Source organism: Argiope bruennichi, chromosome 3 (genome assembly GCF_947563725.1).
Source record: "Argiope bruennichi chromosome 3, qqArgBrue1.1, whole genome shotgun sequence".
NCBI classification, from domain to species: domain Eukaryota; kingdom Metazoa; phylum Arthropoda; class Arachnida; order Araneae; family Araneidae; genus Argiope; species Argiope bruennichi.
Genome location: NC_079153.1, coordinates 97,155,268 through 98,308,700, shown reverse-complemented (window position 1 = coordinate 98,308,700; position 1,153,433 = coordinate 97,155,268). Strand labels below are relative to the sequence as shown.

The 1,153,433-nt window shown below is 29.4% G+C and overlaps 8 protein-coding genes across 14 annotated transcripts; 4 read left to right on the top strand and 4 right to left on the bottom strand.

Moving 5' to 3' along the window:
* Nucleotides 1-4,421: 4,421 nt before the first annotated feature.
* LOC129963678 (sodium/hydrogen exchanger 8-like) lies at nucleotides 4,422-34,484 on the bottom strand. Its single transcript, XM_056078176.1, has 16 exons — nucleotides 34,171-34,484; nucleotides 28,845-29,005; nucleotides 25,701-25,781; nucleotides 23,312-23,370; nucleotides 21,688-21,771; nucleotides 21,491-21,592; nucleotides 19,695-19,873; nucleotides 18,828-18,966; nucleotides 18,244-18,349; nucleotides 17,510-17,626; nucleotides 16,683-16,765; nucleotides 14,328-14,439; nucleotides 13,954-14,096; nucleotides 12,881-12,961; nucleotides 8,921-9,064; nucleotides 4,422-7,154 (listed from the first exon to the last, which is right to left on the bottom strand). The coding sequence occupies exons 1-16, from the start codon at nucleotides 34,362-34,364 to the stop codon at nucleotides 7,047-7,049; spliced, it is 1,893 nt and encodes a 630-aa protein (XP_055934151.1). The 5' UTR covers nucleotides 34,365-34,484; the 3' UTR covers nucleotides 4,422-7,046.
* Nucleotides 34,485-40,779: 6,295 nt separating this feature from the next.
* LOC129963534 (uncharacterized) lies at nucleotides 40,780-47,384 on the top strand. Its single transcript, XM_056077973.1, has 4 exons — nucleotides 40,780-41,147; nucleotides 42,657-42,791; nucleotides 44,767-44,855; nucleotides 46,455-47,384. The coding sequence occupies exons 1-4, from the start codon at nucleotides 40,967-40,969 to the stop codon at nucleotides 46,863-46,865; spliced, it is 816 nt and encodes a 271-aa protein (XP_055933948.1). The 5' UTR covers nucleotides 40,780-40,966; the 3' UTR covers nucleotides 46,866-47,384.
* Nucleotides 47,385-53,570: 6,186 nt separating this feature from the next.
* Nucleotides 53,571-80,899, top strand: LOC129963681 (glucose dehydrogenase [FAD, quinone]-like). 2 transcript variants are annotated; one of them, XM_056078181.1, is made up of 13 exons: nucleotides 53,571-53,741; nucleotides 57,447-57,593; nucleotides 58,540-58,593; nucleotides 59,915-60,117; nucleotides 61,610-61,799; nucleotides 62,941-63,072; nucleotides 66,790-66,911; nucleotides 69,002-69,169; nucleotides 71,678-71,828; nucleotides 72,611-72,759; nucleotides 74,810-74,987; nucleotides 77,637-77,859; nucleotides 80,136-80,899. In XM_056078181.1, the coding sequence occupies exons 3-13, from the start codon at nucleotides 58,578-58,580 to the stop codon at nucleotides 80,284-80,286; spliced, it is 1,683 nt and encodes a 560-aa protein (XP_055934156.1). In that variant the 5' UTR covers nucleotides 53,571-53,741; nucleotides 57,447-57,593; nucleotides 58,540-58,577; the 3' UTR covers nucleotides 80,287-80,899. The 2 variants fall into 2 exon arrangements, with proteins under 2 accessions (XP_055934156.1, XP_055934155.1); XM_056078180.1 differs by lacking the exon at nucleotides 58,540-58,593 and having other exon boundaries at nucleotides 53,572-53,741; nucleotides 80,136-80,897.
* Nucleotides 80,900-84,994: 4,095 nt separating this feature from the next.
* On the top strand, nucleotides 84,995-94,044 carry LOC129963200 (uncharacterized). Its single transcript, XM_056077379.1, has 5 exons — nucleotides 84,995-85,153; nucleotides 87,309-87,419; nucleotides 89,034-89,162; nucleotides 90,564-90,693; nucleotides 93,789-94,044. Exons 1-5 carry the CDS (start codon nucleotides 85,075-85,077, stop codon nucleotides 94,009-94,011), a joined length of 672 nt encoding a protein of 223 aa, XP_055933354.1. The 5' UTR covers nucleotides 84,995-85,074; the 3' UTR covers nucleotides 94,012-94,044.
* Nucleotides 94,045-94,886: 842 nt separating this feature from the next.
* Nucleotides 94,887-182,995, bottom strand: LOC129963199 (uncharacterized). 2 transcript variants are annotated; one of them, XM_056077376.1, is made up of 20 exons: nucleotides 182,705-182,995; nucleotides 138,630-138,733; nucleotides 137,208-137,285; nucleotides 127,259-127,353; nucleotides 125,983-126,087; nucleotides 120,653-120,773; nucleotides 119,551-119,618; nucleotides 116,211-116,286; nucleotides 114,589-114,694; nucleotides 112,681-112,762; nucleotides 110,005-110,149; nucleotides 109,103-109,165; nucleotides 107,526-107,702; nucleotides 105,196-105,261; nucleotides 104,547-104,624; nucleotides 104,107-104,196; nucleotides 103,106-103,171; nucleotides 100,802-100,822; nucleotides 98,931-99,050; nucleotides 94,887-96,641 (listed from the first exon to the last, which is right to left on the bottom strand). In XM_056077376.1, exons 1-20 carry the CDS (start codon nucleotides 182,811-182,813, stop codon nucleotides 96,327-96,329), a joined length of 2,085 nt encoding a protein of 694 aa, XP_055933351.1. In that variant the 5' UTR covers nucleotides 182,814-182,995; the 3' UTR covers nucleotides 94,887-96,326. The 2 variants fall into 2 exon arrangements, with proteins under 2 accessions (XP_055933351.1, XP_055933353.1); XM_056077378.1 differs by lacking the exon at nucleotides 100,802-100,822.
* A 20,259-nt stretch (nucleotides 182,996-203,254) lies between these two features.
* On the top strand, nucleotides 203,255-204,688 carry LOC129962910 (tyrosine decarboxylase-like). The gene has a single exon (XM_056076913.1). The coding sequence runs from the start codon at nucleotides 203,255-203,257 to the stop codon at nucleotides 204,686-204,688; it is 1,434 nt and encodes a 477-aa protein (XP_055932888.1).
* A 1,361-nt stretch (nucleotides 204,689-206,049) lies between these two features.
* LOC129964213 (pre-rRNA-processing protein TSR2 homolog) lies at nucleotides 206,050-217,266 on the bottom strand. 2 transcript variants are annotated; one of them, XM_056078934.1, is made up of 6 exons: nucleotides 217,197-217,266; nucleotides 215,519-215,609; nucleotides 214,522-214,613; nucleotides 210,837-210,995; nucleotides 210,217-210,328; nucleotides 206,050-208,255 (listed from the first exon to the last, which is right to left on the bottom strand). In XM_056078934.1, exons 2-5 carry the CDS (start codon nucleotides 215,598-215,600, stop codon nucleotides 210,236-210,238), a joined length of 426 nt encoding a protein of 141 aa, XP_055934909.1. In that variant the 5' UTR covers nucleotides 215,601-215,609; nucleotides 217,197-217,266; the 3' UTR covers nucleotides 206,050-208,255; nucleotides 210,217-210,235. The 2 variants fall into 2 exon arrangements, with proteins under 2 accessions (XP_055934909.1, XP_055934908.1); XM_056078933.1 differs by having other exon boundaries at nucleotides 206,051-208,255; nucleotides 217,023-217,246.
* Nucleotides 217,267-237,707: 20,441 nt separating this feature from the next.
* Nucleotides 237,708-945,652, bottom strand: LOC129962675 (teneurin-m-like). 4 transcript variants are annotated; one of them, XM_056076579.1, is made up of 34 exons: nucleotides 945,154-945,652; nucleotides 811,325-811,355; nucleotides 696,799-696,858; nucleotides 545,137-545,188; nucleotides 490,300-490,582; nucleotides 355,523-355,969; nucleotides 288,878-289,060; nucleotides 287,254-287,341; nucleotides 283,245-283,432; nucleotides 273,733-273,825; nucleotides 269,650-269,921; nucleotides 268,623-268,734; nucleotides 268,420-268,524; nucleotides 267,590-267,784; nucleotides 267,275-267,484; nucleotides 266,811-266,996; nucleotides 266,562-266,711; nucleotides 266,044-266,251; nucleotides 265,904-265,930; nucleotides 264,269-264,388; nucleotides 262,362-262,638; nucleotides 260,371-260,638; nucleotides 259,585-259,725; nucleotides 257,455-257,704; nucleotides 254,021-254,256; nucleotides 252,536-252,693; nucleotides 250,746-251,450; nucleotides 249,663-249,999; nucleotides 247,802-248,067; nucleotides 246,530-246,838; nucleotides 243,480-245,082; nucleotides 241,796-242,599; nucleotides 240,345-240,520; nucleotides 237,708-239,522 (listed from the first exon to the last, which is right to left on the bottom strand). In XM_056076579.1, coding segments are annotated over exons 5-33 (8,202 nt in total). In that variant the 5' UTR covers nucleotides 490,562-490,582; nucleotides 545,137-545,188; nucleotides 696,799-696,858; nucleotides 811,325-811,355; nucleotides 945,154-945,652; the 3' UTR covers nucleotides 237,708-239,522; nucleotides 240,345-240,518. The 4 variants fall into 4 exon arrangements, with proteins under 4 accessions (XP_055932554.1, XP_055932556.1, XP_055932555.1 ...); XM_056076581.1 differs by lacking the exon at nucleotides 265,904-265,930; XM_056076580.1 differs by lacking the exon at nucleotides 811,325-811,355.
* Nucleotides 945,653-1,153,433: the final 207,781 nt, after the last annotated feature.

The following is a 1,153,433-nucleotide window of genomic DNA, read 5'->3' as shown; positions in this document are numbered from 1 at the left end:
AAAAATGTTATATTCATGCCAAAGATTATTATTTCGTAACTATTGTGCGCCAATGCCATGCAAGGCGTTCTCTTTGATAACACCTTTATTAGAGAGTATGTGAGAAAATTTCGGGGAAACAATTCTCACTGGTTTAAATTGCCAAAAATCAGAAACGAATTGTTTGACAATTAATTAAATATCATTAAAAAAGCTTTCTTAATTTTAAAATGTAATATTAATTATCTGAATGCTATAATATTTTTGGAAATTTTGCAACGAAAGGTTGAAATTTTACTTCATTTTTAACTGATTAAAATTCTAAAAGTTTGCTTCGAGGTATACATTTTCTCCTAGTGTAGTATATCTAGTCAAATTTGCTAGCTCTATGTCTAATGCTCTATATTATAAAGTATCAACACACATATCATCTCATCACGGAATATTTCCCTTTATAATTATAATTTAGGAGTTTTCATATTATATTATTCCTTCGAAAAAACAGTTATTTGGTGATGGAACGCAGATTAGAGTCTTAAAATTAATCAAGGAATAAACAATTTTTTTAGAAAAATTCCGATTAAATGAATGCATTTAAAATTACTACTTAATAAGGAAATATTCGAGTACTGAGGTAACTCTGATTACATTTCATTATCTTTTCTATGAGAGAAACAAAATAAAAGCATTTTCCTCAAATCGCTCGTTCAAGGCTAATTATGCGTAGAGTTCCTGCTAGAAAGTTTACTTCATAAAATCTTTTCGTAATTGAGTTAATTCTAATGAGATATGATATTCAGATAAAAGATTGTTAGTAACGATGCAACCTCGAGGTAAGGAAAGACTAAATATAGTAATTTTGTAAATTAATTTATCTCCTTCAAAAGACTTTTCCCTTTGATGCCTTTTCTGCAGTTTTGCACTTGCAATGAATAATATGATAAGTATTGCTGATCTTACAAAGATCCTTAAAAAATATTATAACATTATTTAGCATTGAAAAAAATATTGCAAGGGCAAAACGATATATTTCATGATGGTAATGAAGCATAATACTTCAATGGAAACTGGAATATTTTTGTACTGTTATTTAGTAATAAATGCAGAACTACAGAATGATTGATTCAGTTTTTTTCATTAGCAGATATACCTGCATTAAGATTGCAAAACAATAATTTGTGATTTATAAGAATAGATTTATATCTCGAATTATATAAAGCCTAAATTGACACAAACAGAAAATTTGTTCCAGTTTTAAAACGTAGAAACTAACCTCATTTTGAAATATTAATTCTCATTCACTTTCAGAAATTGACCACTGTATAAAATACCAATTGGAGTGATTTCCCACGACTTTCTAAAATACTGACACAAAATGAGGTTATTCTCCTTTCCTTCTATTATTACTGCGACTAATCACAGAGGAAATGCAAAATACGTGCCGAATTGACGGAATAGGTACAACTTTATCTCCACTAATGTGTGTGTGTATGTGTGTACGTGTGTGCGTGTGCATGCAAGTGTTGGCGCTCCACAGACCCGACTTTTGACCTAGAGTTACCACATTTGGCTCTTATTCCTTCTTCATATTTTTGAAAAATTAAAATGAGGCGACTTTTTTCAATCAATTAAAAAGTAAGATTAAATGTTGACGTTTCTTCGCCATAACCTCCAACAATATTATAACTTTTATAATATTATAATTTTTAATCATAACTAACCAACAATATAATATTATAACTTTTATGTCATCTTAATTTTTTTTAAATCATCTTTTTAATGATAATGGAAATTTTTTTTTTGCCCCACAATTTTTCTATTTTTAAATTCGTTTTTAAAATAATACTTTAAATTAGCATATTTAACAACAATATATTTCATTACTGAAATGAAACTCAAATCGTTTTCATTTTTGCTACAAATATTTCACCTTTGCTTCTTTTTTTCTATTATTGATGACCAAAATATGAATTTTCCTTTCATTTTCACATGTTGTGTAGATTTCAATACAAGATAGGCTTTTTATAAATTTTTTGAAATTTTTACAATTATTATGTACATTTAGAGCCAAGCAATGGTGAAAAAATTCAACCTTCATTTTTTTTTTTTTTTTTTTTTTTTACATTGCCGCTCTCTCCTTTAACATTTAATGTAATAAGAATGTGGACAAAAAAAAAATTAGGGAAACAATTTCAGATCACTTTCGAAAAAGTTTCAGTATATCAGGTAAAAAAAAATTACAGAAATGAAAATCAAAAACAATTTTAAGCAAAATAGTACAAAAAAAAAAGAGCAAAACTTTTATTAAAACTATCTAAGTACTGTTTAACAATATGAAATAAGACACCTTTATATGAAGTCACCAGAACAGTAATTATTCCCTTGTTTCTCCTGGGGATATAGACACAATATTGGGATTAAACACCTCCATTACAATGATAAAATATATCTCCTGCAGAAATTGTCTAAGCCTAGTAGGAGTTGTCTGTCCAAAGAGCCAGTTGTAAAGGCCATATATGCTGATGTTGCAACAACTCTTATTCATATTATTTAAATTACCGAAATGAATGAAAGGATTATTCATTTATAGTTACACAAAGCTATTTTGTGGCAGAACTTGTATAATAGTCCTGGAGGAGACCTTACAATCATGAGATCTTACTAATGAATTCAGCCTCAAACCTCCAAATATATCCTAAAACTGAGACTCTATATCCAGAAATTGATAAAAAAAAAAAAAAAAAAAAAAAAAAAAAATCTAAAAATGGGATACAAAATACGCAAAGGAATCATGCAAAAAGTAAGAATTAAACAGTCAATGTACTGATGAAAAAAAAATATTCAAAATTATTATTAAATTGACTTTTATATTCATTTCAATCAATAGCTGGTGATTTTTCCTAAAGATGCTTTAAGAAGTATATTGCCCAGGACAAATTTTAATTATATGGGATAGTAAATATGAGGTGAAAGCCAATATTTTATTGTAAATATACCTTATTAGGATATTTTAGTAAACATTTCTTTAATGCTAAATGGACCTTTGCAGCATATCTCAAACAATTCATTGGCATTTTTTTTTTTTCATGTCCTTCATTGACTAATTTAATTTGCGCTTCATGGTATGCTTTTGAGCATCAGTCACATTGGTACAACAAGTAGTTTCTTTTAGGGTACAAGATTCAGATGCAGAAGAAATTTTGAGATCTTTCAAATGAATATTTCTCTGCAATTCGACAGCTTTACCAGATATTTCATTTGCAGCTTCCTTTTTCCTTAGACTTGATTGATCGTCAAAAAAAAAAAATAATAAAAATTTAGAACTTTTACTTTGTACTTGTTGCTACTGAATTCATGTTTTGACAGAGAGTCCTGCTCATTTTATCTTTCTTCTTTTTATACAATTCAGCTGTAGATTTTTTTTTTTTTTTTTTACATAATTTGCACATATTTTGCAGTCAGAATAATCTACATATACTATACATAGTCTATAGTGATTCTACACTTAGTCTACTTGTTGCAGAAGTTATGCCCGAGTGCATGATACTAAAACTCCATTCAACTTTAGGCCTTTAAAAACATGTTAGTCGACAGGACACATGCTCTTCTTGACATTAGAGGAGATAGGCTGAAATGTTCAACTTCCATTCACCAGTTATCCACTGGCTCCCTTTATAGAGCTTGCAATAAACTATAAGTAGGATACTTATGTACCTCCGTGTCATAAACATCACTTCCTGCAACATTAATGACTTTAATCATCAGTTCAAGATAACACTTCATTAATATCAAAGAAAGAGAATACTTCTGACAAACAGGATAAACTCTCAAAGAAGATTTTAACAATTTATAAATGAGCGTCTTTTTCTGCAATGTTCGTGGGCATTCATATGCTAATAATACCTTTTTTAGGGGGGGGGATTTCTTTACTATATTCAATCTTGACTTTGATGGCTGATGTGGAAAGCCTTTCACCTATCATAAATACAGACTTAGAGGGAAAGCTTATTTGTGTGTATATGTAATAAATTGCAGAATCGATTTTTATTAAAAAGGCAGGGAAAAGATGAGAATATTCCCCCACCAAATTAATCGAAAAACTGCAGATCCGCAGAGGAGTTACATCTCTGTCTACCACAAAGCTACTGAGACTATATTGTACAAAAGGACATTTTAATTGTTTTAAGGATATTTGTACATTAACAGATCACCATTCATGGAAAATTCTGAATTAAATAGTCTTTAATTGTTTGATAACAGGGAATAAGGTAAAAATGCAAAAGATTTAATAAAAATGCATTGTAAAAACAAATGAAAACAAATTTTGCTTTCTGAATTTATGAAAGGTCTGCATTAAATTAATTTCATTGCAAAAATGTATGTAATGAAAATAATTTAGATTACAATGATTAATGTCCAGGAAGCACAAAAAAGAGGCAATATTAGTAAAACAATGGCTTTTTTTAATTGAAATTCAAAACATGCATCATAAAAATTTGGTTAAATATCACACTTCACCATTGTAAGTCAATTACATGGTGTACCAAAGTGCAGCAATTTTCTTGATTAATATTATAACAATAGCCATTCTGATGAACAAAACATCAATTCATACATCTATATCATATTATTAAATCATCACACAAGTAGGGAAGATGGTGCTAAAAACAAACATGACTTAATTAAAATGACTAGGTAATCTGCATATACAGATTGACTAACAGTAAATCAAGCAACAATCATTAAAAAATTTGTTTTCTTAAAAAAGTTATAATTATATCCAATTGATTTTTTAAAATAAAGTGTAATTTGAATTTATAAAATTAATATTTTATATATAAAGAAAAGATTTTTGTAAAATAGTGTGTTTCGGAACATACTTAAAAAAAAAACTATACAAAGTACTTATATAAAGGAAAATCAATGTCATAAAGAAATGGTACAAATAAATAATTAAAAACTGAAATAATAAATGAAAGATATGGAAAATTATTTTTGAATAAAGTTTTCTCTTAAATATATATATTTATATAATCAAATAAAACAAGATTTCAAAACACAAATCCCAAGGATTTTTTTAAAACATGTTTCACAACACACAAAATAAATTTCAACTTTATATTCAAAACATTCAAAGATTCCATTTATATATAGTTCAACAAACAGAACATTTTTTTTTTAGTTTATATATATTTTAATACCAAATTTAGTACACATTTATACTTATTGACATCTTAAAAATTTATCTATACATATTCTGGCAAGAAAACTTTTTAAGCAAATAAATAATCTGCAAAAGTTAACTTCATGATAAAGAAGTAGTAATTTAATTATGATAATCAAATTTTAAACATTTTTTTAAGAATAATTTCTAATGCAAGGGAGAGAGGAAAATACTGACACACATTTGCTTAGAAGATTACCCAATTTCTATTTTTTCAATGATATATCAGGATTAAATAAAGAACTATTTTAATGAAACCTATATTTTCTATCGAAAATCTTTATAATGCTAGGCTGAATGGCGGGATGGAGAGGAGGAAAGTTACTTACTAACAATAACAAACTTTGTTCGATATGCACAACTCCATGACAAATTCCTACTATCAAATTCTAAATAATTTTAACTATGAAATTAAAAAATAAGATACGAATCTATATGCAATGAGATTAAAGAAATAGCATTTTTATAACAGTCAAAAGTTTTAAAATACATCTCATGCTTATATTTTTAAAAAAAGGTCAAGATAACCAAGAGAAATTCCATTCTAAATGAGATCAAATATAACTGAAGGTACTTTAAAATTCGTACATTAATTCTGCAAAGTATAACTGAAATGTCAGATCTGCTCAATAGCTACTAAATTTTTGACAAAGGTAATAAAAATAATCAATTTCTTATGAAGACCTCATAATAAAGATGCCTATATACATACAAAAGATTTAATCTTATATACATGTACATTATTTTGGCAGGAGTAGCACTTTAAAAAAATTTATTATAATTATTAAAACAGATAATTTCCCCATTCCAAATTAATATCTACAAAAGAAAAAGAAAAGCATTCCATACTGTTTTTTTTATTATTTAATTTTAATAATTCCAAATTGCTTGATTTATTTTTTTTTATTTTTTTATTTTTTATTTTGAGATAGAAACTAAAAGATTATAAAAACAAGAAAACTTGGCAACTATTATTATATAACTACACACAAATATTAGTCATTGCAAAGAACACATAACATTACTTAATTACATTGGATCATCAAGCATTATTGAAATAGAAATATAAAATAATCTAACAAAGAAATTTTTGTAGAAAAAAAAAAGTCTTTAAAAAATATTTTTAAATATGATTATTATTTGTCTATATTTAAAAATTTGAGAATTTCTCAGAAACACAAAAAATAAAGATAGTCATTTTAAGAAAAGATAGCTAACATTTCAACATGAAATAATAAAATACTGCTTAAAGTATCTGAGCGTATTCCTTATAATATAGGAACATGTTTCAAAAACAATAAATCTTTATACAGTTACATAAAAAAAAACAACCTTTGAAATCACTAACAATCAAATCACTACTAAAGACTAATTTGACAAGACATTAAGAATTAAATCTACAGTTTGATTCTTAATAAATATACAGACAGGTAATATTAATCGAAACAATCGACTTCTCACTACAGAATTTGGACAAAAGCTGCAAAATTGTATGAGCAATTTTTATACATCCAATGATCAAATATAATGCAATTTCATAATTTATATGCAATAATTTTAAATAAATAAAACATATTAAACTGAAGATTAATTCTTAAAATAAGCAGTTTTTAAATATATTTTTTCGCATTTTTAATTATCAAATGAAAGCTCCATTGATCACACAAGAATGAGGTACATGTCTTCAAGAAATTGAAAAATTTAATATTTACATTGACATTATGATGTTTTAACATCCAACTTTTGATTTGTATATATTTATACAAACATATAATGTTCAGATCTATAAAAAATTGGTATGTCAGAACTTGGCATCTTTTGTTCGTTTAGAAGAAATTCTTTGTCACATATCCACCTCTTCATCTGAAGAATCAGTTTCAGATGGCCCTCGAATTGCTTGATACCACTGATTTGTCAAATCTGTCATCTGACTTTTGCAGTCTTTTACTTCCTGTTATTTTAGAAAATATAAAATAAATCCATTAGTATTTAAAAAGGAAATTTCATAACATTTATATTTGACTGTAATATTTGGAATAAGGAGTTTTTCCCAACAAATATAGTTTAATATCCAATAAATTCAAATGCAAACAGAATAAACCAATGCCAACATTTTAGACAGGTAACTTGTTAATAATTTGCAATTAATAATCAATCTTCTTAATAAATTGGTGCACATAAACATTGTGAGGTAGTTAAGTTAATTGATCCTATCTTCTTAGTTCGTTTTGTGCATTAAATGCTGAGAGTGCATATATATAACTTTGGAAAGTTTTACAAAATATCTTCCTGTAATTTGTTACTAACCAAATAATTATGCTCAGAGCTTTAGAATACAATAAATCTGCCAAGTGAATGCACATATTTTGGAACAGGAAATAGAGATGTAACTGTCAGGACGACAATTAAGAAATAGCGTGTAAGATTAAATAGAAATGGACAGAAACTTAAGCAATTCTGACTGATAACAAACTGAATATTTTTATAACAGATTTTTTTTTTTTTTTTATTTTAGAGAGCAAAAATATATTTGAATAATACAATTAACAGAAGGGGGAAAATAAAAAAGTGAGACCACATATAAAATTTGTAACTAAAAAAAACTTGATTATTGTTATCTAAATTATTGTAAAAGTTTTTTAAGTTATTTAACTAATAAAATTTTTTTTATTGAATCAAGATTATGTCCATCAACAAAAGTTTTTTCATTTTGAAAATAAATTAACAAATATGCATTCTTGTTTTGACATTTGTAAAAGAATAGTAAAATTTTATATATATTAGTAATAGACAGATTTCAATAATTGCAAGCAATTGAAATATTGACATCAAATATGTAATATTTAGTTGTTTTTTTGCAATATAAAATGATATTGCATAAACCACTGAAAATAAAGTTTCAAATGTATCAAAGAAAATTCACCGTTTGCTTTCAATTTCTATAAAAATTACTTATATGTAAATGGTGAAAAGAAATAACATTTGGCTATCAATGATCGATTCAGCAAAATGATTTTTTTGAATACAAAATTAAAAGGGAAAAAGACCCAATGACATTGCCATTTGAAGCTAAGAAAAATTAAGGATTTAAAAATGAAATAATTTTAAAAAGACGTTGGGTTTTTTTACAGCAAGAAAGAAAATTTTATTGAAATCCCTTGATATACTGAAATGTTAAAAAGTTGTTTTTAAGGAGTTGTTTATATTTACAATCTTTATTAACACTAAAATAAGAATAGTGAAGTAAATTTTACATAAATATTTTTTGTTTTAAATCAGTAACATATTTAAAACAAATAAAAGAAGCGTGAATTATTAAAATCCTCCAGAAATAAATACACTAATTTGTTTGCAAAAAAAATTCTGTCAAAAACTTAGCAATCAAAACAAAAATAACCAGTTTTAAATGATGTTAATATTTAAAATTAAAGTTAATAAACATAAATAAACCACAAAAACTACAACATTCCTTAATAAGAAATAAAACTGGAGCTTGATGAAGCATTTCAAAGTCTTAAATGACTGTTTGATTATTTTTAAAAAATAAGTATTTTTTGCATTAAATACACTCAAAATTTTTACAGAAAGATAAAAAGGAAATATTCTCCATTAAGATCATGATATCATGCTGAAGGTAAAAGAAGTAATTAACAATCTGTATGGAAATTTATGTTCTCGTTTTCACATATATAACAGAGGGAAAAATATGGGTTTTACCTGGTGTGTAAATCTTCTAGTAAAAAATGGTATCAAATATTTGACATCCAATTTCACAAAACCTTTCAGGTTGCTCTTCATGAAATTTACTTCATACTCTTCTTCAGTCAATTCTGACAAATGTTCAGCATCAATAGTTTTACCCTAGAAAAAAAATTAATCATTTAAGATTTTTTTTTTTTTTTTTTTTCCCTGCTTTTAGTTAAAAAGCCCAACACCATACATTTAGAAAAAGTTCAATGATAGCAACTACATTTACATATTTTGCATTCAATATGTATATAAAACAAAAAGTTATCACAAGCATCTGATATCCTACTAATATTTTTGTATAATTTTTTTTATATAAATTGGTATGATCATATATTTAAAACAATTTAAATACTAGTGCCTAAAGCTTATAAATTATAATATATTATGGATAAGAAATTAATAATGAAACTTAGAGTGAATTAAACAATTATGAAATAAAAAATTTCTCAGATAATTACTTGAAAATGTATAATTTACTCTATAAAAATATATAATTTTTCAACAACATTCCTAAAATCACTTTTATGAGTTAACGAAAATTTCAGTTGCAGTGTTTTCTCACTAATTTTCTAGAAAATGTTTGAAAATGCAATTCTAATGGTGATCTAATAATAATAAAACACTTGAAAATTAAAAAGAACCTAAATTCTTTAATGAAAATTGTTAGATGAAACCCGTATTTCTTGTTACTTAAAATCAATAGTTTCTAAATTTTCTTCCCTCCTGTATTTTTTTATAATTCTTTTTATTTTGTCTAACTCTTGTTATTGTCATTTTCCCAATGATGCCACCAAGCAAAAACATTTTAATTAATACTACTTAAAAGCTAAGCAAGTTTAATAGTTGAATAACCTGAGTTAACAAAATAACATTTATAGCATTTTAATTTGATTTTACATTTTATTCCAGTTTTTATAGTAATATTTCAATATCAAAACAAATGAAAACAGCACTAAAACAATATGATATTAATTTAATTTATAGTAATATTTCAATATCAAAACAATTGAAAACAGCACTAAAACAATATGACATTAATTTAAAGTGAAAGCTAATGTTTAGTTCAGTAAATAAATAACTATTCAAATGGAAGATGATTTCACTGTCATTTTTAAGCTTGTTTTGTGGAACTGAGTTTTCTGCCATGCTTACTGAGATTTATTTCGCCCCTTATATTTGCATAAGACAAGAAAGCACTTTCCACAAGTTCTACATTGTAAAAGATTAATATTTGACTGATTTGACATTGATTCCAGATATTCTTCTTATATTATTACATAAAATCCCCTAGCTGACCCGTTAAACGCTGTTCTGCCATATAAATTGTTTTTAGTGAATATTTTGGTTGTTAATTAAAAAATAACAAATGTATTGTAAGTGTGTGGGGATGGGATCTATGACAGAAAGAGGAATGGAGCGCTGTAGACGATGATCGCCGATAAAAACAAAAATACATAAATCATTCATTTTATAACGAACGAACATATACATTTTTTGATCTCTTAAAAGTTAAATGTAATGTGAAAAAAGTAATATATTTTTTATCCTAACGTATAAAAATGAAATAAAGAAAATCAATATTCATTTCAAAGAGCAATTGAGTGTACAATATTTATTGTCAGACCGTCTTTAGCCAACACAAATAAGCTTGATGGTTTGTCCACGCCAGAACATGTCACGTATAATTGTCCGAGAGAGAAACATAGCGTGCCCAAATCTAAGCCTCAAACAGACATCATTTGGGACTTATTGATTGTCATTGCGAATGCCAATCTAATAGGAAATTGAACGAGTTTGAATTCAATTGGCACACTACGTCTGTGAGAATCATTGAAATTCATGGCAGCAAAACATTTTCGGCTTGGAATTTGCCATTCAAAATGGTGGCTTCGATGTTTTTAATCAATTTTTTAATGACCAATCTCATGCCATTGCACAGCCGTGGTGGATTCAAATTCCGAAGTAAAATAACCGGAGATCCAACTTTTAGTCATAGAAGGTGTGCTGACATACCTGGCAAATCCAGTGAGTTCAAAAACTCTGTTGGATAACTTACAGCTTCGTTAGCATCGCAAACTGTATTGATCAATTTGTATGAAACCAAGTCGCCTGGAAACGATTGCCGTATCTTGAAGTTTAAATCGTCAACGTCCACAACTTTCGCTGCCAAAATGGTTCTTTCTGCCAGCCATACATGATTTATGTATTGCGTGCATACATCGGGAAATATGCAAGCATTTTGCAAATCAACGATAGTGCAGAAATTAGTGGACAGTTTTATGAATACAGTATTTTCATAGACAGTAACTTTACATCGCCGGGTGGACGTAGCACATCTGTCATACAACACATAAATCATTTCGTTCTGTTTGAAATACCAACGATGGGTTAATTATTTGGATATAGTTCATACAAAATACTAAAATTGCGATTAAAAAATGGGAGGGTGGGAGGTGGGGGTGGGGGGTAGGAGGATGAAAATTTGGGGTTATATGTATTTTTTAATGCCAAATAAAAAAATTAAAAAAGGGGTAAATTCTGGATAGGGACACCTAATTACCTAGCGTTATGAAATATACTTTACAACCAATTCTTATACCTACCAAATACATATAAAAAATTTCATAAAAATCGGTCAAGCCGTTTCGGGGGAGTACGAACACAAACACCGCAATATGAGATTTTTATATATTAGATTATACTTCCTTTCTTAATCAGAAGGTAAAGAATGCCAAAATTTCAATCACTTTGCCTTTTTCAGAAACAGATCATATCTTGTAAAAACAGTTAAATGTAGAATATATCATCCATATCTGCATTGGTGCAGTTAAGGAAATTCTATTTGAACGATAATTTTAGTTTTTTTAAAAGTGTTATTATATATATTTGGAAATGATAATACATTTCAACAACTAAGGAATATCTAATAATATTTGATAATCATTAAATTACTGAGTCTTAATATTTCTTCTAATTTCTTACTTCAGGAGTAAGCTTTGGAATTTAAAGAACTTTCATTTCCATACAAGCCAAAAGAAAGAAAAAAAAAATTCATTTTTATTTTAATTTCTATATTTGTATGTTCATTACTACCAGCATAACTTTTCTCCAACACAGAAGCGTGCATATCATAAATTGTGAAATCTTTTCAACCATATACCAACCAATTTTTTAACAATTCTACAATTCTTTCAATAATATTCCCTAACACTTCACAAAACATCAAAAATTAAATAACTAAAAAAACTTAACTATTGACACGTTAAAGTTCTATTAATTTTTTGACAAAAAAAGAGAAATAAATTATCTAAATTAAAACTATTTTAAAATTCTTAAAAACTGAAAATTAAAATAAAACTGTTTAGACATTAAATTATTTTCCATAAAATATAGATTTAAAAAATTCAATGCGGAATTTAATATAACTAATAACTTCTGCAATTGCAATGCTTGGATAATTAAGCTTTTAATCAGATTTCTTATATCATTTAAAACTCATTATGATAGTTTAATATTGTTACTACTTGTTAATGAAAAGTTCATATATTATAACCAAACTTTAGGATAGTAGACTATTTTATAAATTAACATATGCAATCCCATATCTAATGAGAATATTAAAACACAAAAATTTCAAAGATAGTATCATGATAATGAATATATAAAACTATTAAACATAAATTATAATGATAAAAAATACAATGGAATTAAAGTAAAATAAATATTTAATAATATTTTTAATGTTTTAAAAAAGTAAAAGCATTTTCATGAATATGATACTAATAAAACATTACAGACCTTTTAACTTTTTAGATTCAAAAAATATAAAAATATAAATAAATTTTTATGTAGAAAGAAAAAAAAATACTGAAAATTAATCAAAAATGATTTTGAAATAAAATATTTCATAAATGACAAGTTCAATACCATTTCTTTCGTTTTACTCAGAGAAATCTCAGTATTTTGTCCCTTCCTCTTCCTTCTTGGTTTCTTACCAGCTTTCAAGAACTGAAAAGATTACACAATTTTGTTTATTATAAACAAGGTAAATTGTTATATTATTGTCAACAAAAAATCTAAAACAAGGTTAATTATTATCAAATTATTGTCCACGAAAAATAGTTGTTAAATTTTTTTCATTAAATGTATACATGTTTTATTTCAATACATTAAAAACATCTTTCCCGAAATTTGTTCTTAAGCAAGGGAAATATCCAGCAAAAGAAAAGAGGGAGGTGTGGGAGTGTTTAGAAAGTTTATAGCTAAGCATTTTTGACAAGAAAAAAATTAATTTAACATACATTAAAAAAAATTGAAAAATTAAAGAAAATAAGTATTTTTAAGCAAGTAATATTAAAAACGAAGTTCAAAATGCTGAAGGGGAAAATCTATATAGTGTTTTCGCTGATATAAAACTTAACCTGCATTTTTTTTTTCCCCCACACTGCTTCTAGTTTTTCATCAAATTAATTTTATGACATTTTGAAAATGGTAATTGCTTTTTCTATTCAACATACTCATAAGTGTTTTAATCTACAACTTCCCTAATAACAGAAACAAGGAAAAACTATTTATTACCTAAATTTTTCCTTTTCATTCATTTTTTATTTGGGGTGGGGGACTTTTAAAACTTCACATTTCTTTTTATCACTTATGAAAATATTTCCAGTAGCATTTAAAATTTTTAATGCCATGTTTTTGAGAGAATAATTTCAACCAATATAAAAAACTAAATGTAGCTCAAATGTAGAATTTTAAGAACTTATTTTATTAAATAAAATAATTAAGCAACTAAAATTTTCTTTGAAATTTGCCTAAAGAAGACAAATTTATTTAAAATGTCATTTACAAAATTTTATAAAATAATATATTAAATTGCATCAAAATTTCTTCAAAAATAAATAGCATATATACAGTATTTATAATTCAATTCAAACAATAATTATATATCAAGATTATCGATAGTTATGGATTTTCTTATGAACTTTTCTTATATATACCTTCATCAAAGGCATTGTAGATCCTCCAAGTACAAGTGTTGTAAACAAAACAATGATCAGAGTCGTTGTAACAATAACATGTCTTTTCTCATCTTCAAATTCTAAATGCAAAGCTAAGGCATATGATATAGCACCTCTCAAACCTGGTAAAATACCAAATAGAACAGTTATGACATATTTCAATAAAAGTATTATGATTGTAATATGTAAGGCAAATTTATGAAAAATATATAGTGCAATACTCAACAAGCATTAGGTTTATATGTCTGCAAAATATCAAATAATATATAGAAAAATTACTACAAAAAAAACTTATAATTTATGCAAATTAAAATAAAAACAATGAAATTAAATATTAGCACTACAGAACTTACCACTGAACCACATAATGAACATCATTTTCTTATTTATTTTGTGCTCGCGGAAATGGTTTACAACATAGCTCAAAGGATATATGTTAAGAGCTCGTCCAAGTAAGCATAATACCTAAAAATAAAATAATAATAAAATTTAGTACCTTACAAAAGATTTCATTTAAGCATACAGAAAAAATTATTTTAACAAATGATTTAATGGTTTATCATATTTGCTTCAATTAACTCATTTGAAATATTGTAACATAAGAAAAGAATTAAAAACTAAATGCATAATTAAAATCAAGCAAATATATAAAAGATTAGGAGTAAGCTTAAAAAAATAAGCTCTTATCTCTCACACCTATAGACAGGCAAGCAATTAATAAGCCATTTTTTATTTTAATTTTTTTTACTACTATAAAAAAAGAAATCCAAATTAACAGATGCATATGGGATTGTAATTTGCTGATAATAGATACAAGATTTTTTAGATATTTTATTCCAAGTCCAAGGCGGAAAAATGCTTCATCACATAGAATTTGACTTAACAGCCTCAGCCAATCAACTACTTTTATTAAATAAAATTCCCCTTCAAAAGTTTTCAATAATACGATACTACTTCCATTCATTGAAATAAATGTAAAAAAGAGGCAGATGTATAATGCTACTTATATACCTATATATATTCATCTTATATATCTATACATATGTAAATAAACAGTAGCACCACCCATTTTTGACAAAGTGATTTGCTATGATTAACAGTCACTAAAACTTTTAATTAAATATTTTATGTAACTTGTTCTTCATGGATTTTCAGCAAGATATATTTAAGCTACAAATTTTGAGATAATAATTCATAATTAGAACCTTTTTACTATACATTTCCTTATTTTTACTTTTTGTCAACTACCCTTAAGTTTGTAAAAATGGATACACTTTAACAATGTAATTTCCAATTAAAACAATGTAAAATCTGGCATTTTTTTCTTTATTATAATATTACTTTAAATATAAATTTAAATCTTTTACAGAATCTTGTTAGAATTAAGTAAATATATTGCTTGCTTATTTTAAGTTTGTTTTACCATTAATTGTGTTAAAAGCAGAACAGTTAATTCAGACTATAAAACAAAATCTGCAAATTTAATAGTGACCTTTTATTAATAACTTTAGTTTCTTCCAGAATTCTAGAGATTTCTTTCTTTCTTCCCCGCCCCTCCCTTTTTATTTTTTGTATTATCATCTGTGATATATTTAATATTTGTTCGATAATTGTTACAATTATTGTTGAAAAATATAAAATATTTTTTAATTAATTAAATATAGAAAAATATTATACAGCAAAAAAATTAACATTATATCAATGAAAAAAAATGTAAATTTTAAGATATAAAAATTATTTTTGTACTATAATATTTTTGTAAGTTATCATGGGGAAAAAAGCCAAAATCTTGTTTAATTTTTAATTAATATTTCAAAAAATGAGCTCCAAGTTGCACATTCCTACCTTTCAAAATATGTATGTGGTAAGTTTGGTACCTCTAGGTCAAAAGGTATAGCTTGTAGAGTGTCATAACAAATACACACACACACACACATTTATCTTTATTATAAGTAAAGAATGTGTCTTACAAAATAAAACATAAAAATGGAACCACTGGGATTATGATGCAAAGAGCAGGTTGAATTTGCTTTTTACATGTCCCCCCCCCTCTCTTTTATTGACATTAATTATTTGCAATTACCCTTTGGTTTACATTTTTCAAAAATTTAAAATGCTATTATCATAATAGACTTTCCATTTGGGATATTTATGTTTTAACAAACTACATAATCAACAGAATGTTTTTTCAAGGTACAAGAAAACTATTTACATCAATTGATTTTCACACAATGCCATTTAATTAAAATTTCTTCTTATAAAAATAGCTAAATTAAAAAAAGAAAACTTTTCAATAAGTTTTAATAATTTGTTATCTTAAATTTTAACAAAGCCAAGATTATAAGGATAAGAAGCGTATAGTGGTGACAGCAAATATCACAAAATGGATTAAATAATCAAGAATATGCCATCCAACAGATGCTACTTAAATATATCTTTAACTTTAAAAAAAAAATAATTTATATGAACAATATGTTGTGTAAATTAAAGAACTTGTTTACACATATGATCAATTCAATTGTATATATATATAGTACAATATTCATCACTGTGAAAGACAATTCAAATTTAATGATTTTAATGTAAAAGGTTAATATATTATTCACAGAAATACCTCTATGGAAAGAAAGGAATATATTCCTAATCTCAATTTAATAAAAGTTTAATAAAAACATCCAAAATACTTTAAACAAATGAAATTAACTTACAATGCTCCAAATTACTAAGGATGGCTTGATAATCAATCGAAAACTGAAAATAGCTAAACCCAAGTATGCAAATACACAAGTTTCTATAAAGAGGACAATTACATGTCAGTATCAAACATATCTATAAAATATCACATAAAGGCAGAAATGCATTCAAATACATAATATTTTTACAATATTATAAACAAATTGGATAAAAACATAAAAATATCAGTTGAAACACTAACTATTAATAAAATATAACTTCATTATACATAAAATAACTATTATCAAAATGTTTTAAATTCACCAATCATATTTTTCAATTGTTTTTGATCCCATTGTATAAATTTGAAATATGTAAAACCAACCAAACTACTGCAAGGTTTTATTATTTTTTTATTTTTTTTTTTTCCATCCCAAATTTATAAGTTTAAAAATAAAGTAAAAGAAAAATCTAAATAATATTGTTGTAAATAACTCTCTTCTCTTAAAATTAATAATAAAAATATATAATGGGATCTAATCTAACTACTGCTATAAAAAATGACTATTTTTATCTATATGTAAATTTTATTATTTCATATATAAAAATTATTATAAATGATATTCTATATTTTCAAAAGTACATATAAATTCTAGATTTTTATGCTTTAGTAACAATAAAAATGTTAATGTTTTATAACAAATAAATTCTGTGCATTACCAACAAATTTTTTAAAAGATTATAAATTAGACAGGATTTTTTTTTTATTATTTAAAATGTTCTTGCTTTGTGAAGATTTTAAAATAAACACCCCATAAAACATCATCAAAAAATAATAGAACATATCTTAATCTTCAAATACCTGCAAAAAAGGCCAGGGTTCTAAGAGTTTGCTGCATTGTTATTTGAGTAACAGGTGATAGATTAAAGTGAGTGTAATGAGACATCACAATGCCATTGAATAATATGGACATAATGCCTGCAATAAAATTACGAAAAGCATTAGACAAGATCTAAAAAAAATTCAAAAATAAAATGCTAGCTTTCAATTTAAATTCATCTGAAAATAATACAAGCTGCACCAGAATAAAATATTTTCAAAAATAGAGAAAATTTCACAAAATGAAAAGTATAAACAATATTCATATAAATACACGTAATTCAAAATGTAAAGATTGGGTATTTTAAATATTGTTACAAACAATTTTGTAAAATTGTCACATATACAAAAAATAATAATATAGTATATTTAAAACTATAATTCTCATAAATGAATTAAAATATAGTAAAATTTATATATTAATGAACCTAAATTTTAAAGTAAATGCAAAAACAGTAATATGAACAACACTATTCACATCAGTTTTCTAAAGGGACAAAATTCAAAATGGAAAGCATTAAATGATATAATAAAACTATTACCAATATAATGGTAATACAATAAGTCATTAATAAAATTTAAACATAATATTTATGAATTTAATTTATTTATTAATATTTTGTATTAAATCATTGATTTAATACAAATTCCAGAAAAAAATACATTTTTAAATTAAAAAATATAAAATGATATTTCAATTAAAATCTCAAATTTACCTGATAAGTGTAAACCTTCTGCTAATCCATAGGGAGCATAAGTAAACACAAGAATCATAGCAAATTCTAAAGAAGGGTTCTTCCGAAGATCAACATATTTAAATAAGTATTCTATGTTAAGGCAAAAAACATAAAATAAATGAAAAAATATAACTTTCAATAAATTTTGGTTTCAGTATATTTATTTTTCAAAGGAATGAAAAATAAAAAAAACTGCAAACAATTGATAAAAATCTTTGATTTATAAAGAACATAAAATTCTAACAATAAGAGTAAAATATTTGACTTATATAGAATTAAGCATCACTGTATAATAAATTATTTAATTTAATACTTGATATATGCTTGTTTAATTACATTTTACAATTTAATATAATGCTGTCATTTAAAAAACATTTAAATGATTTAACTCAAAACTACTCCAATAATTTTTAAAACAAAAAATACTGTAATTCATAGGAATAAATCTCAAATAATAAGATATAGAAGCACAAAATTAGGGCTCAATTTTTACATAATTGAAAGCAATACATATATTCAATATTCAAGAACTAAATATTCAGAAAAATTAACCAAAAGGATATCAGAGCTGCAGTTAAAGCAAAAACAACCCCTATAGCTGCAGATGCAAAAAACATCAGAAAAAATCTTCCAAAGCCATGAAGAACAGCTTGTCCTGCTGACATGCCTGCCATACCAGGTGAAGCAGCCTCTATCACAGTTCTGTACAAATTCAAAATTAATTTAATAAAAACAATTTTATGAATTTCACAATAAAAGAATCAAAATGTGAAAATAAAATACCATCATTACAAAAATAATGCAAAATCATTTACAGAGCATGCCTATTCAACGACATAAACCAAACCAAGATATATTTATTGCTACCATCAATAATATTATAGATTACTACATGAATTGGACAATGGATTAATTCTATTAAGTTCCCAAACATGAATAATAAATTATTTCCTACAAAGCATATGCAAGCATAATAGTAATAATACATATTTAAGATCACATATTTTTTCCAATCAAGTTTTTAATAACAGTCAAATTTTAATTTGCTATTCTTTAAAAAGAGCCTGTAGTATCACAACCATTTTATTCAACCTCCATAGCATCAACAGCTTTTCCTCATGTATTTTTTTATGCTTTAGAGTAACAAAATAAGTAAAGGATATTAGAATAAACAAGTAACAGAAGAAGTCATGAAGGCGTGTTTATTGAAGTGTTTATAGGTCATGAAGAAGTGTTTATTGAACTTGGTCATCTTATACATAGCAATTTATGCTACATAACAGCATTACTATATATAAACAGAATATAAATAGCTATAAAGTAAATTTTTAAGAAGATATTCAAGAGAAAAATGGCAAAAATTTTAACTATATTATTTTTTATAAATAAAAAAATATATAAATATAAAAAGATTTTTAAAAAAGCCTTACGTTGCTAACACAATGGAAACAGCATCATTTAGTATACTTTCTCCAAACACCAACATGTTTAAAACAGGTTCAACATCCAAAGCATGGAAAATTGCAATGGTTGCAACAGGATCTACAGCTGATACTAATGATCCAAATGCAAAGCTTTCAGTAAAATCTAATTTATAGGCAACATCAGCCTAAAAAGAAAAATATCAAATGTATATTCATCTTATAACTAAATTATTGTACAGAAGCAAAATTAACTTTCAGTCTTTACATAAAAGCTTGCAAATCAAACAGTATTAACACATTCCTTTTAAAGCCAAACACTAAGTAAAATATCCTCTATGAAAGAAATTATAAAAATAAACTTAGAAATATTTGAGAAATAATCTTTTAACAAAATGGCATTTGACTCAAAATTACACTTGTTGCTTGTTTAAAAATTACATAACATAAATAATTATTCCATTAATTAACAACTCAAAATTAATATTGGATATAAATATCAATCCATTTGAATTTCAATGAATAATTATACCTTTCCTGAATTTTTAAAGATAACAAAATTGAAGAAAATATTTAGTTTGACTTGAATGTAATAAAAAGCTGATAATGAAAATGTGTGATGCCATTATTTAATATTCTTTTCTAATTTTTAGATTATGGATTGAATATTAATTAATCAATTCATATATTTTAAAATCAAATTTAGAGTTTGAATTCTTAGACAATTAATATAAATTATTAGCTTCTATGCTATCTTCTCGTTCTCTAGTAAATAATTGTACAATTATTTGTTTGTTTGTTTGCTTGCTTGCTTTTTTTTGTTGTTGTTGTTTGACTCCAAATGTATGAAGGTTGACTACAAAGCTAGCACCCCACAAATATTTTCACCATATTAGTGAACTCATACTTTATAACCATTTACCCAATATCTTTCCTTTCTCACAATACTTCATCTTTTTCACTGACATAAACAAGATCAGTCTTTAGATGTATACCATCAAATTTCATGCACTGCCCAACCTCACAGATAAAATTTAAACCATCAAGAAAGTCAGGTAGTTATCACTACCTCTCAGAATTTAAATTCTGCAACAAGGTGAACTGAGTAAATACAAAATTCTTTCTTTCTCTGATCAAAAATTAACTTTTCATAAAGGGGACAATGGGAACTTCTCTAATAATTATTAGCACATAAATTATTAAATTGCCTAACGATCAAGTAAATATTTGCATCATTCAACTCGATGCATGTGATTATTATTGGTTCCAAAGTGATTACCATATTTTCAACATAGCATAATCAGTAAAAAAAAGGGGGGGGGCATCATTAAAGTAATTTATCTTAAATCCATCAAATTTTCAGATCCTGAACTGGAAACATTTCATTGTTTCAATGTCTGTCATGATCTATGAAATAAATATGCCAAACCATCAATAATGCAGAATGATCAATTGCTCTACAAAATACATTAAAATATCTGTAAAAAAAATGTATGCACAAACATCACAATAATTAAAGCTATAATAATAATGGTTCCATGAAATTAATTCTTTTTCTCTCTCTCAGAAATGAACATTTCAAATTTTAACTTAACAAAAGTGCTATATAATATTACATATAATAGTATATTGTTTATATTTTAAATATGAAATGTTATTGCTATAGACGAAAATAATTTCTTGAATTTCCGTATTTAATTGCCAAAGGCTGCAAATTACATTACTATAATAAACTAGTAGTATTCCAATTTATTTCGATTTGTAAATCATATATAAAGATTAAAAAAAATAATTAAAAAGCATACCACTCCTAGAAGATACACTCCTCCACCAATAACAAAAGCTGAAATTGCAGTTCCAAAGATAGCAAAGACTAAAATAGATCCAATGTTTTGAAAGAAGTTACCCTGAAACAAACATATGTACAATGTAGAATTTTTAACAAGCACTATTTTTATACAAATAAAACAGGTAAACATACTATCAATATATTTTTACTTACTTTGTGCAAATTATAACCAGATTCATACATGATTGGTGGTAATAAAACAAGGAAAAAAGTTGTAGGATTAAATGCTTCTTCTTTCTGAAAACGTCAAATAAAATTAATAATGGAAAAAATTTTACAAACCATTGCATTCAAAGTGACTTGATAAAATACAGAAACTGCATAATGTATAGACAACTAAATATTTTAATTGGCACAATTCTTATTATTATTACACACATAAAACTTATTAATATCACTGTACAAAAAACATTTTCACTGTACTTATTTTTCAGACAAAACAGAAGGGAGATTTTTTTTATTTAATCATAAAGTTATGAAAATGAAATCCGGATATTAATTTTAACTTCATAAATAAAATGTTACATAGATAAAAAGAAAGAAAGAATAAGAAAGATAAAAAAAAAGAAAAGAAAATTCCTTAAATGCTTTATTTAAACAAAACAGATAAAGCATTAAAGTTAGTCATATTAAAATTTATTAACTTTTGTTATCTTGATTTTTCTTTATATAGTTTTAATTCAACATCGAGAGAAAAAAAAGAAAAAAACATTTACACATGTATGAATCAAAATTTCGTAGCAAATAGTCAATTTATAAAAATGGCTAACATACATAAATAAAATGCATAAATATGAAATTTAATATGCAAATATTCACAAAAAAAAAATTTTTAATCAGGTTTATTCTAAAGCTCAAATGATTACCGGATTTTCATACAAGTATACACAGCTGTCATTTACTCTGCATTACATGATGAACAAAAAAAAAAAAAAAAAAGATAACTTGAGATTATTGAGAAAGTTATACATGTTACTTCAAAGAAGTCCTCCTTAACCATAATCTATATTTAACATATATATGAATAGTCAATTAAATGTGATATTTATTAATGTAACAATAACTTACAAGGCAAAAAAGAATTTTCTTCACAAATGTACATTTGTATGTAAATATACATAGTTTACATACAAATGCACATTTGAAAAGAAAATTCTTTTCTGTATGAATTCTTTAAGCCATTATTTTCTTCTGATACATGAATGATGTAAAAATTCAGTTTTATACAATTAACTTTCATCTACACATACAATTAATTAACACACTTGAGTATAAAAGTTGTATATTTATTGTGAATGCAAGTCCTTATTTGCATTAACTAAGTTTTAAAAAATTTCTTGTGATCAATAAAATTAAAGAATTTTCAATTTGTTTGACTTTCCTAAACTATTTCAATGGTTTAAAAAAAGGTTAGATCAGTCATCTATTAGCTATCAATAGTAGCTCATCTCAAGAACTGAATCTAATTATTTTGAAGCCTTATAAAAGTTAAAAGCATGCATGAATAACATATATATTCAAAATATAAAACCTAATCAAAATAAAAAAAAAATTGATTAAATAAGCGAGAGAAAAGAAACCAAAATACAAAATTATGTTAGTAAAATAGCAGTATCAAAGCATAAATTTAATATTCAATGCCATATTATCTTACTGTTTACACATGCATAGAACATATGCACACACACATTATATATATGTAGACAAATTAATCATAATTTTAAGAAATATGTTCAATTTTAAAGCAAATTTTAAAAATAGAAATTTGTCATCCTACCTGCCAATTCCCCAAATTGCTATTGGAAATAAGCTTTAAAATTAATCCAATTAAAGCTCCTAAAATCAAGAGAAAAAAAAGTGATTAAAATATAAAAAATTATAAAACTATATCACATTAATATCATACATGCAAATCAATAATATCTATTGGTACATAATTATGTCATTATTAATTATGCCAATTATAGCATAAATTATGTCATGTGGAAGATATATGTCGTATCTTGAATTTCCTATTAAAATAAAAAAAATCTTCAATATAACCAGAGTTATTATAACCACACACAACATGAACAAAAAAATAAAAATAAATTTAAAATTGGTGCCTAGCAAATACATTAAAATTCCAGATATAAATGATAATCTAGCATTAATAGTCTTTATTCTTATAAAATAGGCACTAAAATACATCTACTAATAATAGAAAGAGAATTTCTGTGTGTATGTATGCATGTATGTACAAGCATGTTACTTTACAAGGCAGAATTTTTTTTCCAAATTTAGTAATAACAAATTTGAAACAAATAACTCAGAACATTTTTTTTTTTTGAAATTTTTAATTAATTAAAAATCAAGCAACATTTTAAAGTTTTTTGCCAAAAGTCACAAAAATATTATAATAAAATGTGGTTTTTTTTATTATAAGAAAACTAATATATATATATATATGTATTCAGTGATACCAATTTAGATAATTATATATAGACAAAAAAATTGACAGCAATTTTTAAAGATATTTTAAGTATATTTTACAAAAATAATTTTATTATTATAATAAAACCTAAATTGTCAATATTAATATTTCATTGAATAATTTTCTTGAATTATTATTAAATAGAATATTAAAATTTAGCTTATTTTTCCACAATTAATAGCTTTCTATTTAAAGCATGCTTTTGATAAAATTTTTGGATAACATGTTAATTATAGTTAACATTTAACTTCAGACCTGAATAAAGATAAAAAAAAGTTTCAACATAAAAAAGAAAGTTGATCTCTTCTTTAATTAGCTATTATTAGTTAACTTGATATTCTGTTTTCTTTTCTAACTGTACTGAATAATTTTATCAAATTTCTCTTATTATTTTTTTCTTTTGTATAATATTTCAATATATTGCATAAATCATGAAATATATTCTTTAATATATACAAAACATCAATGCTAAAATTATTCCTTTTTGTAACCTTTTCACAAAAATACAATACTCAATAAGCAAGTTAGTGAATTATTTGAAAATCATTCACTTCCCATTTAAAAGTATACTTAAAATTTTAGCAACATAGAGAACAATGAACATAATGGTACAAGGCTTCCAAAATTATAGGAGTTACATGGGTATCAAAATTTGAAGTCCATATTTTGACAACAAGCCTTATTAAAATTAAGTACATACAAAAGATGCAATTAAAAATTTTCACACTCAATAATCCCAGTAAACTAGATGATCACAAAAGCAACTAGTATATAATTGAAACATTCTCTTAGTTGTGGAGAGTTATATTTCGTGTATTAACAATAATTTCCTTAATCACTATTTAAAAACTTATACCTTTTATTTGTTGCATAAATTTACTTAAGGTAATGAAAGAATTGTCATAAAACTAAATGAGATTTGTTACATGTTAAAACCAAGAATAAAAGTCTAAGAAAAACTATCTGTAGAACAAGTCAACAGGAAAAAATGCAAAATGTGTCTAATTTTTAAAAACATTACTACAATTTTAAAGTTCCTTCTACAGTTCCAAGCGTACAACATTATTCATTATGGTTTTCAATTTATGAAATGCACACTTAACTATACATTATCTATTAATCATGTTATTTCAGCACAGTGGAAGAATATTATTTACATAAATCTCTTCTATTGCTAATAACTTAAATAAAATCTGAGAATAATAAAAAAAAATTTAATTCCTAATTTAGAAAAATTTATGACTTAATGTAATATGGCAGGGGGGGGGGAGATTTCATGGAATAGGCTTCTTTTCTTTTCCACATGTTAAGGTAAGGAAACCAATCATATTTATTAAAAATGATAATAACTAATAAAATTCTGAATATCCAAATAACATGGTTTCTAACATTTAATATATATATATATATATATATATATATATATATGCCCTGAAATTCTTCTTCCAATGGACAGCAAAAACATATCAAAACAAACAGAGACAAGCTGGCAATTTAATATTGCATTCTATTTCATAAAGCAGTTTGCCTGTAATACAATATTAAACATGTTTTTTTTTGTTCAATTCATCTAAATATATGTTTACATTTGATCAATGAAGTATCTAGAGCAATTTTAATAAAATTAACTAACATTTTATTCTTCAGACTAAATGTGCTGAGACTATTTATGATTTTCAAATATGATGCTTACCTAAAAATACAACAGATACACTTTCAGGTAAGTACTGGAAATTTGTTTGTATCAAACAGTGAATGAGTAAAATGCACAGAGCTGAAATAATATAAATAAAATGATAAGAAAACTTAACACACAGTTATAAATAAATACATAATATTTGTACATACAAAATTTGATTAGGAAAAAAATAATAGCTTACATTTATTTAACTTATTAATTTTGTTATAATTTAAAAAGTTATTATTTGATGTAACTCAAACATTCATAAATGTTAACATTAATAAGCAATAAATAAAATATTATAAAACATTAAATATTTATCAGAAAAGTGAAAATGTGTGACCAAATTCTAATCGAACAATTAATGATTCCTCCCCCTCTGCAACATAATACTAATCTATCAAATCCAAAGAAAGAATTAAAACTGTATTGGAAGAAAAATTCTGCAGAAAATTCTTCTGAAACAAGAAGACAGAGACATATTAGCTCCCCTTACTCTCAATACAAAATTTCTTTCTATTTCATCATTCATAGTTAGCTTTTATTCATCCTAACATCATCACAGGGGTGTTTGTGGGACCCCAAAAAATCCCCTGAAACTTTTACGGACTTACTACCGGCATTTTGGAGTTTCGAGAAGGGGGGGGGGGGAGAAATGAAAAATTACAATTATGAAGTATTGAATGACCTAATTATAAAAGTTCAATGAATTACTTTTTTTGCAAAATTAATAACCATAAATTTTCAAACACATAAACTACTACATTTTATGCAAATATTTTAAATTACCTGAATTAATTCTTTTTAAAAAAATTATCTAATTTCTGCTGCTTTTTTTTTTTATTTTCTGATGTTTGTGGGATTGTCTTTCTTTTGTGGTGAACTTCATAATTGCAGGAAGGTTGACTTTTATTTTCCTCATTTACAGTTGAAGAAATTTCCTCGAGAACAGCACATGCAGAGGTAGAAGCAGTTTGCTTTTCTGCTAATGTAGAAAGTTTTTCAGAGACTTTTATGGGTGACTCATCTGAAATACATGTTTTTAAGTCCTCTTGATATGTTTTCCAACTTCTGTTCATATTCAGTAAGAGATCTTTGTGAATTGGATCAGTCATTGGATTTTTTTAGCCATATTTTTCACATGAGGTTTCTTTAGAAGCCATTAAATCATATTTAATAGTCTGCACTGCATCTAGGGAATCAATCTTAAGAGAGGTTCTATAGTCAGTGACAAGTGTATCCATTAAGTTGAACTTTCCACTAATGGGCCATGGAAGCAGCTAAGGCAGGCTTTGACCAATTTAGCCAATGTAGGATACTTATAATCATTTGTGAAATCATCTTTTAAATTAAAAACTTTAGACCAATATTTATCAATTGTACACTTGACTTGATTTCCACTTTCATCAGATGTGTAGAGCATTTCTTTGGTGATATCAATATCACTCTGGTATAACCTTATTTCAGCTTCTACTTTTGACTTTTCATTATCACTAAAAATATGGGACATAAAAGATGATAATTTTTCAAAAGCTAATATTGTACTGGTTTTACCTCTTAGCTCTGGATCTAATGCTGTAAAACTAATTAGATATGAATTTTTAAGGGGTAATTTCTGTTTCATGTGCTGAAATTTCAAAGTGAAATTCTCTTGCGTACATAAATAAAAAAATATTTCAATAAGCGAAATGAAAAATTTACACGTGCATCAATAAATGAAACGAAAATTTTACACAGCGGAGAAAAAAAAGTTGCGAAGCGATCAATGACAAATAGCTAATACGGCAAAAAATCCCCCTTCTCTACTTATTGGCGCCACGCCAGGTAGCCAGGTCACGTGACCTTTGAACCCAGAGTCACGTGATCGCACATCTGGTCGAACGAAGTCTCTCCCTTTTTTTTCTGCCGCGCCTACTTGCCGAAAAGAATCCAGAAGAGAATGTCCGAGAACCGGGGGAATGAGTCATAACTCGCAATAAGGAAAGAACAAAAAAGAAGTTTTTTCCCCCTTTTCACGCATTATCACTGCCTTTGGAGAAAGAAAGGAAAAGTTTTCACCATACACACTGACCTTGCGTTTTCTGCTTTCAAAGCAAACAAAATTACCCAGATCAAAATAAATAATTCATTATTATTCCTACTTCCTTTTGAACGACGATCCCCGGAATTTCCGGGTATCGAAGTTCAAAATCCCCGGAATTCCGGGGTTTCCCCGGAGCACAAACACCCCTGTCATCACCTAATATCATTTAAAAACATTTTCAGGAAGCCAAGAATAAATAGTATTACAAATTACAGCAAGAAAAATACATAATAAAAATTAAGTAAATAGAAATTTTGTGGGAAAATATTTTTAAAAATGCCAATATAAGAAGGTGCAATATATTCTCAATCCATTTACGCAACTTGAGAAAGTTATTAAATTTAAAATAAACAAAAATTCAATATAATATTTAATGCTAAGACTAATAAAAAATAAATTTCAGAAACATTATTTATATATAGGAAAAACAAAATCCTTTTAAAATTATATACAAGTTTGAAAAAAATGATTAAAAAGGCTAGATTTCTTTTTTAAAAAGTTACCTATGTAATTACATTGTAACACAAAAATTTCATTCAGATATTTATAGGCATTTATCTAAAATGCAATGTTTTTCATAATTTGCCAATATATATTAAACAAGTAGATTCTTATTAAAGTTTTACAAATAAGAGAATATTAGCAAAATAACTGATAAAGAGAAGCATGAATATATAATTTTCCCTATTTTTAAGTTCTTCAGGATACTCAGAAAAAAGTTGGACTGAGTCAATAAAACACCTACATTTTCGTAATTCTAGGCTAAATCATCATTTATTAAAGATTATTGATTATGATCCACTTCCTTCACAGCAGGTTTGAAGATAAAAATATTGTTCAAATATAATACAATTCACTTGTACTTTGCAATTCAAATATCCAATTTCATTAAAACAACTAAGCAATTTTCAATGTTAATTGCTTTACACCACAAAAACTCTCATATATAATTTAAAATTCTTTTATTATTTAATTCTTTTGTCATTTGTGATTAAAAAAAACACTTTGTAAAAACATGTGACACAATATGATATAAATATTTCATGAGAAAAATAACTGCAATTATAACTTACCCATAACAATCAATACAAAAAATATGGCCATACTAGAGTGATGTTCCTCTTCTGCTGAACCTTTTTGAGGTAAAACAACATCCAGAGAAGGAGTAGTCGATGTAGTCACAACTGATGTATCATTTGTAACACTGGTTTCATTGGCAGTTACCACATGAGTACTAGAATAATATATGGATGATTGATTCGATTTTATAGTATGATTTTAATTTTATTTACAATATTAAACAACATATAGTATTGCAACATTTTACAAAGTTCCATTTAAATAATTTCAAAACAAATGATATTTATTTAATATAAAAAAATCATTATAATATGGTACTTTGGGATTATCATGTCAACCATTTTATACTTTGGGATTACCATTTTCACCAAAAGGTAGTACAATGGTAATGACAACCCTTTGGCATATTTCACGAGGATTGGTGCACAAATGTTGATAGGTCGGCGGGACAATCTCAAAGTACTTATCATAAATTAGTAAATGAAGCAGCAGTAAAATTAATAATATATATATATACTAGCCGCCTTTGGCGACCAGCCGGTTCGCCAATCTTAATGCTCGTTAAAATTTTAATAATTAAATATTTTAGGCAATTCCAACTTTAATAGATTCTTCAGCAAAATATTTTAAAACTTCAAATTTTGATAGTCATATAATTCACTCATAATATTATAAAGGCCTTCAGTCATAACGTGATATGTATCTCTCTAATTTTCTGTTAGTTCTCGTAGAATTTATACTATAAATTAAAGTGGAAAGGATTAATCTGCAATTAATATAATAATATTTTTTACTGAAACAAAGTAATTTTTTGTAATATGATTACTGAAAACAGTCACTGAGCGTTTAAACTTTATGGACAATAAAGAATATCTTTCCTAATTTATGTAATATTTCAAGAATTTGTCAACAAAATATTCTCAGATTCATTATGAACAGAACGATTCATTAACAATGTTTAATTTTAAATGCATCAAACACTAAGAAAATAAAACGAATCGTTTAAAATAATCGGTTGAAAACAGGTTAGAAAAAACTTTAAAAACGATGTACTTAAAACTATAAGCGTAATCAAAAATTATATAACTACCATAAATACAATTTAATTACAAAAGCATGCAACTAACCTAAAAATAATTTAAATCATTGAAAACAGGCTAAAAAAAACTACTTAAAAAACGATGTACTTAAAACTATAAGCATATACAAAAAATATATAACTAACATAAATACAATTTACTTACAAAAGCATACAACTAACCTAAAAGTAATTTAAATCGTCCGTTGATAATGGTTGCCATGCCAACAATCAGAACACAGTGCGCATGCGTGAATTTTCTTCGCCTTTTACGGTAACGCAAATGCGTGAATTTTTCTACGCCAGTTGGGGTAACGCTATGCAGATTATACATTTTTAATTTCCTTTATTCTGTGTTATTTTAATTCAAAAGTACTTCAGAATGAATCTGAAACATGGATTAATTAACAATGTTTAATTTTAAATGCATAAAACATTAAGAAAATAAACAGAATCGTTTAAAATAATCCGCCGAAAAATCTTAACCCTAGCCTCATTACTGTTGGGAGAAAAAAAGAACTAAAGCCTAAATCATTTGGCGTTGGGGAAAATGGAAGATTATTTTGGCGGAAAAGTTGGCGGTGGGGAAAATGGAAGATTTTTTTGGCGGGAAAGTTAGTTTTTAATTAATAATTAAAATTCTAATTAAAATTTCAAAAAAAGGGACCCCAGGTGCACATTCCCGACCTCTAAGGTATACATGTACCAAATTTGGTAGCTGTATGTCAAATGACCTGGCCTGTAGAGTGCCAACACACACACACACACACATTGAGCTTTATTATATATATATATATATATATATATATATATATATATATATAACATTTTTAACAATGGTATAAAATTCTTAAAAGAAAATTAAGAAATACAATAAAATATTTGTTGTTGATTAAATACTATAAATTTTACAAATATATTTTCAAGGAATTAAAACAACTTTAATTTAATATTAACTCGTTCTTTTTAGTTGAACTTAATGCTTAAAGAAATTCCTTTAATATTTCAAGAATAATATTAATAGTGTATTTTAAATAATAAGATTATACTAAAAAGAATGTTTTGAAAAACAGAAAATCTTTTAGAAAAAAATATTACACATTCAAACAGAAAAAAAATTAAAAACTGGAATATCCTACTATTAACTATGTTTCATTAAAACAGCTGTAAAATTTAACTTCCAATCTTATAGCATTACCCTTAAATCTATAGACTCAATAAGACTTTTGAACCTTACAATAAAATATGATATTTTTAGACCTAATATATTTGTCTATTAGTGAAAAAACATTGCATTGGGCTTGAAAATTCATGTTCTGTAAAACATTTCTGATCAATGCAGTTTTGTAAAAAAAAACACCAGCAAAGTTTCAAAAAGCACAAAGCTGAATTATTCACACAGAGAATAAAAAGAAATTGCATTCAGTAACTAGTCTTTACTGGAGTGGAAAAGCAGATTAGTACAAGAAGAACAAAGAAGTACGGAATATCACAAAAAAGAAAATTTATTTCCAGAAAGTAATATTTCAATTTAAAAACTTAAATGAACGAGCATCACACAGATAAAGGATGTATGGATAAACAATGGATAAACAAACAATATGGATAATATGGAACAATTTCTAAAAATTTAAAATGAATTTTTATGTTTATCATAGAAGTTACTTTTTTTATCTTTCATATAATAAAATAATTGTAAATAGTTTGGTTAAATATTTGTTATGCTTATTTTAGGTTGCATGAATGTGATGCAATTGTTTTAAATGTAAACTTGTTTTCTTTTTACTGCTTTACTCTCAAATTATCACTGATTTCAAAAACTCTAAATTTAAAAAAAAAAAAAAAAAAAAAAATGAAAGTGAAAAAATATTTTTAAGTTAACACTTACCACATATCAAAACAAAAATTTCTCAAACGAAAAGTTTTTAAAAAGTTCAGAATTGTCAAAAATCATATGCACATGGTAAAAAATAAAATGTCCATTTTGAAACTTTGTGTGTGTTTAAAACATAAACTGAAAAAACAAATTTTGATTTTTTATAACTTTACAAAGTCCATGCATTATACTTGGCAATAGCTGAAATCTAAACAGGTTTACTCGACTTGGTTATAATTTAGATACAGATGAAAATCAAATTTATGATTAGATGGAAGTAATTGATATAAGGGATTTGATGCTTTTTAAATCTGAGAATTCAGTAGAATATTCTTATAATTTCTAATTACTTTGGCTTTGGATGTTTCAAAATATTGATTCGACTTTTCATGAGCAATTTGATTTAGGATGCAAAAGTTTGAAGTGTTAGAAATTCCAGAATCAACAAATTCATTTTTGATTATTTCTACATAGCCAACATGAGGAGAGCGTCAAATAGTACACACATGCAAGGCTATAAGCCATTAACAGATTTTATAAAATGAAATATTTAAGTATATATTATCACATGATTAAAGTACATTTCACGTCCATCAATCCAAAGTCAAGTAAATATCTTTAATTCTACTATATTGCAAATACTGATAGCTGACTACATAGTTCTAATCATAATCAAAAGAGCCATTGTTTCATTTAGGAAAACATACAAAATTTCCCAAACATGTAACCTCATATTTTAATGACATATATAATTTTAACAATATTAATAAAATTGAAGAAGATGACCTTCTCAAATTTTGCAAAGATATAGATGTAACTTTTTAACAATGAATGTGTGTGTATATATAATGATATTTTTTATCTAATTTACAATCCCAATTTTTATCTTATTTTAGCCCTATTAACTTCATTCCAAAATGTTCTCTTATATCCTGATCCAATTCCCAATTTTTTATTTAATTAATTCTACACATGTATATATATGTAATGATATATCTTAATCTAATTAATTTCCTAATTCTTATCTTAATTCAACCTATATTAACTTTATTCTAAAATGATTTCTTAATCCAATTCCAATTTTTATTCATTTATTTTTAATATACACTCTAGACTGATGAATTCAGCAGGTTTTCAAGCTCTGAGTGAAGAAATAAAAATCCCTAATGCTTACCACATTCCTTTAGAAATACCTAAAATTCCCTAGCCTAAATCGACAAGTATCAAAGAAATCCCTATCAAAATCTCTTAGTAAAATTATCGAAGGCAAAAATGTCTGTCTCTTTTGCTCTTGCATAATTATGTAAACCAATGTCAGTTTTATCATCACTTCTTGTATATAATATACCTCCTGTGATGAAATAAATTAAAGTTTTAAAATTTCAAAAGTTTCTTCTATTCGGACACTCAACAGCTAAAACATATTTACATATAGAATGGTTAAAAATATATACTGACTTTACTGATTATAATTACACCTACAAAGAGATATTTTGCAAGACTAAAAATTAAAAATATATATATATTCAAATCTAAAACTAAACAAGAAGGGTTCAATTTTTTAGAAATTTTATCTATAGATCAAAATTAACTGAAGAATGAAATAATGAAATTATTAATAAATTTGCTCAAAAATATCCAAGAAAATAAAACAAAAATTACATATTGAAATTTCATTTTTGCAATTTATACACCAAATTATATTTTATAAGTTTCTGAAAAAATTGTTCTACTATTTGACTTAGTAACAAATACCTGAGCTTAAATGTTAATTTCAAATATATAATTTAATTATTTATTACTCTAAGTGTTTTCTTAGGTAATTACTGTACCAATTTATTTAAAGGGATAAACTAAAAGAAAATTAAATAAACTATTATTTTGCTTTATAAAATTTGCTGCAAAATTCTATCATTCAACTCTTCTTTTTCTTGATTCTATTCTCTTCTATTACTAGTAAATTTGCTAGAGATTAAAAATAAAAATTATTGTAATTTGAAATAGACTTGACCTTTAATGTTAAAGCTGTGATAATTTGCTAAAAATCTTGAATCTTATTTTGTAAATCAAAAAAATATTATAATATTTCCCCAGTAATCATTTTTAAAATTAGTTTCTATAACTGAACTTTGATGCAAGAGAACCAAAATATATTCATAGTTTAATATTACAAATAAGCATCCAAAAAAAAAAGTCCAATAGAATTAAATGCAAAATGATAAGTCATATATATTGATTAAAAAATTATTAAATAGAACTAGGTACAGCTGCCAATAGACAAAAGCAAAAACAAACAGCATGTAAACATTAGTAGCACGTAAGGTATATGAAATTTTAACAAAAATTTCATGAAAGATTAAGTTACCTATTCGAGACAGTACTGCTGTTTCCAAAAATTTCAGCCAGAGAATTTTTCGTCGCATCGTCTGTTTGAAGAATTTTCGATTGTGTTTCAGCAAGCCCATGAGATGAATTCAATATTAACAAGAAGGTGAATAGAAATTTCGACAGAAAAACGGCAGAAGAGTTAGATAGTTTTAACTTTATAAGAATCTTCATTTTGTTTCCGATGATGCTATCAACCCATTGAAAATTAAGTACTCATGAAAAATATGCTTGCACTACGTAAGTCACAGTTGAGTCACCTCATTCCTCTGTAAATTGAAAGCAAACCAAAACACTAGCAGTAGAAGTAGCAGTTAAGCAGCTTCTAATCTTGAGAATTGTTAATAATTTTTTTATTTAAGTCTTTTTTAAAAAAATTGTTATTTAAGCATTATTTTATCTTTTTGAATTTTTTAAATGAATAGGTATTTTATTATTTTTTAAATATTAAAATAATTCAGATATGACAATCAATTCAGAATTTTCAATATAATATGAGGAAAGGTTACAGAAATGAATTAATTAATCCTCATTTCGTGTTTTATTATAATTTGCTTTTCATTAAAAATTCTAAATATAAACTATAAATCATATTTAAAACTACCATCTACTGAAGATATAAATGATATCGATACTTACAACTCAACTCCAAAGAAACAAACTTGTGTCACTGAATAGCATTAATAGGAGAACACATTTTCTTCCTCCATAACCTATGAGGATTAAGCAAGGTTCCAGTTAGCACCTATATAGAGCGCTGACGGTTTGCAGGATTATAAGATTTGGCAAAGGAGCATATTTGTAGGGATTTATTCTGATCTTTTTCATTTCCATTTGCACGATATAGTTTTTCATTTTTTTCCGCTAAAACTTTGAATCAAACTGTTCCGTTTCTTTTACTTTTTCTGAAACTTACTCATTTCTTTTTTTTTTTCTTCTTATTATACTATTTCAGAAATTTATCTGATATTTTTTTATTTGAAATTAAATTTGATGGAAATTAATTCTTTATTATTATTAAAATATATATATTTATTAAGAATTTTTTATGTTATTTTTAAAAAATTATTATTTACTAAATAATTATTTATTAAATAACTTATTAATAAAAAAATTGCTTATTTGTTATTTTTTATTTATTTTATTATTGTATAATAATTTTTTATTTGAAAGGAAACATCTCCAACCATTGCAAATAATAAAAATATTTTGATGCAAAATTTGAATAAATAAATGCTTTTATGTTATTGTGATTAAAATTTCTGCTTTTAATTTATTGTGATTAAAAATAACATTTGACTGCAATGACAATTTTTATATATAATATAGTATAAATAAATTTTTTACAATCTACAACTTCTTTTTTAATAAAAGAGAAAGTGTGTGCGTGTGCTTGTCTGCAGAGGCGCATCAATACGCGTTGGAGAGTGGGAATGTGTACAATTTTGTAGTAAAATTTTTAAACATTTATTACTTCAAAATAGCGAAAAAGTTTGATGTTTTTCTACAAAGACTTCCGAAAATATTTCTCAACTAAAATAATATTTATTTTAGTTGAGAAATATTTATTTATTATTTAGTTGAGATTATATTTATTTATTATAAAGTATATTTATATAGTACATCTTTTTAATGATTAAATCTTATTTATGAATTTCCTTCTTCATTTCAGTAAATTTTTAAATATTGCTTTTCAATAATATCTATGACGTTGTATTGAAAGACAAATCATTTTCCTTGTTCAATCAAGCCGAACGATTTTACTTTGTTAAAAAATATGAAATAAAATTATTCATAATTTTAATAAAATAATATTTTTAGGCTGACATACTATCAATAAACTGCGTCTTTCATGGCAGATTGTTGCACTTAGAGCTTCCAAATTTGGTGACAGTTAGTTATTTCTTAGATATCAATATTAAGAAATGCTGTTTCAAAAATTAAATTAAAATTTTAATAAAAAAATTAACAAAATTCTGGCAATTTTCATTGGTTTAATAAACTATACTTCTATATGCGCATATTGTAATGATATTAAATATATTTTTATGAGCATATTATTGCTATTTTAATTTTTTAAAGATAATATAAAAGTAAAAATCAAATCTACAACTTTGGTTTCCTATAATGTTTTGGATGGGGATTAAAATGAATTTTATTATTATCATTTCTAATATTTATTTCATTTCATTTATTTTAAGTTAACATAAAATTTAAAATTTAGATATTAAACATAACTGAAGCATCATCTTTTTTTTTTCTGATAAAATACAGTTGATTTTCATTATATTGCCAGTTTTTTGTGTCTTTTTTTAGCATTGAATAAAAAGTAAATTTTTAACAATTAACTTTTCTATTAGTTTTAATATATTCTTTCCTTAGCTCTATAATTCTTTCATCAACTGCAAGATAATTCTTTAATTGTAATTAATGTATTTAAAAGAATCAATCTTTCTTCTAAAACCTGTTAAATAATTGGACAAAGAGGTTTGCCTTGTTAACTCCATTAGATGTAAAACATTCATATAAATACATGAAAAATTTAGTAGTGTATTCATGCATTTCCTGTGCAATATTTTCTTTGGCATTTACTAATTTATTTCCTGTTCTTTTGTTGCAATTTGTGCATTAATTTAACAAAAATTTATTTTATTGCAAATATTTTATAATTAATTGACTTAATGAATGTAGTACTAAATGTAAAGTGAACAAATCAATTATACTAGTACTAGGCTAGTACATTCCTAATTATTTCGATTTCGTTTTCATCATTTATATCTAACATTAATCATCCTTGTAATGTAAATGTTTTTTCAGTCACTGGGCTTGTCTATGACAAGTGCCATTAGAAACAACAACAACAAATGTATTTTCAATGTGGAAAAAAAAAACGACAGTGTATATTAGTGAGGAATGTGGTGTTAATATATTAAATGGTTTTTGCTGACATTAAAGACCATATTCCTTCTTGGGCTCTAGCCATGACATACATGGAATATCTACGTAGTTATGCTCCGACCCCACTTAAAATCCAAAATTAATATTGATTGATTGATTCTCTACTTCGCATTTATATTCAGTTGCACCTATATGGTAACATTAAGGCTGAATGTATAGCATGGATCGTTAATTGTTCTCTAAATTTCTACATATCTTTTCTAATCAGCTACTGTTCTTTAAATAATCTATATTTGTTCTCTGAAAATGTAATGAACTTGCTTTTAGACATTTGATGAAAATAAGCTGAAATGTATATATCCCTTCAAACCCATAATGGGATTTATGACAGAAGATTTTATCAAAAATTGGTACTTCAACTTTCAGAAAATAATAATTCAATTCAACTCCCATAAAAAAACTCCCCTGACATTAAGTGACAATGAATTTTTTGAAAAATGATAGAAAAAATCACGGAGGAGCCCGAATTGGAGTAGCTCTTTTAGTTTTTGGAAAGGAGACCCCCTTCAATGGCGAATTTTCAGGCATTGTGTTTTAATTTTCTTCAATCAGTTCCTCTTGGTTAATCCATTAATCTTATCTGGTATCAATGACACCATGTAAAGTAAATAAAAATGGTGTTTAATAAAGACAATATCAAACACATTCTTGAGTATAAGACCAAAAATTAAGTAGGAACCGGTTTCTGTTCGCTTACTTTCAATAGGGGGCCACTCATAATGTTTCTTTCATGTTTCCTGCATATAGGGCTAAGTTTTCTTCCGTCTTGCTTGCCTTTTCTTCCGCATTACCTAAACAGCTATAAAAGAACCTTAGTAGTCTTTTTATGAAAGCTGTTGTATATTTGCAACTAAAAATGCATAGCTACTTTGTCTATTTAGTGAAAGATGGGGAGAAAAAAAAGGCAAAAGAAATACTAACAGTTCTCCAACAAAGCAAGTTCTTCCCTTTCTTTCTCTCACATACGCATCTCGGGATATCCATACTATCTTATTTATAACCGAGTTTCACTTGTTGTGGGGTGAACACTTGTGAAAAAAAAAGGATTTCAAAGTAAAATAGGATTTACACGAGGCGCAATAGAAGGTCACGCCTACTTCAGAAAGATCACATGACCACAATGGGACAATGGAAATAGTTGTCCCGATGAGACAATCATTTGCCATTGTTTCGTTGGAATCATGTGATGTTCCTGAGGTAGGCGTAGCTTTCCACTGCGTGCAATAGTTAGCCTCGAGTGAATGCTGCTTAAGCAGCACACCCTCATATGGAACCTCTCATGGACCAGCATGGCCGGGATGGAAATCCTTATCCTAAATTCTTATTGGACTAATATTTCGATCTATTATCATGGTTAGATCAACGAACTGCAGAAAAAGTATTCTCACTTCACAGAAAGCAAGTAGAAGCTGAAAAAGAATTTTTGTGACACATATACATAAAGGCTTCTAAATATACCTTCTTTAGAAAAGGTACTTTAAATCATTATCATTACATCGTAACTTGGCTAATAAAAATATTTTTAATTCTAATGTGGTGAAAGCTTATAAGCAAGTTAACAGCGATGCTACACGAGCAATTACTTTTGTATTGCGGTCATGTTACTCGGCTGCGAACCACAAGGTCCCAGGTTCTATCCTCGCTCATAACAATCCGCCACACTAACTTGTTGGTGTTACAATTTTTTTTCTCTGGCCTGTCGCATTTCCATCAACATAATATTAAAATGTCGTCTGTACGTCGAATTTATTTTGATGGGCTTAAAGGCGGGACTACAAATTTAGACAAGAAAAAAAATTCTTTTTTAATCTTTAAATTGTTACCATTGGTTAAATAATAACTTTTTAATGCCAATAATTTCCTCACAAACTTTACAGTTATTCAATGTATTTAATCAATAAAACTGTTAAAATTATCTGAATTTTCAAAAATATTTAGTATAGTTGATTATAGTAAAATAGTTAAAAATTTTATCAAAAAATATTATTTTATTATTTTTAAAATTTATAGCTTATTTACTTGCTAGGTGCTATTTATTAAAATATCAAATGTTATGAATGAATTTCTATTTATCATTTACAGATAACGACGTTTCCTTTCTTTTTTTGTCATTTATAGATAACATTGTTTTCTTTCTCTCTCTCTCTTATTTCCTACTTTAGTTTTGCTCAGAGATGCAGGAAAAAATTTTCCGGACAAATAAATTTTTTGTAATTTTGTTTCAAAGTAATACACAGTAAATATTTTTGTATTTATATCAAATTAATTAACTATTTAATATCTTACTTAATTATAATAAATAATTATTTGTAATAATTAACTATTTGTATGGTGTTGGGGAATAAAATTTGTAAGACTGAACGACAGGGAAAAATGCAGAATCAGAAATATAATCACAGATTAAATGTACCCACTGATATAGGAAACAAATTTTCACATAATTTAAATCTTATAACAAAATAAGATAAGTGCTGGAAAAATGACAATTATTAACTTATTATTATACTTAATCAGATTATTGCATTACTCAATGAAAATATTAAATTTCATTTAACAAACCAATAAAAGATGAAATAGAATTCTGAGTTTACATATTAACTTGTGGTGACGCTTTATAAGCCAGATAACAGCTACGAGACATGAGAAATTTCTTTTGTCTAGTGGTCTTGTTACTCGGCTACGAACCCAAAGGTTGCGAGTTCGATCCTCGCCTATCGCCAATAGCAACATTGGTGACCCGATGACGAAAATACGCAAACTTCATACAACTGTTGTGGCGCCCTCTACCAGAAATAAATAAATAAATAAAAATGAAGCTGATAAATAATCGACCAATAAGAGAAAAAAAATCCAGCTGATAAATAATCAGCCAAAAAAAAATGGATAAGACGCTACAGCCAATATATCACCACTAATAACAGCAAAAACAGGACAAAAAATCGTTCGTCTCACCTCCGACGCACTGAAGGGGGAGTAATGTGGTGACGCTTTATAAGCCAGATAACAGCTACGAGACATGAGAAATTTCTTTTGTCTAGTGGTCTTGTTACTCGGCTACGAACCCAAAGGTTGCGAGTTCGATCCTCGCTTATCGCTAATAGCAACAAACTCCTTGTCATTTAATTAATTATAAAAAGAATGCGTCTGTGAGAAATTAAGCTTTTCCAAGTTCTCACTGTTCTCAGCTACAGCTAACATTCATAGCATCATTTCTAGTCAAAAATTAGATTCATAAAATGTAATTATGTGCAAATATAAGTTAATCACGGCATTATCCTTTTATTTAAAAAGACGCGCACAAATAATGTCAGCTTTCTTCATGGAATTGTGGTGAATTGCATATAAGCCACTTAACAACCCTTCTACAAAACGATCGTTTTGGTAAAATGCTTTAGTTACTGGACTGCTAATCACGAGGCCCTAGATTCTATCCGCACGCATCGCATACCACGAAAGAACCATTACTCCCTGGAACCGAGAGTCATTCACAATATGCATTACAAAAATGCACTTAATTCTTGGCGTGTAAATAATTTTTCACTCTTTGGCGAAAAAAACTTTTCTGCAAGCAACCACACATCTACTGCTTCTTTCCCCCATTACTATCACTACCGGAATGAAAGCCGTCCTCTAGAGCTACTTCCCCCCCTTTGGACAACTAGAGAAGGATGAAGTGTCCTCCGGTTAACGTGTCTCCTTGTAAACAATTTGATTAGAAGTGGAATTGAGCTTTCTACTTTCTCCCTTTTTTTCTTCTAAATTACAATTGTTTCTAAATAAACAATAACAAGGTTTGGCTTCTGCATTTGATTATCAATATGGCTGAGGGCGATTCGGATATGGACGATACTGCAATGTCTGACGATGATCCTAATGATTCTGATTATGATCAAGAAAAACTGACGTTGAAAGCGAAAAAAATTAAACGTGGAACCAATGGGAAATGGAAACTTTATTATGATACTAGATGTTTTAAAAAAGAATGGATAGACTTATTTCGTAAGTCAACAGTTTTTCATTCATCCATATTTTATATTGAATTTTATATCATTCTTCGAAATTTTATCACACGTTAAAAAAAATCACCTTTCTTATTTTTAAATTTATGTGGACATTTTTATTTTCAAGTATTTGCCAGATTTTTTAACACTATGTTTACAATTAATTTCTAATATGTTTCAAGGACTTTCAGTTTATTTGATAATTCAGTTAATAATGTTCTAATATGTGTCAAGTTCTAATATGTGTTTAGTTCTAATATGGGGTTAAGTAAAGTTCTAATATTGTGTCAAGTTCTAATATGTGTCAAGGATTTTCAATTTATTTGATAATTCAGTTTATTTGATAAATTTGTAAGGCCGAACGGCAGGGAAAAATGCAGAGTCAGTAAACAAACATATAAACTAACAGGCTGAAGTTTTTTTATTTCTGGATTCTTTTCAGTTTTGAGAAGACTCATTATAAACAATTTTCCCTTCGATTCTAGAAAACTGTTATACATAATGGCCTGAGGAAAATTAAAATATGCTTGCTTTATACACAAAGTTATCAAATTTTTTGATTAAATTTTAAAATATATGTGTTTTTCAAGTGTGTGGTACAGATTAACTTGCTTGGTAAGAAGGCATTCTATGCAATATTCTTTTTGTGATTCCATGTGTAAAAGACTTTTTTCCTAACTTTTGACAGATAATTATCAGTTGTACTATTTGTGTCTTAGAATTTTTATAATTCTTTAAAAAAGTAGAAATGATGTCAAAAATTTGTATGCCTATTTATTATGTTCTTGTAAGTTTGTCATAAACAAACAGTTATATGAATTTGGAACAATTTATTTTGAGCTTAAGCAACATGATAAAGCATCATTTTTATATTTCTTACTAATGTGTCTTTTCATTTTAGTCCAGATTTTTCTGTAATCACTGTAATGATAAAATATTCTTTTATATTCACTTTTCTTTTACATTATTTATCACACCTATCTTTAACCTGTTCAGGTCAAACAAGGCATATGTGCATTTTCTCTTGATTCCCTTCAGGATCAAATATTTTATTGGCATGGGATGGTGAATTTTTCTGTACTGGAGATTGATACTTGCATGCAACTGCAGGAGGTGAGGGGGGGATTTCCATGACTGTGGATGGTCACCAAGTAGTAAACAAAGAAAGTGATAGCTCACAAACATCAATTACCTATTCGTTTCTTCTCTACGAGTGTTATAATCATTTGATCTGTTAGATATGAAGCAGTTCTTGTGTGTCTGTTGAAATTTAATTATTATAATTAGAGGCATATGAAGAAATTGCTCTTAGGAATCAGTTATTTTATCTTTTCTTATTGAAGCAGTTGAGTTTCTCTATAAAAGAAGTTCCCTTTTTTTGTTACTTTTGATTGTTACTTTACTTACTTATTGTTACTTACTTTTGATTGTCTATGTTATGTTGTTTTTGTTCATGCTAATTTTTCTTTAATTATTATGTTATATTTATTACTTTTTATTTTTATAGCATGGGTTGAAGAAGATCCAGATGACCCCAAATTTGCTATCTGTAGAGCCTGTAATAAGAAAATCAAAGCACACAAAGGTATATTGGACACTCATCAAAAAACTAAAAAGCACTTGAGAAACCTCTCGGGCTCTGGTAATATACTTTCTTCTTCTACTTCTTTTTATTAGTTTGATATTAAAAGAGAAAGTTTTCAGATAAACAGAAGAATCTTTAAAAAGAAAAAAAAATTAAATGCCTCAATTGTATTGTTACAATTGTTATCATCAGAATTTACGTAATATTTTACAGTGCCTTTTTCCTTAATAAATCATTTATAGTAGCATCCCATAAACTTAATTTTTGTTAGTTTTCCATTCTCTTCCTCTTGAAAAAGAAATAAAAAAGAGCAAATTTATTTTGTATATGCTAATTTTCTTTTATCCACATCAATGTAAATGTAACAAAGTTTACCTGTCTTACAATTTCAGCTGGTGTGTGTTTTGCACATACACTGTTTAAAGACATATTCTGTTTTTCAACATTTAAATTTCAATAATGCATCTTCTCCAATATTTAATATTGCAATCAGAGTTTGATTAGTTATCTAATAAGTTTATGTATTTATTTAAAACTTATTAGTTTTGTAAACATTACTTCCATTATAGTTTTAAATTTTAGTTTAGCTTGCAGGAAATATTCAGCAAGTGAAAAAAAAAAAAAAAAAAAAAAAAAACATGTTTCTTGCGGTATTTTGGATTTTAGTTATTTTGGCAATAGTGAAGGTGACTGTGACATAAAAAAAAGTATCATACTATAAGTGTTTGACACAATAAAGAAAGTGTAATGTTAAAAAAAAAAAAAGTAATTATTGCTGTATAAACGAATTTCTTTAGAATACGTAGTTCTGTTTTGAGTAGAATATATTTTCGAATATGTAGAATGTATTTTCTGTTGTTTAAAAACCTATTTACACCACACACAATATTTTTACTTTATACCCGGAACTACTAGCAAAATTTTGCATTTCCTTGACCTATTAATTGTGTTTTTATCAAGTGTTTACAATGTAGAATTGTTTTGCTTCTGTAATAAAATTTGATGTAGCTGTGATATTATGTACTTTATAAAAAGTGCAATTCATTGAAATGAAATAAAGCATCTGGAATCTTCTATACAAATAAATGATTGAGCAAAGTATCCAAAATAAAAATTCAAATAGTGTAGGTAGAAAGTTCATTTTTCATCCGCTTGAAATTAATGGATGCATTTTAAAAAGTACTTGCTGTTCTACTAATGTAGCATTAATGATGGTTTGTTAGATATGAAGCTTAATAAGATAATACTCATTAATAATAATATATAAATTGCTTTATATTTTAACATTTGAGATTTGTGTGCATAAATGCTATCTTTATTTAAATAAATACTTTAATTTTATTATGAAATATTTAATTTTAAAGCATATAGTTTGTTGTAAATTTTTATGTTGTTAGAAATAGTAATTAGGGTTAGCATTCCTAATGATAGAATAGTATATCAAGATGGAAGGAATGAATATTCTACCTAACAGTAGCCAGAGCATTAAATAAAATTGCCTATAGATATAACCCTCTAAAAACAGTGGTAAATCTACTTTTTTTTTTTTTTTTTAAATCTCAGCAGCTTAAATTTTTAACACTGTTTGCAATTTTATAGATTGTAATGGTATATACTTTATAGGAATAAAATAATTGCAAACAAAATATATTCATTATTATTATTTAATTCTGTGTATGCAATTCATATGTTTATCTAGAAACGTGGAAAAAATCTGAATCTTTAAAAAAAAAAAAAAAAAAAAAAAAAAAAAAAAAACTTATTTAGTAAAAGAAAACTGAGGTCACATTTGGATTAAATGTCCAAAAGCTACTGAAAAATAACTATCGGCTAAATTCAACAAAATTGTGTTTGCTAGTACTATTAATTAATTGTTATACTATATTATAATTAATTGTTTAATAAGAATGCAAACAAACTTTGCTGAATAATTTTCTTTAATACTTAAGCAATTTTATCAGGAAGCAATTATTATTCTAATTTTTTACTAATTTTTGTTCAAAGATGAAATTTATTTTCTTTTACTTATTAGATGATATTGAGGATGACGATGAGCCCAAAAAGACTGAGAGATCAACTGACCCTAAATCATATGGAACAACTCAACCTACAGTTGAGCAGGTATATTTTACTAAGTTTCATTTATCATATTTCATATACAATAGACATTTTTTTAAGGTTCGTATTTATGAGTATTAAAGAATATAAAATTAATAGCATATTTATCCATTTTGTGAAAATTTATACTCTAATTCACAAACTTTTAAATTCAACATTTGCTTTTGTATATTTTTATTGATTCTCTTCTTCTGCCATTATCAGTTATATTTATATACTTTAAATAATATTTGAGGAAAAGAAATGTATGGTTTTTATTTTGTTTCCATCAGTATGCCTGAATTTCTAGAAGCCTCGTATTAAATTTTAATAGTGACAAAGAGGTACTTTGCCACATGGATTCTTTTTAATATTTTTAGCTTGTTTAATATAAGTGAAAATTCATTATTAGAGCTATTTCAGATAACTGTTAGGTTTGTTTTGTACTAATAAAAATTTTCAATATTCATATATCTGATCTAAATGTGTTATATCTCATCATAAAAACTTTGATAATTCAAGCAAAGATCATTTTCATCATATTTTTATTGTTAAAAATTGCTATTTATTTAATGAAAATGCAATACTTTTTCTACAAAAGTGGGCTTCAACTACTAGATAACTTAAACCATATATAATAATACGAAACTTAACAGGTATACAATGTAGAATAGTATGTAATTAAAAAAGAAAAATTAAATTATAATATAACAATTGAAATAAGAAATAAAATGAATACTGAATGTAAACCAGAGTAAGGAAGAAATTGCTAAAACACATGAGAAGGGGGGGGGGTTATAAAATGCACATGACATAAATATGCAGTTCAAGTAACATGTAAAATAAATTCTAAATTCCAAAAACATGTAAATGGAAACAGAATGTGGAATTTTGGTAAACAATGCATTAATTTGTTCATAAAGGAATGGAATCATTGTGGATCACAAGAGGGATTATAGCATTTTCTGAAACAGTATCGGACAATTAAGTGAAATAATTATTCACTTAATTATCATTACTATTTGCAGAAAATTCTATAATTCCTTTTGAAATCCCCTATAATTCTTTTTGCAGTTGAATATTTTATTTAATAATTGTAGACTAATTAACCCTATGCATCCTGACTGCCCAATATTGCCCCATTTGACTGGGGCCTGACTTAGACGCTTTGGGGCTTTTAAACGAGTTTAAGGGATGAAAGATATTTCTTGACAAGCACTCATTTAACCACCCCAAAGTGCCTGAGTCAGGGTCTTGTCATATGTGGCGATATCTGGTGATCAGTACTCAATGTGTAAATCCTCTTCCATTATATCAAAAGTAACAATTTTCATTTGAAAGTTAAATAAATATTGTACAAAACTTTGCTTAACAAAAAAAAAAAAAAAAAAGTCATGTAAAATAGTAAAAATTGTTTCGCCTACTTTCAGAGTGATAAAAATTATAAGCAGTTTGTTGCAAAAGATTGTCATGACCTAAAAATTATTTTATAACTGCTTCATCAGGGAATTTTTTTAAAGAACTATTTATTTTATTCATTTAATTTTCAGTTAAAACCACAAAAATCATTTTTATTTGATGATATAGGTTTTTAATGTTTTTTTTCCCATTTTTATTTTTTAGATTCTTAGTGATGACCAATTCAGCTTTTTTACTGAATCTCCAATAGATGCGGCACATCAAGCTATTACGAATTTAATTGACAAGCTGGTTGAGAAATACCATGAAAATAGAGTTGAAAATCTTAAGGAGCAGAATGAAACACTTAAACATTTAAATCAAGCAAGATCTCATTTAGTCCAATCTGAAAACCAGAGGAAATTTGAAAGGCGCATAATTCATGAAGCTCATAAGAGAGAAGCAGAAGCGATTCAGTTGAAATTTATGCAGCAGGAACATGAGTTGAAGATAAATTGCATGGAAAGAGAAAGGGATGCTAAACTTAAAGCAGTGGAACAACAGCTTATGTTTGCTAGACAAGAATATGAGAGGAAGGTTAAACTTTTGGATCAACAACTTCAATCTATGAAATGAAGAAAGTTGAATGTGTTGTTTTATATTATCATTCACCCATTTATCATTGATAAACTTTTCAAGCAAACTGTCATGTCCCATTAATGTTTGAAATAAACTACTGCATTTATTGAAAATATAAAAGTTTCTTTCTTTTCTTTCTTTTTTTTTCCCTTCTTTCTTCTTCTTCTTCTTTTTTTTTTTTTTTTGAATTTATTGAAAATGAAATATATTTTTAAGGCATAATTGCTGACCCTTTCCCTATTTAATTATTTTGTACCTTATGTCTTAACTAGTGCTTGTATAAGTTCTACTGTTATTTAAGTATAAATTTTTCATTATTTCAATTATCTTAGGTTTATTTTCATGTTTACTTACAAAACATCAATTTAAAAATTTGCACTCTTTATTTCCATGTGAAATTTCTACTTTATCAAATTATATATTGATTTACATAAATTATTATTATTATAGTTACTAGTATTTCTTGTATATTAATATTTTTCCTTAAAAGATAAAAAATTGAAATATTTGATTATTTCATTATCTTCCAGAGAATATTTTTCAATTTAATTTTGTTGTTAAAGTTGTCTATATTTAAGTTGATAATTAAAAGACAAATTACTATAAATGTATAAAACTTTAATGAATATTAATTGCATGAATTTTAAGATAGTTCTTTCAATAAATAAGTGTTGTATACAAATAGACTCAAAAGTAAAATAAAATGTTCTCAAGAAAATTCATGTTTATTATTTTTTTTCCACTGAGACATGCATTGTATTTGAATATCATGCTTTTAAATTGGCGAATTTTATATTTTGTCTTCTTTCTATATATATAAGAAAATATAAAATTTTACTGTAAACTCTATATTGTTCAATTTGTTTTTATGATACAAATATCGATTTTGGTTTAAATGTATTTTTGGGTGGACTTTTATCTCAAGCAATATACCTTAAGATTTATCTATTAATATATATGTATATATATTGCTTTTTTGCAATATATTCTTCAAACACAGTAGCTAATTAGTTTTGATATCTTGTTTATTATTTCATAAATCATCTTTCAACTTTTAGTTGACTTTACAGAAATATACATTTTTAATCATGGAATAATGTGACAAGTTTTTGAATCATATAAAAGTTTAATCAAATTAAATATAGTTCCAGTGGCAATACATAGATAAGTGGCTGTCTACATAACATGGTTACCTCCCTGTTTTTGATCAATAGCTTTGCAGTTGTAAATAATGACCCACCCCCTTCATCTCATTTGATTTGAAATGTTAACATGAATTTTTCTTTCCTGCATGGTAGATTGTTTCCTTGCCTCCTCCTCTACTCACTACTTTAACAAACAATTCAAACCTTCATTACCTCTAACAGGAAAATTTACTGAATAAAATAAAAAGCAAAGCCAATATTTTAAAACATATGGAATATCTTGACTATTACAAAATGTTAAAAACCTCATTTAAGATTTGTTAATAAACAGAATATAAGATAAAAATGTAATTTCCATTAAAAAAATTGTAAATTAATAAACAAGTATATTTTTAATTAACCCTTTCTAGGGCCGTGGGAAGTATGCTTCCCACCAAATTTATCAATCTTTGCATGAAATTATGTAGGTTGGCATAAGTTCAGACAAATTTTTTTAGTAAGTCAGAAACTTAGATGCTTCAGTTCTTTATCTCAGACAAAATGATGTGTCTTGATTTGTTACTTAATTATTAATTAACCACATTAATTAATTAATCAAATTAAGCTTATCTAATAAGTTAAATGAATCTCTTTTCTTATTCTAATTTCAAGCCTGAAAATATTTTAACATATATGGCAAGAAAAAAATAGCCCTTTAAAGGGTTAAAAAGTTATGTGGTTATAGTCAGAAAATGGTATAAAAATTGTTTCAAAATTGTTATTCTTATAAGATATATATATAATTACAGGCTTTTGAATTTTTTTAAAAGCAGAATGAATCAAATATTGGAAATATTTGAATTAGAAAAGTTGATGTAAAGATTATAAAACAGCCAGATTAATTCTTATCTCTACTAATTTTAAAAGCTGGTATGTGTGTATGGTACTATACAAAATAAATCATTTGACTTGGAATTATCAAATTTGGTGCACATATATTTTGGTGAATGAGAATCAGATTTATTTTTTGTCAATAACTTCCAAAAATTTCATGTTGCAAAAAAAAAAAAAAAAAAAAAAAAAATACTTTACATTATCTGAAAGCTTAAGAAATTTTAATGATGCCAATTTAGTTGTCGATTTTTTTTCCCTGAGTTAAACGCATTTTATAAGCAATTTTATAATTTTTTTTATAAGAATACTTTTTATCTTTGCTGCGAGGTTCAAACCATTTTCTTTGTTAGTACAAATATTTAATGGCATGTTTAAAGCTTATGAATAAGGATTCTCTGTGTGTGTGTATATATGTTTCATAACCATTGATGAAATAATAATAAATTTTATTTTCTATTTTTATTTCATAAATTTTTTTACAAAAATTTGTAAATAAACATCTCTAAAATTTATTAAAAAATATATCCAGTTGCTTGAAAAAATAAATGTGTTATTCAGTAAATACCTTCTAGGAATACTATTTATTGCAATGATTCTCTAACAAAACATCGTATACAACTTCTAATAAATAAGAAATAATTTAAGTTAGTTTGAAATCGTATCTAACCTTAGAAATGCAAGTAAATTGGGTTATTACATATGTATACCATGTATAAGCCTTTACACATGTTTACTTGTGATAAAGATAACATCAGTAGCTTTGAATGGGTGAGAATTATTTTATAGAGAAAATGAAGGAATTTGGAAATTTTCTATCCCCATTACGTCCTTATAATTGAAGTTAGAAAGATAATCCTAATCCAGCGAATTACCACTGCAATGAATAGCAATAGTTGCTAAAAAATTATGAACTGAAAATAATTTTCACTCCCATTTCCCTTCTTTGATAGATTTTTTTAAAAATAAACTTATGACAGTTTATTGGGGAACTCATCACTTGCATTCTTTTCCACTCTTATTTATTTTTATAGCACTATAAATTAGATAAAAAAATAACGGAGAGAATTTTTATTTTTATTATTATTATTTCTCACAAACAGAATTTCCCTTTGTTGTCCGGCTAGCCCACACCTGCCACAGTTATCTGGTGGTAAGATTTAGCTTCGGCACCGAAAGATCCCAGTTCGGGACCTGATTCTATCATAGAACCGCCATATTAGGATCTGATGCACTCAAAACTGATTAAAGCCAAATACCTGCTGGTGTGGTGAGGAAGTTTAGAGTGGTTGTGCCAGCACAAATGTCATTCTTGTCATATGAACTGCTGTTTAAAGTTACGAATTCCATCTTGAAATAATCCTCTTTAAAAGGAATCGTTAATATTGCTAAACTGAACCCTGTCTTGTCGAAAGATATATTTTTTCCATCTCTATTTTAATTCATGTTACATATTGTTGAATATATTTTTTATTGAATTCTTGAATCAAAAGAATATTTTGCATGAAGAAAGAGAGTGAAGTTGTCTCTGATTGTGAGCCATTTGATGTTGGATAATGCGGATAGTTACGGAAACAAAAACATTCGTGTATTCAATCAGTAGAATAAATGCAAGGATTCTGCAATAATATCATTTTAATTGTCTATCATAGTTTGAAAAACATTTCTTTGGCAATCACAAATATCAAATTATACACAGATTGAAATTATCTATTAAAATCATTTATTTATTTTACTTTTTGCCGGCAAGCAAGGTAGTCACTGAATGTGGTTAATTCTTTAATAAACAAGCTTATTCTATATCACTAATTCTAAAACTAAAACTTTGTGTTTTAGATGCATTTTTCCAAACCGATTGAAACAAACAAACAAAAAAAAAATGGCACAAAACTATACTTGTAGTCACAAAATTCCGTAATAAATTTGAATATATTTAAGTCATTCAGTTTTTGAATTACCTTGTTTACATGTTTCTGAAAATACAGACTGACAGATAGTCAGTCCTTTGTTGGATTTGGCTCAACATTTGATAGGTGTTGTAGTGAATAGCATATAAGCCAGTTAACAACTACGATGCACGAGCAATTGCTTTTGTATCATGGTCATGTTACTGGACTGCGAACCACAAGATCCCAGGTTCTATCCTTGCGCATCACAATCCGCCACAGTGTCTGCACTGTGTATCGAATTTCATCTACAGAATGACTTACTCTCTGCAGGTTTTATTCAAAATTTGATAGAAATCTCCACATTCGGTGTAAATAATGTATACCAAAATTCAAACGTCTAGCTTAAAGCGTTTTTGAGTTATCTTTGTCACAGACAGACATTTTTCAAATACGTGTTTTTCGAATTCAAGGACGTCTACAACGTGAAGAGTCTTCAATATCTCTTGTTAGAATTTTCTGACGATTACTATACTTTCTCCAAACTACGTATACGAGAAAGAAAAAAAAAATGCTATAGAAATCTTTTTTATTATTAATATGTTGTCATTAAGTGAGTAAGATCTTCTTGTACTCGTGACGTTAATCTGGTTAAACTCTTAATCTAAAGGTTAATGTTTCGTCATATTTTATCATGGTATGCATAATGTAGAGATTTATGGCAAAAAAAAAAAAAAACTACATGCTGTATAAAAGAACTACAAATCCGTTTTTGATTCAAATATGCCTGGAATTATTTGAGCTAAAATCTAAAAGCTAAATTGAGCACATAGCATTATTAGTTTAATTCTGTAATCTATACTTATAATAAAGCTCAATGCGTGTGTGTGTGTGTGTTGGCGCTCTACAGGCCAGGTCATTTGACATACAGCTATCAAATTTGGTACATGTATACCTTAGAGGTCGGGAATGTGCACCTGGGGTCCCTTTTTTTTTGAAATTTTATTTACAATTTTAATTATTAATTAAAAACTAACTTTCCCGCCAAAAAAATCTTTCATTTTCCCCACCGCCAACTTTTCCGCCAAAAAAATCTTCCATTTTCCAATGAGTAAGGCTTCAATTTTTTTTCTTCTCCCAACAGTAATGAGGCTAGGGTTAAGATTTTTCGGCGGATTATTTCAAACGATTCTGTTTATTTTCTTAATGTTTTATGCATTTAAAATTAAACATTGTTAATTAATCCATGTTTCAGATTCATTCTGAAGTACTTTTGAATTAAAATAACACAGAATAAAGGAAATTAAAAATGTATAATCTGCATAGCGTTACCCCAACTGGCGTAGAAAAATTTACGCATTTGCGTTACCGGAGCTGGCGAAGAAAATTCACGCATGCGCATTCTGATTGTTGCCATGACAACCGTTATCAACGGATGATTTAAATTATTTTTAGGTTAGTTGCATGCTTTTGTAAGTAAATTGCATTTATGTTAGTTATATATTTTTTGTATATGCTTATAGTTTTAAGTACATCGTTTTTTAAGTAGATTTTTTTAACCTGTTTTCAATTATTTAAATTATTTTTAGGTTAGTTGCATGCTTTTCTAATTAAATTGTATTTATGTTAGTTATATATTTTTTTTGTATATGCTTATAGTTTTAAGTACATCGTTTTTTAAGTAGTTTTTTAAACCTGTTTTCGACCGATTATTTTAAACGATTCATTTTATTTTCTTAAAGTTTGATTCATTTAAAATTAAACATTGTTAATGAATCGATCTGTTCATGATGAATCTGAGAAATTTTGTTGACAAATTCTTGAGATATTACATAAATTAAGAAAGATATTCTTTAGTGCCCATAAAGTTTAAACGCTCAGTGACTCTATTATCAGTAATCATATTATTAAAAAAATGCTTTGTTTCAGTAAAAAATATTATTATATTAATTGCAGTTTAGTCATTTCCATTTTAATTTTAAGCATAAATTCTACCGGAACTAACAGAAAATTAGAGAGATACATATTATGTTATGGCTGAAGGACTTTATATTATTATGAGTGAATTACATGACTATCAAAATTTGAAGCTTTAAAATATTTGATGAAGAAGCTATTAAAGTAGGAATTACATAAAATATTTAATTATTAAAATTTTAACGAGCATTAAGATTGGCGAACCGGCTGGTCGCCAAAGGCGGCTAGTCTTGAATATAGTAGAATAAAATTTCGGGGCAAGCTATCGCCTTCAATCAGATGTCAATAAAATATCTCTACTACTAATAATAAAACATAATATTCTTATTCATTGCTTGAATATGACATTCATTCGTTGACATTTGACAACGTAAAATCTGGAGAGAAGAGTTCCGTTTAGATAACCTTCAAATGACATGTCCAAAATAATATCAACCTTTCTGAAACATATGTGAGCGAGACTTTCGCCGAACTAAACTAAATAAAAAGCATGAACATTAAATCATTTATTATCATATTTCAAACACATTGTTTCTAAAGCCGAATGACTGATTACATAATAAAATATTAGATTGTATCGACATTTCATTATTCTTGTTAATTTACTTCAAAAGAATATATTTTTTTTTATTTAAAAGTTTGAATACGTATTCGTTTGTATGATGCGAGATCAAGTTGCTTTCGTAATTGAAACGTATAGAATATTTCGCAAAAGAATTCTTTTACATGATATGAAATCGTTTGCTGAAAGTTTCAAATGATTGAAATGTATTCTAGTAAATTTCTGGCAACAAACCAGTTTTGTTTTATTTCAGTTATTCGATGTGTTAAAGTAGTTTCTCTTTAAATTGTAAATTTATGCTTAAAATTTTTGTTTAAATTTAAGAATGTTTATAAATAAATTAGAACTAGCTCTTAACTAAAAAAAGATTTTTAGAGATACATTTGGATTACCGTTTAAAAAAAATTGTTCAGCATTGGACTGTATTTTCAAAGTAGGTGATTGAAATTTTCTATTTCATAGTTATAAAGATTAACGTTGTTATTTTTGAGAAGTTTACTCCATCATGTCTCAACATTTAATATTATTATTTCAAATTCTTTGGAAAGGTATGTTAAGACAAGTTGGAATAATAAACATTTTCTTTATCTAACAGACAAAATAATGTGTCCAGATGTTTTTTCTGGCATTTGTTCGCGAAATTCTTGTATTTATTACAAGTTTTCAAAGTTTATTTTGAAAGGATAAATATTCAATTTTAATTTAAAATACTGTCAATTTTATGTGTTTTTGAAATTTAACTATTCTTATTTAAATAGTTGTTTAAGATTAATAAAATTAATGTATTGTAAATACGAAACTTTGTTTTTAATTTATGAAACAAACTACAGTGGCTGAGATGTAATAAAAATGTTCAAGTATTTTAAAAATATGAAGGCAATGAGTTGTAACCTAATACTGAATTTTAAATTATCGTCTGTCACTTTTTTTATTTTTGCATTTCGGTGAGATTTTAAAAATTGTTTGGCTGTAATCTTAGTTTGCTTACTTGTTATTTATTATTTTTAAATAGCTCGTGGACGTAAAAAAAATAATAAACAGGATTCGAAAAGTAATCATTTTTAATTACAGTAGTGGTAAATCAATTCAGCATATCAATAAATGGATAAATTTATCCCATTGTGCCTGTATAGTAGTGACAAAATATTTTGAAGAATAAAAATACAACATCATCCATCAAATTTAATGTAATAAAAAATTTATAGCTCAAAAATTTGTGGAAAAGTCCACTTTTGTGTGTTGTAAAAGTTTCTAGAAAATTGACCAAATTGTTTTCCACTTCATTTTCACCTGAAATTGTTCGACGAGTGTTCGCGTCAGTAGAATTACAGGAGCATTTAGCCAGAAAAAAAATCTCTTGTTCGTACGGGGGGGGGGGACTTAAATTCTTTTTTGCGAATGAATGATAAATGATTCAAAATGGTACACTGTGTTATTTGTAAATGAAAATTGATTTAACATTTTCGGTTTGTCGGGCTTATTATTGTGTGGAGAATTAAAAACGAAGGATTAGAAGTACTTAGCTGAAACAGAAAGAAAGAGTTGTCTTTCAATAGGAACTCTCGTCAGAAGCAGGTCTGGGTAATTTAATAATCATCGGTAGAATAATGCATCATGTTTTTTATTTAAATATTTTAAAAGACAATTAAAAATTATCAACCCAAAATTTGAATATTGAAAATAACTGTTTCTTACCAATATGACGATCCTAAGCTCATTGTTTTCAACTTCCATCTCGGATATCTCAATAATTATTCCATAAAATCTGGAAATAACACCTTAGTCTAATATAGTTCCAACAGAATATATTTTGTGAGAATTAGAAATTAGAGTACGACGACTAAACATTAATATGAAAATCCTAATGGAAGAACAGTGGAGCTTTGATGCAGAAACAACAACAATAAAAGATTTATATCTTCTTTAAATCTATGTCAGTCCTTCAAACAATACAATCCACCAACACCAAAAATAGAAAATTCTAGGGGAAAAAAACTTGAAGAAGGCTAAAAAGATTAAATGGATTAGATAAAACTGAATTAAGGTTTCCATCGGAATATGTGGAAACGAGACAATAGAGAAATATGAAGGGAAAAAAAGTTGCACAAAAAGGCCAAATAGATGTAGTAGTTCGAAAATCATTCCAAACGTTAAAGAAGGGAATTAGAAGAAAGATATCTATGCAGTGACAAGATAAATGGATAATGTCGTGCAAAGGACATATAACAAATAAATTCATACCGGAACCAAAAATTATTAAAAGAATATTTCACCCGTTGCCAGTGTAAATTATATCAGAGTAGTAAAGTTTTCTAAATACTTCTACAAGTTCAGAAGAATGCAAGACAACAGATGTATATGTGGGAAAATAGGCTCGGGTTCAGCAGTACATAACAGATTGAGCAGAACTAAATAAAATTGTTGCGAATTGTACATTGATAGCACTTCCGCCTCTTGTTTACTTTATATTTGTCAACAGCCCCCCCCCCTCCCCCCCAAGAATGGGGACTTGCGTGGCAGACACGGACGGTAATGGAATTTGACATTAGCGTTAAACATTGTTGTTATTGTTAATAAAAAATATCTAACGGCACCGAGTTTTGGGAAGTCCTTTATTAAGCACCTCCACTGGCCAAAGTTGCAATAGAAATTGCAGGAAAACTCATTACGGATGGTGACAATTTTGACAAAATAATGCAGTACTCTGAAAATTAAAAAACGATGTAGAAAATTATGGGAAAAAAAAGATTTCTAGCTTTATACAAACACTATGAAAATTTTTCGAACTTTTGTTAGCCATTGTTCCCTTATGCGAAAATATGAATACATAGAAGAAAAAAGATATAAAAGTGGGCGGTTCCTGCTAAAATAAGTATCGGGTGAAGAGGTAAGTATAGGAGTATGGTCAGAGATTGACCACCCTGTGGCTGGAGTCCAAACACTAAAAAAAAATAATAAAGCGGCAGAGCAAATAGTGTGAACTACGGGCACTTGATTGTTTCGATATAATGTGTCTCTAAAGGTCGGACCTCTCCAAAGAAGCTGCCGTACTACTGGAAATTGATCCCTAGCGCCCCTGGAGAGTTTAGTTTAGTTATATTAACGTCCCGTTTTAAGAAACACTAGGGCTATTTTGGGACGAACCTTGTAATTTTGAACCGCGGTCAGATGACGAGGACGACACCTGAGCTTTCACTCCCCCCCCTCTCCACACCGCGCCACACCAGCGGGAGGACGTTTGGACCTGACGGATTTAACGTGCAACAGACCCCCTCACACGACGGTTCTTCGGTGGAATCGGGTCTCAAACCTGAAACCCTATGGCTCACGAGCCGAGACCTTACCACCAGGCCACCGCGGCCCAGGGCCCTTGGATAGTGAATGAGAATAACAGTGGTACAATAACAGTATAACAGAATAATAAGTCACAATAAGCCTTGTTTATATGGCTTAGTTTTGTAGTAATGAGGTGACTGGCTGTCTCTATGCAAAATCTCTACGCTCATGCGTTTGAAAACTGTTGTGGATGCTACAAATATCCGCTAATACTAATTAACCAAAATATATCAATATTTGTTATGTAGATATCTTTAAAGGCTTTAAAAGCAAGAATTTCCTGGGATTTTTTTTTTATTTCTTTGTCATTATTTTTTTAAAGGGGAGGATTATATATTCTTAAAATATTTAAAGAGATTCTGTTAAAGGATATTTACAGATTGTTAAAAAATAATTATATTAAATTATTAATTAATCAAAATTATTAAGGGATTTATTAGTACTTCATTAAAATTCGTAAGAATACGAGCATTTTTTTTTTTTTTTTTGGAAGCCAATATATTTCTGCATACATCTTTCCAAAATTATATTTTGCAAAGATGTGAAAAATTTATTCTTACAATTACGGAACATAAATAAAAATGTACTTCAAAAACTTTAAAATATGCTTTATATCAACATAGGTGTATTTATTACACACTTGTTATTTCTCCTTGATCTACATTTCAAGTTGTATTTATCCTCCTTTGAGCTAATGCATTCGTCTGTCTGAGGTGAGCGTCTGGAAGCATTATACACCATTTATACCATTCCTAAAGGAAAGATAACCGTTTATTTTTATATTGAAAATTTTGTTTTTTAGGTTTAATGGATCTCAGCGAAGAAAAATTATATCTTACGCCCTTCCCTTTTTCTCCCCTTTTCCCAATGCTTATAATGTCTTTGGCAACGCAAAAGCAAGCTCCGATAACGAAGTCTTCATTCAGATCGGAATATGATTACATTATTGGTGAGTAGCAACACGATCCATTTTTAAAATAATCCATTTATAACATAGATCTTTCATAACATAATTAAGAATGTAATTTTATTAGAGCAAAATTGCGAATAAAAAATATTGAATAATATAATCGTGAATAAAGAATACTGAATAATATAACTGTGAACCAAGAATAGTGATTAAAATGTGTAAATGTGTAAATAAAATATTTTTTTAAAAATTCCTCGCTACTTAATGCTCCAAAACTGTTTAATTCTGTATTGCAATTGGGTTCTATTACTCAGTTTTGCTCAAGATTATCGTATTCATTTGTGGTGAAAGCTTATAAGCCAGTTAACAACTACGCTATGCGAGCAATTGCTTTTGTATCGTGGTCATGTTACTGGACTGCGAACCACAAGGTCCCAGGTTCTATCCTCACTCACATCAAACCGTTAAACATGAAATATTATCCTTTTACCATAAAATGATCAACATTATTGTCATGATATCTTTATTATATTGCACGGCATTCAGATTATCGAATGGTAGAGAAATTTCGTATGATAGATTATGCAAATAAATTCTAGAATTCTATAATCTGGCTGAGGTTTTTCTACATTAAATTAAAGTTAGCAAAAAAGTCAATTTGCATAAAATGCAGGTGATAGTATATTTGCAAAATTGAGTTTGAATATCTCTAAGAAAATAAACTCAAAAGATTTTTGTGGAAATTTGACGGTAATATATTTGCATGTTGAATGCTAGTTATTTTTATTGCTAAAAGTTACTATATATATTGCAGAAACTCCAGTGGTTAATTGCATGGTGCCTGTATGTATTAACTATGTAGCTTTTTTTCTATTGATTGCCTTTATTTAAAAAATAAAATTTGGTTGTCGGTTCCCACAAAGCCAAAAAAAGTATTGATTTCAATTATTCTATTCCTCAAAAACTTTAATGATTTTTTTTTTAGTGCTGTGATTGATATTGATGTCATAACAAAAGTCGGAGATGCACAGGCCTAGAGGTGACTAATAAGTGTTCTTTTCTTTAACAATATGTAGCAAGTGTTATCTATTTAAAAGATTTATAATAATCTCCAAGAATTAGAATTTCTCAAAGCAAAAATAAAGACAGAGAGTATAAGGGAACGGTGCTATTAAGACGAGGATAAATCAAACTTTCTTCCGAATAATATGGCTTTAATTTTCATTATCTGTCAAGATGTCACACAGTTGGAATAGTTACGGATTTAATGCCGGCGTCCTGGTATAGGGGTAGCGCGTCTTCCCCGTGATCTGGTCGTCCTGGGTTCGAGTCCCGGTTTGGGCATGGTTGTTCTATCTGTGGGATGTGTTAATGTGCCCTCCTGTAAAAAGGGGTTGTGTAAGTGAATAAGTGATGCGTGAGTAGCAAAGTCGTACTCTTGGCACTAGTTGGCGCTCCTATAAAAACAAGAGACGTTCCCCCACCGGTTTAAAATCGCTGTCTTCGTAACAGCGGGCTTGTCCATGGCAAGTGCCACAAGAAACAACAACAACACGGATTTAATAGATTCAATAAGACCTCTATTGTTGTAAATTTATGATATGCATACAACATTCTAAATATAACAACATCCTACCGACTCGGCTGAAGCTTTGCACTGAGAGGATCAGGGTAGGAAATTTAAAAAAAAGAAACAATGATAGTATAATAAACAATTGGATAAAAACCAAGGGTTTCGAAAAATAAAAATTGCATTGTGCAAAAGAAATATGTTTTTCATAATTTTTCGAATTGTTAGTGGAAATCAGTGGTTCCCAAGACTTAGAAGTCTACGAACCACTAAGACAGAAACTGCTTCATATAAGGACCTCTAATCTCCCTTTCAACTTGAGGATGAATCTTCCGGGGGTATGGAACACCCCACGCAAAGGCGGAAATTTTCTCAAGATAAGGATGCTAAAAGGTGCATTTTTACAGAGCATTTAGCTTTTAAAACGCGTAAACCTCAGCAAAAGTGGAGAGACGACAGTTTTTTGTTCCAATCTTTTTTCAATGTTTAGTATTAGATAGCCTCAATCTAGTCCTATTTTTTGGCAGCTTTATATATATATATATATATATCACGATCTTTCCATGATTCACTTTCGAGGATCTCACGAACCATCGATTGGGAAATACTGATGTAAAAGTACCAAAAAAGAACTCGCACTGAATATATCAAACTTGGTTTCTTCAGTTCAGTTACTTTTATGTGTATCATTTTTATTGAATCTATTCAATTATTTAAAATAGAATACGTTTAATGAAGCCATGTTTCTGTTTTCATCATAATGCTTTTATTTCTTTCCCTTTCCTTTAAGTTGGAGGAGGTGCTGCAGGGTCCGTATTAGCAAATCGTTTATCGGAGATTCCATGTGTAAATATTCTTCTGTTAGAAGCTGGTAAAACAGCTCCAAGAATCACAGATATTCCAAGTGCTGCAGCAAGTTTTATTCAAAGCGATATTGACTGGAGATACCGTACTACACCACAGAGACATACTGGATCGGCTCTTGTAAACAGGGTATGGTCAGTTACCGAATTTATTTCATCAAAGTTTTAGCATGTTAAAGTTTATATGCTGACACACTATCTATAAACAGTGTTATACGACTTGCATAATTTATAATTGCTCAAAATCATCTACGAAGCAGACTATTAGATCTAGAGTTATCATATTTTCACTTAATTTGCTTGGGTAGTAAGTGTTGGTTTAGAAAATAATTTTCAAAATTTTTACCAGATTATAATGAAATATTAATAAAAGGTTTAACTTTTTTTCTCAATAACTTTATTATACACGCGTTGCCATAATATATTAGATATATTTTACGTGTCATACCATCATTGCCACATAATTAAGAGTAAATTTTAAAAATAAAGTAAATTTATTCTGAAGCATTGCCATGCTATGATGTTTCAGACTTAAGATTCTAATCTTCTTAACGTTTTCTTAGCAAAGAAAAAGTGAATGATGCATTCAATTATTTCTAATAAATAGTTTATTAATTAAATGCGGACATTGATTGTTGCTTTTGAGCAGAACGTGAAAACGGAGAGGGGGACATATCGACCGCTTAAAGGGTTAACGATTTCAAAAATGTTCTTTTAAAGAATATTTTTTTCATTCAAAAATGTTTCTGACTCCATGTTTCAAATTGAGAAATGTAAAATACTTGCATTTTACACCTTAATGCAAAATGATTTTTTTATCTAATTAGATCCTGTTTAGTAAATGTGCTATTGTATTAATTCAACTATTAGTCCAAACAACTCTTTAAATTATAGATATTCTTTCGTTATTGTATCGAATCAAGTAGTTATGTTTAGCACTACGATTTCTTTGAACGAATTAGGCTCAGTCGCAGTTAGGTAGTCAACACCACGAATAGTAATAATAATAAAAAATGTATAATCTAATCTTATAGCAATAATAATGTAGCTATTGAAGGAATATTAAAGTATATAAAAGTGAAATAAAAAATAACTAGATTAAAGTAAGAGGAAATTATACATATATTAAAGTGAGACAAAAATTAATGCCAAATAATATTTGTAACACATATTTAGTGACGTTCGTGTTTAGTGGGGTTATATTAACATCCCGTTTGAAAGCAAAGCTAATTCTATTTTTGAATGGACCTTAAAATTTGGAGATTAGATCAGATGATGAGGACAACATCTCAGCTGATTGTCCTCTCTATAAGATCTCGCATTTCACCAAAAGGAAGACATTTGATCCATGGCATCAAATTTAGCATTCATCAGCTCCATATAAATGACGGATCTTTATTGGAATAATGTTTCGAGGTTGAAGCCATCCAGCCATTGGAGCCGATGCCAGTGTACTAAGTCACCGCGGTGTAATAACCTTCATGACATGTATTTCATTTCTAATGAATCTGCTTATATCTTTATTAAAAATTTTCATAAAATTTAAAAATTATCATCCAATTTTTATTTAGTTTATGTTTGATATCTTGCGTTTTCTAAATTTGAAATTTTTATATTTTCAGAGAGTGACTCTGCCAACTGGTAAGGTCCTCGGTGGCGGCAGCGCCATCAATGCCTTGGTAATGAATCGCGGAAATCGTCGGAATTATGACGAATGGGCGTCACTAGGTGCAACAGGATGGAGTTTCAACGAAGTATTCCATTATTTCTTGAAACTGGAAGATAATCAGGATCCACAATTTGCTTCCAATGGTAAGAACATGTCTGTAAAAATTCATCAAAATGGGCGGAATTTCTATAATTTTTATTGATGCAAATTATAATTAAAAGTAATTTATACAGATGATCGAAAAAATGAACTAACAGCTAAATTAATTAAAATTGATTAAAAAGTTGTTGATAATAGTTCCTTTGAATTTTGCACACACTTTAAAGGTATGTTCAGTTTATATTTTTGGCCATAGTCAAAAAAATGCAGTGCGTATTTTAGATCGAGTAAATATAAAACTGGACACAGATCTTTAGTTTTAATTTTAATACCACATGCTAAATTTCATAAATCTACCCTCTGCTATTTTGATTTATTGTAAAGTTGTAAAGATCATATACTAAAATAGAGCTATCTACCTTGTTACGTATACGAAGTGACAGACTGACTGGTAATCAAATCTAGAATAGATTTGTCTCGAATTTTCAGTCAAATCTTTAATTTTGATTATAAAGCCATGTCCAAAATTTTATCCATGCAGATAGTTGCATTTTCGAATTCAAAAACAATAGCCTTGTCAAAATCTCGAGTTCGAATTTTTTGGCTATTACAATACTTTCTCTATACTACTGTGGGAAAAGGCAACGACCAGCATTAATATGAGAAATATATTTATTGAAATTAAAGGACAAAACATTGCTAACATAGAACACAAAAAGGTATATGAGTGTGAGCTGTACATCTTACAGTCTCACTGCCCAACTCTCTTCTGCTAATAATGGCGGGAAAGCATCACGTGATTAATGACGCAACATGACGCCATACAGGAATGAGATCTGTCAGCAGTTCCCACACTACGTATACGAGAAAGTGCAATAAAATGAAATCAACTACACATTCAGAAATCGCTTGTTTGTAACAATCAGATTTCTAAAATATTAAAAAGAAATACCATAGAAAGTTAATAAAAAGTTAAAAGAAAAACTAATATTTCCAGTTTACAAAATTAATATTTTTAACTATACAAAAGTTTCATAAAATATCGTTGTTTTATAATCATTCATATTAACAATTGATTAATTTCTTTGATGCTATTCATTCGTTAATAAACTTCTAGAAAAACAAGATTCATTACAAGAACTGACATTAATGAAAGCTTTAAATTTTTATTTCGTCTCTAAACAGGATGGCATGGTATCCATGGACCTGTTACTGTAAACAGACAAGATTACCAGCCAGAAGCAAAAGTTGCTATAACTGAATCTGCTTTGAGCTTGGGTTACAAATTTGTAGATGTTAATGGGCCAACACAACATGGCAAGTTTTTTTTTATGTCCAAATATATTTTTATGTTAATTTATTTTATTTCCAGTAAAAATTCCTTTTTGATTAAGTGAAAATCATGAAATCTACAGTAAAAGAATAAGTAAATTTGGAGAATAAACTGAATATAAGTAACGATTGGTTATAACATAACTTCTTTTCCTGCCTGAAGGTATCCCTATCCAAAATTAAACAATGGAATTGGATAAAAAATTATTTTAGGTATCAGAATGTACATGCAATGTGTATAATGAGAAAATTGTTCCAAATTAGCCAATAAGAAGAATTCGACTGGTCTTTAGACCAGTTACATATACTAAACACTCATAATATGGATTGTTTAAATTTCTGACTGCATAAAAAAGACCAAGCCCCTGAATATATCTTACGCCTTATAATCAAAATGACTAATTTTTTTAAAATCAACTTTTAACTCCTGCAAATGAATTTAAAAATTACTATTTAAGTAATCATTAATTTATCAAGAGCAATGCTTTCTGGACAACACAAATTATTTCCAATGTCTTTGATCGCAATCATATACAATGAGTTGCATCCGGTATATCAATGAATCGGCGTAACATCCACATAGCCCATCAGTTATTGTCTTTCAGTAGTTTCAAATAGGCTTAACTTACTTGGTCGATTAAAATACGCCCATAATCAACAGCCATATAAAGTAATATTGAATTACTTTTATTTCCATGCTTTTGGAAATAACAGACTGATCATCCTTTCGTCTGGCCTAAATTGTGTTAGCAAATGCATTATGCGTGTAGCAATTTTTACATCGAATTATTTAAAGAAAGAAATCCAAAATAAAAACATTATCATGCTAAAAAAAACAGCTTTTGAAATAAGTTACGGAAAGGGAAAAAAAAAACAAAAAACAATCTAATACTTATTTTTAATATTAGCCTTTGTACTTGCTGCTCTGTCTGCGTCATTTGTTCTGTATGTCTGTAAGAAAAAGCAAAATATCTATATTTTGACATCGTACAGTTTTCAAATTCTTGCATTCAATTCCTTTGATGTCTTAGGATCTCAATTTTAATTCACAATGTTTAATTAACCTTTTAACTGAGTATGACGAAATATGCTGTTGTTGTTGTTTCTAATAGCACTTGCCATGGACAAGCTCGCTGACGAAGTCAGCGATTTTAAGCCGAGGGTGCGTCTCTTGTTTTTAAGTAGCGCCAACTAGGACCAAGAGTACGTCTTAGCTACTCACGCATCACATTAACTTGCACAGCCCCTTTTTACAGGGGGGCACATTCACACATCTCACAGATAGAACAGATGAAGAACAACCATGCCCGAACCGGGACTCGAACCCAGGACACCCAGATCACGGGGAAGACGCGCTACCCCTATGCCAGGACGCCGGCTATGACAAAATATTCCAATGTAAAACGAACTGAATATAAATTAATTACCCGGTAAATAAGTTAATTACTAATCTAAACCTTTCGAGAAAACAGTAATCTTATTTTCACCGTTAATATGTGTCTAGATTGTTTTGAATTCCTCACTCTAGAAATTGACAACATATATTTGATAACAGGGCAAATGTGTATGTAATTTCTGAATTAATATGTGCAACTTTAGGAGATCAAGTTTTAATTTAAGAGGTTAATTGCTTTAAAAAACGCAACCTGAAACGATCTTTAGTATTAGAAATCAAATGTTTTTTTTTGTTTTGTTTTTGTTTGATACTTAATGTGCAAGCACACAAAGACGCTTTAATGCAAACTGCCACTAGAAACAGAATTCTTATAATTCAAATAAATGACCACATTGCAAGATATCATATACGCTAAAAAGTATACAAACGCACATGAAAGATGGCACATTCATTGAAAATATTTTTGGTAGTAAATTATTTTTTTATTTATTCATTTTTGTGTAATATTTTTGTTTCCATGCAGATTTTGAAATCTATATTTACACATATTATATTAGTTATCTGGATTTTAAAATTTTTTTTAATGCTTAGTCAAATATTCAAAATCATGTGTTTAAATTTTTGAAACTTGATGATATAACAATAATGAGTAACCGGAAAAATTATCTGGATTCTATACTACAAAATTGAAAGGAGGTTAAAAATGTGTAATTTGTCAAATCTAGAAGAACATTTCCGTTGCAGTTTTAAAAAGTGTTACTTAAATGCTTTAAAAAGTATGCGATTTTGAAAAATATAATAATCCAATACAAACTGACAAACTTATCAAATTAAAGAAACTTTTATTCAGTGAGCCCAAACTAAAATTCAGAACTAAAAAAACTAAATTGAGCTGACATATCATATAACATCTAAGCGCTTTAAGAACTTGAAATGTTGAAATATGAGGCTAAATTGAGCAAAGCTGTGGAACAAATTGCTGGATTTTCTAAAGGTAAATTTCTGCGCTCTCATTTAAGAGATGCTTATATTATGAAATAAAAGAAAAATGAGAATGATTGAAGAAAACAACTTGCATATTGCAAAAAGCGCGCTTAACTTAAATGTAAACAGTGTAGGATATAGCGACAAAGGCTGTTATCTCCTGGTACAGTTAGTAGATAGTAAAGTATTTGAGGACTTGAATAAAGATGCTTAAATGATACTTGCTTTCGAGAACTTGTGAGAAAAAAAAAAAGCCAAATGAGCTGTTCGGTTCTTCAATGTTATGTTTCTTCCAAAGCGCAACTCTGTAGACTGTATACTTTGAGTACTTTAAACATGAGATTAAAAAATAAAACAGATAAACATGTTAACAAGAAAAAAGGAATTGTTACACGTTATGTTCAAATTGATTTTGAAAAGCTGAGTTGAATTATAAATGCAAATTTCTTTTCCATCTTAAAATTCATAAATGCATAGAAAGGCATTTTAAGATGGAATAGAAATTTGCATTGATAGGTTTTGGAATAATGGTGGAAAAACATAAAATCTTTTTACTCGTATTTCAACCCTTTTAGGGGGCTGAAAACTTCTTAATAGCGAAGCTAATCTTTATAGGTGCTAAGGGAACATATGCGTCATTTTTCTTCAAATTATTTGTCTTATAAGTGCGTAAGAAAAGCAAAATACTCCAAGGATTAGTATTGACAGTTTTTAAATTTATATGGTGTAATTTATATAACATATTGATTTTTAAAATTTTTTAATAGCATAGGTAATTTTTCTAGGTGGTGCTAAGGAACAAATGCATTATTTTTTACCAAATTATTTTTCTGGTTTATATGTCGGAAAAACAAATACTCTAAGGATTAGTATAGATTTTTTTAAAAATTTATATCTGCAGTACTTTAAAGTTTACAATAAACATTAATTAAGTTGAAGCATGCGTTGCCATGTTTATGACATAATTTTATCTTTCATTGCTAACGGATATCAAAATATACTCTTAATCAATAATACAGATTTAAATCATCCAGTTATATTGAAATTTAATTACAGAGATACAATATGATTTATCGTTTGGTGATAGCCATTTTTCAATCTTATCATTAATATTCTTATCATTCGAAAGATACAAGAAGTATTAAGTCATAATAATGGATATTTAATTTTGTAACTTCAGAACATCATTAAATAACAGTGCTTGTCATATATTATTTATATAAACTTTAAACTAATGGATTACATTTCTGCATTAAGTTATATGCAATTTTTAGCATAAAATCAATGCTGAAAATACTTAATTGTGAAATATGCGCTTTCAGGATTTTATGATTTTTTAACAATCTTGCGAAATGGACAAAGATGCAGCACTGCAAAAGCATATCTTGCGCCAAGTGAGAACAGAACTAACTTGGATATAGTAGCAAGGGCTATGGTAACAAAGGTAAGAATTGGACAACTATCTTTCATTTGATTTCTGTAGTCAACAACATTTATTAATAATGTCTTTCACAAAACTAAATATGTTTCATTGGGATTCTGAATAAATGTATGTGGTGGATTATAGTAAAAATAAAAAAAGAAGATGTAAAAATACTATCCATGTTGAAAAATTTCCGATTATGCAAAATTATCTTTTTTTTTCTTATTGATCATAAATCTCATGTTTTTTCGATTATAACTTCAGGAACTATTATCTGAAAATATCAATCTGAAGACACAACCAACGTTCTTAATTGACAACAAAACCCTTTTTCGTTTATATAAAATTATATTTTTCCAGATTGGTCATTGTTCAAATTTTCCATGTTAAGCTATTATATCTGTATTCCTTCCTACATGGATGGAAATGAAAGACGGAATTTCCATATCTTCGGAACTTTCATTTTTAAGTATCAATGCAACAGCGCTTCGTCTAAATGGAATACAATACCATTAGCTTGCCGAAAAATTAGTTTTAGAAATTTTCTGACTGCGCTGTTAAGTATGTTTAATGGTGGTTTCTATATACAGAAGCATCTTTAGAGGAATTTCCCTTTACCTTCCAAATATATTCGGTATATTACAGATGTATCTAGAAGGCAATGTGAAATAAAATTGAAGATCTCCACTTTCCATAAAAAGTATACAGGGTGTCTCAAAAAAGATTGAAATGCGGTTTAATTCTTTAGCCATTAAAGATAAGTGGATAATGTAAATTGAAAAATAGTTCAAAATACAGTACAGAATAAGAATAATATAAATAATAATAATAATAATAATATAAATAATATATATTAATAAATAATAATATAAGTTAATAAAAAATTTTGAAAAAATTATATATTTTAAATTTTTATGTGACCCCCCCCCTCCCCTCTCTTTCCTCTAGACAAATTTGCTCAATTAGAAAGTTTCTCTTTCCCATCCAACAAGATCATTAAATAACTGTATCTTAAAAACCAAATGAATTATGATACAAAAAATAAAGCTGATTTATGCGCTCAATTTTAAATTACGTATAACTCACTGAATTTTAAAGATACGAGTATGCGGTTTTTTGTAATGACGTTGTTTCATAAAAAATTAAAGCTTTCTAATTGACTAAATATGTCTAGAGGAGTCGCATAAAAATTTAAAAAGTGTAACTTTTGGAAAATTAACAGGAAAAAAATTATTAACATGATGTTGCGTACTTTATTTTGAACTACTTTGGAATTTAGATTTCCCACTTACCTCTTATAGATAAAGAATTAAACCGCGTTTCAATCGTTTGGGAACATCCTGCATAATCTTTTTATTCTATAGCACTTTGAAACAAATAAACAACCTGTGTTCTCTTGCCATTATACGTTTTCATTGTATTGCTAAAGATTCCATTCCATTGCTTTCTTACATTAAAAAAAGGAGCAAACAGTTAATTGAAAATAGGATTGGGTTTATTTTCAACTGAAAATCGATATGTTAGACGAACTCTGGCTTTCTGAAATAAGGTTTTCGAAAGTATAATATATTTGTTTTTTTTGTGTGTGGCGAATTGGATCATTGTACATTATACTACAATAACATCCATAAAAAACATATGTCTATATAAACTGAATTTTTAAATATTGTTACAAATCAGTAATTTTGCTACCCATCACGAATAGTGTCATCGGGGAAAGGCATTTGTAAGATCTGTCCTGTGAGTGCTGAGCTTGGCGACCATTTGGCGACGAATTTGGCGAGTACTGGAAAGTTCGAGAAGTTTCACGATTCATCCAGTAGGAACCAATATACATTCAGATACGCCCTGGTTGGTCTGGAAGATTCTAGCCCCGCCTCTCGGAACTATAAAAGACAGGCACTCTGAAGTGGGAGAGTAGTCGGAGTCGCCGACAAGTAACAGAATTAGAGAATGAGACAGCAAGCAAACTGCTGAATTAGCGATTAAATGCACTGCGTTATTGCGATTGATCGACGGTATTTGTAGAAAAAAAAATTTGCAACAATACTGATCCAAAATTAGTTAAAACAAGTTTAGATCGATTTATATCTTTTTTTTTTTTTTTTCAGATTCTGCTTGAAAACAAACGAGCAATTGGTGTAGAGGTTGACTTTGGAGGATTGAGACATCGGGTAACTGCTAACAGAGAAGTTATTCTTTCTGCAGGTGCTATCAATACCCCTCAGTTATTAATGCTTTCAGGTATAGGCCCTATGAATGAACTTGACAGGCTTCAGGTAAATTTTTATGTCCATAGAATCACTGAAAGAAAAAAAAAATCTAAATAGAGAAAAATTTGCTCAACTTCGATTTAAGAAAGAGTTAAAATGTAGAGTTTTTAAGAAAAGTTGAATTGAAACAGGGGTTTAATGTGATGCTCAAAAAGAAAAGTGAATCTTAAGCATTTCATAATGTACTTCGATAATTCAAAAAAATTTTTAAATTTACTTTTTATGATATCCAAAAATGTATTTTCTTGCTGCTTTGAAATTCAAGTTTTTTTTTTCATTGTTTCATCAAATATTTAATCTCGTGATTTTCTTGCATTGTTAGAAAGGAAAACCAAAACCATCACTTTCTTTTTAACACGCCAATTTACATGAAGTATCAGAAAATGAAATTACAATAACGCAAGAAACAACGTACACTTTAAAATATTTAGTGTAATTGACAATTGAATATTTAAATTACTCAGTCACTTTTGTTTTTAATGGAAATTCTTATGTGACTCAATTTTATTAGGAACGTTCATGTACATCAGCGGTTCTTAACCTTTTTAAGCCGCGACCCAAATTTGAGTAATATTTGAGAAAAAGTCAAAATTTTTTCATTGCTTTATTTTAGATCGTATTTTTAAAAAGTCTTCAATCCTACGATGATGATTTTTTTTAACTTACAAATTTTTTATTTATTTTTTAATAATAAAGATAAACAAAAGTACTTTTCGATCCAAGGAAAATTTAATTAATAATCAAGTGTTTTTAATAATTTTTATCGACCAAATTAAAATATATTTATAACTTTTTGAAAATGATTGACATTTTAACTTATTTACATTTAAACATTGACATTTATACCTGGATACCGCACATAAATCATGAGTTGAGCATCTTTACTTACATCTGTCGTTTCATCCAGTTGAATACTAAATAAACCAGCAATTTTTATAGCAGAAATAAGTTTATTCTTAATATCAAATGACATATCATTAATTCGTAAACGAATTGTATCATTTGATAATGGTATCTTTTGTAATTTCTTTGAACTTTCATCTCCGCACATGATACGTGGCATGTCAATGGCAGCAGGTTTTATAAGTTTTTCAGCAATATTATGGGGTTTCTTTTGTCTTGCAATATGCCAAGTCACATGAAAAGAAGCAAGTGTAGCTTGTTTGGCAGAATTTATAAAACCACTACTACTTGGTGCATCCAAACGCTGTCTTTTTAAATGGGCTTCTTTTCTTTCGAAAAAAGTACGATCTTTTCCCTCAAAGGAAAAATTTTTATGTTTCGCATCAAAATGTCTTTTAAGTTTGTTCAGTTTCATCGATTCATTACTTAATATTTCACTGCACAACACGCATTGCGGCTTGTTCACTCCTCGATCATAAATGCAAGTAAAACCTAATTCTAAAAATGCTTCCTTGTATTCACGTTCCTTGTATTCAAGTCATCATTTCTAAAATGTCTGAAATTTGGTGTATTACTAACTTTTTTGGTTCGATTCAGCGCGACCCAAGAAATATGCTTCGCGACCCAATTTTGGGTCGCGACCCATAGGTTAAGAACCGCTGATGTACATAATACAGCAAAGGTTATTAAACTAAGATAACTTTAACATCTGACATAATTTGAAGCTTAAAACTGTTTTGTTTAGGAGATCATAAACTCAAAATAATTGCATTATTTCGTATAACTGCACTGATTTCATTGAAATTAAATATAGCCAATAACCTCTGCTAACCAGCTGGTCACCAAAGACAGCTAGAATTAAAAATGGGTCAGCAGCAAAATAATGTTAAAGAAATGTAATAATAATTATAAATGTATCAACAGCGACATAATACATTATTTACATGTACCGTTTCTCATAATTTGCCAAACAAATAATAAAAGCCAACATTTAAATAATATAGCAAACATTTATTATTTTCTTATAAAATTTTTTATTCGTTAAATTATTTATTAAATTTTTTATCTATACAGATTTCTTATTATTGCGAAGAAATGATAGATTTTAAAGAAAATAACATTTCTTTATAAAGAAAATTCTAGCATTTAAATTCCGTCCATCGATAGAATATTAAAACAATTTTATACTCTAAGATAGAAGAATTTGAAGAAAAATTACTCGGAATGATCTTAAAGAAATGATCTCTTTTATATCATTCATTAATTTATAATCTGGACTTAATATAATCCCAATATTGTTTTTTTCTGTTCTGACTTTTCATACTTTTATACTTATATATTTATATTCTTTTAAATGCAATCTTGCATGATGCCTTTAAACTACTCAACAGGAATTTTTTGAATGCTACAATTATATTGTATTCTTTAATTCAACTGTCTCTTTTTGATTTATCTGATAATATTACACTGATTCAGCTTAAAATGCTTTATTAATTTTTGGAACGGTAGAAACAAAATATGATTTAGTAAAATTTTCTTTTACTATAGTATTATTTTTTATAGTTATTTGTTTTACTTCTTCTTAAATATTTTTCAATAAAATACTTGTAGATCCCGCTAGTTGCTGATTTACCAGTTGGCAAGAATTTGCAAGAGCATCCAGCAGGATTCACAGCATTCGAGTTAAGTGAATCCATAATGCCAGTTCACAAGAGACTGTTTGAAGATGAAAATATTTCATTGTATATCAGAGAAAGAAGAGGTTAAAAAAATTCTGACATTTTGATTATTAAATGGTAAAAAAAATAGAAAAAAATAACAATTTTCATGAAAATTCATAAAATTTCAAGTTCTCACAGATTTCCAACATGTAATTACATATAGAAGATGTTTGAACTAATTTTCTGACAAGAAAATTATTAGTTTTTGATAATAAAGATGAATGTATGCATGTCTGTTTTTGCCGCTCTTCCATTTAGATTATTTGACTACAACTGCCAGAACTGGCACATAATGCCTTGGAGGTAAGAATGTTCACTTCGGAGCGATGTTTCTGAAATTTTAATTAGAATTTTAGCTAATTAAAAATTAAGCTGAATTTTGTCATTTTTTCACCATAACCTCCAAAAATATTATTGCATAAAAATAAATTTTGCACCGTTTCAAAATTTTAAAATTATTCTTTTTAAAGATATTAATTTAATAATTGTGAGAATTTTTCTTGAATCTTGGCAATTTTTAAAATAAATTTTTTGGTTTAATTTCCAATAATAGATTACTTTTTTGTTCTGAAATTCAAACCGTTTTCATTTTTCATTAAATATTTACTAGCGTGATTTTAATCCATTGGTGAAATCTAAGAAAGAAGGATTAATTTTGTTTAATATCCGTAGAAAAATAAAAAAGTGAAGTCACAATATCGCGAAATTTAGTAGATGAACTGGATATTTAGTTTTTAATAGAGCTGTGATGTCACGGGTCCAGTCTTTCATGGGTTTTTCGGTAATTATCTTTTGAACTTATATTTTCATTCTTTGTTTTCAGGTCCGTTGACTTATTCGTCAGGAATTTCTTTATTGGCTTTCCTAAGCAACAATAGCACGGGTGAATTTAACGATGTGACAGATCATGAGTTATATTTCATGGAGTTACCGGCTATTTATGCGAAACTGCGAGTAGGATTATCTCCTGAGGTTTGTTGACTTTCTTATAATTTTTATCATCTCTTTTCCGTCATATGTACATATCTGGTGTTTAGATAAAATAATGTCAAATTCAGAGTGTCGTTAACAGACGTTAAGCGTAATACTGAAGTTAAATGTAATGTTGGTAGCTATAAAACCGATAAAAATGTGTATGCAGGTTCTGAAATCTCATAGAAAAACGTAATAATAAATATTTAGATTTACAGATATAGCAGATTTATTGATGCAACATATATATATATACATACCTTTAAAACACACACACACACACATACACACACACACACACACAACACATACACACACACACACACACACAACACATACACACACACTTAAACCCTTGACTGGGGTGAAGCTTTGAGTAAATGACTTGAGGTGAAACTAGAGTGAATGACTTGGAGTGAAATAAATACATCATGCCTCGGGCGCTATTTACCTTTGCTATGCACTATCATTTTCGTAACTCAGAACTTGCAAATACATTCTAGGAGAGTTTCATCGACCTATGCATGGTTTGCGAACCCATGTTCCGTTTCAAGTATTGTTAACTTTGTCGCCGTATTATTTTCAATATTTGAGAACAAATTAATGTCATAAAAGGGCTTCGAAAGGTTCTAAATTCTTATTAATGTATTTTTGTGATCTAATGTACGAATTATTTTAAGTATATAAATTACCTACAAATTAGCTTATGTTTTTATAGTGAATTTTTTAATACCCTATTCTAAAAGCAAGATGCAGCAACACATTTAAAATGTTCTCGTTTCACAATATATTCAAATTGCATAGATTTTTTTTCAGTAATATATCAACATTTTGAATATCGAAGTAATACAGTAATTAAAAAAATAATTAATTATATAACTTTCTGAAGAAAAAATTGCCTATCTCTCTTTTGTTTGTTATGAGTAAAAGCTGATTTGTTTTTTTATTTTTTCATACATGAAGTATACAACGAGATAATATTGTAATCGCCAAACAATTCAACTTTTATATTTTGATAAATTTCCACATTTCCGATCTCACTTCAGAAACACATTTTTGGAGTTATTCTTATCTGTGAACTTAATAACTCTAAAACGCTTTGTATTATAAAGCTGAAATTCGGTGTGTTTTATTGACGCAAATATGAAGATCTTTTTTTTAAAAAAAATTAAAATTAGGATGAAATCCATTTACATGTCTGTCTATCTGTATGCAAATGAGCACGATAATTACAAAATGTAAAGAGCTATATGGATAAAATTTAGTATGCACTTTTAGCATCAAATTTTAAACAGAATCTACAAACGAATTGATTGTTTGGCTGACTAAATATTCGCACGCATGTAAACGCGATAATGTAAAAACACAAGACTTAATAAATGAATTTTTCTACGTAATCTTGTTATTAAAATTGTAGTTCTAATTCAAACTTCGATTTCAAATCAATAGAAAAATAGGCCACCGGTTTTCTTTACTATACCATGAAGCACAAAACTTTTATGGAATGACCTGTCATTCTATATGAGAGTCAATGAGTGGAAGGGGGGGGGGGCATTGCGTAAGTTTGTCACCTTTTCGCCCTGCCCGATCTCCGACAATCTGAACATACGCGGTATGTACGATTTTGCCCATTGCCCACAGAAAGGGAAGAAATAGGACCTTGATAAGGGAATATGCGAGAAATTTTCGGGAAGGGAAGGGGCTTCTTCAACTGATCATATAATTTATCTTTGACTTATCATTATCTTTCGGTATCATTTTAATAAATTATTAGATAATACCAAACAACAAAATGAACAAAATCTATATCAACAAAATGAATAAAACCGATATACTCTGCATAAAATCGATATCCTAAAATGGTGACTGATTCTTCTTTCATTTGTTTCTGTTCGAAATTAAATTGTGTAAAAGTTCAAAATTGATATGTTTGGATTGTGGTTCTTTTTCTATAAAGATTATTTAAAGCAAATTATATCTTACAAAGGATTGATTTTTAGAATCTGTGTACTTCAGGCTATATACTTTAAAAAAAAAAATCTTTACATAGGCATATCAACGAGTGTTTGGACCATATGAAAAAAAGCCAATTTTGGTCTGCATGTCACAGATACTCCACCCGAAGAGCCGCGGCACGGTTCGCCTTCGTACAGCTAACCCATATGACTTCCCAGACATTGATCCAAATTACCTGGATGATCCTCAAGACTTAAAAGATATAGTAGAAGGTAAAAAGATTATTCGATTTGTTACTTGTATGAAAAATTATATCGTTTCTGTCAGGAAAAATATCCAGGTAATAGTAAGTTATCGATAATTCTAGATTATGACTGTTATTTTGCACATCTGCTTGATTTTTATTTACCTTTAAGATGATAAAATATGAATTAAAAATAACAAATTTATTGTTGTTATGATTTATTCTGGATGGTTTAGCTTTGAATCCATGAATTCAAAAAGTTTAAAAGTTAGATGAATAACATCAGGTCCTTTAAATAACCTCGCCTTTTTTATTAAACCTAAATAATCAAAAATATGGAGAAAAATGTTTGGTATGATGATGCATCAATGGCATTCCGGAAAGAGTTGAAAAATAGGAATATTGGTGTGTGTGTGTACTAATCAACCATGAGTGAATCTGTTTTCTGGTAACATGACTCTTGGATAGAAAAGACTTTCCAAGTTCTGTACCGAAGTACCATGTATGAGTGCATGGAACTTTCCATAGCTTATTTATTTCCATATTAATATGTTATCAATCTAATAATATCCGTCTCAATATTAACGAAAAATGTGCAATAAAATCTTGTTATATTCTATAATTGGCATAGACACGATTTACGATTAACATTCGATGAAAAGACAATAATGTTATTGAGAGGCAAAGAGACATGATTTGTTTGGCTCTGATATTAAAACGAAGGCCCCGGTGGCCTGGTGTTAAGGTCTTGGCTTGTGAGCCCTAGGGTTTCAGGTTCGAGACCCAATTCCACCGAAGAATCGTCGTGTGAGGGGGTCTGTTGCATGTTAAATCCGTCATGCCAAACGTCCTCCTGCTGGTGTATTGTGGAGAAGGGGTTGGCAGTTCAGGTTTCGTCCTCGTCATCTGACTGCGGTTCAAAATTACGAGGTCCGTCCCAAAATAGCCCTAATGTTGCTTTACAACGGGACGTTAATATAACTAAAACGAAATTAAACTGATATTAAAACAGGTCGTGTGATATTAAGTGATGCCCACATGTATATCAATCTTTTTATCTGATTGGCTAAGTTCGGTGTTGGTGTTAGTTTTGTTTTGTTTTATCAGTGTATTATTTAATACTCTGCAATCATTTGAAAAATTATTATTATCAAGAATTATTACTTTAAAATATTCCGAAATAATAATGGCTTTTTGGCTATAATTTTACTTTAAAATAGAAATTGCTTCATGGCATTTGCTAATGAAATATTCAGAAGATTCTAATAGCGATAGACTGATCTACCCGTACAATCAATAGTCTTGGTACTAGATCCAGTATTCCACTACTTCCATAAAGTCAGCATGAAATTTGCCCTCATTACTGGTGATTCATTTACTATTAACATCTACATCAATCTACAATTGATGTAATAGTCTATAAACTATCACATTAATCTAATACCTACATATTATTGACTAACTTTTTAAAAAAAATACGCTTTATGGCAATGTTTGAATTATTTTATGTTTATATCAAAGAATAGTCATCTATCTCCCCTAATGCTAATTTTCGAAATTCTTTCATTTAACGTTTCGTTTCGTAAATTCGTTTGCTTTATTTTAAAAATTCATAACTCTGTAGTCAATGTTTTTTTATATTACTCTGGCCAGAAATACTTTAATTAATCCACCAACTGTTTATCCCGCTATTTCTGCGCAGTGGAAGTCAATCTATTTTCCATCCTGTGCGCCAAAATCGCTGGTTATTGTATTTGTCTTTTACCATTACTGATTTAAATTATACTATAATATTATCGGATAGCATATAATAACAATTCCTTTTATTTAAAAAAAGATATAAGCTTGTTTGCTATTTTATAGTGAAAAGAAAGATTTTGAAAAATCAGCTCTCAAAAGGTTAAACAATGCGGAATAATGGTATATTTTGATTTAAATAGGACGCGCTATTTGATTTAAATAAGAAAAATAATATTAAATTTGATAATATCAACGCGCTTGTTACCATTGAAACTCTAAAGCCGTTAATGTGCAAATTAATTAGATAATCCGCGAATATAGTGATTTTTTTTTTCTCTTAAAGAGCGAAGTTATTTACAATACAGGAGTTTTGGATATTTGGTCTAAATAATGAGCACTTTAATATATTTCGAATTGTTAAAATTCAAAAGATTGTATCTCTAATTTCCATTCATTCATTTCTTCTTTTTCAATTGACAAAAATGATCAAACGATTAAATACAATTCATTAAAACAAAAACTTAGTCCACATAAAATTGCTTTTGGATTCATGAAAATCATATAAAAAAAGTAAGAAAGGAAAAATTATTGTAAAGTCGATTAGTGTGTTTTTTTAATAAGAAAAAAATAACATTATTGTATTATTTTTCTAAATATTAATTTAAGTGCTCGAAAACGTTACTGGAGTTGAAGCAAACTAATTAAACAAAAAATTTTGAAGCAAACTAATTAAACAAAATTTTTATTCCGTTTCTGCCATTTGACAGTGACATTAAAAAACAATAAACCTTTGGATTAAAAAGTATAAAATAAATAAAATTATTATTTTTTACATTAATAAAAGAATGCTTTTAAAAATGGTTTCCAATTAATTTTGTTGGCTAATGTTAAATTAATTTTAATTAATGTTAGCATTAATTAATTTTAATTTCGTTAGGTTTAAAGACTTGCATCAAAATCCTAACAGCTCCTCCTATGGCAAAAGTAGGAGCTAAAATATTCACTACAGCTTTTCCTGGGTGTGAGCGGTTCATTGATGATATAGAATTATTCCTTCGGTGCAACGTCAGAGCAGCGATTATGTCCCTCAGTCATCCTGTTGGGACAGCCAAAATGGGACAACCTAGTGACCCGACGACAGTTGTGGATCCCGAACTTAGGTAAATATTCGATTCATATTGAGTAATTTGTTAATTAAGAGTTAGAGATTGTATTAAAAATTGAATCTTTGAATTAAAAAAAAAACCTTCATGCGCGAAAAAATAAAAAGATTTTCGAATTTCTAATCTGATGATGATGGTGATGAACATAGAATGTTTTAGATTTCGTCTGATTTAATTGGTTGCATTCTATGCATAATGACTTTTACATCACACAATTCACAGAAAGAAGGCCAACCTAAAAACGTAGATTAAAAATACACCTACTGTTTTGAAACATATTAAAGCAATAGTTGATAACAAACTAAAAATATTTATTTTTATTTAGTTTAATGGGAGCTGTTAAGTACTCCTATTTATTTAATTTACGGTATGCGGTTAAGTAAAGGAAAACCATTGCTGAAAAATTGTGTTTAAAACAAATTTTCAAAACTGTATTAAACATTGCAATAAACTAAAACTGATATCAATAATATATGATATCATATATTATTGAATATTTCGTATAAATATATTTCGTATCATATATGATGAAATATTTTCGTATAAAGGTTCTAAAATAATGAAAGCTGGAGAATTTTGCGATATTTTTATGATGTTTTCATCAGAAAAATAAAAATATGACTTATAAATTTAATTATTAATATTTTCGTATAAAGGTTCTAAGACAATTCACCAATTAGCAATTCATCAGAATGGAAACATATTGAACACTTTTACGTAAAATAAATTTCTAGAGTTCTAATTGAAATGCTATCAATTTTTCTTAAGAATTATTGATGTCGGAATTTTCTGTTCTTATTAACGTTTTAAAAATTACATGGTCTTTACAAAATGCAAGGTTCTGAATCTAGGAACATAATGTTAGTTTGAAATTTCACAAATGCATATATAATGAAGAAATTCTGCCAATCCGCATCTATATGCGAGTAATTTTTAAAATATACAGGGTGAATCAAAAGTCATTAGATAAACCTTAAGAATAGATCAGAAATACAGAAACAAATAATTTCAATAGTGGAGCATGGAAGCGCAAATGCAAAAAGCGATCGTTGCAGAGGACTTCTTTTCAGTGAATTAAGTAAAGAAAAGGAAACACCAGTTTAACTATGCTACTTCAAACGACTCTGCTACTCTGGGGCTACAGTGAAGTGGGCGGTCCACTTCATTATGCCACTAGCTGCCCTCGCACTCACATTTTATCTTAACAAGCTCAACCATGACCAGGAGTGAATCCAGCGGGTCAACGCTATGGGAAACAAGATGTCCAAAATCAAAATTACAAATCTTGTGCGATTTCTGCAAGATAACGAAGAATTGATTGTCTCAGATCCAAGCCCGTAATAAGTTTTTTCCCCTCAATCTAGCCCTTCTCCAAGAAATATTAACTGCATCAAAATTCTTTAACTGAAACTCCGCACCAAACCCATCTTTTTTCATTAATCTATTGTGTATAGTTATTTTATGCACTGCATGTAAACTTTAACATCTTTTCTTCTTAATAAATCTTTATACGTATATCCATTCAGTCCTAGAGATTCCTAGTTCTGTGATATTCTGCGGCGAAAAGAAAAGAAAAGTTTAAAAAGTTAAACTGTGCAACCATGCAAATTCACCTTGCCACAGAAATACAGCCATCATTTAGTACTGCGAAGAGTGGATGGCTTTAGATAAATAGTCATTTTAATACTTATTATAATTAACATTTTATTTATTTATTTATGATGACTTATTAATCCAACTGTTCGTATATGCCATTTTGAATATTTATTACATTACATATGTATAGTATATTTTATTTAATATACTCTTTTCTTAATTACCTTTACTTTTCAATTTACTGCGAATTCGCCCTTTGCATTTTCACCTCCTATGTTCAGTTATAGAAATGATTTATTTCTGTATGTTCAATTTATCTTTGAATTAAAAAAAATGATATTACATAAAAAAAAAAATTTTCATCTTATGAATACGCCAAATTACAAAACCTGTTCCAAAAACAGATTGACGTACTGAATTAATATACATGCCAGATGCATTTATTTTAACCGAAGTGAATTTAGAAAATAAAAAAAAAATCCCAATTGCTATCATTAGAAAAGAGCTTCAAAAATTTAAATTAACTATTTTATTACTGTATTCCTTAGAAAAACATGATGCATAATCAAAGAAGGGAAGTAATTATAATTATGAAATCTGAACCAATCAAAAGATAATTTGCAAAGACTACTTCCAAGCAAACCATCATTGATTTTATTTTTGTCATTTATTTTCAGGGTGAAGTCAATTAGTAGTTTAAGAGTCATCGATGCATCTGTGATGCCAACAATCATCTGGGGAAATACTAACATCCCAACAATTATGATTGCAGAAAAGGCTTCGGATATGATCAAAGGTTCCATCACGTGCGGACACCAACATAGATGATAAGATACTTATAATGTGATGAATATTAATTCATGAGCTATCTCAAAGATGTAGATTTGTTTAAACCCTGATGCATACACAGTGCATCAAAGAATTTTTAAGATTTGTTTTGTAAAATGGAATAGAAACAAGTAATTTTTTTTTGTTCTGGTTATTTTGTTCATACCAATCCTGTCAGGCTTCAATAATCTTGTTACAGAAATTTAATATTATCCAAATATCTGCTCCTCTTCACTTTTTGAAATTGCCTCAGAATACCCGTCAAAGTTGTTATCCAACTGGAATATCATCATAGTGATACTTTTTAAAAATTTTTGAGAATAAAGAGAAATCGGAAGGAGCTAAATCAGTCGCATATGGAAGATGATTTGATAAAAAAAAATATCAAGAGTCTATAGATAGTGAAATGAATTGTCATAAGGTGTATTATCATAAAAAACGCCAAATTATTTTCATTTCGATATTCTAGTTTAATCTTAGAAAAATTGAGCCATCGAAGCTTCAAAACATTTAAATTAGTACTCAGCTGTCCAAATGGAACATATTTTTTATAGATACTACAAGCGAAAAATGTAATGAATATTGCTTTCATTTTAGATGGAACTAAATTAACTAATTAATCAAAAATTAAGCGAAAGTTTGGCGTTTTTTCACAATAATTTCCAAAAATTACCTCACAAAAATTATTTTTATATTAAGTTAAATCTCAACAAATTAGCTTTTTAATGATACCAAATATTTTAACTTATAAAATAAGTTTCTATTTTTAATAATTTTAAAAAAATATTTTAATCATATTTATCAATAGTTTATTTCGTACAAAATAAAATAAAATTTAATCTGCACGAACACATTATGAGTCCGTGGGAAAAATTAATTTTTATCAGCTCGAACTATCGCTGAAATTTAAACTGAAGCTGCAAATTGGAACTAGGCAAGTGCAAAGTTCAGCAAGTGTTTGTATGAAATGGAATTAATATGAAATGTGGTATTTTCTATATATATATAAAAAAAAAGAACACGAGAAAAAGTTTTATGTGACGATTTAAAATAGTTATATAATTAATTCCGTTTTATTCAAGACACACATAGTTTGATGAATACAAGATATCCACTTTAATCTGGGCCCACCAGTTAATTTCTAAAACTTTATGAATTTCATATATATCTAATAAAAATGGTCTAAATAAAATAAATAATTATATTTTATGCAGTTCGAATCAATAAATGTTCTGATGAATTACGAAATTTAAATTTTTATACAAACCCTTTGTTCTATGAGTCATATTTAATGAAATATTATTGAGACACTAATATTTTAAAGAAAAAAGTTCTATTCTTTTGCGATTAAATCTTATAGTGTTACGAAAATTTGAATGTCTTTATTCTTGAACCGCGCGATTTTAGACTCGACAGTCTTGTATAAAATAAACCATTCAGGGTGGGGCTTGGACTTATACCAAGACTGATGATTTAAAATGATGAAATTATTGATTGTCCTAAAATAATGATATTCTATGCTTTGTATTTTGATCTGGCTAGATCTCAGGTTAAAATGCTAGACTGTCAAGATAATTTTACTGAATATGTTTTATAGAATCGAAATTCTGTATAAAATTTAAACTTCATAATTGTTTTCAGAAATACATTTATTGATTGAAATAAAATAAAATATTATTTACTGCATTTAAATCTTTTTGAAGATAAAACTGAATTTTATGATGAATGAGAAATTTTTGGAAATATTGCATAAATTATTTTTTAAAATATTCTGTGGTACACTTGAGATGAATGCTGAATGATTCGATTTTCCGTAGATCCTTCGTTCTGTAGTTCCTCGGTTTTTAAAGAGTATATTTGGTTTGATCAAAAAAGCTTTCGTATCTATTGAAGTTTTATCTCTTTCATTTCAAATTTAATTTTTTTTTTTGAGCTGACAGAAAATTATATATATATATATATATATATATATATATATATATATATATATATATATATATATATATATATATATATATATATATATATATATATATATATATATATATATATATATATATATATATATATATATATAATGTACTGAATGTCATATGGCTTCTATAATAGTATGCCTTATATGGTTATCAAAATTTGAAGCCTAAAAATATTTTGCTGAAAAGAATATTAAGAGACCAAGGTACATTAAAATTTAATTAATTGAAAATTTTAGAGAGTATCATTCCTTGCGAACCAGTGGCCAACTACTATCGCCTCGTTTTACTAGTCGCCAAGGGTGACTAATAAAATCATAATTCGGTAGACATATTTTCGCTAGCTAAGAACTCATATGGGTTATGTCACGTTTTACCAGAACCAAGGGAAGAAACAGCTATGACAAAAAATAAAATAAATGCTTGGGAAGAAGGCATAAGCACACCAGAAAATATCTTCCAAAAAATTATGTATACTAAAAATTTGTGTTAGTTAATTAATCTGTTATATTGTTATAAATAAAGCCTGTTATTATGGTAATTGCTTTTATAGTTTATAGTCCATTCTGTTTCTTTATTATCGTCTTGAAGAAAGAAAATTCCAGTAACATTTTTTTCCGGGTTCAAGGAAATATTGAACAATATAAAACATGGAGAATCAGCAAAGTCTCAAGGCCCAGTTTCTTGAGGATTACAATACTTTCTCTTTTATTTCGTATTTGAGAAATAAAATTGAATATTGCAATTGGAAAATTTGTTGCCTTTACGCATTTCGACCAGTTAAAATTTGATATGGAATGTTGAACAAGTGTCATCCACGATTGTTATGACCATCCAATTTTTGACGATATTTAAGCAGATCATATTATTTAAAACACATACATTCATTTGTTAAATATACAGTTATATAATGAGCAAAAAGAAAAAAAAACCGTTTTAACATTTTAGATAGCCTCTACATTTTTTTTTTCAATTTTTTTTATTATTTAAAGTATTTTAAAAACTCGAAACATGTTCGTTTCATTAATGCAATGACGTCTAAAGCGATTGACATTTTATTTATCTTTCAAGAATCAGACAGTTGGAAAGTGTGTTTCTGTTAAGACTATCTATTTATAGACTTATTTTGAAAATTAACATTATATAAAATATATAACGGAAACACAATTTTGCACCCTAAATTATGAAATAAAGAAGAAAGTCGCAAAAAAAAAACAATATCTAAATTACAAAATCAGCAAGTCAACTCTAAATTTTAAAAATAAAATCTAACCGTTCAAAATTCATTTCTATGTTAAAATGTTTTCCAATTTAGTTTATCAGATAAAGGGTTAATTTAATTAATCTCTAACTAATACTTTAGTTCTAAAATAAAACATTACGTAATTTAAATTGGGACTAATACGTTTGTGAATTACAATGCATTCTTTATATCAGAAATAACTCATTTTTACTTATTTGGATACGGAGATGAAATTCTATACCATTAAAAATTCAATTGTTATTTTTTTTAGGAATTTTTCCCAATAACCCACAAGCAGTATAAAAAAAGGACTTTGGTATTATGTTTGTTGATTTTATTATATCTGAACTCGGTAACTTCGAAACGAAATAAGCTATATAGATGACACTGAAAAAAAAATTACACCAAACTTTCTACCTGTCAATCAAATTTTAGAAAAAGATCATTATCAGTTATAAGCAAACGTATTAACTCAAAAAGTATTACGAAATAAATAGATGGAATTTATTTATGCTTCTGTTATTAGAATAGAGGTTTGTATCATATTTTGGGAGAATTCCATCGAAAGGCTGTCTGTATATCAATCAATCTAGCATTCATAAATCATTAAACGCAATTTTTAGAAAATATTACAAACTAAAATGAATTCCAAATGAATGAATGAGCCAAATTTTGAATTAAATCTGTCCAAGTAGACTCCAGTTTTTATTATTTTATTTCCATCAAAATTGTAATTCAGAGCCAAATTTTGAATTAAATCTGTCCAAGTGGACTAAAGTTTTTATTATTTTATTTTATTTTCTTATCTTACTTTATATATGTAAATGCAATGACTCACAACCGCTAAATGTTGCACAAATAACATTTTCTTAACACCAAATCTTACCAAATTTTTTACCAAATTTGGGCTTTATGAAGCTGAAGTTAAATTTATAACTTCCCATTTTTTACAAGTATATTCGAGTAGAAAGCACACTAAATGAAACTAACTAGGTGAGCAAAAATTCCTAATCTTTCTTTTATTATTTTAGTTAAATATTTTTTTCCATTCACATTACGAATGTTAAAAATTTAAACCTTTTCTAAATGAATATTGGAAATCATGGTAAAATTTCAAAAACTAATTTAATATCAGTTGCCGTTATTATATGTAACCACATTCATTGTCATTTATGTGTCTCTTTGCAATGGATTGCAATATGTGTGAAATATTTCTTTCTTTTTTTTATCTTTTTAATAAAATCCACCTACATCCTACCAAACAGGCTAAATCCATATCACCTCTATCTGTGACGTTAAGATATGATGTATCAGTTGCCTTACTTCAAAAACACCTGTGGCTCAATTTCAATTAAAGCCTTTCGATCACATATGGACAATGATTATTTCCAAAACAAGAAAGAAAAACTGCAATGATTGAACCTTCAGGTGTTATTCTCACATAGATAAATTGATTTTCATATCAAACGTTATTCAAACATGGAGAAATCATCACATTTTTATTTTTTTATCTGGAAAAGATAGCTAATATAATAATTCTGGAGCATTAAGAAATTGCTACAGTTATTTCTGATGGTTTTGTTCCCGTATTCTATAGAGGATTCGATAAAAAATACGCTGCTGAATATGAAGCTCTTGATTGTCTTTGCAAGTAGGTAACTTTTATTTATTGATGTAATTGACAAACTTTTATTTATTGATGTAATTGACAAACTCTTATTTATTTCAAATTAAATACTTATTTATTAATGCATTTATTTAAAAATTGTTTAATATATACATATATATATAAACTCTCGGGTACAGAGTATTTGACATAAAATAGAAATGCAACAAAGAAAAGAATGAAAGTTATAGACACTTTGAACCTTAAAAGTATTAAAAAGATATATTTGGAATTTTAAAATGATTCAATTAACCTTAAAAGCGCGAAAAAATGTTTCAGAATTTAAAAGATGTAATTGGTAAACCTTAAAAATATTTTAATCATATTATATACATATTTAAAAGTTTTATTTCATCAATTTAATAAACCGTAAAAACATTTTTTTTTAAATATTAAGAATTGAAAATAGCAAGCACCAAGCCTTTAACCCTTTTTAGGGTCATGGGTTTATATGTTTAAAGGATTATAATATTTACCAGCTAATTCATCAGTCTTTGAATGAAATTACGTAGGTTGGCGCATATATTCTCACAAATTTTTCAAAAATGCATAATCCGCTTTAGTTTCTTAGTTCACCTAATATGATGTGTCTTAATTTGTTACTTAGTCATTAATTAATCAAATTAATTAATAAATGAAACTAAATTTATTTAATAAGCTAAATGAATTATTTCCCTTAAACCAATATCAATCATAAAAATATTTTAATATACCATGAGCAGAAAAAAATGGCTTTTTAAAGGGTTAAAGCATTAAAAAAACGTACAAGAAATTTCAAAATTAAATTTGCTCAGCCATAAAAATTTCTGAAAAAAAATTGCGAAGTTTAGCTTCAACTAAAGGTTTGCGCAATGGAACTAATTTAATTGTAATCAAATTACAAAGCAACGTTTTAGAGGTAAATTGCATGGGTTCTGCAATTAGCGAAGCAAGTTTTACACCATGAATGCAATACCAGCAATATGCCTTTCAGATTCAAACGAAAACAGATTTGATAACTAATTCCTAAAGAAAAACTCTTGAAAGAAATTATCTTAATTTTAATCACGGATGGTGTAATATTTAATATTAGTTCAGTTTATTGCAAAGTACGACTAAATCTTAGAAATCGGAAACTCGTCAGAAGTCCACAATCTTGTATGATTATAACAAATTATAGCAAGTTGTAGTTAAAATTTCAATAAAAATAAACTGAATAACTAATTTAACAAATGATTTATTAAAAATATTTATTATATGTTTTAGCTTCTAAATTTATTTCATAAAAATCATTTCATCATAAAAAATAGTACATGTGTTATGTACATTAAATCCATGTATTATATTTTATTTAGTGTACCCTTTAATTGTACTTTATTTACAATTATACAGTTATACACTTAAAGTTTCTTTTATGATTTTAGAAACATCATGCATAGTTAATATATCTGTAATCTATTAAGTTTTAAAGGAAAAAAAATAGCTTGCCAAAACATAAGTCAAAAATATGAAATAAATTTTAATTGAATGCACACACACACAAAGAAACAAAGAATTATGGCAGTAAATCTATTAGTATTTAATTCTGCACCATTGATAGAACTCAAAACTCTGCAACGCCTTCACAGACGTAAAACAGTTTCGAGGTAAGTTCCAGATTCGAAATTCGATTGTAAGTCCAAAAGATTAACTTCAGACCTACATTCGCACCTGACCCATATACCTTGTACATGTTAAATCTTATGTCAAAGGTCAAATGTCCTTCTTTTGGCATAGTGATTAATCTTGCAAAAAGAGATGTCGTCTCAAAAGCCACCTTTGTTATTTGTCCATGGTTCAAAACTTTGAATTCCTTTCCAAAATAATTTTTGTTGTTACTGCAAAGCAGAATATTCATATAACTAAACTATAAAGCACAAAATATATTGTTGTGCTTCTTTTGAATAACTGGAAAAATGACAAAATTTGTTTTATTACTGCCAGTAAATTTATTAGGATGGATATACCTGAAAAATAATACCTCCATCACACTTAAAAAAACATTTTCTTTTTGCAAGTTTCTTTAAGTATTCGGATTTATTTCGAAATTGGTAAAAGAAAGATGTGTTTTGTGACGTGATTTTATATTTTGAATTTAAAATTGATCACATTTTCATTTCAGTTCTCTTCGGAGCAGTTTCATGCTATGAAAGCTACAGTGAGTGCTACGACAGAGAATTCTCACAGTGTGCTGAAGAATACCTTGATACCAATACAAGATTCAACGATACATGTAAGTAAAAGCACCATGTCTTTAAAAAATATTTTGTGAATATTTAAACCGATTTTTTTTCATATATATTACAAATCTCCTAATTTGTTAACAACATTAAACTAATGATCAGAATACCTTCAATCTTGTATCAAACTGCTGTCTATTAAATTTGTTCAAACATCTTTTCCGATGCAAAACACTTGTGAATGTAAGCTAGATTTGCTGTCAAGTTGTTGAATGCGACATGAGATTGTTGTATATTATCACAAAATATTTTAAGTTACTAATCGTTTTACGTAGCTTTCACATTAAAATGTCGTATATTTTATTGTGTGTGTTTCTGATATAAGACATTTTGATATTAAACCGTCGATATAAGAAGCATGAACACAAATATAACATATTTTAAAATAATTTAAATAATTTCATATCTGTTACAACTTAAAGGTAATAGGAACAGTCCATTAATTCTCGATTTCATAGATATTGCCAGTTCGAGAAGGTTAATTAATTGCAAACGATTTCTAGAGAATTTTATTCTCAATAGTAATGAAATATTTTTTATAATATGGTGTATATTTATATTTTACTTAAGTAGATCACCCTTGAGAAATTCATAGACACAAAAAATGATTATAAAAATGAACAATAAATTATTTTAGAGTTTTGAAATATTAATCATGATATGTGTTTATATTTATAGAACTTTTTTATGTATTTAAAAATGTGTATAATTTTTCTAATATCCTAATCGTATTTTAATCGTGTGTATTTTGAAAAACTATGTTTTTTTTTAAAGGAGAAAATAGAATGATCGATTTGATCCCAAAAATTTATTCTGTAGTTTTAGTAACGACAACAGCAAATATTTGCATATTCCTATAATGAGAAATTTCAATAGTTTCATATTTTACAAATAAAAATATTTCCAGACATTATACAGATAACAAAAATATAATATATTGTTTCTATTGCTGGAAGTTAACATCACTTCATTACAGTTATTGTTGCTAGTTTCTTATTATGGTAAAGGTAATCCCTCACTCTTGCCAAAACTTTTACGAACCAAATATTTCTTTTTAATTTATAACAGCAGTGAATTAACGTTTGCATAAGAAACAGAATTAAAAATTCTGTGAATTAAATATCCTTCATAATTTATGAAATTAAATCCAGAAATAAACCAAAAATTATAAAAGTATATGCTCTGAATTATAATGTGTTTAAACAAAATGCAGGAGAATTAAAATTTCGACATATAAATTCCTAATGAAAGTCAAATACAAAAACAAACAAAAATCAAATCGAAAAGCATTTGTGGAAACGTCAACTGCATAAGATAGAGGAAGCTGTTGTCATAGCTGCAATTGAATGGGGAACGCACGATTTATTTCTTATTATGGGGGACCATTATTTACGACTCATCTCTAAAATGTCTGTTTACATAGCAAATATCCACAAATTGATGGATATTTTCCAAAATATTTCATTAATCCATGGGCTATTGTAAAATCCATTAATCCATTGTAAAAATATAAGTGTTCATGTAAATATCCTAGTCTAACACAACCTTGGTGTTTTGTTCTCATTACGAAATTTTTCAATATGATAAAACTACATTTCTCATTTAAGGTTCTAAATTGAAGGCACAAATTCGATGCACTATCCGAGGAGCACAGGAATGTGATACAGGATTCTTAGAAGAAGCATATAAGGTTGAGAAAGTTTTGGATCATGCTTGTTCGAAACCAACCAATGGCGGTGAGTATTTTCCCCCCTATTTTTTCAAAGAATTATGCTAGTCTGAATCTCATGTGATTGCTTAACTGAATATTTATGTTAAGAAGGTTCAAAATTAGTAATGCATCATACAGCTTCAATCTAGTTGTTTATGGTATTTTAAACATTATAAACTGTGTCATATTTAAATCCGATTTTCTTCCCATCAATTACAATATTATATGCTATAGATATAACGAGTTTAAGAAAAAAAAAGTTTTATTTTTCTCTATATACATAGTGTGGCGGATTGAATTGAGCGAGGATAGAACCTGAGACTCGGTGGTTCGCAGCCCAGTAACATGACCACAATACAAAAGCAATTGCTCATGTAGCGTAGCTGTTAATTGGCTTATAAGCTTTCACCACAATAGTTTATTAAAGAAAAATGCTGTTATCGTAAATAAAAGATTTTGATGAAATGACACTTTCAGATCTTCCATAGTCCAAAAATCAAATTTTTGAAATTACGTCAGTCAGTTTTTCTTTAAATATGTCGATTCACAAACACATTGAGCAAAATGGATGAAATTGGAGTTGTTGCATTTACAATAAACATAATATTTAGATACCTAACAAATTCCGCTGATGAATCTATCTGTTAATATGTATGTAGATAAAATAATTCAAAACCACTAATAGCTAAATGGATATAAATAAATTCACTGTTTTATCAGCAATATTGTAGATTTGGGTACTTTTCCGTTAGCCGGACGCAAGCGAAAAATCGCCAAATAAAGTAGAATTCCGCCAAATTTCTTACGCCAAATTCGCATTTGGTTCACAATCTGTTAGCCAGACACAAGCGAAAAATCACTAGATAATGTAGATTTTCACCAAATTTCTTACGACAAATTCGCGTTTGATTCACAAGTGGCAACATTTGCACCCGGCTAACGAAAAAGTACCTAGATTTGTATTAAACTTTGAACTAAATCTGATAACGCGTTCAATGTCTGTTGGTCTATTTATTCACGGATATATAAGCGCGATACATAACGACATACGTAAATAAATGTAATTCAGTATGTGGCCTTGCGACGAGCTGCATATTTGTATAAAATTTTCAACACAATTGGCCGAAAGGAAGCTGCTAAAAATTCATTCGATTTTCTAGGTTCTATGAAATTCGCTTTAAAATTCTGAGCACTCGTGTTGGTCCCAGCCTTGTTTATATTCGGAAGAGAGAATTTCTTTTTTTAATTCCAACGGGTGTGCTGCGTGAATACAACAATCTGCCTTGCAGAGTATTTTGGCCGAATTTTGTATAAATTTTAGATAGAATTTATAGATAGAATTCTAGGCTACAACCTTTAAGTTTTAACTTTTGTAAAATAAAAATTTTATAATATTTATTTGTAATGATGTTTAATTTTTTTTCAGCCTTTCAGAGATACAGACAATGCTACGGAAAAGCTGTTGGCGATGGGCACTGCATTAAACCTATTGACAAGATAAGGAAAGATAAAATTACTTTTAAGGAACAGCTTGAAAGCGAAAGAGAAATTTGCATGTAAGTGAGAAAGTAATATTTCGGCAGCTTTATGAAATGTATAATTTTTACTTTCATATATGAGAAGTAGACAAAGAGAAAATTTAATATTCGCTAAAAAATTCGACTTCGAACGATTCGATTCGATTTTTTCGAAACTCCACGTTTCATACTTACCTCTATCCGACATTCATGTTTGTGAAATCCTGTCTGTGTGGTGAATAGTTTATAAACCAGTTAACAACTATGCTACTCGAGCAATTGCTTTGGTGTCATGGTCATGTTACTGGACTGCGAACCATAAGGTCCCAGGTTTTATCCTCGCGCATCTCAAATCACCACATTGGTGACCTCGGACGATGATCCTTCAACCTTCGTACAGCTGTTGTGGCGCCATCTACCCACAACAAACCAAAGTCGTTAGACTCACTTGACGCAGCAACAGCAACCACTCACCGACACACGCTCGCCATAACTCTTTGCGCTACTCAAATGGGTACAGGTGCATTAAACTCAATAGCTAATAAATAAAACATCGCTACTCAACAATTCCTCTCGCTTACGACTCACTGGAGGGAGAGTCTGTGGTAAATAGCTTATAAGCCAGTTAACAACTACGCTACCCGAGCAATTGCTTTTGTATTATGGCCATGTTACTGGATTACGAACCACAAGGTCCCAGGTTCTATCCTCGCTCCTAATAATCCGTCACACTTGTCTGTGCTTTGAGCTAGATTTGCGTCTGTCAAACTTTGAGAGAAATCCATTGACATGAATTTTATCTGTCCGTCCGTGTGCAAGTAAACACAATAATTGCAAACCGCAAAACAAACTAAATATATAAAATTTGGCAACTTTAGTACCTAAAATATTGATCCATAATAAATTTTGAACCAAATCTGTTAAAGGGATGATTGTCTATTAGCCTGCAATTTTTCATGCATATGAACACACCAACTCAAACGCACAATGATATAAATAATTGAAATATGGTATACGATGTCGTATCCAAATCATATTTATATTTCAAATTTGGTTTTCAATAGGGCTAAAAAAATGCATCCAATTTGCTTACTCGTTTTATTTACTATACTACGAGGTTCAAAATGCTCATATGCACAACTCTAAAAATAAAGATCTGAGCATTCATGGCATTCACAGCATGCTTTTGATTCACAATTTTATTCGAAAGTGATGTGGATATTGCCTTTATAGACTAGTACGCGAGGAAATTTTGGGGCGAGCAATCCAGATGATTTGATTTGCGTATCTGATGTCATATCATTTATAGCATTCATCTTAGAAGGATATTATATAAAAAAAAAATTTTTAAACCATTCTTTTATTAATGATATTTTTTTTTTTTGTTAAAAATGCAAACTTAAAAATAAAATCGTAAAAGTATGGGAAACTGATAGAATATTTAATTGGAGTTTCAGTTTGTTTGTGTTTTATGGCACAAAAGCCATTTTTGGCTAAGCTCGGATATCTACAAAATCCAATTCTAAAAGTGTATAAATGTGAGCATGAAAAAATGCAAGAATGATGTAAGGTAAGGTACTAAAAAGCATTGCTAATGTTTATATATGATTATAAAACCCAATATTAAAAAAAAAACTAATAAGGTTAACATGAAAAGTTTTGGAATTCGATCATATCAGAATGAGATTTCTAAAAAAAAAGTAAGATGTTGTGAAAAAAAATCTTGGACATTCCACAAGAATGTGTAAAACAGACATAGGACTGTTACAAATTGAGCAAAATTGTGTTGATTCCCGCATCAACAAATATTGATGGGTGAATCTAGTGTAAACAATCTTCAACCTAGTTAAAATGGTGTCCAGTTTATTTGAAAGTTTAATTATATTTATCAAACACACTACTTTTTAATGAATGCAGAAGCTTTTTTCAGATATTCATTGTATTGATGATATTGTAGTTGGTGATTCGTGCTTTTATGATTTTGTTTTGACGTCCATATTCTTGATTGAAAATATTATATCCTGCTTTTTAGAACACTAATGAAAGGTATTTTTAAAAACATTTTTTATTTTCATAGATATAGAAAAATATAATTTCTAATGTATTTCATATCTTAATGCAAGTCTTACAGAATGTTTAAAAAAATTTCAAATTTGCTGCCTGTTTGCCACACAAATGCAATCAAAATTTAGTTAAAATTAATCTATTAATTAATAATTGAATTCTAAAATTATCAAAGTAATTTACTATCATCGGTAAACACATTTCTACACAATTCCTGATTTCTAGAACATCAATAACTTATCTTATAACTATCTTAGATATTCTTAGATCTTCAATTATCTTCTATTTTTTTTGTTTGAAGCCTATTTTTTAATTTCTTTTATGTTTTTTTTCCTTTGTCTGAATACCCTGTTTGGTGACTTGAACTATCTCCAGAACATTTCTAATAATATTTTGCAACTTCTTTAATTAGCTAAGGGAAGCATTTGATTCGATACAGCTGTAAAATTATTCATTCAATGAATGAAGCAGCCTTAAATCCGTATGAAGTTTTGTTTATATTTGAATGCTGGCATTTGATAATTAGTAATGAGTTCGATTGTTGTGTCACGTACATTAGCGTTCCATTTATATATATATATATATAATATATAATATGTAATATGTAATGATATTTTAATTCTAATTTCAATTTAATTAATTTCCAATATTTTATCTTAATTTAGCCCATAGTAACTTCATTCTAAAAATATTCTCTTATTTCGTGATCCAATTCCCCTTTCGGTTTAATTAATTCCTTTGTAAAAATAATGCGCCATCAATACTACGTATCAAATGAAAGTGATACCTTTGTTGCCCTTGTCAGAGGTCAAAACATGTATTCCATCGGCGCATGGCAGGAAATCCCATCTTATATAAGACTAATAATCATTTGTTTCGCCCCTTTTTTGCCTTCTTTCTTACTTCTGCTTTTGTGCTGCTCTGCGTCTGCTTATAAATAAATTGCTTTCAAGAAACGGATATTAAAATTAAATTAAAAATACAAAGTCTCCTCTTGCTTCGAACCTGCATTCTGCTTCAATCAATTATTTTTACATATATTCTCTGAAATTCATTGTCCTTTTTTGCAGGCAAATTAATAGATTCAAGAGATGTATGGTCACTAACGTCGAGGATACCTGTGGTGGAGTCAGCGAGGATTATTTCTCTTACTTCCTCGATCCTCTAGTTGCCTTGAACGAACGCATATGCAGAGAAATCGTTTTCACAATTGATGAGAACTCAAATCCCTTCACCTTCTTAGGATTTCCACGCGTGTACCGTATTATTGTAGAGCTCTTTAATCGGATTTAAAAAGAGAAAATGAAATAAAATGTTCCTAACATTTTTATAGATAAATCACTTTAAAGCCTGGCACGCTTACTTTAAATCCTTTAAATATTGTATGACAAATAATATTCACATCAAACACTTATAGAATATAAACTGTTTATTAAATTTTCAAGAACTATTTATCAAGGTTAATTAAAATTTTAAAAAAAATACAAGGATCGGGCTTTTTTTAAAGTTCTAATGCGACATAAAAATCAAATATAGAGATTATATTTGATTCATAATGGATTCTTAATTCATACGTGAGTTAAATTTTAAAACTTTTAGAATTTTGAAGCAATACAATTAAGTACTACTACATTTCATTCTTCTAGTCATTTTTTTTTATTTGAAACACATTTGGAAACACGTTAATAGTTGCAACAAATAGAGGCTTTCAAGAACTATGATAATTGATAAAATAACAACACTCTATTATCATTTTACAATTGTATATTGTAGAAAATGCTACATTTAGTATTAAAAATTAATATAAAAGATTTTAAGAATGACCTGGTCACCAAAAATTTAGATTAGCAACAACATTTGTGAAGTTTTGTATATTGGGAGTTCTAATTACCAACATATTTCTGTCAAATTCCGCAACATAAAAGAACAGTCCAGCCTCGTGTACCGATACTGATCAATATTCCATAATTTTTTTTCTATTTTAGACAATTAAATTTAAATTCTGTTAACCTGACGAGAATTAAATATATCATTACCCACAGGAGTTGCGATTTGTCTTCCAACTCATGTTCATGACACTGCTTAAATAACAAGACTATAGTTGTGTAATGCATTTTCTTATACGAAAATGGTATGCATACCAAAAGATAAATAATGACAATTTCGGATTCAAACAAAACATTTATTACAATATTTATTATGAAAGGCATACCGTACGAAAGAACAATATTTATATTTGCTAGCCACTTATCATTTGATGGGAATTTAGGAATTCTTCAGAATGATCTTTTTTTTATTTTGCCGCTTTTCGTCGATTTCGTATTTGTATCTGCCTCAATCAATCTTTATTATATAAATTGTTATATGGTATCAAAATACCGTGTGGTATCAATTTCAGGACTAATGCTTGTAAACAGTCAACAAATATCAGAAAGCATACACACAATCTCGGGAAACTTCAACATTCAGAGTCACGAGACTTGTACGATGTGCATCGGTAAATAAGCAACTCATGCTTTTGCAACTACGTGCTTTACCATTTCTGCAATCCCAACATAAACACAGTATAAAAAAAATTTCCGAATCATACTAAATATGTCATAGAGATATTATATATGGTGAAATAGTTTTGCAGTGATGTCATCATAAGTCACTTAATGTGTTTTGAGTTACAAGCATGCTTCTAGAGTAGAACAACATCATTGGAAGACAACGAGGGATCCATCACAAGGGTGCAAAAATGTTTTTCCTTCCTCGAATGATGAACATTCATTACATCAAAAAGTGTGGCAAGAACGCAGGGAACACTATGTTGCTGTGCACGGGGATTACTTTGAAGGTGACAAAATATCTTTGCAGATATTATAATAGTTGACAACACAATTAGTCTTGAAACTTTTTGATGCCTTCCTCAAACAATTTTGGAGCACTATGATGTTGTATACGGAGATTACTATGAAGGCGTAAATATATCCACTCAGATAAATTAAACAGTGCTTTGACAACAGAACTAATCTTGAAACTTTTGGATACCTCCTCGTACAATTTATATTGTAGAGAAAAAATTATATTTTGAGTCTTAGTAATTTAACAAGCAATCCTTTTTGAATATCCTAAGTAGTAAAGAGTAAAATAATCATGGACTAATTAATGAGTTTGTTGCTTATTCATTTAAATTTTTTTTATACTTACAAGAATATATTCTCTCGGAAAATAAATCATAGACATAAAATAAATCTCTGAGAATCTGAAATTCTATAGAGGCATTTTTCCAATATTCATTAAAAACACACGATTTGCAAGAATTATTTATATTTTCTAAAAAAAATGTGATGATATTAAAGCGAATCTAAAACATTCTTCACACAGAAATCCATTCTTCTCTCTTTTCAACATGATAGTTCATCCAATTAAAGATTATGAATGATTAATTAAGATCATGAAACAAACAATTACATCATGCCTAACTCCATTATTTTTCTATCCATGATGACATCTCATACTATTAAGAAGTATGACCTTAAAGTAGAAAATATCATGCTGCAATCTCTTATCAAGACATTGATTGAATGTTTCAGCAAATTAAGTCTGTCCTCACACATTCATTGTCAACACGTAGTTTCCTTCATGATAACGCAAGGATCTTGCAGGAATCTGCTGATTCTCCTGCGAACAGGTGTAGTGGGGACTGTCATTAGAGATTCTTCCGGAACAGGGGTGACAAGAAATCGATTTTTGCTGGCAGCTTCAGAGGGCCAAAGGGTGTAAGGGCTATCTGCATTTATCAAAGATTGTCTTAAAACGGCGAGGCTGCTTCTTGAAGCGGGTGGCCTCTTTGCTAAACGTGGACTGACCTTGACCTGAGGACGTCTTAATTCAATGTCCTTGAATTCAGGATCGAGAGCAATGTCAGTGTGACCATTCTGGAAATAAATGAAAATAAAGTTTGCTTAAAAACCAATAAATATCTAACATGCATATGGTCATCTGAATCTTCAATTGCCTGAATCATTCTAATCTGCTCATAATACCTTGTTACATTTTTTCTAAATTAATTCAGGATATACTAAGAAATAAATTATTATAAAACATAATCTGGATTTTTCTTTATTCGATTTTACTCAAACTTTAGATTCAGATTTTCTTCCTTTAATGAAAGATGAAAGTTTTTATGATGAAAGTCCAAAAGTGGATTCCATTTTATTCTCAAACCTCGATACCAGAGATGAAATTTACCTTGTTAAATTTATCATAAATGGAATTTTGCATATTAAATATTAAGGTTATTTATTGATTTTAAATAATTTCTTTGAACCATTTACTAAATCTATTTCTCTTTCATTATTATTATTATTATTATTTTGTTTACTAATTGTAAGAATTTTTTGCTTGATTTTATGTCTAATTAAGCTCGTGGTTGTGTAAGTTTTTATTTTAACACTTTACCGACCGGCCGTCGATTAATCGACGTTTTGTTCTCAGCGCTTACCAACCGGCCGTCGATTAATCGACGTTTTGTTCTCAGCGCTTACCAACCGGCCGTCGATTAATCGACGTTTTGTTCTCAGCGCTTACCAACCGGTCGTCGATTATTCGACGTTTGCTCCCCAGCGCTTACCGACCGGTCGTCGATTAATCGACTTTTGACCGATCTGTGGTGACTACGTTTTCCACCAATTCAGCATGCCCTGAAAAAAATTCAGCTGAGCGGGCGGTGAAATGGCATAGTATGTTCGAACCGCTACCGGTCGGTAAAGTGTTAAAAGTATTTATTTCCTTCCTATGATGTTTTTTCTTTAATAAATAAATTCAACCTTGAACATTTATTGCTAAATTATGCATAAGGAAAAGAAATCTCTACTATTAAAATCTTATAGTGCTGCCTGCTGTTAAGCGCTTTAGAATGAGATACAACTATGCAATTGGAAATCCTCTTTAAATACATAATTTAGAAAGTAACTATTATTTCAATTTTTTTTTCATTCTAATTCATTTATTTTTTCATTCATTTCTTCATTTTTTTTCAAAAATTTACTTGGTTACCATATATCTCATTTAATTTACACCTGAGATTTATACCTACTGTCTAATTAGATGACTGCTTCGTTACTGTAAATTATAGTAGAAAAAAGGATAATCTAATTAGCAAATGCGAATCTCAAGACTGAATCAAAACAGCAAATGTGTTAATTACACTGGCCTTCAAAACTTAAGGTACAATCTGTCTTTAGTGTCTAGCTTGTGAATGAATGAATAGAAACAAAAAATTTGGAGAAAACCAGAAACGACACAATTCTTTAAGGAATGCAACATAGAAATTTTCTTAAGTACCACACAAATATAATTTACAAAAAAAAAAAATTCACTGCTGCCTAATAAGTCAATTTTTGGTTAAAATAGTACATCATAATAGTTAATAATATGTAATAATAGTTTTAGTGAAAAAATGCCACTGAAACTTTATAAAAATGGGTTCTAATAAGAAGTGCGCCCATCCCTAACTGCAATGCATTGGCAGTACCGACTTCCCACGCTGATATTAAATTTTCGAATATCAAAATGGGAAGCGGAGACTAGACGTGGAGTAATCCTTGTTCCAGATCATCTATCAGCTTTGGAGGAGGACTTAAAGTAGCTGTCTCCCAAGATAGTCCCAGAGATGTTCTATCGGATTTAGGAATGGACATTCCATTCACTGCATGCCACGACTCTCTAGATAGTTCTCAATAAGCCGGGTTCGGTGCGATCGAGCACTAATTCGTAAAATGGTGTTTAGTTTTCATAGTATATCTGAGTGCAATTCGCGAATGTTCAAACTCAATACAAAAGGTAAGAGTAATTTTAATTTTACTTTAAAACCCATTTTAATCTAAACGTACGAAATATAGACAAATAGAATTAGATTTATAATTAGTCATTTGTCCAACTGAATTATGAAATATACAAGAAAAAATATTTCTTTATACATATTTTGCTATCCATTAAAATGTTTTGCCACACCAGGATTTTAAATTTGCTATGTGAAAATGTTTTAAAGCATTTAAAAAGTTCCAGATATTTTTTACTCCACAGCTTCTAGATTGCAATACCGATATTGCAATTGGAATGAATAAAACCGAGATACTCATTTTTATATATATTTTGGTATGAAAAGAAAATTTTAAACTGTAATATAATTAAAGTATTAACATTTGTTGAAGAGAATTCTTTACCTCAGGTGGCATAAGAGATTTGGAGCGATCCCTTCCATCTTTTTCATGTTCGACGACAGATGGTCTATGTGGTGCCAAGTTTGGTGGAACAGACATCACACTCAGTCTTTGGCTAATTGGCTGGAATCAAATATAATAATAATTAAAGTCAATTCCTTCTATTGAATGATTAGTTAGATTGGAAAAACTTAGTTTTGATAATAATTTCGCAAGTAAAAAAAGCAAGTATTGCAAAACCAAATGAAGCCAATTTGAAACAACCAAAGAATTATAGAATACATCTAGAACAGTAAAAATTAAATAAGATAAAAAAAAATAACGCTTCTAGTCTTCAGAACCCTTTTAAAATTTACTCAGCTAAAATACTCACAAAAACTTATACAAAAGTTTTTGATGTTTTTCCTTCATTTAAATGTTTGAAACCTGGCTTTCAAAAATATTTAATATCTTTGAAATTACGCTTCAAAATTATGTCCACTATAAAAAAAATCATTTGACTAATTGAATAATTTGAACAAGAAGGAAGAAAAGTTTCTTTTGATCGAAGCTGACAACCTGTAAAAATGCAAGAAAAAGTGCTAAAATATTTTAGAAGTGTCTAAAATGGTACAAAGACTTTTCCAAATACCCAAAGTTGGTTGTCTCGCCATGTTTGATAGTTTTAACATAATTTTATTTTCGAATTATTGCTGAAGATTATAAAAAATGCACAGTAGACGTCGCAAATTCGTTAAAACTTAAAAATCTTTTATAAAAGAAAAAAACGTTTATAAAGAATGCGTTTTACACTTATAGGCTCAGAGAACAATCGATTTTTTTCTCATTAAAAAAAGCTGTAATTCTAAAAGTTATAATAGTATAGTTTTCTAAGGTAATTACTTGGCAACTTAATGTTGCAAAGCTTAACTGGTATTTATTTTTACAAAAGTGCGAATTCCAAAATATTTAATGACACAAGCAAAGTGAATCACTGCAACAATGACAGTTATGTAGCATGTCTCTGAATTCCACCAACAGCTTGCAGAATGTCATCTTTGAGCTCAGTCAATGCGCCAAAGATTAACTGGTACAAAAGCGGTGGTATGACCCTATAACCACAAATCTGAGTTAAGTCTGATACCCATGGTGATCATTTGACCTTGCAGCATCAATTTGTTACCCATTCCTCATAAAACTAAGAAAAATAATGTGGAAAAACTATGGAAAAGAATGTCTCTAAGGGACATGCAACCTGCATAAAAGCTACTGCAGCCAGCAAAATTCATGCAAAAGAGCTTAAAAACAGAACTTGATCTGATAATAAGAGCATGGTACTGGCATTAAATGAAGAAGACACTTGCATCCTACAACAAGAGCCACTTAGATAAATCTGATTTGAACTTTGCTTTAGTGTCCTTTATCGATAGTTTAGTGAACTACATACATTTTTTTATGAAAATTGTCTTCTGATTCCAATTGTTTTCTGATCCCAATGAAAAATTGTATTTTTTTTACTTGTGTTCTAATGGCGATAAGATATTTCAAGTTATATTAGCATTAATAATAGAATAAATAATTTTTAAATTTCTTCGCAATACGGCATACAAAATATCGAAAACCTAATTGAGATGTCGTGCAATATCTTGTGCTAAAAGAAAAATATCTGAAAACTAAAATTCATAATAATGATAATGTTACATCATTTTATTAAAAGATATGAAACATATTCTTATATAACTATTTACATTGGCAATTATTCGCAGATAAAAAAACATTAAGCAAAAGAAATGAGTGTGTCATGCAATCATGCAAAAGAAGGCAAGCAAAGGGATCATTTTTATGATGAACTGCGTTAACAGAACATAAGCAGGGACCGAAAAAAAACTACTTACAAATAGATTTGCTGCTGATACCTAAATAAATAAAATGGGTGTAAGAAAAAAAATTGTGCATATGAAAATTATGTTATAGCTAAATAAATGAATGAAAAAACTATTAGAAGGAAAGTGAAATGTGTATTCAGCTTCATTTTTTAAAAAATTTTCAGTTCTATAATAATCATCAGTAACAATCAATCAAACAAACTGGCTATTGAAACAAAGAAATTTTATGTAGATATATTCCATGAGTTTTGCCTTAAAATAAATTTCAATTAGCGAGAGTGGTCTCTCCGAAACTTTCTCGCATACTTCCAAATAAAGGTTTTATCCCAGAGAATGCTTTACATGAAATTGGCGCTCAATAATTACGAAATTTAATTTTTGGCTTGAATTTAGCATTTTTGCTGAATTTATATTGTCATCTGTGGCGAGTTATTTGGCGATTAATTCCTGGTATTCGCTAATAGTATCCAAAAATCAAATTTGTATTTTAGAAACATTTTTCTCAACCCATTGAAACAAATATCTGATACAAAACTGCATTCGTAATCTCAAAATCCAATGCTAGAATTGACATATTTAAGTCATTGCGTTTTCGAATTATTGAGACCAACAGATGATCAATCCGTAGTTGGATTTGGCTCAAACTTTGATGGGTATCTACACTATCGATACCAAATTGGAGCACCGAATTTCATCTGTCTAGCTCTCTTTGTTTGGTAATTATCATGTCAACTTATATTCGGACAGAGGGATTTTCTCTAATTGTACTTTACTCAAAATTTGATAAAAATCTACAAATTTGGTGTAAAGACTGTATACCAAATATTCGAACAGAGGGATTTTCTCTAATTGTACTTTACTCAAAATTTGATAAAAATCTGCAATTTGGTGTAAAGACTGTATACCAAATATTCGAACAGAGGGATTTTCTCTAATTGTACTTTACTCAAAATTTGATAAAAATCTGCAATTTGGTGTAAAGACTGTATACCAAATATTCGAACAGAGGGATTTTCTCTAATTGTACTTTACTCAAAATTTGATAAAAATCTGCAATTTGGTGTAAAGACTGTATACCAAATATTCGAACAGAGGGATTTTCTCTAATTGTACTTTACTCAAAATTTGATAAAAATCTGCAATTTGGTGTAAAGACTGTATACCAAATATTCGAACAGAGGGATTTTCTCTAATTGTACTTTACTCAAAATTTGATAAAAATCTATAAATTTGGTGTAAAGACTGTTTACCAAATATTCGAACAGAGGGATTTTCTCTAATTGTACTTTACTCAAAATTTGATAAAAATCTGCAAATTTGGTGTACAGACTGTATACCAAATTTCATTTGTCTAAATCAAAGCGTTTTTGTGGTATCTTTGTTATAGATATACAGGCAGATGAACATTTTCCAAAAAATGTGTTTTTTGAACTCAAGGACATTTAAAACGTGTAAATTCGTCGAATTCGAATTTTTCACGACTACTATACTTTTTCTATACTATCTATACAAAAAAGTAAAAAGACACATTTTCGTATTTTCAGGATTAAAATTCCCTCATATTTAACTAATAGAAATTAAATATATGAAAATTTTTTTATATATTTATAAAATATAATAAATTTAAGTTTTTAGATTAATTATAAGCCATTTGAACAGCAAGGTGAATTCTCAAGCATGAACGCGATACCTTCCTTGAGAAGGATGATTCAACAGCTACAAATCTTTGCCTTGCAGAATGGTAATACTCACAAACTTTTTTCAAACGTGTTTGTTTTTATAGATTGATTTTAATGCCATTTTCTTCTTCTTAATAAGATACTTCTAGCTGATAGGAATGCTTTTTATATAACTTCTCTTTTTAGCTTGTTTTAAAACATCATGAAAGATACTTCGTAAATACATGGTACAGCATTAACATTAAAAACTTAAGTTAAAAAAGTTTCCTTGTCATCTTTATTAACTATGACGTTCCTTATCCGAAATATCAGATAACTGAGCATCTACTGCATATATATTTGTGAGATTTGGGATATTAAAATTTTAGACGGTAGAAGAGCTTTTAGAAGATTCTCTATGAAGACTGTATTATTAGATATGTGCTAAGGAGTTAATTGCTGGTGTAAACGTTATTTTTCAGTGCATATGGTTATGGTTAGTAAATAATAATCATGCAAAGGAATTGTGAAATATTACATAAAGTTGTGTAATTAGCAAGTGGTTTTAGTTTTCTTTAAAAAAATATGTGCAGAGAAAGTGCTTATCCATTCGTTAGATTTTAAATTTTGTAAGCTATACAATACATGTACTTACCCGAGGAGGGTTAACACTGCTGACACTTCTGGCAATAGTTTGGAACACTTCGTCGGTTTCTACATCCTATAGTACAAAGAAAGGCTCATTATTCGTTAATGCTAGTACATTATAGAACACTAATCATGGCATTCCTTAAGTGTTGAAATATCCTCAAAGAAGTTGATGATGTGATTTAAAATAATTAAAATAATGATATTAATGAGTCTCATAACTTGGTCAGTTTTGGTCTTAAAAGAAATGAACTCTTTGTTCAATTCCACAGGGACCAAAATCGCTCTCCGATAATCAAAAACTCAAATATTAGAGACTAACTTTTAAGTCATGATTCCTTTCTCTACGCTTATCTAAAATTGCTATTTTAAATAATAAAAATAAACTCGAAGCACTACAAAATGGCCTGAGAAGTTCTTTCTTGGAGAAAGATGAAGAGTAACGCTCATAGAACATTGGAGATGACGTTCAAAGATCCATCCTTAATCCAAAAGGTGAGTCATTGATAGGACTCACAAATGTGACTGGGTTCCTCCATTTTTTTTTTTTTTTTTTTTTTTTTTGCATTCTTCAAATGATTCCTTAAGAGTAATCTTAAAAGAAATCTCCTTAAGAGTAATCTTCTTAATTTTCCTCAAGTGAACGTCGAAAACGTTTCCACTGTATTTACAGTATCACTTTTTTTCTTTTCCATGAAAATGCATGAAATTTGCCCATCATTATTGAAGTGCTTAAAAAGGCCAACAGATGTTTTATATTTTTTCAAAAACTGTTTGAATTATGAAAGATCGCCTCACGATAACGGCCTTCTACAAATGTCCGCCTAGTTAAAAACAATTCTTATGCTCACTTTAAATTCCTTTTTGTGGAAAATTCACTGACTTAGTTAAAAAACAAAAACACACGAATCGAGTTTGTGATGCCAGCTCCGTTAACAGAAATCTCGGTTGATAGAGATCTGCAAAATTGAATTTCTGCTGCAGTTAATACAATAAACTAGCACTTACCTGCATAATGTCTTTGAGAGTCTCCATTCGCGTCAGAGCAGCTTCAGCATCGTCACCGAGGAGCGCATCTGGTTCAAGACCATTCAAAGTCTAGAAAATTAAATCTAGTTTACACAAAGCATTTTGTATTTGATATTTACATGCTAAAATGAATCTTAATGTCTCCAATTAATATGTAATTTAAAAAATTACTCATAGTATTTTATAAGCATTTTATCTTTTTATTTTAGGAGCACAAAAAAGGCAGAGGAAATAACTCTTATTTTATGAACAAAAAATGCAAATAACCAAGGAAAAATTGGTTGGTCGCTTGATATTATTTATAATTTTGAGGAGTTTGCAAAAATAGGCATATAATCAATATCGTTAGAATATTTAATTATTGTATTAGAAAGAGAACAAACTCAAATAATAAGGAAAAGTTATTTGAAATTACTTACAGCCCACTCAGCCAGAAACTGTTTCCCTAATTCGTCGGCCTCAGCAGCTGGCATTGTAGAATTGTAATCTCTTGCAATCTGTACAGAAATAAGATTTATTATTTATAAATATGGAAACGAACTGCTCCATTTTAATTGAAATAATTCTTCTTAAAAAATTCAAATTTTTGAATTATTTTGATTAATTATTTTGAATATGTGAAATTTTCCACTGAATAATATGCCTGATATCTTCAACCTATTAAGTTTCTATAAAATAAATTCAGTTTTATAATTCTCTATGGTGCATTATTCATTTCACATCAATTCTCTAATTTTACTAATTCCTCTCATAATTAAGGATTTCGATCTAAAATTTGACTTCTAATACAACTTTTTCATAGTTTATGATTCTCCATGTTTATTTTGTTTATACATAAATTCTTTTGGAGCAATTCATAAAATGTTTTATTTAAAGTATTATCAGACAAATGAACAAATTCTAATATTGAGTGTTAATCAAAAATTTATTTTTAATGTGACTAAATGATAAAATTTGTATTACTATAAAAAACATAAATAAAAATTAATAAGTTATTAATAAACATAAAGTTAAAAATTAATAATAAACATAAATAAAAAAAGGGAAAAAATCAAGTAAATGCCTCACTTTGATGTCTTCTTTCCAAAATCTGGATGTTTTTGCAACGCTCGTTCTTGGTGCTACTTCTTTAATCTAAAAAGAAAAGAAAATTTTTGAACTGAAAATAAAAGAATACAGTATCAGCTATCTATTTTATGAGATGATTTAAAATTATAGAGATAAATGACTAATGCAAATTTACAAAATATTCTGAAGTAAGTATATCGAAACATTCTTCTCAGTGACCTATGAGACTGAAGTAAATATCAATCTCATATTTAAGTAAATCTACAATTTTTTGAAAAGATTAATTTTTCGTTTTAAAAAATATGATGTAAATTTATATTTTTAGTCATAAGTATCATAGAATGTTAATTTTTTAAGTTTCATTCATATGTCATTATAATATTTTTTTTCAAAGTGTTTTCTATATTACAGCAACTATATGTAAACACAAAAACTGTATTCAATATCATTGTGTAAAGTTTATCTGCAAACCCAATTGCTCAAATTATAAAAAGTCTTATTGTAAAATAAAATTTACAAATATTTTAAATTAATTAAAATTATCAATAAAAAATTCCATTTGAATAAAATTAAAGCCACTAAAAGCTTAATAAAATTACTTTATTTAATTCCAAAGTAATATAAACATAGTTCTTTGAAGTTATTGAGGAGAAATATTAAAAGTTTTGATTAATTTTTCATAAAAAAAGTCTAATCAAAAATCTAATACGTTCTTTATTATAGAGAATTTACTTACCAAGAAGTAACTACGAGCTAAATTTGATAGTTCTAGATTGAACGGTTTGTCTTATAAAACATTTAAACGATTGCATCAGGCATATTGTATTAAGCATGATGTGTGACTCAATTTGCTCATGGTATCCAGCCTATACTCATTATCATGTTTACAAGTTTCATAGCCGTTAATGTGGGATTTAGACAGAGATTGATTTCATCGAAACGGAAACATTTTACTCTCTCCCAGAAAAATTTATTTTCTATTTTTAATAATGTTTGTCGTATCACCGACATATTCGACGTCTTTCCTTTTTTTATCCATTAAATTTTTGATTTTATGAATGCAAGATTTTAATATCTTATAATTAATTATAGTCTCTTTTCAATACTTCTACCAAGTTTTTCGCTTTAATAGATGTTCATTGCAGAGTAGGCTAAAATTCTGAAGATTTGTCGTGTTCTATTTTGATCCTGTTTTTCTGACATCAACTGATTTCTTAATAATATGATAATAACTTATACTGTCTTATACTTAACTACTTAACTTATGCAATATCTGTAAATTGTGCCAGGCGAAGTGAGGATGTAAAATTCGCTCAAAATGTTATATAAGAAACATTGTTGGATATAGAACTATCATATTTAACGCGTAGTTATTCTTGGTTTGCATATGTTCACTAAAAAAAGGGTTTTCGAAATTTGTATTGGATTTTTAATTAAAAACTAAGCATAAATTTATTGTTTTTTTTTCTTAACAACTTCTGATATATTATGAACAAGAATTATTTTTTCACCATTCTAACATTCAAAAATTGAATTTTCGGAGATATCAATTTATTTTCACACAACTTAGTGTGCCACAATAATCAGTGTGGTTATTTTAATAATAAAAAATGTTTTAAAGCTGATATTCTTTCTGTAAATTTAATGGTGTACAAATCTTTATGTACACCTGTATTGAATGTGACAATTCATGCAATCAAAATAAATGAATCAAGACTAAAACATTATCAAGCTATGACACTTCGGACTAGAGATTGGTATAGTCAATTAGAAAATAATTTGATAAATATTTCTTAAAAGATTCCAAAATATTGTTATGAGGTGTTATAAAATTAATTATGTATAAATGGTAGGAAAAAAAAGGATTTTAAAAAGCACAATTTTTTGTTCATTAAAAGCTAGAAAATAGTTTTTTTTTTTTTTTTTTTTGTCAAAAATTTGAATGTTAAAGAATGCATCATGATACCATGAGATGCTGACGGCAAAATGATAAAAAAAGTAAACAGAAAATAAGCATTCAAAGCATGGTTGTACTTAAACATTCGTTATGTATTAAAATATGCTATAAAAAGGAATAAAATTTCAATTCACACAAAGTTTTTGTACCAGTGCCTTTTACGATTTTTGCTTTGACCTCCAGATTTTCGGGGAAAAAATGGTTTTTAGTACCGTAAGAAAAACATGCTTTTAAGAAAACTTTATTTTAATATTCTTTTTTTTTAACATGATCACCTCCATTTATGGATATTTTCACGTTTCTAGACCCAGTGTCGTACGATAATCTTTGAAAACAAATAAAATCAAATACAAATAAGTTCTCCGATACCTACCTTTAAGACGACCATCGCAGAGAGGAAGATGCAGACAATATTGACTAAAGCCAAAGATAAAGATACAAGCCCCAAGACAGCGCATTCGCGGTCCATTTCTGAGAAATAATTAATCTCGTAATTAACAGGTGGCGTTAGGGAAGGCTTGTAAAGGCGCAACGTCCCATCCACCCGCACCTATTAAGAGAACAAAAATAGTACAGTTTATTTCGAACCAAATAATAATTTTTAATTGTATTAAAACTTGAAATCGGTGACGCTTGTTGTAGTAACAAAATAACAAACATTAAAATTTTAAATATTTATTGCTATTTATAAATAATATTCTATGACCTTTTATTGGGGACGACATATACTGTATCTGTATATGTCGTTGTACATATACAGATGTACTGTATATATACTGTATCTGTATATGTTTTTTGATCAAACATGTGGATTTGAACTGTGTGATACTATAAAATTTCGCCATTTCCTGAAGAATCAATTTGCCTTCTTCAATCACAATTCAAATACTTTTATTCTTTCATTTGTTTATGGAAATCCAATCATTCTTTCTAATGTAATTTTATCAATTCCAACTAATAATATGTTTTATATATGTAAAAAATTCATTAAAACCATACAAAATAAATTCCTCGTTCGTGCTGCGTTGGCAACTCAGATTTTCCTGTACTATTCTATAAGAAAGGGCAACCAAGTAGTCTATATATAGACAAATTATACAATACACAAAAATCGGTTGGTCTTCAAATGCAAAATGTTTCTAACAAAAATTCTTATTTTAGTTAGATAATTTTTTCAGGAAAAATAAATTTCAATAATCTTAATAAATTCTAAGATATCAAACTGAAAAATTCAAAATTTAGATAAATGGTCAAAATATTAGTGAAAGCAATCACCGAGAATCAGTAATAATGTTTAAGTATTAAAAGTTTAATATTAAAAACATTAAACGTTAAGGTTTTTATAAATATTACATTACCTGCACAATTTACACTCTAAACCTCTTTTCTAATCTTGTGTTGAGAAAAGTTTGTTCTATTTAGGCTTTTTTTAATAAAGTATTTTTCGAAATATATTTATTTACAAATTAGAAGATAGATGGCGTTTACGTTTTTAAAACACTTTTATTTAACTTGCCTTCTCTAACATATCTAAAAAAAGGATTTTTTTAAAATTACTTCCTAATGAGCTGGAGCTTTGAAATTATGTAAGGATATTTTAACATTAGAACTTAATTATAAGTTAAGCGATAAGTTTATCTAATTTTTTTCCATGCAGTGATGTCATCTCATAATAAATTTGAGAAAAATTAAACTATATTCATAAAAGTTAATTATAATTTAAAGCCTAAAAGAAAAAAAAACAATTGAAATTTAAAACTGCTCACTTTACATTGTATTAAAAAGAAGGTATTCTCCATTTTTTTTTCATTAAATGTATTGAATTAAATGAATTAACAATATGAATTTATAATTTAATTATTATTATAAGGAAAGAATATCAATGATAAATAAATAGTTTCTTAAATGAATAACAAAAAGAAAAGTCCACAACAAGCTAAAGCAACTTACGTATTCGAATTGCTCGTCTTGTGCTCTCAGAGCTCGAACTGTCGCCATTCCCCATAGGAGACCCTGTAGAAATAAATGCCTTAATTTATTTAAATTCAGCATTTGAATTTTTGGTTGAGGAAGATTGCAAATGTGTAGGGAAAAAAATGAAATTAGTTTTCCACTAAATCTTAGAAAGAAAAACGAATGAATGTTATTCGAAAATTTTCATGGATTTTAACTCGATGTGTAGATAAATATAATATTTTCTGGGATTCTCTGCATTACTTTTGGTTTAGTAATGCCAAAAATTAAACCCATCAGGTATAAGATGATATAACTAGAAAAATATTTTAATAGAATTCCAAAAATGCGAATAATATTGACGACATCAAATTATTAAAGCCTTTACAATAAGAATAAAAAATAATAAAAGCGCATTCATAAGTTTCTAAATACCATTTAATTATTCAAGTGTTAAAAATTTTAATAATGAATTTTGGTTACTGCTAACTATTAAATTCAAAGTAACAGATGCTTTTCAATACTTAAATGACCCTTTTGTCTAAAAACAAAATCGTCTTCCAAGACCGAAGAACCACGAGTCTAAGATCCGATTCCGTTGAAAATTTCGCATACATATGGATAAAAAAAAATGGCTGCAAACGCAAATGTTTTCGGCCGCTGACCACTGTCCAAAACTGTGATATCTCTCCCAAAATATATCTCTTCAAACTACATTAGTAATGAAATAAAGATAAACCTAAACATATTTTTATTTTATTAATATTTGCTTAATTAATCATAAAATAATTGGAATGAAAATTAGAATTATTCCCAAGACTTTCATTTATATATAATTCAAATAAAATAATCATATTTAAGTTCTTGATATGCAAATTGAAAAGAAAGAGAAAGCTTACTGCATTGACTGCTGGTGGTAAGAGAGAAGCAGAAATAGCCACTCCCACTAAACAACCTGCATTTCCACCGAGAATGGAGAGGGCCACTCCAGCTCCAGAAGGGAGGGCAATCAGCACACCTACCCACAAGCTGCGTTCTTGACCCCTACAAGAAATGAGATTTTATTAGCTTTATTTATTATTTTTCAGCCAATTATTATAATTATTAATGTCAGGAATTAGTATAAAAGTTCAGAATCTTTATCAGAAGTTTTAAATAAAGAAAGAATTTTTAAATATTATATCTTGTTTGAAGTTCCTATCATTACTTCCCACAACGTTAATACATTTTTGATGAACAGGAAGAATTGTAGAATTTTGCAGTTTAATTAGATTATATATTCTTCCTAACTATAAATGGATAATAATATTTATTAGTGGATTATTTTTAACACTTATTTAATACTTTTAGGGGAATTTTCATTTTGTTTTTGTTGTCATTCTTACTTAAAAAATGTACGCTATTAAGTGTGTTACTACAATTAATCACTGGGATAAAAATCTTTATATTGACTATCAAAGCTCTAAACTACTAGATAAAAAGTTCCTAAAAATATAACAAAACTGACTCTAAATGGATTTTTACTCGAAAATAAGCTTTCATGAATTCGTAAAAAATTATATAGCTTGTTCCTATGCCGACTGAAATATTCTTCTGACTATAACACCCATTGCTGGAAAGTAATATTTAAACCTTGAAAGTAATATATTAGTTTTATTAACAATTTAAATTGCTACTTACTTTGAATTATTTCAAACTATATGTGTTAAATCGTTTATGCAGTGAATACATTCCTTTATGATTTTAAAAGAATTTACTCTTATATTTTTGAATTTTACTTTTATAAAATAAAAATGCAAATGATGGGACGGTGGATTAAGTTTAATTTTAAAACAATCCATTTCATAATGAAATCCCACAGAACGAAATACAATCAAAATGTTTTTAATTCTTTTATTTATTAGATTTATTTCCCGTTTTCAACTAACTAAATGCTGTATGAAACGCCAATTGTAAATTTGAATCATAATGTGACGAAAGATGGGAAAATTTCGGAGTCTGTACGGTTCGAATGTTTAACAAAATGTTTGAAATGTATTTGTCAAATTAACTTAAAGTATTTTGCTTTTAAGCTATTAAACTTGACTGATATTATCAAAAGGTGCTTATTAAAATTTATTTGTAATCATATATTCTTCCCAAAATGAAAATTTCTAACTGTTATAGCGAACAAATATCTGTGTTGTTTCTTATGGCACTTGCCATGGACAAGCCCGCTGTTACGAAGACATCGATTTAAGCCGGTGGGGGTGCGTCTCTTGTTTTTATAGTAGTGCCAACTAGGGCCAAGAGTACGACTTTGCTACTCACGCGTCACTCATTCGCTTGCATAACCCCTTTTTACAGGAGGGCACATTCACACATCTCACAAATAGAACAACGGAAGAACAACCATGCCCAAACCGGAACTCGAACCCAGGACGCCCAGATCACGGGGAAGACGAGCTACCCCTATGCCAGGAAGCCGGCACAAATATCTGCTGTGACACAATAACATTTTCCCAGGATACTAAATCGAAGGATCTCGGGTTCAAAACTAAATTCCATAACAATGATTACACGTTGCATTGGATACGTTAAATACATTGCAAACCAACGCCCTTCATATTACGTATGTAATGTATGATAGCATAGACAGGAAAATGCCATCTTCGTCATCAAATCACGATGCTTACTGTTTATTCTTGGATTCGAAAATCCTTCGCGCTTTTGCGCATGCGTCAGGAAACGTTTATTTTGTCTAAAAAAGAGGTAAGGTGAAAGATGAAAAGAGATGTTTATATTTAGCAATAGGATGTACTCAGAATATTCGTGGATGTTGGAACATAATAATCGCTCGTCTTTTCGTGTACCCCCTCTTAACGAAGTAGAATCATCGAAAAGTACTAGTCTCGGAATCCTGAAACAAACAGTAATTGCGAAGTGTATCCTGAACTATATCTGCTGTACCTTCAGAAGGAGGTGATCAATTGATATGGATTAATTCTTGAGAGGTAAGTTTGCTTTTTTTCTGATTTATGAATACATGATGAAAGAAATTAAGATATAAAATTATTACTGTAGTTTCGAATTATAACTGAAAAAGCGTATGTTAATACAAATATAATTGACATGTAAAACTTTAACCTGGAATGAAACGGACATTTGTAGATATTTCAATAGGAATTCTTCCCTAAAATTTGCATTTTAAAATCGAAAGTTTTTTTATAAAAAGAAATTATCTTTTAGAAACTTTCGAAATTCTATTTATACACATTTCAAAATGTCTAACTGTAAAGAGAAATTTTTCTAGCTGGATAATGAGATTCTTTTTTATTTTCTTATTAACTCTTTAGCCGGTTTGTTTTCTCTGCTATCGAATTAGATGCCAGTTTCCTGTTTGAAAATGTATAATCTTGTTGATTATAACTATAGAATCCACTGAGAGATTTATAGATTATATGCAATTGTTGTATCGGATTATGGTACTTTAAAATATATTAATGTTTGTTTGTAAAGTACTAATTGGATGCATATATGCCGTAAGGGCATAGCAATGAAGGAATAGAATTTATTAAAAAAAAGGAATTATTTACCTGCTGATCATTTCTGAATTTGGCCAATCTTTACTACCCCAGATGGAATTTAACGCTTCACTTAATAAACCAAGCGTGAATCCTAGACAATAAAAATTAAGACTTCATAAAATTAAACAAAAAGGTTAAAAAACTGTAATTACTTTAATGATTGCATAATTAATCTACTATGGTGAAAGCTTACTAATATAATTTTCTGTAGTGTATCTAATATAAAAATAAAAATATTGAATACTAGGTAATATAATATTGGAGAAGGTTTGCAGGAATTAATGGTTGTCGAAGATTTCAATAACATATTTTGTGTAACTTGGTTTTAATGGCTTCCTAAGCAAAATATATTTAAACAAATTTCAGTATACACATATAACTCATCCTATTTTAGAATCCTTACACTGTTTTTACTATTGTACTAGGAATTTCCATAATTTTCTGCTTATATCTTTATACAACCAATTATAGTATAGTAAAAAACCGCAACATTCAGAAGCACTTTAAAAATTTTCACCGTTGCTTGATTTTGGATTTAAACTATAATTACAGTTACAAAAGTTTTCAAATTTATATTAAGTGCATATCTTATGCTGAAACCTAATCATTAACGATGGATAAAAAAAAGCCAAAATGAAGTATAAGTAGCAACAATGAAAACGATTTCAGTTTCACTTCAGCTAAGGAATATATTGTTGTAAAATAAGCTTAAAATGTTATTTTAAAATGAATTAAAAATAAATAAATAAAGGTACTTGAATGCTCATTTATCAGATCTTATGTCGAATAACCATCGGAATTTTGATTCAATTCTGATTAATTAAAATTTCAAAAAATCGTTCCGGTGTGCAGATTTCCGCACTCCAAAATATGCATGTTCCCAGTTTGGTTAAGTTAAACATAAGTTTAACTTATGTAAACGTAAGTTAAATTGCCTGTAAACATTTTACTTACACATTCGCCGTTATTATTAGCCGAGACAATGTTTGAAAAAGCGATCGAAAATATTTTAGAATGAAAAATAATATTCTCCTTATTTCACAGCTAAAGGTTTCATACATATTATTAGAAAGTTTTGATGATTAGAAAACTACATTAAACTATAATATCTCTGTGTTAAAAGTTATTTTAAAACTGCGAAATATTGAGGATGACTTATGAAAAAATGGCGAAAATATGCAACGTATTTAAAAATGTTAATTCAAAAAATGACAATCAGAAAACGATTACCGGGAAAATTTGCAGTTCAATGCTTTATGCGCGAAATGATGCAACACTTTATACATGTTAAATGCTTTTTGACAAAGTTGCTATAAAGTTAACAAACATTCAGAGAGACTTTGTTGAATGTTGACCTGAAAGTAAAGACTCTCTAAAATCAGTTATTTAAATAGCAATCTCCTCTTAACAAAAACTTTGAGGATGAGCAAACATCTATTCTATTTCTTCAAACTCAAGTTACTTCTTTTGAAGTCATTTGGTAGTGATTGTATTCGTTTCAATCCTCTTAAAGAAAAAAAGGAAAATCAACATCTATACCCAGTATCACTGTGAGTGATGAATATACTAAAATAACGTTTTCGGTTAAAAGTTGCAGATTTTATTATATTTATGCATCTCATTGAGAAAAAGTGCCTGTACATGTTTTCATGGTAAGGCGCCGGCTATATTTTGAATTAATTCTTTCGATGAATGTTTTTCCTTTTCTTTAATAAGTTGTCAACAGTTCCACATGTTTTCTTGGATGCTTATGGCTTGTGATAGGTTTGAACAAGTTAGCTTAAATTATGAACACCCTGCACTTTTATAATATAAAAACTTTAATAGAAAATTTCTGCGTCCGAAATATTTGATAGGTATTTAATGAAATATGATTAACATGCTATTATAAATGGAATGTATCAAATTATAACTCACCTATAACCATACAAAGAAAGAGACCAAGTATTTCTGTTTTTATGCCAAGATTTCTTAATGATCGGTCTCGAATGACGGCTCCAAATGTACCAGCCATGATGGGGCCCTGTGAACAAATTCTCACCATAAAACTGCCCCATTCTGACAAGTATATTTTATCAAAAAAAATAGGATAATTATCGTATGATTGAGATAAAATGCCAAAATCAGAAAACTTTAAAAAAACCGTTTAGTATAATTTTTTCTAATTAAAGCAGTGATATAATGCTCTCTTCTAAGAAACAAATAGACACTGTTGAAATTTGTTAAATATTCTGACTACCCTTTCAACATATGTTTTGAAATATAACCTTTTTTGTTCTAGAATGAATTCTGTTAATTACTGATTTAAACTCCGATTGAGAGATCAAATCTTCAAAAGTTTACAATAAAAAAATCTAAGAAGTTATTTTATTTTAGAAATTATCTCATTTAATTGAAATGCTGAATTAAATTTAAAAGTTTAATTTGATAACAGCAAATTAAACTTTTTAGCAGTTTAAAAAGTTTAACTAGTAATTTATTTTCTTAATTTATGCGTCATTTCATTTTCTTATTTCTTTTCAAAGTCCAGAATCGACACCATTTTCACTGCATTTCCAAGGAAATGAAATTGAGGGAAAAAAGATTGTCTGTGAAAAAATTTGATTCCTTCTAAATTATGATAAACAAAATCTTTTTCAATGCATTCAGTTTTGGTCATTTTAATGCTTGAGTCTTTGTTAAGTCAAGTTTCAAACTGAATAATACTAAACTATTTCACATACAATGAATACATTATTCCATCTCACAATTGATATGGTGGGATCAAATTTCAGGAATTTGGATTATAAATTATAGGTTCTGATATCTGATTGTGGTTTTAAACAGCATTTTTCAAAAATTAGTCAATCAATGAACTCTTTAGTAGGGAATTCCAAACTGCGATCAAGCTTGTTACTGAAGGTTTTCCACCAAGCGAAATACAAAGTTAGCTAAACTATCCCTGAAAGGCCTTTAAATAGCTATACATTGGCATTAGGTCAGATTTCTATTTTAAGTGCTACTTGGAAGCTTTGGAATGCCTTCAACCAAAAGAAAACGCCATATTTTCAGTTTTTCGTAAGTTCTTGACTAATGATTCGAGCTGACTGATGGATTTTCTTCTGACTTTCCTTGAAATTCCATCAAGAAACTGCAAATTGATGCATCTCAGATACTACTTAGGTCCCTTTGACCAACAGAAGATCAGCGTAAAATAATATCTACAAAATATGTCATATTTCTCTTTTATCAAGAATTCTTGACTGGATATTTTACACCAATGGGTAATACAATCACAACAGTTTAAGAACCCCGTACTCTGCATCAAGGAGTATTCTTTAACAACGCTTTATATTTATAATACTTTAAAATTAAATATTAACAGTTTAATGACATAAAAATATTTTGAATTCTCACAATTTTATGGAAACAAGAATTTCTTAGGAGCAATTTAGGTTAAGGAACTTTATTCTTCATACAATAATAAAAAAAATCAAAAGATTGAAATATATAGTGAGTCTTGGGCCATGTCCTCTTGGTACTCACCATGTATTACTCACCATGATGGGTGAGATGAGCATGGAAGCGACGATGATGACAGAACTATTCTCTAAGAGGCCTAGGGCAGCGATCATGCTGAAAAAGAAAGAAAAGAATAAGCTGCATCTATTTTTATAGAAGAATAAATGAAAAGCAATAAAAATATTCGACGCATAGCTTGACACATAATAGCATGATAACATTTGATAATTGTTTGGCTAATATATTTCTTCGCTATCAAAGGCTAGATTAATTTATCATTAATTAATTTTAAAATTTACAATTAATTATATATCAAAGATAATTTTACAAAAAAATGTGTTTAATATTATCACTACGAGTAAGTATAAATCTAACAATTAACGCAATAAAAAATGTTAATATAAAATAAACTTTCAAATGTTTCAAAAAAATTATATTAAACAACAAATGTTTAAAAAATACCTGAAAATAAAATTAATACAAATAATAAACTAAATATTCAAATATTCATATGAAGATAAAAAGGGCTTTTCTATAATAATATGCTCCAAGGTTAATAAAGAAAATATTAATATTCGATTAATTTCATATTAAAGATGTAATTTAAGTTTGAGATAAAACCTTTCTCGGTGAGTGCTTACTACCTAAAAAGTAGTAGTTATAGGTCCAATAATCTGCCCTGTTGAATATTTTGCTCGATTTTTATCATGCATGTTGCAAATGAAATTATTATCGCAGAAAATAAGTTTAGCATCGATATAACCAATAATAAATATAAAATGATTTTTAAGTAAAAGCGTCTATTACAATTCTTAAAATACTATCGATGTAAGTGTGGAATAATGGAGTGTTTAAATAAGCCAGAAAGCATTATTAATACGTTTGTAAATCACAATAATTCTGACTATATTTTAATTAAATTTTCTCACTGCCTTTTCTTTCTAAATTACAAAAATAATAAAGCTGATTATTAAGAAACCATTTTCCCACCAAAAAATACCACCATAAAGACATATAAAAATCACGTTAATTCTGACATTCAGTTTTTTTTTTTTTTTTTTTTTTGCAAAAATTCTTCTGAAATGTATAAAAACTGAAATGTTTGTCAATATCATACACAAACAATCATACTTGGAATGTTTGCAGAAAAGTTGTTGTAAATTATCCTTCTGTAAATAGGTGTACTGCACAAATATTCAATTGTTTCAAACTGACAGAGATAACATATAGTTACAGTTTGTATGTTTTGTCAAGTAATTTTTTTTTGTTAAAGTGTTGATTTATGAAGATAAATTTCTTGGATCTTGAACTTATGAACAATATGTCTTAAACATAAATATTTCAATAAGAAAGGTTCTTTGGTCTATTTAATATCGAAATCCTTCAATTTAAAAAACACTAAATTTGAGTACTTGTCAAGGGATTAAAACAACTTCTAGTTTGAACGCTTGTAAATTTGTTTTATGTTCTTGATCATTCTTTAGAGGAGCTAGTTGTAACAATATTTGGGAAAATGTCTATGGTTTTTTTTTTTTTAAGTATTTGTGATTTTTTGAATAGAACTACTTTTTTTGATAATTTAACTATTCTTTCATAATAGGCATAGTTCAATAATTTTGTTGAAGTTAACTCCAGAAATGTTTTTTTTAAAACTTGAAGGCTGTTGCAACTTGCCGCGGATATGGGTCAATTTGTAACAATTAAAACAAAGACTTTTAAAATTAGTGTCTATTTATTCTTGTTTTATTATTTGAAATATATAAAACATTTGGAAATTATTATCTCTCGATACAATGGTAATAAATGATATCACGTGATTTACAGTAAAATAAAGATAAAAATATTTAACCATTCGACATATTCGCCTATCTGTATTAGATTTGTAGTTAAAGTAATCAAATGATATACTGTTTCCTATCCTCATATTTTGCAATCTCCATCATCATCAGAATTATGGACCGTGGAGGCTTATTTGTTATGTCCTGGCTGTGGGGTTGAAGTGCCCAGGTTCGAAACCCGATATCTCTGAAGAACTTCATTGTAATCATTGTATGCTAATTCTGTGAAGCACCCCCCACCACCGGAGAAGGAAAAGAGATGCTAGTTCGGGCACTAATCGGTGGTTTTGGCATGATCTCCGTCATCTAACAGCTGTTCAAAATTGCGTCTTCTATCCCGAAATAACCCTGCCATTACTTCATAATGGGATGTCGATATATTATAATATTACAAAATATATCATCAGAATTGTTGTACTTATCGCCACAAGCTAAACCAAAAATCGTTCTATTTTTTTGGAATCTGTATGTTAATTCAAAATCTTCTTCGCATTTTTCTCTTTCGATTTCTTTTTTTTTTCCGTTAAAATTTTCTTTCTCTTTTCTTTTATTAATTATGTCGTCTATATCTTTTTTCTTTGCTTCTCATCAAGTAGGTGAGTTAGAAATTATTTTATTTTTTTATTAGATGAAATTCTTTTAGATTCATTCAAAGGTAAAAGCTCAGAACGACATCTCAGAAATCGGATGTTAATATTTAAAGCAGAAATTCTAATTATATGAATTAAGCACAAATCAAGATAAATCTTGCAAATTGATTGAGATTTTGATACAACTTCACTGATTTCGGACACTTTTGTGGATATATAAAGAAATATTGTGATTAATAAAATAATTAATGCAGATTTTTTAAATCTTCATGCATATAAAAAAATAAACTATTAAAAACATTTTTAAGAAAATCAATCAACTTATTTTAAAACAGAATTTATGAAATATTTTTTTCTCCCTTTACTAGTTAGAACAGAGCACAAGTTCAAAATTTCTCATTATCCATTTCGGCTGGACACTGACTGTTTTCGTGTAATAAGTTCATCATAAGATTCACATTTAGCGAAAATTTTGATACAAAATTTTAAAAACTTTTATAAATAATATCAATTGTAAAGTTATAAAGCAAAAGTTTCCAAACTTTTAAGCAATTACAACCAACTTTTTATGAAACTTTCTATTTCTATTTTCTATATAGCTATCCACTTCGTCTTCGTCACATTCAATATTTCCAGAGATAAAAAACATGTATTTTTTAATAAAAAAAGTTTTGTAGATCAGAAAGAGACTTTCATAAATGAAAAAAGATTTATCATAAAATACAATTTTGGAAGAACAACTTTAATAATTCGTGATTTGATGAAGAATCCAAGCCTATTAATATTATTTCAGCTCCTAAATACACTTTTTGCAAGTTAGGAAAAGATATGTATACATTCAAGATCTTGCTGCGATTCACAGTTTGAGAACTTATGCTATAAAACATTTGATGATGTCACTTCTTTATCACTTTTTCATTTATATATAGCTCAGTTTAGCAACTACTCACCTGGCTATAAGAACAAACATGATGAAGTCGAATGTAGGTTCCGCTCCAGCTCTGACACCGTCAACTACCTGTAAAATGAATAAATCTCGCTCTAATACTTTATTTTTACTTTTCTACTATAGTCATGTGATGATATAAATAACAATCGAATGATAAGAATGTGAAAAGCATATAAATGACTCAATAAAATTTTATCTATCAATATATATCCATTGCATATACTACTCTAACAAGTCCGGATTTTTTACATCAACGAATTCTCCTACTACCAAAATCAAGACAACGAGCTATTTGTGTTTAATATGGGCCTGAACGTCATTTTATTAATTAAAATTTTTTTTAATAATTTATTAATTAAATTTATTAACTAATATATAATTAAATTATTTACTAATTTATTAATTAAATTAATTAGTGACCAATAAAAAAAATTTCAAAAACCCAATTATATCTATACTACCATAGAACGTCGTTTGTTATATTGTGTTTTATCACAATTTTACACTTTGTGACGTCTAAAAACCCTCTAAACTTGCCACCAAAACATTTGAACATCCAATATATTGACATATTGGTCTAATATTGCATTGTATTAACGGCGCACGGAAAATAAACAGAATAATATAAAGAAAATTTGTGGACCAATTCACAATTGAATTATAAGGGTGGTGAAAAAATGCTTTGTAATATTTGAATGTGTAAATTAATTTGTGAATATTAAAATAAATTGGATATTAAATTCATTTATTTATATTAAAATAAGAGGGCTTTACATTTAAGTAGAACTAATTTGATTTATTAGAACGCATAATGCTGTGATATAAGGTTTAATTAAAAGAAACTTCAAATCCAGTTTACAACGGAAAAAAATTACCAATAGTTTTGAATTTAAAACAACGGAAACAAGCACAAATATTGTCCCAATCAAAACAAGAGTTCTTGGTACAATATATTTAATAAACTTTCTGTAGGTTTATTTGAAAAATGGAGCAAATGGAAGAACAACCCCTTACCTAAGATAAAAAATATATGTAATTAAATATAACAATTTAAACTAGATAATAGTCAAACAAGTGCATAGGAAAAGGAGAAAAAAAAATACCTGAGCAACTGTAAGTCTAGCAGTGACTGTTTTTAGAAATTTCTTCTGCATATCTTTAAAATTTTTAAAGGCCTTCTTCACTTCTGTTTTTGTTTTGGAAAGTGTCGAGGAATCGCTTTCACTGAAAAAAATTTTTTTTTTTAAATTAAAGGTTGTTAGAATCTCTAATCTGAAACTTAGTATCATGATAATATTTCACACTTTATTTATTCGGATCTATTTTCTTCGTTTTAATTTATTACCATAGCTGATATATTCTGTGCGCAATCACAGAATTTATTAAAAAAAAAAAAAATTAGAGCCTAAATGCATTATGTCCAAACCCCATCAAAAATTTTGAAGAATATTAAAGCCTTAGCCGATTATAAACTGAAAAATCTAATATTGAATTTTGATTAGTCGCATATAAGTTATTAAAATATTCACATATAGACATAAATTATTTATTACATAAATTTTTCCTTCAAAAAATTTATGTAATAAATTATTTGAAGAAAAATCATTAATATAAAAATATTTTTGAGATAATTTTACCTTAAAAGGAAAAAAAAATTGATTTAAAATAAATTTGTTATAACTGAAAAGAACTAATGTTTTTTTTTTTAATTTTAAAGTAGTCTAAAATGGGCTTATATGCGATAATATCCTCAGAATTAAAAATTTAAATAAAATTTTCGTAGTTCTGTCCTAATAAGAATCAACTATGCAAAAAGTGACAGCATGTAAAATTTTGTAATCTGGATTCCAATAATTTGTCTTTTAAAATATTTTGACCCCTTTTTGGATTATACAATTTACAGACAGACTTATAAATATTATCAAATATAGGTTTATAAGAACTATCATGTTGAAAACATATGATAAGTATTATAATATTAATAGAAAAATTTCGAAGAAAACTTTTTAAAAAGATAATAATATAATACATAATGATTATTATATATATATATATATTTTAGTTTGATTAACAAACATTATATTTTCATTCGTTGACAATTCATTAATAATCGGACAATAAAGATAGTCATAGCACTTGTTGGCGCACAAATGCAAAAAACGGTCGATATTTTAAGACAAAAATATAACTATGAATAGAAATTTTATTTATAATTAAATATGTTGTTATTATTTAAATTTAGTTTAATTTAATAAACTACAACCCCCTTACACTTTACATTTCTTATTTATAGGTCCTTGGTTTAAAATGGGCACTTATATTTTAATTCTTCTGAGGATTTTAGAAAAGATAAAGAAAACCCAGACTAAGATCTAAAGCTCAGTTATGCAGGATTTAAAAATTCACCACATTTTTATTAAAAAAAGAATTAAAAAAGCTCTAAGTCATGTAAAGAATTCTTTTTTTGTTAATGTTCAATAAATGAAATACTGAGAAATAATGTTATCTTAATTTTTATACAATGATCTGGTATTATTAATTATTTTTTTGAAATAATTCTGATATACATGCAGTAAAATTCTACTGAGATACTACTAAAATTTGCCGTGTTATGAAAAATCGGTTATCATTATATTAAGCCAATCAGCAGTCGTCTTGAAGAAAAGACATCCACTAATTGATATATTTTACTTGAGTCAGCCCTTTAAATGATCAAAAAAAGCTTAAAATGAAGAAATTTCAAGACTCATAACTCGGTCAGTTTGGAATATAGAGGAGCCGATTTTTTTAACTCTTCAATTGTTTATCCCACAATTTTCACAGGTTGGAAGAGTCAATCACTTTTTTGCTGCAACTCTCGTATTGTGCATTTTTAGAGTTTATCACTGGTGTGTTTCGCTGTTGTGCATTTTAAATTTATCATGATATTATTGGCTAGCGTACAATGACAGTTCGCTTCATTTAAAAAACATTTTAACTTGTATGGAAACATTGCATCAAAAAAAGAATGAAAATGTTCGCAGTCAGAGGGTTAAAATGCTATTGTATTACAGTTATTTTACTAAACATGACAGATAACTGGAGCAATTGTATAAAAATTTAAATTTCGTAATTTTCTCAAAAGTACAATTGACTCAAACAATTATAATTGCTTACAACATTTAAAATATTTATTAATATATTACAGATATTCTGCGCGTCAAAACAACCGCATGATAAATACTTTTCCTTCCTTTTATGACATTTTTTTTCACCACACAATCGTATTGCGATATGTGGTCACTTGCTACATTGTTCTGGTAATTGCTACTTTAGAAATCATATTTCAACATGACTTAAAATGAACTGCCCGTTCAATATAGCAATGACCTGACGTCAACAGTCTTTGACTTTTCCAAAGCATTACGAGTCGATTATATCTCATCAATCTCCTACCAGCCATTTATACCGGAAGAACAACATTTGATACATTCTTCAGAGTAATAAAAAAAAATTCTGAAGTGAATAAACTCTTCATCAGAAAAGAATGTGACATTTCAATAAGGTGAGTGAAGATTCTTCATAAAAAAAGTTATCGTCATCTTTTCTCAAATAGATATCTCAAAAATTGAAATCGTAAGAATGAAAAACGATAAAACTGGTAAGTGAAATGTAATCGCAGCAGTTTTAATACTTTTGTGGTTTATTCATTCACAAAATACTTTAAAACCACAATCAATGATCGTATCATCTCATAAAATGGCTAGCTGAGATCGGAACTCAAAAATATTCTATGACAATGAAAGCGAGATTCAAAAATAGTTTTTTCGTTATACAATTCCGAACTATATATATATATGTAAACACATAATTTTTTAGCAGTTTCGTGGCAGAAGAGAGAAGACACTTTTGCAATTTTAAACTTCGCTTTTATTCCATCTCGAGAGGCATAATCCATGTACAAACAAGAAGCGACAAGCTACGCCTGCATTACAACATAAGAGTGAAAAGAGAAAAAAGCGAACGAAATATTTATCCCCATGATTATATGTTATGAGATTCTGATAGCTATTTCTTTATACGTGTCGATTTAGATAAGGGTATTATAGAGATCTTTTAAAAGAATGCGTTTAGATCGACAAATTTTTATTCCTTCACTCGGAGTCTGGGAACTCATCGATTTCAGCAATTTTACAGAGATTCTGTTGTATTAATTAAATGAAAAAGGTGGAATTGGATCAGGAAATAAGAGAACATTTTAGAATGAAGTTAATAAGGGCTAGATTAAGATAAAAATTAGGACAACAATTAGGATTTAATTTACAGATATCATTACATATATATATTTCAAATCTCATTTCTCATTAGATAGATTCTTTCTTTAGATAAGGATTCATGAAAATTGTATTAATTAAAGGCTGCCTTTCTGTGAATATAAAAAAAATATTTTATCCTTAGTGTTATCATTTTATTGAATAAAGATATTACAGAAATTTTCAATCATTTTCTTGAATTTATCTCTAAATTGCTAGACGTAATATTTTATTAAATGTTGTATTGTGTTTTTAAAAACTTTTGTACAACAGCTCTAGAAAAAAATCAGCTTTTGATGTTCTTCCAAAATGTGTTATACTTAAGTTCAAATTCTCAATTTAATTGCCAGAAATAAGATAAATGTTACATATTATAATATTTAATATATAAAAGTATTCTTTGATTACAATTATACACACTCAATCTAATGGCTCGTATTAAACTATTGTATAACATTTAATAACTTTCCTTTTAATATTAAATTTTTTGTTGTATAACATTTGCGCCAAGGAGATGTCTGTAAATGTTAAGTGATATGTATAGACATTATATTATAATTATTTAGGATATTGAAATTTTCCTTTTAAACCAATTTTGTTTGGATTCTTTTAAAATTTTTTTTTCAATATTAAAACCTGGACAAAGCAAATAATATTCAACCCATTCGATATATCTGGATAACTGGCCACCTCCAGAAATATTAAAGCGAGGTTCTAAGGGCAAATATGGAAGGATATGGTTATGTACCTACATTCCCATAGGAGGAATGAATCATTATCATGATGTAGTCAGCACAATGAATACTATCACTGCTGCATTTTTCAGGAAGGTGATCGTTCCGTTCTCACCCCATATTTGATATGCAACTGGAAGTACTAATAATAAATTTGTAACAAGAAGGAGTTATCTTCAACCAGTTAAAGCACCCAAAAGTGTTGAATGACCGTCTTTTCCATAGCATAACATGAGAATTTGAGAATGGATTTCTAAGAACCACGACAAAAACAACCGTATTTTCCATCACGATTTTGTCACTCCCATAGGAGGAAAGTTCCATCATTGGAATGGAAGCAGCTCGACCCCACAACAATATTGTGTTAATTAGGGGAGAAAGAATGTGTTTATTTCTGCAGAAACCTATATTCTTGAGTATATGAATGATCGATAGACACTCTTAAAATAATGTGATAATCACAGATATTCACTCTTAATAATGTTCTCCCTTGGTGGAAGATTATTAAGAAGCATAAAGTAGGCTTCAGTGACTGTTTTGTGACATTTTATTATCTTTTATTAATAAAAAAAAGAGAAAATTATTTTCATTCCATGAGACGGTGAATACATAAGGAGGTAATAAATAACGTACAAAGGTTTTTAAGTATTTGATATCTTTTAAAACTATTCTTCTTTTTTTTTGTTAAATGAAATTTATGATTTAAAATTTGTGAATTTTTATTCTTCTTAAAATTATTTTTTTACTATGCAATATTATTAGCCTCTGTTTTAGTGATTCATTGTCTCATTTTTTTTTAATGAAAATTTACTGAAAGATAAAGTAAAGCAACCGTATGACACAGAAAGAAAATATGTTTGAATACTTATTAAAAAACTGCATATTTTTCAGTTTATAATTTTGCAATGTTAAGCATTAATGTTTTATTCCAAATCTGTAATAAGCCATAAAAAATGTTGAAATAGTCAGTCTGGAAACTAAAGAACGTTTGTCAAAAAAGAAACATTCCTAATATATATATATATATATATATATATATATATATATATATATATATATATATATATATATATATATATATATATATATATATATAATATTTAAATAATTTTTCGGATGAAAGAAATTATTTAAATATTATTTCGGATTATTTCAAAATAAACTATAAATATCTTAAAAGTCACGATAAAAAGAACTAGCTAACGACATTCAAACTAAACGAATCTGTTAGCTGCTCTTATTTTTTTAGTAAAGAAAAAAAAATGTTTATTATTTTTTCCAGAAGTTGCGATTACATATAAACACCGTAACATATATTTTTAAGACGCATCCACTTCAGAAAATATTTTGAAATCGGAATGTTTTGATTTGTGCAGAAAGTACGAGGAAAATATTGGGAAATGGTACCTCTTTTTCTCTTCATCGCAAATGAATTGCAACTTCTGATCTTGATCACGTGAACTTTGAGTTGAGTCGTCTTCTTCCTGGAGCCATACGGTGCAAGGCAACACACTGTAAAAAGGAAGTGTACATAATTCTCTCCCGTTTCCAAGATTGCGATAAGGCGCAATGCATGCACAGATGCTGATCTTCAAATAATAACGCGAATTCTTTAGCACACAGAGCATAATTTTCGCTACGATTGTAAATAAGGAAGAATTGGCTTGCGATTTTCACAACCAATCCAAAATTCCGTTAAGTACTTATAATTCTGTTCCAAAGTTTGTTTTTGCAGAAATTCTTCAGATTATTTAGAATCAGCATTGCATTATTAAATTATGTTAATTTTTAATTTAACTGAGCTGCAGTACCAAAACAATTCGGTTCCAAGTTTTTTAATACAGTAATATTTTTTGGTTATGCTGATTAATTTTGTCCTCTCTTTTTTAAAAGAAATTTTTTTTCGAATATCTTTTTAGAATACTAATAAAAAAAGTGTTTTTAAAGATTTTATTTTTGCTGTTTTCTAAAATTAAAACTTAAACATTACTTTATTTCGACCAGCATAATTCTGTCTACAGCTACTTTTGAATTTCCTTTTTAAAGTTTCCCACCTTTTTACAATGCATTTATTGGTACCATTAGATTATATTTAAATAATTAATGTAAATGGAATTCCCTGAAATTTACTTTCTTTCTCAGATTCCATTATTCTTTTAGTACTTTTTAAAGTATAAAAACGAGATAATAATCTATTTATATGATTATAATATTTTAAGTTTCTGAATCGAATCTTAGCTAAATACTCAAACTTTTCGTATATTGGTAATGATCATATAGTAATTTGTATAATACTTTTTTAATTGTTTTTTATTAATTTAATTTAGCTTTCAATAAAAACAAAAATCATTTTAATAACTAAATTCTTTCTAAAAAGTGATAACATACGAGAAGTGCTATACTAGATTGTTTCGATAAACCAATATGTGAACTGTTGCAAAAGAATTCACACCACATAGCTTTAATAATAATTCGATGCTCATAAAAATAAATCAATAAATGTAAGCAATATGTGGAATTCAATGTTTTGTTAAATAACTTATAAGTATGAGCTGAAACTTAACTGAAGTAGATCTATATAAGTGAAGTGGTTTTACTTGTTACTGAAATAGTTTTAGCTTCATATGGATTTACATATAAAGTTCATTTGAATAAAATTCCAAGATGTGAATGAAATACCAACACTAGCGAAGATCCTTTGCACATTCCTATTCCACTTGTCGCCAAGGCGGTCAAAATGAGATCACACGGAAGTCCAGGGTTGCAAGTGAATGACACCTGTGAAATAAACACTTTTTTTAAAAATAACATTTTACATTTTAATAAAATTTCAAGGGCTTATTCATATTTAGGATAAAGGGAAAGAAACTGAGTTTTTCTGTAATGATTATTACAACTAGTTTTGCATTTAAAAAAAAACAAATTGTTTTAAAAATTGAAGTAAATAAATTAAATTCTCAAACAAGTAGTTAGTTGCAAAGCAAATGTTTCGTTTTCAAATTTATTTAAGATTGAAATTATTTTTGTAACTAATTGATTTCAATTTACATAACGTCACGCGATAAAAATCTTGGTATAATGATGCAACATAGAACGGTTTTCTAACTCTTAAGGCCATAAAACAAAAATATCCAGGAATTTATTGCCAAAAGTTATAAACAAACATGGTTACTTTTTGACAAAATCGCCATGAAAATTCAGGCATCTGTCCTGTTAGTGGACTAGATTTTCAATCCTCTTTTCTCAGCAAATCGTCTCCAGTAATGGAAAATGGATTTTAACGCTCCTTTGAAGCTTCTCATTAGTCTAGAAATTTCCTTTTCTTTTCAAGTAAGAATGTGGAGTCTAAATATTCCATCGAATATTTAGACATTCCATCGCGATATAGAATGTCAAAATATTCATGCTCTAAAGTTGCAGATTTGGTATGATATGACTGTCAGCTCGTTGTCTGGGATTCCACTATAATTCCCTTTCATTCGAGCTTTTTACCGGTGTCCTGGCCTAGGGGTAGCAAGTCTTCCTAGTGATCTGGGCGTCGAGTCCTGGTTCAGTGATCTGGCGTCGTTCGAGTCCTGGTTCAGACATGGTTGTTCTTCCCTCTATGTTTTATCTGTGGTTTGTGTGAAACTGACCCCCCCCCCCCCGTAAAAAGGGTTTGTGCAAGTGAGTGTCATCATATGAGCTAGAAGTCAGACTTCTGCCTTCGGGTGCTCAGGAGTCTTTACCCTCAGAAACTACTGCACCCCCTTTCCGTTGTAATGCGGACACGATACCATCATCATCATCATCATTCGAGCATTTTAATCTTCTCGTTAGATGAGGTCTTCTGTTGAGACACATTTACATTTTAGTCCCCCTTCGTTGAGAACATAGCTTAGAGCCGAGCGACTTTTATCTCTTCCCGGAAAATGTCATGAAGGCAAATTTTCTACATTATAAATGGAACGTTGAAGCCTATTTTTGGAATCATTGGCAACAACGTTCTTTGTAAACGGGATCGGAAACCTGTTCCAGAGTTATGACAAAGGCCTGAATACCCTCGGCGAATATGTCAAAGGGCAACTATGTTTGCATGTAACTTTTTGTAATAGATTCATTTTATTCTCTGATCTCATCCTCAGCATCGTCCATAGGAGCTTGTAAAGAATGAGCCCCATATTTTTACTTTTAATAGACTCAAATTTAATTGTCGCATCTTTTCATTCCTTTCGCGAAATAAATGTTCTATTCTTAAAACTGTAGAAAAGTTATTGTGAAAAAATATCTAAATTTTACGCAATGAGCAAATTCCAAACAGTAACATTCATTTATTGTTGACTACACCTAAGTAAAATTGTTTATGCAATATGCAGATGTTTTCAGTTAATAACTTCCGGAAATATCAATATATAATATAATAAGGATTTTTGTCCCATTTTAAAAGTCATGTCTTTTTATTTATTGTTATTTACTTTTCACTCTGTTCTTTCACTAATTTTGAAGTTTTTTAAAAATAGTTTTAAGCAAAATTACTGAAAATCTGTCATCAAACATTCATCAATTATTTCATTGTTAATCGTTAAGAATGAAGATTCTCTTTATAATTTTATATTTTTGGAGGAATAGCGTTGCTTTCTCATTTATTTCATGAAATATTTCGTGTAATCTGTAATAAAAACTAAATAATATGTATCTGATATGCAGAACGTTTATATTGTCTATCTTTGTAATATTCTTAGTAGCGTGTTTCCAGTAAGCATGTTGTTAAAAATTGCTGATTTAATATAAATAGAATGCATTAAGCCATTTTTAATGTTGAATTCAACTGCAATTTTAATGAGGATTAAGAAAATGAAATTACAGCACGACATAAGACAGCATAGTTAAGTTTTAGAGAATGTGGACAGTTAGGCTTCCATTCAAATATCACGATATGTGACTTGACTCCTTGAGAGTGGGGTTATGTAAATATTAAACAGAACAAGTGTAAGGGTACTAAAAAGCTCGACTTCGATATCATTAGAATTTCATGTTTAAAGTTATTTTGTTTAAAGAACTATAAATATTAAGTTACGTATTACGGATTTTATTACATTCAAGCACCTACGGCAATTCCCAGCAAACCATCTGGTATTCAAAGGGGCTGGCCAGTAAAATTTCAAAAATTATGATTTTGATCAAGAAGGTTTTTCTGTAAAATAATCTTATTCAGCATTGTGTTGAGATTTATTTTATATTTTGTTCATTAATAGTTTGATTACTAAAATGGTATAATTTGTAAAGGTATCATAAAGCCATTCTTAAAAGAAGTTAATTAAATTTTAAAATTTTCTGCTGTATGTTCTTTAAATGTTTCAGAAATAGAAAAAGAAATGTAAAACCTTTTTTTCTTTTTCTTTTTTTGCGTAAAACATTTATCTGCTAACTTAGGAAACCAAATGCAGGTTGATACTAAACAAGTAATATATATATTAAACAATTTAAGTCAATTCCTACTTAGGTTAACAATAATTTTTTTTATTTTAGTTACTTTTTATTAAATAATTACAATTAATATAAATATATATATACATATGACAGAATTACAATATTAAGTGGCAAAATAGAACTTGACGACCATTTGGCGACGGATTTAGCGATTTTGGAAACCAAATAGAAATTACTGGACAAATTTAATTAATTGATATTTGAAAAAAACTGTATTAACATTAAGTGTCATCCACTATAAGTTTAAAAAAATGTATTTGAATTTGAGTGGATGAATAAAAAGTATTTTATTAACGATTGAAAATTTAAACAAGATATATGTAGAGAGAGTGTGAGCTAATAGTAGATAGGAATTGAAAAACATCTAGACAGTACGCTGCGATGAAATTATAAGTTTGATTTTATTACAAAGGAACTATGGGTTTCAACTATATGCCATTTTTCAATGAAGTTTTATAGATTGGCTTAAAAACTTTACTTTATTTTATGAATATATTTTTTTATTTCTATGTTTTTTTTACTTCTATGCAGTAAATAAAAGACCTTATTCCTAAAATTCTTTTTAGAAATAAAAGTGTTATAGTTAAATTTGTCATCCAATCAAAGAAATAATGAGCTGTCTCGAAAACGGGGCCATTTGAGATGAGTTAATATTCAAATGACAAAGGAATTAGATAAAAGATATAGCGCAGACAAAATATTTCACGGCTTTCTCGGAAAAAAATTTATGAGTAACCTTGAGGAAACAGTCATTGTTCTTTTGTATGTGGAAAATTGCTTTGAAGAAAGCTATTTTCTTGTTCTCAAAAATATGAGATCGTCACAGAGGCATAAGGAGAGAAAGCTTCAATTTAGGTTTAACGTTCAATTTTACTAGATAAGATATTTATCATATAAAAAAATCTACTTTTTTAGATATTTTCACAAAATAATGGGCCAAACGATCTAATTCCAGTATAGTTTCATAAGAATTTCGACCTGAATATGTAAAATAAATTTAAAATAATCATTCAGCATTCAATCAACTTTCACTATGGTAAATTCAACTACAGTTCTATTCTTTCGAGAAACCTCTTAAAATCGATTTTTCGATACCAGTTTTTGAAAAATATCGATTTATCGAAATCATGATCATGCATAATAGTTCACGATAAATCGCGATACAATAAATTGATATCTGATATATTGATATTATATAAAAAATACTTTTTTAGATATTTTTACAAAAGAATGGGCCAAATAATCTAATTCAGGTATAGTTTCAAAAGAATTTCAACCTGAATATGTAAAATAAATTTAAAATAAGCATTCAGCAAACAATCAACTTTTACTATGGTAACTTCATCTACAGTTCTATTCTTTCGAGAAAACTTTTAAAATAGTTTTTTGCATAACTCTAAGAGCTCTTAGAGCTCTAAACAATATATTTTGGAAGTAGCGCTGTGCCGATTTTTGATTTATGGAAAAAAAAAATTTTATTTTTAAAAAATCGATTTTTTGATACCAGTTTTTGAAAAAAAATCGATTTATCGAAATCATGATCATGAGTAATAGTTCACGATAAATCGCGATACAATAAATCGATATTCAGAAGTAATTTGCGATTTCGATTTCGCTTTCGCTTTGATTGATTAGTGTTTATTTTTGTTGCTCTTCATTCTTTTTCACATTCATACAGAATTTTTGTTAATATTTTTATAAATACCATCATATTCTAATATATAAAAATGCTTGTTTTAAGTGTGCCACTTTGCAATAAACTATTTTTAGCTCCCTAACTAAATGATAAATATATTAGAACTTATGCAAAAAATAATTACGGTTATCAGAAGACTGATGATTGTCCTTTGTTTAATCACTAAATAGTCATCTTCAGAAATAAAAGTAAAAATGATTAATTCAGATTAAATTCACAATTTATTCGCAGCTTTTTCACACTTAAGCGTTCTGGCATGAAAAAAAAAAGGAATTCCGTTATACTTCCGCTTTCGCCTAGCGGCTCATGATAAATCGCAATCACGATAAAGCACGATCACGATAAATCGCAATACAATAAATTCATATTCACAATTTATTTACGCCTTCGATTTCGTTTTGGTTACAGGTTAATGTTTATTTTTGTTTCTCTTTATTCTTATTGACCTTCAAATAGAATTTTTGTAACATTTCTATAAATACTGTCATACTCTAATATATAAAAATACTTGTTTTAAACGCAATGTTATAAATTGTAACATGCAGACATTGCTTCAGCACTGGTACGCTTTATTAAAGGGGTTTTAACAAAATTATTTTCTAACTAATTTTATTCAAAAGAAATGTGTTGGACGATATATATCGATGAGGAAATTTCGGCATCGCCCAGCCCTAACTGGGAGACCTGTTTGTTCTCAAATCATGACCAAATGTCATGAACAAGCATTTATATGATGATGCACATCACTAATACGATGATTCTCGATCTTTAAAAGCAGATTTTAAATGTTTTAAATACACAAAATAGTTTTTATTTATCCAAACTGTATCATGATCCTGCAATCCTTTAATTTCAAAGCTGAATCTCTACTACCAGCCTAATTTTTAAATGCCAAACAGGTTCATTCCTATTATTAAAAAGAGGGCGCCTCTACTGACAAAGGCTGTAAATTTTGGTATAATTTAAATTTTAATGAATATTTTAATACAAAAAATATAAGTGATAATTAAGAATGGTGCGATATTACAAAAGTTTCATGCGCTATTTTACATAATGTGCTGTTTATTTTCGAATATTTCTACAGCTTCATTAAGAATCAATGCAAAAGCGAATAAAATGCATAAATCATCCATTTACCACTGTTTGTATCTTCGCGTTTTTTTCATCTTTTCTTTTAACGATTTAAAATAAAAATGCATTTTAAAAATCATCTACAACATCGGAATTTTCAGAATAAAGAATTGAGCTATTTCCAAATTATATTAAAACATTATTACATTAAACATTGATTAGATGGTCATCTTCAACAAAGAGTTCAGTGTTGTGATTTTCTATTTAACTTTCAGATTTTGCTCTAGGTTTAAATTTTTCTCCACAATATTGACTTGTTAAGAACATTTTTACTTATGGAAAAAGTCCGTCTCAAGCTATTATTGTGATATTTTTGATAAGGAAACAAAGAAATAAAATAATATAAATAAAAATAAAACGTTATGATCTTTTTAAATCTACTTTCATTTTTAAATAAGTTTACTTATTTGCCTATTGGATAAGAAGAGTACTGTTTGCCAACGGATTCTAAAACCCTCCGCGCTTTTGCGCATGCGTTAGGATGGGTTTAATTCGTCAAAATAGGGATGAGAGGAAACATAAAAGGATAAGATGTTTACATATAACAATAGAGTGAACTCGGATTACCCGCATACAAAATTAAAATAAACTAATAAGGTCAGACATACACATGATACACACATACAAATGAAAAGAAATTGAATGAAAGAGTATCTAATAGGGCGGGAATTAAGATAAAAAAAAATGACTGAGAATTCCAGAAATGCGCTCATCCTTCCGCGTCTCACCCCTTAGTAAGATAGAATCGTCGAAAAAGGATTTTCTCAGGATATTGAAAACGAACAGTACATTGGTAATTTTTCTGAGAGACTGTTTTTAATAGCTGTTGACTAGGGTTTGACAGTTTTCAAACCCGGTTTTAAAAAACCGGTTTTTTTAAAGTAAATTTATCACATTCGAAAACCGGTTTTTAAATTAAGAAAACCGGTTTTAAGAATTCATATTATTATGTAAAAATTAGTTTTGAACTTATTTGATTTGCTATTCATTCTATGCAACGGGCAGCAAACACATTTTTCAACGTTGCAAGTTGCGTTGGCCAGTGCTTGTACACTGCAGAGTTGCGCCTCGAATTCGTCAATTTATGTTTCTCATAAACATCCCTTTTCACTTTTTTTTCTAGGTGAAACAAAAGTTTGATAAAGTTCATCTTTTGCTTCTCGTCCGATGTTTTGTCTATTGCTATTAAGTCGGTGCTAATAGAAACGTCAGCAATTTGACTCTTTCGTTTCGAAGAACGTGTGAAAGGAATAAATAATTCCCCATTTTCTGCTTCCTGATCACAGTATTTAATGATATCATATAAAATTTTCTTCGTACCACTCCTGAAAGCTTTTTTACTACACCACTTGAACTAGCTATATCAGTACGAAATATTCAATTAAAATAAAATTGGAATTTTAAATAAAACACAGGGTGTTAAAATATTCCATATTTTCTTTCGCAGCGTTTTAACATAAATTATGTCTTTAGCAGGCATCGGAATCAGATTAAGAAGTGTTTCTTTTTTCAAAATTCCTAGGAAATGTGTCGATTAGATTATTTTAAATTGCATTAATATTAATAGTTAAAATAATAAAATTGTAAAATAAACGTCGAAAATATTTATTCAATAACTTTAATTTCATTTTTAGATAAAAATGAGTAAGTCGGAAGTTTGGGATAATTTCAAAAAGTTCGGGATAGACAAGGCAATCTGAAATCATTGTAATAAAATGTTGAGCTGCAAAGGATCATCTATGAGTAATCTACATAATCATTTGAAAGCAGTTCATAAAATAATTGTCGGATATAATATAATTGTTTAATTTCTTAAGACCCTGAAGAAAAACTTACAAATCCAAAAACACTGAAAGCCGAATTCTCATTATTTGAACAAACGAATAAAAGAACAAAAAAAAAAAAATTAGATTTCTAATTTGATGCCAAACTCAGTAACTAGTGAACGAATATTTTCAATTTCAAGCAATATTGTGTCCAAAATAAGAATGAGACTTAGCCACCGTTCAGTGGATATTTTATGTTTTTTAAAATCCTATTTTCTTAAAAGAAATTAAAATTAGTGAAAATAATATAAATATTATTTGAAATTTTTGTTTGAGTTTTCGTTATTTTGTGTAAGTAATATGTATATGTAATCTTTAATTTTGTTTTTCATATTTTAACTTTGATATTGATTTCGTTTTTTGTTATTTTATATAAATTAAAATTAAAAAAAATAGAATGGGGAAAAATATTTTATTTTTTCCCTATTCAATTTTTTTTTTTTTGACAAAAATTCAAAAATCGGCTAAAACCGGTTTTTTTGGAAATATCGAATTCGAAAACCGGTTTTTCAAAAAGTCGGTTTTTGTATAAATACTACTGTTGACATTTTTTTTTATAACCACTTATTTTCAGATGCCGTGCATAACATCTGCAAAAGTTCAAAAAAACCTTAATGTTTGTGTTATTTAGAATTTAGGCGAAAGCATGCTAATCCAAACATCATATTGTCATTTGACAGCAGTGCAGATGTACCAATCCTTAACAATATATATAATATTGTTCGAAAAAAGAACTAACAATAGAATAAATCAAAAAAGAAATCCTCCCAGTGCCATATGTTGCTGGAAAAGAATATTGTCCTGCTGTAGTATAGATAAAATTTCATCCCTTTAATATTCTTTATTTTCTTCGCAGCTTTCACTTCTTCTTTTCTTTCGTTGTGAATATTCAGCATGATTTTAAATTCCGCTATTATAATTTATTGTTACATTAATATTTAACTTTTTTTTGTATTTGCCAATTTTTGGTGAAGATGAACATAATTATGTATTATTTTCCGTTGAGACATTCTATGCATGATATCGACGTACAACGATCTTCATAAAAAAAAAGTGGCAACATTTTTCTTTTTTGTATTGTTCTCTTATTCACATTTTATATTTCACATCATAAACTGTTATAACTGATAAAGCTGAATACTAGGGCCGAGGATTCGCCATGATGGATATTATGATAAGGCTATTTTTTAAAAGCATTACAGAAAAAAACACTTTTTAAATTTTTATGCGTTTTATATTTTTTCAGATTCATAACTGCATAAGAAAAAAATTATTCACTTTCATGCAAAATAGATTCCGTTAAATTGTGCTTACCTAACTAAACGCAATTTATTAAGCCAATTATTCCTGGTCGCTTCACATATCATACTAAAAAACTGGCAAAATTTCAAAATATTTCATTTTCTAGAGGCTTTCAAAAATGCTCTTTTCTCCCCAACCCCCAACTTTCAAAATCAATTTGAATATTTCATTATTAATTTTAATTTAATATCTGTATAAATAGATTTAAATAACAAATTGTGATAATGTTAAACTACCAAAACACTTAATTGCAGAACACTTTCTAAAATAGTGGTTTCAGTATATCGCATATAAAAAAACTCGAACAACCGAAATTTTAAAGTGAATTTTAAAAAAATAGAAACAAAAAAATACAAAACATTTTTTACAAATTAAGAATGTTATTAGATTATATTAATATAATCTTAATTATAATATTAATATAATTAAGTCTGTTATTAATTTTAAAAGTATATTAGATAATTATAATTTTATAATATTAATTTTAAAAATATCTGAATAAATTCGATTACACTACTTTTTTGAACAAATTTGATTTTGTAATCTCATTTATAATTAAATGAGATTACAAAATTAAATAAATTACAAAATACCGCTAAAGAAATTTCGAAGGATCGGGATCCTTAAAAGTTGTGGGTCTTAGAGGTAATTTTTCTGCTTTATTTGTTTGTTTAATTCTCTGGCCTTGGTTTTTATTTCATATTTGTCTATTTAATAATTCAATCCATACATTTTGTGTGGTTATTCTCGAGCATTTAGCATTTCAGGCCAACTTTATTCCAACAATCTTTGTGAACGCCTTGCTAGAATACACTCACTTCGATGTCCTCAAAAACTCTTCCCCCCCCCACACACACACACACTATTCGTATTTGCTGAATGTCAATTCCAAACGGCTCAAAGGAAGCAGACAGATGAAATTTGGGACTGGTGGTATTTTCTACTTTCCGCTCAATGCTATGCCGATTTTGATAATTTCAACAGTGATTGATCAATTTTTAGATGCCACTACTTCATTCGCATGGTATAAAATGGAATGATCGGGAAATGAAGTGATCACGTCTTTTGAGACAATTCATAACAATTAACCGTAAATCTATAGCATGGTAGCCCTTCATTGCATAATAGTCTTCATGCTCTTTTAATTACCTGTAATAAATATATAAATATTTCATATTAACCAGGAGATAAATTTACAAAATTCTCACCTGATAAAATCTTTCATCCTTGTCTAGAACCCAGAGGGCATCATATACTCTCAATTCTTCTAACGACTTTCTTAGGACCTATCAACATTCAACATAACTATATTTAATATAACTGTGTTTTAATGTAGCAACTAGTACAATAATTTACGAATATAAAAAGCTTTGTTCTAAATATTGACTCAAAGCAATTAACTAAACGAATCTGTGGCACAAAAATCAAATTTTAATCTAGAATATGAATATGTCCCACAAATATGCACAAATAATTCAATTTATTTATTAGATAAATGATGCTAAAATTTATTTCACTAATTTAATGAAATTTTTAAATGACAAATCAGCAGGTCATTTTTTAAGGAATAGCAAATTAAAATATTTATGGAACTGAGACTCCTTTAGTTTATAAGATGTAATTAATTTTATTTAGTAACATTATCAATTAATAATCAATTTTAAAAATCAAGGCTCTCCACCATGATTTAACCCTTTCTAGGATCGTGGGAAGTATGCTTCACACCAAATTTACCAATCTTTGTATGAAATTATGTAGGTTGGCATAAGTTCAGACAAATTTTTTAGTAAGTCAGAAACTTAGATGCTTCAGTTCTTTATCTCGGACAAAATGATGTGCCTTGATTTGTTACTTAATTATTAATTAACCAAATTAATTAATTAATCATATTAAATTTATCTAATAAGTTAAATGAATCCCTTTTCTTATTCTAATTTCAAACCCAAAAATATTTTAACATAATATGACTAGAAAAAAAATGGCCCTTTAAAGGGTTAAGACGAGGAATGGAATATCTGAAGTTTCTGTTATCAAAAAATTTACAAGAATTTAAGCCATCCTCGTTTTCAACGTTTTCATCCGACACATAGCTATATCATAATAATATTAATAATTAATTGAAAAGAGATTAAGATCACATTACATGATCACAATACTCATTAATATTTTTGTAATAACAAAAATTATCATAAGATGGTACTTATAACCAGAGGTAATAAAATATTTTGCCATGGAAATTTAAATATTAATGAATTTGATGGTAAGTATATTATCGACATCCTCAGAAAGCGTGCTTTGAAAAACAATAATTGTTTACAACTTTTATAAATACAAACAATTATTGAATAATTTTGGAAATATTAAGAAAGGTGAGACATATAATTTCATTACTAGAAAAATATATGTTACAAACTATATACTTTTTCTCTGGATGAAAACATGAATTTAACAAAGTATTTTAGAATGTAGTCCATTCATTTCACGTCACAATCGCGTAAAAATATGACAGCGCAAATGTTACCTAACATGCAATAACAAGTTATCTCACACATTTTTATAACACCTTTTTTTTTTTTCCTGAAGCGAAATATATAAAACGGCAAATGTTTCAGAATTAAAGTTGAAGTTACCTGTTCAAGAGGTTCAGGTATTCGAGTCTTGACTTCTGTAGAGTCATCTGTTTTCCCTGAATCAGTGCTAATTTGTATGGAAGGAACTTTACTGGTCGGTGTATCTAAAACACAAAAAAAAGGTTGTCGGAAAAAAAATTCCTTAAATTTTTCTTTTTGCAAAATTTTTTTGCGGAGATCATTATGAAATTAAATTCATAATTGTCTTTATACAACAAAATCAAGCAAAAGTTTAGAATTTTAAGATATAAATAACGGAAAAAAATGATTTTCACACCTATTTTTATTAACTATTAATTTCCTTTGATCACCAGAAGTTGCCGGAAATAATAGTAGCGTTTAATTTCAATTAAATCACTTATGCATAGCTTCATGTTCATGATTTCCACAAGAAACATTTAATTTTGATAGACATAAAAACTAGATTGTTTGAAGCCTTTCACCTGTTCTATTTATTATGCGCATGAACTAACCTAATAGAATCAAGTCCAATGTCATCATATTCCTATTAAAAATGTAATTCTCCGGTATCTATAAACTTTCGCAAAATATTTTCTTATTCTCATAAAAATTGCATAAGTATTAAATTTAAAAATAAAATAAATATTTAAACTTTCTTTCTTGGCTATCAATAATGAAAGAAAATCGCTTGATTAAATATTTTGAGGAATAATAACTTTTTAAATTTAAATTCTTCAATGAAATCTATAATAGAATACAAAAAATAATAATTAATAATAATAAATTAATAGATGAATAATTAGAAAGAACCGGTTCCCCCTAGCACTTTTCGTTAAAACGCGTTTTACCTAGTTAATTCAAGTTTTGACTGATTTCGTAACATACACACACACATACACATTTTGAAATATATATATATATCAAAAACTAGTATCAATATAAGTCTCAAGCTAGTGTCAAAAACTAAAAATTACTTGCAAATTCCATGCATGATTTCGAATATAAATCAAAGCAAACAATAAAACATATCTAAATTGTGGCATTTTGACTTGAAAAATCTCACTTGTGGTTATTACATTGCAGCTGAAAATTGCTTTGGAGTTCGACTACGACAACAACAGCAAAATTTTAATAATAAGAAGAATTCAATGCATTCGAATCAGCTATGAATTGAATATAAATTATACGGCCATATAAATAGAACGATGGGGGTTAACAGGTAATCAGATTAACTTTTATTTTAAATCAAAACTTACTTTGCAATAAATCTATATGCAATATATCCATGCAATATAGATTTAAAATAAAGATCATTCAAAATGATGATAATTTTTCAGTTTCGTTGAGGAAATGTTTGAATTTCATTTGAAATGAATTAAAAAATTTTCAATTTAGCAACAATTTGTTTAAATATTCATTCAGAAGAAAACTTAAACAGTCTTGTACTAACATGCATTAGAAAATGCGGGTTTTTCATGCATAATATTAATTAACACTATCTACCGCAAGAAATAGTTTATTATTTTAAGATCTTATATTCATATCTTTTTGCCCTTATTTTATAAATTTTATCGGCAACTTTTTTTTGCCTAAAACGACTCCTGTGCAGAGACTTTGGAATTGCAGCCCTCGCTCCCTTTTTTTTTTTTTTTTTTTTATTTTCAACAATTGAACTTTCACTTCTTTTCAGAAAATTAACTACGCAAATTATTAAAACAATTTTCAGAATTAATTTGTAATATCTAATTCAGCTATTTCATTCTACAAAACTTATGGAATTCTACATGCTGATTGCCAGAAAAATATGTCATGCTTTTAAACTGTTTTCAAATAATTTTTTTGCAGCATCATTTGTATTCTAAATGCGCCATTTATGTATTGTAATCATCAGTTAAAAATATTTGAAGAACTATACATTATCTATTTTATTTCTCCATTCATTTAGGAACGATTTTTTTAATAGACGAAAATTAACCTTAAATTCTTACAGTAACCGATCTAACTTCCACTGATTTACATATTATTTAAAGCTAAGCTATTAGCCTAAATGATTGACGTATTTTAAGAAGCCACCAGTATTTTTCTTGCAATATTTTCTTCTAAGAAAACAAATTAAACAAAAAAAATTTCCCATTAGAATTGACTGTTTTGTCGACATTTTCGGACCAAATAGTATTTGTCTCAAAGAAACGCCATACTTTGATAAATGGATTTTATTGTAGGCGGTGTAGGAATTTATCTAAAATTATGCATGTGTCCATAAAGAGACATTCAAAGCTTCATGTCAGTTTCAATCGCAGATGAACTGAGCTTGTTTAAAAAAAAAAACGTTCCGTTTCAAGAAACGACTAATAAGGCTAGGAGGTTGTATTAAATTTTACATTGGATTAAAATATAGGAAAGCATAATTCTTTAAAATCATTTAGAACATTTTTTTCATATGGAACTAAATACCTAACTCTGATGGTTTAGAAACGAGCAATTGGCTTACTATCAGAGTGGATATCTTGTATTAAGGGATCAGATCATATATCAGATATCAGAGTGGATATCTTATGAATGTCAATTTGCTGAATGAAACGTGCCTAGCTGGTTTTAAATTTACTATATAAAAATGATAATCAACCTATATATTCTAAACAAATGGTTTTTACAATGAATAAAAGATGCATTTATCATGATAAATATTACGTCTCATGACACAAAGGAGGGTATTTATTTATCTGAAATATAATTCAAGAATTTAATTAAATGAAAGCATTGTTGTGCCAATGTAATGCCAAAAAGGAATTGTATTCTTATTTAAAATATACAAATAGTATAATAATTTTATTTTAAATCTTGGTTGGGCAATACATATAAGAATGATAAATGAATAAAATCAATGTTTCCGGTCTATTATTTTATCGCCAGTTTTCAAATGGTACCATAAAATAATTTTTTTTCAATCTTTTTAGATTTATCGTCGCCAAACGCACCTTGTGACATACTGAATCACAGCATATTATAGTGCAGCACCAACAAAATTGACGCCAAGTTCATTTCTATTGAGATAAACAATGGCACATGCAGTTCAACCTTCGGAAAGACATAAATTAACTTCGCCACCCAAAGTAAAGTTTCCTGTCGTGGAAAACTGACAGGAAAACCTTGAAACTCGGTTAAGTGGAGGACGTCAACCTTTATTGTCCGCTACAATACGTTTCTTCCTAAATGCATTCATTATTTTTTTCTCCGATGTTTTAATTCCTGCAAGTGTTCGAAGAAATTTATTGAATGTTTTTTTTTCTGGCAGACGTTTTTCCTAGAAAGAGGAAAATGTTAAATTATTTTGAAAACAGTGGCATATTTACATATTTCACATTCCTAGGCTGTTCTTAATGTAAGACCCCTCCTTTGATAATATAGTCAATTTAGTTCCACATTTCATTACAGTGTTAATATATTATGATTTTGTATTTTAATCTAATATTTTTTATTTTCTTGTATACATAGCATAAAAAGAGTATAGTAATCGTCAAAACGTTCAAACCAAAACGAATCTCCATGTTTTAAACCCCCTTGAGTACGAAAAACACATATTTGGAAAATGTCCGTTTGTTCGTCTGTGTTTATCTGTGACAAAGATAACTCAAAAACGCTTTCAGTTAGACGGATGAGATTTGATATATGGTCTTAACACCAAATTTGTTGATTTCTATCAAATTTTATGCAAAATCCGTTTAGAGGAAATCTGTCTGTCCGGATTAGTTAGTTAATGTTAAGTTATATTAACGTCCCGTTGAAACGCAATACTAGGGCTATTTCGGGACGGACCTCGTAATTTTGAACCACGGTCAGATGACGAGGACGACACCTGAGCTGGCATCCCCCTCTCCACATCACACCACACCAGCGGGAGGGCGTTTGGCATGACGGATTTAACGTGCAGCAGACCCCCTAACACGACGGTTCTTCGGTGGAATCGGGTCTCGAAACTGAAACCCTACGGCTCACAAGCCGAGACCTTACCACCAGGTCACCGTGGCCTGTCTGTCTGGATGTTTGAAGATAAGTTAACATAATAACTACAAAATGAAGAGAACCAGATGAATAACATTCGGCACATACATTTAACATCTATAATGTAGACATCTATCAAAATTTGAGTCCTATGCTACAATGGGTTTGACTGTCTGTTAGTCTGTACTTTCAGAAACATATAAACGCAATGGTGCATATATAAAATTTAGTATGGGATTTTGTGATTGCAAATGTTGTGTTTTAAATTTTTTTTGTTTCACTCGATTGAGAAAAACGCATCTAAAATACATACTCGATTTTCAAATGTTATTAACTGCATGCCAGAGCTTAATCGCCAAATAATTCGCCATGGATGACACGAAAAATTTAGTAAAAATGCTAAATTCACGCCAAAAGTTAATATTTCGTAACCAGAGCACGCCAATGCCATGTAAGACGTTCTCTGGTATAACAACTTCATTAGAGTATGCGAGAAAGCTTATGGAAGATCACTCCAGCTGGTTATATTTTGTAAACTTTGTGAATATGTATTTGCCTTTATTTATTTATTTATTACGATTCCAGATTGCCCGGTATTCGTGTTTTTTCGCAATATTGCATAAAATCTTTTGCCTTTATAAAAATTCTAATAATAATGAAGAAAACGAAATGCTTGGCCTGTTATACTTGATGAATTGGAAACATAATCCTAATAATGTATCATTCATAGAACTTGTCATTTTTACAGCAACTTGGAGGTTAAGGTTTTTTTTTATTTTTATCCTCCTGTATGCCGCCTCCTGTTAGCCTAGTGGCAACAAGATAGTTGCCTAGTCTCTCTAATTAGAAATCTGCCACAGAACGATGAACGATGTCAATTTACATTTCTATTCAATTTTCATAAAAAGATAAGATATTAAGAGGACAAAAATTTCAATTTTTCTCTAGAGAGATTTACTGCTATCCTTACAATGTCCGCGTGTTTACTATCATTAATAAAGTAATAATTCATTAATAACTTCAAGATTTTGTGTTTTCGTTATGTTTACAATTTTACGTAAACTGATGAGATATTTCTAAACAAAAACTTGAATCTTTCGAATCATCTATTTTCACTATCCTAGATAAGAATGATAAACAAATGATTATTCTGATAATTATCGGAAAATAATGATTAAAAATTAGAAATTGTGCCAATTTTTTTTTTTTTTTTTTTTTTTTTTTTTTATCTAGGAAATATGTCTCACTTTTTGAGAGTACAATATTTTCAAAGTATGAAAATTCGCAGTAATGAAATAAAAAAAGAAGCGATGGGAATTTTGAAATGTACAATGGTGTACAAAATGTACATGGTATCAAATATGGATTTGATACCATGGATTTTTTTCTACTGTATATTAAAACTCTAAACCATTAATTTTCACTTTCTTGTATACGAAGCATACAAAAACAATTATCATCACGAAATTCGATCTCGATAATTTGATAAATATTTCATTTCAAATCTCTCTTTCGAATAATATATTTTTGAAACTATGTTGCTCTTTGGGGAATGCTTTTGGCTTTTAATCGTTGACATTCATTTGATATACAAGTATTAGAAAATCGAATATATATTTTGGACTGATTTTTTCTAATCGATTGAAGCTAAAATTTGACACAGAATTATAGTTGTTACAAAGTCGTAAAACAAATTTCATTTACTTAAATAATTTCGTTTTTGAGACATTGCGCTTATATGTTTATGAAAATTTAAAGAGACAGGCAATCAACTTTTGGACGAATTTGGTTCCAAATTTGGTTGTTTCCCACATTTCAGACTTAATCTGTGTGCCAAGTTTTATCTGTTTACCACTCTTTATTTTGTAGTTATTATGTTAATTTATATTCAGACAATCGAATAAATAAACTTTCTTTGAATAAATTCCGTTCAAAATTTTCGTAGAAATCTACATATGGGTGTAAAGAAAACATTCTATTTTTCATTTCTCTAGCTCAAAGTGTTTTTGAGATATCGTTTTCGCATAATATAGACATGATTACGAAAAATGTATTTTTCACATCGAGGTCTAAAACGAGGAAATTCACCAAAACCTCAAGTTGCAATTTTTTTTTATGATTATAGTACTTTCCCTTCATATATTTCATATCTGAGAAAGTAAAAAAGCGTTAGAAACATCTTACTTGGTAACTATAATTTAAGAAATTTTTAAAATGATATTCCAGCAATAATATAATACATATCCTATAATACATAAAGAAATCTGTGTCCAGCCCGCGATGTCATATTATGATGAAGACATTCACTCTGTTTCAACGCCGTTGAAATATTATTTAACCATTTTCCTTCTTCATAATTCTGAAATTTGGAAAACCGCCAAGAAATGAAATGAATGATGATGTATCGTGTAGAAAAAAAAGACAGAAAAAAAAGATTTTTTTTCCACACTTTTTAAAATTTTTGCCATGAAACTGTTTACTTGATTTGTTACTATTGTTGCAAAAAACATGAGTGTCCCAATTGTCACTTCTCAGAATTGAAATCTCACGAAATGAAATATAAAAAAAATCTTTTCGTGCGTTGTGGAGTGCTACTGGGAAGAGAAAAAGACTGTAATTATTTTTTCTTCCACGACACTTCATATTTCACAAAGGCGCGTGTGACTTGCGTGCTAAGCAGCGTAAAGGTAAGAAAATTTGTTACCAGGAATTTTCAAATCTATTGCTTTTAAGAAAATGAATAAGACGAAGGCAAAGAGAAAAATTTTCTTGAAACAGATTTTCTTCTTTCTGTCATAATTTGAATTAAAATTATCTGAGGTACTAATCGATTTTTACAAAACGCTTGCTCAATTTTTCCTAAATGCAAATGATATCCTTACATTGTATATTACATTTTCCTCTACATAGTTTTGGAATACGGGGGATAGGTTCAAGATCCAACGTTTATTCCATCATTGCTCATGTTATTTAGCGGATGAGGTAGCAAATGTCCCTCTGGTGTTTTGAGATGGCAAAGGTTTTGCTATCTCAGGTGTCATCCTCGTTATCTGACTACAATGAAAAATAGTTTCCCTATAAATCATTTAATATCCCGATCTACAGCAAATTAAACTAAACTAAAATTTAAAAAAAAAACGTATTAAGAATATATTTTACATATTGTTATAATTTCTATCATGAAAGCAAATCATGTAACAATAAAAAATACGTAATACTTTATATATAGTGTTCCCCAACTCCAAGTACAAAATAGGAGGGATTAGAGAACATCAATAGGTACTAGGAATAGTAATCGATGGAATACTATGCACAAAGGAATAAATATAGTCAAAAACATAAGGCGACGCTTTTCGCAACTTGCGTTCCATGTTGCGACTCAATGGGTTTCTCTTTATGGATGTTGACTGTGTGTGGTCAACGAGAATCGTTTGTTTACTGGCCGAGCTAATCAATATTTACTTGAAAAATGACCTAGAAAATGGAAATGGACAACCTATTTTATGATTGTATCGAAAGATTTCCAACATACTAAATTACCAAGTGTTCGCTGATGGCCGTCAGAACCTGTCTGAACATAGTGCCTAGACATTATGTTTAAATTCTACAAAATTCTTCATAATATCGACGAGTCTCCGTCCGTTTGCAGTTTTTGTACGTGACTATGTGGATTGGTCTTTAGATGTGGATAAATTGGGCCTGATTGTTCAATTGCATGGATCTCCTCTAACATCAGATCACCTAATATTTTGAATTTTTACGGCGCCTTGAAGGTCATCGCTTAAAAAATAGTAGATTCTGACTTGCTCCATCCCTATTCTTGACATCCAGACACGAATTTCCATCCTTGTTGCTACTGTCCGCGAAATGTCTAATATCTCGGAAGATGTTCGACAATTCATATTGCATAGACATTATGCGTAAATCAGTGCTAATAGCCGAAATTTTGGTAATTTCTATGATATTTTAAACTAATGTTGAATTCTTTCTTGAGGGGGCGGATAATAAAACAGTTTACACTTAATTACGCTTTTTATAAAATACTGATATTTAAATTTTCATAACTGAAATGAATTTTTATCGAAAAAGTGTAGGACTTACTAATATCACCAGAATATTTTATTAAGTAAGATTCATAGAACTGAGGATCTGTGCAGCAATTTTCAATCCCTTAATTCTTGAGAAAATTTATTGACTCAAACTATACATAAAATATTATTATGTACTTCGTTTACACCACTTTTTTCTTATTAGATTTATATTCCAATTACTGTTTAGAAACTGATTTTTGGATCCCTATTATATTGAATATACTGTATACATTAAGCCGTACAGCACAGAATATTGAAATAACTCTAGAGATGTTTTAACAATCACAGAAATATTTTTCTTGCATTTATTTTTCTGCGAAAAATCATGTTTTATATTTATTTCATACCATTTTTTTATTACACTATTTTAAATTACACTTTTCTCTCGCAAAGAGAGTTGGCTCATCTTTTAATTTGTCTTTTTGTCAGAGTAATGGCAATTGTACTGATAAAAACATTGATTTTCCTGCAAGCATAACATACTCACAAAAATATTTTTAATTTTATGTGAAATTTATTGCTGGAAAATATTCTTAAAATATTTTTTTAATTGATTGAAGATTGAAAACTATTATATGGCCAAATAACACGTATAAATGAAAAGACAATTTTTTGACTTTTAAGATGATGCAAAAATTATTTTTGTGAGGCAATATTTTTTAAATTTATCGTGCAAAAATGCAAAAATTTCTCTTAGTTTTTTTAATGAATTAAATTTTTTATTAAAATGTTTAAAAAATCGCTTGAAGGTCCACTTTTATACCCTTTAAAATATATGTAAAATATGTTGGTGTGTCTAGATCAATGATCTAGCCTATAGAGTGTAAACACGCGCGTTCATTTTTATTAGAAGAACTGGTTGCCAATTAAAGAAAAAAATGCATTGTACGTAAACAAAAAGGAAGTGAGCTGTAAGGCTATATAAAATTTATCTCTGGTATACAAGAATACAATGAAAATTTTCATGAAAATTCGAATCTCTTGTCTGAAGTATTGTAACACAATTATATTTTAGATTTCATTCACATGCCTATATGTTATTTCAAAAAATTAACTCTTAATAACAGCAATGAGAACGTAAACACATAATCAAAATTTGTTAAAGTGGTCTCAATTCATATGTCTATAAATCCAATAACCAAGTCAAAAGAAAAATGGAGTTGAAAAAAGAAAAGGCAAAAAAAAAAAAAATGTTCTTCAAAAAGAAGAATAAAACAGAAACAAAATAATTATCATTGAAAATCTAATTTTTAGAATTTTAAATTGATGTAAAAATAATCTTCTTTGTAATAATATACTCAAATTTTATTGAAGAAAAATTGCAAAAATTAAGATTAATATTAAGAAAATTAAAATTTTGAAGTAAGAAAACCTGCAATCCAAGAAGAAACTTCAAGTCAAACTCGTTAACTCTATGCTCAAGTGGGTGTAATGAGTTGGCATATAATTTCTTTCCTTTTCTATTTTTGGAACCGATGATCTGAAATAGAAATATCGAAGAAATCCTAGAAATTTTAATATAAGTACAAGTTGTTATAACTCTGTATGCATGTTCCACATCTCCTTCTAAACGACAGGGCTGATTTCAACCAAATGTTTCTCCTTTATTATTTAGTACAAGAAAAACAAAAATCACCACCTTTTTGTAGTTGCTTTGGAATAAATTACTTGAAAAGAAATATTTTAAAGCCATCTAAAAATTCAAAATTTTACTTTGTTCAATGATATCTAATTTTTTTCTGCGAAATTTTTTTTTAATTCTTTTAAATTTTAATGCAAAATACCTTAAAATATAGTAATAGTACTGATCTAATCCGCAACAACTTTTAAAATTTCTGTTCCTTATCTTTCGGAATTTTTTTTAATGATTTTTAAGTAGTTTTTTTAAACTGCTACCTAAAAGAACCTAAAGAAAGAATTGATGTATTCGTCATTTACAAGTGACCTAGGCCCAAGAATAGTTCATTAAGTAATTGTGTAATAAAAGCGTTGTGTTTATTATAATAGCTGTACAAAATTAGTTTCTTCACATTAAAAATATTATACATAAAGTATTTAAATTCCGAGCAACTCTAACTAGATATCAAGAAAAATACATAACAGGTTACCACTCTTTAATACGAAAGAATGTCATTATATCTCTATTTTCTATTTTTTATCATGGGTATTATTTAATATGTTATGAAACCCAAAATGATTGTTATCTGTAATTCTACAAAAGTATTTCACTAAAACCCTAAACAGAAAACATCATAACAGTTAATAACAATTAAATGATAAAGAACATCATTATTATGTTTCTTTCTTTTGTTTCATTAATTTATTATTTTACCTATACTTTGCTTTTTTCCATCGACGAAATGATAATTAGGGAACAGAAGAGCGAACGAAGGCCACTTTGTATTGTTTCGATGTTAGAATACCATAAAATAATTTGCATTCTTGAAAATTTATAAACAGAACAATCTAATGCAAAAATATTTCCTTACACGTAAGTTGATTTACGAATGATTCGCCTTTTAGCTAGATGTGAAAAGAAAAGGGAGAGCGAAATTTTCATTGCGGATTTAGTTTCATTGAAATGTTTCAAAAAGAACTTTGATTTTAAAAAGGGGTATTACGTATAAATTTAACATAGGTACAATTTATTTTTAAGCTGAATTTTAATTAAAGAAATATTGACAAAGCTACTACTCAGAGTTATTTGAGTATGAATTTTATTATTGGTTAGTTCATTATTTAAGAGAAGTATTAAAAATTAGCAAAATATCCAATTAAATTAGTCTCACAATATTTATTAGCAACTAAAATTATTAATAAAAATATTGATTAAATTATTATAAGCAAACTAAAAAAGGTTTCTTCGTGACAAAGCCAATATCTACACAACATTGAAGACAATATTTCTAAACATTAGCATTACAATGATAATTGGCCGCATATTCAAAATTGCTTTATATATTATGCAACAAGCGTCTTGCAAAAATCATTCTAAACAAGGCTCATTATTGGATTTATAACTATCATTTTCTTCTTTGTAGAACATCATTAAATTTTTCATGATGTTCGGCAAATAGTCAATAAACATTTTTTTTTATTTATTGAAATGACAACATTTTCTTGCCCTTGTAGAATTCAGAGTAACTTATTCCCCAAAATCATTAAAGCATCATTTTAAAATTCAAACAGTTAGTCAAACCAGTTTGAATTCTATAAATGTTTTCTCTCATTTTAATTATTTTTTTTAAAAAATTTAAGTAATTTTTGTTATTATTTTAAATTAAATATTATTATCTCAATATTAAATACGTCTTTTGTTTTCACGTTATTGCTGTCACAATTAAGAGAATTTTTTAAAAAATGCAAAGAATCAAATTTTAAATATAATGTTGATAATGCATTTCGAACTAGAAATTCAAATTTTCTTTAAAGTTTTATTGTATTATTATACACCAGATTTAGAAACTTACATTTCGCAAGCTTACTCGAGAGAAATAAACTTCTAACTAACATATCTAAATTAATAAGCTTAACATTTCTTATATATATATAATATAATATAATGATATTTTAAACTCTAATTTTAATTTAATTAATTTCCAAGGTTTTATCTTAATTTAGCCCATAGTATCTTCATTCTTAAATATTCTCTTATTTCCTGATCCAATTCCACTGTCTCTATTTAATTAATTCAAGAGTATTCAGCAATTTGTAAAATTGCTGAATCGGCTAAAAGTCTCATTTTCCCACACTCCGAGTGACGGGACAAAATACCGCTGACGTACCAAATTTTTTTTTAAAGATTAATGTGTTTCCTCTGTCTCGTCGGCGTGTGTAATGAAAATCCCTATCAAAATCTCATTGTGTATCAGCCATATGGAGAAATATTTTCCCTATCAATATCTCAGGTTATATAAGACCAGAGATAAATTGTTCAAGAACTTTTTCCTCGCTTCTTTCTGTGTCGTTCTGTGTTGTGTGTGCTCGTCGCTTGTACATAATGCCTGCGTCTCCACGATGAAATAAAACGACGTCACGAAATCGAAAGTTTCTTCACTCTCTTCGAAACTGCATTCTGCTTCACATAAAATACTGTTTACATATATAATATTCTACAACTGTTACTAACCTGAGACAATTGTAACAGGATAAGAGACCGCCTAGACGGGCACACTTTTTTAGTACAAAAATAATGATAAAAATCTGTCTGTGTTTTTATTGGGGATCACCAAAATCTAAAGCTGTCAAATTTGGAACAAGTATTTAGATGCTGAAAATACATTTTATTTGTTGTTGTAATTTTCTAATATTAATTAAAGCAAATTTTTCTATTTCAGACTTTTATTTGCAAATATCTTCCAAGTAATTAAGTCCACAAAAACTGAATTTTATACTGCTAGAACAAAAATTTATCTTTCCAAATATTTTACTTTCAACATCATATGATGATTAGTTTAATTTTTACAAAATGTCTGTTTATTGTAATATGTAGTCATGGCCTTTCAAGGTGAGAACTTTTAGAGGTACTTTTCCGTTAGCCGGGCGCAAGCAAAAAATCGCCAAATTCGCGTTTGGATCATAATTGGCAACATTTGCGCCCAGCTAATGGAAAAGAATCATTTTAGAGTTTCTCCTAATTAAAGAAAAGGAGAAGAATAAATAAATAAGGTATAGAGTGACTGACTGGAGATATAGGAGAAGATGATTTGTAGTTCAGAATAGAAAAATTATTTTTTTCAAAAAAAAATTTAGATTTTTATTAATTAAGTTTAACAAAAATATAAACGTTACAATTTCCAAACATTTTTACGTATTCTCAATATAAACGTCTTATGCATTACATATTACGAATTTTAAAATGTACAAAGAAAACTTTCCATTGATGAGAAACAATCCCATGAGAGTCTTCATAGAAATTAATCGCAATGTTTGTCCTGTTTTAAACAGTATGCCGAACTCATCTTTCATCAAATTCATTTACAATAGCACAAAATGAATGTTGGTTTGGTTGGTTGATTTTATGAGAGCACAAGAGTCATTCTTTGACTATACTGACAAATAGAATATAGCAGGTAATAAAATATTAAATTTTAAAAGTCTTTAAATAGTTTTTTTTTCCTTAAAATGTTTTCATTTAATTCTAAGTTTTCTAATTTCACGGATTATCTTCTAAATTACCTTCTGACATTGGTTAGAGTTTCATCTTGTTCCAAATAATACTTTCCTTTTTTCCATTCATTTTTATTTGAAAATTAAATTCATTTCATATTATTTCAATAATAAAGCAAGATGCTTTATTAGATGGCTATAATTTAAAAATATTAAGTTCAAGAATAACAATTTAATAGAGCTGAATCATTGTAAATATCAAGATGAATGGACTAGCAAGTGGGCGAAAGCGAGTAATATATAAAAAAAATATTAAATTCCTCATACCACATATACATTTATCAGTGAAATCATAAAATTCCACATTTTATATACATCCATGGAATCACGAGATTCCTCACTTGATATATATCAAAGAAATCATAAAATTCTTTATATGGAGTGACCTCATTTAACTCTTTCTCTCATTTTTATTTAAACAGACACGTAAGACTAATACTATTCATAAAGCTATGTCTGGAATTCTAGGCATGTTGATTTATAGCTACAAATACCTCTTTCGCTTTAACATTTCCGAAACTCATTCAAACCATAAATTAATTTTATTAACAAGGAGACGTTGCTAGCTGTCACCGAAAATAAAGATGTTCTCATACAGCTCATTAATCATTTTTTTCAGAGAAAAAAAAGGTTCATCCGTTCAAGGTCTAACGCCAAGACTTGAGACAGAAAAAAAAATCGTAAACAGCAATGTCATATTCCACCTGCAATTTTTTTTAAAAAAAATAAAGGCCGATAAGTGTCAAAGACGATCATGACACGATACAAATGTTTTTATCTTATGTTTGCTTGAAGCTTTAAGGCATAGAACGTTGTATGACGAACAATATCGTAACTTCCATGAAGGCTGTCGAAGATAAGATGCTTTATTAAGCAAAAATGACTTTAATATATTGCTTCGCATAGCAGAGAGAATTTCAACTGTATTTTCGGATTGACGCACGAACCGTCAGAAGTCGAATCACGTTGAAAATGACAGAAGCCTTGAGAGGTGAAATTGAGGTGTGAGGTATTTGCATGATAAGGGCCTTATTTGGTATTCAAGCTTTAAAATAGCTGGAATTTTTTGGCAGCTAGGATGTTGAAATTTTTAGCCTGGCAAAATCGTAAATTTCTCCAGTATGATAACAAATGGTAGATCCACTTTTAGCAGCGATAATTTAAAATATGGTGCCCAGGATCTAGAAATTCACGTTGAATTTCTAGATCCTGGGCAATTCAGTTCAAATGTTTGATTAAACTTTTGAACACGAACGTGAAGGATTGTGAAAATGTATGCACGGTGAACATAACTCAGATATTTAATGCTGTTCATGTAGAAGTTAAAAATAAATATAATTAATTATTTGGCATATTCTAAATTTTTTAGTCTAGACCTAAGTTGGGATTCCACTTCCTCTTGTTTCTAGATCCTGGGTAATTCAGTTCAAATGTTTAGTTAAACCTATGATAGAGAGCGTGAAGGATTGTGAATATTTATGCACGGAGAATGTAATTCAAATATCTAATTCTGTTTATGTAGAAGTTAGAAAGCAATATAATTAATTACCTGGCATATGCTAAATTTATTAGTCTAGACATAAACTGGGACTCCACTTCCACCTAATGTCAAACAAGCTTTTAATTTTCTTTAAAGTTATATATTGCTATAAATGAATTTTTGCATTTTATTTGCGTTGCATACATTCTTTTACCAAAAATGTGTCTGAAATGTAAAATATTTAATTTTCGATTTCCATTTTACTTTTCCCCATACAAACTATTTCTTTCGTAACAAACTGATTTCTAAGAAGATAGGACAGTAACATTTCTGTCTGGTGCATGATTTGTCAAACATGCTGGCAGAGCTTTATCATCTTGGAATCTTTTTATCCAAATCATTTATTGGATAAAAAATCTATAACGGCTAAAAGTCTACAAATAAAAATTGGAAAGCGGTTTTCTAAATGTAGTTTTAATCGAATTTGTCTTTTGGGTTTTTAGTATATATATTTTATAGTAGCTGTCAATTGACACTATTTTGTAGGAAAAATGGATGTGTAATCTCAATTTAATCTTTTATATATTACTTGATGCTCATAATTCTCTCAAAGAATCAAATTCTAACAGATTTTAAAACTGTATTATTACAATATATAATTTATTTACTGTATTATTATAATATATACTTGCTTTATACCTTTTCTGCTTTTGTGTGCGTGAGCCTCCCTAAACTTGATGACATTAAGAATTTACGAATCTGGGCAAAGTGTTTCAAATTGCTCTTTTTTGCAGTAATCTAATTTGACTTTCTTTCTCTTATAATTAATAATTCTTTCTCTTGTTTAAATATCAAGATGGAACAAAATCTTTGGATTAAAGATTTTTACCACCATGTATTTGGAATTTGAAAGATTAAAAACGGAATGAATTTCATTGCGACAATAAAATCTGTTGTTGATATTATGCGATAAATTTGGTATTTCACTTGAAAAAACAATTTTCTAAAATTATGAAATGATTCAAAATCCTTTTTTTTTCTTGTTTCCAGAAATGTTACTGTTAACATATTAGTCTATTCAAAAATATTTTTTTTTAAATTTCTTTTAGACAAATTTAACTAAAACAATATATATGTACAGGATTTAAATAGACTTGCATTATTTTCGTAATTAGTTAACAATGAAAATCATTTAATATTAATTATGAAAAATTAATTATCACTTAAAATATATTTTCTATTAATCCAATTTTATTTATAAATAACAAGAAATAAATAGGAACAGTATTTTTTTTTTATTTTGGACGTTAATTATATTTATATTAAACATAAAATATTGTTATTATTTGGTGTTTCAATTGTTATAAATAATATTGATTTATTATTTCTTCATACTGACCCTCCTTACCTGATGTTAATATGTAATTATACAATTTTGTTATGAAATAAAATAAATAAGATTTTCTTTAACTCAAGAAAAAATTAATGTAACAAGCGACTTCGTCATTTATGCCTATAGAAATTGGACTTAAACCACTTTCATGATCAATCGCTATGCATTTTCTCTTTCTATTATTATTATTATTATTATTGCCAATTTGAAATTGAGGAAAGCTTTATCATTTTTAAAATTATTAAACATTAATTAGTTATAAATTAAATGTTTTCAATAAATTAAATACAAATTAGGTGATATCTCTATTTAAAATAGGCTTGCATCACTTTCCAAATAAACGATGCATTTGATGAAAAATTAAAAACGGAATAAATTTCATATCAACAATAAGATCTGTCGTTGATATTATCCAATTAATTTGGCACCATTAAAAAGACGATTTTCTAAATTATAAAATGATTCAAAAATTAGTTTTTTCTGCAATATATTTTCTCAGTTATTGCGTAAAAACTCCAAAATCGCACTTAATTTTTAATTAATTAAAATTTTAGAAAAATTCGCTCTAAAGTGCACAGCCTCATTTTTCAAATTATATAATTCTAAATTTCGTAGTCAAACGTTCATATATTAGTCAAACGTTCTGTCCTCTAAAGCATCTACTCAGATATGCGGGTATAAACATTTCCCTTTTTTATTAATACTTATACTAAAAAAAAATCCAAAAATAAACAAAATTAAAATGACATATTTTCCTTACAACGAACTGTTTATTCAATTTATAGTCTTTATAATATAAAGATTCATTTACCACAGAAATTTGGGGGATTTAATATTATTTAAAGAGTAAAATAACAAATTTATCGATCTGTAAAGTCTCTCTTAGTCTCCAAAGCTCCTAAGTATTGCGATCGCAATTTTCTTAACAGCTCTTTTATCAACAAAAAAAAAAAAAAGTTTTCTTAAGAATTAGGATGGATTGTCTTATCTCAAGACATTCCTGACGTCTTTTATTGAGCCAGGAAATGCTGCTATCAGCAAATATATCTTCCTATTACTGGGAAGCCAAGAAAAAGTCTACAGAAGATAAATTTTTAGCCTCATATGATCATTTCTTTCTGCAATAAGTGAACATGGATATTTGCAAAATACTGTTGTAAATTTTAATGGCAATGCTTTCACATATATTTTGCAATGATTTTCAAATTCGTTTGAATAGCTTGAGAACAATTTTTAAAAAAGGGTTGTTTTTCTGAATTTTAATTTTTTATATGCGCATCAAAATTTGGAACAGGAAAAACAGTTTCTGTCTTATCATGGCAGTAAAAGATAACAAAGATATTGTCCATTACATAATGTGAATAACATGAAAGCTAAAAAAAACCAATAATGATAAAACTGCACTAACAGAATTCTCTCGAATTTTAAAACGAATGTGTTGTGAAAATGTGACAACTTCAATATAAGCCAGAAATGAAAGGAAATAGTTTATTACTTCACCACTTACAAAATCAAAGGAAAAGATTTCATAAATGATACCAAATAAAACAGTTTGAGAATTTAAAATGATTATTATTACACAACCAATAGAATAATAACCAAATGTTATCTTCATTATTTAAAAACTGATCAGCGTCCTATGAAAAATGAATAAATTTATTTATTATCTCTTGGCCTTAAAGTAAATCCAAATATATTTAATAAAATTCTGAACATGATATGTTCGCAGTTTATTAATATTCAAATTTTATTTAATGTATTTCAAAAAATAAAAATCATCTCAAACTACTTTGAAAGATTTATAAGAAATGTTTTTTCTGTGAGATAGATCATGTGATAGCACAAACATTCTCAAGGCTAAAATCAACAACAAATGGAGAATTTTCTATCAATACTAAAAGAATATTCGTAATCATACATATTATAAATTGCATTGGCTTCTCTGTATTATCATTCATAAACTGTCGACTTATTTTTTTGAGTAATTCGAAACCACTTTATTCCAAAAAGCAACTTTTCCAACAAAGTAAAACTTTTTCCCACATTTCAAAGAAATATATTATGCGTTGTCATGTAAAGGTAATTTTCAAATTCAAAAGGTATATCTCTCTATTCCTTTATACTTATGTTTGTAATAATAATATATCAGATGAAATATGTAATTTTTACAAAACAAAAATTTTATTCGAATAGAGTTGGGAAAAACACCTTTATAAATTCTTCAGATTTTGTTACGATTCCAAATATCAATATATGCAGTGCACTTTATATAAATAAAATTTTTGTTCCCAATAAACATCCAAACTGCAGAATATTATTTTTTTAAATTTGTTCTGAAATATTATGAAGAATAAAGAAGGTTTTAAAGCATATTTTATGAGAATTAATTAAATTGTTTATTTTTCGAAATGAAGTTTCCTTTCATGGAATAAACGAAGTTGCGCATAAGATTTATTTCATTAATTAAATTTACGATAACGAATAATAAGAAACCATTATACTTAAATAAGCTTCCCTTTACCTTATTGCTGCTGAAAAAAAATCTTTTTTTTTTACAATTTTAAAACTGTTTTGGTGTTTTTGTTACTTTAAAATTTACTAAAACATTTTCTTATTTGCTTTTAACAGTTTAAAAATATTCAAATTCATTGTTGAAAATTATTGTTTCCATAAAAATGAATGATTCCATGTAGCAAATGCATTTTAAATTGCCTCTCAAAATATTTAACTAAATTTGAATCATTTGTGAATCATAATTAATTTGCTACGATTTTTAAAAATTTGTATAGCTTGAAATTTTTCGAAAAAATTATGAGCACTTAAAATTCTTCGGCGAAACAAATTTTGTAACTTTAATTATAAATAATGTTTCAGACGGTAAAAAAAATTCTGTTTATAATAAATAATAAGTAGTTACATAACACATTCAAACATAAATTTTTTTTAACTTTATTTATCAGGATAAACTTAATATGTGGTATTTCAATAAGAATTGATATTTGATAGTTTAAACTTTGTTATATATATATTTTTATGATATAAGTATTTCAAATTTAGCAAATACGAAAAAAAAATGTTTCTTTTTTTGTTAGGTTTCTTTTCTTCCGTCTATTGGTGGATTAAAAAAAAAAAAAAAAAAAAAAAAACAGTGCAATTTCTAAAAATAACAGTTTATCAAAAAAAAAATTTTTTTTCTTCAAAAACGCAGTTAAATATTATCATTGTTTTCATTTTAAAAATAACAGTTTCCAAGAGACCTTGTATAATATCATTTAATGTGCTACAAATACAAATAATCTGCTTTTAGTAATTAATAGAGCCAAAGATATTTTATCGGAAAAAAAAGAAGAAAAAATAAATGTGTTGTGATTTTTTTTGTCTGTCTCCTTGAATTACTGTTATTCATTTGCAGTCTTCTACTAAATTTTTTACAAATTTAAAGTATATCAATCACAAAAAGTAAATAAGAAAATCTTAAAATCACAAAAATAAATCATTTGATCGTAAAAATGAAAGTTCTTGCAATTATTAAGAAAACTACAGGGAAAATAATTGTAAGATCTCGTTATTTTTAATATCTTTCTTCAGTTGTTGCTTATTTTGAACGAATAATTCAATTTTGTGTTTACCGAAATTACCACCACTTACAGAACACATTACATTCGGAATTCTAATCAATTCTAACTTTATACATATTATTGAAAGATGTCATAAATGTATAAATGCTACTAGTTACTGAGTATATAGTATTTTTCTAAGTACAGTATTGTAGCAAATCACTGTGTAAAATAATTAAACAATTTATAAAAAAAAGTTGAAACTCAAAATTCCAAATTGTTTATTGATTCATTTTAACTTTCAATCTTTAAAAAATATATTTAATGAAAGTATAAAATTGCAGTTTTTTTTTTCAACCTAACTAGAGTGCAGTTCATTCTTAATGAATTAACAGAATAGTGCATTAAAAGACTTTCTTACGTTCTTTCAGTGTTCAAAAAATAAAAAATGGAATGTTGCCATTCCTGATACAAATATGAATAATCCTTAAAATATTGGTAGTACTGAAATTATCTTCCCTTGCTACGCAAAAGATGCGAAAAGTTTTAAATTTCATAAAAGGAATATAATTGCAGACACAGAATGTTTTCAAAGTAGGATAATATTTGAATATAGGATGCAAATCATCATTGTACAAGGCTCTTGGAAATACTCATCGGATTATAAATCACTGAAAATTGCAGCAATTTGACGGTTGTGTTTTCATACAAAGCTCTGAAAAGTAAAAGAGGCGCTTAGTCACGCTCTTGGAATTTATTTGTGTCATCTCGGATAACAATGTAAGCTAAATAAATCTGCGTCGATGATGTCATCACAAAATTTTTATTGGCGGTCGTAATAGAGCCCTATTATTGCTATCAATGGTTTTTGTTATCAAAAACACTTTATCGTTGTTCTTTTCATTCGATCGATATTAAATACATTTTTTTATAATATCTACTCTACTTTATACAAGCCACTTTTGGCGATCAACTTGTTTGTCAAGAATGTTGCTTTTCTTGGCTGTAATACTATTAATAAGAGACTAAATAATTTGTTTAATATTCCATTTTTTTCATTTGACAAGTCTGAGAAGCATGAATTTAATAGAATCATTACTAGAAATTACCGCGCTTGCAAATGAAAAAATTATATATTATAAAATAAATATGGAAGTGAAATTTTACTTCTGAGTTTATATAAAATGTGAGTAATTTTTTTACTTTTGGCAAAATCATGCGATTGAATAATTTTATGGAACAACGAAATTAATATGAATTCCATCATAATAATAATAAAGTGAATTAGTTTAATTAAAATACTAATTCTTGGGTTTTAAAGTAGTGCAAAAATCATTTTTGCGAGATAATATTGTTGCAAAAAGGAAGATCTGCACATAGCGTGGCTGAGCGGTAACGCACGAGCTTCCGAAGCGCGAGGTCCACGCTTCAAATCTCAGTCACGCGACATTGCATTTAAGGTTAGACTTTAATTTAAATTTATCGTTATTCATTGGTTAATGTAAATTTATTGTTATTCATTGGTTTATGTAATAAACTTCTAGAACTTTCTATAAACTTCTGTATAAATCTGGTGTTCCATGAGCAGTGGGATCATTTTACTTAACCTGCTTGTTAGGAGTAGCTTAAAGAATAAACTTGATATTGTGTTACTTTGTGACATTTTTTTTTTTTTTTTTTGCATCTTCGTGACAATATTTTTGAAAGATATAGCTGTGAAATTGGTGCTTAACTTGTAATTAATTCATATTTTAATCATTAACAGCAAATATAAAACACTTCATACTAAAACCATAACGACCCCCCCCCCAAATTCATATTTTAGTGATCATTTAGGTTTTAAGAAATTTAATAGTGACGTTCTTTTTATCCTGAAGAACACGTGTACCAAATTTCTGTCAGACATAAATCATAAATTTGTGTAAAAGGCATATAAACAAACAGCATTCAATTTTATGTGTTCCATTATTATCATGGCCTGATAACTAATTTCTAGACCTCTTAACATAGACATATAGCTAGCTCCAGTTCAAAAAATGCTTTAAACAACATTACATTTTTTAAGGGAAAATTTCATTATTCTGCTACAAAAACTGATGGACTTATTATTATGGAAGAAACTCACTATTTCAAACGAATTTTATTGAAGAATTCGGGGCTTCAAAATAGATCATAAAGAATCATTTGCAAATTGAAATTATGTACCGTTGTGTTTTCAAATTGTTCCTTTCAATAAATTTGTATATGACCCACATTTAAGTTCAACAACTACAACTCATTCAATTTTAGTTATAAAATAGTCGGATTTTTTTTATCGTATATTTTAGAATGTCGACAATTTTTTTACTAATTATGACTGACAAGACAAGTGGAAAATTAGAAGTCTATGGCATTCCAAAAATATTTGTATAGAACTCAAACAAGAAAAAATACAATTCTTCACATCATTTAAAGTAATTTTTCAATTGGAACTATATATCGATCTCTTGCTATTTAGGCATTAGCTAGTAGATTATGATATGAATAAATACCCCATTAACAGAATTTCAATATATTGTAAAAAAATAAATTATAATTAAATAGAGATAATTTCTTTTGAACAGAATTGTTATCAGAGAGAGAATAAGGGTCAATATTTATTTTACTGCGTCGAATATATTGTATATTAAAAGTATACGCAAAAGTTGGTTTATTTATCTGAGCTTTTACTAAGCTTCAAAAACAATATAGTTGCATTGATCTAATTTCCCCATGATAAAGTTAATTATAATTAATTTTAAAATCTTGAAAACATGTGAAGTTTTTGACTACATAATAACATATATTTCAAATATTTAAATGTTTGGAAAGGAAGTAACTCTTATCAACATTCATGTATATTATTTCGTATCCAGCGATATCTAAAGATTGCTTAAACATATGAAATTTGATATTCTGATAGTTTTAACAAAAATATTAAAAACTCTCCTGAAATATTCGTCAAGTTATATAAACAGTCATTTAGAATGCTTCATTATTTAATATCTTTCTGATATTGTTAGATTGTTTTTTACATTTGGACGAGTTTCATAAAAGAAACTAATTTTTACCCATCCTTATTAATTTACATTTTAAATTTTTGAGAAAAACCATCTATTAAAAAATAAAGCTTTTAATTTTATTACTATACTAGCCGCCTTTGGCGACCAGCCGGTTCGCCAATCTTAATGTTCGTTAAAATTTTAATAATTAAATATTTTATGCAATTTCTATTTTAATAGCTTCTTCATCAAAATATTTTAAAACTTCAAATTTTGATTATCATATAATTCATTCATAATATTATAAAGGCCTTCAGTCATAACGTAATATGTATCTCTCTCATTTTCTGTTAGCACCCGTAGAATTTATGCTTTAAATTAAAGTGGAAAGAATTTATCTTCAATTACTATCATAATATTTTTTACTGAAACGCATTTTTTTATAATCTGATTACTGAAAATAGAGTCACTCAGCGTTTAAACTTTATGGGCACTAAAGAATATCTTTTTAAATTTATGTAATATCTCAAGAGTTGGTCAACAAAATTTTCTTAGATTCATTATGAGCAGATCGATTAATTAACAATGTTTAAATTTAAATGCATCAAACACTAAGAAAATAAAACGAATCGTTTAAAATAAACGGTTGAAAACAGGTTTTAAAAAAACTACTTAAAAAACGATGTACTTAAAACTATAAGCATATACAAAAAATATATAACTAACATAAATACAATTTACTTACAAAAGCATGCAACTAACCCAAAAATAATTTAAATCATCCATTAATAACGTTGTCATGGCAACAATCAGAACAGAATGCGCATGCGTGAATTTTCTTCGCCGGTTACGTAACGCAAATACGTGATTTTTTCTACGCCAGTTGGGGTAACGCTATGCGGATTAGAAATTTTTAATTTCCTTTATTCTGTTTTATTTTAATTCAAAAGTACTTCAGAATGAATCTGAAAGATTGATTCATTAACAATGTTTAATTTTAAATGCATCAAGCATTAAGAAAATAAACAGAGCCGATTGAAATAATCCGCCGAAAAATTTTAACCCTAGCCTCATTACTGTTGGGAGAAAAAAAAACTGAAGCCTTTCTCGTTTGGCGCTGGGGATAATGGAAGATTTTTTTGGCGGAAAAGTTGGCGGTGGGGAAAATGGAAGATTTTTTTGGCAGGAAAGTGAGTTTTTAATTAATAATTAAAATTCTAATTAAAAATTCGAAAAAAGAAACCCCAGGTGCACATTCCCAACCTCCAAGGTATACATGTACGAAATTTGGTAGCTGTATGTCAAACAGTCTGGCCTGTAGAGCGCCAACACACACACACACGCACACACACACACACATTGAGCTTTATTATAAGTATAGATTATTTATTAGTTGTCTTTGTATTGCTAAAGAAAAAAGAAACTATTTAGAAAGTTAAAAGAATGTTCAGTTGTTAATGTTTAACAAGGACTTCATCAACTTTTACTAATGATCTTAGACTTATAAGCATTTTTCATTAATTTTATAAAGAGGGCAGTAAGTAAACCATAAAAGATCACGAAAGATAGGTAATAGGCATAGTGGTTTGTAAAACATAAAGCTGTTGGTGGAAGTATATAGAAAGCAAGCAATTAATTAACATAAATTTAGAACTATCACAACTAAAGCAAATTTTTAAGTAGAATTTTTGCACATATATCCTAACTTTTGAAAGGAGACAATTGACTGGTCATCAATTTAGAGAATTAACCTTCGATTTTAGGTGATATCTAAGGTTAAAACTTCCAAGATCAATCACTAAGCTACCACTAGTAATAAAAATAAATCCGGCATTAAAATGTATAATTTGAAACATTTAGTATTAATTTTTGAGTGCAAAATATGCCTTACATTTATTCCCTACACATGCGAGAACGCACAATTTCATGTGCTGATTAATATTTATTTTGCTACTACTTTGCCACTAACAAATGCATGTTTCTTTCCTTTGAAAGTCTTTCAACGAGAAATACTAATAAATTCTTTTTAAATTGCAGTCAAAAATTTAATATTTGGTAGTAAGTGCTCCTAATTTTTATTTATTGAAGTCAATAAATTTATTAACACTTTAAAAAGATCTAAAATGAGCAATTAATGAATTTAAGAACTGAAGAAGTCCTTTTGGGAACTTTCTCTCATCCAGTAAATGACAAGTAAAATTTATGTCTTCTTAGAATAAATGGTCCAAAAACATTAAATAATTAAAAATAATTTAACAAAACGTCCAAATATAATAAATGCTGTCTTGCTGTTATTAAGTTCAAGGTCAATAATGACGCTTGTGTGGTGCCTGTGAAATTCGCATAATTTTGCTAGAAGCATTCCTGTTTAACAGATTAGGTTGCTTAAGCATACCAATTTCTGGATAAGACCGCTTCAAACCGACTACTGCACAGAAATTACACACGTCAAAACAAATGTGAGCAGAATTCATAAAATTTTCTTTAAATATCATAATGAAATCCGCAACTATGATTTTACTATTTGATATAGACATATCTGTTGAATATATTACATTTTCATGGCTATGCCGGAAAGCGTAGTAAACAAACATGTGTAAATAACTGTTGCATGAACAACTGAGCTTGAATTAATGCAATATATGTCACGGTGCAAATGTCAAGACATCTTCACGTGATAGTTTGATGGCTGTATACGTTTGACCTAAATTTCTCTGAATTTTAATGCTCTTTTATTTGGAGACAGCTTGTCTGGTGTTTGCGAAACTTCGAGATTTGAAGAGCAACTTGAAGTACATAAAAAACATGAATTCCGATTATTTTTTTACGTGTTGAAAAATATATGGAAATGAGACAGGTGAGTATTTTAAGTCGTAAAATTGAATTTAATGTACGACATGAGTGCATTTTAATATCAATTATACACGTATCAGCTGATGGATGCGTGTTTTAGACAGCTGTATTTGAAGAAAAGATTTAATATTAAGATTGGATGAGATCTAAGCCTTAAAATAGTTTTTAAAATAACCATTTTTTTTATCCAAGTGTAAGGCAGCATACATAGCGATATGATGCCTTAAACTTGAAAAATGATATAAAATCGAAACAAAATTTTTAATGAATTTAATTTTAAGCACTTCTTAAATAGAAAATGAATTAGAACTTTAAAGAATGGGTCACATTTTAAGAAATCTAAACGCACTCAACCTGCACAAATTGTATTTGATTCTCTTTATTAACTGCAAAACCCCACGGAGTAGTTCTTCCCGAAACTCTCTCACAAACTCCTTAATAAGACAGAGATATTATTTTATCTGTCCCTTACACTGTATAATGCTATGAACATCAATCGTATTCAAATTTTATTTTCAAGATTCCTGCACATGAGGGTTTTGGGCTTCATAGAATGTGGAAGAAAATTGAGTATGCATTTTTAATACTTCTTTATCGGCGGATTGACATAAAAATATGATACCCAAACAAATGAGATCTTGCTACTAAAATTGCATGCGCTTTTCTTGCGCTTTTGAGTTATTACGTTTTCATGCATGGCATGTATAGATTGAAAAACGTTCAGTCCTTTGGCGAATTTGATACAAAGCTTAACATGAATCTGCATTTTAGATAATAAAATATTGGCTAACATTTTATTTACCTAGATCTTTTTGTTTTTTAGTTATGCTCGTTTGTACATAGCAGACAAACGAACAAAGTTTCCGTAAATGAATGTCTTTCAAAATTAATTTTAAAAAATTGCAGTTTTAATTTAAAAACCCAAACTTAGCTTCAACCGTCAGCTCAGAGCGTTTTTGAAATACCGTATTCAAAAAAAATATATACAAATATGATTCAAGAAATGCGTTTTTCGAAGTGTGAAACATAAAATGAAACATGAAGAAGAGTGAAACATAAAATGTGTCAAAATCTCGCAGTCAAAGAAAGAATGGAAACCTCTAAATCAAAACTAGTATTAAGAATCTCATGTAAAATTAATTAAAAATTTAATTGATAAAAATATGTAATTTTTTATTGATTAAACTGTAATAATCAATGTAATTTTTAGTCATTGTAATTTATTAAAAAAGCAATGCATAAGAAAAAGTTAATTTTTCTTAATTCCCCCAAAATGGTTCTAGAAATTGTCCTGTTATTCAAATTTTTGATTCAATTAATCCATTACATTTTAGATAGATACAAAAATATAATAAATTTTATAATGAAGATACATATTTTTCAGCCTTTAGTTCTACCTTCAAATCATATTTCTAATTGTAATGTTTCGAAAAAATCAGGCTGCTTACTTCAAGAGTAATTCGTATTATCAGCTTGGATTTCCTATTCATTTCAGTTTTTCTTCAAAGAATTCACTTTCGACTTATTGCAAACTAATACCAAATTTTATATTTTTACCAAGCTAGTAATGTTTTTACTTATTTTTTATTTTTTACTGAAAATATTTTTACCAAAACTCGTAAAGAATCGATAATGAGAAATCTAATAATACTGTAACGAATATACGCCAATGGAAATTAAAATTCTTCTTCAGGATTTTTAAAGAATAATAAGTATTCTCTATTGACTAAAAAGTACTGACTATAAGTATTCTACTGTCCATAAGTATTCTAATGTCTATAAGTATTCTACTGTCTATAAGTATTCTCTACTGAATATAAATATTCTACTGTCTATAAGCACTCTCTACTGAATATAAGTATTCTACTGTCTATAAGTATTTTCTACTGACTGTAAGTATTCTCTATGCTTCTTACTCATGTTTTATTATTTCATATGATTTTAATAAAATAGACTACGCATTATTCTGATAATGTATTAGTGGTAGCAAACAATATTTCATGCTGAAAAACTGCAGTTTTAAATTTAGAAAAATCACAATGATATTTGTGATATAATTTAAATCATACTTAGATTTTAGAGGTTCTTAAAATTTCAAAAGCTGCACAAAAAAAAACTGACATTATGATTAGTTATCTTGTTTATTTATAATAAACTTTGATTTAATGAAAGGAGAAAAGACCTTTTTCACAAGATTCAAGAAGTATTCTGTATTTATTTATATAAAATATCAAAATAATTTCAAATATATAAAGTACTTAACAGCTTTAATTGAAGCACGAATTATTTTATTCATTAATGGTTGATGATTTAATTAGTTTACTGTCAAAGAAAAAGTCTTCTATAAATTTTCAGTCTGTTTCAGAAATTTTAAACTTTTTGAAATCCAAGAAATAACGCTTAAAAATTTGAAACTCATTTAAATATAGTGGAATTTGGATAATGTGAGCGCTTCTTTGAATTAATTCTTCAGTATTCTGAATTTTTCTCAAGACAAATTAATTTTCTATTTAACCTATTGCAATGCTTGTTAACCCAGTTTTGTTCGATCAGAATTTTTTGAGTCCCCTCAATTTCGAAATATCTAAGTTCTGATATATTTAAAAAATAAATCCGTATTTAAAAAAGACAAAAAAAATCTTAATAAATTCGATTTGAGTTCTACTCAAAATATTAATATTTATCATACATACATTGTTATATAATATTTAATTCGGAGATAATAAACCTAAAATTAACTAGTAAATAATTTACACTACCAATACTTTTAATACTGAATAGTTATGTCATTCTTTGTTAGTAAAAATGACGCTTCCAAATGTCAAGAGATATCCTTGAATTCGCTCAGTATCACTTTAAGGATATCTTCATCTTCAGCCACAGTATATATCTGAAATTCATTCAATAGCACTTTCAGAAATAAACTGTGATTCAATAAAGTAAGTTTAACCACAACAATAATGCACTAAAAAACCCCCGTTTCTATATAAATCGCAATACATTCAATAGATGCATTGCAATGTCCTTAAGAAAACATTCGCGCCTCTTACTTTTTTTCCAAGACATCCGTTGCCTGACTCTCTATTTTAGTGTCACCTTCGCGTGTGAGTTCTGCATTCTTTTGTTATGACTCTGGCGTAATAAGAAAGCTCAAGTAAACACAGCCAATAAAACAGGTAGTAAATGGTGAAAAGAAGCTTTAATGCATTATGAGCTTTTTGAGCTTTAGCTGAATACAGTAGGCGAAACTCAAAGAATAAAGGAAAGTAGTATTTTTTTTCTTTTTAAGTTTGTAAGACAGGAGGGAGTGCAAAAGCAGATTGTTTTGAAAGTGTTACAACATCTGTAGGCTTATCAGTTATTCATTTTGTTAAACTATAGTAGATGAATTGGACAGAATGGTAATTAAATTATGAATACAATCGGAAATAAAAAGGCGGCAGCCTAAAAATTACTATCATCGTTCATAATGCAATTCTATTCAGGCAAGGAAAACACTAACGATGTAAAAGTACTTCAGTCATAAGCCATAAATACCTGATGATGTATATTACTAAAGGAACGTATGCCTTGTTTTTTCAGTGGTATATTTCCGACTAGACATTACTTACGGCCTCTAGGATGAAATGGACTACAACATATAAAATAAAATAGTTTTTTTTCTTCCTGATTTCGAAATAAATAAATTTTTCCAAATTCTATGAATCATAGGAGGGGGGAGGACTTCTGGCGCAAGAGCCATTTTGTTGATCATGCTGCGCCAAACAATAGGTAAAATTATATCATTTTAAAAGAGTCATTGAATTGAATATGAGGAGGAGCTCTAAAATGTAATAAAGATTTAAATAAATGAATAATGTATTTAAAAAACGCAAAGAGTTCGACAATGAGGTATCTTATCAAGCAAGAAAGATATTGGAGTAAAAGACTTTTGAAAAAACTGTAAACGCTGGGCAGTGAAATTAGGGCAATCAGACAATATATGATGGACAGACATTTGACAATGACATCTCGAACACAGAGGTGGTTGTTCACCTAGCAACAAGTGAATATGGGTGAATCCAATGCGCAAACGAGTTAAAATAGTGTCTGCTTTTCTGTTCATTAATGAGGGCCAAGGTTGTTGCACATGTGGTTTGATAACATGAAGTTTGTTATTTGTCACCAGGTTCTACTGTCTTTGCGATTTAGAATAAAGAAGCATTTTAATGTGTTTTTTTATGTCTCTCGTAGAAATATTAGTAGCGATTGAAGTAGTCGCCAATTTGGCAACCGTGTCTGCCTCTTCGTTGCCCAAAATTCCAACATGGGATGGTACCCATCTATGAATCATCAGATGTGGATAATGTTTTATCAAATATAAAGGGTCAGATTCTTACATGTCTTACTTTCATTACTTCCTTTTTTGTTATTAGAATATTTAAAAACACCAAATCTGCTCATAATAATATCCTAAACAGATTGTCGTGAAATGGATAGGGATGAAATAAAGAACATTATTTCATTCTTGGTCAGTTTTGTTTAAAATTGAACATTTATCAACTGTTCAATTTGAGGTTCACATATACCACTTACTAAGTAATATCAATGCCATGACATTACTCTACTCATCTGCCATGTCAGGAGGTTAAGAACCTTGAATTCAAGAACTCCGTGACACTTCCCTCAAATCGGCAAATCGAAGTTCACATATTTAACCCTTTCGGCCACATTGATTATATATATATATATATATATATCACAGATATTTCCATGGGTTTATTTATCTTGAGGGCTAAATAAGAGTGAAATTTATTGGAATTTTTGACACACCGGTTTACAGTTATTACATTCATATTTTATTATACATTTTTCCATGCAGATTGCCCGAGGGTTTGGTATATTGTTTATTTTTTCAGATCTGGTCTAAAGTCTAAAAAATATCAAAAGCTTACAGGCACAATACGCCAAATAAAAGTTTTAAAAAATGAGCAAAGCGTACGCACAGACAAAGGTATTCATAAAATATTTAGATTTCCTCATTCGGATTAAGGGAAATCCAAAATGTGGAAATTTATAAAAATCTCGAAATCCTATTTTTAGACAATTATATCAATTTATCGTAAAATAAATAAATTGCATGAGAATAAGTAAAAATCAGAGAGTTATAGGTGAATAATATTTTTAAAAATGAGAAATTATGAGGGATATTGCACAAAAGTTAATTATATTTTCTTTAAAATAAGATATATTTTATCTATGAAAGACGATTTTCTGAGAGTTTTTCTTTCAATATTGAGTTTCTATTTAGTCACTTCTAGTTTAAAGGGATTATGGCTTTGAGATTTTCAAAAATCATCCATTAAATAAAATGTTTTTACTATATTTTACCTCCAAATGCATTTTTATATGTTTTACCTAATTTCCAGAAACATTTTATTCCAAAACATATATTTAACTGTGAAGAAAACGATAATAAAATAAGCATTGTTAAATAAAAGAAATATTTAATGAATTCAGAGGAATTAGGATATTTCTAAAAAGAGATTTAATTTTTAATAATTAAAAGGATGGGTTATGTTTCAGTACCCGGTCTATCAAGTGTCCGGTGCATCTTAATTTTTATGGAAATTAAACTGAATTTATACCATTTATGCATCTAACCAGTTGGACTGTTCTCCCCCAGACTTTCTTGCGTACTAATACAATATGTGACTTCATAATACAGACTTCATCATAGTACTGTAAAGACAACTGAGTATAGATATTGGCTGTCTCCCTTTTCATTGTTTGGATAGAAGTTTTTTATCAAATACAATAGTTTTTCTTTAAATTAAAATATGCATAAAAATATTTCATAAAAAAATTAATTTTTTTGATAAAATTGCCAAAAAATGCTTAGTTTTATTCGAAATGAAATATTAAGTAATGATAATTACTAGCCACCTGTAATAATCAGCTTGTCAGCTCAGATTGTTAAACAATTAATAATATGGAATGTATTTTTTTTCAAGGTGTATCTTTAGTTCATGACTTCAAAGCGAACAATATTTTCAATGTTGATTTTGGGATTACATAAAGAATACAGTGTTTGCAATGCCAAATGAAGATACGCTCAAAATTAGAATCTCAGATACTGTGTCCAGCGGGACAGCCGAAATGTTGTATAATACTCGGCGAAAATCGGATTACCATCTTCAGAGTCTTCGAGGTATGAAAGGAATTCACAATGAAATTTACTGACATTATTGGCTTTATTAAAACTTTATAAACGTCTTTATAATATACCGAAATAACTATAATTAAATTATAATAGTTTTCTTACAATACATATTTTTGTAAACAGGGTAGGATTTGGCGACCACCCTGTATATTTAATATTACCATCATTAAATCGTGCGTTATAAAAGTAGTCTCAAATTTCTTTTTGGTTACATTTCTTTCAACAGTAGTTGCAGTAAATTATAAATGTCTATGTCAAATGTCTATTTTTTCAAATGTTTAATTTCAATGCAGTAAATTAAAATGTCTAAATCTTTTTCATTTAAGAAATAGCCACAAACACTACTTTAACACGCTGTAATCACCCATAATATATTAATTTCATTAAATAAAAGGATGGGAAATAATTCACAATTAAAACCAAATAATGTGGTGCACTGAATACGATCATATTTTTATCCACCGTATTCTCCAATCTAATAACTTGAAACTTATTCCTATCTGTTGATCGGTCTTGTACAATGAGCGTGACAGGTTAACAAAGCGCAAAACGCTCAACATTTTATCCGTAACCGTGGATGACAGCCGGCATTTTACCAGGCGAAACAAAATAACCCATTTCATCGGATGTACCCTGACAGTAAAAAATTCCATTTACTCGATTCTCTTGGAAACACAATCACGGCATGACCTTGAATTGCAAAAAAAGTTTATAAAGCATTTTGTGACACGAAAAAATGAAAGAAAGGTACTACAGACTTTTGACAGACTGGAATTGTAGTAGGATACCTTGAGGACAATATGGTCACGATTGCAATCTGCACGTATTTTCCTGCATATGCTTTGCGGTGAATTAGGAACAGTCGTTATTCAGTTGGATTGCAACAAATAACTAGTTTTTTGACCATTTTGTAGTTATTTATTACTTTCCATATTGGTTTTTAACTACACATATTAGAAAGTGGTCTTAACCGTTGTTTTATAAAAATCAAACTTCGGTTGAAAAAAATAAAATTGAAACTTTCGTTTGCAGTTAAATTTAAACTATTAATTTTCTTACCTTTTCTTATACGGAAAAGGGAGATATTATAAGAGTTAAAGAATTTTAATTAATTATTTTAAAAATCTCTATGTTTTAAACGCCCCTGAATCCAAACTAATATTAATAATTAAAGTAGATTCAAACTTGTAATCCAAAACATTGTATCATAAAAATATTTTAGGATTTATTAGTCTATCTTTATTTCATTTTTATTACATGGCCACAGTAATGTGCACAAAAGAAATACGTTTAATACCGTCGCAGTGCAATGCAAAGCCATTTTTTATTTTTATTTTAAAAGAATTTTTATGCATTGTAATGCTGTGAAGTTATAAAAGAAAAAGATTAAATCTGATTCATTAAAAATCTAATTAAAACTTTCTAAACCTCATTTTCTAGTAGGTACCTATTACTCAAGAACTAACTACGTGCCAAAGTTAGAAATTCTGCCTAATCCTTTTGTTTGTCACACAGAACATTTTGCACAAATTTTAATCATGTATTGCCATTTAGAATATATAATTAGTATGTTAGCCGATGCACATTATCATTCCAAAAAGACATTTTTTGGAATTCTGTCCGTCTTTCTTTCGGTATGGAAACGTGATAACTCATAAATAAAGCAAGTTAGACAAAATAAAATTTGGTTTTGACACAAAATGAGTGATCTCCATCCAATTTTGGAAGCAATTTGTTAGTGGAAAAATCTAAAAAAAATCGTCTGCCCGCCTATGCATGTCTAAACGTTTGAATGCCAAAACACAACAAGTTACAGAGATGAGATTAGACATGCAGTTTTATCGACAGAACTATAGATATGTAGCTAATTTTATGCCAAATCCAGTGAATGATAGACTATTTTTCAGTTTGTTTGTGTCTGTGAAAATATAGCTCAAAAACGTAATAAGGTAACTAAATTAAATTTTATATCTAGTCATTAACCTTGATTATAGTTATGAATTCAATTTTATGTCGTCAGACAAAAAAAAATGAAGGATCAAAAACTTTTCCATGCAACGAAGCTAAGATTAAAACATATATGATTATATACATACGAAAGAATCAAGGGGAAAAAATAATTTCATTGATTTTTTTTGGTTTATTATTTATATTTTTCAGTGCTAATCGGCACTATAGAATGAAATAAATTTTCTATTATTTGAAAAACTACGACAGACTTTTCTAAATTATATTACTCCCTCTCCAGTGGCGTTTGATAATATCTAACGTAGACGAAACTCATTATAAATACTGCAACACAATCTGGGATAGAATTATTTATAAGCATATGTTTAACCAGCGTTTCTCTTCAAAATAACTACACTTCTTTTCAAAATACGTTAATAGCAATGGCGAAGATATAGAATCTATTTGCTTTATGTTTAATAGTAAAGTAATGACTTCTGCTCTTTTAACTATAATAATGTTTATAGCTGGTATACTGTCTATAAATTTGTCATATGATATGCATAAGGCAAATACACGATAAAAAAAAATTGTTCGAAACACCTTTAGACAAATTGTTAGATCGTTAGACTGTTATTAAATTTTATTCGTAGTACTTCTTAGATTACAGGAGTATATGCAAAAATAAAATTTAGATTTTCAATAAAAACTAAGTGAAATTTTCATGCTTTTCTCAATAATTAGGATATGTTACATAAGTAATGTACAAGTTCTTTTTTATAATATTTGAAAACTGAAAAAGAATGATTATTTTTGTAGTACAAATTTTATTTCCATATATTTTTTATCTAATTAGAATAAATTTAAAATATATTTTTAGGATATTTGACAGCAATGCTTTTATTGTTTTAGCTACCGAATTTATATTCACGAGCATTGTGTTGATATTAAATACATTTTTGAGAGCATATTGTCGCCGTTGTACAATTCAGATCAAGAATTAAATTGTCTGTCTAATCATGCTTAAAGCATTATTACCTTACGAAGTTTTAGCAACACTTTCATGACTCCTTTATATATATTTTTTTTTTCATTTCTTTACTCTAAAGAATTGCTTCTTTTATTAAAAGAATGTTGATATTCTTTGCAAACTATTCTTTACATGAATTTCATATTTAAGAATGTAACCAAATCTATTTTTTTTTCTTTAGCAAATTATTTCGTTGTGAGAACTGTCTAAAAACCAAAAACAAATCTGTCAACTTCTTTGTACAGTGAATAATTTCAAAGATTTTAAAGGAGCAAACGATAAAAAGTCGAACCTATTTAAGCATAATTAATTCAGTAGCTTTTATTTCAATGTTATATGAATCACGAATTGTTAGAATAAGTGATTTTTTTCAACAAATCGTACTCTTAAATGTCAACTTCAAGAAAATCTTATGAATACTGTCATTACAAAAATATTTGAGGATAAAATTATACAAGTAGATTTTTAAGAATGTATAATATTTAGAGAATATTTATAGTAAGCTCTTTCTAGTAAGTAATTTCAATGAACAAAATTCCTCTCTTCTTAGTCGAATTCATATTTTGAAATAGAGAGAATTAAAGCTTTTCTCGGTGCAAGATTTAGCTACAAACGCCAGCAATCATAATTGATAAAGTTTGATAGGCGAAAAGATCTAAATGCAATTCTAAAATGGAGCAAATATATAAATAAAATTATTGTAATTAGTTACTTAATACAAATATATAATTTTTTTTTATTTCATATCTCCACACTCAAATTTTAAAAAGATCAATGGCTGGAATAATTATTTTATGTGCTCTTTTTAAAACGCAGAATCAAAATTACATGCTGCAAAATGTTATTCTTTCGCATAGTCCTGCTGCTTGCAGTGATAAAAGATATATGTCTTATGCAAAATTTTAAAGTTCTTAAAGATAATTCTTCTCAATATTTGCAAAAAACTTTATTTATTAACCCTATAATGTGGATTTTTTAAAAAAATCGGTATTTTGCTCTAAAAAGCATGTGAAATCAGGTTACTAAACATAATGGTTCCATATAAAACAAAAACTAGTATTATTTTTTACATTATAAAATATTGCTGATAAAAAAATATTTATGACCTGGTAAAAGTACTTAATGCTCATCAGAAAGGGTTAAGACCTCAAAGAGTATTCGCGAAAGTATTTATGTCAATGCTGATTGTATAAAAGCATATAAATATCATGACCTTAGCAACTAGAATAAAAAATTACAATATTCATAACTACAATAAAGAAATTTCGCTGTTACACTTTTCAACGAAGTAATAAATTTCTTTTTGATACTGTTGCCTACTTTTATCAAATCTCTAGAAATATATCATATCAAATGTTAATCTTCTCGCTTCTTTCGTATCACTGACACTAAACATGCGACGATTTTTTATGAAGACATGAAAAAAGACATTTTCAAATTTCTGTTTTGTATGACAATATATAAAAGTTTTGCTAATGTTTTTATAATGTAGCTTCGATTCATTCAAATTCAAAAATTCGATATATACAGTAGGCAAAATGATTATTTGTACATCACTTTTTTTTTAAGTTTTAGAAACATATAAGCAGCTATTTTATTCATTGCGACGTGTGAGAGTGAGTTTGTTGTTTATTTCTAAGTAAACGAAAAAAATATTTTGAAATAATTGAAAATAAAATCTAAATCTTACAAAATTGGAAAATTTCTTGCAAAATGTATATTCGTATACCTATATCTCCGGTAAGTATTACTATCATTTCATGTAATTTTTCACATTACAGTTAATTTTTTGGATAGTTTGTATTTTTTAAACATTGAAGGTTATCTTTTTTAACAGTGAAGGTCACTTTTAGAGAAAAGTTGAGAAATGGCCACGAAATCAAAAGAAGTCTCTTTAGACATGAGAACTCATATTGCTAACCTTAATAAAAGTGGAAAATATTATCGCGAAATTCAAAAGATGGTTAAGTTACCCTTTATAACTATTGGTTACATCGTAAGAAAATATAAAAATACTGTACGCATTGAAAATGAACGCAGGCCAGGAGGCCCGAGTAAATTAACTTCAAGAAATAAACGAAGTATTGTTAAATCAGCTATTAGAAAACCACAAATTTCTGCTCAGAAAATTGCAGATGACCTTCTCGCATCTTCTAACATTAGAGTGACCGCTCAAACAATAAGAAATGTGTTACATAGTGCTGGTTTAAAAGGCAGAACTCCGAGAAAAAAAACCAATGTTCTCTGAAGTAAATAAAAAAAAGCGTCTAGAATTTGCTATGAAATACAAAGACAAACCGATGAACTTCTGGAAAAAGGTTATTTTTTCAGATGAGAGTAAGTCTGAAATTTTTTCACCCCCTAGTATCCGAAAAATCTGGCAAAAAAATAAAACAGCCCTTGATAGCAAAAATGTACTTCAGACCCTGAAACATGGTGGTGGAAATGTGATGGTTTGGGGCTGTGTAGCTCATGGCGATGTAGGAAAATTACACTTTATTGACACAAAAATGACAACTTTAGGTTACATTGATGTGTTGCGGCATATCTTATTAGACAGTGCTTGAAAATTGGGTAACGGTGACACTTTCTTATTCTAACAAGATAACGATCCAAAACACAGCGCGATATTTACTAAAACATGGTTGCTTAATAATGCGCCAAGACGCCTTGAAACTCCACCACAATCCCCGGATATAAATCAAATTGAAAATTTGTGGATGCTATTGGATGCTCAAGTCCAAAAAAAAAAAAAATATTACAAGTAAAAATAGTTTGAAAGAAGCACTCATGGAAGCTTGGGAAGTAATAGATCAAGAAACACCAAAAAGTTAATAGAATCAATGCCAAGACGTCTTGAAGCAATTGTAAAAGCCAATGGAATGCATACAAAGTATTAAATTTCTATAAAATAATAAAATTATGTTTAAAATTTGTCACTAGTTAAGTGTACAAATACTCTTTTTGTATAGTTTTTATAAAGTTTTATTCATTAATCAACTAAAGTTAATGTGATTGTTTTTTTGTTGATATTTTATTATTATTTTACCTCACTAGAATATATTTCTGCAATTTTAACTTAGTTACCTTATTTTATTTTGCTATAATATTCCAAAATTGAAGAGTACAAATAAAAATTTTGTCAACTGTATATATATATATATATATATATAATCGAAAAAACATAATTATTTGTTTTATGATATGTGAATAATCAATGCGTGTTTTGTTTTTTTTAATATTTCTGTATTTTTAAATTTTGTATTCATTAAGATACTAATGAAATTCTCTAGAAAAAATTATTTTTACTAGAGTTTCTTATATAGTAGTGTGGCGAATCCGTATACATGAGGATAGAACCTGGGACCTTGTGGTTCGCAGTTCAATAACATGACCACGAAACAAAAGCAATTGCTCGGTTAGAGTAGTTGTTAGCTGGCTTATAAGCTATTCACCGCAGTAGGTTGCAACCAAAGTGGGAACGCTAAAGTTTGTTAGGACTCAAATTAATGTTGGAAATTTGTTGAAATTTTAAAAAAGTAAAAGAACAAATTTAAAATTGCAATCACTGAAAATTTTGACAAAATGCACTGATTATATACCTTTAGCCACAATAAAACAACGGATTCACTTTAATTTTGAAATGATGAACATGTATTTTTGTCCAATAATATGCTTAGAAAATATCGAAGAAATATATAAAAAATTTATTAACTTTTATTATTATTACGTTATTAAAGATATGTCACTCATTTCAAGAAAATCTTAACTCTTTTCAAGAAAGACACAATCAGAGCTTGCGTAGATATTTCATTTATAATCCGAAAATAATACATATTTACTAGTCGTGAGTCTCATTTTAAAGCTTTTTACAAACGTCGATGGCTTCCTGCTTTTTCTTACGCCTACAAAATGATTCAAACAATGGGACATGAATATCTTGAGTGCAATCAAAACGCTGAAAATTATAAGATTAATATTTGATTTATATCGTGTGGCTTGGAATAAAAAGATTGCAAGTACTTACAGCACTTAAAACTTTAAAAAATCTTTTAACGCTCTCTCTCGTGTCGTCTGACTTCTCAGCCACCAGTTAATGTCTAACCCTTTTTATGTTTTTCCTCTCCGTACTGAACCCATTTAGCACAAATTTAGCAATCATTGGTATTTCACTTTTTTAAACCTTCTTCACAATACTTCAAACAATGAGACATGAATATCGTGAGTGCAATCAATTTGCTGAAAACTATAAGATTAATAGCTGATTTATATCGTATAGCTTGGAATAAAAATATTTTTACGTTCTTATAACACTTAAAACCAATGGAATCTTTTCACGATTTCTCGTGTCGTCTGACCCCTTGACCAGCAGCTAATGTCTAACCTTTTTATTTTTTTTTCTCTCGGTATTTAACCCATTTAGCACAAATTTAGCAAACATTTAGATTTCATTTTATTGAATCTTTATGGTGAACATATAAAGTTCCTTCATATCATAATTTTTATTTCTATGACCAGAAACTTACCTATGCACCTGGTCAGAAAATGCTACTTAACGTTTCCACTTTTTACTTTCTCTAATACGTAGTATAGAGTAAGTAAAGTAAACGTCAAAAAACTCAATTTGACGAATCTTCATGTATTAGACCAACCTGATTAAAAAAATAATAAATAAATAAATAGACGGGCATTTTCCAAAAATGAGTTTATCTGTTTTTGATTTATCTTTTCCTGCGACAAAGAACTCAAAAACGATTTGTGCTAGACAGTTGAAATTTGGTATATGCTCTTTACACCAAATTTGCAGATTTCTATCGATTTCAGTTTCGAATTTTAAGTAAAATCTGTTTAGAGGAAGTTCGGCTGCTCGAATATAAATCAACACGATTATTACAAAGCGAAGAAAGCTAGATAGATAAGATTCGGTAAACAGATTTAACATGTATAGTGTAAACAATTATCAAATTTTGAGCCAAATCCAACTATTTGACCGTCTGTCTATCTGTACTTTCAGAAACATGGAAACGCAATGGCAAATATATCAAATTTGGTATGAGAATTTGTGACTGCCAGTGTAGTTTTGTGTCAAATTATTGCTCAATCGGTTAAGGAAAACATGTCTAAAACTCAAATTAACCCATGTCAGGGATTACTCGCCAAATAACTCGTCAAGTATCAAACGATAGTTTCAGGAAAAATGCGAAATTCTCGCCAAAAGTTCATATTTCGTAACTATTGTACGCCAATGCCATGTAAGGTGTTCTCTGGCATGACAGAGAGTATGCGAGAAAGTGGACAGACCACTCCCTTTGCTTCCCCATCGGTCCTCTCCCTTCGGTAGGAACGGTACTCGATAACCTTGAAAAATATTACCCATTCATTAAGGCCATTTAAAGCATTTTGAAAAATAAACGAAACGTCGCAATAGGGAGAAAAATTAAACTAACATCAGTAGTAGCTTTCAAAGATGTGCATTCTACGAAATAAAAACCGAAAAAAAAATATGTCTTTACGTTAATGTCCATAAAATGCAAATTTTTTTTCATAACTTTAACAGAAGTAGAAATGAGAGAGTGAATGAATTGTTGAAACAATAAAACTGGTCTCAATTTAATTATAGTAATATCAAACTTTACCACAAATTGGGTTTAAAATGAATTTTGAAAAATTTATTAAAATTAACGAGAAATCGTCCAACAATTACATTTATAACACTAGAAAAATTATTTGCTTATTAATATATACAAATTCATAATATTAATTTATATTTGCTTCATGTATATACAAATTATTTTCGTGGAATGCTTTTTTTAGGAAACTATTTGCGAAAAACTTGGCAAAAATGCAGATGCTTGGCATAATTTTTATAATTTAATAAAATATTTTAATTAAATTTGAAAACTGGAAATTGCACAGTTCTAGAAATGGGCTCTAGGAAAGCATGTGAAATTTTAATGTCATTATTGCTTATAATTTAGGAGGAGTTTTATTACAGAAAGACGGATAAACTCATAAAGTTTCAGCTTTACATCATAAGCTAGCCATCTTTTGAGACCAACTGGTTTACCGGGGATATTGGTAGTGTTCAAGTTCAATTAAATATCTTGCGCATAATGTTCATGATTCCTTCAACAAAGCATTTTTGAGCATCACATTATGACAGGTATTAAATAGCAGAATGCCGTGTATTTTAATAAGCTTACTCCTATTCAGTTTGTTGTATATATGAACCCTTATAAGGAAGACAAGTCCTATGATATCATATTGTGACAAAATGTATCTCTCCGTATGATTTATCTTCTAATTTCCCCTCTGTTTTTTTCCGTACTGCAGCTTCACGTTTTTACTCACCATGCAACAAACCATGCAGATAACAAACAAAATTGTTCACTCTTAGGTTTCAACAAGGGAAAATCACACTTTTGAATACTTGATAAAACAATGAACACGTTTTCGATTTTACCACAGTATTGAAAAGTTATGATAAACATTATGCGAAAAAATGTATTAATATATAAAAAAAACTCACTCCCAGGTGTATATTGTCACTTTCTAAGGCATATTTATGTCAAACTGCATAACTAAGTGTGAAAAAGATTATACAACAAAAACAGTCACACTAAGAACACATTTTATATTCTTATTAGAAGCAAAGATATTAATGTAATAATAATGGCATGCTACTTTATTATTCCTTCAAATAAATCAATTTATTTTCTTCTTATTTCAGCCGGTAAACATATCAACATAAGTTACGTTTTAAGCCAGTATTTATAATTTTCAAATGATGATAATTATACAAACGAAAACTGAAGAATAACTGATACTGAAAGAGGACTTTAAGAGTGCTAAGAAGAGAAAAATATCTCAAACATCAATAGCCTTATGTTTTCCTTATTCTGAGTTAACTCTTTGACATGATAATTTTAAATTTCAATATAAAAATAAGAAAAAAATAAATAAAATGTTAACACTATTATAATTAATTTCAAGGATAAACTATGGAAACATAATTTTATGATTAATAATTATAAGATTGAAAAATTGGATTTGAAACGCTTATTAATGTAAATATAAATTTATTGCACTAATAATTGTTATTGAAAAAGAAAGTTTTTAAGAATATTAAATTTCTATTTTAAACAAAATGAATTTAAACACAACAGCGAAAAAAATAGTATATTTCAATTAATGAAACATGAATTTCTATTAAGCATTTTAAATTTTGTACTGTCGACATTACTTAATACTGATAAATGAAGTAGTTGCTACATTTAAAAATATTTTAAATACATTGCAAGTAAATGGATATATCAGATTCACAGACGAGTTGATATCGGTGTTCTATTTTCTATGGAAATATTTATTTCGTGTAAATGCAAATGGTTTCAAAATTTGTCCCACTGAATTCTGATATTCTTAACTATATATTGAAAAATACGGATTCATTCTAAGACTTCATGATTAAGAAAAAAATGTTTAGCATTATTAATCATTTTTTCTTAAATTACATATATATGTGTATGTAATTATTTCGTGAGAATTTTTCTAAAATTAGATTTATATTGTTTACTTAAGCACTTTTGTATTCCAAATTTGATTTCACATCCTACTCATTATTTTATTGTTTATTTATAAACAACAATTTTTTTAAACATTACACATAAATAAGTCATTAAATATATTTTATCGCTTTTCATTTTTTTTTTTTTTTTTGCTTTATTGTAATTAACATCATAAAGATTTATTTGAGATTTGATTCTTTTACGCGTTACGGAGGTGTCCCTACTTTAACTTATAATATTTCGCATGTTTAATCTTATTTTTTTAAAAATAACCTCATTCTTTTTCTTATATAACGAAGTATATCTTTAAAAAAAATTTTCATTTAGATAAATTTTAATTCATAATATATAAAATCAAGGCATAAAGGAATTAAATTAAAGTTGAAAAATCGTTTGCATTCATTTATTAATAAAAAGATAACTAGTGCTCATCAATCCAGTATCACATAGCTAACAATATTTTAAATTTTAGAAATTGCAATAAAATATTAGGTGTATATTAAGAGAAGCTTGCCTTTTTTTATTTTAATGAGTTTTATACATGTTATTAAAAAAATTAGTATTTGAATAAAACACAACTTACAATCATTTTGCAAACGATGTCCTTGAATAATAATAATATTATTATTATTTCTTGCCCTATAAATATTATTCTCACGATAATACATCAAATACTTTATTAGAAACCAGTAGGTATCTCAGTTTTGAATCATAAACATTCTTTTAGAATTTCATTTTCAGCACTCGAATCAAGTAATAGAGTCATTTCCATTAACATGTATTTTGTTTTGTCAAACAATGTCAAAAACAGTTATTTAATCCAGTCGCTAAATATGAAGTATATATCTAAAAACTTGCAATTTATTACAGAGAATATTCGTATTTGAAAAATATTGAAATATTATATTCGTATTTTGCAAAAAAATCTGAATTTTCGTATTACGCAAAACATTCTGCAGTTAAATCGTTTGTAATAGGTGATTTAAAAGAGAAAAAATTAAAATTGTATACTTCTTGCCCTTAAACGATTATTTCCTTCAGGTATTCTATAAGCTCTCAAGTGAAATGAAATAAAATTAAATTTCGAAATTATCGTCTAAGTAGAAAGTAAAAGAAATTAGTGAGTTAAGAGATTAACCGTGGTAAGTTTATTTTTCCACCATATATACAAAATAACACAAATAGAGTTTGCAGAAAGAAAAATTGTGCAAAAAATTAAGAATTGTTTGAATTTTTTTTTCTTATCCGCTGTTAACAAGGAGTTTGTTATTTATGATAATTTACTTCAAAAAAGTTTATTTATCTTACTTTTTCATTTGTCAAGAACAAGTTTCCATTTTAGCAATTCGTTTCCAATTTAATTTTTTCATCTCATTCTTTATTCTATATCACTGTATATCCAATGTAACAAAAAATGAAAAATTGATATAATTTATTTGTTATTTATCAAATAAATTTTAAATCTTTATTAATTCTAAATTATCCATATACAATTTTAAAAATAAATTCAATTAACACATAAAAATAATGCAAAATTTTGACACAATGTTGCATCTGTTATTTTAAAATTTACCCATATTTCCAAGCTTTCATTAAAATATTAAATATTTTTGAAAAGAATATTTTATTCCCAAAATGAAAACGAAAATTTTAAATGTAATATTAAGTAAAAATTATTCGATTAATAAAAACAAAATTGTGTGTATATTATTTCTAAATTATTTTTTTAAATGATAAAGATCAAATATTTTCTATTTATCTTAAAACAATAATCTTTATTTAAAAAATTTAAATAATTAACTTACCAGGAGTGGAAGCCGGCGTGGATCTCAGTCTTGGATCAAAAATATCTTTTTCATGTTCCACTGTCGGCACCCGAATCAAAAAGCAAAGACCACCCCCACCAAAAGACATTGTTCTCCTGTTCTGTCAAAAAGTTCTCTACAACAGGGGAAAAGCTGTCCTTTCTCTATTGTGCACACAACACACTCCAAACACGGCAGAGCGAAAGTTTCAAATGAAGAAAGATGCAAAAAATTGTCGGAATCGTTTGCAAAACTCTTCGCATTTCACATCTGATATCATATGGTATGGTCGTGACGTCACACAGGTGAAAACGGCCGTCAGCCATGCGAAACCTTGCTTCTTGAGTAGCGGAATCTTTTTTTGTTTTTTTTATTTTCTTTTATTTATTTAATTTCTTTTTCCTTTTTGTTCTTTCATTCAGCGATTTTATGTGTTTATTTTTAATTTGCAGAAGTTTATTGTCTCGCTGTTGATTCTGTAACTTACCGCGTAAAAGTGCTCACGTCGCTTATCATTTTATGAGTGAACATCTGAAGTGAAATGCAAACTGAACACCAGCGCATGTCCTTAGATTTTATTGTGAATTCTATTTTGGAGGAATATTCTATTTTTAGGAATTTTTTTTAGTGTATTTTTGCATATGTATAATAAAAATGCTACTTTGCTTATGCTTAGCTCTGAACAATAAGAAAATATTTGTAAAAACCAATTTTAAAATTATCCACATAAAATAGGAACACAACTCGTTATATTTTGAAATAATTTGTTAATCGCTTTGATCTAATGCAATGTCCGTAATCGAGAAGTAATAGAGTTTTGCCTTTGGGACCGGAAGATTTAGATTTCAAAACTCGATTTATTAGTATCTTTCATGTGTAGGGTATGAAAGGAAAGAAATTCCCCTCACCTAAGAGAATTTTGTAGTAAAAAATTTACTAATGATTTTTCATTGATAAATTTTCAATATTCATTATGGGCGAATTAAATAATTCTTTTTTTATCCAATCAGTTTACTTTTTCACAGGAAACAATTTTCTAAAAGGTATATTTGCTCGGTATTACCCCCAATGGCGGGAAATTCATGTTGTTTTCAGCTGAAATTTTATGACTTAGAAGTAAAAGAAATTTTTATAAATATTAAGGTAAATATTAATCCAGTTTGATCTAAAATTCGCATATTTTACAAAAATGAAGAACAATATTAAAATAAAGGAATCTATTAAAAGAATTTAAAATAACAAAATTAAAATTCATGTAGCTTTCTCGCTTTCAACAATCTTGATGAGTTCCATTTCTATCAGAGCAAATAGAGTAAATTCTTTCCTATTTTAAAAGCTTACTTTTCAGTAACACTGAAAGAATAAATTTCTGTGATGTTATTCAAAAGTTTCCTAGGATTTTAAGGAGCAAAACTATTTTGTTCTACTTTGCGCTAATATTTTTGCAAAACTTTTGTATCGTTGTTATTCAGTTTCTGCTAAATTATAAAATCGTTTTTCAATTAATTTGTACTTTACAAAAATAGTTTGCAAATTTTTTTAAGTAGTTTTCAATTTTTTTTTTCTCGAAATCAGCAATATGGCTTATATTTTTGAGACGTTTTGTTAATATAGATTCCTTATGAAAAAAAATTCCTTTTAAATATGTTGCGTATAATCTCGAGACAGCTATAAAACTTAAAAGTGAATATTAGGTAAATAAATTTCATAATTTCTATGGAAATTTCCATGCTACGCAGAATTGCCAACTCCGAATTTATTCGTTTAATAGATCTCATTTCGGTAAAAAATTGATAAATTGGTTAAAAAAAATGGTCCATTCTAAATAGAAAATATTATGGAAGTTGTTTTCATTACTTTGAATAAGAGTTTTACCTTAAAAATTTAGAGGCCCAAAATTATAAAGAAAACGATTTCTTGCAATATCCGACAATGCTCTTATAAAAACTAGAAATTAGAAAACTATGAAGCTTATTGTAACACATATCCTCTCCATTATGTAGACAGGTGATCCAAGACCATTTCCAGGCTTCCGAAAACAGCTGCCCATTCCATAGAATAACCGCATCTGCCCTACGAGTCTGGTACACGCCATATCGTTCGGAGTCAACATCTTCTTTCTGGTATAAACCAAAATTCAAAATTACCAGGTGAAATGCCCCTGTTTGAATTGCAAATGATTTTATAGTACAACATGCCATTTTTAGATAAACTGAACAAAGGTCTGCCTCTAAATAATTTTTATATAGTTTCAAAACGAGTTATCAAATTAACAAACCTAACAACCCACTTATTTTTTGAGACATAATAAATCAAAAGAACACACAAAAAAAATATTTATTCTGATATGTACAACGGAATAATAGTTTTTAAATGTTGGTTGAGATAACATTGTCTAATATAAAAGGGATAAAAAAAAATGTAAACTTTTAATCTTCCCGGATTCATATTTCTCCCTTTTTTTCAGCCTCAAAATTTCAATCTTTACATAAATTGTTAAGAAAGCCTTTGATATGATAATGAAAATCAATGAAAAAGCACTTAAAATTTCTATGTAATAAGCTTTCTTTTATTCACGCGCTCTAGTTTATTGCTCAATAGCCATCTCTATATATGATAAAGGTGTGTGTGTGTGTGTGTGTGTGTGTGTGTGTGTGTGTGTGTGTGTGTGTGTGTGTGTGTGTGTGTGTGTGTGTGTGTGTGTGTGTGTGTGTGTGTGTGTGTGTGTTGGCACTTTACAAGTTAGAAGCAATGAAATTTGGCGCGCATATACCTTGTGTGAGTTAATGAATAATTTAATAGCCATCTAATTTTTTAAAAATGTTAGCGATATTTAAAAATGAATTTTGCCTTATTTCTAACAATAGTTTACATTGTTACCCTAAAATTGTTCGAACTATTTTCATGTTTCATCAAATATTTAATCGCTTGATTTTCTTCCCTCATTGAAAGCTAAAGAAAAATAATTATATTTAACTGTACATATTTTAAAGGCGACTAAAAAAGTGATATTACAATACCATAAAATTTAAAAGATAAATGAACCAGATATTTATGCTTCTAAATGCGCTATGATGTCATGCTACTAGTCTCCATTGGAAAGGTTCCATGTACCTAATGAACACTGCATATGAAAGATAATTAGAAGAGCAAAAATTTAATATCTAACAATTCGAGGAAATCATGGGCATGAAATTATATTTAAGCGATTTAATTGAAATGAAATATAACTAATATCATCGGCGAGCCTGATAGTTCCCAAAAGTAATTATTATTTTACAAATTATACTATTTTAATCAATTTTTTTCATTTATTTCCATTATATTATTTATTTAATTCCTCCTTTTGTGATATTTCAAATTCATTATCATTATAGACAAAGTAACTGAAAGGTAGTTTTATTCAGCGTTTTTAGTTTGTTGATACATTTAAAATCCACATTTTATTTTTAAAACAAACAAGAATAAATCCTTAGAAAATATCAAGTAGATTGTAAAATTAAATGTTTGTGGACAAAAGGTGTATTGTGTAATGTGAAGTGAATAGTGAACTGTTGAAAATGTGGTAAAGCAGTTACTGCAGCGCAGATAGCAACCACAGTAACTTATCAAACTAAACAACCCATTGAAAGGGAAACGGTCATTATGGACCAATAAATACAGTAAAGTGACATTGCTAGACCGCAATTTTAAAAGAAAACATCTTTAAAGAAACGATAAAGGCGTTTTAAAAACATTTGGCTGGAATATCTTGAGCATTATCTTTGTATAATGTATATTTTTGGTTCTGAAAATATTCATTTTGATCCATGATGTATTGTTTATAAACAAATAACACATATGCATCAAAACCAAAATGTTTTTGAACGAAATCCATTTTATAGGTGTTTACATTGTTCGAAAAATTACACAATTTAATCTCTACCTTGGGTTGGAAAGAATGGAAATGGGTGAAAGTCAACTAAATCATGAAAAAATACATTAAGAATTCGGAAAGATGAATCAGATGTCATCATCGTCTTCAGAACAAGATTTAAAATTACAAGTTCATTCCAAAACAGCCCTCATTAGGCTTCAGCAATATCAGATTTATTTATAAACGACACAAACTTTTGATTATGATTCTCACTTGTTAGAGGTTTAGTCCCAAAAGAATTGTCCGAATTAGTAAATGACATAAATACTAAATGCACTACTTAAATGAATAAAGCGGCCCATATCTCAAACAGCTCAGAGCCTCATTAAATTTAAATCAAGCGAGACGCTTCAAAACAAGACGTTAACTAAGTAGAGACAGATATGAGAGTTATTTTAAAAAGGAATAATTGTAATTAGTGACTTCATTGCTCACTGTCTATGTTCCTTTTATATCTATGACTAGCTGCCTTTGACAACCAGTTGGTTCTCTGAGATTAATGGTTCCTAAAAATTTCAATTCAATATTTTATATAACGGTATTTTAATGAATTACTCAGAAAGATATTTCTAAATTTCAATTTTTGATAGACACAAAATGCATATTATTTTAGAAATTTTATTTTGTTCTATTTTTTTTCAATTTCTTTGTATATCCAGTTATATCACAAGAAAGAGCATCAGTGTTTAAAAATACGCACACTTTAAAAATTTTTTACCACTGCTTAATTTTGAAATTAAATCTTAATTATAGGTACAAAAAGAATTATAAAAATTTTATTAAAAACATACTTTATATTGAAACTATTAATATGAAAATTATCTCGAATTTTCACACCTTGATCATCAACAATGGAATAAATAACCAAGATGAAATAGTATTAGAAAAACTGAAAACGATTTGAACTTCATTACAACAATGATAATCGTGATCCAAGGTACACGTTCCCGTTCATAAAAGTATACATTTGCCAAGTTCTAGGTTCAAAGAATCTGGCCTGTAGAACGTTAACATACACAAAGATGCATTTATTTCATTATTAATAAAAATAAATATCTGAATTAAATATTTTTGGCGTCTGTATGACGTAACGGTTATGAGGAAATTTCAATTTTATTTTTGAATTTCGTCTTGAGAAATACATTGATGTTCTCAATAACCCTTGACAAATCTCGTAAAGAAGTAATTGAGGGCAGGTTTTTAATGTCACTAAACATGTGTCTCTTACGTATTTGGAATAATTTATTAAATGGCAGGATATAATTTTAAACCATGCTATAGGGAAACATTTTATTTCGCCTCTAACATTTATTTCTTTATACCATATTAACTATTTCAAAAAATCTGCAAGCAAATTTTTACATATGGAGCTTGATGGTTAATAGGGATTTGAAGCCGTTTGACATCAAATATGGAAAAAATATGACGAAGAAGATAAAAAACATGAGGCTAATGGTGAAATCTGAAAATAAAAATTTCCCCTCATTTAAACAAAAAATGTAGTCTGTGGAAATAGAGAAACTGATATCAAATTAATAATGTCTAATTTTTTATAATTATGTATACGACATTTTTGAAGGTATTTGAATGAGCACTAACTTAATTATATGACGGTAGTGAACTGAATATGGCCAGTTTTGAGGTGTTTTAGTGAGGAATGACTACTAGGAGTTTAGTGAGGAATGACTAGTATTTTGTGATTTCCGCTCATAAAGTAAAAGTTATTCTCCCACATCCTATCGCTGAAGTAAAATATAGAAGAAAAAGAAGAATTTATCTTTTCAAGTACAATAAAAGTCATAGAACAATAAATTGAATCATGGAATGAACATTTCACTTGAAATAGATGGAAGGTTCTGTCGAAAGTGAAATAAACTGTGTAAACGAATTATTAATTTTTTTTTATTACTTTTAATGTGTAAATATTTCCTTCTTCTAAATCATAATATTCAGTCATTATTGTTTTTATAAAACTTAATTTTCTACATTTTCCAAAGAAAATTGAGGATATAATTATTTTGAGGTATTCTTCGAAAATGAAGGCATTAAATAATTATTATAATTTAAATGCAATATTCTATAAAACAGAAGATATATATCTGAAAGACGATAAATTGGAGTACATTCAAGATAAGTATATTCTCATCATGAATTTTCTCTCTCTGGCTTTGAGCAAGTTTGAACCTGCCATGGTAACTGGAAACGCTCCTGAAAGTGAGGATGGCAGATTAACGACTTATTTTTGAAAATTCCATATATTAAGGAGCCAAGATTAACATAATTATAGACTCCCAAAAAATACAAATTTCTTCTTTATTTTATACTATTGTTTTTTAAGAATACTTTATACTTTATTTTATGCTATTGTTTTTTAAGAATACTTCATACTTAATTTTATACTATTGTTTTTAAAGAATACTTTATCCTTTATTTTATACTAAGTTTTTTTTGAAAAAATTACAATTACTTCAAAATTCTTTCCCAGTTACTCTAATTGACGTTACCTTTAACTTAACTACCTTTATAGTAAACAGCAAGACTAATTACATAAAGGTGAAAGAATTTCAAATTGTTCTTTAACATTTCTATGAGAATAGTGTATTTCAAATTATTATTAATTTTAAAAACTCATTGCTAAATATACTTGGAAATAGTTAATCTTATTCAGAAAAAAGTTATTACACAGACAGAATAGTTTATTTCAGTTATGTTGAACAGGACTTAATCAGTCCCCCCCCCCTCTCCATATTAGTTAGATTATTATTAATTTTAAAAACTCATGCCTAAATATACTTGAAATAATTAATCTTATTCGGAAAAAAGTTATTACACAGGCATAATACTATATTTTAGTTATGCTGTACAGGACATTATCAGTTTTCCCTTATATTGGTTATAAGGAAATCAAAAATTCATAAATTATTATAAAATTTTCCTTTTAGTTCTACATTACAAAAAAAAAGATATAAATAACACAAAATTTTTAAATAAAAAATAATACAAATTGGTATTCTTATATAGCAGTTTACTTTCTGAAAGTAGTGTATATGTCTTCAATTATTAATTCCCATTCCACATATATTTTAATGAAAGAGTTCACTCTTTCCGAACAAACAATTCGAAAATGCTCACGCTGAAGGAAACCTTCCACCTCTGCGACCATCAAAATCGTCTGCTTCTTTTGTTTGCTTTAGACGCAATGAAACGACCACAATAAAGGTTAAGTGTTTAGTTTTTTTTCTCAACTGTTTGCTGGAATTATTTTTGATGGACGCATTAGAGAACAGAGGAAAATGTGTTTTCAAGGCCATCTTTAGAAGTTGAGGTCGTATTAAATAATAAATGTTTCAAAGAATGCACTGAAATTATCCTGAAATAAAACTTAAAAAGATCATCACTTATTAAATTTAATCATTCACAAAATATTAAATAAGATTTTTCAAATTTATTATTTTTTTGAAATTGAATAATTGTTTGTTCATGCTTTATATTGAGCATTCTGAAAAAAAAATCACTTTATTCCATAATTTTAAATAAAATATTTGTCGAAATAAATGCAATAAACTGTTCTATTTGCTCTCTGATTTCGCCGAAGGTTCAATAATAATTTGATTTTAATGAGAAATCATCATCTATACTTCAGTATTAACTTTCCATCTAAAACTAACTTTCCATATATACTATTTTTTGTATATATCTAGGGATTTCTTTTAATACTATTTTCAATAATACATTCAAAGACTTTCTTTTACATTCTGGCATATAAAGCACTATTTGAAAGCATTATAAAAGGCAAAAAGAAATGACTTTTAATTTTAGATAATTTATCACATTTTAAAACTCCTTGAATCATAAAATGTTTTTATAGGAATTATGTCAATTTTTGAATGAAAAACCGAAAGAAAAAAAATTACATAAATGGAATTCAATATGTGGTTCCTTTTTTTCACAGAAATTGCTGATTTATATCAAATGTTTGTCAACAATCAAATAATTGATTTCCCAATTATACAACAATGCATCGAAATAGAGGAAATTCGGTATGTGGCTTTATACAAGGATTGTTGATATAATATATCATATTTTGGGTTATCAATAAGTTAACTATCCCCAAACTATTTATCCGTACTTATGTAATATTTTATCGAGTTTACAGCTCAAAAATGCAAGAAGCTAGATGGGTGAACACTTGTATATGTTCTTAAGATCAAAATTATGGATTTCTGTCTGCTTTTGTATTAAATTGATCAAAGAATATACTATATGACTGACATTGTCTGTTCTTGTGTATGTAAACACGATAACTCAAGTAAGAAGTGAGCTAGATAAATGAAATTTGGTGCGTGGCCTTAACATCGAAATTCTAGATCAGTCTGAAATTTTTGACCCACCTATCAAATGAAAGAGGTCTAATAAACAAAATCGATTTTCTCCATCATGGAACAAAATTAAACATACAACGTGTCAAATGATTTTTAAATATATAAAAAATATCGCGAGAAAAACCATCTAAGGTTTAAAATTTTGTTTTAAAACTTCACTAACTTTAATGATGTGTAAAAATCCATTAATATAAAAATACATGTTACGTTACTTAAATTATTATATATATTCAACCTGTACACAAACAGTATTTTAAAAATAAAAAAATTATGTTAGAACAAAAGATTTAAGCATTCCTCATATTTATTTTATTTATTTATTTTATTTTATTTATTTATTTATTTGCAATTCAACTTGAGTGACTTCTCACACACTTCAAAAGCATAAATATCATCAATTTTCAGCTTTTTATTTGAAGCCACAAATGCACGGACGAGTTTTACGAAAGTAAGTGTATTAAACTATTTAATCTGCTTTTCTACTACTAATCAACTTTTAATCTACTTTTTTAATTAATAAATAAAAGTAATAAAGAATAATTATGAGGGAATATCATTAAGTAAGATACGTAATTTTATTCACAATGATGAAAAATGTAATGAAGAACACGAAACAGAAAGGAAAATATTACCAATTTATTACTTTTCGACATAATTACCAATCATGCAGAAGTGTTTCTCCCTGCGCAATATCAGCTTGAAAATCCTAGTCTCATAGAACAACGTAAGCGCGTATGAAGTTGTCATTTAATTATCAAGTATTGTTCATTTTTCTTTTTAACGAGAAAAACAGTTATGAGTTATATCTGCATTTAATGGAGAGAAGAAAAGGAAGTAAAAATAGAATACACTCAATTATTGATAAAAAAAAAGCCATTCACAAAATTTGATTGTCAAATTTTCATTAATATGTAATTATAACGGTAACTAAATAACATGGATATGGAGAAGAATGTATTTAAAAAGAACACACACACACACACATATATGAATTTATAAAAATAATGATAAAATTCAAAACTATAAAGAAAGACAATCGGGAAACTAGAAAACGAAATAATCACAATAAAAAACTAAAATAATAATATTAATGAACAAATGACTTTACATTAAGTACATAATTTTTTTAAATTATAGTACAAAAATGATATAATAAATATTAGAGTATATTATATAATCATAATTAACTTGCCAAAAGTTAAGAAAGAGGAAATATTAAGGAGAAAGGAACATAGAGGGAACTTTTTTTCTATACTAAATAATTTTCTGGCAATCTTATATATGCACACTTATGAATATATTCCAAGTCCGGAATTTCACACAGAACAAACACTCATTACTGATTTGTCGATAGAACGTCATTAAATTTTCACCAAAATCCTCATAATCTATAAAAAAAAAAAAAATGGTGATGACTTTAAAAGAGTAAAAGAAAAAAGAATTTTATGCCAACCTGTATTTTGCCATTAACACTTTACCGACCGGCCGTCGATTAATCGACGTTTTGTTCTCAGCGCTTACCAACCGGCCGTCGATTAATCGACGTTTTGTTCTCAGCGCTTACCAACCGGCCGTCGATTAATCGACGTTTTGTTCTCAGCGCTTACCAACCGGTCGTCGATTATTCGACGTTTGCTCCCCAGCGCTTACCGACCGGTCGTCGATTAATCGACTTTTGACCGATCTGTGGTGACTACGTTTTCCACCAATTCAGCATGCCCTGAAAAAAATTCAGCTGTCGTTTTCAAAAATTCAGCTGAGCGGACGGTGAAATGGCATAGTATGTTCGAACCGCTACTGGTCGGTAAAGTGTTAAAATGAGCTTTTTCATTTTGCATTGCTGAAAAAACATATTCTTCTCACTGGCCAAGGAGCTTAAGAGGATTGAACTTACACAATAATATTTGTGAATTGTTATGTCCATATTTATTTTAATATAAAAGTCATTCTTTGCTAAGGAGTCGGTAGCTATATGACTGACATTTATCTTTTACAAATATACCACACTATCGCCTTTCATTGAAAGCAAAATTTATATCCGCTTCTCATTATAAATCTGAAGAATGTTGAGTTCCTTGTTGAGAATTGCTATTCCTTTAATGTACTTGATCCAAATAAAATTTAAGTCTAGAAATCTGGTAATAAAATATTGTGCTAAATTTCAACTATTTAGCAGTTTTATTTAGAAAATCTTCATACAAACATTTGATGTTTTCAAATTTAGTGATGTCTAAAACATAAAGATCTGTTAAATTTGCAGAGTGGATTACAAGATTTTTTCTCTTTTCGTGCATTAAAGTTAAATGCTTTTAAAACAAAAGAAAGAATTAAGAATTCTAATAATTCGAATCAATTGAGAGAAAAACCTTTTTTACATTTTTAGAAAATCAAAGCATTTTTATTCCAATTATAATGAACCTAATTTTAATTTCAGAATTTTTTTTTTTGTTTCTATAAATTTAAAAATAAAACATTTAATTTTCAATCAAAAATCTTTATTGGAATTTTGCTATAAGAAAATAATATTTTTTGTTCTTATTTCAGTATTTAAAGTAATCATGCATTGTTTATCATTATCAGACGATTATTTAATAGAATTATTTCTCAATAATGAGACAAATGTATGCTCACTTAAGAAAAATTTTCTGTTTCAATAAAACTTTTTTGTTTATTGTGAAAAACTTTATCATGATTAATATATCATGTTTTAAGGAAATTGATTAAAATTAATGTCTTAATTATGTCTTATATTAATTTCTGTTCTAAAATACGTATTAGAGCTTATTTTCTGAAAACATTTATCTTTATTTCATCCATAATTTATATTTATTTTTATAAAAGTCTTAGATTCTTTTTTTATTTATCCATGCTCAAACATTTATACGAAAATGGTCATATATCGTCATAAAATCATATCGAAACAGGATTTCTTATGACTCCATTTCCTGAAAGATCATTCATTAATCAAAATCGCTTTATATAAAGTAATTCGGCTGTCTGTTAATAAGCATTTCTTGTTTAATCAATGCTATAAATGGAAAATTTGAATGCAAATGTATATTCAATCACTGCAGTGCCTTTCAGCTTGAATCTTTTTCTTAAAGACACTACATATCACTGAAGGAAACCCTTCACTCAATGTTGTAATGCTTTGGATTCATTTAACGATGCATTTGATTGCACTGTTATTTAAAAATATCTTAAATTTACTTCTGTGTATCTGATACTCTCTATACCTGATACTTTATCAGTTACACAAAAGTATTAGGTATATTCTGAGTATCAGGAATTCGGTATCAATTTTTGGACTCAATCAATACTGATTGGTAATTTCAGTTCGATCCCAATCATTCTTTCGTGCTTCATTGGTTCCCAATCGGATAAACTACGAAACAAAGTAATAGGCCGATATACTCTACAAGGTAAAAATTTCAAATCTATATCTGATTTATTTATTTATTTTATTTTATTTATTTATTTTTGAATTCATTGATAGAAACGGTCTTCGGAAAATACTTATTCTCTTTGGAAAAAAAAATTATATTCTAAAAGTTCTGTTTTATAATTTCAGATGATTTCCAGAAAGAAATATTGAAAATCAAATATGTAGTAAATATTTTTTTTGTCTCATTTAGTACGCCTGAAAGCGATTTTCGATGTTCAAACTAAGCACTTTTATCTCTTGAATGCTATTTAATGTTTTTAGAAAACATTCGGGAGATTTTTCAAATTTAATTCCTTCTCACTTTTTTTTTGGAAAAAGAAAAATATATAATTGGAAATTATAAGGGAAAAAAAAGAAAGTTTTTTTTTTTTTTCGTATGCATGTTTATTTGGGGGGAAGGAGTCCTCGAATTTGTACAAATAGAAGTGAATGTAATAGATAGGCATTCTCCGACGACCCTGCTTTTTTGATAAATTTTAATTTTTTGAAAAAAAGAATGCAGATATAAATCTGAATTCTATTATGATTTATACTTTTCTCTGCATATTTCATATATAAGAAAGAAGATAAATTTTTGCTCAAGAATCACATTAACAATAATTATATAAGCACAATTAAATTATTACTTTACAAGCAGCTGAATTTTTCAGTTTCTGCCTTCAAAGTACTGCCTTCTTTCTTCACTTTTGGTATAAATATAAGACTGTGTGATTATACCTGATGTGGGGGGAAAATATCAGAAAAATTTGTTATTAGTTGTGAAAAGCTTATTTTTCTCTTTCTCTCACATTTTGAAAAATCAGATAATTTGCTTGTCATGACTTGTTGCTTGTTTAACGACAAAATAATTAAATCTCTACAATTACGTTGCAAATGCACACTGATTTGATTTTGTCTTTAAGTAAGAACTATTGTTTAAAACTCAGTATTTTTTAACTGATATATTTAAGTGGCAATTCAGACTATACAACTGTAGAAATTCAGAATGTTAATAGCAAAATATCTCATTCATTACTGAGTAAACATAATAAACCGATAAAAATCAAGATCCCAATACTGCCTTCAAAATCAATAGTTCCATAATATAAACTTGGCATATAAACTTCATTGCTCAGCAAAACTTCCAAATAAACAATAGATCCAAGTCCACAAAATATTGAAATAGACATTCTATGCGTGAATTGTTAGCTAATTAAAATCCAGCTGATGCTGGATGCTTCAGAATTCTCTTACTCAGCAACCTTGAAACTGGCAAGATCCTTGCCTCATCATTCTTGATTTGACAACAAAAAAAAATTACTCAGCTGCGTTGTCTAGAATATACTGTTTAAACACGACAAACCAATCGATAAACTATCGCTTACTTAACGATTTACATTCCTATATCAGAACTCGGTCAATAAAAGAATCACAAGGCTCATCTCAGATGGAAACATCTGCAGGGTCAAACTGTTGAACACAAATAATATTCTTTTCCAATAACAGGAGATAGATGTCATTAGAAAAGATAATTTCGAGTAGAAATAAAATGAGAATAATTCGGTTTTACTTCCACGTAATCTTCAGAAATGTGAATTGTCATTTTGAAAGAAATAGAATGCCACAATGCAATTTAGCAAATATTAATAAATATCTATTTTTACCCATCTTTATGCAATTTTTTAAAATTTTAAAAGCTATTTTTACTTTTTTTATTATGAGGCATACAAAGAGAAAGTATTATAAACGTCAAGAAATTCGACTGCAAGATTTTGATGAGTCTCCATATTATCGACATCCTTGAGTTTGACAATCTATTTATATTCGGTATTCTTTTTTCTAAGATATCATTTTAAAAATATAACTTTTTAAATTTAATATTTAAATAAAAAAAACAAATGCTCTTTCAAGCAGATATAAGGAAACTACAATGAAATATTAAATCTCTAATTTTATGATGATTTTTATTTTGTCACTTTATTCTTATGATAATTGATATATGAACGCCTTTATAAACCTACCATACCATTACACTTTGTTTTACACTTTGCCTAATATCAATTTCTTCAATCTTTTAATTTCTACCAAAAATAAAAAATACCAATTCATTATTATTATTATTATTGTAATCGGTAAATTGTTATCTTTAACAAAGGTTGTCGACACCTAATGCCAAAGAGTTACAGTTAATAGTTATCAAAACGTGTCAGTAATCAAAGAAAATTTTGCAGATGGTGCTTATGAAAAACAATTTTTTGGAGCAAAACTACTAGTGACAAAATTCATAATATTAAGAATAATATTGCCCAAAGATTTATTATACGGACTAATATTTCAAGCAGTGCACAAAGACATGTTCATTGCATTTTTTTTTCTTGATTTCAAAAGAGATAGTAAGGGTTGTTATAAAGTCCAAATTTATTCTGTACAATTGAAATAATAATCATGCGTATAATTAGATCTGAATTAATTATTACTCCTTCTCTTCCATTTTTAAGCCATGTGGTAAGGAATAGAATAGATGGAATATTTCCTAGAGTTTCTTTGCATTTGCTATGTTGATAATATAGGTACATATTTTGAAGGAGTTTCTCCGGTAATAAATTATAATATCTTCAACAATAATTCATTCAAAGTATGGGCTCGACTCCGAGACCGGTTTTGTAAAATAATCCATCTTTTCATACCAAGAAATATTTGAATGCCCTGGCATTTAATCCAATATGATTTTGATCTCTTTGAGTCCGAAAAACACAATTTTGGAAATTTGTTTGTCCGTCACTATGTCTGTGAACACGATCATTCAAAATTGTTAGGAGCTAAACCGATGAAATTCAATATGTATCTTTATACCATATTTGTAGATTTCTAACAGATTTTGAACGAAATCTATGCCTCATAATTATGTCTGTCTGTCTTGGAGTGAATGAGCACAATAACTGCAAACAGTAAAGAACTAGATGGAAAAAATTTAATACTCATTTTTAATATTTAAAATGTAGATTTAGTGTAGACCAAATTTTAAACCCAACCCATCAAATTATTGATCTCTGTCAGTCTATAATTTCGCATATATATAAAGACAATTAACTCAAAATGCAACGATTTTAGTAAATGAAATCTAGTACACAGATTAAACATCTGATGTCTAGATCATTATAAAATTTTAACCAAATCTGTCAAAGAGCTAGATGTCTGTTGACTTGTACTTTCATATGATGCAAATGCGATAATTAAAATACATAATGACTTTTAAAATATGAAAATTTTTATGTGATTTTGTTATTGTCAAATTTTGATTTTAAACGGTTAAAAAAAAAGTCATTCAAACTGCATATATATTTTCTTTACAATACTACGAAGCAAAAATTTCTCAGAAAAGAGAAAGTGAAAACCTGAGCAATCGTGGAATTCAAAGTCTTGCCCAATGTTTAAAATTTTATGGGGGAGTAGAGGAAGAGGGTGGAATAATGCCTTCACCGGAGAGTATGCGAGAAATTTCCAAAAGGTCAATTCCACCTATTGATGCCGTTTTTTACAAGTTTTCGTCTTCAGATTAGAATCCTAAGAAACTCATTAAGAAAAAAAAAGAAAATTTGGAGCTAATATGGCTTTTGCTTTTAAGAATTTGCCTTGTTTCACGTAAACAAAATATGCAATAACAGAACTCGAGTTCCTTTGTGCAGCATTTCCAAATACGACACTTTTATAGTTCAGTTAGTTTGATTTTATTTCATTCCCTTTGTTATCAAATTTGCATATATTTCTGTGGCGAAGTAAAGTGACAGTAAAGACAAGAAAAAAAGAAGACTTTCGTAATAAAGTTTATTCTAGCACGAAGAATACACTCTTTATATGTGTCAGATTGAATTTTGCATTGCTACACTACGACTTAATGTTCAAATGCTTAACAAATAATTGGAAATATGTGTTCGAATATGTCTCAAATAAGCACATTATAGTTAATTATCAATTAAGTATTATTAATTAAATATAAGTGTAATTAGTAATTATTAATTAAGTATATTCTATAATCCCTAACCTCTAACTATCTTATACTCTTTATTTATAAGTTGGGTTTGGTTATATTAACGTCCTGTTTTGAAGCAACACTAGGGCTATTTTGGGACGGACCTCATAATTTTGAACCGCGGTCAGATGACGAGGACGACACCTGAGCTGGCACCCCCCTCTCCACACCAGCGGGAGGACGTTTGGTCATGACGAATTTAACATGTAACAGACCCCCTTACACGACGGTTCTTCGGTGGAATCGGGTCACGAACCTGAAACCCTCCGGTTCCGAAGCCGAGACCTTACCACCAGGCCACTGCGGCCTCTCTTTATTGATAAGATAGTTGGATTTCAGTTCCGTAAATAAATCTTATGCATTCCATTGTTGTTGCTTTTATTTGTTTCTTTGTTTAGCAAATTAATTTGTATTCTCAAACAAAAGCAACTTTTGATTAGCATGTGCTATTCATTATTCAGATTTCGAAGTCAAAATATGTCATTTTGATTTTTTTTTCTTTGGTTTATATTCGAGAATATGCAAAGATTTTGATAGCAATTTTAAATTTTTAATAATTATATTTTTAAATGTATTAATATTATCATGGAAATCGTCCGATGAAAAGAATCTTAAATACCTGGGAATGAAAAAAAAAATGTTTTATGCCACAGAAAATACGATGCACAGATATTAAAAACAAACTAGAGTTGTATGCAAAAAAAGAGCTCTTTTAGAAATTTACAATACAAACACATTTCCCAAATTTGAAATAGCTATAGCACTCAGAATCCACAGTTAGAGAGTTCACGTTATAGCATTTTATAATCTTCAAACAAAATATGAAATTTTCTAGAAGGATCTAAGAGTTACCACTCCTAATCGTAATATTGCCATAATTCTTGCATTTTCTAGAACTTTCTCCAAAATTTGTTGTCAGAGCCGACGATCATTGAGAAGTTCTATAGATCTCTTTTTCCAGTGATTTTACGTATAGTGTATGAAAGCAATATTACAGATTCTTAATAAAATAATTTTGAAAATATAATGCATAAAAAAAAATTATTTTCTAATTTTTTTAGTAATTTTATTTAAATAAAACGTAATTAAAAGGGGAAAAGGAAAGAGGCTTTAAATTTTGCTTCACACATTTTAATTTTATTATCAAAACTTAAAAGGAATTCAATGAAATTTATTTTTTAAATTAAATTGAGCGTTACAAGGTTTTACTACCATTATTTGGGAACCACAATCCTGCTCTTATTTTCTCAAAATAGAATCTTTAGATTATAACTAAACTAAATCTGAAATAGTTTTCTGAAAGTAGGATTTTGTAGAAAGGAAGAAAGTTGATTATTTCGAGCGATTTATTTATTATTTGATGGAAATTCTTACTTTTGCACCATATTTGTATAAATGAGGATACACAAATTATTATAATAGACAATTGATCAATGTACTAATCAATTAATTTTAAATAAATCATAAATAAAAAATGAAAAATAAATAAGAAATATAAATAACAATAAAACAAAATATAGTTCAAAGTATTGAATAAAAGGAATTAAAGAGATAGACTAAATCACAAATTTTAGAGCAAAATTCTATCTAAAACCAATATCCTAAATATCAATAAACAAAAGAAAAATTATTTCACAAGTAAGTGTACAATAGATATGAAACACAAAGTATTTTTATCAGAAGAAATGTAAACACGCAATAAATTCAATTTATCTGCCCTTGTCAAAACTTAATAGAATAATAAAGTTAAACTTAGTATAATAATTAAACTCGTAAAACATAACTTAAGCTAGAACTGTAAAAACAGCGGGAGTGAGTTTCCTACAACTTTCTCGCATACACTCTAATAAAGTTGTGATGCCAGAGAACGCCTTACATGGCACTGGCGTGCAAATTTCGAAATATTGTCAACATGAATTTAGCATTTTTACGGAATCTATCGTGTGATCCTTGCCGAGATAATTGGGGGTCAATCCCTGGTATGCGGTTCATAGTATCCGAAAACCGAATTTATGTTTTAGACACGCTTTTTTTCAGCCTATTAAAAAAATTTGGCACAAAACTACATTAGTAATAACAAAATAACGTACTATATTTAAGTTATTCCATTTTTGAACTATCGTTTGCATTTTTCTGAAAGAACAAATCGGGAGACAGACAACACGTGGTTCGATTTGGCTCAATATTTGAAAGGTAATCACAATATAAATATTAAATCTGTGTACCGAATTTATCTAGCTCTCTTCGTTTCGTAATTATCGGACATACGGACTTCCTCTGCGCAGATTTTATTCAAAAGTTGATAGAAATCTGCAATTTTGCTGTAGAGACCGTATATCAAATTTCAATCCATATACTAGCTCAAAGCATTTTTGAGTTATTTTTGTCACAGTTAAACAGATAGACAGACGAACATTGTCCGAAAATGCGTTTTTCAAACTCAAGGTGGTCTAAAATGTGGAGATTCGTCAAAATCTCGTGTTCAAATTTTTTGACAATTACTATACTTTCTCTATATTACTTATAATTGAAAATAATAACTTTAGCTACCTTAGATTGATTGTGCACAACCGTCCTGCAATTCCTTAATTTCCCTCTTTAAAAAAAGATAAACTTCTTTCTGAGTTGATAAAATTTATAGTAGTTTTGTCACTTACCTCTTTCTGAACTAAGCAGTTCATTGAGAAACTTCATGATATCGTTTAATGTTTATAATTTGGATATATCAAAATATATCTCAAATTATTATTATAATCTGTATCGATAAAAATAAATACATAAAGTTTCAAATAAATGTAGGTTTACAGTCAGCCAGTTATGAGATTCCAATAAGTCACGCATGCGCAGAAGTAAGAGAGCGGACAGTAACAAGTTCTTGTTTCGAGGGGCAAGTGCTTGCAACGGTACAGTTTTTGCGCATGCGTAGTTTTACTAGATATTTTGTAGGTGGCTGAGTGTAACCCTACCTAAAAACTGATTTCTGGTCTCACATGACTTCCACTTTTTAAAAAGTATTTTCATTAATTCTAATTGAATTAGAGTATATATCAGATAATTTTTATAACAACGTTTGATTTTTTTAAAATGATTGGTGCAAAGAAGATTGACACTTCTACTTTGACTTTTGGATGTAATGGAAATGTAATGCCGGGTTTACGCTCGGCCATTTATTAGACGGCAAGTGGCAGCGCATGCATAGAAAAGGATTGATTTATGTTTGCCACAATTTCATAAGATCGATTCAGACATTCCATGCTTGACTTTAAATTGCCGTTTTGGCTTCCCTGAATTTTTTTTATTTATTGTGTATGGTATTAAAATAAGAGATATTTGCACAAAAAAACATGGTAAAAAAAAGGTCAGCATACTTAAATTGGAAAAACTATAGGAAAAAATGGTAAATAAAATGAAAATACAAACACACAATCTTGCATTAGAAAGAACAAAGAGCAAAAAATGTCGAAATTCATCAATAATAAGTGTCCAATTTTTTCACGCCAAATTCTACAAACGCATGCGCAGTAAGAAAAAATAATACGGTACAGTGGCATATTTTTGTCCAGTCGGGACAATTACTTTCCATCGACCGAACAGCATTTTTCAGCCTTTCTACGCATGCGCTGCCCACTGGCCGAGTGTAAACCCGGCATTATATTTGTTTCTTCATTGACAAGAGAATGATTTCTTTTGGTATCGGGGCGCGGATCTTTAGCTTCACTGATTTCAAACGTTTATTTTTTTGTAACAAGTGGGGAAATTTTTCGCTTTGCGGCCAAATCTTTGTTAACCCTTTCTAGGGCAGTGGGAAGTAGGCTTCCCACCAAATTTATCAATCTTTATATGAAATTATGTAGGTTGGCATAAGTTCTGACAAATTTTTTTTAGTAAGTCAGAAACTTAGATGCTTCAGTTCTTTATCTCAGACAAAATGATGTGTCTTGAATTGTTACTTAATTATTAATGAACCAAATTAATTAATTAATCAAATTAAATTTATCTAATAAGCTAAATGAATCCCTTTCTTATTCTAATTCCAAGCCTAAAAATATTTTAACATAATATGACTAGAAAAAAATGGCCCTTTAAAGGGTTAATGAAGAATTATCTCTCATTCAAAATATTAAATTTATTCAAATAAAAACTTTACATATTAACATAATCTTGAATTGGTGATGCAAAATTCTCACTGAATCAGCAGTAACCGCAACTCTAACTTAATTGTCTCGTTTCCTCATAACAGCATAGATTTTATTAAATGGTCCCAAAGTTTTTATTGAAACGGAAGCAGAGCATTTCTTAATAAAATGCTCTAATTCATTTTGTTGTTGTGTCTTAGAATTTTACTTTTAGATAAGCATTAAATTTACCTATAGTCTTTAACTTCTTTCATGCAATATAAAGATGAAACACTGAGGCACGTATAACAAATAGATTATACCAACTGAAAAAAGAAAATGAATTTAATTTTTCCCTACGGAGTGGCAGCAGTTTCGTTTTAAAATTTTATTCATAATGTTCACCCTGAATAATTCTAATGAATGTTTGAAAAATATACTGATTAATTACATACATATGGTATAATAGTTCAGATAATAGTATGCAATCAAATCAAATATTCTTATTGATATTTTCAAATAACAAATTGTTTTAATTATAAAATCGACATGATGATTTAAAAGGAAATTATTCATTCACAATTGAAATGAAATAAAAATTGATATATTTTTATAAAATAGATTTTTTTTATAAGAAGAGTTACAAACAATACCAACATTTTGCACTTTATAGATTCTCAAATATGGATGTGGAAGAATACAGGAAAAGAGCAAAAGAATTGGTTGATTACATGGTTGATTATTATATCAATATTGGTAAACGGCGTGTTACATCAACAGTGGAACCAGGATATTTAAGAAAATTGATTCCAAGCTCTGCACCAGAAGAAGGTGAACCATGGGAGAAAATTATGGAAGATGTTGAAAAAATCATCATGCCAGGAGTCACTCATTGGCTACATCCAAATTTTAATGCTTTTTTCCCAATTGGTTGCTCTTTCCCGTCTCTTCTTGGAGAATTTATATCTGATGGCCTAGCCATCAATGGATTTTCATGGGCCTCAAGTCCATGTTGCACGGAATTAGAAACTATTGTTTTGGATTGGCTAGGAGAAATGATTGGCCTGCCAGATCAGTTTTTATTATGCAGACCAGGCAGTAAAGGAGGTGGTGTCCTGCAAGCTTCTGCTAGCGACTGCAATTTTGTTGTCCTTCTAGCGGCGCGACATCAAGCTATAAAAGCTATGAAGAAAAACGATCCGACAGCAGAAGAAGGAACGCTGATGTCTTCTCTTGTTGCCTATTGTTCATCAGAAGCACATTCGTGCGTAGAAAAAGCCGCCATGATTTGTCAAGTGAAATTAAGTATCCTCAAAACAGATGAAAAATTCAGACTTCGAGGCAGTACACTGGAAGAAGCTGTCAAAAGGGATATCAAGAAAGGATATCGTCCATTTTTTGTGGTTTCAACCATTGGGACAACATCTTGCGCATCATCCGATAAAATGAACGAAATAGGTCCGATTTGTGAAAAATACGGTATGTGGTTGCATGTTGATGCGGCCTATGGTGGAAATGCAATGATCTGTCCCGAAATGAGATATATTTTGAATGGCATTGAATATGCAACATCTTTCAATACGAATCCAACTAAGTGGATGCTCGTCTGCTACGACTGCTCTGCAATGTGGGTAACAGATCGTTATAGATTCATGGAATGCCTAGTAGTTAATCCTTTATATTTGGCTCATGATCAACAGAAATTTGCATTGGATTATCGTCACTGGGGAATACCTCTTAGTCGCCGTTTCAGATCTTTGAAGTTATGGTTTACTATCAGATCTTATGGAATTCGAGGTCTTCAGCATTATATTAGAAACCACATATATTTGGCCAAGCTTTTCGAGAAAAAAGTTAGGGAAGATGAAAGATTTGAAATCAAAAATGAAGTCAATTTTGGTCTCGTTTGTTTTAGACTGAAAGGGTCAAATAAGATGAATGAGAAATTGCTTGATATGATAAACAAAGCTGGAGAAATGTACATGGTGGCTACGTCTCTCGGCAGAGAATATGTCATCCGTTATTGTGTATGCTACGCTGAAGCCACAGATCAACAAGTGAATTATTCTTGGGATGTCATCTTACGAGCAACCAATAAATTATTAGGAAAGAAGTAAATAAAAATTAAGCCAACATACTACAGCTAATACATTTAATGTTTCTAATATTTCAAGACACAAATTGCAGTTGCACCCTTTCTTGACAGCATTCTATATTTGTTGCCCTAAAGTTATGTTCATATTTCATAATGCAATTTTTTCAATAGATCCACTGTCTTAAATGTTATCATTCCTTAAAATTTATACCAATCATGTATATTAAACAATATCAAAGAAACACAATTATGCAAGGCTTACCACAATAAGTTCCTTATCAGAATATAAATTATTATTCAGTAAAAGACACAGTAAATTTTAAAAAAATTAATATGAACAATTCATAGATTTTGCTATAATTAAAATTAATTCATAAATAAAAATTATAAGTAATGGATTGTCTTGTTAAATTACTTCTTAAAGAATTCACAGAATATAGAATTTAAGAAATCACATTTAAATTATGCTCTATTTGAATTATTTATTTTGAAAATGGAGATGCTTCTATGCAATCTTCAATGTGTTCAAAGGTTTGTAATTTTAAATGCAGTGTAAATTAATGCAAGTGATTTTAAAAATGCCCACAAAAACTGTTTGCTACTCAGTGAATTATCAAAAGAAATCAAAGAAATTTTGTTTTTATTCTATTCAAGTGGAATATATCTTCACTTTCTTGTATACGTAATATAGAGATAATATAGTAATCAAATGAGAACTCGAGATCTTGATGAATCCCCATGTTTATGCAGATTTTTTTTTAAAAAATTTCAATCTTGTTTGTGTAAGAATTTCACTGAGCATGTTATATCAGTGTCTCTGAAATTGCAGGAAGGAACTTGTTAGCATCAGACTATATGTTTAACACTTCAAGATCTTTGCAATGAACCTATTAAATTAAATCATGTCCATATACTGTCATCATCAGCACATGTAACAAACAAAAACAAGCAAATACATGAAGTACAAGAAAAAGATTAAAATACAGAATATTATTACATACATGTTAATTTTTTAAATTTAAAATAAAAAGAAGAAGTGTTAAAATAATCAGCAATGAAATCTAAAATTCTTATTTTGCATTTAAGAAAATCTGCTGTTAAAAGAACTGCTTCCAATGTACTTTGTAACATCAAGAAAAGTGATATTTGATGTAATCATCTTAAAACATTATTTTTTACTTTTGATTTTCATTTTAAATTTAAAATACATTTTTTAGAGTTATATCTCACATATTTACTGTGTCAATAAAGCCAATCCTACTAAGTTTTATTTCAACTAGGCAGAAAAATAATAATCAAGAGAACACAATTTCAATATTTTGAAATATAGAAATTATTTATTAATATCAGAAATCAATCAAATGTACATGAAAAGAATTGTAAAACATTAAAAACTTTCCTAAAAACTATTAAAAATTCAAACTGCCAAAAGATTTGAAATCCATTTTTTTTTTTAAACTCATCAAAATAGGGTAAAATATATATTTAAATAAAAAGAATTCTGAATTTTGAAGGGGGAAAAAAGCATGCAAATAATATGACTACTGGTGGCCTTATGTCTCTACAAATAGTTTTAAGAGGACACTTGTGATTTGTGTAAGAATTTTAAATGTTTGGTGAAAATTCAACACACATTATGATAAGCACGAAAACTCCATTCAGATTCAATAGTATATTACATTTCTTTAATTCAATCAATTATACAAAAAAATGGAGTTAATTTAAGACATCTAAATAAGAATGAAATAGAATGAAATACAATCAAACTCAGATTCTTTCAGCCATAGGAAAGCTACTATAAATTTTTCTTAGCATTCTTTTCAAAGTAATGAAGTCCTGTTCCCCTTTTCTTTTCTTATATAAAAGTCTAATCTAATGCTGAAACTGCCAAGTGGCCATATTAGCAATATTGTTCAGTATTGTGATTGAGCCTTATCGAATATCACTAAAAATTCTGAATTCAAAACTAATCTGGCTGCCTTCATTTTGCTTTATTTGAAAATTAGCCTTTGTCAGCATATACTGGATGGTTTTATTTGATATTTGCAATTTATATTGTTCAAAATTATTAGAAATTTTTTACATTTTACTACCTCATGTACTGTACAATTTTTTTATGATAATCACTTAAGGATATATTCTGAGTTAATTCATTCTGCATTTGAATGTTTACATATGGCAATAAAAAAATAATTTGGTTCTTAAACTTTTGGTTCTTTAATGATATTGTGACTATCACTAAAAATTATGACAAGAATTATCCTCAAAGCACTTAATAGAATATTTGCAGCAACTCAATACTAGAATTGAACAAGGGATATGCTTTTATACAGGCCTTCACTGATTATTTGGATTGATAACAATAAGCAAAATATCCAAAGAACTTGAAAAGAATACCAAGAAGGTACTATTAAGAATACAAAGGAATACCTTAGATTTAAGATACTAAAAAAAAATATTTTATCTTATTACATTCTAGATTTGCTGTATTTTATAACTTTAACGAAAATCATCATATTGCAACAGTTTGCAATTCATTATACATATTATGAGGTATTTTATAAGCAAGTACTCTCAATTTTAAGTGGTTTGAATAGTGTAAAGCACCTATTTTCTTCTACTAGTATGGGTTGAGCAGACATCACTTTAATTTAGTTTGCATTTTAATTACTGCTTAATAATTGTAAATACTTCCCACTGGCTTATGTAAGACTTGATATCCATATTAGGGTAAAATGGAGTAGGGTTTAAAAAAAAAGTGACTATATTATCTTCATACATTTTAAGAACTGATATTAACAAGCCACTTTATCTTTATGAATATACTAAATTATGCACAGCAATAAAAAAAGCTGTCTTATGGAAATTTAAAAGTGCCTTTGATGCTTTGTAAAACATAATTGCAATTTTTAAAAAATTAATGTATATGAAAAATGTGAAATAGGTCAAGAATAAATCTTCACCAACTTCGACATAGGGCCTCAAATGAAATAAGGTTCACCTATTGTTTAGTTTTCAGATGAAAAATTATCCATCACCCTAAAATTGAACACACATGCACAGAAAAAAATATTTGGATGAAACTGTAAAATCACATTTATAATGACTAGATGCAACTATCCAAGAAGCAAACTAAAAGATAAGGATGAACAAATAATGATACATCAAGTAGTAAATGAAATATTTACAAAATAATTAAAATTGAAAGATGTAACGATCATAATTGTAAACATTTTTGACAGTTAATGTACCAATTTACTGTACATTTTTTTATTGATGCAAAACACTTGTATAAGATGTATATGCTACATCTGCTTTAAAATTACTACATGTAAATTTAGTCACATGCATGTTTTAGCATGTGAAAGTAGTCATAAAATATAATTCATCACTATTCATTTCAGTTTTTACATCAAAATGTAACACAGCTGAATGTTACAGTTTGCAGCTTTTATGTATGCCTTTTGAAATAAGACACTTTGGATAGAATGGTGACAATGTCTTCCCCATAAAGAACAAAGAGTTTTCTATATATAAATAATTCCACAGCAAGCGAAGATGATTTTCACAATGCATTAAATAAATATATCTGTAATAAACAAAATTAAATTATATTAAAAAGGCACTGCAAACAGAAGTCTTTATGATTTTGTTACAGGCAATGAACTTTTAGTACATAAATATCTGAATTTTGTAAAAAATGCTTTTTAAATAAAAATAAGAATTTAAAAAAACTGCACAAAAATAGTACATAGAAATAATGGATAAAACTAAAAAGACTGAAAAAAATTTTTTTACCCAATTAAATGATAATGAATGATATGAAATTAATATGAATATAACTATCAAATACTAACACAAAATAATTCTAAATCTTCCTTGAAGAAAAGTCAGCAAAAAATACATAGAAATGACTGTTAATTCATAAAAATTTCAAGTGTTGTGTAAATATTTGATTCAATTACTTAGTTGAATCAAAGTGATATCATATTTTCAGAACAGAAAGTTTCATCCAATAGCATAGGTATTTTTTTTTCTAAGACAATATACATATAATTATTGATCAATTTAGTTTCACATTTCATCACATTTTCAACTTAAAGAACATGTTAATGATTTATTTTATATTATTATTTTTTTATTATTTCGGTAACTTTTGTGAAAATATACATGATTTTATTTATTGTGACTTAAAATTATTTGTACACTGTTATTTTTAACCAGTCACTTGGCAATTATAAACAGTAATAATTAAGTGAACATTAAGAAACACAGAGATATTCTAATATTTTATATTAGAATATCTAGAGCAGAGAGATATTCTAATATTTTATAATTCAAGGAATTTACAAATTTATTTTTTTGGCAAATAGGCTAGTAATATTTTTTTCATTCTATCTATTTATGGACTTCCCTCAGTTCAGCTACCCAAGGCAGTTGCCTAATCAGAAATCTACCACTCTAATTTCAGAATGATAAAAATAAAAAAGGTTAAAAAATGAAAATTAAGATTTTACCTGAAAACCTTAATTGTTTTTTAATAACAAAACAATATATAGCATTTAAAAATAAATTTTATGAAATGATTTATTTTGCATTTTAAGTCATCATTAAAGATACAGAATGTTCAATTTCAATTTAGCATTGAATTTTAATCATTGCATGAAATATAGCACATTTTAACACTTGCTTACGTAACTCAAATTATTCCTAAATGTAATTAATTCATAATTAGTAAGAGTATTGCAATATTCACAAAATAAAGTAGTAGCTTTTTGAATTTAAAAATGAGAAAAGAAAAACAATACATTACTGTTTATATAAATTTAAATTCAATGGGAAAAAATGTGAAAAGGGGCAATGACATAACACAAAACAAAACAAAGAAATGTCGCTCAATTGCACATTATATTAAAATTATGAGCAAATGAGTGGACCATATCCTTGATTTTTAACAAGGGACAGTTTCAAAAATTTCAAATATCTCTTGTTGCTTTGAAATATCATTACTTCATTAAGTTGGTTAAACATATTTCTTTCCTACTCTATTTTAAAGAAGTCGAAAATTATTTATATAAATAAAATAAAAAAACAGTCTATATCTCAAGCATTTAAAAGAAATTTGTCACATGCAATTTTTATAACTTTGGCAAAAGTACATGGTGAAAAGTGATACATGGTGAAAAGACTTAAAATTGATATCATGAACTTAGAAAATTGAAGTCTGCAAATTTCCTCTTAAAAATTATTTTCAAATCTAATTGCATGTTTTAATCACTTTTTCATAGCTAATCACAATATCTAACTTCATGTGAGAGTTACATAACTCAAAGATTAAAGATGTGAATATTTCTTATTTCTATGATTTAACATTACAATTTAAGATTCATCTTTGCTTTTCTACAAATTTCTGCTTTTTACAGAGTATTTGCATTTGGCATAAAATATCTAATACAGTAAATACAAAATCCGTTATAAATGTGCATAAATCAACTGAATTGACATAAATGTAATGAGATGTTAAAAAAAGTTCTTTTAAAACAAAATTACCTGAAAAAGCATTTTAATGCTATTTATTCTTATTTTTCCTTGATACTACTGTCCAGCCATCATCTTCTTTATTTTCAGAAACTGTAAGCTGCTCCATTTTTTCACAAGTAGCCTGGTAACAGAAAAATAGCATATACAATATTAAATTGAAATAAATAACAAAAATATCCAGTCAGCAAATAAATCAGCAATATGAGACATAATTATTTTAATATTTCAAAGAAGGCTATAAGATCAGGCTGCTAGTTTAATGGTAATCCGTAGTACACATAGGATGTACTACATTTCATTACTACCAATGTAGTAAATAGTAATCACTAGAGAAAAAATTATAAATTATGTAAAGAAACTACACAAAAAGTCATTCCCTTTTACGATACAAAATAACACAAAATTTTTGCCTCCCCCCTCGAATAACTATTGCAAATAAAACACATTTTACACAATTCTACAATATAATAGACATATGCCATAAGTTTATGCAGACTTACAAGGTATTAAGAACAGTTAAAAGCAGGTATTTAATTTATCACATAAAATTTTTAAATTTCAAAAATAAAAATAAAATCAATGCATGATTATTCAAATACTGGAGAAAAAAAGTCAGGCTTTCTTCATACCTGCTCCATTTGTTCCTGATGTGTTGGTTCCGAAGAGTCTTGAGAAGATTTTACATTAGATGATGGTTTAATTACAGGTTTATTTCTCATTTCTTGAAATATGTCAGCATCAGGATTTGTTAAAGATAATGGATAAGCTGCACAGAAGTTTCGGGACACCTATGCGATAATTAAGAATTAGTGTTCAGAACAAAGGCAAGAAATTCTGAATATCATAATTTGAAAACATGTAGTTTTGAATAATAAATATGTATATTCAACATACATATTATAACTGATAAATGATATGTATATACGAAAATTTAGAGCCAAAAATATTAATAGTAAGCAAATAATGAAAATATCCAAAAATAAAATAAACATAATTAGATTAGATTAGCTTGCAAGACATCTGATAAATTAACAAATCAACACTGCACATTTGTAATGACATTTCTTAATTTAATTTAAATTTTAATTAATTTTCTAATTTTAGCATATGCTATTTTAGTCTAGAATTTTCTCTTATTTCCTGGTCCAATAGATTAAATTATTTTTAACATTTGTTCTAAAAAATTACTGATTCTGGACTTCTCACATTCCAAGTGAAAACACACAGCTTCTCACATTCCAAGCGGATAAAAATCTCTAATGCCTACACACACTTTTCAGATTCCCTATCCTAATTTGACACATGTCAATGAAATCTTTATCAGAATCTCTTAGTATAATTACTGAAGGAAAAAAATTTCTGTAACTTTGCTCTTGTGTTCTGATATAAACAAATGCATTTCAAATTCATCTTAATGTACAAACATTGCCCTACTGTAGAAAAATAAATTGAAGTTTATACCAAAAGTTTCATATTTTCAGTCATGCATCTGCCAAAATTATGCTATATATATAAATTATCAATTAAATATTAATGTAACTTGGTCTCTAAATAACTTCTTCAACAAAATTGATTTCATTTAGACCATTTTTTTTATTAGATGATGCACCAATTAATAAAGTTTTATAAATTAGCTGTTGAGACCTAATTAGAGTGGATATCTTGTATATATGCATGTCTTACAAAAATGAATTATTGAATTGATAAATTTTTTCTTGCATTTATTTTTTAGAAAATATGATGTTTCAAATTTATTTCATTTTATATAAACATGTGTTGAACATTATACTTTTCTAGATTTAATTTGCAATAATAGTTAACTTGTTTTATAATAAGAAAATGTGATGGCAATACATTGATAAAGGCTAATTTTTTCCCCCATGCTCATGCAGGCTAAATTTTATTTTTATTTTATTTAATAAGCATTTATTAAAATAAATTGTTAGAGTTAAAATAATCTTTTTAATTCATTAAAAATAGGAACTTAATTTACAGGTTAAAATGTTGACATCAATGAAAAGACAATTTTTTGAACTTTAAAATGTTGTAAAAACCATTTTAATGCTGCAATATTTTTGGAAGATATTGTAGAAATATACTAAAAATTTTGTTTCATTTTTAATTCATGAAAATTTTAATTAAAATTTTATGCTTTGTAAAAAATGCTTTGTGGTGCAAATTCCTACAATTCAAAATATGTATTTGCCAAGTTTGGCACCTTTAGGTCCAACAGTTTGGCCTGTAGAGTGCCAACACACACAGACATTCATCTTTATTATAAGCAAAAATTATAAAATATAATAAGAAAAATACAGCTATTTCAAGAGATGCTTAATGAAAGCATTAACATTGTTTCCTTTTTTATTTTTAAATCAGATGTAAATTTTCTTTTAAGTCATTAAAAAACTGCATATGAAAATAATAATTAAAAAATGCAATATCATTAAAATTTTAAAATATTTAAATGGAAGAGAAGAACCTTTCTTTATGATAACAACTAAAATTAAGTATTTAAAATTAATATTTCCAATGCAAACACTGATTTTATAAAGTCACAGCCAGAAATTATAATTTTAACATGAAATGGTGAAAAATAAAATGCTGCTTTGAGAAATATATTTAAATAAGCAGTTATTTAAATTGACCATTAATAAATACAAAATGTCAGTAAAACATAATATATATATATATATTTAATTTTACATTCTTCAACAAACAAATCCTTATTTAAATTAGAACAAATAAGAAGAAAGTATGTTTCCGTTTGATTCTTATTAATTTATCTATAAAGTAACAAATAAGAGATTACAGAGCTATATTTAATTTGACATCCTGGACTGGACTATAAATAGGTACCTAATATACCTTAGGATGGCTTGCAAATTTAAAAATCTTCAGAATTATTTTTTTAAACCTTATATTTAAGGGAATTTAATTTTATGCTTTCAGTTGATTTATAGTTATTTATTCAAATTATACTCAAATATCCTTCAAATTTTCAAATTTAATTCAAGTTTTTTCCATGTTTTTATAGTTGTTTCCAGAAACCAATTTGTTCGATATTTAATTGAAATTTTGAATATTTCCCAGTATGACTTTATTTCACTTATTTATTTTTAACTTTAAGTACTTATTTATTTGCATTCAGTTTCTGGTTTACAAGTAAATAGACCTAGCAAACTTTGTATTAAAGTTTTAAAGTGTTGTGTCCAGAAAGTTATGTATTTTGTGTAATTTTAAAGTGTTGTTTCCAGAAAGTATGCTCTTTTTTTAAATGCAAAACAATGAAGTAATTTCCATGAAGGTGATCCAAATTAAATGTTAGGCTATTTTAATTAATCAAAATTTTTGTTATCAATAATATCTTATCAATAATAAAATTGCAATCAATGAAAATATCTGGTTGAGGAATTGTTGTAAGTTGAAAAATGGTAAAGAAGGATGAAACTTGCATTACTAACAGGATTTTACAAGGCTTAATTCAACTTTATTGATTATCTTACACATATGCATAATAATTAAATTACATTTTTATCAGAAAAATACTTTTTTAGTTTATTGATATGAGGTCGCCATCAATTTAGTGATGATTTAAAAATACTTAGGAAAGAGAAATAGAGTTAACAAAATTTGTGTTCAAAAGGAGTAAAAAGTTGAGAGATTATTCAGTTTATAATTTTAAAAAATAGATATTACAATACTGAAATTTATGTATTAGCTACTTAAACTGATTCCAATAACTAGTGATCAGTTTTTAATACAAATTTATTCAAATGACAAGATTCTTTTACCATTAATAAAACTGTAATTTTTTTTAAGTGAAGAATTTTTAAGAATTTTAATCATGTTACAAATAAAGCAGAAAAAGAAAAAAAGAGAACTGACAGAAATATTTTTGAACTTTTTCCCAACTTATAAAAACACTGGAACTTGAAAAACAAACCTTATTTTATTTTGTTTTTTCACAGCATAAATTCTTATTTTAAAATATATTTCATTAATGTTTCATATTTTTCCCTATTTTATGAAAATGAGAGGCAGTAAAAATATATAAAAAAAACATTAATTTTGCATAAATTTTGCTTTTGTATTAATCCTTTTTAAACAAAGTTAATATAGAAAGCCATAATAAAAGACATTGTCAACTGATTAATTGTGTTGCAAAAATATTGAAAACTTTTCTTAAGATTCCCATGTGAGCTTAAAAAGAAAAATGAAAACATATCTTAACTGTGCATACAGCAAAAAGAAAATCTTAATTGTTGATTATCTATACAAAAGGCATCTATGGTATATACATTACTTTGGTATTACCTGCTGTAAGCTGCCATCTTCAAAATAGGTGTTAAATTCATTTTCTATCATCGCACCAACATAATCTTCAATCTCATCTGGTTGAACATTCTCTAAAAATATGAAATAAGAATTAATACAGTAATTTGCTTCTATAAAAAATTATTTTGTTTGTTTTAACACTATTATAAAAAAAATCTTGGGGCTTTCAATCAGTTTTTATCTGAATGTTATAAATTTGGAAATGTGTGTAATATTCATATTAGCAATATTTATTTCATTTCTTATATAACTCTTTTTTTCCTAGTAAACAAAAATTCAATAGAATCAAAACAGGAATATTTTCTGAATTTACTCTCAACAATGTAAAAAAGAAAAAAAAAAATCTAATAATAGAGATTCTTAATTTAACTACACATTTAATGTTTCATATTCAGTACTAATTTCTTCAATTCTGCTACAGGATAATCCCCAAATGCTCCCAAAATGCTCTTCCCAGAATGTATTACAAAATAATAAAACAATACATATATTTTTCTTCATTGTTTGAAAAGGAGAATCACAATTTAAACTATCTATCTTATATATTTAAATAATATGAGCACCAAATTATGCACTGAGAAAAATTTTATTTAAAAAAAAGGATACTAAAACAATTATAGTCATATTGACTATAACCAGAAAAGCAAAAATATATGAGTATTAGTAGATAATAAATAAATAAACTAATTAAATATGAAAACAAAACATATGAAGACATCCAGTAAATGCATTTAAAAATTACTATCCCACTTTAGATATACCCATGACATTATTATACATAAAAAAGAAAACACGCAGCAAACGTCATATTTATGGCATACAAATTTTTCAATAATAATATCAGAAGAAAATAAATTTTACACTGAAGAATATTCTTATCAATGTAATAATAATTCTGAGAATGCAATATGTAGAACAAGTTTTGCTTCAAGAATAGATTTCTTTAAGTATTAAAAGTTATCATCTGTGAGCTTACCATAACGTTTAAAGTAATTTTCAACTTCATTTCCCAACCAGATTTCTTTCTCATCAGCATAATCACCACCCATTCCTTCCATTATTGCTTGCTATATAATGAGAAAAAAATCCAATGACCATAAAATAATGGTTAAAAAAATAATCACCCCAAATAAAAATAGAGTAATAATATTAATTTATAAATATTTTGTAAATAATGATTGGAATAAAAAATTTTAAAAACAATTAAGTAAAGCATTTAAAATTAAAAGAGAATGTATGTAAAAATTGTTCTGTGTGGCTTCACTTGATCAAACTAACAACATCTGTAAGATATTCCACATCATTTTAGACATTGTGAAGCATGTTCAATGCCATTGAAACACTACGCATTTGATTGAAGTGCATCATTTCAAATAATATGCATGTGGTTATATAAATATTTTATTACAGTGAGATATATTTTATTATTGTTTAGTTTAACAGTGATAAAATAAAGGTAAACAAGAGAATGCTTCGCATGAAAGAGAAAATCACAAGGAAGTTACCCACGTGAAGAAAGGAAATCAAATAAGGCCAATTTGACATATACAAAAAAATTTTAATTAAATTTCCTTTGATATTAAGTTCAAATTCTTTTTTATTACATTAAACAAGGAAATTAGCCATTTGTAATTGGTATAATTGTTTTGAATAATAAATCACTGAGTCATTTGAGGACAGTTTAATAATATAACAACTAAATTAATATAATTGAAGATTTTTTAAAATTTAATAATGTAGTATTTTTATATGATATATTAGATTCAAAATATCTCCTTCATTTATAACATACCAAATGGTACTTGTATATTAATTGAAAAAATGGAATACAATCAAAGATTGCAAGCACCAAAGTTGTCTTGTTAATTTATTGAGTACATTCACGGATAACAAGTGCTTAAGATAAAAGTTCACCAATAGCATGTAATTAAGCCAATAGTACCAACCAAACTTTTTTAATAGGCAGGTGTCCTTTCAATCCTATTTCTTAGAGTATTTTTTTTAACACAATTTGGCTCAATAATTTTTTTACTTAACTCGGTTTAATGGTCTGTTCTGCAGAATGTCAATATACAGATAGGCATACATTCTCTTTTATTGTTAACAAAGACAGTATAACAAGCTGCATTCCTACACCTTTTTATTTATACAGAAAAATGTCAATACTTTTCAAATTATGCAGCACATATACAAACAATCTACAAAGTGATTCTTCAAAAGAAGAAGAAAAAAAATTTTAATTTATGGCATCCTTCTTTGAATTTAGATTATTCTTTCTCTATTGCTAATAAAATATTACACAATAATAGCAAACACTAAAACAAATCTTTTCTGTGGAATTACTTATGTTAAGATCGAGAACATATCAAATGTTGCTCAGAAATAAAAATATGGATCGGAAATCGATCGTATTTTCAATATTTTGAAATGTCTTCCGACATAGTAAAGTTGAAAATTTTCGAGAATAAAATCAAAATTACTTGAAATCCTGCCCATCTTTTGAAAGTATATCTAACATAAGACAAAAACACACTTTCTGGCTCCATAAATCAATATATATAAATTTAACAACTAAAAACTGCAAATTAAACTATTGAATCTTCTTAATAATGCGTAAAAAATATTGTGAAAAAAAAACTAATCGCAAAATTCACCTCCACGTGTTTTTATTTCCGTTTAAAATATTTTTGCGTTGAAAGTTTGTTTGTTTATATTTGATGGAGTAGTTACAGTTACTAGCTTTTCACAGCGAATCTTCGAATTTTTCGAATTTTTTTATAAGATAAATTAAATGAGAAATAACATCAATACAATCACAACATTCGGAAAAGATTAAATTAAACTTTAATCTTGTTGAGAAAAAAATCATCTATTAAACATTTGAAATTATTGCGCATAAAGTAATAGATCTATTCCAACTCAGCGCTCTACAACTCAGCTTCATTCATTAACTTAGAAACTTTTGAAATTTCTCGCATTCGCAAGAATGGATGATGAGTGGTAGGTGTATGATTGAGTGTGTGAATGTTTTTGTGTGAAAGGGTTCATTTTCACTGATACTTTTTGTTGATCTTATTTGATTGGATTTGTTTCAGGACTATTTCTTGAGACGATAAATCCAAGATGATGATAATCGAGGAGTTAAGAGCACTTCGGTGCGATGAATTCTCCTGGCCTTGTCGGGATGATGAAAGAACGGATATCTGAAGTGGATGCATCGCTGTTGAATAATATTTGATAGTGAAAGCGTCTACCTTGTTGATTAACCGTATTCTGAACCGACACCTTCCAAAAAAAAATTTTTTCTCTTAATTTTGTTTGCATCATAACATTAAGATTTTAATTTCAAAATGGCGTTAAAAAGAGCACGCAACCCTCGCCTGTTGTATATAAAGCAATTTTGGGCGTTCTCTCCTCCATTTCAGAAAAGTAAGAATATAGCCTTGAGTTTGTAAATTATTTAGTTAATATCTAATTGATCAAGATTTCGAATATATATTGGAAAATAACTTATTTTATGTAAAGGAAATAAAACTTAACTTTATCTTGTTTCATTGAAATATTAGCACTAAATTTCTGTAGCAACGGTTCCGTGCGATTGAATATTGTGTGTTTTCTGCTGCAGATAATTCTTAATTTTGATAATTTGGTTGAAAGCATAACCATTCTTCACTAGTCACTAGATATAAATTGGTGCCCTTAAACTATTTTTAGTACTTAATTTTTTGCTAAGTTTTAAATTTAAGATAATTATAAGAATATTGTCAAATGCAGAGACGAGATAATGATTTCTTGTTATCTTGCAGTGTTGGAAACTTGTGGATGCTCCAAATGTTCAAATTTAAGTATCTTTATTACAATTTCATTAAATTAATCGTATATTACTAGTTTGTAAATGTTTATTGGATTCAGAGTAACATTTTTAATTATTAACTGATTTGTTTAGTGATATTAAAATTTTGCTTTAAAAAAGTTATTTAATTTTTCAGAATTCTTTTGCCAGCTTCATCTGACTTCTAATGGTTTACATTCTAAATGAGAAACTCGGTTGTATTGTTTCATTAATGTAATAATCCAATTTGAGTTTTCTTTTTTGGATCGATCTGTTTGAATACGTGCATGGGAATTAGTTTATGGAGGTATAATGTTTATGAAGTTTATTTGTATAATTTATCTGTAAATACATGTGGATAGTATTTTTATTATTGTTCATTTTAATTTTATATTAAACTCTCATTGAAAAAAGTATTTTAAATGTTTTTAATTGAAATATTTGATATGGGAAAATAAGCAATTCCACAGATGAAATTCTTGTTTTGGTTTGGGCAAATGTACAAAAAGCTGTTGATGCATGTAATGAAACTTTTGTTTCTACTTTATATTGAAAAGAATTTTTTTAAAACTTTTCTATTTGTTTTGTAATTGCAATTTAAACCATTAAATTAATCGTCTATTTATTTTTGCAGAGTTAATTGTTCTATACTTGTGTAACCTAAGAAATATTGAATGCAGTAACATAACATTTTGGTTATCAAGTGCTTTTAGAAATTGGAAATTACTTCAGAGGAAATATGAAATATAATAATAAAGAAAACAATGGAAATTGATTACATTAATCAGCAAATCAATTTTGTTATTGTATGGCAAAGTCAAAATGAAAGGATGCATCGTAGTAATTTTATTTATGTCAATATATTTCTTAATTTCACATTATGATTGAGTTCATATATTTTTTATAACAAATAAAACTTCTAACATAATATATATAATTAAATAATAAACTTTTAAATTGATTCTGTTTTGTTTTGATTTTGTTTTCTTTGATATCAACTAAATTAACTGCAAAATAGTTTTTTGCTTATTAATGTTATGCATTTTAAGGTTTATTTCTTGATTCAAGCTCGTTGGTTGGAGGGATTTTTAATTCATTTGGCAAATTTGCATAGTGAAACATTTCCTGAACTAGTAACAATTGATAATTTTTGTGATAATGTACTATTTTTTTAATTTCATTTTAATTTAGTAATTATTTTTAGGTGTATTTCTATTAAAGAAAATATCACTTTTTATCTAATTTATTTTGAAAATTCTTCTCTACTTTATTTAATGATATTTTAGTTAGATTTGAAACAATGATATGCCTGTTAAATTTGACTTTTTTTTTTTCCCAACAGCAATAGCTCAAAATATTGCATTAGATTTTTAAAATAAGGTCTGACAATTCCTTTTATTTATTTTAAAAGAAGGCATTGAAGAAACTTCTTTTTGCATACACTTCATTTTCTGTTAAATTCATATTTATTCTTATTAAATAACTAAGATGTAATTTCAATTATGCATTTTATATAAGTAGTTTAATAGCTTGGAAAGCAATATTTTGTACAAACCAGCTAATTGAATGTTTTAATTGTTAAATATTTAGCTAAAATTTCTTATTCCATTTTTCTTAGTTAAAATCATTCTTTAAATTTGAAGGGGAATAACTAGTATTATATATATAATCTGTTTTAATATTTCTTTCATATAGATTTCACTAATTAATTTTGAGTAAATGTTGCGACTTTACATAAAAGCTAATTTAATTGATTACAAAGTTATTTCATTTATTAATATCTAAATGTATCTAATTTCTTCTGTGTAATATTTTAATGGAATATAAATTTAACAGAACTAACTATAAATTTCATAAAAACTGAAATTTAAAAATTTTATTTATCTAAAGTATTTTCTTATAAACTACAATAATTTAATTTTTTGGTCACGGTAATGTAAGAGGCTAAAAAAAATTTGTGAAGAATTAATATATTAATTATTTAACAATATCCCTATATAGTTTTAAAAAAATGCTTCTCTTTGCTAAGTTAAATAAAAAAAGCAGCATTAATTTTGAAATTGGTATATTATTTTTGTTTTCTCCTTCAGTTTTTTAAGATGTCAAATATTTTTAGTGGAGTGTTTGCTGTCTCATGGTGCATATCAAGAGGGCCATGCTAATTTTGGAATTGTATTTCTTGTTGAAAGAAAAATGCTTCAGTGAAATACAAAATAATATGCTGGAGATTTTGCTACTTCAATTGACTAGGTTAGTAAAAAAAATCTTGAATTAACCGTATAATATTGATTTAAAACTGTGTTGTTATATATAAATACGCAGTGGTATACATTTTATCAACTTCATTTTGTTACTTGATTTATCAATTTATATATAAAAATTTGAAAAATGATACTTTCATATTATAATGGCTTCCAGATCCAATTGCCAAGCAACCATGTAAGAACTTGTATTATGTAGAATGGAGCTTTATGTAATCCAAAATCTGTCAAGTGGGGGGGGGGATATATGTAAGTATTTAATAAAAAACAATCATTTTTAGTAGTACAGATGAAATTCTTTCAATTTTACGTTTTTAATATCTTAATTGTGATATTGGTTGTATAAAATTACTCAACTGCAAAATATATAAATGTTTTATAAGGATTGTATTTTTATCAAAATACATTTAATTATGAAACCAAATATTTATGTGAAGTTTCCAAGTTGAAAATCTTACTTTACTAATGTTACCTTAATTTATATCTAACATATAGAATATTCCATCTAACAAATTTTTTTTCTGTGAAACAAAATAAAAAAATTAACAAGCAGTGTGAATACTACTACTTGAAATATGATTTTTATTTACATTTAAAAGCAGTGTTGTTTATTAAAGAAAAAAAATAAATCCTTGAATTTTGATTATTTGAAGAGGATTGCCATGGCACCAGGGAAATCGGACAAAAGCAGGTATTTAATAAACATCTATAAAAGAAAGGAAATACAGAGGATTTTGAACATTCCTTAAAAACTGGGAAAAATATAGAGAAATTTAATTTTCTTAGCTTTTTTCATCTAAAAATTATTGATCTCTTTATACATTGCAAGAATAAAAGATCGCTGAAGCTCTAAAAATATAAAACACCATTTGTAACAATTAAATCACTTAAACACATGTTTTTCTTTTACATAGATAATTCCTATTTCCAATAAGAAAAAATACTGATGATGGAATAGTGACTACATCTATTTAAATGCTAGTGAGGCTACTGAGAGAAGGATGTCTTTTAACATAGTGCCTTATATTTGTAAAGAATACTATGTGTTCGTACCGCCTGCCACTTCCTGTTTCAATGTATGGTTTTGACTCTATATCCTGTTAAGAAATGTCACTTTACCAGTCTTACTCATGTAGAGTAGATATACTTCTTTCCTTGCAATTGTTGATCCTTTATTATGAGTGTGAATAGTAATAAATTTATTTTTTATAATTAATATGGATTAAGTCCATTAACCCGCGAAGACGCGCGCTTCTGTTGTGACTCGAAGACGCGCATCGGGCTTCGCAGGCCCGGAAACGTTTTTCGTGAGAAAAACGCAAATAAAATTACATTTACGTTACCGAAAATCTAAGTTTCACAAAAGCATACTACTGAAAATATGAAATAATGTTTTTCAGATAAATGCCACTTTCAAATTACACAATTGCAACTAGTTTAAGTACAAATATTTAAAATAGTTTAAAGGTTCTTTTCTCTTTAAAACTCAAAATTACAAAACATACATGACACATAAATTATTACTAGTATTTATTAATAAAAAATATTTCTACATTAGTAAATTAAAATAAAACTTACATTTTAGAGACATTTGCAGCAAACAAGGCTGCTATGTTCCCCGCATACATTTTTTTTACACGCGGAACAACACATTTGGGATTTTCTGTCCTTTGTACTGAGACATACATGGCATCTTTTTCTAGAATTTTTTTGCGGGGGAGTATCACAATTTTCACTGCGGTTACAATTCAATTGGTCACACAATTGACGGGGAAGAGTAGCCTGCATACTTCTTTCTTGAAGGTGGTCTTTCAATAATTCTAAAGAAAGATCTTTTATGAATAAACTTCTTTTCTTATACTGAACGGGTGACGTATTTGATGACAGTAATATGTACGAGAATTTACAGTTGCAATATTCAGCATACTGAAAAATATGACCATAGGCCATCTTTTACTTATCCTGGCAGTAGAATATGTAGCTGAAATTTCATCCACTACATCAACTGCGCCCTTTGTAAGGTTATAAAATGTTATGAACTCTGGTTTCTTTGCTTCTCCCGTAGAAGCGTCAATTGCACCACCATTATGCATTGAGGATAAAAGAACAACACATTTTTTTTTTTTTTCGATACGTAAGAAACCAGTGTCAAATTTTTTTGGAATCCAAATAATGTTGAATATTGTTCTCGTTTTTTTCCAGAAATGAATTTCTTTGGAAACTCTCTTTCATTTTTTCGGACTGCTCCCACAAGTGTAATTTTTTTCTTCAAGAGGTCTTTTGCTAAATCATAACTTGTGTACCAATTTTCAACAGTTAGGTTGCGTCCTGAAATGAAAATAGGTTCTAGTAATCTCTTTACAATTTTGTCTGGGCCATTTTCAACGTTATATGGTCCTGCTGGTTGAGTTCCTGCATAAATCTCTAGGTTCCATGAATAAAATGTTCTCGCATCTACCAAGGAAAAAATTTTTATTCCATACTTGGCTGGTTTATTTGGCATGTACTGTCGAAATGAATATCTTCCTCTGAACGGTTCTAATTTTTCGTCGATTGTCACATATTCTCCAAGAGTTTGAACATTTCAAAAATATTTCTGATGGGAGCAAGTTTATCCACTTCTCTTCAAGAAGAATGATCTCTTATATCATCAAATCTGACACACCTCATCAGAAATAAAAAACGTTTATATGGCATAGTACGGTGGAATATGTCAATTCCTGTTCCAGCAGTAGCCCAGAGGTCCTTTACATTTACATGGAAAGATTTGTGCAGTCCACCAAAATAGAGAAGTCCTATAAATGCCTTTATTTCAGAAATTTTTGTAGGATGAGCGTCTCTTTCTCTTCCAAATTTACATGCAATTGATCGAATATAAATATTTGTGCACTCGACAATAATTGATATCATACTTTCATCAATCAGAAATGTCCAAGAATTTATTGGCGAGGATACATTTTTTGTTTCGCCAATATTTCCAGGCAGTTTTGAAATGATATTGTGAGCAGGAGTTCTCACATTTTTCCTTGGCTCCTTTTTATGCCGTATCGTTTTACCGTCTTTCCCAACGCAATCATCCGTGGATTCACAAACGTACACTTCACTGTCTGAATCTGGCTCCTCTTCTGAATTCGATTGATGACCACTAATTAATTCTTCATCAACAATTTCTTCCTCTTCCTCATTAAAAGATTCTTCATCTGTTGAAACTTCCGCTAATAATTTTTGCAATCTTTCGCATTCCTCTTTATAACTCAAGTATCGAGACATTATTGCGACCGTCTCCACTGCTTACAAAAATAGCTATGCGAACGCGCGCATCGGGCTTTCGAGGCTCGCGTACTAAAAGGTGTTCCATTTTCCAAGAAACGAGAGGGGTGAAATTCCTAGAATGACTAGGGTCAGGTGGCAAATGACCTTGGACGCAGCTACTGGGGAACTTGAGTTTCTACGCTGAAAAACCGATTTTCTGCAGAATTTTTTTCAAGCGCTCGGGCCTCCGAGGCCCGATGCGCGCGCTCGCGGGTTAATCTCAAATTGTTCTCTATCAACGAGTTTATTACTTGCTGGCATACTGCCAGAATTAGGCCTACCGTCATCACGGTAGGCCTAATTAGGCCGTTCACAAAATTTTGCTATTTTGAGAGCTGAATCTTGTTTAAATACATATTTATTGAAAAGCAATGTAGTATTATGTGAAGAATGAGCAATTTATTTTAACTTCTTTATTCCAAAGCACAAATTTTCTCGGCATGATCAGTTTGAAATTTTCCTGAAAAAACTAAAAAGTGAATACAAAGTACAGCTTGAATCATTTAATCCCTTGCCTGCTGCAGGTGTATATATACATCTGCCTAATTCAATGTGTTAACTGCCCCTGGCGTATATATACGTCTCGTAACTATATACGTGGTACTGGGGACCGAATCTCGCAAGTTAGCCTTGGCAGGCAAGGAGTTAATGAAGAAATTTATTTAATTGATTTCTATTCTAATGTTTTGAAATTCAAGGAATTTTCTGTTTTTCATGAAGTCATAAAAAAAAATTTTTTTGAATTATCACTTGGCAGGGTGCCCATGGAAAGTGGATTTAGTATGAACAAGGATATGCTTGTTGAAACTGAATGATGCTATAAATTTTTATGGAAGTGTCATAAATAATTCAAATCTCAAGAGATATGTTACAGTATGCAAAGAAGCTTTAGAGAGGCAGAAAAAAGTTTGGAAGGGGGGCACAAAACAACTTTGCAAATTAAATTGGTTTAAAAAAACTGATTGAAAAAGCAGCGGAAGTTGATGTAATTTAATGTTCAAATATATGAATTGGGGGGAAAAAATTCTTTGTAATGTTTTTGTTTCTAGTTTTTATTCTAGCAAAAATGTTATTTTGTGTTTATTTTTGTGGTATTTTATTTATTTGTGTTTTAATCCTTAATTTTGTATGAATTTAAATTAAGGAGTATCAGGAAGTGGTCTTTTTCCCTCTCTTAGCATATTAATTTGTCTTGCTAAATTTTAAGCAATAATAATGAGAATTTCTGTATGTGTGTGTAAATGTAAACATCCATTTAATATACTATCATTTCAGGTAATGTTGAATTGTGGCTTGCTTCCTTTTGATTTATTATGCTGATGAAAACTTGGGAATTATTATTCTATTAACTAGAGCATGACACAGGTTTGTTTGCACATGCCCTCTTATAGTGTATTTACATATAGAATTTTTTCACAGATTTGAGTGATGAACTGTTTAAAACAATTGCTTTCTTTTTGTTATGATATACAAGTATAATATTTGCGATAAAATGAATGTATAACTACTAACATTTAATGAGGGAGAATTGATTATTTCCTGTGAAAATCAATTTTTTTTTTTTTTTTTGTTTTCTACAAGGCACAATTTTTTTTAGAAAATAATGAATTCTTATAAACATAATGAAAATTTTGGACTCTTGATTCCCATGTTTTTTTATTTTGGCAACATTAGTCAGCAAATTTTGAAAAGTAATTAAATGTAATATTTTATTCTCTGTATTGGCAGTACTTGAAGATATATGGTGTGTTTAAAAAGAAATTGGAAATCCTGTTTTCTAAGATAGTTCTTAAATACATTTGCAGACCATTACTGTCCCCCCCCCCATTTAGTAGCCTACCTGTCTCGGAAATCAACACCTTAAAGAATCCCTACAGTAATAAAAGAAATGAAGTCAAAGCTATAATACTGGGATAAAAATATTATCTTAGTAAAGCTAGCGCTTTCACAAGTGGAAAGAAAAAAGGCATATTATTGACAATTACTCACTATCCCTGCTATGAATTGCAATGTTTAAAGAGTAGGTGGTTCTATGTGCAATTCATTTTCATTTGTATATATTACGTACTCTTCCTTGTACATTGTTCACTTCTGTAATTATCTTGTGCAATAAACATGTGTTGGAGACCTCTGGAGTTTTCTCTTAATAAGGAATAACATGGCATGCATACCATCTGCAGGGATCGAGTCCCTTACAATCCCTATACAAGAATTGACAGTTTTTATAGGGGGTAGTAGTTATTTTGTTTGATGTATGTGCACAGCCAGAGACATTCCCATGATTTTTTTTTTTTTTCTATGATGGTGTTATACTCCTCTTTTACGTGAAAACTGTGAACGTTTGGTAAGCCCCCCCCCTTCCCATGAGTATTCAGATTTTTATTATCTTTGGAATATGATTGAGAACACAAGCAAAGAATCCAGTCTATCTCTTATGATTTTTATATACAATGATAAAGTCCCACTCGTAAGTATTTTGTTGCATCATTACGAAAATTGAGTATACATTTTTGTCATTTTCTTTTTGTTTACATGAAGCTAAAATTTGATACAAATCTACAAGTTTACTAACTACTTACATAAATATAATTTTTCTAAGTCGTTACATTTAAGAATGGTTACTTTTTACATGCATGTGAATAAATAGAACAACAATCAAACTTTTTACAAATTTACAACAAAACTGGGTACAAATCTGGACAAGGATGCTGAAACTGTGTAAAATTTTTTATTCATCTAGCCATTTATACTTCATAATAATCATATTCACTTGAAATCAAATCAATAGATAGACAAAAAGTAATTGCAGTAGATTATCTTCCACTGATTTTCATTAATGTCATTTAAGATTAAGTGTCTTTATTAATTATGAAATCAGAATTATCTCACTTTTTACAGAAGTCATCGATATATCTAAATCTATGTATTAAATTATGTTTGATAATTGTAATGAAAATATTAATCAAAAACAGTAGAAGCTATTTCCATTGATTTTCTTTCACTTGGTTATAAAAACTCATCCCATTAAAGGATAAATTTTTAAAAATATTAAATTTACATAATTCAATCCAACTAGCTTTTTCAATAATCTTCTTCTTTAAATTATCATCATTCATTAAGTATAAATTTCTGTTAATTTTTTTATGTATTCAGTTTATAAGTTTCTAAAATTAAAAATATTAAGTTTATTGACATTGATATCATATCATTCAGAAATTACTAAAGTGTTTCCAAGATATTTTTTTTTTTTTTTTTTTTTTTTTTTTTTTGCTTATGAGTGAGGCGCTTGCAAGAAACACTGTGAATTGCTTTGTGTTTGGGGTCATTCACAAACAAATAGTTATTTGTGCAACTCATCTGTTTAAAAAAGATTTTAAATATACGAAAAAATATTGTTTGTGTAGTAATATTAAACATTAAGGTTGCTCATTAGCTTAGAGGAAGCAGATAGAATACACTATATAGAATTTGAATATTTTTTGCAAAAAGAATATTATTTATAATCAGTCATATTCTAACAAATGTAAAGAATGCATTTAGCTCAGAACTCAACAAAAGAATATAAATGGTCACAGATACACTATGAAAACTTTTAAGAAAATCATTTGCTTTTGAACTACTTCACTTTTAGTTTAAAATCATGATTATATATAGATATTTATATTTTGGATGAAAAAAAAAAACTGGAGATTAGATTACATTTGAGAAATACTTATCTATGCAGTTTAAAACTTTATTTTCATACAGACTTAATTACAAATTAAATTCTGAGGACTTTGGGAACTTGGATAATATTGGCATTTACAAAAAAATTAACATTTTTTAAAGTTTTTTTGGATAGAGATTATTATAAAAAATTAAATTTATTTGAGATACAGGAAAGTAAAGAAAAGAGGTAAAGGAAATCGTGATATTGTTTTTGAAGAACTTCAGGAATATTGTAATCTGAATCATAATTTGGAATACATTACTAAAAAAATATCTTGATAAGAAACAACAGAATTAAATGGGTTCTTTTTTTTAAATAGAAAATTTTAAGGCCTACAGTTAAATATTCTTTTCCTGCATATACAATTTTGGGTTTAAATCTAAACTCGATGAAGATGAATTGCTATTTAAGGATAGAAATAATTTAAAGCGAGACTTTTATGTTGTTAAATTTTTGGATAATATTTGCTATAGATATACTTTGGAAAGTGCTTCTCAAAGCATTTTAGAAATTTTAATTAAAAAATAAAGTGAAATTTTGGCTTTTATATATATATATATATAGCTTCTGAAAATTTTATAACTCAAAAACGAGCATTGCACCTTTTTAAAATTATAAATATATATTTTCAAAGCCACTAATTTATTTGCTATACAGTTTTTTTCTGTCTGAATTAATTTTTTAATTTTTTTTAAACTTATTTTACAGTGATGCATTTTTATTTTACTGTCGTAAGGAAACTCAAATCGTTTTCATAATTGCCTTTAATATTTCTTCCTAGATTTTTATTCTTTGTTGTTGAATCTCTGAAGTTCTGGTTAATTTATTATTCATAATGAATAAGTCTCTATTTAAAATATGCTTTAAAAATATTTTTGAAGTTTGTTGTACTTACGATAGAGTTTTAGTTCACAAGTAAATAATGATGCAAAGCTCTAAGTTTATCAATTTATAAACAGTACTACAGTATTTAAACAGTATGTAATTGTTCTTATTGTTTGAAAATTGTTTTGTTACTGTAATGAATTAAATATTTTATACAACAAAAATTTTTTTTATTGAATAGTCTATTGAGTTATCACATAAATAATGAAAATTATTCAATAGTGTGCATAAAACTTCAATGCTGAATGCTTCTACTTTCTACTTATATTTTCAATTAGTCACCAGCTAGTTTGCCAAGAATAGTAATTAGATGTCATTTGATTTAAATCATTTAGATATAACTTCATGTCCATGATTCTGCCAGTCTTTAATTAAAGTTATGTCATTTTAACTGTCTTAGTTAACTTCTGTATTTTGTGCACATGAATCTTTCTAAATTTAAAAAGTCCTATAACATCATAGTGCCATTAAAAATATAAATATCTGGTTCATCTATCATCTAAATGTCATACATTGTAAGTTTACTTATTATTTTTCTTGTAAAACTACATAATTATTAAACAGAATTCTTTTTCAGCTATTGGTAATGAAAATAAAATCATGCAATTAAATATTTGATGAAATGATAAAATTATTTGAATTTCGGGGCAACAATTTAATCAATTGTTGGAAATTGGGCAAAAAATATTTTTAAAAAAAAATTGTGAAAATTCAACAGAAATTCGTATGTTTATTAAATTAGTATCATTGAGAAGACAATTTTATTCATTTTTATGCAATAAAATTTTTGGAAACTAAAGAGGAAAAAATGCCGAAATTCAGCTTTATTTTAAACTAATCGAAGATTTAATTAAAAATGCTTTTAAAAAATTACTCTTAGATGCACATTTCCACCTTCTAAGGTATATATTCCTCAAATTTTGGAGTTGTAAATCAAGCAGTCTGTCCTGTAGAGTTCCAAAACACGCAAACGCATTCATCTTCATTATTAGTAGATAGAAATAAAAATATTCAGTTAAAAAAAAAAACTTTTAAAATAGTACATGCCTGTACAAATTTGAAAATTCTTTGTTGAGGAAGCCATTGTGATCAAACTTCATTGGTTTAAATCAGAGATTCCCAAACTTTTTTTTTCTCGTCGACCACTTTCAAAGTTTTACTATTTTCGGTAGACCCCCTGCTGCTACATTTCTACTGTATTCTCAAAACTCCTAAAAAATATTACCCTAAATTGGGGGTGTTAAGAAGAAAAAAAAAGTTGCACATTTTCAGTTTCAAAAAAGTAGCACAGCGCAAGTCGCATTTCATCCCTTTGCTGGTCTAAACAAGCATCCCGGACGATCGGGCGCACGGGCGGCACTTTGGAAGTCTCGACATGTGGTGTACACTTGTACTATTATCTATAGTTCTATTTAATTCTGTGTTTGAACTGAGTCTCGAATATTTCTGAGTACCTACCTAGTGAATGATGCTACCTACCTACGTTGATAGGTAAATCCAAGCCAAAATTTTTGTTCTTTATTATGAAAACCAGAAAATTTTTCGTGGACCCCCACTTACGACTTGTGAACTCCTGTTTTCTTTTCACGTCTACATGGACCCCTGGGGGTCCACCTGGACCACTTTGGGAATCTATGGTTTAAATGAAAATTTTAACAACCATTATTCCCAGCAAATTAGGTTGGTCCCAAATTCTGCTAATAAAGAATATTTTCTTTTAAAGGTTGGTACAGACATTTTGATAGCCTTTAGTTATTCTAAAATTTTAAAAAAATTGGTAATTATAATTATCTTAGTAAAAATTTAAATTAATATAATATAGTATTACTGTAATATCAAGAATTATAAAGAATTTGTTAACACAAAAAAAAGAGACATGGTAAGTACAGGAAATTTAGAAATTATTATATTAAGCATTTTAAAAGAGTTAGTGAGAAGGGAAACATAATTTGTATTGTGAATGAAGGTTAATTATTAAAAAACACTTAATTTTTATAGTCATGATTTGATTTTTTTTTTTTTCTATAAAAAAATATTTAGGTGGTACCATTGGCCAACAGGGGGGGGGGGTTCAAAGTGGAAATTGAGAATTTTAGATGAAATTAAGAGTAAAATTGTCTTTAAAAAGAATGAATTTAAGGAAAGGGGTATTTTCATTAGGAAGTTATTAATGAAAGAAATTTGTTAGTGCTTTTGGAAATAAACTATAAGTAATTTCTGTTTAATCTGTAAATGTTACTATAAAGAACTATGAGTTAGTGAATATAATTCTAATATATCATGTTTTTAATGTAAGAGAAGGGAATTGAATATGTAGAATGTTGACTTTTTTTCATATTTGTTCCCAACAAACAAGTTTAATTCGTGACATGTAGCACTGATGGTTATAATTACTACATAGAAGATTTTTTTTTTTTAAGTTCTGGAAATTGTTGTGTATAAAATAAAAAAACAAAGAAAATTTATAATAAGAAGGGATGAAATGATGACCTCATTTAATAAATATAAAGACAGCTCACAATAATGTGCATTTAACAGCAGCAAAGAATTTATAGAATTTCTAAAACAATAAATTTCAATACTTTCGATTTTGAAAACTATTCACTAATTTAACTGACAAAAATCAATAGAATTTTGTACCATAATTTATAGTGATTATTTAAATAGGGATATTTTTGAAAAAATAATTAGACTGAATTATGTAAATTTAATATTTGGGGAAACTTTCTTTTTAATTAAATCAATTTTTATTAATAAATGAAAGAATATTAAGGAAAACTGCTTCTATTGCTGTGGTTATTTTCTCACATTTTTTTCAATGAAAGTAGAATTATTAAATATAAATTAATGGACGGATTTATTGTATATCAACGCCTTACATCTTTTGAACGTGGATAATTCTAATTTTATTATTAACTGTTATTCTAAAGAATTGAATAACTGAGACTAATGGAAAAAGAACTTATTTAAGTATTAAAATTCTAACGAAAAAAAATGTAAGCATTTATAATAAAAGAGAAGAGCTTGATTGCATAGTTATTAAATTAAATAATTGCCAGCCAATTTTAAATTCTAAAATTTTTCAAAACAATGTTCTTGCCATTAAAGAGGAAGAAATTTGTAATAGTAAAGATTTTTATATTAAGGCAGCAAGCAATCTCCTTGTGAATTTATATATTAATAAATTTCAAAAAAAAAATATTGTAATGTAGAAGGGCTCATCTCTATTGTAACATTTTCTTTCTCCCTAAATAAAGTCAGCTTTCTTTGCTTTTGTTTAGTCATTTTTTTTTTTTTCATTTTGTTTTATTTTAACTCAATAGAGGGCGTTATGGCTTTTCATGCTCGAACTATGCGATGGCGATATGCTCTTTCCGAACTTTGTGGGCGTTTCCATCTTTTACGCGGCAATTTTAAAATACTCTTATTTTTTCACCTTTATTTAAGGGTAAGCTATGGTTTTTTTTTTAAATTTAATTCGAATACTTTAATACAGCATCGATCTTTTCTGATTATTGGTTTTGATCACAATTTAAACTTGTTTACTTAAATTTGCTGTTTGTGTTACTATATTTGAATTTTTTTAAGTATATTTCTACATTTATTTTCATATTAGTATTTGTTTCACCGGAACCTCATTTTCATGGAATGTTCGAATCGCGATGGGTAAATTTTTGGTTGAAAGTTCACCACCTCACAAAAAAATTCTGTGGTTTGAAATTCCTGCTTGAAGATAACCTTTAAATAAAATTTTCATATCGGATTCATTTATATTTCTATTTCCAGATTTCAGGCTAAACTACAATTATGCTGAGGAGAAATGGGGGGGGGGTCGCAGGCATTACGAATAAAAAATGTTAGTAGACTATTTAAAATGTAAATTTGTAAAAAAGACAAACTCTATAATTAAAAGAATATTAGCTTTATATAATGTGTGTTTTCATTGATTTATTAAAATCGTTTCCAAATAATTTTTTTATAATGTATTGGAATATTAATTATTTATTTAACTGATTATATTATATATTTTAACTTGACAGGTGCTGATTAATAAAAAAAATTATAGTTGTTTGGAGTTTATTATTCCTTTATAATCTATCATAAGAAGTAATTGCAAGTCTGTATGTATAATATAGAAATAACTGACTAATAATAATAGTTAAATTTTTAATAATTTTATTGCCTTAGTTGTTTTTCAAAATATGTAAATTTAAAAAACATACATTTTACAAAGTTATTTTTTAAAAAATTAATTAGTGTCTTAATGATTTCATTTAGCTTAACTTAAAAATTTAAACTAAATTGACCAGATATTAAAAATTGAGCCTCATTATGCACACTGCCTAGGGCCACAATATATTTAAATCCACCATTGCCTATTTGTTAAGGCATAGCAATCTTTTAATTTTCTTAATTGGTATATCTTTTTATACAATTTTTTGAATGTGCTGCTAAAGTGAAGCAACTGAAGAGCAATAAATTTAATAATAAAATTTAATGCTAAATTTAAAATTTATTTAAAATTAATAGTAAATTTTAAAATTAGCATTAAATTTATTTTTTATTAATTAGAAATATCCTAAGTTTTAAAAAGCCAATTTATTTATTTAAATATAAATTAACTATTCAGTAGAGTATAAATCTAATTCTCCAGAATGAAAAGTTGAAAACTATGCATTTAATTTTATTTATTTGCAACTTATGATATAATGTGACTTCGTAAAAAAAAGTTTTTAAATGTAAAAGAGCATGTTAATTGAATAAGATAAGTCTATTTAGGTTTCTGTGGATTATTTTAAATGCTTAAAAAAAAAAAAATCCTGGCTTGCTTTCTTTGAGAGCAGAGTAAACAAATTTTTAGTAATCAGATTATCTTGTTTCATTATTTCCCCTTTGTTCAAATGTTTCTAAGAAAATGCTCGATTTATTGTTAAGTAAAATTGAAGATTAGCAATTGTGTTTTGGAAGGATAAAGTAAAATACATATATTTCATATATTCTGATTTAGAAATCAAAGCAGAATTATGATCAAATATGAACATGAACATTTTTTAAATACTTATTCACTTTAAAACATATATTTAAAATTTAAATAGATATCCAAATTTGTATTAAATATCGAGTCATTAGTATCTTGCATTTGTTCTCAGTTTAAAGTTGTTAAAATTATTGATGATTCTGCTGCCATCACTATATAAATAGTTTGAAGAATTTTATATTGTTAAAAGTGTCTAGTAGATGGTAATTTCTAAAGATTGCCAAAAGACTTCAAAATTATAAAATAATAATTAAAAAGTTGAAAAAGAAGTTTTAGATGTCTTCATAATATTTTTGATATCAATTAAAATTTGCTCACAGAATACAAAAGCACAATGAATTTTGCATATTATAAATAATATTACATTGAAATGTAAATTGAGAAGTATCTTTTTCTTTTCTTTTTTTTTACACAGTGAATAAATGTTTTTTTTTTTTTTTTTTTTTAATGAATTGGAATCATTATATAAGTTTATTTAGCTCATTCAAAGGTATACCTGCATAAAATGGCATCCATGGCAAATATTAAAGCAGCACTCTTTTTCCCTTTTTTTAAATTGCAAACTTTTTCTCTATTCTCCTCTTTCTTGCACCCCCAAAAATGTTTATATGAGGAGGGAGATTTGCAATTAAACTTAAATAATATATAAAATATTTTTGAATAATACAGTCTATTAATCAATCAATATATATAAATTGGGCAATTACTCAACAAATTTAATAAAACTATATTAATAATTAAGTAATTTAGCCATTATAAAGGTATTTGTTAACAAAAACATAGTTAAAATGTGTTGAAGCATTTGAAATTATGTTTTAAAATGTTGTGGCTGGATAAATTGAAATGTACATTATATAGGATTCTTTCAGAGAAAGCCTCTAAAGTTATCAATTTAAAATTTCCGTGGTAATAAAAGTTCAAATTTCCCATACAAGCCTGTATTTTAAGTAGCTTAAACAATTAATACATCACACATTTCCTGAGCAAGTTTCACAAAATTTCATTAAAAATTTTTGAAATTAAAAACATTTCACAGATGAAAGAGCTATCCATAATTTATGTTATGCAGCTATCTTTACTAACACTAAAAATGGAACTTCATATGTCTGAGATTTGTATGTCCATTGGGAGGTATTGCAGGCGAAATTATTTGAGTTAATTTTATCAAATTCGATTTAAATATGCTTTGGATGGTTGGAACTTGCAAGTCAAAGCAATTTTTCAAAACTTAAATTATTTTTAAAATTTGAATCAAAAATTGAATTGAAATTTAATCATAAATTGAATAAAATTTCACTTGTTTTAATGATAACTTTAAAAATATTATTATGCAAAAATACTTGTTATACTATCTTAAAATTTAAAAAAAAAACACTTTAATGATATATATATATAGTTGAGCAATTTTTCTCTAAATTTAGCACATTTTTAAGCATATTTCTAAATGTCATTTCAAACTATAGTTTTCTTTGTTGAAATTTCAATGAGACTTATTTCATTGTCTCATTATGAAATTAATGCATTTAAACTTGATGAGTGAAGCAACAGTGATTTTAAATTTGTATATACAATTTGTGTTTATAAATATTTATGTAAACTGTATATTATACAATACAATTTAGTATAAACTATATGTTATACAATTTAGTATAAACTGTATGTTATACAATACTATATATATTAGAGTAATGAAAGAACATTCCTGTTTACATTGTAGGATACTTTATTTTGTAATCTGTGTGTGTTTGTTTCACCTGCATTTTTTTTCAAACCATTAATAAATAATTAAAACAATAATTACTAAACTATATTTCATGGATTTACAATTCTATGATCAATTTTTAAATTTTCTTTTAATATTATGGCATATTTACTTAAATGAATTTTGTAAACAGATATGTACAATTTAATCCTAGATACTAAAATTTAAATAAAAATATATTTGTTGCAAACCAAAATTGAGAAAATCTATTTAGTACAACACAAGAGATAGATCTGAATTTAATTTTTTAAATGATGCAATGTTTAAAACTTGAAGAATGAAGAAACCCAGTTCAAGAACATATCTTTAAAAATAATGTTAAATTCTTTTTATTTTAATATTGAGTTGAAGTTTTCACAGGAAGAAATGCTGTTATATAACAATGTATTTCAAGAATTCAGAATTTTTTTTTCATCAAATTAAATTTAAAGAAATTTAACAATCGATAGTACTATCATTGAAAAAAACTAGCACTGAATAAACGTCAGTGAAATAAAAAAAAGGGTGGTGGGTGGGGAATCATTAAAAAAAGATACTGCTTAAAAACTGAGCTTAAATTGATTTTTTTTAAATTCAGGAATATTACTTTGAAATTAAATAAAAATGAGACATTCTGCAATTTTTGAAAATGAAACGGAGAATTTGATACTAAATTTTATCTGAAAATATTTTGAGTTTTTATACAATATTGAAGTTTAATGAAATTGTGTAGAGTAATTAATTACATTAATTATTCAATGCAAAATACTGTATGGAAATTAAATGATTATTAAGAACTTTTCAAATTGAATCAGTTGGTAAATCAAAGTTGTAACTCCAGTGAACAATTTGCTTTTAAGCGTTGCTATGTTATAAGGCTAAAAACTCAAAAATTTACAAAAAAAAAAAAAATCTTTCCACTCAGAAATTAGCAAAACTATCAGATTAATAATTTGTTATCCTATCCATGTCATCTTTAATAATCTTAAAATTTTTACTGCTTAAAATTTCTGCACTTGGACACTTTTATTATTAATGAAATTTATTTCCATTCTTCTAATTAATTCTAAACAACCTACTAGATATTTCAAAAGCATTTATCTCTATTTTACTAATTGATACAAGCTTTGCCTGAATAGAAATATGATTTTCTGAGCTTAGCAGGATTTAATGTTAATTTTTTTTATCAAATACTACTTTCATGACTAATTTATATTGTGGTGATATATTGCCTTTGCTTATTCATCAAATAAAAATATTTCAAAGTGTTCATGATTTGATTGTGAATGCCAGAAATGAAATTAGTACACAAAGCTTTAATTGTTTAAATTTGAGAAATGAATAAATGTAAAAATAAAAATTCTGTTATGCTATTTTATTTAAGTTTCAATTTCTGTCATGCTGTTTTGTTAATACTGTTCTGGACATAAAACAAAATGGGAGGATAGCCCCTCCCTTTAATGTGATTAAAAGTTCCTTAGCTATGGTACCCAAAGCACTTGCACAGGCAGCCCCATCCTAGTTATACCACTTTGTGAGCTTTTCAGGTATATATATCTAATAATAATTGTTGATATATTTTTTGAAATATTTTATACATGCATACTAGCTAAAAAAAATCCAGTCGTTAATCTTGACAATTTGTCTGATGTTTTGCCTGCCCCCAAGACTAATTTAACATTTATGACAATTATAGATAATATTGAATCAAAAATTTACATTTGATAAGAGTTAAATTGTAATCACTTGAGGAGAGGGGAGGGGATTGTGATACAAGACAGTATCTATATGTTTATTTTACCTTTCAAAGCACATCTCACAGCTATTAGATGCTTAGTAATTATGTAAAAAAGAAATTAGAACAATCGCTTTTTTTTATGTTGTATATCATAAAGTTTTGTTTCAAAGCATTGCTATTTCCTTGAATCTAGTAGATTTTGTTAATTGTGATCTACTGAGGATTATCTGAAGAAATTTCAATCAGTAATCATGCGTCACATCTGATCTCCAGGTTTTACTTATTTGGATTTTATCTTTGTGGTTATGTGAGAGATTGCATTAGGTGTCTTGTAATAATTTGCAGGAACTGTAGCAGCCTATCACATTTGCTATTAAATTCTGAACTCCTAAGATGCTTGCAGCTACAGTCATCAAATCAAGTACTACTTGTACATACTACATGCAACCACATTTAGATATATTAACTTTATGTATATTGTTAAAAATGTTTTGTTTCCATATCTTTTTTTTAAACCTAATTTTGCAATATGTCCTTTAATTTTTAGATATCCATATAGCAACATGACATTAAAGTACTGTTTCTTGCTGTTGTGCTCGTTAATGTAGAGTATTTACAAATATGATAATAATTCAGACAGACACAGCAATTAAGTACAAACTTTTTGTAATAGTTTATATATATAGGCAAATATTTACAAGGCAATTGGCTATGAACATTATGTACAGAATGCCCACAGCTAGGTCTGTGGTATAAATTAAAACAATTCGGCATTGTATTTCGACGGAAATTCCTTACTCGTCAAGCTTCTTGTTGCATTAGATAAAAACACCAAATTCTTGACTCGAGTAAGTTTCAAGTGACCTACAACGGCCACAAACACACACAGCAGGACAACACAGATTAAATAGAAGTTGAAAGATTAAAGTGTCCAGCACTGTCATTCTGACTTCTGAAGCAAATGATTGTCCTCTTTTTTTTTTGTCCTTTTTGTAGTTGCACAATACATTTTCACACATATAATCTTGGATACACATCTTATATATATATATAACAAAAGAATCGTATAAATCACAGTTATGTTAGAAAACCTCCTCTTCAGTAACTTTCTCTCCAGTCTAGCTGCAATGGTAAAAGTGTCAAGAAATTTAAAAAATTGAGCTAGGTATCCTCAAATTTTCATTAAATAAGTTGAAGCAGAGGTTATTCGAAACCCGTCTTGAATGAAATTTAATAAATAACAAATTCATTTTTATCCAGCAAGATATTTATTAAAAATGTTAGTAAAAAGTGCAACTTGTATTTAAATTACCAAAGGAATTTTTGTTGAATATTTTTATTTTGACAGAAGTTTATATTTTAATATTTAACACTAGTAATAATTCTGCAGTTTTCTTCTAATGGTTTGATATATAGCATTATTTTATATTTTTAGTTCCTTTAGTAATTTTTCTAAAAGTTACTACCTTTTGTAGATAATGCACACACACAAAAAAATTAACACACAGATTATGTGTATGAGATTGGTTTTTATTTTCATCAATATGTTTGTTCACTACTCAAATATTTCTCATCAGATTGCCAAACTGAAATATAATTAAAAATGTATATAACAAAAAGTTTTATTTCTGTTTCAGACTTTTGAAAAGAAACAATGTTTTCAAAGCTGAATACAATTTTGATAGAAGTCTATTTATTCACGCAAGAAAACAGTGGCAACACGTTTTTAAGAAGGTATGTTTTTATATTTCATTTTGTTTCATTTTATATTTAACCAATCTCATATTCATAATTTTAACTTGCTTTGAAAATATCACTAAAAGTGAGATCATAGTTATAATACAGCTTATATTTGAAGTCATAAAACACTGAATAATTTCAAAACATGCATTCATGATATTGTACATAATTCGTCATTCATTTGATTCTGTTAATAGTAATTTTTTTTAAACTTATGATCATGACATATCCTAATATAGATACAAAATAAACGTTTCCAGTTGATAAATTTTACATATTTTTCGACATTTTGCTATCATAGATGTATATTTTGATTTTTTTTGATCAATAGTGTAATTTTCCTAGATAATACCCTGCTTTTGCTCCATAATAAATTCAAAAGGGATTTATATACAGTTCATGAAAAATCAAAATCTTAGATGTAAGGCAGATAGAAAAACTGGACGTTTGTTCAGCAAATCATACATACAATCAAAACAATAATATTTCAGCATACTTTTCATATAATTTAGACATCATAGTACACGATTTCATATTTCAGATGTGAATCAAAAGGTTTTCATTGGGATATTCTTGCAGTAACATGAAGTTATCTGGTGCACCACATCTCAAAACAACTGAAGTAGGGAATCATGTATCTTAAAACAAGCATAGCGAAACACATTTATTTTACAAGAGATAAATTAAAATGTCTCTGAAGCTACAGGGATAGTTTATGCTGCATCTGAAATTAAAAGAAATATATTTTAATGGCATTCAAAAATGAAATATTTATTATATCAAAATATTTTTTCTTTGAATGTTTTTTTATCAGAAGTTTTAAAGAAAGCTTTATCAAAGAGCCAAACTTAGCAATTGTCTACGCGCCCTGCAGTTTTGGAAATTGTCACTTTTTATTTTTATTTTTCCTCCTTGCAATGTTTTTTTATTTCATTTTGTACTTCCGATTTCGCTGTTCATTAAATTAAATTTCAAAACATTATCCTTAAGATTTTTTATTATGTTTCAAAATTCAATAGTATATCAACATGGTTCAGTTATTTTGAGAGACTAGGTTGACTATCTCAAGACAACCTTAACAAAATTATTATTAGAATATTTAGATTTTATTCGAAAGGATGAATTCTTATTGCCAACTGAAAAAACCACTTTAAGGTACCCCGTAACAAAATATTTGTTATTTAAACACTATATAAAATTAAAGTCATAGTTGTAGAATAATTAATTGTAAAATTTGATGTGGGGAAAGTAGGCCTAAAAATGTTGCCTACCTTTAATTTCAGCCCTGATGTTAGATATTCATAAAGAAATAAATTTTTTATATTGCTATAGTTTTTCTGTCTCTTAAGCTATAAGATAAGAATTGCATTTTGAAGTCAAAATCTAGTTAATTTTTTTTTTTAATAATAAATTAGCAATTTTTGTTGGTAGGTTTCAAACACAGAAAATATTGGTCACTATAATAAAATTTAAAACTTAATGAGTAATCTTATTATCTTAAATTATTCATAGAAATTTTATCTAAAATTTGTAAAAACTTTCTTACCTAATAGTAGAGTAGCATATTTGATTCATGGAAATCCATTGTATGGCAATAAATCTTGTAAATGTTGACTTTATCTTTTTCTAGTTTTAATTCAGTTCATTACTTTCATCCCTGTAGTTCAGTTTATTTTATACACAGATCACAGATAAACTTGGATGAGGAAAATTTTATGGTTTCTGTAAAATGAAATATAAATGAATAAGCAATGCTTGGAAATTAATTTTAAAAATTACAGAACTAATTTTTGACATTAAGAAAATTAAAGAATATGCAAATTGTAAATTATTTATATATAATATGTAACACACATAATTTTGGGAAGCAGAATCATGACCAGAGAGAGAAGAGACTTTTGCATTTTAAACTTCACTTTATTCCATCCCGAGAGGCATAACTTATGTACAAGCAAGAGCGGCGAGGTACATCAATACAGAACAACACAAGAGTAAAAAGAGCGCTAAAAAAAGGCAGAAAATATTTATCCTGACGATTATATACTGTGATATCCAGATAGGGATTTCTTTACACATGCCGATTTAGGTAAGAGGGATTTTCGGAACGTGGGAAATGCCTTAAGCAGTTTTGCAGAGCTTCTGTTGAATTAAATAAAAAAAAGGTGGAATTGGATCAGGAAATAAGAGCATTTTAGAATGAAGTTAATATGGGCCAAATTAAAAATTAGGAAATTAATTTAGATTAAATTAAATTTTAAAATATCATTATATATATATATAAAGAATAGAAATTTCAAATGAGGTATTTAAATATTGAGTGTTTCAAACATAATGAAAATATTTTTAATTAAGAAAGTCAAATATTAGTTATTATATGTTTGTATGTCAATTAATATATTTAACTCAAAAATTAAAATGTGTGATTTTACCGCATCTTCTTGTTCAGGTTCTGCTGAGGAAAGAAAAATTGGGAAGTAATGATTTTTCCATCTTGTAGACCTTGAGTAAAATTATAGCTAAGTTTGGTCTGAGTAAGATTTGTTTTCTCCAATTCAGTAGTTGTTTCTATACTACAGGAATTGCAATGCCCTTGTAAAACTCGAATTGAATTAAAGGAAAGGGTTCAGTGGTCCAAATGTGATTTTTCCCTCTCTCCTAAATTCCTTGGAATTAAGAAGTAACAAAATATGTGACAGTTAATGAATGTCTCACTCATGTAGCAGCTTATAAATGATAAATTATAATTTTTATACAACTAAGTATTTTTTTAGTTGTATAATATAAATTGTTTTTATTTAGTGTTAGTGTTCATAAAATTCTCAGATACATTCAAAATGATTAAATTCAGAGCTGAAGTCAATTGATCTATTAAAAGATTTTCTATTAAAGGATCATGCTTCTATTCCAGAGTTAAAATCTCAAAATGAAACATTAAAAATAGGCAGCAAAATGTTTCATGAAGCAAAAGTTACAGAAATAATAAATAATCGTACTTACATTTTCGAAAGACAATATTTGTGGGATCATCTGCCAGCTGAGGAAAGTTTTCAACATCATGTATATCTGTACCATAATAGTCAGAAACTTGTCCTTTCATTAGCAAGTCTTCCAGCTCCAACTTGGTCCACTCTCTACTGCCCCTTAGTCCTTTTTGAGCCAACTTCACTTCTCTCTGCCATGCATCCTTCACCGCTTTGCGTCTAGCATGGCTTAATAGCCGCTGTCTCTCTTCTTCGAAATCGCCACCATAACGTATATTGAGCAAAATAGCAGGACTTCGCAATCTTAGGTCCACATGACCTTCCCCTGCATGCATAGTCACATTAAACATTGTCCCTAAACGTTGAAGTTGGTCCCAATCCTCTTGTACCCGTTTCTGGTCTGGCTGGACTAAGAAGAACGAATCCTGACCGTGAAGAGAGAAGTGCAGGTTCACATACTGTGTATCATTGAGGACACTAGTAATGACATCTCGTAAAATAGGGCTGGCATCGCTAAGGACATGAACTATGGCTTGGTTTTTGCTTCTAGAAAGAAGTAGACCGTCACCAAGAACTGATGGTAGATTGGCGAGTTGAGGTTGGATGACACTTCCAGAGATATGACCACGAATTTCTGTACGTGGGACTGTCGTTAGACGGAAGAATTCTCGAGATACAACGTCAGCAGTACAACTTAGGCCAGATATTACAGGAAGACTTTGCTTCACGCTGAAAGTTGATTCTGGTTTGGTATTGAAACTCTGAGTGAGAGGTGCATTGAATTTTCCCAATCCGAATGCCGAGATCCATTTGCTTAAATCTGCAACGGAATAAATAAAAATTCAGACGTTATTTAACAAGTCAAGAGAAGTTTTTAATCTATAGAATTAATTTAAAGACTGATTTAATATTTTTGGATTTGCAAAAATTTAAATTTATTTTAAATAAAATGTTAAACAATCAAGTTAAAGGTAAAATTATTGCCTAAAATTAACCGCGTTTCTTTATATGACCTCATTCATTTCTCTGAGAAATGTGAGTATCCAAAAAAATCATAACTAATATTTAATTATGTGCTTAGATAGTTGATATCGCAAACTATTGATTATTGCAGTTATTACTAATTTATAATTTCAAAGTAGGTGTTAATTTTCAGAAATAAAACGAAAAATATTTTAAAATTATGACAATTTTATTAAATGAAATGCCAAATTCTTCTATAATTGACTTTCAGAAACTAGCTTGATCGAAATAAATGAACTGTCGATAAAATATAAAATTGGTAGATAAGCATTTGAATAAATCGATATTATGTGCAAAATTTAAAATCTTCAGTTTGAACTTATTCCCATATCTAGATATATGATTCGACATTAATGGCTTAGCCTATCATTACCTGGCATTAAAAAAATAAAAATATCATGTCAAATGATTTTTTTTAAATCTTTATATACTATTTTTAATTTCAAAAATTTATGGACCCTTTATAATGAACTTTAAAAAAAAAACTTTAATTGTTTAAACTTTATTGCTCCTAAATTCATTTGAAATTTTTGATTTGGCCACTACAGATTAAGAAAGAAATAGAATATCATAAAGAATACCGCTTGATAATTTGACTCATTAAGTATTAGGTCAGGATTTCATGTAATATAAGGATGCATACGAAACATATATTGTCAAACAAAAAGAAATCTTACCGTCTAAATGATAATCTTCTTCATCTTCATTGATAGGATTATTTCCATGAAATCTGTACAAATGTATCATATATGGTTTTGATATATACTTTGGCACATCTTCCCAGTTTGGTGTCAGCCATTGTGCACCTGTTGGATCAAAAGCACGGCTCTTGAAGAATATTAAGCCTGTGTATGGATCTCGCAAGCCATTGCGAAAGTCTACAAATATCATAAATGCTGGATTGGAATCAAATACGAGCTTGCCGAATGGTGTTCTCTTGACTTCCTTCACGATTTTGCCTTCAGAATTAAACACCAATAATGGCGATCCTAAGTGGTCGGTTGCCACGAAGTATTTATTGGATGCCGTATCTTCTATATACATCAAATGCCCGCTTGTGTCATACACTAACGCAAATGTTTTCTTATCTTGAGTAGTGTGAACATGGGTGACTTGGAATTTATTTTTAGGATTCGTGTAGAAAAATTGAGTAATATTTCCTTTGTGGTCTCTCCAAGCTATTGGTCTATCCATCGCATCATAATAATAATGAACCTCATACAGTCCATGTTGAGTGGCGTGGATTAATTGTGATTTAGCATTAAACGTGAACTTTTCTTCGCCTTTACGAACAAGAAATCCTCTAACATCAACTTCATAAAGATCCATGTCATTATATCCGACAAGTCTATCACCATCATCGTATTTCAAAGTACTCTGATGTTCATCTTCCCAGAAAGTCTTCATATTTCCATTCACATCGTACAAAAATCTGTAATTGCGGCGACCGGCAACTTCACTAAGGTAACCATCTGGTGTGTAAGTACAGTTGACCGTTTCCACACCAACATCATATCCAGCTTTTGTACTCATTTGTCTTAAACGTCCCCTATTATCATATCGAATATTTAAAGAGAATACTTCCCTATTCCATAAACTTATAGCTAATAGGGAGATCCTACCGTAAGAATCATGAGCTATCGTTTTCGAAAAGTGACGTTGATCGTCTTGAATGAAAACGTTGTTGATTTTTGGTCTATGAATAAGGAATTGTTGAACTTGCTCTAGCATGCCAGACTGGACACTGTATCGATATCTTGTTTCTCCTACCACTTTGGCTCCTATTTCAATTTCAACAATGGTCAGATGGCCTTCGTATTGGTATCGGAACTTGGCGTTGCTTAGTGCACTTCGGCTGCTAACTCTGAATCTTTCTTCTTGAACAAGAACGCCATGGTATTTGAAATCTGTTCTTAATTCTAATTCTGGCACTGTTTTAGTCCAAGATCTAACTAAAGTCTTTTGCTCGACGTAAGAGAAATCCGTTCTTTCTGGGCCACAGAAAACTGTCTGAATGTTACCATTTTCATTGTAAAGGTACACAACTCTGCCACTGTTTTCTGGGAAAAATTTGGCAAGAATTTGGCCATTGTCCCCATAATGTGTGACAAATGGATAACGCACACCAGGACTTAGATAAAGTAGCTTGTAGAATCCTAGAGATGTTTGGAAGGCAAGCTCATGTTTATGCCCATTAGGTGTTATGATTGCTTGAAGTCCTTCAGATGAATCATATTGCAATAGATATCTGCTACCACTTGGAACTATAATTTCATTTGGCTGAAAATAAAATAAAAAATAAATAAAAAAAATGTTTAATGCTTTTAAATTGAAACAATTTATATCAACATAAATTTTTCAAACTGCTTGTTTAACAAAGAATACTTATTTTATCCTATAAATCGTGTGAAAACGCTGCATTTCAGACCGAAGATAAGTTTTACATCCTTCCTTTTACATAGATATCAAATCAGAGCTAACATATTGCAATAAGTGACTTGAGTATTTTCTTAATCTCTTGACCTATGACTTAGCTTCATAATTAAATAGCACATTTTTGGGGGCATTTATTGTTCTTTTAATTCTTTTAATAAAAAGGGGCATTTGTGATATTGAATGTTTTAAAGTGATTTTTGAATTTTAAATTACTAATACTTTAATTGCATATTTTAAACTAAAAATTAAGTAATTCAATGCACATGAGAGACTCGCCATTATAAGTTTAGAGGTTGAGTATTTTATTTTTTGCAGCAAAGCCTGTGAGAAGCATTAGGCGCAGTCAAATTGGCTGCCAAGATTTAACCTGAAACCATGTAGTCCAAATATCCTACTTCGGCTATTTGTAGCCTGAAAGAATATTTATATTTCCATTTCTGCACATAAAACTGATCTCATAAAGAAATTTATTAAATTTATTTGTTAATTGAAAAAGATTGTTTTTATATCTCATTTCGGTATTTTCTGGCCTGGGTATTTAATGGTCCACAGATTCGGCAGCTCGCTAAAAATGAACATTTCATTGGGACAATGACAGAACTTGAAATGAATGCTTGTTTAGCATCCAAAAACACTGTCAAATACTTTCTTGGAAATACACGAGCACAGAATTGCACCGAAACTGTCCAGAAACTCTTGGAGAGCTACAACATTATTAGTTGCAACATGAGCATCAAAAATTGCAATCTTTTAAGCCATATTGCTAACTTTCCGAAAAAGTTTGATGCAGTCATTGATGGGCAAGAAGAATAACTCCGCCAAGATTTAAAGGTCATGGAGAGATGGTACCAAGGTAAATGAGATGTACATATAATATGGTTGACTATTGTAGGGGCATCAAGCGAGAATGTCCACAGATTAAATACTTCAGAAAAAGCTGTTATCTAAAATTTTTACCTTAACATGCAAATTTACCGTTTGGTAAGAAAACCTTTATTATTTGTAAACAGTATATTTGGTAAGTTTTTCCACGATTTTCTTTTATATGCACATTTTATATGATTTTTGATAAGGAGAGAGGATATTCTATAGCTCAAAAAATTGCGGTTATTTTTGGATCCAGAAGCTAAAAGTTAGTCAAAAACAAGTCACATATTTAAGACAACGAAATTCTTATACTTCGCAATAATTTACATTTTTTTTATAATAACAGAAAAATATCCATTTAATAACTAACTGAAAGGCATCTGCAAAAAATGGTGGATTATGTAATTTTTTTTAAATTACTTACCATGCTAATGGCCCCTTCATCATATTTATACATGATTCCAGTATTATCGGCATGTCTGATCTCCGCTAGTCTTCCTTGCATGTCAAATGTATAACGTTCAAAAAGATAACCTCGTTCCCACTGAGAAAGTCTTCCATATCTGTCATAGTCCAAGCGAACAGCTGTGAAGTTATGTGCCGGTTTCCACTGCATTGGTTGTCCAAGAACGTCATAGTGGGCAGTCAGCAACGGTACTTGGTTTCGATCAAACACAGTTTCACTGTGTTCTTCTCTGTCAAATTCCACTGAAAATAACACTTCGCCGTTTACCTGTAAATATAAGATAAGGATTCATGTTGGTCCTTTGATTTTTAAAGTAAAAGTAAACAAGGCATTGGACATACTAAGGACATTATATAGAGAGTGCAATAATTTTGGAGAAGGGGTATGTTTAACTGAATCTCTTGTATTCGAAAGCCGCCATAATTTTGAGAATCATTTTTAATTGGAATATTCGTTAAAAATAATGACCCTAAATTAAATTTCACCTTATATTTTATCTTTGCATATTTTATATAAATATATACACAAATTTGAACTCGCGGATGTTTACGGCTGTAAAAAGATTTAGACAGAAAAGGTTTCAAAATATCAACGAAACATTATGTGTGGGAAAATCACATATCCGTTTTTAAAATAATCCACAAATGGTGATATTAGCGAGTTTCATTGAATTTTGAATTGTAAAACATTGAACATGTGGTATATAGCTATACTTATCAATGTTACAATCCTGGTACTAAAATTGAAATTATAATTTTAAAGAGTTTGTTTTTTATGATGTTTAATATATACGAATTAACTAAAAGAATGGTAACTAGTTTTACGCTATAGAAATCGCACTCGATGAAACTAACATCCTTAGCCAATCAAAAAAAGAGTGATGGTAAAGTTACTGATCAATTTAAATCATGAAGTAAGATAATTGCATTATCATAAATAGTGTATCAGAGGAGTGCTATCATTAACCTTGCACAATGTTATATGAAAACCACGTTATCAGAAATTAACCTTAGAGAACAATCAGCATTTTCTCAAAGTATTATGTAGAAACTGTTTTAATTCTAATTTATTTAATAGTTATTTATTACATTACTTTCTACAGTTACGTAAAATATATTGTATTTTAATTAAGGTAATGTGTTGATTCTGTCCACACAATACAGTGTAAAACTTTTCGTTATTAAAGTTTCAAAATGTTTTCAAACTATTTTAAGAATAAAAGATGAATACCTTCAACATCTTTCCAATATGTGTTATCTGTCTTGCTGGTCCTTTACCAGATTTCTTAACATTGTATTTCCATTCCAAGTTCTGCACATTGTCTTCGCTGACAGTCGCCTTGAGTTTCGATGGTAGAGGATAAATTTCAGCAATCAAGGGGTTCACATCATTCAGGATGGGACTTGCCGTTGTATCGACTTCGATGGTACTGGAATCGGCCGAAGTCATAATCAGGCTGCCATCTGGGAACTGGGTTACTCTCTTTTCTGCACCTCCTGGGGAAAAAAAATATTTCAGAATAAGTTTCAAATAAGGAGATGATAATTATTGAAATACTGTATGCATATGTAAAAAATACAGTCCGATATGATGAGTGCTGTTTGTAACGAGTGATTTACAATTCGCCGTTGGTGAGCTAATATAAATCTTTATTGTAACTTTTATATCAAAGATACAGGGAGTTGCAATTTAGTGGAGTAAAAATCAAACAAGCTTTTGCTATAGCTAGGTGTTTGAGAAAATTCATACTCTTTTGAAGACGAAATAAAGTATTAAGGTATGAGAAAAGCACAGAATATTTTTGGGCATTTTTATAATTTAAATTTGCATTCTATAAAGAGTGCGTTATCCGGTCGATAATTATATACATATGTAGACAAAAGTAATTTTCTGCAAATGTGTTTTTAAATGAAATTAAAAAAAAAACTGGGTAAATATACCTGTTTTATATTCAGCATTTTTATTGCATTTTACCTTATTAAATTCCTTTATGTAGAAAAGACACTTGAAAAGAAAATTTTTACTTCAACTATGCATTATCGTTATTACAAACTTTTACTGCAACGTCTGCAATATTAACGATCATTAAGAATAAAATGCATCTTTAAATAGTTCTTAATAGCATTATTAGATAGAATTGTTAATGCATTACGCTTTAAAATACTGCAAATTTTTTTTAACTATGTATATAATTTCTTATAATTAAATATACATCTATCAAGATAATATGTATATTTCATTATATAAGAAAAAAAAATCTTACCAAAAAAATAACACGGCTTCTATGAATCATTTTGAAGATAAAAATAATAACTATGAAAGCTATCAAATAATATAAATAACAGGGATTTTTTCCAATAAATTATAAACATTAATTCTTGGATATTTTCTTGAATTTATAAAAAAGCGCTTTTTATTTTTTAATTTTAATTTTTTTTTACGAAAATATTTTTCGTTTCGCAAATAAAATTCACAATGTATTCATGTATGCAAAATTTTTATATTTCTTTTCCAAAATTGGATCAACAGGTAGAAATTTAGTGTTAAAAATAACGTCCGAATACCTATCCTCTCAAAATCAAAGATTTTATGCCAAATCAAATTTAATAACTTATCTAAATAAATATTTTATTGATATATCAAGAATAAAATCATTTTCCTGTTACTGAGCAACATTCGTGTATTCATTTACAAGTGTATGCAAAGAATTTACTAATGCATTATTGTGATTAAATGGAATATTGCACTTCATTTATATGTTACTATATAGCTTGACTCTGATCTTGACCTTGGTTGACCTTTGATCTGACAGTCGAGTGCTTATGATGAAAGGAGGAAAAGTAGAAAGAGAGGTCATGGGAAAATAGTAGAAATATTATAATAAATATGATTGTGATGCACGCAGTGCATTTTTAATTCTTTATTTCGCACTGTGGAGCACTAATAGTGAATGTAGTGTTTCGAAGAATGGGAAAGCTCTCCGATTTCTCAAAATAGCCTTGTTTGATTGTTACATTCTCCGCCAATTCATCAGCGCTAGACTTACAACACACATTTCTAACATAAAATTAGTAATAGCCTAATATATTACCTATTTTGGTTGTAACATCTGATCCTTTGATGAGAAGCACAACAGATTCTTTGTCATCACGAGTCACTGTCACCGAAGCGCCTTTGATGCTGAGGTTGTAAGAAAGACGAATTATTTGCCCGCTTGGTGTAATGCCTTCAATCAGTCGTCCGTACTCATCATATCCATACACATAAGATTTTCCAGTGCTGTCCGATTTGCTTCGCAGCAGGCCGTTGCTGCCGTGATAATCAAACTGAGTTTTGAAATTGGATGGCGTAGTAAAACTTTGCAACATGCCCATTCGAGACATTTCAAGTCTGCACTTGCCACCTTGGGTGTTTTCGATGGTATTTACCTGGGGGGAAAAAAGCAAAGCAATGAAATTTTAATTTTGACTACAAAATCATTATTTATGTATTAAATTCAGTAGTCTTTAGAGGCAAATTCTGTCTTGATAGTCATGGCTGGCTTTTGGTCAGTTTACTTCCGGAAAGATGAAAGTTTTTTCTCGTGTATTTAGTGGGTTTAAGTTAAATGATGTTTACTTTTCCTTTTGAAAATAGTGCAGTTTAGGATCGCAATCAACTTTTCTATAGAAAAAAAATATTCAAACTTACATGTTTGGATTTTAATGCATATAAAAAATGAAAATATGTTTTAATGTTACTTATAGAAGTAATTTTTCAGAAAGTAAAAGTTCGTAGAATTAGTACATGAACATATACTTTCCAGAATATATGATATTCAAAAATATTTCTCACATTTATAATTTCAACAGCAAATAATTATTAAATTTGCAAATCTTTAACATAATTTTATACTTGCTTCAAAACTTGATACAACAAACCTAAAAATTAAAAAAAAAATTTTTTAAAAATCGCTTATCCGTTACACCATTTTAAGATCAAATTTGTGATAATAGTTTAAAACAAAATGCCCTTTGGCATGCTGATTTTGTTATATATCGTTTGCAGTTATTATGCATTAATTCATATAAAATTGAAATGAAATTTTATTCATTCCAACAACCTTAATCGAATTTCTTTTTTTAAGAAGAATATGAAAAGTTACATAATAATAACTATTTACACAATCACTTACTTGGTTGCTGTAATCTCTCAAAATGTATATCTTGTTCCCAGCTGCATCAGTAACTGTACTCAACTTCCCAAAACTAGTGTTAACGTTATACGAAAAGGTATAAATAGGCTTTCCAGTTATCAAGTTCTTCGTCAATATATGCTGCCCATGTCGATTGAAGACATAAACCTCCTGGACTTCCGGCGCATAAATTTCATACTCGTGACCTTCATTCGGAACTGGAAGGGATGCTGTAATGGATCGTATTCTCAAGTTGCCTTGATCACTGATATGAAGATTGCCATCTGGGGTCACAGCAATGGCTGATATGCTGTTAAGCTTCGAGTTGTAAGCAAGGAAATGTTCTTCGTCGAAGCATTCGCAGTTCTGGTCCATACAGTTGCAATCCGATTCTGCTCCAGCGAAGTGTTGGATCCGGCCATCGCTTCCAATAACTCGAACTCGGTTTATCATTTGGGAATCACTCTCAGCTATGTAAAGATCCCCATTGGGTGCAAAGGCAATACTTTGGGGCGATTCCAAGTAGATTTCTGGAGAAATTTCCACTTTGTCCTTTGCCATCTGTGAAGCACATTGAAGGGGGCGACCGGCGACGACCTTGAGGCGTCGGTCGGGTGTTACTCGCAAGACCATGTGGTCATCCAGGATGTGAAGTGAGCTATCAAGAGGGTTGATAGCAAGGGATGTTGGCCATCGTAAGTTCACCTGTGAAGAGAAATTGTATATTAAAAGTAAGTTTAAAACTTTGTCATAATAAAAATGTTTCTAATGTCTTTAGACTTTCATTATCTTTTACTTCTAATCACTTCGCATAAAAACCAGAAAAACTTTAATTAACATAAGTAGGGAAGAGGTAAATTAGGGTTCATAACCTTTTATATATAAATCTAAACTCCGGAATATATTATTTCACAAAAATTTGTGAATTTTTACGGGACTAAAATTTTAAAACATTAGCATTTCAATAATACCAATATCACTTCCGTATAAATTTTTTCCGATTTAGATTAAAAGATCTAAAAAGTTTTTAAGTGCATTTTACATCAATATTTTTCATTGTTTAATTAGTTTTGTTTATGCACATGTGCATTGCAGTGATAATGTATTTTTTGAAAACACATTAACTTTGCTATATTGCTATATAAAATTTTGTTAAAGAGACTTTTTTCGAAAATATTATAATGCAAGGATTTTTCGGAGATTTGAATTTCCTTTTCATTGTTTCAAACAACTTCCATGCAGTATTAATCGGCATTGATCAATCGGCAATCTATCAATCTTCAATTAAATAAATAAATCATAATAAATCGTAATAAAATAATAATGAAAAATCATATCCTGTTTCAGATATATTAATACTGTATTTTGTATTATTTATGCAATGATTATGCACTAATGAATGCATAATTCAAGTAACAACACAGTATATGACTGATATGTAAATGCCCATGTCATGTAATATCTAACTGTATCTTGTTTCAAAATTGTACGGCGCACGTAAAGAATATCATGTGATCATTACTCGAATCCTTAGAATATCTAGAAAAAAAATTCAGATTTAACAAATAATCTGTAAATGAAGAACGTGGCCTATTATTAACTCTCTATGATTTTATTTTTAATGAGGGTTATCCGAAAAATAATTTAACACCTTACTTTGACATTGGGTTTTCTTTTTCTGGTATATTTCAACATTTACTATTTGAACAACATTTGCAGTAGAAATTGATGCAACAAGATCCAATACCAAATAAAAAACGAAACCACATGAAAGAAAAGTTGTTACTTACCTGTGATAAGCTGACTGTTCTCCCACAAGGAACTGGCTTCCAATGGCTTTTATGGTAATAATCTCCAATAATGGTATGAATGATTCCATTTTTATCCACCATTCTTATATTAGTTCCATCAGCGACATAGATTTCATTTTGTGCTGATACTGCAATACCTAAATGCAGAGAAAGGTATTATTAAATATTTATGTATTTCATTGCAAAGCTTCAGCAATCTAAATAATAGTATATCATATTAAGAAATTTGGATTAAAAACTGCATGAATTTAAATGGCAATGATAAACTGCAAAATGCAATTAAAGATTCAAAATAAAATCTAGTTCATTCTTCCAGAAATCAGATTGTTCAAAAATGCTGTACTATCATCAAAATGTAACAGGAAAATTATATCAAGATTAGTAAAAGAAGTGGAAACTGCAGCGTAATAATAATAATAAAGTATTTTAAATATGAAACACATTTTTGGAATCTCTTCCTTTAAATGGATTGACTTTCCTCTTTACAATTAAAAGATCATACACTTCCCAAACACTGATTTTTAAGCAAAATGTATAATTTATTTACTTCTCCATTTTTATTTTTAATTCATGCAAATATATAAATGAACTATTTTTAAAATAATTTCCACGTTACTTTTTGAAAGAAAAAAAAAGTCGAATTTCTGCTTTATGGAATTTGAAGGCCCCTGAGTAAGTTTGATCAAGAGAAATTTCAACACACTGAAATACATGTTGTAAATTTTGTTTATTTTATTTATTAGTGAAAAAATTTCTGCATAGTTAAGATTGTTTAGATTAAAGAAATCTTTAAAAAAGTAAACTATGCAATAAATTTTTAAAAAAGATATACAAATATGTATATAAAGTTTTGCTTACTTTATATTAAAAATTGCTTTTTAGGAAAAGGATTAGAAGAACAGAAGCTATGAACAAGTTTTATTTATTTATTTTTCGTAAACGACTTTTTGCGAGTCGTGAATATTTTATGGCTATATAAATGGGTAGACGGCTTTTTAAAAATATGTATATGTTTTTCTATGAAAAAATAATCGATGGTCACTTTTTTCACTGTAATAATTATATTGCAAATTATTGCATAAGAAAATGCAAGAATTTTTATTAAAAATATAGAAATTTTATTCCATTTACAAAACTGTTCTATTGAATATCCAATATAGAGAGGTTTTCGATTGATGGAAGTTCGATCAATTGGGGGGGGGGGGTCCTAAATGGTATTTTATATTATATAAATTTCATCTCAAATCCTTTAAAGCGAAATTACCGCAGAGTTTTCAATTCGAACTGTTAGATAAAATAATGAATTTCATAAAAAGGATTTTTTTTTTAAATATAATAATAAAAAAAGTCAGTAAGTTGTCTACTGAAAAATTTCTGCTTTGTACATAGATTTAAAACAATATACTTCGCCATTTGCAAAACGATAATTCGGATATTTTAAATATAAGCCCTATCCAATCATACCTTTGGGATAAGCAAGTCTCGCCAATTTGGCCAATCTTCCGTCGCCACACGAAAACTTGTCTCCAGGTAAGCACTTTTCTCCGCTTCCCACGACGATTTCGAGATTGTCCTGAATGTTGGTCGTCTCTTCCGGCAGCCTCATCCGCAGGATTTGGTGCTTCTCGGGGTCGGATATGTAGAGTCGCCCATCGACCGGACCCACTGCTAAATGATATCTGTACGCAACCTGAGCAGTGCTGAAATGGAATAGCGGTTTCAGTAATTACGGTTCCGAAATTTTAATTGCACTCTGCCTCATCATCAATATTGCAATGACTGAAGCAGTATATAGTGGATGATTAATTCTTGGGTTTCTTAAATTAAACAGTCTTCTGTAAAATGGACCCGTGGTGATTGAAATTTGTGACCATGAAAGATTTAATGGTATTTGTGCTAATAGATTTTTTCAATATTATTATACAAAAATAATTAAAAGACTTAAGATACTTGCTTAAAATGCAACAAATATTGGTACTGAATTAAATTTTTTAGTTATTCGCCACTATTTAATGTGCGATTTTCTAGCCTCATTTTTTTTCTTTAAATTGTCTGTTATTTTTATAATTAGACGCCTTTGGCGACCAACCGGAATTAACGGTTGTTAATAATTTCAACTTAATTTTTGGTCTTAATGAATTCCTTAGCAGACTATTTTTTTTAATTCAAATTTTGATAATCATATAACTCGTACTAATTTATAAGTCCGTTCTGTTTATTATATTCATACACTGTTTTATTTATTGTATTATGCATTTCACTTATTTTCTGTCCTGTATCTTTAAACATCCGGTGATTATATCGCGGGGAAATGTAACACTCACCCTTCCTTGATTTAAAGCTAATTCATAATTATAAGAATAACAATATTCCAAAAATTTTACATCAAAATACTGAATGCTTCATGCTTTGATTACAATAATGGAGGGAAATCCCCAGAATGAAATATTAGTAGCAATAATAAAAACGATTAAAGTTTCGCTTCAACAATGCCATTTTAAAATAAGTTTTAGACATTTTTTTAAAAGTTACTTAAAAATAAAAATTATACAGAAAAAATGGTATCATTAAAAAGATATTTTGAATCTTAAAACGATGTAAATACAATTTTGTGCTTTAATATTTTTTTAAGTTATCACGGAAAAACGTCAAAATTTTGCTTAATTTTTAATTAATTAAATTTCAAAAAATCTCTCAGGGGTATACATTTTCACATCTAAAGAATATTTGTCCACGTTTGGTAGCTCTAACAGGCGGGCCTGTCTTTGTTATTAGAAGGGATGTTTAATTTGTATCTAATATATAAAATTCTCGTGTCACAGTTTTCGTTGCCATACTCCTCCGAAACGGCTTGACCGATTTTGATGAAATTTTTTGTGCTTATCCGGTATCTATGAGAATCGGCCAACATCTATTTTTCATCCCCCTAAATGTTAGGGGTAGTCAATTATTAATTAAAAACTAACTTTCCCGCCAAAAAAATCTTCCATTTTCCCACCGCCAACTTTTCCGCCAAAAAATCTTCAATTTTCCCCAACGCCAAATGATTTAGGCTTTAGTTCTTTTTTTCTCCCAACAGTAATGAGGCTAGGGTTAAGATTTTTCGGCGGATTATTTCAAACGATTCTGTTTATTTTCTTAATGTTTTATGCATTTAAAATTAAACATTGTTAATTAATCCATGTTTCAGATTCATTCTGAAGTACTTTTGAATTAAAATAGCACAGAATAAAGGAAATTAAAAATGTCTAATCTTCATAGCGTTACCCCAACTGGCGTAGAAAAATTCACGCATTTGCGTTACGTAAAAGGCGAAGAAAATTCACGCATGCGCACTGTGTTCTGATCGTTGGCATGGCAACCATTATCAACGGACGATTTAAATTACTTTTAGGTTAGTTGTATGCTTTTGTAAGTAAATTGTATTTATGTTATATATTTTTTATATATGCTTATAGTTTTAAGTACGTCGTTTTTTAAGTAGTTTTTTTTAACCTGTTTACAATGATTTAAATTATTTTTAGGTTAGTTGCATGCTTTTGTAATTAAATTGTATTTATGTTAGTTATATATATATTTTTATATATGCTTATAGTTTTAAGTACATCGTTTTTTAAGTAGTTTTTTTAAACCTGTTTTCGACAGATTATTTTAAACGATTCATTTTATTTTCTGAGTGTTTGATGCATTTAAAATGAAACATTGTTAATGAATCGATCCATTCATGATGAATCTGAGAAAATTTTGTTGACAAATGCTTGAGATATTACATAAATTAAGAAAGATATTCTTTAGTGCCCATAAAGTTTAAACGCTCAGTGACTCTGTTATCAGTAATCATATTATTAAAAAAAATGCTTTGTTTCTGTAAAAAATATTATTATATTAATTGCAGATGAATCATTTACACTTTAATTTAAAGCATAAATTCTACGAGGGGTAACAGAAAATTAGAGAGATACATATCACGTTATGACTGAAGGCCTTTATAATATTATGAGTGAATTATATGACTATCAAAATTTGAAGTTTTAAAATATTTTGCTGAAGAAGTTGGAATTGCATAAAATATTTAATTATTAAAATTTTAACGAACACTAAGATTGGCGAACCGGCTGGTCGCCAAAGGCGGCTAGTATATATATATATATATTTACGTACATTTAATCATGTACTACTATTAACAACGAAAAAAGAATTGGTATAGGCTTAGCAAATTTTACGTTACTATCACCTGTCTAAAATAGATAGCATTTATTTACCGCTTTTTATAAAAAGTATAACATTAGTGTATCTTTTTAGATGTCATGTAGTTACCAAAAATATCCTATATCGATAAGATTTTTTCGAAACGCGGTTTTTTTAGAGTGTAAAAGTATGAGCATGGGTAATACATGTTTTTGAGAAGGTTAAAATTATTTTTTTTTCAGAGGAAGAATTCTTTTGGTAAACAAGAAACCTTGCTTCATGCAGAAGTTTCCAGCAAAAATTGATACTTGAAGATTTCTTTCCAAAAAACTTCGTGAACCGAAATACGGAATAATTCAAAATCGCAGATAGTCGGAAGTCAACATCTCCAGGATTTCTCCAGAAATTTCCTTAAGGCCTCAAAATACAACCACAAACCAGAGGCGATGCTTGCTATCGATTTTTATCAGACATGTCTAGAGCAAATCCAAGTTTTCAAGTGTTGATCTGCTATGGCATTGCTGTCTGAGTGTTTTCATGGCATTCTTCTATGTTCAATAGATATTTTATATTTATTTGGTTTGTAAAAAGAAATACAATATTAGTTGTTACCACATTATTTGTCAACAATTTGATGCCAGAAGTCCCGAAAACACGAGTTAAATGGCGAGTGGTCAGGCAGTAAATTGAAATAACATAATTTTAATTACCTCAATTGTACAACAGTAGAAACCATTCCTTCAGGAGTTATTTTCCTTATGAGATTGAAATCTCCTACGTAGATGCTTCCATCGGGTGCACTTGCCAGTGCCACTGGTGCCAGAAGCATCTGATGTTTTGCGGATCCATTGCAGTTGTCACAATCCAGTGGTCTGCGTATGCCGTTACCCATTGTTGTAAGCAAAAGTTTAGGCTTTGTCTTCAGGTAAATATTACTGCCGTCACCCTTCTGTAATATACCTGTTGAAAGAAAAAATTTTAGAACTCTTTGCAATTGCGACATTTCTAAAATTCAGAAGAAGTCAAAAGGCGACTAAAGTGACCAGGTTTTTTTTAATGGAATCCCAGACGCTCTAGAATCCGTATTACTGGTCGAGAAAGTACAAGTAATATTGGACAAAATTCAGAAAATATGTAATGAAAATAATTAATTCAGAAACAATAAAATAGTTACTAATTATTAAAGAAGAAAAGATAAAGAAAGAAATTTTATTGCCCCCCTCAGGTTAAGATATTCAGTGCCTCGGTTCAAACCTGATATTTGGACTGCCTATTTATTTAAACAATCTCTTCTTTATTATCTATTAATTATAATAAAGATGAGATAATCTAATTTAGGCAGATGGTTCGGTACAATTAGAAAATAGATGTGACACACGGTAAATGCTTATAGAAGTGAACTGTTGATTTATCCAAACAGGTCATTACGGTACGTATAGTCAGTGGCTGATTAGGGCCGCAAGGCTGGGAAATTGTTGTAAGTGAGGCGGTTAAAAAGTTTTCATTTCCATATTCGCTAAATAAATAAGTTTGCAAAAAAAAAAAAAAATCTATGAATGATAAATAGTTACTTTATGGCATATAATTGGTCGTATTCGTACATGTTTCATTAAATTCACTTAGTTGGAATATTTATACAAATGTCTGCTATAATAATATTGAATACAAACCTAGATGACGAGCAGTCTGGAGTCATAATAGATAAGTAGAAACAATTATTTTTTCACAAAAGTAATAAAATAAAAAAAATGATAAATATAAAATAAATCATTAATGCGTTAAAAAGGTTGTGAATTGAAAAATAAACTTGATGAACTTATTCAAAGGAGAGTCAAAATTTGCATTACCTAGGGCCATAAAATGCCTAACTTCATTACTGTGTAAAAACTTCTGAAGAATTCTTTTTCCCTTCTAAATTTTTGAAGAATTAAACCTAATCATTTTTTATATAATACGAATTGTTTACTAATAAGTAAAAGTCTGGAATAGTCAATCCGGAACTTCTGGTCATTTTATAAGAAGGAGGAGTTTTTATTTCTCCAAAAAGACTTAATCCAAAAATAAACCTTAGCATGAATTCGACAAAATGATCGCAAAGTTGGGCCTAGTCACTATACAGTAAGTGCAAATACAACACACGTGCACATTTGATAAATAACATACGTGGCTGCGACAAATTAGAATTTTCAGTATTTAATGGATTTATTCTGATAGAATTACGGTAAAAGGAGCAATTCCGTCGAATACAAGAGAGGACACGCAAGTGATTCCTGAGTGAGGAATCTTCAAGTTTCTGCAAAGAGAAAAAGTTGATTCCTCGAGTAGTCCAAAAATAGCAGAATTAATTAACAGGTGGATGAGTGTAAATAAATGTAGAGGAAGAGCAAGTCTGCATCAAATAGACAGCTATTTTTTCCATAGTTGGAAGACATAATCTGTGAATGGATTGTTACTAAAAGAGCCAAGTGTCTGGTTGTCCGCAGAACTAATATTCTATCATATGCATTTAACCACACACACACACACATCACCATAAAAATTCACAGCATCAAAATACTGGATGGATAATTCTCTTCAGCTATACAAAGGGATTTTTCTCACACAGATAAATGTAAGTTTTGCATAAGAAAAGTAAGGCAACTCCTGAAAATAAGCCGTAACACTTCTTTTAATTCACAAGCTAGATTAAGATTTTGTCTTATTTTTGGAGAAACTTGAAACAGTAGGAGAGCAAAATCCGGGAGGGGGGGGGGATAATAAAAATAGATTTTTACTTTCAAGTGTAATCTATGGAAATATTTATAGAAAATGTACAAGTTTAGAATAAAGATGTGTTTTACCTTCGTGAAAGTTGTATTTATGATGTATATCCAGATTCCAACCTCCTATGTCAGACACGCTCATGTCATGGCCGCTTACTTGTGTTGTCTGTATTTCCCAGATGATATGCTGGCAAGAACTGTATTCGTATCCAACAGATACTAGACAAAAGAAAATCTCAGATGTATTTTTTTCCCAAACAGATTATCTGCTTGAAATATAAATTTATATTAAAATAATTCTTGAGAATCTTTTGCAATTTTTTTCCTGACTAACACTTCAGCATTAATTCTCGAATATTAAAAAAAATAGATTTCTAATATTTTTAAAAAACTGAAAAGTTTGGTTCAGTTTAGTAATAAGCTGTTCATTAAAAGCGAAGTTTTTAATAATGATTGAGTTTAGACAATGTTTTGAATTCTATGATTAGCCTTTTATATGTTATTTGTTATGTTAATGAATCATTAGTATATTGCCGATTATTTCGTTTTCCTTTAGCGAAAAAATTAAATTCCTTTTCGATAGTAAAAAATAAGAACAATAATACTTTAATCCCTTAATTTTCAAGCCCCTACGTCATATAGACATCGAATTATCGCTTTTCAACTTAAGTCGAAATTGAATAATTCAAAAACGTACAACTCGACACAAAAATTACACATAATCCACAAATATATCAACAATTGTATAGGGTTTTAATTGAATCAGTAGGAGAGCATATTTCAGAAATGAAAAGTGTCATATAATTAGCTTATGAAAAGAGCAAAACAGGTGATGAATAAATTAAAAAGTTTCACTCAACCAACCTGTTGCCGATGCGATGCCGTAGACTTTCTGTCGATAAACATTTCTTCGATTCCATGCATAGGTATATTTGATAGCTGGATCAGCTTCAAACTTCTTCTCAAAGAGTATTCCTTCGATAGAAATCCTCAAATGAATCAAACGTAAGGTAGAAGGAACCGAATCTGGAGTCAGCTGCAACTGGATGGTCGATAGATATCCACCAGCTCTGCTGCTGTGGTAGACAAGGTGAAGATCGGTCCCAGGAATGGGGAGGCTTTCTTGAATCACCTGAAAAATACAGAAATTTAATATTAAGAATTAGTTATAATGTAATCAAGAATTTTCTTTCAATATTCATCTTTAACAAAATCTCTTTCACATTTATATCTAATTTAATCAGATTATAAATTTCAAAGAGTTGAAGTGTTTCAAAAACTATACAACTTTTTGAAGCTGGCTAAAGCAATTATATATGACTTGATTTTTGCCATTTAATACAAAATTGTCACAACTCATGCAAATGCATTCTTATCCTGGCTGAATCTAATATAGCTTGCCTAAATCATAAGCTAAAGGGAACAGTGTTGCATCATTTGTTATCAAAGTACTTTGATAACATCTACAGTAAAAATCCGATTTAACACCAATTAATGAGGGTGTTACTTTCCTGGGGAATTTTCGGGAGAAATTAGACCACATTTTTGCATTAAGTCGAAAATCCAGGTGAAGAAATAAAAAGATCGGAATGCATGTTTCCTGTATCCTGGTCTACTGGAGTAATTTTTCTGGTTGATCAATTGTTGATTCTTTTTGTCTTTCACAGAAACTCTTTGGACGAGCCAAGATACTTCCACTCTTCACACATTAATAAGAACAGTAAATATTATCTATTTATAAAATATTAGTTAAATGACTATGTTAGAATTTCAATCGAAAGACAAGAGTGTGAATTTGACTATATGGAATTCAAATTCGCGCACTGATGAGTGTACTTTTTTGCATTCTTTGTCTTTGAGAATGGTTTTTTGGAACCATAGTAAAAATAAACAGATATATTGATATATATACTAATACCAAATCTCTAGTTCGATGTTGAAGTTCAAAAGAAATATTTTACAAAGATTTCTTTTTGACCTAAGCACAAGACAAATGGAGTGTTTTAATCGGATTTGAATGGGTGGAAAATAAAAAATAAAAAAGTAGTATGAAAACCATGACCAAAAGCGTAGATAGGTCATCCAGCTGAAAACAAATGGAAGTGGAGGGAGGGGTTTTCACTTTCCTTTAAATGAAAATGGTAAGATTATTCAAATTAGGGTAGTAAATTGTCTCGTCTTAACCCATTAAAGGGCCATTTTTCTCCAGTCATATTATGTTAAAATATTTTTAGGCTTGAAATTAGAATAAGAAAAGGGATTCACTTAGCGTATTAGATAAATTTAATTTGATTCATTAATTAATTTGGTTAATTAATAATTAAGTAATAAATCAAGACACATCATTTTGTGTAAGATAAAGAACTGAAGCCTCTAAGTTTCTGTCTTTCTAAAAATATTTGTCAGAACTGACGCCAACCTACATAAATTCATACAAAGATTGATAAATTTGGTGGGAAGCATACTTCCCACGGCCTTAGAAAGGGTTAATAAACAATGTTTGCACAAAAAGTTTTTATAGTTGTCACCACTTAGAAGTTATGAGTCCAGAAAAAGGATTGCAATATACGTTTAAGTTTTTTCTTATTCACTAAATGCATAATGGTTTCAAGGTCTTTGCTTCGAGATCGGAAAGTTATGGATTCGAAACTTCAATCTATAAAAGATCCGTGGTGTATAATAAACAATCTATATATAAAATAAACATAGGTAAAAAGGAATCTGCCTGCAGACCAAGATTTTTTTTAATGAAAAGCTGAGTCATTATCGTGTATATCAAGAACAAAAGATTTCAGCAATTTCAAATATTCGTAAAATTTCAATTTTATAAAACAAAAATACAGAGGCATAATTACCTGGGGTTCAGCAAGAATCGAACTTTTCTCTGGACATGCTCCTTGAAAACCATGTTTCCATGTGGCTAGAACAACTGGCTTCATATTGTCATAATCATGATCCAAGCATAGTAATGATTTGTACTCTTGCGGTTTCTCATCTTCCAGACTCAAGATCACCTTATCGATGACAACGATCTCATTCCACGGGACAACGACAGTGACATCCCGGGGGCGGAAAGGATCTCTCTGGAAATGTAACTTGACGGCACCCCCACCATTTACCAGAATATCAAACCTATGGAAAATGAATCACAAAATCGTTTATAGCTAATCGTTTATAACGAATGCATCTAATTTCGAAGGACTATTGTAAAAAATTTCTATGAATAATTTCAACTGAGTCAATTCGCATATCGTTGTGGGAATGGCTTATCTACAGGGGGAATGCCATATTCTAAGAGGCGCCATGTATACGACACGTTAGAGCGTTTAAACCAATTTTGGAATGGTCCCCCAGAAAAAATTTCTCACCTACACTATAGTTAAAGTCCCAGAGGAAAGCCTTGTATGACATTGGCATACAATAGTTACAAAATATTAACTTTTATCGTGAATTTAGCATTTTTATTGAATTTATCGTGTCATCCATGTCGAGCTATTTGACGGTTAATCTCTGGCATGCTGTTAATAGTATCCAAAAATCAAGTTTGTGTTTTAGATGCGTTTCTCCCAACCGGCTGAAACAAAAATTTGACACAGAATTACACTTGTAGTCACAAAATCACATTCTAAATTTGATATATTTATGCCATTGCGTTTTTTAATGATGTTACAGATTTCTGAAAGTACAGACCAACAGAAGGTCAATCCTTTGTTGGATTTGGCCCAAATATAGATAATATTTGAGTCAATATAGATAATAATATAGATAGAAATAATATAGCCAATATAGATAATATTGGATAGATGTTTAGACTAAAGATGTTAATTCTGTATATCGAATTTTATTTATCTAGTTCTATTCGTATTGTAGTTATATCTTTAAACTCTATTCGAACAGACAGATTTCCTGCGAGTGGATTTTATTTAAAATTTGATAGAAATCTATGGTATAAAGACCATATACCAAATTTCAATTGTCTAAATCAAAGAGTTTTTAGTTATATTTTTCAAAGACAGACGGATGTTTTCCGAATTAAGGGAGATCTAAAACGTGGAGATTTATCAAAATTTCGAGTTCTAATTTTTTGACGTTTACTATACTTTATACTACGTATACGAGAAAGTAAAAATAAGTACCATACTTCCCTCCGTTGCCATTTTCATTTGTTAAAATATATTGGTCCATTTGCCACCAATATACCACTGCTATATACTATGTCGCTAGTGATAGGTGTATAGCAAAAGCAACCATGAGTGCTATTCAATTCTATATTAATATGATGTGACATCCATTGTACTTCCTGTAAATTCTGTGATAAAATTCCAAAATAAAAGCGCACCTGACATGTATGAAGCAAGCAATTATTAAACCTTGCAAAAATGGGCGGTAACTGTCTTTTCCTTTATCATCCTTTATCAAACAGCAGTGGGTCGAACTACAACTCATTTTTTCCTTTACTCAAAAAGGTTGCGCTAAATTGATAAACATGTCCACAGTATTAAAGAGGTAAGGGACGCGCTAGGATAGAACCTGGGACCTTTTGATTAGCAGTCCAGTAACGATTCGATTATGCCAAAACAGCTGTTCGGGTAGAAGCGCTGTTACTGGCTTATATGCAATTCACCACAGTATATGGTATTTGATACATATTTACAGTTATGTTGGCCATGTGACAGTGGCAGCTTATTAGGGAAGTACATCATATATATAAAAAAAAGTTTTATTCTAACAATTTATGTTAAGATTCATGATAATAACTTACCATCCTGATTCTCTAGTAACAGTAAATCCCGGTTGTGCACTACCAGCTAAACCAACTCGAACTCCCATTACACCACTGCCTGCTGTGCTCACGACTTGGCCTCGGATCACAGATGCTCGACTTAAAGGAAAAAGGAGATTTTTCAGTGTGATAATATGGCATGATTTTAGCTTTAATTACTGTCAGAACATTTTGTTACTGTATATAAAATGTATACTTAGAATGAGTGAAATGTTTTGATAAAAATACAGTAGTGTTCCAATTATCTAAATTGTAATTATTTAGAAGGGGACGAGGTGGAGAAAATCGTAAACAAAATCTTTTCAGGGAAAGGCAGCGAAATAATTAACTTTGATTGATGCATACCGGCAGTGATATTTTAGCATCCTAATCACAATGGGAGCAACTATATCCCACAGTTCGGACCATATGAATCACATATGCTTCACGTACTTGCGTGTTATGAATCAAGTTGTTTCCTATGGTCCAGCAAGTTCAAAAAATATTTTTTGTTACAACGATTAGTATAGAATGCGATCACTAAATGTGAGCAGCATTGTTTTTGTAGTAATTTAATTAATATATTGAAGAGAATTTGCTTTTTTTCCTTCAGTTATCTGGATTAAATTCGGCCCCTGTAAATTCATCTCATTAGAATTCTATATATAACCTACTGTATATAGCATTTAATTTATATCATCATTCAATATGCAAAAAGTCGTATATTATATGAAATTAACATAGGACCTTTTGCAGCTTAAGTGAAATGCAGATAAATAATTTATTTCATTTATTATGAAGAGTTAATAAATTAATTTTTTCAATGTCAAGTTTTATTTAATAGCTTATTTATTTATTTTCACTCTTAAAAATGCTTTTTGACACTAAATTCTATTGATTTTGGAAGCAAACAGTTAAGCCTAACAATACGTATTTAACACTTAATCATTCCATATATTAATGTTATTCATTTTATTGTTTATTATTAAAGCGTACTTTTGTTTATCTGCTTACCAAAAATGTTATTTAGTTGCAGTTTAATTAATACAAAGAATCAAACAATGCTTCGTTCGAATTTACTTCCATCAGGTTTAGATTTACATGAAACAAGTTTTTTAAAATTTTCAAAATTAACGGATTGAAAAAATAAACTTGTATCTATTAAGACTTGATTAATAAGTTCAGCACATGATTAATTTATATATTTAAAGACATTGATTTACATGCAATTGTTCTTATTGATGTATGTTTCACACCTAATAAAATATGTCTCCTTGTTTTTAATTTACAATTTCACTATTTATTATTATGTGAAAAATGCCATTTGTTGTTTAATAAAATGTTTAGCTTAGTTTGTATTTAAAAACATTTTTAAAAATATGCAAAATCAAAAGATTTACAAGATAAATTTGTAACTCTAAAAACTAGATAATTAAATGAGTAATTAATTTTGATACATATATTATTCATTTAGTTTAAAATGCTTAAAGGCAGTATTTTATATTCAGTTATTTACACATAAATATAATTGTTAGTTTAAGATATTAAGTATTTTTAATTAATGTATTGGAATATAAAAAAATAAATTCTATAAAACTACAAAACTGAATATTTTCATGTACCATTTATACATACCTGGTATTAAACAGAATTCCAAGCATACTACGCAGCACAGATTAAAAATTTAAAACAATTTAATAACAAAGTTCATTCAATACATTTTGAAATAGTGTTATAATTAAGAAATATATTTTTAAAGAAATAATTTTCTCTACCTGTCATTGAAAACACTTTTATGTGCATAACTTTGAACAGAACCTTCTTCGATGAGAAACTGCATTCGTTGGAAGAAAGAAGCTGTAACAGCTGGTGGTTGTTTCCTCAAAAGTATGTCCAAGGGGTCGACTGCAGAAAAACAGAGGGGGTTGTTTTCGCATGCTTTATCCAGGCAACATTCACTATCTGCACAGTCCACTAATCCATCTGAAATGAATTTAAAATCTTCATTAAAAGTAGGTTCTAAATAGTAGGGACATATCCACTAATGTTTGAATAATCATCCTTAAAAAGGAAACTTGTTGATTGAAATGCTTTACTGTTTCAGCAATATAGGAAACATAGAAATGGAATCCATCTTTAAAATATCTTCAGAAAAATATCTCCAGCTATGGCGTGGTGCATGCTATAGTGAAGCTAAATTATAAAAAGCCTTATAAAAAGCATTGCCTTTATGAAATTATTTAATCTATAATTTAAAAAAAAGTCTTTAAATGAATCAGATACTCAAACCTACCTTTATCATTATCTGTTCCATCGTTACAGTTCCTTTCCAGCGGTATTGCACAGGCAGGGCCATCCCAGTCATGTTGACAGTGACAAGTCCATTCATTTTCATCATTCACGACACATTCACCATGGTTATTGCAGTTCTTAGGACAACCCTCTGAAAAAGTAATTTAAAATGAACAAACGAAACAAACACATCTCAAAAACCATTTTTCGTAGCTTTCCAGAAGAATAACTCAAATCGTTAAGTACGAACCCAGAGTGCAGTGTTTTCCATTCCATCCTTGAATGCACAGGCATGTTCCATTTCGGCACTGACCATTTTCTGTACACCGCGGGTCGCACAACCGTTCGTTACATTTTGTGCCCGTCCAACCTTCGCTGCATACACACTGACCACCTTCACAATGACCTTGCTTCCCACAATCCAGATCGCATTTCTCTGTCGAATGGAGAGAAATATCAATCAGTAAAGAAATTTGTTACGAATAATCAATCAGTAAAGAAATATGCTACAAAGAATCAATCAGCAAAGAAATTTGTTACAACGAATCAATCAGTAAAGAAATATGTTACAAAGAATCAATCATAATTTCTATTTTTAAAAAAATTCTTAAGATTAAGTATGTTGATTTATGTGTTAAGTTGCGTGGCATCAAGCAATAATGAAGGACCAAAATGTTAAGACAATTTTTTTATAAATAAGACTTTTATGATTACCTTGGGAACAATCCGTTCCCGTCCACTGCTCATCGCACGCGCACTTTTGTAATTTCAAATTAAACTGGCCATGACCAGAGCAATCGGGTAGGCAGCGCAGAGCGTCGGAATCGGGTTCGCTGCAATCCGCGCCCTTCCAACCTTTCCTGCAAACACACATTCCACTCACACAAATGCCATGATCAGAGCATTCTGGATCCAAACAGTCCACTGCAAAAAGAATTCGAAAAATGTAAATATATCGATGTTATTGTTAAATAGAATTATAAAAGTGTTTAGAACTTCACTATAACTAATGAAAAGTCAAATGTCTACCTTCTTCACAATGTGGTCCTTTGTAACCAGGGAAACATCTGCAGAGTCCATCTAAGCAGTCTCCATGTCCATTACAGTCAGCCGTTTCACATTCATCGTCTCTCAGATGGCATTCTTTGCCTTTCCAGCCCGAGCTACAGACGCAAGCACCGTTCACATATTGACCCCTTCCACTACACAGAACTGGACATACACCTGACAAAAACAAGAGTAGACTAATGAATATATCTATTCGTAAATTATCATAGGAACGACAGACTCTCAGTTTGCTCTGTTTTTTTTTAAGGTCAAACTTGGATTTTTGTTTTTAAACATGAACATTGATGAATTGAATTTGCTATGATATCAGCAATAAATCAGTGCTGAAACATTTCTTTACCTTTTCAAATGATTCCTGCGTTCCTTAAAATGCTTCACAATGCGAAAAACTGGCTAGAAAAATATGCAGCACAGTAGACATGAACTGATTTATTGAAAGTTTTTTTTTTTTTTTTTAGTGTGTGTGTGTGTGCGCGTATGTATGGGCAAAAGTTAAAATTTGATTAAAATGGACAAATATAATTTGAGACCGCGGACTATTTTAGATAGACTTGATGACAGACCTTGAATTATTGGAAATTATTCTGTATTATTGGAAAATCTTTTAGATTCGTTCTATGACTGATGTTTTCAGAAAAAAAAATATTTACTAGATATTTTTAAAATCTTAATCTTTTGGAAAACGTTAAATCTCTGGAGTAATCTTCCCTTTTTAGAAAATAAAAATACCACTTTAAAATTCAACAATATTAAAAATAACAAGTCTCACGGAATTAAAATACTAAACTTACGATATGCACATGCGTCACCAGCATAATCAGGATTGCACACACATCTACCCATAACACAGGCACCATGACCATGACAGTCATATGGGCAAGGTAGACTTGAATCATCTGGAGAAAAAAGCATCGTTATAAGTTTGATCTTGAATATTTTGTATAAAAGAAACTGAAAATATCAAATGTACCGTGTAAGATTGTTTCAGACTAACCTGTAAATGTAGAAGTGAATATAATATCGTGAGCCTGGTCACCATCATTGTAAACAGATATGTACCACAAACCTCGATCCAGAAACTGTACAAATTCGACACTAAATGTCTCCTGTAAATAATAAATAATTACTTTAACATTTCATTTTAATTTGTAAAATTAGATAATAAATTAGCAGAATATTTTTTCATTTTCAATGCTAAAAATTTCTGAGTCTGAGGTTGATTATACAGAATGGCAGTCTAATTGTGGCCCAACAGCTAATTTTAAAGTCCTCACAAAAACATGTAACATTTTCAGTTGAAATTTTTTTTTATTGAAGTAAAGAATTATATTTTAAGTTGTTTGAATCAATGAATATATAGTTGAAAAATTTAAGATGTTTAAACTTTTATACAGTTTACTGATTTTTGTATTAACATTTTTTTTTAATTTATTCTTCTATAACCTATATTGGTCAAGTTTTAATTCAAAAAAATCAATTAAAATTTTAATGTTCCTTTCCTCAATAATGTGGGAGCATATTTTAGTAAAAAAAGCCGATTTCACATCATTTTTAAAAATACGTATTCATGATGCCTGTTTTATTTTCGTGCAATTGTCTTTCAATAATTTTTTATAAATATTTTTCAGCAAATTTTACAGTACTTTTCCAATGTTCTGGTTTTCAGATTTATATTCACGTAAGTACGACGATATAATACCTAAATACATCCTTTTTGTGCATATATATTCCTTGCCATATATCATAAGAACAAATTTTTAAAATAAAGTAGACGAATTACGCCCAAAATATCATCAGAGTACGACGTTTTGGAATAGAGGTTCGAATCCTTTTTAAATTTTTTCTTTCATTCTATTTTTAAATGAAATTAATCTTAATGCGTCTAAAGCATAACACGACATTTCGGTAGAGAGATTCGAAACCCTTTTATTTTTTACATTATATTTAAAAATGAAATTAATCTTCATGTGTTTTCTGAATATAAAAAAGATATACAAAGATTTCTGTAGCATTTTACATACTTTTTCGGATCTCTTCGTCCTCCTGCTGCGTGGTTTGAGAATCTCGAAAAAGTCGTATCTTGTGTGGGTGGGGACACCGTCTCGTCTTCCGTACACCCCTAGGCTGGCTCCGTGGCTCAAAGTGTAGTTGAACTTGACTAGAGAAGGATTTCGAAGGTGGAATTGATAGTTCCAGTAGCCGAACACGCCAATCTTGACGGACGTCGATTTGCCCAGCTGAATTTCAGAGAAAGTCTCACTCCTTGGTGGAGGCGTCTTCTTAGGAATATTAGCTACAAGTAATAAAGAATTCACCGTTTAGGGTCATTTGACGTCACTAATAAACGACATAATATAAAAAAGTAAAATGTATACGACACATAACACATAGCATATTTAAAAATACATTCGCATTACTTTTCATATTTAACTCAAGATTTACAATTCTTCGGTAACTCCTTGAAAATTTTATCAGTGAATTTAACTCATATATGTTATATAAGCATAAGTATTTGAAAACGTAAAATGTAGAGTGTAAAAGAAAAATTTACACTCTAACGGAATTAAATTAAACGGAATGATCCGCTTACGAACGAATTATTCCGCATGTGATAACTTACTTTATTCTGTTTCGAAATGTAAAAGTATGAAAAGAAATTTTTCTTTTACACTCTACATTTTACATTTTCAAATAGTTATGCTAATATAGCATGTTTTCTGTATTTGTATTATTATTTATTTTTATATGATGCATTCATTTTTTACTATCCTATTAAAAATCTATTTCTCGGGTTTTATTGCATGAAACTTATTAACTATTGTGTTTATACTATAGTTAATAAGTTTATAATAATATAGTTAATTTTTTTATGTACGCGAAAAAAAACCCCTGGGAGTACTAAGTTGAAATGGAGTTTATCTATTTATCATTTATCTGCTTTCAAGTTAGCCGGGGGGGGGGAATCAAACCGAGCCTAACTTAATAATTAAATAACTGAATTTAATAAAAGGGTATTGATTACATTCAATTTGATAAAAAAATGATATTTTAAAATGAAAAAAAAATGCTTATAGAAATGTATTTACAACATATTGATACCATATTATGGAATTTAAATTTATTTAAATCTGTAATTGTTGCATAGAATTATTTGAATCTGGAATTGGATTTGAAGTATTTGAACCTGGAGTTTGATTTGAAGTATTTGAACCTGGAGTTTGATTTGAAGTATTTGAACCTGGAGTTTGATTTCAAGTATTTGAACCTGGAGTTTGATTACAAGTATTTGAACCTGGTGTTTCATTTCAAGTACTTGAACCTGGAGTTTCATTTCAAGTATTCCAATTTGGTTTTGTATTTATTTATTTTTTAAATCAGGAATCATCTGAGAATAAACGATTTACAATAGCTACAAAGAAGCTGACTTGACAGAATATACCAATTTATCTTAATCTTTGGATTATAATTAAAATATATTTTCTAACTTCTTTTTTTTAATGTTAATAAATAATTTAATAAACTAAGAATTTATTTATTAAGTTTGTTTATTAACAGTCAAAATCTGGATCAATTCATCTGGAGGAAAACAAACATTGTACGCAATATCAGTCTATTTTACCTAAATAAAAAATTTATTTGCTGGTGTAAATTGAAACCGGATAATCATTTGATCTGAAAATAATATTAATAAATACTTATTTTAATGGATTCGCTGAATTATTCAATAATCAAAAGCTCTGAATTATAATTGAATTGAAAGAAAAGAAATTAATGAATGCAAATTGATCGTAATTAAAAAGATGGGATGATTAAAATTCGTGGAATACTCCTTTTGCAATTAACGAAAATTGTCAATCAGATTACTAATGAAATCAAACTCAATATAACTTTCAATAATCATTTGAAATGCATTTTTGTAAAGAAGCTGCTAATTAGATTCGTTATTTCTTTTTGACATTAATAAAATCATTAAGTCATCCAGTCTTTTCAATCCTTTCACGCATTTTTAGTTCAAACATTTTCAGCCAATTATTTTATCGAGATCAGGGATTTAAAATTAAGATGGAAATTCATTACGAATATTTACGTTTCTTAATTTGAAAGAAATTATAAATTGCTTTTAACTTTGAATGAAACGCCTCGTTTTCTTTCAAATATTTTTCATCCTCCCTCTCCCTTTAATTAGTTCATTTCTGTATACTAGTATCCAATAATGTTCTGGGCTTGCTTTGCTTTTAACTAGAGAAAACAAACTTCTATCGCCTCCCCCTCCCCTTTTTTTTTCTTCATTTTTTAACCCGTTATGCCGTGTTTTCCACCCTTATCAACGTCATTTATACATTCTTTCAGGGATCATGCACCATATCTTAAAACTTTAAAAGAGAAATTCTTGTGTGTATGTACGTATTATATATATATATAGTGTATCTTGGAAACGGTTTTAACGATTTGGTTCAAGTTTTATATTTAGATAAAGTTTTGCTTTTTAAGTTTATCTATATAGGTGTCTTACCTGAATTTTTTTTAATAACTAACTATTAGAATAAGTATATTCAATTTTAGCTTCGCATTGTGGGGACTGGAGTATAGTGGTCGGTTTAGTTTAGTTTAGTTATATTAACGTCCCGTTTGAAGCAACACTAGGGCTATTTTGGGACGGACCTCGTAATTTTGGACCACGGTCAGATGACGAAGACGACACCTGAGCTGGCACCCCCCTCTCCACTCCACACCACACCAGTAGAAGGACGTTTGGTCATGACGGATTTAACGTGCAGCAGACCCCTTTACACGACGGTTCTTCGGTGGAATCGGGTCTCGAAACTGAAACCCTCCGGTTCCGAGGCCGAGACCTTACTACCAGGGCACCGCGGCCCCGTATAGTGGTTGGAAAAACATAAATGACGCGTTTGTTACAAGTTCTCGGTTCGAGTTCAGTTTTTTGCTTTGTTTTTTTTACTTATGTATTTATATTTAACATTTTTGCTTTCCAAGTTTAACTATATAAGTGTCTTTCCGAAAACAACACGATTTTACACACACACACACACATACACACACACACAAAACGTTTGTAACTAACTTTTAGCTATATATATAAATGACTATTAAAAAAATATAAATAAAGAGCACTGCCGGAAGAAGCTTAGTTTTCCCGATACGTGCGATAACCACTAAAAAAATGTAAACATTTTGCAGTTTAAGCAGTGCACATTATGAGATCGTTTTTTTTTTTTTTTTTTTTTTTTTTCCGCAATTGGTCAATTTAGTTAAAACAAAAATCTTTCTTATTTAATCAATATGTTAATACTTTACTTAATTTTTGTATTTAAATAACCTTCAGAAAATAGGTATGTTTTTATTTATTTATTAATACGTATATAATTGGTAAAAGTAACTAAAGTAAAAAAAAAAAAAATGAACATTTAATGGTTTTTTATAAGCATTATTATGAAAGATTATAAAGAAATAATAAATTTCATAATGAACATAACATTAAAAGTTATTATTTTACGGCACTTGTCAAAAGGAATAACATAATTAGTTAACGGCTGATTTAAATTGCAATATTTTATACAAAAAAATATTTTTTTTGATTATGGATTTCAAAAATTTTAATGTGTACATGCAGAATAGCCCTAACGTTTTATAATTCAAAAAAAAAATTGTAGCTTTTAGAATTTGTAGATTTATTTCGCAGTTAGGCTAATAATTTTTTTTAAATCTTCCAAGCTGCGGCCCTGTTCACTTCAGCTGCCTCGTCTGCTTAATCAAAAATCTGCCACTGAGGATAATGCTAATGCTAATTAAATTCTATGAATCAAATTCCTCAACTGAGGATAATGCTAATGCTAATTAAACTCTATTTCTTTGATGCTCAGCTTCGTAAATAAACGTGGGCTATATGTCAATAATTAATTTTTAATAAGAAATACACGAATAACAGAAAATGTATCTATTTCAGGAAATACAGAATTGGGACGATTTAATTTCAAAACGATTGATATATCACATGACAGAAATTTATGAATGATTTAGATCTTTGGCGTAATTTCATTCTTAAGAATTGTTAGTAACTGAAAAATATTTAAAATATAACTTACCAGAGTTTATTCTTCCTATTTCTTGCTCCATATCGTCTACCATAACGGGACATGGATGGGAGCTGGCATGGTGCCAATAAGGGAACATAAGGGCTGAAACAGAAACATTAGTTCGCATTAAATATGTATAACATACAGATATTAACAACTATTTTAAATGGTTTAACCATTTACTCCTTTATACAGGGAGATTCAAAACTTAAGATCATATTTAAAATATTTATTTCTGGTAGATAAAGATACACACATAAAATCTCTGGTAAATAATTTTCTAAGTTTATTTTACACATTCAAGATCACTTCTATTTGTTATAGGACAAATATGAAAGTCCAAAGTGCAGAGTCCATTTTTTGCCACACGTGAAATAATTGTACTGTTTAGTTATTAAACGTATATATGCCTCTTTGACACTCAATATACACTATAAAACGAGCGGAAGAAAGAGAAAATTTATTTGCAAGATGGAAGAAACGGTATCGAATTTCATCTATAAAAATGTTCTTTTTTTGCGTAGGAGCCTTAATATTCTCTTCCACCATCGTTTTGAATGTAAAATTGAATGTAATTGAGAATTTCGGCACCAATATATTGAGTATCAAACGTGTTTTATGTTTCCTTGATTTACAACGCAGTCTATATAACGATGGTAAAAGAATAAGAGTTTATTTATAAGATATATTTTCGTCTTAGAATGTTCTTTTCAGGTAAAAATCGCGTTGCTATAGGCAATTCTATTCACAGCGATAGCCATTTCTTCCAGTGAAAAATCGGCGAATCTTATTTCGCCACAAGGTCCTTGATAACTGAACTCACTTCTGTTACAATTCGATCTTGCAGTTCCTGAAGAGTAGCAAGCAAAGGTTTTAAGCACATGCCACACTGTTTATTGCAAAATCTCAAATCCTCAGCTTCTTCTATTTGTGGCTTTTCTAAGGTTATGTCCGAAATCGGTTCCAATTCGTTTAACATCTTAATCCTTTAAAGGGCCATTTTTTTCTAGTCATATTATGTTAAAATATTTTTAGGCTTGAAATTAGAATAAGAAAAGGGATTCATTTAGCTTATTAGATAAATTTAATTTGATTCATTAATTAATTTGGTTAATTAATAATTAAGTAACAAATCAAGACTCATCATTTTGTCTGAGATAAAGAACTGAAGCATCTAAGTTTCTGACTTACTAAAAAAATTTGTCAGAAGTTATGCTAACCTACATAATTTCATACAAAGATTGATAAATTTGGTGGGAAGCATACTTCCCACGGCCCTAGAAAGTGTTAACTGATTATAAAGTGCTTATAAAAACCTTTGGTGAACCTGTTTTCATCAAGAAGATGCCGAGGTTTAAGCTACGTGCTCATGCCAGCGGATTAATCATGCAATGCACCAGCCAACTGTATTTCATTTCTGTGTTCACGAGATTTACATAGATTTGCTATATATTCCATTAAAAAACAACTTTTTTAAAAAAGCATTTTTAAACTAACTTTTAAATTAATTTTAACTTTTGGTATAGCTTTTTTCTTAATGCTTTTTTTAATAAAAATGTCATTTTTTAAAAGAAAGTCTTTGTTAATGGAATATATTGTGAACACAAAAAAATACAAATGGCTCGTGCATCGCACGATTAATCCACTGGCACGAGCGCGCATCTTAAACCGCGGCCTCTAATTGATAAAAGCAAGTTCACCACAAACCAAAGAACCAAGTGCAATTTAATATAGTGCTTTCTTTTGTTTTGATAATAATGCCAACTCCAACCACAAATCTATGTCACCAATAAGATCATTATCACTAGAAATACGTTATCAACAGTCCCTAATCTCTCTGTTTTACAGACATGTCGAAAAATTAAACTTTGACAAGATTCCATCCTTAACAATTGAACATTATTTCGCCATTTCATTTGCATGCTGAATGTTTATCATGAAAGTGTAATTTAATATAGTGTTTTCTTTTGTTTTGATAATCATGTAAGCAACTTTGATGAAAGGCAATTTCGTTATTGACTTTTTGCATTCGAAAAAGTAATTCAATGCATAATTATTCTCTTAATACTTGGTCTTGTTTATTACACCAAAAAATAAGTATATACATACACATATCTAACATAAGTAAAATAATAACACAAGTAATAAATAACATAAGTAAAATAAGTTTTACGTTGGATTTCCCCGAAAAATTCAATCTACATCTTTTTACCATACTGTAGGCATTTTTAACAATCAAAATTGAATAAATAAATTAATAAATTGTCAAAATGATGCACTGTTTTGAATGGTGAATAAGATGCCCCATCCGAGTGCAACAGGTTAATAGGTAGATGAAGAGTTAGTCGCTTAAGTCATCTAGTAATAATTATTATTTATTTTGAAAATTTGCGAAACAATTTAAACTATTATTTTTATTTAATACCAAACGATTAATAAATAAAAAAATTTCTTCAAAAGTTTTTCTGAAAACTTAATTCAAACTATCTCAAAATTATTCTCTTCTTTAAGCAAATATTGTTTATTTATTTATTTGTGCGTTTTATTTTGTTTTTATTTAAAATATATTGTCATGGCAACAAAATTAATCATGTCGAATGAATGTCCCGTTTTCGAACAATCGAACCCTCTATAAAGCATCGCTTTCTTCAAAACTTTGGTGAATCCTTATCAGAAACTACATACCAGGAATTTCATTGTAAAACGTTAAATCCCTGCCAAATCCTATCGCTCCGAGCAGAAAATGGGTGATACATATCCCTCGATACAATTAACCCGTCATGAAAGGCAAATTGATCCGAAATAAATTAATTCCTTGTCATGCCATTCCTTTAGAACGTTTAATGAAGCTACGGAGTGTTCCATCCGATCAAGTGGCTTCCGCAAATGCAATTAATTAATATCGAGCAATAAGCCCAGAGCAATACGTTGCTGCGCCATGCTAATAGATGGCGAATGGATACAGAAATCAGTTAATTGTTTCGGAATTTCCATTGAAAAGAATAATTGGAAATCGCTTTTAATGATTTCCGTATTCTAAAGGTTAGATAAATCCTACTATTTTCACGCTTTTATATAAACAAAACATCTAGTCATTCTGACTTAGATGTTTTGATTTTTGGTATATGGGCGAGTTGGCTTTGTTACATTAAAGCTAAGGAGAGTTATCAAAGTTAGGCTTCATATCTCAAACAGTGCTCAAGGTCAAAAAGGATCGAGAAAACCCTAGTCCATTCTTTTATACCACGACAACAATGCTATTTGGCCCATGAAAATAAATGAATTTAGTTATATGAATGTTCGATTTTAAAGCAATAAGAAAGTTATTCTGGTCTGGCAGTGGCATAGCAATCGATGGATGAAGCAATGATAGTATAGATTTGTCCTAGTTCATTCATTTATACTGCAACGGCAATGATATTTGGCTCATAAAAACAAATGAATTTAGTTATATGAATGTTCGATTTTAAAGCAATAAGAAAGTTATTCTGTTCTGGCAGTGGCATAGCAATCGATGGATGAAGCAATGATAGTATAGATTTGTCCTAGTTCATTCATTTATACCACAATGACAATGCTATTTGGCTCATAAAAATAAATGAATTTAACTATATGAATGTTCGATTTTGAAGCAATAAGAGAGCTATTCTGGGCTGGCAATGCCGTAACAATCGATGGATGAAGCAATGATAGTATAGATTTGTCCTAGTTCATTCATTTATACTGCAACGACAATGATATTTGGCCCATAAAAATAAATAAATTTAGTTATATGGTGGTCGGGGATGAAGCACTCATGTTTACGAACTGCCATGGTCGTCGAAGGGTGCCCGCCCTCCGTCTCTGAATTTCATTTTCGCAATATGTTTAAGGGCTTCAGAAGAGGTTAGGATAATAGAAAATGAAGAGTTGATAGTCGAAGTATACGATAAAGTCGAAGGAAAAACTTCCCGCTGATTTCCTGCACTTTTTTTACTTATGTAAGTGGCTTTTGCGTGATTTCACTTTCCGGTCACTTACATTCCTCTGGTCCCTTAAAAATGCAAGAACGTGCTAATAATCAGTCACGTAGCGAGAGTAAGTGGCGCTTGGGATACAATGCGATTTTTTTCGACTTTACGTTTTATCAGTGGTTTTTGCAAGAATAAAGGCGTCCGGGGTATGACATTTTTTGTTGTTATTGTTGTTTCTTATGGCACTTACCACGGGCAAGCCCGCTGTTACGAAGACAGCGATTTTAAGCCGGAGAGGGGGCGTCTCTTGTTTTTATAGTAGCGCCAACTAGGGTCAAGAGTACGACTTTGCTATTCACGTATCACTCATTCTCTTGCACAACCCCCTTTTTATAGGAGGGCACATTCACACATCTCACAGATAGAACAATCATGCCCAAGCCGGGACTCGAACCCGGGACGCCCAGATCACGGGGAAGACGCACTACCCCTATGCCAGGACGCCGGCATGACATTTTTTTAAGTGTTCTTGAATATGTCTTTGAAAAGTAGCATAAACGCAGTAACGTTTTATCTCCTTGGCGACACCTAAAATTGAAGTCTGGGTACCTACCTACCTATATGTTCTTATGCTAGTATGACTAAAATGAAGAAAGTATTCATATTTGAAAGAAAACAGTTAGAAACTTGGAGAATTAGAAAGAAGATCAGAAATTTCACTATTTTCCCTTTCTATGCAAAAACTTGGTTTGTAAGCAGAAAACTTCGAACTAGAGACAAAACTAGAAATCGCTTAAAGAAATACAGAAGAACGAAGATATTTCTCTTTCAACGTCAATGGCAAAGCATCAGATATAAATTTATTCCAGGCTAGAAGAAGAATTCAAATTCCGGTCGCCATTATTCATTCCGGTGTTTCCATTTTTTTTTTTTTTTTTTTTTTTTTTTTTTGCTACTAAAGTTTCTGGCACGCGCGGTCAGCGCCGACTTCCTGACATGGAAACTGATGCTTCTGACGCTGACCTTTCCTTCTCAAAAAGAAATCATTAGAAAGAAATAAAACTGCCGTCCTGAATGAAAAATGAGACGATACCATGATAGAAAGAGAGAGAAAGTTCCGACTTATGAAACTGATGAAAATTCGACAGCAGGCGAAACTATTTGGGACGCTTTGTTTCATAAGCTGGAAACTTTTTTTACAAATTTGAACCGAAAGTATTGAATTTCGGAAAACAATAATAAATAAAATAAGTTTCAAGATATTCCCCAGTTAAAATTTTTGTTGTTTTTCCGATTTTTATTTATTTTTTTTTTTTAAAGCAAGTCTATAAAGCCAAAAACTTTGAAGAGGATCGAGCAAATTTAGTAACAAAATAAAACGACGTAAATAATACCAAGACATTCCAAATTCCCACTTTTGCCTTGATTTTACTGTAGATACTCATAAAACTCGAAAAATTTTATCAATTTTTCATAGCTTTTGACCATTTGGTACAATTATATAAATAAGATAAATACAAAATTTAACTATGAAATGAGCAGTATGGTTAAAAACTGGCTCTAAGAAACACACACAATTCAAATCAGTTTAATTGCTGGTTGCATATTTTATTTGCTTAATTTGCTTGTTGCATATCAATTTAATTGCTTGTTGCATATTTTACAGCATTTCGAAGTGACTGGCATCAACCATGCGTCGGAGATCTAATAATTAATTATGTCTTAAGAATTTCGTATACCTATTCTTTAAGATACTTCAATAGGAGGTAAGTAATCAGCCATTTCGATACCCATGCCATATGTTATGTCCGGAGGTTAAGAACTTTGAGTTCAAGAATTCCGTGCCCCATCCTTCAAATCGGCAAATAACTCAAAAGAGAGAAATCCAATTGAATAAAATCGTTGTTTGAAAATAAAGTGACCCATCAGATGATTAACTTTTAATCTAGTTTAAACCAAGAAGAAGATTCGTTGTTTGCAAATATACATCGATGACTTCATTTCACAGTTTGATAGAAAGACTGTGCTCTAGTAATCACATTCAATTGCTCATTTCTGGAAGTAATAAACTTTGTGGATAACTTTGTAAACATTTGTTTTAAATATTAATTTTTATGTGCTGTTTTAGGTAGATTCCTATAAGAAGATTCCCTATTGAAAGGGTTCTCATGACAAGACTTCGGGAAAATTTCTTCAGTTCTATATCGATCATGGACCCTAGAACCCCAAATCACCCTTTGTTCAAAAGTTATATTATTTATATGTATATGTGTATAACGCTTTGCCCATGTTATTTTGTAAATAAAATAAGAGTAATTTTGTTTGGATTTTAAATGGCTTAGAATATGTTGTTAGAAATGCAAAAATCTCGGACGAATTCCTAAATGGCCCATCTAACTCAAAAGGGGCGGAAATGGTGGTGGTGTGTGTGGGGGGATTGAAGTTGCCATTTCGTTTTAACTTTCTTAATATTGAAGATAGAAAAATAAATCCCACTAGCCAAATTAGCGCCTAATTAAGACGAACAACTTTTACAAGTTAAAGTTTTTCTATAACAGCTATATCTTAGAAGTTAGGGGCTGAAAAGGGTTTTTATAGATTATTAATTTTGACTGTTTCTAAAATTACCAATTTATGTTGCCAGATGGTAACTTAGTTGTAAAGGAATAATATGTTTGCCTTCCAGCTTGCCGAGAGGAATTTTTTTCGCATCAACTCAATGCAGCAATTTTCCAGAATAACATATAGTTTTTGAAATTTGCACGTTAACGTCTTTGTTTTGCCACTAGATGTCGTTCAAAATGTTCTCATCAAATAACATCATGCTATTCTAATGTTTTGAATGTTGGCGATTAAAAATTATGGTGGCAAAAATGAATTTTAATAAACCCATATATTTTTCGAGCAACCTATGCAGTTAACGTTTATTCTGCTTTTTAGAAAAATTACTACACTATTTTTAGGGACAATTATTTATTCATTCTTTGGAGGATTGGAAGTTGATACTTGGAAGGAGTATTCAGACAAGTGCTAGACAACACTACATGATACAACAGACATTCAAAAACATTCCCTAGAAACCTTAAATCTTTTTCAATTTCATTTGCAAAATGTTATTATACTATATATATAAGCTTGGTTCGCTAGAGATATAGAACTGATAAAAATATACTCTAATCTTTGAATAAATAAATGTTCGAGACAGAGAAGGTGAGTAAATTGGAATAAAGAATATTTTGTTTTGCATTTGCAGAATATGTATTTTCAAGAGACAGAGAAGTTTTAAATTCCTTTCAAATTGATAATTACTGGATAGATTAAAATGAAAAGTGCCAAATAAAGCGTAACTGAAAAGTTTGCTAAATATCCATTTTCTAAATCCGGAAAATATTTAACAAACGACGTAAAAGACTTGGAGAAACGAACAAGAATTCCCCAGATTCCGAACCAAGCCATATGCTATTAAAGTAAATCCCTCAAGAATTACTGGATCTGTTTTAAATATGTTAAGGAAGGACTTATTGAAAACGTGCTTAATGAAGTAAATCTTTTGAAAAGTGTTTGGAGGTAAAATTTCGAGGAATTTGTAAATGAATGCAATATTCTTGTAAGGAAGAATGTAATTGTTTTATATCTTGGGACAGAGTTTATTTCAACAGAGTTCATCTTCTTTATTGATTTTCCTTCAACGAAGAAAATTTGAAATATCTGCATTATCAACGCTCCCTATAATAAATGGAAATTTTACATCTTTACAACTCATTGAATTGCCCCGAATTGTTCTGTAGTAACATATTGTTACGAATCTATAATATTGATTCTCTGCATTGTTAATCGCATGGTAATTAAAATAGATTTACAAATACTTTCAATGGATGCCAGGTCGGTGACCATTGATTTGACAAAAAACATTTAAAAAAAATGAAGGTTATGGAAAATACATAATTATGCCAATATCTCTGAAAGGAGACGAAATCCACAAATACTTCTTTAAAATGCCATATTCTGTCGTTGCGACTATATAAGTGGAGACTCCCACAAGAGCATTATTTCTTTTTTTTGGGATAATGACCCAAAAACCAGCTTTCTAGCTGCACATTGAGGCCTACTGCTGAGTTAAGAGTTTCTACTAGTTCTATTCTTTGTGTTCAGCTCTTGTTGTATCTATTATCTAAAGTATTGCCTTTCTTTCACCTTAGACCCACTGGATGAATTGTCGAAATGGTATTTAATTGTGAATGACATAGTTGAACAATGGCTGGATTTAGGCATTAACAATCAATATTCTGTATAATAAAACATTGTATTTTAGAATGAAAATTATTTAATTATACTGCTTGAATTCTCGAATGCTTAAGAGACGCCATAAACACATATATTTTTGGTTCTGCTTGACATTTTTAAGGAAAATTGTACAAGATAGGACGAATACAATGCTTCAAATGTTATTTCTCTTTCTTAACCCACTGTTTTTAATATTTCACAATTACGATTAATTATGAATACTTAATGTACATTTCAGCGAGTTTTACTGGTTTTTGGGCTCATATTGAGTAATCCGTACCAAAATTCGATACTAGTGGATACTTACAGGTCCTGGTTTACCAAGCGATTTTTAGACTATGCCAAGACCGCTCAGCTAATACAATCCTTTTAGTGGTATTTCTCATTTCCTTGGCGATTAAATCCTAAGGCATAAACATCCACAAGTATTCAGAATTCTAATATTCTTAACAAATAACAAAATTCTACCTTAATCGACAGAGACGCAGGTTTTGGATCATTAATGACCTATCATATTGATGGTTTCACTACGGACACATAAGTTTTGTAAAAGCAGCTGGAGACTACAAGTCATCTGTGAATAATATGTCGACATTCCTGACAGAAATCTTCGCATACATCTATCATCAGTAATTCATCATCCCTCTATTTATACCAATGAAATACGCATATTTAAAACACACAACGATCCTAATAAATTGCCTATGTTTCTGAGAAACGTTCTTTGGAGCCGATTCCATAAATTCCTGCCCTCAAAACAAAAGAAACTCGAGTAAGATTGACAGCTATAACCATCACATTCGAGCAACATCACCATTGCAACATCATTATTGCAAAATTTTAACATAGTTGCACATTCATTACACAATATTTCAAATTCAGAAGCAAGTAGCAAGGAGGAATAATCAGGGAAAAAAACAAAACATCAGAAGATAATTGATGATGAACATTATCATTTCAATAGTCCTTAATGCCTTTGCTTTGTCCTTAAATGCCTTCCAGGATAAGATTAGATTTAAAGGCAGAGGAGTCAAATTTGACTATTCTGCACCAAAAATGCACTAAACGTTCATGTACATGATTAAATCTTTCCAACTGTAAGCAGTAAAACTAGATACAATGTTAAGTCGTCTGAAATCTCAAATCAATGACTGTAATGGATCTTTGTCTTAAACATATTTTATACGAGCTTATAAATAAATGATTCAAATTATTGAATTCAGTAATTGTTCATTAGAAACTAGATTTTAATACATAATCTATCAAATCCAGGCATCGACTTACCTACGAAATACGCAAGGGCGGAGAGAATAGCGAGAGATATGAAGAGGCAGACGATAGCCGTGCACTTCCAGGTGCATCGAGAAGAGAAAGACTTCCGGAACTGGAACCGGGAGTAGTGGCCGGGACTGGACCGACGGACATTGTTGCATACAGGAACCGGAACGCCCGAACTGTAGCTCAGGTGACACCTGTCGGGGGAAAATAGAATATTACTAAAATAGTTGAAAGACAGGATATTATCTTCTCGAAATATAACTTAGAATAAATGGTCGGAATATTTATTCAGGAAAATGGAGTAATTTGTAATCTCCGATATCGTTTCCAACTTTTAACGAAATTATATTCGTTCATTTAAATACTTTTCTGTGATTTTACTTAATGAAAAAGTTTTAACTATAGTAAAGACAGGATGTTGTTGTTGTTTTTCGATCTTCAACAAGAAAAACTGAAATGGGAATAAACATCTATTATTACCACCAATCAGAGGATGAATTTAAATATACCTCAGTAAGTGACTGTTCTGCCGTTTACAACATCCAGATCAGTATCTAAAGCGTCTACAGACGATTCGGTATCCACTCATCACTATTATAGCGTACTGAATTCAGAAACTGGAGCGCTAAGTCTTAAATAATTGGTTGTGGCGATTTGGAATGAGCGAGGATAGAACCTGGGGTCTTGTGGTTCGCAGCCCAGTAACATGACCACAATACAAAAGCAATTGCTCGTGTAGTATAGCTTTTAACTGGCTTATAAGCTTTCACCACAGACTCTCCCTCCAGTGAGTCGGAGGCGAGACGAAAGATATGGCTGTTGAGCGGGGATGTATTATTTATTAGCTGTTGAGTTTAATGTGCCTGTACCCATTCGAGTAGCGGCAAGCGTTATGGCGAGGGTGAGTGGTTGCTGTTGTGACAAGTGAGTCTGACGACTTTGGGTTGCTGCGGGCAGATGGCGCCACAACAGTGGTACGAAGGTTGAAGGTTCATCGTCCAAGATCACCAATGTGGCGATTTGGAATGAGCGAGGATAGAACCTGGGACTTTGTGGTTCGCATCCCAGTAACATGAGCAAAACACCAGAGCAATTGCTTTTGTATTGTGGTCATGTTACTCGGCTGCGAACCTCAAAGTCCCAGGTTTTATCCTCGCTCATACCAATTCGCCACATGGTCTCTCCAATGTCAACACCAAATACGACCTTTGCTTTCAAACATGCCTTGAAAAAGAATATTAAGACTAAGTATGCCCTTCTCCAAATATCAAAAGCTTTAAGTCTCAGAGGATCAAAAGCCTCATTCAACAACTTGTAAAATGTGACGACTCTTATATCAATACTTTAAATCTTAATTCCTCTACAAGTATGTAGTTTAAAGATTCATTCATACTTCAATTTGGAAAGTGATAAAATCATTTTAATTCCTGAGGAAGAACTGTTAATTATCAGTTAATGCGATGCTTCTAATCTTGTTATTTACCAGAGTTGCGATATTCCTCACTCGGTTTTTATGATAAGAAATATATTGCCATTTATTTAAATTTTTATAAAATAAATATCTATTCATAAAAAGCTATTAACGATTAATTCTACTTGATTTGAAATATCTCTTTCGAAATTTGCAAATTATATTATGTTCCTGAAAGAAATACAAGGATAAGTCAACCATCTAACTCTCCGACCCGCCCGAAGGCACACGGATTTAAACCATGAAACTGAATGACCGGACCGCCGCAACAGTAACATTGGCGGGAACTGTGGTTGAGTCCTAAGGGCCATCACCGGCCAAGGTACAACCATCCCCGAAGGAAGTACGTCCCGTCATCGATGGGAGGAGTCAGATCCCCCACCTATTAGTGTACCCTCCAGGGTAGCGAGATCCACTCACCATGTGACTATCAGATCAGATTTATCCATGAAACACAAGGATAAAACAATGCTTAGAGAAATCTTTCTTTGCAACATAAATTTTTCTAATATTTTGAAATAATTTTAGTTATTTACAAAATATCGATTACATTAGGAAAAATATTTCTATAATGCAAACCATCAATTACAAATATTATATATATCATGCTGTTCTTACTTCGGGTTTTTTTTTTTTTTTTTTGCATAATATTTAACATGAAAATACATGCTTTGAAAATAATTTCAAGGGATGTCACAATGCGGTAATTCTAATGGTCTTGTCATTATTGGTCATATTGCTTTATTTCTACAAATTGATAGATTTGAAAATCGTTGCTTACAGAATTCAATATTTAATCCATTTAAGCTAGAAAAATTGAGTCTAAAATATCTTGCTATAATGTTTCGGACAAGTTCCAATCTCTATTTTTTTTTAATTTAATAAAATTTCGAAATAACCTATTCAATCATTTTTAATGAATAAAACACCATTTATACGTTTCTCCTATACATCTTTCATCACAGTTTTGATTCATTCACAATCATCATAATAATAAAGTACGTCATTCATACGACACAAAGATTCGGTTTTACATCGTTTTCGTTACAGAAGACTGAAATATGCTGAAAACAGAGACATCACTTTCGGGGAGTATACGAACTGTGATATCGATAATATAACTTCGGAATTATTCAAAACTGATAAATTAATTAAAAATCATTATGTGATAATTTGAATGAAGATGAAAGCTAATATGGAGAATTTATTCCATTTCCTTTTATAGATGCAACCGATTCCATTCAAAAACTACAAATATATTTTGCTTGTCAAAATATTAGTGGAAAAAAAATTGAATGGACTGAATTGTAATATAATCTAATGAATTCAGTTCGATTTTTAATGTTGTTTCTAATATTCACAGAAAATTAGCATGTCAGACAATATTAAAGAATTTTTTTAAATTTAACAAATACTTGCATACATATTAAATGTTCAAAAATAAAATTATGATTAATATTCAATAAAGGTATGATTTTCTCACCTTTATGATAATAATTAAAATTTTTAAATTTAAATTATTGTTTTCAATATATTTTGTAGTAATATCTAAATTGACACTTATTGTTATAACTTACTGTTTTAAAATTATTTTAAAAGTATTAATTGGAAATATGCAAAGTTTTTTATTACTACTTGTCATTTCCTCGAAGGAAGTATAAAGGAAACTAGAGAAAATAATTATCAACAGAAAACATGTTTTCAAAGTTAGATATATCTATGAGCATGTAGCACAGAATAATGGTATTTGTAGAAAATATATATATCTATGAGCATGTAGCACGGAATAATGGTATTTGTAGAAAATCTATATATCTATGAGCATGTAGCACGGAATAATGGTATTGTAGAAAATCTATATATCTATGAGCATGTAGCACAGAATAATGGTATTTGTAGAAAATCTATATATCTATGAGCATGTAGCACGGAATAATGGTATTTGTAGAAAATCTATATATCTATGAGCATGTAGCACGGAATAATGGTATTTGTAGAAAATCTATGAGCATGTAGCACAGAATAATGGTATTTGTAGAAAATCTATATATCTATGAGCATGTAGCACGGAATAATGGTATTTGTAGAAAATCTATATATCTATGAGCATGTAGCACGGAATAATGGTATTTGTAGAAAATCTATATATCTATGAACATGTAACACGGAATAATGGTATTTGTAGAAAATCTATATATCTATGAGCATGTAGCACGGAATAATGGTATTTGTAGAAAATCTATATATCTATGAGCATGTAGCACGGAATAATGGTATTTGTAGAAAATCTATATATCTATGAGCATGTAACACGGAATAATGGTATTTGTAGAAAATCTATATATCTATGAGCATGTAGCACGGAATAATGGTATTTGTAGAAAATCTATATATCTATGAGCATGTAGCACGGAATAATGGTATTTGTAGAAAATCTATATATCTATGAGCATGTAGCACGGAATAATGGTATTTGTAGAAAATCTATGAGCATGTAGCACAGAATAATGGCATTTGTAGAAAGAAGATGAGATTTGATTTTACCTTTCTGGGTTTGCCTTGCTTTCATTAACAGTTTTTGAGAGTTGACTGGACAGATGACAGTTCAGAGGCGATGCTGGAACTTTGCATTCTAAGGAGAATGAATTCATCAAAATTAAAAATTAACAGTTATTAGAATAAAAAGAAAATAGAATATACAGAAGTACATATATATTTTAAGAAAATAAACGAAATAAAAAGTAATTCAACATTCTTCTATTTTTATTTTAAGCATGTATGTGATTACAAAATTTTGAAAAGTAAGATAAAGAAAGATTACAGAATTAAATGGATAAGACATTAATATTTTATTACTTATTTGAAGAAAATAATGAAATAAATAGTAATTCATGCTTCTTTTATTTTTATTTTAAATGCATATGTGATTATAAATTTTTCAAAAGTAAGAATAAAAAAGATTTCAGAATTAAATATTTAAAATATTAATATTTTAATACTGATTTGAAAATTATTATGGACATTGATTTTTATATCATTTGTAAAATGAACTGCGGAAAAATAAAAAACCCTTATCATTGTCAAGATAAAAATAATTTTTATTTTACTGAGAAATGAGAATTAAGAATATGACTTTTATTCAAAGCTAAGAAAAATATGGTAGATCAAATCACTGTTATTTAATGCAATGCTATAAATTAACTTAACTTTTAATTAACATAAGAACATTTTCCAATTTTCAGTATAATTTCTATACTGTTCTCATGTTGAAAATTTATCAAATATGGTGCATGTTGTTACGTGCTGCCATCTGTTATTCAAAATATAAACTACATGCTAATGATAATAAGTGCAAAAAAACCCCCAGTAAATTCAACAAAAAGAAATAGTAATTCTTAACAATCACAACAAACTATTTTAAATGAAATTCAAAATCAACTATTAATTTTTCTATTCTATGATTAATATGGTTTGATTTAAAAAAGTATTAGGTATCAGTGTCATAATTAAGCAATAAAATAGTGCAATACCTCAATCCTCATTATGTGAAGCATTAGTAAAAATAATAGTTTTACCACTGGCAGTGCTTTATATGAAAATTTAACTGCCGATGTTACTTAAAAGGGCTGGATATGTCATCATAACAAATCACGTACTTCGATTAATTCCTCTTTATTTGGTACAAATTAATAATTTTCTTCTGTTTTTCCTGTTAGGTGTTTCTTCTAATTTGACTATTTGGGACAGCGAATTAAGTTTTCTTTTGTAGATGGAGTTATGGAAAATTCTTGATCCAAAAACGGATCATATGCAATGATAAAACTTTTTTTTTTCCCTACGTACCATTTGACATAATTTTTCTTCGCCTTATTTTTCACAAAAGATGAATAAATTTAAAAAAATATTGGGCAATAAAAAGAATTTGTGAAGAAGATGTAGATCATCTTTTAACTAATATGTATACCACTGTTATCTTTAACACTAATCTGTGTCAGTGTGGGAGGTCCTAAATTTTTCAATATCGCACTTTTATCTAACCTTCACGTTTGCATGCATTGTTGTCGGCCTCTATTATCATGACATGATAATAAAGACATCGGTAGTATCAAAGAGAGCAGGTAAGGGTGGGCCAATAATTCTTGCAAAAGAACAGCGGGAGATAACTTACCGCTGGGGATGAAGAGAGAGCCGGACGGCGTCCTGGCCAGACAAGATGACCGGAAGTCCCTATGATCCATGCTGTCCGCTTGGTAGCTGAGGGACCTGCCGACTGCCAGGGGTATCGACCTCACGGAAGGGGTGGCCGTGGTTGTCGTCGTGCTCGTCACATGGGTATCCGATTCGAAAAGTCCTGCAAAGAAAAAGTTCATTGTAGACGTCAAGGTGATGGATTAGCTGACGTCGCGTTATCTTTTGAAGTGTTTGTTGTTTCCCGGCGTGGGGTGATGGTACATTAGTCGTTTCTCAAGAAACAACATTGGTGGTTCCAGGGCGTGGTTTTCTAGGTTAGCTGAAACCTCCCATTTGAAATCAATTATCCACGACTTTTCTTTGATTTTGCCGATAGAATGAGAGGAAATACATACAAAATCATCTCAAAGTTAGCTTAAAATCGATAATTTGAACAAGTAATATTATTAAACACGCGAGAACTTTACATATTTTTTGCAGTTTATAGTATTCTGATATCACCCTCAAAGGACAAACATTCTGATAGTTGGAGAATAGGAACAGGTTTATTGAAAGAAAATACTTTCTAATTCAGGAAGTTTTAAAACTTGTATACATGATTTTCATTGAGTATATATATATATATATATATATATATATATATATATATATATATATATATATATATATATATAATACAAAGATGAATTTAACATTGAAAAAGAATTGTGAATATGGTAAGATCACACATGAACAGAAACGAAATAACCACATATAGTTAGTTATATGTCTACGAAATAATGGCTGTTGTCCAATTTTTCTGCTCAAGCGTGGTCTTAATGGACTGCCAATACCGGTTTGATGCAAGCCTTGCTTAATTATACATGACATTCGAAAACAATGCTTATTTGGCTATTTTTAAGGCAAAATATAATCAGATCACGTGTATCGATATTATAAATACTCAAATCATGCATACCACAGAATTCATGCCATCTGATTAATCTTTAACAAATATTTAATATTAAAACATTCATAGATTTCGGAAGATGTCGATGTCGAATTACACTTCTGAAATAGAGATTTCACAAAAGAGTAACTTACATCTACACTTTTTAATAATTTGAATACAAATTCTGTAGAACTTTCTGAACTGCTTGGGAATTTTCAAATTTATCTTCTTTTCTTAAAAACATTTACATCCAATAAGACACGAAGATAATCAGAGGTGAAACAGGCTAATATAGCAAGGGAAGAAAAAAAAATCGAATGCAAATGATTCAACGGCAAGGCATCTGTAACCATTTTGTTCTTGGTGTAACTGAGATATACTTGCATGTTTTTATTGAATCATTTTGGTGCAAATAACGAAATTTTGATTCATTTTTGAATTCCAATTTATTTAAGTGTAAATTTTAAAAGCTTCTTTTACTTGTCTTGTCACAAAATCCAACTTTCATATTTTGATGAATATCCACATTTTAGGATTTTCGAGGGGGGGGGGCTGAGTTGAACGAGTCATTTTTGAGCTTAAGTTTCTTTATCTAGAAACAGGATTCAAAAACAAAAGGTAACAAAATTGAAGATGAAATTAATTTTGTAGTCTTTATCAAATTTTATAAGAAATTCGACAAAGGGAATAATTTATTCTTGTAATAAACATGGTCACTTTGATTATGTTTAAGAATAAAAAATCACAATTTCACCCCCCCCCCTCCACACTCTAGGGAAGGTCCATTGAAGGTTCTTTGAAAATATATTTTCTGCCGCTTAAAAAAAATAGCAAGAAATATGAAGCAACAGTTATTAGCTGGGGGGGGGGGGGAATTAACTTCTAAGCAATATTAAATAAAATGTTTAAAGAAACTGTCACGATGCTTACATTAAAATGCTACTTTCCCAGAAAGAATTACGAAAGAAATTGTGTACCAAGACATTTAAATGATATTTCACTCAACTCCTTCCGCCATTACATATTTTTTGAATGGCATTTCTAGGAGTCCATCCGGAAGAAAGGATACTTTTGACTAATTTTATCATTTAAAAAGTGTGAACATCCACCAAAGAAGGATGTCTTTGTGCAGCTGCCAAAAAAAATTCCTTCCGCAGAATGATTTTAAGGATTCAAAGTTGACAAATTGTCCTAAACATCTCCTCTTTGGTGAAAGAAGAGATCCTTTACAAGACTTTTTATTCCAGGTTCTCGACTCGTTTAGTCGAAGTACAGAAAAGAAAAATTATCATTTCTTCTCCTCCTTCTTCTTTTTCGCGCCATTTTTATTTTATTCTATTTTTAAAGTTCCTGCATTGTTAGTCAGAGATTTGGAAGTTTGACGGCGATTAATGGTATGAGAAATTTACGTTTCTTTTTAAAGGAACCTTCATCTTCTGTAAGCTTGACGCTTAAATACAAAAGGTTAAAAGCTTTTTTTTTAAAGAACAATATATATAAGGATATATATATATAGATATATAAAGAATTCCTGAATTATTTCTCCAGATGTGATTGATTGATATTTTCCATGTATCTCTGTGTGTTCCTTTGTTATTTTCTTTTATTATTTTTATTTCTTTTCTGACCCTCCACTCTAATCCCCTGCTTTCATTTCTTATATAAGAAAAGGAGAAAAAAATCAGTAAAATTGATAGGAAAATGGCGGAAGTTCAAATCATTATTCATTCCGAAGTGTAAGAGAAATCGCTTTTTGATCAAAGTTCCTCGGTATCGATTTTTTAACGGTTTCTGTTCCGTTTTTCCTCTTACACACTCCCCCACCCCTCTTCCCTCAAGCTTCGTCTGGAATTTAGAATTATATATTTATTTCTTTTTAAAAAAATAAAAAAAAATGCTTCCTAATCTTGAAAATGTCTCTGGTACAGAGGATTTATGTTGCCTTACTTACTGCATGAGATGCTGGAGGTTACAAGAAAAGGCAAATACTTCATGAAACAAATCTCAAGGCGTATCCACTGCGACAGCTCACAATATAAATTGAGCCTCCTTCCCAGAGCTGTTTTCCTTCTACGGTGTACGGGAAATTCCAAGCCCCGGTTTTCTGCTGGAAAAGCCCTGGGATGGAGTGGTGGGTTGGCGAGGCTGTAAGAAAATTTCGAACATTCCGATTCGCGCATATGTGTTTGCGCGTCTTGAGAAATGTGCTACGTGATTCGCATGTGCGGTGATTTTTCCCCTTTTCTTAATATTCTTGGAGAGAAAGTGTTGGTGGAATGGTGTGTTCTGGTACTTCTCATACCGAAGCGGCATATTTCGGGGGTGGACTTCAGTAATGGAAATAGATTCTTGCTCACTTTTCAGAAATTCTGGTACCACGATTGGTTCATAGAGAGAATACACAGAAAGGAATGTCGGGTTGGATTCATTTTGATTTCTGCAGAGGTGTGTTTTTTATATGATGGACTCGTTCCGGAATGAAATATTTCCAAAGATGAATTGAATTTCGGCAACAACATCCATAATAATAGATTTTGATCCAGAAAGATTTTGTTCGAATGGCATTTCTCGATAATTTTATTTTTCCACAGAGGTGCTCCTTTGGAAAGAGTTATTTTCAAAGAAAATAAAATTTTAAAAGCAACTAGTAAAATAATCTTTGACGTGAGCGAATTCCAACAAAGACAAAGACAGAATAATGATGACATTCTAATATTAATATGACCTACCGAAAAATGCGTTGCATAAACGAAGATTATATACACACGCGAGCACCAAGATTCAACTGTGTTTTTTAAACAAATAAGGCGGGGAAAAAAATCCACTCATATTTTAATGTACATGACACAATAAAATCGTAAATTAAATAAATTTTATCTCTATTACTAAACAAGTAAGATAATTAAAGAAGGTTAAATATTTTTGTCAATAGAATTTAATGAATTTTGACGGTATTATTTAAATTAATTCTTCAGTAAGTTCGGGCATTTGAAACTTATTAATAAATACATAAATGCTAATAACAAAAATCATAAAAATATATGTATTTATATGAATAAAACAACTAAAAAAATTCTAATTATAGAAAATTTAACATTCAATTAATATGAAAATTTAACATTTACCTAAAAATGAAAAAAAAAGTATGCTAACACTTATTTTTTTAAGCAGAATTCCGTTGAAAAACCGGAAGTTAGCGAAACTAATACGAAACGTGCTCGACTAAAATTGATATGGAAATTTGGATTCCATGTGTTGAAAGATTGCAAACCTGGAAATCTAAGACAATACAGTTTGACAGTTCATAGAAAAGTGCTGAAGACCACATATCGATGAATATCACCATACGTGTTCCTAGGAATATTAGCGTTGGAGGAATATAATAACCATAATACAAAACATAGACAGTTAGAGTTCATAACTAAATTATGTTTAAATATAACAAAAAAAATATTAGTATTAAATTCAGGATTATTTTAACCAAGCGTAATTATATACCCATTAGTTTTCAGTATACTGTCAATTTCAAATGTTACTGATTAAAATAGAATCATATTGTTTTTCAAGGAAATGAATCTTTACAGTTGAAAATTAGTCTTAGAATAAAATGAGCTATTAATAAAAAAGAAAAAAATGAAATCTGCTATCGCAAATTTCATGTTATCATGTGAGAACATTACTTTTTAAGTAATTGTTTATCTTAATTAATTTAAGCCATTAACCGTTTTAAACCGGTTTGAAACAATCATGTGACTATCAGATTACGCATGCGTCGATATTTAGAAAACGATGGTTTCCCCCCCCCCTTTTTGAAAACCGTTCGAGTTCTAAAATTTTTTTTGTCAGCTAGAAAAATTGAAAATTAATATATATAACTTTCGATACCTCCTCTCGCTGTTTCGCGTTCATTCCCATTTTCTTAAATGTGCTTCTTCGGGCGATAACTTCTTACGAACATGCCCTTTATTAGCCAGACAGGAGAATCGGGTACATGGTGGACTTACGCGCCATGTTATGACTTTTTGTCGGTGATAAGTCGCCAAATGTGACAAAATTCTTTATCATTTTATAATAACCCTAAAAGAGATAAACTGTTGCTTCAAAAGCGATAAAGCGTCAATTTTCCGCCCGTGCATTTCGTGGCTTCACAAACCTCAAACGAAAACAATATCTTGTTCACACATGATAATAATTAAGCTGTTACCAAACGAAATGCATTCCATTTGAAACGAAATTAAATATTTAACGTAAACACACGAAAATAGATTTTAGTGCCCTGCAGTTTATTTTAAGATTAAAAATACGAGAAACTTCACATCACCCCCAACACACATAGCCATCTTGTTTCCAGAAGACATGAATCAAACGTTAAACGAGACAGCCAGAATTTTGGTATCTCAAATCTAATGCCATATTTTCTTACGGAGAAATTTTTTCATAAAGCTCTCACATGAATCTACGACACAAGAGATGGAAAGATAAATCATATGGTAGAGATATAAAAATAAATGTCAGATGAGTTTTTGAAATTACCGAAATTATCTCTTCATAAGACACACAGGAGATGGTGCAAATGCTATTTCTGGCAATTTCATAAAGCAAAAAATTCACTCGTTAGATTTAATGTATTTTTTAAAAAATAAAGCTTTCTTTGAACCAACGCAATTTAAGAGTAAGTTCATTTAAAAAGAAAATTAGAGGAAAAGGAAACATATTAAGCATTGGCAGAAAAAAAAATATAACCGAAAGATATGCGCGCTTTTACCAAACCCACATTTCCAGCTATTAATATTTTTCCCAACCGAAGAACAGAAGGGCAGTTTGCTGCAAGAGATGGCATATTTTTGAAGGTTTCTAATTTTAAACTCCGAAGTATTACCTTCCGAGCTAAAATAAAAAGGAACGACAGGGGGAAAAAAAGAAGGGGAAAAAAAAGGTAATATTTTGAAAAAATTCCCGGTGGATTCATAATTCCTCCGTATGATGTTTCCCTATGCATAAAGCAGATGACGCTAACTTAAATGAGTTTCGGAAAGTAGGGAAAAGATAAAATCTGCCTTCTTTTTTTCTTCGCCGAGATACAAAAAAAAGGTAACTTTGTTTTAGGTAAACGCACCGCTTTCAAGACTAATTTGTCACTTCCGCTAAGGAAGAATTTCTTTTTTTTAACTTAGTCTCGTTCCTTTAGGCTGAAAAGGGGTTGAACTCAGACCGGAAATTAGGGGCGGATTAAGGGATTTTATGTATATATAAGCTTTTTCTCTTCACCTTGTGTCAATTTTCCATGATTTAACGCATTACTGAAGTCAAATTGCTAAGTTAAACATCATTTTTTCATTATATACACAGATGCGCTGAGTGAATTAAGTTATTAACATCGTAGCTCTGAATGAGTTTTATTTTTAATGTGAATTTTTATTATTTTTTTTCGAGACAGGTGATTCATCTTGTAATTCACAATAAATAAATATATGGATAAATAAGATAAGGTTTTCTTACAAAAGTATATAAAAAAACAAGCATATAAACTTTTTTTAAATGAGAGAGAGAGAGAGAGAGAAATAATTAAATTCAACAAAAAGAAAACAGCTTACAATTTAAATTAAATTCACTTAGAATTAATAAATTGTTGTTAGAAATTTTAAAAACGATTTCTTTAAAAAAGAATATAAAGCTTCGAATTCACTAAAAGATTAAAAGAATTCATGAAGTATAAATATACATTATATTCTGCATTCTGAAACGTGCAAAAGAATTAATTCTATTTTTCATCAAATATTTTAAATTAAAAGAGTTTTTGATTAAAAAAAATACGGTCATAAGAACTCAAAACATTTAATTGCAAGGTTCAATTTAGAAGGTCTTTTATCCTTCAATTACATTGATATTCCAAATTACATTGCAAATTTGCTACTTTGTAAAAAAAGCAAACGAAATTACCTTTTTAAAGAGGTTTAAAAAAAAAAGTTTTTTTTTAGAAAAATTAAAGAGGTTTTTTAGAAAATATTTCTTGGAAAGACTATTTTTTAATTTATAAATCATTATCAAAAAGAAATTACATATAGAAAATTAATTTAATTATTAAAAAACAATATTTATAAGCTAGTACATTCTTTGTAAATCGTGGTAGACGAATTAAGTCTACAACATTGTCATGATACTATGTTTACAACTAGAGGCTCTGATCTGAAATATTTTTTAATCTTAATGTAATAAATTTTATCGGTCCACAAAATATTTTTTTATCAAGACGGTTTTTCATATTAATATTGAGGAATTCAACACTATAATGTTCAATCAAAAAGTTTTTCATCTCTAAAATTTTTTTAAAATTCTTTTTTGAAATTAAAGCCAGCATTTTAAATAGCTATCTGGTATTTCAGTTTTTTTTTATATTATTTTTTTTATTTTATTTTTTATTTTTTTACAGCTACTCATAAATTACTTCACACAAAACCCAGGTGATAACACCTTTTTAAATGCTTCCAGGAATTGAAATTTCTAAGCTTAAAAGCTGTCAAAACAAAAAAGGGCCAACACGCCCTTGGCTTCTAAAATGTTACAAATCACAGCTTCAAAAGAAGGCGAAAAAAGAGCGTTATTTTTAAACCTTCTCTTTTAGCCAGCTGAAAAATCGAAAGCGGAAAAAAAAAGACAAATAAAAAGAACACAGTAACAAAGAAAAGTAAAATAAAAAGAACAAAAATAACAAACAAACAAATAAATAAATAAATAAAAAGAACAGACGACACTGCCGAATAAAACGAAGGACCAGTGACCCTTTTTTTTTCTTCTCTGCCCCCCCCCTCTTTTTTTTTTTTTTCCTGTCGCAATACGTACCTTGAAAAGAGGTAGAAAGTTCTGCTGGCGTAAAAATTCAGCGATGTGTAAATGAGGCCTTTGCCAAAAAGCGAAAAGCAGGAACTTGGAAAGAAATCTGGCAACAGAGCCTTGCTGTCAGTAAGAGTTCTCGTTCGATTAACAGAATATTGAAAGCCGCTCTTTTTTTATTGCTCTTTTTTTATTTTGAGTATCGAATTTTATTTAATATTCGTAACACTTTCCGACAGGTGGTGAACCGCGTTATGAAAGGATGTCTGTCATTGATACGGGCGATAACTTGCCCTCATTTGAATAAAAAATAAAAAAATCGTTTGACCTTCGTCTTCAATATTGATTTTCGCTATCTTGAATTTTGGCTTGAAGGAATATGGCAACATATCGGGCGGTAATTGATTGCTTAAACCTATATGAGTATTAATTTCAGTTATTAATACCTCTTAGATAACGATATTTCTCGCATATTCTGGATCTTTATTTTTTTTCTTCTGAACAAATTCTTGATTCATGGATATTCGATCCCTCCGGTGGACACCTGTAATATGTAGAAGAGAAACTATCGGATAAGAAAGCTGATTCTGCTTTACCTGGAGATGCAGCTACAGTAGCGTATTAATTGCCTTTGAGGGTAATGCATTGACTGGTAACATCAATTTTGAAACTGACTTTAGTACTCGTTTTATTTTTATTTTTTTTGATTATGGTCACTCAGAAACATAGGATGGCCAGATGTCAAAATGATACGATTTCTATGTATGCATTACAAGCAAACTCGTGATGCAAGGAAATTAAATTAATATAAATAGTTTTTAAAATCGCATTTTTACTAGTTTGTTTCTTTAGAAGCGGAAAATTATTTTTTTATTTAAAATATTCTTACTTTAAAAATTTTTTTTATAATTTATCATTAGAAAAAGGATGAAATATTGAAATTTTCTTTTCTTAATTTCATTACTTAACTGATATATTTAAAGACAAAATTATTTCATTTATTAAATGCATAAGTTAAAGTCGAAGTAAGTAATAAAAAAAAGCATTTAATTGAAATATTTAATTTGTTACGAAAAAAATTTCAAAAAAAATTTTTTTTAATAACCAAACAAGTTTATAAATAATTGCAAAAAAAAAAAAATATTGCAATCATGGTAAGATAATAATAATCCTAATAATTTTCTCTCTAACGTTTTAAAAATAGTTTTTAGTCCATCCATATTATGAAATTCCATCTTTTATGAATTTCAATTCAGTAATTAATCGCTCCTCTTATTTCGAAATGGCGTATATTTAAAATAGGGCGCAAATATATTTTTTAACCTTATAATGGTGGTTCGGGTAATCAGATGTTTATTATTAAACTAAAAACGTGGCCATTTGTTGAAGGACAAAATTATATATATTTTTAAAGGCATTTATTTGACTCATTCAAATTTTATTCTTGTATAATAATATATAAAAATAAATAAATAAATAAAAAATAATTATAAAAAAACAATTTTTAGCTTTCAGCTGATGTATTCCAAACATAAAGACAAAAACACTGATGCATAATTATTGGCGGAATATAAAATCTTATCCACGGTTAAAATAAAAATATACTTGTTGAAACAAAAAGATAAGTGCATTTTGCTTATGAACTACACTTTGAAATTCCAATGAATTGCGTGCTAATTCTTTTCGTTTGCAAAAAATAATTAGACGCGTAATTATTCGCGAATATAGGACCTTATCCACGCTAAAACAACAACAAAAAAACAAAACATAAATACTGACTTTACCCATAAAATTAACATATGATTTTTTTTTTTTTTTTTTTTACTATTGAAATGAAAGAAAAATTAAAATAATGCCCCCCCCCAAAAAAAAACGTTTCTTGAAAGAAAAAAAAACATTCCGAAAGTGAAGGTTTTTTTTTTTTTTTAACTATGTACAATAATATACAAAAAATGCAAAATAATAATAATATAAACTGGTTTTTAGCTGGATAATGAATTGTATACAAATATAAATTCGTTCCTACTCCAAATCCTTAACTTTGTATTTTCGAATGTCGTATGCTTATTTTTCAAATTAATCATTTAGTGATTTCATAATTAGTTGTTTAAAACACTTTAAATCGTACATTAATACATTTTTATAAAACGCTTGAAAATAAAAGATGCATAAACTTTCATATTCAATTTTGTCAATTTATTTAATTAGTTACGTAGAAAATTTATCATTTCGATTATGTAACTAAATGCTGTAAGATATAGAAACAATTGAAGTAAATGTAATAAAAATGTGTGCGGAAAATATATTGCAAAAATAGACTTTATGTGCATTTTTTTCAAACAAAGTTTTTTTTTCCCACATTAAAAGATTTATCGATATCAATTTATTTTCTTAAAGAAACTTTTGCTCAATGTTGGAATCAAATTTACTCATTTTCTTGTAAAACTTCTCCTCAATATTCGAACAAATTTACTCAGTTTCTTGTAAAACTTCTGCTCAATGTTCGAACAAATTTACTCATTTTCTTGTAAAACTTTTGCTTAATGTTCGAGACAAATTTACTCATTTTTTAAATAAATTTTTTGGCCAATGTTCGTATCAAATTTACTCAATAAATAAATAAATTTAAAATTAAATAATAATCCTTGAAAAACTAACAGTGGAATAAATTATTTACAGCACATCATACGCATGGTTTTCCCATTGCTCAAAATAAAAGAAGGAACTTTTGAGAAATTCTGTTCATATATCATTCAACTTCAGTATAAACAGGGCACAAGAAAAACCATTTGCTTGTTTTCAAACCATGAAAGTGCCGAGACTGAGAGAGGAAGAACCTATCATTTCCACAACCTTCACTCAAAAATAAAATTTCAAAAAGGGAAAAGAGATGGTAGTCCAGCAATTTCAGTTGTCACCCATCCATATGTAGGAGTAGCACCCGCCAACGACGAGTAATAACACATAAGGAAAAAAGAAATCCCTCCAAAATAATATTCAGCCTCCCCCTTATCTTTTACATAACTAATCATATATTTTTAGATGCTCATCGCTGATCTATTTTTAGATTAAAAAGTTCAACCGTCTCAATGTCTGTGTGTCTGAGGACGCCGACAAATCTGGCACTCATTCAACCAGCCGGTTAGCAAACTCGATGGATAGACCTGGGGATGGGAAGAAAGAAAAGGTTTTCATTTGGGGGAAAAAGCACGTGCTGTCGCAGACGATTTGTAGAGAAGAAGCACCCCCCTTCGAAGAATGCGAGGAGTTTATCAGTTATCAAGAGCGTCGCATTTTTCAAGCGACTTCCAGTGCGAAAACTGTCAACAAGAACTGATTGGTTCCATACGCTTTTGTTGACAAGCGCTCACCAACTTGAGTGTGGCTGAGGCTTTTATGCTGCCCATTACAGTGCGTGGGTAATCTTGGCCATAGATAATGATGAAGAGATTTCAAGAGTCTATCTTTGGATGAATAGCTTGAAGGTGAAGACAGTCATTCGTACTCCTGCTTTTCAGAGAGTGAATTCTGCCCACTCATTTCTGACAGCAGATTTCTCAAACTGGTGATCCAATATCGCTCTCAGCTGAAAAGTCACGACACCACACTTGTTTCTAGTAAGAGTGAAGACACTAGCTACTCGCCATTTTTTTTTCCAATTTTAGAATATTTACACGTAACTGATTTGAAATTTCTATAAATTTTCTCTAAGAAATCAAATTATATATTTAATTCTTTTAATATATTGCACAGTACATAAAATGCATCAATCAAATCCTTCCTGCTGCTTTTAGAAGTAACTGCAAGCGAAATGGCGCTGTTGGAATAAATGACTTAAAGGTTATAAGATGGTTCTTATCCAACAATTATTATTCTATGGTACAGCATAGTTGAATGGGTATATTATTAAATTTTTACTCTTTCATATTATTTAATTTCAAAAAGTGCCATAAACAAACTAATCTTTTGTTTCCCGAAACTCAAAGTATCTCTATCTCCTTTTCATTCCCTTCACTATGCTTTTACGTTATTATATACTTAACTATAGTTTCATGAGTCCTAATATATTACTAATAAAAATGATTTATTTTAAATCATACATTTGGCTCATCTTGACCATAGATAATGATGAAGAGAATTCAACAGTCTATCTTTGGTTGAAAAAAAAGAGTGAGGACACTAGCTGCTCACTCTTTTTTTTTTTTTTTTTTTTCAATTTCATCATTTTTCCACGTAACTGATTTGAAATTTCTATAATACTTTTCTCAACAATCAAATTATGCATTTCATTTTCGTGAACATCGTGTCGATTCTGACTATATTATTTTAAATCAGTCTGTGAGTAATCCGAGTTTATTTTATTGTTAAATGTAAGTATTCCCTCCTTTCATCTTTCGTCTCACCCCTATTTTGATGAATTAAATTCCTCCTAACGCAAGCGCAAAAGCGCGGAGTGTTTTAAAATCACTGTCAAACAATAATTGTATATTCGATATATTTTTAAATCCGCGTTTACTTTCTGAGATTTGAATGTTGTAGAAGTAATCGATTTGGCTATTTCTTTTCTTTTCTTTTCTTTTTTTTTTTTTTTTTTTACAATGATTACATCCTTATTTAAAATTCAGAAATTTCTCAACATGATACTTGGAAAGGGTGAGAGTATCTGGGAAGATGGAAGATTACATAAGATTTTCCATCTTATGTAAGGTGGAAAAAAGCACACAAAAAAAACTTTAATGATCATATAATTTATTTGTGGAGTTAAACTATTGCTCAGACAACATTCCGATGATCAAAACTGAAAGCGAATAATGAACATGAAAAGAAAAAAAAAAAAAAAAAAACATCGCAGTAGGTCAGTTGAGTCAAATTTTCCGCTTTTACATTTGAAGAACCATACTTTCACGTTCACTCAACGGACAGCATACAAAAACAAACCTCGTTATCTTCCATCTAACCTTGTAACAAAACACAGTTAGAATTCGATAACCATCTCCACCAAAACGTGCCTCAACCCTTCGCAGCCAGTAGATTTGGATGCTATTAATCAATCCCTCTTTCCAATGAAAGTGTTTTCAACATTTAAAAAATGAGACACAACAGAGAGGGGATCTGTTTGGGTGGGGTGGGACACAACGGAAGCCGACCCGTCATAGCGCCTCTCTCATTTTCACTTTACGACATCCTCTTTCTGCGAGCGAAGGGGTTTTTAACCTTCGCCCACAAACGGAAGGAGTATCTTTCGGCACATCCAGTGCGTCTCAGACGGGGAAAGATTCAGCAGAAAACTTGCCATCCACTCGTGTCAGACCGAAAGATTTAATTATGAGAAGAGTGCTTGGGAGGATTTGGGGAACTTCGGCAATAGAATAATAGGACACGGAGTCCTGCTGTCTATTGATTCCTCTGGAAATAGACGGAGAAAGTTTCGACAAAAAAACTGGTCTGCCTTAGTTTCGCGGATTCATTTCGGATACATATGTATTTCGAGACCCAACCTATGGATGAAAATCCCTTTGAGACTTTCAATACAAATGTAAGCAAGAAAAGAAAACTTAATGAAGAAGAATTAATTAATGATGATACTATTATCATTAATTAATTCCTTTTCATTAAGTTTTCTTCTTGCTTACATTTGTATTGAATGTCTCAAGCGTTAGTATAAAAATCATTCTAATTACAAATTTAGAAGGGAAAAAAGAAATTTATATTAAATGTTCTTTCATCATCATTTCGGAAACAATAAAATAATCCGTGACACTATCTTCAAATAAAAATTATTCAAAGATATAATCAAGAAAGAAAAATGTAAACAAAATCAAGAGATGCAAGTATAATTCTATTTAAATTATTTCTAGAACAAAATGAAGACATAATCAAGAAAGAAAAAGTATAATGGAATATTAATGATAAAATACAAAAAAAAAAATATTATAATTAGAAATTTAGAAAACAAAAGAAGTTAATAATATTGAAACATTTTTCATCATTATGTCACAGCACCACTTCAGACACAAAAATACCCCACGGCCTTTATATATCAACAAAAACATTGCCTTCCCATCCGAAATGTATACAGAAACAAGACAAAATAAGATTATAAACTATTGATTAATGATAAATCAATAAAATTTAGTAACATTTGTTTGCTACAGATTTTAATGTAATGGTTCAAATCATAATGCTTTTTCACAGCATTTTCTGGCTTGCTAGCACTAAAAAAATTGACAGAAGCTTTTATTATTGCTGTTTCTGAGATCCTAAAAATACTGATCGCAATCCCATTTGGGACCAAAGAGTTTAAGAAGTACCAAAGCAAAGCAGCATTGTGATCCTTAAAGTATTGCAAAGACTCTTCAATCTTTCAGATTCTTCAATGCTTTTAAGAAAAAAATAACTGTAACCACATTCTATAGCCAACGGAAGTGGTCGCGCTGAAATTTCTACTACATAGTCTCTAATAAATCTACTTAAGTATTATTAACAGCATGTTCTTAACGAATAATAGTCACGAAAGAAATTATAATAATGAGATCTTTGGCAATTAATCACTGGGCTGTGGTTACTACATAAACACCAGAAAATCAATTATGTATTATGGATGCTTTTTTTTTTCAGACCTATTAAAACCAAACAATGGCACAGAACTACAATTGTAGTCATTAAATCACATAGCAAATTTTATTTTAAAAATTGAAAGAAGAACTATACGATATTAAAATTGATATTAAAAAGTTTAAAAAATTTTATATTAAAGTGGTGAAAAAACAAATTTTTGCGCGATATTATATTCTAGAATTATTGCAGATAATCCTTAACAATTCGACTGATTTTTAAATTAAAACTCTTAATTAAAATCGTAAAAAACCCTTTATAAGTGAACTTCAACCAACCAAGAACAACAGTGATAAATTTGATAACTATCTACGCACCTCTGTCGAGCGTTTTGAACGATTTTTGTATTTTGTATCAAGCAAAATTTTTTGTATTTACAGTTTAAAGATAGCATTTACCTATAAAAATAATAAAACTGTGCTGCAGTCTATAGTATCTTATTTTGAAAGGAAAAAATAAAATGAAAATTTAAATAAGAAAACATTATTTTAAGTTCATATTAATTTTGTTAATAAGATAAAAATTATCAAAATGTTATATATGATCATCGAAGAAAAGACTGACTGGTATTTTATCAACACGTTAAGCGCCAAGCTTATTTTGGCGTTCTTTCTGCCTAGCGCTCGCGCGTGTGTGTGTGTGATCTTCAAATTAAAATTTATAATGAAAATATAATTTTTTTAAATGTATATCTTCAGTCAGTCTTTAAACAAATTTTAAATTTATTTGGTCAATAAAAATCATTATAATATATATTTATGTATTTTTTTTTCAATTAAAACATATAAGAGGCAACTGAATTTTTTATACAGTTTCCAAAGGAAGCAAATATAAACGGCATGATTATCTCATGTTAATTAACCTCACATTCTCTGGATTACTCGCAAAAACGGCTTGATTAACATAAATTAATCATGTCTATATGTGCCCAAAAAATCTCTGGTTAATTGTAGCCCAAATTAATGTTAATAAAAAGATAATTTACACTTTGCAATGTTTTACATTGTCACATTTTATAATGTAGTTATTGAAATAAGTACATTTTAATTTATCTGCTTTGAAAAAATATTTAACTTATGAAAAAGAAAGTCAAAAACTTAAAAAGAAATGTCAACTGAATATTTAAAACAGTTTTAAAAGGAAACACGCGCGGAATGACATGATTATCTCACGTTACTTAACCACACATTCCCTGGATTGCACGCAGAAAAAAGAAAGTGAAGTTGACGGAGAAATTAACATCAGTTAACCATGTCTACATCCAGCCAAAAAAGCGTGCGCTTGTTTACTCCTGATGAGTTAAAAAAGAAAAGGAAAGGAAGAAATCACGGAGGTAAAATGACAAGTTAATAAAACCGCGGCAATGAAACAGCACGGTTTCTTTTTTCAATTGCACGTGTTGTGAAAAATACTCCGCTGCAAAAGCAGTCTGGCTCGTTGCCGAATAACCACCAAAACGACAGCACAAAACGTCACCACCACTAACATAAACAAAGAAAAATATATACAAAAGGAAACTTTCGTTCCGATCTACAATTAACAAGCAAAAATGGAAAGAATACACGCGATCCCTAAACATTACCATGCCATTTTGATTTACCCGATTTAACTTTTTTCTTTCGCAGTTCGTAAAAAAGCGAAGAACTGTTTTAATTATCCGCTTGGCACTTAGCATGTTTTTCGATCAATTCTGTCACATTATTACTGCGGCACTTTAAATGCTTTCATTGTAAACCGATGTCACAGTTGGCATTTTTTTTTTCCATCTTCCCCTTAAGAATGGTTCTTTGGTTATAATAATTCATCACATCAAGCAAAAGGGAAAAGTAGCTTTTCATTGAGCTTTTGTTCAAACATTTCTGAAGGAAAGAAGGCACTTTTTTTCTTTTGGTTTATTTTATCGTCTCAAGGGATGTGTATGAAATCGCCCGAATTGGGTAGTTGCTATGGTTACAGTGTCATCAAGATTTCAATGATTGTCGACAATGGCTTCCTTCTTGAATATTTATAGGGTCTTTGTTATTTGATGCGACGTATAAAGCTACGTTGTTTGCCTTGTTTAAATCATGCCGATAAGGAATGTATTGAACCTTAAGATCTTATACTTTTTAGGGGCATTTAGGCATATTATCGTTCACCATGGGGATCCTCTGCCGTTTAAAATACCTCGGGATATATCGAAGATTTGTATAAATTTAATATGTGAAATTTTGGAAAGTTTGCGACACAAGTGGGCAATATTTTTAAGAAAAGGATTGAATTGATTTTGACGTATCGTGGCTCACAAAAAAGGCTCACTAAAAATCCGAGTGAAACAAATTCAGAAAATAGGATAGATAGACATAAAATTCTCTTTTATCCATCTCGGCCTTTTTTGCGAATTGTTTATATAAAAGATCAGTGAAAAGTGACTTCTCTTGTTTTATTGATGAGGCTGCTTTCCTTCACTTATTCAAGCTCACAAAACGTGATTTATTGACTTGCGTAAGCAGTTTCTTTCTGCGTTTGTCGTACATTGATGATGTTACGCTCTTTGGGGAATATTTTTAGATGAAACAAATCCACGTAAGAAAAAGGTTGGAATATTATAAATATTCAAAGCTAGAATTTAATACTCTTTCAGTGGTAAAATTATTTTATATGTTGACATTGTCGAAAGCAGATTTAAGGATTTGAGCAAGTATGTGTATCATTTTCACACCGCTTTTAAGTTTTGGGAACTATTTAAATATAAAATGAAGAGAACATAATATTCGTACAATCCATTCCAAAGCAAATGTGTTCTCAGCATTTCAAGTGACTGTAAAACAGGATTATCAAATAGACAATTGCCTGGGGGTCTCGCAACTTCCCCCCTCCCTCCCGTTCCACCCCAGGGATTTTTAGAACATGTTTTCAAGGTAATCTAATTTTATGCTTCCATTTGATTTCCGAGAGACACATATTCGATAATATTAAATTAAAAGTCAAATATTGTTTCAATTATTTTAAGGATTTTTTAATATTTTCATACCCCCATGGAAAATATTGCGCATATGAAAACATGAAAAATCCTGAGCATGAAAATCAGTGGTTTCAGTCTATGTAGCATTTCGAACCACTAGCGAAATATATCACTTTATTTCAACATATGGTAGATTGATAGCAAAAGTAGCTACTTTATACAAAGATTTAAAAAAAAAAATCTGATTGGGATAGAAAGAATTAATGAATTCCTTTAAAAATTCCGATTCCGAAATGGAAAATAAATAATAAAAACATTTACTAATAATAACCAAAAAAGAACAATCAGTTAATAAGTTATGGATCACATTTTAGAGGAATTTCCAAACTTCTATTACAAATGTTAACAAATTTTTTCAAAAAATAGATAAAACAGTTTCAAATTTTAAAAAAACAGACCTATGAACCTCAGTATCATTTTACGTAACCCCATATCAGGTAAATGTTCTTAGTCTAAGAAGTAAAATCCAACTACGACTCTTTAATCTTTTTTAAAGAAAATGAAGCTGTGAAAAATGAATTTCATCGAATTCAGCTTTCGGTAAATGCTTCCTACTTCTTGGAATAATACATCCGTTCAATGGGTCAGGTGTTCTGATCGTCAGTTGGGCGAAGGTATTAAAAAAAAAAAAAAAAATACACTCAAGTCGAAAAAAAAATTGTTTAGAAATGTTGAATTGAATTGTCTAAGGAAATCTCAATTTAATGATTACAAAAATTAAAACTAATTAATAAAATTTAGAATTTCTTTCCAGAAAATTCATTATCCATTAATTTATTTGTCCTCATATTCATGCATAGCGGATTTCCAGTCGGAATAGACACAAACTATGGATGCTTTGGCTCGAAGTTCTAAAAATTTTATATTTTTAAATACTGTTGAAGCACAAGATACTTATAAAAGAAAAACACAAAATACTTCTAAATCGACAAACTTTGAGATCAGAAACAAATCATTTGAACAAAAGAAGCCTGAGTCGCAAATGTAAAAAGTAACAACTAAAGTTCTTTGTCAAAGAATTACAGGATGTTTCTATATAAAATAACCGACACTTGAGTTACTGATGATTATATCATTCAAAGAAAAACCATGAAGTTTTAAATGCAGATATTTTAAGACATGTGCGCACGAATGATGGAAAGATCAACAGTTGATTTTTGCAGTTACAGTTACGGTTAAAGTGATAAAATATAGAACATTTCAAATGTGAACCTCTACTTATTTTTATTACATTATAATACATGCAATAAAAAAGAAATTATAAATGGCATCAAAGAGGCGCCTTCATGAGGAAAAATGCCAGTTCTAATCAGAAATTAATAAATAAGTGAAAAAAGAATAAGGAAACAATAAAAAAGCAATTATATACAATGATTCGTAAATTTTCCAAGCGTTTTCAAAGTGTCAACTTATATTAATGTGCTTTTTTTTTTCTTTTTTTCAAAATGATTATACTGCAATTCACTACCGAATTCGTCGCAAAAAGAAATGTTTTTGCATCCAATAAACATAATAACATGCAAAATTTTCTATAAAAATTTCATATGATTATCTTTAAAATTCTCAATTATACACATTATTAATAACAAACCACAGCATTCGCCTATGGCTAATAACTAATTACATTATACTAATCAGTTACACAGACGTACTATTTTTTTTTCCTAGAAACTGTAGGGAATATTTTAGAAAACCAATAGTATCTATCTTATTATTAGTATCTAATTGATGATGTTGTATTGATTATTGATGTTGTAATGATTTCTCAATTTTACGAATATTTACCAGCCAGGCTTGAAAGCATTTGAAAATCGTCATATGGAATAATTTTTATTCTTAGCTATATATATCGATATAAGTAATTATTTTGACATATAACAAAAAAGAAATCGTCTGTCATATTTAGAATTACTAAACATACAACTTGCTTCAATTTTGAAATTAATCACTGCGGACAAGATATCCATTGAAGTAGTAAAGATATTTTAATACCAGAGAAGAGATAAATGCTAAAAAGAAAACAAACTTTATCATTGTGTTTGTCTTTTTTTTATATTATATTTACGAAAAAACTAATTTAAAAAACTCAGTTTTTAAACCAGATAACTGAAGTTAGACTTTATTTGAGCCTCACTAGCATTTAAATTTCACTATTTTGCTATATATTATTAAATGAAAATACATTGTAAGCCGAAACGAAATAAATTAACTTACATTCCTTTAAGAATAAATTCGAAAGACAAAGACATCAAAAGAAAAAAAAAAAGATTGCATTATTCTTAAGAGATAATAAATATTACACAGTTAGCTAGAAGAAAGAGGACGGATACTTTCTAAATTCCATCTCCAGAATTTAATTTCACTGCTAAATTCCTCGGCAGAGACTGTTAGATTAACGCCGAATAGTTAAAATTTCTTCTCTCTTCTTTAATTGAATTGCATTACAGTGTTTGCCATCTTCTGGGAAATTTCATCGTAAATTTTATCGAGTATCACTAATTGAATTTAAAAGGGGGAAATCTTTTTTAAACATTGAAAAAAAAAAAGTACTTGACTTTGGTAATTGCCTTCAGATTCGTACTCCCGATTTGAACGGAAGAAAGCAGAGGTTCTTCAAAAACTTAATTGCCGTGGGGGGCAACGGAAAAGAACTTTAAAAAATAATAATAAAAACTTGTTACATTTTGTCGCGAACTATGTGAAGGAAAACAATTCAGAGAACGAAACAACGTCGTAGGTTTTTTTTTTCTAACCAATTTCCTCTTAATGGATTAAAAGCTTTATAATTAATATATTTGTTAAGGAAGTACAATTCGATAAGTTGCAAGAGGAAAAAAAATCGTTTGCATCTAAGTTATCAAACACCTGGGGAATCTTTTTAAAGCACCTGTTTCTGTAGCCCGCATGATAGGAATCGACATCAAAATACTGTTACTTAGTATTCCAAACAGGATTATCTTTATTTGGAATCAAGAGGGAAAAGGGAGGCAAATGAGAGGTTATCCCTCCTCCTCCCCTAAAATAGTGATTTTTATACTCCATCATTAAATATGACACCTGTTTATTATGGGCAGATATCCAATCATTGATACTTTGATATGAAAGCATCTGTGTGTTTTTTAAACCGTCCTATCTGTCAACTTATCTCGATGCTAACTAGCTTGGCTTCACGGTAATTCGTGAAATGTAAATAGAATAATATTATTAAGGACCACGCTACAACAGGTTTCAATCCTGACAGATGGCTAACTTTTTGTTTTTGTTTTAGAGTCATCGGCAATCGCGATAATCTCTGCTGATTTTCGAAGAAACCGTGTCATGAGCAGTGACATATCAGAAGGAGATCATGAGTAATGCTGTTGGTTTGAACCACCATATTTCAAAGAAAGCAGAAATGCTCTTCAATTATAAAATGTAATGCAAAAATATGATTGTCAAGATTTCCTTTGCTTACCCTAGGGGTCAACATTTCTAATTACATCACCTCTAATGAATAAACATCAAATAAACGAATAAAATATGCTTATTTAAATTTCAGATGGTCTATCAGCTGTTATATGGATTTAGCCATTGAATAGTTTATTATTAGTTTAATTATATATATGTTCCTTTTGAAACTACACGAGGACTGTTTGAAGACCTCAAGAATTTGAGCTGCGATGAGCTTGCACCAAAAGGGCTGAAGAATACTAACAATAAGAAGAAATTGTCGATTATATTTTCTGCTTATATTTTTAATCCGCATTATGCTACAATTAATAGAATGTCCTACAATTTGCTTCCTACCGTCAAATTGGCTGTCGAAGATTTTCCTTTAGACTAAACACAAAATACAAATAGAATGTCATACAATTTGCTCAGTATCGTCAAGTTGGCTGTAGAAGATTTTTTTCTTTAAGCGAAATATAAAATATAAATAAAATGGTATACAATTTGCTCCTTATCGTCAAGTCGGCTTTCGAAGATTTTCCTTTAAATGAAATATAAAATGCAAATGGAATGCTACATAATTTGCCCTCTATCGTCAAGCTGGCTGTTGAAGATTTTTCTTTAAACGAAACACAAAATACTGTTTTTTGCTCCTTACAAGTCTTCACAGCTTAAAAATAACATTATGCAAAGTTAGACATCTGCCTCAAGTATTCTGGATTGCTTTGAATTCTTAAAGATTGGTATATACGCATTTATCTTGAGTGATTCATCAATTTGAACTATTACGAGAAAGACAAATTAAAATTAGATTAAGGATTGCTTTCAGCTAAAAAATTTTTAATTTGAAGGATCATAAATGCGAAATTTTTAAATTGAATTTTTAATATGTATTTTACAATGTTTTTGTAAATGATATGCTATTATTTAATATTATAAATAAGAAACATTAGATAACAAATACATAGATTTGGATTAGAACGTAAGAGATTATGTATACGATTAAAATTAATCGATTTTTTTTCTACATAGTTTTTTTTTTTTCATGGTGAAAGCAATAATTCTACAAATGAACTTAATCATCATAGGAAACTGAATCACTGAAAGTGATGAATCATCAGATCTTTTGTTTCCGACATAGCACTGTGAGCATTAGCTGATAACGAATGAAACGTATCTTATAAAGAGCAAACAGGATATAAGTTTGAAATTTCCAAACGCATATAACCAAGGCGATTTTTTCTTTCACTTTTACAGGATGTATAATACAATAAGATAAATTTGTCTTCATTGATAACTAAGGCTTCGTTCTACAGTTTCACAAACGGTTCTTTAAAGAAACATTTTCTTTTTGAAGAAAATTTTTTTCTTCAATTATAAAACTCTTTTTAATTAAACAGCGAAGCGTAACAGAACTTTGAAATATAAAATGCTTAAAAGCACTTTGATTCGAATTATCAAAGCATTGGCTACATATATTATCTACGTATTGGCTAAAACAAAAGTTTTAAAAGTTCCTAGAATTTACGGCCGCCAAGTGGCAAGATCTTGTCAGCAAGAATAAAAAGATTCATGGCTCGAAACCTAATAGTCAATGATTATGTAGAATACACACTAAATCTGATATCGAGGATCAAATAATCATCCTAATAATATGTTGAAATTTGAAAGAGAGTAGTTGGTTCGGGAATTGGCCAAAGTCACTTGCTTATGGATCAAAATTAAAAATCACATCAAAATAACTTTTGTGTTGCTTTAAATGGAACAAACTAAACTATGCTTTACAGCTTTAAAATTAAACCAGCCGGAGTGGTTTCAGCAAAGCTTTCTCGCATACTCTTGTGGCAGATTTGCGATGAGCGAGGATAGAACCTGGGACCTTGTGGTTCGCAGCCCAGTAACATGACCACGATACAAAAGCAATTGCTCGGGTAGCGTAGTTGTTAACTGGCTTATATGCTATTCATCACAGATTCTCCCTCCAGTGAGTCGGAAGAGAGAGGAACGATATGGCGTTGAGTGGTGATGTATTAGCTGTTGATTTTAATGCGCCTGTACCCATTTGAGTAGAGCCAAGCGTTATGGCGAGCGTATGTGGTTGTTGATGCTTTGCTGCGTCAAGTGAGTCTGACTTTGGTTTGCTGTGGGTAGATGGCGCCACAACAGCTGTACGGAGGTTAAAGGTTCATCGTCCGAGGTCATCAATGTAGCGGATTGAATTTAGCGATGAGTGAGGATAGAACCTGGGACCTTGTGGTTCGCAGCCCAGTAACATGACCACGATATAAAAGCAATTACTCGTGTAGCGTAGTTGTTAACTGGCTTATATGCTATTCATCACACTCTCTAATAAAGGTGTTATCCCAGAGAGCGTCTTGTATAGCATTGGTGTATAATAGTTACAAAATATAAATCTTTGGCGTGAATTTAGTATTTTTACTGAATTTATCGACAGATCCTTGGCAAGCGGTTTGAGGATTAATACGTGATATGCGGTTAATAGTACCTGAAAACCAAATTTGCGTTTTAGACGCGTTTTCTCAACCAATTGAAACAAACATTTGACACGGAAATATACTTGTAGTCACAAAATCACATACCAGATTTCCTAAATTTAGATCATTGCGATTTCAGGTTTACGTGTTTTTAAAAGTACAGATCGACAGCTGGTCAACTCTTTGTTGCATTTGGATGAAAATTTGAAAGATGTCTACTCTAGATGCTGATTCTTCATACCGAATTTTATCTGTCTAGCTACCTTTGTTTTGTAATGATGGTGTTAACTTATATTTGAACAATTGGACAGACAGACTTCCACTAAACGGATTTTGCTCAAAATTTGAAAGAAATCTGCAAATTTGTTATAAAGAACGCATATCAAATCTCATCTGTCAAGTTCAAAGCGCTTTTGAGTTATCATCTTTATCTTAGACAGATAGACAGACTTAATGCAAAAAAAAAAAAAAAAAAAAAAAAAAAAAAAAAAATGTTTTTTAAATTTAGGGATGTCTAAAATGGGGAGATTCCTCAAAATCTCCGAGTTGGAATTTTTTGATGGTCACTATACTCTCTCTATACTGCGTATAGGAAAAGATAAAAAGAGAATCAAAAACAGTCATTTCACTTTGTATGTTACTTTTGAATATTTTTATTTACAATTTAATGACAAATTGGCAAATTACAAGTATCATTTTTTACTCCTGTAATTTTTATATAAAATTCTTTAAGAATTTAAAAATTCTTTAAGTCGAATTATTGTACTACGAAATACGATGGAAAATATGAAAATCTAATCTTTTGTTTGATCTTTTAATTTTTTTTTTTTTTTTTTTTTTGGATATTCCATATTTTGAAATTAGTGCCTCATTAGGATGTTTCATAAGTATATAATCCTCTACGTCCGTCCCTATTCCTTGATTAAGCAATTGGCTCACATCTGTCATATCTACGGATTTCAAAGAAAGAAAGTCAGTAAGTAACATTGAAAGACAAAGTATGGTTTGAATATTTCGAGAGTGGACATTCACATATTTCCTATTATTACTTCTAGTTCAAACAACTGACACTTAACTTCCTTAGCCTTTGGATTTCAAAGTGTCAGAGTTACTAAGTAATTGTTAAAAGCAAAAGCCCTGTCGGGAATAGGGAAAGGAGAATTCTCTCGGACTTACAAATTTTATAAGTTTGTATTGTTTTGGATAAGCTGAGGTAGTTCAGCAGATGCTAGATCTAGATGTCTCGTTGCTTTCAGACGGTCATGTAGTCTTTATATCTCTGATGGCATCGTCGCCAGGTTTTACAAAAAGATTTCCAGCAAAGATTGCAGAGAACAATCAGCCTTGTTCAGTTCTATCGTCGAGTATCGGGCATCACTTTTTTTCCCATGACCATGACTGTGGATGTTTTTCTTTCCTCGAAACCCATTGAAATGACAAAAGCATCTTAACCTTTAAATGCCTAATGTTTCAAATTTGATACCGGACTTTTAAATCGAATTGTACACTTGCAACTAGATTTTTTTAATATTTGACTGTGTTTGTTACCATTGTATAATGTTCTTTTAAATAAAATTGAAAAAAATAAACCGTCAGCTGTCAAAAGTGTTTAAATAATATGACATTTTGTTTTCCCGCCGTATTGAACGAGTGACATATTTTTAGAAAAAAGTTCCGCGCAATAAATCTTTGACGTATTTCATTTTTCCGAAAAAAAAGTAATACTTTTGAGGTAAGTGAGTATCTTATTTTTACTATAATACAATTATTTTCAGCAAGAGCCTGTTTTGTTTGAAGAAAATCTTGTTATTTTAGTGAGTATCAATTTTGATACTTCAAGCATAAATATATAAAATATATATAGTGATTTTTTTATTATTATTATTTTCCCTTTTATCTGGCTACAGCAATGAAAACATTGATATTTGTTTTTAAATTTAACTTGGAAAATCAGGCATCTAAGGGTTAAAACTTATTATTAGCTTTAAAGAAAATGGCCACTTTCCGGCATCTCCGTAATGGAAGTTCATTTATCGTTTTATTGCTTGTAAAAATTTTAGATGTTCAAACAGAGAAATTGACAAATGTTTGTTCAATAAAAATATGCCTCTTGATGTTGATTCAGGGGCTTATGGCCAGATGAGGCATCAAATATTTTTGTCCCTTTTATTTTAACGCTAAATTTAAGTGTAAATTATTTATTTTTACTGATATGAGTTCACTCACACAATTAAAAAAAGATCCAATTTAAAAAACTGTTATGAAAAATCTTTATTGGAAACCTTTGTTGCATATTTAATTAATGTCAGAAATTCATTTCCTTCAGCATTTTTTATTAAGTACAAATGTTAGCACAAAAGCTTTGTATCTTAAAAAAACATTAACTTCTTAATCGGCTGTCCGTACGCCACATGGGCATCGAATTGTCTCTTTTCAAACTAATAAAATAGAATAAAATCACTGAATTATAATTGGATACAAAAATTACACATAATCTATTAGCATCTAAGGTCTTACTCATAATCCATTAACATCTAAAGTCTTACACCTAATCCAGTTGCATCTACGGATTTTTAATTGGATCACTAAGATAGCAAATTCCCGAAATGCAAGAAGTCATTTAATTAAATTATGAAAAAAAAAATCAATTGAAGCTTTTTTATATAACACCGAAATGATAAATTTGGTATACACCATACTAAATAAATTGGTGATATTAAACATGAAAATTTACTTCAGTTATTTTTTAAACATTAAATCAGTTATTTTTAGGATTTTTATACGAAATGTCTTTATGCAATCATCTGTTTGAAATTAAATATAAAATTATTTGATGAGTCAGTTTGATTCATAAAACTAAAAACAAATTTCTGATTCATAAAATACAAAATTAAAGAATGGATAATGGATAATTTTATATTTTTAAATATCTACTTCAATAATAAAAAAAAACTAATAGTTTAAAAAAAATTTTAAATTTTCTGATTTTCTTTATATATATACAACAATAACAATCTGATTGTGTCAGATTCACTCTGTAATTAGTTTTAGAAGCCTGAAATACCTAAAGCTTTTTGGAAACCTAAAGCTTGAATACTTAATTTCATAGCAGAACTATCATTCCTTGTTCAATACTCAGCTAGCATTATCTCTCAGAAATTGCAACATGAAAACTATTACTTTATTAAGAACTTCAAATAACGGGTTCATATTTTTGCTATGTAAATTTAGAAAATTATACTAAAGTGCTTTGTTTCTTGAAACTAAAAATAACTTATCATCTAAAAATAAAAGTACTAATACATAGTTAAAATTACTAATAAAATCACTCACTTGCATTTTCCATTTATATATTACATGAACAATTTAAAAATTTACCAAATAATTTTACGTCAATGAGTATATTTAAAATTGGAACTTAGGTTGATATATATATTAGCTATCATATTCTTTGAAAATTTGATTTATTAATCTTTGTTAATCATTATTTTCTCTTTTTGAAGGTCTAAATGAGATTTTAAAACGAGGTTAAAATAGTATAACTTGCATTGTAGTCAACTTTATGACCGTTAAAACTATATTAAAAACAATCTCAGAAATGAACCTAAAATTTCAATTTGTTTTAGTTTACAAATTTTGACAAATTAAATTGACGTTTGTATATTTTATATTATATATATATATATATATATATATATATATATATATATATATATATATATATATAAACATTTCATATTGTCAATAAACTTTCAAAAATCATACCAAAATAAAAATATTTAAAGACAAATCATAATTTTAGAAATGCATTAGGGTCTAAACCTCATTAACAACGATTTTCAGAATACCCCTTTTTAAAAAAGTAAAAGACGGGAAATAAATTTGATCATTTATTTTTCACTCTAGTTTACTCGAATGTTTGTTTAAAAGCCGTTTCGTTGCCAAGGTAACTAAAGTGCGAAGTAGAAAATTATAGTCTACCTTAATAAACAATGCGAGCGAACTAGCGCACTTTGAGGTCACAGTTAATAATTCATTTTGACTAAAACGTTATTCAACAGAGAGAGAAATGAATAGTATGGGCAAATTTTCAAAATCCAATTACTGCTTACATCAAGGGAGGCTATATCAATGTGCGCCGATCACGCAATAAACTGTTGTTTTAGAATTGATTTCCAGGTAATTCTGTGTAAAAAGAGTCACGATTACCGCACAAGACAGCGAGATTCCCTATATGCAAATTTGCTAACAGGATGAGATTTGTTTGCGCAGGAAATAAGTATTTATCAGTAGTTAAACATAACTGATGTTGACAATACGTACAAAGCTATGGCAGTATCGATTTTGAATAATTTAATCTGTATTTCTAAGCATTTTCGGTTCATTAAAGAAGATTCTTAACAATTATCAACAAGCCTTTAAAATAATTTGTCATTCATGGTATGAATTATCGCGGTTTTAGATTAAATTCTGCTTTAAAAAAAGATTTTAAAAGCACAGAATTAGTTTAAAGTAAATAATTCGTAAATTTTTTGGCAGCGTAGTTTACAATTTAAATCACCAAAGGTTCTATGGGATTGGATACCACAATAGCCAAAGTAACCGCTTATATTGAACAATATAAGCATCCTGTAACGCTAACAATTCAACCGATACCTAGTTCAGAAAATCATAGATTAGTTCCGGAGGGGGGGGGCAATTGCTTCATTGCCATTAATAATGTAACAGCTGTTAAAAAGGTGCCCTCTGGAATCGAAATTTTCAGTAAAAGCAAAGCGAGCAACCGATAAGGTGTCAGTGAACATTTCTCCTAACTATGCTTTAAATATTTTTTTTTAATTTATGTTATAAACTGGTACGTATGTAATATAACCCAAATAAATAATTATTAAATTAATTAGATTATTCAATGAACCAAAATGACTCCTCTAAGCCTTCTACTCAGATTTTATTTAGTTAATTTATTCCTCGTTTTGAAACAACACGAGGGTTGGTTTTGGATCAACAAGAACGGTGAATGAGAGAACATCTCGTTTCGAAACTCCCTTTCATGAAAACATTTGATCCTGACAAATTTAACGCTCATCAAACCCACTTACATGCCGAATCTTTGGTAGAATAGGATTTCGAATCTAGAACCAACCGAGTTCGAAACTGAGACATTACCACTAAGTCACCACCATCTTTCTTCATCTATGAACTCAGCTGTTAAAAATAATTGACTTTTTCACAGTAATAAAAAATTCGTGTTGCTCATGGTTTATTATAAAGTCAGAAATGACAACTGCAAAACCAATCAATTGATGATTTAAATTGGAAACAATACTTGGCTTAAATTGCAATCTAGAATATTATAACAATGATATATTTATAGAAATTCAGGATATCTGAGAAATGTACAGAAAACTGTTATTTTTTTCTCCCGGTCGGAGTTTTTGTTTTAACTATCGAAGTATATTTGCTGCGTTTCATATTTTGCTCGCATCTTATAGTGGAATATATCAGAATTTCTGTTTGACAAATCAGAAAGTATAATTTTTTTTAAATCATTTTACAAATATCTCACAATAAAGTAATCCGGAATTTTTCCACAATGTAAAAAAACCGCGATTGCTCCGCGAAATTTTCTCTCTTGATAAATGTCGTATCATATTCGCATAGAATTATAGAATTTTTTGATATTTTAGTCTTTATTTGAATTAAAGGAACAATTCATTTAGAAGACAAAAGTCATCTGGAAATGCATAAATACTTCAATCATCATTTCCGTTCTTATAACGATTGATATAGCAAATGTCCAAAATGAAATGTAGCATTTAACAGGAGGATCACAGGTTCAACATCCGATTGCACCATATATCTGCAGCGTTTGTGTGCTGTGTGCATGTTAAATTCGCTGGATTCAAACGTCCTCTAGCTGCAATGTTGAGAATATTTGGAGTGAGAAGTGCCGGTTTAGATATCATCATCATATGATTTTGATTGGAAATAAAGAGATCTGTCCCGAAATAGCCCTTATGATACTTGTAAAAGAGATTTTGATATAACTGAACTTAACTACCAAACCACAAAATAAGAAAGAATACAATCATATAAAAGTACACTTTAGAGTGTGCATGTTGAAATACATTTTCAGGAATTTTGTAAATCAGGAGTTTACAATTTTTTTATTTTAATTTGTACCATATAATTAAGAGTCAAAATTATAATATCTCATGTACCAAAAATATATAAAATATGAAACAAATTTGTACCAATATATCTACCAAAAAAATATGTATACCGTTATATATACTAAAAATATTACCAACAGATATACCAAAAAATATATGTGCCCTCATATGTACTAAAAATCTGCTAGCTATTAAACAAAATTTAAAATCAAAGCTATTTTATATTCATTTTAATCTTGGCTAAAATTTGTATTATCAAATATAATGTAATGTACAGTTAGTGGTCTAGAATTTGCGAAACCTTGTCGTAGATTTTAAGGCGTAGGCATCTAATCAAAATGCCATTGAAACGAATATATGTATTTGCTCTATTGTCTTACACTCGAATCGCAACTGAATATATGAATGATTGTTTTGACAGAATAATGAAAACTTTCACATCTGTATAACCTGACATTAAATTGCACATTGCCATTCATTTTGACATTTATAATCTCTGTTTCATCTAATGCGAATGCCACTCGATACTTTCTTTCAATAACATCCATAAAAATATCGCACTTGAAAAAGGTAAGTTTTTAACAAAAAAAAAAAAAATCTATTCAAATTACTCTTAAAAAATTGGATCCATTAACCTTTCCCTCAGTGAGGTCAAAGAAAGGAATAAGGTCATCTACACTGCAGCATTTAACACTACAAGAACAATCAACCAATGAATAAACTACGATTTGACAGAAATACCTTAACATACATGGAACTGCCCATGCATTAACATTTTCTTTGATATCTAAATGCTTAAGTTCGTCTATCGTTAACATCCTTTAATGCTTCCAATATCATCCATCACTATCCATCCAATGAAAAATCCTATTCTAACACAACATGCAATTGCATCTCATCCATAACCATTTACTTTGAGATCTAAATCCCCCAGTTTCCTCTATCACGAACAGCATTCAATGCTTACAGCAACATTGATTACAAAAACCGCAAAAGAAAAAGTTAACTTTTCAGCACAAGTCATTCCAAATTGTTTGGTAAAATCGAATACGTTAGCCTTCCTCTCAGCTGTGTCAAACCACAAAATAAGGTTATCTTCTCTACAGCATTTACCACTCTTTAATCTTGGAAGCTTTTAAAAGCACTAAGAACTCAACGACAGGTTCTTGATAGTTGGACTTTTTTTTTTTTTGTACTTTACGCAACTGCAATGAGATAACTACTTTTTTCGTCGTAATGAGAGGGTGTGATGCTTCAGTCCAATGAAGCAAAGGTATTCATCTCACGTATTCAGGAGATAACGCGGCGCCGGAAATTGAACACCCCGCACCTCTCTGCGCCGTTCTCTTTATCAGGGTCGGGAATTCCAACAGACCTAATGGCACCACCCCCTTACAAAAACCCTTATTGCAAACGAGTGGAGCCTTGCAAGATGTCACCACCCGATAAAAATTCCTTCTATGGGATGGCGATGCAGAAAGGGGGGGGGTAACCATCCAGGCGGTATAGGAAGTTAGCGACGCGAATAACAAGACCCCCATAAACCAACCCCCGAAGCAGAAAAAGTAAGAATTTGTCCCTATCTGTCAGGGGTGGAGAGGAGGGCAGTTGCACGTGTTGAGCAACCCCTGTTCCATTCCAGTTGGGGTGAGGATGGTCTGACCTCCGAGCTCCCTCTCCCTTTTATCGTTTGGAGGACCCCCAGTGTTTACTTTCCAGTCAGCTGCACCCATGATCAAAAATAAATAAGATGAAGGGGGGATGGGAGTCGCTTTTTGAAAGACTGGGGGAGGGGGGCGAGATTATACGGGATTGAAGTTGCAGTTAGAAAAAGCATTCATTGATTGGATATTTTTCTCGTATTGTGTTTCCGGCGGGGAATATTTTTCATGAATTGGCATTAATTTTGAATTTTTTTTGTTCAAAACTCGTCATAGGAAATGAAGCTACATATGTTTACAAAAGTTAGGGAAATAGGAATATAAAAAATGTAGCAGTTGTTATTGTATGTCTAGGTAGGGTTCCGTATGCGATATGTTTGCGGAGGGGATATACCGCATTTCATCTTCAATGTGTATTCCATATCGTATTTATTAGAAAACCTTTGAAATTAATTCAATAAATACTGAAAATTTTTATTTTGCTTTTGTTAATATGTTCATTTTTTTTTTATCATACGGGATTATTTACAAAATAACTTGAAGCAGCAAATTCCATATAAAAGATTTTATTATAAAATAATAAAAAGCTGATTAAGCCATGAATTAATAAAGCTCATTAAAAAAAAACTTTGATTATGTCAAGCATGAAAATTCAATACTTAACTGTAAATATAGTTTTCGACATTTCTTTTTCTGCTTTAAATTTCAGATGGCCATTAATTATTATCACATGTTTTTCAGGTTCATCATTTCTATATCAGAATTCCTTTCATACCCTTTATAAATACGGCAGAACTTCTTAAACTGACAATTGAAATCTCAAATGGAATCTCAGAAAAAATTTTTTTTAGCATTTTGAAAATTTTTACAATATTGAGCTTTCAATTCCTCAAAGCGAAACATCTTAAACGAATGATACCTAATTTGAAATACATTATTAACAAACAATGCGATATCGTATCGATTAAATTATCTTTAATTAAAAACTAATCTGCATATTTTATTTCATTACATTTCAGAATACCAGCGGAAGAAGAATCAACAGCACTGGCACTAACAATTAATTAATATCTTCTTATTGTTTTATTTACCTCTTTCGATGTTTGTTTGAATTAATGTTAAAGTATATTTTTCGTAGCACCACCTTGCCAAACTTATCTTGTAACATCTAAATTGTGTCTCTTCCCCATCTTTTACGTAGTGTATGTATACATAAAAAATAGACAAAATTGCCGACACGAATACTTTTCTACCACGAAAAAATATACGAATTACATCTAAATATTTTATGATGTCTACATGCACTAATGCTGCGATTATCTGAAATCATGTAGTTATGATAGCTTGCACTACATCATAACTACAATACAGTAATCTCCACTGAATTAGTTTGAGCGATGCTGCGACAACATTAGTGGGAATTATGACGAGTTCGCCGACCACGGTCCAACCGCTTCCGTAGGAGGCGCATATTGTTATCGCAAATGGTAGCCAATATTACATCGTTATTATAGCCACCAGGGTGGTGAAAACGAACCATCATACCGGAAGGGTCTCATCCACATGTCTGAGGTGTTCTCTGGTGAGAAGCTGTAGATACAAAACTGTATGCGATAATAAGCAGCGAATCGAGTAGTATGTATTTCTACGTATCTTGAGTGTTTTAGAAACAGAAAGACAATGTGATTTACTGGCGCTTGAAATTAAATTCTGTTCATTAGCTCATTATAGGTACGATATAATATGTATTTAAGTTGGCAATGTAGAATGTGTGTTAAAGGTGGGTTTACACTCGGCCAGTTATAAGACGGCAAATAAGACAACGCATGCGCAGAAAAGGACTGATTTATGTTTGCCAGAATTTCATAAAAAGAATAGTATTCATATAAAGAATAGTAAAATAAAATAAAAAAGTCAATATACCTATACTTGGAAAACTGTAGGGGAAAAAAAAAAAAAACACCCTCAAATTCTACAAAACGCATGCGCAGTAAGGGGGGAAAAATATAACACAGCGGCATGTTGTTAACCAGCGGGACAAGTACTTTCCATGGACCGAACAGCACTTTTTCAGCCTTTCTACGTTTGCCCTGCCTACTGACCGTCTTAGAACTGGCCGAGTGTAAACTCACCTTAATTCTTCATAACCCGCAAGCGCTCTTTTCTTTTAGCGGACAAAATATTCGCATTTAGGAGATATATTCCCACCCTCTTTATACGGAACCTGCTTGAATGTAGACAGCAGAATGGGACTAAAAATACATTCATTCAGAACTTGGGTGTGCTCTCTGAGCCGCCAGCCTAATGACGTTAACAGCACATTATGGGCGTCTAATATTGGAGAAGAAACGTTCCACAACGACGTAAAGAATTTAAAAAAAATAAAAAAAAGAATTAATTTTTACAATGGGCTTCTCGAGCTCTATCGTATCATGAGTCCTATCCGAGATGTAATCTTATTTAAATGCAAAGAATTTCATGATCACCTCCCCATTATAAGGGGAGAAAAAAATTCCGCAAAACATAATGCAAAATGAAACTGAGAAATAATACAAGACATTGAAGGACATTTTTTTTTTTCGCGTTTTAAAAGTGCAAATTGAAAGTAAAAATAAAATAAATTAATGAAGTAAAATACTTTTGCAATGTTAAATGAAATGTATGAGGGGGGGGGGGATGATATAAACAATGCTAAAGAGATGCAAGAAAAAGACACAGTGTCGATCTGAGTTTGGAATCCCCTACGCATATAGTATACAAAATTACCCTTTTTTAAATAAGAAGAATCTATACTTAGTGAAAAAAAGAAAATAAATCATTCATTTAAAACTTGCTAAAAAATTTTTTAAATTCATTTAAAACTTGCTAAATGCTACTGTAAATTTTTTTTTAAATTCAAATAAGTGTGAAATTATAGTTGTTTATAATATTTTAGAGAGGAGGCAAATGGATTTTTAAAAAAAATTAATTACTTCAAAAAATAACAGAATAATATAAGACAATGAAGGAAAGAAATTTTCGCGAGTTAAAATTGCAAATTGAAAGTAAAAATAAAATAAATTAATGAAGTAAAATACTTTTGCAGTGTTAAATGAAATGTATGGGGGGGGGATGATATAAACAATGCTCAAGAGATGCAAGAAAAAGACACAATGTCGATCCGAGTTTGGAATCCACTACGCATATAGTATACATAATTACCCTTTTTTAAATAAGAAGAATCTATACTTAGTGAAAAAAAGAAAATAAATCATTCATTTAAAACTTGCTAAAAATTTTTTAAAAATTCATTTAAAACTCGTTAAATTTTTTTTTTAAATTCATTTAAAACTTGCTAAATGCTACTGTAAAATTTTTTAAAATTCAAATAAGTGTGAAATTATAGTTGTTTATAATATTTTAGAGAGGAGGCAAATGGATTTTAAAAAAAATTAATTACTTCAAAAAATAACAGAGTAGTGCGTAAAGTAAGTCCGAGCTTATTTCCTTCCCTTCCATTCTCAAGGCCGGATTAAACTTTGTAGGAGCTCCTAGGTAACGCATCTAGCTACATCTGCTCTCAAATTGATGTATGTGGTGATATGTGATATATCTATTATTTTATGTTATCAAAAAAATACCCTCAGCAAGCTGGAAGGCAAACATTTTATTCCTTTACATCTAAGTTGTTATCTGGCAACATAAACTGTTGATGTTAAAAACAATTAAAATTAGCTTGAAAATCATTTTTCAGCCCCCTAACTTCTAAGATATTGCAGTTATTGAAAAACTTTAAATAAAAAAGTAATTTGTCTTAATGAGGCGCTAATTTGGCAAATTGGATTTGTTTTTCTATCTTCAATATTAAGAGTTATATCGAAATGAAAATTTCAACCCCCCCCCACCACCATTTTCACCCCCTTTGAGCTAGATGGGCTATTTACGAACTCGCCCAAGATTTTAACTTCTCTAACAACATATTTCAAGCCAATTAAAATCCAAACGAAAGTACTTGTTGCCATTGGTTATAGGCGAGGATCGAACTCGCAACCTTTGGGTTCGTAGCCGCGTAACATGACCACAAGACAAAAGAAATTTCTCATGTCTCGTAGCTGTTATCTGGCTTATAAAACGTCACCGCATACTCTAGTTATCCTGTTCAAAAGATATGGGCAATATGACAAGAGGCGTGTATATAATGTGGGTGAATTTTAGAACGAAGGGTTGTTTTAGGTTCTAAAGACCATGAAGAAAAGAAATTTTCCCGAAGTCTTGTCATGAGAACCATTACAATAGGTAGTCTTCCAATAGGAATCTTCCTAAAATACCGTGTTGGTAATGGATCCAACTGTTAAAGCCCAATTTCCAGTCATTCAGGTCTATGTGCAGTTTTTGACGAAGAACATTTTGATATAACAGTGTCATTATAATGGTAAGTCCAAAATAATGAATAAACAAAGACAAGGACATTCCATTAATAATTTAATTTCAAGTTAACAGTATACTTCCAGATAAAAGATGGATGATTTTAAAGAATTATTTGAAAAGATCAGGCAATGAATTAAACCGGAGGAGTATTTCATGTCGTATTTAAATGGGTTTTTCAACACATTTCGGAAGTAAAAATATCCCGAATTCTTTCAAAGCCGCCAAGATTTCCGGATTTTTTTAATTGTGCAATGATGCCTATTCTTCCAGGAAACTGTGAATCCTTCCATCTCCCCAGACGTCTTGGGTCGTTTCCAGGTACCTCTTGAAATGTCAGTGGGTTAAACGCCTTAATGAATCCTTCTTTCCTTACGTGAGAGTGAAGTCTCAAGGTCATTTTTCAAGATTAAAATATAGCCTCTGTTGAAACATTGTGATACATTAGTTTACGTAAGCAATGGAAAAAGTGGGGATGAGTCCCTTTGTTAGTGAATCAAATACAAAACAAGTCAAGTTGCAACTTGTCTACAGCAACCAACTTGATTTCATAACTGTACATTGGGTATAGAGTTTTATCTTTTGCTGAAACATTTTGGCAATTTTGTATTAAAGCCATTTTAAAGTATTTAATTGCCAATGATAATCACTTTGCCATCCATGTCTGATTTTTCAGCACTTAAATTAAATGACCTTCGGTTGGAGTAGCAATTTCCGGTTACTCGAGTCGAATCAGAATTACCATTCGTTATATAGACATCATCAGGTACTTAAGTTTTGCAGTCTTACAGCGAACCATTTCGACCCTTTTGTAATTAAAAGCATTTTAAATTATGCCATTACCAATGACAGTCTTTCTGATACCTTTGCTGAATCTTCTAGCACTTAAGTTAAATGATTATTGAATCAAATACCAATTTTCTGTTATTGGGCAGATTTTAATTGCATTCTTCTACAGGGATTATTGGGAAATGGCCTTTTTCAATCTTGAAGCAAATTATTTTTGTTACTTTGCAATGGAACGATTGAATTATTTTATTTCCAACCATTGTAATTTTGATATCCTTGCGGGACTGTTAAACACACACTTTAGTTAAATGAGCTTTGATCCGAAAAGCGAAATCTGTCAATACTGTAATTACTATTGCTCTATAAGGAAACGCAGTATTACAGGGAGTTCGCGCTTTTTAAAAAGAAATGATAATTTAAAACTGGGATTAAACATTTTTGAGAGATCCCATTTTGGTTGCAAAAATTTTCCGTAACGCGTAAAAATATATTTTAAAAAAATGAAATGTAAATCTTTGATAAATAAAAAGAAATTTCAAGAATCATTTTCATTACTACAATTTTTATAAAATATTTCTAAAAATGACATCCTTTTCAATTATTTTATAACTGTTTATATGCTGTATTTTTGAGGGGGAAAAATCTTTTACTATCAATTTTATAAAATTTGATATTAAAGAATTTTTGCTTCGCATATGTTTATATTTGATCACAGTAACTGGAAATATTGGCTACAATTTAAGGAGCTTGATTTAAAGTATTATCGGTTTTGGGATTCAAAGATTTAATGGTACAAACAAAATTATTTTACATAAAGATTTTAATTATTTATTTAGTTACTAGACTTTAAATAGGCTCAAGTTAACCCAAAAAGGTAAAAGATGTATAAAAATAGAAGGGAAAGAATAATAAAACCTAAATTACAATAAAAATTGAAAAATAAAACCAAATCCAGAATGAAACATAAAATAAACAACCAAGAACTATCAACAAAAGGCAACCAATTAAAAAGCTGTCATCTCGACAACTTAAATCTTATGTCAATCCCTTGAATTAGTAATTTGGATGCAAATTTTTCATAACGCTCTCTGATTCCTAGAACAGATTCTTTCTTTTCAAATTTTCATAAACCAATTTAAGATTGCATTTAAAAATTCAATGTTTCAGTGCCTTTCATTATGAATTCAAATAACAATAACTTTATTAAAACTTTCTTTCTACTCCAGTTCTATAACAAAGATTATTGCAGTCCAGATTTTTATGCGATTTTGAATGAAAAAAATCTTTAAAATAGTTTTAGATCATTAATAAATCTAACATCTTATCAGATTCTAGGGCCATAAGCTGAGAAGAAACTATTAGAAAGACTTATTAGGATAATATTAACACTTTACCAAGTATAATTAGTCAGAATCTAATATATCTCATTAGATTCACTTAGTTATAAAAATATTTATAAAATTGAACACCTGCTTCAATAATATTGTGTACAAACATGGATGCCAGCAGTATAGGATCAATCAATAAATTAAAGCAAGAACATATTGTTGTTGTTGTTTATAATGGCACTTCACATGGACAAGCTCGCTGACGAAGCCAGCGATTTTAAGCCAAGGGAGCGTCTTTTGTTTTAGTAGCGCCAACTAGGGCCAAGAGAACGTCTTAGTACGCGTCAAATTCGCTTGACCCATTTTTACAGGGAGGCACATTCACACATCTCATAGATAGAACAGATGAAGAACAACCATGCCCGAACCGGAACTCGAACCCAAAACGCCCAGATCACGGGGAAGACGCGCTACCCCTATGCCTGGACGCTGGCGCAAGAACTTATTCATAAATTTAATAAAAAAAATATTAACTTAAATAAATCATTAATACATGGAATATGTGAAAATAAATTGATTATCTTATTAAGCAGAGGACCTCATGATAAGTATTGTATAAGATCGCAAATTACATAAATACGTCACTGTGTGCTGTAGATCAAAATTGGTAAAAATGAACTATTCCGACACTTCGCTTGCAGAAGAAAAATAAAAATGCATCAAATACGATTGGTTTCTTGGCAATCCTATTGCTTATAACCATTGATGAATTAATAAGCAAATATAAGAAACATTCTTCAATCATAATATGGATTTTTCGTCTTATTTTCACTAAAACCTCAGATATTAAATTGATGAAATTTCTTACAAACACAAACCTGGCTGGCATTTCGAATCTTTCTCACTACAACAAATATTATATGCCAACAAAAATTCTTACTTTCCTCACAAGGAGCAGAAACATTCTTTATTTTTTCCCACGTAAGACATCTTTCCCTGGTAAATCGAATTCCCCAAACCACTGCGGAATTCCACCCGGCGTGTCTCCGGGGTAACACGATGAGACCTTCTGGACCCAGGACCTAAACATCTCAATCTCATTTCCAGTTGAGGGGTAAGCAAGATAAATAAAATATGAATCTCTTCTTCTTTCGTGAGTTAGCGCACCCCCCCCCCCTCCTCCAATGCGGGTAGCACAAAAGACATCTTTCCGTCAGAGAATTGGGGGGGGGGGGGTAGCTCTGCTGGTAGTGTGTGTATCGGATTAAAACGAAGATTAGCCAGCATGGGGGTTCGATAGCTTTTTTCTTTCTTTTTCGTTTGGTATGTTGTGTTGCCAGTCTGTAAAAGGATAAAAATGCTTAATCCCATCAATGGGATCGAAACGAGTCATAGATAGGGTCCGGGCGCACCTGCAAATTCTCCGGTTCGATTTTGTATTCGTTTTTGGCCTGTGTTTGGATATTGGGTAGCTTGATGATGGGCATAAAAGATGAAGGTTGTCTTCGGTAGTGTGGTGTATGGTACAATATAATCCAGATGTTCAAAGTGTATGGGTGGTTACAAAGGCAGTTAATGCAAAATCTTAAGGTAAACAAAATGTTTGGCAACTAGAGGGGATGAGATAATCTTGCTATGAGTAAAAACAGGATGTATCTAAAGACATCAACAAATGCTGGGGGAAACTTTGAAAAGAACTCCTTTTAAACTTTGTGGAGATTATATCTACATGTTCCCAACGTACAAACTTCAGAAAAACTCTCCTACTTTAGATAAGTTATATTGACATCTCGTTTTCAATCAACATGAGTTATTTTGAGACGGGCTTCGTGATTTTGAAGTGTGGTCAGATGGCAAGGTCATTTTTGAATTGCCATACTCCTCTTCTAACTCCTGCCCCACACCGGTGGAAAACTATTTGACGAAATATTATAGATTTGAGATGCATCTGACCCATATATAAGGCAAAACTTTATTAAATTTGGGTTTCAAAATTGAAACCCCCCTTTTAGAGATATTACCACTATGCCAATACGGTTTCAAGTTCTAGAATGAGATTAGGAAACATAGGGAGTTCAGAAAAATCAAACAGCTGAAGAAATTTTTATTAATATATTATTAAAATGAAATTAAAGAAAAATAATATAAATTATTATAAAAGTAGAATTATATACAAAATGTAAAGGCGTCTACAACGTCCTTAAACGGGAAGGTCCTTTTGTTCTTCCTTGGTCGTTCGCTAGGGATTAGAATTTAAATCTCTTAAATTCTAGTCACTAGCAAACAAAGTTTTGCTCCCTCGAGACTAAAAAATAAAGTCCCTACTACTTTATCGTTCAAAATATATATAGTGAGTGGTGTTGGTTTTAATCACATTAAATTCGGCATATTAAACCCTTTCTAGGGCCGTGGAAAGCATGCTTCCCACCAAATTTATCTATCTTTGTATGAATTTATGTAGGTTGGCATAAGTTCTGACAAATTTTTTTAGAAAGACAGAAACTTAGATGCTTTAGTTCTTTATCTAAGACAAACTTATGTGCCTTTATTTGATATTTAATTATTAATTAACAAAATTATTTAATTAATCAAATTAAATTTATCTAATAAACTAAATGAATCTCTTTTCTTATTCTAATTTCAAGTCTAAAAATATTTTAACATAATATGACTAGAAAAAAATGGCCCTTTAAAGGGTTAAACAAGTTAAGGCCTCACAATAATGGGAAACGTGGAATCTGCAATTGGTCAAACATATTTATGTCCTACCTACGTCAAAAATCTGTCTAAGAGAGGAAAATCGGCCTAAGAGCTTTAATAAATGAGAACAGGTTGTCTTTGTGAAAGAATTTCAAGGACAACTGGATCATATATATTTTAAAACCTCTAATATCCTGTCCAACTGTATCAAGCAATTCTAATGCGTAGTTTATGAATAATGCTGGTTTAGAAAAGAGTTGAGAATAGAACCTGTCACCTTCTTCCATCCATTCTCGTTTTTCAGCCAATTTGTGCATTCACCCAATAGGCTATTGGTAGAAATAAAACTTCTGATACTTATGCAAGTTGCGCCATTTCTACCAATACAGTGTTTCATGCTTGTGCAAACTGGGGATTAGACCAGATGCTATACTATCTCCATTTCTAACTATACAGCGTTTGATGATAATGCATGCTGGTAATCACACTAAATCGCTAATTTCAATTCTAAATTTCCGTAAATAATATGTAATTCATAATAAATGAAACAAGCATTCATTTATAAGTCATGGTAACAAACGATGAAATACCTACAGAGGAAAAAAGATATACGGATGATCTAAGTATACAATTTATAAATATACATAAATATATACGACCTACGTATACAATTTATAAGTATACATACATATATACGACCTAAGTATACAATTTATAAGTATACATACATATATACGACCTAAGTATACAATTTATAAGTATACATACATACATATATATATATATACGACCTAAGTATACATCTTATAGAAAACTTCAAAGGCAGAATATTATAGATTTATACCACTCGCAACAGCCAAATACGACAGAAGGAGTGAAAAAATAATATTATACTCCGGACACAATTTCCCCTTATTACGTCACAAGCATCAATACTTTAAATCATAGAAAAATTGAATTCTGTCGCGTTGACCATCAATTTTGACTTTTCGTTTTTGAAAGATGACTGGAATTTTACCCTGGATAAAAGGGGTCTTCCTTTTACAGAACCCATTTCTTTATCTCTTTTTTTTATTTGATTTGCAGAGCGAGCTTTTTGGGTGGTCCGCCTTTGATCAAGGCCGGCACCTCCCTTGCTGATTCCCAAAAAGGATGTTACGAGGCAGGAAAAGGGGAGAGGAGGAACTTTTTGATGGGTCTAAAACAAGACACTTTAAAGCACGTCATCTTGTTTAAGATTTAAACGTTCAAAAAAGCGCAAGGTGAACTAGAAAATAAATATTTTAGTATTTTGAATGGAATCGGAAACTACGTTTATTTGGCGGTATGAATATTTCAAAATCTTCTTATTGCTTTTTTTTATATACATATTACGTTTTGTGTATTATTTTAAAACAAGATTTGGAAATTTTCTTCATGCAACCCAGGCTTTATACCCACATTTTCGAGTTTTAATTCCAATTTATAAATGGTTCCTTATTTTAAGAAAATATTTTTAAGGCTTGATTGATATTCAAGTGCATTCTTTTTAAGAAAACATCGTTGCCCAAGATAAATATGATTATACAATTATATTATTTATCATCAGTAAATACAGAGTACGAGAATTAAATGATTTCTACTAAAGTGGTCAGATCTTCCGAAATTAATTTCATTATTAGTAAATGATATTAACAATGAAATTACTTGTTGTAAAATACATTTAATTAAAAAAAATATTATTAAAAATTAGGAAAAAATTATATAGAGAAAAAATATATCACACAAAAAGCTATATAATTTTTAATCATTAAAATTAAATGGCATCATAAAAAAGGTTTTCGTGTGATATGGTTTGAATTTATTGAGGAGAAAGGTTAATATTTCGATTAATTTTTTTTTATTAAAAATCAAATATTGATTTTGAAAATGCCCTTGATATGTGAATCCTTATTACCCCAGAAATAATTTTGTGACAAATGTGGAATTTCAAGGTCCATCGATCTGCTTGGTAAACAATTTTTACTTCATACAATTTAACAACCTCATGATAATTAGGACATTTATATAACATTCCAAATCAACATAATTGCAGAATCCTATAAATTTTAAATTTTTATTTCTACATATTATATTTTTAGATGTTACATTTTATTACTTTTCAAACATATGTATCACGTCCTTTTAATTTATTAAATATAAATATCTATTAAGAACAAAATCTCTTATTTTTTTCATAGTGTATAAAGAGGAATTAGAGCGAAACGCTTTGCAATATTAAGATTTCAAAACAATTTACATTTTAAAATTAATGTGTGTAATCATAAATTTAAATTAAAAAGATTGATTTAAAAATATTTAATAAAAATATAAGCTAATATATAAAAAGAATAATTTACACAATCTAACAAAATTTTATTTCAAAAAATACTTGTAAGAAAAAAAACCTCGGTATTTTTGCATATGAAAGAAATTTTACGAAGAATTATCAACAGAAACAGAAAAAAAAAAAAAAAATCGTCTGGTTAGAATTCACAAGATTGATTTAAAAATAATTAATATAAAGATAGGCTAACATATAAAGAATAATTATTTAAACAATATAACAAAATTCTATTTAAAAAAAAATACTTGTATTTAAAAAAACTCGGCAAATTTACATATGAAATAAAATTTACAAAGAATCATCAACATAAACACAAATAAAATCGTCTGATAAGAAAAGTCTAAACCGCAATGAATTTAAAAAAAGTTCTTTCAGAAACAAACGAAACAAAATCCGTCTTCAAAGTTTTGCATCATTCTCTTTATCAAAGGCTTTCTCATTTGCATATCTTATTTCATGCCTTATTATCTCATTAAAAAGACGAAGAAATTTTGACAAACGACTTTTAAAAAAAGAATCATCCGTCGAATGAACCTTGTGTTTATCGCTTCCATGCAACGCTAAATTAAAGACAAAGTTCCTTTGTGCATTCAGCATCTTTTATGATCATCAAAAGACAAGAAAAGTTTTATTTGGCATGCTTTTTTTCCCACCCACACCCACAAATCTCTCAATACATTGCACTCAGCGTTCGATATCAAACTGTGAAAATTTTATTTGCCCATAAACCGAGAATGATCCGCATTGGTGGAACGTGACGATGGAACTGGAGATAACGTTCCCTGGCCGCACTTTTTTCATCCCTCGTTAAATGTCCCGATATAAACAGGACAGACAGAATTTCATAGCCCGATTTCGAATTAAACGGAGAAACGAACCGATGAATGGACTTCGTGATTGCAATTACTGAAACTACGTTTCATGATTGCAGATTGTGATTTCAGATTGCAAATTTGTTTGGAAAGAATTAATCAGCTTTTATACGATTCAAATGCAGAATATAACTAACAGAAGTGTTATCTTCACGATTTGTTCGAACATTTAACGCGTTCGCTGCCACGATTCGCGCCAGTAATTTGAACTATATATCTAATTCTTTCTTTGCTGTCACTTAATTCTAAAAGGAAAGGAACATCTAATTAGAAAGCAAATGTGAATCATATGTGATTCACGAGGCAGCGACAGTAAAACAAAATCGAACTGGTCGAGTTTAGTTTCCAAGCATTGTGTAAAAAATGAAAGGTGCATTTTAAACTTTCTCTATTTGGACGATCCGTCGATATTTTAATACAAAATTATATTTCTGATAACAAGATGACGTAACCAATTTTCATTTATCTAGTTTATACTATTTTTTCAATTAGTGCCTTCAGATACCATGAATGGACGGATAGACAAGCAAGCAACCGTTAGATGATTTTGATATAAAATTTAAGACATATCTCTCTTGATTAAACTATATAACAAATTTCATCCAACTAGTTTTTGAATATTTAAGTTATTGTGTTTTAATACGCTCTGACAAATAAGCTTTTGAAGAATTATTATTTCTCACCATGATCGAAATGTGTTAACATAATTCATTCTTTCTGCATCATAATTCGGATGTATTAAGCTCAGTTATACGATGAATATAAAAATATATGCAAAATACTTTGGTTTCTGTATCAACCACTATTAAAGAGATTTCCAATTGTTTATGCCTTATCTCCGCTTGTTAAAAGTCGGTTTCTTTTCTGATGTGTTTCGCGAATTTAGTGGATTAATGTGCTTATTAGTTTATTAATAGTGTTTTCAATAATATCTTGCTATTACTGGATCAAAATGACAATTTATTTTCTGTTAAAATAATTGAACATATTTGCAAACAATGAATCTAAATAATGATTTAAAAAATCTATAGTTAGAGAGAGGGTTAAAGGCAAAATAAGTCACTACATATTGTTAACATTGATATTATTGCGACGATAGCAATAAATCATTGCTCAGATTTTTAATTTCAATTTGTAATATTTGCTACATGTAGCATAGTTTACAATATAATTGTGTATATTTTATGTAATATACTATAGGTTGTGCAATTAAAAAGGTATTTTAACGATTTTTTTTTTTCCTAATCCACCATTTTTCTTCATGTTGTGTTATTTTCGTGATATATTGAGAGATTAATTAGACATCATTTTAAATAAATACACGAATAATTCAAATAATTTTGTTGTAAAGAGGTAATAAATTTTAATTATGAGATTTGCATTTTTTCTTTTATAATTTTAGAGAGTTTACAGTGGTTTTTTTTTATATATATATATAATTTCATACTTTTCTGTTTTGATATAATTAACATGCAAAAAAAATATTAAAGAAATTATAGTTACTATAACGAATTAGATTGAAAACCTTAACTTTTTATTTACTGAAAAATAGTTTTTTTTTTTTTTTTTTTTTTTTTTTTTTGTAGGACTAGAGTACTTTTTGAGGTCTTTTGAATATAAGAAAATGTTATACGAAATCTATCAATCGAAATTTTATTTATCTGTTTGTCCATACGATTGTGAAGAAAATAACACAAACATAACGCTCTAATTAGATGAAATTTGATAATTTTTTTTTTTACTACAAGAGGTTTTTATTCTAATGATCTTCGCACTTAAATTGCATATTAGTGTCTAATTTTGAACTAAGTCAATCAACCTGCCAATTCGCTCGTCTCTCCATCTACATGTGAACAAGCTGGATGAATGAAGTTTGGTATGTGGCTTTTATGATCACATTTGTAGATCTAAATTAAATTTTAGATCACATGGACACACGAGAAGATTCTTCTTACTACTTTACAGATCTAAATATATATACATTATGGATAAAAGTATGAGAAATAGAATTCAGATCGGATGACGAGGGCAACATCCAAAAAGACACACTCATTTCCAAACTGTCGCGCCACGCCAGCGGGAGGACATTTGATCCTGATGGATTTAACGCATGCTAGGCTCATTTATATGGCTGTTCTCCGGTGAAACAGGATTCCGAACCTAGAACTCTGGTCCCGAAAGCGAGACTTTAGCATCTGCAGTGGTATAATGACCGGGGAACAAAAGGCAGTATAGAAGCCCGAGCGCTAGTCTTAGAGGACATCAGGTTGGCAATCCATTAATGGCACTTTTTTTTAAAGAGGAAAATCAGAAGGCGACGAAAAACCACTATCAAGCACCTGGTGCCATTTACCTTCGGTACGTCACTGATCACCAGATTCTGAAATTTGGGGAAAATGTAGAGGAGAGATACTCCCTCTAGGATTTTTTAAGTAACTAACTCCAAGAATAAACTTTCTTTATATCGGCACCATTGGCTTAGTAAGGGTAGCAATTGCCCGGGCATGATATGAATTTTTCATCTCCCTCCGTCGTGATACAGCTTAGAAAGAGTACATGATATAGGGGACATGGCATTACTTCCTCCTTTCGGAATATTTTAATTTAAAAACAACCATAAATACTCTAAGATTTTGCTCATATTGCGCCCCTCAAGACTGTGGCTGGGACATCCGTACCCACTCCCTTGCGAAACCGGCCACTATGCATTTTGTTCTTCAGCAGCATGTGTTACGTTACACGTGATTAACAAAAACAATGCACAGCATTCCTCATATTTTGTTTCTGTTTCTGCACTATTTATTTGCGATTGCACTTTGAGATAGTAGCCACAAGAGGCAATTGACCAACAATAACAACCCTTGTGACACCAAGACGGCAAGGGCGGCCAATCACCCCAAGGTCGCGAGGGAGGGATGGAATAAAGCCCTAAATAAACATTAGGGAAAACTTCGATCGTTTGCTTCCATCCTTTATCGAACGGAGGGAACGTGGGAAAAATGTTCCTTTTGGAATGATTACTTTCCTGCGCTGCCAAACGGTTAAAGCAAATATATTCTTAGCAGCGCAGACGATGCTCAAACAAATGATTCGATAAGATATTTTGTTCCAAGGTACATGGGTACAGACTAATTCTTTTATTGCTCTTCTGTGTACCCAGGGCGAACAATTTTCATTACATAACATCGTTCGGAATCTTCGAAAGAGTAAAACAGACGTTTCAATTAAGGTAGAGTTTTAAGAAAGTAATAATGAAGGAATGAAATAATTAGATGGTGGTTCAAAGAATTTTCAGAAGAGTGAAATCAGAAGAGATATAAATAGTTTTAATCCATAATCATGTGATATTAAACAAGAAAATTTAACATGACGAAAAAAAAATTAATATTATGAAATATAACAAAAGGTTTTAGAAGCCTTTGAAAATTAATATAAATAAAATTCATTATTAGTATAACAAATATTAATAACTTATAATGCAAATTTTTTATCAGCATTAGTTCAATTTATATTCTACTTTTAATTTTAAAAAACACTTCAGACGGTAATAGGATTTTATATATCATAATATTTCATGCAAAAGTAGTTAAAAGTATTAAAGGTGAAAGGATTTTAACTCCGAGCAACGCCTGGTATATAAAATAGTTAAAAATAAACTGAAATCTTTTTTTCACAATCTGATTTTTAAAGAAAAAAGAGTCAGAATGGATTGGGGTGGGTTGAGGTATTAATCCTTAACAAGTTGCTGCAAATGACGGTTATAAATGTCCGATTTTTGGCGATATGTAGGCAAATGACGGCTATAATCGATATTTGCTATGAATGCAGAAAAAAAAAGAAAAGAAATGTAAGTCTTAATTCAACAAAATTTTCTTTTCCCTCCAGAAATAAATAAGGGGGGGGGACCCCATTCGATGCCTTTTTAAATCACCCGATGTTTTTTTTTTTTTTTTTTCAATTCTTCACCCTCATAAATATCATAGGATTTCAAATTAATAAGAATAATTAATCAATACCAAGTAGTAACGACAATTGAAACGCATTCAAATGATATTGCACTTTAATTAACGTTCACCAGATCCACTACAGACTTTTGGTAGAATTATGTTTCGAACTTACAGCCCTCCAGTCCCTAGCTGAGATTTTACCAGTTGGCCAGCTTAATTCCAAACTCTTCAACGTTATCCAGCTTTTAAGCGATATATATATATATATATATTAAATGTTTGATTCTGCTATTTTTATTATTTTAATCGTAGACAAGCAGTTCATATTACATTTTTATATTAATTAAATTTAATTTTTAAAAATAGTTTGGAAAATTCTTATTCACTGTAACTAACCATGGAATATAGTCACTACATTACTTTTACAGTATCGTAATTACTTTGGATACTATCGATTTTTGTTACCGTTTTTATGATCTAGAACATTAAAAGAACCAAAAATTTAAGATTAGCCATATTTTTAAGGCTTTTAATTTTCTCAGATACAAAGTATACAAAGAGAAAGTATTGCAATATTCAAAAATTAGACTTTGAGATTTTAACGAAATGTCCGTGTTTTAGACCTCCGTGAATCCGAAAAGCACATTTATGAAATTCAGTCTGTCTGTGTTTGAATAAAATTCACAAACCCTTTGTGTTAAATAGATGAAATTTGGTATGTGGCAATTGTGCCAACTTTGTAGATTTCTATCAAAATTTCAATAAAATACATTCGGTGGAAGTTTGTCTATCTGCCTATCGGAATGCAGGCGGACGTAGCCTCTGCAAAGCAAAAAGAGCTAGATGGATAAAATTTGGTACATAGTTTTAGAATCTAAAATGTCGATCTATATGAAATTTTGAATCTAATCCGTCAACGAGTTGACAATCTACCTATCTGTACATGAAAGCGATAACTAAATACACAATAACTTAAATAAAATTTGGTATGTAATCTTGTAATTAAAATTTTAGTTTTGTATTAAATTTAGATTTAAATCTATCATAAAAAATCGTCCTAAACGCATTTCGAGTTTTTTTCGCTACACATTGAAACACAAAGTTTCATTAAAAGGGATTCTGAAAATAAAAATTTGAGTAATGAAGCTTGCCCAGTATTCACAATTTTTATGAGTAGGTAGGAAATGAGAATAATATTTTTATTATAAAATATGCTAGAAAGTTTTGCAAGACCATTCCCACTCGTTTAAGCTTTTCTTAGACTTAATCGGTTACAAATAATATTTACAGTAATTTTTCCTATTTGTGAAATCAGTTCGATTGAATTTAAGTCAATTATTAAACAAATGCCTGTTAAATAAAACACAGTTTGGATAAAACAGTACTTTTTCGATCAAATATGATTATATTTTAAAATAAAACAGAATATTTATTCAATTACATTTAATTCGATAAATAGCATAATAATCATTCCATGGAATATTTGGAAAATAACTGATATCGTCAGGTATATAACTGAATGCAACGAATGTTATATAAATTCATTATTCACAACAGAAATAAAATTAATGGTAAATCTGTTTTATTTACTGTGTTTATGCAAAGAGAAAAAAATCACGTAAGAATTAGTTTTAAAAAAATTATCGTTTTCATTTTGTGTTGGAATATGACTAATAGAATGGGAAACCACAGCATGCAGAATTTTGTCAACCAGTTCCAGTTAATCTGCATATGAAAGGGATATTTTTTTTTTTTCCTTTCTTTTTTCCCATTGCGCATAATTGAAAATATTCTTCCGAGAACAGAATGAATTCTCACAAAATATTAACCTTTGCACCCAAAACCATAATTACAAGCATTATTCGGGGGTGACTGTCGAATGTTTTTTTAAGTTTTGGGAGTTGAAACTTGGTTGTACTTACATTTGTTTTAAAAAAACTTTAATTAAATTCTGTGGTCTACTAAATTGTGATATTCGTAATGGCGATTTCAAATTCAATATAAAAGTCTAAAAAATTAAAATAAAGTCAAGGGAACATTTTGTGTTGTTATATTATGGATAGTTTTTTAAAGAAATAATTTAATTTATATTGTTATAATAGAAGAAGATAGCTGTAAAAGTATAATCTAATACCATATCATAAACATTTGCTATAAAAGTTTAAAAAGCCTACTTTAACCCTTTAATATTTGCTTCTGTGAATCATATGTTAATGAATTGTCTGTTCTCAAACTTAGAAGGTGAAATTAAACTATTCAAAAAAAAACTTAGCTGGAAATTTAAAAAAAAAAAATTATTCATAATCCACAAAGAAATATTCTGTTGTTTTCATTAGTTGGGCGCTACATTCCGAAACAGGAATTATCAACATAGCTCATTTCGAAACTGCAGGTCCCAGGGGTTTAAAGTTAAGCGCACAACAATCTATTACTTTTCTTTTAATAAATGCAAAAAAAAAAAAAAAAAAAAAAAAACCACGGATGTTTTAATTTTTGAAATATTTGTATAATTCATGAAAATTAATTTCATAGCAACGCAAAAGAATAGACAAATTACTCAATTTAATTGCCTTAGTCTATAAGATCACTACAAAAAAATATGATGAGAAATATTTTATATCGGGTTTATATTAATTGAAAAGCTAGCTATCATTAGAAAGGCAATATAGAACGATATTAAAAACCCTAAAAATTACATAGCATTTTTAGGTTTCTAGTTCTTTAATATCAATCAATTCGCATCGTTAAGTGAAGAATTTTAACAGGAAGAATTTCAATTAAAGTTAATACAGAATTATTTTAAGATGAATAACTTTTTATCAAAATAATAAAAAATTTCTTCCACGCTAAAAATTAATCTTTTATTTTCATCAAATATTAAATAAAATCTTCAATACTAATCCTTCATCTAATGATTCGTCTTCCGATTTTGGAATCATGGCTAAATTTTGGTGGAGGGCATTATAAGAAGCGGCGAAAGTCTTTCTTTTTTACCCAAAATTAGGTTGCGATTAAAAAATTGCATGAATGTCTGTCTACATTGGATTTAAAAATTCTATAAGGTTGATCTGGAATTTTCCGCTACGGTGCTTGTGCTTTTTTCTCTACTCATTCTAATAACAAATTAGAACTCACACAAAATCTAATATATAGCAAGAGGATTTTCATATTTTTCGACCCATGGCTTAATTTTCAAGTGACAAACTTTCAGCCACTTTTTGTGTACTGAAAAATAATGGAATTAATTAAAAAAAATGATACATCAGACATTAATGTCTAAAGAGTAAGATTGTTTAAATCACTTTAGAAAAAATTAACAAATAGTAAAAAGTTGTTTTTTTTTTCATACCAATAGAGAGATATCCAAACTAATTTCATCAAATGGGATTAACTTTCACTAACTAGGAAAAAAAAATCTGAATAAGATATGGAAGGGAGCTTATAACCTTCTTTAAATGCATAATGCTTGTTTTATGTAATTTTCCAATGTAACCGGAAAGACATTCATGTGGTGGTTCATTTCACTACCACATGAACAATCTTTTTGGGCAACTTTAGTTCATTCTCAGCTCAATTCAAAGGAGGCTTTAAGACAAAAAAGTCTATGACATCTGCCAAAGAAATGAAAACACAAGAAGTCATTTCAAAAGATTCAGACCGCAACGTGAGGAACACGCATTTGAGTATCGAATGTGCATCAGTGGCTACGAACATGTTTCAGAACGTCTGACGTGAAACAAATCACCACATGTTGCCCATCTGACGAGGGAAGTAACATAAGACATTTACTACGCACCCAAACAAAATTTAAAGCTCCCTTTTGTATTGCATTCAAACTTTTTTTTCCTGTCATCGCTTACAAGAATCGCCATTTGTAACAAATGTAATTGTTTTGAATAACCTTGCATATTAAACATGGTAAATATCTGTTCTGTCAGGATTTCTGTGATCTTGTTCGGACTTATGGAATCCATTGTTCAAATAAAACATTTTTATTCATTTAATATTATGTATTAAGTAAGTGCTACAAGTAACCGTGACTGTACTTTCAGGGATACGATTTATGCATATTGCGTATTAAACATGACAAATATCTATGCTATCAGGATTTTCGTTATCTTGTCCGAACTCATGAAATCCAAAGTTTAAAACGCCTTTTATTCATTTAATATTATGTATTAGCTAAGTGCTATAAGTAACCGTGACTGTGCTTTCAGGAATAGGATTTATGCATATTGCATATTAAATATGACAAGTATGTGTGCCGTCAGGATTTCCGTGATCTTGTCCGGACTAATAGAATCCATAGTTTAAAACATCCTTTATTCATTTAATATTATGTATTAGCTAAGTGCTACAAGTAACCGTGACTGTGCTTTCAGGAATACGATTTATGCATATTGCGTATTAAACATGGCAAATATCTGTGCTATCAGGATTCTCGTTATCTTGTCCGGACTCATGAAATCCATAGTTTACAACGCCTTTTATTCATTTAATATTATGTATTAGCTAAGTGCTACAAGTAACCGTGACTGTGCTTTCAGGAATACGATTTATGCATATTGCATATTAAACATGACAAGTATCTGTGCCGTCAGGATTTCCGTGATCTTGCCCGGACTTATGGAAACCATAGTTTAAAACACCCTTTATTCATTTAATATAATATATTGGCTAAGTGCTACAAGTAACCGTGACCGTACTTTCGGAGAGACGATTTATGTAACGACTTTTGAGTCCGGTGAAATATCGATCCACTATTTTCAAGAAGAAAATGCGGAAACGCGAACTATGAATGGAAGTGAAATAAAGAATCACCTCTCTGAAATAAAATACATATAAAACGACACTGAATTCAGAGCAGAATTGTAAATATCTAGTTTTGCTCAAATTTAAATAAAATTGTATAGATCGTAGCATTAAATAAATTTCAATCCACAAAAAGGTACCATTTTTTTTTATATAGACTTGAACGTTATCAAAATGGAATGCCGAGCAAGAACTGTATTACAACGAGTAGCTAAAAAAAATATGATGCAAACGATTTTTTTTATTATTGTGTCAAGAATTAACAACAATTTTGCATTCCATTATTTATTTTTAAAAATTTCAAGTCTTGTTTTACAAATAGACATATGTTAAAAATTCATGTAAAAGATATTTTAAAAGTTATAATATTTATACTGTTATACAAATAAGGGATTGCGTCTAAAACATTATATTATAGATTAGATTCGATTATCTGAAGCTCGATTATATGAATTTTTTATTTAATCAAACCGATTTTGGTAAAATAAAAAATGAAGTGAAATAAAATGTTAAAGTTAGAAAAAATTTGGAAAAATTGTTCCATCTAAAATAGAATACATAATATTAAATTACTCATATATAATTTTAATTCATATATACATAAATGAAATTTCATGCTTAATTTAATTTGTAGTCTCTTTTTTTAATGTAAATCTTGTTATAAACTCAGTTTTTAGAACCCTATGATTAAGCTAATTTTATAAATTGAAATTAAGATTTTCAATGATTGCCGTCTTAATTTATTTAATTTCTGATATTTATATAGTAATTAGAATTTCTGCATATCTAAAACGGTTCATCACCCCTTTATGTTTTTCTATACCTGACATCTTATTAATTTTTGACATTTATCTAATCAATCGGAATTCAAAATGTCCGAATCGGTCCGATCCCAATTTCTTTGGTTAACTATAACTGTAGTGTATGTACAACTAATTTTAAAACTTAGATTTAAAAAATTGGAATAACTCTGTGTCAATGTAATTTGTACTCTGTTTAAACTTGATGAAAAATTTTTGAAATGCGAGAGGAAAAATTCTTGCGATCTTGGACAATGTGGATAAAGAAAAATGTTTAAGCAAACTGAATTAAACATAGAGAAATTATGTTACATCTTTTCTTATTTGTAGTAAAGATAACCGACTAAATAAGAAAAATCTAACTTGATATCTACAAGTAAAAATAGTTTAATATTAATGCATAAAAAAATTCAGCCAAAAAATTCCCTATTCTAAAAATTACACAGACCAAAAATTTTATTTACGAACTAAATTTATTAAAACTAAAAATATAATAAAAAAAACTTACCTTAAACATCTTTTTTAAAAAAACGGACACCCAAATAAATCAACGGCAGCTTGGATAAAACACTTTTAAATTGATCCACGAATTATACTGATAAAATTTTAATATAAACAACCAAAAAAATATTGTTCCTAAATTCGAATTTTTAAAATATCACTATGACAAACAATGCTACAAACACCGGCGCGCAAACAATTTTTCCCCTTTTAAAAGAGAAACAAATCGACTTCCATTCCTTGAACACCGCAGGAGCAGAAGATATCCTTGAACGACTATGAAGAGCGACGAGAGGATAAATTCGACGCGTCCAGATCTGTGACTGGATCGGGACTGATTTTAGAAACGAGCGGCAATTTAGTTCGGCGGTTTCACGGATAGGCGGCGTTACTACCGCTTCGAGTTTTTTTCACGTGAATTTGGAAGAGGAAATGAATGCTCCTTAGGGGACTGTATAGCCAGCTACCCGCTCAAAAATGGTGGATTGCTCTTTCTTAATCGAACGATCAGATAAAGGAGTTAGTGTTTACTCTAACTCCTTGGTGAACTTCTGGGAGAGCTGGATATAAACATGATAAGGCAGGCCATTTAGTAATTGAAATAAAGAAACAAATCATTAACTTGAGAAAGCTATTTATATACACGGAGGAACTTGATTCCTTCAAAGTTGACGGGACAACGATAACATATCGATTATTTCCAAAATTTCAATTAGAACTACAAGAAAAACTGGGTTTCAAATCAGAAGCGACAAATTTTAATGCATGATTGGTAACGGCAAGTTTGTTTTAAATCACTTACTATTTTTTCAATTTATATTATATATAATTGTTAAGTAAAGAGTGCGTATTTTAATTTATAAAGTGATAATAATTAGAATTTAATTTTTAATAATTTAATAAATAAATATTTTAATAAAAGAACAGAAAACGTCATTTTGAATGCAATTCACAGCTCACGACTTCAAAGTTTTTCTTTTTTTAAATGGTGAGAATTTTTTTATATTTATATATAATTCTTTTTGATTGAATCTACTATAATTTACAGCTCTCAACTTCAAAGCTTTTTTTTTTAAAAAAAGAGAATTTTTTTACAATTTTTTCGTGATTGAATCTATTATTTAATCGTAAAGTCGCAATAACCGTAACCGAGAAATTCCAGGGCCTTAAAATTTGTCTTAACTTTTATTTAAAACACGAAGTATGATTGTATTTAACCCTTTCTAGGGCCGTGGGAAGTATGCTTTCCACCAAATTTATCAATTGTTGTATGAAATTTTGTAGGTTGGCATAAGTTCTGAAAATTTTTTTTTAGAAAGATAGAAACTTACATGCTTCAGTTCTTTATCTTACACAAAATGATGTGTCTTGATTTATTACTTAATTAATAATTAACCAAATTAATTAATTAAATAAATTAAGTTTATCTAATAATCTAAATGAATACCTTTTCTTATTCTAATTTCAAGCCTAAAAATATTTTAACATAATATGACTAAAAAAAATGGCCCTTTAAAGGGTTAACTAACAGAAGGAATTTAAAAGCAAAAGCAGTTCGTTTTTCACAATTTTTAGATATAATAATATAATAAGAATATAACTAAAATAAATTACAATTATAAATAAAATTTTAATTATGTCAATAAGAAAATTCAAAGAACCAAAGAAAAATTTTAATATCTAATGAAATCGAAGTAAAATCATTTGACTTAACCTATTCATAATAAGTTTATTTTCAATAACATTAAAAAATTTTTCTCGTGAAACTTTAAGTACAAAAAATTGGAATAAATAAATCATTCATCGTGATTTCAAATCATTCGTGAAAACAGCTACTTTTGAAAAATACATGATAAACTATCGATCATGACAGCGTCATCAGTGGCGTAGAGATGATAACTGACCCCCATGATTTTTCTACTTCTATTCACCATTAATAGTTCAGCAAGTTTAAATGAATCCTAGATCTTAACATTTTTTTTTTTCACTTTAAATATGACGTACGCACATGAGTATTTTGTTCTCAGACTACTTACTTTACGGGCATTTATAATCCCTCGTCCATTTAAATATTAATAATTTATATCTTTATCAAATTTTGTTATATTAACGAGAATTATTTTCCCATAGTTTGAGAATTTTTTTACATTAAAAAAAATTATAAATCGTAAAAAAAAAAAAAAAAAAAAAAAAAAGATTTTGAGCTTTTGAAGAATTTTCACGTTTTGTCCCTGAATTCCATAAAACACATTTTTGGAATTATATCTGTGTGTCTGCGGTTTTAGTATTTAAAATGTAAATTCTTGTTAAATTAATCTATCAAAGAGTTGACCGTCTGTCCGTCTGTACTTTTGAATGCATGCAACCGCGATAACTCATAAAAGCAATAAATAAATGATATATGGTACGCAATTTTGGGACAATAATTATAGTTCTGTGTAAAATTTGGATTTATTGATTTCAATCAGCCGAAAAAAAAAGGCGTTAAAGTATGTATTGATGGGGTTTTTTTTTCTATACTACAAAGCACGCGCGGGGCTTTGAAAATAAAAATCTGAGCCCAAGTGACGTTCACGGCCTTGCCCAAGGTGCATAATTTCCTGCAAGAAGAGGGAAGGTGATACCTTCACTAGAGAATGCGGAAGAAAGTCTCAAAAAGTTCATTCTTGGTGATTTGAATAATAATCAATGTAATAAAACAATCATAATTATTTAAATAATAATAAAATAAAATATAAATATAAATACTTCGTTAGTATATGATTGGTCTTAAATAAAATCTCCGTTGATTAACTTAATTTTTTTTTCATTTAGAATCTCATATTACACAGCAAAAAAAAAAAAATCATATTATTTGAATATGAAAATGCCATTGTCAGCCCATTTTTCCAAGGACTCCTAATTATTTAAAAGTAATATGTAATAGAAGAAATCCACGCCCTTAACATGCAATCCTGGCGCTTTTTCAAAATTACATAAGATAATTCTTGCATATTATAAGTATGGAATTAATTTCTTTTACAACATCTATTTGTCAAATTAATATAATAAATATGACGAAAAATATGTGAGATGGTTAAAAAAAAAATAGACATATAATAGAGATAATAGATAAAAATCTCTTTTTAAGGTATCCGAACACGTTCGGAGCACTTTTTTTAGAAAAACATGGTGTAGACATACTTTAACCATATTTCTGGGTTTAGGTCTATTCAAAATTAGTAATAGGATGTCAATATTTGAAATAAGCATTATTACTTTTTTTAAATTGGCATTTAATAGCATAAATTTAAGCAAATTCTTAAAAAACTTCAAATTGGCTACAACAAAAACTATTACTCTCGTCCGAACAAAACTTATACCAAAATAAACTATATAGTTTTCTCTATTGAATAAACTACAAGCATATAGTTATAATAATAAATAAAAAATTTAGAGGCAATCGAAAATTTATCATGAAATTTTTAACAAATTTATGACATTATTATTCAAAAAATAGGCTGTAAATTAAAAAAAATATTCACCCAATCTAGATTTTTTAGTTCATTTCCTAGAAAATAGTATGAAGACAAAGTCCACCAAATTTCATAGTAATATGATAATTATATTTTGAATTATTCGATTTGAAGTGAGCAAAAAATGATGAATTATCAAATCAGTTTTGAGAAAAATGCATTTAAAGTATACAGTAACATGTTTTAATAATAAATTATGTGCGTACATACTTAAAATTCACCACATTTATAGGTTATATCTTCTTCCTCCTCAGCTTTTAATAATTTTCCTTTTTTAATCATTTTTTTCTGGCAATTTTTGCATTTGGCACTGAATACCGCCTGATTCATTTATTCTATGTCGAGCTCAGCTCAATATTTTAAACCTACCTGAGTTCGAAAAACACATTTTTGGAAAATGTCACTCTGTCTGTCTGTGACAAAGATATCTCAAAAACACTTTGAACTAGACAGTTAAAATTTTTTATTCCATCTTTACGCCAAATTTGCTATCTGTCAAATTTTGAGTAAAATCTGTTCAGAGGAAGTCCGATAGTTCGCCTGTTCGAATATAAATTTGCACAATAATTTCAAAACAAAGGGAGCTCAGTAGATAAAATTTGATACAAAGAATTAACATCTATAATGTAGACACCTGTCACATTTTGGGTCAAATCTCTCTATAGATTGACTGTCTATCGAGAGATTTGTCTATACTTTCAGAAACAAGTAAAATGCGATAATTCAAAAACGCAATGCCTTAAATATATTAAATTTTATGTGGGATTTTGTGTTAAATTTTTGTTTCAATCGGTTGCGGAAAACGTGTTTAAAATACAAATTCAATTTTTGGATACTATTAACCCATGCCAGGTATAAATCACCAAATACCTCGCCAAAGATAACATGATAGATTCGGTAAAAATGCTAAATTCACAACATAGGTTAATATTTTGTAACTATTGCCATGTAAAGTCTTGTTCCTATTTTCCTTGTCTTGTCTTGTCAAAAGTCTTGTTCCTTGTTTCATGTAAAGTCTTGTTCCGAATTTACCGAGTTGTCGGTAAACTCGACAAGCATCAAAATAAATTATAGTTTGAAGTATAAAAAACAAAGTATTATTATGTTACATTTTTTTTATCTGATTACAAATTCGAATATCCTTTAAACTGTATTTTTTGAAATCCTTGTTGTATGTGAATAAAAGTTATTTCTGCATGACTAAAGCCTACATAATACAAAAATACTAAAACTTTATATTTTATTTTAAAATTATCAAACGTGGTTCTGACCTCATTCAAATCTTAATATGGTTTCAATAAGTGAAAAAAAAATCTGAATAGTCGATCACAATTCTTCGTTGATTGCCCAAGATTTAATCACTAATCTATTAATCTGAAATATGAAAGCAGATTTGAATCAGATTATCAACCTGTTTTGGAACAATTTTACATCGTTATGTGATTTATCTCATAATCTGAAGACTAAAACTAATAAAAGTTTTAAGTCTTAATGCAAAAATTTGGTGACATCGCGAATTTAATGTAAAAATAACTGTAACTGTAATGTAAACTGTAAACTGTAATGTGAAAAATGATGTTTGATTTTCAGAACAAGTTCATAAAAAATATGGAAATTTTATTCACCTTCTGCCCCAACGTACAATTCTTCCTAATCATTATTAATTAATCATGAAAAGATTTTTCATAGATATTTCACCACACATCTCCTCGATGGAATTGTCTGATATAATATAAATGCTAGAAATATAAAATTTCCTGACGTAAACTTGAGAATCATGATATATAGTTTGAATATAGGAAATCTAACTGAAGCCAACAACAACAAAAAAATGCTACGAAAAAGCCAGATAAAACTGTATTTAATTTCTGACTGAAAAATATTAAAAGTAAATAGACAATACGAATCAAGAGTACTTAATTTTTATAATCCAACGGCTTTTAAGGTATGGTTATTATTATATCCCTTGCGCCTTAATGGGAGAATGTTTGCGTTCCGTAGATGTAAACTAATGACTGTCATTATTTTAGGTGTGTCGGCAACTGTTCTGACTTTAGTAATGAAAGCACCATTGCCTCGACTCTTCTGCTTACACTTTGACATTTTAACTAACAGTTTCATCTCCTAAGATTTCAAAGCATTAAAAGGGTAAATAGCTAATATGTGCTGAATGAAAAATATTGGCTTCGCGAAGAAAATTAAGCATGAACAGTTAGTTCTCTCTCCCTCTTTTCATTTCATAGCCTATTAAGTTTATTGACTGTTTATGCATCGATAAAAATTTCCTGATTTATATTTGGTCGTTCATATAAAATGCCATCAAATTATGAGTATCACCATTTTAGAATTTTAACATTTCAGGCTATTTCTTACAATCTGTATAAATTGTTTAAATAATTTATTCATTTACAAAAGGTAAATATTTTTTAAGTAGGTTAAGATATTATTTTCTAATAAATTCCTTCCCAATGTACCAAGATTCTAAAATTGTCTACTGAAATTACCTTTCTACTATATCTTTTAAAATATATTACAGATGTCAATACATTTTAATATTTTCAAATCATAATTAACAGTTAATAGATCAATTAAATTTTGATTTCATTTCGTTTGATGGATTCTATCTAAATTCTATCTAAAATTCATTAGAAATCTACAATTTAGGGAATGAAGTTATTAGCTGCATTTTTTCTTTCAAATTCATTATGTTTTGTTTTTATTATGATTTTCACATGCAAACAGATGGACTTAGAGATAAATCCTCCACTTTAGAACTTCTTCGAAGATTTGATAATTGTTGAAAAAGTATGGTTTAAATAGCACATACTGAATTTAGCTCATTCCGTACCTAAATTAACATCTTCACAAACAGATATGAATCTAAAAATATTTTGCAGAATTCGCCTTTTTTTTTTAAAAAAATCTTTTTTTTTTTAAATATAAAGATTCATCAAAGACATGACATCGAAATCTTTAGCGATTATAGAATTTTTTTTTTACTTTATATGCTTGATCTAAGAGAAAGTATTGATTGTTGGTTTTATGAGACGAATAAAAACATATATTTTATCTTTTCACTATTGTAATGTTTATAGAATGGCACGCTACCTGTTAACTGCGGTAGTTGTAGTGTAAAAGTCGTTCAAAACGCTCTATAGGAACGCTCTATAGTGTTTACAAAATTTAGCATGTTGTGACTTCGGTTAAAAGTTAAAGTAAACAATTAATTATTTATAAAGAGTTTAAAATATAATTTAATTCCTCAATAACATCAGAATATATTAATGCCTGAAAACTATTTAAAATCACTTTAAAAATAAAAAAAATTAACTTTCCAGTAATATCATTTTTTCTCAAATTTTAATAAATGTGCAAATATATATTCAATTACATTTTATAATAATAATTTTCATTGCTTTAATAATTACGTTTATGCACTCGCATGCTAGGACGATTTTAAATACATTTACTATGCTAACGTAATCACAGCTATATAATTAAAAATAATTTTAAAAAGTAATTAAAGTTGGATAAATCAAGCTGTAAACATTACCATGTTACCTTGTTTCAGAATAAAAGTTAGAATCTCCTTTAATTCCTTCTTATTTTCATTATATCTTTTTAACTAGTTCTCAAATAAATTTTAGTAACTACGTTTGAGATCCGTTCTTTGCCAATATTTTCACGTTAAATGCCAGACAAAAACAATCTTTACGAAGTGAATTAGAGACTTTATATATATATATATATATATATATATATATATATATATATATATATATATATATATATATATATACAGTGTTCACAATTTTAAGGCATCCAGACTAATTTATATAATTCTCTAAATAATTTCTTTCACTGAATTAATTCCTTCATAGTTTACACAGAAGATGATTTCTTCGCGCCATCTTCTTGTTTATTTTCACGACTTCCTAATTCGGCAAGAGCACACCTTCAACAAACCGAATCTTCGCAAAATAAAACGTAGCAGCAGCAGCAGAAGCAGAAAACTAATTGAATGTCCCATCGCGAATTTTTAAATCCAAACTAAAATACGGACTTTTGCCAAGATTTACAACTTCATTATACGAATGTAAACATCGTTAACATAGTCCCCAAGACAAACCCAGGCAAAAGCTTTTGAAAGCTTCTTAAAGTTTTGCGACTCTTTCTCTCGTCTGTCCCTATGAATAACCTTTAATTGCTCATGTATTTTCGCTCTAGAAATTAAATTCCTACACTAGAAGAGAGCCTTCTTCTTTATCATCCGTTTCGGTCGGGAGAAACGAGCTTTAAGCTCTTTCTGAGGGAGTAGAGCTTTAATTTTAAAGAAACATCGTAGCAGTGATGTACGGATAGAGCAACTTGAGAAGATTAGCGCGAGTTAATAAGTTAATGTTGCTGAGAGTTATTAAGTTAAAGAAAGTAGGGTTGAGATTTAATAAGTTAATGGTAAGAAAGTGCCGGGGATTGTTGGCAGGGTTATTGCTTTTTAAAAGATTTCTTAAATCACTAGTGCCAGGGGTAATTGAAGCACTTAGGGTTATCTGCAAAACAATGGGTCAGTTAAATTAATTATTTTGTTAATTTTTAAACATTTATGCTTGGATTTTAAATGTGGCAGTAAGAAGAAATGATACTTTTTTTTTTTTTTTTTTTTTTTTTTTTGCATCGTCAAAAAATTCGATCTCAACAATTTGATGAAATTATTCGCTTATTAGAATTCTATCCCAAAATAGTAGCTTTCTACTTAATACTGCTAGACTTAAAATTAATGTACGGTCGCTAAAATTGAAATATTTTGAGGCGATTTGTCGCCAATATTTTGCAAACTCTAAAAGCCTTTTGTTACCATTTCTGATATCCATCCAGAATAGAAGTAATTAGGCTAATTGCTGAACAATTGGACACAATTTTCATGTGCTTGTCAAGGAACCATTAATTAATCTGAAACCTTGCCGTGATTATTTATCTCGAGATGGTTGAGCCTATTTTTGTGTTAGATTAAACTTTTTGTTTGAAGTCTGTTTCTTTATTTCATTTATATCTTCTTTTCCCTGATTGAATGTACTTTTTGGTGCGATGGCGAAACATCTCCAGAATATTTCTAATAATAATTTGCAGCTAAATTAATTAACTGAACGAAGCGTAGTATTTAATGTACCTATAAAAATATTCAATGAATGAAGCAGTCTGAAATTCATACGATGTTTTGTTAATATTTGAGTGTTGCCATTTTGCGTAAGTAATAAGCATGATTTCTGTGGTACGTACGTTATCATTTTATGTGTATAGATTTTGATCGAAATCCGCTTATAGATTTCTGTCTATGGCCATTGTGAATTTGATAACTCGGAAAACTCTGGCACAAAAATAGGCTATAGAACTATGTAATTACCGAAATACATCAACTGCTATGCTCGCAAGGCGGCATCTAAAGCAGCAGACGATATATATAACTTGAGCTTAAAAGAAATGTGAAAGTATACAAGAAATATGAAAGAAAATTAAAAAACTTTTTTTTTTAACTTCATTTTTGCACATTTTTTTTTTTTTTTTTCCCTATTAATAATTTTGAGATTAAGGGAACAGTGGACTCTTTTAGGTACTTTTGCGAATTATTCACTTTGGGTAAAAAAATTTATGCATACATATTAAAATATAAATACGCCAAATTTCTTTTTAAAAAACTTTTTAAAGGAAAATATCTATTTTTAAAAAATTAAAAAATAGATCATTTTTAAAAATTTCAAAATATCCCAGAAGATTTAATTTTTAATTTTTTCTATCACTTTTTCCTTACTACCTTATGCAAATTTATTTGGAATAAAAATTAAGTGCTAATTTTTAAAAAAATATTTTTATGTACACATAGTGAATTTTTATGAGAATTTTATGCTTTTCTGAACTAAAATTGACTTTTAGCTATTTAAAAAAAAATCCAAATATAAAATACATACCCTATTTCCTTTTGATATTTAATCGAAATATTTATTATTAAAATCTAATTAATTTCTTCATGAGTTAAGACACCTGGAACATTTCAAAGAAATTTAAATCTAATTACAACATCATTTTGAGAAAAGTCATTAAAATTTATTTTTCAAATATTTATTTTACCTTTATTTTATTAACTTCAAATATTTATGTTATGAAACAATACGTTTAATAACACGATTTTATAGTTCGTCAACAGATTCTGAGACGACCGCATTTCGACGATTCCATCTCATTAAGGGGTGAAACGCGGAACGATGAGTGCATTTCCGCGTAGCTTCCCGTCCTTTGACCTTGGATTTCCCCTATTAGATACTAGTAAATATAAACATTTCCTCCTTTCATCTTTCCTTTCACCCCTATTTTGACGAATTAAACCCATCCTAACGCATGCGCAAAAGCGCGGTGGGTTTTACAATCCGTTGCTGAACTACAGTTGAATTATACATATATTTTGGTGATGAAATGATAAAAATAATATATCATGTTTTTGACCATTTTGCTAATTTCTAAGTCCACAGTCCACTTAATTATTATTTGACTATTTTTGCTATTGGAAAGAGAATACCTTTATATAATTGTATAAATATAATTAGAGAACTTAGAGTAATTAGAAAAATATAATTAGTAAAACTTAGAGTAATTAGAAAATTGTAATAATAGAACTCAGAGTAATTAAAAAAATATAATTAGTAGAACTCTCTTGGATGTGCGTGCGTTTATGTGTGCGTGTGATAAATCATTTCTTTGTATATTAATTCAGAAATAAACTACTTTAACTTAAGAGTTATGTGGGTCCTTAGTATTCCACGTCTCGTAAAATCTAATTTCTGCAATTTTCCCTATTAGAGGCTAGCTTAGAATACCCATCAATAATGAGAATCTCACAAAAGTGCTCGTGAACTTTTGTCCGGGAATCCCCCGTTTCAAAATTATAAAAACCAAAAACTCTTTCAGCTTCCTCTTTCTACGTTTGACACTTTCCTACTTTTCATTGATCTGCGTCACTTTAAGCGAAATATTTTCGTAATGGATATGACATGAAGTAAAAATTTAAAGATTTTAAATTATTATGTCATCGATTTAAAAATACTCCAAATACAAAATAAAAGTATTTTTTGGTTCGTTTTCAATAGACTTCGGCTCAATCGCGACTGAGTTTATAGATGAACCATTCAGATCAAAGTATAGAACATTTCCGAGTATCCGGCCTAATGTGGAGGAAAGAACGGCCGGATAAGAAAAAATTCGGATAAGACGGAGTTTTATGAACTCATTTCTTTGCCCACCAATACCAGAAGATAAAATTTTTATACCAAAATTCATTGTTTTAAATGCGTATTTTTTCACTTATTTCGTACTGAGCCCTACAAGTTACATAGAATGTGAACGCGGCCCGGTGAATCATAAAAGCAATTGCTGGTAACGTGTCGAGTTGAAATAGAAAGCTTTCTATTTCTTAGCTTATATAACTCCTAACTACGAAGCTGTATTTTTTTGCGGTTATACTAGAATCTAATCGCTGTATAGCGCGTAATTTCTCCTCCATACTCACTCCAACTTTTTTTCGTTCTTCACCCATTTTTGACATCTTTACTTGGTACACTTGAAAAAGCATTTAGCACATCCTAAGAAAAATTTACGAATACTGTACGTACTGAGTAGTTATAATCAGGAACAGCGGCAATAATTCAGGTCCATTACATACGAAACAAAGAACAACGAGCAGAACGCTGCTCTTTTCATGTCAAAACTTGAATTTTGCACATGACATGTCGGACGATCGTAGCAGACGCCCGCTTCTAATGCCTTGGCAATGTTGCCAATGCTGCCTTATCTTCCTAGTTCCTGCCTTTAATTCCAATAAAAGAAAACGAAGCCGGATAGTACAGAACACGGATAATCGCGAAATGGATAGTCAGAAGTGTACTGTAGGTGTAAATTAGGGAAGGAATGTATGAAATGTTTTCCTTTAACTTCCTATAAGTAGTATTTAAATCTAATAACTAGTTTCTTTGGCATGAATCTCCATATCAATCGGAGTTTCAAAAAATCGTTAAGAGCTTCTATAGCTTGCATTAAGGCTTTAATAAATTTCCATGTTAAATCTATGAATTTAAACAAGACATTTTTTACCACCATAAATTTTACGATGCAAAAAAAAAAAAAAAAAGAGTTATTATGCAGTAACATTAATTATAGCTTGGATGTTTGATTAGTTAATTAACGAATTTTTTTTTCTAACTTGCTTATGAAAATTTAATAAAAAATAAATTATTAAATGCCCTTCTAATTTATATCAAACAGTTTGTTTAAGCACATCATATTTCAACTAGAAGATTTTAATTAGCATACAAAAAAGAAGAAAAAAAATTGTTTAAGTTGATACGTTTGGAAAAAAAGGATTTTGATAATTTTTTCCTTTTATTTTCGAACATATACGTTTTAATTTAAAAGGACTCCTACGCATAGAATCACTAATATGGTAAGCAAATCTTCATTCATTTCACGATTTGGTGAAAATTGCAAATGGTGTGGCTACGATGGGAAAAAAAAATCCAATACAGTATGCATTTTTCCCAATTTTCTTTCCTTTTTTCTTTTCTTTTCTCTTTTTTCCTTCTAATGCATTCAAATTAACTTTAAGATAAATCCAATTGTAGTTTTAGGATCTTATACTAAGTAACCAAAACACAGCAAAATTTAAATTACTGGCTTTTAAATCGACTTCGCATGCTTATTTACTTATCTGGAGGTTGTAATTTTTTGTTGTCTTTTAGCATTGCAATTTTTTAAAAATTAAGGTTGGCATATTTTCAATAAACTGCATAATACAAAAGTGTTCAAAATGTTCTACAGGGCAGATTGGTGCCTACAAAGAGACCAAAATTTGGCATATAGTTACTTCTCAGATAAGAGGTACTTTACTAGAAAAGATTTTCCAAAATTTCAGTTAAGTTTTAAAATTAAACATTAATTGGAAAGATAACATGTTAATTTAATAAATTTTATTTCACAAAACCCAGTTTCATATCATTTTAAAAATTGTTTAAAAAAATTATTTTTCAGCAACATCGATTGCCTGTGCTATATTTCTCTAATTTTAATAATTTTTTCTAAATAATTTCAAGTAAATTTAACAATAATATCTTTCATTGTTTTAGTAACTGCGTTGTCCCTATATCTTCTAAAAGCTTTTTATTAAGTATTAGGTATTTTAAGTATCTAAGTATTTTTGAATGTATTTAATAAAATAAACTATTTTATTAATTATTTAATAAAATAGTTTATTTTATTAAATACATTTATGATTTCAAATGTTGAGATGCGAAATTAGTAGTTTGTCTGAAAAATCCCCAACCCGCTGGTTTAATTTTAATACCTAATGAAACTTCTTAATTTAGATACGCACTTATTTCATAACTGCACGCTTGCAAGATTTATTCTTACTTTTTTCTTTCTGCTGTTCATTCTTTGATGCTGCCAGTGCCATTTCCGATCCCGTGCATGTCGTGGCATCGGAATGATTCTCCACGTCATTATCTTCATCGTCATCTTCCTCATCTTCATCTCCATCTTCATCGGAGGATGAAGGAGATGCGCCAGAGGATTCGGATTCGGAGCTCAATCCCGCCGGATACAACTGTTGCTGACGCCGTTGCCCAGCAACACGAGGGAGAGTCGACATGGCCGCTGAAGTGGGGGGTTGCGGATTGCTAGGTTGGAGGGACGAATATTGTCGCTTGCCGTTGGAACTGAGGAGTTGTCCCCAAGATCCGAACTTGGCAGGGGGGTTGAAATTGCCACCCATATTATCGTCTGCTGGGGTGGAAGAGTAACGAATGACATCCGGGGTGGCTTCTTTTGACTTTTGGATGGCATGCTCTTTTGCAGGGCCTAAAAACAAGAAAGGCAGAAAATAAAAATGATGTTTTTTGGGATAATGGTTTTTATTGAATATGTCATATAGTTTGAGTGGCTAACAAAAAATATCTATGCTCTGCTTGTTGTTTGAAATGGAAAAAGAAAAATTGCGGTGGGAAGTTTCTGTTCGACCTTTTCTCTGGTCAAACGTTTCTTTTCCATTTCTGCTTCCCCCCCCCAACACCCCGAAAAACGATTTATGGTAACATTTTGAAATATAACGTGGGGATTTTTGTGAACATTTTACCTTGGAAAACAGTATCTTCGAATATAAAACGTTAGATAAGGAAGAAAAAAAAATCATTAGTGAAATTATAAAATCCACGTTGTTATAAATTAGTTTCCTGATTTCAAACTCCTCATAAAGGAATGTTTATATTTATATTTTAAAACATATATAAAGGCGATACTGATTCTTTCAAATGTATTAGCGGGAGTTTGTTAATCTTTGGAAATATATTATTTTTACATACTGTTAATAAAGAGAAACTTCTCAAAACGACGTAAATAATAAGATATAGGATATACCTTCTGTAATAGCAATATAATTATAGGCTTTATCATTTGTAATAACTTTTTTTTTATCTGTAATAACTTTATATTTATAGTCTGACATAGCCATTGATGGCAACTGATAGATAACCATTTAAGGAGAACACGTTTAACCTTGTGATGTCCAATCATATATGGTTAAATAAATAAAGTTTTAAAAAAGAATCTTACTTTATTCAATTACCATTTTGGCAGTCAATCAAAATTTTATTTAGTTTATTTAATGAAAAAAAAAAAGTTGAAGGCTAATTTAATTGTATTTTGATATCAAATGCATATGGTGTAGTAAGCGTTGATTAATTTCTAAGTTGTAAATGCAAAACGATTTACAACAATTTACAGATTATTCGAAGATTCATAAATGGATTTTTACAAATAATTTAAAGCTAAAGAACAGCTGGAAATAGCAGATTTAATCTCTGTAAAATAACAAAAATTGCATGTATGAATTTAATTAGCATTGAGAATTGAATTTATATTTTCAGAGAAAGATTTTTGTTTGGTTTATAATAAATCGTTTTTTAACCTAAAGCAAGATTCCAATATGTCATTAGAACTAGACTTCAATTTACGTTTATAGTATGTGTTCATATTAGAAAATTATTGCTCACAAAAAATTCTTTTTTAAAAAAGAATTTCGTTTTAGTTGTCAAATGTTAAAAAAAATCGTTTTAGTATTGAGACAAGTGCTAAATTATAATGCACAGGTCAAGTATTAGTGTCTCGAAGTTTGGTGGCACCTTATAGAAAAATTCCACCATTATTGAGTAAAGAATATTTTGTGAAAAATTTATGAACAATTCTGAAAGTTTATATCCTTTCACAGTTTTACTTAATGTATGCATAAGTAGCTATAATCTGCCATTCATTGAGGTGAAATATGAAATCATATGTTTGAAATCGGAAAACAATCATTCATTTTTCAATTGAGCAAGATAATAGATTTTTTTAATTATTTGTTTTTATATTTGTTATCCCATTTGAATCAACTATGGCATTGCAATTGCATTATTATGATAACATTAAGAACAACAAGATAACTAAAATAATGAAAAAATTTTATGATTTTTTGTGCTGATTTTTATTAATTTATTGACCTTAATTTTGGCGTAAATAATAAATTATGATTATCATTCTCAATTATAAAGCAGATAACAAATAAAAACAATAAATAAATACATAAAAATTTCACATTTGAAACTTTTTTTCTGCACGCAAAGAAAGAATTTTACACTAGACCCCATACTGTGAATTCCCAAAGTTCAAGCCTCTCCCTTCACAAAACACCTTTCCACTTATTTCTATAACCTTTCTGTATTTAAAAAAAGATATCCGCTTGTATAAGGATTCTTAAAAATCAGCACGGTGTAAGAATCAGAAAGGCAATAATCTTCCGACTCGTTTCTCAAACCAAATATAAGCTCTCTAAAATCTCTTCATTCGGACATCATCGGGGGTCTATCGAACGCCTTTCCAGTAAGAATTCTCAGCCACCCATTCTCATCCTTCTCAAATCCTCTTTGGCAAAAGCTCAACAAGGGGTCTTGCGGAAAAGTTTCACCTAAAAGCGTCCCCGACGTTTTCATGACAAAAACTAATAATCATTCCCCCCACCAGAACTTCTTTGGTAAGTCCTCCTATGGCATCATACACTTCCATCGACATATTTTGCGGCACCATGTTGGGATGGTTTTGAATGGTAGCAGTTCGATAGCTACCACCTTTTCCACTCTCCCTCTGGAATATACGGTGGGTGGCCACTTCCCCCTTATTCCCTGGAGAGAGGAGAAAGAGAGGTGGGAAGAATCCCCTCCCCTCAGCTGATTTATGAGAGGCAACTGTGCCGTCTATCGCCTGCTTGACCCCTGACTCAAGAAGATAGAAAAAAACTGAAGAGAGCACATATTTTGATCGTTATCGTTCCATTGGGATGGACAATGACGTTGACATGTCTGTTAAAAGACCATACTGTCAGTAAATACGCAATCTGTTTTCAAAATCGTTCAGACACATAAGAGATTAATGCTTTATGGTGAGAAATATTTCCAAATATGTGTTAGTAACAACAAATCATTTATTGAATCTAAATCAGCAGTGATAAATCTTCCACCCCTTACAAAATAAGTAACGTATACAAACAGCTTGAGAAACACTGCACTTAGGAACATTATGATTAACTAGTTGCCTTTGGCAAAAAGCTTGGTCGCCAAGATTATTGGATTTTTAGGCTATTAAACCTTGAATATGGAATGCATTTTTTTTTAATTTCACCTTGTTATTTGATAGACTGTAATAATGAGTTTCATTGGATCATTGTGTTATTAAATACTGAGTGCGCAAATTAAAAATGAAATGAAAGTGGAAGTGAAAATCCTATTTTTGTCTGGAAAATCCTATGCCCAAAAGAAAGCAATTTTTTAAAAATTGACATTGACGAATGCATGGATGTTAAGATGGATACAGAGATATAGATGGTCTTGACCACCATGTTTGGCGTTTCCTGAAAATTAACGTACTTACAGGCGAATAAACTGAATAATGGACTTTTTACTATGTTAAAAGGATCACTGGCAAAGCCTTGTTTTGTCATAAGCTTAAGACAGAAAATTTAGCTTCAGTTTATCAATTTATTACAGTTGCAGGTACTTATAGAGTTGCGCTTTGGGAAAAAAACTTAAATTTGAAGAAGCTGACATCTCATTCACCTTTCTTTTGTCTCAAGCTCTCGAAATAATGCAGCTTTATTCAAGCTTTCAAATATTTTGATATCCACTAAATGTAACCTTGCTGCACCCGGGGGCAACAGCCTTTGTCGCTATATCCCGCACTGTTTACATTTAAGTTTATAGTGGCAGACTGTGTATTGCATTTAGAAATTTTATTTAAAAAAAGTGTGCAGAAATGAAACTGATATTATTAAAGAATTTTTTTCTGAGATTTAAAATAATATAAAAGTCATTTTTGTCAGATAATAGTTTTGGTAGATATGTTCATTCATTTCCGTAGGTAAGTCATAGCGATTAACCTCTAATGACAGTTAAATCTATTTTCGTGCCTGTTTATACTTTCTATTTGATGCTTATTTCTTAATTTCTTTGCATCTTTCCTCTGACTGAATGGAGTTTTTGGTAACATGGATCTTTATAGCATTTCTAATAATATTTTGCAGCTTCATTAATTAGCAAAGTGATGAATAACTGCAAATACAAAAGCATATTTGTATACATTTACAGCAGTCATTCGACACAAAGTAATAAAAGTTATTTCTGTGAGTTATGTGTCTTAGCATTTTATTTATATATATAGAAGATGTAGCTTTATAAATTTTGAAAAAAAAAAAAAAAAAAAAAAAAAGCAGAAAACTGTTTTTACAGTACTATTAAGTTTAAATGCTTATGCACAATCGTACTCAAATACCATAAAAGATGAATTCAGTTTCTTTTAAAAATATTGACATAAAAAAGAAATGTTTATTGCAAAGTTATAATATTGTTTTATTTGTTATTCATCGTTAGGTTTCACCTTCTCAATTTTGAGTTCATTTTTCTGAAAAGTTTTTTAATTGTTTAATATATTCATGACATAAAATGATTGTTCTCTTGTACATATTTGTCAAGAGTTTAAGGTGCATTATATGACAATGAATCGTTTTGTATCTAGGCCCCTAATAATTTTTTAAAAAATAATTTTTATAAATCACTAAGTTAAGATCGTACAATTCTTACAAATGAATACTCAAAAACCATATTTAAAGTATTATCCCTGTATTATTTTCGGAAAATCATTGAATAGGTTCTGCAGATATTAAGGAGAGTACTAGAATTCAGTTATTGATGAAATGGCAAATATTTTTACTGCGTTTAATTTAGAGACACTAAACAAAAAGAAAGAATTATTAAAAAGAAAAGAAACGTTTTTCAAACGTGGAAAAATATATTTATCAGAATAAGTTGATGAAGGATGATTTTTGCATTTTACTTATTATATTACAGGAATTATACATTTTAGTGTAGATGTAGATATAGTATGCTTTAGGTACAAATGGATGGTTTGCTGTACTTCCCTCAATTATGCAGTTTTTCTTTTAATAAGACTCATGTTGAAGAACTTGCGGGGGTCAGTTATGCGAATACGATGTTGATCATGCTGTATTTATGCTGAAATATTACTTCATAAAGAATTAAATTTGATTTAAATATATAAAAGAAAATATTTTTATAGCCTGGAAAACAGATGCGATATTTTGTCCTAGAAATAAATGCACTCATTCAAAGAAAATTTATACTTATTAACTGTAAAAAATTAAAGAAAGAAGATTTTCGGCTTCTTTGGAAGATTTTAATCCAGTGTTTATCTTTTGCAAATAAATTACGTACGAAGTTAACAAAATCAGCTTATTGGAAAGTTTTATTTAATTTATATAAATTTAATAAAATTGTATCAGATTCTCTAAAATCCATATTTGTTTAAAAAATGACCAGTTAAATATGCTTTCATAAACAGATGCAATTTCTTCAAAACTTTGCAGTCCCCAATATGGATCACGGACTTTATGCAGAAACTGTATTAAACAATGATTGATATTTGATACAAAGCCGGCACTCAGCTATCTAGCTCGAAGATAGCTCGGGCAGTTGGCAAGAAAATCGACTACCATTCCATCATCCACCCCCGCAAGTTCTTGCAGTAACCCTCCCCCAGACGCACCAGTAACCGGATATGAGTTCTCGTCTGCCCACCCCCCGCAGAAAACCGCAGAAACGTGCCCCGTGAAACCATTCTCCCTCAATTGCGACTAATAAGAGTTAAAGGTTGACACCGGAGTAACCGTAAACCGAAATTGTAGAATTGCTTCAGCATGTTCTCGGATATCGCGTTACTTTAAATTTCTGCAGCAAACGATTTTAAAGGGATTGCGCAGGGGGTTGTGGAATACGTGGGATATACAAAGTGGACTTTTTTTCTTCTAATTCTGTTATCTTGTTGTGTCGTCAGATGTCAGAAACAGGCGAGGTTGTGACGCAAATTAGAAATGATACGAGCGGATATCCTGTGGGAAAAAAGTTGGAGATAGATTGAGGGGTGAGATGAGTAAGTTGTGCTTGCTGATCGACGAAGACAGAAAGACAGCCACATTCCTAACCCCCAGGGGGAAAAAAATTAGGAGATCAAAAATAAGGCATATGCTAGGTTTTTTGCAACACAGTTATGTTTTTGAAGACTTATTTCCAATTACATATTATTAAAAATTCACTTTGACTAATCTTACTTCATATTTAACCCTTAAATGCGTAGCGATGTAGATCTGCATGGTATGTTTAAAACCTCTTATCTCCTTCATGTAGCAACTTTTGCAGTTTTTTTTTTTTAATTTTAAGTTCACCCACACTATTTTATCATTTCCGAACGCATTAGAGTCTTTGACAGTTTATTTCTTTATCTGCAACAATCTTTATTGTTGGCGCACTTATCTGAGTACAATTTATATCGGCGGATTTTACGAATTTATATAAATTACGATTATTTATATGAATAGTAATAAAAATATGCAGGAAAAATTGTTTTCGGATAGAAAAAAAGGTAAGGGCAATGAATGATATTTTTATTTTTGCATTTTTTTTAATGAAAAAAAATACATCAATATGCAAAATAATAATAACATACATAAATTCAGTAAACTTAGAAGGTCATCTCATCCTTTGCCGTTTATGAAAGTACGAAAAGAGGCGTTGATCACTGGTCTATATTTTCAAACAGACTGAGGTTTAAAATTCTACTATGTAAGGGTACTGTAAAGTCTCGATCCAATAACAGGTAGCGTTATGATCAAATTCTTTATTTACAGCTTTATTACATAAAAACAACTCTTTCTCATCTAGGTTAAATGAATGATGCTATTTATAGCACGAAATTTAAACAAGAATAGTTCCTCGAACAAATTTAGAGAAAACGCCTTCACAAGAACAGCTAACAGGCGGTTGGCGTCTCAGGCTACTGCAGGGTTAGCTCTAGGAATCCACCGAATTTCCTTCGGGTTGAATTTTTCTCAGAAGTCCACTTCATACCAAGCTCCTCTCTCCCTCTTCTTCCGAAAAATCTCACCTTTTATCTTTCTCTCAGACTCCACCTTTCCTGTCCACTCCCTGTTACCCAATCACCGTTCAGAACAACCTGAATCGTCTCTGGTCGCCCGTGGGAAATGTCCATTGATGATCCACCCTCCACAATGGGAAAAATGAAGGACATCTGGAGTGTTTGACACTCTCGCCTTTCGAAGACACGATTTATTTCCCTGGGAAACGCACGTGTGGTTCCTTATCTGGATTAGCACTAATTGGCCAGACGACCGTACTTAAAAGGAAGGTCTTCCATTTGGCTATCTGGAGGCACTTAACACTGTGGGAGTTTCGTTGATGAAGAATGGCCTGGAATGTAAATTATCGAGTGTGGGAAAAAGGAATGTCACAGTGGTCACCCAGGGAAGAAGCTGAATCATTACAGTACCTACCACACAGTGACATGTAGCAAATGCAATGTTTCTTTATATTCAAATGCTAAAAATAATTGTTTTGTAAATTTTCATGTTTTGTAATGTAATGAGAGGTATTATTTATATTTGAAATATTATATTATTGTACGCATTAGATTTATAGAACTAAAGGAGTGATTGTTTTTGATGCAAAAATTCATCAACATGTCTTCAAAAAAAAATTTTTTTTTTGTGAAAAAATTTTTACATGTTTTTTTTTTTTTTTCCATTAACTACACCCGTTAATTTCAAATTTTATTTATTAAAAATAAAAATTCATGCATTTAAGGATTAAACATTTAAAAAAAAACTATTCGTTTCATGCTTTTTAGGACGAAATTTATTAATCAATTTTTCATTCACATTTTGATGTCTTAAAATTTTGAAAGGATTTTTTTGGATATTCGTATATTTTCGATGACAATGCACTATTTCCATATTTTCAGAATTTAGTATTAGTAAATCAAATTTTATAATTATCTCTTTCTACATCTGGTACAGGTATCAGATACTAGTAGTAAATTCTTAATTTTTTTTTTAATTTTCTAAATAATTTTGCATTATAGATATAATTATAGATTAAAAACTGAAAATTATTAAGGCAAAAATACCTTTTTAAAAGGTGTTATTATTTAATTTACTTATAATTATAGTTTTTAGAAAGATGAACTTAAATGTAACCATCACCAGTGTGAGCTTCTCGAAAAAAAAAAAAAAAATTACAAAGAAAATGGATTCCTGCCATGGTTTTGAATAAAGGAATCATGTAAACGCATTTTTGGTATTTCTCTTTGTTTTCTAAAAGATCTATATAAGAGCTTGCCTAGATCTTATAATTTTTTCAAATCTATATAATTTTTTCTTGCCTAGATCTATATAATTTTTTCAAGATCATAATCAAATAACATTTTTCTAGCTCTTTGTGTTTTCGAGTCAATTGCTTTTCGCAGACATGGAGTCAGATCGAAAACAAGGAAATTATTAATTAAATTCAAACGAATAAATTAAGTTAAAACGAATATATTTGGTCAGTATTATGAATGCATTTTAGCAATGAAAATAAGAGGATTTTAAGATTCATAATTTTTTTCTGTTTTTGTAAATAATGTTTTGAAAATTTTCAATTGATTTCATTTCGTCATTTTTCTTATCATCACAAATAATGATTTCCTGGTTTCCAATAACATACAAAAATAAACAACGTTACCTAAAATAACTTAGATGCAAAACGATGGAAGATACAAATTTCGAAACTATATCAGAACAAAAATCTGATTTTTAAGTTTCGAAACACGGCTAATGAGTGCAAAATAAATATACTTCAAGAACTCGCAGTTTCTAAAATTTATCTCTGTGTTATTTTTTAGCATCGATAAATCTCATGTTACTAAACCACTTTCGAAATAAAACAGTAAAACATTTTTCAATCATGAAACTATAAAATGCAAAATTCAGAAGAAAAGTTTTATCACATGCAAAAGATTTTTTAAAATTTGAACTTCAAATTTCAATTCAACTCATAAATTACTACAGTAGTTTGAAATCTCAAAATAAATAATAAAAAGATTATTTTTTTATGATTAGTCTATGTATGTATAATGAATCAATTATGGTCACGTAACTCAAAACTCCTATTGGAAATTTCGAAACATTCGACCAATAAAAAAACGGCCTTTTCTCCACACAAGCATGATATTTATTTTCAAAAAAAGAAAATAAAAAACGCTGATTGAATTTAAAGGAAATATTCCGAAAAGCTGGGGGAAAAATGAAAAGAAAAAGAAAAAAATCAATGCGCAGATCTCCAGTTACTGAGTTGAATTGTCTATTTTGATTTCTTCCCTTCATTTCGTCTCTAGCAAATAAGTAACTGAAATAAAGTTTGAATTTCGATTGGGAATTTCGTATTCGATGCATTTCGAGAAAATTCCAAAATCTCTCAACAATAATAGCAGAAATGGAACGGAAAACGGGAAAAATTTCGGAGAAAAAGCTTTTTGGAATTTTTTTTAAGTAAGTTCAAAGTATTGTTTTATTTTTTATTTTTTTATTTTCTTATGGAATATTCCATTTATTTAGTCGTATTTATCAAAGAATGCGTAACTAGGCAGCCAGTTAGAATTTCGAATGTTATAAATTTAAGCTTCTAATCGGAAATAACAAAATTTAAAACATCATTTATCGCATGTAAAAATGCCAAGATGTTCTCTCTTTTTTTTTTTTTTAAATCGTTAGCATTTTTTTTCTTTATTACTAGAAACAAAGAAAGGCTGATGGAATGTCTGGATATCGTCTGCAGAAATTTAACAGAGTTGAAATAAAACATCTGCTTACTGGATAATATTAATGGAATATTCAAAACGAATTGCATGCATAAATTTCGTTCTATGTTTACACTGGATAGAAGCTTGGGAAAGACAAAGTAAAATAAATTGCTTTAAAAAAGCAGCTACTTTTTCCTCTGCTTAATTAACAAACGCATAATTTTTTTTAAGGTTCTTTATTACACTTTTTGTGATAACAAAAACTTTTGAAAAATTACTTTTTTTTTTCTGAGCATTTATCCTACAAGTATGCAGTATCATGACTACATTCCATTAAAAATGAAATGTAACTGCTTTGTTTAATGATTCTGGTTACATGCCGGTCAAATTTTTCTTGCAGCAATTTAAGCTTAACTTCACTCCATAATAATATTTAAATTTGTTATTTTCCTTGAAAGACAACTCGTTTTAATTGCATTCCCAGAGTCTGTTTTTTTATCTTAAGCAAAAACATCATCAAAGATTGGACAATAAGAATACAAATATTTTACCTATTTGCATATGAAAAATTAACAAGATATTCTTTATTATACATATGTGTACATAAGGATTCATTTTAAAGCTTAGGATGCTTAAAAATATAGTTGTTAATTTGCTTTAAATCCTAAAAAAAATTAATCTGAAATTTTTTATTAGGATATGGATTTCATAATAATTACATCTTAAAAGAATAAGTAAGCAATGCCATTATTCGGAGAGTTAAACTCACATATGAGAGCACAGAGTTAAAATCATCATTATGGAATACATTTTTAAACATTCCCAGAATGGCAACAACCTATCTCTTTTTTGATCATATTATGCTAAATGGGATATCTTCTGATATTAAATTTGTATCCACACGGGTTTGAAATTTTCAATAAATATTTTTAAAACTAAATTTTTTGATATATTCAACGTTGCTCAGAATTTAAATACTTTCATGCATAATATTTCTAATATAAAAACTAATGCTTACATAAAAACTAATAAATAATGTAATAAATCATTTTTCTAATGTAAAAATTAATATTAACGTAAAAACAAACAGTGTGATAAATAATTTTTTTAATATAAAAACTAATAAATTATTGTAAATCACACAATGTTTTTATTATATCACATCTCTTGATTGACTGTTCGTGGGCCTTGGTTATTTGTAAATGAAGAATATATCAGGTAACTCTTTCAGTTCTTTTAAGACCGTTAAATATCTGCTTTAAACCGATGAAAATTCAAAAGATATGACACAGGAATTTCAAAAAATAGTACTAGAGTAAGATTAAAGTCTTATTGTTACTATATTTCAAAATCATCCGCTTTAAATTTTAAAAGAATCAATAAAAACTGAAGAGAAAATTGCTCAAATAAGAAATATGGTATCTGTGAAAAAGTAAAGTTTTTAATTTTAAGATGGGATTAAAATATTTTTTGCAAAATAACTTGCTCCGAAGTTAATGCAGGAAAACGGTAAATCTCGTTTAATTTCTAATTAATTTAATATTTAATTTATTTTTTCATTTTGAAAAGTTATTGATATTCTTTTTCTTGTCCTAAATGTTCTAGCTACAATGACTTTTATTTATCTTAAGATTATGAAATAAAGAAAAAAAAAAAATAATCAAATTTAAATTCCAAAGCTTTTTAAATAATTGTTGTTGTTGTTGTTTCTAATGGCTCTTGTCCTAGATAAGCCCATTGACTTTAAGAAATCATTTTCAAATAATTAAATAATAAATATATGTAAAGACACACTTGTTAGCGTCCTAAACATGCTTACGCTCTAATAAGAGCCAGATCAAGCACTCTAGGAGCCCTCGGGAAAAGCAAGTAGTAAGTGCCCACTTTTCCCCTTTCTAGCACACTACAGGAGATATATTTTATTAATATTAATTTTCTATTCAAGCAATTTTTATATAAATAATTCTAATAAACTGGCAAAGTAATTAACTTCGAGTCCCTTTCAAAACAGTTGATTTTAGCACATAAAAAATTAATATACGAATTTAAAAGCAGTTTTAAATAAAATAATAAAAAAGCAAAAGCTTTTGAACGGAGTCTAAATAATATTTAATTACAGAATCGAATATATATATATATATATATATATATATATATATATATATATATATATACATTAGAATTCTTAAGCAGAACATTTTTTTGGAATTTTTAACTTTTGAAAATACGTGATTTTATATGTAATCACTAAATTAAATCCAATAGAGTAACATATTGCATGATAACGAATCATTCTTTCCTGTTAAAATTTGAAACCTTACTTCTTCCAATAACTGATTTATTTGTTTAACGTGATCTTATTCAACATCTCGCCATAGTATGTTCTCCCTTACTTATTGTTAGTCTGTTCCCCATACTTAGACAAATATATCATTGATGTTTATATGATCTGTATCTATCTATACACAAATAAATACATTCGTATTATGTATTATATTATATTATATACAAAGAAAGAGAGTGAGTGTGAGAGAGAGAATAAAGTGGTGTTTATATGAAATTTCTATAGTCCATACACTCTCAATAATTCGATAGACATTCAGATTAACAGATAGAGTCTATTATAAAAGTATAAAATTGATAGTTATATATATATATATTTATCGAAATTTCATAGTGTTCAAGCCCCTAATAACTTGCTGCTTTGTCTATTTGATAATCCGGCTCTGTAGATGTAGATAGATATATGTAGATATAAATAATATGTAGATAGATATACTAATGAAGTACAAACAATACAAGTACAATGAAGTACAAAAATCTGTTGAATATTATATTATTATATCTGATGGCACCTTTTATGCTAGATACGATGTGCAGAATCCAAGTTCATAATGTTAAATAGCTGTCCATTATCTCCCAAATGGAAAGTATAAATCGTGAATTACGGCAAGCATGAGAAGCGTTAGCGAAACTAATTAAAATATCTGAATTTTGTATCAGTCTCTGGATATTCAGAAATTATGTGTTGCCGTTTAAATTATTCAAAATTTTGTCTCTAAAACTGTAACTGTGAGAGCTTGGTTTTCATTTTCAGTGGCAATTGCATATATAAATACTTATAATTTGAATTTCATCCATAATCGTTGAGAATTTAGAACTCATACGTTGTTAAAGTTGCTTTATGATTTCAATCGCCAAACTATATATCATGTGATTCGCATGCTCAAACTTTTTCATAACAAATAATTAGTATACTTTTATAATTTGGCGAAATTTTTTATTGGCGCTTCTTAGTCGCCGTTAAAACTAAATTGTATGAAATAATCTTGAAAACACATCGCTTGATGATTTTAAAATAAAGAGAAGTAAAAATGCTTAGCACATGCTGTTTTCTCAGGATGCAAGTAAAGACTGGGTTTTTACAATTTTACAAATGATTCCGAATAAAGAATCGTAATTAATACTCCAATTATAAGTGAACTGGAATTAATGTCGGTACGTATTTAAAAAAGATAATAACATAAAAGTATCTATTCATGTATAAGTAAGAGGTAAAAAACAATCTTAAAAAACAATAAAGGAAGAATTAACAGGAAAAGAAAATTACCCTGATTTTTTTTTCCGATAAAAAATATTTTCAATCTTCTTTTCAGTAATTGGCATCCAAATAATTAAGAAAATCTCTCTAATTGCACCAAACTAAAAGATAATTAATATAAATATCTTTTTAACGCGCAGACCTCATTACGTTTAAGTATGTTTTCATAAATCTGTATTTGCATTTTAAAAAAAGAACTTGTTAGCATGGGGAATTATTTATTTCCTCATTAAAACACAAGATGAGTCATAGAAAAATTTTCAAAAGTTACATTCTATTCAGTTCTGATCAATGGTGTCAGACGATTTTGAATCAACTCATTTCGCAGTGCGCTTAGTAGCGTCAGGTATATATTTTTTATTTTTATTATTATTATTATTTCGTTCTCCTCTTATTTAAATCTCTTTTGATATAATTATCGTCTTCCTTGAGAATTCCTTTATAAATAATTAAAAAATAATCACATCGTGTAATTAAAGTCTAGATAATGATGACTAATTAGAAATCATAACATCATTATAATAGTAGTCCTAAAATGCCATAAAAAATATTTAGAGCTTCTTAAAAGACAGCTTGGAATTCAGAAATAAAACAAAGATAATTTAAAATCTGTTCATTTTTAAAGATGCTTTAATCTTTTTTTAAATACCTAATTAAATTGCATAAATTTAAAGATTTTAAATATCAAAAGATATTCTTTGAAAGGGCTATCAAAATCTACAATATGTTAGCATGAAATCCCGTTACTATATAGACAACCTATTGAATTGCCCATCGTCAATAATTAATTTAAATTAAGACTGTTATATTCTAGTTTTAATCAGGAAAATGTTTTTATGAAAATCAATTGATTTACTAATCAAATCAAAACAGCTGATTAAAATAAAGATTGTTATTAGATTTAAATATAATAAATTAATCAGTGTAATTCAATCAAAACTAATTTTAAAAATTTACCATAATTTTATGTTTTTTCCATCGAGCAGAGCTCATTAATTGAGTAAATCATTAAAATTAATTAATATATTTCTGAGATTATATAATAGCAATCAACCTGAATAATAATAATAATAATGGCCGGAATAAAATTATTGCCAGTAAAAGTCATTATGATTGCAAGAACATCTTAATTCATTAAAAAATAGGATGTATATAACATTCTGTTATAAAAAGTCATAATAAAAGTTTAAGAAAAATAAGGGAAAAAAAGACGGAGAAATTTTAATCTCTAATTATTGAGATTTAGAACCTAGGTTTCATCAAAATTATTTGCATTCATTTCATTTTTTTCCATCTTATTAAAAATAATAAGCAATTATACGAAATAAATTGAATTTTAGATTTGCTTATGAAAGAATTTTGGTAAATTAAAAATTAGGGATAATTGCACGAAATTGGATAATTTTTTGTCCCTTCTCTTGATAACTCTAGCATGATGTAAAAACGTTGTGTGGGGAAAAAATTAGTTTCATAGTAATGCATTTAATATTTAATCATTTTTTCGAAATGTTTTATTTTCTTTTGTAAAGTTTTATTTAATGTCCATAATCAATAATAACTAAAATTACATCAAACTCAAGTTCTTCTTCTTCTTTATTAATTTATGTATTATTATTTATTATTAAATTATGATGCATTATTATTCTTTATTAAATAGTACAGTATATGATTCTTATATATTGAAAATTAAGTGATATTCCTTGATATATTTCAATATGATGAATTGATGTGGATGCTAAATTTATAATTAATGTGAAAATTCTCTAGATTCATGAAACTGTTTCTATTACAGTAAGATCCGATTTTCACAAGAACATCTGCTTACAGCCAGTCACACCGTTACCTTAGAACAGAGTTGTATAAACAGGATTTGTGGTGACCGATTGCTAGAACTAGATTGAGATTTTGTTAGAATTACATTGCTTCTAATGTAAACATTATTAGGCTTGCATGAAAAGGATTTAAAAGCAGGATCATTCAATAGAAATAGAAATGCTGCCAGGTCTTATCTTTTGTAAGGAAGGAGATAGCCTCGCTACGCGAGGCGGGTGCTCCATAATCGCCAAATCTCGATCATTAAATAGAAATGCTGTCGCTTATAGCTTTATATTGTGAGCTCATCATAATATTTTTTTCTTATTCAGTGCTCTCAGTCTTTGTTCTGTACAGTTCTGATTGAGCCAATCGCAATGATTTACTGATAATTTTTTTTTGTGTGCGAATTAAGTTGAAAGTTCACAATCACATACACAAATAATTTCCAAATATTCTTTACATCTTCGAAGATAACCACAGATACTACAGATTCTTCTTGATGTTATATGACATTATATATTTGTTGTGACATTTTGTTTAATTTACATCAAGGAAAATATTTTCTGGATATTCTTCACATCTGCATAAGCAGTTATAGATATTCAGATTCTTCTAAAAGCATTACAGAATAACATGTTTGTTGTGATATTTTGTTTCATTTTTACCAAGAAAAGAAATTCTGGATATTCTTCACATCTGTGTAGACAATCACAGGTAGTTAATATTTTTTCTAATGTGATACGAATTATATTTGCTGTTATTCTTTGCTTTATTTATATTGAGGAAGAAAAAAATATAATTTTTGAGATTATTCCTATAAATTTTGACAAAGAAACTACAACACATTGAAATCAAGACTTTTAGATGTTGTATTTAGGCATTCTATACAATAGAACATAAAAGTAACACAAAAGGTTTGAGTTTCGATGGAATATTTATAAAAAAACTAACAAGAAATGGAAATAACTGAAAAAAAAACACTGTCTCTGTCTGTCAAATCGATCAATGTCCAGTAACATATTTTAGCATAAGCTTTCAGCCAGATATAGTAGATTATATACTCGTAGATTAGGGAACAGACATCTGAACACAATTTTTTTATAGAACTAGTACGTCCTGTTTTTGATCTACTTACCCATTTTTGAATCTGAAATAGATTCGTTATAAGAAAATCACAATACGTTTGAATATTAATTAAAATTTAACGTCAATTATATGAAAGCAGATAATTTTATGGTAAAATTCAGTGAAACACTCAGTAATTCAGATCCGGGACCAAAATCTTCGTCATTCTAAATAACATGTTCATAATAACACATCACATAAAAAATCTCATCAAAATGCGGAATATTTAAAAACAAACCCATAATATTTCAAATTATAATTTCAACGAACAACCGCCCATTGAAAATTTGATTTCCGCCGAAACATCCTGAATCACGAACAATAAAATTCAGAAATTCCTCACCATCTTTTTTTTTTTTTTTTGAATCATTTAAATATGGAACAAAGGTCGTCCCCATTTGCAATGATTCTCCCCTTTTGAAAAATAAATAAACACAAAATTCTTCTAAGTATTATGCTCACGAAAATCGATCACAAGAGCTTAATTTTTTTTTCATTACTTGCTTTCGTCTATTTCCGCCAAACGATAAGCATTGTTGAAAAACAAATCCTGCAGACGATTAGAAGTTGCTGCGGAGACGACAATCAATTATTCGCGTTCTCGCGAAGCAGAACGATAATTTAGTGGCGTACACACACGCCTTCGATAATTATAATAATCGAGCACAGTATTTTTGCTCGCTTCTTAAACGGAAAATTATAGAGCACTGTGTTTACTAGAAGGGAAGGGGGGGGGGTGCTGAAAAGGGAGGAAAGTGAAGTGAAGGAAGAAGCAGCAGCAAGGGTGAGTCGCGTTCTTCATTTTCCCATCTTGCGCATGATTTCCCTTCCCCCTGCCTTTTTTCTCCCCACCCCCCCGAAGGCGAAGGTGGATTCTCTTTCAGTTTCTGATCCGCCTTCTAACGTTTTCGGTTTCCGTATCATTGCAGCAAGGTTTGCTGGGATTTTTTGCTTGGCGAATAAATGGGAAAGTTAATTCGATTAAAACGTTCGTCCTTTCGCCAATAGTTGCTTTTACAACATAGTGTAATAATTCTTTTTATACTACTCGCGCTCGATCTTCGTCCTTCCCCCCCCCCCAAAAAAAAACAAACAAAAAAACTAGAGACTCCATTTTTTTGTAGGATTTTTTCAATCCTTATTATATAACTTCCATCGTTAAAAAGAAATGAATACAGCATTAATTAACCATACAAATTTAATACAGCGATTGGCTGATGCATATTAATAAATTATTTTGATAAAACTTAAAAAAAAATATTTTTGATTATATACATTGAAGTATCGTACAAATTGATAAAGAAACGCCTTAATCAAATACTTTTCTTAAAATATTTATGATGAATTATATTTAATGAATAATAATATCGATGAAACCATTACCTTTCCAAACAGCTGTCTTAAAATATTTTTGAATTCTTATATTAAAGCCTTGGAAAATCTGACAATAAAATATGTTATTAAAATGTTTTGTTAAATTATTTTTTATTATTTATACCAATGGTGGAATTAGATACCATCGTATCCAAGTATTTAGATTCGGGCTCATTTTTTAGTCCTAGAGGGCCAATTAGTATAAGTGTCAATGCACCTATATAATTCCCAACACCTCGATTGGGGAATTCTAAAGCAGTGAGCCCCTGATATTTTGCTAGTCTTGACACTGCCGCTAACTTTTTATAAAGCGCGTTGAACAAATTTATGCTATGATAATTTAAGTCAAGATTTAAGGTTAAAAATTCTGTTCCAGAAGGAAAATCAAATCCAATTCGAACATAATAATTATTTTCATTCCCTTAGCCCATATCTTATATGCAATAAGAAACAATAAATGCAATATATTTTGCCACCTCGGGGCCAAGTAGATATAAACCAAATTGCTCATTTCGGTGTCATATCATTGAAATCATTTTGTTTTTTTAATACTTTTTCAGGAATAAAAAGAATAATATAAAAGCCATAAACAATGTATTAGCAAATGACTCAGAAAAGTGACTTTTTGCATAACCAATTTTTATTACGAATTCAATTTTATGCAGACAAATTTCTAATTTTAGTTTTAAGACTAAATTACACGTTAATCTTTTTAAAAATAATTACCACTTGCCTACCAATATCACCCGCTATTTTTGGCATTGTTCCACTAGCTTCCAGTCTCTATTTTAACATCGTGCGTTTGAAAGATAAAAATTACTGTGTTAGCACATAGTACACTTGACATGTTAATAGTAATAATTTTATTTTTAGAGATAATCTATCAAATATTTTTTCGCAATTTCCTTTGTATTTCAGAATTGTATATTTAATTACTATGTTTTATCTCTTTAATTACATATTTTCAAACAAAGTCAAAATTGCGGAATAAATATAATTATTTTGTAATCTTTCATCGTTGCTTGCAAATGTTTCGTTTTTAAAAATTTTAATAGAATGATGAAAATGAAAATTTGAAACATAAAGACAAAATTAAGAAACTATGATTAATAATATATGTAATAATAAAAAAAAATAATAATTCATTCTGCATTTCATAATATGGTCTAGGGATTCTTACATTTTATTATGATAATGTTTACAGGCTAGTGCAGTATAATATAAATTAAGCGACATACAGGATTAAAAATTTTACAAAAAGTTTTATAGTAAATAGTTAAAATAGAGCTATCAAATTTTTCAGGTAGTTATGTTTTACGTGGCAAATTTTCATTAACTTTTTTTCCCCACACAATCTTAAATAGATTTTTATTTAAAAATTAACCAAAAAATGGGGGAAGAGGACGATTGTTTGTCTAACATGCTGTGGACCGACGAAGTCCATTACACATTCCTAAGGTTTGTCAGCTCACACAGCTACAGAATTTCGGATACCGAAAATCCTGGAACTGTCGTGGTAACCCCACTGCATGCCGTTGATTGTGAGGTTACCGGAAGTCGCGATTTTACCACGATCGTCCAACCTCACTAGGGATGCTAAAAGACAACATTCGACAACAGTTTCTCACCACATCTCTTGATATGCTGTACATTGTTGTTTACATAATTGTTCCTCGACTGCAGGTATTGTTGGCGAATGACGTAATAATATTGTAATAGCATTTGTTATAAAGAACAGTTCTTGCTAAAAATCAATTGTTATACTAATTATTGCTTTTGTTATCACAGGAAGAGCCGTCTATTGATCTTTTTTTGCACTTTTCTTTGCTTTCAATAAAACCCCACGTCATTTCAAGCATGTATGTCAATTTTTAGCTTTTTATACCTACATAATTCCGAAAATTATTAAATTTTCAAATATTAACGGACTTTTGTATCACCCGGTACATTCTATATGTTGAAAGAGTTTAATCACATAGAGTTTACTCAAATATTTTCTTTTAAAATTATAAAGAAATAGACAGTAGCATGCATACGCATGAATTCTGAAAGCAGAAAAATTAGTGATCTTTTCTCCACAATGTAAAAAACTCTATCTGTAGTTAAATCTTTGACCTTCTTGGTATTTTTATGTGTCTACAGATTTGCCCAACAAATTGGTTTCACCATGAAAAAAAAATTATGGAATCTATGCTGCTCAATTTCAATCAGCCAAGATAGGCGATAACTTGCCAAAATGTAGTAACCTTTTATCGCTACCAAATAGCACCTGTAACATAGTATAGTTCCGTTCGGGGCGTTTTCAAGGTGCATTCTTCGAGGATCTTCTGATGGCAACTTTATAATATCTAGGGCGGAAAGTCTGGGTTGGGTACTCACACTCCATTGTCTGGAGGAGGGGGGGGGGTGAGCTTAAGAGGGTGGTGTCGAATGCGAAGGTGCGGTTGGCGATTATCATGAGTCACAAATGAGTTTTTTTTCCCTCCCTGAAGATCCTTTTAGGTTTGTGTTTCTTGATCTTCCATAAGAGGATGCAGTAGAGGTATGTTAATGAATGTTTTCGCGATTGCTCTCACGGTGCTAGAAGGAAAAAGGTGTGGGGGGATAGAAGTTTTTTGATAACTCGTAAAGGAAGGGAAATGCAGAATCAAAACAATGAAAGGATAAAAAAAACTGCATTACTCATTGCGGTTAGGTTCCTCGAACAAACATAATTTTGGTTATGGATATTGAACTTTTTGTAATGATTTCTAAAAAGCCGGTTCCATAGGGTTAAATTCAAGGTCAACATAAATAAATATCTATGCATTATATTCTGTTTTGAAAGCGGCGTGGTAATAGATGGAAATTGCAAGTGATGTAATTCATCTTTAAATAATAATAAAAAACGGCATTGACAGTAAGTGGTGACTTGAGCATGATTCCCCCACCTTTAGTCGTCGCTAAAGGTGGGCTTTAGTCGTCGCTGTCTAATAAAGATAAATGCTCTTGATGCATCTTTTTTTCCGCCAATGTTTTTTGCCTTTCACATTTGAATCTTAAAGGTGACATAAACGCGCAATAATAATTTCAGTAGCGTATTGAAGATAAATGGCGCACGAGGCATGTTATGATTTTTTCGTCTCCCATTGCATTTTTTAAAAATTAGTATAATGAAGCTAACATTTTCTTTCCATGCCGTCCCCTAAGACTGCGCCCGAGATATGCACCCCCCCCCCTCTCCCCTTGACCTCGGGTCGCTAAGTCACTGAATGTTTTATCTCATTGCTGGAGTGGTAGGAAAACGAGAATTCTGTTTTTTTAGAAGATATCTGCAACTGTAGACACATAAAAGCAAGAAAGTACGACACCGTGCATTGGAGTTTCGAATCGCACGCGCGCGCGCGCGTGTGTGTGTGTGTGTGTGTGTGTGAGAGAGAGAGAGAGAGAGAGAGTAAAAAAATTTTAGTCGTTCCTTTACGGAATAAAAAAAAAACTTTTGAAATTTTAACTTCGATTTATTTTATCCGAGAAACATAATTTGTACAGGCGAAATTTTTTCCATCATTTTTTCCCCTTTGGGTTTACTCCGGAATTTTGATAAGGATTTCTTTGACACGTGTCGATTTAGGAAAGGAAATCTTAGGTATCTTCAAAAGAATGTCGTAAACATTAGGGATTTTTTATCCCTTACTTCAGAGCGTAAGAACATTCTGAATTCATCAATTTTTCAAAGTGCTTGTAGAATTAATTAAATTAAAAAAGTGGGAATTTGATCAGGAAACAAGAGAACATTTTAGAATGAAGTTAATATGGGTTAAATTAAGGTAAAATTTTCAAAATTAATTAGGACTTCAATTATATTCAGAGATATCATATATAAAAAGCTAAAGGGCAAATCTTGGTTATAGAATGAACTGAGAATTAAAATTGGGGTTTAAATAGTTATAAAAAATAGAATAAAAAAGCAATGGACAAAAGCAAAACAATCGTAGAATAAAGAACAAATGCAAATATAAAAACAACAAAAACAAAGTACTAATAAAAATAGGATTTTAATATTATATATATATATAGCATAAATTTGGATTCAGATAATTTCAGGGGGAAATCCAACAAAAGAGCAAAATATCCAGGCCAGGATTGGAAAACCTATCTAAATATGGGAATAACCACGTAAAAAGCATTGTATCTTAAATATTAAAGTGTCCACTTGATCTCTATTTAAATAATCAATTGGGCCATTCAGATGATTCATTTTTAAGGATGGCAGTCATCCAATTGGTAAAAATGACATCAGATATTGAAGTCGCTCCATTAAATAAATTTCTGAGTAACTCAGAATCTAACAGAGTAATTTACATCTGAAGTATTCGAATTCGAAAAGTGATCAAGCATCCTACAATAACCATATCATTCCAGATATTTTATATCTTCTATTTACTTGAAAAATATTTCGGATCTGTTTCGGTTTTGAATAATATGTGGCGATCATCCTTTTCATTTTTTTTAATTCATAGAAAATTAATATTTACAAAGCTTAGCTAAATTCAACTAGCTCAATTAACTAAATTCAATTCTAGAAGAAAAGGAAGCACCAAGCAAATTCTTTTCAATTTTTTTTTACTATACATAGAATATGGTATTTTATTTTAGTAATTAGAAAAAAGGATTAGTAGATGCTGATTTTTTTTGTATGTTATGACTTTCCATTATGAATAGACTCCTGGTAATTTAGTGTCCTTGATCAAAAAAGCATATATCCCGGATTATCTAACCATTAAAGAGTTTAAATATTTGGTTTATATATTTTATTCAATTTTTGTTCATTTTCAATATGTTGTTTATATATTTTATTCTATTTTTGTTCATTTTAAATATGCTGGTTATATATTTTATTCCATTTTTGTTCATTTTAAATATTTTGTTTATATATTTTATTCAATTTTTGTTCATTTTAAATAGGTTAGTTATATATTTTATTCAATTTTTGTTCATTTTAAATATATTATTGTTGTTGTTTCTTATGGCACTTGCTATGAACAAGCCCGCTGTTGCGAAGACAGCTATTTACGCCGGAGGGGGAGCGTCTCTTGTTTTTTTAGTAACGCCAACTAGGGCCAAGAGTACGACTTTGCTACTCACGCATGACTCATTCGCTTGCACATCCCCTTTTTACAGGAGGGTACATTCACTCATCTCACAGATAGAACAACAGAAGAACAACCATGCCCAAACCAGGACTCGAACCCAGGACGCCCAAATCACGGGGAAGACGCGCTACCCCTATGCCAGGACGCCGGCTCATTTTAAATATTTTGTTTGTTTTTGTTAAACATTTTTTCCAGATTTTTCCGTTTTTCCGTAAAATGTCGCAGATTCTATTTGTATTGCTTTGTTAATTTGTTTCATACTTGTAATGTTGTAATTTGAAGTTGATTTTTTCCTGTTGTATTAAAGGATTGATGTTCTGAAGACTAGAGGATAACGAGTTGCAATCCATAAAATGAATTTATTTGTAAAGCTGTGATGAGATATCTTACATCGATATGACTGCCTTAGGAGTGTGATTCGCTCAGAAGAAAGCTGCAGTACCCTTTTAAATATTTTCAAAAACTTTTTGCCTTTAAGCTTATTTTCCTATTTTTCCTCGCTGAGAATTTAATGACCAATGGAGCAGTAGCGTAGCTAGACTAAGTGATGTCTCCAAGGCAAAATATGTTTTTTCACTCCCCCTACCACCAGCCATTAGACACTTAATAAGAGTTAATGGCACTCGAGGCATAATATTATTTTTGTGCTTCTTCATCCTATTTATATTTAAAAAGGGAGCGAATGCACTAATGTTTTGTTTCTACTTTCTTGCGACATTTTTTGTTTTTGCATTAATTAAAAACAAAAAAAAATAAGAAACCAGCGGGAGTGGTTTCCGCAAAGTTTTCTTAGTGAACGCCTTGCAACGGTATTGGCGTACAACAGTTACGAAATATTAACCTTTGGCATTTTTACTGAATCTATCGCATGATCGTTGGCGAGTGTTTTGGCGATTAAGCCCTGGCATACTGTAAATATTTTCCGCAAATCGAATTTGGGTTTCAGACGCATTCTTCCCAACTGATTAAAACAAAAATTTGACATAAAACTACACAAAGTCACAAAATTACTTACCAAATTGGATATATTTAAGTCATTGCGTTTACATGTTTCTGGAATTAGAAATAGACAGACGATCAACCTCCTGTTGGATTTCACCCAGAATTAGATGTCTACACTATAGATGTCAAATCTGTGCACCATATTTTATCTATTTATCTCTCTTCGTTTTTCAATGATCGTGTTAACTTATATTCTAACAGACGGACTTCCTCTGAACAGATTTTACTCAAAATTTTATAGAAATCTGCAAATTCGGATTAGTGATCATGTGCTGAATTTCAAATGTCTAGTTCAAATCGTTTTTGAATTATCTTTGTCACAGATAGACAGATGGATGGACATTTTCTAAAATGCTTTGATCCGTTTTCTGAAAATTTGTTGGAGGTCTAAAAAGAGGAGATTTGAATTCGAATTGTTTGATGATTCCTATACTAATACTTCAATACGAGAAAATAAAATTTAGATAGAAAGTAAAAAATAAAAGATGGTTGAAAGTATTTAAAAACTAAATTTTCTATAAATGTTGTTGGCAACAGCGTACATTTGCTGTCTAAACAGTCAGCAATGCCCTTACATATCAAAGTGCTTTATGCTTGCAGCATATAATAATATTTCTATCCGGGAAAAACTACGAAATTACTATCCCGGAAGACTTTTCTCATTATAAACTTTAACAACAAGATATATAAAAGCAATAAAAGAAAGGTTTAATTGCACCATTTGTGGTTATTTCATTCAGACCACCGCTGCTTAAATTTTTTTCCTCTTTACCACAAAGTCTTTAAGTAGACAATCTGACGTATGACTACATAAAAGAAAAAAAAAAAAAAAGAAAAACGTCCCTTAACGCAAGTAATTTGTAACTTTTCCTTTCTACGAATCCATTCAAACCCACTGAACTTTGGATCGAAAAGCAATTAATTCATGATTTATTGGATTGAGGTTAGAGGTTTATAAGCATTTAAATACCTGTAAGACCCGATGTTATTTCCGCCAGTAGAAGCAGCAGCAGTATAAAGTAATCCGGAGTTCAAGCAAGATAGGTACTACATGCATCAAAGTGAAGGAGTGGTGGACCTCTACAAGGTTGCCTCCCATTTTTATTACGGACCATGTTTCTGTTGAAGCGAGCAATTATTTTCTGTGGTTATCTTAATCAAGCTCTGGATACTTGGAGGTGGACACGGGAGCTGAGTTATGTGATAGGAAAATAGGTAGGGTGAAGTAGTTGGTTAATAATTTTACATGGAATCGAGTTTTTCAGTTGATTATATTTTATATTTCATCAACCAGAGGAATGGCATTTTTCTTTTGATTATACTTAAGCAGGATGTGTTTTTATTTTTTCTTGTGTGCGTGTATGGTTGTAGTTTGCACCTATATTACTGATAATATCTGAGGATTTAAGTTCCACATATTGATATCAGCTGTACTTATTTGGTATCACAGATAAAATTTTAGCACAATATATTTTATTGATTCTTCAAAGGCTTGAGGCTTAATCTTCACTTGAGGCATATCATCACGATGTCTATGATCAAACACATCATCCAGTTAATCTGCAGATTTCCTGATTTATTTAACTAAAATGCGGAGTCATTAACAAATTTGGTTTTTTGCACTTTTTTTTAAAGATAACTGCACATAATGTATTTTAGAGTGCTATTTTACAAATGTTTATTTCTTTTTGTTTCTTTCTCTTCGTCCTTTTACTTTATAAATACTGTGTTGCCAGCGTTTTGTTTCGGGGTATATATATTTCTAATATTTGTCGGCGGCGAATATTTCCGCTTTTATTCAATCTTGTTTGTCAGCTATGGTTATTATAGATTTTTTTTGGATCTAATATTAGTGTACAAAAACATTACTATTGGTTGAGGGAAGCCTTTATGTTCACTTTTTTTATGAGTGTGTATTAATTAATGTGCAAACATCAGACAAATAAAGTATGGTGAAAAATGAAACAATTTATTACATTTCAAAAGAACTGCCAAGTTCATCAACATATTAATCTTATATCAGCGCATTACCTTAATTTCCCAATTTAATGAATAGTAAAAATATTATAAGTTGAGAATTTTTTCAATATATTTATATATATTGCTACGAAAATCGTACTACTGAAAATCATGTTTCAAATGGGTATTTTTATTTCAATCTGCTAGCTGTGTGGAGTATTTGTTAAATAAGAAAAAAATAATTCACATGTTTAAATAAAATCTACTGTTACGCAATCGAGTGAATAAAATTGTATATGAGTTTTTGATTTAAAAAGCAAAGCTCACATTGAATATAAAATAAAAATACATATGAATAAAAAAATCTGAGATGATTAACTATTTTTTCGAAAAAATAATATCAATCCATCGTAAAAACGCACATAGCAAGAAAATGAAGGTATTATGTAAAAATATAGGTCACGAAAGATAAATTTGGCACTGAAATATTGTCACAAAAAATCTATTCTAGAAAACAATTTTACTTATTTCAAAATGTAAAGTAAACAGAAGGGAGGGAAAAATAAAACGCATATTCTCAAGCATATTCGAAGATAAAGATCATAATAAAATGTATTTAAGAGAACTGAAATGTGGGCTCACATTTAACATCATGGAGAAGCATGTGGTATTTTCTAAAATAGTTAATTTTACATAAAGTTGTCAATAAGTATTTAAAAGCATAAATATAGCTAATTATATAGGGAATAAAAAACTTGAGCAACAATATTTCCAAATATTCTTAACTTAATTAATTAATTAATGACTTAATTCTAAGCAAAATTTGATTCCATTTGCGTGGTGCCATCTGGTAGAGAATCGAGAAAAAATTAATAGTAACATAATGTACTATTCATAATAATTATGAAATATTTTCAAGATAAAAAAAAATGAGGAAAAGGCAGAAATAAAAACGCAGGGAATTTTTTTAAAATGTATGGGGACTGGAAACAATATTAAAAAGAAACTAAGAAACTTTATCTCTTAAAAATGAGCATTTATGAAAAAATTAATACAGAAGTTACATTTATACAAGTTAACAATTACAATTAATACGAAGTTAAGAATTAATACAAGAATGACTGTGATTTAATTTTCAATTTAATTAGAGTTTTTCTATCCGCGCGTGTCACTCCAATAATTTTGTTTTGACATTTATATTTTTAATAAAAAAATATTTTCTGCTTTTTAGTACTCTAATAAAAAATATTACTTTGAAATTTTTAAAAATTTAAAACCAGGTTTATCAGAGCACAGGAAAACATCTAGAAATTAAAAACCCTAATTAATAATTTTAACAAAATAAATTTATGGAAACTTTTTCTCCCAGATTATATTTTATAATCCATACTTCACTAATTTTTCGAAATAAAATGAAAAAACATTTTAGCTATAAAACCCTTTACCCTTTTCTTCATTTTATATATATATATAAATACAGAATGTATTTATTACAAAAATAAATAAATAAACAAACTAAGGACATTTATTTAAACAAACTGAAAATAAACTCCAGATTTGACATCCTAAATTCGTTTCGAAATTGAAAGCAACTTCCGTATTTAATGTCCGTAGAATTTCAATTACGCTTAATTTGAAAATAAGTCCCAGAAGTCTTACTGCCAGCAGTTAAAATAATGTTATTCATAAATGCATTTCTAGTAATCAAACATTGGAGTGATTTCTTAGAAACAGCAGAAATCACTAATAAAAACCATCTTACGAAATAAAATTTCCTTTTTGAGCAGACTTTTCTTACGGTACATTAATTTCATATCAGAAATAAGTGATGATGAAGAAATCCCTATGCAGCAGAAAAAAAGGAAAATTAGGATTTATTTTTCTCAAACGAGTTGAATGACAGCGAAAAAGTAAACAAAAAAAAAGGGAGGGGGGGGGCAAAATTCTGAAAATGAAGCGAACGACCCGGCTTTTTGCCAGCGACACAGAATGATTCATCTTCATTTTGAGAAAATCCGAAAGTGAAAACAGTTTTCTTATTCTTTATTCTTTTTAAAAGATAAGACTATAGAGAGAAATTTATTTTTTCTTAATGACAGAATTCTTTTCTTATGCTGAAACTGAAGAAAAACTTTGTCATATTGATATAAATTAAAGTTAAGAAAACAAATGAGAAATAATACGAAAGAAAGGGATTCCACAATCAACTTAAGGTTCACCAAAATAAATTTTTAACTGATTGATAAGGGACCAAGACTGCCAATTGGTATAATTTCTGCTTCCAGACTTTTTGATTCTAGTTTCAAGATCCTATTTCAACAAATATCCATTACATACGTAAACCTGGGGGAAACTAAATCCAATGTCGAGAATCAAACATTTTCCCGCTGACGAAAAAGCGATGCTAAACGCTATCTTCTACTCTTGTTTGACGCTTTATTTATACCTATCTACATATTTGAAACGGGACGTTAATCAAATAAATCACAGCAAATAAAAACGTTTGGCCTGAGACATAAGATTTAACATAATTCAAGGTGTCATAAAAATCGGATCCCGAATTTACGATTTTTTGATTTAAAAAAAAAAGCTCTTTCTTTAAACTACATAGTCCAAATGCATTTTGAAAAGCAACGATAAATGTTTCTTTTCTTTTTTTAATTAATTAAAAGGGGATTGATTGATTGACTCACTGCATATTTAATCGAACGGAATATTTTGAAGTTAGTCAAGATATTGGTGTTGTGAAAGTTTACATGTACCATGACTGAGGCGAATTGATTGATTAACTCATTGTAATGCAACTCATTGTAATGCAATTGTAATGCATTCGATTGCAACTGTATAGTATGTTGTTTATACTTGGATGGATTAATTGATAAGTTCATTGCACTATTCACTGAATGCAGTATTACACGCAACCAAGTATTTTACGTAACCAACATCTGAATATTGCTGTAGTAAGAAAGTGTACCTGTATCAAGATTATGATGGATTAATTGATTAATTTATGAAGAGATTGATTGAATATAATATTTTGAAAAATGAACACAAAACAATGATGGAAAAAATTGTGTAATGTGAAAGTTTACATGTGCCATGCCCTACTTTTGATAAAATATTTTTAGTTTCTACTTTTTTTTTGTAAAAGAAGCTTAATGGTAAGTTTGATTAATTATTAGATTTTCAGCCGGCGTCCTGGCATAGGGGTAGCGCGTCTTCCCCGTGATCTGGGCGTCCCGGGTTCGAGTCCCGGTTTGGGCAGGGTTGTTCTTCTGTTGTTCTATCTGTGAGATGTGTGAATGTGCCCTCCTTTAAAAAGGGGTTGTGCAAGCGAATGAATGATGCGTGAGTGGCAAAGTCGTACTCTTGGCCCTAGTTGGCGCTGCTATAAAAAAATAAGAGACGTTCCCCCTCAGGCTTAAATCGCTGTCTTCGTAACAGCGGGCTTGTAAGTGGCAAGTGCCATAAGAAACAAACAAACAAACAAATTAGATTTTCAAGTTATCAGTACATGAAATTTCAAATTTTACATTTGGAAATCAAAATAAGCTATAGTTGAATTCAAATTATTCATATGATTTCGTTTTATTAGTGTATGGGCTTTGTTTTATCTCCTTTATATTATCATTTTATTTAAAAAAAATTTGGCTAAAAGATGTCATACTTGTAGCGATCTATCAAATTCTAAAAAAGACAATATAGTATTCAAATAAATCAGAATTTTTCATTAAAAATAACAATTCTCTAAAGATTTACCACCAGCTGAATTTTTTTATTGATATTTGTATTAAAAATATGAGCGATGAATATGCGATGGGCTTTCATTTTTATTATTGGTATGTTTATTTTTACGACCCTCGAGTTTTATCGCCAGGCAACCGAGATATATCGCCAAGACGGTTGGTTACTTTCTGTATAAGAAAGTGGCGATCTTGGCGTAATCTGAAAATCATGAAGTAAACTCCAGAATCGTAAAAATAAAGTACCTTACTACTCTTTTTATTATTTTCATTTTAAAGGTAATAAATGAAAATAATAATTTTTCAAATAAATTTTTTTGGCATGATAGATTAAGAGCTTGTTATGTTATCAATTTTACAACTTTAATACAAAAATAGGTACAATTCTAGAGACGGGTATCATTTGGCGATTTTCCGCCAAATTTTTCTCGCCAAGCCCCGCGGACGCTGAAATCTTCAGAATTTTATTTCTCAATATAATGACTATTTTCAAGAGACGCTGGCGACTTTATCTTTAAAATTTGGCGGTACCCGTCCCTAGGATTTAGCCCAAAAATAAATTGCTGTTTTTTTTATGGGAATAATTTCCATAATAAAAGATACTCTAATTAACATCAACATTTATATTAAAAGTTATATTTTGATTATTTAGTGCACATTTTAGGTAGTTGCAATAGTATGAAGCTTATTTTGTTCTATGCCTATTTCAGGGTTAAAATTTTAAAAAGTTTAATAGTACGGCAACAGAAAAGAATTAAAATTATGTCAAATAGAACATAATTATTTAAATCAATTATTATTTACTTCTAAGTGATAAAAATAATAATAAAATTCGAAATGAAATTCAGAATGAAATAGAAGAATCATTTAATAAAAAATATAGGTAAATTTGGGCAAACAATAATTCGAATAAACTTTAGTTCAAAACGCGAATTTTTTTTAAGTTTTTGTTTTTTATTAGAAAATAGTTTCATTTGAGTTGAGTTGTGATGCTGATAATATTAACTTATGCTGGGTTTTTACTAGGCCAGTTATAAGTCAGGAAGTAGACAGCGCATGCGCAGAAAGGGATTGATTAATGTTTGCCGCGATTTCATAAGATAGATTCAAGCATTCCATGCTTGGTTATAAATTGCCGTTTTGGCGTTCCTGAGGTGTTTTTTTTTTTTTCACTGAGTGTCGTATTAAAATGATAGATACAAAGAAACAAGGTAAAAAAAAAAATGCCAACATATCTAAATTTGGAAAACTACAGAAAATAAATGGCATATAAAAGGACACACACACACACTCAAATCAGAAAGAACATAGAGCAAAAAATGTCGAAATTAATCTATAATAAGTGATCAATTTTTTTGACGTCAAAAAAAAGCCCCTCCAAATTCTACAAAAGCATGCGCATTAAGAAAAAAATAGAATACCGTGTCCTGTCGGAGCAATTACTCACCACTGGCCGAGCAATTTTGAGCCCTTCTACGCATGCGTCGCCTACTGGCCGTCTTATAACTGGCCGAGTGTAAACATAGCATTAAAATGAATGATATGTAACTCTTAGATCATGATTAATCTTTTCATTATAGCTAAAAGTCATTGTAGAATTTAGAGTTTTATTTTTAAGAAAAATGATTAACTGAAACTTCATTTATCTGCCCATGAATAGTATATTGATGAAAATTTCAAGCCAATTCTGAGATTATTCGATTTCGGAAAAATAGTAATGATATTCAATTTAAAATATTCCATTATTCTAAATGCGTTTATCGAGCAGTTGATAATCGACATTATTTATGATTTTCTCCGTTCTCTTTTTAATTACAAAATTTTTAGAATACATCAGAAAATAGCTATTGGTTTTTCAGTCATTCCATGATTAATTAACCAATGGCAGAACGTAATGATGTTTTCGAAAAATTAATTTCAAAACTCGGCCACTGAGTTTATTATAAACTTTCCTCCTTTTTTATTATTATTTCCAACCCCATCTTTTCGTATTCTTTCAAGGAAGAAACTTGACTCCATCGGATTACTCTTTTATTATGATGACGGGGACGAAATCTCATTAATCGGCAACATTAATCGACTATTTTTTTTTCTTTTCCCGCCGAGTAATTTGGGTTCCAGATTATGGCTGACGTCAACGGGAAAAACAAATATGGCGGCCGATGGAACGAAAGACATCGTCTGCTTGCTTCTTTTTAGTCACAGTAATCGCTCAAAGTCAAAATTCAATCTGATATACCTTCAAACTTCAGGAAAGGAAAGAACGTATATTTTTAAAGTGATTTCATATTAGATTTAGATCGAAAGTTTTTAGATAGAAATTCGTTACAATGAAAGCAGACCATTGAATTTTAGCTCTTAAGAAAAGGCAATTCAAAATTAGTCGTTGAGAAAAAAATCATGGATGGCAAATTTAATAATGAAAGCTTCCAATACTGGTTTGATAAAAATAGTGTCTAAATGAAGGTTTAATTAATTAACAGCCAATTAATACACAATAAAATTTATGTATGTACATTTTTCTAACGAAAGAAATATAATTATCTTTCTATTATATAATTTTTTTATGCAGACATTGCGTTTTATTCGCTTTGATATTGGTAGCTTCAATGGTTTATCCTACAATTTTTGATTTCCGTCCTAACATGCACCTTTACCTTTCGCAATTTACTTAAACTATGACAATTGCATAAAAATATTATCATGTTAAAAACGTAGCATTCAATATGAAAACAATAAATATTCTAAAGTACAAAAAAAAAAAAAAAAAAAAAACTCTTTTGTAATCAAAATTTGTAAATCGCATATTTCTTTTTTTACGTAATTTATTTTGTGACATTTGAATCATCCTAGTTCACTGGTCATTGTGTTTAAATCTGTTCTTAAATAACAGTGAGCTCACGATTACCAAACTCAAGTCTCAGTTACCCAAGCCGACCATAAATCGAATTATATTTTTCAATTTAAAAAAAATAAAATAAATGAATTTTTTTTAGAAAAAGGTGTAAAAATTAATGTTGGAAGCAATTTTCAGCAGACTACGCCTTGTAAAAATTCAGCATCGAAGGCATATCCATAGATAATAGGTAGCAAATTCCATAAATGTTCGTGAAAAAATGATTGTAAACGCGCCAGAAAATTTCAAGCCTATTTACAAAAGCGTAACTTTCCTGTACAGTTATTCTCATACTAAGGGAGAGAGATTTACAGATTTCTTATTGGATGCTGAATGGATGCCAAGTCAATGATTTTCCTATCTTAATAATATTTGGCGACAAAAATAAAGTTTCAGAATATACAAGAATTATGGCAATATCTCTATTAGAAATCATGATTCCGAGCTTTCTCCAAGTGCTCTATCAAAGAACTCATACAATGAAGGAAGAAAGTGAGTCAGTCTATTAAACTCCTCTTTGGCATGTTGATCGTCCAGATAGTTGTATAATTTTTTTACGCTCAGCTGTTTAACAATTAGCTGCTTGTTTGCGTTGTAAATGGCAATAAGTTAGTTCTTTTTGTACAATCCGATTATGTATGTGTTACATGAGTCTTATAGAATAATGCGTTTTTCTTCGTTAAAGACAGTCTTGGACTTTCACCGCACAAACAGATGCCGAACAGATTTCCGAAACAATAAGATTTTGAAAGCTTCCTTTAAAATAATTCCGAAAAGGCAATACAAAAGAAATGCAAAACTTGCATATTGTCCTTCCTATACGGAACTAGATAACTAGCAAAAAGAAGTGCTTGCTAAAATTTTAATACTTGGCAATACTTGGGAACTCATTTTTATAATTTCAAATAAATTATTTTGGAAATCTTTTTCGAAAGAAAAGATATATTAATTCAAAATTTAATTCCCATCAGCCGGACATTCGAGCTGATAAATTAAAAAAACCCATTTTAATTTCCATTAATTTCTAACAATTTAATTTCTATATATCTGGTGATTACGGATCCAGAGATTAAGGTTTTACCGTAATTCATATTCAACTTCAGAGTAAGATGTTAATAAGACTAAGATAATTGCTTATATAAACACAGACTCGAGGATTAACTAATTTTTTAAGACCTCTCTCTCTCTTTATATATATATATTGGCGCAGTTTAGCCAAGGTTGGCTCTTGTGCCATTAAAACTCTCACCTAACCTCTCTCTCTCTCTATCTATATATATTATACGCGAGATAAAAACTTAGGAAATTCCACAAAGAATTAATTTGATCCCATAAGATACAGAAGAAAGAAATAAAGGGTTTAGCAACTGCCATTAGATATATCGATTCGCAGAGATAAAGAGATCCAAAAGGGAGTATTATAAGAAATAATGAACATTTCCACAATTCATTTCATCTGATGATGAAAAAAAAACCAATTTTTTGATCTAACGTTTCAATAAATTAGGGCTCATCAACGCTTCAGGCAATAACTTTTTATTTTTACCCACCAAGAAGTACAGAGCTGATGGAAGTTGGATTTTTCTTTTGCTACAGAAAAAAAAAACCGCCAAATGAAAATACTTTCTGCATTTGGGATTCACCAAAATCATCTTTGGCGATTTTTCTTTTCTTTTACTGAATGACATCTTGTCTCCCAGTGGCACGAAAAAGAATCCTACTCCAAGTCCGGGGACTTTTCTTCGCCAGATCATATCATCGAAAATGAAAAACTAATGATGTAGTAGCCTTTTTCATTTTGTCTTCGCTCTTATGAGAGAGAAAAATGTAGGAAACAATCGTTGAAGCCTTTTCTCTGGATATTTTTTCTCTTTTTCCTTTCATTTTTTTTTTGTTCTTTTTCAAAAGCTTCGACTAGTGATACCGCTGTGTTCTTTTCTGCTAATGAATTGATTATTTGTCACAATTTTTCTTGTTCATCTATATCTCTGGCCTTTTCTCTTCCGCCATTTCTTGCTTTTGTGACCATACTTTTTTTTCTTTCTTTCATTCATTTATTCATTTTTTTCTTCTTTAATAAAGATGCTTTATTTTTCAGCTGTCAGACAGAAATAAATCCACATGACAAATTTTTATAAACAAAAGGATGTAATAGAATTAAATTCTGATGTAAAATTAGTTATTGTATACGAAACACTAGACAAAATGTGTGTGTAAAAAAAGGTTTCTGGAAGCATTTTAATTTTGCAATGATAATTTTCGACCTTTTATTATCTTCATAAGACAAAATATTTCATTTACTAAAAGACTATTTGATTTTGAAATCTGGTACATATACACTTTGATGGATGGATGTGTGTACTTCCGAAATACATTTTTAAAATTTAAATTAATTAAAAATTTAAGCGAGATTTTAGCCCTTTTCCCGGATAATACCCCACAACATTATTGTAGAGAAGCGATTTAGACAACATTAAGAATTGTCTTTTTAATATGTTGACATTTTTTCCTGAAGTTTGACTATTTATTTATTTTTTATCATTATTATATTTTTTGTATAATTTTCAACTACATATTTCATTGGAATTGTAACCATTCTCATCGTTTCATCAAATTTTTAAACGCATGATTTTTTTTTCTCACTGTTGATAATTAAAGAAAGATTCTGTTTATTAAGTGCATCGTTTACATGTGGAATGAGAAAGTGAAGTTCCAAAACTGAAAGACAACGTGCATTTAGAACGATTATTCTGTCACTTAAGCTTTTAATAGTGCTATAATGTCATGGGACTCGACTTAATTATAAAGGTTCACCTATACAATAAATAAAACAGGTGCCCGATTATTAAAATGTCTTTAATATCCATTACAGATCATATTTTAAATACTTAGCATCGGAAATCAATATCCTCAAATGGGGTCATTAAGTTATTCATCACAGATTTTACAGAAATTAAACAGAAACATTATTACCAGCGAGTAAGCTCGTCACCAAAAGCAGCTAGTAAAAAATTAAGATAAAAATTTCTCTCAATTTCCATGTCCCAAACAAGCGAGATTAACCCTACTAGTATTTTAAAAAAGATTATAAACTGACTCATAGTTAAAATTTTAAAAAATAATATAAACTTTTTGTTTCACTAAGACAATAGCTTTTAGGTGTTTTGCAATGGAATCAAATCCCCATTTGAGGCTGAACTAACTGAAAAAACATATCGGAACAACATGTAAATGGTATCAATTTCGTCACCAAAAATAGTCAACGGATGTTTAATAAATTCAAGTATTAGCAATTGAAAGCAAATGAGTTTGGCCATTCATATTGAACATCCTTATCAAGTAATAAGGCATGATATCATGGGACTCGACTCCATTATAAAGGTTCATGTACACAATAAATTAAACAACTATTGATAATATTAATGATAAATTTTTACGACTATATCCAAATACTCAATGATCATTTAGTAAAATAAAATTCTAATCTTGTATATATGAGGAATCTAACATTTTATATCACATTTCACTATGAAGATATACGGTAACAATATTGATACACTTTCACAATTATATCCATGTACTCAAAGTTTATCTAATACGGTAGCAATGTTGATACACTTTTACAATTATATCCATGTACTCAAAGTTTATCTAATACGGTAGCAATGTTGATACACTTTTACAATTATATCCATGTACTCAAAGTTTATCTAATACGGTGGCAATGTTGATGCACTTTTACAATTATATCCATGTACTCAAAGTTTATCTAATACGGTAGCAATGTTGATACACTTTTACAATTATATCCATGTACTCAAAGTTTATCTAATACGGTGGCAATGTTGATACACTTTTACAATTATATCCATGTACTCAAAGTTTATCTAATACGGTGGCAATGTTGATACACTTTTACAATTATATCCATGTACTCAAAGTTTATCTAATACGGTAGCAATGTTGATACACTTTTACAATTATATCCATGTACTCAAAGTTTATCTAATACGGTAGCAATGTTGATACACTTTTACAATTATATCCATGTACTCAAAATTTATCTAATACGGTAGCAATATTGATACACTTTTTCAATTATATCCATGTACTCAAAGTTTATCTAATAAAATAAAGTTCTAACCCTGTATATTTGTGGAATCCAGCATCGTATATTACACATCCACTATGAAGATCACACAATCAACGCATTTCTATCAGGAAGTGTTACCCCAATACAAGCGTGGCAAAAGAAAAAAAAAAGAAAGAAATCCCATCTCTTTAAATATGGATATACCCCTTTTCTTTCCAAACCTTTTCGGATCCTGCAGTCAGCCCAACGCACAGGGGATTCCAGAAAGAAGCAGGAAAGGAGGGAAAAAAATCTGGTGAAAAAAACTAAATAAAAGACAGTGTGTCACACGGGCCCGCCGATTACCGAAGAAAATTTCCCATCATTATTCTAAGACCTGATTACCTGTCAGCTTCCAAAACTCAATATATATTTGACGAGGCAAAGAAAGAAGAATATGCTGTTGCTGCTGGTAGGGGACGAAGGAAAAAAAAAAAAAAGGCACGCATGGAACGCGAAGCTGTCTTTGCTGACGAAAAATGTTCCATGCGTCAACTAAACGAGGTTTTTGCTCGTCTATAAAATAGGATGTTCAGTTAATCTCGTGTAGGTCCCTCTTTAATGTTGAGTTAAAAACCACACGAAATTTTTTTCCCCTTTCTATGGTGGGATAAAAATTCGTTTTCTTCCTTTTATAGACAATGCCGACACAGTATCAACAATTTTTTTTTGTCCTATCAAGTTCGACGTATTATAAAAAGCTCTGGTGATTTCTGATGAAGGTAAGGATAACTGTGCAATATCACCTCAGCTATGCATCTTAAGAAAATATTAGTTTAAGATTTGTATAAAAGTTACACCTTCCTTTTTATTCGTTTTTTTAAAAATTTAAATTATCTTATAAATTATCAAATGTTCGTCATATTTATAAGAATATATCGTGTATATGCTCAAATTCAATTTCACAAGAAGCTTATTTTTATAATATCTACAAATAAATAAGCTGGAGTTAATGTACAAATGGATAAGAGCTGGATAATGTACAAAACCGCTGGATAATGTACAAAAACATATTTTCTAAATTTGATAGCTCGGTTTTAGATTTCTTACAGTATTGATCACTGAAGAAGAAATATCATCTTATACTTCAGCTCAGTCTTATAAAAAGGTGAGTACTTTCACGATTTGTTAATGCTTAGTTCAGTAATCATTGTACAAAAACAAATCATTTTTAAATTCTATCTCATAAGAAAATCTTTTTAAAGGATTTTACAAAGGATCTATTTTAGATTCTGTATAGTAGTGAAAATAGTACAGAAAATGCCACTGCTGTGCATAATGAATTTTTTTTTTTTTTTTTGATTTTTGATATATGCAAACCATATTTTTTCTCAAAAATATGGTTTGCATATTTTTGATATTATGAATGAATATTTAAAAATAATAATGCAGTTATAATCAAGGAATCGCAAAATTATAAAGAAATGTAAGCATTTTCCCCAAAGATTTTTATTCCAATTTAGAGCTTTTATTAAAATTAAATCCACGTGCTTATTGGGAATTCAGCAAAGTTTCTCTGGTTGACAAATCGTACATCAAAATCTAAAACAACCTCTATAGAAGTTCTAACTAATGAATAATGTTATGCTTCAAAATACCTCGCCCCGATGGGTTTAACTAAACAAAGGAATCATATGTCATCATGAAGTTTTGAATACATTTTAACGTATTTGATTATGTGAAACTAAATCTTCAGTCATAATATTAATTAAAAATAAATCTAGCACACGATTGCAGCTTGAACCTGATTTAAATTTAAAATTCTTAAATATAAAGCCGAATATATAGAAATGGGTTACAATGAAACAGACTCGGTCATTGTAAACCTCCATTCTAATAATAAACTTGATATTTGTTTTAATGTATTATTACCAATTACATTAATGCAATGTGTAGTATATTTATATTTTATTATGATGTATATTTGCATTTTATTATGATCATAATAAAATGCAATGAGTAATATTTTTATTTTATTATGATGTATATTTTTATTTTATTATGATCATAATAAAATGCAATGTGTAATATTTTTATTTTATTATGATGCATATTTGTATTTTATTATGATCATAACAAAATGCAATGCGTAATATTTGTATTATTATGATCATAATAAGATACGATGCGTAATATTTGTATTTTATTATGATCATAATAAAATGCAATGCGTAATATTTACATTTTATTATGATGTATGTGTAGTATGTTGTATTTTATTATGATTGTTTCATTTACAAATCCAACGTACAAATATAATTGTACATTATACAATACACAATTATATTTTGTACATTGAATTTGTATGTGGATATTTAAAATGTCTTATTCGTTGATTAGAAACATTCCATTTAAGAAGCATTGATAATTATTTGGAAAAATATATTTATAATAATACATATATCTTTTATTTTTATTTATATGTGTACATTTTTAAACGTTTGGGAAAATTCCTGCTGTAGTACATCAGACAATGATAGAAAACTCACTTGAGAATTTTCCATCCAAACAAAACGCAGTGTAAAAAATAATTCTGCTTTGAATTTAATTCCTATTCATTTTATTTTATTTTTAACTTCTTATTAATTTAGTACTAGTGAGATAAAGCTTCACTCTGCATTTTTTTTTCTTTTGTAAAATCCTATCCTATAGCTCGTTTAAAGTTATAAGTGAAATCTAATTGAATTGCAAACGCTTTATCGAACATGGGAAAAATGCAAGGGAGTCCGAGATCCCATCACCACTCCATTTCTGATTCGATTATATAGGTCATGTATTGCCCCATGTCAATATTTAATTAAAAACATGTTCTTTTTTGATGTAATATTGGGTTTTTTCAGGGGATACTCCTATATAAATAAACTTAAAAAAGCAAAACTTTATCCAAATCGTTCGAGCCGTTTCCGAGATACACGAAATAAATTTATATACTATATACAAGCAGCATGGCGAAACATGGCTCTTGTGCCAATAAAAACCTCTCAACCAACCAATGTGTTGGACCAAGAATTATTTGTTTAAAGAGATAATATTAGGATTCAATCCAACAATTTCCTTATGTTACTTCTTAATTTATAATACAGTCTGTATTTGCAATATCATTTTCTCCCAATACCAATCACCAGATTTAAAGAATCTTTGAGTTCAAGCACTGCTTTTACTCAGCGCATATCACACTGGTATCAATTTCACAAACTAGACTAGAAGTTAAGCTAAATGAAGCATGTACAAATATTACAATTTATTCATTTTCTTGTCAAGCTATCGCGTTAAAGAAATAAAAAATCGGAAGAGCTGGATAAACATTGACAAATTGATCAACACTTGCCGTCCTTGAAGACGGCAGCAGTCTTACTTGTCTCATTTAAATGACAGTCTAACACAGAAATGTCTTTGTGACAAATATTCAAATCTTGCGGCGATTCATCATCGCTAGAGGAATCAAAATTCGTCGTTGAATGACCGTCATCTATCAAAACTGTCATGAAACCACGCATGCAGAAAGTTCCGAAGACAGAAAATAATGGATGCGTTTCGCTTCATTATCACTTTTGCTTTTCTCAACAAATCAAAAGCTTCGATTTTTCCACGGAAGATCTTAGCAAATTTTGGTGCATTGAAAAGTTGTTCTGATAATTAGTCTTTCCTAGAAATCAATGGCATTGGTGATTTCAAAGCGGTAATTCATTGTTTAATGAATGTGAACTCCTATTCGCTTCTGAATGAACGTTTTTAAATTCGATTGCCGTCTGGTATATGAAAGTACATTTTTTAAATGTTTTAGTTAGATTCCAGTTAGGAAGTGTATCTATTGAAAGGATTTTCATGACACGATATTCAGAAATTTTTTGCATGTTCTTCTCTGATCATGATCTCCAGAATACAAAACAAAACAAATTTAAAGAAATTGTAATCTGCTATCGCTAATTTCATGTTATCACGTGATAACATTATTAAGTCCTTTTTTGTCTTAATTAAATCATTGACCAGTTTAAACCGGTTTGAAACTATCACGTGACTATTCTATTGGGTAATCGTAACCTTTTAGAAAAGCGATGATTTTTTTTTCCCGTCTCAAAATCCTTCGAGCTCCAAAACTTTTTGCCATCTAGAAAAATTTAAAATTATATATATATATATATATAAAATATATGTATACATAATTTCAATACCTCACCTCGCTTACCATTTGATAGGCGCAGCAAGGCCAGATTTGGCTTTCGTGCCAAAAAACTTAACCAACTACCGAACCCCACCTCGCTGTTTTGCGTTCATTTCCATTTTCTTCCCTGTGCTTCTTTGCGCGATGATTTCTTACAACCCTGCCTTTTACTAGACAGACAGGAGAATTGGGTATATAGCGGACATTTGCACCAATTGTAACTTTTTGTTGGTGATAAGTCGCCAAATCTGACAAACTTCTTTATCATTTTCTAATAACCCTAAAAGCGAAAAATTAATGCCACAAAAGTGATAAATCGCCAATTTTCTGCCCTTATATTTTTTTGGCTTCAAAAACCTGAAACCAAAACAACACTATGTTCTCACATGATAAATAGGTTACAACAATTACCCATTATATCTTGTCAGCACGATAATTAGAGTAATTTTGATAACATTTGAATTGACGAGGAATTTATTAAAGGAAAGGGGAAATCCTGGCTGAGGTCATAGATGGGTCATTGGGGAGACGAGAGGATATATTGGCAAAGTAAGAAAGGTTATTACGGTGCACAGTTCAGCACCAGGGCCGTCAACCGCAATTTAGGGAATAATTGCTGTTCAAATAGGAGATCCATAAAGAGGAGGGAAAATTTTAGGCTAAATAAATAAAAAAAAAAGAGAGAAAAATGAAATTAGAAGTTAAAACAGTAAATTGAATTCGTTTTAAAAGGTAAAAGAAGGCTTTTTCCTAGTAAATGTAAGCGAAATGCTTATCTGACTGTTCCAATGGAACATTAAAATGCCATGTGGGAAGATTTATATTTACTCATAGCTTCAATTAAAAGATATAGGCGTTGGACATCATTTTTGACTTCTTAGAGAGTTTTTTGCAAGAGAAAATTTTGGTTGCTGAACAATCTTTTCATTTCTGAAAAGACATAAAAGATATTTTACATATTTTCTGTATCATAAAAAATGAAAAGATTATTTCCAGTTGGTAAAGGAACCTTTTGAAAATCTGGAGTAAAATTTTCCAGTGATGTATTTGGGTTTTCAGAATTCAATTTAATTTTTGGAACGTTTTCATATCCTCTCTAAGAGGCGATATATTCAGATTTACCGCTGTTAATGCACGTTAGTATGACATTTTCTGGAAAATAAAATAAAATAATTACCTGTTAATGTGTCCTTCAGAGTATTTAAGGCATCTTGTTTATATGAAACTCACACCCAAACCGTAGTGAAATAAGTTGCAATTCAAACAACTTGAATAGTACCAGTTTGATGTTGAAATCTTTCAACTTTTAATTTAGGATACTACAGATTTTCAAATCCAAAAATAATTTTATTTTTTTCCTTGCTTGGCATAACAGTTTGAAATAAAGGCGTGGATCTTTTAGTTTTGGAGCAAGTTAACTGAGCTATTTTTTATATAGAGTAGTTTTTGAAGATTAGATCTTCTTTCATTTTATTAACAAGCCTCTGATTACTTCTTTAATGGGTTTGCTACCCTTTGACGTTATAATGAAATATTCTAAAGTACTTTTTGTTAGGAATTATGTAAAGCTTTGGTTTTCATATAAAAAGCGAGTAAACAGTTTAAATTTTAAACTGGTATTTTTGCCAGTTTATCTCTCCAAAATTTTCGTATATTTATGAATTTCAGATCATTTGAGAAATTTTCAGATACTTTAAGCATACAATTGGAAGTCGTTTTCTTACAGGAAAAATGCCAGAATTTACCATGTTTTTCAAATGTAGACTGCCATAAATAAGTTACATATGTAAATACTTATATTTCTGCACCTGATTGAGATTGTCAGGTAGAAGTTAAATAAAAAGATACCAATTACTTTTTGTTGCAGAAAGTTTCAGAAAATTCAAAAATCAACTCTTCGAACTCTCTTCGAGAATATATATATATATTTTTTCACGCCAAGTCAGCTGCCACATATCATTTTTGTTGCCAGGTTTTCTCAGAGCTTATTTTTCTTGTCGATATTGTCGCTTTTCTTGGAATGTTTTTTATTTTTATCCATTTCCTTCCCTTGTTTCCGAAACAGGTATTAATGGAAAATCTAAATGATTCTTTCTAGAGATTTTCCCCCCAACTTTGGGGCAAGATTAATGATGGCTATTTTGGGAGGTTTATTGTTTTGTGTGTGTGTGTTTCAAGTAACGTATTGGCGATTCTTTCTTCCCCAAGAAGTAAAAACATGGAGGAGTATTACAGACGAAAGCCCAAAAGCTGACTTTCGATATTCAATGAATTTTCTTCTTTCCAAGTTTAATTATTAAGGCAAGTCATCCATTTTAATGATGATACGAAACATTCTCCATCTTTTTTATCTATATATATATATCTCCATCCATTTGTTATGAGATGTAGAAATTTTTGCAAATGGTGAAGGCAATTGAGAGAAGTGTAATGGAAATAGATTTTAGTTTTTGAGCAAAGGAAAGTGTGCTTTCACTAATGTAGCAATTTCTCTTGGATATCTCGGAAGGTAAAACTTTTTGTTGCGATTTTTAAGATATTTTCCATTATAAATGTATAATGTCCCGTTTCGAAGTGTCTTTAGGGCTTTCAAACAATTTCGACTCAAAACTGTGGTCCATCAAAAAGAGCTAGAAACATATTAGTTATTTTTATAATATAGTAATTACAATAATTGAAGTGATTGCATTTACTTCCTTTTAACGACCTTTGTGGTATTGACATATGCTGTACATTCGAAGAAACTGTAACAAATAATCACCAATAAAAATAGTTTCTATTTCCTTTGTGCTACAGCAGTGTCTGATCATCTCCAGAACAATGTCTTCTGCGTATTGCTTAATATCAGTACAGTATCCTTTTTGAATTCATTTTTTGTATTTGTCCTGTATAAGTGTGCGTGTTAGGTATTTAATAAATATTCTCTGTTATGTAAAACACGCACACTTTTACAGGACAAATACAAAACATGAATTCAAAAAGGATACTGTACTGATATTAAGCAGATACTGTACTGATATTAAATATTCTCTGTTATGTAAAGGCGCAGCATAGCCATGTCTAGCTTTTGCGCCCTTAAAATCCAACCAATCAATCTGTTATGTAAAAGATTTGTTGCATTAATCGTCATTGCTTTAGTTATTAATTGCATTAATAACTAAAGGATATTATAGGAGGGAGACTTCTTTTATCTTTTCTTTCTTGTATACGTAGTATAGATAAAGCATAGTATCAAACATACGAACTTCAGATTTTGATGATCTGCTCATTTTAGAGCTCTCTGAATTCGAAAAAAAAAAAAACATTTTTGAAAAATTTCCGTCCGTCTGTTAGTCTGTGACAAAGATAACTCAAAAATACTTTGAGCTAGACGTTTGAAATTTGGTATACGGTCTTTACACCAAATTAGAAGATTTCTAACAAACACTGAGTAAAATTTCATAAGAGAAAATTCATCTGTCCTATTGTTCGAATATAAGTTAACATGATAATTACAAAACTCTGAGAGCTAGATAGATAAAATTCGGCACACAAATTTAAGATCTATAGTGAGACACCTGTCAAATTTTGAACCAAATACAACTATGGATTAGTGTCTGTTGGTCTCTACTTTCAGAAATAAGTAAAAAAATAAGGAAACTCTATACGCAATGACTGAAATACTTCAAATTTGGTACGATTTTTTGTGACCACAAATGTAGTTTTGTATTAACTTTTTTTCCAATCGATTATGAGAAACATGTCTAAAACACAAATTAAATGCTTAGATACTATTAACTGCATGACAGAAATTAATCGCCAAGGATGGCCCGACGGATTCAGCAAAAATTCTAAATTCACGTCAAAAATTAATATTTCGTAACTATTGTACGCTAATACTAGATAAGGAATTCTATGGCATTACAAGATTATTAGAAAAATACTAGACAATTTGGAGAGACAACTACCTCTGATTATATTCTGATTTTGATGTGGGTGTTCAGAAACTCTGGCATGCATTGATATATGAAGATACTACTTTTCAGTTCTTATTGCAATTTTGAAATATCATAACTTTACCTTATACTGGGTTTGTAATGAAATCCTATTAGTAATTAGTTTATCGATCTGGGAATGGTACCAGTCAAATCTACTACATTCGATGCCGTCTTACTGGTGTGATATTGAAAACGTGATGAGTGGGGCGCTAGTTGTTGTCTTCATCGTTGAACCACAGTTCGAAATTACAAGGACCGCCCCGATATATACTCTGTGGAGCTTCGGAAAGGAACATTAAATTGTCTTAAGTATCTGAAATTGCTTTTTAAAAATTTATTATGTCCGAGCATGAATCGAGTATTGATTAACTTTGTTTTTCAAGTAATATCATTCACAGATATTATAGTTCGTTACATACCTGGAATCCATTTTTATATTATGTATTCCATGAACTCCTAGCTGACTCAATAATGATAACGGTTTAATCAGACTACGGAGTAAACTAAACGGTTAAAAAGTTAAGCTCTCTGAAATTCAAAGATCCTGTTTTGTTGAATTAAAATCCTTCTGAAGGTAACAGTGAAAACGTAAGAAAATGATCAGATGTTAAACTTAAGAGCTCTACTACAATTTCGCAGTATGTTGAATCAGACTCGAGTTATTCATTATAATTGATCCCCTTTTCGAAAAAATTTTCGATGGAAATTATTTAACAATAATGATTACCATAATGATTAACAACATGATAATTTTGTTTATCAATACACATTACGTCAAAAGTTCAACAACGTTTTTTTCGATCTTCCTTTCCACCACTTATAATCTAGAAACGAATTTCCATCCATGCCGATTTCGATATAAAAAGATATCCAGAGAACAAGCTTCGTAAATTGATTTTGGTTCTTACCAAATAACGATGTTATCAAAATAAAACAAAATACAAGAGAGGGAAAAAAAAGTAATCGAAGATGCCATTCCAATCAAAACTTGGTGACACTGTCACAGACACTAAAACATCAACACACACATACGCAAATTAACGCTTTTGCTGTCTGATGACAAGACGAAGACAGTCTCCGGAGGAAAAAAACTAAAACAAAACACAAAAACTCTCTCTCTCGTCATCCGAGCAGATAAGTTTCAAGATCAGAACCAAAAAGAATAACGCAAGAAAGCAGTCCAAATTTATGGCCAGTGGCTTCTGCAGACATTACCCGATACTTCTCCATCATTAGCTCTTCATTACTTTAGTAAGCCCGCGAAGATAATTTGGGATTGGCCATAATGAGCGTTCATAAAACATTTTCCCACTTTCAACACATGGCCCCAACTGGCAATAAAGTCCGAAGGCTTATCGAGCCGGGGTTTATGTTGGGTAGTGGTGACTACTTATTGGGACTCCGCGTTAAGTAGATTAAGGGAAAGGCAATGTCGTTTGGTGTGGGCCACAACTTGGTGGGGTGGTCCTCCTGTTGTAAGACCTGTGTCGCACAAGTCACAAATGATTAACACAGATGAATGGCTTGTTGAATCTGAAGAGTTATCGTATATCTTCTAATTATAGTTTTTAGACAACTATACCCATTGAACGTTTTTTTAGGACAATTAAATGTCTTACAACGTCGCTTGCATTTGTTTGAAGCATTCTTTCTTATTAGCGTGCTTGTTTTTTTTTAAGTGTTTTGTCTCAAAATATTATGAAAAAAAAAAAAAAAAAAAAAAGGAGTTTTATTCTTTTCCCTGAAACTTTAGAATAGATAAATCACTGTGCTTCATTATATAGATTTATGTTCGTTGCTGCTTTAACTTTATAAAAATAATTGGGAAATAAATCTTTTAAGAGACCTTTAATAGTGTAAAGCTACTTTTAAAATAATAGAGGCATCGATATATTTTCATTTATTTTCCAAACACTACATCTTTTATTCTGTATAGATATATAGTAATGGTAATAACGCTGAAAAGTTTTAATTCCATACTTGCTTTAGAAATGCCATTATAAATAAAGAAAAAAGAAACCTTTGGAATACTTTTAGTATTTAAAATAATTTTATTTGAAAAATTTTTTTTTAATTTCTCGTGTGCGGAATATATAAATAGTAATTATTCAAAAACTCCTTTTTCAAATTCCACTGAATTTATACGCTTCACAAAATTCGACCGCTCCCCCCTCTCCATTTTTGGAATTAAGCGCAAAAATAATCTGGTGATGCACGGTATATGGTCTTTGCAATAAAACTAAAGTTTTCTTACAAATTTTGTTCGAAATCCGTCCATCCATCCACATGTCCTGTGAATATAAACTTCACATAATTTAGAAATGAAATGAATAGATGAAATTTAGTACATTAATTTGATATTAGATTTGTATCAAATTTTAAACCAAATCCGTGATTGTGCCAACTGCTTATCATTTTTCCTTATCTATGATAAAAAAAAAAGGAAAACATAAAGCTGATTTTGATATATTATCTTTAGATCAGTCAGTGCTGTTTAATTTTAAATTATAAATGCACAGATAGACAAATCAATAGTACGTTGATTTGTCTATTTGTGTATTGTAAAGCACACTTATCCCCCAACCATACTGAATTTTAAGTATCCGTACACTGTATGAGATTACCCAAGGCAGATTTCCAACAAGGCAAAATAGGCAACTGCCTAGAGCCATTAAGCTAAGAGGAGACCACAAGAAGGTCGATTAAAAAACTTTATATTTCTATTTATCAAATAAATAAGAGCGAAAGAAATACATATTCTATAATGATTAAATATTAGAATAAGTAATATTAGCAATTTATCAAGTATAATTGGTAAAAATCTATAGGTTTTATTGCTTTCACTTAATTATTAGAATTTTTATAAAACCGAACCGTGAATGCTGGTCTGGTTGAATTTATAACAGATAATAATAACCAATAAATATTTCCAAAGTTAATAAAATAAAAAACATATTAGACTAAAATAAACCAACAGCATGTTAAAAATGTGCTGTAACGTGAATTTAAATCGATCATCTTATTAAAAGAGGGCCTATAGACTCAACAAACCTAAATCCGCCACTGAGATAACATGAATTAAATTCGGCTCAGATCATGGTAAATAACAACCAATAAATATATAAGTAAATAAAGAGCAAAATGGGCAATTCACTTTTAACCATTAGTTGCATGATAAATTTTTTGTAAAGAGCAATTTTACATCAAAATTGTTTGAAGATAAATAAAGCCGAGAGAAACGCGCTAACAGATAAACAAATCCGATAATGGATTTGGACTACAATTCTGGTTACAAACCTACATTACAAACTTCATCAATATAGCTTATTTCGATTCTGGGTTATCATCTTCATATATAGACGAATAAATAGGCAGACAATATTCATGCTGATGAATTAGGCTCAAAATTTGCCAGAAATATATAATTTTGACAATAAGATCACATACGACTCTTCATTCGTTTACTTTACTCAGTTTCTGAGCGAATGACAGACCAGAACTAGCTAATAAATCATTTTTTCGGAATTAGGCAAATCTAAATCATGGCTCATTATTATTATGATTCTGGCAATCGAATTTTTGATTATTGCAAAATTTTATCTTTAGGCACTTGAATATAGATGTTATTCATCAAATTGTAGAACTGGTTTTCATAATGGAGATCTTATGTTCAGTAATAATTAAAATTCGCTCACATCGCACTTGATGAAATATGAATTATGAAGATGATAACCCAGAATCGAAATGTACAACTTAAGCATTCTGCTAAGGAAAACATAATAAGGTTGTTATTTATATGCATATAATTTTGTTATTTATATGCATATAATGTTGTTATTTATATGCATATAATGTTGTTATTTATATGCATATAATGTTGTTATTTATATGCAACGTTATTTAGTTATTTATATGCAACATAGCTATTTATATACTGATGTTATTTTTTGCTAATTGCATACAATGCTGCTACTTAAATGAAACATTATGCACAATTATAATGTATGTTGCATATAAATAATAATTTACTTCATTACAGTTCAAATCTTGGACATATCTGCAAGCATTTTTTTTTTCTTTTTTGCCTAAATAACATTTAATATGCACCCGACTTTTTAGTGAAAAGGAAAAAGAATAATTATCCGAATTTTGATGATTAATTATTCATATAGAGTACCAAAACAGTATGCTGCGATAATTTCATTTTTTAAATAAATTTGTAATAAAATGTCAATATAAAATTTCGAAGCTATAACAAGATTAAATTTCTCCAAAATTGTTAACACTTTTAAATAACTTTTTGATACAAAAAAAAAATGAATGTTTCCTTACTTTCTAGCTTCAAAAAAAAGTGCTTAATATAGATATATTTAAATGAAAAATGGAGAAATTTCATGATTCAAACCATTCAAAAACATTAATTAAACGAATTTACTCATATCTTTCAGATTTCATCCAATTATTTTTTGAGAAATAAATTTTAAAAAACAGAGCCTGTACATGTTTCAATAGTTACAAAGATCTCACGTTCTCATTAGCGAAAAACGTTACTTGAGAAGATTTTAATAAGCAGTTCTAGATTAAGGTTTCATTTTAAGACCAAATTTCAGAGAAAAAAAATAGTAATTCCCCGATATTTTTGACGGAAGCAATAATGATGATCAGACATTTTTGTCGCGACATATTATTTTTGCCGGAAAATGAATCAACAAATGATTTTCTTGAGCCCGCAAGCATCAAAAAGTAATAACACACCGCCATTTTTCCCTTGGCTAAACCTTGTTTTCCTCGTTTTAATGAGAAACCCGTGGTCTGGTACAAATTGATCCAATTAATGCTCATTACAGCTTTTTAATCTTTTCGGAGTCATATTTTTTTTTTACCCTTCAGTATTTTCGAAAATGAACAACTTGCCCTTTTCAGACTTTTATAGTTGGACTTTCTTTTCAATTTTTTTTTTCTTTTCATCATTATTAAGTTCTTGAAGTAAAAGAAATATTTGTTTTTACTTTGTGACTATAATCCTTTGAGTGGGTTAATTAGAATAATTAATTTTTTACGACAATAAAAATGTTATAACTAAGCTGCATTATCAAATATGCATATAACACTGTTGTGTTTATAGTCATTGGCTTCAGATTTATAAAGAGATTAGTTTACCTTTAAGAATATCTGGATCCCCTGATAATAGAATCATTTGAGAACCATAATTATGTACTTGCAAATTAAATGAAAATTCAGCGTAATATTACATAAATACAAATTATAGCTTTAAAAATGGTAAGCAACATAACACAAGATATCACGACTAATTAAAATAATTAGCTTTTTAATTTATTTAGACTTTAGAATTGTTCTTTTGAATAAAATTTTGTTATTTGAACTCCCTTTACTCACATAATTAGTCCACCATTTTTAATCTACTTTTAACAAGATCAATATTAATAAATTTAAGACATTTTTTCAATCTATAAAAAATGCCTGATTAGTCAAAAATCGGTACATACATTTAAGACACGCGGTACCATACTGCATAGTCAAATACGGATATAAAGATACTATGTTAACAGTTCACCGACTTTTGACTTCGAATTTATAAAAGAGTTCACCACCTTTCCACCTATCTTAATAGCATCGATCAAGAATCATAATTATTTGCAGAAAAGCAAAAATTGAAGTTAACATTATAAAAATACTAAGTACATCATCTTTTAAAATAATTTGGAGTATTCTTCCCTGTTGTTTCCGCGGAATACAAAATTATTTGTTTTGTATTTAATTTCGTAGAATAAGAAAGATAAACGAATATGTAGCTTGAATAAAATATTTTGAACCTTGAACCTTTGGAACCCTTTTGAAAAATGTCTTCCGTTTGATCAAATGAGTCAATAATTGCCCACTGATCGACAATTTAAATATGAAGAACGTATATCAAATTTCAGTTACCTACTTCACAGTGTTTCTAAAGTATTACTATGCTAATATATAGATTTGATGCAAAATGTGATACAAATCAAATAGAATTATATAGCTCATTTTGTCTTTGAAGCATCTATCATTTGTATGTATACGGTCGGGCAGACAATAGAAACAGACTTATCCAATGAATTTTTTCTAAAATTTATTATATATCTACAATTTTGATCTACAAACCACATAAAAAGAATTATTTTGACGAGCTTTTTTTGATTATTGCAATATAAAAACGAAAAGCAGATATAATTTTCAAATCCGTTTTTGCATAAATATATATATATATATATATATTGCAAATGGGTAATAGTATTCATTGATGAATTAAAGTAAACCTCTAATTGCATCAAAAAGTAAAAGGGTTATTGCAATTTATCAAAAATATGCATAGATGAATTAAAGTAAATCTCAAACATAATTTGCCAACTGCAACAAAAAAAAAAAAAAAATCTTCAGACCATTGTTGTCTGCAAATCAAGCACTACGATACAAAATAGAATCTATGTTCAAATCAGAAATATCAAAATAGAATCTATGTTCAAATCAGAAATATCAAAATAGAATCTATCTTCAAATCAGAAATATCAAAATAGAATCTATCTTCAAATCAGAAATATCAAAATAGAATCTATCTTCAAATCAGAAATATCAAAATAGAATCTATCTATGGCAACTGCATTTCAGGAATATTAATCAAAAATACCTTTATGATCAATACAATAATAAATCCAAAAATCTACCTTCTTCCGAAAAGGGCTCATCGATTCTACTAAACCAAACACTCTGTGGACTAAGAACTGCAAATCTTTCACCGGTGCCTTCTAATCTTTCCTGCCAAATCCTACAGCAAATCTCTGAAGATTCTAAGAAGTCGTTATCATAAGTGGCCTGTTAATTCCTACAATAACAGTCGCCAAGGCATGATTATAAATTTACCACGCCAAACTCTACCGGCTAACAGAAAACGGCAGGAATTTGCATTCATTCGTATGAGGATTAGGCGATGGGCGACTGGCTACACCAAGGCAGGATTAAATTGCGCCAAACCAAAGTATGGGAAAGAGTGCTTTGCAAAGGATTAAGAAGGCATGTCGCGGTCGATGTTTCGATAAATAGGAATTTGTTTGATATCAGAGATAGATTTGGTTCTCTGTCTTGAATGCCCAACGTAGCTGGGGTATCCAATTCCCAGTTGACTTAGCAAATAGAGTGGAGTTTCGTTGTATGTAGCTGGTGAAATCCAGGAAACTTTATAAAACTTAATCACTGAGCGGAAGTTAAATTAAGTTGTTTATATGTTTAAAAAGTGAACTAAGACCACCAATAGATTTCAATTTAATTCTTGAATAATTCATGAATTTATAATGTTGTTCTAAGGTAATATAAGGTGATATAAGGTAAAAATAAGGTGAATTCACCTGACTCATTGATGAAAGCATCAGAGCTTATAATTTAAATAAAAACTTTATTGAAGTTTACATAAATTTTTATATTCGGTTACAAACTTAAAATTTTTCGTTCTTTTACAAAAAAACAATTGTTGTATATGGATTTGAGACGTGGTAACATTAAATTATTTACATTTAATATTATTAGGATCAAAACAATGCCTACAAACTCATATATTACATCCGTTGCATGTGCTAAAATTAGAGTCAATAAGTATTAACCCAGAGCTTAAATTAAATGCCTGGTTGTTTGCAAAGCATTTCTCACATTTCCAGAATAAATAAGCATTGATTCCTTTTGGCATACCGATCTCGACTAATTGCCAAAATGTTTTAACGAAATTGCCACCCAACGTGACTTAACGATTCAGTGTTGCCACTTCGGGCCGTAACTTCGTACTCATGGAATTCCCTGAATAGATTAGGACCTTCAGGTATAAGGGGCGCTGGCAAATTCAATTAATTTAGGAGCCCAAGTCCAAATCCTATCGAAGCGCAGACGATTTTTCATTAAGAACAATTAACAGTGTTCTGTTTGAGTCGGCTTCTGAAAAGCAATTCTTACATTTGTTCGTTGTCTAAGAAGAAAATTCAGACATTGCCACACAATGAAATAACTTGTTTCAAGTCTAACATTTGGTTCTCTTTTCGGAAGTATTTGAAATTAAATTTCTAGTAAAGCAATATTCATTTCGAATTTAGATTTCTTTTTTTAAGAATATTTGAAAGAATTTATTGTTTTTTCAGTTTTGTCTGAACAAGATTTTTTTTTGTTATATGTTTAAATCGTTGTACCTGTAATAGTGCATCTAAAATGTATATTTTAAAATAATTTAATAACTCAATACCATATTAAATAATTATTAAAATTTTGAAAATTATTAATTATTTAATAATTAATTATAATTTTAAATTTTTGGAAATAAAAACGCGTTTAGAGAAGTTTTTCTGTGAATATAAATGTAAAAAAAATGTAAGTGTGTATAAAATTATTATTGTTTTTACAGACTTGTTATTTTACAGACTTGTATTGTTTTTGTTAATTTCGATTATTCTATTTATTCGTTGCCGTAGTTTTCATCTATGAGACATAATGTATTTAAATACTTAATCATTACGATTTTTCCTTTTATTAATAGGTCAAGTTCTTAGTATGTAAAAATTGGGCAACATATTATTATAATTTAAATAATTTATAAAACATAATAAATTATTATTATTATTGAAAAGATAATCTTTTGATTTTTGTGACGATGCAAAAATAAGTTTTGTACGATAAAATTCTCGAAAGTTATTTTGGAAAAACTAAAATTTTGAGTCATTTGTAAATTAAATTTCAAAATATTGCACAGAGGTGCACACTTTTATCCTTCAAAGATTATCTGTACCACATTTGGTAACTTCAGGTCAAACGGTCGAAATTGTAGAGCGCCAACACATCCACCTAAACACATATCTATCTTTATTATAAGTAAAGAAAAAGATAAGTAACCTTTGGCAATTAGCTTATCCAGAATAACTGCTTTCTTGATTATTAAACTATCAATATTTATGCATCTATATAAAAATTTCACGTCGTTATTTGATAAGGTAGTAAACAGTAATTTAATAGAATATTTATTACAGATAACTACATTTGCATATTAAAAAGGGGATATATTACGAAATAAAAGCGATAGTGAAAATTAGTCTAAGTAATCAATTAAAAAAGTATTTTTTTTAAAAATTCTTAGTTTTAACACTAGTAAAAGCAAACGATTGAATGGCTTGATAGAACAATAAAATTAGCCTGAATTTCAACATATCAATAAAACAGTGTTTAAGATTATGCATGAAGTTAAATTAAAAAAAATGATTAAAGCTAGAAATAAAACTATACAAAAATGAATTTGATATCATTAAAAGGATAATTTTTTTGAAGTTTAAGGTATATTAAAAGTCTTCTTTGTGTGATAACAGTTTCTGAAGATATAGCAATAAAAACACAAAATATTTGCTTAACTTTTAACCTACTTATATTTTAATTAATTTTTGGATTTTGGAAACTTGACTGTGTCCTTTCTCTTGCCTTGCACGTTAGTAATATACAAGGTGACTACTTTTATCATGCCTCAATATCTAATTTCAAAATTTTTAGATATATATGTAACATTATTTTGGTTGAAGCAGAATGCAGGTTGGAAGACATTGAAGAAACTATTGTATTTTTAATTTCGTTTTAATCTCCCTCTGGAGGCAAACATGATTATTTACAAGAAGGCGCAGCGCGGCACAAAGGCAGACGTAAGAAAGAAGGGAGAAGGGCGAGACAAATGATCACTAGTATTATATAACATAGGATTTCCGACCACGTGCCGATGGAATACATGTGTTGACCTTTGGCAAGGGCAACGGGAGTATCATTTTCATTTGATACGTAGATCTGATGGCGCATTAGTTTTTACAACGGAATTAAACCGAAAGTGGAATTCAAGTGGACCAAGAAATAAGACAATATTTTACTATGGGCTAAATTAAGAGTTTAAAATATCATTACATATAATTCCAGTTGGAAAAACGCTTTGAATGCCAGAAGAATTATATTTTATGGTTGTTAAATAAATAAATATATTTCTGAAAAAATTACGAAATCTTATTTTTTATACATTTACCTTTCTGACAAAACTCTCCTGATAAAATATTCCTGACAATGTAACAATTTAAATAAACAAAAACTCTATTCTTCTGCGACTAAAATTGATCAACGTAAGAAATGTAGAAAGTCACTAATTTAAAAGAATTTTATAGATAAATTCTGAATCTCCAGAGAGATCTTAAGGGATTATTTACAAATTGAAATCATGCATCATTGAAGTACTTTTTAAAATTGTTCCTAAAAATGAATTTGTATACGGTCACTATTTAAATACCTATAACTTGTGTATTTTAGTGAAAAAATGACGAATTTTTTTATCGCTTGCTTTAGAGTGTTAATAAAATGACCAATAGGATCACTGAGAGCATAAAAGGTACAATTCGCAACTTTTTGAGAAATGTATTTATTGACAAACATAAAACATAGTTATTCCTATTATTTAATTAATTGGAACTATATACTTATCTCTGCAGGTTTAAAAATTCGATATTGGTCCATGATATGAGTGGCCACACTGCATATAAATTTGTCTATGTTACCGTTTAAGTACTGAAATCATATAACTGGCAAATTTTTCACATGTCTAAGAATATATGTCTAAAGAATCAATCAATCAATCGATAACGTAGTTGGCAGAATCAGTCAATAAATACACTACTTGGAAGATTCAACCAATGAATAAAGTAGAATACAAAGAATCAATTCAACATTGCGTAGAAGAGGATAATAGGAAAAATAAAAGAAAGTAAAAAACTATTTCACTAAAAGGATTCAGAATCCATTAATGTACACAATACTTATGTAAAGTGGTGAAAATTCTTATTTTGCAGATGGTTCAGCACTTCTAAAGCAAATCAATCAGACAGTAGGTTAAGTAAGTAATTTATACAATACTGAATTAATGATAGTAAGACATAGGGTATATCTGAGAATAATTAGACACGTAAGTAAAATAACTATTCCCCTTAGAACGGTTCTTCGACCTGGAACAAACAAGTGTATTTTTGAGTGGAAGAAAAATCGTGGAAGAATAAAAATTATTAATAATGAACTTTTAAAATTTGTATGTTTTAAAACAGTTATTATTAGAATTCAATACAGCTTTTGAAGATAATACTGATTGATTGATTGGTTGGATTTTAATGGCGCAAAAGCGAGACATGGCTATGCTGCGCCAAACGCATGGTGAATATATAAACATATAAAATTACAGTGAAAAAAGTTCTAAAATACACATGATTTGTTTTAAAAAATAGTTAAGAACTTAAAAGCAAGTGGCACGCTATAAAGCTAATCATATATGATGTAAATAGCCTATCGATTGTAAAAAAAGGAAGATATTAGAGTGAGGATTTTCTCCCACAAGATCGTTCAGAGATAAAATCGTTGTATTAAAAAATGATTGACGTTGGAGGTTAAAAACTGGGTACTCTGTTAAAATATCCACAACTGTTCAAAATAGTGCATCGTCATAAAAATACATAAGAATGCTCCAAAGATTTTCCAATAGATGGTGATCCGGACTCTATCGGGCCGTTGAAAACTTTTTCCTCGTTCGTCATCATTCAGAATTTTATAAAGCAGGAAATATGTACGCATGTATTCCCTTATTAAAGTGCCCAATTTCTTGATGTCATCAAAGAAACAACCGACAACAAACTACTTGTTAGTATGTTCTGATATAATTCCGAATTCATTTTGTTTCAATTAAAAAAAAACTATTTATTGCACTATCGGTTGAAAAAGTGGACTAAACTATAAGAGATCTTCCTCTGAATTGGTGTTTTGAAAAAAGATGATGTTATTTATGTAAATCATACCGGTAAATTTAAATTCATTTGAAATTTAACTTTCTTTCGCCTCCAAACACCACATCATGCCAGACTTTAAACGTTTCCTGGCAAAATGTAAGTTTGAATCAATATCTGCTGAGAAACTGGAGATTTCTTTTCAACTTCTTGTTCATAGCATTAGAGATACTATGTAGTACATATCTTATTGGTTGGCTGGACCAAAGTTATTGCATCTCATCTTTAATTTGCGAGGTAGACTTTTTCTTCTTCTTTTTTTTCTATTTTACTTGCAAGCAAGCATAAGTTCCACTAGTATTCTGTCAAGCCGCCCTTGGCTTAACGAAATTATCTTTGGCTTCTTGTTCGCTGTCCCTTGTGCCATAACCTCCAGAATTAATGAGAAAGCGATTAACTACAGTTTTTGATCAAATGAATAAAATAATTAAGTATCCACAAAACTTGCATTTGCTTGAAATTAAAATTTGTATTTATTTGAATACAAAATTCAGAGTTTGTTAGTGAGCCTTTGATTAAACTTCTATTTATTTCCAGAAGAAGCATGCTCTAAATAATTAAGAAATCTTACAATGGAGTTTATTGATATTCATAGATAGTTAAAAAGTCAGAATGGAAATTTTACTTCTATGCAAGATTCCTTCATACTTTATCATGACTTTGTAATGAGTCCAAAATTTTTTGGCGCTGTTATAAATTCTATCAATAGAAGATGTTGTGAATGGTAAAAAAACAACTTATCCTTTAAAGTAGAATTCTATCACACCAAAAGTAACGCTTGTTTTTCTTCAGAGAAAAAATAAACACATACAAAAAAAAATGTTCTAAATTCTAAACGAACAAGAATTGTATTCTTACGCTTGTAAAATGAGCATCGACAACTAATCAGAAACTTATTATTTCCAAAGTTTATTTCAAAACGAATCGTTCGAGTCGTAAAAAGAAAGAAAAAAAAAAAAAAAAAAAGATATCCCTGTGATTTTAGAAGCAGTCGATTTTTGACAAGTGGTTCGTTTGCTCTAAAAGATCCCGTTGTTATCAGGAGGGGGTGTTCGCTTAATTGGATTAACGAATGAAACTGTTATAAAAAAAGTTAAGGGGGTCTTCTCGAATGCACATCTCGAATAAATTTCTATGCTAATTGGAAAGAAGAAATAGAAGAATGATAAATTTACGACGTTCGAAAGTGAGGAGGCGAATTACTACTTCCGGTGCATGAAAGGGGCCGGAAGTGGGGTGTAAGGGGAAGAAAAAAAGGTGCTGAAATGCAGCTTGTTACGTTGAAACTAACAAGGGAGAATTTATCATCATCCTACCGATTTTTTTTTTCTAATTTATTTATCTGTATTTTTTTCTTGCAGTAATACAATGTATTAAACTAGCTTAAGAATGGGAAATAAGATTTCTAATTTATTCCATTTCATTAAAATGCGCCAAGTTTAAGACAGGGAAACTTTATAATTAACGTGCTCTAAGAATCAAAGCAGAAATAATACAATTATGGATTTTCAAATTCAATCATCAGATGAAAAAATAATTGCGAAAAGAACGATAAAAATAGCACTATTTGGCGATTTTGAAAGCTTATGTTTGTCTATTCCATTCAGTTTCAAGTTAAATATTGTACAAAAAAGCCACTGGTGGATTCGAGAAATTACGATGAAAATAATTTTGGCAAAAGACTAATTAGGCAAGCGTAACAGAAAATTCATTTGTAAATAAGACAAATTAAAGAGAGTAAGTAATAACATATTCCTAAAACGTTTCGCAATATTAATCCAATTTAAATTAAAAAAGTAAATGACAAAAAAAAAAAAAAAAAAGCACACACACATACACATAATCTGGGGATTAAAATTATTAACTTGTATTGTAAGTGCAACGGATTAGACATTGTTTTCAATATCTAATTATAAAGACATTTAGAGAATGAATCAAAATTTTTGGCAGTTACCTCTTCACAGCCTTTTTTAAATAATAAAGCGCCAAATAAAACATTTTATAAAAAGTGAAAAATTTCATTAAGTTTCCTTATAATATTAAACCTTCGTACATCATTATCTCGATTAAAATAATCCGTTCAACGATTTTTAGAAAAAATAAAAACATTTGATTATTAATATAAAGCAGACGATAATTTAAAAAGGAAAATCATACGAAATTGGATTAAAGCTAATTCCAGACAATTTAGCACAAATAATTTATGATTTTCAAGTAGTATTACTGGATATCAGCAAATGAAGTGGAAAATCAATGAAAAAGGTGTCTTCAGCAATAAGCTTGTCCTCGGGCTATACTAATTGTGCTTAGTTCCAATTAAATCTCTTATGCATTAATAGAAATGCTTCTCTTAATAAAGCCATTTTTAAACTTCAAATTTTGATATACATTTAAGTAGTGTTCTTTTAATAGCTTCACACATGTTTCATTCATTGACTACAAGGACATTCCTGATGGAGCCATGTCACAGGTTTATGAAAATAAATTATTTAACATTTATTTATATAATCAATTAATCTTCATGTTTAGCTTTTAGCAATGAAGGAAGAACACATTACTTAATATTTACTGGCCAGTGGAAACAGCTTGAATTTCATTGCAAGAAAGAAAGGAATTGTTTGGAATTATGATAAAGATACTTAGGAAAAAAAGATTAAGTCCAAGAATATGCGACAATAAATTGATATTATTGAAATGATAAAATTTTTCCATTGCAATATGGTATAAAAATATTTTTGTTCAAAAAATTTATAGAAACAACCACGTTAAAAACTCCTAAATTTCACTTAGTTTTGAATTTCAAAAATTTCAAATGAAAACTTCAAAAAATCTCTGGAAATACAATTCTCATCTTCCAAATTATATTTCTGGACGAATTTGGTTTGTCTAGATCCAATGCTCTGACCTAATGACCAGCACAGAACACCTACCTATATATATATATGCTATTGGAGGCAGGTCGCTACAAAAAAAAGAAAAGGAAAAAAAAAAAAAAAAAAAAGCTGGCAACTTTTAACATCGGGAAAAATTATCGTTTTGAAAGTGAATGAAGTGAAATAAAAGAATTGATTTAGAAATAGTTAAAGTTACAGTTATTAAATACGTAAGGCCATGAAAAATCTGTGCAACTTCTTTTTTTTTTTAAATCTGATTTTAAATTGTCAGAAAAATAACTAATTAAAAAAAATGCTCATATATATTAGAATTTGTACAGGGTGCGAATATATTTACGAACATTCATCTTTTAATACATTAAATGTTAGATGTGTGGTGTTCTTTTTAATTAATTTAAATCTAAAGTATGATAAGCAAAAAATCAATACTAAATATTCATTTTTAAAAAACTAATGAGAAAATATCAGTGAATAAAAATAAAAGGAGACACAATGACATCTTTTTAGTAGGCAAATCTGATCTATAGTAAAAATATAGTTTTGTAGCACTCTTTTCCCCCTTGAGCAGAGAGCGCCTCCTTGTGGCGCTTTACAGAAGATAAGTAGTTGAGCGGCAGACCTGCATCCTGAGGTGGACTTTTTCCCTATGCGCAACCCTTGCTCTAACGCCGAATGTTGGAAACGGTGGAATCCCTCCACCATACTGTTTTCTTTAAACTAATTGTCTATGTGTGTTTGTAAAATTTTGTAGTGTAGTTGTGTTTGTGGAAATTAAAACTAGTTTATTTAAAACCGGGCAGTTCATTAGAAAATCACAACACACGCACTATAGTTTTTAATTTGTTTTTGTAACAATGCAACATCGATAAATTTTAAGAAAATGAGAATTTTTTCGCAAAAATCTTTACATTTCAAGGAAAAATGATAAAAAAAACTTTAAAAAGGTAAAAAAAAGGGGGAAATCAAAGCTTTATTTCAAAATTAAAAAAAATGTTTAATGTAGTTTAATCGAGCATGCAAAACATAAACAAAAACACGAATTAATTAGCACATAAGCATATAAAAAAAAGGCGGGAAGTATTCATTCGTAGAAAACATTTTCGGTCATTTAGAGCAGGAAACACTTGTCCAGTCTTTAGAAAAGTAGAATTCTTTTTTTCTTTTACTTTCTTTCTTTTCTCCAAGAAAAGGAACAACTTTCCAAATGGACAAGAAAAAGGAGAACAGGAAAAAAAATCTTTTATTCTCCAAGTAGCAATTACTTTAACAAAGGATCATGCATAAACATGAACATGCTAGCGAAACTGCATTGTTCTGACTTTCTCTTGTATAGACAGACGGATTAAAACACTCGCTACTCACTCACTCAATACCGTCCAAAAAAATGCAGCCCCAAAACAAACCAAATGGAACAAAAGATTTTTGGAAAAGAGCTTTGCTTAGCGAATTCTTTTTGCTGTTACGAATCGCACTGTCGTCTCGAAACGGCGTCATATCCGGCGATCCGACAAGCGTCACTTCCGTTTCTTCGTACATGGTTTGTTTTGATTTCGTTCTAGATGGTATGAATGACTTCTTCAGGACAGAACAGAAGCACCGTGTCAGAATGGAAGACAGGGCATTTCCTGCAGGGTTGACAATCTGAATAAAGTGGAGTAGAACACGAAAAGTGAAGAGAGTTGCCGCTGCAGCTGCATTTTATAAAATTACTTTTTTCGGATATGCCCATTGAAGCTGTAATAACACTTCGCAGCTGCTTGGTATTCGAATTTCATCGCTGAAAAAAAAAATAACAAAAATCTTGTTGCCTTTTATTCTCTTTCGTTTTTGCTACTGAAAAGTTTTGTAAAATATTCAAGTCCAAAATAAGAATGGGTTATTCCATTTTTTAAAAAGCCGAAAGCTGGATTTTGTTCATGCTATTTGGGACAGAATTATTTTTCACGGAGAAAGTCTTTTTCTTCCGTTCAGTTTTAAGAAACTCGGAAAAAATTAGATTATTGGAAGCAGTTGTGCAACAGAGAATCAACAGACATTTTAATTAATTTTTTAAAAGCTTGTATGTATCCATGCATATTACTGTAAAAAAAGCCTCCGTTATAAGCTTATCTGAAACATTTCTTGCACGAACCAACAAAAAAAATACATATAAACAAAAGCTATCTTCTTTGAATCAAACATAAAAAGCACCGATTCTGTTACTTAAAAGGTTAAAAATTGTAACAATTAATTTAAAAAAATATAAATTATTAGATTATTATTAAATATTTCTCCAGAAGAATCGTAATTTCAAAATTATTTTTAAACCGTTCTTTACTACTTGACTGTAACCAACTCAAAATATTGCAAATTATTATCCAAATACAAATCAGCGACATCAAAGTTTTAAAATAATTTTTTTTCAATATTCTTAAAATATTTCTAATAATTTAAATCATTAAATAATATTCAAAGAAGTTATTATTTTTCTGACTTTTTAATTATGGTCTGATAGTATCACCACACACTTCATCACAGTTGTGGCTACAGCTTTTTTACTAGGTTATGCAATGATTGTAGCTAGAATTTCCCCTATGGCCAACACATTCTATTTTATATACAAAATGAAAGGATTAATTTATCATACTTAGTACATGTCGACACATTATTTAAAAGTGATATCTGTTCTGATAAATGATCAAAATTCTAATTTATTCGATTTTTGAAAATTATATATAATTAAACTGTTAAATTTATTAATGATCATCAACAATATGAAATCTTTCATTAAATTTACCGAAATTTCTAATGTTAATGAAAGATAAATAAAAGACTATAAGATGAATTCAAACGAACAAAAACTACTTTTGCAAGGTAAGCCTAAACTCGACACTGAGTTCATTGTTGAGAGTTCAGTTTCTTTTTTAAATATTTCAGAATAGCCTAATATCGCAAAACACTACTAATTTATTACACGTCATCAAAATTTCATTCATTTTTTTAATTAAAAATTATTTATTTTTGAAAACTAATGTATTATGTAATTAATAGCATTCATGCTAAGCAGTTTTATTTTAAAAATCGAACAAAAAATCACTTCTAAAAGTTATTCTAAAAATATATTCCTTGCAACAAAGATCATCTCAGCATTTTTAGAAACTGATATAATTGTTAAAATAACAAAGATGATTATTTAGCCGATCTCATCAAGTTTAGAAAAAAAAAAACTCGAAATGAAATAAAAATTTTACTTTTAAAAACGATACTTATTTTTAGCATCAAAAGCCAGTCCTTACTAATTAGTGGTGTTACAACGAATGCGAACTAATTGAAATTAATCTCCAGATTTATAAAAAAAAATTCTGTGTTTAACATGTTAATGAGTAAACGAAAATAAAAATAAATAATGTTATGATACAGTAGAGCTTAAAATTCTATTAGTATTGATTTATTCAATCAAGTAGAAGTTTACGGAAGGTTTTGGTTTCACAAGAGAAATTTTTATTTTTGATATTTCATCATCCGCTTTTTGTAAGGCACATTTTTTTAGGGTACTACTTTCTAATTATAATGGCAAGAGCTAATTATATTCATTTTAAAGCTTATTTCATAGGAATTGAAAACATTTTTAATGCAAACGATTTTTATTTTATGAAATCTTCATGAATCATCATAAAAGAAGGGTGTGTGTGGAATAGTTGGCTTTGTGTTGTTAGAGTATTTCATTGCCCCCCCCCCCCTTCTTGAATAGGGAAGTTCCCTTATTAAAAATTTTTAAACGATCATTTTTATTAAAAACTTTTTACTGATACAATAATTTTTTTACTTTTAATTAAAATTTGCATTTCTCAATTTCCTACGACAGAATTCTAACTTTTTATTCAGATTTTTTTTAATCTAAAAAATTAAATTCGAACTTTCTATAATGCATTTGAATAAGTCATTATTTCACAGGACTCAAACTCAGAGCACTTTATTTATGTAATAAATACTCTCTTTAACAATGGAATGTTAAATCGGCACATATATTAAAAGAAAAAAAGTATTATGATATATTTTTTGCATTACTTTTCGAATTTGGTTGTAATTATTGGTTTTGGGATGTGAGATTCAGTTTTAGTTTCGGTTTTACCATACATATCATTGGTGGTCATTGAATCTGTCATCACGGATCAGAAGTCTTCATGTTAGATAACTATAGGAGTTCGGAATATTGGTTTAAAATATTTCACCATGGTTTTAAAGTTACAAGACATTTCCTATAATAGCCTTCTTATAATTTCTAAACTATGTATTAATATAAATAAACAAAATTAAGCTAAATGAAATTTAACGTCCCTGTATAAAAATAAAGGACAGTTAGTATTAAAAGGACATTTCCATGAATAAAGGACAGTTAGATTAGCAATCTCAATTTCAAAATCTATGGGCTGATTTTATTGAAACTGAGATAAAGTATTTATCGCATACTACGAAACAAAATGACATGAAGCCGCCGAAACAGTTACAGTCTTTTAGAAACTGGAATTCTCATAAATCGTTAATTAGTACTGTACACACTGTACAGACAATTACTCAGTACAGTGTGGAGTGTGATCTTTCCAAACTGCTTGTGAATTGCCATGTGATATCTCTGAGTATATTAACAGAGAGAGCTATGTTCTTGCTAAGCTGCTGTAAGCTTGATAAAAACATGACCCCCCCCCCCTCAAAAAAAATGAATGAGAATATGATTCTTATGAGCATCCAAAACATTTTTGAATGAAATTCCGAGATTTACTTAAGAATACAATGAGTTGAACTCTTTGGACTGAAACATTACTTTGAATGATACAACTTCCTGTGGTCTAACGCTGTCGACAAATGAGTTTAAAATATCACTTTGCTTTAATATAAGGACGCCTATAAGTATCAATGATGAAATGTGTAAAGATTTGCCATGTCTTATAAATAGCATATTGGTTGTCTGACTCCAAATATATGGATACAGAGGATTGTGTACCCATTCAAACAGGAACCACTTTACGTGAGTATATTGCCTCTTCTTTGCTAATGTTTTTCACAGATATTTGTTGGATATCCGATTCTAAGTTACGAAATGCTTAGAATCATTTAGATCATTCATTCTTTAATAACAAAGTGAATTTTCTTGCCGTTGAATGGTTGAATTGATCGCCTGCATCCAGACTTTTCATTACCTGCTCAGACATGGACTCCTTCATACAAAATATCTTTCTCATAGTCCAGTGGAATTTGTTAATAATTTAAACTCTGTATGAATCTGGACCTCAGATTTGTTCCTCAGTAGCCATCCGTGGGATTTCTTCAAGTGAATGCATCTTGCATCAATGACATTTCTTAATTCAACTTTCAAATCTCAAGCACTTATTTTTTATCCCACTTGAAGAGGTTACATCTAAATTGTAGTATCACTCAACTGCAATTTTATTCGATACTCTGTATTTAACAATCTATTCAAAACGCAACTAGATATAAAAGTGAATTTCAGTAGATGATTTTGTAGATATGAGCCACATTTTAGAGTAAATCAATCAATAGAATTTTTTTCACTATACAACGAAGTTAAAATAAAAATGCAATCTTTTGAAGAAACATACGATAAAGTCTAAAAGCTGCATTTCCGTTGCTTCTCATCGAAAACATTAGCACTTGTTTATTCCACACGAGCTGTCATTACAAGTTCAGATTTGAACTCCTTCATAGGAAACATCTTTCTGATAGTCCGTTAGGATGCAATTTTATTCAATGTATTTAAAAATGTATTCAAATCTTCCGAATAAGCGAGTTCCTTTTAAATTGATAATGTATTTAGGCTGGCACACTTTCTGTAAATTTGGCGATATAATAATTGGTAAATATAGACTACAGTGGCTCATTCAGTCAAGCCAAATGAAGGCAAGACTGAATGAATCAAGCCTAAAACATAATCAAGTTACAATGTTATAGTTCTGGAAGATGCTTCAATTTTTTTGGAACAAGTTCATTTATATTTCATAATTTCCCCCGCCCCTTAATTAAAATAATTTCCCACTTAGTTAAAAAATACAAGCAAATTTTTCAAATGTTATTTGTAGTTAACTATTACCATTTACGATAGGAAAAAATAACGAAACGGCAAGTCACAACAGGACAAAAAGTATAAAGGTTTTTGACTATTTTGAGTTCTGATTACTTTCGCTTATTTGGCAACAGGATTTCTGCCTACAATTCTGGAAATAATGAAAATAAGGTGTGCATTACAATAATCAAAATTTCTTTATTAATTTAAGCAAAAAAAAAAAAAGATAGGATTAATCTTAAAAAAATAAAAGCTTATTGATTAAAATACGTTTCAAGTTGTTCATTTAAATAATATTTATTCTATAAGAAATTACCTATAAATGAAAAAATTCGTATTTCATTATTAGATGCTTTTCTTGCCTTTTAAAAATTTATTGAAAGAGCTTATTATTTTTCCAATTTGATTTCACGATTAATTATTTTACTATTTCTATTTTTTATGGGTTTCTTTATGATTCAGACATTTTTGCTGTATGCAATAGTGCATTATATACAATATAAAAACGTCCTAGATGACATTTCTAACAATGAATCATTACTTTTAATGAAAACGAGGATGGGCAGTTACTCAAATCATTACCAGAATATAATTTTGAGACAAAGATGCCTTTATGCAAAATGAAAGAAAAATTCAAAAGTTGTATTCTTTCGCAGGTAATCTCATACTTAATATATCCAATAAATAACAAGAGATAAAAAAAAAATATTTTTCCAGTTGGTTACTGATAATCTGTTTGTTAATGAGAGATAATTAAAAAAAAATCAAAGCTTGAATTTATTTTCTATTGTTTATTGTGTTCTTAAACCTATAATCAACGATCAAGATAACAATACATGAAAAGGAAGCCAAGTAACATCCACCATCTCGTTCAATATAAGCAAAACTTGTTAAAACAGAGTTTGACTGCTGTATATAAATAAATCAGCACCGTTCATAGAACTATAACCCAAAGGGTATTCTTTTGCCCATTATCTTATGCTGAAAAATTTCGCACCCAAAAGCCCCCTTTCATCACCGCCCTTACAGGAGGGGTGCTGACCTCACACATGAGTAATGGGTGCCCATTCCCCATATAACGGGCGCCTTGAAACAATCGCCACTGGAGTTAAATACCAGATGCCACCCGCTTCTTTCTCCTAGGTAAATAAATAATCGGGTCAAAGATGTTCAACACATGTGCTGGATATAAATCGCTGCAAGTGTTCAAAAAGCCGAGAGATAAAAGACTAGCAAACCGCTAACGGATATTGAGCGGGTGACAAATCGAGTCGATGAGTTGAGAAAATAGCAGACGAAAATGAAGGATGGAGGAAGGGAACAACTCAACCCTTAGGGCCTCCCGAATAGGTTTAATAGAGCGTACTTGGAGAGAATGCCGCAGTAAATTCCAGCGTATTAGTTCTGTGGGTAGTCTTTTCTTTTTTGCTTGCTTTGTTGACTACTTGTTTTCTAGGAAAAATAGTTTTTAATATAAACAGTCGAAATTTTCTTGGAGAGGTAGTTCGAATTTAACGACTCTAACATATCGATAGTAAAAATATTACTTAAACGCATGTAAGGGATGTGGTGTTTATAAGAATTATAAGCAATTAAATATTTTCATTTTGCTTAATTATTTAAAAGCTTCCTATTTTTTCTGAATACCATTGTTAATTTTTGCTTTGGTCGGAAAAGAGCTAAGACTAAGTATTTAAAATATTAAAATCAGTTAATTCAAAATCTAAAGACTTAATTCTTAATAATAACAAATATTTAAAAAGTTAAAATATTGATGTTGAAACCATTACCAAAATCTGACTTTAAAGCAAATTAGTTTTTAAATTCAGCTACAGGCGATTTCAATATGTTGATATATTTCAAAATCCTAGATCAGTTCTTTGAAAAAAAAATTCCTTTTTCTTGTTTTTAACAATTAATGTTAGTTGATTTTGAAAATTAATCATTAGAAATCGTTTTTGAAAATTAATCATTAGAAAATATTTAAAAAGGGAAATCGAAAATAAAAATGTATATAAAAAATGTCTTGATAATATGTATCCAAGATAAAGAACCCGACAAATTTATAGTCAAACCGAGAATAAACTTGATATTTGCAGAAAAAAACATGAAAATAAAAATATTTTAACTCAAAAATGTTAACAGTTGTTAAAAATTTAAGTTGAAACATTTAACGTTTAGTAATAATTTAAAGACTGAATTATGTATTAATTATTTCCTAACACAAAACATTTACAGTATTAAAAAAATACTGAAGCCAAATAACAAAAATTGTTTGCATCTTGAAATATAAATGAAATCGTTTGCAACGTCAAAAAACATTGGAAACGATAGTGTAAATGGAATGGCATAAATTGAAAATTAAAAACTTTTTTTCTTGTGATGTTTAAATTGCCAATCATTGAAATAATCTGATATTTCAAACTGATATTTTATGTGTATTCTAACTTATCAATATTGCCAAGATTATATATTTTTATACCAGATAATTTGAAGTATGGCTCATATTTTTTTCACGATTATTGTTGTACAAAATGTCATATAAATCATGATCAAACTAAATGAAAACCTATGTGAAAATGAAAATTTTTACCTTTTTATTCTTATTGTTTTAAATCCTATTTCAAGAAGTGGGATAAAAAAAATTAAGCGATTATTGAAGCGTTGTTTTATTGAAATGATTACGGTATTTGTTCAAAATGTTTATTTAAGATTTTTCCACGTTGCATGTTTAACAAGTCCTGTTTTTTTTTTGCATTCATTCTTCAGTAGTTCCGAATTCTGTCGAATGAATATAATTTGAAATGAATAGAAGTTTAGTATCTTCGACAACAAAAGATTCTAAAGACTTAAAATGGCAGTTTTATAGGTCAAAAAAGGCATTTGTTTCCCGATAAAATAAAAATAAAAACTACAAGCTAACAATTTTCAAAGGATTTATTTTTAAGCTGTCGAACAGGTTATTTACTAATGAATGAACTTTAAAAATTTTTTTCTAAAATGCGCAAACGATTTATTTCAATAAAAAGAAAATATTTCAAGTTATTATGTTTTTTTTTTCTTTTTTTCTCGTTTTCTAATATCAGCTATTTCGAAATAAGTCGTTCATTTGGATTTCATTTATTCATTTCATGAATTTTTCATAATTCACAATTGTTTCAATTATTGACTCTTTTTTTTATCTTATGAATAACGAATGTGCTTATAAAATATCAGCATATTCTCTAAAATTAGATTTATATCAAGAACCGCAAAATAATAATAATAATAAATGCAATTATTTTTAAAACTGTATCAGAATTTTCCTCCTGAGGATTTTCCTTGCAGTTAGAGTGAAGAAGACTGGACTGCATAATCTATAGAAATGTTTATTAAATTACATGCATTGAATTAGTAATTACAGCATCACAAATTTAATTCCGTATAACGTATTAATGAATAAAATTACTTCATTAATTCTAGATTTTATTTGCTTTGAAATAATTTTATATTTGAAAATGTGGGAAAGTAATTACTTAACAAAAAAAATATTTTATCATCAATGCATATTAATAATTTTCTCTTTTCCGTGTTTTTAATTGAAATGATTAATTTTGACATAATCTGAATTAAAAGCGTTCATCATTCATTAAAGATTTTAACACTAATTTGATATTTAATTTAATTAATATAAAAAACTTCGCTTCCTCGCATTACATTTTTCAAAGTAAACAGCATAAAACAGAAACATAAAGCTTGCTTCAAAGTTAAGCAATCTCTTTGGAGTTATAGATGAAAATTTATCGTGTTTTTTTACACATTTTGTTTACATCAATTTTAGATTTAATATATTTAATGTTCATTCACTTCAATATTTTAAAATTAAATGTGAAAATTAGAAAATTAATGATACATTGAAATGATTTCTCTTTATATTCAAATTTCAATTCTTTAAATTCAAATTCAAATAAATTTTTCAATATATTCCGCATATCAATAATTATTCAATAATTTTTATATGATTTATTAAAATCGAGTTGTTTAAAATTCATAAAGATGGAATTTTACAATTGATGACATGTTCACTTTTAGATCACTCTTACCTTTTGTGTAGCAGCATATTTTGGATAACATTATATCTACTATTTTTTTAGAACATAGATTAAGTAATTTTTTATTAATTTTGATTCATTAAAAATGGCGATACCTCGACAGAATTGGATAAAAGATGATTGCCAGATTTTATGACAAATATAATAATGAATTGTGAAGTATTTTCAGAATCATAAAAGTAAAAAATAATAAATTTAACATGATTTGAATAGTGTATTAAAAATCAGAAAATAGATTATTAACTAAAAACCTGGAAGTCAAAAAAAATTATAACTATGTGACATACTAAACAATGCTTTACGGAAAGTGTTATAATGAACGTAAAAATTCACCTCACTCAATTATTGTTACATATTGTTCTGAATTCTAATAAATTCTGAACAGTTTAATTGGAAATAGCAATAATAATCTATCATCCCTATAAACTAAACTTGTGACGGTCGTTCTACAAGCTTCAATTTTTTTTCTACGAATAACATTAAACATATAGCAGCTTTTTTATCATTTGAGTGCTAAAAAATATTTCTATAAAATTCATAAATTATCTAAGCGTGTTGATATATATTCTTCCTTAGATTTCCAATTTCAATTGTTTTTAACTAAAATATTTCTATTTTTTTTTTTCACTTTTTCGTACTGGAAAAGATTGGAACTCGAAATTTTGACTAATTTCCAAGCTTCCTTACGAATATCAAAGACTTCTACGAATATTAAAAACACATTTTTGAAATTATATTTATCTGTCTACGTGTAAACAGTGTTAATTTAAAAAAAGGCTTTGAATTAGATGGATGGAATTTAGATGTGAAATTAACATCAAAATTTGTAGTCGTTAATCAAATTTAAAAAGAAATGCACTCAGAGGAAGTCTGTATGTCTGATCAAATGCTAATGAACTCAATAACTTAACCAGTGAAAGTGGTACACCCAAAACGTTCTTGCATACTCTCTAATAAAGATATTGTTACGAATCCTTGATGCGGCTTCCCAGCATAGTGGGTTCCATAGGAGGTCCCGGAGCTTGGCGACAAACTTGGCGACCATTTGGCGACTTAGCGACGAATTTGGCGACTTTTGCGCCAAAATAGATTATACCCGAAACATCGAGAATTTTCCCGATCCGTCCAGTAGGAACCGAGTTACGCCTCGAACGTTCCTGATTGGTTGAGAGGTTTCTAGCCCCGCCTCCTGAGACCTATAAAAGGAGTGGCCCACAGCTGCCGGGTAGTCGCTAACCAGCGGAAGCGAAAGAGTAGTTGTGAATTGAGTCGTGAACCAGATCGGAGAGAGTAGTCGGAAGCGACAGAGAAGAGTAGTCGGGATCGACGGTAAAGAACTGGCCTTCCAGGGATAAAAGGAGCAGCGACGGAATGAAGCTAGTGCTGAACTAAGCTGTGAGCTACTGTCTACAATAGAGACGTGTTGTATGTTGCTGTTTTGTATGCTACACGTCTAGGCTGAAGATAATCGTGTTCTGTGCTGTATATAGTTGTCGTCTTTGTGCTGTCCTGTGTGTCTTCGTGTAAATAAACGTCGTTGTTTCATTTTCTACTGCCGCCTGCTGATTGAGTGTTCCACACCATATAATCCCACTATTCAAACGAACCCCGGAAAATTTCGTATCAATATTATCCCAGAGAATTCCTTGCTTGGGATTGGCATACAATAGCTACTAAACATTAAGATTTGGCATAAATTTAGCATTTTTACTGAATCTATCATATGATCCTTGGCGATTAATTCCCGGCATACGTTAGTAATATACGAAAATCGAATTTCCCAACCAACTGAAACAAAAATTTGATATAGAACTACACATGTAATCAGAAAAATCCCATAACCAAATTTTATTTATTTAAATCATTGCATTTTTGAGTTATCGCGTTTGCATGTTACTGAAATTACAGATTGATAGACGATCAACCCTTTGTTGGATTTGACTCAAAATTTGTCAGGTACACTGTACATGTTAAATCTGCGTACCGAATGTTACCAACTTAGCTCTTTTTGTTTTCTAATTATCATGTTAAGACTATCGTTTCAGACAGACTTCCTCAGAAAGGTTTCTGCTCAACATTTGTTAGAAATCTACAAGTTTGGTGTAAAGACTGTACACCAAATTTCATTCATCTAGCTCAGAGCTTGTGTTTTTGAATTACCTTGATCACTCACTAATAGACGGGAATTTTTCAAAGTTGTGTTTTTCGAACTCAGGGAACTCTAAAACGTGATTATTTGTCAAAATTTCGAACGAATTTTTCCATGATTACAATACTTTCTGTATACTTCGCATGCGAGAAAGTAAAAACGCAAAGAGCTAGATAAATAAAATTTAGCACATATCTTTAGCATCTAAATTTGCCTCAAATTATTAATGATATCTGGCAGTCTCTATATTCTTATTCATTTAAGCGCAATATTTTAGATAAAGGAAATTTAGTGTGCAACACTATTGCTAAAATTGTTGTTCCTTGACATGTTTTGGTTTCAGTAGTCGAAATAAAAACATCCAAAATGTACATATGTATTCTTAATTATAGCGCGAAAACCAAAGATCTCGTGTGAAAACTCTGAAAATCATGCAAATTATGGTTTTGTTCAAGGTTCAAATTTTTATATAGTAGAGAGAGAGAGAAGTTATTTGGGGATATGAAAGGAGGTTTCGGGGGGGGGCACTCTCAATGGTGAAATATAAATTTTTATAAACATACTTGAGATATGATATGAATACAATGATTATTTCACAAAAAGTCGGCAATGAGTTGTATAATTCATAATTTTTCCTAAGCGTTCAATTTCGGTTGAATTGTAAAGTAATTCATTAAAATATTCTTAAACAAAGCAAAAATAATTATAAAATTTTAATTTAACAAAATTACCAAAAAAAAAAAGGTTATTTTTTGAAATCATTTAATCTGTATTCAAACTATTAAATTGTGATTCCAAAAGTATTTAGTATTCTAAAAATGGTAATTTGTGAAAAGATGTTATTTATGCCTGAAATGGGACAATTCTGTTCTGTTTTATTTTTATTTTCTAATGCGATTAACATTAAACATAAAATAGCATTTCATTAGTTTGTATAACACCTAATACGTCAACAAGATAACAGATTAGAATTTAATCAAATCTATTTAAAAGTGAAGATAAATCTAAATTCGCAAAAAGCCTTAAATTTCATCTTAAGAACTAAGCATCGAAAACAAGAACAGTAAGGCCTTCTCTGAACACACTAAGGCACATCTCCCAGATAAATTACGATGATTAAAAACAAAGTATTCAAGTACAATCTAAATTTACAGCAGTCTCCAAAAAACTTACAAAATTACTTTGCCTGAAAGCGAAATAAAACAATAAGAAATATTTTACAGTAGGTAACCTCCCTAGAGTTCGCTTCAGGTATTGAGAGGACTTTAAAAAAAAAAGTAAAGGGAAAAAAAAAAAGAATTAAAAAAGGCAAAAATACAAAAAGAAAAGGACGAATACTATTCGATTCTGGGAAAGAAAGAAGAGAATGCTTTCAAGTCAACAAGAAAATCTTGTAATTGGATACGATAATTCTTTCCTACTTCCGTCAAGGTAGAAAGAATGCGATTGGTTGTAATGAACGATTTGTGGCACAAGCAGACACGACATTGTCCAATAGCATCTCTCGAGACATTGAAACCGGCTTTAGTTGGTAGTAACGGTTATTGCCTGATGTTCTTCAAACTTTGTTTTTTTTGTTTTCAGTTCACACTGACGATTTACCCAGGTTCCATTATTTAATTAAGGAAGAAACAATGGGAGTTAAAACGATATTATTCTTTAAAGTCTTTAACTTTCAATTTTGCTGCATTTTGTTTGTTTCCAGGAAATGGGAAAAGAAATTTTTATTACTTCTTGCTTCACTAGCGACGAACACAATTTCGAATGAGCCGGGAAAAGACTAATCTAATTTTATTTATTTTCTGACCAAACTGTAAGGAATAGAATTTCTACAGTTCATTTATCTTTTGACAATATTTCTTAGAAATGTTGATCCATTATAAACAATTTTTATGAAATCAACTACTAATTCTAACCTTTTTGATATAATTTGCCAATTATTTTGCGACAGGAATATATGAATACAAAACCATTATTGTATGTAAAGTAAGCGTTCAAAGGGCTTGTTAGCCTACACTATACAGGATTCATATAATTTTTTTTCATGTAACTGGTTTTTTTTTATGCTGTTGTAATTTCGTATTCCATTAAATCTGAGTCGTACATTTTATATGATGTATCTGTTACTGGCAAAGTATGAAACGCCGGCATTCAGTAGAATGCCTAGGCATTATATATAATGCTGGACGTTTTTAGGCAAAGTCTGAAATATGAGAATTATTATATACTTTCCATAGGCATTATATAATAAGTAGGCATTCTATAGAATGACAAACGCTATTTAGGCAAAATATTAAAAAAAAACACACATCCTAATTAGGCTATTATATAAATCATGTGTATTCAGTAAAAATACAAATGTTTTTCTGAAAAAAATGTCATTAAAAATACTTAAAGAAAAATAAACGGTGTGCAAAACAAAATTTATGCCTTTCTTATTAAGGGAAACACAATTTTCATATATAAAAAAATAAGAAATTAAAATTAATCTACTAGTTACAACATATTAGGCTTAAATGGCATTTTGAATTATATTTCATTACATTTTTCACGTAACGACATTTCATATTCCGGCACTTTGTTTTACTCATGCGCTTTTCTGCTTTAGCGATTGCAATTGACCATAGATGAATTTCGTGGTCAAGATTATCTTCAATTCTAAGCAAGTTCTAAGGGCATAGTGTGAATTGTGATCTCGCATATACTTTTTACCAAGTCGTTAGAAACCATCCTATGTTACAATCATCACAACTGCCAATATATTGCACTAATCAAAGATGTATTTGATACTTTGTAGGTTTCTCATTTGGCATTCTATAGAATGCCTAGGAAATAAGTATGAAACATTTTATATATTGCCGCTGATTCTATGCCTAGGCATTCTATAGAATGTCGGATTTCATACTTTGCCGGTAACATATCTATTCCATTTGCATAATTTAATGAAGCAGAATCCCCAATACCTGTTAGCGTTTGCGACTCCGTGTCTTTTTGTAAAAATCATTTGCTTTTGTATGCTTCATATATCTTTGAAGTTTGTAAAAGACCTTTTGGGACGTCCTATATGAATTATCCAGAAGTGGCATCATTTTATGAAAGAAAAAAAAATTGTGCAGTGTTAGACCAATGGTTTTTTGTTAACACGGAGTGCATTCAATATACAGTACACTCCCGATTATCCGCGGAATTGGGTGGCGCGGCCGCCGCGGATAATCCGAATAAAGCTAAAAACGGGTATAGCAAAAAAAAAAAAAAACAGTCATTCCAACTTTGAAAAATTGTTTTATGTACAATAAAATGTAAAATAAACAGCAGGAAATGTTTAACTAACGCTTAATGTTTTAGTATATCACTCAAAACTAACCTAAAATGCATTTTGTTAATGAAAACAGAAAAGGGCTTTGTACTTACGAGAGGCGTCAAGGATACACAGAAAAATTAATACATATGTACTGTTTTAATACTGTAATGTATTATGTATATACAAAAGCATAACTGTAAAACTGCGCCTTTTTGAAAAAATCAGTCAAAAAAAAAAAAAAAAACTTCGTGCGGCAGGCGCGGATAATCGGGAGTCTACTGTACATAAAATACCACTAATTTATTTAATGTTGTTAAAATGCAAAACAATAAATATATACAACTAAATTGAACAATTTTGTTCTCATTAAAAGTTATCTTTTAAAAAATAAGTTCTGCAGCACTGCTGTTTTTGAAGTTGAAGAACTGCTACTGCTTTTAGGGCATGACATAGTTTCACTTATGCGGATACAATTAATAGTTAAAAAAAAAAGTTTTCAATATTAAATATTTGAAAGAAATAATTTCCAATATATTTCTACGAGTTTTTTTACGAGATTGTCAGCTTCTAAATAGATAAAAGGAATCCGTCAGGACTCAATTTTAACTACGACCGCAATTGCTATAAACGCTTGGGAGGAACTGAAAGTACCATAAATTTTCGCGATAAATTGCACCTAAAAAATCTACACTAAATAATAACGCGAAAGACTCTTCCCACAAAAATAAAACAATAATAACAATAAATATCACCCTCGCACGACATGCAGTCATCCAAGTACAGAAGAGCACAAGATAATAATAAAGCATCATCTCCAGCATATCGTATGGTGCATGAAATCGTATATATACAACAACCATAGACAGAAAGCAATAGTGGGCGACAAACGCCTACACCCTTCTTAGAGGGGGTAGAGCGAGGTGGTAGTAGCAGGGGGTTGAATGGAGGCGGAAGTTAACGGTTTTCGTTTGCTCTTATCGGCAGCGTGCTCGGCCGAGCGCGAGATGTTTCTCGTCTGCTGTTCGGAAGTGAGGGGGGTGTTTCTCTCTTTTCTGCGCCGAAAGGGAAAGTATTCCGAACGAGGGGTGGGAAGAGAAAAAATGCAGTTTCCATGCTAATAAAAATAGATGTAATAAGAATCCTATATACATTCTTAGAGTTCTAGATCTCGGAGAATGAGTGGTTAAGGTTTTATGGGGTTTAGTGGTAGGATTATGGTTTTTGGAAAATGAGCGCTGTTGTTAATCATTGAAATGGTAAAAAGAATTAATGGTATTGCAAAAATAATAAAGAAAATCTGCCATCTTTTATTTTCCTTAAAATTTAGGATCTTTCATGCGAAGCACAGATTATACAGTTAATTTCAGTTAAGTAAAAATAAAGGTAGAATCACTATTCTCTCAACATTTATTTGATTTAGAGACACTTTATGATTTATTTTCGAATCCAAAAAATATTTTCGACACGAAACTGCCTCCTTCCCCCCCCCCCCCCAAAAAAAAGAATCAGAACAAGAAGCTTAAACGAATGAAAAGTAAAAAATACGAGTCATATGCTGTGCAGAAAAATTGCATTAAAATATTATAGAAGAAGTTTTTTTAAATATTTTTTTTTCTTCTTATCAGTTGAAAAGAATATGACTAAAAATAAAATTTAAGTACTATTCGATCTAATGTTATCAGTTAATTCCATATTATTAAGTGCAACCTGTTGTACTTCAATGCAACTTTGCAATTATTTATGCACTGATTATTCCATTATCAGTCATTTCATACAGTTTATTAACATTTATTCATTTTATGTATAAAAATTAGAGAAATAAGAAATGCAAGATTAAGAAAAATATTCATTACCATATTGGTGTAATCATCTTAAAAGTTGCAAATAATTCTTTTCGTATGGCAAGATACCTAATCAGGACACCTAACCACCTTGCCAGCCTTTCCCTACATTAAACTAGATTACTGTAATTTGTGTATTTAATTTTGGATATCTTCTTTAGATTGCAATTTTTTTATTGTCACAAAAAACAAAACAAAAAAAAAAAAAACCTGCAATTTAGTAAAAAATTGCAAAGTAAAGTTTTAAAAAAATTATGGAAGTCTGTATGCAAAATGCATTTTGTTAAATAAATATAAACAATAAAATTTAGTGCCCCTTTGGAAAATCTCTTAAAAATACATTTAAAACAAAATATTTCTTTTAACATCAGTAAAATAACATTTTTACTTTATTGTGCAAAGATAGGTATTTTATAATTTGCATATAGATAATTGTCTATGTCGCCAAGACAAATGATATTCGTAAGGAAGCATGGAAATTAGTCAAACTCTCGAGTTCAAATCTTTTCCAGTACGAGAAAGTGAAAAGTGAGAAACAATAGAATTGCTTTAGTTAAAAACAATTGAAATTGGAAATCTAAGGAAGAATATATATCAACATGCCTAGATAATTTATGAATTTTATAAAAATATTTTAGCACTCAAAAGATAAAAAAGCTGCTATATTAATACAGTCTAAATTAGGAAATAAATTGTGCAATACATCTTATTTACTCTAGGACAAGAAATTTTAACTTCCTTTGAAAAATCTCCTAAGATAAATTAATTGCATTTAATATAGTTAACATCATTCAAGTTATTTTTTTTGCGCTGTTGCCGAAAGATTTGTCAACTATATTATGCCACTTGTACAAATGTCTTTTTTTCTATGTTACAAAGTGCACGTAAATTCAAAAGAACATAAACAAACGAAAAATTGATAAAATAAACTACAAGTAGAAAAATAATACACACAAAAAATGGATAAAATAAACACAAGCTGGAAGATATTTTTTTTATCAGAATCAATACAAGCAAGAGTCTTTTATTTAGTTAGCTTTTGGAACTAACTTTTTATTTCAAATAATCAGTTATTCTTTATGAATACAACGTATCTTTGATACACAGACAAACTATTTTTTTATTCAGTAAGATTTCGAAGATGATAACTTTTGTTTAGATCTTATCTTATTCTGTTATCGTATTTTATTAGATCTTATCTTTATTCTTTTTGAATACAAAGTATCCTTTACTCAGACAAATAAGAACAAAAGGTTCTTTAAATCAAACAGCCAAAACATATTGGATGGGAGAATTGGATTTTTTTTTTATTATCAGATTTTGACTTTTGCCCATGTATAAATGTAAGATCATATAAGATTTTCGAAAAGTATCTTCACTTTTTTAAATCATTAAAATAAGTAACAAAGATATTCATGTACGATTTTTTTATTTAATAAATAAAGAATTGGAACTTTTTTTCAAAAAGTGAATACTGAATAGCATCAGGTGAGTATTCATGCTGTTATTCTTGTTTCAATATGGCTCCACCGCAGAAAATGGTAAGAAATCGAATTTGTTTTTTAAAAAAAATCAATGTTATCGAATTTAAATCTGTAACATAGAAATGGTGTAAATTTCAAACTGGTTACTATCTTAATCTTCAGGACCGAAATTTATCAATGACGAATAAATGAAATATTTTTTAAAAATAAGTGAAAAAAAAAATGTCAAAAAATTTGTTGAAATAAGTATAAGTAATGCTGGAAAAGCAATTAAAATTAATTTGAGGTTAACCTATTTGTAAAGAAGTATTGATTTAAAATGTTAATAAAATTCTTTAGAACGAATTTTCTTTATTGTAATTAAAAACAAACAAGATATTTTTATTCACTATTTTTTAAATTATTTAAAATTAAATAAAAATGGCTGTAATTAGAAGAATCCTAAAAAGATCTACTGTTTAGGGGGGATTAGTCATTTAATAGCCGCTCTGAAAAACTAATTTTTTTCTGCTTTGTTGTCGATTATAGTTTCGAGATACGAGGGGTACCAAAAAATTCAAAATTAGTTCGGTTTGAAGAAATTACTTTATTTACTTACGTGCTTGCGTGAAAGATACCTCTTTATCAAACCATACATCCAAGAAGCATTTTTGCCACTTTTATAATGTATTCTGAAAGTTTGCTTATCGAAACATGGCAAGTACCTTCAGCGATTGGCATTGAGTGACCACAATGAACCTTTCATCATCTCCGAATAATGTTCTACATCTCTTGAAGTCCGAATGTCACTTGAATCACTTTACCTGTTTCATCTCAGCATGCTGCATCATTCTGTTATAGATTCAAGCAACATTTCACATTAGTGCTTTATTCATGTTGATGCACTAAGGAACATGTGGTCACAAAAAAATGAGTTACAAAGCTACCGATGCACAATATACGGCACTTCTGTATATTCCCATACGAGTGTGTGGTTTTGTGTTATTATTTATTGGCGACTTATAATGTGGTTCTGATAAGCTAAGAGAGGATTTTCGACCTCAAATAAACGATTGCATTTGCAGAGAGGAAGAAAAGTATGAACGGGAGAGCAGATTGCGAAAAAATAATTGGTTTGTTATAATTACAACTGTATTGAATTTGCTGCATTACAGTAGACATTTTCTTCTTCACGGTGTCTTGTTGGCGAATTAGGTGTTAAAATGAAGCAAAACACAGCCACGTATGAGAAAAATTAGTTTACGCCTGTCTTCAAACTTATTAAAGCAGACTCGCTTGATATCACACAGTTTCCATGTTATGCCGGGCTCCATAGTTCGAAATTTTTTATCACCTGGTAAAACCAGTGACGGTTTAAAACTTATTGAAACCTTAAGCTATACGAGATATGAGGCCAAATACGTAGTACTTTCGGTTATTTTCTAGGACAATTTTTCAGGAGTGGCCAAGAAAAGGGGGAGGGGTCTAAGCTACAGCTAGTGTAGCTTACACATAAATCCGACACTGCTTACAATATTTCTTTTATTAGAATTATAACAGATAAATGTCAAGCAATTCATGCTTTGTGACCACGAGTGCTAAGAAAGCGCTAATGTGAAATATTGCATGAATCTGTTCCAGAGATGATGTATACGATGCAGTAGGCTGCAGTGTAACAGACAAAATGATTGGAGTGGCATTAGGACTTCAAGAGCCGCAGAACATTACTGGAAGACGATTAGATGTTCATTGTGGCCAACCAATGCGAAATGTTGAAGGTATTCGGCATGCTTCCAGAAACATACATCCAGAACACATTATAAAAGTGCCAAGAACGCTTGAATGTTGTATGGTTGGTCAATGAGGTTTCTTGCATGCAAGCACATAGATAAATAAGTTTGTTCACAATAGGAATATATTTGAATTCTTAATATTCGTTTCTTTAAATTACAATCGACAACAGAGCATAAAAAAATGTTTTTCAGAGCAGATATTAAATGAAAGTTTCCACAGAGTTTGAAACTTTTTTGATATTATCTGGTACAACCAGTGCCGTATTTAGACTCATTGAAGCCTTAATATATGAGATATATGGCCAATTATGTAGTACATTCGGTAGATAGGGCACTTGCTAGGGTAATTTTTTCAGGGGAAACCATGAAAAAAGGGGTTTTAATCTACAGCTAGTATAGGTACTCATAAATCCGACACTGCTTACAATATTTTATTTATTAAAATTAATGTGCAAATTATACGTATTCTTCAAAAAATATTATATAGCGATATTTATGATGCATTCTTTATATAATTTGTTTTAATCATTCTTTATTCTTTATGAATGCTTTAACTCAGACTAGAAAAGAAAAAAAAAAGCTCTCTAAATCATACAGTCAAGAAAGTATTTCAAGCAGAGAAATCTGGCATCATTTCCCTGACTCCGCAACATCTGTATAAATATTCGGCAAGAAATATTACGCATATTCAAAAAAGAAAAGGACAAAAAGCGATATTCTTTCAATATTTTACTAAGAACAGTTTTTTTCCTGGGGAAGAAACAATATTTGCCCATGTGTATTTCTGGAGTTTCAAGATTTATGAAAGAGATTCCATTCTTATTTATTTAATATTTCTATGTTTTTTGTTTTGTTTTTCAAATGAAATAGAACCGTTTTATTTTCCGATGCTGTGTATAACTTTTGTCATGACTTTAAAAATATCAATAAGATTTGGATTCACGATTCAAAGTTTTCGAATCGAACTTTTCGAATTTTTTTTGGAGTGAGGGAGAGGGGAAGGGGCGGAAAAAGAAAGGAATTCTTTGAATATCGACCAAAAGATATCGAAGACCTTTAAATCGAATGAAACTTCGAAATATTTTAAAGTTTTATGTATGTTACATTACTTTAAAGATGAAAACTTTTATTTAACCAAACGATATTTTTTGGATAATAATATTTTTTTTCAAATTTAGCATTAAATATGATAGTATTAAATGTATATTTAAACAGATTAATTCAGATAAAGAAATGTCTCTTTTCTTAAAATATTCAATTTTTGATTTATCACATTTGGTTAGAGGGCGGTCATGTGCTAATTCAAATTTAATAACTGAATTTATTGGTATGTGCATGAATTATGACGTTTATGCACAAATTCGTTGTTATTCTATTTGAAGACTGAGATCGATTAATGCTCAATTTTGAAGGAAGGATGTTTTGGTTTATATCTCACACTTTTTATGTTGCAATTAAATCATGAGGAAGATACAACCAGATCCGCCTTCCACATCATATCAATAAGGATATTTAGAATGCACTAGTCTCTCATTAGATTCAAATTTCAATGGAATCAAGTATCGAACCTGTGGTTCATAGCCCAAACATCCCACCAGCACTGCAGCCGTTCATCCAAGGAAAATATCTACAGTTATCCCATATACGATTAATTAGTGATAAATGAGTACAATATTGGAACTGGCATTATTGAAAAAACACGGTATCCGAAAAGCTTTGGCTAAATTATAAAATTATATATAAAAAAATAATTAATAAAACTGGAAGTGCTTTTCTGAATCACCTACCTTACATATCACAGCCTCTAAAGTTTGTTTCACTGTATACTGCTTATTTACGAAATCCAACAGATGGCGCTAGATGGAGCCTGAAGATGGAAATTGTAAGAAAATTTCACATAATATAATTTACAGACTTAATTATCTTGGATTTTTTCAAGTAGGCTTATGTGAAAAATTAGGTTTATCAGACCCTTTTCTACCAATTTCCAAGTTTTATAGCAGCAACACATTACTATTTCCATTTAATGTATAACTTCACAAATATTTTCAAAGCATGGTATGAAATCGAATATATCATAGACATACTAAGCGCAAACAAAAGATGTCATATCAAGATTTTTTTTAAAATTTTAGTTTCTTTACTATCTTTTTGTAAAAAAAATTGTTTCTATATTTTTTAATTTTTATTTAAAATCATTTTGTTGTACATTTAAAATTATTTGTGCTTTTTTATGTTGTGTTTAAAATTTTGAATGTTTTTATTAAATTTTAAATTATTAAAATTTAATTTTTTTTGTTGAATCAATACTGATTTTTAAAGAAAGTTAACTAACTGCAGAAACCATCAAAAAAAAAAAATGAAATCACTAGCAATAGTGGTGGGAATGACAAATGCATATGGATACTTTTGAACGATTTTTAGTGATGTCGATTGAGAATATTTGTTTATTTAATTAATAAGCATAAGCAATTTTGACAGAACTTCATGAGATATTTTTATGAAGAAAAATATGAATAGACGAACTCTCCTTAATTTTGTCCCCGTATGTAAGGAATTTTAGCTAAAAAGTTATTCGTTTATTTCAGTGAAATTCTCTTCGAAGCCTTTTATTTGTCTGATAAAATTTTTAATGTTATATTTTTAGTTTGATATGAATATTCTTTTGTAGAATCATCGCCGTAATGGCTCAATTGAGGAATACTGACTAATATTGTTATAAACAGCATTACAAAGACAAATACAAATGACATTTAGTCTCTTCTGAAATACCATTGCATTAAGTGCCATGGATATGGAGTTTCTTAGACGTCACGGGGTTATTTATATGACATTGGTGTGACGCATCTATGACGCTTTTTGCTCACGGGAGGTGTCTTCTTTAATTGGATCATAGTTCAGAATTACGAGGCATGCCAATAATATTCCATCAAATAAAAGCAATTATCTCTGTGTACTTCAATGTGGAATATATTTAGGGAAATGAAATATTATTTTTGTGACTGAGTTAATAAAACAAGAATAAGAATAAAAATAAGACAGTAGGTTAACAATGAGTCATTTGCTTCATTTATGTCCTTTTTAAATTTTCAGGCTGGCAACTGAAAAACGTGTTATTAAGTTAATAAGATGGACCATGGCTCACATTATTTTGATCAATGTTCAGATGACGCGGATAATACCTGTACCAGCAAATTCTTTCTTAAATTTGATCCTCGACATATAGAACATATTCACGATGGATATTCTGTATAATCGGATCTCGAATTAGCGATCCTCCAGCTCTGAAGTTGAAATTCTTCTGCAAACTCTAGATAGCCCTAATTGCAGAAGACCTAATAATTTTGAATCGTGTTTAGATAAGATCTCCGATCTACCACTCATTAGATACGAAACTATCCCGGATGGAGAAACTTTAATATAAAATGGCAGATTAACCGCACGTCAGGTCCACATATATAACTGATCATCTATGGTTTGTTTAAATTGATTAGACTAACATTCTCTTTCGAAGCTACACGAACTTGCAATTCTCTGGCATTATTGGCTAATAAAGACATATACCATACTCAAATATATATATATATATATATATATATACTTGAAGTATACGAGGATCTTTGCCACAGGACAGCAGATATAATGAGCACTAAGTTCCACATATACTGTGTGTCTTTAATAGAATCGCGTTTCGAACTTGTGATCCTATAACGCTGATTCTACCACCAAATTACCATTGCCCGACTTTTATTAGTATGTGGTCACGATAATTTAGGCCATAGAATATTTAACCGATATTTTCATTTGGTCAATACGCCTTTGAGGTTTTTGACCTGCGCCAATTGGAAATGATGGTGCAAATGATATTTCAGCCGGCACTCCATAATCCAAACTTCATATCTCAAATACACGAGGACAATTGATGCACTCATAAGATTTCAAATGCACCCAGATATACATATAACAGATTTTTGTGCATCCGAGGCTAGACTCTGTGAGTCTTTGGTTCTATCACTTCTGACTATACCACTAAATTATCACTGCTAGACCTTGAATGGTGCATTGTTATGGATACTTAGGTAATAGGATATTAACCAATAAGCTCATGTGGCCAATATACTTTTAAATTAATAGTATTTACCCGGATGGAATATAAATATATATTTTCGGATTTTTATAGTTAAATATCAAGTAAATAATTTTTTAATGTTAATAAAAATAAATAGATAAATATAAAATAAAAATGATAAGGAATATAAAATTTTTCAACGTTTGTTAAGGTTATAAAAATTTGTTATGAATTTAGCTACTGACAATCACAACTGCCAGTTTAATAAACAAACATATGTAATTAGAAACAAATGAATGCGATTTTGAAATGAAGGAGAATTCGCCATATTCCTCAATAAGTCGCCAAATTTGTCACCAAGGCTGGACGTCTATGACTAGGTAGTCATCCAGTATTAGACAGAGCTAAACTGCAAAACTTTTCTCTTTATCAGAAAATAAATTTTGCGGGGAAGTAATGTTACAAATTTGCAACAATCGATGTACAATTCCGGAGTAAAATTCAATCGATATACAATTTTGGTGTAAAGATCCCATCCAAGTATGGTCGGTGTACCTCATTTCTGTTATTGATTCATCTTCTTATATATATAATAAAACTGTCTTTAAAGACAAACTTTTATTGGTGGGGAAAAAAAAAGGATTTTTTTTTCATTTGAATTATTTACTTTTTAGATGTATCATCAATTATTCAATAATTGATGATATAAATATAATGGGATCTTTGAAACAGTTTTTCTTAAAATGCAGAATCCTGTAGTGCTAAATGTATATAATCAAAATTTAATTGTTGTTAATAGAATATTGTTCTATTAAAATGAAAAAAAAGTTTCGAAAGCGAAAAAAAGAATCCATTACTAAATTTCACCCTTACAAATCTAAAACAAATCAAGTTAAAAAAGTGTTTAATAATGCTTTATTCGATAGGTAGGCGAAAATATTGAAATTTATGCATATTTCAAGATTAAATCTTTCGAAGATATTCTTTGTATGCTTCAAATATAAAAAAAGAAAAAAGGCTAATCAATCAATTTACAAAATTTTTCAACATTTTATGATTGAAAATTTATCAAATATAAAACACAACAATCCATTTTAATAATATTCGCACTAAAAAAACAAAAAACAAAAAGTTTAAGAAGGAAAAGTTTAAGAAATCGAAGAAGACAGTACAACACAATACATATTAAATGATATATATGAAGTAAAATTCTAATATTAATGAACTACATATCTATAGTTTAAAAAAAACATAGTAAATATAAATTTTTCAATGAAGATAAATGCAGACGATATTTTTCTACAACGCAGACTTAGGAAGAAAAAAATAGACAAGTTAACGGTAATTGAAACACGCTTTTACACTAAAAATTAATCCAGGAAATGCACTTTTATAGGAATTAACGGCAATGTCTTTTAAAAGAATATTGTTGAAACAGAATGTTTAATGGATATAAACTAAATTCAAACCTACCAGACAACTTATGCAGACAAAAAGAACAAAACATTCATTTGAACTCAAATTACATTTGCATCATTAATGGAAGGTAATGTATATCTATAATTGATATATGTTAAAGATTAAAATATAAAACAACCGTCTAGACTTCGAAACTTTTCGAAGGTTTTTTTTTCCCTCAAAGATAACATTTTTCGAGTTATTGATGCTTCTGTTATGTGAGATAAATAGAAACTGAGTCAATTTATGAATATTTTAAAAGAGAATTTATTTGTTTGAAAATAGAATATTTCTTCAAATTTTTATTACTATGAAGTAAAAAGGAGTATATAATGTAAAGATATTTTGCTATATTTAAAAGAAAATTTTGAAAATATAAATGCACTTTTCATCAATATTATTTTTATCAGATATCATAACGGTTTGAAATAAAAAATTTAAGAGATTCGAACTTTGGTTCTGAAACATTCATAGCACGATAGTGTTTGAGGCTTGATTTTCTTCTATTTTCATTTTATTTTAAAAATTTGTTTTTAATTTAATATTATATTGCAAGGATAACATGCAGATAAAAAATATACAATTAGAGAGTACAATTTTATAGTAAGTGCGATCCAAGGTGAGTATGCAGCAGTCAATGTATTAATTTTATATTTAGATATTGACTGACTAATTGAAATGATCATTTTCTCTGTTTCCGTTCATATGTTTCTCGATGGCCTAGCTGAAAGATGTAGGCTTCGAGGATGGAGGGCTTCAGATTGGAAGCCGATTACATCAAAGAACAGCTGCATAAGCAGGCCTGGAGCGTGTTAAATCCCCCTGGGGACAAATGCATTCCCATTGGTATGTGTAGAAGTTTCGAGAGGGAGGGGTCCAAGTCCGTCATCACCGACTGATCACAGTATAAAATATAGCTTGATATGGCTTCAAAACGGAACGTTAAAACCATACCATTTAGGGACAACCGATTGGTTAACCGATTAGGGACATTTTGTCAAATCTTTTATTTAGTTCGTTCCCAATCTAAAAAGTTAACACTTTAATATTATTTATGTATTTTTACTGTTTTACAACTTAATATGTAATGTAAAATGTGATGTTTTTTGTTCTATTCTTTTTCTGTATCAATATATGTTTTCTCTAGAGGATTCTTTATTGTTTACAAGGGTCCAATGTCATCAAGTGTAGTTTGTTTCTTCGTGCTAGGTGGTGTTGCTCTTTGGCGGCCCCATCCAGTTTCCCGCATGGTTTCTGGCTAGGTTTTGTGGCCAATTACCTCGAAGAGAATGTCAGTTTGACAAATCGGTCAATGCAAGGATGGACAATGCTTAAAATAGCAGTCGGCCACAACAAATCCCGTCGATATTGCTACGTTCAGTGGTGGCGGGGTGGTCGGCTGTACGCAAGAAGAGGCTTCTGGCTAGGTCGGGGTATTGCACAGTACCTCAACATTACCTAGTCTTAGTATCAATTCCAAGGCACTGTGGTTATCGAACAATAAGGAGACAGCCCCCAATCATTATCATTTACCCGGAAGAGCCGGGCGCTCGGGCAGGGGCATTCGACTGTTGCCCCTCCGTCTATTTATTTTTCCGCCGCAAGAGGTGACGGCAAAGAATCTCGCCCGATAAAAATCGCTTAATTACTAACGGGTAATTAAAAGACTGCCCCCTTTTGTTGCCGATCGTTAGCAATGCGAGGAAGTTATGGTGCAAATTGGTTAATGACTTCAAACCTTCCTATAGGGGGGGGCGAGGGGGCGGCTAATGAATTCCGTGGGTCCTCCTGGAAAATTTGTTCGACCGTGAAGTTCCCTCAAGAGAAATAGATGGAGAATGCCATAAAACGACGCAACCTTCATAATTTGTTACTACACAGTTTTCATCCAAAGTCTTCTGGAGTTTTTAAACTGTGGTCCCATCATCTTCAGTTACTTTTTGAGTCCTTTGAAGCATTTAGTTACTTACTAACTTAGGAGCATTTTGTTACTGCTCCGTAATGTACTTGGGAAGTTCCGCCCGAGTTTATCTTCGGTTATCCGATTTTCTGTTTTCGTGTGATCTAGCCGCTAACGACTTGTTATGAATGTTGTGGTAGAAACGTGCAAGAAAAACAACTTGAGTTATGGTTTTAAACTCGTGAAAGCTGCTTGTGGAAATGGTAGACTAAGTGATGTTGGAAGAAGGCAATTTAGAGAAAAATGTCAAGTAGCTTTAAAAGTTAAAAGATATAAAACTTTGTAAATAAAAACATATCGAGCAGTTTCAAAGATTTTTCTGAAAAATTTCCCATAAATGAGAATTTTGTCCAATCTAAGTATGTAGAAAATATAAACAAATATTTAGTGCATACAATAATAAATAATAATATATGTGCATTGAGCTTTTTTAAACGCCTTTTAAGTATTTTATTCATATTATGTATTTTATCTACATAGCAGTTGCAGTTAAGGTGTTTAGTAGGCTATAGTAAACAAACTAATAGCTCTCAGAAAGGCAAGACAGCTCCAGAAGGGGGGGGGGGAAACAGAAGAAGAATGATGTAAAATGGAAAAAAGTAATGCATTGTAAAAATTGTCTTTTTCCCCCCTCAAAGCAACAATATCCACTTTTCTCTTCGGTGTTCATCACATCTGCTAGCATTTACTGTTTTATATGACTCATATTGAATTTTGAATTATGAACGTCAGACTTGCGTCCTTCAATGAATATTTCTGTGGTCCAGCAATTATATCCGCACGTTATAACATTTTAAATTAGAATTAAAAAGGTTAAATTTCATAATATATAACAGGAAGAAAAAAAAATTACCCTATAAAAACACTCAATTTTTTTTAAAGATTTAGAAATAAACATCAAACAAAGTTTGAAGATTTTAAATTCATGGATGAAATAGTTTACCTCGGGTTTCTTCATAAAACTAGAAACAGTACATAATCGTAAGGAAATAGAGAAGTCGAGGTCCATTGTTTCATAGATTTTAAGATTAACTTCTCTGAAATGCTTGAATTTCACAAGTATTTTCCAGCAGATTTAAAAGCATTTGAAAATTGGCTCTTGACAGAATCTGTATTTCACAATTATTTGCCAGTCAGATTTGAAAACATCTTTGGAAAAACGTGTTTGGGAGTGCACATCGGGGAGAGGTGAGATTATTAAAAAAAATCTCTGATCTTATTTATTTTTAGATCTGAGAATACTAGTATTAACTTGTATCAGTTTTGAAAGTAATCATTGCAGACAAGGCAAACCACAAGTAGGAAAAATGGTGGCCGAAAAGAAGTGCTAAGTACCTAGAAGAAACGTTGCCCTTATTCTTTTTATATTATTTTATTTATTTCAATAAATTTATAGGTTCTTTTTTGTGATCCACATAAATATACATTTTGTTTATTTGGCTCTAATGCTGATGATGTCGTGTCCGCGTTACCACGGAAAGGTAACGAGGGTAAAGACCCCTGAGCACCCGATGGCAGAAGTCTCACTTCTATCTAATATGAAGATGAAACACACACGCATTCGCTTGCACAACCCCTTTTTACAGGGGGGGGGCACATTCACACACCTCATAGATAGAACACAGACGAAGAACAGCCATGCCCGAACCGGGATTCGAACCCGGGACGCCTAGATCACGGGGAAGATGCACTACCCCTATGCCAGGACGCCGGCATTTGGCTCTATTTGAGTTTGATAATCTTTGGCTAAATAATGGCTCCTGTTTTTCTATTTGTCACTTCTGTATCATTCATTATTGCATGTTCTGAAATGTATATCACCAAATTTTAGTATTGTTTTTTTTTCTGTCATCCCAGCTCTCTCCTACATACTACAGACAACAAGAAAAGAGCAGATGTATGTCTAGGATGGGATTTCCTAGTGACAAAAAGGTAGCGAAATAAATGGGCAAAAACAGTAGGGGGATTATTTCAGACGCTTTGGTTTGGTTATATGAACGTCTCGTTTGAAGCAACACTAGGCCTATTTTGGGACGAACCTCGTAATTTTGAACCGTGGTCAGATGACGAGGACGACACCTGAGCTGGCACCCCCCTCTCCACACCACACCAGCGGGAGAACGTTTGGTCATGACGGATTTAACGTGCAACTGACCCCCTTACACAACGGTTCTTCGGAGGAATCGGGTCACGAATCTCAAACCCTCCGGTTCGGAAGCCGAGACCTTACCACTAGGCCACCGCGGCCCTATTTCAGACGCTTGCTGCTTGATATATATTTAATTTTTGAAGGTATGAAAATGTATTATATTAAAAACAAAGCTTCTACGACAACTAATCTATACTGATACTATTTCTGTGACTCTATTTCTAGTATAGATTTTGTATTCTAGTAGTATTCTGTGACTGTATATCTAGATTATATGTTATATAATTACTATGTCAAAATAAAATTTATTTACTTCTACCATTTGAGATACCATGTTAATTTACGTAATATAAATCATTTTTTTAAAAATTTTGATACAATAATGCTTTAGAAATAAATTTATTTATGAAAATGAATAATGTATTCCATTTTATTCCTAATACATTTATTCTAGCTACATCAAAGGAACGAGCGTGACAATAATGATAAGCACCAAGAAAATAAAGCTAAAATAAATCAAGGTTCAAAAACAGAGAGATAAAACAATGCATAATTGGCCGTATTTACAAACTCATTTCTAGTCGACAGTAAGAAAAATTTAGAGATCTCTGCATATATATCTTTCAAATGAACTCAAATTAGAGCCCATAAGCTTCTAATTCGCAAAAATTTAGAAGGAGATTTAAGCCCAACAACCAAATTACGTCATTTTGGAGAGAAGAAAAAGCCGAAAGAAGAAAATCAACCGAAAAGAAAAAAAATCAGTAAAATATCCACTGAATTCTCGTTTCTATATCTTTTTTTGTTTCTACTGGACCATTTTTTCCCTAGCTAAGGGATCTAGCTTTTGTGTCCAAATGGCTATTGTACTTGGTGAAGTGTCGATGAAGTTCCCCTTGCAATTCCCATTATCATCGTAATGGTTGTCGGCTGGCTGTAACACCGACGGCTCTGGGTGCAAATGACTCGGCGATTTAAATTTCGCGGGTTTATTTTGCCCGGGTATTGTCCTGGGAAATACCCAACGAGATTATCTTCAATGGCTGTAAATGGGCTGTGAGCCCGAAAGAATGAAATATCGACTGGGTTAACATTTACCCATGGTCTTTATTGGGTTCAGGCCTTTAAATTAAGGTCCTCCTCCTTCTAGCACATACAAGAAGATGAAGTGGCTGGAAGGGGTGGAGGGAAGTAAATTCGACGATTTCTGGAAAGGGGGCGAATGCCTTAGAAGGAGTGGTTGGGCATTAAGGGAAGTAAATAGGTCATGAACTTATAAATCTAAATCATTTAGGGTTGCCCCTTCTCTCTCGTAATGCGCAATATTTTGGATTAAATTAAACCTGCTAAGCCTAATAAAGAATTATTGGGTATTAAGGGAGGGATATCTAAAAGAACTTTAGAATTATGGTGGTATATTTTAATGGGCGTAATTGAATGGCCAAAAGTAAGAAAATTTTACCTACTTGCATGTGAAATATACTAATGGATAGTATTGTAATCGAGGGGAGGGGGGTATCGTTCTTGAGACGAGAACGATAGAAACCTTTATGTTTTTATGATTCTATTCTTTTGAATGTTCATCGAGGATGGGTAGTTTAAGTTCAGATCTATGCCAGACCTATTTTGATTCATTTATGACAGATCTATTTTGATTTTCAAATCTGTGACAGATTATCTTCAGATCTATTTTTTTTTTGTCAATGAAAACGATAATTCAAAAACAAAACAGTTGACTGAAATTCTGTGTTTTTTGTACCACAGGCATATATCTGTAAGAAATTTTGATCAAAATATGTCTATTCAAATCCTCTTTCTACCTTTCGTCCAGGTATATGCGAATGTTACAACTAAATCATGGCAGTAAAAATGTTAAATTAAAATTTGCATACGGCGTCAACACCAAAATTGCATACATATGTCAAGTTTTGGAAGTCAACAGGTTAGTGTTGAGTTCTATTTGAGTGGATATAGTGATAAATCACAAAAATGCAACTATAATGCAATATAATAGATAAGAGGTTCTGAATGTTTTTCTTACTCACATACTGTTTCTGTTGTTGTTGTTTATAATGGCACTTGCCATGGACAAGCTCGCTGACGAAATCAGTGATTTTAAGCCAAGTGAAAGTCTCTTGTTTTTAGTAGCGCCAACTAGGGCCAAGAGTACGTCTTAGCTATTCACGCATCACATTCGCTTGCACAACTCCTTTTTACAGGGAGGCACACTCACACCTCTCACAGATAGAACCGGAAGAACAACCATGCCCGAACCGGGACTCGAACCCAGGACTCCCAGGTCACGGGGAAGACGCGCTACCCCTATGCCAGGACGAAGGCACACTGTTTCTTTAGTCTTTTTATTTAGAATACATTATACTGTCATGTTTGTTCAAGTTATTCCTTAGTGTAAAAAAGTTTTTAGTAATATAAAACTAATATTAAAGTGTGTATATTATATATATATATATATATATATATATATATATATATAAAATATTGAAGTTTCCGTTAACTAAAAAGTTAAATGACTGGAACTAAATAAAGTTGCAAGATTTATTGTTGATTTCACAATTTATTACCAACTTTTAGCATTATTTAAAAGCCAAAATGAAAGGAAAAATTATTAAAATTTATTCGCATTTCGCATTAACTTATGGTGGAAAATAATCTTCTTTATTGAGATAATTAGCTGTTCAGATGGAAGACAATTTCCATCCGATTCTTGAATTTGTTTCACGGGGCTGATTTTTATAAAATTGAGTTCTAAACCAAGAAGAAGGAATATCTTGTCTGGATTTATATAAATATTGCAATATTTGTTCCTAATGAATGTAAAAGACGATAATTGTCTTTCAACACATCACGTGTTCTTGAAAAATATTTTATTGCTTTATACTGAATTGAATTCAATATATTTCTTTTAAATATCAGATTGCAAAGAGGAATCAATAAGTTCAATCAATTTTACGTTTCCAGAAATGCATAATTTTTGTTTGAAAAAACAGTTCAGAACTAATTTAAAATCTATCGATTTTAATTATTTAGTGCGCTTCGAGAAATATTGCTGGCGCAGCTTAGCCAAATGTGGCTCTTGTGCCAAAAAGCCTCAGAAATCACATCAAGAAATATTGTTTCAGAAGCACTTTCAATCTTCTTAAATTTTCTATTATATTAGTTATGATTTTAGTATATTAGTTACGATTTCACTTTGGTTTTCCAAAGTTTGGGAATCGTCTCACATTTTTTTATTCTCGTCTTTTTTGAAGCAAGTTACTCAAACATCCGATTCCTTACATATAGACTCGATTTTTGTCTGTAATTTTAAATTGCTTGTGGCAAATGATTCAATCCTAAATTAAGTTAAGCAGTTTCTAAAAAAAATATTAGATAAGTAAACATATCGTTGCAAGAATTCACTTTTCGCAATATAACCTAACATATCTTTTGTGGCAATAAAGGATATATACCTACCAACCAGAAATCCTTCGCTTTCATGAAATTTTAAATTTAAATAGAAAGGGTTTAAAACCTTGAAAATTTAGTACTCATTTTCTCATGAAAGATAAACAATTTCTCTATATGTATAATTATAGTATAGTATATGTATAATTGCTATATGTTATAATAGTAGCAAATATAGCATAGCGTGTAAGGTATCCAATTTCTCAAAAAAGATCAGAATATTAAGTAAGTGGTTTGTTGAAGTAGCCATAAGCTCTTGACCTACGAATTTACTTAAGCGCCTATTGAGACAACACATCCTATTTAGGAGAAGTTATTGTCCTGAACAGGATTGTTTAAAATAGGACAAACTGTTATTTTCCTTATTGTTAATTCAATCCCTATGATACCATAAAGGGCATTTGCGATATTGAAACATTTTCAAGGAATTTTAGCATTTTCAATTGTTTAATACTTTCACTTAAATGCCAAAAATTCAATAACCTTTTGCAAATGTCAGTCATGTCATTGTAATTTAGGTAATAGGTTAATAAGCTTCACAGCTTGATTTAGTCGTTCTTATAAAAAAAAAATTAAAAAATAAACATATGAAAGTTTTCAATACTGAAGCTGAGATTTAGCAGATGCATCATATAACGATTCAAGAAGCATTTGGCTTGAGAGATTTCTATACAAGAAAGAAGAATTTCTATATCATTCTATAACTAAGAGAAGAAAGAATTTTTTTTTTATATATATATAATTCAATAATTTTAGTACAAAGGAAAAGAAGCCAAGCTAATTAGCATGCTATTTGAAGAGTATCTAAGAATATTTACTTATATCAGCATCTGACATAGATGGAGATAATGCAATCAAATCCGACTCGAAATTCCAAATTCTTTCACAGCAAAAGATTATGTTTCTGAATCGATTTTTCAAGAGTAAGAGAACCTGCCCCCATCCTTTCAAAGTACCCTCATTTCAATGCAAACGACGCATTCCGTTAGTGTACGTAATGTACCGCAAACACCAACTATCCGCAGCACTGGGGCAGGACACAAATTCGGTTATTCGTATTCAACACAGTGGCCCTTCCCGGTGCAACGCGATGAAATAAATGGAGAAACGAGAACTTAGAACAGATAACCCTATGCGAACAAATTTGGCAAGTTTTACTTCTCACAAGCCCGTAACGGTGCGTTAGAAGTATAAACGCCCTATTTAACAAGTTTGATCACGATGCTTTTCCGAGCTACTTCAGAACTTTATCTCAAGGAAGCCATTTTGTGTGGAAGGGGGTGGGGTGAAATCGTCTCCGAGAAAACAAACGCTAAGCCTAACTGATGAACGTGATGCTGTGATTTAAGGCATTGGATATTCGAGATTCTTTCCCTAACTTTTCTGACCCGTTAGATGGTAAATGGAAGTAACGAGGTATTTTGTTTAGAGAGGCGAGGGAGGGTATGAAAGAGTTGAAGTTAAAATTGGAAGAAGACGACTGCTTCGAAGAAGAGAGATCCAGGATTTTTGAGAAAAGGAAGAAGATTTTGGGATTTATGTCACAAGAACGTTCTCCTGTTCTTTGATTTGAACCCATGGAGTCAATGAGCCAAGCTGCAGAGATGCAGTAGGTTAGAAGAATAAGATTGCTTCTTTCTCACGTGGGTCTTTTCCTAGTTCCTCCGAGACAATTCGACTCGAAGTGGAAGGATGATGCCAGAAGATGCAAGTAATCGTGCGTAAGATGCAGGCGAAAATAGCACACAATCCCTTTTCGATTCGAATCAGACAAAACTAAGATCACAGTAGAACAACAGAATTCTTTTTCCCTTCTGGAGTTATCTTCCTGCAATTTTCAATCTCAGCCCTTTGGTTCCTAAGCCCAGGTGATCTTCCACGTGAATTTTAAAATTTTAACCTTTTATTTATTTATTAACCTTATATTTTAACCTTTTTATTTCAGATTTTATTTTACATAGTAATTCTTTTGCTGTCCACTACATGTCATTATTTCTTAAGTTTAGAAAAAGACTTTTTCACTTTCAGATTACGAATGGAACAGATGATGTTTTAGCTTACACTTTACCCTTGTGTAGATGCCGGAATAGATCTTGTAAAAAAAAAAAAAAAAAAAAAAAAAAACCTAATTTAGATTACGAGTGGAACAGATGCTGTTATAGCATACATTGTTCCTCTGTGTAAATGCTGGTACAACTGTTGTAAAAAAGAGCACCTGATTTAAATTACGAGTGGAACAGATGTTGTTTTAGGATACATTTTCCCTCTCTGTATATGCTGATACAACATTTATTTTTAAAAAAGAGCATCTTACTTCAATTACGAGTCGCGTACACTTTTCCTCAGTGTAGATGCTGGTACAACTGTTGTAAAAAAATTTGATCTGATTTAAATTCCGAGTGGTAAAGATACTATTTTGGCATACACGTTTTCTCTATATAGATGCTGGTACAACTGTTGTAATAAAAAAAGGAATTGATTTCAATTATGAGTGGAACTAATGCTGTTTTGGCATATACTTCTTCTGTGTAAATGCTGGGACAACTTTTTTAAATAAAGAGGATCTTATTTAGATTAGGAGTTAGATTGTCTACTGGTACAGATGCTGTACTATACTCTGTTTCACCCTAACTTGGCAGTAGTGTATATTCTAGGCATGCCGAATCGCAGTCGTTGTCAGGGGAACTGGGTTACTTTAAAGTACAGTAGACTCCCGATTATCCGCGGTGCGGATTATCCGCGCCTGCCGCACTAAGTGTTTGTTTTTGCTTCAAAGCAAAGAGAAAATGCTTCCAAAGCAAGAAGCAAACACAAATGACTGATTTCTTCAAAAAGGTGTAGTTTTACAGTTATGCTTTTGTAATTACATAATACATTATAGTATTAAAATAGTACATATGTATTAATTTTTCTGTGTATCCTTGACGCCTCTCGTAAGTACAAAGCACTTTTCTATTTTCATTAACAAAATGCATTTTAGGTTCGTTTTGAGTGATATACTAAAATATTAAGCGTTAGTGAAACATTTCGTGCTGTTTATTTTACGTTTTAATGTACATAAAACTGTTTTTCAAAGTTGGAATGACTGTTTTCTCTTTTGCTATACCCGTTTTTAGTTTTTTTCGGATTATCCGCGATTTTTGTTATCCGCGGCGGCCGCGTCATCCAATTCCGCGGATAATCGGGAGTGTACTGTACAATGTTACTAGAAATGCAGATCGTTGGCGAAACTTTATCTCACAAATTTTTCGCCAAATAGCAAATATTTATTTACTTTATTATATTATTTTAAATCGGAGAATTAATTTTTTCCTTATTTTTTTTCAATATTATTGATACATTATTTTCATAAATCTTCAAAGTTATTTCATTTCGTTTCATCGTTTTTCAAAAGAAAACCCTAAATCTTTCAATATTCTGTAAAGCATAGTTCGGCTAATGTTTTTCAAAAAGATGTCTGCATCATCGTTCATATCTTTTAAAACTTTATTTAATGTTAAAATCTCATTTCTACGAAAAACTGCATGGATTTTTCATCAAATACAGGATAATGTAAAATTATCATCTTTTACAAGACCTGGAGTTTACCTACTGAGCCTGGTTATTTCTTTCCAGGGGTGCTTAAAGGATGCCTTTATTTCTTTTTTTTAAACGGAAAACTGTTCATTGAGAAACTTTATTGCTGATTTGATTGATAGAATCTTGAGGGTTTTCTCGGAGTCAAGAATAAACATTTAATATGTTTCTGCATGCTGCACTTTTGTTGGTTTCACTCGTCTTGAAGGTGTGCACAGCGTAGTCGATAACACTTTTCGAGACATTTTAGCAGTGAATAGAAATGACGAATCGAATAAATATTCAATAATCAAAACTAATAACTACTAATGTGATTATTAGTATCAAAAATATCAGCTGGTAAAAAAGTACGAAAGATGATAATGGTTGCGAACTGAATGAAGCCGAGTTGGCGCAGACGTAAAAGAAAAGCGCGCCAAATATTTGACCTTGAAGACCGGTTCTAGCCAAAGTGGAATTCATTATGTCAATCTTAGTTTTATTCGTTCGCTTTATTTACAAAATACTTAACACATAAGCACTTCTAACTTGAGAATAATTTTAAATACATACTGATAAAAAAAGAATTTCTGTAATTTATGATATTATTTGATAAATTTCTGCGCATTTTAACTATTTTAAAGTCGAAATTGATGGGGAATCTTTCCCAACGCGGAGCGTCACATTTTCTGCCTTTTACAATACTGCCAAGTTAGGGTGAAACAGAGTATAGTAAACAATTTTCAACATTTGCTGGCACAATAATACCAATATTGTACCAGAAAGTACAATACTGGTTGTTCTTTAGTACAACCAGTATTGTACTTGTTGGTACAATACAGGATGTATTAAAAAGCGGTAATGATTTAGTTTATGGATGACACAGATGCTATATTACCTGACATTTTACTTCTTCTCTCTTGTTGATCGGACTGTGGCATTATGGCTTCACTACCTTAAGGAATAATTTATAAATTCTCACATCATCTATTAGATAATTTTACTTCCTTATATAAATTGCCTTACTGCAATACTCATTGTGTGATTTGGTAATTTTTAGCTCTTGTGAGAAGTAAAATTTAACTATCAAACTTACCCTAAAGGATTAAAAATAGATGAAAACAAAAGAGGGGAAATAATAAAACGATGTTATTGTTATCAAAAGGGAAAAATATAAACTTATAAGAAAATGCATGAAATTTGTTTTATTTTTTAACGTAAAGATTTAACTATTGGTGCTGAGAGTATATGCAGTCTTTTGCTGAAATCTAAAACTTTTAGCTTCGATAAAATATTGATTGTCTTGATTTTACTTCCAAAATCACTGCATAAAAATAATTTTACAACTTCATCTTTAGTTCAAATATTACTAAAAATGTTTTTACTAAATTTATTTAAAACTCTCTTTGCTTATCATTTATTAATGAATGATTCATATTTTTTTTTGTTATTTCTAGTAAATTTTATCTCCTGAAGCAGCTTTTCAGAATATTCTGCAACATTTGTTTAAATTTCTGCTTTGAAAAGAAACATAATTCATTTTTACAAAGTATCTGCTCGTACTATTGGATCTACATACAATATTCTTCCTCGAATTCAAATATTCTTTCTCATTATTCATTCCAAAGAAAATCGAAAAGCAACCTGCACACATTCTCATTCTTGTACAAAATTTTAAACTGAACCTATTTTACTTTATTATAAAAATCCAGAAAAGCATTCTGGCTGCATTATTATTTTCAACTTTGCATTTTTAACGTAAGATATGCACCAAAAATAAACTAGGAAATGGAATTTCAAAACAATAATAAAAAATAAATAAATCTTGCATGTATAAAAGTATAAATTTATAAGAAATTCCATAACAATCTTCAGAAAATCTAATGAATACTGTTATAATTCCTCACGCATAAATATTATTTGCATAGAAAGTTTCTTTCAAAATCTTTGGCAAACATAGAAATAATAGTACTCAGATTTATAAGAATATACTCATAATGAGAAACTCTTTATAATAACTTGTCATTTGAAGAAGTAACAATTTTTTATGGAAACAAATTTTGTCTCTGAAGAGCGAAATAAAGTTAAGTTTTTATGTAGTTCGTAGTCTGAGAGAATAAAAAAAAAATGGTTAAAACCAAATTAATAAGAATATATAATGCGCTTTTTCAAAGAAATCGTCTGCTTTTTAAAAATGAATACGAACCTGGAATATTTTAAATTACTTCGAAGTAAAAACGTTACTTTTTTTTATGAATATCTGTGCTCTACAGCATGAATAATAAAATCTCTATGGAAACAACTTGAACTCGAAATACTAGTACTTCAAAACTGAAAATAATTCACCTGGAGATTATGAAATTATTTTGTTAAATAAAGTTCCGCAATTTAAGATACTTTCTTTCAACTTGTTAAGCCGAATAGAATTTTTTCTTCTTTTACGAAAGTTCACATGATGAGTGGATGAAATTAGAATTTGTCATTCCTCATTATTTGGATGAAACAAAGGCTTTTTTAAAGATACTTTATCTTAAAAAGTCAAGTTTGTAAAAATATTAATATGATAATATTGCTTGGTATACTATCTGTAACTTATTGAAAACACGTACATACTTCTTATCAGAAAGTATAGTTATTTAAGAAAGACCAATTAATTAGAATTTTTAATAAAATAATTAATCAAACGTTTAATTAGAATTTTTAATAAAAATTAACCAATTGTTTGATTAGAATTATTAATAAAAATTAACCAATCTTTTAATTTGAATTATTAATAAAAATTAATCAATCGTTTAATTAGAATTATTAATAAAAATTAATCAATCGTTTAATTAGAATTATTAATAAAAATTAATCAATCGTTTAATTTGAATTATTAATAAAAAATACCCAATGATTTAATTAAAATTATTAATAAAAATATTAATTCAATCGTTTAATTATAATTTTTAATAAAAATATTAATCAGTCGTTTAATTATAATTTTTAATAAAAATATTAATCAATCGTTTAATTATAATTTTTAATAAAAATATTAATTAATCGTTTAATTAAAATTTTTAATAAAAATTTTAACATTTTTTTTCTCAATAACTTTAGATTTATAAAATTGCCTAATCCTCCATTTTCAATCGATCCTAAAATTCAAAAAATGATGTTTGGCAATGAATCAATTTCATTTCGGAAACTTTTTTTCACGAACTTATTTTTTATTTAATAAGAAATAATTTTTTTTACCTTGCTTGTGGAATTTTATTTTATACTTCTGCAGAGAGCCTTTATAAATATTTTAAACAGTAAAATTTTAATATTAAAGAATACTTGATACACAAAGACAATATTTTAGCAAATTTGACAACTAAATGTTTTTTTTCAAATTTCATTATTATAAAGCTTTACCACACGAACAAACATTCTCAACGCTTTTACTTGAATATGCCAATAAAAAACACACTTTCGAATGGTTTCAAATTGATTAGACAAGCAAAAATAATGAATTATATAAATTTTATATTAGGGGATATGTTTTATTTCATTTAATTAATAAATGTCACAATATACTTCAATAAATAATTATAAAAATTCGATTTGTTAAAATTTATATAAAAATGGAGAAAATTTAATAATCATGAAACGTATCTATATTTTTAAATTATGTTGTATTTCTACTAAATTGATAATCCTCAAATTTTAGTAATGAAATGGAACGTGAAATTCGTCATTGAAATATTTTAAAATTAAGAGAACGCTGATTTCAGTAAGAGTAATAATATCTGGAATTTGCATAACACAAATTAGAAACTTAGAAACTTTGTAGCAGCAGCTAGACAGACTTATAAATTAATAGAAATAGAAAAAGTGTAACTTAATTATCTATATGTGAAGGTTTTTTTTTTTTTTATCACTTTACGTTGTTTCTTTCGCTTTTATTTAGTATTAGTTAATTAATCTCTAAGCACTTATTACATAATGTAATTAATGTCTCGAAGCCATATGAGCACAAATGATTGTGCAATTATAAGAGATTATTTTGAAGTGGTATTAATTTGGAAGGAATAATTTTTCGAATTTTTTCCTTTAATTTAATATCATTATTTTTAGAAAAGCTTTGCGAAAAGCTTAATCCAAGAATTTATTATACATATTTCTGAAAAGAAGCAGATTTTTCAAAATTTTAATTGCATAATAAAAGTAAAATCTAGTCTTCGTCTTTATTAAGATTTTTTATCTATTCTACTAACTAACGAACAATGAAGTTAATTGATCTTAATTTTTAAATATTTTACAAAGTTAGAGAAATTTAAAACATTTTGAGATCATTAATGTAAATGTTATTAAAAGATTAAAAAACCAAATAAGTAAAAATAGAAGAAACTTGATTCATTTTAGTATTTTTATAATGATTAATAAACGTATATTATATATATTACAGGGTGTTCCTGAATTCATGGGCCAAATTTTAAAGACATAAAATTTGCTGAAGAAGCCTTTTTGTAAAGCAATGTGGAGTCGGAAATGAAAAGTTTTAGAATTAACGTCCCGTTTAAAGCAACATTAAGGCTATTTTAGGACGGACCTCGTAATTTTGAACCGCGTTCAGATGACGAGGACGACATCTGAGCTGGTACGACACACCACACCAACGGGAGGACGTTTGGCCCTGACGGATTTATCGTGTAACAGACCCTCTTACAAGCCGGTTCTTCAGTGGAATGTGGTCTCGAACCTGAAACCCTACGGCTCACAAGCCAAAACCTTACCACCAGGCCACCACGGTCCACGTTAAGGAAATGAAAGCTCTTTTCTATAAGTGCACAAACGTACCACCACCATAATCGATATAGGTCTAATAACGTCTGGCAAGTGATTGGCTTACTCTTTCGAAGATGCCTTGTTAACTATTGCAGAAACAGCTAAGTGTTGAGCAATGAGGTCTTCATCACTGCCTATTGGTTCAGCTCAGTTCGGTTATATTAACGTCCCGTTTTAAAGCAAGATTACGGCTATTTGGGACGGACTTCGTAATTTTTAACTCCAGTCAGATGACGAGGAAGACATCTAGCCTGGCATCCCCCCCCCTCTCCAAGCTTCCGTACTACACCAAAGGGTGAACGTTTAACCTCGACGGATTATCGTGCGTCAGACCCACTTATACGATAGTTCTTTGGTAGAAGCGAGTCTCAAACCAGAAAACTTAAGCCCCGAAGCCAAGACCTTACTACCAGGCCACTGTGGCCCTATCAGTCAATCGGAGTCTCGCAGACACTGTATTTTTTGACCTTACTTATACTTATTTGTTCTACCAACCCTTTTTATTTTCGACCCCATATTGCTATACGAAAAATGCCTTTTTATGTGCATTTTACCTACACTTAAAGTTTGACCCATGAATTCAGGGACACCCTGCATTACCTGACTCTGATGAGTTGACAGCTGACTTAATATTACAGAGTTAAACCAAAATCAATGCAGAATACAATTTAGTATAAACTTAAAATGACTTCTTCGAATTTTCTTTTTCATGCTTTCAACATGGAATGAAAAGCATTTTCGTTCGATACGTCTCTTTCTCTTTTCTTTGTATTACAAAGCCAGAAGTCGAGCTACGAAATATTTTCTTAGACTCCAAAAGTTTGTGTAAAATAAAAATTCATCGAAAATTGTTAATGAAAAACACATCCGCTCTAAGTAATGCAAATGATGTTTAAATAGTAAGCGCAGTTAAGCTGTCATGTGACTGTAAATTTAATCATATTGTTACAAATCTGTTATGCTGCTTCCCAGCACTTTTAGTTTAATCACTGGAAAGACCGTTTTACGATCAGCGATGCTGATCGGATGCCGAATTAGTGATCCGAGGGCTTGGCGACCATTTGGCGAAAAAATAGGTAATGAAGTTTTCTAGAAATTTGATGATTGAGCCAATAGGAACCGAGATATGCCTGATTGTTCAAGAACTTTCTCTGCCGTGTCTCGTGAACTATAAAAGGCTGTTGCGACCAAGCCTGAAATAGTGTTTTGAGTTCAACTTTGGTTAATAATTGAACCAGCTCTCTCCCTGAGTGCTTTGAGCTGCATATCATTGCTGTGCTGTTTGCGAGAAGTGCTACTGTGTATTGCTTGTGTTTACATCTCGGCTGTGTATTTGTTGTCTGTAAATCCGTGACTTCGCGTTAATTAAGTCGTCGTTTGTTCCAGAGGCCTGTTGACTATACGTCTCCATACACCTACTAGAAGCGAACCAGTTTACTTTACGGATTTAGAGTAAGAAGTTCCGTAACAATATTTATAATAGTCTGTTCAAAAAGATATTGAACTTCTGAATTGCATGTATAATTGCTATTATGAGATTTATCATTTCCTATTCCATTTTTACATTCCCAATGCGTCTGTTATCGCTGAAATGGTTCTTATCTAATTTGTGCTTCACGTAAGTCTCGGGAGGAATTTTTTTACTCTCTCTTCAATTGTTTAAAACTGTGAACTTACCAAAAAGAATTTTAACATTAGAAACGAGAAGCATCCAGAGGATCTGGGTAATTGCTATATGATTATGGTTTACATTGGAAAACTGCTGTAATTGCATATTAGTTGTAGTAGGAATCGTATCTTTCTTATAAGGCAAAGGAGAAGATTGTGTTGCAATACGACGCATCTGCAGAGTGTCAGTCAAAATTATCTGAAATGATGTTTTGCTGTTCAATCTCAAGGGATCATTAAACGGGAATTTGTGTAGAGTAAAAAACTTCATTCACTCAATGCGAAATCAGTTCGTTTCTGGATTACTGTATGATTTGAAAAGATAGTACTATTCATGACAAATACTTCATATAGTTTCGGAGCAATATTAAAAACTTTATAGTTAAAAATTTTGCTTAATTTTCATAAATTTAACAAACAATCTTTTTTTTATTTTTTTTTATTCTATTTTCGAAATAAAAAAAGAAATTGACAGGTATACAATAAACTGGAACATTATACTATTGACAAAACTGATAAAATGATGTGGCATCGAAAGAAGTGCGAAATCAAGATAAAAATTAATACAACTCAATGCTATTCTAATGAAATTGGGAAATTGATATACTTATGCTGCAATTTAAGAATTCAGGGTACTTACGTATTATCGCAACCAGGTTGGCGCGATTTGTAAGTTTGAGTAGGAAAGTATGAATAGAAAGAAAATGTACATTTATTAATTACATATAATTGCCGTAAGTAGGGTCGCCAAATTTGGCGATTTAGGCAAATTTTGGCCTGGTTGCGTTAATACGTAAGTACCGAATTCAGTTTCTTTTTAAACAAATCTCGTGTACTTGGAGAAATTCCACTTAAAATAGTTTTTCGGTGAGTTTAATGTTAAATGAACAATCAATTGTTTGTCGAACGGATAATGAATTCATCATTCTTGAAGTATATTTAAATTAGTATTAAACAATAACATTAGAACAGTGTTGCTTGACATAAAAAAAACCAAGAAATTGTACTGAAAACCAGAAGTGGTAATTATATGCATTGATTAATAACATATGCTGTGAGCTGTTTATTGAAAATCAACTATTTAAACAATATCTGAACTGTCATATGTGCTTAATTTGCAAATATTTTAAGCGAACATGACTCCTCCATCAACCAACTGGCTTATGTCACATTTCACGCTACATCCAACCTATTTAAAATGCCAACTCATTATTCAAAGGCTAAGTGCACGCTGTCTTTAAATGTCTGTCATTTGGATTAATTTCGGAAAGCATCTCAACGCGTGATCAAGGTGATGCAAGCTTTGTCCCATCCAGAATTCATTTTGTGAACCCCCCTATTAAACCCAGTGAGAGAGGTTGGAAACGGTCATTTAATCGTTTGGCATCAGAAGACACATCAAACTCCCTCCCTCTGCCTCGAAAACATTCCAGAACACATAGCTCATTTGCATATCTACCTTCATTGCTAATTTACATACCTCGTGTTCCCGCGGTTTGGTGAGGTAGAAAACGAAAATTAATAATTATCAGGGCGCCACAAGTTGAGGAAACTGAATAATTTAAAATGATTTTCCTTCAGAGAGGGCCAACCCCCCTGCAAAACTCCAAGGACTCGTTTTACCACCGAAGAATCTCTCCTCGTTTATAGTAATAATAATGTAGGAAATGGGACAGGGGATGTTAGGATGAATCAATAAAATCTTCGACCGTAACGGCGGAGGGGCATTAGCTTTCTATATCTCTCTCCTCGGGATGCAGTCGGGTAAGAAGGCTGGATTTGCGAGATGGTCAGGCAGTGGCATAAATTATAAGTTATGAACTACACCATTTCGGGAGGAGGCTTCTGGTAGTGGTGATTAGATTGGGATAGTGGACTTCGGGGGGTTGCCAAGTTATTAGCCAGAGAGAGGCATATTGCGTACATTTTCAATTTGAAAAGGTACGTTTATTCGCGTCGTTTGAATGCTCTTGCCTTGATAAGAATTTGGACAGAATTTGTGGTAATTATTGTTGTTCAATGAAGGTGGAGTTTGAATTCTCCAAACTGGGATTAGTGATGGATAAGTCCTTTTATGTTGCTAAATGCAGAATTTTGATTCATTCTGCATTTAGTTCATTCTGCATTCATTCTGCATTCGTTACATCATAACGAACCAATGATGCAGTAACTATTGATTGCCACTTTATACGGATGATAAATCCACTCTAAAATATGTTCTTTTCGGAGCATGATATGAATATGCACAGAACAGAATCACAGTGACCATAAGGTTGCCGTTAATTTAAAGCGTTTTATAAATATTCGAGATGTACAGAATTAGTGACAAGGATTAGGAGTTTTGATGCATTCTCTCTTTTATTAAATTTAAATCGTTTAGTTTTCAAAAGGATTATTAATTCATGACTCCACTAGAAGACAAGCGAATTCTGTCACTGGTTAACCAGCCCTGGCATACTGACTTAAAATCGACCAATACCAACGAAAGATGGTTTCAAAATTCATTGCAAAAACTTTTATCTTCGAAAATTTTGTTAATTTGTTCTAAAGCTTTATTTTAATGATTAAACAGCGAGATTATTTTAGATTTTAATAATTAATAATAGTTAATTCAAAAAGAATAATTATTAGAAATAATGAATTGATCCAGATGATAATTACACAAGGTTAATCGACACCCCTAATTAAAGAGATTCGGATTAAATTTGAATAACCGGGCTGCCGCGACAGCATTTGGGAGATGAGTAAGGTTGAGTCTTAAGGACCATCAGCGGCCACAGTACAACCGCTCCCGTAGGAATGGCGCCCCGTCATCGGAAGGAGGTAGACGACCTCCATCATTTCTGTACCCACTCAGTTGGCAAGACTCAACCAACATGCCGGTAGCTTCTCATCCTCATATGAGGATAATAGCTTCTGATCCTCATAGGAGTAATTCAGTAGGTAAGATTAATCTATTTTCAAATAGAAAATTGTATGCAATCAGATATTATTAAATCGGTAATGGGAAATAAATTATTCCCAAGTTTCATCCATTACTCCAAAACTTATTGTAAATTCCTTTCATTTAAAAGTTTATACAACATAGCTTGCAAATGCTCAATATGTCATTCTTTTTACTTAATTAGAAGTTATTGCTTAATTTATCCCACAATTAATTTTCTAGCTTGATTCCGGGTTTCGGCAATGTTAATTGTAATTGTACAATAAAATCTTTTAAGTTACAGTTTTTTAATTACAACATTACTAATATCCATTATTTTATCTTGCATATAACTTCATTCCGTCGTACGATATCAAACCATATGCTTGGCGCAGTATGGCCAAAGATGGCACTTGTGCCATAAAACTAAACCAAAATCAAACCAAACCGTCGTACGATATGAGTAATTTTACACACAAATTTAAAAGCCAATTTAAAACATTTTTAACAACAGAAAGTGCAATTCAGCGGGTTTTTTTTTAAATACACACCACCTTCCCTTCAAAACACAATTTATTTTTTGATAAAAATGACTCTGGCCACTTAACGCTAGTATATTTCGAATTTATTGCAGTCATGAATTTTATAACAAAGATACAATGCAGAAATTTAATACATTTTTCGGAATCTGTAAACATTTTTAACTAAGAAAAGTGCAGTTCAGCACTGTTAGGATTAATGCATGGCACCATTTTCATTTCAGAGCACAATCTAATCTCTAATAATAACGAACTCTGGACATCCTACAGAAATACACATTCCACTTTCTGCTGCCTTTGGAATAAAGGTACATTGTCACTCCCGAACACAATCTAATCCTTCCTAAAGACAAACTCCACCAGAACTCCAGAAATTCCGTGCCGACCAAAGCTTCACGCCAGAAACTTTCAACACTTCAAAGCAATCCGTTACACGCATCACTTTCCCCTTCCACTATAATCCAGAAAAGCAGCCAAGTTTAATCCTAGAAGAACCATACTTTAATCGTACCATGTTCCGTCCGAAAAGTGCTTTGGAATTACTTTAAAACATTGTATTGAAACTCGCTGCCTGCAACCAACCGATCGGCAGAACCGTTGCCAATTCCGGCGAGCGAAATTAGCTCGATACATAATAGCCAAGAATGCGCGTTTTGGCAGAGAGGAATAGAATTTCACTCTCAAAGCGAACCGGAAAATCTGGAAATACAATGACTCAATTTGGTGGAGGTGGGGCATTATTTGGAATTAATCGATTTCGTTCTAAGGCTCTCCACCAAAATGATTTACTGTGTGCGAGAAATTCGTCAAGTTACTTGAATACGCCTCATTTCATAAATCTCCTAACTGGAACCGCTTTGTTCCACGTTTCCAGAAATGGACTATTGCTGTAACGTCCAGTCTCACAAATCATTACTTCTCATTACCATAATTAGCTCAGCTAAATTAGAATTTGATGATAGTTAGAACATATTTCTAATAAAAAGTGGAATCTAATTATAGACATAGTTTGTATCCCGTTGCTCAGGTAGATAACGCATTTCAGTTTATGGTCTCTAATCATATGATACATAAATAATATATAAAACTGATAGCAAATACCAAAACCTTATGGCATAGGTTTAGTAAAGTATATGGACAGCATTGGAGGTTCTTAATTAAGGACAAGATGGCTCTAAAATATGTTATAAAGTTATAGGATATTAACTCTTTATTTTTGCAGAATAAAAGGTCTTTATTATATATATATATATATATATATATATATATATATATATAGAGAGAGAGAGAGAGAGAGAGAGTAATAAAAACCATGTTAATAGGAAAAAAAGTATCAAAATTAAACCAAATAAAATAACAATCCAGCCTGAAGACTTTCTCAAAGCTTATCCTCAGGCAGGAATTCAAAAAAAGGGATTTTTTTCTGTGAGAAATACAGACTAAAAAGTCCGACTATTGATTCCTCGTGACCCGAAAATCCCCTGAAAGTAGGTCTAAGAGATACACCATTTTTACAGAAGAGAAAACTAAACAATAAATTAGTAGAATACGACCACAAATAAGCAAAAATATAATAACATAAAATAACCAAATAATAAAACTCAAACCAATTATGAAAACAAAAAGGAAAGGGCATTCAAGCAGCAGGCAAAATTTTTTTAAACATAAGTTCTCCCATTGTGTTTCCCGCGCCCTAAACTGCATTAGCTAACGCCATTCAAGGTAAAAAATAATTGGAGGGTTTCATCGCCACTGAATTATTTAATATGCAACGAAAGGTCTATTTTTATTTTAGGTAAAGGATTAATCCTAAATCATCCCTTTTTTAATTAAAAAATTAATATTGCAGTAGTTTTTGGGAAATGCATTATTAGTTAAATTTTTAATGAGATTATTTATTGCTTCAATATAGGAAATTTTGTTATTACAAACTCTTCCACTGAATCAGAAATAATTTTTTAGTTGCGATTCCGAAATAATTTAGTTTCGTTTCCAAAATATTTTTAATTTTAGATTGCTTCAGTTATAGGTTTCAATTATCTAATGCTAATATTTTTTGTTTACTTTATATAAACATATAATTTTTTAAAAGCAGAAGGCAGTTTCGAAGACAGTGAAGAGACTTTCGATTTTAAAGTTCGCATTTATTGCTATCCGGGAGGCAGATTTATGTACAAGTGGGGCGGACAAGGCATGTCCGCTCATAGCGCGGCACAAGAACAGATTAGCATATAAGAGAGAGTAATTAATGATCCCTGGTCTTATATACATAAGATATTGATAGGGAAAATATTTTTTCACAGTGCTTATATATACGATTAAGATTCTGATAGGGATTTCTCACACATGTGGATTCTGTTAAGGGAAACACAGGGATCTTTTAAAAGAATGTGCTTGCTGGAAATTTTTCTATCCCTTCACGCGGAGAGTGTGAAAGTGCAAATGTAAGAAGTTTTAAAAAGCTTCTCTTGAATTAATTAAGTAGAAAAAGTGGAATGGGATCAGAAATAAGAGAATATTTTAGAATGAAGTTAATATGGGCTGAATTACGAAAAAACTTTGAAAATGAATTAAAACAGAAATTAGATTTTAAAATATCATTAGATATATAAAATGTAAAACACACTCCTTTGAAGCAGTTTTGTGGCCGAAGAGAGAAGACACTTTTATAATTTTAAAAAATTCGCTTTGTTCCATACAGGGAGGAATATTTTAGGAACAAGAAGCGCGGATAAAACTGGCTTCCGTTAACCAGCGATACAAGAGCAGATAAAAATGAGCGCAAAGGGAGAAAAATATTTTCCTCGGTCAGTATATATTGTGAGATTCTGATACGGATTTCTTTATACGTGTCGATTTAGGAAAGGGGAAATAGGTATCTTTTAAAAGAATTTGTTAAAATTGGCAGATTTTTATCCCTTCACTCGAAGTGCGAGAATTTGTCAATTTCAGCAATTTTACAGAGCTTCTGTTGTATTAATGAAATAAAAAAGGTGGAATTGGCTCAGGAAATAAGAAAAGAATTTACAATGAAATTAATAAAGGTTGAATAACGATAAAACACTTTGGAAATTAATTAGGGTTTAATTTAGATTAAAAATATCATTACATATATATGTAGGAAAAAAAAAACTGAAATCATTGTTAACAAAATCATATTCATTTAGCCATTTAAGAAGCGTGTCTACTAGGTCAATAATGGAGGCCAAAAAATTAAATAGATTATATAATTTTGGACTGGGAAAATTTCTGGACAAAGATCACGTTTCAAGGATCATAATATGATTGATTAGTGAGAAATCAGAGTCATTTTTTTTCTCGCGATGATCTATTGATTTGGAATAACATCTAATGAAATAAAAGATGGAGAGAGAAATAAAATCTGCTTATTGTTTTGGAAATAATTATATCGTATAATTTCACAACGGTGTTGAAAGCCTGTAAAATACACTAAGCATGATATAAATAACAGGTTGTTTGAAAAGCGGATGTAAAGACTTGTTTAAAAAAAGGAACGAAAAAATTTTCAACGTTTTCTATTCAACAATTTAGTTTGAAATATTCTATGGGATTGATATTTGCTTCAAACTCTATTCTTAACCCCGCCTCCACTACTAAAAAGAAAAACTGGTGCAATATACATAAAGAGATATTCCTCAAAAATAAAGAGACCGCTCTCTTGTATCTTCAGATTCGAGACCGGATTCCACCGAAGAACCGTCGTGTAAGCGGGTCTGGTGCACGTTAAATCCTTCGGGGCCAAACGTCCTACCCCTGGTGTGGTATGGAAGATTGGAGAGGGGTTGTCAGCTCAGGTGTCCTCCTCGTCATCTGACCACGGTTCAAAATTACGAGGACCGTACCAAAATAGCCCAAGTATTGCTTTAAAATGGGATGTTAATATAACTAAACTATCCACAAAAATAAAACATTAATTAAATACCAATCAATGATTAAATGCAGAGACAGATATTAAATTACACTGACTTGATTTTTCAAGATTTAAACCAGGACTTTAATGGCTGGAATAGTGACCGGGTGACTGGAAGTGATGAAGAATATAGGATATAGAGCTGAAAACAGCAAAAAATTTAAAAAAAAATCGTCTTTTGAAATAACACGAAGACTATTTTGGAATAACTGTCATACTTGCTTTAAAATTATTCAGATGATGATATTTGAATTGATAGGCTTCCTCACCAAATGTGCAGAAACAAAACTTTAAGCTTTCCCTCTATGTAATATTCAAATATTTTATTTTCATCGGTCTTTAGAAGGAAATTATAATTTCTTAATCGTTGTATTATCCCGATCTCTGAATTTTTTTTCTAATTTAAATTAATAATTTCACACAATAATTTTTTTTAATACAATGTAAAGAGAAACTTGAGGTATTTGATGTAAAAAGCCCGCTTTCTCAAATTTCACTGATAAAGCATTTATTTATAGTCTTAATAAAACTGAAAAGTAAAAAGCTGTTTAGAATAACATAGAAGATTTAACAAGCTATACTTAAAGACATTTAAAAACTCGAGAAATTCAGTACATCATATTAAAGAAAGGAAGCAAATGTCAATCCATTCAAGATATATAAAACTAACAGCTTTAGAAACAAAGGATTAATCATAAATATCCGCTTAACAAGAACTCATACAAAAGTGTAAAGGAATCGAATATTTCAACTTCAAACTGTGGAATGCTGGTAAGCTTCTAACATCCAGTTTAAAAGTGCGTAGATTTATTTCATTCAGAAGCAATTTTCACGGCACATTGGACGGAAACTAAGATCTGGCATTAAGCCACTTAATATAAAGCTCAACTAAAGATTTAAATATGTTGGAGAAATATTCATTTGGAGTTGATTTCAGACGAGTAGTCACGATAGATAATGATCATTATATAATATAATGATGGCTATAATGATCACTGACAACCAGGGTCAATTTGCGAATTCCGTAGAGCTTCTGCATCTAGCTGATCATGTGATTATCAACATCATTTGACTTTTAAAATGTTAATCAGTAGATTAATTTTAAACCTTTATTATTTCGTTTAAGAAATGTTTTGGATGTGACGATCAACATTATGTCTGGGTATTAAGTCTGGTGGATGTGTATCTGGACATAATATTTTTGTACCTGCAAATTTCAAATCTTTTGTTGATGGATTCAGTTTTTCTGATCCTCGATAGTTCGCATAAATTAGAATGTAACATGCGGCACAATTCAGTTTGTAAAAATTTCGAAATAAAAGCTTAGAATCAATTTTTCATTTGTATTGTTTATATCTACAGACTGTTCGCTGTAATTGTTGCAGAGCAGCTAATTTCTAAACCACTGAGACAAATTCAGACTTCCAAACGTTAAAATTCTATAAATAATTATATTTTGCATTTTTGAGCGAATAACTGTCCTTTTGAAAAAAATTGCAAAATGTTCCTTTGTGGAGTTTCTATGTTTATGCAATACATCAGCGCCATGAGTCATCTATATTTATAATAAAGCTCAATGTGTGTGTGTGTTGGCGCTCTACAGGCCAGGTCATTTGACATACAGCTATAAAATTTGGTACATGTATACCTTAGAGGTCGGGAATGTGCACCTGGGGTCCCTTTTTTACAAATTTTAATTATTAATTAAAAACTAACTTTCCCGCCAAAAAAATCTTCCATTTTCCCCACCGCCAACTTTTCCGCCAAAAAAATCTTCCATTTTCCCCACCGCCAAATGAGTAAGGCTTCAGTTTTTTTTTCTCCCAACAATAATGAGGCTAGGGTTAATATTTTTCGGCGGATTATTTCAAACGATTCTGTTTATTTTCTTAATGTTTTATGCATTTAAAATTAAACATTGTTAATTAATCCATGTTTCAGATTCATTCTGAAGTACTTTTGAATTGAAATAACACAGAATAAAGGAAATTAAAAATGTATAATCTGCATAGCGTTACCCCAACTGGCGTAGAAAAATTCACGCATTTTCGTTACCGTAACTGGCGAAGAAAATTCACGCATGCGCATTGTTTTCTGATTGTTGCCATGACAACCATTATCAACGGATGATTTAAATTATTTTTAGGTTAGTTGCATGCTTTTGTAATTAAATTGTATTTATGTTAGTTACATATTTTTTTTGTATATGCTTATAGTTTTAAGTACATCGTTTTTTAAGTAGTTTTTTTAAACCATTTTTCGACCGATTATTTTAAACGATTCATTTTATTTTCTTAGTGTTTGATGCATTTAAATTTAAACATTGTTAATTAATCGATCTGCTCATAATGAATCTAAGAAAATTTTGTTGACCAACTCTTGAGATATTACATAAATTAAAGATATTCTTTAGTGCCCATAAAGTTTAAACGCTCAGTGACTCTATTATCAGTAATCATATTATTGATAAAAGGCTTTGTTTCAGTAAAAAATATTATTATATTAATTGCAGATTAATCATTTAAACTTTAATTTAAAGCATAAATTCTACGAGGGGTAACAGAAAATTAGAGAGATACGTATCACGTTATGACTGAAGGCCTTTATAATATTATGAGTGAATTATATGACTATCAAAATGTGAAGCTTTAAAATATTTTGCTGAAGAATCTATTAAAGTTGGAATTGCGTAAAATATTTAATGGTACGACCGGAGTTTAACCCCCGTCTTGCGCAATTTTTAAAAATCGCCAACAACGGCTTTGCGAAATGTTCAAAAGCAAAGGGGCAGGTGTTCAATTATAGTGCATAATAAAGATTGCCAGCTTTGGCGCGTTATCGCAACTTGGCGAAGAAGGGGGTTAAACTCCGGTTCAACCTATTTAATTATTAAAATTTAAACGAACATTAAGATTGGCGAACCGGCTGGTTGCCAAAGGCGGCTAGTAGTTAATAAAATATCCACCAGACGAAATATTCGCCTTTAAATATGGAGAGTTCCACCCTTCAACGACGAAACTCGATTGAGTTATGAAGCTTTGAAAATCAAAATTATAGATGATTTTCGAGCATTTTAGTGAATGTCCATTTGACTCCAGGTTCTTCCTGCCTGCGTCCTCTAATTGGCATAAAGTATTGCAATTTTAAACTTTATAATTCGATCAATTCTGATGGTAGAGAAAGAAAACATTTCTTGTTAAAAATGTTATCATATCAAATATACTGAAATATGACTAACAGCTTCGGGAAAAGGTAAAAAAATTCAGATAGTTAATTTTTTCGGAAGTACATTTATTGATTGAAATAACCTTTCTATTTAATATGGAGCATGATTAAAAATATATGCTTATCTCTAATATTTTATAAATTATTTACTGGCAAATATGCAGCGCAGATACCTTGCATATTGTTACTAATTTATAATATTACTTTCCTGCTCAGTAAGTCTCCAGCTAAGCAACATAATTTTACTGATGTATAAATGGAATTTACAGAAATGATGCTGAGTTAATGACTTCTGACCTTGGCGGCAAAATTAATGATCAGTTGGTTACTTGACAACGAATTCGGTGACTTTGGCTACAAAAATGAAGGATCCGAATATTCTAGAATCTCGGCGATAACTCCATTAGGACTCCAGTTCTGAAATTTATTCTGGAACAGTCGAATCTTATTCGCGCAACCTGGAAAAAATGGTGGAGGGGGCGCAGGCAAGAGTCGGTCATTGGGAGAGTGAGTCAGAAGACGAGTCAAGAGATGCGAGTGTTCATCTTCTGCGAGTTCCTTCTAAGTGTTTAGTGCCATTGCGGTTGCTTAATAGAGAGTTTATGTTCATATGCCGCTGTTTACTTCAAGTAGTTTTCTTATATATAGTTTGGGTATGTTTTGCTACTGTGTATTTATGCTTTCGAAATAATAGATGCTCAAAAAGTTCCGTGTCATCTTTTGTTGCATTAATTTAAAACGGTTATTAATATTCAATGCCAGTTTTGAAGTTACATAAAAAACAGAATGTTTGCCACGCTAGTTGAAGGAATTGATACCTTGAAAGTTAAGATAACAGATGTTGTGTCCAGTATGACAGCCATTATTTCATATACCAATTTTCAAGTGTTTTCATAATTGGTACTTACATAATTTATTTTAAGATTTTCAAAATTTAGGCATTCGAACATCAATGAATTCTGTTTTTTAATCTAAACAGCACAGGATTTAAATTACATCGATCAACTAATACGACTAGTAATCTGTCATTAACGATTGTCGATATGCGTTAATAAAAATTACAAATAATTAGGAAATTTAAAATTTAAGATAGTAATTTAAAAAAAATGATTTCATTCTGTTATGCTCGAATGGCTTTTGATATCCTTGGTCGGGGACAATATTCAATACAATACAACAAACATTTTACCATATTCTTTATCCTTTGTCTTTATTTTCTTTCAATCAAGATACCTAAAGTTTTTAATTAATTTTACGATAAAAATATTCACTTAATTTTAAAATAATATTAATTAATTTAAAAAAAATGATTTCATTCTGTTATGCTCGAATGGCTTTTGATATTCTTGGTCGGAGACAATATTCAATACAATACAACTAACATTTTACCACATTCTTTATCCTTTGTCTTTATTTTCTTCCAATCAAGATACCTAAAGTTTTTAATTAATTTTATGATAAAAATATTCACTTTTAATGCAGACATACAAAATCATTGATCAAGAAAATACTAAGCAGTCTTTAGTAAGATAAAATATAACTCCCTTCGTTGAAATTGTGTATTGTAATCATCCGTTAGTGAGTTTAGTTACTACATTCATTTTATTCTTATCAATTTGCTTTTGTTAAAGAAAGCAGCAATCATCCTTTCATTGCAAAATTACGACATAGATAATTTTATTATCATTAGTACAACTTATAGGAAATAATTTATGTGCATAAAGCAATGAGATAATTCAATAGTACACGGAAACTAATTAAAAGATCAAAATTCGAAAGTCCTTTCTGTATTTTGACTCCCGCTATCACTTCCAACTTTTCCTTTTGTTTAGGGGAAATAGGACAATAATTAAAGACATTTTCAAAACCAGAACAAAATTTTCTAAAAGAGATCACCACTTCGCATTGCCATCCCTAATTAATATCCATAAAAGTTTGCGATTTCGCTTTTCGATAGTTTTCAAGAGTCAATTTCCGATAATTTTTCGATGCCTTCTCTTTTCAAGAATTTTCGATTACGATTCAAGAGATGGCGATGCTTCCGACAAGGAATCAATTTGTGCTTTCGAGGAAACGACGGAAATGGATTATAACAGGAGCGTGAATGGCAACATCACATAGTTTTAAAAGAATAACTCATTTCCATTTTTCGCCAAACGATCGTTATAACTCTTTTATCGTCTGCAGGAGAGAAAAGACCAACCGAAATGATAGGGAAAACCGTAATTATAAAATGGTTCGATTTCAGAAGGCGGAATAAATGATTCGAAATTTGCATTTTCGCAAAGACTTCGCTGAGAATTCTTGTGTGGCATTAAGCAAATTATTCAGTTTACCTTTTATCTTTAATAAATGTTTGGGCGCAGACATTGTTTCGAATAAGATTTAATCGGAGTCAGTTGAAGACAAAAGAGAACTTCAAAAGAACCGGATTCCCTGATCTTTAATTGTTCTGCTTGAAAAGGCAACAATAGATTTCGGAGCGACGCAACTTCCTAAATTGAAACTGTAAAGGATAAATGGTTAAGACTTTTCAGCAATTATGTATGGAATTCCGAGTTCGAATTTGGCGAGCGAAATGGCGAGCTCGCACATGGATAAGTACAGGAACGAGTAGGCTTATGGGTAAATCCTTTCATCTTTTCGTTACACAATTAACGAGGCGTTGGATAACTTTTGTTTTTGGAGAAAACAGTTTTGAAGGCGAGAAGTTCAGATTGTTGCAAAGACCGCAAGCCTTAAGCAATCTTACAGGATTCATCAATTAACCATTTTCTTTGAAAAAAAAAGTTACTCATTGATTAGTCGAATTAAGATTATTCAAATTATTCTCAAGTTGAGATTTTATTGTTTTTCTTATTGAGACAGAATTAAAGTTTTTAATGATCTTGGATTCCAAAACATTCTATTTCCATGCTATCATCAAATATAATCTGATATACATTTCTAACTTTCTATGTAAAATTGAAAGCAAAATTTAAATTCTTAGACATACAATATAAAGATAATAATTCATTATCTTTTATTATGACTTTTAGGGCGTTAAAATATTCTTTAATTTGCATTGTGATTTTTATTTCAAAAAGAGTATTCAGTGTAACTATTATACGACATTATAGTTAAACGAAGATTTTAACGTATCTACTTTCTAAGAATATATTATATTATATTATATACCGGGTGTCCCATAAATTTGTAAATACTTTAAAAATTCATAAAAATTGAAGGATTGGGTATATTTGAATGCGGTTTGCGAAACTATTATTCTCATGAAGCGGGATTTTTTTTTGATTCAGAAAAAATAATAATTCAAAAATTTGTCAATAGAGGGCGCTGCAGCACACAAGCAAATCAGTGGAAATATGCAAATTAAAGTCTTATGAAAGGCAGAGTGAGCGATTGACACATCATTTCTAAAGGTTTGCATAAGGTTTGTATTAAGATGTTGACACTGGTGGATAAAGCACTATTGGTAAAGTTGTTTTATGTCAGCAACGAATCGGCGGCTGAAGCCCTACGAAAGTTTAGGACCCAGAAAAGATTGAAGAAAGGCTCAGGTCCGATCACTTCCCTAGTACTAGTTGGATAAATACAGAAACAAGGCTTGTAGGTTAATTATCCATAAAACAATGGGACTAATTCACATAACAAAAGTAACTTCATAACTATCTAAAAAATCACGGAAGAACTGACAAATAGGGATAAAAATTGCTGAAAGGAGCAATTTTAGGATAATTTTTCTAGGAATTATATTAATGCCAATCGAAAATATTAGATTTCATAATTTTTTAATGTTATAAATAACATTTTTATGTGAAAAAAATCAATAAAATAAAAAAAAAGAAAATTCAAAAAATAATTTTTAAAATTATTTTATCAATTTCACATTATGCTTTATCTGCATTTACTATATTCTTCTTCGAGCGACGGATAAAATAAAACTGTTTCGGAAAAGTAAACCTCCCTTGCCATTAGAAAATAACTTAATTCTCTCTCGCTTCAGTGTTACATCTGTATATCTCTGCCATGGATTTAAGCACGGAAAGAAAAGTCGCCATATATTGATTGATCAAGCATGTTTCCACTGGTGAGCAGGCCGCTGTATCATCTTTAATACAAGTTATATAAAGCGAAACAAATTCGGAGGAAATCAGCTTACAATTTTTTTTAACTCTGTAAAAATTGCTGAAAATAAGCGCATTAGAGGAACTGGAAGGCCATTAAAAAGTAAGATAAAATAAGTAAGAAAAAAGAAAAAAAGAAAAAAGGGTGAAAGCAACTTAGAGTGATTTCGCAATAAATCATCCGAGACATTCAAGAGATAATGGCAAGACTGGAAGAGAGGCAACGGCGAAAAAATAAAGCAAAAAAAAGGGGGCCCTCGTATTTTTATCTACTATGTAATAGAGTAGAAACTCCGTTACGGTGTCATATAAATATAAACTTCGACTTCCAAGCAACTAATCGTTGAGCGAGAATGAATTAAGTCAAAGATAGCGACATGCTGGAATGATGCTAATATTTGTAAAGGGTGCATTTATAATGAAAACAGCAATAAGGAAACACATACAATATGAAAATCTGAACATTTAAAAAAGATAAACAAAATCTCTTAGTTTTTAGATTTTAGCAACTATGAAAGTAGAAACTGCGAGTACAATGTAGTCATTTCATGCGACTCCATAGTCACATGACAATGGTAACTGCGCATGCCATCTAGCATTTATTTATGATCATATTGTTTTTTTCTTTCTTTATGCTGAGTAGAAGAATTAAGAGAAACTTAGCATTTGATTTGAAACATTCGACATAGATGTTATTGAAACTAAATTTTTAAAGTTCTAGGTTTTCTGTAACTATCATCACAATATCTGTTGCAAATTTTAAACATCTTTTTTCCAGTATCACCATTTCTGGCAGCCTTCTGGCCTCCTTCATGCTAGGATGTTCTTCTTCTGAAGGTTTGATTAATTCTCTAAAACCAAACTGCTGAGTTTGCTCTTCTGGATGAATGAATGAATGACTTGCGAATGAATGATCTTATTAGAATGTATCAAATTTAATATTATTATCAAATTATATCAAATTTGATTAAATGTACCACCAGAGTAAAGAAATGATATAACTGTCATTACTTCTCTGCAAATTTTTCATCATCGATATTTGTGTATCTGATGACTGCATATAATTTATTACTGAAAGTTCAACAAGGAAATAATTTTAGAAGCTTTTGTAAACGCATTTTAATTAGTGTATAAAAATTAGAAAAGTTTGATTTATTTCATACTTTTTAATTTATAATTCATTCTAATAAAATAATATGAAATTTTGAAATCCTTTTATGTAAACACAAAAACTAAGTGGTGTCATGTGTATAAAATAAATGTTTAATTAAATTAATCGCTTAAATAATAATTAAAATACGAATTTATCAAAATAATACAGTCTCACCTAAAATACACTAGTACATTCAGCAGAGATACATCCATTTCAGATATCCGTTCTAATCACCAATCCAATAATCTAGTGTAGAAGTTTCCGAACTCGGAATCATGAACCACTATTGGGTCACGAGTCAACTTAAGTAGATTACAACAAGATCTTGAATGTATATGCATTCTTACACTATTTCCAAAATTGTGATGTGGAAATAAAATATTTATCAACCACATAATAACAACACAACAAAAACTAACGCAATACGCAAACAAACGACTCGCGTCGAATGATTAGAAATGAAAAATAATAAATTTTTTTAACGTATACATATTATAACGCATACGTACATAAAAAATTGGCATTTTTCACACGATATATGAATCGCTTTGACTATTTCTCAAATCAGCGGGTTATTTCTAAGCTGGGTTTCCATGCAGTATCTTAGCATTTGATTGAAAATTCCTTTTTGCTCAGAACGCTCAATTGAGTTTTAGAGCATTAATTTTTAATCGGTTCCTCATGATTTGCGTATTTAATACATTTTTTAATTAATGTTTTTTTATTAATTTTTTTTTCAAAAATAGTTTATAAATTATCATTTAAAAACATTTTTTGATTTAAATATTATTTTTCATTTTTGTTCCGTAAAAAATAGAGCTGTGCTGTAGCACTAAAGAGCATGAGCTACTTGTCTAAGAAAAAAATTCAATACTCCAAGGGGAAAGTGAATTGCTTTTGATAAGTTTTCTAAAAAAAAACTATTTATAATGTTTAAAAGTTTGGGGATCTAGTGCTCGAATGCACAGAACATTAAAATTAGTATATTTGGGAGTTAATTTCTCAAAGAGTCCACTCAGATATGATAAAGTGAAGTTAACGAAATGTTAGTTTGTTCTAGACGCCCTGATTGGTATTAGCAATAGTTTAGGATGTCTATTCCTTACCAATGATGGGACGTGCATGCTACGGGATTGGTTATACCGTAGCCGGTGATGGCCCATAGTACTCAACCTTTGTTTATTGCCAGTGCTGTAGCGACGGTCTTGTTATTCATTTTTAATGTTACTTGGGTGGGTCAGAGTAGTCGATTGTGATATCAGCGAGTTGGGAAAAAACTGATTGCAAAACATAAAAGCAAGTTAAATACAAGTCTAAAAATGATGGAATCTAATATTAATCTTGAATACCGATTTCAATAAAATTTTGTTTTTAAAAAAATGTTCGAAAAATTTTCTATTTCAAATTCTTTCATTCAATTATTTTTCAAAGGAATCTTATTGAAAGAAATCCGCTCTTAATACGAAATTTGATCAAATACCAGAAAACAAAGAAATTATTTTCTGTCGCAATTCTATTTCATGAAGAAAAATTCTATTTAATTCTGATTCCAGGATACCGGGATAGGAACGACGCCCTATCAGATTGCAAATGAGAAGACTAATTTAAATGTTTGTTTAATTAAATTCCTAAATAAATAAAGTGCAGCGCATTTGGATGAGGAGGCAATCTGGAACTACTCTTCGTGGGTGAATATTTCAATTAAATTGGATTTCCAGATAATCAGTGAACAAAAGAAAAATTCAAAATTCGATAAATCTTTCACCACATGTGAGATTTTCTGTTTTTTGCCTTATATTTATAATTTATAGTATAAAAATCTTACTTCAATATACGCAATATTTAATGTGACGAAAATCATTTTAAGAAAATTATTTATCAGTTAAAAACAAAATAGAGAATATTTGGTCTACATATCGAAGACAATATGAGTATTTGTAATATATTCAGTATAAATAGTTTACCGATGTAGGAATTAAAAATCTGAATAGATTATTATTAAAATCACATTGATTACAATATTTTCATGTTTTCTAACCCATTTTAAAAATATTATATGTTTTGTAACATAATCGAACTAAAATGATCGTGCACGAATATATGATAAGAACTATTTTTAATTTAAGCCAAGTGAAAAGCTATTTTTAAGTTGGTTGAAAAATTTTGAAAAATATTACAAAAATATTAATGAAATAACATCGCAAATATCATTCCTTAAATGATTTCCAAATTCCGTTCTTAAAAAACCAGAAAGTTAAAAAAAGCAGAATAAGAAATGAAATTTTCCAAGGCACCCATACATACAAGTTCCAAACTCTGCACAAATCGAATAATAATAATAATAATAAAAGCATTGCCAAGAAACAACCAATAGAAATGCACAGCCGAAAATTGCAACATGAAAAATGAAAATGGAGGGCGACAGTTGGCTCATTTTTAAATAGCAGAATCAAGTAATAAAACAAAAAAATAAATATAAAATAATTGGATACGAGAAAAATAAAATGACAATTATTGTTATGTCACTCTATATAGAACTACAACTACTTTTTGCAAAAATAGCCAATAATTTTTGAAAAGGTTAGATAAAAATATGCGAAACACATTTTAAATTCGCACAAGTAATAAGTAGCAAAAGGGAATTTTTAAATTTTCAAAAATTTAGCTTTCATTACTGGGTATTCAACTTTAACAAACGACCAAAACTCAGTCAATTCTTTCAAAATCTTCGGAATTTTTTCTAGTGAACTCAATCGTTTCACCTTCTGCAGTAATAAATGTAGAAATAGTCGTGGCATTAAAAGGATTCGTGAATTCATACAAAATTAACGATACTATAATTTGGAAAGTATAATTCATAATTTGGATGATAAGTTGTGATAAGAGTTCCGTAAAAATATAGTGACTTATGAAATGGATTAAAAATAGCAAATAAAACTTTGAAAATTATGCAGCGTTATTCAAAACAGTTGCATGGATAACCGTTGATTATAGTTTTCTTTTAAACGGCGACTGAAACAAATTGCGCAAAACCAAAAGGGAGCTTTAATGTTATGTGAATGCGACGGTGAATTTCCAATTAGAAAATTCCCTTTGGGCTTCTTCGCTGAAAGGGGCAGCAAGCAGCTCTATTCATAAAATGGCTATTATTTGTAAAATAATGAAAATTTTATTAATTATAAAAAACTATAATGACAATAATAGTACTTTGTCAAGTGTCCTTGGTCAGGTTCCTATTTGTTTCAATATGGTTATTTATTCCAACATTTACAAACATCAAAAATCCAATTAAATGTATTGGATTCAAATATAGATGTGATGTAGTCATGGAAACAAAAACAAATTAATCTAAAATAAATAATAAATATGTTGAATAATTAAAAAAATATGTAGAAATGCGAAATTAAAATGATCTCCGCAAAAAAAAGTGCAATGCATGAGGCATTTAAATATTTAAATCCTCCATTTTGTACGTGCGAATCTATTGTCTATATGATTTCTTTGGTCACATGGGAAACATTCGTGCCACAGACTTTTCACATCAGGCATCGTGAAATAGTATGTACCCATACCCATTAATGTGCGTTTCATAGTCTCAGTTATGTTCTGCAAGTGGTTATTTAAATATTCAGTAATTATTTCTTATGTCTATCCTATTAGATATATCTTAGACTCTATGCTAACGTCGTCTTTACATGCATAATGTCATAATTATGCATGCGTCTTTACATGCATAATGTCATAATAAAGGGAACGTAATACTAATCACTCAAGTCAGACACTTACAATACATTTATCTCTACTGCTAATACAGGAAAAAATGTGTGTGCGTATGTGTATTGGCGTTTAAATGTAATCGGCCGTATGACTTGGAATTAGAAAGACGGAAGAAAGCAACTCGGAGCCATTAAAAAAAATTATTCAATAACATCCGAAGAAACTATTTCAAATATATAATTTTACCCTTTTTTAAAATTCAGAAAATTATCTTTTTAATGACACTCATTAAACTACAATGACATTTTAAAAATATGTATCTAAATATATACTTCATTCATAAATACCATTGTTGCAATGAAATTCAAACTGTTTTCATTGCTTCATTTAATATCTAATCGCGCAATTTAATTCTATTGTTTTAAGCTAAGAAAGACATTTTGCTTATTGCCATTGCCATCTGCATAAGGGATAAGAAGGCGAAATAACGCAAAGCACAACGCAGAATAAGAATATATTGGGTTGGCAACTAAGTAATTGCGGATTTCACTCATAGATGGATTCAGTTGAATTTTTAGGTTTGCAGACGTAGTACAAATGTAAAACACATTTTGTTATTTGATAGTTGGCAATTCAGCTGTCAATCAGTAAAAAAAGTTTTTTGATCGGTTGCGTAGTTTTCGTATGGCGTTCGTTGAAAAATGGAAAATCAAAAGGAACATTTTCGTCATATTTTGCTTTTTTATTTCCACAAAGGGAAAAACGCATAGCAAGCTCATAAAAAGTTATGTGCTGTTTATGGTGACGAAGCCTTAAAAGAACGGCAGTGTCAAAATTGGTTTGCCAAATTTCGTTCGGTGATTTTTCACTCAAAGATGAAAAACGCTCTGGTCGTCCAGTTGAAGTTGATGACGACCTAATCAAAGCAATAATCGATTCGGATCGTCGCAGTACAACACGTGAGATTGCAGAGAAGCTTCATGTATCACATACATGCATTGAAAATCCCTTAAAACAACTTGGCTATGTTCAAAAACTCGATACATGGATTCCTCACGAACTGAAAGAAACGCATTTAACGCAACGCATTAACAGCTGCGATTTGCTAAAGAAACGTAATGAAAATGATCCATTTTTAAAACGACTGATAACTGGCGATGAAAAATGGGTTGTTTACAAGAATATCAAGCGGAAAAGATCGTGGAGCAGGCTAGGTGAACCAACTCAAACAACATCAAAAGCTGATATTCATCAAAAGAAGGTTTTGTTATCAGTTTGGTGGGATTACAAAGGAATTGTCTACTTTGAACTCTTACCACCCAACCAAACGATCAATTCTGATGTCTACATTGAACAACTAACGAAATTAAACAATGCAGTTGAAGAAAAGCGGCCCGAATCGACAAATCGAAAAGGTGTTGTATTCCATCATGACAATGCAAGGCCACACACATCTTTGGTCACTCGGCAAAAATTATTGGAGCTTGGTTGGGATGTTTTGCCACATCCACCATATAGTCCTGACATTGCACCATCTGATTACTTTTTTTTCGATCTTTACAAAACTCCTTGAATGGTAAAAATTTCAATAATGATGATGATGTCAAATCGTACCTGATTCAGTTTTTTGCTAATAAAAACCAGAAGTTTTATGAACCTGGGATTATGATGCTGCCTGAAAGATGGCAAAAGGTCATTGATCACAATGGGCAATACATTAAAGAATAAAGTTATTTAGTTCCATGAAAAAACTGTCTTTGATTTTCTAAAAAAAATCCGCAATTACTTAGTTGCTAACCCAATATATTAAAAACAGAGTTATGCTTTTAATACTTTTACATCCGGTGGCACTAGTGTGGAGTTATTAGCAAGTCGGTTGCTATTTGCCGATGATACCAATATGGCACTATTGATATATCACCATCAAATGTCACGTACGTCAATCGCGTCCAATGAAACCTCAAATTTGATGTTTTAATCTAGCTTAGTTTTAGTTATATTAACGTCCCGTTTGAAGCAACACTAGGGCTATTTTGGGACGGACCTCGTAATTTTGAACCTCGGTCAGATGACGAGGACGACACCTGAGTTGGCACCCCCCTCTCCACACCAGCGGAAGGACGTTTAATCAGTACGGATTTAACGTGCAACAGACCTCCTTACACGACGGTTTTTCGGTGGAATCGGGTCTCGAACCTGAAACCCTGCGGTTTCGAAGCCGAGACCTTACCACCAGGCCACCGCGGCCCGTTTAAACCTAGCAAAATAGGTTTAAGTCTTGTATTTCAGGGGACAGTTTTGCACTCTATTATCAGAAAGAGAAATATTATATGAATGCAGAGTTTTGTTAAAATAGAGTTATTTTATCATTGAAAACTTGAATATATATATATATATATATAAAATCAAACTTTAATTTTTTTTGCAATAACCTCGATAAATGACACATTTTACACATGTCATTTCTTAAAAAGAAGCTAAATTTATTACGTTATATTGAATTGTGTGCTTGCAAAAAGGTAGAGAAAAAAAATCTTTCAGAATCGTGCAGACATGAAAGTATAATGTTACTATGACATCATGGGACTTAACTCCATTCGGAAGATTCATCGGAAAATATAGAGGAAATGTAAGGCTATCAAAACAGTTCCGCTTCTTATCTTTCAACCATATCTTTTATATTTGATAAATATAAGTACTTTTCTGAGGGAATCATGAAGTATTAGATACCATATTGGAATTAAACGATGCCAATATTCAGCCAAAACAACTGGTCACTAAAGGTGGCCAGCTGTTAGTAAAATATAACTAGAAGTATATACACTATAAACAAGGCAATAAATTACATATGCCATGTCTGTTTATATCGCTAATGTGGGAAAACAAGAATATGTAATTCTATGGGTGGACAGAAGAGATCACAGATTTTACTTTCCATTAGTAAAAAGAAATTTCCTATTCATCTTCTAGAATTAGCGCTTTGAAAAGACATATTAAAATTGTAACTGTTCTTAATCTAAAGATCCATGTTGTAAACGAAAGCCGATATGGCAATAATAGCACCTACAGCAAATTTTAATTCCGATTAATCAAATTTTAACCGTCATAATATGATACAATGAAATGAAGATGAAAAAGATGAATTGAATTAAACTAATATTTCAAACAGTAAACTGTTGACTGATTCAACACGAAGTTTTTTTCTTTATTTAAATCTACATACAACGTATTTCCATCCATGAAATCTGAGTAATACCGCTATAAAAACTTTCGCAGTTGAAAGTAAGCAAGCTTTTGCTATCACTATAAAAATCCACTACCACTTTTTATAAATCATTCTTCATTTAAAAATTTGAATTGTTTTTTCTGAATTGTACAACATCTGAAAGCGAGAAAAATTTACATAATGACTACAGTAACAAAAATATGCTCCGATAACTTTTTAAATTGAAAATCCAAAAACCATTGTATCAGGAATTGAAATTCCTTATACCGCTGTCCTCCTTAGCAATATTTAAAAAAAAAGCATGGTAAAAAAAGAAGAAAAATAATTTATTGTGATTAAGAATTCCGCCTTCCAATGCGTCCATGCTAATTTTTCCATTCTTTACAGTCTCGTTTCTTGAATCCGCCATTTTTTCTTTATGGCTTTTTTTTCTCCCTTCTACTATATAATGAAAAACTTTTGTTTGTTTTTGCACTGCGAAGCTTTTGTGTAAACACCGAAGAGAAACACACTAACGTATAACGGAAACAAGAGAAAAACGAGATGAACTATGCATCATCTTTTGTGCTAGTGCTATCAAGTGTGCACCGGAGAAATTATGTTATCAAGCGCAATTTAAAATAAACAAATAATAAAGAAACAAGGAACGAGAAAAAAAAAGTAATGTTGCGATGGCGAAAAATGAAGTATTACGCCTTTAAAATTCAACTTTTTTTTTTTTTTTTTTCTTTGGCGAAAATTTCTTGGCGAACATTCAAGTCAAGAGGCAACATAATGCTTGCGAACATGATTGGGTCGTTCTTTTTCCTTTTTCAGAATGTGACACGATATTAGTTCATGAACTCGCTCATTTATTTACTTTATTTTTTTTAATGTTTATTTTATAAAATAAAATAAACTTTCGTAATTTTGGCACGTAGTCTTCATTATTTAAAGACGACATTTTTAGTTTTATAACATAGCAACTAAAAAAAAAAAATATTATTATGAAAGTTAAAAAAATCTGATTACTTAAAGCTTTAATGAAACTGATAAAATTCTTAATTTAAAAGCTTATGCCCTTATTCTTGTTGAAATTAAAAATTATATTAAAAAATTTATAATATAAATTATAATGAAGTGAATAGTTTATAGCTTCAGCTATAATAGTTACATGGATAGATCTTCCATTTAACATGCAATATTATTTCAAATAGCTTTCTTTTTTTTATCTTTTGATTTCTTATACATGTTAAGAGGAGTCATATTCGTCAATTTGAATTGTCTAACATTTTCATGTTCTTATTAGAAAATGTGGGAAATATTTGAAAGTAAGGTGATTACTGATCCAGATCATTTTAAAAGCTTGAATGATCTTCACCAAACTTTCTCGCCTACTTTCTAATAACTTATGCCAGAGAAGGCCTTGCATGGTATTGGCCTACAATAATTACGAAATATTAACATTTGGAGCGAATTTAGAATTTTTACTGAATTTGTCACGTCCTCCTTGGCGATTAATCCATGTCATACAGTTAATAGTGTCGAAAAATTGAATTTGTGTTTTATACATGTTTTTCTCAATCGATTAAAACAAAAATTTCACACAAAACTGCACTTGTAGTCCTAAAATCCCACACCAAATTTGATATATTTAAATAGCTACGTTTTTGAAATAATAAAGCGTTTACATGTTTCTGAAAGTACAGACGCATGGATTTTCAACCCGTTGTTATATTTGCCTCAAAATTTGAGGTGTCTACATAATAGATTTTAAATTTGTATACCGAAGTTTATCTATGTAGCTCTCTTCATTTTATAATTATCGTGTTAATTTATATTCGAACAGCCGGACTTCCTCGCATCAGATTTTATTCAAAATTTGATGGAAATCAGCAAATTTGGTGTAACGACCGTATACCAAATTTCACAAGTCTAGCTCAAAGAGTTTTTGAGTTATCTTTGTAACAGACAAACAGACGGATATTTTCTCAAAAATGTGGTTTTTGAACTCGGGGTGATTTAAAATGAGGTGATTCGTCAAAATCTCTAGTTCGAATTTTTCGTCCATTACAATAATTTCTCTATGCTATGTGTACGATAAAGAAATAAAGAAATGATTTTTAATTATACCTATTTAATTTATGCGTAATTTAATTTTAAGGATGATAACTTAAATTCTTTCATGCAATTTTTAACAAAATATTTCATAGCCGCATTGTTCATTGTTTCTTGAAATATTTTATAGAAAATATTTTTTCTCTATTGTTAAAAGATTAGAAAGGAAGAATCCACTAATTATTTACAAAGAAATTTTTTCATACAATAGAAAGTGAAAATGGGTTGCCGCAAAAGTCAACATGAAGATTGAAACGGAAAATGGTGACACTTAAGTTTTTAATTGCACTGTGATATCATTGGATTCAAATCCAGTAGAAAGACTCAAGTGGGTAAATAACAGAAAACGTGTACACTATTAAAATAACAGGACTTTAATTTTTGCCATAATTTGATGCTTGAAGTTCTTTATTAGAGGAATCATGAAATAAACGTAAAAGAGATTTAATCGTTATTAAATCTCTCCACAACCAGTATTTCCTGCGAATCAGTTGGTCGCTTAAGGCGGCTAGTAAAACAATAAAAACCAAATAACGTAGTATAGATATAAATAAGGCCGAAACAAAATAAAATTTCTTAAGAAATTGAATAAATTAGGTAAGATGAGATAAAATAAGTTTTCTCTATTCCGTCCAGGATAAGAAAATCCCCAGATGTGCGAAAGGAAACTCCTTTAATCGATCTCGTTCTCAACAAAATGACCTACTTGATGACGTATTTCAAAAGCCGCCCCTAATTGGAACCTCATTCGTCAATCAAACGCCCAACGCGTCACGAGCACGTGTCACAAGAGGGCCAGGTGTAAGAGCCTCCGGTTTAAATAGAGCTCCGGATGCAGTTGCCATGGATACCGATAAAATTAGTTTGTGAGGCGGGAATCTGCCGAATTTCTGTGTAATAAGGAAAGTATTTCAGCATGTAATGTTGCCGGAGTGGTTCTGACAAAAGAAAAAAAAAGAAAGAAAGAAAACTGATAGGTATATTTTTTTTTTATACAAAAGAATTTGTATCTACGGCGATATTTTCCAATAATCTTGTTATCTAGATTTTTATTTTTTATCTGCTTTTTTTGAGTTGAAAAAAGTTAGGAAAGTAAAATAAAATTTATTAGAGCGTTGAGGAAAAAGATAGAATAAGATTTTTCGCTTATTCTTTTTGATAAGAGATGTTAAATTATTTTTGAAAGGCGGAATTCTAGAGTAATTTTGTAGCAATATGTTTTAAATTTTGTTGTGCATAACATTAAAAAAAATTTCAATTATTTATTCTCCGAATTTGAAGTTCTGGTTCTGGAGAACACCATGCGCTGAAATTGCCAATAAAACTCTCCGGACCTTTGGTATTTTCTTATTAATAAAGATCTATTTTGCTGATGGTATTATGAATAAAACGCTATATAAATGCGTAATATAATGCTATAATATTTAGCAATTTAGATCAGAATTTTCGGTGAAAACTTAGTTTAGAGTATGATCCCAGATAATACTAACACTTCCAAAAATCGATTATTTTAATAATAAAAATTCACTTCAAACTTTTATAAAATTCTATATTTCATTTCTATTGTCAAGAAATATTTTCCTCAACAAACTTAAAGCCTATTGCTATGAATATCAGAGAAAAATATATTTTTATTAATTTCTGACAGAGCATATTTAATTTCCTTTAAAACACACTTTTTGCTTAAACTTTTGTTAATAGAATGCTCCACATATTTTTGAAAACTAATTTTAAAATTAAAGTGATGAATAAAGTACCAATGGGTAAGAGAGTGGAAGTGAATTAAAAATTTTCTTACGCATTTCGTAGAATAATAAATTTCAACTATCCAACCAAATGCATAAAATCATTTTGTAAGGGGGGGGGTCGTTGAATTTGTAAGAATGTGTAATTTCGACGAGTAGATATAAATTTACGTGTTAATAAATTACTGTGCTATGAACATTGTTATTAAATTTTGTATCATTTCTGAAGGTCATTAACTCGGAAAAAAATACATTTGCCACTTTTTATTTAACTCCAAAAATAATTTATAAAGTGAAATATAGCAATAATATAGTACAACATGCAAATGACATCTGTGGATTACAAGCGGTCCTAGTTTTTGTGGTTTAAAAACAAGTTGTGGATCGATAGTCTATAGGCTGTAGGATGGAGTTTTGATTACTGCGTTGGAAAGTTACAGAAAAAGTTGGAAAGTTTTCCGAGAAAACCCGCCTTGTGTAAGGGGTTAAATTCTATGAAAAATCAAATATTCTCGTGCTGTATTGGGTAAGAGTGCGTCGGAGGGAATCGTCGATTCAGATACTATCCTCATCATCTGAGCATTGCTCATGTCACAAACTAAGTCTCAAATTAAACCTATGTATAGCTTCATTGAAGGCTGCTATTCTAAATGAACTCACTCACCTTGGGAAACTTAATAGCATCTAACGTATTTCATATAATTTCTTATAGTCTTCGTATAAATAGCAATTTATTTCATTGGAAAATCATTTTAGTTTTTTAAAAGTATTTCATATAAATAGTGAATAAAAGTAGCTTATTATTTTATTAAGTGAAATCTACTTTACTCTCACACGCTTCCCGAGGGGGGGGGACCTCGTAATTGAGGATGAGAAGCTTCCGGAATGGTGGTTGATTCTGGCCACCCCTGTGGGTACATGAAAAGGTGGGGGTCAGGTTCTTCCCATCGATGACGGGTCATACTTCCTTAGAGAAGTGTTATACCGTGGTCGGTCATGGCGACGGAAGGACTCAACCACAGTTCCTGCCAGTGTTGCTATTGCGGCTATCCGGTCCGTTATTAAGTATGCTTTCCGGCGGGGCGAAGTATTGAATTTGTGATTTCTCTGACACGATTTGAACGCATTACACGCATGTATTACATATAATAATGATTAAATACAGCTCACAATTTTATTAAATATAAGCTGACATTTATTTATATGTATTGTTCACAAGAATTACACATAAATATAGACTTAAAATAATTTACGATTTCATTAATTTAAAATCTAACGGTAACTAAAATCTAAAATCTAACGAGCAATCCAAGATAAATACTTTAGAATTTTTTTCCCAATATTTTTTTATGTTCTAAATAAAATCGATGAACTAAAAATGATTTAAAGAGATTGATATGCTAGGAATATTTTGTTTACAGTTTTACTTTGTTACATTTGCACGCCGTTATATGAGGAAAAAGAAGACCGCATAAGTCTCCACTTTCCAGAATTCCACACCATGATGTGGATGTTTGATTTAGCGCTTATCAGTCTTCCATAAAATGTAATCATAAATGAATTTTCAAATTAATTGAATTTTCTTCTGTATATAATTTACTAATCATACTATTTTTTAACAGGACAAAAGTATTAATTAAATTAAAAGTATTTCATTAAAGATGAAAAAAAGTCAATTTCCAACTTAAATTAATGAATTTCCGCACATTTTATGTAAGTATAAAGTCAAAATTATATAAGTTCCTGAAAGTGAAACAGACATCAATGATTTTATTTTTGAGAAGATTCTTTTCTAATTTGGCATCAGTTTTATTCAATAAAAAACCTTTTTTTAAAAGATTATAATACATAAAAAATATAACGGGGGAAAATAAATTAAATTTAAATTTTAGTTATTCAACTATAGAAAAGAAAAAAGTTAGAATAAGTTTTATAAAATTATTACTAGTTAAAAAATAATAAATATCAGGAAATTAGAATGTTTTGAAATTCCCTTTTTACATATATTCTTACATTAAGAAATATAAATATTCTATTCTTGAAAAAATTATGAAAATTTGAGCTGCTAAAACTAAAAAATAATTTTAATAAAAAAAATTAGAAAATTAATTCATTATTTTTATTTTCAGGCTCCGGTTGGAAAGAATTTAATATAAGGATAAAAAATTCATATTAATACCCTTACAGGCATTAAATTTTATTTAATTTTAAAAATAAATATTATTCAAACGATATTTCTTCCAAATATTTATTCAGACTAAATTTTTTTTTCTGAAAATACAGAGACATTTAATATTTAGTTCCAATATAAGTTTTAAGTTTGAAAACGATTTCAGCAGACAGAAAAGAGAATAAAAAGTTACTACAAAGTTTGAAATAATTTATTTCTGAAAGAAATTTTCTAGACATGTACTATAATATTCAGATGTAAAAACAGATTATATTGAATTAGAAACTAAAATTTAAATTCAAAAGACTTTTATTTCTTCCGGTCAAAATAAAAACCTGTCAATATTTTCATGTTCCATTATTTTTTTCTTAATATCTGTAACTAAAGAAGAAATTCCTATGTATAGTTTTAAAAAATTAATTCGTTCCGAACATAACTTAAGTAAAGCTTATAAAATATTAGATATATGTTTTTAATAAAGCTGAAGTAATAAATATCAGGAAGCTGAATATAATAAATATCAGGAAATTCGCGAAATCATTAATCAATCGATTGGTCATGGTTTTTTCATGAATTTTTACGAAAACAGATAAAACTAATAATACTTATACATTATAGAATATATTCATTGCTAACTGTTAAGTCTGTTATTTGAAAAACAAAATGCTCATTTTCTATAATTGTACAGATTTCTATTGCATTTCTTCCCTTTTTACTTCCTAGTTTATGAAATATACGAAAAAAAAAAATATTACAATCGTTAAAAAAATTCGAACTCGCGATTTTGATGAACCTCTATATTTTAGACCCCCCCCCCCTGAGTTCGAAAGATACATTTTTGGAAAATGTTCGTCTGTCTTACTGTAACAAAAATGGCTCAAGACCTCTTTGAGCTAGGCAGATGAAATTTAGTATAAGGTATTTGCATCATATTTCTAGATTTCTATGAAATTTTTGGCAAGATCCTTTCAGAAAAAGTCAGCCTGTTCGACTACTCTGATATAAGGTAACACGGTAATTATAAAATGAAGAACGCAATGGTTTAAATATATCAAATTTGTCATGGGATTTTTTGACTACAAGTGCAGTTTTGTGCCAAATTTTTGTTTCAAATGGTTGGGAAAAATGCATCTAAAACACAAATTCAGTTATTGGATACTATTAACGCATACCAGGGATTAATCGCCAAGAATGACACGATAGATTCAGTATAAATGCTAAATTCACGCCAAAAAATATTTCGCAAGTATTATGCGCCACTGAAGTGTAAGGCATTCTCTGGCATGACAGGTAGTTTGTAATGTAGAAAATTCATACAGAGACAGAAAATCATGAGAAATAAAATTTTAACAAAAAGATTTCAAAATTCATAAGACTTTAGCTACTTCTACTTTAACTGGTATTAGAAAAATCAATATTATAGAATTCAAATTGTGAAAAGTGAATTACATCAGGGAAAAAACATTTTGATACATGATTAATGCAGGTTTTCAGGAATAGTCTTGCCCTAAAGAATGTGTCTCTATAAAGGGGATATAGGTAACATCTTCGTTTTCTAAAGTACACCGCATCTCGGTGTTACGTGTGTAAATCAGAAAATATTTCGTCTGAGAAAATATCAAAAGACAAAATTAAAAGGCAATATATTTTGATTACAGACAAATATTATGCGACTTTCTGTGGAATGAAATCGCTAATTCCTTCATTTTTTTAATTCTCAAATACTGCCAAATTATGATACATCTAGCGAGTCGGGTGTTAAATAATTGAAGTGTACGAACTAAATAATATAGATTCTATTCTAATGTTGCATTTAAAAGTTGTTTTTATTGTTTCCAAATGTTTATTATTCTGGAAAAAAATATTTGAAAGTTAATATTTTCTAAAAAAATAAGTCAAACCATCTTGTACTATGAATTCTTCTGAGAACAGCACCTAAAATTATTGATTGATTAGTGGACGTAGTAATTTTTTTTTTTGTTGTTGTTAAATTTTGTATCAAACATTGATTAACAAATGATGTAACATGTTCTTTAGAAATTTTGGTAAAATGTTTCTAATATGTTTGGTAATATGTTTTGGTAATATTTTTTTTGAAGCAGCAGTGCATATAATTATTGATCTATTCGTGGTAGTAGTAGATTCCTTTTCTACTGTTTTTTGTTAAATTATGTATCAGACATTGATTTATAAATAATATAATACGTTCTTTAGAAATTATGGTAATACACTTAAATTTAATAAATATTTTTTTTTCAAACAGCAGCACCTATATTTATTGATTGATTTGTGGATGTGGTAAATTCCTTTTTTACTTTTTTTTGTTAAATTATGTATCAGACATTCATACACGAATGAAGTAACCTGTTGTTTAGAAATTCTGGTAATATATTTAAATTTAATAAATAATTTTTTTTTCAAACAGCAGTACCTGTAATTATTGATTGATTTGTGGATGTAGCAAATTCCTTTTCTACTGTATTTTTTATTAAATTATGTATCATATATTAATGTTCAATTAATGAACTACTTTCTTTATAAATTCTGGTTATACACTTAAACTTCATAAATAAATAATTTTTTTTCTAAACAAATCTTACCGCTTCTTAATTGATAGTGATCAGGAAAATGCTTTTCTTTTTCATCAGGTCTTTGAAATTTCAGCTCTCTTTTTTCAGATTGGAAACTTTTTCCTTTGTGGCTGTCTTTGGCGTCAGATTCCTCTGGATTTTTGCGCCTCCTGAGCTGCTTAGAGCTTTTTGAACGGCTTGCATCGCCAACGTCCGAGAAGTAGTACTTTGATTCATTGTCGCTGGTTGGCGCACTTTTTTGGCGCGGAGGTCTGTGGCGATCAAAGTCCATTGAGACTACTAATGATTAATCCTGTAAAAACACAAACAACAAAAATATTATTGAAAACCAGTGACTACCAAAATTACAGCAGGAATAAATCTGGTTATTATTTTTCAAAAACTATGCTACACATTTTCTTTTATGAAAACAAACATATTTCAAAAATCAATATAATAATCAACAAACCCACCCTGTAACATTCAGTAAGTGAATAAAAAACATTTTATTCATTGGAAGGACAGGACTCTTATGAAAATTAGAATTAATATTTCTTTGAAAGAATCCTATAATTTTACACAGATTATATAAAATTCCGCATCTTTCCTATGCTACTCTGTAATATAGCATATATGAATATGTCTACAATCAATATTTTAAAAAATTAAATAAATAATCTAAGTTTGTTTGGAAATAACTTAGACTAGTCAGATAAAACTGTCTAATTTATACAAGTTTACATACAATTTATTCAATATATACAATTCTGCTACATAAAATTAATGTATACAATAATATGTATGCAATCAATTTCTTGCGTTATCAAGAAATAAAGCGCATAGTTAAAACTACTTAAGTACTTAATGCAACATTTTATATATTTAGTAATTTGCCATATCTGAAATTGTGGTGATGTGACTCACGGGTTCAATCACAATTTCTGGATTAAATATGAATGAAGGATTCACGTGTAAGTGAATCGATGCCCTTTATGTTCTTGGAAGCATGAAATTCCTTTTGTATAATGTGGAAATTCGGAAATAGGCTGGTAGCTTAAGAATCGTACTGGTTATTTAACCAGAATTCAAAATTACCAACATCACCATTAGTTTCTACATAAATTAAGTCTTAAACAGTTAATAAGTAAACTAAACTAAGCCTTCTAAACAATCAAACTAAGCTTTCATAAGTAATGTAGATCTCATTCCCACCTTTCGTGTGGTGTAGAAATTCGGAAATAGACTGACAAATTAATCATCGTATTAATTTTTTTAAAGGATTCAAAATCAAGAACATTACTGTTAACTTCTAAACGGGACATAAATTAGGAAATAAATCAATCTATGAGTTATGCACATCTCATTTCATAAGACGCAAAGTCAAATCATTCACATTTAAGATATTTTTGTTCCGAAAAAATTAAAACTTTAAAAATTTGGAAAAAAAATGGAGAAATACTAAAGGCATGAACACTAATGTTCAAGAACATATGCTAGAACAGTTCAGACTTATGTATTACTGATGTTTCAAATTCCTTTTTTCTGTATATGGAATATTAATGAAAGTGAAAACCGTCGCCAAAAATTCGGTCACGAAATTTCAAGTAATCTCATTTTTATCTGAGTTCAAAAAGTACATTTTTGAAGTCTTATTTGTTTGTCTTTGAATATGATAATTCGAAAATGTTTTAATCAAGACGAATAAATTTCTGTATTATACTAAATTTGTAAATTTCTATCAAATTTTGAACAAAATTCCATTTTTAGAAAATTGAGATAAAAATTCTTGTATTAAATACAATGAAATTCCTTAAAAATTATTTGTATCAAGTACATTAAAAGACAAACAAAATTTATAATCTTCTCTAAGCTTCTAAATCCTTCAAAACTCTCTTACGATGACTAAAATAACGCCTAGGCAGGGTAATTAAATTTAAAGGAGAATATAATTATACTCATCACAGGACAGATTTATGTAAATGTATTCAAATAAAGATATTCCAGTCAAGAGCAGGCTGCTTCGGAAGATTATTCTTCGAAGATACTTAGTCGTATACATGGAACACAGAGTTATGTGTTATAACTAAAAGATTACGTGCTAAAATAAAATCCTTCATTTCCTTCATTGTTACTCCACCGAGGGACAACTCGCACAAGGGAAAAAGTTGGAATTAAAATAAGACGTAAGGAAAAAAATAAGGAGCTTTCAAAATGAGTTTGATGTTACGGCTCCTTATTTGCATATAATTACTTCGGTCCTTGTTGGAATTCGCTCCAAAGTCTTTTCCAATTTTTTTTTTCTCTACCTCTTTTCCAGATAATCTTATTCTTACTTTCTACCGACTTTTCTCAAGGGTTTTGCCCACGGCTTTTTCTAGTATTCGGATCATTAGCAGTTTTCTAGAGAAAAATCCAAAAGCAGTCTTTAATGAGGACAGATTTCTCGTATTAAACGCCATTTTGGAACCCAAAATGGCAGAACATGAATGATTTTTTTTCTTTTATTTCTTCTTTTTCACTTTCTCTCTCGTTTTCGTTTCTCTTCAAACGTACACGTGATAAGGGTACATTAATTGTTGGAATTTAAAACTGGTCTAGCGCCATTTTTTATTTTTTTTTATAATTCGATCTCTCTTCATTTGGAACATTTTTTTTTTGAAATGTAATAAGAGAAGAAGAAGAAGTGACTGTTGAAGCAAGAGAACAAATTACACTCTGATGTCAATTGGTTATTTTCTGATGAGGGCTTTTGCAAACTATGATAAATTTGTCCCAAATGACTTTTTTTTAAGGGAAAGTGTAATTTAACATAAAATTATGATTAGGTTTGAACATTGCAGTGACTTTCTTAGTTGATTAATCGCATAAAAATGGAATTTTTAGGAAAAAAAAACAGAACAATGTAAAGGTTAATTAAGTGGAAATCGCATCAAAATATTTAAAATTATAGTAAGGTGTTTCTTATTTATTCTCAGTTGGAACATTAGTATGGCTTTTTAAAGTTTAATTTAGCATTTTTCGCTGAGAAGATAATAACAGTAATTTCGTCAATAAAGCGAATGCTATTAAACTAGTAATTATAAGAGCAGTATGAAAGTGTGCAGATTATTCATTAAAACGATAATTTTTCTTTTAAATATTTTGTTAGAGAATATTTAAGGTATAATTTATTTGTTTTGATACATTCGGTAACATTTTTTAAAATGATAATTAACAAATTAAGAGAGAACCTGCAATCATTGCGCTCGATTCGTCAGGTTTTTTTTTTTTTTTATAAAATCGTTTGCAATAGGAAACTTTCAACTATTGGTGTGAAATGCTAATGATAGCAGTTAGCTAAATATTTTGAAAATCTTTGTTATTTTTCTCAGATTGTATCAGTAATAATTTGATAACATATTTCATCTTGAATTTGAAAGTCATTAGCTTTCTCCCCAAAGTATAGCAGTTATAATTTTGTCAATGCATTCGATCTTGGTTAGAAAACGGTTACTATTTTATACAAAATATTGCAATAATAACCTCTTCAAAATATTTGAATTCTTGTATTAGAAATGTTTGACTTTCCTCTCAGAATTGAATAGTAATTATTATATTATTTTTTAAATAAATTTTAGTTTAGCTAGCAGAAAAAAAACTAATTATAAACATTTTAAAAAAATTTCAGAAAATTTCGAATCATTTAGCGTGCGAATATTGGATAATCATTGTTTAGTCTCTCAGTTCTTTATGTAATATGTTCTATTCTATTTTTCTTCTAAATATCTAACAAATTTAAACGCATTTTTAATTACGAAGTTTAAATATTCCTTTAAAATTCACCTCTTACTAAAGAACTACTGTAATTTTTCTATCATTAGAATGCGAATTCTATTAGTTTTAACCCATAGTAAGGGTATATATATATATAGAAATAAAAATTTAAAATCAACACAGAAAGTTAAAATTTTATATTTACTGCAAATTAATACTACATCCTTTGTTCCAAAGAAATGTAAAAAAAATTCTGCATAAAAAAGAATTTTCAATATTATCTAGAAAAATAGTCCAGCTGTTGTCTAACATATTAATAGCATTAATTTAGTTATATCAATTTAACGTGGTTAATTATATCTCATCACATTAAATAAAAATATTTTAAATAATACTTTCATAACCAACGTCAAACATTTTGATTTGATAGTTTTGTTCGCAAAGGGGCGGTATAAATTGGCGAATAAAGTTGACAAAATCGTTCCATTAGTTGAGACTAGGATCTGTGTATTCTTTTATATCTTTCGGAAAAATGGATAATGGTAGGAAACAGGCGATCATTGATGACAGATCTAAACATCAATAGCTTTCAAATGAAATAAAAATTAATGAAACTATATTAGTGACCAGAACTGGGAGATTGGCTCTTAGATTTTACCAATTATTTTAAATGCATGCATATGGTCTAGCTGTATTCAAATTAGAGGTGACGGGATGTATAGTTTGTACTTTCCACTTCATAATGTAATACCATTGTAAAATGCATAATTAAAAGGAAAATTTGTTTATTTCGTTTCTGAAAAGAACCTAAAACATTGTCATATACTGGTAAAGATTCTCATGTAATTGATGAAGTTCTCAATCTTGCCAGTATTTTATCAGCAAGATAAAATTTAAATTGTCAGTGAGTTATTTAACTCAGGCAAAGATTCTACAGATTGATTCTAAAGATTCTTCTAAATGATTTTACAGAAATGCACGTACTTCTCATTATAGAAGCCTTCACTTCAGAATCAGATCCATCAGAAAAATCAAATGGCAATTGAAAAATGGACAGAAAAGTTCAGCTTAAAAAAGAATTCGAAGGTCAATTGAAAAAAGTATGATGTGTTATGAAGACATTGTACTTTAACGAGAGATATTTTAACTCAAAGTGCAGAATAAAATATAGCCTGCTATGAAGAATTTTTGCACCAGAGTAGAAAATTAGATTCTTGAGCCCATGGACATAGAAATAACTTTCGATCTGTGCACGAATTTTATTTTATTATGCGTTGTTTCGTTTTATATGAATAGAAGTTACATTTTATAATTATTATCTAAAAATGACTTCGTAGTATTACTGTCTCTTTCTTCAAAAATGTATAAACCTTAAAGAATCTTACTTGCTTTTTCGTTAGAGTTTCTGGAAGAAAATTTATAGGAACTTTAATGAAACTTAAATTCAGAAAATCTTTTCCTTGTGGTTTTCAAAAGACTGGAAAATATTACATTTAAGCGACTTAAAATTTGTAAAGCTTTGGTTTAATGTATTAGAGTTTATGTACAAAGCTGAATTTTTCTCATCCCCATCAATGAATTGTTTGGTTCTAGATGTGAAATTTTTCCTCGAATAAAATTTGACATTTGAGTAGATATAAGATTAAATCTTGGGATCAACAGGAACATATAGTTATTCACATTGTAAAAAAATCTTATATCAAAAATTAAGGTTGGCTGAAACTCAAATTTAATTTGATAGCCCTTCCAAATTTGGTTTTTCAGCCAATGGATGCAAAATCATCAATGCTATCTTTTTGTATGGCTCTGTCAACTGATCATCTATTGATAATGCGAAGGGGTGTACCGAATAATGGATTTAATTCAGATATAAATTTTGATATAGAACTGTTTGAACTTTGAACTACGATATAATTGTAAATTAAATTAAAAGTGAAATTAAACATATTTATTTTTTTTACGAATGAAAATTTACTGTACAAAACAAATGGATCGTATAATCATACAATGTAGAAATTTTAAATATGCTAATTATTAAAAGTTGTATTAAAAGCTTTTTTTTACTATTATAAAACTATCAATATTTTTGCTGTCAAATAAATCCCCGGTTAATGGGTTTAATCCAGATACAAATTTTGACACAAGATCGTTTGAACTTTGAGCAACGATGTAAGCGTAAATAAAATTAAAATTTAAATATATTTATTTTTACTAATGAAATTCATTTTATAAAACAAATGCACTGGAGCAAATGCATATTGCAAGCATTGTAGTAGGCAATTCTAAAAGCAAACTACAAATTTTAAATATGCTTTTTAGAAATTTAAATATTCAAATTAGATTTATTAAAAGCTTTCTTATTATTATTATAAAGCTTTATCAGTATTTTTGTTGCCAAATAAGTTTGTTTTTATAAATTTATATCTGGATTAAACCAGGTTAATGGGTTTAATACAGATATAAATTTTGATACACGGCCGTTTGAAATTTGAGCAAAGATTTAAGCATAAATTAAATTAAAAGTTAAATATATATAAAAATATAAATTTATTATATATTTATTATGAAGTTAAATATATTAATTAATCAATTAATATTATATGTTATTAATTTCTATCTAAGGAAAATTTACTGCACAAAACAACTGCAATATAGTTATGCATACTATAAATTTTAAATATGCTTGTTGGAAATTTTAAATATTCAAATTAGAAAGTTTTATTAAAAGTTTTCTAATTACTATAAAGCTTTATCAATATTTAAACTGTCAAATAAGTCCAAATGTTTGTCTCAAAAATTATACTGACTATTATTAAGGTCATCGTAGTTACACACGTATCGAACACATTTATTCATTTGAGCCCAGAAAACTCAAAAATTATTTGCCATTACAGAGCATAATTTACTTTTAGACATGAATTTTAAACTCCGAAATAACAATTTTCCATCTCTTTCAGGGAATTTCATTTACGAAAACTGCAACCGTAACTTTTTGGAAAACACGAACAAACCGCAACAAGAAACACACTTTAAACATGACAATTCTCACCGAAAAATATGGCTAATCATAATTATTACAACAGGCATCGCTCCAGAAGCCGTCATTTCGCAAAGTAGGCTTTCTGTGCGCAAACGAAAGCATTTGGGTAATTTACCTCCCTTTGAATCTCGTGCATAATTAATTTTAATGATTAGGAAAGCTGTTAATGATCAGAAAGGGTAGATATTTTGCACATTAAAAGCGCATTGAGAGTTCATTCTGCTAATTTCGTGTTTCCGGTCCGACTCTTTTAAAATTGGAAGGCCGACTGTTTATGTGAAATGGTGCTTTGTATGTAGAACTGGGATTCGCAGGATCTTGAAAAGGCCATTAGTTGTCCATTTTTATTCAGATAAGTGAAATTAAACGTAAGAATTCTTCGCCTGAAAAAGAGGATATTAAAAAGTCATTTGCAGATTAATATGTGGGTGTAATTTGTGTAAAAGACTGGGATATTTCAGAAAAAAAATATGCAAGAAAGATTTTGTGAGGTATTTGTGTTTCTGCCTGTACGTCACGAAACAGATCCCCAACCCCGTTTTATTTATACATTTTTACCTTCTGATATGCGTAATATAATAGACAAATTACAATAATCGTCAAAAAATTCGAACTCGAGATTTTGACGAATCTCCAAGATTTAGAACTTCCCGTGTTCTAAAAACACATTTTTGGAAAATGTCCATCTGTCTTTCTATGACAAGGATATCTAAAAACATTTTGAGCTGGAAGTTTGATATTCTTTATACAGATTTTACACCAAATTTTCAGACTTCTATCAAATTTTAAAGGTAAAATCTGTTCAGAGGAAGTCTGTCTGTTCGAATATAAGTTATCAGATAACTGCAAAACGAGGAGACCTAGATAAGTAAGAATTGGTACACAGATTTAATGTCTATTGTAGACACCTATCAAAGTTTGATCCAAAATCAACAAAAGATTGACTGTCTGTCGGTATGTATTTTTTAAAATAGGTAAATTCGATAGTTCAAAACCGTAATCACTTAAATATATAAAATTAGGTGCAGGATTTTATGACTACAAATGCAGTTTAGGGGCAAATTTTTGTTTCAATCGAATGGGAAAAAAATCCATTTAACCCTTTCTAGGGCCCCGTGGGAAGTATGCTTCCCACCAAATTTATCAATCTTTGTATGAAATTATGTAGGTTGTCATAAGTTCTGACATACTTTTTTAGAAAGACAAACTTAGATGCTTCAGTTCTTTATCTCACACAAAATGATGTGTCTTGATTTATTACTTATTAATTAACCAAATTAATTAATTTAGCTAAATTTATCTAATAAGCTAAATGAATCCCTTTTCTTATTCTAATTTCAAGCCTTAAAATATTTTAACATAATATGACTAGAAAAAAATGGCCCTTTAAAGGGTTAAAACACAAATTCGATTTTCGGTTATTATTAACCAGGGAATAATCGCCAAGGATGGCATGATAGATTTAGAAAAATACTAAATTTAGGCCAAAAGATACCAGGCGTTCTCTAACATGGCACGTCTATTAGGGAGTGTGCCAGAATGTTTTGAGAAAAACACCACCGCTGGTTCTTTTTATTTTATAACTATAACAACCCTTCAATAGATCTGATTAGAGCTTTAAAATAAAAACAGTTGTTGGAATTAACTTTAATGAGACCTCTGAGTTTGTCGCCAAATGTGGGAACAAGCAGAGTAATTCAAGCAGGTAAACAAGCAGAGTAGTTCATTTAGATTAGTTTCCTATTCACAATATCGTTTACAATCTCAGCTATTTTAATTTTTGTCTTTGCCTTTACATTTTCAGCTAGACAATGGTAGAACCCTTGACAATGTGATGGCGTACATAAAAGTAGATTTTAACCAAAACCGCTAAAAATTGATGCCATTTATTACTGTCATTCCCCCACCCTCCCTCCCCTCTGAAAAAATTTGATTTCTGAATCTTAGTTCTATAAAATATCATTATGCTGCAAAGTTGTGAGAGGGGAAAAAAATTCACACAATTGATCGTAGTTTTATATTTCTAACTTTATTTATCCTTGACTAATGACAGCTTATCTCTCCCAATACAAAAAATCATGCAATAAGAATTCAGTTCGAGTGAAATCCATTTCAAGTTACCATTTCATACCGCCAGCTATTGCCCAATGGAAATACTGAAAACGAAGATGGCTACTAACAAGGGGAGGACACGGGGTTGAAATACGAGATCGGGATGAGATTTAAAATTTTGTTAATAAATATTTATTTTGGATGAAAAAAATTAAGAAAACATTAATTAAGAGTATTTGTAAATTTTTAATTGAATAAAAGTTATATAAAAAAAACCTAGCCAGGTTCGAACCCTGACTTTCTGCATATGAAACGGTTACATAGACAACCATGCCATCAGGATCATCGAGACGGGAGTCAAGTTATCAGTATATAAGCTTTACCAAAAGTTTGAGGATCATTTTCTCGAAATTGACTGGCCATTGCGTTTTAATATTTTCATGAATGAACATTCTAAATGTATACTATCATTAAACTAAATCTCATCCCGATCTCAGATTTCAACCCAGTGCCCTCCCCTTGCAAGATATAAAAAAGCAATGAAGTAGAAACAGTTCAAACATTAACTTCCTAAAGTTTAACAGTATTTTCTATATACTCGATTCGTATTTTTTTTTAAATAATCGAACTTTCAAATGTTGTATTTGTCATATTCACCATATCATATATCTTATCAGCAGTCTTGCTCTTTGGCATTAGCGACTTAGCATCCAGTGACGATAAGAAGTGGATTGACTAAAGGATTTCAACCAAATCAAGTCTTAATATACAATTTCTTTCACAATGGATACTTCCGTTTGTTTTTGTGTTTTCACGGCCTTTCTAAGAACACGTATCTAAATGCATACTCATCGGATACTAATTTAGTGTTTGCTGTGTACAGGATACTGTCGAAGTCTGGGATGTTTATCATTATGCAACATGTAGCATGTAACCTTAACATGTAACATATTTCAACTTTATCATTTATAAATACATGAAATTGAGTCATTTGAATCTGCATTTTTTAGAGATATCGTTATCAGATTAATTCACATATCATACGATCTGTAAATGTTGCAAGTTTTGAAAACACTATCTTGATATATATCATTAATCATAAATTTCCAACAAAAGCGCAAGCTTTTCTGTATATAACTCAAAATCCTTTGAAAAATACACAATTCTAGACATTTTTTTAATTTATATTTCAAAATTTTCTAAAGTATATCTCAACAGCGACAAATAAAAGAAACAATTATTTATTCATGGAAACAAGGAATACTGCAAGGAACAAGAATTTAATGAATGATAAACATATATGCAATAAAGCTGCGCTTTATTTTTAACTTCATTCATAGAAGACCGTGCATTGTTGGCTTGGAAAAATTCCATGAATTCATTAGATAAAGCGTATTTATCATTATCAAAACTTGCAGATGTTTCAAGTTCTGTAAAACCCAAAAACACAGCAACCCTGATGAATACAGATGAATTTTCGTCCTCTCTATAAGCCTTTGCCTCGAAAACGAAAGTCGGAAACGTATTAATAAATAAACATCGCAGCAGCTGTATTATCTTTCATTACCCTATCCCCCCTACGTCTCTTCCCTTTCCCTCGTTTCCCCCAATGACGTTATTGTCTCTTCTTTGCTTAATGAATTAATTAGCGCGACGAGACCCGCAGAGCGCAAATTAGCGTCTTTCGAGTAATTAAGCAAAAACAAAACAAGTAACAGCAGAGGAAAAAGTAAACAAATAAGAACAGTAAAAGCAAGAAAAAGAACGAAAGTAGAAAGAAAAAAAAAATGGCGGGGAAGACATGGAAAACCTCTATCAAGTAGAAATAACAAAGTAAGAGAACGATAGCGTCGTCTCTATTGGGAGGTTACGTTGTCTTCTCTCAGGAAAAGGAAGAGAGAGAGAGAGAGAGTTGGTGTTGAGTTGCAGCGCATAAATTGTAAATGATGCTCGGACGATTGGAATGTCGCTTGCACCTAATCAAGCAGGAGGAATTTCATACATGAATAATTACGATGCGTCTCCCGGTGGTTTGTTGAAGGGTAATTGTTGTCAGAAATGGGCCTGGGAAATGCTGTGTGTTGCGATCAAGTAAACAGAGACGATCCGTGAAAAAAAAAAATATTTTGGCTTACGAAAACACGCAACTACGGCTGCTTGACGAACAAAATTTAAAACAAACGCAACTGTGGATAGCAGTAACTTTTTAAAGGTTTGAAAGAAAAAAAACTTGGAACAGTAAAAGTGGCGGTTTTCAAAAGAGGTAGTATCTTAAAGAAAAAATAATTTTTGACTCTGCAAAATGACAGGAATAATTTTATTTTAATTAATTAAATGCATAGTTAATTGCAGTTGTGATTTTTGTTCCGTATTTTTTAATTTCTTGCATTTGGTTTTGGATATAATTAGAACATTTTTTCTATATTGATGAAAAATTATTTAACTCTATGACACTGATAAAAAAAAAGAAAGAAATAGAAAACTTTTTCTATCTCTTCCAAATAGTTTAAATTTTATTTAAAAAAACTGGACACTTCAGCGAATTTAGAGGAAGATTATAAATATTTATCAAAATCATAAGAAATTCAGCTTTAATTAGAAAAATCTTTATTAATGAAATCTCTTCCACTCTTTGGGGTTTAAGTAACAGATTTAGAAATTCTTAGTGATAAAAAAAAAATTAAAACTTCATAAAAATCATGATGCCAGCTAAAACGAATTGACAGCATTGAGCTTTCATCAAGAATGCTCTAAAATGCGGCACCGCAATCCAAACTTGGCTAAGAAGAACAATAAATTATTAAAGAGAAAGTGAGCTTATTGAACAATAAACAAAAATAATAAAATAGATATACTAAATGATATAAATATAGCATAATAAATTAATAATAAGTAAAAAATGTAAATTAATGATAAATAAAATAAATATAATAAATAATAAATAAAATAGATAATTAATACAAAACAATGTAAATCACCAATTAAAGTTGTTAAAAACTGGAAAAAAGGAATAAAGTAATCATAACTAATATATTTCCTTTCAGCTTGACTAATTTTACTTCAGGCTGACTCATCCGCAATGTGTTCATCATTTATGTTATATTTTAAGACTAGTAAGAGTTTTCCAAGTACTCTGAAGTTCTATCCTTACCGGAGATAATCCCCTGCCGGGATTAGGCGCCCCGTTAACCCAACCATCTTCTAAACAGGAGGTTTCTTCATATATTAATATCTAAAAAACTTAATCTGATATTATATTTATTGATAAAAAGAGCTATATATAATCCTCTATATTTTATTCAAACATGAAACTTTTTATCAGTTTAGGACGGAATCATCAAATACAGGACTTATTATTTTGTAATTATACTAAATATTAAGAATAAAAAAAAAACCTATCCTTTAATAAATTATTTAAAATTATTTTTTTTCACTATAATTCATTAAATCATCGTCGTAGCAATCTTTAAGTGTCACTTTCCAAACAATGAACACCATCCTTGTGTTAATAAAAAGTTTCTACAGCCTTCCATCTGCTTTTTGCAGTAAATACTTCACTGATAAACTTCACATGCTGTGTTCCTCTCTGACGGTTATGAGTTAGATACATCTAACAAATTCCGAAAGATCTTATACTTATTTTCGTCCATTAAAATAAAGAAGCAAAGCTTCAAATAAACTGTTTTCTGAATTTTAACGATTCTCTGCTCTTTCAAGATGCCTCTACAATACATCGCTGACTCCTGTATTTCATTCTAACGTCGTTGGTAATTAGTTGAATCACTGTAATTATTCGCTATAAAATTCTCAAATTTTTTTTATATATAATTTAGTTTTAATGTAAGAATTTTAAAATTTAGGATGTTATGTATTCTAAATTTTAAAGAAGTATTAATACCAAAGTATTTTAAAATTTAGAATATTATGAACATGTAACATAATAATCTGAGTTCTTACGTTTTAAAAATCTTACATATGTAGATTCGTTGCATTATGTGCAGCTTGCATTTTCTTTAATTTCATTTACAATTTGAATAATTTTAAAATTTCAATTGATACACTAACTTTTTATAGCTGAAACGCAATATGTTCGTAGACAGGAAAATGGATTCATTCAGCACTGGACGTTTATGAAAGCTGCGTAATATATCTTATAATTTATATGAATTTCAGGGAACTGTCCGATAAATGTTTATCTAATTCAATAAAATATTTAACATATTACAATAAGAAAGGAAAATTTTAAGCTAGAAGAAAGATAATATATACCTTATATGTGCAGTTGTATTACAGTAAAATTAAGAGTATTTAAAAACGAATTAATTTACATCTTTATTTCTAAAGTTAAATCTTAATGTAATAACTAATTTCAAACATTTCATTAAAAAGCATCTCTTATCTCTCTCTCTCTGAGAGAGAGAGAGAGAGAGAGAGAGAGAGAGAGAGAGAGAGAGAAACGTGATACGCAACCAAGAATCTTGAAAAACTTTTTTCATTCGATGACAAATATTCGAAATTCGAAGCTGTCTTGGTTAATATGGAGCATCTAGTTATCTTAAAGGAAGTATGCTTATTCTCGCGTGATGACATACACATGTCTACAATAGCAATTACAAAAAGATAACAATATCATTCAGATTAATACCACTCTTTTAATACATCTTTTTTTCTTCATATTAACAATGTCAAGTCTATAAAGATGATTACATACATAACGGTAATAAAAATTAAAGATGTCTTAAAATTGCTAAGCGACACCATGAAGTCGGACAGAAAGTACAGCTCATGTCCTGTTCCGAGTCCGTATCAGTATTTTGATTGCTTTATGGTCCACGACGATTCCGAGATACGAGCACTCCAAATATTAAAACATCCTCTCTTCAGATAAAACGGACACGAGCCATCTCTTAGAAAAACAATCCCATCGCTGCGTGGGGCACCAATTCTCCCTAATACGCCACTCATAATCGTCACGACCCTTTGCCACACACACCGACCATCCAGCGCCATTTCAACAGAAAAACAGCCATCCTTATCGGTAATTGCAGCGCTAACATCTACAGAAAAGAAAAATGTAATAACCTTCGGTAAACACGCAACGAGCATTCATTACATTCAAAGACCCCTACAGATAAAAATTCTTTCTCCTTTTTTCCCTTCAAATACTCAGCAAGGACTGCCATAATAGAATGGAAAAATCTGCCAAACTTCTTAAAAAAGGAGATCTTACGCGATTATTCAATTCAGGGGTTTTAAATTATGGTTCACGATCCTAAATGGTGTCACGTAGTATAGGTTTTGGTAGAGTAAGCTTTGAAAAATGCTGTTTGCGAAGTATTTAAAATAATAAAGAGAAACATCCTAATAAATTCATTCAATTCAATTTTTCAAATATATATAAAGGAATTTTTCGGCTTAACGTTAATTAGGGGTATTAATTGAAAAATATATTGTTCTTTTATTTTCTTATCAGTTATATTACTTTTAAGGTACCATTTAAAAAATAATAAAAAATTTAAGAAATAATAATAAACAATTTTTTCATTAGAACTAAGAAGTAAAAAAGAATACATTGTCCATTTTTATTAGAAATATAAATTTAATAAAAAATAGTATGGGTCTAAGGGTTATTGAAATAACCAAAGGTATTGAATTTTAATAACATTTATGCTATATTTAAAATTATAATAAATGTTTAAGAGTTTTTTTCTCTTACGGTGGCTTAGTTTCTTTATAATATTTATAATTTAATTTCTTTATAGTATGGTCTTATATTGACTTTCGTATTTTTTGATTTTTAGAACCCTGATAAAAGCGTGTTTTAAAGCGTTCCTTTAAATTTTGATATTTCACATTTTAATATTATAATGATATTTTTTTTCTTTAAATAACTATCATGTGATGAAGAGTAATCAAAATTTTATTGTTTAATTAAATAATAAAAATATTAAACATCGAATTGTTTTCATAAAAAATTAAACAGCATTTTAATTTTCTTATTTTTACTTTTTTGGCCATTCAGTATATTTTATATTATTATCAATAATATGAAATTTTAGAAACATTTAGAAAAATTCTCAACCAGATGGCGCCATTCATATGAACTCAAATACAATTAAATTAATTGCTAAGTGGTAATTAATATCTGAAAACGTTAAATAAGACATTATAATCATCAGGCCACATAATCATACATAATTTCAAAACTCTACAACAACAAGATAATGAAAACTGATTAGGAAATTTTATCTTTACCTACATGAAACATGTTAAATAAAATTTGTTTTTAAATTTATTGCACAATACCATCTCGTTTTTTTCATAAATTATTAAAAATAACGTTAAGCAAATAATTTTATAGCCAAATTCTGAAAAAAAGGCCAATATGGCAACCCTAGCTTTCACCCATTTCGGGCATGATGTAAGAATTTTCTCTGTTTAGGAGACATTACGGTGATGAAAGACATTTACCACATGGCCGGGCCGAAGCAAACAAACGATATTATTTTTTCGGTTTCCAGACATTTTTCTGACGTTTTCTTTTCTTTCGGTTAAACAATTCTCGCGATTTTTGCCAACTTACGTGTTGAAGTAGACAGGGCGCATGACTTGGTTATTATTTCTTGAACATTCTATTTGGACAAGGAGGACATGGGGTTTGTGATATGAAGAAAAGGGCTGTTTGAAAAGAGGGTGGTCCTCGGAGGTTTCGAATGTCGGGGTTGAATATCACAGCTGGCGATGGTAGACAATGATAAGGCAGTGATAGGGTGTGACATTGATTGAGGTTGAAGCTTGTTGACACTGAAACCGAAGAATATTTCTCCAGCAAGAGTTAGCTCATGTCACTCATGCTGATAACTGGTTCAGTTTCAAGCTGGAAATTTCCTAGTAAATGACAATATAATACCACCAGTTATTTTAGCTAGTGCTATTATTATCTTATCGCCGATATGCAGGACAAAAAAACTCTATTTCTCAAGAAAGTTTTGAAAGAGATAATTGGAAATTAAATACCACTTCAGTTCAGTGCAATTTCAATTTTAGTATAGAACAAATTTAAATGCTTCGCATATTGTTATATAAGTTGGTACAGATCAGAACATGGATAATGTATTTTAAATTGTTGTTATGGAAACATTTATCCAGAGTTTATGGTAGAATACGAAATTTAGCATGGCCTGTTAGAAGAATCCGTTACCTTTTCATCTATAAATAATTTTTACAACCAACAAAATTATTCTCTCCTCGACTTACTAATGTACTGAGACAAACACTAGGCGATATTAATATTTCGCGGCTCTTGGCACTGTACATTGTGAAACTACTTCTTTTAATTTCTGGTATACGAAATACCCAAAGAGAAATTGTTACTTTACAAAAATTTGAATTCGAGATTTTGACGAATCTCCACTTTTCAATCCTCGCTGAGTTTGAAAAACATGTTTTTGTATTGTCTGTCTATCTGTAACTCTAACTCTATGAGCTATGGATGAAATTTGATGTATGGTTTCTACAAATTAGTAGATTTCTATTAAATTTTTAATTAAAGCGATTAAGAGAAGCCTGTCTGTTGGGTTGTCTTGAATATAAGGTTACACAACTACAGAATGAAGAGGATTATATAGATAAAATTTATGATACAGATTTAAGATCTAAAGTAGAGATACGCATCAAATTTGGAACCTAATCAAGGGATTGACCGTTTGTCGGTCTATACTTTCACAGGCTGTAAATGCGATAACTCAAAAAAAAAGTAATAACTTAAATATATGAAATTCAGAATGTAGCCTTGTTAATATATATGTTATTCCATGACAAATTTTGGTTTCAATTGATTGTGATAAAGATATCCAAATTACACTTTCCATTGTGTGGTAACGACATCTGTGCAATTAATCGAAGAAGTTCACACTTTAAAACTTCATAGATAGAATTTCGTTCGATAGATAAAATTTCGAAATTGTTGTTCATCAATGGCAATTGATTAATAATGCATGTTGTTGTTGTTTATAATGGCACTTGCCATAGACAAGCTCGCTGACGTAGGAGCGTCTTTTGTTTTAGTAGCGCCAACTAGGCCCAAGAGTACGTCTTAGCTACTCACGCATCACATTCGCTTGCACAACCAACCCCTTTTTACAGGGGGGCACATTCACACATCTCAGAGATAGAACAGATGAAGAACAACCATGCCCGAACCGGGACTCGAACCCAGGACGCCCATATCATGGGGAAGACGCGCTACCCCTATGGCAGGACACCGGCTTAATAATACAGAAGTACATTTATTAAGATTAAGTGAGAATGTTTGGGAGGGACCACTCAGGCTGATTATTAAACCAATCGATTATGTTTCGTATTTTTACACTTTTTCACTTAATTGACATATAAGGATTTATTTTAATTTTTTTTATTTCAGTAATTTTGTTAAATTCTACGTTTGTTAAAATCTACGTTACGTTAAAATCTACGTACGTTTTATTATCATCATATTAGTTTGAGTCTTGCGACGACGCCCTGAAAGTCTGTTCACAATGTTAATTAAGCCTATGATTTGTATTTAGATGAAAAATGATATAAAATATACAGGAATCTGAATAATTAAACATGATAAAATATTAATATCAATTTCGTATTTTATAATTCATAGAATTTGTAATTTCTAGAATTTTAATTATTTTGCAACTAAATTATAAACATTTTTAAATCGACTTAGCTGCGAACCTCTCAACGTAGAGCCCCAAATCAACACCACCTAAATATATTGTTTTTAATTTAAATTTTGATAAGAATCTATACAGTTTGTAATTCCAATATATCAAATTCCATCAATTTAACTCATGATGTTTTTTGAGTTAGTGTTTGTAAACATGCAGACAAAATATCGAAAATGCGCTTTTTAAGCTCGAAGAATTTTTAAATTTTAAAGATTTTGAAAACATCGAAGAGAAATGTTTTTTTGAAAATAATAGTACTTTTTGTCTATAATTGTCACATAAACAAAAAGAGAGCACCGTGGCAATAATTATCCTATACAATTAATATTATTCATTAATACATTCTTTTTGTCCAGTTAATTTCATTCATTTTCATTAAAAATTTGTAATAAAATTTTTTAAAATTTATTTTATTGAAATTTTTATTTAAACATTAGTTTTTCATTTAAAAATTTTCCCCGAAAAATGAGAAATTAATACAAAAATAATGACAAAAATGGGATTTACTTTAATTTTACTTTCATTAGAATACAGTAACGGAAAAGTTTTAAAAAAATCAATGAACATTTAAATTTCGAATATGAAATATTTGTACTTATATAGATATATACACAGCACGATATTTTGGACTAATTGTTCTATATTTACATTTTTCTGAAAATTCACTATAAATTATAGCAATGCACACACAAATAATGCATTCAATATTGTTGCAATGCATGAGCATATAAACACAATAAAACAATGAAAAACATTGTTAGGAAATATATTTAAAATATTTTGATAGAAATATTAAAATCAGAAAAAAATTTGTATATAAATGAAGTTCATACCATTGGAAAATCAATTATTTAAATCTTAAAGTGGTAGACAAAGGATTTTTGTTGCTATAATATACGATTTTTTTAAATTAATTTTGTTGATATAATATACAAAGTCAGTGAGAAAAAACGCTAATATTTCGATGAATTTTTAAATAAAAATTAAAATTTAAACAACATTTTTTTAAAGAAGTAACGGTTTTCTGAATTTGATAGCTTTTAACTTTGAATATCCCAAGATACAATTTAATGAATAGTATCTTATATAAAGCACTCTTCAATATTTAAAAAAAAAAAAACAGCTCGCAAATACATTTAACAAATGCAAATAAAATTCACACAATTAGTCCATCAAAAGTCATAATTCTGATACAGATAAAATAAGATTTCAAAAATTGAAAGGTAAAATACTTATCATTCATTCATTTAGTTAACGTTTAAGCACGTTTAAAAGAATTTAGGAACTCCAACTATCATTTGGTAGAAATTTTATAACTGTATTTAAGAAATAGCAAATGGATATTAATGTAAATAAAGCCAGTAAAGAAGAAAGCAAGCGTACTTATTTCATATAAAAAAGCATAATAGCTTTCTATTTAAAAGCGAGCTTTAAATTAATTTTTGCGTTTAGAGCTCCGTGAAGAAGGCAACGTCATTAAAGCAAATGATGAATTTTAATTTATCCAGTCGGTTATTTCCTTTTATTGTGTGGCAACGATATTTTTCCTCCTTCATTTTCGAAGAATAATGACGACTATTATAAAGTCATTAAAAAAAAAACTGGTAAATTAAATGGGATTCGTTCTGTTTCGGGTTCTGAAGGATTTCGTTATTTATATTTTAAATTCGAATATGCTACGGTGATTAATAAAAGTTTTTTTTTTTATTTCCTTTCTTCTTATTTTTATTTAGTTCATCTTTGATGTTAAAAATTCCACTTAGGAAAAAGGATTTATTTATTAGATAATGAACTTGAACGAGCGACTAGGGTTATTTTTAAAAACGAAAATTCGATTTGGTGGGTTGCTTTTCAATTAATGACACAATTATGGAACCAAACTGAAATTTAAAGAAAAGGAATATATCTATTTTCATAGAATTTTTAAAATTATTCAATGTGCCTTTATTTGTTTTTCACCGAAAGATTTTTAATTTACTTATTCTCCAACAGTCAAGCATATTATAATCCCAGACATAATAAATCTTGAATGTAACTAAAATTAAGAGATTTTAATTAATTTTTTAAGATAGTACTGAATAATTTTCCCATTTTAATTAATTACAGTTCATTTAATTTAACGGAGTTATAAACAATAAACACTCTTATCTGTAATTCTTAAGACGGATAAGGTACTTGATTTTTTGTAATGAATTAAGTAAAATTTCATGCAGATTCAAGGATTACTTATTTCATTGATGCGAATTATTAAATATTATTCGAGAAATTTCTTTATTTGTAATTATTTCAAATCCTTTTTACTTTTAAAATCGATTATTTGAATTACTTCTTATGTACAAAAGTTTTTTATTACGAGAAAATAATTAGCGATTAGTTTTTAATACATTTAATATGTTATGCGTCCAATAATTATTTTCGGGGGAAAATTTAATCTTTTTATTTATGGAGTAATGGACTTATTAACTTTTATTATTTAAGAAAAATAGTAAGAATTTATTAGTTAGCATTGCAAGATACTATTTTAGAATCAACGGTTTTATTCATCATGGCTCACCTGAGTATTTTCATGCAATCGCAGAATATGTACTTTCGATGATTTTTTAAATACTTAAGAAGAATATTATATCATATATATTAAAGAAGAAGAGAAAAATTCATAATGATTTTTTTTTATTCTATGTCAAAAACTGGTTCATTTTTAAAAATAATACCTAAACATAATATTAACAATTTAAAATGCTTAATTTCACCATTGCGTTTGATATGTTTTAAATGATAAATTGAACTCAAATTAAATGGCAGCTGATATAATAATCTTCTTTGATAATTCTTTTTGTTAATATTTAATGTTTGATTATTTCCTTTTCATATTTATTTACATTTTATAACTTCTGCAAGTTTTTTTGCTATTAAGGTTAAATATCGTCTGAAATAAGTTGAATGTTTAATATTCTAGTTTCAAATTTTTATTCCTCAAAGTGACAACCTTCATTCAGATGCAGATTTTATTCGCTAATTTTTTTTTTTTTTTACGATGTTTGATATTATGAAGTTGAATTTTTTTAAACTGCATTGGAAAAATGTAATTAATTTTTAAAATTTAAAATTTTGATTCTTATGGAAAGTTTATATTAATACTTTTAAACTTTATTTTTTAAGAAGCTGGAACTTTGGTTTCTTTAGTTAGTGTACAACCAGTTTGAAACATAATTCCTTTAAACTGATATTGGAAGCTTTTTAGGTTCTGAATATTTAGGTGACTTCTAAAATGAGTGTCTTTAGCACGTTGCTACGAAAAAATTTGATTTAAGTTATTTCAATTCACTTTTGTTTTTAAATAAATACTGCTGCCATCGATGAAAAATAATGACGCAAAATGTGTTAAATGTAAGATAAAGGCAATTAAATATTACTCTTTCTGTGTCTAACTTTTCCTTTTATACGAGATTTGTTATTTTTTTAAATGGAAATTTTTAGCCGTAACAAGCGATGGAAGAAGACTCCAAAGCTAATATCTCAATCTCCAAATTTTCATACCACTCAAAAGTTAGAATGTTTGACTTATTATGGAAGATTTAACATGTGCCAAACCAGCTAAAGATCTTCAATGGAATCGGATTTCGAATCCGAGATTTTCTAAACTAGAAGCTCCTTGGTTCTTCTGATCATCACGATTCCATGTCTTGATATGAAATGTAACTGTTGCACAATTATTGATTTAACAGAAATAAAAATAGTTAATGTAGAAATAATAGGTAATGAAGAAATAAAAACAGAGAATATAGGATTGTATTAAGCCCTTAAAAAATATGTAATTCAAGACTCCTTTTTCCTTTCTTCAGTTTCAAGAGTCATGTATTATTTTTTTACAGATTTTAATTTGATCTTTCTATGTAAAATTTTTCTAAGTAATAAATGATACTCCAAAGTGAGAATACGAAACATTGCATTGAGGGTCACCTTCAAAAGAGATGGTTTTATATCTCACTTATAAAAGCAATTATCTTTAAACTAATTAGCAAAATGCATGAAATTGCAATAAGAAATTGCCCAAATTAAATATTCTAATGCAAAATCTATAAAAAAAAAGTGTAAAATCCGCAAAAAAGGGTGTTTATATTTAAAAGAAGCTTAGTTTTAATTTGTATAACATCAACCGTATATATCATGGCACAAGGCAGAGTTATCGAAAATAACTGAAGGGAAAAAATCTCATGAATACCTCATGGCAATTGCATATATTTCCTATATGATAACCTGAATGTAAAAGAATATAGTTGCCATATTTATTTATATACAGGGTGGTTATAATTAAACTTCCCTTTATAAACAGAATCCTACAGCGCAAACGGATGGACGGATTGCAATGAAATTCGGTATATAGACTATATACAAGAACGAAATTTCGATAAAAAAATTTTTTTTAGTTCCAAAATGTCCGCCATAGGGCGCTTTTTCCGGAAGAACATTAATTTTAACACAATAAATGACCTAAACGGAATAGAGAAACAATATTAACATTTATTGATTAATTTCTGATCACCTTGTCATAGAACCACATTAAGGAAAGGAAAGGAAAGGAAAGGAAAGGAAAAAAAAAATAGTTGAGTTTGCAGAAACACGAACAGATTAGGATGAAATTGCACAGGAGGAGCAGTTGTTAATCGCGTCCAGGACGATGTAGAGAAAAGTGCTCCCTCATTTACCTGCTAAATTTTAAGTCGATGGACAGTGCATTCAACAGCAGATCGTAACTGATCAGTTGTGATGCACATGAAGCGTTACAGAGTTCTTTAAGTCACTCAGTGTCGTAACAAGATACCGTCATCATTATAACAGGAAACATCGACGCAAAACGTGACAACGACTGCGAACGTTTCTTTCCCTAACCTGTTTTGCATAAAACTTCCTTTTCTTCGCAAGCATGAAAATCTCGATATTTTTCCTAGAACTGACAGCTTTTCCCGGTTTAAGATTTTATTACTCATAATTCTTGTTCTGGATTTTTAATATTGTTTTTGTATTCCGTGTTGATCGTTTATTGTGTTCAATTTGATGTTTTTCAGGAAAAGCGTCCTCTGGTGGACATTTGGGAAATAACTTTTTTTTCGAAATTCCGTGAGTGCATCTATTGTATAGTATATACACCAAATTTCTTTGCAATCCGTTTATGTTGTAGGATGCTGTTTGTAGGGGAAGTTTAATTATAACCACCCTGTATATTTATAAAAGAAAATGCTTGTTTAGTTTAGTGTTTGTGGTATCTAGACGAATATATCATATTTACAGTCATGAAGTTTGGCATGATAATTGGTAATGATAAATAAATGTATCTCGAACCAGATTTTTTTTAAAAAAAATATAGAACAATTTTTATTTTATATTTTGTGCTGTGCTAGGTTGGGCATGCATTTTCTCATAATATTTTCTTTGTTAATTGTAAAAATAAAATAACTGATGAGTCTTTGTATGAAAAAAAAAAAGAAACGTGAAACTTGTTTTGAATGTTAATTGCAATTTACTAAATTTAGGGGGGGGGGAAGGACAAAATTTCAGAAAAATTTGGAGAATTTAAATTTAGATCCCCGCATCCAAAGCGTTTTTTTTTTGTTGAGATTACGACTGGAACATTTTTTTACGAAATTTAATTGTTTTCTCTATATATGAAACAAGCAATTTCTTTTGATTTCTATTTTTATTCTTCGATGCATATGCAAAGTGCATGTCACAGGATATTTTAAAAGATTGTCCATTAACTGTAAGGGCAGGTCAGATACATAGAAACAAATATATTTTACAATCGCATAGGAATCTCAAACAGAAAATGCGATCCCTATAGTATGTACGTTATTAGACGGTAAAAGAAAAAAAATACAATAGATAAATAACATAGGTTTAAATGGTATGCAACTTTACAATATCACAATAATATGATAGCATGAGTATCAACATACGAAGTATACTTAATTTCAGTTGACACGTCCTTTGAAATTTAAATTACTTATTTTTAATATTTATTGTTCATACTACAACTTGCATAAGATGCAATATTAACAAAGAAAATTATAAACCATATGCATATGTGTATTTAGTATGTCGTGCAATGCTAAATCAAAACAAAAGGGATTATAATAAACCATTCCATTGAACATTTGATAGCCTCCTTATCTGTTTGTTATATTCTTAGCTTTTTACTAATTAACAAAGAGTCCCTGTGGCAACACCTTTCCCCCTCTTTGCATCTCAGGACTAGTATCAAAGACTTGTTTCTGTATGTCTGATTTAGTATTATTGTTAGTATAGCAAAACTATAAAATGTTAATATAAATAAACTAAACCGCATGCCTAATCAATATTTAATGTATGCAAACATTTTGGGATACCTTTTATCTTTAAAAAAATATGCTTTATGTAAATGGATTCACCCTAAAAATTTGAATTAAAATCACTCTGAATTTCTTCCAACATGATTAGCATTACTACGAATCAACGAAAAGGATTATTAATGCAATTACCATTTAAATATTCTCCAAAGAGGAGAACTTTCTGAAATTACCATTCTAGGAAAGCGTACTAATCATTTGATGCCTCTTGAGTTGATTGGGAAGCGAACCCCTCAGGAAACTAACCCGAAATTCTCCCGGAATCTAACCGCTTTCCAGTAGAAGCCTCTAATAATGTAAGCCTTGGCTGCTGTGACTGGGATGTTTTCATTCCCTAGTTGAGAACCCAGGATTACAGTTTCAGCAATCAACAGGTGTGTGCAAAGAGTGAATTTTCCCATGGTCAAACGTTGTTCCTTTTACCAGGAACATAAGCCCCAGGTTGTCCGTTGTGAAGCAAATAAGGCTGAACTATTTACACGATCACCTGTTTAAGCGTGAAAATAATTAAAGGTGGATTTGATGTCCACGGCATCGTTCCCAGGAGTTGAAGGGGGGTTTAGATAGATGATAAGAATGATGGACTCTTTAAACAATAAAAGTAACAGGTGCTTTATTACAGGTATTATAATTTTTGCACAATGCTAAGAGAACAATAAGTGCAATTAAGGATAGATTTAACAGAGATTATCCTGGCGTTATCAACAATAGAAATTTTCAATTGTTAATGAGATTATTTAATTTACTAATGATGGAATGGGAAGGACTGTGACTATATGCTAGGAGGTTCCAAGTCAGTAGATGAAACAGGGGTTCCTTCTTTATAGTCTCTTCCAATCTTATTGATTTTTTTTAAAAATTTGATTGGTCATTTTTTAATAATTCAAATACTTTTACACATTTTAATTCAAAAATTTTTTTTACATGAATACTTCATTTAAATATGTTGATTATATGCTGTTTTCATTCTTTTTTAATTTCATTAAGCCAAAAAAAGTGAAAATCAAAATTATTTGTCTAAATACAGAACGTAAAAGGATACAAGCAATACGATTAACTTTAAGTATTTTATTAGGGAATTATTTATTATATTTTATTTTTATACTCTGATTCTATAAAAATACTTTGAGTAGCAATTTTTTCTGTCGTACTTTTTTTTTTTATTAAACCCTCTTACTTTACCCAGAAGTTCTTCAGCTAAGCCAATCTGTACAGTAGCGCCATTTGATAATAGGGTTGACATAATCTGATGAATTATAGAAGCATAGGCAGATTTCCTTTTTTATTTTAGAAATAAATTTGATTTGTAATTAGGCAAATAACATCTCGACTTGAAAAGTGAAAATTCAAATATCATTAATGTCGTTTAATTTTTTATACATTTTTTTTAAAAATGAAATCTTTAATTTTTTTTATCCTTTGTTTTAGGATATCAACATTTCCTCCTAAATGTGATTGATTTGGCCAAAACACCGCATAAATAGTTAAAATTCATAGCATTAAAAAAATACACTTATTGTCGTAAAAAATATAAGATGTAATTCTTCCCATTAATGTAAGATAATTTTTCCAAAGAAAATATATCTATCTTTAACGGTTCAGAAATTAGCTAATAGGCTGAGAAAATGGTGAGCACTTGGTATAATACTTAATGATGGAAAGAGGATGACGGTCATTGTAAAGGTGGTTTTAACACTTTCATCGCGAGGGAGGAGATAACTCATCTTCCAGGAATATTCACTATGCGCGAGGGACGAGATAACTCGTCTTTCAGGAATATTCACTATGCGCGAGGGACGAGATAACTCGTCTTTCAGGAATATTCACTATGTGCGAGGGATGAGATAACTCGTCTTTCAGGCATATTCACTATGCGCGAGGGATGAGATAACCGTCTTTCAGGCATATTCACTATGCGCGAGGGATGAGATAACTCGTCCTCTACTCAAGGTTTTGGTGCGTCATTGCCGCGATGAAAGTGTTAAAGTAGCGCAAATATGCTATACTCTGTTTCACCCTAACTTGGCAGTATTGTAAAAGGTAGAAAATGTGACGCTCCGCGTTGGGAAAGAGTTCCCCATCAATTCCGACTTTAAAATAGTTAAAATGCGCAGAAATTTATCAAATATCATAAATTACAGAAATCCTTTTTTTTATCAATATGTATTTAAAATTATTCTCAAGTTAGAAGTGCTTATATGTTAAGTATTTTGTAAATAAAGCGAACGAATAAAACTAAAAGATTGACATAATGAATTCCACTTTGGCTAGAACCAGTCTTCAAGGTCAAATATTTGGCGCGCTTTTCTTTTACATCTCCGTCAAACATTCAGGTCTTGTAAAATATGATGATTTTACATTATCCTGCATTTGATGAAAAATCCATGCATGTTTTCGTAGAAATGAGATCCCAACATTAGATAAAGTTTTAAAAGATGTGAACGATTATACAGATATCTTTTCGAAAAACATTAGCCGAACTAAGCTTTATTGCTATATTGAAAGATATATTGAAGCTATATTGAACTATACTAAGCTATATTGAAAGATTTAGGGTTTTCTTTTCAGAAACGATGAAACGAAATGAAATAACATTAATGATTTATTAAAATAATGTATCAATAATATTAAAAAAATAATGAAAATAAGGAAACAATTAATTCTCCGATAAAGTGATAATATAATAAAGTAAATAAATATTTACTATTTGGCGAAAAATTTGCGAGATAAAGTTTCGCCAGTGATTTGCATTTAGTAACTTTGTACTTTAAAGTAACCCAGTTCCCCTGATAACGACTGCGATTCGGCATCCCTAGAATATACACTACTGCCAAGTTAGGGTGAAACAGAGTATAACCACATGACGTTTTAAAAGTAATGATTTGTAGCTTCGCTCTCAACTGTAAATCATATTCTATGCTAAAACTTTCTTTTCTTTTCTTTTTTTTTTTTTGAAAAATACAAGCATATGCATGTCTTACATTTCGCGTCTTTCCGAAACGTAATTATTTCAATTTTTTTCATTCCTTGCTTAACCTTTAATTCCGATAAGATTCGCTAGCCTTTTAGAAATGCCGAAATAGCACATCTTCCTGGACTTTCTGTGCTGGAAGCATAAAAATTCATTCACTGATTTTGTAGTACTTTTTCTACAATTTCACATTTGCCGATAACTCGAGCAGCTTTCACAAGCAATATTTACAAATTTTACATAGATTGGAATTGGAACATTTAAAATTATTAACCTAATCATTTATTTCATAAATTATTTAATAAATATTCAAGACTATAATAAAAAGCTTTTTTATATCTCTGAATTACTACCAACTTCTTCAACAATGTCTATACACTTCTAATTTTGCCTAATATATATATCAACCAACATAAATATTATTCTTAGTAAACCCGTAGCAAAATCGTTTAATCCTCACCTAAGGTATTCTCTCCAATGATAGGATTTCTGAAAAGCAAATAATAAATTGATGCTTTTAGTGATTATTGCGAAACAAAGCCTTCCAGGAAAACTGTTCGTAAATTCTCCTGCAAACTAGCCACTTTTCTGCAGATAGCTTTCACCTTAAAAGCCTTGGCTGCTGTGACTAGAATGTTTTTATTCCTCAGTTGCGAATGTAGGATTACAGTTTGAGCAATCAACAGATGGGTGTGCAGTGTGAATTTTCCCATGTTCAGACATTGTTCCTTTTATCAAAAGCCTGGGGTAGTCCTTCGAGTCTCAAATGTTTACCAGATTGACCTATTGGGGCGTGAAAATACTTAAAGGTAGATTTAGTGCTTATGAAGAGGCTCTCATAAGTGGAAGAATGGTTTTATTTTGTCATAAGAACAATGAGCTTTATGGGAGGGTGGGGGGGGGGAAGGAAGTGCGATCCATGCCCATTTAAAGAGTTTTTGGTCCGGATAATACAACATTGGGATTATATACTTTAATCCTATTTCTTTGTCCAATATTTTTCATCGGAATAAAGATAGCCATCGCAGGAAAAGATTATGAAAAAGATTTTCTCACTACAACGCCATAGTTGGAATAATATAAGAATTATTTGAATTTGGAAAAAAAATTTTTAGACTGACATTTTTTCTGTAAATTGTCTTATAAAAATTGATATGAAAAGAATGCAACAGCTAAAGATTTATTTATGTGTGCCTTATTGTATATTAGTTTATCGCTGAAATTGATAGATACAATAAAAGAATGGAACCGCTATCTTTTTATCTTAACTTTTAATTAAAATGTCTAGTACTTAATGAAGTCGTAAATTTTGAAAATGGAAGCAAGATTTAAAAGCAATTGGAAATAAAATTGTGATTACTATAATAATAAAAAAAAACAATCAAGAAACACAGGCACGGTAGAAGTGCATGCATATACAGCGATACATTAAAAAGTGGAAATTAAAAACAATCAACAGAAACAATATTAAATCATGGCATGGCATTGAAAGCAAAACCTTTATATATAAATATTAATCTTTGTTTGCCTTCTGTATATATTTATAGTTTTGCTTAATTTTGATGAAATTTGGCACACAAGTTTTTCAAGACAATTGGAACATTTCTAACAGTTAATTAAATATTAATCATAAAAAATTAAACGAGTTTGTCCTTTTTGAGCTACATCTCTTAAAAATATTCTCATAATGCTTTTTACACCATTTTAAATTATTTTTTTAAAGATACCTATATCATTTTCATACAATTTTTTTCCGATTTTAATAATTTTTTAAAAATTTAATTTCATATGAAATATCTAAAATTTTATTGATATGATATTTATATTAATTTCTTTATTCCATCAAAATCGTGTGCTTTTGCTAATGTTAAAATAAAGAAAGAATATTGTTTTTTTATGCATTAATTCCGATTTAGGATTCTTACTTCCGCATTTATTCTATAGTATATACCATATTTAATTTGCACATGTCAGTTGTAAAAGACTAATTCTACTGAGTTCAAATTTTTCAATCTTAGAAAAAAAGGCAGGAAATTAAATCAGTGCATTTAATGTTAATAAATTTTAGAGATAAATAACCTATATTCCGGGCAGTTTGCCAAAGGTGGCTAATAAATAAATACACATGAAACTGCGTGATAATAAATTAATTATAAATTTCATTGCACATTTATAAAAATGTTTACAAAGAAATTAACTTTTTAGTATTATGTTATTTCAAAATATAAATCTTTTCATTTCTATAAGAAGCGAAATGAAAAAATCATAGAAACAATATAACAGTTCTGATTTAACTTAAACTTTTGTACACGAAATATAGTTCCAAAAAGGGGACGGAATATATTTCCTTTTCCAGATGAATGTATACCTTGGATTTCGAACTGCACTAAGATAACTACGATTCCGATTTCGATTACAGTCTCTTTATTCAGTCTTGATCGTCTGGCGAAATGCCAGACGTCGTTCAATCCTTTTTCAACCTCTTCTATACATATTTGTTTCTTTCATTTTTTTTTTGTCAGTAGGGATAATTTGATTCTGAATGGTTTCATCTGAGATGTGACGGACCATTAAAAATGTCCCCTTATCCCCACTTGGAAAAAAATATAAGGAAGAATGATATCTTTTACTGCTGACTGGAATTGTTCCATTCCATGTATTAGCTCTGATCTCGATCTGGTAAAGTTATCCGTAATCTACAATTCCGAAGTACAGTAGTTCGATAAAGTTTCTCTATCGGAAATAAATTCTGTATTCTGAGCTAGGCTTTTGGAAGTTCCCTTCGATTTGGTTTTGTTTCTTTTGGTTGCGAAGAGATACTCTCAGGGTAATTAGTATTCATTCCCGATTTTCTTCCAATTAAAGCAAATGGGCTCCTAACAAATTCACCCCGCTAAACGAAATGAATAGAATATGTCGCGTTTGTTAAGAATGGAGATTGTAATTTTTGATTGGTTGTTTATTTGTTACATTTCTTCTTTATTGATCCGTTTTATTTCTATTATTATTCCTAAAAATAAAATAGTAAATAAATGGTAATTTTTTTTTAATTATACGTATCTTTTATTTAACAAAAATTATGAATTTTTTTAATGGAAATCTATGTATTAGGTTGAAACATTTGGTTTCAGAGTATTGTTATTGTTTGGAATTATTTTTTATATACATCCGTTATTCACACTGATGTTTATTTTATTGCTTTCTTTTCACTTTTGCATAGAATAATTTATGCACCATTTTATCCATTTATTAAAACAACTGTTTTTAAAATGTTATTATATTGTTAGATATTCCAATTTGATGTCAATGTTTATATTCCCAAAAATCGTCTGCTTTTTTTCCTGCCTCTGAATGTCAAATAGATAGTATGCCAATTATAATATCTGGTTTGAGATTTTTATTGGAGTTCCATTTTCCAAGTTAATTTGTGCCATTTTCTTTTTCAAAATTTTTTAATACATTTAATTCAACTAGTTAAAAATGATGCACGATTGTTTTGATAAACTGCTTCATATGAAGAATATTACAACAAATACAATTATAAATACATTCTTCTTTAAAATACAATTCTGATCTTTTTTACAGCTTATTTCTCTCATAAAGTTCTAGTTTTAAATTCTGCATGAAATATATGGATACTTTATCGATATTAAGAAACATAGTTGTATATAAAAAGCAACAACCAGATAAAGCATAAATTTATAGTTAATAATTTTTAAAAGAAGAATGTGCGATGAAAATAAAATGAAGCGATGGAATGAAAAGCTACATAAAAATGGAAAAGTAAGACGAAAAAATTTATGGGGACAAAAATCATTTTAAAAAATAACGGAATTGCAGATACTTATCAAGAGATAAAATTTGATAGAATACCATAAACCTAAAAAATGCAGAATTTAGTTAGGTTTTTTTGATAGAGCATAATGAATATGTAACCAGAAAGTATTTGAATGCTACTGTCAGATGTTGCTACGTCTTTTACAACAGTCTTTACGAATCTGGGCAGAAACACAAACAAAAGCAGAAGCTAAGTCAAATATAACCTATGTTCTCTCGTAAAAAAGAACCCAAACAAAGCTGCAGAGCGGGGTGGGGCAAAAATTTGAAAAAATAAAACAGCAGGTGTTACTAAGATCATTTTCGAAACGGAAGGCAAGATGAAGAAATAGCCATTTTATTTTTATTGGCACTACCTCCTCCTCCTAAAATATATTCAGTTATCTTTTACTTTATTACTTAGACCGACCCAACTCTGAGAATGGGGCAAACGCCAAGAAATGCCATTTTTTCCCCTTCTTTTTTTCTTTTGGCATCTTTGTGTATGCTCATAAAATGTTTTTCTTTGTATCGCTTCTTGTTTATCTCTTGAATGTATTTTCTGAAGGTGGAACTTTAAAAAATTCATTCATTCAACTAGGACTTTTAAAATTGCATGAAACAAATTGTGAATTTTCTTTAAAAGAAAATATAGAAAAAAAGTATGAGATGTTAAGAGAAAGAGAAGGGAAAAAACAACTCGATATCTTTTCTTTTTTTTATCACTTGGGTATTTTTTTTAACAACAACATTCGAACTCTGGGGACTTGTAAACGAATTTTGTATGCAAATCTAGTTTAGAGTTTAAAACATAAACATAATGCAATTTTTCTACTAGATGCGACACATATTTTTATGTTTTTTTATAACTAGTTAAAGCTAGCAACTGGAGTGTAAAATATGCGACACAATTTCTCATAAAATAAATTTGTAAGAAAATTATAATCTTTTTAGGCGAAAATAAATCGAAAAAAAATTTGATAATATAGACTTCGAAACTATAAACAAATAAGCCGGAGTCTTTCTATTTATTATAAAGTATTTTCAAACGGAGCGATATTCTATGGAAAATTTAAAATATTCAAGAAGTGTTTACACCAAGAAAACTTTCAGCGACGTGTGAAAAGCTTTAATCGAAACGTGAAAATAAAAGAATAAAAATTTATGCCAAAGTTCATACAAAGTAATAGTTTCATCATATTTAATACATACGATTACATGCCTTTATAAACAAAATAAAAAAAGTGAGCAACATCCAAATTTTATTTGATTTTAAAGCTATCTAAATTAATTTATAATCTCAAATTGATTTTTCGTCTATATTAATTTAATTATTCTTTTACAATTTTATAATTTGTAGTTTTCAATTAAAATATGCAAATCTTTGTCCATCCATTATATATATTTATATAGACAATTTAAAAGAATCAGTTTTAAAATATTTAAATGCTATTTAACGTGACAGGTTAAACAGTAATTAATTAATAGTTTCCAGCAGAGGACTCCGTACACTATAATTAAAATTTTTAAATAATTTTTTTAAAAAATCTTCCTCCTAAATGCTATGAAGAATAAAAATTATTTAGCGAAAATATATTAAATAGTTTAATTTCTAACTAATTAAAATCATTTTCATTGCGCTTGCGTAGTTCAAAATTTACTTACACGTGCAGAAGACGTTATAGTTTTCTTAAATAAAGCTGGAAAGCAGATTTGTTGCACACTCGTTAAAATCAAAAAATTCAATCAAAAAATTAAAATTATTGAAGGAAGTCAAAATTGTAGAAGAAAAATATTATGAAGCATAAGGTATTTTGTGAAAGTTTTATGATAATTAATTAAATATTTTTAGTAGTATTTAATTTAGGTCCAAGAAGTTTAATGTATAGTTGTTGGTTCTCGTTTTCCGGGTTTTGAAGCTGAATTACCCCACCACCCCATTTTTATAACGGAGTGTACCTTTCTTGGTATGGTTTATATCGAGATAGGCAATAGTCTTTAGGAATCAACCTTAGATCTCACCTTCGTACAGTTGCGACCATGGTCATTCTGATTACTCAGGGTACTAAGGTAGGAAGGAGAGTAATTCGGACGTGATTAGATATGAAAATCTCACAAGGTGCACTTTGAATTGATTTAGATATCTTGGAGTAAAAACTATTTTCCCATTGCTTTTTAATCTGAAAATTTTATTTCAGTTTGTTTTTAGTATAAAGTATTTTACTCAGTCACTTTGTGGATAATTTTCTGGTCATAAATATAATTTTATATTCTGTGCAAAAATATTTTACAAGAAAATGATTTTAAATTGACGATGCAAAAAAGAGAAAGTATTATCTTAAGGAAAACCGACTGCATTATCTACTCATTAATATTTTTTCAAACATTTTAGTTACATGCTAGATAAAAGGAATTTGGAATCCTGTGAATTTCATATCACGCGATTGGACACTGATTGTAACAGATGACTTGATATTTTCTTTATCTGCATTTAAATAAAATTTTAAAAGCTTATGATACTTTTTAATAAAATGAATACAAATGATACATTATTAAAGTAAGAATAGGTAACAAAAAATTAGCACAATTTATATAGTTAATAACTGAATTTATTGATACAATTAGGTCGCATCTTTAACAATTTACAAAACTGAATGCAATTCATCATTTTTACCTTCACAGATTGGAGTATAATAATTAGCAAGTATGATTAATTGTGAAATAAATTTATGGCATTTACCGAAATCATTAGTAACTCTTCATAATCTGCAATTTCTACGGCCCTTAAATTCATCATTTTTAGCTTAACATATTCATTTAACAATGCCACAATTTATATTATTATTATACTTTACTGGTAAGCAAAGTTTTAAGTTTTCTATTCCATTATTTAGCAATTCTAGATCACACACTATTAGCTACTACATTACTGAAAAATCAACTTACAAAAATATATCTTTGAAACAAGGATGTCCGGAGAGATTTATTTTGCTTCTTAAATCATTTAAACGCATTGAGTGGCTAAAATATTAAAACTGTGCTAATATTACTGATTTCCACTGCTTTTGATGACAACAGATATTCTTTTAAGTATGAAATCCGCTGAAACCGTAGAGATGGGATATTAGGAAATATTGATAAAATGGCAGTTTTGAGTTTATAATGCGTTAATTATTTAGGGTTTTTAAATAAAATAAAATTTTAAATTTATGATGGATGAAGTATTCTTCTCTTACACAGACTTATTAGCTTCTTGTGTTCGTCCCTATCAATCATTACAAATTTTTTTTTGCAGGAGTAAAGATTTTTTTGCTTCTTTGGTGTAATAACTGGAGTGTCGCCATTTCATGATAACTAAAAAAAGTAATTACAATATTTGTACCAAGACCTACAACTAATTACAGAAGAACCCCACCTTCTAATTAAGACAGAAACACTGATTATTTTCTTCTGATAAATATCCCAAAATAAGGACACCAGAACTTTTCAGCATAAAAACAGCAACAAATTGCTTTCATAAACACAATCAAGGAAAGTGAGGCTTAATCGGCAGCAAGTTCCTGAAATGACTTGATCCTCCCCGTGTCACTTTCTTAATCCTACTTAAGAACACTCTAAGTTCGCTTCCTTAACATATCTCAAGTGTCCTCAAGTCCTCTTTTTTCTGTCGCGAGGCCTTGCATTAATCTACGACGTTTTAGAAGCGCTTTAAAATTATCGTTTTCGATCGCGTTCGTCAAGACAGATTCATTAAACATAGACACAAGAGGGAGAAAGGAGGGGGTAAAAGTTATCTTCCCTCCCAGTCCAATCTCTAATTCGAAGTAGCGGAATGTGTTTAATATCACCTGCCAGTCTAATTAATGCTCCATTGGGTATTAAGTTCCCAGTTTTAACCGGCGGTAGATGATGTCAAGGATTACATTTCATTACAGTGGAAGGCGAAATCCTGATTGGATTAAACTGCGAAGTTGTATCAAATTGCCATCAAATCTGCAGAATGGTGAGCTTTCAGTTTTCTCAAGCTCTGGAAGGCCTTTATTTGATTCCAATTGCAGTGCGTGGAATGTGTCAATAATGGATAAGCCTCGATAAAATTCAAGTAAAGAGGTTCAGCTTCTGTATTGAAACTATTATTTTCCTTATGAGTGATATGGATAATGCATCAGAAATTTTTACTCCTCGCAAACTGACTCCACTAATAGATATATTGTCCTAGTAAGCTATTAAGAATGTGCTCTTCTTTAAAAGTTAACTTAAAGGATTTCCAATTCTATTGTAGAAAGCATGACCCACTTAAGGAACTGTATAACGATATGTGTGATGAATTAGTTTATTAGTAATGTTGATACACAAGAACCTACTACATAGAATGATTTTAGAAAAAGTTCGGAATTTATCTTTTAAATGATTACATGTAGAGATATTTTTACTTTGTACGGACCACAGACAAAAAAAATCTCAAGTTTTAAAGATAATTCACGAAAACACACACATTATTACCATAACGATGAATATTAGTGCTAAATCAATGTTGCTAACATTTAAGCTTGGCGAAGATTGGAGCCTTGCTAATGGGAAGTACCCGAAATGCGGGTTAAAGCCCTTTCTTTTGTCCCCACTAAACCCAGTCTTGAACGATATTTACAAGACCATCGCCGATGGCAATGGAAACGCACATTCTTCGCTACAAAATCCCTTACTGTATCAGCTAACAATATTCACCAGTGAAATCTCTGACATTAAGAACAAAGATATGCGCATATCTTTGGGCAAATGACCCGTGAGAATTTAAAATGAACAACTTACTGCTCTCTTCTTTTCATCTTAAACATGAGCAGGTTCTTGACATTAGGTCATTGACTAATGATGAAATTATTAGTGTTATGTGGATTCCTTTGGCGACCAGTGATTGCCTCACTGTAAAAGATTCTATAGAAGATCCCCATCTTGGATACCGCTAGTATAAATGTTAATGAAATGGAATAAAAGCTAAATTTAATAAAATTAAATATAAGGAAATATGTCTGACTTATTTTATAAAATGAAAAAATGAATGAAAAAGAAAAAAAAATGAAATGGCGAGATGTATATCTATTTTGTTTATGGATTTGGTAAGAAATATGTTCAAGCAATTTTTCTAATATTCGTAGAATTTTAAGGACCTTAAGGAAAACTTATTATACTTAATACTTCTTTGAACTTAATATGATAGTTTTGTTTGCTGTAGCAGGAAAAAAATTGGAATTATCTTTCTAAATTCTCTTATTCTAAAGAATTTCTGAATGAAAAGGACAACTCTTTCTGCAGATACTTAAAAGTTCAAGAATCAGAAATTTCGCACAATCATAATGGAATCTTTTTGTTAACTCTTTGGCAACTAGAAGAATATAAAGTTACTTTTTGGAATTATCCAACATCAAAATTTAATTCAAGTTTAGATAAGGTCCATTTTATTTAATACAAGTTTAGATAAGATGGACGCGCAAATAGAAATCTGTGAAGTATGTTTTCGTTGTTGGCGTATGTTTTCGTATGTTTGAATAAAATCTCAAACCTTTCTTTTGTTGATAGCGATTAAAAATATAACCTGGATAAATATCACAGAAGTATGAGATTATTTTTTGTTCCTCAACATATTCAACTTTAAAAAAAAGACAAATGTGCATTGATACTATGCCTCCATGATGCTTCTAAAAATGTCTACCTGGGCAACTACATCCTCCTTGATATAGCATTGTACCATATACAATCTATTAGAAATGAAACTGAAGCAAGGGATTATTTACAGATTTCTAATTTGGCTGTTTTAAAATTGTTGATTAGATTTCTTTCGTCGATAGTTATTAAAAATATAACCATGAGTAAATAGCACAGAAGTATTGGACTATTTTTTGCCCCTCGTCATATTTACATTTTAAAAAGAGACAAATGTGACTGATATTGTGTCTCCATGATAGCTTTAAAAATAGCAACTATGTCCCCTTTAATATAGCATTTTACCATATACATTCTTTTAGAAATAAAACTGAAGAGGATTATTCACAAATTTTTAGTTTGGCTGTTTTAAAATTGATTATATTTAGTTTGTAACCATAACATGCCAATCCCTTTAATCTTATGCTATCAATCCATTCATGAAAACCCATGAAGAAAAAAAAAAGAACTTTTAAGAAATCCAGAGTGAAAAGAGTAGGATCCAAGTACCCCTAAATACTTCTGGTCGCTTCATTGGCTGCAGAGCAAGAAGTTCAGCGAGACATTTATAACAAAGGATTCGAGTTTATCCCCAGGGGCATTAGAGGGAGAGTATTCCACTAAAAAAAGTCCATTGGCGCAAAAAACGGAATGTTTATTGCCAGAGTTCGAGTTTTTCGCACAATTAAATGCGGTTCAACAAGTGGCCTTACGTACAGCAACTCATTCTTCAAATCAAGTTGGGGATTTTGAGTTAGCGTCTGTTCTTTTCAGAACATGTTCAGAATATATCAGCCAATTTTAAAAATTATTTAGTACCGGGATTCCATAATTGTAGAACACCCACCGATAATCAACACATTTGTTTTTACATTCTTGGTACATATACTTGTAATTTTAGGCCTTCTATTCGATTAAAAAAATTTATAAATGTCATATTTATCATAAAAATGAATTTACAATCGATACAAACTTCTAATCAGAAATTTCATAAGCATAATGCTTTCTGCTTAAATCCATAATGCTCACTCTTAATTATGCTCATAAGCATAATGCTTTCTGCTTAAATCCATAATGCTCACTCTTAATTATGCTCATAAGTATAATGCTTTCTGCTTAATTCGCTTATCTCTATTTTATTTTCAAATTTTTATCTTAATTATATAAAAGTGGTATCCTACACTACAAAAATAAAATATATTTAATATCATTTCAACAAACGTGATTATAAATCCAGCAACTGAATCACTAAATAGTATTTCTAAAAGTATATTTAAATAAAAAAAAATTATACGAACTAAGATTGATATAATTATTAAGTTGATATTATCTTTTGTTTTTTACATGGAAAAAATTGATTACCTTTTTCAATGTTGTGCTATAAATTTATCAAGAGAAAAAAATAATTTTGATTAATTTGTTATTAGAAATCTGATAAATTCTTTTTAAAGACTCTGCATTAAAAACCAATGTTTTACTGAAGTAAATATATACAAATTCCTATCTTATCAGAGAAATCATTTACTTTGAAAAAACATTTTGAAAGATTTTCTTTATTTTGTATGTTGCAAAGTGCATGCCGCCAACATTTCATGTTAAAATTGAAGACATTCATATGAAAATTTCCATAATAATCCAAAAACTCTTAACTTGTTTAAGTCTCTCAAAGCAGAATAAGATATAATTATTAAATCAAACTGAATAATTAATTATAGAGGCATAATTGATAATTAATAATCAGCTTACATCTAATAATAATTAACTTACATCTAATAATTAATTTCATTACTAGATAATTTTAAAAACCATGCTTCAAAGGAGATGCGATAAAAAATAAAAATTAACAATAATGAAAAAAAAAAATTGATTACGTGGGCATTCGAAGTGTTTGCACTAGAAAAAAAATCATAAGAATTTAATATTAATCTTCTCGATTCACTCGCTGTTATAGAATCTTCTTGTAATGAAAGTATTAATTAAAAACATTAACAAAGGATTTTTCCAAAAGTACTCCAGCTTTACAAGAAAGTGAAAATCAAATATTTATGCTTGGATTTAGAAAATAACTACTTCCTTTCAACGCTATTATACTCGTCTATTAAAAGCAACTTGCAGAGAATGCTTCCTAAGCCGATAAACAGTTAGAAAAAAAAATCTTGAATGATGAACTTCTTAACTGTAAAAGAAAAATTAAATTAAGCCATTTATACTTTGCTTATATGTTAAGCTTATTTAAGGCAATGCCGTTCTTATATTAGAAAAACTTGAAGTACTTAAAAACCTTAAAAATAAAAGACTCTACGAAATACTCTTCTCAGTCGAAAAACTTCTTTTATTGCTTTTTCTTTCTCTCTTTTTTTCTTTTTTTTAAAACTTAACTTGTATTCTTTTCGCTGTTTTTAATTTATTCCCTTCTTTCAGCTATTTCTTCACTGATAACTAGTATCGTTGCTATGACAACGATGGAAGCAAACGATTTTTTTTAACAACAGTCATGAATCCTTTCTTTGTTGAGTGGGAAAAGGAATGATTTAGTAATAAAAGAAAAAGACGGAAGCTTCCCCTTCCTCTACCCCACACATATTCTGGAGTGATTAAAATAAGGAGAGAAAAAAAATGGCGGACATTGAATTTGAAAGATTTTTCCCAAATTGTTTCAAAGTAAAAGAAAGTTTATTTTTGTCGTCGAGAGGTCTTGTCCTGACAATTGGGACTATTTGCATTGCCAAACATTTGAACTTATGAAGCAATGATCATGTGCATATTTTTTTTTAATCAACAAACTGCTCTTGCTAGAATTTTCTTTGTAGGTGCCGACTTTGAAGTGACAACTTTAAATAAATTTAATCGAATTCTTTCTTTCTACATCTTGTGTTTTAATTCTCTCAAAAGAATATAAAAATTATTATTTTTTAAAATCCAAAGTGCAATACTATTTTACAAAGGCACAATACAATTAAAAATTGAGGAATGTTTTTTATCATCTTTTATTCTGAAATTAAAAATTATCTTCCGTACTTGCTTTGATAAACAAGGACAGTGTTTTCAAATTTTGGCAATTTTTTCATCTTGTAAAAAACCTTGTTCTCGTTGGGTTCCTTTCAGTAAAGTTGTATTGAGAAATATCGTTATTTTAGCTACTTTAATGAATTATTTTAAAATTATTTATGTGTTAGATTATTCATTTGTTGTTTGATGCTTTGTTTAACTGTTACCATACAATGTTACTGTTTAAGACCATGCTTCTCTATATCTTTCTTATTGTTTATTTACTTCTCTTTTATGTGCAATAAAAATAATCCCCTTTATAAAGTTTCTTTTATTATTAAGATCTTCTTGAAGAGGTTTAGAGTTGAATACTTACCCTCTCGTCGTAAAATAGAATCTAAGATATAAATAAAAAAAGGGGGATTAATATACAATGTGTACGGAAAACGTTCCCAATGTATTGTTACGGAAAGATGAGAAATTCCTCTGGTAAGTGTGTAGGAAAAGAGTCCAATATTCTGAGAAAAAGATAACACTTTTGATAACACAAAGATACACGCAACACAGGTAACAAAACGCAGACCGAGCTAGGCGCAATTTTCAAAAATCGCCAACTCGCCAACAACGGTCTTGTGCAGTGTTTTGCGAAATGTTCAAGAGTGAGGGAGCAGATGTCCAATCATAGCTCATAATAAAGGCTAAAAATAATAGGTTTGTCAGTCAGGAGGTTGCCATAGTTGGTGCGTAATTGCAACTTGGCGAAGAAGGGGGTTAAACTCCGGTTCACACAATATCAACATTATACAAGCAGCAAATCGCTATTAAACAAATATAAAAGCATAAAGCACTAAGAGAACTCGTTGGATACACTTCGCTCAGCGATTGGCTTGATCTATACTCAATTGACTATTCTTTTCTCGATTGACTGGCTCAATAATAGCTTTGTCCTTCGGCTTTATAATTTTTCCAACTGATCAAAAAAGTTTACAAAAATTATTGCATCTTCTTTCCTGATAGACATATCGCCAAATTTCTAGTTATGTTTTGGAATTTTTGCTCTTGTCATCAAAGTCGCCAAATTCTTCGGTAGATTTATATGCTAAAACAGGAGGGGAGGCATCATTGGTCAGGCATCCATTCATCATCTGTTAGACTTATCTGTAAAACTGTCTTCTCTACCAGGAAACCAACTGCGAAGGGAAGCAATATTACAAATTCTTAGCATTATGTTTTAGTGGCTAACCATTAGCAAAATGGTTAGGGTCATTAGTTCACTTAAGGTCATTTTCGCTCAATGATGATCATATGCCTTAGTTCTTCAAGATGCTTCCTAATTTTAATTATACTGTGCTTGGTGAAATTAAAGATTTTTTTATATATATTTTATTACAAAGTTGTTAGTAGCGTTAAAAGTTGTCACACTTTTATTTTCATCGATCTCATGCTCATGAGAACATAAGACAAACCTATGGAGACAGTTACAAAAGACCTATAAAACTTTAAATAATTTAATAAATAATAATTCAAATTTTCTATTATATAGTTTTGGAACTTCCTCCTCTAAGTCCATAAAGTCAACAGGATCACTTGTAGTGTGTGTATGGTTTAACAGAATCAACAGGCCTTAGTAACAAAGGAGGACTTTATTAACACGAAGACACTAATACAAAGACAACAAATACATAGCCGAGACCTACCCACTCAATACACAGCAGCACACTTACAGCAAACAGTAGCCCACAAGCAGAAATTGGCAGTAATAACAATCACAGCACACAAAGTGGCCACACAGAATAAAGCAGGAGGGAATCTACGTAGCTACACTCTACAGTCTCTCCAAACGCCTGCAATTCTTCACTGTCTCCTCGTTCACTCACACGTTTAGCTACTCCACACACGACCCGATGACACTTCTATAATAAATATCAGGATTCGGCACACAGCTCAATTCTCCACACAGAGCTTGCGCTTCGCTGGACTGATATAGCTATTTGCTGTTGACTCGCTATCTCACTCTAAACTTCTCGACGACTCTATACATGATTGTCTTCAGCTTAAACTGCCGGCCTTTTATAGTTCCCGGAGCCGGGCAGTGAAGTTCTGGAACAACCAGGCATATCTCGGTTCCTATTGGCTCTATCGCCAAAGTTTTGAAAGATTCCAGTATTATCTGCTTTGTCTCCAAAGTCGCCAAATTCATCGCCAAGTTGCCAAACGGTCGCCAAGCCCCGATATCACCGATTCACATCCGATCAGCATCCAGCATCACTGTAAAACGGTCTTTCCAGTCATTGAACTAATCGTATTGAGAAGCAACATTACATATTTGTAACAATATTGAGTTGTTGGCAAAAAACAGTTTAAAGATTTTTATCCAAATCTAACAGTCACGATCATGTTGCAAAAAGCCATTACTAACAAAACCACCAAGTTACTTTATATTTTTTTAAGACTTGAAATAAGGAAAATTGCCATTTGTTTATAAAAAGAAAATATAAAAATAACTATAGATTTATAAGTTATAAAAAAATTTCTAAATAGTTTATGTGCACTTAATATGATTTTTAAAATCTAATTCTGAAATAAAATTATATTGAAGTAAGACAGAAAAGGAGAATCTTGCAAGCTACAAAATCAATTACCATCTTTTCATTGGTTAAAAGATAAATAAAATTATGAAGTTCCCTGAGATACAATAATCTTTAATAGAAAAAATACAAACGATTTGAAGACTTGATAAAATAGAATTGATTTAAATTTCAAGGGAAAAAAATACTGTTGTATATCATATCTAAAATTTTTAAAAATTCGTTAAAATTGGGAATAATGAATAATTAAATATATTATTGAAAAAATGTGTTTTTGAATTTTAAGTTGGTGTACAATTTTTTGAATTTTAAGGCAATGTGGTAGTAATTATCACTATGCGATGTTACTTTTTTAGAAATTATCACTAAAACCACTGAAATTTTGCTTCAATTTAAATTATTTAAAACTAATTGAAATGACAAAAAATGCTTTGAAAAGCTTGTTTCCATACTTCAAAGTATATTTTCACTAAATTTTGTAACATTTATTCTAATAGATTGGCCTCAAATGAGCCCATGGACAAACAGGCAAGAAGGAATTTCCTCTTGGTATTAATAGTTATTACTGTATAATGAATATTAAATACTGATGGCTCTTTCATCTAAAATGCATATTAATGATATATCATAAAAATCCTTTTTAGAATTTTTAAAATCGTTTTGAACGTTTTCAATGAAATTTTAAAAATAGTTCAATCAATCTGTTTGAATAATTAAGATGTATTGATCAGTTGCTAGGTCATATTAACCCGTTAGCTACATTTGACGTATTAGCACATAATGCATTTGTTTGAGCAAAGACTCGCATGACGTTCCGATACGTCATAAAATCCATTGTTATAACTTCCGACAAAATTAAATATGATCTGAGTGCATTTTCAAATAAATGTGTACACAAAGGATTAATTCAAAAATATTTTATGTACAATTACTTTAACTCCAACTCTTAAGGCAAGCATAACATTTATTTTGAAGGGAAGGGGGATATGAGGATTTTTTATTAGAACAAATTCGGTGGGGCGCTGTTTTAGCATTTGCCCTTAGCGCCATTTTATGTAGATATGCCTCCACTGATTCATTCATTTAACAATATTTAAGCATCGTTTTAGATTGCAGGTAAAATTAGACATTGAAAACGATAAGGTTTCAAATGAAACTCTAAAACTTATTTTCAAACATAAAATGAGAAAAATTCTTTAGCCTTGTTAATTATTTAATTAATGTTGTATTAATTAATACTTCAGTAATAAAAATTATTTAATACTGAAATTATTTAACCTTTTGTCAATGAAGTATAATTCATTAACCGTAACAAATACAAAACAACCTATTATACTGAAATTCGGTTGTGGCAACAATCTCAAGAATCAATTCCAGCAGATAAATTAATTTAGAATTCATATTAATTAATCCAGCATGACTACTGCATGGAAACTGAAAAGTTATTTATAAACGCCACAGTAACTTGTAAAAAAATCCTTATAAGAAATAGTAAGTACTATAACTTTGTATTGCTATGGTAGCCAAATTTCAATTTTTTGATTAAAAGATTCGAATTCATTTCTTGCTTCACACGAAAATCTGGAAAACCTCATTAGAAACATCATAAAAATCATTGCTTAAATAGTAACTGGTTATTTTCTCCTTTCCACACAGCGGCAACAACTTTATTTTTCAATTCGAAAACCTCCTTAGTCTTTCATTAAAAATAATTGTTTAAATAGTAAATGGTTATTTTCTCCTTTCCATAAAGCGGTAACAATAATTTTATTTTTCAATTCGATGAAAAATGAAAACCAAACCAACAAAACCAAGAAGCTAGTAATTAAACCAACCAGATTGATTCTTTAACTAAAAGTTAAAGAACCAGAATTAATATGCTTTATCTGTTCTTCATGGTTTATACTTCAACTCACAATAGTTTATTATGCCATATCATTTCTTTAACATACACAATACACGTTTCTAAGAATGAATTTTTCACATATTACTATCTTTAATGTTCTGTATATTTATAACAAATGATAATTCAATCACAAATAATAATTCCAAAAATTTCTAAACCATAAGTCACACACAAAAAAGAATTTCACATTGCAGATCTTTATATCCTTTTGCTTAAATTTAGATCTTCGGAATACTGATATGGATACTAGGATAAGCTGTTTTGTATTTCAAATAATCCCATCTATACACAAACCGTTACACTTTATACATGCACTATATATGATATTGTAACCCGTCTTGGCAGGAAGTACAATTTGTATTCCTAACTAATCCCCCAGTCAATGCACCTTCGTTTCAAACCATCCCCCGGGGCTTAAATCGTCACATGAACTAAAACCTCCATGCATTGTTACCCAGTAAATTAATGACTGACTATATTAATTAAACTGTGTGCATTTGACAACGGCAAACTTTTAAACCGTGGATCCACTGCGTCTGCAGAACCTCGGGTAAACCAACCTTCAACGAATGTGTCCCAGTTCTTTGCGCCAATTAATAGTGGCACAGAGCATTTGTTTCATTTCCGTTCAGTTAATTAAATCTTGCAAGCGTAATTTTAAGTCGCAGTTGCAGGAAGAGGCAGGTTATTAAAATTCAGAGTCACGGTCTTGCCGTAGAACTAATTCTCAAAAATGGAATGTTAGTTGTACTGGATAGAAGCTTGGGTGTGACTGCTTTTGAGAATTGGATTCCCTTACTAATTGTTCGCTCACGAGTCTCTCTGGAACTTTCAGAGAGAATATGAAGTTTGGGGAAGTTCGTTTCTAATTTCGATCAAGAGTCTCTGATTTATAAAATTAGCGTTGCCAAGAATGTAATGTACAGATTGTAGATAAAGTTAAGGAATCTAATCCTGCTCAAGACCGCGAACACACGTCTTATGTGTTATTTTAAACCAAACTAATCTCGGGACTAGACTTCAGTAATTATTACGTAAATTAGGATGCTGAGAGTTTCGCTGAAACATTTGGTTTAACACCAAAATGCCAAATAACACAGCTTGTTAATCATACTATTCTTTACATCATTTATTAACTCCATTGTTAAAAAGTAAGGATATATTTGTTGCAATGTATTGATACAAAATCTGCTTTTAATAATTGCTCAACAATAAATATAAAAAATTATCAATATTGTTTAATGATTACAATAAGAAAATCATTTGATAAAAAATTTGTAATAATTTAGGAAGTGGTATATTAAATTACCGTTTGGTAGTATTGTTCATTGAATGGATGAGTTTATGAACAATACTAAATTAAATTTTCATATAAGTTTTATAAAATTTTTTCAACTTCTTTGAGAAAGGGTATTTTAATATATTACATTTTTTAAGATTAAAGGCTTTGAATTTTTAAATTCTTAAAGTGTTTAATGCTTTTACGATGGACAGCACATAACTTGTAAATTATTAATTCGTCTTTTAATGTTCAGGTTCAGAGCTAGCAGCTTTTATTTTTTTGTTATTTGGTGCCACTTAATAAACACAGAACTTCAAATTGCGATAATGCTTCCTTATTTCATATTATTTAATAAATGTAAGCAGGATCGGTTTCTGCTTGAGCAGATTCTGAATACTCTGGAAAATCTAATGACATGTCTAACAACTCATGAAAAAAAGCAAATCCTTTTATAAAATACTTTTGCTTATAAAGCGAATAAATTGTCTTGAAATTCATTTTATTCTAAATAAAAAAATATATTGTTTTTTGAGTATATATAAAAATGAAAGATAAAAGTTGTGAATTTTCAAATTTGCATGCTCAAGCTTCCTTTTTCCAGAAAATTTCAAATGTTAACTATGTAAAATATAGATTTTTTCTTATCCTTTCAATATTTTTTTACAGAAAAAAACTACTTACTTTAAAAATAATAAGTGCTATATGACTGGAAAAAGGAAATAAATGCATAAAAGCTATGGAAAAAAAAAAGAGTTCCAATTTTCATTTCCTTTCAATTTCAATTAAAGTTTTTCTTATTAAAAATCACTTTTACTCATAACTTTTATGCCATAAATAAATATTTACTCGAAAAAATATTCATATATTCTGCCCACAAATATCTAATAAGATAAGGTGCAAGTATTTTACAATTTAGGGTCAAACTGAACTCGCGTTTGTGTTAAGTTTCGAAAAATGGGTGCGTTTGCTGAATGGTTTGTAATAGTCTCTCTCCTAATATAATTTATTGGCAGAAAACACTAGAGGAATCTCTTTATATGCATTCAAGTAAAAAAAAACAACTTCTCTATTAAATATGCCCACTTTATTAAAAAAAATTTGATCTTTCATCTCTTCGTTTTTTTTTTCCGTCTTCGTACTTCTCTTTTATTGAACGTATTCTTAAAAAAAAAAAAAAACTCCGTTTTTTTCTGAGTCATTATAACCACTTTAATAACAAAGTCTGATATTTGCCAAGTCTATTTATAATATTGTCCAGAATTTTTCTCCACCATTCAACAATCTTTTAACTCATAAATATCATTCAGCATCGCCCTCAAAAGACCCATTGAAGCTTCAGTGCTTTTATCAATGTCAAGTGACTGTCCACTTGTCACAGAAATGACGTGTGACAGGCAGACTGCCTGCCACGCAGAACGTCTATTTTAACTACGACAGTCACATAATAGAATGCTTCGCTGTGACCATTGCCAATGTCTGGCAGGTCAAGTAAAATGTTGTCAGTTAGTTGTAAATTCTAAAAGAAGGATTTTTTTTTTAGAGAAATGTTTATTTTATGTATGTATTCGGGTCATTGATAAATACGCGATTTGTTTATTTACATTAAATACAGACACTTTTGTGGGTGGTAAGGTCAATGCACCAACAAGAATTCCCGTTTGAATTTTCATTTTATTCATTTGTTCATTGGACATTACTTTGTGCATTTGATCATACAATAAGCACTGATGTGAATGTTTGCATTCAATTTTAGGAATAAAATGCGTCCTAGATTTTTGAATGATGTTCCGCCGTTGAACATGGGCCGAGCATGGGCTGCAGGTAGGCTGATTAAAAATCATTAGCCTATTTGTCAAATAAATAAAATCTTTAAATTAAAAATAATTAGGATGATGTTAACTATATCAAGTGTAACTAATCATGCTTCTATTTATTTCACCATTATTTAACTTTTCACACTGTTTAAAGAAACCGAGTGTCTGTTTAGATGATATTATGCACAAACGGAAATCCATGTAAAAATACGTCCATAATATTAAAATGAATCAAAATAAATTTAATAAAATAATGAATCATAAATATTATATAAATTATATAATTATAATATAAATTGATTAAATAAATGAATAATTATTATAATTATTATATACATTAATAATCTATATAATATTTATTAATAATTATTAATAAATATTATATAACTTAACAATTAAATAAATTAACAATTAAATGTTATATAAATTAAATAATGTTAAACTACTATTAAAATAGGAAAATAAATTAATCATAAGCTTTGATCAAAGTTATTAAAAGAGGGGCCTCATATTACTTATTGACTAAGACCTCAAAATCCCTTAATCTGCATGTGATACACTTTGGGATTGATAAAAAATAGTAATATTAATAATAAATGTTGAACAACAGTATTATAGCTTGATACTATACAAAATATGCAATATGTTTCTTATATAAAGCGTATGATTAGTTATTTTGTATTTTGTCACACAGTTTAAAATTTTTTTTATCAATGTCTTTTTGAAAACGATAAATAAAATAAAAAAGGAGGAAAAACAAATAGTATTTTCACACTGATTTTTTCCACTTTAAATGTATTCTCATGACAACTGTTTGATATCTCTGGTCGAGACACTTATCTTTATCACTGTTGATACAAATTAAAAAAACAACAATTTATTTCCGTTTACGTTTTTTAAAGCTTTTAATGAGTGAAGAAGCATTTTGACTCATTATTTCCAATAATCTAAATATTAACTGTCCGTTAATATGGAGTATGTATATAAACAATGATAATAGTTAGAATTCGAGAAACTAGACTGTTCGGAACTAAAAATTTTTTTTTTGATTTAATATTAAATATGTTCAGTTAATTTGCTTAAATATAGCCAATAGCAAATTAGTATACATATGCTAATCTTTTTTCATATTTTTCAGTAAATATTTTTAGTAAGGTAACATCTAATTAAATTTGTAAACAGTTCGGAAACATTAAAATAGTATTTATTTATAAGTGTCTTTTATCTATAGCAAAAACACAATGTTTTAAAAAAGATTTGGGATAATTAGAGTTTCAATTTAAAAAAAAGAATAACGATGTAAATGTTTTTCATTCACTTTTCTATTATTTCTTCATTTGTGTTAAAAAAAAAAAAGACTAGTAATTTTCTTATTTATTGCAATATTTTCAACAAAAATTATTCATTTATTATGAGTACCAAAGAGTGCATTTTTATGATAAGAAAACACCTAAAATACATAAAAATATTCGCATGAAAATAAATATATATATAAATACACCCATCTTTATGTGTATTCACAAAATCTAACTTTAAAATATCAATAAAAAATTCTTCAAAAATAAAAAAAAATCCAAGATATATCTTTTGCAGCGATTCTTTGTGAACATAAGGTATACCTTTAGCTCACAAAGAAATTAATTGCTTTCTTAAATTGAAATCTAGTAATAAGAAAGCAGAAATGCAGTTAAAAATGATGGATATGCATCATCGTTAAGCTACAAAAAGTAGAAAAAAAAAAAGTCCTCATCTCATCCTTTCACTGACGCTTCTTTAATTTTACAGTACACTAATTGCATACAATATTAATAAGAAATGACTAAAATTCCTTAATTTAATTACTTTTTTCAACACTCTAGATTAAAAAAAAACTTAAAATATTCAAATCCTTTTCTCTACTGTTGATTTTTTTTAAGCCTGGTCGCGAGTGACACACTCACCCATAACCCTACGCCAATCACCTCCAATTTAGAGCGAAATTCGTCACATCCGCCTCGTTCTCAATTCATTAGAAAGCGCGCTTTATAATTAGCTAAAACTTTCGTCACGTCGTTGCTATGGTAATCGTTGTGACGTCTCCCGTGGCAACTACAAACAATCTCGCCAAATCGTCTGCGGCGTTGGGGAATTTTTGATAAATGAGACATTTTCGACTTTTGACAATTTGAAACTTAACACTGACTCGAGAGTAGGGAGAGATGGTTTTTATGATTTTCTTTTTTCCCCCCTCTTTTTTTATTCCGCCTTCGTTGTTTCGAACTTCAATTATGGTAATAGAGCTGACTTGTTTTACATTTTATTTGTTATGTTTTAGTTATTCTTCGAAGAATGTGTATGTACATATATTTTCTTTTTTAGTTACATATGCATATTTGTATCATTTCAACAATTTGTACAGGAATGAAGTGATTATTTTTACTTTTTAAAAATATCTCCCGTATTTTCACATAAACGTGACTTTTTTTTTTGTCATTTACAATTCTTTATGATAACTTAATTATACAAATATTTTAAAAATGGGTGACACTTTATATTGTGACATCCTGCAACAATTTGAGGGTAAAAATAGAATAGATTTCTTAAAAAAAATAAAAAAAACGCTGTTTTATTCTATTTCTGTTCGAGATTTTTTTCACGATTTATAAAAAAATAATTCGGAAATTTAATGTCATGAACTAAGAATATACTTTGAAAAATGAAATAACCAACGGGATTGGTCTCCACAAAACTTCCTCGCATATTCTATTAAACTTCTCGTGTCAGAAAATGACTTACATGGCATTGCATACAACAGTTACGAAATATTCACTTTTGGCCTGAATTTGGCAAATTATTTGGCGATTAATCCTTGGCATGCTGTCAAAAATATCCAAAAATGAATTTGGGTTTCAGAATCGTTCTTCCAAACCGATAGAAACAAAAATTTGACACTAAGATGCACTTGTAGTCATAAATTCCTATACCAAATTTGATATATTTAACTCATTGTGGCTCATCGCGTTTATATGTATATGAAAGTACAGGACAACAGACAATCAACCCGTTGTTGGATTTGGCACAAAATTTGACAGGTATCTACATTATAGATGTTAAGTCTGTGTTCAAAATTTTATTTATCTTGCTGCCTTGGTTTTAGAATTATTGTGTTAATTTTTATTGAAACAGCCGAACAGATGGACTTCTTTCGAACAGATTTTACTCAAAATTTGATAGAAACTTGGAAGTTTGGTTTAAATATATTATACCAAGTTTCAATCGTCAAGTTAAAACCGTTTTTGAGTTATCTTTGTCATAGACAGACGGACATTTGTGATAAAGACAAAAATGTGTTTTTCGAACTTAAGAATGTCGAAAACGTGGAGAATCGTCAAAATCTCGAGTTCTAATTTTTTGACGATTACTACAATTTCTCTATACTACATATACAAGAAAGCAAAAAATATGACAATGTAAATGGAGCTTGATATAAGAGATATAACGAAAAGAAGAGAGTTGCAAGAAACAGACTTTCATTGACTGTATGACAGCAATGTGTGAAATATTAAGACAATATTTTTGATAACATTTTGTAACAGAGAGAGAGAGATGTTTTAATACAATACTCTCAATAACTAGCGTATAACAAACCACAAGATTGGCGACTTAATATAACTATAACGGATTACTGGAATACATTGAAAACCATAAAATCATTGCTTTCAAAATTGATGCTCTATCGTATTTTCTTAACGAAAGTTTCGCTCTTTAGTCATACGATAGAATACATCTAGCTAAAACAGCGCAAAATATAGGTGAATAGAAGACAAGGCATCTAAACAATTCAGCAAAAAGTAACATTTTAGTCTCACTAAGATCTCTTCTTATAATACCGATCCTATGAGTTACGACTATCCAATAAAATGAAATCTGCATTTTTATCTAATTGAGGTATTGACATTCATAAAAGTCATTTTATTCTAAATTAATATTGCTCCTTACATGTGGAACTTAATTTTTTTCGTAATTTTCAAAATTAAATTGCTAAATTAAAATATTTACCGATAGAGTTTGCAGTGATTAGTTTCAATAATACATTGCGACGTTACGAAAATGAGACAATTTCAATTCAAACTTTTTTCTTCCTTACATTTTATAGGAATGTACTCAGATATTTTTTTTTATATATTATTTGTATTTGTACTGATATCAGTATGCTCTGCAGGTCGGAGTACATTTTGCATAGCACAATTCGGTCTTATCAGATGGCAATCCGCCGGCTACCTGGCCTAGGGTTAGCGCGTCTTCCCCGTGAACTGGGTATCCCGGGTTAGAGTCCTATTTCGGGCATGGTTGTTCTCTACCCAGTGTTCTAGCTGTGAGGTGTGTGAAAGAACCCCCCTGTAAAAAGGGATTGTGTAAGCGAATGTGTGTGTTATCTTCATACGAGCTAAAAATCAGACTTCTGCCCACCGGTACCCAGGGGCTTTGAACTCAGAAGCTACTGCACAGTCGGCTTAAATCGCTGACAGTTCTTCAGCGGGTTTGTAAAGTGCCATAAGTAACAGCAACAACAGATGGCAATCCTATAATTTATCTGCCGACGTCAAGGAAGACTATTTTTTTCCGTTCTAGAATGATGGCGATGCAATTTCAACAATTGACTACTCTTTCTTTTGGAAAAATTCAAAAAGACTCTTAATGACTGATTTTTATGCTTAGACCAATACTTCCATTTTAATTCCTCTTTCTTCTAAGGAATTAAAATGGAAGGAATGTTTTCATCTTTGTTAAGAGTTCATGCTTCTTTAAAGTATCTGTAGCGGATTGGCAACTATAGAACTGAAGAACTCTAATTCATTAACTGTTTGACAGTATAATTTTTATTTTCGAATTTTTGATTGTTAACTGTAACTGTGACGCAGAAGATTAACAGTAACTGTGACGCATTTCACTTTCTGCCGCTTCGCTTGTATTTTATTTCGTTTCTCTGTGGCGTTCTTTTACACTCAATGCTCTTAGGAGTTTATTAAAACAAGTTAATTCATCACTGTAAACTACATTTTAAAAAGCTTTAATATGTATATTATAAACACCAAACTCCATATATCCAATATCCATGGATATTGGATATATGGATATTTCAACTGTAATTTCAAATTTTAAAAGATTTAATCTTAATTCTGAAATTTCAAACAATTTTGGAGTATCTCACTCCAAAGCGTATTTCACTCAAAATCATAGTATATATATTTGATGATAATCGAAAAGTAACAATACGGTTTAATTTATCATTGGAAAATATTTTGATCACATGAAACACAAACAACGTGAGACCTAACTGCATCGAAACTTGTACATTTTTTTTATAAAAATTTAAATCTGGAAATGAAAGTTTTCACTGATGAAAAAAAAATGGTCTAAATTCTAAAACCTATATGTCGGATTTAACACAATTTGGAGAATACAATCAATCCGACGCAGCTATGCTTTATATTGACTTGACAACGAAATTCCATCAGAGAAATCTCTTTCAAATCGAATTACATAAAAATTTGATTGAAAATAAATTAAGTATTTTTCAAATCTGTTCAAGGAAAAAAAAAGAAAAGAAAGAATTGGTAGCTTTTCAGAATGAGATCCATGCTGAGCATTCACTTCAATCACCTTGATAGAAGCAGAGTGATAAATGTTGCCACCATTCGTATCGAATCCGAGAAAAAAAAGGAAAAAAATTAACCATTCGGCAAGTAGGCGATGGAAAAGCAGAAGCTGCATTTCCTTTTTTTTCACCAAGAGAGAAAGTTACTTTTCTTAGAGTGGCAAAAGCGGAAATTGAAAAGCTAGCCTGTACAGAAGTTGCAAAACTCCACACACCGTTTTGCTAATGAGATCTGGTGGAATCCCTGATAAGTCGCAATAGTTCGATGCAAATTTTCGCCTTTGCTTTCCAAGAGTTGCTCCCACTTTTTCTCCCCTCCGATTTTTATCCTCATATTCTAAGGAGGTCCCTTTTATTTTGCTGCACGCTGAGATTTCAGTTTTAAATGTTTTGCTGCAGGCAACTTACTATTGATTGCTCTAGTTCAAACTCGAGGAACAACAAGCAACGATACATCGGTGTTTCCTTTTTTGCTTTTAAAAAAATGTCTGTCGGAGATGCTTTTCTTCCTTTAAATTGTTTTTTGTTTGGGATGGGGAATGGCTGAGTTTTAAAATCCCTGCATTTGTTACTTTTGGATATGAAATACGATGTCTAAGCTTGGAAATAATACCTTGGAGCCCTTGCTTTGAATATGAGCTGTTTTTCACTGCAAAAGAAAGTGAGTTTTGTTGCCATTCTGATGAATTTGTAATAAATTGCGGGTTTTATAAAAGTTACTTTTTTTAGGGATTTCGGATAGGGGAATTTTGGGATGAAAGCGGCAACTGTAATACAGTTTATTGATTTCAGCCGTATACTGAAAGGAAGAGAAACTCAAAAGTAAGTTGGTTGCCATTCTAAAGAATTCACGAATTATGGGGTTGATGCAAATAATTTTTTTTAAAGATTTTGATTACAAAGTGTCCCAAAATTAACTCAACATTTGAAGCCCCCATTCATGCAGTAAAGTGTTGGAAACCTTATTAAAAAACCATATGATAGCTGATAATTTAGGGTTAGTAAAAATAAAGCGTTGCACGAAAGAACTGCTTTCATTTTTGAACAATATTTCAAAAATAACGACAATCTGGAGGACATAGCTCTGAAATTTATCTGAGAATTGCCCCCCCCCCTAGATTGGATTCCTATTTTTATAGGGTTATTTCAAATTATCAGTTGTCAAATGGCTTTTTTTATAATAGTTACCAATAATTTATTGAACGAATAGTAGCGAACTCAAACATTGGTTTAATTTTGGGATACCCTTTATTTGGGACTAAATTATGAAATTACAGATTTCAGCCATATAATGGTGAGAAAAATAAATCCGTTATCATTCTTAAGAATTCACGAATAATGGGCTGAATGCAAACGATTTTTTTTTCTCAGGATGTTGAGCATATATATATTTCAGGAATGAATTATGAAGCTGGATTATGAGCGTAGGAAAAGAATGTGAAACATAAGTTTGTTGCTATTTTAATGATAGCACAAACTATAAACTTTCAAATGATAGTATGTTTTCGGCGTTTTAATCACATTTTAGAACTAAATTCTTAAATTATAAATTAAGGATACTTAGTGAAACTGAAAAGAAATTGAAAAGTAGGTTTGTTGCTTTTCTAAAGAATTTCCAAATTGTGGGCTTGATAGAAATACATTTTTCAGGATTTTCAATACATTGCAACATTGTTTTTAAAATTGCGCATTTTAGCTGCTTAGCTAAAATATTTATGTTTACATCGACAAAAATGCTTAGAATTCTTAAAATATTCGAACGCTGTAAAAAATTATTTATGATTAAACTATGTAAAATTTAATTTATTTAAAAATACAGAGATACAGAACATAAATACAGACACTGATACACATTTTACATTGCTGATACAAATTTTGTTATTGCAGTACTTATAGAATAAATAAAGGAAAGATTTGCAATAAATAGTTTTACCCGCCATTATAAATGTTCTATAACGAATTCTATAGAATGTTTATAATAGACGATGAAGTTATCTATTAAACGACAATTAATTACTTAGATTCCTGTCGTCTGAATACATAAAGTAATAATATCTATCTTAAAACAGCACGTAAGAAATTTATTTACAATATCAAATATGCAAGAAGATTTTGCATAAACTTTCCTTACTAATAGTTATATTTAAAATGTAATATACGAGATAAATACATCAGTTCTAAAATATTGCCAAAAATGAAATAAGAGAAATAACACTTACACCTTATATTCAATATTATTTCTTGTTAGGTTTCTATATGTTCATATTGAATCTGAAAAGAGAAATAAAATATTAGTACTCATTAAATTTTCAGCCAAATAATAAGAATAAGCCATTAATTATAATTAATAATAGATATATAAAGACTTGATTACTCGTACAAAAGATACGAAGTTAATTTTAAAATGTTAAAAAAAATGTTGTGAAACTATGCTAGCATTGCATTTTGGAAAGATTTACATGCTTATTTCAGACATTCGCACATTTAACATGTTGACTGCAACGTGACTCGCATGTGATTCACACCTACTATATTTAATTCCGATCTAGCATCTAATTAGATAACCCCTTCTCCAGTACAGTTAAGAGGGAGTAAAGGGGAAATAACGTATCAATAGATAAATACCAGAATCACATCCGTAAATCATGGCAGCTAAAATACCAAATACATAATTGTCAATAAACAAGCCGTATTCTATTGGATTTTCATATTTTCCCCTCAAGACATGGGGGAGGGGGCTAGATATTTTTTAGATTACATTTTTTTAGATTACATTTATCAACTATTTTTTCTATTAGTATTTCTCTTTAAAATTATTCTTAAAACTTCCCATTAGATTTTAAACTACACGCAGGGAACCCCCCCCCGGAAGAATGAATCTTTTCAATTAGCATCATAAAAAAGAAAATATTTCTGAAAACGTTACAACAAAACGAATAACCGTAAAAAGAATTAATACAAGAAATTTAAAAAAAAAGTTAAAAACAGCAAGTTAAATTTCGTAGATCAACCATTTCATTTATAAATAACGTCTTCAATAAGCATTTATTGCCAACAAAAGATTAATTTTAGTTGTTCGAAATTAACCCAAACGCCCTCTATTAATAAGACATTGAACTATGAATTAACAACACTGTAATTTGATTTCAACGTTTAAATTGTATTTTTCAAATATTTTTTTTCATAAATATTTTATACCTCCGAGTACACGCTCCCATAAGAAATATTTCAGTCACAAAATCAAAACTGAAATCTCTCTTGATATAAAGACAAGTACGAGAATTTGCTCGAACTTTTAGCATTTACTTTGCGAAGGAAGAAATGTCATGGTCGAAAAACAGAAACATAACCTCTAAATATTACTGGAGGAAATGAAATATAAAAAGAAAAGAAAAAGTTACAAAAAGAACTGACAGTAAGCCAACTTGAGAAAGTCCGCCTGTGTTATTTTTAAACCGGGCCTTTTGACAGTTGCTAAAAAATCCCCACTCATATTCTGTATAAATATCCCTCTTCCTCATATTAATAATATTTTTATACCTGGTAGCTTTTTGATGAAGCTTCAAAACACATTTTGAAGGGTACACAGCGGAGATTAAGATCTATAATTGTTGCCCTCGAATTGGCATCTCGAGCGCAGAGTAGAAAGAGTTGCAGTTGTTTCCGTTTTAGTTCCGTGAAAGAGAAAAATATCGTTTGGCATATGCCAAAATATTATTAAATGGATAATTAGCTCGCCGGACGGAAATTAATAATTTGAGAGACTCAATAAAAATACTGCAATTGCTTTTAATGAAATGTAAAATTACTAATAAATAATAATGATGAACATAAAAATTTTACGTGTTTTGTAATGAGTTTTTGCTAATTTTATTAGTTATATTTTCGCAAATTATATTTTCAAGAAGAAAACTGAAAAAAAAAATTTCTATTTTATTCTTGAAAATGACTGAACCTAAAAAGTATTTTAAGTACTTGATATTTTATCATCAACAGCTGAAAAAGTTAAAAAAAATACTCATATACAAGAAAAAAGTTTTATAATAAAAATATATTCCAAGGAACATAATGAATACAATATCAAACATACCGTAATTTAAAACATTTAACAGTTATATCATTTTTTACAGCAAAAATTAAAGGAAATTTTTTTTTGAAACATGACTTGACATGAACCGTATGAAGAGAAACATATGAAACAACTCTTTATATATTTCATTTTGTTTTCAAAAATAGTAAGTACTTCAATAAACTGATTTAATTTAACACTTTAATTGCTTCGAGAGTGTACTTATGTACAAAATTGCTTCTGTTAGCATTGTTATGGACATTGTATAGACGCGTACGAAATTTCGTCATATTTGGATTATAAACACAATCTTACTTCTTAATTTCCCAAAACCGAAAGCTTTAATTTAAAGCTTTTAAGTTTCCATCTTCCCTTTCAAATATTATTTAGTGAATTATGAATAGTAAGATATGATATAAAGCTTACATGGAAAAATCCAACTTAATTTTTCATTTTTGTTTAAAATTATATAATTAAAAACATACTCCGCTTCTGCTTTTCATTTCTGCTATCATTAGCATTAGATAGTCGTCTAACATTTGCTTCAAAATATAAACATTACAAGTGAAGCAAAATTGCAAATTTATCTACACAGAGCAATTCATACACATTTGTGTCCGTTAGGAAAATAACTTAATTGAGATTATCCCAATTTGAAGCTTTTGTAAAGACATCTATATTTTGAATCATGGTCAGGTAAAGTGGTTGATAACAGAAACGGCATGTTCCCGAGCATATTTCTGCAATTACAGAATTGGGTTCACAAGTGCACTTCCAGAAAGTGGAAGCACTCTTAAATTCAACGGATTTAACTAGTGTAGTTACGGATGTATTACTGAACATTCTTCATAGATTACTAATTTATTTTGATCTCGATTAGTTAATTTATTAATATCTGCTTACAATATATATGAATAACCTGCCCCTCTCAATTATGGATCTACTTAATGATTTATGATTTTTTTACTAATTTAATAACTTGACCCGATGGTTAATTAATTTACTTGCAATTCGATTCTGAAGAATTTAACTACATCAGATATCAAATATTTATTAGTTACATTTTGGAATGATTTAATCTACCATCTTTATAATTTTATATCTCTTTTTTAATCAAATAATCATATTTTGAAAATAAATAATCTCTAAGTTTTTAAGCTACCCAAAGACTGGTAATTTTGTTAAATATTTTTATTTGCCCTTTTTACACTGAAAAATAAAAAAGATTTTGAATGTTATTCATAGTTTCTTTATATTAAATGAACTAAGCATTCTTGATTCTAATTGGTATACAGTGGATATTTGTTGGAATCGAATACGATAATCTACCCGTTAGGTCGACCCTCAGAGACGACACTATCTACCCGTTAGGTCGACCCTCAGAGACGACACTATCTACCCGTTAGGTCGACCCTCAGAGACGACACTATCTACCCGTTAGGTCGACCCTCAGAGACGACACTATCTACCCGTTAGGTCGACCCTCAGAGACGACACTATCTACCCGATAGGTCGACCCTCAGAGACGACACTATCTACCCGTTAGGTCGACCCTCAGAGACGACACTATCTACCCGTTAGGTCGACCCTCAGAGACGACACTATCTACCCGTTAGGTCGACCCTCAGAGATAACACTATCTATCCATTAGGTCACCACAACCCTATAGGCGGATAGCAGCAATAAGGTAAACTATATGTCCAGGCCCGAGTTAAGCTATGGGTAATCCAAGTTTCATTTTTCTCCAATACAAAGTTCCTAAACAGATTTTTTTTTTGGTTTTTAATTTCTGCATAAACAGTTTTTAAGATGCAAATATTATAATACATTGAAATAAAATGATGCATATCAACAGAGAATTTCCGCATCTCGCAAATGAAAATATTTAAATTTGAAGTAAAAGATTGGGAATTTTACAAAGCTTTTATAAAAAAAATTTAAAAACCTTTAATATTATCCAATTTCAAATATTTATACTTTCCACTCTCTGGCGCATGAGTTAATCTGTTTTATTTTATCAAAAATACGAAATAGAACGTAGATGAAAGAGGAGAGGTTTACATTTTATGAAGCATCACATTAAAAAATACTGATTCAATGAATACATGGAGATGAATTTATCCTGGCGCATGATCTTTTTAGGGTATGCTGCACTAAAATCAGGTTCAACTTTGAGGTCTAAATTTTAATCCATAAAATGCATACTAAATATTTGTAGAATGAAAGTAAAATTGTAATTAAAACTTTCATTTAAACTACTGATATTCCTTTAAGAACACGAATAAATTAGCTGTATAAATAGGAAAATCAAATTAAAATAAGAGGAATTTAAAAAGATGATGTGGTCTGTTAAAAACAGAACTTTAAACTAAAACATAGCAAATAGTCATAAGAGCATTACTTGGACTATAAATAAGTGGATATTTACCAAACAAATATTTGAGCGTAGGACATGACGTCATAAAATAAAGCAGAAGTGTTCCGAATTCTAAAACAAAATCAGAAGAGAATAAATAAAAGAAAAGCGCCAAACAACCCCCCCCCCCCAAAAAAAAAAATAAGAATCGTTCTTCATACTTATAGCGCAACACCTCCCTGCAGTTTAAGATAATTCAAAAGTGAGGGGGAAGGGATTTTGAAACGAACAACACAAGATTTAACAGGACTTTTTATTTGTCAATTCTTCACATCAGTCAAATACTAAATAAATTGAACCATATTGATCTGCAAGTGAATTTGAAAACGAAAAAATTCCTGAAAATAATGTTCTAAAATTTAAATATTTGATTTTAATTTGAATCAATTCAACTACATAACTCTTATAAATCAATTGAAAGAACACAATTAAATGCCTTGATTATATAAAAAAACGTCTCAAGGTTTAGGGACCGCTAGGCAAGTGCCTCTTTTTTCACATTCGATCTCGGTACTTGTACAAATAAAGATTTAATATTAAGTAAATCTAACGGCAAACACGTTGGGAAACTCTTTTAAACTACAATCACAAAAGGATTGAAATGCTGTATTTCATTTTCAAGGATCCATTTATTATAATCTTTACATGCTTTCTTCGTATTGCAGACACGAGCAGGAATTACATTTAGCAAAACTATTCGGCCCATTCTCGATAGGATCGATACATCTTGAACTAAAATCAGAGGCACAAGGCAAAACACGCAATTAATTCCGGAGATAAATTCGGCAGAAGGGAGCGTGACACCAAACGATTTTTCATGGATGCAGTTGCGCACACGTGTCCTTTTTTCCTCGAAGATGATGGAGGTTATTTCGTGATGAAGATGATCTTGTAAACGGCAGCTTGACAGCACTAGGAATCAACCAGGATTTTTACGACGTATTGGGGAACATTCTGCAAATATATTAGAATACAGAATAGGTTCATCTGCAAATGCAGATTCATTTGAAACGTCGAATGCAGATATATATTATTCAGTTTACGTTTCATTTTATTAAGGCTTAAACTTAATATAGTTAATTAATTTCTATAGATATAATTTCATTTGTTCTATTTTTAAAAATAATTGCACTAAGAAAATTTAATTTCACACTTAGAGATGTTTGAATATTAAATATCGTTTTCACTGCCATTCAAATAATCTGGATTGTATTTATACACTTTATAAAATAAACATTTTTTTTTTTTTTGCCAAACGATTTTTTTGCAAGATATTAAATGCCATCTCATTTAATTTGCATTTATTACAATTAATTGTTTAAATGTATCTGTTAGGATTTTGATTAGTTTCAAATAGATGAGGTTTCAGAATTATAATTTATTGTTTCAGTTTGATAAGATTAAAGATAGTTACAGAAATACTTGTTTCTTTAATAAATATAAATTTCCATTAGATATACTTATATGTTATGAATTTTAAACGACCCCAAATTTATATTAATAGATGTTGGATCAAGAGTGGCACAATGAATTCATTTAATAAATTCAATTTTTCACAAAATATTTTTAAAAATGTATTAATATGTAGAAAATAGTCTTGAATAGACAAAAAAGTAAAATGTAGTCTTAAATAGTCTGAAAAATACAAAAATAGTCTTTAATTTATAAATCATTAATATAAATTTTAAGATCTTATATTTTGTTTTCTCAAATACCCTATCAGATGGCTCCACTTGTATAGAATGGAAATTAATTGATTTACTAATAATTAAGGTGTGAATTGCAAGTTGCAACAAAAATTACAATATGTATTTGTTATAATACGATTCATAAATGTGTAAAATTCTAGAAGTAAGCATTCGTATAAGTTTCCGAATAAGAGTGAAGATAATCCCAATATGTTGAAAAAAATAAAATCGACAATTTGCTTTATGCTGGTACCGAGACTTTATTCACCTACTGGTACCCCTGATTTACCGATTGAGACCATCTTTACCTACTGGTACCCCTGATTTACCGATTGAGACCATCTTTACCTACTGGTACCCCTGATTTACCGATTGAAACCATCTTTACCGACTGTTACCCCCGATTTACCGATTGAGACCATCTTTACCGACTGTTACCCCCGATTTACCGATTGAGACCATCTTTACCGACTGTTACCCCAGATTTACCGATTGAGACCATCTTTACCTACTGGTACCCCCGATTTACCGATTGAGACCATCTTTACCTACTGGTACCCCCGATTTACCGATTGAGACCATCTTTACCTACTGGTACCCCCGATTTACCGATTGAGACCATCTTTACCTACTGGTACCCCCGATTTACCGATTGAGACCATCTTTACCTACTGGTACCCCCGATTTACCGATTGAGACCATCTTTATCTATATGAATTCAGTATAGCTGATGTAGACAGTTAAAAAATTTAAATTACGATGAATTTGCCCCATTGTTAGATAATGAGAGATCGGATTGAAATTTCAAGAATTATTTTGAAAATGACTGGCTGTAATTTTTAATAATATTTTATTGAAGTTGAGCATGAGAATACAAAAGAGCTCCCAAATTATACAGCACCTATTCCAATTAAAGAAAACTTTTAATTATGTTTCGCCTTCTAACAAAGGGAATTTATACTAGACTCAATTTTAAGATTAAACTATCTAAAAGTATAAAATCATTCTATATGTTAGAAGATTGCGAAGCTTGTACCGTAAAGAAGGAATAAATGCAATACCGAAAAAAAGCAATTATTAACAAATGTGGAAGCCCTTTGATCTGAACCTATTTCTGACGTTTCTGACATATCAATATATGTGTCGCAGATATACCAAATCTATTGATGACGTAAGTTGTCGACGACAAAATTACGTTATTAAACAATATTTTTTGCAATGTTGTCAATATTTCTCGTTACTATATTCTTACAATAGTGGATTGAGGAATTTTACGGTCATAAATATGCATTGTAAGACCCTTCTTTTAATAAACTGTTCAATTCCGATTTTAAATTTAAAATGCTAATTATTTATTTAAACTGAATTTGTTATTGCAAGAACTTTGTAAAATTCATATGCCTTTATTTAATTATTATCAGTACACGATATTCACGTTTGTACGCACTGAAACTGATGGGGATTTAACTATACTTGTCGAAGTATTAATAGTATTCCAATGTTATGATTCATAGAATTAATATTTTTAATATTATATCTTTTCCGAATTTATTTGACAGCCAGGCTAATAAGAAGTTTTTAATTTTCGGCTTATCTGCAACCTCTTCTCACCCCTCAATCCAGCGGCCCCAGGCAACAGCCTATTTTTATAGTCGGAAATGCACCACTGCTTGTCAACAACTTTCTTGTAAACACGCCTTTATGGCGCAATTTTTTAAAAATTTAAGATCTTTATTTTGGTTTTAAATAAGGTTAAATTAAAACATTTTTTTTAAATTCCTTGACCAATTACGACTTCTCTTTATTCAAGTATTGAAAGGTGTGATAATTCTGTACAATTCTTAAACTCTTCCATGAAGAATTTTTCAACTACCGAAAATGCTTCAGATATTTAGAAAGCTTTTTCTTTAGTGCATTACTTGAAACAGGAAGATAATTAAGAAGCAATGCAAAAGCAAACCATCAATTAAGAAGAAACACAAATTGAAGTATAAAAGATTCTGGCTTTCTGAAACGTAAGTGATATTTTATAATAGCCTTCTTGAGCTGTTACGACTTTTCTGCTTTATTTTGCGCTTATAAAAAAACTAATTCGTATCCTTTATGCTATTCAATTCATTTTCTTAATTATAACTTTCGTTTTTAATGCGGCTTCCGAAACCCCACATCCTTTCATTCCAGTGGAAGTAACTCAACAGATTAGAATCAACGACTTTTCTTTATTTGTGTCCAAGAAAAGATGGATAATGCATTTGATATCATTCCATTCTTTCGATTTATACTCAATAAAACTAAAAGAAAACCACACATAAAATGAGGGAGGAAAAAAAAAAGCTTTCGAATTGTAGAACCGAAAGCAAACGATAAGTATTTCAGGAAATGCATCCGTTGGCTGAGAGCCCGCAACTAATGCGTTGTGCGAAAATGCATCGCCAAAGGCAAGCCACTTTGATCTCATTCATTAGGGTTAATAGAATGCATTTGTTTTGTTTGGCTAAAGGATTTTTTTTCGCCAAAGCTTATTCGCTATACACTTATTTACATGCTCTGTTTGTTTCTTTGTGTTGCACTTTTTTCCCCCTGTTTGCGACGTTTGTTTGGCGTCCTTTTTACTTTGTATAACATTCCAACATCTGTCAAATTCGAAAGCTTTCAATTCCTATTTGAGTTTCGAATTTTTTCCCCCTTTTAAACAGGCGAATTTCGGTTTAATTTTTCGTCTGATGCGTCTGGATTTAAAATAAAAATGCATGTAAAGTGGTATAATTACTTATGGTTGAATTTTAACATATGATATATAAAAAGAAACTTATTTCATTTTAATTTAGTAAAACAGGTGGCCTGTAGATTTTCGGAAGCATTATAATATTATATAAAATTAATGAAAAATAATAATTTATCCGATGTTGCATATTACTAACATAGGTCATTTTTATCTCACAAATTGTTATTTCGCATAATTCGATAGATTGTGTAATCTAATGGTGATTTAGTAAGAAAATTTTACATAGTAAAAACGTTTATAATCTAATATCAGGCGATTTTTCAAAATTAAGCAATTTAAAAAGTTTTTCCTTTATGATTGTATATACAAGATACAATCTGAGGATCATACATCGAGATTTATTCACTTTAGTTGTTCCAGTGTTAGTGATTGAAGTCTTTGTTTCTACAATTTATAGCTCTTGCTTTGCATAATTGTGCAAGATTTCTCGCAAAACTAGTGTAAAAAGATTAACAAATGATAAAAATTGATAATACGCTAATCTTAATAACCAGATACAGATTTTCATTTCAATAAATCATCAATTTCAAAAAAAAATCTTGAAAAAAAAAATGTTGACATCTATGCGATTTTCTCACTGACATTACTTTAAGAATGAAATATCACAATAATTCATCATTATCAGATTTCTATACAATTAATTTATTTCTTATTTGGTATACATTTTTTGCGATCTAATCGAAAAACTTTTTAGAAAAATAAATGGCTGTTTATATACCACGTTATAACAATTCGAAATTGTTCGAAACAGTAAAGTTCGAAAATATATGGAATAAATTAGATCAATTTACCATGCTGCTCTCTTGAAGAAAATTAATATCATGAACACTAAACTAAAAATTAGTAAAAAAAAAATTAGAACATTTTTAAGGAAATGCGTGTAAATACTATGTGCAGCAAATATCCTTTTCGAAGTTGCAAATCATTATCATTCTACAAAACGGAATGCATTCAAATCCTAATATTCATCTATCTTTAGTCGGCTGAAATGCCCTAGTAACCGAATCTTCATTGAAAAAAATCAGAATTTGGTACATGACCAAAATTTAAGGAGATTTCCTCGAAACTTTACAATTTGTATATTTTTCATATATTTCTGGAAAGTTTTTTTTTTTTTCAATTCATTGGCTTTTGATGAACATAAATGTATTCAATTATTATGCGATTAGTGTATATCTTTTTAGTACTATTTACAATGAAAATAACTTTATATGTGAATTCTTAATATACAAGACGTTTAAATATTCTTTTAAAATTTTCGTTCTGCCTAACCTAATGGATACATAAACATCGTAATCTTGCAGGGAAAAAATTTAAGTCATTAAATTTTAGGTAATGCAAAATTTTTAAAGCGATGCAATTATTTGTTATTATGAAGTAATTATCTTACAAATGAGTGCATTTAAATGTGGTATCACTCTTGTCAACGGCCGAATTTTAATTAAAAATATTTTTAATTAATATTTTAATTAAATGAAATAACACTTGAAAAAAAATCCATTTTCTTTTCATACGAAAAAAACTTAAGAATCTATATTTCCTAAAGTATTTTCGTCGAAGTTATGTAAACATTTTTATATTTATGTAACTCTTAAGAAACAATTTTTATCTTTCCGAATTTCTGTATTAACACACATTTTATAACCTTCGAATAAAAAATAAAAAAAAGCAAATTAAAATTGATTACAGGCGATTTCCATCTAAAGATGTGATTAAACAAATTTCAATTTGCAGACGATATTTAATGCTAACAAATCTGGCATCCTCGGTTTAAGCAGCGCGAAAAATTTTCGGTCGAATAACTTTCAAAAAGGAAGTGATCAAAACGAAGTTCGTTAGGAAAAGAAAATGATAAAAATGTCGTTTCTAGGGGAAGGTGAAGCAGTTCTTTATGAAAGTTGCAATTAGTGCATTAAAATGTTCGTTAATTAAGATCCTGAAATAATTTTGCCGCGTTTAAATCTTTTCCACCGTGAACGCTTCACGGCTCAGGACAAGTCATGAAATAATTGAAAACTGAGTTGCGCAAAAGTTGCAGTTTCTTTTTCTGCACTAAGTTTTTAATATTAAAACTCTCCATTTAGTTTGTTAATTACATTTTTAAAAAAATATGTGCTGGAGTTTTGCTTTAGTTAATTTTTTTTATGCAACAAAACCCAAGATTCGAAGAAAAAGATACAACGAAAAATGATATTGTTCTTATATTACTTTATTCTTTTCAAAATTAAATAAAGCAAAATTTGAGAAAAAAAACACAGTAAATTTTAACAATCTTAGATATATGTCAAAAAATATAAAAATCCATTTTAAAAAATCTGCATTGTGATTTATCTAACATTAAAAAATAAATATTTTTCATATTATTTTATATTTAAAATAATGCCAAATTAACTATAATAAATTAACAAAAAGAAAATTAATACAGAAAGAAAATCGAATTATTAATTCTAATGAACGATTAAATAAACGAGAATATGTTTTTTGGGAATTAATAATTAATACCTGAAAAGAGTCAATAAAGGAATCAAAGAATCGAGAATGTCATCATTACAAGGAAAAGAAAATTTGGAATAATTTCACGAACGTTGGAGCCATAACTTTAAATCCATTTAATTATATTAGTTGACAGCAAGAAATCTAAAAGAATAAGAATTTTCTACCGAAAGCTTTAAAAACTGGTTAACATACACGGGCGTTCAAACGGTAATGTTACTTTATTGAAAGCAAAATACTCTATGCTGTGTAGAATTCATTAAAGTAATAACATTCATAATATAAGAATAGATTCTACTTTGGATGAAGATTATATTAAATTATTCCAATTTATTGTAAATATTTAACATTAAATATTCTGTCATTATGATTTATTTTTCGCGTATATTTGTTTAATACTACAATATAGCAGCTTTTTTTTTTTTTACAAATCTGTCAATAGCTTCATGAATTTCTCTGTTTTCATCTATTTTCACCTGTACAATGGTTTCATTTACCTTTAAACTGGTTATAATATTTAGAGTAAATAAAAACATGTAAATATGAAAACCATTTTGATGTAAATAAGCACGTTGAATATTTTATTTACTTAAATTAATCCCTTAACATTTAATTTTCATTAATAAAGGATTTATCCTTGTTATTTACACTGAAACAGTAGCGGAGTTAAACATGTGACGTAATTCAATGCGCAAATTAAATCAAACTTATGTGAATATTATTCCTTTATACAGATGCATTATGTTTTCATTTTGTGAATTCAACATAAAAAAAGTTTAGTCCTATTATTCGACTCAGGATTCCGAGATCATTATTTTGAGACGATTGTATTTTACGAATCCGAGAACGAACAATATATATATATAATTTACAAAAATAAAGATTTTTACGTTTCTGTTTGCATTGAAACGGTAGCGTAAATGCAAACGTAATATAAATTAATACATATATAAATAGTGTAAATTAAACATAAAATATACGTAAATTAATGTTGAATCATGTACTAGGTTTTTTACTTGTTGTTGCAATCTCACAGTAAATAAAAATGCTTTTACACTTATATAAAAGATTAATTTTCGTAAATTAAACGATTCAAAGTCTTTATTTATACAGTAAGATATCATCGTAAATAAAAATAGTGTGCACTGTGGAATTGCAAAAAGGGACTAGAAGCTTTATTTTTAAGTCAACATTTTGCAATCATGAAATTTTCAATGTGCCACTCTAGCAACTTTGTAAAGATTCTCTATTTTCCTTTTACACGATAGTTAAGAGTTATTTGCCCCATGCATAAAATACATTCTACGTTTCAAATACTTAAAAAAACCAATGAATGTTTTACTGTTAAATATGAATACAAATGCAGCATGTTCACTGAAAACAAGCACACGAGCGTATATATGTAAAACTTTAACTAAAGTTCATTGAAAATTACTTTTCCCCTCTCCGGGAAAAAAACTCCACTTTATAGAAAACAAGACCACCCATCCTTTTATCCGCTCTACCCAGATATTGAAACAGTTGAAAACAGATTCCGGCCGATCCTAAATCCAATCTATGAAAACAGCGAAATCCACAAAAAACAATTCGCTTTTTCTAAAAGTAAGGCTAGCCATTGTTTCTTTTGCAAAAACACAATGCTTGGCGTTCCTTTCTTTTTCCCCCCTCCCCCTTCTTTCAGCTTTGTTTCATTTGACTTTAAAATGCACTCTGTTCTAGAAGATAACGAGTTCGCTTTGCATGCGAGGAAATGCATTCTTCACTTTCAATTACTATTCTAGAATATTTCGAGGGAAATTCTTCAGGTTTATTGATGCAGAGAAAGCCTATCAGATTCGTAATTGCTTTACCTGATCAGGTGTGGGATGGAAATATCTTATTATGATTTGCTATCAACAAATAAATAAAAATGTAAAACATATTAAAAAATTCTATTTGATAACTTAAGTCTTTCATTTTCACATAAGAAATTGCAAACCATAATATTAAAGGAATATTTATAAAACTTATAAAGTAAATATTTCTGGATTAAAAAATTTGAATCGCCAATGCTGTTGCTATATTCATAATACAAGTTAATTTAATCAAATTAGCAATAAATATTACGTTTAATTTACAAACAAAATGAATACAATGGAATAAAAAAGAAAGCCCGCGTCCGGCCTGAAGACTTGATAAAGGCTCAGGGATTCATTTAATTTGATTTGATTTAATTCAAAGAGTGAAGCTTTTGTCACGAGGCTTATAAAAGATACAAATTTGATTCGTCAACAAAGGATGAAAGTGACTTGTGATTCAACACTGTTCTTCATACCACACCAATGGGTGAATATCTATTTCAAGATAAACTAAACCTGACTATATGCGGACTTTCAGTGAACAATGGATTTTAATCACAGTCAAACGAATAAAAAAGTTGAAACTTCCAGTATTAGGTCATTAATATGCAAAATATTAGCCAGGGGTTCAAACAAATGATTTTTCTGCACGGAATTTGACTTAAAGCCAAGTATTGACCGCTCGTGACCCGAAAATCCCCCAAAATTGAGGTTTTGGAAGACAAGAATTAATATCAATAAAACATTGATATAAAAATGATACAATAATAAACAATGTATTATTTAAAAATTCAAATACAAGCAAAACCACAATAAAGACAAATATCAAACTATAAAACCAAAAAGCATCAATAAGATAAAAAAAAGCAAATAACATACCAGTTAAAAGTAAATGCATGCCAACAAGTTTTATGAAGAAAACTAAACTTACTATTGCAGAAAATCAAACTAGTCTAAATCTAATTTTCCCGCGCTTAACGCTGAAAACGCCTACAACGCTTGATGCCTCATCACCATATGACGTAAATTGAGCAATTTCAGCGCCATCTATAATTTTTTGGGATTTTCGGGTCACGAGGTGTCAATACTTGAATGAAATCAGACCCGACACTGAAAAAATCTCAGGTTAATTCTTGCCCGGTGAATTTAATTCCTTGATAAAATCTTCAAGTAGGATTTTTTTTTTCAATTTAAATAATGTATATTTCTAATACGGTTAATTTTCACATAAGTTACTTTTTTTCATAATGCTAGAGGATTATTGTTCTCAAATGATGAAATATTGACGATTAATACTATTATTAAATGTAACTGATTTAATTTGGACATATTCCTGGAACATCCACCCACTTTATTAACTGAATAAAAGCATCCAAGATCTGTTATTTTTGGTAGAATAGTGCTCATTGCGGATTGGTTTCTTGGACTTTAATCCATTGAATTTATTCATTAGAGGACACTCAATGTTTGTGAATTCTCAGTCGTGAATCTCCTCCATTAAACTGCCTGAAGGAGATAGAATAATCTTTTAACTTGAATTAGAGGACAATATTTATTAGATTTGCGTTTATTAAGACGTTGCAAAGCAAGAAAAAAATGTGGTTCATTTTGCCATTTTTTTGCAAAATTTAGGAAACACTCTATATTTTTTAAATATATACACAGAACCGATGATAAATCAGTTTGTCCCTTTCTTTATTCGATTCGACACTGCCTGTCTTATAACTTTAAATGAGCAATTCTTGTATATATAAAAATTTACTTCATGCATATCGGAAACGACTCAAACGATTTGGAACAAATTTTATATTTACATAAGGTTTTGCTTTTTAAGTTTATCTAGATAGGTTTCTTTCCTGGAAAAGGGCAATTTTACACGAAAAAAAAACACCCCTTTTTCTATTGACATATAGTTATACATCACCTGCATAAGCGTATCAGAGATGGAGTAGTGGTTAGGCTTAAGATTACTATGCATTTTTCTTGTGTTCGATTCCACGTTTGCAGTTAAATCAGATTTCGCTTATAGATTTAAATCAGCCATAGCATAGGATTAAAAACATTTTGAGCGAAGTTTTGTCTTCAAGGTAATATACTTCAGAAGCATCGCCAAAACGGACGCCAAACAAAAATTTGGCAAGTATGAAAGACATATTTCTCAGAACAGAAGCGATCAAATTATTATCATAAAAGTAATATCAATTCAAAATTAACATATACGTGATTCTACAACTAGAGAATTTCTAATTGCCAAAATATAGATCCAATTTTCATACGAAGCATATCACTAAAATCGTTATTTAATGCAACAAAGTTATATATTTAGCAAAATAACTGTCACGTTTCTTACTGATATTTTTAAAATCTGGCGACAGATTTTTTTTTTCATTTTTAATGCGAATTTAAGCTTCATGTTCCATACGAAACAAAATCGTAATTCTGTGCCATTTTTTTCCCGCCTGTCGAAGCCTAGGCATGAATAATGGAGTTATTTCTGTTTTAAGAATGTTCTCGCGTGAGAAGAGATTTCGTCGAATTTCGTTTGGAATATAGGAAGGGAGGGCAGGACAGACGATTTTCTCTTTGCAAGGCAACCGCGGAGGAGGTTGTTTCATTCTTATTTTTTTTTATTCGAAAAACTATTTTCTATGCTGTCCTAGGTATTCGAAAATAATGGGGGTTTAATGGTGTTCGACGCTGTCATGTGTTACTTTTGATTCAGCCTACGAATAGCAAGGTGGATAAATGTAAAAGAACAGCCTGTCACAATGTGCATTAAGAATAAAAAATTGAACTTATATGGAAATTAAAAAAATATTTTTTGCATCTTACGTTGTTCGTGCCACATGTGATAGCCTGCTTTTTTCCATTTAATTCAGTAAGCTCGGTTTTATTTTTCAGGTATTTGGAAATTTTTCGTAAAAAACGATGATATATCTAATTCTATTGAATATCTTTATAATTTGTTCATTTTATTAACTAAATATATTTTCCTCTTTCTTTCATCAAAAGGTGCTGCTTTCACAGATGTTCCAAACTTTTATAAATCCGGAGATTCTTTATGGTCTGAAGATGAAATCTCTGATTCATAGTTCCAGTCATCGCTTCTTTGTATCCAGCAACTGCAGATATACAAAATGCACCAATACTTCACAATTTCCTGCATTTTTTATGGCCTTACAATAGAATCCCAAACTCTTAATTCAACTGATTACTGTTGCTTAACTCGCTACTGTAGACTTACAAAGCATGCTAATCCTTTCATATTCACAGAAATCTGCAGTAGATTTACAAAATATTCTAATCTTTTATAATCTCATATATTTTATGACCTAGTGGTGGAGTCTCCAATTGAAATAACCATTGCTGTTCATTTAACTGTTGTAGATATACAAAGAAGGCTACTTTTTTACTGATTCATAGATTCTGGGTGGTTTGATAGTGGAAGTTTCAAATTTTTAATTCGGTTGGCCGTGGTTCGAATACACTGTCCACTGAAAGTCCGAGTAGAGTCAAGTTTAATATACGTGAAATGGATATCAGCCCCTTGTTTAAATTACAATAATTATACCTAAATTTAGATATTCTCATGAGTGAGGAGCATGACTTTTACTTCATTTCTTTTTAAAAACATTATCTTCTCAAGAAGCAAATGATTTAATGATATTTATTAAGAAAACATTGAATTAATTTCTCATTTTCTTAATTATGAAGCAAATAAGGAGAAAAGTATGATAATCAAAAATTTTCATTTGAAAAATTTGTTGAATCTTCACTTTTCACCTGATCCCCTGATCCCCTAAAAACTACTTTTGGAATCGTATGCATTTATTCATGAACAGGATGACATAAAAACGAGTAAATCAAGGTGGGTGAAAAATAGTATACTGTCTTTTTAGTAAAGTTATAAACCACTGCCAAATTTTGAATGAAATCTGTAAGTGAATGGCTGCCTGCCTGTTGGTCCGCTTATATGAAAACAAAAAATTATTCAAGGTGTCAAATGAGACGAATGAAATTTAGAAAATGGCCACAAAAAATTTTAAATCGCAAACATGCATTAGTCAACAACTCAAAAACTGTGACTACATGCATAAATATAATCTGTCATTTGTCCTTACCACCCAAGCTAGAATTGAATTAAATTTGGTATCTAATAGTGTCGAAGGAAAGTTATCCAAAATTCATTTTATTCTATATATTAAGGAGCAAGAAATACACCATAATGAGTTAGTATTGAAGAATATAGCAATCTCGTTGAATTTAAAACAATATTCCTACCTACATTCCAAAAACAATAATCTGTAGTTAACCACAGCAAATGATAAAATACATATTTATTCCTTTTATTTAACTTGCAGTATAAAAGATTTGGATGACAATGTTCTTCTATGAATATCCTTTAAAACGACAAGACCATAGTTGTAGGATTATTTATGATTTTACATTTGTCAGAAGGCTAAACCCTCTTTCATAGTGGCCGCTCTTTCAGTCGTTGGAACCTTCCACTGCAGGGGGTGGCGTGTTGCCATGAGATAAAGTGTCCCTACTCTATTTATGAAAAAAGGCACGCTCCCTCACAGCGTAGATATGTATATATAAAAGAATTTCAGAGGGTGTCTGCTTCGGATAAGTCAGCCCAACCATTATTTCTTTTTCCGGTGCAGAGTTTAACGTTTGAGTGAACTGCTTTTGTATTTTCTATTCTAAGTTACCTTCAGACGTTGTTTGAGATACCTCAGCTTCTTTTGACTATAGTAAGAAATGCTTCGATGGTCAGTCAAGAAGTTGAGGATTCTTCGTTATGCTTCTGTATAAACAGCAGTTCTTCGAGAATTGACCATTTTCGAAAACTTTTGGAAATATTCCAATACTTTTGACATCAATGATGTTGTCTGATCTGCTTCAATGAACTGTTAAAAAATTTCCATTACTTGTTTCTAACAAGCGGAGGACAAAAATCCGTATTCTTTAATCTGTTGGAGTTTCTATGTCGTCTGAAAAAGAGAAGAGCATATCTACATAGAACGGCATAGAAACTCTAACAGATTAAAGAATGTGGACTCTTGTCCTCCGCTTGTTAAAAAGAAGTAATGACAATTTTTTAACTTTTTAACAGTTCATTGAAGCAGACCAGACAACATCATTGATGTCAAAAGAATCGGAATATTTCCAAGAGAGATGCCACATATTCTAGAGATGCGGGGAAATAATGAATATACACTGTACCAAGGTGGCGCTGTTTAATTCTTACCACTTTCTTTTATAATAAAAATCTGATATTATTATGGAGTTTAATTTAGTTAAAATGAAGTTATTTGAAAGCAATATTAGAGATACTTTGGGTAAGATCATTCTGGTTTAGAGGCAAGATACAGAAGTTTCAAAACAGCTATTCATAGATCTTATTTACCTTATTAACGGATATAAAAAGTATTATTTTCAAATGAGCTAGTTAATTTTTTTTTAAATTTTGTAATAAAGAATTCTTTTGATACTTCTTGTAATTTTGCAGCGCTCTGATGTTCTTCTATTCTTTTATTTTTCAACAGATACAGAAGTTTTCATGGTTTTTTTAACAGTACACATTCATATTATATATATATCAAATTCTGGAAACTCCGGAAAAAATATTCCTTAGTAGAACCTAGCTGTAGATATGCTCTTCTCTTTTTTAGACGACATAGAAACAATTCCAACAAATTAAAGAGTTAAAAAAAATGACAACTTACATACATTTTGAATATAGTTATAATTTGAAATATTTTGTGGTGGATTGGGATGAGAGAGGACAGAACCTGGAACCTTGTGGTTTGCAGTCCAATAACATGACCATGATACAAAAGCCATTGCTCTTGCAGCGTAGTTGCTAACTGGCTTATATGCTATTCACCACAGACTGTCCCTCCAGTGAGTCGGAGGTGAGACGAATGATATGACTGTTGATGTGGTGATGTAGCTGTCGAGTCTAATGCGCCTGTACCCATTTGAGTAGCGCCAAGCGTTATGACGAGTGTGTGTGGTTGCTGAATTTTTTTTAACTTTTTATTTTTTAACTTGATGTAGCTGTCGAGTCTAATGCGCCTGTACCCATTTGAGTAGCGCCAAGCGTTATGACGAGTGTGTGTGGTTGCTGTTACTGCGTCAAGTGAATCTGACGACTTTGGTTGCGGGTAGATGGCGCCACAACAGCTGTACGAAGGTTGAAGGCTCATCGTCCGAGGTCACCAATGTGGCCGATTGGTATGAGTGAGGATAGAACCTGGGACCTTGTGGTTCGCCGTCCAGTAACATGACCATGATACAAAAGCAATTCTCGTTCAGCGTAGTTGTTAACTGGCTTATATGCTATTCACCACAATTTTGATGTTCTATAGGGAAATTGAAAGCTTAATATCAATAAGGTAACCAATTAACAAACCAAATACATTCAATAATTTTGCTAATAAATCACAGTTTAATCGAATAGTCTTCAAATGAACATTTTGTTTAGTTCAAGTTTCATTAATTTTCATTTCAACGAATGAAAGTTTCAATTTGTTATAAAAAAAAGCAGGACGTTTTGATAATGCAAAATGTTCAGCATCTTTTCTGTTCTGTTATTTTATCAGAGAGAGTAAGAAATGAAAATATTAAAAATGTAATGCCCTTTTTTCCTTCTTTTAATTTGTTGCATGTATGATTTCTCTGGTCTGTTGGAAAGAGTTCGCCAGTCCCTTTATGGCTGTTGTAATACATAGATTCATATTGATCGCTATTATCACCGTTATTGTTCATTAAATGTCTTTTCTTAACTTTTAATGCCATTCTCATTTTTATTTCGCCCCACTTCTTCAATTCACCCTCAAAAGTCCACTAAAGCTTTTATTTCCTTTATGCAAATATAAGACAAAAATGCTTATATATCTATAAAAAGGATTGAATAAAGACGGTTCTCTTAATATATAAGTTTTTCATTTCTGTTTCTCTGTTGTAGAGGTGGACTGGATTCACTTAAAAGAGCTGATTGTTACATACATATGGACAGTTGACTGTGCTACAGTAAGAAGGCCGAATGACATGATGACGTAATAGTGCATATTATTTTGCTGCTTTTCCTTTAAAATTGCACTGGGTATCAATAATAATTTTACAACTACACATAGAATGCTTATATTAAAATTCTTCTGGATATTTTACTTTAAATTAAAGCACATTATACCGTAGATACAAATCAATTAATAATCGAGCATTCTGCTGTAATTGATTTCTCCAGTTGTACAACCTTTGTTTCTTATTTTTGGATTTTTGTTATCTTTTACATTACATTTGATAATTATATTCACATATTCATACGTGCGCTTATCCTAAGTTGGATATATGGGTATGTCAGGTAGCAATTTTTTAATTCAATGCCCATTAGAATAATCTTCCTTATATAACTTATACAAAAATATAAACCTCGGTGTATAATTTATAGGTATAATAGAATGATATAGCAGTCTTTCCATTTCTTTTTTCTAAATTTATAAAATTTTAAATCTTTTTAAAATTATCTATAGTAGATAAGTTTTTCTTAACTTTCAGCAATTTGAAACTTTCCTACCTGATTTTTCCACCTGCATCCTCAATATTTTAAGGGATTCTAGAATAAGATTCTCATGAAAAGGCGAACTACGATAGGATATCCCAAATAACATAACCTTTAAAATTTTATATATAAAAAAATAGACTTCCTTGTACTTAAACTTTCACGAAGTATTTCTCCTGAGACCAGAAAGGCTGAGAAAGATAAACTAAAGGACGTGAGAAAATATTTAAAACCAATCTGCAATATTTATACGTAACTGACAGTTTGTCTGACTCAACATTCCATAAAACTTCCAAACATTCTGGGAAGCGTTCTCTCTCTCTCGGTACCGGAGTTCGTTTGTATGCGTTTTTGAAAAGAATTTCTCCCCGTAACTGCAACTTTAACCGTAGTAGTAGTAAAACTTCTAACTAAACCCCTTTTGAAATCTAGACGGAAGATCTTCGCATCTGGTATGTATTTATGCATGACTGGAATGTGTCGGGCCGAGTTGAGATGAAAGGATGCTGATTCAAAAGCCCCAGCGAGGAAGCCAGAGTTTCGATTTTCTCTTGTAACTAGAGCATGAAAATTAAAAACTTTTCATTGGTCCGTTTTATTCCTTTCGCAGAAAAGAGGGAGGGGAGATAAGGTGAAATAGACTTTCCGTGTCTGTAATTTTAACTAATTTATGCATGGAGGTTTGAAGTTCTGTATTGATTCTCTCGTGTTCTTTCATCATCCAGAACTAAATTTCAGAAGAGCACGTTGAAAGATTTTAAAACGTCATAACTGTCACGAAGAATGAGGAGCATTCAGCAAAAGATGGGCATTAGCCATTTCGAAGAATTCTGCATCAGGTTTGAAGGAACTCATTTCTTCTTAATGGCACTCTATATATCTCCCGAAATCCTGCAGCTTAAAAGACGTATAAAGTATAATCAATTTTATGTTTTAGCCTCTTCACAGTCAAAATCACATCAATATATTTTTTATAATAGGCACTGTTGGGTCAAAAGAACAAAAGAAAGAACTATATTAAATAATAAAATTGCATTCAAAGATCTGGCCAGAATTCACACCACATAAAGAAAAAAAACTAGCATTCATCTGCTGTTTTCACCTTTGGGGTTGTTGATTCGTATTAAAAGGGATTACAAGAAAATGACAATGCCCTCCTTAACAATGCGAACAAGATTATCTTGGAATACTATATATTCATTGAATACAGGGTATTCATTCTAAGCTTCTCCCTGTAGCTAATTTCTAAACTATATTAAAATTATAAAATTGCATTTATTGAGCAGGCCAGAACACACACCACTCATAAAGAAAATCTGGATTTCATCTGCTGTTTTCATCTTCGGAGTTGTTGATTCGTAATAAAAGGGGTTGCCAGAAGTGGACAATATCCTCATTAGCAATGCGAGGAAGATTACTTTGGAATATCATATATTCATTGAATACTGGGTGCCGATTCTAAGCTTTTCCCTGTAGTTGATTTCTAAACTATATTACATTATAAAGTTGCATTTATTGAGCTGGCCAAATTCATATCATAATTAAAGAAAGACAGTAAAAAGAAATCTAGCTTTCATCTGGTCCCTTGGTGTTCTCACCCTTGGAGTTATTGATTCGTATTGATAGGGGTTATCAGAAATGGACAATGCCATCCCTGTCAATGCGAACACGATTACCTTGGAATACAATATAGGCATTCTATACAGGGTGTCCATTCTAATCTTCTCCCTGTAGCTAATTTCTAAACTAAATTAAATTATAAAATTGCATTTATTGAGTTGTCTAGAGCTCACACCATTCATAAAGAAAATCTAGCGTTCATCTGCTGTTTTCATCTTCGGATTTGTTGATTCGTATTAAAAGGGGTTATCAGAAATGGACAATGCCATCCTTGGCAATGCTAACACGATTACCTTGGAATACAATAGAGGCATTCTATACAGGATGTTCATTCTAAGCTTCTCTCTGTAGTTGATTTCTAAATTATATTAAATTATAAAGTTGCATTTATTGAGCTGACCAAATTCATACCATAATTAAAGAAAAACAGTAAAAAAAATCTAGCTTTCATCTGGTCCCTTGGTGTTCTCACCCTTGGAGTTGATTCGTATTGATAGGGGTTATCAGAAATAGACAATGCCATCCTTGGCAATGCGAACAAGATTACCTTGGAATACAGTAGAGGCATTCTATACAGGGTGTCCATTCTAAGCTTCGAAGCTATTTTTTAAACGACAAAAATAGACATTACTTCCAGTTAAAAAAAATTTTCAATGACTTTAACAAAGATATTCTATGCTGTTTAGTCAAAATTTGCATTGCTGAAAAAGTTAAGATCTGATTTTTTATATAATTTGCCTGTCTGATAGGCAGTAAGATACGTTAACAAACTAACACTTTTAATTAAGAAATAATTTCTCGTATTCAACGACAAAAGCTAACAGAGTTTTTGAGCTATAAATTTGATTACTTTAACCAATCAACTACTAGTTTGAGTAAGCTTGGCTAGTTGATTGAGGAATCATCGGCGAGATGACCATTATTAATATGATCATTGTTACGGAAAATCACAATATTCGACAGTTATTCTTTGAAAAGAGTGATATTCAAACTTTTAGCTAATTAAATTACTGATTAAAATTTGGAAACACTGAAATTACTCAAATCGAATAATGGAAAAAGGAAAACACAAGTAATCTTAAAGTCATCAACAATCATGTTAAAAATATGCTCAAATAGGCAGAATATATATCAGTAGGATTGTTTTAGCCAAGGCAACCAAAGAAAGCCACTGCTTGATTCTTCGAAAAACTTATGTCTTTGACGTCACAAGATTGATTAAAATTTCAATTTCAACCAACAGCAGGATAATTACGATATGTAAAACAATTAAATGATTGAAATTAAGACAGAAACTGCAACTCATAAGATGCAACGACTTTTCTTTCCATATATATATATATATATATATATAATATGCATTGCACTCTCAAAGCAGAAATATGATTTTCAACGTTAGGAAAATGGAAAAAAGGTTAGAATGGCTAATAAAGGTAACTTCTCTAATTAATACCGAGATTTAAAGAAATAACAACGAATTCTATCAATTAATCTTCCATTACTTGGTTATTTATAGGTATGAAAAATAATTATTGCTAATGATGTTCTATGTATTATAATTTTAAGTGATTGGCAGATATGACAAATATATTTATCGATAATATACAACCAAGGTTTGGGGTTTCAAAGTTCAACCAAAAATACTACAATCAGATGGTGTAATTATACAAATGACATTAAATAATGATTTTTGCTTCAAAATGGTCAAATTTTAAAGTATGTCCATACTCCTAAATTTAAATAGGTAGAAAATGTTGAGAAAATCTTGTCTTGTGATATTTAACATGATGTTAAGATTGCCGCAACATGGAAGAAAATAGCTTCACAGAAAGAAAAAGCTCCTTACCAAATAGAATTTGATAAAAATACAGAGTATACTATGCTAAGTTCTAAAATATTCTTTTCCTAATTTAATTTAAGAAATAGACAATAAAACTGTTTAAGTGAAACGGCACCTTGTAAGTAAATTAGCACTTTTTAATAATATATAATTAAGAAATATTTTTTGAAATTTTATTATTATATTTGAAAATACATCTAATAATCTTTGTAACGATAATAAAGATTTTTTTTCATTTAGTATGATAAGGTTTCTACCTTATATGTGGTCATTCAACTGATTAGGATTGCTCAAATTCAATTATAAAAGGAATGACAGTTAAAAAATGATGCAGCATGCTAATTATTCATTCCATATGATAATTATGAAAAAATAATAACCATGGAATCATAACATAAGTTTATTACAATACAGAAATATATCACACTGCTTATATCACAGATTTTTTTGTAAAAAGATAAAATTCAAAATAAGCTGCCCCAAAAATAGATGAACAATGAAAAGAATCGCTTTTCTTTTCACTATATCAAATAATTTGCATATTATGCGTTATGTATATGCGACGTAACAGCATCGAAATATGAAATCACTGCTCGTTCTTCAATTCTGCAAAATGTCTCGTAATGTTCCATTCTCTGTTGCTCATTTAGCTAAAATTTGGCATTTAAAAGCTCAAAATGTTAAAAGTTTCTGATACTGCTAAATAAATAAAGCGTAGCAGATCTGGAATTTATGAAATTTTATCGAAAGGTGACAATAAGAGTGCAAAGTAGCGTTTCGCGAGATGCGTATGCCCAAAGTCGTCAGTTTTCTATTATTCAGGAATTAAAGCAAAATGTAGAGCAAAGTTAGTTCTTTTTATAGTCGCATTTTCTCCCAACCCTAGTTTAATTAGGCCTGATAGGATTTTCCTACATAATTCAAAACAATAGATTCAAAATTTGAATTCAAATACAAAACATTCGAAAAGTCCATACATTTTCAGGACATCCTATGTTTATTCTTATTTACTATACAAATTCTGCCAAAGTTATAATGTATTTCTTTGTTGTAATAATGCTTTAATTCTATATGCTTATTTCTTTTTCTCTTTTGTGTGATTATTCCTTCCTTTTTTGAACGTTATTTGAAAAAAATAGCTTGTCCATATACTTTTGAGACGCACTGTATAAGAACAGATTCTAACCATTTTTCATAAGAATAAGATTCTAACCCTTTCTCATAAGAAGAACAGATTCTAACCCTTTTTCAAAAGAAGAACAGATCCTAACCCTTTTTCAAAAGAAGAACAGATTCTAACCCTTTTTCAAAAGAAGAACAGATTCTAACCATTTTTCATAAGAAGAACAGATTCTAACCATTTTTCAAAAGAAGAGCAAAATCTTATCATTTTTCTTAAGAAGAACAGATTCTAACCATTTTTCATAAGACGATTGGTTACAATCGATTCACTAACTAGTAATCTTAAGTGAATATATGAGCCATTAATTGATTTTTAATTAAAACAAATAAGAACGACTGTCAGTATTAATAATAATCACCATCAAAATAGTAGAAGATTTACGATCAAATTAATTCCAAAAAAGGAATATATGTATTTTAAGATAACCAGTTCGTGGATTACCTTTGAATTACTAATTAATATTTCCTACGCAATTTTGAATTATTTATTATTTAGAGTGGATATATTTTTACATTTTACTTAAATTATACTACAGATTCTTTAAACCGGATTCTCATTTACGAAGAAACATTGATTTTCTGAGAAAATTATGCATTTTTACATTTATTTCATTCCTAAAATGCTTAAGAGGATTAGTTTGGATTCAATTTAAATGCCGTTTTCCTTCGTTTTGCATTTCGTTATTTCTCGCATCATTAAAACATGTATAGAAAAACTGGAATGCTCTACGGTTTTGAGATTTTAATCTGGCATCTTTTTCGATTTATGACGAAAATTGCATTCGTTATTTTAATTACAGCATTAACAATCCATTTGAGGATTAGCCAGCACTGTGCTTTCATAAAAATCAGTTAGTCTTTCCACAAAATAAAAAAAGAACGTAGAGAATTAATTTATTCCATTAAACGCAGCCCAAAATAGATCTTTGTTAAACAAACTAGATTGATTTTACTCAATAAATTCCAGTAACTACAATTGCAAATGCAACTTAGTTTGAACATTTCGAACCGTGTTTCCATTTTTATCGAAGTACATTTATTAGATTTGTTTACCCTGAAGAATTCTCGAAACAATGTATTCAATAGAAAGATTGAAGATAATAATAATAAAAAAAATTAACCATTTTCAACACTGAACGCATGCAGCTGCAGATAAGGATAGAAAAGTTAAATATGTGATAGTATAATAAAATAGCACTTAAAATATTTGCGAACTAAGTAATTTGTAAAGCTTAATGCATTTTAATTTGTTGTTCAATAAGATGAATGACGGTGTTTTATTTGTTTTAATTATAGTTCGAAGCTGTTTTCGAAACGACATTTTGAAGGGGATCATATAAAAATTTCAGCATGATTCTGTGGTTTTATAAGAAAATGCTACTTCTAATCTTTTAAGAAAATGTTCTTTGTATAAAAATATTCTCTAATCTTATTATAAATGAAAGCCATTAGGGTTATATATGCGTATATATACATTTGTATGTATGTATATGTATTCCATATCTACTCTTATACAGTTGGTCCGAATGCAACTAAGTTTTACATACTTATTATCTAAGATGTGAGAAAATATACTATCAAATTTCAAGCTATTTTTTTACACTTTGATTTACTCTATCGCCATTTTTTAAAGTTTTTCTTTTACTTTAAGAGTCTTTTCATAATGCTTTTATTGGTTTTAAAGTAGTGATTCGACTATTCTTGAAATTAGGTTTGAGTCCATCGCTCAAACGAAATCAACCTTCTGGCATTTGTCAACAAAATTTGCTGTTGTGAGAAATATGGAGAAAGTTTTTTCAATAGTTTTTTTTTATTGTATGGCTCATGCGATATTTGAATTGAAAACAGACGATAAAAGAATTTTTGTATATTATAATATTTTATACAAAAGCAGTTCTTAAGTTAAAAATATTTTACGTCAACTGATTTCAATCCTTAACAATGTTGGACATATCAATTAGTAATAAAAAGTATATAAAGCATATTTTAAAAAGAAATTTATATTTAGAAATAATTATGCTTCAAGAAATTATTTTTTGACCCCAACTATCCACATTTCCGGAACGTTGTGATAGTATGCCAAAGATTTAGTTTTGAGCTAGCTGTTGTTTCATTCCACTGCTGTTGGTATTTTTAGTTCGATTTTTTTGTTTTTGTTTTATCACAAATTTTTAACATTCTGGTATCCGTAGTGTAAAGTAAAATCGTAAAAAAACTAGAGCTTGAGATTTTGTCGAATCTTCTCGTTTTAGATCTGCTTGGGTTCGAAAAACACATTTTGGGAAAGTGATATCACTGACTCTCCGACACGGCCGAAGGAAGCACACGGATAAAGAATACTGAATGACCGGACCACCAGCAACAGCAACATTGGTGGGAACTGTGGTTGAGTCCTAAAGGCCGTCACCGGTCACGGTACAACCCTTCCCGAAGGAAGTACGTTCCATCATTGATGGGAGGAGCCAAATCTCCCACCTTTTATGTACCCACCAGGGTGGAGAGATCCAATCTCTATACCGGAAGCATCTCATCCTCATTTCAAAGTGCCCCCCGGGGGTTCAGATTTTTGGAAAATGTCCTTCCATCTGTCTATTTGTGACAAAGATAACTTACATTGACAAAGATATTACTTTGATCTAAACGGATGAAATTTGGTATAGGTCTGCATAGCAATTTGTAGATTTCTATCTGTTCAGAGATAGTCTCTCTGTTCGGCTGACCGAATATAAGTTACATGATAACTACAAAACGATGAAAGCTATATAGATAAAAATAGGTTATGTAGATTTAACATCTATAGGGATACGGATTGACTGTCTTTCTGTTTGTACTTTCAGGGACATGAAAATGCAAAAATTCAAAAATACAGTGATTTAAATATTTCAAATTTGGCATGGAATTTTGTGACTACAAGTGAAGTTTTGTGCCACATTTTTGTTTCTATCGATTGAGAAAAACGTGTCTAAAACACAAATTCGAATTTTGTACGACACGTGCCAAGGATGACACGATAGATTAAGTAAAAATGCTAAATTCACGCCAAAGGTAAATATTTCATAACTATTGTACTGCAATACCATGTAAGAAGTTCTCTGGCATGACAAGTTTATTAGAGAGTATACGAAAAAGTTGTAAGTAGACAACACTCTGTTATGTAAAACAAAAATACCCGATTTTATTTTAATCTTCTGAAAATTTCAATTGGAAAATAAATTTTAATATATCTAATACTTTATTTAATTTAAATTCCCATCAAAGGGACTCTTCAATTAATGATTCTCTCAAATGATCAGTAATTTTTTTGTCAACAAAACAGCAAAATTTCTTTATAACAATCGTATTTTGAATAAAATTGATTCTATTTCTTACCAGAATAACCTGACAGAGTGTTCTCTTCTCGATCTTTATGTACACATAGTTTTCATTCATTTATGTATTTGTATATGTTTTTTTTTATTTACAGAAGAAAATGCAGTATAGATATTATCCACTAAATCCTTCTATCCCGCATTAATTTGAGAATGATAACAACAATTGCCATAAACTTGGTGCCTTGGTGAGTACAATATCTTGAAATCTACTACAGCGTCATCTGGCGTGTAATGGCGGGGTTAGCGTTCCTATCTCAAAAATGATACGATAAATTTGAAAAAAAGTGAGATACAAAATTAATTGTAGAGTCTCTTCAATTTAGACATCTTGATCGAAATCACGACGTCTTAAAAATGCAAAAACAAGAAAAAAACAGAAAATTAGCTATCACGATATTTTTATTTTCGTGTTTAAATTACTCTCGGTCCTCTGCAATGCAAATTTGGGTTTGAATTCTTTCTCTCACGCATTTTATGATATCAATTGTTGCTCTAGCACATTCAAGAATAAAATGTTACTGGAAATCTTGCAATGTTGGCGCAAACCAGTTGTTTTATTCATTCCTATAGGAAAAAATAAATTGGAGTAAATTTTTTGTCCGAAAAATAATTTTTATCCTTTTGTTTCATATCTTGTGATGTCACAATTTCGGAAAATACCAACACACAAATGAATATTTGAAGCATCCTATTCTTAGAAATAGCGTGTAAAGGATGTCTTCTTGCATTAAATCGAAGACACCCTACAATTTTGTAAGTGACTTTTTCGTGTCTTGTCACAACCCCCGATAGATACCCCCCCCCCGATCTATCGGGGGTTGTGGTCTTGTACTATTTTCAAGATAGGAGCACTGATATTTGCCACCAGGCTGCCCAGTAACAGATCTCACCCTGTCATTCGATACCAAATTTGTGGCTATATTTGTCGCCATTCTCAAGGTGGTGTCGAGTAGAAGGATTTCAGTGGACACTGTGTATGTTTCTGAAAAGACTGGATCCAGAATTCGATACAGATGTATAATTTGTATGTTAAATTAACCCTTTCTAGGACCGTTTCTTTGGTGAGAAGTATGCTTCCCACCAAATTTATCAATCTTTGTATGAAATTATGTAGGTTGGCATAAGTTCTGACAAATTTTTTAAGACAGAAACTTAGATGCTTCAGTTCTTTATCTCACACAAAATGATGTGTCTTGATTTGTACTTAATTATTAATTAACCAAATTAATTAATTAATCAAATTAAATTTATCTAATCTAAATGAATCCCTTTTCTTATTCTAATTTCAAGCCTTAAAATATTTTAACATAATATGACTAGAAAAAAAAAAAATGGCCCTTTAAAGGTTAAGTCGCATAATAATTTTCATTTCTCTAACTTGTATTTATGAGTTTTTGAGTTAACATACACATGATTAGAAAAATTGATAGATATTGAACCTGCAGATGGATTAGGCCCAAATTTTAATGATATACAATTCTGGCTAGAGAATCATATACAACATTTCTTTCTCTTGAAAGCCATATCTAGTTTGCTGTGTTTTAACTACCATTTTCAAGAATATGGGCAAACAGACTGGTTTCTTGTTTATGAATTCATTCCAATATTCGATATCCACAATTAAAAATCATGTTCCAAATTTCATTTTTCTTGCTATCTTCACTATTGAGTTTTCATATTCGCGAGTATAGATATACTACTTCTTTTTATTATTATTTGTGTATTATTTTATTGAGAGAGGCTCAAAACTAGAAGGTTCGACAGCATCTGGAGATGAACTTTTGCAGTAAATTTCGATTACAGTATTTCTATTTTATGATAAATTACATTTACAGTACTTTCGCTTTTACTTTAAATTACGATTGCTATACTTTCGCATTTATGATAAATTACGATTACAATCTTCCATTTTTACGACTAGAATAATTTTCGCAAACAAGAAAGAAACAGCTTATCGTCAATATCGAATTAATTATAGTTAAACTGTGTTTTAAATAAATGTTTGAAAGTCCCACGCATCTTTCATCCATTCAGTTTAATTTAACATTCTTTTACTGCAGTGTTTCAATATAATGTTAAAAATATATCAGTCAGGGAAAATGCCTCATAATGTATAAATACTACATTATCCCACACTTTAAATGAATGATGTTATTGACTGAAGGTAAATGAGATCTTTCGCCATGTTTCATTTAAATTTAAAAGCAGGGAAATTGGATGTGATGCAGTTTTACACTCCAGGGCCTAACTAGAAATTGCGAAAGATGCGTTATGATTAATAGTATATTCTAATAGCATAATTAATAAATGCCTCATGATTACTATTTGATGATACTGGTAAATGAGATATTTCACTTGCCTCATTTACATTTAAAAGATTAGAAAATCAATTTTTCATTGCAGTGTATAAAATGGAGTCATCACGGAATATATATATAAAATTGAAATCTGCTATCAGAAATTTCAAGTTATCATGTGAGAACATTATTATTTTTAAGTCATTGTTTGTCTTAATTAATTTAAGTCATTAACCAGTTTAAACCGGTTTGAAACAATTGCGGGTTTATCAGATTTCACATGTGTTGATATTTAGAAATACGATGTTTTTTTTGTTTTTTTTTTCACATCACAAAATCGGATCGAGCTGCAAAACTTTATATTGAAACCAGATTATTATTATTTGAGAAAATCCGGTTTCAACTGGTTTGGAATGTTCACGTGATTATTGTATTGCGCAATCGTTAACCTTTTGAAAAACGATGGGTTTTTTTATCACAAAATCCTACGAGCTCTCCAAAATCTTTTTTTGCCAGCTAGAAAAAATAAAAATGAAAGTTAAAAAAAATTATATTATTATTATCATTATAATATATGTATATATATTCTTCTTAGGGCGATTAATTCTTACGATACATGCCCTTTATTTTCTGCCCGCGTATTTTGAGGCTTCATAAATCCCAAACCAAAACAACATAATGTTATCAAATCCTCAATGATTCGAAGTAAATGCATTTCATTCTAAGAAATATAATTTGGAAAAATCATTAAAACTCAATAACATTATACAAAAGCATATTTTGGATATGGGCCATTTTATTATTAATTCTTAAACCTATGATAGACATAGGAATCAATGATATTTGAAAACAACAACATGAAAACGTAATTACTACATGAAAGCAACAACCAGACGTACCGCACTGACAACTTATTTAATTGCACTCGGTATTTTCCCCGATACAAATTGACATTATTTTCACACCTTTCAACGAAACAATGGTCGTCAAACCAGGTGCAAAAACCAACTCTGACAATAACAATTCAAAAATCGAAATCTTCGGTTTCAGCACGTGTCACAACCTGTCAAAACATTTCAGACGATATTTTTCGTCCGATAAATACTCTCGCGGAATCTCCCGGGACACGGTGGCATTCCGTTCGAATTGAGACATCAAGAGATTTGCGTGCAGAAGGGGGTTGGCAGGATATTATTCGATTAGCATATAGATGCACGCGCTGTGTGACTAAGGGGCAGTGCGGACCACACGTGACGGTTATTAGAATGCAATGTGTTGGCAATAAATTATGTATTCCTTATTCTTTCCGTATCACCTGACCCTTTAGGGTTGCTAGGGAGAGTGGTCAGTTATTATCGTTGCAAAAAAATTCCATCGCAGCGAAAAGTAACAATATTTTTGATACAAAATTTTTTAGATAACATGCACTGGTATTCTAAATTTTTTTCCTTCCGTTTCCTTTCTGGGTAACACCAGTAGCATAGCAATACATGTTCAATAAGATATGTTTAATTATGATTAACATTTAACTAATTTTTTAAGAAAAATATATTCAACAATTTGGCCATTTTTGCTGCCCCATTATGAAAATGACTTAGAAATAAATAAGGTGATTGTATCGTTGAAATAAAATTGCACTTTCTGCGTAATCCTGATGAAAATAATGTTTGTAATTGGAAATTCAAATCGTTAACATATTGGTTGCCGCATGAGTCATCCATGATTCAGATTATCTAATTCAAATCACAGGAGTAATTAGTATGGGATAACTATTTTAATTTAATATATCTTAATATTAATTGGAAACTGATTTTTTCTTGTTTTCTGCCTTCGTATTTGGCACGCTGCGAAGCGGTCGTTATGACTTTTTCAAAGAAATATTGATAGTATATAAAAATTGGATTCTTTCTTTTATATGATAACGAATAAATGTTGTCAAAGAACTCTCCATGCCTGATTCTATTTAAATCAAAATAGCAGAAAAAAACAGAAATTCTCTGTATAGAATGGAATTTTATTTACTTTTATTACATACTTTTAATGAATTTTTAGGAAACCTCTACCTTATAATATTTATTTTGGCTGAATGTTTTCATAATATTAGTTTTAACGCATCTCATCCAAGTTTTCTAACTTTTTCCACACATGTTTTAAAAGTTTTTATTTTTATTATCATTTTCTAAATTTTAGCTCTTAATACATTTCATATTTTTTCTTTTATTAAATCAATATGGAATACTTCATCAACATTTAAAACGTTTATTATCAAATGATGCATCTCATAAAGAATGAAAAATTTAATAAAAAATTAATCGATCAAAATTAAATTCTTAAAATAATGAATCTTTATCGAATATACATAACTAAGTAAAAATTACATAAGTATATAATACATATAGTACATAAAAATAACTCAAAGCTCTCGTTCAATATTCCATTTTTACAAATATGACAGAAATTTTAGAAAAGTATACGATAAAGAAATGTTAGTCTAAAAATTGAGAAATATTTTCTTTTCTATGAAAAATAATAAATTTTTTCAACGAACTGATTTGGCGCTATTAAAAGGCGAAAAAGTCGCCAATCGAGATAGGTCTTAATGAAGCCGTGGAAGGTGCGTGTCTAGCAGTGTAGCAAAGTAGTTACTAAAATTAAGTAAAAACACAAGATACGTCTCTAATGAAAGGAGAAATAAATAGGAACACCGTAGAAATGAAGCAATAAAAAAAAGCCAGTAAGAAATTAATCAATAGGGAAGGGATCGGAAGCAAATTACGACGCGATCGACTTGCAGTAATCAGAACTAGAAACAAAAGAACACTTTCTTTTTTTGTCATGCAACTCAGAGCTATTTCAGCTCAGTTTAGTTTTATATATGTCATGTTCGGAAAGAACCAAATATTTCAGTTTAATTATTTATATCAGAGCCATGCAATTCGCAATCGAGCTGTGACTAGATGACTTTTTCTTTTAATTTAAAACGATATGCGAGATTCATACATTTTCATTTTTTACTAGATCATCCATTGGGGTAAATAGATACGACGTCCTAGTTTCGTGACATATGTAATTACGTATATCATAATACGTTAACGTCAAACCTATTTTGGTTTATTTTAAGTTCAGCCCGTAATATCCAATTATTTTAATACGCTGATGAACATAGATATTTTTAAGCTTGAGATAAAATTGCACACATTTAAATGTAGCATTTTGTGATCAACGGATTAAAATTTATCAATAGAACATACTTTAAAAAAAATTTATATCGTCAGTTTATGACGACTAACGGAGCTTGAACGAAAAGTATACAATAAGTCACCGGTGACTGACGATGTACGAAATGAAAATATACTGTGAGTCAATGGTAGCTGATGGTGTATGAAATGAAAGTATACTGTCAGTAACGGCGACTGACAGTGAACGAAATGAAAGTATACTGTCAGCCACCGGTGACTGACGAGGTACGAAATAAAAGTATACTGTGAGTCAATGGTGGCTGACGGTGTATGAAATGAAAGTATACTGTCAGTCACGGTGACTACAATGAACGAAATGAAAGTATACTGTCAGTCACGGTGACTACAATGAACGAAATGAAAGTATACTGTCAGCCACCGGTGATTGACGAGGTAAGAAAGGAAAGTATACTGTGAGTCAATGGTAGCTGATGGTGTATGAAATGAAAGTATACTGTCAGTAACGGCGACTGACAGTGAACGAAATGAAAGTATACTGTCAGCCACCGGTGACTGACGAGGTAAGAAAGGAAAGTATACTGTGAGTCAATGGTGGCTGACGGTGTATGAAATGAAAGTATACTGTCAGTAACGGCGACTGACAGTGAACGAAATGAAAGTATACTGTCAGTCACGGTGACTACAATGAACGAAATGAAAGTATACTGTCAGCCACCGGTGATTGACGAGGTAAGAAAGGAAAGTATACTGTGAGTCAATGGTAGCTGATGGTGTATGAAATGAAAGTATACTGTCAGTAACGGCGACTGACAGTGAACGAAATGAAAGTATACTGTCAGCCACCGGTGACTGACGAGGTACAAAATAAAAGTATACTGTGAGTCAATCGTGGCTGACGGTGTATGAAATGAAAGTATACTGTCAGTCACGGTGACTACAATTAACGAAATGAAAGTATACTGTCAGCCACCGGTGATTGACGAGGTAAGAAAGGAAAGTATACTGTGAGTCAATGGTGGTCGACGGTGTATGAAATGAAAGTATACTATCAGTCACGGTGACTGACAGTGAACGAAATGAAAGTATACTGTCAGCCACCGGTGACTGACGAGGTATGAAATAAAAGTATACTGTGAGTCAATGGTTTCTGACGGTGTATGAAATGAAAGTATGCTGTCAGTCACGGTGACTGACAATGAACGAAATGAAAGTATACTGACAGCACCGGTGACTGACGAGGTAAGAAATGAAAGTATACTGACAGTCACCATATCAGTAAGTAAATTGATACTGCATGTTATCAAATAAATTGTGTTTATTCAAAATAAATAAATAAATAAAAATAAACGAAGATGTGTATGAGCACTTGCCTTTTTCATGTAGAAAATTAACAAATAATTAATTTAATGTGCCATTTATTAATCTTTTCAAAATTAATAAAAGATAAAATTGGTAGAGATTTTGATATGCTTCATTGCATAGTTTAGCATTAATTTTAGAAGCCCATACTAATTCAAACAAAGAAAACACATGTATAAAATAAATAAATCAGTATCGTCATATTTTCTGTGAATAGATAAATTATGTTTCCACGCACAAAAATAAAATTGCCCATGAATACTTGCCTTTTTTCATAATTTTTTTTATAAATAAATAAATCATTTTATTTATTCACTTATCATTTTTTTTTAAAAAAAATTGACAAAAGAAAAAATTGCCAAATATATAGATATGAATCACTGCATAATTTAGCGTTAATTTTCCTCATACCAAGCAAAGAAACCTCATATAAAGAAAAATAAATCAGTACTGTCATTTCTGAAAACCAATTTTATTGTATTTATATATACAAAATCCTTGACCATGAGTCTTAAATTTGCCTTTTTTCATGCCAAAAATTTAATAAACAATAATTTTTTTCGCCATTTAATAATCTTTTCAAAAATAATAAAAGACAAAATCGGTAACTATACAAATACAACAGAAATACACTGAGCTTTAGCTCTGCTTTTTTTTCATCCAAAAATTGAATGAATAATTCATTTTATTTGTCATTTAATAATCTTTTCAAAATTGACAAAAGACATAGTTGATAATGATACAATTACAAATCACTGCATAGTGTAGCATTAATTTTAGAAATCCATACCAATTTAAGTAAAGAAAACACCTAGACAACATAATTAAAATCACCTTATAATGGCATAACATTCAAATACAATTTTTTTAGGCGTTTCTATATCCGCTGAAGGGGGGTGCAAAATCTGTGTTTCCCATACACAGAACTGATTACTCCGTGCACGCACATGAATGCACATTAATGTATATACGAAACAGGCGTGATATGGGAAATGATATACCTCATAAATTAGGTGGGTGGAGATCGTCAATTTTCGCCAAGATAATTACGTCTTCAGTTAGACCCAACTACTAGATTGTCACTAAATTAGTCTAGACGCATATATTACAAAAGGGAGAATATAAACAACAGGCAACCGGTAAAAAAATATCATAAATAAATAATTTTCATAAGTTTTATTTTTTTCTGTCGAACATTCATTATATGTGTCTAGTAGTGGAGAAGGTTTATAAAATAGAGTATTTCCTGTAAGGTGGAAAAAAAAAGTATTTTTATAATTTAGACAACATGTTTACTCTTTATTGTAATTAATGACAATCTTTTAAATAAATAAATGATGAAAAGTTCAAATGAAATAAATGACGAAATGATTCAGAATGACGTTCATCATTCTAACAAATAAATGAAGAACGTCATTCTGAAATGTTACATTTCCCAGCAGAAATGCTACTATTGCAAAATAAAAAGTTTTACAGGATCTTGAAGTGTAAGAAATTTCTCCACTCGTGACACATTAGTTTGGATAAAGAAAGGTTTTTTATTCTCTTTTAACATGATATTATTTGTAGGTTAGAATATTATTTGTAAATTTCAACAAGTGTAATATGAAATTCGTGATGAAAATATCGCTTAAAACGTAGGCAAACCATTGGACATTCACTGATATAAAACTGCCAAATTTGGCACATCTTGAATAGTAGGTGCGTATTAAGAAAATGATTTTAAAAATCATAATGAGATATTTAATTGGAAATCTAAATCTTAATGTTTTTGCTCAAGAACAGAGAAGCATATCAATGCACAAATAATATTTTTACACTACATTGAAATTTTTAAAAAGTTAAGTCAATTCCTACTTTCGCAAGAATTGAACTCGCATTCTCCACTTTCACGTGAAAAATACTGAAATCCCTGCATTTTACCGATTGAGCTACTACCTGTTGATTTCAATTTTCATTACAAACTGCTAAAACTCTATTTAAAGTATTAAAAATGAAATTTAATAATGAATTAATAAATATTTGAAGAAACTATATTAACATCAAGTGTCATCTACTACAAGTTTAAAAAATGTATTTCAACTTGAGTGGATGAATAAAAAGTATTTTATTAACAATTGAAAATTTGAACAGGATATATAAATATATATAGGGAGAGTGTGAACTAATAGTAGGAATTGAAAAAAAAAGAAGCTTTCAGTAATAACAATCTAATTTCCGCCCATTTTTTTCAATAAATTTCTAATAAAATTAAAATAAAATATTTTGATGTATATTTTGCAATAATATTTTTCATTTTTAGTTAACGGATTTAAAATAAATTACGTTGCAATAACATCATTTTTTTTCTGAGGATATGTTATTGCCATTGTATAATATGATTAAAAAGAAAGTTTAAAAATGACATTAAGATAGACGAATGAATTCTAGTTTGAACTAGAGGTTCGAATTTAATTTAATTTATTTGAAATTAAAGAACATGTTTGTTAGAAAAAAATACCTAAAAATTAAAGCAGAAAGTTATGATTAAAAAAAAGAGAGAACTTTTGCTTAATTAAGTAGATAATTCAATAATTTTCTTTTAAGATATTTTTCGCCAACAATTGTTCAGTTAAATATTAAGAAAAGTGTGCTTGTAACGTTAAAATTTTCATAATTTCACTTGCATTAGATTAAGAAGATTGAGTTGATTAGCTCAAATATTGTCGTTTTAATCATAATTTTTAGTTAAAAATTTCCAATCTGTGACGCAATTCATATCTTAAAGTAGCTTTGTTTGTATTTTTATGTGCATGTTTTCGTAAAAAATTATACCAGGGAGTTTTAAAGTTTTAATTCAAAATACACACATACAGGCAAATTCAATTTATAATTAAATAAATTACTTTAACTATTGCTAGCCTGCAATTCTCCAAATTCAAACAATTTAATCGGGCAAAAAGTTCAAAATAAGGCAGGATATTTCTAATAATCTATAAATGCATCGTTTACTATCAATATACAGTTGGACGTTTTACGAAAAGTATGAGTAATTTGTCTTCCCCGTGATCTGGACGTCCCGGGTTCGAATCCCGGTTCGGGGGGTATTGTTGTTCTTCATCTGTGTTTTATCTGTGAAGTGTGTGAATGTACCCCCCCCCCTGTAGAAAGGGGTTGTGCAAGCGAATGTGCGAGTTTCATCTTCATAGTAGCTAGAAGTCAGACTTCTGCCCTCGGGTGCTCAGGGGTCTTTACCCTCAGAAGTTACTGCACCTCCTTTCCGTGGTAAAGCGGACACATCATCATCATGAATAATTTGGAATTAGAGGTAAAAATTTTACTAGTAATTTTAATTAATTTGTTTAGTTAATAAGTTAATTTGAACTTCTATTTGAGATTTAAATTAAAGTTCAGTTTTTTTTAAATAATGCTTTCCAATTTACTTAATAAATCTTATATTAATAAAGTAATAAAAAACTAATAAAAGTCATATTTGTAAATCCATTTTTGAAATGATTCAAATCGTATTCCATTACATTTTCCATTTTTCAAGAAAAAGAAACTTATATATATTCATAACTGTTGTCAATATAATTTTAGATATTTATGCTTATAATTGAAATCAGTCACAGTAAATGGACTTTCCATTCATTCCGCCTTGATTCAGGTAAAAATGGTACAAACGCCATCAAAAATAAAAAATACTACAAAAAAACCCCTGCTTTAAATACCGCGATGGTTTATGTCACTAGAACGGCATAAAAAGCCGTTGGTGGATCGTAAAGGAAGCACTTGATTGGATTTTAACGGGTCCTTAAGTGACGAGAACGCTAGAATTGCCTTTCCCCCCACACCATTCATAAAAGCCTAGGAACACGAAAGAGCCGCCAATGAAGTGTAGCATACACTTTGGTGCAAAGCGTCAGCTCTTAGAGGTAATGGCATACTTATAATATTAAGTAGAGAGTCTGGTTTCATGTTGTATATAATCCGACACTTAAGATGCCAAATGATCATGCGCGCTTTTTCCTTGGCAGGATGAGTTAGTGCTTCCGATTAGCCTAAATGAGTTCCGTACTGCAACTATTGCAAGAATGTTGTATTAAGGAATATATCAGCGTGCATGCTTTTCTGCAAATGAAATGCAACAATGCAATCAAGAAGATATGGTCTACTATGCTAAATTTACGTTAATTGTGATGATATTTAATTCTCGAAATTCTTTCGTGTGCTTATGTATGTCTTTTTTTTTGTTACAATTTATTAGCTGCCTTTGGGACAATTGCTTGCCTACCATACTAATACTATTAAGTCATCTCAATCAATTTTGATGAGCTTCATCTAATCATATTAAGCAAGACCACAAACAGTGGTCTCCCGAAAACTTTCTTGCCAGAGAACCCTTTGCAAGGCACTGGCATGTAATAGTTACGAAATATTAGCTTTGGCCTGAATTTAGCATTTTTACTGAATATACTGTGTTATCCTTGGCGAGTTTTGGGCAATTAATCATTGGCATGCCGTTAATAGGATGCGAAAATCGAATTTGTGCTTTAGACATGTTTTCCTCAACTGATTGAAATAAAAATTTAACACAAATATGAACTTACAGCCACAAAATACCATACCAAATTTTTTATATTTAAGTCTTTGCGTTATCGAGTTTACATGTTTTACTACATACAGACTGACAGATAATCAAGTCTTTTTTCAATATGACTCAAAATTTGAAAAGTGTCGACACTACAGATGTTAAATATGTACGGCGAAGCTCTGTCCATTTTGTAATTATTGTGTTAACTTATATTCGAAAACCCAGACAGACTTGGAACAGATTTTACTCAATATTTTGATAGAAATCTGCAAATTTGGTGAGATTATACCAAATTTGAACACTCAAGCTCAAAGCATTTTTCAGTTATTTCTGTCAAAGGCAGACAAACAGACAGACGGACATTTTCCAAAAATATACTTTTCGAATTCTGGGAGACTAAATGTGGAACTTCGTCAAAATCTCAAGCCCGAATTTTTTGACGATTACTTTACATTTCTATACTACGTATAAGAGATGGTAAGAAGCTTCTGCCTCAAATTGTACTTGAGTAATGAGCATATACATTCTGATTAGTTTGTTGTATTTGGAAAGTGATTAAATTAACTGTTGAAATCTGTTAGTTAATGTTAGGGATTCAGATAAAATTTCATTTTATAATAGTTCTTGAAAATGAAGAGGGATGGATACGACGGGAGATAGGTGACCACGGATGGCGTATCTAGGGATCGTAATCTTTCATCTGACACAAAAATTGAATACATTTCTTACAACGGTTGGGGTAATCTATTGGGTAATATAGAGCAAAACGGTGTTTTTACGAATTTCCTAAAAAATTCGTAAAAACTCCTAAAACTCGAGGGCTGGAGGAGTCAGAAGACTATTGATGATGTGTCTTGAGGAAATAGTACCAATGGACAAGTTCTTTGTTACCCTTATTGTTTCGTATACACAATATTGATATTGTATTGGGAGTGGTATCAACGTTATTCACAAACGCAAGAATGCATAGAAATCAACTGGCAGCATCATTATAATTTTAAAGAGACAAATATTTAATATAACATCAACTGGCAACATCATTATAATTTTAAAGAGATAAAGATTTAATATAACAATTAGCAATATATTAAGTTTGGTTGCGAATCCTGGTTACACTCTTAAGTGGAGTCATGTGAATTTTTGCAGTAGGCATTTTTCCTGATATCAATTTATATGAAATTTAGTAATTTTTTTCTAAAATCAATAGTAATTTCGAATAATGGAGATGATGGATAAAAATAAGCCTCGAGCCTCTCAAAAATTAATAAAATGTTTTTTTGTCCTTATTCGGAGGGAACAAATGCTAAAAATTCGAGAGAAGGGTATGAATTTCTTCTTGAAATTGGTCACTTCCTATTTCTTTTCTATATTATTTTCTAAACGTCCTTCCGTTGGTATGGTGTGGTGTGGAGAGGGGGTGCCAGCTCAAGTGTCGTCCACGTCATCTGACAGCGGTTCAAAAGTACGAGGTCCGTCCCAAAATAGCTCTAGTGTTGCTTTAAATGGGACGTTAATACAACTAAACTAAACTAAAACTAAACTTAACTAAACTATATTATTTTCTATTATCCTTTCTATTTATTTTCTATATTATTTATTTTCTAAATTTAGTGATTCGAGGGCACTGCTGTAAGTCAGGTTTACATGGTGATATAACAAATATAGCCGAACATATTTTGGCATATTATTTGAAACACATTGAATTATTTTTGTGCCTAATGAAATATTTACACAAAATATCAGGCTCATATTTGTAATGAGAGAATAAAAAAAATTTGCTACAAAACTATCAAAAACGTAAATGTATGACGTACATGAATTAGATACTCGATAGCATCTTTACTTAGAATTGAAAATATGCAAGTTTTATTTAAATATAAATTTTATGTAAATTTTTTTATGATAGATAACATTTGCTATAAAAATGTCAAAGAAATATACGTATGATGTACACGAATCAGATATTGAATAGTCTCATTAGATAGAATTGAAAATATGTAAATTTTATTAAAAATTTTATTAGTTAGAATTCACAATATGTAAATTTTACTAAGCCATGTGGGATAAATTACAAGTGTTTTGAACTCGCTTTGCCATAAAAATATTTTTTTTTTCAAAAAAATTCTTACAATCAATTTAAACCAATTCCGCTTAATGTACAAGACAAGAAAAACAGACTAAGATAATCATATTTCTTCCATATAAAATTTTTCTTAAGTGTCATGAAAAAGCCATCTTAGAATATAGCAAAGTTTGCATAAAAAAAGTATCGTAAAATTCTAACTTGTATTATAATATTTTATTCACTACGCTAACGGCTCTAAATTCTTATCTCCTTTATAGCATCTGAAGAAAGTTTTTTTGGAAAAATCTATCGTAATCCTATTAATAATTCATAAAAATAGTTGAACGAAAAAGCACATTTTAGTTTTCATACTTTTGAAAAATTCAGAGAATCATCAAACTACATTTTACTATCTCGACAAAATTAGTTAATATTTTAAAACGTTAGCTTTTATTTCCCTCCTTTTGGTTAACTTTTAAGAAGTAGTCTTAGAATGTATTCAATATATTTTAGTTAAAAGGATATCGATATAGTAGTAGTATAAATTTTTTTCTGAACTTTGGAAATTTTTAAATAGATTGTTTTATTTAATTTTCAAAAACAGAATGCATTTTTGTCCTGAAGCGCAAATCTTATTCATTTTTCACCAAATACTTTATCGCTTAATTTTCTTTTCATTGTTAAAACTAAATTAAAAGGATTCTGTTTAATATCTGTTTAGTTTATAAGACAGATTAAAAAAGTGAAGATGCAATACTGTGAAACTTAGAAGAAAGATGAACTCCGCATTTGCGTTTTTAATAATATTATTACGTCACGGGACTGATCTCCATTAGGAATGTTCATGTGTACAATGAACTGAATATATGTGAGATAATTGAAATAGCATGGTTTCCAATTTGACGGCCTCATGAATATGAAGTTAAATCTAAATGATTTATTTAATATTAAATATAACCAATATCCCTGAGAACCAGCCATTTGTTAATAGAAACTAATAGGAAATAAATTCATTTCACAAAATAGCATATTAAATAGGCCAATACAGGATAATAAATATAACCGGCCTCCATTAGGAAAGTTCATGTATACATGAACAGAACATATGTGAGACAACTGAAATAACATGGTTCCCAATTTGACAAGGTCAAGAACATGAAGTTAAATCTAAACTATTTAGTTGACATTAAATATAACTAATATCCTTGGTAAACCAACTAGTCGCTAATGGCGCCCATAGAAAATAAATTCATCTCATTTCTCAAAATAGCATAGTTAATAAATGAGCAACTCACTTCGACTCTTGTTTCAGTATATCACCAATCTCCCTCTTGCAGGAAGAACAATCTCCAATGAACAGAGGACACAAAATTAAGTAAACATTGTTTCCATCTCATTAACCCTACTTCCTTTGACTCGCTTCCTTTCTTCCGAAATCCCTCCCACCAGGGTCAGGGATAAATCAGGGCAAATGAGCGTCCATACCCTTTCCCTTAAGGGGCAGGTGACACCAGCCCCTTAATCTTCGTCCACCCTTCCAGCTGTCACAAGAAGGAAATGTCCTCTTGATTAGGGATATGGACCCTTGAGCCCGTGCGGAGATTTGGGCTAAAAACAAGGATTAGGAATTGTGCCTTAAAAGGGACGAGGAGGAAAGGATCGTAATCTCTTCCTGGATTGGAAGGCGGGTGTCAAGCACACGATCAAGAGGTAGACCCAAGGGGTGTGGGTGTTTTGCGGGGTGGTGGTCATCAGGGGATGGATTTTAGAAGGGCAGTTACGCAACGCTATCAATAAATATAGAAGGAAAGTCGGCGGGAGCTTAACGCAGATGTGTTCGGGCAATTTGTGGACTCTTCTTTGGGGGTGAGACGTGTATTCTGTGAATGCTATCAAAATCATCAAAGACTCTTTATGAAAAATTTAAATTATTCTTTACTTATTTATTGTGCAGTTCAAACGTGATAACTTAATACCTGTTATATCAGCAAAGACATTTTATGGAAAATTTAAACCATTCTTTACGTATTTAAAGTGGAGTTCATATGTGGTAACTTAACAACTGTTATATATACAGCATTAATTTAATTAATTTAGGTCAATTAATTATTTAATTAGGTCAATTCCTTATAGGTATACTACCTATCTCAATAGTTATCAATGAAGAATTATTCGAAGACTTTTTTCAAATATTAATCAATAATCTGATTCTCCTCCTGAGCACTTAAGTCAAATCAACTTTGCTTGGCATAAAACCAATCTTAATGTACATTAAGTCTGCAACAATTAATTTATAGTCGTTTCATAGATCGTGCATCAGTTGAATTTGAGTCATTTTATTTATTGAATTTGAGTCAATTCATTGTACAAATAAATTCTTTTTAAAAAAATTAATTCTCTGAAAAAGCGGTTTAAATGTAACATAAAAAATTAAGATCACATTATGATATGATATTTATATAATTTTCTGTTAAAGCTAATATTTTTATTTAATATCTAGAAATTGTCTTTAAGAATAGTGTAATGAAGTCCTTTTAATTATCATAATCTTAAAAAAAATTAATGAAAAACAGTGAAATGATTGATGATCGGCGAAACTAAGTTGACCAATTCAGATGCTCAAAAAAAAAAAAAAAAAAAACCTAATGGAATTCTCTATAAGTTGATTAGAGTTTACTATAGATTAGCTCTACGAGAGAAGAAAATCGCTATAATTGAGAAACATCTGTAACTATAATTTCGGTAACAGTCTGTATACAACGAAATATTTTCGGTACAGATCATATACAATATGTAAAGCAAGAGTAATTTCGCATCAGGTACATTCAAATTAATTGATAGCTAAGTAATAAGATGTTTAATGTTTTAAAGTAAAATTACACTGCTTTAAAAAAATTACATTTTTCCAGATTACTTGGAGTGTAATAAAATAAAGCAGAAATATAATAATAAATAGTAATACTTTTGACGTTTTCTTTCCAGATATAAAACTAATAGTTTATCATTTTTTGAATATAATGAGGTATTTTAACTATCATAACTTTAATAAAACTAAAACAGGATAATAAAAAGATGTATTCAATTGCCCTCATCCTTAGTTAAAAGAGGACATAATTCATAATCTGTTAGCTATAACCATATAGTATATTCTGCCTCAATCAAAGATGGCATTATTTGGATTTAAAATTATGACTTTTACTCACGCACCAATAACCGAAAGTACGAAGTTTTCCGCATTTCCTAAAAGCACCATCCGCACTCAAGAAGCAGATTCCCCATTAAAAACTCCATCTGAAATTCTAGATAACGGGTCCTTTAACATTCAGGGGTCTACAAAAAATAATGATATACTCGTGCAATCTGAAGTATCATAAAATAAGAACCTCAATATTCCCACTCGAACAAAAGAAGAAAAAAAAATAAAAAAGAAAATATTCTTAAAGTAGGTTTTTTTTCAAGAGCAATATGCACGTTTAAGAGTTTAACAAAAGATCGAGGAAGAAATGAAAAAAAAAATAATAACAATAAAGAAGATGCATAGTTCATGAAATAGAGGAAAGATAACTTTTCTGTAAAGAGAAGAGAATGAAATATCCTTTATTTTATTTTGTTTTATTTCATTCTTCTTTATTTAAGATACGAAAACCGAATTAAATTAAGGAGAAACATTATGACTTCGAGTTATGCAAGATGGGCAGTGAAAACACAAGAAATAAAAATGATTTAAGAACTTTAAATTGAGCTTTGGTGAGTGCGAAAAATATTTCGCTTGGAGGCTATTAACTGCCAATTCGTATGCAAATAACGGAGGTAAATTTTTTCCTTACTCTCTAACATTTTATAAATCAGCGTTTTTGATGTTACGCAGTAGCGTTCCAATTTGGGAATATTTTACATTTAATGGCCGGGGTTTATATTCATGACGGTTTTTTCAAAACTCATATTTCCTCAAACATCCCATACACACACACATCTGCGATTATTTTTGTAGTTTTTCCGGTGATTGTAGCGCTGGTAGATCGTTTTAAGTTAATTGCACTTGGGATCAGATTTATGTTTTCCGTAAAAGCGTTTAGAATCCGGATGCATTATTTTAAGAAGAAAAGAAAATATTGGCAAAAATTTACACTTAAATGAAAGTTTTCTTTGTAAAATCTGAGGTGCGTATCCCTGAACTAAAAGATTTCTTTGTGTGTTCTAAAATTTGTTTAAAAAAAGGCACGACTGTAAGTATGTTTTCTCATTCTTTTACTGATTTCTTTTTATGTTCGATCGGGAATTTACGGCTTAATATCTAAGTATCAAAAAAAAAAAGATAAAAAAGCAATCTGCATATTTTGATAACAAATGTGCATTCTTTAAAACATTCTTTAGAATAATCTTTCACCAATAATAATGTAAAAACTATATAAGATTCTATTTATTTTAAATGAAGTGAAATTTGGCTACCTCGAAAGCTTTTACAGGGTGCATATAAAAAGTACGGTGAATCGGAAAATAAAACAAATAACAAAATATATTTATTCACTTTCAAAATAACATCCATTGACAATAATACAATTTTGACATCGTTGATAAAGCTCTTGGAATGAGTCAGCGAAAGTCTCTTTTGGAATGGAGTGAAGCACAGATGTCACACGTCGTCGGATGTCTGATATGTCTGCAAAACGTGTGTCCTTCAGGATCACCTTGAGGCGACGAAACAAAAAGAAGTCCGCAGGCGCCATATCAGGTGAGTACGGTGGATGTGCGAGGATAGTTACATGGCATCTGGCCATGGGGAAGGGTGTTGTCATACGACACACTCCACTTACCAGTCTTGCACAACTATGGGCGAACATATTGGATACATAGCAATAATCTTTTTTCCAAATTTGTAACAAATATTCATGTTAATCCGTTGCTCCATTTCAGTTTGACGTGAGTTTTCCCACGCACGCCGTTCGACTGCCCGTAGCAGAATAACCTGCGTCAATTTCTTGAGCCCCTTGCTACATGGGGTCTCTCCATAGATCCCTCCCTGCGCATACACCTTCTTTTCTCTACGCATTTCTTACTTACGTTGCTTTTGAGATATTCATCCATCCAATGAGCTTTTCAGATACTCCTTGTAATTCAAATTCTTCTCAAATCTCCGAAATTTCCTAATTTTGTAATATAAAATGTCATGTATGAATCAAATATAGAAGTAAACTGTTTATTACAGAATGGCAATAAATTAATAAATAATAATTACTAATACCTTTCCTCCAAATTTTTATGGCCTTTCACAAAATTCACCCCACCCAATATTATGTACAATGCATTTATATAATCTTTTTTTCAAATACATGCATTTCTAAGGCCTTTTAACTTACACGAGGACTTAACTATTGTAGAATGCATTGAAAATAATAATAAAAAACTTCTGAATATTTAAAAAAAACATTAAACTCTTTAGATATGAATTATACTCTTTAAGTTTCACTGCATGATCAAATATATAAGTAAACTGTTCATTAAAGAATGGTCATAAATTAATAAGTGATATTTACTGGTATTTATCCTCCAAATTTTGATGGTCTTTTACAAAATCTCCCCACCTTTCCCCGTCCCATCAAATGCAACGCATTTATCTCATCTTTTTTTTTTCCATTCTTCAAATACATGCATTTCTAAGCTTTTTAATTTACTCGAGGATTTAAGTGTTGTCGAAAAACAATAAAAAATATTAGAATATTTTTAAGAACACTGAACCCTTTAGATGTGAATTGTAGTCTTTAAGTTTCACTAAGAATTCAGTAAAGAATAAACATGAATAAAGTAATCATTGCATATGTATGATTACATTTCCCTGTATGATCAAATACATATATAAACTGTTTTTACAAAATTATCGTCTTCTTTCAATAAGGTCTCATTTCCCTTTAGAATGGAAGCCTAAAAACAACCATAGTTGAAATACTGAAGATTTCTTTTCAATATAAATACACTTCTTGAACTCAGTATGGAAAAAAAGCAGGCATGATGATAAAAAGTGTTCTTACAAAATTATCATCTTCTTTCAATAAGGTCTCATTTCACTTTCGAATGGAAGCCTAAAAACAGTCATAGTTGAAATACTGAAGATTTCTTTTCAATATAAATACACTTCTTGAACTCAGTATGGAAAAAAAGCAGGCATGATGATAAAAAGTGTTCTTACAAAATTATCATATTCTTTCAATAAGGTCTCATTTCGCTTTCGAATGGAAGCCTAAAAACATTCATAGTTGAAATATTGAAGATTTCTTTTCAATATAAATACACTTCTTGAACTCAGTATGGAAAAAAAGCAGGCATGATGATAAAAAGTGTTCTTACAAAATTATCATATTCTTTCAATAAGGTCTCATTTCGCTTTAGAATGGAAGCCTAAAAACAGTCATAGTTGAAATACTGAAGATTTCTTCTCAATATAAATACACTTCTTGAACTCACAATGGAAAAAATCAGGCCTGATGATAAAAAATATATCATGTTCGCATTTCGTTCCTATTGCGTTTCTTTTTAATTTATGTTAGAGGATTTACCGCGATTAAATTCAAGAATCAAAATTTGGGAACGTTTCTTATTTACAGCAGCAGATCATTGCTTTATTTGTGAAAATTAATTGAGAAATTTGTTCTCGGCAGAGAGATGATTTCAGATAAAATATACTGCAGTGTTCGTAATTGAAAATTCTTGTACAAATTTTTCTTCTACAACAGGAAGAGTACAAGTCTTGTACTCTTCCTGCTCTCTGTACTCAACTTTTCTACAAGAATATAAGTTTTGTACTCTTTCTCTTCTATATCCTACATATTTAAATGCCTTTTAATCAGATTAACCAAACTGACAGATAGTTATGTTCTTTTTAAAATTAAAATTGAAGCGTTTAAATGCAAAAAGTAGCTGGTGTTTAACTGAAATTATTGCATATTGAACAAAAATCAGTTAAGAAATTCAAAGTAAGTAAAGATGTGATATTTTTTTTACAATTTGAAATTCTGGTTCAAAGGTCTTCTTTTAATTATTATTTTCCTAGCCGGAAGAGGGCGCCTCAGAGATTCGGATAAGGTATTTCCAGAGTGGTGATTGGTTCTCATTATCCAAGTGGGTGTAATAACTGCGTATGGTTGGCAATATCCTATCGATAATGGGATGGACCTCCTACGGGAGCCGTTATACCGTTGTCAGTGACGGCCTTTAGTAACATCTACAGGTTCCATAAATAATGCTGTGGCTTCATTTCTCATGCAATCTTTCCACATCCCTTCTGTCGGGGCAGAAGTAGTAAATTTGTGGTTTGCATCATTATTATTCTGGTTCAGTGTGGTCTTTTCCTTCATTATTATTACGATTCAATGCTCTTCTTTTTTATTGAAAAAATACTAAAAAAATTACATTTATTTGACATTTGAAAAATGAAGGAAAGCTAACTCGTTGATACTTTTATAATATATAGTAAATTTTAGAGCAATTGCCATTTCAATGTTATTTTTTCGCTAACATTATGACACAGTATCCTTCATTAGAAAAAAAATATTAATACAATTTCATTTACTTAAAAATGGAAAAAAAGACAAAGTACCGGTATTGAAATAACACATAGTCATAAAACGGCTATCGATTCGAAACTGTTCTCTGACATCCATTTTGAAACAGAATTCCTCGTTAGAAACGATCCTAAAATAGTCCATTTACATTCAAGTCACATCATCCTCTCGAAAATTAGCGTTTAAGACGATCCAATATTTTAGTGAAAACAGCGTCGGCTAAATGCTCCATCTGTAGATCGCTGTAACGATGATGGAAAGGATCAGAGAAAGCACTCATATTGATTACGTTTCCCTTAAGAGGTTTTATCAAGCTTTCAGATAATTAAATTGTTGCTGTTAGCTAGTCAAGGTAATTGAAATTTATTCCACCACAGAAGACTAGGTTACGGTCTCTATACACATATTTAGGAATGATAGGAATTTTTAAAAGTGATTTGTTTAAAATGTTGTGTATCAAACTCTGAATTAGTAGTTTTATGGTCTCTTAACTTCCTGTGAATTTATTTCATGTTGTATTCTCAATATTGTAGAAAGGAATGTGAGAATGATGTGTTGTTGTAGGTATGTTGCTATTTTATGGAAAGTCACTTTATTTGCAATGTGTTATATTGAGTTGATTGTAAGAGATTGCCACAATTTGCTCTGTTTTTATCGCATTCTAGTAATCAGAATGCTCTTTGACCCTTTAGAAGAGGCACCAGAGATATTTATATGAGAAGTTGCTGCATATGTAAGTTTTGTAGTACCTTTAACCTTCCTAGAATACAATTGATTCATTTCATGTTGTATTCATTCTTAATATTATAGAAGGGAATGTCAGAATGATGTTTTGTTGGAAGTATGCTGCTATTTTATGGAAAGTCCTTTTATTTGCAATTTTCTGTATTAAAACCGTTAATTACAATGCTTTATTGTAAGAGATTGTCGCAGTTTTCCTCGATTTTTTATAAGATCAGTGTAATCAGAAGGCTTTGGCCTTTCAGAATATATTGAGATTCGAAGTTGCTGCATATGTAAGCAAATTATATGGAATTTTTTTATTATTATATCCGATTGTAAAAGATTATTACAGTTTGCAACGTTTTATGTAGGATTCATGTAATCAAAATACTTTAGATTGGCTTTAAGATGAGGTATAAGATATTAGTGAGAAGAAGTGTTGCTTCATATGTAAGCAAATTCTTGATTCCTCTGAGAATCAATAATGATGGTTAGATTGTATCAACGACGTGTTGTAGTAAATTTTTTGCTGTTTTACGAAAATTATTTTATTTGTAATATGTTATATGGAAATCGTTTGTTAGAATGCCCTTTCGTAGGAAATTGTTGCAGTTTGCAACGGTTTATGTGGGATCCTTGTAATCAGAATGCTTTATATTGCCTTTAAGATGAGGTATCAGACATTATTGAGATGGGATGTTGCTTCATATGTAAGCAAATTCTTGATTATTCTGAGAATCAATAATGATGGTTAGATTGTATCAACGACCTGTTGTAGTAAATTTTTTGCAGCTTTACGAAAATCATTTTATTTGTAATGTGTTATATGGAAATCGTTTGTTAGAATGCCCTTTCGTAGGAAATTGTTGCAGTTTGCAACGGTTTATGTGGGATCCTTGTAATCAGAATGCTTTATATTGCCTTTAAGATGAGGTATCAGACATTATTGAGATGGGATGTTGCTTCATATGTAAGCAAATTCTTGATTATTCTGAGAATCAATAATGATGGTTAGATTGTATCAACGACCTGTTGTAGTAAATTTTTTGCAGCTTTACGAAAATCATTTTATTTGTAATGTGTTATATGGAAATCGTTTGTTAGAATGCCCTTTCGCAGGAAATTGTTGCAGTTTGCAACGGTTTATGTGGGATCCTTGTAATCAGAATGCTTTATATTGCCTTTAAGATGAGGTATCAGACATTATTGTGATGGGATGTTGCTTCATATGTAAGCAAATTCTTAATTCCTCTGAGAATCAATAATGATGGTTAGATTGTATCAACGACCTGTTGTAGTAAATTTTTTGCAGCTTTACGAAAATCATTTTATTTGTAATGTGTTATATGGAAATCGTTTGTTAGAATGCCCTTTCGTAGGAAATTGTTGCAGTTTGCAACGGTTTATGTGGGATCCTTGTAATCAGAATGCTTTATATTGCCTTTAAGATGAGGTATCAGACATTATTGTGATGGGATGTTGCTTCATATGTAAGCAAATTCTTAATTCCTCTGAGAATCAATAATGATGGTTAGATTGTATCAACGACGTGTTGTAGTAAATTTTTTGCAGCTTTACGAAAATCATTTTATTTGTAATGTGTTATATGGAAATCGTTTGTTAGAATGCCCTTTCGTAGGAAATTGTTGCAGTTTGCAACGTTTTATATAGAGTATACAATATCAGAATGCTTTGACTCTTCAAAAGAGGCATTCAGAGATATTAAGATTAGGAGGAGGAGATTGTTACAGTTTGGAAAGTTTTATATGTGGTCCTGGTTGTCAGAATGATTTGGCTCTTTAGAAAAGGCATCAGTTTACACTTTTTACATCGTGTTATATACATTTATATTTTTATAATGCAGTACATAAGAAGAACGACGATGTAATTCATTTTTCTCAGCAAAATGTCTCTCATATACAGTTTTTTTTTGTTATTTTAAATTGGGCATTTTTAAAAATAAAACAATCACATCATAATTATTAACGTAATTAAAGTTGCATATTGTTACGATTTAAGATTCACCACTTGTTGAAAGAATTAGGAAAGCTTATTTATACTTTTACTTACATGACATTTTACTTTCCTCATTGCGAAGTAAAGACAAACATGGTGTTATGATTGTCAAACTAATTTAACATCTAGAATTAGACAAATCTATGCCTTTCAAACTTTCACCAACACACATATTTGTCTTACATCTGTCTACTCGTCTATTTAATATAAACATGTTGGTTCCAAAATGAAATTTCACATTTGATATTTGTATCAAAAAAGCAGAACAAAATTAAATTTAAGCAAAATTCCTTAAAAAAAAATGGCGCCAAACATTTCCCTCAATCCAAGTTGTATTTTATACGATATAACAGTTAAAAATGTTTTGAGCTATAGGCTTAAAAATAATCTGATATGTGTATGCAATACGTTTATACATTCTGTATTCAGAGATTTACCAGCTAAGAAATTTACGGTATTAATTCTGTGACTACGGATTAGAATTCACCGTTCTTATGTAATAAACACATCTTTCTTAATCAGCCCATTGAAGCGATTCAAAAAGTGTTTCCATTCATGTTTTCACACATGAACTATTTTTCCTCTGAAAAAAAAAATACTGATTCCACTACTTATCTTTTTAGTTGGAAAATATCATTCCCAACTGACATGACAAAAAAAAAAAAAAAAAAAAAAAACCTGGGCATTAAAGAAGTGCAAATCTTGTCTAAAGAGGGCTTCGCTTTCTATTAATAAACACTTCGGAGCGAAGAAATGAAAGGCTCGTTACGCCCGTTTCTGTCACCTCTTCGTCGCTAATCTTTGGCATTAGTAATTGTCAGAATAGAGAAGGGATTAGAATTAGGCGGCGCCAAATCCTATTTGGCGACACTTGTTTTCAAGCAGGATGCTTTAAAAGGGATCAGAAACTTCTTCGTTCTTCAAAAGAAATCGGGAAAAAGAGGGACTTCTTTTATAAAGGATATATTTCTCCATTTTAGTTTTCAGTTGCAATACAATTTATCTTCGTATTATTTTGCTATCTATATAGAACTTACATTACCTGCTAATTTGCAGTAGAGTCTCATAAAGTTTCTAAAATAATTAGCTAGAACGCAGAATTTTTGAGATATTGACAAGGAAAATTAATTAATTAATCTATTAATTAGTCAGAAAAAAATATTAAAGGAGATTGGAACCTCCTGTACGAAACATAATAATATTTAAAAATTCGTGTCTTCATTATAAAAAAAAAATCACCTCCATTATAGCGACGACCGTGTGTATGCAAACAGTGTATATACTATAGTTCTATTCTGGATAAATGCAGTTCCTCAAACAATGAAAGGTTTGATAAAATGTATTTAATTTTCAATTGGTTCAGATTAGAAAAAAAATCAAAGAGCAATAAAATAAACATCACTGAAAAGCTAATTTTTTGAATTTTAAGGTTGTGTAAAAATGATTTTTCCACTGTAATATTGTTCTAAATTTTTGAAGTATCTCATCTGTATTAGTTCAAATAAATATTCTAAGTCACAGCACTCGTTAAATCTGCAAAGGAATGGCTAAACAATCTGCTTGAGCCACTCGCAGTTGATTAATAATAGAGAACTATATCAATCCAAATAAAGTGAAGGAAATGTTCTACAACCAAAGCACAAGTGCAATTCTACAAGGAAATGTTTAAACAATCGGTTTGAACTACACGTAGAACATTAATGGTATAACATCTTTATCAATTCTTTCACACAGAATAGAATTATTTTATTTTTGCATAATTTATTCATCCTCTAATAAAAAAGTGAAGTAAAATGCCCGTACTATTCGTAATGTATTAATGATAGAATATCTGTGCTAGATAGAGAATGTGTACGCAAAGAAAAAGTATTATGCCGTACAATATGTGTAAAGCTGTTTCGGAATTAATAATAAAATTGGTTTAATAATTTGTCTGACTACTCGCAGTGAATTAGAGAGTATCGGAACCAGTCTGTAGCAGAGAAAAGTTCTGCTTACAAATCTTACTCTTCTCTGCTTATAAGTCTGCAAGCAGAGAAAAGAAAATTGAAATCTGCTATCGCAAATTTCAAGTTATCATGTGAGAACATTATTTTTTTTAAATCACGTGGTATCCGACAGAAAAACATCATGTTCTCATGTGAGTCATATTTCGCAATCACCAACATTTAGAAAAGCGGTGGTCCTTAACTATCTCAAAATCAATCGAGTTTTAAAATTTGCTTCTTTAGATCAAATTTTTTTTCGTGAAAAACCAATTTTAAACAATAATGTGACTATCACATTACGCATGGGTCGATATTTAGAAAACGATAGTTATTTTTCATCTCAAAATCGTTAAAAATCCAAAATTGTTTTTCCAGCTAAAAAAATTGATATATATATATATATATATATATATATATATATATATATATATATATATATATATATATATATATATATATATATATATAACTTTCTATATTTCTCCTCCCTGTTTCGAGTTCATTCGCATTTTCTTTTCTGGGCTTTTTCGGGCGATAACTTCTTACGACTCATACCTTTAATTAGCTATACAGGAGAATCGGGTACATGGCGGACATTCGCGCCAAGTTATAACTTTTTGTTGGCGATCAGTCTCCAAATTTGTCAAACTTCTTTATCATTTTCTATTAATCCTCAAAACGAAAAATTGATGCCTCAAAAGCGATAAACTGCCAATTTTCTGCTCGTGCATTTTGAGGCTTCAAAAACCCTAAAACAAAACAACATCATGTTCTCACATGATAAGAAAATCCACTGAACAAAATGCGTATTGCTTGTAACGAAAATATTAAATAATCTGTTTGTACTATCTATATGAAATATTCAAAGCCTTTGGAAAAATAAAATTACATCTGCACTACCACATAAAAGTTAATGCGAATGTATTTTTAGAAACATGTTTGCATAGCTGTTTCTATTTTCCAAACTGTTGGAATTAATACATCTAAAATCTTTGTGGCATCTTGTTTGGTCTCCATTAGAAGTTCTTATTAAACTTAATGAACAATATTTTGGAACATCTTCAGGACATTTTCCTTGGTTGAGGGAAAAAAAATAATTAGCTCAAACTCGTTTCTCTGAATGCAATTAGTTTCAAGTAAAATGCTCAAGACTGCAGCACAGGACGAAAGGTTCTGAATGTGTGCACCACTTTCACAGGCTTGGCGAGTCAAATTACCCTTTCTTTCAATAGCAGCTATGAAAAGAACCACCTGCCTTCCATTATCACAATTTAAAACCCATCCATAAAGAATGAGGTGCCGCCTAACCAACGTCCGAGGTAAATTGTGTTGTTGGAAATTGCGAGGCGGCGGAAGAATATAGTTCCTCATTAGGTTAATTCCATATGCGCGCGCGAAGTGTTTTTGTTCTTTTTCCTTCTTGTGTTCTTTTTAATAATCCTCATTATTCCGTTTTAACTTGTTCTAGGGCAAAAGCGTTAACATTGTTTTCAAGGTAAGAACTATTCGCTTGTTAAACTGAAGCAATTATTCCACTGGCGGAGGAAGACGAAAAATGAAATACAAATTGGATAGGAAGCATCCTCGGCTAACGAGTATCTGTCTTTCGTTATTTTTATGAATTAATTTTCGACGGCGCTGTAACCACACACGAAGTTACAGTTGCAGCTGAAAAGATTTTTCTCGTGCACCGGATGAAAAGGGAAAAAGAATTCTTTTATTCCAAAACACTGTTGCTTTATTTTCGGTAGTGACGTATACTGCAATGAACGAATAAAGGCGTCTATCTGGACTGATTATTTTTGTTCTAGGAGGGCAAGAGTTAATTCTATTCCGAAAAATGCACGATAGTGATAACACTATGTAAATATTTTGGGCATGTTTACGAGAATAAATAATTTAATTTGCATTCAAGTAATATAGCTTTCCAAAGAGTCATTTGAATGTAAGTACATATCGGTATCTGTTCAGAGAATTTGTAAACAAACTTTCTTTCGATGGAATGTCGTGGGCAACAAATAGAGTTTCCTTTTATGATTTCTAGTTTGTTCTGGCTTTGTAAATAACTTTTTAAAGTTGAAACTTGAAGAACTTTTGATGATTCATTTAAATATTCATCCTTTTGACAAAGGCTTTGTCTTTTAACCGGGGAGTCTTATTTTGATGCAAATTGTGACATAACAAGCATAAAATCTCTGTTTTCTAATTGAAAATGCGAACAAATTCCTAAGCCTACACGAAAGAGTAAAATAATTTTTAACACTGTTGAATCGGAATGTCTTGCTTTTTAATGCATGTACATTTACATTTTAACCACTGAATTACAATGGTAAAACAAACATTTGATTGTTTAATCGTTCAATTCGCTAATTGTTGCTGTTTAAGTTCTTGTGGGATTAAAATAGAAAGAGTTTACTTATGTATTTCGATTAACATTTTTACAAGGAAATATTTGTAATTAATAGTCCAAAGAGAAATAGTTTATGTTAGAAACGACAGTATAGTATAAAACAAAAATAAAATTTTACCGAACAATATATTTAGATAGCTTATATACCATTTAGAATATTTTTAAATTTCGTTAAAGTAATTCCCAGAAATAAATCATAATAATAAAATTAAAAATGAAAATTTCTAAATATTGAATTTATATGTTTAAAAACAATAATTTTTAACAAAAATACAGAAGCAAAAACAAAATCGTAAACTTGAGTCTCAAAAAACAGTGGTATGAGGGAATTAATAATCAATGAATAACATAAGTAAAAAATTTGAAATATTAATTAAAAATTGAAAAAAGTATAATTAAATTTCCAATTAACAAAATATTTCTATCAATGCCTGATACTTTTGCAGTTTTGATTTGACTACTATATTTTATATATATACTAGCCGCCTTTGGCGACCAGCCGGTTCGCCAATCTTAATGTTCGTTTAAATTTTAATAATTAAATAGGTTGAACCGGAGTTTGACCCCCTTCTTCGCCAAGTTGCGATAACGCGCCAAAGCTGGCAATCTTTATTATGCACTATAATTAAACATTTGCTTTTGAACATTTCGCAAGGCCGTTGTTGGCGATTTTTAAAAATTGACCCAAGCAGGGGGTTAAACTCCGGTCGTACCATTAAATATTTTACGCAATTCCAACTTTAATAGATTCTTCAGCAAAATATTTTTAAACTTCAAATTTTGATAGTCATATAATTCACTCATGATATTATAAAGGCCTTCAGTCATAAACGTGATATGTATCTCTCTAATTTTCTGTTACCCCTCGTAGAATTTATGCTTTAAATTAAAGTGTAAATGATTAATCTGCAATTAATATAATAATATTTTTTACTGAAACAAAGCATTTTTTTTAATAATATGATTACTAATAATAGAGTCACTGAGCGTTTAAACTTTATGGGCACTAAAGAATATCTTTCTTAATTTATGTAATATCTCAAGAATTTGTCAACAAAATTTTCTCAGATTCATCATGAACAGATCGATTCATTAACAATGTTTAATTTTAAATGCATCAAACAGTAAGAAAATAAAATGAATCGTTTAAAATAATCGGTCGAAAACAGGTTTAAAAAAACTACTTAAAAAACGATGTACTTAAAACTATAAGCGTATAAAAAATATATATAGCTAACATAAATACAATTTAATTACAAAAGCATGCAACTAACCTAAAAATAATTTAAATCATCCGTTGATAATGCTTGTCATGGCAACAATCAGAAAACAATGCGCATGCGTGAATTTTCTTCGCCAGTTACGTTAACGCAAATGCATGAATTTTTCTACGCCAGTTGGGGTAACGCTATGCAGATTATACATTTTTAATTTCCTTTATTCTGTGTTATTTTAATTCAAAAGTACTTCAGAATGTATCTGAAACATGGATTAATTAACAATGTTTAATTTTAAATGCATAAAACATTAAGAAAATAAACAGAATCGTTTGAAATAATCCACCGAAAAATGTTAACCCTAGCCTCATTACTGTTGGGAGAAAAAAACAACACTTGAAGCCTTACTTATTTGGTGGTGGGAAAAATGGAAGATTTTTTTGGCGGAAAAGTTGGCGGTGGGGAAAATGGAAGATTTTTTTGGCGGGAAAGTTAGTTTTTAATTAATAATTAAAACTTCAAAAAAAGGGACCCCAGGTGCACATTCCCGACCTCTAAGGTATACATGTACCAAATTTGATAGCTGTATGTCAAATGACCTGGCCTGTAGAGCACCAACACACACACACACATTGAGCTTTATTATAAGTATATATATATATATATATATATATATATATATAATAATTTTTTCTTTTATTTATTCATTTTCACTTTTAATTATTGACATATTTCATAAATGAGTGTTATTATTATTATAATGAAATTATAAATCAAATAATTACCAAATGACGAAATTCATATGAAATAAAAAGTAAATAAAAATTAATTGGTTAGTTTTCAATTACGCTCTGAAAACTTTAAAATGTATTTTCATCAAAAATGCATAGTTGTGCAAAATTTCAGAATTCTAGTACACCAAGAAATGGAAGGAGAGTCGTCTAAAAAATTTCATCTTTACAAATATGAAATTAATCAAATTAAAGAAAAATGGCAAATAAAAAATGTAAAGCTTGAAGCAATCAATAACACATTAGCAGCAATTGGTGATGAACTGTTTTGCCAGGAACACTAATTGTATTTAATTTAATTTTGATGATGATTCCTTTCGTCGTATACGCTCCGCCCCGTGTGTGTGTCTAGGATAGAGACTTCCCATCCAGAAAGGGTTAAGTATGAAATTGTCATAAATATTAAAACCATCCTATTTTTAAATAGGCCAAAAATTATCTTACTTTTTAATGAATAAAAATTACAAAGATCACTCCGAGGTTCATATTCCTACTCTATAAAGTATATCTGTTCCAAATTTTGTAGATCACTCCGAGGTTCATATTCCTACTCTATAAAGTATATATGTTCCAAATTTTGTAGATCACTCCGAAGTTCATACTCCAACTCTATAAAGTACATCTGTTCCAAATTCTGTAGATCACTCCGAGGTTCATACTCCTACTCTATAAACTATATCTGTTGCAAATTTTGTAGATCACTCCGGGGTTCATACTCCTACTCTATAAAGTATATCTGTTCCAAATTCTGTAGATCACTCTGAGGTTCATACTCCTACTCTATAAAGTATATCTGTTCCAAATTTTGTAGATCACTCCGAGGTTCATACTCCTACTCTATAAAGTATATCCGTTCCAAATTCTGTAGATCACTCCGAGGTTCATACTCCTACTCTATAAACTATATCTGTTGCAAATTTTGTAGATCACTCCGGGGTTCATACTCCTACTCTATAAAGTATATCTGTTCCAAATTCTGTAGATCACTCTGAGGTTCATACTCCTACTCTATAAAGTATATCTGTTCCAAATTTTGTAGATCACTCCGAGGTTCATACTCCTACTCTATAAAGTATATCCGTTCCAAATTCTGTAGATCACTCCGAGGTTCATACTCCTACTCTATAAAGTATATCTGTTCCAAATTTTGTAGATCACTCCGAGGTTCATACTCCTACTCTATAAAATATATCTGTTCCAAATTTTGTTGCTCTAGATCAAATGTGTCCTTTAGGAGGCCAACACATGCAGATGCACATCATCTTCTTTCTTGCTTTCTCGTATACTTAGCATAAAGTATGGAAATCGTCAAAGAATTCAAATTTGAGATTTTGACAAATTTCTGAGTTTTAGACCTTTATGAATTTAAAAACAACAACAACTCATTTTTGAAAAATGTCCGTTCTTCTGTCTGTCTGTCTGTGACAAAGATAACTCACAAACGATTTGAGCTAGACAGTTGAATTTTGGTATACGGTCTTAACACTAAATTTTTCAGATTTCTACCAAATTTTAAGTAAAATCTGTTCATAGAAAGTCCGTCTGTCAGGCTTTTCGAATATAAGTTAACACAATAACTATAAAACAAAGAGAGCTAGATAGATAAGATTCAGCACACAGATTATTGGTCAACGCAATAATTCAAAAATGCAGTGACTTAAATATATCAAATTTTGTATGATAATTTGCTATTGCATGTGCAGTTTTGTGTCAAATTTTTGTTTCAATCGGTAGAGAAAAACGTATCGAAAATACATATTTTTGGATATTATTAACCGCATGCCATGGATTAATCGCCAAATAACTCGCCAATAATGAATGATTCGATAGATTCGCTATAGTAAAAAGGCTGAATTCAAGCCAAAAGTTAACATTTCATAACTATTACTCGCCAATGGCATGTACGACGTTCTGTGGCATGACAAATTTATTAGAGAGTATGCAAGAAAATTTTGGGGAGACCCCTTCCACTGGCTTGATTATAGAGAGCGAGATGAAAAATACAGTTTAATCCTTTTGGTACATTTTTTATTAGTAACTCCGTTTAAAGGTGCCTGCCCAAATCATCGAGATTCTATTGTAATCACAAAGCTACAACTATTTTAAATACACGGGAATATTATGAGCAGCTTGTGCAATATTAATATCGAATTGAAATGTATGATTATAATAGAGATGAAAAACTTTATTATTATATTACCAACTTACAAACCGACCATGAATTTTAAAGAGTTTCATCCGAATTATATATGAAAATTATTCTGTTCGAAATCAAAGCAATAAAAACAAAGGCTCGCATGCAATTAGTTTCGCCAGCTTATAGCCTATGCAGAGACATCCATTAACTATATCAAACATCCCTAGCTGTCAAGGATTGGAGCAGATGTAATGCCGATCGCTGCATACTAATCGCAACAGATTCCTAGTACAGAGAGATCAATCTCAATAATTACTCTATACAGCTTATCCTGTGCTGTAGTAATTAGCTGTTCTGCTGATTAAACACTGTAGCGGTGGAATGCAAAATTGTAATGACGCTGCGATATTATTATGACTTTGAGTCAACACGCCATTTTGTTCTTGTTACTGAATAATGATTCTAATTTCTTAAGTAATTATTAATATAAGAATTTTTAGAAATAAATTGAAAAAGATTTAAATCCCATAATAGATATTTATTTAATCTATTTGAATATTCATAATTTAAAAAAAAAATGTTCTCTAGAAATTTCCGAATTTTTTGAGTATAAAAGCATGATTATGCTATGAAAATTAGTAAGAAATTATCAATTTAACTTGTCTTTCATAAAAAGATGGAAATTGTATAGTTTGTATAATTATATTTGAAATGTCCTATGAACTTAACATACATTTGGCAATAGTGATAATATATGGCAATTGCCACTTGTATACATCTTTAACACCCCATCACCTGCAATATCCAAAAAATACCCATTACTTTATGCTACAATTTTTTTAAATGATTATTCAGCAAATGTGACAGTCCAGCTGCAATTATATAAAACGGAAATTGAATATTTCTCAAACGAATGGCGGAATTTGGCAAGCATTTAAGCGTTTGGCAAAGAGACCATAATCTTATATAAATAATCTTAAATCTTATCAGTGTTATACCTAAAAGAAGCATTTATTAAATAGTTTCAGTTCTTGCTTGAATCTCATAATGTATTGCGCCACTGGTGTAGCGAATGTAAGTGACGCTAGGAACTTAATATGACTTCATCGTTTCCAATAGTCAGCAGTGTTTAAGCAAGTGTAAATGGCTATCAGGGCATAGCCTTATATTTTCGCTACTGCATCATATTTAGACAGTCACACACTGAGTTTTTGTCCCCAAAGACTGGCGTTTACTATACTTTATTCTCTTTTGCATTTTGCCACTGCACAATTCTTATCCTATTTTTAATAACTTTTAAAGAGTTGTTAAGATGAATTAACATGCATAAAAGTAATTTTACAAAATGAAGCACGCATATTTGATACTTCATCTAGAAAGAGGAAAAATTTAAATTTAATTATTCAAATCATCGCTCTTAGTCACCATAAACTTAATAACCCAATCTACTTGCGTTATGAATAAGTAATATTAATGACTGCATTTGCAATGTTTTTTATAGTTTTGTTATAAATGTCACTGTCATTTGCTGACCATGTCAGTTGAAATTAAAACAATGCTTCTTTTCAATAATGTTTATAAGACGTTTCAATATTTTGATGGAAAAAAAGGATACATTTAATATTATTTACTTTTAGAACATGGCTTTTGAACACTTTTTTCACTGTTGAGTTCTGTTCAGAAGAAAAAAAAATCAATTGAGATCTCATTTTCGACAAAAAAAATTTACTGTGCCCATTTTGTTCATTTGTAAATAAATAAAACATTCATTAAAGGCAGCTACAAAAAACATAGAACACTCATAAAACAAAGCCTAATTGGAGGCATCTCAGGCTAAAATTAATGGAAGGAATTCACCAATTTCATTATCAAACTGTCGAAGGCATATGAAGATGAATTCAGTAAATGATTTTGTAAAATCTCATTTATGTTAAAATATGCTCATACAGAAATCAAAGATATATAGTATGAAACTCACAAAAAAGTATTCTTCTACTATCAGCATTAATATTTAACTTTTAATGTACTGATCCAACTTTTATGTGACAGATATTGCACTGGCAACTTTTATTTTTGGGGGGAAAAGGGGAGAGGTAGTACTAATGAGGGAAATAAAATTTAATTTCATTTCTTCATTAGTACTAACAGCAGACACCCATTAACAGAGAAGGTTATTTGCTGGTAATCTTTTTATTAAATTTATCTAAAAGTATGTTTTCATAAATTATTTTATAAATTTATTCCCTTAGCATTTTTTACCTCATACAGGTTCATTCTTAAGTATATGAATAGAACTTTCATTTCAGAGATCTTTTTTTTCCGTTACGCATAATTCCAAATAGGGCCATGAAATAAGTATCTGGTGGATATATTTGGAACGGACACAAAAGCGTTAAATAGAGTGTTTTCGCCAGATAAAATAATTAATGACATTAAGTTACTTCATTCCTAATTACGCACTGATTAATTCCTTTTTTCTGCTTAAATTTATGAAAAGAAATATTCATAAGTCTTCTATTAAATAATAATTATTAATTAGTACAGTAAGCAATAGGAAAACATTTTTACTGCATAATTATGAAATTTTAGCGGTGTTAATGGTGCAATTAAGTAATTAAAAATTTGCTCCGATTAACTTGGATAGCGAATTATTGCCACGAAATTACTGTTATTAACATTATTTATGGATAATTACTATATAAGTGTCCGTAAGAATTGTAAGAAGAATTCTGATTTATCGTAAAAGTATCATTGTAACTTTAATTGCTGAACTATCTATTCTATCTTCGAAAGGCATCTAGGCATTTCCTTCGAAAAAAAATAATAAGTTCTATTTATTTTAATGGAATTACTGATATATAAAGATAAGTAAATGCTTCTATTTTATTATTGATAAGTTTTATTGCTACTGCTATTGTTTTATTGTTGATTACAATTTATAGGAGATTTTTGTTCAAAAGACATCGGCTTTTGTTTCCACCAATAATTTTTTTCTTCAAGGTTTTTCACAAATTAAGGTACAATAATAGATGGCAAGAAAAATAAATTGTAACATTTTTAAGTTAATAAAAACATTAAGATAAAATACAAAAAAAAATAACCAATAAGAAAAGCAAAAAATTTACAAGAATTTGCTGAAATTATAAGATTTAAAAAGAAAGATAAGCAAAATAGTCTTAAGAATTTGATTACAGTTTCTGTTACCAAGCTTTAACTCTTTGAGATTGACTTTCACAAGGGTGTTTCAGCTGCTTGCTACAGTCTCTTCTGTTCGTTACAAATATATGATGCCACCCCCCCTTTTTTTTTTGTAAAGTTCTGACTGATGGAAGTCAATATGTCATCGGCTCGTAACACTTTATTTGAATTTACCCTCTTTATTGATGAATATAAATAATTTTAATTATAATTGATATATCATTTAACCTGAACTAAATATCTATTAATTTTATTTATTATTATTTTACTGTTATTTATTTTTTAATTCATTTATATTTTATTTATTATTTATTAATTGTGTTATTCAAAATTTTATTTCAATATATTATTTTTATAAGCTTTTTTCTTTCTTTTCTTTTCTTTCTTTCTTTTTTTCTTTCTCTTTTTCTTTCGTTTTTTTTTTTGCGCAATGAAGCTTAGAAAAATTTCGTCCGCCCTTTGCCAAATCGAACCTCACATTCCTTTGGCCGTCCTCAAAAATTTAATGTGTTAATCTATTCATATCTCATTGTAATGCATTCATAGCATCGATTGCGCATATTCTTGTCTAGATTTTCCAGGTAAATTTTTGGCAATTTTTGTCATTCCTATTTAATTTCATAATAGGCTGTTCTTATTAGATGATTCGCCTGCCATGATCTTCCCAATGTATCTCATACAATTTCTGTGAAATTAAATCGGATGAAGTACTCCAGTCGACGCATCGCTTCACTTTCTAAAAGATCATGAACATACCCTGGAAAAAAAAATTGGACAGACGCTACCATCCAAAAAGGCGAACAAAACAACAATACTGTCACAGAGACTATATATATACACGACATTATAAAGTCTTCCAATTATATTGGGCATTCATTTTTCACCTTTTATTGGGCGAAATAATGTGCATATTGTTCATTTCAAGCATCTGAAAACACTCTAGAAAATTTTACTACTCAAAAGAGTAATCCGCAATAAGATGAGTGCATTTCCAGAAATCTTTGTTAGATCTTTATCTTGATTTTCGTCCCGTTAGACATATTTTCTTTAAATTCATCCCTATTTTGGCGAAATAAACTTTTCCTTGCGCATGCGCAAAAGCACAGAAGTTTTGTATCTAATGTATTGATAGTACTCATTGAGTACTCGTTGCTCAAAGAATAGCACCACTATCTTGGAAATAGTCAACATCGAAATTCATTAGTAAAAGAAAAGACATTTCTAGACGCAAATTCGGCAAATGTATTTCTCGGCCAAAATTTTAAATCGGCAATTGTATTTCATAATTTTTGTAAAGGAGAGAAAGAATTGCCAGAAAGAGAATTAAACCAGAAAGAGAATTATCATTCAGTTTTAAATTAAAATTAATTAAAAATTATTAATTGCCATTATATTTTCTTCGTTGGGATTAACCTAATAATGATTTGTTATTTAATAATTCAATTACTCAAAATTATTGAAAACTTGAAGTGGTCTTCCCAAAACTTTCTCGCATACATTCTAAGAAAGGTGTTATTCTCCATTCACCAACATAAAATTTTGGACTTTGGGTAAGGGTTTGCATGGCATGGTGAACAATAGTTACGAAATATCGATCTTTTTTTATGAATCTACCAATTTTATTGAATCAATCGTGTAATATTTGGTAATTAATACCCCAAAATCACATTTTTATTTTGAACGACTTTTTCCTGACAGAACGAACTCAAAATTTGAGATAGAGCTAAAATTGCAGATTTGAGCACAATTTTTACAAACATTCTTTGTCTCACAAGATTATATATCAAATCTCACTTAATTTAAGTCCGTGTACTTTTGAATTTTTGCATTTACATACAAGCGAAAATACTGAACGACAGGCGATCAATACTTTGACAAATTTAGTTCAGCATTTGATAAGAACCTAAGCTATATTTTAAACACTAAATCTGTGAACTAAATTTTATTTGTACAGCTCTTTAAGTTTTGTAATTATGCTGTTCACTTGCATTCAAACGGCCGGACAAATCTATTTCCTTTTAATAGATGTGTGGTGAATAGCATATGCTCGTGTAGCGAGCTTATATGCTATTCACCACAGATCACATCTGGGTCACCAATTTAGGGACTGGGTGAGACCTTGTGGTTCGCAGTCCAATAACATAACCAGGATAAAAACGCATATGCTCGTGTAGCGTAGTTGTTAACTGGCTTATATGCTTTATCACCGCAGATATTCAAATTTGTTAGAAATCTAAAAATTTGGTGTAACAACCATAAACCAATTTTCATCCGTCTGGCACACAGCATTGTTGAGTTATCATGTTTAAGGACAAACAAGCAGGCAGATAAAATTCTAAAAACGTGTCTTTGGGACTCATGGAGGTCTCATACGAGTCGATTACCATATTTTCTCTTTGTGTATTTCGTAAAAAAGGCAGTAAAAAGCAAAAAATAAACTTAGCCGGAAAGATTCACAGTACATTATAACACTCTAAATGGATGGAATGCACTCTTAATACAAGCAGAATCACACTTACCAACATATTGTGAAATAGCAGTTAATTATGATGTGTTACTGTTTCCATCTACCACATGCTTCATCTTTAAAAGAAAACTTGATTTGGGGGATCACTGTCGTTTCCTGCCCACAAATACGCTTCTAATTCTAGAGCGAGGGCGTTCTATTCCCTTAGCAAACCGACCTCCAAACGGTATTACTGTCATTTCTTCATCTTAATGTGTCTAAATCCCCCTCTTTTTCGAGTGCCGCTTTCGGGAAAGTACAAAAAGCACCGTTTCCGCAGCTGTTGTTGATGTTTGCTGCAAATCTGACACTTCCACGCGTCACTGGGGGACAGATAAACAGAAAAAAAAAAAAAAAAAAAAAGAAAAAAAAAAAAACAGCTTCGGGGAAAGAAGATAATAATTGTTTGGTTTTCAGTTGGTATGTTTCGGAAGTTTTTAGACATAAATCCAGCACTCCATATTTCACAATATGTCGTTTTTAGTTGATTGTTTTTAATGGAGTTAGTTGAGAGCTAAAAAGTAATAAACTGTAAATAAATAATAAAAAATCGTAGAAAAGAAAATTGTTTACACTAGCTATAGGTAAGTTCATATTAATTATATATTTAAATGCTCTTTTAAACTGTTTAAAGGACTGAAAAATATTGATTTAATGTGTAAATTACAAAGATATTTTATTAGAAATTATAAATATTATTCTTAGTTTTATGAAATATAACATAGTTTAATTTTATTTTTTAAACCAAATCATTCAACAAAGTTACTATTGAAACAACATTACATTATTACATTAAAACATACTATTTGACAATCCATAGTAATAGTGGATTTAAAATGGAAATGAAAAGCAAAAAGCGTAGAGCGATCAATGCATTAATAGCTTATCATGGGATGAATGCGGAAATTAATGCGGACGGCAAAAGGAATTATAGTCGTTTTTTGCAAACAGTATCGAATAAGATTATTAAAACGCATTTAATTGCTCTTTAAAACTTTTAAATTAATTGTTCCATACGGTTTGCAGAAAATGATGTAATACCTTTTGTGGTTCACATTAATTTAATTTCAACATCTGATAAGCGATTAATGCAATGATTGTTACTTAACCCTTTGCTTTACATTTCCATTTTTGCAATTGATTTACGATTTATGATTTTCTTGAATTGCAACTTTTCTGCATTCGCTATGCATCCGTTAATCTTTTTTTCCTCTCTGTTCATTTTTTCAAGAACTTCTCTTTTTCCTGCAGTTTACTTTCGGTTTTACTTTGCATTTCTGTAAAAATATTTTAACTTGTATTTTTACAAATATGCCTCCCCCCCCCCACACAAGAATATTTAAAACCACATTTTTTGGTTTAATAGAGTTATATTTTGTAATATTACGAACCCTTGACTCAGATCAACGACAAACTTACGAATGGAATATTATTAATCCAAAATTAATTAAAGATTCATTTATTTTCAAAAAGAAAGTTCTTTAAACTTTTTAAAATGTTAATAAAATCAAATGCAATTTTTGTCTAGCATGTTCTTCACAAATAGTTAATCTTTTATAAACTAAATGTCGAAAAAAATGTTTTATATATTTGAAGTTTTTAAATTTTATTAAATCCGATGCTATTTCATACTGACGACTTCAATGGAGTAATTTTTCAATATAAAATTTTAATATCTCTGCTTAACCCCAAAAAAGAATGGAATTTAGAAATAAGATATTTCAAAATAATGATAGTCACGTAACTCTTTTCTATTGCAGTATTCATAACTGTGGATCTTATAAGATGCTTTAAGAAATTGTATCTATATATAAGCGAGGTAATGATTATGTTAATATTTCACATGGTTGTCACTCATTTGATACAGGATGTCCCACAAGGTATAATAATGCGTCTAATATTTAAAAATTCAGATAGAACACGTCGAAACGAGTATTTTGATGTATAACGTGTGCGTCATAGTTTGTTTAGACTCTTACAAATACATCAAAATACTCGTTCTGTCGTGTTCTATCCGAATTTGTAAATATCACAAGCTGCATACCTTATGAGACATCCTGTATAATTGTAAGCTTTCAAATTAGAGTTGGAAAATAAAATTATTAATGCAGAAATTGTATTTCATTTCATTTTCACATAGCATGCAACGACTAAAAAAATAACTAATGTGTATAATTATGTATATCCAATTACGAATTGAAAATTCTCTATCACCATCACGCAAAACAATTGTAAATGGAAGTGATAATTGTCTTTAAAACACGAATGCAGCTAAAAAAATATTTCAATTAATATAATAAATAAATGCATGTCAACGCATGAAAAACAAAAAGAGTTTCAATTCATTTACATATAAATGAAATAAATTCTCATTAAAACAAGGGAAAATGAAAGAATCGTCATCTTGTTCCCAAGAATCAGTGTAAATTTCACGCCAAGGTGAATCGAAACACGACATTTCCAATATAAAAATGGCAGCACTAAATACTCTTCGGCTTACAACAACGATAAAAAAAAAAAATCTAGAGCGGAGAAACAAGAATTGTGTTTCCTCTTCGATCCTAGGACATTAAAAATTACTTAATTTTTAGAGTGAAGAAAGAAGGAACTGTTCCATTCTCGCAAAGCGAAGGCATCGTTTATCAAGAGCAGAAACTATTCGGCTGAAATAACTGAGTTTGTTACACAGACACACACACGCTCAGAGAAAAAGCGGCAAAACTTATTGAAAAGGGAATTACGAACGGAATACCAGAGAGTGAGAGAGGAACGGTGGGGGGGGGCACCCCTCTTCCAAACGACTTCAACAGGAGTGACCATTTACTTCTCCCCTTCCACCCCTTCAAAGAATCGTCTGCACAATCCTCTTTTGGAAGAAGTGTTCTGTGAAACGCCAGTTCGGGAAACGTAGAATCCGGATCATTGGTTTTCAAAAGGTTCGCATCTTTCTATTTCTCGGCCGGGAAAAAAACGATCTTTCTTTTTGTTTTTGTATTTCTCTTTTTTTTCAGAAGGGGGGGGGAGGATTCTTTTCTTTCTCCCTTCCTTCCATCGCCCCGAATGTAGGAGGGGTGCGCAATGAGACGAAAAAGTCCCGCGATGGTCTCTCGCCCAAGTTGTATGAGGCGGAGAGACGTCATATGAAAGTTAATGAAATGGACGGGTTTTGTTTTGTTGATGTTCTTTCGACACTAGCAACAACATATAAAGGGAATAAGAAGAAAAATATGTAGTATTTATTCCAGTTGCAACCCTTCCTGATCTTACCCTAGTACAGTAATGATATGAGCGATTCAATTACCAATTTCAATCGCAAGTATACAGGATGGTAATAAAGCCTTTCCCTTAAAATAAAAATGCAAAAGAACTATTACATATGATAGTGTAAATTATATATATATATTCATTCCAGCGGATAGCGCACCTAGTGTGAACATAGTGGCTTTACAATCGATTGTTATCAAAATAGTGTTAACGGAGCAAAAAGTTCAATGTGATTCTTTGGTCCCATGATTTTAAAGAATATGTTCAATGTCAGTTTTGGGATTGCATTAAAGACAAATTGATTGCAATGCCAGTTGAAGATATTAACTTACTCAGATAAGTAAGGATCGCAATTAAGTTAGGATCATTGATAAGTAAGGATAAGATACTCTGATAAGTTAGGATCACAGATAAGTTAGGATAAGATACTCAGATCAGTCAGAATAAGATACTCAGATAAGTTAGAATAAGATACTCGGATAAGTTAGGATAAGATACTCGGATACGTTAGGATCACAGATAAGTTAGGATAAGATACTCGGATAAGTTAGGATCACAGATAAGTTAGGATAAGATACTCGGATAAGTTAGGATAAAATAATCAGATGTTAAGATAAGATACTTATATAAGTTAGGATAAGATACTCATCTAAGTTAGGACAGGGTACTCGGATAAGTTAGGATAAGATACCCAGATAAGTTAGGATAAGATACTCGGATAAGATACTCAGATAAGTTAGGACACTGATATGTTACGATAGTATACTCAGATAAGTTAGGATCAGAAATAAGCTAGGATAAAACACTCAGATAAGTTAGGATCAGAAATAAGCTAGGATAAAACACTCAGATAAGCTAGGATAAGATTCTCAGATAAGTTAGAATAATATACTCATATAAGTTAGGATAAGATACTCAGATAAGTTAGGATCACAGATGTTGTGTCTTGTGTGAATGCCGAAATGTTTGACTAAAACTTGACGAGAATTGGCATACCGCCTTGACATCGAGCTACCAAGGTTGTTGTTGACTTTGTAATTTATTGATATAAATGGTTTTATTGAAATCTTCATAAACGTATTTACAATATATAGAGACAAGCACTTGTTAAATTATGATAGTTTTTCACAATAATTTTTTTTTGTAATCGAGGAAAATCTTTCAGACCAACTGGTCTATTATCATAACATCATAACAGAAACATAGTTAGGTTGATTAATTAAGCGATTTTGTAAGTGTAAGTCCATTAATGCATTATCATTTTTTTTTCTTTTCTTTTCTTTCTTTATTGAGAAATAATTGAACAAGATAACAGAATAGATTCAAATCTCTACATACGATGATTTCTTGTTATGCCGCATTGTAAATGTTCTATTCATGCTTCATTGGAAATATTCAAAGGCTATAGGGGCTAGATTTCGTTATTTATAAACATGATCAGGTAACAAGGATGTCATTCCTTTTAATTTTCATTTTACAACATATTCAAAGCAGAGGGCTCAATCATTGAAATCTTGAATAAACGGATGGGGGGGGGGGAGTACGAAATTTTTAACAATTACAATACTTTCTCTTTGTACATTTCATTAATTAAAAAGTAAAAATGATTTTTCCGGATTCAGGAATTTTGATAAGGCAACGATTCGTCAATATCTGAAAGTCGAATTTTATGATGATCATAAACAGTTTTATCTTTTTATTCATATAGTCAATATAGACTGTAAGACTCATGCCTGATAATGGCAAGTCTATCCGAAGCTAACATTGTTTTACCTCATAATAAAATGGGTTACACAGTGGAGAATATTTACAAATCTTTCCATTTCTAAACTATGGGTTGTGGCCAAAGTATCGACCGATATCAAGCATTTTGGTGTTTACAAAAGTATTCACAGTTAGCGATTCTTTTAGTCTCGGAAACAATAGCAAGTTTGTCATGCAATTTTGTTTAACTAAAATTATTTTTATCTTTATTTTTAATTCGTTTTTCTTTTTTAAATGGAGTCATGGATTAACGGAATTCGTAATCTCAAATGAAATAAATTTGCGAATCCTGTCTTGATGTGAAGTATTCATTCGGCGATAAATTATTATTTAAAATTATTTTATTAATGTATCTGTAAATTACGGCACAAATTAGATGAAATCAATAATATATATTCTATAATCACTTATAATTTATAACCTTTAGTTTTCTAATGGATAAATTTTTAATACAAGTAAATTACATAGAATAGTCAGGGTTCCGTGAACTGGTATCGGTTTTGTATTTTTAAGGAAAAATGAGCATCCATTTTTTGTAAAATTTTGCCTTACAGAACTTTTTTATAATTTTCTAATATTGTATACTTCTTTTTGATAATTTTCTACAATTAATAGTTTTCAGAATTCAGGATGACAAAAATAAAAATTGCCAAGGTATATGTACAAAGTTTCAAGCTCGATTTTACGAGCACCCAAATAAATTTTATGCGAACCTTCTTTGGAAAGTGTTCTTTCCCTGTGACCCAAGTACCTTAATCTTATACCTCCAACACGTCCTAGAGTCCTAACAACAAAGAAGAAAACAAAGCTCTAAACCTACGAAAAGTCTGATGTGTAGGACAAATACTGCTGGTGAGAATCCTGAAAGTAACCTGGTCTGCTTGTGCTACTACTCTAGGACTAGACAGAGAGAGAATCTGAAATGGGTGGGAGGAGAATGCTACTAGGGTCAAACACTTCCAACAGTCCTAACAAAGATTAATCGTCCTTAGCCTCTGGTGCGTAAGAGGGTCTTGGTCGCGCGTCTGGGAAATGGCAGTTGCTTTAGTTCTTTTCTGTAGAAGTATTATTTTTCCCAGTGGCGTGCAGGATCATTTTCTTTGGGAAGATGGAGGCGCTACGTGCTCTTAAAGGGGATGAGTGGTGTTGGGTAAAGGCACCCCTCTACCCTAGTAGTGGGAAAGAGAAATTAAAAATTAAAGTCAAGAGTGTTTTAGCAGGAGGAGATGGTTAATGATCCTATGGGGAGATACTATGGTCAGAGAGTTGCGTGCCTTAAGGAAGGTTATTGTCTCCCATGCTACTGTAGATATATTTTTTGTTTTAGTTGAAGCTGGTTAAGGGGATACAAAATTTCATCTTGGTGGAAATTAATCATGCATTTTGTTCACATAACCCAATATTGCTTGCTGGTAACTATCTGTGAACACATAATTGATGAGGCATTTGTTTTAGAAAATATAATAAGCATTCGAATCTGTAGGGAAACAAAAACATGAAATAAAATTTGTGTTTTTTTAAAAGAAATTTACAGTTCTGGTAGTTTTACAAAATGAATAATAGTTTATATTTCCTTTCATTGCTTTCAATGGTCCCTTTGTAGTTTGAATTTTTAGTTTTTCTTTCAATAATAAATTTAAAATAAAATTACTATTAACAATGAAATTATAATTTCAACTTAACCTAATGTTGTTCGATGATAACTATTTATGATAACATAAATGATGATGCATCTATTTTTGAAAATATAATAAAAATTCGTGTCTATAGAAAAATAAAAATATTTGAAAAAATAAATAAAATTTGAGTTGAAATGTTTTTTTAAAGATTCACAATTCTGGTAGTTTCACAAAATGAATAATAGAATGTTATATGTGTTTTACTGTTAACTTCACATCTCTATAAATTTTTTCTTTGGAAATTTGAAGTTTCAAATTTTATTTTTTATTTGAACAATAAATTTAAAATTAAATTATTATTATTATTTAATTTTTTTAAGTCTCTACTTTGCCTCCCATTATCAAAATCAGTATATCACAGATCACTCTCTTAGCATAATTCTGGCTATGTATTACGCATTAAATAAAAGTGAAATAATATATTAGAGTCAGTTGAAAAATAGAATACTGCTATAATATCAGAATAAAATATAAACTAAACATTTATAGATAAAGGCAATTCAAATTATAAAAGATTATTCGTCAGTGTATATGTTACAATCAATGTAATTAACCGTTTATTATTTATAATAAAAGATGAATGCGACAAATAATTTATACAAAATTACAGGTAATAAGAAACAATAACGGATTGATTATATTAACCATAACATATATATTTTGGTTTCTTCAGAACTCTATCAATAAAAGGTATGAAAATAACTTAAAAAGATCGCACTTGCGAAATTTTCGAATTTTGCTACAAAGAATAATAATCTGAATATTCAAATTCGTGTTAATAGTAATTAAAGAACAACTTGAAAGATTTTTCTAAGTTATTTTTAATAATAATGTTACTATAAATGTGATGAAAATGAAGTAATGTCAAAAAAAAATTATATCTACAAAAAATATCAAAACTTGCTAAATTAATAAATTAGACCGGAGTAAAATGGAATCAAACTTCAAAAAATAACGCAATTGTAACAGAATATATAATTTGAAGTGTATATATAAATACTTACTTCATATCAGGGATATAGAGTTATTCCAATCGAAAAATTAGTTTGCATTTCTTGAAAAATGCTACTAACAGTCGATTTAATCAATATTTCATCTCCAGCAACAATATAAAATTAGAAAGTTAGAATAAGGGTATAATAAGCATTTAGATTTACATAAAATACAATATCTATTATATGTTATTTAGGGATTGCAATACCTGACCAAAATTTCAATACCGGTATTCGGTATTTCTTAGATCTTAATACCGGTATTAGAAATTTTAGAAAAAAAAGAAAACAAGGTGTTTTTTTGTTTTATTTGTCAGTTTTATAAGAGAGTTTAAATATCACAAAAAATAATTTGTAACTTATAAATTATAACAGTATATAAAAAATCACAAAAAAGTAAAGGCAGAACTTATTTATTTAAATCACAAAAAAAGTGTAAATATCACTATTCAGTCTGTGGTACTATTACAAATTTTTGAAATGCGATCTTAAAAAACATAATGCATACATTGTAATGTCATTAAGCCTGAAAAGTAATTTTGTGTAAAAATTACCAGCTGTCTAAAAGGCTCTTTCGGCATCTACGCTAGTGGGTGATACTGTTAGCAATGCGCGATTCACTTTTTCCAAGTATTTACCTCTAAATCTATCATCTTCAAATAAATCAATTTTCTCTTCGGATGGTTTTGGATATAGCTGATTTCTGTATTGTATTTTGAGTCGTTGAATTTTTTTTATTTATCGCTCATTCTAATTTTTGTTCAAGAGACAATTCCTTTTCACTATCGACATTAGTGTCATCATAATCTTCGATAACTGAACCGAATTCTTTTGAATGTGAATAGGTTTGTGGGTAAAAAATTTTAAGAGAATTTACTATAAACTTAATCAGATTCGAATTTATTATTTTCTTTTCTTCTTTTTCATTTTCAAAATCATTATAATTATATAAATACCGTAAGACATTTTCTATTTCGGTATGCCTTTCTTCTGCGCGATTTTTCAATGTAATATATAATTCTTCAGATAGTAATGTGTGCTGCAACATGAAATTTATTGTTGCATTAGCTGTTAATAAATTAAAATCTCTCCGACATAATGCCTCTGTAGTCAGTTTTATTGGAAGTAGAGCTGATATAGTTCTGGATATTAAGTCGAATTCACTCTCTGAAAAGTTAATTTACAGGTTTAAGTCGATTATTCCTTTTTGGATTGGATTTCTAAATTTCAAAAATCGTTCCATTATTAGGAGTAAATAATGATGTGTGTAGAATCTATTATTGTCTTAGAATCTATTATTAACATATATTCTGTTTTATTTTCAGTTAGTATATAGTTTTGTAATATGGCATTTTTTGTAGGGAAACGTTTAAATATCTTAACAATTTTTCGAACTTTATAAATTATAGGAAGCAATTCTTGATGGGTTAATATTCCATCCTCATGAGCAATATCTTCTTCAACAATTACATTGTCATTATCTTCATTGTCAATATCACTCTCACTCTTACTCTCTTCAATGTCAGAATCCGAAGTTTCTATATCCAAGGTATTTGGATTCTTCTGTTCTTTATTTTTTTGATTTAATACATCTATTACTTCTAATTGAATTCCATGAGCATAGCACAATTGCTAATTTGCACCAATCAACTTTCCAACTTTTTTCATAACTGTTGCTCCATTAGTCTTTATGGATACAATATCTTCTTTCAGGGATAATCCATGTTTCGGTAATTTAGATTTAAGCAATTAATTCAGCTATTAGTTAGTTAATCAATTTCGCCCGTTAGGGAGACATAAAAACAAAAACGTATACCATTTTGCTATGTTAGTGATCCCTGAACAATTTAAACAATTACAAAACAGTTTTAAAAATTTCTAGTAAATACCGAAAAACCGTATTTAAACTTGTGAATACCGGTATTACAAAATTGCACAAATGACTCAAAATACCGGTATTCGGTATCCCGGTATACCTGTATTGCAATCCCTAATATTATTATATCCAATTTAGGTAATAAAATTTAAAGCTGAAAACCAGATTCCAGTTCTTTAAAACAGCATTCTATTTTATCAATTTTTATACCAAATTTTCAAAACATAAAATGTTTATAAGTTAAAATTATTTCATTGTTTCTAGTATTTAGTATTAAATAAAAAATAAACAAATTGCATTATAAAAACCAAACTAATGTTTAAATTCCTGATTTATTTGGAGAAACACTTATTTGACTTTTGTCATCAGTTAAACAACGAACTTGTTACAGAATAAATATTGTGATGTGAAATAAATAATAGTGCGAGAAATCACAGCACAAGTTGAAAAATATTTAAAATAATAGAAATCCAATAATGGAATTCAAAATTAATCTTAAACAGAGAAAAAGTTTACAAGTACTTGGGACAGATGTTACACTAATTATAATTAATGACATTATAACTATGAATCATATTTCATCTGAAAACTTTTGCAGATGCTTTCCCTTTAATGTAAAGCAGCACATCTCTCTAAGATGAAAAAGAATGCATCTGCAAAAGATCTCGTAAAAATTGCTTAACAGCAAATAGCAATTTTGACTAAGTGCTATGCACAAAAAGATAGATTTAATAATGAATTTTTCAATTCAAGAATATGTCTTATACTTTCAATCAATCATTCTGCCTTCTTATCGTTGTGTTGACATTTTCAATCAATACCTCATTTTTCTTGTAGATCCACAGTTGTCGAAATCTTATCAAGTGGCGAAGAGTAACAAAAAATATTCCAAAGAAATAAATCCATCATTACCTATAAAAGTACGTAAGTAAAATAAATCTTCATTTCAAACTGGATTTGCAGACGATTCGGTGATCGGCCATCAATCGAATAAAAAAAAAAAAAAAAATCGGCAGCAGGGGGAAAAAAAAAAGGTAAAAACTGATGCAACCGTAACTAAGAGCCAATGATTCGAAAGTATTTTTATCTTTCGTCAGAAAAGAAAAAAAAAATAAAAAAATAAAAAAGAATTCAAAAAAGTCAAGGAAAAAAATTCTAAAACAGAAGTAATAATATCGACCGGAGAAAAAAGAACTATAATAATTGGCCTTGTACAATTCTGAAAAGATAGAAAATAATAACGGAATGGAATAAACAGTAAAAATAAAATGGTGGAAAAATAGTTAAGAAAGTTGGCAGACAAAGATCTTTTGTTGAAAGAAGTAAGATTGAAGCAAGAAAAATGGCCGATGGTTTTCCAGGGAATCAGGTGCAAACTTGGTTTTCGAAGAAAAAGAATTTGACGTAAGGAAAAGAATGAAAGTACATGTATAGTTAGTTATATGTGATCATATCCACACAGAAAAAGGAGAGAAAAAATTGATAGAATAATCCTAGTCTCCGAAAGACCCAACAACAAATGTCATCCTGTTATCTAAATGGATTATATTTTCATTCTTTTTTTTTCTACTTATAACATTGGTAATAAGACATATTTTCATTATTAATACGCAGAAGAAAGAAAATGTTCAATTACATTCACTATCGCCATTATTGGAAAAAAGAAAAGCAAATAAAAAAATCATAATAAATCTTCTGAATATTTATGTCAACAAAAATTACTAGCGCTAAATCAAACAGTTTATAAAATTAATATACGAAAGAAATCCAATTTTTAAAACAAAGTTGTTCAGAAATAAATTTATTAAAATATGTTTTTATTCACGTTTAATTAATGTACAAAAATGAAAAATTTTGCCTTAATTCCTTTCTGTTAGTATTTAATATGTAAATATTTGTTTAAAATAATCCGCTATCATGAAATAATTTTTCACATAAAGCCTACCAGGTTGAGGCTATAGGTATAGTATCAAAATATCATAAATTAATCGATTAACTAATAAATTAATATTTGGAAATATTAAAGCAGTGAAGTGTTATCAAAGATATTTAAATGTACAGAAATTCAAAACTCTATCATATCAAGAAATTAATGAAAATTGAACTACAGAAATTATTTGTTTATTAATATGAAATAAATCAAATTATATAAAAGACACTAAAGAAAGTGAACGTTTAAGCGCTAGAATATAGTCATATCAATCAGTTTACTACTTCCATTTAACTATAAAAATTAAACGAAATGAAAAACTATTTGAAATGAACAGCAAAAAAATTCCCTTGAATAAAAACAATTTGAAAACTGTCACTGCAGATTACACAACTTCCAAGCTTTCTAGATATTATAATTTTGTAATTGATGTAAAAGACATCACAATATAATAGTTTATTAGATTATTTATGAAAAATTGTGTTCTTTCTCTCATTAAGCAGACGAAAACGCGCCAAAAAAGCCGCCATTTTGCATAATAACAAAACAGCAGATAGGGTTGAATTACAAATTTTCTGAATAACTAGATTTGACTAGAAATCGTTCTCAAAAATCAATTATGGTGAAAAATATTATTCTTCAGTTAGACCGATTTTCCTGTGAATCTTAATATAGTAAAACGTCGTGTTAGAAATTTCATTTGGTAAAATCCATATGCCTGTATTATTTTATATTGCTAAAGGATGTTAACTCGCCAATGTATAAAAATTTTAGTCGGCTCAACAATCCAATGCGCTTCATTGCATTGTTTTTTATTTTAGATATTGGCGACAGGCATCCATTGGCATATATCCATTGACATATTCATTGGCTTTGTCTAGTAGATTTCTTTTAAATGATACTTCTAACATGCGATTTCAAGTGGGGATATGCAATCAATTAATTTTAAGCTAAATATGATGGTTTAATTTTTTAACCCGTTACAATAATATGAAACATTTTTTCAAACATTTCATCATTTATGTCAAAACATAGATACATCATTTAATTATTAATGAAATTACTAATAAAATATATTCCAGACTCGAATTCTATAAATTAATGGTGTCGATGTTTTAGACATAAATATACAGATTAAACGCTACTTTGTAATCATAAATGAATATTAAAAAAACTATTGAACAATTATTAAAATATATTACATATCTGATTAAATGTGTTCAAACTTCTGATTTATTTACAGTTTTTCAGTTAATGCTCATGCTTTTTCAATTTTGATTTGAGCCCCTTATTTTTGACGACAAACAATTAATTTCTACTTCTTCGTGTACCAAATCAGTATTGTAAGACACTTTTTATTTTTATTATCTATTTGTTAATTAAATTTATCATTTTATTTTATTTATTTTTACATTATGTAGTACTTTATTTTATTTATTTATTTTTGTTTCACATCATATAGCCTTTTATTTTTCGTACAACCTAAAATATTCTTTTATTATCATCGTTCTTTTTGAATAAGATAAACAACAAATAACTATAAAATAAAATAATAGAAAGTGATAGAGAAAATGGTTAAGAAAACAAACATACTGAAAACTAAAGTTGAAAGTAGCGGGGTTGAAACAAGAAAAATGGCAGACGACTTTGAACAACAAAATGTCATTCTAGTATCTAAATGGATTACACTTTGAGCCTTTCTTTTCTTTTATAAACATTGGCAATAAGATAGACGTACATCATAAATTCGCGGAAGAAAGAAAATGGCTTGTTTAATTTCCTGAAAAGACAACTGTCTTCTTAGGTCGAATGCATTAACTGATTGATTTGCAAGACATTTCGTACTGGATAAAAATGTTTGCGACAGAAGTAGTTTCTTTCAATTGTAAAATCAGTTTGCAGGGCGAATTCATTATTTAGAAATGTCCCGAATATTGTTTATTCAAGAATAAAATTTTCTCCTTCAATAAAAATTGCAGCAATTTACAGAATTTTGAAAATTCACATAAAGGTAATTTAGATGTGTGTCAGTTGAAAGTTTATGAAAGTAATGCAGATGTTTTTTGGACTAACTACTTTGTACTAAAAAACATTATTTGAAAAATGCGTGTTTAACAATTGAAGGAATCTTTCACTGCATTTACCATAAGCGGCAAATAATTTAAAACTTCATCTGATTTTAATAATTAGATGGGTCTAATGTATCATTTAAAAACTAATTTTTCAATATTTTTTTTTTAACTTTTTCTGTCGACATTTTTATTTATTTATTTATTTTTACTTTATATTAGTTTCAGTATTTTATTGTCAAAAAAAATTGTATTATCTAAACGAAATAATGTTGTTATCTACCCAAGAGCCTTATTTAATCGATGAATTTCGCCAGATTATTTACAAGTGGCCAGATTATTTTTTTTTGTTATTTTATGATAATTATTACGTTTAGATATCTAAAAAATGTGCCTTCAACTAAAAATAACCGTATGTTAGCAGCTCATGTAATATTCAAGGACGGAATTTATTTTATTTTTATCTATTAAAATAAATTTAATTATATTATACTAGTTTTAATAGTTTCACTATTTTAGTAGGGAAATCGGCGAGGGTTAAATAAATAAAATACCACTTTTATAAAACATCTATTCAATAATTATTTATTCTTTTATAAATGGGAAGAAAAAAATTATAACGATAAAAAAATATTGCTTTATTTTTGACTACTGACTTTTTCAAAGACATAAAATTACAAATCCACAAGAAACACCTCTCAGGTATTTTAATCATTGTGTCTTCATTATTTAACCGAAGAGAAAATTAGATTCTATGACATTATCTATTTGATACCTATACTGTGAATTTATAGCCCATCAATTAACATATATTTATTTTCATTATTTCTGTTTTATTTAACATTGATTTCGTTTGAATTTTTCAGATTGGATGTATCTTGTTATTAAATTAGATACGGAGCAGAGGAATGGATACAAAAAAAGGAGAAATAAAAATAAATTAGCATATTTTAATAAAAAATATTACTTTATTAAAATTATTCTTCCATATGATGTAATGCTGTAAATATAAATGATTTTAATTTAGAATTAAATATATTAAAAAGCAAAAAAAAAAAAAAAAAAAATGAAATAATGCTACACTATTTTTATAACATAAGCTTTTATATATAAAAAAAGAGAAATATTTAGAGTTGTTTAATTAAATAAATTATTTGAAACTGAAGACAATAACAAAAATTTAATGAACTTTATAATAACGTTAAAACAAATATTAATTCACAATGAAATGGTCTTCGTTGGTTTATGTAACTCCTGTAAAAATATCAGGAATTTAAGATTAAAAAAATGGTTAGTTTATATAATAGTTTAAAATATCAGATTAATATTCATCAAAATATTTTTTTAAAAATACTAGCAGATTTTTATTTATACTAAAAGTGCTTAGATAAACAGATCTGATTAAGTATATTTTCAAGGAATTTAAAAATACATTTTCGTAAGAATCTGTTTTTATAAATATTAAACATTATATATTATTTTTTCGTCTTTACTTTATCAAATCTAAGCATTTTTCTTTCAAAATAAGGAAAAGGGCAAAACTATTTGTTAATATTTGGATTGCCGAAACAAATAACTAAGTCAACAAAAAATAGCTTTTATTAATATTTCCAGTGTTTCTTGGTAATAAAAACTTCTTGTATATCACAAAATATTGACATCTATATATAATAAGGATAAAGAAATATATAATAAATCTAAATTAAGCTAATACAGCAGACGAAGAATTACAGTCGTTGCTCTAACAATGATATTAGTTTTTGAGGCAGATGTTCTTTTAGTTGTTTATTCAGAGTATGTTTTCAAATGGAGGCATGAGTAATATGATTTTAATATCACCTTTTCTAAAATGAAAAGTTAAAGAGGTTACTTTGAAAGGTGAAACAATTCTATCTGTTTCCATCTGTAATAATGTTTACCGTAATAATTTTTCGTGCTTCTCAGTGAATTAGTTCCGGTCAGTTAAATTACTGCGTGACGGCGCGGGAGTGTTTCGGTGTACCTTGATGCGCTTTTCGTGAACTGCCATTTAACAACGAAACGCAAAACAAACATAGAATCCTTCGGGTCTAACCCTACAGGAAATGATAGTAATAGCAAAAGCGGTCTCAAAAAAGAAAAGAAAGAAAAGCTTCCAAGAGAAAGAAGAAAAAGAAAAGAAGAACCTAAATCCGGTTTCAGGAGAGTTACAAAAAGAATTTTCCAAATCTGTCATACGAAGAAAAGAGAGAAAAAGAACAAAAAATAATAATCATAAAGACAGGCACATGTGTGCAGCATTCACCGTTTGACAGATAATTTGTCAGGTCAAATCATGTCCCAGAAAAAAAAGATACAAAGAGGAAAAAGCTACAAATGGGTAAGACTGCTTTTTTATCTCAGTCTCAGCTGCTGTCATCTTTGTGCCTGGGGTAGGTAGTAAAAGACGATGCGTATAAAAAGTGGTACTTTTGAGCAAGTTGGAATCTCCATTTCATCTACTCAATACCACCCCCTCACGACAAATTGTTTCGAACATTGAAAACAGGTATTTTCTGCCTATCTTTTTTTCTTCATAAAAAGAAAATCCACCCAAGCTATTGCGCTGTGGTATAAGGTTTCTTAAGGTGAGAGGTTAAAAGTTTCCTTCAAAAATTCACCTTTTGTCAAGGTCGAAATGAGGAGAAATCTTTTTTTTTTCGAAATATATACCATTGAAGTGAAAAGAGTAGAATGTAAAACGAAAAGAAATACCTTCGTGAAATTAATTGCTATTGCTTATTCGACACGATCAAATGAACTTTAATTAGTAAGAGCTATTTATACTTTTAGAACTTGAAAGAAGCTAATAAAATGTAAGATTTTTTTTTTTTTTTTATGGAATTGAGAAAAAGATTCTAATTTCTAAATAAAATAAATCGGTCATTTCTTTCTAATTGCTGAATTTTATTTTTATGTTAATTTTCCGGTGGCAAACACTGTTTAAAAGGTTTCACTATGTTTTCATATATCCCCCCTTTCTTGAAATCTTGAATTAAGATTAAACAAATGACCAACTAAAAATGTTTCAGTACTCAAAATACGAAGATTTAACCATAATCAGAATCTTTTATATGATAATTCTACGTAGTATAGTGAAGAAAAACATTTTAGATGCCTTTTTTCGACCGAATGAAATAAAAATGAATATATAACTACATTTTAAGTAACAAATGTATTAAATATATTAAGTGTAAGTGTATTAAATTTCATTTATCTAACTCGCTGAGTTTATTTTTATGAGAAACTACAAATTGACAGACGGCTCACTTTTTAACGGAATTTGTTCAAATTTTGATATAAATCTATATTTTAGATGCTGAAATGTCTCAAATTTCATTTTGTCAAAATCATCGCGTTTTTGAATTATAGAGCTTACATAAATGTAAAAATATAAATCAACAAACATTCAACCCTTTCGCAGATTTTATTCAAAATTTGATCGAAACTATACTATAAATTCTAAAACAATCTACCAGATCTCACTTAGCTAAACTATTGAGTTTTTGAGTTATCGCAACTATATGCATGCGGAAGTATCAACATCGTTCAACACCTAGTTGGATTTTGTTCAAAATTTAATACGTACTACTACTACTAATTAAGATACTAAATCTGTGTACTAAATTTTATACATCTAGTTTTTTACGTTTTATATTTATTGTGTTGATTTATTTGGGGATAGACAGTTTTTATGTTAATGAATTTCGTTCGAAATCATCTAGAAATTTAGAAATTTAGTTTAAAACCCACCTGCAATCTTCAATTCCTCCACAATTTAATCAGTTTAATGCAAAATGTTTTGAAACCTAGGATTTGGATTGCAAATGTCTGTTCACAGACAGTCAGACAATTCCAAAAACGTCAGACAATTTTTGGTCTCAAAGATATCTAAAACCCGAAGATTTATCAAGATTTCAAGTTCAAAGATTACAATACTACTCGTATACAAAGTAATGTATACATCGCGTATACATTACTTTGTATACGAGACAATTTCGAGAAATGTCTCCTCGTACAGTTCCCATTCTATATCTTAATCCTGGATTGCAATGAATATGGATTAACAACCGTATCCAGTCTATGATTCATTGTGTCTTCCTGTCCATCTAAATCTCGGACGCAAGTTACTGTGGCCGCAATCAGGGCCCGATTCAGAGTTCCAGCCATCACTGACCCTCTCTTATGACAGTTGCAACGCCTTGTATGCAGATTATGTCAGCGAGAAATGGATCTGCGGTAAAGGGAACAGGCAGCTAGCCAAAATGGAACCATGCGAGGTCAATAGATGGAGTTGTTATAGGCGAGTTTATTGGGATTTGAGTATGCTCCCGTTTGTTGCAGATTTACTCGGTACTCATACAACACAGCTAATAAGTGATTATTTAACGCTATTTAATATAAAACTAATAGACCAGCTAGGCAATAAATGGATAATTTATTGTCCAGCTGTATGTAATCTGTATACTGTACGTATCTGAACGTATGTAATCTGTCGACACTGTTACGTTCAGTGGTGGCGAGGTGGTAGGCTGTACAGAAGAAGAAGCACGCATGTAGTGTGTAATATCATGCATTATTGTATAATACACTCAATATTACACAATATCGTATAATTTCGAAACATATTGCACAGGATGCTGTACAATCTGCGGTGTTAAAAATTTTCCAACCTTTCCAATATGTTTCAACACATTAATTTCTTTTTCTTGGATTTAGAAACTTATATTGTATAACGGTTTCTACTATTTTAGTTTTAACAGGCCACCTTCGTTATCTACTGGTTGGCCAAAGAATATTTATTGTGTTTATTTTAATTTAAATTTCTTATTCATAGCTTGGTGTCGTGTTTCACTTAATAAAGGAGAGTTTTGTCTAATAAAATCGAGTTTCTCGGCATCATAGTGACTATAAAAACTGATAAGTACGAGCAATCTATTTCGAGCTGCTTGCAGTCTTTTGTTTATTGTAATTTCACTTTCTGATTCCTCAGGTAAACTGCTTCGATAATCAGTAAAATACTTTTTCCACAGCTTTCAACCATGGAAGAAAATTACATATTTAAAAATTTGATGTAACAATAATAGCTGCTTGAATTTCATTGCAACAATAAAATCGATTGTAGAAAATAAATTCTAAAAATTATCAAAATTCAAGAAAAAACATTGTGAAACAACTAAATTAGTATCAAGAAAAGGAAAAAAAAAAAAAAAAAATTTAAAAAGGTATCAAAAAAAGTTTTATGCAAAAATATTTTTGGGAAAGTGCCAACTGGTTAATTTTTAATTATTTAAAATTACGCATAAAATTTTAAAAAAATCGTTGCGACTTATACACTTTTACCCTCTAAAGTATATTTTTGCAAAATTTGGGCTGCTCTAAGTCAAACAGTCTTTCGAGTAAAGGACTAAAAGGCACATTCATTTTTATTAGTAGTAAGAATAGTGTGGTGAATAGCTTATAAGCCAGTTAAGAGCTACGCTACCCGAGCAATTGCTTTTGTATCATGGTCATGTTACTCGCCTGCAAACCACAAGGTCCCAGGTTCTATCCTCGCTCATACCAATTCGCAACAATAGTTTCGGTTTGTATTTATAATGATGGACAACTATTCATATTAAACTGTTTCTAAACTCAGTAATTATTAATTATCATCTCAGTTATAATGAATAATAACTAGTATGTTTTACTATTAACTTCATTAAAACTTTCGCACAGCCTTAAGCCTGAAGAAACAGGAATGATAATGCCAACTCTCAACGCTAACTTGACAATTTCGCCTATTTGAAATATAACTAACTTATCAAAATGCTTTATCGTTTTTGTACAGCTTTTACTTAGCTCTTTAATAATTAGTCTATAATTATATTTTGTTGTGATAATATGTAGTTAATCAAAGTTGTTTGATACGACTAAATAAATCTTATTTACCAAACACCTGCGACAACCATATTAATGACATTAATATAGTCATGTCGATGCATTTTGATGAAGTAAGTTTTTTTCCAAATAAAAAAGTAAAATTTAAAATTCTGGATGCGTGAAAATGACAAAACATTCTGATTGGTTATCAACACTTTCAAAATGGCGAAATCCTTTGGCGACGAAAATGAGTGAAATCGAACTAGCTGCTGAACTTGGGGGCAATGTTTAAATTTTGTTTTGTAATATCTGTCGAAATTTCAGATATGAAAGGGACAGATGATTCTCGATAATTTATAGAGGAGTTTTGGATTTTGTATGGAATTGAAATAGGGAAAATCAGTTCACTATATATTTTATTTAATGATTGCGACATGCAAACTAGATCAAGGTTTTTCCAAACAGAGAATGAGCTGTGAAGTAATGTTTTAAAAGTTTATCTCGGAAATGGATGGTGGATGAGAGAAAGACCTCTTTAATTTGATATGAAATTCATGTGATATTAATTTCATACGAAATAAAAATTGGCGAAATTGGGATAGAATTTGGGGCTAAAGATATGGTACTTTTATTTTGCCTATTATATCAGATATATAGATAATGATCGAACAGCTTGTGGCCAGAGGTAGCAAACATGCATAAATCTGAGAAAATAAAACGGTTTAAATGTCTACATAAATTAAACCTGAAATTAATTTATTGAGAGAAATAAGACTATTAAATTCTGCATAATAGATTTAAATGAATTTATGTAAACATCATCCTACATTTCCACAAACCGTCTCGTCGCCACAGACCGTTAATGATAAAAGAATTAAAAGGCAGAACTCCAGAATAAAAACAAGTTTTAAAAGTCTTTAACCTCTTTAATATTTGTCTAAAGCAAATTCCATGAAAAATTGGAAAAACCTGCGAACAAAAATAAACATGTTTTCTTCTGCGGTTTTCATTGATCACGCATTAGTTTTGCTTGAGGCTTCTCAAAACATGACAAAGCATCGTTATTAGAATATTTTTTTAAGAAAAACACCTGAAATCACAAATAGTCAAATCTTCAGAGACCGCTACCCCTTTCCTCACCAGGGGTACGAGAATAAAAACAAGAAAATTCCTTCGCTAACGACCTTAACTCTAACAGGTGAAAGAGGTCTCCCTATTCCTTTTTTACGGGAGGTCAGAGTTCGACTTTAAGGGCCAATTACTTCTCGTGCTGACCCCCCATCGGGTCCTTTCGGTCTCCGAAGAAAGATATCCCCATGGATTTTCGATCGTTTGCAAAGAATTTTTTATTTCCTTTTGCACCCCAGGTATCTTGTTCCATTACCCCCTTTGGGCTTTTAAAAGTTCGCAACCCTGCTAGGAACCATTAGGTATTATCTAGAAACGAGAGAGAAAAAACTCTGCCCACGCATGTTTTACAACCACCCTCTTCTCCATCCCATGATTTCTTGTTGAGCAAGTGCGAGCATCAAACGATATGGATGTTCCAACACCCACAGGTAGGGATGTCGTAGTTACTTGAGGAATGTGGTGTAAGATTATGGAAGCACATAAAATAAGAGTTTATTTGACAGACACCATGGAAAAAAATGTTCTTCCAAAGAGGCTACAGGGTGTATGTTCAATAATGTGAATAATGCCGTTGTTTATTTAATAATATCCTCTGAATTTTTCATGTGCAATTGTTTTAATAGCTTAGAAAACAATTTTCTAATTAGTAATGGGCAGTAAACAAAACTGAAACTGTCACTTCATGAATTTCAAATGAATATAAAAAATAAGTCAGAGGGTTTTATTTATAAATTGCTGATAGTTTTTACTTCATTATGTTTTTGGACTGGATGCTATCTATAAATGCCCTAAAGACAGTGACATAACTAGGGTGGAGCAGACAGAGTACGTGCCTTGCGCACAGTTGCCATGGGAAGGAACCAATTCGTTTTATTTAAAGGACAATTAAATTTATTACAAGGTTTTAATCTCAAAATTAAAAAAAAAAGTTTCAGCAAAAAAAAGAGAAATTTGAAAGCTTCTCAAGGCTTTAATTGGGAATAAAGGCTCAATAGGAACTTATTATTATCAACTTATGGCTTAAAGCTTATGGCTATATCATGCATTTAGCAGAATAAACAATTAATAAAATCATATTTTTTTTCATAAAAAGAGTGGAGATACTGTTCGTTTCAGTATTTTGACGACGATCAATTTCCGACGATTTTGTCTTATTAAGGGGCGAGACGCAGAATGATGTGTGAATTTTCGGAATTCACTTTATTGTTACATGTAAATATTTCATCCTTTCATCTTATCTCTCACTCCTATTTTATCGAAGTAAACCCATCCTAACGCATGCGCAAAAGCGTGGAGAGTTTCAGAATCCGTTGGCAAACAATAAAATAATTTAATTTCATGGAAAATAAAGGGTAGACATTTTAAATTTTCTAAATTTACGCGAAAGCAACGAACGCTCAACAGCATAACTAGAAACTCCATAAATGACAAAAATTTTTAATAAGAGTATTATAGACATTTCAGAAATAAAATTTTCTTTTTCCAGTAACTGGACAATTAAACATATTATTTGAAACTACCTTCTTGAAAATCAATTCATGAATATTAGAAAGTATGTTTAAAATTGATATAACTGAGAGACATATCTGAAGATAAAATAATGAATGGAAAGCATTCATAATAAAATTAAATTTCCCAACTTTTCTTATTTGGTGTGTCGTTAGAAGACAGGAGAAAAACCACGGTGGCAGATTGTTGAAAAAAATGCCCGAAAGATCACATTTATTTTCATTCGTTAAAACCTCTATGAATCAGAAAAAAAAAAAAAAAAAACAGGCAATAATTTTCCTTAAAAATGAAAGCATCTAGGATAGCATCTAGGAAATTATAAGCAACAAATATCTGTACTGTGATTTCAGACGATATACATATATTAACAAAACATCAAACGATTGTTTTAACCATAATCACAAACATTCATAAATTTGTTTCCTTACTTTTGAATCATGTGAGGAAGCTATACTGATAATTTTGACAATGGAAAAATAAAGTAGAAAGTGTGAAAATTCTTTTAGCGAACTAAAACTTATATTTTTATATTCTAGAGCTTCATTGCCACATATAAGGTTTCTATGAATTAGTAATATTGAGTATAAATTGACTTCAAAGAAATCATAAACACATTCACTTCAATAAAAATGTGAAAGGTAAATTTATACCACTTCTGATACTTAAATCCTTAAACATTTTTCGAATTATGTATCCTTTTTCATATGTATATAAATTTTTAAAAAAATTTAGATTATAACAAAATTCAATTTTACATCATAGACAAATTAATAATGAGTTAATTATAATCAATCTTTGAGGTTTTGCGTAATTGCATATTTTATTTCATGCACGCGTTTTAACTTTATCTCAAGGTGTTAAATGTATTATTAAACGTTTTTAATTGTTAATTTTGATGAATTAAACATAACGCATGATATAATTCTGCATATTATTATAGATATTAATTTAATGACTAAGACTTCACAATGTTAATAAAGAATTTATTCCAGTGTTCAAAATTACCATAAAATGCCTACGAGTTGAAATTAATATACATAACTTTTTTATTATATATATATATATATATATATATATATATATATATATAAAATTAAAAAATTAATTATTAAAAAATGTATGTAGATTTTACTCTATGTAGATTTAAAAAAATTAATGTATTAAAAAAATCTGTACAAATTTTGCATATTTTTTAAAAATATGATATAATAGAAATCATTTTTGTTTTCTATTTCTCTAATGTCTTAATAATTCTACAATATAAAGTAATTAAGTATAAATAATATAAATTAATTTTTAAGTAAAGTAATTCTACAATATAAAGTCATTTTTTTATTTAGGCTTTATTTAAATTATTAAAATTAGAATGGATAAAATTGTCTGCTCAAATTTACCATATAACGTTCGATCTGATTTTATAAAATTTATTGACCAAATATATTTTGAAATATACTGATACATTTTATATTCAAGAGCTGTCTATATGCAACGATTATTGAGAAATTATTTGTAATGTTTATATCATATGAATTCCAATATATTTTATAGATTATTGTTTACATTTAATTGCATTTTTAATCCTTGTACTCCTTGATATAAGGAGTAATAAAAAAATAGTTGGAAGAGCACAGTTTTGGTATTTGCCATGTGCGCTCTTTAATCTAGGTACGCCATTACCTACAGAGCATTTAATGTGATACAAAATCACTCAAAACTGTATGTCGATCACTGGACGTAGAGCAAACAAATTTGACCTATACGTTATTAAGTAATAGGTATTCAATAAGAATGGATTTTTCGAAACTTTACTTCGATTTCCAATTAATATAAAAATAATAATTTTAATTTTTACTCAATAATTTTAAAGCATATTAAAGACTTTTTACATATTTTTAAAATTCAATATTTTGCCTTTTAATTTTTATCCCCATGAATTAAAAAAAAAATTTTTTTAATTTTTTCAAAATTAGTTTTAATGGCAACTTTATAACGATGCTTTTCTTTTATAACAAACGTATGAAATAAAATGGCACACTATAATCATTGAAAATATTTTACTAACTCATGTACAACTGCATTTTGTTATAGTCTCTAAGTACAGAATGTAATAACATATTTACTCAAGTCAAGCGAAGACAGGAGGTTGAATAAAGACTGAAACGTTATCATGCTACTACGTTTTGGACTATATAACCGAATTTCTCTTAATTTTTTTTTCTATTTTAAGCTACAAGAATTAGGATTTGAATAATATGAAAAAGGATGTCACGAAATACCTAAAAGTAAAGAAAACTAAACTTAATAAAACCTGTTTTTTCCTGAATCGTAAGAATCACGAATAGATTTTTTGTGTGTGAATGCATACGTCAGCGAAAACAAATATTTGAAAAAATTGTGACAACAAACAAAGAATTTAAATATCAATGGCGATAATATGTCCTTTTTTTTAATTATACAGAGTTGAATTTTTTTATTATTTTTTCCAAATGAGTAATCTAAAACTGAAGATCAATATCAAACTGCTTGTTTATTTCTTCTTCAAAACAAACCAATGAAAAATGGCGATTCAACATGCATGTTAATCGCATTCAAAATAAAGACATTTTATTGGACAAGTAGATAAAGTCTGGTTTTCAATTGGATGAAATACAGCATGGGACTCTGACAGATGGAAACTGACAACATTTCTCAAAAAACATCTGCGATACAAGAGTGAAATCCCAATCTCGAATAATAGATGATTAACTAGCGTGAAAAAGTCATGCGAGTGTTTTTTTAATTTTAATTATGCATGATTGCGTGTTTATTGGGAAACAACCAGCTACTGATTCATTTAGCAAAAAATATACGAAGTTTTATTTCTATTTCGTACTTCGTTAATAAAAGCAGGATTTTTTTTTTTCCTTTGCCAGTTCATTATTCACGATAAAACACGCAATGTTTTTGTTTCTCATGTAAAACTGTATGACATCTTATTCAAATAAATGCAAATGTTCAAAGAATAAAAAAAGAAGTCAAATTTAAATGGAAGTAAAATATGATAGTTCATAATAATAAAATTTAAGGAAGCTTTTATGTATTTTTACTGCATGTGTAACAATTATAAAAATTCTGAATAATAAATAAATTATTCTTGCATATTTCCTGATGCTAATGTTTGTTTTCTAGAAATAATCATTATAACAATTATTATCTTGTCTGCTTAGAACATTCGATGATTAATACTCGATGATTAATGGCAACATGGCTTAGAAAAATTCTTTTTATTCAACTATTTCTTAATAATTTTTATTCTGGTATTATGTCTCGTTCAGTAATTGAAAAATATGCTTGCATTAACGTAATTATCTAAAGCTTTGTATAGCCGATTTTTAAAAGCAGACCACATCAATATTTCTTGTAAAATCCATGAAAAAAATCTATTAAAAATACAAGGTTATTGATAAATAGTATTTTTGCTTTGTAATCACATATTTATGAAACTAAGATTGCTTCTAATCCTAAATTATGTATTTTATGCTTCTTAGATTATTTATAGCTATATTAATAATCATGTAATATTTATGAAAAAGAAAATTATTATAAGCATCAATATACTTTATGAAATTTATTATGTTAGAAAATGGAAATTCAGTAAGGAATTTCGGGTGCAGACGACATTAATTTTAAGTATAGTTTAAAAAGAGATATTATACTTTAGATACTTACATTATGCAAAACATTTTCTTTTTAAATATAAAAAAATAATAACTTATATATATTGTTAGAGCTTTTTAAAAAGGGCTGTCTGAAAACAATTAATTAAAGGGGATAATTTTGATCAGTGTTAAGAACCCATTTTTGAAATTCGTAGATAAATATTAAAAGATATTAGTTTGATAATTCTAAATTAAATAGTTTCTTAAAAATGGTCTCTTTTTAAAGATAAAATTTCTGCAGACAAGTTATTTTTTTTTTTAAAAAAAAGGAAAGAAATAAAGGGGATTGGAATTCGAAGATACAATAGGATCTCTATTTCACATTTTCCACTTGTCATTCTTTATAACTGGAATTATTTTATGGCACAAATAAGTTTTTGTATGCGCATGTGCTTGCGCGCGGGGGGGGGGGGGGTTGAACTGATTTCTGAGCCTTTAAGAGAAAAAAAAAATTACAGATTTCAGTAGCTTTAGCTTTTCGTTAGAAGTTATTCACTAAGACTTTTATTAAAGGAAAATCAAATTCGCAAAGATATTTCCTATTTGAATCTTATCAATTTAAAAACAGAGAATAATAAACTAGTGTTTCCTTCATTCCTTTTTTTAAATAAACCGTGTTTCTTCTTCAAATATCTTCTGAACATTTGCATTGATATGTATTTTGAATTCAATATGCTCCACAATTATAAAGTCAAATTCATAAAGAGATTTCCTATTTGAACCTTATAATTATAAAAAAAGATAACTCACAACTGATATTTCATTCATCCTTTTTTATTTTTTTAAATAAACCATGTTCTTCTTTAAATATCATCTGAACCTTTTCGTAAACTTCATTGATATGTATTTTGAATTCAATATATTCCACAATTATAAAGTTTTTTTCTTTCACTAATTTTCTAAAAATATAATTTTGTACTTGTACGTCCTTAATTTTTATTCTGCCAAAAATTACATTTTTTTTTTCATTCATGAAAGGAAACTTAGCAACACTAATTTCAAGTGGATCATTTTTCTTCCTCCCCCCCCCCATAAAAAAGGAGAATGATAAAGAAAAAAAAAATATTTCACTTCAAATAAGGTTTTCAATGAGACTGGCTATCACAATGTTCTATATCACGCCATGACACGCGCCAAGCTTATTAAGATTCAACGGCCATTTTCATTACCCAAGAAACGAGCTGGGATTACTCGCTGATATTTTATGAATAGCAGAGTAGTTATCAAAATTCAGCGTTGCTACCATGTACCGTTATTCAAATAAAACATTCTTCAACTATAAAAAAATATACAATGAAGAGGAAAAAAAAATTCTCTAACGTTTGTCGTCTTAATCTAGTTGAGTTTTCGAAAATGTTTGCCTTCTTTTTTCACCAGTTATTTTTATTTTCTTTCAGACACTTTCCACGTTCTTTTTGCACCTGCTTTTCTACTGGCTGCAGCAATAGTAGTAGCGTGACATCGTGAAAGGCGTTCATTTTTTACAGAGGGCGAGAACTTTCACCATTTTTTTTCGAAACGAATTGAGATAAAAGTTGCATTTGCGTTTCGCGTTGAAAATGTGTTTCGTTCTTTTCCCTTACGTATTTCTATCTATTTAGAGAAAAGCAGTTTAAAGATTGTTGGACGTGAACAGTTCTCCAAATGACGAGGTAAAGGTAGCTGCTGAATTCCAAGCACAGGCTCCGGCATTTTATACCCTTTAAAGTAATTACAAGTGGGATTTCCTGCTAAGGCCCCCTGACTTGGTGTTTGAGGGGAAGCTAGAGATGTAATTGCTTTTGCATTGGAGGCATTTTCCAATGGGAAATGGGTGATATTTGCAAGGCAAATGCTGCCTTTCTTGTCATTGCAGTATGCTTTTGATAGAGATGTTACTAAATATTGACACATGGTAGAATGCCCTTTTGAATAGAGTGGAAACGAACATATGTCATTGATGCATAAATTTATTTCAGGGCGGTTTCATTCATGTACAAATAAGCTCACGGAGGATGATTGGTGAATACGAAATTTGTCAAAATAAATGAATATATTTTATACATAAGAAATAAAAGTTTTTTTTATGCTGCATAACGGCTGCATAAAGAAACTTTTTAAAACCTTTATCAAACGTTTTAATCAAACGTCTGAATCAGTCATCAAAATGCAGAATTTTTAATAAATTTGTATAAAGAAACAAATAATTAAAAAAAAAAAACAACAACTTTAAAATCATTAAGCTAAAGTATTTTATATTTTGTTTGCCTTCTTTTATGGATTGAAATAGCAAAAAAAAAAAAAAAAAAAAAAAAAAAAAAAAAACCCTAAGTAATGTGAAATCTAATTGGAATTTTAAATAAATTTGTTGAGCAAAAGTAAAGTAGTAAAAGTACTTTTGTTAAAAATTACACGCTGTTCTGATATTTTATAAGTAGTTTTAAATCAATTCTCACTTACCTGAAGTGCCTTCTTCAAGTTATAAATATTTTTCTTTCATGTTTTTCATCTGAATTTAACTGTAATCAATCTTTTTTTATCCAAGAGTAGCAATTGGCGTCATTTTTCTTTAGATAATCTTTGCTAAGACAAAAATTCACGCCAAAATGAAAAATTGGTATGTATCACATCGAGATTTGATGAAATAAATTTATATATAAAATAAAAGCACTCATTTCAGTAGACTTTTCTATTCCCGTGATATACATCAGTTACGTTATTCCATTCTAATTTCGTATGATAAAAAAATAACTTGAAGTTTAAGCACAAAAGTAGATATGCAGTTAGATTTTAGCTGACACGCTCGGATTTCTTTGAAATGTGAATGTGATGTCTCATGAATTCAGTCTGTTGTCAGTGAATACGCGTCCTTGTATGTTAATTGCAATTGTTTTTCAATACTTCATGGTTTTTCTATGTTGTACTGAGCTTCTTTCTTGCTTGACATATCTTACCCTTTTATTTCATTATTACTAACTTGTTTTGTGAATTAATAAAGAAATTGTGTATAGGAGAGTTAATATTGATTGTTAATTTTAGGACTTTCGTAACTAGGATTGCTTTATTTTAGGATAAATTCTATGGTGTATAGCAACGAATTACAAGTCGAATATCGAATATATTGGTGAATATATTCTTCAGAGCTAATAAGGGCTGAAGTACAAATGAACTTAAGGTAAGCGCAACTAACAGTTTATTATTATTATTGTTTCTATACCATGATGCCACTAAAGCAATGATCATGTTTAATGTTATGATGTCACTGAATTATTTCTCTAACTATTAAAGTATTTGATAATTATAATTATTTGATGAATAAACAGTGTAAGTGTCACGAGCAGAAATGGTGGTACCTCAAAAATGCCGTTGACACTAGCGACCTCTTTACTAAGATTTGGAACTTAGATGCATACCTTAACATTCTTCTTCTTCTATGACACATTCATAATTTCTGAATTTTTTTTTCTTATGAAGCTGTTTGATGCTTACAAATTATAAAGTATTATTTATTTGACTTTTTAACTTTAAAAACTGTGTTAGAATTTTCTTAGCACTTATATCATTTGTCACTTCAATCGAGACAATGCTTCATCCTTGGCAGAACTGCCAATGCTCTGCCCCGCCCACGATGCGTTACATTTTTATTTGTGATGATACACGATGTGTTACATTTTGTTTGTGATGATACATGATGTGTTACGTTTTTGTTTGTGACGATACACAATATGTTACACTTTGTTTGTTTACAATTTTTCATACTCTCTAAGACATAACTTTCACAAAACTTTATTCCTTTCATTTTTTTTTAAATACATGAACAAAATTTATAATTTTGTAAACAGGTTTAATAAAAACTTTATATTTCTAAATTAACTATATTGATGAAAAAATTATTTGCAAAACAAATTAAATATACCTTCAAAGTAAATAAATTACAAATTATACATATATGCGAAAATAATGTTGATTGACACATTATTTGTAATGAGTCACAAGGGGCTTATTCTTGAATTTTTTTTTATCTATAAAAACAGATCATACCAATCTAAAATTCTCTTCAGGATCCTAAGATTTTTTGGATTATTTTATTCTTCATGGAAATGATGTGCAACAAGATCAGCACATTTCCAGACTATTTTGTTAGCTTCTCGACCTTGACTTTTGTACCGTTTTCTTACATCTTAGCTTTGTTTTGGGTTTTATAAGCCAATTCGAGAATTGATCTCTTCATCTTTTTCAATGGTTAGTTTTACCGCCTCTTCCCTCTGCCTGCATGTTTGGCGGCCGCCAATATCTCTGCGCGACTTTGAACATTTAAAACTTTAAATTCATTACATTGTCCGAGCAGACTACTGACTTGTAAATTACTGTACTTACTATTGACTTGTAAATTTTATTCGGTTCTCATAATAATCGTTCCTTTTGCTAAAATATATTTATTATAGCTCTTATAATACTCGCGGTTATAGGCAGTAGCAGTTTAAATATTTTGCAATTCATTTGCCATTTTTACAGTCTTTTCCCTCTGCATGCATGCTTGGCGGGCACCAGTAAGGCCTCTGCACGATCTTGAAAATTTAAAACTTTTCATACATAGCAGCTACAATCGACTCTAAACTTTTATTCATTTCTCATAATAACCTTCCCTGTATGCCAAAACTTCATTTATAATAGTTCTCATAATACTCATTCGTATATACAGTAATGGAGATAGACAATTTGCATTTCTAAGCACTGAATACTAGGAGGTTCCTGTTTTAACTAAGTGATCAATTTTGTTCTATATTTGAGCACAATTTTAATATGTTAATAATTTGTTTTAAGTTAGTATTTTCTTAAATAAAAAAAAACCCTACAAAATTATCTATAAAGACTCCCGTCTTTAGATTATCCACCACAAATAGAGATCCTTATAAATACGCTAATAAGTGAACATAATGAAACGTATAAGAACCCAACCAATTACGTTTGCCTGGTTACATTATTTAATATTTCATTGCTGACAGATTTATAATTTGTCAAATAGAAAACAATTTTCAATTATCAATAATATTGTACAATTGTATAATTGACAAATAGAAAAATAAACTTTTTAAATTGACCTGCTTGAGATTCTCTCTGAGCTAGGCAGCTGCTTAGTTAGAACGTTCGTATTTCTCGGGATATTTTTCATCGATTCACTGTTCTACAAAATTCTTGCACATAAACCACTCACACTATCAATTTCACCGTCTTTATACGACAATGAAAACATCGCAGATGACTGATGGGTAGAAGCGTTGTTCAAACCCGAACAAATTCGATGGAAAGAGGCGGGTAAAAGAAATAAAGACATTTCGAACTTGTCTTTTCTCAGAAAGCAAGACTTCGAACAACTAACTCGAGGAGATAGGGAGAGGGGTAGGGAAAGTGGGGTGGTCGAACAAAAATAGAGTGGCTTTATTTAACGCAAATTACCGAACTTCACAGAAGGGAAGGAGCGAATGCCATTTCGAACGCGATTTTCTAATCAGTTACTTCGAATGACAAGTTCGTGCCAGAGAAAGTTTCGGTTAGGCGTTGCCAAAGGTAGTCCCTGTCAACGCCTCACGCATTCGAACGGATGTCTTTATTACTGACATGCGGCGGTGAGGTTACGTTAGGGGTAGGGTAAGGGGTGCTTTAGAATGCTAGTCACGGGGCAGTCCAACTGATCTGGACTGACGTATTGTCTGCGAAGTGGGAGAAATGAAGTTCAGGACAGAATCATTTGGTTTTGAGAATGACAGATGATACTGTAGAATTTGACGAGCAAGTGATATCTCTCACGTTAATTACTGTATCATCATTTTCAGTGATTGGTTATTATAAATTTTTAACTAATGCATCGTGCATCATTAAAAAAAACTATGTATATATGAAGTTTGTATTAAGGCATTCAATAATTTACTTTATAGAATTTTTTGGGAATAGAATTTAGCAAATGCGATTTCCTGTAAATTTTTGTTCACTTTTTCTAACTGTTCATAAATTCGGTATGCATTTGCAAGATACTTTATCAGGGTTAGTGCAATAATAAATTGCTATGCATGCAAAACATAAAGATATGAATCAAAGACTTTTACTAGCAACAACAACACTTTTTAAACACAATTTTAAATGTGCATTAAATTATTTTATGAAAAATGTGATTAAGAAAAAAGAAAATCGCACGACTATTAAATTGATATCATTAAAAAAACATTTTTTTTTTTTAAAATTTGGAGTGGATTAATACATATTTTTGCAATAGTATTTTTGAAAGTTATGACAGAAAAACACCAAAATTGCGCTTAATTTTTATTTAACAGACATTTTACTTAATTTTTTTTTAATTTATCGCTCCAAGATGTGCATATCTACTTTCCAAAATAAAAGTGCCAAATTCGTAAGCTCTACGATCTGGCCTGTAGAACAACACACAAACACACTCACTTTTATTTTTATTTTTAATAGAGATTTATTGAAATATGTTGAACAAACAAATGCTTCTCTTGAGATTTCTGCATGTGTCACACAAATTAGATTAAAAGAATCAAAATGATGCCTTTTCTTTGTAATTTTGAAATACGCAATGTGTAATAAAGCAAAATAAATATATTATTTTGAAAGTCAGTAAAAAGTCATATTCAATGACACCTAATTCACCATTGATTTTTTTTTTTTTTTTTTTTGGTATTAGATGAAAAAAGGAAAAAATTTGCAACAAAAATAGTTTATATAAAATAGCAAAATCAATTTAAAGAATTTGTTTTCCATTTATTTAAACTCTATATGTTTTTTTTTCTGAGAATTCTGAATTGGTTGAAAATTGTTTTTACTCTGAAATAAAAAAAATTAATGGAAATATATAACTGAAACTTGCATTAGAAATAAATATTTATATACCATTACTAAAACTTAAAACAAAGAGCTAAACAATTCTTTGTTTATGTTAGAATAAATAGAAGATAAACATTAATAACAGAATAAGATATAGGAGATATAACATTTCAGAATAAAGAAATAAGAGATAAACAGTTCTATAAACTCTCAGTTCTTTTATATTTTTTACGATCTTTGAAGTTTACTATGAAACGTAATAGGAATTAATAGTCTTTAAAAATATCAAAACTCAAAACTTATCAATAAATATAAAAATGCAGGATGTTTATACCCTTTTTATGACAAAAATATAAGTTTTCGTTAAAAAGTTTCAAAATCGTTGCTCCAAAACTTCAATTTGTTTTATGAATTTTTCTTATTTCCTGTATTCCATCACGGAAATCTGGCAACAGTTGCCGTTTGCTAGAAAATGTCGTTTGCAAACGTCATCTGAGCGGCTTTAATCTGATGTTGACATAAGGAATCAGCACATATTATAACTTTCTTTTTAACTCAAAGATTAAAAGGAAGGAAAAGAAAATTTTACTTCAGTATTTACATTATTTTTATTCTATTCATTTAAAAGTTTTTTTTTTCTTCTTCTTTTGACTACTTTTATCCATCTAAAAATCCTTTCATTCTATCATCGAAAATATTTCAGAAAAGTATAAGGATGATTTATTATTTAGAAAGACTTTTCCCCTCTTTCGCCGCATTAAAAGGCAAAGGCAAAAATTTTTAATCTGCTTTTCCGTAGAACTTTTCCTTGGTGATTAAAATCGTTTGATCGTATTCAGACGATAATGAAAAAAAAGAAAAAAAAAAAAAGAAGAAAAACTACAACTTTTGGAATCCATGCGTTGTTTTATGTAAAGCCGTTGTTTATTTATTTAAATATTTTAAACTTAGGTTGTCTAGAACAGGGAGAAATGTTTATTATTAATTACATAGCGAAAAGCGGAAAGAGTGCTAGTAATTTTCTGTCTTATAGTTTCTCTCCGAGTTTTGGCAATAGAGCTTTTGTTTGAAAAATGCATTTGCGAGTAAATGAAATTTGCATTACAAATATAATGAGTTTCCATATCGCGTGTGTAATATTTTTCAGAGCGTAATACATTATTTTGAATATAGAATAATTTCGATATGTAACTTGAAATTATTCTGATATGAATACTTAATTTTTCTGAAATTGTTCGTTCTATTAATATAAAGAAATAACAAAATCTGCAGCTTAAATTTTAGAGTCATATTTGATTTTTTAAAAATTCATTTTTAGTTGATACGAGATAAATATAAAGCTTTTATTACGTTTCTCATAATAAAATGAAATTAAAGCTGTTTTGTGATCTTTCTTTCGAAAAAGTATTGTTTGGAAAATAAGGAATGAAATGTAAAATGTTCTTTTAGACTTTCAAAAAGTGCTTATTATTACATAAGTTATATATGAAATAAATTACTTTTTCGTCTACTAGATTGCTTATATAAGCTATTAATTTTTTTATTATATTTGAACTTTCATATGATGATAAGCCCGAACAGTTTTAAATCACTTCAAATAGTTTAAACTTATCAATACTTTCTATGGGATTAGTTCATATTCATATGATATTTGACAGCTGGCTCTGTTGCAAAAAGAAAAATTATATGACGTCACATGAAGTGTAAGCAAAAATAAAATTAGATTTTAAACACAAAGTGCGTTTACAACACATGCATAAACTGCCTTAGATATTCAAAAATCAAAATCCTATAACTGAGTAGATATAAATTTGTGCAACATGTATAATTATCCTCCATGTCACCAGGTGGCAGTTCAAGCATTACAGCCGTAAAACTGCTATGACCTATGACATCGATGATGATATCTTAGGAACAACTTAAAATTGTCTTTTCCAAATAATTATGAACCTTTTCTCCTCGGGTTCGACCCATACCAAATCTTTTACTTTCGTCAGTCTCATAATGTTTCCATATCTCCTCAAATTTAAAATAAATTTATTCCCTTTAGTTATAATAATAGATAAGTTATTTTTATATCTTTTAATCATTCAAAAATTTATTACACATAATTTTTTTATCTTAATTGGCTTTCTTTTTAATTCATTAGCACACTGTACATCGTAATATCTTGATCCTAATCGATCAAATAAGAGAGTAGAGTAGCAAAACAGTTCTTTTATTTGCAGCCTTATATATGTACACAAAAACAACTTGTTACCATCTAAGTTAATATTATTTACAACACTCACACAACAGTTGAACGTTTAAGCATGAAATAGTTCCTCCATCAAATCCGAGAATAGACACTAAAAAGACGCTAACAGGCTGTTGGCTCAAAACAGCTACTCCTGGGGTCGCTCCAGAAATCCACCAATCTTTATCGGTCGGATCCTAAGATATAAACTTGAATCACACGGAGTTTCTCACTAAAATCAGGAACAACTTCTTCAGACACTGACGTCTCTCCGAATTCTCCTTCGACGTCTTTTACTGCTCTCCGCTCTTTACTCAGCCTTCTCTGAAAGCAGAATTACACCATCTTATTTCCATCAGATATCCCTCTTAGATTTTCTCATTGGTGAACTTGAGTCCCCTATCACCTAATATCTGCTCAGCAATGCTTCCTCAATGGTCTCCAGTCAATCGTGGAAATGTCTATTAATGATCCAACTTTGTAGCTGACCCTTCCGAACGCATATTAATTATGATCAATTCATAACTAACACCGGCTAAAGTCCACCTGACTTCGACACTTAATGACAACGGTTGCCGGTGATTGATCGTTTCTTGAAGATTTGAGGAGTCCTATCATAATGGAAAAAAAGTTTAACATTTAGATGTTTTGACGGTCTTCTCCCTTGAAGACATGATGGATCTATTTGAAACGACGAAACGCACATCTGTGGCCCTTTATCTGGAAATGACCAGATACAATAATTCTTTTAGTAAAAGGATCCACATCTGGTGGTCCATAGACACTTAACTATGTGTGGGAAAACGGGGGACGTCACATCTGCCGAAATGCCAATTACCATGTGAAGAAAAAGTGGAAACATTACAACATGTTATTTTTATTCTACGGATAAATATAATTTATATAGGCCGGTCTGATAATCACTATGAGATGTAACTGAAAGCCCTAACCGGAGCTCAAAGAACTGCAACAAATCTCAATCAGTATGATGTATTAATTAGGAATAATTTAATATGTATTAATTAGGAATAATTAGTATTAATTAGGAATAATTAATTATTAATCGGCAAAGAATACTAAACAAGTTTTGGACTTGATTTCTTTGGCTAGTTTATTAGTTCAGATCTAAATATGAAATTATTGAAAAATAAATTTATTCATATGAAGCAGGGAATAAACTTATTGTTTTTAGTTTTACTTAGCGTTTTGGTTTTAAAAGTTTATTGTAATTGGTGAAAAATTTAAAATGTATGGTTTATATGGCATCTGACAACAAGACGGTTTATTTTTGCTCAAATAAATAAAGCAGCATTATCTGCAGCTTAATATTTCAAAGCAGGCATTGACCGAAGAAGTAACAAGCATAAGGTCATTTAGCAACAAAGTTCATAAAGCTTCCTTTCATAAAATTTTAAAGGATCTTTCAGCACCTAAAAATTTTAATTACCTCTTTTCACCTTTCGTGCCATAACCTAACTTAATCAGCAGAGAACTGCAGAAATAAGTCATCAAAGCCTTAATGAATCATGAAGATAATTTTCACCCCTGAAATAAATAACCCTGGAAGAAAAGCGATGAAGCAGAAGGGGGCTTTCGGTTTTTAATGCAGAACCACTGACAAGAACAAGCCGCAAACCTTAAATTAATGAACCGAAGCGCCCCCTATTGTTTATTCCATGAAACTGGGAAGACTAATAGGCATTGGAGCGATTAATCTTACAGCCAAAGTCCGGATAGACAATGTTGATATTTTGATGCTTTATTTTTAGTGGGGGTGATGGTCGTGGGGGTTGTTCGAAATCAATACAGAAAAGGATACACTCGGAGAAGATCTCGTTAAAAATTCAATGAAGGGTAAATTGGAATGTTTCAAGATTCGAACGTCCTCGCCAGATTGCCCTGTAAATAAATAATGACTTGGCAAAGTCGCGAAGAAACTGCGCGTTTTGGAATGTTCGAAGATAAATAGGAACGCCCGCAGCGACGATTTCGAATCGTTTGCTTCGGTTACTTATTCATAGGAAGGATGCATTAGAATTGGATAGTTATTTCTCTTGGAAATTTATACATGCGTAGTCATGTTGGAAACGGTTGATACTTTATCGGGATTAGTTTTAAAAGTTTGGAAATCCATTAGAAGTAAGTAAGTGGGGGTGAAATTGATTTTTAGCGTAAAAATCCTGTTGGGTTGATGTGCGTGTGTGTGAACATGCGATTGAGAGCTTGGTCTTCGAGATAAAATCATTGTTTCATGTATTTGATCAAATACTAGTTAAGGTCTCTGGCTATAATAAATGATTTGCTATGATAGTTGAGAACGATGACATTGCCTGGTGATCAATGAAGCAGCGAAGATAACTCCTCAAATCATCAATAATAGTTAATAATTATTAATGGTGCCAAAGTCATGGCGTAAATGTTTCTTTTTCATGATGTTTCACTTAGAAAAATGACACAAATGCGACAATGTTTTGATCATACGATGCACTCCAAGACTGGTACCCGGAAGATTTTACTTCTCCCTTGCCCCTAAGTCACTAGTTGAAAACGATACCTTTGCATGGTGAACGTTGAAGTAGCAAGGATAACTAGCACTTGGGCAGTTTCAGATTTTTTAGCCCTCCTCTAGTCATCAATAATTAATGGTACCAAAGGCATGACATTATTATTATTTTTCTTTTTCATGATGTTTCACTTAGAAAAACGCAGAAATGCAACAATGTGTTTATCATATGATGCCCTCCAAGGCTTGTTCTCGAGGATTTTACTATTTAACATTGTAAAGTCACTATTTAACATTGTCATCAATTAAACATATATGCTCCTGATAAATCATGAAAGTATACAGATTGATATATGAAAGCCTGTATATTTTCATGACATGACACTATACAGGCCCACTCTTATCGTCGCCCAACAGGTAAATTCTAAATGTTTAGCATTAGACATATAGCTCCAATTGGAAAAATGCTTTAAATGGTGGTAAAATTTATATTTTATAGTGTTTGAGTTAATGAATACGTTTCTTAGAAATTTACAAAATATAAATTTTTATACAGTTTCCCGATTATATCAATCATATTTAGTGAAATATTTTTACATTGTAACGTTTTGAACAAACAAAAATCATTATTATATGACTAATGATCATATTATGAAGTACTAGAAATCTCTTATTTTAGACAAATCTGGTAGCTAAATCAGCAGTGCTAAGAGATCGTTTGCAAAATGAAAATGGAATTGTGTACTGTAATATTACGTTTTCAAATTGTTCCTTAAATTAATGTGTATCCGATGTTTATTTAGGTTAAAACAATTTTTGCCATAAAGCAATGAAATATCTTTATTGTATGTTTTAGAGTATTGATTTTTTTATTAAATATGGCTGATTGGAAAGACCTTATAAAGAGTTAAAATTCAAAACTTTTTCAGAAATGTTGATCCCCAATCGAGCAACATGAAGTATGATTCTTCCCGTCATTAAAAGTATTTTCCCAACTAGATCTATGTGCTTATCTCTGACGATTTAGAAATTAGCCATTCAGCCACAATAAGAGTGTATATTGACTAATAAACCTATTTCTTCAGGATAGACTGAATAACAGAAAAGCGACGAATCGATTATTTATTCAAATAAAATATCATTCGATTTTTTTATCTCATTCAGCAGGGAATTATGAATATAAGCAAATCGTTGATATAATAATATATTATGATGATTTCTTTCTTCCTCAGGAAAATGTAAAAACTGTACCAATTATTTTTCTCTGTGTGTACACAAATACAGTACAAATGAAATTCTTTTCTCTGCTAACACATATATGGTACCAGAGGAATACTTTTTTTGCAAACAGGCTGGTACACATGTTGTGCAAATGGAAGGGGGTTTTTTTGTCTGCTTATGGATTGGTTCAGATAATGAAGCATAATTTTTTTTTTCTCTGGATTCGGAATGATGCGGATACTGTACCACCTGCTGAATTTTTCCGAACGGTTCTGTACTGGATAATTTTTTCACCTACATATCGGCATTGAGTTATTCTAATTTTGCTTCTTTGGCATACTAATGCGTTTGATCTCTAATCATCTTATTAGATCATTTTATTCTCTGTTCCATCATTACTGGTCATTATTTAAGTGAAAAAAGCATGAATGCATTGTTCCACAAAAGGTTTCAAAAATTAAAAAGTAAACAGTAGTTCTTTCTTGTTTCTCCGTCAGAAATTTTCTTTATTTTTATTAATGAAGTTCAGCTCTAATAGAATTTTATAATAGAAGAGAAGAATTATATTAGAAAATTTAGTATAGACCTTTATTTCAAAGTTTTATTGTATTATTTTTAATTGAATTCAGATACTTTTTTTAAATTTGAAAATGCCATAAAATCGACCCTTTCCTTTTCTTTTTCCTGTTTGTGACCTGTTAAAAATATACCTAAGCTTGTCTGCGATTGAAATGAAAAATGTATGAAGAATAGAAATTTAAAATAAATCGTATGTTACTAACAAATAATAATAAAACAATCATTCATTAAGTGATAAGAAAGCGCATTTTCAATTACAATAGAACAAGTTTTTTTTTTAATTTGCAATTTGAAGACATTATTACTTGGAGAAGCGTATCTATACTGCAACTGCGACATTAAAATTTTAAACATACTAATTAAATTCTTGTCTTTCAATACACAATACTGGCATTATTTCAAGATAAGAAGAATTAAATTATCATTGTTGCATAGTAGAGTAAATTATTTTCGTTCATCACTTTCATTTAAAAATCTAAAGGTTTTCATTTTTTCATATAAAGGTATTTAGATTTTAATGCTGACTTTTTTTAAAAATCGAAGTTACTTTTAATAATATCATTCTGATAAGATTATTATAATATATTAGAAATTCATCGAGTTTCGACTTTGAAGAATTAGAAGTTATTTTACTTTAAATAATATTACTTTGAAAAGATTAATAAAGTAATATTATTAACACTCAGAAATTCTTCAAAATTTTATTTAGAGGAATTTGAAACTATTTTATTTTTTGCGAAAAGAAAATACATGTTTGAATTAGTATGGCCAATATTTTGGTTTTTGAGCCATAAAATTTCAAGTCAAACTAGAGACCCTGATTCGAAATTCATTTACCGTGTTCTATTTTAGATTTCTAATTCCTTAAGAAGTTTGCAATGGTCAAACAAATATTCGAATATTCTTCAAGTAAAAAAAAAAAAAAAATGTTTTGAATTCTCTTAGGCAGACTGCATACAATGACTTGCTTTTTTTATTTTTAAAGCCGCGGTGGTCTGGTGGTAAAGACTTGGCTTCAAGACACGGAAGGTTCAAGACCCTTTACTATCGCAGAATGGTCATGTAAGTGGGTCTGATGCACATTAAATCTATCGGAAATAAATGCCCTCCCACTGTTGTAATGCTGAATTTTTGAGAAGGAGCGCATGCTCAAGTGCCATCCTCATCCTCTGATCAAGTCCAAAATTAAAAAGTCCTCCCTAAGTGCCCATAGTGTTGATTTAAAAATGGTACTATAATATAACCAACTTATAATAAGTGAAAATAGTAAATAATAATTTGATTTCATATCAACAAAAATATCATTGAAGAAGTCACGTTGGATTAGTTTTCAGGCATCGATTTTAGAACCAGAAGATTTCAAGATTGAAACTCGATTTTAATAAATTTTCGCCATGGTCCTGGCTGCATATTAAATATAATGTCGATGATAAAATACCTTCCATTAGGATTGTATTGAAGTTTGATTGGAATTATTTACTGTCCAAATATACCTTGTACTGCTTCTAAAGAGGATGCTGATATAACTTAACTAATTAGCGGGTTAAACAATTAATTTATGGGAATTTAAGTAATGATTCGATATTGATATTATTTCTAATGTAATATAACAAGTTCAATATACATCAATTTCAAAATTTTTCTAGTCATTCACAATATTTCGATTATTTTCACTCTAACTATAGAAGCCCAATTTACTCATTTTTAGTAAGTATTTACAGCTTTCACTCACCAAATATACTTTTTATAGTCTTCATATTTCTTTCTTACATTTTGGCCGTAATGTATGTTGTAGAAAAAAAAGCAGGTAAATTATTTGGCATTTTTCGAGCATAAAAATTTCGAAACACGTTTCTAATATTCTCCTTCCCCATAGAACTTTAACGGCAAAAGAACTTTTCCTCAATAAACATATTTCGAGAAGAATTTTTCAAACTTCAATAGTTTTCGGAGCAGTTTCTTTTCCCTTGCCAAGACCTTTCTGGTCGAATACATTAGCTATTTTTTTGAGAGCACTCCAGATTTTGGAATTTGTGCCAGATAAGCCTCGGTTATGTGGATCTTTCTCAAAGAATCTTCGTTCGGAAATAATATGGATTCTGCTTCCGACAGAATTGCGCGATGATTTGGTGAACGCACAGCAGTCGATTCGAAATGCATCTCAGAATAAAGAATATCAATAGGTCAAGGTTATGCAGTAACTAGTTTGGGAAAACGGATATGAATTCATTGTAACAGTTATTTTCTGACTGCATCTCAGAGAAAAGAGTAGGTTTTATAACAAACTCAGCACATGGTTGGAGCTTCATCAGCTTCTAAATCAATCAATCATGTGAATAATAAAATTTGAATTGACATAATCACAATGCAAAATAGTGGCATTAATGTATCTTTGCGAATAAAATGATGTATGTGTGTATGCGTTTACGAATAAAATGATGTATGTGTGTGTGCGTTTGCGAATAAAATGATGTATGTGTGTGTGCGTTTGCGAATAAAATGATGTATGTGTGTGTGCGTTTGCGAATAAAATGATGTATGTGTGTGTGCGTTTGCGAATAAAATGATGTATGTGTGTGTGTGCCTATTCAGACCATTTAACCAAAAGTTTCCAAATTTTATTTAAACAGAATTTGGAGAAGAAGAATCCTCACCTCGGATTGAATATTTGTATGACGTTAATAATTAAAAATTAACAGACATTTTGGGTATTTTTTTTATGCTGACTTCCGAAAATGTAAATACTTCCTGAATTTGGAATAGTTACAAAGAAATTCAAACTAATTTCAAATATTTAATCAGGTGATTTTCTTTACGTTGTTGAATACTGCGGTACAAAGATTGATGATAATAACAGGCATAAAAATGGATTATTCAGAGAAATACGTTTTTTAAAAAGTATTTATTTCACTTAAATCTATTTAATTAATAATTTTCATGTACGCAATAAGAAGAACATATCATTAAACATCATTGAAATAGGCATAGATTTCATAATAACATAGATTTCATGTCTATCACAATTTGATGTTTAAAAATACATTTTTGTTGAAATCATGGACATCTGACTATAAAAAAGAAATATAACCAACATTAAATACAGGCAGAATTTTTGGCGAGCCAGCTTGATGTCAAGGTTGACTAACAGATTGTTAAACTTAATAATGTTACGGAAAAATCTTAAGATCTGTCCATGGCTTATACGGTAAAAACCAAACAAAAAAATCCAATAGAGTCAATAGAGGATAACGACGTTTTATTTTACAGAAAAATACTTAATGCACGTAGCAAAACACTAGCAAAGAGCACATAAAATAGTACTTGCAGCAAACAGCGACACACAAGCAACAAATCACTATTGAACAACAATAACAGTACAAAGCGCTCATAGAGAACTTGTAAGATATTTATATTCCAGAAAAAGATTTCGCTCAATGATTCGTTTGATTTCAACTCAACTGATTCTATCACTATTGACTAACTTAACTGTGTGCCTCCAATTTTTATAAGAACCTTGGTGCGATATCGATTGCTCTAGAACAAACGCTAGAATTCGAGTCTTAATGCATCTTTTGAGAAGATTTTCAAATAATCAGGATCCTTTATTTTTATCGCCAAATTCGTCTTCAAGTAGCCAAGTGATCGCTAAGTTTGTCGTTAAAGTCGGGGGTCATTGACTTAGCATCCGTTACAATATCTGTAAAACTATCTTCTTTACTTTAACAACTATCTTACAGGGAAGCTATTTTGCAAGCTCTTGACAATATTAACTCGTAGTTAAAATACCAGTTGAATGGTAGATGATCATTAAGCAAATATATCCTTTCGAAATCAATATTCGTTACCTTTACTCAAATAGTTTTCTGGAAATTCGATTAAGATTCATTATTCGGAAGGCCAAACGATAAATTAAAAATTATCAGTTCAAACACATTTGTAATTAATAAAAATATTTCGTATCTCTCATCTGGATTTTTATTTAATGCACTGTGTAAAAATAAGCAATAATCATTCTATATTTAGAACATCATTTATATGTGAATAGAATAATTCAAAGAGCTAGATTTATTAGATGTCGCTTATATTCTTTATTAGAATTCTGGACACATATAAAATTTTAGACCAATTACATTAATGAGTTGAATCTTTATCCATAATTTTCTGAAAATGGTGATTTAAAAGTGTAACGAGTTAGTCCCGTGAATTTTTGATTATGATTTTTACATGAGGATTGTAGATCTTTGTTTAGTTTTCGATTTAATCTATGGAAAAATGGAGATAATAATTTTTTTATCTAATCGTGTACCATATGCAAATACAAGAACTGAAAAATACAACTAGCTAAGTAAGTGATATTGATGATCATGATATCAAATGATCATGTGATCTTGATATCAGATTACTCAGATATGATATTAGACCTTTTCTTAAGATCAGTTTTGCCAAAACTGAGCAATAAGGAAAGATCCTAACTAAAGACGGCAGTCCTCAGAACTACGAAGCGCTTTACAAGCCACACATCGTACAAGAATAGCATTTGTAAATATATGTGTTTGTCAAGGATAGGACACATCTACTGAGTCTTCTAACTCTTAAGAGCAGCGACAGCTAAAGCCATAAAAATAATATCTAGATATTGTTTGTTTGTTTGTTTCTTATGGCACTTGCCACTGACAAGCCCACTGTTACGAAGACAGCGATTTAAGCCTGAGGGGGAACGTCTCTTATTTTTTATAGCAGCGCCAACTAGGGCCAAGAGTACGACTTTGCCACTCACGCATCATTCATTCGCTTGCACAACCCCTTTTTACAGGAGGGCACATTCACACATCTCACAGATAGAACAACAGAAGAACAACCATGCCCAAACCGGGACTCGAACCTGGGACGCCCAGATCACGGGGAAGACGCGCTACCCCTATGCCAGGACGCCGGCATACCTAGATATAACTATATGCTATATACTGTAAAGCGATATACGGGAGTATATCGCTTTACAGTATCGCCTAGAATGAAAATTTGGAATAGCAATTTTATATTGAAAACCATGCGAAATGGAGAAGAAAGTCAATTACAAAATTAAAGAGCATTATTGATGTACGAATCAATGGTTCTCCTTGACCGCAAAAATGCCTAAACTCAATAGGCCCAATATCTCAAATAGCTTAGAACAGCATTATGAATAAATCCAATTGGTTGGAACTCCGCTTAAATTATTATATACCACACGTCACATTTTTCAGAGCAGCAGTTGACAAATAAGGTTGAGAACTTAATTCGTACAGATTATTTTATTATTTTACGGTTTTTTGCATGGGATGCATTCTATTCGTTTATCAAAAATTTTTGGAGATCATTAAAACCAGAGGCGCTGACGCATACTTTCTACTAAAATATTAATTTTAATCGCTTTTATAATATTTTCAATGAATTTGCAAGAAGTTTTATACTTATTATATTCATTGTGTCTCTAGCTCCATTGATAAACTATTTTCAGTTCTCCACACTTAATTTTTTTTTAGAAAATAATTTTTAATGCCAAAAAAGAAGTTCATTTTTAAAAGTTCATTTTTCTATTTTTTAAAAAAATATTTTATATGTTTAACACAAAATACTGCGAGCAACGACTTCAGAAAATCACCACCAGATGGCACCTACTATATAAAATAGCATTTTAATTGAAGTTTGAGTATTCATTTCGAAAAATATTAAAATATTGTACGAGAAATACAATGGAACAAGATTTTAAAGCTCTAATATATACAGAAATGAATGAAAAAAAAATGGATGGTGGAATTCCATCTTTAAGAAAAAAATATAATTGGATAAAAACAAAGAGGAAACCAGAAAGTAACATTGAATCTTTTCAAAATTTGAAACATATCTTGATATATTCATTCTTTATGTACACTGCTGTCAGTCTTGTTTAAACTACATCAGATAGATGTGTACATATGAAAACCTCAACCGAAAATATGGTAGATATCCTACATAATTCATATTATTCACATGAATTTCAATATTGGAATAAATTTTTTACTCGCCAAGATTTCTGACATCGTCTTTTCGACTGCACGTAGTGAACGTGACGTTTTCTTATTCGACCTGCGGGATTTTTCTTCAAAAATTCACTTCGACAGCAGTGTTACAATAAGAGTTTTCTTTGTACTCCATCATGTACACACAAAAAAAAAAAGGTGTGAAATATAAAGAAAATTCGAGCCTGAATATCAAAATACTGTATCATGATAATGCTTAAGGGGACTCTATTAGACATTTTTACTAATTATTCACTTAGGATTATGAAATTTTTTTATGCATACGCATTAAACTATAGATAAGTAAAATTTATTTTTAAAAATTTAAAACGAAATATATATATTTTTTAAAAAATTAAAAGATAGATAATTTTTTAAACTTTCAAAATATTCTAGTGGACTTAATTTTTAATATTTTATATTATTTTTTCCTTATTATCCAATATTATCCTTATTATCCAATGTATTTCGATAGGTAACAAGCTCTGGTAGCCGATCTAGCAATGCATTTTAAAACTTATATTTTTAGAGTTTTCTAATACCACAAAGATATAATTGTTTATTTAATAGATCAAAAACTCACCGGAAAAAAGATAAATTGGGGATAAATTTGTCATTACATAATATAGAGAACATTAAAAATCCCTTAAAGTATCCTACTAGAGTCGGTGGAGATTTTTCAAAATAAATAGATAATGTTTATATTATTTTTTTATTAATATAAGGATAAAATCATGAATAAAAGTGGAAATTATTTAAATATATATGTTGCTTTTGAAGAAAAAATATATTTTAATGTTGAATTTTAGCATTTGTTTACAAAAATTAGGTTTTTTAGAGAAAAATGTTTTATAGTTTTTCATTTTTCTTTGCAATATTACATGTGTAACATATTTTAGAGTGTAACTAACTATTATTTAACATTCAAAAGTAGCATTTTTTTTGTGTAGTAAATATTATTATCTATGAAATTGTAGAATTTTTTCAGCAGTATTTACATTAAGCAATCATAAATCCACTTTTAGAACATTCTACATCAAATCCATTGTTTATTTTATCCTGAATAGCACAACGAACTTTAATTAAAAATTTCATTAAGATATCTTGATTATTTTTTTGAAAAATGACGATACTCTTACAGTAGAATTATGAAAAAAACTCCTTCTTCAGAAAATGCAGTTAAAGTTTTTAAATTCTAAGACATGGATATCATTCAAGTCGTCAGTTTGTTATAACTTGGCTTCTAATTGACTTACAGACAAAATAAGAATATCATTGGAAACAGAAACATACTTAGTTTTTGAAACTATAAAAATAAAATTGTGAATTTTCATCTAAATTCTTATTTTTAATCTAATCGGATACCTTAAAATTTTCTCATACAAGTAAAATTTCAGCTTTTTTCAAAATTTAATTGAAAAAGTTCTACATTATCTACATTAATTTAATTGAAAAGTTCTACATAACTAAAGACAGCAATTCGACAAAAATAAATTCTGTTATAATATTATTTAAGAATCAGGTTTTAATCTTATAAATTTCATTCCATTTACAGCAAAACCACGTATTTCATACCAGAGCTTCGTTTTAATGGATTTCGGAAATATTTTAAAAACCTTTTCGCTTTAAATGCTTTGTCGAATTATTATTTCATTTTTTTCTGTTACTTTTTTTTATTACAGGAAATGAAAAGGAAGTGCAATATTAAGAAATGAAAATACGAAACTAAATTACCGAATTTCGAAGTCACGCGACTGCTCACGGAATGGAACAAAATGAGATGAAAAAAGAAGCATAACAAAATAAAATAACAGGTAATCGGTTTTGATAAAATCATTGATGTTTAAAAGTGCTTTTCGAAATACCTTTTCCGACTGTTCCCGGCTCTTTTAAAAAAGTGGAATTTGTTCATATAAATGTATTTATTCCGTAATCTCATTTATCGAAATAGAATCAGCTTTTTTCTTTCAGTACGGTAATTTCACCTCCCCCCCCCTCCATTTCTTCTCCCATTTCGATAAACAAATATTTATCTAATCCGGCGCCAACTAATCGGATGAACAAAGAGGATTGGGAAAATATTTATACAAAATGAAGGATTTTCTCGTGCTCCCAGCTTACAAGATTTTCATTGAGCACCAGAGTATTTAAATTATATGGTGGAAACGATAATGTCGTTATTTGGATTTGAGGCTTGAAAAGTGATAAAATGTACTTTTATAAAACATAAACCAGCGAAAATGGTTTCCCTAAATCTTCCTCGTAACTCTATAATAAAGGTCAGAGAATGCCTTGTATGGAATTGGCGCACAATAGTTACGAAATGTTAACTTTTGGCGTCAATGTAGCATTTTTACAGAATCTATCTATGATCCTTGGCGAATTTTTTCGCAATTAATCCCTGGCATGTGGAAATAGTATACGAATATATATATATATATATATATATATATATATATATATATATATATTTCGTATAGTATACGAATATATATATATATATACGAAAAATAGTATACGAATAAATAGAATACGAAATACTATACGAATAGTATACGAAATAGTATATTTCGTACTATTTGTACGAAATATATGTACGAATAGTATACGTATGAATAGTATACGAAATAGTATATGTATGAATAGTATACGAAATAGTATACGAATAGTATATTTCGTACTTTTCTTACGAAATATTTAAAAAACCTTTTCGCTTTAAATGCTTTGTCGAATTATTATTTCAGTTTTTTTTCTATTACTTTTTTTATTGCAGAGAATGGAAAGGAAATGCAATATTAAGAAATGAAAATACGAAACTAAATATACATATATTCGTACAAAATATATGCACGAATAGTATACGTATGAATAGTATACGAAAAACGAGTTTTTGTTTAAAAGTTTTGCCCAACAGATTAAAAAAAAATTGATATATTCGTCATAAAAACACACACCAAATTTTCTATAGTTAAGTCTTTGCATTTTTGAGATATCGCGTTTACATTTTTCGAAAAATATAAAGCAGCAGACAATCATCCCTTTGTTCGTTTTGTTCAAAATTTGAAAGGAATCTATAATACGGATGTTAAACCTGTGTACCGAATTCTATGCATCTAGCTCTCTTCGTTTTATGATTATCATGCTAGCTTATATTCTAACAGCCGGACAGACAGACTTCCTCCGAAGGGATTTTGTTCATATAAATGTATAAATTCCCTATCTCATTTATCGAAATAGAATCAGCTTTTTTCTTTCAGTACGGTAATTTCATACCCCCCCCCCTTTTCCCTCCCATTTCGATAAACAAATATTTATCTAATCCGGCGCCAACTAATCGGATGAGCAAAGAGAATTGGGAAAATATTTATACAAAATGAAAGTTTTTCTCGAGCTCCAAGTTTACAAGATTTTCATTGAGGTCAGAATATTTAAATTATATGGTGGCAACAGTGATGTCGTTATTTGGATTTGAGCTATAATGTCTTGAAAATTGATAAAATGTATTTCTATAAAACATAAACCAACGGAAGTGGTTTCCCTAAAACTTTCTCGTACACTCTTTAAAAAAGGTCAGAGTATGTCTTGTACGGCATCGGCGTACAATAATTACGAAAACCTTGTTAACCTTTGGCGTGAATTTAGCATTTTTACAGAATCTATCTATGATCCTTGGCGAATTTTTTTTCGCAATTAATCCCTGGCATGCTATTAATATTATACTAAAATCGAATTTTTGTTTTAGAGTTTTTTCTGATTGAATTGATTGAAACAAAAATTTGATACAATAATCATAAAAACACATACCAAATTTACTATATTTAAGACTTTACATTTTTGAGAAATCGCGTTTACATTTTTTTAAAATACTTAACCGACAGAAAATCAAACATTTGTTCAATTTGATTCAAAATTTGAAAGGTATCTATAATGTGGATGTTAAATCTATGGAATGAATTTTAACCATATAGTTTTTTTCGTTTTGTAGTTATCATGTTGGCTTTTATTTGAATAAACAGATACATTTCCGTGGAAGGGATTTTTTTTTTGGTTCAAAATTTGATAGAAATTTATAAATTTGAACTAAAGGTCATATATTAAATTTTATCCGTTTAAGTCAAAGAGTTTTTGAGTTATTTTTGAAACAGACAAACACATGTAATTCCTAGAATATGTTTTTTTTGGCACTAAAGAAGATCTTTAAAAAAATGGATAGTCGCCAACATCTAGAGTAAAAATGTTTTGACGATTATAATACTTCTGTATATTTTCTGTATATTCTGTATATTTTCTTCTTATCCTTCTGTATATTTTCTGCATATTCTGTATATTTTCTTCTTATTCTTCTGTATATTTTCTGTATATTTTGTATATTTTCTTCTTATCCTTCTGTATATTTTCTGTATATTCTGTATATTTTCTTCTTATCCTTCTGTATATTCTGTATATTTTCTTCTTATCCTTCTGTATATTTTCTTCTTATCCTTCTGTATATTTTCTGTATATTCTGTATATTTTCTTCTTATCCTTCTGTATATTTTGTATGCGAAAAAGAAAAAAAAAATCAATAAAATCTTTTACATTTGTTGTCACTAAGACAGACGAACATTTTCCTAAAATGTGTTTGCAGAACTGAGGGAGTTCGGAATCAATCTAAAACGTAGAGATTCGTCAAAATCTAGCGTTCAAATTTTTTTAGATTACCATACTGCCTCTATACTTCATATACCAGAAAGTAAAAATACTGTATGTGCAATGGAAATAATTTGATTTGTTGTTCCCTAATGTACAGCAAAAATATTGAACACTGAAATATTGAACATTCATCCCTCTCTTTCTCTATATAAAGATGAATGTTTGTTTGCATGCCTTTTATACAAATTTAATACAATCTTGATGAAGTTTATCAATCGTACAATTCAAGATAAAATTAAAATCCCAAACAATTTTTCAAAGTATAAAAATAAATTTAAATATAAATTAACTAACAATTAAGCAGGTTTATGGTGTTTCCTTAGCTTTGTTTTCAAAATAGTTTAAACTTTTTCTTAAATTCAAAAAATTATCTTTTTAATTACATTAAATTTATTTCCGTGCAATTACCTTCCTTAATCTTGATGATATTTTAAAACTTAAATTAAAGCATAATTATTTTCAACAATATTTTTATAATTATTACAAAATTCAGACTGACTTCATTGTTTTATCAAACCATTCACTCGCGTGCTTTGCCAGAGTTACAATTAAGATAAAAAATTGCTTTCCTTGGAAATGAATTCAGAAGTTTTATTTTCCGCTTACGTTTTTTTTTCATAGTATACTAAGGGCCTTAGCCCCCTGCTCGCTCTAGCCCGCCAACCCATATATTGTCTCCAACCCCCGTACACTTGCACCATTTTCGTTATAGAAATGCTAACTCTGCTGTTTACCACCAAGTAGCGCTCGAATCAATCTCATCATTTTCCCACATAATCACTTTAATATACCTGGACACCAAGTGTGGCAATAGTTGTCGCCGCTCTTAATGCGGTGTAAAGGGACTTTAATGATACCCTGTGTTTATATATATGTATATAACGTATTCAGCAGTATATAACAAGTCTATATAAATTACAATTGTATAAATGAATATACAAATAATTTCAATCTTGTATATTTCAACGCATGTAGAACGCTAGGACAGATATTCGCGAACAAAGGATCCATTCGTTCAAAATAATCCTTTATCACAAAAATTAAAAAATTCCACACGAAATAAATAGAAATCAAAACCTTTTATATCTACTTGTTTTACTTTTGGCTAGCATTTTATCTTATGTAGAAAGCATGTAACAGAGTAAAAAATAATAATAATCGCGTATAAAAACTGCATTAGAAGAACTGTCTCAATTTTTTTTTTTTTTTTTTTTTTTTTTTTGCACAGGAACAACTAAACTTTTCTATACACAAAGCCAACTATTTATCCGTTTTTTTTTCAGTTGCCATAGCGACGAGCTTATAATATCTATTATCATTAGCATGGCTCTAGTATTCGTTCGAATCTACAAAAATAATACAAAAATGGCTTCATATAATGTGTAAAGAAGTTATTCTATGTAATGATACAACAGAATGAAAATTTCTGAATGCACATTTTTAAGACATGTATATGCCTCCCACATGTATAAGGCTGTAATAGAGTAATATTTTATTGTTTTTTGTTGGATTTGTATCCAACTATTTACATAATTTGATCTAAATTTGGTTAGTGATGGCGATGGAATTAGGGGAACAAGTAATGAGCTCCTTAAAGTAAGAATGGGTTGATGCAAGAATCAAATCAGTACTTGATTAGTTTTATAAGTTGAGATTAATTAGATGATACAAAAGCTAACTTCATCATATTATTGAAGTAGAACTAGTGAATTTCAGAAAAAAAGATTTTTCTCTTTCAATAAAAAAAATGTTGTATATTTTGATAATAGAAAGGATAAACTCTTTACCCATTTTTGGAAGTTATGGATTTTTTTTTTTAGCATGAAACTTTTTAAAGGCTATCATTCTACATATAAATTGTGATACTTAGGATGTAAAAAATCTTCAAAATGCTGTAAAATCCTTCAAAATACTGTACGGAACAGACAGTTATATATACAGCAACAAAATTTGGCTTATAATCCTTTCTTAAACAGTGAATGCTCACTAGAATAAGATTATATATACTTTTGATTGCATTTTTAGTAAACCAAAGAAAACATCAACTTGTTTATTATTAACCGCATGGCACTGTGGATCACTAGTTACGAGAGAACATATTAGTTTGTGGTCTTTGTCGATTAATCATTGGGATGTGGTTAATACGCAAGTACCAGAAAACCGAATTTTCATTTTAGGCGTCTTTTTTTCGGCGCATTTAAACAAATTTCAATTATTTTAGTCATTACACTTTTGAATCATCGCGTTTACGTTCTTATGAAGGTACAGACCAACAAACGATCAAATTCTTGACAAATTTGGTTCGAAATTTGATATACATAATTTCAAGTGATAAATCTTTGTACCAAATTTTATCTATCGAGTTCTTTTTGTTTTTTTAATTATCTGGCTGATTTATATTCAGACAAGCAAACTTTTGAATGGATTGCATTTAAAATTTAATAGGGATGAAGAAATTTGGTGTATAGAACATATACCAAATTTCATCCATCTAGCTAGCAAAGAGTTTTTGAGTTATTATGTTCACAGACTAACAGATATAATTTCAAAAATATGCTTTTTAAACCCAGGAAGATATAAAAAAAGGGATATGCGTCAAAATCTCGAGTAAGAATTTTCTGACGATTACCCTTTGTATATATTGTGTGTGAGGATGGAAAAAAAAAATCAATAAAATCTTTTACTTCTTTTTCTCACCAACTTCAGAGCATATTATTCTAAAATCCAAATTCAACCCTCCCTTGATGACGATGATGATGATGTCGTTTCCGCGTTACCACTGAAAGGGGTTGCAGTAGCTTCTGAGGGTAAAGACCCCTGAGCACCCGACGGCAGAAGTCTGACTTCTAGCTCATATGAAGATGAAACACACACATTCGCTTGCATAATCCCTTTTTACAGGGGGGCACATTCACACACCTCACAGATAGAACACAGTAGCAACCATGCCCGAGACTCGAACCCAGGACGCCTAGGCCACGAGGAAGACGCGCTACCCCTATGTCAGGACGCAGGATGAACCAACTCTTAAAATTCAAAAATTAAGTTTCTGGTGATATCTATTTTATTTTACTTCACCTTAGCCTTCTAGTTTTATTAAATATTATGAGATATTTTGATGTACATTTATGGTATGTACATACACATTTTGATGTAATAAAATGAACATTATTTTTAATTTTTGATTTTTTTTTTACTACACTCGTTATGATAATATTAAATATTTTTTTGTGCACATTGTCGCTGCTTGGTAATTAACTAAGAATTTATAATTAAAGAGATGTTGAATGAATGAATGATGGATAAAACATTATGTTTCTACAATGTGTTTTATTAGAGGCTCGAACATTCATTCAATAATTTTACTTTATTTTTATTCCTGAAATAATTTGCAAATAACGGGTTTTTATAAAAATCCAAAATATTTAGTGTAAAATTAAAAACAAAAACACTTATCGGAAAATATAAGCATGTATTTAAATATTTTGGTTTCATATTTTTCATAAAAATCCAAATTGGATTTTTTGCCAAGTTTTTAAAATTATAATTTACTATGAAATCTATGAAAAATGAAGTGCTTAGAATTAATATATTTTATGAGATGTCTTTTAGGTTCAAAAACGTGGTTTCTTAAGGATTTAAAAGAATTTTTACATTCATACATGAGTAGTTTTACATCCAATTATTTTTCAGATTGGGAAATGTTAATACTTTTATCGCATTTTGATGATTAAAACTAAAATCGTATAATTGAGAAGCGTATATAATTGTGTAGCTTATTATGACTTATAAGGAGAGGCTTATAAGTCATAATAAGTATCATAAGAAACAAAAATATTCTAAATTTTCATTACAAAAATTAAAATTCATAATAAAGGCGGGACGAACCAATTTACTTAAAGCTTTTCTATTTATGCGTCACGCTTTCACAATTTTTGTTTTAATCTTCACATTTTTTTTATAAAAATTATATTTTCCTTATTAATATACTGAATAAAAGTATGTTTTTTATATTTATTATTTGTCTAACTACAAATTTATGTCAATCTCTAACAATCTAAAAATTAATTATTTGGAGATAATTAAAATGTACATCCTCTATGATAATGAAACAAATCCGATTCAAAAAAGTATATAGCTTATTATTCCTTAGTTATGGATCGAGTAATACGAACTTAGTAAATGTCGAAATTTCTTTTTAACTCTATAAAAATTTAAATATGTTATCGAAAATTCTAGAAGTCTACTAATGGATGTTCAGTAAATAACAAGATAAACAAATGTAGGAATTCTATTTATTCAAAAGAATTCGATTTATTACTATTTATTTTCCAAATGTTCTCATATAAAATTTGAATTTCAAATACCTTTTTTCAAAATCTGAGATCTATTCATCTAGCAAATGCGATTTTAACATTTAATATCATTAAAGAATAAAAATGTTAACATTTAAAGTATCATATGTTTATTATTGCCTTTTATATAATGAAGCAAACGAACATAGCTAAAAGGAAATTTAACTTATTCCTCTTTTATACCCTAATATTTATTTTTCGAATAGTGTTCACTTCAGATGTCTTTTGACAAGCTACATATCAAATAACTTGGTAAAACATGAAGCTAACTTTTAATATTTGCCTTCTATGCAAACACAAAAAAATCAAAGTTTCAATGTCAATTTATGAATCACAACCGATTGACTTCAAAGTCGGAAGTCGAATAAATTGGATTTTCTTGGAAACTCTAAAGACTGCTCAGTCTCCTCTAGGCTAACAAGGTGAATTTTCTTCTAAAAGCTCGAAAGTCTAGAAATTCTTAGAAATTGACTTTGTATGGTATCTCGATTTTATTTTTTTGAAAAAGGATTTTGATTCAAAGGTACATATTTTTAAATGATTGAATGACATTCAAAGGTTATTGATATTGACATATTAAAAGGCCGTTTCTTTCTCTGTACATTAATTTATGCATTTAAAGAATTTTTCCTTTTTATTTATTTATCTGAAGAGTACAAAATATGTTATAAATTTTTGAAATGTTCTTTTATACTTAAAATTAAGAAGAAAAAAAAATTAAGTTTTCTAAATTTACAATAAAGAAACAGTACATTCTTTTTGAACTAAATGTTTAGATTATTCAGTGAATATTTGTTGAGCTTTTTTATAGTTTATCATACTTTCAAGAAAGGGAAATTAGATTAAATAATTTTTTAGAAAGAGTAAGCAAAAACATTGGACAGTGAATATTTCATACAGAAAATAATAGAAATCGAAAATAGAAAAAAACTGAAATAGAATTGAAAAAAGCTTTAAATACCTATCCACCTTCAGCGACCAACTGGTTTGGTAGTCATATTAAACGTATTAAATTCTTGAGCTAACTTAAGAAAACATAACTTATTCACTTTTTTGTATGCTGAAAGAAATAGAAAAGAAAGGAGTCTTGCATTAGTCAAAATGACATTTGCATTTGACAAAGTCAAAGTGTATAGAATGTTTTCTAAGAAAATTAAATTTTTAGACTTTACATTCAACCGTTAAATGTTAAGCACAGTGATTCTTTAAATTAATGAAACATAATGTATTATTTATATTATAGCAAAAATCCTCCAATAGATGCACGGCGCAAGAAATGCAGCAAGTTGGAGATCGATAACAGTGCTTTACTACAAGAAACTTAAGAAGCATAAGAAACAAAATCACATCGAGTTGTACTTAAAGAAAGACAGGAGCAGCCATCAAGTTAGAAAGCTCGCTCTACAAACAACATTCTCAGACAACAAATTATTGGTGGTATGAGCACCTCCATTTATATAGTCTCCGTGGCAGGGTATCAAATTTTCTAAAAGAATCTCAGTTTTTAATTGAGATATCTTCATAATCTTAGTATTTTCAAGTGCTTTGATTCTGTTTCCAAATTTTTCATCATCAAACTGTCGTCAAGGACGAGTGATCATTGATTTACATTCATCAAAAATATCCGTGAACCTCTCTTATTTACTATAAAATAAATTGCAATGAAAAATAATATTAGAAATTAGTAACAATATTTTGATTACTAAACAAATCAAATACTAATGAATGAAATTGCAATAAATATTCTAAATGAAATTGCAATAGTTTTGCATCTTACAGCTAATTTAGGCTAAACGCATAAATACACGCACAAATAAATAAAAACGCACGATAATTTAAACGCACAAATAAATAACATAATACACAGTGAAGATTTTATTGTAAGAATGAGATGAAACGAAGGCAGTTATTTTGTATCTAAAGTGGATCTATAAAAAGTAATGGAACAACAAATTTTTAAAACTGAGCATTTGGATTCAAAAACCTGCCGAAACAGCGAAAATAAATATATTGCCTTATAAGAAAAGAAAATATTATAAATAACTACACATCAGAAGGAACATTAAAAACTTGCTGAAATTTGCGGGAAAAAAAATGTCGCAGCAAGTTGCCATGATCTGCTTTTAAAACAGTACACAAAAATCAAGATAAATTTTTATCAATTTTTTAGCAGAAGAAAAACACGTGATTTAGAAATTACCAGAACAATGCAATCGGTTTGTCATTTATTACAACCTCTTATTTTGTTAAAAATGTTTTTAATTTGCTAATTTCTAAATAAAGTTTAAAGTTATTACACTACAAACAAGTTGATATTATTGGGAAAAGAAAGTTTATAATTTTACTACATTTGTAAAATTATTTTTATACATAATTGTTTAGAACAGAATCCGCCTCCTATTATAACATTATAGTTTCTTCATAATTAAATTACACAGTATCTGTCAAAGGAACTATAAGTCGACGAAGACAGACCAAAAGAAATTGTAACTATAGACAGAAATGGCATTCGAAACTGTATAATACTAACTGCTTTTTTTTTCTCTTTAATATTATTATGTAATTATGTATATAACATTGTATATTATTATTCCTTAGTGCATTTACCAGTTCAAAGGAGATGTTCAGTATCATTAGTTATATAGTACATTCCTTTTGATGGATGATACTGTACCTAACTTAGTAATGTATAGAAAGCAATCATTGCTGAGACAGATATATTTTGTTATCCATAACATTTGAATAATATTCCTGCTAATTCTAATGAATAAAAGAAGTGCAATTCTTTACATAATATGTTTCGCAGTTCCAGTAGAAAAATGCCAACAATTTTTATCAAATTTTTTAATTAAAAAATCCGAATTAAAATTAAAAAAAAATAAAAAATAGTTCTAAGTTGAGCATTTCTATCATACAAAAGCTTATGTGTCGGAAAAAACAGAGTAATGGTCTTTCCAAAACTTTCCCGCAAACTCTGTATAAACTTGTCATGCCATACAACGCCTTCAATGTCATTGGCGTACAATAGTTACGAAATGTTAACTTTTGTCGTTTTTATTGAATCTATCGTATCATCTTTGTTGATTAATCCCTTACATGCATTAATAGTGTGCAAAAATCGAATTTGTGTTTTAGATACGTTTTCGCCGGCGTCCTCGCATAGGGGTAGCGCATCTTCCCCGTGATCTGGGCGTCCTGGGTTCGAGTCCCGGTTTGGGCATGGGTGTTCTTTCGTTCTTCTATGTGTGAATGTGCCTTCCTGTAAAAAGGGGTTTTGCAATCGAATGAGTGATGCTTGAGTAGCAAAGTCGTACTCTTGGCCCTAGTTGGCGCTGCTATAAAAACAGGAGACGCACCCCCATTGGCTTAGAATCGCTGTCTTCGTAACAGCAGACTTGTGCATGACAAATGCCATAAGAAACAACAACAACAACAGATACGTTTTCTCCACTGACTGAAATAAAAATTTGACACAAAACTGCACTTGCGATCAAAAAATTCCATACCGCATTTGATATATTTAAATCATTGCGTTTTGGAATTATTACGTTAACTTGTTTCTGAAAGTACAGACCGACAGACAGGCAAGCCGGCCGTAGTTGGACTTAGCTCAAAATTTGACAAGTGTATACACTATGGATGTCAAATCTGTGCATCGAATTTTATCTATCAAACTCTCTTCATATTGTAATTATCGTTTTAACTTATATTTGAGCAGCAGGACAGACGACCTTTCTCCGAAAAGATTGTAATCAAAATTTGGTAGAAATCGGTAAATTTGGTGTAAAGACCGTATAACAAATTTCAATCATTTATCTCAATAGCGTTTTTCAGTTATTTTTGTCAGAGTTTGACAAGTAGACAGACATTTTCTAAAAAAGTGTTGGGGAACTCTGGGAAGTCTAAAATGCGGAGATAAGTCAAAATTTCAAGTTTGAATTTTTTGACAATTTCTATACATTCTCTATACTGTTGTAACGAAAGCTTATAAACCAGTTAACAGCTATGCTGCACGGGCAATTGCTTGTGTATCGTGGTCATGTTACTGGGCTACGAACCAGAAAGTCCCAGGTTCTATCCTCGCTCATTCCAATCCGCTACACTGTCTATACGAGAAAGTAAGAAAAAAAAAAAAAAAAAAAAAAAAACGAGAAAGAAATTTAGTTTTGTGTAACGAAAGAAAAACCACAAATTGGACTAAAACTAAACAACTGTCAAAGCAGTGAATATGAATGGCATACTTTAATTGTTTTAAATCAAATCCAACGTACTGCTGAAAGTCAATAGACATAAATATACATATAACTGGAGTACTGCACCTTGTTTTTTTAAAACACATCTTCCTGGAAATAATACAAAGTGGGATGTCCGCAGTGCAGAGAGGCATGTGATTCATATAGAGGTTCATACTGTACGCTTTTCTCATGAATTGCTCAATAACTTGTTGTTACATACCCAAGGAGGTAGATTAGATGCGTGAGACTCAATACTAGGCCTCTACGCAAGCCCAAGATTAATTTGTGCGAACTTATTCTCATTCGGTCACTTTAAATCACTAATGGCGCTTATAGACACAAAGGATGATCTTACAATGCAAACTGTTGTTTTGCGGCTTAACTTCAAACGCATATCTTATATCTCCAAGCACTTGCGAAAATTTTTTTTTGTCTTTACAGACAGTACAATTACATCAGAGGTCGTCATTCCCACTAATTTTTGTAATAATTAATCAATAAGCCTTTTTATGACTTTATTGTACTTATTTCGTACCAGAATGACACCAAATCCAGCGTGTGTTTTGTATTGTTTTCACCTTTCCATCGTTGTTCGCAACACCACATTCCGTGACAATTTTTATTAATTTTGAACCTTCAGAACTTGACTGTCCAATATTAGAGCGACCTGTATGTGAGGACGTCATTGAAAATATTGTCTATGATAAATGTATTTTTTATATTCCAGTTTCGCTAGTATTGTTTCTAGAATTAATGAATGCTTGTCAGCAGTTCCGTATTACTTACAACCCGATATTATTGAAAGGTAGTTGCAATTTCTTATGACTTCTCACATTTTTAGTCAGAAGTTTGCTCTGATAGAAGGAGTTTACTGTTCTGTGAAAAGTCTCTGCTTAACAATATCATATTCGTCTCGAAAATTAAACATGACAGCCTCCCAAAATGAAATTACATAGTAAACCAATAGGCAGAGCAAAATGATTAGTTAATACTCTCTTAAAACTGTCGAGTAAGCGGTCATTTCAAAACGACTTACTGTTTGATCCTGATTTAACATGGAATTACTTCAATTTTACAGTATACTATTTATTTTTAAATGATATTTCTTAATCATGGTGATGGTATAATGGTAATAATATTTCTTAATGATTTTAGTATGCTGTTACGATTATAATCTCAACAATATTAATTAATATTAAAATATATTAAAGGTTTTAAAAATTTTATGATTGGTATACGTTCTAGTATTTAAAGCAGTTTTATTTTAGTAGCTATTCTTCAGAAAATATCTGTGCGTATGATAAATATAATTATCGGACGCGCCACCAGATGGCGCAATCTCATCCATCTCAGCCGTTTCTACCATGAACTAACACAACAGGCTAAGACATGAAACAGCGTTTTATGTTCGTCTTCGGCTGCAAAATGACTGTTAATTCTTAAGACTCTAAAACAATAAAAATGCATTAAGTTATGAAATTTAAATTATTTGTATAATTATTTTAATTCGGGACTTCTTTCGACAACCTGATTGTGAACTTAAAAATTCATAACAATTGCCTCTTAAGTATGCTTTATGCTCAAGGAGTATGTGTAGATCATTTTTATACATATTTCTCTAATCTTACATTTTACTCAAGAATATGCGACAGTAAAATTTTATCCCATTGTTTCAAACATTTCAATTGCGTCTGATCTTTTTTAGAGTAGATAGATAATATTACAGTACGTTTCTTGATTTTTAGGAGAGTTTGGAGTATTAAATCTATACGTATACAAATTGGCCTGTAATAATCTGTTCTTTAATTATCCTCTCCGTTTCCTTAGATTTTGGATTTTTGTTGAATCATCGTAAATTGAATTGAATATCCTTCACAATATTGCCTTCCTCTTCCCAACAAAAAAAAAAAAAAAAAAAAAAAAAAAAAATCCAAATGAATTTTGTTTTTTTGATATTTAGGAGTACCAGCTCAAAGCCTTAGTTATGCAATCCTGATAACTTATATTACGTGTTATAACTTTCCATCATTCAATCAACTGATAGTTACTTAAAATGAGACTAAGAAAATCAGGAGTTTCCTGATATATGAAACATACCATTTTAATAACGCATGAAAAACCATTATTTCTCGCTCAGATCTTCACGTATAATCCTTAGTAAAAGTATCAGTTATTCTTAATAATTATGGATCTTGGACATGATAGAGCCACCATGAGTATATATGTAACATATTTTTGGTTGAAGCAGAGTGCGGGTTTGAAGACATAGACGAGACGTTGTATTCTTAATTTCGTTTTATTCTCTTCCGAGTGTCAAGTATGATTATATACAAGAAGGCGCAGCGCGACACAAAAGCAGAAGTAAGAAAGAAGCAAAAAGGGACGAACAAATGATCACTAGTCTTATATAAGATAGGATTTTTGGTCAAGCGCCAATTCAATGCAAGTGTTGACCTTTGACACCTCTTCAAGGGCAACGAAAAGTATTCATTCGAACTTTCATTTGATGCGTAGTACTGATGGCGCATTACTTTTACAGAGGAATTAATTAAACCGAAATTGGAATTGGATCACGAAATAAGAGAATATTTTTAGAATGAAGTTACGATGGCCTAAATTAAGATATAAAGATTATAAAATCTTGGAAATTAATTAAATTGAAATTAGAATTAAAATATCATTATATATCTTATAAATTGGTGGTCCGGCAAAGACCACAGACGATAATAAGCAGTAAATGTAGAAAGAGCAATATACTTTTTCGGCTTTCTTGAATCAAAAACATGCTTGGGGAACTAACTATATCTGTCTTTTTTGTCTATGGATAAGATAACTTTGAAACGCTCTGAGCTAGATGGATGCAATTTAATATGTGATCTTTAGACCAATTTTTTTTTATTTTTTTATCAATAATTTCAAAATTCATTTACAGGAAGTCTTTCTGCCTGCCTCTCAACTCGAGTAAAGATGATTATGATAATATAAAACTTAAAGAGCTAGTTTAATAACAATCAGTACATAGATTTAACATCTATACTGTAAATCTTTAAGAAAATCTCAATCAAATTCGTAAAAGGATTGGCCATATGACTGTCTGTATTTCTGCATACATTTAAGCATGATAATTAAAAAAAAAAAAAAAAAAAAAAAAAAACCTCAATGACTCAAATAAAAAAAAAAAAATGTGATTTGGTTATTAAAATTATAATTTTGTGCTATGGCTTGATTCAATCGGTTGAAAAAAAAATCCGAAATACATATTTGGCTTTTTTAAATGTAAAACTCAAAGTGCTCACGTGTGTGACTCAAAGTCAAAATCTGAGAGCGCATTGCATTTATAGCTATGTCCAAGGTTCACAATTCTATGTAGGAATGGAGGGTTAGCACCTTTGTTAAATATATGATGGAAAGTTTCGAAGAGACCCTTATCGGTTGTTGCGTCATCGTGGTATCAGACAGACAGATATAATAGAAATTTTTGGAGGGCCCAGGTTAGTCCAAAGCAGGAGATATATCAAAAGTCTGAGATCGAATTTTTCAGAGATTCCAATATTTTCTCTTTGTATACATCTTATACGAAAAAATGAAAGGAAAAAAAAGGAGAAGAAAAAAAGAATGTAGTTTTTTTTTTTCATTTCGGATTAAAAAAAAATGTTCTGGTTGTACCTAGGAGATGCACTATTGAATAAATGTGACATTGTATTTTTCTTTCAATATAGAAAAGGATAAGAAATCTGGACCAAGCCAAAATACTGCACTTACTTTCTGTTCACCACAATATACTTCCAAATTCGGAATCTCCAGAGTTTCATGCCAGAAAGAAATGATACTGTTTAGCCAAATGAGATCTGAAACTGATCATGCCATATATCATGGTTTTACTTACTGTAGAAGGAGACACAATAATTCTTTTTTATACGGAAAGAAATAAGAATAAACTGTACCAAAATAGGCTACTAAAGAAACATAAAGAAACAAACTACTACATAGTTTACGTGAGAAATGTGGAAGTGAAGTTACAATGCTTCAAAATACAACATGCAATTAGAAGTCAGATTACCCGATCGGTTACTTTTTAAATGGCCCTTTAATGTCATAAGACTTGACTCCTTTAGGACTCTACATGCATACAATAACAGAAGTAATAATATGAGTTTAATGTCTATTGCAATTGTACGATTAAAAATTCTTTGTTGAAAGTTTATAGTTATCCAAATAATGGATAAAAAATTCAAGAGAAATTAAATACAACAAGTACTTTAAGCTTAATCAACTGATTCTCAAAGGCGGCTAGAAGAAGAATAAATCACGTCATGCGCATGCAGTGACATTTTCTCAATGCTTTTCTTTTGATAAAAAGTTAACATTACTTGCAAATAAAACATATATACGTCATAAGACAATAATATATTTGATGTCTTGAAAATAAACAAATTTCAACAAACAGCTCCTCGGAAAATTTTGAATAAGAGTCTGTAGACACGACAAAACATAAATAAATAATACAAAATATTTATAGAAATGCTCGAGATAGATTGCAAGGAATGAAATATTTGTTTAAAGGGATATGAGCCCGGGAATCCGCGGATTCATATTTAAATTTATGTCCCCTCTCTTTTATGACGTGGAAAACTGCAATAGTTGCGCAAAATTTATGCTATGGAAAGATGAAGTATTTATTGCGGTCTTTATTTATTTATTTATTTTATAGCCTTTTGAAACTAAATGAGAAAAAAAATATACCACTGAATTCTTGAAATTAAGTGCTTCGGAATACATTTTAACTTAACAATAGTTTTTTTTTTCATAAATAAAAGGCGTTTCTTTAGACGTTTCATAATTTACTTTCATGGAAAAAATATAATAAAATATTATAGTACTTAATTCATATGTTTGAAATGTTACTGTCACGAATCTAAAAAGAAGAATTAAATCATATGCAATGCATAAATAAAAAAATGTACCAAAATATTATTGTCTTTAATTCACGTGTTTTAAATGTTACTGTTACGAATCTAAAAAGAAGAATTAAATCATATGCAATGCATAAATCAAAAAATGTAACAAAATATTATTGTCTTTAATTCATACGTTTTAAATGTTACTGTCACGAATCTAAAAAGAAGAATTAAATCATATGCAATGCATAAATAAAAATTGCAACAAAATATTATTGTCTTTAATTCATATGTTTTAAATGTTACTGTCACGAATCTAAAAAGAAGAATTAAATCATATGCAATGCATAAATCGAAAAAAAGGTAATAAAATATTATAGCATTTAATTCATATGTTTTAAATGTTACTGTCACGAATCTAAAAAGAAGAATTAAATCATATGCAATGCATAAATCAAAAAATGTAACAAAATATTATTGTCTTTAATTCATACGTTTTAAATGTTACTGTTACGAATCTAAAAAGGAGAATCAAATCATATGCAATGCATAAATCAAAAAATGTAACAAAATATTATTTCTTTAATTCATATGTTTTAAATGTTACTGTCACGAATCTAAAAAGAAGAATTAAATCATATGCAATGCATAAATAAAAAAATGTAACAAAATATTATTGTCTTTAATTCATCTGTTTTAAATGTTACTGTCACGAATCTAAAAAGAAGAATTAAATCATATGCAATGCATAAATCAAAAAATGTAACAAAATATTATTATCTTTAATTCATCTGTTTTAAATGTTACTGTCACGAATCTAAAAAGAAGAATTAAATCATATGCAATGCATAAATCAAAAAATGTAACAAAATATTATTGTCTTTAATTCATGTGTTTTAAATGTTACTGTTACGAATCTAAAAAGGAGAATCAAATCATATGCAAACGAATGTATAGGTTAAAAAGAAAGAATTTTTAGAAATGAATAAAAAAAAACTGAACAAAGTATAATTTATAAGTACGTAGGAAAATAGAGGTTAATACAAATGTCCGTTACATCTAAATTCAAATATTCGCAAACAAAAGAAAATAGAATGATACTGAATACAATTCGTTTCAGTATCCTGGGCCGATCACCTTTCGATGATTCTATTTCATTAAGGGTGAGACGCAGAAGAATGTGCGCGTTTCTAGACAACTTTATTGCTAAATGAACCTCCTCCTTCCTCTCACACCTAATTTGCAGAATTAAACACAACCTAACGCATGCGCAAAAGCTCGGAGAGTTTTAGAATCCGTTGGCAAACAATATATTGTTAGAATGAAGGCAAAATTGGGTAATTTTTGTCAAGAAACGAGGTACAATGATAATCAATGTGCAATGAGTACCAGGAAAGTTTAATTGAAAGGATTTTAGTTAGAATTAAATACAATCAGTATTGATCAACTGCACGCAAAGCAGGATTGTAGAATAATCACAAATTGACTACTCCGACCTTGAGATATGGATAAATCCAAATGATCGGATCGCCGCGACAGTATTAGTGGGAACTAAGGTTGAGTCCTAAGCACCATCACCAGCCTCAGTACAACCTCTCTTGTGGGAGGCGCGTCCCGTCATTGGTAGGGGATGTCCGATCCTACACCCTTTTTGCTCCCACCTTAGAGGGGAGAACCAATCACCATGCCGAAAGCTTTTCATCCTCATATTTGAAGTGCCTGCTTTGGGATAGAATTGAAGAATAAAACTATCTGCATGATGATTAGATGAAAGATTAATAAACTCTCTATTGATACAGTGTCTGTACTATCAAAAACCAAAAGAAAATATTCAATTAGTACAGGGATCTGTAAAATATTAATAAAACTAAGGTTCATATGTTTCAAAAATCCTTCATTTGAGTGATTAAGTGGAAGAGCATATGTAAACCCGATCCAAAAGCGAATGACACAATTGGTTTGCCAGCAGTACCGAAAGCAAAAAATGACCACATCATTCATAGTACCAGAGAAAAGTAAACTAATAAACACTAGCAACCTAAATGTACTTATTACAACAGATAGTAAAAAAAAATCTTCAATTGAAGTCAACTAAATGGTAGTCAATTTCTCCAAACCAATGAAACGCGAGAAAAAAAGAAGAAGAAAGAAACAAAATTATCGCTTTTACGGAACAAGCGATTCGATTAGGTGCAATTTCATGCCAAGCGGTTACTTATATAGTTTCTTTCGGTTAAGATTTCTTCCTTTGCTTTTTTACAGTTAATGGCAAGGAAAAGAAAAATACGAAATAACAGTCTCAAACGAACTTATAAATGAAAGCGATTCATTTCAGGAAATGATACACGTTTTGCTGTATCGTCTGACACGGTGAAATTAAGACAAAAGAGGAGCAAAAAAAAGATCTTTAGAAAATTCAATTTCTGTTTCATTCTATTTCTAGAAAACCCCCGACCATTCCATCGCTTTTTTCTTTTCTCGTCCGCTGCTTCCCCTAGTCCCCAAGGGACCCCCATAAAGGTTCTAAGTACATAACCCCAGGGGATGAGAATGTATCCTTCCTTATTAATATAATATCACGCTGACCAGCAGATGCTTGGTAAATACGATTTGCTTTTGCGGTTATTTTGTGACCCGAGCACCTCGCTGATTGGTTCTTCTTCTCATTTACTGCTCTGCTATTGGATTTCCTTACCAGGACTTAACCCTGAAAGAGGAGGATGTAGTGCTTTCTTCAGAAAAAAGATATTTTTAGTTCCGCAGTATTGTGAGTAAAGGTTGGCGTTAGAAAATAATGAAAAGAGATTGTTAGTTCAAACTTTGATCTGTTCCTCGAGAAAAGGAATGAAATTTTGTACATGTTATATTTTTTTTCTATGGCCTTTATACAGGGTTATTCAAACAGAAAGAATAACTTTAAAATATTTTTTTCTGAGGTACGACCATAAACGAAATTTTTATTCTATGCAGTTAATAGAAGGTCCATTTATTATTCGACAGACATCGATTACGAAGTTCACTGTTTACCACACGTTAAGTAATTAGTTTCTGGTTATTAAACTAGTTGTAACAATTTGATTTTGCATATTAAATTGTTACAAAGATGTGCAGGCATAGATTTTAAGCACACATCATAACGTTGGTTGCAACATTTCAAGGTAGGTATGTTTGTGGATTTCCTATGATTATGTTCAAAAGAGTTAGGAAGGCGGTTTTAATATTTTTAATCTGATGTGCAAAGATAATCAGTGCTTTTACCCTTACATATGCAATAATTTTTTAAGAATTTCTTGTACTACCTATAAATCTGTTTATGAAGAGGCAGTTATTATTATTATTTTTTATTTAAAACGAAATGCACGATGCAATGAAACAATGGATTCCCTTTTCGCATACTTTAGAGCACATAATGATTTTTTCGGAGGCATTGCCATTTTCTTGTAAACAAACAATAGCGCCGATTTTACCTGTATTTTCCGAATACAACATATAAAATTTGATCCTTCCTCTATACAGTGATGTGTAACTCAAATGGTTTGTTTAATTAAAAAAAGATTAAATCTGTTATTTTTTGAGTAATCTAATATGTCTTGAGGCATAGTTGAAATTCAATTTAACCTTTAAATTACTTTAAAGCACTTCTCCTTAGATTTCGGTATGCATGCTATATTTTGTTTCTTGAAGTGTCTTTAATGATATGTTTTTCTTCACCGTTTTCCTAACTCTTGGAGTCAAGGCAGAGTTTCCACGTGTAATCAAGATGGATAATAAATCTACGTCTTTTGACTATGTTTCAGAATATATGTACATAATTTTTTGCAATATACTTTCTTTTTTTATTAAACTTTAGATAGACTTAATATAGACAAGGTAAAGGCATACATGTAAAATCATTTATAGTAAATTTAGTTTTCAAATAATGGGTGTCAATAAATCAGTTGAACAAAAAGAATGTTTACTTGCAGTCATACATAGCACGTTTTCTACTAAAGTGACTATAACCTTTTTGGTTATTTAAATAGCGTTGCAAACACGAAATGGAACATATATTGGAATATCCTGACTATCTATCTTATTATCTTCATCTGGTTCTTTTTTTTTATGGGAAGAGAAAGGGATGGAAAGTTTTTTGTATCGAATATTCAAAAGCAATGTCGAACCAGATGAACCATTTGAAAAGTTGACATAGTATTAATTACTTTAGGGAAACGTTAGATTGATTAGATAGAAACGTTAGATAAGATTTTGAAACATAAGGTTTACTTTTTCCCGCAAACGTTTTATGAGACTGCTTTTGTTTTCTCTGAAAATGCCATATTGCCGCATTTATTGAGAACCTTCATGTCGATGTAATAAAATACAGTGTATCTATTTTTTCTTTCCTGAGTTAGACTTGTATAGCGGAGGAATTTAAATGAAACAGCAGATATGGTTTCACCTTTTCAGCGTTATTATGAAGCCTCTATGCCTACTAAAATACAAAAAAGGACGTTGAACAAGAGTAAACTACATCTTAATCAGATGTAGATTTGAAATATCAAAGGCCAAATTTCTTCTAACGCAGCTGTAATTAACTTCCATTGAATGCGTATTGTAACATTCCCCGTTCCCCAGTACTAATAAGACATTTACAGCCAGCTGTGTCATCGCTGTTAATTACTAAACTCCTCGAGATAGCCAGATGTTGGATCTTTTAACCTGGGTGGTTTCGCATCTGTTCATTAGCGACTACAGTGAAAGACGAAATGCTGGAATTCCTCGTCCAAGAGATATTGATAGTACCTTCAAGGAGAAAGGAGTGTCCAAACATCTGGATCTTAAATGTTTCTCATTGTGAAAGGACTATGATAACTCCGTGTTCCTGAATAGTTAGTTATGAAAGGTGCATCACTAAAAGGACCTTCCCACGACCTACTGGCGCCACTAAGGGAGCATATTGCTGAATCCCGATTGGCCGAAAGAGAGCTCAAATGACGAATGTAAATTAAGAGGCTGAGATTGTTGCCGAAATAAAGTGCGGAGATTTTTTCTTTTTTAGGGAGAGGAGAAGAAGCGAATTGCAGGCAGACTGTTGGACTACACCCACGAGTTCGGAGTCCGAGAACTACCTCTGGAGTGGTCGTGTTGACTAACAACCTGTTAGTTCCTTGTAGTGTTGTTTCTCCGTATTGATGGAGAACTGAGTTTCAAGATAAACCTTTGACTTCGACTGTTGTGTCTCCTACTACAGGTGTAAATAACTATTTATTTAACCAAGATTAGAACAAGTTGTTCTTTTGTGTATATATAGGGCTGTAAAATAAAGAATTGTCTGGAAATTCTGCTTCGTTATTTGATCAGTCTAGATCAAGACATTACAGTATTATCTTGCAAATAATATTTCACACGTCATTCAGTTAATGAAATTTACCATCTTATTTGTGTCCACCTTGTATTTTTTACCAACGTATTTTTGTACTTTGAAGCACTGACAACACTCCTTTGACAAAGGTGAAATATGAAAAAAATTGCTTCATCGAGGTCGATTAGTATGAATTCAATTGCATTAAAATTTGCTTGGTATATTACTTTCATTTTGAAAAATAAGTAGAGTAACAGAAAAATCATTAAAAAATCTGTGCTTCTTAACTTTTGCCTAAAAGTGAAATTTTTATTACGATTTTAGAAGGTAGTTTATGACCTATATTCCATTTTTTTTTTTTTACTATATTCGTTTTTATCAAACATGGTTATAATCTGTAAAAATCATTACAAAATCTATGCTTATGGGGGTTTTTTTTCAAAAATTAAAATCCATATTATAATAAATTATATGTCTCTATTTCCTGTTTTTGAAAACTTTCCATAGAATAAAGTTTTTATCAAATCCTAATGTCTTAAAAGCATTATAAATTTGCTTCTTAAAACTCTATTCAAAAACGAATTTTAATTTTTTATACATGTCAACATTTATTTAAGTCACTGTCTATAATCTGATATCTTAGTTTCCTTTAACTATTACTCTTTTTTGACTTTATATTTGTTTTATAAAAGATATGTAATTTAATAAAGAAAGGTATATAATCAATATTTTGTTTGATACATTTAACATCCTGCTCCTTTATAATGATCGGAAACATCTTGTTTATCCTTATCCATATGGATAATCCATATTTCTATTACTATTTTATTGACCAAATATCAGGCAATTTATCTTACGTGACTTGAAAAATTTTTCCGATAGACTCGCAGCGAAAGTATTGACAAAGACCTGTACGATATAACAACAGATAAGCATGGATTGCTGTTCATTTATTAAATTGCTGTGACATTCTATATGATAACTTTTCAATATAATGTATTTTTGAATGTAAATAAGATATAATAGAAGATTCTGTACTTATCGCTCATCTTCTTAAAAATTTTTTAAAGTCAACAATAGATTAGAGTAGATAAAAAGATAAAGGCAACAGCATTCAACATTAAGCTGAATGATTTGGTCTCTGAATGAACATATATTTGCTTTAAATAGTTCCAACAGTCAGTATAATGCCGACGTCCTGTACTAGGGGTAGCGCGTCTTCCCCGTGATCTAGGCGTTCCGGGTTCGAGTCCTGGTTCGGGCATGGTTGTTCTCTTCCTTGTGTTCTCTCTGTGAGGTGCGTGAATGAGCCCCCCCCCCGCCCTGTAAAAAGGCGTTGTGCAAGCGAGTGTGTGTGTGCTATCTTCATTTGAGCTAGAAGTCAGACTTCTGTCCTCGGGTGCTCAGGGGTCTTTACCCTCAGAAGCTACTGCGCAAAATTTGGCTTAAAATGTCACACGACAAAAAAAATCAGTCAAATAAAATTTTTCCGAATAAGAATATAGCTTAAAGTAGAAAAATTGTATTAGAAAAATTTATTTGTTATCAAAAGCGATACCAAATGAGACACATCACGCAATACAAAATATAGCCAGTCTGACAAGCTGCCGGATGTAATTGAGCTGGAATTAGAATTATTTGATATTAGATGAATCGATTTTTATAAGTTAGGAGATAGACTTGAAACACAGTTTGTCACATTTGGCTGAATTCCTCTTTCGCATAGCAGCAAAACAGCCAACAATGTTCCGAAGACCAGCGGAAAAAATTCACAGAATTGAACTCAGCAATATTTAATATAAAATATTATTTCTACACAATCTGTTATTCGTTATCATACTTTTTGAAGGTGAGAATATACATTATATTAGTCTCTTTCTATTAGTGTTACATTAGTCTATTAGTGTATATTAGTCTCTTTTACGTAGACAATCAACCACCAACTCATCGGAGCCAATTTATACACAATATGTAAGGGCCCAACTCCACACAGAAAAACGACACTGCAAAGGAAACTATTCTTAACTGTCGGAAGCAGTAAGATTTTTGCAGCATACCCATACTGTTACAATTTACAACGCGTTTCTGGACTGAAAATTATTTCAAAATGGGAACTTTCGATTAGGTTTTCTTCCAAATATGAGCTAGCAGGAATCGAAGAAAGCAGATCATCATGGAACAGTAAATAAGCCCCCTATAAGCATTGCAACAGATAGCCTTTTGGGCATACTCTTGATAAATACCCATTGTACATTAGTGAGAAGAAATGAAATATTTGTTTAATAGCACAACCTTGTTGAATGAATCAAACTGCGTAATAAACCATGCTGGAAATGAAAAAAAAAAAAAAATCCCCGATGAACTAGTAAAAATAAAAATGATGTAAGAAACTTTTTTACATACAAACAAATTTCGCATGTGAAAGAGAGTTTGAAAAGGATCGTATCAGCAAAGCATGGTGGAACAATGACTAGAATCAAAACCAGCATAAATGTCAAGAAAGGCGTCGAATAAGTTTCTATCCATCCAACAAGATGGGCAAGTCATATTTACAGAACAGAATCCTTTGCCAATTATCTTCAATGATTCCATTAAAGGAAAGAAACGATCGTGCGTGTGGCGATAAAATTTTATTTCATTTCATTATGGCGAGTTTTTGGCTTGTAATTCTGTAATAGTCTTCCGAAAATGACACTGAATTTTAGAAATATAATATGATAGGAATGGAAATATCTTAATAACGAAATTTCTGATGGGTCTGTTGTTACTAACAAACATGAGAGTGGTTTCTAACTAACAAATATGAGTGTGGCTTTAACTAACAAAAATTTGAGGCACCCTTGAAAAAGTCTTCATCTCCATTTTTTCCTTCTTTTTATTCCATATAATTGTTTATTACTTTTAAAATTAATATTTATTTCTAATTTGACTAACAAACATCATCTAATATTTATTTCTAATAAGAAAGGAAGGAGGTGCATTATTTGGTGTTATCTAATTTTGAGTATATTTATATAATTCATATTTTATTAACTGATATTTTATTATTAATAATCAAAATTGTTATCGATGTTTATTAAACTAAAGGAAATTAAAAAAAAATATCTAATATAGGAAGAAATTTAGGTATTTATGTTAATGGAAGCGAGAAAAGAGATAAAAAAAAATTAAACATTCCAAACAAAATGCACCATAAAGAAAATACACTCAAAATAATACTTTTAATATATTTTCTTTCATCTTCCATCCATGAAATTTTGCAGAGATTCTAAATTTTTAAAAAAAATAAACAAATACATTTCAAAAAGATGAAGCAAATTTTTGCGATGGAGAAAACACTTTATATTTTGCTTGCTTGTCAATGAGCTATACATTAAAATTAAACCATGAAAGATAAAATTGCTTTTGTAAGAATTTTTCAGTTATTACTTTGGTGTTCTTCTTATGTTCTTCGGCACATAAGCAGCGTTCATACGAGGCCAACTATTGTGCGCAATAAAAGGTCACGCCTACATCAGGAGCATTACGTGACGCCAATGGGACAATGTCAAATGGTTATCTAAGCCTTGAGTGAACGCTGTTATACATTAAACTAAAATGCTTATATAATAGCCACTATATAATCAGGCAATGCGCCAACCTGGCGCTAAAACACTCTGGTATTTCAGACTGTCGAGTGGATAATGTGAAAAGGAAAACAAGCCACTGCATGTCCAAGACAGCGACCTTGGTGAGAAAAGTGAAAACAATAGACTGTTCAAATTTCATAATATTTCATAATTATTATATAGTAATATAATTTTCTGTATAATTTTATATAATAAAGGCAATAAGAATTACTACTAATGTATTTTTAACTGAACTTCTACTAATGCAGTGCATTCATTACTTCGGCATCTAATCTGATTATCTGTGGATTACTGAGAATTATTGGGCATATATCCAATCAATGAAGTAACCAATGTATTGATTCAGCGAATCAGGTTGATGATGATGCCGTGTCCGCTTTACAACGGAAAGAGGATGCAGTAACTTTAGAGGGTAAAGGCCCTTGAGAACCCGAGGGCAGAAGTCTGACTTCCAGCTCATTTGAAGATGACAATCACACACTTGCAGAACACCTTTTTATAGGGGGACACTTTCACACACCTCACAGATAGAACACAGGGTTATAAACAACCATTCCCGAACCAGGACTCAAACCCGTTACGCCCAGATCACGGGGAAGACACTCTATCTCTAAGCCAGGATGCCAGCAGCGAACCAGGTTCAGTGAAAGAATTGAGTTCAAGGTAAAGTAATCAGAATAAATGAGCATCAAATTATTTTAAATAAATTCTCCCAGAAATAGATCCATGAACTGGTGAAGCTAAATATTTTTGTTCAACTTAGTAGAAAAAGATCACCTGCCAAAGTTCCACTGAAAATATATAGTACTGTTACTGGGTGTGTGTCAACAACATTGCGGTTTCTTAGGAAGTAAAGGAAACTTCATTCTGAGTTGAAAAAATATATTCTTTACAAACAAGTTCTTCTGCCAAACATTGCACACGTCTGCCAAAATTAAGTCTTGACAGCCGAGTCACACCTTGCGGTTGCTGGTGCGTTAAATAATGCACTGCACTAACTGTTCTCAGCAAGTGGAAGGTGTGTGTTTTGGAAGAAGGTTTTAAAATATCTGGAAATAAGCCGAGACAGCTCAACTTTTTTTGTACCAATATTCTGAATTGTTGTATTGCCAATAAAATTTGTTCTTTTGACTAAAAAATTAAGACAGCAGGCAGAATAAACCATTTGTTTTCAAAGTAAATCAGAATTCAGTTATTTCCTTTTTTTAGTTTCTTTCAAGTGAAATAGTTTTCAAGAAAATTCATAAAGGATAAGAGAAACAATTCACCACTTTGCTTAGCTAATAGATCGATTTATTTATTTTCTCATTGGTGACTTAGTCTTCACAAATATATTAAAATAAGTAATACATTTTTTTAAAAAAATAAGCATTTGGAATTTATAAAAAAAAACGTTATATATATATATATATATATATATATATATATATATATATATATATATATATATATATATATATATATATATATAAATTCTAATTTCAATTTAATTAATTTCCAAGATTTTATCTTAATTTAGCCCATAATAACTTCATTCTAAAATATTCTCTTATTTCGTGATCCAATTCCACTTTCGGTTTAATTAATTCCTCTGCAAAAAAGAATGCGCCATCAGTATAACATATCAAATGAAAGTGATACTTTGCCCTTGTCAGAGGTCAAAACATGTATTCCATCGGCGCATGGCCGGAAATCCTATGTTATATAAGACTAGTGATCATTTGTTTAGTTCCTTTTTGCCTTCCTTCTTTACTTCTGCTTTTGTGCGGCGCTGCGTCTGCTTGTAAATAAATTGCTTTCCCGAGATGGATATTAAAAAGAAAATAAAACGAAATTAAAAATACAACGTCTCGTCTAGGTCTTCAAACCTGCACTTTACTTTAACCAAAATAATGTTATATTATATATATATATATATATATATATATATATATATTATGAAGTAAAAATTATGAAGCACTATATTATACTTGATAGACGATAACCCTGTAATAAAATATTCTCATATATTTCTGATAGATTTGATTTGTGTGGGAATAAGGATATGGATTTCCTTTTACAGCAGTGATGCTCTAAAACAAAATTTAATGCAAGGAAATAGTAACTGGCATCGTTAAAACGTAGTTTAGTTTAGTTATATTAAAATTCCCTTTTAAAAGCAACACTAGGGTTATTTTGGGACGGATCTAGTAATTTTGAACCACGGTCAGATGATGAAGGCGATATCTGAGCTGCCACCCTTTCCCAAACTTCCATACCCCCACAGCTGGTGGACGTTTGCCCCCGACGGATTTAAAGTGCACCAGACCCGCTTATACGATGGTTGTTCGGTGGAATCGGACCTCGACTCTGAAACCCTCCGGTTTCGAAGCCAAGGCCTTATCACCAGGCCACCGCGGTTGTTAAAACGATATATAAAGGTTTAAAATAAAAATTAAAATATCGTCACTTTTAAAATTAAATGGATATAGTTAAAATAATAAATAATTTCTCTATAAAACCTATCTAAGTTAGAAGAAAAATTCCAATGATTTTTCTTAAAATTCAAGAATGTAGACCTTAAAATATCAGCTAATCAGTGAGGCCGGTGTAAATGAGATTGAATTAAAATATCGTAAAAACTGGATTTTGAAACATGAGTAATTATTTAATGGACTTTCATTGAAAACTATGGTAAGTAGTAAGATCAGGAGATCTTAAGGACAACTTAACGGTAATGGGTTTAACAAACAGCACTTTTATAATAAAAATAAGTAGAAACTGCTTCACCCAGCAGACGTTAATTATAATTTTTTGGAATCTGTGAAAGTAAAAAATATATTTCTAAATAATAAGCAATGCCAGTTTGTTTTTGCGGTTTAAAATGGTTAAACCAGGGACATCTTTAAAAAATTCGTTATGCAATTTTTTAATTAAAATATTTAATATTTACTAATGCAAAGAATTTACACATAAATATTAAAAATCCGAAAATCTGACACAAATGCAACGAAAAATAAATCCGGAAGGAAACCAAAATAAATATATACCGACAAAAAGGACCAGCTCTATTCACTAAATCATTATGAGGAAGGTGCTTCTGAAACTTCTCCGATCTCGCATATTTATTATATAATTTTGATAAAATTCAAAAAATATATTCCCGCAAAAATGGTTGTATCCAAAGTATATCGAAAATGAATTCTCCATCATTGTCCTCCGAGATCTCTTGATCTTACTCACTTACAATTTTTTCAATGGAAATGCATTAAAAAACCGAAAAACACAGCCGATTAACAATGAAAAATAGGAAATGCGAATATCTGCATTCATCCATATTGTATCACTATGTTACAGAGAAAGTAAGAAATATACAATCTAAAATGGATTTTTTAAAAAAATTACCATAAATCAGTATTTTATCTTTTTTTAAAAATTTGTTTGCTAATTTTGGATCTGTGATATAATTTATCTAATTAATTTCTAAGCGTCGGACATTTCTTCATCAAAATATGGGTCCTTCAGAATGGGAAATGTGTAAGAAATTTCGGCTTACAACATTCACTACAGAGTTTTTCCACCTCTTTAAGCCAATGGCGATTCTCTTGGCGATTTATTGGCTAAGAAAATCCTGGTAACCCTATTGGAAACTCGGAATTGTAATAGAGATGATCGTTTGTGACTTCAAACAGAGTAAGTCTCTCTCACTCCCATTTTTTCACTTCTCTCTCTCTCTTGCTACCGAAAACCACCCGCATCAAGAAGAGATGAGCGGAAGAGAAAATGAAAGGAAAAAAAAAGGAACGAATAATATGAAAACGCCAGGAGAAAAATATTGGGAAGAAAAGTAGAAAAAAAGTACAGAAAGGTGGCGAAGAAAAAGTCATTTTCGATCAAAAGTCATCAAACTCGGGGAACATAATTCCGCCGATGAAGTAGAAGGGAAAAAAAGAGAGATGCAGTCGCATTTCTACAGAGATTTTTACGGAAGCCAAAAAGGATAAAAAAAATTACAAAAAATCGCCAAGAGAACATTTGAACGAAAGCGGAAGCTTTTATGAATGCATTAAGGATGTCAATCACAGAGTTTCCCACAAAGTGGAATAAGAGAAAAGGGATGAGAGGGGAAAGTTGCATTTCTCTCAAATCGATATTAAAATTTCGACTGATGAGAGTAAAAACTTTCCGCTTCGGAAAAGGTTTCCACTGTCAGAAGAAGTTTCTGTCAACATTTTCTAATGCATAATTTAAGCAGGAAGTCGGGATGAAGTCTGCGATATGCTGAAGCCAGCTAACACAAAGAGTTTGATGGAGGGATTATACTTCGCCGATGTGTTTTTGGGAAAGTTAGCGGTTCGTATCTAAGATCAGGTGGAAACTTTTCAATCATTTTTTCCATTAAAAGCACTTTTCTAATTCTGAAATACCGCGATTTCATTTTGAAAAAAAAAAAAAAAAGTGAAAGAAATGCTTCACGAAGAACTTACGCAGAATTTGAAACAATTTTTTTTTTCTTTTGAAGAAAAGTTACATTTGATAATTCAGTGTAAGTTATATAAATTACAATGTATCATGTACTTTAAACGATAATTTTAATCTAAGTAATTTCCTGAGATAAATGTTCTGATTTTATAACATTGACAGTAACCACGATCGATATCTGGATGTGGAACCATTGTGTAAATAAGCAAGTTCTCGCTTCTTCTTGTTGTTAATACTAGTTTATAATCGCTTACGCTCATTTACATGATGGATCCTACCACCTGCACGAAGGTTGAACCAGGTCCAGTGATATTTATTATGATTCCACCCGTAGATTTCGTGATGAATCACAATAATTATAATTGAAATTGTTTCTAATACGTTGGCAAGACGGAGACTCATTTTTGGCTACATTGCATCAATTCCATACATGCAATTGGTCAACATTCCCCTCACTTTGCCTAAAACCATTTTCTTAAATTCACATTTCTTTCCAATGGTAGTTCAGATTGTGTTACTCTTTTATATGTTCAGTTACATTATTTTTTGTTTTGTTTATCCCTGTTTTTAATTTCCCTAACGTATCAAAATGCATTTCAGGTATCAATTCTGATTATACTCGCATCTTATTTGTGAAATAAATGAAAACGAGTAAACTATTTTCTGTTACTACCATTGTTGTAAATTTCTCAGCAGGATTATCAAGTATTATCAGGATTATTAAGTATATATATATTACTTCTCACTTACTTTAACAAAATCTATCCTAGATACCTTCCTAGGATACCTTATCCTAGATAACTACCTTCGATGACTAAAACTGATATCACCAGACGTTCTAGATGAGATAGGATAGCATTCATGTTTTATCTTTTATCTCGAAAATATCTCATATCTTCCTATTTTATTTTACTTTTTTGTAAAAATCTCATTATAAGCATTTTTAAAAAGTGAAGACTTTAATTCATTTTTAAAAACAGACTTATGAAGAATTTACCATCGTTTTATTTAACAATTGAAGGATATAATCACCCAGTTTTAATAAAAGATTCCAGTTATTTACTAGAATTCTTTTGAACATTATTAAATTCTATATTCTGTCTCATTAAATTACGGCATCTTAGAATTAAATATGTCAATGATGAAGTGACTGGATTTTTCAGTATTATTTGGAAACAAGCGTTATTTATTATTATTTTTTAATCTTATTTTACTTTTTACTCAACCCATATTTTGAGAGCAAACTGGAGTTCTTAAACTTTCCTAAAACTGCTTATCATCAGTTATAACAATATAAATAATTTTTAAAGAAAAGTTCCAAAATACTATATAGTCTGATTTTTATTTTATCATCGAATCATTTTAGTGGAATTTTCATATTTGTTTGCCCTGATATGCTTAAGAACTTTTTCGAAACAGGGAAAACAGGGGGAAAATAATGATAATAAAAAAAATCCGTGGTAACCAACTTGATGAAATTTGTCTATATCGGCTGATGTTCAGCACCAAATCTGGAGGCATGGATGTCTACCTTATATACAAAATTTTTTTATGAACAAACTCCTAGACAACTTGCTTAAATCTTCCTGTATTTGATTCAAAGCGTAGATAGATCATTAGCTCAACGCAATGCAGAATCGTCCTGAGAGATTAACAAATGTAGATGTATGTTGATAAACACATCTGGAAGCAATCACTGGGAAACAGGGGGAAAATAATAATAATAAAAAAAAATCCGTGGTAACCAATTTGATGAAATTTGTCTATTTCGGCAGATGTTAAGCACCAGGTTTGGAAGCATGGATGCCTACCTTATATACAAAATTTTTTTATGAACAAACTCCTAGACAACTTGCTTAAATCTTCCTGTATTTGATTCAAAGCGTAGATAGATCATTAGCTCAGCGCAATGCAGAATCGTCCTGAGAGATTAACAAATGTAGATGTATGTTGATAAACACATCTGGAAGCAATCATTGCAATTCCCTAAATGCGCTATTCATCAAAGCTGATATCCTCACAACACCATAGATAATTCATTTCCAAATATGAAATAATATGTCTTTAAAACAAAATCGTCAATTTTTTCCCCTCTGCCATTTCCCCTTACGCCAAACAAACGGCAAGTTTCAGACAAATTCTTCCATTGAAATCCTATGAGCATTGTACAGAAATCATTTCTCCATTATCCACAAAACTCCTGGAGGAGGAAATTCCAAAGAAGGAAGGAAGGGGGACGCAAAAATAAAGGCAGGGCACCGCATCTGTGGCCTGTCCCTTAAGCTACAACATGCATTGCTAATGACCAAAGTTTTCGCATAAAGCGCGGCCCAAACCGAAAGAAGAACATCAGAGCCAGCAACACAAAAAATATTCACTTGCAATCTTTTGCCAGAACGCTGCCGAAGTGCCCGGAAAGATTAATTATCACTGGGACTCGGAACTAAGGCCTTGATGAGTTCCTCAGGGACCCTAGGAGTAGGAAAGCGTGTTCTGCGCAAGATAAAGCGTCTGGCCCGACTGACTGTCTGGGTGGAACCAGCCTGGTGGGAAGAAACGTATCTTTTAATCTGTCCGGTCGGTCTTTTGTATCTAATTTTGTTTCCCCCCTTTGGACCCAGGGGCGGAATGGTAATGATGGGAAAAATGTATATATCTCGGGTTAGGATGGGACTCTGGACTGTAATAAGGATAGATGAATGTGTGCACTTGTTGAAGAAGGCGTCAGACTAAATGCATGTAATGCCTTTTTAATTTAATTCATAAAATTTTGATACAGTGTTAAAATACCAAAGAGAAAATAATTATATTTTGATACCAAATATTTACATTATATTATTATTAATTATAAAAGGTTTAAGATGAAACATATACAACGATATCACTATTGTCAAGTATGAATAGCTGTTAGCCTACTTTAATGCGTAAAAACAACTATAAGTGGCTTTTGCTCTATGAAATTCATCCAAATAAGGAGCAAATCTATAAGATAATCCATAATTTCCAATAATATGGGTAATTTCTCGCAATAGCCAATTATTTTCAGAAAAGTCATGGCGTGTATTTTTTGTAATAGCTCATTCATTATAAAACATGAATATAGTCCATTAGGATTAACTGGCTCGAAGCATGTTCTAATGGAGTTCTCTGAGTCTTTAAAATGTATTTCAGGATAAAACATTTCCCTGCAAAGGACCAGATGTTTTACAAAAATGTAGTGGTTCAAAGATTTTGGTAATCTTAAATACGTATACTCTACATGCTTTGACAAAAGACATAACATTATCAATGATATTTTTCAAAGATTATCCTTTATAAGCAAATGAAGAAACTGGGGTCATTTTCCAAAAAGATTTTGATGTTAATAAGAAAGAAAGACGAGGAAAAGTTAATATTGACATTTCTACTATGTATTGTAAAATAATTACAGCCTTCTCACAATTTGATCACAATCTTCTTATCTATGACAATGAGATAATTTTGAATCATATAGATTCATAATCCTTTGCCTAATTTTTTCATTATAATTGAACACAGAAATAAATAAAAACAATAAAGATTTATCTTCTTATTTGAATAGATACCATATTGAATTCTTGATGAAATGATGATGCAGATGTCGTCCTTGTGCTCATGCGGCAATGGTAACTCTTTTGACATCATCAATGTATGCGATCATCATCAATTCACAAATTCTATAATTCTAAGTATAGGATATAATGCTTGGATTAGAACCCGATTTAAAATAATATTCAAATACAAAAACATTTTCGTTTACTTTTCTCTGTTTCATTCTTGTCAAATTTATAAATCTGTGTAGTTATTTCTATTCATATATCTTCAACGATGTCAACTGATAGGTGAAAGTGAGAACGATTCCAAATTGTTGTTTTAAGGCATTTTAGTGACACACTTTGGTTAGCCAAGAGCATTTGGTACAATCGATTATATCTACAAATACTAGTTGTATCTAGTTTTCATCACTACATTTCCAGAAAATTCTTTCATAAGTTAGACTTTATGCGATAGTATTGAATCATTAAAATTGATTAAAAATGTAATGTAATATATAATTGAAATTAAAATGATATTACAAAAGCAAAAGAAGACAAAGGGTTCTTTTCCTTGCTGCAGTTGTATTCCTTTCACAATGTAAAAACCACTTGACTGACGGAATTTAAACTGTTAAACAATTATTTGAACTATAGCCAAATTAATAAATATTCACTAGGCTTGCTAGCAATACGCCTATTCTTTTTTCTATGGTTATATTGTTTAATAACCATAATTATCTATTCCAATGCTTAAAATCTAGATATAAAACATCTGTCACTCTGCCTCTTTCTGAGCAATATTCAGGCTTTTGATTTGAGATTTGTCGTAGTTGAACTAGCAAATTTAAAATAGATCAGTCAGCAATATGTACTTTTTTTATCATCGTCAAATTATTATTTTACTATATAGACTGATGTCGATGTTTAATCTAGATATAAAATATTTGCCATGCTACTTTCTTTTTGCAATATTCTAATCTTCAGTTTAAGATTTGTATTAAATAGGTACATAAAGGTATTAGTAAAATTCTAATAGCTCTGCAAGCAGTATATTCCATTTCTTCCAGTAGCTAAATTCTTATATAATTATATAGATTTATACCAATGTTTGAAATTTCGCTTTAAATATTTTTCATTCTGATTATTTTTCAACGATATACATGTGCTGGAGTTTGAGAATTGTCTTGTCTTGGAACTCCGAATAAAATAGCTCGTCTCAGTATTTTTGTAATTCTAATTTTATAAATTGCCACATTTTTAGCACATTTAAATAATTATTTGAGCCATAGTCGAAATAGTAAATATGCAAAAGACTTGCAAGCAGTAGGTTCTTTTTTCCCCTATAGTCAACCCCCGGGGGGGGCGCACCTCGAAATGAGGATGAAATGCTTCCGGCATGGTGGTTGGATCTCGCCACCCTGGAGGGTACACAAATAGGTGGGAGATCTGACTCCTACCAACGATGACGGGACGTACTTCCTTCGGGGAGGGTTGTACCGTGGCCTGTGATGGCCCTTAGGACTCAACCACAGTTCCCGCAAGTGTTGATGTTGCGGCGGTCTGGTCATTTAGTCTTATGGTTTAAATCCGTGTGCCTTCGTGGCGGGTCGGAGAGTCAGTTGGTTGATTTTCCCTATAGTCAAATTATTAATTAATTTTATTGATGTATGTCAGTGTTTAAAATCTAGATATAAAACACTCGTCATGCTGCTTACTTTTCAACAACGTTCAGATCTTGGAATAATATTCAGATCTTGAAATTGACTTTGTCCAGGCACAAAGCCGAACTAGCAAATTTACAATAGATCTGCAATCAGAACGTTCCTTCCTATTTTTTCCATCATCAAATATCCATTTAATTATACAGAATCTATGTCAATGTTTAAATCTGGGTGCAAAATATTAGTGATGTTGCTTGATTGTCATAGAAATCCAGATCTTGAAGTTGGGGAACTGCATTGTTCTGGTACTCGGAACAAAGGAAACTACCACAATGCATTCATTTCAACAACTATCATAACTGCTTTTCCCGAAAGACCACCGATGACATTACCTGTTTAACCTTCCGCAAAGAGAAAAGCAAAACATCTTTAACTCCAGAATATTTCGCATAAACTTACTTTAAACTTTCCCATTCCCATCTGAAAATTTCTCGCAGCCTTTCGGGCATCCCAGGGTGGTGATTAAATATTCTTTTAGTTCGACCTCTCTCACCTCCTTAACATCATTAAGGTTCAATTAAGAAGCTCCCTTTCTCTTTGCCTGCATTCGAATATTAGCCTCTTTTGTGGACCATTTATAGTGCTGGTTAATGTGCTTTTACCCCTTTTATCTGGCCATTCATCATTACATAATTAATCGACGCGAAACAACAATCTTTGAAACACTCCGGGAACAAAATATGATGCTGGAGGGCATCATCATTATTAAAATTTATTTGTTGTATCTTTTGGAACGAAAAATTTCAGCGGAACAAGATGTTTGAGCTTATCTTTTAAGTTCGGCGCCGAAAAGAAACGAGGAAAAATGTATAAAAAAATAGATTATATCTGGTAATGACTTAGATTAATTAATTTGCAGTATATGGATATTTCATAAAGATTAGTCATTTAAAAAATTGTATATATATTATCTAAGTACATAATCTGACTTTTAAGAAATTCGTTATTATGTTTGTCAAATTTTTACAATTTTTTTTTTTATTTTTTTTTTTTTTATAAATTTTAGTTGTTGAAGGAAGTATTATAGCAAAGATCTCCAAGATGTCCTCCAAACGACGTACTATTCAAATTTATCTAAGATGAAAATTGTTTATTTTTATCGTAGAATATAATATCATAGATTTATTTATTATATAGATTATTATATATTATAAATCACTACTATGTAGCAGGATATAATATTAATGTTATTATAGATTTATTGTCTTAGACTTATTTTTGTATATTTGTTGTTGTTGTTTATAATGCCACTTGCCATGGACAAGCTCGCTGACGAAGTCAGTGATTTTAAGTCAAGGGAGCGTCTCTTGTTTTAGTAGCGCCAACTAGGGCCAAGAGTACGTCTTAGCTACTCACACATCACATTCATTTGTAAAACCTCTTTTTACAGGGGAGCACATTCACACATCTCAAAGATAGAACAGATGAAGAACTACCATGCCATAACCGGGACTAGAAGCCAGGACGCCCAGGTGACAGGGAAGACGCGCTACCCTTATGCCAGGACGCCGACATTTTTGTATATTGTTATAACTGCAATTTCAAGTTGTAAATTTTAATATTAGTTAAATTTTAAATATTAATATTGATAAATTTTAAACATTAATATTAATATTAGAAATTTATTAATAATAAATAATAAGATTTAATATTTAAAAGCATTTTAATTATTAAATGTTAAATAAATGCAAAATATTATACAATTTTCAAAATTCCAATTCTAACTTGAATAATTGAACTATACATAATGGTAAATACAATTATTTTATTCAAATAAGCCTTCTTGAGTAACCAACATTTTTTTTCTCGAATTTTTATTACACAACATATAGTCACCATTATTTGCCAAATCGTCCCGTAAATTTGCCAAAACATATTGTTTATTCAAAATAACAGTATGAGTTAACTACTGCTGTTCTCAAATTGTTGTATTTGAAATGTGATTGTTGTATGTTGTCACAAAATACCAAATTTTTAGTGGCTCCAACTGCTATGTCAAAATGTTTTATTATCTATAATGTTTGATATATACACTTTGATATAATTGGGTAATATAATAAAATGAAGTCCTCAACACTCAATTCGATTGCAATATCTTAGACTATTTTAATACAATAGATGGAAATTAAAATCATTTTCATTTATGTAGCAATGCTATTTCTTTCTTCTTTCTCATGTTTCTTTCATTTAAGGAAACATCTAGCTTTAATTTTATTAAGATAAAAATTTATTAGCTTAGATTATCGCTATGCTTACTTTAGGAATATAATCAAATCCATGATATTTGAATTCATATCTTTTAAATGTTAAGTAAATCATAAATCTGAATATTTAAACTTCCAATACGTAAAATTACACTTTTTATAATTGTTAGTCAATATTTAAAATTTTTCCTCTCATTCGGTTTGTTTCTAATGAAGTAAAACTTCATGTGAAACATATAATGCACTTCCACTTGAAAACCATTTCAATGGAGATTTATTTGGACATAAAAGATGTTACATTTTATTGTCGACATTTAATGTTATTTCCATCTGTATAAGAAAAGATATGAGAGATAATTTAATAGATTTAAATACAAAAATTATATAATTCTTTGCACGAGTTTGAGCGCTCTTTCAGTGTATGTAGTTAATGCATTTTTTTTTCCAATTCAGTTTATTTGTTAATCAATATATTTTTTTTAATTACATCTCTAATCATAAGAGTGAAATTAAATAATTTTGATAATCAAAATATTAGATTTTTAGAAAACAATTTAAAAAATGTGAAAACAAATAGTGATTCAAAAATTTCTTAATTTCAATTCAGGATTATTTTAAAAAACATAGAAAAGACTAAGGATAAATCTCTATTGAGATGCTAGAAACGCGACATTAAAGATATAACAATTACTTACCGTTGCATGAAATAACTGCGTTATGTACTTCTCTGCATAGTCGAGTCCAGTAAAAATGATCTAAAAAATAAAAAAAAGAAATAAATTCTCTGATTTTAGAATTAAATATTTGACATAAAATTTACATTAATTATTTTGGTTGTGAAAACAAATTGGATTCATAAGAGGAAATACCATATTTTTTGTTTGATAATACATTTAACAGTATCAAAAACACATAATTTTGCATATGTAATCTGTGTTTTAGCATAGTAGGTGCTAAAGTATTTTCTATTTTAACACATTATTTTGCTTATTTAGTTTTTAATTAATAAAATTTTTCTTAGTTTTTTTTTTTTTTTTTACTTGTTTCGTGATGATTTAGAGTTCTGAAATCTTGGTCAGTAACGATACAATATTTGAATAATATAAAAAAATATTAATTTATAGATTAAATTTATTTTCATGGTCCCGTAATTGTGAAAAATCTTTTAAAAATGCAAAACGTCGTTAAATTGGCGAATGTCAATTCGGCGTTGGTGATAATGGCATAATCTGAAACTTGTCAAATAAACCCGGAAATGTAGCCATCTTGGCGAAATATTTGCATCTTATATGTAATGGAACTTTGCGGTGTTGGAGTAGTCTGAAAATTGTCGTTAAGCCATTATCTTCGCGTATTATAAAAATCGCGAAGTAAATACGGGGATTGTTAAAATTAAGAAGTACCATTAATTTAAATTTAATTTTAATTCCTTCAATATAAGTGATAACTACCAGTAAATTTAGAAAAAACTATATCTTCATAATATGGATTAAAATGCTTAATAAGATGAACTAAAGAACAAAAGGCAAAAGTTAATTATTAATAAAACAAAAATTTTAAAAAAATATTTTTTTACACGAATAACAAAACTTAAAATTAATGAATAAAAAAAATTGATGGTTGAAATAAAATGTCCGAAGGGCTGAAAACAATGCACAAAGAATATAAAACAGAAAAAAGTTTTTAAAGTTGTTTGTCTTTGAACGTGTTGTTCAAACAGAAGAAGAAATTATAATAATTGCTTACCAAACTGCTAATATAAAATTTTTAATTATGTTTAATTTTTAAAGACATAATTTATTATTTTTTCTTTTTAACGATATTCTTTTTATAGGCATTGTTTAGCATCGCCTGGACTGACACGGTCCAAACCAACTAACTTTATAATTATATTTATTTAAACAGAATTAACAGTTTATATGTGTTCATTTATGTTTGGAAAACAAATCTTGTGAAATAAGGATAAATTCTGGGATATACTAATTACTTATAATTTGTCAATATTGGGGCTCCTTAAAAACAAACAAAAATTTAAATCTTATTCTGACACAGTATAGCCCATACCTGACTTTTGAAATAAAAAAATCAAAAAAAAAAATCATTAAAATATGTATAGGATAACATTTTAGTTATCAAACGTAATTAATATTAACACACATCTTAATACATAATTGCTTTATTCTAAACAATACCAAATGAAAATTATATATAAACAAAAGAAAACGTGAGTTGTATGAAAGTATAATATATAAAATCCAAAAGAGTGATTTTCACATGAAAACCACATTTAATTTTGTACATTTAATACTCTTTTTGTCGTTTGTTCCTTTCGAATAAAATTCAAATAATATTAGCTTTATCTATCAGATATATTAGTATATATTGTTAACATTGGTTAATAATATAGTATAGTAATAGAATAATATAGATATATAAACACAAATAAAAACACAACAAATTTTTCCCATAACAAACTAGGATGATAGCGAAAAATCATTTTCTCTCAGACACAGATAGCATCACCTAGTTATTGAAAAAAGAAATGATAGTATATATGTCAGATAAGGCTTGATTAAAGGAATTTTAAAATTATTTGGAATATAAAAATTTTAAAGAACGTTCAGGATTATCATTTATTAAACATTGAAAAAATACATGTGCAAGCTACAGATTAAAATTTTTATTTATTGATTATAAAACAAATTTATAATGCTAAATTCGAAACGAAATTTACTTGTGATCTCCTTTTAAGCAATCGAGTTCTGCAATACGAACGTGTTCATAGGGCTTCAGAGACCCGAACATCCGATTTCTCAGTATAAAAGAAGTGTGTTCAGTATAAACGGTGTAAAAGAAGCATTGTAATCGTCAGAAAGATTCGAAAAGATTTTGACGAATCTCTACGTTTCAGAACCTCTCACAGTCCAAAAAAACAACAACACATTTTTGGCATTCTGTCTGTCCGTCTGCCCGTGAACTTATAACTCAAAACCGCTTTGAACTAGATAGTGAAAATTTGGCGTATGAAATCATGACTAAAATGGTAGTTTTATATCAAATTTAAACGAAATCCATTCACAAAAAGTGTGTCTGCTCAAATCCAAGTTAATTTGGTATGTAGGAAACGCAAAGAGCATGGCAAATACACAGTTTTAGAATCTAGAATATAGGTATCAAATTTTGAACCAAAGTCGTCAAATTTTTGGCAGTCTATTAGTTTGACTCAAACTCAATGACATAAATCAATGAAATTTGGTTTGTTATCTTGTGATTACGTAGTTTTGTGTAAAATTTTGATATCAACCGGCTGACAAAATAGGTTCAAAATACATATTCTAGCGATAGATTTAACAAAAACTCTAGCTTCATGTTCAAAGATCCATATTTCGTAACTAACATTCACCAATGCCATGCTAGGTATTCGCACCCATACCCAAGGTTCCTAATTTTATGCGGTGGAAAGGGTGATAAGACTTTTATTGGAAGGTTAATGAAAAATATTCGTGAAGATCATTCCACTGGTTAGTCAAATTTTTAAAATCTCGGAGGCTCTATTCGTAACAGCAAGCTTTTACGATTTTTGTTTTCACTTCTAAATTTTATGGAAAAATATCCTAGATATTAGTTAACTGATAAGAACGAGTTTGTTTAAATCCATTTTATTTATATTTTATATAATCATATTTTACGTTTACGAAATTTGCAGAACAAAACGTCACAGAACATTAATCAAAATTTTGTATCATTCAAATGTTACGCTGGCGTTCAAATAAATCTCTAAATAACAACTGATAAACCAACATCTTAACTCAATGAGCATTTCGGCTTTAACAATGCTTGCTCTGTTTAAAGAGCTAATCTGCATTGATTTCTGAACTATTCAGCTATTTGAGCTGAATGCCAAGAATCTTATTCATTGCAGTCTTCCAGATGGAATGTCCCAAGTGGCAATCATGCTAAAATAAATAGCGCTATTTATTCCTTTAGAATGAGATAAGATTTTTGATGCATTGCTTCATTGTTGCCATCAACAATGGATTCTTCAAAGATAAAAATGTAACGAAATGTAATTAGTTCCTAGCCGTAAATATAATTAAAGAAATTACTTGACATTTACAAAATAAAAACTACATTTTATAAAACAATATCTTGGTCAGTTTCCTTTTAGTTTATTCCTTTTATCGATCATTTTATGTTGTCAAGGTATATTAAACGAATTCACACCTCCAAGTTTGATAATAAATTGGTGTTTACAAATTTCACTTAAATCTGAATTTCATGATTTTCTTTGAAAAGTGGAATCCATCAACATAAATAAAATACTCAAAGCAAGAAAGCTTCTTGATTTTTTAAATTTTATCAATAATATGTATTAATAAAATTTGCCTAATTTAAAAAAATATCTAAAGAAAAACCATGAATTAAATGTCTGTTCTATAGGGCTAATATAATCCGATAGTATGCCAGAAATTATAGGATTATTCAAACACCTAAGAAATCTATAATATATGCACAGAATCAAGATGGCATGAAGTATTTCTTGAATATTTCTTAATAAACAGGAAATGCAGCTGCGAAATATTTAAATCGAAAAATTCGATATTTAGGATTAAAAGCCACATAATGCAAAGCTTGAGAACAATTTCAGTTTTCAATCATAATGGAACTGGATCCGAATATATCTATAAGTTAGATATGCATAGTCAAATCGAAATCTCACTAGTAGTACTCTTATTCAGTAATTGAGATAATGAAAGCTGTCATTTAAAATCATCGAAAGCTTTTCTACCCTATTGTAGAAAGCAGCAATATGTAAAATGTTCAGGATAGAAATTTGATAATGTTGCTTTCAGTCAGTGATTTAAATTATGAAGTATGTCTGTTTACGTAATGTAAGTTAGATTTTACAGTAGGCAGTATTATGTGATAAGTATAGTTAAGACGTCAAGGAAGTATGCCATTTAAAGTCAGGAAAATGAAACCAATTGTAGAAAGCGGTGGAAAGCGTAATCGATATGTTGGAGATAGAGTTTCGATAATGTTGCTTTCATTTCTCGATTTAAGTAATGAAATATTATCTGATAGTAGAAAATGTTAATGTGTTTATAAGCGTATTCAAGACTGATATGTTATGCTTAAAATGCCATATTTCATTATTAAATGCATGTAAAACTATTGAAATACTTTACTATGTCTATCATTCATATAAGTACTTCTAAATTCGGATTTTGCATTCATTTTTTTAGCTCCTAATTGCATGAATTATTATTTTTAATTAAAAAATCAACTGGGAAACGGGTGTTATTAATAGAAAAAATACAAAAAAAAAACGCATTTTTTTTTAATTTAAAAAAAAAGCATTCTGATGTATTTCTACATTATCGTGAACATTAACTACTTGAGTTCTACAAATCAACTGCGTGCTGTAATATAATATTTGAAACATAAATAATACCTGCCATTAAGTTACAAAATATGAAAATTCATGAAACAATTATTTTTAGCATTTAAACATAAAGGAACATTGTATTTTCTACTTGACCATTGTGTGGCACCCATACATAGTGGGTTTTTACATTTCAATCTGTTTGAAAATATAGGCCAGGGACCAAAGACATCTTTTCGTACATCCATAGACGGCAAAGGAGACTTATGTGGAATTAATAACTTAGTGGAACCGATACTGAATACTGATGCATTTTTACATTTTAAAAAATCTACATTTTTCTTCCATAAATTTATCAGCACATGCAAAAATATAAATATAATTCATTTCTCTTACCTTGTTTTTGTCTGAAAATAATATTTCCTGTATATTTTTATTATTTTCTAATTTATCATATACGTAGTATAGAGAATAGTTTCAGATCTCCTTGAATTCAAAAAACACATTTTTAGAAAATATCCGTTTATTTTTCTGTCCGTATATGACAAAGATAACTCAAAAATGCTTTGAGCTACAAGGATGGCATTTGGCATACGGCGTTTAAACCAAATATGCAGATATCAATCAAATTTCAGAAGAAGTTCAAATGAAGTCTGCGATAACTGAAAAACGAAGAGAGCCATATAGATAAAATTCGGTATTCAGTAAAAGTGAGCCATATAGATAAAATTCAGTATTCAGTAAATTGAGCCATATAGATAAAACTCAGTATTCAGTAAAAGTGAGCCATATAGATAAAATTCAGTATTCAGTAAAAGTGAGCCATATAGATAAAATTCAGTATTCAGTAAAATTCAGCCATATAGATAAAATTAAGCATCCACAGTGTATTCATCTACTAAATTTTGAGCCAAATCCAACACGGGGTTTACCGTCTGTCGGTCTGTACTTTCAGAAACATACAAACACGATAACTCAAAAATGCATAGACTTAAACAGATCAAATTTGATATGGGATTTTGTGGTAACGAGTACAGTTTTGGATCAAGGTTTTGTTTCAATCGGTTGGGAAAAACGTTTATAAAACACAATTTCGATTTGCGGATACTATTAACCACATACCGGGGAATAATAGCCAAGAAACTCGCCAAGGAGTACAGACAGATACAGTAAAAAACGCCATTTTCACTCCAAAGGTTAATATTTCTTTGTTATTGTGCGCCAATTTCATGGAAGGCATTTCCTGGAATAACACCTGTATTAGAGTGTGAGCGAGAAAGTTTTGGGGCGACCTCTCCCACTGGTTATTTATATAATCGTAATTCGCAACACCTGCCGAAATGGAATTGTACTCAGAGAGCGCACCAACAACGAAAATTGTTGCGTTTGTTACGAAATTTTTCGGGGTTCGTTTGGATAGTGGGAGTTATATGGTGTAGAGAACGCTCAATCAGCAGGCGGCAGTAGAAAATAAAACAACGACGTTTATTTACACGAAGACACACAGGACAGCACAAAGACGACAACTATATACAGTACAAAAGACGATTATCTTCAGCCGAGACGTGCAGCATACAACAGCAGCTCGACTCCGTCGCTGCTCCGCTAGTCCCTGGAAGACGAGTTCTTCACCGTCGATTCCGACTACTCTTCAGTCTGTCGCTTCCGACTACAACTCTCCGATCTGGTTCACGACTCAATTCACGACTACTCCCCGGCAGCTGCAGCTCCTTTTATAGGTCTTAGGAGGCGGGGCTAGAAGCCTCTCAACCAATCAGGAACGTTCGAGGCGTATCTCCGTTCCTCCTGGACGGAAGCGGAAAATTCTCGATGTTTCGGGTATAATATATTTTGGCGCCAAAGTCGCCAAATGGTCGCCAAGTTTGTCGGCAAGCTCTGGGACCTCCTATGGAACCAACTATGCTGGGGAGCCGCATCACAAATTCGTAACACGTTAAAAAAATAAACTGTCAAAGATTCTACTTGCGTTAGGAAACGATAAAATAGTTTTGATAAAATTTAAATTAAAAAAAAATGCTTTGCAAAGATTTATACAAAAAAGAGATAAGAAGTTCTTAACAAGCTACGTAGGTCTACATCACGCTGCATTTAAGGGTTATGATAATATACTACATCATCCCTATCGTCAAGCATCAATAAATGTAGAAAATATTTGTACTTGTGATATGCATAACAAGACGAATTATGAATAACATTAAACTTATTCGAGAACTGAGTTATTAAAGAAAGCCATTTTAAGCTAATAAGAGCTGTATCTGAAAGTAGAAATGTTTATGTAAATGATAAGCAAGAGTAAAGAGCACTGAGCAGTGATAAGACGAAGTCTCCATAATGTGATACTCAGTCGACAGTTGAGATAATGAGTTTTGAGTCCCGTAATAAATGGATGTCTTGAATGCAATCTATTGTTGAACTGTGAATTCCACAGCAATGGCAAATAAATGTCAGAAAATATCTTTCCGCAGAACAGATCATCTCGGAAAATAAACGACTGCTTATTTCTTGTACCCTTCCGCTGCATGTGTTATTCGAAATCTATACTGCAGATACCGCCATTCTCCCGACTGGACCAAGAGATACTGCCTGCTATATCACCAAAAGGAATAAAAGATACATACCACCAGGGCCATTTTAGCTCTCCCCCCGATCAAATATTACATGGGTGGACTTTTGTCTTGGAATCAGAGAATTTATTGCCACCGCCTAGCTCGGAAAAAAAATATATACATGGACATCAGGCCTCTGAGCACCATCAGATAGATTTGAAGCGATATTCTGTTCTATAGGGATTTGAAAAAGGAGAGTGATACATGGTAGCAAAATGTCGCCAAGAAAGTTGAATTCTACTTTGACGAATGGTTAAAGGGAGTAAAAGCTGCATAAAGCGTCAGAGATTACATAGCAGCAAACAACTATTCCAGCCTTTCGAAGTCTTCTGTAAAAGTAACATCTTAAATATGACAGATGAATCATAAATCTCACGTTGAAACACAATATCAATTAAAGAATAATGCACTATGTACATAAAAAAATAGTCGAAAAAAAAAAAAAGAAAGTTTTCCTAGTGCACATATTATCTACTTAATTTTATCTATATTATTCCCGTTATATCACCGAAAAGTAACCTAATGTTTATAACTAAATCCTATGATAATGACATTCTATTGACACAGAATAAATAATAAATAGATAATTTTGACTTGTGTTTACGAGCATATAAGAAATACAGCATAATCGGCATTCAAAATACAAAATTTAAATACAATGTTTCTTTTATAACAAATCTTAAAATTCTGCAAACGGAAATTCTTTTGTTAACAATCAATTTTCATTTTATAAAACGCAATTTCATAATTAATACAGAAAAAGTAAAAACGAAAATCATAAAAAAATACTTGAATTTAATAAATAATACAGTACAGTACAGCAAAATCATGAAATATACAAAAGTAGGTGCAACTAGCTTATAGGAAGAAGTAGCCATAATATAAAAATAAATACACCAAAAATAGCTTAAATATACGAGACCAAAAAAATAAAAAGAAAAAGTTCACTTCTGGTCAGTAATCCTAATAGATTAATGTTGCATGCCATTACATAATAACATCTTAAAGGTATGGAGTAAATTTTATTTCCTTAAAATATGTAAGAGACGATACAAAACAAATACTGATAAAATGAAGAAAGATACTCTGAATATATATATATATAATATTGTGTATAATATTGCATATAATATTGTGGAAGTTTGTAGGAGCCAAAGCAGGTTTGTCTTACATTTTTCCTTTTAGATTGGATTATGATGAATTCTCTACAAGCGTATTACGGAAATGGCTTACTTTCCAATTCCAATATTCATACATGCAATAATTCCAATGTGAATACATTAATAGTTTTTACACAATTAATCTATAATATTGTTCTTCCAATTTACAGGTGATTATCAAAATAATGGAAACATCTGTGAATAAAAATGAAATTTTTGAATGCGCTTCGTAAATATTAAAATATAAAGATAGCCATCAGTTTTTTTTAATATATAAATAGCAATGTATACATTCTGGTAATATGCATTAACTTTATTGAAATTCTGTAATTATTGGATTTTTTTCAAAAGCTTAAAATGTCGGATCTCTCAGATTTTCAAAGAGGCCATATTGTAGGAGCCCGTCTAGCTGGAGAAAGTGTGACCGAAACGTACCAACTTTTAGGCGTTTCTAAAGTAACGGTGTCTAAAGTCATGACAAGCATACACACAGCTCGGCAAGACAACCTAGGAAAGGCAAAATAGTGAGAGGAAAGAGAAGCTCAATGAAAGAGACAGACGGGTATTGAAGCAGATTGTAATGTCTAATAAGCAAACAACTGCAGCAAAAGTGACGGCAGCGCTCAATATCCATATGGATTCTCCAGTGTCGGCGATTACAGTTAGAAGGCACCTTCATAAACAGAAATTTGCGCCAGAGCCGCAATTCCCAAGCCACTTGTTACAGGTATTACCATTTGTTAATGGTAAATGACGTCTATAGTGATGTCACTCTCAAAAACCTGTTGTATTGATAAGTGCAAGAAAATAATATGGTCTAATGAATCGTGTTTCACACTTTTTCCACTAACAGAAAGGGTGCACGTTTGGAGGATACCTGCACAAGCGTATGATTGTGATTGTCTCCTTCCGATTGTCAGGCATGGAGGTGGATCTGTCATGATATGGACAGCCATGTCGTGGTATTCTGCTGGACCAATCGTAACCTTGAAAGGAAGGATCACTGGGGTGAAGTATAGAGAAATTTTAGCTGACCAGGTCCATCCTATGATACAACTTTTGTTTCCTGCAAAAGATGGAATTTTCCAGGATGATAATGCATCTATCCATGCAGCGAGACTTGTCCATTCATGATTTGATGAACACGAGAACGATGTTAAACATCTGCCTTGGTCCGCACAGTCACCGATCTCAATATAATTGAATCGTTATGGTCTATTTTAGAGCGTTCAATAAGAAATCGATATTCTCCACCGGGATCTCTCCCAGAACTTTTACAATATCTCCTGAAAAAATGGTACAATATTCCCCTAAACACCATTCAACACTTGTATGAATCGATTTCTAGGCGAATCCAAGCTGTATTACATGCCAAAGGTGGTCCTTCACCATATTAATAAAGAATTTGTTATAAATCTAGGGTTTTTCCATTATTTTGATAACCATCCATAGAGTTATTTATTTACTATCTATTTAGATGAAACGATTTAAATTATATTCTAATTTTCATTATGTGTTATATTATATTTGCTTCAAAACTATCCAGCTCATAAAACATTTGGTAAAATTTGGTAAATTTGGTCACTTCCTGTCAATTCAAAACATGCGACCGTAGAAGAAATTAATATTCATTACAAGTAACAGATCTGTAAAAGGAAGCAAAAAAGTTTGTTTGTCCTATTATACGATATACACATATATAACGATGTTTTTAAATATGGCTGCAATTATTGATACTCTTTAAAACTTGTTCTCCTTCAAGATATTTGTATTATATGATAGCTAGAGCTGACATGGATATACTGCCCATTTTCAGTAATAAAACTCTTCACGACTTTGCGTATGCACTGGTTGACTGATTTCATTCAAAATGGGTGTAAGATGAAAGATGATGCAAATAAGTTTTAATTTTCACTTATCAACATATAAAAACATTTATTTGCATTTATTGATTTATTGTAAATTTAGAAGGTTTCAAAAGTATTACAAATAATTTTTTCCTATTTTATGGACATTCATGTTTGGGTATATAAGAAATGCTTTTCTTGCTCATTGTATATGACCCCTCAGAGAGGTAAGATCATATAAAATGGATGAGCTCGGCTCTCTGATTAAAAAATATACCTATTCTATACGAGGAAAATGATACCTGAAAAGTTCAAAAGTAAGAATTTCATCACTTGCATTACATCGAGTTTATTAAAAAAAAACTGCTCAGATTTTTAATAATGAACGGATTTAAATATTAAGAGTAAATTTATAAATAATTTAATAATCAATTTTATACCGAAAAAAGTTTAGGCTGCTTCAACTCAGGATTGTCTGTACAAAAGCCAACTTTAACGGAAGAGACAGCAAACCCAGCTTTTACTGCCCCATTTTCAACTATTGAAGATCTTCGCAAAACATCAGAAAGTGATAACAAACAAGTAATAGGTTTAGGATGAAGTTAATGGAGCGTTCATAATGGTTTCCGAAAAATTGTAACTTAAACTATATCATTGTATCATCTCACTTAATGCCCAGTTTGGAAATTGTAGATTGTTTTTCAATGTTTTCACGCTCGTAGATATAAATTGAAAAATATCGCGATTTCGATATCGAAATTTCACAAGTCAAAAGCGTAAAATGATGCTTTTAATCAATGATAATATGTAGGTTTTTTTTTTTATCTGATTATAAGTTTCTGCTGAAAAAAAAAAAAAGAAAGAAAGAAACAGGAGATACAATTTAAGCTGGAATTAAATCTGTGTTTAAAATTTAAGTACTTTTATTGTATGGGTATTTTTATAGCACTAGGTAGCATAGGAAAGTTTATTAAATCATGCATAACTTATGCATTCACTTGTAATTTTTCATACAGAGCAATATTTCTATAACCTTAATTTTTCATTCTTTCCTTATTCTGAGTGGTTTCATTTCAGAATTATTATACTTACTGAAATCAACTACACCGTTTCAATTTTTTTTAATCATGTGAGAACATCATGTTGTTTAGGTTTGGGGTTTTTGAAATCTAAAATGCGTAGGCAGAAAATAAAGGGCATGATTCTTAAGTAGTTATCGCCTGAAGGAGCACAAAGAAGAAAATGAGAATCAACACAAAACAGCGAGGAGAGGTATGGGGACATATACTATATAATAATTTTAAAATTTTCATTTTCAATATTTCTAGCTGTTAAAAAAAAAACTTTTGGAGCTGGAGAAATTTTGAGATGAAAAAAATATGGCTATTCTAAATATCAACGCATGCGTAATCACGTCTGATAATCACGTGACAGCTTCAAACCGATTTAAACTGGTTAATGACTGGAATTAATACAAAAAAAAAGAATGTTCTCAAATAATAACTTGATATTTGTGATAGCAGATTTCATTTTATTTTTATTTATTGATCCTGCAATGCAAAATTAAGACAGAAAATATTTAAATAATCCGAGAGAGATAGAAGAAAAGAGAAGGCTCTTCAAAAGCTTAAAAAATTGTCCATTCTTATTTATTTTTGTATTTGAAGATACCCTTTTGCAGGAATTCGATACTACTCCGTTTGTACACTGATATTATGACATGTGATCATAACTTTGTTTGTTTGTGATCCAGAACTTCATCAACACTGAGGCATTAGGTACAAAATTGATTTCTCTAAACAGTTCCAGCTATTCAACATTTGTTATTTACATTTTCTCAAGCAAACGCCCCCACTCACTCACTCACTCACTCACTCACTCACTCACTCACTCACACACACACACACACACACACACACACACACACACACACACACACACACACACACACACACACACACACACACACACACACACACACACACACACACACACACACACATTCTCTTTTAATATTAGTAAAATTTTAAAGAAATAATTATTTATAAAGACGAAATTCCGATTGTAGCTAAAGTTATAAAGAAAAAAAAGTGATATAGAATAACTGAGCTTTATACGATTTTTTACCATAATTTATAAATGGAAACATGTATTAGCTTTACACAACTTTCTAATAAAATGTATTAAGATTTTCATTACTGTCTTTTAGTCAAAGGTACAGCAGAATTCATTTTTTAGAATTATACATAAAGTTTTATCCTTTAGTAGCAACTGAAAATATTTATAATTAGTTGCGAATATGATGGATTAGTTAAGGTCAAGGTGATTCCTAATACATTTATATACTGATATAATAATTATGGTTAAAATCTCCTCTTTCTTTTTTATATACATTTTTAAAAATTTCCATTAATATTTTAATTTATCTGATGGCAACCATATCATCTGAAATAATTGCTGTTCGAATTTCGCTCGTTGTGACGAATAGAACGTCCCCCATAGTCCATAGTTTAATTTAAACAGCCCTATATATATATCTATAAGTGTTCTTACTGTATCGATAGACATTTTCTCAAAAAAACATCCGGAATGTTACCACTTTCATAAATTCTTTGGAGGGAAAGAAATAACACGAAAACTTTAGCAACAATCCAGTGTCCACTCAGTGCTGATGTCCAGCTGCGTCCACCCTCCAAAGAGTGACGAGTCCATGCCTCATCCAAAACTATCTGTTTTTACTTATGGCGTGCCGAATTTACGACATCCTTAAATCTTGGATATTGGTTTCAGAAAAAGGTCCGGCTCCCGAGCTGACCGGATAAGAAAATAACAAAGAAAAAAAGAATCCGGCTTCTTCGGTAAAAGTGTCCATTTCGAAAAGATAGGGACGGAAATTTATAAGCCGGATATTTTAGTGCCGGAATGGGAAAGAAGCTGGGGTTAAAATGCGCGATGGATGACATGGAGACAATTGTTCAGAGGAAGGAGTGCCAGAACATTTCCTTCGTCGCACTTTTGGCGATTTCTCATTTCATGAACTTGTCAAGTAAATTAAATTGGTTTACCTAAGTAACTTAATTTTCAGAAACTTCTAATATGTTTTCAATGTTGGAAAAGATTGACACTGATTATTGAAACGAAATAAAACATATTAATTTTAAAAAATGTTTCTATTGAAAATTGAAATTGCAATGTTTCTATTATTTCCATTTTTATTGTCAAGAAAGTAAGAGAATATGTAAAAAATAGATTTATTCATCACTACAAAGGTTATGAAAGGTTTTGAATTTTGTAGAAAAATCTGGGTTAGATGTTCAGTCCTTTTCCAGAGTCAGATATGCGGTACGCTTTCAACAATTACCTTATAAATTTTCTTTCAGCAATTATATTCAGTACTGAATGTCTGCAATTTGTCTAGCGGGATTCAATTTTTTTTGTACAAATTTTTTTAAAAAAGTTGCAGCTCAGAATATATATTTAGAAGATGGCGGATTTTTGAATTACTCCTTATTAGCAGGACATTTCAAATCTGCTCACAGAAAATCTTAATACATGCGTTCTCTTTCGTATTATATTGTAGAAAACAACCATTTCAATGCATTGTTTTGTCATTTCCAAGCTTTATTTTCGTTCAATGTCAATCATTTTGCACATTTCAAATTACTTTTTTTTTCATGTTTGTTCATGTTGGATTATTATAAAAAAATTTCAATCTCTTTCTCATGCACTGGAATTTTAAGTTTTGAAATCTTTTACACTTTTGAACTCCAAATTACAATACAGCATTTTAATTCAAAATTAATCAGTTGCTCTATTACTTTAATTGAATTTTGAATCATTGTAAATGATGACACCCAGAAGTGAGCATGGGGAGATTAAAAGGTGGAACACGTGTTAAATATATAATCTTAGGATTAAATTCATTATTTCATCGCTGGTACGTTATTGTTGCAGTATGTAATAATATTCATAAAATCAACTCCTATAAATGTAGTTTAATTTAATTATATTAATGTATCCTTTTGAGACTCAATGAACGTTGTTTTTGTAATTTTCAACCGTGGTCAGAAGACGACATCGACACATGAGCGGGCACCACCATGCCAAAATTCCACTTCACATCAGTCCATTTTAATGGAACAACTTTCTATGCCTTTTTAATAACTGTTAATGATTTTGAAACATATTCTTGGTAGAATATATATATATATATATATATATATATATATATATATATATATATATATATATATATATATATATATATATCCTATTCATTTTTAACTTCAACATATCATAGCAATTAAAAACAATCCTCCTGATATCACAAAACTATCAAAAATATAATAGCTTTGAGATCATAAGATATAATAGTTTTGTATTGAAATAACCAAAGCAAATACAGAAATTAAATGTTACGGAAAAGACCGATATTGGTATGCCAAGAAGTAGAATTTGAAATCCATAAAATAATTATAACTAAATCATCATATTTTTAAGGGCTATTTTTAGAAATGTTTCAATAAGACTCAATGTACATAATAGGCAAATGTTTTTGTTATAATTTCATAAAATTATTTATTTCGATCCTTGATATCCACCGATCCACTGATAGGCATTTCTAAATATTAATTAATCACAAGGAACATAGATTTTCCATATATTTCGAAAATAAATTGCAACGAAAAATTATATATTTTTTTTCTTTTAAGCAATACTTTGAACACACTCTCATTAATGACTTAATTACTTCCTATGAATATGCAACAAAAACGTTTTGAAGCGAGGACAAAATCCATTAATTTTACAAAGTGCTGCTAAATATTCACTAAAACTGTAAATACACTTGATATACAGCTATGAATTATGTTTCTTTGAGCAACAAAAAATGGGAACTGTCCGTTTGAGCAACACTTAAAAAATTGAATCTTAATATTCAACGCTTTAGTTCTTTCAATTTTTCTAGTGTGCTTAATTACAAAAGCTTTATTAGTTTTTACTCGGAACATGAAAGCATAAGAAAAGCACAATTTTGTTTTGCTTAAAATGTCTGATAGTCTAAACTGGAACATAAATTTAAACAAGTAATTTATTCAAAAATTTGAGCTATTTCTTAATAACTAACGCACAGCGAAAGTTTTTGATATAATTATTGTCTTAAAATTTTTTATAATTAACTCTCTTGAGTTATTTTACGTGATTTGAATTTTTAATTAAAGTCGAGAGCAGTAAAACTGTTAATAGTTGCTTTATTTTTAATTTTTTTTTTCCTTTTTTTAATATAAGAAAAAAAACATTAATAAAATGTTCCATTAAAGCGTAAATGAAACATTACAGTTTTTTTTAATACAAAATATTATCAGTAAAAGACTGTTTTAATTTTTCTATTTGCAAAAAAAAAAAAAAAAAATGTTTTTTAATACTTTTTCAAAATGAGAACATTTTCTCAAAAATTATATGGAATTTTGTGCAGCTATGTCATGCTGAGACTTAATTTGCCTCGAATATTTGGAAGTTCCAAATAAAGTGTTGTTTAAATATGAAACATTTTCTCATATAAAAAACTGTTTCATATTTAAATTAATTTAAGAACTCTGATCATGTTTCTAGCTTTGAAAATTACTAAACAAATTGTATTTCGTATACATTAAATAGTTGTTGTACTGTTTTAAATTATATAATAAGATATTTTTACAGCATTGCCAAAAAAATAGAAAAATAAACGTAGTTGTTACTTTGAACCCTTAAAAGATTAATTTCATCAGAGAATTAAATAATTTTCAAACGATATATTTACTTTTTATTATGCTAAAATAAAACAATTTCATTCTCCACTTATCAATGTAATAAAGATCATTCTTTTCATTTTTAAACTTTAACGACAGAGAGAAATTTTTTAGAAATTAGAAAAAGTACTAAATTTACAAATATTTGAGATCATAATTAATCATTAAATATTCATTTAAGGTTTAAATTTTATAAAAGTTATTGAAAAATTATAATGATTTGCATATCTTTTTGATTAAATACAATTCATTTGATTTCTACAAACAATACTTAAATGCATAATTCTTTCATTTCATTTATATTGTAATATATTTCATTCCATGAAGCGACTCTTTTTTAGATTCAAATTTGTCTTTTCAAAGTCAGGTTATTATTTTTTATGATCATCCAGCACGTACATATGTTATGGTAAATGTGATTAATCTTGTGATTATGTATAATTACCGGATCTTATTTATAATCACCACTAAATTTATAGGTAATTATTTCATAATCATCAGCAGTAATAATTCATAATCACCACTAAATTTATTGGTAATTATTTCATAATCACCAGTAGTGATAATTCATAATCACCACTAAATTTATTGGTAATTATTTCATAATCACCAGTAGTGATAATTCATAATCACCACTAAATTTATTGGTAATTATTTCATAATCATCAGTAATGATAATTCATAATCACCACTAAATTTATAGGCAATTATTTCATAATCACCGGTAATAATACATAATTACTAGTAGTGAATATTGACAATCACCTGTAATTAAACATAATTACCAGTTTATTACATTTATCGAAACGTATATACAAACGAATCTTCATATATAATTTAAGAGTTTCAAGTAATTCAACGTAAAATATGTAAATCGTATATCTTAGTTATAATCTGAGAAAATTATAACTCAAAGACGAAATGCATTAGATGGATGAATAATCACCTGTGTTAAAACCAAAATTATATATTTTTATCAGATTTTAGATGAAATGATTCAATGAGAAGAAGACTGCTTGACTATTCTTCAATTTGTAATTAAAGCAGTAACTCAAAAAAACAATAAATGAAATGAACAGAATCTAGCACATGATATTTACATTAAAATTTTAGATCAATATCTTATTTTGAACAAAATTTATCAAAATGCACAATATCTATTTGTTTATGTATATGTGAATAAGATAATTCACAAACATCATAAACCATTTAAGTAAAAGATTTCACATGGTTTTAACTCCTAATTTAGAGATACAATTAATACTTTTGTAGTCAGCCAAAGAGAAGAAACTGATCATTTTAGTACGTCGAGACAAGCACTTTTCAATGATTGTACTTCAATAAGGGGTGATATATAGAGCTGGAGCGATTATTACGCCGTTAATAATCTGAATTTACTCTATTAATAAATATAAATACCTCCTCTTTCCTATCACCCCTTTTCGGCAAAATAGACACTTTTTGACGCATGCGCGAAAGCTCGGAGATTTTCCCAATAAGAGCAAGAACAGTATCCAAAATACTTTTTCGATTATGTCTTCTACGAAGCAAAACATAAAAACACTGTATTGTAGGCGTATACGAGGAATTCGAAGGGAGAACACTTCCAGATTAAACATTGTTTCGATACTAAATTTTTAACCAAGAACTTGAGATTCTATGATGAGATGACAACACTCCTAAAAGAAAAAAAGAAGAAAAATAAAGAACTACAAATGAAATCCACTTTGTACTACTATTCGAATCTTTTATAAATACATTGGAAGACAGACTCATTCCTTCATCAAAATGGCAGGGACCTTACAAAACAAGCTCGACAAAATAAATCTGAAACTGCAGGCTTGTAATTCCGGAAGGGACATATCCCAGCTCAATTTCTGTCCAGCTTTTCTTATTCGAACTGAAACTAAAAAGAACAGAATAACAATCTCAAGAAGATCGAAATGAGCAGAGACATGCCTCCGATTTCACCTGTCTGAGGGGATATTGACTTTTATTCACCATTTTCAATCCAATCATGAATCTATCCTTTACACTTGATAACTTTGAAAGGTATTTAAATTGCAATTGGAATTTAATTCCAACGTTTTATTCGAGCTCTCGCTCTGCCGCTACTTATTATCGTCTGCACCTTTATGTCTGGGGATATAGGGAGGGTTGACAAAGCGTCGTCATTCAATTTCCGGGAGAACGAAGATAAACGAATTCTTTAATCTCGGACCTAGATATTTTCAACACTTTTAAGATGCTATTTTTAGCAAGAGCTCAAACTGGTGGTGTTTAGATTAGGAGAAGCCTTTGGTCTAGAAACAGAAAAGCCTAAAAAGTTCGTTTTAAACTTTAACAGTCATAGAACTCTCTTAATGAACACTTATGAAATGCATGTAAAAAGTGTAGCGGTGTAGTAGTTTATTTGAATTATATAAATGCCACATTTTGATATATTACAAGTGTTTTTTGCACTGATATCATAACTTCGATTTGTGATCAGATGACGAGGACAGCACATACTTTCTAAACTTCTAGACTAGACCAAAGGGGAGATGTTTGATCCACGGAGATAGATTCAAATCCTGTTCATTACATCTATCGGCCGTGCGACAGATCTAACCATGAATGTGTTATACTCCCTTTTCGTGAAAATCCATTGTGGCTCGCGGATAGACGAGGTGATCCGGTCTTTTCCATGAAATGTCGGTAAATACTTGGGCATCAAAGGTCAGCGAGAGGGCTGATGACAGTGTATGAACAAACGATCTTATATTAGAACTATCGGAACTGCACGACTGGTCGGATGGAATTCGATCACAGGTTTTCAGCAACGACCAGGTGTTTAGTTTATTATAGTTATATTAACGTCCCGTTTCAAAGCAACACTAGGGTTATTTTGGGACGGATCTCGTATTTTGAACCGCGAAAGACACTTGAACTGGCACAGCGCCCTCCGAACTTCCACACCATGTCAGAGGAAGGACGTTTGGCCCCGACGGATTTAACGTGCATCAGACTCGCTAACACAACGGTTCTTCGATCGAATCGGGTCTCGAATCCGAAGCCTTCCAGCTCCGAAACCAAGACCTTACCACCAGGCCACCAGGCCACGCAACGACCATGGGAAAATCAAAAAGAACAAAGCTTCAAAGTGCATCAGGTCCACGTATATAGTGTTTTAATCGCGAATTCGGGTCTTGAACGCACGATCCTCCAGTCACAAAGCTTTAATTATCTCATGAGGGCGCTGTCTATCTCCTTCGTATCAAGCAACAGAATCAGTGTGAATCTATATGATTCACACTGTGTCATCAATAGATTTATTTCGAATCCATTGACAGGAATTTATTAATGTGAAGACCCTACATTAACTTTCATTCGTACAGACATGAATACATAAATAATAATGCATAAATAAATATCAGTTGCATCACACAAATATCAAAAACACCTCAATCAAATTTAGTTTTAAGAAACCGTTGAAAAAAACTGCCAAATTTTTACCGAAATTAAAAATGAGTCGAGGAAAACATTTAAACTATACATCAAAATCAATTACTATAATCAAAATCAAAAACCTAACCTCAAATCTCGCATAGCCTAATCCCAAACCACTGATTTGATTAAAAAGAGGAATATATGATTGAAAAACCAGCAATTGGAAACAAAATCGCGCCTTTTTTTTTCTGGACTAAATGCATGTACATGAACTAGTTTCAAATTCCGAATCGTAATCATACATATGCAAATACACGCCCAATTTCAGTCAAAGTTTGATGTTAACCAATGGATATTAGAAACACACCATCAACCTTTAAAATATCCGTTTGAAGCCAGACCATTTGCATAATAAAGCTTTTAATTTCGAGTTTCCCTCAAAGGTAACTTTTGGATCTTAGTTCGTGAGCGCTGAATTTCGGGGTCACATGGGGTAAGGTCTTAATTGCATTTGCATCTTTTAACCATCAGCATCGTCCACAAATGCCAGTGTGACGTTTGTCCAATGACTGATGGCGAAAAGTCCCGATTCTTCTTCGGTGTTGTTCGGCTTACGTCGGAGTTAATGAATTCCGAGCATTATCGCGTTCAGCTGTACTCGACAAGACAATGCTGTTTAAGAGAGTTAGTAGGTTGAGGCTGTATAAATTGAAAGCGAGTGAACACACACAATCGCGCCTGTTGACAAAAATTTTACACCTTTGTTCGGGTAGTCGAGTTAAGTAATGAAATGGTAGAATGTAGCACATTTTGAGTTTTCTTCTAATTGCATTATAAATATATACGATTATAGAATTTGTATTTTATGTGAGCTGTTTTTAAAAGAATTGTAAAATGAGTGTATTGTAGAAAAAGATGAATTCATATGAACTCTTCTTTTTCTGTTTAATAAAAGTAATACAATAGAAATTTTCATAGAGGTATTCTAATATCACATCTACGTTAATGTGTAAACAAGGAGCGAAAATAAGACTGGTTTAAAATAGTTTTCCTGACGAAAATTGATAATTGGTTTGAAATCGCTACTTTTACCCGCTTGATAACGAACTCTTAAAAAATAATTTTCTCCTTATTTTCTATACAGGCGAAGAGAATATAAGAATCGGTTCTTGCAAAATCAGGCAGTTCTAATGCCTTTTTTAGTATTTCATTTAACTTCTTCTCAGTTCAAGATATTTTGCCTTCTTCGCATTCATAGGCTTGGGTGAAGTACGAACAACCAATTCCTCAATCGCTACTCTTGATGAATTCTTTGATTTCTCCTTCTTCTATATCTGAACATTCTTTGCCACCAAATGTACTTGAAGTTTTTGCGATTTCTTGATTTTATTTATAACGAGACATATGGCAGCGTTCTGCATACGAAAGAAATTTGTTGTGCAAATTAAATAAAATTAATTAAGGTAAAAGGTATATAAAATCGCGTTTTGCAAATGAGTCATCGTAGGTTCAGCTGATGCCAGATCATCAAGTTCCTCAATAATAACTCTTGAAGAATTCTTTGATCTCTCCTTCTTCCATTTCTGAACATTCTTTGCTGCTAATGTTCTTGCAGTTTTTACGATTTCTTGTTTTTATTTTTAACAAGGCACATGCCAACATTTAACAACGTTCTGAATAAATGTTGGACAAATTAATCAAAATTAATTAAGGTAAAAGGATTATAAAATCGTGTTTAGCAAATGAGCTCTTGCCATAGTATACCTTTGCTACTGAAATTGGCAATGAATAATAATGCGTTATTCCATGAATAACTCGAAGCAAATTTAACAAAAGCACACTCGAGGGAAACACAAAAGCACACAATAGCACTCCGAGTGCAACTAGAGAACTCGCTCCGTGATCAACAAGATCTCCGTGACTTGCTTTAGCTCTCACGGGGTTATATATATATATATATATATATATATATATATATATATATATATATATATATATATATATATTTAACAGCCATGGAAGTTTCTAGAAGAACCTATGACTCTCGCATCAGATATTTCTCAAATTGAGATATTTCTGCATTTTCTAAAATCTTCATTTTGTTCGCCAAATTTGTCTTCAAGTCGCCAAAGTCGCCGGCCATTGACCTGACATTGATTCAGAATCTATTAATAACATCTTTATATCTCTGTTTTTGGCGATAAAACTCATATTATAAGAAATCAATATTACACATTCATAACATAAGCAATATTACATATCTTAACATATTGTCCGTGGGATATAAGTCAAAAGGGTAGCTTTTATGTAAAATTCAGGAGAGAAACATAGCAAGGAAATCAAGCACACTACATTTAGTGTCATATGAACATCTCAACTCCGGTGCCAAAAATATTATGCCATTTTACTTGTAAAATGTTTAACTGAATATCATAAGTAATTTTAAATATATTAAGAGCTAACAATCAGGATTCAGGATGTTTAATGCGATATTCATTTTTCTTTGAATCATTTTTCAATTTGTAGAACACCTATTTCAAAACTAAGTAACATAATTTTCCTTCTTCAGATTTATGATTCTTATATGTTACTATTTGGATATAAATTTTATAAATCTAGTCTAAAATTCCACACTCTGTTATAATGAATGATAGTTCTCTCAATTCCGCTGGTATTATACCACCAGCCAACATAAATTGCTAGAAGAATAACAGCATCTGCTAATCAGAAAATTTGTTATTAATAATTCAAGGAGTAATATTCAAAGAGTAATGAGTAACTCTTGAAAAAACTGATAAATGAAATGGGAATGGTTATTGCATGCTCCTGTGCAGAGAGATATAAGGTAATTTTAAAAGGATGTAGAAGTGAAAGAGTCTAAAAAAAGCTGGGAGTCAAATCTTTCTGAAAATGGTAATTAGTCATTCATATCCTGATGGTAGTATGGACTAGTCAAAATAGGAGTTAGCATTTTTCCACGAACGAATAAGGATATATTGAATTCTGAGGAGAAGGATATGAGAATTCTGTAAAAAAAAGAGACATGGAGAACTAAAATATTAAAGACATTATTTAATGACGAAATTTCATTGTTTTTGTCCATGTGTTATCAGTAAAAAATATAAAAAGCAAGCATCTTATTCTTCTGTTACAAAGTTTGCTACAACAACAAGAGTAAAAAAAATCGAAAGTACATCTAGAATAAATGCATTTGATCGATATCTAATTAAAATAAATTTCTTCATCTTCCGACATTGCATAAATTTGAATTCAGCAAACTTAAATTACTTTGCTAGCTGAACCAGACGCGACTTTTCCTCCTTCTGCAAAGTTATCCTGTTCCTCAACCCTTAAAAAAATAAAAATAAAACTTTTCTTGTCGCGCGTCGGCGAAGTTCAATCAATCCCTTTAGGTTTCTACCTTTTAAAAAACAGCACCAAAATAAGATAAATAATAATAATAAAAAAAACCCGGGAAAAGTCTGGATCGTTTATATGTCTCTCTCACTTTATTATGTCCTGAAGTTGACAAGCGAAAGCTGCGACAAAGAAATATTCGAAAATTTCCATTTCCCTCCCCCTCCCTCCCCGATCTCCTTACCTCCTATACACTTACATCGTTTATCAATTTCAAAAACTCTACAACATATTGTCCGTGGGGTATAGGGGTGGTCGGATCTGGAACTCGTGCCGAAATTGGAAACTTCGTTGGAAAATGTTCGCGAAAATTGCTCCAGCGGAATTCGCACTAAATTCCTCCAATACTTGCTAAGGGAAGCAAATAAAAATGAATAAATGATATATCTATATCCAACTCTCGCAGTACCCGCACACAAACTCAGCCAATGGATCACCCCCTAACATCCGTTGGCGTGCTAAAACTCAAAGGCAGAATGATTTTTCGGTACTTTTATTTTTATATGGTGCCGTAAAACCTGCTTTACGATTCCTTCTGATCCTGTAACAAGAGGATATGGAGAGAGTTGGTGAATTTTTTTCTCTCTGTCTGTCTCTCTGTCGTAATGTACAGGAGGGAATGAAAAAGAAGCAAAAAAAATTGCAGTAAAAAGTGCTCTTCTAAGGATGTTATTGTGACTTAAGTTTCAATTACATGTTGTACTGACTTAGTTATACTTTATAATGGGTATTAAAGATGTCTCCTTTTATTGTAAAGTTATTCAGACGCTCGAAATGTTATATGGGGGGCCTTTTACCTTTTTCTTTAAAGTTTTTCCCCACCATATAAATCGAGGTGTTTTCGCCACGTAACAAAAGGAAAGCGATAAAATAAAAATAAAAAGTCTTTAAAGGGTTCCCCCCCCCCACCCGTTTAGAGCTAAATTAGGATTTAAAAAGTGTGATGAAAGGTTTTGTTGAAAGCTTGTTAAGTTGTTTAATGTAAAGCGATAGCAATAAAAGAAAAATATTATTGAAAATTGTCAATACATTTAATCTTAAAATATAAGGAATTTCTTGCCTTTGAATGATGCCGGTTCAAAACACTGTAAAAAAAAATCATGAGAAAACAAAAATTTCGTTGGTATACATTTCAGAACAAAATGAAAAGAACGACGCACAGAATCATCTTCCCAGAATCATCATTCCCATCTTTTCAGCATATTCGAATGATTCAAAGTTAGGCCTGATTCCTATTATAACGTAACTAGATATTTAACTAATACAATTAATTCACCTTCATCACTTCATATTCTAAAATTTTCTTTGAACTGCTAAACATTAAAATTCTAAATCCATTCAAAGTATCAAATATTTTCATTTTATTACACCCACTAGAGAGCATTCATTCTGATTATTTTGATACATTAGACATCAATCGTTGTGATGACAACTTTTGATAAACGTAGATGACATAGTAAGATTCAATTTGCAAAGTTAATGAAAACGATACTACCGCGTGAACAATACGATATTAAATTTCGCAGGAATTTAATTTAACGTCAAAATAAGAATGAAAAAATATTTAAAATTCTTATTTCGTGCATATTTTTATAGAAACTATAAATAATTGTTTTTTTATATTTTGTATATATTTTTCTATATATAATTCTGTAAATAATCTTTTTTTTTCATTTGTTTTTGCAATTCGCAATATTAGCAATTTTTTTTAGAATTTTTGAATTAAATTAATTATAAAGTTGATAGTGTTGAACCATGGTTGTCTCAGTAGTAAATGTATTGTTATTGAATTATTTGTTAACATACATTAATTAGAATAATTTAATACATAATTATGATAAACAATTGCAAAAATTTGCTAAAAAATAATTTGGTTTATAGAGAATTGCATAACATGGATATTCAAGAGCAAAAATAATTTACTTCAAAATTAAGAACATATTAATTATAATATTTCAACACGGTCATGTTTTTAGGCAAATATTTTATCTGTAAAGTGCGAGATATGATAATCCTTTTATGCGTAAAATGCAAAGTTCCAATGAAATTATAGCTATCAAATTCGATAAAAATCAGAATTTTTTCTTTTTTTTATAATGCTTATTAGAGCTTTGTTTTCGTTATATATTGCTTTCAATACGAAATATTTTTACGATTCTTACTTTGACTAAAAATTTTCATCAAAATATTTCATACTCTTTATTACACTAATAGAAGTTCATTCAAAAGTTATATTTTTTGCTTCTTTATTACTTTCTACTTTATTTCATAACATATTAGCATAATTAGAATAGAATCTATAATCATTTTTCTAAAATTCACCATCAGAAGGCGCCATCCATACTGAATCAAAACTAAATAAAATAAAACGATTAATTGAAAATTAAGTATAAATGTATGAAATTTCAAAACTTTAAAATATGAGAATCTAGAAAGAAAAAAAGATTACAAAATTCCATATTTACTAATATGAAATATATCAAATTAAACAAGAGCATATAATAAATATTTGATTTTCTCACACACAAACCTGAAACAAGCCAATGAAATAAATTTCAAAAAGCAATTTCAAAAACTTACTCCGGAATTATAACTTAATTAGTCACATACCTCAACTGTAAAACAAGAATTTTAAAATGCCTTCGGATACTCGTAAACAAAGCAACACTGTTTTGATGCAAATGTTTTATTCTCTGAATTCCTTCAGCTTTTGAGAGAAATATGCACAATACGTACTGTTATTGGTCTTGGTAATTTCAATTGAACGCACTACAAAACAACTTCAAGAATACATTACATAGAAGCGAATTGAATACATTTCATTCTATTAGTATTTCTGTTCGTTTCATTTTATTGAAATAGAATAATTATCTCGTTATTATTTCGAGATTATTTCCAATTTGTAAACAAATAATAGGTTGTTAGAGAATAGTACTAAATGAAGTTATTATTTCATAATGAGAAACTTTACTAAAAGCAAAATTTTGTGTAAGGCTCTAAGTTTGCATTGCAGTGATTAATTAATTAATTTTAGTACCTTTATGATACAAAAGATATTTTTACGGAGCAAAGTCAAATGTGTTTCGTGGAACAGTCGTACATTTAGCATTCTGATAATCATATTGTTATAAAAATTTAAATTCTGCTAAAACTCGACGGCGGGTTCACCTGTAACGGGTGTATAGTGATAACAGTCAGCATGCCTTAATAACAAATAACGACGTTAATTAAATCGAAGACATGATGACACAGACGACAAAAACAGCGGAGATGTACACAAACATTATACAGTAGCACATTTAGAACAAACAACCCACAAATAATAATCGGTAGTAACAACATCAACAGCTCTCAAAGCGGTCAGACAGAACTCAGCAGGAGAAGGGAGTCCATGCAGCTAATCATTGAGGTGCGTCCAAACGCCTGCTATTCTCCACTGTCTCCTCGTTCAAGTTGTACCCAACTGCCAACTCACTATTGCACGACTGGCTACTCCACACACGACTCGATGCTGATTCAATACTTGCCTCCAAAACTTGGGTAGGTAGGTAGGTATGGTTTATTGGCACAAGAGCCATGTGAGGCCATACTGCGCCAGTCATGTGGTTTAATTTAAGAGCACATTAATATGAACTGAATCAATTATAAATTAATACCAACTAAGATAAACTGTATATAGTATAAGCGATGTAGCAATCAACTAATAAAATTTTAAAATTTATGAATCGCAGAAAGAAAATAATTATGAAACGGTAAAAGTACGATGTTAATGATACAACTCCATAAAAATGCAATGACAGACGATAAAAGGTTGAAAGGCAGTTAGATGCAAGTAAAAAGGTGAATTGCTTTTAAAAATGTAAAAATATTTGGGTGGTATTTCTCACCCACCAAGTCGGTTAGAGTTACGGATGATGTATTGAAAAAGCTCACACGATGGGGATGGTAGGCAGGACATTCAATTAAAACATGCTTAATACTTAAATCAACATGGCACGTCTGACACATTGGTGCCCTTTCGCCAAGGATCAGATGTTTGTGAGTATAACGCGTATGCCCTATACGGAGCCCTATTGGAGCATGGCACCTATTCTCAATCCACTAATTGCTAGATCGCTGGATAGATTAAACTAATTCCGTTGACTCACTATATGACTCTATATGACTATATGACTGACTACGATTTGGACTGCCGGTATTTTATCGCTTCCAGAGCAGAGCACAGAAGGTTCTAAAACCATCGAGCATAACTCGTCTCCTATTTGATCCATCGTCAAATAGGAGGCGATAGATTCCTGTATCATCTATTTTGAAACCTAAGTCGCCAAATTTAACGCCAAGTCTTCAAATGGTCTCCAAGCCCGGGGTTCATTGATTCGCATACGTTCAGCATCCAATAGAGCTGATCATAAAACGGTCAGACATACGATTGAATTGTGTTTGGATGCAGTATTACAGATTCGTAACAACATTTGAACCGTGTTTTTTTAATATCCTAACATCCATTTTGTTTCTAATTTATATGTTTCTTTCAAAAGGAATGAAGTATTCTAATAAATTAATGTCATTACAAGTATGCTGCCCAGAGATTCTATTTTCTGATTGTGACTTGTTTTATCTCTATACTGGAATTTCACCTTCGTTTGCTTATTTTGCCCATAAACTGTGCAGATAATCAACAAAATCATTCTTTCTTATCTCTCATAAATGGAAGGAAATTATCAAATCAAATATTCGATAGTAAAAAAAAAAAAAAAACACGGCAACTAAATTGGTATAATTAAAATAAGCTTTTTTTTTAAATTTTAGAAAAGTATAAAAAAGATTTATGCTTTATTAACGATAATTTATTATGATATTTACAAAAAGTTATGAATATTATTTTTTATAAAATTTATTTTTATATTTTTGAAAATTATTATGGGAAAAATGACAAAATTTTGCTTAATTGGTAATGAATTAAAACCTAAAAAAAAAAAAAAAAAAAAAAAATTGCTCCGAGAAGAATTTTTCCATCTTCGAGAGTATTTGCTAAATTAGGAAAGCCTAAGTCATCTTATCTAAGTCAACGGCTCCTATAGATAAAAAAAAATATTTAGATAAAAAAGATTAGAAAAATAGGTATAGGTAAAAATAATTATATTTAAATACACCATGTAATTTGTTGACCAGCGAATTGTCTACAGCAAGACTATAAGTAATAAGTTTCTCGGGGAACGAAGTCTCAAAAACATTTTCTTCTTCAACTAATTTAATATTTGCAACTAAAAAAATAATTGTAAGATCTTATAAAATATTTATATAATGTATGAGTAGAAAAATAAGTTTAATGGGGGTGCATATATCTATTTAAGAAATCGTAGTAGCTTAAGTCCAATAATATTTCATTTAAGTTATGAAATATTATTTTACGCTACCGAAAAATATCTCTTTGGTGATATTTTAAATTAAATACGTTCAAAGACAATTTTCAGGACTGATTATACGGTGAGATGACACTAGGGAAAATCTTAAAGGATTTTAACAATGAGGCCTTTGTTCGTCTGATAAATTGCCTTTTAATAAATATTAAAATAAATATATTATCAAGCACGCTAATGAATTGTTGAAGTTTAAAACATGATATAAGGGAAATTATTTAACTTTGTCATTTTATTGCACCTTTTAAATGCTGCATTGTTAATTAAAATTTCAATATTTTTTTCCAATTTGGCAGTTTCATTTGACTATGCTTCTGAATCTGTAAGTAAATATAAATAAAATTTAAAAAAATAAAAAAAAAACATTTTATTTTCAGAGGTGACAGTTATTTTTGCACCGATCTTGCCAAATTGCGAAAACGCAGTGAACGCGTTTGTCCCCAAATGTAAAATTAGGGTGAAGAAAGGAAGTTTTAAAACTTTGTCCCATTAATCAGTAGCGTGCTTTTTCAAAAAGGTTAAAATTAAGATAAAAAAAATTACTTTCCTTAGACATTTACTCCGAAATAAAATTTTCTTTCTTTCTTTTTTCATTCTGTAGACACTTTTTTATTTAAATCTGTACCTGAGATCTTTTGCAGTAGATTAATATTCTTTTAATTCATATGTTCTAATCTCCTCAAATAATTAGGTGAAATTCTAAATAAATAAATTCTATATTAATAGTTCAAGAATCAGAAAAGCCACTATTTTGGATGGACAAACTGATCGCCCAAGGTGTCTAGACATACATAAAAGGTAGTTTCTCTTCAAATGTTTTTCTAGAAAACAATCCGATAAGTCACTCATTTCAATTTTGTAGATGTAGAGAATACTAATCTAACAACTTTTAAAAGGCCTTGAATAATAAAAAAAAAAAAATGTTCTCAGTGAAGAAAAGTTAAAATTTATACAACTGAAGAAAATGGTTGTCTTTTCCTTTCACATTAATTAATTTTTCGCTTGGGTATTTATTTTTCTAATACAAAAGAGCTAAAAAAAAAGTTTTGCCTGAAAAAGTTTTTGATATAACAGCGATTTGTTTTAAGTTCAAGAATCTTTGATGTAGAAATAAAAACTTAATTGCGTCGTTCAGAATAAGGGCCAAGAAGAAGAATTAACAAATACAATAAAAATGGTTTGCAAATAACTTTTTTAAATTAATTACATTATTATGTTGCAGTGAATTTTATTATAGAACAATAATCCCTAATTATATTACAGTGAAGTTCAGGGATGCAAAAATTTAATCATCTTATTATATATATTTATTGTTTGATTACAATGGCCTTGTATAAATGTGAAATCTAAGACGAATTTTTAAGCCTAACAAACGTTCCAGATAAACTAGCATTCTAGAAGGAACAATTATGCAAACATTGAAACCCCATATATAACTTATTACCTGTAACTTATTTGATGTTGTACATTTTCGGCGATCTCCGTTTTATAATGAAAATAATTAATCGGCTGTCATATTATCTGTAAATTAAGATATGCACGATGAAAAAAAAAAAAAAAAAAAAAAAATAGGGCAAACTCTTGGACAAAGATAGATAGAATTGGGTAGTTAATTATTTCTTAAGTAGTATGTTCTTATTAATAACGTGCTTTTCAGTTAAAAATTAATCAACATTTTAAAGATTTTCCTTAATAACTTTAATCATATTGTTGAACAAAAAACATTTTTACATTACTTTAAAATTTAAAAAATAAGCCTTTCAGTGATAAAAACTTAATTTCTGAACGATTTTTTATACAATGCACGATGGCAATGTAATACATTTTTAAGAACACTTTGCAATATACAGGGTGTTCATTAATTATTGTCGGGGTTTCCGTACCTCATAACTTTCGAATAAAAAATATTACGCAAAAACCGATTACGTATTCGTAAATTACAACTCAAAGAATTTTATTAATGATATTAAAGTGTAAAGCTTGCACAATTTGCACTTTGTAGGTATTCAGCTGAAGGCGATTCTTTGAGTTGTACTTTACGAATACATAATTCTTTGAGTTCTAATTTACTTATTCATAATTCTTTGAGTTGTAATTTACGAATATATAATTCTTTGAGTTCTAATTTACGTATTCATAATTCTTTGAGTTGTAATTTACGTATTCATAATTCTTTGAGTTGTAATTTACGAATACATAATCGCCTTCAACTGAATGCCTACAAAGTGCTAATTGGGCAAGCTTTAAACTTTAATATCATTAATAAAATTCTTTGAGTTGTAATTTACGTATTCATAATTCTTTGAGTTGTAATTTACGTATTCATAATTCTTTGAGTTGTAATTTACGAATACATAATCGCCTTCAACTGAATGCCTACAAAGTGCTAATTGGGCAAGCTTTACACTTTAATATCATTAATAAAATTCTTTGAGTTGTAATTTACGAATACGTAATCGGTTTTTGCGTAATATTTTTTATTCGAAAGTTATGAGGTATGGAAACCCCGACAATAATTAATGAACACCCTGTATTTTAAAACAATGCTTTCCATACCTTTAGTTACTGGATTTATATTACGCGCGACGCGACAATTTTAAGTACTTTTCTTTGTATCACACATAAATTGTGTCCATTTACGACTATTATTCAATTAAAATCACATTTTTTGAATGAAATAAAATTAAAATAGAGAAATCAAGCAATATGATGTTTGAAACAAGATGCTCACATATCCGTTAAATATTATATTATTTCCTACTCAATCTGCCATCCGACAACAAAAAAGAATGGACAAACAACATCAAGATTTGATGAATCAATAAAAGTCATAGCATAATCTTATATAATTCATTATCATACATCTTCATCAAAGACGAGTCAAGGAAAAACAACCATTAATTTTCTCCAACAAAAGTGCATTGGAATATTGAATAACAACATATGTGAAAAGATACAGTCAGTCGATAGGCTAAATCAATTGGACAACGGCATACATTGCCACCAAATCCAAACCTCACACATCCATTAGTTCACACTACTTCCATTAAAGAATGTCTACAAGCTTATGCAGAGGAAATTAGCTCTTCTACTGTCACACATATGGAGAATGGAGAGGTATAAAAAAACCCACCGTGTCTGACACCTGCACTTTTCCCCTAAAACTGATCGCCCCCCAGGGTGTTGCAGAAATGCGGGACAGTACCAAATAACGCAGCAAGATATCCGTTACCCAAGGCTCTATTGTGTATGCAGCGCGCTCTCACCAAGCGACGACAATGGTGAAAAGGACGGAGAAGGTTTGAAGCAACCCCCCCCCGATCATTGATGTATTATGTATGGATTTATGTTTTTTTATGGAATACACATGATATGGATTGGTAGTGGGTCTGAACACAGAGCGGATACACAGACATAGAAGCATACTGTTTGGTTGAGGGGATTGGTAAAAGATATTGTATGTAATGTTAAGCAAACATGAATACAATGAAATATATAGTGATGCCCCTCTGAGTTTGGCAGTTTTATTCCGCAGGTTTTAGAGCATTGTCACCCCCTTTTATTGTTATGAAAGAGTTTTTAATAATTTTTATTTTTGTCAGAGTTTCTGTATTTGAGAGTTTTGGGGGAAGTGGATTTTTTTTTTTTAAAGAATTGACGGTCTTTCATTTGATTTACAAAGTTTTTTTTAAATAAAAAAATTCTTTTTGCTTGACATAAATTTATATGTCTATTTAAATAAAATAAAAAGAAACTCTTAAAAACTTTCGACACCTGCCCCCTTAACAATAGCCAAAAAATGTCATATTTTACAGAATAAAAGACTTAATTTTCGTAATTCCAAATACACTATATAAAAAAATAAGCTAAGCAAATAAAAACACAATTAAAAATAAATTAAAAACCAAAAATCATAACTTTAAAAAATAAGTACTTTATGATGTTATCATAAAGAAAGGAATTAAATTAAAGTACTTTAATAATTATATTTTATAATTGGAGTAGCATAGTTCCAAAAAAAAAGTGTTGTAGAATTCAGCACCATGCCTAAATTTTCTGCCCAAAGCCCAGATAGATCCATATAACATCTAACAACACGCAACGTAAACACCTCAAAGAATTTTTAACGGAGAAAAGTTTTCACCTTTTAAAACAAGCAAGAAATTTTATATCAAAACCGCACGCATCGTTATACCATTTAATGTTATAATGAAGACGATAGTGAAAAAAGATTTTAAAAGAGTATTTTGCATTGCTGTTTAAAGTATTAAGTTGGTAGAAATGAAATATTTTAAACAGTCTGAATTTTAAAACCATGTTAGGGATAAAAAATATGTATAGAAAAGAAATTCGCATTCATAAATATGTTCTCAAAGATTTCGAATTTATTTCTAATCATATTTAACCTTTTCACATTTTCTACGAATCTTCCAAAGAAATGAGAATTCCCCACCCCCACCCCCTCCCCGCCGCTTACTTTTCAGGTTTAAAAAAAAAAAAAGAACCCCCCCCCCAAAAAAAAACGTACACTGATTGAATTTATTCTTCTTCAATTCAATTTTTTTTTTAATTTCTCTGTAATTCAATCCTATTCCAGTCAAACGATTTCAATTAAATTTTCAACTGAAGTAAAATTTCAATTTCAAGCAAAAAATGTTTTCGAAATTTCCAAAATTACATCTTAAATCTTATTATTTCATTCACATGAGCATTTGAAATATATTCGGATATTTATAAAAAAATATCTTACTTTAAATGAAAATTTATAGTTTTAATAACAGTAAATTATTCAACAACTTATCTTGCATATTTTTGAAAGTCATAGTAATAATATGTATTTTATGATTTGTAAAATGAATTTTTTTTTCAATATAAGAAAGTTGAATTGAAAATAACTGCTTTCAGATAATTAATTTTTTGTCTCATAAATTTTAGACAAATATGATTTCAATCGTATCTTAATTTTTAAAAAAATTATAAACTTTAAATTTTTCATAATATCTTAAATATTTATAAATATTCATTTTACCTTAAGAAAATGAGATCCAACTTAATATCGAAATCTGAGCAATTGTTTTCAATTCATGTTTTAAAAAATATCGTCTGCAATAATTAATTTTTGCTTCGAATATACGTATGCCAATAAATTTTGAAAATCGTCAGGCATATTTAAGTATTTTACTCAGCCATGAATAAAACAGGAATTGTTTTGAATTTCAAAGTACATTAAATATTGAATTATAAAGCAACGTTATGCATCTTTACATCGCTGAATACATAAATAAAATTCGAACAATTGTTTCTTTTGGGAGCACTGGGATTACATGTTTGTCCCAGTACAATGTAATTGAAAGTTTAAATCTCGAAATCATATACAGCCATTAAATATTAATTTATCTTAGATTTATTAATACAATTCATAAATAAATCTTTTTAAATGAAATAGTAATAATTATTAATTTAATCTCCTCTAAAGGTTTTTGATATTATTCTTTAGAGAATTTTATTAAATTATTGAAAAAATGGAATTTATGAAAATGGTTTATTCATACAACAAACGATATTATAGGAAATTAAAAACATTTTATCGGAACGATTTTTTTTCTTTTACATTAGATGTTCACTTTTAATTATTTAACTGAGTTTTATATTTTGTATTTTGGGTAGCTTTGGTGATCTTTTTTTTCTGTGTTTACGTTTAGCAAAAAATTTCGATATTAAATGTTAATAATTAAAATTCCTCATATTATTTAAATCAAACGAGAATACAAATCTTTGTTAATGATAAATGTTCTCAATTTATGTCATTTTTTTATCCATGAAAAATATGGTATGCCAAATAAATATATGCCTTGTAAAATAAAAGTTTATAATGTGAATCATGAATTTTTCTTATACAAGAGATTTAAATAGGCTTTAAAATTAATTAGTTATGTTTAATTTGAAAAATAAATAGTAAATAAATGATGTTTTAACATGTAATCTGTAAACATAACTTACCGGATTCTGTAAAACAAAAAAATGCACTGTTAGCATTATAATTTTACGGATATTTATTTCCTTGTATTTCCTCTTAGTTTGAAATTAATTGCACAGACCTATTTTTTTTTATAAAAAAGCGAACTTGCATTAACTCTATCTATTATTTTAAATAAATTTAAGCTGCTAAAGTTATAATAAATCACATAGTTTCAGACATTTTTAAGTAGTTTTCTGATTAAGAATGTCTAGACGAAGAATACATATTTTATTTTGATAGTTTTAGTAATGAAAAAATATCTTTATCATAGTGCGTTACCATCTCTTTTATTCTTGTGAGAAAGGATCCAATTTTTGTTCCCTAATCTTATACATTTTTCACAACATAATATTTCTAAAAAATTTGAATAGCATTATCAGTTTCCGTATTCTATTAAAAAGAAGATAAATTCATTTCCTGTACTTTTTGCTTTCAGGAATTTCAGCGGAAATCTTCACCAGTTTACCCGCGGAAGTCTCCAAGAAAATTTCGATTACTTCCGCCAGTTGACATATTAAAACACGCTTAAGAAAACAGCACAAAAACATCTTATCTCACAGAAAGAGTCGGGATACATGCGAAAAAGACGACAGAAAAAAGTCCAGCAAATTTATCTGCAATTTCGTACCCATGTCATAACACTGAATATATTTTTTATTGCTATTTCGCATAGCGTGTTTCCTAACACCCTCCGAAAATTATGTTTCAAGTGGAACTATTTTTCTTCGGCGGACGGTTAATTTCAAACGTCAGTTGCAGGCGTTAAATATAGTCTTCTAAAAAGGCAGCCATTTTTTTCCTTCCCTTTCTGTTTCTTCTTCGTTCTTTTTTTTTTTTTTTTTTTTTTTTTTTCCTTTCTCTCTCTCTGCTTTTTTCCACTTTTATTTTTCTTCCTTTTTTGTCGCTTGGTGTTCGAAGTTGAGTGTTATTCTTGGAATGTTTTCTTCTAAACGTCCTCGTGTGTGAGTGAATTCTTTTTTATTTTCATTCTTTTATTTTCCCGCCAGAATTTTCTGCTAGTGTTCGCGAGTCTATTTGGTTAGGCCTCTTCATAGAAGATGGTGAATACGTATTCCAGTTGTGTGACAAAACTCTTGAATTTCCTGCTTCTCATCGCTTAATAGAAGATTCCAAGAGAAAAAAAAAATTTAAGAAGAATGAACAGATTTTTTTTTCTTTTCTTTTTTAAAGTTGTATTCGTTTAGCTAGAGTGATAGTTAAAAACATTGTATACTGAACATCAAATAAATAAAGGAATCCAAAGAATATTTACTTCGAAATCTTTAAGTTAAAAAAGTTTGTATAATTTAACGTATTGTATAAACAGGCAGTACTGCCAAATTTGAATGCAGAAATTCTTTTTTAAAGCAAGTTAGAAATTATGTAATAAAAACAATTTGTTGTGTTGAAATGAAAACTGTGTTTGGCAGAAAAATGTTTCATAAAATTTCTATAATGTTTTTATCTTATGATTTATTATTTTTCCCTGCAGTGATATAGCTACCGAGGGGGGGGGGGGGCAAGAGGGTATAGTTACCCTGGGTGTCATGAAAACAAAACATTAGTGTGATTATACCAATTTTTAAAGTTTAATGCGATGACAGGACGAAAAAATAATACTATGTCCCAGGCCCTGCTTATCCTTGTTAAACCAATGATTGTGGCAGGGAGGCGGAAAATTAATCTTTTACCATGGGCACGATTTACTTCTTTATGTCATTGTTTCCCTAGTACAATAAAAAAGGAGCATCTTATTATTGCATGTTTGATTTAGGGAATAGCGATCGTTAATTTGCAACAATTGTTCTGATTTCAAATAAAATTTTATGTGCAATGCACAAAGAGGTCTTCACTTTATGTTCGATCATTTACTTTATGATTTGATGTTTTTTCAAGTTTTGCTCAAGATAAATTCATTCAAGTATGCCAACCATGGAAGCAATAAAACGTTGACAGGGCTTTAAATGAAACGAAGGAAAAACATTTTTTATCCAATTAAGTAGGGTATTTTTGTTAAAGATTTTCATGTCGTTCAATAGGAAATTAATATAAAGCACGTTTTTATTTATAGTAAGCTACAGTTAAATTCAAATCGTATTTTATTTTGTTATCAAAAATGGGTTGTAATTTTTTCATCTTAAAGAGCAAACGATAAATAACAATAATAAGCTACTGCAATAATGCTGGCCTTTTAATTTTGTTTCGATTTTTTTTTTTTTTTTTTTTGTCGTTTTCACTAACTGTGCTGTTTTATTTTGGATTAAATCATTGTGAATATTCTTAATTTTCTACATATTTTTAAAAGAATTTTCTCATATGGTTAAAGAAATAACCCTATCAAATATTTGCTGCGCTGCACGGATTATTTTAACGTTGTAATAAATAGGTTAATCATATGAAGTAAGGAAAAAAAAAATACTAACGAACATTATACAACAGAATTTATAATACATCATAATGGAGCATGAACGAAAAAGAAACTAACTGTTTGGCACAGATATTCAAATCTCATATTATCAATGTACATAAAGTATTATAAGATAAAAGAGAAACACGGTCGGAAAAAATTGTATTGTCTTTCCTCTTTCATAGTCATTCCTTTACTTGTATGTTATGAAAGCACAGTAATGATGATGTTTGACTGTCTGTTATTTTTATTAGATGGCTCTGAATAGAAATATTCTATATCTAAATCCTAGTGTTGCGGATTGAGTTGGGCGAGGATAGAACCTGGGACCTTGTGGTTCGCAGTCCAGTAACATGACCACGATGCAAAAACAATTGCTCGGATAGCGTAGCTGTTAACTGGCTTATAAGCTATTCACTACAGACTCTCTCTCCAGTGAGTCAGAGGTGAGACGAACGATATGGCTGTTGAGTGGTGATGTATTAGCTGTTGATCCTAATGCGCCTGTACCCATTTGAGTAGTGCCAAGCTGGCGAGCTTCTGAGTGATTGCTGATGCTGTCGCTGCGTCAAGTGAGTATGACGACTTTGGGTTGCTGCGTCAAGTGAATCTGACGACTTTGGTTTGCTGACACAATAACTGTACGAAGGTTGAAGGTTCATCGTCCGAGGTCACAAATGTAGCGGTTTGGTATGAGCGAGGATGGAACCTGGGACCTTGTGGTTCGCATTCCAGTAACATGACCACGATACAAAAGCAATTGCTCGGGTAGCGTAGCTGTTAACTGGCTTATAAGCTATTCACTACACGAGCATGTACTTCGAAATATATTACCAAAATAGATTAAGCGATAAAGCTTTGTAATCTTTTAATCCATTGTAAACTGTTTACTATTAATTATAGAAGACATCAACGGGTGTGATTTCTCCAAAATTTCCTCGCATACTCTCCAATAAAGATGTTATCCCGCCTATGAAATTGTGTAATTTATAGGGGGGGGGGTTCTCATTGGCAAACAAAAACTATGAAATAAAGAGAGTCGTGAATTCAGCGTTTTATTGAATACATTATGTGATCCCTAAAGATTATATTTCTGGTGATTAATCTCAGGTAGGCGGCTAATAATACCCAAAAATCGAATTTGTGTTTTAAACGCGGTTTTTTTTTCAATGTAACGAAAATTTGACGCAAAACTACAAATGTAGTCACAAAATCATATACCAAATTTATTATATTTAAGCCATGGCGTTTTAGATTTATCGCGTTAACAGACTTGAGAAAGAACAGATCAAAAGGTGATTAATCCTTTGACCGAATTGGTCCCAATTTTGATAGGTAACCTTAGATGTTAAATTTAGGCATCAAATTTTATCAATTTAGCTCTCTTTATTTTGTAGTTATCGTGTAAATGTATAATCAGACAGCCGGACTGACAAATTTTCTTTAAATGAATTTCGCTCAAAATTCGACAGAAATCTACAAATTTGGTTAAAAACTATATATCAAATTATATATCAAAAACTATATACCCCATCTAGCTAATACCAAAAATGTGTTTTACGACAAATATACTTAAACGTAGAAATTTGTCGAAATCTTGAGTTCGATTTTTTTTTTTTTTTATGTTTATAATACTTATATTTCAGATGATAGAAAGTGAAAAAGGAAATAAACACTTTATAAATTTTTAAGTCAACAAAAGTGTTAAAAATTTTGGACATAATTTCATCATATGCGATAAACAATTATTTTCTGAGTTAGCAAACTAACGGAACTTACACAAACAAAAATAGCAAACAAAATATATGTAATATATTGCTGTATTATCAATCTTCCATTTAGTTATAATGAGATTTAAAGGAGTAAATGACGCATATCACAAAAAGAAAAAATAAATAAATTCGATTCGTTCCAGAACTGCTATTGGGTGCTAATATCGCAAATTTGTAATCTCCTCACTGCTCAGAGAAACGAAATAATTCGAAATAATTTTCCGGAATTAAATAAAGATCATTGCTTGGGAACTAAAAAAATAAGCAAACAGAACATTAGCTTCGTTTTATTGAACTCGATTTACGACTCCAGAGACTTCCTAGCAACTGCTGCCACGCAGAGAAATAAAATAATAATTCACTAAATAAACATTCTGTGACAAAGAAGAATTCACATGTTCCTTTCAGTAAATTAAATTTATCAATTCTCATCTTTTACTGCAAGACTCAATTGGCAGTGAAACGAGAGATATATAAAGATGTGATTTCATTTCGCATTCCATAAGACAACAACAGAATAGAATGACGGATATCGATTGGCATTTTTACATCGATATTCGTAATCGTTTGCACAATTTCAGCGTTGCCAGTTGTAGCAACGGAAAAAGAAGAAAAAGCTCCAGAATAAGTTAATTACCGAACTGCGCGTTGTGGAGGGGAAGGGACTAAAAATGTTAAAGCAAACGACGTCAAAAGCTGCAGTTAATTATCTTTTCTTAAGATGAATGATTTAACTTTTATATCAGATGGGGAAAATCTTTAAAGAAGATGCTTTCTCATGGAACAATTTCTTCGATGAAAGCACACAAAAGAGAGAAACTTAGTCTACAATTTGCACAAAGGGAAATTATATTTATGAAATAATCGATTGGTGCAAGTTGAGAAGCTGACAACTGTCTCTTTGGTCTCTAGAAAGGGAGAGGTTATAATTAAGAGAATGGAAATACTCTTGGGAATTACGATCATGGAAAAGGGATTTATCTTGTGGAACTCGAGGCAAAGCTAGGAATGTCTTTTAAGATGTCGTTTAAAGCCCGATATCAATGCCTCAGCTTTGAAAGTCATTGCTTTTCATGTCATGTAATTAAATTTCATACCTCCAGATTTGCAGAAGGGTGTTAATATGTAACTCACAGCTAATTACTTTTATTGAAAGCGGTAACATTAGGTGTTGGATTTGTCACTTCACTTTTCTGATAGCATGCTCAAATTTTTCAGTGTCTTGAAAGAAAGAGAGAGAGAGAGAATAATTTCTCCCATTGAAATTCTCTTAAAATCTTTTCATTATGTGAGAACATAATATTGTTTTGGTTTGGAGTTTTTGAAGCCCCAAAATGTACAGGCAGGAAATTGGCGATTTATCGTTTTTGAGGTATCATTTTCACTTTTAGGGTCATTAGAAAAAGATAAAGAAAGTTGTCCCATTTGGTGACTTATCGCCAACTAAAAATTACAACTTGGAGCGAATGTGTGACCAATAAAGGGCAGGGTCATAAGAAATTATCGCTCGACGAAGTAGAGAGAAGAAAATGGAAATTAAAGCAAAATAGCGAGGGGAGGAATAGAAAGCTATATTATATTATACAGTGGTGAAAAGCTTATAAGCCAGTTAACAGCTGCGAAACAGAGACAATTGTTTTTGTCTTGTGCTCTTGTTACTCGGCTGTGAACCACAAGGTCCCAGGTTCTATCCTCGCTCATCACAATCCGCAACGTTGGTGAACTCGGACGATGAACCTTCAACCTTCGTACAGCTGCTATGGCGCCATCTACCCGCAGCAACCCAAAATCGTTAGACTCACTTGACGCAGCAACCCAAAGTCGTCAGACTCACTTGGCGCAACAGCAACCACTCACCCACACACGCTCGCCATAACGCTTGGCACTTCTCAAATGTTCAAATGGGTACTGACGCATTAGACTCAACAGCTAATACATCACCACACACCAGCCATATCATTTGTCTCACCTCCGACTCACTGGAGGGAGAGTTTGTGGTGAAAGCTTATAAGCCAGTTAACAGCTACGCTGCATGGCCAATTGCTTTTGTCTAGTGGTTTTGTTACTGGGCTGCGAATCACATGGTCCAAGTTTCTATCCTCGCTCATACCAATCCGCCACAATACCATATTATATAATTTTTAAAATTTTCAATTTTTCTAGCTAGCAAAAAAATGTTTTGGAGCTCGAAGGATTTTGAGATTAAAAAAAAAAAAAAAAAAAAAAAAAAGCCTGGTTTTCTAAATATCAAAGCATGTGTAATCTGATAGTAACGTGATTGTTTAAAACCGGTTTAAATTGATTTTTCACAAAAAGCAATTCTGGCCTCGAGAAAAAAAAATTAGAACTCAATTGATTGTTAGATGGTCAAAAACATCGCTTTTCTAAACGATGATGCTTGCGAAATATGTGTCATGAGAGAACATGAGGTTTTCCTGTCGGATTGATACCATGTGACTTAAAAAATAATGTTCTCACATGATAACTTAAAATTTGTAACAGCAGATTTCATTTTTTTTTTTTTTTTTGTTTAGAGTTCAAATGTCAAGAAAACTTTTAACAATTCACTTCTCTTTATTATTATTATTATTTTTTTTTTTGACGATAAGCTTCAAAATCCCTGAGCGCTGATGTTAGATGCTGCAATATACTCCGATTCTACTCCTACATGTTAATGCCATGACTATAAATCATAATAAACGACATTCGACAAAGTAAATCACTCCTTCTATAAGACAGTAATTTCTGCAATCGTTAAATGTAAGCACCAAGAAGCAATAGGAAGATTATTAGCGTTTATTGCACACTGAAATGCAGAAAATAGCCGATGACTATTATTTTTTACATAATTAAGTCTTATCAGGATTCTGGTTTAAAACTTTACCAATTATCAATTTTTGGGCCAACCAATTAAATTTTACCAATTGCTTTGAAACAGCACAAGATAGTCAGATATAATGAAATCAAGCAATATTTCGTCTAGCATTGCTTATTGAAATCCAGAAGAATTATTTACACTTCCTATAAAGTCCCCACTCCTATTAAATAACACCGCATTTATACTTTAAGATTGCACCACCACAGAACTCATTTTCACCAACAGACAACTACCATACTTCCCTAATCTCTTACCTGAAGCATCATGCTGTTTTATTACTACTTACGACAAACGGTACAATTATGATAAGCAAGCGGTGTCCGTCCCAACTTGTCGCTTGCGACGAAATACCTTGCATTCTTCCCATTACCTTAATACCATCCGCGTCGCCCAGTGTGTGTTTTTAAGACCTATACTTTGGCCATCAAATCTGATGGACGCAACACATAATTTCTACCTTCTATTATATCACAGTTATTAAGCTTGTCAAATGCCCGTATTAGACAGCTGTGGAACTTTAGATTTATAATTTTTTTTCCCTGTGTGTTCTGCAGGTTCGCTTTTATACATAGTAAAAGCCCACAGACTACATGAGGGGTAACCCAAGCAGCGTTTAGTGTCAGGTGATGGTATTTTTTATTGAGAAAGGTAGGTGATTTAGTTAGATTAGAGATTAACGTTAAGATATTAATGACCTCCAATGTCCGCAGGTGCGACATTAACGACAGTCGCTCGACGTTTAAATGACGTTTTTAGTGCATTGCCCCGGTGGTGGTAGTTGAATCCAGAGGATGGTTTAAGTAGGTCGCGTATTAATGAAATACGGCGTCAGCGTTAATCGGATACTGAATGAAATATTGTTTTATTTTTTTCTTTCCATTATCTCCTGGTCGTGGATCTTGTGGAATTCTTTTGTCTTTTGACTTTTGTCCTGTCTTGGTACAAAGAAGAGAGAATTGTACAGAAAAAAGGCGAATGGTAAGAGTGGAGTCAAGGAATCCTTGTTTTTGAAGGGTGGATTCCTATTCGTTTTAATAAGGTTAAGTACCTCGGTCATTCTTCGCTGAAAGTAATTGGAAAAGGCGATCTATGATACAGAGGGGAAAATTTCTGTAAAGTTATGACCTAAATCTTTAAGGAAATGATATGTTGGATTTTTTGTTATTTAATAATCATTCTGCTAAAGAAGCTTTTTTTTCTCTGTCGTATGGAATAATATTTTCAAAAAGCAGATATGAAGATAACTATTTTGTGTCAAAGTAAATTTTAAATTTATATACAAAAGAGAAAAATCCCACTAATAATCCAATCTTTAATTATCCTTTTTATTAGATTTTTGGTTATGAAATATTTAAATTTATTACAAATACTATTATTTTATTCAATGTACTAAACAAACAACAACAAAAAAATGGCCAAGAAAATGTTATGAAATAAAAAAAAAGCTCCTTTTTCTTTCTTCCGTTTCAATCATGCTTAAGTTGCTAATTTTAGAAATGAATTTTTCTTCAATATATAAACCTATTTTAATGAAGCATATATGAATATTCTATCAGTGTAAAAAAGATCAAGCATTTAGGGGAAATTTCACTCACATTGGGAATTACCAAAAAGTATAAAATCTTTTTTTGTTTTATATCTAAAATCTGCATGCTACAGCTTTTCTTAATTATGTATTACCATTGTAACCTCATCAAGATAATATATATTGATAAGCAGTTATAAAACTGTACCTATCTAATTTCTAACGTTTAATTCTGCAGGCAATTAATCATTATTATGGCCTTTGAAGTTTTCTCAAACGAATAAACTAAATATCATGCACTAATCGAATAATCGGTGGTACAAAATCGAAAATTTAGCAGAACATGATTGCATTTTCGTCTTATTTTTTAAATTTATCTAAATTTTATTGCAATAATAACTGTGCACACAAAAAATGTTTTTAATATTGTCGGAATGCAAATGTGTATAAATGCAGTAATTAAAATAATAATAAAAGAATATATTTAAGAACATACCACCATTTTTTAAAATACTAACCACCTTAAATTTTTTTAAAAATAAATAAAAAATTATAGAAAAAATCATAGTTGAAAAACTAATTTTCCGAATTTTAAATAGGTAAAAAAGGAATGGTTTTTGTTCGATAAAACTTCTGTATTTAATGTGGAAAAGAAATTAAAATTGTGTATTATTTTTAGCTAAAAAACCACTAAACATTTAGACCCCCCCTTTTTTATTAAGCATTTACTTCCCAAGAAGTAATTACCTATCAAATTTGGGTTATTCTAAATTTAGTATTTAAAGAGGTCTTGAAAGATTTCATATTATGTATGACACAATGTACAGAGGGCATGCCAGCTAATAAATACTATTATGTTGAAATGTAGCGTGAATTTCAATTCAGATTTTCAGAAGTTTTACTATAAGGTATTGTGTTTTATTTAAACCTTTTGATGAAAATATAAAGATCTATCGAAGCACATCCACAATAATTTGCACAAGTCGTTAGCATATGTTCATTATTAGTCAATCATTTGACATCTGGTTGTATGATTTATAGAAACAGCTTATAGAAGAGATTACAAATAAAGAATGTTATTAAAAATGTTTCTTATTGATGAATTAAATTTAGAGCGATTTGTATACATTCATTATATTTTTTAATATTAATTTTATATAAAAAAATATTGTATGTTGTAAATATTGTATGAATATCCTCTGAGGGATACAAACTAATTGAAGAATTTCAAACTACTTACGCATCTTTTAGCAATTTCATCATTTTTATTCATACTTTCACAATAATAAGGCGAAACGGCTGGTAATTTGATTAACAATTATGTACAATCGTTTCACACTCCGCCAAAATAATAACAAAAATAAACTACTCCAATTTCTTAGTATCAGTAACAATTCTGAATGTGTATCTCCACTCCACTGACTTCTTGTGGTCTCTAAAATTAAATAAACTACAAAATATGATCCCCTCTTAGAGCACCCCAACCCAACAACCACTCAATAATCCTCAAAAACACATAAAAAAATACTCTCTCAAAAACGCCTGTAGGGGTGGACAATCACTTCTGCAGACGATATACACAAGCTGGCCTTGCACGATAGAGAGAAGCCCCTCAGAGTGACCTGAATAGTAATAAGGCTTCGCCCGCCTGTTCTTCCACCCCTCCACCCCCGCTGGCATTAATTCGGGGCGGTTCCACGCTAACAGAAATGAAGAATGGTCGGGGGTCCCTGCAGCGGGGGGATGCATCCCCCTTTTTAGAGAGTCGCCTCACGTGTAAGGCTACAGATGCAGCGACATGTCCAACGGCCGCTTATAGGGTGTTGTATGAATGTTTTTTATTTGGAATTAGTATGAAGGATTAGAGAGATTTCACGTCGTAGGGTGTTTTAGTATTACAAGACGATGAATGAAATTCGGCTGTTCTCTCTAATAGGGATTTGTCTGGGAACAGATGGGTGTTAAGTGGGTTTCGTTGTTACAGTCTGGCTTCTGAACGCTGAATAATGACACCGGAGTCGGGGGTAATTAATGAGTTTCCCATAGATCTTGCGCAGATTTTAACTAAGAGATGCGGTTGAAATGGTATCTTGGGTTATTTAATTTAATAGTTCGACTAGATCTCAAGAATGATTTATATCTTGTGCGGTTTCAATAGACGAATTTCCTTGAATCCCCCATAGACACTGAAATCGATTTTCGATGAAATTTAATGTCATGTTCAGGCTCAGGTTATCAAATAGGAAAAGTAAGTAATTGCTTAGTGAATCCGTAACTTTGGAAAATCGACATTTCGAGATTTTCCATAGATCTTGTCCAGATTTTAGCTAAGTGATGCGGTTGAAATGGTATCTTAAATTATTTAATTTAACTAGTTCGATTAGAGTTCAAGAATAATTTATATCTTGTGTGGTTTAAATAGACCAATTTCTTGATTACCGCATACACATTAAAATATATTTTCGATGAAATTTGATGTCATGCTCAGGCCCAGGTTATCAAATAGCCAAAGTAGGTGATTGCTTAGTGAATCCATAACTTCGGGAAATCGACATTTCGAGATTTTCGATAGATCTTGCCCAGATTTTAGCTAAGTGATGCGGTTAAAATGGTATCTTAAATTATTTAATTTAACTAGTTCGATTAGAGTTCAAGAATGATTTATATCTTGTGCGGTTTAAATAGAGAAATTTCCTTGATTACCCCATACACATTAAAATATATTTTCGATGAAATTTGATGTCATGCTCAGGCCCAGGTTATCAAATAGCCAAAGTAGGTGATTGCTTAGTGAATCCATAACTTCGGGAAATCGACATTTCGAGATTTTTAATTTTCTCAAGAATGATTTATATCCCATGCGGTTTCAATAGACGAATTTCCTTGATCCTCCCATATACATTGTAATGGACTTTCGATGAAATTTGATGTCAGGCTCAGGCCCAATTGTCAAATAGGAAAAGTAAGTAATTGCTTAGTGAATCCGTAACTTTGGGAAATCGAAATTCCCAGATTTTTATTTTTCTCAAGAATGATTTTTATCCTATGCGGTTTCAATAAACAAATTTCCACGATTCTCCCATAAACATAGAAATGATTTTTGATGAAATTTGATGTCATGCTTAGGCCTAGGTTATTAAATAGCCAAATCAGATAATTACTTAGTGAATCCGTAACTTTGGGAAATTGACATTTCGAGATTTTTATTTCTGAAATGTAAATGTTATCTTATTTTTTACTTTCACGTGAACATGAAGGACAATGTTCTCAGTGTAATCTAAGATTCAAAAATAAAGTATAATATAAATTCTTGAACATTATTCTTAAGAATATTTTCCTTGTTTTTAACTCAACTGGCAGATCAATGCTTTTTTCTTTCTATTTGTTTAATGATTTGGAAGATTCGATACTTGGCAAGGATTGAAGTAGTTATTTCGAATGCATTGAAAAGTTTTTACAACGAGATTTCAATTATCTGTTGATAAAAAATATTTATAGAAATTTTGTTATTATAATAACTTGTGTATCAACAGCAAAAATTTTGGGAATTATTTAGATTAGAGATTCCTTTTATTTAGATTTCTTTGATTTTATTCTGTTCTTTTATTTCGTTTTGTTTTATTTAATTATAAAAAAAACTTAAATTTGTAAATCCCTATTTTAATAAAAATAAAACTTTTTTCTGAAAAATATTATGTTTGAATATTTTTACAGTATTTTTTCATCGTGAATAATCTTTTCCTTAGAATACTATATTAGAATACTATAGGAAGAAAAAAAAATCTGATAATTCTTATATTTTCAAAACCTTATGCAAGCAATTTAAAGAAGAAGAAATGGAGCTTTGATTTAAAATAAAAGATTATGAATGTAGAAAATTCTTAGAATGTTATAATCAAAAAATAATCTTACTGTCATAAACTTAATCCTTTTTTAATATTTTTTTTAAAAAGCAGGCTTCTAATTTTGAATATACAGTTTTTCATTGTTTATTGTTATTATAAATATTTTCTCGCGTTTCAAATTCTAAGAATAAAACAATCTTAAAAATGGAAATGAAATCAGAAAAATATAAATTGCCATTTAGCAAAATAAATAAATTGATTATAAAATTCATTAAAAAAAATCAGAATAGCAAACTGCTTAGAATTCGAAAAATGTTCTGCATGCATACTAAATTGCATATTATAGTATCCAGATTTTATGAGAAATAAATAATATGCTAAATAAGAAAATAAAAATCTAAATAGCAGCGTTTTTCTTGAATATCATTTATTTTCATACATATCGTTCATTATTTATCCTTTTTAAGATAAAAATTAAATGAACAAAAATGGCATTTTATATCAAGTTGGTATTTATTCTAGTAAAAACTGTTATTAGATTAAAGTATGGAGCCCATTTTTTAAAGAAATAGTTTGAGATATAGTTAAAAATTAAAAAAGAAAAGTCTATGCACTAAATGGGAAAAGAATAAAAGGATTTAAAAACATGTTTTAAAACATGCAATAACAGCGAGGAGAATTAAAAATAAAGAATTTGAAGGATTAGTTAGAAAATGCAAAAGTTTAAAGAAAACCTGCTTCGTATAAAATTTTTTCAGTGAACTTTTCAATTACAATTTTCTTAAATATTACTTAAAAATGAATTAAGGATTACATTAAATCTAAAAGAATTAACGGTTATTCTTTTACAGGAGTGGAATTTTGCAAGCATTTTTCAGTTTCTTTGGGAAAAATAATCTAAATAATTTTTATAAAAGTATCCTTTGATCGATTTTTTTTATTTGTATAAAAAATTAGATTTAATTTAAACAACTAAAGTGTATTCGTATTTTTTTTGTCGAAAAAATGAATTGAATTGATGTGCATACAGAATTGCAGTAAATTTAATATTTTATTATACATTTATTTTAATACCCTTTTATTTTTAAGCTATAAAATAATAAAAAAGAATTAAAATAAGCTTATCACGTATTTTTTAAAAATAGAATACTGTATTTTAATATTTTAGATAAAAACTATAGTTTTTACAAGAACATATGCAAATTAAAAAACATTCATTTATTTTATTTCAACAACAAATATTTCCTTTTTCAAGAGAAAAAGCGTTATTTATTTAGTATGTTAAGAAATACATAAATTCTTTTTCAGTAGTATTTAAAGAAAAATGTTTCGTTTTAAATGCTACATGTTTCTGTAGTATTAAATTTCACATATTATCTACTTTCTTTTAGAACACTTCAAATAATCTTGCATTCGCCTTTTTTAACGGTCTTGTTCATATTCCTATAATTTTAAAATACTAAATATTTGTTTTAATTAAATTTGTCTGCCTATCTGAGTTCTTTTGCAGTATATACAAAATTTATAAGATATATATAATGCTTATAAATAAAAAGGATTCAAATAAATCCTTTAAGGTTTTGTTTTTGTATTTTTGCTTTAGTTTTTTAATAATTTTTTCAACATGCATCCCAAATTCCAAGTCGAAATAAACAAATGTAATAATAAAATGCAAGATTTAAAGAAATTCGTACTTCTAGCTCGAAATATAATTCAAATTTGATTCGTCTATCTTTATCTGACTTCTTGATAGTAATTTTAATGGTTACGATTTTATTTCAGATCTTAATGATATAGTTACGATGGCCTCCACACAATAAACTCATTTAATATCATCGCAATATATTTGTGTATAATCGCAAGTACTAAAGAAAAATGTACTTTTTTCGTTCTAAAAAAGAAAAATATCGTTTTTTTTTAAATTATTAAGAATTAAAAATTACTAAAAAATTATTATTATTAAATTATTTTTAAGGTAAGGAAATTGACATCACTGAAAAGTTTATAAATATATGTTTTATTTTAAGTTGATGAAAAATTGTTTTCATTCTATAATATGCTTTAATTAAGGTAAAATGTTAAAATTTTGATTAATTTTTAATTTAAAAAATCTAGTAAAAGTTTTTAAAAATCCTTTCTCAGTTTTTTTTACTCTAGACGTTAATATGCTTCATATTTGGTGGCTCTTCCTATGGTCTACATATTGTAAGCCAGTAAATAGTATCGTATAAAAGAAACAAATATCCAGTTTAATGAAGAACGGCTTTATAATAAATAAGCACAGGACATTCTTTATTTTAACTCGGTAGACAAATTACTATTGTTACGACATGTCAAAAGAAAAAGACCTCGCTAGGTTGCTTTAAAATCATAATTTTGTATTATTTGGGAATTGAGGCTTGCATTTCGGATTCCCTTAATGATATAGCCCCTAGTTAGTTCTGATTTATAAGCAATATCTGTTATATGAAATCGAACCAGCGATTTCGAAGCTTATTTTTTGTATACATTTTGAAAACAAAACTGCTTAGAATTAAAAAAAAAATAACATGGATGCATCACATTAAACTATATATAAAATGCGGAATTTCGTTCACGAATTGTATAATCTGGTTAAGAAAAAATGGAGTTATCAGTGGAATGGAATTTCTTACATATTACTTATCTTGATGCGGAATAATACATCCTTTTCTATAATTTTTTCTTTGAAACGCAAAACTAAATGATAAAGAACTGAAGCGTAATATCAATTTCATATACTTTTTCCATTATAAACCATTTTTAGATTAAAACATGCAGTTCATTTTTATTGAAAAAAAGTTTGAAACGTTGTTAAAAATAATAGACGGAATCATTACATGAAAGGATGAGAAAAAAAAATATTAAAAGAACTGAAAGATTAAGAAAAAAATATCATGCATTATTGATAAGGGTATTTTAGAATAAAGAGTTTCGAAGATTAGTCAGGAAATGCAAAAATTTGCAGAAATTCTGTTTCACAGAAGACAATTTTTTTTATTAAGTGAAGTTTTTCAGCATACTTTCTTTAATTTGAAATTAAAACGAGGACTCCATTAAATAAAATATAAAGAATTAAAGCTTGTGTTTTGTCGAAGAAAACTACGAAATTATGCAAGACACTTTAATGAGCCTGAAAAAAAATAATCTAAATAGCTTTCATGAAAAAAGCATGTGAACATTATTTTAATTTTTATAAATTATATTTTTTAGTGCAGATACCTAAAGTGTATTCATAGTTTATGACAATAATAAATCACATTAATGCGCGTAAGGGATTGCAGTATGTAAAAAATAATTTCAGTTCTATACATTTAACAATATGGAAATGAATAAAAAAAAACGGTATTAAAATAAGCTCATTAGTGCATTTCTTAAATGAAATACTTGATTTTAACGTTTTTGCTAAACATTATTTGTGCTAGAATATATAAAAATGGGAGCACAATCATTGATTTTATTTCTTCAATAAATATTCGCCTTTTTCAAGTGAAATTCGTTATTTATCTCGCGTTTGAATAAAATCGTTTGATATTAATCGCCATTATTTTAAGTGTTATTTTTTTTAATATTAAATTTTGTTCACTTGCAAAACTATCGTTTTTTTTAAAATTACTTTTATTCCCGTTTTTTTAATTGTCTTATTTTAATTATTTTTCACTAAAAATGGTAATTGTTTGTTTTAATTTATTGTGTTTAGTAGTTTGACTTCTTATTTCAGAATTGCACCTCTTTAACAAATAATATATATATATATTTTTTATGTATCATAATACAGTTTAAATAAAATATTTTATTTTATGTAGTTTTGTTTCTTGTTTTGCAAAAGCTCTCTTTTGTAAATGGTGCGTCAAATTCAGTGTTAAAATGCATAATATGTGTTAGTACTTTTTTAAAAAAAATAAGAGATGCGTAATTATTTTAAAGAAAGAACAATCATATGATAAAAATGGAGCCAAAAGATAGATGATTTTTACCACAACAGAGACCCTGATTATGAGAAAATGGAAAGGGACTTTGTCAGGCTTTACAAAATCATAAATTTTTACCCCCCCCCCTAAAATGTTTTTACCTATGGATGCAATCATCATTTGTATATGGGGGTCAAATATATAATAAATTTAAATGCTGTATTACCTTTAAATATGGCCCATTGTTTTTGGATTTTTTTAATAATAAAATTACATAACTGAAATCTTTTTTTTATTGAATATCTTTTTCGAAACCTAACAAGGACCACTGTGAATGAATCATGAAATTTTTTTATTTACTAACCGTCTTTGGCGAGTAGTTGATTAGCCTGCACTAATGCTGAAATTGCTAAAAGTTTCTATGAAATATTGTATGGTCTTAATAGCTTCTTCAGAAAAATATTTTAAAACATATTTTGCGAGACATATAATTTATATTATTTTAGAAACCATGCATCATTCTTTTCATTGTTCCTAATTTCCCATCTATATCCCTATTCATCCAATTATATCACAGGAAATACCAGATTTATTTAAAAATAGGTGTACCTACATTGCTTAAATTTAAGCGTTACAAAATTTCAATTTTTTTTATTTTTAATTTTCATATTTTGATCGTGAACAATCGAAAAGGATGAAATATTAATAGCAATAAAAAAAATATATATACTTTCACTGCAACAATAAAATATGTTATTGCAAAATATTTTTATTTTGTATGTATTTTTTATGTATTTTTTAAGTATTATTTAAAGTTTTTAAAGTTATTTTTTAAAATTATTTAAAATTTGTAAATCTTTTTTTTTAAAAAATAATTAAAGAATTTTTTTTTCTTATTTTTATGATTATGTAAAAATTACTTTTGTGCTGTAACATTTTCGGAAATTATATTGAAAAAATGCTAAAATTTTACTTAATTTCAATTAGTTAAAATTTCAAAAGAAAAAAAAATAACTAAAAAAATATTTGCTTATTTCCATTCTCAAAGTATCTACATGTAAAGTTTAGCAGCCCTAAGTCAAACAGTCGGGCCTGTGGATCACTAGTGCTCACTTATACACACACACATGCGCATCTTTATTATTAGTAGAGATAGAGATGTCGGATTAACGTCGTGTCAATTCGAAGATGTTAGGTTTTCAAAGTAATAAGAAAAATACTTATTTCATAAATTTTGCTGAGAAAATAAATAAATAAATATATATATATATACATAAAACAGTCCTAAAATATAAAAGACGGAAGTCACATACCAGGAAGTATCGACTAATCAACGGAAGTAATCATGTTTATATGTTAAATAATAAAACTTGATTTCCTGATTGATCTTTATTCATTCTCTTTTTTAATTACACTTAATTATCTCTTAACGTAGTAGATTCTACCAAGTTTAAATGCACAGTGAAGTATCTCATGTGTTGACACCAAATATAATTGCATTAAAGAATATAAAAGTTTGGCTGCAAATCCATTTTGTGCGCTAAGTCGGAAAAACAAAATTTGTAATATGATAGCATACTACTATAAGTAATTAGAGTAAGATCGATTAGCACTTAAAGATGAAACAAAACACTTCATGATAGGATACAAAATGTAAGTAACGCTGGTTGATTGGCATTTAGACATAACAAAAAGTGCGAAATGTGATGGCACAAAAGTTTAGGTAAAATGAGAAATAATTACTTAAAAATAAAATAAACTGTACAATATCATGGCACAAAGGAATTAACAGAGCCCGCTGATTAATATTTAAAAATAGAATAAAATGCGCAATGTGGAGGCTTAAGAATGAAAGTAGAATGAGTTATATAACGTTTAAAAATAGAGCAAAATGTACTGAATAATAGATCAAAAGTATAAATAGAGTATACTTTTGATAAAGTATAAAAAGTATAAATTAACATTTGAAAATTGGACAAAATTTGAAATGTGACAGTACAAGCACATGTCAAATTTTGTAATTCAGTAAACTGATTATGTAATTCAGTAGAATTACATAATTAATTTTTAGAAATTAAAAGGAAACTACAATATTGTTGTACAGAATGCGATAATTATGATGGAACAAAATACACTTTTAAAAACCGAAATACTGGGGAAATATTAATTTATTTTTAAAAATGAAATTCAATATCTTATGACTGATTTCTTTCAGAAATTTCATTTCATCCTAACTGCCTCCATTCACAAACACATTATTTAATTTCTACAAAAGACACAGACTAACTATAATAAAAGAGGGTAAAATGCAATCTTAACAAAGTGGCCAATAATTCGTTAGACACTTAATCATATGTTTAAGCTGGGATGAATCCAAGACAGATGAAATGAATTAATTCCTCATAACAAAGAGTTAGTTTGCTTGACCAAATGTGACTCGTTACAAAAAATATAATAGTACTAATCGTCACAACAACGACAGGAAAAAAAATGCTTGGGCCTGCCGAAAACTGCAAAATAATAAAATGATTTCTATTCTAACTGTTAACAAAATTAACAAAGTTATTTTGTCATATTTGTTATTTGCCGATTATTTTTTGACAAAGCGGTCAAAAATAATTTTTTTTGAATATGAAGCAAGTGTGTCCCACGCGGCCTCCTAGATAAAAAATAAAAAAAGAAAATAGATAAGCAAAACAAATGAACACAGAATTCAAAGCGACATCTTACCTGGTCTTTTTGCTTATTTGCAATCTTTTAACATCACAGAAAAGGACAAAGTAATACAGATGAAATTATTTATATCACAAAATATGAATTGAACATATAATTTTAAGTATTTTTTTAAAGAAACATGGAATAGTTCATGGAATGGAAGGAAACGAATGTTTCAGGAAAATAATAAATGTTATACTGTCGGATGCAAAGGACGATGAATTCAACGTAAATTGGATGGATACAAGCTCGAATGTTGCAATTCTTCATTAAAAAGTTCAAAAGAAAGCATTAATACATAAAAAAAAAAAAACATCGGGAGTTTTTTCCTCAAAACTTCTTCCTATACTCTCTCATAAACTTATCAATGCCTTACATGGCATTGGTGTACAATAGTACTGAAATATTAACTTTTGGCTAGAATTTTTACTGTATTGATCGTGTGATCCTTGGCGAGTAATTTGGCGATTAATCTCTGGCATGCGTTAATATTATCCAGAAATCAAATTTATCTTTTAGATCACGTTTTTCTTAACCAATTGAAACAAAAATTTGACACAAAACTACACTTGTAGTCCCAAAATCCAGTATCAAATTTGATATATTTAGGTGGTTGCGTTTTTAAGGTATCAGGTTTAAGTGTTTCTGAAAGTACAGATAGACAGATGGTCAATCCCTTCGCGTATTTGGCTCAAAATTTGACAGGAGTCTAGACGATAGATGTTAAATATGTGTACCGAATTTTATCAATCTAGCTCTCTCCGTTTTGTAATTATGGCGTAAACTTTTAACCGAACAGCCGCACAGACGAATTTCCTCTGAACAGATTTTACTCAAAATTTGATCGAAATCTGCAAATTTGGTATGAAGACCATATACCAAATTTCATTCGTCTAGCACAAAGAGTTTGAGTTCTTTGGCACAGACAGACATGCATTTTCCAAAGATACGCTTTTCGAACTCAGGATAGTCTAAAACGTGGAGATTCGTCAAAATCTCTTTCAAATTTTTTGACGATTGCTCTATTTTCTTTATCATACATATTCAAAAAATTTTTTTCAAAAAATGAAAAAGAAAAAGAGAGAAAAAAAATGCCATAACGCCACGGAAGGTTACGTTTTATCAGTTATACCTTTATATGGTTAATATGAATCTATGCTAATATGAAAAATTTCACTTGAATCATATGTGATTCATGCGGCCCGATTAACACATTACCTGTAAGATGCTTCACTTGGCGATGAACGTGTTAAGACAGCTGAATATCAACCGAGAACCTTTAAGTTTTAATTTGTGGAGAGTCCCCTTCCGATTCGACTCTGCCTTTCCAATTAGGCTAAGTTTCTACAAGATATGATGAAGCCTCCCTATGTAAATAGATTAGCTCAGTGTAGAATATTCCGAAAGATCAAGGTTTATTACTTTTTTCCTATTTTCTTTTTTCTTTTTTTACTCGTGGGCCTTCTTTTTTCTTTCTTTTTCTAAATATTTTTTTTTACCTCTTTTTCAGTTTTTGTTCTCCAGAACACACTTGTTCTTCCAAATTATCTCGATGGTAGAAATGGGGAAGAAATGTTAAGGGTTAAATGCTCGATAATCAATTATATTTTTAACTGCATTTAAAGCGTTGGGGGTAAAAGATTTCTTCCGGTTAGATCCGCCTATTATCGCAGTCGGCACTTTTTCCTTTAAAAGCCTTTTCTTTTTCTTCCATTTTTCTCTCTTGCATTTTTTTTTTTTTAAATACAGTTCTAAAGATTGGGAAACCAAAAAACAATGAAAATGAAATTGTCTGCGGTGTAAAAATTCAAAATATTTTTTATTTATTTATTTAAATCGAAATGATGCATTCATTTGTTAAACATTTCTTACAGGTGACTTTTAAAGAAAATTAATAAATTTCATTTCAAGATTGATGGCGCTGAAATATATTTATTTTTTTAAAAGTTTTTGACAACAAAAAGTGTTAACAGGAAATTAATTTTCCATATCAGTGGCATAACTATTTTTTTTTGTCTCGTTTTCATTTTAAAATAAGTGAAATTAGTATACTACAAGTTGATTTCTCGGCGACCATCTCTCACAGGAAAAAAAAAAAAAACAACAAACTTGTCTCACAAATACTTATATTCTTTTATTCCTTTCTCCTCCTTCACCAAGTCCCGGCTTTCCATTGAAGCTTTTACTACTATAATCGGGGGGGGGGGTTGCAGCCTTAAACACTGTAAATTATGAGGTCTCTTTTCTAGCTGGTTACTTCAATTCCAGAATTCAATATCATGTGAAATTATTAACTACAGGAATGATTTATTTAGCCTATTTATTAACTCTTTAAAGGGCCATTTTTTTCTAGTCATATTATGTTAAAATACTTTTAGGCTTGAAATTAGAATAAGAAAAGGGATTTATTTAGCGTATTAGATAAATTAAATTTGATTAATTAATTAACTTGGTTAATGAATAATTAAGTAACAAATCAAGACACATCATTTTGTTTGAGATAAAGAACTGAAGAATCTAAGTTTTTGTCTTTCTAAAACAATTTGTCAGAACTTATGTTAACCTACATAATTTCATACAAAGATTGATAAATTTGGTGGAAAACATACTTCCCACGACCCTAGAAAGGGTTAAATATTTACTTTCTGAAAAAAAATATATGTTTTTATTTGTTTAGTATGACTCATGGCTGCAAATTGCCCACATTTGTACCCAACACCATTTAGGTAGACTTCCATTATTTATAAATATTATAATAACTAAATGAATACAATAAAGTATATATGAATCTGATGAATTATATTTGACAAATGTGACATTAGTATCTATAATTCACAGAATTTTTTTTTACAAATTTATTTATTTATTCTATTTTACAATTTTCAATAGAATTCAATTTTTAACATATTTTTTGCTTATTAATAGAATATAAAATTTTTTGGATTAAAAAACCTTTATGTTATGGCCGAAATTATTAAATTTTGAAATTAGCCTTCTGGAAAGAAAGTTGTATGAAATTATTGGTTAAAATTATTTTGGTCCCTATTGTTCAGTTTCATCAACATTATTCGTTCGACGTACTTTCAAGCTGAAACTAGTAAACATATCAAATCGGATTTCACAAGCATCTCAATTTTATACATTAAGATTCGATATATTACAGGCGAAACCATATATTTAATGTTTTTAGATAATACTACACAAGTAATAATTTTAAAAAAAGTATAGATAGAATATATTATAAAAGACTTTACAAGATAATTTTCAATATTAATTTTTAGTATTTATTAGCATTTTTCTAATGATGTTCTAAGTACTATTTAAAATTGAATTAAAATTATAAATACATCGAAAAAAATCATTCCAATAATAATATTGAATTCTAAATGATTGTTGTGATATCAGAATTTTATGATGTTTTAGAATAAATGAGAAATGTTGGAGATTTTATTTTCTTATTTCAACGAAAGTGTAATTAGTAGCATTGTGATAAAAGCTCGAACTCCGAGATCCAATTCAAATTGCATTGTGAATTGGATCTAAATGCCAGGGGATTTTAGATCCAATTAAAGCAAATCCATTGTGTATTTTTTCATATAAAAAAAGAAAAGAAAATAACAAGCTTTCAAAATACGGAAAGAAATTCTTTAAGACTTTTTTAAACGCATATATAATCTAAGGAATTTGCTGAACCATTGGTCATAAGTTTTTATTCGAATACTTTCAATTCGATAGTCGAATTAAGAAATACATGTAAATTTTTATTAGGCAGCGACTTATTAACAATAAGAAAAAGACGTACTTTTACGTGCCGAGCACTCAATATCTTAATAATCCAATTGCTATTTCTTATTCTTTCTTAAGAATGGAATACAGTTTAAGAGATCGTCGAGTACAGAGAATAATCAAAAGAAAAATAATCGTTAAAATGTGATACCTTTAATTGATTATCAATGTATCATATATTTTGTCGTTTAATATCGCTGCCTACATTTTAATATAAAAAACACAATAAAGAAATTTTGTGAAACATTTATTTGCTAATAAAAAGAAGAAAAAATTAATACCATTTCTAATGTTAACATTTCTGATTAAGCAAACAAAATTATTTTTGCCATTTTAATAATATATTAATAAGTTGATTTTCCTTACATTCAAATCAATGAGCTTAAAACAACAAGATTATTACGTAAATACAAACATCGTTGCAGTTATATTTTCGTTACAAATGAGAAAAATCTATTTTAATTCTAAAACAACAAAATATAAACCCCGTTCGAAGAGATTACAGTTAAGAAAGATAAAACACACTCATTGTCACACAACTGGAATGTTTTCAAATTATGTTTACTTATAACATTATCGTTGTCGCGTCAATAAAACAATTTACCTCATTGATTCAGAATTAAGCCTGAGTTCGGATCAAGCAATGATTACCTCATTTTCTCATTGCATAAGTCTAGGGGACACGGTTGTCTCGAAATAAATCCATTTCCATTTCTTTCTCGAATTTCCGAAATAGAATTAACTGAAGGAGAAAATGAAAAAAGATATAATAATTCGAAAATAATTTCAACGAATTCAATTAAGAATCGGAGGCAGTCGCGCCAACGCGGTGATAAGATTCCGAGCTCAGATTTTGTGAGGCAGTAATAACAATAATTATAACAATACTAACACATTAACTAATATAATGAGAATGTAGGGGTTTGGAGGGAACTTTCCTCTGCATTAAATTATCTTTTGGCATCTCATTAGAATCAGACGATTTAATCGGAAGCGGAGGCGAAAGATAGGGAAATTCAATTCGAAATTTCGATAATGATGAAAATTTAATTGGGCCCGCGTCGTCTCATGTATGTTTCTCACGTTCCTTGATTGGAGATTTGGAGAATGGTTAAATACAATTTCGTTTCGTGATTATAAAATTTTATTAATTAATTTCCAACTAAATGAATTTTATGGAATGGTACAGTCTCTCATTTCATGCTTCATATAATGATATATTTAAGTGAGAATTTTGGAAAACTCGAAATTTTTTTTCTCATTTTTAGGAATATAAAATCTGAATATAAAAGGAAATATTTTCGCAATTCCAATACCGAGACATTTAATAAATTATTCACTGAAATTTATGAACTATTTGAATCAAAAGTTCCAATTATTCAACTTGCAAAGTATGAATAGCAATGATATAATTTGTTTTATTACTTACAATATCTTGACATATAAAATTAAACATGATACCATTTCTCTGAAGTTTAAATTTCACTTTAATTTTTAAATTTCAATTTAAAAATGATGCCCTTTTTAATTGTTTTAGAATTAGTAACTGTCTCCCAACAAAACAAATTTTTGTGAAGTTTCTGAAATAGATTTAACGAAAACGAGAAGGAAAATATTTAATACTTCAATTCTTAATAAATTATAGTTAAAAAATTTTTTCGCGAATTAAAAAAAGAAAGTGAAATTCTATTTCAATATATTTTTTCTTTATTATTGGTTTCTTGATCAACGTAGTGGTAATTCGGTATTCAAATTGTTTCCTTATATTAAAAGTCTAAAAGGACGCCGGCATGGCGAATCTAGCCATGATGAACTTCCATATGGAATAGGCACAGCGATTTTGCTTATGGAAACTCATTCGTTTCTTATCCTATAGGAAATATACAACAATCTTTTTGAGATTTCACTAAAAATGGAGGACGCACTGAGGTAAGCAAGCATTGACAAAATTAATTAGAGAGCTTACATTTTCATATTAAAAAATGGAAAAAATGAAGTAGTAGTTGGGATAGAAGGACTCGTATTTATTTTAATTGTGTAAATGGTTAATCATGGCAAGTTTCTTTTAATAATGTTTAAAAAAAACTTTAATACAAACCACAAAAATTATTGAAACGAGGATTTTGTGATTGTGGACTACTTTTAAACTGATCTTATGTATTCTATGAATCAACTGCAAAACATGGATTAACTTAGATTTAAAATTATACATTAGCTGTTTTAAAAAGGTTATGTGTCTCAAATTAAACTCAAGATTTGAATTTGCCACAATTCGTACAGTAAATTGTTAGCAACCATGTTAAAGAAACTATTTGACAGCTGACATTTTAATTTAGTAAATAATGGAGCGTTACATGATTGAACAACGTGTTTGTATTGTTGAGCAAAATAATGAAAGTCTGGGGGCCACACTTCCAAAGTTTGGGAAGTGGCCCCCAGACAGACAGTTTTTTATGGGGTTATTTGAAGTCACATTTCTATGCCAATAATCCCATAAGCATGAATTCATGGAATGAGGAAATTCAAAACTTCATCATCGAAATTCATCCACATTTATGAAAAATGCTCAAGGAAAATTTCGACCAAAGAGTGGGTATGTGCCAACAAAACTGTGGGGGACATTCTGCCCAATGTGTTATTCCATACCTAACCCTATCCTCTATATTTTACGATTCAATAAAAATATAACAATTTAAAAAAAAAAAACTGAGTTTCTTTTTTTAAATTTAAATCTTGCGTTAACACGTTGTTCTATCGTTTAACGCTTCATTTTTACTAATCCTAAACTATCAGCTGTCAAATGGTTTTTTAATAGGGTTGCCAACACTTTAATGGACGGAAAGAGGAAAATACAAATCTTGAGTTGATTTTGGGACATTATTAAGAATAAAATTTTTTTAACTGTCTTCATTATTAGAAGTTTAGAACAATTTTAAAATACCAACTTCTTGAATTAACTAGTATCCCATGATTCGCATAAAGGTATTAATAACAGAAGTTAAATTTTGCAAATCATATCTATTCGTTGAAGATTCACATGAATGCTTCACTTCCGTATACGAATAATTCCGAATCTATTACTGATATGTGGAATGAAAGCGCCACGCAGGTTGAAATTGAAAGCTTATCAGCAATGGAATAGTTGAGGTGAAAGCTTTGTTAGCATACTATATGGGAAGGGGGGGGCCGAGAATGATCATGATGAACTATGTTAAATGATAATGATGCTTAGTATCTGAGATTCCTGCAGAATTTTCAAGTATGGAAATGAGAGCAATTCTTAGCTCGCATATTCGTTCTTTTGAATTTGATTTATTATGCGACTCTCTAGTTTCATATATTGAACTGCTGCGATTAATAATTTGAATATTGGATTACAAGTAAAGGACAGTGTGTATTCAGGAATCTCTAGTGCAACTTAAGAGCGACATTAAGATCAGTGCTCTAGAATTATTAAATAAAGAGAACATTTTGAAGTTACTCGAAGGACATTTCGGAATAGATGTAAAATTTTTTAGAAGTTTACCGTTTTGAAACTTCTATTCCACATAAGAGGGAAGCATTTAACCAACGGAAAATGTAGAAGACATTAATTAAACAGAATTCATGACATTTCGATATCGAAATCAGCACTCGTCCCACCATCCATTATCGATATATAAAATACAATACAAAACATAAACAAATAGCGTGTTCACAGTATGGCATTCATTGTTATTTAGTTCGAGTTGTAATTTAATTTGTTATTAGTTGTTATTTAATTGTTATTAGTTATTTCGTTAATTGTTATTAGTTGTAACCTAATAATAAGCTCTGATGAGCTAAATAATTTCTGGAAAATATAGTTTAGACTTGCACTGCCACTTTTCATAAATATATCTTTTAAATGTTATTTCAGTAATTACTTTAGCATAAATGCATGCAAACACTTTTTACTTAATATTGACATAACACTGTAAAAATTGTGAATAAATATAATGGATACAAGGCAAAGCTTTATTATTATTGTAAAAGATATTCTAACCAAAAATTATGAGATGATAGAAAAAAACAAAGAAGCATAAAATGTTGTCAGTAATGAATTTCATTAAAAATAATAATTTAAATTTTATTTGATTCTTCACGCATTTTCTTTATCATTATCAAAAATTTATTAAAAGAAAAAATTTGCACACGTTACGCATACAAATCAATTGCAGAATGCAGTTCTTCAAGTACTTGATTCTATATATTACTTTTCGTTAATAAAATTTTTAATTATAGTGGGAATATTTAAAATGTAATTAATTTTTTTCTTTATCTTTATCAAAAAGTAATTAAATAAAAAAAATTTCGCCTCTTATTGTTTATATAAATCGGTTACAGAAAGTGGTTGATTCCATTCATAATTTTTTGTAAACAAAATTTTCAATTACAGACGACTTTTTCTAAATATGGCTAATTTTTTTTTCCGTTTAATACTACCTAAATTTATTAAATTAAATAAATTTGATATCATTCATATAAATAGGCATAAAATGTGAAAATGCCTAATTTTATATACTATTTTTTTTAATTACAGTGTTTTCCTTTACTATAAACGCATTTCAGTAATAATAGATAATGCCTTTTTTGCCACTATCATTATCAAGAAACTTATTAAATTAAATGAAAATGTTGCCATTCTCTGTTTAAATCGGTAACAGAATATGTTTATGAAGACTTAATCCTAATCAACATTTTTGGTTGGCATTTTTTCAATTAAACTATATATATTCTAAAAGTAATTTAATTTTTCTACTCTTTTATACTTTTCTACTCTTTTCCGTACAATTCGTTAAATTAAAATAAAATTTTTAATAATTCTGTTAGTAATCGTACGTGTAAAGCTAGAACAAGTGTAATTATTCCAGGATTTGTTTTGACCGCCTTTCACCAATCAACTACTTTACTTGAATTTGTACATGTTGATTAAATATATCACCTTTCGGTTCAAAGAATTTTTTTACGTTAGAGATATTTCGTCAAAATATATAAAGCTTTTTATTACTCTAAAAAATTAATAATTCTGTTAGTAATCGTATGTGTAAAGCTAGAACAAGCGTAATTACTCCAGCATTTATTTTGCACCGCCTTTCTCCAATCATTTACTTTACGCCACTCCTCTTCGAAACAACCCAGCTGCAATCCATTTAAACTCGGACTAAATAGAGAACAGTCATAGCAGAGAATGAAAAGAAAAATAGACCTCCCCAGTTCATTACATTTGAGGCCTTTTCATTTGTACCCTCCATCTAAAAGTTTTCGATAAGCAACTACAAAGTGTCTTTTATTTCACAGAAAAGAGACCTGCTGGGTCTATGATGGGCGTGTGTATACACCGGAAGAAATTGATGTTGGCAGTTCCATTTGACGCTGAATTGACAACCATCGCGACACGGTTCCACTGGTTTATCGGGTTGGAATTGTGTGCCTACGCGAACCGGCCATCTATTTATTTATTTACCTTCAACGTCCACTCGCTGTGAGTTGACGAAACAAAACATGACGGCCCGCATTGTGTGCAGAGTTAATAGGGCTTGCTCTGAAAGCGCGCCTTGGTTTAATGCGTTTCTGGAATACCAGTTCATTTCTGCATCAAGACATTGTTCGCATCTTATATTAGCTGATGGAATAATTTCATGGGCGTAAGATGGTATGGAAAGGCTGTTTATTAATGTATGTTATTCAGCAATCGAATGAATATCGTTTTCATATGAAACGAATCCAGATGTTATAATGGAATTAAGAGAAATGAAGCATTGCACAAAAGGAACATTAATTCAAAGATGAAACACATAAGTAGAATGAATGAGAACCATCTTTTGGGCATTATTGTCGCCATTTCAAAGAATTATATATTAAATTTTTGCATTACATATGTAATAAATAGAAATATATAATTGGCGATAAACAAAAGGAATTACACATGTTTTATTATCAATAGTATATTATTTATTATTAGAGAAATTGCTAAGATATGTGACTACATTCGGGATGGATTTTTTTTAAAAAACGCTAGAAAACTATTGTATTTTTTAATATTTGCAAAAAAAGATTGAAAAAAACATCTGAGAAACCAAAATATACGGGTTAAGCTTCACAAATTTTTTAAAAGTTTTTTAAAAAAAATGGCATTTTTTTTTTTGGCTAAAAAAGAGGTATAAAGCAAAAATCTTATAGTTTAGAAGTTTATCAAATGATTTGCTTAAAACTTTGCAGATAGTTTAAAGAGTATATTATTTAATTCTTGAATTAAAAAATATGCTATGGAAATAGAAACATACCATTGGAAATAGAAACATACCATTGGAAATAGAAACATACCATTGGAAATAGAAACATACATATGGAAATAGAAACATACCATTTACACAGAAAAATGTAAATAAAATCAGATCTTTTTGTCAAGAAACCATACTTTTTGGTAACAGAATTTAATGTTTAAACCAACTGTAGCAAAAGTGCTCCTGTAGTATCTTCAAAATGCACTACATAGATTAAAACATCATTAAGAACATAAACCTAAAAAGTTCATAGTCTCATCTGGACTAGGAACAAGGAGGAAAATCCAGAATTCCTACATCAATTTTGCTAGGCGTTTGGGACTTCATATATCAGTTATGGAAATAGAATATTATCCTACTTTTAATTAAGACAACACAACTTACCTTCTCTATGATACTATAAGTCGTTTACTATTTAGTAACTCAGCAATCAGATAAGAAACCCGTTAATTATAGCATTAAGCACAAGGTTCGGTAGTATAACAGAATATGAGCAATACAAATGTAACTTTCTACTCTGAAAAAGCATGATTCTTCGTCTGACAGTTTGTGTCTGAATGGCGGACAATACATTTGAATCTTTGAAGTCATTGTTGAACTCGTAGCCATTGTTGTTAAATGAGGAATCACAATTTTCGAAGCTTTGATAACAATTTCTACGGTTTGACGATTTTTCAAACCCGGTTTTAAAAAACTGTTTTTTTTTTTAAAGTAAATTTGTCACATTTGAAAATAGGTTTTGAAATTAAGAAAACCGGTTTAAAGAATTCATATTTTTATGTAAAAATTAAATAAATTAATTTTAAGCTTATTTGATTTGTTATTCATTCTATGCAACGGGCAGCAAACGCATTTCTTCAACGTTGCGGGTTGTGTTGGCCAGTGCTTGTGCATTGTGCACTGTGCACAATCCACAAAATATTTCTAGTTCAGCCAAGAAATCTAGTGTACTTTCTTTAGCTTCAAAAACCGATATTATTAAGTTATCTGGAAAGATTTTGTGTAGAATATTTTCAAATTTTTTTGTGGAAAACGATTCTAATGAGGAGCAAATCGAAACTACTCATTAGAGTAATGCTTTTTAAAAAGAAATAATGGAAAAACCAATTCATAAATTTCTTGAAGACCTCGAAGAAAAATTTTCAAATCCAAAGACACTAAAAGCTGAATTTTCATTATTTGAGGCAACGAATAAAAGAACAAAGAACCAAGCTCAGGAGCTAGTGAAAGAGTATTTACAATTTCAGGCAATATTGTGTTCACAATAAGAACAGAAGTTAGCCACCATTCAGTGGATATTTTACGTTTTTTAAAATTCTATTTTCTTAGGAGAAATTAAAACTAGTGAAAATAATATAAATATTATTTGAAATTTTTGTTTGAGTTTTCGTTACTTTATGTAAGTAATATTGATATGTTATTCTTAATTTTTTAAATATATATTTTGAATTTGACATTGATTTCGTTTTTTTTGTTTGTTATTTTATATAAATAAAATAAAATATTTTTTTCATATTCTATTTTTTTTAACAAAAATTCGAAAATCGGCTAAAACCGGGTTTTTTTGGAAATATTGAAATAGAAAACCAGTTTTTCAAAAAGTCGATTTTTGTATAAATCTCAATAATTTCTTATAGTATAATAAAACTTGAACTACAGAAATATTACTTTCTACAGTGAAAAAAGTTTCATTTATCGACTGATAATTTGTTTCTGAACAACAGACGATAAATTTGAACTTTTAAAAGTTGTTACTCAGGGTCCAATTTTGCAAAAACATTGGGGTTAAAACTGTACACAAACCAACTAAGAAATTCTGGATTTATGATAACAATAATAATAATTTCTGCTTTATTTCCATTCTTTTTGTGCAAACAGCATCGTTCTACCTTCATTTGTTTGTGAATTATTATTTTTTAAAAATGCTTCGGAATTCAAAACCATGTTGCATTTCAATAATAATAATTAAAAAAAATACGACTTACAGTAATTTGTTAATCAATACATGTTTTTTATCCACCATTTTTCTTAAATTTTACCTACTGCAGACTTTTAATATATCATTCATGTCACAGTACATGGCATACGAAGTTGTAAATGTCAGAAGCAGAAATTAAGTTGATGCATCTGATTTTTATAAACACAAACTCTGCAGAAACAAACAGCTTATAAATTTCTTAACGAATCATTGATTCGTTGTCGATGAATTAAACAAAACGACCAAAAACGAATTTATTGAACAAAAAAATCAGGAATCGGCATTTTAGTTCATTTTGTTTAGACATACAACCCCCCCCCCTCACTCTCCATTTTGAAATTCATTTATGGATTCACGTTTTGCATTTCAAAGTTATTTGCAAATATTTTTTAGACAAAATTATTTGACAATTTCAGTTAGTAATCCATGCAGGAAAGCTGAATATTTTACCTCCCTACTTTTTTTTAGACTTTATAGAGCATTATAAGATACTGTTATAAACGTATTAAAATTATTTAATGAACATAATTATAACTTTGTTTCTTACCGCATCATTTGCCTTACGCTTCATAACTATTATTTATAAACAAAACAAAAAGAGAGGTGTTATTATTTTACCAACAGTAATAATTTCTGATAAAAATCGACATACTTTTTCTTTATCAAAGATTTCAATTACGTGCGAAACTCCTTTTATAGGTTTAATGAAACTAACTTACACACTTAACTGTTTTTTTCTTCTTAATTCTTCAGTAAGCATAAAAAGACTTAACTCAGTATTCCACGATTTAATAACACACAATCACATAAGAAAATTGTACATAACGCAGACTTTTCCAATCGAAAATCCCAATTTAGAGAAAGAAGGACAAATAACTCCCGCCCTGCCTAAGCAATCAGGTTGATCTGGCTTCTCATAGCAGCGGAAGGCGGGAACTGAAACTGAAGTTTTGAAGATCATGACTAAAATACCAGTCATATCCACCTTCAATATATAGCATGTTTCGACAAAGAAATGGAGGTAATTTTACGACATAGTAATTTTACTTGGGGAACATCATTAAAAACTGAATAAACTGATTCACTTTGCTCAAGTCAAAGATCCAAAATGAGAACATCCAGGTTGATATGGATCGTTTTGACAGTGAAAAGCGAGAACTGAAACTGAAATTCTGAAGATCATGACTAAAATACCAGTCACATCCACCTCCAGTAGAAAGCACATTTCGTCAAGAAATGGGGGTAATTCTACCACGCAGCATTGCTATACCTACTAGGAGAGCTAGAATCTGGTAGTTTTGTAATTGCATTCTGATAGTACCCCTTGATGAATATCATTAAAACTAAATAGACTGATTCACTTTTCTCAAATCAAAGATCCGAAATAATTATTTAATTTGCATTATTTTTTTTGCATTATTTTATTTGCATTAAATTACGAACATTTCTACAATTCAGTCGTTTTGCAAATGATTTTCACTAACAAAGCTACTGCAATGATTTAAAAAATGAAACTAAAAACTATCAGTGAATATTTGTTAGCGTATATTTAAAATTTATAATAAATGCGCGCGTTCTGTACCAAAAATAGACGCAAGAAAATTATTAATTGGAACAGAGATGCCTAAGAAAGTGAATTATGACAAATCGGTCTTTATGTGGAAAGTGAGGATATAATTATGTATTTGTTGTTGTTTCTTATGGCACTTGCCATGGACAAACCCACTGTTCGAAGACAACCGATTTAAGCCTGAGGGGGAACACCTCTTGTTTCTATAGTAGTGCCATCTAGGGCCAAGAGAACGGCTTAGCTACACACACGTCACAACCCTTTTTACGGGGCGGACTTCATTCACGCATCTCATTTACTCAACCACAGATCGTAATTTGGACCTGAATCAGAGAACGATCACCCCTAATCCAGTACCCCCAGTGGTATTACTCTCGACATGGAGGACTTTGTGACCACGACAGATTTCACGCGCGTCAGCCACCAAGCACGCGGGAAATCTTCGGCCGGGAGGGTTCGAACTCGCAACCTAAGGGACGCGAATCCGACGCCCTACTAACCAGGCTATCCCGGCCCTAATTATGTATTTAAACTCTGAAATCAAAAAAAAAAATTTGTGGCTTACTGATAATCTAAATGTTTATGTCTTTTAAGTATTCTTTGATTTTCAAAATATCTTAGGTTTATTTCTAGTGGTAAGAAAGCAGCAAATCGCATTTTCCTTCGAATTTAATGAATTTACTGAAGTTATCGTGGATTAACAGTGGTCAGATGATGTACACAGCACTTAATCTTATAATCTTCTTCAATCATTCACGCTATTTAGCAAAAATACGTTAGATTTTCCTTCTAATTTAAACTTGCTGAAGCTCCTCATATGTAATAGATTATAGAAAAAAATAGCTATCTTATCATATTTCGAAGCAAAGAACTAACAAACAACAGTAAAAAAGATAGCCACGATTTCCAAATTTCCAAAGCACAAAATATGCATCAGCCTGCACGTAAAGAAAACATGTATCTTGATCAAATTAAAAAAAAGCTACATTTCAAATAAAAGGAATTAAAAAAGTTCCCATTCCTTTGATTCTTTGTCGAATCCAATTAGGCACATATAGCAATACACTCCTTCGTAAGGGCTTTATGAGCTTGTTACTTCCACACCTGGGAGTAAGGTTTATTAGAAAATTCCTGCATAAATACAAGAAAAATGAAGAAACGGGCGATGAGAAAATGCTGGGAACACTAACATATCTTTTTAATTAAATAACGTCTCGCTCTCTGCTGCTGTTAAGTAAAATTAAGCAGGTTTTTCCAATCGAAATTCATCATTTAGAGCAAAGAAAATGATGAAGCGTGCTGTTACTTCCGAGTACATCAAAGATAAGATCCTGGGGAAAAGATTTCCATTTGTATCCTATTACCGAGATTATTTTCCATTGATCAATAGTTTTATTAACACCTTCCCATTTTATCGGTCTCGGATAATATTCCGCTGGGGAGATTTCTATATGCGCCGATTAGTTTCTTTTATCTGATAAGAGAACAAAGTTTTTAAAGTGAATAGATACAGGAGACCAGCAAACAAATAAAAATTAAAACAAACCAGATAATATTTCTCGAAGGCTGCGATATTCATTTTCCGGTATTGGGAGTATATGCAGGAAGATAATATCTTTATTGTAGTTTTGGTATAGGAAATCAATTTCCAGTGAGTTTCTTTTCTATTTTTTTTTCTTTGTCGAAATGGAAAAATCTCCCTACTTGAATCGTCTGCGATACGAAGGAGTTGGAAATCGAATCTTGTAATCTTTTGGATTAGTTTTGAGAGATTTGCCATTATAAATGACGTGTGATTGCTGAAAAGGGAAATGAAGGCAGTGGTAAATGTTTCTGATAGTAACAGTTTTTCTCACTGTTGGCCGATGGCGCTTAATATTGTGGAAAATAGTTAACGAAGTTCTAGATTTAATTGCATTAGTATGTATCCGATATTGCTTTAGTAATGAAATATAATAAGTAAATTTGTTTATCAGAAAAAGTAATATTTTAAGTGAAAATTTTTATTGAGATTCCATTCATTTCGTTTTCTAATGAATGAATTTGCAATCGTTTTAACAAATCCATTATTCTGTATTATCAATACTTTCTTTAATGGAAATTCTTAGCAGAGAATATAATTATTGTTATAATAATATAAATAATACTAAGTTAAATCCTTTTTCATCATCCAACCTAATCAGAAAAGCAACAACTATAGTCATGAAAGTAGTGTCTAGGTATTGTAATACGACTATGAGCTAAGCAATGAGATCGCTTAAAGCACCATCTTGTGTTGAGCTTTAGAGCTAGAGTTCCTATCTCGAAAGCAGTACAAAATGGGGGGGGGGTCAATAGTTATAAAATTGTTGAGCGATATTGATCTAGTACAGAAAAATTACTTTATTCACATTAATAATTAGTAAAATGTATTTGTTCGGTAAAATATACATTATATTTGCTGTGAAACGGTTTTATTGTCTAAAAAATAACATTTTCTTCTTTTGTCCAAATCTTGTGAAGTCTCAATTCCGGAAAATGCGAACAAACAAAATGCATTTTAAGCAATCTATTATTGGTATTAATGTGTAGAAATCATCTTCTTATACTAATTCGACAATATTCAAAAACTGCCATTTGCCTCCTATCTTATAACATTTTTGAAATAAAAAAGGTAACTCCGAAGTTATCCACCAGGTGGCTTAATCATCGTTTAGCGTATCGTCATTTTACTGTACTTAAACACCACTTGCATGATTATAACTGCTATTGCTATAAAAAAAGGTGAGAGTGTAAGACACATAAGTAGTCATTCTGAAGAGATAAATAATGAAAGGAAATCTAGAGAAGTTATATCTTGTGTTATATCTTTTATATCAATTAAAATAGCCTTTATCATCAGCAACGGAAATGACCAAAGCGCAGAATCTGACCATTATAAAAGAGTATCGAAGAAAAACGGAAAACTCCATGTTTAGGTGAATGCAAATGTAATAGCAACTTGCTAATTCAGCATTTTAAACAGAATTATGATAAATGTGGATAAAAAAGTACTTTTTTTTTTTAAAGAAATCAAAACTGTCTTAATTGATTTAAAATAAAAAATATATATATAAATCTATACTTATAATAAAGTTTAATGTGTGTGTGTGTTGGCGCTCTACAGGCCAGATCATTTGGCATACAGCTACCAAATTTGGTACAGGTATACCTTAGAGGTCGGGAATGTGCACCTGGTGTCCCTTTTTTTGAATTTTTAATTAGAATTTTAATTATTAATTAAAAACTAACTTTCCCGCCAAAAAAATCTTCCATTTTTCCCCACCGCCAAATGAGTAAGGCTTCAGTTTTTTTTCCCAACAGTAATGAGGCTAGGATTAACATTTTTCGGCCGATTATTTCAAACGATTCTGTTTATTTTCTTAATGTTTTATGCATTTAAAATTAAACATTGTTAATTAATCCATGTTTCAGATTCATTCTGAAGTACTTTTGACAGAAAGAATAAAGGAAATTAAAAATGTCTAATCTGCATAGCGTTACCACAACTGGCGTAGAAAAATTCACGCATTTGCGTTAACGTAACTGGCGTTGAAAATTCAAGCATGCGCATTGTGTTCTGATTGTTGACAATTATTATCAACGGATGATTCTTGATTTAAATTATTTTTAGGTTAGTTGCATGCTTTTGTAATTAAATTGTATTTATGTTAGTTATATATTTTTTGTATATGCTTATAGTTTTAAGTACATCGTTTTTTAAGTAGTTTTTTAAAACCTGTTTTCGACCGATTATTTTAAACGATTCATTTTATTTTTTGAGTGTTGATGCATTTAAAATTAAACATTGTTAATGAATCGATCTGTTCATGATGAATCTGAGAAAATTTTGTTGACAAATTCTTGAGATATTACATAAATTAAGAACGATATTCTTTAGTGCCCATAAAGTTTAAACGCTCAGTGACTCTGTTATCAGTAATCATATTATAAAAAAATGCTTTATTTCAGTAAAAATATATTATTATATTAATTGTAGATTAATTCTTTCCACTTTAATTTAAAGCATAAATTCTACGGGAGCTAACAGAAAATTAGAGAGATACATATTACGTTATGATTGAAGGCTTTTATAATATTATGAGTGAATTATATGGCTATCAAAATTTGAAGTTTTAAAATATTTTGATGAAGAATCTATTTAAGTAGGAATTGTGTAAAATATTTAACTATTAAAATTTAAACGAACATTAAGATTGGCAAACCAGCTGGTCGCGAAAGGCGGCTAGTAATATATAAATGAAACGGCGCCTGCATGAAAAGGAGATTTTATCAACAAATGAGATGTAAATAACATGAAGTTAGTTAACTGTAAAGTATTTCCGTTTTTTAAATTTTGTGAATCGCTCTTGTCTTGAATGAGTGAATAAGGATAATTTTTATTTCCGATGTTAAACTTATTACTTACTTACTTATAATAACTTATTAATTACTTACTTATAATAACTTGTTAATTACTTATTTACTTACTTACATATTTACTTACATACATATTTATTAATTACTTATTACTTACTTACTCATTAATTATTTAAAATTAACAACTTACAAAAGTTAAAGTATCGACCGTCGTTTAGAAACAAACTGACAGACGAAGAATCATGCTTTTTCACTGTAGAAATTTGGGTTCATGTTCTACTATACTATCAGAAATGTCACTTAAAATGGTGCACTGACAACTCAAAGCAAGAGTCGGAATTATTTTAAACTAAATATTTACTTTCCTTTTTGATTACCTTTTATAAAAATGGGATGAAAAAAAAACACATTTTATTTTTATTTCTATTCTTAAATAAAAAAACTTCAAAACTCAATAATATACCTAAATATATAAAGCAAACATTGTAAATTCTTCTAATCAAGCATTAATCAATCAAATTTTATATTCATGAAACGTAGTTGCATTTTTATTAACCACCCTCCAAATTCTTCAATCAAGAAACGTGAGAAACATTCTAGAAACGCCGTGGACCCAATTAAATTTCCATCATTATCGAAATTTCGAATTGAATTTCCCTATCTTTCCCTTCCACTTCCGATTAAATTGTCTGATTCTAATGAGATGCCAAAAGATAATTTAATGCAGAGGAAAGTCCCCCCCCAAACTCCCCACATTCTCATTATATTAGTTAATGTGTTAGTATTGTTATAATTATTGTTATTACTGCCGCACAAAATCCGAGCTCGGAATCTTATCACCGCGTTGGCGCGAATACCTTCGATTCTTAATTGAATTTGTTGAATCTATTTTCGAATTGTTAATTTTTTTCTCCTTTTTCCCTTCAGTTAATTCTATTTCGGAAATTCGAGAAAGAAATGGGAATGGATTTATTTCGGGACAATGGTGTGCGGCTTGTGGAATTATGTAGTGAGAAAATGAGGTTTTCGTTGCTTCGAACGAGGTTAGGCTTAATTCTGATTTATGGAGAAAAATCGTTTTAAGGACGCGATAGTGTTAATGCTCTAAGTAAACATAATTTGGAAGGGCTTTGGTTGTGCGACAGCCAATCGGTTTTATCCCCTATTATTTAGAATCGACTTCAGAACGTCTTTTATTTTATGTTATTATCAAATCTACTGTACACAGAATTTCCTCTCTTCTGATCGATAACTATCCCATAACAATAATTATTTCGTATTTCATAATCGTATGATCTGAACTCAATAATTCATTCTTCTTAGAACGAAGGTTTGAATTAATTTTTTTAAAAATGAGAACACAGTAATTTCTTTTCAATGAAATAATATTTACCACAAGAAATGGTTTTGATTGTGGATAGGATTTATTTTAAAGGATTATTTTTTATTTCTGAATTTTCTCGGTGAGTTAGACATATTACATTGGTATATATTTAAAACATGTAATGATTTAGTTGTGGATAGGATTCATTTTCCAAGGATAATTTTTAGTCGCTGAATAATAGAATTTTCACGGTAAGTAAGACATATTGAACTGGTATATATTTATCACAAGGAATTATTGTAGTTGTGGATAAGCTTTATTTTCAATTATAATTTTTAGTCACTGAATAACGGTAAGTTATTCAGTGGACGGAATTTCACGGTAAATTAGATATATTACGCGGGTGTATATATACCACAAGAAGTGACAGTGGATAGGATTTATTTTGAAGGATAATTTTTGTCGCTATATAAAAGAATTGTTCACTGTAAATAAAACATATTACGCTGTTGTATATTTATCACAAGAACGGACTGTGATTGTGGATTGGATTTATTTTCAAGGAAAATTTTTGTTGCTGAATAACAGAATTTTCACTGCAAGTTAGGCAAATTACGCTGGTGTATGCGCTTCTTATTTACTTAAAGGTAACCGTATCAATACATTTTATTATCTTTTGATCTAAGTGATTACATTTTTTTCTAATTCCTTATAAAGGAATTATAAAACTTCCAGGCGGATGTATGGTGCAAGAAGTGCAATCTTTTTAGTATGAAGTCAGCAAAGCTTTATTCTATAAGAAACAAATGTAGCAAAACACAATCAATCCGCTCACAAGAACAAATATGCAAAAATAACCAGCAAACAAACAGTAAATTATTTCTAAAAGAGAAACAATCCAACAATCTTCGATGTATCCGTTCACCATACAATAACATTCGAAACTGATCCTATTGTGTGAGCGCTCCACTTTTTATAGGTCCCTGACAGGATATGAGATTTTCTTGAAGAATCTCTAGATTTCGGGTTGTAACAGAGATAAAGATAAAATTCTTAGATTTCCCCAAATCTTCATTTTTTTTTTTTTTATATCCAATTCGACTTCAAGTTTGTCTCGAAAATCATCTTTAGCAACTTATCGGCATACTCATTAAGAAAATCTACACATCTTCCTTTTCAGCTATGATACTAATATTGCAAGAAAGCAATATTACAGATTCATAATAGCGTAGTTTTGCACTTTCTGAAAACAGATGTTGACCTTTATAAAATTGGAAGATACAACTTTTTCTAAAAGATAAAATAATTCATCCTAGTGATTGGGATATTAAAATGACTATATGCGGCAATGATTAGTATTTCCAAAGGTAATGGGTGATTACTTGTTAGCAAAAAGCTGTGAAACTGAATCACGATTGTTTACGTCGTCGTTATTGCGCAACGTATCGTTGACAAATGCATGTTTTTTTCTGTAAAAAGAATGTTCATTCTAACTTGCTGAAAGAAGTGATAAGCACTTCCTCTAAAATATATGTAGTTGAAAATGGACGTCGCACGATAAAACTACTGGTTCGGAAGCAACTTAAATTAAAGGGAAACAGTCTGATTTTCTGTAATATGGAAAGTAGCAAGATTAATTTTTACTCTTTAGTTCTATTATATTTAACTTTATTATTTAATTAATTGTGTTATATTTACTTAAATATATTTCAATTAGCGTATTTCAACACAAAAAGGTAATGAACTTCTGTAAAGTAATATTTTTGTGTAGTATGTGTTGATTTAGTTTATATCTTTATATATCATTAATATGCAAGTTACGCATCTTATTATTGTATATTATATTAATTTTTACTGTAATTGAGCTTAATTGGTTAGAAATATGTTAAATCATACTAGGAAATCTACTTCAGAATGATATTTTATGTGATTGATGCTAGCAGCCTTTGTTGATCAATTGGTTCGCCGGGATTATTGATTGCAAAATGTAGTATGATCAAAAAATGATCAAGTGCCTGTCCAAGTGCCAACATATAGACACACAAGCATAAATTCTTCTTTATTACTAGTAGAAATGCATTGTAAGCTTTCGGCTTACTTCTATTTCTTCTTTCCGTCGGTTGACAAGTACTCTAATTTCTTTGAATTAATTGACTTGCTTGGGTTGGTAAAAAATAAATATCACATTTCAGCGAATAGGTTTACTTTATTTATATAAATTAAATCCATTTCAGTGAATTTATATTAAACCAAGATTTAAATTATAATAGAGAATTGTGTTTTTTTACCATTAGTTAGGTATTTCTCTTTGTTTTAAAACATTCGAATAGTTTCGAGAAGTTTGCGCTGTGAATTCTTCGTCAAACTTCCATTGCATAGAAAAATCAATGAAAATTCACACCGCCTTTCTTAACTCTCGCTGAATATTTCCCAATGTTTTAGATTAATTCTTTAACTGATTGCCGAAATGCAAATGTTATTGCTTACACCACTTTTTTACATAATCAGAATAGAACTTTTTCTTGGAAAAAAAGAAAAAAAAACTATGAATAAATTGATGTGTTCTTACTGCTTTGTATTTAAATGTTTGGAGAACCAGAGAAACACAACAAACACAAAAGCGTCCTTTTTAAGAACTCGGAAGTATAATTCGAACCTTTATTTAAAAACATTAGATTTCAGATCGATTTGTATGCAGCTGCACGTCAAATACGTGACACGAAAATAAAGGTATCAAACCCAAAACAGAAAGCGTTCTGTTACGTGTATTTTTTTGCTTTCATTCTTCCCATGGAACTTTCGAAAAATTCCCTGAAGCCATTGTTCTTCATAGCAAGCGCATACTTCTATAAGAAGCCATTTCACGTAAAAAACGGTAGTGAAAAAAAAAAAAGAATTGTTCTTCAACCTCATGGGGTAAAAGAAGAATTTCCACCAACTTTCAATTCGTCGTCTGCCTTTTTGTTCGTCAGGAAAAGTTGCAGTTGTTTTTCTTATTCTTTTATTCTTCTCACTACTACTGGATCGTCCTGTATAACTCTAGGCTATTGGAAATGAGAGTTGACAGTTAAATCAAAAAAGAATTCTTTTTAGTTTTTTTCGCATGTTTTGAGGGACTAATAAAATATTACGTTTGCTAAGAAAAAAATTGATGAAGTGAATACCCTCCCCCCCCCAAAAAAAAAGAGAGAAAATCTGAAAAAATGGAATGAAATGAGATGACTTGAATTTCAGGCTATTATTTAATAATGTTTAGTTTGGTTATAGAATTTTTGTATTTTACATAATGAGCTAAATTTTTAAGTAATTTTTTTTATAAATTCAGACTAGGTGATGATTATTAAATCATAGACTTGAAATTTGTCTTTTTTGAAACTTCTTTAATTTACAATATCATATTATCATCCAGAATTCTCTCCTTTTTTATAGTTTTTTTTTTTTTTCATGTCATATGTACATTTCAACTTAACTGTCTGTACTTCAAACAAAAGCTTATTATATAAAATATATATATTATGCAAAATGTATATTATTTTAAATATATAATGTAAATTAAAATGTATATAGTATGTATATTATGTAAAATACTGTGTAAAAAAATTCTCTTGGATAAATAAATAAATTCGAAAATTCCAATGTGATGTATAATATAATATTTATTCTCATTGAAAATTTTAAAAAAAAAAAAATCCCTAGTGATATTTTCAGTTTATAAGACAATTCGGATTTTTTTTTATCATTAAACACTATAGACATCTTTACTGAGTTAGTAAAGATGTCTATAGTGTTACTTCTTATCTTACTTATTTATAAATCTTACTTTACTTATTATTATTTACTTATTACTCATCTTACTTTATTAGTAAATCAAACTATACTGGTAATCAATTAACGAATTGCCCAAATAAAACAAACACGAGATAATGAATACAACATTAACCCATATTTTTACTATTCAATAATACATCATTTTTCAGTTTATTTACTCATTACGTTTCATGATGATGGATTCATGGGTGAAAAATTAATGAATAGTTCAAATAAAGAAAAGTATATGACTGCGAACTCATCATCGATATTTTTTTTTAGTATTATTCGCCGCTGTAGACATCTTTTCTAGCTTACTCTTCAGTAATATAGATATCTTTTTTAATTTGTTACACCTCCCACTTTGGGGGCACCGCAGAAAATAAAACGAGAAGCTTCCAGTATGGTGATTGGTTCTTGCCACCCTAGTGGGTACAGAAATGGTGTTGGTGGGGGATCGGTTCCTCCTATCGATGACGGGACATACTTGCATACTTGTACCATAGAACAGGGTTGTACCATAGCCAGTGATGGCCCTTGGGTGGCTCCCACCAGTTTTGCTGTCGTGACGGTCCGGTCCTTCAAATTTTTCCGTGTGCCTTAGAGAGGGAGTTTGGGGTAGCCGGTTATGGTTAATTTGATTAGGCATCACTTTACATGATGATTGAGGTATGGATGATTAATTAATGAATAGTTCAGATAAAGAAAAATAAGGAATTGTTAACTTAAAAGCATTCTTTTAATTATTTGTCGTTATCGATATATTTTCTAGCTTACATGGGAATCATAAAACTACGCATGATAAATTTATGAACTATTTGGATTTAAAAAAGTATACATCACAGATCAAATAATATATCTAAAATGACAGTATTGTTAAATTACTTCTGAGATGGGCGGAATGAAGGAAAATCAATCGATACACATTCTGTTTTACTTACGAATAATAAACTTAGTGAATGAAAATTTAGCACATCATTTTGAACAATTCAAGATTAATGTAAATAGTAGGGCATTGCAAAGTAATTGATGACAATGTGTAATTGAGAAGAGTGACTACAGAACGTGAATTTTGGTGAGGCCATTACAAACTGAATAGTATTCACTTTGATGGATATTCTCCGGAGAAAGAATAAAACACTTTCTCTCTTTTCGCAGAGTTATCTGACCACTTACTAAGGAAACTCATTGTCATCTCAAACTCTATTTAACTGTTATGTCTGGAGGTTAAGAACCTCGAGTTCAAGCATACCATGGCACTTCCCTAAAATCGTCAGAGTTATCTGACAGCATTTGCTTTACTCTCGTTTGCAATTGTGTTAAAAAAAAAGAAAAACTAAACTTTTCATGAGTTTCGTCATTTGTCTTTTTTCGCTAATAGAATTAAGGTGAATTTCTAAATTACACATTTCCTAAATCTGTAGGATTTAACAGTTAAGATGAAGCCTAAATTTTCATTTTGGAATTTTTTTATGAGAAACAGATTAGTGTTAGTTCAGTATTTTCATCAAGGGTTAATTGGAATCAGATTTTTAACGTGTAAAAACAACAACAACAATTTTTTTAGGTATTTGGTATAACTAAGTATTTTATAGAAAACAGTTTTAAAACTAATAATATAACGGAGTTCATTCAAGTCAATAATATTTTATTTTTTATGCCAACTTAATAGCCGACATCTAAGAGAATCAATCATGTAATGCACAAACATATTTTTCATGCATGAAAGCGGATTGTTAATAATAATTCGAAGCCGTTTGATGTCAAGTACAGAAGGAAACAAATAATCAATTGACGATGATGATGAAAATGTGATATTAATATAGGAAACTGAAAATTATTATTTTGACTTATTTCAGCAACACAAATAGAAGAAGTAACTTATTTCGAATCATATATGGCTGATTTTTTAAAATAATATATGTTTTAATTGATAGCGTTGAAGTTGGAGATGTTAGAATGAAGATACATTATTCATAAGTTTACAAGATTGATGGACTAGACGATTGTGAATTATGACAGGCTTAAGGACCATTAGTTTTGATTACAAATGATATCTGCGATTTTTAAAAACCTATAATCTCAGAACCTGTTGTTGAAGTAAATAATTGGAAAAAACTATTTTTTTTTAAAGTCTTGAATATTTACTTCTCGTCAGTCCTAATATTCAGTCATTTCTACTTTTTATAAAAGCCTTTCTCACCATTTCTATACAAAATTTGGAAACAGAACGATTATTATAAGTTACACGAAAATCGTATAGAAGCTACCACGGCAACAATTATGATAGCTTCTATACGATATTACGTGATACAGAAAATAAATAATAGAAAATGAAATGAAACACTGAAGATATGAAAAACATTAAAAGAAACTCAGTAGTTTGAGGTCATAGGTAACATGTATTTCTTATTGTAAGAATTCTCTTTTATTAACGTTTATTCTTTATGACGAATAAATTAGTTACTGCTATCAAGAATTGAAATACATACCTTGAATTACCATAGTTTTTAGAAAAATTTAGAGCACATAGAGAGAGTTAGAAACGTTTTTGTAAGTAAACATGCTTAATTAATAATTTTTAAAAAAATAATAATACGTAATTAATTTTAAAGAAAATGATTATGAAATCACAAAAATATATACATAAATGACTCTTCTCTATTGTTTAAACTGAAAAGAATGAGAAAATCTTCAAAAATCACTTTCCCAATTACTCTAACTGATTTTAGTAAATTGTACATACACATAAATAAAAATTTATAAGTAGATTTATTTAAGTTATAGAAATACAAACTACAAAATAGACTGTCTTTAAATCTTGCTAAAATAGGCTTTGAACTATTACAAATGTTTTAATACAGGTTTTGTAATATAAATCTCAAATGTAATTTTTATTAATTAAAATTGATATATTCAAGCATAGAAAATAATTAGTGCTGACAATACTATTGAATAAAAATATTCATATATTTAACTCATTTTATTTATTTGTCTCTGAGTGCTGATTATCGTGTTTGAATAATTTTTTGTTTCATTCTTCAAAAATTATTTATAATTAATTAATCACCAATTTTTTCTTGGCAGTTTTTATTTATTTGTTTGCTGGATTTCGAATGTTTTTAAAAATTGTTTGATACACTTCGAAATTTTTCGAAAAACTCTAAGTGATTCAAACGCTGTTTGATGCAACTGATATTTAAAATTTCAATTAATAACAACGTTGCAGTAAGTAAGATGGTTATTAGTTTTATAATAACCTATACAAATATATTTTTTACTTGGAAATGATGTACATGATCTGAAAATGCCTGTATTTACATGTGTATTGGCATGAAATCTAAAGGTTTTACTAAATAATTAGGTTAAAAAGTTGACGATTGTAAATGGCTCGCTTAAGACTCAATTCCGGGATCACTATTGTCTTGTTTCTAAGAGAAAATAGATTTGTGATTGGAACATAAAAGAATTGCTTTTAAACAATCTCAATAATTGAATTCATATCATTCAGTTGTACGTGTTGCAATTACATTCTACCATCAATTCTTTGCTGTTCTTTATCGGCTGTTTACAAAAACACAAAGAACTTTGTTCAGTACCTAAGTTCGATGATCCGTTTTTCACAAACCAACATAAAATGCTGTTGCATTTTCTTTAAAAAATTGTTACATTTCTATGGCATTCTTTTCTCTTCTTAATAGAATTGTTGAGGTGAAGTAAGATTTCCCATAATACCTCGTCATCAACAACAAGTTGAAGAATGTCAAAGGTGATATATTAGAGGTACTTCTTGTACTATCGGCTTTGACAACGCAAGAATCCTATAAACAGAAATAAACAAACAAAAAAACTGAAAAAGAAACCTTCAAAGCAGTAACAAACCCAACAAAGCTTCAAAAGAACCAAGGAATGGAAACGCAAAAAGGAAATAAAAAAATGGTCCTTAGACAGCAAATAGAAAATAGGAATCACATCTGTTGTTCGAACTTGGTTTCGGTCGACATGAGCGCACTCTAGTGTCCGTTGCCATGACAACGAACCAAAAAATAATAAGGAAAAGAGTAAGAAAGGGTTTCAAAGTCTAAAAATGATAAAGGGTAAAAAATAAAAAGAAGGAACTGGTTATCAAACTTGATTTTATTTCTACCACAATCTCTAGCGGGCAACGTAGATGCTGTCTTTTTATTATTATGGATGGGATAAAGTGAAAATAAAATTGAAATAAATAAATAAACGAGAGGAGCATTTGCATGTTTGGTTGAAACTGAATTGAGACATTTACATTTTTTAAAATAAATAAATAAGAAAAAAAAAAAGAATGAATGAATATTGTTCCCTTACCTTTGCAGCTTAAGTAGGTTCAAGTTTTCATTACTCTTCATTTTGTGGAGTACGCGAGACGTATTTTTGAAAAGAAAATCTTTTTCCGCCAAAACATTTTCATTTTCGAAGGGAGAAATATTTTATTTGTCTGCCTCCTAAATCTTTATATCCCTTCCCCCCTTCCCCTGAAAAAAAATAGTCGTTGGGATTATTGTATATGGAGATTTCCAGATTTTTATTTAGCTTTAAAACGTTTAGTGCTATTTTTAGGGATAATTTATGACCTTAAAGTCTTTTACTATTGATAATATGCATTTGTGAGTGAAGTTGAAATTTAACAGGAGGAAGTTCCGTTTGAAAAATGAGGTCGTTTTGCAAAATAAATTCAGCAAGTTTGCATTATCCTGGTCTCTTTTTTTCCCATTTATAGATATATAATGGAATAATAATTTTAAAGTACTCGATATGAGACAAATTGGAGCTGCATTCAGCAGGTATTTATTTAAGGAATCTTTAAGGAACCTGAATATAAATTTAAATAAAAAAGTTTTATTCTGTCGACAGCTTATATCTTTACAAAATCTTAGAATACGAAATTTTTTTTCAGGCATTTTATTATCTGAATGATTAATCAAATCTGCATTATCCTTTTCTTCCGAATCGCACATATATAATGGAGTAAACTCAACGCACTCGAGGTGAGAGATATTTGAGCTGTATTCAGCAGGTATTTATTTTAACTGCATAATATTCACCAATCTTTAAGGAACCTGAATATAAATTTAAATAAAAATGTTTTATTCTGTCGACAGCTTATATTTTAAACGAAATTTTAGAATATCAAATTTTTTCGATGCATTTTATTTGAGTCTTATGTCTAAATGATTAATGTAATTTACATTATCTTTTTTTTCCAAATCGCACATATATAATGGAGTAAACTCAACGCACTCGAGGTGAGAGATATTTGAGCTGTATACAGCAGCAAAGTCGTTAAGAAATTGATTATCAAATTAGATAAAATATTTTATTATGTCTATTGTTCATATCTTTACAAATTCGTACTCAACGCGGGACAAATTTGAACTGCATTCAGCAGACTTATTTTGTACCAGACACAAGAGATTTAACTTGAATAAATATCTGTTCTGCTTATCGCTTACATATTTACTGGAGTAAAATATTTTAAAGGCCTTTCATCTCAAGAAAGTTATGAAGGTCATGTCTGAATAATCCAACAAAATCGCATTTATACTTCTTTCCCCATTTATGCATATAATACGGCACACTTTTATACTCGGAAATAGAACAATTTAATAAAAATAAAAGTAAAACAGTATTTGTATAAAAAGTAATGAAGGCGTTTCTTATGTAAAAAAAAAGATTATGTATTCTTATATAAAAAAGTGATGAAGGCATTTCTTAGGTAAAAAAACAAATGGTATCATACTGTTCTCAATTAATTATCTTCAGAGAATTAACAATTTTTCAAGAAATATTTAAGCTAGTTCATCTATGTTTGAATGACTTTATAAGTTCGCATTATAATTTTAGTTTTGATTTTTAAAATTTCATCTATGTATATATAATAGTTTAACTTCAAACTTCTCAAGATAACATTAAGTAGACATTGGTTTTGATTTTAACAGATGCAAATTTAAAAGTAATTTAAAACCAAAGGAGGGAAAACTATTATAAAAATTATTTAACACAATCGAAATATTTTAATACAAAGCTATGCAAGAAAGTCAACTTGTGAATGAGTCAACTGACAGCCCAAAAAATAATACTGTTCAGCAAATATGGAAAAAATCAAATTTGAAATGATACAATGAAATTTAAAGGATTGTTGTTTGAAATTTGAATATGTTTGAGTATAAGGCTCTTTTAATGAAATGAAGGTAAAACATTAAATTTCCCAGAAAATGCTTTAAAAAATGTGAAAATATCCAGACCCTTTAGCAATTGCCTACCTCTTGCTACCAAACTAAGCTGGCACCTCACTAGTTTAACCTCAACTAAAAAAAAATCTCTTGATTCACTATGGTATACGATGGTCACATGGGTAACATTTGTAATGAATATTTCAATGGGATCGATCGCAAACTTGCCATTAGGATGAAGACGAGATTCTTCTATCTGGCTTCTTAAGCCTACCGAAATTTGCTCTAAATCATTCTGAATTTCGATGGTTTAGTTTAGTTTAGTTATATTAACGTCCCGTTTGAAGCAACACAAGAGCTATTTTGGGACGGACCTCGTAATTTTGAACCGCGGTCAGATGACGAGGACGACACCTGAGCTGGCACCCCCCTCTCCACACCACACCAGCAGAAGGACGTTTGGTCATGACGGATTTAACGTGCAACAGACCCCCTTACACAACGGTTCTTCGGTGGAATAGGGTCTCGAATCTGAAACCCTCCGGCTCCGAGCAGAGACCTTACCACCAGGCCACCGCGGCCCCTGAATTTCGATGGAATGGTTTTAGTTTAATTTAGTTATATTACCAATACTAGGGTTATTTTGGGACAGACCTCGTAAATTTGAACTGCGGTTAGATGACGAGGGCGATATCTGAGCTGGTACCCTCTCTCCAAACTTCCATACCACACCAGTGGAAGAACGTTTGACCTCGACAGATTTAAAGTGCACCCGACTCGCTTAAACGACGGTTCTTCAGTGGAATCGGGTCTCGAACTTAAACCCTCCGGTTCCAAAGCCCAGTCTTTACCACCAAGCCACCGCGGCCCCTTTCGATGGAATGGAGTCATAAGCCTGAAATTAAATAGATGGTGAGATTCATATTCCTAGTTTAGTAGCTAGAAATTTATCATTATGAATATCAACGGAATTGACTACAATCCTGCCTTATGTACAATGACGAGATAATATTATCTGGTCCTCTCAGCCCAGTTCTCATCATTATAAATCATTCTTAATTTCACTAGTGTTATGTAGCGGTAACTTAAAATATTTGACGAATCTGGTTCCAAATTATTTATTATATAATATTCTGGAAGCTCTTGTGATATATGGCAAAATCCGATGAATATAATGAACTTTGATTTAAAGATCATATTGCAATATTTACATAATATTTACAAATTTTTTGAAAGAGCTTATAATATGCAAGAGAACTGCTACAAAGCGATTAGAAGAAAGTCCTTAAACATAAAAAAAAACATATATTTTGGTTAAATGCGAATTTAAAATTTAATTCAAATGTGAATACTTAACAATAATTATGGCTCTTGACATTATTACATATTACAGCATATGTAATAAACATATGCAATAATAATTACATATGACTATATTAAATATTTAAAAGTAAGAAACTATAAATAAACTAACAATCCCACCTCAGTGAGATGTCATAAGTTAACTTTTCAGAAATGTGGAACATACAGAATCAAGCCATGAACATAAGATTAGGAGGAAGGTATGATTCTTGTTTTTAGCTAAGTAAGCTCAAAACGTTTCATTTTGAATTTCAATAGATTCGGCCATAATCTTGAGATCGAGGACCAGATTCTTGTATCTGGCACCTTAAACCTAAAATTTTTCATTCCCAAATTTTTTCTATTTCATTGGAATAGTCACGAGCTTGCGGTGTATCCGAAGGTAAGATTTTTACATCACATTCCAGAGCCAAATTTTTCTTTCTGAATACTTTGTAGAAATTATTCTTTTTTTTGTAATGATTTTTTAATAAAATGCTACAATGATATCCCACCCTTAACATCCAATCGTAAATGATCTACCATTTAGCATCTACATTATGGTTGCTTTTAGCTCTCACTTGGGGCGTTTTATGAATATTTGGATGAGATGTTACTGCATAAGAGTAGGTTCTAGCTTTCCTAATGAGTATAATAATGTTGTGGAATCGAGTTACTATCAATCTAATGACGGGAAATACCTCTTAAAAGAAGAAATTGAACAATGACCATTGACGATCTTAAGATTTAATAATTATTTTTGCTACCAACAACCATTGCTAGTTTAATTAAACCCCAGATGCATAGGCAGGGTGAAAGAGTTGGGACTGACTTGAGGTTACCCCTAACTTTTTCTTTGTTACAACATCACATGTTTTTTCCCCCTCTGGAAAAAAGCAGAAAAGATTTTAAAATGCAATTGACGAAGTGACCCTTTTGTAGACCACGAGGGATTGTAAAATAAGCATACACAGAAAATTCACAATAAAAAGAATCTAAGACAAAGTTTCAATTAATGCCAGTTAAAACTCTGCAAGCTTTACCCCAAGTTATAAATTGAATATTTACATAATCTATTTACATTTATGAAAGAGTTTTGAAACAAAGTTATTAAGCTATTAAATTATAAATAAAAATACTCTTTTTATTCTGTAATCCCACATTGTCCTGCATCTGTTATGATTTGTTCTAATCCATAATTTGATTCTCATTCGCTAATATATTCATAAAATGTTCCACTTATTTTCTAATTTTGTATTAAAATTTCGTTCGAAACGAATGGAAGCTTAAGGGGAAACATTTAATAATTTAAATTAAAGAGATGGCAACAAAATATCCAAATAAATAAAACGTTGTTTGATTACACCATTCATGAATGTTAAATTAATTACAGAATAGTTAATTAGATGTTTCTATTAACTAATCTGTTAACTTCCAGATTCGCACAATAAACAAACATCAAAACAATTAAGCGACTTAAGTCCTTCATGGATTGCAATGAATTTTAAAAATTACATTAGCTGGATTTTCCTGGTTAAATATTCAAGATTTTATATTTATTTCATTTTAACTTAGGAGTATTCAGGAAAATCACTAGAATTGTTCTTTCATTGAATTTGCATAATTAAATTCAAGTTTATTGGATTACAAAATAATTTTCAAATAAACATTTATTCAAATTTTCTTCAAATCTATCGGGAAATGCAGGAAGGTAATAAATTATTTTGCAAAGAAGATACTGTTTTTATTGTTCGATGGTATAATTAATATCTTAAAGCATGGTATTTTAATAAAGCCTTAATAGTATTTTTTCCTCTGTAGGGTAGATTAATTTTAAGCGACTGTTTATATTTAGTCAAAAGTTTATAAGTTTTCAAATTTATATTTTGTTTAATTTTAGAAATAATTTAATGTACTAAAGCCCATTTTATCTGAGTTAAATTAAAAAAAATTATTGAAGTTAAATTTAAAAAATGACGCAAAAAAAAAAAAAGATTCCTGAAGTAGAACTTTCGGATTTACAGCAGCAGCCTTCTGAATTTTCTTATTTAATGGCAAAAACATCGGTTTTCTTATTTCTTATAATTGAACATTTTCTTATTAATGAAAAACATCGGTTTGACCCTTCAGACTTCGAAACCACATCAATATCATCATATATATTATTAAGGAAAGTTTCATATACAGTGAAAGAAATGCAATATTTTTGATAATGGAGAACGTCGTTTAATTTCAAGAAAATAGAAAATATATATAGAAATTGCAGCCGATATTCACACAAGGAATAACTGTAATGGAAATGAACAACAACAAATTTCTGATTAAATAATTCTCGGTGCTACTAGCTCGCAATTCCTTTCAAACTCCGAAGATAGAATTAATGATCGCACATCGTTTCGCTTTATATATTCTCCCAACAATGCGTACAGTCACATGGAGTTCTCTCGAAGAATCTCGAAATCTCAGTTACTAATAGAAATAGTGTCATAATTCTTATTTATGAGAGATTTCATTTTCGTCGCCAGTAACTTGTTAAGAACTAAAAATACCTGAAAATATCTCTTCCTTACGAAGATGTTATCTATATGAGGAAAACTATAATAAACTTATCTATAAGGATATTCCAACTCTTTACCCAAGTTAGCTTCTAGGAGACAACTAACTTGTTTTGATCGAATTTGAACGGATGAAAAATATATTGTAGGAAAGGTAAGATGAGAGCCAAGTTTACAGATGGGACATCCATCTTATAAAAGGCGGAAATAGCCGGATATTGAACTATTTATTTCTCCATTCACTAGGGCAGCGGTGGCCTGGTGGTAAGATCTCGGCTCGGAGCCGGAGGGTTTCAGGTTCGAGACCCTATTCCACCGAAGAATCGTCGTGTAAGGGGGTCTGTTTCACGTTAAATCCGTCATGACCAAATGTCCTCCCACTGGTGTGGTGTGGAGAGGGGGGTGCCAGCTCAGGTGTCGTCCTCGTTATCTGACCGCGGCTCAAAATTACGAGGTCCGTCCCAAAATAGCCCTTGTGTGGCTTCAAACGGGACGTTAATATAACTAAACTAAACTAAACTTCTCCATTCGCTAAGTTTGAAAATTGAAAGATAATTCATGTTAGTCGAATTTTCACAACATCTCAGCAAACAATTTTTGTATTGAAAGTTTTTAAATAGATAAAAATATTTCAGAAATTAGGGATTGAAAAATGGCTTGCATCCCACCCAATCGAATTGATTTTTAACCTAAGCTTTTAAAATCTTATTTAAAAAGCTGTGAAATATTTCATTTTTTTTAATGCCCTCCTTCGCCTACTAAGTTCCGACTCTTATAAAATTAGAGAAAAAAATGTATCAATAAAGGAAGGTGTCTTACCCTTGGAAATGGAATCTACACATGATTTCCTAACATTTTTCCTTTTGATATTTACTACGTTTACGAATTTTAATTCCCAGGTTCACAGCAAAAATCAGAAATGTTTTACCTCTGATTTTACGTACGTTTTTATATTGAAATATGAATGTACGCAAGCTAAAAAATTGTATTTATTACAACATTATAATTTATTCTGAACTCTCCGTTTCATATTTGTTTTCCCTTTAAACAAATGCACTCGTATATATTAAGTCAAACACCAGTCACCAATTAGTTATATACGTTGTTTATTATATTCACACTATATATTGTATTTCATTTAATACTAATAGTCAAAGAAGCTTTTAATCACGTGACTTGAATGCACGTTTTAGGACATCAACAAGGGGATGCAGGAAAAATGCATATATTTTAGCAGACCTTAATTTATTATACAATCTTATTATAGACTTACAAATAGTTCTACATTTCAAACTCTTCTTTCCCTCACCAAATGCATTTATCTATCTGAAGATGAAGATCAACCCCTAATTCGTCAAAACCCCACTATATGAATATTATTGCTCAAGAAATGCCCCTTTGAATTAAATGTGATTTCTAAATTTTACCGAGGTCAAAAACAATTTGCCATTCAAAGTACAATATATACAATGCTGTAATTTGAAAAAGAAGAAAAAAACTTTTTTCTTTCATCTTACAACTTCTCAAACATTTTTCCACAATTTGAGCAAAGAAAGTTAAAATATGGAAAAAAAAAAGAATATTTTTTTTTTATGTAACTGCATGAAGTCAACCTGTTATCTACTTTTCATAAAATCTGAACTTTATAGTGATCCGTTTCAGATCGTTAAAACTGATGTCTAGAAGTTAAAAGTTTTTAAAGACGAAACAAATTTTCCCCTTGTTAAAGTAATAACATGTCGTAACAGGAATTGTGTTTCTATTATTTATAACAGAAAAAAAATATGAGGAAATATTACTTTTTAAATTCTCTGTAGTGTTCTCTGCTAAGATATAGAATTCTCAATACACTAGAAAATCCAACTTTTTTTCTTCTCGAAAAAAAAGAGGAAAAAAATATAGGGTTTAGAAACTTTTAAACATTTTGAATGAGAGAACGAGTAAAAAAAAAAGCTCCAGCATGGATACGGAAATCTTTTTTACAGATAAAAATTCAAACATCTCAACACGCCATTTTTTTTTTCGGAACGAGGTAAAAATATTTCAGACTCCTTTTCCGATACTAACAACTCTTAAACATCTGCGCTTTTTTTAAATTTTCATAAAAATTCCAAAAGCACTACAGAAACTCAGAAAAAAAAATGAATCCCTCGTTGAAGCATTTTTCTGCTCCGCTTCCCGTATTTAAAGAGTGAAAAGCTGCATTCTGGTGAACCGTGTAAAACTATTTTTGTGTTATATTAAGCTTTATTTGTTTCTGGACATTGCGTATTTTGTATCGAAGCCCGTATATCACATTTTCGATTCGTAAACAAGACTCTGTACCCATTTTATTTATTGCATCTGGATTTTTTTCCTTGTTTGCTTAGAACTATGCAGTCATTTGAATGTTACAGACCGATAGAAAAATACTAAGAAGCATTTTCTATATCAGAGCAGTCGACGTTCTTTTATTTTTTTATTTAAAATTCTTTGCATTTTATCATTACAGTTTGCACAAAGGAATTAGTTACAGACTGAAATGAAAAAAAGAAAAAAATCAAAGGTACTGAAAGACGAACAAAATGTTAGTCATAATTAGTAAAAAATTGTTGAGAAGCTAAAATATATGATTCATTATAACTAACACCGATCGAGTTATAACCACATAATTAATTAGGGGTCTTGTATAAATTTGTTTTAGGTACAATTTAAAAAATAAAACTTTTAGATAAAATTAAAAGCATTATTGTTATTTTTTACTAGCTTATATATTTAATAGAAAAGTGTAAAATAAATATTCAAATGCACATAACTATAAAAGAAATAAAATATAATATGAATATTATATGTCACGTTTAATAAAAAAAAATTGAATCATATATTTTTTTTTACAAAATAATGTAATATTTGAAATGGCAAAATAATCAACGATCTAAAGACTAAAAACAATTCACTTTACGTTAACCTTTAAAAATTACTTATATTCAAGATCTAAATTTCATAATTAATTATTTCACAAGCATAACCATACAGACAAATTGCAAATAACAGCGAAGAAATAATTACAGATGTAATTTTAATTAAATTACAGATGTATTTTTAATTCAAAAATAATCACTCAAATGAAAAATATTTTTTCCAAATAAATGAAAACAAAATAAATTAAAAAAGGAACCCATTGCTATAAGTATTTGAAATTGTGCATTATAGAGGAAGAATTTAAATTTTCGTTTGTTTATTGACAGCTGGTTTGCATTCTCATAAGCATAATTGTTTTCATTTAGAAATATGTATTTTTTTTCTTTTCTTTCTTTCGATTTTTTTTTCGTTTATCGTTAAATAAGTTTTCTTTATTTTCTGACTGTTGTAAAGTGCTTTTCAATTTCAAACGCAGAGTATGCGTTCTTTGCTAAATTTAGCTAAAATAATATTTATAGTTTTATGTAATGCAAATAAGAAGTGATCCATTAAATAAAACAATGGCTAAACTAGGATTAAGAAAATGAACTTGAAGAAAAGATTAATTAAAAAGTAACAAATATTATAAATATTTTCGAATCGGCAGTAACACTTCGAACTTTCTGAGATATACATTTATTGACACAAACAACATCAAATATAGTTATTACAGTCATTTAAAACATTTTTCCATGTTGAATTGAAGGTTTATCTCTCACAGTTTAGAAATTAGGCATTGGGCCATGATAGAAAGTGATATCCTGCATGAATATCATATAGATTTAATAAATCTAGTTCATCACCGAACAAGTCTAGCAGTGATGATGGATATAATTGATGGATCACTGAAAATATAAATATTTGCTTTATTACATTCTATCCCAGACCATTAGCAGAAGAAACAAGTCCAAATATTTGCATAGCGACTTTTGAGTTTAATCGAATAACGGTATTTATTTTAAAAATTATTATAATCCTTTCCCTTATATGGTTAAATATTCTTATAAATAATTACTTATGAAAGTTTGAAAAATATTATTCACACATAAAAGGATATAAGAAATATATATGCAAATTTCAAATCTCTGCTGCACATAATCTCAAAGGATATTTATGAAAGAGTAGAAACGTGTACTTTTACTTTATACAGATAGTACCATAGATTGCATATACTAACTGAAATTGTTATCATACCTCATGCAAGATGTTAATAATAAAGGGATCAATAGATAATAGATCATCTGACTTTATATCCCCATTAACTTGAGAATGGCGATAACTATTGCCACAAATTTGGTGTCTAGGCACTGTAAAGTAACTACGTTCCACAAGGTGAAGTGGGGTGTGACGCTACATGGTGGAAAGAGTTGGAATCAGAGTTCGTATTCTGTCATAAACGTCTCTGTCGTGAATAATTATAACATTTTTAGTTTGACAAAATAATGTAGAGCGACTGTGTTGAAAAACCTAGAAGTTATATTTTTTATTCCTTTAATTCCATATTATAATGTAAAGTATATATAAAAAGAACAGAAATAGTAGTAAAATTTATATAAAAAAGTGTCTATCAAAAGCAGCAAATGAGTTCTGTTATTTTTGAAACTCTCCCTTCATAAAATGCGTTGGATAAAATTCATAATTCATCCAGAAAATACAAAACTTTAATTGAATAGTGGAATTTAATTCCCTTTTCAAGAGATAAGGCATTTTTGACTAATCTCGTTATTTTGTAATGTGACCAAATGTTGATAATGGTATTCTAGGTAATATTCCCTCTCCCGATTCCATTGTCACCAGTAATATAGTGATGGTAAATTACCAGTAAAGTACCGCTTGGCATTATTTTTGTCCCTCATAATATTTTACTTAAAAACCGCCTTGAATATATTTATGCTTTGGTTCCATTTCACCATCGAAAACTGTTTCAAGGTCATATATGCCTTTTTTCTCTGTGGTTGCAACCTTCAACATGTCACACCAACAGGAGGCCATTCGACAGATTTAAAAAGTGGCAACCCGATCGCCTCTCACATCAGTTCCCTTGAGCCTGTGAATTTCTGCTGGAGAAGTCGAATTTTTGTCACGGGAACCATATAGGTCCTTCACACAAAATTAGAGGTAAAAATACATTTTTTAAATAAAGGATCATAAATAATGAACAAGATTTGTCAAATTTCAATGTACTGTTACCACAGAATGAAGGGTTAAATTTTATAATGTCATTAAAATGCCATTTATGCAAGAAATACCTCGAATTAGCCTGAGGCAATGCGGAAAACTTATGGGGCCACCGAAGGGTAACCTGACTGAGCACGAAGGAACAAACTACACTTGATGATATTGGACACTTGCAAACAACAAAGAGCCCTTTTGAGAGAACGCATTACATTTTTACATTACATATTAAATTGTGTGGCATTAAGTACACATTATATACATTAAATGTACTTTAACTTTTTACATTAGGAGAGAACTAAAGACGAGAGCTTTGACAAAACGTCCTTAATAGAAGATGTAATGACTGTAATTTTTAAAAGTTCTTCAACATCAAGAGACATCCAATTTCTTGGCCATCTGAGTCTGTGTTCTCGCCATAGTAAGTGCTTTCCAGAATACATGACGAACATGATTATCTTCATATAATAATCGTCAATTGTAAATGCTTTATACACTATAAAATTTATCAGATATAAAATATCTTGAAATGGAAATTTCACATGTTTTTATTATTATTTATTCAGTATTTGTTTAGAAATCCAAAAATATATCGCTACTCAATCGACAAAACAAGAAGAAAGGGAGACCTAGCACCTTAATACTCGGTTGAACTAATCTTCATAGCTTAATAAATCTAAATATTCAACAGTGCTATCTGCTTGTTAAGTTTGAAAACCACCAGAAAAATCTCCCTGGAAAACGAAAAATATTATTTAGGATAATGAATGTGCCGAAGTTTGGACGTAGCCATCAACACATTAATTTTCCATTGTTTGGTTCGTGATAGGGCTCTTCGGTTATGACTCGCTACCTGGATGAATTACAATGAAACAGTTCCTTAAACACGCAATAATACAGCACGATATGCAACTCTTTTTTCCAAAAATTACCCGCTAAGGTTGAGAACTGTAACAGAAGGTCGATGTTCTTTAAATAAAGTGGAACACAGGGAGAAAGTGAAAGAGATTAATTGAGGGCCTGAATGATTTTGCAAATTCCATGAAAATTCTAAAGAATACGCCATTAAAATAGTTTTAATAGTCACTTAGAAGAGAGAGGTAGAAAATGAAAAATGGATGAATTTTAAGACTATATCGAGGGAAATAATGGTTAAAAATGCCATAATAATACTCTACTCACAAAGTTGGTGACCATATACCTACACCCTAATATGAAATAATGGCAGTTAGTTTCCCTAGGTAGCACAGACTGGTATGGGAATAAATGAAGAAAATTATGGGTTCGATCTCTGGTACAACTTTTAACTAAAAGCGACGGTTGACGCCCTGAAGAAAGCTTAGTTTCATTTACTGATCCAGATTGATTTTAATTTAATCGTTATTTTAACAATGTTTTAGTAGGTAATGTGACTACAAAATTGTAATAACAAAACGTTTAATTAAGAATCCTTTATGACATTTTTCTTTAATTGAGAATTATCTATAAATTTGTACCTATCATATATCCATCACCTATTAGATGCCCTAGGTCCCGTTATTTTACAGATGACAGCACGATATGACTGGGGCAGGAGGTGTGGTTTTGATTTAGTTATATACACATACTGCTTGTAAAGCAAAACTAGGGCTATTTTGGGACGAACCGTGGTCAGATGAGGAGGATGACATTTGAACTGGCACTCTCCTATCGAAGGCAAGGGGCTACATTAAGCTCTGGTGAAGCTTTGCTTTAATCGGCTCAACTTCAAATCTAATTTTTTGTGGTTTTTAATTTTGCCGATACGATGTTTCTTGATTACCGATATTAAGATAATTTGAAATAATAGAATATTTAATTAAGGTTCATTTTCAAAAATGTTGATTTCAATGTATAGCGTATAAAAATAAAACTGAAAAATGTGTTGTATATTCAATTTTAGAAGTAGAATCTATTACAGTTTCAAATAAAACGCTAAAATATTACAAATCTTATTTTAAGACAATATAAATACTTACTTACTGTGACTTATGTGATTTACGACTCAGGCAACTGAATTAAAAAAGGGATAGCACTAAAATGGAAACACATTTCAAAACATGAAACATTCCTAAGAATAAGTTACTGAATTTACAAGATACTTGACTTTAATTTGAATAAGTTCCAGCACGTAATCTTTGTAAATGAATTGAAAGCACAAAATTAAATTACCATGGAAATATTGTAAAAAAAGTATCAAAACTTTCCATTCAGAGTTGAATCATTCCCTAAGCAATTGCCTATTTTGTCACTTGGATAATTCATTCCTGGTCTTAACAAGCATGATTCAAAATTCCAAACTGCAATCAAAATGAGATCCCGATTGATGGAAAAGCTCTGTATCAACGAATTGGTTATTTCTGTGAGGATGAGGCTCTATTTTCTTCCAATCAGAAAGCAATTTTGGGCCAGTTTCTTCTGAAAGTCTTCTAGGAAGGGAACTTAATCCTATATGCTGAAGTTAAAATTGACTTATACCGTAAATGATATTTAGGTGCTTTATATGATATTTAGGCTCTTTAGACTTGTTAAGGTCTACATCCCTTTTTATCAAGAATCATTGGCAATCAGAAAAAACAAAATTTTCTTGAAAGTTGGTGTATTTTAACAGAGGTTTTTTTAATAACATTATTGATAATATGTAATATTGTTTTCCTGTGCAGTTAGTCTAATAGTAAAGAAGATAGATTTACAGACATTCATAATGGATGCTGATTGAGTGTCAAGTCATTGACCAATGACATTTGCGATTTTTTGGTATAGAATTTGGCAATTTCGTTGACAAAAATGGAGGTTTCGAGAAATATAAGAATTATGGCTATATTTCTAGGAAAATACTTTGGAAAACCTTCCAGAATATTCCATACCCTATTGGGAAACTACAAAAGGCGAAGCGTTCACAAGAGAGTCAATTCCCTTTATGGAATGTTGATCGTAGAATAAGCTCTCTAGCTGCATGCTGAGTGCCAATATACTGTTATTCGTGTTCAAAAGCGATTTTCTATTTGCTTTTGTATATCATTGATTTCTGCAAGGGCCGACTTTATGTACGATTCAACTCAGTTTTGTTACTTTTGTTTGATATCTTGTAGAATAAAACTTCATTATCCGTTATGAGGGTGTTAGATTTCTCACCGTACACCCACCGAAGTATTTTAGTATAATATTTTCATAGAAGTATTGATTCATACACATAATTGTATGCCTTTTTTTCTTAAAAACTTGTTTTTATTTAATTCTGCGTAATGCAGATATTTTTTACATTTTATAGGCAAATGTAATACTTAATCCTTGAATGTTTATTTTTATATAATTTTATCTAACATGTAATTTAATTAAACCTTTAAAATAGTGTAGAATATTCCGTTAAGAACTACAGCACACAATTTTTCTAAATATTATGATAAATGAATTGGTGTGATAAACTCCGGTTCCAAACAAAATTGCATTAAAAAAAGCTGCTAATGCGCGTTATATTACAACGAAGCTAGCCACATGTCTCCGTGGCTCGTTGATAAGACATCGGACTGCGGGCAAAGAGATTGCTGGTTCAATCCTCACCAAATAAATTTGTTATTTATTAATTTATTTTCCTTTCAGCTCTTCCAGAAGTTTCTGGAATATTCCATTATTATAATTTCCGCAATCTTTGTACTTCATTTCCTCTTCAGTTAGTTCTAGGAATGTTCTAGAACATTCTATATCTGTATATAAGAGCTTGCTTTATAGTAACCGAGGTCTTTGGTTTACTTTAAAATAAACTGATATTGTTCTCCGAGTGTTCTCTTCCTTAAGCCTATAAACGTGACAATATGCATATTAGAATTTCGGAAAGAATGTCTACCTGGTTCAACAGTTGTCATCTTAGCATGGCTGAAAATTTAGTTCAGTATATTTATGTTAACGTCCCGTTTTAATGTAATATTAGAAATATTTTGAGATGGATTTGCCCCGGTGTCAGATGATGAAAAAAAAACAAACCTCTCACCATCTCTCCAAACTTTTAGAGCGGCAGGACGGTTGAAAATTCAGTGTCAGGCCTAAAATAACCGTCACTTAGCTGAAAGACTGAAAATCATTACTGCTGCCAAATGTATGTATAAACCTACTATACTATCATGTCTGCGTAAAATGTTTCTTAAAATTAAATAAAATAAATAATAAATAAACACAATTAGAATAAACTACACTGTTTAAGCCATATTATTAATTCTAAAGCGTATTAGGAGGCACGATTCTTTCATAAATTTACATCTTATCAGGCACAGACGCAGCCGGCTGTTCTACTTTCTATAAAAATAAATACATTAATATTCTACAGCTTAACATTTCTTCTCAATATTAATGAAATTTGCTCTCTATCTATGTTTATGGAAATTATCTTAAAAGCATATTCTTGTTAAATAAATGAGCCAAAGTGATAAAAAATTCACTTTCATGAGATCATGAATTATGACAAATGCAGCTCTCTAAAAAAAAGACATCAAAATAATTATATTATCTAGAGATCATAAATTTTATTCTCAAAATAATTATTTTTAAGTTTTTGTTGTAATTATTTATTATCCATGTAAAGAAAACTGTCTTAAAATTTTTCTTCCATTGTGTGATATAGATTCGTAAGAAGCTTATACTTAAGCCACACTATCAGTCTTATAAAATTTGCAGATGAAAAAATTATATCTTAAAACAGAAGCGAAAGAGATGTAAATGAAAACAATATCTTGCGTAAAGAATTTAATGAAAAGGAAGATTGGTTTTAAGGTGTTAAAAGAAAGATTTTTTACACTGGGGAAAGGGAATAAATATTTGTCTGAAAGAATTATTTTAAAGGAACTTGAATTCGTCTTACGAATTAATATTGCCTACATCAGTATGAAGGTAAGATTAGAAAAAAAAAGTGTTCAAGGAACATGAGTTTTTTTTTTTTTTTTTTGAAATTATTTATGTTTTAAAACTGAATTAGGGATCTACAGAATTAAAGTGATCCAAATTCAACAGGAAATGTCAGTCTCCAAATCTATTGGCAGTATTTCATCTAAATTCTGTGGGCATTTGTTTTCCTTCTGTATATGCGGTTTCGACTTAAGAAGAAAAATGTTTATAGTTTGACCGATAGGGGGAGGAGAAAATGACACTGTAGTACTAGTAACTGATATAAAATTAAAACTCTTCTGCTAGTTCAATGAGGATACAAAGTTATTTCAACACTTTTTTGTTAAATCGATTTTATTAACCCCTTTTCTGCTCTGTCTGTTTATTCTATGCGGTGCAAAATCCTAACACAATTTCAAACTAACTTTCTTATGAACTTGAGACTTGGAAATTCAAACATAGTTCAGAAATGGATGACAATTCAATATTAATACATTTTTATCTGTCTGTATGATAGTCTGTTTGGTACAAATTTTGCAATCAATTAAAAATTTCATTATCGACAGATCGGGAATTCGAAATTGATTGCAAAATTTCACAATCATAATAAAGCAAAACAATAATTATTTAAATATTTTTTAATATACCACGCTTTTAAAAGAAACTAAAACTATTAAGAATTTAACATAGCTCCATGCATATTTATAACCCCAAATAGATTCCTAACCCATTCAAATTTGTAACCCCATACAGATTTCCTTGAAAATTTGTGACTGCGAATTTTAGAAATTCAGGGTTACAAATTTTCAGAACAAATAGAAGGCTAGGGGAAATTATTTTATACATTTTTATCTGTTTAAAAATTGTGATATACTAATTTTGTTACTTAAATAATTATTTCTACTGACTACGGTTACTGACTATGACATTCATTTTACCAGAACGAGCATATTTGTTAAGCGGTTTAACTAGAGAAGACAATACTTCTTCAATATTCAAGAGTTTTACACAGGTAAAAAATCTGCACTAAAATCTTCTTACAATTAGAAACTTTCATTGAATGATAGTGCGTTTCGAAGATCTTACACTTTTTCAGTATAGGCTGGTGTCAAAGATTCAAACCAACTGTAATGCAAAAAGCCTAAGAAATTGCGACTTAAATTTTGAAAAAAATATTTTTATTTACTAATGAAAAGCAATGCACATGATCCATATTTTAAGTCCTTGATAACAGGAGATGAAACCAGCGGAAGTGCTATTCCCACAAACTTTTCTCATTATCTCTATATCACCTTTCACTTGCATAAAATTATGAACTTTCACCAACACTACAAGTGCTCATATTTTTATTTTTAATGCATGAGAGTTGTGTGTTTAGTGGTGAAGTAAAGAAACTGGTATTTATGCAGTAACTGTGGGACACTTGCAAAGAATAGTTGCGAAAGGTCAATCTTTGGTATGAATCTAGCGTTTATACTTGTCCATAAAAACTGTGTTAAGTTGTTAAGTTAACTTAACACAGTTAAGTTAACTGTGCATAAGTGTTTAGCTTTTTTTTACTTCCTTATATAACAGATTAACTCAGTCGAAGTCACAAATATAGCAGCTACACTAAAAAGGCAAAACTAAGTACGGGCATTTCTTATAGAGATGCATAATCCACGATTTTTTGAATAACAAATAATATTGCTATTGTTATTTTTAAATATGCGTTCCAAATATCTGTTATTTCAATCATATTATTAATTAAAAATTAACACTTAATATTAAATTTAAAATTTATTAATTGTAATTAATACTTAACTTACCAATTTAATTAACGTGTGATTGAATTAATTTATCTGTTTCAGCTTACTTCTTAATTTTTTTTTCTCAAAACAATTTATTTAGTTTATTTATTAGAGTGAACCATTTTCTGGAAAAGGCGAGTTAAAAATATATGTCATTTCTTTAAAATGTTTACTTTAGTCCTATATTCTACCAATAGATGGCGCCAGCAGTAAACAGAGTACATGTAATCAAAGTCAATCATGTCACGAGCAATAAAAAATGATCTGTGTGGAATAGTGCATCATCAAATACGAATATCGGTCACTCCCGTAAAGTGGAGTGGTGACTTCGCCCTTTCCAGTGAAGCCTCGCACTTTCCGGTGAAATCACCGCTGCGATAAATTTCAGTGATATGCAATTCAATGATACGATACGATAATTCCAATAACCGGTCCGTTCACTTTTCAATCCAATCACAGATTTCTTTCGAGAGCTTCCATTGGACAGATCGTATCGATTGTTACTTTACAGTGAAGTCACCGCTCCGGCAAATTTCAGTGATATCGTATCGATTGTTACTTTCTATCGTGATCCAAAACCTGTCATCGAAATATCACCAATAAGATCGTATCAAGGATTTGAATCACACCCCTCTTTGAAAAGTATTGATCACTTGTATTTGTGACTTTTTGATATTGGTTACGTAATAACCGCTCTGAAAATATTCGTCATCCCTAATTTCTTATTAAAAATACTTAAATACTTTGTCACTTCTTTTCTCTTATAATGGGTATCATTTCAAATGCCTTAGACACAATGTAAATATAACCGATCATATCTTCAATGGTTCCAATATATATCGTCTTACTGTATTGTAATGAAAAATTTCGACAAGCAAAAGCAAGATGCACAAAATAGATTCCAAATTAGCGACGAGCGAACAATTGACGTGTATCACATGACATGGAATGACTTCATCTGGAGTGTCTTTGAATCTTTTCGTGCTTCGAAAAAGAAGAAAGAAAATACAACCTTCTAATACTCTCCATCACACGCCTAATATCGAGTGATTGTATCGGTAAATATTTTACGAATTATAATCCTTAGAGTCAACAAGTTTGCAAAAAGCAGAAAAAATGAATGGAAACGACTCACTAAAAGGATGCCGCTGCAATGCCAATGAATCCAGAGGAGGCACGCGCTTGTAAAGCGCTCCAACCACCCTTGCTCTAAGCAAACGTCCATCATCCTCTTGGACAGGCTTCAAGACTAGGGCAAACAGCAAGACCCACCAGGATAAACACTTCCCCATTAAGAAGGGAGGTGGAAAGAACACTCTCTGAAGCTGGAAGATCCACCGGAATAAGAAAGTATCAAAAGGGGAAATATCCTTTCTAGGAGATTGAACGAGCTTTTCTTTTGATATTTTTTGCACTCTTCAGGACTATTTTCCACATCTTTCCCTCTGTAGTCTTGTGTGAGAGAGTAAAAAGAATACCAAAAATGCATTGAGGACGGTAAAAAGTAAGAAAGGTCATTCATTTCGTTAGGGCCATCTGTGCCCTGGGCGCTTTGCCGAATAACGATTGACCGTTCGTCTGTCTGTCTGTCTATTAAACGGAAGGGGCGAAAAATAAAGAAAAATGAAGTGATGGAACTCACCGTAAGGGAAAGATCGAGCTGCTTTTTATTCTCTGCTAGTCATGTACTTTCATGCTATTTTTTTGCTTATATACTTTTTGCCCATGAAAGTGTTGCGTTTCGCTTCGATTGCTGCCAGTAAAGATTCAATACTGATAACACATATTCAGAATGAGTAAAGCAAGCGACTGTAATCAAAGTCATTTCTTGGGATATAAATTATTTAAAGCACGACTTACTGTATTATTATAAACTTATTATTACAATATCTTCATCTTTGAAATCTAAATATTGCTCAAATTTTATAACTTCTACTCTAAAGTTGTGATTTCTTTTCAGAAGAAAAGTTTTCACATATCAGTGAAAGGCATCATACTGGAAATGCAAGCACACTCAGAAACACTTCCTTTCACAATCGCAATTGTATCTAAACTACGTTTAAAATCAACCTCATGTTCTGCCAGGTATCTCCAATATACTTCTGCTGTCACTATTCTGCTGAGATTCTAATGTACGCGTTTTTATGCCACCTGTTTTCTAGAAATTATGTATAATTTATATATAGTAATCATCAGCATTTAAAAAAAATACGCCATTAAGCGTCTGGAATTTCATTAAAGTTGATTAGCCTAAGATTATGTAATTGTTGATTGCCCATAATGATACTTTAAACTTCATTACCCGATCAGATTTGATTGAAAAAGACAGCAATATTATTTATATAGTTTTTAAAAAATGGAGCGTCAAAATATTTCATTGAATGATTTTTTTATGAAAAAAAGGACTGCATAAAATTTACATTTCATAATATTTTTAGAAATACATTTATTAAATGAAACTAAATAAAATATTACTATTTGCGTCATTTAAAGTTTACATCATTCTTTGAAAGTTGAACTATAAAATTAATTCTACGATGAACCAAAGAAATTTTTATTGAATGATTCTTTTTGATATTGCATAAATTATAAAAAAAATATTTTGTAGTGGATTTCAATGCCTTTCCTGTACTAATGTTTAAAAATAATGTCTGGTTTATGCAAAAATATTTTTGTGGTAGTTGAAGTTTAATCACTTCCTCTTCAATTTAAAGCTAAATTTTTACGGGAGCTTAAAATCTAAACTTCATGAAAGTAGACTGAAAAATTAGAGAGATACATACCACCATGAACAGAATTACATAAGGTCTCTATAATAATGTGAGTTACATGACTATCAAAAAGTTGAAACTTAAACACATTTTGCTGAAGAAGCCATTAAGAGACTAAGTTAAATAAAATATTTAATTGAAAATTTTAGCCAACATTAATTCCGATGAACTAAGTGGATGCTAAAGCACAAAATAAAAATGAGCGTCAAGTTATAATATCAAGTCACATTTATTAAAAAATTAATCCTACAACAATGAAACACATCGAAATTTGTCTTAACATCGTAAACAAGTGATAATGAAAGCAATTGAAAGTGGCCAAATATAATATGATTACAGTTATATGAGTACAAACAATTAATGTTATTTTAGGAAAAAATTTTTACTTCTTACACTGCATCATCAGAATTTGGTAGCATTCGTTTTAATGAGATTTGTCGCTACACTCGTCGTTCCCAAAATTATCTTCATAATAAAGCTAGTTAAAGTTTTTCATATTCACTGTAAACAATTTCGAAATCAATGTGTTAATTTACCAATTGTCGCATATGATTCATGGAAGATTAAAATATTGTCATCATTTGCGTTAATGGATTTAGAAATTTTCCCTAATTCTATTTCTTTTGTTCCTCATAGAGGTCACAGTTTAAACGGAATGAAATTAATAATTGTTGCAGCCGATAATGGCAGATATTATTTTGATTGTTAATGTGTTTAGATAATTGAATTACAAATTGACTATTAAACCATCTAATGCTAAAGAGTCAATGAAATTTCCGTTACTTGAGCAATTAATCTACAGAATCTCATTAATCATTTTCTGGCTTGACTTTAAATAATTTGAGATAATATTTTCCGATCGAATCATTTCTAAGTCTTTATTCAGTTTAGCAAAATTATGGCGAATGGATGTTGTAAGTTTCTAAAATATTTTGAAAATATCTTTTTAGTAGAAGGCTTTAAAAGATGGAATAAAAAAGTAAAAATTTGTAATTCTGCTGATTTAGAATAAAGCCAAATCAATAAAAAAAATATTCAGATACAAAAATATTTCCGTGTTATTTCATTGAATAAGTTTTTAGAAATGCTTCCATTGATCAAATCAAAATAATTTCAATAAACTAACTTGATGACTTTTTGAAATTTATTATTCTGATATATTTATCTGTGCAACGTAAAATCATGAAAAAAAAAAAAAAAATAGAATTATTTTTTTACAAAGTGTTTTTCAACAGAGTAATAAGAAATGAGAAAAACACCATTTTCTATCTCTACTGCTAATAAAGATTAATGTGTGTGTGTGTTGGTGCGTTGCAGACAAAAAAATTTAAATATCTAGGAAATGTGGCACATATACACCTTGGAAATGGAACGTGAAATGCGTGGGAATGCGCAGCTGGGAGCGAATTCTTTTAAATAGCTCCGAGAATTACTTCAAATTTAATCACTCCTTAATTAGAATTTCAAATTAATTAAGATTACCCAAATTAAGATTTTAATTAATCAAGATCAAACTACATTTTGCAATTTTTTCCAAGATCATTTCCGAAAATATTATTGCATAAAAATAATTTTTACATGGATTCAAAATTACAAAATTTTTCTTTTTAATGATATCAATTTAATGGTGGTACAATGTTTTTTTGACCTTTGATACTTTTTAAAACTTTTTTTTTCATTAATTTCCAAGAACAGGTTGTATTGATGGCCTGAAACTCAAAACGGTTTCAATGTTTCCTCAATTATTTAATTGCCATATTTTCTTCCCTTTTTGAAAGCTAAGAAAAAATGATTCTGTTTATCATCTGTGTAGTTTATAATGTTACACATCACCGGGTTCGCTTGTAGTGGGTGTATGATGTAAAAGCAATCAGCAAGCCTCAGTAGAAAATAACAACGACGCTTATTTAACACGAAGACACTAACAGAAATAAAAATTTGTGTTAGTGTATCTAAGTATTTGTCCTCTTTGTGTTAAGGAGGACAAATACTTAGAGCCGAGACGAACCAACCATGCGTATCTCAACTCCTATTACGATAAAATTCTCGAAGTTTCCAGTAATTTCTATTTTGTTGCCAAAGTCGCCATGTTTGTCGCCAAGCTCTGAGATTACTGACGCGGCACTCGATCAGCACTCACAGGGCTGATCGTTAAAATGGTCTTTCTTACGATGACACTATTCGCGCTGGGAAGCAAAAATTACAAGCATGGAACCATAAGAAGAATAAAAACTGAATTTTCTATACTGCGAACTTCAGCAAACAAATGACCGAGTAATCACATTTTAAATAGTAAAGGTATATGGAGACGTTTCTAATGGAGATTATTACGTGATTTCCATTAAGTAACGAGCCATTAGGAACAAGTTCTAGAATTTGTATGTCCATATCGAAAAGATACAGACGAGTTGTTGAATTAGCTAGTCTATATAATTTTTCTTTTTTAACAAAACAAATTGTCGTATTGTGTTATATGGATTGGTTATGCATTCATATGATTTATTCAATTAAAAACTCAGATAACTGATACAGTAATGGTTTGATAGATAGCACCTACTTGCAATTTCCTCTAAAAAGAAGAGAAATTTATTCAAAAAGTTTAATTGTTAAAAACATGCCACGATGATATCTGTTATGTGCATTCATTTATAGAGCTTTTCACAATAATGATACATTGATCTCGTCAACAGCTATTTAATAACCGGCGGGAGTGTTGTTTTACACAAAACTTTCTCGCATAGTCTCTAATAAGTTTAACATGCCGGAGAATGCCTTGTATGACAATAGCGTACAATAGTTTAACGAAATATTAACTTTTGGCGTGAAATTAAAATTTTTACTGAATCCATCCTGCCTTAGGCGATTATTTTGGCGTGAAATTTACATTTTTACAGAATTCATCTTGTCTTTGGCGATTATTTCCTTTTTTGGCGATTATTCCCTGGCATGCAGTTAATAATATCCGGAAATCAAATTTTTGCTTCAAATACGTTTTTTTTTTTTCCAATCGATTGAAACTAAAATACGACACAAAATTGCACTTGTAGTCACAAAATCCCATCCTTAATTTAATGTATTTAAACCATTTTGTTTTTGAACCATCGCGCTATTATGTTTCTGAAAGCACCGACCGAGACAGTCAACCCGTAGTAGGTTTTGTCTCAAAATTCGATAGGTATCCATATTAAGAATGTTAAATCTACATACCGGATTTTAACCATCTAGTTCTCTACGTTTTGTAATAATCATGTTAGCTTATAGTCGTATAGCCGGACAGACGGACTTCCTCTGAAAAGATTTTAATCAAAACTTGATATAAATCTGCAGATTTCATGTAAAAACTATACCAATTTTCAACTGTTTAGCTCAAAGCGTTTTTGAGTTATCTTTGTCACAGACAGTCAGACGGACGGACGGACACTTTCCAAAAATGCGTTTTTCGAACTCAAGTAAGTGGAGATTCGTCAAAATCTCGAGTTTTTTCAACGAGTACCATATTTCTCGATACTTCATATACGAGAAATTAAAAGGAGAGAAGCTATGTAATCATATTAGCACTTCAAATATCTTAAGGCTCTACAATCAAATGAAATTTCTGAAAGAGAGTGTGTTTTCTTTCTAAGTAATAAAAATATGTATCTCAAAGGATCAAATGGTTCCCATTAAATAATGAAATCCCACAACTAATTTTCAAAGAAACTCTAGGCGCGAAATTTTTTTTTTTTGTCTCTCAACCGTTACCTTAAGAAATTTAATCTACTCAATTAATAAGCCTTCCTCACCATCAAACTAATCCATTTCTCTTCCACCACTAAAAATACCTCGGATTCTTTTCAGGATTTTTCTCTGCCACCGAAATTATTACATTTGGCGCTTCTGATCCATTTGGCAGTGGCGGAGTGGATACCTCCAGGGCGTCCCACTGCTGCAAACGTCGCCGGTTTCAATATCAGTTTTAGTGAAAGACGAACATCCACACTTTGAAAGAAAGAAATAAAATATATTTCTCTTTCTCTACTAGAATAGTGGAGAGATTGCGCGATATATGACGGATTCCTAATCGATTCTTTTCTTAGAGGAAAGATAAAATAAAAGACGCTGTTTCCCTGGTAACCGGAGGAGATGCTGAGAGACGGAACCGTGTCCTGGGATCCTTTTGAGGGGTACGTTGGTGAAACGCTTTCAAATGATATCTTTTGAAGTTACTTCCGTTGTTATATACTTCTATTCAATAAGAATGTCATATTTTTTTAATGCGAATAGTTTTATAGGTGGTTGTTGAGTAAAATTTGCCAAAAGATTTCTGAAGCATACTAATATTTTCTTTACTGGCAATCCAAATGGTATACCAAATCAAGACTTCTGAGTAGAGAGTTAGGATAATAAAATACAACATAAAATACATAAAATTCTCTGTTTGGCTGCTTCTACAGCTAAAACGAAATGAAACCGCATTTTATGGAACAGACTATGAAAGACATGAAAAGATGAATTCAGCAGAAAAAAAAATTCTGTTATACCTTATCATCTAATTGCATATAGTCTTTCATGATACTGCGATTTCACTTTGATAACTCTTATATAAGCCGCCCAAACAACAAATAAAATTTTCTTCCATAGGTTTCAACAACGGGCGAAAATTGCACTATTAAATGTTTGATGAAGCAATGAAAACGGTTTGAATTTCATTACATCAATGAAATAAATTGTTGGAAATCATGCAAAACTTGTATTGCAAATGGCCACAATTCAAGAAAAAAAAATATAATAGAAATAAATAAATATAATTAAAAACATAATTTTTTTGAATTTCAAAACAGCGTAAAAGCATATTTGTGCAACTATAGCACTTTAGGGAATTATCTGGTGCAATAGGCCAAAATTTCGCTAAATTTTAATTAAATAAAAATTTCAAAAGTATTGCACTTTTATACTTTCCTAAGAATATAAATACCAAATTTGGCACTTTGAAACAGAAGATCTGCTTACAGAGCGCTAACACATAAAACCTTCTAATTTATGATTGTTAGAAATAGAGATATAATTGTTCTGTGTTCGGTTTCATAATAGAATTAAGAGAGGCAAAAATGAATTTTTATAGTATTATCAATTCTAAAATTTGATAAATATCTGCAATTTCGGTGTCAATACCACGTAAAAATTTCAATTTATTTAACTCACAATGTTTTAAAGTTTTCGCATTCTAATGTATACAGATAATAAGACAGCAACAAATCCATTGATGGAATTCGTCAAATATTTGAGATGGATCTGCGAGTCTGGAGATAAATTTATGAACTATGTGGAAAATTTTGCCCATTTGGCTCGTTTGCTTTTAATTAACATGTTCATAGGCTGGCAGAAAAATTCCCCTCAAATTGATTTCGTACAAAATGTGATGAAATTTCAAATAGGATGTAAATACCCAAATCATATTTCGTCCATTCAGCTCCTCATATTTTCGTACTATTGTATTGCATTGTACAGACTACTTTTGTATGGTACAAACAAACTACTATTGTACTATTGTATTATTGTATTGTGCAGACAAACACAATTCTTACTAATGAGAATGGTGTACCCAAGTCTTTCCGTATATTCTCAAATAAATCCGTATTATTAAACGCATAGCATTGGTGAACAATGTTTACAAAACAGCTTATCAATGTGAGATATTTTGCGATTAATATCTGAGATGCGGTTAAGATAAAAGAAACAAAAAGGTGTTTATCCTTTCTTCAGACCGATTTAAAACACAAATTTCATGCAGTGTACTCATAAAACAACATAGCAGGTGTAAATATGAACAAGTACATCCAAAGTACATAAATATAAACAAGTGTACTCATAAAATCACTTACCAAATTTCATATATTTCAATCAATGTGTATTGAGTTTTTGAATTTACTTATTTGTGAAAGTACAGACAGACAGCCGGTCAACCTTTCGACAGATTTGATTACAAATTTGATAAGTATCCACACTTTAGAAATTAAATCTGTGTATTAAATGAACTTTTTTTTTTGTCGTGTGACTATTTTAAGCCAAATTTTTGCGCAGTAGCTTCTGAGGGTAAAGACCCCTGAGCACCCGAGGGCAGAAGTCTGACTTCTAGCTCAAATTAAGATAGCATACACACACTCCCTTGCACAACCCCTTTTTACAGAGGTGCTCATTCACGCATTTCGCAGAGAGAACGCAAGGAAGAGAACAACCATGCCCGAACCAGGACTCGAACCCGGAACGCCTAGATCACAGGGAAGACGTGCTACCCCTAAGCCAGGTTTGGTTTGGTTTGGTTTAGTTATATTAACGTCCCGTTTGAAGCAACACTAGGGCTATTTTGGGACGGACCTCGTAACTTTGAACCACGGTCAGATACTCAGGTCAGTTTGGAAGATGCATATTTGTCAAACTTTCAAGTTAGATTTCTTGACAAATCTAATATTCTCTTTACTGCGTATACCAGAAATTTTGGAACCAGAGTTGTTTAAAACATGGGAAATTTTGTTGTTTACAACAATTACGCATCAATATTGATATAAATTAGGAATTCATAGAAAAAGTACTATTTGATACAGGCATCTATATAAAATTTCTCATTACATTAACTGCCATAGAAACTTGAAAGCGGAAATATCATTTCCCTTCAACAAGATTTACAAACGCTCTGAAACGACATCTTGCGATTCGCAGAATGCTCTAAAAATGCATGAAATAACATCTAATTCACTTTAATATTAAAGTTACAGAAAAACGTAGATCCGTATCGAAAATTACATTTGAATATCTTCTTCAGCGAGCGCTACATCTGACCGTATGCTCGCAGCGCATGGATAATGCACGTCCGCGCCAAATGGAAAATACGAGAAGTGAACCCAACAACAACAAAAAAAAAGTTCCTGATATTACCATCGTGCACGTTTTTATGTACCACTTTCGCAGATTGCATACCTTTTGGAATGGGTATCTATTTAAAATGAGTTTCAAACGCCCACCGTACCGCCGTAGTCCGGTGGTATTGAGAGTTATTCCTCGTCTTTACGGAACGTTGTGTTAAGAAAAGCGCTATAAAAACGGCTGGACGCACGCGTGCTGGAATTTTCTTTAAAAAAATGTCCCTAAAGATTATGTAAAAAAATCCCTGTAGGGAAAGGTCCTCGCATTTTTTGTTATAGTATTATCAGTGCATTTTTCTTGCGTGGTTTATTTTCAGAATTGGTCCTTAGGGTCCTAACAGCGCGCTTAGCGAAATCGTGTATGGGATTTATATAGTCACATTGGTAGTCACAAGTGTTCCATTGTTGTGGGCTACATGTATTAATTATGAATGTTAAATTTTATGTCTGTATCATACATACTAATCGCAGCTTTAAAAAGTTTTAATAATTATTTCCCACATTTTTTAAATGATTTTATTTTGTTAGCAAGAAAAATAATATTCCATTTTAGGATTCCCAATATTTAAATGTGAGCATTAAAGCTCAAGCAAATAAATGCAATTGTTTTAAATTCTATTATTACTCAAATATGCAGAACATGCAACGTATATTGAGTCGCTTATAATAGAAATATCAATCATTATATGCCAGTTTATTGAGTGATTTCACAATGCAATGAAGAAAAGAAGTATTTGTATTGGATTCGTTTCTAGTTGGTTAAATATTTGATACATGCTTATATTTTTCCTATAGCAAACAATGGGAGTGGTCTATTGAAAACTTACTCGCATACTTTCTATTAAAAATACTGTCATCCTCTCTTCAACATAAAATTATGGAATTCTTACCAGGCACTGGCCACAAATTGTTGCATGACATTTAGCGAGTAATAATCGTAAAATAAATATCTAGCATTTTCACTGAATCTGTCGCGTGATTTGTCACGAAATTTTAGCGATTAATTCCTAGCTAACACACAAATATCCCAAAATCTATTTTGCATTTTGGACGCCATTTTCACTGACATTAGTGAAACAAAAACTTGATATAAAGCTACAATTGTAGTCACAAAATCATAAATCAAATTTCATTTATATAAGTCATTACGTTTTTGGGTTATTATCTTTAAATACATACGAAAGTACTAACCAAAAGATACCAAAACAATGTACCAAATTTTATTTATCTAGCTTTCGACTTTAGCATATCTAAACACCACATAGAGCGTTGCATAACGAAAAAGGCACAGCCGAAAATGCATTCCAGAGTTTTTTTTTTTTTTTTCCTTTTATTCCAATTGAAACCAAAATTTGATGCAAAACCTATTCCTATTATCTGTTTTTTCTCTTTTTGAGCTATAGAACTTACATATAAAGCATATGCAAACAATTTAATCTTTAATGATTTAAAATAAAGTACTGACGTACAATTCTGGTGATAAAATCATACCCCATCTTTCATCAATCTATCTCACAGCTATTATTATTATCGCTTTGAAATGTATATTGCAGGGCAAAATTTGCATTGTTAGAATTCTTTCCAAATTAGGCCACAATTTTGTTGTAATAACATATGCCTAATTTCCTTTGTTTGGATATATTCATATTGTGTTTTTGGGTTCCCAGGTAGACAGATAAAGACGAAACCAAAACTTTTTACGAAATCGGAAAAATTATCAAAATTTGTAGAAAGATTATAATTTTTTCGGAGATAATATCTTCTTTTCGCATTTTTCGCTCACTCGAATTCTCAGGTAAAGATATCTAGGAAACGTGACCTATGTGCTTCATCTTAATTATAAATTTGATCTGAGTGAAAAGTATAAAACATTTTAGTACCTGTACTCTATATTCTAAACATTAAACATGGAAATTATTTAAAAAAATTATGGAAAGGTAATTATTAAAAGCAATCGAAATTCGTGTTATTTTTGATTCTTAATATCCTTATGCTTTATTTGAATTTTATTTTTATATTTAATTATATTACTTTTTCATCATTTTTAAAGTTTATTTATTTTTTTAAGATAGATTTTTTTTTGAGAAATAAACGACTCCTGATGTTTACGCAAAAACGTGGAGGATTCTCGACTCCGAGAATAAACAACAGTATAAGGATTTTTTGACACTTGCGAATTAAGTGCATCCAACAATTAATCACTAGAAATCGAACGTTATTAAACTTTTTCACCATTTTTTCTCGCCAATGGCATATAATTTAATACACTTATTAGAGTATGTGAAAAGGTTTTAGGTAGTCTACTCCTGCTGGATTCCAGCATACTTTAATAATAATTTTCCTCTCTTTTCTTAGCCAGTGTCCCGAGCTGAAACACTAAAATACTGATCATTTTATTCCAAAAACTTACTTTTTGTTAAAAAAAAAGCAGCAAATTTGAATTCCTAAAAACGAAGGAAATAATGAAATATTAATATACAGAAAGCTATATCATTTCATCCGATTTGAACTATACATTAATGTTAAAAAAAAAACACATTCAAAAGCTCACTGTTACTTCGTAGTAGGTCATTCTTTAAAGAACGAACTTCATTGAAGTAGAGATTGGCAGGTCACTAAGTGTCTCTTTTTTTGCAACTTATGAACGCGATTTCATGGAGACTTAAGTTGCAAATCTTCCTTTATTCGCGCTTTCTTGCTTTTTTCTTTCACTATTCGACGTTCCTCAATAACCTTAAGTGACTGCAGAGGTCGTCATTCCTTCGTTGACACTCACACTGCACGGAATGTCAACTTTTATTCCCATTCATGAACCAATTAGACCTCCTTTTTCGCCGTAACTCAGCGGGAGATCATTTTCTTCCCCATTGATAGGGTTGAAAACTGATATATTTTTTTAATCTTAAAAAAGTTAGCATTACAGGTGGTTGGTGTTTCTTAAACCAGATGCTTTTCTCTTTGAGGGTTGCCGCTCGGTGATAAGAGATCTTGACCAATAAAAATATAAACGTTTCAACTGAATAAGGAGCACGTATTTCATACTTGAAATGATTGAATTAAAGTTGTCAGATATAGCTGTCACAAAGTGACGTATCAAATCACGAAGTTCTTTTGATGAATACGAATAAGAAATGTTTGATGCATAGTGAAAATGTTCTAAGAGACGTAATAGGTTCTTGGTAATTTTTATTGCGTAATACCACTGCAAGTTATTATTTATAAATAAAATTAAACAACATTTTATTTATATAAGCGTGCATCTTTAATTTTGTATGATTGAATGGAAATCAAGCAAAGTTGTCCCGAAAATTCCATTAAGAGTGCTTTAGTGGTAAAAAAAAAGTCACAATTCCTTTGTGTGTAAATATGAAGATGCATGAGGGGTTTCCTAGAAACTTTCTTGCATATTCTCCAATCAAGTTCTAATCTCCCTTCCCCTTACGGACTCGAAATGCCCGAATCGCTTGGCAATAGCGAACAAAAATAACAAAATGAGATCTTCTGCGCTAGTCTAATATTCTTACTGAAATCATAGTACGAATATGTGTTTTAAACGACTCTTTACCAGTCGAATGGAACTTAAATTTGACAAAGTGCAGTTGCAATCACAAGACAATACACCGAAATTTCTTTGTTTTAACTTATAACTTTTATGAGTCGTTGCGTTTACACGATCCTTTAATAGATTTGGTTCAAAATTTGAATAAGAATATTTACTTTAGATGCTAAACCTGCATATCAAATTTTATGAAGCTATACTCTTTGCACTTTGGAATTGTAGAGTTTGTTTATAATAGAACAGCCAGACAGACTGATTTTCTATTAATGGATTTTGTTCAAAATTCGATATAAATCTAGAAACTTGGTCCATATACCAAGTTTCATCGTCTAACTCAAAGAATTTTTGAGTTAACTTGTTCACAGACATAATGTCAAAAATGTGTGTAAAAGATCTACAATTTTTTGGTTGCCGGAAATATCAATATTATAGTGTACGCAAGAATGCTTTGTGAAAACCACTCCCGCCGTTTTATAAAGTTTTATATGTGAAATGTTCCGTTCTATTATGAATCGCTTACTCGACATTTAATAATTAATTGATTGATTGATTATTTTTGGCACAAAGTTCAATATTGAACGCAAAAAACGAATTCGAGATTTAAAGAGAACTATATTCATTTCCATTTCAGATTTTTAATTGTTTCTGTATTAAAAACTAATTTTTGATCTAAATCATACATTAAGTCCATTGAGAATTGAAAATTCTTTATTTCAAAGATGAATTGGACTTTACTATTTACAATATATTGGAAAAAGGCATTTTCATCCTCCTCTGAACTTTCGATTCCTCCAGAATCAGTATTTCATGTCATGTATTCATTAGAGAAAGTCAGACTTAATCAAGAGCGGAAACATGCTTTGGCCGAGAATACATTTAATGTGTCAGAATTTATTAAATACCATACATAATGCTACTCCATAATTCTAAGTATATATTTAGTTACAAGTAACCATGTTAGCTTAAAATTAATTAGTGCAACACACTGTAAACATACTTCATTCTATATTTGGTACACACTTCGGTATTTGGTAGAAATTTATAACTTGATATAATGCAAATAAAGTTAGAAAACAATAGATTATGATTCGTAAGATGCAAATTAAAATATTTTTTGCAGATGCAATTTAAGATTCATTCCCATATATTTATTTTGTATACATATATATTTAATTTTAATTGTTTATTTATATCATTAATCCATTTATTGGATCATTTATTATCACTATTAGACATTTATGTTCATTTATTAGATTTATTTATAAGACAGTTGCATTTTATTTTTGTGGCTAAATTGAATGCGTTCCATTAGTTGATTTTTTAAACTTTATCTAAAAAGTTAATATGCAATTCCAAATTTCTAAGCAATTTCTGAACAGCATATACCATCCATTAACTAAATTTCATTAGTTCCATTATTTAGCATTATCTAAAATGTTAATATATATTTCCAAAATCCTAAACAATTTCTATACAGCATATGCTATCCATTAAACAAATTTCATTAGTTCTTTTTTGAAGCTTCATTTAAAATATTAAGATACATTTCGAAATTCCTAAACAGTTTCTAAACAGCATATGCTATCTATTAAACAAATTCCATTAGTTCTTTTTTCTTAAGCTTCATTTAAAATGTTAATAAACATTTCGAAATTCTTTAACAATTTCTAAACAGCATATACTATCTATTAAACAGAGTCCATTAATTATTATTTTTAGCTTTAGCTAAAATGTTAATATACATTTCCAAATTTCTAAGCAATTTCTGAACAACATATGCTATCGATTAAACAAATTCCATTAGCTCTTTTTTTTTTACAGCTACATTTAAAATGTTAATAAACACTTCGAAATTTCTGAACAGTTTCTAAACAGCATATGGTATCTATTAATCAGATTCCACTAATTATTATTTTTAGCTTTATATAAAATGTTAATATGCATTTACAAATTTCTAAGCAATTTCTAATCAGCATATGCTATCCATTAAACAGATTCCACAAATACTTTTTTTTTAGCTTTATCTAAAAATGTTAATGTACATTTCCAAATTTCTAAGCAATTTCTAAAGTGCATATGCTATCCATTAAACAGATTCCATTAGTTCTTTTTTTAGTTTCATCTATAAATGTCAATATACATTTCTAAATTCCTTAACAATATTTAAACAGCATATGCTATCTATTAACCAGATTTTAAAGATAAATATCAACATTTTTTATTTTTTATTTCTTTCGAGTTAAGGCAAGAAATTTGAAAGCAGTTCTTTGAAATATAATAAAGTACTAAAAAAAAACCTTTTTAATGTATGTCAATCAAAAAAGTTTTTTTGAATTAATTTTTACCAATTTTGCGATAATTTTTTTCTTAAAATGTATAAAAAAAAACTTCTTTTAAAATTGAAAGTTTTGACTCAATCATTTTAATTCTGGTACTTCTAGCACGATTTAAAATAAGTTTAATGTCATTTATGTTTTAAATCAATTTAAAGCATGTTTGCCTTAACAAAAATTTACTGTAATTTGTTATTTTTTTCCCTTATATATTTGGGAATGTTAAAAGATATTTTTACACAGATGGAAACGGAAGTCTTTTTTTACGTATATCTGCTCTTTTTTTGCAAAAAAAAAAAAAAAAAAAGAGAAAAGATGTGAATCAAATAAAACTTCAAGCTACGCATTAAATCAGAGAAAAATAATCACTGCTGTATTTTATCAGCAGTTTTACTAACAAAAACATTAGAAATTTCAAACAAAACTTACCTTTTAATCTTTCAAAAATTCAGAATTCAACCTGTAAAAAAATGAAAGAAGTATAAAACATAATATCTCATAAATAATCCAATATAACGATTATAAATTTGCAAAGTACATAAGAATATGTAACAATTTATATTCATAAAAACAACATAACAGAAAAGACAGATTATTATTACTTTTCTTCCTTTTTTATATGAATAATCATTATTCTCCTGTTACCTAGAAAATAATCAGTTTCTAAATCTTAGTTTATTTTCCATAAACAAGCGACATCTATAAAAAACGGAGAGCAAACTAAAATCAATCTTTCAAGCAGGGCTTAACTTAATTTACCGTGTAAAATATCTATGCATCATAAATTCCCTAATGTTGCATGAAAATAATTGAAAACGGTTTTCTTTCTGAAATGCGACAACGTTCACAGATTCGTATTTAATGAATTAAAAGTAAGAAAAGGTAGAGTTTGTTTTACGATTACGTACTTTTGAGAAGAAAAGAATTAACTGTAGTTTGATACTTACAAATCAAATAAACAACATCAGGAAAGAAATAAAAAAAAAAAACTATCGAGTTGTTCCGAGGAAATTCCGTTTAATTAAACAAAAATGAACAAAAAGAGCGTTGTTTCATTATTGAAAGTTTGCTTTTTGTTTATCTGTTTGCTGCTTTAAAGAAACAAAATTGAATTGTTCGGATTAAACCTCTCCAAAGTAAAATATTTTTTGTTCTTTTTGTTATTGTTAGTTTACAATTGAAAAACATCTTATTAATTTAAATTTATCTCCTGTTAGATTATGGAAAATTAAACGAACAGACATATTGTATAATTAATGACATTTCAAATTTCATTTTTTTTAATTTTAAAAAATTACCCATAATCTTTTATGTTTTTTTGATTTGATTTGTTTTTAGAAGAGGCAGGACTATAATATTTATGAAATTATTGATAAATCGCTTTGATAAATTAAATTTGACATATTTGTGGAATTTTCTTTATTAAGTAACATTTGTTAATTGAAATAAATATACATTGAATGAATAAACATATACAAACACATTGTAATCACACTTTAATGCGGATGTGTGATTTCACGAAATCTATGAATTATTCTTATTTGACTTGCCAATCAAACATTTTCAGCCACTCCTCCTAATACCTCACAATAAAGGGGCATTTTCGTCGACATTCGAATTTGTTTTGTACACGGGGGCCTTAATCAGGATGAACATCAGTTATTACACTTATGTCCATAAATTAAAGATAATTTAGAGTCACGCGGAAATCGAGCTCTAAAATACATATATCACTCATAAAATGACTGCACAGATATTCCAAAATCATATGCAAATTGCAGGAAGCCACCAGATGACACCGATAGTGCGACACAATGATGTATAAGGAATACAGGCAAATAAGTAAAATTGTTCGCAAGCGCTTTATAAGCCTTTCAGTGCAATAACCGCATAGTTATGACACAAAGGACGCATTTGGATAATTTTTTACGTGATAGAATTATCGGTAGTCTGGAATATGGGTGTACTCAGCAAGAAGTATCCGAGGAACTGGGAATCGCTCAGAGTGTCATCTCCAGGCATTGGTAACGATTCCAAGATGATGGTTATGTGAGTAGACGTTACAGCACAGGTCGCCGCCCCCGAGTTACAACGCCGAATGAGGACGCTATTTGGCAGTTACTGCCAAAAGAAAAAGACGGAGCCCAACATCAGACCTGTCTCGTCAGCTCTCTTCAGCCACTGGTAAGACAGTTTCAAGGCAACCCGTGTACAGACGCTTAAGGCAGATTGGTGTATATGCTCGTAGGCCTGTCAGATGTGTTCCACTTACTGCAACTCATTGTCGCCTGCGGTTAGCCTGGAGTAGAGAGACGCATCGTGGACACCGCAACAGTAGACTTGTGTGATGTTTCCCGACGAGTCCAGGTTTAGCTTACAGTCCGATTCTCGCCGAACTTTCATATGGAGAGCGCCAAGTACCCGTTACCACCAAGAGAACATCATTGAACGACACCGTTAGGGTAGTGCAGGATTGCTCAATTGGGGAGAAATTATCCCGGGTTCCAGAACTGACCTGCATGTTCAAATTGGAACCACGAAAGGCCAAATATATCGTGACGTCACAATGGAACAATATGTAAGGCACCATGAGCTCAGAATTCGTGTTTATGGATTACAACGCTCGTCCTCACCGTCTAAACATCGAAAACGGATGCCTTCGATAGGAGGATATCACCCGTATGGACTGGCCAGCATTCTCACCGGACTTGAATCCAGTAGAGCATGTGTGGGACATGCTTGGCCGATGAATTGCAGCCCGTCAACCGTCTCTTATATGTCTACCGGAACTTCGGAGTGCATTGCTTGATGAGTGGTTTAATATTCCCCAAGATCAGATCGATAATTTGATACTCAGCATGCCTAAGCGTTTGTACGGACTGTATTGCATCGCCTGGGAGACATACTATGTATTAACCATCATACCAACCATGTAATATTGGTTTATTAATGATTATTATTAATGATTGGTTTATTAATGATATCAAACATATAGCATCTTTTTTGCTCTTTACCTTTTGTTTAATAAATAGGCTTTATAAATAAGTCACATTTATTTTGCTTCTGACTCTTTCATTTCCTGAACTTGCATTATCCTTAATTTATGGACATGAGTGTATAATCGGTCAATCACAAGAGTCGCAAGCCTTGAAAACAGATTACTCTACATTAAAATTGATCACCTTTAAGGAAACCTGTCAAACTTGGCATGGCGTGGAGAAACTTGTATATCTATCTGCTTCCATCACTTTATGCCATTTAGAATAGTGTGAAGTTTTCCTTTGTATTTCTGCAACTAACCCACAGGTTGTGTTAAGGAAATGTGGTAAGAGTAAAAGTATGTGTGGTGTGGGAGGAGAAGAATAGGTTTGGGCTGCTTTTCTTTTATGTACATGCACAATGGAAGTTACTGCAAACTGTACATTTAGCGAGCCGTTTACAGAAAATATTTTTTATGCACGGGAGCTTCAATCAAGGACACCAGTTATTGAAATCGGCTAATCACAAGTGCTGCACACTTTGAAGTCAGACTACTCTCCTTCAAAACCGATCGTCCTGTTAGAAGCTGGTCAAAGTTGGCAAAGTATGAGGACATTGGTTTTTATCGATTTTAAACATTTTATCGATTATTTTTTACTTTAAAAGAAATACTGATGCATGTATCTGACTATTAATCAATAGTATTGTTAATAGTCGAATAATTGTCTAAAACAACTGCTTGCATTCTTTAAATAGACAATAGCAGTATCTACAAAAAAATTAGTTTCCATCAGCAACAACGGTACGAAATGGTCGATGACATTTAATTATGTTTTAAAAGATCCCAATAAAATTTTTCTATGCTTCAGCCCTTAAATTTGCATGAAATATGATTAAAACATGAATTATTGTAGGGAGAATTAGGAAATATGAAACTTTTATACATGTTATGGCAACAATCATGCTATTTATCCAATTCAGCTAATGGCACGAGTAGGCGAATGGGCCAGAGTAACAGCTCAATACCACTAACTTCAACCCTCATACCTTTAATTTCGCCTGAGTAAATCCTTCCTCGCCAAACAAACAATACTGCATTTCACTGACAAACAACCTTTGCTCGACGCCCTTGGCACAGGATTACACACAAACATGTAAGGGTGGCTCCTGTTTAGAGAGAGGGTACCAAGCGTCAACATAATCTGAATTAGATCTGACCAGTAATTTGATTGGACATGTTATTCTTAGCGTGGCATTTAATTAGTGGAAGGCTAAAAACTTAGAACCTGTCTCTTATTTATTTATCGAGTTTTTGGTAGATCAATAAATATGCAATGAATCACAAGATGGGTATGAAATTATTGAAAAATTCAGTTCAAAATTCCTAAAAAAACTTTGCTTATGATAAAGCAAATTTTTAAAAAAGGTGTTGCCTCGCTTAATGCTGGGAGAGAGCAGAATTGGACAAAATCGGAAATTAATTATTTTAACAACTTGAAATGCAGTAATATATTTTTTAAAAAATTCAGAAATACTCTATACGTATTAATCAAAACGTGGAGTTACTTTTTTTCTAATTATTCAAACTGATTATCCTGGCCTATCTACTTTTAAACCATTGTCATTTGAAAAATTGTCAATGCAATATAAGCACTGGGAGACTTTTCCTATAAAACATTGATAAAATGTTTTTTTAACGAAAAATATGCAGGGTTTTTATTTTAGATTTTTATCTTTTTTTCTTCTTAACATAAAAAAAATCTTATGATTGGACGATTTCAGCAAAAAATAAATTTAGGCATCATTTTGGCGAAAGGATAAGAATAAAAACCATCTGTAGTTTGGGCGCTAGCCATTTTAAGTGGACATCACTCGATGCTTTGATGTGACTTAAATTTAATAATAATATCCAGGTTATGAATCAATGCATGATTGCATAGAAAGCTAAAGGCTAGAGCACTATCTGGAGACGATATTACTGCTGCCAGAACAATAAATTCCAACAGCCTGCTTGTGCTTCATATTATCGTGAAGATAAGCGAGTATACTGTTTAGAAGTTAATTAAAACCAATATTTAGCATAGAACTATAATTTTGAGTATAAAATTACATGTTAAACTTTACTAACCCTCTGATATCGAAATATGACAAAGAGCAAGTAATTAGGAAGTGAATAAAACTAATTAAGAAAAGTTGGCTTATGCAAATGTTAAATTAAAAAAAAGTAGGACTGCTTTTCAGTCAGTTTTTATACATAGTAAAATGATATAGCACGTTTTGTGTTTAACTTCGGAATAGAATTAAAATAATCAGATATTGAACATCTTTCCAGTAATTATTTGGATCCAAAATTTGACAAAGGTTTACAATTTCGATGTTGAGGCCAATTAAATTTACGAAATATATTTCTAATTTAATATTAATATCTTTTTCGAAATGAGAGTAACTTTGTCCATGGGTTAAGAAATATTATGCGCACATCCGTGCTTTAAAAATGAAGACTAGACTTCTTTTTTCATACTTCCGAAAAAAATGTGAAGATTGATTTGCCATTATATAACTTTCACATATCCCTCATGAATATAAATAACCACAGTTCCAAACAATTAATAAAACTTTAGGGCGGGCAATTCCAAACAGTTCCAAGAAAAAAAAATAAAGGAAAGAATGTAAGAAAGAGTGATTTAAAGGGATTGTCACCATCAATAAAGACAAAAGAAACCCCTACTGCGCCATAAACACGTATATACCTTTATCGTCTGCAAGAGAATTGTCAACCAATTTTTTTTCCTGTTTTTTGTCGTCCCTACATTCCGTTAGCCAAAGGGTCCAAGATTTGAAGACAAATGCGTTTCTTAATGGTACGTTGGGGAAACTTACTGTGACATTCAGTGAAAAAACATTCTTCATTTGATCAAGACCACGCCTACAAATCGTGACGCATTAGTTTTCACGCAAAGGGACCTATTTGATTGGATGATTGGATTCGTTCAGATCCCAGTGTGAATGGTCGGCACGTTTTCGCCCTGGTATTGATAGTCTTGACTATCATGTATCATGACGGATTTTCCTTCTTTAGAGCACTTTTTTTTCTCTCTTTCTTTAGATTTTTACTGCTTTTTTGTTCTTTTCCTTGCAGGTACAGATAAAGACGTAATATCTAGGATTTTGATCAATGGGAGTTTCGATTGTGGTATTAAGTTAACTTTCATCTGTAATACGGCATTTAATCTAGTTAGCGACTTGCGTCAGAATTGAAGGGACGAGAGAAAAAAAAAGTGAAATATTATCGTATAAGCGGAAAAGTAGGCTTACAGTTATTTTCCAGCTTCATCCCGATTCTCACTGTTGTTCAGATGAGTGGTACTAGATGGCGCTCCAAAGTACGAGAAGAAGTGCTATCTTAAGGCAGGAAAGCAGGATATTTTCTTGGATTTCTATTAAAAAATACTTTGAGATTGCATCAGCAATTAACTTCTAAACTTTAAAACGTTAAATGATTTTCTAATTATTAGTTAGTTTATGATTTTAAATAACTTTACGGGAATCTCTCTAAACTTAAATTGTCTGAGTTTGAACTATTAGAACAGAAATTGCGAGGGTAAATATGAGTTCAGTCTGCACTGAAAAAACGAGTTAATTTTATATTTTTCGACTACGAATTTCGGACATAAGAAAGATTGTGGCGAAAAGAAAGATGGCTCTACATAAATTGCTCAGCATTGTACAATATTATATTATTCAGTATACAATAATATTATACAATATTGCGAATACTTTTTAGCATCATACAATATTGTACTATTGTATGATGCTATTGTACTATTGTATGATATATATATATGAGATATTATCAAGCAAATAAGTCTATTTTTCATTGGCACATATGTATTTTATAGTACATATGTATGTATATGTGCTGTACAATACATGCGTGCCAATGAAAAATAGACTTATTTGCTTGATAATATCTCCATTACAAATTTATTTAAACAATTATATTGATCTGTTTTATATTATTAATAATTTTACGGAAAAAAGTTTTAAATTTCAAAACTATCAAACTGCAAGAAAAAAATAAAGACAAAATGTCAGATGTAAAGATTAAAACAATATTTTTCAAAACCTCTGGAGTTGACATATTTGTATATTTCCTAAAAATAAGTTATTATCATAATTTCTTTAGGTTATAATAAAAAAAAATATATTGAAAAAAAATGAATTCAGTCAACATTTATGATTGTTTCGATTTCCATAATATCATAAGAACTAATATCATACTATCAAAGTGTATATCGATTTTTTAAATCGTAATATCAAAAATTATATCGATTTTTTAAATCGTAATATCAAAAATTATATCGATTTTTTAAATCGTAATATCAAAAATTATATCGATTTTTTCCATTCAATTAGATTAAATCCAGTAATATCGAAGTTCAAAAGCAACAGCACATATATCTGAACATCATAATATCTTCAGCTTGTGACATCATACACTTTTTTATATAATAAATTGCCAATAGTTCCCAAAATTAAAAATGGATGGCGCATTTGACATGCAACGCCAAATAATGAATTCACAACATGAATTGAATTCATTACTTGTTGTCGTTTTCGTTGATTCAATAATAAATGCCATATTAGTCACGTGATTGTTTCAAACTGGTCAAAAACTTGAATTAATTAAAACAAACAATGACTTAATAACGTTCTCACATAATAACCTAAAATTTGCGATATCAGATGTCAATTTTTTATTATTCATTTATTTATTTAATTTTTTTTGAAAATATGAATTTAATGCAGACTCTTTTATAGAAAACCTGTAACAAAATTGCAATCTGAACATAAGGTCTCAAGAATAGAAAGAATTCCAGATATTCTAGAAACATCTTAAATGTGAACATCACAAATCCCAGACTTTAATAAAATCCCATACCATCCCCATTCAAAATACTTCTTGCATTATAACAACGCCTACACCAAATCACAAACAACTACGGCCCTCTCCACATCCGAAGCCTTTTGTCGTCAGTAGATCTTCTCCGGACGGAAATAGGGGCCTCGTAAAAGACTGCGCCGTATTTCAAGCGTGGAATACAAGACTGCAATAAAATCTGACATGTTCATGGACTGCTGAAGAAATAAGGCTCCCCAGGAAAAGGGAGTCTCGTCATTACAAACGCAATATGGAAGGAAAGAACCTCACACCTCCCATGGCTTACTCCCTTCATATTCATACTTCGCAATAAATCTCTGCTCCACCAGGCGTGGAGGTATCTTATTCCAAAGAACGAGTGATTGTCGTTGTTCACGCAAGAAAGTTATTGGTGCAGTTTATTCCTGCTCTGATGTATGATGGCCAAGGGTAAATTTAATTGCTTATGACATTGGATCTTGTAGATCAGAGTAATAAGGCACTGATGCTTTCTGGTAAGGATAGTGCTTCGTTGAAATTTTCGTTCCAACCTGAATGCCTTTCATTATTTCTGATCAAAAGTATTTTGCATAATCTGCAAGTATAATAGGAATACGCTGACTTTAATTAGATTTATTTTATGTTTAGTTATGGTTGAATTACAGACATATCATAGCCGTAGGTAAATTAAATTACTTATGACATTCGATCTTGTAGATCAGAATAATAAGGTGGGTAGGTACTAGTACTTTCTGCTAAGGCTAGCACTTCATTGAAAGATACATCTTAGAAATTTTCGTACCAACCTGAATGCCTTTCATTATTTATGATCAAAATTATTTTGCATAATATGCGAGTATAATAGGAATACGCTGACTTTAATTAGATTTATTTTATGTTTAATTATGGTTGAATTACAGACATATCATAGCCGTAGGTAAATTAAATTACTTATGACATTCGATCTTGTAGATCAGAATAATAAGGTGGGTAGGTACTGGTACTTTCTGCTAAGGCTAGCACTTCATTGAAAGATATCTCTTAGAAATTTTCGTACCAACCTGAATGCCTTTCATTATTTATGATCAAAATTATTTTGCATAATATGCGGGTAAAATAGGAATACGCCGACTTTAACTAAATCTATTTTATATTTAGTTATGGTTGAATTACAGACATATGATAGCCATAGGTAAATTAAATTACTTACGACTTCGGATCTCGTAGGTCATAATAATAAGACGGGCAAGTACTTGTACTTTCAGGTAAGTCTAGCACATCATTGAAAGATGCATCTTTCAAATTTTCGAACTAAGTTTAATCCCTTTCATCATTTTTAATTAAAATTATTCTGCATAATATATGTGTATAATAATAAAACTCTGACTTTAAAGTTACTTCATATTTAGTTATGCTTGAATTACTGACATATGATAATCAATTAAATTTGCCTATGATTATGATTTTAGATCATTTAGAACAGAATAATAAGATGAATGAGCAATGGTAATTATTGGTAAAACTGCCACTATTAACTGAAATTTTTGTGCTAGCAACGATATGTATATATTCTGTATAATACGCGAGTAGAATATGAGAATTTTGCCTTTAGTTAGATTAACATTCGAAACAAGGGAAGGAGTTCGTAATTTTGAAAAACAGGCGATTAAGGTGATACCTGCCTTTAAAATAACCTGTTACAACATCTATACGAAACCAGCGAGTGGATGTTATACGAGGAAGTAAATAAAGTAATTGTTGCAATTTATTTCAACTCTGATATATGATAGTCATAGTTACATTTAATTGCCAACGCAACCATGGCAACATTGCCATTGCAACATCAAAATAATGAAGATAAACGCTGGCACTTTCTTGTATGAGGCATCCTGACATTTTACGATAACAAGAAGACCTTTTATTGTTTTTGGCCAGAAATGCCCAATAGTAGGAGTAATCTAGCTTCAGTTAGATTAATGTCTAATGTTGCGACAAAAGAGTGGCTTTTTGGAATGGCCATCATTTTGAATCACAAAAAGATAAACTTATTGTTTGATTCTGAAACGTTAGGTTCAAATTTCCAAAGACTGGAGTTTTCTGATGACTTAGGAGTCGGAGATAACAGTTTCGAAGTCCGAATTACATTGAAAAACTGCCATGAAAATTTCAAAATGGGGAATGCACTCTCTTCACCATCTGACCACTGATCTGAGCTTAACTTCCGAGTTATATCAGATGAAGGAAATATGACTTTTGATATCATATATAATGTGTTCAACAAATTATTTGTAAGATTGCATCTCGAACATAGAAACTTCTGCTCCCATAGCCATCTTTCAGTCAGGAAACTACGGCTTTATTCCACATTCTATTAAAATTTCTAATAAAAATCAATAGAAAGATCATGCATAAGATCAATATCAGTTATATTTTCTTATGAAAATACAAACAGAATCCTAGAAAATTTCGGACAGAGTTATGTGGTATAAACCTTTTTAGAGAAATGATTTTTTAAAAAAAGTTATGATTTTTTCTAATAAGTTTTTTACAGTGAAGTAAAAAAAAAAAAAAAAACTTTTGGACTGGATTTTGGAAGAATAAGAAAGTTCTATTATTCCAATATTGTTTTCTTCTGAAGATAATCACGTCAGTCATTTACCCATAACTTTGTACAAGCGAAGAAATCCAATCAATTCAGGATACGAAGAATAAAAATTACAGTGGTGTCAGTTAATTGAGTTTAAAAGTACAATCAATTTCATCTCTTTGTTAAATCTAGATCCAGGTGGCACCACTAAAATGATATGACAAAATTTTTTCTTGAATTTATTACAATTATCTTGGCATTGATTAATTTTTTTGGATAGCAATCTTTCTGTATAATACTTATCGCAAAAAATCTTTACTCGCAGAGTACAATGGTTACTGCAATTAAAGTCGAAACAAACACAAACAATGTTGTAACGAATCTGTATTATTGATTTACTGGAAATTTTATCTCATCAATGGTAAAAAAATATACAGGAATTTTCGATGGATTCTGATTATAGTTGGACTACTGACTCCCATTCGTGACTCAAAAGAGGAGGTTCTAAAAAAATGCAAGAAGTATCACACAATATCAACAAGTGACCAAGATCTGATAATTCTATGTAACGTCTTGTGCTAACGGGAGACTGTAAAAAGTGAGGCGCTCACACGAGGATTGATACTGTTTGAACACAACTGATCCCATTACGAGCTACGAAAAATGATATAGATGCTTATATAGTGATTCATTGTCTGCTTGTTCATTGCGAGTTTCTTCAAGTGACGTTTTTTGTGTGCATCTCAGCTGAATTTTGTTACCTCAGCTTCCAATTTTTCATGGATTAAAGATCTGTTTTCCGTTATCTAGTATGTCAAACTTCTTTCATTGTATTCCCACTGAAAGATTTCTGTAACAATATAATTCTACCATGTTTACGACAAAAAGTTAGGACTAGGGATTGCAATACCGGACGAAAATTTCAATACCGGTAATTCGGTATTTTTTAAATCTTAATACCGGGATACCGGTTTTAATACCGGTATTAGAAATTTTAGAAAAGGAAAGAAAACACAGGTGTTTTTTTGTTTTATTTGCCCTTTTTGTTAGAGAGTGTAAATATCACAAAAAGTAATTTGTAACTTATAAATTATAACAGTCTATAATCACAAAAAAGTAAAGGAACATCTTATTTATTTAAATCACAAAAAAAGTGTAAATATCACTATTCAGTCTGTGATACTATTACAAATGTGAATATTTGAAATGTGATCTTAAAAAACATAATGCATCAATTGTACTGTCATTAAGCCTGAAAAGTAATTTTGTGTAAAATTACACTGTCGAAATTACAGATGTCGAAAACGTTCTTTCGGCATCTTCGCTAGTTGGTGGTTCTGTTAGCAATGCGGGATATACTTTTTCTATGTAATTAACTCTAAATCCTTCATCTTCAAATAAATCGATTTCTCGTCGGATGGTTTTGGATATAGCTGATTTCTGTATTTTATTTTGGTTCGTTGAAATTTTTTTATTTATTGCTAATTCTAATTTTTGTTCAAGAGACAATTCCTTTTCACTATCGACAGTAGTGACATCATAATATTCGATAATTGCACCGAATTCTTCTGAATGTGGATAGGTTTGTGGGTAAAAAGTTTTAAGAAAATTCACTCTAAACTTAATCAGATTTGAAATGGTTATTTTCTTTTCTTTTTCATTTTCATTTTGAACAAAAACGTATACTATTTTGCTATGTTCGCGATACCTAAACATATAGTGGAGACAATTTTAAAAATTTCTAGTAAATACCGAAAAACCGGTATTTAAAAGCGTGAATACCGGTTTTACAAAATTGTACAGATGGCTCAAAATACCGGTATTCGGTATCCCGGTATACCGGTATTGCAATCCCTAGTTAGGACTTTAAAAAATTATGAAAAAAAAATTACTGTTGAATTTATCGTCAGATCCAATTTTTTTTCTAAATATTATCCCATGTCAAAATTTTGAATATCCGGCCCTTAACACTAGCTGCATTAACAATACAGCTGAATTCTGTGAAATTCATTATCTGGATGAAAACAAGTTTTTGAAACAGCAATTCAAATCCCAAATTTTAAGAATTTCTGTTAGAATAAATATTCTAGTCTGAAATAGTATTTTTTATTAAATGGAATTTCTGTTTCGCGACAGTGTCCCATGTTGCAAAGGAAGCCGTTATTACTTTTGTTTTGTTTTGTTTGTTTCGACTATGGTTTTGAAAAATATAATAACCATAATATAAAACTTATTTCATAGCAAAACAACATTTCATTTTCTAGGATGCAGGGAAAAAATGGAAAATTTTCTTTGCGATTCGAATTTCTCATAAAAGTTAGAGATGTGTAGAGGAAAAGAAGAAAAAAAATTAAAAAAAAATTATGAATACCGTCAAAGGAATAAGGAAATGTTTCTACAAATATTTTTGTGAATATGCTGCCTTTCATAAAACATTCACCGCTTGATTTAATAAAAAGCAGATAAATATACCTCGGAGAGTAAATTGCTGATTTTAAGTTATTTTTCATCAAAGATGACTTTTATAAAGAGAAAACATTTCATATATTTTATTTTCTGAGTAAAATGGGAATAAAACTAAAATTTTATATTTCTTGCATTGCAACTAAAATTATAGATTATTTTCCCTTGAGCAAACCGCCTATTTACAATAATATGATGTATGGTGAAATTTATCTAAAATGCAATTTTAATTTTTCGAAAAGTTTTCTGATACAAATTTATTTTTGAAGGTAGAAAGAAAAACTATTACATGATATGTGTCTAGGGGTTTAAAAAGTATAGTTATCGTATTGAAACACATAATTATTTAAAAATCCGATGATAACAACATTCTTGCAAAATAAATGATTTTCCAAGAATGTGAGAATTTAATTAGTGCCAGGGCAATGTAGATGGCTCGCAGGAGACACGTGAAACACGAAATGAAATGGAACATGGTGGGGCAAATAGAATTTGTCAGTGGAAATCAAGTAAATACTTTTCTATGAAGGCCTTAGATTTAAAAAAAATGAAGTCGGAAATTAGTTAATGACAATAATAAGTTTTTTTCATGATGTCTAAAGCAAATTGCTGGAGGTATCTGAACCTACTGTTTGGCCTCCTAGTTTACCAGATCTTATTCCATTTTTCTTCTGAGTTCAACATACATTATTTAGTTTTTTTTTATTTCACTTTGTAATCCAGCTTCTTCAAAGTGTTTAAAGCTTGGTAAAATTTAGGCATGTAGCCGATAGGGAAAAATGTCATGATAAATCAGATCAAACCTATGACAGCTGAGTCCGTAGGAATTTACCTTCCTATTCCCTAAAGCTAATTATTCACTGATATATGTTAAAACCTGTAAACATACCAGGCAATATAAAAGCGTGTATCATAATTTTTACTGCAGATGGCGGTATATACGAAGGCTACCTAAAATTATTTTTAAGTCATTGCAAGCTGTGACATGGCATTCATGATTATAAATGTTTACAACAATTGAAATTCGTTTTCAACAATTCCGATATTCTATTATCAACATTATGTTATGCATCAATATATGCGACAGTTTTTGCAAAATCTATTGTAAAATAAATCCTTTTTATGATAATTAATTCAATTTTGTAATTAGGCAACAGCAGAGTCAACACGTGAATTTTCGCAATTTGAGCTGAATGAATGTATTTTGAGAACAATATTTCATTTTTAATCTGATAAAAGATTTAGGGAAATATATTATTTGCAAGCTTTATGAAATGTTTGGTATTATGTTCAAATTGTAACACTTCGTTGAGCGCAGTTTTCCGAATTTCGCATGTAATTAGTTACCTCTTGGCTTGTAGGCACCATAAAAAATGGTTTTAAAAATTTCAGTTGGATTTTTAATTAATTAAAAATTCATAAAATTTTTACCGTTTTTCTTCAATAACTGAGGAGTATTTTATTGCATTAAACCACTTTCCGGCCATTTTTTTACTGAAAACTCTATAAAAGTTTAAAAAATTCAAATTTTCGAAATTTTTAATAGTTATTCGCTATTGAATGGAACAGTGGTACATTTAATTATAGAATCAATTTTTACAATATAATAGTATAGCGAATTTTACAATATAAATAAAAAAATTTCTGCACAGAATGTTAATTGTAATGATATCAAAGAAGATGAAAACTAGATTGATAAAACTAAACCTTAAGCATTATCACGTGTTAATGTTTCCGACTACAGGTTGGAATTCACCATTTTTTTTTTTTTTTTTTCATTTCACTTGTAGCGTACAAAAGTTATAATTAATTTGCTGCACTATTAATTGCATGTGCTTTTGTTTAAAATAATATTTCACTTGTTTATCAAATAGGTTGAACACATTGAAAACCTACGGATATTTTCCTCCCTATTATTGCAAATTTAAGTATTTTGCTAAGTTATAATGGCAATATAAATTATAAATAGTCTTCCTATTGAAGAAAACTATATTAATGCTTTCAGATATAAACTGAGTGCTATGAAGTAGTTAGCTCTTTTAAGAATAATCAAATTTGCTTTATTAACTTTAGATTAGAAATAACACATAACAATTAGAGAGATAAAAATTTAGATTATCAATTAATCATTAATATGACTTGAGAGTTCGATGTTTGGCTTTATACTTACTGACTCATGTATCAACAAAGACTGATTAGTCTCAATTTACAGACGCAAGATGGCGCTGTTCTTAGCGATTGTGCGCATGAATTTATCCATGAAAGTGAATTGCACACAGTTATTCAATTTGAAGTTCAATCACCGATATATTACCTTTTTTGCTTTGTATCTTGCTTTGTAATAAATAAATCCTATAAATACTTTGAATAGGTTTATACAAAGTTACTCGGTGTAACATTAACTAAACATTACAGGTTTTTGAAGAACAATAAATAATTGCATTAAGAATTTTTAGAATAAGAAAAAACAAATGCAGAGAAGCATGGAATTTTTTTAGTTAAATACTATTAAATTTATGGTTTTATTATTAATTAATAAATGACCAAAGAAATTTTCTTCATTTGAAAAAATGCTGCCAAAAAGTAATTATATATGAAGATACCATTATTATGTTCAGTTTAGTTACGGTAAATTTCCGTTGAGAAACAACAGAAGGACTATTATAAGGCTGACTTCATAATTTTGAATACAAATGACAAAGACACTTGAGCTGACACTATCATTTCCCAATTTTCATACCCCACCAAAAGGACGCCATTTTAAAAAGAAAAAAAAAATAATATCAGAAAATTCAAATTATATCTTTTGAAAAAAAAACCGCTTTTTTATTTAATTGAAAGAAAGCATTTCTTATTGACACTGTAATTGAAATCTTATTAAGTATTCTTCTAAAATTCTGTAAAAATATCTGTTGTTGTGTTCTTACTTAGGGCACTTTTATTATAATTTATTAACGTATTCTGAGACAACCACATTTCGACGACTCCATCTCATTAAGGGGTGAGACGCGGAACGATGAGTGCATTTCCGGTATTCCCTTTGACCTTGGATTTTCCCTATTACATGCTAGTAAATGTAAACATCTCCTCCTTTCAAGTTTCCTTTTACCCTTATTTTGAAGAATTAAACCCATTCTAACGCATGCGCAAAAACGAGAAGGGTTTTAAAATCCGTTTCTGAACTATAGCTGACAGATCTGTCAGCGATTTAAGACGGTGGGCGTCTCTTGTTTTCTCAGTAGCGCCAACTAGGGCCAAGCGTACGACTTAGCTACTTCATGCGTCACATTCGCTTGCACGACCCCTTTTTACGGGGGGGGGGGATACATTCACACACCTCACAGATAGAACACAGAAGAGCAACTATGCCCGAACCGGGACTCGAACCCGGGACACCCAGATCACGGGGAAGACATAAAAATATCTAATGTTTCAATGCAGCGTGCTTTTTTTTAAACTAACAATAGAAATAAAGATCAAGATTAAAATTATCAGTTTTGAAATGGTGGTAAAAATTATTCAGATGGTAAAATTCATTTCACCAGTTAGAATTTAATGGAAATTTCATACCCTTATACTTTAGTTCTTGATTTTTTTATCAAACACAGTCAGAAACCGCTTAACTAATCATTATTTCATGATATCTTCAATCGAAATATTTTATTTTTATTTTTTATTCTTTCATTTTGACTTCGCTTAAATATTACAATTTCTTATAAAAAGATTCAAAAAAAAATAATTATTTGCAAACTTTGAATAAAATTTTTAAGGACTCTTTTCAACAAAAATAAATACCTCATTCATTTTTCGTTAATTATTTTTCCTCAAAGCGCAGAAATCGAAATAAAAGGCATCAGTTATGCCATCCACCGAGATAAAGCTCTCAGCCATCCTGAAACACCAAAAGACAGCCAACTCTCTCCCCATGCGTTAATTTATCGAAGACGATATCAAAATTTAATATCCATTTAGAAAGGATGCACAAAAGACTTTTTCCCTTCTTAATTTACAACCTATGAATAGAGGTTGCTTATCTAATTCTTCGCGAACACGAATCCAGCCCTTACATGCAGACCTTTATTTGACATTAATTCATTCAGGTGCTGCTATTGTGCCTAATGGATTTTTACCTTTAGGCCTTTCATGGCAGGAGAGAGCTTCTCCCAAGTTGCTAAGTGTATTATTAGCAGCCAGAGAAGGGCGCGTTTGCACTGAACTAACTAATCAATAAGCTAAGATATTGCCTCGTTGGTTGTCACAAATCATGGAAGCTATGCGCCAGCTCTTTATGAATCTTAATGGTGGAAATATACATTTTTTTTCTATCTACATATTTTTTTTTACTCCAGGCAGTATTTGAAATGAGGGTTTTGCTAATGTTGCATGGTACCCTAGTGAGCGCGAAAAATATTTAGATATGAATAATGCGTCAGGATAAGTAGTTTCAGTAGCAGAGAATAAATGGAAGAATCAAATATATAAAAATGAAAATAATACATTAAAAATGTATTTGAAACATGATGCATAGGCACTCTGAATCAATAATTTATTGTTAAAAAATATTGATGTTCACATATGTATTTCGAAACACCATAATAATGTGAAATTTATATTCAAGGAGTTTTTTTTGTTCTTTTGCAGATGGCTAAGCATATAAATGGAAAACTTATTTCCTCTCTTTTTTTGTAGTCGAGATTAGCTGAGGAAACAAAGGAAGGCTACCTAAATGGTTATTAAAAACAGCTTACAATTTTATATGGTTATATAAAAAATCAGCTGTGATGGAAAAGCACAACAAGTTCTATAAGGAATAACTACGCTTTATTCTACACGAAAATATGAATACACAGCAGCAAAACAAAGTCGATACATACCCAAAAACAGCATTTGTAAAAAACAATATTACACCAGCAGAAAACCGTTATTTAAAAAGCACTACAGTACAGTACATAGCATTCAGAAGAAATTCGGTAGAGATAAATACTTCTAAAAGATTGCCAGTTCACTCAAATACTCGATTGAGCTGAAATCCACATCACTACCAACTCGCCTCAGCTTATAGTTCCCATAACAGGAATCGAATGTTCTAACACAAACGGCGGAAATCAAATCCAAATGGGACAATGCCGAGATTCTCGAATACTCTTGGTCCTAAATTTGTGTGAACAAATTGGCCAAATGATCGCCAAGCCTGAGGATCAATGACCTGGCATCTCTTCAGCATCCATTAGTGCTATGTATTCCTTTCCGAAGGAGCTAACTATGCACAGAAGCAATATTATACATTTGTAAGAATAATAAAAGTTCTCTCATTAAAGTTTCCACAAAAATAAAATATTTTATCAACAATTTAGTGTCCAAAACTGAAATTATGTAAAGGATATTCAGTCCTGGCACGAATCTGAACGGTAACATCAGACTCATACTATCAAATTTTCGCGGTTTTTAGGCTGCATTGATCTGATGGAATTAAGGTCGGTGGTCTTGCATCCAAGGCTGAGACAAGTTCAATTTTAAATTTCTTCACATGAAAACATTTTAAAATCTGTGTGTTTAATCAGTTTATATTTAAATATTGTAAAATATGAAAAATTTGGACTGGAACGTAAAAAAAAAAAAAATGTTTTTGAATACTGAGTCTTCGCATATGAAAACAAAATTAATAAAAAAAAAGGTTGTTTATTAAAATCTGGTTTTGATGTCGTTATCTTCAAATTTCAAAATCAAGATTCCACAACTAATCGTCGCTGAAAGAAACGGTATATAAACTTCATTAAAGACTCCACAGTAGAAAGATTAGTGTGATTCATATCTGATAAGGGAATCTGATATAAAAAATAAAGAAACAGTGAGCGATATTTAAAAAACAGTTACTACAAAAGTTTGCAAGTTGTTTATACTGCTACTATCTCCAGATCTGTTCTTTAATAAAATATCTATAGTTTATAATTCCTTTGAATTGATTTCATATAATCTCTAGAGAGTATGTGCCCCAAAAAATGAAAGCATCGATTTGAGAATAAATAACCAAATTCGCAAGTTCCAAAAATGAAATAATTGATATAAAATAGATTAAATATTTACACAGAACTTAATGATAAATACAGAAAAAAGTACTTAAAATAAATGAGCAAATAATAATTTAAAGTTAGAATAATGGAAATTTTATGCAGAGTAAATAAATTCATTATTAATGTAAATAGAAGTCAGCGACGAACGTAAAGCAGCCTTTATTGGAAAATGATTCCTTAATTTAAAGGAACATATAATAAAGCAAATATTAGATAGAAACTCAAAATAACGAAGACTAAGAGAGACAATTTTTTTATTTACTTTAAAATAAATTAATTCGTTTCATGATTTCGAGATTTAATAAATCCTGAAATCACATATTACCTTATTTTTGTCATATCTTATTTGAAGACTGCTAAAATTGATTAATATTTTAAATAGAATCCAATTTTTGTAATTCGTTAAATCTATGTTTAAAGAATTTAAAGAAATTGATTTCACTTTTTTACAATAACAGAGAATTTTGCCATAAAATAAAAGTAGTATAAAATAATTTGACTAATTTTTAAGAAGCGGCATATTAAATCCACTCAACAAAATAAATGTATACTAATATATTATGTGCATTATTTATTTGTATTGAAATCTCGGAATATATAAGCTTAAGTAATGATGTCGTTTGATTATTTATGTTACTATTGATGACTGATAAATCTTTACGCAATCAAGAAGTCCGATTGATGCTATTGATGATGATTAATAAAAATAGCTAATGAAAACATTTTCTTAACGTTGACACCATTTTTAATTCATATATCAAATTAGAGTAGAAAGTTTATTTTGAATTAAACAAACTAGATTTTAACGCTAGATTCGAGGGAATTTTTTATATATCACTTTTCACATAAATATCGGATTGGGAGGGGTCTCCCCAAACCTTTCTCGCATACTCTCTAATAAGCTTGTCATGCCAGAGAACGCCTTACATGGCATTGACGAGTAATTTGGCTGTTAATCACTGTCATGCAATTAATAGTATCGAAAAACCAAATATATAAAAATTTACGGTTATTTGTTATGTATTAGCTTTCACATAAATATACCAGTAGGAATGGCATCCCAAAGCTTTCTCGCACACTCTCTAATAAGCTTGTCATGCCAGAGAACGCCTTAAATGGCATTGGCGAGTTATTTGGCTGTTAATCACTGTCATGCAATTAATAGCATCGAAAAACCAAATATATAAAATTTACGGTTATTTGTTATATATCAGCTTTCACATAAATATATCAGTGGGAATGGTTTCCCAAAGTTTTCTCGCATACTCTCTAATAATCTTGTCATGCCAGAGAACGCCTTACATTACATTGACGAGTTATTTGGCAGTTAATCATTGTTATGCAATTAATAGTATCGAAAAACCAAATATATAAAAATTTACTGTTATTTGTTATATATCAGTTTTCACATAAATATACCAGTGGGAATGGTCTCCCCAAGCATTATCGCATACTCTCTAATAATCTTGTCATGCCAGAGAACGCCGTACATGGAATTGGCTAGTTATTTGGCTGTTAATCCCTGACATGCAATTAATAGTATCCATGAAAGGCGGTTAAAAATCAAATAAGATATCTTGATTATTTTTTGAGACATGAAGATACTCCTACAGTAGAATTATGAAAAAAAAAAAAAAAACTCTTTTTTTTTTTTTTAGAAAATGCATGTAAAGTTTTTAAATGCTTACAAATAAGCATACTTACATGCCAATAGTTTCCTATAACTTAGTTTCTAATTGACTTAGAGACAAAATAAAGACATAACTGGAAACATAAAAGTATCTATTTTTTAAAACCTCAAAAAATAAAAATGTGAATTTTCATCTAAATTCATGTTTGCACCCTAGTCGGATACCTTCATCTAGAAAAATAATTTTAATTCTCAAAAATAAACAACCACGAGAATTCTTGAAATTTCAAAAGGATTATAATGTTACAAATTCGTCCCTGCTTCTATGAAATGAAATTCTAATAAGATGCGAAGACTCAGAAGAATATTTACAAAAATGTCTGAAAGCAGAAGGCCGAAACGATCCAAACAAGGACAACAACAATAAAAAATCCTTTTATCTTTTTTTTTAAGTCTCAGACAAAATTCGAACTTTCAAATCGTGAGAGCAGTTTCTTCTATGCTTTATTGGACACTACAACATTTGAATACAGCCAATAGAAAAGCCATTTCCCAATCTACATGTTTCTTTGAACATATTTCTTCCCCCCCCCCTTCTCCCAATCCTTTCAGCAACTATGTTTATTATATTTTTATTCCAAAGTGCAGTCAACTTCTTTTTTAAAGAACTTTTCATTTCTAACGGTTCTTTTATGTTTTCTACAATGTTACGGTTAGCATTCTTTTGCAGATGCTCATCTCTCTTCTTATTATTATTACTGCGACGTCTTCTTATTTTTAAAAATCGGAAGATGCTGGAATATTTCATCGTAAAAAGCAACGCAACTCGACGCGCTCTTTTAAGAAGTCATTGTATTTTTGGATCAGTTTTTCAGCTTTGTAATGCCGGTTCTTTAATCCTTTAGCTTTCTTTCTGAAGGCTGGATTTTTTGGTGTTTTGTAAATCGACGACGAACTCGAAGGTTTTTTTTTTTTTTTTTTTTTTTTTTTTTACTGGATTATGTTGGCGAGTAATAATAAATTAAATCACTTTTTTTCCTGCCAGAATTTTCGCCAGATACTTTCTTTCGTTTTCAATTGTGCCTGGGTTCCGAGGACTTGAGATTGCTTTGATGTTTTCCGTGTGTATTGTTTGCCAACGGATTCTAAAACGTTCCGCGCTTTTGCGCATGCGTTAGGATGGGTTTAATTCAATAAAATAGAGGTGAGAGGAAAGATAAAAGGAAAGATAAATTTCAGAAATATGCACATATTTTCGCTTCTCACTTCTTAGTGAGATAGAGTCATCTAAAAAAGGTCGTCTTAAGATATTGAAGCGAACAATAGCTTGATGGGTTGAGTTGACGGCTCACTGACTTAACATAAACAAGTGCATCTGTTAAAAGAAAGAAAAGTAGGAAAAAAGAACAGATATTTGAAAAATAATGTTTTTAATAAATGCGATTATGGTGAACTCTGCATATCCCCCCACCTTTTTCTTATTAACCCTCCAGCTGCATATCCCGCGATTTCCGCGGGTTAGCAATCAGACCATTTTCTGTTGCATCCTGCGTTTTCCGCAGTTTAGAGTGTTTATTTTTACGATTATAGATTTTTATTATATTATATTATTATCATGTAACATATAATATCAATTCACTTTGTTTAAAAAGTACTTGAACTTATTTGAAAACATCGCACCTAAATAGTGTTTTAAAGAATTACGCAGTCAAAGGGTTAACAACTAATCGTCTTAGACGACCAGCTCGTTTGCTAGGAATATTGGTTATATTTGTTTACAGATAAATGGTTTAGAATTAACTTTGTGTCTATGATTTTGCCATATTGTTTGATATTAAATTCATGTTATTTTTATTGTCTTACTTTTATTTATTGCATATATGGATATTCCTAATGGTGACATCATAGGGCTAATAAATAGGTTTATCTACTTTTAAATTTCGCGATATTATAACTTTACAATTTTTGTCTTGTAAAATACGCAGACACAGATATTAAACAGAATCTTTCTTCAACAATGGAAGAAAGTCTCGCGAGTAAATATCTCACGAAAAAACGAAAATGATTTTAATTTCAGGCCAATAAAGTAATCTTTTGTTAAATGTTTTGTTTGAAATTTTTTTTTCTTAATTGCCAAAATTTAGCAAAAATTTCCACGACTTTTAGATTTGTATTAGTTAAACGACAATTTTTTTTTGTATTTTAAAACGATGTAAAGTTCATTTTTGTGCAGTAATATTTTTGAAAGTTAATGCAGAAAACGAAAAAAATCCAACTTAATTTTTGATTAATTAAAAGACTAGTAAAAATTCCAAAAACTTCCAAAGGCGCATATTGTCACCTTCCAAAGTATGCATTTAAAACTTTTAGTAGCTGAAAGTCAATCTGACTGGCGTGTATACCGCCAATGCACACGCATGCACACACGCATATACATCTTAATTATTAGAATAGATACATCTTTAAATACATGTAATGATAGAGCGAAGGACAGCCAGATCTATTAAACTTCGATTTGTATCTGTTTCCAAATTTATATAATAGATTGATTTATTATTATGAAGATCTAACGTTCTCGCCTGCAAAATTCACCATAGTCAGGTGACCGTTTAATTTTATGCTTTTGCTTGATTTACAAAGGTCAAACTGAATCAGTTTTCAAATTATTATTTTGAATTGCAAATGATTAATTTTAGGAATTTTTAATATATATATATTTTTCAAACTTACAAAGAGAACCAATGTGTTCAATTATTTTCGAAGTCATCTGAATAACTCATAAAAAAATCTGACAAATTCCATAATACAATATTTAAATTTGTTTAATAGTTCTGTATATTTTTTAATCATTATTAAATAAATTATTACTATTTTTTATACATAAGGACATAAGGTACTGACAGTAATTAAACATTTTGTTATTTCAGTTTATCAAATCTCTAACTTAAAAACATTTGCCATAAAAATTTAATTAAAATCAATAAAAATATCTCGATTTCTGGAGGCCGAGGGGAAGAAAGAGTAAATCAAAACTAACTTTTCTTCGCGATCTCTATATAGTTTAAACCGGTATTGCTACTGCGCAGAAAGGAAATTTAATGCGTCTTTTGGGAGCCATCTTGAAAACTGAAATGAAATCTTTAACTATTCCTGGTATTATTACAAGAAAGAAAAGGGTAAAAAGTGTTTCCAATGATTGGAAATATATTTTCAATGATAGAAATTGGATTGGATTTAAGGCACATTGACCATTAATCGACTTTCTTACATACAAATCATAATAATAATATACATACATAATAATATTTACAAATCAATAAATTAAAGAACGATGCATTTCAAAGATAATAGGAGTGATTATAATCCCAACTGATTCAGGTTGTATTGACACAAGGTCATGATTCAAGGACGAATGACAAAGGGAAATGTAATATAATCTATTAAAGCATTCCAGAATATCTGAATTACATGTCTGACTTAGCTCCCATATAAGAGATAGGAAAAAGAATTTTCTGAAAAAATGAAAAAGGAAACTGACCCACATTACTGTTCTGCATGGAGAAAATCCTCAAGCAGTGATCCATTCCTTTATAGTGCATATTTAATTAAAGCAGTTTCTGTATAAAGATAGCTAGTACTATAACCTGGTTAAACAAAACACAATGGCAGATGCAATTAAATGTCTCTGATGAAGAGAGAAGCCAAAGTTTAAGAAAAATTTGCAATTCTGAAACTGCATTTATGGAAGGACGAAACTTAAGATTATGCTATATAGAATATGTTATATGATCTAAATATATGCTTTGCAGGTTACATAGATACATTTTTTATCTTATTCTAAAAGAAGAAGGGACTTGACTGCCTTGTTCACTTAGTGTAAACTTAAGTTTATTTTCGAACTCGAAATACTAAGACCAGTTCATAGTCCTAAGTGTAATATCTTTGAGATGGTTTTGAAGTTCTTGAACTCAAAGTTTTTTCTTTGTTATTTTAATTGTAAATAGTAAGTTAGCAGTTTCTTTAAATCACATTCTGAGATTGAAATATTGAAAGTGGTCGAATCAGCAACACAATGACATTCAGTCCAGTAGGGATTCCAGGGACGAGGTTGGATTTAGTCTACGTCGAAGTAAAACCTTTACTAAGAATATTATCATAAAGCTAAAAAATAAAACATTAGTAGATGACTTTTATAATGCATAATTGCAAGGTGCTTATGGAATCTGCACATAGAGCATATTTGTTCCTTCGGGTATTTGATATCTCTTTTAAAGAATGACATCATCGCTTTTATGAAAAAAGACAAAGTAACGTTAAAAAGTTACAAAGCCTTGCCTTGATATTGGAATCTATTTTACAAGAAATTCATTAGTAACTTTGCTATTTATTCAGAAGACTTCCACAATTAATCCGGCAGGTATGTAAGTTGATCTTATCGTAAGATATTTAAGTGAGAACTCAGCTTTTAAGAAATGCATAATTTTGTTTAAAGCTTATATATCAGAGCGAAACGTGAAATTCTGATAATTACAATGAAACTATTATGCTTTGTAATAATCTTCCCATACACCATAAATTTCTAATTTTATCTGTTTCTCTTTTCATTCATCAAGTAATCTCTTTGTTGTTACCCATTATTTCCTTTTGGTAAATTTAAATGGCATTTTTTTTTTTTTTTTTTTGCAATTGTGTTTATTTGAACACTATCCGCATCAAGGATAAAAGATCTCAAATTCAAAGAAAAGCAATATATATTAGTACTAATTTAGAATTATATGAAGTAAAAATAAAGTTTATAATTACCCATCTTATCTATGTGTGACTCAGTCACGCTTATAACTCTAACGCTTAAAACGCTTATAACTCTTTTTTCAATTTAATTAATCATTTATAAATTGTTTGTAAATTGATTATATTTACTACTTATGATACCTATTTACTATTTATGCGCCTTTATAACTCTATCATTTCATTTTAAAAAGTAAGGTTTTACTATCTGAATATCTTGGCTAATTAACAATTAAAATTCGAATAAATGTATAAGGGTAATATAAGTCTAAGATATAACTAGATCAGTTCTTTCCATAAAAAGTTTCAGGGCAAATGAATTTAACATACATGCATGTAGAATTCTGATAATTCGATAGTAATTCAATAGCAGAAGTGGGTGGACCACCCAAAACTTCCTCGAATATTTTCTAATAAGATTTATCTTCTCGTACCAGGCATAAAATTAAAGACCCTAGGTAAGAAAATGAGTGTGTAGAGTGCTCAGAATTTTATTTCGATTTTTATTTGTGTTGCGAGCTCAGTAGTAAAGAAAATTGGTATTTGTATTAATTGCATGGCATTGGCGAACAATAGTTACGAAGTGTCAATCTTTGCCTTAAATCCCGTGAGCGATCTTTGGCGATTAATCGTTGGCATTTAATTGATGCACAAGTACCATAAAATCAGATATTTTGGACACTTATTTCCTGTCCGACCGAAACCAAAATTTGCCACAGAATCACAAATGCACTCACAAGATCAAATACCAAATTTCATTCATTTGTGGCAAGGCGTTTACATGGAAACCGATTGGCAACTCACAACAGCAACCAATGCAACCTCTAAAAAGATGTGGCTCAAAATTTGAGAAAAATTTACATTTTAGAATGTGTAACTTGTGAACCAAATCTTATTCGTCTAGCGCTTTACGTTTTATAGTTATCCAGTTCACTTCTACTCAGACTGCTGGACAGACGATTTCGTTCAAAATCCGATAGAAAATTTCAAATTTCGTGTTAAGCCATATACGAAAGTTCATCCGTGTAGCTCAAATACTTTTTGAGTTAACGGTTTCACAAACAGACATAGTTCTAAATATGTGTTTTTCAGTGTCTGAAGAGGATGGTTTGAAATGGGCAGATTTATTAAAATCTAATCGAATTTTTTGCCGACTAGAAGACTCTCTCTTTATATATTTCATCTGCGAGAAAGTAAATAATAAGAAAGCTCATAATTTCTACTAAATTTAATGGTATTTCTGTAAATATTTTATTTAGACATTTCTTTCCTCATCTAAAATTTTAGAAGCACACATCAGGAGTTCACCTTCAATTCACTGAGTATCGCTGAAATAAATCAAGATTTAATAATTTACCATGGATTAATATTCATTTCCATCACAACAGAGAGGAACTTTGTGCACAGTCCCTTTGGGCGAAATCGATTCTAAACACCGGCCATTTCGCTCTATTCATGCCGTAAGAGCTGCATCAAAATGCAGGGGGTTGTTTACCGGGGGGCCGGAGAACTGTTCTATTTGAAGCTAATTTAGCAGAGAGAAATGCGAATTCAAATGACCTGGAAGAAAATAGGAGATCCGAGATATGGATCGAGCACCTGCTGTGGGATCAACTGCAAACTTTTCCAATCCGGGGTGGATACAGAAAACAAAAATATATGAAAGATAAGATTTTTTTTTTATCCAATAAAGTGGAGAGTTGAATTCGTTCGAACAGTATGCAAAGTTCGGAATGTTGAAGTTTATCCTGATAAAGCACTTTGAATATATTATAGAATATTGAATATATTATTATCCTAGTTAATTTTCACTGGTCTGAAAATTTTCAGGCTTTGAAACTCTTAAAGTATCATGGTAGTATTCTCATCCTAACGGGTTTAAGGCGTTTCTCTATGCCGACTATGGATTTTTCAGTTTTTTAAAATTCGCACTATGATATCTTTGCAATGTTAGATCATATTAATTTAGCCCAGTCAAAGACCGAACAAGATTCATCTTTGTATCCTTTTTATTCATATTATCATAATTAAAATAAAACTAGCCATACACATATTAGTTACTTGATACAAAAAAAATCTCAAAGTCATTAATTCCCACTTTTTCGATGAAATCGACCTTTGGAGATTCGCTGTAGTCTCACTTTTGACCCTTTGGTTGTGTGTCCGATGCGCTCAGTCGCATTTGCGCTAACTCATTAAACAGTGTCATTTGCCCTAAAAATAGGTTACCACATTATAAATTTTATCTTTGCATGTAAGATTTGGTGATTTTATAATGTACGCCATATGGTAATCAATCACTGTCAGAGTGAGAATGATACTCCATATCCCTGATGACGAAACGAAGCTTCTGTGAGAAAAATGCTGATGACCCTTACCGCGTTTCAAACGAGTGTTGAAAAAAATAAACAAAATGTAGAAAATTTGCTTTAAAAATTTATTCTAAAGAAACACGTTTATAATTTTCCCAAACAAAGGACATTTACCAAAATTATAATTTAGATGTGCATAATACAAATTTAATCTAATAAAGTGTAGTATAATTTTCAGTTTTATGAGGATTTAATCTTTATATTTCTTACTTTTTAATTTTATTTACAAAATGAAAAAAACACTGTTTTAAATTTAAATTGATATCAATAATCTTTAGTTCTTTCAATATATATGTATGTATGTATATATATTCCACAAGCTGATACATGAAATGAGCTAATGTATTTTTTTATTCTTGTTGTTCAAATAAGTTGCTTTTTTTGAAAAGTAATAAGCGCTTTGGTTAAAATAAATAAGATAAGAATCATATTAGTAATTAAAAAAAAACTCCAGGTTAATTCGCAGGAAAAGAAACATTTTCAATTAGAAAATGTCTATAATTTCTAAAATTCCTTCAAATCTGAAATATATTAACTCATTTTCTAGTTCTCATTTTTGATAAAACACTATGATCTTCAATGCAGTGATAACAGACTGGCATGTAATCAATCTGTCAACAAGACAATGTCTTTTGAAAAATTCAACAATAGTCAAAAATCACAAAATAAAAACAGCAAAATTTTGAGCGAATCTAAAGAATATAACATCACTATTTCATTAAAATGTTGCAAGTAAAAAAATATATAAAATGAAAAAAAAATAGATATTTTGAGCTAATAGATGAAACTACTCGCGACATATGGCATATGACATCGATAATGTACAACAATCACATAATACAAACTATAAATTGATAGTAGACCTAGATAACTTATACTTTATATTAATAAATGCCTTGATGTATTTAACAAAGGCTATTTCGATATAACCGGGAGGATATATTTCTTCGGAATACTAAAGATTCGGATGCACAAGAGCATATCAAGACATACCGATTTCAACTTATAATAATTATTGAGACATAATTCATTGTTTTCGTTCAGGTAACTAGCATCTTACTAATTCTCTAGAATCCTATCAGTGAAGAAGAGATCGCTAGCATAATTTCAGGATCACCGATTGACTGTATTGTTTAGCACAAGATTTCGAAATTACAAGACATTTCCTGCAAATTTTATGAATCTGGATTTGAAAATTGTATACATTGTTTTGTTAAAGTTGAAACGGTTTTGTTTACAATATACAGTATAAATAGAAAAGAATTAGTAAATATGTTTTTAGAAATATTTTGTTGCTAAATTGTAATGATATTTAATAATTTGTAGCGATGCTACTCTAAATGTTGTTTCAGATTATTGAAAGTAGTTTTTTTAATGAAGAGCATTGTTTATAATGCCATAAAATTAATGAATACAATTATTTGTCTTCCTAAATATTTTTCGTTTTCCGAAAATTAATGAATACAATTATTTGTCTTTCTAAATATTTTTCGTTTTCCGAAAATTAATGAATACAATTATTTGTCTTTCTAAATATTTTTCGTTTTCCGAAAATTAATGAATACAATTATTTGTTTTTCTAAATATTTTTCGTTTTCCGAAAATTAATGAATACAATTATTTGTCTTCCTAAATATTTTTCGTTTTCCGAAAATTAATGAATACAATTATTTGTCTTTCTAAATATTTTTCGTTTTCCGAAAATTAATGAATAGAATTATTTGTCTTTCTAAATATTTTTCGTTTTCAGAAAATTAATGAATACAATTATTTGTTTTTCTAAATATTTTTCATTTTCAGATGCAGAAAACTTCTGCACTTTTGTGCATGCACTGACGAATTTTAGTTAAATAATTTCCTGAAATAAATATTTACTTTTATTTAGAATAATTTTATTTACATTTATTAATCTGCTCTATCTTTGGAACATCTTACAAGTCTTAAAGTATGTTTTCTATGTATGGGCATTTGCATTTGCATTTGATTAACTACTAAGTGCTTTTTCGAGTATAGTATTTATCACCCCTCGGCCGAATAAAATAATCTATAAGTGATATTCATGCACTTTCTGAAAAAAATGAGTACTTTATAATTAAAAAAAAAAGTCAAAACTAATCGAGGGGATAATTGATTTCATAGAAGTAACTGCTTTTAGTTATGATAAGTGAAGCGAGTAAACAAAAGAAAGATCAAAATACATATGATAAATAATCTCAATTCCATGCTACTTGCCTTTTCTGTAAAGCTTATGTAAAAGCGTTATCATATTTCTTATTCCTTTCTCTTGCTGCTGAAACGAAATCATAGTCTGTCTTTTTAATTCTTTTCAAGAAAGCATTGTCATCTTAGACATATGCTCCTTCAGACGACGACGAAAAATCCGAGACCCCATATTATTTTATGTATACTGAAAGGAACTTATAACAAAGAAAGGCAAGGAAAGCCAGTTATTAAAAATCACATCCATTATTTATTTAGAAGCTTTCACATGTGCAGTCCTTTCAAAAATCTTTCTTCAATACTTCGAAGAATATCTCATGAATCCATCATAAGTTGCACTCATTAATTCTGAAGTAAGATAATTTATCATGAAAGCCCATTAATCTTGTTAATCGAATAGGTTACTGGATAATGGGGAAAAAACTTCTTGATCGAAAAACTGTATAATCAAAGGAAGAAAACTTAAAGGAAATATGATTTGTTCTCAAGAATTTATAACTATTTGAATAAAGAATGTTAAATCTGGAATTATATTAAAATTTTTTTTGAAAAATAAAATGAAGCAAAAGTATTGAATTTGTTGCAGGAGAATTTATAAAATTCTATATGCAAATATTGACTGATTTCATGAAACTTATGTTCTTGTTCTCAAAATAAAATTTTCCAGAAACTCCGTTTATAATTAGCTTCAATTCAATTGCAGCTATAAAACTGCTATTAAAGTATTTTTATAAGTTATGAAAAATTATGCGCTAAACGAACATTGCATTGTGATATATGTGTGCCCCAATTATATATCTTATATATGTGATATACATGTGTGCATCACTTATACAGCTGATATTTTATATGTGATATACATGTGTGCATCACTTATACAGCTGATATTTTATATATGATATACATGTGTGCATCACTTATACAGCTGATATTTTATATATGATATACATGTGTGCAACACTTATACAACTGATATTTTATATGTGATGCATGTGCGCATCACTTATACATCTGATATTTTATATGTGATGCATGTGTGCATCACTTATACATATAATATTTTATATGTGATGCATGTGTGCATCACTTATACATCTGATATTTTATATGTGATGCATGTGTGCATCACTTATACATCTGATAATTTATATTCGATACGTGTGTGCATCAGTTATACATTTGATATTTTATATGGGATACATGCGTGCATCAATTATATATCACTTTTTTTAAAAACATTTATAATTAGCTTCAATTCAGTTTCAGTTACAAAACTGATATTGAATTATTTTTACAAATTAGGGAAAAATTATGCACTAAATGAACACTGTATTGTGATATACGTGTGTATCACTTATATTTTGCCTTACAGATGAATAATTACGACGTTTTAATAAAAGCATTAAATCATAATTTATAAATAAATATATTTTCATAACATTGATCATATTGTTGAGGTAGGAAGATCTAAGAGATATAGTATTTTAACTTATACTTGCCCCTAATTGGAATTCTGAATCAGTAAAGATTTCGTGGGTTTATGTGAAATTATTTAACCATAATTTCATAAAGTTGGAGAAAAAATTATATATAGAGTTCTTTGCTTAAGCATTATTAAATCATGTCCTCCTCATTTTTTTAAAAAAATGTGTACTACTTTATTTTGCGTCTTGACTTAAATTTAATCCCTCCTTCTTAATAGTCTAAATTTTCCAGCTCTTAGAAAACTAGCTATTATTTTTATAACCAACATTATTCAAAATTTACATATTTTCATGTATACGATTTTTAGAGTAAAAACTAGTTTTGAATAAATCAGTATAATACTCAGTTTCTTATTATTTTTTAATTTATTATAAATCATTAGTACACTCACAATTTTTTATTATTCATTTATTATTTGATTATAAATTATAACACTCACAATTTTTTTATTATAAATTATTATAACACTAGCAATTTTTTTATTATTCATTTATTATTTTATTATAAATAATTATAGTACTCACAATTTTTTATTATTTTATTATAAATAATTATAATACTCACAATTTTTTATTATTTTATTATAAATAATTATAATACTCACAATTTTTTTATTATTTATTTTATTATAGATTATTATAATACTCAAAATTTTTTATTATCTATTTTATTATAAATTATTATAATGCTCACAATTTTTTATTATTTATTTTATTATAAATTATTATAATGCTCACAATTTTTTATTATTTATTTTATTATAAATTATTATAATGCTCACAATTTTTAATTATTTATTTTATTATAAATTATTATAATGCTCACAATTTTTTATTATTTATTTTATTATAAATTATTATAATACTCACAATTTTTATTCTTAATATTTTATATAAATTATTATAACGTTCACAATTTCTCCATTATTTAATACAATAAATGACTGCCTTCCCGTGGGGCCTGGTCAATGTTCATCAATTGAAAATTGAGGATATACCAGTTGTTTCTTTCAGTTCTAACTAGTAAGATAGAACTACTTTAAACCAATAAATAATTTGAAATAATACGAACTCCGAAATTTCAAAACAATATGCATAGAGTAGATCAGAATTGTATTAAATGGTACTTTATTATTTCAAAACCATGTGCGTTTTTTTAATTAAGAAAAATTGAAGAAAATTGCACCGAAAAGAATTTGGTATCACAAGAAAAGTAAAATTCTGAATTTTCAGATGGCATTAAAAGGCAAAATTATTTTCTAAGAAGTTATTACAGAAAAAGGTAAAATTTCATTTAATTTCTAAATAGTTGAATATTGAATTTACTTCTTTACTTTTAAAAATGTTGATAGTAATTCTCTTGTCAAAAAAGAGTGCGCAAGGCTTAGTTGAAATTGACCAGTTGTATAGAAGAGATAGAGAACAGAACATTAGCCCTACATTATCCAAAATGTTATTTTAGTTGTATTAATATTAAACAAAAATAATTTTGTAATTAAACGTACGATTCTTAAACGTGAAATTCCAAAAATTCTTTCTTACAATTATTTCTGTGTTTCACAATTAAACACAGAGTCACACATAGGTAGAAGTTTCAGAGATTTTTCTCAATTCTTAGAGTTTCAACTTAGCATATTTAATACACTTATAAATCGAGGCTCTTTATGGCAGTAAACTCTTTATATCGCTCTAAAAATCTGAAACAATTTAACAGATCACTGATCTGGAACACTGAAAAAGAATTTTAAAAAAGAAATGATTTCCCATAAGTATAAATCGCAGTCAGCAACTAACTCGTTAATCATAGACATAAATTATTGCAAAGACATCCGTATTTTAAACTATAATTACCTAACCCTAATTAAAACTTGCTATCGGAAAGAAACTAGAGAACTTTTTCCGAAAGTTAAGAAGAAAAAAAAAGATGGTTGAGATATTTTATAGGGTTGTTGGTACTTTTAATAAAGACATAAACAGATTACTCGGCATTTAATTAAATTTTAGCACACTTTCCTAACTTATCGTCACGCTTTCTAAACGTTAAAGCTTGATTAAATTTTTTCAGCCGTCCATTCTTAAGTAAAAAGTTTTAAGCTTAAGCTTTTATGCTCTTGTTTTAATGACTTAATTTAAATCTAATGGAAAATCACGACTAATAATAAAATGTATTTAATTTTGTGTTACTTAAAGTGGAAAATCACAACGAAAACTTTTTTATGGCCTTTAATTAACTCATTATTATCGCAACTTATATATCTTAAAACTAATCCCATCCAGTTAATCCTAAGCCTTAACTTCTTATAGTAAAAATATTTTAAATATTTCCGTTTAAAATGGTTGCTGAAAATTATTCATTCTTTGATAGTTTTTTTTTTCATGATTTATTCGCTTTCGAATACATAAAAAAGTGTGATAATTTATATAATGAGGATTTCTTTATTCGAAATTGTTATAAACAATCTGTGTATAAGTACAAGTATCATAAATTCGATGCCTCTTGACTTTTGTGAATGTTGTAGAACAAAAAGACTTATTGTTAAAAAAACAATACCAAATGATTTTGCATATATTTACTGATAAAATTTCATAAATTTTAAAAAACTTGATCTTTTTAACATGTTTTTATTCATTCGCTTTTTTTTCTATCTGTCTGTTCGACATAAATTTTGAAATCGTATTTAAACTAATTTCCCTCTTATCTTTTTAAACTTTAAACATATCTCAGAATTCAATTACGCTGCAATATTAACTAGTTTTTTTATTTTGTTTGTTCGATACAAATTTTGTAATCGATTGAAAAATTTCCTTATCGATAGATAACGCCATACCAAATTGTTAGCCCATCGGAAAGTTAATTTAAATTTGATTGTAAAATTTCACACAGACACACTACTAAAAGGCAGGTCACTAATTAAATAGAAAGTTTCTTTTAATTTACCACATTTCTAAAAAGGCTAAAAAATATAAAATAATTTCTCCTTGCTCCATGGCGATTTTTAACCCTATAGAGATTGATTTGAAAAATTGTGATGTATTAAAGTTACAATCCTTAATTTTCAGACTCATGTGTATTGTTTTACACATGTGTATGGTGATAAGGAAAATCGTTTTATCTTTTTTTAGTCTGTTCTATAAGTTTAGTATATTATTATTTTTTTTCTTTTAAGTAATTGTTCTTCTATTAGGGACAATTAATATAATTGTTCTTCTATTTTTCTGAAATCACACCTAGACTTTTTATATATAGATCACGTAATTTTGAAAAGTGGCTATAAGCCGAGGATTACTCCCACGCAGAAGCATTTTTTCCATACATTTACAGGAAAATACTTGAATCTATTACGTTGTGAGATATTTTCTTGAATGGCTATTTTGAAGATTACAGTTCTTTGTTATTGACCATGGCCTGATTTTCATTTTTTTAAAACTGAGAGACTGCTTCTGGGAACGAAGAGTATTTATTCTATTACAAACAATATAGATGACTAACTTACTTCTTGTTACACTTACACTGGTTCATCGGTTCGGATAATTCATGTCCCTTCTTCAGTTTTGAAACATATCCAAGCTCCCATGTAGAACCAGTCAGAGCAGTGCTCTATTCAAGTACCGTGCGGCCTAATCAATGCACGTTATGATGTCCTTCTTTTAATAAGATAATCAATTTAAATCCACATTTTTAATAGATTATAATATATTTGTTATTTCTTTCCTTTTATATGTGAATATGTATTTGTTTTAATTATTCTATTATGAATCCAGACTCTCTAGTAACTACGTTTGTATACAGCATTATTGAAGCAGATGCTCAATTTTATAAATATAAAAGAAATAAGTGAATTTAATGAAACATAGGTTTCTAATCAAATATATAAATGCAATATCAGTGAAAACTATAATTACATATCTTCCTTACTAAGTAATATTTATTTTTTATGTATTTCCCAATTATATTTTGTATAATTATCGCTTGAGAACATGATGCTTTGGTTTGGGGGTTTTGAAGATTCGAAATGAAAGGACAGAAAATTGGCGATTTATTACTTTTGAAGTATAAATTTTTCGCTTTTACTGTTATTAAAAAATAATACAGAATGTTGTCACATTTGGTGACTTATCTCCAATAAAAAGTTACAACTTGGTGCGTATGCCCACCATGTACTCGATTCTCCTGTCTGGCCAATAAAGGGCAGGGTCGCAAGAAGTTATCGCCCAAAGAAGCTCAGAGACGAAAGTAAGAATGAAGACGAAACAGCGAGTGGAGATATCGAAAGTTTATATATATATTAGGATATTTTTTTTATTTTAAATTTTTCTAGCTGGCAAAAAAAATTTTGGAGCTTGAACGATTTTGAGATAGAGGAAAAAGCCCATCATTTCTTAAATATCGACGCTTGCGTAATTGATTGTTTAAGTCCACGTGAACAATCACGTGATGTTTAAAATCAGTCCAAACTGGTTTCTCATGAAGAAAAATTATGGAATCGAGAAAAAAAATTTTAGAACTCGATTGATTTTGGGATGGTCAAAAACTACAGCTTTTCAAAATGTTAGCGATTGGAAATATGAGTCATATCAGAATATGATGTTTTTCCGACGGAATGACGCCACGACTTAAAAAATAATGTTCTGACATGATAACTTAAAATTTGAGATAGTAAATTTCAATTTTTTAAACTTTAAATTTAACTCGATTTACGATCTGTTACAATCTTTGCATTGCTTTTTTTCTTGCCCTGCTTAGTAAAACATTTCTTTTACTTATTTGCTAAAATACTGCATAAAATCTGAAACATACACAACGAAACTCTGAATCAATGGCCAGAAAAGAGAGTATATTTAGGTACCTCATAACTTTCTAACCCTATTCAAAGTCTTCCGCTTCCCAATTAGAACGAGTGTCAATTAACTGGCAGGCATTATTTCATATGGATTTTTAATGCACCACTAAAGATTTGTAGAACACGGAAGTTCCAGACCGCACAAGATGGAACAGCTTGGAAAATAAGTTGATCCCATTTAACATTTTATTGCGTATAAAGATTAACGTTTATAGCCATCCAGGTGCCAAATGGATTACGTTGTAAATAAAAGACCGACCTTGAAGTTTATATTTAGTATTTCTTTGGAAGGATTTATATTTAGAGCACACGATGCCACAATATAAATGTCAGGGATGAGGGATTTGACTAATTTGAAGACACTTTTTGGTTTGATTTACACTTAGAAATGGATATGTTGAGTGTCAAATTTCTGCTTGACAATCATGCAGCGAACTTTTTATTTATGGTTATACGAGATGTTGTTTTCTAAGAAATAAAGGATAATAGAAAATTAAGATATTGTTGTGAAGAATTACAACAGGTTGGAAAGATATACAAACAAGTGTTATTCAATGATTGACTGTTTTGTATCCGCAAGTCAAGGTAGAATTTTCAAATCTGGAGCAACAAAAATTATACTGATTAACACGAAGTGTTATTACTAATTTTGATGGTTCATTTATTAGAAAGGGGAAATTAAGGGTGAAATATCAAATAAAATGTGAAAAGGTTTTGTGAAATGATGCAAGGATTTAAAAAAATATTTTTAATATAACTGTTTTCAATTTCTTTATAAATATTTACTATAAACATTTAAAATTTTCTGTCTCTCATTCAATTTATCTTTCATGAAACCTGCAGAATATTAAATAATCAATCGCTAAAATATTTTACAAAAAATGCATGGTATTTTTAAATATTTTATTTGTGGAAAACTAAGTGATTAATTAACAATTTATAACAAACCACTGATCCTCTTACTCAGTGTAGAGTCAGGAATTTAAATTTATATCGGATAACAAATCAAACCTCGGCACACATTTTTTGTTTGAAATTCAATCTTTTTCCAATCCACATATAGTTTTTGTCTCCAAAAGATCAGAGAAGAGTTAGTAACGCCAAGGTATGCTTTCGTTTGTCTATAATAAACCAAATCTTTTAGAGCTACGTTTTTGAGAAAAAGAAAACATAGAAAAATGAGCAGTAGAACGGTCCGTAATACAAGTTGTTATAATACAAATTTGAGAGTTTGAAATGATCGCATTCAGGTTCTGGATATAATCCATTTATACAGTTGAGAGTCGTGTTCGAAATTACCAACCTACTAAAAGCTAAAATAACGCTAATTTCCATACATTAAAAAATTGAAAAAAATTTGCAAAAGCTCCATTTGCGTGTTTCTTGAGTGCAATTTTAAATAAATTATTAAATTCGCTGCCTTCACATTATTTTATTATATAAAATGCATATTTCAAATTGCTTGTGTAGATATTTATGTTTTTCGCTTTTTTTTAATATAAACTAATAATTAGGGGATTGCATTTGCAGGAAAAAACACATTATAGTTAAACAAATATCAAATTACAGGGAGAAGGGGATATACTAGTAAATGCAGTGAGATAATACAGCATATTATTCTAATGCATATAAAAAGTTATGTATTTTACTTTTTTGTTTTAAATACAAAAAACTGATATTTTAAATAATAAGTCTATATTTAAAACTAAAGTTATTTTATTTCATGGCACACTAAGAATCCGATGTTACTTAACATAACGTGTTATATTATTCATTTTATCCTAACAATCAATATCAGACATGTTTTTTCATTTAATTTGAATTATCACTCGCAAGAAGAGATACAGGTTTATAAATTTTCGTTTCTCATACGGTAAGTTGCCTTATATAGACATGCTATGACAAAATAAATATGGTTTTAATGATATATCAAGATCTTGTTAACAATTATACACAAGGGAATATTATTATGATTGAAAATTCGTGCTTCGAAAACTAATCTGCAGTGCAATAATCTCGAATTCAGCATGATATGTTTAAATGCAGTGCAACAGCCTAATTGCACAATAACCCTGAACACACCGCACGTCTCTATCCATTTTCAGTGCGACTGAATCTAATATCCAGGATATTCCTCTGCTGTTTAATTAGGCACAAAATCGAACAATGCACGCGCTTTCTGCATCATTTATACCTGGAACATATGCTTGGATCCATCAAATGTGAACTGGAAATCCATTCCTAATATTAACACTTTGTGAGCTGGTACTACTAGTTACAAAGTATCACGTCTATACAGCCTGTTGCACAATATTGTACGATATTATAGATTTTACTATTCAACAGTATTATACAATATTGTACGGTATTATAGATTTTACTATTCAACAGCATTATACAATATTGTACGGTATTATAGATTTTACTATTCAACAGCATTATACAATATTGTACGGTATTATAGATTTTACTATTCAACAGCATTATACAATATTGTACGGTATTATAGATTTTACTATTCAACAGCATTATACAATATTGTACGGTATTATAGATTTTACTATTCAACAACATTATACAATATTGTACGGTATTATAGATTTTACTATTCAACAGCATTATACAATATTGTACGGTATTATAGATTTTACTATTCAACAGCATTATACAATATTGTACGGTATTATAGATTTTACTATTCAACAGCATTATACAATATTGTACGGTATTATAGATTTTACTATTCAACAGCATTATACAATATTGTACGGTATTATAGATTTTACTATTCAACAGCATTATACAATATTGTACGGTATTATAGATTTTACTATTCAACAGCATTATACAATATTGTACGGTATTATAGATTTTACTATTCAACAGCATTATACAATATTGTACGGTATTATAGATTTTACTATTCAACAACATTATACAATATTGTACGGTATTATAGATTTTACTATTCAACAACATTATACAATATTGTACGATATTATAGATTTTACTATTCAACAACATTATACAATATTGTACGATATTATATATTTTACTATTCAACAACATTATACAATATTGTACGATATTATATATTTTACTATTCAACAACATTATACAATATCGTACGATATTATATATTTTACTATTCAACAACATTATACAATATCGTACGATATTATACATTTTATTATTCAATAATATTATACAATATTGTACGGTATTATAGATTTTACTATTCAATAATATTATACAATATTATAAGATATTATAGATTTTACAATTCAATAATATTATACAATATTGTACGATATTATAGATTTTACTATTCAACAATATTATACAATATAGCAATTATTATTTAAAATCCTACATTTTATAAAAGGATATGAGAAATGCGTATTATATGGAAAAAATTCCATATAAAATGCGATTTAAGTAACAAAATATGTAATATGACAATATGTTAATACAATATAGAAGTTATATATTCTACTAATAATAACAATACTCTTTAAGAACTATTATTTGGTTATATTAAAACTGAAAGAATAAGAAAACATTTTGTTTCTAAAAGGTAAAGATATTTGTTATTCATCTTCTCAGAAATAGCCTTTAGATAGATTTTCTAGTAACCAATTTTATTAATAAACTAAACAATAAACCTTTCAGTTTAGAAGATATCAATGCGAATATATGTAGTCTAATTTTATTACTGAGGCTGATTTAAAATGTTATATTTAAAGAAAGATTATGCTTTCGAGAGCGTCAATTTTTCCAAAGAAAAACAAACCGAGACAAAGATGCTTTTAAATAAAATTTACTTTTGCAAAATTCAATTAAATTGTTATGTATGCACTTTGAAGCATTCGCAAATCAAAAAAAAAAAATTTAAATGGTATTTATTTCTATTTGCCAGGACAAAAATAATTTATACGCAAGTTATGAACTACGCTTACAGAAGAGTATGCTAGCAATTCCTGCAGTGCTTCTAAAATTCTAAATCATAAAAACTCTTTCACCAATAAAAATATTATTTACCATTAGGAGTTTTTCATGATAATTCCAACCTTCAGCAACATTACCTATCACGGAAAGGGGGAGGGGTATCTGTACTAAAAAAGGGGAATATCATGTAAAAAAAATTTCTAACTTAATTCATCAATTCATTTTTTGCCAGAGTAACTTATATAAGTGTGTAAATTTACTTTGCATTCAATTTTGTAAAAATTATTGTATTTGATTATTTTAAGACCAATCTCATACTTCTGATATAATGTTTTTCCAGGACATTAAAACATTTCCCGGGTTGCAACTCTTTCAATATATGTTACTATGCAATTCGTGTATCTAAAATACAGCAAATTACTTTCACGTTTACAAAAATTCTAATACAAATTTAGAAGAGCATAATAGATATCAAAGCACTTCAAGGCGTTTTAAACATGAGATACAATCATGCAATATGATCTCAAAAATATGTAAACTTTAACAGAAAGTTAAGCTTAAGAACTTGGAAGTATGAGACCAAATGCATCTCTAATATCATTCGATACCACACAATCAGAATCACCAAGCGCTATTTGGACATAGAGACAAAAGTACAGTTATGTGTACCTCTTCAAAGGCTTTACATATCCCTCTTGAAAAGTAGAGAACGATATTTTTATATAATTTAGGCTTGAGACTTGCACTCGGCATTTTTACCTCACCCACTCTCGGTGGGCATGAGCAAACAACATTCCCAATATTTTATGATATCGAACAATACTGTTCAACATCATACATATTGCACAATTTGGGATTTACAATTTTTACAACTTTACAGCAGACAATACTTAGCACTATAGATAGCAATCATAGACCGAATATTAAGAAATGAAGTCCATTTAATTTTCTGTAATTACATTAAAGACTTCATTAGGATTAACAATATTTTAAAGAATTTTGATATCTGTTGAAGAAGACAAGAATGATAATATACGCTTTTAACATCACACAAAATTCTCAATGTTGTATAATACCGTGCAATATTGTTCAGCATCATACAACATATTGCACGATTTCGGATTATAATTTCTGTATCTTTACAGCAGACAATACTTAACAGTATAAATAGCAATAATTGGTAGAATGTTAAGAAATTAAATTCATTTATTGTCACTGCAGAAAAATAAAAATAGAATTAGGCTTAATAATATATTTTGCAATTTCGATAACAGCTGAAGAAGAGAAGAATGATGATGTACACTTTTAACATCGCACAACATTCTCAATGTTGTATAATACCGTGCAATATTGCTCAGCATCATACAACATATTGCGCGATTTCTGATTACAATCTCTGCACCTTTATAGCAGGTAATACTTAACAGTGTAAATAGCAATCATTGGTAGAATATTAAGAAATTAAATTCATTTATTGTCACTGCAGAAAAATGAAGATAGAATTAGGCTTAATAATATATTTTGCAATTTTGATAACTGCTGAAGAAAAGAATGATGACGTACACTTTTAATCAAACACAAAATTGATGGGAAGAACCACCGGATTGTCCAGATACAGAAGACAGCCGCATTAATCGTTGCCACAAATGAGACAATAGAATGTTATTCCCCCATTTCAGGAAACAGAGTCATATTTACTCTATGATAGATGATATAGAATTCTAATTTACTTCCCTAACGTCAAAGAAATAGAGATGGCGAAAAGGAAAAGCACTGGCACAAATTTTTCTCGCTAGACAACAGAAAACTTCATTAAAACCTCATCATCCGTTAATAAAATAGGCCACACACATGCATCTACGCTTATTATATTATGCTAATAAAAATAGCCTAGATGAGTTGAGACTACGAAAAATGAAAGCCGCATATTTGGATCTAGGAACGAATTACTCTCCTGGAAAATTTCTATGGTGTTATCAACTTCGGGAATGCTTTGCTGCCAGATTTTGAATATTAATGTTAGGAAATTTGAATAAGAATAATTGCAGGTTTTACGTTCTTGCCATAAATATGTTTAATAAATAGAATATAAGGAGACGGTGTAATCTCAATAACTGAACATTTTTTGTATCAATTTTTTTTCTCGCCTCTGCTTCGACTTTTGCATTTATTTCAAACTTATTAAGTGCATGAAACAAGAAATTTTGTCCTAAAATAAAGAAAAATAAACAAATTTTGAAACATTCTTTTATGAGTACACTAAAAATTTGAAATTTTTTATTATATATCTAAAAGTCAAAATAAAATCGTTAAGGACTGAATGAAATAAATCATATATCCATAGTATATATATATTACGGCTTATGAAACTAATTAGCTATAATTAATATAACACAGCCAATGTGATAAATTTATTAATTACATTTAATGTTAATTATTCATACTAACTTATCAAAGTGATAAACCAATCTATCACTTTTGTCGGTTATTATTAATACTAACTAATCAATGTGATAAAGGAATTTATCACTTTTCTGGTCATTATTACTAATGACTCATTAATCAAATTATCCATAACATTTCAATTTTAGTGAATGGTTAGGATTATTTTTATACTCATTATGGCTATTTGCAACTTTTTAGACTTTACGACTTTTTAGATTTTTGATAAAAAACAATTTAACTTTAAATGCACCTATAAAAATGATTATTAAAATTTTTATTGCGAATAAATTTTTTGCTGTTTAATACTTATGCTACTTATTACAGTACAACTAAATAATAAATTATTATAATTAGTACGGAATCTACAAATCAAATTCTTTCAAATTCAGTATTAAAACAAGACTTTTATATAGTATCAAAATCATATTAATAATAAGCTATTAATTATTTAATTCAGGAAATGATAAAATATGGTATGGTTGTTGAGAATATACATGTATGAAATACATTAATAAATGAGTGAAATATCAATTACAGATTATCATCTATAACATGTTAGAAAAAAAGGGATAAAGAAAATACGAGGATATTAAATGATTTTTCTAATTGTCCAACATAATTTTTTACTTTTTTTTTATGTATAAGATTATAGACTATTTTTAACCTGCAGATTAGGGTTTATACAAAAACCGACTTTTTGAAAAACCGGTTTTCAAATTCGATATTTCCAAAAAAAACCCGGTTTTAGCCGGTTTTCGAATTTTTGTCAAAAAAAAGTATTCAATTTTTTTTGACAAAAATTGAATAGGGAAAAATAAAATATTCCTATTCTATTTTTTTTAATTTAATTTTAATTTATATAAAATAACAAAAGACGAAATCAATATCAAAGTCAAAATATAAAAAACAAACTAAAAGATTACATATACATATTACTTACACAAAATAACGAAAACTCAAACAAAAATTTCAATTAATATTTGTATTATTTTCATTAATTTTAATTTCTCCTAAGAAAATAGGATTTAAAAAACAAAACTATCCGGTGGCTAAGTCTCGTTCTTATTTTGGACACAATGTTGCCCGAAATTGAAAATACGCGTTCACTAGTTACTGAGTTTGGCATCAAATTAGAAATCTAATTTTTTTTTCTTTTATTCGTTTGTTCAAATAATGAGAATTCGACTTTCAGTGTTTTTGGATTTGTAAGTTTTTATTCCGGGTCTTCAAGAAACTAAACAATTATATTATTTCCGACAATTATTTTATGAACTGCTTTCAAATGATTATGTAGATTGCTCGTAGATGATCCTTTGCAGCTCAACATTTTATTACAATGATTTCAGATTGTCTTGTCTTTCCCAAACTTTTTGAAACTATCCCAAACTTCCGACTTACTCATTTTTTATCTAAAAGTGAAATTAAAGTCATTGAATAAATATTCGAGGCGCAACTGTGCAGTGCACAAGCACTGACCAACGTAACGTGCAACGTTGAAAAAATGTGTTTGCTGCCTGTTGCATAGAATGAATAGCAAATCAAATAAGTTCATAATTAATTTTTACATAATATGAATTTTTAAAACCGGTTTTATTAATTTAAAAACCGGTTTTCGAATGTGACAAATTTACTTTAAAAAACCGGTTTTTAAAACCCGGGTTTGAAAACCGTCAAACCCTACTGCAGATTATGCATCGAACTAGTAAAGTCCTCGTTTCCTCATCTTCATGTTATTTGCTGATACTTTTTCTCTCTTTCAATAGTTATAAGATTACTCATTATTTCTGTTTCTATTATCATCATATATGTTAATTAAAAATAATAAATAAATTTAATTTTATGCCTAGTGTATTAGATACTTCTCGGATTGTAAGTGGACCATACTAAGAAACCACCCTTCCCTCATAAAAATTACAGCTGTACAAGTATGAAAGAAGTTAAACAAATGTGCGTGTAAAAAGTCTGTAAATCAATCAGAAATATTATCCACTTTGTTGCAAATGCATTTAGTGTTACATGTAAATAATAATAAAAATAAATTCTTATAGGTAAGGCAAATGTTTCATTCCCTTTTATCCTTTTTGCATATAAATTGGTAAAAAAATCACAGGAGACAAACTCTTTTGATAATATAATGAAACTTTTGTTTTAGCTCTTAATGCAAAAAGGAGAGAGGAAAAGGAAATACTTGCCTCACCAGTAAGATTTTTTTTCATTTATGCGCAATTCTTGGTGATAATCCTAAAAACGCTTATAACAAAGTGAACTGCTGTTGATTGATTTATAGAAATTTTATATGCGCTTAATTAGCTTTTTTCAATTTTGTATAGATGAAATTTTTTAACCGCATTTTCAGTTCTTTATTAATGTACGATGTCTTTTCTTTTTTTAACCTCCTATTTAAACGGAAAATACAAAAGTCAAGAACAAAATAAAATTATTAAAAAAATTACTCAAAAATGGATACTTTGCAACATATTTATCAATCTCTGCAGAATTATATCGGCAGTCAAATTTGAGAACGTTAATTTCGAAGAACGTTATCGACAGTATTGATAGATAGGTCTTAACGCTACTTTGAAGACCTCATTAGTCTAGAAGTTCTTTGAGTTGCCTTTTAAATACTGAATATAGCTCGAAAATATCTAAACATTCCGATTTGCGTCCTTGTAATCCTTCATCGAGAAATCGGCTTAGAGCCGAGTGATCTCCATTTCGTCCTTGAATTAAAGAACTACCTAGGAGGGCAGACCTACCAATCTAATGAGGTGCTTCGAAAGAACATTCAAGCTCACCTCATACATATCGACCACCATTTTCTTCGAAGAGGGGATCGTAAAACTAAACCATAAGTATAACAAATGCCTGAATCTTCACGGTAAAATAACGAAATAACCAAATATGTGCATAAGTTTAGCAATCAATTTGTTCTCATTGAAGATAGGGAGAAAAAATACCGCCATTCGAATTAAAATTTAATTTTTTTATACACATTCCGAGTTTTAGAGCTTAAATATTAGTTAATCGAACAATATTAAATTTTGATTATACATGAGAGGAAGCATTAGATATCGAATTAAGGGAAAACTTGATTATAAGATTCCATAGAATAAAAAGGAATTATAAAACGCATTAAACAATATTAAAAAAAATAAATGTATTTTTATTAATTCTTATGCAAAATGTAGAAATAATAAAATTATACAAATTTAAAGCGCTATCAAAAATGCTGGAAGGTGCATGCATTTTATATTCTTGGACGAATTGATTTTTTTCAATAACTGACTGCATATGTTCCTTATGAAATGAATTTGTGTGGCGAAAAGAAACTTATGATTAAATATGGTAAATGAATAAACAGATAATAACGATCTGTTTTAAAATTACTGCCTAAGCAAACAGAATTAAAGGTTCATAGTATTAAATTTCTCGGTGTTCAATAATTTCTAGATTGAACATTTATAATTACTGATCAAGTGGGTAGCATGATTGGATGTACTACTTAGAAACATAACATTAAGGGAAGTCACTTCTTGGAAGAGTATTTAGCTACGCGACAAATGCATCATTTGTATAAAGTTACTTCTATACATACTTTATCAGCACGTTAAAAAGATTCATGTTTGATTTCTTCATTTCTTGTCATTCTACACGTGTCACTTATTTGCGTATTGCGACAACTTTTGGCATGTTGCTACTTTGCACATTGTTTCAAGCCCACATAACTTTTTAAAAATTGTGGATAGATACTTATACACATACACTTAATTTATATAACAATCGAATTTTATCTGGATTTATTTCAGAAGTTACGGTGGAGAGATATATTTTACTTAAAAATAAATATTTACATCCCATGAGGTTTTCCCATTTTATCAAAGTAGATAATTTGAAGAAAGTAAAGAATTTGAAGATATGATTTAGATAATGCAATATTTTTATGCATACCCACAATTTATCGTTTACCGTAAAGAACATTTTCCAAGAAAACTTCTACTAAGACCGCTTATTGGCTTATAAATTGGCTTATAAATGAACCATCAATTTATAGTCAATAAACAGACCAGTAAAAGGTCTTATGATTCGAGGTCTATTAAAAGACTGATTACATGTTGTAACTAGCATTGTTTGGCAGCTTGTAAGGACTGTAGATGCTTATAATATTTAATGCTTTAAGTATTTTAGACAAATTATCTTCTTTGGAAGGCTTGACAATGAATTTTAGCAATGAAGAAACGGGCATGAGATCGGGGCAGGTGTGGCTTTTCCACGGTGGACTACAGCGATTGATTGAATTTGGATATCTGCTCTTGAGGTAACTTCACCATGTACTTGAGGTCTGTTGCTCAAGAACTCTTCATAGAATTCAGATACCACGGAAGTGCAGTTTTTTGTAGACACATTCAAAGTCTTGTCACAATTCATCAAAAACTACGAGTAACTTGAGTCCCACTAATGGATTTATACCCACAATTTGTGATCCTACTGTAATGAATTTAAACAACAACGAATATCTTAAGCCAAACATTCTTCACAAATAAAAATCATTATTCAAAAATTATTATGGATTTTATGAAGTTTCAGTTTATTAAGAGTATATGCATTAGCTTCTTACGTATTTACAATTTTACTTTGACCTCCAAATTTTGAATAAACAATTTAATATATAGTCTTTTACGTGTTCTTGAATCAAAAGAGAACATTAGGCATAGTTTCACTTCATTCAAAATTCTTCACGGATTTCAGCCATTTTTTTCCATTTCCGTTTCCCTGACGTAAAAGATTCCATGAAACCCTACAATCAAATTCATTTCAAAACAGGAAAGGTAATACAAATTTTTCATTCAGCAAAACTGATAAAAAGAAAAAGACTGAAAAAAAAAACAGAGAAAGTAGTTCCATCTGTTCTAGAATTTTCTTCCGGAGTAAATTCTTCTAACTGTTACCTACAGCTATCAACACCTAGAAAATGATAAATCATATTTTCGAGACCTCATCGGAAGGGTCAAACAGAATTCGATTTCCATCGCAAATTTAAAAGTTTCCATAAAATAAATTTACTTCCTTTTTCGAGTCGAAAATTCCTGTCATTTTTTTCATCTTTTACCTGTATTACATTCAGAAAAGATGAACTCAGTTGATATAATAAGGAAGAAAAAATATATTTTTTTTAGTTAGACAAAAAAAAAATGTTTTAAGAGAAATCGTATTGATTTTTCTTTTTACCTCACTCCCTACTTCCAGGACAAATAGCAAAAAGTTATTCTCTGGAATAAATATTAAAGGGAATTCTATTTTATTATTATTATTTTTTTTTTAGATTTTTCGTAAGATGTCTAGTTTTTTTTTCTATTTTTTTTATTGTAACGGTGACTAGAATTTGTAGAGAAAACTTTTTCTCTTCGAATTTAAAAAATGAATGAATGGAATTCGAAGTTGGAGAGTGCTAAGATGGATGCCTGTAGAAATTTCCTGATATGCTTACGAAATATTGAATTTTTTTTCAGTTTTTGGGAGCTAAAAAAACAAACAAACAAGGATATTGCTACATTATCGAAACAAAAAAAAATCTGAGAAATGATTGAAATTATCAAGCGCCATTTAAGGGTTTCTATGCCAAAAATCTCATCGCTACATTATCATAAAAGTTATCCGATAGTTGATATAAAATTATGAAGATATTTAAGGATTTTCAACTAATCTTTTATTATCACATTATCAAGAATTATTTATTTATGAAATTCATCATAAAAGTTATCCGATAAATGATATAAAATTATGAAGATATTTAAGGATTTTCAACCAATCTTTTATTATCACATTATCAAGAATAACTTATTTATGAAATTCTTTGAATGACCTTTTACTTTAAATCTTCAGTTGAAAAAAATTCTGACAATCGACAATGCAATTTTATTTTCTCGTATACGTAATATACACAAAGTATAGTAATCGCCAAACAATAGTATAGTAATCGCCAAAGAATAGTATAGTATAAACAAAGTATAGTAATCGCCAAGCGATAGTATAGTAATTACCAAACAATAGCATAGTAATCGCCAAAAAAGTACAGTAATCGCCAAACTCGAGATTTTGATGAATCTTATAAATCTTTTTTTATAATCTTTTCTACTCATTTCTGGAAAATATCTGTCTGTCTGACTGTTTGTAACAAAGATAACATAAAAACGCTTTGAGTTAGACAGTTGAAATTTGGTATACAGTCTTAACACCAAAACTGTAGATTTATATCAAATTTTGAGTAAAATCTGTTCTTAGGAAGTCCGTCTGTCGGCTGTTCGAATAAAAGTTAACAAGGTAACTGTAAAACGAAGAGAGCTAGATAGATGAAATTCGGTACACAGATTTAACATCTATAGTGACACTGTCAAATTTTGAGTCAAATTCAACAAGAGGTGACTATCTGCCAGACTATATTCTTAAAAACATGTTAAAGAGATATTTCACAAAAGCAACGATTTAAATATGTCAAATTTGATATGAAATTTTGCGATGACAAGTACAGTTTTGTGTTAAATAAATTTTTGTTTTAATCGGTTGAGAAAAAAAAGTGTCTAAAACACACATTCGATTTGCGGTTACTATTAACACATGCCAGGGATTAATCGCCAAATAACTCATCAAGTATCACATGATAGATTCAGTAAAAATGCTAAATTCATGCCAAAAGTTAATATTTCGTAACTATTGTGCGCCAATGCCATGAAGTGCTCTCTGGCATGGCAAGTTTAATAGAGATTATGCGAGAAAGTATTGCAGAGACTACTACCTCTGGTTTAATGAATCCAATGAAATAAATAGGAAATAATGAAATAAATTTTATTATAAAGGTTAAGATTTAGTGCTCAATTTTAAGCTGCTACGTTTCAAGTTAATGCTAGGAAAAATCTATAAAAAGGAGGAGAAACTTCTATACATCTAATTAACTTTTTGCTCAAGAATCTTGTTTTAAATAGTGATCTACAAATATTAATTTCCTTTATGTGACTATCACAAAATCATGTTCCATTAAAAATGGTGTAAAATGAGATTTTTGGCTTGCTTTTTAACTGCTATTCAGAAATCATTTGCCGTGTTTAGCATTTAAACTGAGTTCCATTTTTTTTTTTTACGGCATTAGCAAAAGTAAGTTGAACAAACTAAAGAAGATTATTTCCTTATTTTACGACTAGTGGGTAATTAATAAAAACAAGAAACACAATGTGTATATATTATATATATTTATATACATATATATATACACACAAGTAAGTTTTTTTCCCCTACAATTTCTAGTGAACTCTGAAAAGAAAATGCATCTAGGTGTGTAAATACCAAATATTGTTAGTTATATTCACATTCAGACCCATCTTATCATGGAATGAAACACCTTCATTTAGTGCAGATGCGGCAATTTTTGTCCGTATCGGTTCGGAATTAACCAATGCAGACAATAAGGATTACGGATCAGATTACTGGTGACAATTGTAGCAATGCGGATTATCAGGCTGAAGGAAAAGAAAACTGGTTGGTAGGTTTTTCTAGATCTTACGTACGAACGAGATGACTTACAAATACTTATTAGATGTTAAGCCTAATTGTGAATGAACATATTTCATTTCATGCAAGATGATTTTTCATTGGATATTATCGTCTGAACGATAGCCAAATAATATTTTAATTTCAAAAAGGCTATCTTAAAGTGCATTTTTTCAAGCTAAAAACAGCCGATTTCAGAAATTGATCTGGTATCAGGATAGACCTGATTTGGCAATTTCGATTCAAGTAAGAAATCGAGTAATGATGCATCCAATATTTTTACGTTTAAAATTATCAGGAAATTTAGCTTCATTGATTCAAATTATTGGGCGAGTTTGGGTGAGTTATTATCCTTTTTATATATAATTCTTTATCACAAATAAGACCAAAGTTTCATTTTCAACTGTTTAGAATATCAAAAAATCAATAAGTAACTACATTTTAATTTTCAAAATTAAAAATAGCAATAAGATTTAAATAATTGAAATGATTCTGAAGAGATAAACCTTCTACTTATAATGCAAAATTTTAAAATTAATTGCCTTTTTGAGATTTTAAATGAAAGTAAGCTTCAAAATCCCTCAAAAGTCGTTGAAGAAATTTTCTAAACTTATTTTTTATCCATATGTAAATTTATCTATATATAAAGCATCACATTATATTATGACATGCGGAAAAATAAGGACCCAGAACTTGGGAACACTGGTCGAGTTTTAATGTCCATCATCGGTGTGGAGGTACCTTGACCCTACATCATTCATTTACCTAGTCATAAAATTAAATCCAACTATTTTATACGAAGCGTTTCATGCTCATATTTAGGATTCCCTCATTGGGTGGCTAATTGCTCAGTAATTTTACGCAAATTGCATCATTATCCATTAAATGTCACATCTCTCAGTATACGAAAATTTAGCTTTAATTCATGAATGATATTTAAAAGCATACAAAGCCTTTTATTGCACTTATTTGAATTTTATTTACTTTTTATGATTCATCCAGAGGCAATAATGGCTCGAAATAGAGAAGAAAACAAACAAATTAATTAATGAAATACCTTAGAGAGCGATATCATAAACAAACTATTAAATTTAATCAGTTTAATAAAATGATAAGCAGTATAATTCAAGCACTCAAACAAATACGATGCATTTACTAATGGATAATAATGCTCAAAAATTAAGGGATCACATCATTTTCATTATGTTATCTCTCAAAGTGTAAAAATCCCATTAAAATGAACTGAACTGAAATGAAGCAAAGATATCGGGGGGGGGGATGTTTATTCATGCAAATAGCAATCAAAGAGTCAAAATATATATTTAGAATTAAATTAACCCTGTTTATACACTGCGAGTCCCGCAATATAAAGTTGTTTTGCGCAATAATAGATTTCATGGAGTATTTTTGTTCAATGTTCTCAAACAAGCTTTTAACATCATTTTTCATCAGAATTAATCTCCTATCGCGAAAGAATGAATTACAAACACGAGCAATAAATTCCTTTGTTGTAGCGCAGCGCAATATTTAATTTGGAATTAATTGCAAGTACCGAATGAGCAAAATTATCTGAGTATCCAACAAAACAAGAAAGCTTTCCTATCTACTAAATCTATTTGCGGCTACAGGACTGACATATCAATGTAAAATAAATCATTGCAAGACGAAGAAAATTTATTTTAATTAACAAATAGCATATTTGGTTTAGTTATATTAACGTTCCGTTATGAAGTAACACAAGGCCTATTGAGGGTCGGACCACGTAATTCGGAACCGTGGTCAGATGAAGCCTGAGTTGGCACCCTCTCTCACCCTCCCCGACGGATTTAACATGTGCTAGACCCTTTTACACGATGGTTCTTCGATGGAATTGGGTCTTAAACCTGGAACCCTCCGGTCCCTAAAAAAGATCTTACCATCAGGCTACCGCGGACCACAGCGTATTTGAAGTAGCACAGAATAATACTGAATTCCTTTCATAGGCCAATCAAGCTTCATATTCGATTAATTGCTGTATTTTCAGATATAAAAAACATGGTGCTAGAAATCATTGTAATAATTTGGGCAAGAATAAGTCCAGGTGGACATACAACCATGAATGACGATTTAACCTTCCAGTGGCTCGCGTATGTAAGCAATATATTTGAAAAAAATTTCTTTTTTTTAAATATTTTTATCATAGGGCATTACAAAAACCTGATTTAGGTCATTCTTGAAGTTCTTATCTAAGAGATGTTAGCTTATCCCCGGTAGACATCATTGGAGTAAGTTTTTGCTGTATCTTCTGTTTTTATTATTTAAAAAATAATGTGGTTAAAATCAACAGCTACATTATTCATTCGAAAAAAAAGCTTTCTAAGCTACTCAGAAGAAAATATAACTGCTGGCAAACATTCTCATGAAAAAAAATGTATGTCATCAAGTAAAAACAAAATGATGTCAATCTGCCAGAATGACAAACACATTAGAATCACAAGGCTTTTTCAGAAATTTATATGTTTGGAGCATACTCAGCATACTTGATCGAGATACAACGATAGAATGAGGTAAATGTGAAACTCATTTTGTATACTTAAAATTCAGTTTATTTCCACATTGTTCCTACATTTTTTTTATTACAAATGTAAGTATTTCAATTAGAATAATGGCACTTTCATTTCATTGATTTTAGTTTTTGATTATTCACCTGTTTTTTTTGCCATTTTATATGTTTTTTTTTTGTTTTATGATTACATTGTTTCCATTCTTTTTTTTTTAAATAAAAACTGGTTAAAAAATTGTATTTATTACCTTTTACTTAATTAAAGATTAATTATTAAAATAGTTTGTAAAAATTTATATTTTATAATAGCGAATCTGAGAAATACCCAATACCTTTCATGTAAGTTCTCAGACCGCCCTCGCTGGAATGTAAAGTGTCAATTGGTTAGAAAATTATTTTTGAACTTTGTTTTTTTCATATGCTGGAGCCTCCGATTTCAATATGTTAATTTTAATAGAACAAAGCATTGAGATTCAGAAAGCCCATCATGTTCGAAACAGGCTTTTTCAGTATAACATCAAGAAGAGAAGTTCTCAGCATCCTATCTAATTACAATAGGCCATATATTAAACACTCTAAAGGGATGAATTGCTGTTCCACCAGTGCTTTTTACGATGATTTGGAAATGATGGTATGCTTATGTGACGAAATGGAGAGTGTTCACAATTTGTAGAACTACTTTGCAAATTTCCAGTCAAGCCGCTGTTCTGCTTTTTTTTTATTTTAGCAGTTCGAAGAGATTACGGAAGTTACCACATAAAATTCAAAGATTTTATTCAAATTTTTATAATTAAATACTGAAACTGAATTGAAATTTCCACAAGTGTTTGAGACAATCATATAACATCATATCTTCGCAAAAATTCACAAGAGTAATATTGTCGCGTAGAACTCGCAGTCACTGTAATCGCAAACTGAAAGAACATAAACGTCGAAAGCACAAGTTTATTCGGAACATAAAGTGATCAAGCCGATCGTACCAGAGAACTGTTATCCAGCTTGAGAACAGCTTTTTATATACATCGAAAGAGCAATCTAGCAATATTTAAATCAAGGAAATTAACAAAAACTGGGCATTTCTAGGAAACTCTAGAAACTGAGCAGAAATTAAAATAAGAAAATACTTGCAGCACTCAGTGAGTTATGAATCAAAAACTGGACGTTTCGGAAGGCGCGTCTTTATCTCTGAGTCACAGGTAAATAAATGGAAATGTGGCAATATTTATGTTTTTTCTAAAAAGAGAATGAGTGAAATGCATATATTTCAAAAAAAATTAACTATTGTATTGTTTTAATAATTATCTATTGTAATGTTTATAAATTTTGTTTTATTAAAGTAGTTCTCTGATTTTACTCAATAACCTACTGAATCCCTTTCCATAATAAGCTCCTCATATTCAAAAATGCGATCACTTTAATATCAAATCTATGTGAAGTACAAAGGAAATGAACTTTAAAAAATACATTAAGATATTACAATAAGCTTATAATAGAAGATAAAAAATTACTTGTATGCTATTAGGAAAACTTCAACTCTCAACGTGCTCAAGAATTTATTTACGTCAGTAATTTCATTTTTTTGATCTCGTTTAAGAAACACAGATAAATTTAAGCTTAGATAAATAATCCACCAAATAATTTAAAAAAAGTCTTGAATGCTAATGCATTGATACGATTTCTTTAAAAAGATTTCATCTAAGAACAGAAACATATAAAAATCTTAAATAGGATATAACAGTAAGGCTTAGCGAGAAACAGAGAAAAAAAAATGGCGCATATAAAAACGCGCGAAGTATCCAGTGAAATGAATTTACCATTCTTTCATTGCTGTTCTACCATGGTTGTAAAAAGCAAGAGTGATTTTAAAGTTTTCAAACGCGAATTCAGTATTTATTCATACTTCATTTGGTATGTTATTTTTTTTTTTTTTTTTGTTCTTTCTTCGAAGTGAAAAAAAAAATGTTCTGAAAAAAAAAAATAAAGAACGAGTGATATTACTTGAAAGTAGAGCACGGCGGAGTTAATGTTCGCTATCCGTATGAAATGCGATTCTTCTGAAAAAAAGTTAAAAAAACAGAAAAAGAATTTCCAACATCACTTTTTTATAAATCATCCCTTTTTGGATATATTTTTTATACCTTTTATCCTGTCGGTAATGGTGCGTGTTATGCTATAGAAATCAAGAAACTGAAGGGTTTCAGCACAAAAAAACTAACACAAAAAGACTATAAAGTCCTGCTAGTCGTAATTCAACAAAAATTTCCGAATATTTGAACCACGTTGCAATTTTTTTACTTCTTCCTTTTTCATCGAATCCTTATCATTTATTTGTTATTTAAACTTATTTTATTTTTATACACGTTTGCAGACGATTATTTGTTTATTTACTATTACCTTTTCTGCCTTGCATTATTCATTTTATTCTTTTTTTTTCTTCTTATTTCTCGCTATGAATTGTCTCTTTATGCTAGTTTTTGGCACATATTCAAGGGACTGAAAATAAATTCCTGCCTCTATTTCTTCATCTTTTTCTTCGAGAGAGAGAGAGCAAAATTTTTCTTTACTCCATTCATCCATTTTTCTTTTTACTTCACTGAGAGCTTGTAAAAAGTTGAAGAAGCCAATGAAGAAGAAATGTATAACTTAAAAGCGATATCAAGAAAGTAGAAACAGCGACGGAAAAAGTAATGAAATGCCAACGGTCACGTGCGTTTCGTTTGAAGAGTTCTTTTAATTCGATTCGAAGAGGATTCACTTAGGATTATATTGAAATGTGGGCTGCGAAAAAAAAAAAATCATTTTACAAGAAATGTAATATTCTACTCACACATTCGAGTCCAGTTGCTTCATTCAGATTCGAAATCTACGAGTCTTTCAAAACATCACCGTTTGTCACGTTTCCGTATTTTTTTTTCAATCTTTTTTTATGCCCACTTTCTGATTCGTTAACTAGAGACGTAGCGGATTAACCAAAATATCTTTTCTTGGATTCAAATCATATCTGGACTGTCGTCTATTTTGATCATTTTGCATATTCAAGTCTTAAATCTCCATAAGAAAAAGCAGTTCTTTTTTAAAATTATATTTAACTGTCTGACTGTGAACAAATGAAATTTGGTGTGTAATTCTTATCCCAAAATCATGTATTTCTGCAGAAATTTGGACAAATTTTGTCTGTGGGAAGTCTGCCTGTCATACTGTCTACATGTATCTAAACGTAACTAAAAGATACCATGAACTAGATTAGTGAAACCTGATTTTAGTTTAGACAGAATAGTCTTTAAATATATATCAAAATTTAGATCAAACAATTTAATCTGCCGGATGTATTAAGTTCTTTCTGTTCATAAATATGATAATATTATAACAAAAAATTTTATCTAAAAGGCAAATGAAATTTGGTATATGCGGCCGTGACACCAAAATTGTAGGTTTAGATACAAAATTGCAATTCAAAAGTAGAATATGTAAAATTGTAATTTAGAAAGCCCAAAATAACTAAAACAGACGAATCAACTAGTAGAAAAATAAACAATAGCAATATTTTTACTATTTTCTGTAAAAATTTATTTTTATAGAAAATTATAAGTTGCAATTAAAGTACATTGATTACTTTAGGCGTGGTTTTAAATTATTTTAAAACAGTTAAAAATTTAGAAAAGAATTAAATAATTCAGTACATAAGTACTTTTGTTTATTTTTTGAAATTTCTCAATGTTATTTTCCCCTTCATTAGTCCGAATCCTATTCTGATTGAAGCTTAATAACTCATTTTTAAATCGCAAATTAATAAAGGCATATATTTCTAAATGTAAAGCCATAGTAAATGACATAAAAAATAAAATTTTATATTGTTTTGGTCAAGAAATGCTCTACTGAAGAAATCACTAAATCGTCATTTTTATAAAATTCCTCGGATCTACCGAAGAAATTTGATAAAATGTTGCTGAAACACTAATATTTTAAATAAATAAAGAACTAATCTTCTGTGATCAAAAATTGCAGCTTTGAATTTTATTATTTTTGGTCAATCAATGACTGCCTCCAGGAAAAATAGCTAAGTCAAGTCCATAATAATAGCTAAAAATGTCTCTAACTAGAAACTTAGAAACCTCGGGGCAACAGGCCTTTCTTTTAAATTATTCTTACAACATTAATAACTTCCTTTTTTTTATCACATTCTTAATATTAAAGTAGGTTAATAAGCGGTAATCGATGGCAATTTTTTTATAACCTTCACTTTGATTAGTACTGCTATGATACACTACGGTGTTTTTTTTTCTGTTTAATCCTGTTAAGACAAAAAAATAGGAATATGAAACTCTTTGACGTTAAATTGAACGTAATATGAAACATGCAATGTAATTAAGGTAAAATGTTTACTAGATTATTATTAGATTAGCAGATGGTAACGTTTACAAGGTATATAATTTAAATACTAATTAAATCTACAGTATAGTTTATTCTGACATTTGTATAACAAGAATTTCATTTTATAACAGTTCGGGAAACAAACATTTCCGTTATTTTTATAAAAGTCAATCTTTATGGCTTAATTTTTTTATTTAATTAGAGATAAACATTATTTCTTTTAAATGAAGAATGTCAAATATATAAAATAATTAAATGAGAAATGAAAATATAAATTTAATTAGAAAAATTTAGTTTTTCAGTTATTTTATAAAAAATTTTCAGTATAAGAAATAATCTATATTTTTCGATCGATTGGCGTGAATTTAACATCTTTATTGAATGTATCATGCGAATATGTATTGAGTTTTTTTTCGATCAATTGAAACCAATATCTGGCCCGGAACTACTGTTATAGTCATCAGATCATACAACTAGTTTTTTATTTTTATTTATTTATTTTGCGTTTATGAGTTAATACGTCTATACGCATACAAAAGTACAGATAGACAGACTGCCAGCCCTTTTCGTTCAAAATGATAAGAATCTACATTTTAGGTGCTATCTCTATGTACGATATTTTATCTATCTAGCTCTTTACAGTTTGCAGTTCTCGAGTTCACTTCTATTCGAACAGCCAGACAGCCATATTCCCTCAGAATAGATTTCCTTCAAAATTTGATAGAAATGAATAAATTTGATCTAAAATCCATTTTTGGAATTTCATTCGTCTTATTCAAAATGTTTTTGAGTTATACTCAGATCAGATTTAATTACAAAAATGAGCTTTAAGAAGGTGTGAAATGTGGGGATTCATCAAAATATGTTCAAATTTTTAACGATTACAATATCGTCTCTATACTTTTTATATGAGGAAGTAAAAAAAATTCCATATTATGAAAATGTTACTTCATAATTCAGTTTTATAAAGGAATTCAATTTTCAACTTTTTGCATTTATGATTCATTTCAGTAATCGGAAAAAGAAGTTATGTGCTCTTTCATGAAATTGCGACCAACGGAATCAGAAATAGAACTTTTTGCATTTATGATTCCTTTCAGTAATCAGAAATAGAACTTTTTGCATTTATGATTCCTTTCAGTAATCAGAAATAGAACTTTTTGCATTTTATGATTCATTTCAGAAATCAGAAATAGAACTTTTTGCATTTATGATTCATTTCAGAAATCAGAAATAGAACTTTTTGCATTTTATGATTCATTTCAGAAATCAGAAATAGAACTTTTTGCATTTTATGATTCATTTCAGAAATCAGAAATAGAACTTATGTGCTCTTTTATGGAATTGTTACCAACGGAACTAAATCTATTAAGCATATTCCAAATCAAACGGATCACCACCTTAGGTTAAAATATCGATTACTAAACACCCGGGTGAACTAAAGCTGAATGATACTCGAATTATACAATAATAAAAAGTTTCGATTTTCAAATGTGCTCAGAACAACTTAACCCGATTCAGGCAATGCGTCTTGGAACAGAAGATTAAGCAAAGACAACTTACCATCTTCCGCCTGACAGTCCAAATCCACAACTCGGTGAGTCAGATAAATTATACACGAAGTCTAGACAACAAAGCAAGTCCGAGTCATTTGAAGACGACGATAAATCATAGGATATTAATGGCCGGAATCCAGAGATTTGGCAAAAACTGCGATGCCGAATGTCAGACGGAAAGATGGGCTGGGTTAGAGAGAAGTGAAAAATCGTTCTAAAATTACAGTAATTACTGTAACTCTAAGTAATCAAGCAATTTTGCACAACACATGGTAAAAAGATATATCTTAATAAGCGAGCTTTCATGGGAGTTATCGTGTTTGGCTTCTTATCAAAGGGAGAAAAGGATAAATGGGAGCGCGTTTAAGTGATTTAATGGACTTTTGCAGTTATTTCTGTCGCAATGGTTTTGATAGTTAAGGCAGGTTATGTCTTTCTTGTTTTCAGACAGTCAGAAATTGATTGTACTTGCTCCTCATATCTTTTCTTATATTTCTCAATATGAGTGAGGCTATTATGTTTTTACACTTAACTGTATTACTTTTTTTATTCTATTTTTTTTCCGTTTTATCGATACTCTGTTTTTTTCTCATCTCTTCTATGTTTATTTTTAACGTAACTATCAGGTACTGCTACTAGTTTTTTACTGTTTCTTGCTATAGCTTGGCACTGACAAGTTGGCGGCTGACTATCGACTTCAGAAAGACGAGTGCATTTGCTGAGAGAGAGTACATTATGAAACGGGAAGTGGATCATGGGAAATATGATTGTGATGAATAATACAACTGTGGTGAATTCGAGGAACTTTCCCCCATCTTATTATTGCTATACCTTGATAGGTTTAGTTATATTAACGTCTCGTTTTAAAGCAGCACTAGGACTATTTTGGGACGGACCTCATAATTTTGAATCGCGATCAGTTTAGGAGGACGACACCTGAGATGGCATCCCTTCTTTCAAAACTTCCACACCACAGCAACGTGAGGGCGTTTGGATTCGATGGATTTAACGTGAACCAGACCCGCTTACATGACGGTTCTTCGGTGGAATTGGGCCTCCAGTTCCGATGCTGAGACCATACCGTCAGGGCCTCTTCTATATATCTTAAATAGCGTGTTATAATGTGGCGAAGAGAAACCAGATTTGGCGAATTTAAACTCATGCCTGCCTTTAAATTTATCAAAATAAACGCGTCAATGTCACGTAGTTATTAACTTGCACCTGCTAACTTGTTTGCGTCAAGCTATATATGCATTCATTCTGCTCGCATCATCCGTATTAACAGGATGCTTACTTATTTTTCCTTAATCCACTGAGATACAATTATAAGGATCTATGCTACTGCTTAGTTCATGTAAATTTTTTTAAATAAAAACCACTTTTTTACTTCATTTATTTAAATTAAAAAGCACCTAAAGCAACTAATATTCAGAAATTCATCTTCGAACATTAAAATTCTAGAGTAATTTATATGACCTTACGATCTCGCTGTAGAACTTTATTAGGCATCCCTGTACAGCACTACATCAATTTAGAAGCATCGGAAGGATGCGATGTACAAAATACGTCCCAGCGTAAAGGGGTTTGGACTAAGTACTTTTGAATTTTGAAACTGGGTGAAGTTGGTTTCTGATTGAAGCTGGTCATTCATCAATAAATTAGATTCTCAATTTTTGTCATTATAAATGGAACTCTTTAAAATTAAACTCTTTGCAATAGCGTAATCATTCGAACTATTTGTCTCTAATGATTTTTAGATATATAATTTTATGCAATTCAAAGCATCTGAAGTCAAAATTGGTTCAAGAGCAAAAATATGTAAATAATTAAAATGTATAGAATTAGAAAATAACCATTTTATGAATTCTTTCTTTCATTGTCTTTACTTTTATCTTGTATGTAATCTTATAATAAAAATCGAACAAATTCTAAACCTCTGCGCAAAATTACTTATAATACAAGATATAAAAATATATTTTGAAAAAATGTAGCAATTCTGTAATGATTTCAAAAAGAAACTGTGCATTTTGGCAAGTTTCATATGGAATAATTGAATGAAACGTTAACATAGTTCGTTATTCATTCAAGCAAAAGTTGGAAATTAATAAACTAGAAAAAGAACAAGACTTATTTCAGCAAAAAAGCTGATAAAATTTCAAACTCTAGTTTGAATATGGGAAAATAATGAAATCTTTATTTCATCTTGGATAACTAAACTTGCATAGCTGGTTTCAAATATGGAGGAAGAAACCAATGAAGTTCACCAGTTAAGGCGAACTTTAAAAAAAAAAAAAAACCTACATTTTGATCTTTTTAGCGGAAAGCATATTTTAGAAAGATAAAACAAATACAAGCTGTGATCAATGATATTCATAAAAGTGATCAAAATAATACAAAGATTTTAATAAAAATTTGTTGTGTAACTAAATGTATTTCTTCATATATGTATACTGTAATTTCATAAATCATTAAAGATGTTATTGCTAAATAAGATTTTAGTGATCAATTTTACTAGTTTTTGTGTTTTATTGGTGCAAGAGCCATTCTTGGTTAAATTGCAACAGACTTTTGTTGAATTAAAGTAAAATTCTAGAAACCATTTGAATTAAAAGCGAAAAAGGTTTTAAAACACTAAACGCATACGGATAGCAAATAAGCGAACTGAAAGGGAGTAAAGATCCTCGGTGCCTCGGGGTTGGGACGCCCGTACTCACCTAAGGAAGGTGAACCCCAGAGGGGATCAATTTTACTGAACAAAAAGAATTTGCTTTTTTTTTTTGCACTCTATTCTTTAAAAGTTTTTTGCATTCAACATATAAAAAAGAATTTTTCGGAAAGATAAAATAAGTAAAACATATGGATTATATTCATAAAAATTGCATATATAAATGCGAAGACTTTAATAACAATTTTTGTATAACTAAATCCCAGATATTCATGCTTTTAGACTGCATTTTCACAAATAATTAAACATGTTATCCATAAATAAAATAAGCCTTGAGTTTTACAACACATACAATTGTTTTTCTTTTTATACACTATTTCACATTTTTTAAAATTCATAATAATAAATTGATCATTGATAGATTGCCCATGGTTGCCTCACATATTCAATGGATATTCCGTAGAATCAGATTTTGAAATCTGTAGTCCTCAAGCCTTTAAGCCAAAATCTTATCATTAAGCCATCAACTCAATTGATACTATTAATAGATAGTTTTACAATTATTATCAGTATGTCGTGGCAATTTAGTTTAGCTCAGTTATATTGTCATGTTTTGAGGCTGGTGTAGCAATTTTGTTTCAGCAGTGGAAGAGTCAATAGTCAGATGCAGGGGAAAGGTCGTCAACCATTATTATAGCAACCTCCAGACTTCTGGGCCATGATAGCGGTAAGACATTTAATTCTCGAATCCACCTACAAGTTGAATCTTCACTGAAATTGGAACATGGAACTTAGAAATGTAATTTCGTAACGAAAGCCATATCATCGACCCAAAGAAAGCCAACAGCAAAATGACATACTATACATTAGTGCCGAGTAAACATTTAAATCTAATAACCATTAACGAGATTGGTACTAGTTTTATATTTTCAGTCAATTAAGAATAAAAACGTTTTTAAGACCTAAAAAAATATGTTCTTCTAAAAAAAGAACCGAGACCATCAATCTCTTTATCTCTTTTCAAACTTAGAAAAGCATTCAAGCAGATTGTGGTTATCATTAGGACAAAAAGGAACAACAACACAGAACTCGATAAATCTTCTTTGTTGCCTCGCTTTGATTCTACGTAAGAGTTGGTTCGGAATGTCTGCAGGATCAAAATGGATGACATCTTGTTATCGTAAGAGGTTTTCGAGTGTTTTTTTAACTCATCAGAGAGACATTTTTGTATTCTCAATAGCTGCGTGGTAGGATGAAAGTGTGTTAAGTGTTTCACACTCTCTCGAAACACAAGTGCATCGCATAGCTTTGCTGTAAATAAGAGATGACATCCGGACGACTCTCACCTGATTATGAGTATACAAGAAGAGGATAGAAGTTTTGATAACACTTAAAAGTTCATACCGATTTTTTGTGTGTTTTTTCCATATACTATGTATAGAAAGAAGAAGCTTTATATATATCATAAAACACCTCGAACTCGGGATTTTTACGGATCTACATGTTTCAGATATCGAGTCCAAGAAAAATAGTTTTTGTATAATTTATTTTGTCTGTTTTATGTTTTTGAATTAAACCGATAATTCAATAATAAATATATCAATAGTAGATAGTTCAATTGTAGATATATACATATCAAAGTTTGAGCAAAAATCATTCGAAGAAAGATTGCCTGTCTTGCTGACCGAATATTTCTTAATGCAATAACTACAAAACGAAATGAGTTAGATGAATAAAATTTTACTACACACAGTTGAAGTATAAATACGTATCATTTTGGAACTTGGATTAGATGAGAATGCATCAGATTCGAACCAAACCCGTTAAGGGGTTAATCGTCTGTAGGTCTATATTTTCGATACTCTTAATTTTGGATACAAATCACATTTTTGATGATATCTGTGGAAGAGAAATTAATGTTGAAAATATGGTACGATAATTTGAAATTGCAACTGGGTAGATGGATAAAATTTGATAACTTTATCGCAAAAATTCCAAATTAGTTATCAAGCTTTAGATTAAGTTCGTCTATGGAATTATTGTATTTGAGTTTGTTTGTTCAGCAGTGCACGAATATAACTTCGAAACACAGCAAGCGAGAAAAAGGAAATTTGGTTTGTGGTATTAAGGCCAAAATTGCTTATTTCTATACAGTATACTCAATATAAAGATTTAACAGGAGGCTGTCCCAAAAAATTCTAGATTCTTTTCATTACGTTTTGGACGTTTTAAAAATAAATGCATCATATTGTGTACATCGGTGACATGCGAAAATGTTAAATTGATGAAATATTCCATTTTTAAATAAGCAATTTTTAATTTGAAAAAAAATTATATTAGTTAATCTGTTTTAGATTTAGTTCAAAGCAAGAGTTTTGAAGCAACATGAACGCAATTTTGTGACAGATTTCGTAAATTTGAACTCCAATCAGATGACGAGAACGAGATCTGGGCTGGCATTTACCTCATATTTTCAGGTCAGTACCACCACACTCACACCAGTAGAACATTGACTCCAACGAATTTTCGATAAAGAATTAAGATAGATGCTTTTTTAATGTAAACACGAATACGTGATAGGAAAAACACAGTCGTAGCAGATACAAAAGCATCACTTACAGTAAGCAGATGACCTTAAACAGTTAATAGTTACTAAACAACTGCAACATCAAAAAGCTTTCACTCTTGATATTAATATAATTGATACAAATATTTTAATACCATACGCTTGGCACAGCATAGACGAAAATGATTTTTGTGCCATAAAACAAATGCAAACTCAAGCAGAAAGCGTTAAGAGAATTAGCAGGAGATCAGTACTAAAAAGAGGTAATTCATTCCACTACTCGTTCGAGCTTAATTCAGCTATTATTACTACTGATACTCGCTTGGGCACCTTCGCTTTCGGCCCCGTGACAGGACACCGAATGTTCCAGAGCAAATGTTGAAACTCGAGTTATAATGGAATTCTCGCGAAAATTCCAAATTATTCGGAATCTTTTTCTTTATCAAAATTACTGCCGAATTCATTGGCAATTCGACAAATAGTTTCCAGGACAATTCAAAAACCATTGCTACATCTGGAAAACTATCCTCGTTTCCAGAAAACATAACGTACTTATAACAAACATAAATGATAACAATACATTGATACAAATGATAACAATATAATAATAAACATAACTGATAACAATACATTTCAATCTCAAACACGTTTTTGTTCTTTTCTCTACCTACATTCGCTGGAGATTACCTGTTCAGATAAGAAAATGAAAATTACTGACTCGGCATGCTAATTCCTGCTTCCTACGAGGATACCTGGTACCGGATAATATATTTCTCTCCATACCACCTTCTTCCTATACCTCCGTAAAGCGGTACATAAAATACGTCTTTAGAGAGGAATTTATGCATGGGCGATGCTGTTATAAGAGCTACTCAATACAAATCTAATATCTGTGCTTACGGGTAATTCAGTTATTCCCGTCGTTTCTGCGAGATGGGTTTTTTTTTGTGTGTAGTTATTCAACTATATGTTTTTGACTTGCTTTTCAAATCAACATATTGTGGAGGGAAACCTACAATTATAGTTATTTTTTTAAATCACACGTTCACGTCGCTTTAATTCAGACACTAAAGAGCAATTTGTTTATATCAATAAATCTATCACGTACGAAAGCGCAAAACAGAAACTAATACCCTTGTATGAAGGCCACATGCCATATGACTCCACAGTTGAGAAAACCTTTGGCGTTTCGGGTCACTAAAAGCATTGAAAAATTCAAATAAAATGTTCCATTCCAAAGTCACGGATACGCGACGTTGGTTCTGTCGAGTTAACGAAGACGCGATGCTTGGCAGATAAGTGTGGAGAAAGCGCGTCTCGCATATGGTACTGTAGCGGATTGTTATGAGCGAGGATAGAATCTGGGATCTTGTGGTTCGCAGCCGAGTAACAAGACCACAAGACAAAAGTAATTACTCATGTATCGTAGTTGTTATTTCCCGCCTCTCGTAGAGCGCGGAGGAATACAACCAGAGTAGCTCCGAAGGACAGAGTGCGCGATGTTGTTGTGTGTAGAATAGATACATTTTTGATATAAAACGGAGAGTGATTTCTTCCAAATCCTTACATGGAGTCAGATCATGACAAATAACATTATGGATTCATCAATCCTTTTCAGTACTCTAGTACTGTAGGGATTAAGCAAGGAGAATAAGAAAATGTATTTCTAAATTTCGAAATGCAGTGTGAATCATCTATTCTTAAAACATCTTAAGTGATGTCCATAAGAAGTTAACCTTTTGAACTTAGCTAATGATCCAGTTCGGAACATTTACCTTATTTTATTAATTCGGAACATTTACCCACGATATATCTATTGAGATATAAATATATCACGATATATCTATATCTCAACTGAGTTGATTTTAATTTGTGTTGTTGCTTTATATAAAATCTTAAAAAAAATAACGAAAAATTTCTTTTTGAAGTAAGTCAGCTGTGTATCAAAACTTTCATCCATTATACATCTTCTCTTCTAATTTAATTATCTGTTTTGAACTGGAATAAAATAAAAGCTGAGCACTGTAAATCCATCAAGTTCTTAAAAGTCGTGACTTTTAACCCTTTTGAAAACGAAAGTGAAAATATACTTAAATCAGAAATTCTATTTAGCAAATTTTACGAGACGTATAAAAGGCGACGGGTCCTCCTTTCTTCGACAAGGGCATTGCCTCGCATCCGTGCACGATCGTGCGATAAATTCCTTCTCTTTTCCTTCAAAATAACCCATTAAGTAACACTGGAGGAGAGGAATAGCTACTTTATTTCATTTCCTCGCTCTTCTACTTCATTCTTTGAAGGAAAGCAAAAGAAGAAAAGAAAATTCATTCGAAAAAGAAGGAAGGAGAGTTTCTCTGCTGTCATCGACATCAAACAAGAATAAAAAAAAAGAAAGAGGGAGAAAAAAAGTAGGAGACCAAATAATAAAAGGCAACCAAACGCAACAATATAAAAACAACTCAAGCATCCATTGAGTTGTGCTGTGAGGGGGAAGAAAAAAAAAAAGGGTGAAAAAATTCTACTAGCAGCAAGCAGCGACTCAAGAGAGTCAGATTTTTCTCTGGAATATGAGAGATCGTAATAAAGTTGCAACTGGGTATTGGAGGAGAAATATTGTATTTTTCATCGCTGCCTTCTTTTTTTCTTTGGTCGATTTTTTTCCTGCTACAAATAGCCACGTTTTGTTTTGTGGGCTTCTTATGCTGTTATTATGATCCTTTATATGGAGGATAAAATATAAGGTTTTGCAGGGTTTTATTTTGGGCCATCAAAGATCCTATCCAGCCTGCAGGGGCGCCGCTCGGAGAAGATTGAAACATGATTCTTTTCCCGTTAACTCGCAGAAGCCTCGGAAATGGCTTGTTTCGCGCCCTTTTACCACAGACCGATTTGCAGAGAAATAAGAACCCAGGAGATAGATAACCAATTCCCTTGAATTGGCAATAAAGCGTATGTTCATGAAATTTCTAGTAGCTCTCAAACGTCAAGTCTATTGTTGAAAATTTTGAATCAGAATTTATCTTTTTAGAAAGCAAATATAAGCAAGCTGAAAGCAGATACTAATTTTAAATATGTCGGAACATTATGAAAGCAAGCATTATTGTTTTTGTGTGTTTGCATAACTGTTATGTGACTTGCAATTGGATCCAATTCATTATCAATTTAATTATTGTTAAACTGCATGCTCAATTTTGTATGAGTATAATGATCCGACTTGATTATGGGCGAGGATACAGGGTGATTCATGAAGAAGCATACACTTTCCAGATGCTGCAAAACGGTAACAGTCAAAAACACAAACCGCCTTAATGAATCATAAGGTAGACGTACTCTTAAAGTTTGTGTCTCGCCCTTCACAGAAGTCACATAGGCAGTGTTCATGTGACCAGTCAGTCAAAATGGCTGCGTCTGCAGTGGAGAAGGGTTTTTATATTCTTCAGTTTAGCAAAACGAAATCCGCAACTGTTGCGCAATGGCATTTTCGATCACATATCGGAAAGTAAGCCCCAATTAGAAATTCTGTATCAATGACATGAAAAATTTAAAACTATGGGCTGTTTGTGCAAATGTATAAGTTCTGTACAACTGACTGTATCTCAAGAAGTCATTCAACGAAGCCTAGGAAAATCAAAGTGGAGGACAAGTCGAGAAGTGCAGATTTCTCAGCGCACCGTTTGGAGAATTTTAAGAAAGAAACTGAAAATGATTCCATACGAAATGCATGTTTTGAAAAATCAGAATGACTTTGACAAACAAAAAGCTTTGAATTTTTTGCGGATATGCAGCTTCGTTTTGAAAGTAATGATTTTGTCAATCACTTAGTTTTCATTGATGAAGCAACGTTTCATGTCAATGGGAAGGTACACGAGTACAATGGTGTTCTTTTGAGGAAGAGAGAATCACACAGTACAATACATGCGAGATTCTCCTAAGGTAAATTTGTTCTGTACAGTGTCCTGAAAGAAATTATACGGCCTCTTCTAAAAGAACTTCTGCGACTGTCTCTAACAAAAAATAACTTCATACAATTCTGTTACAGGTGACATATAACACTTACATTGTTCTTGATTTATAGTGCATTGAAACTATGTACTTCTTTATGAATCACCCTATATTTTGATAAGCTCAAATCGCCTTGCCACTCGGTTGTATTTTAAAAACATCACACTCGAAATATTTCAAGAAATATTACTGATATGAGAATTGTCAATACTTTATTAAGCGAGTGGAAGTGAACTCATACAGAATTTTCACTTACCCTTCGATAAATATATTCATAAAACTGTGGTTGTTACGACCATGGCATCTAAATGTTCCTATTTTAATTTTTTTATTTTTCTTATGACACTTAAAGCTTTATAGCATAATAAAGAAAGCCAAAAGTGTATTTTGGACATATTTTTTTGGACCGATTGAATTCATTACAGTACTAAAATTTTATTAACAGAATCAAATTCTAAATTTTATCTGTTTAAGTCATTGTACTTTTCAATTTTCCTATTTACAGGCATAAAAAAGTACAGGCAGACGGATGATCAAATTTTATATAATTCAAAATCTAATAAGTAACTTCAGTTTAGATACTGATAAAGACCAACTTTCAAAAGTATTTTCTATTTCTTATTAGTCTGACTAAACCCTTGATAGTTCTGTGGTGCAAATTCTTACCAACTGTAAAATATTTTTTATGAGGGTTCAAATAAGTATTTTAAAGTCATAAACAGCGTAATCAGATGCTTAAAATTCGATTGAGCTACCTTAATAGCTCTGTAATACGTTGAGTCTATAATTAAATATAGTTTAAATTCAAAAGTGCTAAATATGCTTACCACTCCACATTCACAATGTAAGGATTCACAATAAGTTCCAGCGTTTGTCATTAAATTTTAACTGCTGAAAAAGTTTTCAGAAATGAAGCACTACTGTGCTGCTTTCATTATGCCTAAGTTATTCTTATATTTAATTATAATTAATTGTTCATGAATTTATTTAATTCAACTTTTATTTTTAAAATTTGCTTGAACAAAAACTGTTGATGCAGTTGGAATTTCTCAAAAAAAAAAAAAAAAACTCGGAATCTTAATGATTTTATGCATATTTTGACTTCCATTTTGATGTATTTATTATTTGAATACTGCAGTTTACGACATTTTAATTTATTTCTTAAAGCAAAACGTGACTAAGAGGTTATTATTAAAATTCTATCTGATTGCAAGTTTTATTTTCATGCAATGTAGCAATCCACCCAGCCAACCTAATAAATGCAAAATGAGCTTCAAACTTTATGTAAGATATTATTGAATTTGAATGTCACGATTTCTAACTAAAAAAACTGCATGGATTTGTTTCAAATTACCTAAATAGAGTGGCAGGTATACTTACCAATGAACATTCAATGATATTTTTGCCCTTGACGCTAAGTGATAAGTATGCTTACCACTTTCAGTTTTCCTGGAACGATCTCTGGTAAGTATATTTACCACTTCTTATTTCTTAAATTAAAAGGCAAATCAACGAACTTCTGATGTTTCAGTATTTACATCATCATGATATAAACCTAAAAAGTCTTATTTGTTAATACCCCTGAATTATGCCCTATAAAAGCTTACGTTTGCTAAAGTAAGCTGTTTAAAACTGTTACGAATTTCATTCCTTTGCCTTTGCATTTTGTAGTTATCGTGTTTACTTGTACGAAGGATTTTATTTAAAATATGAAGGACATCTACAAAGTGAAGACAACATACTAAATTTCGTCTGTCTAGATAAAAGTGTTTGAGTTAATGTTCGCAGACAGATATTATTCCGAAAATTTTAACTCGTTCAAGTCTGAAACGCGAAGATTCATTAAAATTGCAAGTTCGAATTCTTTGATGTTCACAATATGTTCCGTATACGAGAAGACAAAAGTGTAATTACATTTCAAATAGTGACAACTGGGAATTAATTTGTGACTAAAAACTGTCTTATTTGTGGTATTCTTACAAGGTATGATGATGTCGTTTGTAATATTCGCCCGTATATTAGCAATATGGCAAAATCTTGATGAATGTTAAATGAATATATATGCATGTATGTTACATTTTTGATTTAAGTAGAATGCAGGTTCGAAGCAGTGAAGAGACTTGGTATTGTTAATTCCGTTTTATTCTCTCTCGGGAGGCTAACATGATTATTTACAAAAAGGCACAGCGCATCACAAAAACAGAAGGCAAAAAGGGACGAACAAATGATCACTAGTCTTATATAACATAGGATTTCTGGCCAGGCGCCAATTCAATACATGTGTGACCTTTGTCACCTTTTGAAGGGTACAGAAGATATCACTTTCATTTGATACGTAGTACTGATGGTGCATTATTTTTCCAAAAGGATTAATTAGACCGAAAGTGGAATTGGATCAAGAAATAAGGGAATATTTTAGAATGAAGTTACGATGGGCTATAAATTAAGATAAAGTTTTGGAAATTAATTTGGATTAAATTAAGAGTTTAAAATATCATTATATATATATATTGGGGATTAAAACTTGATGGGTGATTAAGTTTCAAGATCAAAAACAAAGGTACGATTTTTTTTTGTTCGTTTAAGGGTGAGGAAAAATTAAAATTAAAATTATTTCAAAAAATTTAAATAGTTGTTAATGATGGTAACTTTTTTTCAAATTTTTCAGATAAATTTTTAAAGAAATAATGACATGACGAATGTACATTAAATTTAGAAGACTTTATAATAATAATTCACATTTTATTTTCCACTTTTTTTGTACAAAATAAGAAAACAGTTTATTTTTACCATTTCTAGAAAAGAAAAAATTTGAAATTTATATGTGAATAATAACAAAAAATTTTCGCGTGAATTACATTTAATATACAAATAAGATGTTGTATATTATATGTATAATACATTATTAAATATAATAAAATTTCTATTTCGAGACAAAAAATAATGCCATTAAAAATTTAATTACTAATGAATTTTTCCAAAACTTTTGCAATATAGAAGTTTTAATAAGAGAGGGTTTATCTATTTTCTAACTTATTACATTTTTTCACAACTAAAGATAACCTTTCTAGTTTATTCCTTTTGATTTTTTAACTCGATAGATGGCGCTGAGATCATTTATTTCTTATGATGACAAGGCACTTGACAAAGCCTGGGAAGCGCATGCAGCTTTAAACGCGTTAAAATTAAATTTAGTTTAACTTGGTGCTTCTGCACAGATGTTTACTTTCTTCACAAAATTTTTTTGGAGTTTTAATTTCAACTGGTATGTGCTTTGCTTTCATATTTTAATGATATCTTTTGATTTTATGATTAAATGGTCTTTTTGTAGTTTGGTTTTATTCAATTTTGTTGTGGTCTTGCTAGATTTAGAAAATTTGGAAATAACATTTTGCTTGTTATTGCTTAATTTATTGTCTTTAATTTTGTGATATTAACTTTATCTCCAAAACCTCAATTTCTTGGAATTTCAAGGTCAATAATTTTGGACGAAAGTCAGATACCTCACAGAAAAAATCTCTGCCTGAGGGTGACTTTTGAGAAAGACTTCAGGCCGGATACATCTTTTCTTTCATTTTGGTTCCTTTTTTGCATTTAAACTTAAGATTTTTAATTTGATATAATATACAATTATATTTGTTCATCAAAATTAGTTTTTATAATTAATTTTAAAAATGAAATTTTCTATAAGTGTCAAATTCTCCATAAGAATGTGCTTGCTTTACTAAAATTATAATATTTTTGTATTGTGTCGTAATTTTTCAACAAGTTTGAATTCAAAATAAAGTAACAGCTATTTGTATTCAGTGCAATTGTTTCAATTTACACTATCAATATATAACATTTTTACGTTCGAGCTGTTATCTTATATTTCAAAAGAATGACACTCTGTTAAAAATGTAAGAACGATTTCCAAATAAAGTGAGGCTCAATTTTTCATAGCTTAAAAACGTCATTTTCTGTTTACTTGAAACTGCAAACGATAGCGATAAAGCAGGGCGTTTTGCCGAGTAAATGCTCCTAAAGGAAATCCAAATGGAATATTATCTGCGTTTCCCCCCGCATCGCTGATCATTACGATAATTTATAATAAACCGAGAAATGCAACTCCCATCTAATAGAAAACACACACCAAAAACTAGTTATCTTAACTGATGGAACGAAAACATAAATCCCCACCCTAGGCTTTTTGCAACCGAAGAAAAAGTTCATGAAGAGAGGAGAAAAAAATGTGCGATTGCACATGCGCGGAAGGAATTTCTCTTTGTCAAGACTTTTCGGCTAGAAGGTGCATAAATTAATCTGCTTTTATTTGTATTGCTACTTATAATTACAAATCATGTTCCTAGACAAATATGAATATTGAATGATACAAATAAACATGAACATTGAATGAATAATTTGATTTAAATAATCTGGATGAAATAAATCTTTTGAATATAAAATATTTTGAATTTTTTTTTATTACAAAATAAAAATTGCGGAGTTGAAGATTTGAAAACAGTTCCTTTTTTTTGTATATTTTGCTATCACAATTCTTAAATAAATATTTAAAAAAATGGTTATGAAAGAAATTTCTGAATTAAATGTATTCAAGAAATATTTATAGAAAATATATTTAAAAATATCACAGGAATTAGTTTAAGAAGACTACTGGCAATAAAATGTGACACTATAAAATTTAAGTGAATATTTAATTGGATTAGGAAGATATTTATCAAATTTCACAAATACGTAAAATAATTTCAAAAATTTACGAATTGTCCTATTAAGTGATATACAAACTAATTATTGAACAAAATCATTCAAATTGGTTTCGGCTAGCCATTTAGAAAGATTTAAAAGTCCAGAAAAATTTTAAAAATCCATATTTCACTAACAAATATAGATATTAACATGACATTTCTACAAAAAAGATGAAAACGAAACCGAATATTATTTTTTTGTCTCAAACTCACATTTTATCTGTAATGTAGTTTACAGCTTAAATTCTGAAGGTATGATGTATTAATTACGTGACAATTGTGGTTTAGCGTTTAAAAACTATAATCCTGATTGGCAGAGAGCATATTCAACATTTTAAGACTTTACAACAATTCATGTTTTATCTTTTGAAGCGTAATGATCTGTCAGTTACAAAGGAAGCAAGTGGTTTAAATTATCAATTATATTACGAATAATTTCTGGTTTTGTGAGAATAAGAAATCTTGAGGAATTTTTATTGTATAAACTCGTATGATTTATATACAGTACTTTTTAAAAGTTTAAATTTCAAATATTAGATTAACTAAAAATCTTAGCACTAAACGAAAAATTATTCATATTTCGACTTCATTATTTTACAAGAAATTTATTTGAATTTGAAGAAAATGGAATCGCATTGCTTACCCAATTATCCTTGAACTACCATATTTGTTACTGCATAATATTAATTTTCATGTTTTTATTGCCAACAAAACAACTGAATTAGCAAGATATATTTCAAGATTATCATTAGATAGCATAAAAAATATCGATTGATTTTTTGAGGGGGGGGGAAATCTGAAAATCAAATTTGGACTAAGTGATACAAAAAGATTCTAACACTTATCGGCAGAATAAAGTGAACAATATATATATATATATAGTTTTGCCATTATTTCTTTTTTTGTTTTTTGCTACGCATTTCACGTCCTTGAAAACTTCGATTAGCATGTTCAATAGGAGTAGAGGTCTGTTTTGTTATTTTGTTATTGATATATGGCAATAAAGACAATAGTATAAAGAAGCTCTCCGGTTAATTTTGTAAAATGCGCCTAATAATGCACGTGAAACAGTAATAACAAGATTTTTCATAAAACAACGAGTCCAAAGACAATGACAGTTACATTTTTATTTCGCATGAGATTTTGAGCTTTAGTATAAAGCTTTAAATTTTCAAAAGAAAAATACTGTTTATTGTATCACTTTCTAATCTTGCATAGTTTAAAAAGTAAATTCCTATAACTGAGCACATAAAAGGGATCTTCGCGTTTTAAAAATATGTGTATTGGAATTTCTTATAATAGATTATGCAATAACATGTAAGTAAAAAAAAGTAGATTTGCAAGAAATGGGAAATAAATCACATAAGGCAAAATCATTAGAATGAAATATTTAATTTTACAGACAGAAATAATAAAAAAGGGTTAACTAAAACTTTTGTCCACTCCAAAAAAATTATTCTCACTTAAAATTAATAAAAGCGGATTCATAAATTCATACTATTCTCATAAGTCCTTTGAAATTGAGCGCAAGCGCATTCCTTCAACTTTCACTGCCCCGATTCGATCGTGAGAGAAAACTTTATAGAACCAGCCACCTTTCCTCTTTAGAGGGAAGAGTCGGGAGGGGTGGCAAACGATAAGTGCATTAACTTCCTCACCCCCTGCCTCTTGCTTCTTCGCCGCAAGTGGGTGGAGTTGCGCCATTTTTACATCTTATCTATAACCGTAATCACGGCAATTGAAAGAATCCGTATAGCATTGCGGATGGATCCCCAAGTAAATAATCGGGAGTTGAGAGGCAAAGGAGGTTCGTCGAGTTGAGTTGTGTTGGGTGTAATACAAAATAATCGTTTGGTTTGCCCAAGACTGTGTGTTTTTGGGGTGCGGTCCTCAGAGCGGATTTGATTAATGGAATGTACTTTGAATAAACCAATTTGAAGAGGTTTAGTTTAAGTGGATGATGCTTAAACGATCCGGAGATTGTCTTTAATTCATCTGACAGAGGAATAATTTTAGTAATCGTGAAATGCAACACGATAAGTTGTTATTGGAGGTCACAAATAGTATAAATGGTTTTGATAGCGCCTTATCTGCTAGCTATATATAGCTTGATAATGTTCTGTGTCTAAAAGAAATTGGTTCATTATATCAGTCCTGAGGGAAATATGACTGGTTTTAATCATATGCAATTTGGGTCACGTCTTCTTAGTTTTTTTCTCTTCATAATTTAATCTTCATATTCTATAGATATAATTCAAATGATGAAAAGAATTGTTGCAAATCTAGTAAAAGAATAGCACATTTGATTTTTTTTAATAGCAATAGACAATGGAACTTGATAGTAATGTCTTTAATTTTTGAGAAATATTTTCTCATTAAAAGAGTAAAAAAAAACAATGGTTATGTTATAAATACACATATTTATACATAACAAAGTAATTCGAATAAGTAACTTAAACAATTTTCTAAAGCTATATGAAGAATTAATTTATCAATAAATACCAATTTTTCTAGATTAAAACTCGGTATGATCAAACAAATATTTGATTACGATAAGATCCTTTGTTAAATGTAGAGAAATATTGAAATCTAAATTACATAATAATTAACTTAATTGAATTCTTAATTTTACGTAACTTTAAATTCTGAACACGTTATTAAACTGAAATTACTTCTTTGATAACTCATAACCCCCTAAACTGTACAAAAAAAAGTTCTTAATAATAAATCATTTCTATTATCAAAAAAAATATATATATAACCTATTTTCGAGCGCAACTACTGAATATTTAAAATGTTATTTTTATCCCAGCCTGCTTTGTGTTCGAATTTTTTAGATTTCGAATATGAATTATAACCAGCCTCAAAGAATGTAATGATTATAAGAAAATCGAGTACACTTTCAAAACTTCTCAAGAATTGCGGGGCGTGGTCCGCATTCTTTTTTGTTCTTCTTTGATACTGATTAAATAATGGCACACATCTTTTACTTTCAATTTATAATGGCTATCAGTGAATTTCAAGTGCGTAATTTTATTTTATTCTGTTTGAAGAGTTCATGCAATCGCCATTTAAAACAATCCCAATAATTTGACTCGCCTCAACATTTCAGATCATCTCAATAAATTTTTAGGTTTATATCTATGTTTGCGATAATCATTCAAAGACAGACTGAAGTTAATTCATTCCGTTTTTTTTTTGAAATTCAGTTAAATGGAATTTGATATATTCTCATCAAAATTGTTTCTGCTTCAAATTTTGGCTGAAATCTACCAAAAAGTTAAATGTTTGTTGCCTCTAAGTGTCCATGTCAAAGCAGTAACTCAAGTATACTATACTATAAGATAAGATATACTATAAGATAAGATACTATAAGATGAAATTTGTTTGATATAAGTTACCGGAATGAAAGGAGTTTATACAGTAGGAAAGAACTCAGATGAAAGTATTATAATCAGAATTGTAGATCTGTCTTTAAGTGGGTTCAACCTGTCGATAAAAACAGATACCGTTTCAATTTTCACCATTACGCAATAAAGATAAATTTAACGAGAAAGTTAAGGTGAAAATCTTCCAGCTATTTCAACAATTTCAAATTTAAATAAATAGTTTTTATTAATAAAAATGGTTTAATCTGGTATTCTTGTTATCCTTGTACAAAAAGTATTCCCCCACTTTTCTTCAAATCGAACTTATGCAAGATGCTGAAGAAGTAATTCAGAATTCCCCCAATGATATCCAAGTTTGTAGCAATCCTGTCAACCAATATGGACTGATAATACACATGCATATTTACTCTACGGAAACCAAATACTTCAAAAGAAGTAAAACCTGATATTCGCGAAGTAGATGTTCTGTTTCTCATCGTACATTTATACTTCAAACATCTATATTTCATGGTGTCAGGAGGACGGTTTCGTGGATTGCAAGTTCTGCACCTTCAAATCGATTGCCAGACCCTATGGCAGTCGGTGCTTTATCATGAGGAACACCGCTGCTGCCTTCAGAAACTGCTTATGGAAGGAAGAAGGCATTCGCTCAATGTCAGGTTTCTTGAGATAGTACAAAAGTTAACGTTTCAGACATTCATGGAGTTGCAAAAGACAGAAATTTGCTTATAAAGCAGTTTAATATAAAAAAGGGCTTTAAAAATTACACAATATTAAGATTCCTGCCTGAAATTAGTAAATGATAAAAAGAAATCATTAAATAAATTGACGAAATAGAAAAAAATTGTCAAATCACATTATATAGAGCATTTACTAAAATCGTTTTTAAAGATTTAATTTAATTATATTAAAGCTCCTTTTAGAAGTTAACAATAAGAATGTTTTGGGACGTTATAAAGTTTTACACATGAACATGACGACGAAAACCATGTAATGCATGTTCTCCTGTATGATAACCAAAGTTTGTTGCCGGACTACTGTTTTAATTTATAAAGTGTTAACTGTGTAAGGATAGCTTATCAGCATGCGATTAATTGCACTTTTTTCTTTGAAGAAAAGGTAAGAAGTTACTGGTAATGTTTAAATGAGTTTTCTACAGAGATCTTAACATTTAATCTACGAGGAATTGTCAAATGACAGTTCCGCTTTAAAGATTAAATACCAGTACGTTTAAAGTTAATGGTAGCATTTTAATGATGTTTAAGAATAGATTAAGATGCCCTTCCTATAGAATGGACAATCTTGACATTACAATAGCGAAAATAGTCAAATACCAATCTACTCCACCCCACCACTACCACTACAACATGTTCTCTAAATCTCGCCTAGATGAATTTCTTTTGGCGATGATGCATGAAACACGATGCCTATACATAGTTCAAGGCGACAATATAAATTTACAATGCTTATATATAAAATGACTACAACTAACCAATTAAGAACATAGATTGCAAAAGGATAATTTCACGTGTTTCAAATCAGTTTCTATTCCAGAAGTTGGTTTTATTAACAGAGCTTGAACAAAATTGAAACACGATGCTTATACATAGTTCAAGGCGACAATGTAAGTTTACAATGCTTATATATAAAATGACTACAACTAACCAATTAAGAACATAGATTGCAAAAGGATAATTTCACGCATTTCAAATTAGTTTCTATTCCAGAAGTTGGTTTTATTAACAGAGCTTGAACAAAATTGAAACACGATGCTTATACATAGTTCAAGGCGACAATGTAAGTTTACAATGCTTATATATAAAATGACTACAACTAACCAATTAAGAACATAGATTGCAAAAGGATAATTTCACGCATTTCAAATCAGTTTCTATTCCAGAAGTTGGTTTTATTAACAGAGCTTGAACAAAATTGAAACACGATGCTTATACATAGTTCAAGGCGACAATGTAAGTTTGCAATGCTTATATATAAAATGACTACAACTAACCAATTAAGAACATAGATTGCAAAAGGATAATTTCACGTATTTCAAATCAGTTTCTATTCCAGAAGTTGGTTTTATTAACAGAGCTTGAACAAAATTGAAACACGATGCCTATACATAGTTCAAGGCGACAATATAAGTTTACAATGCTTATATATAAAATGACTACAACTAACCAATTAAGAACATAGATTGCAAAAGGATAATTTCACGTATTTCAAATCAGTTTCTATTCCAGAAGTTGGTTTTATTAACAGAGCTTGAACAAAATTGAAACACGATGCCTATACATAGTTCAAGGCGACAATATAAGTTTACAATGCTTATATATAAAATGACTACAACTAACCAATTAAGAACATAGATTGCAAAAGGATAATTTCACGTATTTCAAATCAGTTTCTATTCCAGAAGTTGGTTTTATTAACAGAGCTTGAACAAAATTGAAACACGATGCCTATACATAGTTCAAGGCGACAATATAAGTTTACAATGCTTATATATAAAATGACTACAACTAACCAATTAAGAACATAGATTGCAAAAGGATAATTTCACGTATTTCAAATCAGTTTCTATTCCAGAAGTTGGTTTTATTAACAGAGCTTGAACAAAATTGAAACACGATGCTTATACATAGTTCAAGGCGACAATGTAAGTTTACAATGCTTATATATAAAATGACTACAACTAACCAATTAAGAACATAGATTGCAAAAGGATAATTTCACGTGTTTCAAATCAGTTTCTATTCCAGAAGTTGGTTTTATTAACAGAGCTTGAACAAAATTGAAACACGATGCTTATACATAGTTCAAGGCGACAATGTAAGTTTACAATGCTTATATATAAAATGACTACAACTAACCAATTAAGAACATAGATTGCAAAAGGATAATTTCACGTATTTCAAATCAGTTTCAATTCCAGAAGTTGGTTTTATTAACAGAGCTTGAACAAAATTGAAACACGATGCTTATACATAGTTCAAGGCGACAATGTAAGTTTACAATGCTTATATATAAAATGACTACAACTAACCAATTAAGAACATAGATTGCAAAAGGATAATTTCACGTGTTTCAAATCAGTTTCTATTCCAGAAGTTGGTTTTATTAACAGAGCTTGAACAAAATTGAAACACGATGCTTATACATAGTTCAAGGCGACAATGTAAGTTTACAATGCTTATATATAAAATGACTACAACTAACCAATTAAGAACATAGATTGCAAAAGGATAATTTCACGTGTTTCAAATCAGTTTCTATTCCAGAAGTTGGTTTTATTAACAGAGCTTGAACAAAATTGAAACACGATGCTTATACATAGTTCAAGGCGACAATGTAAGTTTACAATGCTTATATATAAAATGACTACAACTAACCAATTAAGAACATAGATTGCAAAAGGATAATTTCACGTATTTCAAATCAGTTTCTATTCCAGAAGTTGGTTTTATTAACAGAGCTTGAACAAAAATTGAACAAGAAATAAACTTCCAATTACTAGCAATATTCTAAACTAGCATAGATTGAGTAAATGTTACATATATCGAACCAAAGTGAGTATCTTATTTTACTTTCTCAATTACGAAGTGTGGGACGAAAGTATTGAATATTTTCAATATATTCTTATCGAGATTTTGATGTTTCGATCTTCTCAATTTCGAACATTTTTTAATTATGTTTGTCTCTAAACATGACATCATAAAACCTTTGATTGCGGTCTTTAGATCAAATCTGTAGATTTTTCTCAAGTTTTGAACGAAATAAATTCACAAAGAATTTGTCTGTGTCTGTCCTGAAGGCAGATGATCAAAAGAATTTCAAACCATAAAGATTGATAAAATTATGTACACAATTTTTGCAAGTAATATGTAGAATCGTATTAAATTAAAAACAAATCCACCATCATTTTTATTTCCTGATGCATACAAGCAAGATAACTTAAAAACTCATTGGCTAAATAAAATAAGATTTGGTTTTAAAATTAAAATTATAATTCTGTGTATTTTAGTTTCAATTGTTCGAAGAAATGTTTAAAATGGTTATTAGGTTTTCTTTACAGCTCAAATGAGCACAAAATACTCATTTGAGGATCTCGGCAAATTAAAATCTTGGGTTACCAAAGGGCACAAATTTAAACTGGGGAAGGGAGAGACATACTTTATTAGAGTTTTTTTTTTTTTTTTTCGAACTCTCAAGAAAATTATTTGTTAGTTTACTCGTCATTCTTGCTACAATAATTCTGAAAATGACGAGTAAAGAAATAGATTTTTGTCGAATCAATACTATGTTTTTTTTCCCTAAGTCTTCACATTATATGTGGTTAATATTAAAAAAAATCAGCAAATTCATAAAAATATATTCAAGAGAACTACGCCATGCTTTGTATTTAGTGAAAAAGAATTCTTTATTGTCATATCAATTAAAGGAAAGAATTATATTTCCTTATTGAAGTAATTTCAAAACAATGTGAATTTTAAAAATATATTTGACATCCCAGATTTATTTATTTAGCCCAAGAATTTCCTTTTTGAAGAATTCATAGTCATAAAAAATATGAAGTATAAAAACACAAAAATTTCATTTCCTTTCCGTATGTGTGAATTTGTAGTGATATCACAATATGAAATAATAATGTATTTGCAACAAATAAAAAGCCAAATACTTTGAATATATTTTTACTTTATATTCAAATATCAAAAATATTTCTTCTGAATATGAAAAATTCTACTTTCGAATTCACTAATTGTTATTTTTAGACATAAATTTCAAGTAATTTTTGATTTAAATCTACAATAAATAGTTTGGAAATTGTAGAAATATCTACCAAATTTAGCAATACATTAAATATTTCAAATCTGAGAGAATTTGAATCATAAAACTGTTTGTGATTCAAAGTCACAAAATTATTTTAATGATGACAATATGTTGTAAATTTCCCATGTAACAAATTCTGAATTTACCACAGCATTCTGGCTGCAATTGTAGGATTAACGAAGTTTTCTACTAAATAAAATACACAAAATATCAGTATTTTGGTCGAGAACTCACAATGGTAAAAATATCAACAAAAATGCACCAAACTTTGATATTTGATATTTATAAACATATTACAAACTTAATGAAATTTCAGAAAATTCGCAAATTATATTTACTACCCCTTTCAAAACAATTATTCATTCAGTAATACTTTGAAAAATATTACTGAATTAACAAAGTATTAATTTCAAAAGTTAAATTAATACTTTGAGAATTAATTTAACGTTTGCTAATTCTGACAAAGGTTACATTAATTCCCAAAAAGTTATTTACCCATTTCTCCTGAATTACCCGAATTCTTTCTCCTGAATTACTAGTTAAAACTTATAAATGTGTATGTACTTTTGACTTTTGAACGTTTCTTGAAAATTGAATTGTAAGGATATAATAAGATAATCCAAGACATATAAGTTAAATGGAAATCTTATTTCTTGGAAATTTCCAGAAGCAATCAATATTTCCATAAAATTGATTGAGATTGAAATTGAGATTTCATAAAAAGATTTTGCTCATTTCCTGAATTTTGCTGAATCGAATTCCGAACTACCAAAAGTTTTACCTTTTTTACTTTAATTTCTAATTCTGCTTAAAAGGGAATTCTATTTTTGTCGAACTGAAATACCTTTATCTGCATAAACACAATTGCTTTATCCTCTTTATTTTCTCCACATTTAATTAGATTATGGTTTCTATTTTGAGAATCTGTTATTCCCAGTTTCAGCTAAGTATTTTACAATGTTTAAAGCGTCTGGAGTATTTGCAATTTTTGAATCGAATTATAATGCCTTTCAATGATTTAATTTAAGTTAAAGAAGTGATAATGTGATGATTAAAAATGTATGGGCAAACGATTAAGGGATTAAATTATTATAATTCCGAATGATTTCAAATGCTTAGAAATGTAGACAAATAAAATTATTGTATTAAATTAAAAGGCGGACAATTATTTCTTGACTAATAAAAGAAAAGCAAAAGATATGTACAGCAAATATTAGGTATTTATGACGAATTAACGTTTCTTGATGTGGTTCGTAATAATACGAGAGCATTTAAAATAAATACATAGTTTAAAACCATGTTAATTTTTAAAGTAGGTTAGCAGTTCAGTTAAAAATAAATAAACGTTTGCTCTTGTAGTAATTTTTGCATTAAAAGAATATCCCACAGTGGTTTTAATTGGATGAAGTTCATAACAATGTAAGAAAAATATCAGTTTTTCGACTGAATTTAAAGGAATACATTGCTTTATATTGCAATATATAATTATTTTATTTTAAATGAAACATTAAATAAACGTATTCAGAACTGTCCTCTTCTTCATTTTTTTTATATTACAAAAGTAAATACATGATGGTTAAAATTAAACTTCCCCTAGAAATAGCATCCTACAACGCAAATGGGTAAACGGATTGCTACGAAATTTGGTACATAGACTATACACGAGATGCGATCACGGAATTTCGAAGAAAAAATTTTAGATCCATAATGTTCACTAGAGGGGGCTTTTTCTGGAAAAACATTAAATTTAACACGAACGACCAAAACGGTATACAGAAACAATATTAACAATCCGGAACAAGAATTATGAGTAATAAAACGTAAAACCGGGAAAAACTGTCAGTTCTAGGGAAAAGTGTCGAGATTTGCATGCTTGCGAAGAAGAGGAAGTTTTATGCAAAACAGGTTAGGGTAAGAAAGGTTGGCAGTCGTTGTCATGTTTTGTGTCGATGTTTCCGGCTGTAACGATGACAGTCTATTGTTACAACGTTCAATGACTTAAAGAACTTCATAATGCTTCATGTGCATCACAACTGATCAGTTACGATCTGCTGTTGAATGCATTGTCCATCGACTTGAAATTTTGCAGGTAAATGAGGCAGCACTTTTCTCTACATCGTCCTGGACGCGATTAACAACTGCTTCTTTTGTGCAATTTCTTCCTAATCTGTTCCCGTTTCTGCAAACTCACCTTTTTTGTCTTTTTCTCAAACAGCGTACAATTATTTTTTTCCTTATCTTAATGTGGTTCGATGACCAGGTGATAAGAAACTAGTCAATAAATAATATTGTTTCTCTATTCCTTTTTGGTCGTATATTGTGTTAAAATTAATGTTTTTCGGAAAAGACGCCCTCTAGCGGACATTTTGGAATGAATTTTTATCGAAATTCCGTGAGCGCATCTTGTGTATAGCCTGTATACCAAATTTCGTTGCAATCCGTTCACGCGTTTGCGTTGTAGGATGTTGTTTATAGGAGAAGTTTAATTTTAACCATCCTGTATATGTAATCAAGCATTCAGTTGTTATCTACAAAAATAAGGATATCCAAAATTGCGTATTTTCTATTTTGTCACTTGTTTTTAAAGTTTTATTTTGCCTTTTTTCGCAAAAATTCTGCAAATTTATTATCTTTTTAATAATAACTTTTCAAACTACTTTTTCATTTTAATTTTTGTATTATTCTTTTAAAAATATTTTTTAATCATTGCCATGGTACCCTAGATAAAATTAATTATTGCTTGATTATTTGACAAATGACAACGCTCTTCTAAATAAGCAATTAAAAAAATCACGTGATGAAAACTGTAATAGAAACATTCAGGCAAGAAAACAGCAATTTTAAATACATACATTACATGAGAAAAATTGAAAACTTATCTCGAAATATATATATAAAAAAAGCTAGCGAAAAATATTGAATAATATTTTAATTTTTATCAGGAATTTTAGTTTTTCGAAAAGAAATGAGTAATTTCTCAAATCTTCTCGAAATTCAGTAAATTGTCAGAAGTCGAAAAGAAATTTCTTTATAATGGCAATGGTAGTAATAAAGGCAATAAAAATTATGGTAATTAGAAAGCATACTAAAAAACAATATGTGCGAAAAATAATTTAGATTAAGACAAAGCATTTTACATTAAATTTTAAAATTCATTCATTGACGTGCATTGTGACACCATGGCGACTATCTGCTTGCCAAATTTCATGAAGCGAGTTTAAAAAATTTACACACATACCTTCATTTAATTTATAAGTACAGATTTCCTTTAAATTTGAATTGTAACACATATATTTGAAGTATCCTTGAAGATTCTATGCATTTTCTGAACAGCTTCAAAGAATAAAGAAGAGAATGTTCAGGATATATAAATAAGTATCTTTTTGGTTGAATAATTTGGCTTAAAATTCAATGTACGTTTATAATTGTAGTGCAGTTTAGCACCTTGAATGTTATACAAACTCGTTGCTTTATTTAACTGAAATATTCTTAGATACATAGACGGACGGACTCAACTATTCTCTTCAATCTATCACTAGATAACAAAACTCACGGATAAAAAAGTTGGATAAAAAAAAGGGGGTTAATGTTGGATTAACTCACGGATTAAAAAGTCGTTACTAAACTGAAAATCTGAATTTCATTTGCGAATTATCAGCACTTAAATAATACTATAAAGGCAGCAAATAACAATTATAGGTGGAAAAATTATGCTAAATGAAACCTTCAAAAACATCATAACGAAGCATCACTCAATTCTAACTATGAATAATCGTAAAACTGCAATAACAAGGACATGTTTTTAAAAATCCTAATCATAACAGGAAATCCATGAAAACATAAATTGTAAGACTGTGTGACCCACACCTTCTAAATTAAAAGATAAATTTAAAACTGAATCAGGCCTTTAAAACAGTGATTTAAGATTATGTTAACTACCTTTTGTTCTGTAGGAAATTGCGCTCTTACGTCCAAAAGCTGATAACTCAGCTGTGCTGATCGATTGGCCCGAACAGAAGCTTCTAAACGAAGCCGCTCATTAGTAAAACAATACCAACGGACAGTAAAATTTACGATCAAGTCGTTCGCAATGAAAATAATTTATTGTCCGCCGGCCACAATCACGTGAAGCATTAGGATTATTTTCTCGCCAGCTTTGGATTTCTTGTTCTAATGACTTAATGGTTCGGAAAAAGGAAAAACTGAAATTTAAACAGACTCTGTAACACTTCCACCTTTTCGTTGAAAGATGACTCCACTCCTTAAGGTTTTGAAAGGCGTTTTGATGTATTTCAAACAAAAAAGTTTGATGTTTTATTCCATTGTTACGGATATTTCAGGGATTCTTTTCCGATTTGTTGGTCGATGAAATAAACAGTCCTTTAATTGCAAACGGCGACATTTATTGAACACGAAGAAACTAATACAAGGACAGCAAATATACAGCCGAGACGAAGACAGGCAATATACAGCAGCAGCACACTACAACAAACAGTAAGCCATAAGTAGTAATCGGTGGCAACAATAACCAAAGCGGGGAGAGAGAATTCAGCAAGAGGAGGGAATCTATGTAGCTTCAGTCTACGGTCTCTCCAAAAGTCTGCAATTCTCCACTGTCTTTTCACTTTAGCTGTATCCAACTGTCGACCCACTACTAAACTACTGTCTACACCAAACATGACTCGATGCTGTTTATACAATAAATACCAGGACTCGACACACAGCTCAATTCAGCAATCGCTTATCTCCACTCATCGTTTGCTCTTCGCTCGACTGATCCAATTATTCGCCGCTAACTCTTTCCACAATTATGACTCGTTTCATGACTGACTGTGGCTTGAGACTGTCGGCCTTCTATAGTTCCCGAACGCGAGTAGAGAAGGTTCTGGAACAATTGGGTATACCTCGCTTCCTATTGGTTCAATAGATAAAATCCTGGAAGATTCCAGTATTATCTTTTTGCCGCCAAAGTTATCAAATTCGTCGCCAAGTCGTCAAATGGTCGCCAAGTCTTGAAATCACTGATTCGGCATCCAACAGAACTGATCGCAAAACTGTCTTCCAAGGCTTGAACTAACCGTGCTGGGAAGCAACGTCATAGATTTGTAACAGTATTGCATCGAAGTTCTGCATTTCAATCTTAGCTGAATCACAACAAAAAGTTTAGAGCAGGGAATGCAGACTTTTTTAGGGTAGGAGCTACTTCTAATTTTTTCAAAGTGTTGCGATACACCAGTGATGTAGGTTTACAATATTTAATATAACTGAATAATAAATACGGAATATGTAATTACCTACATAACTACAAACGTAATAATAATTGCCACAAATATAATATAAAACGATGCATTTAATATTAAAAATTTCAAAATACATTAAAAAAATAAACCATTTTCATCCAAAGCTAATTCTCGTAGTTAAAATTAGTAGAAGACTTCGGCTACATACTGTCCGCCAATATCTCGTTATAAAATTACTAACCGCTAATCTTGCACTGGATTCTAAGTGGTAGTCTGTGAACCGAGAACGATATGTTATTTAATTGTATTCATCGTTGAAAAAGCAATTTACACAGATTGGTCGGACTAAGAAAACGATGTTAAATAATGTTAAAATTAGGATATGTCTTAGGATATGTCTATTAGATTCTAAAAGTTATTCATTGATTTTGAACAACGTACTTTTAAAATTATGTCCTTTTGAAGGAGAGGAACTTAGTTTTCCGAAGTGTTTCTCCTTCAAATTCTCTCACAATGTTCCCTAAATGTTTCTTTTATTATGCGCGTCTTAGGTTTTAAGAAAGGCGGTCACCCCAAAATGTCTCGGTGGTCCACCGGTAGATCGCGATCGACTTAATGCCCACCCCTGATTTAGAGAATTGTCTGTGATCACAATAAATAAAAATTTTAATCGTAATAAATATCACAAAAGAATGAAATTTGGTATACAATCCATAAATCAAAATTGTTTTGGAATCAATAGCAAATCCATATAAAGTTTTGAACCAATTCCATTATTAGATTGAGTGTCTTTCGCTGTCTATTCATGTGATTATGAAGGCAAAATCTCAAATATAATTTTAGAACCATTAACAATAAAATATCATTAAAAGTTTTTCTAGATCTCATATGAATTAAAATTACAAGAAAATATAAGAATTTATTTTCGCATATGTAATTTCATTTTAGCATACTTTGGTGCTATTTCCTAAATTTTTAGTGTAATATTTATTTTAAATAAGCAACGATGCATTTAATTTTTTTCACACTCAAAATATTCAATCAAGCTACCCATAAATGACCACTTCCTAAACAGGTGGTATTGTACAGAGCTACTGTAACAAACCACTCAGCACCCTCCTACACAGGCGTTCCGCAAAGGCCGTTTCGTTCGAAATGAAATATGGATATCTAGATAAAAGGAAGAAAATAAACCATAAAATTATTCGAGAAGAAGCCTAAATTTCGATTACGACACGGTTTCAGTCACGTTTCTTCCCAGTTCATGACCCCTGCTTCTAAATCGTAATCGCTCGTTTAATTCAGGTCTCAAGGTGTCTGGGTGGCATACACCTGGAACCACCATCAATCATCAAATAACAAAGTCACACCTCTCCAGTCAGAGTTAAAGTTTTCCTTGTAAGACATAAAACATCCGTAGGTTTCAAGTTTTTTTTTCTCCTTTCTTTTAAGTATCTCCTTCTGAATGCTCAACTTTGCTGTTAGGAAATAGTAGAAGATCTGGAATGGGCATTTTCAGTGACTGCTTGTCAGGGCAGATCCGTTGCAACAAATGATTAAGCGGAATCAAATTGAATATATCTGAAGAGGCCAGGGTGAATGTCTTGGATTCGATTCAACTTGACTGGTTTAGATTAATGTTCAAATTTTGAAATCACCAAAAGTTTGTCTTAAATTTTAATTTATCTTTCAGCAAACTATTTGCCATTTGTCATTTCTCATTAAAACAAGGAGAAACAAATATACTGATTTAGATTTTTTTTTTGCATGCTGGAAAATATGATATCATTTACGATATAAATATAATATATCATTCGATATAAATATCATAATAATGTAATAAATAATAAAAATATTCGATGCGAATATTAATGTAATAAATAATAAAAATATTCGAGGCGAATATTGATGTGATAAATAATAAAAATATTCGAGGCGAATATTAATGTGATAAATAATAAAAATATTCGATGCGAATAATAATGTGATAAATAATAAAACTTTCGATGTCAATAATAATGTGATAAATAATAAAACTTTCGATGTGAATAATAACGTAATAATAAATAAAATGTGTTAAAACATTCGATATAAATAATGTTATAAGAAAGTCATAATAAATAAAACAAAGAAACATTGTTGACTATGCGCTAATAATACTATATGCAACCACATATAAGTATAATATTATCACAATAAAGTTCTAATAATTAAATAAAACGTCAAATAATTTTTGAGTACGCATTAGAAACGACATTCTGATATTTACGCGAAAATTGAGAAGCGAATATTCCGATCTAGCAGATCAGTGGTCAATTTATAAAAGAACAAGTGGCCTGAATTGCTTTCCTACTGTGCATGGACTTTCCAGAAGCTCATCTATTTCAAATAACCATAAAATGTATCTCCGCTATTACTATTATTTATAAAGATGACGTTTCGTTTCTTCAGCGATTTCTGTCATATTGCAACGTAAGGAAAGCAATAGATTTCATTTTTAGGTGGCGTAATAGATCATACGCTAACCTGAATTATTCATAACTGGTAGCAACTGTTAGCTTTGGAGATTCGGCAGGGTCTTCGCAATGTTTTGTCTCCTTTTTAACAAAACGGCTGTTATTTTAAGCCCTCACAAGACGATGCCTTTAAATCATGGTCTCAAAATAAACATTGGTGAAAAATTCTCTTACGGGAGGAATAAAGGTAGAATCAAAAACGGATCGTCACCTTCCAAATTCAGAGAAAAAACTATAACATCATCGAATTTCATAAAATAAGTCACCTTTGACTTTTATTGAAACAAAAATTCATCTACATATATATATTACACACACAATATATATAAGCATTGCGTTTTATTCGTTTTGTGATTGGTAAATAGCGGGTCACCTGATCTATGGCATTTGAGGTTTGTTTTGCCAGTATTGTTTGGAATATTTAATGAAAATTATTATTTTTCATAGTAACTTTTTATATTGCACCTGACAGTGAAATGGCGACGAAAAAAACAGTAAAGCTTTCATTAACATCAAATTAACACCAAACGAGTTTTAAACAATAGTATTTGTAAATTCAACTTTTAGATACAACATTTGTGGTAATACCGAAGAATAGTTTTCCGGTTTGTTTAACTTTTTTTGAGTACTGGGAATTTTTCTTCTCTCACTTGGAAATCGTCTGAATATCCAAGCAATGCACGTGTTAATCCTGCATTGTCTTTTTAAATAGTAAAGGAGTTTGTAGCAATATCAGACGAAGAAAAAAATGCGAAGAAAGACCGGGAGAGAATCTGCCAATTTGAAAAGAAAAGTTGACCCGTGAAGGTGTTACGTTGGCGGCAAAGCGTGAAAAATTGAAACAATATTTAAATATTGGAGATATGAGCTAAGAATGTTCTCATTGTCGGCCTTAGAGTTTTGAATAGGAAGTAGGCCGATCAGAACATATGTTGTCATCATGGAAAGATTAAGCTTTCAACAATGAACAAATGGCCAATGAAGTTTAAAAACTTGCTAACTGGAACTGTCGAACATTGGAGATTATCAAAGATTATCGGGGATGGTGAAAGAAAGCGACCAGGGATCAAAACCCCTTAGTATATATAGCTATCTTCGAAAAATTTATAATCATCTTTGAATATAAGAGAATAAAAGGTACAATTTGTTTGTAAAGCGATCAAATGGTGCCATGAAATTTTTTTTCTAAATTATAAAAATATACTTAAGTACATTATTGAACTTGAATATAAACAGTGAGGGAAATAGCGACAATAGCTGTTATCCCAAAGTAAATTATTATTTATTATGAAAAATGTTGAACGTGCGAATCGCATGCTATATATTTTGACGATTGAAATCGCCAAATTGGCGAAATTTTTTTCTTGGCTTTTTTGGTCACCTTACAACCAACAAGTACCAAAATATATATAGATTTTGATTTTTTTTCAATTATTTAGATGCACAATGTATATCAAAAAAGATGTATTACTTAATTTGTGCAAAATTTTAAATGGGCTTTTCAAGTCCCCAAATTGTTTCTTTCAATTTCCTAATAAAGATAATAGATTCGGATACATATTTTTTAATAGCCAATTATTTCGCCACAACATAAATTTAACACTTGGTAATTTTTGTTAATCATTGGATCACTGCTTTATCACCTTTTTTTCTTTGTCTTTAGATATTTTTAATTTTTTTTTGTTAGTTAAAATGAGTAAATGTATTTTTATTTTCGTCTCCCTGCATTAATTACAAAAATCTCAAACATATCGAAGCAGTAGATGTCTGCAGACTTCTATTCTAAATTCTTTTCCGATTTTTCTATTCATAATAAACTAGTACTCGAATTTAAAAAGAGTTAGAAACATCGCTTCATTAATGGTAGTCACAGTTAAGATTCAATTTTTGAATAAATTTCTTCTAAATCACTTCCTCCAATGTGGAAACAATTCAGTGCATCTATTAAAATAGGTATTGCTTTTTTACGTGTTTGTTTTGATACTTGACATAGTTTGAAAACTGGAGAGGCAGATTACTTTTGTTTCAGATTTTCTTACAAGCAGAAACTAAGGAAATGGATTTTAAGTCTTGAATAGGAAATTGTATCTTCGTCTTTAAAATATAAGTAAATTCATGTTACGCCATATTCATAAATATATACAGTTTAAATAAATAAAAAATTTAGACTTAAATCAATCAGAATTTTTCTCTATCAATAAAAGGGAGATTCCGCCGATATATAGAAAGAAAACTGGGGAAAAATTTAATACTATACTAGTGCATGCCAAACTGGATTTCTATTCTTATAGGAATATTTTTAGGTGATAAATCACAGAGTAAAACTAAAATATACAGATGAACTTTGAGCTATAAAATTTTCAATTGTTAAATCAAGAAACGTATGCTAAGACATCCAATACAATAAAAATTACTTTAAAATAAACTAATATGTATATTAGTATATATCTTATCTTCAGAAGCTCTAAAATATTCTCTAGATGGCTGGATGAAAGGTTGTTTTGTTATATATATTCGATGTCATATGCAGAAATTGACAGGTTCTTACTATTTTAAATTGCTTATCTGGCCATGAGTCATAACTGATAGACACAAAACTTGTTGGTTAACGGCATGATTCTGAATAGTTAATCCAGAAATTAGTCAACTAAAATTATTTAAAATGTAATTGAATATGAAACGCCATTTAAAAGCGATTTTGAGCCAATTATCATGTAGAGAATTTAAATGAAGTAATTAAATTTTCTAATTCCACATCCATTTTACGTTATCTGAAAAAAAAAATCTTTCAACAACATACATATTATATAAATCTCCTATTTATCAAGCGAATCTTTTTCGCTATCTTCCGTAACGATATACAAATAAACACAGCACTCAGCACCAGCATATTTTTCGTGCGCGTGGGTGAATTTTTTCACACACCCAACCCTAAACAAATCTTTCATCGACACTTCCTCCCGAATCCGATAAACGAAGGTCATAAGTCACATGACCTCATTACCGTTTTCCAAAACACGTATGCCAGTTTATTTCCACGGGACAAATTGGACGTTTATATTACTTGAAACAAACGTTTCTTTGTTTTCTTATCGACCACAAAACTCCCCCCTTCCCCATCCCCCAAGACACATTTGAACGTTGCAGAGCCAATTAAATGTAAACACTGACTGTGATTGTGTGTTGGTTTTGCCAGAAGAGTTTATTCGTAACCGTAATGCGCCGTGTGAAATGCTTTGGATTGTTTCGCGGTTTTCTTTCTGGTGATGCGATATCAGATAGTGTTTTCTGGGGTTGAAGATTTTCTGGAATTCTAACGTTTCATTTATTTTTATTATTTCCTGTCGTGTGCCTTGTCACGTTTTATGAATTCTTGTGTTTTTCTTCGTTAATAAAAGAACGAAACAGTAATATTGGTGTCTTTTGCGGCGAAAGAGGACTGGGTAAGGTATTTCTTTAAGTGTGTAAGCTTTATATCTCTACTAATAATAATAAAGGAGCATGTAGTTGCGTGTATTCAGTGTTGGATAAAGATTAAGTAACAGCTTGAGAGGCAATTGAGTTGGAGCAGTAAGCAAGTTTATTAAAAAAATGTTATTAATCTAGTTTTGAAAAAAAAATCAATTTTTAAAAGATACAAATTTCACGAATCATAAAGCATTAGTTAAATATTAACTATTAATAAAATATAATTGGATTAGTTTATCTGTTTCCTTACATTCTCTTTATTATGAAAGTAATTATAAAAATAAAGTAATTATTTAAATACAATTACGGACAAAAGGTGAATACTGTACTGTCATAAAATAAATAAGCAAATTTTCACTATCTTAACAAAATAAAAATAATTAATCTAAACTAAGTTATTAGCAAGTTGATTAAACTGAAAAATGTATCAAAACGTAAAATGAAAGCAATTAACATATTATTAAAAGAGTGGTCATTTGGTGGGCATTGTTTAGAGTGACTAAATGCCTAAATCTGCCATTGAGTTTGTGCATTTGTTTGCGCCTAACAGAGCAGAGAGTTTGATTTGGAGCCACTGAATCTCAGTGCAGATATACTTTTGAAGGTGGAAGTGAAGACTTAAGAGCTAATATTTTTAATTTTTAATTAAAAATTTTGACATTTATTTTTTTGTTTATTTAATAATCAATAAAAAGTAATATAAAAATTATTTTTACACTACATTAAAATTTATAAAAAAATATTTTTAAAGATGCCAATTTAGTTATTTCGTATTTTTTATAATACTTGGACAATTTTGGCTTTTATTTTTTATCTACTTTTTAGCCTTAAACCTCGCTTAACTAGCAATGTTTTCGCAAAGCGAATGGTGAGAAGACGTACTTGCTGAATTGGTCTGTGTTGAGTGCTTGTTGAAGAGAACATACACACATATATATACATGCAAGAGTTTTGACCGGATAGCGTTGTCGAACGCTAGAAGGGGGCCGATAAGACCTTTATAGCAGAGATTCTCAGGGATTAATCGTTAAAGATCGTATGTTAAGTTTCTTCAGTAACTATTGTTCGCTAATGGCATGCATAGTTCGCTAATAATATATAATTCTTCAATATATATTTTAATTACAAAATATAGAATATTTTGCGATTTCCAGATAATTACTCTTCATAGCTAAAATTCCAGTTTTTAAAGCAATTTATATGATAATTAAATAAATTTGAAATCTGAATTACTTTTTGTTTATTTTTTGAAGGGCAAAGAGGGAATTTCAGAGCATTAATTCAAATATAAAAGAATATTTGAAGTATTCACTGCATTAATATGAAAGGCAACTCTTCTTGAATATAATTAGAAAAATCTTTAGAGAGCAATTTTAACAAAATAAAAAATTATGGAATACTTTTGAGAAAACATCTGGAACATAAAAAAACATTAGAAATACCTCATCACAAAAATTTGAAATTTAATAAATGGATAATATTCTGAAAAAATCTAAACAGAGCTTTTCTTTTCAATTTATGAAATTTTCGCATTTGAAACGGTTATAATTTTTAATAGAATACTAATGTTGAATATTTCTTCCGTGAAAAAAATATTACCAATCCACTAACTGTTTTCCCTTTATTTTTTAAAAATTATATAATAAGATTGTACTTTTCATAAATGTACTGCCTTGCTGATTCAGTTAAGAAGCCATAGAAAACTTCAGAGATTAAAAGGTCATATGCAAGTTTAGTATTTAATTATAACCTGTTAGAATATTTTCATATTAGTTTATTAGAATGAGAAGCGATAATTCGATAATCTTGGTAACTGTGATTAAAGGTGTTAATATTTTCTTTTTACAAAAGAAAAATTTATTGTCCAACTTCTTAGACAATTTATTAAGATTTTTTAATCATACTATTTTCAGAGCATTTTCTTTTAAATAAATGAACAAACAAAGGTGAAGTTTTATTTTAATTAGATTTATACAATTGTAATTAATGGTAAAATTATTGCCCATGAAAGTAGTTAACCTCATTTTAATAGTCCCTCTTTCTACTTACAGATACAGTTCAATGGACACATTCCCACTGAATTTATCAACTCATGGTTGAAACATATTTGACTGCATTATCACCATCACGCTCAAACAATGACCAATTCATTATCGCCATTCAGAAAATTGATCGCACCTACGAAATACAATTACCCAAGGCAAATGCGAGAGTAAAAATAACAGTAAGTAGCGCCCCTTTCTCGCGTGTGAGCATGCTATACAACCCTAACCCCACCACTACTACAAAATTCAAGCGATGACAGGGGCAGAGGCGAAGGGGCGGAGTCGTGGGACATCCTTTCCGTACCAAAATCGAATTACGCCATCTGCCGACGCGTTTAATAATTAACGAAAAGAGGCTGCACTTAATTTAATAAAAGGAGAAATTATCGCTAATAATTGGGTTATAATTTTGGCCGCTGAATAAAGCTATTGACAATCGTTCTTCGCCGCTGGATGCAGCGGGGACCATAAAATTCTACGGCTCCCATGTTACGAGGCGTTTATACTTTATGAGGGTAATAAGGGCTCAGAGAACACATGGCGGGTGGTTGTAGGTGGTCGTGGTCGTTAGTTTGTGGTGTACTGCTTCACTTGTTGCGTCTGCAGAAGCGAAAAAAAAGCCACTTGTTGCCTTATTTTTTTTTTCTTATTTATTCTTCTTTTTCACTATGATTTAACATGACGTTTCTTCCAATTTCCCCCCCCCCCCAGTGGGGGTAGATTGTCTTAAATCATACCTCGGAAAAAAGACTAATGGTACAAAAACGAAATAAAAAATAACGCGTTTTTATGAAACAGCAATTGAGGTAATCCTATAGTTTTGAAATAAGATGCAGTTTTAGAAATATCTTTAATTAAAAATTCGTCAAAAATTAATTACTGAATCATTTGTTTTGTTTTATAACAATGCACTGAGGATCTGAAGGATTGTTATATGAAGATCAATATCAGAACGATTGAGAAATAGTAAGGAATACCCCAGCTTCCATGATTAGAAGCTGGATTAGGACAAACTTTTAATGCCACTTTCAGAAACCAAACATTATTCAAAGAAAAGAGGAAATAAAAAAATCATGTCTGAAGCATCCAATATCATTTCGATGTCACTGCCTAGATGTAAAAGAAAAAGTCATAATTTCTGCAAGCAGAAATTGGAGTACGAATCGTATGAATATAAAATGCCCCGTTGTTAATGCGGGAATATAATTCAATTTCAGATAAAATTAAATCATAAATGTTTTATGATGAAGTGATTATAAATGGAATCTGACAAGTTTTGATCAATTTTAACTTGAGTACTAAGTTCATGATTTTAATTAGTACACATTTGTTTAACTTAATATATAAAAACTTGAAGGTTTACCGATGAGTATGAACAATATCGCGTCTGAAAAGAGGGTGTCTGAACTCATGTACTGTAGTCTCAGCTTATCCAGTAACAGCGTTTTAACGCACGATTTCTAGTTGATGTTAATAAGAAACTTTCAAATATTATATATAAACGATAGTAAGAAAAAATTTATCCTAGAAAAGCAGAGCAGTAGTTTAAGAAATAATAGAGGTATTATTCTTAGTACACTTTAAATGTAAATATATTGCAAAATTACCGTTTCGTTATATTCAAATCTTTTCTATCCATATTTTCCTGAACTCTCAAATCAAAAAATAATCATTAAAATATTTTTGAAACAAATAATTATACACTGTCAAAGAAAAAAATCAGATATGACACAAGCACCGAGAAAAAAAAAAGCTTAACTACAAAAAATAATGTTCTCGGCCGAACATAAGCTCTGAGAAGATTAAAACGAATACATTTTTACGAAACGTGTTTTAATACTTTCCTAATTAATATCCCAGCTCTGGTTAAGATTTTCCGACTAATGGAATAATTTTTCTTAAAAAAATCAAAATTATTTCTTCTTAAAAAGAGAATTTTGGAAAAAACTGGCAACCTATATATATAAAAAAAGGCCACTATAACATGAGAATAATAGCATGTTGGGTTAAGGCCACATGCTAATGTTGTGAAAGGTAATAATAATCACATTTTTACATTTCAAAGCTATAAACACATGTGGAATACCTGCTGATAAATTAAAAGATGTAAAAAAAATGTAATTTATTCACTAAAAAAATTAAAAACATTTTAAATAATAAAATGTTTAAAATTTTAGTCAAAAAACGAAAATATCTCAATAGCATTCGTGATATGCTATTTTAACCCCTTTCTATACCATTCTCATCAACCAACCAATCAATCACAGCAACTGCCTTAACCGATAACCTATCCATAACAGACCAGAATATGTTTGAATTTGGCTGATATGTTTTCCTTTTTATTTTTCTCCCTTAGTTTACACTTCTCAATTGAACAAACAAATGACATCCTTACAGAGATCTGCACAAAATGGTCAATGGGGTAAATGTGCTGTGAACTTTTGTTCTACAGCATAAAATGGTAATGACATTTTGAAACGTATGTCTAGAGTTACAAACGTAATTAATAAACCTCTGCGGTTTTTGACTGAACGATACGTAAAATTCAGTTTTTTTCGATAAACATAGCTGCTGGCGAACTTGGACAAGGATAGAAAAGGAAGATATCATTTTCACTGTCACAGAAGAAAATCTCGCATCATCAGCTTGATGGTCTCAAAGGAATGAATTGATCAGGTGTTTTGGACAACGGAATATGATCAGCTATGAAGGAAAATTAGGAACCGATATTAGATAAATTAAATAAATAGAGAAGTCAATAAATGAACCTTGACTAATAACTAAGAAACCAGATAGTCTCAAACACTTTTTAAAAATATCTTTTAAAGAGTCGAAATGTCTACATCTAAAAATTGGATATCCTTGTTAAGTGGAACATTTGATCATTAATGTGTCAGTTCGGCTGAGATGCTAAAGGATATTTCCTTCCTACTTAGAGAAGTATGTTGTTTGCATGGTTTTTTTAATGTTTTTAAGCAAGTGATTAAGTGATCAGGCTTCCATTTTCTTTCTTAAAAACTTGTCTATTAAAACTTTAATTACTTATTTCTAAAATCAGTCATTTTTCTATAAAAAAACAGGTTAATTCCTGCATATTTTTTTTTTAATTTCGGGAAAAGTAATCGAACATTGGAATTGTTCTGGGTCAACCAAGCTTTAAAAAGGATATAGTTTTTTTCCTTTCTCATACCAGAAAACAAATTTCTAAATTATCAAAATATTCATATTAGTATTAATTTCGCATTTTGTTCTCAATTGTGCTCAATAAACACTGAAATATTTTTCTCATTGATAATCATTATAATGATTGGTTTTAAAGATTGATTGATTGATTCTTATCGGGTATATTTTATTCGATTTTTTTTAACTTGTAAACCAAACATACAAGTACAGATTTTGGAAGAAATCCTTCAACGTGAACATATTTTCAAGAGAAACTGAAATTCGAAAAATATATTATAAAATTAAAAAAGCAGAAATGCGAAGTAATAAATATGCTTTAGTAATACTCAATTATTAATAGTATTAAATATATTGAAGAAAGAAGCTAAAAGAGTGTGAAATGTTAATAATTTTTTTAAAATTAAATTTGTATTTTAATCATCTTATAGCATTTAAAATTTCTAATGCATTTTTTAAGCCTTTCTTTCAGTTTGGCTCAATTTTCTTACTATGATGTTTTTAGTTCTATATTATATATAATTATTTTAACTATTATGTTTTGATAAAAATATTTCTGCATTAGTATGCTAATAAAAACACCCTATAAAGCTATATCATTTTGTATTTAATAGTTTATAATATATTTCCTGTTTCTTTATTATAAATATTTCGAATGTTATAATCAGTTATTTCTTAATTTATCTAATAGATGGCTTTTCTCACAGGCAATCTAAATTTAATTACAATTCATTAATTAACAGTAGTTAAGTTCTAAAAAATATTAGATATTATCTTTTCAGGATTATGTATCTGCATAAAATTTCGGAATCAAGTAGATAAAAAAAATGAGGAGGAATTTTATTATTTAATTTCATACATACAAATCTTTAAGATATCTTTTTGAACTTGATAAGAGCGTAAGATAATTAGATCGTACTCAATCAAGTTCCATTTTAGAATTTCTAAAATTCCCTGTTTCTTGATTTAATGCATTTACAAATTAAGTTTGATTTAGAAATTAAAATTATCTGAGGAATAAAAATTATGTCCTTCATAGTAAATCATTCAATTTTGCGCAAGAGCGTAAAGATGAGAATCCACCTATTTAATCACATTAAGCAAATGATCATTACATACACATTAGTTCCAACATTCACTATGCATTATCCTATCAGATATTGTTTTCCCTGAGGACACAAGAACCGAAATGTGTCATCCGATCCTGTTGAGGGCGTATTGCCAACAAATTATGTAACTGCTATAAATTTGATGATGAAAACATTTCTCCTGTCAGAGTGAGAAATGATAAATAGTGTAAAATCACGAAAATGTTTTTGAGCAACTGTCATATTAAATGAAATGAAAACGCAAAATGAAATTAATATTGCCTACGTCATATAAATTATTCATATTTTCCTTTAATGAATATTAGGAAAAAATTTATTCAAGCTCATTCTTTTAACAAAATTATAGAATTCAAACGTGTAATAATTCTAAATTAATCATTTTAATATGAAATGAACTATCACAGTGATGCTTAATCATATTATTGAGGTCCTAAATTTTATAGCTGCTTTAATGCTACTATCTGTTTTAGCTTTATTATCTAATGAATTTCGGAATGGTAAGCAATTATAGCAAATACATGTTTTAAATAGTTAAAAGTTATAGATCTAAAATTCATTCATTTATTTATTTTTAAATATCTAATGAACTTTTATAGAGGACCATGGTGTGAAAGTTTTAGCCTTGTAGCATTCCCCGTTTCCCAGTACTGATAAGACATTTACAGCCAGCTGTGTCGTCGCTGTTAATGACTAAACTCTTTGAGATAGCCAGATGGTGGATCTTTTCACCTGGGTGGTCTCGCATCTGTTCATTAGCGACTGCAGTGAAAGACCACATGTGGAAATTCCTCGTCCAAGAGATATTGATAGTACCTTCAAAGAGAAAGGGGTGTCCAAACATCTGGATGCTAAATGCTTCTCATTGTGAAAGGACTATGATAACTTCGTGTTCCAGAATAGTCAGTTATGAAAAGTGCTTCACTAAAAGGACCTTCCCACGACCTACCGGCGCCGCTGAGGGAGCATATTGCTGAACCCCGATTGGCCGAAAGAGAGCTCAAATGACCAATGTAAATTAAGAGGCGGAGATTGTCGCCGAAATAAAGTGCGGAGATTTTTTTTAGGGAGAGGAGAAGAGAAGAAAGGAATTGCAGGCAGAGTGTTGGACTACTCCCATGACTTCGGAGTCGTGAGAACCAACTGAGTTTCAAGAAAACCCTTGGACTTCGACTGTTGTGTCTTCTACTACAGGTGCAAATAACTATTTATTTAACCAAGATTAGAACAAGTTGTTCTTTTCTATATATAGGGCTGTAAAATAAAGAATTGTCTGGAAATTTTGCTTCGTTATTTGATAAGTCTAGATCAAGACATTACAGCCTTCAAACTGGTGGATTCTAGGTTCCACATACGAGATTATTATAGATTATCCTCATATTTGGGCCTAAACCACAGCAAATCAATCTAGTGTGGACACCCTCTTTTTGGTGTAATGTGAAAATTTGTTGCTTTCATCAAGGTTCTATTTTACGAGGATTCTTCAGAAAATAGTTTTTGGGTATTAAATCGAAATCAAAACAAATCTTAGGAAATTAAAATCTTTTTCTTAATTTTTTTCCCGATGTTACATATTTTGCGGATAGTAGTAAATTTCATCCCATTTTTCATGATTAATGTCTTTGTTATTTTCTTCGCATAACCTTGCTTGACAGAGTATCTAAATGTTCAGACTCAAATAATTGATTTCAAAAACTTTCAACTGCAAGACAAAAATAATATTCAAGTAAATACAGTAAATGAAAGTACGGTGAAAATTTAGCTAATTAGTTTAACACAAAATGTCAAAGCCATACAAATTTCTAAAAATAATGGTTATGTCCCAAGTGCATTTCAAAAAATTGCAAACATTTCAATAAACATTTTTCATTTTTATGATTTTCAAAGAATGAGTGAACCTCAATTGTTAATAATAAATGTATTTTATTTGGGAAGTTTATTTATTAATCTTCTCCTTCCTATGATTTTTCGAGCTCAGGTACCAAAGAATACTGGAATACTAGTTTCTTTTTCAAAGAATAAAAACCTCTGTAGCTGCCCCGTTCTCGAAAATCTGAAATGGCAGCCTGTGTTCTTCAAAGGGTTCATATACAAAAAAGGATCCTGACAAATACTAAGCTCTTGTAAGCTTGAATATTTTTTCAGCGTTTTCAAAATCTCATCAAGTATATAACGAAAAAAAGCAGGCGTTTCGGGTATTCAAATGATCACATTTAAAGAAAGAAAAAGGGATTTTTGCAGTGATATCTAGACGTCACGGGCACCTGCCGTAATTTCATTGAATGGGCGTTTAAGGTCGTTCATTAGTGAAAGCTTTAATTTACAAAAGGTCAGTGAAAGCATACAGAAAAGGAATACAGAAATATCACACAATTCCATCATATATGCTCATCGGACAAGTGACTAAATTTTAAATTTGATGTTAAAATGTTTTAAAAGATCTATATATCTTGCATAATATCTTAAGAATTAGATAACGTTTTCTACAGAACTTTAAAAAAATTTACTGCAAAAATACAGCCACCATCCAAAAAAATTATCATTAAAGATTGAAATAAGTAAATGAATGAGGGAAAACATATACAGATCAGTGTTAAAAATTAATGTTAATAATATCTTGACTGGTTCAACATTTATATAATAAGCAGAAGGTTTCTAAGACTAAATTATGGTATCAGAGGAAATTGAGAAAAAAAAAAGTTAATAACAATTTAAATATCCTTTCTTTCGAAATCTTTTATTTCCTTTTTCCATTTTCTAAATGCAGAATAATTTCGGTTTGCCTCTTAACTAATCATAATGATCGTTCCTTAAAAATGTAAAATTCAAATTAATCTATCAGTTGTTTAAAAATTAAATATCTTACAAAAATTCTATGAATGCACCCACCTTAAGAATTATTTAAATTCAAACGAAAGTTATTGATATTTTGTATTTATGTATTTCAGATTTTTTAATACTAAAGTAATAAAAATTAATTTTCAAAATTATTAATTAATATTTTTATAAAGCATTTCAGATTTAAGCTAAGTTCGATTAGAGACAGAGAGACAAATTCCAAGCGCACAAAAAAGACAAATAATTCCACTGACGAGATTGTTCGCATTCAGAAAAATATCGATATTTATGGATTATGCCTAAGAAATTGGATGAATAAAGAGGGATACAATCAGCTGTGGTTACTTAGTTGCATAAAAGGTGACAAATAATGAAGTAAATAAAAGCTTCCAAATTAGTTGCAAGACAGAAAAAAAATTAAGATGGTGTTTTTCACGATTAAAAATGTTGAAAGAAAATAGCTTGATTGAATAGAAAATAGCTTGAAATTTCAGTTCCATTGATTTTAAGTATTAAAGACTCCCACTCATTTTCTTTAGACATACTTTAAACTTTAATACACGCTTCCTCTATTTTTTAAAATTTGATTTGTTTACTTTACATCTTGTTTAAAGCAGAAAAGATTTGTCCGGAACAAATCTCAAATCCATGACGTCAAGAGCTGATCCATCACGGATGGTATTTAAGATGACATCACACATCCCAACATTTTCAATCATTTCGTGATACGGGCATTTGAGTCTCAAGAATAGCTTTATAGTCACAGATACTTCGACAGTATAAAGGCAAAAGACGAACGGCAGCAACACTGATATATAATTAATATTGTATTTTTCAACAAGGCTTCATTCTAAAACTTCACAAATCTTTCAAAAAATTAATAAAAAATAAGAATGATGAAGTTATATATAAATAACATAGCTTAATAAATGGTGATGATATCTTTAATACTTTTCTTCGACTTGCTATCATGAAGAAATACACATCATGGTGTTCACTAGATCCACATCACACCTTAATTAGATTAATATCCCATTATACAACAAAAAAATTTTTTGGTATATGTGTGTGTGTAATGATATTTTAATTCTAATTTCAATTTAATTAATTTCCAAGATTTTATCTTAATTTAGCCCATAGTAACTTCATTCTAAACTATTCTCTTATTTCGTGATCCAATTCCACTTTCGGTTTAATTAATTCCTCTGTAAAAAATAATGTGCCATCAGAAAAACGTTTCAAATGAAAGTGATACTTCGATGCCCTGGAAAAGGTCAAAGGTCAAAATGGTGTCAAAGGTCACCACGTGTATTGAATTGGCAAATGGCCAGAAATCCAATGTTATATAAGACGAGTGATCATTTGTTTCGGCCTTTTTTGCTTTCTTCTTACTTCTGCTTTTGTGCCGAACTGTGTCTGCTTGTAAATAAGTTGCTTTTCCGAGATGGATATTAAAGAGAGAATAAAACGAGTTTAAAGATACAATGTCTCTTCACTGCTTGCATTCCGATGCAACCAAAAATAATGTTACGTATTATTTAGCCGACAGGATTCGAAGAACTTTACATACATCATAATTCTGAACTTCGATCAAAGACAAAGGCCCACAAAGAGATTTTTTAATGGTACTGAGCCACGAATATATGATTATTCGTCTAGATTGTTAAAGGGGGAGGGGGCGCTATGACCCCTCTTTAAGGAAGGCGAGCACTAGCAAGTCAGAAATCTATTTTCATCAAAGATCCATGATGTGAATGATTTTGATAGAAATTTGATGTAAAGGATCAAACGTTTTTTTATTAGTGTGACGTAAAAATGGGGAAAGGGCAGTTTGATCTTAGGCGTCGTTCTCATCACCTAAGTATATATCAAAATGACTAGGTAAACCCAAAATGGCCTTCATGTTGCTTTATCCCTTTAAAGGGCCATTTTTTTCCAGTCATATTATGTAAAAATATTTTTAGGCTTGAAATTAGAATAAGAAAAGGCATTCATTTAACTTATTGGATAAATTTAATTTAATTAATTTGGTTAATTAATAATTAAGTAACAAATCAAGACACATCATTTTGTGTGAAATAAAGAACTAAAGCATCTAAGTTTCTGTCTTTCTAAAAAAATTTGTCAGAACTTATGCCATCCTACATAAATTCATACAAAGATTGATAAATTTGGCATACTTCCCACGGCCCTAGAAAGGGTTAAAATGAAAAATTTACTATAACTAGACCTAAACTCGGAGGTGGCTAGGAGGCATTATTTATCCAGTAAATAAATGTCGCGAATTTTTTTCTTTCTTGAAAAGTAAAATAATTGTCAAAAAATTCGAATTCTAGATTTTAACGAATCTCTATGTTTTAGACCACCCTGAGTTCGAAAAGTACATTTATGGAAAATGTCCATACTAATATGGAAATTTGATATACTGACTTAAAATGAAATTTGTAGATTTTATCAGATTTTGAGCAAAATCTGTTCTGAGGAAATCTGCCTGTTCTGAAAATAAGTTAGAACCATAACTACGAAATGAAGAGAGCCAGACAGATAAAATTCGCTATCCAGATTTAAAATCTATAATATAGATATCTACCAAATTTTGAACCAAATCCAAAAACTGCTTGATTGTTTGTCGGTTTTGCACTATCAGAAAAATGCAAACGCGACAATTTAAAAACGCAATGATTTAAATATATCAAATTTGGTTCGTCATTTTGCGATTTTAAATGTAGTTTTATCTTAGATTTTTGTTTCCATCGGTTAAGAAAAACGTGTCTAAAACGCACATTCGATTATTGGTTACTATCAACGCATGCCAGGGATTAATCGCCAAATAATTCGCCATGGATGACACGATAGATTCAGCATTAGCCAAAGATTAACAATTCGAACTATCGTACTCCAATGTCATTGAAGGTGACTATTGGAATAACATCTTTATTAGAGAGAACGCGAAGTTTGTCAATCCATACATAGTTAGATCTATAAAATAAAAAAGAAACCATCCCAAAAGAAATTATTATGGGAAACACGAATCACAAATGTATTTAAAGTATAATATGAGTGATAAATTAGCTACAATTTTGCTTTCTGTAGAAAAAGTAACTTCTTTATTATTAATTCGAGTCACACAAAATCTCGTAAATTTTTCATAAAATGACTGTTGAAAACTGCGAAACTTTTTAAACTCGGAACTTTTAATGATGAAAATATATCACGCATAATCGAAAAAGAAAGAAAGAAAAATACTGTATTTCCAACCAAACGTTTCGGCTGACGTGTGTTGAGAATAGTAATCGCTAGCAATGAGGCGAAATAACAGAGCTCAGCAAAGTTAAAGTTCTGAGAACAAGGAAAATGAAGTTATTTGAATACCTACTTAATTCTAGACAGTAATAATATATGTTTAGCCCAGGAATGAGCATGAATGATAAGCAGTTGGAAATATAACGTATAATAGTTAATAGGCCCGTGGAAATTTCACTTGAATTTTATATCTAAGTAAGAGTTAATTGCCGTGAATACCAATTTTTTGGAATTAGCCATCTTTAGTGATATTTTGTATTTGTAATAATGTATTTTAACAAGGGTAAAAAATTCGTGCGATAATGTATTGATAAGCTGTCACGTTATCTGCAAATTGTGCCCATGACGAAATTACTGCAAGCATGACAAAAGTAATTCAAAACGCTCTACAGAGCAGATCGTTTGATCTGTAATTACCAAATGAATAATATGGTAAATTTTTGAATAGTAGATACTCGTTAAGAAAGATTTATTCAAAATTTATATTTCTAATTAACAATTGACATTACAGCGTCTTCTCTCAATAACTTCTGAGCATATCTCATGAAAACAAGTTTCATTTCATTTTAAATCCAAAAAAGTTAGCTTTTAATGATAGAATTTTAATATAGAATTTTTATATATTTTTAAATATAATTTACTTAAATACTTTTCATTATTTTAGTTACTGGAATTATATAAACGTATTTTTCGATCATATTAAATGCATTTTTTTCTTGCTGTATAATTAAATGTTTAATAATAAATGTACACAAATCGTCTAAAATATTATTTTAATGTACTTCGAACTAGAGGATCGAATTTCTTTTTCGTTTCAATAGGAAATTGTCTCTTAAAAATTATATAATCACCATTTATTTTACCTAGATTAAAACTGAATACACATTAATTAAAAGATTTGAAAATTATTATTAGGAAACTTCCAATAATTCAACAGTATAATTTTATAAGAAAAAGAAAGGCTGAAGCATTTGTTTAAAAATCAAAACACACTGCTTATACATTTTAGACAATTATATATTGCAAAATTAACATACTATAAAGCTATTACATTGATTGTTGTTGATGAATTTTTTAATTAATGGCATGAAGAAATAATTTGTCTTGGGTACTTTGTTTAGAAATTAACCCTTCATATATTTTATCTGTAAAATAAATAAATTTTTAAACTAAAGATTAATATTTTTGCATACTTCAGATACTAAACGATTCAATTTCTCATATGCAAAAGCTACCAAATAAATTGGTACCAGAAAGATTCTTTTTGCATCCATTTAAACTCCCCCCTCTTTCTCCTTAGCCTTCACTCATTAAATATAACCCTTTCCTTGCCAACTTGCATGCATTCTCCCGCTTCCCAACTTTTAAGCATTCAGTTTCCCCTATCTCTCCCCAACTTTTAAGCATTCAGTTTCTCTATCTCTCCCCAGCTTTTATAAGCATTCAGTTTCTCTCTATCTCTCCCCAGCTTTTATAAGCATTCAGTTTCTCTCTATCTCTCCCCAGCTTTTATAAGCATTCAGTTTCTCTCTATCTCTCCCCAGCTTTTATAAGCATTCAGTTTCTCTCTATCTCTCCCCAGCTTTTATAAGCATTCAGTTTCTCTCTATATCTCCCCAACTTTTAAGCATTCAGTTTCTATCTCTCCCCAACTTTTAAGCATTCAGTTTCTATCTCTCCCCAACTTTTAAGCATTCAATTCCCCCCTCATTTATTATTTACCTGAATGTTTATTATTTTTTCAATGAAGTATATATGAACAAATCTTGAAGAAAGTTACCGCAGCAAGAAGTGATACAAGGGATTGAAACTTCAGAATAGATCTATAGAGATGAAAGTAATAGAAGTATTAATGTGTCGCTTGTCGTTCTTTGTCATTTTTCCTTAGCATAAACTATTATGTTATTTTCTAGCCACGATATTATTATATGTGAGGATAACTCAGAGCACTAATTTAAATTGTACTATACGCTTTAAAGATAAATCTTCCGCATAAAAGTCAAAAGTACACAACAAATATCTCGCAATAACGTTTATAATAACTCCACGTTTATTTAAGAATATACTTTTTTAAATTTATTATATGCATAAAATAAAATATAAAATTAAGAAAAAATCATTCTAAGTTGTGTAGGAAACTAAGAAAAACGCGAAATTCCTTCCTAGAATTTTTCTAATAATCGGTGTTAGCGAGCAAAAACTTCAAATTTAATATAACGCCCTAAATAAACCGTATTTCCTGTTTTATAGTTTTTGTTAATCCTTTCCCTAATGGAGCTGCTAACATTTTTAATTCATGGTTCATGTTTCGCAGAGTAATTCAAAATGTTAAGATCTTTAAAATTAATTTATTTCAGTTAAGTATTACAGAAAGTTGCCTCCTATTTAACCACAAACATTATTTTAATCTTTATTTTCTTTTACTTTTGTTGGATGCAATTTGAAATAGCGCCTGCTTTCTATCATTTTTAATTCTTTTAAAAAAGTTACTTTTAAATGAGACTGCATCAATTAAATTTTCTTTCGCCGTTAAAAATGCAAATTTTCTCTTTAAAGAACAATTTAAAATAAAAGACCGCGAATGATGGTCATATTATAGGTAATTACATCCGATTCATGTTGAATATAAAATTTCTCTCAAAGGATCTCAAATACAGCTGATTCTTTATTATTGGAATGATTAAGCACAGTTTTTCTTTAAATGAAACATTTATTTTAGCACTCACCTTTTATTTATTTTCTGCACATTTTAGAAATATGATCAGATAATAAAGTAGTATGCTTCAAAAGTCAAGATATACAGAAAATTGAAAGAAAAGGTCCATATCAGAAAATAATAAATTACTTAAATGAATGGATGTATATTTATGCTAATTTTAAAAGAAGGCATATATGCCAGTAATAATGTGCTATAGAGTATACTGATGGACGTAGAACATCAAATTTAGTTTAGATATACTTTGATGAGTGTCCCACGAGGAGGCATCTCGTAATTGAGGATGCGAAATTTCTGGCATGGTGGTCAGTTCTCGCCACCTTTGTGGTACACGAAAAGGTAGGAGTCTGGCTTCTCCCACTGAAGACGGGACGTACTTCCTTAGGAAAGGGTTGTACCGTGGCCGGTGATGGCTCTTAGAACTCATCCACAGTTCTCGCCAGTGTTGCTGTAGGTCCAGTCATTCAAGTTTTTCCGTGTGCCTTCCGGTGGGTCAGAGTAGCCTGTTTGTGATACTTTGGTGAGAGAGAATTTGCGCCTCTATGAGCGAAATCAATCAACAATGATTAACGCAGCCTGAACAAAAATTATATTGTTAGTCAATAGTGACTTATGTGCCCTGAGAGAAAAGCACCGGTAACTGATGAGGTATGAAATGAAAATATATTGCTAATCCTCAGTGACTGACACAGTCAGAACAGAAAATTCCGTGTCAGTCATTGGCAATTTACATGGTGCTTAATGTGTTAAGAAAATTAATGTTAACGGAGTGATATCTTTAGCTGTCATTTCGTTCTTTCATATCAAATAAAAACTGTAGATTCAATATACAAACTTAAAAGTAATATATACTTATAACAAAGATCGCTCTCTCTCTCTCTGTCTCTGTCTGTCTGTCTCTCCCTCTCTCCCCCTTAATAAATCGTCAGATTTGATCGCAAAAGATAGAAACGTTTATTTACTTACGTAGAAGAAGCAGTGTCAAGAACATGAATCTATAAGACTGTCTAAACATACTTTTTAAAAGTTTATTTATAAACGAAAAAAAAAATATTATTGACAGCATTTATATGCTTTTAAAAATAAAACTAAAAATTGAATTTTACGAAGAATCCATGGAAGTTTTGTTAAATAATTCTTTGAAATATTAAATATTAGGAAAATTATTCTGTAGTGCACATAAGACTTCAATGCCGAACGATTCTGCTTTCAATTCTTATATTTTTGACATGACATGCTTGGATTAAATAAAAATGTATGTTAATTGCAATTTTATCATTTTCACTTTAATTTAAAATTGAGTTTTGCGATAGAAAATTAGAGAAGCTTAAAACAATCATCAGAACGGCTTAAGACCTACACCATAGTAGCTTAAAAATATTTTGCTGAAAAACCTATTATGAGACCAAGTTATTAATTGAACCATTTAGCCGGCATTAATACTGACGAATCGGATGGTCGCCAAAGGCGGCTAGTTTAAAATATAAAACGTTTTGCCAACAGTATATATTCAATCGCGCTATTTACGATAGAAAAACAATGAGGTTTATTCTGAACAAACACGAAATAAATGACTATTATTTTATAGCTCTTCGACCAAAAGCAGATATTAAATTTCTCTATAACTTTTATATATATTATAGGCTTGCTTCCAAGAAAAGTAATTGGAAATATATCGATATTTCATTTCCAGCATTCTTAACTAGTAGCGAAATAACTCTGCGAACTACTTCACGGGAAATTACTCCTTTAGGTTAGAATTCTCAGTAATTTTCCGAATATAGCTGAAATTAATTTCATTGCCAGCAGAATTTCACTGTGGATAATAATCCACGTTTGACATAATAATCCGGTTTTGATTTAATCAGCCTTCGTGTCTCAGTGGACAAGAGGGCCCGCGATTTAAATTCACTCCCTATCGATCATAGCCCAGAGTGTCAGACACCTCCACCTACTCGTTCAAGACTGCAAACTATAATTTTCTGTCACCCCCTTTTCCATCCTAGTCATTGGCCTCCAGCAACGTCTGAAATCATTTTAACATTTCCCACTTAATTTATATTTGAATTTTATAGTTTCTGTATGTTGATCTATTACGAGATTTACTAGGAAATATCATTATTTTCAAGAAATTCGTAATAAGAGATTGAATGTTAAAGACATTAATAATAGAGGACCGAGAAAGGTTTGATTTGTAGAGTAAATATTCGTATAGAATTATTGCTGGATTTTAATAAATTGTTTAATGATTTATAGTGAAGTCAAGTATAAAGATACAAGTCCTTTTTACTTAGAAATATGTGATCGCAAATATTGCGTCTACTGCTATAATATTTGTTATAATTAAACTGAAAAGGACAGGTCACTATGTTACAGAACTGCCTAAAAGATATTTGGCGATCGTTTCCAGAACCATCAGGTATTCTATGAATCGGCCTCAGATAAGCAAACAAGCCCTATAATTTGAATTTCAAATTTTAAGACAGAAATACTATTACTCACTGCGTTGCATTTCTAACTATCTAATTAGAATGAAGTAGGTAAAATAATAGTACACTTAGGTACAGAAATCATAGTTTGAGCATAGCTCTTTCCTCAAAAATATCCAATACATTCTCTCGTCCATTTGGGTGAGCAGTAGTTGTGGACCGAAGATATTTCAAAATGTTAAATTAATAAATTGATATTACAGTGTTATCTTGTACCATATTGTAATTAATAGTTTCGAAATGGCTACATAAAGTTAGGAACAATGACAATGGCGATATTTCAAAACACAGCTGCTTCTTTTGAAAAGTTGCTATATGAAAAAATGACAGCGACTCCTATAACAATCAAGTAGTGCGCTGGTACATCTATGTTTCTGTTTTATTAATGCTCGATTATGCATTTTTAAGTACCATGAAAATCACTGAAGAAATATTCTAAATCTCCTTGATATGCAAATACAACAAAGATTCCTTACGAGTCAGGATGGGCGACCGAAAACGTGGAGCGATCAGCTGAGGAGGAGGAGGATGGACAACCGAGAACGTGAAGCGATCAGCTGAGGAGGATGATGAACGACCGAGAACGTGGAGCGATCAGCTGAGGAGGAGGATGAACGACCGAGAACGTGGAGCGATCAGCTGAGGAGGAGGATGAACGACCGAGAACGTGGAGCGATCATCTGAGGAGAAGGTTGGAAGACCGAGAACGTGGACTGATCCTTTGAGGAGGAAGATGGACGTCCCAAGCACGTGAATTGATCCCCTGAAGGAAAGGATGGACGACCCAGGTACGTGAAGCGATTCCCCGAAAGGGGAGATTTAACGATTCGAGCATGTGAATCAATATCCAAGGGGAGATCGGACGACTTCAGCACGTGGATAAAGCAAAAGGGATAGTGAGAACGATTAGAGGGAGATTATAAAGGCGAGGCTTTCCCCTTTTCCTGGAGATATAGTGTTGTTGTTGTCTCTTATGTCACTTGCCATGGACAAGCCCGTTGTTACAAAGACAGCGTTTTTAAGCCTATGGTGGAGCGTCTCTTGTTTTTATAGTAGCGCCATTTAGGGCCAAGAAAACGACTTAGCTACACACACGTCACAACTCTTTTTACGGGGCGAACCTCATTCGCGCATTTCATTCACAGATTGTAATTTAGACCTGAATCAGAGAACTATCACCCCTGATCCAGTACCCCCAGGGGTATTACTCTCGACATGGAGGACTTTGTGACCACGACAGATTTATACGCGCGTCAGCCACCAAGCACACGGGGAATCTTCGGCCGGCGGGGTTCGAACTCGGGACGCGAATCCAACCTAAGGGACGCGAATCCAACCTAAGGGACGCGAATCCAACGCTCTACCAACCAGACTATCCCAGCCCTGGGGATATAGTAATGTTATTCAGTCCAATTATCTTCATTTCTGAAAAAAAAATTACTTTCGGGAAAAATTCGGCCGTGGCCAATGATGGTTCTTCGGACTGAGACTTCAATTTCTGTGTTGGTACCTGAAAGTAGTGGTTGGCCTTCAGCTACTCCATATGATAATTTGTAATAGATTCGGAAGTATGATAAAATTTAAGAAACGGAGTGTGAATCCCAAGATGTTTCTCTTTTGAGCCTCATTTCCACATTTCACTCAAAAGAGCTGATCAGTCACCATGTCCCTTTTTTGTGAACTGCAATGAATACGACTTAAATATGGGCATTTAAGGCTTCGAGCAGAAAACACAAGTGAAAGATATCGGTACAAAATACATAAAGCTACCTTAGGATGGTTGTACAGGATAAATTGTAAAGTCTTGAGGTTAAAGCAGAAATTTCTTAGAAAACATTTTGATGCAATCGTGGAAGAAATTGAATCGATTTAATTTCAGCGGTAGCATCCATCATTTAGCTAGGCAATTGCAATTCTATATACAGAGCAATTTTAATCAAATGTATAATAACGAATAATGAATAATTATTTTGCTAAAAATTATTCTTCATTGTTAAATATTACTGGAAACATCATTCTGGGGAATAGAACTGGTGAAAGGAATCTAATTATATTGTAAAAATTGTTCTACTGATTACAATAAGAATACCCCGGTTGATTGATCAGACTGGAAGAAATTGACTCGTAGTTATAATATGCAGGAAAAACAAAGTGATGTATTTCATGAAATTGCAACGCTGCCAGATTACGAATATGATCCTAAAGAATGATCTTGCATTCTGGATCATGTAGCTGGTCTCTGATTACACTTTTTCCATCTACGACTAATATGAGCATTTATTGAGAGAGTAGAAATATTTTTTTTATTTCTTTTTGTTATGCCCTCAATCGTATTTTAATAAAGAGGTGAACGTCTAAAGATTTAATAAATGTTGATTCACGTTCATTTTCTAACATATCAAAATATATTTTCCCGAAATCAAATGATTTTTTAGTCATACTTGTCAAGACCCAGATATATCGCATTAGCATAAAGATCTGTGACTTTTGACCAGATTTGATGCATATAAAATCTTATTAAACAGATCCTTAGATTCAAAAGTCAGACACTTAGACCTTTAGAATTAAAAATATTGCAAGCCTCAAAATTAGTAAAACCTAACAAAAATGAAAATCGATAGTTTTTCAATAATATTATAACTTTTTCCACTTGATCATGTGCAAGAAATTTTTATTTTTAAATTAATTTCTGAAAAACTTTACCAATGCTTAGATGAAATCCTGTATAAAATTATTTCAAAAGGCTTTTATTCAAAATGCTTTTAAGAATTGCATATCCTTAATATGTTCTAAATATACCAACATTTAGAGATGGCTCGTGTTTTCTTTTTATGCCAAAAAAAAAAAAAATCCCATTTTCAAATAAATTGAAAATGGGAATTGAATTGAGCAACGTAATCATTTTTTTTTACGCTTTCGTTCTCTTTGTAGTACAATTTAGTAATTTTGCTTTCTATTTTTTTACATATAATTTAAAGTACGCAATGAACACCTTAAAAATGTTTTTAAAAAAATCTACAGTTCACAATATGAGTGCATACTGCCAAATCTTGAGAGACTGAGCCAGAAAAATAAATGTGTGTCATGAGATGCATGTAAACAAGATTCAATTATTGTTGGCTAGGAATATTTATCCTGTCAAGCAAACGAAAAAAAAAAAATCGGTCTTTTCATGTTATTTCACATTTACTATTACGCGATTATTTAATTATAACTATTTCATTAAAACTTACATATCTTTTCGGCTCCAATTATTAGTGTTGAACACATTACAGGCAGAGGTAACTACAGCTTCAGATTACACTTCGTCTTGGAGAAATTCCAGAAAATTATTTCCGGCGATGACTTAGAGTCGTTAACGCTTTGCCGTTTTGGTAAATGGTGTTTGTAAAGTGTGATCGATTTAATGTTGCCCTATTTTTATTATTTTTTTACTTCCTTTCACGGCTTTGAAAAGGTGCTAAAGTGATATTAAATGCTTTTGTTTTCGAAGTTTCAGTCAATACGGGAGCTCGAAGTTTATTGGCAGCTTGTCAGATTTCCTTTACATTGCGGTTAAAAAGTTTATGCTTCGATAGTTTATGGGTGAAGTTATTTTAAATGAATCATAATTTAATGGCCCCTTTCTAGTTTTTAGTCGTATTTACAGAAGAGAAATCAGCATTGGTCATTAACAAAATTAATCGAGCGTTTATAAATTTGAATGCACTCTTAGAAAAAAAGAAATCTCAGTGAACAATATACGATTTAGCTATTGCCTGGGGCTACTGGTCTTTGCCAGAAGCAAATCGTTTGAAAAATGTGAGTAGTTTAGCTGTTAAATGAATAAATTAAATGCAAGAGACAATTTTTTGAGTTATAAAATATTAGGACTATAGTGTCCACATAAATTTGTATTAATAAAACCATTAATTAACAGATAACTAATTGCTTCTTATAATATATGAAAGTATCACTGAGTTGGTATGCTATATTCAAATTGACAGGTATAGCGAATTAATTTTGAATACTAAATTTGTTTGAAATTTATTATTTTTTTATAAGCATTTAATTATTATGAACGATTAAATTTGTAAGTTAGAAAATTGTTAACTAATAATTAGTATAAAATGTTTAATTATTTTATTATTTTAGCCCTTTTTTCATGATATACATAATAAATAAAAACATGCATGTTTTCAATGTTATTAAAAAATTACACTAACTTAATCTTTACTATACATTTAAAATGAATAATGTGTTGAAATGGAAAAAACAGACTAATTATTAAATAAATACGGGCATTGCCTAGGCTAGCATAATGCCGCAATCTATCAATAAGAAGTTACATTTTAACATGTTTCGCAGATCTGTTAATACTATTAAGTAAAATATTTTTGACACGTCACCGTTTTAAACTCATTCCAATTATCTGCGACCAAAACTGACGAAATAAAAAAAAACCAGCTGAATTTTATTATTTTATAAAAATTATCTGTTGTCTTGAGGAAATAGTCGCATGTGGATTAGAACAGGGCTATAGTTATAAACTGAAAGACCTTGGAATAACAGATAATATTCCTTCATTTTTTTAATGTTTCTCCAAAACAATAATTTTTTTCCTTATTATAATTGATATCTTTCTTAATAATTAAAATAATTTGATGCACTTTCGTCGAATGAAGAGTTTTTTGATAATTATCTTTTTGATCTGTGCTATAATACGTTATTTAATTCTGTTCTATCACTTTCAAGTACAGGAATATGATATCCGAAAATATTTGTAATCAAATATAATATAATATATGCAATATAATTAAGGTAAAGTGTTTATTAACAAATTAATCAGCAAACTTTATTTTTAGTTACGGATTTCTAAAGTATTTTTATAAGTATTCAGGTAACAAATTCATTAATTATTTTCTCTAATTTTTTTTACCTTTGGTAATTTTACGATACCATTACATTTTTTTTATATTCAAAAATAGAAATTAATCAGGTAAATGAATAAACTAATTATATTAAATTAAGTCAAGGTATTATTTATAAAATTAGAATAAAATTGATTTCTAATTAGATACATGATGTTCTGAATTTTTGAAATAAATTTTCACAATTATCTTAACTCTGCCCTTTATTTTCAATTATGAAAATTTAGACAATTGTTCAAAATAAAAAAAAAATAAAAAATTGAAAGTGGTCATTTGAAATTAATTCATGTGCAGGAATAATTTCCCGGCGTTAATAAAAAAAATCTTTAAAATTAAATATTACTTTTCTTTTGAGCAAAAAAGATCAATAACTTCTCTTTAATATTAGTATTCACTAATTCGCCACTGCCAAGAACAACTACCAAAAAGTATGTTGAATTTATAAAAAAAAAATCTCAATTTTACTTACAATATTTTTTTTATATATAATTATTTCTTCATTTTTCTTTATTATTTATTTTAAAAATTTATCTCACGAAAATTTTCCACAATGAAAAATCATTAACCCTTTAAATACAGAGAATGAGTGCGATTCGTGCATCGAATTATAGTCATTTTAATTTACGATCTAAATCAACCACAGAAGTCATAATTCGATGCAAAGAAAGGCCAGTAACTAATAAGCCAGTCAAATGCTTTATGAGCAATTTGCTAAATCAAAACTGTAACACATTTCACTAATAGACAGTTTAATCTAATTAGACAGTACAAGAAATAACACAAGGGGGGATTTAAAATTACTTTTCTATCGCGAGTGCTGTTAGGCTTGCAATATCTTCTATCCATGTTAAAAAAAATGAATTGGAATAAAGGGAAATCTCGGCACTCGGAGAGGGAAAAAGTTACTCTAAGACAGAAAGAAAAAAAAAGGAAAATAATTCCCTTATAATAATTTCCCTCTGATTTCCTGAATGAATTCAAAGATTGATTCAGATGGTTTGATTTCGATGTTATATTCAAAAACCAAATAACATGATTATGCATTAAAAAAATCTCACCCATAGGCACTGTAGAGGACCTCTGCCTAAATCGAGTCTCTTAAGTTACATCCAAGATCCTCCTCTAAGGACCATCTGTGGTGGTAACATTATAAGCCAGTTAACAACTTCCGGAGAAGAGTGTACACTTTTGTCTAGTGGCTTTGTTACTCGGCTACGAACCCTAACGTTGCGAGTTCGAACCTCAACTTGCACATTGGTGACCCTGGTTCTGAACAACCGCATCCTTCATTCAGCTGTCGTGGCGCCATCTACCGGCAGCAACCACTCACACACGCTCGCCGTCGCCCGCCATAATTCTTGGCGCGATATCAACGTTCGTCGCTCGCCATAACGCCTGAAGCGATAATCACGTTCGTTGCTCGCCATAACTGGCGCGATAAACTCTACCGACTCACTGGTGGGGGACTGTTGTGGTGGTAACATTATAAGCCAGTTAACTTCCGGAGAAGAGTGTACACTTTTGTCCAGTGGCTTTGTTACTCGGCTACGAACCCTAACGTTGCGAGTTCGAACCTCAAACTGCACACATCTAGACAGATTGCTCGATTTAAATTCCGGAATTGAGATGAAAACTAGATTCGAAATTAACAACTTACAAACGACACAATGATTCACTCGTATCTTTCATTTATAGATTTCAATATTTCTTAGAAGATTTTCACATAGATATGAATAGATAGATTCATTGGGTTTGACTGGCAAAATAGCCATGTTTGGCCATGCTGCGACAAACTTATGGTGAATTAAAAAAATCATGGTTTCAAATATATGGTGATGTAATATAGAGGAAGATAAAACACTAAAAAATTATGAAATTACAGTAAAATTTAAAAAAAGGATAAAATTAAAATATACATTTTCACCTTTGATTGAAATGGAAAAATTGCATAGATATGTATAAAATTACTTCGAGAATTCTAGTAAAGAATGTTTTAAGACATTATAATTTTTTCATGCATCTTTATATCGTTTTTGAAATTTTTAATATTATAGAAACAGCAAAGTGAATACATATACGTTTTTATTATTGTTTCAATATATATATATATATATATATATAAGTACAGTAGCAATAAAAATATTATTGAAAATATGCGTAAAAATATAATAAAAAATTATAAAAATCAGAGATTGATAAAGATGCTTAAAAACAAAATTAAAAGCTTATTAAAATCAGAAAAAAGTATTATGAGGAAAGATGTGAAACTAATTATTGAATTTTGAAATAATATAAATGTTACATTATAGAATTCCTAGGTATTTTTTTAGAATGCCGAGTGTTTTTAGACAAGTTGAAATATGATAATCACTATGCATTTTCAATAAGTACTGTATATCATACCTAACCATTCAATAGAACAATTTACCATTTAATCAAAATATAATGGCAATACTATTATTTAAACAGCTTATTAGTTTAGAAACAAAGAGTGCCCAAAAAGCCATTTTCATCATCTCTACTAGCAAATACAAAATCATCTATTACATCATCTATATACAAATACAAAAGATATGTATTTTTGGATATTTTGTTCATGCATACACATCACTGGATTTCTTTTAAACAAGCACAGCAGGTAGCAGAAGAAAAAAAAAATCTCTTTTTTAAACATTTCACCATCGTTCTAGTTTAATCCACCATCTATTATAATTATATCTACGTTTTTTGAAACAGTTTGTTTTCTTTTTTCGTATTGCCGATGGATTTTATATATTGCTAATTTCACATTAGGCATTCTGATAAATGCCTAAAAAATGCTTTTAAATGGTGTATCGTTTCCTATATTTCCAGTCAATTCTCGACATTCTACAAAGTGCCTAGGCATTCTATAGAACGCCGGCTTTCTTACATTAAGAGCAACATAGTAATGGTTTGTGTGTGATATACTCTGAAGTTATTCTGGTAAAATGTTGACATTTCGATTAATTTTCAATTACAATCATAATTTAAATCTTGAAAGACCATTTTTAAAGATAAATTTGCTGCCAACAAACAAATATTAGCCGACTTTAGTAACGGCACGCTAAACAACATTTTAGGTGATTTCTTTCTGAATTAGCGGCTGGAGTCTTTTCTATAAATTGTGAAATGCATCGAACAGTTTGTAAAGGAATTCAATCTACTAACATTATATGAATAAATACATACGTACAGCTAAAATATTTGCAGCTGGAAACTAAAGAACAGCAAGCTGAATATCGTCGGTTAAATCTAATTAGATATACTTAAAATACTTTACCAATTAAAATCACTTTTTTGTATTTTGACCTTTCTTTTTCCAAGAAAACTGTATTGCGAATAAGCTTGCCAAGTTATTTTTTTTTTTCCACCAATGAATTTTTAATACAGCATTCTCTTAATTTGGTATTTGAAACAAAGATGTTTTACTATTGTGAATGGTGCTTTTTTGTTGCTCAACAGCGCATGTGGGGGAAAAAACAAATATTTGAATTTTATTATCTTCCGTAACATTCATGTATTCCGTTGCTCTTACAGAAAAAAAAAAAAAAAACCCCGACAGAATATAAATGTTTACTTTCTGGTTCATTTAACTTTAAAAAGTTTTCAGATCTGAAAAGATGAAAAAAGTTGCAAAGTTTCTCAGTTTGCATTGCCTGCAACAAAAGAATTTCCAAGGAAGTCAGTTTCCTCTGTAGCTAAAAAGAAAACGAGACACCACCATAATTGTATTTTAGAGTTAAGAAGGTTTACCTATCTGATTCTTTGAAAGCAATGTTTATTTTCGAACATAAAGAGTTAACATAAAAACTTTAAAAATTCTAAAGCCATAAAAATTAATGAAAAGGCGAACTACCCTTCAGCTAAACTTCAAGGACAATGAACAATGTTATATAGATTAAATAATAAATCGTTAAGAAGTAAAAAAAAATCAAGTTTGCAGCAAATTTTGTAATAAATGTAAGATGCCGATATATTCTAGTAAGATAAGTAAATAAATACTAAGTGTTAAGTAAGATTGTATTATTTGTGAATAAAATTTGCGAATTTCTTAACGCATAGTATAGAAAAAAAATCTTATGGCATTTGAAAATTCAACTGAATAAAAAAATCTTTATTAAATTAGCTTTCAGATTTTAATAAGCGAAATATTTACGGGTGGGAAAGCAAGATTTCTTTTTCGATACGAAATAAATTACAAGTTAAAAAAAAAATCGGAGTCAGTATCTCAAATACATCAGAAAATTGCGCGTTTTAAATTCCAAAATGTTTGTTTCGATTTATAAAACGGCAGTTTAAAATTAGGTGGGCAATGAAGAAAAACACATCAAAATGTTTTATTTATAAAATTGATTTTTGGGATTCTTTTAACCTCTATATTTATAATAAAGAATGCGCGTACATGTTTATGTGTCGTCGCTCTACGGGAGAGAACATTAGATCTGGACCATATTTGACACAAATATATGTTATAGGTTCTAAAATACAATAAAACAATAAAAGTATTGAAATGTATCCAAACAAATTTTAAAGACATTACTCCCATGAAGTGTTTAAAATTATTTTTTGAAATGTCTAAGATATTTTTCGTAGAAAAAAAACTACAAATTATTGGAATCACTGTTTCTTTGTAATACGAATAACTTATTTTCTCTAATTAAACCAGATTATGTTGTAAACAAATGTAACTCTGCAATAAACACCACGATAAATTTTCGTTCTTACTACTGTTCGTTTCAGTATTCCCAGACTACCACTTTTGGATGATTCTTCTTTGGCTTAGGGGTGGGACACGGTAACTCATTTCAGAATTCGTTATTCTTTGATCTTGATTTCCACTACATTATATAGTTTTTCTTTCAGTTTTTTCCCCAAGTGTATATGAGTGTCATGTCATTTCCGACCTCACTATTTTAACTCAAAATTACGTTTTGATTGCTTATATGACTAGTTCAAATGGCAAGAAACCTTTCAGGAGCGGCACGAAGAATATTTTATATAATATTAAATGAGACCGAGATTATCTACCGATATTAATCACAAAATATTCAACAACAAATTTTAAAATAAGAAGTGTTTTAACAAATGTTATTTTATAAAGAAAGGAATTAGAAAATTTTAAAGGCCGAAACCTTCCATTTACTTTAATATTTAGACCTCTTGCAGTAAATATAAATTGTTCAGAAGTATTTTACTGTGAATTCGTATTTTTTCCTGATGATATTTGTCCTCTACACTTTTTACTCCTCCTCCTAAATTCGCGAATAATCGGAATTCACTTTATTGTTAAATGTAAGCATCTCCTTTTCATATGTCCTCTCATCCTTTTTTTCACTAAATAAATGTATTCTGACGCATGCGCAGAAGTGGATTTTCGAATGCAAAAATGAATAGTACAGAATCATGCTCATGAGGAATAAGGTCAACGAAATCAATAAATTACTGAAAAAAATATGCGGTGAAAGATATCTTTGGTAGTATTAATACAAGGGAGTAGTTGCAACCATATTTCTTAGAAAACATGACACATCTGCTTAATAAAAATGCAATCTTTATTCGAAAATATTATATGAAAAGCCATAACGAAATGTTCCAAGTTTCGTAGAAAATATTTTAAATCAATGACACAATGATAAAAAGAGCTTTCAGTAGTTCCTGAACACTAGTCACGAAAAATCCGGAGAGATCAATAAGATCAATAGCGTCTGCACCAAATTTCTTCTTTCTGACCCAGAAGACCCGATTACAACAAAGTTTCCTCCACAAAACATTTGTGAGAACACAAAATCAGCCCAAAAACTTTCATTCCAAACATGAAAAACACCGCCCGCGTTCCATTAGTACTTTTCTACACCTCATATGAATAAGATCCCTATCGATTTACAAAAGTCCGAGACGATAACCTCGACAGGAAATCGAATAAAATTTCTTAAAACTTGTGTCCCCTCATTATTCTTTTCGAATGCCACCATTTATTCCAACATCGAACAAAAGGGGAGAAGACACCGAGATGGGTATAGGTCACCCAAACGTACCAATTTTATTCCTTTTTTCCATCCTCTTTTACAATGATTACTCCTTTTCATCAACGGCAAGCTTTTGATGATATCCCAACCACCCCCCATCCCCACACCCCCGTTCTTTTCCATTTTGATCGTTAACAATGGCTAATGAGGTTTTAGTAAGGCAGAAAAAGCGGGGAAAATGTAGCAAAAATTACGAACAGGCATCACACACCCCAACTTATCGTTCGTCCGCTATTGGGAGTCGTTGAATTCTCTTGATTGATGGCATATACCTAATGGCCATATAATGAGAGCGATTGTTGGTTTCGTCAAAGAGCTGTTCTGGAGTGAAAGATCCATGTACCAGCAGCTAGTGGCAGTACCAGCCTTATCAGTGGATTCAGGAAAGGCTTATTAAAAAGGAATGTATTTTTTTCAAAAAGTTGTATTCAGGTCATTAGTGGAAGTTTGGGTAAAAGATCAGAAGGCATGCAGTGAAATGTTGTTGAATTGTGTAGCAGTCTTTTTAAAATGCCTTTGATTTTTCAAGATATGCATTCAAAAAATTTTTAATAGAAGTTTATGCTTCGAATCATTTTGTGATTTAAGCGGTTATTTGATAGTAATTATTTTGGAATGCTTAAGAAGTTCACGTATTTCAAAGTTTCATACGAAGCTATGATTAACTGACTTATTCGTGGATAAAATCTTTGAATGCAGCGAGGAAGGATTTGGGTTAATTTCTTTTTCCCGGACAAGAGTTTTTCTAAAATATTTTATAACTTTAATGCATGCATTATAAATTTAAAAACAAAAATAATTGATGGGGATAAAAAGAGATGTCGTTACACATGGGATGAGCAAGAAATGTTATTTTCTTGCTCAACAAGCCTGCTGACAGTTAACTGTCAGCAATTTAAGCCGAGTGAGAGTCTTGTTTTTTCATTAGCGCCAACTAGGGTCAAGAGTACGACTTAGCTACTTCATGCATCACATTCGCTTGCGCAACCCCTTTTTAGAGGGGGGCACATTCACACACCTCACAGAAAAATAACCATGCCCAAACCAGGACTCGAACCTGGTTTGGGCATGGTTATTTTTCTGTGAGGTGTGTGAATGTGCCATTCATGGTTATTTTTCCACCATGCCCAAACCAGGACCAGGAACGCCCAGTTCACGGGGTAGAGGCGCTACCCCTATGCCAGGATGTCGGCTGTTATTAACGTGGGTTATATAAGTTTTCTGAATTCTAAAGTATGGATTTTATGTAGAAATAACCACAGTTGATCAAAATTCATGCTAATGAAGCTAGCATATTATTTTCTACAGAGTATAAATATAGAAATTCCAAATATTATATAAAAGATTAAATGTAAATTTGCAATGGTTGCAATCCAATATAGCTTATTTGTGGATGTATTCCTGATATACATCACAAAATCAGGAATATTAGGAATAGATAATATTGAGAATTTTCAGAAAAGCTATTTCTTGCTTCCGCGTTATGTTTCCTATAGGTTTAATTATGAAAATAATTTCTTGCTTTCATCTAATTATACGTCATATGACGTGCATAATAATATTTCATATGTGACCTTGTGAATTTATTCCATTACATCTCACGAGTTTAGTTTACATATACGAGGGATAATCCAAAAAAGTTTACAAGGCAAAGGAAAAATGCTTTTTTTAACAATAGACACATGATACAAATGGTAATTAAGAGACATGTGGCAGTCATTTCTCTACATAATCATCAAACCTGTTGAGGCATTTATCACACCGTCGGACCAATTTGTTTAACCAGTCTTGGTAATAATCAGGCTCCTGGCTATTGAGCCATAGTTCATGGAAAATAGTCATTGGGAGCCAAATCGGGGCAGCATGGGGGATGGCAACAGACATTCCAGCAATCGCTGAGTCTGGTGAGCTGTAGGGGCCGGGCATTAAAATGCAGGAGAATCACACTTTTCATCAGCAATCCAGGACGTTTGCGTCAGATGACTTCACACAATTTTGTTAAGGTGCCACAATAACGGTTAGCATTAATGCGAAACCGCTTCTCTAGACGTCTTGCCATTACTGTCGCTGTTTCAGGTCTCAGTATTAACATTATCTGTTCGAACGACCTTTCTAAGACAACTAGCACCATCTGTCCCCACTCTGGGTAACAATATTCCCATCCACAATTTCTATTTTCCAAATACTGCTGTTGGTAAACTCTTTTTGGATCACCCCTCATATTAACGTCCCGTTTTTTTTAAAACAACACTAGGGCTATTTTGGAACAGACCTCGTAATTTTGAACCTCGGTCAGATGACAAGAACGACATCTGAGCTGGTACACCCTCTCCAAACTTAAACACCACACCAACGGTAGGACGTTTGCGGATTTAACGTGCACCAGACTCCCTTATACGACCGTTTTTCAGGTGTAATCAGGTCGGGAACCCGAAACCATCCGATTCCATAGCACAGACCTTACCACCAGACCACCGTGGCCTTAGATGCTCACGAAACGTGGTATAAAGGGCAATATTGATAGAATTTCTCTATTTAAAAAAATGCCTTCACTAATTGAGTGATGAAGGCAAGATGGCTGTTTGTTAGATTGTTTTCCTTTATATAACATTTTATACATATTGGGGTTTATATGTTGCATTTTTTCAATTTAAAAGTAAACATTGTTATCGTTAGCATTCTACTGATTTTTTAATATTTTTGAGGTATATAATTAATTTTGTGATGGGAATATCAACCCTACAATTTACTTATTATGGATTTTAGATGTTTTAGTTACCAGAGCTACATTTAATTATACTACTTCTAGAGCTTATTCAAATAAATTTAACACAGCTGCATCCAAACTCTAAGCTAAATTAAGTAAATAATTCCGATGCCAGAAGACAGAAGCTGTTATGACAAACACCTGCTCAATAAATCAGATCAAAACGTGGCACCACTAAAGGAAAGTACTAAAAGGCAATGCCTCACCAAATCCTCAATATCTTCGACCAATTTCCATAGAAAAGACTTCGTAATATCGACATGAGGACCGCTATCTGCAGCAAGCTGTCAAGCATCGGAATTCGAAGGTGCACGAGATACAGCTGTAGCTATTAACGATTAAGTAATGGACGTTTTAATCGGAATCGCTGATCGGGTTTCTAAAGCGTGGGGAGGCGTGGTTCCAGGCATGATGGAAGAGTGCATCTTTATTCAGTTGCGATGAAAGATGACTGGTGTGCAAACAATCGATGCTGGCGTGGGATCTGGCTGGAGATTAGCTAATTTGATGTAATACTAGGTTAAGTGTACGGAGAGCAGCGTTGGACGTTTGGCAGGAATTAGGCTATTATTGTCCGAAGGCGGAAAGGAAATTTCTGCAGGATTAAAGGGAACTTACTTCCTCGTGGTGAAAAGAGAGTAAATACTTGTTTAAGAAAAGTGGCTATTATGAAAGAAGTGTGGGTATAATTTATGTAATAAAGTCGAGAGTTTGAGGCCTATGGGGGGAATTAGGCTTGTTGAAAGGACGTTTTGATATGGAACTAAGTAAAAGGATATTTGTGGCAATAAGATTGATTATCTTAGAAATTATAATCTGAAGGATCTTGTGCATTGATTGATTGATTGATTTTTTTTCCTTGAAATTCACAGTGAAAATCTAATCTGTCACTCTCGGTGATAAGTTAATCCTTCATAAGCTTGAAAATTTTCTGTCAGAAAAAGGTTTCAATTGTTTTCTGTTTAAGAACTTATTGACAAGTAATGTAATCAATCATGATTGTATTACTTTTAATACACGGAAGGGGAATTTCATCATATATAGTGCAATCATAAGTTTATCTAAAGTTTCCAGATAATAAATAAAATAATAAATTAATAGAATTACAAATTAGCAATTATACAGAATGAAACGAGGTTCATTTATATTGTCAGAAAGTGCGCGATTTGAATGTTGCAGTTTTATGATACAAGCTATAAACTTATTTAATAAATGTTCTTTATGATATATTTTTATCCAATATATGCAATTGATAGCTTGCGAGAAATGAAAGAATTATTATTTATAATTTTTACAAATAATATTAGATTTCTTTAGTGTTAATACCTTTTGCATTGTAGTTTTATAAAATATACCATAACGCAATATTTAGAATGCATTGCACCACAAATTCTAACTATATGCATTATTTTTTAATGAAATAGCTGAACATTATTAACCAATATTTTCGTACTTGTGTATTACCTCCATGTCTGGATTTACTGTGAGGGTAAATAATTAGATAAAAATATTTATATAAATTATTTGGTTAGAATTATTTAGATAGAATAATTGGCAAACAGCCATCCACGGTAAAATTTGACAGATATTCATGATTCGATTCAGCTTAAAAATAAGCAAACAGCAAAAATTAAAATAAGTTTGAATCTCATTGGGTTATTCAAATTAAAGTGAGCGATTGGTTATGGTGGGAAATTTTAAATCCCCCCCCCGAAAAAAAAAACGGACCATGAAAGTAATATTTTTCATTATAAGTATCTCATTGCTGAGCATTGGATTCGAATCGAAGTTGGATACCGGATTCTAATAAAAAAGGTCCTTTGAGAGCTCGACTAGTGACTTTACTCGGAAATATTTATTTAGAATGGAATTATTAAGAATAGTGTATAACCTTGTAAAAGTATTACCGACTAAAGTTCTCAAGTTTTCCATCTGATTTCGGTTCGAAATCGCCAATAATTTTGATGCCAAAGGATTGTTAATATAATTAATCAACCGCTTAATTGCTATTCCTTTATGAAGAGAAAATCATTTATACCATTGAACAAAATATCGGTAAAATTTTAAGTAAGTGAGAATTACCACCATATTTTGTTCCAGGAAATTGAAGCCGATTTACAAATGGGTGCAGAAATTTGAAACAGCTTTCAAAATCTGTATTTCTTTATTCATTAGCACGCTAATGTCGTTGGTAAAGAGAGGGTTCTGACTTTAATGTCATGAAGGCAGAATCTACATAAAGTGCAGTCTTTACAACTTAATGTACCAAATGGGTTCTACATTTGGTGGGCAATGAATTATACAGGAAAAGAAAATAAGCGCAGTAACGATGTGAAAATGTTCGTGTTGTTTTCCATATATATAGGAATGCGGCTGTGATACGAGGAAAGACTTTTTTGTACAGGAAGACAACATCTCTATTATTTCGGGAATTAAAGACGTTGTCAAAGATTGTGAACCAATGCTGGCTGTTTCCGCAAAACTCTCTCAAATACTCCTTAATAGAGATTTTAACTGCATAAAATTGTGGATCTTGGATAAGATCGTAAATGTTCCGAATGCTCAATTTTTATTCCCGGAGCAAGCATTTGAGCGTCTTATGATTCGTAGTATTGTAAAAAAAACCGATTACACATTCTGGACATATTTTTGGCTGATTCACACAAAACTGTAATATAAGTTACCGAATTTTCTTATTTCAAGTTGCTGTGTTTTTGACTTATTGTATATATATAAATAAGAATGTACAAGTCAAGAGATGGTCAAACAAATGATGGATTCAATTAAAAATCTGGTAATTTTTACACTAAATGCTAAAAATGAGTATCAAATTTCATCTATCTAGCTTTGTACATTTTGTAATTATTGAGTTTTCTTGGTACTCGGGCAGACAAACTTCCCGAGAAAGGATTTCGTTGAAAATTTCAAACAAATATAAAGCTTGGCGTAAAAACCAAATTTCATTCGTCTAGCTCACTTCGTATTTGAGTTATTGCCAACAGAGAGATTGGCATAACTCCAAAAATATGTTTTCTAGATTCAGGAAAAATCTGAAACGAAGAGATTTGCCAAAATCTAGAGATCGAACTTTTTTATGGCTACAGTATATATATATTCATACTTTGAATTAATGAGTATAAAAATGTGATTCTACATAGAGTAACTGAATTCTTAATTGAAAGGTGACTGAATGAGAATTTATAAACCCTTAGTTAAAGCAATATTAACCCTTGGCACTCGGATGATGCACCCCCCCCCCCACTCACCATTCAAGAAGGCGCATCATTTTGAAGTTTTATTAATTTAATTTTGACAGTTAAAAATACCTGCAGAGTAATAAGAAGAGTCAAATTAATTAAACGCGAAAATTCAACTTAAAAAAATTATATTTATTTTTCAGAGCAATAGACAAGTCTTTGTATTAAGTGAATTATGCATCCAATTACTTTTCCTAGTGCAAAGTGTCAAGTGTTGAGAATTGCTTCGAAATTTGCAAAAGCATCTGAAAAATTAAATCCTAGTCCTAGTCTTAATCCTAGTTTCATTAAAAAATGCGATTATATTTCCAAAATTTCTTTAAAAAAGTTTTTTTTTTCTTTCAATCATTTCCGAATTATTGATTTTAAAAAATAATTTAGTATTTTTTTCGCTTTGACTTCGATGGTCCTATTCTATGCTTCAAAAAGTTATGATAGTTATGATATTTTTAATTAAATTTTCATTGGAATTACCTTAACATAAATAAAAGTCATTGTCTAATATCTCCTAAACAAAAGGGCCAAATTCAACCAAATTTATTGTAATTATTGAATAAGATAAGAGAATGAATACTGTGACCTTTCAAAATACAGAAATTAAAATATCAAATTAATTAAAAATGAGCAATAATTTAGTCTAATATTTTGAAAAACTGTACCACTATTTTTAAAGTTTTTTCTTATTTTGATATGTTTTAAGATCATGATTATTAGTTTTAATGATTTAATCATACTTAAAAATAAGCTTAAGTCAGTCGCTCAAACGAAAGTAATTTGTCTTATATTTCAGCATTTTTGAACAAAACATACATATATACTAAATATTAATAACTTATGATGAAAATTAACTTACAGCGAGTTTTGAAAATCGTCTGATTCAATTCATATTCCAATTTCAGCCAAAAAAGACGAGAAAAAGATTTTGCATTTTATAATAATTTATACAAATGTAGTTTTTATGTTTAAAATATTATGCATAAGAATAGTAATTCTGAACAATGCCGGACAAATCAATTAGTTTTTTAAATAAAATTTTAATGAATTTATTATCTTGAAATTATTTCTGAACAAACTCGCATATTGGATATGAATCGTGTTCATATTTTCTAATTCCTTTCCTGTTTCAAAGCCTAACTTGTTAAGTATTCTATACAAAATTAGAATGCGCATAGTTAAAGAAACTGAAGAATATTCCTTCTAATTGAAGGTAAGAATTCGCAGATAATAAATGTCTCTGAGAATCCGATGGTTGAGCTAACTGGATTTGCCTAACTGGATTAAACCGTCTCTTAACTACGCACGGAAAGTTTTTAATCCGATTAGGCCATGATGCAAGTGATATAAATTTATTAAGAAACATCCATTCTGTATGTTTTGATTTATGTTAAGACGAATTAAGGAGTCTGACGGACGTGTAAACAATTAGCTTGTCAGCTAAGCAAAAGAGACGAAGTCAAAATTTATGACGAGAAACTGCTATTATGTGCTAAAAGAGAATAAATATAATTCAAGAATCTAAAATGAATTTTAACAATTTATGTTGTATTAATATTAGACTCGAGAAATAATTATATTTCAAAACTTTTTGTTTGGAATAGCTTATGAAAATGAGAGCATTAACTAGAAAACAATGCCTTTTTATTATTATAATTTTTGTAACAAACTCATTTTTATCTGAAAAATATTTGCATAGTCAGTATTGCTTTCCTTTTTCAGGAAATCGTATTCCCTAATTACCTTCCGGAATTTTCATTTATATGCGAATATTTAAATGAAGTAATTCTAACACATTTTTATCTGTTATTCATATCCATACAACGCCATCTGCTGATAAAATCTGACTATTTTTGCAAATAAATAAAAATTAAATTTACAGACGATATTTTTCTACGTTTTATTTAAAACATCAAGTAATTGAGTAGCAGACACAAATAGGAACGGATGCTTAATTGGAAGAAATATTTAGTTAAGAGAAATGGTTTATTTTCAGAGATTTATTTCATCCGAATTTCTAATTTCAAGCTTTTAAAGCAATTCTAAAATGGATAAATCATTTCTGTAATAGAATATAATTTTAGAAATGCAAAAGAGGGATCTTTGCAATCAAAATGAAAGAGGGAACTCCTATACATTGAAAATAGGATGGTTGTAAAAGAATTTCGTCTATGTATGAATCCCTGCAGATCGTATCGTTTCAAGAAACAGAATGAAATTTTTAATGAACGTATTTTAGGATATTCACCATAGAATGACGCCGAAAATAGCAGGTCATCTCTAACAGTTACAATTATAGTGCCAGAATATCTGAAATTTGAAATGGTCAGATCCTTTTCTATTTGGAATACAATTTTTACTGTGTATAATATTTTAAAGTCAGAAGGAAATAGTTTTTGCAATAGCCCATGGGTTGTAAGGGAAAATAAAGACCGCAAAAGTGAATTTACAATATAACTACTAAGACCATCATTTTGACGGTTATCTAATTTCATGCTTAAAAATTAATATAATTTATGTATTATTCTAGAACTTTATGACGACTTTTAATGAAATATAAGAACAATCACATATTCCTATTTAATTTCTTCTCATTGATTTTAACTAACCATAATCAGTATGACCTATACCTATTTATATCAAAATAGGTCAAAATGACGGCTTTAGCAATTTCAAAGTTTATAATATTTTATGGTATTTTATGGATCATCTATGCAATTCGAATTTACATTCATTTATACATCGGTTTCAGACATTCCCTGGAAAATTTTGAATTACATTTTCCATATGAAAATAAACCAAAATGTTCTGCAGCCGTTATAATGGTACCCATTTTATTCCGATTATGATTTAGTTTAGAACTAAAATTTTCAACTGGATATCCTATAAATGCAATTGCAAATTGTTTTTCTTGGTTTTTTATATTAACAATTAATAAATTACATTAAATGTTGTTTGTTAAATTATATTCTTTTATTTACATAAACTAAGCCAAAAGTTGCATTGAAAGTTATAATGATCAAAAATACGTCAATTTGACGGGTGTGGTAAAACAGTCTATATTTAACATCAGTAGTTCTAATGTTAAAATAAAAAAAATGACCTCAGTTAAAAGGCACTATACACATTTAATAGAAAACAAATTAACAATTACATTTAATTTAAGTGACCTGCCTTATATTGACCTTTTACGTCATATAAAAGGTCAATATAAAGGGATTTTCAATAAACGTGACTTTGTAGTTTACTAAAATAATTTGTATAATAGATTTATTTCTTGGAAATCGAATTCTCAATTATTTTATTTAAATTAATATGATTATTCTAAAGTAATAAATTTTTCGAATATTTTTGGAAAGGAACTTTTATTTATATATACTTATAATAAAGCTCAATGTGTGTGTGTGTTGGCGCTCTACAGGTCAGACCGTTTGACATACAGCTACCAAATTTGGTACATGTATACCTTAGAGGTCGGGAATGTGCACCTGGGGTCCCTTTTTTTGAAATTTTAATTAGAATTTTAATTATTAATTAAAAACTAACTTTCCCGCCAAAAAAATCTTCCATTTTCTCCACCGCCAAATGAGTAAGGCTTTAGTTTTTTTTTCTCCCAACAGTAATGAGGCTAGGGTTAACATTTTTCGGCGGATTATTTCAAACGATTCTGTTTATTTTCTTAATGTTTTATGCATTTAAAATTAAACATTGTTAATTAATCCATGTTTCAGATTCATTCTGAAGTACTTTTGAATTAAAATAACACAGAATAAAGGAAATTAAAAATGTATAATCTGCATAGCGTTACCCCAACTGGCGTCACGCATCTGAGTTACCGTAAGTGGCGAAAAAAATTCAAGCATGCTCATTGTGTTCTGATTGTTGTCATGACAACCATTATCAACGGATGATTTAAATTATTTTTAGGTTAGTTGCATGCTTTTGTAATTAAATTGTATTTATGTTAGTTATTTTTTTTTGTATATGCTTATAGTTTTAAGTACACCGTTTTTTAAGTAGTTTTTTTAAACCTGTTTTCGGCCGATTATTTAAAACGATTTATTTTATTTTATTAGTGTTTGATGCATTTAAAATTAAACATTTTTAATGAATCGATCTGTTCATGATGAATCTGAGAAAATTTTGTTGACAAATTCTTGAGATAGTACATAAATTAAGAAAGATATTCTTTAGTGCCTATAAAGTTTAAACGCTCAGTGACTATTATCAGTAATCATATTATTAAAAAAAATGCTTTGTTTCAGCAAAAAATATTATATTAATTGCAGATTAATCATTTACACTTTAATTTAAAGCATAAATTCTACGAGGGGTAACAGAAAATTAGAGAGATACATACTACGTTATGACTGAAGGCCTTTATAATATTATGAGTGAATTATATGACTATCAAAATTTGAAGTTTTAAAACATTTTGCTGAAGAATCTATTAAAGTTGGAATTGCGTAAAATATTTAATGGTACGACCGGAGTTTAACCCCCTGCTTCGCAAAATTTTTAAAAATCGCCAACAACGGCCTTGCTTAATGTTCAAAAGCAAAGGAGCAGATGTTCAATTATAATGCATAATAAAGATTGCCAGCTTTGGCGCGTTATCGCAACTTGGCGAAGAAGGGGGTTGAACTCCGGTTCAACCTATTTAATTATTAAAATTTAAACGAACATTAAGATTGGCGAACCGCCTGGTCGCCAAAGGCGGCTAGTACATAATATTAATTTTGGGATAGTATTTACTTCAGATTGTTTAAATTATTATATTATCTACCGCATATTTTTATACATATTGTTTCAATTATATCATATTACATACAACATATTTTATACATATTTTTGAATTACAAGTTGTTTATACCAGAGTTGCATAATCAGATTTTGCCATCAGTATTTTATCATTCCGAGTAAATTATATCATCACTTTTTAATAAAAATGTGCACAGTGTTTATTAAATTATATCGTTAAGATTAAACAGTTCCATAAATTGAGTTTAATTAGAGTACCTATGTTAAAAATGCAATAGATTAGTCTGGAACTCTTAAATTTGAAGTATTGTTAATTAACATGAACTACACAATGGCCGGCATTCCATAATTACAACAAGGAGAGGTTGGACCCACGATAACTTTCTGAATGCACAACAGATATATATTCAAAGTGAATTTCCGATGGATTTGGATCTTGGACCTACAATCCTTTAATTCATTATCATTTTATTTCCATGATATAAATTGGTATCTGAATAATGGTGTCGATTATTACATTATTCTTTTAACTTAAAGATGTATTGAGGATTACTTAAACTTTAAAATCAAACAAAAATACAATTATATAAAGAAAGATAATGAAAACTACAACAAATAGACATCGTTAAAATATCTAAATATATTTGCAAAATGATTATATGTTGTTACATAGAATGTTACTAAATGACTTATAAAAATAAACTATTTTTGGAATTGCATGATAACCTATATTCATGCATTATTTTAGCACTTTTTTATCAATATATATAAAGAAAAAGAAGTTTGTTTTGTTTATAAGATCATGTAAAAGATTTTAAAAAATTTGTTCATTGGACTAATTTTAATAGTTAATGTCACTTTTCAACAGAACTTCAAGCGGAGACAAATGATTAGCCAGAAAAGTGCTGCAGCTGAGAGCCTTCAAAAGAAACTTAATTCACCCACGTGTTTTCGTTCGCAGTTTAGCTCCGCTTCCTTCATTCAAATGTCACGCTGTCTGAACGAAACGTGCCGGTCTCCGTTTTCGTTTCTTTTTACATCCTTTTTGGGATTCGATACCAGTGCTGAGATCATTAGACGCTGCAATCCAATAATGACTAAAATAACCACTAAATAGCAATATTTCTAGCTTAAAATGAACTAAGTCAACGAAGAATGAATACTCCGATATGACTGTGTATATTTAAGAACATAGAGTTTGATTTATTTATAGTATTGATTCATTCTTTCATTAATAGTTAAAACTGCAGTTCTTATTTAATAAGCAATCTTTTAAATTTATGTTGAAACTAAAAGAATTTGAATTATATATTAAGAAGTATATAATAAAAGTAATAGAGTAGACTTAATTTTTAAATCAATGTCTTTATTCAAGTTTTGTTATATTGCACAGTATTATGAAAACTTCAGAAATAATGGTAAATAATTGAAATGAGATATTCTTCTTATTTAAATTTGTAGTTTATATTAACTTCTTTAATTATTCTGTATGCGAATGGAAATGAAAATTTCGATCATTAACTTATTGAATCTGAAGACTAAAAAATGAATGTGCGTCATTAGTCTAAATAAAACACAATGTTTTATAATTAATAACATATAGTTCAAAACATACCTTTGAGGTTTTAATTTTGTTTTTAAAAACTTGTGAAGGCAAGACCAACTATTTTTAAGTTTTTGTTCAATGTAATCTAAAAATACAAACGTATGCAATGGCAAACGTATCCATATACTAGTAGCATAAACACATTCTATAAAATTGTACAATATCTTATAGAAATCTTATAAAAAAAGTAGATTTTTGTACTTTTTGATAATATATCATTTACCATTAATGCATATTCAGATGCTTAATTCACAAGTTATATTACTTAATAATAATATTAACAAATTCATCTTTTCAATTAAATTGAAAGCATTTAAAAAGAAATGAAATGGTTAGAAACTGGAATAACTAAATACAAAATGGATTAATCCTATTAATGTTTAAGCACAAAAAAAATATACTGGATTGCAAATCATAACGATTAATATTTAAATTGGGAGCGCAAATCCCATATATTCCGTAAAAAAATCTCTGCCATTTTAACACAGCTTTATCAAATGAATCGAATAAAATAAGCGGTAATGAATTAATATATTTAAAATATAAATAAGTTTAATTAAATGAATTATGTCATTCAGGAAAATACAGAAACAAATCAGAAACTACTTCTTATTTCACTGTTAATTCTCTATAGAAAATATATGCAGAGCATTATATACCGGAAAAGAAACTTATTTGCTTTGCATGTATCATTATTAAAACAACATCTTTTGACATTTTATAATTAGAAATTAATTGCACGAGATTAAATGGAAGCAATTCTTTCACTCAAAAACTTATTATCACCAATTTGCATAAGCATTCTTGTAAAACTTTGACTTTCTCAGATTCAACTTTCCATTGTTTTAAATTTATGCCACAGAATTCAATTTTCGATATTGTTAAGAAACAAAATCATAATATGTTTATAAATCTAATAAATCAGTGTATCACCTAATGTTCATTTTTACCCTTTATCAATAAATATTTTTGCTCACACCACATGTCCAAACAAATCTAAAACTATCTAGTAAGACTTCTAAATGAAACTAACACTGAGAAAACTAAATCTGACTTACTTTAATTTCTTCCTTATATTTTCCACTCTTCCTTAATTTATTTTTAAAAGAGTTGCAAAACGTGGGAAAGCAATGACCAGTGCAATCATTTAATAGAGAGCGAGGCAATTTAAGTCTGGCTTAAAAGAGCCCAGATAAATCAATTCTCATTCAGACGAAACCGCCAATTCTTTTGCTGTAACCGTCACTTCTAACTGAGCACTAAATCCTTGTCACATTGGAGCGATCGCCATTCATTCAGGCGATGCAAATGAAGGTGACGTGAAAATCGATTATTTTAACGTACTATATCGATGTTCGATCACGATATCTCAGTGTATCGTCATCATATTTATATCGCTGTCCCTTCGGCAAGGCTGTTCACCAAGCCGCAAGAGTACTTTTTCTTTCTTTATTATTTTTGTTCAAGATTTATCGTTTGCTCGGGAACTTCCGAAAACATTGACAACACACGAGCACAGCAACGTCCGCAGACGATTTTCTAGTGAGTGTAGTTGCAGACGATCTTTCTCGGGAGAGTGTGAGGAGCTGGTTGAGTTGCGCTTTGCGCGGAAGCGGGACGCGACGATTTTGTTGCGCGAAGGGTGGGGACGGATGTTAAGAGGAGAGAGAGAGACTGTTCGAAAGAATAAAATAAGAGGAAAACCGAAAGAGAGAGAACTTTTTTTTCCCCCTTCGTTCTAATGCTGCTAATCGGGGTGCTACTTATTCCCTGGGTTATTTTGTTCGGGATGTTTGCCAGCTGAAGGTTCGTTACAGGGTATTACAGGGACATTTTGTTTCGTCGCGCGCCGGTTTAATTTGTCATCGGACGATTTTGGATTTCGGCAGCATCTGGGGCGGAAGAATAAATTGTTTAATAACTTCCCTTTTCCCAGCTCTGTATTAGTCTAAATTAAGAAGTCAGGGAAAAAGAAAAACAGATTTGCTTCTCTTCCAGCTGAAGCAGATAATAACAGGCAGTTCGTTTTAATTTCTTTAAATGAAGAATTCTGAAACTTTTTCCATTTTCTCTTTCGTTTTTCGGGAGAAAAAAATTATTTGCGATCCTATTTTTTTTTTTTTTAGAAAAGCGTTGCTGTAACCTTAAAGATATTTTTTGGATTAAATAAGCTGCACGGAAAATATATTAAAAGTGTTTAGGAGATTTAAAAGAAATCCTTTAAGATGAATTCATTACTTTCTTGTAAAATGAGTTACCTTTATGAAACAACCACTTGCTAAAGTTTTCACGACTCCCAAGTCTTTTTCTCAGCATCCTCCGCAGTGCTAATCACAATTAAGAATAAAGTAAAATGCAATGAAACTTCTATAGCAGCCATTTTCGTTCCAAGAAAATTTGATCGCTCTTAAGGGATTTTACTTTTGGAAGTCTAAATTATTTTAACAGGCCCTAATTCATTATTTTTAACTTAATGAATTTTAAGAATTATATATGAAAGTATTTTTAATGAAATATTTCTTAATATTTTTGAAAAAGATAAAATTTTTGCTTAGTTGGATCTTACTGTTATTTTACTTTTATTCTTTCTTTTCTCTCACTTTCTTAAAATCGAAAAAACACATCTCTTATTGATTTGTCGGTAATTATAGAGCAAAAAGATGTAATATAATCAGTTTTTTTCCAAAATCTTTTGAATAAATAATTAATGATTTTGCTGATTCGAGTTCTCGCTCTATTGAATCATTTGACTAACCACCTTGCCAATAATCCGTTATCAGATGCAACAACTCTAATCCATATTCAGATAACAACTCGAAGATGTTGTTCAGAGATTAAAAGACTCTACTTGTAGCTGAAATTACCTATTTATTTATGTTTAGTAAGTAGTCATCGCCGCTTGAATATCTTATATCGATACCAGTAGAAGTACGCTTTTCTATTTGCATTAGAAAGAGGATAATTAACTTCGATGCTATTTCCATTTTTTCTTTTGAATATGAGGGTTCAAATGACCACTTGGCATCGTATTAACATTAGTCTGTGGATTAAAAATTTAGCGCCAAACAAAAGTGACGGTTACATGTAGTGTTTATTAAGTGGGCTTTTGCTAAAACACTTTGTATTGTAATAATTGATACTTACATTTTAAGATTGCAACTTTCTTTTTACAACTGACTGAGATTTTTAGATTGCAACTTTCTTTTTGCAACTGACTGATACTCTTATATAATAACTGATTTCTAGAAATTCATGCTGTGAAAATGGCAAAAAAAAGTCTCTTATAAAAATCATTATAAACATGGCTTAAATTTTTTGACATAGTTAACTGCTAATAAAAAGTTCGTGATCCGAATGTAGAAAAATAAATAGGAAAACGAAACATTGATTCTGAATTACTGAAAGAAAATTAATCAAAAATTGTTATTTAGAAACATTTGATACACCATTTTAAATTAAAATTCTTTTTTCAACTCCTTTTACTTTAAGCATTTTAAAATTCTGAAAAAGTTTGGATCAATGAGAAATTTTATATATTTGTCTGCAAAACCCCAAAAGGAGACAAAAACCACATATTTAGATGGTTTAATTAAAAAATATATATATACATTTTTTTATATTTAGGAGTTGAAATTTAAAGATTTTTCATGAAAAAAAATCCGAAAGAATATGAGCAGATGAGAAATTTTTGCACTTTAACAAATATATATTTCTGCTCAATTTCATATGTGGTCATGAACTACAACTTTATCAAATCGTCTGCAAGATAATTTTATTGAGTTTGAATGGCATTATGCGAGCTTCAAACGATTGTTTGTTGTTAGAGAATATTTATGCGTACTAGAGCGATTTACGTCTTTTGAGAAAGCGTACAAGCATCTAATGTAAGGGACTGAGAATAGTAACAGAAGAGAGGCTACACGAGCGCATCATATGTAGGAATAAACCAGATCACAAAATTTTTCCGTGTTTGCACCGCCAACGCAGCGAGAGCGGTTCATTTCATGTCAAGGAATCAGATGCGGGCCTCTCGGACCTCATAATTTTAGTTTTTCTTTCTTTTTTTCTTTCTTTTTCTTTTTTTTTTTTTTTCGTTTGCACTTTTTATTTCCAACCTCATATTGCTATACAAAAAAAAAAAAAAAAAAAAAAAAAAGCTTTTTTTATATGTATTTGACCTACCCTTAAAGTTTGGCTCATGAATTCAAGGACACCTTGTGTATTATATATGTATATGCAATATTATTCATGTTTTTGTGACCAAAAATCATTAATGAAATTACATTTAGACACTAATCTGTTTTGGGACAAAATATGGAATTATCTTTTATCCTTTGGTCAAATGGTCTTTGTGGCTGATGAAACAGATATGATAAAAAGGTCCACATTTTTTTTGGGAGGATTAAGATTTCATTTGGAAAATTGCAAATATTTTACCCACATTTAAACGAGAATTTATTAAATTCTGGCAAAGAATTTTGCGTCATAAATATTTTGTATTTTACTTTACTGCCAAATTTTTTAATTATAATAAATGATCTCATTTTTAATAGTTGAATGAAAATGCAGCAAATTTCAATAGACAACTGTTCATAAATTATTTGTATTCTTTTGGTTTATGATTAATTCAATCTTGGCTAGTTTATTTATATTTTGTATGTCATGTCTGTATACGGCATAGATATTTTCTTCGATCGACATTTGTATATGAAAAAATTATTAATGCTGAAATTGTAAGAATACGTTCTTTTAAGTAATAACATCTAAGTATTTATTGAACTGGTTAGTTTTAAAGACGTTGGATTAAGTTTGTAACAAGCATATACAATAAGTATTAAAAATTTTATAAAATAGAAAACAAAATCGCTGAAAAATAATAATTGTGATGTTGTGTTTATCAAATTCATTTTTTAGAAGTTATTGATTATAGTTTTTACCTTTATTTTAACAACAGGCTTTTTTTTACATCAATCCTTTCTTTACCTTGCAAACTGCACAGGAAAAGAACCTGGAATAGAATACCTCGTTTCTGTTGGTATTTTTAGTATTCTGCCGGGTTTTCAGATGCTTAACAAAGCCAATTCTGTTTGGTTTGCAGTTCAAGATTTGGCACATTTCAAGAGTAGAAAACCAGCAAAATCCTAACAGTGGAAATAAAATTTAACCGTAAACATCAGATGGCACTCCTTTTGTTAGGATGCGTGACTACCTGACGTTTATTCAAATAAAAGGCATAGTTATTTTATAATAAGCCATATTTGCTTCTTCAAGTTCTGCAATGTTTCATATTTAAATTGTATTTATTTTTTGAATTGATTTTTGAAATTTATTTATTTTCATGTATTATAATGTTTTTAAATTTTTTTTTCATTTGAACCATTAATGGTAGAAGGAGATCATATTTAAATGAGAGATGTATTATTTGTATGTTTGGATTCTGAATTTCTTCATATTTAAATTGTATTTAGATTTTTTTTCGAAATGTATTTATTTTTATACACTTCAAGACTCTTTTTTTTCTCTTTGAGATCTAATATTAGAAGAAAAAAACCAACTCCATCTCATTTTCGTATTATATATATATTAGCCGATTTCGAAAACGATAAATAAAGAAAAGTAGAACAAAAAAAAAAAAAAACACTTGAAGCAATAATTGACAAAAGTTAGAAAGAAATTTTAAAAACTATTATTTAGAAAATTAAAATATATAAAATATTTTAAATAAAGATCACCGTCTTAATTTTTTTTTTTGAAATGTTGAAAACTATAACAGAAGTCCCTGAGTAACTGTTTGTGATTTTAATATTATATGCGTTATGTTTACTAGAGCCGTTACTGTCAGACGGAAGCCATCACATTACTACTATGTGAGTGAATGTATTTTAGAAGTTCTTCTTAACTTAAATATTGATGTTTAAAATCTGAGAATCTTTAATTTTGTTCATCGTAGCAAAAACGAATTCTATATAATTATTTTAAGTCAACAGATATTATTACTTCAATGTTATAAAATTCACGTTTTTCCTAAGAGTTATATTAACTTCCCGTTGTAAAGCAACACTTGGACTATTTGGCCCAAAGCAACACATGGCTTGTAATTTTGAACCGCGGTCAGATGACGAGGACGACACCTGAGCTGGCTCCTCCCGTTCCACATCACACCACACCAGTGAGAAGACGTTTTGCCCTGATGGATTTAACGTGCAACAGACCCTCTTACTTCTTCAGTGGAATCGCGTCTCAAACCTGAAACTCTACGGCTCACGAACCGAGACCTTACCAGCAGGCCAACGCGGCCCAAGTATTTCCTAATGTCTGCGGGAAACGTTAAGAATTAAACATTAAAGCTTTGAATCTGATATATTGAAAAGCAGGAAAGTAATATCTATATAGCATGCAAGATCTGAAACTGTTTGTCAAAATTGCTAGATATATTTGTATATAAATAATTGAAATCTGCACATGAATTATAGAAATTTGCATATCAATTACAGATATAAAAATCAATTTCCGTAAACTAAAGGAAATAAACCTAATTGGGTAAATGCACCTACATTGAGACTACGAGATTTTTCACAGGAATTTCAGTTTATGGCTATCACTATTTTTGTGTGATTAAAAAGTGTGATGAAAGCTATTTTGATTTAAAATTGCGTCTTGTATAATATTTTTAGTAATAACAAATTATTATTACTGAAATGAAAATACCTTTATTTACTATTAAATATTCTACAATTTCAAATATGTATTTATAGATAACTACTGTTCCAATTACAGTTTAGGCCTCTATCAAGTTTCAAGTAATGCGATTTTTAATTAAAGATGCAATTATTTATCCATTTAACTTTAAAATATCATGTAAATTTCATGCTTCAGTTTTTAATTTATTTTACAGTTTTGAGAGAGTGAGAAAGTTTAGTGGGGAAGTAAAAATATGTTCTATTCAAAACGTATCCACTATTAAGAAAGTAAACAAAAGATTTTCTTAGCAATTTCAATAACATTTTTCGAAATAGTCAAGTATTTAAAAAATTATTAATGTTTGCATTTCAAAAGATGAGACAATACAGTGGGCATATAATGAACTGCAAATAAATGATTATTCAATAAAAAGAATTTTTTTAATCCATTTTTGTCCTCAAAAGTACACATTTTTAAAATTTTTATTACATAATTTTTTTATAATTCATTAATATAAATCTTATAGAATTTTCAAATTTTTCCAAATTTACTAATCAATATTCACTGTTAAGAGACGCCACTTGTAAAGAATAAAAAATAAATTGAAATAATCTAAAAAACTGATATTTAAATTCTGAGAATATTTAAAAGTATATTATAATTGAAATTATGTTATTGTTAAAAAAATTAACACTTTAGGAATTGAGCGATGAATATATTACAAAATTGCATATTTACAAAAATGAAATGACTCAAGTTAAATAAAAGCGTATAATGGGTTAAAAGAGAAAAATGAGATAAAAAATTTTATCTTAATAATTTCATCATAGTTTTAGATTTTAGACATCAATCCTAAGGGACAACAACAGAAAATAATTTATTTAAACAGCTGTTTCATACAATCTTTGAATAACAGTTTTATTCTGAAATATTGAGAATTATTTAATTCGCTACATTTTCAGAAAATCTCATTATAACCTTCTGTTTCTTTTCTTTAGTCAATCATTTGAAACCATTTTTATAAATTCTTAATTTTAATTAGTTTAATAATATGAATATACATTGAGTTGGATTTAAATAAGATCAAAATTATCAATTTAAAATCTTATGGTGTTAAGGATTTAAAGAATAGTTTTATTTCTTTTTTTAAATAAATATATGAAACAATTTTTCATTTGCGCTGAATATCATTATAATATAAACAGAAATTTCGAGATAACATATAATCTTGTTATGAAAATCTTCGGGAGAATCTACGATGTATGCAATCCAAGAGGCTGGAAAGCGACGCATTAATCTACGAATATTTTAAAACCAAAATATAGGTAAAAAAATGCAATAACAGGATTAAATAGTAATTATAGAAATTAACAATATCCAAGCAGAGTAAATTGGCAATGAAATAACAGTAACAGCACTATCAACGATGTTCGACGGTTGCATGCCACTTACTCATACTAGGAAAACAACTCCAAGTAGACATCAAATCATCTGAACTCTTCGTTTTCATATAATTTTTCGAAAAGGCGCATAGTTACATGGAATTCTCAAGAAGGATCTCTTGATCTCGATTCCTAAAAGAAACAGGATCATCTATTTTTCATTCTTTTTAACCTTCAATTTTTTCTCTAAAGTCAGATACCATTGCCTTTTGACATTTGTTAAGAATCTCTGTCCTTCTAATTATAAGACTATTAAGGCAGAGAAAGAATATTACATTATGAAGATTATTACTTTATATATAAAGCTGTCTATTGCATTCACAGCTTTTTACATACAGTTACGTGTAATTACATGAAATTACGAGTAGTTACATGAAATTCTTCAGATGGATCTCTTGATCTCGATTCCTAAAAGAAAAAAAGGTTATTTGTCTTTCATTCTCCAAAACCTTCATTTTTAATCGCTAAAATCAGATGCCATTGCCTTGACATTTGTTAAGAATCCTTTTCTATTTAATCATGTGTCTATTAAGGCAGAGACAGATTATCACTTTATAAAGATTATGATTTTATATATAAAATGATTATTGCATTCTCAGCTTTTTTTGCATAAAATATATACAAAGAAAGTTAAAGCTTCTACTTAAAAAAAGGAAAAATTGCAAAAATCGATTGCTATATAAAGCTTTCTTTTGCAAATATATTTCCATTGTTATTGTAAATAAACGTCTAAATAATACCTGAAATGTTGAAGAGATGGCTTTAAAATTCTGACACACTGAGTCAAAGAATAAAAGGAACGGAATAAACCAACAAAGCAAAAATCGATATTTTACCCATTTTTAAGGTCCTGTGTCTCTTTAAACTTCGATAAATTTGTCGAAACTTATGATTTATGAACTAGTAAAATCCGTGCGATCTTATAAGTTTGGTATAATTTTTTATGTCGCTATTTATCAAAAATATTTGTATCAACTTTTTATGAGACTTCATTCTTTGGCTTAAATGGGACATAATTCAGATGCCACTAGCATAAAATATTTTATTCTTTAACGCTGCTTGTTAAAAATCGTTTGGCATCTATTTATCATAGCAAACTTTGATAAAAATAAAATTCGTCTCATAATTTCATCTTGACGGTTATAAAGAACTCACGCGTCGAAATCATAGCAATTGCAGCCATCAGTAGGCGTGTCAATTATCGAATATTTATCACCGTTTTGTTACTGCGATATCTTACTTTAAGCAAAGAAATAAGCATGTGAGCTTAAATTAAGATACATTCTGTTTCTAAGTAGAGTATATACAAGTATTATAGCTTTGTATTTAATGTTTAAAGTATTAGAGATAAACATTTTCTTAAATTAGTAAGATGCTTTAAATGCATATATATTTTTTTGTTGTATTTGAGTCAATAAGTATATTTCGAAATTATTTTCTAATTTTACATTCTTATTCATATTCACTACTCTATTAGTCGCCTTCTTCCCAACCAGGGAAATTGGAAATATTTACAATGTTGGAATTTAATAAAAAAAATTCCTAATTTTGTAAATTCTTAAAATTTTTTTAAATAGAAATTTTCTTCTGTAAATTTAATCATATATTTCCCAAAAATGTGATCTTTTTAGTTTAGCTTCGTCATATAGAGAAGGAAAAAAACAACAACCAAAAATGTAATTTTTACCTATTCCTGGAAATCTGAAACAGTAGTATTTTTAAGATCAAATATCAAACTTCTGTTTTTTATTGTGGCTTTGAATATTCATATTAAATTTGAATATTTATGAATTTTCATATTGACTGACAAATGGAATTTCTTCCTACATCTTGGTAGCATCAAAAATTTGAAAATTTCTAAAATTTTCGTGTAAATAACACATACTGAAATGATTTTTTTTAAACATCTTTTTTTTGGTGTGCAATGCATTCGAGAAATCCTAGAAGAAAAACATAGTGACCACCAGTATCTCAAAATTTCAGTAAAATATACATCACATACTTTAGATTTAAGATAGTTTGTCGGCCACTGTAGGTTAGTTAAAAGTTTCAGATTCCATTGAAATATTTTTACTATACTATGCATCAAGCTCGATCTAAACAAGACAATTTCTCATAAAATTTATTCGAAATCTCCTTTCAAATCCATAGGCAAGAAGAAGATTGAAGAACCTGATTCAATCCATACATTTCAATTGGCAAATGCTCAGATGCTGAATTGTAAATATGTCGTCATTACACAAATGCAAACTCAAACGGACAAATTATGCAAATACAATCGGAATAGACATTGAGCTTTCCAGATCTTAATTTTAAACCTCATTTTGTCATACATTTTTCTCCCCAGAATTTTATTTACTTCCTTCTTATTTCGTATGTTACTTTTGATTATTATCTCATCTACATTATTCTTAAATTTCTAAGAGTACATATTTACATGCGTGTAGCTAGTCCATTGTTATTTTTTTTTGTAGATAACTCTTTTCGTATGCATGTACTTTCGAAAATTACTTTTTTTCTTTTTCTTCAAGAATATGCTTTCATTAATTTGAGCCAATGCCTTTTCTACCCTGTTAAGCTGCATAATATATGTAAAGAATTTCGAATCCTGTCGGCTAAATAATTTGTAACATATTTTTGTTTAAAGCAGAGTGCTGTTTGAAGACATAGACGAGACGTTGCATTTTTAATTCTCTTTAATATCCATTTCGGGGAAGCAATTTATTTACAAGAAGGTGCAGCGCGGCACAAAAGCAGAAGTAAGAAAGAAGCGCAAAGGGTCGAAACAAATGATCACTAGTCTTATGTAAGATAGGATTTCTGGCCACTTGCCAATTCAATACACGGGGTGACTTTTGACACCTTTTCAATGGCACCGAAGGTTATCACTTTCTCTTGATAAGTAATACTGATGGGGCATTATTTTTTACAAAGGAATTAATTAAATTCAAAGTGGAATTATATCAAGAAATAAGAGAATGAAATTACTATTGGCTAAATTCAGAAAAAAGTTTTGGAAATTAATTTCGATTAAATTAAGAGTTTAAAATATCATTACATATATATGTATGTATGTATGTGTGTGTGTGCGTGAGTATATGTCTTATTTTTGATTTCCTTCGTCTATCTTCTATGCTGTATTTAGTATTTTATGTGTATGTTTTAAAAACGTAATCTCTCTTTTCTAAATTACGAAGTAATAATCCTTCAAAAGAAAAAAAAGTTTATGTAAAATGCAGGTTCAATAACGATTTTTATGTTTAAAATTTCAAAAGTCATATGCTGTAAAAACAGTTTCGAACTCTTAAGTTTTATTTCATATAATTTTAAAAACTTCTCTTATTCCCTACCCATAAAAAAAATTCTTTTTTTATCTTCTTTTTCCTCTCACATCCATCATCCAAAACCGATCAGGAGTGACTTAAGTTTATGTTCTAGAAAGGGGAATGTGACGTGGGGTATTAGCAGTAACTATCGTACTGACATACACTCAGACACACGAATCAAGAGACGATCACCCGTAGACATATTTGGTTCAATATTGATGGAAATTTACTATGCTGGTGATAGAAGAATATAATAAAGAATATATCTCATTTATATGGCACGTTGCGGTTTTGAGATATAGTGTTCACATGCACATGAACAGATAGGTAAGCCTGCAGATTCATTTTCTTATTAGATATGTAAACTACATAGATATTAAACAAAATAGTTTTTTCATATTTTTGATGAAAGAAAATCACCTTATTAAATATTTGTTGTTGTTGTTTCTAATGGCACTTGTCATAGACAAGCTCGCTGACTTCGTCAGCGATTTTAAGCCAAGAGAGCGTTTCTTGTTTTTACAATAGCGCCATATAGGGCCAAGGAAACGCCTTAGCTACTCACGCGTCACAACCTTTCCTACGTGGCAGACTTCATTCACGTATTTCATTCACTCATCCACAGATCGTAATTTAGACCTGAATCAGAGAACGATCACCTCTGAACCAGTACCTCCAGTGGTATTGTCTCGACATGGAGGACTTTATGACAACGACAGATTTATACGTGGGCCAGTCACCACACGCACGGAGAGTCTTCAGCCGGTGGGGATCGGACTCTCAATCAAAGGGTTGCGAATCCAACGCTCTACCAACCAGACTATCCCTACCAATTAAATATTTAATGGATCGATGTAAATGGTTTTAATTTCAGTTCAACAGTGAATAATATTTTTTTTTAAACTCTCGGAATTCTAGAAAAACTTTCATAAACAAACAAATTAATATCGCAAAAATTTTTAAATGATGTAAAAATGATTTTTTTGCGATAATATTTTCGGAAGCTTTCCCAGATCGAATAGCAAAACACCATTCAAAATCACTTCGGCGTGCACATTTACGCACATTCGCACATTCATAGACACACACACACACTCACGCTCGTGTGCAAGCGTTTATAATTAATAAATATATTTATTATGCAAAAAAATTGATTTACGTCGTTTGTGCTATTGTTCCGTTTTTCAAATATTGATAGGCACAAAAATTGAAGGCGAAGTTGATAGGCAGAGTAATTAAAGCATTTTTTTACTTACTTATGGAATCTGAAATTCGAAGTTTCACCGGATTTGTCGAAGTCGATTTTTTTTTTTACAGTTCGAACAGTTTTTGCACACCCAAGCAACAAAACACGGAAGAACGCCATTAATATAGCAGATGAAGCATTCCTGAAATCTTTAGATTTCTCTTGCCAAGCCATTTACAAAATTAAAAATTTTAAAAAATTCCGTGTTGGTTTATAAAAAAAAAAAAAAAGTGAAGATTCTACCAATTTCTATTTCTATCAGCTTCAAAGATGCTTTATGATTTTTTCCTCTGGATCTTGATGAACGGCAATCACTTATTATTTTTTATATTCCGACACTAATTCGAAAACAGATCACTCCTGTCATAAATTTCTTTTTATTCTCAAGATTAAGAACGGACGTGACCCATCCAGGCAGAATTCTGCGAGAAAATTTATATTTTTCGCACTCTCTAATGCTTATAATCGGATCAAGACTCTTCTCATTATGGCTTCTCGCTCTGGCAGGGTTATTTTTCAGACATTTTTATAGCTATTTGTAGATACTTTACTGTGGATTTTATTCTTTTATGTCGTTGGTCATTTTTGGAATTTTTCTGAGGCATAATAAAGAAAAGTCAAAACAGATTTTGAGAACGCATTTTACTTTCATTATTTTAGAACTCTTTTTAAATGTGACTGAATATTCGATAAATAAATCTGCAGAGGGATTCAAAAGAAATTTAATAAAATGAAATGGTACATTAGATATAAAGAAGCAAATAAATATATTATTGCGAATCCGTATTATTGCTTTCCAAAAGAGTTCATAACATTACCGGACAGATAGACTTAAAGTGATTCTTAATTCATGCCAAATTAATAACCTCTGACCTTGGTGTGACCATTTGGGTGGTAACTTAGTGATCTTGGTGACCATTTGGGGACTTTTGCAACAAAGAGGACAGAAATGAAAATGCAAGAGTTTGATTCTACCCGTATCCGACTTCTGGAGATTCTTCTGGAAAATTCAGTACCTAGCCAGGAGACTATAAAAGTCAAAGATTTCACGAAGAGTGAACTCTATCTTTGATGTATTGTTGCTTAGTTTGGTTTAGCTTAAGGTTAGGTAACGGGTGTTAGTTATAATAACGTCCCTTTGTAAAGCCAAACTAGGGCTTTTTTGGGAAGAACTTCGCAATTTTGAACCGCGTTCAGATGACAAGGACGACATCTGAGCTGGCACCCCCACTCCACACCACACAGCACCAGCGGGAGGATGTTTGGTCTGACGGATTTAACGTGCAACAGACCCCCTTACACGATGGTTCTTCGGTGGAATCGGGTCTCGAACCTGAACCTACGGCTCACGAGCCGAGACCTTACCACCAGGCCACCGCGGCCCTGATGTGTTGTCGCAGAGCGAGCTTTGTAATTGCACTCAATAGGATTTTCTGTTTCCTATCTGCTTGTTTTATGAGTTTCTACAAGTGATTCTACAATGCATTCTATCTTTAACCCTCTCGCTGCGTATCTCGCGATTTCCGCATTGCATTTTTTCGTCTATTTAGCTGTTCAACCCGTTCTCTTCCGTTTTTGATTTCATTCAGATTTAGGTTGACAGATAGCGTTAGTTGCATGGTTCTGCAAAATATACCATCATGTTTTGAAGCATTTTGAGTGTTCTTTTCAAAGTTCAAAGATGTCTGTCAGGAAACGTATCGCAATTTTTGAACCTATTTTGATAAAAAAAAATTATGCAGCGAGAGGATTAATGTGTTGGTATCAGAGCATTCTCTGTAATTGCATTCAGAGTGCTTTGCGGTTTTGTATCTGCTTGTTTTGTGAGTTTCTACAAGAACTGCTCTTTGCCTATGTTTTGACTGCGTTTTATGTACCTACACTTTGTATTTTTTGTAGTAAAAAACATTGCATTTTTTAGAGGAATAAGTATTGTCCGGCTTTTTGCGTTTCTTTCAACTTTAACCCACCGAATGATTAGAAGCAAAGAGGCTGTAAAGCGTTATGGAGATAATAGGTGTTTTTTAAAGTGATGCATAACACAAATGTTTTAAGCAAGCGTCAAATAATAAAATTTCATGAATTATTTATTTACTCTTAAATTATGTATGCTCATAAAGGATTTGCTAGAATATCTCTTACATGAATAAAATGTATATGGAAAATGTAATGCCTCAAAATTTCCGGTCGCATATTTGATACTTATTACTGCAGCTAAAATACTTTCAGCCACTTTTTTTTAATCTATACTAATAATAAAGTAAAATGTCTCTCTCTCTCTCTCTTACTTTCTTGGATGTCAGCATAGAACATTATTGGACTTACAGTGTTTAAATTCAATATTAATATAGTTTGGAGGGTGGGAATGTTCACCCTGGAGAGATTTTTTTGAGATGTTAATTTTTATGAAATTAAATTCTAATTAAGTTAAAATTTATCGCTTTTCCGAGACAACTTCCGAATATATAGTTACACAAAATTTGGTTTTAGTTCTACGCTACTTTAAAACTGAAAATATTTGTTTTAATAATTATATTAATTAAAGTGCCACACATTATTTTTTTTCTAGAATTTGAAATATTTTTCAGATTATTTTCTTTCCATAATTTTCTAATATTTCCCAACGTTGCCTTGATATTCAAAATAAAATTCCATGGTTTCAACAAATAATTAATATCGTGATTATCTCTCGCTGTTCAAAGTTGCAGAAAAACATTTTATAATCTGGGAATGCTACATTAAGAGGGTGAAATTACAGACATTCGAGACACAATGTGCAGTGAGAAGACAAATTACTCGGAAAGCTAAATTTAAAAAAAGTCATTATGATATTGTAGGACTTGATTTCGTTATGAAGGTTCGAATATGTAAACTGAAGAGGTGTGCAAGGCTCTTCATATAATTGATTGAAATTGGTTTGTTAAGGAATTCATAAACATCGATTTATGTTTAATTGAAATCATATAATGCAAGGGGATCTGTAGGCCGCCGAAAACGGAAAGGACAATAAACAAGATGTATCACGACCAATTTTTGGCAGAAGAAGAATTGCTGATTCATAGCTAGATTGAAATAGACTTGTTTTGCCGGCGTCCTGGCATAGGGGTAGCGCGTCTTCCCCGTGATCTGGGCGTCCCGGGTTCGAGTCCCGGTTTGGGCATGGTTGTTCTTCTGTTGTTCTATCTGTGAGATGCGTGAATGTGCCCTCCTGTAAAAAGGGGTTGTGCAAGCGAATGAATGATGCGTGAGTGGCAAAGTCGTACTCTTGGCCCTAGTTGGCGTTGCTATAAAAAATAAGAGACGTTCCCCCTCAGGCTTAAATTGCTGTCTTCGTAACAGCGGGCTTGTCAGTGGCAAGTGCCATAAAAAGGCCGGCGTCCTGGCATAGTGGTAGCGCGTCTTCCCCGTGATCTGGGCGTCCCGGGTTCGAGTCCCGGTTTGGGCATTGTTGTTCTATCTGTGAGATGTGTGAATGTGCCCTCCTGTAAAAAGGGGTTGTGCAAGCGAATGAGTGATGCGTGAGTGGCAAAGTCGTACTCTTGGCCCTAGTTGGCGCTGCTATAAAAAATAAGAGACGTTCCCCCTCAGGCTTAAATCGTTGTCTTCGTAACAGTGGGCTTGTCAGTGGCAAGTGCCATAAGAAACAAACAAACAGAATTGTTTTACTTTTACATGGTTTCGTAACAATTTCTTCTAGTTAAGTTTATTATTCATAAAACAAACATTTCTTCAATCGTATGTTAATTGCTTGATTGATTTTATTATTTATTATCATTTTTTTTACTGAGCATTTCATCATCTAGGAAAAGAAGAATTGGAAATTGCATAAGCGTAATCAGTTTTTCCTACAGAAGATTTTTTTAAAATCTTCAAAGAGTTATTTCAATTCAGTATTCTAATCTTTGCATAAATTAATTTTTAGAGTCTTAAGCAAGCTGTACTTGTGTATAAATCACTATTATTAGACTTGATAATATCGGTGGATATCAAAAAAGTATTACAAATATCCCACTGAACTAGAAGATCTCAAGAACAATTAAACTTATAGTTCACAGAATCCTATAATCACTGCCGCAGTAGCTAAAAAGAAGCAAGGACTTAAATGAAATTTCATATGATTACAGTCGTAATTCAATGACAAGTTTTGGTTTCAATTCATCGGAAAAAGTTGTCCAAAATATATATGTGATTTCCGGGCATTTATGCCAGGGATAAATCGACAAAAAGTTTACCAAAGATCAAATATGATATAGTCAGTAACTGTGATAGATTCGTGTCAGAGACTCTATATTTTGTAACTTTTTTCTGTCATTTCTATGGAATATATTAATGGCGTTATCCAAGATCCACAATTTTATGTATGGGAAGAAGATAGCACTTTTATCGAAGAATATGAAAAAAAAAAAAAAAAAAAAGATCTTTCTAAAAGACCTCTTCCCTTGATTGACAATTGCTTTTTTATCACTCTGTAAAATCTTCTGCTATTTAGGCATTGTAAAAAGCGAACTAAGTTGCTGATAATCTTATCCATTATTAGCACCAGTGTTGCAATATCGACCATACAAGTGTTTGTATAATTTCATAATTATGCTTCTCTAAAAAAATTATTATAGATCTTTACAGGACTATGATATCGTGCAATATTTTTATGATGTTCTTTAAAGATGTAAAATCTTATTAAAGGATCCAATATTATAAGGTATCTGCTTGAGAAATGCTGTTTATGTGATTTTATTATTTATAATATTTTGTTTTTATTTAATTACTTTATTTGTATTTTTGTTTCTTTGTATATGTATTCATACAGTAAAGATTAATACTGAACATAGATGGCGCAGTATGCTCTAAACCATATGTATGTTTGGAATGTGAGGGAAGCGCACTTAAGCTTTTTTATTGTAAACACTTCTCACTGAGAGTTGGTGTGAAACTGGTGCAAGTAGGCACCGCTCGCTCTTTTGTTAGCGGCAAAAAGAAGTATTCGTTCGCTCTTTGTTAGCGGCAATTTCTACTTTAATTGTATATAGTATTATGTGTTACCTTATATATGTGAAGTCATCGTCCATGTGTTGTTATATGTGTGTGTGTGCAAAATAAATAAGAAAAGAGACAAGAAGGCATCTTTCCTTGGCTTAAATACACACAACCAGCTCTACAAATGCAAATAATAGAATATGTAGTTTTTATTCATCTTGGATAAATAAACCAAGTATATGAATTTAGGTTTGTATTGCTTTTTGTCAAAGCGATATTTTAACAGTTAGGTGAGATTTCAGGTAGCTGAGACAATCCAATACATATCTTCCTGATAATCCAATACATATCTTCCTGACAATCCAACACATATCTTCCTAACAATCCAACACATATCTTCCTGAAAATCCAATGCATATCTTCCTGGCAATCCAAGGCATATCTTCCTGACAATCCAATGCATATCTTTCTGACAATCCAATGCATATCTTCCTGACAATCCAACACATATCTTTCTTAAAACTTTCAAGGGGAAATGGACCAAATTTGAATTTGGCTGTGTGGGAAATCAGGAACATCAACAACAGCCAGGCGGAATGCGAAACGGTGCAGAGCCTAAAGTGAGTCTACAGCTTTTAATTAATAATGGTAAAAATCATCGCTTCACGTTAAGAGCTCAGAAAAATATTTCGTATTATTAAATTCCATTCATACCTTAACGGATCACTAATAAGAACTAATGATGGTGGCTTTATGTAAATATTTAGTAAATGCGGAAAGATGTTTTATCTTTTTAATATCTTAGATAATTTTGAAAAATTTGAAGGCAATATAAAATATATCGACTTTTGAAAAATGGAACTGAAGTATTAAATAGAATCTTACGACTTCTTTAAAATTTTAATATTCTTGTGGCTAACACTTCAAAAAATGTTTTTAAAAAGGCTAAATTTATGAAGAAAAATGTAGGTTCTTTGTCTCTTTTCTAAATCGTTATAAGAAAACTTTTGCAGTTCCTTTCGGCCCACTCTTATCTTCCCCATTTTGAGTGATATATTAGGACAAGGGATAAGATGACTTAACTGGTGTTTAGACTAGAGATAAATGAGTTCGATGGAGCAAATTATAGCTTGTAATGCTTTACTGATTACAGCAACTGTACCATTATTATTATCTATTATATAGCGACTGTATCGCCTGCAAACACAAATTGCAAAAACAAGATATTTGATTGCATATAATATTTGATATATTTATTTATTAATATTTATACTATATATAATATTTGATAAAATATATATATATATATATAATCCCGCTGAAAAAATATATTCATGAGAGAGATATACATTTTAGGTAGTAATATTTGAAAAATAGCAAAAATGGCAATATAAAATTGATGAATTAAAAAAAATTATATATAAAGAGTTTTCTATTTAAGATTCATTGCAGATTTTGAATCTACTTGTAAATACTATTTATTGCATTTCAACTTTTTATTTTTAAAAATATTTGTATAGAAGCTTTATCATGTTTTTGTTTCTTGCAAAAAAAAAAAAAAAAACATTTTAAAAATATCTAGCGCATACCTCCATTTAACTAATATCCGAAATTTCTTATGATGCTTGTTTGTTTGTTTGTTTCTTATGGCACTTGCCACTGACAAGTCCGCTGTTACGAAGACAGCGATTTAAGCCTGAGGGGGACGTCTCTTATTTTTTATAGCAGCGCCAACTAGGGCCAAGAGTACGACTTTGCTACTCACGCATCATTCATTCGCTTGCACAACCCTTTTTACAGGAGGGCACATTCACACATCTCACAGATAGAACAACAGAAGAACAACCATGCCCAAACCGGGACTCGAACCCGGGACGCCCAGATCACGGGGAAGACGCGCTACCCCTATGCCAGGACGCCGGCTCTTATGATGCTTAAATCACAGCTTCCGAACTCTACTAATAATATCTGCAGCTGAAATGGTACTAAAAATTATTTTACTTATCTCCCAGATTTAAGGATGAATGCAAATTTAAGGTATTAAATAAGGTCTAATGCAAATTTTGAATCTAGTTGTAAATACTAATTATTGAAATTGAACTTTTTTTATTTTTTAAAAACATTTATATAGAAACTTTATAATGTTTTTATTTTGAGCAAAAAGTACATATCAAAAATATTTAGCGCATACCTCCATTTAACTAATACTTGAAATTTCCTATAATCCTTAAATTACAACTTCCGAACTCTACTAATAATATCTCAACTTAAATAATACTATAAACAATCATTTTGCTTCCCTTCCAGATATCCGATGGTAAATTTCATTTCTGAAATATTCTGAATTCTATTTCTACATTGAAAACGAGAGAAAGAAAAGCAAGATACGAATCAAATGGTAGTATTACAGAAAATTCCATTTGAATATTTATCGCAATCGTGCATTTTTGTCTTCATTATTGCTAGTCGCGCCTTAGAGTAAATCGCGAGTTCGGAAAAATTGAGATAAAGTTAAAGGAATATCTCTTTGAAGCAGCAAAATTTAATCATTTATCTTCATTTATAAAAGAGTCATGCTGCGACATTCATTTGAATTCTCTGATTTTTTTTACACCTGCCTTCAGCAAATCGAAGCAGATGCTCGTTTGTTTACAAAATCATTTAGAAATTAGATTGGTTCCCTCATTTTTATGATAAATATATCCCCAGCTGAATTCTACTGATGCAGCTTATGTCGCTCTTAAGAGCTATTTCGCAATGATTTGAAAATATTTGGAAAGTTCTTGAAATTAGTTATCAAATTTGTTGTATTCAAAATTGTCTAGAACATCTGGGATAAATTAAAATCGTTTGCATTTCGATCGCCTCCAAAATATGAACTAATAAGTTTTTATTTTGTTTTATATGATAATATTTTCAAAAAAGACATTTGTATATTATGGTATTTAGGCATACTCAAATAACTACTATAATAAGTTATTAGTGACTATAAAGTTACTAAATAGACTACAGAATTAGGTGACTTTTTATTTTTGAATAAATATTAAGCAGAGTTTTAATTTAATAGTACCTGGAAGATACAGCCTCGTTCGACAGCTTTTGTTTTTGTAAAATCATGTTTTTTTGGAGAAAATATTCAGATACGAATTACATATTGATTACATATGAATATTTTTCAATCTTTCCTACATATAAAATGGTCATTTAAAAAAATAACATTAATGCACTTGTTTAACATGTTACATGTTGATTGCTTAATACAATAATGGCATTGTTGCTATTTGATGTGAGCTGAACGTATTCGTATTCAGATAATGTCCTAGAGTGCCATTTAACAAAATTTTGAGATACCAGTAGGTTATCATCCTATGGCAACAATGCAAGTACCAGAAAAATTTACAAGATGGTGCTGTATGACATTGTCAGCATGAGAACAGACTAGTTGAATATTTAAATCTATTTTCGAAACATGAGATTTTAAAATCTGTTAAACACAAACTTGCAGTGTGTAATGGAGTTCTCTTTTCACGATATGATATTCCGCCGCAACAGCAACAATGGCGGGAATTGTGGTTGAGTCCTAAGGGCCTTCACCGGTCATGGTACAACCCTCCCCGAAGGAAGTACGCCCCGTCATCGATGGGAGGAGTCAGATCCCCCACTTATTTGTGTACCCTCCAGGGTGGCGAGATCCAACCACCATGCCGGAAGCATCTCATCCTCATTTCGAGGTGCCCTCCCCCGGGTGTGTCCTGATAACTTAATATGCACTAAATTCGCTTTCATTTTGGTTCTTTTGTGGAATTGGGTTAAGAACCTGGAGCTCTCCGGTCTCCTAATCACAATACACAATCCGATGTAATTTGAAAAATTAAAGTAATAAAGAAATATTATTTATTAATTTGGTTTATCATATAACTCTTATAAAATTATTCAAGCCAATGAATAAATTAAGATTGATCATTTTATTCAAATCGATCAGTTACAGTTTCTAGGTAGGTCCTAAAGTGGGGAATTTGACTGTGCTTTATTATGTGGGTGCAGGTAACTTTCTTTGGGGGGGGCTGGAGGGGTTCTTATTGTAAATTGATCCATACATATACGAAGAGAAATGTAAACCAGTTCAACTTAGAAAGTAATTAATTTCTATATAGGACATCAATTTATATTTAAAAAGTATTAGGGAACCCATTGGATTGTACTTCTAATAAATACCATTCACTTTGTCATGTACTTACCCTTTAAATCAATGATAGGACACTAAACAAGAGCTTTATATTGATATTACCTACATTCAAATAAACATAAAACAACTCTTGTATTTTTTGGATTACAGCGAATTGAATGTATTGATAAAAATTACTTTATAAAATCAATCAAGTCTGATGATACATATAAAATTTGAACTAATTATATTTGCTAATTGATCTATTACAGTATTTGAATTTACTTAGTTTTATCAATAAAATTCTGTCTAATCCTTTCACTACTGTTCCAACCCAACCAGTCGTTCCAATTCTATACTGGTTGGTCGGTTTCTGTTTAGCATGAGAGGTACAGGATGTAAAACGAGATATTATCAAGGATGTCCTATATTTATATCTTGCATTCTTTCATTCTAATTTTAATAGTATTAATTATACAGTGCCAAAAATATCTGGATGCAAAATAGATTTGTTTAACAAATATCTCAAATATGATGCTTAGACTACAGCTTTACGAACTCTTATAAACCAGTACAATAACTAATGCTGAAAATGTGCAATAAACAATCCTTTTGCTTCTGTTCCAGAAATTCGATAGTTAATTTAATTACCGAAATATTTTGAATTCTGTTTCTGCATCGAAAACAAAATGATAATAAAAAGAAGCAAGGTACGAATCAAATGGCGCTTCGGAAAATTCCGTTTGAACATTTATCGCAGCCTTACATTTTTATCATCATTATTCCTAGTCTGAGCTTTTGAGTGCCTATTAAATCATGAGTTCGGAAAAATTCAGACTAAGTTAAAGGAAATATCTCTTTGAAGCTGCAAAATTTAATCACTTACTTTCATTTCTAAAAGAGTCTTGGAGCAGCATTCTGATATGAGTTTTTTTCCACCTGCCTTCAGTGAATCGAAACACATGCCCCTTTGCTTACAAAATGATTTTGAAATTAGATTGGTTCTGGCATTTTTATAATGAATGTATTCGTCACTGAATTCTGCTGATTCTTTTTTCTGTTCTCAGAAGCTACTTCGGGTTGATTTAAAATGGTTGAAAGGCACATGGGAAATAAGTTAACAGATTTATTGTATACATAATTATCTAGAACATTTTGAAAAGGAACTGATTTGGATTAAATTAATGTCGTTTGTATTTCGTATGCAAACTCTTCTGAAATATGGATTAGCAAGATTTATTGTATTTTTATACTTAAAACGGTATTAGAGTGTTCGAATATTATGATATATATTCATAATTAGATAATTTGGCTAATGATAAATATTTTGAATAAATATTATATTTTGATTTAATCTCATAATATGTCATAGCTCTAAACATGTTTCAAATGCAAATAATTTTAATTAAAGATAATCTCATTACATAATATAGATTAATAAAAGACTGTAATCATTTTATATAACATAAAATTTTGTCATTTCGATGCTTTTCGTTAGTATGAATCTGTAAAATAAAGTCAATAAAAATATTTAATTGGTAACAATTTAAAAGGTAATGAATTGGATTATTTGTTTAATTTATTATAAACACATTATTTTAGAATGTTTTAAAATAAATTGTTTTTATCCTAAATACAAATTTTGAAAATGATTATTAAATTCTACTGAACGTATGGCTAATAATAACTATGTTATTATCATTCATTTCAGTATATTTAGCATTTGTTTATGAATATGCCTATATATGTAGATTGTAGATGAGTTTATGAGTGGAGGTTTCTCAAAGATATATTTACATAAAAGTTATTAGCAACTGTATAATTTATAAATATTATATGAATAAAAATATTATTGAGTAGCCGCCTTTGGCGACCAGCCAGTTTGCCAATGTTAATGCTCGTAAAAATTTTCACTTAAATATTTTTCAGCGCAGTTAATAGCACACCACATATAAAAAATATATAGTACATATTGCAGACATAAAATGCATAGCACATATAAAAATATATAGCACATATTGCAGATATAATAAGCACAGAACATATAAAAAAATAATTCTAGTCTTCTATCATAATGTATAAGAATGACTTTTTTCGAAAATAAGTTAAAAAATAGCATAATTCGATGCATCAGTGGAACTCTGTCATCATAGTTAAAGGATTGGGAATGTTTATGAATCAAAGGATAAACTATAAGAACTATAAGTTGAGCAGATAAGTTGAACTATAAGAAATATAATAGAACTGTAAGAGAAGAACAAGAACTATAAATTGCTTAAATCTGAAAAAAAAGATAGAAACAATTTAAGCGAAAAGGAAAAATGAAAAGTAAAGGCTGCAACATTTAATATTTCTTTTTGTATCAAACAAAGTAAAGAAAAAAAAATTACTATTCATATGATTTACTGTATTTTTCAACAATTTTATTAAAGTTATTTAATTGCTTTTTGATGTTAATCTGATATTTTTCTCTTCACAGATAAAAATTGCATTGTTATTTGTCAAGACAAATCACATGAATGAAATCAGTAAAATCACTGAAAAAAAAAATTGTAACATAAATATGGGTACAAGGAGTAATTCATTAAATGTCCAATAGATGGCGCCATATGTAAAAGTTTTAACACTTCGAAATCAATTCTTGTTTTTAAAATACCTACATTTGTACTTTGTAAATTCCTATTATAAGAAGAGTTTCAATTTTTCGGTATTTTATAGAGAATTTGAATTTTTTGCATTTATTTCGTGAACATTTTGGTCTCATAAAAAAAAAAATATTGAGTCTTCTATTTTTATTTCCAAATTTGATCATCATAATGGAATGGACAGAACTATATTAGGAAAACTATATTAGCTTTTGAGAAATGGACAGAATTATTAATCCAACATTTCCGTGGCTCCTAACGAACAAAATTGAATAACAATTATCATATAAAGGCATGGTGTAGAATCAAAATGTTTAAAATAGTTTTTGTTATAATAAATAAATATCTGAAAGACTAAACTTCTCTCAACAGTTTTTTTTTTTTTTTTTGTAGAATTGTGTTTTTCTCGGAGAAAATAGTTAGATATGAATCTCATACTGATTACATAGAAGTATTTTTCAATCTTAATAACACATGAATTGGCCATTTAAATAAATAAAAAAAAAAATCACGAATGCACATAGTTTAACCGGTTATTCGAAACAATCAGCTATATTATATTATTCATTTTATAGTTTATTTATCAATATTTATATTTATGTACTTAGTTTTATCACGGTGAAATTGGGTTCAAGATGGGGTTATATGACATTGTCAGCATGAGAGCAGATAGAAAAAGGCTCTAATAGTAAGTTTTAAAAAGTTTTTTTTATGTATAAAATCGCATTTTTTTTCAGGAAAGACATCCATATCGATAAACTTAAAAAGCAAAAATATTAAATATAAATATGTACGTATGGAAATAAATCAAAAAGCGCGACTCGAACCGAGGACCCGCAACTCACTCGTTATTCATGCTGTCCTGACCACCAAACTGCACTGCTGACATTTGGAAGTGAAAGTTGGATGTATTTATTCTAATAGTTAGTTATAAAAACAATTTTTGTTTGTTTGTGTTAATTTCATTATTTCAGGAAAGACACCTATAGAACCTTTAGACCTTTTTAGCAGTGCTTAAAAAGCAAAACCTTATCTAAGTAGAAAATTTTATCCAAATAGTTAAGGTGTATGTACACACTTGAAACTTCGAAAATCGTTCAAAATATCGAATATTTTTTTATTGCTTAATAATGTTCTCTGATCCTTTAGCTTTCAAACGATACCAAGATGTTGTCAATATGCGAAATATTTCTCGAGTTATAATTATTTTTCTTGAGGTGCTTTTATTAAAAACTCTAGTTACGGTGTTTTTAAAACTCATTTTATGAAGAATGATATTTTCCCACTATGTTGCTTCATTCAAACAATCATAACTCAACAAGAAATGAACCAAAGACAGTTATGTATATATCAAAATAATCTGTATGAAATAGCGGCTGTTTTGTGCCTCAATCAAATTTATATTTATAGAAATAAAATTTTAATAGCTATTTAAATGTTAAAATTACAGAAAAAATCTCGCTTTTTCTATTCATCGTTGATGAAAAAATTGTTTAAAAAAACTATATATTTTTATAACTTGATTGTGGCAGACAACATGAAGACTAATATTAGGCATCATTTCCAACTAGAATTGTGTGTCTGTACAAATTAGGATTTAAGATATCATGTTTCAAAAATTAGGCTAATTAGCTCATTAAATATTATTTATTTAATTAATAATTAGTGTAATATGGTTTTTTCTCACTGAAATGAGTTTAAACATATATTAATGACCTACTGTGAAAAAACTGGATTTTTAAAGTTAAAATTTTTAAAAAATCTTCTAGTGTGTACATACACCTTAAAGCCGTTTCCAATTTAGTTTAGTTTAGTTTAGTTATATTAATGTCACGTTTTTAAAGCAATACTAGAGTTATTCTGGGACGGACCTCGTAATTTTGAACTGCGGTCAGGTGACGAGGACGACACCTTCAAGATACACGAAATAAATATATACATACACAAGAATTGCTCTTTAAAAGTTATAAAATTTAAGTTACAATCTGATTACTATACGTTTACACATATGTCCTGTGGGCATTTGTTTTCTTTCTAATTTATTATGCCTTTTCTTTTCGTTTCCTAAATATTTTATGTTTTTCAAATAAAACAATACACAATTCATTCCTCCATACACTTCAGTTAGGATCGAAATGGAATCTGATTCAAACTAAAAATTCCTAAATACTTTATCCCTTTTTCATTCCACGCGTCCTCTTTTGCCATACCTGCCCTCGGATTCCTAGGTCGTGCTCGAATGTAATCAGCATTCCGAAGCAAGTTCCAAAAACTCGACCCCTGAACTTTCTATCGTCTGCGAACATGTTCCGTCTCTGCAGAAGTGGGGGTGGAAGTAGCATAGATAAATGGTTCGAGGGTGGTGGGAGATAATGATCGGCCTTCAGGATCAATAAAATTAGGGGGCGCAGACGACTATTATTTACGGGTCATGTCGTGGTCGGGAAGTTAATATAATACCTCACCCCCTCCCTTTCTAATTTTCGCCTGGAGAGATTACGTTAAAGACTGTTTCACTTCAGGAAGTGCGGTTATGAGTAGATTGGGGTCGTGGCACACTAAGAATCTTTTGGTATGTCACGATGTATATTTTATATGTCAGATATGGGGGAGAAACTGGGTTTTGGTCTATTTTAGAGTTTTTCTCATACTAGCAGTGATTTAAAAGACCTTGAAAAAAGGAAATGAAATTTTGTATCTTATTTACACAAAATTGTTAATTGCTGATTCTTCAAAATTATATAATTGAAAATGAAAATGCCTTTTTATTAATCTACCACAAGAACTCCTTTTAAACAATGAACAATAGGGGCAGGAAATTTGCTATTTAATAGTTAAACAGCCATTGTAAGATTTATTATGTTATTTTTAACCTAAAAAGTTATTATTTCTAATGATATTCCATTAAATAAGAGAAGGAATTGTGATTACTTAAATGAAAATAATTATTTAAACTTCGGATATATTTTTTGTTCAGCGCAAAAATAAGACAAATAAAGATCAAATTAATTTTGATCCCAGCAATGAAAAAAAAAATGTAAATCTATCGGAATCCCTCAAACAAGAAAGATAGATAGTCATATTATGGAATAAAAGAAGGCATGTAAGTATTAAATGTAGCAAACGAAACATTATATATATTTCATAAGTTAAGTAATTTTTTTCACTTAAAAAGCAGCTTTCGTAAATGCTATCAGACTCTCTATTATACTATCGATGACATGAAAAAAAGAGCTATGAAATATTGTGCATAAACAAATTTTTGAATATATATATCTTTTAAACTAATTCTAAATTGTTATTCTCTTCGCAATGAGGGTAGGTTCGCGACCTCCACCGCAAGCAACTTAGCCTCCGCTAATTCTGGCTCACAAATACTACTTTTATCACTATTAAATGCTGCATGTAGATTAATAGTACACCCTCAAAAAAGGATTAATATTAATTATATTTTAGTAAAAATTTCAAATTTTTATTTAGTATTTTATTTTATTAATACAAATTTGAATAAATCGAATATTTTACAAGCCAATAACTTTAAAGGAATAACTTGCAGATCTTTCCCCAATATTTTTTCCAATACTTGGTTATTAAATTTTTATAATCTGCAGAGCTTTTAATACGTTTTAGATAAATGAAACCTCAAATTATAGAATAAATCCCAATACATTATAATATTTTATTCATCTTTAAAAGAAGGTTGTAAATGAAAACGGCTGTTATACAACTTCTTGAAAAACCACATTAATTGAAGCACGTATAATGTTAAAATTACACACAAAAATGGAGTATTCGTTTTGATTAGTCATGTTTGAAATAATCTGGAGAAATATGTCGTGCTGCCGTAGTGCGGTTATTATGACAAAGTTTTATTATTCTTATTTCTCAGAAATGGATGTAGTATATGAGGGTTGTGTGAAATCGGTGAAATCATTGGGGTTGGGGAGGAATGATTGCTTGGATTTACCATATTTGAAACATATGTAGAAGTGCAAATTCAAGAATCTGCTTTTCCTAATACCTACTTGTAATGGGTTTAACTTTTATTTAACAGTAAACCACTGAAAACAAAATTCTAAAGAAAAACATTCAATGCGTCTTTTTTGGATAATAGAATAACGATTGTTTAATCCCAGGGAGGGAAATTCCACTAGTGAGATCCTTGAATAAAAGCTCTTAGTCAATTTAATTCGTACTTTAAAATAATTTATTTGCAAATAATTAATAATTTTAGTAAGATTAAAGTATAGCCTAGGATTGAAATTGAACAATTCTATGATTTAAGAAATTTTACAAGAATAATTTGAACCATTTAAAAGAATTTTCTATTAACTTCATTTATACATTTATTTAAAAATATAAGAAATAATAAAAGAGATTCCGGCTTATAATCCGAAATCTCTGCTCATAATTTGTATATTTTCATACTATTTTAATATTCTTTTTACTTGATTCTTTATTTAGAAGCTGTAATATAGGCACAATTTAACATCGTCATAATGCATGTGTGTAAAATGCAATTACTGAAACAATGCAAAATCATTGTTGTAAAATATATCTAAATTATCTTTAAAATTAGAAAGAAATTGGCATGGAACTGAAATTTACATTAATATAACGCTAATTTTGTGGAATTTTAAATTGGCAAATAATTTTTTTTACATGATAAAATGCTTTGTAATTATTGAGGGAAGGCATTGCATTTTGAATTAAACTTAATTCCAGATAAAAATAAAACAAAAACTTTTATTATTTGGATTTATTGACCAAGAAATAAACTACATGATGGAAGTTAAATATTTAGAGGTATGTTTGCAGGATGTGTTAAACTCTTGATGTTCCAAATTTGTCGCATATAAAAAAAATTACAATAAGTATCAACCTTGTTAGGCATTAACAATAATATGTATCCACCCAGTTAAGCATTAACAATAATATGTATCCACCATGTTAAGTCAATAATACTAGTTTTTTAGAGTTTGTGTTCGCATCAACTAAGTTCAAAATATATTTAGAATGATTAACTAGATTAAACTATTTACTTAGTAACAAAATTAAATGTAATTATATTGGAATAAAGATTCCTTTTTTATGTTATTCTTCGATCTAGTTTTAGAATCGTTAATTCTTATTCTTTGAATATAAAATTGTGAGGAAGTGAGTATTTTGTTACTTTATCTGAAGATTAAAAATTATTTCACATTTTTTTCGTAGAAATAAGCTTGGAAATATAATTTGAAAATTTTTTCTCAATCATAGAAAGATAACACATTTTGTTTATCTTCTCTGTACTCTGTTATAAAAAAATCATACATCATCAGATAATTCTTTAATTGATCATAAAGACGCAATCAAAACAAGTGAATAAATAAAACAAAACAAATTTGATAAAATGATTCAATATTCCATTTCCCTGTTAATTCCAACATTCCACTAAACGACAAACACGCAGAAATCTGTTTCAAATGAATTAATGAATGTCATTATATATAAATTGTACGTATTAAGCTAATTTCCTGTTTCATCAGCCATCAATTCAAATTAAGTATTGAAAGAGTATTCTTGGAATTTTATTAATGAAATTACTCCAGGAACTTTCTCAATAAAAACAATCTCATTTTACCATAAACTTGGAATTGTGTTTAAACTCACAACCCCTTGGCATCAAGGTCAGCCTACTGTCACGCCACTTAGTGTTAGACAAACACCCCTAATGAAGGATATTGCGCGTCTCCCAACCAGCGAACATTCAACTAGAACTATTAATTAAAACTTCCCAATCTATCGTATTAAACTCGAGGCTATACTTCACCAAATGGAAAATGGCGTTACTGCACATAGGTAAAAAGCATGGCAAATCCATTTCTTTATAAATGGATTTGCCATGATTCTTTTTTAATGAGCATACAAACAACTAATATGTATAACGATTTTTTCTTCCTATTTGTCTTTCCGATGATTCAATTAATTGAAAGTATGGAATGAATTTATTCATTTAGTAATAAAATATTCAGTTCGTTTATTACCAAAGAGTTTTATTTATTTTGAAACTACAGTGGGGAATTAGAATTCCCTAAAAATGAACTCAAGTGTAAAATTTTGATTATCAAATGGTTCTGGTAATAGTTATTGATGTTAGTTACTAATGTTTTATATATATCTTAATTATCTTGTATCTGGCAACGCAGTAATTACGTCTGCGAAAGTTTTGCATTGAAATAACAAAATATTTCTTTGGGAAACTTTGTGAATCTTATCACAAGTCTTGCCCCAATAATAACTAAAACCAGCCTGATGTTGTATATTTTTCAAATATAATAATTTTTTAATTCGTTCAGTTTCATATGAAATGAAAAACATATGTATTAATGATTACTTCATTTGACAAAGATTTAAATAATTCATGCTCTGATCGTAACTGAAATTAAAAATTATATTCATAAACTAAATTTATTAAATGAAGGAAAAATTAGGTTATGAGAAATATGAGACGAAATAATTTCCCTTAATGAATTTCTGAAATTTTAGCAGACAATTTTTAAAATCTTTTCAATGAAACATGAAGAAAATTAATTAATCTGAAAATGTTTTTCATGTTAATATAATGTTATGAAACCAATAAAAACTTATTTTTCCCAAAGGAATTTTAAAACGTTAAATAAATGAAAAATTCAGTTTGGTAAAATATGAAATGAAATAATTTCAGGTAATGAATTTCTGAAATTTTAGTAGATAGTTCTTAAATTTTTTCAATGGAACATGGAAGAAAATTAACTCTTCTGAAAATGTTTTTTATGTTAATATAATGCTATGAAACCCATAGTTTTTTTACAAAGGAATTCTAATTTGTATTCATGAAAGAAAAATTTGGTAGCTTGTAGTACCCATAAAATCATTTTATTGACCACTATCTATCTTTAAAAATAATTACTTACCATCATTAATGAGTGGTTGGTTGGTTGAATTAGATTGGATTTTTATGGCACAAGAGCCAGAGTTGGCTATGCTGCACCAAAACACATGGTATGAATATATTATTATATGATTAAATGATAATTAAAATTATGTTTCATACAGGCTAAAATATCGAAAAGAAAACATTTTTTTTTGAAAGAAGCATTTATGAAAAGGTACGAAGCTTTAAGGTAAAGCTTTATCTTAAAGTCTATGGATAAAGCAAAAATTATAAAACAAAACTATGATAATTAATGAGTGGAAAATTTTTCAATATAAACTTTGATGAATAATCAGGTTTTAATTGTCCAGTCTCCAGAGTAAATATAAGTACCATTCTTCAGTAGACATGTACACCTGACACCTTATATTTGTTCCATTTATTGCTTTATGAACCTTCAAATTTTCTCTATATATCAACTCGTCTAAAATGAGAACTTTGATCTGGAATGTAAATGATTAAAATCCAACAAAACAAAACAACCGAAAGATATATAAGGGCATATAATATATTAGGCAAAATGTGAAAGCATTCAGCAGTGAAATGCTTTGTTAAATACTTTGCTTTAATCCACTGTTTAAATACATTGTCCAATCTCCAGAGTGTTTATAACTACCATACTTTAGAAGGCATGTTGTTCGTTAAAATTTTTGAAACCTTACATTTGTTCTGTTTATTGCACTATGAACCTCCAAATTTTCTCTATATATCACCTCATCTAAAATGGGAATTTTGCCCTAAATAATTGGTTAAAATTCAACAAATCAAAACAATCGAAGGATCGAACTCCAAATTTTTTATATACATCATCTCATTTAAAATGTGAAATTTGCCCTTAAATGCAAATGATTAAAATTAAACAAAGCAAAAGGAAGACCATAATTGATCAGCTTCGAAGTCAAACTTTATTTGTAACTATCCTCCAAAATATAAAAAAAGAACCAAACCTTAAAACCATGTTTTGAGTGGAAATTTATTCAATATGCAATAGGAAAATGCAAAGTCAAATCTTTGTATCTGCAGTAAAAGAGAAATGCATGAAAATAAATTAAAAGTCAACAAAACAACAAATAGAAATAAATTAAATATCATTATAAAAAGGAAAATGTATAGTTGTAAAATGGTCTTCAAATATTCTTTAATTAAATTTTTTATAGCTTGAGACGAAAATTATATGACAACTAAATTGGTAGTACAGAAAATTTTTTTGAAATGATGGAAAAAATATTTTTTATTTTATAATATTTTCTGCAGTTATCGAATAAAAACGAAAATTTTCATTAATTTTAAGTAAAATTTTAATTAATATTTCAAAAATAGCGAGAAGGTTCCCATTTCCAAAATTTGTGTAAGCCACATTTCGTAGGTTTGAGTTCACTGGAAAGAATGCAGACCGCAAAAAATGTATATTATAAGAAATTTATATATATATATATAATAATTTAAAAATTAAATTAATTATCAAGATGAAAAAAATCCACATTCACCAAAAATATTCAAAGCAATTTCTTTTTTTGAAAAAAAAAATCTTTGAAATGGGATAAACATTAATCAAAAAATTAATTAAAAATAATTTTAACAAAAAAGAAAAATAATTTGAGAAATAGATTTTCTAATAGTGAATCTAAACCATCTATTGTAAAATAAAATCGAGGGAAACGAACAGTAAAGTTTTCGAGCTATAATTTAAATTGACAATCTCTTCACAAAGAAGTTTTTTTTTTTATCTTTATAATAATATATTTAAGCATATTGAAAAATACAAGAATTTTGAATATGTTATAATTAATCACAACCAGCAGTATTGGTTAATTACTGAATTAACCAATACCGTTTATTATTACACCAGAAAAATTGAAAATTTCATTTTTACAATAGAAAAAAAATTAAAACTTTCATGCCATTTATTAGTTGAACAATAAATAAATATTAGATAGAAATACAGCTTATTCTTTAATTCAATAATAAAGTATTTTCTTTTTTTTTACATCAATGGAAGAATTTCGAATAAATAATTTCATAAAATTATAATTTAGGAAGTTTTTGCTTTATATCTCTTTTTAACCCTTCCTAGGGCCGTGGGAAGTATGCTTCCCACCAAATTTATCAATATTTGTACGAAATTATGTAGGTTGGCATAAGTTCTGACAATTTTTTTTACAAAGACAGAAACTTAGATGCTTCTGTTCTTTATCTTACACAAAATGATGTGTCTTGATCTGTTGCTTAATTATTAATTAACCAAATTAATTAATCAATCAAATTAAATTTATCTAATAAGTTAAATGAATCCCTTTCCTTATTCTAATTTCAAACCTAAAAATATTTTAACATAATATGACTAGAAAAAAATGGTCCTTTAAAGGGTTAACAAAAAAAAAAAAAAAAAAAAAAAAAAAAAAACGTATTTTTTTCAGTTTGTTAAAGCTTTTTTTTTTTTTTTTTTTTTGGCTTGTAACTGATAATTTTTTTTAAAAAAGACATTCACCAAAAATTCATAAATGTAATGCTTTTTTTTTAAATCATCCCGAATAAATTCATATACTTTAAATTAGTTTTAGAAATTGTTCTAATTTAATTTGAATTTCAGATATAATGGCTGAGCAAATTTGACACTGAAAAAAGATTGAAACTGTTTCCTTGATAATAAAGAACTACAACGTTGTCCTCTCACTATTTTAATATGATTTCAAATTGTAAGCTCTGCGTTAAATTCGTCAAATTATAAGTCGAGTAAGTTTTCGTTCTTACTTTGATCAGCATGATAAGGTCGAAAATTTTATAAATGTCTATATTGCTGATGTACAGACACATACATATTTTAATTTCTTTATCTCATTACTTTTTTTTTTTACTTTCTGATATGCAAACTATGCAAATGTAAAGTATTGGAATTGGCCAAAAAATTCGAATTCAAGATTTTAAAGAATCTTCACATTTCAGAACTGTATGAATCTGAAAAACAAAGTTTCGGAATTATGCCTGTCTGTCACTCTTTCGATCAAAACCTTTTAAGCTATAGCTTAACATGGTAATTCAAAAGCTCTTTAAGCTAGATAGATGAAATTTTGTACATGCATTTCACATTACATTTGAATAATGCACAATTGTAGCATGCACATGAAAGCGGTAACTCAAAAACGCAATGACTTTGTGGTGAAAGCTTATAAGCCAGATAAAGCCAGTTAACAACTACGCTACCCGAGCAATTGCTTTTGTATCATGGTCATGTTACTGGGCTGCGAACCACAAGGTCCCAGGTTCTATCCTCGCTCAATTCAATCCGTCACAACTTAAATAAATAAATAAAATTTGGAATATAATTCTGAGACTAGAATTATAGTTCTACGTTAAATTTTGGTTCCAACTGTTTGAAAGAATAAACCCTTAATACAAATTCGATTTTTGCATACTTCTGTATTTATCTCATTCGAGGAATTAATTAATCAAAAACTCAACACAGATCACAAGATAGATTCAGTAAAAACGTCAGATTCAAGCCGTAATTATTGTTTAATAATTTCGTAATTATTGTTCGTCAGTGTCATGCAAGGTATTCGCAGTCTTACCTGAGAGCAACAATTTTATGCAAGATTTGGAAAGTGGAAAACTCTTTTAGAGAGCATGCAAGTAAATTTTGAGGATATCACTCCCGCTAGTTTTTTTTCGATGATAATGTCTGAAACAGATACTTTCGAAATTCGAATTTTTAGATTCAGTACATGTGAAAGTCTTCTATTATATTTTCGGGTTGTTTGATACATAATTCAAAGACCTCAATTTTAAAAACGGTATGCTGACACGCACACGCACACACACACACGCACGCACGCACGCACACACACACACACACACACACACACAACACACACACATTTGTTACAAATTTCGTAATTATCATCTGCTAGTGATCTATTTTTGTTTGTCCAAGATGAAGATTCATTTTTATAACAGGATATTCTATTCATGTTTTCTTTGTTGTGTGGTGAGAATCAATATGGTTAAATCGATTACGAATTCATATATTCCCAATAGGGTAACAATCGTTTATTAAGAGTTACATTATACGAAGGGACGGACAAACATTAAATTAAAAAAATATATATCAAAATATTTTATAGAGGAGAAAATTTCCTCGGGAAGTCGATTGCAATTAAATCGCCGGAATATTTAGCTCTAGTGCGTGATTTTAAAAATCATATAGTAGTAGTTGTTGAATCTCCTGTACCACAGATGTAAATATAACAAATAAACATTTTGTGTTCGAAACAATAAATGAATAATTTACTTTCATAAAATTAATTTTCAGTAATAATAAAGTAAACTGTGTGTGTGTGTGTGTTGGTGCTCTATAGAACAGACCGTTAGACATAGTGATACCAAATTTCGTACAGATGTAGTTTGGAGGATAGGAATGTCAAAGGGATTTTTTTTCCAAATTTTAATTAATTAAAATTAAATAAAATTTTAAGTTCCCACATAACTGTAGAAAATATAGTAGCAAATGAGTTTTACAATTTAAAATTCAGAAAAAAAATCTTCTAAATAATATTTATTTATTTTTTATATCATTGAGATATCTTTATGAATTATTCTTACAACGTTTTTATTAATTTTTAAAAAAATTTTAAAATTTAATTAAAAATATATTTTATTGTAGTGAAAAAAACCAAAATGGGTTTGATTGTTGTTATATGTATTTAGTCCTGAATATTTTTTTTCCATTCTTGACAACGAAAATATAAATACAAGATTCAATTTTTTCCATGATGATAGTTTTGTTTGTAATGTAAGCTTTTAATAAAATAGTTGGAACTGTTTACACTTAAAATTTAGGATTTAACATGACATGAAAGCAACGATATAAATTTTTAAAATAAATGCTTTTTAAAAATATTTAAGCTAGATCATTTTTCTGCCATTTGACATTTCAACGCTTCCTTTTTAAATTAAAATTTGCATGAAATAGTAAAAAATTAGGAAGATGTATATTACAAAGAACAAAACTGTGTTAACTAATTTAGTTTACTATATGTCTATCAAAATTAAAATATAATTAAGCATTGCTAGGGAATTCATTAAGAGAAATTTCATAAAATATTTAATGGAAAATTTTAGAAACCATCAGCCCCAACTGGTTGTCAAAACTGTCTACAAAAGAATAGGAGTAGTACGTGCTTTATAATAAGATTGTAATTTGTCATGGTCCTGAAAACAGATCTTTAATTTGAAAGTATTTTAAATCAAAAATAAGAAGTATAGTTAAAGTCTATTTTAAGATATTCATTTGCAGCAACAAGGATGCCAACAACGTCATGTTGCCAAAATAGTAGATGTATAGGACGCAACTGAGCAAACCCTTATTAAATAAATCAATAATAAGATTCCAGGAAAGACTGTTTTGCTTTCTTTTGGAATTTCCATATTGGCGACAAACTTAAAAGGCATATTAAAGTAGATTCAGGTAAAAATATGTTTGTAAAACGTTAAATGTATTGTTGCGCCAGCTTGTTTCGGATATAAGAATATTTAAAAGCATATTAATTGATAGAAATTCTTCACCTGATTAATACTAATATATTTTCTATTATTCTTTGACAGAATAATCGAAGAGTAATCACCACAACATTTATTGGGAAACTGTGCAAGAAACCTGAAAGAGACATCATTTAATTTGATTGAAACGTCTTGAAAATTAATAAATTTAATAACAAATGTGGCTCCAATTTCATCTTTCGTTTATCCTACAGCTACAGGAGGATATTATACTCGAATACACAAAAAGTTTCTTTTACTTAAGACTGAGTAATATTCCATCATGATTTAATATTTTTCAATGAACGTTGAAAATACAAAAGCATGCAATTTGGTTGAAGTTTGCTTGAATGTGCCCCTTCAAATCGCCAAGGATACCATAGAAAGTCACCAAAGTAGCACTTATACAACCCAATTAAAAACATTTGTAAACAAATAGGTTTGCTAGAATTATTACTTCACTTTGTTAGGTTATCATATTATGGACGAATTCAAGAGGCATATTAAACTAAATTTCAACCTACATTTTGTTCGCAAAAATGCAATCCAATGTTACAGAGCATTAAAATGCTGATTTATACTGAAATTATTCCTAGTCTATTTTCAAGCCTATAAAAAATTTACTTTAAGTGCAAAATGAATTATTTTGACACTTTGCAAGTACATTTGTAAACACATTGAAACATTAAAATATCGTAATTTTATAAATATTTGTCCAATAAATTAAATTTCCAGTTCCTTTATGAATTATGACATCATATATTAATTTTTGAATTCAAATATGAATATTGACTTCATCTATTATTCTTTGATTCTCGTTGATTCCTTGTTGTTACAAGGAATCAACACTTGTAAACACATTTAAACATCAAAAATAGTGTTACAGTTTTATAAATATTCTTTATATAAATTAAATATACATTTCCCTTATGTGTATCTATATCCCTTACCACATCAGGTAATTCATAATGGAAATGGATCATAATTTTTAATTACAAATATGATTATTTTCTCCGTCTATTATACTCTGATTCTTGTTGTTACAAGTACACTTGAAAACACATTTAAACATCAAAAATAGTGTTACAGTTTTGTAAATATTCTTTATATAAATTAAATATCCATTTCCGTTATGTGTATCCATATCCCTTACTACATCAGGTAATTCATAGGAGAAATGTATCATAATTTTTAATAGCAATGATTAGTTTCTCCGTCTATTATTCTCTGATTCTTGTTGTTACAAGTACACTTGAAAACACATTTAAATACCAAAAATAGTGTTAAAGTTTTATAAACATTCTTTATATAAATTAAATATCCATTTCCCTTATCTGTATCCATATCCCTTACCACATCAGATAATTCATAAGGGAAATGGGTCATAATTTTTAATTACAAATATGATTACTTTCTCCGTCTATTATTCTCTGATTCTTGTTGTTACAAGTACACTTGAAAACACATTTAAACATCAAAAATAGTGTTACAGTTTTGTAAATATTCTTTATATAAATTAAATATCCATTTCCGTTATGTGTATCCATATCCCTTACTACATCAGGTAATTCATAGGAGAAATGTATCATAATTTTTAATAACAATGATTAGTTTCTCCGTCTATTATTCTCTGATTCTTGTTGTTACAAGTACACTTGAAAACACATTTAAATACCAAAAATAGTGTTAAAGTTTTATAAACATTCTTTATATAAATTAAATATCCATTTCCCTTATCTGTATCCATATCCCTTACCACATCAGATAATTCATAAGGGAAATGGGTCATAATTTTTAATTACAAATATGATTACTTTCTCCGTCTATTATTCTCTGATTCTTGTTGTTACAAGTACACTTGAAAACACATTTAAACATCAAAAATAGTGTTACAGTTTTGTAAATATTCTTTATATAAATTAAATATCCATTTCCGTTATGTGTATCCATATCCCTTACTACATCAGGTAATTCATAGGAGAAATGTATCATAATTTTTAATAACAATGATTAGTTTCTCCGTCTATTATTCTCTGATTCTTGTTGTTACAAGTACACTTGAAAACACATTTAAATACCAAAAATAGTGTTAAAGTTTTATAAACATTCTTTATATAAATTAAATATCCATTTCCCTTATCTGTATCCATATCCCTTACCACATCAGATAATTCATAAGGGAAATGGGTCATAATTTTTAATTACAAATATGATTACTTTCTCCGTCTATTATTCTCTGATTCTTGTTGTTACAAGTACACTTGAAAACACATTTAAACATCAAAAATAGTGTTACAGTTTTGTAAATATTCTTTATATAAATTAAATATCCATTTCCGTTATGTGTATCCATATCCCTTACTACATCAGGTAATTCATAGGAGAAATGTATCATAATTTTTAATAACAATGATTAGTTTCTCCGTCTATTATTCTCTGATTCTTGTTGTTACAAGTACACTTGAAAACACATTTAAATACCAAAAATAGTGTTAAAGTTTTATAAACATTCTTTATATAAATTAAATATCCATTTCCCTTATCTGTATCCATATCCCTTACCACATCAGATAATTCATAAGGGAAATGGGTCATAATTTTTAATTACAAATATGATTACTTTCTCCGTCTATTATTCTCTGATTCTTGTTGTTACAAGTACACTTGAAAACACATTTAAACATCAAAAATAGTGTTACAGTTTTGTAAATATTCTTTATATAAATTAAATATCCATTTCGGTTATGTGTATCCATATCCCTTACCACATGAGGTAATTCATAAGAGAAATGTATCATAATTTTTAATAACAATGATTAGTTTCTCCGTCTATTATTCTCTGATTCTTGTTGTTACAAGTACACTTGAAAACACATTTAAATACCAAAAATAGTGTTAAAGTTTTATAAACATTCTTTATATAAATTAAATATCCATTTCCCTTATCTGTATCCATATCCCTTACCACATCAGATAATTCATAAGGGAAATGGGTCATAATTTTTAATTACAAATATGATTACTTTCTCCGTCTATTATTCTCTGATTCTTGTTGTTACAAGTACACTTAAAAACACATTTAAACATCAAAAATAGTGTTACAGTTTTGTAAATATTCTTTATATAAATTAAATATCCATTTCCGTTATGTGTATCCATATCCCTTACTACATCAGGTAATTCATAGGAGAAATGTATCATAATTTTTAATAACAATGATTAGTTTCTCCGTCTATTATTCTCTGATTCTTGTTGTTACAAGTACACTTGAAAACACATTTAAATACCAAAAATAGTGTTAAAGTTTTATAAAAATTCTTTATATAAATTAAATATCCATTTCCTTTATCTGTATCCATATCCCTTACCACATCAGATAATTCATAAGGGAAATGGGTCATAATTTTTAATTACAAATATGATTACTTTCTCCGTCTATTATTCTCTGATTCTTGTTGTTACAAGTACACTTGAAAACACATTTAAACATCAAAAATAGTGTTACAGTTTAGTAAATATTCTTTATATAAATTAAATATCCATTTCCGTTATGTGTATCCATATCCCTTACTACATCAGGTAATTCATAGGAGAAATGTATCATAATTTTTAATAACAATGATTAGTTTCTCCGTCTATTATTCTCTGATTCTTGTTGTTACAAGTACACTTGAAAACACATTTAAATACCAAAAATAGTGTTAAAGTTTTATAAACATTCTTTATATAAATTAAATATCCATTTCCCTTATCTGTATCCATATCCCTTACCACATCAGATAATTCATAAGGGAAATGGGTCATAATTTTTAATGACAAATATGATTACTTTCTCCGTCTATTATTCTCTGATTCTTGTTGTTACAAGTACACTTGAAAACACATTTAAACATCAAAAAGAGTGTTACAGTTTTGTAAATATTCTTTATATAAATTAAATATCCATTTCCGTTATGTGTATCCATATCCCTTACTACATCAGGTAATTCATAGGAGAAATGTATCATAATTTTTAATAACAATGATTAGTTTCTCCGTCTATTATTCTCTGATTCTTGTTGTTACAAGTACACTTGAAAACACATTTAAATACCAAAAATAGTGTTAAAGTTTTATAAACATTCTTTATATAAATTAAATATCCATTTCCCTTATCTGTATCCATATCCCTTACCACATCAGATAATTCATAAGGGAAATGGGTCATAATTTTTAATTACAAATATGATTACTTTCTCCGTCTATTATTCTCTGATTCTTGTTGTTACAAGTACACTTGAAAACACATTTAAACATCAAAAATAGTGTTACAGTTTTGTAAATATTCTTTATATAAATTAAATATCCATTTCGGTTATGTGTATCCATATCCCTTACCACATCAGGTAATTCATAAGAGAAATGTATCATAATTTTTAATAACAATGATTAGTTTCTCCGTCTATTATTCTCTGATTCTTGTTGTTACAAGTACACTTGAAAACACATTTAAATACCAAAAATAGTGTTAAAGTTTTATAAACATTCTTTATATAAATTAAATATCCATTTCCCTTATCTGTATCCATATCCCTTACCACATCAGATAATTCATAAGGGAAATGGGTCATAATTTTTAATTACAAATATGATTACTTTCTCCGTCTATTATTCTCTGATTCTTGTTGTTACAAGTACACTTGAAAACACATTTAAACATCAAAAATATTGTTGTAATTTTATAAATTATCTTCCAATAAATTAAATATCAATTTCTCTTATTAATTACCAGAGCGGAAATTATTTTTTTAAAAAAATTCGAATATGAATATTATTTCCATCTATTATTCTTTGATTCTCATTGATTTTATCAAATGCAGTGATAGCTCCCTAAGTAAATGCAGTCTGAAACGATTTTAAGTATCGTTTAACGTGGCTTGGATATGCTTTATATATTACTCGAAGGGTGAATCGAAATCACCACTTTTTGTTTTATGATTACCCTCAAATATATCGCCTGATTGACAGACAGATACTCAGCTTGGCGAAAACAAAACAAACAAAAACAATATACTTTTCTGTGCCCAGACATGTAAGAGATGTCTCTCAACAGAGAAATTCTTTGGAATACAGATGTGTTCGATGTGGATAAAAATCTAGGGTAAGGGTATGCTGGTCTTTCATTTCTAGCAATTCTTGTTGATGTTATATGATCATGCATTATATTTCCGATCTCAAAGTGCGAGCGGAATGCGAGAATAAATTTGAATTTTGAATGGGAAGAAGACGATTTTATATATAGCATCAACGACGCGGTTGTCTATGTTCAAGAGATGTTTTGCTTTCTCAAAGAGATCCAAAAGACGGTGATTTTGTATTTTCCTCACAAAAGTAGTGACTTTGTGTTTTTTCCACGACTCCGGTTTCTTTTATTGACAACGGGATGGAAAAAATAGCTGTGGCTGTTGGAAGATATTGTGGTAAAATAAAGAATAGTGTAAAATTCCTTATTCAGTGATGGCGTTGATGGTTTATACGAAGCGCCTTCTGTTAATTTTAAGACTGTTTTTAATATTTTATGACAGCTACAGTTAAAACGACCGGATGTTTTCTCAAATATTTTCTTATAAATTGTTGATAAGACATACAAGGATAGTCAGAATTGCAAACATTAAAAAATATTGCATGCTATTTCTTCATATAATATTTAATTTAAGATTAATAATCTTATTATTTCTTAAATGCTTTATTTATTATAATAATATCAGGAATAAATAAAAATTATAAGCTAGCATGTTTTGTTGAATAATTCCAAAAAATTAACTAATTTAAAGAAGTGAATAAAAAGTTATAATATACCAAATCGATCAGATGTTTTCTATGCGGAATATTTTGAAAATATTTGAAACCATGGAAAATAGTCTCCCTGAAACTTTCTCTCATAATTTTTAATAAAATTGTTATTCCTCTTTCCCTGGTATAAATTTGTAGACTTTGGGCTAAACGTGAAAACATCAGGTGCCTAGATATTTATCTTCCCGAGTTCCGCATATGAGTGTTTTGTATCGTATTATAGAACAGGAAACCGAAAATGTGTTTTGGAACAGGGAATTAAAAATCTATTTATATAAGTGTAAATTTAACTTGTTAATAAAATAATTTTTCGAATCGAAGCAGAATTACAATTTTAATAACATGATCGCAAGCCATATTCCATTTATTTATATTGCTGCTTATATGAGTCACTGAGTTTGCGTGCATGCGAAAATACAGAACAACAGATAGTCAACCTTTTGACAGATTTGATTCCAAATTTTATAATGATCTATTCTTTAGATGCTAAAACTGTGTAATAAATACAATTTATGTAAGATACTACACATTTGAGTAATCATGTTTCCATGCATACAGAAACAGAGACAAATACAAGTTTGCAAGGTTTATAGTTCAAGTTAAAGATTAAAAATCGCCAGATTTATAGTTGAAATTTAATAGGGATCAAGACTAAAAGCTAAATTTGTAGTTTTTCATTTAACTATTTACATTAATGTGTATATTTATAAATGGACAACTAGATTGTTCCTGTGAATGGATTTTATTCAAACTTTCATCGAGTTTATAAATTGGGAGTAAAGATCGTTCATAAAGTTTCATTTGCCCAGCTGGGGTCTTTTTGAATGATCACGTTTCTAAGCAGACAGAGTGACAGACAGTCATAATTCCAAAAATGTATTTTACAGTGTCCGTGAAATTTCAAACGGGGAAATTCGTCAAAAACTCCAGTTTGAACCTCTTGACGACTTTTCTGTCTATATTTCGCATACAAGAAAATAAAAACTTTTGTAAAGTTTAAATCATATAATTCAAATTTTAAGGCATCATAACCAGATTATTTTTTGAAGAATCTGGGTTTTATCTAATAAATCTAAGGAATGTTTCAGAGATGGACACATCATATTGTAGATCTGGATATGTTTGGAATAATTGAATCCAGAATAAAAAAATATTAAAATGAAATATTATAATTTACATTATGATCAGTTGAAATGCAAGTTTTGGACAATGTAGTCTCAGGATTATAATACTCCTGAAAACTAATCTCTCCATTTCTAATGAATTATTGATTATACAATGAATGACTTTTCACAGCCTCTCTACTCTCTAGATTTGATCTTCTCTTCTGCTTTGTTCCCTAAATTTAAGTAATCCAAGGGTTTTTTTATTCATACAATAAATGAGAGCAAAAATTCGCTGCCAGGAGGATTAAAATCAAACAAAAATATTTGTAGGAGATTTTTAAATACTGAAAGAATCTGCGAATTCTTTAGAAACCCTTTCTGGCTCATTTATGCTATTTGACATTATAATGTACTTTGCTTTTCTATGCGATTTTGATATTATTTAGAGCTTGAAAGAGTTCATAAAGAAAAATAATATTTTGAAGGAAAGAAATCTCATTAAAAGTACTCTGATGAATTATAGATTTTTTTTTTTGTCTCTTGCGGTATTGAGACCCATTTATAATAACTCTCTACAATGAAATAATTCTTCTATACTAAAATACCGAACCAAGAAAATCTTTAAAGATTACTTGGTTTAGATTTTTATTTCTTTAAAAAGAATCTTAAAGCAGTTTCGTTATTAAAAAATCAGACTTGTGTATCCGATTTTTATAACATAAAAAATTTATCAGAAGCTGTATTAATCTATAAGAAATAATAAGCAATGAAACATTTATATTTATCTCACACTCATTTCAGAATAAAAATATTAATACTGTACATCCTGGTATCTTTCGGCGTTGAGACCCTTTTATAATAACTGTACACTAAAATAATTATTATATAATAAAACACCTAAGCAAGTAAATCTTTAAAGATTACTTGGTTGAGATTTTCATCTTTTTTTAAAAAAAATCTTAAAGCAGTTTCGTTATTAAAAAATCAGACTTGTGTATCCGATTTTTATAACATAAAAATTTATCAGAAGCTGTATTAATCTATAAGAAATAATAAGCAATGAAACATTTATATTTATCTCACACTCACTCCAGAATAAAAATATTAATACTGTACATCCTGGTATCTTTCGGCGTTGAGACCATTTTATAATAACTGTACACTAAAATAATTATTATATAATAAAACACCTAAGCAAGGAAATCTTTAAAGATTTCTTGGTTGAGATTTTCATCTTTTTTTAAAAAAATCTTAAAGCAGTTTCGTTATTGAAAAAAGTAGACTTATGTAACAGATTTTAATAAGAGAAAAGTATATGAAAAGCCATATTCATCTATAAAGAATAACAAGGAATCAAAAATTTATATTTATCTCAATCACACTTCAGAATAAAAATATCAATGCTGTATATCCTGGTATCTTTCGGCATTGAGACCCATTTATAATAACTCTCTATACTAAAATACCTAATCAAGAAAATCGTCAAAGATTATTTAATTGATATTTCTTGAAACATTTTTATTGAAAAAATAGACTTGTGTAACAGACTTTAATAAAAGAAAAGTATATGAAAAGCCATATTCATGTATAAAGAATAAAAGCAATCAAAAATTTATATTTATTTCACACTCACTCCAGAATAAAAATATTAATGCTGTACATCCTGGTATCTTTCGGCATTGAGACCCATTTATAATCACTCTCTATACTAAAATACCTAATCAAGAAAATCGTCAAAAATTATTTAATTGATATTTCTTGAAACATTTTTATTGAAAAAATAGACTTGTGTAACAGACTTTAATAAAAGAAAAGTACATGGAAAGCAATATTAATCTACAAGGAATAACAAGCAATCAAAAATTTATAGTTATTTCACTCACACTTCAGAATAAAAATACTAATAATGCTGTATATCTATGTATTTTTTATTTCAATTCGGAGTCTTCGATCGATATGACGGATATTAATACAAAATCAACTACTACAAAAAGGAAGTAGCTGAGTTCTCCGATTTCAATAACTCGCTCTCCCACGCATCGAATGTCCTTTTCAATCTGAGTTTCAAACAAACAAGATTATTTCTGGTACTTTAAGTTATTATTTTCTTCCTTTCTTGAAAGGAAATTAAATTGTTATTGGGTAAATAAATTTTTGCCGTTTCAGTAATATTTTTCTGCAAAATTGGGAAGTTGCCCAGAAAGACTAACTATCGTATTTCTTTCTTTTTTGATTGAACCAAAATTGAAACAGTAATACTACAATTTCAGAAGAAAATTAATTTGTTCATCCAGAAAATTTTTATCGTGACTGGAATTCCTTCCTCGTTCTAATGAAAATGGTCTATAAAAATACTTTTTTCTTCTTTTTTTACAGCAATGAAATATGAAATGATTGAATTCCTTGGAGATTTTATAATAAATATAACCTATATCAGGTTGAATAATTATGAGCAGGTATTATTGAATTTATATACATAATTTTCACAGGTACATCAAAGTTAATTACTTTTAAAAATATTTACTTTTTATTGTTATTTTAGTTTTTTTCCTCAATTATACCCTAAAATTCCAATGGAAGTGCTCCCCTCCCCCGTTTCAGTTTCTTACATGCGTCCGAATATATTATTATGAATTCGAGGTTCCTTCGATTTGTTAGTCGATGAAGAAACAGTTCTTTAAAAGTCTAAAATATTTATTCCAGAAAATTCCAGCAAATCCAGGACTTTACACGAAGAAACAAATACACAGGCGAACATATGCAATACACAGCAGCACATTACAATAAACAGTAGCCCACAAGTAGTAATCGGTAGTAATAACAACCACAGCACACAAAGTGGCCAGACAGAATGAAGCAGGACGATAGAATCTACGTAGCTATTCTCTACAATCTCTCGAAACGCCTGCAAATCTCCACTGTCTCCTCACTTTATCTGTATCCAACTGCTGATACACTACTACATGAGTGGCTACTCCTCATACTACTGAATGCTGTTTCTATAATAAAACTAAGATTCGGCACATAGCTGAATTCACCAATAACTGGAGCTCCACTCAACGCTTGCACTTTGCTGGACTGATCCAACGATTCCGCCGTTGATTCGCTATGCGACTCTAAACCTGTCGACGACTCTATCCACGATTGTCTTCAACTTAGACTGCCGGCTTTATAGTTCCCGAAGCCGGGCAGGAAGATTCTGTAACAATCAGGCATATTTTGATTCCTATTGGCTCTATTGCCAAAATTCTGGAAGATTCCAGAATTATCCATTTTGTCGCCAAATGGTCTTCACGCTTGTGGGTCATTGATCTGACGTCAAATCAGCTTCGAATAGAGCTGATCGTAAAACGATCTTTCTTACGATCTCCCACCTGCGAAGCAACATTACAGTTTCGTAATAATATTATATTTATTTAATTAAAAAATGCACACTATTTTAAAAATTTCAATCACAGAGCGCATCACGAAACAAAAGACCACTCTCAAAAAATCCAGAAGTAATGAATACCAAAAATATTATAATACTCATTAAGATTTTAAGAATGTTAAAAGTCAATCTGCAAAGCAATAAAACACATGCTAAAAGTCAAGAAGCTGCAATGATTAAACTATTAAAACATAAAAAAGAGTTATAATAGTTAATATATTCAATCTCGAGTATATTAAAAAAAGCTGATGAATAGAAATAATCTTAAAAATATTAAAATTTCAAAACCTAATTGTGTATAATCAGTGATAAAAATATTGAATTAGCAAGTGTGCTCTCCTCGAAATTTTCTTGTATACGTTTAATAAATGTATTATTAAACTCATGTTATTTTCAAATAATAATTACATAGGAACCTATTAGAATGCAATATTTGGTCTTTTATTGTTGAGACGCGACTAATACACAATTATCAGAACACCGAATATGGACGTCTTTTTTCCCAGATCAATCGAAATCAAAATGCGATACAGAATTTACAATTGTATAGCACTAAATCACATACCAAATTTTGTTTTTTTAAGCCAATGCGTTTTTCCAATTGCTGCATTTACATCTTTGAGAATGCACAGGCTAATATACAATCAACCTCTTTATGAATTCGTTTCCAAATTTGACAGATGTATACAGTTTGGATTTTAAATGTTTGTACCAAATTTGGTACATTCTGCAGCCTTCGATTTGTAGTTATCGTTTTAACGTATGATTGAACAGCTGGTCAGACTTCCCTCTGAAGATATTTCATTCCAAATTTGGTATAAAGATCATTACCAAATTTCTTCTACTAATTTAAAGAGTTTTTGAACTTTCTTGTCAGACAGACAGGCATAATTCCAAAATCATATTTTTTGTCTAAGGGAGATCTAAAATGTGCAAATCCGTCGAAAAATCGAGTTCGAATTTTTTGACGCTTATAAAACGTTCTCTTTTTATACACTGTATACTTTGTGTACGTTATATTGAAAGAAAAAAAGGAACGATTGAGAAACGATTGAGTAAAAGTTTTAACATACATTTGATTGAAAGACACCAAGCTACGTATTGAAAATATGAAGATTAACAGAAGCATTGCAAAATATTTTTTTAAAAAATTATATAATGAGAATATTTTTACATAAGAAAAACATTTACATTTTCTCAACAACATTTACATTTTTTCAACAACATTAAAACATCTAGTTGGTGCAGTAAAATGTGTAAAGCTTAGTATGCCGCCGATTTAAATCATATTACTAATGACATTATAATAAAATTTAATACAAGAGAGACAAAACATTTCTAACTAGGAATTTCAAATATGCAAAATAAGCTGAAGTTATATAATAAGCTGAAAGATTTTGTATTTAACTTCGGCGTAGAGTGAAACCATGGTTTTTATTTTTTGAACAGTTTCCAGATTAATTGGACCACATATTTTATGGAAATCATCAATTCCACTTATGCAACTTCTTACTCTTTCGAGTTATTGCTTTCATAATTGATCATTAATTGACAGACAGACAGATAGTGAAAAGGAATTCAAATGATCGAAAATTAAATTTCAATCTAAGTGATTTTGATAAGAATATTACATACCTAATCAAATAATTCTTGTAATGAAATATGTGATACACCAAATTATCTTTATAATAAAAATATATATAATATCTAACTATTCTGATGATGAAGATGTATGCCAAATTTATTTATCCTGGCAAAGAAATTTTATGTTAAATCTAATTATATATGTAAAGCAAATACACGCCAAATCTAATTATATATGTAAAGAAAATATACGTCAAATCTAATTATCTTGGTAATGAAAATATATGCAAATCTGAGTATTACGAAAATGAAAATACCTACAAGACCAAATTATTCTTTTAATAAAAATATAAGCCAAATATATTTATTTTAATAATAGTATAGTAAAAGTATATGCTTATATGTTGAATTACATTTGTTCAGTTGTTAAAAAAAAAAAATGCTTGTGACACGCACTAAATAAATTCATTCGAAATCATGTTCCTCATAAATTTTTAAAACACAAAAAAGCAATTTATTACATACTACACTTTGATATTATAATTATATATGATTCTTACATTTGATGGCTTACACGTTTTTGCGACATAATATATATTATATCACAAGAAATCATATAAATTGTGTATCATATATATATATATATATATATATATATATATATATATATATATATATATATATATATATATATATAGGGAACACAATTTTTATATCAAAATAAATTGCTTTCTTGAAGCTTCTTTATCATTTGTTTTCGAGAAAAATTTTCTCTTACACTCTTGATGGGCTTATTTATTCCTTTTATTATCATTGATAATATCTAGGTTGTTAAGCTTCAAAGAGATTTCAAATTCTGTAAAAATGCTTTTGATATATAATTTATGATCTTGAATGTGTTACACAATAAGTTTTTTTCCCGATCTCTAAAACCAAAGGATACTTCAATATTTCTTATATATTATATTGAAATATAATGTATGGTATTTCAGTATTTCTAAGGGGATATTTCAATATTTTCCACCGTTTTCTAATTTTTATCTTATCAATATAATTGATTAATTTTCATTTTTTGTAGTAGGATTACCCATCTCACATAATTTCAGTTCTAAATCACCACCATGGAAATGAATCATTCGAATCTTCATCTGTCACACTCAGCAAAATCGTTCATATCATGAGCATCATGAATTCCAGAATTTTTATTTACTATTTTGTAATAAAATAAAAATGTTCTATATTTTCCATATCAATATTTTTTCCTGTTTAGACTTGATCCATATATATAATATGACGTAAATATATTGATTTATTAATTACATTACGTCATCTTTAGATAAGAAATTTTCTAAAGTTCTAAAAAAAAAGTCCTAAAAAAATTCTAAAAGTCACAAGTTCACGCACGTTTTACAAGCGACCATTTGGTTCTGTAAGAATGATGATTGCATTAGTTTTCAGAATATAACTTTAAGTCCATTATTCCGTCAAATAGTTCAAAAGCAATTGTGTTATTTTAATTAATGTTTCAGTTTATTATATGCATGGAGTTTCCTAACTTAGAAGTCCTGTAACATTATAACGGTATTAAAAACTCAAATATCAGGTTCATTTATTTTCTAAATTATTGTCTTATTAATTGCATAGAAATTAAACAGAATTCTTCATCATCTTTCAACATTTGTGGAATATTAAGCAATTAAATAATTGATGAAGCAATGAAAGCATTTTAAAGTTCAGTGTAAAAATATTGTTTTTGGAATCCATTTTTGGAAATTAAAAAAAAAAAAATAATCGAAAACAATTTCAATTTTTTTTTAAATATATCAATGTTCCCATGATTACTAAATTTGTGTCTTTAAAAAATAATTATTTATATTTTAAAATAGTGAAAAAATTCATTTTTTGCAGTAATATGTTTGGAAATTATTGCGAAAACGCCAAAATTCTGTTTAATTTTTAATAAATTGAAATTCTAATTAAATAAATTCATCATCTTTCTATATTTGTGGAATATTAAGCAATTAAATAATTGCTGTAGCAATGAAAACATTTTAAAGTTCAGTGTAAAAATATTGTTTTTGGAATCCATTTTTGGAAATTAAGAAAAAAAAAAAAAGAACTTTTTTAAAATTGTTTTCAAAATTTATCAATATTTCCATGATTACTAAATTTGTATCTTTAAAAATTAATTATTTATATTTTAAAATAGTGAAAAAATTCATTTTTTGCAGTAATATGTTTGGAAATTATTGTGAAAACGCCAAAATTCTGTTTAATTTTTAATAAATTGAAATTCTAATTAAATAAATTCATCATCTTTCTATATTTGTGGAATATTAAGCAATTAAATAATTGCTGTAGCAATGAAAACATTTTAAAGTTCAGTGTAAAAATATTGTTTTTGGAATCCATTTTTGGAAATTAAGAAAAAAAAAAAAAGAACTTTTTTAAAATTGTTTTCAAAATTTATCAATATTTCCATGATTACTAAATTTGTATCTTTAAAAATTAATTATTTATATTTTAAAATAGTGAAAAAATTCATTTTTTGCAGTAATATGTTTGGAAATTATTGTGAAAACGCCAAAATTCTGTTTAATTTTTAATAAATTGAAATTCTAATTAAATAAATTCATCATCTTTCTATATTTGTGGAATATTAAGCAATTAAATAATTGCTGTAGCAATGAAAACATTTTAAAGTTCAGTGTAAAAATATTGTTTTTGGAATCCATTTTTGGAAATTAAGAAAGAAAAAAAAAGAACTTTTTTAAAATTGTTTTCAAAATTTATCAATATTTCCATGATTACTAAATTTGTATCTTTAAAAATTAATTATTTATATTTTAAAATAGTGAAAAAATTCATTTTTTGCAGTAATATGTTTGGAAATTATTGTGAAAACGCCAAAATTCTGTTTAATTTTTAATAAATTGAAATTATAATTAAATAAATTCATCATCTTTCTACATTTGTGGAATATTAAGCAATTAAATAATTGATGAAGCAATGAAAACATTTTAAATTTCAGTGTAAAAATATTGTTTTTGGAATTCATTTTTGGAAATTAAAAAAAAAAAAAATCGAAAACAATTTCATTTTTTTTTCAAAATTTATCAATGTTTCCATGATTAATAAATTTGTGCCTTTAAAGATTAATTATTTATATTTTAAAATAGTGAAAAAATTCATTTTTTGCAGTAATATGTTTGGAAATTATTGTGAAAACGCCAAAATTCTGTTTAATTTTTAAAAATTGAAATTCTAATTAAATAAATTCATCATCTTTCTACATTTGTGGAATATTAAGCAATTAAATAATTGATGAAGAAATGAAAACATTTTAAAGTTCAGTGTAAAAATATTGTTTTTGGAATTCATTTTTGGAAATTAAGGAAAAAAAAAATAATCGAAAACAATTTCAATTTTTTTCAAAATTTATCAATGTTTCCATGATTACTAAATTTCTGTCTTTAAAAATTAATTATTTATATTTTAAAATAGTGAAAAAATTCATTTTTTTGCAGTAATATGTTTGGAAATTATTGTGAAAACGCCAAAATTCTGTTTAATTTTTAATAAATTGAAATTTTAATTAAATAAATACTCAAAAGTAATTGCTTCGAGTTGCACATTCCACTTTCCAAGGTATATATGTTCGAAACTTGGCAGCCGTAGGTGAAACGGACTGACTTACAGAACGCCAACATACTAGCACACGCACACATAAATACATTTATTAGATATAGAAATATACACTCTTAAGGTAGGCATACAGATGCTTTTATACACTATTATAGTAGAAGCACGTACGGGGGCGCACACTTATACTCTTATATATTGACGTACGCACACACTCATACACATTAGATTATTGGCATTATTTTATTTACTAATTAATAATTGTAATTGCAATTTCTAATTATTTTGTGAAAAGTATTAACAGAGATAAATATGAAGAAATAGAATGAGAAATAAGGAATTCGTAATGATATTGCAATATTTAAATAAATAATTGTTTGTAATGATTTTATATATATACTAGCCGCCTTTGGCGACCAGCCGGTTCGCCAATCTTAATGTTCGTTAAAATTTTAATAATTAAATATGTTATGCAATTCCTATTTTAATAGCTTCTTCATCAAAATATTTTAAAACTTCAAATTTTGATAGTCATGTAATTCTCTCATAATATTATAAACGCCTTCAGTCATAACGTAATATGTATCTCTCTCATTTTCTGTTAGTTCCCGTAGAATTTATACTATAAATTAAAGTGGAAAGGATTAATCTGCAATTAATATAATAATATTTTTTACTGAAACAAAGTATTTTTTTGTAATATGATTACTGAAAACAGTCACTGAGCGTTTAAACTTTATAGGCACTAAAGAATATCTTTCCTAATTTATGTAATATTTCAAGAATTTGTCAACAAAATATTCTCAGATTCATTATGACCAGAACGATTAATTAACAATGTTTAATTTTAAATGCATCAAACACTAAGAAAATAAAACGAATCGTTTAAAATAATCGGTTGAAAACAGGTTAAAAAAAACTAAAAAAATGATGTACTTAAAACTATAAGTGTATACAAAAATATATATAACTAACATAAATACAATTTAATTACAAAAACATGCAACTAACCTAAAAATAATTTAAATCATCCGTTGATAATGGTTGTCATGTCAACAATCAGAACACAATGCGCATGCGTGAATTTTCAACGCCAGTTACGGTAACGCAAATGCGTGAGTTTTTCTACTCCAGTTGGGGCAACGCTATGCAGATTAGAAATTTTTAATTTCCTTTATTCTGTTTTATTTTAATTCAAAAGTACTTCAGAATGAATCTGAAAGATCGATTAATTAACAATGTTTAATTTTAAATGCATCAAACATTAAGAAAATAAATAGAATCGTTTTAAATAATCAGCCGAAAAATCTTAAGCCTAGCCTCATGACTGTTGGGAAAAAAACTGAAACCGTACTCATTTGGCGGTGGGGAAAATGAAGATATTTTTGGCGGGAAAGTTAGTTTTTAATTAATAATTAAAATTCTAATAAAAAATTCAAAAAAAGGGCTATCCTATATTTTAAGTTAGATCAAACTGCACACGGTGTGCAAATTTGATTAAAATTGGTTAAGTAGTTTAGGAGTCCATCGCGGACAAACAACGTGACACGTAATTTATATATATTAAGATAATGTCCTAGATGCCTTAGACAAATTTCGTAATTATTTGACACAGAAACTAGAAGGTGGAGAAACCAATTTTTTTTCATATTTACAACAGAACTACTAAAATTAATATATCTTGATGTCAGATCCGTTGATTGCACATTATTTGTCCAAGCGACACTCTTTTTTACAATTTGGATTTATAAGCATCTGAAAAGTTATAGATTAAACCGCAAATTCTTGAAATTAATAAATTCGGATAAGAAACAAAATTTCTTATGCAACTCCACACGAAAGTATTTATGTGAATTAAATTTAAAGACCACGTGACATGTCTATAATTAACATTTTCTAATACAATCCTCATAAGGCCATAACTACTGCCATCTATCGGATTCCAGAAATAAAAAAAAATGCGTTAAGAAACAGTTACGTGACAATAGTAAAATGTTATCGTGAATATTATATTTGGAGAACATTTTTGATTTATTTGTCAAATTAATATCAAAATTAATTAAATACTTTCTGATCTTTACCGTAACAATACCAAATTATTACTGCTTTATTAAATTATCGTTTTCTTTTCGTTAACCAAATTTTCCATTCAGTGAACAATTTCAAAATTCTTTCATAACATTCATTTTTCATCTTTGAATTCTGAAATAATGGAAATTTAATAAAACTTTTTTTAAGGCAACTTAACCCATTATTCTTGTGTTAATTAATAGCTTTGGATTTAAGCCGATATATCAAGAAGTTTTAATTAATAGTCCAGACTGGGGAACTATTTTTAATTAGTAGTATTTTTCTAATAGTAAGTGGTGCGATAGAAATCTGACCGGGACGCCATGTGCATATAATTTTAGAAAATACTTTTTAATCTTATAATATAATTGGTTTGTTTCTCCTAGGAAAGTTTTTTGAGTAATTTAATTAACAAGAATCCTAGAATAATCTTTTATTTCTTACTTTCAGTTAATGAAAAGGGGAAATCTGTTTCTATTTAGAAAGTTTTAGCATAAAGTATTCCAATATAGTAATTGAAAACTTCTTGTAAGATTACAAGTTGTTAAATTATTTAAAAATAAATACGTACTGATTAATAAAATTACAGTTTCATCAATTCTGTCGTGTCGTTAACTTTGTTCTGTTAACTCTCTCTCTCTCTCTTTCTCTCTAATTCATTTGTAGCGTCACTGTAAATAAATTATCAATAAGATTTATTCCAAAAAAACTTAATATTGTAATGATTACTGAAATTGAATTATGACAGTTTATTTTGAAACTATAAGCTTGAAAAAAGAATTTCATGAATTTAATTTTTTTAAATAGGAATTATTTTTATGAAATATTTATTGTGTTTAGTTTAGTTAGTTTAGTTGAGTAATATTAAAGTCCCCTTTAAAGCAACAGTAGGGCTATTTTGGGACGGACCTCGTAATTTTGAACCGCAGTCAGATGACGAGGATGACACCTGAGCTGGCACACCCCTCTCCACACCACACTATACCAACGGGAGGACGTTTGTCTCTGACAGATTTATCGTGCAACAGACCACCTTACATGGTTGTTCTTTAGTGGAATGGGGTCTTGAACCTAAAACCCTACGGCTCACAAGACCATACTACCAGGCCACCACGGCTCATTTTGTTATTTAGAATACAATAATAGAAATTTTGTTTTGAATATTAAAATTTTGCACAGAAATAAAAGTTATATTTCTTATTAAATTTAATAACTTTGAAAAATATAAGAATTTAGTACAATGAACAAATATTTTTCATTCGTTGATTCAAATTATCAGTTATATCGTGCTAGAAACGTGTTTTCAATAACTTGCAGCGAATATTGATCTAATTATATAACTGAGTGGACTAAAGGTCAGATCATTTTGCCAATTTTTAAATATTAAGAGTCAAGAGACAGAAAAAGGATAGAGCCCCAAACGCACCTTCCCTTGATTATAGTCATCGGTTATGCATATAGATGTTATTAACTAACCCAAACTGGAATATTTGCAAAATAATTTTACAGGCTAGCATACAAATCATTTAAAAGAAGAAACGGTTTTAATTGTAAATAAAAACAAATAAATATTTCTATTTTGTTGCCTTTATTAAAACCATACTGGAAAGCTACAAATTATTATTATTTAAAATTTTGGTTTGGAAAACTATTTCAATCTATAGTTTATTTTAAAATCATTTACAAGTGTTTAAAAATATTTTAAAAACCATATTTAGTATATTATAATTTCGAAAGTTTTATACTGAGGTGTAAAAACTCTATTTAAAAATATCCTTTCATTTTCCTAATTTCATTTTAGAGACAAAACACTTGCTAGTTAAAGGAATGCCATTATATTACCGTATTTAAGTACAATGGATATGAATTTAAAATGATTTTTACAAATATAAATTCCCCATTAATGTAATTTTTATACTGCAGTTATCTTTTTACTGCATTAAATTTTAGTAATATAGAATGCTGGCAAGATTTTTCTTGGATATTCTTTGACATAAATGAATGATCCTTGGTAAACAATTTTAATGATATAAGATTTATTAGACTACTACCATAAAATTTAAAAAAATGTATTTGGCATGTTTAATGAATTGCCTATTCAAATCAAAGTTTCTATATTATTATATATGCTGAAAATCTTATGATTTCTATTATAGCAATTATATAAAATTCAATACTCTCACACAAAATACACTTATATAAAACCATTAGTGCTGCTAACGATATTCAAGCATTGTTAAATGTGTGCTTGTCAAATCTATATTTCTACTAGACAGAATTAAATGTTTTTAAGTAACTTTTATATCAATATTACTATTAAAAAATTAGAAAATGATGATTAACATTGATTTGCTACTTTAATTGTTTTTAGGTTTCCAAAATGGGTAAGATTATCTCAGGGATGTGGACAATCAAAAGAAAATCCCCGCTTTGACAAGCGAATGCTTTCTACTGTTGATCATCATCATATCATCTTGAAAGATTGATTCTAAGATTTTTGGACAATATTTGTCAGCAATGGAAAGACTTGTAATTTCAGTTTGAATGGAATTGTGACTACAATAGGCTACCTTGTCGAAATGGAAAAGTCACAATGAAAACATTGTCAACTCACCTTCACTTTTAAGATAACAGGCCTATTGTCGAAATATTACCATACCTTCGAACTCAAGATGCCAAAAGATGTTAAATCTTAGTTGTTTTTTAAATTTTAATCCGAAAGGCTTTCCCAGCCAGCAACCAACTTGCATCACTTCATTTTAATTTTGGTGTTGGGAGCCATTTTGTTTAGGTTTTGGAACAAGGTTTTAAAAAGACAACGAACCAAGGAGCAGTTTATAGTAACAAATGAAAATATTTCATAAGACTTTTCCGGAAAATTTAGTGAAATTTCCCTAAATTAATTCACAAGATAGGCATTCCTTATTACTTGGCAAATCTCATTCTTCTGTTTAATTTCTGATACGTCCCATTCACCTATATATATGTAGATCTGTATTATTTGAACATAATCAGTTTGCATTAGATTTTATTCTTCCAGAAGTACACTCCAGCTGTTGGACTCTCTGTAGACGCAAATTACCAGAATGAGTTGTTTCAAATGCATATCATTCAGGCTCTCTATCTCTATTGCCAGATGGCAGAGTGACTTGTTACATTCCATTTAAGGAAAATCCCGTTCATCGCAAAAGGATCGACTTTGCAGAATCTTTACATGCATGTCTTTCAAATTCTTTGAGCACATATTAAATTGAATTGCATACTTATCAAGTACACGAACTTTACATTTTGAATTTATTTGAAATCGTACTACTGATAGGTTTCTAATTGTTTTGCTACGATTTGTCATTTGGCATGAATTATTCAATGCCATTTATACAGATAATGCTATCACATTCATTACTACAAAATGAGAATCGATTCTTCTTTGGAATAACTACTAAAAAGCAAATATTTTATGCTATTAATGATACCAAATGAAAATTTATCGTTTGATGGGTTGTTGGTGTGCGGATTGGGGAGTTCGTTAAGATGCTTGATGAAGTAGTGCTTGACCCAGTCGTCTTTGACGGACATCGTTTTAAAACGGCTGCCTCGTGCCTTGACACAACTAGTGACATTTTTCTTGGCTACACAAGTTTATTATAATATATGGATTAAATAATCGACAACTATTTACATGTATACAATTAAATTTAAACTCACTTCTCTGATTTTACAACGGCTCTCCTACCAACACACACTCCTACGTATATTAACCACATATTCCCTAGCAACTGTTCTCTTCACTGCACCTCATTTTTTTGCCATGAGGCCGGAACAGCCGGTGGACGGTTAGGGGCATGACAACGGCATTAATAGAAATAGAAGCCTTATGAAATACTATATCTCTAAACTAGAAGCAGAAATACGACATTCATGAAATGCTAAGTTAACTTATTTCTTGACAATAAAGAAATTAAAACCTGAATTAGAACACAAATTATGGACTTGGAAAGAAACTATAAAATCCAATAAGAATTAGAAAACATCTTTTGATGAACATCTTAGAAATATATGTTGCATCTAAATCCTTTCCAAACAGTCAATAAAAGTTTTATGTATAAGAAGGAAACATCTTGTTGTTCCATAAAATTGTAATGTTCTAATGCATGCATGAAGGAACCATTATGCAAACTGAAAAGAGCACCTAATGTGAAAGTTGGATCATGCGTATTACGATGAAAAAAATATTTTCCCTATTGAATGTGTCATATTCCCGAGAATGAACTAGAATAGGAAATATGTACAGATAGTAGCTTGAAGACTGGTGAACCGTGAACTTTAGTTGTAAAAATTGGTTTTTATTTTTTGATATTCCTTGAGAGACTACAATTCGAATGAATTAATTCGAAATTCTATTATGTTGTATATTTGTTTTTTCCATTCTCGCAATTTTTGTATAGTATATTGCTTATTAAAGATAATAAAAACGTTCACCGTTTGGCCGTTTTATTTCTGTTTCCTTACAGCGTACGTGAATGAAAGAATAAAATGACTTACAAAGTCTTCAAGTTAATGTTAGCAGAAAGGAATTTCAAACTCTTAAGTTATATCAATATTTTCAACTTCTAAGCTATATCAATATTTCTTGATCTCTTTGGAAATGCCAGTATTCTTTAGAAAAGTCTAATACTTTAAAAAGCATATGGAGATGTTTCTTAAATGTTGAATAATATAATTCAAGCTTCAATTCTTGTAATCGTAGTTTCAAATGCATTTTCAAGTTATATATCATAAATTTTATTACTGTTTCTTAAATTCAATTCTTGTAATCGTAGTTTCAAATGCATTTTCAAGTTATATATCATAAATTTTATTACTGTTTCTTAAATTGAAAACAGGTTTGGAGATTTTGCTTAGTTTTTTTTTAATTCTAAAATGTGTTCTATATTCTATATATACTAAAATATAATGTATAATTCATTTACTGTTCATACAAAAAATGAAGAAAAACAAATTCCAACATTTTAAAAGATTCTTCTATTAAATACATAAAAAAAACCCCTAAAAGTCAGCAAATGATGCATCAAACTCCATTCACAGCATAGCAAATGTTATACTATTTCTTAAACTTGTCACAAAATATTTTGACCACCATGATCATTCTTTCCATTCTCTTGTCAATAAAAGCAACTGTTGAAGAAAATACAACCTCCCCCCCCCACAAAAATCTCTGTTTTTGGATCTCTTTGAAAAAGCAAAACATTTCTTCAATACAGACAACATCACCTCTGATTCTATATGTAAAAGTCTTTTTTCCATTCAGAATCCAGATTTATTCTTGAATTTCTCTCGCACTATGAGAACAAAAATATAATGCATGATCATATAACGTCAACAAGAATTGCTAGAATGAAAAGACTCGTATTCCTTTTCTACCCACAACGGACACATCTGTATTACACAACATTTCGAGGTTCAGAGCCATCCCTTACAAGCACGGACCATAAAATATAAATTGTTTGTTTGCACCCAAGCTGAATATCTATCTGTCTACCAAGAGCTATATATGCTCACATTCATAAAACAAAATGGAATAATTTCATTTTACCCACCAATGATTGGTTCTCAGTGATTGATTCAGGGTGGTTGGATCTCGCCACCCTGGAGGGTACACTAATAGGTGGGGGATCTGACTCCTCCCATCGATGACGGGACGTACTTCCTTCGGGGAGGGTTGTACCGTGGCCGGTGACGGCCCTTAGGACTCCACCACAGTTCTCGCCAATTGCTGTTGCGGCGGTCCGGTCATTCAGTTCTATGGTTTAAATCCGTGTGCCTTAGGGCGGGTCGGAGAGTTAGATGGTTGACTTACCCACCAATGAGTACTTAAAGTATACCAATGAAGTGACCTTTTTCTATCAGCTAATTAGCTTTTAAATAATTTTAGCATTAGTTAATAAATAATAGCAGTCAGAGTACTGACATTTCTCTGTGTATAACATTTCAAAAATATATTACTTATCTTTACTTTTAAAAAGTAAAAAAAAAAAAAAAAATACTTTTAGAACAAGAACAAAGAATTATCTTCAATACGCATATAAAAAACTACTCTTTTTTTTATTTTTCTTTAACTTTCTGAAAATAAAAAGTCATTTATGTACTCGTTTAGATATAAAAATGCCATTCCTTAAAATTTCAACATTATAAAAAAATGATTTCTTTATGAAAATTTATATTTAATTTAGAAATACGGCAGTTAATTATACATAAGAAAGAAGAAAATTTTGAAATGTTCGAAATCTATAATTATGGTATTTTGCATTGCAAATCATTTTCTGCATGTTTTAACACGCTTGTAATAATGAATGAAAAATTAAGAGAGATGGTAAACCAATTAAATTTTATAAAACACAAACTGACCTTCTAAAACTAAATGATTATTATATCAAAAGTTGGAAAATCTAAATCCAAGCTATTTTTTATTTGACTTATAAACAATCAAATTATCTAAGGCGTCAGAACAATTAAATTAGTCGGTATCTTGACCTAGGGTTAGCGCGTCCTAGCCGTTATGTGGGCGTCCCGGGTTCGAGTCCTGGTTCGGACATGTTTGTTCTCTACCCTATGTTCTATCAGTGAAGTGTGTGAAAGAGCCCCTCCCCCCCCTGTGAAAAGGGATTGTGCAAGCAAGTGTGTGAGTGTCATCTTCATATGATATCAGACTTCTGCCCTCGGGTTGTCAGGAGTCTTTACATCAGAAGCTACTGCACCCATCTTTTCCGGATCTCTTATCTTGATTTGAATTGGGGTTCAATCCAAGGGGGATAAGCAACAATTAAATGATATGTTCAGTGTAAGATAAAATTGTTTTAATGATTCTATATTTTATTCTTACAAATTTTGAAAGCATAACACGAAGCAGCAAACAAGTTTTTTGGATTGCTTGAATTCTATGACTTGCCGTTTCATATTAATACTCTGCACACAGTTTACTTTTATAGGGAACGCGGAAAGATTGAACCACTTTTTGCTTCATCCTGTTTTTTCCCAATTCTACACTAGAAGAGGTTAAATAGGTGGATATTAATATGTAAATTAACACTTTTTAATTATTGAAATTGCATAAAACAACGCATTTCAATGAAAATCCCTTGTATATGATAAAATATTTAGACACATGGAATAAATATTAGACACATAGATTTTAGACACATGGAATAAATATTAGACACATAGATTTTAGACACATGGAATAAATATTAGACACATAGATTTTAGACACATGGAATAAATATTAGACACATAGATTTTAGACACATGGAATAAATATTAGACACATAGATTTTAGACACATGGAATAAATATTAGACACATAGATTTTAGACACATGGAATAAATATTAGACACATAGATTTTAGACACATGGAATAAATATTAGACACATAGATTTTAGACACATGGAATAAATATTAAACACATAGATTTTAGACACATGGATGTTCTATATACAATAGATCCTCTGCATTTGCATTGGATCAAATATTCACAATTCCAAATTATAAAAAAAGAATAAAATTACAAAATACTGCTTTTTTTTCTACTTTTAAGTTTTAAAATTTTTATCTGTGCTTCTTTTATATATAGATAGATATTTTTATTTGCATTTTATGATGCGGAATAACTATTCAGTAGAATCACGCTGCATTTCCTACTAAAAATAATTTCTATTTATAATTTAAATTCCTTCCTAATTGCAATTATGTACGCGATTTTCTTACATGTTCCGTATGGCTGAATTAGATTTTAAAACTAAATTTGCAGCCTAATTGTATTTAAAATTACTGTATTAAAATAATATTTGATATAGTAAATTTGGGAAGATAAAAAAATACAACTATAAATAATGGCCTTAACATTGTCTGGAATTGCTACTTTTCCCTAAGCACTGTCTCTAATGCCCTTAAAATATTATTGCTTTATTGCCCCTTAATATTAAATATTATTGCCCCTTAAATACAATGCTTTAATGGCCTTAACATTGTCTGGAATGGCTAATTTTCCATAAGCACTGTTTTGAATGCCCCTTAAATATTATTGGTATAAAATATTAGAATCGATGGTATCATAAAAAGTAGCATTACATCATGCGCCATTTTTAGATACTGTAGAAACATGCGACACTATTTATTTGCCTTAACATAATCTACTTTAATAATTGTCACCCTTCATCTCATTCCAGTTTTAATAAAAGCAGTCAGGGGGTAAAATATTAGCAGTCACAAAAACAACATCTTTCGATTTCTCTGAAAAAACAAAATTTCTTTTGAACATGCATACCCCAACCCCCCTGACACCATATGTAAAATTGCCTTCTTCCCTTTCAAAATTCAGATTTATTCCTGCTTGTATTTCACACTTTGAGGACGAAAATGAGTGATCATATTATGTCAACAAAAAAGTGGTGCAAGAGAGAGAGAGAGAGATGGAGAGAGAGAAAGAGAGAGAGAGTTATCTATTCACCTACCTCTGATTTATCATCATCATCAGTGGATACATCTGTATATCTACGAGTTTTCACGGGGGGGGGGAGGATCCATTCGTTATGAAACATCTATTGATTCCTTACTACCGAAATGAATCTCTTTCTGTTTATCCAGACATCCGGAAATATTATATCCTCTCACCCATAAAGAGTTATTTTGAAGACCAAAGAGAAATGACTTCACGATGACTCTTCAAGATCTTCTTTTTTTTAATATCTGCTTAATATTTTTTGATTCAAAGAATTTAATAAATTTTCTTTCGATATCTAATTAAACATTTCTCCGTCTTCTATTTATATTTTAATAAAAATTTACATAAATTTATTATGGTAGCTTTTTTTTAAATATCAAAGCTTGATATAATATTGATTGGTTTGTTATTGATTCTTTTAACTCAAAAAATAATTTTTGGGGGAATTTTTGCAAGTTTTTCATGAGTTAATTTAGATATGAAAACTGTATTTGTATAAAATACTATTGGAAGTGCCATGAAAACATATCAGTCTGTAATTTTAAATCTCCAAAAAGAAAAAAAAAAGGATATAATGGAATCTACACAGCAGTCTATCATCCTATAATGAATAGTATGTACTATGTATTCAAAAGAAAGATAAGAGATACCAAAAAGGGGTTTAATTTAGTTATATTAACGTCCCGTTTCTTAAAGCAACACTAGGGCTGTTTTGTGAGAACCTCATAATTTTAAACCGTGATCAGATGATTAATGTGAAACATGAGCTGCCACCTCTCTCCAAACTTCTACACCACAGCAGCAGGAGGGCGCTTGGCCCAGATAGATTTGACGTGCACAAGACCCACTTACTCGACGGTGGAATCTGATTTCGAATCTGAAACCCTCCAGTTCCGAAGCCAAGATCTTACCACCAGATCACTGCGGCCCTCGAAAATTCAGTGTCAAGAGCGGGGGTCGAGCCTGCTTAGAGCTAATTTAGATATTGAACCGTATTTGTATAAAATACGAATAGAAGTGCCATGTACACATATCAGTATATAATTCTAAATCTGTATAAAAAAGATATAATGAAATCTCACAGCAGTATATCTTCTTACGATAGATATGCACTATGTAACAGAAAAAGATAGACACCTAAAAGATGGATACTATTCCAAATCTCACAATGTTTTCATCTCAAATAAGATGATCTCAAAATTTTCTATAGTATTCCGCGATGGACAGTGTATACAGAGAATAACGCTGGATTATTTATACTTCTTTCAAATTATAATGGAGTTATTGCCTTAGACATCAAGATCGCGCTGTCGTCAGATGTTAAGTAGTGTACGTTTCATATTTCCTTTGAAGTTCACGTGAAGATTTATTTTGTTGGAAATACATGTACTCTAGTCTATAAATTAAGTAAATTTCTGAATCTCAGACGAAAAAATACCAAAGTGAAATCTCAAACAGAAAAATACCCATTCCTCTGAAGAATAAAAGTACACGTACCTATTAGAACTACATTTTTGATTTCGTGCAAAAATAGTGCTCTAAATTTGCAAAGCTTATTTCATAAGGAAATAAACAAATGGTGAAGTGAATAAAAGGAATCACTGCTGTGATGTATGTAGTTCTAATCTAATGTGTAAACTTAAGATGGAGATTTTTGGCACAAAGGAACCACATATAAGAATTTTTACTATGTAGACTTATCAGACGTTTAAAAAAATGATCAGAGATAGATGGAGGCATAGTAAAAAACTAAGAAATGGATGAAATACCAAACACTGTTACATGTGTTATATCATCTTACAACTGTTAGACACTGCTAACAGTTATAAGATGATATAATTTTAAATAACGATAAAAATACCATCATTTGTATCTTATAAAAATAATTTAACACTTTTTTATTCTTTCAGACATTGGATATAGCCCAAATATTTAATTTACAAAATAGAGGGTATTGGTATTTTTTTCAGGGAAAATATCACCTGTTAGAGCAGAAAGACAATACCTTAATAGACAACAAATTTAGAATTACCGAAATTGGAACATAAGATTTTTATGCACATCTTTTAATGATCAAAGAATACTCAGAATGTGCCAGAATTTCCAAGCGTAACAATTAGAAATCGTAAAAAAATTTGGTTCAGGTTTTGAAAACAGATTGTTTTAAATATATTTAATTACTGAATAGATATATGGATCTGTAGAATTGTCTCGATGATAATAAATTTCAAACAGCTATAGCCTTTCGGGATAAATTTGAAAGACAAAATATTTATTCTATAAATGATGCAAATCCAAAGCTTTAAGATAATAAAACATTTTTATTCGTTCTACTGTTATCTAGATATGAACTGACATTTTTTTAAAATAAAAAGATTTTGGCAATTATTTTTACTTAGCAGTATACATTAATTTCCTGAAAGCAAAGAGTTTTTATTAATACTTTTAGAAATATGTGTGCCATAAGTCACTGAGAAGTGAGTCCTTATTGTTTAAAAGCGCCAGTTATTTAAAAATGTAATGCCATAGAATGTCTCCCTCCCTAAAAATATTGCACGTGAGCCACAGTTGATAATAGCACCAATGTACCTATTCTTATATGAGATAAATTTTAGTCTAAGTTATAATCTTGCACGAATTAGTTGTCATCTTTAAGGCTAATGGCTGGATATTTTTGCTCTGGAGAGTGCTGGACGATGTGATCTATCAAAGTTCCGATCATCTTTTAACATACTTTTTTGGAAGCGGGAGGGTGTTCTTTGGAACCGAGTCCTTGCTTAGAATAACATTTATATAAGACATGGAGTGTGCCATACGGTGATATATCACAATGGTGGTCAACCGTTAATATTTTGAGGAATTTCTTAAGAACCGAATCATTGCACTAGAATATTTATTGGCCATCGTATTCGCTAGATCTTCAACCTTACGATTGTTTTTCTGTGATATCATATGAAAATTCTGCTGTATCAGGTAACCCATAATATTGTTACGGATTCCACTACTACTAAGTTCGTAATGTCACCGGGTTCTTTTGTAGTGGGGGTATGGAGTGAAAACAATCAGCAGGCCTCAGTATAAAACAACGACGACGTTTATTTAATAGGAAGACACCAATACAATGATGACAAATATGTACAGCCTAAACGAACACACAGAAGCACACTACAACAGACTGTAGCCCACAAGTAGTAATTCGGCAGTAACAGCAACCACAGCACCCAAAGCGGCCAATCAGAATTCACAATGAGAGGAAATCTTCGGACCTCCGCTCTACGGTCTCTCCAGACAGCTGAAATTCTCCACTGTCTCCTCGCTTAAGCTGTATCCAACTGCCGACTCACTACCACACGACTGGCTACTCCACAAACAACTTGATGCTGCTTCCACAGTAGACAACAGTATTCGGCACAACGCTGGCATGCCGCCCTTGCTTCGCTATCCTCTTGAAGAATCGATACTTGACTACAATTCCTCTTGCTATTCATTGTACCTTGAGATTGCCCGCGTTTCATAGTTCCCGGGAGGTGGACCGTCAAGGTTCAGGCCAATCAGACGTATCTTGGTTCCTATGGATAAATCGCTAAAATTCTAAAAAATTTCCAGTAACATCCATTTTGTCGCCAAAGTCGAAAAATTCGTCACCAAGTCACCAAGTGGTCGCAAAGCGTTTTCCAAAACACAATTTTGGGCTTTCCAGTAGTTTTACCAAACATAGATAGCTGTTGAACTTTGTGTTATAAATTGATATTTTGGTATTAAAACAAAGGAAATATGCGAGAATAATCTATATTATATATAACTATCTTAATTTGCTTGTATTTTAAAACGTCTTCAGCTATCTTCTGTGCTGAGGACGTCTGTTTTTATATATAAGATGGTCATTATATATTAAAACAGACAAGCATATTCTAAAAAAATATTTCCAGCCAATATTTGGCATAAGTTTATTTATCTCACCAAATTTTTAGATTTAGATTCAAATGAAAACATGCAAAAATCAATTCTAATTACTGAAATAAAATACAAAGATTGAGATTAAATGTGTTTATTAAAAACTAAGATTACTTTTAACAACATTTTTCATTCTGATAAGATTTATTTTTTATGTCACAAATGTGTATATAATTTCTGCACTCCAGAAATTTTTGTCATAATAACGTTTCGTCCTTTTCCTGAAAAATATTTCAATACACTTTCATTTCCTGAAGACTTCTAGGGAAAATAAATGACCAGGAAGAGGAAATTCTCGTCATTCAGTCATGGATTTCAACACAACTCAACTGAAATTAGAAAAACGCAATTAATTTCTCATTTTCATTCAGTCATGAACGTTTGGAATTCTGGAATTTCTGCATTAACTGGGGAGGAGCTGAACTTTATTTTCGTTGAGTGATTTTTCTGAACTCGCATTATATTCAAGGCACTATTTATCATTCTTTAAAAAGATATTAAAATAGAAAAAGAAAAATAGATTTTCAATGTAGATTCAGAATTAATCGGTTCGAATATAATTTCAATTTCGAATGATTATTTTTAACAGTATATTGTAGTATCAGATGTTAAGAATATAATTCGATTGTTAAAAATATATTTCCTGCAAAGTTTTTAATTTCGTGTAAAGGTACTTTATATTTTGATCATTGAAATACTTCTAGAAATATCAATGATTTTTGGATAAACGATCTTTCGAAGATTATTAATAACAGCGATTGCAAATGAATCGCCTGTGATTCGTACCTAATTTCTTATTTAGGTGACTCCTTGACTTCTACAGTTAAGAAATATTAAAAAAGGACTCATTTAATTCGACAGAGTATTCAAATCGTAGACTTTTGAATCGTATCAGAAAACATGTTATGTTGAATTCTCTTCGTAAAAAATGAGCCATATCTTAAATGAAACATATAATGATGCAAGATGATAAAATTTTTTTAAGTTATACTGATGAAGATAATTTCTAAAACAAAATGATTTTATCTTCATATAAATTCTGTCTCTTACGATGCTGCAAAATCTTAGACTGAAATTATATAGAGTAGTCATAAAATAACTTTTCCTCTTTGGTGTAGCTACAGCTTAAACTAATAATTGGAATGATGCCAAATTTCATATGCAAATTGCAGAACACATGGGGAGATGAATTCTAGAAGAAAAAGAAAAATAACAATAGTTAATAAACATGCGATATTCTGTCGCTGTTGAGATGAAAACCCGCCAATATTTACAATAAATGAACATAAAAGGGTTCATGCAACAATTTTTAAATATCCGGATGATAAAAATGCATTACAGAAATTAATGAAACTCAGTTCAAAACTCACATAAAATAATCTTTTATTAATCAATCTTAGAATCCTCTGATCCACCAGAATTTTCAATATGCTGACCTTTTCTGTATAGAAGACATTTGATGATATTTTTTTTCTGAATTCCTTTCCCCATGTTCTGTCTCCATGCGAAATTAAGTTTCATTTTATTCATTACTCTTAGCCTAAAAATACTTCAAAATATTAAAAGTTATTTGATGGACATTCTGCAATACAAAAGTTTCATTTTTATCGAAAGTTCTAAGACTGATTACAGGAGCAACAATTCTAAAAATTCTGTTAAAGCAAACAATTATAAAAATGGTCAAGAAATATATTTGATTACTTCAATGAACTCCCACTACTCTGAAATATTTCTTTGAGTATAAAGTTTAACTGTTAAATCAAATAAATATAGTTTGGGTGCTTACATTTATTTATTTCTTACTTTCTTCAAAAGAACTAATTTACCATTTGGATCATATTTCTTGTCATCGCATTATTATTATAGAGATACGTTGTGAAATGATTTGTTTTAGAAATATATTTAATACATTTATTTATCTTTAATTAAACGAACTTTCGATTAAATGTTACTAACGCAACAGGGAAATTTTTCAGAATGCATAAATTGTAGGGAAATGGAATGATCTATACGCTGTCAAATTTAAGTTCTAAGTAAAAGTAATTTTCTCCCAGAACAAATTGCATGTTATATAAATATAGGTATTTACAAATAATTTAATAATACGACGAAATCATATATTTTTGTAATAAAACTGATAAATACAACAAGGTTGCGAGATTTTATTTGTTCATATTATATATATGTGCGTGTGCGATATTTTCATTAGGAAATTGACGAAAATAATTGTTGCTTAATAAATTCATAAATATATTTTAAGGCGTCAATCTTCAAGTTGATTGCAACTAATTGGTAAGTTTAGAAGGAAGAATTTTAAATAAAATCAGTTTAATATAGTAATATTTCTCAAAATTAGCATAATGTATTAGTAAAGATTACGGATTACACCGATTTTATTTCCATTTTAATATATTTAAAATTCCATAAAATATTCTAAATATCAGGTAACTTGTAAATATGAAAAATATGTATCATTTTTCATTATCAATTGCAGTTTAAAAATTTTAATACCCTAAAATAAATGACGATAGCTTCAAGGGATGCATAATGTTTATAAATATTATATTATAAATTCCATATTTATACAAAAAAAATTGTGTAAGAGTACCTAAAAATTTTTTTCATTTTAAATATAAAGGAAGAAAATGCATATCTTTACTATATAGTCTCCAGTTCCTTATATTTTTATAAAATGATTTATTTTCAAACCTTAACATATTATTTCCGATGAAATCCACCGCATTTTATGAGCTTCGTCGCTAAAGATAATTTTTGACTTTACAAAATATTCCATTTTCTTTTATTTTCAGTCGTATATTCACGAGTTTATATTATTTTAATAGATCTTTATTTATGGGCTCTTTTCCCTATTAATATCTTTATTTTCGTTCTCATTCTTTCATGCATACATTCAGTTTTCTGTCTTTTGTGCTTATGTTACTGATTTTATTCAAGTTAATACCTTCATACGTTACAGATGGGATATAAAATTTCCTTTTTCTTTTATTTATTTTGATTTTGACACAAATCACGGAAATTCAGTGTGTTTGCCTAGATTTCTTTTTATGATAATTCTGTTTGCGAATGTGCATACTACATGACATCTATTGATGTCGCCTAATCAAAATATTTGTCTTGCTTTTAAAATACGGCAAATATTTCATTTTTCGGAAGTCAGCTTTGAATTACTGCTTTGACTAAAAATTTATTGCTTCTTTTCATTTTATTTAACTTGATTCAAGTTTGTAAAAATGGTGTTTTATATTCTGTTTTTCGCTAACTTCACGATGTCCTATAATTTGGTCACTTGCGTTTTCTTGATGACAATGACATATTTAATGTTTTCATTGCTTAATTATCTGTTAATCGATTCATTTAGAAAATGTCGTCTTAAAACCATCAATGTTTCTGGTGATGAAATTGAGAAAAAAGAATTTTTTCAAGATTCTATTATACAAATAAAAATGAATCAAAAATTAAAAAGTATTAAAAAAATCTTCTCTGCAACACACTAGCAGAATTGTGTCTTTAAAAATTGTTTACACAGCTACTTGAATTAATTGGCCCTTAGACAGTATGAGCCTTCGGTTTTCTCATTCTCCTTTCATTTTTGGCACTTTTAATTTAAATGGAATCAAAATCTAGACTGGGGAGGGTTCTATAGGAAATCAATTGCCTCGCTTATTTAATAATCAGGCGTTGCGATCTACAAACTATAATATTAATGACAAACATTAAGAAATTTAGCTCGATTTTATTTTATAAATAAGTTTTATTTTTATGTTTTGAATAAATAAAAGAGGAGTGTTTGATAAAAACCGTACGTTCATTAAAAAAAATATGCAATTGCAATACTTCTTATGATTTGTTCAAAAGTTTTTGAGATATTGTATAATACCAACTAAAAAATCTGATAAAATACCTCAGACAAAAATGCCTTTTTCGACAAATATATATCCTTAATAAACAAGAGTTTTTTAAATTGAAATTTACAAATGAAAAATATAATAATTTCAAATAGAATTGCTTCAGCGAGGATTCCAAATATGTTAAAAATTTACTCGATTTTACTCAAAATCATAATATACAAAAATAATTTATTAAAAATTTCTACAATGAAGTACTATAATTTTAACTAAATTATAAATAAATGTTACTTCTTACGACTAATATTATTTATTAGATATGCAAATTTTTCTTATTTGAAATTGATATTCACCATGAAAAATTCGATAAATTCATTATTTGAATAATTTCGTTTTTCTTCAGTTTTTCATAATCCTTTTTAATATTTAGCGTTTAATCTTAAGCTTTAACTTTGCTTTTGATACCAAGTTTAAAAAAAAAAAATATTTTCGAAAGATGTTAATAGTTACATCAAAGTATTTTTTGCTATTTGGAGTAAATGCTACTAATTATTTACATTTTTATTAGTTCGTTTACAATACATTTCGCATTGTTTAAATAATTAATATTACAAAAAATCTTCAAAGTAGCCTCCGCAAATCTGAAGCCCCACAAAGCACGATGGGGGTTCGTAATGTAACATATGTGTCGAAATGCATTAAAAAAACCACAAGATGGCAAAGAACAAAACAAAGGAGCAGCAGCCTGATTACTCATATTAAGATTCTCCAGATTATCAAACAATATACCACAAATAACCGAAAATCTATTTTGACCCACCCATAGCCAAAGGACTCCTCATTTCTACCGATAAAATTTTAGTTACCTTAACTTGTATGTTTAGTTTAGTTATATTAACGTCCCGTTGTAAAGCACCACTAGAGCTATTTTAGGACAGACCTCGTAATTTTGAACCGCGGTCAGATGACGAGGACGACACCTGAGCTGGTACCCCCCTCTCCACATCAGCGGGAGGACGTTGGTCTGATGGATTTAATGAGCAACAGACCCCCTTACACGACGGACAGACCCCCACCAACAGACCCCCTTACATTCGGTGGAATCGGCTCACAAGCCGAGTTCTTATAACTAGGTTACAGCGGCCTCTTAACTTGTATGTAATGACACTGAAAGAAAGAATGAATTTAATCATTTCTAGTATATTTATTTATTACCTATTGTCGAATAACTTAAATTTCAGTAGTTTTTTCATATTTACCAGTCATTAATCAAAGATAATTTCACCCTTAATGTTGAATGGCAACATTGTTAACAATTTTAATTTCTCCTAAATGACCTCTAATAAGTTTGCAATTGGTCTCTGAAGATTTACCACTCGAACTTGATATTTCATGGATATTTCATATCCATTATTTCATAAATTACTTCGAAAACCGTCAAAAGTTCGATGTTTTATATGAACAACAGTTTATAATTAATTATATAACTAAAAAAAATTATTCGACGATGCCTTCATTTTTTTGTTCTATAAAGACTTAAATAATACAAACAAAATAAAAACAAAACAAAAGCTTTTTTTTTTAAAGTGAAAAAATATATTCAGTATCTAAGTAAAAAAAGTAAGCATAAAAAATAAGAGTAATTGGGAAAGTTGAAATTATGCCCATAGTTTATGTTGACTAAGTATTGACCATTTCTTTAATCAACAATTTCTCAACTAGCAGGATGAAGGAATATCTGATAACTTAGAATCTTAATAAGATTTTCAGTATTATTTCCGTCCTACCAGTGAGTTCCTATTCATTGTGATGATTTCTAAGTCTTTCAGGTTATATCATCCTGCTTTTAATCGGGATGTTCATGAATCTTCAAGTTTCAAACCTTCCTCTGTCCGCAAATTCATTTTTGGAATTATGTCTGTTCGGTTGTGAATACAATAATTCAAAAGCGTTTTGAGTTACTCAGATTACATTTGGTATCCAAACTTAATACTAAATTTGAAAGCCAACAACAACAACGAAAAAAAGCATAAGCATGAAAAAAAGTTGGTGGTGTATCAATATATTAATAAATTATTTTAATGATATTTCTATCGCTTAGAAATTTTTAAGAAAAATTATTACAGATAAATATATTTTATCTTCACTTTTTGCAACAGAATTTAATCTATTACACATTTTTCCACGCCAACGTACGCCAGTTTCAATTTGATATGACTCCGAATTTAATATCATAGATTAAGAAATTTTAATTAATAACGCAAACTGAGCTTTCATGGGTAGCGAACGTTCAATATCTTTCATTAGGAGTGTTTACTTGAGATTAAATGGCGTGATAGGAGATTGAACTGGAAGTGGATTATTTATAATTTTAAAATTTTTTATAAGTTTCGAATTATAGCTGACTTGTTCCGTTTTGATTAGTGTAGTAAAAACATTACTAGAATGCATTTCGAATTATAAATTTCATTTGTATATTTCGTAAATTAGAAACTCTAATCTGATTTCGAATATTTTGTCGAATATTTTTTTTTATTAATTGAGAAAGATGCCTACAAAACTGTCAATTAAATAAGCACGGATATTTAATCTTAAAAGATTTATTTAATTTGCTTGCTACATTAATCGCGTCTTCAGAAATATACAACAATTAATTAATCACAAAACATTTTTATATTGCTTTCAATATTGAGGAATAGTTTCCAAATTATTTCTAGTAAATTATTTCTCCATTGCTGCTCTAAAATTTTCTTTATTAGCACCATATAGATATCTTTTTAGTTTGATTGAAGGTATACTATAAATAATATTTCATATCATAAGAAGAACTAATTTAGAAGTTAAATCCGACTTTGGATTATGAGTGCAGAGTAAATAATCCGATAAATTCTTTATCTATATTAAATAGAATTTTAGTAATGTTTCATAACTTGCTATCCGAAGGCAAACAAGAATTTTAATAATAAATCTATATGACAACAAAAAATTGAAAGATATTTGAGTCTTTTGTCTAGAATATGAGATCTTGGTAATGTTTTAGATTTAATTCATCTATCTTTATAATATTTTTAAAAGTTACACTTAATTACTTAGCAGACACAAAAAATGTATTTAACATTCTAGAATGAATCTAAATGTAACAGCTAAAGCGATAAAAATATTTTTGTCAAATATATTAACAAATTTTTGAAGCATCGCTTCAAATCAGAGAGGAAACTTGTTTTGATTTAAAAAAATGTCAGCATTGAAAAAGCTAATGTTTTGAATTTTAAAGTGTCATGGAAGTAACTTTGGCTCAAAATTATGTTCTGAAATATGGAAAAAAACTCGAAATTATTTTTTTTTAATTTTAAAAATTAAAAATTATTCTTTTTAAATAATCCTTTTGCAATGTGATTATCCGAGAAAGAATTTTTAGCTATATTTTAGGATTCTAGTTCCAGCAACTTGTGTTAGAGAACTTTTAAGCTTTTTTTTTTTTCCCCATTTTGCACGTTACATGACTCAGTTGAACACCATGACTAGTAAACGTTCTTGTTCTCTAAGACTCTACCTTTAAGAACGACAAACTTATGCTCTAAGTATTTGATCTTAAAATTTAGATTCTACAGATCATAATCGAAAGTTTTATTCTCAAAGCCAAAAATCCTAGACCTCAGTTTTATTCATTACTTCTGTTTTTTAAAAAAATGTATCCATAAATAGTTTAAATATCTGGCGATTCTATTTGTACTTCAACTCCGAAAGTCTTTCCTTGCTTGGAAACACAAAATGCATTCATTTTTTTTTCATCTGACGCTGAAATGCATTTTAAAACTGATCTTCTAAATCTATATACCTTGTCCCTAAAATTTTTGAGAAAAATCCTAAATTGTAATCTGAAATTGGAGAAATCCTTCTCCTAAGATGTTGATGAGGCTTTCAACATCTTTGATAGATATTAAAACAAATACAAAGTAAATATAAATACAGAAATAAAAAAAATGAATAGCATTAAACAAAGCTATTAAAGACAAAAATCTCAAAGGGAAACACTGAGTGACAGTCCAAAGGAACAAAAAATTCTGCAAAAGGTTGTTTAATTTAAGTCAGGTAACGAAAACCCCCAATTTATCGAAATTAAATTTTATTGAAAAATGCAGTTTGCAGTTAACATATTTTAGCAATATGTGACAAATTTACTGAAGTGAAATGAAGCAGTACCATAAATGAATTAAATCCCTTTTCTGAAATTACACAAAAACCAAAAAGTAGATTCTTGATAATCTTCACATTAAAACCAGAACATTTCCAAAGGAAATCAGTTCCCACATCTAAATGGAGGTAAGTCATACTCGCATCATTACTATACCCAGTAGGAGTGTGAGAATCTGTTTATGCATACAGTAACTTGTTTTCCATACACTCATGGTGAAAGCAGGTGAGATTAAAAAAAAGAAAAAGAGAATGGGGGTAAGGGTTTGCAAATTTTCAAATTGTTGATTTCCGTTCAGTGAGATAAGAAACTACATAGTTGTTTGACAGCATTTCTGTTTTTCGTGAGATTCAGCTTGAGATTTTTTTCGACATAATACATTGAGATTTGCATTAAATTAAGCATGATAGGTAATGAAAATCACCAAAATTAGAATCGAAAAAAATATTTGTCAATCTTATCAAAATTAAATGCAAGCAAGAGTCAGGAAAACTAAATTATATGGGGAAGAATAAACAAGAATTACAATTTTCATAAGAAATGTAGGTTTATTTTAAATACACAGTATAAATGAGAATGAGAACAATGATTTTCTTTGCATCGACTTTTTGATGTAATCGTTTTCTGTCTGCATAGTGGGACATTTTGTTACTATTAACTGCTTTGAAAACTTATTCAAAATGAAAGTCAGTAGTGATAGATCTGACAGGAGAATTATTCCCTTTCACAATTGCTCTTACCAATGGAAAACAATTCACAAGACAATTTACAAGTTTCTTCAATCTTGGCTGGTAAATATTTGTAAAAATCAAGTATCCCAATTTCACTGAATTTTACATTTAAACTTCGATGTCATTGGATGTCTTACTTGAATTTACATGTGGTTAGATATTGATTCTATACCCATATCAAAAATTAAAGAAAGTGAAGAAAACTTTTTTAACAAGGATTACAAAGAATTTAAACTCTAACCTTATTTTACCAAAAGGTTAAAAATCTTTAAACTCTAGTTCAAATTCATTTCTAAGGTGTAGCTTTGTTTGATTTTGCAAGCTGTACCCATAAATTTACGTCTTATATAAATTTACATGCGCTTGAATTTACATGTAACATATCAGAAAGTATGTATAACATTCATTTTTTAACTGCTTCTCCCAATTTACCGACATTATCATTGAAAACAATTTATTATATTTTTGTGTTTATTGAGCTGAAGAGTTATTCTTTCTGTGTCAGGAACTCGCCAGAATTGGTGAACATAATGTCCATAATCTCACTTTTGTTACCCAGGCTTTCATCAAACCTATTTTCAGAAAAAATATATTCATATTCATTTTCAAGGCATCCATACTGATTAAAAGAATAAAGTTATACTGATCCATTTACATTGTAAAATGGAACAAATATTTACAATTCCTTCCATTTACAAAAACGTAAGAATAAGTCTGTGTATAATTGACTTTCATTTGAAACAAAATTCATCAAAATTAATTGATTCTTTCTTATCTGATGTGTTATATTAAAATATTAGATTCCAGAATATTACTGCAATTACAAGATAAAATAATTAATGCTTACAAAATTAACAACCATTGCATGTTTTAAAAAGAATAAATAATATGATTTTTTCTAATATACATCTGTAATGAGTTTCACTGAAATGAAGTTTTGAAAATTGCTCAATTCAACTCAAATATTATTTTCAGACAAGACAAAGAATAGCAGTGTACCAACTTGGCTTGCAATTTCCAAATCAATTCCAACAACGTGACCATTCTTTCCGTTCAAGTAATAAGAACATGAACATCTCACAAAAACACCATTTCGGAATCTTTTTGTAAATGTTAAACTTTTGGAAATGCACATCGCTGCTTCATATTTTATAAGTAAAATCGTCTCCTACCTACTCAAAATTTAGCTTTATTCCTGTACTTCGCTTGCAATTTTAAAAACAAAACTATAATGCATGATCATATAACATCAACGAGAGTGACTGGAATGATAAGATCTGCGTTCTTTCCTTTTTATTCGGAGAGAATATATATATATTCTTTGGAATTCTCAGTGGACAGCCATTCTTTATAAGATATATGAAGAATATATTATTTATATGTGCTTGAGTTGAACATCTACCTTTCTATTCGAATTATACCCGCAAACTTCCATTAAGGGAAAAAAAACATAATTTGCTTTTTGTTCCCCTAGAAAGGGGGAAAAACAAATATGTAGAATGAATGTTAAATGAAAGAAGTTAAAATCTTGAACCTAACTGGCAATGTCAGATCTATGAGATCACGTTTTTCAAAAACTCAGACAAAATTTATAATTTAAAATATTGTCATGAGAGTCCGCTTTTATTTTTAGTTTTATAAAATTATATATATATTTTAAATTTTACAAACTATACTAAACTCTAGAAAAAATATTTACATTTTTCTCGAAATATACATTGCAGCTAAAATTACCCAAGAAATACATTTTGAATCATATTTATTTTTCTTTTACATATATGTATGACGAAGATAATATTCTAAAAATTAATCAATATGTTAAAATAAGTGATATTAAATAAAATTGATCTGCTTTTGCACGAAATTATTTCAGCTAAGATTCTTGAGCACATACTATATATAACCCAATGAGAATTCCACCGAATTTTTCGCATTATATGCATTTTTCCTTTTCTTCTTTGCACACAAACATTATATGTTTCCTAATTCTTACAACTTGTTTTCTTTCGGAATTACTGATATTTCCTGAACATTCTACATCATTTCCTGAAGTCTGCTTCATTGCAATAAATAATTTTGATATATTCTTTGATTTCCCATTCTTTTTCTTATTTTGAAGATAAGTAATTCTTTTGGGTGAGTCTTTTAATAACTTGCTATTTATAATAGGGTTTAGAGAGCACAGCTTTAACTTAAAATGTATGAATTTTCAGTACTCAAAGCCAATAATCTAGGAAACAGCTATATGTCTTCTCCTTGTTCATTTTTGTAGAAATAAACGGAATTTGGTTCAATAGATGACTAACTGAAATGAATTTTTATAATAATGAAGAGGGCCTGAAGATGGCGTGAAGATGATCACTTTCTTACTGATATTCTCCTTCTTTAAATGACCATAATTCCGAATTAGGTGGTTGCGATATTTCGTGAAAAGACAATTCCTCCGTACATTTTTCAAAAAATTGAAATTGTCTCTTACTTTATACAGAAGCCTCTAAAGCTTTCCGCCATTGCGAGGATCAGAAGACTGAAGAACATTTCAAGAACCAAATTTCCGTATTATTTCAAAGATTTTGAAAATAATGGAACTCCAACAGGAAGAAGATGTCTGTTATACAAATACTGAAGTATTAACAAAGGGGAACGAATCTCAATAAAACTTTCTCTAATTACTCTCTAATGAAGATGCTATTATTCTAGCATCTTATAAAGTTGAGGAAGACCACAAATTCTATGCCTGGTATTGGCAAAAAATGATTACAAAATATTGGTATTTGGCTAAAATCTAGCGTTTTTATTGAATCTTATCTTTGACGATAAATCGATGGCACAAGGTTAATGCACAAATACCCGAGAATCGATATGTATTTTGGACGTCAAACTACAGTTATAGTTGTAAAAAGATCATGTAACAAATTTCAATTATTTGCTTTCAATGCAAGCGAAAGTACCGACTTACAGATGGTCAACCCGTTGACAGTTCTGGTTCAATATTTCATAAGAATCTACATTTTAGATATTAAGGTGTACATACACACTTGAAACTATCGAATCGAATAAATACCGACTATTTTTTTTTATTGCTTCAAAATGTTCTCTGATTCTTTAGCTTTCAAACGATACCAAGATGTTATCAATATTCGGAATATTTCTCGTGTAATAATTATTTTTCTTGTGGTACTTTCACTAAAAACTCTAGTTTCGGTTCTTTTAAACTCATTTTATGAAGAATGATATTTTCTCATTATATTATTTCATTCAAACAATCATAACTCAACAAGAAATTAACCAGATACAATTATTTATATATTAAAATAATCTGTAAGAAACAGTGGATGTTGTGTGCCTCAATCAAAGTTTTATTTATGGACAAAAAATTTTTAACAGCTATTTAAAAGTTAAAATTACAGAAAAAATCCCGCTTTTTCAATTCATTGTTGATGAAAAAAATTGTTAAAAAAACTATATATTTATATAACTTGATTGAGGCAGACAACATGGAGACTAATATTAGGCATAATTTCCAACTAGAATTTTGTATCTATACAAATTAGAATTTAAGATATCATGTTTCAAAAAATATGCTAATTAGCTCATTAAATATTATTTAATTAATTAATAATTAGTGTAATATGTTTCGAAATGAGTTAAAACATACTATATTAATGACCTACTGTGAAAAAACTGGATTTTTAAAGTTAAAAGTTTAAAAAAATCTTCTAGTGTGTACGCACACTTAAACGTCTGTACCAAATTTTATCTATCTAGCTCTTTAAGTTTATAGTTATAGAGTTCAGTTGTAATAAAACATGCAGACAGGTAGACTTCCTCTTATTGGATTTCATTCAAAATTTGATTGAAAACTACAAATGAGATCTTAAGTTCGTATAAGGATTTTTATACGTCCAACTCAAAGAACTTTTTAATTATTACATATATATCCATACATTATTATAAAAATGTGTAATTCAGTGCTCTTAAACGTAAAAAATCGTCCAAATATTGAGTTCGAATTTTTTGATAGTTACAATGCTTTTTCTTTACTTTCTATATGAGAAAGTAATGATATGTGCCATAGAAGGAAACCATCTTCTAGAATGAAATGGTAATCTTAGAGAATTTATTTAAAAGAAACTGTACTTAAATCCCTCCCCTTCCCTCACCAATTATGACTTTACAAACCATAACTAAACTTTCTGAATAATTTTTATTTCTTGCCTTTTGGTTAGGACGAGGAAATAATTATCAATGACATATCGCCATGGTTGATCTCAAAGTTGTGCTGTTATCACAAACTGAATAAATAATATCTTCATGGTGTCTTCTCGATATTGTACGGCATTCAGAATATCGAAAAATATTGGAGATATATGGTACAATATCTTGTACTAATATTGTAATTCTCGATACTCAAATTAACTGAAATTGTTGAGCAAGAGCGCAAATTGTATTCTTTCGCTGTAGGTAATCATGCACATAGAATGCCATTTCCTGATGAACATTGACGCTTAAATTCTTAATTCCCTTTTTCAACATAATTTTTTTTAGTTTCTCATACATCTTTATAGAAGATATTTGATAAAATTCACATTTTTTTTCTATCCTCTCTAACAAACCACAAATATCTGAAGTTAAAAATAATGTGTACGCTGTTTTTCCCCATGAGAACAACATTTTTCAATTTCTTCATTATAAGACTTGTTGTTTTTCAATTTATTGCAAAAGAATTCTGCAACTTGTTTGAGCAACTCAGAGATATATCTGTTGTTTAGCAAACTCTGGTTTGCTCCCCCCCCCTTTTTTTTCTTTTTTTTTTGCAGATGCGAACATTGCCTTGGTCTGAGCCATTTTGAATTTTTACAACAGGGAATTCTATTTATTTCCTTTTTTTTATTTTTTTTCCCGTTATTAATATTAAAATGTTTATTCCTTTCCTTATTTTATATTTACTTCTTTTCATTCTCTGGATTTTTTTTTATTTACTCCCCTTCTATTATTTTTTCCTTTTTCCTTTTTATTTATTTATTCTTTTTTGCTTCTTTCTTTTTTCTCTTTTTTCTGTACACTTTTTCACTCAAAGTAGATTGCCTTTGTTTATATCCTTTGAAATATCCTTTTTTTTTCTTATTTTACTACGCTTATTTTAAAATTCTGATTTTTTAAAGTAAATATTAATTACTTTGATAATATTGGCACACACCCTATATTAATCAATCTTACCAATCATAACGTCTTTACGGGCGTTATAAGATGTCTCATTACGAACCCCTTTTTCCTTTTTCAATGAGTAGATAGCAATTCCATAGTTGTTATTTACATACTTAGCATAATAATGCTGGTAGCATACTTAACTATTAAAGCTGGTGTAATGCTTGCAACAGATAATATTCCAAATTCCAACAACTACCATCGATTTCGATGTTAAAGCACAAATAAATAGCTTCTAACTGGTTTTACTAAATCAGCAGCATCGACAGTTGTAGTAATTGCTAACAGAATCAATGTATAACTATTGGTATGAGGTTTAATGTTTTATAAAATTTCTCTCTATTATACTCTAAAATAAAAATGAACCAATTTCAAAGACTTGTTTGTTCTTAGCGTCCAATTAATTTTATATGACTCTGAAAACATAGGTTATATTAGCCAACCAATATAATAACAATATTTACTATTATGAAACCAGATAACTCTTTAGAAATAATAAAAGTAAAAATAATTTAAAATGTAATAAAGAGAAGGATAGCCTTCTAGCGGCTACTGAGAGAAACGAGGGGTTAACCTCTAGCCATCGAAAATGTGTCGTTCTTGAGGATTTTTCTAAATTGTTTTGTGTGCTAATTGTCTAGTATCCAATTGTTTGTGAATATAGCTCATTAGATTTTAAATATAATTTTATTTGAGATTGCTGGTGTCTGTCAGTCTTATATCACTCAGTCACAAAATCTAATTTTAGATATTTACATAACTTAGGCACGGAATATGAACCGAGGTAAGCATTTAGTTTAAAAATTAATCATTGTTTCTAAAGCATGCCAAAAGGTTATGAAATTCCTTCTGACAACCCGTATACATCTGTCAATGGTGTGGAATAATTGAACAGATTGATTTGTATTTTAATCTGTTTTTAAGAAATCTGTATTCTGGTTATCAACTGAATGCTTTTAAATCTGTTTTAGTTAGTACATTTTTCTTCATTAATAAAAAACCGTTTCTATTTAATAAAATATAGATCAATTCAAAATCATTGTGAAAACAAATAAAATTAAACGGAAGTTCCCTAATGAAAATAAAATGAACAAAACGCCATTTTCTGTCATCCAATTTCACAATTGCGTCTGCACAATATTATCTATCTATCGATCCAACAACAGAAGCAAAAACTAATTGAACTATAACTTCCCGATTCTATTCTCTAATTGGGTAATCTTCGGGGCTCTTTACGCCTGAGATAACGAACCTTCCTCCCAATCAGAACTTTCACATTCACTGGAGCATCCATCTCCACTGGTAGTCAGTGTTCATTACATTGGACGATAAAATTTTACAACACAATATTAACATGGTAATTAGCGCTTAATAGCAGAGTCGAGAAAACGCAAAGAAAATGCACCCTATAAACCAGTATAGTGAGTTCTTGGGTGGGAAAAGATGCAAATCTCTGGTTTTTAATGGGACCAGACTCGGAGTTGGTCATTAGCGTCAAAATTATTGCATTACGGCCCCCGGTGCTTCACTTGTTGTGATATTAAGAATCCCTGGGATCTAATGGAGGCAACCGGTAATTGCGGCAATATGTTTGAATTTAATCTGTTGGACGGTTTCGCGTTTTCAAGATGTTATCGCTCCGATTATTGCCCCGTTAAAATTAAGCAATTCTTCAGAGGCATTGGAGAAGACTTTGTCATAAAGATCCGATGGGGAGCCATTGAAAAAAGAGTTCGGTTTCTCCAATTTTCAAAAATTGACAATGAGTTGCAGTAGAATATAGGTTAATTTCATGGACTTTGTTACATTGTTTCCTTATTAGTCTTTGGCAATGATCGTTAACATCTGTTAATGGATTATAGAATTGGTGATAACTTAATATATGGATTTTTAACTAATGCTAGTGTTAAAACATAAAGGACAATGGCATCGTTGCTACTTAACAAAGTAAAATGATAATTTGGAGAAAATGACTATTTATCTTTTGTCTAACTAAATTAAAAATATCTACTAAACATTTTGAAGTGTTATAATAGTATAAGGGAAGAAAGTATGGCTAATAAAAATATCAATATAGTAAATGTGTGATATAAAGACGATATCACCTATCACATTGTAACATTTTAAGTTAAAAGTAATTTTTCCAAATTCAAGTTAGAATCCACAAAAGACGCTATAGTTGCCATATAGGGTTGGTTATGCGAGATAATCGTATGTAACACAGTTTTTCGAATCCCTTTATTTAGAAGGCATCTCAGAAGCAGGATTACAAACTTCTAGGAAGTGTAAGATATATCTAAATGACTCGGAATCATGTAACAATACTGGGTCGAAAATGCTCACCAGATGTGATAAATGGCATTGAACGAAATCAAGAATCTCGAGTGCTTCATAAGAGACATTTTATTTCATTCCATAAGAAGATTAAAAAGCTGTAACAAATAATGTCAGAACTGACACATTGAACAGAGAGCGATCATTTACCAAAGACGCCAGAATTGACGTTAGCAGATTCAAAGTGCTTAGTTCATATAAGAGTTGTGAAAAACATTTTTGCAATCGATTGACCATGCACTATATATTTTTACTGGGACAACAGTAGAAAACGTATATGGAGAGATTCGCCCCTCACATATTCTTTCCTCCCCAACCAGAAAATGAATGAAAGTGAGTAAGTGAAAGCAAAGTTATTTTTATAAAAAAATAATAAGATCTTGGTGATGTCATTGATCCAAATACCAATATGCATATGTGGGAAAGGAAAAAAAAATTACACTTGAATTATACATATTAAATCTGCTGACATCAGTTATTACGTCATTGCTACATCATTAATTTTGATGACATTGATCACGTGAACAGTTGTGGTTATGATAATTGCGTCTTGTTATGGAATGTTGAAAAAATGCTTCTGAGGAAATTCTCTGTTACATTCGGGAATCTCTTGCATGTGCAACGTTATCTGCCATGTACTGTAGGTGTTTCCGACCCAATATTGCTGTGTGATCCCGAGGCATGAAAGTATGAGCTACTTCTCCCAGAAATTCGGTAGTCTGGTGCTGAGATATTTATTACAATATGGCGTATACATTGAAAAGTATTCATGTTTTTTAGGTAGAGTCCTATAGAAATACTATTTATCTCAATAATTCTCATGACAAGACTTTGGGAAAATTTGTTCAGTTCTTTACGAGCGATCATGGTTCCTAGAGCTCCAAACCACTCCTTGTTCAAAAGTGTATGTAGATATAAATATAATATTATGCATGTAATGCTTTGCACATGTTATCTTGTAAACAGGATAATTAGATTAAAACCGATAATTAGATTAAATTTGGATTAAAACCAACTTGGAATATGCTTTTAGAAATGAAAAAAATCTCAGATGAAGTCGTAACTGGCTTATATAGAGGGTGGAAATGTTGAAGGGCTGAAATTTTCATTTCGCTATAATTTTCCTAACATTGAATATAGAAATATTAATCCAATTAGTCAAATTAGCGCCTCATCACGACAAGGAACTTTTGTATTTAAATTTTTCGGTAACTGCAATATCTTAGAAGTTAGGGATTGGAAAAAGATTTTCAAGCCCTAATTTTGACTGCTTCTAATATCGTCAATTTATGATGTCAGGTAGTAACTTAGATGTAAAAAGATCTACCTTTGCCTTCCAGCTTTCCAGAGGAATTTTTTTTTATTCCTGTACAAAATCCAATACCATTTACATTCAAAAAGTATTCAACATTTTAAAAAAAATTGAATAAAAATGTCAACTTATAGAATTAAAGGATTTTTAAAAAGGGTGAAAGAATAAAAACTAAATAAATCCTACTTACTTGTTAAAAGAAAATGAGATGATGATGAGCATATAATGCGAACTCTATGAAATTACCTCTCAAAAATTAACTTAATTGCGTTCTGAGCCTCGAAGCTCCTGAAATTCCCACCTTCATGGCAAGATGAAAAGGAGAAATTAATTGCGTTTCCCTAATTTCATAAGCCTGTTCTTTAATTCCATAACTAAACGACAAGAACCCCCTCGTCCAGCTCAGAATGCAGATTCAGGCAGAAAAATGAATGCATTCATTAGCTTCGGAACTTCTCAGGAAATGAAAATGCATTAACGAATTTTTCAGAAAAGGCACAAAACTTCAGAACGATGAAAATTTTTCTTTCTGTTGAGAATGTTTCTATTGCAGATTCTATTTATCGCAGCTACCTCTCGAAGTGAAAATTTGAAGAAATATGGAAATATGAGTATTCTTTATTCATGACTGAATACGAAATTATTTTTGTTAAAAAATTTCAGTGTATTAAGTAGTTAATTTTTTATTTGTTGAATTTTTAAATTTCTAATTCTACTGTAAGTGCACATATATTACATAAACGATAATTTTTGTAAATTCATATGTGTACAGTTTTATCCCGTTACTTGCTCTCGATTTGAAATCGGATTTATTTTTATTATGTTTAGATGACATTAGATTTGATACTAAACTTAGAAAGATTTCATCAAAGATACACAATAAAAAAAAAAGATGTATACTTCTTTGATTACATCTTTTATGAGAATTCATAAAAAATCAAATAAAAATCGTGTTATGATGATTAATAACTGTGTGCCATTATTATTAACAACTTTGTATTATAATGATTATCAACTGAGTGTTATGATGATTAATAACTGTGTGCCATTATTATTAACAACTTTGCATTATAATGATTATCAACTGAGTGTTATGATGATTAACAACTTTTGATATGTATAAATATGTTTACTTAGGTCAACAACACACAGAAAGCTCATAATATATAAAGCATTTTTTATAGAATTTATTTTGTTCTGTTGGGGAAAATACATTTCAGATTAATATATAAATTATTTACAACTTATATTCTTCCTTTTACAAAGGGAGATTACGAAATGTATAATTAAATCTGGAATAAAAATTAGTACATTAGAAGTACACTTTCATGAGCGCTTCCTGATTCGGTGACACCAATATGATGCCATGGGTAAGAGGAATTTTTTTCGCCAGTGACAACATTGTCTAGACGATATTTATTTGCAAATGGCAAGATCGTGCTCCATTGGCAAGCCTTTCGATTTGCCGGTGGCAGAATATTAAGAGGCATATGCAATGCTTAAAACTCTTCAGATTATACATTAAATTTCGGTATAGAATTTAAGTAACATTGCGACCGTTGTGATCTAACATTGTTGCTCTAAATCTTTCTAACTAGAGTTTATTCAATGCTTTTAGGCGATGTCAATATATGGAAGAAAATTGTGGTACATTCTGTAGAATCATAATTTTTCTACATGCATCAAGCTAATTGATTCAGAAGAAAATTTTTAATTTTTTACAACATCGATTCATTATCATCATGATCCACTTTAAAAACTATTTGCAAATTTGAAACAACAATAACTTATTCAACTAATAAATACGATGGAAATCATCACTATACTATTTACAACAAATGAACAAACATGGAAGTTACCTTTCAAAACTTTCTCCCATACTTTGTAAAATCTCCCTTATGCAAAATTGTGGACCTTGAGTTAGAACGTGAACGTCATGCGTGGTATTGGAGAATAATAATTACGGAATATTGATTTTTGGCTTGGATTTGGCAATTTTATTGAACCTATCATATGATCCTTGGCGAATTTTTAGGGATTAACCTCTTTCATCTAACAAGAAATAACCGAAAATCAAAACTTTGCTTTAGGCAGATTAAAATCAAAATTTCGCACAGAACTATAATTGCTGTCATACCATCATAGCACGTATTTCATATATTTAAGTTTCGCATTATATGATTATAAAATTACAAGTAAAAAAAATCAACCCCCTGTAGGATATGGCTCTAAATTTGAAAGGTATATATATATATATATACTTCATTGCTAAATCTGTGTACATCGAATTTTAACACTTTTGGTTTTGTGATTATAGGATTATATTCGGACAATCAGATAGACTTCCTCTGAAACAATCTCCTAAAATTTGATGGAAATCTACATTGTTGTAAATACCTTATATCAAATTTCATCGGTCTAGCTCAATTGTTTTTCTGTTATCACAGATATAACTGATGATAATGTGTTTTTTTGGATGACTGAAACACAATATTCAATTCGTCAAAATCTCGTGTTCTCATTTTTTGATGATTATAATGCTTTCTTTATGCTTCGTATGTAAGAAAGTAAAAAAGAAAAAAAGATCATAAATTTGATGAGGAAATATTTCAAAACTATTACATTTTAAAGATTGCATTTCTACCCATCTTCGTAAAGGGAATAGGCCGCGGTGGCCTGGTGTTAAAGTCTCGGCTTGTGAGCCGTAGGGTTTCAGGTTCGTGACCCGATCCCACCGAATTACCGTCGTGTAAGGGGGTCTGTTGCATGTTAAATCCGTCAGACTAAACGTCATCCCGCTGGTGTGGTGCGGTGTGGAGAGGGGGGTACCAACTCAGGTATTGTCATCGTCATCTGATCGCGGTTCAAAATTACGAGGTCCGTCCCAAAATAGCCCTAGTATTGCTTCACAACGGGACGTTAATATAACTAAACTAAACAAAACTAAGCTTCGTAAAGGGAAATTTTAAATGAACTTAGAATTTTGTTAAAATGCAGTTATTTCCATTTTAAATAGAATTTAATAAAATTTGTATTATAAATAAATTAGAATTTATTTTAATATTTTTAATAATCACTACGCATCCCCTCTATTTACATGCACAATTTCATAAAATGTTGGTAAGTTTGTAATAAATATTGTGCTCTATATTTTCATGTAGGTTCTGTCGAGAGAATAAAAAAAAAAAAAAAATTGTTAATTGCGTAGACATGAAAGTGTTAAAAAATTAAAGTTTAATTGCCAATCAATTTCACTAAAATAACCCTCAAACTTTCAGCATAGCTCATATACTAGTTAATTGTATTATTTGAGAAAAATGTCATTTTTTTTTTTATACATACACAAAACGAACACATCTTTATTATAAGAAAAAAAGAAAGATAGTTTTTATTTTATCTTCGCAATGCCCGTGTGCATATACGCAGTAGTTAAAACGTTGAAATGAAATTTTAGAGTACATCTGAAGTATATATATTTAAGAATTTATTAATATAAAAGAAAAAGTGTGCGGAAATAAAACTGCTGGCACTGAAAATTCATTTTAAAATTTTAATTCTTAATTAAAAATCTAATTAAAGTATCAATAATATATTCTAAAAAGTTACCATCCTGTAAAAATTCATGAAAAATTGTGATTCTATCTATTATTGGCCTAATTTTGAATAACATGTTTCAACATTTTTTATTTCATATAGATCGTACTGCAAATCATAAAGTTTAGACTTTATGGTACTATCATTTCGTCTTTTTTTAAATACTGACGGGATATATTTTGTGTTCTCTTCGAAAGATAATAGGAAATCCTCACTCTTTTTGCCGTAAAAATTCTTTTATTGGAACAACAGTCAATATAGAGGATGTGATTTTCTAAGATCCCATACTATTACAATTTTCTAATCTTACTTCTCTACAATATTATAATTGATGAAAACATATTTACTGACGGAAGTAATGATATTTACTTTGGAGATCATTTGAAGACATTTATGACAAAAATTGGTTTAAAAAATTCAAAATTTTTGTTTATGATTCTGAGAGCTGAATATTCATCTAGAAAATTCCATATTCTGTTGGCAAGCTAAAAAAGGCGAAGCAAAGACAAGAGAAGTAATTCTTTCTTTGAAGTATTGATCACGGAGCAAGCTCTCTTACTGTATTTTAAGTATTATCCTTTTTGTTTGTTCTTGTTTTGAGTTCTTTGTGTAGGCCTGGCTGTATTTCTGCTATTAGTGCTTCATATTTTCTTGTAGAATAAAGTATCGTTTTCCATTATATAAAGTATATATAGTCTTCACCAGATATACACTGAATGGGTTTTACAACATTATATTACCTCAATGAATGAGGCTATTACTATATTGTACAGCTGAGCATATCTTACCACGGTCTAGTACACTTGAAAACTGAAAATTAAAATCCGTGCAACAGGTATTACATTTTATGCTCTAAGCAAAAAATTATTACAATAAGAAATTTGAAATTCGCAATGGAAATTGATATCCAATTTTGGTAAAGAAACTTCATTGAAGATGATAAAAACAAATTCAAAGATTAAGAACTTTGAAACTTAAAATTGATCATTTTCAAGTTAATGTATTTTATTAAAAACGATGAATAATAATAGAAATCTATGAAATGTATCGTAGTTCTTTTAGAAATTAACAGATATCAATAATCTGTAAAGGTATGTAATCTCACTTTTACTCTAAAAATAGCCAAATCTTAAAATTGCTTTCGATGACGTTTTTACTACAAACCCTTCGACGACTTCTTCAAAAACATTGTTTCTCTTCTAAACTTCCGAAGTCAGGACTGTTTGCTATTTTAATCTCTTTTAATAAAGTGTGGATAGGTTTTAAATCTCTCTCGCAGATTAAGAGAAAATCATCTTTTTTGCTTTATGTATACATTCAGATACATTTCTGGAAGGAAAGTTATATATATTAGTTAATGGAAAAAGAAACAATATATATTTTCATGGCAAAGTGCATGTCAGAAACGGCTCTCAACTGAGAAATTCATCTTGAATATAAATATCTCCGCAGCGGATAAAAAGCTAGAAGAAGATAATTTTTCATTCTAACAGTTTTTGCTGACGTTATATGATGACACATTATATTTTTGTTCTCAAAATGCGAGCGAAATACAAGAATAAATCTGAATTTTGAATTGAGGGTAGTCTATTTTGCATATTGAATCAGTGAAGGTATGTATGCATACCCAAAGTTGCGCATGTTTTGTTTTCCCAAAGGACTGAAAAATGAATGTGATGTTTTTGTATGGTGTCCGTGTACTTCATTTCGGAAGCTTTTAATATCGATAAAATGAATGAATGATCACTGTAATTGCATAGAATGTTGAAAATGTAAAGAAAGTGTGGTGTTTGGAACAAAGCCAGAGATATTTCTTACATTCATACCAAGAATATTTTAGATGCTTTATTACTACTTTTATCTTTCACCTCCTTTTAAGAATAATATAGATAACTAAAGAGCAGACAGCAAAACTTTTTTTTTGTTCATTCATTTTTCTTCAAATTTTACTTGCTATTGTGAGTTGCTTTAGAGGTAATAAAATAGTTTCAGAAACTTTTAAAGTCAAATAAGACGATGTCTTCAGTTTAGGAAATTAAATTGAACCCGGTACAAAACAAAGAACAAGCCTTAATATACAAAATTTTGTATGTCAGCAAGAAGTAAAATTTATATATATATATATATATATATATATATATATATATATATATATATATATATATATATATATATATATATATATATATATATATATATATATAATTTAAATTTTTTTCTGCAGGAATATATTTTTTTTATTCTGCATCAATAAGAATTACTTTTTGCATTAAATTCAGGAAATACAAATAAATTAATTGCTGGTTTAAAATGGGCAATATTATGTTGCAAGTTTGATTTTGTTTAACTGTTCCCAGAATAAATTCAATTTATTACTTACTTCAAGTAATTACCGGCTTTTGAATAATGTCGGTTTCTAGCTCCTGTCTCATTTGCTGTCTGATGTGGTAAAATGGAGTATGGTTTTCGATGCATCCTCACAAAGTGTTCCTTTTCTCCTTTTAGTACATGACATGATATATCAAAGCTCATAAAATCTTTAAATTGTTTTAAGTCGATAAATACATCAATTCCATTAAAAATAAATTCCTTTCTTTTCCATTAATGCATTGAAATATCAGGTTCAATCACAAGAACCCAATGACTAACTTTCGGGTTTCTTTCTGAAATCTTAAAGTTTATTTTGTTGAGTGGAACATAATTTCTATCCACTAAAAATGTCTTTCTCGCTAATACCACCTTTAAAATCTCTTCTTCGTTTACAATTATATTTCCAAGAACGCAGGATTATTTCAGTTACTTTGGGAATTAGAATTTAACACTTTCCAAAAACTTTCATCTCTTTCTTCAGTATAGGTATACCCGTGATCTTTTAGTGCGTACTAGGTCCTGTTTACTTTAGTTCGGCTAAGTGTGAAGGGCTTTAAAGGACTCAGCTGTGCTTTGATTCGTGGGTAATATGGCTGGAATCTGTCCAGGTTTTTCAGACTTTTTTTGTCTGCAAAATATGATATAGAAGTTCAGTTGATTCTACTGCTTTTAAAACCTCGAACATTTTATATTTTTATACATTAAGATTCTATTGTTTTCTAAAGTTACGATTTATGGTCTCAGGAGTTTTATTGATATATCTTATTGCACTTTTAGTATGTTTAATAACGGAACAAAGTTATTACGGAATTTTATGGAATGACGGATCAAAGTGATAACGGAATTTTAGTGAAGTGGATCTTTCAAAAATTCAGGTAAGTTATATTTATTTTTACCTCTCTGCAGATGCAAAATTGCTTAGACCTAAAATGTATAGATTACAGGTTGAATATTTTCCTATAAGAAATCAGAATTGAATATTTATATGATAATATTTTGTCAGTTGTGCAAATAGCCAGTTCTGGTCATCGATTTGGAAGGTGAATCCATAAAATTAGTAGAACGAAAACACGATGCATAAAATGCAACCGCTTATAAATATATTTTGATTTTATTATTTTGACATGCAAGGTTTTCAAAAGATACTATAGAATTATTATCAAAGCAAAAATTTTACATGCAATAAATAAATAAAAAAAAAGTTATTCAGGTTCAAATAGAATTATTTTATTTGTTTTAAGTTTAAAAAAATGCTTTGGTTAAATGTCTTAAAACATTTTAATGAATAAAGCAAATTATTTCAATAACTTTTTTACTCCAAAGTGAGAATTATGAAGTGTCCAACTTTGGTGCAAAAATAGCTTTAAAAAATTTTTTTATAACTTTAATAAAAAAATTTTAACTTTTTATTTTGTTCGATTCCATAAACAGCAGCGGTGGTTCCTTAAATATCTGCGTCCAGAACATTTTCCCATTTTAGTCTCTTTTAACACAGCCTGGATATGTTTTATATTTCTTTCTTAGAATAAAGGAAATCATCACTTTTTGCTTTATGGATACGAGCATATATATCTCTAGATAGATAGACAGATATATATTCAGTTCGCGAGCAGAGTAACGATATATATTTCATAGCGCGTGCTTGTCAAGAATCGCTCTCCACTGAAAAATTCCGCAGAATACAGATGTCTCCGCTGCGGATAAAACGCTTGTGATACGGAATGCGGATCTTTTCATTCCAGCAGTTCTTGTTGACGTTATATGATCATGCATTATATTTTTGTTCTCAAAATGCGAGCGGAATGCAGGAATAAATCTGAATTTTGAATGGAGAGGAGACGATTTTGCATATAGAATCTGGGCGGAGGTTTGTGTGTTAAAGTGATGTTTTGACTTCTCAAAGAGATTCAAAACTGATGTTTTTGTTCGTTGTATTTATTTTTTTATTCGGTTACTTTTACTGACAATGAAAAGGGGAGAATGACTGTGAATTTTAGAAGGACGTTGAGAAAATAATCAAATAGTGTATTATGGCCTGTATATTCTATATAGATGGTCGCTGGGTTCAGTTAGGATTAGCATTTTACAACTAAGTAATAACAAGATTTTACTCATTTTATATCTAAATAAATGCTTTTGAGAACACTGAAACAATAATGATGACCAATGTTAATAGCGTTTATTATTTTTCAATCCCATTTCATAAATATTATCAAATCTCTAAATATGAGATTTCGCAAATTCTGTAATTTGTGAAATGTAATTCGTGGTATATTCGTGACAAAATATTTAGACCTTTACTTTCTTGTATGCGAATTACTAAAAGTGAAAGTCAACTATAATCATCAAAATATTTGACCTCGATATTTTTTTGACTTTTCTAGTTTTAAATCTTCTTGCTGACGGCGTCCTTGCATAGGGGTAGCGCATCTTCCCTGTGATCTGGGCGTCCCGGATTCGAATCCCGGTTCGGGCATGGTTGTTTTTCATCTGTGTTCTATCTGTGAGGTATGTGAATGTGCCCCCCTGTAAAAAGGGGTTGTGCAAGCGAATGTGTGAGTTTCATTTTCATATGAGTTAGAAGTCGGACTTCTGCCCTCGGGTGCTCAGGGGTCTTTATCCTCAGAAGCTACTGCACCCCCTTTCCGTGGTAACATGGACACGACATCATCATCAAATCTTCTTGCGTCCAAAGAAATATACGTTTTTGGAACGATATTTGTTTGTCTATCTGTTTTTAAACACGATAACTCAAAAGCGCTTTTGTCTAGACAGATAATATTTGGTACACGTTCTTTATATCAAATATGAAATTTCTTATAAATTTTGACGAAATTCAATTAAAGATGGCTTCTTTGTTCCTTTGTTCTTGTTCAGTTGAGGATAACAAAAACTAAATAAAGTTATTAAAAAGAATAAGCAAAATAGATAAAATTAGTTATACACTTTTAGTTCCAAAAATGCTTAAAAGTTAAAACCAAATCCGCTAATACATTTATTTCCTTTCCTTGTATATATTCGCATGCATATAATCAGTGATAACCCAAAAACATTCATATGAGTGACATTTAATATATGGACCGGTTACTAAGGTATTAGTAGTGAATCAAATTTTAAACAAATTACATCAGAGGGTTAACTGTATAGTGGTCTTAGAAACATAAGTACTTATATAGATTTGTTATGCGATCGTACTAAAATTGTAGCTATTTGTCAAATTTTTGTTTAAATTGATAGAAAAAAGACATTCAAAATGCATATGCGGTTTCTTTACTACACTTCGAAACAAGTAAACAAGAGCAAGTGTAAAAATCTGAGCATTCATTGTTATGACTTTTCGGAAAACCATAATGTTATATAGGAAGCATTATAATAAAGGCAAATAAGACCTTTATTATAGAGTATGTGAGAAAGTTTCATATAGATTGCCACCATTGGTTCATATGTTTTTTTTTCTTCCCGTAATTAAACTTGTAGCAATTTGTTTTAAAAAACAATGCACTGTACAGAATATTTTTGATAATACAGCCAAATAAGATGAACCGAATGTAACGGATTAAAGAGTGCCTACTGAGTTAACTGAGTTAACATTATGGAAAACCATAATGTTATATAGGAAGCATTATAATAAAGGCAAATAAGACCTTTATTATAGAGTATGTGAGAAAGTTTCATATAGATTGCCACCATTGGTTCATATGTTTTTTTTTCCCGTAATTAAACTTGTAGCAATTTGTTTTAAAAAACAATGCACTGTACAGAATATTTTTGATAATACAGCCAAATAAGATGAACCGAATGTAACGGATTAAAGAGTGCCTACTGAGTTAACTGAGTTAACATTATGGAAAACCATAATGTTATATAGGAAGCATTATAATAAAGGCAAATAAGACCTTTATTATAGAGTATGTGAGAAAGTTTCATATAGATTGCCACCATTGGTTCATATGTTTTTTTTCCCGTAATTAAACTTGTAGCAATTTGTTTTAAAAAACAATGCACTGTACAGAATATTTTTGATAATACAGCCAAATAAGATGAACCGAATGTAACGGATTAAAGAGTGCCTACTGAGTTAACTGAGTTAACATTATGGAAAACCATAATGCTATATAGGAAGCATTATAATAAAGGCAAATAAGACCTTTATTATAGAGTATGTGAGAAAGTTTCATATAGATTGCCACCATTGGTTCATATGTTTTTTTTCTTCCCGTAATTAAACTTGTAGCAATTTGTTTTAAAAAACAATGCACTGTACAGAATATTTTTGATAATACCGCCAAATAAGATGAACCGAATGTAACGGATTAAAGAGTGCCTACTGAGTTAACATTATGGAAAGCCATAATGCTATATAGGAAGCATTATAATAAAGGCAAATAAGACCTTTATTATAGAGTATGTGAGAAAGTTTCATATAGATTGCCACCATTGGTTCATATGTTTTTTTTTTTTCCCGTAATTAAACTTGTAGCAATTTGTTTTAAAAAACAATGCACTGTGCAGAATATTTTTGATAATACCGCCAAATAAGATGAACCGAATGTAACGGATTAAAGAGTGCCTACTGAGTTAACTGGCAGTATAAAATTGATTCTGAATCAAATATAAAAGCTGTATTGGCATTTTCAGCAAAATATCTAATCACAAATCACTGTAAAAGCATCTGATCGTTTCTTTTGAAACATTATACAAAAAGAGATTTTCTAAATCTCGTTTATTTGTCTCTAAGAAAAAGTTCCTGGAATGAATATTATATATTATGCATTACTGATAATATATTAAAGTGAATACTAAAAATTCTATAGACACCAATCACAATATTAATATATCAATTGATCATCATTAATAATGATGTAATTAGAAAAGAGGAGTGATTATATAAAGTTAAAATTTATAATATGATTATTATTGATTTAATTAGAGTAAAGTTTATAATTATTTATCTTAATTCTGTTAATATACTGGTATAAGTTCAAGTATCAACAATCATTGATTCTAGTATTTTATTTTTTGTGTATTTCTAATAAAATTATGATTAAATCGAAAAGAATTCAACAAAATATTATAAAATTTATTTCTGAATATAAAAATAAGCAAACAACAATTTACATACACCTCTTTTAGCCAATACAACATAATATTCCAAAAGTTCAGTAAAAACAGAAAATCCTATATCATTAACCGTCTAAATCAAAGCAAGAATTGAAAGACTATTTTAGGAATCTTGTTAATCTAACTAACCGAGAAACTTTCGCAGCACAAGCAAGCCAATTGAACCTCGAAACTTGGAACTATGTTTAAAATTATAACCTTTTGGCGTCTAAGCCATCCTCCTGTCACGCCACTTAGTACTAGACAAACACTCCTAATGAAAGATATTGAGCGTCTCTCAACCCGTGAAAGTGCAGCGTGAACTATTAATTAAAACTTCCCGATCTACCGTATTAAATTCTAGCCAGTATATTTCGCCAAATGGAAAGTGGCACAAGTTGGCGTTGGAAAAAGGTGTGGTAAATTCAATTCTTTTAGGACCCGAAGGCGAAAAATTGATTTTCTGAATGATTTTTCGAAATATTTGCCGATTGAAAGATTCAATTAAAGAAAAGGAACAAATGAATTTATAAACTGAGTGATTAATTATTTTAATTGTCGCTGTTTGTGGATTTTAACAAAGATTTTTATAATTTTAGAACTGTAGTGGAAATTTGGAATCAATAATGCTAAATTTGAATTCATATTTAGTGAATTAATTGTTATTTATTGTTTAATATTTTATTTGCATTTTATTCTGGCATAATTTATTTTTCTTATTATCGTATATCTAGATAAAATTAATTATTTAATGAAACCATTATTGTTTCACAATATGCTGACGCAGTATTTCAAATAATTAAATATGCTTCTTATTTTAAGACTTATTATTACTTGTTTATTAGCTATGTTATTCTATAGAGCTTTCTTAATTATGATTACTGCTATTTTCTTCAGTTATTATAAATAAATTTTATTCTAAAATTTAAATAAAGAAATTTAAGTTTTATGAAATAGGTGAGGATTTTTTTTGAGAAATATCTGTGTTAGTTTCAGGTATGTTATTTGTAAGAAAATTTAATATTTTAATTTCTTTATTTAAGTTAAATTTTGTTCCTTAATTTATTTCTTTAATTTAGTTAAATTTAGTTTAATTTATTTCTTTAATTTAATTTAATTCCTTTTATGAAAAATATACACAAAAAAAGTTTCCATCCAGTTATTCAAGGTTTTCTATTAAGTACTTATTATATATAAGTTTTAATTATTTTAAAATTAATGTGTAGCTGGAAAAGAAATGAAACAAAGAAATGAAGGTAGAAAAGAACAACGTATTTTATTGTTTTTCCTTGGATTTACTAATAATTCAGCTATTGTTACATGATTAAATTAATACTGCATATTGATATTACAACTAAAATAAAGATTATAAATTATTATCGAAGTTTTTAGCAAAATGTTTCTGCTGTTAAAATTTATTTACGTGGGAAAACAAATTGAATATGTATCTTGATTTGAAGTAGCATACAACTAAATCTAGGGAAGTTCAAATCTCAGAAGTGTCTGTGAGACAGGAAATAAACATGAAATATGATATTTTCTATAAAGAAAATTTCTAGAAGTTTTCTATGAACTTTTAAAATATCAATATTATCAAAATTATTTCTGTAGTATTTAAGCAAATATGGTTTATATAAGTATAAAGGATGCTCTTATAATAAGCTCCCTACATCAAATTTCTAAGCAGTTAATATTAGCCATGAACCTAATAGAAAATACAGTTTAAGTTAAGTAAAGAATACTAATTTATGCAGTATGATTCAGTAAATATTCTCATAAAGTATGAATTTTATATTTTTATATATACCCCAGTTGTACGAGTCATATTTGTTAAAATATTCTTGAGACATTAAAACTATTTTTTTATTTAAAGATTCACTCAATTTGCGTCTAAACTGAGTGAGTTATGAAAGCTTGAATATTACTACATTAAATTTGAATCTAACTAAACACTACAAGACCATTGTCAAACTATAAAACCAAAAAACCTCAATAAAATATAAAAACAGTTAAATGTAAAAGTAATCCAAAAGCTTTTATAAAGAGAATTAAACTTATCTCTGCATATAATTATAAATGATATAAAACTAAATTGAACATTCCCGCGTTTAAAGTGGAAAACGCCAACAACTCTTGGTCAAGTTGCCTCATCAACAAATGAAATAAAATGAACAATCTCAGCGCCATCTATTGTGTTGAAAAAAAATTAGAAAGCATATCTTCAATGGCAAAAATATTAGAATATAGGTTAGAAAATAGATAAACCTTTTATTAAATCTTCTGCTTATATTGTAATAGCTTTTAAGAAAATAATTAAAAATTGAATTTTTAATGAGATTGCTTGTTGCTTCAATATAAGAAATTTTATTATTACAAATATTTTTTATCCTGTTACATTATGAGAAAATCAAATTTTTAAACACTTTAAAATTAAAGTTTAAATTAGAAGGGTAATTTACAAGTTTAATTACTTTGGCAGTAATGAATAAAATGTCATGATTACCCACCAAAATTTTTTCATTCAAAATTTCTATTTTTAAATCCAAATAGGTAGCTTTGTGTTGATTTTCGTTCACAATTAAACTTAATTATTTTGAATAACAAGCAATAACAAAATTATCATTATCAGGAAATATTTAAGTTAGTTTCATAAAAATTGCTTTAATTTTTGGTTGGTAGTTAAATAATACAATCAACAGAGCGTTGTACGTCTTCTACAATAACATGAGTTATATGACTTCAAAATTTGAAGCTTAAAAATGTTTTGTTGAAAAATCTATAAAGAGACAAAATTGGATGAAATATTGTATCAAAAATTTTAGCAAGCATTTATCCTTGCGAAGCAAATGATCGCCAAAGTTTGCTAAAGCTCAAATAATTAAACTCTTTAAATTAATTATTTTTTTATTTCTATATGAGTGAGATGAAAACAATCCTGGTCAGATTAAAAATCGATTATTTAAGGTTAAAATAATTTTAAAATATTTACATAGCAACTAATCACATCACGCATTTCTGATTTTGAATCAAACGATTATTCACCCAGAATAGGAAAAGCGTGCGATAACTATTTAGGTCAAACGTATTTATTTCCACCAGGCGAAGTTTTAGAGTAAAATATCGATGATTTTTATATTTGTATTCTGAGATATCGGGCATAAGGTTAATTAGGATTCTGTAATTATGTATCGATTATTCGAATCGATAAAGAGTTTCCTTTCCATTACAATAGGTTTATTTTGCGTCTAAAAATGTTGGTAGTAATGGAAATTTTATTTCGATCTTTCGATACAGATGTTTGTTTGAACAATGAAAATTGGGAAAACATCATGTTGTACATTTTTTCCCCTTCTTGATTGTATCATTATTGAAATAGTAAAAAATAAAAATGGTCACTTTAATATATTTTGTTTGGTCTCTTATTGCAACCTATTGAAATTTCAATTCCCTTCATTTGTTAAGAAATGCTTTTATTCAGTTTTTTGTTAATGTTTTGGAAGAGAAAATTAATTTTTAAGTTTCTGAATGAAATAAATAAAAAAATAGAAATCTATCAAAGGTGTTATTAGGCAAATAATAAACATGTTTACCTATATCTCAACAACACGTCGATTAATATTTTTGTAATGTGTTTTTAGCAGCAGTGGTTTTAGATTCTGGCTGATAAGTGGTTATGGCCTGGTCGACGGAAGAATCCAATCTGTTGTAGGGGGTGAAAGATTTAACGATTTTCTTCTCAATTTTTCTCCAGATACTTATTTATTTCCTAGTTAAATAATAAGTAACGTTGCGCGAACGCGATGTAAAAATATTATCAAAATTAGAATTTTTTTTCTACATAAGCTTATTATTTTGGTTGCATACATTTTTACGTTCCTGAATACATAGTATTGAGAAAATATAGTAAATGTTAACAAATTCGAATTCGAGATTTTAACGAATTTCCAAGTTTTGGATCTCTCCGAGTTCGAAAAACACATTTTTGGAAGATGTACGTCATTCTGTCTGTGACAAAAACGCTTTGTTCTACATGGATGATATTTGGTATACTGTCTTTACACAAAATTGTAGATTTGTAGACAAGAATAACTCAAAAACGCTTTGATCTACATGGATGATATTCGGTATACGTTTTTTCTTTAAACCAAATTTGTAGATTTGTAGAGAAGAATAACTCAAAAAGGCTTTTATCTACATGGATGATATTTGGATGATAGAGAAGAATAACTCAAAAACGCTTTGATCTACGTGGATGATATTTGGTATACGGTCTTTATACCACATTTGTAGATTTCTACCAAAATTTGAGCAAAATCCGCTCAGAGGAAGTCTGTCTGTCCTGCTGCTCGAGTATAATTTAGCACAATGACTATAAAACAAAGAAAGATAGATAAAATTTCACATATGGAATTAATATCTTTGGTCTAGACAACTACCAAATTTTGAGCCATATTCAAAGAAGGATTCATCGTTTGTCGGTCTGTACTTTCAGAAACATGTAAACGCTATAACTGAAGGACGCAATGACTTAAGTATATCAAATTCAGTATGTGATTTTGTAACTACAAGTGTAGTTTTGTGCCAATTTTTTTGTTTTAATTGTTTGGGGAAAACGCATCTAAACACAAATTCAATTATCGGATATTGTTAACTGTATACCAGAAATTAATCGCCAAATATCTCGCCAAGGGTGGCAGGATATATTTAGTAAACTATGAAATTCAAGTCAGTGCTATACAAAGCTTTCTCTGAGATAACATATTTATTAGAATGCATGTGAGAAAGTTTTAAGGAGACCATTCCCACTGGTGAAAAGAAATAAATACACTCCCCCTCTCCATTATGGATAAAGTTAGCCTAAAGTAAAGTTTATCACTCTATTCTGTGTCCTTGATAAGAGTCATTTTAAATTTATCTCAGGCTCAAACAAAACACAGAATTAGGATTTGACGGTCAAATTATAAATATTTGAATCGAATTGTAGTAACATGCGTAATTTGTATATATCAGCATCTTTTGTAAGCAACATTTTAACATTTTTCTCACTACATGAATTACAAGAATATCTCAAAAGAATATTGGGGCTTATGAAAGATATTTAAAAGTGAGGAAAGCATTTAATTTAATTATAAATTAGGTATTTTGATATTACGATCAGTCCTCAACATACAATGTCACAGTGTAGATTAAAAAATAGAAAATTATAATAAAAAGTTTTAGCAATAAAATTTAACACCTATAACCACTAATGTGCAGACATGGTATTTCGCACTGGAAAATTACAATATAGTTCATAATGGCAATAGATACAATGGCATTGATGCAAAAGGATTTATCTTTTAGGTGTACATTTTATAAAGCCAGAAGCGCTGCTTTATTTCTCAGTGATCTATAACATTTTACTGAAGTAAAAGCCAGATTAATATCCGACTACCTTGTAAGGCTATATTTTTTGTTTATCTAGAAAAGGACACGAGTATTCCCGAAGAGGTTTTATATTAAAAGTGAAATATATCTAATGTTTGATCGGTCCATACTATCATTTTTTAGAAGTTCTTTGTAGATTCGTTCTTATTTTTTCATGTTTTTATTAAAAGAATGAAATGTAGCTACATTACATTCTCCTCCTTTTAAATATATATTGATTCTTCAGGAAACATGACACAATACAGTGATTAATAATCTTGTTCATCGCAACACAAACACTTCTGACACTGTAATAACTTGCAATCATCCCTCTGAATTCAAGGCCACAACCAGGAAATCCGAAGATTATCATCCCCTTTGTTGTCAGTATGTAGCTGGACTTGCCAATGTCACATCTGATACCAAATCGGCTTACCACATCCCCACCCCCAATTGTTCCCTAACACCGTCAGTGGTTTTGCGGGGAACCATTTTTGATTGGGCCCACCTCCCTCCTGTAGCTTCATCAAGGTATTGTACTTTCTCTAGGACCCTAGGGAAGACTTTCTTGTTCGTCCAAATGACCACCCTACAGGGGGATTAGAGGGTGGACGAGGAATTCTTCACTTCTCCCCCACTCCCACGGGATTGATCTGCGGTCATAAGACAAAGAACTGACAGATGAGGTGGAATGGTCGATTTCTGGTCTCTTGATTCGGTTCATTCATTTCTAGGGGGTGGAAAGAAATTGATTCTTTGTAAAGAAAATCAAATTTTTCTTCTTATGGATTTTTGGCATTCTAATTAGGACGCCTGAATATAAATATTCTAGTATTCAGGAAATTTTAAATTGCTTTCCAATACCATTCTGAATTTGGGTAAAATGGGCTATAGATGATATGAAAAATTTAATTCTACTTCATGGATTGTATGGAAAACATCTGTAGCAAAAAAGTAAAAATTTTTTCGTAAATTTTTTTATAAAAAAATTAAGAATATATATAATCTATTCATTTAAAATAATTTTGAAGTAACACTTTTATAAGAAAATATTTTTTTAATAAAATGAGTTAAAAGATCAATAGAAACTGAGGGGGGAATGAAAACATTCGGTAAAAGCTGGAAATGTCCATGGTGTTTGAAGATATTAGCTAAAATTTTCAGAATGTTGAAATTGTTTAATATCGGTAATAATTTTTTTTTTCAAATCAGTATAAAACCATTATTTCGAAATAAGTTTTATTTCATTTTTGTTCCCTTAGATGCATATTTGAATAGAAATAGCTACGCTTAAGTTAAACATAAATGTTTCTGCTATCCATTAAAAATTATTTCTTTATATTTTTTGATTAAATGAACAAAAATGATCAATTTGCATTGATTATAAACATATTCTAAAAAAAACTGCTGTGGATTTGAGTTTTAATCTTAAAAACAAAAATTTTGGTACATTATATTAATTTTGGTTCATTATTCTCTTAAATTGTTTCAATCTCAAAATATTTACATGCTGATTTCTTGGATTCAAAAATATTCAATTATTACAAAGAATAATTCCTAAAAAAAGAAATTAATAATTTCCCAAAATGTAATCCATTATAAATTTTTCAGATATTCCCCATTCCATGAAAAAGCATCAAATATTTTGATATCTGTTATGGATGAGCGTTTCATGTTGAATGCAATAAAAATCAATACTTCGTAAATGTAAATATCGTTGCGAATAAAAATTGATTTCTTTAACTCGAAAAGAGTAGGTTCGATAAAACAACCATTTTTCTATCTTTAAAAATTCTGCAAATGTAATTAATTTTTGTTCATTGAATTTTTCACTTTGAAAGTAACAATTTATTTATCCATTTCTTAAAAGTAACAGATTAATTAATTGATTGATTGATTGATTTTTTCACTTTAAGTGAAACGCAAACTGCTATGCAATAATTGTTTTAGCCATAAGATGCTTCGCAATTAATGAGTTGTATCCTAAAAAATATTTTACAGTTCGTTAAAAAACGTATTTTTAGATCACTCATACACTATGAATGTTAAAATTACGTAAACTTGTCATTTGATTTAATAATACATCTTACTTGAAGTCAGGTCTTTAGGTAAATGATCATTTTCACATATTTTCATATAATCTTCTAATTATCAAAAAATAATTATCTCATTCCTTAAAAAACTATTTTAGATATTGAGAATCCTTAGAGTAGGAAATTTAAGAAACAAACAGGAGATATACAAGTAAAAAAAAATGTAGTAGATTTACTCAATAAATATAAATGTATGGTATTTTTTTTTTCGTTTGACTTTGGCAGGGGAGGATTTGTGTCTTGTATACCACTGGTATTAAGACCCAGGTTCATAAACAAATTTTGAAAATAGGTAATTCTTTTAACCCATTTCCCATTTTTTTACACCTAATTAATTGATCGGATCATTTAACAATGTATCTTTTAGCTATTCTTAAAATGATTTTTACGCAGAAATATTAGGAACATGAAATGAGAACCATATATTTGTACTTCTGTGTTCATTTAAGAAGAAAAATATATATATATATTTAAATATTAATAAATTCTTAATTTTCATTTACTTATCTACAAATACGAAAATAGTAGAAATATGGAAATATAAATCTTGATAAAAATGTTAGTAATATAAATCTTAACCCTTATCTTCATTTTGTATAGTATACCATACATACAACTTTATAAAAATATACTACCACCATAAAATAAAAATATATATAAAATATAAAAATATATATAAAATATAAAATATAAAAAAATAAAAATATAAAAAAATATATATAAAATATAAGATAAGCTATCTATATACATTTTTTTTTTCTTCAAAAAAGCAATCTTGCCACGATAAGGGTTAATAAACATGTTAAAAAATTTCTATTAAGATTTATATTGCAAAATATTTAATTCCTCATTTAAATTTAATAACAACTCCATCTACAATGTTATACTTATGATTTTTTTGAATTTTATACAGTGTAGCAAATTAAAAAAAAATACAGGCATCCAATAAAAAAAATTTTTTTTTGTCGCTTAGTTAAGATATCTCAACTCTAAAAAAGGTAATTTTTTTCTTTTATATCAGAACGTAAACGATTATTGAAGAAACATAAACGAATCATTTTAAATATCAGATCAATAAAATCACTTTTTGAAAGTGGCGATATTTGTACTACAGAATTTGCATGGAAATTTAAGCCAATAAGTATTTATTACTTTTTATATATTTGTTTTCCTTTTTTTCATTAATATGTAAATATTTGCCACAATTTGAGAAAATTTATAATTAAAAGATGATTTTTTTTTATCGCCATCATTTGGAAAAAATGTTTCGGTAAAATATTCTTCTAGAATTTTTTTCTTTCCTTCTAGGACTATTTTTAAGCAAACGCATTCAAACTTTCTGCATTGAACGCATTCAACCAACAAAATGAACCCTTTCCTCATCTAGGAACTTTATCTAGTCGCATTCAATAACATGGTCCTATCCAATCACACAAGAGCACATAAACATTCTCTTCAAACATAATCACTCGAATCATTTACATGAAGAATAGATATTCCTCCAGAATTCGAAATGTTATCGCGAACCGATACTCACGAACCGCTGTAAGAGGCAAAAATGCGAGCATGTAAGACAAGTATGAGAGAGACGAGTAAATATAAAAGAAACGCAATGAAAGAACACGCAGTGGAGTGATTTGCATGATTATCTTGACAAGATCTGTTTAGTTGCATGACATCTCATCAATATTCTGTTCCGAACATAAGATCCTTGTCCTATACGAGCAAGTTGTAATTCATTTAGAAACGGAAAAGTCTCCGTATGACATGTCCTATCTTAGCTATTTAGTTGTTTAGCTTTCTTCTATTGTTCTGCTGTTGTTTCTGGAAGTTTAAGAAAATGGAATAGAATAGCTTTGCGATCAAAAATATTGAGGAAACTTCATTTGTAATATATCTTTGAAATCATTTGCTATTTTTTTTATGAACTATTTTCAGGATTTATGTAAGTATATAGAAACTTTCAACATTTAATTTCATGCTGTTTGTTGTTTGTGAAGAAATTTACTTGTGATTAAATATGAATTTCAACTTTTTCTAATATTATTAATAGGCGAACGTAATAGAACAAAGAATATGCATTAAAATTTGTTTCCGTAACGCAATTTTTGATGTAGAAATACTTGAAATATTGCAAAACGGCTTTATAACAACATTTGATATAAAAACAAGGGATGCATGAGTAGAATTACAGGCTTTATTAAGTTCCAGAGTTCATTCCATTCTTCTTTAAATTCCAGAATTCATCGGTGAATCTCCCATTTCTTCTAATAATCAAGATATCGATCATGCTTGGTACTTTTAATTAGTGATTATAGTTAGATAATTAGAAGCATTATTGAGCAAAATTACTATGTTAAAAACCACCTGAATTTTGGTAAGAGTTAATGGATTTTGCAACACTATAATGTTCCTTTTCACACTATCATTATTATTCATAAATTTTTGATAAAATATTCAACATATGCAATTTTATAAGTTTCATTTTCACCAGATGTGAAACCATGTGATTTTCTTACTCTCACAACTGAAATTTTCTTTTCGTAGTCACTATTTTGAGTTTCATAATGTAGTAAAAAATTTGCTAAGACACCTGAAAAAATTGTAGAAAAAATACTTTAAGGCATATTCTAAGGAATAGAAAAATGTAGCAAAGCGTGGGGTGTGTGTGATCGTTTTTAAATTTTAATGAATATTCATCTAGAAATAGATACTTTTTTTTATTATAGCATTCCTAATACTTATATATTACAATAGCATGGATTAACTTGCTTTTTGGATCTCATTTCAGAGTTAGTGAATTATTTGGAATAACAATTCATGTAAGGTTAAATAGAAATCAATTTTCATCGCCTTCAAAAATTAGACGTAATTATTATTTGAAAGACAATGAATATTATGGACATTAAGTTGGAAAAGTTTCTCTAAAATTTTCTATATATTTGAATAGTAATCAGTGGAGAATTAATTTAATTTTACATATTTCTAAACTAAAGTTTCATTACGCATAGATAAAGCTTGCTATATCGTCAATGCGTAATTGCTGTATAAAATTTTCTTATAATGAACAGATCGTTATAAGCGAATTTTAATAGAATAAAAGTTTATACTCAATTCTAACATTAAAATAAGCATTTTTGTGTCTTTTTCCTATTTATTTAATACTATTTATTTTTTGACCATTTAACTTTTAATAATGAAATCTGCAATTAAGTTTTAAATAATTTAAACGTAAGGTTCATTTGAAAAGGCTACAATACCTCAAATACCTTTCTTCCTAATACAGGGATTGAAATAACAATCAACATTCAAAATAGGATTTGTCTTCTAATTAGATTGATAGAGTATTTAAATATATATCAGAATGTACTCATTCAAAGCCTGGAAAACCTGAAGCATCCCACTATGTTTTAGCATCTTATTCCAGAGTGAAAGAAAAATATGATTTCTTTTCTTTATTCATCGTTAGAGGGGAAGCTTCTTTTATTTCAACTAGCTTTACGCTTATTCTTTTTTAGATTTTTAACTTACATTTTTTCATGGGGCATCCCTTATTATTCTGAAACGCGAGATTCTCAGAAAAATTGCTTGCATTATTGAACTTTCATAGCTATCTCAAAATTATGAATTCAAAGTACTTCATGTCTTTTTAAATTTAATCAGTTTAAAATATGTTTTATTCGCAAATCGATATATTGCAATCATATTCTGATACACAAAATATGACAATAAGAACAGTGATAAAAATATGAAAGTATTAAAATATATTTTGATATATTTGAATTAATATACTATTTCCTCTTTTTTTCAATAATATTAAAAAAATTGCCTAGTAATTATAGTCGATTAGAAATATATATTTACAAATAAATAGATAGATTTTAAATTTAAACCGAAGGTTTATTTTCATACTTTGAATTATATTTTTATATAACAGTTATTTAAATTATATGTGCAGAAGAAGAAACTATTAACATACTTCTATGAGAAGGAATCGAAAGCCATTTCTAAATGAAACACTCGTTTCAGAAATTAGAAATTTTTTGAGAAAGTGTACCTGTGTCAAAATATTCAGTAGTTCCATTTTATAGACTTGTCACTATTCTTAATTTTAAACAATCTCATTATTGGACTAAATATTCAATTTCAAATTTATTTATATTCAGAGTTATTGAAAACCATTGCATCAATTAAAAATATCTATAATATTATTGTAAATAGAGATCAGAAGTAAAAATCTGATATCAGTGCATGAGCAATCGAGCATTTTTGTATAAGAAACGATTACCTTAATGACTTCATTCACCCGAGCAGCCTTCCTGAATTAAAAAAAAATGCCATTGCCATAGGAAGCATTCTTTAGTTTGTTCTCTGCTGTATTTAAAGAAGACAGAATCCATGGCTTATTCCAATAAAATGAAAATACAAGGAAACAATTTTAGGATATCTAGATACCACAGGCAAGATATCCACGTGGCGATGAATATTCGTAGTGTCTGATGTTAAATAAATTGCTGCGCATGTAGCAAGTAAAATCACAAACAACAGCTATTATATACATATAGTTTAAGCTTTCTTTTGTAACGTGTTCGAAATTTTGTTTCCTATCGTTGTATTCAAAATTAATAAGCAAATGAATGAAATTATAGCCATTTTTAATCAGTACAATTGCTTTAACTAAGTTTGTCCCTTTGTTGAATGAGCAAAATAATAAATAACGCATGCAAATATAGGAAACATCCCTTATAAATAACATTTATTCCCATAAGTGATTTTTCCTACAATATTAATTTTATAAGTTTTAGAAGGTTAGCTTTAAGACAATCTTGCAACAATGTTTTTAGTTATCAAACGCATATTCATTGCAATAACCAATCATTGTTACTGCAATAAATTTACCCGCAAATAATCTACCTCATAGGACTTAAAAATCATTTAGCCGAAAGTCAATATAATAATTTACCATTTAATACTAACCAAGGCTTTTTCCATTATCGAATTGATTTATCAAATGTATATTTGCAACTACTATCGAAACACGTTATTAAAAAGATGTTACTATTACGAAATGATCTCTTGCAAGTATTGAATTTCCAACACTCTTATTTGCATCAAAACCTTCTTTGAATAGCGTTACCACCCGCACCCAATATCCATACTTCAATCATTAGAAGCTCAAAATCATTGTGAAGCGGCTCGATTTCGAAATATTACTATCTTCTCGCAGGACGACGAATCGCAATCATTTTGGCACGAAATGGTATATTTATGTTAATCGTTTCTCTCCTAAAAACACACTTTAGGAAAAAAAGAAGAATAAAAGAAAGAAGGCAACATCTCTGATGAAACATCATTTAAACGAGTTTGACGTATCGCAAGAAAAAAAAATCTGAATTTAATCATCATCGCCTCCCTCTCGCAGAATATTCGTTGGGGGATGAGCAAAGGGTTCTCCATTAACATAAATGCCCCCACAACGTGACAGTACAACGGTTACAGTTATTGATAGTCACGTGAATCAACGGAGTGGATGATATATAGCGTGTATAATCCTCTGTTCCGCAATTCATCACATCGAATTAGTGTTAACTTGTAACGGTCCAGATCCGTATTCAGATTCAATGTGTAGATGAGTTTTCGGTGTTGCTGATTCGGAAGAAAATAAGTTATCTTTGTGTAGTAAAGGAAGGGATGTAATTAATCAGAAATAGATCCACAAGCCACTATGAACATTTGATTATGGTAAACAAGAGATGTGACTGCGCATTTCTTAAGGAAATTTTTAAGAAATTCCTTATTATGAAAAAGTTACCCGGAGTGTGGAAAAAATTATAATTTATTAATAAAAATTTTGCGTTTTCGTATATAAAAGAAAAGTATTGTAATGGTTAAAAATGTTTTGATTAATCTCCACGTTCCAATGTTCACATTTTTTAAATCGTGTCTATGTCGCTCTGTCTTCCGTGAATATGATAAATCTAAATTTAAACAGTTTGAGCTAGACGGAGAAAATTTAGTGTGTAGTATTTACATTAGATTTATAGTATAATCTATCAAGTTTTGAACGAAATCCATTTAGAGAAAGTCTATCCGACTGCCCAAATAGGAATTAAAGGATAATTACCACAAAAAAAGGGAAGAATACAAATTGGTATACTGACTTAACATCCTAAGTGTAGATACGTAAATGCAATAGTTAAAAAACGCAATGATTTCAATATATGAATTTAGCATGCGATTGTTTTACTACAATCGTAGACTTTGGTCTGTCTGTATTATAGACCCAATATCTCAACAGCACAAAGGCTTATATGAAATTTAGTACACTGTTTTAACATTTTAAATGAGGAATGTTTTCAAATTTAATACTAAATATTGCAAAGATTCACAGTTCTCTGTCTTCATGTAATGCATGCAAATATGAGAGCTAAAAAAATGCAATAACTTAAATAGTGATAAATAAAATGGTATTCGATATAACAGTTTTAGTTATGTGTCCAATTTTTATTTCAATCAATTGAAAAAAAATCCTACTACCTTTTATCTATATCGGTTGTTAATTTTGTTTTAATCGGGTTAGATCTATAACGGTTGTCCTTTTTTTAGCAATAATTTCAATGCAATATCCATCCAATAAAGCAGCAAGCATTGATCCAAAGGGCCATCAAATTAACAAAATCTCTGGAATAAAGAGGTTCATTTTAAAAAGAAATGTTCAAAAATATTAAAAAACACACGAACTTGAATGTAAACAATGTGGTATACAGTCTTGAAGGCTATTATCCCCAAACTCTCAACTTCTAAAATTTTTTTTAATTAATTATTTTTTGAATAACTTTAACATTAAATCTTTCTCCTTTATTTTAATTTAATTAGCTTGATTCAAACTTTTAATTTTTAGTCCAGGTTCAAATGAAACAAAGGTAGACGCTTTATTCCATTTCTTTTTTTCAAAGCTGGCGACAAAAATTGATGTTGAAACAGTCAAAATTAAGGCCTGTAAATCTCTTTTTAATCCTTAACTTCGAAATAATTGCAGCAATCGAAAAGCTTTAAATGCAAAAATTTTTCATTATAATGAGGCTTTAATTCGGCTAATTTGATTTATTTTTCTATTATCGATATTAAGGAAGCTACAGTGAAATAAAAATTTCTCCCCTTTCCTCTACAATTTCCAACTACTTTGAGCTAGATGGCTTACCTATGAATTCATAGAAGATTTTTACATTTCGTACAACAAACATACTCCACCAGATTTATAGAATTCTATTAAATTATGAATGCAATCCAACCAGATAAAGACTATCTGTCCGAATATAATTAATAGAATAACTACAATATAGAGAGAACTATATAGATAAAAAATTAAAGTGCATATTTAATGTCAGTAGAAATGTATCGAATTTGTAACCAAAAGGCTGATATTATTTAGGTCTTACTTTCACTAGCATATAAACGTGGTGACTTGAAAGCGCAACAATTTTAAATAAATGAAATCTGGTATGCGACCTTATGTCTACAATTGCATTCCGTGTCAAATCTTCATTTTAATCATAAGAAAAGAGTCGTCCGGAATATATATTCATTTTTCTGGAGCCTGTGTATTAATCCCATCCCATCGACTTATCGCCAAAAATGGTATTGTAATAGGCTCTATCGTAATAAATGCTCAATAGTCGCATGCGATTTATAATATATACCTTCATTTATTATAGAATATTCGAGAAGATTTCAGAGTAAGTACTCCTGCTGATTTATCAATAGTGTTCCAATTAGGAATGCTACTATTATACCACTAGTAATATAGTAATAATGCTATACTTCTAATATAGAATTCTGGTCTAAAATTGCATCAAAAGCATGATATTTTTTTGTATAAGAAGCATGCATATAAAATAGAATATATATAATGGACAAAATAGATGAAAGATGTAATTATAAATCAATTGCCTTGTGTTTAGAAAATCCGTTACCTTGGTTTAATAGAGAGAACGTCATAATATTTCTAATAATTTGCCTATTTTCATATTATACTACAATGTTCTGATGTATCAGTGCCAGGAGACAAGTAAAATTGTAACCTAGAGGCTTTTTCAGAATTAAAATCAACTATAAACAAGTAACTTGGCAAGATATTTAACATTCTCTTATGATTATATATATATATGAGTTGTATCGAATTAGCAAACTTGCTTTACACTTGCCTGCTACTGTCTTGTGTAAGATATACGTTTGTAGACTTAACGCAATTATGAGTTAAATTTGAAAGAGACAAATGCATTACAAAATTCTAAGAATTATTCAATCTATTTAATAGTAAGTGTTATATAATACTGCCAGGTATTCGTTTTGGATGTCACAAAATAACCGATATAGATTCGTTGAAATCAATATTATTATTTGTGAAGAACTGCAAACATTATATACTAAGCTACTAATTACTTACATTATAAATATCGCAACTGTTGCATTATTTATAATGAACTGCAAACATTATAAATAATGAAATTATTTGTTATATCCCAAATTACTAATCCTAAATAATGAATTATCCCAAATTAAATTACTAACCCTAAATAATGAATTATTCTAAATTTCTAATCCTAAATAATGAATTATTCAAAATTTCTAATCCTAAATAATGAATTATTCAAAATTTCTAATCCTAAATAATGAATTATTCAAAATTTCTAATCCTAAATAATGAATTATTCAAAATTTCTAATCCTAAATAATGAATTATTCAAAATTTCTAATCCTAAATAATGAATTATTCAAAATTACTAATCCTAAATAATGAATTATTCTAAATAACTAGTTACAAATATTGAATTTCTATTTAAAAATAAATTCCTTATTTATAATTAGTAATAGTTATAAATTTAAAGAGGACATTAAAGATGAGTTAATTTTGAGAAGACTTCATTAAAGTTATTTATCTAAGATTTAATACAAGTTCACAAGAAAGTGTTCTTAAAAAATACAGATAATGTGTTGTCACTCACTCCTTCACATACAAATAAAATTGATTATTCAAAAATTGAAAATAATGAAAAAAGTGTTAATTTTATTTTCAGTGCGTCCAAATAGAAGAATAAAAATAATAAATGCTGCAACTATAAAAAATACAAACCTTGTCAAATGATTAATGTTTTCTAATATGAAAACTAATTATGAAAGTATCGATATGATCTAATACGAGTATCTAATATGAAAGTATCCATAATTCTCTAAGAAATTCAAAAGAGCTTTGAGGAGGTCCCTAGTGTGAGCAGTATTTTGAAATTATTCTATCATCATTTTTGGTATTTACAATGTTTAACATTCTTAATCTTCAATTATCTTTAAAAAAGGAATAAATACATATAAATATTGTGAAATTTTTTTATTATTACTTATTTATAAACATGGAAACTGATTTTAACGCGGGATAAAATAAGAAAAAAAGTTATTCAAATAGAGGTAGAATTTTAATCTGATATAAAAATCTAGGTATAAGATACAAATACGTCTAGTTACAATAAATTAAATGCTTTTATCACGCTGTAACAGGAAAGCAAGACATATACATTTCATTTATAGATTTGTTTATTTTGCAAATATTTAATGATCCTTCCAGCGAAATAATGATCTTCCATTTTAATGATATTTATAACCCAAGATATCCGGTTTCAATATTAACTGAAAAATATTAATGATTAAAATTCTGTTTAGATCCCAAATAAAAAAGCGGTGAATGTATTTACGAATTTTAGTAGATTGATTTCAGATTTCAGTTACAGATTTATTCATTTCGAATATGCGTACTAAATTTTCAAGTATGATAATATTCTTCATTTTATAAATATTTGTATCCAAAGGAATTCGGTTTCATTACTGCCCTAAAATTAAATTGAAATTAATTAATAATTAAAAATATGTTTACGTCTCAAAGATAAAGTTTCTCAAAGACTTTTAGGACGATTAATTAGCTTAAATTAATTTGCCGAAATGCGATTTTTCGAAATAAAAATTAAATGTTTTAAAATAAACACGATTCATCTGGTTTCATCTATCGATTATGAACCTCAAAAGAAATCTGTAATAACTGAAAAGTTGTTTTTCATCCCTCAGAACGGATAACGTTCGTTTTAATACAGTCATTAAAATGAATGATTTCAACATAGTTCCTAGTATTTTTTTTTTTCATAGAAAGAGCTTCATAAAAATAGAAAGAAATAATGATAAGATAAAATTTCATTCTCCAGTATTCTAGAAATTGGAAGTTGTTAAGGGCTGACAAAATGTAGAACAAAAATATTTCCGAAAGGGCAAAGGGAAATTCTATATGATGGTTTAGAAATTTAGTTTTGCAATCGTTTGTGTTTACAATTGTCTTTGTGGAGAGATGTTATAGAGTGAAATCATTTCCTCTTCTCATAGATTGTTACAATTAAAATATCACTAAGTCATTATGATTTCAGTCGGTATACCAATCTTATTTTAATCAAACTGTTACTATTTTATTCTACAGTCGTATAAAATTACTGTCCATTCTATTCATTTTTTTTTCTGCCTATTGTATATTCTACAGTTCCTGTTTGGTTTATAAGTTTATTGCCGTTAAAATAGGCGCATCTTATTTTAACCAATATGTCAATATTTTATTTTATAGTAGTATTTTAAATTATTGACTATTCCTATTGTCTTATTTTTCTACTGTCTATTGTTTCTTTACTCTTATTATTCTAGAATAGCTAATGTACATTTTTAAATTAGAAATAAATATAAGATATAAATGTGGCATAGGTGATCACCAGATATCTTTATTAAAATTGTGAAGAAGAGAAAATAATAAAAATTCTAAAATTAAAAGTTTCTAAAGATAAATTGCTTCTAAGGAAAAAAAACCTTTAATTTATGAAGTTTTGAGGAAGATATTTTTTTATCCTTCTCATTGAAAATTAAAAACAAAAATTTTCATTTTTTCACTTTTTCTCAATACGTAGTTTATCCGAAAATTTTCGTTTTCCACTCATGATTTCTAAAATGTTATTATCAGCTTGAAATTTTTCACACATTTAATTTATAATGCTATGTAGGAAATGAATAAAAACAAAAGTATAATTAAGAACCATTGTAGTAATGCACCACGGAAAAAGTATTAAAATTTCCAAAAAAATGTATGATTTTATACTAAAAAAACTTTTCTGAACTTTTACTTCCGGATTTAGAAAATACATCAACGATTTCATTTGACGGAATATATGCCATTCCACTCATTTGTTTTTTATTGAGATTGTTTGAAAGAAGATCAAATTTGTTTAAAAATTAATCTCAATATTAATCTCAAATATAAAAAATAAACAACCAAGAAATTTGCTTTAATTAAGTTTTTGCATACATGTTATTTAAAAATAGAAAAATATTGCTTCAAATATCATTAATTTTATAAAAAATCATTCGAATGTAGTCGGGTACTCTGATAGGATTTTTTCAACGATTTTAATTTATTTTAATTAAGTTTGTAAGCAATATATATTACGACAAGTTCACCAAACAAATCTCTCCTGGTTTTGTTCTGTTACACTCTTTTAGCAACTTTTTGTAGGTTACTTAAAAAATAAAGTGTTGGTTTTCGTATCTCGCTAAAGACAAAAAAGTAATTCAGCGCAAAATGATCGGGAAAAACAAAAACAATTTTAACACAAATTTCACCGCTGATTTTCTTTTCTGTATATAGACATTTTTATGTATAATTCCTTACTATATATTATTTTGTTAATTATAAGGTTTTGATAATTAACAATTTTTTAATTCTTAAAATTCGCAAAAGAGAAAGTAAGATGACTTTCAAAGTTATCTATGGTTTGAGTGAAATTTTAAAATTATTTTTCTCCAGAAATTATAATTATAATTGTCATTGTTTGTAAAATTCCGCACATAAAATGATTTTGCATCATTTTTTTTTTATCAATGTTCGTTTCTGTTTGCTTAGCCTTAAAAATTTCATCTTTTATTTATAAAAGAACTACAAAAAGTTTTGGATGTGAAGTTCAAAATAAACTTTACATCAGCTTTATTAATTATTTGAATTTTTATATTTATTTATTATAATCAATCCTAAAACTACTGAAATTAAATAATTCTATCTCCGTTATTCTAGTCTCTTTCCAGTGAAAATTCTTGTTAACTTGAATTTATAAGCCATCGTTTTAACAAGAAAATTAAATACGAAGCCTTAAATAAATTCCAATTCAATTTACAGTCCCTTTTAATAAGACTAGAAGCGATCAATGACATGAAGGTGAAAACATGATGTTCGAAATTTATTAAATGGGACGGTTCCGTTAATTTTATGAGTGGTCAACTATCTATTTGGAACAGATGGATATTGGCATTGCAGCTTGTTCTATTTCCCAGTTTTTCAGAAAATTTAACGATATATTTGGGCCATATTTATTTTCAAAAATATATAGGAAATTTTGTTATAATGAAAAGAAAACCTGAAATGTTATGAAAATTTAGGAAAGGGTTTTAACAAAATTTGTATTCTTTCAATTTAATATAAAGTTAACTTGTTTTTAAATGCTTCTTGCATTAAATAAATTACAGGTTACTGGGTTTTTTTCTATTTCGAACATCTAATGCATTTATCCAAATGCTGATAACATACTATATTTAATACAATAGCGTCTTGCTTCAATGCTACTTGATTGAAATTTGGAATGAGTTTTATTAGAGAAAGAAAACATCACCTGAGCCAATAATACTCTTCAAATTTCCAGGTTAGACTGGAGACAGGAATTTTCCTTTCGATGGCAAGTTTAAAATGCTTCATATCCATTTGCATTATGTATATTCGAAAGAATAGGGACTCGAACCCATTATCCTCTGAGATTTTGACCCAATCCCTCTTGGTTAATAGACATCGATGAAACAAAGGACAACTTGAAGATTGGTATGCTCTTGATATAACTGAAATTTTGTTATCAATTTTATATACCTATTTGTAACGAATTTTTTGCAATATGTTTTAAAAATTACTTTAAGCTTACATATATCATTAAATGATATGCATTGGGGAATGGGATTGCAGGAAAATTTCATTAAGATTAATTATAAATTATATACCTTTAATATACAGAAATTAAAGACGATTTGAATTGTGCTTTCTAATAATAATAATATCAGTGCAAAAATTCTATCATTTGTGTAAATAATTGAAAGATATTTACATAAATCGCTAATACCCATCAGTTAAAGGTTAATTGTTTGTGCTCAGCAAACCTCTTAATTAATTTCGAGTCTACATATTTTTGCCAGATACTAGAACTTGATAAAAGATTTTAAAAAACGGAATTTACATAATAAAGTCATAAAATTCAGTGGTTACATGTAGATGATTTTGAATAACATTTGAATTGTAAATTAAGTTCATATAAAATATTTTTTGTTGAAAACAAGCAGTTAAAACTTATCAAAAAATGTTCTGAAAGGATGACTATTTTAATTGATTTATCTTGTACTCATTCATTATAAATCGCGAAGATTTCTGATGCTCAAATCAACCCGAAGAACCTAAGATAGATAATTGAGTCAGTTTTTATTTATAAGTGATAGGGGATGGATTGTCTTTCAAGAGAAACTAGTCCACATTTTCGTTTTACTTGGAGGAAACCTTCCTGCTCCTGGCAGTTAAGTGCAATAATTTATAAAGCTTAGAAATTTCTATCACGTTCTAAATAATGTTCATTCAGAATTTAGTTAGATAATCGAATTCTACCTTCTTCTGATTCTTGTTTATTCGCCACACTATTTGTAAATACCAACTTTGTAGCGTATATATGCTGTTATTGTATCTATTTTACGGTTGATTTGAGTTATAATAATAACAACAGGTACGGATTTATAATACTGAAATTTTTAAATCAGTTATTAATAATATATTAATCACATCAACGGTATCTATATTGCACATTAGGAAAAGTTAATAAGGCCCAGATCCGCAATTTATTTTGTTGTTTCTTATGGCACTTGCCATAGGCAAGCCCGCTGTTAGAAGATAGCGGATTTAAGCCTGGGGGGGGGCTCTTGTTTCTATCGTAGCGCCATCTAGGGCCAAGAGTACGACTTAGCTACACACACGTCACAACCCTTTTTACGGGGCGGACTTCATTCACGTTTTTCATTCACTCAAACACAGATCGTAATTTACGACCTGAATCAGAGAACGATCACCCCTGATCCAGTACCCCCAGTGGTATTACTCTCGACATGGAGGACTTTGTGACCACGACAGATTTAACGCGCATCAGCCAACAAGCACGCGGGGAATCTTCGGCCGGCGGGGTTCGAACTCGCAACCTAAGGGACGCGAATCGGACGCTCTACCAACCAGGCTATCCCGGCCTCTATTTATTTTAAAAATATTTAATGAAAGGAAACAATATATTCAGTTTCACATTGCAGTCAGCAATTTCAGAAGGCAATCAGTGACCTAAAATGGAAAGTTTTAAAAAAGGATTGGATTAGAAAGTTGTATTCAAGTATAATAAATATTTTTAAAGAAACCAAGTATTAAGTCAAAATATAATTGAATTTTATTCTTCATTTAGTAATTTAATAAAATATTAAACTGAAATTATTGGTTAAATATCATTTGCGTGTCTTTCAAGAAACATTGATCAGCAAAAAAAAAAAAAATACATCAATTGTCACAAATTCCTGGATTCTACAAAAAAACTTCAATAAAAATGAATTATTTAGTTTTTTTTTTTTTTTAATTCCAGGCATTGAGTTTCACTATCCTTAACAATTCAGATGCCAGATTTATTTCTCCTTCAATGCAACTGGTAACTTCGTTGAGAAAAGTGCAAAGTTTTCCGTGAGTGCTAATTAAGTTGTTATCCCGCTGCGCCCGGTTTCATTAGAAAAGGAGGAAGGAAGTATCGTGTGTGCAGATTGCGGGTTTAAATGCTTGCATCGCGTTTTCTGCTTTTCAGAAAAACATGGCAGGAAATTTGTTTTCGCGCTTTCGGAATTAATCAGAAAAGATCCAAGGGTTAAATTGGTTTTAGCACTCTTGGTTTCAATAAAAAGAGTTCAGTTGTTGCACTTTAAAAAAAGATTGTATTATATATTCAAACTTTTCATTGTGAGAAATTGAAATGCTATAATGTTGTATGTTAAAATTTCTTGCATAATAAATATATAAAAAGAAAGTGTTTCAATTGACAGAATTGGACTTCAAAATATTGATGTCCACTTTTTACAGCTCTAAGTTTAAAAATACCACCCACTTTTTGAAATTGTGTCAGACTATTTATCTGTGACAAAACTAAAATTCAAAGCTATTTAAGCCAAAATTATGCCTTTTAATTAAATGTTGAACAATATGCATCAAGAAATAATTGTCCATCCATATGCATGTGAACCCAATAAATTAACCCTACAACGAAGATTTTGGCATTTTATGATGAGTTGTTGCTTATCATTAAAGGCTAGGCAACCCGATTCATTGTTAAAGGGTTAAAGAGAAAAATAATGTAGTAAGATGGAATTTGGAAATTTCATCACATTTTATATAGAATTTATCAAATGATTGACATTTTAGTTTTATCCACTCATGCATTTCAGAATGTTATAACTAAAAAAATAAATCAAAATGGCAGTTAAAAGAATTATGATATTAACCAATCCATTATGATTGAATATCCAATATGATATTACACCCAAACAGTAGTTATTATAATGGGCGAAATCAATATGCTAGATAATGGAAACGACTTTTTATTACTCGAACATTTCAGAAAGCACTGAACACGAATAAAGGTAACATAGCCAAGATTTATGCACAGAACAAGAGTTATAAAAATATACAAGCGATCAACAAATTAATTAAATCACAGCACAATCAATAACGTTAAGTATTTTCATTTCATAGTGTAATCTATTCTCCAAAGAGAAAATTTTTTCCTCGTATGTTTTCCTCGCTTTATATAGTTTTTCAAGAAAGCGTGACATCACTTGGAATTTTCTACAAGAATCTTTGTATCTTCGTTCCGAATAAACAAAGCCATATATTAGCATTTCTGGCCTTCTTTCCTCTGGTGGAATCTCCAAGATTTTCGCCAAAGTAAGGTTATTTACCCCACATTTCTCCCTTCATTTCCATTAAAAGTTTTTTAACGAATTCTGAATGTATAATCTTATTTTTTTTTATCCATTAGTTTATATTAAAAGTTTTTAGTTTCCATTAAGAAGTTTTTAGTTTCCATTTAATTCCGAATAAAAATCCTCGTGAATCTCTTTCTGAAAATGAGCTTATTCATACAGGAAAACATTACAGATTGGTAAAAATGTTTATAATTCTGAGTTTAAATATTCTCACAGATAAATTTTCTATTTATCCGAGTATATGTGAACATAATTTAAAAAAATAAAAATTCTAGATAAATAAAATTTCGAGTGAAATTTCGGCAATAAAGAACGCAATACTATTTTTCATAGCCTATGCACGAGCCCCCTCTGGGTGGGAATTAAATATAAATTGAACTTTTGAGATTCGCTAAGACAAAACATCAAAGTGATATATTCCGAAATAGGAATCAACATATTTTATGCCTAAAATATTATTTTAACCAAACTAATTTATAATTTAAAATTTCTTAATGTTAAGAACACATTGAAGCCAATTTTTTTCTTTGATGAATAAATAATGTAATCAGGGAAGAGAAGAAAATCATGATAGCGATTTTATTATTGAATACATAAAAATATAATTAAATATGTAATTACTTTTTAATAGTTTTTTTAATATTCTAAATTCAAATTAATTATATAAAGTTTGAACTTGAATCTACTCACCAAGGGAGTCCCCCCTTTTTTTATTATAGGTGATCCATAATACCATTTTTGCTTTATTAATAATAGGCATTTTTCTCTTAAATGCAAGAAACACAAGTAAAAATCGAAATTTAACGTATATACAAAATAACACTGAGGTTAAAGTTTAAAATAATACCCAATATTAAAACGTACAGTAAAGTGTGAATAAGATTTTAAAAGGATAAATGCTTTACGACGTATAAATGAAAAAGTAAAATTCAAATTTTAACTATCGACTCTGATGATTGCTTTTTTGAGCTTTAAAGAAAAGTGGAATAACTTAATTTCCGACGTAGTTTAAATTAGTACTAGATATTTTGTCTTTTATTAATTGTCAATTATAAGTAGCCGTGAAATCATAAGACAATTATCAGAATTTTTATCTTCCTCATAACTGATCTCACCTCTCAGGAGAGTCTTCTTCAGGACTAAAAATAACATATAACCGAAGCTTTCAGTCGTATAAAAACTTTACTGTAATTCGGGTTATAAATACTAAAACAAGGTTGAAAGGCATCTTCCAGTTTAAAGATCAGAAGTCAGTTAGTAGACAGATTGGAATGTGAAAATGTATTGTTATTGTTCCAGCAATGCAAAGTGCCGCTACCAACAATTGACAAAAAACTGAGTGAAGAATAGTTTGTACTGAATTGGAATGATCAGATTCTTTATCCCTTTATTATTACAATATAACCTTAGATTTGCTCTGAAAAACTGATGTAATCTTGCCATTAAATTTCCAAAGTTGTAATTCAGCTATTTGTGACTGTACTCACACTTGGTATTGCATATCCATAAACAAATAATCCAATATATAAAAATGAATTTTTTATTTTCATTTTTTATGCGTTCACGTATCATTCAACCAATTGCGATGGAATTTTGTCAACTTATTGCTTGCAACTTCGTGAATGTTATATTTTAAAATTGACCATTGACAAAAGATAAACAGTAAACGGGAAAAGACACATGTCATTTTCAGTTAATATCATAAAACAAAATAAAATTATTATGATTGATGCCAATCAATCTGAGTGAAATGAAATCAGAAATATTTAGTGCACGTTTTAACTTTTTTTCTTCTCATTAACGAATAGTCATCTACACAGGATGTTGTCATGCAGCGTGCACAATATTTCGTCTGCGGCAAAACGAACATATTATTCAGAGAAACTTTTCTATTTATTCAGTGAATGGGCAAATGATATTTCGGTTATACAAGCGCATATCGTATTGATTGCTCAGATAAAAAATACGTCTCCAGAAGTTTGTCATTTAATATTTTTTTCTTTTGCAGCAACGCGCCGGGTACCAACTAGTTCAAAATAAAATGGAATTTGTACGTCTTATGACCATCAAAGCTAAACAAAGCACAAAAAATTGTATCCAATGGAAATGTCCCCTTCCTACAAGTTTTATACCCATCTTCGGTAAACTAAAGGATTCCATGGGCATCAATTTAATAGAAGTCTGGTTTTAACTTCAGTTTATACAAGCAAGGTCTAGAGAAAATATTTTTAATTTTTGGAGGAAAATATCCAGTAGTTAAGAAAATCGCTGAGATAAATTGATAACTTCAATAAACTGATTGCTTATCAATTCGCTAGTTTTTGAAAATTGATGAATAAAAGTCAACCAGGCTCCTGAAAGACCTTCTCATTGCCTACTCTCTTAAGACAGTGGTGGGTAAAAATGATATTCTATTCAAATAATATAAAAAGCACGAAACCAAGTTTGACAAAAAAAAAAGAATAAAGTTAATGTCAAAAACATATCAAATCGTACTAAAAACATTAACGGGTGAATGTTTCGATAGCAGGCATTTAGATAATTTTTTTTATCATAACGTAATAAAATATAAAAATGAAAAATATATAATGACAAAAAACTAAATAAAAAAAGCAGAACTGTATATTATTCATTAGAAGCATATAACAAATTAAGCTTAAACATTAATTCGCCAATATTTCATTATGAATATCATTTCAGTTTGTTCAAACAATGCATAAAATTTTTATTATAATATGTAACAATGTACAAAGAAAAATCATTATTAATAATAAATTTTCACAAAGAAAAAGAAAATTAATAAAATTAAGTGGAATAAAAGAAAAAGTAATAGACAATTTAATAACAAAATATGCCAATAAGTTTTATATAATTTTCAACATAACAATTCCTACAGATAAATATACATAATATTGCTTAATTATGATTATATATGAGAAACTAAACTAAGATAAAAATTCTTATAATTAAGTAAGATAAATGTCTGGAAGAAAATTATTCAGCACAAAATCTCAATACAAAAAATATACTTAAATGAAAGGCATAAAAAAACTATGCAATTCTGTATCTGAGCCTCTTTAATTGGATATATACATTGTCTGGGGACACATTTCATAGAAATATCGAACCATCCATTACCAAACATACAAATTTCCACTCAATTTGAGTCGAATTAAAAAGAAAATAACGATAAAAATAAATATAGGCTCAATAAGAAGATAAAAATAATCGGATTGCAACAAATTAACAACAAAAAATAGAAGAAAACTCCCAACTGCAACCAGTTTTCTACCCTAAAACTCTTTTCTTCAATAAAAAAAAAATCATGGAAGCAAAATACCCCTTGATTCATTAGCGCCAGCTATAAGTATTTTTTTTGTATGCCATTTTTTTTCTTTGTGTGTGGTATTCTCTGTTACAAGCTTTGCTTCTCTCTTAATAATCTTTGTTCGTGTTTGGAGACAATAAATCCAGATGCAAGTTTCTGTGCAGTAATAAAAACATGCAACTACTGTAGCTCGGAGATGGGGGGAAGACGAAGAAAAAAATATCTTCCCCACACCCAGGAAAGATAGTAAAAAAAATTCAGAGGCACAAAAATTCTAGAAAACTCCATTTCCCGTTAGATAATGAAGAGATGATAATGTCATATGCAGGCTCGTGTTTTTATTCGCCGTTTTTTCATCCGAGAAAGATAAGAAATAGTTTTTTTAAGCGTTCATTCCGTGAAGAAGAGTAATTTTTTTTTCTCATAAGACTGAAAAAAGGGGGGTTGTACGGTTATCAAACTGCACTGAAATAGAAAGAGATTTAATGCTTTTTAATTGCTTTTGACAATTTAATGCTTGTATTAAAATAAAACAATTTTGAGTCATTGATGAATGCGAGACCTCTGAAAATATCTGAATGCAGTTAAATTTATACTTTTACGCTTGCTTGTGATTTAAATTAGAATAACGTGAAACTAGTGTATTTATTTTAGACAAAAGGTACATTTAAAGATGGCGCTGCATCAAATATTAAATAAATATCCAATTTATAAAAAAAATTACAAAGTTTAACGAAAAATATGTAGATAATGGGCAATAAAAAGTATCAGCGCTTCTAATCCTATTATCTAACATATCTACATTATCCTCCTAATAACAAACATATTATACAATACACTACTTTATTAAACAATATTCGCAATATTTTATGACATTATTGAATATGAAATGATATATGTAGATAATGATATAATATGTAGATAATGATATAATATGTAGATAATGATATAATATGTAGATAATGATATAATATGTAGATAATGGGCAATAAAAAGTATCAGTGCTTCTAATCATATTATCTATTTACATAATCCTCCTAGTAAACAAACATATTATACAATATACTATTTTATAAAGCAATATTCGCAATATTTTATGACATTATTGAATATGAAATGATATAATATGTAGATAATGATAATAGTTTATGTTATTTATATGTAGATAATGATAATAGTTTATGTTATTTATATGTAGATAATGATATAATATGTAGATAATGGGCAATAAAAAGTATCAGTGCTTCTAATCCTATTATCTAACATATCTACATTATCCTCCTAATAACACAAACATATATTATACAATACACTACTTTATTAAACAATATTCGCAATATTTTATGACATTATTGAATATGAAATGATATAATATGTAGATAATGATATAATAGTTTATGTTTTAGTTATATGTAGATAATGATATAATATGTAGATAATGGGCAATAAAAAGTATCAATGTTTCTAATCATATTATCTAACATATATACATAATCCTCCTAGTAAACAAACATATATTATACAATACACTACTTTATTAAACAATATTCGCAATATTTTATGACATTATTGAATATGAAACGATATAATATGTAGATAATGATATAATAGTTTATGTTTTAGTTATATGTACATAATGATATAATATGTAGATAATGGGCAATAAAAAGTATCAGTGCTTCTAATCCTATTATCTAACATATCTACATTATCCTCCTAATAACACATACATATATTACACAATACACTACTTTATTAAACAATATTCGCAATATTTTATGACATTATTGAATATGAAATGATATAATATGTAGATAATGATATAATAGTTTATGTTTTAGTTACATGTAGATAATGATATAATATGTAGATAATGGGCAATAAAAAGTATCAATGTTTCTAATCATATTATCTAACATATCTACATAATCCTCCTAGTAAACAAACATATTATACAATACACTACTTTATTAAGCAATATTCGCAATATTTTATGATATTATTGAATATGAAATGATATAATATCGCACAATATTGCATAATATTGTGCCACAGAATGACTCATGACTCAGTGATTCAATATAAAAGGAAAATGTGGCATCTATTGGTTTTAAATTAACCATTGAAGGAGATTGGTTTTGTCTATGGCAAAAGTTTGATTAACATTTAATCATAGGAGTATAGGATTTTTTTCCTGGAAAAATTTCATTTGGATCTGACCTTAATTTATGACAATTTGCAGAATATTTTTCTTTTTTTCTGTTCATTGTTTTCTGTATTATATATCTGAATTCTTAACATCTAAGGTTTTCTGGCTATTGAATAGGTATGCGAATAGATGTATTGACATAAAAAAAACCATGAAAAAATACATGCTACAGCTACATCTCAATACACATTAAATTCCAGAAGAAATACGACTATGCAATAATGAATGTGTTAAATGAAGAACAAGTTCATTGAATTTGATGAAGAGTTTAATTTGCTTGGAGAAATTATTTCATTAGGGATATCGATAAAATCTGGATGTAGAAAACCCGAATTTTGGTATGAGTAAAAGGAGATTTCCCTTATCCTGATGATTCAACCCTCGGGGGGGCACCTGGAAATGAGGATGAGATGCTTCCGGCATGGTGGTTGGATCTCGCCACCCTGGAGGGTACACTAATAGGTGGGGGATCTGGCTCCCCCCATCAATGACGGGACGTACTTCCTTCGGGGAGGGTTGTACCGTGGCCGGTGACGGCCCTTAGGACTCAACCACAGTTCCCGCCAATTGCTGTTGCGGCGGTCCGGTCATTCAGTTCTATGGTTTAAATCCGTGTGCCTTAGGGCGGGTCGGAGAGTTAGAAGGTTGACTTATCCTGATGCAAGTTACTAAATTCACTTACTTTCTTACTTTATTATTTTGTTTCTTACGCTGCTGTATCAGGTTTGTTGAAAATCCTTGTGAGCTTGTTGCAGTGAAATGTTGTGAGGGAGTAGTTAATTGCAGAATGAGATATTTTGATTCCTTCCCCACAGTAACAGCAGCTAAAAAAATCTTGTAGAACTACTAGGTAAGCGTACAACAGCCATGCTGAAAACATTAGACGGCTTTTTGCCAAAGCACATATCATACCATTAATTTTGAATAATGTTATTTCTGATAACAAGATAGGGAAAATATATTTTATTCCCATTTCATATTACTTATCTATGCCATACTTTTGGGGTAAGTTGATCTCTCTTCATGTCACAAACGTTCGTATCTCTATCTCTACTTCAACCAATTATAAAGGAAAAAGAGCGTCTTTGTTGACGCTTTATAGGCCAGATTGTTTGATCTAGAATTGTCAAATTTAGCACAAATATATCCTGGAGTGTAATAGTGGGACAATTGAAAAACCTTTTTGAAATTTCAATTAAAATTTGTTTAGAAATTGAGATATTGGGGTATGTGACATTACCTCCCTAAAACGTTCTTTTATTGCTTTTAACCCTGATACTTCTTACTCATCTATGGCATACTGAATTGTCCTCTTATCTCTATTTCTGCCAAATATAAACTTCTATGACAAATTAAGGTTTCAGTTGATGGGAAGAAAGCAGCCAAATTACACACTCAGTTTTCTGATATCCGTGTATTAATCGCCAAAACAATTCCCTTATATCACAACTAAGAAGCTCTATCGTAACAATTGTTCGCCAATGATAAACAGGTAATAATATGGAAATGCATTTATTGGAGAGTATGCGAGAAAGTTTGAAGGAGACCATTTCCACTGGTTTTCTTTTACTGTCTTCTGTATTTCTTAAAATTAAATTTAATAAAATCATTTGCTTGTTGTGGGAAATTTTTTTCTTATCCATTTCTTGCTACAACGCAGATTCACCGATAAGTGCGATTTTTATGTCAGGTAAGGATAGCGAATGGAAAACTTCTAGAAACTTTATATTTAAAACTCAGCCCGAGTTTACAATAATACTCAAAAAAGTACAAATTATTTTCAGTGTAATTTAATTTCAACAATTTCCACTATTTTTACTACCATTCCAATAATTGTAAACGGGGATTTAAAAGCCTTTTCCGCAGAATTTTATAAACTCTTTATGGTCTAGAAATAACCACTCCAACAATCCTAAATATTTATAAATTTTTCCTATTCTTTTCTCCCTCTTAAGTCATGGGCCGTACTATCCTGTTGGTATGTTCTCGCCTTCGGAATCGGAGGGTTTCAAGTTCGAGAACAGATTCCACCTAAGAACCGTCGTGTAAGCGGGTCTGGTGAACGTTAAATCCCTCAGGCCAAACGATCTCTCTCTGTTCATATTATTGTGCGGAAGTTTGGGGAGGGAAGTGCCAGCTCAGGTGTCGCCCTCGTCATCTGTTCACGGTTAAAAATTACGAGGTCCATCCCAAAATATCCATTGTGTTGCTTTAAAACGGGACGTTAATATAACTAAACTAAACCCTTTTAAGTCATGCGCAGTTCCATTAAAAAATTTTATGATCCCACAAAGGCATATGCATTAGAAAATAAAATTGTTTGAAAGAACAGTGATAATGCAATGAATGATGATAGAATTAATAATTATATGATTGTTAAATTTTAAGGATTCAGAACATGCCACTATTGTATACCTTCTCCACATAAATCGGTTTCTTTCTAATACAGAATCTAATCATAAATGCAAATTTTAAATAACAAAGAACCCAACATTTTTCAATACCACCCTGCTAAAGAGTTGCAACATATGTACAAGGACATAATTCTAATATTTAAGGACTTAATTCTAATAATTTCACATACCTTCAGAAAATGAGTCTATGTATCAATGAAGCAAATTTAAATTTGTTAATTTCACCCATTCAATCCCAAATCAGTTTGCTGATAATGCTGTATTATAAGAATTCAACGGAAATGAGTAATATCTTATTTTGTAGAATTATTATAATTATGCCTTCTCATTGTTCTATTTACATAATTATTTTGAAAATTTATGCTTCAAATATCATACCTTAATAATATACAAAAGATTATGATAAATTGAATTATACAGTTATTTAAGAAAATTATGAAATATTTAAAACGAACTGCAGCGAATTAAAATTGTTTTAACAGCGCGTATAATTACTCAGTTTTCAGAGAAATAAAAGGTTCGAACTGAGGGCATAATAAATACATTCAATGTGTCTATCTGTGGAGAAAATTTTGATGAAGAAATAAAGACTGTAATTTTATAATAATTAACTAATTTGCTTAGAAAGGTAATATTTTATACTTATGATTCCGCAGAAAATTTCAATCCATTAATAAACAGCTTTGTTAAATGAGACTAATGAGCTCTTAAATTATTATTATTGCAAACAAATTTAATTAGTTTCAAAATTAACACTGCGTTTAGTAATCTGATGCTCTGTATGACGTCAACGAATTTCCAGATGGGAAAAATGAATGCAATCACAATGTACACTCGTCTTTTATTCAGAACTTGAAAATAACGTAACTTTATTAAACATTGAGTTAAATCAATTATAGTAGTAATATAAGAAATTGTTAAAATGGAAAGTTTTAAATTCTGAGTATTTAATTATGTTTAGATTCATTTCTTTTAATGTTTCTCAACCAATTGTTGCAAGTAATGTTTTGTTTGTAAGGTTTATATAATAGCAATAAAATTTTTTGAAACATTAAAAACTTGCAGTAGCCTAGCTTTTTTGTCGTTCAGAAGTTACTGACAATCGACATGCAGTGACTCGATTTTTATTTGTCACTTCCCATTCTATTAAACGACGGATTATTAATAAGAAATTGGAGGATTGCCAGATTGAGATTTTACTGTATATAGTTTAACTCAATGTTGCTTATAAATTTTTTTCTGAAAGAAACATCTTTATGTAAAATCTATGGTATGTAATAATTATTTCTTTGTTAATCGAACCATTCCTCAAATATTATTTTAAAAACTTTGTGAATATTTATAATTAGAAAGCTGATAATGAATGTTATAATCATCAACAATCCAAGCTGAAGAAACATCAGCAATATCATAATGAATGACATAATTTGACTGTTATTGGTTTTATATAAACGGAAATTAGATTTCGAGAATAAAGATAAAAATAAAAACTTTCTAATCACAACTGTATAATAATTCGGTATTGAAAAGCTATCGATCTTCAACAGAAATTCAAAATTTGAAATGGACTGTCACAACGATATTACCCGTGTAAGAAAGAGAAGTCATATAGAACATTTATGTTCGCCAGCTGATATGGGGTTGAAGTTTGTATATTAGGCATTAACATAAGTATGATCATCTTCATCCGAAAAAAAGTTTAACATCACAATATCCTCCTAAAACAGCTGATAATAAGAGTTTCAAATTGAATATTCATTTAAAATTTAAATAAATTTTTATTCACTAAGGAAGGGAGTAATGAATAAAGGCAGCTTTTTGTTCCATTAAATACTCAAAGATGAACAAAAGAAAGACTGTTCTTTTTAGTCAAGATTACATTAACCTTTTCCATTGTAATCATTATTCCAAAATATGGATTTGCCTAATATATAAAAATGAATTTTTGTTTGTTCGTTTTTATGCGCTGTCGTGTAGTTCATTCGATAAGTGCAACTTATTGGATGAACTACAAGGTTATAAACAGAGTGCAATTATTAGCATTTATTTTGAACATAATAAAATTTACGAACAAATTGTTTTCGTACATTTCTATTATTCAACATTTTAAAATTGTCAATTGACAAAAGAGAAACAGTAAACGGCAAACGGCACATGCCATTTGGGGTTAATCGTACACATGTCAAACATAATAAAATTATATTTATCGATGCCAATCAATGCGAATGAAATGAAATCGAAAATATTTAGTGCAAGCGATAATTTTTCTTCTTTCCCTTAATGAATAATTTACATAAGATATTGTCATTTGTCTAAACGTACATATTAATCAGTTTATCTCACACATACAAAAGAGAATTATTAGTATCAATGCCGATCAAGTTATATTATATAGTTAAGTCAGTTACATCGATGTAAGTTTTCCAGTACAAACAGTAATTTTTCTTTTTATTCAGTGAATCGACAAACGATCTTTCGATTATAAAAGCGTATATTATGTTAATTGCTTCGTCAAAAAATATGCCTCCCAAATGTTCGCCACTTAGCAAATCTAAAAGTGCAACATGTAGAAATAAGCGAATTGAAACTTCTCAAATAAACGGCGAACGTTCAAATTTCCATGCTTCAAAATCTCAAGATCAACATGCGGCAAGAATCGAAAGGCAACGTTTTTGTGCTAACCGATAACACACATCAGAAGACCAACATGCAGCAAGAATAAAGGCAACTATTCTTCGGAGCTCCAAAGGAGAAGATGTGCTTATTCCACGCATTCCCATTATTCCCACGTGCCTTTTAATTTCAAAAGACTGCAGTTCCCCATTCGACTTGCATTCTCGATGGCCATCAACGAAGGGCAAGACCAATCACTAAGTGCACAGTGAATCTAGAAAATCCATGTTTATCGCATGGTTAATTGTATGCTGGATGCTCTCGAGTCGGACAGCCAAGAAATTTATTTGGTTTTGCTGAAGATGGAAAATACAAAAATATTGCCTACCGTAAAGCACTTTAATAATAAAATATAAAAAATAGAATAAATATTGTTTATACTTCTCCTTTACATATCTTTTAATTTCAATGAATGTATTCATTGTCGGCAAGAAAATAAATATTCTTTCTATCATTCCTAATTAAAAAAGACAGCTATTTCAAATTTCAAACGATGTTTTCAAAATTATTACAGAAGCAACGTTTCGGGTACCAGCTAGTTAATAAATAAAATTGCCTTTATATTTACTTTCTCTGTTAGAGTTAAAAAGAATTTTTAACCAATACTTTGCAATAAAACCAGAACAATTCTCTCAGACAAAACATTTTAAATATTAAAATAAACTATTTGCCTTTCAAAATGAATAACTTCATTTACTGTATAAAGTCATCAGTCGTAAAAAAAAAGAGTACTCTAATCTATTTTACTTCTAAAAAACACTGAAAAAATATTTGCTCCAGCTCTGGCAAAACAGTGCCCTCTATTAAACTGATTGAATGATACATTTTCTAAGCACCACCATTAAAACGAAGTTCAATCGTTACATTTAACGAGTTCAGTATATTTTTATTGATTAACCAAAGTAATATGAAGTAAGCAGCCTAAACTAACATAGATAGAGTCCGTTCACAAAGCCTAACGACCCTGCACAATCTAAAACAACATCATTAAAGATCATTGCGATGCATATGCTCGTTTACTTTTTGCTATTACAACAAAAAATTCTACTAATGTTTGGTGTAAATAAACCTAACTATTACAGAACTAACCAGATGGTGCTCAAAATTTCCAAAAAGGTCATTGTTCTTTTCTTGTCTAATATAATGGCAGGAAACAACAGCTGTAGTTCTGACATTTTTTTTTCCAACCCCGTGCGAAGAAAATTGCTTTCTTCTTGGAAAGCCAATTGCTTTCCGTTGAGGCCTTTATTTTTTCTCTATTTCCGTCCGTCTTTTATCTATTTATCTTTAATCAAATATGCTAGACAAAAATGAGCTTATCTATTCGTTGTCAACTCTCTACCAATGAGAGAAAGATTGGATTACTGTAGAAGCATGTGTTGGTGGAAAACCTGAACGGCGCCCAATTACGTTTACTCCACGGCGGCGTCTAAGTTTATGTGATTTTGAAGGTAATCGCTAAAGGTACGATTGCGGATCAGTGGATCGATGCCGTTAGAACAACAAGTTCTGTTCTTTAAGCTCTTTAAACTATTATTCAGAAAAAAATTGCTAGTTATGTAGAAAGTTCTAATTACAACAGAACACTTAGAATTTCAATTGAATCAATTATGAATTATAAGAATGTAATTATGAATTATATGATAATTATAAGATAATTTTATCATAATTAATCATATTATTGAATTTATCATATTATCACATAACTGAATTATGATAATAATTTAAATTATAATAATGAATTATAATAGCTTATCTAATGTAATTTTGGTATGAGTTTGCTCAAAAATGATTGCCATATAATTTCCTAATTTTCTTACAAAATTGGGGTTTCATGATCATTTAACCCTTTAAAGGGGCATTTTTTTCTAGTCATATTATGTTAAAATATTTTTTGGCTTGAAATTAGAATAAGAAAAGGGATTCATTTAGCTTATTAGATTAATTTAATTTGATTAATTAATAATTAAGTAATAAATCAAGACACATCCTTTTGTGTAAGATAAAGAACTGAAGCATCTAAGTTTCTGTCTTTCTAAAAAAATGTGTCAGAACTTATGCCAACCTACATAATTTCAAAAAAAGATTGATAAATTTGGTGGAAAGCATACTTCCCACGGCCCAAGAAAGGGTAAAATAACAATTATAATTATAATTTTTATACGTACGTATTAATTCAGTACCTCGCATATAAAAGACAGTGGAGGTAGGACAGAACTAAAAAGCTATAAGGGAAGAATCGCAAGGAACGCCAACATGTTGAGATAGAGGGCGCTGTTCTCTAATATTTGATGATGGATTTAAGAGGATGATTGAATTCCATTGAATACAGAAAATTTCGAACATAAAAAAAGTCCGAGATAGTTGACAAGAATCTCTATCTTATCTGCATGTCATCAAAAGCTTGGTATTTTCGAAGGAATTCGCAGGGGATGCGCTATACGCGTGACGTGTAAATATAATACTTGTAAATGGCAAGGATTTTGAAAAATTGCGGTAAAATTAAAAGTATTCATAACTATATCAATAATTACTAATACTTTACTGGTATACGATATCGCTAAATAAATACCAGTTTTTTCATGGATTTTTATTTTTCATATTTGAGTATCTATTAGCTTTCTGGTGGCCATTTCGCTCCTACTTTTCTGCGGAATTCTAGAGTATTAATGATTGAGTTTTTAATCTCATATAAAGTTCTTTAAAGAATTTAATATAACGAAAATCAAAAATAAGGAAAAAAAACCACTGGAAATCTTCCAAAATATATAATTTCAAAATAAAAGAAAAAAGAATTATACTAAATTCTGTAATACTAACGATTGTTTTGCAACTTTCGAATTAAGTTCTTCAAAATATTTTACTTCGTGTTTTTTTTCCAATATTAATTTTTTGTTGTATATTGTAAGTAATCGCTTAATAATTTTAAAAAATTGCCATTTCTGAACAAGTGCTAATCATTTAAGCGATCCAGATGAAGCTGATTTTTTTTATAAACTATCTTTCATTTCACGATATCAAAGTAGCAAGAAGTCACCTTTTGTTCGATGCTAACGATCTTTCCGACTTAGAATATAACTTTTTAAATAGATGAACACAATTAAAGTATATATCTAAAAGCAAAGAAATTTCTTTTTTTTTCTTTGTTATTGGAATCAAAAATATGCTTTTGAAGGAATTATGATATCTAAATTGCAATGCCATCTTGGTTCTATTAAACGCAATGCCAACTTTAGTTCTTAATAAAAAAAATTCTTGGTACAATAGACAGCAAATATTATGGGACACCTCTGTAATTTTGTTATTCATTAAAACACCTTTACAAAATTCATGTCTACAGAAATTATTCAAGAAGACAAGTTTATTTAGATTGAAAAACTGACTAACCGTGTTCATTGATATAATAAGTTAATTAATATCTAGGATTTTTCCATTACGGAAATCGAGATTTTTCAATAACTCAATCCGTTATGCCATTTTATATATGTGCATTAAATTTTTTTTCTAAAATGCGCAGTAGTTCTGAAGTTATAATTAATTCTGTGTGCATAAAAATCCACTTGAAAAGAGCCAGCACGCTAAGGTCCATGTATTAAGTAAATTTTAGGTTACTAAAAGCATAAAAAGTGTATTCACTTCATTTTATTTCAGTTCAATTCCAAAACAACCAATCGTAACTAAGATTGATCTTTAGTAAACACATTCATTTTCAAATTCCAATTAATGTATGTTTTTTTTATTGGAAACTTAATCATTTGGTTACCTTCCAATTTATATTCTAATCCCCCCCCCTCCCGCTCTAAATATTTCCGAACAACCCAGAAATTTTCATTGTGAATGAAATGCATTGGTTACAATATTTTAAAGTGAAATTTCATTCCGTTCCTTAAAATTTAATTCACAAAAGGACATTTTAAACAAATGAATTTTTCAGCTTACGAGGGAAATTCTATATTCCTATCGAAGCAATTGTTAATCAGATAGGATATTATTTCGACTAAGAATTTCACTTTTAAGATCATTTTAATTAATTCAAGATACTGAACTTTGGTTTCAAATAGATTTGATTAGTATTTTAATCAGAATAACAGAGTAAAAATAAATTTAGGATTTTAAATTCTAGAAATAAAGGATGTTATTTACGGAAGAAAAGTCAGTTAATGTCATCTGGTTAAAATAAATTTATACGGGTAATGTTACTGCAGATGAAACATTCATTAACCGAATTAACATTCCTTTCTTTATTTCTCTAGGATTAATTATTTTTTTTTATTTTCTCATATACGAAGTATATAAAAAAAATCACAATAATCTATTAATAATTTGACCCCATGAATTTATTGAATTTTCATGTTTTATTTTTGTTTTTAACTTCAAGGAAATGTGGAAGAGGAAACTAAAAAAAGGGAGCGAGTTACAACAATGAAATTTCTAATTATTAAAATTAGAAAAAAATTTGCAAGCGAAAACAATTTTTTTTCACTAAAAATAACTTTTCGAATTAGAGTTGCATAAACAATATTAGCGCAATGGTTTGTTCTGAAGTTATTAAAGAAATTTCAACACAGCGATTAAATTTGAATTTAAAATTTAATCCATATTTTGAGAAGAGATTTCTAAGTGAATACTTACTCCCATAGATGTAATCATATGCCAAATGTGGCTACTTTGAATGCAGATATAAATTCAAAGTAGAGATTTGAACGATTGTTTCACCATACATAGCATTATTAGCTTATAAATCTGTTTAAATTAATGTCAAAATAATAGCATTTAAAAGCACGGACAGAAAACATGAAATTACGTGTAAACCAAGCCTTAATAAAATGATGGAATACTTGATTCGATTGCTAGAAGAAAAAAAAAAAAATTCTACATTTTTCCGATGAAACAAGAGAAAAAAAATATGGAGGAGCTATAATCTCTTAATACATCTTTCAAATATTGCGGGTCAGTTTTTGTAGTGTCTTTTAGATTGGAGAAGGCAATTCTTCAGAGTTTTCTCTCCCATGCCTTCGTCCTCCTCGATATAGCATTAAACAACGGCTTAGAGGCTGCCGGAGTTTTAGTTTGAGATATGGACCACTTCTAGAAATGGGTTTTACAGCGGAGATTATCTATAGTGCGGTTTCCATTTTATGAACCGAACGTGATTCAGCTTTTTCCTCTTTGGATCTAAAAATAAAGAAGATTATATTTTCTTGCACTCTTTATTGGCACATCGTATCATGATCTTTGTTAGAAGAAACGTTTTTGTTAATGTTTCGGCTCTTTTTGTTACTTTTATGCCATTTCAAATATAGCTATACGCGAATTTAACCTTTGCCTTGGACAAAATATAAAGCGCGGGGGATTATTTCATAGTTTTGAAGAGATATACATAGTTTTGAATATAAATAAAAAAGCTGCTTGTTGGAAAACTACATGGATTTATTCGCAAGCCTTGCTTATAAATAAACTTAGCTATTATTTAGTTTTCAGCATTTTAATTTGATTTAAAACAGGTAAGTTGAAGAATTCAAAATGCGTTAAAGTAATCATTAAGTTTTTCAGATATCGAAATGATATGAAAGTTATTCTTTGAAAATTTTTATTATTGTTAATTTTGCATTAGTCAATAATTGCATAAAGTTAATCCGCAAGCGAATATTACGTTTCATGAAATTATTAGTAAATTTTAATCAGAAAATGATGGTTATTTTTTTCTTAACCCTATCTATCCAACTTTTACATGGTAAAAATTTTAAATTCCATCTAAAAATTGTTCTTTCTACGATAACCCATGTAAAAGCATTATTCATTTACCCAGTACGAAATAAGTCCCATCTCCCAGACGTATATGCCTATTAAGAACCAAAGGTTCAATATATTTAATTGCTGTTATCTTTATAAAATATAATTATGCATGGGTTCAATTAGTAATAAATACATAGAGTTACTGAACTTCGAAATTACTTACTGCTGGAATAACTTATTTCTAAGCACTATCAAGAAAGATTTAATTTTCATAGAGTTACTGAACTTCGAAATTACTTACTGCTGGAATAACTTATTTCTAAGCTCTATCAAGAAAGATTCAATTTTCATTTTAACGAACGGCTTTTAAGTAATGCATTATTTAGTTAATATGCACTTTACCTGTTTTGTGCAATTTAACGCCTTCAAAAGTTTCACAAACCAAATTTTTCCTAATATTTTCTTTTACAAAATACTGTCTACAAAAACATTTTGCTCCCCCCCCCTTATGCCCATTAGGAACGAAAGGTCAATATATTTAATTGGTGATAACTTTAAAAAATATAATTCTATAGGGTTTTAATTGGTAATAAATACATAGAGTTACTGAACTTTCAAATTACTTACTGCTGGTGTAACTTATTTCTCAGAGCTATCAAGAAAGATTTAATTTTCATTTTAACGTTTCTCTTGTAAGTAGTACGACATTATTTAGTTAACATTACCTGATTTCTGCTATTTAATGTCTTAAAAAGTTTTGAAATTAAATGCATTTTTTCTAATATTTTCTTTGACGAAATTCTGCCCACAAAAACATCTTGTCCCCTTTCTTCTTTTCAGAATCTATTTAAATATTTTAAATATTTGAATAAGTCAATGATTTAGGCAACATTTTTCAGGTACAAATTTTACTGGATATTTGGCTCACTGTAATTCATGTCTTTTGTCTCTCACCTGTCAGACATAAAGCTGAAATATCTATAGATTACTTGATTTATGTGATTCAAAATGAATAAGATATCCACAAAATAAGTTTTATCCTTCACCGAGATAACGCTGGAAACATACTGTCTTCTGTTCAGAATCAATCTAAATACTCCAAGTGATATAACATGTCTTAGTAATTTTATACCCCAATTTGCAACTGATCTTCTATAATTTATGTCTTTCACCCTAAAACTTCTTAAACATTTTCTATGAGAAATCAAGCCCATAAAATCGTCCTGCTTTACGAAAGATCTGAGACCAAACGCGCACCAACAGTTTCCAGTTTATGCTCTGGAGAATACGAAATGCCTTCTAAGACGACTCATCGCAACAAGCTGGGTAGCATTTTTTTTTCTTTTTATAGGCCTGAAATCTCAGCATAAAACATCCCAAAGTCGGAAAAGAGCCTCCTTTTTTCTTCGGGACCCAAGGAAAGGACACAGGAGCGGTTTGAAAGTTTTTCACTTGGGCGACTTTGACTAATATGTGGGCTTGGATGGGATAGATCGCTCGGGATCACAGGACTGTCTGGAGTTATTTTTTGAGAAATGACCCTCCCCAACCGCGTTTCTCAACATGGATATAGATATTCGACTTTGAGTAGCCGGTTTAGGGAAGATCTATGGTCCTCGGATTCGAAGAACTTGTCCAATTTATTTCTCAGTTTTCACGCCAACAAACTATTAGTTTGACATTTCATGTTTTCGCTTGGTATAACTGGAATTTATTTCAATAACAACTGGAGAACCTATTATATTTTCTCCACACAATTATATTATTAAAACAGTATGTACTTAATTGTAAAATAATGCCAACTGTGAAGGGCCAATAAGAAGTTTCATTTGAAGTTGCTATTTCAGAAATAAAAAAAGAAAAGAAAATGATATCTTGGCCTATTATGTCATCTCATATTTTTCATTTGAACAAGTAAAAATGTATTGAAATAAACTTTGAATTTGATATTTTGGCTTCACCAAGCTAATATGATATGTATGAAATTGTTGAAATGTAACTATACACTCTTTGTAAAAATAAGTTTAATTGCAATAATATTTTAAATGTCCTTAAAACATCCCTTTACATCCCTAAGGTTTACAGAGTAATTAAATATGCATTATTACTGATGAAGGAAACCAAAGCATAAAATTCGTAAATTGTTTCAGCACAGTTTCACTTCTATAAGAAGACATCCAAAATAAAAGGAAAGAAATACATCAGGAATATTGAAGAAGCATGCTTTACCAATAAAATCATCGCATATAAAATATTTACTGTGTAGCTTTATACAATATTATATATATATATATATATATATATATATATATATATATATATATATATATATAAAGCTACATGTATATACAAAAATATTTATTGCATAAAGCTATTGCTAGAATACAATAAATATTTTTTTTATATATATACGATGATTTTATTGATAATACAGCCTTCTTAGATATTCCTGATGCAATTCCTTTATACAATAATAATTTTTTTTATATATGTGCAGACAGGTAGTTGTTTTAGACAATAAAGATTTTTTACATATGCGATGATTTTATTTTTAATACATTCGTCTTCGAGGACTACAATAAATATTTTTATATATGTGATGATTTTATGAATAATAGTCTTAAATATTCCCGATTCAGTTGCTTAATATAATTAATTTGCTTGCAATAATTATTTTTTATATATGGGATGATTATATGGTAATGCAGTCTTTTGCGAAATTCCTGTTGCGCTCCTTCTCTTTTAATTTGGGTGGCTACTATAGAAGTGAAAATGTGCTGAGAACTTACGCTTCCAGTTTCATACATCAATAATATGTATATGCATACTTAATGTACGCATGATGCATACTTAATTACTGTATAAACCCTAGATATGCAATAGTTTCATGGATATTTGTTTTTAGAATTTAAAAGAAAACCCTAAAACTGATATGAAACCACAATTTTGAAGGTTGTAATATGAAAATGTTTAGGTGAGATTTCCTTCCATTTGATTTTAAAATTTTCTCTAAATTATGAATAAAATTATATGAATAAAATAATTATATGAAATTATATGAATAAAATAATTATATCAAATTATATGAATGATAATTATATCAAATTATATGAATGATAATTATATGAATAAAATGCTCATAAAACGCATTTAATATCTCATGATGTAATTTAGTACAAATCCAGGAATTAAAACAATTGAAAGCATTCCAAAATATGTATGAAAATATTTTCTAAATGTTTATTAGATGAGAAAATAATTGTTGGCAAATAAAACCGATTTAACTCAATGCTCGTATTTTAAAAATGAAACGATGAAAAAAATGATGAGAAGCATTGTCTTTTCAAACATTGTTTCCCAAGTTAGTGAAAAAGAAAATGTGAAAATAATTGATGGATTTTTAGTTTAAATTGAACTGAAGTTTGAAACTCTCTTTCCTAGTAAAGGGCCCATAACGAATAAAGTATCCACTACCCAAGTTGTAATACGTGCTGTATACAATAGCTTTAACTCCCGTTGCCTCTCCTGTATAATATTTCATCCCGATTTATTGCGATGATTGTGCAATTTTTGCATGAAAGTGTATACGAGTAGCATCAGACAGCAGACGTTATTAAAAAATATCACTGTATTTGATTTCATATAAAAAAACGCTGAAATCAGTATAAAGTATTGTCACAAATATTTCTCCGGACAATTAGACACACTTGAAAGAAGAGAAATTTACAGATATCTTTAATGCTAATATAACATTTTTATGTTGGTGATACAGATATTTTTAGATAATTTTTATTCAGATCAATGACCTTCAGAATTTCTTTTTTTTTCGCCACAGAATATCCCCGAACTTAGGATCTTTGGGATTCCCTGTCGGTTGAAAAGATATACATGGAAATATTTATAAAGAAAAAAAAATAAGTTTACATATGGTACACAGAAAAAGTAACTATATTCAATACTTTGATGGTAAAGGGAGTGTTCGGTGGGGGGTATGAGTTGAGGAATTCTATTGAAGTTGATATATCTTGGAGAAGGGTTTGATTGAGATACGAGATGAGAATTTATTCAGGGTTTGAGTCTGGGGAGATCAGTTCCTCGTTGTATTGTAGGAACCGCACAAGATTTCTAATTTTGACATTCGACATCTTGTTTCACATAATGTTGCTCCACCAGATTCTTTCGAGGTCATGGGCGGGTTTGTTGAGATGGAAAGATGTATTAAAAGAGATCAGCTAGTGGCATAATGAAGAGGATCGCCTACTTCACCACAATCACATTGATCCGATCCTTTAATATAAAATCGCTTGAAGTACGAAGGGGAAAAGCCATGGCCAGTTATAAAGATAATGTCGAGCATGCTCCAAGATGATGGATTAAAGGAATGACCTTCAGATTTGGTGGCAAAAAAAGATACTAGAAAATACAAGACTTTTAGCGGTATCTAACTGAAGCAGAGGTTCCGAGATCCTTCGTGAAACTTCCATACTGCGTCATGGAAGCGGAGGTACACACGAGCGTTAATTCTCTTTTTAGAGTTGTCTGAAGGGGAACTCTCCCGAAGTTTTACGTTAAATGCTGTTGTATTGTATACGATTCAATTAACGGTATGGTTTTTGCTGAGGTGTTTATTTCTGCACATAATATGCTTGTAAATGCTTCTGCTGTGTTTTGTTACTTGCGCGTCGTAATTCTTTTTAGAATAAGGAATTATTATCCATTATCGTAAAATGCGTACTGCGTAAAAACAAATTTATCAGTAACAGAAATGTTGTAAGAGGGGTTTGTGAGATTTTATGTAGGTCGAGCCATAATATTTAATTTATAGATTTAATAATACATACATCACATTTTTATTAATTACGGATGTTATTCCAATACATATTAACAGGAAAAATACAAAATCAGCTCATATTTTTATATAAAAAAATCAAGCCGGCGTCCTGGCATAGGGGTAGCGAGTCTTCCCCGTAACCTGGGCGTCCCGGGTTCGATTCTCGGTTTGGGCGTGGTTGTTGTTCTGTTGTTCTATCTGTGAGATGTGTGAATGTGCCCTCGTGTAAAAAGGGGTTGTGCAAGCGAATGACTGATGCGTGAGTAACAAAGTCGTACTCTTGGCCCTAGTTGGCGCTACTATAAAAACAAGAGACACTCCTCCTCCGGTTGAAATCGCTGTCTTCGATACAGCGGGCTTGTCCGTGGCATGTGCCATAAGAAACAACAAAAAAATCAAAATCAGTTTTGTGGGAAGCAGATACATATTTAAAATTCAATAATTAAAAAAATAATGAGAATAAAATTAATTAAATTTAATGAAAGAATCATCATTTAAAAATAAATTAACAATATGATAAGATTAATTTTTCCTTTTAATAAGAAATTCCCCGAAATTAATTTGGTTTAAAAAATCACTATTCACAAAGAAAATTTCATTTATATATAATTACTTATTCTAGACAGAATCCCTTTAAAATATTTAACAATATCTGGCGAACTCTTTCTATTAACTTTTAACTTGATAATGAAAAAATTTAAATTACTTTAAATGAGAACTGGATGGAAGAAAATAAAATGAAAATCTCTGACTCGGAGAAAGAAATTTTCTTTTACAGATATGAGAACACTAATTAATGAATTAAATGACTCTTGTTTGAATCTTTATTAAATATTAATCACTCATTTCCGACTTTAGTTAACTTTTGATTTATCTTATTAAGATCAGGAAACTATTTAGGTAGGTAGAAGAAATGAAGGAGTTTTATACGATTTGCAATTGTCAAGAAGCACTTTAAAATATCTCAATGAAAAAGAATCCAATTCCCTTATCAGATAAATAAAACTAAGTTGAAGTATTTTATTTATAAAAATAGAGGAATATTTATATGAAATATAAAAGACATAAGCGCATTTACACATACTATTTATATAGGTTACATGGAATTGATTTTAAAATGTAGCAATTCAATTTTTTGAATATATAAGATATAATTGACTTTGGGTTATTTAGTTATTACTTTATTCGAAATTGAATCAACATGCATCTCAGAAATACTGATTTGAATTGATATTTCAACTGAAAACTGAAATTATAATTTGCGAGTGACGAATTGGAAAATAGGAAACTGTTCAATTCAAAAAAAAAAAAAAAACATTCCAACGCGCTATATAAAATAAAGATTTGAAATCAGTTAAATTGCAGGATGCAGAGTATGAAGTTGAAATGTTGTCTATAAAATTAGAGATATATTTATACTAAATATTAAAAAAATGTTTGCTATAATTAAGAAATCTGTACAAAGTTAAAATAATTTTAAGAAGTAGAAAATATTTTTCATTATTTCAATTGTAATTATTATCTGAGGTATTCAAGTTATCACCAGATTTCGAGATTGTTCACCATGTATTAGGAATTTCAACTGATTATATAAAATAGGAATCGTTTCATTGATGGATTGGAAAACCAATCAAGATTAATTTCCAGAATAAGAACTATGCAGAAAACATTATTACAGAGCAGATTGGAATGATCTTTCCCATATATTCTCTAATAAAGATGTTATCCTCATCATAAAATTATGAACTTTAGGCAGAATCATGATACAGCGCAACGCATGTATGCATTTTAGTACAGTAAAAATTATCTTCATATATTGACCGAATTCATTAGCAAAAAATGATTACAAATATTTGGCGATTAATGATTGACAAGCAATTAATACTACTAATACCAGAAAACTGATAAGAATTTTTGTTGCCTGCTCTTTTTGGAGGCGAAGTTTGATTATTTTAATCCGGAAATCCTATACAAAATTTAATTTATTCATGCCATAATTTTTTCTATTATTTTTACAAGATTTGTTTGTACAAGTACAGGTTGATAGTACAAGATTTGTTTGTACAAGTACAGGTTGATAGTACAAGATTTGTTTGTACAAGTACAGGTTGATAGTACCAGATTTGTTTGTACAAGTACAGGTTGATAGTACCAGATTTGTTTGTATAAATACAGATTGATAGACTGTCAACTTCTTGATGGATTTGGTTACAAATTCGATTCAGATTTACACTTTAGATTCTAAACCTATACATCAGATTTTATCTTTCGGAAAAACATGCCTCTTTTAAATTGATTTCATTCAAAATGTGACAAAAATCTACAAATTTTATGTTATGCCCATATATTAAATTTAATTCGTCCAGCTCAAAATATTTTTGAGTTACCAGGTTTAAGACAGACAAATTATAAATATGTATATTCGGACTCAGAGATTAGAAGCGTATAGATTAAAAAGAATCTTGATGTCGAATTTTTTTGACTATAACAATTTTTTACTTTGTATATTTCGTTTACAAGAAAATAAAAAAAAAAAGACTCCTGTTGATTTTGTAAAATGATTTTTCACAACAACTACTTAGTTCCAATTCCTTCCCAAGTTTCGCTGACCAATCTTCCTTTAAACTATTGAGTGGTCAATTAAAAATAACTTTCATTCAGTGTCTTCCAACGGGGTTATTGCATATTTTTGATGGACTTTTTTTTTATGGTTCTAGGAATAATCATATCTTGATCATATCTGTTGTCATAGGATACCCAACGGCTGAAAGAGAAACTCATTTTTTTCAGATCAGTTCAGATTCTTCTCGGGAAAACTTAGTTTTTTTTATAACTCTAGATGCATCCCTCTGATTCAGACTTAAGATTTGTATTTTAAGTGAGATTAGAACGTTTTCTATTATCAATACATGGGAAAGTTTTTTTATTCTGAAATATTCTGCCTTTTACTGTGATTGAAAAAGATGTTTCACATTTTATTAAAATAACGAAGAATTGAATTTTTATTTGCACATTATAATAAAGTTCGTATTTAATAAAGTTATTTGCAACCAAGTATATTCGTACCGGCCACAAACAAATCCTGTTGATATTACATTTCAGCGGTGGCGGATTGGTCGACTGCACACAAGAAAAAGTAATATTTCCTGACGGGGCTTCGTATTTATGGATGGCAGTGAAATGATCAAGTTTATCTGTATCTACAATTAAGCTCATATTATCAGTTTTCTACTCTTTTCGTGGCATGTTGAATTCATTGCTGAAAAAACAATGAACGAACAAATTAATGATTTATGTAATAAGTTTTATGACTTTTTTCAAAGATAAATTGATGTTATGGCCAATACTAACAATATTTCTCTGTTCCTAAATAACTGAAATTTATTGCGATTCATGCATAGACCATTAATGTTTTCATAAAATTTATCAGATTGAAAAGCATTAAAAATCATAACAAAGGTGCATTATATTGCATTCATTCAGCGACTACAAGAAAGGAAGGTAAATTTTCTAAATCAGCATCATAACAACCACTCAGGAAACCAATCAAACAAAGGCTTCCTAATGAGCAAGGAAAGTTTATAAATACAATTCGGAAACCACTGCAACATAATTTCTTTTTCCTACATTATAAAAACAACTTTACTAATAAAAAACTATACTAAAGTTGAACCTGACACGCGGTTTCGTTAACAGCACAAGATATATTATTATTATTAGATATAGTTATTAATAAAATTATAATTCAAAACCATATGTATTAAATTCAGTAAGTTTTAATACGTATTCTGCAACGATAATTCCTAATCGTACGAAGTAATAAATACAAGAATATCGCACTTAATAAGAATAAGATAGATCAATGGCAGATTTCTGATGCAAATTATGCCTTTTTTCCTATATTATTATCTATACTCAATGTCTAATTAAGAATAAAACAATGTTCGATTTAACTTTTTTTTAATTAATTAAAATGGTAATGTATAATGTATTTTTAGAGGGGGAGATATTTTATAAGAGCTGTAGATTCAGAGTAAAGGTTGAGAAAATTGTTTAAAACACTTTATTTATTGTTGTAAATACCACAGAGATATTTGATGCAACGTAACTTCTCTAATGAACTTAATCCAAAAAACTCAAATTGGTATACTCGCACATCTTTTTGTTCATTTAGGAAATTTTTTCAGATAAAATAAAATATCATCACAATGTTCAGCACATTTCCAAGTATGTCTCAAGCTCGAATAAAGCTTGTAAATAAATAATTATTTTAAAGTAATTCTCATTTCACAAATTGTTAAGTTTTTTTCTTTGAAAATTCAAAATACGTTAAATAAATTTAGGTTTATCACAAAAACGGTTAAGGGTACAAAAATTTTTTTTTGCGTCATGCCACAGGTAAATGGGTAACAAACTCATTATTAAAACAAAAAGGGGAATTTTCATTTGAGTTTGTTATAGGAAGTTTGACCTTAACAAAAAATATCACTAAAATTTGACAAGATATGGTCAAAATTTGGGAAATAAAAAAAAGATCTCTTCAAATGTCATTTTCATTTATAATTTTTTATATCATTGCAACTGAAAATATAAGCATTTCATAAAAATTTCATATCCCCTCCCCCTAAAAAAAATTACCCGAGGGAGACGGTATACCTTAAATGCCACGGTAATATTGCCGCATTGAAGAAAGACAGTCGAATATCCATGGCCGAATGGTCATAGCACTGGTCTCATGATCAAGAGACCTGGGTTCGAATCCCGCTAGAGACAATGCGATTAATAGTATATGCAAATACTTAATACCTCGATTTTACCTTTTCCTTTATTTCATGTTCTAGAAGATACTGAACATTTCTTTAATTTACCAGACAAGTCTTCTGGACTTTTCTTACTGTCTTCAAAAGAGTATTCTGGAACTTTCTCTGCTTGTATAAAAGCAGAAGATTTGTCAGTTACTGTATTCTCAGTTCGGAGTTCAGTTAATAAATTGGTTTAGCTCCTCCTCTTGTGTGTGCCATTGAGTTCTAAACTATAGTTTTACGTGATAATATCATAATTTTTTTTTCTTATTGGTGACTAATTCGCACCTTAATCACCAAGCAATGAAAATATTAAAAGGGAAACCATTTTGAAATGGAATTAAAAAAATAAAATCCTTACATATCTGTTTTTTTAATAATTTCTAAGCTCACTAAGCACTAATCCAAAGAAAATCAAGAAACGAGTTTGGTTATTTTTGTCTAACAAATAATAGACGAATTGAAGATTTTAAATAGAAGAAATGCTGATTGTTCGAGGTGAAACAATCATATATTTAAAATTAATCAGTCAGATACTTAAAATTGTGCATTGTCTATGCAAACAAAAAGTGTGATAAAACGTCAAACTGAAGGAGAAAAGGAAAAATTCCTGAAGGAGTAAAGGAAAAATCAATTACAAAATTCTGTATTTAAAATAAGAAAATAAATTGTAAGATTTATTCAAAATAGTTATAAAAGAAGTGTAATAAAATAAACCCTTTATTTAATTATACGACTCTTATTTTATGACTCACCATTGCATTGATTTCGAAATATATCTTCTTTATTACCATCTTTCAACTTTCAGGATTGAATATGTGTATATGTATATATCTTCGGAGCTTATCTCTTTATATACATATTAATATAATTCCAAGATTGAATATAAGTCCATCTTCCTTTCTTCCATCCGAAAGAACAAGAGAAAGAAAAAAAAGGAAATGACACAATCGCTATTCTTCAACCCCTTCCCACCCACCCCTAAAAAAATGAAAGTCGCCGAGAGAGACCAGTGACGCGTGTCAACCTCCAATAGAAATCAACTCCTCAGCCAAAAGCTTAATAGAAAGTGACAGCAATTTACGTTCCCACTTTATGTCTACTGAAGCAGATACAATGTTTTAACGGGATTACCGATCCTTGTGGCAGAGCAGGAGCGGGACGTCACTTTATATGCAAATGAATATGCAAATCCAAATGCACTAAATGACCTGCACGATGATTCATGCTCTATTACGGTTTACATCCACGACGGTTTTTATGGCATCAAGAAAATTGGGGGGGGGGGGTGAATCTGAATAGGGCCAGAATAGAGGTTGGGATGGAAGTTAGTGGAAGACGTTAAGAGAGTACGTTGAAATTAACGTTGGTTCGATGTCTTCCAGTTTATACGGAAGTGGCTATTTTGGGCTTAAAGCATCCAAATGAGTCCAAGCAACTGTTGCGTCGTATGTTCAGGATTAAGGATGGCTATTCAACGTCTAATGAATTCTTCCCCTTCGCCAAGAATATGGGTGTTCTGAAGCTCTAGAGGTTATTGCATGCGTTTTTGAATGAATAAGGGTGGCTTTATTTCTTTCAGGATGTATGGGACACGTGCTTGTATTGGCAACTTAGTCTGAAAATATGTTTTAAAACTGTTTTAAATAGCGTACGTGTTTAAATATCTTGGATCGATTTTGGTGTGCCAGGGGTCTAATTTAATTATTCTGTCCATATAAATGAAATTGTATGTTTTATGGGGAAAGTAACGGGTCTGTCTTCCTTATTTTGTTTAGAAGCTATTATTGCATATTTTATCTGTGCAGTTGTTTCATATGCATGATGTAATATCTTAAAATTATTTTGGTCGTATAAATTGGAATATTAAATCAAATAATTTTGAATAAATTGTTTAGTATGTATTTTGCATTATAACGTATTGGCAACAAATACAAAATAAAACTATTATAAACTATTATACTTAAATAACAAACTTGCTTTCTGATGAAACATCAACAGATGTACTAGTTCCATCAACAAAGAATTCTGCAATGATTACTGTATCTTGAAAAATGATACAACACAGGTATAAGAGATAACATGTATTTGATTTGTATATCATAACGTCATACGATTATTCTCAAGACTCTCCAGCTGTATGTTAAGAATATTATTGATTGGAAATAAAGTTATCAGATCTCAATTTGATAATAAAACCTATATTAATATACAATTTTTCAAAATTTCAATAAAATGTGAAATACTTTCTTCAACAGAAAGAATATTTTACAATAAAAAAATCTTAGAGACGTCACTACTTTCTATCAATTGCAGAAAGATAATCCATTGATTCTATTCTTTTCAGTAATTCCAGCTTGAATGATGGCAACAATAAATAATTCAGTAATGATTACTGTGCCTTGCAGATTAGTTTAGTTATATTAAAGTCCCATTGTAAAGCAACACTAGGGGTATTTTGGGACGGACCTTGTAATTTTGAACCGCGGTCAGATGACGAGGACGACACCTGAGTTGACACTCTTCTCCACACCACACCACACCAGCTGGAGGACGTTTGGCACTGACGAATTTAACGTGCAACAGACCACCTTCCACGATGGTTCTTCGGTGGAATCGGGTCTCGAACCTGAAATCCTACGACTCCCGAGCTGAGACCTTACTACCAAGTCACCGCGGCCTCTGTACCTTGCAGAATAATATAACATAGCTATAAAAGATAATATTTATTATTGTATATCATAACACTTTATGATCACTTTGCTGTTATCCAAAAGTAAGGCACTCCAGCTTTATATTAAGAATATTGTCACGCAGATTCATTAGTGGTGAACGCAATGACACACACAAGAAGTAGAGCTAAACCAATTTATTAAATCAAACTTAACTTTGAACTGAGAACACAGTGACTGACAAATCTTCTGCTTTTATACTAGCAGGGAAAGTTCCAGAATACTTTTCTTAAATAATAAATAAATAATAAAATCTTAATAAATATTCTATTATTCATAAATTCATTAAAATGGGAAACAACTTCTTCAATCATAGCAACGTATATAATATTTTTAAAAAAAATGTATATTTCTAAAATTATATCTAACGATTAAGAAATGTCTAAAAGCATACATTTACATGTGAGTGAGACTAAAACGAATCCGAATTAAGCATGAAAAAACTCGCATTTAACTCTTAACCCAAGTATATATTATTTCCAATATCTGCAAAACCATTTCGCGACCTGCATTACAAGCTAAAAAAAATATATTCTGATTTCACAAAAATAAAAATGGAATTTGAATAAATAGCACTTTTGAACTTTTAACACCAAATTTATTTTTCAAATGATTGAAATTAAATGTTTTATTCTTATCGTTACCTTATCCTTTGCAGTGAAATTCAAGCCACAACTTCAGAACCATCTAGTGGCTGAAATTACAAACTAAGTCGAACAAATTCTGGTTTCTTGACAAAGAAAAGTTTTTATTTCATCTTTGCAAATTCGCTTTTTTCACCTTATTTGGTAGCGAATTTTTGATACTAAAGTGAAATACCTTAATTCTGAATAACATTTTGTATTTAAAAAATAGCTGGGCCAAAATAGTATAAGTTTAAGCAATATAGGTTTAACAATAGCATAAACATTGTATTATGCAATACCACTACATTTTACAAACAAAAATAAATTTTCATTGATTTGATTCATTGGTTTAAACATTGTATCATGAAATACCATTACATTTTACATACAAAAAGAAATTTTCATCGATTTGATCCATTCGTTTGCTTTTGACACCGCAAGCCTTTTTGCGTTTTTATGTCCCATTTTAGCAGAGCGCGAAGTTTCACTAAGTACAGTTTTTAACCTTTGGATCTTTTCATAAAATATATTCTATGTAAGGACTTTTAATGCTTACTATTACTTTTAATAGCTTAAAGAACTCGCAGTTAACTTTTCTTTAAAATTCAAGATCTATTTTCAAAACGTAAAAATGTCTTATTATTTTACAAATCACAAAAGAAATTTTAGTTTTTTAGGAGATCAGCATAAAAATGATTGAATCATATCTCTTCAGATCTTTCTAACTTCTTGTCGGAATCTGAAAGTCAGAGAGAAGGAGAAAAAAAAACTTTCTTTTTCAAACCTTCAGGTCTTTTAAAGTGCTGAATAAGACGAACTACCTGGTAAATTTTTTTCAAAATCCTTCCTCCCGAAAAAAAGTTAAAATGATTCAAAGACTTTAGAAAATCAGATAAAAATGACCCAGCAGTTCTTGTAAGCTCTCAAAAAATGTTCAAAAACCTTTTTCAACTGTAGCAAAGATAATTTATTTCATCAGTAGCAAATAATTTCTCATGAAACCGACCATTTAAAACCGTAGCAGCAAAAGTAGAACAAGTATAGGATAAAAAACGGTTCCTTCCTCTTCTAAGCGGTGATTAGCAATTGCTTTTCTTTCAAAAAACTGTAAACCCCTTTGGGGCGTTGCTTAAGTGGGAAGAAATTAGAATTCCGCATTTTTTAAAGCCAGGCCAGAACAGTTTTAATCTAATAACGCTATTTAAGGGAATAATGCAAAAAAGGTGAAATAAGGAACCTTAAAGGACAGGAAAAAGTTCTTCGTAAGCTATTGAGAAAGCAATGAATTTTAAAAGATCGAATGTAATTCTAATTGGTCTCTTACCCGCCATTTTCCCTTAGGAACTCGTTTTTTTCCCGTTTCTTTCTTTTATTTCTCATAACTTTTTGTAAAGTTCCACTAATGTTAAGAATGATTAATAAAGGCCACAGTTTCTCTCAGAAAATTTTTCGATTTTCCTTGAAAGAGATATATTGATGCATGGACTGACTCTCTGATGCGGAAATATTTCGGTAATTATATCTAAGAAATGTAATTTTCTTTCTACGTCATTTCGTTTTAAAAAAAAATCAAAAAGTGGCTGAAAATTAAGAGCTTATCTTTAATTTAAAGATTCGGATTTTGATTGAAGAAAAGGCTGATTAGCAGACATTTTTAGATATTTAATATGAACGCTTAATAAGTTCTTTTTGTATAATTTGTTGAAATATGAAGCATCTGCAGTCAGACATATAGAATAAGAACACATTTTTAATTTATAAGGGAAAAAAATGTTTCCAGACCTTTAAAAATATCCAGTTTCTTGAAATCTTTTGATTAAGAAGTGGCTTTTTAAAAAAATTCATATAAAAATTAATATTCTGTGTAAATATTTTTGTCAAAGTTTCAATCCTCAAGATGATGTTTTATTAAAATTTCCTTTAAAAGAAGTTTTTCATGAAATCTAAACATTTTAGAAGAAATTATTTTATAAGAAAATTTTCTTCAAGGCAACCAGTTTTTGAAATGGAATTATTGGTCATTCTTTTCTTGCAACTTTTTGCTAAATACCATAAACGACTTAAGAAGACAACTTAGTTAGAAGTTACTTAAGAATACAATTAATTTTTAAAGGATTTTTTAAATATTTCCTTTGATAGTGATATATCCGTGAGATACAGAATTGCCTGATGCAATGTATGTATCGGTAATTTCCCGACCCCAATCAGTTTTATCAAATATTTGTAATTTCTAGAAATGCCTTAATTTAAAGAAAGATTAAGATATATGGGTTAAAATACAAATTAATCAGGAATATTTGCTTTGTAATTTTCGCTTGTAATTAACATGAATGCATATGTTTGCGTGTTTTGGTGCGTTACATGTCACACCGTTTCGTCTATAACAACCGAACTTTGCACATATACAATTTGGCGAGTAGGAATGTACATCTCGGAATGAGTTTTAAGAATTTTAATTAAAATTGTAGTTAATTAAAAATTAAACTCAATTTTTTGCGGGATAATTTCTGAAATTACTATATCATAAAAGATTTTTAAATAATTTTAAACTGCAAACAATTACCTTTTAATGTTATCAATATCCAAACCTATAAATTAAATTTCTATTTTTAATGAACTACAAAATATTTTAACCATATTTTTCAGCATTTTATTAACTTCAAAATTAAAAATGAAATCTACGATCGTAAATTTCAAGTTATCATGCGAGAACATTATTAACTTTTAAGTTATTATTTATCTTAATTAATTTAAGTCATTAACCAGTTTAAACCGGTTTGAAACAATCACGAGACTTCTCTATCCTTTTATTTATATAATTTTTAAAACTTACATTTTCAATTTTTATAGCTGGTAAACAAAGGTTGGAACTCGACCGATTTTGAGATGAAATAACAGCTATGATGTCATAGTTCTACGTCAACCTTTTAAAAGTGTATCAGCTGTCAAAGAAGCATACGTAACAATAAAACAATACTTCTAAAAGCAGATCAACCTTTTAAAAACGCATCTGCTTTCAAAGAAGCATACATAATAATAATGCAATACTGGTAAAAGCAGGTAAAAAATATATGCGGTTAAAAGATGATGAAAATTGCCATTTTTGCTTTATTCATTGCCTACGCGATTTCGAGCTTCAAAACCCCCTCATCAAAACAACATCGTGTTCTCACATGATAATAGCATTGAACTTGCACGAGCACATTGCGCGTCCTTGGGAACAAATTTGCTTTATCAACGTGTTGCCACAATATTGACAAAAGCTCAGATTAAAAAATTAAGTTAATTTTCACTGTATATTAAACATAGAAAGTGCAATTTTCTATACACATGAAATGAAATATATATGAAATGCGATATTTTATTCGCTTTCTTCTTCACTTCGGTTTGTAATCCAAAAAGTAGTAAAAATTTAAATGCATGATTTTTCAAATTTTGATGGAAGAAAATATTTGATAAAATGATGCTTTTAAAAATTTAAATATGAATTGTTTTAAATTTCTTAAATCCTGGTTTAATTCATATTGTGTATTGGTCAATGACACACTTTCATTTTTTTTGTCATCAGCCAAGGCATTAAGAGTTAGATATCGAAGTGAAAAATTAAACTGCAATTTTAAATATTTGTATATTTTAAAATTTAGTTTCTGTTAGTTGAAAAAGATTGTTTAATTCAGAATATAAATTTTTTTATTAAACTATTACTAAAGCTCAGTGAATTTTAATATTATTTCCAATTTATTATGCATTAAAGACCCTGAATTTAACCCATTGCACTTAACAAATTGGTATTAATTACGCTTGAATATAACCAATTACCAATGAACAAAATTTTAAACATTATTAGATTGAATTATTTTCTTAAGATAACGGATTTCTTGTATCGAATTTTTCGATAAGCATAATTATGCCCTTTTTCCCAACAAAATTACTGCAGGATGATAACATGTTTCTTTTTCGATAACACATATGCAGTACAAGAAATAAACGTATATTTATGACATTTTCTAGATAACTAAAAGTGATAACTTTCTTATTTATGTTTATAAATTTCGATTTAGAGTATTTAACTATTTTCTACATCTTTATGGATAAGCCATATTACAGTATAGCTAAAATCAACCATTATAATCAACTAAACTTTTTTAAGGATTTATACAATTACTTAAAATAATTTCTAAATACAATCCGTGTCAAAGATCTACTTAATGTAAATATTTCTAATAATTTTCTGAAATCTGTCAGCTATTCAATGCATTACTTTTTCAGACACCAGTCAGACACTAACTCAGCTGATTCGATTGTTTGGTGGCCTATAGCAGTTAAACACCACACCAAGGAAAATTAATGTCCGACAAATTAGTTAACTCCTTATAGGTAATAGTTTGTCCACCAGTCAATGTGGCTTTCCAATCTCACCATTAGACGGTTTATATTGTCTCTTAATGTCCAAAACGATTATTCCAATAAGTTTGTTACACATAATTACCAACGAAAGATATTTGGACGACAGTCTGTAATGATTGAGATTTATTTCACGATATTAGCATAGTCTTCAAAGGAAAGGGAGGCAGTGTTTTACAGGTCATGAAAAATGTTATTTGCTATGGTCTTACCTCTTACAATTTGGTTGCTTTTTATTTTATGGATAAAAAATAAGTTTAAATAAACTTAAAAATAGAATCCAGATAAAAAGGTGATAATCAAGAGATGTGATGAAATTAATAAAATATATAAATTGAAATATAACACTTATATAATTAAATAAATACAATTACTAGAAAAGACATTTGGCTGAATAAAATATATGTTATAAACTATTTTCAATCATTGGCAATTGAATCGTATGCTCAAATTAAAGATTTTCTTTTATGCTTTTAAACAACTATTGAGGAAAGATTTAAAAAAAAATCATGTTATGTGATACGACTGAAAAATAGAAATTAATTAAATCAATTTACTACAAATGTTTTAATGTTTGTAGAAATTAATTAAATCAATTTACTACAAATGTTTTAATGTTTGTAGAAATTAATTAAATCAATTTACTACAAATTAAAAAGTGTGTATATTACGAAATAAAAGTGGAAGTGAAATACTATTTTGGAGTTACAAACACACGGTTGATTATTTTGATGGATGAATTGAAATGCCATAATAATATTTAAAAACATTATTTAGACTGAGTATCAAACTGAATAAAAATATATTATTAAAAGGAAGGGGAAGAAAGTACGGAGATAAAATTGATATAATAAAAAAAGCTAATTTTGAGTTGTAAGTTAATATGAAGACCATTTTGGTAAGATTATGGTTTTGGAAGATATGAAGAGCAGTTTCCATGTGCAAGTCATAAAGATTACCTGTCAAACGATGGTTAACCTATTTTGATCTCGATTAAACTTTCTGTTTGAAGCCTGTTGATTTCTTTTATATCTTTTTCCCTCTGACTGAATGGACATTTTAGTTACACGGCGAGCTCTCTCCAAAGCATTTCTAAAATAATTTTGTAGCTTTATTAATTAAGCAAAGTTCTCAATTCAATGCAACCGTGAAAACGTTCAATGAAGCTATCAAAAATTTGTATAATGGTTTGTTTCATTTTTAATTGCTGCCATTCGAAAAAGTTATAACAGCGATTTCTGAGTCATATATATAAATAGAGAAATTGAAACATCCGAGTTTGTTTTCAATCTTATTTAATATATCATCTAGAGGCATTAAAAGGTGTTTGGTAGTCATTGTTTGAAATTCGATAGGTAAGTCAAGTTTTATTGAATATGAAATTTGAATGAATTTTCTACATATCTGACAACGTAATCTCTTAAATCAGGTTATTATTCTCTTAAAACCTCTTTATATTTAAATGAGTACTATAAATGGCATTAAATTTCTTTAAATGATAAACAAAATATTTCAACCCATACTTTAAAAAAATCGGGTAATTTTCTATTAATTAGAAGTAGGTAAACATAATTTAAAATGGCGTTTCGCTTTCATCTATTGATAAGAAATTTTAAGGGAACCTAATAATATGAATTTTTTTTAACATAAGAAAATAAGCTTTTCAATTTTAACCTTAAATCAGAGTACGCTCTACAGATACCAAAAAAGTTCATAATTAGCTCTTAAAAATATAAAGAGAAAGCTTACATTTTTACGGGCAAACATAACATGGGTAAACAAGTTTTCGCATTTTTCACAAAATATGCTTTAAAAAAATAGGTATGCATATGTGATTTTTTTTTCAGCCGCTTGATAATCAAATATTTATTTTTTTCCGAGAAGTTATTATGGGGCTTGTAATGAAAACTCACATGCATTTTTGGAAATTTTCAACAAAAATTATAACTAATATATTTTTTTTTAAACTTAAGCATATTAAAATGCAAATCAGTTCCTTGTAATTATTGAATGTTTTACATATTTTAAGATAGCATTTTGATGACTTTATTTAGAACTATTTTTTACTGAGCATGATTATTTCTAATTATAAACTTGCAGATAATAGTAGGGTTATACGTGTTTTGATTCTTATCAAAAACAAATATTTTAAGAAATCAATATTTCCATTTTTAGAAATATTAAAATCCTTTTATAAAGCAATTTTAGGGATTTTTTGGACCGACTTCGCATTTTAGACTTTCAAAATTACTAGTCTAATGATGAGGACGTTATCTGAGCTGGTACTAAATCTCCACAATTCCACACCATACTTGTGAGAGGGCAGTATTTTTATAATGTTTTATAATGAAAACATTTTTTCTTATATATTCAATCTTTTTAACATATATATTTAATAGAAAAAATCAGTTTCCATGAAATGCATTAAAAAAACTTTCCCTTTCAAGTCGAGTGAAAAGTACTGAAGCATATTATAGACTAGATTAGCTATAAAGGCTTTCATCTGCGCTTTGCACATAGATAAACGGTATTTTAGTCACAAGAAATTACAGTTTGATATTTTGACGCATCTCTACATTTTAGAACGCCACAAAGCAACATATTGTTCCGTTTGTGAATTTGATAATTCAAAAACTGGATAAACTAGATGAATGAAATTAGGTTCATGAAATTTATTCACAAATTATAAAAATGTATAAAATTTTATTCAAAATATATGAATGAAAAATTCTGTTTGCTTTTTCCATCTGCTTGTATTTGAACACTTTAAGCTCAAAAATATAATAATATATATATATATATATATATATATATATATATATATATATATATATATATATATATATATATATATATATATATATATATATATATATATATATATATATATATATATATATATATATATACTGCTATTTTGACAAATAAATTAACTCCATAAGCAGAGAAGAGAAATAACAAAGTATATTTTATAAAAACTATTTAAAATAAGAATTTAAATTAATGTTGTAGAATGTAACATTGCAGATTTACGTATAATTACATATAATAAAATATCTTTAGAATTATAGATATTATTATATTTTTGGCTTGACTGGAGGAGTTTACTAACTTTTACACTTCACATTTTGATGAACATCTATTTCAAAATCATAATTTTTATTTTGTGAAGTATTCTGAAATAACGCTCTGTAATTGACACAATTTTCGGAATCGAAATTTTGATTAATATTCATGTTTCAGATATACCGAGACTTAAAAATGCATTTTTTGAATTATGTGTGACAGTCTATAAAAACAATTCAAAATTTCTTTGAACTAGATGGGTAAATTTTGGTACTTAGACTTACCATAATTACAGATTTCTTTTAAATTTTCGAAAATCCTTTTAAAACGCATTCTATCTATCTGGCTGTAATATAAATGTAGTATAAATTAAAAAAATAGAGATATATCAAGTGCTTTCACACAAAAATAAAAAAAAAATCCAAAATTGGAGTTAACAGATTTAACTTGAGAATGATTCGAATATAGCATGCATATATTCAAACATAAATAAAAAAAGTTAGATTTATTTTAATACATTTTTCTTGTACAAAAATTGGAGATAAATGTCGATAAAACTGGAAAATGGTTGGCTTTTTATTTGTTTCTGTTTATATGTTAATAAAAAGGGCAATTCAAAAATATGTTGATCTTAATAAATGAACTACGTTATGTAGTTCTGATATCAAAATATTAAATCTGTAGAGAAATTTGTGTTTAATCATTTAACGGATATAGGTTGGCAACTGGATTTTCATTTCAATAAAACAAAACTAAAAACGTTTTATTAGAAGGAAGTATAGAAATATAGTATAAGGTCAAGAAGTATAGGTGGAAGTATAGAAATATAGTATAAGGTCAAGAAGTATAGGTGGAAGTATAGAAATCGGAGAAAAACGCATCTGATGTCTATGTTGCTGTATATTATATTCCATATTATTATAAATTTGATTTTGAAATTTCTTACACGAAATGAAAAAGTACTTCTCGAATAAAAATAATTGATGAGAAAAATAAGAAACGATTAACTGACATAATATTTAACTTCGTGAAAGCATTTATGGTATTGGAGTATTCAAGGCAGAAATTTTTTTTTGCTACTAATCGCATAATGCCTGAATCCGAGTTCATTTATAAGGTTAGCATATCTTTATTACAATTCTTGGATGCACTTAACAGTTAAATGCATCATTTTTTAAAATTGTTAATAAATAAAATTTGTGATCAACCAAGAAGTGGCTCTAGTTAATAAAAATAAAATACATAATTTTTTTTAAATTGAAAAAAACATTGATGTATTTCTAATCACCGTGAACAATCACTAAAGTTCTACAAATCTACAAAATATTATTTGTTATTCTATCTTACTCCTATCCGAAAGCAATTTTTCAGGTATGTTTTTTTTATTATTTTTATATAAATAATAAAAATTCGTAACATCCGACGAAATGAAATTGTTATCTCATAGCGCGCCACCAATGAGAATTATCACAGATAAAGAAATAAACTGCCAAAGATTTTAGTTGCGTTCGGAACAATTAAACAGTTTTGGTAATATTAAAATTAAAAAAAAAACAATGTCCAGAGGTTGCTACATAAATAGATATAAGGTTTTAAACATACCATGCTAATCTACATCTTTATGCATTTAAGAGTTAAATTACAGATTATTTTTCAAAACATCTGCGAAAAAACAGACTTAAAATGCTATACTTGAATAATTTATGTTTCAACAGTATATAGTACTATTCTGACGATAATAAAATTGAGAATCCAAATCTTTTAGAGATTTGTACTTGACCTTGTGCCATATTATACAGTTTTATCCTAACTATTTATATCTTCACAATTCATGAACAAATCTCTTCTCTTCTCTTGGAGATAATTTACTTTTTTTTTGAATTTTGTTGTTGATGAGAAATGACTAATTGAAAAGTAAGCATGCTGAAATGTTCAGTAATTAACGAGTAAAATAGGAAGTGGTAATAAAATTTATTCAAAGATAAGACAAAGAAAGTATATGGCTATCTAAAAAAAGTGAAATTAAAAAGTACAAATTTTGAAAGATTGCAAAGAAATTTGCATTCGGAAACGATAAAATAGTTTTGGTAAAATTAAAATAAAAACACAGTATGCAAAGATTGCTACATGAAGATATATAAGGTTTTAAACATACAATGTAGATCTACATCGTTTTGCATTTGAGGATTAAATTATAGAATTATTTTTCAAAGTACTTGCGATACAACAAAGGTTTAAACATATAATACTAGAATAATTTAAGTTTTAATTCTAGTTTTCAAGAGAATACAATTCTATTTTGTCCATCTTAAGAAAACAGAGTTCAACTAATTTAGAGATGCTACATTATATAGTTTTATCCTAACCATTTATAACTTCACAATACAGTCAAATTTTTTCCATAAACAAATCTTTTCTCTTCTCTCGGAGCTAATTTACTTGTTCGTCTTTTGATTTTTGTTGATGAGAAATGACTACTTGGAAGGTACAAAGAAATAAAAAATCTTTGAAATTTCCAGTAATTAACGAGTAAAATAGAAAGTGGTAATAAAATTTACTCAAGGATAAGAGAAAAGAAGAATATGGTGATCTTAAAAAAAAGTGAAATTAAAAAGTACAAAAATCTGTTTTATTAAGAAAGCAAATGACGCCCAACGCAGTCCAATTAATGCGATAATGAAAGGAGAGATAGAACCCGAGCCCATGAAAAATTACATAGACAAAAGAAATAATTTATCTGAGCAAAAAAAAAATAAAAAAATAAGAAGCTTGAAAAAAAAATATCCAAGAGCGCATGAAAAAATTTCAACAATAATTAAGCAGAGAAAAAAAAAAAAAAAAAAAAAAAGGTGAACACTGTTAAGTAATCTGGATAGATGTTTAAAAAATACAAGTAAATAAAAGAACATATTTGAGAAATTAACGGAAAGAAAGGGAAAAAATAAGATTTTCCATAATTGGTAAGTAAGTCTTCGACTTTAAAATTAAAACAAATAGCTATTGAGATAGTGAAATAAGAATGAAAATTTAGTTAACTGAGAAGATATTTTTTTACGTGTCTTTGAACAAGTTGAAAGAAAGGTTTTTTTCAATACTATAAATAAATGCTGCTGTGATAAAGAAAGAAAATATCAAATTAAAGTAAGACAATGATAAAAAAAATTAAGCATCACTTTCGGAAATCAAAGAGTCATTTCTTTGTTTTAAAATCCTGCAAATAAGAGAAAGCACATAAATATAAAATAACGTTTTTTGATATTCTTATATATTTTCTTTATAATTCTTTTGAAACATTGGAATAGTACACATTATTTAAATTCAATACTAAAATGTATTATACAAAAAAAAAAGGCTTCGTAGATGCATCATTAATGGAATATAAAATACAAATTCATAGCAGATGAATAATAATATTGCTCGTCTTAATCTTGTTTTGGTATAGATTTTAGTATGAACCTCTTACAATAGTTGCAATTTGAAAATTTTGAACTATGCCTCTTAAATACACATCCCGAGATTAAAATTTTGCTTTTGTTTTTGAAAATGTAGCTATCGAGGAACGACAAATGTTGTGCTGGCAATGTGGTTATTGATTAGAGCAAACGATATAAAAAAATTGACTATCGAGATTAATACGGTTTTATTTGATATTAAGTTTTACAGAATACTGAAAGATTTTTACTATGCTTTTTTTTCATATTAAAAATTAATAAAAATAAATTATATTATATTATAAATTAATAATAATATAAATTAATTATTTCATATTATAAATTAATAAAGAAAAAAATTACATATTGTCTGCTTATAAGATTTATGTTGAAAGTTTTCCCAATTCTTTTATATAATAAAGTAATTAATCTTTTGAAGAATTATATCATGATTTGCATTGTAATTGCTGACATTTAATTGCTATTTAACTTGTATTGACTAAAAAACATATCTAAAGTAAGAAAATCCATTGCGGAAATTTACTAAGAATAATGATGACTATTAATATAATTAGTAATTATTATTAATTCCTTTTTAAAAATCCCTATGAACATATATCCGCAAATTTGTGATAAAATTGTTTATTAAATACTTGATGCATTTTAATAATTATGTCTGAAGTGTTAAAGAAAAATTAAAAGTCGCTTATTTAAACGCTAATTATTTTGCAGAATGCAGATCTGGTTTCGTAAACTTCCACGAATAATAAGTCACTAAAATATAAATATTCTTGTTAGATCAGAAAATATTTCGTTACGTTGCATTATGTTCAAGAAACATAATTAAGTCTACTACCTAAGTTCTCCAATATAGTTAACCTCATTAAAGTACTAAGTTAGATGAAATGCTGACAGAGCTTAATTTATTAAACTAATACATATTTTTAAAACTCAAATAATATATTAAATTTAAACTTGATATTCAAAATAAATTCTGAATATAATTCATTGCAAAGTAAGTGCATCACCACAATTTTAAATTACTCAACAACAATAATGTTGTGTCGTTCTTAACTTTGAGTCAATTCACTAAACATAAAGATAATTCAGTATTTGTTAATGTATGCATATTGATATTTGACTTTGAAATAGTACCCTTAAAGTATTTAATTTTAATACTGGTTAATTGTTGTACATTAAACACTAGCCAGTTAATTATCGTTAATATATTAACATATGGTTCAAGTTAAAAGTATATTAGCATTTATTTATCATTCTATCACTCAAATAGGTCTAAAATGTTCATGCTTTTTTTTCTCAATAATTAAGAATTTGGTAATACAATTAGAGACCCATTCAATTTACCAATATAAAATAAGATACCATTTTCATTAAGAATTTCATATAAACACAATTAGTATAAATCTATTGTAATGATTCAGATTCTTCCCTACTTGACCATGGTGACGTTTCTTTTTCCCACGCTCCATAATTAGCATCCAGACAGCAGTATCAGCAATGGCGACGCCCTACCGCAGTGTAAGTGCTTCCAGAAGTGCCAGGTGGTCAACCCCTTTAAAGTAAGGACATCTGGGCAATTAGTGTGAGTCCAGATAAGGGACCCCACCTGCATTTTATTTGAAACAGATGTACACCTGCATTCCTTACATTGTGAAGGGTAGACCGGTGAAGTTGTTGCTGAACAATTATTGGATAACCGGGAAAATGGTCCGATGTGAATGAGGGTGGGGACAGAATAAAAGTGCGAGATATTGGAAGAGAAGAAGAATCGTACAGATGGAGGCAGAGAGCGGAGTGTCCGACGAGAATTCCACCCGAGAAGATTCGGTGGATCCCTGGAGCTACGCCTGTGTTTGCTAAGAGCCGGTTAGCTGTTTCCTTGGGACGTTTCTCCGAAAGTATTCGAGGAAATATCCTTGTTGTGTCGAATAGAATACTACTCACTCATTTAACCTAGATGAACTGTAATTTTATGTAAATAAAGCTTTAAATAAAGAATTTGATCATAACGCTACCTTTTATTGGATCGAGACTTTACACTATTATTTATTAATGTACTTTCCATTTCTTTTAAATTCCAAACCAAAATAATTAGTCCCACTCTCCATCTTTGACTTTAAAGCTTGTTATAAATCCAAACCAATCAGGTAATCATATTCCATTATTAATCGCATGTTTCTTTTTGTTTATGCATTGATTCGAAATTTCAGCAAGTCAAAAGTTCTTTACTGTTTCTTGCGTCTGTTATAGCCGTGGTACTTTTTTCATTTATCGCATCATATCTGATACTGTACTAAATTATCAGGGAAAAGTTTCATTGATGAGGTGACAGGAAACCAAATTTAGTATTCCGGGAATTTTATGTCGAGTTTACCAGGTTAACAAATTATTCCGGAAAGTGTTAAACCCATAAAAGTATGCAGATTGCTGTTTTAATCACAAGTAAGATTGTGTATCTCAGATCTAACGACCTAGAATCGCAAACCTACCAGACAAGATACAGTAATCAGAGTTACGATTTTAGTAGGGCAACTGCATTACAGAACGAACCCCTGCCATACTTGGGCTGAAGGTGCATTTAAGGATCTTCAGTTGGCGCTCTCGCATATAACCCCTATCTCTAAACCTACAGAGATAAATCGCAGTTCTGCGGCTTCAAAGCCCTTGAGAGTCTATGGGACCATGGCAGCTAGAAGAGCGTCCTGCTGCAGCCCGCTATGGCACTCTTTTTTCATCACAGGTCTACTATATTCAGACTGTCATCATCTTTGACTCTTGTATCTGAGTATTATTTGCTAAATATCTATTCAAAAATTGTTAAAAGTCAATAAAACGTCAACTTATTACTAAATTAAGCCGACTTTTAAGATATAAAATTCGTCCAAAATTCTAAATTGCTAAATGGATTGTGAGTTACCTGGAAAATTTTGGAACAAAATATTTAAGACAATGGACGATATCTAGATATGCATGGTCAACGCGGATCAAGAAATGAAATCCTGAAGAGATTATGAGTTTGAAATTCCAGCGTCAAGGAGGCTAGATTGTTGTGATTTGGGATTTTTGGCACATAGCCAGAAGTGAAGATATTGACCAAATATATGACTGGCGAAATGAGAAAATGCGCGTTACAGTTAAATGCTAATCAAGTTTTATTCACTTTATTCCGAATATATATTCACTTTCAACTAAAAGTATAAAATAAAGACATACTTTTTGTCCGTTATATTTATGGATGAATAGATGATATGCTATTCTATGCTTGAGATTAAATTCCTTTCATGAATGATATTTTTAATGTAAAAACTGTTGTCACAGAAAGTATTAGAATATAAATTATCCTTTTATTATTTGGAAAGATTACAATTAAATATTAATTTAACTAGATGATATTTTGAAACCACCTGTAGACAGATTTCACTATATTCACTAATATTTGTTATATTATTACTGCAAATTTTATTTATAAATGTTCAGTTTTTGTTTTAGCACTGATTTAGGTTTACTTTATATATAGTAAATCTTTACTTCAAAATCATTAAAAGCATTCTCTAATGTCGCATTAAAGAAGGCAAAATTCTGATTCTTAATTATTTATTTCATTAATATTTGTACTTTAAAATATGACAGATTTAAGTAAATAAAAAAGAATAATTTGACTGAATTTTGGCAAATTTTTGAAACAGATGTGGAATATACATACATACAATAGATTTTATTCATTTGAAGATAATGCGCTTTGGTACCATGGGGACTCCACTAATGACTTCATTGAAACGAAAAAATTCAAGTTATGTAATGGCTGGTTCACACACCTGATCTAAATCCTATCAAGTATCTGCATTATATCTCCTTTCTCTTCAACATTTGGGTAATTACGCATTATGTTTAACTTTTGTACATCATTAGACCAAATATATGCATGCGATTCAGAATCAACATTGTAATTTCTATATATTTTTCTCCTAAAATTACTATAGCTGAATTTGGTGTTATTTGTTTAGTTTTTCATTTTAAACGTTTTATCTTGCTCTTGGTTAGCAAACACTTGCTGAAATTTTATTTGTCTATGATAATCAATGCTTTTTTTTTTTCATTTGTGTATCACTCTTTGGTAGTTGCATTTGCCTGAAAGAGGAATATGCTCCTTTTTGTAAATGCCAATGCTGCCTAGATACATACTCTTTCAGTTCTGTATTGACAAGTCAACAAAGAACGTGCGTCCAGTCTCAGCACAGAGATTGGATGCAAATTATCTAATTCAATTGCAAGTAATATGGTATTTGAAGATAGGAATTGTGGCTTACGAATCTTTTATATCATTTATTTACTTAACTCTCACTGGCTGCACCTACCTAATCCTTAACATTAGAAGATTCACATTTATGAATCTAGTTTTGTTTCCAAAATTCAAGATTCATTACAAGGAAATTCATCTACCACTTTCTTTCTATATGCAAAGAATTATTAAATAAATGTGTGTATAACGAAAATTTTTATTAAAAATATATCAGAAGGTTCCTTTTGGCTTCCCTTATGCCTCATTCGGCAAAGTTATCCCATATATACCTTTGTTGGTAAAAATCTGAAAATATATTGATTTTTGGAAACTCAATAAAAATTTTAATTAAAAGTTATGCAATATTTTGACATTTCCTCACATTACTTCGGAAAGGTTTTGACAAAATAAACTTCTACATCGCGTTAAAATTTTCGTTTCTTGGATACTAACTTTATTCTCATGCAATTTTTCCATTTATTATTTTGTTGCATAATTTTCAACAATAGTTTTCTTTGCTCCAATGAAATTCAAACCATCTTAATTTACTTCCCTTCAAATATTTAATTGTTTGATTTCTTCCCATTGTTGAAAATAAGAACGAAATATTTTTACTATTTAAGAAAGCCGACGAACAATTAAAATATAGATTTCCGAAGAGTCACATTTTTAAATGCATCATGACGTCATCGGTTTTGATTTGATTAAAAAGAATTAATGTAGTAGATAAGCAGACAGGTGTAAAGCTACTTAAATAACAAATTTAACATTTCTCCCATGAATGATGTTAAAAAATTTTTGTTGAGTTAATCATTAACATCAAGTTAACTTCCGGAGATTTAATTAAAATTAAACACATCCAATATTCCCAGTGAACTGGTTAGTCGCTAAAGTTTGCTAGACAAGAAATTAAAAATTCAATTTTAAGCAACAGCTTAATCAATAATATATTTAAGAAAAACCCATGCTTAAAAAAATAGAGAAAAAAGTAAAATTCTTCTAAAAAGTTCATTAAAGTTAAATCCATCCAACTTCTCTTCGAAAAGCTTAATGTTAAATCTATCAGAATAATGTTGTCGGTACAATTTCGGCTTTGTTTAACATTAGAAGTAGCTTATCGTAACATACTGATATAATGCTTATTAAGAAAAAGCATTTTAACATCACAGGAAAATTTGCGCTTGAATTAATATCTCTCAATATAAATTTTTTAATGTTCAACATTCTTATTATAAAAAGAAACAACTAGAAAAAGATCGGAAACAAAGTATGACAAAATTGTTAGTAATTAACCGGTAAAATGATAAATGCTAATAAAATTTACTCATGAACACAAGAACCAAAAAAATGCCGCTCTTAAAAAAAGTGCATTAAAAAGCAGTAAAATCTGTTTTATTAACGAAGCAAGAGATGCTCCACGCAGTCCAATTAATACGATAATGAAAGAAGAGAGAAGAACCCGAACTCATGAAAAATTACATGGACAAAGGAAATAATTTATACCGAGTATAAAAAAAATGGTTAGAAAAAAGCTATAGAACCCTAGAAAAAAAAACTGTCTCAATAATTAAGAATGGCTAAAAAGTGTGCAGTGTTAAATAATCCAGCTAAGAGGAAGTTAAAAAAATTCAGTGGAATCTTAAGTGAAAGGAAATATTTGAGAAATTAACGGAAAAGAGGACAAAAAAGAATGAAAGGCTGTTCATAAATTGTAAGTAAGTCTCGAAGTCGAAAAGTAAAACAAGCAGTTGATGAGATAGTGAAATAGTAATAAAAATTTGCACAAAAGGAAGAATGCTTTTTATGTGTCTTTTAAGTGCTGTAAAAGAAAGTTTTTAATGGATTAATTTTGAAAGAAATAGACCAAATTAATAATGAGGAAATAAAAACAAGTTACAGGTTAAAATGTCACATTTTTTAAATAATTACACTCGTATAATTAAAAATTTGAAAAACAAAATTTCATTTTTTTCTTAATTTGTATTATATATTCAACTTAAAGAAATCAAATGTAATGCCACTATCACTTAACAAGAATCATTCTATTTTTTTAAAAAGTCTATATTCTATTTTTTTTAAAGTCACATTCTATTTTTTTTAAAGTCACATTCTATTTTTTTTAAAGTCACATTCTATTTTTTTTAAAGTCACATTCTATTTTTTTTAAAGTCACATTCTATTTTTTTTAAAGTCACATTCTATTTTTTTTAAAGTCACATTCTATTTTTTTTAAAGTCACATTCTATTTTTTTTAAAGTCACATTCTATTTTTTTTAAAGTCACATTCTATTTTTTTTAAAGTCACATTCTATTTTTTTTAAAGTCACATTCTATTTTTTTTAAAGTCACATTCTATTTTTTTTAAAGTCACATTCTATTTTTTTTAAAGTCACATTCTATTTTTTTTAAAGTCACATTCTATTTTTTTTAAAGTCACATTCTATTTTTTTTAAAGTCATATTCTATTTTTTTTAAAGTCATATTCTATTTTTTTTAAAGTCATATTCTATTTTTTTTAAAGTCATATTCTATTTTTTTAAAGTCATATTCTATTTTTTTAAAAGTCATATGCTCAGAAAAGAAATAAACCAGGTGATAATCAGGATATTTACTTTATATAATACATATACATATTGTAAAATAAAAAAATGAGGAAAATGTAAAACAGAATGAGAAAAATAACACTTGTGTACTATATCATTTAGGAGTAAACTGAATAGCATTTTGCGTAGTTTTTAGTAGTAATTACAGAAAAGGCTATGATTTCTTTTGCGATTCACATCAATTTCATCCCCTGATGAGCAATTAATTCGTCAATCACCCTATACCATGTTACATTTTAAAATTTAATTCCACTTTTGTCATTTCAATATAATTTACAATTTCAGCGTTCTTTGAATTGTATTTATTACATTGTAAGATTTTACTCATTTGTTTCTTAAGTATTTTTTCCTCTTGGGCCCCTTTCCAAATGTCTTATTCATGTTGCTTCATTTCTCCCATTAACTTTCGGCTTTTTCTTTTTACATGTGATTTTACATTTAGATTTTTTCTATTAATTTACTTTTTTATAGTACTCAAGCAAAGAAAATATAAGAATAAAGTGAGAATTCTTTTTGGAAATGATATTTGAAACTTGTTTTCTATGTAAAGTGTTCAGTAATTAAACAATATTTAAACTCTCTTCCTTAATCTGAACATAGAGAATCAGTAGTTCGAATACAAGTTAACTTATAAAACGCTCCCTAGAAATTCTTATTTCTGTCAATAAAAGGCCCCAAATGTCCGTTCAAAAAAAGCACAGCAGTCAGCCTAGACGCCTGTGTATCTGCGAAATTTTTTCCGCCTGTCATTAAATGCGATTAATTGAATTCCCGTTGTTCTTGCTTTGCTTATTAAAAATGCTCGTTTTGACGGGTTGGGACTTGCGATGTTTCCTGAAGGCCTTTCAAAAGTTTTTCGAGCATTATATTTATTTAATATTCATCATTTAAGAGGGATATTCTTTTGTACATTATTTCCTTTAGATGGGGATTCATTTCTGTTTTTGAGGAGAATACCGAATTTTTCTCATTTTTGAAAAAGAAATTTGGGTTCTTTAATGTTCTAAAGAACCTGAAATCGAATGATCTTCAGAATGAGAAAGTTAAAAAAAAAAAGTCAGTGATATTTATTAATTTTTCACTTAACAGATAAATTTAATTTTAATTAATTAAATTAATTTAATTTTAAATTTCAAGAAACTCCATGAAAATAAATAAATTTTATCACGTTAAATGCTTTTTCATGCGCTTTTGCTTTTTCATGAAATTAAATAAATAAATATTTCTTAAAATACTAGTAATCACTGTTTAGTATTAGGAAATACATAATAATTTAAATCCTGCAGAAGCTATTTACTTGCTTTTCTAATAAGTTACTTAAACAAATTATAAAACAATTATCAAACTAAATTATAATCGCTCGAAACGCAGAATTCTCTACAAACAAAATGCTTTTCACCATGCTTAAAATAAATTCATTTCAAACAATTCTGATACACTCTAAATATGTCTTGTTTTCACTTCTAAAGCAATCCCCACTTTCCCAATTAGCATTACATTAATCGAAATTATTTAAAAGAGTTTTAGAATATTTACTGATAGCTCTCCATTCATTCAACGTATTTCAAAATCTGGATGCATATTCTTACTCATTAGCGGACTTAAAACTTAATGAATTTATTTTACTTTGGTAGTTATGTTGAAAAGAGACAAAAAATGGACGCTATCGTTTCTGTTAAAAGCCCTAACCACCAGTTACTATTGCCTTTTTTATTAGGAAGAGATTCAAGTTTTATCTCCTTTTAAATAAGTAAAAGTTAAGTCTCATCGGTATAGGATGTATCAAAATATCCAATGCTTAATGCTAAGGGAAAAATTTTCATTAAAAAAATACGTTGGCTCAGAGAATTCGAATTGGTAAATGATATGGTATTGAATAAACAAATTAATTCTATTATATAAGGAATATCAAGTAAAATTTATAGCACAAAGAAAATACATATAATAATTTTAAAAACAATTGATTTGATAATTTTATATATTTTAGGATTGCAAAATATAAATAAATATGAAAATTAAAAATGAAATTGATATGATTGAATTATTAAAATAAAAATATGAAATGCAGTTCTTCAATATAAAATAAAATTCTACAAAATACACACAGAAAATGCTATCAGCGTTTTCGATACGCTTATTTTAGAAATTTTGCTAAGGTTTCAGGTAATTGAAGGCATTATGGGAATAAAATTTAATTTAGTTTTCAATTTTAGTTGAAAATAAAAGTAAAAATTCATTATGAAAAATTAATATAGAATATACGGTTATAAAAATGAGTAAAAATTATACCGGAATTTAAATTATCATCCGAATACTTAAAACAGTTTGAATTAATTATTTAATTAATAATTCATACTGCATGAACAAATACCTGGTAAAAAGATTTCTAAACTGTTTAAGTATCCGAATTTCAGACTTTAATTACAAAAAGTTCAGATCGAAAAGCCGAATTCTTGTTTCTTATTCATTTTACTAACAAACAATCAATTAAGTCACAGGTTAGTACAATAGAAGTAGGTAGGTTAGTAGAAGGTTGGTACAATGGCTTCTTAAAAATTTGATTCATCTATAAACACATTCGATTTCATTTGGGTCTCGTGAAAACGAAAAATAAAATATAATGTCAAAAAAATGATATATTGTTTTAGTACTTGACTATTTCAATATGATATTTGATCTAATTCCATTTCAAATGTTTAATAGCATACTTTTCTATGAATCAAATATTACTTTTAGTAACTTTAAAATTGTTATTCAATTGAAATCCAAATATTTTAGATTTTACCCTGGTGAAAAGGAGGAATGGAATTAAAAAATAATGTAGGATTCGCATTTATATAAATTACTTAAGAAAAATTTATTTTGCAGATTATTTGGGCATAAATATTTAAGAAATATGCCACTTAAATATCTTTATTCTTTAAATAAATATAGAAATCATGAGACAAGGTAATGATACCATTTGTTTTATATACAAATGCAATGGCATTACTTTTCACCTCGACGCCGTTTTTATTGATAAATATTTATTCTAAAAAAGCAATTTTTTTAATGAAATGTTTTCTTTCTAAAATATAAATTGTCTTACATACTAGATTATTAAAAGTTTAATAGGAAACACATTTCAGTGATAAAAAAAAAACCCTCTTCAATCCGTTTTAGTAATAAAAATAACTAAGTGTGATTTGATTTGACCAATTTAGACTATTAGTTTATAGCTGAATTAATTTGACTTAATTGGCTACATTTAAACAAATATTTGCCATTTTGACTACTTAGTATTGGTTTGTAACACTTATTGAGTGTTAGTTTGATAATCTTACCAATAGAATGTATAATATGCTTCCTTTGTCCCATTAAGTTATTTTCTTTATAGTACCAGTACATAAAAGGAAAATTCTTTCCTTTTAAATGGATTACACATTTTTAAAAATGTTAATACATTAATTTTAATCATTAAAAATTGCAAAATTCACTTAGAATATCTTTTAAATATTCAATTACATACTTTAACCTAAATTATCTAATTTCTATCAACTACCTATTAACTGGAAGCTCCTTAAAAATCTGCTATTTCAAGCAGCAATCAGGTGCAAAGTCAGCCAAGATTGCTAACGACCTGTAGCGTTTAAACATAACGGCTGGAGAAAATGGTTGCCTGACAAATTAGTTAACTCCTTATCGGTAATAGTTTGCCCACTAATCGATGTGGCTTTTCAACTCTTCTATCGGATGGTTTCCATTATCCCCTAATAGTATCCCACAATGATTACTCCGATAGGTTTACCGCACATAATTGCCAATGAAAGACATTCCGACAGCCGTTTGCAGTGATTGGGATTTATTTCGCGTTATTATAGAGGATATTCAAAGTACGTGACCAATAGCCTTTCACAGGTTAGAAAAAATGCAATTCAACTTGCATTACTATATCAGTAACAAATTCATTTGCCTTTACTTTACTAACAAAAAAGATTTCACTAAGCATAAAATAGAAATTTCGGTCAAAGAGCTGCATATTCCCCCCCCCCCCAAAAAAAAAAGTTGTAAGAATCTTTAATTATTTCATTTAAAAAATTTTTTTCAGTTATTTGAATTCAATAACCATTGTTTCATTATAACTGCATGGATAAAATTGAAATCATCATAGCTAATATTTTAATCTCTTACAAAAAAAATATTCTCTTTAATAGAAAATGTATAATTAATTTTTCTCGATTTATATGAATATTCATTCAGAATATTTATTTTAGTGCAAAGTCAGTATTAGTTAAATATACAAAACATCCAATTTTTATAAGTTGAAAAAGTAAAAAACAAAATTCAAAAACGAGCAGTTGTGATTAAAACAAAGAATCATAGTTAAAATGATGTATACTTTGAAATAAAGTGACTGAATGTAATAAAGTCAGTGCTGCTGAGGAGGTCACTTGGTAGCTTTAGCGTTAGCTTAAACATGGCAAAAACCTGTCTGCTGTCTTTAAAGTAAAATAAAAATATTATAGGAAAGCCTCCCAAGCTTAATCAATGAAATAATTCTTCCCATGGATTAAAAAAAAACCCTGCATTTTTTGCCTTTCAAAATGGTTGATTCTTATTTTGATACCTTAAGCTCATACTTGCTTTAGTGAAGTTATCGAATTAAATATGATGTACTATTAAACATAATAGGAATTTAAATTCTTTTCAATAATACATTATGGATTTTCTGAAAGAAATCATGGTTCTTTACGTAAAAAAAAAAAATCTAAAAAATTTCATAATTCGAACAGAAGGGAAGCAAGGCCACAAAGGCTATAGTATCAACTTGATATCATTTTTCCAAAATTCATAAATTTTGTGTTTATAATATTATTCAGCTCACTCTAGGTTTTCTGGAATGATTTTTAAACTTCGACCAATATTTCTCAATAATTCTTTTTTATTTCTGTTATATATTTTATTACTATTATCTATTTTATTTTTATTAGAATTATTTTAAATAGAAATAAAAAAAACCCAAAAATAACGAAAGTGTGCTAAAACATAAAATTCAGGAAACATAAATTGAGGAAAATAAAATGTACCTTCAACAAAAGCTGTTCGCCGAAATTTCATATTTGAAAATGAAAAACAAAAATGAAGATTCTTCTGAAAATTTAAAGAGAATAGATAATAATTATTAAGTGCTTTACAGTTTAAGAACATCATCTCAATAATCACTATTTTAGTTTGGATTAAGAATGACCAAGTTGAAATAAAATTTTATAACAAAATTCTTTCATCTTGTGAAAATGGATACAAAAATAGCAAAGTAAGTTTTATAAATATTAAAATATATCAATTTAATAAAGAAACATTTAAAATACAAGCTAAAATCCTTACTAAAATATTGGATGATTGTAAACACAAGTTTATTTCCTAGAATTCGGATGGAATTGAAAATAAAGATTCTATGTTATCAAATATTACAATTTGAAGAATTTTTCTATCGTCTGCGACTTCATTTTAATCAAAATGAGAAAATCCGTTATGGTTAATAATCTGATAACTCGCAATTTCTTGAAAAATCAGATGGTCCCATTTTTAAAAATCGCAAAAACATTTTTTTAATAAGCTATATATTTTTTTAAATGATAGGAAATGTAGTTAAATATTGTAGTGGCAACTTAATACGCCTTACAAATCAGAAAAAGAAGCCAAATATTTTCAAATCTGACTTTCAATTCCATCAATCAAAAAAGGCACGCAGTCAAATTTGGAATAAATTTAAAAATAAGATCTAATTTCATGCGAATTTTCACTTTAAGTGGAACATTTATTAATATAAATAAAAATAAGGCTTATTGAAACACATCCTTTCTTTATATTTTGATTATTTTAATTCCTTAAACAGATTTTAGGCTAATCCATACTTTTTTTTCTGTAAATGGTGAGCGGCTTATGCAGAGGAAACGAATTTTTAATAAATATAAAATTAAACAATTAAGGATCATGAAACATTCATAAAATATTCTTTGTAATTAATTATTCTTGTTACCTTATGTGCGATTTTTTATTTAAAAGAAAAAAAATTATTTAGTTCCATTAATTTTCATTAGCTATAAATATGAGGCGTTTCAATTTTATTGATATAAATTCATACATGACAGAATATATTAAGTTTCGAAGATGTTTCTTAGCAAACATTATGTCCCTGAATACCGTCTAAGATATTATATTTTTAACACACAAAGAATATAAAATAGAATATTTCTATTTTATGAAATTCTACGTTTGAAAAATCAGTTTTAAAATAACAAAGTGAAAGGAATTATTCATGAACATAGTGCAAACTAAACAAATATTATTTCGATGAGATAGTTGAAAGAAACTATTAATATGTTTATCTGATATGCGACTTATTCTCAAGCGTATTTACATACCGCGATATATTTGAATATCAGACTGAAAGTGAAATGATAATTTCTTAGATTCTGATGAATTTCAGTATATTTGCCTTTTAGTGATTCTTCTGTTTCGTTTTCATTCTATTAAGATGAAGGCTTCTATTGGTTATTTCCTTTTTCTTAAGATGTTTTTCAATCAATCTGCATGCTTAAATTTGAGATTATAAAAAAGGAGCAGTTTCAGAGAAATGTAAAATATGCAATGAAATAATGAATAGCATTCCCTTCTTTCAACACTTTATAAATTTGTTTTGTTTGAAGTTTCTAGAGACGAAATTGTTTTATCTATTATCATATTTTATTCTCTATACATTTTTGTGCAACTTATCACGACAAACAAGAAATTTGATAATTATATTGAAGATATTCTCCTTAAAATAAAAAGAATGTAAAATGTAAAAAAGACAAATCATTTCCGACTATTGCTGATGTACATAAGTACAATAATATTGAAATGATTTTGCAATAACATTTCGTCCCCTATGAGTTTTATGGTAGAAAAGACAAATTTAAGGAAATTTTTAGAATATGACAAGGCAATGTACTTTTACTTTGTAGTCGGACTTAATAATCATCTAATGACAAAAATGAAGTTCGGGAAAATGCAATAATTATGGTCATATCTTTATTTGAATGTGATATCAAAAAAACCTGTATAAACCAAAGAGAGGCTGCAACGAAGTAATCTCTCTCTGTTAAGACTTACGGGACAAAACATAACACACGGCTGCATGATCGTGTCAGTTAAATTATGAAGAAGTAAATATGTCTTTAAATTTATATAGCAATATAGGTTTCGTTAAAATGGGAAAATAATTCTATTCACTTTCACTGGATATAAGTTAATTCGTCTATAATAAATTTTTAGTAAAGGCTTATGTTTTTCTCATTATCCTTAGCCTTAAGGTTTTTATAATTATTTTTAGAAAATAGATGGCAACTTGGTTGTCATAATATATGTATTTTAAATAAAATTGTATTCTAAAGAATATTAAATTCAATACTTATCCTAGAAAACCTTAGAATTTCAGTATTCATTTTTCAATATAAGCCTTTTTGATGTATAAATAAACAAATATCCATATCAAAATTTATTTCTACTAAATAGTTTATCCGAAACAGTTCTGCTAAATTTTATTTTTAATTAGAACTGGAGCATTATTTACATCATATGTAGTCATTCAAAAAATTATAATAATATTTATATAAATTAGTAAACTATATCTGTATTTGCATATAATTTGATTAAGATAATTTATCAAAACTGGCATCTTATCTTTTACAAATAATTTAGATTTTTGAAGAAATGACATAGTTCAATTTCAATAAAGACTGCTTTGATATGAACCATATGATGTTTTATTAAATATATACACTTTACTTTCTTGAAATCTTATGATGCATATTGCTGGTTGTTTAAGTTATACTGATTTATTTGCTACCATCTAATTACGCTGATTTCATATCAAGTTCCATATAACAGAATGTTGACACTGATACTAGTAAAATAAACCATAATTTTACAGTCTAATGCTAATAACCGAGTTTTGTGTTTCTTTGATTTATTAACCTCATGACCTGCGAATTTAACATTCTAAATTTTATTTGGGATATGTCTTGCTATTTTAATTACCATTAAAATATAAGTGTCATTCAATATAAGTATCAAATGGAAATATTTCTAAGTGATATTTGTATTTTAAATTTAAACGAATTAATCTCAATTTTATGAAAATGTTGATTTAAAATTAAACATTTACTAATTAGATGCGTCTCATTGCACGCGAAAGTGCTAATTTAGGTTATATAAAGGCTGCTTAAAATTATAACCCAACTTACATTCAATTGCATGTTAATAGAAAATTAACCTACTAATTTTTAAGTTTTTCGATCTTTCAGCTTTTTAAGTTCTTATCTTCTCTCTCATTGCAATATCTTATTTTCCTTTATAAATGCTTATTTGTATAACTTCAAAAATGATAAGTAATATATATTTATAGAAATCATAATATAAATCTAAAACAACTTAGAATTTCCTTCGTTGATTATACACATATCTAGACTCCGATTAAGATGAGAATGTTTAATTTTAGCTTTAAAATAAAATTTCTTCAGTTTAAATGTTATTTATTTTTTATGCTAAGATTTTCTAACATCGTTTAAAGATCATATCTAATTTTACTAGAGGGAATATCATAATTCACATCTAATAGATTTTTTTACTTCTTTAGTTTAGTTATATTGATTACTTTCCCATATTGAAATCTTTTGAAGAGGGCTAAATTGGTCTGATAATTTACTTTCAATGGAACAGCCTTCCATATTCTCAACTTCATTTTCAAAATTTAAGCTTAATTTTGCATATTCATAAACTTTATTTTATCAAAATAAACCATATATATTTATTTCTGCGTATCAAAATCATCAGGACGGGTTCCTATAAATCATAAAGAATTCTATTTAAACACCTTTTAGTAGTTGTAGGATAATGTTAATATTTTAAAAGATTGCCTCAGAGATTTACCTATTTTACAAATATTGAATCTTTCAATTTTTCACGTTATTAAATGTTTAATACCTTTTACCGAATTGTTTTTATTCATACTGTTAATATACCTGAAATTTTAAATCGCAGATTCTTCGATGAACAAAATCTGCAAATTTGATATTAACGCCTTTTGTCCTTATCTTTATCATCCTTAAATTTAATTTCATATTTAGTTAGATAGCTATAAATAATGTATAGTTTATCTTTTCTTGTACACAATTATTACACACAACTATTTTATTACAACATTAAAAAAATTACTAATTATATATATTACAGCACCAGAATTTAGATTCTAAGTTATCTTTGAGAAATAAAGTACTTGTATTAAAATTAAATTTTTACATACCTTTAACATCCAGAATAATAAAATTCTAATTCTTCGAAACATCTACAGACTTAGTAGAGAAGTATCTTTCTTCAATAAACTTTAAATCAGAAAAACATCTTTTCTAATTATAAATGATAATGTAACTGTTAGTTGTTATCTGGTAATTCTTGTCCTAAAACAGCGTTCACACAAGGCGACGTCGAAGGTCACGCCTACCTCAGGAAGACCATGTAATAATGGCAGATGATAGCCCAAGTGAAGCAACTGTTTGCCACTGTCCCATTGGGGTCACGTGATCTTCCTAAAGTAGGTGTGGCCTTCTTTAGGACCTTCTATTGCGTAAAATTGTTGGCCTCATGTGAGCTCTGCTTAAACTCAAACTGGAACCTTCAGAGAAATAATTCAAATGCAGTTACCTGAGTAGAAATAATTACCTTGTGGATCATTTTTTAAAGCACAGATTTCAGGATGACATTTTTTTTTCAGTACTTACAAAAAAGAAATTATATGAATTTGATTTTTAACATTTCTTAATCTATCACGGTTTTTTTGCCATTGGATGTTGTCTCCGTGTTCTTTCGTTTTCAACGATTTCCAGATTTCCTTAATCTTCCAGAATCGGCATCAGCAACAGCTTGGAATTTGTTTTTCTCTTTTAATTTGAACTTTGCTCATACAAATTCTGTGATTTAACGTGAATCTACTACATTAACTGTGAAATTCTACATTAATGACTTTGTAAGAGATATCCACTGACCTGGAGATAGTTAATATTTAACCACACACACGCACACATACAAACATATACACACTGCAAATCTGATTTTTTTTATTAATTTTCTCTCTACAGGATATAATAAATTCTTCTCGAAAAAGAAAATTTGCTTCTAAAGAGTTTTGCATCGTATTTGGCAAGAAAACCTTTGATGTATGATCAAAACTCGTTTTCAGAGTATTTTAAGTCGGTTAATTAATTTTATTGTGAATGATAAGAGTGTGATATTTGAGTTCAATTCCAACATAGATGATTGTGTAAGATCTTTGTTCTATTCTTTGTTGTTGTTGTTCTTTCTTCTGGCACTTGCCATAGACAAGCCCGCTGTTATGAAGATAGGATTTAAGCCTGTGGGGGAGTGTCTCTTGTTTGTTTATTAGCGCCAACTAGGGCCAAGACTACGACTCAGCTACTTACGCGTCACTCATTCGCTTGCACAACCCCTTTTTACAGGATGGCACATTCACACATCTCACAGATAGAACAACGGAAGAACAACCTCGCCCAAGCCGGGACTCGAACCCAGGCACAACCCCCGATAGACAAGGCCTCTGCGGGTTTCCGTGACGTCACAACGAGACGGCACACTCCATTCCCTTAATGTCAAGTCTCTGCCCGCTAGAGAGTGAAGAGAAATTACTTTTCACTTGCTAATATCATTTCATATACTTCCATATCGTGCAATTCAACACACATATATTGTAGAATTCATTAATAATTAAAATGCAGCCGCTTTCCACATCACCCTGGAGGTACGGTGCTTGGTATGCATTACCTTTTTTGCATTAAGTGCAGGGCAGGTTTCCCAGTAGGTGTATCTCCCTTAGATTTAAAACTATTATCTTCATTCACTGCATTATTAAAAATTATATCTGTTGCAAAATATTTTCGATTAGAAAATTTCAAAATTTCTTCTTCATATATGGTACATAAATTTTTAAATTATAATATGAAAAATGCATTTGCAATGCTTTTGTTGATTAATTTCAAAACAATTCCATACAATAAGGGTTTTATGAATATTTGCCGTGGCGTCAACTCCAAGAAAGCAATAAAAACAATATTTCACGAAACAGTATTCTATTCAAAAAAATATTCAATAAATCTTTGAAACATTAGAAGAGCTTTCTTATTTAACTATATATTTTATCATTGCTTTGTTAGAAATATCCTTAATAAATTTATCAAATTTTCTTTCCTTTCCGGTTTTAGAAGAGCTTTACAAACTATCATGTAATTATTCAATAATGCATTGACTGCAGGCCAGATTGCCAATCTATAAACATTTTCCGGTTTATGTCCTGAAATGCCTTTGCCATAATCATGTACTTCTTCTTCATTCACTACATCATTAAAAATTATATCTGTTGCGAAATATTTTTGATTAGAAAATTTCAAAATTTCTTATTCACATAAGGTACAGAAGTTCTGAATTATAATCAGAGCCGGCCTTAAATATAAAGGAGATTGGGTGCAAGAAACCATTTAGAGCCGCAATTTTTTTTTAAGTAAAAAAAAAAAAAAAAAAATTACAAGCATTATATATAATGCTATTGCGTGTATATTTGTTAAATGAATTTGTTTTTGCTTTTAATTATTTCAGAAAAATCACCATTTTTTTTCGATGATTTGTATAGCAAATGCTTGTAAGCTTCTTCACGCCTTGACCAACTACACTTCTTCCTTACTTTTAATTTGCTGAATTTAATTTGAAATTTTTTATATTAGTGATTAAATTGACACATTTTTAAATCTACCTTCTCTCTGTACAATAACAATATCAATTGCTGTGATATTTTTAATACCCAAATTCTTTAACTTCATCTTCTTTTATTTCGGAATATGATCTTTTTCTTTTTCAAATTCGTGTTTTAAGAAAATTTTCTGAATTATTCAAATTGCCTTCTATCACTTTTGATTCGTCTAAAAATGTGTTGAATTTTGTACTTAAATTTTGAACTTCAGTTTTAATTTTACTGATCAATTTAAAAGCCAAATAAAAAACAACTGTTTTTAGTTGAAATAGTTCATTGGTAGTGTTAATTTTGGGCAATATTGAAAACTATACTATTAAGTATAAAATAAATGGCATTTCTTTTATTGATTCCAATATTTTTACTGCGCATACCACTGTACTATCTCTATTTACCTCAATAAATTCTTCTAGGACATTACAAATTTTTTCAAACTGTGTATACATTGCTTTAACTGAACCCATTCTGGCTTCCCAAGGGTATAAAAAAACATATAGAAGTTGTAATATCCAAAAAAAAAAAAAAAAAATTACAATATATACTGCTGGAAATGGTATCACAAATTAATAAATTTAAAAAGTATGATGTGCAAGACATATAAATTGCATGTGGATTTAGAGCAACTATTCTAAATTGCAAAACTTTGTACTTCCGTTTCGTGTTGCTATCTTTGCCTTACGCCTACCTCTACAATTCATAATATTTAAATCCAGCTCACTTAATCTTTTCAACAGAGGTTTTGCTACTCCTTCTCCAGTCACAATGATTACTTCAATATTTTCATACCTAATAATGACTGAAGTGCGTTTGTTCTTAATGGGGAAAATCAAGATTACATTCCATTTGGTTACTGCTGTACTTGGATGATTTTGAATAGACTTTAATTTTGCTAAGGATTTCATTTCATAATGCAGGAATATTTTGTTCATTTGATCGCAGTGCTAAATTATGCCCAATTCTAATTTTCGAATTTTTAATTCTGTTTATATGATTTATTAGCACAGTTTGTATTTACTGAATTATTCGATTAAACATACAAAAATTTCCATTATTAGGAGTTTCTATTATTTTCATGGTTTCCACGAAATGAATGGTTATTACATGATAAATATATGGAATTGCTCCAATCACTGGTCTCGGATATTTAAGAGGGGCACTTAATAATTTTCCTGACTTCGAATCAAATAGACTAGTTTCTCTTTCAATATCATTTTTTTTAAATGTAATTCACAGACCTACAGTAAAGGAAATTATTCGTAAATATTGACTTCCTTTAATGTTTAATTTAAATACAGTAACAAATATACAACATAAAACAATATATAATTATTATTGTTTACTCTCATGCTTTTATCGTTATGTTATATAATAAAATTTAACTATATAAACGGAATTATAGATATAATAGTAAATAAAGCATGTAAACATAATTACGGCAAATATTATAATTATTATTGACAATAATTACAGACATTATTACCTGTATTACAGCATTTTATAAAATAATTCTTTTCATAATGCACTTGATTAAAATCACGAATAATGGATATTACTGAGCTGTTAAATTTCTAATGTGAGAATAAATGATTTTTCATTTAGAAACATTAAGCATTGGTTTGAAATAATTAAATAAGCTTACCCTACTATGCTGCGTCGGATAAAATCCTTCACGATGTATGGCACTTAACCATTTCTTTTTAAGCTCTTCATTTTTAGGAAAGGCAAAAACACTTACTCTTGGGCCATTCCTGTAATTTCCATTACAGTTTGGAACACAACAGATCAAAGACATTTCTATTCCTTATTTTTAGTAATCCAAATGATTTTTCTTGTAAATAAGAAATGGCGCTTCCTGTCTACTCAAACACAGGAGGGCTACTGGCTAAAACATGGCTTGGGAGGAAAAGAGTTCGTTTCTTATCAGTAAACTTGAAGAGGGTGAAATTCCTCCCTCGGTCCCCCAATTCGCACCCACTCGTGTAACCTCTCGGAGCGACGTCATTACTTTCTGTGACGTAAGTTTTCCGGCCTTGTCTAACGGGGGTCGTGACCCAGGACGCCCAGATCACGGGGAAGACGCACTGCCCCTATGCCAGGACGCCGGCGTTCTATGCTTTCAAATACTGTGATTATCTGTTTCATTAGTGCATCAACTGTGAACTCCACATTGCTAACTCTGAAAAAGATATCTACTACTGTAACGTTTTTGGAGATAGTTAAAGTATAAATAAACGTATAAACTAAAAGCGTATAAAAGAAGCAAGGCATATGAATTCCCTCTGGCATCTGAATTTTTCTTATTTGTTAATTTTTTATATGATTTTTTTTGTTGCATATTCTAATAATTTCTTCATGAAAACTCAGATATTCTTCTGAAAAATTCAGGAATCAGATGTTCTATGGAAGCCCTAGACATGTGATCAAAATTCGTTTCCATTTTTTATGCCCTTTTACCGATCTCAATATCTGCAATAATATATGATATTTTCGTTTAACTCCCATATAGGTAATATTGTAGTACCTTGACTTTCTAAGTCCTTATGTCAATTTGTTTTGATCATATGCATCTTTAGGGCGTGGTTTCACAGTTCCGATCATAAAACCTCAACAGACTTTTTCTATTAAAAAGGATTTTTATATTGGTGTTCCCGATCGTCTGTCAGTTCCTTTTGTCATGATCAATGATTTTCAAATTTCCGATGTTCAAAATAACAAAATTTTATTTTTACATAATTTAATTGTTTATTGCTTACATCCATTTTTTAGAATAGTAAAGCTGGTTAGTCAGAAAAAGTGAGCTTATCAAATCATGTATTATTAACATAATAAGGAAAACAAAAAGGTTACATGATATGATATTATCATTACAATCATCAATCTTTTTTTAGCAGACAATGAATCCAGGCTTTTCTTCACTGTGCATTGGCTCACATCATTCAATAAGTATCTGACGTCATTGGAAAATAAATAAATATCCATCTTGTGGACAGCCGTAGATAGCCGACTTAATGTTGTTAATGATTTTGTCCATTTGTATTGTTAAGCCTTTATACATGCTAATCCTTATGTGCATCTTGACTATACTTTTTATTTTATGCACTTTGTTTTTTCTAGATTCGTGGAATATCTTTTCATCTTGAAGTATCCAACATGCTGCATTTCATTTTTCTTACACTTGCCGGATGATTTACATAACAATATTGATTTAAAAGCCAAGGAAAATTGAATTCACTTCTACAGAGCATACAATAACTTCAATTATATTTATTTAAAAATTCTACATAACATAGTTAAATTCTACATAACAATTTTCAGATTACAAAAGAGTCCACTTGTAACATTTTGCGTTCTTATTACATTTAATGCTCTTTTCCTAATAAAATTCACGAGAATTATGATGCCAAAAATGCGAATTCAAGGCAGTAGCTTCGAAATCTGATACCATGGTGGGTCCACGTTTATGCAGGACTGGTACGATAGTTTGCAAAAAGCTCCCTTTTGGACGTAATACGGATATTTGGAGAAAATTTGGATAAGGAGGGGGGAAGGGGCTAAAATAACCTCATCGTTTCCTATAATTTCCAATAGAATACATATCCTGACAGAAATATATATTTTTTAATATTAAACGGATATCAACAGCAGTTAAACGTGATCTTCGCCTAATTTATAAAACGCAGAAACTTTTTGATAATAGAAAAATAGAAAGAAAGAATGTGGGAAAATAATAATATGAGATATGGAGTTGAAGGTTTAGTCATTTGACTACCAAATGAAGTTTCCAAAGATAAATAATACAGATAAATACAACTTTATATTTTTCATTTAATTTCGTAAATTATATCATTTAGGCTTTCAACTTAGGTGTATAGTAAAGAAAGCCTAATGAATATTCCATTTTGGCCTTTCTTTCGGATATAATATTTATTTGATATTAATCTATATTTTGTTGTCAATAACATATAAAATTTTTATATTTTTTATTGATTCCATTCGCATTTTATTTACAATTCGCATTCACGTGAAAAGCCAAAGATTCAAACCTTAGATGAATTCCAATTCGCATTCACATGAAAAGACAAACAATTAAACATTCGATGAATCACAATTGGCATTCACATGAAAATACAAATAATCAGACCTTAGATGAATCACAATTCACATTCACATGAAAAGACAAACAATCAGACAGATGAATCATCTCTAAAATTTATACAAATTTGATGATATAATTATACGTCGAATTTGATCTATTTATTTAAGTGTTGTTTTGAAGTTATCATGTTAAAATATAAACAAGAAAACACAATTCCAAAATAATTTTTCTGACTAAAAAAATTCAAGATGTAAAGATTTAAAAAAAAAAGAAAAAGAGGAAAAAAAAAACTAATGACACCGACATCTTGACGAATATAATACTTTTTTTTTTGTCAGTAATTTATACATTAAAAAGACGAAAAAGAAAATGATAGTATCCTTATGAATTTATTACATAAATTGATATTTATATTTATAAAATTATTTTTTTCACAAATTGTTATTTTTTTATTGTACAAGTTTAACACACAAACCTTTTTTTTAAAAAAAATGAGCTCTTTTCACAAGTTGCTATAATTTTTTTTAAATGGATTTATTTCTCAAATTAGTATTTATATTTAGTAAAAAAAAAAAAAAAATACAATTCATAATTTGAGGTATTTAATGCAGCCCAGTGGCGAACTTGGAATTAGTATTGAAATGTTTTATATCTAAGTTTATATACCGACATAATGGCTAGTATGTTTAAGCACTTTCTGTAATTTCAAAGATAATTACATTGATACAATGCACACATACTTTGAGAGTTTAGTACTAGCATGGAAATTAGTTGTTCCTTGTTGGTTTTAATATACATGTATCAAATGTCACTTATCAGAAATCATTTGACTTTAGAAATAAATATTTGCACCATAACGAAAATTATAAAAATAATGTATAAGTCTATTCTTGTATAGCTCTATCCTTAAAACACTGAATCATTCAAATAAATCTTAGTTGGTTGCAATATATAATAAATAAGCGATATTTTATAATCAACCATCTATAATAGTGATAACTTGTCAAATGTGGTAGTCCATAAAATTTTATTTGTGACTTTAAAAACTGAAAATTAATTGTTTTTCATACGAAGCTCTGTTTTGAAGTTATCGAAGATGGTGGCTATTTGGCGAGTACTTTAACAATTGGCGAAAGTTTTGAGAGAGTGGTGGGGAAACCGTACCGTATTTTGATGTTTAATCATTGATTTCGATAATCGGAGAATTAATAAGATGTCAAAAATTGCTGTTACTCAAGAAAAACTTATAAAAATCATTACGAAAGGATCTAAATTTTCATTGTTAAAGTAGTAAGATAATCCCCATTACAAAATAGAACGAGTTTCAGTTTTCTTTTAAATTAGCTCTAAAGCCAGTTTGATCCCATGTCACAGATTATATTATAATCCTTCCTGATATATTAGCTAGATGAGGTTAAACACCTCATCGCAATTTTTGACTTGAAACAATATTTTTTTTTCATTTCTTGACATTAATTCATTTTCTCGTCTTCTAATTTCTGTTATCTAAAAGAAAAAGATATGCAAGAAAAAAATTGCATTTTCAGTAATTAACTCGTAAAATAGAAAATTTATCCTAGAAGAAAAAAAAAGTAGGGCATCCTTAGAAAAGACACTGAAAAGTGAAAAAAATTATTTACTAACAAAATAAATGCTTCTCTGTGTGGATGAAATATAAATAAAAAAAAAGACAGATTTCGAAATCTTGAAACATTACATGGAAAAAAGAAACAATTTACTCTCAGTTAAAAAATAGCTAGAGGAAATAAAAAATCAAAGAGCTTCTGAAAGAACTTTCACAGTAATTAAGAAAAGTGAAATTGTGTGCAGTGTTAAGCAATCTAAATATGAAGAATGCCTCCATAACTTTAAGTAAAAGAACGTATTTGAGAAATTAACGGAAAAGAAAAGAAAAATGTCCATAATTTATAAGTGATACTTTGACTTAAAAGGTAAGATAAATGCTATTGGAAACAGTGAGATAGCAATAAAAGTTTAATTCATAAGATGAATTTTTAATTTATGTTTGAATGGGAAGAAATAAAAGATTTTTTAATAGTTTTCTGATAAAAGAAATAAATTAGTGAAATGTTTCCAATATTTTTTGAAAAAATGTGTATGTTCAACTTAATATTTCTTGAGAATATTGAAATGGGAAAATCTACCATTCTATTTTTTATTAGAATACGTTATAGTTTGTAGAAACATCAAAACATTAAAAGCAAAACTAATAATTATAATTTAAAATTCATTCATTAACATTACTACCATAATATAAAGCGTATGAAATGCAAATCATATTTCTTTTAAAATTAATTGATTTTTATACGAAAAGTTACATTATAGTTATTTTTTGTTACGAAAAGTTACCTTTTAAAATTTATATTTAATGCTAACTTATTATTTGTCAATTGAAATTAAATGCCATTAATATTGAGATTGGCAAACTAAAATTTTAATAGAAAATAATATTTTTAATTTCTGCTGTTTATAATATGACAGAATTCAACTATTGCATAAAATTCTCAGCAGGATATATAATAAAATAGTATATTATATATACCTTTTTAAAATGAATACTGTTTATCAGTAATAGTACTGACTTAAATGTAAACGCTAATAAATTGCTTATAATAAATCCTGTTTGCTTTATTTCGTGTATATTATGCTTAAATGGTATTATATAGATTTTGAAACTATAATTTTACTTTGTCTTTATGTTTGCAAGTTATATCTTTCAAATTCATTTACAAAATTTAAAGGTCAACAAAGACAAGAAATTTTTTACAATAAAACATGAGGCTGAATTCTTAAAGAAAATGAAACGTATGTATATGTATAGATAGGGGGTTACTAATAGTGGACTTAATGGAAAAAGCATATATTGTACTTAATGGAGTGTAAATTAGCAGAATTTCGAAATTAGGTATAAACATATTTCTGAGAGTAGTAATGCTTACCTCGAAACTATTTTTGATTTTTTTTAATATTTCAATTAATTAAAAATTTAGCAAAACTTCTGGTTTTTTTCCTCCTTTGAAATCTAACGAAATATTATAGCACAAAAATGCTTCAACTCCACAAGAAAAATTTTTAAATTGTAATTTTTGGCAATACCAGTTTGATTGCCGTATAATTTTTTTCTAATATATTTTTTAAATATTTCCTTATTTTCGAAAAAAATATTTTTAATTGCGGTGATGAAATTCAAATAAGTTTAATTATTATTAGAAAAAAATTATATTAGGTTTTTCTTCTATTGCTGATAAAACAACAACAACAACAACAAAAAAAAAAAAAAAAAAAAAAAAAAAAAAAAAAAAAAACCGAAGGAAAATCTTTCCTTTCACTGAGCATACGAAATAGAGTTCTTTCCAAAATGAGATTTTCAAAAAACTGAATTTTCGTTAGTTTTCGACAATTATGATATAGTTTAACTTCATAAATTATTAATTATAATATTTTAATAGCTTAGAAGATTTTAAACACTCCTTCTGTACCCATTGTTGTAATTGTATATTGGATAATTCCTATTAATTATTCCCAATATTGTAATTGGATAATTCCTATTTAAAATTTGAATAATTGTATTCTTCTTTCAGTGGTTTCCCGCCGAATTACTAAACAAAATATTTTATATCTAAAATTATGAAACCTACACATTATTACGTATATCATTCTTGCAGATTGTTATAGAAACATTCAAAATCCGTCCGAGGACTGTACGATGAAAAGTAATAGGCTTTGCAATAAATATCGTTGCTTTTTTCTATACAAAAACGTAAAAGTAACGAATCACAAAACAACAAAATACAATGCTGTTGCAATATACAATACATCAATTTGTTATTAAACAACCATAACAGCACAAAGGACTCAGAGAGACTGACAGGATACAGGAACTTCAAAGAGTGACTTTGCTCAATTGTGCACATGAGCTTAACTTAACTACTGACTGACTATAAATCTATCTTTCGGCTTTTTATAAAGGGTGCGGCAGAAAAATCCGGACAAACAATTTTTATTATACCTTTATTAAAAAATAAATTAACAAATAATAACAATAATAGACTTTTGCTAATAAAGAAATTTAATTGGTTTCAAATGTGGACGCTTTTTGGAGCGATGCAGAGGCGGAAACACTGATTGGAATTTTTAGCAATGGGTCGCAAGACTTCTACATTTAATCTATCCCATTCCGCCGAAGCCATTCCTTTAGAGAGTCCAGATTTCCCTGACTCTCGAGACTCCTAAATGGACCCTACACTGTAATCATAAGACTGAGATTCGGCGAATATTGCGTCCACTCTCCAAATGATATTACATCCGGAAAATGTGCCTTGTACCCTCTTGTGTCTTTTTGCCTTGGAAGTGGAGCAGAATCTTGTTGAAATGCACACTGTACATTGCCGAAGTGCTTTTTGGCCAACGGAAGTACCATAGCTCCTAGAATGTCCCGCTGGTACACTTTTTTATTTATTTTAACGTCCTTATCCCCCAAAACTGAGATATTTTTCTTCTTGAGCAAATTCCTCCACAGACCATGACCGACTTAGGATGTTGGTGATGTTCAACAATTGCTGATATTCCGGGAGTGTCTACAGACTGGACTTAAGATCTTGTTGGATTGTAAAGACCTTCTCATTAATGAAAAGCATCTCTCACAGCGCTGACTTGTGGCTCGGTCGTCTCAAAAGTTTCCGATATCTTTGGAATCACCCGAGCCTCTTTGCTTCAGTGAGAAGCTGAACTTTTTGGAACTTGTAAAGTTTCAATCCAAGCCCGGTTTTTACCATTCGCCACACTGATCAGTCTCTTATTCCTATTTCCCGTTCAAACTATCTTATCGAAACCTTCAATTTCATTGAACTCGCTTTTTGATGGACTTACGATTATTGAAATTGTTCACTATACTTTTTCGTCCACTTCCTGGATGTGGACCATCATTGCAAAACAACAACAAATTGCATAATTAAAACAACAATTTGTATAATAGTATGTTTGTAGAGGTACATTAAGCATTCACATTGCCGTTTCCCTTGTTTAAACAACTTTTCGCTTGACTATCATAAAAAAGCCAAAAATTTATACTTAAACTAAAAGATACGTTTTAAAATATTTTATAATTGAAACGGTAAACAAAAAGAAATGAACACAAATTAAAATGAAATTAGTTAACTTTTATTATTTGATTCAATAAATCTGTCCGAGTTTTTTCACAGCACCCTGTAGCTCCCATAGCATATTGAATGCTTTATAACAAATATTAGAACTCGAATCGTTTGGAAATTATCGCCAAAATTCTTGAATTTTCTGCCTTTTCTTCTTTTCTTTTATTTTTATTTACTTATTATTTTTTTTATTTAAATTCTGCAACCAAATAAACACATCTGTGCAAAGGTCGGAGGTCACTGACTCGGCGTGACCTCCACCATTATTATAACTGTAAAATTATGTTCTACACAAGGAGACATATTGCGCAGGAAAACAGTATTACAAATTTGTAATAATATATTAAGATTATGTATCAATTCAGCCAACAAACTATTAAATTGATTGAAATTTAACCACTTTTAATTTTTAGATTAAATATCATATTTTAGGTGAATTCATAAAAGAGAAAATAGATAGGTGTATAACACAAAATAAGAAAGATATAAGCTTCTCTTACGTTTTTTATCACATGTTCCGTTGAATTTCAACATAGGGTATAAAAGACATGTATTAAATGTATTATTTGGCTTTGACAATGATCGAATTTATTATATTGTTACGGAAAATTCAACCGGTGGATGTTGTACTAAAATACTAATAACAGATAACAATGCAACTTTTCATTGAAAAGCAGAACATGCAGGTAGCAAAACTAACCAAAGCGCACACAAAAGCAGTAACTGCCGAAACAACAGTAAACAAACAGCAAAACTTTACTGAACATAGCAAAGTACTCATTGAGATCTTGCCTGAGATCAAAACTCCAATGAAAGAATTTGCTTAACTACTACTATCGTGCGTGCACCTTCACTTTTATTGTTCCCCTGAAACTGCATTGAACTTTCGAAGAGAAAATGCGAATCTCGATTCGTAAGGAGAGATACTGGCACGATTCTCGCAGTTCCAGAACTTTTATTTTTGCCTCCGAATTTGGCATTAGGAATTGGATTCATTTACCCAGAATTCATGCAGCATCCGTTAGAGCTATTTGTAAAAATCTCTTCCGTAGAAACTTAGCATAGGGAAGCGACATTGCAGTTTCATAAAAATATGTTGAGGCTATTAAATAAATAAATCCTTTAAATAGTCAAAAATATCAAAACAGCCAATGAAATCAAAGTATATTATATTTAGTTATAAATAAGATAATGCTTATAAATATTTCTTCGTCTAATTTTTGTAAAGAAATAAGACATTATTTTACTTTTTCTCTTCAATTCTACAATACTATACAGGGACTTTAGGTACATAAACTTCATCATGTCCTTTTTAATAGATATCAATTTCAATACTTAAGTACAATTTTTAATTTCTTTGCTTTATTAGAATTGTGAATCATATAAATTTAAATTTTACATTAATTAAAAAATATTTTTAAAAGCATTCCCAAAATACAATTATCTTTCAGAATATATATATAGAACAGGTGACTGTTAACTAAATAAAAATAATTCAAAAATATAAATCATTAATGAAACAAAAAAGATTTATAAATGCCAGTATTATAATGATTTAAATATTTTAATAATTTTGTATTTAATTTATTTAATAGTTTTGTATTTAATATTTTAATAGATTGTTCATGAAGGAAATGTTTAGAGTTCAGATTTTCATTGACATAAATATTAATTTAAAATCATTCCATAATCTTAATTGTTTCCTCAAGCATTAACAAAAAATAATTTTACTATAGTTAAAAATATTTATTTAACATTGAAATTAGAAGAAATTTCTTATTTTGCAATTTATTCTTGGTGGAAACGAGTGAATGTAATACTGAATGCAGAAACAGTAACGGAGGCCAAATTAGAGAGACACACAAAAAAAAAAATTATTTATGTTTATTACCAAACAAAGAACATCGCTAGACCTTGTAATAAAAGTTTTATAATAAATTGGAAGTGTAAAAATATGCAAATGTTAAAAAATTCATTAAGAAAAATCTAAAAAGAAAACATTGAGCTTAAGTAAAAAAAGACATAATAGCCATTGGACAGGAAAAAAACGGCTTCTCTTTAATTTGTATGCCATTTTTCGACTTAACGAATATCTATTGATCTAGTGCAACAGCAATAAAATTTATTTAATAGGGAATATATTTTAGGGGTATCCTTGAAAGGGAGGAATGGTAATTTTTAATGATTCTGTACTAAAATGAATAGATCAAATTGGATGAAATCAGTGGCGAAAAATGAAAAAAGTGTTTACAAATCAAATTAAACATTCACTCAATTTGTAATTAGTTTGAATTGTTTCATTTTTTTAAAGTCGGAATTGTGAAATCATTTTTAATTTCCAACTGTTGGACACGACTTTGAAATGTTATGCACTTATACATTCTTTGCGGTAACATATTACTTTAATAGTTTTTTTTTAAAATTGAGAGTCATCGGTTGATTTATGTAATTTATCTATTCTATATGAGTGGCGCCATCTGATAGAAAATTTCAAAAGCATATTTCCAGATTCTATAATAGTTATAATGATGAATTACAAGTAAAATATAATTAAAATAAAATTAATTTCTATTTTTAAGTGTATTAATAAGAAAGTGATTTTAAAATTATTTTCATTTAATTTTTTCGTAACAATGTTTTTTTTTTTGGTATAAAAACTTCTGTGAATTTATATATCTTTATTCTTATAATAAGCGAATATAGTGAAACAAATATATTCGGTCAGAAATATCAATTTCTGACATGCTATTCTTTCAAATGCGACGAAGAAAGCATTTGTAGAAAGATAGTGCTGTGTTTTATTGTATAACTAGCCGCTTACAACTAATAGCTAGATTGGTTCAGTAAATTTTGAATTGAATATTTTGTAGATAGTTTAGTTTTAATTGATTACTTCAGCAAAAAGTTTTTAATTCCTGCTATTTTGGTTAATTTATAGAAATTTTTTCATTGGATCACACATCTCCAATTTCCTACCATTTCACTTAAATGTTGAAATAGGAAATATAAATAAACTTCGGCTTATAACATGTTTTCTGAATCACCACGTGCTCCTAAGAAAATAAGAGCTTGTAGACTGAAGAATCATCATTGATGTTTGTATGTATTACAGAGTATATTTCATGATTTATGTAATATATCAAAGAACCACTTCATGAAAATTTCCTTTATTCAATAAAATACATATTCACCTTTATTCTTCGTAGAGTTAAAGAAAAAGAAACAATCAAACTGAAAACCAAACAAATTTGATTATCCCGGTATCTCCCGTAAGGGCTTCTGACAGGAAATGGAATTTTCTAGAAGATATTCTGAATCTCGGATCCTAATAGAGAGAGAATAGAAACTCACTTACTTCCCAGGATCTCCCTTTTATTTTCCAAGATCGATGGATTTTGTTTGGTGTTCATTCAATCCACTTTTTACATTTCAAATTAATGTTCAAAGGATTTACCATTTGAAGTGATATACGCTGTATATGTTTTTATTCAGGCATTTGAGTTATTTATATTTTGTTAAATCGTATTCCATTAAATCTGTGGTATACTTTTTATCAAGTGCATCGATTTCGTCTACTTAAATAACTGTTAAGTCTACTGTTAACACTAGCACCCTGCGCATCTCCAATCCATATCTTATTGCAAAATTATCCATTTCTGCATTATTGAGCCCTCTTAAAACCAGTTTTTGAGACAGTTGTATGACTTTTATTTATCATACATTTTCTTGCTCTCTAATACCTTTGATTGCCAAAGCGAATTAATACTCATAGAAACAGAATTAACACCCTCAATTTAAATAATTCAAAATCTACCCTGCAAATTTTTCCTTACGTGGTAGAATGGCATGTGCCATCCTCTTTAACTAAATTTTTAATGTTATCAGTGATTTTGTTTAGATCTTAAAGTACAAACTCTCTCATCAAGAACCCATTCTCAACTTCATTATTCTGTTTTCAACTCACTAGAAAAATCCCCATTCTCAACTTAATTATTCTATTTTCAACTCACTAGAAAACTTTTAAACATGAAAGAATCAAACGCTTTGATAGTAATTTGAATAGAGATAAAGACTAGATAGCTTGGCCCGTTGGAAGTTTTCAATGCATTCTTCGTTAAACTTTGATATATATAAAAGTAAAAAAAAAAATCGCTGTCCTTTAAAACAAAGGAACCATTACCATGTACCTCATCCACGCAGGTGAGACATGTGACAAATGCTTCAGGTTAAATCGGAGAATAATCTTCAAAAGTTCTTTTTATTCAGAGATTTTAATCTAGGCTTCAAAAGATATTGAAAATGGATTAGATTTACATTTTGGTAAGAAACAGAAAGAGTAATATTTCTAAAAAAAATTACATCTTATTGAGTTTAGTAATATGAAGGCAATATTTTCTTATCCATGATTGCAAATGCCAAGAATGCAGTAGCAAAGTTAGAAATATCTATCAAATAAAATTAAATCATTCTGAAATTGAACTGTTTGTAACATATTTGTGAAATATTTTATGAAGTGTTATATAATGGTTTTAAACTGAAAAAAAAAACACAAGGTCTCCCAACTTTGTTTCTTCTTAATCTTGTACGAATTTGGTGTAAATAATCATCTTTCATTTTAAAAATCAATGGGAGTGACCTATCCAAATCTTTATAGTCTTATAAATGTATTTGTATATTATTAACTGCATGCTGTTGGAGAACAGTATTTACAAAAAGCCTACAAGGGTACATTTTTTTTGCGACTTTTTATCCATTAATCGCAGAAATGCTATTAATACACAAGAAACCAGAAAAAAAACGAAAATTTATTTTAGACATCTTTTTTCAAAGGATTGAGTCTAAAATTTGACACTGAACTACAATTCTACTCTCAAAAATTAGATACCAAATTACATAAAACATTGTGTGTGTTTGTGCTATCACGTTTATATTTTTGTGAAAGTATGGAGGAACAGACGTTCAATTCTTTAGCTAATATGATTCAAAATTTGATAAAAAATATCCAGTTTAGATGATAAAACCGTGAACCAAACTCGAAACTGAACTTTTCGTGAACCAAATTTTACCCAAATTGTTAAGTTTCTAAAGTATCGACCGATAATTCAAAAAAGAAAAATTTAGATAAATAAACAAAATAAGAAAAATATACACTCAAAAGTACAGGCCAACAGATGGTCAACCCCTTAAAAGATTTAGTTTCAAATTTTAAAAAAAAGTCAAAATTCAATTTTCAAAAACAATTTCATCCACCCAACGCTCTTTTTTTATGGTTATCGTATTAAATTATATTCTTTTTTTTTTCTTGTCGTGTGACTATTTCAGCCAAATTTTTGCGCATTAGCTTCAGAGGGTAAAGACCTCTGAGCACCCGAGAGCAGAAGTCTGACATCTAGCTCAAATGTAGATAGCACACACACACTCTCTTGGACAACCCCTTTTTACAGGGGGGCTCATTCCTGCACCTCACAGAGAGAACAACCATGTGCGAACCAGGACTCGAACCCGGAACGCCCAGATCAAGGGAAGACGCGTTAGCCCTAGGCCAGGACAAGTTATATTCTAACAACCGGATAGACAGAAATCCTCTAAATGGATTTCATTCAATCGTTTGATAAAAAATCTATAAATTTAGTATTGAAAATATATATAAAATTTCTTTTCATCTAGCGTAAAGTGATTTTTGAGTTTTCATGTTCATACAGACAAACATTATTTCAAAAAAGTGTTTTCGGACTCAAGGTGGTCTGCAAAGTCTGCATTCGACAAAATCACGAGTTCAAAGTTTTAGACGATTAGAATGTTGTCTCTTCGTATATTTCATACACTTGAAAGTGTATAATTCAAAACTCAGACAAACATCGCAATTCTTTTTGAACAAATAAATTCTTTTTTAAGAAATTTGTGTTCTAGAGTTATTTGTTTCCCTTCAAATCAAGGTAAAAACGCTCGCAGCGAAAAGTTAAAAAAAAAAAAAAAAAAAAAAACTAAAGACAATCAAAACAAACAGTTCAGGAAAATAATTTTAAAGAATCCGGTGACATCTTTGTTATTAACTTTTAGCTTATTCAAAGTCGCTCCATGTATTTGTTCGAGTTTCTTATTCAATGGAAAATTCTTAAAATTGCTAAGATTCAACACCGTCCACTAATTAGTTTGAAGCGAAGCAAAATCCAACTGCTTCCATACATTCATGTTTTGGTTAAAAGATTTTCTGTCTGTTTTCGTTATTTTCTTAGGAGTAGCATCAGCTTATTTCTTTTTCGTTAAAACAGTAAAAAAATTTCTAATGGGTCATAGAGAATAGAGAAAACTTGCGTTATTGCCATTTTTAATCCCAAAAAAATTATAGTTTAGAAGAATATTATGTAAGTTAATAAAAAATATTCATAAAACAATCAATAAACTAATTTTTCATTGACTTTTCAAAAATAAGCTCTTGGAAACTATGAATATACTTACTTTTTATGTTTGATACTTATTATATTAAGCGACAGATATTAAATTTAGGCTTTATTTGTCAAATGGAAAATAATTTTGCTTTAGCTGTTAGGAAGACTGTATTTCTGATTATATTGGTTTTGTTAGTTTAGAAAAAAAAATGAAAGTTTTAAATCTATTATATTATTTTTGTCCAAGTAACAGTAGTAGCCGGATAATGCAACAACAAATGGTTACTGCACTATATGACTATCTGAGTTAGCTCTTAAGAATCTGTTTCATGTAAAATTTAAGTTAAATAAAAATGGAAATGATCAAAACTATCAGTGCTATGAAAAATGTATCTTTTTAGCAAATGTTTTGGCTATTTCGGTAGAGAAAAAAAACAAGACATAGAAAATAGACAAAAATATTTCAATAAATAAAACAGACGATAAATATTATTTATTATTTAGTATTCTTGGTGCTGGTAGTATTTTGTCCTCCAGATTATGTTATCTTTGTAGAAATTAAATAAAAAAAGCTTTTCATTTCTCTCATTATTTTTTTATCCATACAGCACCAGACAATTTAATAAAATTATATATTTGAGAAGAACGATAGCATATTTTATATAAATTGTAATTTAATTAATAAAAACGGTTATATTAATTAAAAACAAAGATGTTTTTTTTTCTACCAGCCGATATATTTTGAGGATCTGAATTATATATTAAGAGAACGGATGATTCTTTTAGACAATTTTGAGAATTATTCTTTTAGGGTTATAAAATTATATATATATATAATTTTAATTTTTTTGCTATTACTTTTTCCTTATTACTCAATATAAATTTATTAGGAGCAAAACTGTGTATGATTTTATAGTTCCAATTAAATTTTATTTTTTAGATGTATTTTTAGCACATTTACTGAATTTTCATTAAATTTTTTTTCTGAGCTAAAATTGACTTTTAACAATTTTAAAAACCTAGAAATAAAAAATGCATACCCTATTTTTTTAATATTTAACCGAAATCTTTATTAACAATTCTATTTAATATCCTCAAATAATTAAGACACCTTGAGAAAAGTCGTTAAAATGTAGTTCTATTCGCGATACCTTTCAAATACTCATTTTATCGGACAATATGCATTTTATAACACTAGTTTAGTTGAATTTAAGCATATATTTTGATGATGAAACGCTACAAACAATATGTCATTTTTCGTCCAAATTTGCTTATCCGAAGTCCACTATCCCCTTAAAGAAGTAAATACTTTTATTAAATTAACCCTTTAAAGGGCCATTTTTTTCTAGTCATATTATGTAAAAATATTTTTAGGCTTGAAATTAGAATAAGAAAAGAGATTTATTTAACTTATTAGATAAATTTAATTTGATTAATTAATTAATTTGGTTAATTAATAATTAAGTAACAAATCAAGGCATCAATTTGTGTAAAATAATGAACTGAAGCATCTAAGTTTCTGTCTTTGTAAAAAAAAAAAAAAATATCAGAACTTATGCCAACCTACATAATTTCATACAAAGATTGATAAATTTGGTGGGAAGCATAATTCCCACGGCCCTAGAAAGGGTTAAAAGAAATTTCATTACCCTTCGATCACGTCAAGTTATTAAATACCAAAAATAATACCACATTATTAGTCACATATCTCATCAACAATTGTTACACATATTCAAAATTCTTACCAATTCCTTTCTACATCTAAACTCATATAAATAATAGATTAATTGTGTATTTACACCTTATGTATTTCACCTATCATTGCAAGATTATATCAGATACTGTGGTTTCAGGCATTAATTAGGATCTCACTGCAGCGCTTCGATTGTCTTCCAGCAATCAGCAGTTAAAAGCGGCGGTTAGGTAATGACTGTCTGACAAATTAGTTAATTCCTTATCGGTAATAGTTTGTCCACAAATCAATGTGGCTTCCCAACTCTTGCTATCGAACAGTCTCCATTATCCCTAAACAGGTCCACAATGGTTATTTCGATAGGCTTGGCTCTCATAATTGCCGATGAAAGACATTTGGAGACCATTTACAATGATTGGGATTTATTTTGTGTTGTTAGTTGGATCTTCACTGTACGTGAAGAAGAGCATTTTACAGAGTAGGAAAAATGCAAATTTATATAGATAGCATTGTATAAATAGATTGCTTTCTTTTTATTTTATAGGTAGGAACTTTATTGCAACGCAAAAACGTTTTTATAAATATATCTAGAAATCTTTGATTAAAAATGTTTTGAAGTCTGAAATTTGCATTTTGACAAATGAAAGCTTCTAAAAGTAGGCTTCGAATATTATTTTGAGTTCTATTATAATAATTAGAATTATAAATAACAAAATATATTTTGTAACACCTAAATGGATACACTTATAACTGCGACAAAATCTTTGATAAAACTTTTCTTAAATAAGGTGAGTTTTTATTAACTTATGGATATCAATTTAAATAATATCTCAGAGCCTCACTAAGTGTCGTTATGAGTGTGTGGCATGTGAGTGACTTAAAAGGATACTGTCTGATATCACTTATATGCTTTTTTAACAACTTTTCCGAAATATTTTAACTACAGAAAATCGATATTTGTATTAAAATATATATAATAATAGTGTTAAGAACAGTGTTATTGGAAAAGTAATACTGTTTTCAAATAGAGTTGTGTTCGCTTTTATATTAATAGTACTGCCTTTCTTTCGAATAAAGACAACACTATTCATATAAAAAATTTCTTAAACATCAAAAACTCGTCCTGCCGATAAACAATAATAAAAAAACAAAATAAGAACAATAACAAAGAAATAATAAAGAATAAAATAGAACAATAACAAAGAAAAAGAAAGATAATAAAAGAACAAAATAAGAAAAATAGAAACCTTCGATCAAGAGATTTGATGGGAAAAAATCCATTTCTTAAAAATTGGTTTACACTTTTGTTTCTTTCTGAAAAGTACTAACTATAAACATAATAAATAAACTTTAATCTGTTTTTAAAATATTAAACTTTATTCTACTGAATTCATCAAAAGATTTATAATATTATCTACATTGATTGAATAGTTATATCAGTTGAAAGCTATAGGTATATTAACACTTACCTTATATATAATCACAAAAGCATATTTGGTGAATCTAAGCTGAAAAAATGAGATAGAAATGTTTTATCTCTTCTGTGATTTGTTTTTCATAATTGCCATTGATTTTGTGAATTTTCAAAATGTCTGCCATTTAATTTTGTTCCTCAAAGCCAACTTAATAACAATGCCTTTGCTTGTTATTTACTTGTAAATTTTGAATATTCAACGTGCCCACTGACATTTTTTTTTCTAAAATAGCTTCAAAATTCAGCTATTATAAGGGAATATATGATTATTTATATCAACATATTATTTAAATTACTGTGATGTTATTATGTTTTTTAAGATGTTTTTACGGAACGCCAGTCTGTTATTTAAAACAATTCTACCGATATTTTGATGTTTTGATGCTACTCATGGCATGATAATCACGAGTCGAGTCTTTTCAGTTTATTTAGTAATAATTCTAAATATTTTTAGTGTAAATTGTGATTATTTTACAATTTTAATTTTTTACGTGTGTTTAATTTTTTAATTTTTTATTGCCATTTCTTAAAATATAAATATATATTGAAAAATTACTTATCTTTAAAGAAAATTGATAATTATTTTTATTTTTTCAAATTTCTTATAAAATTATTTGAACTTATTTTGAAACTCTCTGTAGATATATTTATCTTGTTAACTTTAGTTAGTTAGTCCGTTGATGTCTGAACTTGCGAATTATGTGCAATAATCGGATTTCTTACATTTTAGAAATCCGCAATCACAATTGAAGTGAATCTGAATAATGTGCAATGACCTTATACTTTACATTTCAGATATCGACAATCTCAGTCGTGGTGAATCTGAATAATGTGCAATAGCCTTATACTTTACATTTCAGATGTCGACAATCTCAGTCATGGTGAATCCGATTAATGTGCAATAACCTTATACTTTACATTTCATGTATCGACAATCTCAGTCATGGTGAATCCGATTAATGTGCAATAACCTTATACTTTACATTTCATATATCGACAATCTCAGTCGTGGTGAATCTGAATAATGTGCAATATCTTAAATGATCAGTAATACTTTATAATAGTTTAATTTCAGCTTATAAGTTTGATACCCGATGATTCAAAATATGAAATTAAGTCGTGATTATTTCTATTACTGTTTTCAGGCAAATGAAAAATATTTTTTCATTATTTTTAGCATGGAGATTGCTAAATTCAATCACTTAAGCTGGTGGTATTATATTTTGTCACATGGGTCACCTTTTTGTTTTAAAATTTTTGAAATGTTTAAGTTCTTTGAAAATATCTAAACTGAATGGGAGATTAAACATAATTGTATACTGATTTAGATCTTTCATAAAATTTTGAGTCTTGCAATTTTAAATATTTTTTCTGACAGACAGAATGTACAGCATGCAAAAGATAAATTTGTGTGTGTGTGGGGGGGGGGGGTTGATTGCATTAATTTTTTTTGTAGTCTTACGTGATGAATTAGAGCAATTAATAGGTTCTTTGATTTCAAATCTGCAAATTCATTTCTGACAGCCTTTATCTTTAATATGAATTATTATACTTACCATTGAAATCTTAATTATCCTTTTTTTTCAGAAACTAACAGGAATATGTTTTGTACTTTAAATGAATTTTGATTACTATTTCGGCATTTGAAAAGCTTTTAACTTTTTTTGAGTTGAGAACTTCCTTAAAAAATAAAGAGCAGTTTTTTTTTCTTTCTCTTCAACACTAATTCCCTGTAAGTATTTTTTCACTAAAGGCTATGTTGGTATTTTTTTAAAACTTTTGTCCATCTGGATTCCTTTACATAGCATATTTTTTTCATTCTTAATTATTATGAAAATTTTTTCTAGAGCTTTTAGATTTTTTTCAACCATTTTTTTTTACCAAGCAGAATTTATTTCTTTTTCTCTGTGTAATCTTTCATGGCTTCAGCTTCAATCTCTTCTTTCATTTATGTATTAATTGGATCATGCGGAGTGCCATTTGCTTTGTTAATAAGGCGGATTTCCCTTCTTTTTGTTAAATTTTTTACAAAGATGTATTTTTTTTTCTTTCTTAGCCATGGGAAAATTTTATTAGCACTTTCTATTTTTTCTATTAATCACAGAAAATTTCGTCATTTACTTTCTAAATTTTATTCTTTAACTTCTCTTGCTTTTATTGTAATTCTTCTGAAGGAACAAAAATAGGGATAAGGAAAAATATGTTAATTTCTAGGAAATTGAAAATTAGTATCACAAGGAAGAAAATTTCTTTTAACATTAAAAGATGCATCTTGTGAAGTAAATATAACATCACGTGATATAAGATCAAGCGAACTGTATTGGTGATCTAACTGCGGATTCCTCCCAATATATCCTTGGGGAATGTAAACTTCCTGCAAACCAAAATCCAGGAAGCTTAAGTTTTCTTATATTAGTATCTTAAAGGTATTTTTATGTCTTTAATATTTTTAGATTTTACATAGAAGATTAATTAATAAAGTGTCTTATAGATTTAGATATAATTTTATTTTTGATAGTTTTTGTCTTTATCTGTCTTTATTTACGCATGTATATATTTTTTTTAATATTTATGGACTGCTATAGAAGAAACCTAAACCAATAGTGAAACCTTCGAATTGCTGCGCAAATTAGCATAATGGTATGCCACCTCACAACTTCAAAAATGTGGAATTTATTATGTAATATACCTTAAAAAATAAATGATCATTTAATTCATTGTTTCATATCTTATCTCAAATAAAATTAAAATTATATTAGTACTATGATATCAGATCCGATGGCTTCTTTAATTTTGTCGTCAAAAATTAAATATTCGTAATGATAAGCCTCAGACCTCGTTACTAGGGATTGCAATACCGGACCAAAATTTCAATACCGGTATTCGGTATTTTTTAGATCTTAATACCGGAATACCGGTTTTAATACCGGTATTAGAAATTTTAGAAAAAGAAAGAAAACAAGGTGTTTCTTTGTTTTATTTGCCAGTTTTATAAGAGAGTGTAATATCACAAAAAATAATATGGAACTTATAAATTATAACAGTATATAAAGAATCACAAAAAAGTAAAGGAACAACTTATTTATTTAAATCACAAAAAAAGTGTAAATATCACTTTTCAGTCTGTGGTACTATTGCAAATTTTTGAAATGTGATCTTAAAAAACATAATGCATCAGTTGTACTGTCATTAAAGCTGAAAAGTAATTTTGTGTAAAAATTACCAGCTGTCGAAACTGCTCTTTCGGCATCTTCGTCTACGTTCTTCAGATAGTGATTTGTGCTGTTTTTTGATGATTGCAACATGAAATTTATTGTTGCATTAGCTGTTAATAAATTAAAATCTCTGCCACATAATGCCTCTATAGTCAGTTTTATTGGAAGTAGAGCTGATATAGTTCTAGATATTAAGACGAATTCACTGTCTGAAAAATACCGAAAAACCGGTATTTAAACGTGTGAATACCGGTATTACGAAATTGTAAAATGGCTCAAAATACCGGTATTCGGTATCCCGGTATACCGGTATTGCAATCCCTACTCGCTACCCAGTGCGATCATTTGTTTATAGACAAATAGAATGCTACTTTTATCTAACGTAACGCATTTTAGCTCTTGAAAAATAATTTAAATTGAGATTTTTTAGTCTGAGAATTTCTGATTATATTTCTTGATTTTAATAATATTTCAAGTTTGATATTTATTTTGGAAGATTGATGTGCCATTTTTGAAATAGTAAGAATACTTTAAGTTCTTAAAAATATGGTTACATTTTAAAGTGAAAAGCTTCGTTAATTCTCAATGTACTTGTCAAAAGAATATTAAAGCATTTTCTTTCAGAAGCATTATAACTTGAATTTGCTTTTATAGTCATATCCATAAATTCAGAATTCACCTCCAGAGATCACTTTAGTGAGAGAAATGGAGTCACGGTTTTCAATCTCCAGCAATCGCTGTACTTTCTAAAACAGATAATACTTCTACTCGATCGTTTGCAATATTGCTATGAATTCCCTGAAATTTTTCTGGAGATCAACACTTCTTTCCAAATGTGGATCCAATTCTGATACTTCTAACGTCAGCAAGCTCTTTGATAGTGATTCGGCGATTTTGTAATGTCAGGGACCTCCACTGGTGAATTTAATTTAATTTCCGGATGTTGACAGTATACTAATACAAAGTTAATCTACTAAACTACTTTAAAGAGGTTTTGCAATTTCTTTGTCCATCGTTTCCTTCCTAAAGGTAAATTGTTGATTATTTCCACTTGAATTGCTAAGCCTGGCGGCGATTCTACATCAGGACACTTGGCCAAAGACAGGTTTATTTCTATACATTGGAGTTTACTAGAAGGAGGTTCATTCCTAAGTCACATTGAAAAAGTTGTCAATTTCTTTTTTTTTCTTCTTTCGTTATTTCCTTCCCGAGAACTTATTGTTGTTCTCCCCCCTCCTCCTACTTGAGAACTGTCAAGCTTTTCACATAATAATACTTTTCTCAATTTTTTCCATCGTAAAACACATTTATATCTATTTCGAGTAAAAGCACTTAAATAGTGAGCAAAAATATTTTTTTTGTTATATACTTGCTTTTTGATTTTTATTTAAATGTATTCATCAAATTGTTAGATATGCTCATATTTTTGACCGAATGAGATTTTGTTTTATAAGGATTGCTGTCCCACCGGAGGGCATCTCAAAACAGAAGATGAGAAGCTTCCGGCATGGTGGTTGGTTCTTGCCACCCACGTGGTTACAGAAATGTTAGGTGTTGGTTACCTTCTATATATGACAGTTCAAATTTCTCACTCGAAGGGTTGTACCATGTACGGTGATGGCCCTTGGGATTCTACCCTAGTTCCCGTCAGTGTTGCTATCGCGACGGTCCGGTCAATCAGATTTTTCTGTGTGTCTTCTGGCAGGTTGGAGTAGCCAGTTTAGTTTTATAGGGATTGCCTTATATCAATTATTAGATTTCATGTTTAAGTTCGGAAAATATTTTACAGCCAAGTGATTAGTGTTTCTAAAATAATTTAATAAAATAAAATATATACTAAAATAAGACGATATCAAAGTTACTGCATAAGTCTTACTTTTACGCATATTTTAACACCTAAATTAATATTTTTGGCCTTTTTATAGCACTTATAATTTGTTGTACTTTCATAAATCTTCTAATGTATAATTGTATAAAATTTTGCTAAAATGTCAGAGAAAAAATAACTTGAACGAGCTTGAAGCAAAATAGTGGTTTCTTTTGTGAAAATCAAAGCTAGTCTTATTTACAAGACATTTATACTTAATTAGAACCATTAACGGTTATTTAGTTTTAAAAATGCTACTTAACTTTGTCGCTGGCTTTCGATCTTAATTTGATCATTTTCTTTTGTCTTAGAGCCTTTAAAAAAACTTTCTTCCTTTCTTTTTCTTTCAAAATAAAAGGAAAAAAAATTATCCATTTACTAAATTTTTATTATTATTTTGTTATCTAGATAATGATTTGCCCTCTTTTTTTTAAGCCGGAAGTATATGAGTTGCAGACGATATATTTTTATCCTTTATCAACTATATTTCAGTTTGTATGGGTGTGTTTTAACTTTCTTTTGGCTAGATTATTTAATACTGGACACTTTTTCCGCTCTTCTTAACTATTGGGAAAGATTTTAAGGGACCTTAGACATTTTTATAAATATTTTTTGATAAAAATAAGTTATTAAATTTTTTGTGGAATTTTTCATAGTGTCGAATGCCATCTTTTTTTCTTTTTTTTTGTATATTGTATTAACTTGACTTCGTGTAGCTGCATTTGCTTTGATAATAAGACACTCTTTTTTCCCCTTCTTTAATATACATTTTTAGGAATTACATGTTCTTTTTTCTCTTATCCGTGAGTAAATTTCATTAACACTTTCTGTTTTAACAGTTATTTACTGGAAATGTTATCATTTTTTTTCTCTTTTTTGCTACTTTACTTTCTTTAGTTATTTCTTTTTTAAAAAAAGAAAATTCCAAGAAGAGGAAATAATTAACCGTTGAAAAAAAATGAGAAAGAATGTTACAAAGTAATGTTTTGATGTTTGTTTATTTTTTCAGCTCATAGAAAATGATGATATAACGTGACTTGAGATCTTTTTTCTTTTATGTTAATCCGGGAGATATAGTGACAATCGATATTTCTCCGGTCCGGTTTAATTTTATTATATTAACTACAAGCCGATTTTAACGACCTGTTCATTTCCTGAAATTGCTATTTGATAAAACTTTCAAATAAATTTTACATGAAGTATTGTTTTAATAGCTTCCTAAAAGAAATATTTTTAAACTCAAATTATGATAGGTACAAAATCTATACTACTGCGGAATATTTACATTCTTTTATCTGTTATGCTACATATTACCTTAATTTTTATATATCAAATATATTACTGAGTAGCAGTATTTGAAAATGAAAGTACCTTAAAAAGTGTTACCATTGCTCGGTTCTGAAGATAAAAGGAATTGTGATTACAATAATTAATAAATAAAAGCGTACCTTAAAGCTTATTCAACATGAAAAAGTAAGATGTAGCATTTCATATCTTAATTTCTAAAAATCGAAAAAAAAAAAAAAAAAAAAAAAAAAAACAGGATGAAATATATGCAACAACAATAAAAACAATTTCAGTTTCATTTCAATAAGGGAATAAAATATTGTAAAATATGCTCAAAATATTTTTAAATTAATCAAAAATAGATAAAAAAAAGATTAAACGAAATAAATTGCATATAATTGATTCTTTCTAATTTTAAGATGATGAAAAATTCTTGTATGGACGGTTAAAGGTTTGGAAATACTCATATGATACCCAGATAGTTGCATGTAAAGAATCACGTGGTGGCTCACGTGAAGCATTCAAAATTACTTATGGGGTATTATTATTACATCAGATTTACGTGATACACGTACAGTGGAATAAAAAAAAGCGCATTCATATTCACTTGATATACTCATGGTTGCTTACAATGGAGTAAATTTATTTTACTGTTATACATGTATAATTGCTTCTAAACAATAATTACACGATAGAAGCATAGTAGTTAGTACAGGATATACTCATATTTGCTCACGTGAAATCATAAAGTTGTTTATAAAAGATCACATTCAGGCTCACATGGTATAGTTGCTTATAAAAGAAAATATTCATGCTTGTGCGATACATTCATAATTACTTTAAATGAGCATGCTTATATTTCCATGACTCATTTAGATAAATTTTGGAATTTGTTGTACACCTTTGATTAGAAAAATGACGCTACAAGTTAAAAATCAACATAAAATTTAACGTGAATCACTTACAGATTGTTTACACTTTGATGAAACAGAAATTTTCGTCTTAAAATGTAAGACATTAAAGAATCCATTAAAGTGTTTCATTTTTGTTTGTAAAATGCTATTAATCTCTTACTATTAATATTTGATTAGCCTTTTTCTAAACTTCTTTTGTAATTTTCAAAATGAACAGTGATTGTCAAGATTCTAAGTCCGTCTAACACAGTTTTGTGGACTTTATTATATTCATATATTATTTTGTTTATTAAAATTAAGCTGATGTAATTTATTAATTATTCCATAACGCATTAATTAATAACTAATGTAAATCTGTTTAAATTATTTAGATAATGAATGTTCTAAAAATCTTCCCAAATTACACTAGTGTTACTGCAGGAATAGTAGATTCTTTCCCGTCATCCACCGTTGAAACTCTGTTTCTATATTTCGAAAGATGGAGAATTTAATACTCTATTTAATAACAAAAATCAACAATGCCATAGCTATAAAATCTTTCAAAAGAATCTCCCGTGCTATATGAAAGCAAATTTTGTCTTTTTCAAAAGTACATAATTACCAGAAGTGAATCAGTCTTTCAGGTTTTTTAATAAGTAAGGGCTTGCTTGCAAAAAAAGAATGATTATGAATGAGATCAAGGTTAGCTCTAGAATGCATAGTGTTTTTTTTGAATAGCTACATATAATTTAAGAAAATTATCTTTAAAAAAATTTGTAATTACATTTTTGTTTTTGTGAAATTTAAAATGGGCCACTAAAATACATCAAAAGAATATATTCAGAATAATTTTTGTGAAATTTAAAATGTTCCACTAAAATGTGCCAAAGGGCAATTTTTAAGAACAATTTTTATGAAATTTAAAATGGCTACATTAAATAATTATTATCAAGAATTAAATAATATCCCAGCGACGCAAATCGAATTATAACAATTATGCAATAATAATAAGTCTCTTTTTATCGATATATTTTTTACAATTAAGGAAAAAAATTGATATTATTTTTAATGATAAAACTATCCATAAAACAGCCATCGATATTTTTCGAAATTTCTAGTTTAAATCTAATTCAAATACAGCTATTGCCATATATATCATTTTTTAAAAATGCTTATAAAAACATTTAAAGAATATTTCCAAACAGTCATGAGAAATTTATAAATGAAAATCAAACATATAGCAATAAAACAAAATGGTTACATGATGCAATTGAGGGTTAGCATCTAGATGGATCATCTAGGATTCTTTTCAATAAATTGGATGAGTGAGATTTCTTGCTGAATGTAAAGGAATGAAATTTGTTTAAAAAGGGAAACAAAAAGCTCGAGAATACATATTGGATTGAGGAGAAATAATTTTGTTCATTCTAATAAACTTGAACAATTTTATTGACATTTTTTTAAGTTTGTTGATTTTGCTGATTTTTTGAAACAATAAAGGGCCTTATATAATAGAAATATAACGTAAGTGATCAAATACTATTATAAATACAATAGATTTCCAACAATCTTTATTGTGTTCAAGTAGCATTACTTTTATTCTCTTTTTGCATTCTTTTATTCTTTTATGCCTTAAGTTGTCTTTCATAAAATGCATGCGTGTACAGTGTGCCCCCCCCCCAAAAAAAAGTGGTACAAGCATTTATTTCCCTAATTATTGCACTTAGATGTATATTTCCAATTTCAAAGCTTCAATAAATAAGGTAGAGAAATGTACGAAAATAATTTCGCATTTCTGGAGTGTTATAATAACAAGTTACAAAAATTAAACTTTTTTTCATCCATAGAGAAAAGAATGTCAGTTAGTAAAATGCTTTTCTTACGTTCACCCCTTAGAAGAACAAAAAATCATCAGGTTTCTCTATAAAATTTTCTGAAATATTATATTGCAAATATATTGATTTGAAATATTTTTCCTTATATATATAAACCATGCTTGAGCGAGTACTTCATTTTAATTTTCAAAGATAATATATACATCAGAAAATATTAGTAAAAAAGGTAGAAGCAGAAAATAATAATATATTATTATAAATATATGCAAAATAGCATTCTTTTAGCAAGACTTTTGTATTTATCATTTGTGACATAAAAACAGTTTTTTTTAATTATCGGCGAGGATCTACAGACCATGTATTAGTAAAACATTTCATCCCTTAGTTCAGGCATAATGCCAATCAAAACTAACTGAATATGCAGCAATTATTCAGCCTAATTTTTGTAAAAATGAGACCAGCCAATAAATTTCTAAAAATTCCGCATAACAATTAGCAAATTTCTATCATGTCAAGATTGGATGGACGATATATTGATACACAGATATTTGCATGGGACAATTTTTATGTATCGAATAAATTTTCTTTTATGATGCAAATGTTTCCATCTAAATTTGTGATAAGTTCCTCGAATTTTAAAAATATCTGTGTTTCTGCTGATTCTGTTCATAGAAATATGGGGCTTTGTCTATATATATATATATATATATATATATATATATATATATATATATATATATATATATATATATATATATATAATAAGTATAAAAGAAACACTTTAATTATTGCCACTTTTTTGAAAATTTATATAAATTTTCTAAATATTTATTTGATTTTTTTTTCAAATTTTTGAACTCATTATGAGAAGTTTCTGTCTGTATAAAAGAGTTTACGTACTAATGATTCGTGATTGGTTCTAATATTCTAAAAGAACCGAAAAATAAATGAAAAACATGAATATAACCTGAAAGTTGAATATAACCAAATATATACAAATAGCAAATGCTTAGAAAATTATTTTTTCTTATCTTAATTCCCAAGAAAAACACTGATTTTCTTAACATCTTTACATGTTACTTCATTTGTTCATAGATAAGCTCCCATAACTTAAGCTTCTCTTTGTACAGTAAGATTCATTCAAAAAATTTTTTAAGCTCATTCAACATCATTCGAAAAAAAATTCTTTGTAATTATGGACCTACTTTTTTCATCTCTCCCGCTAATTTATCAATATTGTTCTTTTTAGTGCTCTGCAGACTTTCTATATAAATTACATAACACTTCACACATCTTCACTTAATTACTGAGCAATTTCTTTTTCCTGTGCCCGCGTTTTTCAATACATAAAATATGTTTTATTTTTCTATTCATTCTTTATGGAATCTGCACACACACAATTTCTTCTGTCATTATTGTATTAATTCTACGAAACAGAATGGTATTTACATTTTTTTAACCACATTTTTATACTTTTCCTTTTTAAGAATGATATGTTTTTCCCCCTTTTCTACTATTAGTTTACACTCTCCCTATATATATTTATATATCTTATTCAAATTTTTAGTCTTTAACAAAATACTTTTTATTCATCCACTTAAGTTCAAATACATTTTTTAAAACTTGTAGGGGATGTCACTTGATGTTAATACAGTTTTTTCAAATATTACTTCATTAAGTAAATTATTTAATTAATTAATTTTAGTTTTATATGGGAGCCAATATCAGTGCAATTCCCCTCCAAACGCAGCTACTGCACTGCTGAACGATGAATGCTACCATTAATAATATCATGGGCATCAACAGTACATAAGATGCAAGATAGCACTGTACATTATGCAGTAATATATATAGGACGAAAACTCTTCGCAGCAGGTCAAGCATATGTCACCTTGAGTCGTGTGAAATCATTAGATGGACTATTAATTAAAGAACTAGACTTCTCGAAACTCACTGGAAAGGTTCCTTGCAATAATGAAGCATTATAAGAGATGGATAGAATCAGAAATTATAGACCACCATCAGCTTCATAAATTAGAACCGAAAACAAATAGAATGCTAATAAATAGTAAAAAACAGAAATAATAGTCCAACACCATATATAGAAAGGAAAATGGACAATTGCGAGGAAATTCGCTTTCTCTTTTGCCACCTAATATTGTGATTCTGTCACATGCATATACATATTTATATTAATTGTAATTATTTAATAAAGTAACTAAAATAAAATTTTTCTTTGTTGACCTAAGTAGGAATTGACTTATTTTTTTATATATTATTTGTTTCTTATTCATGAGCTCATTTTATAAAACTATTTTGAGTTGATGATAACTGAAAATACTACAGTTTGTTTTCCTCATCTCACATTGCTTGCAATTGCTTCGTTTTGATAACAATTGGAAAACTGGGAAATAATTAAAGAAAGAAAAAAAAGAATGTTTCAGAGAATAATTAAAAGTGCAGCTAAAGAATAATTTTTTGTGTGTTCATAAAGATTATTTTCTGCGACACAGAAAAAGTTAGCTTAATTGAGAATTTGAAAAGAAAATGTAAATTCACATCATTTTTGGATGGAAGTTGTCTACTTAAAAAAATCATTCCTTAATGTATTTGTAAGGATTGTGTTTAGACATGGGATGAAATTAATTGAAGTATGAATTTAAAAGAAACATAAACTCTTGCAATATCTTTGATGACAATGTTTCTCAAAAAGAAAGCCCTTATTGTGACAATAATAATTAATTTCCATGCCACTATATAAATATAACTAAAGTGCGAAACTTAAACGAAATTGAAATTTCATACATTCTTTGATAGAAGTTATGTAAATTTTTGGTCGTCTATAATGAGTAAAATTTTAGCTAATAATTTCTTACACATTTCTTAATTATTTTTGAAACAATAAAATTGTTTTAACTCAATTTTGTAACATCTATACTCTCAATATCTAGTCTTCAGTCAACAAGCCATTCGC

Coding starts and splice junctions, on each gene's coding strand:
- LOC129963678 (XM_056078176.1), bottom strand. CDS start 34,364: ATGAAGATTCTTATAAAGTTAAAACTATCTAACTCTTCTGCCGTTTTT. Junction 23,371..25,700: donor TGTATCTGTTGTATTTTTAG/GTAAGCATCATA, acceptor TCTTGATTTTAG/GAGCTTTAATTGGATTAATT. Junction 21,772..23,311: donor GCAATTTGGGGAATTGGCAG/GTAGGATGACAA, acceptor TGACGTTTTCAG/AAAGAAGAAGCATTTAATCC.
- LOC129963534 (XM_056077973.1), top strand. CDS start 40,967: ATGGCTGAGGGCGATTCGGATATGGACGATACTGCAATGTCTGACGAT. Junction 42,792..44,766: donor GAGAAACCTCTCGGGCTCTG/GTAATATACTTT, acceptor TTTACTTATTAG/ATGATATTGAGGATGACGAT. Junction 44,856..46,454: donor CTCAACCTACAGTTGAGCAG/GTATATTTTACT, acceptor TTTATTTTTTAG/ATTCTTAGTGATGACCAATT.
- LOC129963681 (XM_056078180.1), top strand. CDS start 57,452: ATGGATCTCAGCGAAGAAAAATTATATCTTACGCCCTTCCCTTTTTCT. Junction 57,594..59,914: donor GGAATATGATTACATTATTG/GTGAGTAGCAAC, acceptor CTTTCCTTTAAG/TTGGAGGAGGTGCTGCAGGG. Junction 63,073..66,789: donor TAATGGGCCAACACAACATG/GCAAGTTTTTTT, acceptor ATGCGCTTTCAG/GATTTTATGATTTTTTAACA.
- LOC129963200 (XM_056077379.1), top strand. CDS start 85,075: ATGGTTTTGTTCCCGTATTCTATAGAGGATTCGATAAAAAATACGCTG. Junction 89,163..90,563: donor TTCGAAACCAACCAATGGCG/GTGAGTATTTTC, acceptor ATTTTTTTTCAG/CCTTTCAGAGATACAGACAA. Junction 90,694..93,788: donor AGCGAAAGAGAAATTTGCAT/GTAAGTGAGAAA, acceptor CCTTTTTTGCAG/GCAAATTAATAGATTCAAGA.
- LOC129963199 (XM_056077376.1), bottom strand. CDS start 182,813: ATGTCTTTTGGTGGGGGTGGTCTTTGCTTTTTGATTCGGGTGCCGACA. Junction 110,150..112,680: donor AATTCAGAAATGATCAGCAG/GTAAATAATTCC, acceptor CATTTCTTGTAG/GGGTCAAGAACGCAGCTTGT. Junction 104,625..105,195: donor TTTGGAAAGAAGACATCAAA/GTGAGGCATTTA, acceptor ATTTCTGTACAG/ATTGCAAGAGATTACAATTC.
- LOC129962910 (XM_056076913.1), top strand. CDS start 203,255: ATGGATGTGGAAGAATACAGGAAAAGAGCAAAAGAATTGGTTGATTAC.
- LOC129964213 (XM_056078933.1), bottom strand. CDS start 217,088: ATGGAGCCAGAAAGTGTGTTTTTGTCTTATGTTAGATATACTTTCAAA. Junction 215,610..217,022: donor AAAGATGGGCAGGATTTCAA/GTAATTTTGATT, acceptor CTCATTATATAG/CAAGCAATAATGGAAGGAAT. Junction 210,329..210,836: donor ATCAGGAACAAATGGAGCAG/GTATGAAGAAAG, acceptor TTCTGTTACCAG/GCTACTTGTGAAAAAATGGA.
- LOC129962675 (XM_056076579.1), bottom strand. CDS start 490,561: ATGGACTTTGATCGCCACAGACCTCCGCGCCAAAAAAGTGCGCCAACC. Junction 267,485..267,589: donor AGGACCACATTGTGAAGAAG/GTAGACATTTGA, acceptor TTCTTTTTGCAG/TGGACTGTTTGGATCCAGAA. Junction 248,068..249,662: donor AGATGTTACAACCAAAATAG/GTAATATATTAG, acceptor TTTTTTCCCCAG/GAGGTGCAGAAAAGAGAGTA.